General features: G+C 35.7%; 1 protein-coding gene and 1 pseudogene across 6 annotated transcripts; one reads left to right on the top strand and one right to left on the bottom strand.

Annotated features, from left to right (window-relative positions):
• Positions 1-243630: 243630 nt before the first annotated feature.
• On the bottom strand, positions 243631-244118 carry LOC124527185 (60S ribosomal protein L27a-like; annotated as a pseudogene).
• Positions 244119-293312: 49194 nt separating this feature from the next.
• NLGN1 (neuroligin 1) lies at positions 293313-953510 on the top strand. Of its 6 annotated transcripts, XM_047099923.1 has the most exons (7): positions 293313-293805; positions 294248-294307; positions 489529-489588; positions 496082-496234; positions 947361-947546; positions 951019-951808; positions 952688-953510. In XM_047099923.1, the coding sequence occupies exons 1-7, from the start codon at positions 293313-293315 to the stop codon at positions 953508-953510; spliced, it is 2565 nt and encodes an 854-aa protein (XP_046955879.1). The 6 variants fall into 6 exon arrangements, with proteins under 6 accessions (XP_046955879.1, XP_046955882.1, XP_046955880.1 ...); XM_047099926.1 differs by lacking the exon at positions 489529-489588 and having other exon boundaries at positions 947361-947573; XM_047099924.1 differs by lacking the exon at positions 294248-294307 and having other exon boundaries at positions 947361-947573.
• Positions 953511-1153433: the final 199923 nt, after the last annotated feature.

A 1153433-nucleotide genomic window follows, 5' to 3' on the forward strand; every position in this document is an offset into this window, starting at 1 on the left:
TTTTGACATTATATTCTCTCTATATATTCTGGCCATTTACTTTTTTTTTACACAACATTATGTTTTTGAGGATTTTTCCCATATGTGACTCGTGTTCATTCATTTTCACTGCTCTGTAATATAGCATTATGTGACTTCACCACAATTATTTTTCCATTCTCATGTTGATGATTGTTTTCAAGTGTTTGCTCTTGCAAACAAAGCTACTATGAATATTTTTGTATTTATCTCCTTGGGCACGTGTGACCTTTTCTAGGTCATATTATATAGCAGCAAAATTGCTAGTTTAGAAACTATATGGCTTTAAAAGTATAAAATATTGGCAAATTGACCTCCAAACTCTCTTGAACCAATTTGTTCTTCCACCAACAGTTGGCAAAAATTCTGGAAATGAAGACAAACTTATCTCTTTCCTTCCATGATTCATGCCTTTTTATTCACTGTTGAATAAAGTGGTGAAAGCTGATACCCTTTTCTTGTTTCTGAGTTTGAGGGAAGCACTGGTTTTCAATCTGAAGTAGATGCTTGTTGAGGAATTTTGTGATGCCTGTTATCAAGTTGGTGAAATTACTTTCTAATCTTAGTTTCTGAGAATTCATGCACCTGATTGTTTTGCTCATGGGTCATGACTTCCTGCTTCATGACTTTTGTTTGGGTTGGTTGCTGGGCATTATGATTTTATATTATTGAGGGTTTAGATTTTATAATCCTCCTTTAAAGATTGTTGTGCTTTTTCTGGAAGACAGTTTAATTATTATGGATCAATTTGACCCTTTTTAGACTTGTTTTTAAAGTTTGATAGAGTAGATATTGACTGATATTTACTCTAGGGATAAATTAGTCTACACTGACTGTCCTGGTGATCATCAGGGAATGACTTTCTTTCCTGTGTGAGCTCTGATAATTCTGCAACTTATAGCACCCTGGCCATTATTATCTGACCTCATGGAGTTTTATAGTATGCATGCACAATTTGATATTTAGCAATAGACTCAAAGGGATTTTTCTACAGATTCCTGGAGTTGTTGTAGTTGTTGTTGTTGTTGTTGTGACTAGTTTCCCTCTGGAATTCTGCCTTTCAACTTCTAGATGCCTAAACCCACCAAACTGAAATATTTTGCTCTTCAATAAGTGAGACCTGCCATGACTGTGATTTTCTTCATTCTACTATATATAGTCCAGATGGTTTCTCCAGGAGAAGAGACATGGTGCTTGTGACGTTCCTTTCATTTCCCTTTTTTTCAGAGATAACAGTTTTATCCTGTGTATTTTCCAGAACTGAACATGGGTTTTTGCTGTATTTTGTCCAGTTTGTTAAGTGCAGATTAAGTCCTGTTACTCCATCATGGCTGGACGCACCAGGCTTATTGCTGTGTTTTTAAAAATGGACTCTTTTTTGAACAGTTTTAGGTTCAAATTTAGTAGAAGGCACTGGGATTCCCCATCTACCTCCTGGCCCCACACATGCTTAACCTCCCTCATCATCAATATTCCCCACCAGCGTGATACATTAGCTACAACTGATGAACCTACATTGACATATCCTTATCACTCAAAGTTCATAGTTTACATTAGGATTCACTCTTGATGTTGAACAGACTGTGAGTATCATGACATGTATCCACCATTATAGTATCAGACAGGGTAGTTTCACTGCCCTAAAAATCCTTTATGTTCCACTTACTTATCCCTCCCTCCCCCAGAAACCTCTGGCAACAACTGATCCTTTTACTGTCCATAGTTTTGCCTTTTCCAGAATGTCAAATATTTGGAATAATACAGTATGTAGCCTTTTTAGGCTGGCCTCTTTCACTTAGTAATATGCATTTATTTTATGCATGTCTTTTCATGGCTTGATAGCTCATTTCCTTGTAGGGCTAAATAAGACTACATTGTCTAGATGCATCACAATTTATTTGTCAATTCATCATTCAGATCTACTGAATGAAGGGCACTTTGTTTGCTTCCAAGTTTTGGCAATTGTAGATAAAGTTGCTAGCAACATCCATGTGCAGACTTTTATGTGGACATACATTTTAAGCTCCTTTTGATAAATACTAAGGAATATGATCATTGGAAATATGGTATGAGCATGTTTAGTTTTGTAAGAAATTATCAAATTGTCTCCCAAAGTGACTATACCATTTTTGCATTTCTACCAGCAAACAGCAATGAATGTGAGTTCTTCTTTTTAATTTTTTTAATGTTTTTATTTATTCTTTAGAGCACGCGTGTGCACGAGAGAGAGAGAGAGAGAGAGAGAGAGAGAGAGAGCAAGCAGGGGAGGGGTAGAGAGAGAGGGAAATACAGAATCCTAAGCAGGCTCCAGGCTCTGAGCTATCAGCACAGAACCTGATGCAGGGCTCAAACCCACGAACCGTGAGATTATGACCTGAGCCGAAGTCGAAAGCTTAACTGACTGACCCACCCAGGCACCCCTGAATGTGAGTTCTTGTTGCTTCACAAATTCATGAGGATTTGGTCTCACTGTTTTGCTTGTTGGCCATTCTGTAAGATGTATAGTGGTATCTCATTGTTTTCATTTGTATTTCCCTGATGACATAGGAGCTGAAGGCCTTTTTTCCCCCCGTGTTTATTTTGAATGTGTATATAGTATTTGGTGAGATGTCTTTTCAGATCTTTGGCCCATTTTTAAATAAGGTTGTTTGTTTTCGTATTGTTAAATTTTAAGCGTTCTTTGTATGTTCTGGATAACAGACCTTTAGAAGATGTCTTTTGCAAATATTTTTTTTCCCAGTCTATGGCTTGTCTTCTCATTCTCTTGACATTGTCTTTAGCACAGGAGAAATTTGTTATTTTAATAAAGTCCAGCTTATCAATTATTTCCCTCATGGATCATGACTTTGGTGTTGTATGTCCTCACCATGCCCAATGTCCCTTAGTTTTTCTCTTTTATGTTATCTTCTAGGAGTTTTATAGTTTTTTTTGTTTTACATTTAGGTCTGATCCATGTTGAGTTGATTTTTATGAAGGATGTATGGTCTGTGTCTAAATTATTTTTGTTTTTGTTTTTTTTTTCCATATAGATGTCCAATTGCTCCAGTAACATTTATTGAAAATACTTTTTACCTTTTCTCCTTTGTCAAAGACCAGCTGACTATATGGATCTTTTTCTTGGCTCTCTATTCTGTTTCACTAATTTATTTGTCTTTTTTTTTTTTTTTTTTTTTTTTTTTTTTTTTTATCAATACCACACTGTTCTGGTTACAATGGTTTTGTAGTAAGTTTTGAAGTCAGGTAATGTCAGGTCTCCAACATCATTCTTCTTCAATGTTGTGTTGGGTCTTATGGGTCTTTGCCTTTCCACATAAGCTTCAAAATCAGTTTGTCAATATCCACAAAATAACCAATGGGATTTGATTGGGATTGCATTGACTCTGTAGATCAAGTTCAGAAGAACTGACATCTTTTCAATATTGAGTCTTCCTATCCATGAACATGCAATATCTCTCCACCTATTTAGTTCTTTGATATCTTTTTTACACAGCCTTGTAGTTTTCCTCATATATGTAAATTTTGTTAGATTTATACCTAAGTATTTCAGTTTGGGGGTGATAATGTACATGGTATCTTGTTCTAAATTTCAAGTTGACTTGTTCATTGCTGGTATGTTGGCAAGTGATTGACTTTTATAAATTCACCTCGTGTCCTACAGCTTTGCTATAATCACTCATTAATTCCCGGAGTGTGTTGATTCTTTTGAGTTTTCTACATAAACAATCATGTCATCTACCAAGACAGGTTTATTTCTCTCTTTTCAATCTGTACCTTTTGTTTCTCTTATTGCATTAGCTAGGTCTTTCATTATAATTTCAAATGTGTTGTGAGAGGAGACATACTTGCTTTATTCCTGATCTTAATGGGAGAGTTTCAAATTCCTCACCATTTAGTATGATGTTAGCCATGTGGTTTTTTTTTGCAGGTATACTTTATCAAGTTTAGGAAGTTTCCCTCTATTCCTAGGTTACTGTTACTTTGAAAGTTACTGTTACTTTGAAAAACCACATTTTACTGTTGCTGAATTAACAGAATTCAATTGAGTTTTGTGTATTAATCTTCTATCCAGTATTCTTGCTTAACTCTTCCAATTAATTGTCATAATTTGTCTGTATATCCCATCAGTGTTTTTCTGTGATAATTACAGTTTTAATTTTTTTTCCTCCCAAATCACATAGATTCTAGCTCTTGTTCTTGTCATCCCGGACTGACAAGAACAGTCAGTATGCTGCTAATAGAAGCAGTAATGGCAGGCATCTTTGTCTTAATTTTAATTTTTAAAGGCAATGTTTCTAGAATTTCAACATTAATTATGGAAATCTCTGTAGGTTTTTGTCAGATAATCTGGATCTCTCATGAATGTGTTCATTTGTAAGGTGACAGAAAATGTGACAAGAATCTAGTATCTCAAACACATAGAAGTTATCTTTTCTCATGTAAAAATAGGCCTAGATGTAGACCTTTTCCTCATCCTCTCAAAATGCCTGCTGCAAGTTCATCCACCTAGGCCAAAACTCTTGCAAGGCAGATTCACTCTCTGGGAAAGTGAGTGTTAAGCTTTCCAGTTTGTATCATGAAAGGCAGCATTGGACAAGGAATTGAAATTGTGTATTAGATGAACTAAACCATAGTGTTTGCACAGTTCATTTTGTTTGACTTAAGGAAGTTCTCCTCTGTTTCTGGTTTGATAAGGTTTTTAAAAAATCTTAAATTGGAGTTGATTTAAAAGAATGTGGCTGTTTTTGCATGGACAAAAAAAATGTTCTTGGTCCTTTATTAATGTATTGTATTACATTATGAGAGCTTTTAATATTGCATCATCCCTACACTTCTAAGATATACCCATCTTGATCATGATTTATTTTTTTAAATATATTGCAGATTTCAAGGCGCAGATACATATTTTTTAGGAATTTTGTGCATGTTTTTAATAGGCTATGGTCGAGCCTCTTTTGGATCCAATAATTCAATAAAAATACAATGCATTGATGACACAAAATTGTATCACTGTCATGTAAAAAGAAATTGCTTTATAATATAGTAAGTAGATAGACTCTTGAATGATGATATGATCTTTCTCTTTTTTTTTTTAATGCATAAATGGAAGGGAGCTAGTGACTTGAGCTTTTTTGATGTGGTGGGTTTCTTATCCTGCCCTTTCTTCATTGAAAACAAAATTTAGGAAGCACCTTGATAAGAAACCAGCCAAGAACTAGGAAACTGTATTCACTTTCTCACTTGTGTCTTTATCTCATATATTTGTGTTTCACTTGTTTACTGGTTCAACAGGAAACTGAAATGAAGGTCACAGTGTATTAGATTTCAGTCATCATTCTTTGCGGTCTTTAGGCTGAAATCAAACCTTTTTGTTCTAGCCTCACTCTATATCAAAAGTGAAATTGGCTTATAATTGTTTCTTATGCTGTCCTTTTCTTATTTTAGATCAAACTTACTTTATAAAATTACTTGAATGGTTTTCTCCTTCTCTTTCTTTCTTTCTTTCTTTCTTTCTTTCTTTCTTTCTTTCTTCTTTCTTTCATGAGTTTGGTATACACTGCCGATAGAATTACTTGTCTTTGCCCTTTTCATATTGTTTTTTTGGGTTTGTGTGGGTTGGAAGGTAGACTTGTATCTACTGATTCAATTTCTTTAATGATCATTGGTGTTTTTGGATTTTTTTCCTTTTTTCTTAAGTTAGTTTTGGCAAGTTATATCTTCCTAGGAGATAGGTTTTTTCCCTAAGTTTTCAAATTTATTGGCTTAAATTTAGTTATAGTGTTATTTTTGTATGCTTCTACTGTAATCCTATCTACATATTCCTTATTAATCCTAACTTTTTATGAGCCTTCACAATTTTTTCCTTGATCAATCCTGAGTTTTGCCTCTTTTATTTGTCATTTCAAGAGTCTGTTCTTTTTGGTTTATTGATTCTTTCATTGAATTCTTTATTTCTTTAAATATCTTTTTTTAGATTCACAAGATGAATGATATGGTGGTCATTCATTTATTGCCTTTCAGTTCTAAATTCATGCTTTTTTGAAAAGGAGCTTGGCCTTATAAATATTTCTCCTTTCCAGAGCGGCTGCACCAATTTGCATTCCCGCACATTTTGGGATGAGCACTGGGTGTTGTATGGAAACCAATTTGTCAATAAATTTCATATATATAAAAAAAATATTTCTCCTTTGCCTACCAGAAAAATCATAAGGGGCATTCCTGCTTCCAAAGGGGCTTGCTCACCAGATTCCTGGAGGATGTACTTCTCCCCCCCCCCCCCCAGGTTCTTGGTTTGCACAGAATCCCTAGTGCTAGATACTTAGAGGAATCAGCTTCCTTCAGCATTTGGCTGCTGTGTGCTTTCTGTAACTTTTAATTTGGGCAGCAAAAACGTAACTAGCACCCCTGACAGTATGGACTAGGATGCCCTGACAGTATGGTGCCTCAGCCACCATCCTGGCTCCCTGTACCCTCCCCTCAGTCCTACTGGTACTGTGCTGGGGGACTCAATGGGCTTGCCATTTAGTGGAACTACTGCCCAACCTTCATCCCCAGCAGCTGGCCCAGAATCACTCAGGTCAAGCTGCATGCAAGAGGAGCACGAAATTCCCACAGAAGGAGGCTTACCCAGCTCCTGGTTCCAGTAGCATAAGCAGTCCTCACTTCCCACCTGTACCCTTCCCACTCTCTACCAATCTCCAACTGCCTACCTGTCAGCCCAGCTTACATGTGTTTTTGAGGTTTATTTCCTGTACCTCTCCTGATGTGAGCACGGCACTCTATTTCTTAAATCCACAGTGATATCCCAAAGCCACCTGTCACCTGCTCATCCTCAGCCTCAATTTGTCTGTGCTCCAAAGGGGTGCTCTTGCTTTTCTGGTGTGTGTGGACCAGCTTTGGCTCGGCAATCTGCCAAACTTCTTTGTTATCTAATTGGCTACAACCACACCTCCTTTAACAAGGTTGGAACCACCCTTTCAGATGTGTCCTTCCTTGGACACTTTCCCTCAGGAATGGGATTGATCCTCTTTAGGATTCTCTATCTTTACAGTAACTCTCCTATCATAATTAATAATTCTTTAAATCAAAATAATACAAAATTTTCTCTAATTTCTTTGTCCTGATTGGACCTAGCTTATATAGATACTAACTTAATATCAGTATGTTTTGTAATAAGAAGAGCTAAGGCTATTAATTCCCCTCTAATAATGAAGTTTTATATATGGTAAGACTCTTCTGCTACAACAAGGGTTTATTTTCTTTTTTTTAATTACTTTTTTAATGTTTATTTTTGAAAGACAGAGCACAAGTGGGGGAAGGGCAGAGAGAGGGAGACACAGACTCCAAAGCAGCCTCCAGCCCTGCTTAACTGACTGAGCAATCCAGGTGCCCCAGTAACAAGGGTTTCTGTAAGAAGAATTAGTTCATGTGTGATTTGTAAATAAGAGAATGATGACAGCAGAAAGCATACATTCCTTTGATTCCTGCATTTTTAAAATGTCAACGTGTTAATATTTTATGTTACAAAAAGTAATAGCAGTAAAACAGAAAGTACACTAAAATAGAAAGTGCACAAATGCTGCTGAAATGCTGCCAGCTGTGAGTGAGCATGGTACTGTACATGCTACCTGTTCCCTTCATGTTCCTCCCCTTGGCTTACTTCAGTCACATGCTTCCTCTTAGAATGACTTACTCTGTGATTTTTTTCTCATTTTTGTACATTTCTCCTTTGCTTTAATTTAGCTCAATGCTTCCTTATATCTTATGTTTGCCTATTTAAAAAAAAATAATAAGGTGGGGTGCCTGGGTGGCTCAGTCAGTTAAGGGTCTGACTCTTGATTTCCACTCAGGTCATGATCTCAGGGTCTCGACATCAAGCCCCGTTCTCTCCCTCTCAAAAAAAAAAAAGGGCGGGGGAGTTCATATTTGCTATAGTATTTAAAAATAAACATATCTTTTTAACTATGTAAATTATTATTTCATTAGGATTATTATTTTACAAAATACATAAATTTTAGGTGTTTTATTACTGGATCTATCTTTCCTCTGATACACTGTTAATTTTAGAGGGCGATTTTGCAGAAATCAAAGTTTCAGAGGCATTATCTATATCATATTGCACACAAAAACCTGTTTTAATTCTCTTTCAAGTTCAAAGTGTTCCTAATTTCCTTTGTAATTAATATTTTGACCCATGAGTAATTTTTTTAATTTTTTTAATTTATTTATTTATTTATTTTTTTTGAGAGAGAGAGAGAGAGAGACAGTGCAAGCAGGGAAGGGGCAGAAAGAAAGGGAGACACAAAATCTGAAGCAGGCTCCAGGCTCTGAATTGTCAGCACAGAACACAAAGCGGGGCTCAAACTCATCGACCGCGATATCATGACCTAAGCTGAAGTTGGACGTTTAACCAACTGAGCCACCCAGGTGCCCTATGACCCATGAGTAATTTAAAAATTTAAAAATTTAAAAATTTAAAAATTATTTATTTGAAAAAGTATAGAAATTTTTATTTTAGTTTTCTTTTTATTATTTATTTCTAACTTAATTATACCTTGGTTAGAGAATGTGGTATGAATAATATAGATTTGTTAAATTTATTGAGCATTGTTTAATGGCCTAATGTATTGGACATTTTTTATAACTGTTTTCTGTGTTCTTGTGCATTTTTTAATTGCTAGAATCAAGGTTCTACATATCAAGTGCTGTAGGCTGACTTTTGTCCTTCCCAAATTCCTATGTTGAAGCCTTAACTGCCTAATGTTACTATATTTGGAGATAGGGGTCTTAGGTAATTAAAGTTATATGAAATTATAAGGGTGGGGCCTAATCCCAGAGAACTACTGGCCTTATAAGAGACACTTCTCTCCCTTACTCTCTCTCTCTCTCTCTCTCTCTCTCCACCTGTGCACAAAGAAGAGGTCATGTGAGCACATAGTGAGATGGTGGCCAACTACAAGTCATGAGAAAAGGTCTCAGAATGAAGCATATCACGGGACACTTTGGTCTTGGACTTGCCAGTCTCTGGAACTGGGAGAAATAAATTTCTGTTGTTTAAACCACTCAGACTATGATATTTTGTTATGGTAACCTGAGCAGACTAATGAGTCAAGCTTTGTAATTGTTCAAATCTCTCTCTCTCTCTTTTTTTTTGCTTGAGTTCTTAGTTACCAAAAGAGGTGTATCAAAACTTCACACATGATTGTTGATTTGTTTTCTGTAAAATTCTGTCATTTTGTTTTAATAGCTTTGAGAATTACTATTAATTGCATACATATTTAGAATTCTAAAAGATTCCTGACAAGATTCATTTTTAAAATTATGAAGTAAATCTCTGTACTCATTGAAATTCTTTTGATCTCAGAATCTGTTTAGCATCTATAAAGCCATACTAGCTTAAACAAAAGCTTATTTTTTTTCACAAAAACTTACTTTTGACTAGGCATTTTCTTATATACTTTTTTATATATTTTCAACATTTTAATTGCAGCCTATTTGCCATTTTTACATGTACATTTTGTAGGCAACTTTTAAAAAAATATGTTCTTGCAGTTTCTGCCATTTACTGTCAATCCTGATATTGTGGGTTTTCCATTTATCCTTCTTTTTCTGTGAGTTGTTTTTCTTTCTTGTCTATATTTTGATATATCAGTTTGTTTTGTTTTTGTTCCATTTCCTTCCCTGGAGAGGATTTAAAATTTATATACTCTCTTTACAGTCCTTTAGTTACTACCCTTGAAATTTTAAATGATGTTTAACAAACTCAGAGTCAGTTAACCAGTTAATCTCTGCTTCTAAAACCATGTGGAGATCTTACAACTAACTACTCTTTTGTAATTTCAGCCCTTGATTCAGTTCCTTTCTTTCTTAAGTATGTTGTTTAGATATTAAATTATTAAGGGTCTATTGTGGCTAAAGTTTTCCAACATTTTTATCTACTTGGAAATGTCTTTATTTTACAACTGTTTGCAAAGACAATTTCATCAGATACAAAATTCTAGGTTGATAATTATTTTCACTCAATACTTTCAAGATACCATTCAGCTGTCTTCTGTTGTTTTGTTTTGTTTTGTTTTGGCTTTCGATCTACCTGTCATTCCTTTATATGTTATCTGTTTTTTAACTACAGCTACTAGGATCTTCTCTTTCTCTTTGGTAACCTGAAGTTTGTCATTATATGTCTAGGTTTGTATTTATTTTTATCTACACCCAGTAATGTATTTTATGAATAGATCATTCATAACTATTGTTTTGACAAATTCTAACTCATTATTTCTTCTAATTTTGCCTTTTACCCATTCTATTCTTTTTCTAATATCATTTAGATGAATGTTGAGCCTTGTTATTTTATTTTCCAGATCTCTTACTTTGTTCATCTTTTCTATCTCTTTATTTTTTCGATTACTTTCTGGTTAGCCTCTTTAGAGCTATCTGCTGATTAATATATCTCTATTTACCTATGTCTGTTCTTCTGTTTAACCTGCTCACTGAGTTTTTATGTTCAATGTAATATTTTTCATTTCTGAAATTTCTATTTTGTTTTCTTCAAATTTGCTACATATTATTTTTAAGGGTATCATGCTCTTTTGTAATCTTTTCATAACATTTTAAACACTTTGTATATATTTTTTTAAGTTTATTGATTTATTTTGAAAGAGAGGGAAGGGGGATGAGGAGAGAGAGAGGGAGAGAGAGAATCTGAGGCAGGCTTTGCACTGTCAGCACAGAGCCCAATGTGGGGCTTGAACTCATGTACTGTGAGATCACGACCTGAGCCAAAACCAAGAGTTGGACGCTTAACCAACTGAGCCACCCTGGTGCCCCCAAATATTTTATGCATTTTAAACAAACCTACCGTATATTTTAAATCTGAAAATTCTATGATTTAATATTCCTAGAGGCTTGTTTTAGCTGTTTTTTCAGTTCTATGGATTCTCATTAAGAATGATTTGTTTCCTCATAAGTTATGCAATTTTGAAGGCAAGTTCACATTTAGTGAGACATTATCCATGACAATCCTCTAGGCTTGTTCTAAGTGTCTTAAAAAGAAAACATGTATTGTTGTTGCGTTTCGGGTGTAATTGATTTCTACCAACATGGAACTTTTCTGTACTATGAAGTTACCTGGATCTCATAAGTAGTTAAATTCAGACCTATGTAAGAGGAAACAATATTTTTCAACTTATGCATATCTTAGGTAAAGATAGAGAAGTTTTGTTTTGTTTTTTTCCTTTCTTTTCTCTTCTGTTCTGTTTTTCTGTCTTTGTGTGTGTGTGTGTGTGTGTGTGTGTGTGTATACCTTTTTTGACAGGTGAATTTTTGTTTTTTTACTCACTTTTTATGAGGATATGGCCTTTGAGGATTAACTTATTTTTTTTTAATTTTTTTTAATGTTTATTTATTTTTGAGACAGAGAGACAGAGCATGAACAGGGGAGGGGCAGAGAGAGAGGGAGACACAGAATCTGAAATGGGCTCCAGGCTCTGAGCTGTCAGCACAGAGCCCGACGCGGGGCTCGAACTCACAGACCGTGAGATCATGACCTGAGCTGAAGTCAGATGCTTAACCGACTGAGCCACCCAGGCGCCCCGAGGATTAACTTATACATGAGGGCTTTAGTTCCAATCACCCAACTTGTGTGGACCCTCTGTCATATTTCCTGTCTCTGTGAGGTCTCTCAGTTATTGAAATCAACTAATGTAGTTTATCATTCTGGTTTTCCATCCCATAACCTCCCCAAACTCCAGTTTTTTTGGCTCTGTGAATTCCATTGCTTTCTTGTTTGCTCAGTTATGAATTTATGTTTGTTACATTAAATCCAACATTTCTAGACATTTTGTATTAGAAGTTCTTTCAGTTTATTTACTCCACTACATTGTTTAAGTCAAAGTCCACCAGTACTTTTTAAAGGCTTCTGTAAGAAATTTTTAGAAATATAAATTATTTTATCACACCTGGTTGGAAAGAGAGAGAAAGAACTAATATTTATAGGATGGCTAAATGTGACAGAGAAGTGGATGTTTCAAATGATATTTTCCTAAGTTTAAGTAATTGACATATACCTTTAGGAACTAACTACAGCCAGTAAATAAACACACACACATGCGTGCACACACACACACACACACTCACACTCACACACACACACTCACACACACACACACACACAAGAGGAACTATAAATCAGGGGGAGTTTCTAGATTGTTCCAGAGACCTGTAAAATAAGTAGTGAGAGGAAACAATACTGAAGACAGTATTAATTTAGTGCCCAATTGGTTTTAAGATAACTTTATTTTTCACTAGGACTCAGTTCTTTCCATTTCTTCATAGAGCTTAGCTCTGTTTTTGTACTTTTTGTTGATTTAATTCTCTGCCATGATCTTTCCTCATTGCCACAAAATGGCTGCTATACTGCCATTTGTTATATTTATTCATAATTTCAGGCCCAGTGGAAAAGAGTGCAAGTCTCTTTCAATAGCTTTTATTCTGAGATTCATTCTGGTAGGCTTCACTTAGGTCACATTCTCACCAAATCATAAGGATTAAGCAGATGTGATCCCCTGATTAAATTAGGACTGATCTATGTGTTCCAATCAGTGGGTAGGGGCAGACTTATCTCCAGCAGGAGAACATGGGCTGATAGTGACAGAGATTAAAATATAGAAAGGTTTTTGGTATCTAAAAATGACATATTTCCACTACTATCTGACTAATTGACTATTCCATGTTTACTATACATATCCATCTGTCTTAATCTATGTGCTCAAAATGTTCATATCTATACTGAATGTTCTCATCCGGTCCAAAAAAGCAGACAACTGAAATCTTATCTAAGCTAAATTAAAAATATCTGAATAATATGTTAGTCTTCCAAGTTAATTCTAATTTTGGAACCTTATGGTTTCCTACATGTAGATAACTGGTAAATGTATTTATTCTCCAATATTCAATATAAAATGATGGAAAATTAGTGTGATTACTACAATAAAAGTGTGAATGGGAAACAAAACACAAGGGTCATCTTAGATTTATGTAATAGATAATATCTTTCTAGAAAGGCATAACAAAGAACCACTGCCCTGGAAAAGGATTGGGTCAATTAGTTTGATCTATTCTTTTTTTCTTTAAGATTTTATTTTTAAGTGATCTGTATATCCAGTGTGAGGCTCTAATTTATAATCCCAACATCAAGAGTAGCACATTCTGCTGACTGAGCCAGCCAGGTATCCCTGGTCTATTCTTGAAAGGACCTTTCCCATCGATGGTCTTCTATGGCTACATTTGGAGCAATCATTGGAGACCATGCTCCAAGTGGAGAGAAAGCATAAAACAGAACTTTAAGAACCATCTTATATAGTTACTGATTCTTCATAGCAGTTTACATGGTCCTTTCCCTCTATTAGACTCTAAATTCTTTGAGGGCAAAGACATGTTTTATTTGCCTCTTTATTGCAACATGAAGCACTGTGATGGGTATAAAATAAGCGCTTAATAAATGTTTGCTGAAAAAATGAATGACTGAATGGACTAATAAAATGATTAAATAACAGAGCTAGATGGGCTTCTAGGAGATGATACGATTCTTCTGTATTTTAAGGAAAATAAATATCTTAATAAGGATAATAGAGGGAAAATTTAATATTTATTTTATGCAATACAAAGTTTGACATGTTTTGTTTCACATAAAATTACATTTTCTTCTGGGATAACTGTGTTTAATAAACAGTAAGATATTGCAGAAGAATCCAAAATCGGATTTCTCATGTCATAATCTTGAGATTTTGAAGTACTTTGAGGAAATGCATTTACTTTCTACTTCCAAGTCAATCAAATATCTAATATCAGAAAAGATTTAATCATCCATACCTTCATAAGTCTATTATATTTAGTTGGTGTTTTTGAATTTTTTTTCCTTGATTGTAAAGAAAGATCGGCAAAGCAATTGCCCATTTATAAATCGTATATATTGTGTTGCTTATTTATACCTTATTCTTTTCACAAAAATAATAGAAAATTGAATAAGATTGTCATCTTCTTCATCATTTTAATAACTCTTACATGAGAGAGAAGGCTAGATATTGACTTGAATGGCTTTGGACAATTGCCACTTTAATTTGATCCTCACTGGGCTTGTTAACAATTATAAGACCTGCTGTCAGAAATGCTCTGAAAACTTTCTAGTCTTTTTGTAGATAATTTCATAACTTTTTATTACTTTTGGAGTCATTCCTCATCTTTGAAACAAACTTTACTCTAAAGCAGTGTTTTCCCAACTTCAGTAATTTATGAACTACCTTTACAATTTTTGCACAATTTTGGAAACCACTATATCTTTACTATTTCTTTTCTTAAAATTAATTCACATTTTAATTTCAATACTGGATTTAAGGAGTCTTTATCCTCTTACTAATATGAAAAAGCAATATTTCTTTTCATACATAGCTTATGGTAACAGAAGCAAGCAAAAATCATTAAATTCCGGCTAGGTATCACTGTCTGCTAAAGTATGGGAGCTTGAGATCTGAGTTTTTAAATGGAAAGTAAAGGTTAATTCATGTCAGAGAGATGTTAAGTAATTTTAACCTTAAATTGAGTTTTCCTCTTTTACATTGTTATATTGAAAGGAAAGGAAATGATGTTCTTGCCATTTGAATGAATATTATTTTTTACTATGTTCTATCATCAAATGCCACCTCCAATGTTACCTAAAGCCATGTCTCTACCGCCAATATAGTTCTTGTTCACCAACTTTGGTAAAACTATTCTAAAGAAATATCTTCAGATATGTGGTATACTGTTTTAAATTGTACATGCACATACACATGCATATATGTGAAATGTGTGTGTACATAGGGATGTAAGATATTAAAAGCTTATAACGTGTGTGTGTGTGTGTGTGTGTGTGTGTGTAAAAATACCCTTGAGAGCTAGAGCAACACTCCCAAATAAAGTTTTATGTATACTATATTTTGTTTAGAACTTTTCTTCAACTTTCAGCCCTGATTGGTTTTCATTTAAATAGCTATTTAGTCCCATAGCAGGAGAAATGAAGATTTGCCCATTTTAAATACAGAAAACAAAATTAAAGTTCATTTTGATTTTTATTTAATTAATTTCTGTTCTTGGGCCTCTATTCTTGCCTCCTCCTCTCCTGCCCAGACCCTAATATATTCTCTCCTTAACAGCCACAGTGCTCTCTTATAAAATCAGATGAAGATCTTGTCTCTGTTTTAAAACCATCTGTGGTCTCCCTCATGCAGTTTAAAATAAATTTCAAGTGCATGCCTCAACCTGAAAACCTTCCATGATTCGGCCCATGCTCATCTCCTGCGGCAACTCTCTCCTTTAGTTCACCAAGTGGAGTTCACTCTGGCTTCATTCTGTTTTTATATAAGCCAGGTTTTCCTGCCTTAGATCTTTTTCACTTGCTTTTGTGTGTGTGTGTGTGTGTGTGTGTGTGTGTGTGTGTGAAGTGTTTTGTTGTTGTTGTTGTTATCGTTGTTGTTTTTCTTCCCTGGATTCTCTTCCCCTGGGGCTTTCTTTTACTCAAGTCTTAAGTTAAATGCCTTAAGTTCCCTGGCTGGTACTTTCTTTTCCTTAAATCTCAAGATAAATGTCTTTCAAACTGTCCCTGTATACCCTTTATAAGTGGATATTCCCTACATGTAGTATTCTCTGCCTGTTTCCTTCTCATGCTTACTCTTTTGGATTATACATTTATCTCTTTCCTTGTTCAATGTCTACTTCCTTACGAGACTCTATGCTCTGTGAGGGCAGGGCTTATGACTATTGGTTTCAGGTGCCATGGCATATGCTGTGCCAACAGCATTTTTAAATTTTATTTATTTATTTATTTATTTATTTTTTTTTTTCCCAACACCATTTTTGGCACATGGAAACATTACATACATATTGAGTAAAATAATGCTCTTCAAAGAGTTGTTTTATTTGTTTGGTAGGCTTCCTGGATGATACCCTCACTTCTAAATAGTTTATTGAGAAAGGAATGTGTGCTGTGTTCAGTATTCAGAAAGAGTAAACAAATGAATGAACAGCTTCCCTTAGTTTGTAATAGTGCTTAAAACTAATTGTAGTGACTGAGCATAAGGGGCAGCATAAGCATCAAAGATGTATGGTTTTGCAGCATCAAAGGCAAGGCAGCAATATGTTTTAAATCTTCTTCTAATGATCTCCTTATAATTATGAATCCCTAAGAAGAAATTCAACTGCTTTCTGTGTTTGAAAATCTGCTTAACTATGCTTAATTCTTTTGCTTTGGCTCATCTCCAGACTCTGAAACTTTCTTTGCCTAGCTAGAATTGCATTTGGACTTTGGGAGGAAACCATTATTGTTCTACGTTTGTAGGTGTGAACACCAGCTGCTTGTGGAAATTTGAATTCATTATACATGTGAGTTCATAAAAAAAAAAAAAACCAAAAAACAAAAAACCCAAAGAAAACTGAATCAGTGGCTTTAACCCAAAGCCCTGAACCTGAATTTTACTACTGATTTACTGTAGAAAATTTAAGCAATTGCTCAAATTTTTGATGTCTGTTACTTCATTAATACAATAAATATATTTATTCATTCTAATCCAATTTACACAGGGGTCTTACTTAATATTTCCGGAAAATATCTGCAAATACCCATAATGAAAATTTTGGTAGGATACCCCCACAGATGCATACATTTTTTTTCATATTTTGTGTTTGGTTGTAAAATATTGCTAGCTGACTACTGTAGATTTGTTCATCCCTGCCATAGAGTGCATTTGTAGCTGCCCCTTAGGGGTCTCCATGCCACAGGCACTTTCCCTTGTATCCCTGTGACCAATGGAATGTGTGCACCTCCAGGCTGAGGTAGGTAAGTGTGGGACATGTGATCCCCAGTGTACTCTTCCCTTAGAACTGCTGGCTGGATGACACTGAGGTGTCTTTGAATGGCGGTCCCAGACAATGCAAACTGGGGTTTGTGAATCACAGCTTGCAGGTGGGCTGCCCCAGTGAACCACCCACAAGGAGTATCAGCTTTGGGCTTTATGGGAGTGAGAAATAAATTTTCAGTGTGCTATGCCACTGAGCCTCAAGGTTTGTCTATTACAATATTTACCCTGATAAACACAATATAAATTTATCCTATATATTCTATAAATGCATACATGTATATCATGTATACATACACTATTACGGAATTAGCCTAATGCCCGTTTTACATATGAGGAAGCTGAGGAAAAGGAGACCTTGACGGGGATTAAGTAAACTTATTCAGGTTATAGACTACATTAGTTAACAGCTGAACTAAACCCAGTGTTTTATTCATTGTAGCAAGAGTCAATAAACTATGGCTCTCAAGTCAAATCAGGCCTGCAGCCTGTTTTTGTAAATAAAGTTTTATTAGAACACAGTCACACCCATTCATTTTCATAACGTCTAAGGCTTCTTTCTTGCTACAATAGCAGAGTTGAGTAGTTGTGACAGGGGCCATATGACCTGTAAACCTTAAAATACTTAGTATGTGACTCTTTCTAGAAAAAGCTGGCTGATCTGTGCATTGTACTATGCTTCCACCGACTCCTCAAGGTAACTCTGAATATGGGACATGATAAAAAGGTAGGCTTTAAATTTTACATCCCTCCCATATTTATGGGAACATAATAAATCTTTTAACTTTACTTCGTATTTCTGCTCTTTGTGTTCTTTCTCCTTTTCTGTATTTACCCGAACCAACTTCACTCTTAACTTCACTCTTAACACTCTTAACTCTCATGGGAAAGGGATGCATCCAACTTCTCCTCTTGCTTCTGATATGATTGAAGATAAACTTCAAGGAGGCAGGATTTCAGAGTGAAGTGGTGAAAGAGTAAAACATGCTTTGCCATTTCTCCTCTATCCCTACTGCAACGCTGAGCCTGGGCACATGCCACTTAATGTATTACCTCAGACTTTACCTTAAGATACCTTGTCAAATGCCCGAGAAAGCATGAGTATTTATATTAAACTCAGAATATGTTTTTCTTAGTTCTTTCTGTCCACAAAGATTTCATATTTTTGACAGAGATGTTCCTTAACATTTTTTGCCCGTTGTCACTCAGGTCATATGACTCATGTTTGCACTGATAAGTAGAATATAGATACTGTTCAGTTCCCAATTTATATATACGCAATCCTGTCATGTTCTTTTCCACTTTACAAAAACACACCAGAATGTAAGGAAAAGACATTTATTAGAAAGCTAACCTTAAATTTATTATAATTTATTTTAAAGTTATATAAAAACATTGGTAATTAAATTGTCATTAATCAGAAATATTTGCCCCCCATCACTCAGATTTTGATAAACAAGCTTGCTGTAACACTGTGTGTAAAGACAACTGAGTCTACATGAAAAAGAAAAATCCAAGAGGCTCATAATAGGAAATTCTGTTTGTTTCTGCATTGTAAGTTACAGTAAGAATTGATTTAAGTAGACAAAACTCAAAAGAAACAAAACACCTGGGAAATCCTTTTTTTTATTTTTTACTTTATTTTAGAGGGAGAGAGAGTGTGCATGAGCAGGGAGGGGCAGAGGGGGAGAGAGAGAGACTCTCAAGGAGGTTCCACACTCAGTGCGGAGCCTGACAAAGGGCTCAATCCCAGGACACTAGAGTCATAACCTGAGCCAAAATAAAGAGTCAGACGTTAAACTGACTGAGCCACCCAGGCACCTCCAGAAAGTCCTTTGGAGTCTATCTTAGGAAAAGTCAAATAGGAGGAAAGATGCAAAACCGTGTTGCTCTAAGCTGACTTGAAAGAAGACAAATCCCAGTGAGAATCCAAAGGTAATGTTATCATAAGTCTTACAACCTGACCCATCTTTATGGCTGACCAGAAAAAACAAAGAAGATGTGTGCCAAATGGCAATAGAAGTGTTTCCAAGACATGGTAACATCAACGGGCTTCAGTTCCAACTTTTCCTCAACTCTGGCTGCCAAAATTCCTGCACTAGCTTGAAGTTGATATAGTGTTCATTCTAACTGCCATGTAAGTCAGGGTGGAGCTGGAAGGAAAGCTTCCTATCCCACTAGAGCAAACATGGGGTGTGTTCCAGGCATTTCCTGAAAAATCAGTAACTGTAGTTTCTACAGAATTCTTGTTATATATACGTCCTATAATTTGTTCTATATTCTTGTATATAGTCTGAGTTAAATTTATTTCTCTAGTTAACCTGAGAATATATCACCATGGAAATTACTGTGAATCTGACAAGAGGCATTCAAATAGTCATCTAAAAATGTGTTTTAAAATACAACTGAATGGCAAGTTAGAGATAGTCCGTACATTTTGCTTTCATAATGAAAATGTTTGGTTTACAGAGTGGTAAAGATTTAATTATGATGTGTCTTGCTATGATTTTATTTGCATTTATCCTGCTTGTGCTCAGCTTGACTCTTAATTTGGCATTTTTCATCAAATCTCCTTTTGTTCTGCTGATGGTATTTGACAAGAGTGAATCATAGCAATGGGAAGAATGGCTCATTCTTCCCAACTCAACATTAGAGAAGTGTCTTTCTTCCTCTTTCCCCAAGAAACTCTGCTTACAGAGAGGATAAGAAAGAAGAAGCTTTTTGTAAGGACATGGGTGACTTTGGTAACTTAATCTGAACCTAAGTGGGAAGAAGGGAGAACAGTAGAGCAAACTTAAGTTTGAATCCAAGGAGACTCCATATTTTTCCTGATTCTTCATAGGTTTTTCTACAGAAGCTGGGCCCTCCATGGAGGAATTTCTTATCTAAATGGCCCAGAGTCTCTGCTCTTGTGGCAGGGTTTTGTTGGAGAGAATCACTGTAGACTACATTTGCATCCCTCCAAAGAGGTTGCCCTCAGCACCCGCCCTATGGACAGCTTTGAATTCACCCACACTTTATAATAAATAGAACATTTGCCCACAGATTTCATTTTGCTCTAGTGTCTTAATGATCTTCCCCCGTGCCTCTGATAGACTTAAACATAATAGAAACCAATTTTGACTCTAATTCAATGTTCTCTGTAGGAGAGGATGACTGAAGTTTAATTACAATTCTTTTATACTAAATGTGTGTGCATTCTCTAGCATTTGATGTGATTCCTCAAAAATTTTCATCTCAAAATCAGCCCATCAGTAGAGTAGTCATATGCAGCCCAGTTAATTATAATGGAATGTGGTGGTTTGGGGCTGTATTCCAAACAAAACCATGACATCTACAAAAACAAGCTTCTAAAAAAACTAATAAACTGAGGGCCTTTGTGTTATTTCGAATGTTTGTTTTATTTTGTTTTTGCCCCTTATCTAAATATATTGAAGAGGGACAGTCTTTTTTCATCTTTGCAGTCCATTTCATTGCCCCAATCTTCTGTTTTCTGTATATAGCTACAGATAAAACTTATGGTTCCTTTTGAGACCCAGAAATTCAAAACATATTCTAGAACATGGTGGATTTAAAGCACATCCACTGTTACTTTTAAAGAATAAATTTCCCCAATATAATTTACCTTTGGAAGAATACATATGGTGGACTGTACATTGAAGGCAATAACCAGGTTTTATGTTTATTCTGTGTCTTCTAAATCACAGACCTGAACGAGAGATACTAAACGGTAAATTATATTTCATAGATTAAATTGGTATTTACAATGTATGTTTCACATACATGTATGTGGAATGCAATGGTTTGGGGTTGTATTCTGCAAACAACACAACACAGAGAAGGCAGAGGAGGTACTGATATGATAGGAAAGGTAGGATAGAATAGGCAGAGAGGGAAAGGATAGGACCTGAGGTCCCTGGCTGGGGAAAAAAAACACCTTTTTGGAACAATGCTGGGAGTGTCTGACCACAACAAATTCCCTCGAGTGTAAAGTTCCTCTTAAGACTGTAATAGAACTCAACTTCTTCCCCTCAGGTTTCCCTCAGGAATTTGACAAAAGACCACAGGCCATAGACAAAGCTTCATACAATGGAAATGAGCCAATCAGGAATGGACAACCCAGCACTTAGAGCTATCAAGCCAATAAGGAACAAGGGGGAAAGGAAGGGTGAGGGCTGACAGGAATCTTATAAAGCAAGGACACTTGGCTATTGTCCCAGGCATTCACTTTTGAATGTCCCCTCTCTATAAAGAGAGATTTCCTACCATTCTTCCTTTATAATCTTATATTCTAATAAGATTTAATCTTATAATCGAATAAGATTTCTAATAAGATTCTAACTTTTGCCTGTTGCTCATTTTGTGTTCACCTCTTCATTCCTTGAAGTGGCAAGACAATGAATCCCGAGTATTGTGATAAAAAAAAAATCCTGCAACACTGAAATGAATGGATACTATCAAATGCTCCTGAGCAACTTCAAGAAGTATTAGAAGTATGGAAACCACTTTTATGGAAATCTTATGAAATGGGCAAAATTCTGTTTATTGGGACTGGTCTGGTACAGGGAGAATGCAAACATATGAAAATATTTTGATGAGCTAGTTGGCACTGAAGGTGAGAATAAAGCTCTGTGCTTGAGTTACAATAGATAATAAACTGCCTCTGGGGAAGATGAGTCCAGTTAACCAAAAAGGTTTTAATTTGCTGAATGATGGTGTGAGAATTTTTCACCAAAGCTAAATTTTTCTGGTAAATAGAATTACTAAGCACTAGGAAGGTGCTCTTTCTTCTCCATTCTTTTCTCTGGTGATATTTTATCTCTGAATAAATGTCAATGAATATTTAAAGCATCCCAGTTTGATAGAGTACCATACTATGCCCCTGCCTGAGAGGCTCACATGAGCCAGTATGCCTAACCCAGTGGACGAAACAGTTTAGCCTGATTAAGGACTGAGGTTCTAGTTGCAGAAGTGGATACAGAAGAAAATTATTTTTCCTTTAAATGAATGTGTTAATATAAAAAGATCCAGAATCATGGGTGATGATAAATTCCAAAAAAGTATTAATGCCTCTTCCTTCAACAGCATGATCAAAAAAGAAAGGACAAAGTCCCTAGGTTGAAAGTGTTACCAGTGGGAGAGTCTGTATTGTGTGAATGGAGGTCTCCGTTCTTGGATTCCCCATGAAAAGATATACATGAGGATCCATGCTCCAATAAAGACAGCCAGAAGGAAAGTAGCAAGCACAAAGCAGTTTATTAAAGCAAAAAGTACACTCAAGGTGGGAGAGTGGGCAGGTTCTGCAAGGTGGAAATGGCCCCTTGGTTGTCTTGGAACTGGATATTATTGGGTCTCTTTGGGCTGGGAGGAGCTGCGAGCCACAGTGGGGTGGTCTCTAATGGAAACTGCTTCCAAGCATTTGGGAAACTCCCCCCACAAGTTGGAAGGGGGAATTTTTGCCTCTACAAGGTTTGTACCCAACAGTCATGGAGGGGGGATGGCTGTAACTGCAATTCAATGCATAATAATGAATCTAGGGGTTACCCTGGGGCAGAGGTGCAGAGATGGAAGAGGAAATAGCATGCTCCACCTCTGTGGCTCTTAATCTGTCAGTCCCAAGGTCTTGGAAGTCACAAGGTCAAGATGTTGTGCCCTGGGGTTTTTAATGTGTAGCTTGTTTATTATTGTTCTTACCTCCAGCTCCCATCTCAATCATTCCCCTTCAAGGAATCAGGGTGTTCCTTTCACTGCTCCTGTCTAGCTTCTACCTAACAAAAGTATCAGCTAAAGATACCACTCCAAGTGTAATTCAGTGAAAAGAAGTGTATATTATATATATATATTATAGATATAGACTCATTTATTACATGGAATTTAAAATTATATGAACATGTGATTTTTAAAAATGCAATACAGTCTTATATTCATATATAAATACACACACACACACATATATATATATACATATATATATATATATACATGTGTATATAGATGTGTATACATATAATTTGGTTCTAGTTTTACAAGGTACTATAATTTTTTTTTTAGTAAAAACACCATAATTGAATTTAATCATCAAATCACTCTATAGGAAAATTATATAATTTATTTACATTAAACAGAATTTGTTGATTATATGAATGTTATTATGATAAATGTAGATAGAAACATGTAGATACACTCTTTTATACTTTAAATACTCTTTCAAAATGTTCACACTTAGTTTACAATTCAAACCATTGCAGTTATAGTTAATGAAGTAATAAAAATTATATGCAAATTGTTTCACCTTTTCCCCTACTTATAGGAAAGTAAAATTGCTTGAGTAATAACTTTTAGAAAGAATATCAAGAAACAGCTTACGTAACTAGTATCAGCTTTGGGTATTTCCTTATTTGTCTCCTTTACTTCATTCCCATGTGAGCCAAATGAAAGGATTTCCCTGAAAAAGCATGTAGACAAGAGAGCATGGAGGGCTTATAAGGCTAAACCAGGTCCTCAAATGCTTTACCCCTTGACCTGTCATTTCCATCATTAGAGATTTATTCCTTTGGGTCTTGAGGATTTAACCTACAAGAGAACTTACTGAAATGCAAATATTCCTAGGAGAAATAACATGTTAAAATGTAGTCTGCTGATGTTTGTTTAGCAATTAGTTGACTATAAGGTGAGAGAAGTGAGACACAGGATAGACTTTAGAGGTGGAAGGGGAGAACAAAAGTTTGGAAAAAGGAGGTTGGAGGTATCAAAGATAAAATATTATATCCAGATTTTATTTAAGGCTAACCATCTTGTTTTAAAACTTTCCTAAGTATATGGAAATTACAAATTATAGAAGCTAATAAATAATTGTGTATAAGTCCACAACTTGGGGTTCTGATTATGACCCTTTTGCTATGCAAGTGAATAGTAAAAAGTCAGTTTTAGAATCTATGAAGAGAGATTGATTATCTTATTCAGAAAATTTGTATACACTAAAAACATATTAATTTCTCGGAAATTTATTTCTTTTGATAGCTCCAGTCTTTCATATGTTTGTATTCTGGCTCAATACCTCCCCAGCCTGAAATACCCTTTTCCATTTCTCTACCTCTTCACCCATAGCCCAAACTGACCCTTTACTATAAATCTTTAGTCTCCAAATATTCCCCAGCGGGAAGTGATCATACATTCCAAAATTTTAGGGATTCACAGAACAACAAAAAAGAGAGAATCTGGACCCTGGATGACATGGAGACAAGATGCTTACATGCCCTGTAGAGAAATTAGAGAAATAAATGTCTAACTTGTATGTGAGCCACTGTATTCATTTCTATGAATTTTAATACGTCTATAGCTTTGTGAATTTTAACATATGTATAGATTTGTGATAATCGGAACACAAACAGATTCACCAGTGAAACTGGCTGGGCATGGAGATTTCTTTTTTGGAAGACATTTAACTGTTAATCTAATTGTTTTAACAGGTATAGGATATTTTGTGTTATTAATTTCATCTTAGGTGACTTTAGAGTTTTGGGTTTTCAAGAAATTGATCCACTTTATCTAAGTGTTTAAATTTACATGCATGAAATTATTTGTTAAGTCCCTTTAGTGTGCTGGGAGTAACTAGTGATTTCCCTTTTCATTCATGATATTGGTAATTTATGTTTTTTCTTTTTTTTTAATCCTTTGAGAGTCTTGACCAACTTTTACTAGTTTTATTGACTTTTTCAAAAGTCTACCTTTTAATCGATCTTGTATATTTTTTTCTGATTTAAATGTCATTGGTTTATAGTCTATTTTTTGTTAACTTTCAGTTTGTTTTGTTCTTCATCTTTTTTAAAATTTTTGGTTTTACAGTGTGGAATTCTGTCTACATTATTGATTTGAGATCATTTTAATTTTTTAATATAAATATTTAATCCTATAAATTTCCCTCTAAACACTGATTTAGCTGCATCCAACAAATTTTTATATGTAGTTTTTTCATTTCCACTTATTTCAGAATTTATTATTGCAACTTTTAGGTATTTTCATTACAGAAGAAGTTTCTTTCCCTCCACTCTTATTTTCCCTGTCTTGCAGTGAATGGGCATCATGGAGGTGATCCATTTTTAACAATGTATGTAGACAGAGATAACATACCAGGGAATAGAGGAACAATCAGCAAGAAGAAACCTCAGTTCCTAGGTGATCTCATGAGCAGGTAGTTACTTTTTTTTTGGTTGTTTGCCATCCTCTGGACTTAAGGAATAACTTCTATTTCACTTCCCATTGGTCAAAATATAACACAGTCACACCTAACTCGGAAGAAGCTAGCACATGTATTCTCCAGTGCTAGCACTGGAAAATTCTAGCACTGAAAGGAAGAAAAACAGTATATATTAAGAGACAGAAGTCTCTGTCACAGTCATCTTCTGATTCCTGCGTTGTTCTCTACTTGATTAGAGTAGGAAAGGGAGTATAAAATTCAGAAAGAAATGAATACACCTATATAGACAGAATGCCAGGCCTGAGGGTTTTCAGGCAGAAGTTCCAGTACCCCAAGCAAGGAAACAGCAGACCCAGAGAACATCAATGAACTATATATATCCTGCCTTGGACCATGAGTAATTAACAGCAAATAGTGGAGTGGAGTGTGGAGGGCTTTGAGTATAAGACCCTGACACCCTGTCATGATCAAATTGGGGGTAAATGCCTCAGAGGGACTGATAATGAACCCCAGCTGGGGTGATATAATCAAGTTTAGGTTGATACAAAGAAAAAAAACAATTACAAGTTTTCCTTCAATTTCCAGACTTTTCCTTGCAACCCAGTTGCAAATAAATAGCTACTACAATGGTCCAGGTTTTCTCTGGGAGGCTAATATATGCCTGCATTTGAACATGATGTTCTTGTTGAACATGCTGTATCCTTTGCAGATGAATGTGGCTGAAGAGTTGACTTTCTGGCTAACTTTTCTTTGATGTCTAAAAGAAAAAAAAAGTTATGTAAAAAGAAAAGAAGTGTCCTTTTTTGACTGCTAAAATTTCTGCTCTCAGTTGTGAAAAGTTTGGCAAAAAGAAATTCATTTTGTAATAAATCATGCTGACATTTTACTGCCTAAAATATGTGGACCCTAATAAATGTTTGCTGACTACATAATGGTAACTACATCTGTATATATAAGGTTGATTGACAGTTATTTTATCTTCCTGACTTTAATGATAAGCGCTAACTAAGGGCTTACTGGCACAAGGCCTCATTCCATCAGTAAGTATTTTACATGCTTTAACTTATTTAACACTCAAAACAATCAAATGAAATGGGTGTTACTATTTTTCCCATTGTCCTGATGAAACAGAAAGAGATTATGTAATTAACCTCAGGTCACAAGGGGCAGAGCTAGAATTCAAGCCAGTCTGGCTTCACAGCCCAGACATTTAACCATGACATGCACATAAGGAATTCTAGAAACCGAAAATCTATACTCTTTTAAGAAAGAAAGAAAATTATATTATGATATTGTCTAGAGCATTGTCCCATGTCAGTCAAATATTTTAAGATGTATTCTATAGAATGGCATTAGTTAAATAACTAGTCTCACCATAGACTATTAAATGTATACATTTCTATTAAGGGACATTTGAGAAACTGACCTCTGTAGAGAAACTTTAATCCTTTTGGAAAATCCTTTGTTAAGACATCTCTATTTAGTGATTGATTTTGTAATTTGCATAACACAAATTTGCAAAACAAATTGGTTTAATTTTCAGGTGTGAAAATGCTCTGGGAATTAGTGGCTTTTTCTTGATGTCACAGATATCTTGATCACAGAGACTAACATTTCAAATAACATCTCTGCTTTCACAATTAGGGAGCTTTATTTTATAAAGCCAGTAAGATGTAATTACATCAGAGGTGTTATTGAAAGAAAAAAAAAAAAACAACAAAATGAATTTATGTTGCAGAAGGCTATGGAGAATTTCACATTCATATGTATCAACACACAGAACTTGAAACAGGAATAAGAAACACTTCTAAAAGCTGGACACAACTGAAACCTGGCAGTATGATGATAAGCAATAGTTTCATCACATATTTTAAGAAACCAACAAAGAAAACATTCTAATTTTGACTTGATTATACAGCCCTTGCAGCTTATTTCTAGATATTTTATTGGCCCTTAGGAAGGCATTGAAAATCCTGCATGGGGACGCCTGGGTGGTTCCGTCAGTTAAGCATCTGACTTCAGCTCAGGTGGTGATCTCACAGTTTGTGGATTTGAGCCTTGCATCGGGCTTTGAGCTGGCAGCTTAGAGCCTGAAGCCTGCTTTGAATTCTGTGTCTCCATCTCTCTGCCCCTTCCCCACTCATGCTCTGTCTCAAAAATAAATAAACATTAAAAAAAATTAAAAAAAAATAAAATCCTGCATTACCTTCCTACTGCTGCTGTAACAAATTGCCACAAACTTGGTGGCAACAACACAAATTTATTATCTTATAGTTTCACAGGTCAGAAGTCCAAAATCAGTCTCACTGGACTGAAGTCAAAGTATTGGCAGCACGGGTTCTACTGCAGTTTCTGGGAGGGAATCCACCTTTTGCTTCTTCTAGCTTCTAGAAACTACTAGCATTCTTTGACTCATAGCTGCTTCACTCCAACCTAGACCTTGATCTAGCTGTCTTCTTTTGACTTTGAGCCTCTTACCTACCTCTAAAAGAATCTTGTGGTTACACTTGACACACCAGGATAATCCAGAATAATCTCATCTCAGACTCTTTAGCCTAATCACATCTGCATAATCTGCCATGTAAGGTAACATATTTACAGGTTCAGGCATTGGAATGTAGACATATTTGTCATGCCATTATTTAACCTTCCACAAATCCTAACCTATTCTTTTTATTTTATTCTACTCCATTCTAATTTTTCCCGTCCTTGATTTTCACCTATTGAATAGTGTTATTGTAACCAATATTTAAAAATTGTTTTTGGAAGTGTAAATTAATTAACCAGTTAAATCAGTTCATCCACTTGTGTACGAATATTATGGCCCAATAGGTGTAACAGGCTTCTTCCCCTTACTATCTTGTCCTCCTTGTAACTATTTCCTTGTAACTTGCCCTCCTTGTTAAGTATCTTCTATTGGATGATATTCATCCAATTCTTTTAAAAATTTTAATAGTATAAATACTTGTGTAATTGTTTGACATCTATCTCTCTTTCTAAAGACCTCATGTTTATACATTTACTTAATTTTAACAAGCTTCCCTAGTTAAAAGATTTTGAATGTATATAAGAAAGTAGTATCTTTAAAAGATGCTCAAGAGAAAGTATAACAGAGTTTCAGGGCTGAATAAAAAGTAAATAAGAAAAAACAGTTCAATTCATATACAACTGAATGGTGGGAGGTCATGGGATAATTGTGAGCTAGGAGAGCTTACCCAGAACAAGAGACAGGGGTACGGTGAGCTACTCGTAGCATGAGTGAGTGTGGCTCTAAGCTCACATCATCTCCATGTCCATTCATAAAACCTAAAGACCACTTAAAAAAATTTTTTTTAATGTTTATTTATTTTAGAGACAGAGAGAGACAGAGGACAAGTGGAGGAGGTGCAGATGGAGGCAGTGACAGAATCTGAAACAGGCTGCAGGCTCTGAGCTGTCAGCACAGAGCCGGACTCGGGGCTCCAACCCACAAACCGTGAGATCATGACCTGAGCAGAGGTCAGTTGCTCAGCCAACTGAACCACCCAGGTGCCCCATCCGCTTCTCTTTTTTTTGCTGCAAAAATATATAGGAAAAGAACAAGTAGTTTTGTTTATTCATAGAGGAACATCCTGTGACAATGAGTAATGCTTTACAAAGGGACATGGGGTACAGAGGGAGAAGAATACCTGTTTTTTACATTGCCAGGAAAGAAATTATTACAAAAATAAAGGAGTTGGATGGTTTTACATAATCTTTAGGGACTAAAGTTGTTTTGATTTGTTTTTGGAAGCAGTGACGGTATTGTGAATTCTAAGGGATCTTTCTGTGCCTATAATTACCAAAGAAATGGGAGAAAAAAGATGCTTGGTATATTAGTGAGTCTGTTGAATCCTACTTTATATCCATTGGTCTGAAAAATAAATACCTGGGAGAAAGGTTTGGAAAGGGTAAGATTTTAGTGATATTCAGCAGATGTTGAGATGAGGTCAGAAATCATTGAATAATGTATACAGTTATGATGTGTGTAACTGATGTACAAACACATAACAATAGACACTTTGAATGAAAAGTCTGGGTTTTGATTCAATGAATAACATTTTAGTGCCCTCTATTTGTTTTCTTCTTATATTTTTAAAAATTCACTCAAAACGCATTTATTGAATGCTTATCATGTGCCAGGAACTCTGCCATGGCTAAGTCATCTAAAAAAAAGACCTGCTTTTCTGGGGCTTATGGTCCACTAGAAAAGGACAGTCGTATAAATAAGTGCTGCTCTGTGTTAAGATGATAGGTTGAAATTGTATCACAGAATCTCTCCCCTTCTCCAACACCTCACAATATGAGAAAATGAAAACTGCAACAACAAAATAATCAACAGTAACCAAATAAGGAAATGAGCATAGACTCATGCAATAAAATTGGTCCTCATGGAAAGAAATAAGATTCTGGAATGGAGCAGGGCATTAGTAAGGCCCTGAGCAATATAGGTAGACCAACAAAGTACTGAATTATGGATACCCCCAAAGTTGGGAGAAACAAATGTGTGTCCATATCTTTTGATTATTGTTATTGGGGGGTAATTAAAACAGCATTTGGGAAAAAACAAGTAGAACTGAGACACTAGACTGGGGCTGGATGCTTCTAAAGAAGCAATAAATAAAGCAAAAAAATAAAGACTCCACAGCTATACATCCACTTGGAGGAATAATGCAAAGGACAGGGAACTCTGATGCTGGCAGACAGAGTGAACTGTGTGTAGTATATGTAACAAGACTCAGAGAACGTGAAGCCCAAGTAGTCCAACAAAGACTACACCTCAGCTGAACTCTATCCCCCACTCCTGTCAGTCTACAAAGATGAGAACTTCTCATCCCTGAAAGCTACCTAGGTGATACCAATGTGCGGCCAGGTTTGAAAACCATCAGTCTGAAGGGAAGAAAATGTAACCCCCCAAGTCCCAAAGTAGTCAAGGTGTTATCTCACAGGTAAAGGAACTCAGGAAATCCAGCCATTCCTGAACAACAACAACAACAACAACAACAACAACAACAAAAATGAAGAAGCCAAGAAGGCAAAGCTTTGGAAAATCTTGTGTGTAATCCATTAACATACAGAACCATTGTAGGACAGGCTGCAGAATAAATGGCCTGTAAGCTTCAAAAAGATTATGATTATGAAAGACAAAGACAGAGGGTCTGTTAAAGATTAAAGGAGAGTAAAATGACATAACAACTAAAGGCAATAAATGATCCTGGATTGATCCTAGATCAGTACAAGGACATTAGTGGAATAACTGGTAACATCTGAACCAAGCCTGGACTTAGATAATACTACTATAACTATGTTAATTTCTTGATTTTGATAATTGCACCTCATTTATATAGGAGAGTCTCCCTGCTGTTAGAAACTGCACACCAAAGAATTTAGAGGTAGAAAGAAATGATGTCTAACTTTCTCTCAAACATTTCATTAAAAAACCCTCTAGATATATACAATGATAAGGTAAGTGTGGTAAAATGTAATATTTGGGGAATCTAGGTAGAAGGTAAACAAGAATTCCTTGTACTGCTTTTGCTTCTTTTGTGTATGGTTGAAGTTACACCAGAATAAAAGATTTTTTAAAATATCATGTAAATATTAAAACCTGGACAATATGAAATTTTAATATAATTAATGAATAGGAAGGTAGGAAGAAAAGATAGATAGAATTATAAAGGCATTAGAGTTTTCATGTTCCATAGCAGGAAGTTAATGAATACTGTCTGACACTTAATGTGTTTGGGGAAAGAAAATCACTCTGAGTCCAGAATTTTAATGCTTTTCATAAACTTTGCAAACTTAGAAGAGTCTTTTAAATATCTGTTACTGTGAAGACTGATTTTCTTGGTTAAATAGTTCCTTCAGATGTTCTTTAGTTTCTTTTTCTCTTGTTAAAATCACATAATTAATATCTACAGTATGGTTCCTTTTAATAAAGTCTCAGCCAAACTGGCTTCCTCAACGTATCTGTACATATGCTTTGTATGATGACTTGAATAATAATTATGAAGTTTATTTCTGGGTGATCAAATTCTGAGTTTTGTTAAACTTTCATCTTCCTGATTTTCAGCACTCTCTGAATTATTTACAATAAGCACAGTTCACTTTTAAGCAAAGGTGACTTTCTCTAAAAATACAAAAACCAAGAAGATTAAAATAAATAAATAACATTTTAAGTGTAAATTGTGGATGGAAGGAATGTAAATGCTTGTTATTCTCTTCTTTTTGCCTTTCTGTATTTTTAAAGTTCACCATATTTAAAAGACGCTGATTGATAATAAAGGTAATATAACTTTATAGACAATGTCTCAGAAGTGTATATAGTGTGCACTGGGATAAGATACTAGGAAGTGGTCAGTTCTGAGGGGACTGCAAATGTTTCCAATGGATGGTGATCCCTAAGCTGTCCTTAAAAGATGAGATGCTATGGGTGGGTGGAAACAGGAAGGGGTAACAAGACTCTTGTTATGAATGTTGAAGGAATAATGTGAGCAACAATCATTTTCTTAAAGTAACCTGGTACAAAACCAGTAGGCAGGTTCCGAGAGTGCACAGAGCAGGGGATTTAGGGAAGGGAGTGGAGGAAGGGGTAATTTGGTGGATGGGAGGGTGTTGCAAAGTAAGAGATCAGAATGAAAATATTAGGAACAGGACTCTGGAATGCTTTAGCATGCTGTATTAAAGGGCACAGACTTTATTTTATAGGCTAGTGGATTTAAAATCATGCTCTTTAACATAAAGCAGGAGCTGGAGAGGCTTTCAGTAGGGGGAGGGCAAAGAATGTTGCGTTGGGGTCAGGGACAGATAGAGGAGAAAGCAGAGTTCCAATGATCAAACTAGCCTCAACAGGAGCGACTCCAAATTTATCTGTTTGGCATATTGAACTTTTATTTTAAGAAAGATTTTATGTTAACATATTCCAGAATCCATGCTTCCATGGCCTCTAGTCTCTTGGGGCAATTAAGACAGATAGATTTGGCTTGAATGCATTATTGGACAGATTATATTCCTTATGCCATGTTGTCATGGGGGCTATGTCTGACAGAGAGAGAGGTTTTCACAAACACATTGGAAAGGATACCATTATCATATTACAGTATTCCATGGTAATTCCATTTCTCTCTTTTCATACCATTTCAACCACTCATATCAACAAGAAGGGAAGGGATGCCAACTGGGTAATAGAGAGAATCTCACAAGGATAGGATGGTGGGAATATTCTGCTGAAAGTTTTGGTATCTAACATATACTCCCACCAGATTCCTCATTTTCCCCTGGTAAACATTTAGAAAACCCCTATAAACGTATACCAGATAGTAGAAAACATACTTATTATCTTTTCTAAGTTAGTCAGGAGGAAAGGAAAAAAGAAGGCATCAATTATTAGTGTTATCTGGCCATTCAAAGCTATTCTGAAATGGGGCTCTGATACAGTGTGGAAGAAAGGGGAGCGGATTTGACATGTTCTGTCTGCTTTATATCAATTCTACTTTAGGATTAGATGCTTAAAAGATTATTATTACTTTAATCAGCTCCTAACACCTCCTTCACTCATCCCCAGTATGTGAACACCATGTCTCAGGGCCATGAAAAGCCAAGGGAGATATTTTGTGGAGAAGTTATAGGACCAGATTTACATCTTAGAATCATTGCTCTTGGCAAAATTATAAAACTTCTATGTTTTAGCAAGATGATATTAGGGGCACAAAACAGGAGATTCATCAAGAAGATGAAGGCCTGAAATGGAGATGCTGCTTCGGAAATATTTGCTAAATTAATGTGTGAGTATGTGGATGAATAGAAGCCTGAACCGAGGCAAAGGGAAAGGAGCATACTGAGATGCAAGGCTGCGAGCTGTATCATGGGGCATGCAACAGGGGCACACACACTAGATAGTGAGAAACAGACAAAGAAGAGAATCTGAGTAATGCCTAGGTTTCTGGCCCAGTCACAGAGCATCATGATGATATCTTTTCTCTTTTCTTTTTTTTCTTTTCTTTTCCTTCCCTTCTTTCTTTCCCTTCCCCTCCCCTCCCCTTCCCTCCCCTCCTCTTCCTTTCTCTTCCCTTCTCTTCCCTCTCTTGCTTTCCCTTCCCTTTCTTCCCTTCCCTTCCTTCTTTTCCTTTTTCTTTTTTTTTGCTTTTCTTTTCTTTGCTTTTCTTTTCCTTTTCCCTCCCCTCTCCTCCCCTCCCCTTCCCTTCTCTTTCCATTTGCTTTTCTTTTCTGATGGATACATAGAGAAAGAAGAGAAGGAAAACTGATGCATTTGGTTCCAGATAGGTTGCTTTTGAGACAAGCCTGGGATATCTGAGTAGAGATGTTCAGTAGGCTCTGTGAGGAGAATTGAAGGAGCTATCTAGAGTGAAAAGAAATATCTGGGACTCACTGGCATGGGGGCTAATTGAAGCCAATTATAGGGCAGAATTTGCTCAGTGATAATGCATAACGAGATGAGGAGGAAAGAACACCAAGGAACACCCATTTTAAGAAGACATGAGAAGATGATGGAGGAGCCAAGAACAGAGACTGAGAAATAAGAGGCAGTATATTCTACTCCAGCTTCACCACAGTGTTTATTTGTCACATATGTCACATATGTCTGTCACTTTTGGGGGACTAAGTCCTTTAAGGGGGGGAACCATTTCATATCTTACCAAAAACCTAAAATAAGACAAATAATAGATGATAAATAAATATTGCCTAAGTCAGTACATCTCTTTATTATAATATATATTTTTGAAAACTTTATACAAGTTATTTCTGCATGTATTTGGTAGATGTTCATAACTTAGTAAAGTTACCCATTCTTGTGTGGCACTTCATTAATTGTAATTATTACCCTTACATAATTGTGGCTAGAGGAACATTAGCCTACCATGGCTGAATTTTGGGAACATTGGAGCGAACAGTAGGGGCACATAACTAGAGACAGCATGCACACGATACCAATAACGCTCACAGATTTTTCCTGCTTTTATAAATCACCAGGAAGCCAAGGTATCTCAGCAACAACAACTTGACTACAGATATAAAATATTCCCGCAGACAGTAGGAAAAAAATAACTTTTATTCCGTAAAGTTATTTAACATTCTGCACCACTCTTCCAAATTAATTTGCAGTTGAAATAATAGCATTTCTACATATTTTGCATTAATGCGAATCTAGATCTAATATTCAGGAACATCATTTTACATTGTTAATATTATTTCTAGCTATAGACTGTCTGGCTGACATGAGGTGCCTACAGGGGTGATTTCAGAAGCGCTTGAAGAGCCCTCTGGCCCTTCAAATATAGTCCTCATCTGCTCTCTGACTCTTCTGATTTCTTTATCTTGTGAGATGGCTATTAGATTGAAAGACTACAATCCAACACCCATTAAAGAGACTTCATTCTTCAATAATGAGTTATGAGCAAATGTGAAATTTGGAGAATAGAACAACCATACATTTGAGCATTGTTTTTGGAGGAAATTGTCAGGTCTCACAGTGAAATTAACTCTTGTCAATTATAGGAAAATATATTCATTTGATCAGTTTTTAGTAGCCTTTTGCTACTGATTCTCTTAATCTCAAAAAAGGCAGTCCTGGCCATTAAATTGTAAGCTTTTTGAGGGTAGAGGCTGCCTCTTAATCACCTTTATACCCTTCCCTTGTCCCTAGCAGCTAACAGGGCCATGCACAGAGAGGAGAGAGAGGGAGAGGAATAAATATATCACTACCGTGAAGGGTATATTCTAAAGTAGGAAATGGGTAAAGACAAGGCAGTGGGGGAAAACCAAAAATCAATGACCCACAAAAATATATGATACCATGAAATAATATGGAGAAGGAAAAAAAAAAGGAAGTTTCCTTCCTTTGAGAGACTGTCCAGGATTCTTCTTTGGATGGAGGCTTTGTCAGAGCAAGAATGTTTTCTCCATAAGACACAGGAAAGTCAAAGACAATGGAGGAGAAGCCTCCAGGAACTCTAAACCTGATGCTAAATTTATGCATGCTGTTTTCAGGCCAAACTAACATCTCTTTAGAGTCCCAGCTTTAGAGGAAATTCACGGACCTAAAAGAACATGTGACATGTTCATTACTCAAGCAAATTAATCCATTATGGAAATCAGTGTATTCTTTTGCAAACTAAAGTCTAAATACCAACTGAAGGAAGTTATAAAAACAAGTGGTTTGGGGAAGCATTGTGAGGTTGCCTTTCACAAAGAAAACAGTACATTTGATTTAATAGGAATAAATATTTTAGCTTTAATTTTATTTTATTATAAATAAAAGTAAATACTTTCCAAAAAGTAGAAAGAAAATGTTTGAACAAGGCCAGGGGTTTATCTCATCAACAAATGACTACATACACTCAAGTTCTGCTAAAACTTTCAGAACCAATGTCATTTTTAGCTCAGCAGGAATGGATAACAGAAAAGTGTACTTTCCAAATGAAACTAGTCATCTCAATAAATATAAGCCATTTATGTAGAATAATATTTCAAATACATAAAGTAGAATTAAATATGCAAAGTAGCATTTCATTTAAAGAAAAACTTCACAGGACTAACATTAAAATGTGAATGTGATTTTATATGTCAACATATATGAGTTATAAAGTAATACTTGTTTACAATATTTATCTTTTTGATGATTCACATGTCATTTGCACCTACAGGTGGAGTTATCAGTAGGTGGCAATATATTTATTATGTCCAGAAATGAGTTGAAGGGGCAGATGGTAATATTGAATACAAATATGCAGTAGACATATAAAAGAGTTTTCTTATACTAATTCAACTTTTTATAAGCAAAATATTAGGATACAGCTATGTAAATTTTAAATTTGCATATTGGAAACAAATAGCAAATAGAGCATTTTTCCACTAGCAGAAGGTTATGCTTAAAACATTAACATTTAAATTGCATGAATTTTAATAATGTCTCTAAACAATGTGCTTTCTGGCATTTATTCAAGAACTGAGTAACACACTAAACTTGTTCTGGTCAAAAGTTTTCTGGGAACTCTCTCTTGCTGACATACTGATGTCTTCTGAAAACCATGGAATAAAGGATCAAAGAATATGCTAAAATCAAACACTGATGATTAGCCCACCTTAATTTCTCTTCTTTTTTTAATGTTTATTTATTTTGAGGGAGAGAGAGCACGCGTGCAAGCAGGAGAGGGGCAGAGAGAGAGGTGGAGAGAGAGAGAATCCCAAGCAGGCTCTATGCTCAGTGCAGAGTCAACATGGAGCTCAATCCCATGACCAGGAGATCATGACCTAAGCCAAAATCAAGAGTTGGGCACTTAGCCAACTGAGCCAGCCAGGTGCCCCAGCTCACCTTAAGTTTTTAATGTTTATTAAATGTAATACACATACAGAATTGTACATATATAAGTATAGAGCTAATCAATTTTCTCAAACCACAAATCTATGCAACTGTACACAGATCAAACAATAAGAAATTACCAGCCCCATAAAAACCTCTCCTTACTTCCATCTAGTCACAAGGCACCCCCTTCCTACTACTACATCCCAAGAATAACCACTATCCTGATATCTAACAGCATAGTTTAGTTTCTTTTGTTTTTATACTTTATACAGAGTCACATAGTGTGTATTCTTTTGTGTTCATCTTATTTTGCTTAACACTGTTTGTGAGTCATCCATATTATTACTTCTAATCATATGCCATTCATTCTTATTGTTAAATAATATTCCTTTGTGCAAATATAGCACAATTTAACTATTCAACTGTTGATGATCTTTTGTGTAGTTTCCAGTGTGCAGCTGTTATGAATAGTGCTGCTATGAGTATTCTAGTACACATCTTTTGTTGAACAGGTATATGTATTTGTTCAGTATAGACCTAGGAGTGAAATTGCTGGGTCATAGATTATGTCTTTAGCTTTAGCATAATGGAGACTGCTAAAACACTTTCCAGAGTTCTTATACCTTGATTTTTTTTAAATATTTATTTATTTTTGAGAGAGAGAGTGTGAGCAGGGGAGGGGCAGAGAAAGAGGGAGACAGAGGATCTGAAGCAGTCTCTCTGCTGAGAGCAGAGAGCCCAATGTAGGGCTTGAACTCATGAACCATGAGATCATGACCTCAGCCAAGGTCAGATGTGTAACCAACTGAGCCATCCAGGAACCCCAACTTGGACCTTGATTTTTAAACCACTAAGGTATGTTATCTACCTGGTATACTACATTTCTGATTTAGTCTGAAATTATAGACAAATTCCCAGTTATTTTAGATGAAATTCTTTGAGGTCAATTATTTTAGGCTAAAATAAAGTCTTACAGAATAAAGAACTTATCTAATCTACTTGTACTCCCAAATAAATGATTCTTGTATCTTTATTTTTGTGATGTTTCTTGTCCAAACAAATGGAAAGGGTATAATATGTCTAGAGAAATGGCAATTGCGGCTACCACTACTCTAGTGTATGTTATACTTTCTCAATACTTTTCACAGGGATCTCAGGTGTTATTATCCTCATTGTGTATGTAGGAAAACTGACTCTCAGAGAGGTTAAGTGACTGTGCAAAGTGAGAGGCAACGCAGGGATCCAGCTTAAATCTTTCCTGATTCTAAAGCTCAGACCTTCCACTCTGCCAAGTGCCTCTCACAGCATTATGCCACTTGGTGACTCCTTTTCGTGCTGCCTGACTTAATACTAGGCCTTCCTGCATAAAGAGGGAGTTAAATGTGAACCTCATTGTGGGTTGATTCTGGTATGTTAATTAAGACTGGTTGCTTTCCGATAGTTTTCCACTACCTTTCATAATGAAAACATACGCAACATGAAAAATAATTTGAAATGTTACACAATCTGCTCCACATTATTAATATATAAGGATATAGTATTCTAGACACAGCCAGACATAGACACAGAAAAATTCTGTTTTGTTTTATTCTTTGTGTTTTTAGTAATGGTCATAATTACATATTTCAAATATAAGTACAAATGTTAATCATGTGTCTTCAAGATCTCCTCCTGTTCTGTGAAGATATAAGCAAAGACAGTGGTGTCTGTGACCATGACTCAAAAGGCTGAGGCTGCATATTGGTTTACAACTAGAGTCACTAGTTACAGACATCTTTGCAGATTGACATTCTTTCTCTCCCCTTATGGTTTCATCATTTTGCTCAACATGTACCATTTCACTTGTACTTGCCATATTCCAAGTTGCCTGTGTGTTTTAAATGTTTCTACTGCACATTGACCCCACTTCATTTCATCACACAGCTACTGACTGAATGTCCATCTTTTGTACCCATCAAACTTGTGGAGTTTGATGAAGCAAATAATGTTAGTAGACTCCAATGTCAATACTCTGGCTTTATTCCATGACCTCCAACTTGGTGATCCTCTCTTGCTATTTAGTGCTAATTATGACTTTAAATGATGTAGGTGAGATGTTCAAAGAATTAAATGTGATTAATATAAAAGATCCAAATCTCTCATGGACATAAAGTAGATTACACAGTATCTTCATTCTATGTGCCTTTACTTTCGTCTGAAATAATTTCCTTTACATTTTCATTTTTATCATAATTAAGATATTATGCTGAATGGCCACATTTGCTCTAAGCATGAATAGAATTAAATCACTGTACTGTCAATTCTCCCTAAAGAACAAATCTTTGCCCTTGAAAAGGTATCCATTGAGTATCATATCATTTTGTCCTTGGCCCTGTACAATTCACTATTGTCAGCAATATTTGAATGAAAGGAGAGGGAACTTCCTATAAACGAGAAAGGATGGTAAATTCAGTAATTCAGGACTATGATTTAAAATTATCCCAGGAGGCTGGAATACGTTACCAAAACAAATGGAATATAATTAAAAATAGAAACAGTGCTATGAATTTAAATACAAAAGATTAATTACATATGTAGAAGATGTGAATGCCTAACTGAAAGAAATTCCTATAAAGATTTGGTGGATTTAGTTCACCTGGAATGAAATATTAACCAATACTATGATGCCAGTACAATCCTTCTCCATTTTGTTTACTGTTATCAAGCATTACTATGTATCTGGCATTTTACTAGGAAATTTTACATGTTACCTGCAGAAGATAAATAAAAACACCTCAAGTGTTAAATCTTTACATCTAGCTTAAAATGAAAAGCATATCACATAGAAGCAATTAACTGAAGGTATTTCTTTAGGGAGTTAAACTAATGCATTCCAAGGACATTCCTTTCTGGGCATCTAATGAATTTAAAAATATAATAAAGAACTATGTGTTCACTAATTCTTTCTTTGACTATACCCTCTTAACTTCCATTTGTTCCAGCCATAGTTTTTGCAGTCTTTGCTATTTTATGTAAGCATTTTCTGACATATCTGATCTGCCAATGGTTTATATTGTTGAAGAAACATTTCTAATTCCAACTATACTGTTGAAGAAATATTCCTAACAACCTATATCTGTAAGTTGCTCCAGATATAATCATGGAACATTTTCCCTCAGAAAAAGTTTTCTTTTTAAATACACAAGTTCCTTGTCAAGTGTTTGATGGAAATTGTGGGGCTATGCATCAAAAAGAATAAAAGAGATGATTTCAACCCGGAAATGCTGATAGCTATTAGTCCCAGGCTCCCTCATCTACAAATGAAGCTTATTGTTATCTTTGTCAAACTTTACAGTTGTGAGTAGAGTTGCACCATATGAGTATGTCAGCATAGTTTGCTTCAGAATATACCTCCTAAGGTAGGTAAATACATGTATCTATGGCACATTGGACAAACTCATTCAACCTTAGCTGGGACCACCCTTGGTCTGGAATGCTGTAGAAGTGACTCTTATCTTGGATCTCAGATTATACATGGTGAACTCTTCAGTCTCAGAAAGGACAAGATTAAATGATCCCATGTTTCTGGGCCATTTCTTGATATGATTAAATGTTAACTACTTAAGTTCCATATATCAATATTAATAATGTTCTGGTTTCCATTCTCATGCATTGATCCAACAAAACATAAATTGAGTCCATTTATAGATCCAGTGGCATATTTGAGCACTTGAGTGAAATGGTGTTTGATTACATGTGGAAAAAAAAAGAATTCTAAGCATAAAAAACTTAATATTCAAATCTTCTAAGGCATGTCTTGTACTCTTATTTAAGGGAGTGGGATTTTTGTATGCATCTTATGAACAGTATGAGGATGGCCCTTAGGGTCCAGTGAATTTGAACCATTTTTGGATAATTTCTAAGAAGCTTTCACAAAGCTCCAAAATTATTCAAAATTGATTTTCTTCAGTGTAACATGGATATCTATGAGAAGTAAGACTGGAAATAAATTTTCATTGAGTTATATCCCTTTGGAATATTTTAAAGTTGCATGTAGCAACTGTATTCTCCTTCTGGAATATATAGATAAGAAAGATTGCAATTCCCATTTCTTTGGAATCTAAAATGGGTTGCGATAAAGGAATAGTGAGTGAAAGTTCGAGACCATGTAGTCTGAGAGGCTGCAGGTCAGAAATTAAATCCATCCTAGTTCAGGAGACCAGGGCAAACAATAGCTAGATACTGAAGGAGGTGTGTTTGAAAATATACTGAGGCAGTTTGAGTAGGGAAACCATGAGAACAGAAACAGTTTATGAACTCCTAGGAACACATAGATGTAGGATATTTTAAAAGACTCAGAGAATAGCATTTTCCAGTGAACATTCTGCTTTCCCTTAAAAAAAAAAAAAAGTTGTACATTTCTTTTTCTCTTTGTACAAACCTGCACATTGAAAACAAAAATCTTTATATTTCTTGGAAATACTACATTGTGCCCACTTAAAATTTTGTTCATTTGCTGTTTTTTTTTCTTATTTCAATTTCAAATTTTTGAATCCTTTGTAAATAAATCTCAGGTAGGAAAACAAGGACATGTTTACTTAGGCAAGTTTATACCTATCTTTTAGACCTCTTTCACTCTGGAAAAAATTTGCCTACAAAATTTATGGAGTTATGTGTTGGATAGATTCTTTTTCACGGGTACTCACATATACTCTTCATTATAAAGACAAATAGTTTTTAGTTTCTCTTAGCTAATTGTACATTTGAACTTCTTGGAATCAAGTCATCTTAGGCTTGGAAAGAACATTAAACATTATATAGCTCATTTACTCTTATATCAGTGAGTCTACAGCTTTTCTGCTAAATATCTGTGTGACCTGAATCAATACTTCAGTGAATGGGAACATATTACCTTTGGAGGTGATCTATTCTTTCTTTGAAGAGTCTGATCTATTAAAAAGTTCTTATTATTAAACAAAATCTCTCTCTGAAAAAAAAACTTCTCTTCAAGTGTTTGCATGTTGCCATCGACCGCTATCCTTCCTCTGTTGAGTCTTCTCGTGTCTTTCTTGAAACTACAGGTCTTTCAACTGCATATTGTTTTGAACTTTTTCACCACCCTTTTCTCTCTTCTTTGGTCACTGCTATTGATGTACATTACGTCAAGTGTGACATTTATACCTGATCACAATTGTCCAGAACAAAGTAGAAAGAATTTCCATTTTGCTGGGTTTCTTAGAATAGCCTAAAATACTATGAGACTTTTTAGTGACCATATTTATTGCTTCCATGCATGGTGCTTACTGCTTACTAAAACCTTGCACCTTCATATTACCTGTTATTCTTAAGGTACACAGCTCTTATCCTTTACATGTTAGGTGCTCAAGCAAAAATCTGCCAGAAATTGCTATTCAACAGGCAATTTGTGTCTATCAAGTAATCTTTCCTACTTTCATATATTCACTTTTACCAGCTATTGTGCCCAAATTTAAGGTTGGAGTCACAGAAAAAAAAAATTCACTTTGCATTTGTAGTTTTTTCAACTTTTCTCCTCTGTGGTGGGTTAGAACATTTTAAAGAAAAGCGAAAATAAGGTCACTGCAATACAAATAAAAAGTGCTACACATTTGAAAGAGTACCTGTAGCTAAGTATATATGCCTAGTTTGGACTAAAATTATAGCTTCTTTGACATTTTTATCAGGTGAAAATTTTGAGGAAACTTCATTTCTTTTACTTTCTGTGCTTTCCTTTAAGACTCATATAAAGCCAGCCGTGAAAATAGTATTAGGAAGGGAAATACAACTTTTAAAGTTTTAGTGGTAGCTCTTTCTCATTCTGAATTCTACTTGGATCAAAGTATGTGATTTTTTTGTTTGTTTGTTTGTTTTTGCTCTTTTTTTTTTTAATGAAGAGCTCTTATTCAAATCGTATATACTTTCTCTTTTGTTTGTGCTGTTAATTTTGTAAATCCCAACTAAGAATAGTTATATCAATGTTTATGCCAATTCGGTCTTTATATGTAAAACCAAAGTGAAATAAATACTGTTTTTTTAAGTTTTATTTATTTTGAGAGAGACAGAGACAGCGTGAGTGGGGGAGGGGTAGAGAGAGGGAGAGAGAGAATACCAAGCAGGCACCGCATTGTCAGTGGAGAGCCTAATGCGGGGCTCAAACCCATGAAACTATGAAGCCATGACCTGAGCTGAAACTGAGAGTCAGACACTTAACCGACTGAACCACCCAGGCACCCCAAAAATGAATATTTTGAAAGTCAGTGGAATAATCAAGTGAAAGGAATCACTTTTGGTAATGGTGGTCCTTCCAGGATTTGTCAGTTAATTTTAGCAATGAAAGTTATCTGAAACAATGTCTACATTGACTCACAAATACAAGAGCCATCAAACATAAAGGACAATTCAAATTATGTATTTTGCTCTGACCCACTGGAATCAATAACAGCTGGCAAAAGAAAAGGACATACTAGTCATTAGTATGAAGGCCAGATCTGAGAAAAGAGTTGGTAAAGAAGATGTATTTACAGAGACAAGGTTGAAAATTAGAAATAATAGCTAAATGCAAGAGGAGTTTTCTATAACATGTATTAAACATGTAATATCACTTCTTAAAGTCACATATAAGTAATGAAGAGCACCATTAACAATTTTAAAGTACTTATCTATATCCCTGTGTATAATACACCTAGAAGCCACCTCTGAGATATTCGATTATGTGCTATACTGATGCAGTTTCTCTTAAACCAGGGATTTACTCATTTAACCAGTGAGAATTGTTCCAGTCCTAAATAAGTACTTTTGGCAACTCAAAGCACATTTAAATTAGTCTGTAAAACAAAAGACTAAATATTATCATAACATTATCAGCATTCTAACCCTAGTGTATATTATTCTAATCACTTAATAACAACTAATGGCAGCACCTATCATTTGAATAAACAAAATATTGCTTTCTTTTGACAACAGAGGTACAAATATATCATAGTTGCATTAAATTTAATCAAAATCAACTATACTGACTCAGAGAAGAAGAGTGAGAGATTTATTTAGTGGGAGATACAGAGAGAGAATGAATCCTAAGCAGGCTCCATGCCTGACAACACTGAGATCATGACCTGAGACGAAATCAAGAGTCAGATGTTTAACTGACTGAATCACTGCCCTGAGTGAGAGATTTTTAAATAGTGTCAGGACCTGATATTTCACTTAATAAGTATAAGTTCCAAGATTTGACTCCATTGTAGTTCAAAGGTAGTTCATATTTAAGTAATACGGCATATAAATATATAATTCTCAAGATTCTATTAATGCATTTTATTGTTGTTATAGGAAAAACTAAGGCACTTTTATTATTTTATCTGTAATAATATCTCATGCTAACAAAGCACTAATTGCTAAATATTATTTTATTTATATATATATATAAAATATGATAGTATACACAAAATTAGTTATCTGAAAATATGGTGAATTTTCAAGATGAAAAACCTGAGGTACAGAGGGCTAAGTATTTTACTGAAAGTCACAATGTTCATGTAAAAGTTGACCACAAGCAACTTGACTTCAAAATCATCCTCTCAACTACTATATTTACATAGTACATAAATAAGTTTTCATGTACAGATTCACTATACAAGTTATTTCATGCCTACTGGTTGTTTGACTTTCTGAAATTTATGTACTCTAGAGGAATTATATGGTCATCATAGCCTAGGCTGCCATAAAAAAATACCATAGACTGGTTGTCTTCAACAACAGAAATTTATCTTCTCATAGTTCTGGAAGCTGTGAATCAAGATGAAGGCATGAGCATGATTGGTTTCTGGTAAGAGCCTTCTTCCTGGCTTGTAAATGACCAGCTTCTCCATGTTTTCAGATGGCAGGGAGAGAGAAAGCAAGCTGTTGGGTATCTCTTCTTATAAAAATACTAATTCTGGAGTGCCTGGGTGGCTCAGTGGGTTAAGTGTCTGTCTCTTGGTTTCAGCTCAGGTCAAGATTTCCTGGTTCCTGGGACTGAGCCCTGCCTCAGCCTGGCACTGACAGTGTATAGCCTGGCTGAGATTCTCTTCTCTCTGCCTGGCCCCCCTCCCTACCCTGCTCACAATCACAAATTCTCTCTCTCTCAATAAAATAAACTTTAAAAAATAAAAAAATAAAAATACTAATCTCATCATTAGAGGTTCACTTCATGAAAGTGTCTAAACCTAATTATTTCCCAAAGATCCCCTCTCTAAACACTGTTTCATTGACTTCAACATATCAATTTTGTGGTACACAATTCCATCCAAAACACTAGTAGGTTGTAAATGTCTGAAGCCATGGACCATGTTTTTTGATCTTTATATCTTCATAACTCCTGCAATAGAGCTTTGCATATTTGGTCCCAATAAAGTTATGAATTGCTTATTAAAAACTGATGATAATAATCACCATTATTTTTAATCTCATTTTTCCTGACTCCAAACCTAGGAAATATATCTTAAGATTACCATGTAGTTTATTGACTTAACTGAAATATTTAAAAAAAATGTTTTTTAACATTTATTTTTGAGACAGAGAGACACAGAGTGCAAGCAGGGGAGGGGCAGAGAGAGAGGGAGACACAGAATCTGAAGCAGGCTCCAGGCTCTGAGCTGTCAGCACAGAGCCCATCATGGGGCTCGAACCCATGAACAGTAAGATCATGACCTGAGCCAAAGTCAGATGTTTAACCGACTGAGCCACCCAGGCGTCCCTTAACTGAAATATTTTTGAGACAACACACACTATTAAGAATCACATTAAGACAACGAGGGGAAACTAAGACTGTTCCTGGCCAACCAGGTGGAAGGCCTGCCTATGTATATGTGAGTAGAAAACTGAGGCTCAGAGTTTTATTCAAATAAAAACATTTGGACAGGTTCTCTATCTTCAAAGAATGCTTTTGCAATTTTATAACATGAAATGGAAGAATCATAGCATTCAGCACTAAAGAAGACTTTAGAAAACTGTATCATTCCCTATCAGTGTAATAAACTACTCAAAACTTAATGGTTTCACAACATTCATTTATTTAACTCAGAATTCTGTTGGACTCATTTGGGCTCACCCTTGTGCTTGCAGTTAGTTAGCAAGTTAGTCTGAGACCATGTGGATGGCTGCTGACATGTCTCTTGAACAAGCTGGGCTTGTTCACATGTTCACATGTTCAGGGTTCTAAGCCCAGTAAGAGGGGACAAGCCCAAATGGGCAAGCGCTGTTCAAATCTACTTGTATCACAATTGCTATTGTCCCACCGGCCAAAGCAAAGTACATGGTTATACTCAGAGTCAATGTGGGAAAAGCTACCCAAGGACATGGATACTGGGGGCTGAAACAAATTGGAGGCTATTTCTGCACTGATCCTCTACAGTAACCCTTTGGTAGTACCTCACTGTTTTCACATTTGAGGAAATTAAGATTGTGGGTGGTCAAGTGATTTCAGCAAGGACACAAACTAATTGGTTTGTTGTCCTGATCCAAAAATAATATGATATTTTAGGTCCATTTATGTAATAAGTCAATTTGAACACTGTTCCCTTTATGTATTAAAATTTATTTTGGATAATTTTTATTCTCTTCTGCTGGTTGAAATTGAATATAATTAAACTGATCATCTAAACCCATAAAATCATTACAAATCAAGGTTGTTATCTTTGTCTAACATGGTTCTGTGAATATACAAAATTTTTAAATGATAAAAAAGGATAAGTTTCATACTTAAAGTATTGAACCTCATGTCTCTCTTGTGATATTTTGTTACCTTAAATGATTCTAAATAATTTTTTCTTTAAATACCCTGAGCTATGAAAACACTCAAGACAAATGTAAACAGATTAGAAAATACAACTACAAAACAATATCTTAATGTTAGCTGTACTTTTAGTATATTAGTTAATGAGTTTGCCATCCTTGTTGACAGTAAAGTTTTCTCTGTATGGTTTGTGCTAACATTTGTGGTATTAATGTGAATGCTTATACTTTTTCTGGATATTCATGATAATTGCTAATAAACTTGTTGATTGTAGTCAAGGGCTTGGAATCTGTCACAAAAAATACAAAAACTACACAGGTGTTGATTATTACTAATATAATGGAAGATTTGGGGAAAGTCAAAGAGACATCAGACATAGACAAAAGCAGTTCAACTATTTTGAGGACCATCTACAGGCAGGAGTTAGCTTAAATAAACCTAGAATTAGGGCCAATGCACATAGTGGGTGCTCATTAATAACATTCATTTTATCGCTTTTTTGACCATATTGTAAGATTGCATTAGTCACCTAGGGCCGCCATGACAAATATCACAAACTGAGTGGCTTATAAGAGAAATTTATTTTCTCACAATACAAGAAGGCTCAGATCAAGGTGTTGGCAGTTTTGGAGTCTCAGAAGGTCTGTCTCCTTGGATTTCTCCTCTCTCTGCCTTCCCACTAGCCTTTTCTCTCTGCAATCATTTCTCTCTTTTTTATCTACATATATTTAATTAGGAAGCATTAGACACATTTTTGCCTATCTCTATGTTATGGCTGTTTATGTGTTTGTATTATTTTGAGATGGCAATATTCTCATGCTTACTCACTCTGTGGGTTCTTGAAGTATGTGTGGTCTTCTCCAAAACCATGCTCCTATAGCAGCACTCTGAGTTTCTTTGCAGGCTAGCGCCTGCCGTGCATAATGGCCAGAAGCACCCAGCCGCCAGCTGCTTCCTGAGGCACAGCACACTCACAGGTGGTTTTGCAGCAGATTACCTTCAATTCCTGGGTATTTAGGGGGGCAAGTAAGAGAATGCAGCAGATGGCTCCTAGGATTCATGCATATAGACCAATATGAGGAAATTTCATGTTTATAGACACATTGTAAATTATAAAATAGCAGTTTTTGTCCTTGAATATCACAAAAGTTATTACTTTCAAAATAAGAGGCTGATTAGAATTTACCAAGCACTTTAAAACAATACTTGAAGAAATAACAATCTTATTTAGAAAGAAACTCTTCAATTTGTCTAATATCTTTTAATGTTTTATTTATTTTTGAGAGAGAGAGAGTGCAAGCGGGCCACGGACAGAGAGAGGGGTACAGAAGATCTGAAGCAGGCTATACACTGAGAGTAGCAAGCCTGATACAGGGCTCGAATTCATGAACTGCGAGAAAATGACCTGAGCTGAAGTTCGACGCTCAAATGACACAGCCACCCAGGCGCCCCGTCATTTGTTTAATTTAAGAAATGAACTTCCAATTCTTGTTTTATGTTTCCAGAATTCTAGGTAGGATCTATGTGAGAGTGGTTGAGACCTTTTTTTTCTTTTTCTTTTTCTTTTTTTTTGAGATTTTAACATCACTTAGTCCCCCAGAGACCATGCAAGTTGAAAATGGAGAGAGAGAAAAATGTTCTTTAAATTAGGAATAAATAAAAAAAAAACAGAATTTAGTTCACATATTCATCCAAGGTCATCTTACTAAAAGTACTGACAATCTCTTCTCTAAAACCATTTGACTCTGAGTAGGTCATACAAGCAACATAGGGAATCTAAGATGAGTCACTCAACATTTTAATATGTACACTGTCTGATGTAACTGAGTTTTATAGAAACTAGTAACACTTTGACAGCATGTATTTTTAAAAACATCTTTTTACAAAAGTCTTAAAGCATTTGAAACATTGAAAGCTCAAAAGAAAAAGTTAGAAATCTCAAGCAGTGGGAAGCATAGATCAATTTGGGAATAATTACTTCAATTATTTCTAATAAAATCATTTTGTATTAAGTGAAAATAGTCTTAAGTTTTAAACATTCATTGAGGATTAAGAGTGGCAGACTCAAGCCTTTATATTTCCATAAAAAAAACGAGCCCTATTATCCATAGTGAGTTAATAGACTTTTGTAGTTTTTTTTTCTTTCCTTTTAGATAAAGGAAAGTATATAATTGCTTAGACTAATCAAGAAGGACAGCGAAATTCATTTTTCTTAAATCCACTCACATTGCAATAATAAAAAAACTAAAAATATAGGTAACAAATTCTTTCCATTGGTCATAAATTTTGTAATGTATTCTAACCCAACATTTTTACCCCCATTGTAATACTGTCTACTTTCATTTACTTGGGAATGATCTTTAGAATTATAATGGTCATGAACACAGATTATGGAGCCAGTTTCAAATCTCAACTCATAAACTGTTAAGCTACGTGACCTTGGGTAATTCACTTAAACTTTCTGTGTTTCGGTTTGCATCTCCACTTAACAGGAATAATAATAGTACCCATCTTATAGTGTTGTTATCAGGATCAAATAAATCAATATATTTGAAGTATATAGAACAGTGTCTGTCACATAATTAGTGTTATTTAAATTTAGCTGTTGTTGTTAGGTTCCTTGCAGCTCTAAGGTTTTATGATTCTACGATCTTCTCTATTGCCCTCTTTATATGGAAATGTAAGCTATTGATGGATGCTTTGTGTTTTACCGCATTTTATAAGCATTGACATCATGGTGCAAATAATGTAACAGCTTATGATTTATAAAATGTGTCTTAATAGAGCACCTTCTGGAAAGGGTGCTGTTTAACTGAAAATTCTATCTTGGGCTTGTAACAGTCAGGTAAGAGCCACAAGTCCAAGTATCAAAATAGGTCATTTTTCTCTAACTTTACACACACACACACACATACATATATATACACACATAGATATATATTTATATGTACATAAACATACATATATAATAAACGTGTATATATACGTTATATATAATAAACATATACCTCTGTAATGTGTAATTGGTAATAAATATGTGTAATATGTAATAAACGTGTAATAAACATGTAATAAAAAATGTGTAATATATAATAAACGTATACCTCTGTAATGTGTAATTGGTGAAAATCTTTAGCCAAAGGAGGAAAACTCTCTCTTCTGGAACAGCCCAAGTGTATTTATCTGTTAGAGATCTCTTTTCTTTGTGAGCAGTTTAGGTTTTAGCAATAATTTTTAATTTTTTCCTAAGGCATTCTTATGCAGGTATCAGCTGGATATCTGTGTATTTGTGCACAAAAAATTTTAGTCACTCAGTCTGACATTGTTCAAAGTTCAAAATTTAAGGCAGAGATTTCATTAATTTTGTTTTTGTTTTTCTGGATACTTCTATATGTAAGAAGTTTCAATTTTTCCTAATATGACTTCTAAATTATTGGGTAAAAGCTATTTTTCCTTGGTTAGAATATCTGATTACAAAATATAGTAGTAATTCTCATTTTTTATTTTGAACCATGTAAATGTGTCACTTATTCAAATATTTTAATCAATAATTTAAAAATGCAAAAGAAACAAAAAGATACTTCCTAAATTAAAATTAAAGAATTTGTCTTAATGTGTAAGGCAGTTTTAATAAAATATAAATATTAAATGAAGTTTTAATAAAAGTCTCTCCAGTCGAGTTTTAACTATTTTGTTTTCACATTCTTGTAGTCCACATGACACAAATTAAAAATTTTTAAATTACATTGTGTATCATAAATTTTTCTTCACTTTCATAAAAACGTTATAAATCAACTGGATGCTTAGGCTACAGAGTAGAAGCATAACTCGATCTTCCATTCAGTGATAGTAAAACCTGAAGGATGCCAAATTCCCTCACAATCAAAAAAGGATTCCCAAGAAGCTGACACAATGTCTGAAAATCTTACAATTAGCATTGTCCCTTGAGGGCTTTGTGGAGACAACCATTTCAATTAGGTTAAGGCATTATATTTCCTGGGTAAATCATTTGCTACCCAAACACAATAGCATGAATTTTTCCGTCTTATTAAAACTCATTAACACACAGCAGAACCCTGAGGAAATGACGTGAGATAGAAAACAAGCATACGTCTCAGAGAAATGAAGAGGTACAGAAAGGTCAGATTCATAAGAATTGCCAGGTCCCGATGGGCATTTCTAAACCAAAAGGGAACATCATGAGGTTTCAGGAATCTCTTGTGGTTTCTCCTAAATTCTTCATTTTATTAATAGTCTTTGGTTAAGACTTTTTTTTGTTATTTTCCATTTTTGTTTTTATTTTTTTGGTTTTAATAACTGGTTCTTTAAAACAAGAACCACCCTTGGGGCACCTGGGTGGCTCAGTTAGTGTCCAACTTCGCCTCAGGTCATGATCTCACAATTCCTGAGGGCTGAGTGGGGGAGCTATTTCTGGCCACCTCAGAGCCTGGATCCTGCTTCAGATTTCTGTCTCTGCCCTTCCCCACTCGCGCTCTGTCTCTCTCAAAAGTAAACATTGAAAAAAATTAAAAAAAAAATAATGAAACAAGACCCACCCACATTTGATTTGACCTTGTATTATCTCTGTGCTGGTTAGCCATGATCATGCATTGTCGTTCTATCTTTGCATTGCTATAAGAATTTACTTTGCCATACATATCTGCAAGTTTCCATTGACTATTTATTTTAAAAAATAGTAAACAAAAACAACAAAAAAAAAGAAAATAGTAGGCAAGACAGTAATGACACACCAGTGCATGGAACCCCGAACATGAATAATAAATAAATCAGGTTTATTGTTTTTTTTAATGAAAATGAAAGTGATATAGACTCTTATTTTTGGTTCTGTATAGCTATTAAATATCCTGAAAGTTTCCCAGTTAAAACAAATAACATAAAATAAAACCAAATAAAATAAAACCATCAACAATCTAAGAATTCAAGAAATTAAAGAATGAACAAAATATTTTTAAAAACCCAAAATAGCTGAAATCCAGAGGAATAAATCGATCTTAAAGCTGCAAAACTCCTGGGGCAATTTTGTAGCTTCTAAAATAAGAGATCTGCATTTTGTTAACTATGCACAAACAGGAGACAAGTCCTTTATCCGTATAATGTGAGAATTAGAACTGAATCTTTAATTTAAAGTGAAATTTTCAGGGGCGCCTGGGTGGCTCAGTTGGTTAAGCATCCGACTTCGGCTCAGGTCAAGATGTCGTGGTCCATGAGTTCGAGCCCTGTGTCGGGCTCTGTGCTGACAGCTCATAGCCTGGAGCCTGCTTTGGATTCTGTGTCTCCCCCTTCCCCTCGGTCCCTCCCCCACTAATTCTCTGTCCTGTCTCTCAAAAAGATAAATGTTAAAAAAAATAAAAGAAAAATAAAGTGAAATTTTCAATAAGTTTTGTCCTTAGTGAAAGAATAGACTAACGAAATCTAACTCACCAACAAAGTAAGAAGACAGGTGAATTCTCTATCTTGGCTTAGGGTCTAAGCGAAAACAAAATCAAAACCAAAAACATTTATTTTAAAAAATGGTAACTGAAGGCCAACTTGTATGCAGGTTTGTTGTTCAACATTATACTCTTTACCTAATATTTGTACATATTCTGGCACAGGCAATGCTATCCTGCAAAATTAACATTAAAAGATGCCATACTATGGCATTCTGGGTCACTGGTTAAAATAAAGCACAAATTCTCTCTCAAAGAATCACATCAGGTAAAAAACAAAACAAAACAAAAAACAGAATCACACCAAGCTGAATGGTTTTTTACCTTGTGAATGTAAGGATGGCTTTCAATGGAAAATCAATCAAGATAATGTACTATATTGAGAAATTACATGATCATATCAACTGATGGAGAAAAATTATTTAACAAAATCAACTCTTTATGACTGACACTTTTAGAAAACTAGGAATGGAAATACACTTGAGAAATTTCATAAAAGCCATGTCCAAAAAAGCTAAAGCTAACAAAATACTTAATGGTGAAACACTGAATGCTCTTCTTTTACGATCTCTTAATGCTCCTTCCCTTAAAGAATAAGTTGAGGATATCCACTCTTAGCACTTTTGCTTAGCATTATAGAAGAAGTCTCAGCCAGTGCAACAAGGAAAGAAAAACAAATAAATAGTATATGGATTGGAAAAGAAGAAATAAGTCTCCCTATTCACAAATAACATGCTTGTCTGTCTATAGAATCCCAAGAGTGGGAAAACGAAACAAAACACAATTCTTAGAAGTAATAAATGAGTTTCTAATGACACAAATACAAAGTCAACATGAAAAAATCAATAATACTATTTCCTAGCAATGAACAAAAGGAAACCAATCTTAAAAACACTCTTTACACTATTCCCCCAAAATGATATACTTAGGTATATATGTAACAAAATATCTAGAAAGACCTGTATGCTGAAAATTACAAAATTTTGATTAAAGTAATCAAAAACCTAGGTAGAAAAATATATAGTATTCATAAATTAGAAGGTTCAGCATAGTAAAGATGGCAATTTTATTAGAAGTAATTAGAAGCAAATTAGATGTTGCAGAAGATATCAGTGAACTTGAAGATACAATAATAGGATCAATCCAAAATGAAGCAGAAGAAAATAAGGACTGCAAAAGAAGTGATCAGAACCTCAGTGACTCATGGGGGAAACATCAACACATATTTAATTAAAATCCCAGAAGAAAGAGAGGTGTGATGAAGGAAAAAATATTTGAGGAAATTATATCTGAAAGAAGGTGAAAAAAAAAAAAAAGCAAAGTGAAAACTATAAACTGAGTTTCCAAGATATTCTTTGAACACACACACAAATTTCATGCCAGAACAGATAATCAAATTGATAACCACTAACAGTAAAGAAAATAACACAACACCCAGGTAAACAAAAGGTATATCAAATGTATAAGACCAAAGATGAGAATTACTGCACTTTTCTTCAGAAACTGCGCAAAGCAGAAAACAAAGAACTAACATTGTTAAAGTGCTGAAGCAGTGTGTGTTTGTGGGTGGGTGGGGGGGCACCTAGAATTTTATATCCAGAGAAAACATATTTCAAAACCAAAGTTAAGAAATTTTTTCAGGAAAACACAGTATCAGGAGAATTATTGCCAACATACTTACACTACAAGAAATGTCAAAGGAAAGTCTTTGTAATACAAGAAGAAAACTGGGATGTACACAGGGAATAAAAAATATTTTATTTTCTGTTTTTAATATTGGTATTGACTATTCAAAGCAAAAGTACAAGTAATTTATCTTCATCTTCAAAATATAGATAAAGCTAAAATGTATGAAAACAACAGCACAAAGGGCAGGAGAGGGAAATGGTAATATATTGTTGTAAGCCTCTTATATGTGAAATATTATATTACTTGAAGGTAAATTGTGCTAAGCCTATAAATCTTCAAGAAAACCCTCAGAAAAATAATAAAAAGGAGTCTTAGTCAAATAGCCATTATTAGAGATAAAATGAGATACTGAAAAAAAATACTCTGTTGACTGAAAGCCTTACCTATAACATACAATTGATTAACACACATTTTTCATGTTATATGTATTATATATTGTATTTTTAAAATAAAGAAAAGAAAAAGGCGTTAAGAAGTCATAAGGAAGGGAAAATACATTTATAGTACTGTACTGTATTGATAAAAAAAAACCCATGTGTAAGTGGACTCACATATTTCAAACCCATGTTGTTTCAGGGTCAACTATATTATCTCATTGGATTCCAAAAAAAAAGAAAGAAAAAAAAAGAAAAAAAAACCCAAACCCCAAAACCCAGGGTCCCTGTTTTACAAATGAGAAAACCAGGACTCTAAAAAGTTAGATAATTTCCCCTGTCAGAAAAGTTAATTTTAAAGAAATATCAGGCAAATGGCAGATGATAGTACAGATGAAAAGAACTCATGTAGAAAAGTCATTGTGAGTTAGCAGTTATCTGCCATCGAAATAACCAAAATAGTTCCCTAAAGGAAGGGCAGAGATGAGAACTGAAGCTGGGTTGATTACCCATTCTCTGCATATGAAACTTTAAGAGTCATGTGGAGTTTAACTCAGTGTCAAATCAAAAAAGGCCAGATGTATTGAATGGCTTCAGAAGCCTGTTTTCACCACTGCATCCTGGCACTCAGGAAGTACATGTTACATAAATATTTATATAATATGTAAATGGATAATAGCATGAAAAAATGAATTAATGATTTCCCAAGGATATTATGTTTTTGAAGTCTTATTATATGCATCTTCCTGGTCACTTTTGAAATCACATTAAAAATTTTTGGCAATATATGAAGATTTGATTTTGGTTTAATTTTTGCTAATACCCTTCATTGATGAGTTTGTCCTTCAATTAATAATTATATACCAAAACTGTTCAAAACTGCTGTGTATCATTTTAATAAACCTTTATCAAAATCATTATGTTAGATATTATTTTTGCAGATGAGGAAAATAAAGGCTCAGAGAGATTAAGCATCTTGTCCAAGGTTGCACAGCTGTGAATATCTAGAATTTTGCCCTACTTTCCCGAGCCCATGACTTTTATAATTTTGTAAACCAAGAGTGGAGCCATATTTACTCCTTTTTACCTGTTTGAGAAATGCTTACTACAAAAGCTTCAAATTATCCTGAAGTTTAAAGTAAAAATCCCTTTTGCTTAGGGAGATATATGTATATATGGGTGAGAGAGAAAGACACACCAAGGCCAAGGAAAAGAGCAAGAGATTTCTTTTTGTCCTTTTTCCTCTTAAGTGGCAACCAACTAGCACAATTCAGAGACTTCATGAAGTGAGCCACCTATTTTAGTGGAGTGGGGGAAAGAGTAAATCACACAGCCCAACAAAAAGGTATTGCTGTGCATATTCATGTTCACCCAACCCTAATCAGATTCTATATTTCTCTATTCTGCTCACTACTCTATTCTCAGAAGTGTCTATCATATATTTTTTGGTTTTTAGTGTGTTTAATCTCTGCCTAGGTACCAACCATTACTGCTGCCAGATAAGCTCATATTCTATAGAGGATATAGAAGTGGTCAGATGGGTGATCTCTGCTATCCCCATCACTGAATCAGTCCACCAACCTGGATTTGCTTACACACTAGTTTTATTGGGGTTCAATGGAGGAAGAGCAGAACATTATGGCTTTCTGACTTTAGAATTAAGGAAAACATTTTGGGGGGGCCCTAAAACCATTTATGAGCTCCTAAAACTGTTCCTAATGTACTAAGGAGTAAGTAGGTTCTCTGGAAGAGTCTTTCTCACCATCAATTACTAATCCTTCTGGGTGCACTGGATTGTATCTCCTCCTACCTGCTCAACGAATTTGGTTTTGGTTCCCTCTTCTCACTATATTAGCTACCTTTTTAATACTAGAATTTTACCAGTAGAATGAAAACAAGTTACCAGGTCTGTTAGTTTCAAAACAAACAAACAAAAAGAACAAACCACAGAACTTTATTCGTTTTCTTCCACCTGTTGCTAGTCACTGTCTCTCCACTTCCATTCAGTGGTAAGCTTTCCTCGGTTCTGCCTTTTTTTGAGATTCATAAATATTTTTAATGATAATTATTTCCTCTACTATATAGTATTGCAGTATTCTTTTGACTGTTATCCAGAGGAATTTCACTGCCTGTGCCCTCTAGTATAAAGTTGAATACAAGTGGCGAGGGGAAAAATCCTTGCCTTTTTCAGAACCTTTAATTTCTCTCAGGAGTCTCTTGCATGTATCTTGTTAAATAGAGTCCTCAGTATTTCATAAGTTTGTATAATATTATGATATTAAAAATGACGGTCTTTAAATTTCAAGTTCCAGGGCGCTGCTTAAGACTCTTTCTCTTGGGGGAGGAGCCAAGATGGCAGAACAGCATGGAAGTTTTTTGTGTGTCTCGCGTCCATGAAATACAGCCAGACCAACACTAAACCATCCTGCACATCTAGAAAACTGATTGGAGGATTAACACAACAATCTGCACAACCTAAACCACAAAATTCAGCAGGTATGCGGCGCAGAGAGGTGAACTTGGGGAGCAAAAAGCCACGGGAAGGGAGGTGTTTTGCAGGCAGAAAGAGGACGGAGACGGTGGGGGGGGTGGAGAATACAGGAAAAGCACCCCTCCCCAAAAGCAGCTGGAGAGAAAGTGGAAAATTGGAAACAGCCACAGGGACTAAAATAAAAAGGGAGAAAGGAGAAAGAAGAAAGGAGAGGGTTTAAATTCCATTAAGACTGTAAACAAGGGGAACACAAAGTCTGCAACTCCGCAGCTCGATACCTGGTGGTGCTCTGATGTGAAAGGTGAATCCCCAGGAGCAGAGTGGGGTCCAGGAGGTTCTCAGGCCACATGGGGAAAAGCGGTTCCGCTGCTGGGAGGACATTTGGTAGAGACTGTTGAGGCCACCAGGTCCGAGCACACCCCAGAGAACGGCCACATTCGCTGGAGCTGGAACAAGGTCATTAAGGGTGAAGGCTGGTGTCAGATGTGTGTTGTGATTTTCCATTATCCCCAAAATGATGCTGCTACACTATCTTGCGAACTTTTTCTGGGGCGGGGTGGCACCTTGCCGCAGTCTCAGGGCACCAGCAGCAGCAGGGTCCAGCGAGCGTTCCTGGGTGCAGCCGACATTCAGCCATTGCTTATTCGGCCATTTCTCGGTGAGACCCTCCCACAGAGGGGCGGAACGGGTCAAAGCCACAGTCCTTCAGAAGTAAGGGGCCGGGGAAAACAGCCGCATCTGGACAAAACTCGGGAGAGAGGTACTGCCTGGGGCCTGGTCACGGACAGTGAAAAAGCCGGGAGTGGACGAGAGCTGAAGACAGAGGAGGGGTGCTCAATTGCTGATGTGGGAGAACAGATTGGGTAGCTGGGTGATGTCATTTTCACCACTCCCGCGCATGCGCATACTCACCTATGAACGCCAGACACTCCATCCCAGTAGGCTAGCAGCGCCATCTAGTGGAGAGCAGAGCCGTTACACGGAGCCCCGCCCAACTGGGCCAACCTCGCTCTTCAAGAACACAAGTCTCACCGCCAGTTTAGTTTATGGTCTATAAAGCGCTTCACAGTCTAACTTCTATGGGAAAACGAAGTAATTCTAGTCCTATTTCAATCTGTTAGCAGGTCCATCTATTCAATTTTCTTTTTTTTCTCTTTTTCACTTCTTTTCTTTTTCTTGAATACAGAAAGAGAAAAAATTCATATTTATTTTTAATTTTATTAAAAATATTTTTCTTTAACTTTTTTACTATATTTTTTACTTTTGTGTAAATTTTTTCAAATTCTATTTTACTTCCATCATTTTGTTTTAGTCTACTACAGTGTATTCACTTTTTCAAATTCTCAAACGATTTCCTTTTTTTTTCTCCCCCCCCGTTTTTTCTCTAATCTGTCAAACCACTTTTAACACCCAGACCAAAACACACCTAGGATCTAGCATCATTTATTCAATTTTTTTGTGTGTATGTGATGTTAATTTTTTAATTTTGATATTTTTTAAATTTTAATTTTTTTACTTTTAATTTTATTACCTCATTAATTCCTTTTCTCCCTTCAAAATGACAAAACGAAGGAATTCACCCCAAAAGAAAGAGCATGAAGAAACGACAGCCAGGTATTTAACCAACACAGATACAAGCAAGATGTCTGAACCAGAATTTAGAATCACGATAATAAGAATACTAGCTGGAGTCAAAAATAGATTAGAATCCCTTTCTGCAGAGATAAGACAGGTAAAAACTCGTCAGAATGAAATTAAAAATGCTATAACTGAGCTGCAATCACAGATGGATGCCATGGCAGCAAGAATGGATGAGGCAGAACAGAGAATCAGTGATATAGAGGACAAACTTATAGAGAATAATGAAGCAGGAAAAAAGAGGGAGATGAAGGCAAAAGAGCACGATTTCAGAATTGGAGAAATCAGTGATTCATTAAAAAAGAACGACATCAAAATCATAGGGGTCCCAGAAGAGGAAGAGAGAAATAGGGGTAGAAGGTTATGTGGGCAAATCATAGTGGAAAACTTTCCTAACCTGGGGAAGGACACAGACGTCAAAATCCAGGAAGCACAGATGACCCCTGTTAGATTCAACAAAGACCGACCATCAACAAGGTATGTCATAGTCAAATTCACAAAATACTCAGGCAAGGAGAGAATCATGAAAGCAGCAAGGGAAAAATAATCCCTAACCTACAAGGGAAGACAGATCAGGCTTACAGAATACCTATCCACAGAAACTTGGCAGGCCAGAAAGGAGTGGCAGGATATATTCAATGTGCTGAATCAGAAAAATATGCAGCCAAGAATTCTTTATCCAGCAAAGCTGTCATTCAAAATAGGAGAGACAAAAAGTTTCCCAGACAAACAAAAATTAAAGGAGTTTGTGACCACGAAACCAGCCTTGCAAGAAATTTTAAGGGGGACTCTCTGAGGGAAGAAAAGATGAAAAAAATACATATATATATATATGTATATATATATATATATATATATATATATATATATACACCAAAAGCAACAAAGATTAGAAAGGACCAGAGAACACCACCAGAAACTCCAACTCTACAAGCATCATAATGGCAATAAATTCATATCTTTCAGTACTCAATCTAAACGTCAATGGACTCAATGCTCCAATCAAAAGACATAGGGTATTAGATAGACATAGGATAAGAAAACAAGATCCATCTATATGCTGTTTACAAGAGACCCACTTTAGACCTAAAGACGCCTTCAGAATGAAAGTAAGGGGATGGAGAACCATCTATCATGCTAATGGTCAACAAAAGAAAGGCTGAGTAGCCATACTTATATCAGACAATCTAGACTTGAAAATAAAGACTGTATCAAGGGATGCAGAAGGGCATTATATATTAATCAAGTTGTCTATCCACCAAGAAGACCTAACAATTGTAAATATTTATGCACCAAATGTGGCAGCACCCAAATATATAAATCAATTAATCACAAACTAAACTCATAGATAGTAATACCATAATAGTAAGAGACTTCAACACCCCACTCACAGCAATGGACAGATCATCTAATGAAAAAATCAACAAGGAAACAATGGTTTTGAATGACACACTGGACCAGATGGACTTAACAGATATATTCAGAACGTTTCATCCTAAAGCAGCAGAATATACATTCTTCTCCAGTGCACATGGAACGTTCTCCAGAATAGACCATATACTGGGACACAAATCAGCGCTAAGTAAGTACAAAAAGATTGAGATTATACTGTGCCTATTTTCAGACCACAACGCTATGAAACTCAAAATCAACCACAAGAAAAAATTTGGAAAGGTAACAAATACTTGGAGACTGAAGAACATCCTACTAAAGAATGAATGGGCTAACCAAGAAGTTAAAGAGGAAATTAAAAAGTATATGGAAGTCAATGAAAATGGTAACACCACAACCCAAAACCTCTGGGATGCAGCAAAGGCGGTCATAAGAGGAAAGTATATAGCAATCCAGGCCTTCCTAAAGAAGGAAGAAAGATGTCAGATAAACAACCTAATCTTATGCCTTAAGGAGCTGGAAAAAGAACAACAAATAAAACCCAAAACCAGAAGAAGAGAGGAAATAATAAAGATTAGAGCAGAAATTAATGCTATCGAGACTGAACAAACAGTAGAACAGATCAATGAAACAGGAACGTGGTTCTTTGAAAGAATTAACAAAATTGATAAACCACTAGCCAGTTTGATCAAAAAGAAAAAGGAAAGGACCCAAATAAATAAAATCAAGAATGAAAGAGGAGAGATCACAATGAACACAGAAGAAATAAAAACAATAGTAAGAGAATATTATGAGCAATTATATGTCAATAAAATGGGCAATCTGGAAGAAATGGACAAATTCCTAGAAACATATACACTACCAAAACTGAAACAGGAAGAAATAGAAAATTTGAATGGACCCATAACCAGTAAGGAAATTGAATTAGTAATCAAAAATATGCCAAAAAACAAGAGTCCAGGGCCAGATGGCTTTCCAGGGGAATTCTACCAAACATTTAAGGAAGACTTAACACCTAATCCCTTTTTAAAAAATTTTTTTAAATGTTTTTATTTATTTTTGAAAGAGAGAGACAGAGCATGAGTCAGGGAGGAGCAGAGAGAGAGGGAGACACAGAATTCGAAGCAGGCTCCAGGCTCTGAGCTGTCAGCACAGAGCCCGATGCAGGGCTCGAACCCACAAACTGTGAGATCATGACCTGAGCTGAAGCCGGATACTCAACCGACTGAGCCACCCAGGCGCCCCTTAACACCTAATCTCTTGAAGCTGTTCCAAAAAATAGAAATGGAAGGAAAACTTCCATACTCTTTCTATGAAGCCAGCATTACCTTGATTCCAAAACCAGACAGAGACCCCACGAAAAAGGAGAACTATAGACCAATTTCCCTGAAGAACATGGATGCAAAAATCCTCAACAAGGTATTAGCCAACTGGACCCAACAATACATTAAAAAAATTATTCACCACAACCGAGTGGGATTTATACCTGGGATGCAGGGCTTGTTTAATATCTGCAAAACGATCAGTGTGATTCATCACATCAATAAAAGAAAGGACAAGAACCATATGACCCTCTCAATAGATGCAGAGAAAGCATTTGACAAAATACACCATCCTTTCTTGATAAAAACCCTCAAGAAACTAGGGATGGAAGGATCATACCTCGAGACCATAAAAGGCATATATGAACGACCCAACGCTAATATCATCCTCAATGGGGAAAAACTGAGAGCTTTCCCCCTAAGGTCAGGAACAAGACAGGGATGTCCACTCTTGCCACTGTTACTCAACATAGTATTGGGAGTATTAGCCTCAGCAATCAGACAACACAAAGAAATAAAAGGCATCCAAATCGGCCAGAAGGAGGTCAAACTTTCACTCTTTGCAGATGACATGATAGTCTGTATGGAAAACACAAAAGATTCCACCCAAAACTGCTGGAATTGATTCATGAATTCAGCAAAATTGCAGGATATAAAATCAACACACAGGAATTGGTTGCATTCCTATACACCAACAATGAATCAACAGAAAGATAAATGAAGGAATCAATCCCATTTACAATTGCACCAAAACCATAAAATACCTAGGAATAAACCTAACCAAAGGGTGAAAAATCTATACACTGAAAACTATAGAAAGCTTATGAAAGAAATTGAAGAAGACACAAAAAAATGGAAAAAGATTCCATGCTCCTGGATAGGAAGAACGAATATTATTAAAATGTCGATACTACCCAAAGCAATCTACATATTCAATGCAATCCCTATCAAAATAACACCAGCATTCTTCACAGAACTAGAACAAATAATCCTAATACTTGTATGGAACCAGAAAAGATCCTGAATAGCCAAAGCAATCTTGAAAAAGAAAACCAAAGCAGGGGGCATCGCAATCCTGGACATCAAGCTATACTACAAACTGTAATCATCAAGACAGTATGGTACTGGCACAAGAACAGACATTCAGATCAATGGAACAGAATAGACTACCCAGAAATGGACCCACAAATGTATGGGCCAACTAATCTTTGACAAAGCAGGAAAGAATACCCAATGGAATAAAGACAGTCTCTTCAGCAAGTGGTGCTGGGAAAACTGGACAGCGACATGCACAAGAATGAACCTGGACCACTTTCTTACACCATACACAAAAATAAACTCAAAATGGATGAAAGACCTAAATGTAAGACAGGAAGCCATCAAAATCTTCGAGGTGAAAGCAGGCAAAAGCATGTTTGATCTTGGCCACAGCAACTTCTTACTCAACACGTCTCCAGAGGCAAGGGAAACAAAAGCAAAAATGAACTACTGGGACCTCATCAAAATAAAAAGGTTCTGCACAGCAAAGGAAACAATCAGCAAAACTAAGAGGCAACGGGCAGAATGGGATAAGATATTTGCAAATGACATATCAGATAAAGGGTTAGTATCCAAAATGTATAAAGAACTTACCAAACTCAACACCCAAAAAACAAATAATCCAGTGAAGAAATGGGCAAAAGACGTGAATAGACACTTCTCCAAAGAAGACATCCAGATGGCCCACAGACACATGACAAAATACTCAACATCACTCATCATCAGGGAAATACAAATCAAAACCACAATGAGATACCACCTTACACCTGTCAGAATAGCTCACATTAACAACTCAGGCAACAACAGATGTTGGAGAGGATGTGGAGAAAGAGGATCTCTTTTGCATTGTTGGTGGGAATGCAAGCTGGTGCATCCACTTTGGAAAACAGTATGGAGGTCTCTGAAAAAACTAAAAATAGAACTACCCTATGACCCAGCAATTACACTACTAGGTATTTATCCAAGGGATACAGGTGTGCTGTTTTGAAGGGACACATGCTTATAGCAGCACTATCAACAATAGCCAAAGTATGGAAAGAGCCCAAACGTCCATCGATGGATGAATGGATAAAGAAAATGTGGTATATATATACAACGGAGTATTACTCGGCAATCATAAAAAATGAAATCTTGCCATTTGCAACTGGGTGGATGGAACTAGAGGGTGGGTATTATGCTAAGTGAAGTTAGTCAGAGAAAGACAAAACATATGACTTCATTCATATGAATGATAAGATACAAAAAAGATGTATATAAGGGAAGGGAAACAAAAATAATATAAAAACAGGGAGGGGGACAAAACAGAAGAGACTCATAAATATGGAGAACAAACTGAGGGTTACTGGAGGGGTTGTGGGAGGGGGGATGGGCTAAATGGGTAAGGTGCACTAAGGAGTACACTCCTGAAATCATTGTTGCACTATATGCTAACTAATTTGGATGTAAATTTTAAAAAATTAAAATTAAAATTAAAAAAAATAAAAAGATTGAAGTTAAAAAAAAGACTCTCTTTCTCTTCTTCTACCTCTCTTCCCTACTCATGTATGCTCGCTCTCTCTAAAATAATAAATAAATAAATAAATAAATAAATAAATAAATAAATAAATAAATAAATTTCAAGTTCCAATTCTTTGCCATAGAAGATAAGAAAATTGGTATTTGTATATCAACTTTTTATCTTGTAACTTTGTTAAAATCACTTATAATTTTGAGTTGTTTTCAAAAAAGATTCCTTAGGATTTGCTACATACACCATCCTGTCATCTAGAAATAAAGATGAATTAATCTCTTCCTATCCAAAATGAAAGTCTTTTCATTCTTTGTTAAATAAAGTGGTGAGAATCTGTCTCCTTTTCTTATTCCTGAGCTTGAGGGATGTATTCAGTTTTTCAACCTGAAGTAGATATTAGTTGTAGAATATGATAGATGTCCACTACCAGGTTGATGAAATTATTTTGTAATCTTAGTTGCTGAGAATTTATGGGACTGACTGTTTTGTTATGTGTCACAGTTTACTTCTTGGCCTTTCTAATTATTTTTGATTAGCTGCTGGGTATTCTGTTTTATGTTGTTGAGTGCTTAGATTTTGTGATCTTTCCTTAAAGATTGTTGTACTTTTTCTGGAAGATAGTTTAATTATTATGGATCAGTTCAATCTCTTTGAGGCTTATTTTAAGATTTGACTAGTCTTTAGGAATAAGTTAGTTCTCCTACTCAGGTATGGCTCTCTGGGATCTCTACTGACTGCCCTAGGGATTATCAAGGACAGTCCACTTTAGTTGGTTAATCTGAATGTCTCCCTTCCCTATATGAGCTCTTGGAATAGTTTACAGCACATTGGTCATTTTTTTTCACCTGGTGTCATGGAGTTTTGCTATATTCATGTACAGTTTAGTTTTAGCAATAGACTCAAAGGGATTACTATGAAGATTTCTGAAGTTCTCTTTTTGAAAAAATTTTTTTTTCATCTAGACTTTTGCCGTTCAACTTCTGGTCAACTTATACTCTCTGAACTGCTATTTTTTTTTCTTTTTTCAGTGAGATCATCATGCCTTGCTTGTGATTGTCCTCATTCTAGTAGAGTCCTGATTGTGCCTCCAGAAGGAGAACCACATGCTTATAGGGCTCATTTCTATCATTTTCCTTTTTTTTTTTTCAGGGATCACAGTTTTACACTGTGTATTTTCCAGTATCTGAAAACAGGTGTTTGATGTATTTTGTCCAGTTTTCTAGTTGTTTCCAGTAGGAAGTTCAGTACAGACCCTCCTACTTCACTATGGTTGGAAGCAGAAATATTGTTACATTTTTAAAAATAGATTTTATTTTTTAAGAGCCATTTTAGGTTCACAGCAAAATTGAGTGAAACTGGGAGATGTCTCATATACTCCTTGCTTCTGCACATGCATAATCTCCTCCATTATCAACATCCCCCACCTGAGTGGTGTATTTATTATCATTGATGAACCTACATTAACAAATCATTATCACCCAGGTCAATGGTTTATATTAGGATTCACATTTCATGTTGTACATTTTCTGAGTTTAGAAAAATATATAATGACATGTTTGGTGTTAGTGATCCAGATTTAGGTCATTTTAATAGGTGTGTAGTATTATAAAACTGTTATTTTAATTTGTATTTCCCTGATTGCATACGGTATAGGCCATCTTTTCAGAGGCTTATTTGTCATCTTTATATCTTCTTGGTGAGGTGTCTGTTAAACTCTTTAGTCCATTTTTTTTAAGTTTATTTATTTATTTTGAAAGGGAGAAAGCATGAGCATGTGAGTGGGTGAGGGGCAAAGAGAGAGGGAGAGAGAAAGAATCCTAAGCAGACTCCCTGCTCTGAATGCAGAGCCTGACATGGGGCTCAATCTCATGAACTCAACCATGAGGTTATGACCCGAGCTGAAACCAAGAGTCTGACACTTAACTGACTGAGCCACCCAGGCGACCCCCCTCCTTTTTTTAAGTGCTCTTTAACCCATTTTTTAAATTGAGTTATTTTCTTATTTTTGAGTTTTAAGAATTCTTCATATATTTCAGATAATAGTCCTTTATCATATGTACCTTTTGCATGTATTTTCTCCCTGTGAATTGTCTGTGAATTGTCTTCTTATTCTCATGGCATTGTCTGGAGCAAAGTGAAAGTTTTTGATTTCAATGAAGTCCAGCTTATCAAGTCCATGGAAAGAGAGATAGATAGAGAGAGAGAGAGAGAGAGAGAGAGAGAGAGAGAATGAATATGTGTGTTGATTCCTCTTCAAGTGACTTTAACATATAGGGCTTGTATGAATGTATGTGGAATCACCATTAAGCAGCATATTTATTAACATGGACATATGTTTTCAAGTGAAAAGAATAATAGGGTATGAGGCTATCTATGTACACAAAAAGTCACATGCCAGTCTTTCTTTTAGTTCTGTAGCACGGAGCAAGTTTTTCAACCTCTCTCTTTGGTTCCCATATCTATAAATTAGGAATAATAATAATAACAACATCCTAGAATTGTTGAGAGATTGAAATGAATTGTTATGTGTAAAGACATTTAAAATAGAGCTAGACAGGTCTGCAAATGGTTGCATAAATATTAGTTACTATTTTCCTCTCTGTCTTAGCTGTACTCTGATTTCTGATGCTTCTACAATATGTACAACTTTGTTGTAATATGCACAACTTGTGTGATACAAAAATTATAAAAAATTAAATGTGAAAATACATATGAATATATGTACAACAGGTACAAATACTTCCTAAAAAATGTAAAAGTTCCTGCATTTTTACTAAACTTTAAATATTAAGTTTATAAAATGTTGCAGCTAACATGACATTTTTACAAGAGGCTGAAAATTGGGGTTGTGTGCAGGACTTTGCTAAGAGATTGATTGCTTTGGATTAGCAATCTAATTTTCTGTCTGAGCTTTGCATGGTTTTAGGGGTTCTGATGAAGTGCCTTGGGGGTTAGGCAGGAAATGAAGGGAGAATGAATATGAGTAGGGTACAAGACTCTCCTCCTCCTTTTTTTTTCTTTTGACTTGGGCAACTTCATTTTTATCAGTTTTATATAGTACACTTCTGAAAAAAAAACTGGAAAACAACTGTAATGGATCAAACAGAACATATCCTACAAATATTTGAAGCACATCAAGCCTATGATGACTCATTTGAACAATGAGAAAGATATGTGCAATGAGCAGAAGAGACTTTTCATGGAATAAACACTACTTGTCAATTTCATGAGCATGACTAATGAGAACATTTTTTAATAAGACTGAATACCATGATGACCCAAGATCTATTAATTATTGTAGAAAACTTCTGAATTTTACAGTGACTATTATCAATTTTCTTAGTCTATAGACAAAAATTATTATCAGATTGGCTCTTATGTTCTTAGAATTTTGAAATTTAAGGAACCCTGAAGCATGTCAGTGCCAGTTTTCACAAAGCATCTCAATTTTAAAAGAACCTGTGGAAGTCGTTGTCCCAAAAGGAGAGACTTTTCCAGACACGACTCACTGGAACTCATTTGCCAGCTCAAGTTGGAGTCTCAGAGCCTCTTTGTAATGCTAAGATTATAAACCAGATGCCTCCAATCAAGATCAATTCCAGGAAATGCTGGCCCAGCTTATACTCAAAAAAAAATGCTCAGAACTTTTTGGACTACACTCATCTATTCATGATGAGTTAGAATTAGAAGGAAAAGGATCTTTCTTTAGAAATCTTTCAGTGTTTCTCAAAAATCTTTTGACATCATATGTTTATTTACCCAGGAAGTATGAATTAAAAGTGGATTTATAGAGGTGGTGATTTTGCAGGGTCTTTGATTCAGCTGGAATCCTTGATAAGTGGCAGGTGCTTTATCATGAAGGCTAATGGGCATGTTGCAGAAAGAGTGTGTTTTCTCCCTTGTACCAAGTAAGTACCTCTCTGAAGATACAGCCTGGAAGCTTCTCTCTTCAAACCAGAATGATGGGATTTTCTACGTGGCAGATAAATAGCTCTTTCTATCTTTCAAATAATCGAAGCAAAAGCAACCATAGAGAGAAAAGGTCAGATGGCAGTTTTAGGGCCTATGCACAGAAACACACCAAGAACAGTATGGGTAAGCAGTAAAGCAACAGTAGTATGAACAGAAGGTTCAGAGGAATTAGAAAAGAGTATAACAGTCTAATAGCACATAAAGCAAAAAGGAAGAAAAATGGAAAAAGAAAGAAATCTAATAAGAAGCAATATACACGAGAAATTTTTGTCTATCTAAAGATTAATTTACTTGCAGAGGGATAGCACAGTTTGTTGCAAAATAAATAAATAAATAAAAAGCTGTAAGAAGAGAAGTGCAATTTAGTTAGCAAGACCAGGGACTAAGAAGTGAAGGGATGGACTGAGACAAAGAGCTAGTCTCCATACTAGAAAACTGTTTCCATTTCTCTAGGGTAGAAGGACTGATGGTTAAAATGGAGTTTAAATTGTACACTGTCTTATCTATACTTGTAATGAAATTGAGTACATTTGATTTAACTGCTTCTTTTGATAATAATTTATCCATACTTCAGTGACTGAGAAATTCTGAAATCATTCATTTTTATCTAAGTCCTTATTTAAAAGAACTAAAATAGCTATTTGTTTTTAAGGATGCTGTCATGTTGCTGCTAATAACATTTCTCTTTGTAATAGAAACAAATGAATACAGTTAGGCCCACAGTTTTCCTGTGGTCTAGAATATTGACCATTTACTTTTTCTAGAAGTAACTTCTGCCACATTCTATTGAAGTAACTAGGATATTTTCTGTAGCGACTTTTTAATTGGTGCCTACTAGACAATAAATGTTTGTTGATAGAAAGATTGGTTCATTTCCCAACCACCTGCAATATTTCTATACTACATATTAAACACTGGTACATAAGAGATCTCCAAAAGATTACTAAATTTAAATTAAAATAGTCCTTGTGTTTTCCTTCCTAGATTGGGTTTTCTAGTCCAGAAATTTAAGCTGGTTTACTTGTATATGAATTTAATAAACTAAAAAAAGGAAGTTATTCTTACATTTTCATAATTTCAACCAATTTCCAAAATTCACTTTGTTTGGGTTGCCTAGCCAAAAACAAATCAATGCCTGGTCCAAGTTAACATGCTATGCTTGATTAAAAAAAAAAAGGAGTCAAAATAGCACAACTGATTGTAACTGTAGGCATGGTTGATAGCTGTGGTGTTTAAAGTCTAATCTTAAATTTGTAAATGGCTCAAAAACAAAAGTGGAAAAGCCATTAGTTATTAAAAAGTAGTATAATTCAAGGTTTGTTGTTTCACCTATCAGTTCAGACAACTAAGGAATGGTGATCCCCTCATTGTGTTAGCTGTCCGGATAACTTCTCCTGGTAAATATAACTTTCTGTGGTCTGCAAGCAGTATAACAATGTGATGTAATCATCTCAAAATGTCAATAATATGATATTCCTTAAAGGTAAAGCTAATGAGGGAATCATGCATGTCATTCAGCTACACCCACAGAAGATCATTTGCCATCAAGATCCTACTGCTTCTTCATCACCAGCACAGTGCTCTTACCTTTGTCCTCCCATATTATTCCATTCTGAAATAACCTGCATTTGTTGGCTTCTCTACTCCTGGGCAAAGAAGTTCCACCAGAGCGTGCATTATCTCCTAAGAACAGATGTCAGTCAGCAGCCATATTGTCAAACTGCCCCCCCCACACCATTCCAGTTCTCAGTCATGACAGTATGACTCACCCTCCTGAAATATCATTATCATATGGTTTGAAATGTCTCTACTTTGAGTGAAGCCTGGGCCTGGCACTGGTGCCTTTTTTAATGAATTTCCCAGCTTTCATCACTCATAGCTATTTTAATTAGGGGCACAAATTTAGGTGCAAAAAGCTAAATGCAGAATCTACACTATTTGCCAATATTGCATTTCCTTCCACCTAGTGCATCCTCTGCCTGTCTCTAAACTGATCTTGAGGTCTTTCATATACCAACATATTGGTATTTTATCACTACCTAACATATTGGTATTTTATAATGGTGCTAATTCAAAGATAATTAAAATCACATTGTTGCATTTAACTATGTCCAGAGGCTCATGAACAGACTCATAATTTTGTTTTAAATAATGAATTAATTCCAGCAAATACTGTAAATGTTCTAGGTTATGCAAGTGACATTGTGTTCACAATATTCAGTAAATTGTCAGTACCAATTTGCTGTCATTTTAATCAAAGAGTTATGAATCATTCCACTGATAGATTTTGGTGTTCAGTATGCGATCAGTATTATGGAAAATAAAAAAGATGATCAATATATGGACTCTATCCTCAAAGAACATAGAATCTAGTAAGTAGATGCATCAAGTAAACTGACAAAATGCAAACACCAAACAATGAGACCAAAAGATAGGCATAAAAAGAAAAATTATATCTGGTTCAGGTGACTCAGAGAATTGAGTGTTAACAAAACACACATGACAAAAGAATGAACTGATTTGTTGGGAGGAGCGAGGATGAGATGAGTTTGGCATCCAACATGTTTGCATTGTGTTTTGATATAATGGTTATCAAAGATTTTGGTCTTGGAACTCCTTTGCTCTCTTAAAAATTATTGAAATCTCCAAAGAGGACCTTTCTTTATAGGAGTTTTATCTATGAACATTTACAAGGTTAGAAACTGAGAAATTTTAGAAATTAGTATTTAATAATTTAAAACAATCAAGTCTTGTGTATCAACATAATTAATATATTTTATAAAAAAACATTTCTGAAAAATATTATCAAGTAGAGTGGTATATATTATTTTAAATTTTTGAAAATATCTTTAATCTATGGCTTAATAATAGTTGGATTCTCATATCTGTTTCTGCAATGTCATTTATGATACAGATTCTGGAAAACTCCACTGTAAACTCATGAGAAAATGAGAGTGAAAAAAAAAGGACAAATAGTGCCTAAGTTTTATTATGAAAATAGTTTGATTTTGGTCAGAGAACATGCTTTATATGACTCAAGTCCTTCATATGTGTTGATACCTGTTTTATTGCTCAGAATATGATATATTTTTGTAAAATTTCCATTTGAAAAGAATGCGTATTCTTTTGTATTTATGTGGTACTTTCTATAAATGTCAATAGGTCAAGATGTACTAGTATTGTTCAAATCTATATTCTTACTGATTTTCTGTATAATAATTTTATTATTAATTCTATTAATTATTATAAGAGGGTTTCTGTATAATTATTTGTTAATTCTATTAATTATGGTGAGAGGTTAATTGAAGTGTCTGATTATAATTGTGGATATGTCTATTTTTTCTTGCAGTTCTATCAGTTCTTGCCTTATGTGTTTGGAAGCTCTGTTATTATATGTTTAAGTATTCAGGATTGTTAAATCCTCTTAAAGAATGTAATCTTTTTTCATTATGAAATGACCTTATTTATCCTTGCTATTTCTTGCTTTGAAATATAATTTGGTATTAATGTAACCACTTTAGGATTTTTTTTTAAATTAGTATTAGCATGGAATATGTCTTTTCCATCTTTTAAATTGTCACCTAATTTTATTATATTTAAAGAGTGTTTCTTGTTAGCAACATTTAGTGGTGAGTTGTTTTCTATTCAGTATAATAATCTCTCTTTTTTATTTGGAATATTTAGACCACTTGCTTTAAATGCTTTTTGGTTGATGCTGTTAGGTTTAAATCTATCATTTGCTATTTGTTTTCTATTTGTGTCATGTGCCCTTTGTTCCCTTCATTTTCATTTTCTGTCCTATTGTAGATTAATTTCCTGCTCTTATGATTCTATCTCCTTTATTGAAATACTAACTATAATTCTTTGTTTTTTTTATGTTAGTTGTTGTTTTAAGGTTTATAATATACAGATTTAACCTATCACAGTGTATCCTTGAATGATATTATACCAATACATAGTGTTATGTTATATACTAATACATAGTGTTAACACCTTACAATACTATATCCATTCTTTCATCTTGAACTTTATTGTGTTATCATGTAATTTAGTTTCACATATGTTGTAAACCACTCACTGTAATATTTGTGTTTAAATAATTTTATTTTAAAGAGATTTGCACAGAATTAAAAGGTATTTATAAATGTATCCATGTAGTTATCACTTTCAGTGCTTCTCATTTATTTGTGTAGGTTCAGATTTCCATCTAGTATCATTTTCCTTTTATCTGAAGACTGTCACTAATACCTGTAGAATAAGTCACTGGTGATGGAAACCTTCAGTTTTTGTACATCTGAAAAAGTTTTATTGTTCCTTCATTTTTGAAAGGTATTTTCATTGGTTATAGAATTCTAGATTAAAAGATTAGTATCTAGATTATTTGTTTTAGTAATTTAAAATTATTTCTCTCTTGTTTTCTAGTTTATGTTATTTCCAACAAGAAGTCTGCCTCCTTACTTATCTTTGTTCCTCCACACATAATGTGTTATCTTTTCTCTGACAACTTAGAAAAAATTCTTTTTTATCACTGGTTATGATTTTTATATACTTTGGTATATAGAAGTATATACCATATTGCTTCTGTTACCACTTATTGAGATTCCTGTATATGTAAGTTTTTAATTTTTATTTAAACTTGGAAAATATTTGGTCATTATTTCTTCAAATATTTATTTTGTACCTCTCCCCCTACCTTCCTCAGGGACTGTAATTACACATTTAATAGGTGGTTTGGAGTTGTTCTGCAATTCACTAATTCTTCATTAATTTAATTAATGCACTCTTTTTGTTTTGTTTGCAATAATTTTAATTACTTTGTTTTCAAGTTCACTTAGTTTTTCTTCTGCGATGTCTAATCTGCAATTAATGCTATACTGTGTATTTTTAACTTTAGCCATTGTAGTTTTCATTTTTAGAAGTTCAATTTAAATCCCTTTTATTTCTTCCATGTCTCTGCTTAACATGTTCAATCCTTCTTTTTTTCCTCTCATGTCCAGTTTTTCCAATAGGTTTTTGAACATAGGGAATAAAGCTGTAACAACTGTTTAAATATCAAGATATTTAATTGTTATAACTCTGCCAGATGTAATTTGGTGTTGATCAATTCTTTTTCTTACTATAGGCTATATTTTTCTGCTATTTTTCCTGGCTGATAATTTTTTATTGGAAATTGGACACAATTAATTTTTTAATAGGATGTCAGACACAGTGTAGTTTACCATATTGGTTCCTGGATATTTTTGTATTACTCTGAATAGTCTTTTTTTCCCATTTACTGAGATCTAATTGACATATAACACTGTATAAATCCAAGGTATACAATGTGATGATTTCATACATGTATATATTGTGAAATACATAATTATCACACTGCAATTAGTCAACACATCCTTCACCTCATGTAATTACCATTTTGTTGTTGGAACGGTAAGAATATAAAAGCTTTACTCTCATAGCCACTTTCAAATATACAATACAGTACTGTTAACTGTAGTCAACAGGCTATACATTAGATTCTCAGAATTTATTCATCTTATAACTGAAAGTCTGTACCCTTTTACCAATATCTTCCCATTTATCCACCCCATCCCCTGGCAACCACCATTCTACCCTGTTTCTATTTTAATCAACTTTTTTTTCCTTTAGATTCCATGTATAAGTGATACCATGAAGGATTTATCTTTCTCTGCGTGACTTTTTTCACTTAGCATAATGCCATCCAAGTCTATTCATGTAATATATCTGTCACATTTTCTCTAACAATCCATTGGTGGGCACTTAGGTAGTTTTCATGTCTTGGCTATGGTAAATAATGCTGCTATGAATGAGGGAGTATAGATATCACTCCAAGATAGTGATTTTATTTCCTTTAGGTATACACCTAGAAGTGAGATTGATGAATCATATGGTAGTTCTATTTTTACTTTTTTGAGGAACCTCCATACTGTTTTCCAGAGTGGCTGTACCAACTTACATTCCCATCAACAGTGCACCAGGGTTTCTTTTTTTCCACATCCTTGCCAGTATTTGTGATCTCTTGTCTTTTTGATAATATCCATTCTAACAGGTGTAAAGTGGTATTTTGTTGTAATGATTAAGGATGGCAAGGGATACAGAGCTGATGAATTAGGGATGTTGAGCATCTTTTGATGTACTTGTTGACCATTTGTATGTCTTCTTTGAAAAAAATGTGTATTCAAGTCATCTGCCCACTTTTAAATTGGATTGTGTATTTTGTTTTTGTTTTGTTCTGTTTTGCTATTGAGTTGTATGAGGTCCTTAATATATTTTAGATATTAACTCCTTATCAGATATATGACTTGCAAATATTTTCTTCCATTTCATAAATTGCCTTTGATTTTGTTGATGGTTTCTTTTGCTGTGCAGAAGCTTTTAAGTTTGATGCGGTTCCACTTGTTGACTTTTGCTTTTGTTGCTTGTGCTTTTGATGTCATGTCCAAAAAGTGATTGCCAAGACCAAGGTCAAGAAGGTTTTATTTATGCTGTCTTCTAGGAATTTTAGAGTTTCAAGTCTTACATTTAAGTCCTTAATCTATTTAAGTTATTTTTTGCATATGGTATATGATATGTGTCCAATTTCATTCAATATCCAGTTTTCCCAAAACAATTTATTGAAGAGATTATCTTTCACTATTGAGAATTCTTGGCTTTCTTGTCAAAAATAATTGACCATGTATGTGGGGTGTTATTTCTGGGCTTTTGGTTCCATTCCATTGGTTTATATATCTGCTTTTATACTACTACCACGCTGTTTTGATTAAAATAGCTTTTGATAGAATTTGAAATCAGGAAGTGTGATGTTTTTGGTTTTGTTCTTTTTCAAGATTGCTTTGGCTATTTGGGGTATTTTGTAGTTCCATACACATTTTAGGATTGTTTTTTCTATTTCTGTGAAAAATGCCATTGGATTTTTTTTTTATGGGAATTGCATTGAATCTCTATATGGCTTTGGGTAGTATAGATATTTTAACAATATTAATTCTTCTGATCATGAGTATGCAATATCTTTCCATTCGTTTGTGTCTCCTTCAATTTATAAATATGTTGATTTTTGGGGGGATACACAATTAGGTTATTTGGAAAGAGTTTGATCTCTTTGGGTCTTGCTTTTGAGGTTTGTTAGACAGGGCTCTGATTGTTCTCAGTCCAGAGATAACTATTTTCTATTATTAAGGCAAGGGTGTTCTGAATACTCCATGCAATATCCTGTGAATGATGAGGTTTTCCAATCTGGCTGTTAGAACAAGCACTATTTCCAGCCCCATATGACTGTTGGGCGCTATTAATTTTTAATCTTTTGGTTGTACCTTCCTCAGTCACTGATAGTTTCCTCATTCATGTTCTGATTAGCACTCAGCAGAATACTTGATGGGGATTCTCTGAAGATCTCTGGAATTCTCTATTTGTGTTGCTCTATTCTCTCTGGTAGTCTTCCCTGGTAACACAAGCTCTCCCTAGGCTCTCATCTTTATCTCCTCAATTCAGGGAGTTCAACAGGCATTGACTCAGTTCTTTTTCCCAAGGAAATAGCCTGGAAATGTCTTCATAACAGTAAGGTGGAGCAATTGTAGAGCACACCTCATTTTTTCCTACTTTGTCAGGGATTGTCCTTCATTGCCTGATAGCCAGTAGTTTTCAGCATTATTGTTTCATCTAATTTTCCATTTTTTGTGGTCCTCCGTTCCCCTTTTTAACTGAAGGTGGCCACTGACATAGGAACAATTTTGGTAGGAAAGCAGTACCCTTAATCTCATTTTTGCTAAGCAATACTGCAAAATTTCTGTGGCAAGACACCCATCTTGTCTCTTGTTATTGTGCCTCCTTTCAATTGCTGTTGCTGCTTCTGGAACAAATTATCATATTGGTTAAAAACCATGAGCTGCAATGGACACTATTCTTGTTTATTTATGGGAAAAAATGATTTATCACCAGGTGGTTATCAATATAATTGAGAGTGCTAGAGAAACAGACTCCAGTGAACTTCTAGCAGCAATTCTTAGGCCATAGTATAACATCATTTTTTATTTGAATAGGAAAGCAACTGCTACTACTGCAGAGAAATATCAAATCTGGAAGTGCTAACTACAGAACCAAACTGTCTTCACCATAATCTACAGCAGGAAAATGGATTCCTCATATTTTGTGTCTCCTTTCCTTATTTTGAATCCAATTGATGAGGTAGCATATTTAATTGAAACATGTTTTGACATAGTGATTAAGAACGTCGAACTTAAAGTCAAACTTTCTGGGTTTAAATTCCAGTTCACTACAATGCACCTCTCTGTGCTTCAGTTCCATTGTCTACAAAATAGAGAAAATATTATGACTATCACATCACATGTTTGTGAGGATTAAATGTTAAATGCTTAGAACAGTTTCCAGCACGCACAAAATGTTAAATAAGGATTAGGGATTGTTTTATTATTGTTGGTAGCAGCAGCATCAAGGATGTCCAGCTTTACAGTGTTTTCACCATAAAAAGACCCACCAATAGGACGTCAGAATATCTATGTCATCCATAGTATTGGGCCCATTGTTCTATATACAAGAATAGTTGCAGTTATGTATGTAAATGTAGATTTCACATAGATATAGATATCAGTTTGGGTGCATTTAATTTATAAAACCCAATAAATGTTAGCTAGTAGTAATAAAATGGAGTATGGCTGAGAAGAATAGGGAGATGAAAAGAACTATAACCCTGAGTACAAAAAACAAATTTAGAATGAATGGGAAAATGGGAAAAAAGGAAAAAAGTCTAAATGGTTTTTAGAAAATGCATTTTTGTACATTAAATAGTTCTAGCTGTTGAGAATTTAACAGTGGAAACTAATACATAATTAATTATAACAGTGTGATGATTATCATTGTATTATACAAGATGCAATGGAAGCAGAGAAGAAATGTATTTCATCTTCCCGAGAACATCAGCACCAAATCTACACAAAAGCAACTCTTAGGAAAGATAGTCATTGGTTTTGAAGAGATTAAGGATCTGCAGGGTTAAGGTATTAGAAAATATACCATTATTAATACTGAATTTGTTGAAGAGACTATCAGTTAAAAGAAAATAATATTTTAAGCAGGAAAAATAAATACAGGGATCAAAGAATTTAATTTTAAGGGGTAATGCAAGAAATGTCACAGGCAGTACAAAAATAATTGCTAATGCATATAGTTATGTAGTTCAAAGAGTACATTTGTGTAAATGTTATAAATGTTTTTGACTTATGTTGAGTCATCATAGTAATACAGTGACAGGCAAGGTGGAATCTAAATAATTAAAAGAAAAACCAAACCAAAACAATGAATACAGTTTCAGTGTGGAAAAATCTTTTACTTAAAATACTTTTTTTTATATACCTGGCAATTGACCCATGCACACATTATGACAATAACATAAAGCTGTCCTCCTTACTTGCTGTGGAAGATCTTTTTTTGCTCTTTTTTTACATACAAGAGGTCAGGGCAGCAGAACTGCTAGAAAATAATACCAAGATGAAAAATAAGTTTAAAGATTGCTATTAAATCAGACAAGGTGTGTTTAATCAAATGTAAAAATGTTTTCCACTTTCTGGGAAGAGTATCATAAATGATGCAAATGAGTAAATTAACATATCCATTCTAGCATAAACAACCGTATAGTGACTTTATTGTGTTGAGGGATTGGCAGGAAAAAGGCAAAATATTTTTTCTTAAAATAATTAGAAGTACTAAAAAATGTATTTGAGTATTCACAACATGAAAAATGTAAAATTAAGGAAAAGTATTCCCTCTCTCTTTCTCTATGTCAGAATTGAAAGATTCTTCTCTCAGCACAGATTTCAAAGCTAGAGTAGTGTTAACTTTGGAGCTAGAATGGGTCAGAAAAGTGGCGACTGGGAACTTCATTATGCCTGTATAGACATTATGCCTCTGTATATGAACTTTCTCATAATGCCCCTGTTTCAGATTTCAAAATCTCCAAGTTATAGCCTATTCATTACTTGCCATTTACTTTATTTTGCTAATTCTATTTTTTTTGTACCTAACGACAATATTTCATCATCTTTCCAGTTTTTCTTTTTAATCTGGTGGGTACTTTTAATCATACTGATGGTTTATCTTATGTTCTCAGTTCTTCCTTTCTCCATGCGTCTTCCTTCCCTTAACACAGATGTGAGACTGTCCATCATTTCCTTCTTTCAAGTCTCTTCTATCTCCTTTATTTCCAGCACTATGTTGATTTTTTCAAGTTAACCCAAGTCTTCAACAAGTTGTCACTTTTGAGGCATGATGTGTGTATAATATTGTGTCCAGATTAATGAGTTTTAATAATTGTATAAACCTGTGTGGCTACAACTCCAGGAAAGACAGAGATAATTTCACCCCAGAAACCTCAGGCCAGTTTAATACGTTTGAGAGGTAATCAAGAAGTTTTCTAAAACTATACATTACTGATGTTTGTTCTTAGCTTTCATAAAAATGAAATCGAATAGTATCCACTTTTTTGTGTCTGGATGCTTTCACTAAGTACGTTTTTGAGATTTATTCCTGTTGTTGAAATTATCAGTACTTTGTTCATATTTATTCCTGAGGAATGTGCTGTATTGTGAATATATCATAATTTGTTATCTTTTTACCTCTTGATGGATATTTGAGTTTTTGTAGTTTTAGCTATTATAACTAAAGCTGCTATCAATATTCTTATGTAAGTCTTTGTATAACACATGTGCTCATTTATCTTAGGTAAATATTTAGTAGTAGAATTGCTGGATCATAGGGTAGACTTATGTTCAACTTCATGAGAAAATTCCAAACAGTTCTCAAAAGCAGTTGTGTCGTTTTATACTCACACCATTGAAGAATGAAAGATCTAATTGCTCCACAAATTTGCCAACGTTTATATTAAAATTTTTTAAATCTTAGTTACACTACAAAGCATAAAATGATGTTTTATTGTGATTTTAATTTGTGTTTTCCTGAAGATTAATGGTGTAAACACCTTTTCTGTGTGTTTATTGACCATTTGTATCTTCTTTTGTAAAATAAAAATTAAAATCTTTTGTTTTTTTTTAACTCCAGTTAACTAACATACAGTGTTATATTAGTTTCAGGTATACAGTATAGTAATTTAAAACTTCCATGGGACGCCTGGGTGGCTCAGTCAACCGACTTTGGCTCAGGTCATGATCTCACGGTTTGTGAGTTCCAGCTCCGCCTCGGTCTCTGTGCTGACAGCTCAGAGCTTGGAGCCTGCTTTAGATTCTGTGTCTCCCTCTCTCTCTGCCCCTCCCCCACTCATGCTTTTTCTCTCTGTGTCTCAGAAATAAATAAACATTAAAAAAAAAAAAACTTCCAGAGTCACCCTGTGCTCATTACAAGTTCACTCCTTAATCCCCATCACCTATTATTTAACCCATCTTTCCACACCGCTCCCCTCTGGTAACTACCAGTTTGTTCTATTAAGAATCTCTTTCTTGTTTTGCCTCTCTCTCTCTCTCTTTCTCTCTCTCTCTCTCTCTTTCCCTTTGCTGGCTTGTTTTGTTTCTTAAATTCCACATATGAGTGAAATCATATGGTATTTGTCTTTCTGTGACTGATTTATTTTGCTTAGCATAATACTCTCTAGTTCCATCTATGTGGTCACAAATGGCAAGATTTCATTGTTTTTTATGGCTAATATTCCATTGTGTGTGTGTGTGTGTATCTATCTATCGATCTATCTATCATCTATATATATATAACCTTTTCTTTATCCATTCATCAGTTAATGGACACGAGATGTTTCCATAAGCTGGCTATTGTAGATAATGCTGCTATAAACATTGGGGTGCATGTATCCCTTTGAATCAGTGTTCTTGTATTCTTTGGGTAAATACCTAGTAGTGAAATTGCTGGATCATAGGATGATTTTATTTTTAACTTTTTGGGAAACCACCATACTATTTTCTAGAGTGGCTGTACTAGTTCGCATTCCCTTTGACTATATTTAGTAAATTATATTTTTATTATATTGACATAATTTTCTATATTTTTGGATATGAGTTATTTTTCTGACATGTGTTTTGTAAATAGATTTTCCTCATCTGTAGACTGACTTTTGAAAAAAAAATTTTTTTGATGTTTATTGATTTTTGAAAGAAACAGAGCATGAGCTCCTCTAACTCAGTAGCAAAAAAAAAAGATGATTTGAATAGACATTTTCCCAAAGATATAAATGGCCAATAGGTATATAAAAAAGTGTTCAACATCCCTAATCATCAAGGATATGAAAATCAAATCACAATAAAACATCACCTCACACCTGTTAGGATGTCTATTAGCAAAGATGATAGATGATGAATGTTTGTGAGGACCCTTGTACATTGTGGGTGGGAATGTAAATTGAAAGCTGTAATAAACAGTGTGATGGCAAATATAACATATGGAAAACAGTATAGAAGTCCTTCAAAAAAATGGAACTACCATATGATCCAGCAGTGCTCGCTTCATCAATATGTATACTAAAATGATCCAGCAATCCCACATCTGGGTTTGTATCTAAAGGAAATAAAATTACTATTTCAAATAGATATCTTACTCTTATGTTAATTGCAGCATTATTTACGATAACCAAGATATTGAAAATACCTAAGTGTCCACTGATGGGTGAATGGTTAAAGAAAATGTGGTGCCTGCACACACACACACACACACACACACACACACATGAATAGTTTTCAGCCATACAAAAGAAAGAACCCCTGCCATTTGTAATCACATGGATTGAACTTGGAGGATAATATGTTAAGTAAAATAAATAAGAACAGAAAGACAAATACCATATGATCTAACTTATATATGGAATTGAGAAAACTCAAATTCATAGAGAGAGTAGAATGGTAGTTGCCAATGGTTGGGGTGTGGTATGGCGGAATTGGAAACTGGTCAAAGAACTTTCAGTTATGAGATGAATAAGTTCTGGGGATCTAATGTACAGTCTGATGACTATAGTTAGTAATACTATATTACATATATGAAATATGCTAGAAGGTAGATCTTAAGTGTTCTCCCCCCTCCCAAAAAAGAAGGTAACTATGTGAGGTGATGGTTGTCTCAGTTAACTCAACTGTGGTAGTTATTTCACAATGTGTACGTACATCGAATCATTGTACATCTTAAACATATATAGTTTTTATCAATTATACCTCAATAAAGCTGGATAACAAAGAATATATAAGAATTCTTGTATTTATGAGCCCAAACCTTCAGCAGTACTATAAATAGCTGGTACCTCTATGAAACAAGTTATGTGTTTTATGCATGTCCACCAAAATATTAAATCAAAGTATACATTTTATGGATTTCTATAAAATATGATGAATGAAGATAACAAAATTGTCATATTATGTGCATATAATGAGAATTTTAACAACAAAACAGTTAATGAATGCTAACATTTTAAAGAATATTTAAGATTAGTTGTTGAACAAGAAAATTTGAAATGTTCTGAAGTCTTACAGGTCTTAAATAAAGCTGAGTGAGATTTTTTTCCCCAACTTAAAAGGAATCCTATAAATTTATGGGATATTACAAATAACAATTTGTGAAGCTGAAAGAAATTTTCAGAAAAGTCAAAAAGTGAAATGTTTTTCATCAACCATAAGAGAGGAAAGTCTAAATTTTCTTTGAGTTTTCTTTATAGAAAATATTGCAAAACTGTCTTTTAAGAAGTCAATCACACTGTTTGCAACTACAAAACATTTAGGAAAAAGTGTTGTATAAATATGCCAAGAAGACAATTAATGATGGGTCTATACAATGTTAGTTTCCTGAAATTTTTGATGCTTACTAGTAGTCTTTGTTGGTATTTTAAAATTTATTATCTATTTTTATTTCTATTTTCATTCTGAATACATATATCCATTCACACTTAAAAAAGGAAATTTTTGCCTACCACAAGTTCATAAGGCTATTATCCTATAATCTCTAGTAGAAATTTTATGATTCTAGCTTTTACAGGAGGTGTATGATTCATCTAAAATAATTTTTGCAGAGTGAAATAAGGTACATTTGTTTTTCATAGAAATCTCCAACTGTTCAAGCACCATTAGTTAAAACAAACAAACAAACAAACAAATAACAAAAAAACCCCAAAAAACTCTTCTTTTCTAATTGAAGTAATTTCATACATTGGCAAAATTCATATATGTCTGTAGATTTTACACATATTTTCTGGACTCTCTAACCTATTAAGTTGATCTTGAGTCTGTCTCTATACTAATTCTACATTGTCATGATTATGGTAGCTTTATAAAATGTTTTGATATCAAGATTTGTAAATCTTCCAAATTTTAAATTATTTACATGATCATTTTTTCCTGCTTCTTTTTGATCTCCTGCTGGTGCTTCCCATTTGCTGAACTGTAGCCAAAGTCAGTGAACAAGAGAAACAGTTAATACTGACAATCAATATTATCTCATGGGTTATAGATCAGGGTGGGGAATGTCAAAACGAAGATGTGATGGGGCAAATAGAGGATGTCCGGCATAAATTATCCATGTGATTTTTGTCTTAGTCACTTAAAAAAAGTTATGCTCATAAATAAGTTGTATTGTTCTTTGGCCTCATCCTCTGCTCTAAGCATCCAAAGACTGCAACATGTAGTAAACTCAACCATCCTACAACTTCTTAGTTCCAAAAATACACAAGTGTCTGCATTTACACATGTTTTTATTCCCATACATAATTTTGAATATATAGTCATTTTGGCTATTTATTCATTCATATTATTTAAAATAGAGGGGAAGCTTTATAAAGTCAAACAATAAGAGTTCAATCTCTCAATTTTATTTAGTGGTTCCTCAATATATACACTCAAATTCAATATATGTGTTCAATATATTCAAATAACAATAATAGATACATTTTATTAAGAAACGCCTTTGCACAAGGTACATTGTAAAGCATTTATAAGTAATTTCTTTGTACAATTCTCATAATACCATTATAAAATAATTATTTTCATAACTAATTTCTTGATGAGAAAACTTAAATTAAACTGATTAAGTATATTCACAAGGATCATATAACAAATAGTGGTCCTTGGATTCAAGTGCTGGGTTTTCTGACTCGAAAGCCTGCTCTCTTGTTGCCTTTTTCTGCCTTGATAAAAGAACAAGAAACAACACAAGTTTAAAGACTGTCTTCATTGTTAGAATCCAGGAAAAAAATGAAGAGAAAATGATTCACATTTTCAATTCCTATATGAAGGTCAACTTAAGTGTCCCTTTAGGCAAGTTGCCCAGACTCTACTGTTTTTCCTCTGTAACCAGTTCTTTCACTCATTTGGCACCTCTCTCATATTGAACGATGAGTCCACTTCTAACATTTTTCTGTTAGTGAAAGAGAGAGTGAAAGAGAGAGTACTGAGTTTCAAGCCTTTTATTTAGTTATAGTTATTGAAATATTTTCAGGAATAAAGCCTCCAAATCTGTACTCAAAAATGGGTTGCTTGGCATTTCAAAATGGTACCATCTATGTAAAGATTAGAGGATGCTATTTACAAACCTTTCTTAAGACAAATGCATATGCTGTTTCAAGGATTTTTGTCATCTTAAGACCAAAATGCCTATACCTGTTTTCTATCTACTACTGCATTAGAAGTGAAAAAAAATTAAAGATCATGAATTTAGCTCTGACTGCCTATGCATTGTTACGTACAGATGAAGCTAGCTCCTTCCATATTAGCTTTATATGACCTTACTGACCTATTTACTGGTGCACAATATTTTCTATTTGTTGGGAAGAATGTGTGTGTGTGTGTGTGTGTGTGTATGAGAGAGAGAGAGAGAGAGAGAGAGAGAGAGAGAGAGAGAAAATCAGAAATAAAAGGATAATAATAGGGTAGATAATGAATTGGAGAAAAAAGAGAAAATAGCCCCCTTTTTCTGGATCTGTAATCACAGAGCAAGGAGAAGGCCTTTCATTATCTTTAAAGTAAAATCTCTAACAGTTATCATCATCTTTAAACTGACATCAAAATAAATGTCTCAGACAACTCATAGGATTTGATGCCAGCAAATAGGTACGTAGATGTCATATATTAGTGAATTCTCTGTCATGGGAAATGTTCTAAAATTAAGACCACTTTGAAATATATTCATCAGATTGTGCCAAAGTAGAGTTTTAATGGAATGTAGTCAGAGATCCCTTACAACTATTATTTTATGATCTTACAACTGTAAGGGTTAAAAGTAATTCCATCTATATAACTATGAATTTATGATGTTGAGAGAAATTTCTGATTGTCACTAAGACAACAGTGTAAACACATTGCTTATTTCTGGTCTTTTCATTGCAATCATAAAGGAAACAAAAAAATGAGAATTGTGATATTTAAAAATCATTATATTCAACAATCCATCTTACAGATGAGAAAACAGAGATTCAGAGAAGTGAAATGACTTATTAAAGGGCCCATAGCTACCCAGTCACAGACGTGGTAATTACACTATGGGGATTTAAGCCAGTGATCTATCTTCTACATGCTAAAAGTTATAGCATGTAGTTGTAGTTATAATGTGCAAGAAAGGTCTATGAAGTTTACTACTTCTTAGAATATCATAGGGTTACATTTGCTATTAATATTTTATTCATTTCATTGCTCCAGCAGTATAGTGAATAAACTAATATCTTCTTCCCAGAAGTCATATAAATGTTGCTTCATATTTGTAATTTTCAAACGATCATGTGGAAAGAAATCCTTATATTTCTAATATTTTACACTTTTAGGTGTCAAGAAAGAGATAAAATAGATAATTTTCAAAAACAAAACATAGGCTCACAGGAAACTTGAAGTTTATCTGGATATTTAATAGGTTGTGCTACTACCAGTAAAGCATGAAGAATACACATTCTCATAATTCAGTTGCATTAATAGCTGGTTGTCTCTAAACACTCCACATCAATAGGTGGTTTCAAACATTCTTAACCATAGACTTGGTTACCTGAAACAAGACTTCCCGATAATTCATGATAATCCTGCAACCAACAGTATCAGCTGAGAAGCACTCTCCTCCTTGGAGTTCTATATACTGTCTACAAGACCTCAACTCAACTCCATGACTTATGCAAATCCAAAACTCTCCCAAGATTTCTTCAGACTTGCAAGGAATTTGCATTTTCATGATCTCTTCTATCACCTGACCCCCTATTTCCACCTGCCACTGTCTTACAAAATGCAGCTCCCCTTGCCAATTTCCACCTGCAACTACAACTATCTACAACATCCACACCTCACAAAATATCCACAAATATGGCACAACTAAGTTATTTCCTGATGTGTTACAGAACCTGAGTCATGTGAAAGGGTGGAGTGGTCTCTGCTTTTCATGCAGCCAACACTATAAGATTGAAATCTCTTTTCCATAGGTCTGTGGGTATCTCTCCTGGCTACCTCCCCATGCAGCAGTTAGTTACTTCTTCCTCTCTGCACTCTCCCCTATTTCCCTCTCATACTCCTTTTCCCTTACTTCTCTGGAGGAAAAAAATAAAGTCTTTGCCTGTCCTAAACAGAGAAGTTCCACCCTTTGCTGTGAGATCTTTGAATACCCTCAAGATTTATACCAAACAGTTACAGTATTTCTTTTCTAATCTAAACAAAGGCAGTACTCCCTAGCAATTCTGGGACATATTTTTAGATGATCATATATTTTCCAGTTTTCCAGTTCTAAAGTAAACTTAAGGAGGCTACAAAGGGATGAGATATCTAGAATCAGCTTATGATAGACCAGAAACAACTAGAAGGCTTTGCTGGAGCAAATTACAAGCCTTTAGATCTAGGTGAGAAGAGATAAAGTAGGGTTTGCAAATTTCCATTACCTCCTTGAATCTTATTCAAGCTATAATTTTATCAAGGTTCTTGTGTTAAAAAAATTTTAAATTAACCCTAATAATGAAAACTTTTACCCTTGTAAGAAGCTACAGCACTTCAGAATTGCTTAGTCATTTTATAAACACCATTTCTGTTGAGCTCCATGGAAACCTTGACAAATAGGCTAGGAAATATCATTAGTTCGGTTTTGTGCATGCCAAGAGAATGAATGATTTTAAAAATGGGATTTCAACTCGACTCCCAAGTTGCTTACTCAACTTTACCTACTTTTCTGTTTCCTAAGTGGTGATCTCCATTTTGTTTTGAATTTCTCCAGTTGAATCCTACTTTTGCAACCAAAGGGGTATTTCTAAAGTCCAAATCTCCTCACTTTGTATCCTTTATTAAATTGCTTATTCAATTAATGCCTTCCCATTTCCTGCAAGATTAAACCCAACATGGCTTCCAAGGTCTGTCTCTAAGTCTGTCCCATTCTCCTCCCCAGTGTTCTCAGCCTTCTAGGGCATGCACAGTCATGTGATTCCTCAATTTTATCAACTCTCTCTCTTTTTTGGAACTTTGTGCACATTGTTCTCTCTCCTCAGAAGTTGTTCGCTTCTAATCTCCTACTTCCTCTGCTAATCATTTTATCACAAATTACCTCACCTTTGACGTTTAGAATGGGTATGACAGACCATACAACATCATGGCACCAGACACACTGTGGTACAATTCTTTCTTATTCATCTGTTTCAACTAGTTTCATGAGGGTGGTGACCTCATCACTTAAGAACAGTTGCTGAATGAATTAATTCAGGTGTCAGCAAATGACACCTGTGGGCCAGATCTAGCTCACAAGCTAAGAAGTTTTTAAAGTTTAAAGCGTTTTAGCAAGAGAGAAAGAAGAGAAAAGGAAGAGGGGGAATAACAAGGGGAGGAGGATGTAAATGGAACTCAAAGCTAAAAAAATAATTTATTATCTGTCCCTTTACAGAAAATACTTGTCTTCTGAAATATAAATAAAATAATTAATATATACATATATTAAAGATATATATATAAAGATATATAAAGATATAAATATATATATTAAAGTATTTATTTTAAGGGAGAGAGAGAGAGAAAGAGAGAGAGAAAGCAGGGGAGGGGCAGAGGGGGGGGGAGAGAGAGAATCTCAAGCAGGCTCCTTGCTGACAGCATGACATAGGGCTTGAACCCATGAATCATAAGACCATGACCAGAGCTGAAATCAAGAGTCAGATGAGCCACCTAGGTGCCCCAAATGCATCATGTTTTTGTTTGTTTGTTTAGTGAAGGGGGGGAGGGGAGGAAGGAGAGAGTCCACAAGCAAGGGGAGAGGCAGAGGGTGAGAGAGAGAATCTTAAGCAGGCTTCATGCTCAGTGCAGAGCCCCACTGGGGCTCCATCTCACAACAACCATGAGATCATAACCTGAGCTGAAATCAAAAGTCCAACGCTTAACTGACTGAGCCGCCACCCAGGCACTTTTAAGATATTTTGATTCCAAGTCTTTGGCTGTTTTAATAAATCATCTTCCAAATGTCTTTAAAATCTATTGATTACAGGGAGAAAGTCACCAGGCCTGTTATATGCACATTCTAAATGTCAGTTCACCTCATTGATTAATAGCAATAATAAAAACGTCTGATGTGTATTGCCAGGTAACAGCGGCTGCTAGTAGCATTAACCAGCTTCATGAAACTGATTCAAAAGAGGTGCCTTACATCTGCCAAAAGTATGATGAGCTTGGCAGACTACACAAAAAGTGAAAGGAAACTGTTTTCGAGAGCAAAATCAACCTGGTAATTTTGACTCTCTTCTGCTTTGTTTCCCAAAATATTTTATACATCAATTGAGAGCCCATATGCAAAAGAGAAGAAACAAAGCTTTCATTTCAGTTGGTGGCATATCCTCTACTGTTTTTACAAGAAAAGTGTGGTCTAGGTAGCTGTCAAGGGAGGAAACAGTTTTTTATTTCTGCTACCTTTTAATATGTTTTCAAAGTTGTTATTTAAATAGCTGGCATTGTTAAGGTCTATTAGGCATTCAACCATGTGCAGTTTTATGTATTTTGCCTGTAGCAATCACGGTTTTCTTTCTTGTCTGTATCAGAATGAAGGTACTTACGCAAAGGTTTTCACTTTCCAATCTCTCTCCCTACTTAGCAAGTTTGTTGCATGCTTGCTGATTCTCGAAAGCATCAATTTACAGATAGGTGATTAAATAAAATAGACTCGAATCGGTAACTTATAATTCTGTTTTGAAAACTTCTGGTTCCAGGGCTTTTTGCAAAATCATGTAAAGATAAATTAATGTACATAGCCCTTTCGTGATGAAGTGTTTTAATAGGCATTGGACAATAAATTATGACAGATTTTTTTGTTAATTTTCTTTGTAATATGTATAAATTTGCTTACATGAGTAATGTCATTGGAAACAATAACCCAATAATTTTACAGAGCAATTTCTGAAAATGTATTTTTTGTTCACTGGGTTGCCTGCCTATTGGAAGTCTATCAGCTTTAGGGTATGATTTATTATCCACTAAGCAACAGTATGGCCATTCAAAATGATGGACAGCAATACAATCAAATCTGGTCTGTTAGAATTGGTGGGGAGTTAGGGGCGCCTGGGTGGCTCAGTCGGTTAAGTGCCCGACTTTGGCTCAGGTCATGATCTCACGGTCCTTGAGTTTGAGCCCCGCGTCCGGGCTGTGCTGACAGCTCAGAGCCTGGAGCCCATTTCAGATTCTGTGTCTCCCTCTCTCTGCCCCTCCCGTGTTCATACTCTGTCTCTCTCTGTCTCAAAAATAAATAAACGTTAAAAAAAATTTAGAATTGGTGGGGAGTGAAGGAGCAAGTTATTTGAGAAGAGGGATGAGATAGACTTCCAAAAATCCCATTAATTTCCTTTTTATAGGGGTGATGATTAAAATATCGATTGCCTGTAGTCTTATCATACAGTCAGCTAATCAGATAAATAAAATCAGAATTCCTGATTCTCAGTTAATTTCTAGATACTACTTGCAGTAAGTGGTATGTTAGTTTAGCTCTGGGCCATTGGTCGGTTGCCCTGATATACCTTTTATTGGAAAAGTATTAGAAAATGCAAAATCTATTACTGGTTAGTTTAGAGAACTTAAATCATAGATTCACCATTGGAAAATTAGGTGCGGATACGACTCCAAATACAGTAACTGACTTTTTTCTAATTCTCATTCATTCACTCAATCACATAACATTTTGGAGCACTAAATACATACAAGATATTTCAAGATAAATAAGACAGCGTCTTCTATCAAGGAACAGTTTAATTGGGGAGAGTAACCTATAAATACTATCATTGCAAACAGTATTAGAATAAATTATGAAAAATGGCCATAAAAATGCAGACTGGGAAGAAATAAGTCTATCTAGTGGATTCCCTTATGAGGTTCATATTGGCAAATCACCAAATAACTGATTAAAGAATAGAAAGAAAACATGTTTGAACTTTGAAAAAAAACACCTCCTGATTTTCCAAAGATAAGAGCATTCACTCACTCTAAATATTCTTTTTTGTTGTTGTTGTTTTGCACCTGGACAGGTAATTAGTTTAAAGGCAAGAAAGATCTGGCAGAGCTTAGTATAAAATTTAGTTTATAACTTAAGTTCCTAAGATAAAATGTACTGTAGACATGTTCGTTTAGCAAATTTATTATTGGAATATAGTAAATAGTTGTTAGTGATGTAGCCCTCTTCATGAAATAGTTAATAAAAATACTAATATTATCTACTTTTAATGGAGCTTTATTTAAACTCCCTGCTGAGTTTTTAAATCTATGTTTTCCATTAAATTCTTCAACAACATGTTAAGCTGGATACTATTATTATCACTATAGCCATGAAACTAAAACACAGAGATGTTAAGTAATTTCAAGGGCAGATGAGCAAGGTATTGGTCAAAGTTGATTGACTCAGGATATACTTTTAATCACTGTATTAAAGCAAAATAAAGCTCAACATGCTTATATCTGAAAATCCTATAACAAAAGACATAGGCCCAGGTTTATATACTATAATGTGGGCATACTCACTCATACATGTTTCTTTGAAAATAAAATTCAAGATTTTTTGTCTTGTTTTCCCTGAGATATTTGACCTGATGGATCCCAACTCTACAATTTTGCTCTATTTGTGTACTTATTTAAACTTGTGTAAAATCAGGAAGGGATAACTTTAGGATGAAGTGGGAATTCATTGTTTGAGACAAACCAAGATGGAGATTGATGAGCAATAATCAAATTGTAGATACAAAATGTTTATGGGTTAGACTATATGATACAAGGCAAAGAATACTAGCTGATAGTCATTTTTTCCCTTGTTTCTCAGAAAAATTTATATATTACTGTTGCCAAGAGTCAGAAACCTGGGTGAATTTTTTAAAATTATTTTTTAATGTTTATTTATTTTTGAGAGAGAGAGAGAGACAGAGAGAGAGTGTGAGAGGGGGAGGGGCAGAGAGAGGGGGAGACACAGAATCTGAAGCAAGAAGCAGGATCTAGACTCCAAGCTGTCAGCACAGAGCCCTACAATGTGTGTGTGGGGGGGTTCAAACTCACGGACCAGGAGATCACGACCGGAGCTGAAGTCAGACACACTTAACTGACTGAGCCACCCAGGCACCCCAGAAACCTGGATGAATTTTGAAGTTAAGCATTCCCTTGTCTTTCCTCACACGTGCCTCTTGAACTACTTTTAGGGCAATGTGTCCTTAGCACCTTCCTTAGTCCCTTGTGAACTTTTATTTTAGTGTTGCCTTGTGTAGTACATCATACCAGTGTGATCATTTCAGTATTCCTATTTTGCCTGGACTGCCTGGGCCTCTCAGGACCCAGAAACCTAGTTTTACATTTTCACCAAAAACCAAATTTTAATTTTAGTATCTGTGTTAATTTCCTATTGCTGCTATAACAAAGTACCACAAATTTCGTGGCTTAAAGTAAGACAAATTTATTGTCTTAAACTTCTGGAGGTCAGAAATCTGAAATGGGTCTTTTGTGGCTAATATCAAGGTGTCAGAAAAGCTGTTGTTGTTGTTGTTGTTGTTGTTGTTGTTGAGGCTCTAGGGGAGAATCTGTTATTGCTTTTTCTAGCTTCTTACAGGCTGCCTGCATTCCTTGGGTCATGGCTGCATCACTTTGACCTCAGCTTCTCTGACTCTGACTCTTCTCTCTCTAGGACCTAGTAATTACACTGGGTCCATCTGGATAATCCAGGATAATCTTTCCATTTTAAGATCCTTAACTTAATCATATCTGTGTTGCCTCTTTTTCCATGTACAGTAACAGGTTCTGGGATGAGGATGTGGATATCTTTGGAGGAATCATTATTCTGTCTCTCACAGTATCCCTTATTTGGGGAAATGTGTCCCCAAAAAGTACATGGCAAAGTTTGCAAGAAAAGCCATGCTTGCAATTTGCAAAACATGAACAACATTCTTTCCAGTTATAATAGGCCCCAAATAATCATGTTAATTCTGTCTGATTCTTTCTCTTCTTTCTTTGTTTCAAATGTTAGGAAGAAAGTTATTGAATATGAGAATACAAGTCAAGCAATTTTACATAGCAAATTATTTTAATCTTTCTTTTCTTCAGTGCTTTTTCATTCACCAATGAAAATTGCTTCAGCACTATTATAGACTAAAGGAGGATGAACCGTAGCATGGGTCCCAATTGTATGTCTGTAGTACATGCGTTTTAGGAATTGCTTGAACATCACAGTCCTGTGAAGGGCATGCAGGAAGTGAAGATTGAAGTGTGGTCTTGTTTTCTTCATACCTTTCAAAACCTACTCAAGGTTTGAGGAAGGAGTCCATCTGTTCTTAAGCATGACTCTTGAATGGTCATTTTGGTTCTTCCAAATGTCCATCCCAGAAATTTGTATTGAAGCTGGTGTTCACTGAGATTCTTGGATCTGCTCAGTTCTTGACCTGAGGTGACTTTAGTCCTTCACCAGATGGTATATAAAAAATAGATTAGTAAGTTTCATACCCTTGATGACATTACTAAATTTTGCATCATAAAATGGAACTTGAGCTGGAAGATTTTGAGGGTGGGAGTAATCAGAGTAATAAAATCTATGGTGTGGAACAGCGTTCAATTTAAGAAATGAATTGTCCTTTCTCCCTATACTTCTGGTCTATACAAAAATACATTTCTTCATAGAAAACATGAAACAAGGAAAGCTTGCTTTGGGTTGGTAGGTGCTCCAACATTTGCTTCACTTAAAGTTTGTAAAATATCACTTCATTAATCCTTATTTTCATTTTCTTAGGCAACCACTGACTTGTAAAGGCCATTTTATTATTATAGAAACAAGTGAGAAACTTTGTTCATAAAAAAGATTACAAGGGGGTGCCTGGGTGGCTCAGTCAGTTAAGCATCTGATTTCAGCTTAGGTCATGATCTCATGGTTCTTGGGTTTGAGCCCCGTGTTGGGCTCTGTGCTGAAAGCTCAGGGCCTGGAACCTGCTTCGGATTCCGTCTCCGTCTCTCTCTGTCCCTCCCCCACCTCGTGCTCCGTGTCTCTTTCAAAAATAAACATTAAAAAAATTTTTTAAAGGTTACAAAAGCATATTTTATTTCTATCTTTTTAATTTTTTAAATAAGATAATGGACATCTGTGAATAATGGCTTTCATTTTTATTGAAAAAGAAAAAGATTAATTTAATTTCTTTCTGTGAGCGATTGTGCCAATGAGCCCTTATCAAATGAACAATATGAGACCCTGATACACCTTGGAATGTATCTAGATTTCATAAAAGAACGTCAACATTTATTTAGTTAGGTTCAGCCAACATCCATTTACTGCCTGCTGTGAACTAGGCATTACACCACAAACAAGCACTGCAAATATAAATAATAAACCCTACCGGCAAGATGTTTATATTTGAGAACAACATTCAAATTCTACTGAAATACAAGAAGAGTACTCCTGCCCAAAGGTGACACCAACATAAGTAAGTTTGGTTCTTGTCCTGGGGAACTCAGAATCTAATGTGGAAGGCAGACAAGTGAATAAAAATGTGTATTAAATGGAAGAGCTCTATCCTGAAAATAATCAGTAGGTAAGTGACCTTACAGGATTGGATGGTATGGGCCAACTTACTATAATTCAAAGTATATTTGTCACCCTTTTAGGTCAAGAAACTTGACATTATTAATGTAATAAGGAGAGATAATCAACCTCTCAAACAAGGAAATAATGGTTAAAATCTGGACACTAATCGATACATCACTAAAGATATTCTTTTGCCATGGTCAGAATGCTCATATTCCCTTTCTAAGACACTCTTCTTTCTAATTATCAGGAATGATATCAAAGACATATAGAGCTTACTCTGGGGTACATATTTACTTCTTTAATCCTCAGCACAACCTTATAAAGCAGGAAATAATATCTTCATTTTACAGCTAGGGATAATGAGACATAGAGAGGTTAAGTAATTTGCTTAATTTATGGCCAGGAATTGAAAGAACCAGGATTTGAAACCCATTTTTTTTTTCTAAAATTGACACTTGTAACTTCTATATTGCTTAGAGAGTCTTTGGAAGAAATTGATTTAAAAAAATGCTTTCTTTATATGGGTTACTATTACTGATTAAACTATAACTAGCTATTTCAAAGAGACATGTCTCCCCAATTATATGTTATTTAAGTAGTCTCAGCTTACACAGGGAAATCTTATTTCCCTGGGTCTTATTTCTTCTACCACCAGGTATGCCTCGAATAGTAAAGATGTGAACCAAGCATTCTAGAAACAAAATAGAGGGATGTAAATGTTTTAAAGTCATATCAATGGACACATGTGAATTAATGAATATCTCATCTCTGTCATTCCAATATGGCTTATAGTAAAATTCCTCCAAGTGATGGAGATGATAACATATATCAATAAGAACATATTTCATTTCTCTCATCTCAGGATTTATCTGAAAGATCTCAGTGTCATCCAGCTCTAGAAATGGTTATGATTCCATAAAGAACCCTTCCATTTCCTTGTGTATATAAAGTTTTTGTCCTAATTGCAGAGTTAATGTTATTTCCCGTTGTAGCTATTAGCGTTAATCTCTATGTACAATTTGCTTATTACAGTAAAGCTTGGCTATCTGGAGACCAGGCATCCTAAAACCTCAGGCTTTGGTCCAAATCTCAAGACAACTGGAGAAAACATGCACACACAGCACCACCTCTGCCCATTTCCTTTTTATCATGGAGACTTGTTTCCTGTAGACACTACTGAAATAAACAAATGAACAAGCCTTGATAAAATGAAGACTCAAAGATTACAGTCCCATATTGTAATTGATTAGTTCTTCAACAGGAAAAAAGGAAGATTAAAGTCTAGATAAAATGAGACTTTTGTGTGTGTGAGAAAGGGTAGCATATATTATGTAAAAGGAAATAATGAGATAAAAAAGGAGAAAAGAAGAAAGAAGGAAGAGAGCAATGGAAATTAACAGCATCTTTTCTCTTACTGATGTTGGGGAAAATAAGGATGAGGGGAGGAGGGGTCTGTAATTGATTCAGGGAATCCTAATTAGAAATAATGTAGGAAGGCCAGAGGGGCAAACTAACCCAGAAGATCTTCAGTAGAAAAGGTTAGATGCTGAAGATGAGTGGAGGATTAGGAAAAATGCTCAATCTCTAAGTATTAGAGGCCAAGATCAAAACCAGTATGGACACCAGGATTGAAACCAGCCAGCAAGGTGAAATGCAAGTAAACTGAGATCTCACATAAAGGAGAGAAGAGTTCTGTGTGATAGTTTATAACTCAGCAGCATTTGGGATTTCCTTTGGGGTCATCAGGAAGTTTTTGCAATGATGGGTAAATAACCGGCAGTCATGATTACGTATAAATAAAATAATTGAAGGCTATGGACAGCAGATACTCAGTGCTGAGCAGAGGTAAAATAAAAAGGCAATATGATGAGATAATTCCTAAATCTCAAATTTCCATTTTCTAACAGTGTATAGTATATTACTGTGTGTGTGTGTGTGTGTGTGCATTAATAGCATCTGCACATCAACACTACAGACTTCCTGACACCACTGACACTTCAATGCAAGTTGCTTTGAGAATGCTATGTTTCCATTAAACTGTTGAAACCACCTACCACATGAACCATGGATGCAATGAAGGGTGAGATCACATGTTCAGTAACTATGGCTTAAAACCATTGCCGTATTAACTGTGAGGTGCCACAAGGTCTGTCTGACTTCCCACCAGCTGTGTCATTACCCATATTAAATCCTGTGGTCAGTCATCATACTACTTCCTTGTATACATGCTTGATTCCATTGGATTCTCTCCCTTCATCATGGCAAAACTACAATCCTAGTTAAAACTCTTTGCCAGCCTCATGCCTGTCTCTGTATCAGTGAATGTGATTGAAGAAAACACATAATCACACTGTGTTAAATTCATGACTACAACCTCGACTGAGCCCTTAATACCATGTCACAATAATATTATATTTCTGTAATATAATTACCTTCTTACTCTTCAAAATGGGAGTCATCTAAATCCTTGCTACTCAGAGCACGAGCCGTATGGGCCTATAGAATCTTCATTACCTGGGGGCATATTAGAAATGCAGAATCTCATTCCTCATGCCAGACATTTCTTACGCACATTGAAGTTTGAGAAGCACCGATCTTCTGACATCTCTCTTACTCACTCTGCTCTAACCACACTGGCCTCCAGCTATTCCTAAAACATAACCAGGCACACTTCTGCTTTAGTGTCTTTGCACTGACTGTTCTCTCTGCTTAGAATACTCGTGGGGCGCCTGGGTGGCGCAGTCGGTTAAGCGTCCGACTTCAGCCAGGTCACGATCTCGCGGTCCGAGAGTTCGAGCCCCGCGTCAGGCTCTGGGCTGATGGCTCAGAGCCTGGAGCCTGTTTCCGATTCTGTGTCTCCCTCTCTCTCTGACCCTCCCCGGTTCATGCTCTGTCTCTCTCTGTCCCAAAAATAAATAAACGTTGAAAAAAAAAATTAGAATACTCGTCTCTCAGGTATCTATGTGCTAATACCATCATCTCCTTAAGCTTTCTTCAAATATTACTATCTTAGTGAGTCCTAACCTGATTATCCTGTTATTCTAACTTACTCTTTTTATCACACTAACCACCCCTTATATGCCTTACATTTTTCATTCCCATTGCACTCATTACTTTCTAACATGTTATGCTATGTTATTTGTTATGTATAGCTACTTATCATTTGTTTATTTTCTGCTTTACCTCTCTTGAGCAAGCCTAACAAATAGACATTATTATTCCTGTGTTACAAACAAAGGAGTCAGGGCTCTGCAAAATTAAGTCACGTGTACACATACACATGGTGAAAGAATGGTGGTATAGGTGGTACACAGAACCATTTGCTTCTTAATATTTTATTCTGAAGGCCCTCAGTCTATCATCCATGGTTGTGCGGAAATAAGAGACATACCTCCTTCCTTGAGAAGCTGATTGTCTGGTAGAACAGTCTAACTATATCATTATAATAATATAACAGGTAAGACGCAGTTAAAGAAAGTTTGTTAGATGTACACATATTTGGAGCATCTTGCCTGATGTACTGGACTAAAAGTAATAGTCAAAAGGATTCTGTTGCAGGTGAAGACTACTTCTCCGGTGACCAGCTTAGCCATTAACTTTATTTATTTATTAAAATGTTTTTAATCTTTTATTTATTTTTGACAGAGAGAGAGGCAATGTGAGTGGGGGAGGAACACAGAGAGAGGGAGACACAGAATCTGAAGCAGGCCCCAGGCTCCGCACCAGGGTCGAACCCAAGAACCTTGAGATCATGACCTGAGCTGAAGTCGGACGCTTAACTAACTGAGCTACACAGGCACCCCAAGCTTTAGCCCTGAAACTTTATAGTAAGACTCCCTCTCTCATAAAATGTTCTGTGCACAAGCAGCATACAAGTTAGGTGTCTCAGAGAATTAATTCTACATCAACAATTACAAAGAAAAACTAAAGAGCCAAAACATAAAAAGATTATGCTAATTTTGAAACTAAAAAGAAGAAAAGCAAACCAAGGAAAGAAAATCTGTACTAACATTTAAAATGGTAGCTGTAAAAAACCTGATAGCAAGAGGCCCTGTGTGATAGTGAAGCGCCGCCAGCCCTTACCATCAGGCAGAACTGGTTCCAATCCCCTTCCTACAATGTTGTGTGAATTCTTTAGCATCTCTCAGTTTTATGTTGAAAAGCAACAACGATGACAACTGCTTAATCGCAATACCAAACTCAGAGGGTCATCGTGAGGATTAAATGATTTGTTAACGTGTACTCTGCTTAGCAAGTATTTAATAAATGAAAGCGGTTATTCTTAACCAACAAAATGTGTATTTGCCTACTGCAGATGCTCTTTAGCTCTCTGTCAGAAGCTTTTGGAAGCTTTAGCTGTGAAGGTCCTGAGTCAATGCAGGTCTAGGGTAAGGGACAGGCATTTGTATTTTTAAAAAGCTCTGCAGATGAAGCTGATGCATCACCAACGTAGAGCTACTAATGCAGCCTCCATGTGCACACTGATTTTCAACTTTATGCCTAAGGACCACTAATTAGCACCTTGGGAATGCGGATACCCAGGCCCCACTCCACAGCAGGCGTGCTCAGTGGATCTGGACTGGGGCCCAGGAATGATATATGGAAGCAGGACCCAGACCGTACTTTGAAATACACTGGTCCCAGCCATACTTATTATTGATGGTTCTCTGTGAACAAATTTGAAGATCTGGCTTAAACTCACTAGAAGGGCAAAATATTTTTAAGAACACATGTTAACTAAACCATGTGACTTTTGAAAGGATATTTTAGTGATTCAAACAGATACATAACTCAGAAAGTCAGATTTTGCTCTTTTAAATCATCTGGAAAAGCACGACGCTAAGATTTTGTGGTATTTTTTCCCCCCACGAAGTCATTTCTGCCTGCAGTCTACAGAAAGCACAAACAGCTAAACAGTACAAACAGCTAAACCTGGGTATCTGAGGCTGGAAGCAATATCAGGTGTCGCAATCAAGTAATCAGGACTCCATGTTTTCTGTGCAGAGAAGGAACCTTTGTGAGGCAGGACTCAAATGGGGAGCCCCAGTAACATTTTGTTGAAAAGAAATGGACCAAACATCCCTCTTCCTGCCAGAAAGCTTAATAAGCTAGCCTCTTACTTCCATAGCACAGTTCAGAGGGGCCCAGAGAGAGTCAAAAGGCACAGAGAAGAGAGCACGCAGAGCAGAAAGGCCATTCCCAGGCAATAAGTGGCTGTGGCTGGCATTTTTCAGAGCTTTTGGAAGAAGAGCAAATCTTCTTAAGTCCAAGAATTGTGCAGACAATGGAGTAGCTACAGGTTATAGAAATACCACTGATAAAGCCTCCAAAGAGTGAATGTAAGGCAGCTCTCTCCAGGGAGTTTGAGAATTTTCTGCTATTAAAATTAATAACCTTGGTTCTGATCTAATATGGGACATAAAAAGTGTGACATGCTGAAGAGATCAGCAGATGGCAGCACTAGATGATGAGGAAGACAATCCAAATTGCTTGAGAGAGAACTATTTCCCTTACCCTCCTTGGCAAAAGGGGAGCACACATGCACAAGGTGGTCATTTATAGTTTTTGGTATACAACCCTACGTTGGTAGTTTTTTGAACACAGTTTATGGATCTTCCTAAAATCCACATGTTCTGTTAGCTTATACTAACCCTTTTGTTTCTTCACATATTTCCATATAGATGGTTACCTTAAAAAAGTTCATTCCTGGGTAAGTGTGCTGCACTTAGCAGAAGCACAGTCCAAATGAGGAGAGTTTTAGGAAGCTGACTAAAGTAGTCTGTCTGGATATAGTTAAAGAGAAAAAGTAATCGCCTCTCTTTGTATGTAATTTTTGCTTCCAAGTGCCATACTCTATGGTAATTGTGAGCAAATATCATTCATTATTCTAGAACTTTCTATTATGGTAAGTAATTTTAAGAATCTTGGAGGTTGTTCATGCAAAAATTGAAGTTTTCTATGATGATGGCCAGGGTTGGAACGGTAAGGAAAATCACAAGTCATTTCATGAAATGTTCAACAAACAGGGAAATAACCAGAAGGTCAATGGGTGACAGACAGTAGCAAAAAAGAGTAGTTCCAAATATTACACATTAAATGAAGACATATTTTGCACTCAAGAGAAAAAGTAAGATATCTAGAGGCAGCAATGGTGAGTTAAGAGATTGCCAAAGTGTCTTTTGCTCTTAGAAGTAACATAGAACCAAGGCGTATGACTATGATTAGGCAGTACTTGACAGGTCTTCAGGGGAAGCTATAGGGGAAGCTATGCCCTGACTTGGTTTTGGTTAGTGTAGAAAGTTTAAGGAAGCACTGAGTGAAAAAGATGTAAATAAATAGGATTACCACAGAACTAGAATTCTAAAGAGTACAAGGATGGATTGAAAAGAAAATCAACTATACTCAAAAGAGAATAAAGCACTGAGTTGTATGTGGACAACGGGACTGACAAAGTAGTTTCCTATGGTGTCTTGGTGTTTGTCCAGTGGCCAAAGATAAAAGTGAGAAGGGACATACTTATAATGATAGTTTTTGAGGCTGCCATTTTAGAAAGGTGTGGCTAGTAGATTCATGCAGATAGCATATTCTTGAATTCTTCTGCAGTTTTGGTTAGGCATGGTTTGGTTTAGGGTTTTGGATTTGTTTTGTTTTGTTTTGTTTTGTGGTGAATTCTCCCCATAGTCCATAGCAGGAAAATATTTGGCTCCTGAGATTCTTAAGTTTCAAGTGTAATCCCAGTTGCTCAATACTTTGAAGAAACTATTGAAGGCATTGAACTTGGATAAAAATGGTCTTTAAATACAATTTTTTGTGGGTGGTTTAGGGTATTAGTTCAATCTTTGAATTCTTACCTCATTTCATTTAACCCCTAAACAATCCAGCAATTTATATATCATGACCCATTTGAATGATAAGGCTATAAAAGAACAGTTTAAGCAGGAGACAAGTACAGGCACTCGGAACCTCTTAGAAGGAGTAGGGCATGGGGAGGTAATCACCAATGCCTGGGGTTCTCCTCAAAGTTGGATTTAGGGAGAGTCTGAAGAAAAGTGTGGCCTGCTGTCATGTCAGCAGTAGTACAACATCTTCACAGAGTGACAAAGGTTTTATGTTTCAAGAATATACTTTGCTGAAAACATTCTAGCAAATTTTTGAAACAATAAGGAAAATTTTATTGTCATACCCATCACAGAACACATAAATTTGGATAAGTATGCAGGCTGATAATGAGGTGTATGGTCATTGTGTCATTGACATTAAAATTACTGATAATTTTTTAAAATAGTGGCGGTAAAAGCCCAAGGGGTTATACAGCAACTGCGAAGAAGGTGATTGTCTAAAGAGTAAGAACAACATCACTTGGCAAGATATGGCCCTTTATTTGATAGCTAAACTTAAATTACATTGCCCAGGAAGTCATTCAGCTTTATGCATTATTAAATCTTTACTTTAGGGGCGCCTGGGTGGCGCAGTCGGTTAAGCGTCCGACTTCAGCCAGGTCACGATCTCGCGGTCCGGGAGTTCGAGCCCCGCGTCGGGCTCTGGGCTGATGGCTCAGAGCCTGGAGCCTGTTTCCGATTCTGTGTCTCCCTCTCTCTCTGCCCCTCCCCCGTTCATGCTCTGTCTCTCTCTGTCCCAAAAATAAATAAACGTTGAAAAAAAAAATAAATCTTTACTTTAAAAAAGAGCAAAAGATCTACAATATGACATTAGAGGGGGAGAAATGCCAGTATGCTGTCAGACTTATATCTGGCATCATCTGCAATGTAGAGGTTTTTGTTGTTTTTTGGTTTTAGTTTTGCTATTCATCTCCAGCTGCGATGGGTCTCCTTCAGCAGTACTTTGGGGGTGATAGTTTGCTGCCTTTCCTTAAGTGACTGATGGTTTTTGTTCCATAGAATCTAGAGTCTAGGTGGGGCCTCTAGCTTTTCATGCAAGAAAGACCTCTTCCCTCCTCCAGGCCTGCACCACTAAGTGAAGCTTTCTCCAGTCACCAACCCTGCCAGCGATCTTTCTCACTGGCTTTTGTTGGAAACCGTGGAGAAGATACATGTAAGTGGGTGCAAATTCCCCCTGTGTCTATGACTCCCAGAGAGTCTATTCTCTTACAAACTGCCTTTAGCAATTTGTGAACATGATAACTGAATTCTTCTCACCCACTGTGTGCACCTGGTATCCATTTCTTTCTCTCCTCCTCATACTTTCTATCACAGGTAAAGCATGTTCATGTCCTGTCTCTACTTGGAGATTTCCTTTGAGTTCATGCTACTTTGTGCCCTGAGAGCTTACCTGCCTGTTGGTTCAACAGAAGTTATGATTTTGCGATTTATTAGGCTTTTTCTTGTTTTCGGGGTAGGAACAAAACTCTCCATATTTCTATGTTCTAGGCAGAAGCATCAGGCTCTGATATTTCTCAGTACTTAATATTTGCTTACTTGCTCTTTCCCTTCTATGTTTTGGGTGAGGTCTTCAATACTATTTCTGAATTTATCCAGTCTGGAGGGGCTTTTTTTAAAGTTTTTACTTATTTATAGTAATTATAATTTTCTTCCAGACTACTTATTTTCCATATTTTTCTGTTCTTCATTCATCTGATTGTTTTCGATTCCTAGTCTTTATTATTTATGAATGGCATTTCTTCCTTTATCTTACTGACAATATTAAATATACTTAGATTAAAGTGATTTTTAGATTGCTGGTATTTTTAATTTACTCTTAGTCAATTTATTTCTTGGATTATAGTTTTTATTTGAGTATCTCAACAATAGTTCAATTGTTTTTTTTGGAATACTAATTTACAGCCTTTTTTGAGTAGTTGATTTTTCTGTATGTGTGTGTGCATGTGTGTGCATGTGCCCATTGCCTCTCTCAAGTGGTTTTATTGGTCTCTCTATCCCTGGGTCCTAAGTCCAGTTCTAATTCCTAATTCCTAATGTCACAACACAACCTGGCTCTGGCCCTTGATTGTATGTGGAATGCTTTTAGTCCCTTTTGTTTGTAGGAATTGACTTCCTCATGGCTTCCTAAGTTCTTCCAGACCTAGAAGCCAGCAGCCTGTGGTCTTAACCCTTCGTACCACAGTGTTTCTCTTCTATTTTGAGCTAGTGGAGATATTTACCATGTCATTGAGTATTACTACTGTATTAGTGTTCTCCAGAGAAACAGAACCAATAGAACAGAAACATTCTATTGGTTCTGTTTCTCTATATATGTATGTATATAGACATATTATAGGGAGTCAACTCACATGATTTTGAGGGCCGAGGATTCCCAAGATTTGCTGGAGACCCCAGAGATCCAATGGTATGGTTTCAGTCTGAGTTTGAAGGCCTAAGAAGTAAGAAGGTTAATATACACATTCCACTCCAAGTCAGAATCTGAAGAAAGGAGAAGATTGATGTACCAGCTCAAAGACAGCCAGGTAAAGAAAGAATTCTCTGTTACTCTGCCCTTTTGTTCTATTCAGGCCTTCAGTGGATTTGATGAGGCCCACTTACATTGGGGAGGGCAATCTGTTTTATGATTCAAATGCTAATTTCTTACAGAAACATTCTCATAGATACACCTAGAAATATGTTTAACCAAATATCTGGACATTCCATGGCACAGTCAAGCTAACACATAAAATTAATTTCTCTGCTTCATCTCATTTAAAAAATGTATTTTACTTGTTACTGGCATAAATATGATGTAGGGAGAAGCACTTAAAAATTGAACCCACGGTGACATTTTAAAAAATTATTTTCATTAATTTTAATGTTTATTTATTTATTTATTTTGAGAGAGAGATGGAGAGAGACTGTAAACAGGGGAGGGGCAGAGAGAGGGAGAGAATCCCACGCAGGCTCTGTGCTGTCGGCACAGGGCCCAGTGCAGGGCTCCATATCAGTCTCATGAAATTTGAGATCATGAGCTGAGCTGTTATCAAGAGTCAGATGCTTACCTGACTGAGCCACTAGGCACCCCACCACAGTGCCATTTTGACCAGAAATCTAGATGAGATCAATTTTACTTCCATTTAATGTATGGTTACCAACATAAATAAATATTTGGGCCAGTAATACAACTTGGATAATTGTGTATAGGAAATAATTCAGGGGATTTTACCACAAAGATATTGAGCATATATTCACAAATAGAGACAGATACAGATCCCAATCCCAGCAGTTACTAAGTCTATGGGAGTTCATGACTTCTGAAATTTTTTCAGGTTCTTTTTTTTTTTTTTTTTTTTTAATTTTTTTTTTCAACGTTTATTTATTTTTGGGACAGAGAGAGACAGAGCATGAACGGGGGAGGGGCAGAGAGAGAGGGAGACACAGAATCAGAAACAGGCTCCAGGCTCCGAGCCATCCGCCCAGAGCCTGACGTGGGGCTCGAACTCACGGACCGCGAGATCGTGACCTGGCTGAAGTCGGACGCTTAACCGACTGCGCCACCCAGGCGCCCCTCTTTCAGGTTCTTTAAACTCAGTGCCTCACTCTCCTCAGATATAGTGGAGATAGTAAATAGTACCTATTTCATAGGATTATTGTGAAGATCATACAAAAAGCCTTGGACTTTTTGCCCTGTATTTTAATTTCTTTATCCCAGCTGTCTTGATTGCAAACATTGTGCATTAGGTTTTTTACCTGCTAGCCTTACAAACCTAGATCCATAAAATGGACAAGTCCATTCACACACACACACACACACACACACACACACACACACACACAGAGGAAATTTTAAATACACCTGTTAATGACATATTGTTACATTTTTAGTTTTAATGACCATTAAATATATTTATGCTATTTAAAATATTGATTGTTTGGTCCTTTCAAACCTTCAATACCACTCTACAATACACACTTACACACACTGTTTATACATGTCATTGAATCTTAAGTCACTGAACAAATAAAACCATCAGGCAGAAGCTTCTCGACTTCCCAGGAAATCTGTAAGTTTACCTGTATCTGCACTTATCTCCCTGTTAGAAGGGTGGTATCTTTCCTCTTAGCTTTATTTTCCAGGCCCTTCTGCCTTCTTAGGAACCTTATCAATCTTCCTCTTCTCTGTTATGAACCTGGCCTTCTATACTAGCTTCTTTCCATCAACATTTCAAAATAATCTCTCCAATAATAAAAACTAAAAGCAAAAAACAAAAGCCCCTCCTTTGACCAAATTTCCCTCTTCTGCTGGGAATCTATCTTTATCCTCCTTTTTACAGTCAAACTTCTTGAATGAATTTTCCATAATTGCTGTTTTCATTTTCTCTCCTCTAACTATTAAACACACTTCAGTCTGGTTTCTGCTCTGAATATTCCACAATAAATGTTTCCACTGAAGATACCATGGTCTAAGTTGGACCCTGTCTCGTTTTCATTCTGATCTCTCTCATTAGGATCCGATGCTTGTCACCTCTCTGTCCCTTAGACACTCACTACTAGGTCTCCAGAATCCTTTTTCACCTGAATTTAAAATGCTGTTGTTCTCTGATTCTAGCCCCTTCTCTTTCCTGTTTACAAAGTCTCCTTAGTGATCTCTCCCGGTCACTGATACAGCTTCAATGACCATGCATGTGCGCAGGCTATTCCAAAATAGATATCCACACTCCTCTCCTGATTTCAGATCCATCATCAGTCCCTAGTTGTTGTTTTTTTCCACTCGGATTTCACATGCACTTAAAACTTGAGATATCCAAATAAAAGGAATTATTTTTCTCCCCCTGATACTGCTATTTCTTCAGAATTCTCTATCTTGGTAAATGGTACAATCAGCTGCTCATTGCTTCAAGCAGGAAATCAGAAAATAATATCGAATTCTCCTTCTCCCTCACTTTCCTCTCCATGCCCTATTTCCCGAATGCCTTTCACAATTTTCCACTTATATCCATTTCTACTTGCCACCACCCTAGTGTATATACTCCCATCATTCTGCTTTGAAAGGTGTGACCACTGAATGACCGCAATAACTTTTTAACTGCTCTTATTTCTACCACATTTATTTTCCACTTATTTATTAATTATATTATTTGTTATTCATTTTCACATATTTATGTATCCCAAAATGCTCATGAAGCATTTATTTGTGCAAGAAACCTATGTGCCAGGCACTCTAACAAATTTTCTAAAAAGAAAAAAAAATCTGCAAAGCACTTTTCCAATAGGGTAGATGAGAAATGCATAAAAATCACAATGAATCAATTAGTGATATCTGCAAGGAGGGCATTATATCATGAGGCGGGAAGGGAGGAGGTTTCATGGAAGAGGGGATATTTGAGCTGTACTTCACATTTTTTGTATTGAGAGTTTTGAGTTGCAAATGATAAAGGGAAGGAAGTGCATGGAAGGGGAATGCTCCAGGAGGAGAAAAGAGAATGAAGTTAATCCTGTGGGGGGCAAGTATGCAAATCACTGAATCTAGCTGGCTACTAGGCAGGGTGTTTGAAGATGTTTAGAAGAGCTCAGAAATAAATGCTTAACATGATTCATGGGAGTGCATTGTGTCCACATTCCCTCCTCTGTACACTCTATTTTATTAGGAACATACAGAGATAGAGAGGGCCACATTTGAAATTGTTAGCAAATTGAAGGAGGGAAGAGATCCCTCTGGCCTCTGCAAAAATGAGGTGTGACCCAGAATAACGAAATGACCCTTCAGTGCATGTTACTCATCAAGTCTAACAACTTCAGAATTACATTTTACCTGGTTCTTCCCCATACATGCAATCTTTACAAGGGAAAATTTCTACTAGGGAATTCTTGTAGGCTTTACATTACCTCCCTGTACTTGTAGGAGCAAATATCTAGCACCTTCTAGTGATCAAAATGTTTTAGTTAGCTCTAAGTGGCTGTTACATAAATAAACAGAAATCTTGGCATATACGAATATGGTAAGGTAGAACCTAAAAGATTTCTTTTCATAATTACATCACAGATATCGAGTTTTACTGTATTTTCCATTGTGAGAGCACTAGAATAAATGAGAACTTGCTACTTCAGGCTTGCAATCTGTTTCATGAATTTAAAAATTGTAATTATTATTTTAGGTTTCAAATATAGCACTTTTATTTCTCTGAAACAGAGAAAACGAGAAAGAAATGTGAGAGGGCAATTATCTCCAACTTGAATCCCAAGATGCTTAAATCATCTCTTCTTTCCTTTACATTAAATATTTATATTGATTTCCTAATACTGTAAGGGACACTTAACACCTCTATTTATATATAAATGACTGGAAGAACACTTTTAAACTATCGGCTGAGGTAGATTATTAAGAAATAAGCACTAGATATTGTATGAGGAAGTATTTTCTTGCTTTAATGTAGTCCATAAGTTACAACTGAACAGATTTAAAACAAAACACAGTAATCCATTATAAACAGGAAAATCCACTGTGAACTAATTTTTGCTATTTTAAAGTTAAGCCTATCATTTAAAGAAAGGTATTTTCCTATAACTTCTCTTGTTTGGTTTTGGTTTCCTATATCTATTTAAGATTATTTTTTTCTTAAAAGATTTGGCTTTAAAACTCCATTTATTTTCTGTATCTCATTCGCAACTTTCCTAGGCCAAAATCTTACACCTAACAAATTTTTTTCTTAATGAATTTAAAATATCCCACTTCATATTTTTCTGCTTGAAACATGTTCAATTCCCTACTAAATTAGGAAAAGAAAGAAAGAAAGAAAGAGAAAGAAACTTATCTTTTCTTGACTCTACTACCTTTTAGAATTAAAAGCCTAATATTTCTTTATAGATGATCGAAAATTTAAAATTTTATTTTTTCAACGTTTATTTTTGGGACAGAGAGAGACAGAGCATGAACGGGGGAGGGGCAGAGAGAGAGGGAGACACAGAATCGGAAACAGGCTCCAGGCTCTGAGCCATCAGCCCAGAGCCTGACGCGGGGCTCGAACTCACGGACCGCGAGATCGTGACCTGGCTGAAGTCGGACGCTTAACCGACTGCGCCACCCAGGCGCCCCGATGATCGAAAATTTAAATGCTTTATCTGTTTGTTCATTTACATCAACTCATTCATTTGTTCATCTATTCAATTCAAAACAAATATGCACTGAATTTCAATCACTTTTAAGAGCTAAATCAAATACTTTCATTTAAGCAAAGCTTATTCTGGAATCCATATCTCCCTCCTCTCAGATGTGCTTCATCCTTTTCTTTGAATTTCCTTTACTCTTTGTATTCAGTGCATTGTTTTGTTTCATACTTTGGATATTTGTGTATGTGTTTTCTATAACCTTCTAATCAAAAGCTCTTTGAGGTTAGTGACTCTACCCTGTGTGTCTTCTTGTCTCCTGAATGTCTAATGAATTGCTTAGACAATTCCCCACAATGAACATTCATTAAGCACCTAATATATGCAATGCATTAGTTTCTAGAATTTATATTTAATCAGGCAGATTTAGGGGAGGAACTCAAAGTAGCATAAATAAACTGAACAAAGACTCAGCGATGGGGAAGCATGAGATGTGGTTTTGCAACACCTAATAATCCATTTTTGCTAGATAAAAGAACTGAAAAGGAGCTCACAGGAGAAAAACTAAGAGCAGTATGTAGTGTACGACCATTATGACCTTAGTGTAGGTTTGCCCAGAAAAGTTTTTCACTTTTCTTCTTTTGGTAACCAACCTAGGGCTTTTCTTACATCAGCCTCCACTGTCTGTGTAAATCTTGGTGGCTTCTCTTACCTGGTGTAGAGGTAAATCATGTGTCTTGGGCTTGATAAAGCAAATTAACTCCATTGCCAGTCACAGGAAGGAACATGTCATCCAAGCAAAACCACTTGGAGTCTTCATAAGATTTCTTTCTAGAGTTAACAAAGTAATTTTCCCTGAGGACACCAGGTTGAAAGGGCAATCTGGAGTTGCACCTTGCCCCAGGGGTGAAGAGAAGCTGCCAGAAAGTAATGCTGAGTCAAACTGAAGAATGACAAAACAAAAGAGAAAAACTTAAGGACCACAGTTAAGCTTCTAAATAGTCATGGTGAGAACTCTGTAAAGTCTAAAGTTCTCAGTCTAAACTGTGTTTTTGCTTTTCAGGAATTTGTTTGTTTTACTTATTGGGCTTGAGTTGAGTTTCTGTCAGTTGCCTTAAAAAGAGAGTGGATTATATTGGAAGGTAGTCAGTGTTTTTACTATAAAGATGGAAGAACACTGAAGGTCTGATAAAAGTATTAGATAATTACAGTTATATCAGCTTTCTACTTATGTGTTCTCTGATTGGTTTTCTTAACTCCAGAGGTCTTCCCCTTTTTTCTACTCAAACTGATTCCTGAAAAATTGTTGCTAGATTCAAAGGTCCTTTCTCAGTTTGCTTTTTTTCTTGACTTCATTACAGTGTGTGATGACAGTGATAATTTATTCTCTCAGTAGAGTGTAAGGCTGAAAAAGATAGGCTTTGTGCCAGACTTTCATTTGAATCTGGCTTCACTGAACAATTCACTTAAACATGGGCTTCGGTTTCCTCATCTATAAAATGGGGTTGGTAAACCTACCTCATAATTTAGTTGTGAGGATTAAGAAAGATAATAAATGGAGAGTGACCGAAAAATGTTTAATGTGGGGTAGCTATATAGTATGGAAAATAAAACATGTAATTTCTCACTCTGTCCCAACAGGTAAATGCTGATAATGTATTTTAGGTAAATGCTTTCATATCTTATTTTTACATTCATGTACAGCACTTTTAATTTTTTCTTTTATTTAGGGAATAGTATCCCAAAAATCAGTATATTCCTTTGAAATATTTCAGATACATCCTTGATTTTCATTCCAATTGCTACCATATAAGGTTTGACCTGATGACCCAGACAGATTTCTTAGCCCATATCGTTTCCCCTTCTAGTCTATCATGTATTCTGCTATTAGGTTAATATTTCTAAAGCATGATAATGCTTTAAGATTCGTATTTTAAGATAAACACGAAGATTACATTTTTTAAAAAAGTTTGTTGGTTTATTTATTTATTTTGAGAGAGAGTGAGCATGCGCAGGTGCAAGCACAATTAGAGGAGGGGCAGACAGAGAAAGGGAGAGAGAGGGAGAGAGAGAGAGAGAGAGAGAGAGAGAGAGAGAGAGAGAGAGAGAGAAACCCAAGCAGGCTCCACACAGAGAGAGCCTGACTCTGGGGCTCAGTCTCTGGAACCATGAGATCGTGACCTGAGCCAAAATCAAGAGTCTGAAGCTTAACTGACTGGGTGTCCCAGGTGCCCCTCAACCAATGAATTTTTTATGTCATACATAGTACTTTTCAGTTCTCGATTGTCCTTTTATTTCTTTTTATCATGTATATTTCTGTTTAAATTTCCTATTTTTTTAATTTACTGCAAGTATATATGCTTTTGCTTCATAAACGGTAGTTACAATGGCTGTTATAAAATCCTGATTGGCTCATTCTAACATTTATATAACCTAGTGTTTAGTCTCAGCTGATTTTCTTTTTTCTTGAGAACACATTCTATTTTCCTGAATTTTTGTCTGTCAGATAATTTTGGATTACATTTTGAGTGTTGTGAATATTAAGTTATGGGAACTCTGAGTTCTACTGTTTTTCCTCCAAAGAGTATTATTTCTTTTACTTTAGTGGGAAACCTAGCTACAAACTGGGCAATGATTCCAATACTTACTTAAATTTTCTTTAACTGAGCTACTATGATGTTGTGCTCATGGATGTGGTTCAGGGGTCAACCAAAGATGTAAGCAGACAGAATCTGAGTATCTCCTGTACATCTATTTTATCTTCCCCAAGATTTTCACTATTTTTCATTTTCCCCTGGCTTCAGACTTCTGATTCCCCCAAAGCAAGGTATCACTGGTTTTCCTACCACGCTGACTCATGGCCCCGGGCTAACATCTGAAAAATGAGAACTCACTTTGCACAATTCCTTCTCTGTATGTTGATTCACTAAAAGAATCTGCATGCTTCTGTTTGCTATAAAGTGCTTTTCTGTAGCTCTTTTTTTGTGTTATGCCCAAAGTTTATGGAAATTTTTGACTTCAGGAAGGCTAGTCTAAGATGTTATTCAGCCATTACCAGAAACAAGTCCTTCATATTAAAAAAAAATACTACTGTTTATCTAGAAGGTGAATTTATTCAGGCTGTTAGCTCTGTATGCTTCTTCCACGTAATTAAGTCAGATTGATCCTATAAGACTAACTAGAAATTCGGTCCTCAACTGAGCTTTTCCACCCCTCCCCTTCTTCTCTCTTCCCTCTCTCCTGTATGCTTACTGAAGTTTTACACAGTTCTTGGCATCGAACATATTAACTTCTTTTTAATTAACAATACAGAATACCTAAATTTCAGACATTTACCAGGAATCTCTAGCTTCAACAGTTTCTTCCTGAACTCATATTAAATACAAACTTGAATATTTGAAAGCCATATTCTCATACCTGTTCATTCCTATTAAGTTCAGGAGGATAGTGTGACATAGTGGTAAGTTAATTGGTTTTGGAGTCAGAAGACACAGTTTCAAGTTTAAAGTGTTTTGACTTGGATCTAGTAATTTTACCACTGAGGTTGAGGTTTTCCATCTTGAAATAAGTGTACTAAAAATCACTATTTCATCAAGCTGATGTAATTGACATTACCATTTACTTTGTTGCTCCAGCTCAAAAATAAAAAATCATTTTACACTTTCTCTCATGTTCCACAGCCAATCAGTTTCTAAGCTTTTTAATGCACTACTTTTTATTTCTTGTTGTAGTCTTTGCTATGTAGTTCAGACACCTGCATCTCTCCTGGGTACTATTGCAATAATTTCATAACTGGCTTCCCTGACTCTGGTTTTACCTCTGCTTCCCAACCCACTACCCATCCTACTTTGGACAGACTTTTCTAAAAGGCAAATGTGATCACCCTGCCACCACTGGCCCTGCCTGAGGGTCAGATCCAAACTTCATTGTCTAAAATGCAAGTCCCCTCATTATCTGACCCTACTTACACACAAGCTCATTTTTGCTATTCCCTTATATATCTCCTATGCTCCAGCTAACCTGAGCTGCTTGCCTTTAATAATACATTTTGCACTCAAGTGAGCTCATGCCTTTGCATATGTTGTTTCTCTGCTTGGAATGTCCTTCTCTGGAAACTCTTTTTGTATAGTGCACAAAGTCATCATATTGTTTAGATATAATCTCACCTCAGAGATACTGTATAGGTAGAGAGGGACCATGTCTTTTGTTCTTTTGATCCTTCAATGATGAGGTAATGGGTACAGGTAGGCACTCAAAGGATGGGTGAGTGAGAATTCATTTACTTAATAACAAAGCAATCTTGACCTATTTAAGAACTAAATTCATAGTATACTATAAATGTCACTTTGGGTTTATATAACTGCTCTTATAAATTTTTTAAATTTTTAAATAATTACAAAAAAGAATTTTAGAACCTTTGATAAAGAACATTACCTGGATACACAGTTTAAAGTCATTAAAATCTGGGAAATGAGCAAATGCAGAATCTAAGTCATACATAATAAAGTAGCATTGGCTCTCAAAAGAATAGCATATTTTTGGTAGTACAGTATAGTATCATTGCTTTATGAACACATTTGGGGCTAATATATACCCATTCTAAACATTATTTTTAAAAAGTGGGCTTATGTTCTGTAATTATGGCTTTAATGTATTTTAAGTAAGACATATATTTTTAAGAAATGTCTTTCAAGAACATCTGAGCAAATTCTTATGCCTTTATGTTCAATTATTGGCTGAAGTTAGAGATAGTAATCATGCCTCCAAAATTGCTATTAGTGAATCAAATTGACCACATTCATTCATTCGTTCATTTGTTTCACTATGTATAGAGCACTATAATGCAGGAGGCATACTTCTAGGTGTTTGGTACAGAACAGTGAACAAAACAGACTGAGTATCTGATTTCATGGAATTTACCTTCTGGTGAGGAGAAGCAAACAACAGACAATAAATATAATCAGGTTATAATAAGAACACTGAAGCAAATATAAGTTAAGGAGACAGGGTGAATGAGGAGGAGAATGCTGTTTTAGATATTCCGTGAAGACATCTTTTGAAAGTGACATCTGAGAAGAGTTCTATATGAAAGAGTGAGTCATATAGCCATCAGAAAGAGAGAGTACAGGGAAGAAGGATTGGAAAGTGCAAAGGTCCTGGAGTGAGAAATTGTTTAGTATTCTGTAAATAAGTTAGGAGACACAAAAGATCTAGAAATAATGGTAACACAAGATAGGATAAACCGCACAATTGCATTATGGGAAGTACACATCAGTTGTATTTAGAGCTAGAGAAAATAATTTCTGGCTGAGGGAATCTTTGAGGTAGTATTTTTGAGTTTTCAGTAGGTAGGGATGGTGATTTGGTAGCCCAAGAGAAGAAATTTTGAGAATTGTCCTTGGAGACCAATAAGTTATATCTTTTAGGGAAAAAACAGAGATGCGGTAGAAAAGTAATGGGAGAGAAAGCCGACTAAAGATGTATGGAGCTGAGAGTATGTTGGCTTTGGATCCTGGGATAAGAAGTGTGCATTTCACGTGATGGGAATTACAGATTCATTAAGGATTTTCAAAAATGGTTTGACTCAGGGGGCATCTGGGTGGCTCAATCTGTTAAGCATCCTGACTCCTGATTTGGGCTCAGGTCATGATCCCACAGTTGGTGAGGTCCAGGGGCTCTGTGCTGAGAGCACAGACCCTGCTGGGCATCCTGTCTCTCTCCTACTCTCCCTCTCTCCCTGCCCATTCCCTACTTGCATGCTCTCTCTCAAAATAAATAAATGGTTTGACTTGGTAAAGGCTAGATTAAAAACAGATCAATTGGCCATGCTGTACAAAGTGCATGGGATGGAGAGGAGGTTTGTGGACAGACTGGAGTTGAAGACCAGGTGGATTGTGGCCAAAGAGATACTATATACAACTAGACTATGCTGGTACTCCGAGAAGTTAGGTCTGTCTTTTCTGTATGAATAACATGTATGTCTTTTGTCTAGGTTATAACAAAATACTGCCAGGAAGCTATGCTTACCTGCATACACTTGGCAAATGCCATAACTTGACAGATTATTCAGCTCTGTTTTTTCTTTCTTTCAGAGCTGAAATATGAACTTTTCACTGCCCCTATGAAATCGTTCTCAGTATATTATTTATATTTAACCCATTTTAAGTAATATACATATGATTTATGAGGAATGTTGCAGTAAAATTTCATCTAAGCATGATATGATGTTAATACTTTTCCTTCTGAAGCCCCTTGGAAAAGAAAAAAAAGCAGAGGGGGGTATTAATCTCCTGCTGTGAGTCTTTGGGATTTTCCAAAGAATGAGTAGTACTCGTGCTTTCTTTTTTTACATGCCATTTAATTATATATATGTAATTACCGAGGGGAAAAGATCTTCCCACTTAATAACTTTCTGGACTGAAAGCAAACTGAGTCTATATACCACTGTACTGAGTATTTGAAAATACACTATAATATTTACCTTCAAGCCTAATTTCCTTTGCCAATATTTTCTTTTTTATTTCTGGGAAGGGAAATTTTACCATCACAACAATTAGGGAATAAACGTATACTTACAAAGTTGATTTCACTATTCCTTTAGTGATATTTTCTGCCATTCTCACTCAAGAGAGATTGGCTCTTCTGAGCCAATATTTTCAGAAAATGCTAATACTTTACATATGTGTCATATTAAGATCTCCTTCCCAATCTACAGATGAGCAGATGCATTTGGGCAAATTTCACAAGGTTTTTATTTGCATTTGACCTTACAGAGAGTTCCAGAATTCATTCCAAACAGTGTCTGACCTGGTTTAAGGCAGCAAACTTGAGCACAGTTAATGTCACAATCTAGAAGATCACATGATTGGCAATGTGAATTAAATTCAACTTCCTACGTTTTATTGATGCCTTCATCACCTATTCATGTGTTTAATGTTTTCTTTTCTATCTCATTTAACACATTTAGTATGATCCCTTACACTGAAATTAGTTAATAGAAGACAAATATTGTACCATAAGAAAAAGAGAAGGCAGGAAGGGTCTAGCAATTACTCTCTAATCACTAATGGCTTCCATGCAACCAAATGTCATGATCAGTTTTTAACCCTAACCCCAAATGTCACTACATATACTGGTGTTTGAACCCGAAGAGGAAAGATATAGCATAGACACCAAAAATAAAGTGAACGCTGAAAAATTACTTACTCATGTGCCAAGCGCTTTACATGCATTATTTTGGATAATCCTCACAACATTCATACAAAGTAGGTACTGTTATTATCTCCATTTTGCAGAGGTGGAATTTGAGGTTTAGGGAGATTAAGTAACATGAACCAGGCAATAACAAATTAAGTGCAGATCCAGGATTCAAACTCAGGCAATTTGTTACCAGAGTCTCAACTCTTAACTACATACCAACAAAAGAAGAAAAACATAAGAGAAACAAAACTTCTTGCTTTCATTCTTTTTTTTTTTTCTTTCATCAAATGATATAGGATAGGTTTATTTTCCTCAGGGAGTTTGATGGGGAAAGTGGGAAAAATGGGCAAGAAGAGTGTGGCTCATTTGCCTGTATTTACAGATTGTGATAAATGCTGTTTGTAAGGTAATTCTATTTTGTTAAAATTCTTGGGCTTTTTGTAAGACTAACTAATAAAAATGAGATAGTAGTGCCCAGTTGATAAAGTACAGCTGTGAAAAGAATAATGAAAAAACACAATAGAACCTATTTCAAATTAATCTCATACTATAAATACCAAATATTAGAAATAAAAAAACATTCAGTCATTATTACCATTAGGGTTCTAATATTAACATCATCTGATGCATTTAGGAAGTGGTCCCAGAGCCTTGGGTTAAAAGAAAGTATACAAAACTTCTTCTCTGTAAAGTACAATAGATAGCTTTATCACATTATCCTTATTTCTCTTTTAAAAGTTTGATTTTGCAGTTTTGATAACGATGTCCTCTATCAGCCTACCTCAATTGTGTAGTCTCGTGAAAGCTGAAAGGATTCACTTATGTACTTTTCCTGGTATTGGAATAGATCGTTATTTCTAATTTTTCCTAGAAAATTCCAGTGAATTTTAGAAATTTCAGAGAATTTTCACAGGATTTAGAATTTAGACAAACTTGGGCAAGGCAGATCTTTCACCAAGAAAATCAGATGCATGTTTTAGTTGAATGAAATTTCACTTTCATGGGAGCAATACCGAGATCTACTATTTGTCAACACATCACCTAAAAGTTACTTTAAAAGAAAAAAAGAAAAAAATGACAAGATAGACTAAATTCTAAAACTGTCAGAAAAATGTGAAACCAAATTCCTTCTAAGAAGAAGGAAGGATATATTTAAGATGATTTTTTAAAAGATCACATATTCTAGAAACTTAGGTTTCTTAATTAGTGTTATTAATTAATTAATGAGTAATACTTCTGGACAACTGCAATCTAAATGTTGGTTATTTTAAAGTTCCTTTCTTTACTTGGCCGCGAGAAAGAATGAAATCATGCCATTTGCAGTGGATGGAACTAGAAGGTATTATGCTGAGTGAAATAAATCAGTCAGAGAAAGACAGATACTGTATGTTTCCACTCATGCGTGGATCTTGAGAAACTTAACAGAAGACCATGGGGGAAGGGAAGGGGAAACAATAGTTACAGAGAGGAGAGGGGCAAACCATAAGAGACTCTTAAACACAGAGAACAAACTGAGGGCGAATGAGGGGTGGGGGAGAGGGGAAATTGGGTGATGGGCATTGAGGAGGGCACCTGTTGGGAGGAGCAATGGGTGTTGTATGTAGGCGATGAACCACGGGAACCTACCCCCAAACCAAGAGCACACTTTACACACTGTATGTTAGTCAATTTGACAATAAATTATATTTACAAACTAAAAAAAGTTCCTTTCTTTTATCTAAATTTTACAGATGAAAACATACTCATTAAATCTCATTAAAACACGAGTTTGAGAAATTTGAGGCAAGCACTTAATAAGACAAAAACACCACTTTTCTACACTGTCACAATTTCTTCTAGCGATTTCCCACTGGTGGATTTATTTGTTTGAATTATGACACATTGCAATTGATTAATTTAATGCTTCTGTTGTCAGGGCCCTGTCCCACAATTCACTTTCATTCAAAAATTCACACAGAGAAGCTGATCAGAGGTGGGTAAACGATGTGGTATAGTGAGTCACACCCGTCACAAAAGCCAACACGGGTTAGCTATGATGAATTTTTAAATATCACCTATCCAGTGGCAGAAGATGTGGGAGCAGCCGGGGGGGGGGGGGTGGGGGGGTGGGGGGAGAGGCCCAAGGCAGTGGCATTTATCTACACTATTCCCACAAATGGGGCTACAACAGACGCTACAATTCGGAGCTTACTCTGCCTCTGGCTGGTGGAAACAAAATGAGGGGGAATTTGGTAGCAAGAGCTCTACCACAGGGACGAAAACTGAAGAGGCACGCTAGGAGGCTCTTGCCTCTAACTCTGCGCGTTCAGTTACCAAGACGAAAACGCCTGGAAGGGAGCACAATGACGCCGAGAACACAGAAACTCCTCGAGTCCGAGGCCTCGCGGCTCGGCGGCCGGGCCCGTACACTCACACGCTCCTCCGAGTGGTTCGGTGAACGTCACACGTGACGCCCGGAGTCCTTAACCCCTCCTGCCGCCTTCCGCGCTGCGGGCGGACGAGGCTCGGTCTCTGCGGGAGGAGGAAGGGGGGAGGGCGGAACTTGTAAAGGGAGGGACCACCACTAGCATAACGTTAGCTACCGCCGGACCCGCACCCCCGAAAGCCCACCCCACTGCGATCGCTGCTCGGGCCCGGGGGGAGGGAGGGGACGCGTAGGGGAGGGGATGCTGAGCAATACACCGGGAGAAGAAGGGGTGGCGGAGGGGGTGGGGGAGTCCTGGTTCTGAGGGGGCAGGACGGGGTCTGAAAGATGGGTCTAGCTTAATTCAGACTCCTGCACCCGGCAACGCCACAGGGTGGGGGGGTGGGAGAAGAAGCGGGGGGGGGGGGGGTTGTGCTGTGTGTGTGTGTGTGCGCGCGTGTGTGTGCGTGTGTGTGCGCGTGTCTACAGGTAGCAGCGGCGGCGGCGGCGGCGGGGACCGGAGCAGGGGACGATCTGCAGCCACCTCCCCGCCTGTGATTTTCGGAGGCGATTGCTCACTTAGCTGGCGGATCTTTACCCTCAGGAGATCTTCTCATCCTCTCCATTTCCACGCGTCTTAGGCGTCTTCCAGTTGCAAGTGTGTGTTTTGGGTATTTTATTAAATTTTTTTCTTCTTCCTCTAAATCTTCTCGGGAATTCTGCATATTGAAGCAGGTGGCTCCTGATAAATCTTTGGATATATTTGGCTTGCCAAGTTTTTCTCTTCCCGGTCCCCTCCCTCTCCAGAGGCATCTGTGGTGCTTTTCTTTTTGGATTTATATGCAGAAAACGTATATATGTTTATATACCGACCGCATAATATGTAAATACATATATGCGTGCCCAAGCGCTTGGTTTTCGTCTCTCTTCCCGACAAAGCGGAATGTTTCGGAGCCGATGGATAACGAGAACAGTATTAACATTCTTTTGAGCCTGTTTTTAAAAAAGGGGAGGGAGCGTGAAGAATTGTTTAACATTCGGCCATCGTTTGGCTGCACACTAAGCATCACGAAGTATTTATGGTTGCAGATCAGGTGCAAACGGGGCTTAGAGAGAAAGGTAAGGGAGCTTCCTGCGTCCGCCGACCTCAGGCGTTTATCTTAATCCCGGGGATTGCCGAGAACTTCCTACTTCCCTGCCTCTTTCTCCTCTTCCCCACCTTCCACCAACCCTGCCCTGCTCACTCTCTTAGGTACGCTTAACCCTTTTTCAGTTCCGATGGATTGGGGAGAGGGGGTGCTGAAGGTTTAATCGTCTGTTAGAGTTTAAATGCTTCTCTCTCTCTTTTCCCAGCCGAGTAACCGAGTTTCCCAATCCCCCTTTAGCTGTTTTAGGAAACCCATTTTGTCTTTTTGAAAAAGAACGCTACCTAGATAGCTGTTTTAAGCATCTCATGGTGCCAACCCCTCACCTCTTTCCTCTGACGAAAATAAAAGCAATAAAAAAAATAATGAACTTTAATGAACTGGGTGGTTTCTTTAGCACTGGGGTTCATGGAACCTCCCAAACGCTTATTTTCATTTAAAAACAAACCCATACCTCAGGGGGAGTCCACAGTGGAGGAAATTCAGCTTCCGTTTTTACATTAAGCCAATTCATTTTACTTGGAGGGTCATTTACCAGAGTTGAGCGAGATGGAGCGGAGTCTAGTGTAGGAAAAACTACACGATACTAAATTCCTTTTTCAGATCCACCCTTGACACCATGACCAGTCCCTGTTTAACTCCCTGCCCAGGGGACGCATTTTCAGACTCGACCTCTGGGGAGAGGGGGAAACTTGCCCTTACGTGTTTCTTATCTCCCTTCAGCCTCCTTCCCCCTCCGCTCACCCTCGCTCGCCCCGGCAGTTTGCAAATTGCCCGTTTTGCCCACCCCAGTCAGTGGGTGTTTTCTGCTCTTCTCCTCTCCTGCCCCCCTCTGTCCTCTCTTCATTGGCGCTTTCGGAGCAGATGCATCTTGGCTCTTCTTGGGCTCACTCTCCCGCCTCTGCCCGCCCCGCCACCCCCAGCCCCCGCCCCGGCCCCCGCGCTCCCCACCTGCCCCAGCTCTCCTCGCTCCTCCTCCCCGCCTCCCCGCGGCGCCTTGACCCTTCAATCCCGAGTCCCGGCCGGCGGGTGGGGGGCGTCGTGTCGTGCGCCGACGACCCGGCGGCCGACGCCGCGCGGAGCTGGTGTGAGGAGACACCGCAGGAAAGGCGAGCCGTAGTCGGCGGACGCGAGGCCGGGAGAGCCCGTCCGAGCCGGAGGGAGCCGAGAAAAGGGAGAGGGCGAGTGTGAGGCGCGCACGCTTCCCGAGCTCGTGCGGACGAGTGCAGTCGCCTCCAACGCCTTAGAGCGGCGCCCCAGTCACTGCAGCTTTTCAGCCTAGAGCTGTGCCCAGGGACCACAGAGACCAAGAGCCAGGAAATCGGCCGAGAGGTACTAAAGAAATAAGGAAAAAAATACGAAAGAGCGGGGAGGGTTTGCTGGCGAGATACGGAGGCTGAACAGATGGAGGAACAATGCCGCCTCCAAAAGAAATCCCTCGCCCAGAAGCCCTGGCGGAGGGCGGCGGAGCTGCCTTCAGCCCCCTGCTCTCCCCAGGCCTCGGGCTAGTTCAGGGGGTGGTTCCGCCTCTTAGTTTGACAGGGATAAGAAAGTTGCTCTTCCCCGCATTTCCTGAGAAGAGCTTTTCGGATCTGCGTGGTGCAAGTCAAGATGTCACTCCCCAGATCCCCCCGCGACGAGCAGCTAATAGATTATGCATATTGGGCAATAAAGTCCCCCAGGAAGACAAGGTAGTCCAAACATTTCAAACGTTCTCCCCTGGCTCCTGACCGTCCAGCACAGTGCTTTGTGAGTAGAAATGAAAAACCACCTGCAGTGAATTTAAAATTATTTTAGGTTGAGATTTTGAGTTGGGAATAATTTATTCCAGAGGAGGTTGTTAGCGTGTTATAGAGATGAGGGAAATCATGTGTCTAACATTCGATTCATTTGTGATTATTCCAAATTATGGGCAGTCGGCCTCCACAAAGGTATTATACTATTTCTTTTTCATTTCCAGGGCCATAGTGATACATGTAGGATTTAGGAAACATGAATTCAAATAGCAAACCCTGTATCTGTTACTCTGCATTTTATAGGTACTTAATATTCTCATTTTTCTTTTTCTTATAGTGAAACTACAGTAGACTATTTTCGCTTAAATAAATTCTTATGCTGTGTATGAAAATTACAGGGTCCCAATGCATTTCTCCAAAATTAATTTTGCTTAATTACAAATAAGAACATAGATATAAAAATATCACTAAGGAAAGGTGTGGGTACGTGTGTTTGAGTGTAAAAGCTATAAAATGTCTCGGCATTTCAATCAGCCATTGCAACCTAGCAGAACACCAGCTTTTTAAATGAGCTCAGAAGCAATGGCCATGCACACATTTAAGATATTAAATGTTAAGTACAAAAACATTAAGTTTACTGTGCCCTTGGCAGAGAATGAATTTAAGGCTACCTGCACTGCTGAGTGATTGAATGATTTACAGAGAAAGTGGAAGTTAATCATTACTCAGGCCTTCTGATTACATGGTTTGATTAAAATAAGTAACTGTTTTCTGTAAGCCTGCTATTCTACAGTTAGTCTTTCCAATCCTCTTAACATAAGCAGAAATTGAAGGAGTCAATCTTTTAGCAGACTATCCTAGAGTTCCTGCAGTGTGGGGGTAAAGAAAAGCCTTCTTCAGTTCCCCTTCTTTTCAAAGTCTCCCTTCCTTCACCCCCAGAGTACTTTCTGTCAGTCTTATCTCTATTCCCATGGTGTCATTTCATTTGTGAAAATTTTCTTATGTGTCTAGGTATAACATTTTCAAATAAAAATGTGTGACTTGTTTTGAAATTGACATTGGAATATACACTCATGGAAGGTAGGCAGAGAACTCCATTTGCTGCACATAGAGTGCATGAAGGCTTGGTGATTCTTTGCAGGGCTGAGTGAGTTCCCGGACTTCCTAAAGCCTCTTCCAACTCTGAACTTTTCATATTTTTTTCCACTTTTATTATTTTCACATGGCTATCCAGTGACAGGATCTACATCTTCCTTCAAATTTCCTTAAATTAGTTAGGATTTTTTAAAATAGGATAATTAAATAGCTGTAACTAGAGACTACAGATACAAATCTAAGCTCTCTGAGTTAAAAAATTTTTTTTGTTTCCATATAAGTTTTAATGTTATTGACAGCTTTGGGATAATATTAATGCAGATTTAGGTATGCTTGACAAATGCCTCTCTGGGTTGCCATGTGTTGAAACAAATAATTTTGAGTATTTTTAGCAAAGCATAGTAATCCTTTTTTAAAATTTTTATACAAAGGAATTACTTTATGAATTACCTAACATGCCAGTTTGTAGTTTTTGTAAGCAAAACACAATTGGAATTAACAGTAAGATTTGAAACCACAGCAGTTCAACAGTACACTTTTGCCACATTTTAAAGTATTTTGAAGTGAAGTTTGAAGCCAGAGTGTAAGTAGGAAGATATGATTCCTCAGTTATATTTTAATTATTTGTAAATGGAATCACCCAAGTTCAGTTCATCAAACTTATTTTTTTTCCTAGAATGCAGGTCTGGTCTTGCAGATCTCTTGTTAACAATGGCCAATGTTCCTTATAGCATGGATGCTAATGTCCAGAATGCAGATGGCTTTTAATTCTTTGCACAATTTACTCCCCAACTTTACTTTTTAGGTTAAAATCCTTCCACCTAGAACTGCTCCCCACTTTCCTCTTTCCATTCACAAGACTGTAACTTGTTATACTCCCCAATACCACCCCATTTTATACCTCTGTACCTGACTTATACTAATATTTCTCCATGGACTACTTTCCCACATCCCCTACCTGCCACACACACACACACACACACACACACACACACACACACACCAAATGTAGGATAGGAGAACATTTTGTTTCCTTAGAGTGGCCTTTCCTCCACCATCCTGCTTCATTCCTGGATTCCGACATGAGCTCCCACAACACATTTTTTATACCATGAGTAGCCTGCCTTTTACACTTCCTGATGTTTGGCTTCCTCAGTTGATAGCAAGTTCCCATAGGTGAAAAACCATACTTGATTTATCATTTTATTCGGAATGCTTAGACCCATGTATGAACATGAAATAAATAATTTGAAATTGATTGAAATTGTATTGATTGAATGATTGAAAAATGATTGAAATGATTGAAAACTGTATTCTTTAGAAATCCATTTGGCTATGAGGTAACAGAAAACTTGGCTAACAGCAAATAAGGGTTTCTTTATTTCATATAATAAAAACTCAAGAAGACAGTTGTTTAAACATTTGGTGAAAGAATTAGACTTCTTTTATAATCTTGGTATTTTTCTTCTCATGGTCATAAGATTGCTGCTGTGCTTCTGGCATCATGTCTGCTTTCTAGGCCCAAAGAAAGATAATGAGAATACTCTAGGATTTTTCAACTGGCACTATTGTTATTTTGGGCCAGATAAACCTTTGTCTTCATTGGGGGGAAATTAGGATGTTTAGCAGTGTCTCTGGCTTCTACTCACTAGATGCCAGTGGCACACCCTACCCATCCAGTTTTGACAACCAAGAGTTATTTCAGACATTGCCAAATGCCCTTAGAGGTAAAATTGTCCTGGATTGGCAATGATTGCCCAAAGTCAGAGGAAGGTAATTCCCGGTTACTACTTCCTCTTTTTCTTTGCATTGTAGTGGTGGTGAGGATCTATTTGGTTTTTGCTTAATAAATGGTAGTGGACTCTTTATGTGATTGCTTAAGAAAGGAGGGAAGGAGGGACAAAGGGAGAGAGGGAGGAAGGAAGGAAGGAAAGAAAAAAAAAAGAAAAAAAGAAAAGGAAATGAAAGGAAATAAAAGAAAAGAGGAAAAAGGGGGAGAAGAAAAGGCCAAATGAAACTTCTCCTTAGGCAGTTTGTTTCTTTTTTTTGTGATGCGGACATTCTTCCTGTTGACTTCCATTCTCATATCACTGCCAGAACTGTGTCAAATGGCTACTTCTAGGTACATGAGAGGTCAGAAACAATATTTTTAGTGTGGCATACCAGTACCTCAGAGAAAATCGGAATCTGAAAAAAGAAAGGGAAATGGATTTGTAGTTGGAAACTAGAAGTGTTTACCACTGTGACAGAATAAATGAATATGGAAAATTCATCTAAATATTTTAAAAGGAGAAAAAGTAAAAAAAGGAAAGCAAACAATAATAAAAGAGGATAGATAAAATTTTTCACATGCTAAATATTTAACAAAATGACTTGGATAATACTGTGTTTTCTCCCTCTAGATGCTAATTTAGTTGGAAAATAAGTGGGCAGAATGGAGGCATCTTCCTAACGTGTGTGTGTGTGTGTGTGTGTGTGTGTGTGTATGTGAGTGACAGCACTCCATCCCCTTCAATCTACTGAAGAAAGCAGTAACGTTTGTTATTCATATTTATAAATTAGTGGTCAACAGTGAGAAATGTCAGAGAAGATGAAAATGCAGATCTAGTGTTTTAATACAACTTTCTAATGCTTGTATTTGGAAAACACATGCTAGTGATGGCATTAGATAAAATAATGGTTTCTTGTACAGCTATGTTAGCATGGGCTATAGTAGCTTTAAATTAGATTGCTCAGTTGTTTACCTCAGTGTGGTAAAGAAGTACTATTGGATATCATTATAGGGGAGAATTCTACCTTACAAAGATATATCAACATTGCTGTGATGGGCCAGTAATCTTGTCTGATTGATTACAATTTTTTTTTCTGCTTCTTACCCTTGTTGTTCATTCTTTATGAGTCTTTTGGATGCCAACTTTTGCTCAATTTTATGTAGAATATAGAAATATAAAATATGGTGTCTATTAAGAAACTTTTGCCTTCAAGTAACAGAATAAAGTAAGCCGATTAAAGGCTTTAACAGTGAAGACATCTCACAAAACAAAGATTCTGGAGGTATACTGGTCCAGCTAACTCAGAAGTTCAAGGATGTCAGGGCTCTAGGATAAACTTTGCTGTTATTCTTTTGGCTCTCCATCTTGGGAAGAAGAAAAACAATATGGCTGACTATCACAGAGCCAAACAGTCCTACTCAAAGCAAAGAGTTGCAGTCTTATGGAAATGAGAATATGCTTGATTGACTAAAACTATGACACATCCTACTCCTAAAATGATCACTGGCAAAGAGATAATGCATTGTGCATGATTGATTTTGGTTAATCATGGTCCTTCCCCTAGGGCTGAGGGGAGGTCTCCTTTCCCTGTGGACATGGCAAGGTCGTACTTAAAATCAGAGCTTTTGTTAACTGGGAGGAAGGAGGCAATAGCTGTAACCTTGGGTACCTAATAGGGTATTCCATAAACATCATGCTCTGTCTTCCTCAAACTTCTTATAATATGGAATGACTATATTGGAAAACACACACACGCATTAACCAGTCTTTGAATCCATGAACATAAACTGAATACATGTCAGGCTGCCTGCTTCTGATGTAGAATGATTCTTTCATGATGCTCCAGAGATTTAAAAAAATACTACCTGGAGAATCAGAAAATGGATAGAAGAATTACAAACACTAAATTATGCTACATTACATGTCTAAATACAAAACCCTATCTTTTCAACTTATGCCTTCATTATATAATATAGCCGTAGTTAAAGCATTTCCTCTTCTACTAAATAGATTATCTGTGTTTGTCACATGATCTTATAATCATAATTCAGGAATAATGAGAGAAATAACTGAATCCTTTGCCAATTATTCTCATGATGAAGGACTTGATATTAGTTATGCCCAAATTAAAACTACCCTGCTGCTTTTGATAACTGTTTACTTGGAGGGCCTAGGGGAGGGTTTTCAGTCTACATGCCAGGGAGTATCTCTCTCAATGAACATTATGAGTCTTTTTTTTTTAAAACAAAGAAAGCTTTATTTTCATTCTTTTGTCTGACTTCATGGAAGGATAGAGTCAATTTTGTGTTCAGTTGAAAAGGGGTTCTTAACCATCTCCTTCTACCCTGCTTTATTATTTGAATCTATTTTTTTTAACTTAAACTTTGCTCTAAGATTTTATTGTATTTTGGCTTTTTATCATAAATAATTTGTGATTCAAATTTTTTCTGAAAGAGGAAGAATATATGTATATGTGCATGTACAAACAAGTGCTGTCATATATCACTCAGTAAGTGTCTTCTCCTGAATGAATACATGTTCAGAAATTAGACAATATTGTGTGCAATAAACTGCTGAATTATGCTTCCATTAACATGTGCAATAGGATTTCAGGGAAAGGAGATACCAGCAGTGCTTGAATCATTTTGATAAACATTGTAGTTTACAGCTTGATGGTAAACTAAGGCAGGGTAGGTGGAGAAAGTGTAAAAAAGTTGAACTCATCATACGTATTTTGCTCTGTGGTCATATAGAAATGGGTTTTCAACTTTTCTTTCCTCTGTAGCATAAGAATTTCTACAATCTCATTCCTATCTACTAACTTTCTCCCTAATAAAAATGGTCAAATAAGCTTTAACACCAAAGCCACCATGTAAAAGAACCATGAGCAAGAAAAGAATGGATTTGATCTCTCTGTCTTTGTTTTAACACAAATGTTGTGATGGCCATTGGCTATCTATCTCCTGAGTTAACTATCAGCATTTTAGAATGAATGCATTTTCAGCATCTCATCTTTCCATTGCCAGTGCTCTATTTTTGGGCTCCATGCCTGAAGCCGTTTGTGCCACAGCAACCACCTCTGACCTGGGCTGCTCACCTCCAGGTGAACTATTATTTGAATCAAACTTAAAATCATAATTAGTAACTCCATCTGTGTTTACGGGCAGAAACAGATGCTTCTCCTTTTTGTTTTAATAGAAGGTATGTTTAAAAATGGAACCATAGTGAAATTTTGTTCTAAACAGATCCACGTTTTAGTGGGCACTCTTGTATCAAATGAAAACCACCAAGAGAACATGTTTTCTAAGCATCTGACATTCTCTTGTCTAGACCCAGGCAGTGTCTCATACTTTGACAAATCCCCTGTGAAATAATTATGGTGCACAGAATTGACCTCAGATATTGCAAGTTCCTAAAGCTTCTCTCAGGGAATAAAATGGTTAATTATATAATGAATATACTATGTTTCATCAAAACTGAGGAACACCTGATTACAGGACACATTCTTATTTTAAGTACACCTTTGAAAGAAGAAACATCTCAAATCATTACATAATTCTTTCCTACCACTTAGAATTTTTATTTTATACTTTTATAAGAGCAACCTAAATTAAACAGATGTATAGTTTTATACTATATCAGTCTTGTAAATATATAAGAAGCATAATATTAATAAATACATTGGTTTAAGAATTAAAGAAAATTTGTTCTATTTAGATCCTCACTCTTCTGAATCTTTTTTTTTCTTTTGACTCAGAGGTATCCATATCCATGTTTTTTCTGATGATAGTCTCTGTGTTTGGTGGTATGCTATTTCTGAAGAGTGCTCCATGATTATCTTCAACATTTCATTCCAAGCAGCTGATACCTTCTGAAAAGTTTGATGCTGGTGTTCTGTTGATCCTACTAGAAGGTGACAACTGAGAATTTTCAGATGACAACCAGATCTCATACTTATTTCTTAAATTGTCTTGAAATGTCAGAAGTCGTGGCTGTCTGTTTATGGCAAGAGGAACACAACCAATTTTTACACACAAAGCCAATGACACCTGTGCCTCCACTGCTGCTTGGCTATAGGAATTCTAAAATGCATCCTGATTTCAAAGATGTTAAAGGTTACAAAAAATGTGTCAGAATCAATGAAATGTGGCAACTTTAATGCTACATCTGTCCTCATTTTTAAAGGGAGCTAATGCAGTAATGATTATTAATTAACCAACTAATTAATCTCTAAGCATTTGGATATGAGAGATTACTACATAATTCTTAGACTACATAATTCTGTCTAAGAATTGAATCTAATTCTATCCCCTTTTATTCTCTACTTATCCTCCCAGCTTGTATTATATAAAACAGAGCTAGTCTTCCAAAGAGAGAATGGTAGGATGAAGAAAAGCACAGACTAGGAATCAAGAAACCTATGTTTGTAGAGTGGACTCTTACTAACTGTCACTTCCTATAATTCATGTAAGCTCTCTGGGCCTCAGTTTCCATGTTTAAAATGTACAGCTAGACTAATTGAAATTAATATGTCTTTTGGCTCTCATAACTGTTTGGGGTAAAGACAATCAGTAATAAAGAATGTTTATAATAATAATATATGATTAAGCTGGTATTATATAAACATGTAATGATAAGTGTTCCTTTAAACTAGTAAGTTTAATATATATAATAGATATTATATAGCCTTAAGATTTATCGTATAGCTTTAAGATTTTACAGTTTCTGGAGGTTTACATATATCTTGTTTGCTCTCTAAAACAACTATAAGCAATACAGAAGTTTCAACAGAACAGTTAGGATTTAGGACCCTTCTCCCCAAATATGTTGGATGAAAAAGATTACCGAATATACCAAAGCCAAATAAAGAGTGAAAAAGTGGGAAGAGGCAAGGAGAAAATGCATTTTATACCAAGAACAAAGAAAACTTACACAAGGAATTAACTATCACTATATATAAATATTCCGCTTAAAAAGAAAGTCATTGGAGGGTGCCTGGGCGGCTCAGTTGGCTAAGTATCTGACTTCAGCCCAGGTCATGATCTCACAACTCCTGAGTTCAAGCCCTGCATCAGGCTCTGGACTGACGGCTCAGAGCCTGGAGCCTACTTGGAATTCTGTGTCTCCCTCTCTCTCTGCCCCTCCACAGCTCATGCTCTGTCTCTCTCTCCCTCTCAAAAATAAATAAACATTAAAAAAAAAAAGAGAGAAAGAGTCATCAGTAAAAAGCAAGAGGAAATTGGCAGGTAAAAATGAATTTTACTTTTTTTTGTTTTATCATTACTCAACTGCATACCACTGATTAAAAAAATATGAATAAAATAAAGAGTAGTCTTGGGTTGGATCAGTCAGATGCTACTATTTGTGGAAATATCTTGACAGTTCTTACTGTGCAATTGCACAGGCGACAGTGTTTGTTCTCTGTATTGTATTTGAAAATTGCCACTGATCCTAAGTGGTCAGAAAGCTGGGTACTTACTTTCTGATGACTAACAAGCTCTGCAGAGGTATGCCACTCTCCTTTCTCTCATTGTAGTATAGTCACCACAAAGAAAACACTGTGGCCTCTCACCTATCTTTTTGGCCATAAAAGAAAGTTGATTTCTAGAGCATGAAGAAAACCCTTTATTTTGACGAGATATTCTTGAAGCTCCCATTTCATACAAGTCAAGTATAGAATGCATAATATTGCTGCAAAGAAGTAGATTTTTATTGAATTTAATTAATTAAATTATTTTAATCCTCTATTTAGGTTACTTGGTCTATTAGAAAAATATCCGTGATAACTAATAGTAGTATTTAAGATTAAAATGTTTAATGGTTTAGAGTTTTAGACCATTAACTAGGATATTGAGGTTATATTCCCATTGCAATAAATATTTTCTGACTAAAGGGGAAAATCCTTGTTTTTGACCCCAGATAATATGAAAAATATGATGTTATAAGGGATAATTCCTTTTTAAAATTTTAAAATAAATATCCAATGGTATTTCCATCTGAGAATCTGAAAGGGCCATAATGTTTTTTTTTAGACAAGTGTAGGCCAGCCTCCTCAGTTTGCAAGTGACAAAGCAGGCCAAAATAAATAATGTTGTGCTGGGTTTATACAACGATTGAACTTGGACCAAAACATCCCAATCTTTATGTAATACTTTCATGCATCAATTTGATGTACAAGACAGCAATACATATATCCGTGTCATATATGTATATATACGTGTATGTATATATATATGATTATAGAATTATTAGTTTGTAAATACAGGGAGATAATTGACAGAAGTTATAAAGAAGGGTGTTTTACTTTTAGGAAGGTTTTGTGAAAAAGGAGATTGAGATATGAACAAATGGAGAAAAGGGAGCAAAGCACTGCTTGAAGAAAAGCAAAAAAATTAAGAATAGGACATGTAGCAGAGGTAATCGGTCGTTCTACGCTTTTTCAAAAGTAAAGTAAGTAAATAAATAAGACAACCCACATTAAGAAGTACTATTGTAGAAGAGAAAGAAAGGTGCTTATTGAAAAGGTACATCTCATTCTGTGTTCACTAGTTTGGCTTAGGACCTCTGCAAATCAGAAATGTCAATTATGTATTTCCCCTGAGATAATCAGTTTCCTCAGGAAAACTGGATCATATTACTCACATCAGAAGAAACTAGAAAGCAAATTAAATTCTTTAAAATGGAAAATATAACTTTCTGAGTATATGTCAAGTAATATAACTGGTTAATGCTAAATCAATTTGAATATGTAAGTGATGAATCACTAATTTTACTCCTGAAGCCAATATTACACTATATGTTAAGTAACTAGAACTTAAATAAAAATTTGAAAAAGAAGAAAAAAAAAGCACTAAATCAATTTGAGATCATTGGCTGCCACCAAACAAGATTCTTCTTATCCTAACTTGCCCAGATACTGTTTTCTAACCTGGGCAGCCTCTCCCCAGAAAGTACTAGAGACATTGTGCACCCAAAACATCTTTCCCGTGCTCCCATTCAATATAATACTCTAGTCAGTCCCTTCAGAACTTCTGATTACAGGACACTTATAATCAAAATGTCCCATTTGCTTAAGGGAGAGAGGTTCTAGTTGGTGCTAATCTATTAACACCCAGAGATCATCCTCATCATTAATTAAAGGATTATAATATTACCAAGGCCTAAGAAGTGCAATTTCAAGTGAGATATATTCCTCTGTTTCTACTAAATTGTACATGAAATCAACATGTCCCTCCCGACTCTCCTTCAATCCACTTTTTGTAAAAACAGCTCATTTTAGGAATCAGTGCTTAGAATAACCAGCAGCTGGAGAACAGAGAATGCATCAGAAAAGCATGAGCATGTTTTCTATACAACTCCATAAACACAGTTGTAATTTCTCATGAATCGGTGCATTTTGACTCTGCTAGTCAGAAATACACTGGGAATAGTCCTAGTAGTCAGTGTAGAATGTCGTTCCCTCACTGGTCTTCTCTAAAACTCCAAAGAAGCATGAAACGCCACAGAACTACCTCTCGTGGGGCCCTCTCTCTACCATGCAAACCTGAAAATAACAAAAGAGTGAGGTGATGTTACTACAGGGCAGAGAGAAGTCCCAGTCACTGAAATGGAATAGTCTATCAGGGACATACAGACAGTATAAAGAGCATCGTTTGCAATATCCTTTAAATTTTCTGCTAGACACAAGCTTGCAAAACAGGTATATATATGTATATATAAACATAATATGTTTACATGAATAATAAGTGTTTATGTTTATTTATATGAATACATTTGTCTGAATTCTTTCCTTCCCCATGTGATACTCATCTAAAATGAATGAAATGTAAAATAGGTATTTATGGGGAAGGCCAGGAATATTAGTTTAAACCAGGACCATTGCCAATGAGATGAACCTTGGTTCATGCCAAGTGTTAACCAGAAGGATGCTTTAGAGCCCCAAAGGGAGGACAGGAGGCAATCCCTGGAGAAGGTGGGAGATTGAAAAACTTTGGTGTGAGAAAAGGACTATAAAATAAACAAGACTGAGGCAAACAAACCTCTGTCTTGCTCTTAGCCCCAAAGGTGATCCTGTTGCTACGATAGTATTAAAATATGTGGTTTTTTGTAGCCTTCAGGTTTTCTTTGATTTTGTTTATGTATCTGTCCAATAGGGTTGATAATGTCAACCTCGTAGGGCTGTTGTGGAATTAAGTGAAATAATGTATTTAGTACCTTTGCTTGGCACATAGATAATGTCTCTGAGTGCTCTTGTTATCATGATAACCCTCCACACGTGTACACAAACACGTTCTCTGCTCACTCAATAATAACCATTTATCCCACACTTTTTGTGTGCCGTGCAGTGCTAGTCACAATGAAGACAGCAAAGACAAGTCAAACCTTGTCTCAAATGTCCTGGGAATACTTGTTTTTCCCCCCAGAGCCTTTGAAATTCAGATATAGAATGTTCTATATTCCTGGCTTGCCTAATGCAAGGAAGATAGGGCTGTTTTTATTTTATTAACACATGGAAGGAAGGATAAAGCATTTAGAAATGGTGAAATTGGCAGCTTTAAAAAAATTCAAGGACTCTATCAGCATTAGGATGTGGAAACATTTGAGTCATAGGCTTGCTAGGGAGTGAGTGTTTAATAGGCGCCTTTGTAAAATCTCCAAACTAAGCTGTATCATTTTCTATACATACTTAAATCTCTTAATTACAAAGCAACTTTAATTATACATAAAGTATGCCTCTTCAATCATGTTTTAATCACACATGAAAAAATTAAATTTATACCAAAGTTATTTTCTGCATTTCAATTCTGATTTTTAAACTCTGGCATATTCCAAACCAAAAAATTACATTAAGCTAATGTTTATGCTTGCACATAATCCCACACTTTCAAGGCAACACTTAAAATATTCAGAAGAGCTTCATAAGAGGGAGTAGTTTAATTCTGCTGTTGACTCAGAGCCATTGTTCTTCACAGTTACAGCTCCGTTGGCATAGGCTACATATGGTCACTTGTTTTCTCAGTGTACAGAGTGATAATGCATTAACATTCTGGCTGGTGGTAGAGGATACGCTGTTTTAGAGAAGTACATCAGGGAGGATGTGCTGCCTCTTGGGCAGAAAGGAGGACAAGATCACCATGAAGGAGCCTGCAAATTGCCTTAAGAAAAATCCCTGTGGCTTTAACTGTGGTGACTGACTTGGGAGCCCTGATTTCAAACATTGGCTGTCTTTGGGTAGGACTTAATATTGAAAGAGCAGTCGTCAGAGACAATGATGGATCAGAGCCATGGAAGGAGATGTTGTCATTCAGAAATGCCATTCTGGAGCCTTTGGTTGCCTCTTGGAAAGGACATTTTATGACCCCATGTTTGCTCTAATCACTGCTATGTAGGTCATAGGTTAAAGTGGAGCTTTGGGCTGGTGACTGATGGCCTCGGAGGTCCATTAGAAGTCTTTAAATGAAATCTTTGAGTATTATTTAAGTAGTTTCTTGGGGACTTTGGCCAGGGTTTAGTGAACATGACTTTTCTTTTACCTTTTGCAGTTTCCTTTGGCTTATATTAAATGAAGAAAAAAGGGCAAGGAAGATATTGTATCTATTCTTTTTATGCTTATTTATTTATTTATTTTGAGACAGAGAGAGAGAGAGAGAGAGAGCGAGTGAGCTCATGCACATGAGCAGGAGAGAGATAGAGAGAGAGGGAGGGAAAGAGAGAATCCCAAGCAGGTTCAGTGCTATCTGCACAGAGCCTGACTCGGGGCTTGATCTAACAAGAACCTTGACCTGAGTCAAAATCAAGAGTTGGAAGCTTAACTGGCTGGGCCACCCAGGCTCTCCTGTGTCTATTCTTATACTGTGAAGGATATCACCTTTCATCTAATTTGATTCCAAGTGGAATTGTATCCCAAGAGACATCTGTAGTTATGCAGGCCATGACTTTACTTACTTTTCCCAGCTAATCTGGTTTATATCTATGGTTGTGAATAAAAAAGAATAAATAAAACAAAACAACAATGAATATTAGTAGCATCACCAGAGGGAGCCACTTACACAGTTTTGTCTCAAGCATCAGCAAAGCTAACTATAAGGGTTGAAATGCAGAAATATTAAGATTTTTATTGTATTTTCTAAACAGAATGGCAGAAAAGTTGATGATATATAAAATCTGTTAGCAGCAATTCCAGATTATGGGACTAGCAGCAACCACTTCATTTCTCCCACTTGAAATATTTGTGAATGGTAATTGCCTGGCTGCAATCCAGAAAGTAAATCATATTTCAAAATGTAAAATTGTATTTGGAGCAAGAGGTATTTTCTCTGATCCTGTCATTGTCCCTCTACAGAATAGTATTAGCAAGTTTGTATGTTTGAAACTTATGCCAGTTTACTGTTTTTGTAATGTAAATTATGCTACCAAAAATAAAAATGAAGAATAAACTCTTTGGATGCACATGCCAGTGCTCAAACACATTCTGCTGCCCCTCTTTGTGACACACATGCACACACACGTGTGCATATTTCCTCTAGTATTTGTTATCAATCAGTAGAACAGTGTTGCCGTATGGACATCAGATAAGCGTGTCTTTGGGTCCCCTAGCAGGAAAGAGAAAATTAGTACACCTAAAGAAAAATAGGCACGCGTCTTTATTAGCACACTGACCTTTTTCATAAAGAAACAGTCAAATGTATGCAGTCTTGGGGATACTCTCTTAATTACCACTCTGACAGAATATTTCAGGAAAATGTATTGATTCCAACTGTCTGTTCTTGGAAGGGAGATTTCTAGGTCTTTGGTTGTTTTATCTTTAGTAGTTCTAACTCAAATCATAAAAAAAACTGGACAGGCAGAATTGCTGTAGTTCTTTAAACAAAAGCGCTTTATGCTTAATACTCCTCAACCCCCCAGCTCTGATAGAATCAGGTAAATCTCATTATATATAATCACAAGAAAGAATGTTCTATAAAATAAAATGATCTCCACTAGCTCATGTAATGGCACTTCGTTGATCTGATTACAATAAAGTCTGCAGTGCATAATATTGATACAGAATGCTTTCTTAGGTTCCTGTCCTTATAACAGTCATTCACTTCAGGAAAGTATTTATTGTGGTTTGTGCTACAGATGGAAAGGAGAAAATGAGAGTGAAGATTAGTTGCACTACTCTGGCAGTACTTATCTTTCTTTCCTTATAACAGCCTTTCATTCTTTTCCTGCATTGCCACCCAGCCAAACTGCTCCCCTGACAAACTGCCTATATCTAATCTATTTGTGAGGGAAGTGGTGGGTGGTGGGGAGTTAGGGGCATGCAATGTGACTGATCAAAATGTCCTGCCTATGGGACTTCAGGTGTACAAATTTGCCTCGGAGGCAAAGGAGCACGTATAGTTTATTTTTTGGTTGTTTTATCTACCTACTTTCTGTGTATTTATTCATCCATCCTTGCATCTGTGTATTTTATTTTAATTTTTAAAATAGTACTTCTTAGTGTAGCAAGAGGTACCATTACTGAGGAAAGAGTCCGCAGGACTAGCACTTCTTCAGGGAGCCTTAGCCCCCAGATGTTCTAGAGAAGTGCTGTGTTAGGACAGTGGGTCAGTTGGGAAGCCCTGTACCTAAAGATATCAGTTGATCTGCCTACCCCATAGGCAAGAAGGTAGAAAAATACTTCTTCTCTCTGGGAAGAAGGTGAGGGAGAAAGCAGTAGTGGCAGTGGTGTGCAAGGCCACCCTCAAAGGCATAGAAAGGTTGGCGTGAGCTTTGCACAAAGAGGGTGCCTCCACATTGCCTCAGTGGCATCTCCATACTTCGATTGCCTTGGGATGTGACATATTCAAACAGAAAGCCCTCAGGCAAAAGGGGCATGTAGGGCCTGAAGTGGTCATTCTCATACTGTTGTCTCCAAGCTATGTCTGGCAGCAACATGGTAGCTGTATCACTGGCGTAAGAGAAAGAGGGGTCAATGCCTGAACATTGATTTGAGTGTGACAAAGGAGATAGTATATACTACTTGTCTTAGTCCACTTGGGCTGCCATAACAAAATTACCAAAGAGGGGCAGCTGAAACAGCAATTTTTTTCTCATACTTCTGGAGGCTGTAAGCCCAAGATCAAGTTACCAGCAGATTCTGTGCCTGGGGAGATCCTACTTCCTGGCTCATAGACAGCCATCTTCTTGCTATGTCCTCACATGGCAGAAAGGGAAGGAGACCTCCCTGGGGTCTCTTTTGTAAAGGCACTAATTTAATTCATGAGGGCTCCACCCTCATAACCTAATCACATTCCAAAGTTTCCACTTCCAAATATCATCACACTGGGGATTAGGTTTCAGCATATGAATTGTGGTGGGGAGCCCACAAACATTCAGTCTGTAGTGGTCCTCTTATTGGTAATACTCGAGAAGCTAGGCAAGGGCAGGGGATAGGGTGAATAGAGGATCCAGTGTCCTACCCAGCAATGATTAAATGGCTATATTTGGATTGGACTAGAGAAAGCAATCCCCAGGCAGCTAGGATACCAATAAATTTAAGGGATCAGTGGTCTTTTGTTTGTAATCTTCTCAGAATTAGCAGAGGGTACATGGAGGCTTCAGTTTGCCTCCTCAAAGGAAATCAGGAGTTTTAGATAAGAAATTAGAAGGGCATTGTGTAGCTGTGTAATTTCTCCATGATTAGTTCCATCTTCTCTTTCTTTTCTTGTGATTAAGAGTAAAGCCTTGAAAGGAAAAACACCCTCAACATTTATGTCTTTAGCGGGAGCAAAGAAGGAGAATTTAGGGAGCAACCACTCACGATGAAGTCAGATTTGTTGGAGTAGGACCCTAACGAGTGGAGTGAGTGATGTTGAAAAGGCTGAAGGTGTAGGCCCTAAAAAGACAAACAATAAGAAACAGTCTGACATGGGAAGAGATCCTGGGACATAGCAGTGGAGAGGCCCTAAGACCCACATAGAAAAAGCTCTATCAAATAAGTCCATCTGGGACCTCTAAACAAACAAATTGGAATAAGATCTCACAATAAGATCCAGAAGAAGACCAAGGAGGAAAATGCAAAGTGAGCAAAATTTTTCCTTGGTCTTTGGCTCAATGTTTATCAAGCAAAGTCAGAACATTTGGAGTATCTTAACCACATTTGTTTTGCAAAATAATTGAGATTAAAGGATGATTTCAAATACTTAGATTTAACAGTCCTCCAAATAATTATAGTAACTCAATGGTATATGGTTAAATTCTGGGCATTCAAGTAATGCTTTCAGAGAACCTTCTTTGTCGTCTGCAAATCAGGCAAATTTATAGCTCCCTATTATATAGGGATTGCTATTTAAATCTAATAAGATGGCAGGGGTGGGAAGGATGATTATTTCAGGCCATTGACAGGCATTATATCTCTTTTTCTGATCCTTATTTTTTTAGCCCTCAACAAGTAATTTAGCAGTATGAAGACAAATCTTGCTTGTTTCTGGAAGAAGAAGGATGTTAAAGAACTTGATGCAGTGGATAGTGTACATGACTTGAAGTTGGATGATGTACATAAAAGTTCTAACTTTGCCATGTGTTGGTGATTTGGTGGAAAAAAAAAAAAACATTGAGATTCAGCTGCTTAACCTGGCTGAATCTCAATGTTTTTTACCTATAAAATGGGAAAGGCAACGTATCTTTGCCTGTTTCATAGCATAGTTGTAAGGCTAGAATGGGTCACAGTCTGAAAATACATTTTATATACAATTAAGCTCTATATAAATATAGGATTCTGTTGAATATAACAGAGCAGAAGGCACCATCTTATAGGCAGTGGAGGGAATCAGAGCATAGACCTTTTAGGAAGAGGAGTCTACATGTGAATTCCAGCTTTACCATCAAACTATTTAGCCTCTCTATGCCTCAGTTTCCTTATTTATGAAGGAAGATAAGGGTAGGTCTCCCTTTGGTGTACTACAAAGTAATGAAGACTAAAGGAGAGTGTACATAAAGTGCTTGGTATGGAGCCTGACACATGAGAGTCCATAGTAAAATAAAGATTAGCTATTACTAGGTGTGATTATTGTGGTCGACTCTACTGAGTTCATTTATCTTGGAAATAATAAACCCATGAACTTCACAGAAAGGGATCTTCAAGTCCAAGCACTGTATTTCTATATCACATTCACATCAATTTATCTAAGTATATAACTTAAATATCAAAGACTGAAATCTGTGTATTATATAGCTAACAATGTACAGGAAGTACATTAACTTTTTTCCCTTGGGTAATTTGGTGACCCAGAATTTAGCATTGCATTATTGGGATCTGTTATCTATCTAGTTAGTTTTGTGGATTGCTGCATCCTTCAGCACTCATCTGTTGTGTCATATTGTCATCAGAAGGATCAATGAACATCATGTAATGGACAGACCTGTTTGTTCAAGAGGAAGGAATCCTGAGAACACCTCTTTCCCATTCTATGACCCCAACCATATTTATTATAGCCATGAGGACACAAAATCCAGTGGTTTACAGATGGTTTACAAAAGAGAAGGGCAAGAGGTGTTTCTTTTTTCTCTTTGTCTTTTTCTACTCTGCCATTATCTGCTTTTTATTTTTCTTTTCTCCTTTTCTTTTCTACCTTGTACTTGGCCCTATCCACATTTTACCTATCTGTTCTCCTTCTTTTCTTTATTATTAGCTTAGATAATTATTTATTTATTTATTTTTTTTATTTAAATTTTTTTTCAACGTTTTTATTTATTTTTGGACAGAGAGAGACAGAGCATGAATGGGGGAGGGGCAGAGAGAGAGGGAGACACAGAATCGGAAGCAGGCTCCAGGCTCTGAGCCATCAGCCCAGAGCCTGACGCGGGGCTCGAACTCACGGACCGAGAGATCGTGACCTGGCTGAAGTCGGACGCTTAACCGACTGCGCCACCCAGGCGCCCCTTAGATAATTTTTTTAAAGACCATTATAAATATTATTTATACATTTTGAGTACCTACTATTGTTTGCCAATTAGTTTTTTTTTTCCTTACAGTTGCTTATGACTTGGCAGTTTTGCAAACAAATACTTAGAAGTGTAATGAATGAAAAATTTATTTTTTACCCTTGTCTTTGTTGACCGCTCCTAATTCTCAGCCTCTACCGTTTTTTTCCAAAGCTAATGTACAATAGCTTTGCTATAGCTATAGCTATAGCTATATAGGAATAGCTATAGCTGTAGCTATAGAAAATCCCACTTTACTTCCTGAGGGCACAAGAGCATAAAATAGGTTTATAAAGAGCTCGGGAATTTGGGGATGCAACAAGTTAAGTGATAATTTGACCTTTGGTTGACTTCTGAGGCCCATTCTTATTTTACTGTTCTTCAGTTGGTAAATGGATATCTGTCGGGTTCCTTGTAAATAGATACTTTTGTCAGGGCATGTGCCCCTGAGCCTTACCTGAGAGACTGAGGTCTTGCTGCCTGCTCTCAGCGCATCTTCAAGCTAACATTTCATCTTTGTGATCTTCCAACTTCCCTGTCACCATGTCTGCCCCAGCATTGGATATTTTATTGGCCCTGAGTCCCTCCCAGCCATGTGCCATGCCCAAGGCTGCCTTCTCAAATGTTGCTCTGAGTTTTTGCAGCCCATTGAGATCTCCCTTTCTCATTCTATCCAGATGCCATGAAAGGGAGGTACTAACAGTCCAAATGTTTATGTCTCCCTACCCCCAACATTTGTATGTTGAAATCCCAGTGCAGTGGTATTAGGAAGTGGGGTCTTTGGGAGGTGAATTAATCATGAGACTTAAGAAGAGTCCCCAGAATGCTCCCTTGCCCCTTCCTCGTGAGGATTCAGGAAGTCTGTGACTTGGAATAGGGCCCTCACTGAACCAATCTGGCACACCGATTTCAGATTTCCAGCCTACAGACTGAGGAATTTCTGTTATTTTAAACCACCCAATCTGTGGTATCTCGTTATAGCAGCCTGAATAGACTAAGACAGGAGGACTTGTAGTTTTTTGCCCTGTATTCCTAGTATCAAGCAGATTGAGAGCTTAGCCCTGGTGGGTTCTCAGTAAATGTTTGAAAGACTGTTGGACCATTCCACTGCCTCTCCCAGTGGTTTGTTGCCATTCTACTGGAAGACTTTTTCTCAACCTCTACTGCTTGTAGGTTTGCATAGACAGGGTAGTAAATGCTATGCAGTGATGATCAGTGATAATGTGATAGGGGCACCTCAATTCAGTCTCTAAAGAAGAGTAGGGGTTTACCAGTTATTGGAGTCCTGGAATGGGGTATTAAGACAAATAAAAGCATGGATTTTTTTGGACCTGTAGCATGGTAATGCAGTGTTTCCTTCTTTCCTTTCTTTCTTTCATTTCTTTCTTTCTTTCTTCCTTTCTTTCCTTTTCAAAAAAATTTTTTTAATGTTTATTTATTTTTGAGAGAGACAGAGACAGAATACAAGTGGGTTAGGGGCAGAGAGAGATGGAGACACAGAATCTGAAGCAGGTTCTTGGCTCTGAGCCATCAGCACAGAGCCCCATGCAGGGCTCGAACTCAGGAGGTGTGAGATCATGACCTGAGCCGAAATCAAGACGCTCAGCTGACTGAGCCACCCAGACGCCCCCCTTTTCTTTTCTTTTCTTTTTTCTTTTCTTTTCTTTTCTTTTCTTTTCTTTTCTTTTCTTTTCTTTTCTTTTCTTTTCTTTTCTTTTCTTTTCTTTTCTTTTCTTTGCTATTTGGTTCCAAAAAGTTTTGCTTTGGCCTATAGGAGAGAAAAGGTATTACTTTCTGAATTGCCTGAGTAAGCTTTAGAATGAGATAGAAATGGCTTCTAATTCACTCTCTATTTTTGGCCATTTTATGATCTCTGCTAACTAACTTCTTTGAGCATCAATATGTTGCTAAATGTGCAATATGTTACTGATATCTCAGTAAAGGTTCATTGCCTTTCATTCTTAACTCTACTTTTCATGGACAGATACTGGCATGCTTTCCCGGAACGTTTCTGGTACCTTTTTTTTTTTTTTTTAGTGTTTATTTATTTTTCAGACAGAGAGAGAGAGAGAGAGAGAGAGAGAGAGAGAGAGAACATGAGTGGAGAGGGGCAGAAAGAGAGGGAGACACAGAATCTAAAGCACACTCCAGGCTCTGAGCTGTCAGCACAGAGCTGAATGCAGGGCTCGAACCCACGAACTGTGAGATCATGACCTGAACCAAAGTTGGACGCTTAACCACCTGAGCCACCCAGGTGCCCTGTGATACCTTTTACCAGCAACTTGATAGGCTAAATATTCCCGGTGATGTGACTACTACCCTTTATCTTTTATTCTTACTCATCATAGTTTTGTAGATTTTTTTTCATGATCCAGGTCTTGAAACATTAATTTCCATATCATGGGCATACATCTTTGTTGGTAAGTTTTGTAAATAACTTTTCTGGTTTATCTTTGCATTTATTTTTCACTCTACTATTTTTTTTCACCAGTTTTTTTCATACTTCACCATTTTACTTTTATTTTGTTCTTTGGGTCATACATTCTTATTCCTTGAGATTCATATAAGATAAAGAATTTAGACATCAAGATGGGAATCTCTAGAAAAAATGGCTGATAAAAATTCAGTGGAGGATGAACACATTTTCATATTTTGATTTGGATTGGCTAACTCATGGCATGTTTTTTATGAAGATTCCATTGCAGTTGAATAATCAGATGTTTATGGAATTTGTGGTGATCAATCCAGAGATATTTAAACGAAGTGTAAAATCCTCCGTAGTGAGAGACAAAGAGGAAGAAGTGTGGTAAGATAGGATTAATAGTGAAAACTGGCTAGAATCTAAAGTTAGATTGATTCATTCATTTTGTCAAAGATACTTATGGTGCCAGGCTCAGTTCTAGGCTCTTGGGCTACACCAGTGAACTAAACAGGCAAAAATCCTTGTGCTCATGGAACTCATGTCCTACTTTGGGGGAGATAAACTATAAACAAAATGAGTGAATAATTTGTATAATGTGTTAAAAGATGATAAGTGCCATGGAAAAAATAATAAGGCAGAGGAGGGGTGTGGGGAATGTTGGGGAGGGAAGGTATCAGTTTGAATTCAAAATCAGATGGTCAGAGTAAGCCTCATTAACTGGTGGTTTGGAAAAGACTTAAAGGAGGTAAAGAAGCAATCCATAGGTGTACTGGGGAGAAGAGCATTGCAGGTGGAGGGAACAACAGTCAGTGCCAAATTCCTACAGTGAGAACATGCCTGGTGTGAGCATCAAGGAAGCAGCTGAGGCTGGAGTTGGGGAGTTGTTGGCATACAGATAGTATTTAATCCTCAAGACTGGATTAGATCACCAAAGGAGTAAGCAAAGATAAATGCCCAAGATAGACATTCTGTCCCCCGAATTTATGAACCTTCCGTAAGCTCCTTATCCCTCTGAGCCTCATCCTTCATCTATAAAGTGGAAATAAAAATATATTCCTCTTAGTATGGGAGGATTAAATGAGATAATGGATATAGAATATGTGGCCCTTCATTGGTTTGATTTCCTTCTGTTCTTTCCACGATAGCCCAACATCAGAGATGCCAATAAAGAACCAAAGGAAAAACAGGCACCAAGGGACAGCTTCTTCCTCTCCATGAAGTCTCTTCCTTGACTCACACTTCCTCTGTTTTCCAAACTACTCAATGATTGCTTCAGTTAAGAAATTATTGCCGTTGGGGCACCTGGGTGGCTTAGTCTGTTAAGCATCTAACTCTTGGTTTTGGCTCAGGTCATGATCTCAGGGTTCCTGAGTTCAGGCCTCGCATTGGGCTTCACGCCAACAGGGAGGAGCCTGCTTGGGATTCTCTCTCCTTTTCTCTCTGCCTCTCCCCCTTTGCTCTCTCTGTCTCTCTCTCAAAATAAATAAATAAAATTAAAAAAATAAAAAAGAGTATTTCCTTTGATCACAAAGCAGACCTTTGTCAGGTCTTTGGGACCCTTGAGACTTTGCCTGGGAAAAGCCATGTAAAAATTTACATTCAAAACAATATGTTATTCCTTATTTGGATATCATACCAGGACATGTAGGAGTCAATATTGGAAATGAGGGGTGAGGAGATACATGGATGCAAATAATAATTATATCCTTTGGAATTTAATATGATTAAATAGATGCTGGCATGGTTCAAGCACAAAGATTACGTCACTTTAAAATATATAGTTGAAGTGAGTCTAATGCACTTTGAAAGAGATAGAAGAAAACCCAAGTGTTTATTTTGAAGTCCACAAATATGTTCTTGGGATTTCTAATTCTAATAAATTCTTTTGTTACCATGGGTTGAACTGTAACATTGTCACCTGTCTGCTTTAATTTAACACCTATGTCCATGTCAATGTATGCTATTATAATTGTAAAATTAAGATTATTTGTGATTACACACTGCTGACCTTGGGAATCCCTTATTTGGAATTAGTACTTTGTGTTGTTTGTTTGTTTGTTTATAGAAGATAACCTATCTTTTTGTATTAGATATTTATTAGGACATATTCTTCCATGTCACAAGGTATTCCGTGTGGCCACACAAGTTATGTTTGTATTAGTCACTTATGTCATTGCATTTAAATATCCTATAAATGTCTAAAAGAGTTTGTGGCAGTAGTAAAGAAATCAAAAGTAATTTTTCTGATGCATTTTTTAAAAAAAAGTTTATTTATTTATTTATTTTGAGAGGGGCAGGGAGGGGCTGACAGAGAATGAGAGTGGAAATATAGAGTGAGAGAGAGAGGAGGAGAAAGAGAGAGAGAGGGAGGGAGAGAGAATCCCAAGCAGGCTCCTCACTGTCCGTGCAGAGCCCCACGTGGGGCTCAAACTCACAAACGATGAGATCATGACCTGAGCTGAAATTGAGTCAGATACTTAAGTGACTGAACCGCCCTGGAGTCCCTGATGCTTTTTTTTTTTTTTAATTGGTGTTCTTCCCTTTTAAGACTATGGAATTAGACATTTAAAAGTTCACTACAATTATTTAAAATAGTTCTTGATATGATATTCAACTGAATTCTCTAAATTATTTATATTTAAAAAGTGTTTTCCTATTTTGCTTAATTATCTGAATCATAGAAGCATTCCTAATTTTATGGAAACAATCAGTCTCTTTATGAAGTTAGTAATTCATATTTTATCATTATATAGATTTAAATTCTTAGAAAATATTTATCAAATACTAATGCTAATTCTTTTGGGTTGCTTAGTTTTATATTTTATACTACAGAGTAATGTAAAAATTTATAACAGGTTGCTTGCAACAATGACTTGCAGTTTTAAATATGTGATGTTGGATCTCTATCAGTTATATAGTTATTTTGTAGCTAAATGGAGCTACACGGAGATTGCAAGGCAGATATTATAATACAAAATATGAAGAGAATGCGAAATATGAAAAAGTAACTACATTCTTTAGATGTTTCATTTCTTCTTTCATTAAACTTTTTTTTGATAAATTTTCTCCCTCCTTATGAATTCTCAGATTAAATATTCCCCACAACTTTTATAACTTTTATTATTTTTATTAAATAAGAAACACATGCTCATTTAATCATAATTAGATAAGAAATAGTTGTACAGGTAGAAGGAAAAACCCTAGAATCCTGTCACCCTGATATAACTACTTTTACCTATCCATTTTCTTTCTTTGACTTTCTTTACTAATTTTCTCCCTCTGAGAGTTTATGTGTGTACAGCATTTGAAAATGTGTGTGTATCCACACACACACTTTTAAATACAAAGATGATCTGTTAATGCTCTGTCATACATTCATTTCTTGTAATTATATGCCAAATACTGGATGACATAATTATTAGCTGGTTGTTTTAATGACATACTTTAACACCTAATTACTTTATTTGTACAATTGTTTCTAGCTTTTTCCCCTATTATCAGCAAGAAGCATTGCATATACATTGCACAGTTGATTATTTCCTTATGAACAGTTCTTGATGGGGAATTTTTGGGTGAAGGATTTGCACATTTTCTTTATTTTTAAAGTATTTATTATTTATTTATTTATTTTTTGGGGGATATGCACATTTTCAGTCCTTTGAGTAAATATTCCCAATGTGTCCTCCCTAATAGTGGTGGCCATATATAATCCCTCTGGCAAAAATTCAGGGTGCCCTCTTCAATACTAACATTACAGTCTTTATAATATTAGCAATCCAGTAGGTGTAGTCTTCTCTCTCATTGCCTAAATTGGCAGAACTATGATTACTAATGATTTAAACATTTGAAAATATATTTATTTGCCACATGAACTCCATATTTTAAGACTTGCCTAATTTTTCTAATCTACTGTCTGTTTATTCTGTTCATGGGAATATAGGTCTCCTTTATGGTTTTTTCTTTGACCTCAAGCTTAAGTTCTGTGATGCCAGTTATATGCATATTAATCTATATTTTCTTTAGATACCTTTATGTTTTGAATTTTTTACCACTAAATTTTCATTTCATCTGGAATTTGTTTTGTTGTGAAATAGGAGATAAGATTCTAAATAGCAGTTATTGATGAGCCCATCTTTCCATACTAATTTGAAATGTTTTCTTTATTATGTACAAAATACTTACATGTACTCGCATCTTTTGGACTTTTTCTTCAGTTTCATTAATCTGTTTATTTGGAAAAGTTCTCCATTGTTTTAGTTTATTATAAATTTTTCGTACTTTATAATATTGAGCAATACGGGTCCTGTGTATTAGTCTTATTTTTTAAATATTTTCTTAGTATTGTGTCCACTCTTTCTTCAGTTGTAATGTAGGATAAGTTAAAAGTAATAGTATTGGATTTTATTAAGCAAATTTTAAATAATCTTTGTACTGTTGTATTTTCAGAATCAGGAACCCAGTCTATCACATTTTTCTTTTTTTCTTTTTTTATTAATTTTTTTTTCAACGTTTATTTATTTTTGGGACAGAGAGAGACAGAGCATGAACGGGGGAGGGGCAGAGAGAGAGGGAGACACAGAATCGGAAACAGGCTCCAGGCTCTGAGCCACCAGCCCAGAGCCTGACGCGGGGCTCGAACTCACGGACCACGAGATCGTGACCTGGCTGAAGTCGGACGCTTAACCGACTGCGCCACCCAGGCGCCCCTCTATCACATTTTTCAAATAATTTTTGCTAAAGACTTTTTATTTTGAAACAATCTTACTATGGAAAAGTTGCAAGCAGAATACAAATGGCTTTTTTTCTCTTAAGCCATGTGGAAGTAAGTTGCCCATCTTCCCATCAAATACTTTATTGTGCATTTCCTAAAAATATAGACATTGTTCTTTTTAATCACGATACAGCCATCAAAATCAGGAAATTAAGGTTGATACATGACTCTGTCTAATTCTCAGACCCTGTTAGTTTTTTGTCCAGTGTTCCAATAATATCCTTTATAAATAACAAAAGGGTTCAGTTTAGAATCCTGTTTTTAGTTGCCTTGTCTCTTTAACCTTGTTCAACCTGATGTAGTTTCTCAATTTTTCTTTGACTTCATAACCTTGGTACTTTTAAGGAATATAGGGCAGTTGTTTGGTAGTCTGTTAGTTTGTGTTTGTTTGGTCTTTCTTAGTGTTTAGCTTTAGCGCATGCGTCTTTGGGAGGTATATCACGGAAGTGATGCCGCGCTCTTCCCATTGCATCATCACTGGCGGCACTTGATTAAAGTGATGTTTGCCAGTCTCCTTCCCTGTAAAGTTCTTCTTTTCCCCTTTGTAATTAAAAAGTATTTTGAAGGAGAGACCTTAACATTGTAAATATTCCATTCCCAGCCAACTTTTAATTAATTAATTAATTTTTAAAAAATCAGGAAGTGCTCAAGATATTCACTTTTATTTAATAGGTTATGTGACTCTCATTTTTCTTTTTGTGTTCAGATCAGTTTTCCCATATTTGATTAGTCGGAGCACTTCAAGGTGGATGGCATGTCCCTATCATGCTTGGAGGAATACCTTGCTTTCTGACACAGTAAGATTTTCCAAGTTAATTTTGCATTTTCACTTCTGTCCTGGAACCAAGCATTTCTCCAAGGAGCCCTGTTTCCTTTTGATCCTCCTCCTCCTTTCCCTCCTCCTCCTTTTCCTTTTTCTTCTTTTGGTTATTTATACTTCATTTTGTTTCCTTAGGGAAGAGAGCAGTTTTGGGGCAAGTAGGAAGCTAATATCTGGTTTTAGTCATGCTAGTTTTCTTATCAAATCTAGCCAATATAGATACAGGTTTCCCCTGCTAGCTGAAAGTAGAGCGTTCCTATGAAAACTTTTGTAAGCCTAAATGGCATTAAGTGAAGGAGCATTACCATTAATGGAGTGGAAAATTTTTTTAGTGTTCCCAGACCCCAAAAATAACCTCTTGTAGGCTTTTCTGATACCTTAGGATACATCTTACTCATGAATACACAAAATAAATTGAGATAATATTCAGATGCTTACACAGTTCATGGTGATGCTTCATGCTGAGTGTAGTTCCTGGGGAAGGAGCTTTGTGGGGCTACTCTTGCCACTATGGACCTGTGGCTTCTGTAATGGCTCACTGCAAATCAAACAGTGAATGTTACTTTTGCTTTTATGAATAAAAGGTGAGAGCTTTCACCTTTCCTTTTATTCATAAAAGCAAAAATCCTCTTCAGATTCCTTTTGGTTAATGAACACAAGTACTAATGTTGGTGTTTCGTAACAGTGAATTGCTGTAACATGAACCTTTGAAAAGTGGAGGATACCTGTAATATACAAAATATTTCATATATATAAATGTTTTTATTTGCACATTTATTGACAAATATGATGAAATCAACATCTGTTAGATTTTTTCCATTTTGGTAAATAGTTTTTGCATGAATTTTTTAAATATAAAATGTATTTTAACTTTTAGAGCAGTTTTAGTTTCAATGGAAAGTTCAGTGGAAGGTACAGAGAGTTCCCATATACTCTTGCCCCACACATATATAACTCCCCACATTTTCAACATCCTCCACCAGAGTGGTCCATTTGTTCAATTCAATGAACCTACATTGATAAATTATTATTCCCCAAAGTCCATAGTTTACATTAGGATTAATTCTGGGTTTTGTACATTCTGTGGGTTTTAACAAATGTGTGATGATGCATATTCACCATTGTAGTATCATACAGAGTAGTTTTACTGCTTTAAAAACCCTCTGTGCTTTGTCCATTCATCATTCTCTCCTCGCTGAATTCTGACAACTGTTGATCATTTTACTGTCTTCTTAGTTTTTCCTTTTCCATGTTTGGTTTTGTAAGAAACTGACCAACTGTCTTCCGAAGTAGCTGTATCATTTTGCATTCCCACCAGTCAAGAGTGAGAGTTCCTGTTGTGCCACATCCTCAACAACACTTGGTGTTGTCAGTGTAATGATTTTGGACTTTCTAATAGATATGTAGTAGTATCCCATTGTTGTTTTAATTTGTATTTCTCTGATGATATATTATGTGGAGCATCTTTTCCTGTGCTCATTTGCCATGTGCATATCTTCTTTGGTCAGGTGTCTATTAAGGTCTTTGGCCCATTTTTGTAACCCAGTTGTTTGTTTTTTTATTGTTGACTTTTAAGAGTTCCTTGTGTATTTTGGATAGTAGTCCTTTATATAAGATATGTCTTCTGTAAATATTTTCTCCCAGTCTGTAGCTTGTCTTCTTATTCTTTTGAAGTGTGAATGTTCTGCAGAGCCGAAGTTTTTAATTTTAATGAAGTCCAGCTAATGAATTATTTCTTTCATAGAGTGTGGCTTTGGTCTTGTATTTAAAAAGTAATCAGGAGTGATTGTTCCCTTTTAGAGGAAAATAATATTTAAAAGCCAGAATCTGGGTGTGAATTGTTACTATTGGGGCATGACTCCTTCTAGGCTTCTCAATGGACAGAGCTGGGACATGTCTCAATGGACATGTTCACACACAGCTACGTAAATATTTCCATATGTTTCTACCTATCTATTTAAGGCAGTGAGTTTACATTAATACTTCAAATTCTGATCAAACCGCATAGAATTCATTCTGGTTTTCTCTCTTTCCATATTTGCAAATTTGTAATCTGTTACTGGGAACATAGCTCCCAGCATTTTATTTTATTTTATTTTATTTTATTTTATTTTATTTTATTTTGTTTTATTTTCCAATATATGAAGTTTATTGTCAAATTGGTTTCCATACAACACCCAGTGCTCATCCCAAAAGGTGCCCTCCTCAATACCCATCACCCACCCTCCCCTCCCTCCCACCCCCCATCAACCCTCAGTTTGTTCTCAGTTTTTAAGAGTCTCCCAGCATTTTAAAGATATTTACTCATTTGATCAAGTCTTCTGCATGAAACCAATCTCCTATTGCTGCCAGTACTCCTTGCTTTGAATAGATGTCCTCCTTATGCCACCTGGGCTCTGAAAGTCCTCACTAGCCTCCCTGCTGTGTGGACACCTCCTCAGCCAGTTTGGGCTCTGACAGTCCATGTCTGGGCTTGCCCCTCTATGGATGCCTCACCTTGCTCATCTTCTGACTCCCCACACTGGGTTGCATCCCTGTTAAACTCCTCCTCACCCTGCCAGGGTCTGACACCTTGCTCTTGGCCCTTTTGGACTCATTCCTTGCCCCATGAGGATGTTGTATTTCCTCTGCCTTACCTGATTACTTAATTGTTTAATAAGGAAAATAAGGGAGTGGGAAGAGAGATCTTTTATTTGTTTTATGTTTTTTTAAGTTTATTTATTTTGAGAAAGAAAGCAGGGTAGGGGCAGAGAGAGACAGAGATAGAATTCAAGCCGGCTCTGCACTGTCAGTGCAGAGCTGGATGTGGGGCTCAAACTCACGAACCATGAGACCATGACCTGAGCCAAAATCAAGAGCCAGATGCTTAACCGACTGAACCACCCAGGTGCTCCAAGAGTCAGTAAACTTTATACTTTGTTGTTAGTTTTCTTGTTAGATTCTTAGCCATCTTGTGTTTTTGTTTGTATTGTGAACATTTATTTTATTTTCTATTTTCATCTAATTTTTGGTATATTAGGAAAGTTTTATTTATATGTTGAATGCTTAATTTGTAACTAACCAAGTTCTCCAACTCTTATATATAGATTTAATCATTTTCAATTTGGAATTATAATTTTATCTTTAAATAGTGGTCATTTTGCTTCTTCATATGTATGTAATTGGACTTTTCCTATAACATTAATTTCCACATATAGAAGTAGAAAATATACAATTACAAAGAATTCTAAAATTGATTTTAATCCAAAATCCTTAACCAGAAGGTAAGACTATGTAGGATGGGGAATTATGAAAATAAAACAATTTGTTATTGTTGATTCATATTAGACAATTTTAGGCCTACTTGAATTAATCAATAGATTCCTTCCTCAAGTTTCCATTCATTTCCTAAAGTCTTCTAAAGTTGTCAACAGCATAGCAAAGTAGATTGTAATTTTCATGTTCTTGCTCCTGAAATAATACATGAGCTCTTTCTAGCAATGGTTTTCAAATTTTAACATGCGTATGAATTACCTACGTATAGGGGCTAGGAATTTGCATTTTTTTTTAAAAAATTTAAATTTATTTATTTTTGAGAGAGACAGAAAGACAGAGCATGAGCAGGGGAGGGGCAGAGAGAGATGAAGACACAGAATCTGAAGCGGGCTCTAGGCTCTGAGCTGTCAGCACCAAGCTCAACGCGGGGCTTGAACTCACAGACTACAAAATCATGACTTCAGCCGAGGTCAGAGGCTTAACCAACTGAGCCACCCAGGGGCCCCAGAATTTTCATTTTAATCAAACACTCCAGGTGATTCCAGGTCCATGGGCCTCATTTAAGAAACATTGATTTAGAATGAAATAGTGTTTAAGTAAATGTTTCAACTAGATCACTTTTGTTCCAAGTGGAGATAAACAGGCATGTTTTCTAGTGAGGAGATTAGAATTCAGGGACTGGAGAGCATCGTGTGGTTGCAGTCAACTGCACTCTATATAATCTACTTCCACAAGAGTCTGTTGATGTTCATTTCTCTGAGACTAAGAGCTAAGTTCCTTGAATGTTCCTATCCTTTCTTAGGTTTTTAGTAAAATGACACTATATAAAATCATCTAAAAGGAGTTGAAGAGCTACTCTGCTTTTAGTTATTTATCCAATTTTCAGTGTTTAAGAAGCTTTCTTCCAGGCAAGAGTAAGTTCAGAATTACCTGTGAATAGCTACAAAATAGTGGTTGTTCCTTGTAAGCTCCTAAGTATAGCACATGTTTGGGAGGAAATTATTTGGTCGTTTGGTCTAATGTGAAACTGAAAAGGGGGCCTGAAGTTTGCCCAATAATTTCAAATATGTTGGTGTTCAATTCTGCATAACTAATGCTCCACTTTCTCTGTTGGTCCCTTTGCTTTCTGTCACTTCTGAGGACCAGAGCTGTGATGCTTGAGGCCACTCAGGTTCCAAATTTGTGACAAATCCCCCAGGGCTCACTGGACTGGCAGTAAGTCCTCCCAGTTTGATTTCCTTTCAGCCACTGAAGTGTTAGAAAAGTAACAACAAAGGCTCCCACGGAAAACAGCAGTTTTGTTTCTTAACAGTCCTCTCTACTCATGAATTACGTCTTTTGTTCCATGGATTTTTTTTTTGTCAGATAATTTTAATAGTTTTCTCCATGTAATCTATGGTATGGTTTTTGTAAACTGGCATAATCCTTTAAGGGTGTTTTGAGTGTAAGCCACTATTTCGCACATTTTTCCTCCTTCTATCCCCATCATCTGCCATAGAAAAGTTGATTTTATTTTTAAAAATTTCTTTAGCCTTTTAAGCTGTTATTTTCACTTTAAATATATGGTGTTTTATGTTATAAAGTTAGATCCTCTTTTAAAATAGTATAGATACATATAAAAGCCCCATGCTCACTGAAACATTATTTTGTAATATTTCAGCATCAGTTCAATAAAAGAAAGTCATTTTTAGGGAGAAATGTATAGTCCATGCCATGCATTCAGTCCAGAAAGGAGGCTAACGTTTTAAATGAGGGAGAGATATTATGAGGAGAAAATAGTGGCTTTGGGGTTAGACGGAAACACCAGTACCAAACTGGTATTGCTCATTATAACTATTATTAAGAAACTGACAAACCTAAAAGACAAAGACAAAGTCAAACAACACATGATCTCCCTTACTAGCAGTATTGTTCTTACTTTTTTGTCATTCTTACTTTTGAGCATGTCTAAAACTCCCCTTTTAAATCAACTCATCAATCCCAAGTGAATCCAGCACTCGCAAAAAAAAAAAAAAAAGAAATGATTATTTTATAGCCTTTGCTATAAAATGACCCACATTGAGAATGCAAACTGGTACAGCCGCTCTGGAAAACAGTGTGGAGGTTCCTCAAAAAATTAAAAATAGATCTACCCTATAACCCAGCAATAGCACTGCTAGGAATTTACCCAAGGGATACAGGAGTGCTGATGCATAGGGGCACTTGTACCCCAATGTTTATAGCAGCACTTTCAATAATAGCCAAATTATGGAAAGAGCCTAAATGTCCATCAACTGATGAATGGATAAAGAAATTGTGGTTTATATACACAATGGAGTACTATGTGGCAATGAGAAAGAATGAAATATGGTCTTTTGTAGCAACATGGATGGAACTGGAGAGTGTTATGCTAAGTGAAATAAGTCATACAGAGAAAGACGGATACTGTCCATATGTTTTCACTCATATGTGGAGCCTGAGAAACTTACCAGAAGACCATGGGGGAGGGGAAGGAAAAAAAAAAGAAGAAAGGTTAGAGAGGGAGGGAGAGACTCTTAAAAGAGACTCTTAAAAACTGAGAACAAACTGAGGGTTGATGGGGGGGTGGGAGGGAGGGGGGGTGGGTGATGAGCATGGAGGAGGGCACCTGTTGGGGTGAGCACTGGGTATTGTATGGAAACCAATTTGACAATAAATTTCATATTTAAAAAAAATAAAGGTTTTAAAGATTAAAAAAAAATAAATGACCCTCATTGAAAGCAAAATAATTTTTCATCGTTACTATTCAAAATGCTAATGAAAACATCTAGATATATTTCCCAATATTCAAATTATTTCACAGTATTTAGAAGCAAAGACTGCTACTCACTACACATTTTCTCTTTGCTGTGATTAGCTGCTCCCATTCCTTTCCAAATAACACATGGCACACATAGGAGTCTGGAATATATTTTAATAACTCTGGGTTTCCTACCACTCATGACCTGTCTCTCATAATTTGAGGATTTCATGCTATAGGGAAGACAAATGGGGAGATCTCTATATTTGTGGCCAGGAGAATTCATCTAGGGATGGTTTAACTGTGTCCCAGTAATGCTGTAATGTATCTATTACTTATTATCTGTTTGTGACCCTGCCCTATCCACATCTACATTCTGCCTTTCTCTGTCTTGTACTATGCCCTAGAAGGCTGACCTTGTCTTCTATGAGCATTTACCCAAGTTGCCTTGACAGCTAGCTTCCTGTTTAAACACAGGCAAGTCAATGACAGGAATGGAGGGTAGTAAGAGAGAGTTTGGGTTATTTTTTCACCATTCTTTCCCACCGTGTGCCATGGTTTCTAGTAGTGCCTGTATCCTCCCATGACTATGGACTATGACCTTGGCATAGGTCCATGCCTCCAGCTCTAACTGTACTCCAGTAACACTGTTTTTTGTTTTTGTTTTTGTTTTTTTTCTTCCTCTTTCCCTAGGGCAACAAGTGCCCTAGGGAAATGCCTCTTTCAGTTGCTATTCTCTGGGTGCTGCAACATTCCTTTCTGGTTTCCTTCACCCTGCCCATAACTCTATCAGTGGTTCTGTATTAAAATCTTAGTTTGGATTCTGGTTCCTGAATGACTGACACAGCATGTAATAGCAATTAGAAACACTGTATAACACATTTGATTGTTAAGTTCTTGGACAAAGAAATAAAGTGGGAAACCTAAGGAAGATCCTTAAGATGTGATCTGTCTAGAAAGTACTTATATTTGAAATAGCTTCAGTTTTGCTCTGTGTTGCTTCTTAGCTCCTGCTTTCCCAGTTACGATAACCAGCTTCTCAGCTGCTGGTTATCACCTGTCACCGCCAATGCCACCGTGCTTACTGTGGCAATAGCTACTTTTTGACCTTCACTCCTATAGTGAGGACCCCATGGCATACATTGATCAGAAACCTTTTAAAGTGGGATGAGGGAAGATAAGGCTTTTTCAGGAACGTAAATGAAAGACAGTTGAAGTTGCAATAAAACTTGTGCTGGAATTTATCCAGCACTCCTCTTACTATTGAACCTTTATTTCTAATCCCAGTTGTGCTCTCTGGTTCTCAGCTTGTAGCTGGCTTTTCCTGCTCTGATTTGATTCTTCATTTAGTGTATTGGACTTTCCTCTTGTTTGGCCACTCACTTTTGATGCCCTTTAAATCTTACCCCCAGACCATAATATGCCAAGTGTAACACAGGAGCTACCATCTTTGTCTTCTCCAGTGCTGTTCCTGCCACCATCGTCCTTGGTTTGGCCTCTGCTAATGCCTTTACTTTGGTCATCACCATCCCCACCCCTTCACACTTTCCTCCACCCCCATCACACACACTTGTGTGCCATCCTGCAGCCACCATCATCTCCACCATCAACTCTGTATTTTCCACCAACTGCCAATTGAACAGCCTGTTTCCTTCTTTATTTCAGTCCTTAAACTGAGCTCCCAAATATCTAGTCCCCATTGATAATGAAGTTTGGTATTTTGGACTTTGTTTTTAACACTGCAGACTTACTATAATAAAGAGAGGAACCTAGTCCTCAAGGATTCATTAGTTTGGCAGTTATAGCAGGTGCATATGAATATATTGTTCTCTTGAGAAAATAGGAATACACCTTTGATCACTTGGGTATTATGAGATAAATTTCATTTTAATAGTGTTAATTTTTTTTCTTCCTTTGGACTCTATTTCCAAACCAAAAACCTATTTATTTGACAATGGAGAAAATCTTATACCTTGTATTCATACATGTTTTGTGCAGTAAAGTTTCTATAACAGAAATTCAATTTCCTGGTTAAGATAGGAGTAGAGTTTAAATAAGGTGATGAAAAAACTGAGTCTTATACATGTTGTCTTTCCTACTAAAACTACATAAAAATTGTCACAAATTACATCTTTATCTTCTACAACTCCAGTTTGTGATAATTCCTTGTTTATAGGGATTCTAGTGAGAAATGATGAATTAAGTAACCTCCTTATCAACTCTTCAGTGTTGTTTTGTTTAGTTTCCCCTCACTTTTTCTCTGGCACTATTAATTTAAGTCAAATTACACAACAATAAAAAAAAACCCTAAGTATAAAAAAAAAAAAACTATGAAATGAAGGAAAGAACCAAAAGAGAGACCTGCCAACTTTCTTCAGAAAATTTTCCCCAAATTCTGGGCTATACCATTTTGGGATCGCAGATCTAGTATGCGATCTTTCTTGGGCGGTGTATAATATAAAACGCTTATTTTAAAAAAATGAAATTGACATGATCCTGAGCTCTGTTAATAATTAGGAATCATGGAGAAAAAATTTATTTGTTTTTATAGTTTTACTTTCAAAGTTCAGAGTTACCATCTTTAAGAAAGTCAAATACAAACTGTAGATTATTCAGGAACAGTGAAGGGTGACTCAAAAGTTTGAAAATGGGACCTCTCCAGAAAGCTTAAAGGAATTAGAGTTATTCAGTGGAGAGAAAAGATGAAGGCACACTTGCCTTTAGGGGGTTAATGGGCACTAAATGTTCCTTTTTTCCCTTGAATGTTAAGAAGAAGGAACAGTGAGTAGCATATGTTAGAAAGAAAAGTAAAAGCCATGGTTTCTATGTGGACATTTTTAGAAATCTCTTTTCTGAAGTTCTTCAAAAGTAGACTTATTTGGAAAAAATTTCCAGCATTTCCCAAATTACATTCAGTAGAAGCACAGTTTTTCAGTGATACTCATTTTTCTAAGGTTCCCATGGTCAAAGATGTTCGGGAAATGTTTCATATTATATTCCCTTCTTGGATATTAGCAATACACATTAGCATGTTGCAGGCTCTGAGAAGTCCTAGAAAGGTAGGAACTTGTTGAAGTCTGTTTAATGCTTAGGCAACACAGTTTATGTGCACAGGGAAGAATTCCTCCCCCACAGTCAGCGCATGTCATATTCTTTAGTTTCCTCTAGGGGCCTGTTTAGGAAGCACTGGTTTAAAGCCTGGAGAATGAATTTCCAAACCTGTTGAGGTTCACTGTTGACTTTTAAGGTTATATTAAGAAATCATTATGAACTTGTGGAATTTAATCCAAGGGATGAATGGGAATTAAATAAGAAATATGTACAAAACTATACAAAGAAATTACCTTGAGGTTGCATGAATGCTTTATGCTTCTATTCACATGAAATATGTGTACCAGGATGTAAACACAAAGGAAAATATACTGGTTTAACATATTTGGAGAACCTGAGGTTTATTTTATACTGTTAAAAGTATTCTTCATGCACTTGCAAAATAATGTATATGAAGTGTAAAATCTATTAAACTATCAGCCCATGACGTAAATGCCTGGATGCCTTCTGCATTAATCTTAGTACTGTGAAATAAACCTCAAGAAATTTTTATTATAGAAAGTCAAGGTGCATCTTAGCCCTTTTAAATTCAAAATCATGACACTTGCATTCAAATTATGTAAAAATATCTCTAAACAGCAATTAACTTAAATTTGGAGGAATGAAAGTGTCCTTGTAGGTTGGAAAAATGCCAACAACATTTGGGAGCTTAATTCTGTTACTGGGTTTCCCCCATGCAATGATTTATGTTGAGTACATTGTCAACTTACTATTGCTTTTAAAATCATTAAATATTGAAATTTGTAGTACTGTAAAGAACTAGAGGGGATGTTGAATGTATGAAGAGTATTGAGTTATGTGTAGTTGTATTTAAAGTTTGTTGAATGGTTATTTTTCCCTTTGAAATACTAATTCTATCCCATCTAATTCTAATTATTTTCATTCTAGTGTTGACTTGGTTTAGTCCCTCCTTTTAATAAAGTAGACCACATTTTTCTTGTATTCAACTAAAAATAATGTGTAGCATTCAAATTGTGTAATCCAAGGACGAATAGACTCCTACAGACTAATTTTTATAACTGTACTTTGTTACCACATAAATGACTGTGTACAGATGTCTGTGTCAAAGTGTTTAAATTTCATTTCAGTTTTCTCGTATGTTTTCAGTAATTACTGAGTCTTGACATTAGACTCAACTATAAAATATTATTTTCATGATTATATTGAAACTTTAAAAATTACGTTCTTTTTGAAAGGTGCTTGATTCATTCTGTTCAAGTTTTACGAGATAAATACTATGGAAGATGGTGTAACTTAGAGATCTTGAATCTCAGGATATTAATAACTTGGCTAGTAGTAGTAGTTGTATATCTTTTAAAATTTACACTCTGTCAGATTAATTATAGTAAGACTTAACCCTAAGACACATACACACACATGCACGCACACACACATACATATCTTTGAGTAAGCCAGGAACCTTCAGTATTAATAAAATGTAATTTTATAACTCTGTATAAGGAGTGTACAAGAAATGACATGGTGGTTTGAAGTCCGTGTATAATAAAGCATTGGCATCATTTATATTTCTAGGGGAGGCAATTATATTAGATTTATAATTATATTATTATATGTTTTATATTATATTGTTATATATGTGTTATTAATCTTATATGTATATTTTATTTTTTTTTCAATGTTTATTTATTTTTGGGACAGAGAGAGACAGAGCATGAACGGGGGAGGGGCAGAGAGAGAGGGAAACACAGAATCGGAAACAGGCTCCAGGCTCCGAGCCATCAGCCCGGAGCCTGACGCGGGGCTCGAACTCACGGACCGCGAGATCGTGACCTGGCTGAAGTCGGACGCTTAACCGACTGCGCCACCCAGGCGCCCCCTTATATGTATATTTTAAAGTGGAAACACAAGATTTAAAATTGAATGCCAAATTTTATTTTTTTCCCTTTAATAATATATGTATTCATGACAGACATTGAAGCTTTTTGTGACTAAATTATTATTTTTTCAAAATGGACTTTACTCCCAATACTGTGCGACACAACTTTATCACGATTTCCATTGCCTTCAGGTTTTTCTAAAAATTGTTTTCTAATTAAGAAAGCATTTAATGAGAAGGGAGAAAACAAAAGTAATACGTATTTGTATTTGCAGTATCGATAAGATTTGACATCAAGTCTCTATGGTTGATTGTAGAACTGCTGTATTTTTGTTGGTTCATAACAGATCTTTTAACGTTACTTTCAGACTTGGACTTTGGATATTTAATTTCCAACTTTCCTCAGTATTTACTTTTCTCGATTAATGAATTTCCATTGCTTTAGGGGGAAAAAGTATAAACATTACTGTTAGGTTGGAAATTTTTTCTAGCAAACAATTTCATTGTATTTTCTCAGTGGAAAGACTATTATGGAAGTTAAACTCATAACCATTAAGTATTGAAAATTGTAATGCTATAAAGAACTAGAAGGGATCAAGTTCTTCCCAGGTAATGCAATTTTGAAATAGATCATTTGTACCTACTCATACTTATTCATTGACAGCATGTCACTCTGTAAATACCAACTCACTTAACTGACCAGTGAATATATTTTATTGGGTAAAAACCTATATGTGATTGTATTGACATTGGTATTTGTTTGCTCATAATTTATGTTCCAGTTTATTTTTGGTAACATCTATATATATTTTTAACTTGAAAAAAACCTGCAAAAAATGAAGCTTGAAAAATAGCACCGACGGGCACCTTTTTAAAGGTCTTGGCAACATTATAGGAATACAACACTCAAATTGTAGAAATTCAAAATTTTAATACACTCTTGTGTATAAAACTCTGACTTAAAACATCTTTTCAGAAAGATGTCTGCTTTTTTAAGGTTATTATAGAGTCCATTTCATATTTGATATTATGTTGTATGCCCAGATAAAATGATTGATAGATTTCTGGGGTTACCTGTCTGTACAGCAGAAGGAGAGCAGGTAACACTACTCATCAAAATGGATAGGTTCTAATATCCATAAAATGGAAGATAAAACTTAGGCTTCTGCTTGAATTAAATGAGCCACTGATGTAATTTCATGCAAGTCCAGTATACATTTATTCCATCTTTACTTCTGCCATTCTCTTCTTCCAGTCCTGACAAGGTAACTTTTGCATAGTTGACCTATTATCCGGATATTACAGCAGTTACTTTAAGTGCAGATGTTTATATTTTGGTCCTTAAAACCTGCCTGCCCCTGATTCTTATCATTTTTGTAAAAGTAAAATCAAAGACCAAAAAGTACATATTCTTTTTTACTTTTCTTCAATTTGGTTGCTTCGATGAAAATTGATAGTGATCAAAAAGGTTAAACTCTGAAAATGCCCTTATCATATTAGTGTATTCTTTATGCTCCCTGCCTTCAAAGGCTGGATGTTCACACTATAGGCTGCAGGATCATAGTGAGATAATTAATTCATTATATGCATATATACACATATATGTTATATTTTATAGTTATTTAAAGTTATAAAAATGTATTTTTGGTGTCTTATCCTGCTGTTTCAGAAATGCAAACCATAAAGAAATATATATTTTCTTTTTTATAAAGAAATATATAAAAAGCTCATATGAAGAACCATCATGGTTTTTTTTTTTTTTGTCAATCAGTACCTTTCTTTTATCTGATATTAGAGTAGAATGATCTGTTCCACATGTATGACATTCCCAGGTTAATTAGAGCTTAATTCCCAGGCAAAACAACTCTTCAAGGAAGGCATACATGTTTCAAATTATAGAAGCAAAACCTGAGACTTGGAGAGATTAGGTAATTTGCCAATGATCACACAGCTAGTAAATGCCCAAACTGACTCCAGTTCTAAGCTTGTTGCCCTTCCCATGTGGTGAGTCAGTTGTTGCCCTTTGCGCTAATACACTAATGCTTTTAGAACCTGCTGAGGTATTTTAGATAGTTTTCTTTCACACTAAATGGCTTCAGATTACTAAACCTTTGCATTGTGCTTTTTATAGATCAGCAGCCTTCTTCATTCTTGTTGACTCCGCTAGGGTTTATTTTCTTTGTGCTTGCACCAGGGCAGCTGAGCACTGTTGGAGGAAATCACAAAACGGGGATGTTTGGGAACACTTTAAATTCACACTGACCAAGTACAGCTGAGCCCTCAGCACAATCTAGCAATTCTACTGCCTTTCTCTGGTTTCCCCTTCTGTGTAATGAGAAGTTCAAACTTTTCCACCTTCAGCAGACATGTGATTTATTCACTCTGTGTCTTATTATGAGCAGATGACCCCTCTTTCTGCTTTATAGAGAGAAGAAATCAGATATAAAATTGGTAAACTTTCTTGCCAGCATTCACAATCAACTTTTCTTAGTCCTGCATTAAAATCAAAGTCATCCTTTTTGAATACTCATGTTAGGTAACTTTGTTCTAGACATTGTGTACACATATGAAAAAACTAAACTAGTTTCTTGGTCTTATGGAGCTATCATTCCATAGTAGAGACAGACAGTACACTCATATAGGAGTTAAATATAAATGGTTATTTAAAAAATAAGTTCTAGGAAGAGAATAAAGCAGGTGATAGGAAGCACAGTAGCTGGGATGGGAGAAGGCAGCATACTAGGGTGGCAAGGGAAGATGCCTTTTGGGATGCAATATAGCATGGTGTTAGGGCATAGCCTGGCATCTGGATTCTACCACTTATAAGCTGCATAACCTTAAGCAAGTTACTTAAACTGTGTTTCTGAGTTTCCTCATTTGTAAATAGTTGGAACGTTAACAAGACCTTTATAATGGGGTTAATGTGAAGATTAAATACATGCAATGAGTTTAGAATAGTGCTTGGATTATAGGAAATGTTCAGTTGTATCTGGCAAATATCAATTAGCCTCCTCAAAAGAGTTCATTTGAAGAGGTTGTGAGGAAAGGGGCATTTACAGAGGTATGGGTTTAGCTAAGGGAACCAGCAGGAGATGGCAAATCACTCAGGTAATGGCAACAGTGGGAATCCATTAATTACTACCTTGAAGTCTGGAGAGACAAAGAGAAATGATGGGAAGATGCAATAGCTATCTTTGGTAGAGGGTCCCCCCCAACAAGTGCTGTAGTCATAGGGAAACTTGGCCACTGTCTAAAGAGTGGCTTGGCAGGGAGGAAGCTGGGAAGGGAAGCGTGTATAATACCCTGACCTCTCTCTTCCTATTCTTTAACCTTTCAGCAGTGCTTATTATCAGGGCACTCTACCAGAATTCAGGGGATAACGGAGGCTAGATGGGGCAGTCAGTGGAGGTCATACCTCCAAGGCACAGAGTAAGGAAGAGAAGGGCAGAGAGTAGGCAGTCAGCTATCATCAGATACTTGACCTGAGAAGTCAGGTAATTCAGAGATCAGGGGAATAGTGCCAGAAAGAGAGAACATCAATGCCCTGAAGAAAGGTTGCTACTTGTTGTTGTGCAGATTTTGTGCCATAGAACTCTAACAGCTGGTATTAGAAGCTGTGTCCACAAAAGGAGAGAGATAAGTGTGGTTTGAATAAAATAAATAAGGTATATGGAAGGAGAGTTGCAACTGGAGAGATAGGCAGGGCCAGGTCATCTAGGTCCTTATAGCTCATGTTAAGGAGTTGGAATTTTATTTTACATGTAATAGGAAGACCCTGGGGATTTTCAATGAGAAAGTGGCTTGATCTGATCTGTATTTATCAAAGACAACTTTGGGTACTACCTGGAGATTGAATTGTGAGCTTCAACACAATTGAAGTGTAGAAGCAGGTGTAGAAGCGGGAAGGTTGCCATCGTAGACTCAGTGAGAGATGATGGTGGCTTAGACTATAGTGGAGAGTAGTGGATCAAATCCGAATATGTGGAAGTAAAGCCCATAAGGCTTTCTGATTGACTGTGAATGGGGGGGGGGGGTGGAGATGATGAAAAAAGAGGAATCAAGGATGATTTCAGGACTTTGGCTTAAGTAACTAGGTATAAGAGATTGGCATTTACCAAAAGTTAAAGCCTGGAAGTAGAAGAAGTATATGTGTTTTGCATGTGTGTTTTCAGGGGGTGGGGGAGTGAGAAGAGGTAACACATAGTAATTGTAGGATTAAGAGTTCTGATATGTCTGTGAGACAAACAGGTAGACATATTAAGGAGATAGTCCCACAGTCAGTGGTGAATTAAGGCCTCAAATACACATTAGGTGTCTTCAGCATATTAATGGTATTTAAAGCTATACAAAGTATAGTTAAGAGAATTAAGAACTGAGCCCCTGGGGTCTATCTCAATGTTGAGAGATACAACAAAGAGGTACACAGCATAGGAGCTTGAGATGAAGCTGACAGTGAAGTAGGAAGGAAACCGGGAGTGTTCATGACATGTAAATGTTTCAAGAATGATGGAGTGGTATCCTGTGTCCTGTGGAGCTGGACATACTACCTCCTTCTTTCAGTCGCAGGAAGCTTACCCTGAAGATAATTCTTTTTCTATATCATGTACCTTCTGGTCTATATTGGATCCTTGCAATCATCACTTAAATGTATTCAAATCTTTTCTCTCTCAAAAACAAAAGCCAAACCAAACCCAAAACTGCAAATCTGTCCCCAAACTCCAGATCCAGCAATTTCCCCATCCCTCAGTATTTCAGTCATTTCCAAGAGCTGTGTAAACTCTCAGTTTCTAGTTCTTTATCAACCAGGCAGTTCTTAATCCAGTTAATGAGTTGTGATTCTTTTGGTAGAAAGTTACTAAATGCCCAGCTAAATGTGACTTTTTTAAAAATGAAGATTTACTTTTTAGTGTAAAAAGAGACTACATGTGTAATTCAACAATTCAGGAGTGTTGATGCTTTGTGATCTTTTTGGGTTTTTCCTCATGGGTATAAGGCAGCTCTAGCAACTTTAAGGGTATGTTTTCACATAGGGCATGTCTTTATCTCTCACTGTTTCACGTTTAAGTGAAACGTGAAAGGAAAACCTTTCAAGAAGCCACCAGCAGAGGGCACTGAGGTTCCACTGGCCAACACTACATTCTCTAGCTGCAAGGGAGGCTGGTAAAGCAGGGCTCTAGCATCTTTAGCCTCATTGGTGGGAGACAGGCTCTTTCAAGAGGGCAAGAAAGAAGAGGGCAGTGATTGCTGGATAGGCAACAGGATGCTGGCTGCCACAGTACTCCAATATTGCTTCCACTAGATCCCTCCACCAAGAGTTTTCACATCAATTACTTCACTTGACCTCCCTTCTTTTTAGAAAATAGCTTCATCCTTTGGATTCAGGAGCACCGCGCTCTGCATGCCTTCCTTATTGTCTACTTCTCAATGGTGTCCCATTGTTCTTAGGATAAACCCAAATCCCTAACCTAGCCTACCAGCCTGTGCATTTCATGACTAGATCCCCTGCCATGATTTCTGTCCTTCAGCCACACAGATCTTCTTTCACACACACTAACCTTAGCACTTTCCTACATGCAATTTGGTCTTTACCTGGAATTCTTCTCATTCCTTCATCTAGTTTATGCCTATCTTCCAATTTCAGTTCAAAAGTCACTTCATCAAGGAACGATTTCCTCATTTGCTCCTACTGACCTCCTCTCTTCTGCCCCCTCTTTCAGTATTATAGTTTACTGTACTTTTATCTTATTCCTTTCATCAGTTTGTATATTTATTAGATTACCAATGAATGACTAAACTACTTGATCTTATAGCAGTGTCTGTTTTGTTCACCATTTTATTCTGAAAACTCAACTCATTGTGTAACTCAGTTAAATATGTAGTTGTTTAATGAGTGAAACAATGAATTTCATGTCTTTCAATTAACTACTTCCACAATTCTAATTTTCTGTTTCTACTTTGCTGGGGATTAAGCAGATCCCCAAGCCCTTTCAGGTGTGTGTGTGTGTGTGTGTGTGTGTGTGTATGTGTGTGTGTGTGATGAATGTCATGGCAAATTGGCTTGGAAAGAAGTATTGGCAACTATTGTAACTAATGCACAAATTCTGTGACATTTATTTGGTTGATCAAAGCCTTACATGCTAATTTTCTCATTCCTGAATTTGTTATGGTAAACAAATTAACAAATAGGTGGCTTCTAGATCAATGAGATATTATTTAATTTCTTATTGAAGAGAAGATCATAGGAAATTATGGCAGAGTTTTCTTTCCTCACATTTTTTCTCATAACTGAAGTATTCTGAAGAAATATTAATGTCTGATTGCACTTAAAGAAGAAAAATAAAACTATTACCATTACTATATTTATGATAATTTTATGCTATAATGATAACCCATATACAGATACATTTCAAAAGAGTGTTTATAATAGGTTTGAGTGAGAGGCAAGTCTTGAATAATTAGGAGTTAAATACTATAATAGCACTTTTTGTAAAGGTGTCACATATGTATTTTTATTTTATTTAAAAAGCAGTTATAATCAGGGATTTTATTTATAAAGCTGTTATCCAGGGTTATTGGAAATTTTTGAGCTTTTATTTAAAATAAAAATACATGAGAAGCAATTATTTTTCTAGTGTATGTGTATGAAAGTTGGCAACGCAGAATTATTTTTTGCAATGAGAATTCTTAGATACATACCTTAAATAGTAATTTTAAACATCAATATTTATTAATTAACATAATAACTAACACATATTTAGAAAACGACTAATGTAAGCCAGGCACTGTGGCAATAAGTGTTGATTATAAAACTCAGAATTGGAATACTTTTATAAATCATGTAAGAATTTTTATGTGCTGTAATTACCCTTTGGACTTATAACAGTGTATTATAGACATTCTTAGTTACTTGTGAAATATTCCTAAGTCGGCTGAAGGCAGACTTAAGGAAATAAACAAATTATATTGAATTAAAGGATCCAACATGTTTCATAACTAAGACAACCAGTGTGGCCTCCAGAAAGTTAAGGGGGTTTAGTGCTTAGTTGAAGAGATCAGACATATATAAAAATGATAAAAAAAAAAAAGGATAGTCAAAGAAAGCATTCTCTAATCTTTTTCTTTTCAAACACTGGCATCCCCTCCTCTTGTGCTGGTTCAAAGTACTTAATATTGATATATTAAAATGTTGGAGGTTGTGACCTAAATATTACCTCAGAGCTCAAGGACTGAAGGCACAATTAATTGATTTTTTTCCCCCTGGGAACCATTAGAGGTAGAAGTACTAACCAGTAGGGTCAGCAATTGGTTGTTTGTGCTTCTTTCTTCCTTCCTTCCTTCCTTCCTTCCTTCCTTCCTTCCTTCCTTCCTTCCTTCCTTCCTTCCCCTTCCTTCCTTTATTTCTTCCTTCCTTCCTCCCTCCCTCCCTCCCTCCCTCCCTCCTTCTTTCTTTCTTTCTTTCTTTCTTTCTCCTTCCTTCTTTCCTTCCTCCCTCCCTCCCTCCCTCCCCCCTTCCTTCCTTTCTTTTTCTCTTTCTTTCTTTCTTTCCTTCTTTCTTTCTCTCTTTCTTTCTCTCTTTATATTTGTACTGTTTGCCAAAAGTTAGATGTAGTCTATATTGCAGACTTTATATTTTCTTGTCCCAGACAAAAGTTGAATCTACCAAGGGTAAATAAATTTTAATTTGGTTGTAATCAGATTTGTTGGTGTCTATATGATAATAAAAGAGAGATTTTCAGGGATAAATAGTTTTAGGGATAAACATTGGTCTCAAGTGACTTTAATATTCCCACAATGTAAAAAGCCGTCTAGAAATTCTCTCTTTCTACACCTAAAGCACAATTCAGCCTATTCTGTAACCATCTTACAGAGTTGAGTTTGACAGGGACTTTAGGATGTTTCCCCAGAGACATCTAGACAGCATCCCCTCACCAAGATGAATCAGAGAGAAAGGCAGGAGTATGGAGAGACAGGAGTTTACTCTAGACATTATTGAGTGTCAGGGAGGTCCATTATAAGCAAGTCAGATACATCTCTCAGTCAACTCTAAGCAGTTAACACCTATATGAGCTTTGATGTAAGGAAATCAATCAAACAGATTGAACTGTCTATGCATGGCTGAAATCCTTGATTCTGAATTGAAAGGATGGTAAAGTACCAAATTCAGTTAGAGCTTTTAGTGAGTACTTGGGGAATTTTACACTCTAGCTAACCATATGGGTTTCTAGTTCACTTGGGAAAATGAACTTGTGTGCACTTGTACCTAACAACACATTTATTTCTATTCTCATTTTTTTTTGAGCCCTTGCATTAGCCAGACATTGTGCTGCATTTTACATGGACCACATCACTTAATTATCATATGCGGAAGATTCTACTATCATGACCATTATAGAGATATGGAAACTGAGGTTTAGAAAAGTTAACTTACTTAATTTCACCCAGTTAGAACATCACTTGACCCCAGTGCCTGCTTTTCATCATAGCACTATGTCATACGTGTAGTAGTTTTTCAATACATATTTGAGGAAAAGAGTAATAACTCAGAAGTCAACATTAATATCATTCTTTTCACTTTCAAGTTGGTTTTAGGATTGTTCTATAAACATTTGTGATTTAATCCACAAATATTATCAAATCACAAACCATACACTCACAAAAGAAACTAGAAAATTTCTCTTCTCATGTGATTTTTTTTATATTTTGAAAGTGTACTGTAATATTGTGTGAAAAATCTCTCTCCTTCCCTTGCTTCTCCTTTTCTTCTCTTCACCCATTGTTTTAAATTTTTGAAAACTATATGAATTTCTTACCACTTAAATAGCTAATAGGTGTATGAGTTTGCTCAGTGCCTCAATTCTTCTGTAAAATGGGCATAAGAATATTACTTTATGAGGAGCCCCTGGGTGGCTTAGTGGGTTGAGCGTCCGACTTCGGCTCGGGTCATGATCTCACGGTTTATGAGTTCGAGCCCTGCGTCTGGCTCTGTGCTGACAGCTCTGAGCCTGGAGCCTGCTTCCGATTCTGTGTCTCCCTCTCTCTCTGCCCCTAACCCATTTGCATTCTGTCTCTCTCAAAAATAAATAAACATTAAAAAAAAGAATATTACTTTATGGTATAGCTGTGAGAAATAAATTAGATAAAGCCTGTAAAGTTGTGTTTCTTAGACTATCAATGGTGAAGTACTGTTTCTGGAAGGAGTATTTTCCTTAAGGAAAAATTAAATTAAAAATTAAATTAAATTAAATTAAAAATTAAATTAAAAAATTAAATTAAAAAAATTATAATTAAATGTCAAATTGCTGTAGAAATTTCTCAAAGCCTACTCTCATTTTTGTACTGGTTTCATTGCAGACTGATAGAGAATAGTTTTCTGAAGGGCAGTAGTCCTTTGGCCCTATTTTGAGTGACACTGATGTGAAGTCCCAAAAAGAGTACCCAGCATATTAAATGCTCCATATGTGTTTGCATTTCCATTGTAAGCAAACAAGGTACCCATGACACTCTTAGTTCATATTTTCTTGCTCTTTGTCATCCAAACTACTCCCTGAGGTTTCTCTCTTATTAGATTTGTACCACTTCCTCCTCAACACCTTTATTGCTCTTGCTCATTTATTTTGAAAATTCTTTAAAATTTAACTCTCAGATTTGAGACTCTCTTTTTACATGCATTACCTTGAGTTGTTAATTTCATTAGAAGGTCACTCCTAATCACTCCAGTAGTGATCACCAAATCACTTGTCCTGGCCTCTTCTGCTTCCTCTTTTGGTTATGTGTCTTCCCATACCCAGTCTCCAACTCAGGTAATTCTGCCTCCAAGGTGACTTTAATCTTCAGCCTTGTTATTATACTCCCAGATTAAGGTAACAACCTCCTACTGCTCTCTCTACCATCATTTTATTTCTGTTGCAAATTATTTTGTATGCAGTGGTTATTATCCCACCATTTTAGTACCCCATCTCTGCTTTAAATGATATTCATTCATTCATTCATTCATTCATTCTTAAATTTCTATCAGGAGTTGATGACTTGGTGTTTCCAAGGAAATTCTATGGGGTGTTTGTTTTCTCCTGAGGTTTATTTTAACTCCAGCAATAAGTTTTGTACCTAAATATTCTGTTCAGAATTCAAAATCCATCTCTTAGCTTCCTCCGCCCATCCATCATTCATATCTCACATTTTGTGTTAAAATTGTTTATAACTCTGGTCATGCACAATTGTTTTATGTAGGAGAGACATGATCTCCACCTTGCCTTAATCCCTCTGGGACATTTTCTTTGCTCAAATCTAGCTCTGTGAGAGCTAGATTTCCCAACTGTGAGCTGAAGATCTTTGTGGAGTGCTAGAATTTTTTCCAGGTGGTCTGTGACTCTATATGTATCCCCAAGCATTGGTATTACTAACTATTCTAAATAATTAAAACTCCACTTTCACTAATAAGGATTATCTTGCTCAAAAATCTCAGTAGCACATTGTTTATTCTAAATAATTTGAAAATAAATCAGTGCAAAATATAAATCAAAATATGTTTTTTTTTCCAATTGCATTCAGACGTTTTCATATTCCACATTTCCTCCACCCTTAAAACTCCTAATTTATCTCTGATTTTTTTCTCTGTTCTCTTCAGTACAGATCTATTACTCCTGCTGATATAATCTTCTCATGATATTTTACATTGGGCACATTCAGTTCCACATTTCAACTTTAACCACAGATGTTATCATTGCCTAGAATATTCTCTTGTAGTTTTTCTCTGATTAGGGTTTATTTGCGATTATTGTCATTATTGTTATTGCCATCATTATCTTCATCATCACTGAATGGACCTATGACTCATTTCCTGGGGGAAAGTATCTTGACTAACTTCAGGCAAGCAGTTTTTAATGGGTAATCGAATCCTTCAGTGTTCCTGATATTCTTTCAACTGCGTATCTATGTATGGCCAGCTTTTCTTCTAACATATCAAGAAAAACAACATATTACAGCAGACTGAATGCAGAAGTATATAGGGCAATACAGCTGTTTTACATGAAGCCCAGCATTAAAGACACTTAAAAAAGTATAAACTAATACTTATCTTCTTACTAAATATTTTTGTTTCTGAAAATGCCATTATTTTATATAAAATATGTTGTTAATACTAATAGGCAATGGATTCATTATTGTTATTTAAAGGTGAAGCAATACACAAATATTTTAAAATTTTCAAAATTTATTTTCCATTACGGTTAATATCCATAGATTTATCCTAAATATAAAAAAAAACTCTTTGGAGTAGAAGTATACCTCATTTTATTGCACTTTGCTTTATTGCATTTTGCAGATATTTCATATTTTACAAATTGAAGGTTTTTGGCATCCCTCCATCAGGTAAGTCTATCTGCACCATTTTCTCAACAGCATTTGCTTCCTTCATGTCTCTGACACATTTGGTAATTCTCATAATATTTCAAACTTTTTCATAATTATATTTGTTATGGTGAACAGTGATCAGTGATCATTGATGTTACTATTGTACTTGTTTGGGAGCCCATGTAAGAGGTAAACTTGATAAATGTGTGTGTTCTGACTATACCACAGACTGGCTGTTCTCTGTCTCCCTCTCCACAGGTCTCCTATATACTGAGACACAACAATATTGAAATTAGGCCAATTAATAACTGTGTGATCGTCTCTTAAGTGTCCAAGTGAAAGGAATAGTGATCCATCTCTCACTTCAAATCAAATTCTAGAAATGATTAAGCTTAGTAAGTAAGGTGTGTTGAAAGCTAAGATAGGCGGAAAGCTAGGTCCTTGTACCAGTTAGTCAAACTGTGAATGCAAAGGAAACGTTCTTGAAGGAAATTAAAAGTTCTACTCCAGCAAACACATGAATGATAAAGAAGCAAAACAGTTTACTGCTTATCTGGAGGAAGTTTTAGTGGTCTGGTTAGAAGATCAAAGGAGCTATAACCCTCCCTTAAACCAAAGCCTAATCCAGAGTGAGGCTCTAACTCTACAATCTAGGAAGGCTGGGAGAGCTGAGGAAGCTTCAGAGGAAAAGTTTAAAGCTAGCAGAGGTTGGTTCATGAGGTTGAAGGAAAGAAGCCATCTCTATCACAGTGTTCAAAGTGAAGAGCAAGTGCTGATGTAGAAGCTGCAACAAGTTATTCAAAAGATCTAGCTAAGATAAGAAATGAAGGTGGCTACACTAAACAGATTTTCAATGTAGATGAAATAGCCCTCTACTGAAAGAAGAGGCCATCTAGGAATTTCATAGCTAGAGAGAAGTGTATGCTCGCTTCAAAGCTTCATATGACAGGCTGACTCACTTGTTAGGAACTAATGCAGTTGGTGACTTTAAGTTGAAGCCAATACTTATTTACCATTTAAACTTTTTTTAACGTTTATTTTTGAGAGTGAGAGCAAGAGCGAGAGAGAGCGCGCACAAGCGAGGGAAGGGCAGAGAGAGAGGGAGACACAGAATCCGAAGCAGGTTCCAGGCTCTGAGCTGTCAGCACACAGCCTGATGTGGGGCTCGGACTCCCGAATCACGAGATCATGACCTGAGCCAAAATCAAGAACCAGACACCCAACTGACTGAGCCACCCAGATGCTGCAAAGTGGTTTCTTGAGATGGAAACTACCCCTGGTGAAGATGCTGTGAAGATTGTTGAAATGACAGCAAAGGATTTAGAGTATTACATAAACTTAGTTGATAAAGCAGCAGGGTTTCAGAGGATTGACTCTAATTTTAAACAAGTGCTACTGTGAGTAAAATGATATCAAACAGCTTCACATGCTACAGATAAACTGTTTGTGAAAGGATGAGTCAATCAATGTGGCAGACTTCATTGTTGTCTTATTTTAAAAGGTTGCCACAGCCACCTCACCTTTCAGCAACCACCACCCTGATTAGTCGGCAGCCATCAACATTGAGGCAAGACTCTCCACCAGCAAAAAGGTTACAATTCACTGAAAGCTCAGATGATGGTTATAATTTTTTAGCAATGAAGTATTTTTAAATTAAGATATATACATTATTTTTAGACATAATGTGATGGCATACTTAATAGACTACAGTATAATATAACTTTTACATACACTGGAAAACCAAAAAAAAATTGTTTTACTGTGATGTTTATTTTATTGTGATGGTCCAGAATTGAACCCACAATATCTTTGAGATAATCCACAATTACTAAGAGTCTAAAAATGTCCAGGGACCAAAAACCTTGAGAACTATTTCTTTAGCATTAAGATGTAAGGGATGTTTTGTTACTATATATCTGCTCATACTTCCTAGTTTCATAAGTAATCATAGATATCTTTTACTGACAGTGTTATAGAGAGTCATGTATATATATTATCTCTAATCCACCCAGTAAACCTATAAATTAGCTTTCTTATTCTAGTTGTACAGATGTGGACACTGGGATTTAGAGAAATTAAGGAATCCCTCAAGTTTTCCCAGAAACTAAGTAGTAGAACAAGACTGCTGGTTGACCCCAAATTCCTAGTATTTTTTTACTATTTAACACTACTTTTTATAAATGCTTATTATTCCTGAAACTACTTCTTGGACCACCAGTTACAACTCCATACACAAAGAGTTAATGAACAAAATGATTGTTGAATACATATGGACAGCCCATTTTTCAGGAGCCATTGACGGCAAAAGTCAATCTTCAAATGATATTTCTCTTTAGAACTATTTTTTTTCCTCTGAATTATTTTCAGGTCTGGATTGCCTCCTGTAGGCAGTGAGGTATTGGTTTTGCAAATCAATAGATTTCAAAGAATGAACACAATTCATTCAACTTCTACTTAAAGTAAGCTTTTGAAGCTTAATTCTATGTTAATTCACCAGTAGATCCTTAACTTGATCTGGAAACATTTCATAATTCCATTTCCCGATAATATACTTAGTGATTTCTCCACAGAAGAATTAAGATTTTCATAGTTATCAGTGCATAATTAAGCTTTGTTCAATTAACTGGCCTGCTGCCATGCTTGCAGGGTGCTGTGTCCTGCAACTCAGGAAACTGACACAGCATCACAGAGGATGCTGGCTTTTGTAGACTGAGCCAACGTTGAAGACATAATGCTTAGGGAAAAAAAAGAATGAATAATTGATTTTATTTGTTCCTGAGAACTTCTTGGAGGAAGGAGCTCTGCAGGACAACTGACTCATCTTGTAGCAACCTTATATAAACTTTGTGCTGGGGAAGATCTTGGTAGGTAAGACATACGAGGGAAGCAGGGAGAAGAGAAATACCCCAACCTAGCATACAAAAAACATGGGATTAATCTGGAGAAAGGAATTTGTAAAAAAAGGTAATAAATTTAGTTTCAGCCAACTTTGATGTAAAGGCTAGACTTTCAAATGGAAATGTCAAATAAGCAGAAATTTCTGACTGAGCTTAGGGAAAGAACAGGATGGAATTTATAGAAGTGAATGTTTTAAATTAGCGGTGAGAGATGAAGCCATACTTTTTTTTAATGGAAATCATAAAGATCTAGCTTAAAGAGATGACTGCTAAATCTCGTACAAATCCTATGTTAGACTGAGGAAGGAACAAGATAAAAATGGCAGGAAATGAAGTGTGGTAGAACATGCAATTAGAATATGCAAGTGCCTCTAAGGTCTAGTGAGAAAAACGTTTTGGAAAAGAGTATTTCATCAACAGTATAAAACGTTCCAGAGTAGACTAAAGAAAGGAAGAGAATATCATACTTGTTAATAAGGAAGTTATTGGTGACTTGTGAGTTGTTGATGTGAGAGCTAGATCCTACGTCGGGATACACAAGAATAGAAATAAGATGATAACTTCAGGAACTAATGGAAAGAAAACCATTATAAATAAAGATATGAAAATAAATAGACAAGGTTCTAGAAAAGACTGATAAATGAGGTTACAATGATGCATAGTTGACTTGAAAGAAAAGTTTCATCATCTCAGGTTGTCTATTAGACACATAGAACATATAATCATTGAGCACCTGTGGCATACAGGCACTCTTCTAGGTACTTGGCATACACCAGTGAAAAATATGAACCAAAATCTTTATGCTGTGAAGCCTGACATCTTTTTTGAATACCTAGGCTAATTGAGCACCATTAGAAGCACTATCCTGTTGTGTATATGCCATGGTTTGCTAATAAACAGGAAAAAAAAGATAAAAAATAAAAAGCCTTGATACAGGTAAATATTCACACGTTGGCCAATTTCTAGGTAGAACATGATACCATGCTGTCTCCATGTCCTGTTTTGTGTTCTAGATATATTAACATATCTCTGCCTTTACTTGATTTGCCTGTAAATGGAGAAAATGTTTTTAAGTTATTATGAGGAAGGAGGTTATTTTTGAATATTTTGGTGGAACCAAAAACTGGAGAAAGAAATGTAAGCTATCAAAAAATCACCACAAGTCATAGATCGTTATATGTGAAAACAATTTTAAATTTAGCTGTGGAAAACCACAGAAATTTAAAAAAATAAACTCACAGATGGTAGACAACTTTTAGATATACTGTAATAACACCTCACTTATCTAACATCATCAGGGAATTAGCTGTTTCACATAAGTGAATTTTCCTATTAAATAGAATTACAGATTTAAGCACCAGTTTGTATGGAAACTTTTCAAAAATGGGTTAGCAAATTCCTTGCCTTCTTTATTTTTATAACATATATTTTGAATAAAAAATAATGCATGATCATTATAGAACATTTTTAAATAGAGACATATAAAGGAGGATATTAGCATATTTCTAATCCCATCGTTAGAGGTAATTAATATCAACATGATGGTTTATTTCCTCTACATCTTATTATTTGCATTAATTTAATATTTTGAAAAAACCGAAGTATTTTGTATCTAGTATATGTCACATAAATTTGTGAACATTTTCCCACATCATTAACTATTCTTGGAACATATGATTTTTAACAGCTGCATAATATTTCATCAAATAGATATATTAGAATTATTTTAAATATATGAATACTGCTAGTCATTTAGGTTGTTTCATTTTTTTATAATTATAGTTTATGCTACAGTGGATAACCTCACATACATCTGTGTAGATCTATGACATTTATTTTTATTTTTACTAGTTAAATGAAATTTTATTTTATTTTTTTACCACGAATGATGATATATCTTGTCAATTGCTATTTTTTTAAGTTTTTATTTAAATTCCAGTTAGTTGAAATACAGCATAATATTAGTTTCAGGTGTACAATATAGTGATACAACATTTCCACACAACACATCACAAAAAGCACACTCCTTAATCCCCATCATCTATTTAGCCCATCCCCCCACCCACCTCCCCTCTGGTAACCATGTTTCTTGGTTTGTCTGTCTCTCTCTCTCTCTTTCCCCCCTCCTTTGCTTGTTTTGTTTCTTAAATTCCAGGTATCAGTGAAATCATATGGTATTTGTCTTTCTCTAATGATTGTGCTTAGCACAATACTCTAGTTGCATCCACATTGTTGCAAATGGCAAGATTTTATTCTTTTTTATGGCTAAGTAATAGTCCATTGTGTGTGTGTGTGTGTGTGTGTGTGTGTGTGTGTGTGTGTGTCTTTGAGTGTGTATTACCTCTTCTTTATCCATTAATCAATCAATGGACACTTGGGCTGTTTCCATACTTTGGCTATTGCAGATAATGCTGCTGTAAACACTGGGGTGCATATAGACCTTTGAATTAGTATTTTTGTATCTTTTGAGTAAATCCCCAGTAGTGAGATTGTTGGATCATAGGGTAGTTCTATTTTTAGCTTTTTGAAGAAACTCCATACTGTTTTCCAGAGTGGCTGCACCAGTTGGCATTCCTATCAACACTGCAAGAATTTTTTTCTCCACATCCTTGCCAACACCTGTTGTTTCTTTTTGTTGTTCATTTTAGGCATTCTGACAGGTGTGAGGTGATATCTCATTGTAATTTTGATTTGTATTTCCCTGATGTTGAGTGATGTCGACCATCTTTTCATGTGTCTCTTGGCCATTTTTATGTCTTTTTTGGAGAAATGTCTGTTCATATCCTCTGTGCATTTTTAATTGGATTATTTGTTTTTTGGGAGGTGTTGAGTTTTAGAACTTCTTTATATATTTTGGATACTAACCCCTTATTGGATATGCCATTAGCAAATAACTTCTCCCAATTCCATAGGTTGCCTTTTAGTTTTGATGTTTCCTCCACTGTGCAGAAGTGGGTTTTTTTTTTTGTTTGTTTTTTGTCTTTGAGACAGAAGGAGAGAGTTCATGTGTATGTGCATGCATGCGAATACAAGCACCGGAGGGGCAGAGGAAGAGGGAGAGAGAGAATCTTAAGCGGGACTCGATCCCACAACCTTGGGATCACAACCTGAGCTGAAATCAAGAGTTGGATACTTAACTGACTCAGCCATCCATTTCCCCCCAGAAGATTTTTATTTTAATAATAATTTTTTTGGAAGTGGAATTAGTGGGTCAAAAGATAAAGATATTGTTTTAGACTTTTAGTGCAGTTGGTCAAATGTTAGTACAAATTGGTCAAACCTTGACTTCAGAAAGATATTGATAACTAATATTTCTATAAGAAATGTCTGAGAGTACCCATTGTTCTACGTTCTTTCCATCAGCAAGTGTTGCTGTCTTTGCCATTGTTTTCAAGCCATGTGCTACATATTATAATGACTCAGAGTCATCATTGTGTATGTAAGTGAGATAAATGAGATAATGAAAGGGAAAGCGCCTAGAATATTCCTTGGCACATAGTCACTAATTATAAAATAGCTACTTAGGTCACAGTTATGGTTGACACAATAAAAGTTTCTTATTCACATTTTATTACGGATCAATGAAGAATCTGCTTGATGTAGTCATTCAGCGATCCAGGTTTCTTCCATCTGTTGGCTCTACCATTACTCAGGGTCTCAGAATCCTGTTTTTATTGAGATATAATTGATATATAACATTGTATAAAGTTAAGGTGTACAATGTGATGATTTGGTACATGTTTATATTGAAAAGTGATTACTGCAGTAGAGTTAGTTAACACTTCCATCACCTCACATAATTATTTTGTGTGTGTGTGTGTGTGTGTGTGTGTGTGTGTAGAACATTTAAAATCTCTCTTAGCAACTTTCGAGTATATATTACAATATTATAGTTAACTATAGTAACCATGCTGTATAGTGCACCTGTAATAAGTGAGTTCAAGCAATGCAATTTCATATTATGGTTGAAAAAACTAGGTATAAAATATGTTCTAAATGTCCACTGCAATTGAATTAAAAATTAGCATATAATAAGGAAATTCACTATGTATTCTGGAATTGAACCAATTTTATTTGGTGTATGACTAGGATATGGTAGGGGTGCCTGAGTGGCTCAGTTAGTTGAGTGTCCAACTTTGGCTTAGGTCATAATCTCACAGTTCGTGCATATGAGCCCCACATAGGGCTCTGCACTGACAGCTTGGAGCCTGGAGCGTGCTTCGGATTCTGTGTCTCCCTCTTCCTCTTTGCCCCTCCCCCCACTTATACACTCTTTCTCTCTCTAAAAAATAAGTAAACATTAAAAGAAAAAGAGAGAACAAATGACTAAGGTATGGTAGAAAGAGCTACTTTGGATTCCACTACTACTAGGTGTTTTAATCTGAAAAGTGTTTTATAATATACTAAAGTGTTCTGTCTCCATCATAAGGTTGTCAGACTTAGGTGAGACAAAGTAGTCAGAAGAAATAAAAAGTGTGGGGTGCCTGGGAGGCTCAGTCAGTTAAACATCTAACTCTTAATTTTGGTTCAGGATCTTGATCTTACAGTTGGTAGGCTTGAGCCCACATTGGGTTGTGCACTGGCAGTGTGGAACCTGTTTGGGATTCTCTCTCTCTCTCTCTCTCTCTCTCTCTCTCTCTCTCCCTGTCTCTCTCTCCCTCCTCCCCAACTCTCTCTCTCTAAAAAATAAATAAACTTTTAAAAATTAAAAAAAAGAAAAAATGTTATCAAAACTTAAGGTAATACTATTTTATTAAATAATATGCTATTTATACTTTTTGTAAGCTCTTAATTTTTAATCATCTAATTTTTCTAACTACTTGGATATATTTTACACAAAATTACAATAATTTATTCCTGACATTATAATAGATAGTGCACCTTTAAAATAGTTTCTAAAATATCTCTTCAAAGAGAGCAATGTTTTCAACATCCAACTAGGCCTTTGCCTAGGAGTTGGCCCACAGAAACATAGCAATACCTCCCTGATTGTCAATTAGTTCTCCCGCATCCACTTACCCTGATGGTTGCCTCCCCTTCTCTGATGATTCCTGGGAAAGCAGCACCATTACATAGACTAATATATGTTTAGTTAGCTAGTTAATACTATGGCATTTCAAATGCTTCTTGGCTTGTAGCACTTGTACCTATAACCTTTAAAGATTCAGGAGAATATTCTTAGGGTAGTTGGATTGGAACTGGAATTTGAGGGATGTTTGTGAAGAGAATTAAGTCTTCAAAATGTTGGTGAATATACTCCAAAACACTTCTTTTTTTTTCTTTAAGGAATTCATTGGCATTTTTTACAGTCTCAATGTCACGTAACCCCCACCTCTGTCTAGTTCCAAAACATTTTCATTATTCCAAAGTAAAAATCTCTTACACGCTAAGAAGTTTCTCCCCATTTCTCTTCCCCCACTCCAGACCCTGGCAACCAGCAATCTAAATTCTGTGCTTCTTAAAACTTCTTATTTGGAAATAATTTCAAATTTACAAAAAGTTGCCAAGTAAAACTAGGACAAAAGACACTTGTATATGCTGTATCCAGATTCACCTATTGTTAACTTATTACCCCTTTTACTTCCCTCTTTATATATGTAATTATTATAATTATATGTTAATGATAGATGTTTATTTATATTTATATATATACTTATATATATAGGTATAATTATATATACATATATCTAGGTATAATTTATTTTCTGAACCATTTTGAAAGTAACCCTCAGGGTGATGGGTATTGAGGGGGGCACCTGTTGGGATGAGTACTGGGTGTTGTATGGAAACCAATTTGACAATACATGTCATATTAACAATAAAAAAAAGAAAGTAACCCTCAGACACCTGTGTGGTATGGACAGATTTGCCTTCTTGAGAACTGACTTACCTTCTTGTACAAGCCAGCAAGGGTGCATCTAAAGCATAGATGAGGCTGACTGTTTCTCTCATATGCTCAAAATCCAATGAAGACTCCTTTATTCTACAGAGTAATTACAAACCGCTCTACAGGGCATTCAGAGTGCTCCACACTCTGTCTTCAATCTTGTGTCCTACCTAGTCTGGTGCCACCATTCTCTTATCTGTCATCAGCCCCTCCTATAGTGAACTGCTTCTGATTACCCATGTCTTGCATCATTTTTCTGGAGATTCCTTCTTCCAGATATATCCATCTCTTTATCTCATTGTCAAATTCATCCATGGCTCAGCTTAAATATTTTTGTTACAGCTTCCCTGACCTCTTTCTCCAACCCCTAATACTGTTAGCACTTATAGTGTAAGGACTAAAGCATGGATTTGTCTGATTGAATTCAGTTTCTGTCACTTTTTAGCCTTGTGAGTTTTATTAATTTCCTTGTCTTTTTTCTACTGCTCACCTGTAAGGTGAGAATAATAACAGTTCTAACCTCCCGAAGCTGTTATAGGATTAAATGAGATAATACTTTTAGGTGTCTGGAATAGTCTATGGAAAATAGTAAGCATTCTGTAGCACGTTTTTTTCAGACATAGCTCATTATATTTCAGACATAGCTCAATATATATCAGTCTACCATGGTGGATTATGAACTTCTTAATAGTTAAAATCTTGTTTATTCATCTTCGTATCTCCAGCCCAGCCTTCAGTACAGTTGACTCTTGGGTAATAAATACTGCTAATTCTACAGGTAATGCCTTTCTTAGAGTGGATTACAAGAGTTATCTCAAGGTGACACAACCTAAAATAAAAGCGAGATCTGCACTGAGGAGTCTTTAGCTTATAACTACTCATATAATCTATAATGAGCAAATACGAATTGTCATTTATTTTAGGAAGAAAATAGGTATGTCAATTGATCTCCAGAAAAAGAAATAGAAGACCTTATCATTTCAGCAATTTATTGAGGGAAGACATTATACTTTAGGATACATCTGTTGGTTCAGGCCAGCCTCAAGGAAATAAAGGCAATTTTCAGGAAAGACTCTAGTGCAGTCAAGGTGGCAGAAGTATGAAGGAGATAGACTACAAAAAACACATCCATTAGAATAAAAATTTACAATAAGCCAGTAGCACTTCAGAATCAGACAGTAACTAAGGTCAAAATCTCTAATAGATATATTAGTTTTCTAGGGCTGCCATAACAAGGTACTGCAAACCAGGTGGCTTAAATAACAATTTATTGTCTCATAGTTCTGGAGGCTGGAAGTTTGAGATCTAGGTGTCAGCAGGGTTGATCCCTTCTGAGGGCTGTGAGGAAGAATTTGTTCCATGACTCTCTTCTAACTTCTGGTGGTTTGCTGGACATCTTGGTGGTTTGTATATGCATCACCCCTCTCTCTGCCTTCATGTTCACATGGTATTCTCTCCATGTGCATAACTATGTTTAAGATTTCCCTGTTTATAAGGACACAAGTCATATTGGATTAGGGCCCCAATATACTCTAGTGTGACTTGACCTCATCTTATCATGTCTGCAAAGACCCTATTTCCAAATAAGGTCACAATCTGAGATCCTGGGGGTTAGGACTCCAACATACATATTTTGGAGTGACATCGTCAGCCCATAACAATAGACATTAGAGAACATGTTTAAAATTCAGTAAAGGCAGAATTTCAGTGTATTTGATTATATTCTACTGCATCTTCAATGACCTTGTTTTTGATTTTGTTTTTCCGAGCTTAAGTGCCAAGAGTAAACACATTTATTGTTTCTAAACTTGTATCTATGATACCTGATATTTCTGTGGACTAGAGAAATTTCCTATCCAAATAGATAGGTTTATGATTGCTTAGAGATCATGAACCTGAACTTTGCTGAAGCAGGCAGGTTTGCAAATTTTAGCAGTGTTGACATTCCAAGAAAGAAAGTAATGAATTCCAACTTCCAGAAATTCAATCTGATTATTAATGCAGAAGTGTTTTGGGTTAATAGAAAACTCAAGAAAGTAAAATATTTAGAGGAACTGTGGAGGTATCATAGAATTCAGGGACTTGGGGAACATAGAATCCTTCTCTTAAGAAAAGATAGTTACATCCAAAAGAAAGAACATAACATTCTCGGTCCCTAAGCAAAGAGATGGGATGCTGGTTACATTAGTGTATAAGATAAATTCGAAGAAGCATAGCTTCTTACTGTGTCCAGTGGTAAGATCTCTTACAATTTGACTATAAACTTAAAAGCATGTCTATTTTTTTCTGCTTTCTTTTTCCTTAAAAAGAAAAAAAATCTCCTCTGTCCTTTCTATTATTTTGTCCTGATTTGTAATGTCTTTTTGAATGATTTCATTGTTTTATATCTTGAAATCTTGCCCTATATAGAACATTCATATGTGAGCTATACAGGAAATGATGTCCTTTGCCCAGAGAGGATATTTAAGAGTAAAATTTGTAGTTAGGATTTATATTAAATAGTTAAATTGGAGAATTAGCTTCATTTAGCAAATTATATTTGAGTTAACCTTGAGGAACTTCCAGTATCTAGCATTGTGCCTTGGGTAGACAGAATTTATTAATATTTCCAACCCCCTTGGACTTATTAAAATGAGCTTCTATTCAATATTTTTATCTAAAAATTAATATTTTGCTTTTTTATTACTAATAAAGGAATAGGCTTACCTGGAATGTGAACATATAAGAAATGTCACAAGCATGCAAGTTCTTGGTGAATTTAATTACTGTGCCTACAGTATTGTTCTTAGTATTTTCAATCATCAACTTAAAAAAAATCCATTGTTTATGCAGTGTTAAGGCATTTTTACTCAATTCTGAGTTTTTGACCCAAATAAGATAACAAGTTGTTCTTATCTTTCCTCTCAGGAATCTTTTGGCTTGATGTATCGCTCATCATGAATAATTAAACAGTGTTGGATTGTAAATTCCATCAAAACACAATATCTCAGAGATTAGTATTTATTTCACAAAAGACAGATATACTGAGGAAGCAAATGTGCCCAATCTATATAAAGCTTATTTTCAAGTGTGTAGTATGAAGTATTTTTTCATGTAATGAGAAATCAAAATCTTTGATAGCCAGAGCCAATAAGGACACAACTGAAATCCATGAAAGATCCATTATCCTTCCTTCTGTTAAGATCTCCTATGAAAAATTTAAATGTCTTAAAGTTTGAGAATTTAAGCCATTACGAAGTAAAAGAAATATTTAAAAAGCTGTATTGACCATTACTGCAAATTGAGAATCTGTACTGTCTCAGAAAGAGTACCTGAGCTTTCTAGAATAATGAAGCAAAGTTTCAAAGAAGGCATTGCTTTCTCTGTTCATTTTGAACGTTGGCCATTGGGTTAAAAGTAGAGATTAATTCTCCACTGTGGAAAATGAGCATTGAAATTCTATAAATGCTGATTTGCAGAAAAGTGTTTAGAATATACTCCACTTTTTCTACCTTGACCTTCAAATATGGACCTTGAATCCAGGAAGCAAAAATTATATGTCTGAAACTTTTGTGAAATAATTTCCACTTAAGGAATCCAAACCTTGAATACTACTCCTTTCAGATAGTGATACAACATGGTGTCTTCCAGAAAACTTACTCTTCCCCTTCAATTTCCTCACTTTCAATTGTCCGTTTGTAAGTAGGACTATTATATAATAAAACAAAAGATTTCTTTTTGCATTAGGCAATAATTCCTAGTCTGTTTTAATGTGTGCATTCCCTAGTCAGTCCCCAAAGAAGTATTCCTAAGTCAGCTTCTCAGCATCTTTTTCCTGGTCAACAGGACAAGCCTGCTGTGTACTCTACAGCTGCTGAGATGCCAGCGGACTAATAACACAGCGCTCCCTTTAACGAGGTGGCAGATTTCTTACCTCTGAAAATTAAGAATGTTGGTCTCTGCAGTAATTTGGCACAGGGTTGCCTTTTCCTTATAAAAATTCTTCTAGTAGCAGCAAAAAGCGTGCCACTATTAGACTCAAACCTAGAACAGACTGGAAGTAAAATATGTTGTTAACCTAGACCAAGTCTCTAGCGAAGTTTAGATCTCTGTGTAACTTTTCTTCTTCTTCATCACCTCCTCCTTCTTCTCCTTGATCATCTTATTATTTTGAAGTTTAGTTTGCCTTCAACTAGCATGAGGTAGGATCTTTAGTGCTTTATAAAAGAATTGTCTTTCTTTTACATGAAAACAAAAAAAAAATAAACCTGAATTAATACTTTATTCAACAAACTATTCTGTAATTCATACACTGGAAAAGTACCACATATTCTGCAGAATATTGTATCATCCTAAAAAAGTTAATTATATTTAATTTTCTTAAAAATACCTGTGTCTATATTCATAGATATAGATATTTCCATGTAAGCATATAGATATTTACATATATAAAGTATATATCCATACATACAAATATACAACTTTAATGAAATGTTCAAGATTACTTTTAAGAATAGAACAGAAAAACTTGAGAACCACTTGCTTAATATAAATTTTAGAAGTTTTTCTGACACAGTCTGACTAATATATACATACCGATTGTCACAGTTTTCCTTGGTTGTACATATGTGTATTTAATTTATAATATGTCCCCATGAAATGGTATACATCATGCATAGCAAGTTAGCATGGTTTCTGATATTCTGACATTATATGTAAACCAAAAAAATAATGTTTACATTATCTTAAATGCAGAATCAAATTTACTGAAATAAAGTTATACCCTGGCTAATAAATTTTCCAAATAAGAATAGAAAATAACGACACTTTATTTTTTACTCATTAATTAAACTGTCAGGTGATCACCTCTACAATTATTAAAAGTTGTGAAAGATAGAATTTACTTCATGTAATGTTATTGCAATAACTGTTAGTGTGGTCAGTGCTATTTATATATGTAACAAGTTACATGTGTCTGATGCTTTAAACTTTTTTCTGAAATGAATTACGATGTTGTTTTCTGATTAATTAATAATATCCTTTATGTGAGATAGTTATAATCTCTGCATATATGTATGTACGTATGTATGTATGTATCTACTTCTTAGCATCTGATGTCACAGCTCTCTTACCTGTCATTTAAATATGTAGAGTTGTTCATTATTGTTTTTATTTCCAAAATCTCCAACAAAATGTAGGAATTAGAATGAGTTGATCAAAAGCAGCACATCTCATATACTATGCTAATTTTTGCTTAAACCTGACTGCGTATTAGAACAAAACTTTGTGGCAGCAAGTACTACATCTTGTCCACCATTGACTCCTCAGATCCTTGCATGATGATTGATATATGATGAGATATTTGCAGCACACATTAATGAATGATTGATTCACTTAATGAACAACAATTATTACTAGTCATTCTTCAAGTTATGTTTAATCTTTTTTGACTAAGCACATTAGCCTTAGTAAACTTATAAAATTTTGGAAGTGATGTAAATACTTTAATCTTTGTATCAGAAACAGTTTCTAAAATAAACAAACTGCTAAGTGTTGTTAGAAGTCAGTTAACTGGGTCCATTTATTAACTTAACAAGCATTGTGCTTTAAAAGAATTGGCGTTCAGTCTAGCTAATGGAATGAAAGGCAGGAAGGGAGTCATTTTCTTCTCTGAGAAATTAGTGAAGTCGACATAGTGTTATGATATTTTATGACTGTAGTTTTCTGCCTCCAGTGTCTCATAAATATTGATTACTTGAGAGTAGAGTGAGATAAGCTGGAGAATTACCTAAGGAGAAGGCCAAGAAGAGAACAAAAACCCCATGTGGCCGGAAGACATAATTCAACTTGGAAGCAAGCCGATGTCTCCCTTTGACCAGTGGAGCACAGCCTGAGCAGGCACTTTGTCCTCTACAGATTGCAGTAATACTAAAAGTTGAATATGGGTTTCCAGGGAAGTATTAGCAAAAGTCAAAATTTTATAAACTATATAAAATGATTTTTCATCTATTAATTTGTATATGGAAGAAAGGTTTGGATAAGCTTAAGATTGCAGCTTTTAGGAGTTAAAATTATTAGGCAAGATAACTGCATACATAATTATAAATCTATTTTTCAAGTACTTGAAAAATTATTCTAAAAACGATGGAGTTTTTGGCTGTTTTAAACCTGCTTGACTCTGGAGTTGGGGCTCCAGGAAGAATAAATACGATGGGTAAAGGTCTAGAGGCATGCAGCATTTAGGGAACTGTGTAATAAGTCTATATCATAGGTGATGGGATGAGACTAAGGAAGTAAGAAGGGCCAAAAGATGAAAGTTCCTTGTGTGCTAAGTAAAAAATATGTGCTTTATCTATCATTAAAGTGGAGTGAAGGGGTGCCTGGGTGGCTCAGTCAGTTGAGTGTCCAACTTTGGCTCAGGTCATGATCTTGCAGTCTGTGAGTTTGAGCCCCACGTCGGGCTCTGTGCTGATAGCTCAGAGCCTGGAGCCTGCTTTGGATTCTGTGTCTCCCTCTCTTTCTGCCCCTCCCCCGCTCATGCTCTGTCTCTCTGTCAAAAATAAACATTAAAAAATTTTTTTAAAAAAAGTGGAGTGAAAAATTAAAGTTGTATTTTGAAGGGTCATTCTGACATCTCTATGGAGGGTGAGTGGATACTTTACCAGGGACATACCAGTAATAAAATATTGAATGTTCTAGAAGAGGTGGAAAATGTATTTATCTGCATATAAAAGGTAGAGTCCATAGTACCTATTAGGAGTTGGAGAAAGAAGGAGGAATCTAAAGTGTTATCTGAGTCAAGCTCATTGTAGGAATGAATAGTGGTAAACCTAACCGAGAAAAGGAAGAGAGGAAGAACAGGTTGGGAAAGAGTTTGGCAGATTAATGTTTTTATTTTTTGAGGTTGAGTATCTGTGTAACATCTACATGGAATGGGCATTGTCAGCCAATTGGATATATTGCTCAAAATTCAGGAGAGAGGTCTGAACTGGAAAAGTGGACATGGGTGTCATTTACATATAGGAGGAAGCATGGAAAATGAAATGAGACCAAGAATGAACCACTAAATAATGATGCATTTTAAGGGATAAGCATAGGAAGGGAGCCCCTGAAGGGACCTGCACTTGGATAGCAAAAGATAAAAAGCAAAGAGAATGGAAGCATGGAAGACAAAGAAAGAATAAGTTTCAAAGAATTAATAATCAATATATTCATGTATTAGAGATAGGCCAAGTAAAACAAAGACAGAAAAATGAAAATTGGATTTGAGAAATAGTATGTCTATTTTGACTGTTATATAATGTATTTCAACAGAGTAAACAAGGGTAAAACCAGTTTCAAAAGTGGAGTAAACAAGTATAGGCTATCCTTTCATGAAGCTTACTTTAAAGGAATGTAGAATGAGAAGGAAGTAAATAGAGCAGAATTATGTCATGGAATTGTATGTGTTTGCATGCAATAGAAAAAATACATAATAGAAGGCATCATTTGAAGACATAGAGAATAAAGTCTAGATTGGAAATGATTTGGTGAAGCAGAGTTCCTCAGGAAATGGAAGGAATGAAATCCAGAATACAGGTCAATATATATCTAGCCTTGAGTAAGAGTGAAGATGAAGCAACTAAGAAAATAAAGGAGGGAGAAAGTGGGGGAGGGGAAGAAAGAGGAGATAGAACTGATATATATAATAACATCTTAACCCAAAATATCACAAGCAAAAAGGGGAATTTATTGACGCATACTTGTGTGTTTCAGGTTTCAAACTGGCTTCCATAGAGCTAGAACCAAAGGATCAAAGTCACTGCAGCTGTGACAGTCATGGTCTCTCATGGCACATCGTTAGTTTGGTGGTCACTGAGAGGTCTAGATCCCACTCCTCTCATTTTGGCAACCTCATGGGAAAAGACTCTTCTACTCCCTATGTTTGAATATCAAACCAGAGGAGTTCTGTGCTTGACTTTTCCTGGCCATGTGCCTGTTGAAAAGATACTAGCTTTGGTTCAGAGGGATTAAAGTATATTTTAGTGCTGCCATATATTTTTGTATGAGTTAAGGTAACTCCTCTGACCCCCTATTATTTTCATTTTTCATTTATACAATTGAAATGTGCAAAGCATGTGAACCCCAAGGCTGACCGCAAACTAGGTATTACATTATGGATTTGCAGACTCAGAATCGGATGAATGACGTTAAAGTGATATAGAGGACAAATGCATGACTTGCTTCTTGGAAAAGAAATGAAGAATAGGTTTCCATTTGAAATTAATATCTAACTTCCACTGAATGGAAAATGTAAAATAAACCAAAGTTCACTTTCCCTTCTCCAGTTTTAAAATATATTAAAAATGAACCTGCTATATTGGTGATGCTCTACACACAAACCCTCAGATTTGAATAAACTGATAGAAAATATAAGAAGAGGAAGAGGTCCAAGATGTTACTCATGGAGTCTGGAGAGATACTAAGACAGATTTATAGCAGTTGCTTTATGTATCTCATTACATAATTACCCAATCAAGGACATCAACAGGATTTAGTCTGATTAAATTTGCAGCAAATGTAGTAAATTTTCTAATTTATCAATAAGAAATCTCTAGATAATCTGGCTAGGTGATAGTTCTTGCTTTTAATTATTCCACTTAATTAGTCAATCACTTATCTAGGTCTCTAAGCGCTTTCAATAAATGTTACTTGAATTTAGCAACTGTGGAGTCTGTGAAACTACCTAGACTGCAGCCAAACTTCAGTGTTTAGTTTGTTTGTTCATAACAAGGGAAGTAAAATAAGATCAATTGAGTAATTAAATAATTAATGTTTCATGAGCACAATGAACTCGTGTGCATGTATGTATGTGTCTGTGTGACCCAAACCTTGACATGGTGTTTATTATGTGTTAGTCTTATAAATACTTTCCATATATTAGCTCATTTAAATTTCACAAACATGCCTTGAGATAGTTATTGGTGTTATCATTACTAGTGCAGTGGTCATATTCTAGTTTTTTTTAGATAAGGAAACCGAGGCATGAAAGCTGACATTTAAACCAAGGCAGTCTGGCTCCAGAATCCATGCTCCTGATGATGCAATAATTATATTCTATATATAAGCTATTTTAAAAAAGTTTTCTATGCAGAATTTCATATTTTTCCAGAATTGTTAAGATTCAGTAATGATTCATAACAACTAAAGAAATATTTGCAGTGGAGTATTTTAAAACATTTATTATTTTTCTGACTGTAAGGTTATATGAATCATCATGGAAAAGTTAAAAAAGAAATTAAACATTACACATACACTATTGTGCAGAGCCAACAGCTGTTATCGATTGGGTCTATTTTGTTCTTTCCTTCTTATCATGAAATTAATTTTTTTATTTTACAAAATTTGGATAAAATTTAAAATTTTTTGTTTTGCTTCTTTCATTTAACATTTCATGAGAACCACATATATTTATATGTCATTACATGTTCTTCAAATCAATATGTGTCTGTATATAACATTTTCATATGGGTGTATCATGATATATTAAATTAGTATTCTATTGTTGGGTATTTTATGAGTCCAGTATTTTAATATCTTAAATAATAATGTGATGATCATTGTTATGTATTTTGAAAAAAATTTAAAGATAGTTACTTAGATGTTGAATTGCTCAATTAGAATACATGAAGATTTTTAAGGCTCTTTGGAAGGTACTCCAAAATTGCTCTACAGTAATATTATTATGCCAGTTTACATTCTCACCAGCAGATTATGAAAGTATTCATCTCATCACACCCTAATTAGCATGAAAAGTTTCGATTTAAAAATCTTTGACACTTTGATAAGTGACAAAATTAAATTTCATTGGTACTTTAAACACTTTTTTTGAAACATTTTTTTTTAACGTTTGTTAGTCGTTTTTATTTCTTGGATGAATTGCTGAGGTCTTTTATTATTTATCTCTTATTAATTTAAACATAGTGATTTTGTTTTTCAAATCCCTTTCCATCCTTTCTAAATTGTCATTGGTCACCCCATTTTGTTTCTGGTGATGTTAGATGACATTTCACTTGTGTGTACTCAAATCGAGTGGACACTTATGTGTTATTTTTCATTCTGATGGTATGTATGGAAATATCTTTCTTACTCTTAGAATGTATTAATCTGTATACATGTCTGGGTGGTTTTACATTTTCATTTTTATAATTAAACTTTAATATAACTGACATTTTCTTTTATATAAGGTGTGAGGAGGAACTCACATTTCTTTTCAAAGTACTTTTGAAATTACTAACTTATTCAATGTAATGGTTGAATATACTTGATTTTTTTTTCTCCACATGGATTTACCTGTCTCTTCTGGTTTTTGTAATCTTTTGTATTCCTAGCCCTCACTGCCCACATCTTTACAGATTCAATACACTATCAATACACTTGGATATTTTTATGGGCTTTCCTGTCCAAGTGAATTGTAAGAAAAATTTTGTTTCTTCAAAATATCACATAGGAATTTTAATTAAAAAAATGGGTTAAATCCCTTGGCTTTTTGAATGAGATCTATTTATTTTTAATATTTCTCTTGGAGGCTGTTTTAGATAGAGTGCTCAGGGAAAGTCACTGTTTTCTTCCTCCCTCTCATTCCCCCTCCCCACATCCCTTTTTCCCCTGGGAGTATGGCTTACTCTGCCTGGCATTCCTTATGGGGATGGCTGAGATGACAGTCCCAGTTAGCCCCAGTCAGCTAGGCAGTGAGGTAGGGGGTGAACCACAGGGAGAAGAGTGAAGCCCAAACAACACACACTCATAGAAGATCTATCTTGCTCCACAGACTAAATCCTCAGGTTAAGGCTATACTCCTTTCCCCTAAGGAGAGGCAGCATTAAGAGAAGACATCAGATCAGGGGGCCCATGAGCACATGAAACAAAATCACATTTTTTTTACTATTATCTAATTGAAATTTAACGTTTCTTTAAATAATGAATGTAGACATTACAGTATATATCAGATATTTTCATGCCATTTATAGTTGGAGATACGTCCGATATTATTTCTGCTTATTATTTTGGAATTACAGTAAGTACTAGCCTATAGCTATCATATTTAATGCTATACTTTTTTTTTTTTAAAAAGCACACATAGTGCTATATAAAGAGTTTGGAAAATATGGTTGAATTTCAATTTAACTCCTTTCCTTCGTAATGCTTTATTTTATTTACTGTATCTTTTGATATTTTGAGAAGAGATTTATAGGTTCACCAGACTGTCAAGGAGTTCATTGCACACAAAAGCTAAGAACCTTAGATTGTAGTTATCAGTCTAGGGATTTGGAGCAAAAGTTGTGGAGAAAAGACTTCATAAAGCTCGTTAATTCCCCTTCTGTCTTTATCCCTCCAAAATCAAAGGGCTCTGTACCCTCCGATGCTACTTCCTGGATACCTGAACTAGAGATCTGAATCACTGTGACTCTCAGAAAGGTATTATTTAGCTCTAGTCAGTGGTAGGAGCGAAGCAAAAATATAATTCTAATTGTTCTTCACTATTTTATCCTCTTACACTTGTGGCTGGCTGTTTCCTGCTGAAGATTCATACCTGAGCAAGAGTGTCCTTTTCGGTTTTGGGGTTTCTGTTTTCCCAGTTTCTTTTCTAATAATCAACTTTTGTCTGATTTATTCTATTTTAACTAATTTGTATATGTCATTAATTTCTGGTCAAACAGAATTTTCTTCCTTTTAAAAATTTCAAATTAATATTTCTTAAAAATATGTCTAATGCTTAAGTTAGAAATTTAGTTTATTTTTAAACTTTTTGGATATATGCATTTAAGCTTATGAATATGCCTCTTAGTACTGCTGTGGATGTATTCAACAAAATGTATGTAGCGTTCTCATTATCATTTCAAATCTATATATTTGCTAATTACTTTTATGATTTTTCCTTTGTCCCGTGAATTATTTAAAAGTATATTTATAAATTCTCAAATCATGATAAGGGGATTAGGAGATTAAAAAGTTTTGTTATTTTATTTTGTTTTGTTGCAGTGTGATTTGTATTATATCAATCCTTTGGTGACTGTTAAGATCTGCTTTGTGGGCAGTTTTGTAGATGTTCTATGTGGGTTTGAAATAATATTAATTCACTAATTGTTCTGGCTAGAGTTTTGTACTTATTCATTAGATAGAATTATTTGTCTTTTTAAACTCTCCATGTTTTAGCATTGTTTTTCTTTGTTTTGTCTGGTAAATGTTAAGATACTTATGTTAAAATTGACAAATTCAGTTTTCATTTTTGTTGATTTCTCCTGATAAGTCTTTCAAGGTTTTTAATGTATTTTGTAACAATGTTATTGGGAACAAAAAGGTGAAATATTATTATGTCTTTCTAGTGAATTATTCTTTCTTATCACTCTGTATTATTCATTTTACCTCTGATATTTTTTCCATGTAATATATCTTCTTTGAGATCAATATAATTGCACCAGTTTTCTGAGTATTTGCCTAATTTCTTCTTTTTCATTCCTTTTTTTTATACTTTCTCCGTCATATGTTTTGATTGTTTCTTTGTTAAACAGCACACAGCTGTCATTTTAAATACATTCTAAGGGTTTCTATCTCTGAAATAATGTTTATTTAATGTATATTTATCATGGTTACTGACCCATTTGAATTTCTTCTTTAATCACAAGTTTTTGTTTTATTTTGTTGTTGTTTTCTGTGTGTGTTGTTTTTTCTTCTTTTGTTTTATTTTGTTTTGTTTCCTTTTTTCTTCTTTCCTGTCTTGTGTTTGATGACATTTTCTTTATCTTATTTTGTACATTTTATATTCTATTGCTAATTTTTAGTATTATATTTACATTTTTAAACATTCTTTCCTGCCAAAACAGTACCTAACATTAAATAGCAACTACATTTTTTTTATAACAATATAAGAATCTTAGAATACTATTTAACTTTAATCACTACCACCTCACCATTTTATGTATTATCTCAACTTGTTTTAGAATTTTAACTTGTTTTGGTACATGTACACTTATGAGTCAAAAAAGCAATATTTGCGTGCAGAAAGAGATGAAATGTATAAATGATAGCATTTTTTATCATAGGATTTCCTGTATATTTGGATGTTTTCTAAGCAAGGTTAAAATTAGTGTGCATATATCTGGTTCATGTTTCTATTAAAATTATTAAATTATAAAGAGATTAGAGTATAGCAGTGAATTAGTCATAAGTACATAATAAGAAATATAATTGGCAAGAGAAGATTTTTTAAACGTATTAAATCAGAATTCATTGCAAACATAATAGTTCACTGTATCTGAGAGCCAATAGAAAAGTGGAATAGACTGGAAGGACATCCAAGAATAAAGGAAAAAGTAACTTCTGATTAAATTATTTGCACTGAATTATTAAACAAAATGACTGCATGAATAAACTGGTTTTACAGCACTTTGCAACTAGGCAACAAGAATGACATTTTCCCAAATTTGTTGTTGGTATTAAAATGCACAGACTTAAAAATATATATATATACTCATATCTCTCCAGATAAATATACTTCATTTTTAAATTCTGGAGAGGCAAATAAATTACCTAAGAAGATGATGTCAACTCCAGTAATAAAATATTCAAACAATATTCATATAAACTATAGTGTTCTAAGCATAATCCTTCCATTTTTCTCAGGAATTTATTTTTAACCATTCCATATTCCTCTCTGAAAATTACTTGCACAGCTTTTTAGTTTGTTTTATAACAGTAACTTAGTTAAAATGCAAATGCAATTTTCTATATCTGAAAAGTTAATTGTGTTAATGCAACCCTCTATTTGGGGCTTAAAACTTGGAATACTGACATTCTAGCATGGCAAATTGAGTGTCTTTCTAGAAGTCCTAATAGAAGGAACTTTCTGGATCTTTCTGCCTTATCCTCTAGCTGTGGGTCATTGTCAGCAGTCCCTGAGGCATCTTATTATTATACATCAATACGTATTTCTCAAGTAGTAAAAAAAAATAAGAATTCCACTTATTGAGTTTATATTATATGCCATACTCCGTAGTAAAGTTTTACAAATAGTAAATTTCATTTATTCCCCAATATATGCCTGTGGGTATTATCAACCTCATTTTACGAATGAAGAAATTGAAGTTCAGCAACATTAAATATCATGCCCCAGGTTACACAGCTGTTGAGTCACTTGTCTGAGAATTCAATCCAGGAGTGTTTATGAGGTATGAACCACAGTCTCTGCCTTCTGGATATGTGCCATATTTTGCCTAAGTAGTGAAGGGATTCATTTTTACATGCTCCCTGGTCCAAAGAAAATAAAACGGGATAATTTTAGCATCTAATAACAAACTGCAATTTGTGTTAATCAATTGAACCTGCTAATAAAAATGGAGATCAGTTACTTAACAACTTTAGTGTGTATTCTTGTCTGTTGCAAATATATACGGAGCGAATGATGTACATGAATTAATGTATGTATGTAATAATATCATAATAGCTAATGTGGTTAAGTATTTACCCTGTGCCAGTCAAAGTTAGAAGTGCCTTACATGTGTAAACTCTTTCAGTGCTTACAACAACCACATGAAAATGGTACTCTTATTACTTATATTTTATAGATGAAGAAATTGAAGCATAATGAGGTTAATTCTCTTGCCCAGGTCCACCCAACCAGTATATGGAAAATTGGAATTAAAATACAAGCAGTGAACCACAAGAATTTAGACATCAGGCCACTGCTCTATAAAACAAATACACATAGAAAAACATTTAAAACATACATAGTAAGGGCTGCCTTGGTGGCCGATTCTTTAGCTCAGGTCATGATCTCACAGTCATGAGATTGAGCCCTGTGTCAGACTCTGCACTGAGCGTGGAGCCTACTTGTGATTCTCTCTCTCTCTCTCTCTCTCTCTCTCTCTCTCCCCCACCACTCTGTCTCAAAAAAAAGTCTTAGAACATGCATAGTGAATGATTTAATTTAAATGTATATAAAACCAACTTTTCCTTGGGGTTAATATTCTTGTTTTTAAAATTTTTTGAAAGTTCTAAAGATTTATAAAAACTGAAAAATAACTATAACAAACTTCCGTTTAGTCACTACCTCGCTTCAACAGTTACAGTGCTCTGCTATATCATAATGATCTACAGAATGTTCTAAAAATCCAGACTTGTCTGTTTAGTGGCTTGTGTGTGTTTTCAACTTGTTCTTCTAGTCCCTGTTTTTTCAGTTCCTTTACATCTTTGTCAGTATTTAGTATCACTAGTTGTGTGTGTGTGTTTGGTGTTTTGTCATTGTTTAGTTTTAATCATTCTAGTCAATGGATTTAATTTGGTTAATTTGTGATTAATTTGGTTAATTGTAATTTTAATTTTTAATTTGTCTTCTGAGTGATGATGTTGAATAATTTTTTCATGTGCCTATTGGCCATTTGTATATCTTCTTTAGTGAAGTGTTTTATTTCAGGTCTTTTGCTCATTTTTCTTATTGGTCATTTGCCTTATTATTGAATTGTAAGTGTTCTGTAATATATCGTGGATACTAGTCCTTAATGGGATATTGTCAAAAATATTTTTCTCAGTTTCTTGCTTTATTATTTATTTTCTTAATAATTTTTTTTAATATGTAGAACTTTCTGATTTGATCAAGTCTAATGTATCTTCTATTTTCTCGTCTGCTTTGCTTCCTGTGACCTACCTAAGAAATCTTGACTACCCTCAAATTACATAGATGTTCTGTGTATTTCTCTAACAACTTTTAATTTTAGATTTTATGTTTAAATGTGTGATTTAAATTATTTTTATGTATGATATCATATAGCGGCTGAAGTCATTTTTTTTCTCATGAATATCTAGTTATTGCAACACCATTTACTGGAAAGGCTTTCCTCATTTGATTACTTTTGCATATTTGTCAAATATTAGATGACTAAATAAGTGGAAATTTAATCTGGGTTTGTTATTCTGTTTCATTGATATATTTTTCAGTTCTTATGCCACTACCATATAGTCTTGATTTCTGTAACATTATTTGAGCTCTCAAAGTCAGATAGTGTAAATCCTCTCATGCTTTTACTCAATTACTTTGTTCTAGATGCCTTGCATTTTCGTATAAGTTTTATAAGCAACTTGTCAATCGTTTTGGGTGTTCAAATTCTTTGTATATGCATATAAATTTTACAATTTGCTTTAAATTACTACAAAAAAAGCTGCAAGGATTTTATTAGGGATAGTATTATACCTATGGAATAATTTGGGAAGATAGATATCTTTCAATTCATGAACATGTCATATTGCTCCATTTATTTAGAAATTCTTTAATTTCTGTCAGCAGTGCTTTGTGGTTTTCATTGTCTTCCATGGGTCTTTCACATTTTTTGTTAAATTTATCTCTTTATATTTCATATCATGATGCTATCATAAATGGAACTGTTCCATCTTCACACTCTCCCTTTGCTGGAGCACCACTATTTCCTGGAAGGAAGCTTTTATACTTGTCTGGTGCTGTGATCTTTGTGATTACCATCCAGGGGAACACCTTTTGACTGCCTGGCTCTGGAAGTCAGAGTAGAGCTTGAGTTCCTGGTCCCATGGGACTGAAATAATCGGTGTCACCCAGAAAGAAGCTCATACTTCTGTTTGGCATTCCAATTTTTATGGTTGCTGTCAAGGTACACCTCTGTATCATTTGGTTTTGGAGGCCAGTGATGCTTATGCTTGTCCATCCCACAAGACTGTAACCAATGGAGAAAGAGTTCTTAAATAGCTACTACCACCAGGGCATAACAAGAAGCAACAGAGTCAGGAACTTGTTCTTCTGAGAAGGAGACCTATTAACTAATCATCATGGCTGAAGCCTGAGGGGCAGGCTTCTAATTAAATATCTAGGGGTTGACCATAATCTTTTCCAGGGACCTTGGAGGGTAGGCACTGCCTTTGAACTTTCCCTCTGCCATATTTCAGAGCACCAGTATCTCCTGGAGGGGACCCTTATATGTGGCTCGTACCCTGCTTTTTACATCTGGTGCTCCAGTGTGTGCACCTGCTTTCTGGGGGAAGTTCCTTGATCACCTGGCTCTGGTGGCCAGGGTTGGGGGGGGTAGGTTTAAATTTCTGAGTCCTACAGGACCATGGCTATCAGAAAGACACATCTGGCAGGCTACCACCCTAAGGTACTTCCAAGGCAGCTGGTTGAGCCCCATTTTTGTAAGTATCACCCAGGGAATACAGCCCAATCAACTGCCCGGAGGAGCTTATGCTGGTAGTCCCATAGGACTGTATATATTTGCATTAAGAGCCACTGACTGAGGGTCTGGCTTACAAGCAGCATGAATCTAGGTGCTGAGATTTCCTCCTTAGGGACACTGACAGGTCTTGGCACATCCTCAACAACTGAAAGCCATTAACAATAAAATAATAGGCTGCTTGGATAAACACAAAAGTTTGAGAGGCAACAAAGAGTTGGAACAGGGTTGAAAGACAAGGTTCAATGCCTACCTAAGGCCACCCCCTCAAGATTGGGAGAGATGGTTGATTTTCTATAAGAAACTAACACAGGGAATCAAGAAAAATAAAGAAATGGAGGAATGTGTTTCAAATGAAAAAACAGGATAAAACCTCAGAGAAAAACCTTGATGAAATGAAGATAACCAATATTTCTGGTAAAGAGTTCAAAGTAATGTTCATAAAGATGCTCACTGAACTTGGGAGAAGAATGGATGAGCACAGTGAGAAATTCAATAAAGACATAGACAGTTTAAGAAACTACAAAACAGAATTCATAGAGCTGAAGAATACAATAGCTAAACTGAAAAATATGCTAGAGGGTTTCAGCAACAGACTAGATGAAACAGAAGAAAGAATCAGTCAACTCAAATACATGGTGATGGACTTCACCCAGTCAGATAAGTCAAAAGAAAAAAAGGAACATAAACATGCGAAGATAGCTAAAGGGTTTATAGGACAACATCAAATACACTAACATCTGGATTTGCATTATAGGGATCCTAGGAAAAGAGAGAAAGGGACATTGATTGAAATATTGTTTGAAAAAATAATGGCTGAAAATTTCCTTAACCGGGGAAATTAAACAGATATGCAGATCTAGGAATCCCAGAAAGTTCCAAACAAGATGAATCCAAAAAGACCCACACCATATAATAACTAAAATGTCAAAAGTTAAAGGCAAGGAGAGAATCTTAAAAGTGTCAAGAAAAAAAACCAAACTTGTTACTAGAAGGAACAACCCTCAGCCCCACCCCATAAGACCATCAGGATATTATTCAGCAGAAATTTTGCAGGCCGGAGGGAGTGGCACAGTATATTCAAAGTGCTGACTTAAAAACAGCAATAACAAACAAAAACAAAACAAACAAAACTTCCAGCCAGGAATACTCTACTGGACAAAGTTATTATTATTCAGAATGAAAGAGAGAGAGATAGTGTTTCAGGCAAGTAAAGCTAAAGGAATTCATCCTCAGTAAACTGGACTTACAAAAAATGTTCAAGGGATTCTTTTAAGCTAAACAGAAAAGGCACTAATTAGTTGCAAGAAAACATGAAAGAATAAATCTCACTGAAAATGTAAATATGTAGTAAAAGTAGTAGACTTATGACTTGTAAAGGTATATAAAGGTTAAAAGACAAAATTAGTGAAAATAGCTATGATAACAATCATTAGTTAAGGAATACACAAAATAAAAAGATGTAAAATGTGATACCAAAAAATAAAACATGGAGAGAGAAGAATAAAATTTCGAACTTCAGAATGGGCTCAAACTGAAGTTATTAACTTAAATGGACTGTTATAGATAGAAGGTGTTATATGTAAGCCTCATGGTAACCACAAAGCAAAAGCCTATAGTAAATACACAAAACATAAAGAGAAAGGATTTTAAATATAATACTAAAGAAAGTCATCAAACCACAAAGGAGGAGAGCAAGATAAAAAGAAAAGAGCAGAGAGGCACCATAAAACAGTAAACAATTAACAAAATGGCAATAAGTACATACCTATCAATAATTATCTTAAATGTAAGTGGACTATATTCTCCCATCAAAAGACATAGAATAGCTGAATGGACAAAAAAAATTCCAAAACCCATCTGTATGCTGCTTACAAGAGACTCACTTTAGATGTAATGGTACACATAGCGCTGAAAGTGAAGAGACAGTAAAAGATATTCCGTGCATATGGGCATCAAAAGAAAGCTGGAGTAGCTATGCTTATATCAGACAAAACAGACTTTAAAACAAAGACTATAAATGAGAGGCAAAGGTGGATTTTACACAATGGTAAAGGGGTCAATTCAACAATAGGATATAACATACAGAAACATTTGTGCACTCAACATAGAAGCAACTAAATATACAAAGCAAATATTAACAGACCTAAAAAGAGAAACAGACTAGCAATACAGTAATAGTAGGAGATTTTAATACCCCACTTACACTGATAAATAGGTCATCCGGACAGAAAACCAATAAGGAAATCTTGGCCTTAAATGGCATGTTAGACCAGATGGACCTAACAAATACATAAAGAATATTCCATTTAAAAACAACAGAGTAGGGGCATCTGGGTGGCTCAGTTGGTTAAGCGTCTGACTCTGGGTTTCTACTCAGGTCATGATTTCACAGTTTTGTGAGTTTGGACCCTATGTCAGGCTCTGTGCTGGCAGTGTGGAGCCTGCTTGGGATTCTGTCTCCCCCCTTTCTCTGCCCCTCCCCTGCTTGCTCTGTCTCTGTCTCTTTCAAAATAAATAAATAAACTTAAATAAAAACAACAACAACAACAAAAGCCCACCACCACCGACAACAACACAACAGAGTACACATTCTTTTCAAGTGCACATGGAGCACTGTCCAGGATAGATCATATGTTAGGCTACAAAACAGCTCTTAATAACTTAAAGAAAATTGAAAAACATATCAAGCATCTTCTGACCACATGGTGTGAAACTAAAAATTGATTACACCTGGAAAATCTGTAAACTTACAAATATTTGGAGATTAAACAACATGCTACTGAATGACCAGTGGGTCAAAGAAGAAATCAAAGGAAGTAAAAAATCCTTCAGACAAATGAAAATGAAAATATAATATACCAAACTGTGGGATGCAATGAAAGCAATTTTAAGAAGAGAGTTAATAACAATAAATGCCTACTTCAAGAAACAAGAAAAGTCTCAAATAAATAAGTTAACTTTATGCCTCAAGGAATTAGTAAAAGAAGAACAAATGAAGCCCAAAGTAAGTAGGAAGAAAATAACAAAGACATAACAGAATAACAGAATAACAGAAAATAACAGAAATAAATGAAACAGAGACTAAAAAGATGATAGGGGCAATCAATGAAACTAAGACCTGGTTCTCTGAAAAGAGAAACAAAACTCAGTAAGAAAAAAGAGGACTCAAAATCAGAAGTTAACAGAAATTTCACAACTAATTCCACAGAAATAGAAAGGATTATAAAAGATTACTATGAACAATTACACTTGAAAAAATTGGACAACCTAGAAGAAATGGGTAAATTCCTAGAAAAATAAAACCTACCAAGACTGAATCATGATGAAATAGAAAACCTGAGCAGACTAATTACTAGTAAAGAGATTGAATCATTAATCAAAAACCTTCTAACAGGCAAAGGTTTAGGACAGCTTCATTGGTGCATTCTACCAAACATTCAAAGAAAAACTAATATCAATCCTCTCAAGCTCTTAAAAAAAATAGAAGAGTAGGGAACTCTTCCAAACTCATAACCTTGATGCCAACACCAGACATGGATGCCACAAGAAAAGAAAATTATAGGCCAATATCACCGATGAACATAGATGCAAAAATCCCCAACAAAATATTAGCAAACTGAATTCAATAATATGTTAAAAGGATCATACACCATGATCAAGTGGAATTTATTCCAGAATGCAAGGGTGATTCAACATCTGGAAATCAGTGTGACATAACACATTAACAAAATGAAGGATGAAAACCACATGATCATTTCAATACATGCAGAAAAAATATTTGACAAAATTCAACATCCATTTATGATTAAAAACTCGCAATAAAATGGGGGTAGAGGGAACATACTTCAACATAATCATAGCTATATATAATAAGCCCACAGTTAATATATTAAATGAAGAGCTGAAATCCATTACTCTAAGAGTAACAAGACAAGGGTTCCCACTCCCACCACTTTTATTTAGATAGTATTGGAAGTCCTTGCCAGAGCAATTAGGCAAGAAAAAAGATAAAAAAGCATCTAAATTGGGAAATGAAGAAATAAAGCTATTACTATGTGCCCATGACCTGATGCCACTTATGGAAAACCTTAAAGACTCCATCAAAAACTGAAAGGTTGCAGGAAAAAAATTAAAACATAAAGTAGGTATCATTTCTATATACCAATAGCAGATTATCAGAAAGATAAATTAACAAAACATTTCATTATTTCATTTACAATTGCATCAAAAAGAATAAAACACCTAGGAATAAATTTAACCACAGAGGTGAAAGATTTATTTATTGAAAGCTCTAAGACATTAATGAAAGGAATTGAAGAAGACACAAATAAATGGAAAGATATTTTGTGCTTATGGACTGGAAGAATCAATGTTGTTAAAATGTCTATACTATCCAAAACAATCTACAGGTTCACTGTAATTCCTGTCAAAATTCCAGTGGCACTTTTAAAAGAACTAAAACAAATAATTCTGAAATTTGTATGGAATAACAAAAAAGCCCCAAGTAGCCAAAGAAATCATGAGGAAGAAGAATAACTCTGGAGGAATCATGCTGTCTGATTTCAAACTATATTACAAATCTGTAGCAATTAAAACAGTATGGTATGGCATAAAAACAGACACATAGATCAATGGAACAGAATAGAGAGTCCAGAAATAAAATGATTCATATGTGGTCAATTAATTTATGACAAAGGAGTCAAGAATATACAATGAGGAAAAGACAGTCTCTTCAATAAATGGTGTTGGGAAAACTGGAGAGCCATGTGTAAAAGAATGAAAGTGGACTACTATCTTACAACACACACACAAAATTAACTCAAAATAGATTAAAGACTTGAATGTAATGTCTGAAACCATAAAACTTCTAGAAAAAAACATAGCAAGTTAACTCCTTGACATAGGCTTTGGTAATGATTTTTTAAAATTTGACACCAAAGGCAAAAACAATAAAAGCAAAAACAAAAAAGTAGGACTACATCATGCTAAAAATCTTCTGCCCAACAATAGACACTATTAACAATTAAAGTCAGCCTACTGCACAGGAGAAGATATTTGCAAATCACATATCTGATAAGAGGACTAAAATCCAAAATATATAAGGAACTCCTACAACTCAATAGCAAAAATAAAACCAACAACCAACCAAACAAAAATTCTATTAAAAAATGAGTTGGAGGTCTGAATAGATATTTGTCCAAAGAAAACATGTAGATTGCCAATAGGTACATGAGAAGATGTTCAACATCACTAATTAGGGAAATGCAAATCTGAACCACAGTGAGCTATCAACCTCATATTTGTTAGGATGGCTATTATAAAGAAGACCAGAAATAACAGCTGTTGGTGAGGATGTGGAGAAAAGGGAACCATTGTGCATTTTTGCAGATGTAAACTGGTAGCCACTATGGAAAACAGTACTGAGGTTACTCAAAAAATTAAAAATAGAACTACCCTGTGATCCAGCAATTCCACTTTTGTATATTTATCTGAAGAAAGCAAAACCACGAAATTGAAAAGCACTTCCATGTTTTTTGCAGCATTATTTACGATGGCCAAGATATGGAAAAAACTTAATTGTCCATCAGTGGCTATATGGGTAAAGAAAATGTGGCCTATGTATACAATGGAATATTATTCAGCCATAAAGTGGAAATCTTGTCGTTTGTGACAACATGGATAGACCTTGAGGGAATTATGCTAAGTAAATAAGTTAGATAGGGTAAGACGCATACCATATGATTTCTTTTTTATGTGGAATCTAAAAAAAAATTCCAAAAACCAAAAAACACGCAAACAAGCTCATATGTATAGAGAATAGATTGGTGGTTCCCATCAGTAGGAAGTGGGGAGTCAAAGAAGTGGGTGAAGGGGATCAAAATAGATAAATGAATAGTAAGGAATTATCCACTTTAAACATAGAGTTGTGTATGAGAATTATATTAAAAAATAGAAAAAGAGTAATCTCCAGTCATAAGGACACTACCCATGATATATTTTTTACTGCTTTTAATATTAAATCTGCTATTGTACTCTCAGCCTCTGACCATGTATCTTTTCATATTGTCTACATTGAACTTCAATATTTAATAATTAAGGTAAATATTTATTTAAGTTATGCATACTGGTATCCATAGACTGATAATCAATATAAAATAGAACTTCAGGTCATTTCTGACTTAATGAAAAGGCTCATCATTGAATATATTGGCTTGTGTTATGTAGGAATCATGTTAATCAATCTGAAAAAATAAATGTTTTAATGGAATTTGGTAGATATACTGTAGTCCTTTAAATCAGTTATTTAAAAAATACTTTTAGAGGTTCTTTGAAATTAGTGGAAATTGTTGGTTCTAAGTATATAATCGTTAAAAAACAACATCCCATCTATTTTTGAATCTAAAGGTAAACTTAGAAACTGAGACATTTTGTATTCACAGACTCTTTCAGAAGACAAATAATGTTGTTCGGATCATCTATGAGCATACTTAGCTTTTGTCTACTTTTTTCTTTGTAATCTGAGAAAATTGTATCAAAATCTCTAGCGATTATTGTGTAAATGACCATATTCACCTCTAATTTTGTCATTTTTGTTTCATGTAGTTTGAAGATTTCTAATTAGGTATGAATATCTTTATGAATGTTTTGTCTTACTGAAGAATTAACTCACTTATCATTAGTAAGTGTACCCATGGTAATACTCTTTGAGTTGAACTCCATTTTATCTGATATATTATAGAAAAATCCCCATTATCTTGTTTTCATGGCTGGCATATAGTAGGGTCTCTTTTTTATACATTTAGGTAAACTCTACCTTTTAATTGGGGAGTTTAGTCCATTATCTAATGTAATTATTGTTATGGTTGAGTCTGTGCGTACTATTTTATTATGTTTCTGTTTTTCTTTTCTTGTTTTGATCCTCTTTTTCCCTCATTTTGGCCTTCTAGATTATATAAAGTATTTTTAGATTTTAAATTTAATGTCTTTTTTAGTGTTTTTTCTAAATCTTTTTGTATTATTTGTAGTGGCTCTGGGGATTCAAATATATACTTCCTTAATGTATCAGTCTGCTTAGAGTTAATATTTTGTCATTTCACCAATAAAACAGAAAACATGAATCCATTTGGTACATCTATCCTACCCTCTCACCCTTCAGTTATAGTTGTCATATATATTATATCCACATACACTATAAACTCCACAATATAATAATGTAATTTTTACTTAGTTTTACATATTTTAAGGAAATAGAAGTTAAAAAATGTCTTCTGTAGTTATCTTGATACTTTGAGTGCCAGTGCTTTTCATCCTTTCCTGAAGATTCGCATTTCCTTTTGGTACTAATTACCCTAACCTGAACAACTTTACTTAGTATTGCTTTTACTGTAGATTGGCCAATGAATTCTTCTTAGTTCACTTTTGCCTTTGAAGAATATTTTCAAGTGGTATTGAATCCTGGGTTGACAGTCTTTTTAAAAAGAACTTTAAAAATATTTTTCCACAGTTTTCTGGTCAGTATAGCTTCTGATGAGAATCCAGTGGTCATTTGCCTTGTTCTGTCCTGCATGTAATATATCCTTTTCCTCTATCTACTTTGAAGACTTTCTGTTCATCATGTGTGTGTGTGTATGTGTGTGTGTGTGTGTAACTTTCTAAAAATATTTTTCTCTGTTCCTTAAATTGTATAATTTCTATTATTCTGTCTTCAAATCCACTGACGCTTTTTCTGTTGTCTCCATTCTGCTATCCAATTTTATTCTGCTATTTTATTTTGTATTATTTATTTTCAGTAGTTTATTCTTTCTGAGAATTCTTTTATTTTTACTTGAGCATATGTTATTTTATATCATTGTATAGGTTACAACAACTGTATTAAATTCTGCTAATTTCAGTCTTAAGATCATCCAATATAGATCTTCATTTTTTTTTTTGAGAATGGGTTATATTTATTTATCTTCCATATGCTGAATAATTTGGGATTTAACCTAGACATTGTAAATGTTATGTTGTAGAATCTTTTAGTTTCATATCATCCTGTGAAGTATTGTTATTTTTGTATAACAATAATAATAGTGATGATGATGTGATGATGATGATATTAGAAATATTTGAAAAATGATTATAGTGTGAATTAAAAGAAGTAACTACTATGGCTTTTATTAAAACTTTTATTTCTTTAAAAAAATTTTTATTGAGGTACAGTTGACCTAACATTATATTAATTTCAGATGTGCAACATAATGATTTGATATTTATCTATATTATGAATTGATAAATGATTTTCTTTTTTAATGCAGAGTAAAAAGTATTTTCTCAGTTGATACTCAGGTTATCAACAGGCAACTGATCATGGAGGAGAATCATTGTCTGTGTATTCTTGTATTTATCACTAGTGAAACTCAGTCAGAGTTCCTTCTGTAAGTTACTCAGCCAGAAATAGTGAGAATTAAGTATTGAGACCTTGCCTCAGACCCCACCTTCTTTATATCTACTATAGAACCTAAAATTGTACCTTGTTTTTTGAGACTCTGCTGGTAGAGTTACCCATCTTGCTAGTAGGTTGTGATTATTTCTACATCTGCTTAGATTGTTATTTTATACTATCAGAAAATAATGTAATTGCCAAGGCATGATATTATGAGTAAGCAGAGCTCTTATTGAACCTAATTCCACTCCATCATTGTTACTAGAGCTATCTCTGACATAAAGCAGTAGCTGAGATTGTAGTTACTCTTAGGTACAGCTCCTATAAAATATCATACTTGGTACAAAAGCAAGCAAAACAAAACAAAACTTTTTTAGATTATGGAGTATATTTTGCCTATTTAACTTAAGTGTGCAGTTAACTTTTTCTGAATGCTAAAGTCAAATTTTTCCGTGTCTCTGGATAATAGCTGATAAAATGTTTCATCTGTTCTTTTTGTGCTATCTACCTGATTTAGGATGGTTTTACATGTGCCTGTATCTTTACTTCTATATCTCTTTACATGTCACAATTTGATGTTGGTTCAGCCCCACTTATTTTTTTCTCTTTTTCTCTTGCTCCTTCCATTTTTGTCTTCACTATATTTTCTCTCTTGTTTCCAATTAATTCAAATAATTCAAGTGCAGTTTAGTTTCATTACTTATTTATTAATTTTCGGCCATTTTGTTATTTCTTCATAGTGAAGATTCTGGCTGCAAAAATAACTGCTTCCTTATACCTTGAAAGTTCACCATTCAAGATTTTTTTTTAACAAGGCTAATCTCTGTGCTCTTGTTCTCATCTCTTCTCAACTTCTATGTATTTTGTGTTACCAAGTGTACTTGGATTTTCATATCTCTATGCCCTTTCTTAGGTTCCATTTCTTCTTCATCACCCAACTTTGAGAACAAAGACCATGTCTTCATCATCCTTATATTCACTCAGTCCATTCTTTTTTGAATGCCCGTGAGCATCTAGGATGCAAAGATGTATAAGCTGTAGTCCCTGTCTTTGTTTTTGATAGAGTTCACACTCTTTCACACCTCATCTCCAGCACTTTTGTCAATCCCTAACTTGACACCTTGCAACAAACAGTGCAACACTGAACTGAATAGCTATTATAGAAATAGTCTGTAATTAGATGCACCCTCATTTATAAGTCTTTTGTTATACTGTATATTCTTTTTAAAGCTGTGGTAAATTATCACCTCTGCAAAATTCAATCTCTAGACTAAACTCCCAGCCTCTATTCAAATCATAACATTTTATTTAAAATCTTCTTCTTATTTAACCCATAATCATCATTACTCCTATCAGTCCATCAATAGTTACCTTAAATATGGTGAATGAGGGGCACCTGGGTGGCTCAGTCAGTTAAGGTTAAGAATCTGACTCTTGATTTTGGTTCAGGTCATGATCTCACAGTAGTGAGATCAAGCCCGACGCCAGCCTCTGCACTGAGTGTGGAGCCTGGTTGGGATTCTCTCTTTCCCTCTCCCTCTGCTCCTACCCCCACTTAAAAAAATTAAAAACCTGGTGAATGAGACAGCTTTAACATATCTTACTAATTGCTCATTTATAGTAGTATTCAAGGTTCTTAGAACAGTGTTTCATAAACTTTAGTGCATGTCTGAGTTGCATGAAAATCCTATCAACAAGGAGATTCTAATTCAGGAAGTTTGGAATGGGCCTGCATTTCTGCATGATGGCTACTAAGTGATACCTATACTGCTGGTTCAAGAACCATATTTAAAGGTGCAAACTTCTAGAGTATTCTGGAGTATTGAGGAGATAAAGGTTAGAGCAATAAATATTTCTTAAGCTAATAAAAATAAAAATGTGATGTTATGCAAGCATACAAAGTATTGAAATTTATATTCATCAAAAAAGCAGCATATACTATAGGAGAACAGGACTAACTTGAAGGTGTATATACATGTACTAAATTTTATTTTTTCTTTACTTCGCAGAAAATTGGAAATAATTAGGTGATTGGATTATTAAAGAGAAATATTTTTATCAAAACATGAAAAAAATCTGAGATACATTGAACTAATGAGTAGTGGAAAGACTAAATATATGGTTCTTCAATCAGGGGCACGTTAATAGTTAGCTTTCTGAGGTTATCTCATCATAATTGACAGACATGCTTTGGTTGTGAGTTTGGAATATGAACGTAAGTGTGACTGATGGAGAGAAAGAATAGACAATATATTAATGAGAATATAAGAAATATCTTGGTATAGCTAGTTAATATTACTCATATGTTTAAACGGAGCATATACTGAATTAGAGTAAAATTTAAAGAAATATGACTTCTTGTTTTAACTAGAGGTCTTATTAATCTTTATTAATTACTAAATACCTAAATATCTAAATACAGCTTGGGTTTCTGTTACTCTACCAGCAGCTGTTTTCAGTTTTTCTTATTCCATCCTTTAATTTTGTTAGCAAAGAGTACCAATTATTTCTAGAATGGCAGGGAAAGAAAGTTATACCGCCATGTGAGGGCACTGTTCTTCACAAATCATCATGAATACATTTTTTTGTTTGTTTGTTTAGACAAAGGGTGTTTGTTTTCTGACTTTGTCATTGTTTCTTCAGAAAGCCTTATTTATGTCCTATACTAAACCGCTACAGATATCCAGTAAACCAGCAGTATCTGCTCACAAGATGCTTTAGACTCTTATTTTTTTGAAAATCTTGGGATTAAAAATATACCCATATACATATATACCTATTTCATAATATAATGTTAAACTCAGTAAATTTATTAAACAGTCACTAAATGATTTGTAAGGTACAAAAATTGTCTTCAAATTATTCCTCATCTTTTGAAAAATCTTGAATATGAACTCATCAGAACTTTTGACAACTTAGAAATTGATATTCTATTAAAATTCAGTCATAAAATGAACATTTGTCTGAGGAAAAAAATAAATCTGTATTCAAGGCCAACGTAGCCTAAACTTTTTAATGTTTGCTTTAAAATAATGATCTTCAGTAACTATGGCACTTGTTTTATTTTATGGTGTCTAAAAATAGTCTACATAAACAATGCTGTAATAAATATCTTTATACATAGAAGGATATGTCTGGTAATTTTAATAATAAAAACTCTTGTTGGACTGAAGGTAGGCACTTTTTATAAGGCATTGGCTGTGATTAACAACTTGCTTCCTTTTAAATTTGCAATAATTTACAATTCCCATGCCACAGAGTCATTTGTGCCAGTTTTCTTAAACTTCCCCCTAATACAGAGTAGGACCATTCCTTTAAAAACCTTCATTTTCATGGAGAGTCTTTCTCTAACTCTCCAGCGTGGGTTTAATCCCATGACAACCTACTCTCAGACTTCCACAGATTCCAGTAATAAATTACATAGTAGGAACTTAAAAAAATTCTGAAAATAAGCAAACAAATAAATAAAACAAAACCTAAAGTCCACTTCTCATGCAGAACCTCTCCTTTATCCTATTACAGTAGTTCTGTTTACTATGTTCCATTTATGTGACCACCGTTTTGTGACCACCTCCCATTTTGACAAATGGGAGAAATCATGTGAAATAATGGAAGATAATTCCAAACATATTAAAATAATTTATTTTTATGTTCAGTGCATCTTAAGAAAAACCATCATGTAAAGAATAGATATATATATAAAATTTTTATCAAAAGAAAGTTGGTTTCTCCTTACCTCATTGAATAAATGCTGAACAATCATTTAAAGACTATTGGTTGGAAGAGTTCTAAATTATTAGCCTACCCAGGGCACCCACATACCTCAGTATAGTCTTTGCCTTATCAGTAATAAGACAGTGTGTCTGAGTACCCACAGTTGGCAAGTCCATGGCAGATCCCAACATTGTATCCTCTCAGTCATTCTTGATTTAATAATACCTGTCACGACCCAGACTTTGAGGTTGTTAGACATTTACGACTTTATATTTTAACTCATAATGTAATAATTTTTTCCAAAAATATTTTTGCAAGTTTAAACATTTCAAGTGGTGAGTAGTTCATTTTGACAGCAATCAAACTCTATTATCAAGAGTGGATTTCAATTCTTTAGTGTTCTGAAGTGATTATTAATTTTTTTGGCCATAAACATTAAAGTCTAGTTCTTGGCAATTTTCCTAGAGACTTGGGAAGAAAGTATCTTATGTCTCAAATCTCTGAAGTATATAAATAAATCTCCAGATCTAGAGGAGTAATTTCAATGAAATGTGATACCTTTATTCATGTGTGAACTCTTAGATGACACAAATTAAGTTGATTTGAGGTCTGTGCCATGTCAAGCAATGTATTTAATAAATGCTTCCAGGGAATATGAAGCACTACTCTGGTGTTGCCATGATTCTCAGTTTTTCACAAGGGAGCTACACACTTTTTTTAGCTAATGTTTTCTTCATGTGCAGACATGTTTTAAGTGTGTGTGTGTGTGTGTGTGTGTGTGTGTGTGTGTATTGTGCCAAATATTTAAGTAAATTCTTTACACTGAAAAGTGTATGTAGGGATATTTTTTCTAGTCTATGAAGTCAGTCACTTGCAAGAGAGGTATTAATAATTTGATGCAGCATATAAATACTAAGTGTTGAGCAACTGGGAAAGAGGAATCACAAATGGCACACATCACTGAATTTTGATTGAGACCCTGTTCCCTGGCAGGCCTTATAAGTTCCTATAGGAACTTCACAAAGGGGGTTCTTGTTAAAACATTTAGAGGAAGCAGTGATTAGGCTAGGAAAAGAAGCTAAAAAAGCACTTCTGGTTCTTGGAGACTATTTGCTGTATTTTTATAAATTAAAGCTGAATGGTATATGGTTGCAATATGTTTATGAATTATATAATTTTATTGACCTTTTTACAACTTGTGATGCCTTATCATGTGTAGTATTTCCTTTTTCTTTATAATTAATACAAAAAGATACGTGTGCATTTGTGTGTGTATACATATACATATATAATGTATGTGTGACATATATATTTATATATGTACACATATGTATGGGTGTGTGCATAATTAACCCTAGTTTACAAATGAGAAAATTGACACTTAAAAACATCAGATGACTAACCTGAGTCCTCACAGCTATTAAGATCTGTATATAACCTCTTGGATACTTAGAATCTTGGTTAAAACCGATAGTAAATATATAAGAAACAATATGGCAACAAATAAAACAAATCCATTTGCAAATATTTGCAGAATGCCTACTGGGTGCAAAACAAGGAAGGAACCCCATTTCCTCATTGCTTAGCTACACTTTCTAAACCCCTTGGCTGTTTTATAGTTGCATTTTCATCATTACAAAGGCATGACCCTCTCTGGGCTTCAAGCCAAATACTGAACAGCATGAGATAATGTGCAAAGGCTTATTCTTGTCATCTGATAATTTATAAAAGTAAAATAGTCCATAAGAAAGATTTCTATAAATATGTTTTATATAAAATAATTTGTAAAAGATTTTACTTTTTGAATTAAGCCATTTATTTTCACTTATATTTTAAGATTGTTGATTAATTTGGCCTACTAAGTTGTTAGAGAAGCAGACATTCCTAGTTCCTGCTGTTGTCCCTGGGAATGCTTGTCACTTTGTGGGAACCACATTATCTTTTCGAGGCCACCTGAGGATGGTTTATTAATTTGTTGGTTTACCAGTCTCTAATTATCTTGAAATACTTACTGCCATTTCCAAAGGTGCTACGGGGAACAGCACTGTAAATCTGATACTTGGTAATTTTCGCTTTATGATATCTTTCATTGGTAATTCTGAATGCATGTCTAAAAGGGAGCCCTGGCTGGAGTTATTTTCTCCATCACTTATTATCCCCCACTGAAGACACTTTGTTTCTTTGTTCACTGAAGAGAAAAAATAACACATTCAAATTATTGGCAACAAAGTAGGAAAATAGCAACATGAGAAATGTGGTAATTAGGAGGTCTATAATGGCACATATGTGTTATAAACTGCCAATTAATCTTGATGATAAGAAATGTAGTCAACTTTAGTTACCAGTAATTCCTCTTTCAAGAAGATCTGGACAACTATCAATGGTCAGTGCAGTTTCTAACTTTACTTCTGTTTCATTGAATCACTATAGGCACATTTTTTTCTACTCCACTTCAAAATATTCGTCTGTAGACTATAGGGAATACTGTTTCTAGCTATTGAATATAATCCATGTATTTTCTTATTTATACATTATACAGAACATGTGTATAAAGTACTGGGTGAATTCATGATGTAATGTGTGGAATACATTCCGAGATTCTTAAGCTGATAGCTCACTCATATGTGTGCTTCAGCATTTCCAGAAATAATGTTTTAATTTCCTTTGCATGAAATTTACTTAAAATGCTTCATCTGCTTCAATAATTAAAAATAGAGCCTAAAAAAGAGGAGAAAGAAGAGTTTGCAAAAGTGCATATCTTCTGGTTCAAATGTTCTGATGGTATGAGGACACTTGAAGTATCTTGACCTCACATTTGGTCTCCACACTAGCCTATTGCCAGTTGCAGCCTGAGGTTAAGACATACCTGTTTGCACTGTTTCCATTTCTCCTTTTCCTTTCACTCTTCAAACCACTCCAATCTGGCTTCACATCAACTCCACACCAAAATAGATTTGATCAGACCTGGATGTCACCAAACATCATCTTTCATTTCTCCTAATTCTTGCTGTCTCAACAGCATTTGACCTGACTGGCCACTGTCTCTTTCCCTTATCCTTTATTCCTACCACTTTCATTTTTTCTTTCTTTCAGAATTTCCTGCAGGCTTGTCCTCTGAAATGTGACTATTGTCACGTTTCCTCAAGACTGAAAACTCCTAAATAGATATATATGGGTAGGTCCCCAATTCTAAGCAGCAGGCTCAGAAATCCAAAAGCCTGCTTGAGATCTCCAGCTGGATGTCTCATAGATGTCTCAAGTTTAATAAGTCTCTAACAACAAAGTGTATTTTTCTCCTGTCCTCCCCACGCCCCTTTTAGATCCAGCCTTCCTCTTGTGAACTGAGTCTGAGTAAAGAGTATCTCTTTTCAACCAATGCTTGAGTCAAAGGGACTCATGCTGGAAATCTATTTCTTTTTCATTCCCTTTATCAAGTTATCATTTTTATTTATGAATTAAAATCCACCTTGGATTTGCCTATTTCCAGTTTCCTTGCCATAACCTGAATTCACGTAACTCTGATCTTTTGCCTGGGTCAGTTTCTGCATTGGCAGATTCTCACCGAGTAATTTACATCTAATCTAGCCACCACACTGCGGCCAAAGTGAACTGTTAAGAACAGATCTGTCATATCACTACCTTACTTAAAACTGCAGTGGCTTACCATAATTCTTAGGAAAATGATCACATGTTTCATATAACCCATGATGCCCTACAGAATTTAATCCTTGCTCCTTTTCTAGCTTTATTTTGTGCTGTTCTCCTCCTAACTGTTTTTCACTGTACTAAGCACCCTTCTGTCTCAGGATTTCAGCACATTCCATTCACTCAAACTTGAAAGTTCTCTGTACTCATTGAACCCTTATCTCATCTCCCTTTACCAGTGAATAACTACATATATTTCCAAGCTCGGTGAAAATGTTAGTTTCTCAAAAGCCTTCCCTGACCATTCAGGATGCTCTTGTTATAAAGAGGTCATAAGTTGTCTGTTCCTCTCTGTTGTGGAATTTAGCACAATTATTAACTAATGGCTGAAATAAAGCTACTTGTTAGAAGTCTTTCTCACCTGCTATAATATATGCTCTATGGGATAAAAACCTGTATTTATATTGCTCTTTGCTGTACAGCATTCAAATAATACCTTGGCCTGAAAGCACTGCATGTATATTTACTTAATGAATGGTTAAATAAATAAGTTGCCATTTAAATGATAACTGATACTAGGTATTTCTAAAGCTACTGGCACATGGTAGGTATTTAATAAATGTTTATAAATATATCAAGGAATATAATTTTAAAAATACCATTTTTGTTTAAATAAGGAATGGTCCTGATAAACATTGAATCCTGACTGGATTATTAAATATATCTTCTATTATAAAAATAATTTTGTTATCTTTTTCTTTGGCAAAAGAATTTTTTTGTCCTCTTTTTTCTGTTGTTGTTTTTAAGTAAGCTCTATCCCCACATGGGGCTTGAACTCATGACCCTGAAATCAAAAGTTGTATGCTCTACCGACTGAGCCACCTGGGTGTCTTGTCTTGTCTTGTTTTGTCTTGTCTTGTCTTGTCTTGTCTTGTCTTGTCTTGTCTTGTCTTTTCTTTTCCTTTCCTTTCCTTTCTTTTTTTTTTCTTTTCATTTCTTTCTTTTCTTTCTTTCTTTCTTTCTTTCTTTCTTTCTTTCTTTCTTTGTCTTCTTGAAAGCTTACTTTTCAGAGACAATAATTTTGAATTCTTGTATGTCAACATATTAAAGCTGATAGTTACCATTTTAATATCTAGGAAGTTTCTTCCTGTCAGAGTCTACATATTTTAGATTTTAACAAAGTAAGGTTGAATAAAATTTTCTGCAGCTTTTATGTTTAACTTATTTTGTTATATTATTCCAGATTTTTTTTAACTCTTAAGCATTCAAGGACAAATTCAGTATCCTCTGCTGAATTGTAGCATTTCCTTTAATGATGAATTTAGACAATACACATACTAATACTAGCTCTAATTGTGACTTAATTTTACCTACCGAAATTAAAAACATTTTATATCATATTCTAGTTGCTGCAGTCATTTCAAAATAGTGTAAAGAATTCCAGATATGAAATCAGGGCCCCTGAATTCAATCTCAGCCCTGCTACAAACTAGCTGTGGCATTTTAATTTTTAAGTGATTTTTATTCTGAAATTATGGCAGTTTTTTGACCTGCTACTATATTTTGTTACTTAATGTGCTAATATGCACATAAAATGTTATATATTTGATTAATTTAAAGTATTGATGACTGTATGATTGGTTCCTTTGGAATTCTATGCATTTTTAAAATGAATTTTAAAACATTATTCTGGGAAGAGGATGATAGGTTTTACCAGATTGCCAAAGGTTCCATGTCACATCAACGGTGAAGCACTCCTGTATTACACTATTTTTTTAGTTGTGTCATACATTAGGTTTAGTGTTGATTCAGAAAAACTCTTGAGGGAGGATATTCCAATCTCCAAAAGAAAGATCAAAATTAAAAAGAATGCCATAGGTCCTACATTCAAGTTCGGTTGTAAAACCTGTATTCTTTTCCATCTCCATTCTGCTTTGTACCCAGACTCTATTCCTTTCAGGCTGAAAGTGCAGTTGGGTGTCTGAACACTTGCTACTTCACACCTTTCTGCATGGAAGAAATTCTTTTGGATTACATTTTTTACTTCCACTGTAGGAAGTAAATAAATGTTTGCTGCTGATGAGAAAGAATTAACCTCAGGCTCACTCTATTCTGGGCCACACAAATCTATGCTTCTGACTGGAAGGAGATTGCAAGGAGCATCCTTATCATTCTGTCACACTGAGAGTGGAGGAAGTGGTGTAGGAACCTTTTCATGCCTGGTGAAGGACAATCAAATCCATCCAATTAAAATGAAAAAACGAGAGCACAGTTGCCCTTCTCTTTTAAGCTAGATTTTGGTGTTGTTTGAACTGAATTTTCCATTTTTTATGGTTTAACCACCCAAGAAGAGATAACATAGTTGATATTCTATGATTGCTATTGAAAGTATAGTTCCACTCAGTATTTCTACTATGATATATATAATGGCCTTAAACAAACTAGCAATTAACCATTTGTTTTAGTGAATTTTACAAATAATTATTATTTATACATGTAGAAATTTTGTTTCATATATTTTATTGATGAAGTTATTTCTAAATGCATTATATCTTTACTTTCACACACACACAACACACACACACACACACACACACACACACACATCTGCATTCTAAAAATTATTTCATTATGACCATAAACATCACATTCTGGTAATTGTGGTCCACTTTTTCTGACATTTTCAGATTACTAATAATGGCAGCAAGTGTTGGCATTGGAAAGGACATTGGCTTTGAAGCAAGACAGCTGGGCTTGATTTCTGGTTCTTCTGTTCAGCACGTAGTTTTGTGAACATGGGCAATTTATTTAGCCACAGCTCAGTTTACTCAGCTGTAAAAAGAGGGTGTTAATACTACCTCATTAATTAAATGAAATAGTAGATATACATTGAGAGGTACATATCTGGTACCTAATAAATGGTAGTGACAATATTAGTGTGTTATAAAAGTCTATCATTGGGCGCCTGGGTGGCTCAGTCGGTTAAGCGTCCTACTTCGGCTCAGGTCACAATTTCACGGTCCGTGAGTTCGAGCCCCGCGTTGGGCTCTGGGCTGATGGCTTGGAGCCTGGAGCCTGTTTCCGATTCTGTGTCTCCCTCTCTCTCTGCCCCTCCCCCGTTCATGCTCTGTCTCTCTCTGTCTCAAAAATAAATAAACGTTAAAAAAAATAAAAAAAGGTCTATCATCAAGACAACTGAAAACTCCGTGTTTTCCTTTATGAAAGGTCTGGTCTAATGTTGCTTTGTCTACTTTTAGTGATTAGCATATCACTGCTGAAAAGGTATTTGTATCTTAAATCTCCTGCCTTGGCTTTTTCTTCCTCTCTATAATTCTGGTTCATAATTTTTAGTGTTATGATCAGCAATTCTGTCATTTTATAGATAGGATCAGTACATTTGATCAACAAATTAATGAATCATATTATGATGCATGCGATTATTTTTTTCTCACAGATCCTATGTTGATTTTATATTGTCTAGAGGCTTTTCTTTTTCTGTTTGGTCCCTTGTGAGATTATGGGAACTACCACGAATAAACAAATATAATCAGGTCTGCTTTCCTGTGTAATCTTAAATGTTGCTTAGGTCTGCAGGTCACACAACTAAGGGGACATCTTTATACCTTTAGGTGTGCCAGAAGATAGTGGGTTGGGTAGGGTGCATGCTTTGTCCTGTAGAGATTCCTTTAGCGGTACAGTTCCTCTCCTCTGGAACACACTACTCCTGCTTCCCTCCGCTTCTCTGTGTGCCAGACCTGTGGGGCATGTGTCAGTCCCCGAGCTGTGCAATGTACTATTCTTGTCCTGCTCACTAAGAGAGAAGCCCACAGCTCTTCAGTTTCTCTCGCAGGAATACAGTTCTCCAGTCATATCAAATTCTTCCCTCTGGGGCAGACAGGTATAGGGTGAGGTTGAAGTAGGCAGTATGGGTCCGGGGGGGGTTGAGCCCAGCCTAACCTGCGTGTTTGAACAGACAGCATCTGACACCCTGACCTTGTGGCTCCAGGTCAACCATCCTGCTTCCACCAGATGTCTTCACTCTCACTCATTTTCTCACAATTTTCCTTGAGAGTCTTGCCATCTTCCCGACATTCTCACTTCATAGTTCTGTCATTCCAAGTCCATCAGAAAGATGATGCTTCTGGAATAGGTTCAAATCTCTTTCCCACAGGCCCATATTTAAGAATATTCTGAGATGGGAAGTTCATCAAATATTCTGTAATAGTTAGGCTCCCTTCCCTCTCTTGTCCCCCACTCCAAATGAGGCACAAAGTAAAATTCTAATATAACCTTCAGCTCTGGCTAAGCTAAAACACGCTGTTACAAAAATAAGTTTGGCAAATCTTGTTGTTTCAACATTTAGATATTTTGAGGAAAGATTTTAAAAGTCATTTTATCCTATGTGAAGCTTTTGCCATTCATTGTTTCTCTTACCCTGTCTTTATGGGTTTACTTTTCTTTTAGTCAAATTTTTATTATTTAAAATATATTTAAATTATAAATAGTATTTCTACATTCATGGATTTTTCATACATTTCTTTTCACTAACAAGCAATAAGTCAACATATCTGACTAAACAGCATATCTATGTAATAGTGGTTCTAAAAATTTTAGGTAAATTTGTGAACATTAGAAATTATACCTGACATGAAATTATAGGTTCATGTAGAACTTTTTTTGAATTTCAAAAATACCATCATAGACTTTCTTTTCCTCTGAACTCATGAACTGATTGCACTGATGTGTTTTTAATCAACAAGTTCATCTTAGGAGAATGGATTTGCTGTGAGATGGGCTCTTGGTTGGCTCAGTTGGTTGTGCGTCTGACTGCTGGTTTTGACTCAGGTCATGATCTCAGGGTTGTGGGATTGAACCCCTTGTTGGGCTCCACACTGGATGCAGAGCTTGCTTGGGATTCTCTGTCTCCCTCTCACTCTGCCTCTCTACTGCTCTTTCTCTCATTCTAAAACAAAACAAACAAACAAAAGACTGTGAGAAATATCTAACTTTAATGTTCAAATGACCCATGCTGTGAAGGAAATAAGCTTGAGGAAGTATGCTTCAGTACCTGGAACGGTTTTCAGTCATTGGAATAGATTTGATAGGAATCACATCAGTTGTGATGGGAATTTATATGAAGCAATGGAGCAAAGTACATTTTTCACTTAAGGGATCAAAATATAAAGCAGACTTAACTAGCTTCTAGTTTTGTTTGCTCCTAATGTTTATTTTGTGACTCTACGTAAAAGATAGGTTTTACTGTTTGGTGTGGTCTGGTTGTGGGTATTTTTTACTGTTTTTTTTTGTTGTTGTTGTTGTTGTTGTTGTAAGTGTTTTCTTTCTTCATTGTTTCACAGTTTTATTCAACAAACATTTATTCCATGCCGAATCTGGAAAAAGCTTTGTTAGATTCTATGGAATGACAGAAATTAATAAGATATGAACTTGAATTAGCTCCTAAGCTACTGAGGCAAAGAGATCTACAGACAACTGACTCATACAGAGCAAAGGAAATGAGAGCTTTGGCAAGTATGCAGAGGGCCAGTTTTAAACTGGGTGTGGAGAGGAATATTTCTGTATTTCATAGCAGATTCCTAAAAATGAAATCAAATTTTTGGGTGCTGGACCTAGAATTCCATTCATAGCTTGTGATTAATATGGGTTATTATTAGAGATTTATTTTTTTTGTATTCAAGTATGATAAATGGGAAAAATTAAACATTTAAAATCTAAAAATTACAAAAAGTGAAAAATACACATAAGCATTTATATCACATTGGCTTTACTTTGGGAAGTAATATAAAATCAAGTCAGAGAACAGGGAAGTGGCTTCATCTGAAGGGTTCTTCTAGGAATCACTACGATTTGTATTAAAACTAGATAATTATTGCAAAGAAATATAGCTTTCATCCCAATGACTCTGTTAAACTCTTAAGCAATCTATCTAGTCAAGATAAACATGGTTTCACATTTCTAGACATAGATAGGTACTATATAGTCGCTCTTTCTTGCCACTGTTTGCTGTTTGTGACAAAACTGATTGAATCTGAAAGGTTTTGTTGTATTTTTTATTTATTTATTTTTCTGGAGGGAATAAATCCAAAAGATTTTGAATGGCTTAGGAAAAGACATTTATTTTTATTATAGAGATTACTTTTCTGTAAGATGTTAAGAGTGTTTTATGGGATTATTGGGGACATATTTAGAAATCCAACTGAGAAAAGGTTTTTGTTTTTTTTTTTTGTTTTGTTTTTTTTTTAATTTTTTTTCAACGTTTATTTATTTTTGGGACAGAGAGAGACAGAGCATGAACGGGGGAGGGGCAGAGAGAGAGGGAGACACAGAATCGGAAACAGGCTCCAGGCTCTGAGCCATCAGCCCAGAGCCCGACGCGGGGCTCGAACTCCCGGACCGCGAGATCGTGACCTGGCTGAAGTCGGACGCTTAACCGACTGCGCCACCCAGGCGCCCCGAGAAAAGGTTTTAATAAAACCATGTTTCACAGTATCTTTCTGAATCTCTCACATATCCATTAGTTCAGTTACTAAAGCTCATGCCATTTTGTGATCATGGAACTTTAATAAAAGTGCCCCCATTCCCTTCATTTAATTGTTGGATATGAACAAAGTAGTAATTGTCTTCAGTAGTAGAAAATTCACACAAAATTGGTAAGTCATGTGGCTCAATCCAGAAAAGAAAGCAACAATAAACACAAAATAGTGCCATTCCTCAATATTCTCTTTCTGTCCTCAGTAGTATGGGAGTTTAACATATTATATTTATTTCCATACAAATTTTATAAATCTATTTGCCCTTTTGGTGGCAGAACTATCTTTGTTTTCCTTGCAATAGATAACATGGTCCTTGCATATAAAGGACCTGTTTGTCTAGAGTCAGATATAATCAAATGCTGGTAATGTCAGATGGTTCAAACTAAATTCATTGAATGAATGAAGAAATGAATGAATGAATTATTCTTCCAAGTCATAGTCTGTGGACTTTTATCACATACCCAGAACTTTAACTGAAATGTGCACCTTCCAGTCTACCTTCTTGCCACTTTAGAACATTGCTTTCCAAGCTGTTTTGGTCACACACCGCCATTAGTAAATCATGTTTAAGGTGACACATCCAAATATGTTTTCTTATCATAGCTTATACGCATGTATTTTATTACCATATTAAGGTATTCTTGAAATCCTGTGCATCATCTATTAATCACCTGGGGTTTGCATAACCCATTTTGGAAAATACCATTCACTGCTGAATTTTCTGATTTTTTTAGGACAACTCCAAGTTTATTACAACTAATCTTTAAAATCAATACATTTTGGATAATTTGATCTAAAATATAATTTCTGGGTAAATATTTAATGGTATATTCAACCAAAGTGGGGAAGGGACATTTTTCATATACAGACACATTATATATGTTTCTATATATAGATACATTAATTAAACAACAAAGGGGGAGGCCTCATGCATTCAAGAAAATTCCCCTTTTTGTGAATCTATTTTAATGCAATTAAAAACAGCCACTTTTTATTGCAGGTTATGTTGTTTTAATTTGTATCTATTGAATCTTTCATAAATTATAATATATTCTACATAGGATTCATGATTTACAGTTACTCTGCCTCATAAAATGTCCTTAATACGTTAGCCTACATTTATTTCTCCTTAAAAATCCTAATAGCATATATTATATAGTGTACATAACCATAGTCATCATCATATACTGTTTTTGTTGGGAAATCTAAGGTAGGGGAAAAGGCTTGAACTGGATGATCTGTTAAGTTTGATTCTAAGATTTGGTGCTTCTTAGTTTATGAATGCTTTTAGGACTTGAAAGTGGCCTTTCTCGATCTATGCAAGCAATATCCACATAACCAAAATTATTTTTTTATTTTTTTAAAAAGAAAATTTAAAAAGGCTGCTGGAGGACAGTTAGAGAAACTGAGACTCCAATTCTTCCCTTAAATTTGATTCCTTTATTCAGTGTGATGATTCATATCACTCACCTATCATTTAACTTGATACTCTACTCTTGGCAAGGATTACTGTCCATTAGGCTCAGTGGGTGATATCATCACTGTCCATATGATTAAATGACACTTAGTAATATGGATTTCCCAAATTGTGTAATATCTTCCTACTATGTCATCACTATCCCCATTTTATAGCCAGAACACAGGCAAATTTGGCTGTACAATGAGGAGTTCAGATAGATAAATACAAGAAGGGGAGGTTTTAATTTGGCATTGGCATTGTTTAACATTCATAAAAAATTGTTTTACTGCCCAGATGTTGGAAATTTATTAATTATCATATTGGCTCTTGGGCCTGGTTCTTGCAAGAACTATAGTAGATGCCAGAAGCTAAATAACCTTTTGTCATTCTGCTGAATAAAGGATTGTTTGTGCTCTCCAGTTGATGAATTATCTCTGTGCCTTGTCGTTATAAAAAGAAACTCATCTTGTTCACTGGCCTGGCAGGAGATGAAAAGGCCCTAGAGAGAGCACAGAGAGTTTTTCCTCTCACAAATCATATGTAGGATGTATGCTGTGGGTCCTGTCTGGAAATGAATGTGGAAAGAACCCAGGACAAAGCATAAAACTTGCATTGTTACTACTAGTTGATATGTGATAGATTATTACAAATTTATAGAACCAAAGATCTGCTTTTACCCATACTAAATTATTTTAAATCTAGCCATCAGTTCTAGCACAAATGTTCTTTTGTGTGTGCTTTGGATATAAGGGAAAGCTTAACATTCTAACAGAGCTAAGACAATACTAGTAGTTTTATAATTGTTCTACTAATGCATGATAAATTTAGGGAAACATTTGATATCAAACCTATATCATTGTGTATTGAAGAGAAAAAACTAACTTATTTCTTTACAATACTATGTTTCCATTAAATAAAATGTGTCCAAATCTACAGCTGGATAAGCTGTTTTGCTGTTTTTTTAAATTAATGAGTTAATCTTATTTTTAGAGCAGTTATAGGTTCATAGCAAAATCGAGCACAAAGTACAGAGAGTTCTCATATAAGCCTTGATCTCACACAGACAGAGCTTTTCCCATTATTGATGGTCTGTCCCCACACATGCATAGTCTCACCCACTACTGATAGCCCACACCACAGTGGTACATTGGTTATAGTCAATGAACCTACACTAACACATCATTATCACCCAAAGTCCAAAGTTTGCATTAGGTTCACTCTTGGTGTTTATTCTGTTGTTTTGAACATATGTGTAAAGGTATGTATCCACCATTATGGTATCATACAGAACAGTTTCATTACTCTAAACCCTCTGTACTCTCCCTATTCATTCCTCCCTTCCCACCCCAACCACTGACAGCCACTAATAACTATCTTTATAGTTCTGCCTTTCCCAGAGTGTCATATCATTAGAATCATAAGTATGTAGCCTTTTCAGATTGGCTTCTTTGACTTAATAATACGCATTTAAGTTTCCTCCGTGTCTTTTTAAGGCTTGGTAGCTCATTTCTCGTTGTCTAGGTGTGCCACAGTTTATTTTTCCATTCACCTACTGAAGGACATTCAAGTTTTGACAAGTATGAGTAAAAGTGCTGTAAACATCCATATACAGGCTTTTTTTTTTATGTGGACATGTTTTTAGCTCTTTTGGGTAGATGCTAAGGGGCATGGTTGACAATAATACAATATGTTTAGTTTTATAAGAAACTGTCCACTGACTTGCACAGTGTCTGTACCATTTTGCATCCCACCAGCGATGAATGAGAGTTCCTGTTGCTCCACTTCCTTGTCAGCATTTGGTGTTGTCACTGTTTTCTAGTAATCCTTTATCAAGTTTTTATCTTTTCAAAGAACCAGATTTTGGTTTTGTTGATTTTCTCTATTGGTTTCCTGTTTAGAATTTCTTTGATTTTGGCTCTAATTTTATTATTTATTTTCTTATGCTTACTTGGATTTAATTTGCTTTTTGTTATTGTTGTTACTTTTTAGTTATTAAGGGGATGCCTAGATTATTGATTTTAAATCTTTCTTCTTTTTAAATATATGTATTCAATGCTGTAAAATTTCTCTAAACTCTGTTTTCACGGTATCCCATAAACTTTAATAAGTTATATCTTCATTTTCATTTAGTTCAAAATATTTAAAAATTTCTCTTGAGATTTTTTTCTTTGGCCCATATCTTATCTAGAAATGTATTTTTTAATCTTCAAGTATTTTGGAAGTTTTTCAGCTATCTTTCTGTTATTTATTTCTATTGTGATCAGAGATCAGACATTGTATGTTTTTTATTCTTTTAAATATATTAAAGTGTGTTTTATGGCACAGAATGTAGTCTCTCATGATGAGTGGTCCATGTGATCTTGAAAAAAATGTGTAATATACTATTATTGGATGAACCGTCTATGTCTGTTAATTATATCCAGTCGATTGATGGTGCTGTTTACATCTGTATCCTTACTGATTATCTGCCTACTAAATCTGTCCATTTCTTTTGTTAAAAAATGTTTTAATGTTTATTTTATTTCTGAGGGAAAGAGAGAGAGAGAGACAGAGTACGAATGGGGGAGGGGCAAAGAGAGAGGGAGACACAGAATCCGAAGCAGATTCTAGGTTCTCAGCTGTCAACACAGAGCCCGACATGGGGCTTGAACTCACAAACTATGATATCATGACCTAAGCCGAAGTCAGAAGATCAACTGACTGAGCCACCCAGGTGGCCCTGAGTCTTTCCATTTTTGATAGAGGGGTGTTACATCTCTAATTATAATACTGGATTCCTCTATTTCTTTTTGTAGTTCTATCAATTTTTGTCTCTCATGTATCTTGACTCACATGTACATTAAGAATTATATATCTTCTTGAAGTTTTAGCCCCTTTATCATTATGTATGACCTCTCTTAATCCCTTATAATTGTGCTTGCTCTTCCATTGTCAGCTTGTAGTGCCTGAATGAAGTAATGAGAAAGGAATGAATGCAGGAGTTAGAATAGGAGAGCTATGGAGGTTTAGTTGGACTCACCATTCTCACTTATTCTTCAACCAAGTGCAATTAGTAATTCTGCACACATATTGATGAAATTGCTTGTTCTAAATCCAATGAGGTCATTTTTAGTCCTTATCTTATTTGTTCCCTCAACTGTATTTAACACATACAGACTGCTTTCTTCTTTTGAAATATTCTTTTCCTGTGCTTTCTGTGATGCTACAATCTCCTTATTCTCTAACTTTTTTCTCCTACTCCTCTGTTCCAGATCTTTTATCCTGTCTTACCTTGTAGACTATGGTTCCCTTTATGACATTACTTTAAATATTCATCTTTTCTCCCTTTGTGCACTTTCCTGAGACAATCACGTTCATACCTGTGGCTTAAATTTCAATTTTTATCATTAGGATTTTCACATACACTTTCAGTTTAGGTCAATCTCCATAAGTTACAGACCAGAGCTTACTGGAAAACTCCACTGGGAAATCTTTCAGACACCCTAAACTCAGTGGATAGAATATTGAGTTTAAAGATTTTCCTTATAACTTTAGTCCTTTCTCTATATTCCTTATTTTAGTTCATGATGTCAATCACCATATCATGTTGCTCTAGCAGAGAAATTTGGAATAATTCCTAACTTCTTTTCTTTCTCATTTCCAATATCCATTCAATCGCCAATTTTTGTATTTGAACTCCTCAAATTTTTTTGAATATATTCAATTACCCATGTCTTTTCAAATCTGTGTTATCATCATATTTCACATTTGAATGGGATTGTCATCATTATCTCCTAATTGGTCTTCTCTCCAGTCTCTCTGATTTCAAATATCTATCCTCTGTCAAACTCTTTATAACCTCTTGTTGAAATTTCAACCACTTTAATCTTCTTTCAAAAAGGACAGTGGGTTTTTTTCTCCTGTCAGTGTACACTCAGGTTGTTTTCACTGAATGGAACTCATTCTTATGATGAGCTCTCTCTTAGTGATCTTTCTTCTGTAGCTTAAATGCTACTTTCTCTGGAAATCACTTTATGGACATCCAAAGTGTGTGTGTGAGGGGCCCCTTCTATAAACTCCTATATCATCTTGTATATTCTGTAGTATACGACCTAATACACCTTTCCATTAGTTGTCTGATTAGCTGTCTCCTCCACAAATTGCAAGGTCCGTGAGAACACAGACCTTGACCTTTCTCAATGTTGTGTGTCCCTGGAATCTAACATGGTGTTTGGCATGGAATAGGTAGTTAAAAGCATTTTCTTAATGGAGGAATAAAAACTGAAACAATAGACAGAAAACAATATGAATAATTGGAGGGAATTTTATTTGTTTGTTTGCATTTTTCAAGTTCTTCTCACAAAGGTTTGTGGTAATTAAACAGAAAGAAAGGGGAGGCTGCATTTGAAAATGCTTGGAAGGAAGAGAAAGAAGGGGAACAGCAGGAGGATGTTTCTTAGGAAAGAGGTAGGAAGAAAAGTATTAGAAAGCATAACTCTTATTTTAAACATTAAAATGTTTTGTTTATTTTCTTGAACTAATATATATCCATGGTACGAAATTCAAAAGTACCCCAGAGAACCCTCTTGCACTGTTGGTGGGAATGCAAATTGGTGCAGCCACTCTGGAAAACAGTGTGGAGGTTCCTCAAAAAATTAAAAATAGACCTACCCTATGACCCAGCAATAGCACTGCCAGGAATTTACCCAAGGGATACAGGAGTATTGATGCATAGGGGCACTTGTACCCCAGTGTTTATAGCAGCACTCTCAACAATAGCCAAATTATGGAAATAGCCTAAATGTCCATCAACTGATGAATGGATAAAGAAATTGTGGTTTATATACACAATGGAGTACTACGTGGCAATGAGAAAGAACGAAATATGGCCTTTTGTAGCAACGTGGATGGAACTGGAGAGTGTGATGCTAAGTGAAATAAGCCATACAGAGAAAGACAGATACCATATGGTTTCACTCTTATGTGGATCCTGAGAAACTTAACAGAAACCCATGGGGGAAGGGAAGGAAAAAAAAAAAGAGGTTAGAGTGAGAGAGAGCCAAAGCATAAGAGACTCTTAAAAACTGAGAACAAACTGAGGGTTGATGGGGGGTGGGAGGGAGGAGAGGGTGGGTGATGAGTATTGAGGAGGGCACCTTTTGGGATGAGCACTGGGTTTTGTATGGAAACCAATTTGGCAATAAACTTCATATATTGAAAAAAAAAAAGCAAAAGTACCCCAGAATGTATAGCAAAAAGTTAATCTGTGTTTCCTGTCACCCAACCATCCTTTTCCCCAATGTTGAGGATAATCACTATGATCAGTTTTCTTTTTCTTTTTCCCTATACAGTTTATGTATTCATAAACATCTATATGTTTATATGTGTTAATTTTAAAAATGTATTTTAGAGCCAGCAGCATAGTACATACTTTTCTCTTTTCCATTTTGCTCCTGCAGTTATCTACTATCTATCTATCTATCTATCTATCTATCTATCTATCTATCTATGTATCCTACCTATCTATCATGTCCTCATTAGTAATATAGCATTACATTTTTCTTTTTAAACCTCATGGAGTTCCCTTATGTGGATGGGCCATATTTTATTTAATCTGCTCCACACTGACGGGCAATTTTGTAATAACAAACAACACCACAATGTATACACTATATAAGCATCATTTTACTCACATGAAAAATAAATAATACTTAAACGTAGAAATATTAAATCAAAGGTCATATATATATATATTAATTTTTTTAAATGTTTATTTTTTTTTTTGAGAGAGAGAGAGAGAAAGAGAGACAGACAGACAGAGCTTGAGAGGGGAAGGGCCAGGGAGCGAAGGAGGCACAGATCCAGGCTCTGAGCTGTCAGCACAGAGCCCGACACGGGGCTCGAACTCACAAACCGCGAGATCATGACCTGAGCCGAAGTCAGCCACTTAACCGACTGAGCCACCCACGCGCCCAATCAAAGGGCAGATATATTTTTAATCTTGAAATATTTTACTAAGCTGCCTTTCTTTGAAGGTGTACTAGTTACATTCCCACCAGCTGCATCTTCGACTACCTTTGTAGGCATTGCCACCAATGCGATATGTTGCCAGACAAGTTTATTTTTGTCAAAGTAATGGGTTAAAAAATGTCTCATTTTAGTTTTAATTTAAATTTCTGCTAATATGACTGAGATGCAGTGTCCTTTTCTATGTTTAAGAGCCATATGTTGTGGATTTTTTTTTATAAATAGTCCATATGTTTTGCTCAATATTTTTTAGTGGAGTGGGTCTTATGATGATTTACATCAAAGTTACATATTGCTACAAATATTTACATATATAACATATAATTGTATTTAGGAATTTACAACTATAACTGTAATTATGATATATGTTTGTATCTAGAGTTATAGTTTTGTATATATAGTTATAGAGTTATAGTTGCATGTCACAAACATATACAGATATGTATGTGCATTGTCTGTGATATGAGTTGAAAATATGTCCCCCATTTATCTTTAATTTTCTGACTTTGTTCATGGAACTTTTTTCCCTTTGGAAAATCTTTTAATTCTATGAGGTCATATTTAGCAGTTTTTATTTTATTGCCTCTGAGTTTTGTATAATTCAGAAAGTTATTCCTTATTCTAAATTATGTTTTAAAAATTCTTTGCTGCTTTATTTATTTATTTATTTATTTATTTAGACATCTATCATTTGATTCAGCAGAACTTTATTTTGTCATAAAATATTAAGTTATATCCAACTTTTTTCAAAGAAAAAAATTTTTAATGTTTATTTATTTTTGAGAGAGACAGAGACAGAGCACAAGCAGGAGAGGGGCAGAGAGAGAGGGAGACACAGAATCTAAAGCAGGCTCCAGGCTCTGAGCTGTCAACACAGAGCCAGACACAGGGCTCAAACCCACAAACCGTGAGATCACAACCTAAGCCATAGTTGGATGCCCAACCAACTGAGCCACCCAGGTGCCCCTCCAACTTTTTTTCAGATAGTTTCCCAGATTGTCACAATACTATTCATTGTATGATACATATTTTTTTCACTGACTTGAAATGCCATTCTTTTCATATATGTCACTGATCATTTGCTAAGTTTTCATCTGTGGTTTATTATAAGGTTTCAATTCAATTTGATTTGATTCCTCTTCCTTTCTACTTCACCACCAAGACATCAGTCTTTTAATTATTATAGTCTTATATTTTGATATCATTATAGTAAAGATAGTTCTTTCTCATTACTCTTTATTTTTTACTAGCTAGTCATGATGATTATTCTGTGTTGTCTTTAGAATAGTCTATGTGCTTTAAAATATTCTGTTGAATATTTTTATTAAAGTGCATTTATTGCATTGATTAATTTACAGAATACTAACAACTTAATGAATGTGTATCTTCCTTGGCAAAAATACAGCTTCTATTCCTTATAGTTTTATTTGTTCCTCAGAGGTTTAGAATTTTTTTCCTTATATAGAACTTACATGTTTCTTATAATTTATTCCTAGATTTTTGGTGTTTTGTTGTCATTTAATGGAGTATTTTCTTTCATTATTCAACATAGCTAGGGGTTTTTTTTTGTGTGCGTGCATGTATTGAAGGTATTGATATCTATAATTAATCTTTCACTGTCATTAATTATCTTTGGGTTTCCACACAAAATAATTATATTAGTATCAAATGATATGTTCACCACCTTCCTTCCAAATTGTATTTTTTTCCTTATCTAATTGCGTTGGATAGTACCTCCTTACCTATGCCAAAAATTATGTGTAAGAGTGGACATTGCTGTCTTGTTTATAACATTAATGGGGATGTGTCTAGTGTAAACTTATTAAACATGTGTTGTGGGCTTATGATTTTAGGCAAATATATTTTATCATACTAATAAAATATGAATTGTAATTCATCAAGAATCCATCAGGAATGGATTTGGGTTTATATAAAATGTAGTATACTATACGATTTAATGTCTCTGTACTTAATGAGTAATCATATGATTTTTTTAACTTTAGATCTATTATTATGATAAATTACACAGATACTTTAAACAAATTTTTGTTAATGTTTATTTATTTTGAGAGACAGAGCACGAGCTGGGGAGGGGCAGAGAGAGAGGGATACATTCAAAGCAGGCTCCAGGCTCTGAGCTGTCAGCACAGAGCCCAAGGCAGGGCTCAAACCCACGATCCATGGGATGATGACCTGAACCAAAGTTGGACGCTCACCAGACTGAGCCTCCAACTCAGGAGGTGCCCATACAGATACTTTTTTAATATTTAAATTTCCTCACATTTCTGGGAACAAATCTTACTCGGTCTTCTGATATGCTGCTGAATTGTTTGTACTTAGACTTATATGATAGGAATAGATACAAAATTATGTTGAGATGGGAATGAGCAAATGTGGGACCTTATTGTTACTAAACTTGGTCATTTCACTGAAGGGATGTGATAATCTATTTAATTACAAAGCATTTTAAAAGCTCATGCTAGAGCAAGGTAGTGTGCATTGGGGTTAAGAAAATGAGTAGGACATTATTCCTATCTTCAAATCCCAACACATAGCCGATTGTGAGAAAAATATTCAACAAATCATAATACAGTGTTGTCAGTTTTTTTTACATGATTGCAACCTAGAAAATTCAGGGACCTGGAATGTTTGAGGGAGTTGGGGAGGGCATCACAGGTGGTGACAAGTGATCTGGTTTGGAAGGGCAAGTTTAAATTTGGCATGAGAAGTGGAAGGAAAGAAATGCAGAACAGAGGGTGGCACATGGGATATTCTCAAATCATGATGACATGCTAGATACTGAAAGTTTGATGTGAAATATACATGGAACACCAACTGGATGTAGTTTCCTAGGAAACAAAGCAAAGAGATAGTTTCAGGTAACCCATACCTAGGAAGAAGTGTCAACTTGAATTTAAAGTGTAAGCTTTTATAGAACTAAGTTTACTAGGATTATTGAATATAAAGGCTGCAAGGAAACTTAAGACTCATTTCATTTATATGGCCACCTTAGTTGATAGCATCCTTCTCTAGCCTGTGAGAGCTAGGAATAGAGAGATTGGACTAGAAGCAACCAGGATGTAAAAAGGCACAGTAGATACCAATGTATGCAAGAGTCTAAGGAGGTCTTAGTGCATCATGGATATTTAGCCCAGAGAGGGATAAGAATTACTCCACTACATAAAGAGAGACCATTGAGAATAAACACATTCTGATGGTGTGAGACAAAGAAAGAAATCAGATAAGGCGACTGTGTAGCTGGTGCTTAATGACCACTTGCTGAATGCATGTCAGACATTCCTATGTATAATATCCCCAAACTTTACAGCAACCCTAGGAGACAGGTATTTCATAAGTGAAGCATCAGATACACTATAGAATATGCTTAAGTCACAAAGTTGGTAAATGACAGAGCCAGGACTAGAACCCATGCCTGCCTGGTTCTGAAATATAGTGAGAGAACAGAAGCATCAAGCACAACACCACATACTTGAAGTGATGCCTTCTGATATCACAGTCCCATGTATGACTTGCCAATGTGAGACTTATGGGAACTCAGAGGAGTGTGTAAGATCTCCCTGGGGGACTAGCCTTTCATCCTCACAAATTGCATCTGTAAGAAACCAGTTCTTCTTGTGGCTATGATGTGCCTATAAGCATTGGACACCTCCATGTAGCAGTGACTGTCAAAAAAGGTGGTGAAGCCTAGAATCAGCACTGTCCTATGGGCTGGTCTTTTATTCTGTACTAATTTTTAAGGTCATTAATTCTTAGCCCGTTTCTGATCATCCTAGTTGTGTCTGTTTTCATAGAAAGCTTGACCTCTATGTTACATATACAAAGTCTATACATTAGGGCTTTGTTATTTCCAGAACCTCCCAGCTCACTTAGATACTCTGAGCCTAGTAATAATAATGATAACACTTACGTGGCATTTATTATTTGCTTGTCACTATTCTAAGTGCTTTACATATTTTAACTTATTTAGTCCTCACAGTAATTTTATGAGGTAGGTACTATATCATCAGGAATTGAGCCCCAGAGCTTCTAATGGCAGAACAGGATTTAGACTCAGATCTTCAGAATGAAATTAACTAGTTGAATACTTTCTTTTTTTTTTTTTTTTTTCAACGTTTATTTATTTTTGGGACAGAGAGAGACAGAGCATGAACGGGGGAGGGGCAGAGAGAGAGGGAGACACAGAATCGGAAGCAGGCTCCAGGCTCTGAGCCATCAGCCCAGAGCCCGACGCGGGGCTCGAACTCACGGACCGCGAGACCGTGACCTGGCTGAAGTCGGACGCTTAACCGACTGCGCCACCCAGGCGCCCCAACTAGTTGAATACTTTCTACATGCCAAGATGTAATAGGCACTCTATCTGAATTGTTAGCTCTAATTCTCACCATCACTCTGTGAGGCAGGTATTATCATCCTCACTTGGTAAATGGGGAATGTAAGTATCATAGAGGTTAAACAACTTGCCACTAGGTGGTGGATCTGGAAAAATTTAAGCCCAGTCATGTTTGACTCCCAGACCCATACTACCTCTCTCCTGCTGTGCCTAGAGCCAACCCCTCATTCTGATCTAGCTCCACACGTCCATGCTGGGTCATGAAAGAGAGGAAGGAATAAAGGACAATGTACTGTCGTCCTGGATAAGGAAGAGGGATGAATGGAAGAAGCTAAACTTACCTAAGGGAGACATCTTCTCGCCTGGGCAGTAGTAGATATTACCCTCACACACAAAAGCTATTTGTAAGGGTAATTTCCAGAGGTGAGTTCAGTAGGATTACTTCCAGATATTAACCATCTCAATGAATGAAGAATTTCTATCATCTTTACTTAATTTGGCACTTTTGACTAAGAGCTGTTAGTGTTGGTCTTTTATCAGCAAAGAAAACATTACTGAGTTAATTGTCACTTAAGGTGTTAATCTGCTGGTTCTTTAATTTCTCATGTTTCTACTCATAAATCTGATTTGATGATAAGCAAAAGCCTGGTCTTTTGCTTTAATTCTGGAGATAGGGTCTAAACAATTATTTCATAGACTATTCTTTACACTTCATCACTTTTGTCATTTGCTTACTGTATAATTATATTTAAAATATTCTTTGGTTTTAGTTGAAATTCTTTTCACTGCTTGATGCTCTTTTTGAAAAATTAGGTTTCTTAAAGTATTTTTTATTATTTTGGGCTTTGCTTTAATTGACACAACCTTCTAGTTCTCCAGGTTTTTGAAACTTTCAAAATACTTTTTTTTTCTTCCAAAATCCTTGCTATTGTTTTTGGAATTCTGTGACTTACACTGCTCTTTACTTTTAACATGTACTGTTACATATTAGAAAAATTATGTATTAAACTATAGTGACAATTTTTGAAACCTACATACATTCCATAAATTTTTCTAAACACCTTAACATCAAGAGATATTTGTGGGGAAATATGTGAGAATATATAGGGGCGTAGTGCTTGCAGAACTTGATTTTTTCAAGAATTTTGGTTTGGTATAAACTTAGAAAAACAGTAGATAAGCACAATAACATGGTACTGTGACAGGCATTCTAAAAACTCTCTGGAATTTCATATTATTGCTCATTCTCTGAAATGTTTAAAGGCACAGGCATTTATGGTATTCAATTTTAAGAAAAAATTCAATTTTTTTAAAGTTTTCTTCCTTTGTGAGTTATTTCTAGTTCATATGATAAACTTGATTTTGATTCATTTTTATTTTCCCTAAGAATTTTATTCATTTTTACCTGTGTGAAAAAAATACATACCTATTTCTGTAGAAATCATGTTATTGGTCAGTCAAGTTCTCATTACCTTTATTCCCGCTAAACTTACAACTACCTATAAATCCCATGCCTTCTTTCATTCAAAGTCAAGGTAACCAATTATTTAAACATGTAATTCTCAATAGATCAAAGATTTTGTCTTTGATTGGCAGCCAATCTAAAGCTCTGCCTTACATTTTATTCCTTTAAGCCTCCAGATAGGGTATTTGATCCTTATCTAAGTCCTTTGCTCTTTTTTGCCCTCATGCCACTCATCTCCTTGTAAAATCCCGCATTTCATTATTAGCTTCACACAGACCCACAAATGGCTGTTTTCTCTTATTAAGTTTCCCTGGGCTCTTCAGCTGAAATGGAGCTCTATTTTACAGAAGTGTATTTTTACTCCTACTATTACTATTGCCTTTCATTCATTGCTTGAATTTGCTCTTCACTAGATTTCTTTTGAATTTTCTTTATTGGTCCCTTAACTCATGAGTTCACCAAAGCCATACTTCCAAATGTCACTAATAATTATTTCTTGTTAAAAACCCAAAGATTTCACTCTGTTCTTGTATTTCTTTCACTCTTGATTACTTTAGGTATATTCAAAACTATATTCATTGCTTATATTTTTTTCTTAGCTCTAGGACCTATGAGTGCTAGATGTTTGATGTCATGTCTTTCAGATATGTCTTTCAAAGTGTTTTAAAAAATCATTTATATTATTTGGTCTCTTGAGGACCAACTGTAGATTTTTCAAGGTATAGCTGAGCCCTCTATTCTATTTGCAGGGACTAGCAAAGTGAAGGATAATTGGAACTACATTTATATTCCAAAAGTTCTGTGCTTTCTTTGTTCTGTATTTTCCCATTGCCCAGAGGACATATCCACTAGAATAGCCCGTTGCCATGTTAAAACAAATAATTTATCAACTTTCTCCAATTTCTAAGCCATTTGTCCTACTGTATATAGGTGTGCTTCTTGATGAAATCTTAGTGATTAATTAAATACTATATATTGTCTGTATCACCATAATAAGCAAAATCTGCTCTGTCCAATATAGTAGCCACTGGCCATTTGTGGCTATTGAGCACTTTAAATATGACTATAATTAATTTCACCTGTTTCTTTTTCATTTTTAAATGTGGCTAATACAAATATTAAAATTTCAGGGGCATCTGGGTGGCTCAGTCAGTTGGACGTCCGACTTTGGCTCAGGTTATGATCTGATGGTTTGCGAGTTTGAGCCCCGTGTCTGGCCCTCTGCTCTTATCACAGAGCCCACTTCAGATCCTGTCTCCCTGTCTCTTTGCCACTACCCTGCCCACTCTTGCTCATGTGCGTGCTCTCTCTCTCTCAAAAATAAATGAACATTAAAAAAAATAACATAAAATTTCATATGTGGATCATGTTTTTTTTTTTTTTCTTGGACAGTGCTGGGCTAGGATTTACTACAGTCACAACCACAAAATCTTAGTGACTTACAGCTACAAAGGTCTAATTTTCCCTCATGTTCCATGTCTGTTGCTGGCTGACTGAAATTTGTGTTCTATATTCCCTCACTTTTGAACCCAGCTTGATGGAGCAGCAACTGTCCAAGTCAACCAGTCAGTGGAATCGAGGGAAAGAGAACTGTGGGGGTCTTGAACAAATAATGAAATGCTCTATCTAGCTTGGAAATGACATTTTACATATATACTCTGATTCACTGACCAGCAAAAGTCACAGGGTACAATATGGTAACAATAGCATCAGAAAGTGTGTCCAGAAGATGGAGAGTCAAAAACACAGTGAATGGTACTAATAAATACTACACAATCTTTCGAAAAGTTCTTTCTGGTGTTTTTTTCTCATTTCTTATAGTCTCTTACTTGCAAAGTGGCCTCAATATCTGTTTTCCTATAGTTGACTATTTGGAAATGCTATATTGGCAACTCTGCCATTATTTTTTATAGCATAATGATAATTGTTAGCTAATCTTTAGAGGTAGCTTTAATTATTTTCAGTTTCTGATTAGAGCATAGTCATTGTTGGACAAGTCATGTAAAATTGTTATAGTTCAAATTAAATATGTATTTGAAAATTTAGAAAAGCAAACACTGGAAGGTTATCACTTATTCTCTTTGCTTATACATTGTTTTGTTTTTCTGTGTTTTTTTCTCCCTTTAAACTGAAGGACCTTTTATTTTTCAGAATGCTACAGAGATGTGCTCCCAGTTTAGCAGAGACTTCGAAACAATTAGCACACTGTCAAGAGCTGTAGTCACTAGTAGAAAAGAAAATACCGAGTTAGTTGTTACCCCATAAGTGTGGGGGCAACCACTCCTTATATAAGACACTGCTGGTATTGGTGTCACTTGCTTCTCTGGAAGATAAAGCCTGTATTCTTATTTATTCAAATTCACATTTTGACTTGTTCAGAGAATTAATGTAAAATCCTATGTGAAGGTCTCACTCTTCATGTAAACAATCAAACCACATTTTTGACACAGTCATTAAAAAAGATCCTGTAAGATGCACTTATATAGAGAAGCTAAAGATGATAGTGAGAAGGGCACAGGCTTTGGAACATGGACTTTGTAGCCAGGAAGCATCTCCATGCCATTATTTACTAAGTGACTTTAATCAAAGTATTTAAGCTTATTAAACCTCATCTTCTGCTCTGGAAAATGGGGATAATTCTTATCTTGCTTGATTATTATGTATCTAAAAGACTTCCGGAACATATTAATTCTATACTGAATGCTAGTTGTTATGAGAAGAACTATAATGTAGCTACATATCCTAATTGGTGGCAACATAAAGAGCATATTACTTTTCACAGAATGATTCCTTTGCAAAAGCAGTGTTCTCATTATTAATTTCTTCTTGATAGCATTTTCATTTTACTTTGACATTGTACGGTCTATTCCAATTTGTCCTTCAAGCCAATTCTTGATGTAGTTTTGCTATGTGTTTTCAAACACATTAGGTAGCCTTTCATTCAAATAACTACAGGCTTTTCTTCAAGCTGACCCTACAGCTGGGGTCTCTGACTTTGATCATTTTTCTCTTGTTTCTCTTACCCCCATAGCACTTTGCATATGCCACCATCATGGTATTTATTACATATGCCCGCCAACTATAGTCTTGCATACATGACTTAATTGCTCTATAAATCTCAAGTTTTTTAGGGAAGGAGCTGTCATAAATAAAAAGCAAAAGTGAATGGAAAACATATTCTGTACTAAGTTCTCTAAGGCCTTCATCTCAAGTTAAATCTCTAAAGGACACAAAGTTATTCCTGTTTTATAGATAAAGGAAATTGAGGCTAAAACAGTAAGTACCCAATGTGACACCAATAGGAAGGATTCAAATCCAAGTTGCCTCTATCTAAAACTCAAATTCTGAACCACTGTCCTCTTTCCTGCCTTCATCCTACCCACGTCCTTTGGAACTCTCCACCCCTGAATACTCAGCATAGTGCTTCGATTCAAGCTTTTACTTGATTAATAAATAAATTCAAATTTTCTTAACCACTAATATTTTTATCAGTAGGCAACCCTTATGTTACTCATAAGAACTGAAAGTATCAAAGCATTCATAACTTAAACACTACAGAAAGTAATACTTCTGTCTCCCACTATCTTAGTGAAAAAAAAAAGACCAATCTCAGGACATGGTAAGAAGGTCTGTTTCAACTGGGCAGGAGCTACTTTCTAAACTGCAATGCCACCATCTTGAATTTCCCTCATGGCTCATCTACATGATAGATATCATTTCCCTTTCTATCTCTCTTTCTTCTTCATTTATTGCCTACCTATCACTTACACTTTTTTTTTAGTTTGACTCTGTTTTGAGGTATCTCATAAAAATACATACCATTTAACAAAATAACAATGAACAGATGAAAAAGATTAGAGTAAAGGAAAAATAAGGGTAGAAAAAATAGATATCAGGGTTATGGTTTAATTACAAAGATGCAAATCATAAGATCCTAGGCAGTGAGTGGGAAAAGACTGTAAATTTAATGCTAATCTTCTTTACACCAAAGTAAAGTGGAAATATAATCAGGTATAAAGTTTAGTGTTACTAATATGGAAAAGACTGCTCACCCATGGAAAATTTATCATCACAGGCACGTTTTGGCATAGTGAAAAATATGTATTACATTCAACATTACTTTTTTCAGTGGCTACTTGATAAGTTTGACTTTGAGACCCAGCAGCTCAGTGAAACTTAAAACTTATTAAACAGTGTGTATTCTGTCTTTCCACCAAAAGCCAATCTTGTTCTCTACCGTATTTGAACGTCAGGCTGCAAATGACAGGACTGAGGAGGGTGCTTTGAGTCTTAATGAGATATAAAATGAAGCGGAGATATGTAAATAGGATTGTATTTAGGTTACCAAAGTTATGAGAGGCCAAAACTGGAGTGAGATGGTAAGCCAGTATGGACAGTCACCACAGATGTGGACTCACTTTTGGTGATGATGGACAAGATCAATTTTCAATTGACTTCATATACATCATTTTTAATATTTGTTCACATTTCAGTAGTGTTTCTCCAGCAACCATTGCTAGCCTTTAGTTTTATGTCATCAAAATAACCAGAAAAAAACCCAGAAGTCAAATGGTTATGGCATTTTTTTAAGTTTCAAAATATGGCAAGATTTTAATATAGCCAAGGGCATGCATAGATGAGTTTTAATAGAACTGGGAATATATTCACGATCATCAGTTCTACTGTTATGATCTGAAACTGATTAACTGATTTGCAGAGTCATGTGGCAAAAAAAAAGAGGAGCCTAATCTCAGAATTTTTACAAAGCAAGGCTCTGTGCCTAGGCCGCAGCAGGCAGTGGTCCACTATGAGGTGGGAGAATAGAAACCAAGTTGCCTCCTGGAGTGCTCTGTTTGAGTGGTGTTGGGGCCTTAGGAAATTTGATTGGCTTTGTGAATCCCTTCCTCCTTGAGCCTGACTGCCTCTCTGGGATGTGTCTGTGGGAATGTGAAGATGGCCATTGATCCAGCTGGTATCTTTTTTTTTTTTTTTTTAATTTTTTTTTTCAACGTTTATTTATTTTTGGGACAGAGAGAGACAGAGCATGAACGGGGGAGGGGCAGAGAGAGAGGGAGACACAGAATCGGAAGCAGGCTCCAGGCTCTGAGTCATCAGCCCAGAGCCCGACGCGGGGCTCGAACTCATGGACCGCGAGATCGTGACCTGGCTGAAGTCGGACGCTTAACCGACTGCGCCACCCAGGCGCCCCAATCCAGCTGGTATCTTATCAATCACTGAATTCTTCTGAAAGATGACTAGGCACAACCCTCATCAGGTTCCTGCTATGTTTTAATCACTGTCAATTTTTGAGATGCTTAATCTTCCCTGATAATGAGGATTTAATTCTATTTTAAGTGTGATTTTGACTTTCTCTTAGTTTCCATTTTTATCACTGTGTTTATTGAGAGAGTTAATCACTCACTGATGTTTGGGGGCTGAAGTAAACAATCTTTTCAATTTCAATGTGTATATAGTAAAACATTAAGGCAATATTTTTAGTGTGTCTAAAGATTACCTGTCTCAGAATATCATCAGGTGCTTGATAAAATGCAAATTTCTGGTTCCTACTCCAGACCCACTGAAATTTGAGAACTGGTACCTTATATAAATTAGCATAGCAAAAGAGTAATTCTTATTTAATCATTATGGTTTTAATTATTTAATGCTTTATTGTGGTATAGCAATGTTAAAGAATGACTAGCTGTCTTTCCATGAATTACCATATTCCTTATGGGGACTATAGTCCAAGTAGATTTCCTCATCTGGGGCTCCACAAGAAATTAAGCCCTGATGACTTAAGACATCTATTATATGTAATGAATTAATTTCTCTTATGCCTCTAGAATGATAGATACCATTTATGTACCAACCCAGGAGAATGGAGAAAATAATTGCTCAATTTTCTGTGTTCTGAGGTTCAGAGGAAGAACCTTGTTGAAAAGAATTAAAATTATCTTATTAAGCTTATAGATTTGGCATTAACAAAGTCATTATATTTATATATTTAGGACAAGTTAGAATCTTTCCATGTCTTCTGATGTTTTAAAATATCTTATTATCAAAATAAATCATGCACATGTGAAAAAAATCAAATAGCATTCTTTAACTAACTTTTGCTGCAGTGGCAAGTAACTCCAAAATTTCAGTGGCTCATAATACAAAGGCTTATTTCTAGACCATGCTGCATATCACAAGTTGTCTGGGGCCTAGCGCTGAAACGTGTATTCTCATTCTGGTACTCGGGCTGATGATTAGCCACCAAAGTTTCTGATTCATGTTACAGAGAAAAAAAAAAAAGAGAGAGGGTGATGAATTGTGTATTGTTTCCACCTAGAAGTGACACATGCCACTTTCACTCACAAGTCCTTAGCCATGACTAGTAATATGTTTCCATGCAGCCCCACAGGGACCAAGAGGTGCAGTCCTGCCATATTCTTGGGGGGTAGAGAACTGGGAATATTTGGTGAACATCAGTAAATAATTATAAGTTATATTGAAAAGCAAATGTTGATTATCAAAGTCCTCTCTCTTGCCAGGCTCTACCCTCAAGTGACAACCACTTCAGTTTCTGTTTAGCTCTTCTGATGTTTATTTTAAAATGATGTGTTGATATCTCTCTTTAAAAAAAATCTACTTATACATTGTGTGTTGACTTGCTGCTATGAAAAAAGAGTCTAGTTCATTCACACCATCAACCTTCTCTCTGCTTCCTGCTCAGATCCTTCCCCCCTATTATCTTGCCTTCTTGGAAAGTTAATTAAAGATGTACTATAGTGAGAAGAGGGTATACCAAGAAAGATGAATACATGATATCACAGAAAGAATGGGTTTGACTTAGAAGCACAGTAACATGCCATCTCTCTACAATAACTAGACTCTGCCTTAGAGAGCAGTAGAACAAGGGCTTTGGACAGAAGGCTCTGGGAGATAGGAAGAATTTGTAAAAATAAAGAATGATTCCAAATTGTACAAAATTAGGAATATGGTAAAGGCATTTGGTAGAGGATTTAAGGAGAATTCATTCTAAATGATACAAGATGGTGTTTTTCTTGTGGAAGTATTGGACTTATAGGGGATGAAATATATTCCTAGTATGTGACTCAAGATTGCAATAAACTACATTTGCAGCAGTAGCATCATAGTAAAAATATTTATTAAGTTTAAAAGTTTGGAACTGATCTAATGGTGTAAATGTGGAAGTAAATGTAAGGCTATCAAAGCTTCAGTAGAGCCTGATGTGGGGCGGGAACCTGGAGATCGTGACCTGAGCCGAAGTAGGATGCTTAACCGACTGAGCCCAGGTGCCCCTAATTAAAACATTTGAAAAAATCTTATTCTTGGGGCGCCTGAGTGGCTCAGTTGCTTAAGTGTTCGACTTCAGCTTAGGTCATGATCTCGCAGTTCGTGAGTTTGAGCTGTGCTGACAGCCCAGAGCCTGGAGTCTGCTTCGGATTCTGTGTCTCCCTCTCTCTCTGCCCCTCTCCCACTCACACTCTGTCTCTCTCTCTCAAAAATAAATAAACATTAAAAAATTAAAAAAAAAATCTTACTCTGTTTTCTAATTTTTTTCTCTTTTAGAGTCCACTTTTCTGTTTGCTTAATTTGACCTTTTATTTTTTTCCACATCACTTGTTTTCCTTAAATGTCCATTAATCATCGGTTACCTGTAATGGTTAGAAATGAGGTATTTCCTAGAAGCTCTATGGAAGTGGGCAGAACTGATCATTACCTTTCTCTTTATGGTGAACATCAATAAGCCAGCCTTTATACTGGGGGACAGGAAATATCATATGCTGAGATTTCTTTTAATATTTTCTTCAGAGAAGAGCCCTCTGTTATTTGTTTTTGTTTTTACCTGGGATAAGTGATGAACTACTAGGTATTTTGCTAGTTCAGGTCTTCTATTTAGAGACTCTCATCAATATCCCCATTTTTTTAGTTTGTCTTAATCCCTAGTGTTATTTATATACTCTTGCCCTTTAATTTAAAGATGGCATTGATACAAATGTCAACTAATACTCTAAGTTCACATTACATGCTCCATGTCTATTGTCCTTTCCATTCCAATAACTATAGGATACATTGTTTGTCTAAATAGTTGTTATTTGTGTCTAGAGTTCTAAATATTTCCTCTAACTTTGCTCCCTCAGGCTAAGATGACTTGTCTTTAGCTCTTAATTTGCAGTAGGTAGTCTAGAAGAATGTACTGAAGAAAAACTCAGTATTTAATTGCAGCATTTTATTTATTTCTCTTGCAACCCTGAGGTGTGTCAGATGAGAATACCACCTAGCTTAATTCTGTCTGATTTCTTAATTCTGTTTAAAATATCCATTATTGGTTGCTTTTCTTGCACACTAGTATGTTAGCAACTATGTCTTTGAACTCGATCTCTTCATCCAGAAAAAAAAAATGTTGCTTGTAAAGCTTCCAGCTAATTTCATAACATATGTTCTGATTTTCTACTTTTGTCTATTAGCATAGCACTTAACAGTGTTCTACAAAGATAGCAAAAACGGATGTGCTGGTAATGAAATCTGTCACTGAATGTGGGGCTTCCCTGGCACAACTTAGTAAAGAACTTTGAGCTTCTTCAAGGTAATGATTCATTCCCAGTACTATTCTGCCTTTTCGAAGTAGTACATGAACCCCTGATGTATACTTAAGAGCATATCCATTAGGATAAAACCAGCTCTTGAATAATTGTTTTGAAGATGTTTGATGACTTTGACAAGTGTTCCTTGAGTGGAAAGTATGTCAGAAGATAGCATACATATTTTATTATCCTGTGTTCTGAAACATGGCTAAAATTGATTAAATAAAGTCAGATATCATAAGTGAAATTCTTGTAAGAGAACCTTGGATTTCTGAGAATAAGACATTGATAGGATTGATGGTGATGATTCATTAATTTATATATATGCAATTAATAATGTTTACTGAACACCAAATCTGTACCAGTCAGTACATTAGAAGCTAGAAATAAAATGATAAAGAAAATAAATGCAGTAATTGCCCACATGAAGCTTAGAGACAAGTAAAGAGAGAATTATAATACAGTGTGATAAATGCAACAAAATATTACTTGTCATGGGAACATAGATGAGTGACAGTAAAAAAGACTTGGGTGGAGAGATGGAGGTCAGAGTAATCCTCTCATTGGAAATAATGCCTTAGCTGAAATCTAAATGATGTACAGAAATTAACCAGGCACGAGAGTTCAAATGTGTGTGTTTTAGAAAAAAGACATGTGGAAAGTTCCGAAGCATGGGTGGGAAAATGGTATAATTGAGTAACAGAATGATTTTGAGTGACTGAATTATTGTGTTGGATTGGGTGTGACATGTGGTAAGTCATAATGATGTGCTAAGTCATAATAGGGACATAGCCTTTATCTGAAAAGTAATAGGGGACACTTATTTGATTTAAGTAGGAAAGTGCCATGATTTTGTGTATGCGTGTTTATTACTCTGGCTGCTGTGTGGAGAATGATTTAGAGAGAAGCAGCAAAGGAGGGCAGGGAGACAGAGGGCTATCATTTATTTGTGTAAGAGATAAGGAAGTGGCAACGAGTACAAAGAAAAAAGTAGGTGTCATAGAATTTGTACATTCTAGTAATTTATTGGTTATAATGGATGAGGAAAAAGGACTCAAGAAGCACCATATTTTCTTGGGCACTAAAGTGGTTATCAGTACCATTCTCTGAAAAAAGGAATACATGGAAAGGATTGGGTTTGAAGAAATCCCTTGAGACAAGGTTGAGGTATATTGAGTTTGAAGTAGTTATGGAACATCCAGATAGAGGTATGTAGTAGGCAGTCAGAAAAATAGGTTTAAAAAAAGATTTGACCTAGATATATAGACTTGGAAATTTTCAGTATGTAGGTGGCAAATGACACCCTAGAGTTCATGACACAATCCAGAGACAGACTAAAGTGAAAAGGGAAAGGGTCCCTAAAGAGAAAACTGAGGAATCCCAACTTTCAAGAGAGGGGAAACCTAGAAGGCCTTAGTTAGGAGAAAGACCAGGAAGGAGCACTGTCACAGAACCGAGGAAAGAAAGAGAGGCAGGAGGGAGGGAGGGCATAATCCAGAATGTGACATGATCCTGACAAGCCAATGTATGATAGAGTATAAATTATCTTTTAGATTTGCTGCAAAATGGTCATTGATGGCTCTGCAAAGTTTTTAGTGTCAAAGATGGAGAGAAGTCTTGGAGGTGGTGTTAAGGCAGAGATAGAAACAAATGTATATTCCAGGAGACTTATAACTAAGGAAGTATTATGAGAATTAGCTTTCTCTGAAGCCCTACCAGGGAAGAATAGAGATTAAACTAGATTGATAAATAGATTGATTTTAACTAAAATTTGAGGCCTTCTTACAAGGCTAACAATAAAAGGAAAATGTAAATAAGTTAGATTTCACTAGATTGCTAAGGTCCCTGATTCTTACCAGGTGACAGTTGTATGATTCTATTATATTTTCTCTCTGTGTTATGCATGGGTATGATAAGCCTTGACAGTTGGGTTATGTTATCAAATCTCTGAATTATTTTTTAACTCACAATGGAGTGATAACAAATGTCCAATATCATTCCTTTACATACTCTTTTACTTATACACATAAAGTTGAGCAATACATACAAATCGGGAAACAAAAAATTATTGCATCTTGAATGAAGAAAATAATTAAATATCTTACATTCTGTAATTTAATGAGCAATACTCTTTCTTTATAAATAATATTTTAAAATTAATACATGCATATGCTTTTAAGAAGAGTAAACAGTACAAAATTAAAAGGTATAAAGTAAAAATGTAACCTTTTAGCGTAAGCCCCTTGCTTATTCCTTGGAGGGAACTATCTTTTCAGAACTTTTCCCTGAATCTATAATAAGATATGCATTCAGGAGAGGCTTACCTACTTTGGGGCACTAGTTAATCGAATTTGGGGCTAGAGTGACTTGAATTATTTAAATTGTTCTTGGGTACAATTAGTATTTTCTCTTGTGAATATCTCAGTGAATATCAGTCTGAATCTTTCCAAATATTCTTATTTTCATACCAGAAGCCACCTGCCATCAGCTGTCATTTGCGTTCTCTCTCATTCTGAACTATAGTCTTGTAAATCTTTTATTCACTCAACAGGATTATAGCCCATACTTTGAAAGAAGTACTTCATCCTAATTAGTTCCACAGGTGCCTTTCTTTTAAAAAGGAGATAGTTTCCACGCTGTCTCCAAAAGAATGTTTTTGGGTCATTATCCCTTTGATAAATGAACTCACTGTTGAGCAGGGGTTTCCCTAAAGGGTCTCTGTGATGCACAAAAATGCTGTGTTATAACTTTTGATCCATTATTGCCCCAATTTTCTCAATTTATCCAATATTATATCCAGATATGCAGTCCCAGATCTCCAATGAACCATACTGATGCTTCCTTGTTGATTTTATGTACTTATTTTTCCTCAGGTTGCTACTAAACATAAGTTCTTCTCTTCGTACTAGGTATTATGTGTCAGCTTTTACAGAATTAGATTGTTTATGGCATTGGTATGAGAATAAAGTGCTTACAGACAATGGATTAGTGGTTTGAATTCTTCCCAGACTATCAGTAGTCAAAAGTTGTTAGTACTCTCTTGGGGTCTATATAAAATGAAGGTGGTCTGATTATAATTCCAGGCCAGCAAGAAGGAGCATGATTTCTGTTACAGAGGGCAGAGACAGAAGTCTTGGTAAGGACAGCAGATGTCTCCTTTGAATGGCTTATAAAAACAAAACCTGAACACATTTTAATTTTTTTTCCCAAAAGCTCTATCCCCGGGAGTAGGGATAGTGTAGTCCTTCTCCCCAGTCATTTCCTCCACTATTGTAATTCTTTAATTTATTAACTTACTCATTTACTGTTTTCTCCAACACTCATAAAGTTCTTTGAAATTGTTTCTATTTTCCTTGTTCCAAAATAATGCCCACCAGAAACGCCTTTGGCCCCTCACTCAACATCTGCAACCATCTTGTTCCCGATGTTTCTCTGGATCCCATAACTTATCACCTTATCAAATGGGAGCTGTAGATCTATACTGCTTCTCTAAAATTAATTGTCTGGTCAGTATATCAAGGAAGCTTTGTGCACATTTGACTATGTCAAGCTAGGATATAAAAATATATATAAAATTCTTAAATGATTCCTATATTAGCTAGACTTTCAAATTTTTGCATGCCTTAATGTAATAAAAAAGCAAAAGAGAAAGTATTGAGGAAATTCAAGTAAACCTAAATTTTTCTTTCTAGATCATGTGATGGTTCTGTGTTGATTATAGATTTAATATGATATGTAATACAATCTAACTGTAAAGCTAATGATGATCGGTTAATTTAAAGACAATTCTCTGAAAAGAAGTATAATATATGATTTAATATTGTTGATTAAAGACTGGGCTTTAATATTATTTATTGAAGCACTTTTCAAAAAAAATTTTTTTTACCAGGCCTACAAAAATGTATTATTTTATATTAGGATCTAGTATATAACAACATACTGATACATGTGTGTATGCATATATATATATATATATATATATATATATAATATATGTATACTTGTATGTGTATGTAAATGATATGATGTAGAGATTTTATTAAATGTTTGTTACTTTACTATCTGCAGTGCCCTCCAATATATTATATTCTTTTTTCTTCTGCTGTGTACCATTAAGAAATAGCTGGCCACATCCCATTAGATTTATTTCATGTAATGTCATAAATTACAGTTTGAAAAACACTAAGGGTTCCCGGCTGGCTCAGTTGGTAGAGTATGCAACTCTTGATTTTGGTACTATAAGTTCAAGCCCCACATTGGGTGTAGAGATTATTTAAAAATAAAATTTTAATAAAAACACTGATCTATTGTGACCCCTTGAGAATTGTGAATATAATCTATATTATATCCTTCCTACCACAGTTGCTTTTATTTCAGAAAAAGGTTTGTGATAAGGCATGTTCTACATTGGAGATTTTTTTAACCATGAACTGTGAATTTCTATTAGATTAAAGGTACCACATTTTATGAATGAAGACTAAAGATATGTTCACCATCACCATGGAACTAAATAGTCTGTAACTATCTCCCTTTCACATGGCTAGATAGTAAATTCAGATAAATTATGTGTTTAAAAGGATTTTTCTTTTATTTCTACTTATCTGTTTCCTGAATAAATAAAAGACTGCTTTCTAACATATTATTCCACCATACTTATAAACTTTAAATGTTACTTAGCAAAATATAAAAGAAAACATTTCAAATTTTGGTTAAGCAAAGTGATATATAATATGTTTCACTTTGTATACCTATTTTAATATAGTGCCAGTGAGCCATACAGGTTTTTTTTTTTTCCCTCTGTTTACTGGTCCATATTCCTGTGTTAATAAAAATGTTGCTTCTCATTTTATACTAAAATTTACTTTCTCCCTGAATGAAAAGAATGCTTCCTCTTTTTTTATTAGATTAAATTATTTATAGGCAGGATGGTAAATCATGCAATGCTTGTGATAAAAATTGTTTGCACCAGTTCTTTATGATGCTTATATTACTGGTGGAAAGATGACCGTGCATATTTCTGAACCAAATTTAGCCAGCTGACAACATTAACCTGTGGGATTTGGAGAAAAACCAATCCTTTGTAAATTATTTTTGAATATATATTTTATATTTATACTTATATTTAGAATATATTTATGAAAATTATTTCATATTTCCTCTGCCTGCAAGTTACCAACATTGTTCACTCTACTATGGAGGTCAGTAACATAGTCTTTCCTAAAAGCTAACCTTTCCCAGTGGGCCATTATTGGTGACATAACCTTATCTTCTACCTCAATGATAAATTCCGCATGTTACTGGCAGATGATGGTATTCAAAATGCAGAAGGTGATGAGGAGATTGTGAGGATCTGTGTCACTTGAGTTAGACTCTGAAAGCTGGTAAGGAGTCCTGAATCCTATTGTTGGCTCAGTCAAGATTTGACTTTTAATATCTCAATTGAACTTATCCATGGTATCTTCTATACAGTATTGCAATTTGTTGTAAATTTCTCTTTGGCAAGCTTTTTTTTTTTTTAAAGTTTATTTATTTACTTTGTGAGAGAGAGAGAGAGGGAGGGAGAGAGAGCATGAGTGGGGGAGGGGCAGAGAGAGAGAGAGAGAGGGAGAATCTCAAGTAGTCTCCACACTCAGCACAGAGCCGGATGCAGGGCTTGATCTCATGAACCCTGAGATCATGACCTGAGCCAAAATCAAGAGTCAGAGGCTTAGCCAAATAAGCCACCCTGGTGCCCCAGGAATCTTTTTTTTTATGTTTATTTATTTTGAGAGAGAGAGAGAGAGAGAGAGAGAGAGAGAATGGGGGAGGGACAGAGAGAGAGGGAGAGAGAGAATCCCAAGCAGTCTCCATACTCAGCACAGAGCCCAATGTGGGGCTCAATCTCATAACTGCAAGATCATGACCTGAGCCTATGTCAAGAGTTGGACACTTAACCAACTAAGCCATCCAGGCGACCCTCTTTTTTTTTTTTTCATTGTTTTTAATGTTTATTTATTTTTGAGAGAGAGAGAGAGAGACAGAGTGCAAGCAGGGGAGAGGCAGAGAGAGAGGGAGACACAGAATCCAAAACAGGCTCCAGGCTCTGAGCTGTCAACACAGAGCTCAATGTGGAGCTCGAACTCACAGCTCATGACATGAGCCAAAGTTGGGGCTTAACTGACTGAGCCTCCCAGGTGCCCCCCAGGCACCTCTCTCTAGCAATCTTGCAGATTTTTTTTTCCAAATGAAATGTGACATGAGAATTCTATTTGGACAATTAAGGTGGAAATAATTTTGTTTTTAATAAATATATGAAGAAGTTTAGAACAAAAATCATCCATGATTTTCTCTTCTTCCCTTGATAAGGTATGGGATCCTACATGTGCCATGCTTGGATAAAAAGCATGTTTAGGCACACATGCATATCAAGGTGCTAAGGAAGGATCTTCTATTGTTATTATGTCTTCCATCAGGCTACATAGAGGACTAAAGGTCAAGTAAAATAAAAGAATAAATTAAAGCAAAGGATTTAAATGAGTTCATCAATAAAAATTATGTTAGATATTTACCTTACATTTCCCTTCAACACACTCATCACACAAAATTTGCAAATAACCTGGGAGTCTTCATAATTATCAGATGGCCACTTGGTATTTTAGTATATTTCCTGAAACTACTGAAAAGAAACATTGAAAGTATTAGCTAAATTCTCAAAGTTTACAAAAAACATTTGTAACCTTCAGTGTCTTTTGTTGTTTTGTTTTAAAGGAAAGCATTTGTTAGCATTTAATGAACCTCCCTCCACATGGCTTCAGGCTACCAGGACACAGCACCCTGTCCCCAACCCCCCCCCCCCCCTTAATCGTCTCAGCTCTTCTGTTAAAGAATTAGGCCTTCATGATGATATGCTGTTGTGAGGGCTTTCCCTTCCCCAGAACTTTGTAGTAGCCCAGTCACACCACATCAATGATAGGAGCAGCTCCAGTCTTGTTTTGGCAGCATTTACCCATGTCTGCTCCCTAACCAAGGTCTACAGTTTATAAAGGTTGATGGTTGAGTAGAAGTTATGGTTCCTCCTTAAGTGATAATGCCTCATAGCAACTTTTCCAAAGTGACCTGGGTGATTTTTGTTGAAGTTGATCCTGTGGTGATGCATGCCACCAGCATTATTCCTACCTCTTGGGTGCTTCCCACATTTCCCCGTAAGGCCATGGCCATGGCTCACATGACCCTGAAGCTTCCTGGTCTTCCTCAGTCTGGATGGCATTGTTGGCAGCCCAGGCAAAAGAGCCCTTAATGTCTTTTTGGAACCATTATGCTAACTATTTAGTGAAGTTAATTTTACCAACAGAGACCTTAACAGTAGACCAGTGACTTGAACAATAGAATGAAAACTGGGATACTGTCATGAAACATCTTGATATGGAGAGGTTCTGAGTCTTTAAAAGATGCACCATAATTTGGTTGATTATAGCTGTATTCTGTAGGGAATGCATTATTACTTTAATTCCTTGGCAGTATTTTTCTCCCTACATATAATGATAACTTCTCTTTTCTAATCTCAAGAATTTCTTTTCTTTTCTTTTCTTTTTTTTTAATGTTTATTTATTTTTGAGACAGAGACAGAGTGAGAGTGGGGAAGGGGCAGAGAGAGGGAGACACAGAATCTGAAACAGGCTCCAGTCTCCAAGCTGTCAGCACAGAGCCTGATGCGGGGCTCTAACTCATAATGGCGAGATCATGACCTAGGCTGAAGTCAGATGCTTAGCCAACTGAGCCACCCAGGTGCCCCTCATCTCAAGCATTTCTATGGATCTAATCAGATTTCTTCCTTCACTTTACTATACTTATTCTGAAAAAGGTCATTCTAGTTCTTCTAATCACCTGCACTTTCATCCTGCTCTCATCTATGACATTTATAGTACAGGAGTCACCGGTTGAGTGGATTGGAGGTGTGGAGATGAGCAGATGTGATGACTGCGAAAGTGAAGGAAGGCCAGTGATAGGCAGTGTAATTTTCAGGTTCTTACCCAAAGATTTACAAAAGAAGAAGCAAAAGTTGGGGGAATTCAAATTAAGGATCATGGCATCTTGGGGAAAACAAAATAAAACAAAACACAAAGCTAAGCCACTTCATTGCTAACTTAAACTAAAGCCAGGAGTGCTTAATTCTGCTAAGGTCTATATTATGGATTCATTAAATTGGTTGAATGCTCTTTGCCACTTAGTTAATATGTGAGATTTGAATAGCTTAAAGTAATTGTTAGACTAATTGTTTTATGTTCTTAAATAAAGCATTGTGTTTGAAAAATTCTCTTTTTATGATCCCTGATCCTAAGAAAGCTTATTCTTGTGCCCTGAGGATACTCTACATTTTAAAATATCCTCTTGTCTTCTAGATGTACTTTGGATCTAGTTTGATGGAACCTTCCAGTCTTAAAGATTGCTATAAATACTTTCTTCAAGATAAAAGCTATTATGAATAATATGAAATACTTTTCAAAGGCAGGCAGGGTTGCATTCTGATCATGGAGCCAAAGTTATTTGGCTCCAAACCTCAACTTAACCATTTACACTCATTTGACCCCAACCGAGCTATTTCACATCTATCAACTTCTATTTCTGCATCTGTATAATGTTCTCCGTTATACTTACTTATCTAGAATTCTGTAAGCATGAATAAGGATAGTACTTTTCATGAGATAAGTGCTCAGTAAATTGTAGTAGTAGCTGTTTTATTATTGTTGTATTAATAAAATCTCTGTAGATAGTTCTTAGGTACCAAAGCAAATTATTAGTTATTATAATCTATATAATTACATAATTTTCATTTTGTAAATTATAATAAATCTTATTAATAAGTTAGTGGAAAACTAAGTAAAACAAATATATCCAAAATGACAGAGAATACTATTTGTAATCCAGCCATGAGATGATGACTGTTAAGTAATGGATGATTCTTTTTTCTTAGAAGAGAAAAAAAAATTATTCCATATTGAAATAGATTCACTGTGGAAAATTCGTGTCATAACACATGAGAAAATTTCTATAGTATGTGTGGCTAATACCCTGGAGAATAAATTCATTTTCACCTTTGTGAAAATAGAGACAAGGTTTTTTGATGGTAAAAGTGAGAGCTGGCCAGCAGGAAGGAATGAAAGTCAGCCTATGGAAATGAGACACTTAATTAACAGGTATAGGGTTAGAAAAGTTGTGGTGGTTTTAATTACCTCACAAGTTTTGAACAATTATTGTCCTTTAAACAATCCAAGGTAATTTGAGAGAATTTTTTTTTCATAGCTCAAAGCACCCATGCACTAGGTAATAATTGTTAGCAGTGGAGAATTAATGTAATAACCTCTATTTTTTCTACATTTTTCTTGCATTAAACAGCATCACTTGTGTTTTTGTGTATATATGCTAGTGCTAATGTTTTGCCTTGATTATGTGTTTATATAAAATACAGTAGTATACAAAAGCGTATTATATTTTTGGAATTTAATGAAACCTGTATAAGAAATTCTATTTAGACCCTATTACTCAAAATGTGATCTGTGGACCAGTAACATGGTAGCTTTTAAAAATGCATACTCTCAGGATCTGCCTCAGAACTACTGAATCAAATATTACATTTAAATAAGATTTCAGGTAATTCAATACACATTAAAGTTTGAGAGTCATTGGGTTAGGTCACAAAGCTATTCCTGAGGTCCTTATCCCTCCATATTATAAATACTTGGAGGATTTGCCTTGCAATACCAAATTTCCAAAGTGATGGGAATCACCACATTTAACTAGTACATTAAGAAACAAATCTAAATTAAATGAGAACTAATTGCATATGGATATGTGTGAAATCATATTGTTTACCATGGCTGATACCAAAACCCAAAGAATTGATAAGAGGCTGTAAATATATGAAGCGCTGTCCACTAACTAAATGAGGAATTGAACTAACTCCATGTAGGTACAGAGAGAATTACTGGGATCAATGAATAGATTTTACAGCAAAAGAGATTTTGGTGCCAGATCATCGAACTGTGCATATGTGCAATACATTCTCTCGCAAATGATATCTATTTATCTCCTTTCCACAAGCAAGATGCTATCCAGTTATTAGTCAGGAGCACTGCTGAAAGAGCCTTTTATGTGAGAGGTTTAAAATGAAAGATCTCAGAGGAACAACCTCGGAGGTGACTTTGAACTCTAAAATTCTAGGATTTGTCCACTCAGGTACTAAAAATGCCTGTGAATAATTGGATATATGTGACAAGTGAAAAGAGAACTGTTTGAATGAACATAAGTAGTGGTTAAGTTTAACAACTAATAAGAATAATCAGCTACACTGCCTATGCAGATTTAAGAGGCAAATTACATGTTTAACAAAGCCGAAGAACAGAGGTGCTCTTAGCTATTTTCTGAGGACTTGGGAATTCATTCATTATGCCCTCTGCTGGCTGATAAGCAGGGCAGCACTGATTTTTAGATCGGAAAGGAGACGGAACTTCCTCCTTGGGCATAATATTAGTAGGTATTTGCACATGAAAGAGAGGTACTAAGAAAGAGCAGGGAAAAGTTAATTAAGATAGCTCATGAGAGCTGCAACTTGTTTGATTCTTAGAAATTTATTTTTTATTATCTTTGTTATAGCAGTTGATTCAATTGCTGCCATATGGTGACACCAGCAAATAACTTTTACCTATTTTTTAATACTTAAATCAACTGTATTTCCAAAACCGGGCTGAGAATTATAATTCTATAAAGCTTCAAAAAGCATAATTAGCTAAGTAATGTTAGTTTCTTAAAGATGAAAGATAATTTAAAATTACTTTAGAAGAGAAAACCATCTAAAGTTTCTTCCTCCGGTTCAAAATGTTTAGAAGTAGGTTTGCTTATGACTGAATCAACAATGAAGTTTAACTCACTACTGTTTTCAGGACGTAGTGGTGACTTTAAGGGAAAGTCCAGCACATGGGGGAAAAACATACCATATGGAATATTTCTACCATCCCCAAATGGGGTATTTCTGCTATCCCCAAAAGTTCTTATTGTGCTTTTTTCTAGTCAGTCTCCAACATCTGCACATCCCAGGAAAGTACTCTTCTGAATCTTATCATACTTCAACGATCATAGATTAGTATTTCTAACCTTTAGCATGATTAGTAATCTATACTAACCAGTAAAGATTAATATAATCTTTTACATAGGATCATTAATATAATCTAGACTAATCAGTACAGATTAGTCTAGATTAGTATTTGGCAATACTAATACCATTTCAATATAAATGACATGTTTGGTTTTTTTTGGTTCTTAAAGATTCATCCAGGTTGTTGACTTTATCAGCAATTTGTTCCTTTTATTGATGAAGAATATTCTAACAAATAGCATTCTGCTGTTTATTTGTTCTCTTGATAATGGACATTTATTTTACATTTTTAGCTCCTGTAAATAGCTGTTACAAATTTTTAATTTCTTTTGTATAAGTAGGAGTGGAATTCTGGCTATTAGGGTAGATGTGTAATTATAAGAACTTCTAATTCTTTTTATATGGTTGACTCTTTCTGCATTCCATAAGCAATGTATGAGAGTTCCAGTTGCTCCACATCCTTGCCAACATTTGGCATTTTTAGTCCTTTTTATTGTAGTTGTTTTAAATTGTATTTCCTTGTGGTTTTTAACTTGTATTACTCTGATGACTAATGATGTTGAACACCTTTGTCTATGCTAATTGGCTGTTCATATATCTTTAGTGAGCGGTCTGTTAAAATATTTGACAACTTTTAATTGTGCGATTTACCTATGTATTGTTGATCTCTTAGTATATTCTAAGTATAAGTCTTTATCAGATCAAGAAAAATTCCTGTTATTGTTGGTTTGCTGATACATATTTTTAAATCACAAATGGGTATAGAATTATGTAAAGTTATTTTTCTCCATCAGTTGAGATGTTTATGTATTAACCTTTAATTGATAAATTATATTGAATGATTTTTTAAATGTTAAACTTCCCTTTAAATAGTAGGATAAGCACTACAGATTAAATCTTTTCTATGTATTGCTAATTCATTAGCTAATATTTTGTTAAAGACTGTTGTAACTATGATCACAAGGATTATTAGTGGATACTTTTTCTTGTGATATCCCTGTCAGGTTTTGGTATCAGGATTATGTAGAGCTCCAAAAATGAATTGATATGAATGATATTACCAGGTCAACTCAACCTACAAAGATGCTGAAAGGGTATTCCTTCACCTTATCTTCCAGGAAGAGGAAAGGGTTTGCACTTTCAGATATTTGTGTGTATTTGTGGATTTATCCCTAGCAAAGCCCTAGAATCTAAGGTGGTGGAAATACTACGTATTTCTCATGCACTGCTGCATTTTTGGAAAAATAGATTTTGGAAAAATTCAGCAGGGAAGAATTATGGCTCAAACAATGTGCTTTAGCATTTGGATGTCTTTCAGATCCATATGCAACCTGCCTTTCCCATGCTGTCATCTAAGACATGGGGGATTTGACCTTGTCCCTGAAAACTCTGTGGCAGACCCACTGTGTGTCTGCCCATACCAACCATTTAGCCCAAGGTGTCGTGGCTGCTATGCTTATGGCTCATCTATTAAGTGTTTGTTCTTGTCTGGAATTTGCTTTACCAAGGTTTCCTAGCATGCACCAGGCTTTAATAACCACACAGAATATTATGATTTTTAATTTATCTAGTGTTTCCTCATTATTTGATGGTAGGAAAGGTGTTTTGATCCCTCTACATCCTATTTGGAAGCAGAAAACCCACCAGCAAGTAAATACTTTAAATGAAACTCTCTCCCTGCAGATATAAATAGAGATAGAGATATACAGAGATAGAGACTTGGTATAGTTTTAGAGGAAGATTTTACTTTAACATATGTTTTATATTCTAAATGCTAGAATGCTTTTATATATATTTTATATAAATAAAGATATATATTAATGGATTTTAAAATAGTATATGAAATATTATTTTCTGTCATGAAGAGAATACATTTTCATTAATGAAAAACATTAAAGTTTATTATCATTTGGCTTCAGTGATAACATTACTTGGTCTGGGTCAACTTTATAGTAAATCTGAGCATTATGACTTTTCTTCTAGCCATCTAAGTGTATAATTGTAACAAGGAAATTGAATAAAAATAAGAAAGGAAAGAAAGGAAGGGAGAGAGAGAGAAGAAAAGAAAAAAGAAAAGAGAGATAAAAGAAATGCAAAGGAAAGGAAGAAGAGAGGGAAGAGGGAAGTGAAGAAGGGAGGGAAAGACAGAAAAGAAAAGAAAGAAAGGGGGAAGGAGGGCTAACTTGTTACTTACTCCTGTAATTTTAAAGCAATCAACAGATTGATTTTCTTTTTCATTGTTTAAGTACCCACCATGTTTATATCAGTGCTAATTTTTCTTCAGGCCTTTAAATTTTGGACTAGACTTCCGCTTTCCACTTAGAAAACACAATAGCAGACATTAAATATGTTTGGCAATAATATAAAATCAATTGAAATTAGAGACCAAATACTGTATCATAAGATAAATATTAGTTGAAGACTTTTCTCTCCAAAAGAAATGAAACATTGCTCAGGATAAACATATATTTATTACTTTATTCTTTGACTGATTCACTGAATTATTAAAAATTTATAGACTCCATATGACATATTAAGGATTAAATTAGATACTGTTAGAAATACAGAGATTATTTAAGACATCTGTCTATAAAGCATTTAACCAGCCAGCAGGAGAGATAAAAACATGTACATTAACAAGTATAGTACAAGGTATAATCTGCTGAAGGCTATAAAACATTTCGGAACAATGTTTTAATGGTTCAGGTTTTAAAATGGTATTGCAAAAAGATTGAAGAAGTTGGGCCATGGAAGGTCAGAACAGTTGGACTTTTTTTTTCTTAAGTTTATTTATTTAGTTTGTGAGAGAGTGAGAGAGAGTTCATGCAAACAGGGGTGGGGCAGAGAGAGAATCCCAAGCAGGCTGTGCTCTGATGGCACTTTACAATTTATGAAGAGCATTCATATGTCATCTTACTTTATTTCCCAGCAGTGACCCTCACTCATCACTCCTTAGTCTCCATTGGTGGTTTACTCCTCTTCATCTAGACATTTTAACATTTGGGTGCCCTGAGGTTCCGTTCTTGGTTCTCATCCTATGTGTTTACACTCACTCTCTCTTGATTATTTCATCCAGTCTCGTAGCTGAAAATACCATCTATATGCCATTTTCAAAGTTACATCTCTATTCCTGGAACTAATTCTGAATTCCAGGCTTGTATTGAAAGATACAAAGCCATACTACATATTGGACATGTCCTCCATGATAGCTAATAAGCTTTACCTAACACATCCAAAGGTAAAATCTTTTTCTTTACAACCTGCACACACACATATACCAAAAGCCTGTTCTACCCACAGCTTTCACCACCTGAGATGACGGGGATTCCACTATTCTAATCACTCTGGCTTATAGAATGGTATGTTGCAGTGGTAGAGAAGCCTGTTTCCAATCTGGGTCATCTGAGGACATCAGCTGGTTACAGCACAAGCCTGCAGCTTTGCAGTCATCAAACATTGTATAATAGAACACAGCGTGCCTGCTCAGAGTGAATTATTGTTAGGTGAAAATTCACAAACAACATGGGATTATTGATAATGTACATGCACTTGTTAGTTGAAAATCATCAATTTAAAGATGCCCTTACCTTTACCTGAAAAACCAATGCATGAGACATTCAGAATAAATAACTAGATATGTAGGGAAAAACTAAGGGAAATTAAGCACAAGTACATGTACACCAAAAGCCAAGGAATGATTTAATTTTTACCATCAAGAGACATTTATTTACATCAAGTAGTAAAGTTATGTTGCTGAAAAGATGAAAAAAGCAACAACTTTATCTAATTAGGAATCCCTAGCATTGCCAGGACTTCTGATTCTCTCCAATCTGCTTGTATCTGTTTGCTCTCAAACAGATTTACATTTTACTGAGCTCTTTGCAAATGTGATAATGTTATGCAACAAGGTTACAGACCTTAGTATCATCTGTGGGCCAGTTCCTTTTCTCACACCCTTATACATTCAGGAAATCGTTTTGGATCAACCTTCAAAATATAGAAGAATCCCATCCCTTTTCCTCCCCACTTCCTCATGCCTGCCCCGTAAACATAGAAGCACCCTTGCTATTTCCTCTGCCTAGAATGTTTTTCTCCCCCTAAAAGTTTGTGGGTTTTTTTGTTATACCTTTCACTTATTGTAGGCATAGGTTTCTGTTAAACATCTCTGTTTTTTCTCTGTGCTCTTTATAGACCGGAGTAAAAAGAATATATAGGGATGTAGGACTGATACTGAAGAATGCAGATTTCTATTCATCCTCCTTGTTTAGGTAGAAAGATATTTAAGTAGAATTGTGCTGATTTTACTGACAAATGAGTGCCTAAGGATATAAAACTTTGTTATTAATTGTGTCAAACATGACTAGTTCTCATCGATATTTTCAGTTCTCTTCATCCAGCGTCATGGGAGGATTATACTTCCATATCCTCTTGAAGTTTGATTGTCACTATATAACTTGCTTTGTCCATATGAAGAGATGTTAACAGATACGCTATTTGTTCATTTAAGAGCCAGTGTGCAATTCTCAGGCTTTCTTCCCCTTTGTGAATTTTGGACTCATGAGGAGATGGTAGCTTCACAAGATAGGTCCAGCCTCATTCCCAGAACTCTTCAATGATTGAGAAGATGAGAATCCTTATTAAATCAAGTTGCACATATGCATGCACAAAAAATCAATCTTTATGGTTATAAGCAATCTGAAATTTTAAGGTTGTTATTATAGCGTAACCTAAATTATTTTGAATGATATACTATTGTTTTGTTTAATTCTTCCATCTTGTTTTACCAAAATTATCTCTTATGAAGTGGTAAGACAGTTATTAGGAATTCATGGAAGAAGAAAATCCATTATTTCACTCAATTAATATGTATTAGCTATTTCTATGTTTTAAAAGACTGGGAATACAGTCATAAGCAAAATTTCCTGTTTTCATGTAGTTTACAGTCTAAAAGAAGTTGGAGTCAGGTGTTGAGCCGAAGCAATTATGGGGTCAAAAGGGAAGCCTAGGATGAAGAGGATGAGGGAGTGCAGGGCAGAGTTGGAAGGGATGTCACGCTAGGTTATAAGCCAGTGTGGGGCTGGAAGGCAACAGGGGAGAGTTGGACCAGTCCTGGTAAATGGGCCCCATGAGGATGAGGAAGAGAGCAGAGAGCCAGATGAAGAATACAAGAGAGTAGTCACCTCCCTCAAGTAGACTAAGTAGAGTAAGATAGGCTGCCTTACAGATGGAGGGTGAAGTAGATGTGAAGGTGAAGGCGAGTACCATGCCTTGTGACAGCATGCAAATGGGAAGAAGGAGATCTCCCAAAAATTACTAGCCTTTGGGAGCTGAGCGCCAAAATTATATTTTTCAAACTCTACTAAATCCCGGGACCTGAACTGCTGAGTTCCCACTCATTCTACTTCACTGAGGCTAGAGTGCATTCAGAAAGCTGGTGCCTACTTCTAATAACTATAACGGGCCCAGAGGAGGGTAGGTGCTGAAAGGTGAGGGAAGAAACATAAGCAGTTCCCCAGACAGGTAGGTTTATTACTTGGCCTAGGGAAACAGAAGGCCGTTGTAAGATATCTGTCACCTCAGACAAAGAAGGAGTAGTTCCAGAAACATGGTTTTGAGACATGGCTTTTCTTCCTGGTCATATGTACTATCACATGAAGATAAACTGATTTATACTACCACCAAGGTGCTTTGACAGTTTCAAATTCAGCAGGTGTAGTTGGAGTGAAGGTGAAGCAGATGTTACGATGAGAATTTTATTAGGACTCTAGATGTATGTATTGAAGAACAGTTCTTTTGATTGAATTAAAACAATATCCATTAAAACTGTTTTAGGAATATTAGAATTTATTGAATCAAACTGCTTTTTCCATTAACTGTGAATAGAGGTTTAATCCCTCACTATGTTCATCCTCTTCAAACTCAAAGCAAACAGATTCATTCATAGAGAAAGAAGAGGACCTAAGAGTAGTGGTGTTATGTAAAGAATGGCCTATAAATGTTGAGGTATAGTGGAGAGATATAAGCCTATAATTAATGGCACTGAGAGTGGCTGATGTCAGGCAGTTATTACACAACAGAACTTTATTATTTCAAATTAATCTAAAGAGAGCCTGAAAATATCCACCAACACGTCTGGTTAGAAAATGGGTTAACTGATGCACAAGTTTCATGAGTCATGATTTCAGTGGGAAATAACTTCAGGATGAATATTGAAGCTACAGATTCTAGCTTCTCCCCTAGGCTTTGTAATTGTTAGGCATTGTTGACCTTCCCTAACCTCAACTTCAACAGCATTCAGACAAATTACTTCATTGTATGAGTTAGCAGATGACCAAAACATGTGTAGTTAAACAAACAGTATGAAATCAATACTAAATTATTTGGGAATTAAATAGTGCTTGCAAAATTGGATTTTTTAGTGATACCTATTAACAAAATTCTATGAAATCCTTTAATTGGAAAAAGAATTTACTTTCTAAAATATGATCACTCTCTGCGCCATCTTTTATCTTATTAACTGCTACTTATCTTCCAGGTTTGACCTTTCTCAAATACTTTCCCCAAATTCCTCTTTACACCCATCCCACAAATGATTCAACATTTCCTTGTTTGTATATAATTGGTATCTCTGCCTCAACAGTTATCGCATTGACTCATACTTCTTTACTTATTTGGATGTCTTCCTTCCTGAACTGCAAATCCTTTGAGGATGGAGGTATCTTGGGCATTTCTTTATCTCTAGCACTTGGTAGACTGCCTGTGTGTCTTCAAATTTTTATTGCATAAAAATAGGAATGAACAAGTGAAAAGTAAAAAATTAAAATTTTCCCGAGAAGACATACAGATGGCCAACAGGCACATGAAAATATGCTCAACATCCCTGATCATCAGGGAAATGCAAATCAAAACCACAATGAGATATCACCTTTTGGCTATTATCAAAAAGGTAAGAAATAATAAAGTGTTGGTGAGGATGTGGAGAAAAAGGAAACCCTTGTGCACTGCTGGTGGGAATGTAAATTAGTAGAGCTACAGTGGAAATCAGTATTTTGAGGAATGGAAATTCCTCAAAAAATTAAAAATAGAAGGGGTACTTGGGTGGCTCTATCAGTTGAACATCTGATTCTTGATTTCGGTTCAGGTCAGGATCTCATAATTTTGTGAGTTCAAGCCCAGTGTCAGGCTCCATGCTGATGGTATGGAGCCTGCTTGGGATTCTCTGTCTCCCTCTCTCTGCCCCTGCCCCACTTGCTCTTTGTCTCTCTCAAAATAAATAAATAAATAAACTTAAAAAAAAATTAAAAATAGAACTACCATATGATCCAATAATGTCACTACTGGCTGTTTACCCAAAGAAAACACTAATTCAAAACAATATACACACCCCATGTTTATGGCAACATTATTTACAATGGCCAAGATACGGACACAGCCCAACTTAACATTGACAGATGAATGGATAAAGAAGATTTGGTGTATATATATATTATGCATATATTATATATATATCATATATATCATATATATGCATATATACATATGCATATAATGCATATGCATATATAATATGCATTATATATCATATATATGCACATAATACATATGCATATATAATATATATTATATAATACATATGCATATATAATATATGTAAAATATATGCATATATACATATGCATATACATATATGCATATATATTATATATATAATGGAATATTACTCAGCCATGAAAAGGATGAGATCTTGCCATTTGTGACAACATGGGTGGACTGAGAGGGTATAATGCTAAGTGAAATAAGTCAGAGAAAAACAAACACCATCTGATTTCACTTATATGTGGAATCTAAAAAAACAAAACAAATGAATAAATAAACAAAAAGCAAAAATCAGACCTATAATACAGAGAACGAACTGATGGTTGCCAGAGGGGAGGGAAATAGAGGGATGGGAAAAATGGGTGAAGCAGAGTGGAGATATAGGCTTCCAGTTATGGGATAAATTAATCATGGGAATAAAAGGTTCAGCATATGGAATATAGTCAATGATATTGTAATAGTGTTGCATGGTGACAGATGTAGCTACACTTGTGGTGAGCATAGCATAAGGTATAGAGTTGATGAACCACTATGTTGTGTGCCTGAAACTAATGTAACATCATGTGTCAACTATACTCAAAAAATAAATAAATAAACTAAACTAAAATTTTCCTACATTTTAAAAACTTAATGAGGGGCGCCTGGGTGGCGCAGTCGGTTAAGCGTCCGACTTCAGCCAGGTCACGATCTCGCGGTCTGTGAGTTCGAGCCCCGCGTCGGGCTCTGGGCTGATGGCTCGGAGCCTGGAGCCTGTTTCCGATTCTGTGTCTCCCTCTCTCTCTGCCCCTCCCCCGTTCATGCTCTGTCTCTCTCTGTCCCAAAAATAAATAAACGTTGAAAAAAAAAATTAAAAAAAATAAAAATAAAAATAAAAACTTAATGAAAAGAAATTTATCCTCTGTAAGTTAAATATATAATGAATTATCTGCTATTAAGTGGGGTCATGAGATGATGCTAATGTAGAAGAAAGGATTGGAAATGGGTTTCATGTTGTGCCCCTGTGGGACCTTAAATTCACTTGACCCCTTAATCCTTATATATTGAAAAAGATGATAATACCTATAATCTCTATTCCTTTTGTAGTACCGATTTTCTTTATCTACTTTAACCTTGCTTCATGGTTAAGAGAACTGAACAATTGTGTGTGTGTTTGTGTGTGTGTACTTTGAAAACTATAAAGTGGTATACATGTAAGTTTCTATTTCTACATTAAAAATGGTCACCTTGGATAAAATGAGATAAATTAACGGACAGATTAGCAATTTCAAGATACTTATTTGATGTCAGAGTTGAGTGTATGAGCCACGTATACATTTTACTATTAATTCAAAAGTGAATCAACTTTTTTCTTTTAGGGTACTCTTAAATTTGAGATACTGATAGGATAGAAGAAAGATTCTATTATTTTTCCCTTAAAAATGTTATTCAAATAAAATGAAAATTGTATATGTTCTTCAAAATTCTTCAAATTCAAATGTTGACATTTTTATATAATTGGAATAGGGGCACAGATTTAATTTTGAACAGTTTTCTTCACTTCCATTTTATCCTGAACATTGTTCCATGTTGCTACATAATCTCCTAATAATGTTTATCAAATATATTACCATATTTTACTTAAATATTTTATTACTTCTGCATATTTTGATTCCTTCTAATTTTGCTATTATAAATTATTTTGAAAGGAACATCTTTTCCTATGTGGGTCTTCTTTTGGATTATTGCTAATCGATGGAAGAGATAATTAAATCACTAGTTTAGGTCCACCTCCAGAGCACACCTATAGAAGAAAAAGGAAATAATTTATTTCTTACTAGAGAAATCTGTTGATCTCAAAATCCTGAAGCTAAATTAGTGACAAATAACAATTTAAGATATTTCACGAATAGTCAAAATTATTTAAAAAAAAACAAATTAGGGAAATAAATACAGCTTCAGAAGGAAAAGGAATTTCCAGGACTTTTTTTTTCAACGTTCTATGTTTCTTTTCTCAGTACTTTTGCCTGAGGTGAAAAATGCAAAAGCACAACGATAATCTGATGGTTCCTGAAAAGTACAGTAAAATTATTCTTCAAGAGTCTTTTACACAAATAATGTGCTAGGTTATCTAGCCAGTTTTATGACAGCATTGTGTACAACTTGAAAATAAAGAGCTCACCAAACTCCACACCCGAAAAACAAATAACCCAGTGAAGAAATGGGCAGAAAACATGAATAGACACTTCTCTAAAGAAGACATCCAGATGGCCAACAGGCACATGAAAAGATGTTCAGCGTCGCTCCATATCAGGGAAATACAAATCAAAACCACACTCAGGTATCACCTCACGCCAGTCAGAGTGGCCAAAATGAACAAATCAGGAGACTATAGATGCTGGAGAGGATGTGGAGAAACGGGAACTCTCTTGCACTGTTGGTGGGAATGCAAATTGGTGCAGCCGCTCTGGAAAACAGTGTGGAGGTTCCTCAGAAAATTAAAAATAGACCTACCCTATGACCCAGCAATAGCACTGCTAGGAATCTACCCAAGGGATACAGGAGTACTGATGCATAGGGGCACTTGTACCCCAATGTTCATAGCAGCACTCTCAACAATAGCCAAATTATGGAAAGAGCCTAAATGTCCATCAACTGATGAATGGATAAAGAAATTGTGGTTTATATACACAATGGAATACTACGTGGCAATGAGAAAAAATGAAATATGGCCTTTTGTAGCAACGTGGATGGAACTGGAGAGTGTGATGCTAAGTGAAATAAGCCATACAGAGAAAGACAGATACCATATGGTTTCACTCTTATGTGGATCCTGAGAAACTCAACAGGAACCCATGGGGGAGGGGAAGGGAGAAAAAAAAAAAAGACGTTAGAGTGGGAGAGAGCCAAAGCATAAGAGACTGTTAAAAACTGAGAACAAACTGAGGGTTGATGGGGGGTGGGAGGGAGGGGCGGGTGGGTGATGGGTATTGAGGAGGGCACCTTTTGGGATGAGCACTGGGTGTTGTATGGAAACCAATTTGTCAATAAACTTCATAAAAAAAAAAAAAAAAAAAAAAAAAAAAAAAAAAAAAAAAAAAAAAAAAGAAAATATTTTATTAGACATAATTTTAATAAAATTGTTTTATTAAGTTTTCCTTAAAAGCAACAGAAGTAAAAGAAACCAAGGGAAAACATGGAATTGTGAGTCTTCATATAAATATTTCTGTGCTTTGTATAATTCTTAAAGGAGGTATTTTTACTTCATCTTTCAGCTTATAAATTAATCTGCAGCCCATGTGCATTCAGCTACTCAAGGCTTCTATTACAGTTTTCATTTCAATATTTAAATTTTATAAAAACTATTTTCTTATAGATATGTTTTTAGAGAAGCCTATATTTGTTTTCTCAAAATAGCAGTCCCTTGAGCCTCAGTAAAACATTAAATTTTAAAACATATATATATATATATATATATATTTCTTTGTTTCCTTAAATATGTTTCCCCACCATATATATTTTTTTCTATTTATCTTTTCTTCCTCTTTAATGCTATTGGTTTTCCTCAAATGCTTGCTGTTTATGGTTTTCTGTTCAAATTTATGAATAAAGGATTAGATTGTTTAATATAGGTATCTGGCAAGGTTTTTCTGTCATGGTAATGGAAAGTTCTAGAGCTGCAAATTAGGAGTTGCTGAGGACCATGGCTGTCCTATTTTCTGGCAGTATGATACAGCATATGCAGCAGGTTCAAGTGAGGCCTACTTCTCTGGAATATATACCACACTGTCCCACATTCGTGCTTCTTTGTAAGAAGTTACTTAGAAAATAGCATTGATTCAATCTTGTATTTCTTGTTTTATTGTAATGCTGAATAGGTTCAAAATGCTGGTTAATAAACATAGACAAAGTCAAAACTGTCTCCTTCAGAGAGCAATTAGTGAAAGTGCAAGTGTTCTTAAGAGATCCATCACTAGCTAACCCAGTTTGGGAGTGGGAGAGGTATGACGTGGGGTGGGATGGTAGTGAGGGGTGGGATGGGTGGGTGCTGTTAAGGAATGGTCTCTAGAGTCAGTGCTAAGGTTTGATGGATCTATGGAAGTTAGAAAAGTGAATAGGTTGGGAAGGAAGGCATTCAAAGAGAGAACTTTGCAGACAAAGAGAAAACCATGTGCAGAAGTTTAATGCTTAATAAAAAGCATGGAAGATTTGAAAAGAAAAAAAAATGATATGTAGCTCTGTGCATTTCTGATAGCAAATCCTGTGCATGTCACTTAAGAAAGCTTTGTTATCATTCTGTGGCATCTAAAATGCACTCTCTAGGTCAGTGTTCTTAAATCTGGCTATACATAAGAATTATATGGGAGCGTTTTAAAAATGTTGATGACCTAGTCAGAGATTCTGATTCTGATTCTGTGGGGGGCAGAGAGGTAGGGCTAAGCACTGGTATTTTTAACCTCTCCCCTTAAGTGATTCCAGTGGGCAACTATGGTGAGAACCACTAACCCTGGTAATAATTAATACAGAAGTGTTTCAACTAGATTTATTTAAAAAAATTTAATGTTTGTTTATTTTTGACAGACAGAGAGAGAAAGAGAGAGAGAGAGACAGAGCTTGAATGGGGGAGGGACAGAGAGAGAGAGGGAGACACAGAATCTGAAGCAGGCTCCAGGCTCTGAGCTATCAACACACAGCCTGAAGTAAAGCTTGAAATCCATAAACTGTGAGATCATGACCTGAGCTGAAGTCGGATGCTTAACCGACTGAGCCCCCCAGGTGCCCCAACTAGATTTATTTTATAAACAATTTATTTTGGTGTCCATATGAGGAACAGATTGAAAAAAAATTAGATGAGGGGAGTGGAGGCCAGTGAGGAGGCTGGCACAGCCATGCAGGATGAGTGTATGTGGATCCACATCAAGAAGTCCAGTGTCACTTGCAATTCCTTGATGAAGAATCTTGCTGTTACCTGGTCCTCTAGGATCTGTCTCCCCAATCTTAGTTGACTCTTCTGCTGTCATAGTCTACTCTGAATATGCCTCCTTGGTGCATCTGGCTATATCTTTCAAAGTTGGTCCTGCCTGTGGTTTATAGGCAGCAAGCACCCTTTCCAAGATAATCAGGGAAACCAACTCTTTTGCTAGCAAACCGCAGTGTTGGCTTTGGTAGCCTGGTGTTTTCCCTTAGTTGATGGTCATTTAAAGAGGATTTTGCCAACTGCTCCTAAGTTGAACACTAGGCAACGCTCTCCTCTTGTAGTCCCTCACTTAAGTACATAGTTTTCTTTCTCAATGGGTGAAATCACCATGGTGTCTCACTACAAGAAATACCCTTACCCTCTACTGTTCTTCAAAATAGTCAGCAGCATTGACCCTATGTGAGGCAGGGTGAGTAAAGCTAATCTAATCCTGGCATTATCCCTGCTTCTTGAGGAGTGCATGGGGGCATCCTTTTGCCCAAAGGTGACCCCTTGTCATTTTGGGGGTCATTCCATTTGTATGAACTCCTGAACACTGAGTCATTTCTTCAGTACCCATACTCTTCACCTGTGAGTTTACTTCTCTTTGCAGTAAAAAGGAAGTACAAGAAACTTGGATTTAAATTTGAATGCAATCCTAGTTTAATCCATTTATAGTGGCAGCAGGTCATTTAGTGTTATGAGGTTTCTGTTTTCTGTAAAAATAGGAAAAATTATATGAACAATTCAAACTTGAAAGACATACATAAGAATAAGAACCAAGTACAGAAGATGCATTAAACAAATGAAAGTAGACATTACTTTTGTTATTATGATCATTATATCTTCATGTCTTAAAAGCACTCATGAGCAAAGGAGTAGTTAAAACTGTTAGTCTTTGCAATAACCACATGGGAATATGTATATCTTTATTTGTATATTATGTATATTTAATGATATGTATATTGATATATTATATATAAATATACATATATTATAGATGTATATACATAAATATATTTAATATAATATGTATATTAAAAACAAGATGTGTAGAAGGAAGGAAAGAGAATGAGAGGAGGAAAACAGCCTATATTGAGATTTTATTCTCTTTTCTGTTTTTATTAGTTACTACTACTATTATTATTATTATTATTATTTTGTCTGTTATATTGCTTTCTGATCTATTTCTTGATATATCAGGGGAGAGAGAGGATAGAGAAAGGTTATCTGACTTTGCCAAAATTAGGAATCAAAAAAGATTAAAGAACACTTCCATGTCTTTATATCATAAGAGTTCACTTGAAATGCATGTAGCCAAAATTAAGATTGATATTGAGTTGTATTTTGATTGATTCACTTTAAATTTAGATTGATTTTGAAGCTTTTATTAAAACTACTCTATTTATAACCTGAATTGCCTTGTAATCCAATTCAATACTATCAATAAGAAATGCCTTTTGATAAAAACATGCTTGATTAATTAAATAGAAATATTTATATCAGTGAGTGAATTAAAAATAAGGAGACTTTGGTTTCTATGTTGCAATGGAGGATACACAGAGGATCTAGATGTCAAAATCTGATTAAATTGAATTAAAATTCAATTTAAAATTTACTATTTAAATGCTTTATATCAAACTCCTATTAATAAATAATTTGGAAAAGCATCATTGAAAAGTATAATTCCCCAAATAGTTAATGGTTTTAAGTAATCTATTTAAAAGTCCATGGTCTAAGTCCATCTCCTACTAAAGCATCTCATTCATACCCATCACTAGACTAATTTGCTTAATGGAAAGGCCTGATTACAAAACAAATTCTTTTAGAAATTTTAACTCTCAAAAAGGGAAAAAAGAAGTAGACATCAAAGAACATTCAATGGATGCTACAGAAGAATGATTGTTCAACTTTCAAAAGATTTACTCAACTACATCATTCAGCCTATACTTCATAATTTTGTCCAGTAGAAAATTATGAGTGGTGTTTTTTAATAAAAGGCCTTGCATGAAGTCAAGATAAACAATTCAAACCACATTTTTGATCTGCCATTCCAATAACTCTAATAAGATTTTATTCTTTTTGTCATATACTTAGTGAACACATGTGAGCATGAGTTCTAGAATTTCAGTTAATGTCAAGAATAGTAAATGTCAGTTTCTGGAATTCTATTTGAAAACCAGGACAGTTAACAGTTTTCATGGCATTTTTCCATGGTGACTCAAAGATATTAGATATTCATTCCAAAAACACATCTTCAAGTATTTTTAGTATCCTGTTAGGTAACTGATTTGGACCTGGAATCTTAAAACTAATTTAGATCACCTTCAGGCTTTCTTATCATTTTCTCACCATCAAACTCTTTTCCAGTTCAAACATCATTCTTCTCTGTGGAGAAATTGGAAGCTGTGGTTTAATAGTTTTGCTTTTCTCTTGGTCATTTGTTCATATTACATAGTTGGCCCCAAGCAATGTCATTCTTATCTTTTACTTGGTTTATCTTTTTGCTTTGAAAATACCAGAGAAATTTCTTTTCTGTTATCCTTAGCATTTTTCACAAACATCAGACAACTCAGTGTCATTAAGTGATCATACTCTTCTCTCACATTATTCTTTTATTTTTGCTCCTTTTCTGATCTCCCTTTTGAAATACACTTCTCAAGCACATGGTTATTAGAAAACTGCCTGTACAACCATCCTGATTTCTTTAGATGCCTTTGTGATTCTCAGTCTAGATTGTTATAGGTAAGAGAATATTAGAATAATCTATAGAATAATATATGGATTTTTCTTTTTAATTTGCTTCTTACAGCTTAAAGCTGTGCTACCCAATATGGTAGTCACTTGTCATATATGGCAACTGAGCTCTTGAAGTGGACTTAGTCCAAAATGAGATGTGCTGTAGATACCTAGATATCCAATACATACATTTGATTTGGAAGACTTTTACAAAAATTATAAAATGGTTTATTAATAATTTTCAATAGTGACTACATATGAAAATGATTATATTTTTATATATTGGGCTAAAGAAAATATATTAGTAAATTTAATTTTGGCTGCTTCTTTTTAAAAGTGTATACTAGAAAATCTTATATTGCATATGTAGCACGTATTATGTTTTTATTGGGCAGAAATGATTATTCTCAGAATAATTTTAAATTTTTTTTTCAACATTTATTTATTTTTGGGACAGAGAGAGACAGAGCATGAACGGGGGAAGGGCAGAGAGAGAGGGAGACACAGAATCGGAAACAGGCTCCAGGCTCTGAGCCATCAGCCCAGAGCCCGACGCGGGGCTCGAACTCACGGACCACGAGATCGTGACTCCGCTGAAGTCGGACGCTCAACCGATTGCGCCACCCAGGCGCCCCTCTCAGAATAATTTTAATACATATTTTTAGTTAAGTGTATTAGCTTCCTATTGCTGCTGTAACAATTTACCACAACTTTAGTGGTTTAAGACAATAGAAATTTGTCAACTTGCAGTTTAGCAAGTCAGAAGTCCAAAGTGGGTTGGCAAGGGCTGCGTTCCTTTTAGAAGGCTCTAGAGGAGAATCCGTTTCCTTGACTATCCGACTCCTAGAGGCTGCATGCATTCCTGGGCTTATAGCCCTTTCCTCCTTCTTCTAAAGCAACAGTATAGCATCCTCAAATCTCTTTCTCTCTCTTTCTCTGTCTCTGATTTCTGCTTCTGTTATTTCTCTGGCTCAAAATTTTCTGCCTTCCTTTTATAAGGCACCTTGTGATTACATTGGGCCCATTTCAAGATCCTTAACTTAGTCATATTTGCAAAGCCCTTCATGTCACGTGAGGTAACATATCCATAGATTCCACAGATTAAAATGTGGACATCTTTGGAGGGCCATTATTCTGCTAACTATATTGAGCATATCTAATGTTGTGCTTTTTTGACTTGTTAATATGCAATTTTTTTTTTAATTTTTTTTCAACGTTTTTTATTTATTTTTGGGACAGAGAGAGACAGAGCATGAACGGGGGAGGGGCAGAGAGAGAGGGAGACACAGAATCGGAAACAGGCTCCAGGCTCCGAGCCATCAGCCCAGAGCCTGACGCGGGGCTCGAACTCACGGACCGCGAGATCGTGACCTGGCTGAAGTCGGACGCTTAACCGACTGCGCCACCCAGGCGCCCCTAATATGCAATTTTTGAAGCTTGGTTGTGGTCAAATACTTTAAGAACAATGACACTTTAATACCAAGAACCAAAGGAAAAACAAATCTAAAGTGGCATGGTGCAGTGGTTTCTCATCTAGCAATGTTATTGACCTCAGTGTGACCTTGGTTATTTTAGTCATTTGCTTTCTTAGGTTTTTTTTTCTATTTAGCAAAAGGAGATCTGTGGAGTCTATACATGGACATAAAACTGCATTTCTTTGGGCCACAGTTCAAATGTACTCTGCTTGCTTTAATGACAAGTTAATGGTAAAACTAATTTTTTAATGGTAAAACCATTTTTAATGGTGAAACTAATTTCAGACATGTATCTTTTATCACACTTATATATGATGAGGATGTGAACTGTGAAGTAGGCTTAATATATTACAAATAGTTAAGAATTATATTCTTGTTTGATCTTATAATAGGTAAATTTTCTGTTAATATGTAAACTATCTACTCTGGTAATCTATCAACTTGGTGACATAACAAATCTTTCTTTGAACTTTTTAAATATTACTTTCTCTGAATAATATACTTAACTCTAAGAAGGTTTGGGAAATTTTTAGAGAAAACAAGCCCAGTGCTTAGGCTGAGAGTCATGATTTTGAGAATGGATGGTTGGAAGTTTGAGCCACTTATGCATTTAGTGTTAATATAGTTTGACAATCATCTTTTTAATATATCATTCTAATGTGGTTAGTTCACTCTACTTTTTGTTTCGAGGTCATCAGAAATAATTTTTATTCATATATAATTAAAAAGCAAGCTCTAAACCAAATACAAATGATTTTAGGAAAATTCATCCTTTTGAACGTTTGTGACATGATTTCCAGTTTTCTCCAAATGATAAAAAAATTAACTAAGGACGTGGATTTATGTGTTCAGAGATTCTCAGAGAGAGAGAGAGTCAGAGGGAAAGAGAAAGACATGAAGACACATGTACACATAGGGAGAGAGAAAGAGTGAGGCAGAAAGAGGAAGAAAGACTGACAGAGAGATCATTCCTTTTGAAGATGTGATTTAAAGGTCTCCTTTATTTAATATTTTAGGAAATTATGAAACTAAATATTTTCGGACAGGTAGATGATGCTCATTAAATCACTAATTGAATAATAATGAAAATCCAGGCCAGTGTTTACTTCTAATTGTGTAATTAGCATAAAATCCTATCCAAAAAGGGAAGAGTACCCAACCCATGTATGTAAAGTCAATGAGATGGTAATGTCATTGGGATGTAACAAAATTTTTCCTTTTCTAGATTGAAATACAGATCATTAATTTTCATGTGACTTTTCCATAATTGAGTTAAAGTTTATAGTAAATTTTACTAATACTGGAAACATTGACTCATTTAAAGTAATATTGTACAATAAATTTCAATGCATGATGTACAATAGGATGTTTTTTGGTTGTTTTTATTCACTACTAAAGAAATACTTAAGATCATTTATATAATTTAATTCTAGGCTACACTGCAATGGATTAAAATCAACTATGGTATGATGGAGTCAAAAGCAGCTAAAATAGAGAATCTGCTATAAAGTTATTATTTATATAATAATATAAATATTATTCAATTTCAAAAATATAAAAATCTAAACTCTAAAATACTGTGTAAAATAATAATGTAGTAAGCTGTTAACAGCCAAAATCTTTGAAGATGAGAACTCACATATTTTTAAGTAAAGAATAATTTTGCCAATTTAATATAAATCATAGATTTAAAAAACCTCTTTCAAAAAGAAACAAAACAGATTCTTAATTATTAGCATAACGTCACCAAAATTTAGAAATTGTAACAGTTCAAACTGACTTAAATTTGTTTCAAAAATCTAGATTTATTTCTGACTTAAGCCCTTGAGCTTTGAAAATATGTTTTAGAATCTCAAACTAATCTTGATGAAGCCCCATTTCTCTATTTGACAGTCTCATCCTAAAATATCTAGTCTTGATCATTACTTCCTTGGTTTGCATTACAGGTCTGCAAACCATGAAATATAAAGACACATCTGGTAAATTTAGCATTCAAGCAGGTGTGTTCTCCCAATACATACCTGAAATATTCAGTATCGGTCAAGTGTTTTAAGTAGTCTTTTCTAATTAAGCAGAATTGTCTGAGCACATTCTTCCCTGTAGAGAGAACCTCTTTATAAACAGCTACCTTTGCAGTAGTTAGGCCTGTGATGTTGCAATACTTTTTATTTTTATGTCTTTCATAATTTCCAGTTGCCATTCATTTAGATTCAAGTTTTGAGCACGTAAAATGAGGGTACATCAGGGGAATTCTGAAGATGGTAGAAGAATATATTTTCCCAAGACTTGCTTTAGAAAATCGGTTTTATAATACTTTATAAGACTAATTTTTTTTCAGACATAGAACACCAATATTCCATAGCATCTTAAAATGTTAACTACCAGGCAGAACTTAATTGATTTGACTTGGTCTTATAAGATGTACTGTTATATCAATTATCTAAAAAATATCATAACCCTCTTTTCATAATGACTCTTGTATTAAAAGCAACAATTAAACACTTGCTCACCTGTTTTTAGTAGAACTATGCCATTTCTTTACATGATACATTTGGTATTAATCATTTTGTTTGCTTGTTTAAAGTGTAAAAACCAAAATAAGATTTGTAATCCTACTATAAGTTTTAGCAGAGCTGAAATGTTAGTGACACCATCAAATTGGAATCCCATATTCCAATTGGCACTCAAGTTTGCCAATCTTGGCCTTTCATTTCCCATTGTTGTTAGTCACAGTAGTCTTTTACTTCCCTACTCTATTAATTTCATTTTCTGAAGAGATATTAGCAAGCTTATCCAATATAGAGAATAAATTTGTTTTCTTCATGTGCCAACTAGCTTCACACTTTGGTCCATTAAGTCATTCATTCACTAATCGTTTGTACTCTGAGGGATCCAAAGATTAAGTTTCTATGTTGTCTGTAAAGTAAATCACCAGGTAGAGAAATGAGTTTGATTAATATTTTTATCCTCAGTCTTTTCCTTTCCTCTACAACCCTCATCCTTTTACTTCTTGTTTTATTCTTCCTCCTTCATTGACTACCTTAAGCCATCACATCAGTTTGTACTTAAACACACTGAAAATGAACCTTCAGTTCTATATTAGTGTCTAATATCTCATTTTCAGTATAGATGGTGAAATATTAATTCAAAATAACTATTAACCATTTAGAATGAATGAATCAATTATCAATAGCTAACTAAGGGTTTGTGGTGGCTACTTGTTTTAAAGTTAATTCTCTTGTGGAATACTTTATACTATGTCCAGTTTGCAGGAGGTATTCCATAAATGGTTGCTGAAAGAATATGTCAACATCTCCAAATTTTGGAAATGCTACATCTACTCTTCCCCCTTGTTCATTCATCTTCAATATCATTGAAGGGTATTAAATTGTCCCCTCTCTCTTTCTTTATTACAAAGCTGCTTCAGCTGTTGCTCAGGAAACCTGTTGTGAATGGTTGAAAATTGATTGATGATTTGTCCAGGTATCTTTACTGAGTTCAATGTGAGTTGAGTGGTATTAACTGCTAATCTAACTCACTTTTACTTCTAACATTGGGTTCTAAAAAATTCTTTCCTAATATTTGATATGATATCTTCCAGTTTTGTATGAATTATGAAAAATACTGTCTAATGATTTTGAAACAAGATTTCCAGTTCTTATATTTCATATCAACAAAGACTCCCTGTTTGAATTCACATGTGTAATTTTAAATATTATGGAAGAATTATGTTATAGTTTGGTTTAGGGATACTCTGGTTTTGGTGGTTCCTAGTTAACTGGTCAGAATTGAACATCCATTGATTGATTGCCTGTTTCATAGTTTCAGAGCCTGGTTATTCTATGTGAGATCAAAGGAAAATACAAAAAGGAGCTAGTTGAGGATTATATTTTCCTTGTACGTAACCACATTTTTGTCATTTAGGTGGTAGTTTTTGCTTGTCAGCTGGAAATTTTCATACCTATGGTAGAAATAAATAAGCATTGATCCATTTCCACTTTCTAGAAATAGTAAGTACTTCAGATTTTTTTTTTAATTTTTTTTTTCAACGTTTATTTATTTTCGGGACAGAGAGAGACAGAGCATGAACGGGGGAGGGGCAGAGAGAGAGGGAGACACAGAATCAGAAACAGGCTCCAGGCTCTGAGCCATCAGCCCAGAGCCCGATGCGGGGCTCGAACTCACGGACCGCGAGATCGTGACCTGGCTGAAGTCGGACGCTTAACCGACTGCGCCACCCAGGCGCCCCTTCAGATTTTTTTAAAAAAGCACATTATTAAATTCTAGACTCTCATACTAATTTTTCACTTCTACATTATATTTGTTCTAATTTAAAATATTCTAATACTGTCAAGTGTTCATGGAAATCACCCAGTTTAAATATTTCATTTTAATGAAATAGTTAAGACATACAAACAATTTATATATAATATAAACACATGTGTACTCAAGATTTAGTCTGAGAAATGAAGCATGTAAAATTCAGCTGAAGTTCCCTGTGATGTCTTTCCAATGTCATTAACCTCCATTCTTCCCAGAGATAACCTCTACCAAGAATTTCAGGTTTATCATTATCATGGATGTTTATATACTTTTGTCACATATACATATGCTCAAATTATATATATATATATGTATATATGTACATATAATTATTTTTGCATGTTTTAAAACTTGATACATGAATGGTATCATCCCACAAGTATCTTTCTGCAGCCTACATTTATTGTGGCTGCTTCACATCGCATTTTTGAGAGGTATCCATGCTAACTCCAATAGCTATAGTTCATTTTTTTTTCTGCTTCAAGTATCACAGTATGTGACTATTCCATAATTACTTGTCCACTTATTTATCTAAAGGTGCTTAGATTTTTTTTCCTTTTCCTTTTTTTTTTCTCCTTCAAGTAATTCTGCAATGGATATTTTCTGTACATGTGAAGAGAAGTACACAGGAGTAAAGACTAGATTTTAGGAAATGAGAATCTTCAACTGTCTCTAAACTGCTCTCTGAAGTTGTCCTATTATAAACCTCCCATGGTTTCTCCACATTCTCATCCATCTTTCATATTGCTGGACTTACACATTTTTGCCAATTTCATACCTGTGAAATTATATCTCACCATTTTAGCTTCCATTTCACTGATAACTAGGGTATCTTTTTCAGATGTTTATTGGATATTGAAAATCCCCTTCTGTCAATTGACTGTTCATCTTCTTGGCTCATTTTTTCCTATCATATTTTTTTTTTGTAAGTTTGTAAGAAAGCTTTATGTACTAGAATACTAGTCCTTCTTTGGTTATATGCACAGCAAATTTCTTCTCTCAGTGTATGCCTTGGATTTTTTGATATACATACATCTTTAATTTTAATATATCAAAATTAATATTTTTCCTTTTGGACTTCCTTTTCGATGTCTTAATGTTTAATAAACGCTTCTTGTCTACTCAAAATCACAAAGTTATTTCTCTTTAAAAGGTTTTAAGTTTTGCTCTGTATCTTTAGCCTTTATCCTACCTTAAATGCATATTTAGGTGTGAATTTGAAAGCTAGCATTATAATTTTTTCATTTGCCTAATCTATTGTCTGAATAATTCATTTTCCTTCACTATTCTCTAATGCCACCTGTTATTTATCAAGTTTCCATAAATTCAGGGATTTGTTTCTGAGCCCTCTGTTCTCTTCCATTGGACTAATTTCTATTCCTGAACCAAAGCTACATTGTCTCAATTACTGGCATTTTATATTAAGTCATAAAAGTTTATATGGAAATTATCCATACCTTGTTCTTAATTGTATTGTATTGTATTGTATTGTATATAAAATCGTATTGACAAGCTTGACCCTTTAACCCTGCAAACACATTTTAAGATTCACTTTTCAAGTTCCATGAAAAATTATAGTGGGCTTTTAATAATAATTACATTAATTTTATAAATTAATTTACAATATTGAGTGTCCCATCTAGTAACAGATATGTTTGTTCATTTATTTTGGTTTACTCTTTAATTTTAATAGATAGGTTAGCCATGGGCCAAAAAGTGACTGCTCAAGGTCACATAGCCAATTAATAATAAAACCAGTAATAGAAGATCTCTTGACTCCTTAATAGCTCATATGCTAAAAAGACTTGATTATTTAGTTAGTTAAGAATGAAGATGGTGGAGTCCTTGCAGCCATTGCACCCACTCATGAAAGTGAATTAAACTTCCGAAGTTTACTAATCCTTGATAATCAGAGTGTAGTGAGAGGGCTTGTTAGAAATGCAGAATCTCATTCCTTCTCTGATGCTACCAAAACAGAATCCTCATTTTGAAAAGATTCCTGGGTCTTTGGTAGGCACAGTGAAGTTTGTGAAGTATTGCTTACCAAAATGGAGTCTTGAAATTGATTGCATCACTTTTTTCTCTAAAACCTGTCAAAAATGTTAGTAGTAATCTTGAGATCATTGAATTGCACAGGGTTCAGATAAACATTGAGAAGTAGTATATAATGACCCTTAGGTCTTGCTCTTTGACCATAGGCTTACAGCATCCACCATCTGCTCTGCTGAATGAATATCAAAAGTCCAAAATGAGAAGAGATTGTCTAAAAAATATGTATCCATAATCATATTCTTTTAAAGAAAACAAAACATTAAGGTTTTTTCCAAAGAGCAGCATCTCAGGAAGACTGAGGTTTCTTTGGGTATCTGTAGTTATTCAGGAAACAAATACATTTGCTTTGAAATCACTAGCTGCTCCAAACTGGCATTTTAGCTACTAAATGCCATTGGGGAAAATTCTGTTGAAAAAAAGATGCAATACTGGGGAGATAGACACACAGAAGATTCGGTCTTTAAAGTAAAACAAAGAAGAGAGATCAGACGATGTTTCAAGTAGTCATATACTATTCATGTTAATCTCGGTTCACCTTCTTATTTAACTACTACAGCAGCCAGTTATCTAGTGGGGGGCGGGGGATGGTGGGGGAGGGAGGTGAGGAGAAGGGATTTAAAAAAAAAAAAGTGAGATTCCCTGCAATATCACTTCGAGCCACTAGGGGTATCTTTGTACCATTTTTCATCCTGCACCGATTTGGAGTAGAAACCTATATTAGGGGAAAACCAGGGTCCTCGGCATTTTTTGCGAGCAGTGCACCCAGAATTCAAAAAGATTTTTTAAAAAGAAGAAGAAGGAAAGAAACCACAGTTCCTTCGGTCACCCGAACAGGTCTACGAAATCGCTCTACTGGACATCAGCGCCAGGGATTCATTTTTGAGGTCAATTTCCAATCGAGATAAATCTATTGGATTAGTAGGATTATCTGATTGCAGCCGAAAGAAGTAACGTTGTTTGATCATTTGTATTTCTTGCCTGATGGTCGGAATTACATGGAGGTGGCTTTGGGTCCCGAGGATTCTGGATCGTGGTTTCATCTGGAGAGAAAAAAGGATCAATCGACACGTTTTGGAAGTGTCCGTGGGTGAATAAAAAAAAAGGGGGGGGGGCGCGAAACTGGGGTTGCGGCTGCTTAAAGAAGAAAGATAAATAAAGGAAGCATCTTGAATTCTGAAACAAGAATTACCGGTGCTCAAGATTCAAAAAAAAAAAAAAAAAGCGTCTAGAAGCTGATAAATACTTTGACCAATTCAGCTTAAATTTGACGGCGAAGTGTTGTAGAAACTGTCTCCTTGAATGATTGGAAGGGGACTAGGGAAGGTTGAGGGGGCTCCCTCTGTGGATTTATCTTACTGAGGGTAAGTTTGGGGGTCTTTTGTTGGGAGGGGGCTGTCTGCCTGGGTTTGTGTGCCGCTGCGCGGTAGGTGCTGCGGACGCGGTGCCAGTGAAATGGGGAGAGAAGCGGGTATGCAATAAAGCCACGTCGCGCATCTCGGGGTGGATCGCTAGGGAGCTACCCAGATCGAGCTTAAAAACCTTATTTTGTGGCGTCGGAGGGGAAGCCAAACAACCCCCAAGCTCTCAACTTTGCGTTGAAAACCTCTCAGTTAGGAGATCCCTCTTGGATCCAGGGCTTTCCTCCTAGTGATACTTTAAAGAGAGGTAGCAGTGATGCCTTGGAAAACCTGCTTGTGCAGGAGGAAAACCCAAGTAGAAATCGCTGCTGCCTCAGCCTTGGCTTCGGCGGCTGGCTTGGCTTCTAGGGGAATTTTGCAGGGGGAATTGGCCCTTCTCCTATTATCTTCTTCTCCCTCCCTCCCTCCCTTTTTCCCTTTCCCCTCCCACCTTCCCGTTCTCTCAGCCGAACGCTAAAGGGTTACAGGGTCACTGCATCCTGTAGACACAGAGGTGGGTGACTGGCCTCACATGTTGTCTTGTAATTCACTTGCACGACTTTGCATAATACAGTCCGAGGTAACTTTCTTGGAGTTGGAAGAGTCCAGGAAGGCGTTGCAGCCTTTATGCCGAGGGCCCCGACTGGCGAGTGCGCCAGGCAGCCGGCTGCATTTCTGATGCATCCCTGCCCTGGCTGCTTCGCCACTCACTGGCTTTTCTTTCCAACTGAGCGGTGCGCGCGCGTTCCCAGACATTTTCTTGCAGCTGAATACATACAAGGATTTTCCCCCCTTTTTATTATCTTAATTTATTTTTTTAGCTCTCAAGAAAAGATCATCATTATTTGCAGAAGGAAAATCAATTTCAGCAGATATAATTAAAATTAATCACTCAAATGAGTGAATATTAATTGACTTCGGAAACTAAAAGTTGCTTTGGAATCCAGTAAAGCATATTATTCTGAACCAATTTTGGAACACACATAGGTTCAGAACAATAACATATAAAGAAGTAATTCATTTAAATATAGATAGGTAGATAGATATAGATATGTTAAACAGGTTAATGAATATCCCCCAGCCCTTTATACCTTCTGACATCTCAGCACTATAATTTTAGTTGGTTCTTCCTATTTAAGGCCAATTCACTAAATTTTAAACCTTCAGATATCCAAATACATTAGAATAAAATGAAGATAGGTAATTGTTAAAATATAAAATAATTTTTTTTTTGTACAGTTTTATCTTTAAAGAAAAGCACCAAATATTTTTTCAGGGGTTTCTGTTTACAGGTTATGATATGAATGTGGATACCTTTATGGCTTTAGCACTGAAGCCTCTCCATTATGTGTGAACTCATGAAAGGCAACTCTTCACTGTCATCTGAAGCACTCATCATCCCACTACTTATTTCAGAAATCCCAAATACATCAGACATTCTGGTATTAAATGAGGAGTCTTGCCAAACTTTGTTCCTGGTCTTATGTGTGTCTATGTGTTTCTTAAATCTAAGTTCTGAAACAAGCACAATGCCATTCCCTTTTTCTTTTTTAAGATGAAATAGCAAAATATAAAACTTTGTCCCCCATGGATTCTATGGTGGTAAAGTTAAATATTTCCTATTTATGCAGATTTTGTGTAAGCTTGCCTAAAGGTGACAAAAATAGCTATATATATATATATATATATATATATATATATATATATATGTAGTTTTTATAAGCCCAACTGTTAGTTTTAAGGAGATATCTGAGAGGCTAGATTTGCCTTTCTTTTACGCAGCTCTCAGTCACGTGGTTCATGTGCAGAGTGAGCTAGAAGAATGGATGTTCTGTGTATTGGTACATTCTAGCCACTGATCGTAGCCACACAGTCCAATAATAGTTAACATATTTTTTCAAAGTTTAAATTAATAAAAAAGACAGCCAGTAAATAACATAATAAATGATGATAGTAAAGAAATAATGAAGGCTAAAGGGTGATGAACTGGAATTTTTCTTTTCAGTCTATTAGAGAATGTAATGTTGATATAAAAGTAGATGGAGAATATGAAACGTGAGAAATAGGTTCTTTTAGAAGTTAATTTGTGTATTGCACAACCATTGAACTGGTGGTCATGGCACGTACCATGGTGCTGAAGCAGAAGACTCAACCTAAAGTGCCTTTGTCATGGCTGGACAATGTTTTTCTCTGTCAAGAGTAATCAATACCCTCTACTCTCTTGTTTTATTCCCTTTCATCAGTGAAAAAGAAAAAGGGGAAACTTTGGCCTACTCTTTGGTTTCTACAAGCAGTTCCTGCACCAAACTTCAGTACCTTTGCAGGTAGTGGGTCCACTTTGGAAGGTCAACAGTGATGGAAATAAAAATAAAATTGCATACAACAAAATTTTTTAAAACTGTAGCCAATAAATAAGAGCAAGGTATCCAGTTACAGAAATACTCTCTACTAATAGAGTAGATCACTGTAAGAACGATTGAAAAACCCGAGCATTCACTTAGAAAATTAATTACATTTTGCTCTACCTTATCCAAACACATATCTTGGGTTGTGATTGTTAAAAAGAACATGGTGGTCTTGATCAGCTGTTCCAATTTTGCTGAAGAATAACACAAACTGTGGCAGTTTGGGATGAAGGGATGGAAGCCTTCCAAAAAATTGGAAGCACAGAGACTGATATATGTGATAAGAAATAGCACTGGGTTGCCCAAAGCTTATGACTGTGGAAAAACTGATGCTGCATTCACTGGACAGCTTCACCTGTCCCTCAGAAGCCTCCCATGTGTTGTTCTAATTGATCTTACATTCAGTGGGAGTTAAGATATTTACTGCAGCTTCCTTCTGTGATTTTGAGATGATTAAATACAGTTAAATGCTCTTCTATATTAATCGATTTTTGAGAAGAAAATTGCTATACACTCTTAATTGAAAGTAAAATGAAAAGGGAAATACTTCTTTAATGATTTGTTGAAATTTAACATATGACATCCAAAGATGCAAATATTCCATCTCTGGCTTTCTCAAGAAATGTAAAAACACAACAAAAGTTTCAGTTCATTTTAAATTTCAATGTTTTAATATCTCAAATTTGCAAAGCCCAGAAAATTTTTAAAAAATAAAATAGCGAATATTCATGATGAATCTAGAGTGTCCTTCTTAATACCTTTTAAAAGGTAACTGAAAATATTTTGAAGTAGCTAACCTGCTAATCTTGTGGGGTAGCTACATTCTCAACTGTTTCTAAGAAGAGTGATTCCTTAACAGTAACAAATTTGTTTTGGCTTTGTTTTTAATGGAATCACATTAACAATATAGAATATGTCTATGTTGTTATAAAAGGATATGAATTATTTCTGCCTTTAAATTACACCCCCCCCCAAAAAACACACCTATTTGGTAGTAAACCTACATGAAAGAGAAAGACTGCCAACTCTAAGCTTAACTGAAGTTAGAGAAAACTAGTAAATCACTTCAGTCATTTGAAATTATTAGACATTAAACTTTTGGGGGATTTTATATGAATTCGTTTTATAACAGTCAGTACAATCTCTTCTGTGCCTATTTCCATTGCATGTAAGAGAAATTCTAGTCAATGGCAAAACGCTTTACTGCTGCCATTACTGCAGACTTTATAGATCAGAGACATGTCAGCATGTTAGCTTTAGCAGTAATGCCTCTTTTGTGTGAAACCTTATGGGCCTTGCAGGCAGTCTCTCATCCTGACACTCATAAAACGTTCAAGTCCCCATATTTATTATTTAATTTTCTTCCTATATATAGCAACAGAACACTTCAATATATGAATGTGTAGCCAAAAAATGACAGGCAAGCGTGAATGGGACTAATGAGTTTTAATAATACACATATTAGGGACTGCTAAAGGAAGTTTAATTAAGAAAAACAAGTTGAGCATGAAATTCATTTTGGAACAAAAGCAAGTTAAGTTACTGCTACAGATGTAAAATCAGAAACCACAGTGATAACATCACCGGAAATAAAGGGTCCAGCCTGAGACTAGAGCTACTTAGTACAGTTGACATCTTAGGACCTGCCTTTAAGTTCATGAGCTTGGATTTGATGTATGAAATGGAAGAATATATACTTTTTTCACAGTGATTTCCCTTTTCTCTGGTTTCTGTAGCATTTTAGTTTAGTATTTTAACTATGTAGCCAGCCACACTTTTCAAACATAATACTAGTTCTCTTGAGTTGAGCCACACAGTAACCTTTTCTTTTTCTGTAGTCTTCTTCTCTAACACCACGTATGCCTGCAATTAAGGTACCTGATGAAGCCCATGCCATCCCTTTGGGTGTGCTGTAAGTGGTGCTTCAGTAAGAGAACTGCTTGTTTATCGATTTACCTGCACCTATAATTCTGTTTAATTTTAGGCATAATTTAGAAAATAAGTAGACCTACTTATTTGTTTGCTTCCATATTTGTTTATTTGGTAATGCCAGTGGGGACAGATAGGGCAGCAGTTGGGGAGCAGATGGAATATTGGGCAAATATCTTCTTAGAATATGGTTTTCTTACATTTTGCCTATATCTAAATAACACAGTTATACTCTGGAAAGAGCGAAGATGTCAGGAAATGATATGAAGGTCTTGTATGTGTTCCTCAACAACTTCTCTTTTTGAAACACCTAACTGATATACTAATATTCTTTTGTATAGGTCTTTGGTATCACTTAATGTAATAGGAATTTTATCCTCAACACACCCAGTGAATGCTGCCTTTTAGGAGAAAAGAGATTAATTGTAACATTTTATTTTATTTTTTATTTTTATTTTTTTAACATTTATTTATTTTTGAGACAGAGAGAGACAGAGCATGAACGGGGGAGGGTCAGAGAGAGAGGGAGACACAGAATCCAAAACAGGCTCCAGGCTCTGAGCGGTCAGCACAGAGCCCGATGCGGGGCTTGAACTCACGGACCGCGAGATCATGACCTGAGCTGAAGTCGGACGCTTAACCGACTGAGCCACCCAGGCGCCCCTAATTGTAACATTTTAAAGTGAATTGAAAATTCCTGCTGACTTTAAAAGAAAAGAGTTATGGTGAATACTTTCATACTGTAATATGGAATACTCACTTTGCTTGGAAGTTCAACAAGGTCCCTCGTGAAATCAATGAATATTGATTTGATAAAAACTAACTTGGGTTTGTCACTAGTATAAATTTTTCCTATAAGATAACCACTCCTCTTTTTTTTTAATGTTTATTTATTTTTGAGAGAGAGAGAGAGTGCATGCGTGAATGTGCAAGCAGAGGAGGGGCAGAAAGAGAATCCTAAGCAGCATGGAATCAGACTCAGGGCTTGATCTCACAACCGTGAGATCATGATCTGGGCCCAAATCAAGAGTCAGAACGCTTAACTGACTGAGCCACCCAGGTGCCCTGATGACCATTCCTCTTATGATAGAATTAACCAAGAAAATAATGATTGTAGCATATGACATTGACCAACAGTTGTCACAATATTCCCACACCTAAAAATAGTACTTGAGCCATTTAATAGTTAACCATAACACTACAAGGAATAAAGGTTCACTTCAGTAACCATCATGTTTCAAGTCAGTGCATCTGTCGTTTTTAATTTAAATCTATATTACTTAGCTGTCTAAAACTTTACACACAAGTGACAGTGTTATCTATCCTTTTTCTTATGGGTAAAAAAGTCACTAGTTTCATTACCTCTTTAACAATGCCAAGTGTTCTAAATATGTATGGTGCTGTGAAGCTGATACCAAAAGTTCTCATTATTGAGAGCTGTGGTCTTCAAGTAGTAACTTCTGAGGAGTTATTGAATATACAAAGGCAAAATATATTACACACTGAAATAATATAGTAGTAACTGTATAACTTCTATGATGGCAAGGATTTTTGTCTGGTGTTTCAAAGCTTTACCTGGCACATTATTGGTGACCAATAAATATTTGTTAAGTGAATAAGGACACTGGGTTCTAGTCTTGAATGTTGACAACTAAATATGTAACCTCTTGCTTAATACATGGTCTCTTCATTTTTGCCATTTTTTCCTTAACATAAATCAGATGTTATTTGAATTGACAGATATTTTGAAGTTATATGCAAATTCCAAAGGTAGAAGGGAATATATTTAAAAGGACTGAATTTTAATCAAAGAAAAATAATAATTGAAACTTTGTAATGATTTTTTACATAGTTTTTAATTTTGATAAATTATTAAGACTTACAAGTATAATAGGATTATTTCTGGTTGTAACTTACCACAATACATTAGAGTTATTTTCTGCCATGAAGAAAATGTGGTCTCTCAAGGAACTTCGGAAGGACTAAAAATTAGTCAAACACTTACAAACACTTAGACCATACACAATAAGATCTAAAATACAGTAAAGTTTGGTGTTTTGGTTATAATCTTAAACACTTTTTTTCATTTTTTAACACTTCATAATTCTAACCCTCCCATTCAATTTTATTAAAGTTGGCGAAATCATTTAATTGGTGAAATCATTTAAATGATGGATTCATTTAGCAACTTATGTTCCATGTATATGTTAAATTCTTGCAAATATCTATTCATTGATGTTTTGTTACACAAATGGCCCGTGAATAGAGCATTGTTTTTAATTTTGTTACTATCAGTACTAATAGAAGTGTAATATGCAGGGAAAATAAAAGATGTGAATATCTGAAGATGATTGCAAGTGTAATATGCTTTCCTCTTTGGGGTACCGGTTGAGCTCTAAGCCAGGTCAGGAGTGGCAGGAAGCCATTATTGTTGTTTGGTGCCTTACGTGAAAGGAGTTGGTGGTCTTAGTCCAGTTCCTACTAGACAGTTACTCCTTAAACAATAGTCACTATAGTGTTTGCCAATTCCAGCAGAAGCCTGGGACTGAATGGGCACAAAAGTTTAACTACCCCCTCTCTGCTAATCATCCTCCAAGGGGTCAAGATTGACACAACCTGGCACAAGGCCATACTGAGAAACTTAGCACTGCTTCTGCCAAAGTTGTAGCTATTCTCTGGCAACAAGGGATTTTTTAAAGAGGACTTTAATTAAGCAGGGCACCAGGAATGGCAATTCTCCACTCTTCCCAGGCACAGCAGCTCACTAGAAACAAAAATAAGCTTAAACAGTGAATTGAGAATGTAGCAGTGCTCTTAGGTTGTGCTATCTTCTCTATAAAGATACCGGCAGCAGTAATTAAGTTGCATCTGGAAGCAACGACTTGTGACCCACAAGTGGCCCCTTTCAGACAAAAGCATCAACTTAATATCAAGGGAAGTAATCAGCCCTACCTTGCTGGCTCTCTGAGCTCTTGAGTGATTGATTATTCATTTTCTTTTGGGGGATCACAGGGTCACCAATTGGTTTTAAAAATATGTCCTGCAGTGTTTTACATATACATTAAAAGTGTTACCCATGCTTTTTTTTCCCTCAGCATCCTCTCTTATGAATTCCTGTCCCTCTCACCTTCTTCACCTTCTTGTTCATTCAGAAGTTGAGATTACTAAGTTAGATATTAAATTTAACAATTAATATTTGGAGATCTTATCTGAAAGTAGATTCAGAGTAAATAGAAAGCAAAGCTTATTATATACAATTAAATGTTAAACAGCCTGTTTTAGCCATCTCTCCAAAACAAAACAAACAAGAAACTCTCTAATAGTTAGCTGTTAGTTGTAATGATGGCCATAGTAGAAATATTCAGATATGAATACAGAAGGAAGTGCTGTCATTTTGGTCTCTTTTCTTTGTGTTGTCAGAAAAGCTATGGCCTTTCAGAATCCCGTTTTTTGCCAAACAGCAGTGGAATTAGCTACTAGTCTACATGGGTCATCCATGCACATTCCTGCATGATGAGGAATTTTTGTTGTACTCTAATTTGTTTCTACCTCTTCTCTGTATTACCCTCTCTTTCTGTAACTCTAAAGTAATGCCTTCACAGAGGTCAGACATCACTGATGGATAAAATCTGAGGGTAGGGTTAATTGATGGCAAATAATATAATAAATGAATGGGTTTCTCTCAGACTATGGCCACCCTAATCATGTCATTATTGTGATTGTAATTCTTCTCATCATACTTGGGATAAGATCTTAAATTCCTAAAATGGCTTAGACTTTCTTGAATTGTCAGCTCCTCTCCAGCCCGATGCCCTACTCTGTTCTCAAATTACACTTACCTCTTTGTTCTTGCAAAGCCCCAGGCTTCACAGCATTTGGGCTTTCTCTTGCCTGTCTGTCCCCTGATCTTCACCTGCCAACTTCTACTCATCCTTCAAAACCCAGTTTATAGATCTCTTCTTCAGGAAGATCATCCATCCCACTCCAGACTGATTAAGTCTTCCCTCAGAGCACCCTGCATTATCCTTCTTGGCAAAGCATTTATGACTAAATAGTTGTCTGTGTGATTGATTTACATAAAGTGTGTCTTTCCCATGGAATTTTAGTCTCCATGAGAATTAAATTAACACTATGCCTATTTTGCTCATGTGGGCTTCACCAATGGCTGACACTAAACAATATAAGAGAATGAAGAGGGAAGCTTTGTTTATAAATCACTGTAATAGAATGTACTACAGATTCAGTTACAAGAAAGGTAACGAGTGCTTTGAGAGTTGAGGGAAAGGAGTATTTTTGTGGCTGGAAGGATCTGGGAAGGAAGTACTGATATTTGAGCCAGGCTTTGGGGGATGCTAGCTGGGGTTCCTTCAGGCAAACACTGCTCAAGTGAGTACTTCCTAGACAGAAAGATGTTGGTGAACAGTTGGACCCAATTCACTGGATCCTGCTCCCTGTGCTGTGCGCTGCCTTCCAGTAGTCTTGTTTTTTTTTGCAAAGATACTTTGTTACCCGGTGTAACCTTGGCAACACACTCATGATTTTTTCCTTGCTAATCTTTAAAATATTTTGGTCGTAAAATTTGTTCTTTTATTATTGTCAAATTTTAGTTTGCGTTTTCTTTTTAATAATTGTTTCTCTCTGATATTTTCTCACATCACTGGAGAGCTTCATTTAGAGTGGAAGTAGCTCAAGGAGAAAGAAAACATAGAACTGCTTACATTTTCTTCAGAAGAGAGGGGGATGGTATATAACTGAAAATTATTGAAGGCTGCCTACCCTTTTCTCTGAAAAAGAGGCTCTGGAAAAAATTGAGAAGGGGGCAGGGCTTATCTTTAGAGTGTATTAATTCTTCAGCCTTATCCCCTTTTATTTATTAGAACTCAGTATATTAATAAAACTGTGGTCTTGTTTTATTGAAAAATGTTTCAGTGGCTTTGTGTTCCTGATTTCCCATTTAATTATCAGTTACAAGGAGATGGTAACTATCTCTACTTCATCGTAATTAGAGACAATTAAATGAGATGATGCTGTTAGCTCACTGGCCCCAGTCTATGCTCAGTTGGAGCAAGCAATTAATCAAGTTATTAATTAATGGTGGTAATGGCAGAATATACTTGTTACTGCATTAGTTCTCAATAGCTCCATGGTAGTATGGCCACAATATGGACCATGGCATCTCTTGAAATTCTGCATGATCAAAATCTCAAATTTTGATATTCCCATCTCAGAGTAGACCTTTCATAATCCTTGGTTCTAAATATTTCTTACTTTTTCTCCTTGTACCCTTCAGGTACTACTTACCTTTCTACCTAGATATAGTTTATTCAACACTGGAATTACCATTTCTCATAATCTTTGCTTCTTGAAATTCTAACATTCTTGACTTGCTTATCGCCAGTCCTAACTTTTTTCATTACTCTCTATATTATGGAATGTTTCTGGAAGAAGTCTCAATATCACAGTGCTTGGAACTGCTCTAAACTATGCCTATTAATTAACCCTGGCAAGCTGATCAAGAGCCTTTTTATTTTCCTCCTATTAGTGTCTGGTGTGTTTCACTTTCTTCAAATGCTCAAACTGAACATATGACTTGATTGAGTTGGTCTCATTGGAGAATAAAGCAAAATGTCATGTATCATAAAAGTTCAGGGCATATTCTGTGGAGTTAGGCAGTCCCAAGCTTGTTTCTTGGGTCTGCCTTTTCCTAGCTTTGCCTTAAGAAAGTTACCTAAGTACACAAATCCTCATTTTCCTCATCTCAAATACCAGTACGTGGCTTATAAATTGGTTGTGAGGACTAAATGACATGAGGCATGTAAATGGTTTGGACAAGGCTTGGTGAGTAATTGGTGATTTATAATATTAGTCAATTTGCTGTCATTTTCACATAAATGTGGTTATTAACCTATAGTTTAAACTGACCATAAAAATAAAACTGTTTCTTCTTTCTTTCCCACCATTTCATTCACTAAGGTAATGGTCTCCACATTTTTGTGATCATGCAATCCTGTGTTTATGATAACCAAACCAAAAAAGTATAAATATATACATACATTCCTACACAAATATCTTTGTGTATCAGATTGCAAGGCACACACAAAAATAAACATTAAAAGATGAGAAAGATAAAATTAGTATTTTTAAAATTTTATAAATGTTGACGCCTTCATTCTATCATTCATGAATATACCAAGCCACTGAGATCCTAAGGACACAGTTCAGTTAGTGAAATGGATATAAATCTGCATTCTTTTTTTTTTTTTAACATTTATTTATTTTTGAGACAGAGAGAGACAGAGCATGAACAGGGGAGGGGCAGAGAGAGAGGGAGACACAGAATCCGAAACAGGCTCCAGGCTCTGTGCGGTCAGCACAGAGCCCGATGTGGGGCTCGAACTCACGGACCGCGAGATCATGACCTGAGCTGAAGTCGCATGCTCAACCGACTGAGCCACCCAGGCGCCCCTAAATCTGCATTCTGAGTTACTTTCTTGATTTTTTGAAAATGTTTGTCTAACTTATTATTGTATATGATTCGATAGCCATAGTTTTGACTCTTGCAATATAGTTGAAGAGCTTGTATCAGAACTAGAAGTTTCATATCTGCTTGTTTCTTGTTCTTATGATTGTGTTACTAATATTTCCTTTAACATATATTTATCTTGCGAGAAAAACTTAATTCAGTAGTTCTTTTTTGTGACGGTTGTTTTGATTACAACATGATGAAAAAAAGTATAAATCTACTTATCTAGTGATGTTAACTCTAATATGTCATTGTGTGTTGGAAAGAAACAATAACAGCAAAATTGTCACTGCTGGGAATCCTACCATGTTCTAGACTGTACACCTTCCCAAGAATATCTCAAGTGCTATACACGCCATGCAACCATGTGGAGACACTGGTATTAAACCATATATTCATATTAGCAAAGCTTAATTTCTCTATCTTCAAGCTTTATATAAAAATTATGATACATAGTTCAACGATTACCTTCCTTCTCTCATCTGGTCATCTTGTAGTAGGGTATGAGCACAGTGCTTTGGAGATCCCTGCTCCACAGTACTGCCAGTTTAATTTTCTTCTGAATAAATTTGATAATACTCTTCCCCTGCAAGGAATATTTAATGACTTTTTATCATCCTGTGAATAAAATCCAAACTCTTTAGCCTTTTATTAAAGGGCTCGCTTGATTTGGCTGTAACCTGCCTTTCCAGTCTCATTCAGTACTGAACCTCATTTACTCTGTGTTCTTGCCAAACTAAACTGTGCCCTCCTCAAACACTGCTGCTTCTTTCCTTTCTGTCATAGGTCAGGTTTCCCAGGGGGGAACAAAAAAGACTCTGAGATGGGGATTTACCTGCAGGAAATCTACTAGGGCACACCGCTGGGAAAAACACATGGGAGGGAGTGAAGGAATCATAGTCAACTCCTCCTTCTGTCCCTTTCCATACAGTAGGGAGCTTTTGGGCCAGGATAGCCCCTCAGAGTTGGTCTGCATTGAGGCAAAAAGGCCAGGCCTTACACTGATGTTGACCAGTCACTGGAATGTGAGCTGTTTCCAGGAAGACTGAGCACTGCAGTGTCCACTACATATTCTTTCCATGTTTCTAGAATGTGCCCCCTGCCTGGAATCTCTTCCATGACCATCAATATTTGTTCAAATCTCTTTCCTAATCTATTAACTAGAGGTAGACCTGTCTTTTCCTTTAAAGCCTAACAGAATTTTGTGCAATTGCATTCATTTGTTTATTCATCCTATTTCTAAGTACTTACTGTGTGAATTAATTACACATTAGTTACTTTAAGTGTTCAGGTACTGAAAGGACTCATGGGATTCAAACAGTTTATACTCCTTGGACAGCTTTGTTACACGCAAATAGTACCAGAGAGCAACAACAGGGGAAGGATATGCATTGAATGGGGTCTGGACATCTCAGATGCAGCCTTCCTTGTTTTCCCACTGCTGGGTCACGCAGGATACTCCTTGTCTCCAAATTTTGAACCACCTCCAGCATGTATGTGAAACATCTTGCTATAGGAATCCTAAAATCTGCTGGTGGTCAGATTAGATTCTCTTATAGCGAGCTGGCTACAATAAGCACATTCCAGTTACATGGGTGGCGTCGGCTGGCTGAGAACACTGTACTCCACTAAAACCAGTTATTATTAAATGCAATTATTATTAAATTATTAGTAGTAAATCCAATTCTTAAAACCAATGATTATTACTAGTTATTAGTAGTGACAGGCTGGTGACAGGCTGATATATTCTGACCTCAAAATGACTCATAGACCCATAGTTATAAAATATTATTTATCTTTAGTTAATACAGTCAGTCATCATTATTCGTGGACCTGTGTTTTCAAATTTGCCTATTCACTAAAATTTATTTGTAACCCCAAAGTCAATACTCACAGGTACGCAGCCATTCACAGAGCAGCAAACACTTTGCGTCTTCCTATAAGCATAGTTTCCAGCTGAGGTTATACAAGGGTATCTTCTCCCTCCTTGTCTCAGCTGTCACACTGAAATGAATGGAGGACAGAAATGATAGACACAGTGCTGTGTGGTGCAAGAAGCTCCAGTGTTGGGGCCAGATGAAGGGGCTTTGAATCTCAACTCTGGCACCTGTTAGTGGAATGGCCTCAGACAAGTCACTCAACATTTTTGAACCCTGTTTTCTCTTTTGTAAAATAAAGAAAATAGAATCTACTAGGATGAACTGTTTTTAGGGTTGAAGATTATAATTTACAACTATGTGAATGATTTATAAATATTTAATTTGAAATTGAGATTATGATTTATAACTATGTGAGTAATTTATAGCTATTTCCCTAGGAGCATGGATCCATGTTTCTTAACTTGACGTTTGCAGTGACTTTATGGAACATAACTACAGTGAATAATAACAATCAATTGTATAGCATTGAGCAGACTCCACACCACTCTGGTGATAAGCATTCAGTCGGTCCATATGAGCTGAGGTTTTACCCATGTCTGCATTATATAAAGGATTGTCAACATAGAGTTTATGATGGATATGAAGATACTATTTAAAAACAACAAAATCCTTGCCCTTGAATAAGAAATTCAGTAGCGGGAGGAGGGGAGAGTTGGGTTCAACAATAAAACAAAAACAGCAAGGTAGAAAATAAATAGGTCATATTTTTAAAAAAGACATATAAGACTATGTAAAGTTATCAATCAGAAACTTTTTGCTGGGTTCCATATCCCCATTCATTGTGTATTTGTTGCACGCATGTCACATTCCAACCTACATTAGAGTCATTTTTTTTTAATGTGACTTATTCCTTTACACTATTATAGCTACTTGGGAGCAAAGATGCAATTGTACTTGTCTTTAAATTCTCATAACATTTAGTACAATAGCTTATATATTACAGATACACAATAAATGTTTATTGAATGAGTGGAAGATTGGATGAATGATTATCTAATGTTTCAAGAAGTTCTCTCTATTCTCTCCAGTGTCATCTCTTTGATCTGGGTTACTCAGGAACAAACTAGTTCCACCAGTTACGATGAATTAATGCAAGTGAGATAATATATTTCCATTTATGATGCCTTTTAAAATGTTATTTAAAATGTTATTTATTTTAAAATGTTATAATTCAGTGGAATTACTCATACTTTAACCCAAAGGGAAGAATTTTTTGAGCTAGTGTCTGCACTAACTGCAAAGTCCAATGGAGCTAGTCCTATATGAATTAATAGACTCATCTACTTGCCTGGCCTGCTGAATAAGGCTTGCTGATCTTATTATTTTAACATATTTATTCTAAAAGATTTCAAACACATAGAAAAATACAGAGAATTGCATAACAAAGATGTATAGGTGTGTGTGTATGTATCACCTAATGCTATCAAATGTTAGATTTGTAAAACTTATTGTAGTCAATTAATTATGGTCTTTTAAGACCTCACCACAGGTTATCAATCTTAATGCCAATTAATTAATTAATAATGTTAATTATTAAGCATTAGACTAATTTCATATGCTTTCCTCCTTACCCAGGGATGACAAATATTCTGTTACTACATATTTATGTAATCTGTGAATAATATATAGCTTTGCTCTGCATATTTTATACTTTATTTGAATAACATTTTACTTTGTCTCATCTGCAATTTCCTTGTTTAAAACTTCTGAGATTTATCTAAGTTGACATATTAGGTCCAGGTCCTTTATTTCACTGATGTATAGAATTCTAATTTATGCATATATCATAATTCATTTATCAATATCTATAAATGGACATTTAGGGTATTAGGCTACAAGGTTGTAATTTTTTTTGTTACCCATTATTATTTTAGTATAATCTTAGGTAAACACATATGAATAACTGATCACTGCAATAGATGTAAAAAAAAAGTTAAAAAAAGTAAAATAGAAGAAATCTAGCAAAATAAAATCGAAATTTCCAATAAGAACAGGGTAATCCATTTAAATTTCTGTTCCTATGAAATTGTCAGAGTATTTACCTAGACTCTGTCCTTCTGAAGGAACATAAAACACTTTTACAATTCAATTTTAAGTGCACTAGGATCAATTTTTTAAAAAGTGTTAATTGTGAAGTGAGAGTGTTATCAGGTGCAGTGATCAAGAGGGCAGCTTTTAAATCAGATTCCACTGGGCTCCTGGATCTGCTATTGATTAGCTGAGAGACCTTGGTCAGGGTATTTAACCTCTTGAAGTCTCAGTCCCTCTGAGTAAAAAGGGAATAACTGTTGAACTTATGTTATAGGGTTATTATAAATGAGATGTAAATGCATAAAAGCTAAGGGTTTGGCATATATAAAAGCTAAGAAAGCACCAATAAATAGGAAAAAAAGTCTGCCAAGAAATTTGAGAGTCTTTATATTTAGTAATCTATACATGTATGTGCACACACAGACTAATTTACACACATATTTAAAATTTCATTAACTTAAGTAAGCCATATTTTTAGGTTAGACTTGGACAACTGTTATTAATATAACACCAACTTCTAAAAAATCTTTGGGGTCAATACCATAATTCTCCATACAGGTAAGCCCTTGTAAAATGGGACATTTTTGTAACCTCAGTAACAAAATGTTATTAGAATTTGAAAATTTACCCTGGTGTACAGAAATCTAATCCTTCACAACTTGTGTTAAAGTATCACATCAGTGGTAAACAGGACCCCCTTTATTTTTAACACAGTTAAGGGCTTGTGAATACAAAAATGAGTGTTCTTTGTTAATAATGAAATAATTACTTTATAATATTAATAGGGTACCAAGTGTATAAAGAAGAACTTTTGGAAATCACTGTACTTGGAAATAAGGCTGAATAAAAAATGGTGATGGAGATTTTTAACGTGCCACCCAGTTTCTGTATTTTGGGTGTCGATATGGTGCTTTTTATTTGGGATTTTTCTTGTTTCTTGAGATAGGCCTGGATTGCAATGTATTTTCCTCTCAGGACTGCCTTCGCTGCATCCCAAAGCATTTGGATTGTTGTATTTTCATTTTCATTTGTTTCCATGTGTTTTTTAATTTCTTCCCTAATTGCCTGGTTGACCCATTCATTCTTTAGTAGGATGTTCTTTAACCTCCATGCTTTTGGAGGTTTTCCAGACTTTTTCCCGTGGTTGATTTCAAGTTTCATTGCATTGTGATCTGAAAGTGTGCATGGTATGATCTCAATTATTTTATACTTATTAAGGGTTGTTTTGTGACCCATTATGTGATCTATCTTGGAGAATGTTCCATGTGCACTTGAGAAGAAAGTATATTCTTTGCTTTGGGATGCAGAGTTCTAAATATATCTGTCAAGTTCATCTGATCCAATGTATCATTCAGGGCCCTTGTTTCTTTATTGATTCTCTGTCTAGATGATCTATCCATTGTTGTAAGTGGGGTGTTAAAGTCCCCTGCAATTACCACATTCTTATCAATAAGGTTGCTTATGTTTGTGATTGTTTTATATATTTGGGTGCTTCTGAATTCGGTACATAGACATTTATAATTGTTAGCTCTTCCTGATGGATAGACCCTGTAATTATTATATAATGCCCTTCTTCATCTCTTGTTACAACCTTTAATTTAAAGTCTAGTTTGTCTGATATAAGTATGGCTACTCCAGCTTTCTTTTGACTTCCTATAGCATGATAGATAGTTCTCCATCCCTTCACTTGCAATCTGAAGGTGTCCTCAGGTCTAAAATGGGTCTCTTATAGACAACAAATAGATGGGTCTTGTTTTTTTTTATCCATTCTGATACCCTGTGTCTTTTGGTTGGAACATTTAGTCCATTTACATTCAGTGTTATTATTGAAAGATATGGGTTTAGAGTCATTATGTTATCTATAGATTTCATGCTTGTAGTGGTGTCTCTGGTCCTTTGTGGTCCTTGCAACATTTCATTCACAGAGTCCCCCTTAGGATCTATTGTAGGGCTCATTTAGTGATGATGAATTCCTTCAGTTTTTGTTTGTTTGAGAAAACCTTTATTTCTCCTTCTATTTTGAGTGACAGACTTGCTGGGTAAAGGATACTTGGCTGCATATTTTTCCTGCTCATCACATTGAAGATTTCCTCCCATTCCTTTCTGGCCTGCCAAGTTTCAGTAGATAGGTCTACTACTACCCTTATGTATCTACCTTTGTATGTTAAGGCCCATTTATCCCTAGCTGCTTTCAGAATTCTCTCTTTATCCTTGTATTTTGCCAGTTTCACTATGATATATTGTGCAGAAGATCAATTCAAGTTACGCCTGAAGGGAGTTCTCTGTGCCTTTTGGATTTCAATGCCTGTTTCCTTCCACAGATCAGGGAAGTTCTCAGCTATGATTTGTTCAAGTACACCTTCAGCCCCTTTCTCTCTCTCTTCTTCTTCTGGTATACCTGTGATATGGATATTGTTCCATTTGATTGCATCACTTAACTTCTTTTTTTTTTTTTTTTTATGAAGTTTATTGACAAATTGGTTTCCATACAACACCCAGTGCTCATCCCAAAAGGTGCCCTCCTCAATACCCATCACCCACCCGCCCCTCCCTCCCACCCCCCATCAACCCTCAGTTTGTTCTCAGTTTTTAACAGTCTCTTATGCTTTGGCTCTCTCCCACTCTAACGTCTTTTTTTTTTTCTCCCTTCCCCTCCCCCATGGGTTCCTGTTGAGTTTCTCAGGATCCACATAAGAGTGAAACCATATGGTATCTGTCTTTCTCTGTATGGCTTATTTCACTTAGCATCACACTCTCCAGTTCCATCCACGTTGCTACAAAAGGCCATATTTCATTTTTTCTCATTGCCACGTAGTATTCCATTGTGTATATAAACCACAATTTCTTTATCCATTCATCAGTTGATGGACATTTAGGCTCTTTCCATAATTTGGCTATTGTTGAGAGTGCTGCTATGAACATTGGGGTACAAGTGCCCCTATGCATCAGTACTCCTGTATCCCTTGGGTAGATCATCACTTAACTTCTTTAATTCTCCTCTCATACTCCTGGATTTTGTTTTCTCGCTCTTTTTCTTAGCTTCCTCTTTTTCCATAATTTTTTAAAACAATTTTTCTTTAATGTTTATTTTTTAGAGAGAGAGAGAGGGGGTGGGCAGATTGTGAGTAGGGGAGAGGCAGAGAGGGAGGGAGACATGGAATCTGAAGCAGGCTCCAGTCTCTGAGCTGTCAGCACAGAGCCCAATGCCTGAATTGGCTCAAACTCACAAACTCACAAACTGCAAGATCATGACCTGAGCTGAAGTCAAACACTTAACCCACTGAGCCACCCAGATGCTCCCATAATCTTATCTTGTAATTCACCTATTCTCTCCTCTGCCTCTTCAGTCCACACTGTGGCAGCCTGCATTTTACTTTGCACATCATTTATAGCATTTTTAAATTCATCATGACTATTTTTTAGTCCCTCGATCTCTGTAGCAATAGATTCCCTGCTGTCCTCTCTATGTTGTTTTCAAGCCTAGCAATTAATTTTACGACTATTATTCTAAATTCTTGTTCAGTTATATTGCTTAAATCGGTTTTGATCAATTTGTTAGCTGTCGCTACTTCCTGGAATTTCTTTTGAAGAGAATTCTTCCATTTCGTCATTTTGGCTAGCTCTCTGTCCCTTATGTGTCTTAAAAGCTTGTTGCATGCTCTGCACCCGCGAGCACTACTATATTAAAGGAGGGTCATACACTGTGTAGGGCCTGGCCCTTTAGGAGGTGTTTTTCAGGAGATTGTTACTTGCTCTTTTGTTGTGACTTTGATTATTTTATTACCCTACTCGTAGTATATTTTGGAGCCTCCACCAGGTGTACTTTGATTTGTTCCTTGGAGGAGCCCTGTGTGGCAGGGCAAATTTTCTTTACCAAATATTTCCTTGTCTCATCTTCCTGTGATCTGTCTTCTTACCTTTTGAAGCGCCCACACCCCCTCTCCCTTTCCTTAGCTCAGGATGGCATATAAGGCTCAACTGCTTGCTGCATTTTTGGAGTCTCATATCTTTGTGGGGCTCCTGGACATAATTACAATGGCTTTTCTACCATTAACTTGACTGACTATTGTGTTTCATCTGTTGATACGGTGCTTTTTACCACCAAATGTGACTAGGAAAGACTCAGCCATGCTGTGGCTCACCACGATTCTGCACAAAAATAAACACTGTGTACTCTTAATAGAAATGGGTTCGTGTAGCTAAATCTTCAGTATGTGCTCGAGTTTTGAGACAGGAATGGGATGGGTCTAAGCCTGCCTTTTGTATGTTAATGAGCTTTCACAGCAAAGGTTTATGAATTAACACAGACGGAAGTACTCTTGAAGAAAGACATTTATCTCCTTATTGCCTTCTGTGATGGATTGTTCAGAGCTAAAGGAACACCAGGCCTGAACCAAATCTCCCACTGCCCTATATAGTTTGTACAATCTCCTTTTCAGTAACACAAAGTCAGGGCAGCCTCACTGCCAGACCAGCACTTCTTTGGGAATCTTCTCATAATATGACAGGATAGAACCATTTGTAATACAAATCAACACTATTATTTTCAAAGTAAGCACTTTAAAAGGTTGCTTGAACAAGAAAAGATGAATTTGCCGAGTTGTATGCTATCTTGCAGTTAAAGTAAGATTACACTGTGAATTGCACTGCACTGAGTGTTACATTTTATCCTGATGTGTTTTAAGTTGAATTGGGTAAACAGTGTTAGATGTTCTGTTAGTGTTAATATGCAAGATGTGGTGATTAGGTATGATTGTTTCACAGAACTACTACACTTTATTTTTTATTGTTCCTTTGATCTCTGATAGGTAGTGAAAACAAAACTTGTAACTTACAATACATTGACTTTGATGCAGAAATTAATTTTCACGTTGAGAATTTACTGATTTTTAAAATATTATAGCTAGATTGTAAAAAAAAAAACTAAAAACACTTTAGGCCTCAAAAAGATGCCAATGTCTGTTTCTTTTTCAAATTTGTCTGAAGCCATTTTATCTTTAAAATTTTTGAAACTTAATTTAAGGTGAGGGACCTATACCCAATGATTTGGTGCAAACTTTTGAGAAACATCAAGGAGGTTGATCTTATAAGGTAGTTGCACTTAAATGATCACAGTTGAACTAGTGTTAGTTTTCTTGCTCTAACATTAACTTTGTTTTTTCTATGTAGCATAATATTGGGGACCACCTTTTTGTTTGTTTGCTTTTAAATATATATAGTCACTCTTATAGTTTGTTTACATCCCACTAATTCCCTACCAATAATTTTCAAAAGGTTTTCTGCTATTTAATTCTAATTTTTAGTGTGTTTGCTGATTACTTCTGTAGTTCCTTGATGTGATTGAAGACCATCAATAAAGGGGAAATTTTACATATAGCCTTTAGTATTTTTTTAAAAAAGTGTACTGTGAAATGCTCCTGAAATCTCATATTTTGAAAAGGCCCGCTTCCACTTAAATGTGTGTAAGTCAGCAGGCAAGTTTTTCAAGGATCTAATAATCAGTTATTTCCCCTTTCACCTCACATCAAACCATAATTTTCCTATGGTAGTATTTAACTTAACTGACTCTAGCTGCTATTTATGTAAAACATCTAGTTATTGCTCTATTTCAGCTTGTTCATCCTAATGATTTATTTTCATTTTCTTTAGGATGCAGATCTGCTGCTAACTGGATTTGATTTGTAAGAGGGCAATCTACAGTCAATGGCCACTCTTGTCACATTGCTACTATGGAAAACAGAATGGTCAATAGGATATGGTCTGATAAATAGTGATGATTGAAGATGCTACTTCAATACATGTGAAATCAATGGGAGATACTGGATGCATAAAGAGCTTTCTGAGCTTTTCTTGACGAGCTTGCCTTGAAGAAGTTGGAGGTGTGTTCTACCATTATCCAGTCTTTCTAAAGCGGATACAAATACCTTTGCCTCACTGTAACCAGACAACTACACAACTAATGTGGGACCATGGCACTGCCCAGATGCATGTGGCCAAATTATGTGTGGAGAGCAGTAATGGCATGCTTGGTACACAGGGGATTGGGTACCTCATTGACTCTCTGTGTGTTGGGATGTTTACTTCAGGCTGCCCATGTGCTTTCACAAAAATTGGATGATGCAGACCCACTGGTCACTACCAACTTCGGCAAGATAAGAGGGATGAAGAAAGAACTCAATAATGAAATTTTGGGGCCTGTTATTCAGTTTCTTGGGGTTCCATATGCAGCCCCACCAACAGGGGAACATCGTTTTCAGCCTCCAGAACCACCATCTCCCTGGTCAGATATCAGGAATGCAACTCAGTTTGCTCCTGTGTGTCCCCAGAATATCATTGATGGCAGATTGCCAGAAGTCATGCTTCCTGTGTGGTTTACTAATAACTTGGATGTGGTTTCATCATATGTGCAAGACCAGAGTGAAGACTGCCTATATTTAAACATATACGTTCCGACTGAGGATGGTGAGTTTACTGCAGGAAAAACAGGGAGATAAATTTATATTTTCTTTTCTATTCTAAGTTCTAACAATATTGATTCATGTGTACTGGTAGCATGCATGGCTTTTCCTGTTGGCATGTAGACATATTTTACATGCTTGCATGCTGCTCTTTTTGTTTATGTGTGTTAATGTTTCTGTTCTTATTTTTTCCTGTGCCTACTCATTTTCTTTCCTCCACAGCACGTATATTTAGGTAGAAATGGGTTCCTAATTTCCATTTCCTACCAAATGACTTCTGAGAAGATGCATCAACATTTCTCCATTGCATGTGCAGGCTCAACGAATTGGGGATCTTTCGCACTCAGTAAATGCAGGAGCGTATTAAGTTAGATAGTGGTGTTGCATGTTCCGGCGGTCTGTGATGGAGCGCCATGTTATTTTCTAGTCTTCTATTCATTTTTCAGTAAAAAGAATATCCAAGGAATGTGCCAGAAAACCCGGCAAGAAAATATGTAGAAAAGGAGGTATGTATAAAAGTGGAAATAAAAAAATGGGGGAAAAAGCTTACAGAGGAAGAAGATATTCTCCCTAAGGATGATTTGCTGAGCTGAGAAGTAAATGGTTAGGTGATATTTGGAATTTAATGAAGGCATGTCAAGGAATAGAAAGATGATTAAGGAGAGCTGTAGTTGAGTGGATAATATTGACAAAGATTATTGGTGGTGCCTGATGTTTTGGTGCTGGTAGCATCAATAGGAGTTGAATCTCTGCTTTGAGTTTGTGTTCAGAGGACAAGATATGTGTAGGCTATGACATTGCCTGCAAGGAACACAAATGATGCTGCCTTACCAACTGGTCGACTTTATCTCTGAACCCTGTTCTACAGATACAGATTTCTGTTCCTCTTAACACTGGTCAGCTCTGTCACACACCTAGTTTTTTGATTGTTTATTCTCAGCTACTTCTGAAAGCCCTGTGAACTTTCTCAGATAAGGGTAAATTTGCCGTAACTGTCTGGTAGTCACCATTATTCAGTCATGGTATTTTTTCCCAGATAGTCTATATTTTCAGTTACTCTTCCAGAAAAGAATGAGATTTTACAGATTTTTATACTAAATATTTACAGTCTTAAAATTACTTTAACATTTTTGTATTTATGTTAAACAATTTAACACATAGGGAAGAACATGATTCAGAAGCTACAATTAAATCAACCTTCAAATCATCCTCTAGCCAGATTGAGCACATGTACACACTGACAGCTGCAAGCTTGCATCTGAATGTAGCTTGTCCACACTCCATTTTTATATAACATCCAGTAAATCACTCATAGGAGAGTATGATTTTTTATGGCAGTAAATCATCTAAGTGTTATTTTGACCTTATTCATAACTTTGTAGACTTTCCAATCTTCATACAGAAGTCATATTAACATTCCAGTGCTGTACATTCTGTCTCCCTATGCACTTCTAATCTGGCTGGACCAAGTCAGATTTCATTACAACATCCTGGTGGAGCAGGGAGTGTCTAAACTGTTCTGTTTTACGAGGATTGCATTGTATGGAAGAAGTTTCATATAACAAAATTCTCAACTGCTGACCAGAGTGTTCGCATTCAATTGAGTTTTGGCTTGGTTTTTATTTCTTTGGTCATACTAGTAGAATGGGATTTAACCTCTATTTTATTATTGATGCCATGATTTGGGTTAAAAGCACAGTATACTTGAGAAAAGCACAGATACAGACACAGCAAAGGTGTTCTAAATGACCAAAACAAAGTCTCTTGTTTTTCCCCAAATGAGAATAACTGCAGTAATTTACATACCTTCGACTAATGTACAATACTGCAGTGGTTATTATTATGCAGCTTGTCAAGCACGTGTAATTAACTAAGTGACTTTCAACTCCTATCACAAAGATGTTGATTCACAAAGTCATAAATAAAGATGCTATTAAAGAATGCATAAATAGAGCATAATACATGAAAATATGTACAATCAAGAAAATGATAAAATACCAAAAAGGTAAGCTAGTAAGTGAGAAAGTGACCTTTCCTCTCATATAACTTCAGGGGGGAATGAATTCATTAGAAAATTCTTCTTCATCATTCTTTAGATGGTCGGTTCCATCGGCTGTATGAGAGAGTTGGCAAAGAGGTGTGTAAGGCTGTGCTATTTACTTTGGCAACTTTGAACTCATTTATAATTAGCCTGAGGACAAAATCTGTAGATACCTACTTCAGTCTGTGTGGTTTAGAGTCCAAATCTATTGTGCTTTTATGTTAAGCAGTTCAAACAATTATTTTGCTTTGGTATTTAATATATCTTATTATTAATACATAAATTTTGATCATTCATTGGCTATTTGTATATTACTCCAAAGTCTAAATAACAAAGATTTTAAATGTAGCTTTCTATATAGATAGCTTTTCTTAAACTAAATAAAACTAAATTTTAGAGCTTGACTTTAAGCAGAGGAGTAGAATTCTTTTTTCCAAACTTTTAACTTTTTTCCTTCTCTATCATGGAAGGTCTCTTTTGGTCACTTCATGAAATCATAGTATTCTGGTTTAAGAAGATATTAGTCATTTATAATATCTATCTATCTATGCCAATATTTATCTCATATGGACTCTAAGTTCTTCAACAGAATTCTAGATGTTTATAAATGATGATTCAGGAAGTATAGGAATAGGTGTGCTGCATTTTATAGGTGATAAGATATTTTGGTTTGTTATTATTTATCTTTTTAAAAAAATTGTGTGTAGTCATCTTCCAAGGCGGGTGAACCCCCATCCCTGTGCCAAGTACATTATAATCCGTGCATACTGTATTCATCCAAAACTATTTCTTAATTGCTTAAATCATGCACTATGCAAAGGAGTCAGTAATGAATGAAACGAAGATCTTTCTTCTCATAGAACTTACTGCATTCAAGTAAATATACAAAGAACAAAGCATTTTCTCCACTTTAGTCTGCATAACAGGATCTTTTACTTTGTCTAAGAGATCCCTTGCTATAGTTTTTAAATAGAGCTTTTGTAATATTATCCTATTCAGTTGAAGGGGGAAAAACATTTTACCAATAGGCTCCCACTCATTTAAAACAGGTCCTAGTTGCACTTTTCAATCTATCTTTTTATATTTCCCATGATAGTTTCAGCCATATGTTAATTACTCTCTAGATATTTCTTCAGGGTTTTATCCTTGCAAAGTGAAACATGGGGGCTTAAAATGGGATGGCTGTCAACACTTGGCCAAATGGGCAGATAACGTGTGACAGAAACTGGAATTTGGATGTAGAGGACAGATGTAATTTATCACCAACAAATTTATGAGAAAAGATACTGCTATCCTTATTATATAAATAAGAAAGTAGGTTCTGAGGTTAAGTGTTCTGACCCAATTTCTATTGCCGGTAAGTGATAGGTTTGTCTCTAGTTCTTGCTTCTATTAGATGCATTTCCATCGTGTTAAATTACCTCTTCTAGAGATTTCTTTTTTCATTTTAAGTTTATTTATTTATTTTGAGAGAGAAAGAAAGAGAGCAAGCAGGGGAGGGTCAGAAAGAGAGAGGGAGAGAGAGAATCTCGAGCAGGCTCCATGTAGTCACAGAGCCAGATGTGGGGCTCCATCTTACGGTTCCTGAGATCAAGACTGGAGCTGAAATCAAGAGTCGGATGCCTAACCTACTAAGTCACCTAGGCACCCCTCCTCTAGAGATTTCTATAGCTTTGGTAATATATCATATCTCTCTACCTTATTGATCTTCCTTTCCTTTTTTTCCTTTCAAAAATGTCATGAATTCTTTTTATTCTACCTGTTGACTCTATTTTAGGTAAATTTCATGCTCTCGTTAATTGAATTGGGTCAAGACAATGATAGCAACTGATTTCCAGAAAACATGCTAGTAACCATTGTAGTTACTCGGATCTTCAATCCTACACATAATTTTATTACTGTCTAGGCCAAAATCTCAGCATATTTCTCCTGGCTACTATCAGGAGTAGCTTTAATTTGCTTATGTTTCATTTTGTTTCTTTAGTTTGCTGTCTTGTGAGAGTTGCCAACAAACAGAAGAGTGGTCAAATATTAGGCAGTAAACATGAGAAGGAGGAACAAGGGACCCAGAGAATCCACAAACAAATTGATTGGCTCATGGATACCCTAGAGTTGTGTAGCTTTGCATTTCTCCAGCACTTTGACTGTTATTTGCATAGCTCTTCTGAGATGAATACAGAATTGATTTTCCTTTCTGCAGTGGTGAGAAATTGTTAACCTAATTTTCTCATTTACCTCAATTTTTAATGTACAGAAAATTAGAATCTTAATAGACAACTCTTGCATAATTGTTTACTCCTTGAGCATTTTATTCCTGATTTTCATAAGTATTTTACTTGTGCATTCTCCGTTTAGTAGTCATTACCTGAGATAACATTGAATTCATTCAAGAGTCTTTTCCACACATTTAGGGTCTATCTGGTTCTTTGTTGTACATAGAGACTGATTTTTCCCTAATTAAATATGTATAACACTACTCCTTTCATTGTTAATGTGTTTAAAAGGAGATTATATTCCAGAATGCTCTCCTTCTTGCCTCATATATTTTTAACAAATTTATTCATCTAACAAATATTTATTGAGTCCTTACTCTGTGCCAATTAGAGTACTGTTCTAAGACCCAGAGATACATTACATCCGTGAAAAAATAAAAAAAAATTAAAATAAAATAAAAAAATCCTTGACCTCCTGGAGCTTACATCTAGTGTGTGGAGACAAATTATAGACAATAAACACAATTAACAGTTAAAGTTAAAAAGTGTAAGAAGATGAGAAATCAACAGAATATGGAGGATCAGGAGTGCTGATGTGATGGATGAAGGTAATTTTAAATGAAATACTTAGCATAGCCCTCATTCCAGCAAAGACCTGAAGGAGATGAAGTGGTTATCTGGGGAGGTGAAGTGGATATTCGGAGAAAGAGGAGAGTAAAGAGCTAGTACAAAGGCATTAAGGTGACAGTTTGTGTTGTGTAGTTAAGGAACAATTATGACTGTTGTATATACGAAAGGGGAGAGAGAGAGAGGCAATGAGATTCAGAATGATCCAACTTTTTATTAAAGAGGTAATGCCAGCACAGCAAATGAAACTATGAACAAAATTAAAAGGTAACCTACTGAGTGGGGAAAAATACTTGCAGATGATATATCTGATAAAAGGTTAATATTCAAAATATATAAAGAGCTTATGCAACTCAACACCAAAACAAAAGCCCCACAAACAATACAATTTAAAAGTGGCAAAGGACCTGAATAGACATTTTTCCAAAGAAGAGATACAGATGGCCAGCAGACATGTGAAAAAATGCTCAACATCACCAATCATCAGGGAAATGCAAATCAAAACCACAACAAGGTATGATCTTATACCTGTCAGAGTGGCTAATATCAAAAAGACAAGAAAAGACGAGTGTTGGCAAGAATGTAGAGAAAAAGGAACCCTTGTGCACTGTTGGTGGGGATGCAAATTGGCATAGCTATTGTGGAGAACAGTATGAAGTTTCCTCAAAAAATTTAAAAGAAAACTACCATACAATCCAGTAATTCCACTACTGGGTGTTTACCCAAAGGAAACAAAACCACTAATGCAAAAAGATACATAACGCCTATGTTTGTTTTAACATTATTTATAATAGCAACCTATTATGGATATGGAGATATGGAAGCAACCTAAATGCTCAACTATATGATTTTATTTATGTGTGGAATCTGAACAATAAAGAAAAAACAAACAAATGAACAAAGCTAAAACAGACCCATAAATACAGAGGACAAACTGATGGTTTACCAGAAGGGAAAGGGGTAAGAGGATGGGCAAAAATGGATGAAGGAGAGTGGGGAAGTACAGGATTCCAGTTATAGAATGAATAAGTCACTGGGATGAAAGATTCAGCAAAGGGGAAGAAAAAGTTATTATGGCTGATGAATTGAGAGTAGATTGTAGAAGAGTGTGGGGAAACCGGGAGAGCAGATAAGAGGCTATTATAGTCCAGACAACATAGAAGCCTGGTCCAGCCTCAGTCCAGGGAAATAACAATGGACGTGATAGTCTCGATGTATTTTGAAGGTCACATTCTCCCCCCCCCCCCATTAAATTGCTATGGGCTGTGAAAGAAAATGAGTCAGAGAAGATTCCTAGATTTTTTGTCTAAGTCCTTACAATAATAAATAAACTTGCCATCAATTACTATGGGAAAAAAAAGGAATGTAGAATGGTTTAGAGGACGTGTTAAATTTGAGATCATTTTTAGACATTCAAGTACAGACATCAAGGAACCAGTTTGAAGTTCAAGAGAGAGGTATAGGAGGAATACATTTAGGAATCATTGTGTATAGAAGGTAAAGAATTAAAGTCATGAGGCTGAGTGAGAATGAAAGGAATTGAATGAAAATAGAGAAAAGAAAAAGACACCAAAGGCCAATCCATGAGACATTCCAACATTAAGAGGGCTGGAAGAAGAGAAAGAAAGCAATGGAGACTGAAAATGTGTTACATGTGAGATGGAAGGTAAGCCAAGATTTTGTTGTTGCTGTCCTAGAAGCTAAGTAAAGAAAATGGATCAGAGTAAACACAGTTATCAACTCTATCAAATGGACTTTTGTGGAGTCTGATGCACTGGAGTGGAGTCTAAGAAAAAAATGGGAGATTTGGAGTCTCTGAGCATAAATAACTATTTTAAGGAGTCTTGCTATAAAAAAAAAAGAAGAAAAAAATGGGAACAAAGGAAAATAGAGGTTGATTTTGTTGCTGTATGTTAAGATGAAAGAAAGAAATATTTGTATAGTAGAAAGAGAACAATTTAAAATATAGAAGATGGTAGACTGCTAAAATAACATTCTTATAGAAAGATGTGATCTAGTACACATTTGGAGGTTTTGGATTAAAAAGAGCATAGGCAGATAATTTAAATTAACATTGATAACTAAGAAGAGTTCATGAGTGGGATTCCATGGGTAGAAGTGGTAGTAGGATTCTATTTTCATCCGAGTATTTTAAAAAAATTAATGTTTATTCATTATCGAGAGACAGAGAGAGAGCATGAGCACGGGAGGGGTAGAAAGAGGGGGAGACACAGATTCTGAAGCAGGCTGCAGGCTCTGAGCTGTCAACACAGAGCTGGACGCAGGGATCGAACTCACGACCTACAAGATCATGACCTGAGCCGAAGTCGGACGCTCAATTGACTGAGCCACCCAGGCGCCCCGTATCTGATTATTTTTATTTTGTTTGGTGTGTAATATTAAAGGGAATGGGAATAGAATTGACATTGGCAAGCTCTTACTTTGTTCTAGAATTTAGCCTCATTAATTTAATATCATAACAATCTTATGAGATTCTTATTACCATATTACAAATGCAGACATGGAGGACCAAAGAGGTTAAACATCTTGTCCTAAAATACATAATTTGTTGGTGACCAATTATATTTTCTTTGAGGAGACTATTTTTGAACAGAATAGAACAAAACAATACAACAGCAACAACAGCAATCCTGTTTTTGTGGGATCCCAGATCAAACAGAAAATGAAATTGGTGGCCAGTAGAAAAAAAAATCATTATATACTGGAATAATTACAACATCTGGTTCATTTGGGGGTTCAAAGATGAATGGGAAGCCAGATTGTACCAGAGATTTGGGATCACATTTGAATTAGTAGCCTTGGACAGATGTGGTTGTCTTCTAAAAGCTAAACAGTTTAAGTTGGAACTCTGAAATGAAGTAGATCTAAAGCGTTGTAAAGTTTTAAAAGAGTAACATCAATTGTTCCATTGTTTACTGACAGGCAGAGAGAGTCTTCTGAAGCGGATGATTAAAAGACCATTATAGTTGTCCAACTCAATTTTTCCAGAGAATAAATACCTTTTTTTCTTATAGAAACTGGGGTTGAAGTTGAAAACATGTAAGACTTATGTTACCAGCAAAAAGAGTTATTCCGCAAAATAAATCCTTTGTAGAAACTGCTTTTCTTTCTCCTATCCAATGTATAATAAATAATATATTTTCTTTCATGTATTGTTTTCACATATGGGACATGCTACTAGCTTAACAATTATGATATAATTGTTGCTTTAATTCATTTCTACATTACTTAGCATTACAGATTTTGTTGATAATCTTTTGGTTTTTAATATTTCTCCTATGAATGCTCTTCTTTTTCCTCCCCATCATGGTGGTACATGCTAAAATAGTTTAGGAAATGACCAATTTTAAAAATCACACCAGTATATAAATTTGCTAGAAGCAATCATATGAACTCATTCTAGATTTGATCATCTTAAATTCTTGACTAGATGTGGAAACATAATTTCTACTCATCAATCTTCTCATAGCCATTTCTAAGAGGACAGAGTACTTAATGTAACACTTCCTATATTAGTTTCCTGGGACTGCTGTAACAAATTGCACAAATTGTGGGGCTTAAAATAGCAGATATTTATTTTCTCACAGTTCTGGAGTTGAAAAGTCCAAAATCAGGGAGGTGACAGGGTTGATGATTTCTGGAGCTTCTGAAGAAGAATCTCCCTGCCTCTCTCTGAGCTTCTGGTGGTTGCCAAACCTCCCGGGCATTCCTTGGCTTGTAGATGCATCTCTCTGATTCTACCTCTGTTGTCACATGGCTTTCTTCCCTGGGTCTCCCTGTTGTCTGTGAGTCTTCACATGGCCTTCTCATAGGATGCCAATGACAGGATTTATGGCCCACCATAATCCAGTATGACCTTATCTTAATTACATTTTCAAAGCCTCTGTTTCCAAATAAGGTCATTGTCTTACTTTGCTAGGACTGCCATAACAAAGTATCACAAACTGTATGGTTTAAACAACAGGAAACTTTTGTCTCAAATTTCTGGAGGCTGGAAGTCTGAGATCAAGGGGTCGTGAGGGTTGATTCCTTCTGAGGGCTATGAAGAAGAATCTGGTCTAGGTCTTGCTCCTTGGGTTTACAGATGGCCGTCTTCTCTCTGTGTCTCTGTGCATGGCATTATACCTGTATGTATATCCGTGTTCAAATTACCCCCTTTTAAAATCAATCTTTTTTAAATTGACATATAATTGACATATAACATATTAATTTCAAACGTACAACATAATATTTGATATTTGTATTTATTCTGAATTGATCACCACACCCAAGTCTAGTTAACGTCATCACCATACTTAAGTACAAAAATTCTTTTTCTAGTGACAAGAACTTTTAATATTTACTCTTAACAACTTTCAAGTGTGGAGTACCATGTTATTAGCTATAGTCACCAGCTGTATATTACATGCCATGACTTACTTATTATATAACTAAAAGTTTGTACCTTTTGACCTTCTTCATCCATTCTTCCCCCCCCCTCACCCTCACCTCTGGCAACCACCAATCTGTTCTTTATATCTATAAGCTTGTTTTTTGTTGGTTTGTTTGTTTAATTCCATGTATAGGTAAGATCATACAATATTTATCTTTCTCTGTCAGACTTATTTCACTTAGCATAATGCCCTTAGAATCCATTCATTTGTCACAAATGGCAAAACTTCATTCTTATTTATGGCTAAAGAGTATTCCTGTGTGTGCATGCATGTGTGTGTGTGTGTGAGTGTGTGTGTGTGTGTGTGTGTCTCTGCGTGCATGTGGGTTATTACATCTTTTTTTTTTCCATTTATCCATTGATGGACACTTGGGCTGTTTCCATATCTTGCCTATTGTAAATAATACTGCGATGAACATAAGGGTGCATAAACCTTTTCCAATTAGTGTTTTAATTTGCTTCAGATAAATACTCAGAAGTAGGAGTTACTGGATTGTGTGGTAGTTCTATTTTTAATTTTTGAAGGAACCCTTTTGCTGCTTTTCATAGCAGCTGTGCCATTTACATTCCCACCAACAGTGCATGATGGTTCTCTTTTCTCTACATCCTCAACAATACTTGTTATTTCTTGTCTTTTTGATATAGCCATTCTGACAGGTGTGAGGCGATATCTCATTGTGGTTTTGATTAATATTTCCCTGATGATAGGTGATGTTGAACATCTTTCCTTGTGCTTGTTGGACATCTTGTATGTCTTCTTTGGAAAAATACCTATTCAGATACTCTGCCCATTTTTAAATAGGATTGTTTTTTTTGTTATTGAATTGTCAAATTACTTTTTGTTTTATAAGGATACCAATCATATTGGATAGGGTCCACCCTAATGACCTCATCTTAACACATTATATATATATATATATATATATATATATATAGAGAGAGAGAGAGAGAGAGAGAGAGAGACCTTCTTTTCAAATAAGGTCACCTTCTGAGGTACTCAGGGTTAGAACTTCAACATATTTGGGGGGGCACAATTTAACCTATAAAGTAAAATGCTGAGGTTCTACTTAGACATGAATTCTTGAGGGATACTAAGCACACATCCACTTTTCTTTAAACTGAATCCCCCTAAAAATTTCAAAATGGGTCATCATTATATCCATTTTATAGGTTTCTTGTTTAAATTAAATAACTTACCCAAGGTCACATGCTGCTAGTTAGGAGCTGGGGCTTCTTTTCAAATCAGAACTCAAATGTAATATTCAGGCCCTCCAACACCTGTAGATTCTTTGTGCTCTCCTGAGAAGTTTCTTTAATTTGTTTTTTCAGTATTTTTTTTATCAAGAGAGGATGCTATGCATTAGTTTAGATACTTTTAAATATGCAAGTGTTTGATCTGTGATAAAATGATTCTGATTTTTTTAAACTTTCCCTGAATTTTAAACATTTTATCCAGATGGTTACTTACATGCAAATATGGTTTCAGTTAAAATTAAGATCCTATAAATTTAACATTGTAGTAGCATTGATTTTCAATACTATCTCATTTGTCATATTTAGGCAGTTGAACAAAGTTCTTTTTAAAATGATTTTTAAATTTAAGAACTATTTCTTTGTTTGCTGTAATTGTGTTCATCTGGTATCTATGTAATGATGGCATTAGAGCAATTTAATTACAGTCCTTAATTTTCATTAAAGCATGTAAAATGTGGCAAGAATCAGTTTTAAACAATTACGAAAAGAAATCTTAATGAAAGGAGTTGGGGTCATTGCAGCCGTAATTTGGAAAATTATACAATCTGATTAATCAACAGTCCTAATTTTCTGCTTCTCATTTGAGGACTAAAAAAAAAAAAAAAAAAAAAAAAAAAAAAACGTTCATCCTCCCTTTTATCTCTTTTCTTTGAGGCAAAGACTTTTGGAACAGTTAGGCCAAAAAAGAAATTACATGTTGTCTGCTAGTCTTAGGAGGGTGATACAAAAGCACTTTCCCTCTCTTCTCTTTCTCTCACAAAAGAGTTCCTATTCTGTTTCCCCAAAAAACTTCTGGGTTCCTCTTCTAGAATCTTTCCAACTTCCTCAAAGTGGAAGTGGAAGGAGGAAGAGAGGGAATAGAGGGATAAATGAGTGCAGCACAGGTATGACATGAGGACAAATATAACCCTGAAAGGTAGATAAGAAGCATGAATATAAATTGTAAATATAGCTGTTCCCAGGAAAGGAGGAGGGAAGCCTAGGTAGAATTATTAAGAACACATATGATCCTTCTGATTTGGATTCCTGGGCCTTTCTGGAATAGATATGTCCCTGTGAAGTGGATCTTTGGAGAGGAATGCCTATAGCTCGTGCTAAGTTTGGATTCCTGCGAAGTTCCTACTCACCGTTTTCCTCAGCTCATCATCTTTGCAGGCAGTGAGTTCAGGCCTCAGTTTGTAGCTCTAAGCTTTCATCACAAAGATTAATATTGTCCCTTTGGCACAATAATTTACAGGCCAGGCAGAGCCTGAGGTTTCTGACTTGCCTTTGAGCTAGGTAACCAAGGAGCCTGACAGTGCCTCCGTTGACCTACCCCCCAAGTCCCCACCATCGCACACCCTTACACTCCCACACATCCCAACACCACCAGGACAGCTCGGCTTTCATTCCTTACACATGTAGGGAAAGTCCACCTATAGTGCCAAGATTTCTCTAAAAAAAGAAGAAAAAAAGTGGGGGGAAGTGAGATTTTTTCTTTTGTTATTAAAAAAAACTTTGGCATTTATTTAGGGAATTAACTTTGTTTCCATGGAAACTAAAATATCTATAAATTTGGATTTTGAAGAGAAAACAATTTTTCTATAATGACCATTTAAAATATTTTGTATTCCAATTCACTCTGAAAAGCTAGGGATGATATTTGGGCTTATTTCTGTTTCTATAGTGTGAAGGCCTTTGGCCACCTGTCCAGCTCAGCAAAGGCGTTTTGGGGAGGGGGGCGCAAACAAAACCTTGTAAAATGTTTACTGGGTCCTCAGATTGTCGTTAAGTAGAGTCTTTGACTATCAGAATGATGCTTCTCTCTCTTTCTCTCTTTCCTTCTTCCTTTCGTTGTCTCCCTCTCCCTCACCCTCTCCCTCTCTCCCTCCCTCTGTCTCTCTCTGTAGTATTGATGTTGCTTTGGCTTAGTTTGTGTTCTGTGTCCAGAAGGCACTGTCTTAAATTTCCTACATGGCCATTCTCTGTCTCTCTCTTGAGCCTACCATAGGCAAAATATATGTCCCCAACTACTGGAGGCTCAGTTGGGCAGGACAGATTTATTCTTCGCCCTCAGGGAGCTTCCTTTGCAGTGAGAACCCACCAGTAACAAGAAATCTGATATTGTTGTAGGTGGCCATGTCAATATTACCAAGTAAATGTAAGCCTTATTTGTATTAAAATCTCAAAACCAAATGAGGAAATGGCTCTTTCTGTGGGGGGAAAAAAAGGTAATGAAGCTGATATTTGGCACTGTGTTCCCTGTAATAAAACATTTAATTAAATCTTTAAATGTGTATGGAGCACAAAATATGCACATCAGAATAAAACACATCAGGCATAACCAAAACTATAATTATATCAGCCCTGTGCCTGAGCCCACCTCCGTTGCTCTGCCAAGAAGCAGTGCTTTAAAACTTTCTATCCATCTGTTAAAAAAAACCCAAAAAACTGCACTGTACCTATACAAATCTCTGGAAAGCTTGAGAATGCTTTGGCTACTGATATAGCAGCTGCTGAGTTACTGGGCTATAGGCTCTCTCTTCTGGAGGTAAATTAACAGCTGCTGCGCTGTAGTTCTTTCCACACTTCTGTTGAGTGTCTTCTCTGCGCAGGGCCCTGTGGTAGGCCCCAGACACACAGAGATAAAAGAAGGGCCTGAAAGGGCTGCCCTCAAAGCACTCACTAACTCTTGGAGGTAGCAGATTCGGAAACAGAAAATAGCAAAGTAGTAAGTGCCCTGAGGAATGGAAGCAGGGGGCATGATGGGGACGCATAGGAGAGATGTCTGTGGTTTAGAGATGTTCTGTAGTAGAAAGTTGTCCCTGATGTGACCACTCAGGAATAAATATTGTTATCCGTCTAGTCTAGTGTGGTGTGTGGGACCATTGTACTGAGTTACTCCAGATTGAAATGTTTGTGTTTATTTAAAATGTGTTTGTTTGTATGTGTCGGAGGACATGTATGTATGTATATCCATGTGTCTCCTCCTCTTTTCTGGGTTGTCTCCTTTACTGCTCTCACTTTGCCAGGCTGTAGAAACGCTGCCTACCCACTTCTGAGGTGATTAAAACTGTCATGGGTTGGAAGACTGAGCAACCACACTTTAAAAAACACACAAACAAAAAACTTGTTTGTGAAAGAAAAACAAATAGACTTAAAAAAAATGTCTGCGCTATGAGTAGTCCATAACAACTTAAATATGTAGGCTTTGTTCAAAAATAATCTTTAAATTTCATATTCTGAATAAATGAGGCTGCTGAAGAGGTAGCTTCCGAATACATGAGGCAAACACCTCACCTATTGATTTTGAAGCTGACTGTGCTTCACTAGTTGTGAAGCCATAGGAGCCAACCCTTTCTCTTCACAAAGTCACCTCTCGGACATGTGTACAGACATTGCTTACCTCTGATACTCAGGACATTGCAGACATTATCCTTCCATCCTGGTGCACCTTTTCCCTTCTTCTCCACTTCCCTCACCTTCACCTGGAGCCACTTGTCTGAACCACTGTAATAGCCTCATACCAGGTCTTTCCATTTCCATTCCTGCTCCTGAATTCCATTCCTCATATGATGACTCCGTGATGACTCCTGCCCACTTCTGCAGTCTCCTTCCGTATATTTCCCCCTTGCTCTCTACACTCTAGCCTTGTTGATCTCCTTTTGGTTACCGATCTGTATTCTACTTCAGGACCCTTGAACTTGCTCTTCCTTCTAACTTGAATATACAGCATCTACCTCTTTTCTTGTCTAAGTCTTATAATTCAAGTCTTGGTAAATTGTCAGCCTTCGCTGAGCACTGTGTTAAAGTAACCTCTTTTCACCCAGGTATTCTTTTACATACCCAGGATTATTTCTTTTATTACATTTTATCTCCATATGAAATTATCTTGTTCATTTATGTGCTTACATATTTACTCTCTGTCTGCCCCAGAAGAACATTTTTCTTCTTCACTGTTACATCCCTAGTACTCACAAGGGATTAAATAAATATTCACTGAAAACATAAACAGCCTTAAGACACAATGCACTTTGTTGGAGAGAACCTTCATCTCCTACCATCTGCATTTATTTGAGTAATACTACACCTGCTATCGTTTCTCACCAGACATAGCAGGTAAGAATATATTCTATTCCTCTCTGCTCTGCAATCACTGTTTGTTTATGGCTCCCAGAATGAAGAAAATTTCGAAGCCAACATCAGAGTCCTTAACTAAGAAATAACAGTGTTCAGTGGCTCAGTGTCTGACAGATATAACCTGGACTCTGTTGCAAGGGCCCTTGGGGCCGAGTGGCTGCCAACAGCCGAGGCTCTTGGCTCTCTGCCTGTGCACGTTACTGCCAGCCTTATTGCCTCTGCACTGAATTTATATTTTAATACAGGACGCCAACAACGCATTTGTGTAATAGAAGCACAGAGAATGATTTCCCTTTTCCAGGCCAGAAGCTTCATTTTCCCTTCCCACCCTCTAATTTAATTTCCTTTTCCTCTTACCTAACCCCAATTTCCCCCCTGCTACAAATATATCTTCTCTTATAATTATTTTACTTTCTTTGTCCTTGTTATACCATCTACCTCTATGATAGAATTTCTTGCCAGTGTTTCTAAGGCATGTCATTTGAGGTTACTAAACAGGCAGAATCTGGGTACTAAAGGATCTCAGAAAAGGTCTAACTGGATTTGTTTAAGGGATTTTCTATATAGCATGAAATAGTTCCTTCAATGCTCTGTGCTTATGATTTAGCCTTTAGTTGTCTCAAATTGCCATTAACATGTGCATGCATCCAGAAGGTTGTTTTGTTATTTTCTTCTTTTATTAGATATTAGCAACTGCCAGCTTTCCCAGGAAAATCCAGAAATCACATTATAAAGTGGGGCACATGAGAGAATGAGACCTTATTGTATATATAACACCATAGGCAGAGCTTGTGAAATATGGTTGGTGCCCAATAATTGGTTGATAAATGAAGGAACATTTTGAGCATGACAGATAATGGGCAGCTTAGATTCCTAAGCTACATGGAGAGGCCATTGGCTTTTGTAGTGGACAGTGGAGGCTGGATCCTGGACAGTTCAGGGTGGAGAGGTGTAGTAAGAGCATTACAGATTTATAATCTCTTAATTTAGTTGTAAGAGACAAATCCGGCAGTCACATAGACTAGATCTGTGTCTCCAAACACATTGCGTAGCTGATGGAGAAGAGAATGTTAGATTCCTGGCAGGGCTGGCTTCACGGGAGGGCGATCTGTGCAGGCGTATTGATCCCTGTGCTGAGAAAGGCTCCATACTTAGTTAAATGTTCCACTGTCACCATCTTGAAATTCATATTTATTTTTGAACAAGGGATCCTACATTTTCATTTGGCACTGGGCCCCACAAGTTACACAGCCAGTTCTGCTTCCTTGTTTCACTGGCATTTCCCCCATGCTTCATACCCACTGATGTTCATACAATTCTGAGAGATAGTAAAACAGAAACCCTCTGTGCATGTTGGAAAGTTCGATTAAAACTCTCAACTAAACACTAAGAACATTTGTGTTTGTACCCTTGCAGTCTCATTCACATTTAAGGGGAACAAAAGGGACCACATGGTAACTTGGGGAAACAAAAGGTCTGTTTTTCTCTTACTCCTATTTTTATGTATTTGTTCATTGTCTCACAAAATGGTTATTGAGTATCCACTATGTCCTAGAGACTGTGTTAAACACTAGGAAAAAAACAACTAAACGTGGTGTTTACCCACAAGGGGCATTTAAGGGATAATAAAAAAAAATTATTCTTATTATTGTAGCAACCTACTGTACCTATACTGTACTGTATAATATCTATCAAGGACCAGCCATTGATTTAAGGGTTTTATATACTAGCTCACTTAATCCCTGTGATTAATCCTCCCACAAATGCCCTGTGAAATTATTACTATTAATATCCGTACTTTATTGATGAGAAATGTGATGCACAGATAGGTCGCATAAACTCTACAGGTTCCAGAGCTAGAAAGTGACACAGCCAGGATTTAAAACCAAGTAGCTTAACTTTGTTGACTTAGTGCCCTTAGCCACTAAGTGCAACAAATGTTAGAGGTGCTATGAGGGAAGGAGGCAAAGGTTATGCATGGTAGGAGGCTGCCCAAAGGAGGGAATTACCAGTTCTGTTTTGGAGGGGGCTGGTGAGGAAGGTTTTGTCAAATTCATCTTGCTTGAAATGGACTGTGAAGCATGAGGAAGTGGCCCATCCACTGAGGAAGAGAATGTACTGGGATGAGGTGGGAGGGGCTGGGATAGGTAGATAGCAGAGAAGTAAGCCTGGAGCTCTAGGCAGCAACCAGATGTTGTGTCTAAGGAGCTTGAAGGTATTATATAGGGATGGCAAGTCATTAAAATTTTTAAGCAAAGACTTGACATGATCAGATAATAATTATAGAATACTCTCTACGACAGCATTGTAAATGATAGAATCCAAGGATAAACACTCACAGTAGAGACAAGTAGAAGATTATGGCAATGGTGTGTCAGTGAACCCGAGGGACTTCGCAAAGACAATGGCTGGAAGAGTAGAAAGGAGGAAATGAAGGATACGCGATATTTTTTTGGCAGCTCAATGGGATTGGGGTATTGGCTGGTTGTCAGGAGGGCTGAAGAAGGGATGGAGCCTAGGATGGCTCACTGCCCGGTGCCTCCCTTCTTGACCTACTGCTCTCACTTTCCCTTGAACAAGCCTTCTTTAACATAGCTTCTTCACCAGGACTCAAGAAGGGAGGAAAGTATAGAGAGTAAGTTAGAGTAAAAAAATGAAGTCCGAAAACAGGAAAGTGTCCATTGCAGAGGAGAGAGAGAGAAGGGGGAGAAAATTTCCAGAAAACAAATGGAAGGACTAGATGGAATACTGAACAGTTTTTTAATCTCTCATGTTACAGATTAAGGTAAACTCTTGAAAATAATGCCACATATATGTATTTATTTTACTGAGTCATCTTCTAAAAATGGAACTTGATGAAAAGGTAAGTATGTCAGAACAAGACAGAGACAGGTAACAAGGATGTGTGGCAATGAGGCAGAGGAAAGAGTCGTAACTCTGTAACCTACCTTTGATTGGGGCAGGCTTGAAAATGAGAAGGAAGACATACATAGACAGCAAATCACAAACTGTCAACTGGAAAGAAAGCAAAATCATCTATCAAAATGTAAATTGGTAAAAAGAACAGACAGGTGTATAATTTATGTAGATTTGTATTAATGACTAAACAAATGAACCTAATTTTTCAGAACACTAGTAACTCAGAAAATACATGTTGATTGAATTCAACATGTATTTTTGAAGTGTTTACTGTGTGGCATGCTTCATGCTAGGTATTGGAATACAGATCCAGCCTGTGCACATTAGTAACGCACACAGACATACACACACTGAACTCGGTACTTAACATGTAGCATGAAAGCAAATTATAAATAACCAAATATAAGTACTATAAGACCAGAGAGGTCATTAGGGGAATGAAATGTTATAAATCTTCATAAAAATACAGGAATTCATTAAGATGGGTGTGAATCAGCAAAGTTTCCTAAAAGAGGTAATAGTCTGGATCAGCTTTGAAGGATTGGAAGACTCTCAGCAGGTAGGGGTATGAGAGCTTTTGTCCAGGGTGGAAACTAATTCGATTGTAGGAAAGAAAACTAGATAGGAGGTAACGGCCTTATAGTTCATATGGAAAGTGGTTGACAATGGCAATACAAAGATGATGGACTGGGGAGACATTTCAAAGCAGAATTAGCAGAATTGGAAACTGATGGCAAAAACACAGACATCAATGCACATTAATTTCATTAATTTCATCAATGCACACACACACACACACACACACACACACACACACACACAGAAATGCTCTGAAAAAAAAATCCTACATTCATTTCTTACCAAAGAGGAGAAAAAAGGTGATGCATCTTCTGTGCAAAAATTTCTCTGTTACTGTCATTTCTGAGCTGTGCATAGTTCTAGATTTCCAAAAGAGAAATGAGTAGGGTACATAATACTTCTCTCAGGAAAAGGCCACCCACTGCCATAGTGTGTGAGTATAATTCTCACTGACAAGCCAAGATTGAAGGATGTATATAAGGCCAATTGCACAGACTCAGTGTGTTTTTCCAGCTATTTAACTCTTCACATCAAGTGCTGTGTTTATTTGCATGGAAGTGGAATGGACCCAAAGAACTAGAAAGCAGCAAAGCTACATACCTTGCTGTGAGAAGTACAGATGGGACTGGAGAGACTTTTACTTGAGACTTATACACCTAGATCATTAAAACCACATAAACCTCAGAGAAAGACTGAGAATATGGAATGTGCGACATCAAGTAGAAAATTGTCTAAAGCAATGGCAAGAACATCTGGCAAGATCAGAGCATGATAGAATGCGCAAATTGCTTTTTGATGCTGACCTGCTGGAAGAAGAGAAATAGTTCCAGGCAAAAGAGAGGTAAAAATATCAAACTCATTTTGAGACTTTAGAGAAACAAAAGTTTACCTGGAGTGATCATGGGGATCACTTTTCTTCTTATGATTCAAATAGGCAAAGTACTTATTTAGGGAATTTCTGAAAAATAAAAAAGAGAACAAAGTTACTAACTGACCCAATTAGTAAACACAGCAAGTTGCCATATTTCCTGCCCAATAACAGATGCAAGCCTTAGGGGAGCTGCACACTGCCTTCCAGATCATTGAACAAATGACTTCTTCAGTGCACTAATTATGCTGAAAGAGTTAAAAGAGCTTCTAACTGCATTCTACACCCAAGGGAATGTTGAGTCCCAGGGAAGCTAAGCTAAATGAAAAACTACACTAGGCTATTCCTGAAGCTTAAAATGCCAGCATCCTATCTCATCACTATTCTACAGCAACATATGATATTTATTACTCACAGTCTACCTTGTTAGCCATGTCCCTGTTGGTGGCCTGCCTCTAACATGACTTCCACATAAAACCTCAGTGAAGGTTAACATTGGTGAAGGTTGAATGCTTCTTGTGTATTCTGTCCTTAAAGTGCTTTGGCATGGAAGTCCACAATACTGAGTGGATGTTTGCAGCAGGGGTGACAATTGACCTGTGTCATCAAGAAGCTTAGTCTGATGAGAAAGGAAGTTGGGCAGGTTACATATATAATGTAAATGTAAAGGAATATGATAATTTTCATAAAAGACAAAAAAAAAACAGAGTCTTTGGAGGGTTAAAGGAGAGAGGGATGATACCTAATCATGAATGTGTTTTTGATGAGTTTAGAGAGTAGACAACCAGGAAATGATAGGATTGAAAGTGACTCGAAATAATGCAGACTTGTGATGGATAGATATGGAAGGAGAGATCTGTTCTCCCAGGAAGAGAGAACAGCATGGGCAAAGGGGGGCGTGAAGATGGGAAAGAACAAAGATGTGAGTGTCACATGGGTGGAGTTGGGCTGGGAAAGAAGTAATAAGTATCAGGAAGAAAAGATTGATTGGGACTTTTGTGAAGGACTTTGAATGCTCGTGTTAGGATTTAACATTTAATTTGGTAGGCAAAGGAGAGCCAGCAGATGTTTGTGCATAAGAGAGTGACATGATTAAAACTGTTTTAGGAAGATTAGTTTGGCAGTTGTCTTTGGTTAGATGGATATTGCAAGGGGCTGGTGCTTGGAAAAAAAGTTAATAGACTTTTACAATTGTGTCATCTGATAAGAAGTTGATCAGTAATTTAAAAAATCTTATAAATATTTAAATTTTCCTAACGTGCCACTGATATCTATTTAAAAGGCTCCAAAGATTTGGCAATAAGGAGTATTACTAGCTTCCTTCTTCCTTCCTTCCTTCCTTCCTTCCTTCCTTCCTTCCTTCCTTCCCTTCCCTTTTTTCTTTCTTTCTTTCTTTCTTTCTTTCTTTCTTTCTTTCGTTCTTTCTTTTTTTATTCTTTCTTTCTTTTGTTCTTTCTTCCTTTCTTTTGTTTTCTTTTCTTTCCTTCTTTCTCTCTCTCTTTCTCTCTCCCTCCTTCCCTTTCTCTTCTCCCCTCCCCCTTCCTCCCTCCCTTCCTTCCTTCCTTCCTTCCTTCCTTCCTTCCTTTCCTTCTTTCTTTCTTTCTAAGAAAAGAAAAAAAAAGTATGCCAGAAGTACCAGTATGTAAGGTTAAAAGGGGAGATGTGCTGGATTCTCTGGCTTTCTGTCAGCATATCAGCTCAGGATAGAATGCTGGACGCAGGGCTTCCTGGTCTGGCTCTGTCGTTGCATTGCTGCGTGACCTTGAGCAAGTCACACCTCTTTGGGTCTCAGTTTTCACTTGTGTGAAATGAGGGTTCAGGCTCCATGACATCTAGAGTCATTTCCAGCTTTCACATTTTCAGAGTCTTTATAGGAACAAAGTGAATTGCAATGTATAAAAGGGTTAATGTCCGTCTTCGTTTTCTTCTGCCTATTTCACTGACTTCCCAAGAATCCTAGTAAGGAGGAGGAGTTGAAGATTTCAGTTCATGCATGGATTTAACTTAGCACGAGCTCAATTCATTTGTTGCAACAGTTTAAATACCATCTTTAATGTTTTCTTGTCATGATACTCTTGCTGTTTTTCCTTGTTTCCAAGAAGTTAAACTTTTGCTGATGCCTGCTTCCATGTCTTTACAACAAATTAGGATGCATTTTCTTCTTTATATTTAAGAAGACTTGGAATACCAGTTTAAATAAATTAGTCATAATGTAATATTGGTATATCTTAGTTTCATAGGGAATAATTTAAGTCAGCTAGATGTGCTTTGTAATACTTTAAAAATACGAATACAAGACAGCTAGGGACCAAATGCAGTAAGAACAAACAGAAACTATTTCAATCAGTGGGTTAATTAATTAATTAAATGAATTATAATAGAATGTAGAGAGTATTAAGGAGCCAGTGGTTGTGTTTCCAAGACTAATTTATAGCTCATAAGTTGTCTGATTGTTCTTAACTAAGATGATAAGGTTTATAATTCTCTCTGATATTCTATTCACTTTGTCAATTTGTATTTTTTTTTTCTGGGGGCTTCCATATAGTTTTATAAAAGGCTTATGAGGACAGCATGATCAATATATTCCAGTGAGAATTTTAATGTTTATTTATTTATTTTGAGAGACAGAATGCAAGCAGGGGAGGGGCAGAGTGAGAGTCCAAAGCAGGAGCCACGCTCAGCTTGGAGCCAATGTGGGGTAAATCTCATGAACCATGGGATCATGACCTGAACTGAAATTAAAAGTCAGATGCTTAACCCACTAAGCCATCCAGGTGCCACCCCCCCACCCCCCTCCCACCCCCAGTGAGAATCTTCTTGAGCTCTACAGTAATTGTTAGAGATTTCATTCATGTCAATGTGGTCAGACAGGTGTAGAGAATGGGTGAGCCAAATATTCTTGACTGTACCCACTTACCATTTGCCTGATTCTAATTAGAGAGACATTAACTTTTTCTGGATTTACTCTATTATGTCTACACAGCCTTTAGCAGAGTTTGAGTCATCAGAGGACTGAGGCTACCACTGTTAAAAGTACCACTCCCCCACTTTTTTTTTAATTTTGCAGAAAAATGGAAAGATTAACTGGAATGGTAAAGAATTTGGGTAAAAGAATGACATTATATAGATTAGGAAAAATATCCTTGATGTGGGTTTTAGAGATAAGCTAATGTGGACCATTTTCTGAGAGGGTGGACACGTTTTTTGTGATTATAGATACTGGAAAGAATATGCCTACATATTCACGCCCCACCCCAACTCCCATGCTTCATGCTCAGCACAGACTCTAACATGGGGCTCGATCTCATGACCCTCAGATCATTACCCTGAGATCATGATGTGAGCTTAAATCAATAGTCAGACACTTAGTTGACTGAGCCACCCAGGCACCCCGATAAAAGAAATCTTTTTAAGAGGTCCATAGATACAAATCAGATGACTTTTACCAGAGTTACTAGTGTGAAAAACTCAGTACAAAATTAAAATAAACCTACTGTTAGGACTCTGACTTGGTCAAAATATAAAAGATGATAGAAACATCTTTGAAATTTAGCATGATTAATTTTTCTTGTAGCTAAGAAATACAGCTTTGGTAATTGAATTTATATTAGCTTTATATCAACAATACATTCAAATGTATGAAATCTCATCTCTGTTTATAGCCTGTAGGTTAGTGCTAATAGAACTTTCTGCAGCCATAGAAATACTCTATATCTGCTCTGACTGATATGGTAGCCACTAGCTACATGTGGCTATTAAACACTTAAGACATGGCTAATGTGACTGAGAAACTAATTTTGTTTAACTTTTATTAGTATAAATTAAATTTTAAGCAGCTACCTTTCATTAGTTGTTACCATTTATGGCAGTGTAACTAGAGAATGAATATTAGTATCACCAGAGGAAAGATAAAAATCATCTACGATTTTCTAATATGAGTAAAACTTAGTCTCCATATTGTGATAATTTTTGAATTTAGAAGATAGTAGCTAATTTTTTATAAGAAATGAACTTGTTCAAATACATTGTGTCAAGTATGATTATTTTTAATTTCAGGGATTTTTTTTATAACACTCAAATTTAACTAGGTCTTTGCAAAAATTTTTTGAAAATAATTAATTAATTAATTCTCAGTTTTTCAAAATTAAAACAAAAGTAATTCAGAACAATTTATTACATTAAGGATTATTTAATATATAGCAAGTGTTCTTGCTAATATTTTCTAAGAGATCTATGGAGTTAAGAACATTTTGTTTCTGGAACTAATGTATACAATATTTTCTCCCAAGGATATACACCAGGATGGGCCACATACCGCCCGCCCCCCATCCCCCGCCCCAGCTATTTTAGAATTCATCTCTCACAAATGACTTAATCATTAAGAAATATTTTTATTAGCTGTTTTTTCACAATCAGCTTACAAACTTGTCATGCAGTTTGTTTTTAGAGGTTTTGAATTGACTATTATAACCACTGACTTTTCAAATCATTTTCTAAGACTGTGCTTATGATTCATAATCTATCTTTATTTTTGAAAACTAGCTATTGCCAAAAATAGTAAAACTATCCCAGTGGGAAAGAAAGGTATATTTCCTTTGGGACCTCTTGAAAGTCACTGACTGGAAAACAAAAACATTTCCATAAGACTGGCTCACGAGTAAACTGACATCATCAAAAATTATATCTTCTTTCTCTTTCTTTCTTTATTCTCATCTCCTATGGTTTTAAGTTGAACACATTATATAGAGGCATTTGCAATTTGTGATTTTCTAACATATTAACCTCAGAGTCAAAATATTTATTATTTGCATATTGCATCATCTCACTTAGTGCTGGGTTTTTTGTTTGTAGCAAATGGGTTCATTCTAGCTCTTGGTATGAAACTACCTCCTTTTAGGTCATTATTTTTTCATTCATGATTTTCTTGATAGCAACTGAGTTTTTCCTAATCTTTAGGAAGATACATGTCACTTATTTTGCATACTTTTTTCTCACAAAGACTCATGCTTTAAGTTATTCAAGCAAATGTAAACGCTCTACGTTTCATCCAGGTGAGACTTTTTCTTTCTAATTTCTTGTTTTCTGTTCAGCAAAAGAAATCATCCCTGAAAATCTGTATGCATTACCTGAAGTCTGCTGTCTTTTTGTGAGGCTTTTGTTGATGCTGTACTTGATTTCAGTATTTGTTCATTGAACCTCTCTCTTTTCTCTGTATTTTTCTTTTATGTGAATGCTTGTTTCTCTTCCTGACAGATAGTGCTTTCACTTTCTATCATTTGCATGAAGAATTAGGCAGTGTAAAAGTTTTTACCTTTGTGAGCCTGGCCTTCTGGGGTGAACAAGCTTCCTGGAGCCTCACCGTCATCTGCAAGGGCTTGGATTCCTCACCTCTGGGATGACCTTGCTCCATAACACGTTCTTTGTAGTAGAGATGTTTTCTGTTCCTGTATATAGATATGAGAATGTCATTTGTCATTACCCTTAAGGTAAGCCACTCAGGTGGGGAAACACACACACACACACACACACACACACACCACACACAACCTCTCTTATTCTGTGATTATTACTGATTTTTTTTTTAATTTAAAAAAAAAATTTTTTTTTTCAACGTTTATTTATTTTTGGGACAGAGAGAGACAGAGCATGAACGGGGGAGGGGCAGAGAGAGAGGGAGACACAGAATCGGAAACAGGCTCCAGGCTCCGAGCCATCAGCCCAGAGCCCGACGCGGGGCTCGAACTCCCGGACCGCGAGATCGTGACCTGGCTGAAGTCGGACGCTTAACCGACTGCGCCACCCAGGCGCCCCTATTACTGATTTTTTTATGCCAGAAATTCATGTGAAAATATCTTAGGTTTTACCTTATAGCAGTAGTCACTGAGCATCCAAACTGCTCTGAGCAATCTATTAGTCTTGTGATTGGTTAGAAATGAAGAAATCTATGCAAGTGTGCACATAAAGAAAATTCAAGTTTTAATATAAATTCTATCAATATGTAGAACTCTGTACAGTTTTTGTCTCATAAAACTGGGAAGACTCTTAAGAGATATATTAAGCTACATCTTCATTTTTTAGGAAAATAACTTGTTTGGGGCCCGATGTAACTTTAAAATTTTTGTCCTGAAAAAGCTGAATGTAATATTTTAATTGCTTACTCAATGAGGTCAAAGCACTTTGTGGAGCAGTATATAAATAACTATTTTTACTGTATAAGCAATATTAGGATTTCTATTATAATCCTTTATTTTTAATTTGATCACAACAGTGAGGGACATACCTGTATTTAGAATATCTTGTTGCTTTTTTATTTTTAATAAGTCTTCTAAACAGAAGGATCTAATTATTTCTTTGTGTATGTGCTTGGACCATATTCCCAGACTGGGGTTGATCCAATGTTAATTAGGTTGGCAAACACCATCTCTGTGTTCCTAAAAATGAGACTTTCAGACTAGCAAAATGATCAATAGACAATTATGTTTTAATTAAGAAATACTTCTCAAATTTAAAAGAAATATTCTTTATTCAAAGACATAGCTTTAGTTATCATTAAAAAGGAAAATAATAATTTAGGTTCAAAGGAAGAGCCGTGTGACAATAGGTTATAAAACATCCAGTGAAAGGTTGTTTGAAACTTGGGAATCCTTAGATCAAGGGCATTTTAGCAAATTGTATATCAAGTTTCCATGAGACAACTCCCTTTGAATCATATATGCGTAACTAATCCCTTATCTCCAACTCCTTCACATCTTGTTTAATATTGCTGGTTTAAACATCTGTACCTTCATTGCTTAGAAAAAAAGTCTTGACTGTGTTAAAATAGTGAAGAAATCAATCTCCATTTCAGACTTTATCAGACTTGTATAATTATAGCTTAAAAAAGCTTGAACACTCAATCAATTCTTTTTCTAACCTTTATAGAAAAGTTTTTTTAATACTGCATACCAAAAATTTAGAACTTAAAAAATGTTGAAGGTTAAAGAAGGCAGGAGTTATTTGAGAATGATTTTCTTTTTTATAGACAAAGAAAAAGAGAAAAAAATGTATGACTTTAGAGTAAACTATGTTTCTCAGTTATGAAACCTGCCTGGGAAAATGAACAAAGGCACAGCCAGTCAATTGTGATTGGGAAACAAAGCTATTTTGGAAGGTATCACAAAATCTACACAGACAAGGAGAAAAGTATTTTCACTGAAGCACTTAAATGACTGATATGCTGTCCAAAGTATGAGGAAGATTTCCAAGGCACAAAGTTGATGTTTCCCCCTATTGGCATCATGAACAGTGAACAGTAATCTTGTTTTTAAGTAATAAATATGAAGTTCTAGAATCCCTAACTGAAATTATTCATACTCTTACCTGATTTTCTTCGATTTAGGAGTAAGTGTACTATATGTAAGAATATAGAAACCAAAGGCCATTTCAAAATAAAGCTGAATATAATCTAAAAATAAAAAAAAATAAAACATGATTAAAGTATGTGTGAATTGGCAGTGTTCTTCATTTCCCTCCAAATCAAGTGGTCAAGTATATTCCTTTCAGGTAGATCCTACTGACCCTTATAATTAGATTCCTTCCTCCGTCTTTCCCCTTTAACATAATTTTTATTTGATAGTATCATCTTTTAGAATTCCTTCTCTTCCACAGAAGGAAGCTCAGTCCTTTGTGGGGTCTCTTATCTCTTCAAGGACATCTCTTACTAGGCACGAGTATTCTTTAAAAGTTCCTTTTGAACATGTTTTCTTAATGTAGAACAATATTCTTCTGACATGCCTTGCTTAAATTTTTTTCAAGTGCCATAAGTCTGTTGACTTTGTTACCCCAATTATGCAACGTTGTATGCAAATACTAAAGTATTGGACTTTGGAAGAGGAGACTCTTGTAATGAAACTTGAGCGTTGTGCTAAGGGAGAGGTGGTTTGGTGGAAGTTAGTTTAGACGGAGACCCTCAAAGAAAATTCCAAGATGAGAGCCAATAGTTAAGGTGCTTTCTCAGGACATGAAGATGTGGTATTACAAGTTGGCCTTCCTAGTGATATTCCAGATTGGTAATCGTATAGGTAGTTGTAGATTTAAATGTTTGGAGAGAGACAAGTTCATTCTCAAAGTGCTTATTTTAAGTCAAATGTGTGGTTCAAATCGTTATTATTGGCAACTATCTATATTAAATTGTCACCGAGTAAGACATAGTCTGTTAAGCAAGCAAGTAGAGGATTCTCACATGTGGAGAATATAGATTTCTTGTTTTGAGAAAGATTGGTTATGATACGATTGGTCCATCCTTTGTATGTGTAGATTAAGAAAAAAAATGAAGTCTTAATTTTCCTTTTTTTCCCCCTTATTTATTTTGGGGTTTAACTTTCCTTTATTCTTGAAGAACCAAAAACAACAAGCACAAGACTTTGTGCTTGACATATACATACTTGTGTGTTAATGTGTATGCATGTGTGTGTATGTGTGGGGGGTGTCAGTGTATGAATTTATGGATATATGTGAGAAAGAAGGAAACGCTACCAGGAACAAGGGTTTCAGTTTTACCTTTGTACTTGTTGGTTTTGATCCTGAGTAATTTTTGAAGTATATAGTATCATTTGACAACTCAGTAAGAATACATATTTGTAGTTACCTATAAGTATGGTAACAAGAGTAAATCCAGTCTAACTAGGAGTAAAATCTACTCTGGAATGACAGCTATTTACTTGAAGCTTTTTTCCAACATGCATTCAGAATAGGTGGAAATAGGTTTCCATTTCACAAATTTCTGGTCATTATTTTTATTTCATTATGTCACAAATTTCTGGTCATTATTTCTATTTCATTATGTATTAAAATTAAGTTGTGGCACAAAAGCCTTAAAAATCATGTTTTTGTAATTTACAATTTCAAGATGGAGTTTAAAATGTTCTTTATTTGATAATAAACTTTAATATTTTTCTCCTTTCTTAAGCCTACAAAACTTGATCCAGGAGCAGATTTTTTTTACAGCTGGTTTATAAACTCTTGGAAAATGGTGTTTATAATGGAAATACTGCCATAACTTTAAATCTAGCAGTGCTACGAGGCAGCCTTCAAGCTTCATGATATTCTGATAACGTAGAAGTTAGTTTTCAGATGCATCTGCAGTGTCTATCTTGAGCATTTCAGATGTAGGAAATGAAGTGTCTTACTTTTAGAGAAAAAAAGAGACAAACAAACAAACATACTCATTTTATCGAGGTCAGCATCTGTGGAAATGGGTTTATTATGCTATACATATCACTTAATGCTTCTTGAATTTTGTTAGATATTTTGGTTATAGCATGGGGCTTCCCAGCTCGTGGTTGTGAAAACATTTGTTCTGCTTCATTTTATCCCCAGAATTTCTGGGAAACAAAGGTCTGAAATTCTTAGGAGTAAGAGTGTCATCTTGCTTCTTTTTCAAAAATTTGGTATATCCCAGTCTTGTGGAAAATGCTTGAAGTCATCATGAGCTTATTTTATCTGAAGAGATCCTTTTGTTGATGGTCTATATATACACACACAAAGAATTGCCATAAACTGTAGCAGAGAAAAATGACCTTTTTTACTTTTAGTTCTGTCATTTGTGCTTCATGTTTAGGTGAAGGTCAGAGAAGTCAGTCAGTCAATTATTAGATTCTTGAATACAAGCTGGGTGCTTGAATATTTGGATGCCCTGCCTCAAGCAGGTGGGATTTTCTTATCAGCTGACTAGGTTTCCACCATCCAGTCTTTCTCTCTTGAGATTAAGAGCCAGGGAAAACAGCCCCAGACACTTGTTTCTCTAACACTATCGGTTCCTGGTACACGGACAGGATTTTAGATAACCACACAGGGTTTGTCTTGAGGGCTGGTTTCTGTAGTTGTTGCCTTCTATAGCAAGAGTGGGATGAGAATACTTTTGTACTGCTCCCAGAGCAATATGAGTCTAATTTGCTTCAAGAAAATTTTTTCAGTGGCCAAAGTTTGTAGTTTGCTCTTAAAATACATTTGACTTTTGATACCGTGAAATATTTGTTATATGAAAGAGATTTGTGGGAATGAAAATCTGAGAAATGGGGGGTCAGATCACAGAAAAGCTTTTAGGATACTTTAAGGATTTTAGCTTTTATTATGTTTGAGATGAAGAATCTCGGAAGGGCTGTGCTCCAAGGATTGACATGAACTGATTTTTGCTGGCTCCTTTCAATCTGTTCTTAACACGACAGCCACAGTTGGTATCTTAAAATGACATCTTAACAAGACTGGTTATTTTATCATCCTTTCATAGACTCCAGTTAAAAACCCTTCTGTAGTGTTCATTTGGTCTTCATACAATATACTACTCATGGTTTGGCCTCTGCCGACTTTTCTACCTTTATCTGGTTTCCACCCTCACCTGTGCTAATTGGACTACAGTCACTTTGTCCTTCTTTAAGCATTGTTAATGCACTCTTCCCTAATTTCCTGCGTTGTTTGCTCTTGGTCACATATATATGCCCTTCATATCATTAAGTGACAAGATGGGTGTCTATAATTAATCTGATAGGAAATGGGACATTTTGTAAGTTCCTGAAAAGAGGAACTTTGTAGCCCAGGAGCTTACACACTGAGGGAACCTCAGACGTATGTAATTCAAGCCATTCACCATAGCATTCAAAAATGGCAGCATGGGTTCTATGTGGGCACCTTCAGTGACAGGCAGGGAAACTGCCACCTATAAAGGAAGCCCAGTCCACTGAGCTCTTAGAAACAGCTTTTCTGAGAAAAGGATTTCTGGTGAAGTCTTTTAGATGAAGAAAATTAGACTTCTAAGGCCAACAACAAAAAGAAACTTTCTGATTCTCATCTTATAATTCTCATTTAGCAGTACAGTATTCAAAAGAGAATATATTGGGCTGCATTTTTTTTCTCATAGCCCTTTCTGATCCCTCATAGCTTGTTAAACCTCTTATGCATAATCCACTTATATTAGCTTAAACTCAAAACAACACTGCAAGGCATTGTACTGTTGCCCATTTTAATAGAATTTTGAGATGGTGTGATAAATGACAACTTGTTTAAGTAATTCCTTACTAGAATAAAGACAATCTACTCAAGGCTTTATCTACCAGTAAAGGTAACCTTGCCTAAATCCATATTTTTAATTAAAAATATCATGGGCTTAAAATTTTTTCAAATCAGTAAAGAAATACATGTACTTTGTTTCTTAAAAAAGCAAGCAATACAGTGTTGGATAAAACAACAAGTGAAAATTCCTACTGACTACTTTAATCTCACTAGATAATTCATTGACAGTATATATGAAAAATATGGTTAAAAACAACAAAAAATAAAGTTTAACAAAATGCCCATATCTCTTGTAAAAGAAATGAATAATAAAATCTCCTCTTCCATTGTTCCCAATCTCATCCCACAGATATGATCACTGTGAACAAATTCATAATCCTAAGTGTATTTACATATATTACTATGACTTATGTAATATGCTTTCACATACATATTTCAAATATCTAACATATGAATATATAATTTACTCTTTTACAAAATGGGGTAACATAATAGATGTTATTTAGCAATTTGCTTTTTGTAAATTAACAATAAATGATAGATTGTTTTCCACATTAGTAATGCATACTTTTTAATTTTTTTACTAATTTTTAATACATATTTAAGAGGAGGAGTGCACCATGGTTAATTTAATCATCTTGTATTTTTTTGTTTGTTTGTTTGTTTATTTTGAGAGAGGTGGGGGAGGGACATAGAGAGGGAGAGAGAATCTGAAGCAGACTATGCTGCCAGCACAGAGCCCAGTGTGGGTCTCTCGAACTGTGAGGTCATGACCTGAGCTGAAATCAAGAGTCAGACGCTTAACTGACTGAGCCACCTTGGAGCCCCCAAAAATTGTTTAAATGCATGCTGAGTATTATTTTAAGTAGTGCGTTTATAATTCAGCTTATTTACTATTGTTAACAAGAACTATGCTTTAGGAAGATTGTTCTATCATTGGCATGCAGGAAGAATTGGAACTGAGAAAGTAGGTGTGCAAGAAGAGCAGTAAGATATTTTTTATCCTTGTGATGATCCCAATGTGAGATGTAGAGAGATAGAGCAGGATTGGGCAGGGGAGGGGCTGACACTGAGAGATGGAGGAAGCAGAGTCAGGGAAGGAGCTCTTAAGATGCCAATAGAGCATTTAAGCGGACATGGAGGAGACAAGAAGACAATGCTTTGCTACATAATGCAGGAATGTTATTGTTACACATGGATACATTAACTTAATTTTGGATCTCCTCTAAAATATAACACTTTAAAAAAAATTTTTTTTTGCATTTTATTTATTTTTGAGAGAGAGAGAGAGAGAGAGAGAGAGAGCACAAGTAGGGGAGAGGCAGAGAGAGAGGGAGACACAGAAACTGAAGCAGGCTCCAGGCTCTGAGCAAGCATTCACCACAGAGCCCGACGTGGGGCTCAAACCCACAAACCCTGAGATCATGACCTGAGCTGAAGTCGGATGCTTAACCGACTGAGCCACCCAGGCGCCCCTAATATATAGCACTCTTAAAAAAAATAAGTCATTAATAGTAACATTTTGCTTTGCTTTTTACAGAGTCCATGAACACTTATTTTGCCTAAAAATACTAATAAGTATACAATACCATGAATAATAACAGATATCTATGGGTTATTGTATGTTCCCACCTGCCATTTGCTTTTTATACATATAGAATCCACTCTCTACATCGTCTTGTGAGACAGTCATTGCCGTCCCTATTTTATTTTGTTTATGTAGCTCAGAAGTACTAAGTAATTTAAGTTTATAGGGGTTATTATCTTTGGAGTTATACTGCTTCGGCAGATGAGGACAAGGGAGCTCTGTTTGCTATATCAATTCTCAGTAGTTCTCTAGTAAGTATGAAATAAGGCATAATGGCATAGAAGTAGAGTCTTTGCTCCACTTTGGAATACTGTTATTCCACTATTCTGTTTTGAATTGAAAGTTTGGGTTCATTTTTCCCCCTGCTTTTAGAAGAGGAAAGCAAGCACAAATATCTAGTTTCTTAATTGTATTGCTAACAGGAATATACAATGTTTACCTGAAGAAAATGATTTCAAAAGACACTTTTTTGGAAATAAATGCTCACTAGGCCATTCGAGGAACTGACTAAAATTTGAATTATCTTTCTTTGTTTTGATGTTTCTATATTTGGAAATAATTTTCCTTTATTATCTTAATTTTCTCTCATTACTGTTATTAATTAGAAGACATTTTATATCAATGAAAATCTTGAAATATCATTCATTTTCCCTCAAAATTATTAAAGACTGTGTCTGTGGGGAGTTAAGTTAATTGCATAAAATATTTTTGAAAGGACTGAGTTTTATATTAATAAAAAGAGACTCACATTTCTATTGAATTCTTTTACACTTTAATCTTAATAAATAAGTATGGAAGAAGATAGCAATCAAGAAGAACATTGGACAGGCTCCTGATGTGCAGTTCTAAGCAAAGGAGAACTGTAATTTTCTTACTAGCCTTCCAAAAAGACATCAAGGGTGGCAGTATTTTATTCCCAGCTTCTAAATTATTTTAATTTAGTATTTCACAAATTTCTTACCTTAATTTCTGTGCTTCTACTAAAAAGTAAGAAAAGAACTCAACAATGGTATTTTATCAATTTGTCATTTACTAGAATATAATTAGTCGCTATAAGGGAAAAAATATCATATATAGATTATCTGTGATCCCCCCTACCTCTGCTGCATTTCTGCAGAGAAGTCACATTTGCTCATTTCTTTTTGGCCCTTCCACCAGTGCCAAAAGAGAAAAGAAAAAGAAGAGGAGAAAATGCTTTCTATCAACCACCTTTTCTATTGTATAACTAATAGCACAGTGAAGTGGTTTTATTACACTTAGGGATAATATAGAGCCCCAGAGGAAAGAGTCAAGGTGCAGGAGTTGAAAAGGTGTGATAAATCCCTCAAGGGCATTATACCCATTTGTATAGATTGAAAAACTGAGGTTCAGAAATTAAATATCTTCCCTACAGTCACAAGTTATCCATGGTATTTCTCTCATTCCTCATCTTTAGTGTATCTTTTTTTTTTTTTTAAACTCTTCACATAGGGATATTCTTAGGTATTTTATAATGAAAAAAAAATTAAGCCAAGAGAATTGGGCTCATGGTCTGGAACTTCAAAATATGATTATTATAAACTTTTTGTTCATTCTTGGAACTAGCTGGAAAATAGTTCTATGGGGATTTAATGTTAAATTGATATAACTTTAAAAATGGATGGAAGTTGTTTTCTAGATAACATAGAGACTCTCATTTCTCTCTTGAATTTACACACTACTGAGGCCATTAATAAGCATAATGGGAAAGATTATAATAAACAAAATTAGAAGCCTTAAATAAAGAACTAAGTTGAAAATAACTTCTAGTGAAAAGAGGTCAATAGAGGACATTTGGATGTCTCTTGACAGTGCTGTGCCTAAAGCCGTATAAAAAACATAAATAAAACCTGAGTTGTTAACTTCATGATGTAAAGAATAAATAGAAATATCGTAAATTCTAGGGAATTTTTTGTCTCCTTATATTAGTCTAATACTGATTAAGATAATCGGGTTACCTTAATGATAAATTCATAAGAAAATTGTTATCTTGGTTAAACAGGGGACATTGGGTGATATGGAACGCTCTTTATTCCCAAGGAAAAGACTTGGCTGTGTAGGGACTCACCTGTCTCCATCATCTGAAGGTCAAGGAAAATAATAAAAAGACCATTAAAAGACTTTTTAGCATATTATTCATGGAATGATTTGATAACTGTATCTAAGAGTTTATTATAAAATATCTTTGGAAATATGCAGTTTAAAATATTGAAAATCATTTTTGGTTTCCTCCTTTCTCATTTGTTTTGCTATTTTAATACATACAGAAGACAATGATCATAATAGTCCATAATTGGCCTCTGAATAACAAGAAAATTGAATGACTCACCCTTGGTGTGAATCATATAGAAAACTATTTTTACCACTATTCCTTCATATGTAAGTTTGTTTTATTACTGTAAATGGTGAAAGTAATATTTAAAAATGAGTCTGATAACATTATATTTATTTAAGGCTGTTGATACAATCAAAATTTGACTTTTATGACCCTTATTGCTTTCATAGGCTGAGATAATTGAGTTAAGACTTTGAGATATTGAGATACTGTGACATTATGAAGCATGTCTATTTAGCACAGGTAGGCATTTGTTCTTTGGTGGCTGAGTTCAGGAAGGTTTCTATGATGCCTTAAAATACAGAAGTGAGAAGACCATGCTATATTAGTATGTAGAACCATGAAAATGGCTTCTTCTGTGCCTAGTCACCATAATATGTGCATAGGGTATAAATCTCAATGGTGTTTCTTCTTCTCTGTGTCTGTGTTTTGGATTTAGTCCTCTGGACCCAGATAAAAATCACCAGAGATGCTGTTTCATTCTTTGCCTTTCAACATTTGCAAGTGGAAAGTTGTGAAACTTTGATGGTAAACCACTTACTGCAGTTGAAGATATATGCTAGTAGGAACATTGATAGATTTCAGCAGAGATATTTGCTTTCTCTACATCCTCCAGAGATCTAAAACTTGAGATATATTATCTAGGATAAAACTCTGGTTTTGTGCCACTTCATGTTCATTAGTACAGTTCTCTCTCTTTCTCTTAAACCAATGAATAGATGGGGAAATTCGTTTGTTAGAATATTTCTTTTATGTAGACATAAAGTTGAAAAAGCCTAGTTGTGCCTCTGTTTTGATGTTCCAGGCTGAGAAAGTGTAATTGTGTTTGTGAAATGAAGTGGGTATGAAATGAGTCTGATGGTTCAGTCAACTTCAGTAGACAGATGTTAATTTTATCCTTTAATAGAAAAAGGTTATGCAAAAATCCTTATAAAATTAAAAGGACAAGTTGCAGGTTTGTGAGCATTATTAATATATATATAAGTAAGGAATTTTAAAATAAAATTGGGGATCATATTCTTCTAAATATTTTGTTTTTATGTTTTCACAGTTCTCTCCCATTACCCTCTAAATATGTGATGTTAGGTCTTTTACTCCTCTGCTATTGTTATTTCTCAATTGTAAATTGACGATGACACCTACTACACAATTCATGAGCAATTAGATGATAAAATGTGAGAGAATTTTGATAAAACGTGAGACCGCTTGCATGTAATGAATTATTTTATCAGAGATAGAATCTCCATGAAAGAAATCTTTTTTTTTTAATTTTTTTAATGTTTATTTATTTTTGAGAGAGAGAGTGAGAAAGAGTGTGAGCAGGAGAGGGCCAGAAAGAGGGTGACACAGAATCGGAAGCAAGCTCCAGGCTCTGAGCTGTCAGCACAGAGCCCGATGTGGGGCTTGAACCCCGAACCATGAGAATGTGACCTCAGCCAAAGTCAGACGCCTAACTGACTGAGCCACCCAGGCGCCCCTAAAGAAATCTTCTTTATGGAAATACTGATTTTTAAAATATGCTTTATAATTTCGGGTTATATCATTTCTCCTGTGAGAACACTGTGAGAAGTAACCAGAGCAACTTTGGAGGGAAGAATTTTTCCATGTATTAATTTTCATGTAATAAATACAGGCATTAATTGCTTTCTGAACTGATAGAATATACATATGTAGTACAGGAAGGTATTGCCACACACTGAAGGAAATATTTCATAAATTGGAGAAATATATTTATAATATTAAAAACTCAAAGAAATGAGAATTTAAGGAAAAGTCCAAACTTAGCTCCATGTTTGGTATCACCCATACTTTTAAATTATACCATGTTCATATTTACTGTTACCAAAGGTGAATTATTCACATAAAATGAATTATAGGATCTTAGTTTTTTTGAATAAAGGGAGAGGTTCTTATAAAAATAGAAAAACAAATAGGAACTTTAAAATGAGTAATTATCATGTCTCTATATTATTCCTAGTCTTTTTTGTGACAAACAAGAATACTGAAAGGATCATGAGTGCTGTAGGGATGGGGGGGGGAAGGATTGTTGAGCTTGAAACTTTGGTATAAGATACTTCACCTACTCAGAATTTTATTCATTACATTTGCTTTCTGACTCTAAATGTGAATAGGACAGGACATTAAGAATAAAATATCTAATCAATAAACACTTTTCCTGGCCAGCATGTTCTTTCTGGCCTACTCTAAGTGTTCTTTGTAATAACCCACATTTAATTATTTTTTCATAATTAGATTAGTTTGGACATTTTTAGCAAGAATATTACCTCAGTGATGTTGCTTACCCCTATCAGGAGCAAGTAATGTCAGGGTATCTTATTATTGATAATGCTGTATTTTTGGAGACTTGATTAAGACAATGCTCATTATAGCTCACCACTGAGATATTGGGGCGACAGACATTGATCCAGCTCGGAAGCTGGTAAACTAGGGCTTGTGAGCCACATCTAGTGTTCTTTCTGTTTTGGTAAATAACATTTAAAAAATTTTTATGTTTATTTATTTTTGAGAGAGAGACAGAGCATGAATAGGGGAGGGGTCAGACAGAGAGGGAGACACAGAATCTAAAGCAGGCTCCAGGATCTGAGCTGTCAGCACAGAGCCTGACATGGGGCTCAAACTCACGAACTATGAGATCATGACCTGAGCTGAAGTCAGATGCTTATCTGACTGAGCCACCCAGGTGCCTCAGTAAATAACATTTATTGGAACACCTATGCTCAGTTGTTGACATGTTACCTATTGATATTTTCACACTACAATGGTGGAGTACTTGCAACAGAGACCATATGAACTTCAAAGCCTAAAATATATACTATTTGACCCTTTGCAGAAAAAAAAAAAGTGCACCAACCTCTGAGTTAGATGCTTTTAGTGGATTTAGTGTATTTAGGAATACATTTTTTTAATGTCACAATTTTACTTCTCCTTTGACCAAAATGGAGTAATAAAGACTTGATTTACCTCCTGCCTGAAATAACCAAGAAACAAAACAAAATAACACCAGACAAAGTATATGAAACAAGGAGTTATAAGACCATGTATTTCAGGCAATAAAAACAAAGGAGACCAATCCCTGAGAACAAGCAAAGTGAGTGAATCCTGCAACTGTCCCAGCTTATTGCCTTAAGAGAGTTTCCAGACCATAACATAGGGACAGGAAATCCAGATAGAATCTAACCAGCTCCTGGAGAAATGGAGTCCAAGAGGTCAAGGCAGCTATAAAGTAAAGAGATGAGAAAGCTGCACACATAGAGAAGCCCCAAGATCTTCATAAGACCTACCTCAGGTATTCAGCACAATGATTAGAAGATGCATGTGTAGAAACTATCAGAGGCCAGGGAAAGAATTATCCAAAAGTATTAAAGTGAACAGTACACAATGCATGGTAAATCTCATAATTCATGCGGTACAGTGTAGTGTAGAGTATATAGGAAGTTCTTCTATTGGTAGATGTGGAAAATAATTGGTCTTAGATTAAGCACTGCTCTGTACCTACCTAACACTTCCTAAAGCATGACTTGAAGGACAAAACTGTTTCCAAGTAACTTAACAGAGTCCTGGAACAATGCTCAGGAATATTTATAGGACTCTAAACATATCCAGTACCCAAAAGGTAAAATTCAAAATGTATGGTGTCCAGTAACAGGTTACCAGGCATGCAAAAAAAGGAAAATGTGACCTTTACTGAGGAAAATAGGTCAATTGACACTGAACTTGAGTAGGCAAAGATGTTACAATTAGCAGAAAAAGATTAAAACAGGTACAATAACTCTATTCTAGATGTCTAAATAAAGTTAAATGGAGACATGGAAGATATAAAAGAAGACCCAAATCTAACTTCTAAACATGAAAACTACAGTATGTAAGATGAAGAATACATTGACAGATGAAGACAAATAAGCATTGCAGGAAAAAAAGTCATGAACTTGAAGACATAAGAATAGAAACTATTCAAAATGAAATACACAAAGAAGAGAATTTAGAAAAATGCACAGTATATCAGTAATCTGTGTTACAACTTCAAGAGGCTTACTATGTATATAATTGGAGTAAAAAAATATAAAGCCACAGATATGAGAAGCTCAATGAGCCCCAGTGAGAAGAAATATATAAAAAAGAAGAAAAAGATAGTGACACCAGTAGAATTTTCATCAGAAACAATGCAAGTAAGAAGACAGTGAGCAAAACACTTCAAAACAGTTTTTAAAACTGTCAACCAAGAATTCTCTGTACTCAACAAAATATATTTCAAAAACTATAGCAAAATAATGGCAGCTTAAATAACTAATCATCAGTAGACAGACACTATACGAAATGATGCAGAAAGTTCTTGAAGCAGAAGAAATATAGTACCAGATAAGAACATGGTTCTACACAAAGGAAATGAAGAGCATTGGAAATAGAAGCCACATGTGTACTTGCATATGATTTTTAAATAATTTAAATCTCTTGAGAAAATAACTATTTAAACAAAACACTTGAAGGGTTTATAACACATGTTAAGTAAAATGCATGACAATGGTAGCATTAAGTCCAGGAAGGGAGAAATGAAAATACACTCTTAGAAGATTCTTATACATAATATTATATATTATTACTCAAAGGTGGATTATGGTAAGCGAAAGATGTGTATTATAAATCCTAAATCAATGACTAAAATAACAAAACTGAGTTATGTCTAATATGCTAACAAAAGATATAAAATGGAATTATAAAATCATTCACTTCATCCAAAGATAAGCAGAAAAGGAGGCAAAAAGGAACACAGAACACATGGGAAAAATTAAAAATACATAAGATAGGGCCAAACCTAACCATATCAGTAATCACATTAAAGATGAATGGCTTTAGACATCTTCATTTAAAAGGCAGAAATTGTCAGATTGTATAAAAAAGTGAAATTCAAATAATTTTGCTGCCTAAAGAAACACACTTTATTATTAAATATAAGTAGTTTAAAAGTAAAAAGATAGGGAAAGACATGTCATGGTAACACCGATTACAATAACATTTGTATGTCTTATTAGTATATTTATATAAGCTATGTTAATTTGAGAACAAGAAATATTACCTGAGTTATATAAAAAGTTCATTTTAAAATACACAGGACTTAATTCATTAAGAAAAAATAACAAGTCTAAATGTTCTGACCCCTAATAATAGTTCTTAAAAAATACATAAAACCTATCAAATTTTATTTTATTTTATTTTATTTTTTTATTTATTTATTTTTTTTTAATTTTTTTTTCAACGTTTATTTTATTTTTGCAGAGAGAGACAGAGCATGAACGGGGGAGGGGCAGAGAGAGAGGGAGACACAGAATCAGAAACAGGCTCCAGGCTCTGAGCCATCAGCCCAGAGCCCGACGCAGGGCTTGAACTCGTGGACCGCGAGATCGTGACCTGGCTGAAGTCGGACGCTTAACCGACTGCACCACCCAGGCGCCCCAAAACCTATCAAATTTTAAAGAGACATAGATAAACTCAAAATCTTAGTTAGAAGTTACAATACTCAAAAAACTAAGAAGTTACAATATTCTTCTCTCCATAATTGATAAAACCAGTAGTCATAAAATCAACAAGTAACACTATCAACCGACTTGATGTAATTGACATATATAGAACATTCCACCTAACCTAGAGCAGAATAGATTCTTTTCAAGTGCACACAGAACATATACCCAGACAAACCATATTTGAGCCACAAAGTATGCAAAGTATGCAAAGAATGCAAAGTATGTTTCTGACCTTAATGGAAGCAAATTATAAATCAATAAGAGAAAGTCTATGGAAAATTCTGAAATATTTAAAAGTAAATAATATACTTCTAAATAACATATGTGTAAAGCAAATCAAAATGAGTATTATAAAGTATTTTAAACTGAATGAAAATGAAAATCAGTATATCAGAATTTAGGGGCTACCTCTAAAGCAGGATATAGGGAAATATCTATAACAATAAACTCTTATATTAGAAAAGAAGAGCCATCTCAAACCCAGGGCATCAGCTTTCGCTTCATGAAACCAGAAAAATAGGAGACAATTCTACCCATGTTTAACATCAAAACACCTAGGGATAAACCTGCCAAAAGATATTTAAGACATGCATTCTGAAAACCGAAAAATATTGCTGAGAGAAAGTGAAAAAGACTGAAATAAATGGCGATATCCCTTAATCATTAGTCAAAAGAGTCACTATTGTCAAGATGTCAGTTCTTTCTCTAATGATGGATGGATTCAATGTAATGCCAATAAAAATAGCACTAGTTTTTTTTTTTTTTAAGAAATTAGCACCTGATTCTCAAATTTATAGGGAAATGAAAAGAAACTAAAAGAGCCAAAAACTTTGAAAAAGAACAAAGTAGAAGAATAGAAACTACCTGGTTTCAAGAAAAAAAAATTGATAAGTTGGATTTCGCTAAAATTCAAAATTCTGTTCATCAAAAGATACTGTCAAGGGAAAACAGAAATGCCATACATTGGGAGAAATATTTAAAAATAATATATTTGTAAAAGACATATCCTGAATATATAATAAAAGTCTGAAAATGCAGTAATAAGAAACCAAAACACAAATAAAAGCTGGTCAAAGTATTTGAACAAATACTTCATCTAAGAAGATTTAGGGATAAGCACATGAGAAGATGCTCACCATAATTACTTACTGGAGAAATTCAAATTAAAACAATAAGATACTACTACACATGTATTAGAATGAAAAGTTAAAAAGACTGACTATGCCAAATCAATGGAGGATGTGAAGGAATGGAAACTTCTGTGTATTGCTGGTAGGAATGTAAAAAAGATACAAAGTCTTTGGAAAACAGGTTGGCAGATTCTTAAAACTCTTCATAGACACCTACTATTTGATCGAATCATCCCACTCCTTAGTAATTAACCCAGAGAAAAGAAAGCATGTGTTCATGAAAGGATTTGTATGTGCACATTTATGGAATTTTTATTTGTATTAGCCAAAAATCTGAAATAGCACAAATATCCATCAATAGATGAACAGATAAGTTAATTGTGGAATATTCATAAGATGGAATATCACTCAGTAGTAAAGAAGAAAGTATTGATACAAGGAAGAACGTTAGTAAATTTCAAAATAATTATGGTAAATGGAAAAGCCCAACTCTTCTCATTGAAAAGAACATATACTGGATAATTCCGTTTATATAAACATTTAGAAAATGCGAAATAATCTATAATTACAGAAAGAGTGTGTATGGTCGCAAAGAGTGCAAGGAGGAGGACTGGAGAGGAGAGATAAAATAGAAGAATTACAAAGGAAAATGAGAAAACTGTGGGGAGTGATCAATATGAATGCAAATGATCAAATTATACATTTTAAGCATATGCAGTTTATTGTATGCCAGTTATATCTAAACAAAGCATTTAAAAAACAATGTTGAGGGGCGCCTGGGTGGCGCAGTCGGTTAAGCGTCCGACTTCAGCCAGGTCACGATCTCCCGGTCCGTGAGTTCGAGCCCCGCGTCAGGCTCTGGGCTGATGGCTCGGAGCCTGGAGCCTGTTTCCGATTCTGTGTCTCCCTCTCTCTCTGCCCCTCCCCCGTTCATGCTCTGTCTCTCTCTGTCCCAAAAATAAATAAACGTTGAAAAAAAAATTAAAAAAAAAATAAAAAACAATGTTGAGTTCACATCACTATCTCAAATTCAAACACAATACCATAGAATTCTTTCTCGACTTCCCACAATCTATGTTTGTGTTTTCCTTACTCATAGTGAAAAATGGCTCTTTACAAGATCAGAATAGGTACTCATTATTCTATTTTTCAACATGCAGACATATGCGCGCACACGGGCGCGCGCACACACACACACACACACACACACACACACACACACACAGAGTTAGTTAGTTTTGGGATCACATCTATACCGCTGTTACCAAAAGAAAGTCAAAGAAGTTAAAAGTTTAATTCTATACCTCCAATGCCTGATAAGCAAGAGGTGGTCAATAAATATTTGATGAATGAATTAATGAATGTAATGATGGGCATCATAAACATTTATTAGAAATCTGTGTGAGTTTTCAAAATAAAACATAATTTAACCTTAAAAGTGAAAAAAAAAGACTTATTGTAGTTCTTTTGGTCCTTTTGATGTATACTTATTAGGGTACCCTGAAGGTGTACAATTAGCAACCTGTGTTTAATTTATTTAAATTATTCAGTTTTCTTTGTGTGGTAATAATTATGCATTTGATATATAGATACAGTACATTTATTTGTACATGGATTGAATTGTATGATTTGCCCCTTCCATCCTCTCTAATTTTTTAATATATATTTATATGATCCCAAAGGCAAAACTATATGAAAACATATACTCAAATCTTTGTCCCATAATAATTTGCTCCACCTGCATAGAAAGAAAATTATTTTCTTAATTTCTTTTTATAAAAAGAAACAAATTGTTATATATGTGTATGCATATATGTGTATACACACACTTATTTTGTATTTCTAATTTCTTTTTCAGAGGTGGCATATTGTATGATATCCAGCTACTCTCTTGAAGCTTGCTTTTTTACTTAATACACTGGGGATGTAACATTCAGTCCATTGACATCTTTTTCATTCATTTTCCGCTACATACTTTTCTCTCATCATTTTTTACTCAAATCAGTTTCCCAAGGATGACATTTAGATGGTTTCCCTATTTTGCCTTTGCAAATAATGGCAAAATGAATAACCTTTTGCGTGTATTGGTTTTGACTTTTGGAGGTTTATTTCAGGATGAATTCCTAGAAGTGGAATTGCTTTTGTTGTGGAAGGTATTACCAATTTCCCCTCCATGTGGTTGTGTACTTTACACTCCCACCAGCAATCTGTAGACTACCATTTTCTCACAGCCTCGCCTTTGGGTGTGTTGCCAAACTTATGAAGTTTTACCAATTTGACAGATTTGGAATAGTATCACAGTTTAGGTTAAATTTTGAGCACCCTTTGATATGATTGTTTTAAAAGTGACTACACACTTGTCTCAACATAATTTGTTTAAAACATCTTTTTCTCATTGATTTAAGATATTATTTTTATGCCATACACTAAATTTTCATATATTCTTGAGTATATGTCAGGTATTTATTTTATTCCATTGGAGCAGCATCATATAGTTTTAATTTTAAGGTTGTAGAGTATGTTTTCATAACTGGTACCTGATTATTATTCTTATCTAGGGACTTCCTAGCTATTCTTACATGTTTATTTTCTTATATAAATTTGATCGTCAAATTGTTAGGCTCAAGAAAATGAGCTTAACCATTTCTATAGATATTGTGTTCAATTTATATATTGATATGGTTGATTAATGATAGCTGAACACTCTTTGCTACTCATACAAGAAGATGTGGAGTCTAATTCTCCATTCCTTGAATCTGGGCTGGCCATAGTGACCTGCTTGTCTAACAGTATGTAACAATGTGAATTCTGGGGCAGAGAAAGCATCACAGACACTTTACAGGTCTCTTGGGACCTTTTGAGACCTAGACACCGTGTTGTGAGGAAGTCCAGACAGCTCAATGACGTGGCTACATGGAAAGCAACCAAAGGTTCTGGCCCACAACCCTGGCTGAGTCGACAGCCACTACCAACTAGCCAGTCACTTGAGTGTCTCTTCTTTGAAGTAGATTCTATACTGAGTTACCTCACCTGATGCTGTATGGAGCAGAGATGAATCATCCCCACTAAGCCCTATCAAACTGGAGATTTTTGAAGAAAATGAATAATTACTAAAGGTTATTGCTATTATTTAGTGTAGTGTATTACATGGCAGTAGATTGCCAGAGCAATTATGTTCAGGAGAGTTAAAACTAGATAATATTTTAACTTTACATCTTGAACTAAGATGCTGTTGTAAATTCTTTACACTTTAATTTACCTACCTTATTTTATTGAAAAAACTGTTGGGAGTATAGTAGATTTAAGTAAGTGTTTTACCTTAAACACATCAACAATACTAGTGACATCTTATAAAACATTGATCCTGAAGAGCATAACATAAGATTATCTTAACAGAATATTTTCTAACAGTTGAAAGCAACTTGTTTATTACTTTTATCCTATCTACTTTAAATAAGTATTCAGGGTGCTTAAAATGCTACATATAGGTCAGGTTCTTGTTATAACAATATAGAAGGTGAAACCTATAAAAAGAAGAGATTAAATTATTATACTGTTTTCTTTGTTCTAAGTTTCATTCTTTTAACATTTTAATGTTTCTCAAGTTGAATACTTCTTGTGATTGACATATATGTTTAATATAGTGTTTCTTCCTTCCCCAAAAGCTATTATTAAATCAAAGAAATACCTCACAGTTGAGGAACCATGTACACATCGTGAAGCATTTTGTTTTCTTTTTTTTCCCCAAACTAAAATAAGCATCTATAGATGTCTAGTATCTACAAGAAGATTCTTCAGGCATTTTGTTTGAAATGGAAAATGTAGATGGATTTATATCCCAATTCATATAGGAGGTTAGGAATTCATGTATGGCACTATTATTTTTTGTTAAGGCATTGCCATATATGTATATATAATATATAACATGTAAGTTATACACATATATTATATGTAATATATAACTATACACACATATATTACATATAAATTATATATAACATAAATTATATATTATTTTTAAATATATTTTTGTATATTTACAAAATATTAAAATTTGTATAAATGTTTAATAATGTATATTAATAATGTATAAATATAAATATTTATATTTAATGTATAAATATATGTTATATATATTGTATAAATATATACATTTATTATATATACATTATATATATTTATATATATCATAGAGTCGGCTGAGTATGCAGTGATCACAGATGCTGAAGGCAGATTGCTTGGGTTCAACTCTTCCACAGTACTTTGTAATTTGGGGAAATTTTCCCTACATTATAGTTTGCTATGAAGATTAAATGAACTAAAATTGAAAAGCACACAGCAAATTACCTTCATGTAGTAAGCATCAAGCAAGTATTTGTTAAATAAAAGCCAGAGAGGACCTCAGAAGGGGGATAGATAGCTAAGTATCTTAGGGGAAGAAAGAAAAAAGAAATAGAACTGACAACATTATAATCAGATTTATTTAAACAGCTGCTGTTCATTTAGGTCAACTCCTGTTCCCACACATGTAGCCTCTCTGTAGCTAAAATGAAAGGTGCTTTTGAAAAGTTTTTAATTCCTTAGAAAACTCCAAGGTCTAAATATATGTGAACTTTTTGTATTGTAGCAAGTTGTTCTGTTATGTACACACTTTAGCACAGATGGCTATTTTGAGAGAGTGTAAGCAAAACTGGTTATAACAAATGAATTTTGTATTCCCAAGATTTGTTTTTCTCTCAGTATGTTATCATTTTGAGCTACATTTTTGGAAGCATATATGACAGGTGTACTTACCAACTGTGCCTGAAAGAATTATGTTTTGAAAAAAATCTACCACAGCAAATCTCTAGCTCCCTGTCCTTTTTTCATGTTGAAATTATTCCTGCATGAATTTGTTTACTTCATATTTCTCAGGTGTATTTATTTATAATTTATACCCTGCCTACTTCCCAAATGATTTTAAGATAGCTTTTTTAAAATTCATGTATAAGACAATTAAACTAAAAATAGCTCAGACTCATGTGAGTGTATGTGAGGGAGGGGTTCTCAGTGGAAAAGTACATATGCCTTAATTAATAAAGCATTTATTAAAAGATGGTCCTCTTGCCACCTGCCTAGAATTACTTGAATAATTTGTTATTTATTTGTTAACTATTTAGGACCTCACCTCAGTCTTCCTCAATCAATCTTTGGGATTGGGTTGTTTTAATTAAGCTCCTCAAGGGGTTGTTATGAGCACCAGTGATGGCAAATCACTTGGAGAGGGAGAGCTATGGGAAGAGATCAAAGGACAATTTAAGCTACAAGACATTTGGTATTTACAGACTTTGGAAACCATTATCAAGGTTTTACAACTAGTGAGTTGGTTAATTTTTCCTGTTTCTTCTTCATGTAAAAATAAAGAAAACCATTTTATTTTGTCTCACCTGCTGGAGAGAACTGTGATGATTACATTAGATACTAAATGTAAAAATGTTTTGAAAATCATGAAATTAAAAAACAGCCAGTTTTTATTGTTATTATTGAAAACATGTGGTTTAATAATCTGACTACTAAGGAAGTTGTATGGCCTGGGGGCTTTGGGATCTCACGGTGTGTGACTCCTGAATCCCACTCACTATGGTATCTCAGGTAAGAGCCTTAAATAATGAAGATGAAGGGATCTGGGGATCCTTCTTCTTCTTACATAGACTTTCAAACAATCCTGCTGTTTTCAGACTTGGATTCACCATCCTTTGAATTACTTGTGTTGCCAATTCCTGGGACATTTGGAGTTCTGTAGTGCAAGTTGGGTTGGTTTTTACCTTCTCTACTGCCAGTTTAGCAACTTTCTTAGCTAAGTACTTTACTTTTTGTTTTTGGTGTGTGTGTTTTAGTTTTTTATTTTTTGCATTTAGCTTCCAAAATAGTACTATTGTCTGCCCTCTCTTCTTTTGTTATCGTAAGATTTTGCATCTTTCAAAGGCTCTGAACTATCATTTAACCGGGTGTTGGGGAGTAGTGAGGAGTGCTAATACACGGTTTTTGCTTTGAATTTATTCTTTTAAAGTGTAAATGCCTTCTCTTTAAACTCATTAGTTGGAAACCTGATTCACACTCTTATCTTAAGAATGTTTGAAAATATGGTGCATATGTTTTGCTTTCAGCTAAAGATATTAGAATTATCCCACCCACTCCAAAGCCCTAGGTCCGTTCATTTTACTCTCAGTAACATTAAAGAAGTATGTAAATAAATGTAAAAAGGCTTTTCTGAAAGAGGGAGCCATGAATAAAGGATGTCAATATTTTTGAAAAGTACTGGGTGGTGATCCTTGTTGGCAATGCTCTTCCCAAAAGTCTCTTAGGATTTCATGTTTTTTTTTTTTCCTATAAAATCTCAAAAATGTGACAGCAGTATTCCTAAATCTACTATAGGAGTGATAAACCTAAGTTTGAAAGTACATGGACACTTTCACCAAAATCTAGTAAAGGAGACTGAAAGAAATTAGGTTTATCAACCTTACCAATAAAACAGATAATTAAGGAAAGAAAAGTGGTATAATTTATATGTCTAAGTGAAAGTACTTTAGTGGATATGGGGGCAATGTCTACATTAGTAGATGCTGTGGCTGTACATATTTATACCATAAGTCCAAGTACCACATCATGTAACTGTTAGCAATCGGGATGATCTTGGGCCTTTGCTGACACAGGCCACATTGCTTCTCATTTTCCTTAGGTCTGTTGCTACCAGGTGTGCTATTAGGAAGCTATAATGACCTGATGTACTCTTTTATTGACTCTCTATTGGGTGTAATTACATTAATTACTTTATGGAAAAGAGAATTCACTTGGGACAGAGAAGTTTTGATGAGAAATAAGAAAAGCAATCTACATTTTTAGAGTAGAATCCAGGATAGTGACCTACAGCAATGATAATCTAAATTTTTTACATGCTTGGTTAATCCTAGTCTAATCTCTATATTGTGACTACTCTAACTTTTTTGGAAATAGCATAGAACGATCCTATTCCATCACATGACTTTTGATGTGTCTACTCTCAGTTGTGTATGCTCCTGCAGAGTTGGCAAAAATCAGGGTGAAGAAGATATCAAAATCCTTTTCCTACTTTGCTTTGGTTTAAAGCTAAGGATGCTGCTAAACTAAGACTTTCTTGTGCTTTAATCTTGCTACCCATCCCCCCTCCTCCCCTAGGACCCTCTATCAGGCTATGAAGGCATGGGATTGATTCTAGCGCTATTGAATAGTAGTATCTAAGTGGAGGCCTCCAATGACCCACTGGGCCATAATATGTCTGTGGTTTATAATGTGCATTGTAATCTACTCTTTAGGTACTACATTTATATGATGTCTACACATGCGTAGAATGGAGGTCCATTCTCAAAGTGTTTGTAAAACTATTTTATAAAATTAGAAAGTAATTCAAAGAGAATAAATATCCTCGGGTAGCCTTATCTGATACTTCCATGAAGACAGGCACATGATTATTGTAATTCTTTCACTCCAAAAGAGAAACGTAACACCAGGAACTTGAAGCCTCAGGTTGTCTCATTAGACTGATGAGCCCTTAACTTCTATTGCCTCTATTTTTATATTTTAACCAAAGAACCGTGGCTTACTATTAGTGTCATTGTGAGCAATAACCAGTGAAGATAATAATATAATATCCAGTGAAAATAAAACACAAATATAGAAAAACTTTAGAGGTCAGAAGAGTGCCAAATTAAGATATATGTATTCTCATATTATATTTAATGATGATGTATAAACTGTTAAAACCAAAGCAGATTAAAGAAAATGCATTTGTACTGCAATTTTTTTTCAAATAAGCAAGTGGAGATTTCTAAGTCTGTTCTATTTGCTGACTCCTCTTTTTGTTGGTGTCAACTCTGTGAAAGCTGAAATGACAATCACTGCATGACATAACCATCTACCTGGGTATGTCAGAAATATTAACCACGTGGGAGTCATTTAAAAAGCAAGTAAGTATGACCAGGATCATTTAGCACTTAGAACCTTCCAGAGCAGCAGTTTAAAAAATAGCCTTGGGCCACAGAGTCTTCTTTGCCAGCTAACATACTGGGTTTATTATATAAAAGGGACATTGTGATGCTTTGATCCCTAATTCACACATTTTAGAGCATTGCTGGCTTCAAATCTTGATGTGTGTATTGTTGCTGTTTATTTGTAACTTTTCTGGGTTTGTTTGTCTGCCTTTTTTGGGTGTCTTGTCTTCACTGCTTTAATCATTTGCATGCTGGTGTTTGTTTTTAGCTAGAGGATATATTTGTGTGGTCCTGTATTTTGTCAAAATTCTTTATCACAGTAGGCCCCCACCTCACTATCAGTCTTGGAGATTAAGTATCATGCCTAAAAGTCATATATTTTTGTTCTGAATTTACTTTCCTCTTGCATTTAATTGATAGATAAGCAGGTTTTCTTCTCTTGCATTCTGTTGGTTTTTGTAGGTCGCTTGTTCTAAGTATATAGCAAGAAAAAATGTGGCATATGTTCTAGTAAAATGAGTGGTTATTCTTGCCATTCTGTAGAAACCTCCATGACTTGAAAACAATGGAGGCAGGTGAATTATGTTTCACTATGTCAGCCCCAAGCTAAATGGAGCTTTATCTTTTCCACACAGTGAAAGCATCTAGAGGAAATGCAAAGTAGTTTCCATTGTACAATGAATCACTCATTAAAGTTAATTGACATCCATGGAGCACTTGTTTCAGATATCACAGGTATAGGAGCAAAATCAGGAGACCCCCTTGTCCATGGGGGATACGTTCCAAGACTTTAGTGGATGCCTGAATCTGCAGATCATACCGAACCTGTATATACTGTCTTTTCCCACACATACATACTTATGATAGTTTAATTTATAAATTAGACACAGTAAGAGATTAACAACAACTAATTATAATAATATTAGAACAATTATGACAATTTTCTGTAACAAAAGTTATGTGAAGGTGGTCTCTCTGTCAAAATATTTTATTGTATTGTCCTCACCCTTCTTTTTCTTGTGATGATGTGTGATGCCTGCATAATGAGCTAAATGTCACAGTGCCATAGCATTAGGCTATGGCCTAGCGTTAGGCTACTATTGATTGACCTTCTGAGGATACTCAAGAGGGTCATCTACTTCTTAATTGTGGTTGACCACAGGCAGCTGAGCCCATACAAAGTGAAACTGGATAAGGGGGTACTACTGTGTCTCACTGGACCAATTTTAACTTGCACCGGTCGTTTGACTTACTTATTAAGGTTTTACGGTTGAAAGGAAGCACTGAGGTATGCATCTATTGTTCATTGAAACTAGAGAATAAAATATGACAAAAACAACTTTTAAAAGAAGAAAGTACGGGGCGCCTGGGTGGCTTGGTCGGTTAAGCGTCTGACTTCGGCTCAGGTCATGATCTCACGGTCCGTGAGTTCGAGCCCCGCGTCGGGCTCTGTGCTGACAGCTCAGAGCCTGGAGCCTGTTTCCGATTCTGTGTCTCCCTCTCTGTCTGACCCTCCCCCATTCATGCTCTGTCTCTCTCTGTCTCAAAAATAAATAAACGTTAAAAAAAATTTTAAAAAAGAAGAAAGTACTTGCATATATAGACACTGGTGCCAGAAAATAAATAAATAAATAAATGGCACTGGAAAGATACCTAAAGAACTATGCTGAACAAAAGAAGCTCCTAGAGATATTAAAACCACCCACAAATGAATCAGAAAAAAAGCCGCAGTTGAAAGATGGCTTGAAATCTATTGGTAGTTGAGCTGGGGACTATTTCGACCTGCTCATCTTCTAAACGCTCTGTCTTTTCTGTGCTAGTATGTCCTGTACCAGTCAGTAACCTTGACTAGAACATGTTCAAGTGTAGATCTGTGATCTCATGGACTCCTGAAAGCGAAGTTCCTTGAAAATCATCGTTTAAAATCTGTAAATCAGTGCTATTCTTTTCCATTGTGAGCAGTCTTTTCCCCAGAGGAATCCTGCCTGATGAGTAGGAGTGCATTGTTTGAAAGAACTGCAGAAGTATTTCCTAGGTGTTTTTCCCCTTTAGCAAACCGTTGGGAAGATGGAGGAGTATGCAGCATGAGGTGTGCTGTCATTATATTTATTCTGGGCCTTTTCAGCACTGTAATTTATTTCTGTGCCAAAACAATATGAATGGTTAAAAATGTACTTCTCCACAAAATGAAACAATTGGACTGGATTCCTATTAAATTATGCACATATCTTAGCGAAGAGAATGGTATTTTTGAATAATAAAAATCATATCTTTTTGCAAAAACAAACTACTTAAAATCCTTATCAGTACATTTTTAAGGGGGACTCTCCCAGTTAGACCTAAAATGAACTTTTGAAAAATTTCAACAATTCCCTGAAAGCTCACCACATCTTTAATTTAGAATAGATTATATCCACCCTCTCTTGTCTTTTTTTTTTTTTTTTTTTTTTTTTTTTTTTTTTTTTTTTACTAAGATGCCTCCTTCTGGAAATGAACACTTAAAACAGAATTCATGTCTACTTTTTGAGACATACAGAATCACTTTATTGTACATGGAGACTCTTAAAGAATAAGTATGGCCAGATCATCCCTTTTATGAAAAAGAAATGAGCAGCTTGGGTAAGGGAACCATTAAAAGTCTAAAAAAATGAACACTAGACAGAATTAGTAATTCCCTGTCCTGTGATCCTAAAGCAAAGGATAAGGAAGTTTCCAGTCATTGAACATCCAGCATTTTTCTGATGCCTCCACATGTGTTCTCATGGAATTCTCAGAGCCACCATGCAGGGTGAGTACAATCAAATGGCATATATATAATAGATGAGGATACTGAGTTGTAGAGAGGGTAAGCTAATTCAACTAGTGAGTAGGTCTGAGTTTGAGTCCAAATGTGAAGGTCTCTAAAGTTTAATGCCCTTCCCTCGAAATCACGCTACTTGCATTATTTATTGTTCTTTTATAGTGTTTCTATTTGAGCACTTACCAAACTGCTTTAAATTTCCCCTGCTAGATGAGTTCTTCAGTGTCAGAAGCCACAACTTGCACATCCTAGTGCTCATCAAATATTCAGTATTAGTGACTGGCATATGGTTGGTTCTTACAAAGATTTGTTAAATAGATGCCGAGGTTGAAAACATTCATCAAGTACAGCTTCCCCCATTTGTCAAACAAAGGTGGTAGAGTGGCATACCTGTCAAAGTATTTAGATATTCTGAAGATCAATGTTAAATACATGTGTAGTTATACTACACTTCTACTGCAGTGGCAAGGTTTACATAATTGACACTGAAGACTCTAACATGTGTAAACAGTGCTTAACTTCTGTCTACTTGAGTCACCTTACCAAAAAAAACCCTTTAAGTACGCGTTCAGAAATGATAATGTCGGGGCGCCTGGGTGGCGCAGTCGGTTAAGCGTCCGACTTCAGCCAGGTCACGATCTCGAGGTCCGGGAGTTCGAGCCCCGCGTCAGGCTCTGGGCTGATGGCTCGGAGCCTGGAGCCTGTTTCAGATTCTGTGTCTCCCTCTCTCTCTGCCCCTCCCCCGTTCATGCTCTGTCTCTCTCTGTCCCAAAAATAAATAAACGTTGAAAAAAAAAAAAAGAAATAACAATGTCAAGAACAATATGAGAAAAATAAAAAGATATGTATTTCAAAGGAAAGCATTTATATTTACCTGTGTGGTATGTGCATTACCTAATGTGCAAAAGGAAAAAATAAACTGTAGTTAAGTTTAAAAGAGTAGTGACCAAATTCTTTTGGTAAATTGTTTCTATAATATGTGAGGTTTGTTATAATTCTTCTTACTTTGGGATTCATAATTGGTATTAGTTTCTAGCTCCCATTAATATGATAATGGAGTGTTGCCCAAGTGTTTTGTTTATATGCCTGACCTCTTTTCCATGAGCACCTGGAGAGCACAGACTGACTGTTCATCTTTGTAGCCCTGCAGGTGGTTAATGGGTGAATTCATACTTTACCATACTGTTGTGCATGATTGAGGATGCAAATTGTGATATACTCAGAAAACCATCATGCCTAGATTGGAAACACCATCCCCCAATCTTTTCTTAAATGTCTCTTGACTTTGAGTTCCTAATAAGTAAAATAAACATTACAGTAGTTATAAAGTCTTTTCTCCCTCTGGCAGTCATATCTTATTGACGTAGATAAACATAAGCCTAAGGATACCCTCTTTTTAAAAATTAAATTTCCTATTAATAGGTTACACTGGTGCAATTCTGGATCAAACCATAAGCTCCAACCAAAATGTGTATCATTTTAAATGAACCATAATTAATGAGAGTTAAAAGTTATACTATGAAGGGAGCTGGAAGTATGCCTAATGTATTCGTGTTAAAACGGTTTATTGTTTTAGGAGGAAAGTTGTGTTAAGTTAGAAACAATACTGTTTTAATCAGAGGATGTCAGAGTTTAAGGATCTTTTCTCCTGCCTAGATATATGATTAACAGATCAATCATTCCCTAACAGGAACTCTCTTGATGATGCAGTCTTTCTTTGAAAATGATCCCAGTTCTCTTTTGATGTGTCATGGATTCATTGCTACCCTGAGGGTGAAAACTCTGCTTCAATGATAAATTTAAAAGAAAGTCCACATTTCAATGAATAATAACTAAAATTATAACAAGGATGAGCAACTTTATTTATAATAGTAGCTTTTTATGGTATCCATCACCAAAACATCTTGAATTTTATTTTTTTAATCTAAAAATTTGGGGTTTGTTTATTTTTGAGGGTGAGAGAGACAGAGTGCTAACAGGGGAGGAGCAGAGAGAGAGGGAGAGACAGAATCCGGAACAGGCTCCAGGCTCTGAGCTGTCAGCACAGAACCTGACGTGGGGCTTGAACTCAAGAACTGTGAGATCATGACCTGAGCTGAAGTCAGACGCTTAACCAACTGAGCCACCCAGGCACCCCAAAACATCTTGAAGTTTAAAAACAACATAGTTTTTAATTGCACTATTGGAACTATTGAAAATGCATATTAATGAACTATTGAAGATGCATATTAATAAACTCATTACCCTAACTCATAAAAAGCACATCTTAATATTGTATATTACTCAAGATCCATTCCTTTGCACATATTCAAAAACAGAAAAACTCTTTGGACTAAAAATACAAAACAATTAAAAAATTTTTTTAATATTTATTTATTGTTGAGTGACAACATTATTTATTGTTGAGAGAGACAGAGTGTGAGCAGGGAAGGGGCAGAGAGAGAGGGAGACACAAAATCTGAAACAGGCTATAGGCTCTGAGCTGTCAGCACAGAGCCCGATGCGGGGCTCGAACCCATGAACCGTGAGACCATGACCTGAGCCAAAGTTGGATGCTTAACCAACTGAGCCACCCAGGCGCCCCTAAAAATACAAAATGTGCACATAAAATAATAATTACATTGTATTTTACCCTGCTTTTTTATACAATAGATTGCAAACAGCACTGTATGTCAGTAAATCTAAAGAAAATATTATAACTTGCATGGCTTAATATAGCTTTTTATGGATGCAACATAATTATTCATTGGGAATTTAGGTTATTCCCAATTTAATTTTTTAAATAATGCCATGGTGGAAAACACACACACGCACACATGCGCCTGCGCACACACACAGAAGCATGCATACACCCATAAAGCTTTGTGGGCTTTTCTGATTATTTCATTGGAATAAATTCCTACAGGTAAATTTGTGAGATTAATAGGTATGCACACTTTTTTTTTTACATTTGGAAATATAACTAATTTAAACTTACAGAAACCTGGCAAAAATAATACACAGATTTCCCCAACCCCTCTCACCCAGCTTCCTTTAAAATTAATGTAGTGTAACCATAGCACACTTAACAAAACCAGAAAATTGCATTGGTAGGAAACTATTATCTAAACTGCAGACCTTAATTGAATCTTGCCAGTTTTCTCTTTCATTTTTCTGTGCTAAGAAAATGCACAGAAAATGAAATGTATGGGCTCCCACATTACATTTAGTTATTTCTCTTTAGCATGTTCCAGTCTGTGACAGTTCCTCCGTCTTTTCCTGTCTCTCATCATTTTGACCCTTTTGAAGAATACCGGTCAGTTATTTTGTAGAATGTTCCTCAATTTAGGTTTGTCTGAGGTTTTCCTGTGACTTGGATGAAGTTACACATTTTTGGCAAGAATATGGGAGAAATCACGTTGCATCCCTCACAGTGCATAGGACCAGGGGTTTTGTGATGTCCTCAGGTGTTATCACTGGTGATGTTATCCACCCTGAACATGTGCATGTCATGGTGCTTGCTGTGTTTCTCCACTGTAAATCTGCTATATTTACCTTTGTAATTATAACTGTCTTGGAGGAGAAACTGAGATTATGCAAATCTTCTATTTCTCCTCATTTTTTGCCCACTAGTTTTAGCATCCACTTGTGAATCTTGTCTGCAACAATCATTACAATGGCATTTACCCAGTGGTGATTTTTCTAATTTCTTTTCCCTTTAGATTCATGCTACACATTTTAAATAACTTGTTTTTATTCTTAATTGTGGAATGCTCCAGAAGTAAAATATTCAAAAAAACAGTAAAACAATTATCTCTGCATTTCCCAACCTGATTTAATACACTGGTAACATTTGGAACATTAGCTTTAGATCTCTTATTTTTGCACATGTTTTTTGTTTTGATATTTCTTTAGAAATAAAACATAATGGATATGGGTAAGTTCCCTTCTGTCCCTTTACTCTCCTTACCTCTCTGGGAAGTTGGCATTTATCCATTGCATGCATTTTTAATTACATATGTGCATATATATTTGATCACAAATATTGTAAAATATTATGCATATCAAAATTTTATCTAAACCATATCATACATATAAAGCTAAATGTACTTTCTCTATTTGCTTTTTACCTGTTAATATTATCATTATATTTTTTAGATTTATCAGTGTTGATACATATAGATCTAGTTCATTCATTTTAACTGCTGAATAATATTTCATATGTTCTAGGAAATATGCTTAAGATTCAACATTTATTCAAATAATTTATTGAGCAGTTATGATGGGGCCAGCAAATGTTCTATTCTCTGACTTGAGAGAGTATCCATTAACGAGAAAGAAGATTTCCATTTTAGGACAAATATTGTGGTGTAATAGCAAAAACTTGAAACCATGAAAACTTCTTAACTTAATCATATGTTATATTTTCACCAAAAAGAAAAAAAAAAGCTGGTCCAATATGTGAAGTGATGGATGTGTTAACTTGATGAGGAGAGTCCTTTCACAATATAGACATATATCAAATCATCAAGTTGTACACTTTAAATACTTACAATTTTTATTTGTTAATTATGCCTCAGTAAAGCTTAAAAATAATGTTATGTCTCATTCATTCATTTATATAATCTACAAATCCATACTTATCATCTGTTGTAGGCACTAGGGATATAATGTGCTTTCCTTAAGAAGCTTATAGTCTAGAAGAAAGATATAAACTTGTGACTAGTAATATATTTGTCTAAATGCTATAATTGGCATCTTTCCAGTTATTGTGAATTCAGAAAACAGGCAGTGATCGTCAGATTTTTCTTAAGGAGAAACTAACTAGACTTCACAGAGGAAGTGATAATTACCAAATCGTAAATATTGGAAAGTAGCTCTCAGTTTGGTTGGGCTTTCAGAAGAAAATTTTAAAAAAAGGTATTAGTAGAAGTAATGAGGAGAGACACATACAGTTAAATTTAAAGGCACATAATCTAAAATGAATGCATGAGACGGCAGGTATGTAGTGGGAAGGATATTGTAGAATCAGGAAATAATACTGAAGTACAACACATATAGAAGCCCTATCTGGAAGGGACTTTCAGCTATTGTAGTTCCCTCATGGCAGCTAACTGTGTGTATCCTCAAGGAGGATAACTCTGGGTGAAAACCTGGCTTGGCTCTTCTTTAACCGTGTGATCATGGGCAATTCACTTTCTCACTAAGTCTTGGTTCTTTCATCTCTAATATTGGAACACTACTACTGGGTTCAAATGGATGCTATGAGGGTATAATAGATGTGACTAAACCCCATGCATAGCCCATAGTACATTATCATAAATATTAAAGCTGTCATTGCTATATTTGCATGCTGTGTTTAATTTTTTCCTATCAACATGAGGAAGTCCTTACAGTTATTTTAAGCAGTAAAATAATTACCTTTTCAAATGTTGGGATGGGGTAATAGTTTATTTTTTCATTTTGAGTTTAATAGAAAAAAATTATTTCACCATTTTTTTATCCATTGCCTTATGTATTTATGTTTTTTGTTTATTTGTTGGTAAGAACACTTAAGTTCTACTCTGAGAAAATTTCTGCTTTACAATACAGTATATCAACTGTAGTCACCCATGTTATACGTAAATCCTCACATCTTTTCATTTCACGGCTTAAAAAAAAAAGTTTTCATCCTTTTACCAACCTCTCCTTACTTTCCCCACATCCAGCCCCTGGCAACACTTTTTACTCTGTTTCTATGAATTTGAGGTTTTTTTTAGAATCCGCTTTTTTTTTTTTTTAAGACTCTACTTATAAATGTTACCATACAGACTTTGTCTTTTTCTGTCTGGCTCATTTCATTTAGCATAATCCTTTAAGGTCCATCCACATTGTCACAAATGGCCGGATTCTCTCTTTCTCATGGCTGAGTAATATTCCATTGTGTTTATACACACCACATTTTCTTTATCTATTCATCCATTGATGAACACAGGTTGTTTTGGTATCTCGGCTATTGTGATTGATGCTGCAGAGAACATGTGAGTACAGATATCTTTTCCATATCCTCTTCTTTTTTCTTTAGGTTACAAACCCAGAGGTGGGATTGCTGAATCATAGAGTAGTTCTATGTTTAATTTTTTAGGAGCTACATACTGTTTTCCATAGTGGCTGCACCCATTTACCTTTCTGAAATTACTGTTTTTTCAAAAAAAAGTTTATTTATTTCATTTTTGAGAGAGAGTGTGGGGAGGAGAAGCAGAGAGAAAGGGAGAGAGAATCCCAAGCAGGCTCTAGGCTGGCAGTGCAGAATGCAATGCAGGGTTCAACCCACAACTCTCGGATCCCACAGCCCTGGGATCGTGACCTGAGTTGAAAGCAAGAGTCAGACACTCAACCAACTGAGCTACCCAGGCACCCCTGAAATGATCACATTCTTAATTTAAGACAGAACAGTATTGTAGCAATTTGGGTAATGACTTGAAGGGACTTAAGAGACAGTAAGACTTCTTATGAGAGTGTTACATTTGTTGAGTATGTAGAGGGTAATGAGGTAAAATTTTTTAATACATTGTTTGTATTAGTTTCTTAGGGACGTTGTAAAAGAGTACCATATTCTGGGTGGCGTAGACAACGAGAAATTTATTTTCTCACAGTTCTGGAGGTCAGAAATCTGAAATCAAGATGCCAAGAAAGTCCCACTCCCTCTGAAGGTGCTCCCTCTAGGTTGTCGTAGTTCTTTGGTTTGTAGCAAGAAAACTCCAATATACTTATGGCATTCTCCCTATATCAATGTCTGTCTTTCACATGGCTTCCTTTAATGACACCAGCCATATTGGATTAGGGACCCACTCTACTGCAGTATGACCTCTTCTTAACTGATTGTGTCTGCAACAACCCTATTTCTAAATAACACCACATTCTGAAGTGCTGGGGGTTAGGACTTCAACATATGAATTTAGGAAGACACAATTCAACCCATAACATTGTTTCTTCTAACCTTAGGGTCACATGATTCTTTCTAGGTGTTTCCCAGGATTATGGTAATGATTATGTGTGAGAATTCATAACTAATTTTTAGTTATAATGTTAGCTTTGTAATAGAACCAATTGTCTCAGCTCATTGTCGCTATTCAAAAACAAGCATCATCATTCAAATACTGGGCAAGTGTGGGGTGGTATCCATAACTTCTATCTATTGATACATGTAGTTCTTGGATCAAGTAGTTTAAAATGTAGCGGTGTCAGGTTTTAATAAAACAAAATACAAAATTTTGTTTGTGATATGATTAAAACTATGTCAGGAATATGCATATGTGTATGCATGTCTGAAATTTAACATGCTAAAAAGAAATGTTATTTTTATTATGATACTAAGATTATGATTTTTTTCAAATTATCTTTTTGTTGATTTTTCTTATGAATAGGCAAAAGCAGATAAATCCAAAAATATCAGCTGATTTATTAAACCTGATAGTTTTGACTCAGATCTTGATTTCTATGCATTGAAAGCTATCATCATTATTCTGAGCACATAGAAGAAGCTTAGAAAATGCTTGGTGTTGTGATGTGACTATTAATTCTACACCTCAGATGTAACATGGAAAGTGAGTAGAGTACAGGGTTATTTTACTGCATCCATTTCATTTTTATTTTTTTTAATTTTTTAATTTTATTTTTATTTTTTAAAATTTACATCCAAATTAGTTAGCACATAGTGAAACAATGATTTCAGGAGTAGATTCCTTAATGCCCCTTACCCATTTAGCCCATCCCTCCTCCCACAACCCCTCCCGTAACCCTCAGTTTGTTCTCCACATTTATGAGTCTCTTCTGTTTTGTCCCCCTCCCTGTTTTTATATTATTTTTGTTTCCCTTCCCTTATGTTCATCTGTTTTTTATCTTAAAGTCCTCATATGAGTGAACTCATATGATTTTTGTCTTTCTCTGACTAATTTCACTTAGCATAATACCCTCCAGTTCCATCCACATAGTTGCAAATGGCAAGATTTCATTCTTTTTGATTGCTGAGTAATAGTCCATTCATCCATCTGTGGACATTTGGGCTCTTTCCATACTTTGACTATTGTTGACGGTACTGCTATAAACATGGGGGTGCATGTGTCCCTTCAAAACAGCACACCTGTATCCCTTGGATAAATACCTAGTAGTGCAATTACTGGGTCATAAGGTAGTTCTATTTTTAGTTTTTTGAGGAACCTCCATACTGTTTTCCAAAGTGGCTGCACCAGTTTGCATTCCCACCAGCAGTGCAAAAGAGATCCTCTCTCTCCACATCCTCACCAACATCTGTTGTTGCCTGAGTTGTTAATGTTAGCCATTCTGACAGGTGTAAGGTGGTATCTCATTGTGGTTTTGATTTGTATTTCCCTGATGATGAGTGATGTTGAGCATTTCATTTTTATTTTAACTATTGGCCCATTTCTTGATCCTGAAAGCCATAAAGTTTAAATTTCCTTAGTTCATTTTAACTAAGAGTAAGGATGAAAAAGTGATATGCACCTCATTCATTTACAGGAGGATTATAAAGTATCATGGCAGATTCTTTTTTCTGGAAAAGCAATTTTTTGACTCAAAAAAAATTACAGTGCTTTTTGAGTGTGATGAGATGAGAAATAGAAGTATGCCGTTTGTTAATTATGAGTTATTTGTGATATTTTCAGAAATTCCATAAGTAACTCAATTTAAAATGAAAACATGGACAAAGTATACAAAGTTATTTTGGAAACAAAATGTCATTACTGAAGGTGTACTTTTTCATATCCCGAACTAATAAATAGTTCAGAAAGTCCTTTGCATATTTATCAAAATGTCATCTTCAGGTACTGGGTTGGAAAATTAGTAACTGCTGGAGTGTGTGACTGTTGAAAGGTGTTACTATATGCAGAGGCCTAAGTTTTTAGCTTCTGGCATAAAGCAAAGATGTTAATCATAAATGTCGAGATTTAAAATGCCAGAAGTTCTAAGCATAAAAATAAAGGCCAAGAGTTAAGCATCTATTGTACTGTAAATCTCAATGTACAAAAAGAGAACACAGTACTCTAAAAGTGCTCAAACTTACAGTATTTACTATAATAGCTAAGAATGCCATAAATAGCAAACAGCTTTATAGAGTATAATGGCAGATTCCTTAATTTTATTCTTAGAGGATGGCTTGCCTTGGCTTTTTAAATTGTCTGAGGGATGGTGTGGTGTTAGTTCATGCTTCACACCTATACCACTTGTTCTTTTAGTTTTTTAATGTTTCTTTTTGAGGGGGGGGGGAGCCGGAGAGGGGCAGAAAGAGCGGGAGACACAGACTCCGAAGCAGGTTCTAGGCTCTGAGCTGTCAGCACAGAGCTTGACATGGGGCTCAAACCCATGAACTGTGAGATCAAGACCTGGGCCGAAGTCGGATGCTTAACCGACTGAGCCACCCAGGCTCCCCTATACCATTTATTCTTAAATACATATGTGACTGTTAATATGTTTGGCAAAATATAATTTTGCTTCCCTGACAAAATTCTTTGCAAGTGGAAGAACTAGCACAAAACCTCTAGTGAAATAATATGGGATTGGACAACTTACCTTAACATAAACACGTTGGAAGACAGAAGACCTAAGACATGCCTCCATGCTTCACTATATTTGTAACAATATTTCTCCTGCCACTTTACATTTGACGTTTTGCTCAATTTCCCAATACTTTCACCTATACTTTACTCATTTGCTCCTCCCCATGATGCAGATGAAATAGGTAGGAAATCCCATTTGATAGGTGAGGAAACTGAGCCTCTGGTATTTCTAGTATTTCTGCATTTTAAATGCAGAACAGCAGAGTTCAAACAAGAAAGAATTTGTTTAGAGCTGTGAAGTTGTACTGGTTTATGGTTTTAGCAGATTAACATTTGATATTTATAGGTTGCCTTTCCTCCAAAGAGAATAGAGGTATTTTTCAAGTGTTATTAATGTATACCTGTGAGATAGCACAGAGTGTCTATGATGGTGAATAAAGACGGACCCAAACACTTAAGTGACCTGCATAAAGTCTCTGTTTACAGAAGGGTCTGTTCTAATGCCTGATGATGTAGAAATCCTTGGACAGGTGAAGGTTAAATCCTGGCTAAATTCTCCATGGCTTTGGACAAATTTAACTTCTGAGAGCCTCTGTGCTTCATTGTACAATTGGGTGTTGCTGATACCTCTTGGACAGAGTTGACCTAATGATTAAATGGGAGAACACGTGTAAATTGCCAAACAGAGGCCTGACACATTTGAGAAAACATATTTCTTCTCTCTCTCTCTCTCCTCTCCCCACCACCTAATACACTATTATTTCAGCTTATGTTATGTTACTTCAATCAAACCTAGTTACTATTTACCTCATTACCATATGTATAAGTATTTTGTAGTTTTATTCTAAGTTTAAACACCTTTTATAGTGTACCTCTTTCAACTGTATTGTTTTATTACCCTTGCTGAAAAGTAGAGGTCAATGCCACTATATAACAGCACAAATGGTTATGTATTACTCATTATTCAGGGGACATTTTTAGAAGGAGGCAGATGGGTAGGGACTCACTTTAGGTTTTGCTGGTTTTATCCTTGTCAATAAAGAGTTGATATCTCAGAATAAAAGAATTTGAAGTGACTGAGTTATATATATATATTTTTTAATTTTTTTTTCAACGTTTATTTATTTTTGGGACAGAGAGAGACAGAGCATGAATGGGGGAGGGGCAGAGAGAGAGGGAGACACAGAATCAGAAACAGGCTCCAGGCTCTGAGCCATCAGCCCAGAGCCCGACGCGGGGCTCGAACTCACGGACTGCGAGATCGTGACCTGGCTGAAGTCGGATGCTCAACCGACTGCGCCACCCAGGCGCCCCAACTGAGTTATATTTTTAAGAATTGTTATGGTATGACATGGGAGCTGGTTGTGATAAAGGTGTTTTTTTAAGGATTAAATGGAGATTTTAGGAAATTTAATGTGTAATTCAAAGACTTACATTATCAGTTTCATTTTTTCTCTTATGACTAATATAGAATAACTGTACATGATCAAAATGGCATTATCTTGTTGCTATGAAATGTACCCCTGGGTAATTGAGAAAAATAAGATGCTGAAAACACATAATGGCCAGCAGATTGTGAAGAATGTCTCCAAATACAGTGATTTCAGTGATTCATATTGAGTCATTCCTTTGTCAATAATTAGGTACCAGTACTAGTTACCTCCTGATGCCACCTTTAGCATATAATGATGTATCATATCATCCACATAGAGGAAGATAATATCTTCCCAATTGCTATGGTAGATCCTTGTGCATTTATTCTAAAAGCAGTATCAGAGCATTAGGGTATGCGTTAAGAGAAAAGGAATTAAAATAAGTCTGTTTTACTCTTTTTGAAATACTGGTCTGGTTTGTCAAGTTAGCATACCTATTGATGATTTTTGCAATAATATTAAACTAAAACTTTTTCAGAAAAGGAAAGGAGTATCAAGCACGGTGCCAACTATCTTACCTACATTATTGTATTCAGTTCTTAGAAGAACCCTGTAAACTCAATAGTATTATCTCACTTGACACATGAGGAAACTGGAGCTTGGAGAGGATAAACCCTTGTTAATGTCACATAACCAGTTAGTTAGACATCAGAATGCAATCTCTATCTGACTGTGATATCCCTTATTTATTGTTGTTGTTTCTCAGTTACATGCAGTCAGTCAATGATCATTAGTATCTGGAGACCTATGTTAAGCTGCTAAAGTTTTGTTTCACTTTCTGGAGTAACAAGAGGTGAATGAAAAGTATACAAAATAACAAAATTTTTGTGGCAGATTTCTGTAAAATATGAAAGAAAATATAAACACAATCAATAGCAGAATGGTCATATCTGAAATTTACTTATTTCACATATGAATTACTACTCATTGTATCAAACATATTAATCAATTCCTTATTTTGTACCAAGAATTATGCATTTGTATTATTATCCCAGTTTTACAGATGAGGCAGCTGATGCCTAGGGAGTTTAAATAACTTATTGAAGGTGACAAAGCTTTGGAAAAGCTAAAAATTGAGTAATGTCTGAATGACTACAAAGTCTTTGGACTTAGTCACTATATTATATCTTGGGCTGTAGAGGAAGCCCTGTAGGGAAAAAAAAACATGGTAAATTTTGGACATGTCATTCAATACTGTAGGAAAATGTGTTAAAGAAATAAAAGACTACCCTTTCAGAAATGAATGGGTAACTCTGTATCTGCATAAGATACCATTACTAGTGAGTTAACTAGGACAATAGTATATTAAGGATTTAAGCTCATTAATTATTAGAATAGCTTTTAAAATTTCTAGTATAAAGACCATTTCTAAAGTTATTTTTTTCCACTTTAAGTTAAATAAGACAGAATAAGAGAATTTAGAGAGTACCAGTTGGGATGAGACACAGGTTCGTAAACTTGGAGAAAATGATCCAGATTAGGATAGATTTTCTGACTCCCAGGAATCTGCAAGGTAATAGGGATTTGAGATGTGCCTTATTATTATAAAAAACTATTTTTCCATGGTTTTGCATGATGATTAAATTTATTTATTTTTTACTCAAATTCAATCAACATGGTAGCATTGTTTTCTCCATGCTGACTAAAGGAGCTCTTCTTTTTTTAATCATATATGTACATATGTATTTTCATGTATTTTTTATTAAAAAAAATTAAATTGTGGTGGGAAAACAGTAATATAAAATTACCATCTTGCCAAGACCAGAGGTTTTGATCAGCACATATATACCTTTTATTTTTTTAATTCAAGTAGGTTAACATACAGGTTAGTCTTGGCTTCAGGAGTAGAACCCAGTGATTCATCTCTTACAGATGACACCCAGAGCTCATCCCCAAAACGTGCCCTCTTTAATGCCTGTCTCTCATTTAACCCATCCCCCCACATACCTCCCCTCCAGCAACTCTCCGTTTGTTCTATTTAAGAGTCTCTTATGGTTTGCCTCCTCTCTGTTTTTACCTTATTTTTCCTTCCCTTCCTCCATATTATCTGCTCTGTTTCTCAAATTCCACATATGAGTGAAATCTTATGATATCTATCTTTCTCTGACTTATTTCGCTTAGCATAATACCCTCTAATTCCATCCATGTTGTTGCAAATGGCAAGATTTCATTCTTTTTCATTGCCGAATAGTGTTTCATTGATTATATATACACCACATCTTCTTTATCCATAAGTCAGTGGACATTTGGGCTCTTTCCAGAATTTGGCTATTGTCAATAGTGCTGCTATAAACATTGGGGTACATGTGCCCCTTCAAATAATCATTTGTATCCTTTGGATAAATACCTAGTAGTGCAGTTGCTGGGTTGTAGGGTAGCTGTATTTTTAATTTTTTGAGGAGCCTCAATACTGTTTTCCAGAGTGGCTACACGACTTTGCGTTCCCATCAACAGTGCAAAAGGGTTTCCCTTTCTCTGAATCTTTGCCAACATCTGTTGTTGCCTGAGTTGTCGTTTTGATTTGTATTTCCCTGATAATGAGTGATGTTGAACAATTTTTCAAGTATACCTGTAATGTGTAAAATACATTAATTATTTATATGGTGTTTGTTAGTCTTTAAGAATAATACGGTTTTAGATTTGGTATAAAGGAGGAGAGGAGTAAATGGGAAGAAATCCTGTTGGAAATGGTTGCACTGATGTCCATGTGGATCTTTCTTAATGAAATATTTTTATTCTAACATGGATAAATATCAACAGAATACCTTTTTTGGGTCATTTTTGGTCTTCTAAATAGCTGATTTGCAAAATGCCAGAATCTCAGGCTCATTTCATTGCACATACATCTCCCAATTGACCACTCAGCCCAATCTGTCTCTAGACCTGATTATTTTAATACATTTAGGAGCTTCAAGTAGCAGATGTAAACTGAGAAACTTATTAGAACAAATAAACAACAACAAAAAAAGCTCCAGTAAATTCTTACATAGAAGAACTCTGAAAATCAAGTCATTGTAAATAAGAAAAAAAGTGGTTGTAGGTAGGGAGGTATCACTTTACCAAATAGTTTTTAACCAATTATTTTATTCTTGGTGGCTGCTAGTACTTTATTAACTACCATTTACTGATGTCAGGAGCCAAGCTAGATATTTTATAAATGTCTAATTTAATATTTGCCAAAACATTTGGGGTTGGTGTGTACATGGAAAAGATTAAGTAACTTGTCCAAGGTTACATAGGTTGGGATTGACCCTGAGCTTGCCTGATGCAAAAGCCTATGATCTTTTCTACTATGCCATTATACAGTGTGCTAAAAGATATAGCAATGGTACCATGGCATACTACTCAGAAATAAAAAGTAATGAATTATCTGTGTGCTCAACAACTTCCATGAAACTCAAAAGAATGATGCTGAATGGGGGAAAAAGAAGCCAATCCCCAAAAATTACATACTACATTATTCCATTTATGTAAAACTGACAAATTGTAATATGACAAAACTATTGAAATGAGAACAGATTAATGGTTGCCAACGGTTAGGGAGGGAGCAGATGTGGGAAAAGGCAAGAGGGAAGTGGATGTGGTTAAAAAAGATCAACACAAGGGGTCATGATTTCATTGATGAAATTCAGAATCTTGACTCTGCTATAGGATACATGAACCTGTAAATGTGATAAAAGTGCATAGAACTACACACACACACACACACACACACACACACACTAACAACACCCACATATTCCCATGTACAAACATACACACATACACAGAAATATAAGTAAACTGGAGAAATCTGAATAAAGTCAGTGGATTGTACCAATGTCAATATCCTGGTTGTGATATCTGCTATAGTTTTGCAAGATGTTACCATGAGGGAAACTGGATAAAGGGTAAGTGGGCTCTTTCTCAACATTTCTTTCAATTGCACATGAATCTACAATTATCTAAAAAAAAGGAAGTTGGATTTTACAAAGGATAGCAAAGGGAACCTAGAAAGAGAAACTTTCAGTGAGTTTTGGGGCTTGATGGTCTTCCCTTCTTTCAGAACAGCCAGAGAGCTGGGGTAGTGATGCTTTTGACAGATTGTACGAACTGAGCAGGCTAACAGGCAGATCAACAGGACTGAGCATAAACAGGGTGCAGATGGAAACTGGAACTAACAGTAAGGCCTGACAGTGGGTCCAGAGCCCTGCTCAAATCAGTACAGAGTCCAAATCAATACAAATCCTGTGTAAAGAATTTTAGCCAGTCTACCCTTCCTGGGCCTTTACAATGGCCATTCAGCCCCCAATAATTGCTAAAGTATAGAGAATACACATGCTGTCTTTTCCAGTTAATATAACATTTTTGTGTGTGTTTTTTTTAGATAAAGGTAACACATTAAATGTATAACTGATTTTGTGTATATATTTTTCATATAAATTTACATATTACAAAATTCATTTAATTCACAGAAGATTTTTATTTTTATTTTATATAGTAGTTACTATAAACTGAGATATTAAATGAAGATCCATCCTTAGTTTTAAGAATGCCTAAATGGGGGCGCCTGGGTGGCTCAGTCGGTTAAGCGGCCGACTTCGGCTCAGGTCATGATCTCGCAGTCCGTGAGTTCAAGCCCTGCGTTGGGCTCTGTGCTGACAGCTCAGAGCCTGGAGCCTGTTTCAGATTCTGTGTCTCCCTCTCTCTGACCCTCCCCCATTCATGCTCTGTCTCTCTCTGTCTCAAAAATAAATAAACGTTAAAAAAAATTAAAAAAAAAAAGAATGCCTAAATGTTCACCACACATCTCAACATACTCCAAACAAAGCAACTGTTCTGCTTTCTTATGATTTATTTGTTTTCATGTGTTTCTCCTAACTAGACATTGAGTCCTAGAGTTGTGAAATAGTTCTTCACTTGTTTGTGTCTCTCTTCTTCTTTTTATCCTAGGCCCAAATGTCTAGCATAATATCATGCAAATAATGACACTTAATTAATGTCTGCTGAAATAATTTAAAAGTGAATTAGGAGAAGAGGTCAGGTGAAATTTCCAGGGAAGAGGAATCCTACAGAATCAGAACTAAAAGACCTGAGACTCCAAGAAATAATATTTCATTAGCCATCAAACAAGGACTTGGTTGAGGGACTAGCACAAGGTGTATAGATGTCCAGCCAACTGTAGAGTGAAGGCAGCTGATGGACATCAAGGCCAGAGGGGTGATCTGGAGACCGAGGTTCACACCTAGCTATACAAATAGGAAGCCAGCGAATGATGTAGAATACTGTCTTGCACCAGGTCTAAAGACAGTGCCATCTTGCATCTGCTGGAGCTAGATGCTGGAATATTTTTCTGATATCCAGGCTAGTCCAGAAGCATGTACAACATTTAAGCTTTACTTGCATGTAACTCCACGTACCTCATAATTCTTTTTGTCTGCTTTCATTACTTCATTTTCATTTGCCTTAATTTATTAATAAATTTATCATTTAAAGTCTTCAAGTTGCTGATAAATTGAAGAGAGAAGTTAATTTTGACTTCCTTAGCAACATTGTTTTTTGTTTTGACCCAGGACAGTTGCTTCACAGATGGACAGAAATATTGTTGCCCATAGACCACCAAATAGATTTGATAACTGTATAACTGGTGCATAAAAATTATGGATTCTGAATATATGTTCTTCAAAAATTAATGTAGATAGATAGAAATATATATGGATATATAAATATTTAGATACATGGGAAAAAAGAACTACTGTAAATGGACAATTTTACTATCAGCCAGACACTGTATGCTAACCATTCACATAATCTTCCTAACAATTGTCCCTTCGTTGAGTATTAATGTCCACACTTGTTAGGTACGGAAATTGAACTTTGGAAACATTAATTGACTGAAAGTCATACACAAATACTTGAGATGGGGTTAAATTTGATGGCTGACTACAGAACCCTGTTCATTCGGTAACAGTAAGTGTTTTTAACTCCACCCCTGCCCCCAAAGACCTAGGGTGGTATAATTTAATTTTCAGTTATCTACAGATTCTGGTGCAATTTTTTTTTATTTATGTCCCATTCTGTAAGTGGAATTGTGTATTTGTAATTTCCTCAGTTTGTCCCTTATCTTTCTGTATGTGGAAGCAATTATGATATCAGCTATTGAAACAGTTTCTGAATTGAAATACAATATGTCTAGTCAACCTGAGTGCCCACAGACCTTTAATGTGACAAGAGCAGTTCATTCTATTAAAAATCTGATATATTATCCAACAAACATATACTAAATGCCTACTCTTTATCAGTACTTTTCCCATATATTGGGGAAACTGAGATGAAAATGACATGGTTCCTTCCTCTTAAGGAACCTGGTAGGAGGGATATATAAGAAAGAATAACTGGGGCGCCTGGGTGGCTCAGTCAGTTAAGCGTCCGACTTCAGCTCAGGTCATGATCTCACAGTCTGTGGGTTCGAGCCCCGCCGTCGGGCTCTGTGCTGACGGCTCAGAGCCTGGAGCCTGCTTCCGATTCTGTGTCTCCCTCTCTCTCTGCTCCTCCCCTGCTCATGCTCTGTCTCTCTCTGTCGCAAAAATAAATAAAAAAAACATTAAAAAAAAAAAAGAAAGAATAACTACACAAAGTAATTAGCAATCTAGATAAAAGAAAAAGCCATTGGTTATACAAAGAAGGAGCTTATCTTTGCTTAGTTATTATGAAACCATAGAAAAACTAGGGCAGACTTCACAAAGAAGGTAATTCTTGACCTATGAATTAAAGGAGTAGTAGAGGAGATGTTAGGTGGAAAAAGTCTAGACTCATTCCAAATGAAAAGATCCATGCCATGGAGGTTGCAGGGATACTATAATAGTTCACCAGTCTTAACTATAGTGACAATAGATAAAGAAGTTGAGGGTGTGACTGAAAATGAGGCTTAGAGGGGTATGCTGAAGCTAGATTTTAAAGGGCCTTGTATGCTAGCCAAGGGATTTAGTTTTCATTCTTGTGGTCATGAAAACCACTCATGGGCTAATTTTTTATCAGAAGAGTGATGTGGTCAGATATGAATTTCAAAACGGTCACATTAACAACATTGTGGAAAAAAAGATTAGACAAACTTAAAGGCAGAATACTTACTAGGGATCACAGACCTAATCTAGGTGAGAAATATTGGGGCCCTTCAACTAAGGCATTGTCAGAGAATTCGGAAAATTGGCAGATTTTCAAGATACGGTAAAACCTTGGATTGCGAGTAACTTGTTCTATGAGTGTTCCACGCGATGAGCAAACATTTCTAATAAGTTTTAACTTGCTAAAGGAGTGATATCTTGAAATACGAGTAGTACATGACCCCGAATGTCACATGATCAAAACTGAGCCAATGGTGCTTAAAATTCTCTTTGCTATATGAGTGCTTTGGATTACAAGTATGTTTCCAGAATGAATTATGCTCACAAACCAAGGTTTTACTGTATTTAGGAGAATGTATTGTTTTATAACATGTTGGAGTTGAAAAGTCTGTAATAAATGGGTAGTTCCATTAAGTGGAAGAGGACATAGCTAAGTAGAGCAAGGGTTAGTTGAGAATTAAATAAGTTTGGCTTGTGTATGTTGTGAGTTTGAGAATACTCTGGAAACCACCAATGAGTACTGATCTCGTCTGTCAGTACAAAGATTTCCATTCTGCTATGTTATGTAGCCTAGTTGCAAATTATATACGATTAGATTTTAGAAGCAATGTAGAGTTGAGGAAAGATGAGTAGCAATTGAGTTTATTGAGGTTTTTGATTAGAGAAAAATATGATTCACCAGAGCTAGTAAAAAAGAATAAGAACAGGAAGAAACTGATAAATCAGCAGAAAACATACAGATCAGGGAATTAGAGTTTCCAGGATTTCAGAAAGAATAAGGGAATGAAAGAGCTGAAAATAGTTGAAAGTTTTTACAGGTACAACGATTCTGAGTCATAAGGAATCCTATAGAGTGGGGTTACTGACATGATTTAAGGATAAATGTTATTATAGGAGAAGAGATTTAAAAAAATGTGAGAACCTAAGAAATTAGATAGGCTATCTCCATGTATTGAAATCACTCAAAATTATTACATGAGTTGGATTGAAGAGGGGGATTGTAAGCTGAGTTATATTTCTATGAATGTAGGTGGGTGATCTGAAGGTCAGTAGAAGAAACGATTCAAGGAAGGAGTAAAGGATACTATAATAAAATATGTTGGCCTCAAGGAGGAAGGAATTTTTCAAGAGCAGATTAATTATATTCTTAAAGTTGAAGCCAGGAGCCAGGAAAATGCCTTACGTAGCCTCTGCATCTGAATTTGTAATCATTACACTATGAGAAACCAGCTGTACGAACACCATGACTAGACACTGACCATGGATGACTGAGACATAGAAACCTCCTCCGTGTCCTAAACAATGACACGCTTTATGACAGGGTTTCTTTGGAAAGTCTATGCTCCAGGAATAGTTATGGTTATAAGAAATCAGGACATGTTCTACAAAAGAGAAAATACTGGATTAATACTTTGAAGGTGCATAGGATGTTGGCCAGAGGAAAAAAGAAGGAGTTAGAGGGAAATACTTTGGAATAGCAGATATTTTGAGGCTACAATGAAGGGAGATGAGGATGGAAAGACTATCCTGTACGGAAAATGAGGTTTTAAAAGAGTTTTGTTTTTGTTTTTCCCTAGCAGGGTTATGACTTTTATGCTAATTTATATGAATATACCGCAGATTTCTTAGAAATTTTACTTATATATTGCTCATTGATAAAATAATTTGTCTAAAAGTAACCTAGCGTTGATTTGAAAAAGAAGATGTCATTTTAGGGATAATCAGAAATATACTTTTAGTATAAATCATCACTGTCATAGTTCTAAAACCTCCTAAAAGTAAAAGCAAAGGTGAAAGGTTAATAATGTAATCTTTGGGTTGCTTTTAAATATAATCATGAGTTTTTAGACTAATGTTCTCTGAACATTGAAGGTGGCAAATTTTTAAAATTCTAAACAACTAAATTCATTTTAAATTCTAATTCTCTGAATGTCAAGTGGCAAGATGTATCAAGGTTGGGATCCTTGTGTTTGCTCAATGCCATTTTATGACAATGATAGTATTCAAGCATACATTTGAAAGGTGTTAATGGCAAGTAATTGAAGGGGGGAATTGAAGGGGGGGCATTAGTTGACAATCCAGTCAGACTTCTGTCACTAGGGTAAGGAAACTGAAACTTTGGGGGTTGAATAATATGTATATTATTTATTTTAGTTGTTGATCAGAAAATTCTTTGAAATATAAATGAACTTATATATATCATGCATGTTAAATATGTATGTCACATATATATTAAATATATATTATATGTTTATATTACATATACATTTGATATATATAAGGCTAAAGAATGTTCTGAACCAAGAACTGAAACAAATGCACCTTTTATGGTTCCAACTTCAGCAATTTGATGCCTTAGAATTGGAAATTGAGACATGAGAAACTGGGCCAGATTTTCTTTCTGCTTCAAGCTACATTAAAAACAAAACAAAACAAAAACAACTAGAACAATTCATCTTAAAGATTGCCCACTTGCTTCATGTTAAAACAATATTTTTCAAGAAAATAATGTTTACCGGTAGAGATTTAAGCTACATATTTTCATTTGAAATTTGTTAGGCAATCAAATACGTGATGACAGGATTGGCTGGTAACTGTATATGTGCAAACTACTCTCTCTTCAAACTGTCTGCAGCATTTTCTGTCCTGTGAGATGAGATAAGCAGAGGTTGTTTTATATGCTGAGCACTATTTTTTTTAATATGGTAAGGAAATAGAAACATGAAATGTTTGCTCCAAGACAAGGTAACAAAATGGCTTTATGGTCAGTGTTTGGATATGAAAGAGAAATAGAAGAAGATTGATGTTTTGATGGATAATAATTGACTCTTAGCTGTTCTCACTCTTCTAAAGCAAGGATGAATTTGCACTGATGCTTCCTTGCTGTCATTCTAAATAATATATTTCCGTGGCTCAAGCTGTTATCAGTAATTGTAAGTAGGTATTTTTGTGACAGTCAGTCATCTGGAGTCTGCATGATGAATCTGTCCTTGGCCTCTATAACCCTCCCTTGCTGATGTTTTGAGGTTTGCATCTCTGCACCCACCTCTCAGGGTGAGACCTGCATACTCTTTCTGGAACTGTTTTTATGGGTTACTCCCTGAATAAGAAGCATTTGAATGCTCTGATTAAGTGCTTTGTCTCTGGATGCAGAGTAACTACCCACTTGATGAATGATCAGAGCAAGTTATTTAAGCTCTACACGAGATTCCTACACAGAGAATGGGAATATTGACAGTAACCTATCTCACAAGGACATTGTCAAATTGAATGATCAGGCATGTAAAGCCCTCAGCACAGTGCTAATAAGTGCGCAATGAATGTTAAATATTGTATTAACTATGATGTTTGGAAATTCCCTTAACTACTCCAGTTAACCTTCTAACTTCTAAAACTATTGTAAAGGATTCTGAGGTTTGTGAAATGAACTCACTAAGAATTGACAGACAGTGTAAGCCCTATTTAGTAGGAAAATGGACTATGAAGTTTGTTAGATCTGATTTGAACCTGACTATGCCATTTACTAGTGTTTGTGGGCAATTTGTTTAAACTTTCTTTAGTCATTATAGTGATAATAATAGTAATATCCACCTCATAGGGTTTTGAAAGAATTAGACAGGAGTGTGTATATATACCATTTCACACAGTGATTGATATAGAGAGTTCAAGAAATGATACCTTTTGTCATTATTAATATTATTTTGAAATTTTTCATTAAGTGATTCTGTTTATGAATTCATCTCTTCCCACCTAGCATAACAATAGCTATTACTACATATGCCATGACTTTCCATATTTAAGAAATCATATCTCTTAAATTGCTGCCTGAGGTGTTAATGAATTATATACTGGAAAGTAATGGATGTTAAAACCTGAGGCTCATATCAAATTTAGATATCTCCTGGGGCACCTGTGTGGCTCAGTTGGTTGAGCATCCAACTCGATTTCAGCTCAGGTTATGATCCCAGGGTCGTGAGATAGAGCCCCAAGGGTCGTGGGATTGAGATCTGCATCAAGTTTTGTGGTGGGTATGGATCCTGCTTAAGATTCTTTCTCTCTCTTTCTCTCTCTCCCTCCCTCCCTCTCTCTCCCTCTGACCCTCTCCCTGCTCTCTCTCTCTCTCTAAAATAAAAAAATAATAATAATAATTAAAAAATAGATATTTCTTTAGTTGAAAAAAATCTATCAAAGCTGTTGTAATTTAAGGAGCCTTCTCCACCATAATAGAATATTTAAAGATTTTTATTAAATTGTCATCCTGTATAAGTTGCTGTTCTTGCAACTGTTGACAGAGATTAAAGCTGTGCTTTTCATTACAGGGCATTCTGTATACTGCATGCATATTTGTGGTTAGTTTTACAAAAATAAATTTAAATGTTGCTTCCTTCCATTTAGTATTAATATGCAGCTGGCATGTATTTATAAATGATGTATAAGTAGCTATTTTTTGCTCCTTTTAAAATACAGAGATTTCATTTGATTTGCTTTTCTTTCATTTTTATCCCCTTGTGTCCTCAGTGGAAGAAATGATCATCCCTACAATTTCAAGTCCTCTTTCCCTTCCCCTTCTTCGGTTCCACATAACTTTAATACTGCTTCAGGCACTGTGTGTTTGAAAACACCGTCCTTAGTGAGTGCTGGCCCTATCTTTCCAGGAAATAGAGTTAAAATTTCCCTCAGTCTGTGACAATTGAGGATATGAAATTAATTCCAGATGGGGTGGATCTCCTAGGGACAAGACAATAATTGTTGCTTGTAAAAGGTAAAGAATGAGAGAAAATACTGGATTTGATAACCTAGAGGTAGCAACTCAAAGTAGTATTTCCTTGCCCTTTTTTCTCTCATTCCTTAATTTCATGGTAATGAAAAATTTTAATTACTTAACTTCCAGTTAATCACTTACTGTGAGCAAATATCTTATGCTTATTTACTCAGTCTTAGATCCTGTCCATACAATTGAGACATAGTAGATCCCTTTATTTGGTTGATGGGATCAAATAAAACAATACATATGAAGGCCCAGGAGAAACTGTAAAGTTGATAAGGGTATGTTGAGTATTATGCCTAGTACTTTGCAAATGTTTTCCAAGTTTAATCAGCATTTCAACCTTAAGAGATGCCTATGGGCACCATTTTCCAGATGAAGAAACAGAAGCTAAGGATGCAAGCAAGTAATTGTTTATAGAGTTTGAGATGGAGCAAGATCCAGATGATTCCAAGGGTGGGGGGTTTTATTTTTTAATCACAATATGCAAATGTAAGATATTATTATTATTATTACTTAATTTTACATAACAAGGGTACCTTATTATACTCAGTGTGTTAAAATTCAAACCTGCCAAAACAGAAAATAATTTGGTGTGATTATTAGCTTTTCAAAAGAATTCTTTGCTTTGAAGATACAATAGTGTCTTTTTAAACAACTTTTTTTTTTCTAGTGCAATTAAGACCCAATTTGTATTTTAAGGATTTCATTCATGTACAGATTTCCAGCAACATGTGTTTTGGCTAGATCAATATGCCCCTCCCGGTCCTTTTCACTTTGAGTTCAGGAAATAGGTGAAGCACATTTAACAAAGACAAATGTGAAGGTTAAAAGTCAGATTTTACATAGTGTACTTTCCATGTCTCCACAATGGTGTAAGTCTGAAGCATACCTGGGTGATAGGATGTGAAGGATGTTAATTGCCCTAATTTACTTATAGGCTATTAGCTTACCACACATCTGGGCCTTGAAGAACTAGACCAAAGGAAAATATAGTTGTGATGACCAAAGAACTCAACTTTTTTAATGTGTTGAAGTACTCCCATTAGATCCTTGAGCTCTGTGATGTCCCATGTAAAGCATGCTGGAAATGACAGTTGCTAAATCAGGTTGTTGTTTGCTTCTTTGTTTGAAGATTCCCTATTGAGAATTTACATGAAGCGAATATGTCATGGAGAAAATATTTGAAATTTATAAGTTGGATGGAGTTTAACTGAATATTTATTCATCTCAATTCAGTGTTTTCCTGATCATAGTAGTTAAGATCATAACTAAGCTATTCTAAAACTTAATCGAATGAACAACGGAATGTTGTTTTAAAGTCTTCAAGGTAAATAATCCTTGCCCTACATCTGATGATTCAGAAGTTACTATTTTTTAATAAAATTCATTTGAATTATAGATAATATATTATTTCATACTGATAGAACTTAATTTGTGTCACCATTTTAATCCTCTATGTCCCTGTATGGTGCCAAATGATTCTTTCCATGATGTTAGCCCTTATTATTAGACCATGCAAGGGCCTTTCTCTTTAATAATGGAAACTCATTTAATAATGTATGGTTTGTGTTACATAAAAGATAATTAGAGGATACCTAGTAGTTGCTTCAGTTAAAAATCAATTTAAATAAGTTGCTCCCAATATTATAATAGACACAAAATGAAGCTTATTGGTAATTACTAATTATGAGACAAAATCATTAAGAACCCCATGGACAAGAAGAGAACAGATTTGAATCATTTTTTTTATGTGTAGTTAGGACATATTCCCAGGTTTTATGAGCTATGTGGGATGAGGTTATTAATACCTTATGAAAATTAAGTGCTAATCACATTTTAAATGCATCAATAATTTGAAGTGTCCTAAACACTATGGTAAAAATGCTCCCAAGATTCCTTCTCAACCATTTTTGAAACCTTAAGTTAATAGGTATCACTATCATCCCTCACTCCCTGCATAGAACATCGACTACCAGGCAGATGCCAAATCTAAAGAAGAGAGGATATTAGGGTCCAATAATCAGAAATAGGCTGTGACTCAAGTCAGTGATTCAAAATGGTGAGCTCTAAGTTCATAGAGCAGGAAGATGGCAGTGTCAGATAAGAACCCAAATCCAGAAATTCAGAAAATCAACCTGAAAGTGTTGTATCTAGATAGGGTGATCACAGGTGCTTCCAAAGCAGAGACTGGGGCTTTTTCATCATGGGTAGCCATGATGAGGTTTGATGTGAGCATGGACAGAGCATTTCCTATTTCTCAGCCTCAGATGTCATCATACGACTAAAATCTAATTTATACTCTTCTCAGTTGGCTGAGAGAAACAGAACCTGAACTCATGAGGTGTCTGTGTAGAGGAAGGGAGTACACTGTATCAAGCTATAAGAAGGTAAAAGGAAGAAGGAGGAAAAGAAGCATAGCAGATTCCAGCAATCGTTGAACATTGTCACTTTTGGAGGTGTCATCATCTAGCAAGTTATCTCCAAATTTTAAAACATTTTACAAAGAAATACATTGACTTAACCCAGGGCTGAAACTTGTTCTTTTGGTCACAGTATACAACTGATTTTTCACAGCATAACTCTGGAATAATACAGTGATAAGTGTGAAGCTGAAGAAATTTTAACTTATTCTTGCTGAATTCAGAGTTCTCTTAATATTGTACCATGATGAGGAAGTGAGCACCAAGTATTTGTCTGAAAAAAAAACCAAAAAAACCAAAACAAAACAGAATAACCCAACAGTATAATGAGTAAAAGTTCCTTCTACTTTCTCTCCTCCTTTATTCATTTCAAAAAAAGGTTTTTTAAACTTTACTTATATTTAGTTTCACATTTCTTTAAGTCAGAATTACTGTATTGTTAAAATTTTTAAATTCAAATTATGGTCTCTGGTGATTTCCTAAGGATAGTTAATTTTTTGTTTTTACCACTATGTAAATTTCTGCAAACTTCTAATCAGAAGTGTGCTATTGCTTTATGCATTCTTCTCACAGCCTTTTAGATGAGATCAATAACCTCAATATCCTGCATGTAAATAGACAGTCAAGGACCTTGTATTAAATCTTAATGGTATGTGTGGTATAGTGATTTGTGTCTAGGATAGTGATTATTATGAGGGGTAAAGTGTGTAGCTCTGGGACAGTGGTAGTCTATGTATGTTGGGTCTGCTGTGATTACAAAGAAACTCCAAATGAAATCCACAATCAGGTTGTTTTCCTTGGATTCTGGATTTAACATTTTGCTTGTAGAACCATGATGAATTCTCCTGAAATAGTGGTTCTCAATATGATCAGATCCAATAGCTCATTTGTATAAAGTCTTTTGTAATGTACTTTTAATTATACTGAAATGAACTTAAGACTTGATATTCTCTACCTACACATGCAAGTTTTAGAAATAATTTAATAATAATATATACTTTTATTATATAAATGTATGTGCATGGCTTCACTAGAAGATAGATCAAGTAGTTAGATGCTTATGCTTATACATAGAATTATTAAAATGGAAAGGCTAAAATGCAGGCAGGTACAGGTATGCTGTGCTGGGGACTCAAATACCATGAACAGCTCTGCTGTCAGTCACCTGATTTTCCTATAAGCTAACTGAACTCTTGATAATATTCTAAAATGAAAATTTACCTGCATTTGTAAAATAGTTGTATTTTGGGAGAATGCATTTTTATGTTAAACTGAAAAAATAAAATGTTAAAATATTGATATGTAAAAAAGAGTCAAGTTATGGGCTTCAATGAATATACATAGTTTTCTCACTTGTATATGTCCAGCAAGGTACTTGAAAGATGTGTGAGATGTAGGATAATTCTTCGTTCTACAGGATTGCTCTTGAATGAAGAGCACCTAGCCAGTAGTGGCCAACAATCAATGAGAGCGCCTCCCAACTTAAACAAACAATGAAAACACAGGATAGTAGACACAACCACTGTAGCTGAGAACTGTTCCTCTATACCAGTGCACCAGGTTTTAAAATCTTGGTTAAGTTTCAAGAAATATTAATTCTTTAAGAAGGGTCTAAAATAAAATAGAATGGTAGGAGATGTAAAATAAGTCATGCTAGCATCTAAAATGCCTGATATTGGGGACATTCTGCAATTTATACATAGACATGTATATATTTGTTTGGGTTGTAGATCTAGACCAAATCTGAATGAGATACTGCTGGCCATGTGGCCTGACTTTTCAAAGCCCTTTTCTTCAGATGTTAAATGACACTGCATGACATAGTGTTATGTGAACATGCTTTGTGAACTATTAAGCCAACTATGAATGTTAGCAATGCTCTTGTAGAGATTTCTTTAAATACTGACTCCTGAGAAGGCAATGTGATCCTCTTAATTCATTTGCTCTCCTGGGGTAGTAAGTTTAAGTAAGCTGAAAGAAAGTTAATGATTCATTAGGCTTTGGATTTTGGCCTCCCAAAACAATACTGTTTCCTTAGGACTTTGTCTTCCTCTGACTACTGCATGGCTGGGCAGTAGAGAGCAACTAAAAGGTCATTTACATTTTCTTTTTAATCTTAGCAGTACACTGGAATCAAACAATCATAGCTATTTAGAGGGCCCTTTAGTTGTTTCAGTCATTAAAATAAAGCTCTTTATCGAACACTAAACATATGCCAGACACTACTTTATTAAAGATATTGCAGACGAGTCACATGGTTAGGTTCTTACTCTAACTGGATGTGTAAGAAAACTATTCTGCTGGTTAGAAATTAACTAAGTGTCCAATCTGTCCTAAACAGTCTTTTTAATCAGCATTCAGAATTAGTCTTCAAAATCTCATGGACACAATTGCTAATCTTTGAAACAAACTTTTCTTAAGGTCTTGTATCTCTTTAAAATGATGTCAGGGAATATTTGGTAAGGTGTAATATATGAGACATGGTGAAAGTTTAGTCTCCATGTTACTATCCTGTTGTCTCATTTCATCCCTGCACCTTTTACTTGGGTTTACCAATTACTTATGACAGATATCTACAGCTAGTGTAATGTATATATATTCTGCTCTGATAGATGTTGATCTGCTCTGCCTGGTTGCCTTGGCACTCTTTGGTTCCAAGAAAGTCAGATCCAAGGTTATACCCTGATTCACTTCCATACCCTGCTTTGGATTCCTGTATATTACCCTGGTGGACCACATAGCAGGCTTGTTGGTTCTCAGCTCAATATCTTGGCCTTCCGAAATTGTGCCTTTAATATGGTGAAACCAAACCCAAGAGCCTCTCTTTGCTTGACTACTTCTGTGTCCAAGGGTATGAGAGTTAGATGTATTATAGAACAGTATGTATTATAGTCCATGATGTGGCTTCCTCCCAAAGTTGTAGAGACTAGAGTAATGGTAGTCTGCTCTTAAGTTTACTCCTACTTACTTGATGCCCCTTCCTGTATTCAGACAAATCCAGGAAACTCAAGACACACATCTGCTGAAATAACTCTTCTACTTTCATTTCCTTCTTCCCAAACCTCTCTAAGGCAAAACAAAGAGAGTGGAATTTGGTTCTATAGTCTTTTCCTATTGGCCCTGCCAAGTCTGACCTTTGTTATTCTAAAAGAGGAGCCAAAGGAATTTTGACAATTATCTTTCAAGATAATGGCCGGGCTTGAGAGCCTCATATGTGCTGCAAAGTCATATTTTGAGTATCCAAAGCTGAATTTTATCTTGATTGTTTTTCTTTTTACATTCCATCTGTAACAAATTCTAATCCTCCCATTTTACCTTGCCCCATTCATTTAGGTACTATAATAAAAAACTTGTTCTCAAAAATGTACACTAGAAAAGTACATTAATAATTTTCAAAACGTATACCCCGTAAACTAAGAATTTGGGATACAGAGGTGGAAAGGGTAGATATGATCTCTACCCTTATTCTATTTTTGGAGAATGGGTACAAGATAAATAAATACAAATACAATAAAATACAATTTGTGTTATAAAAAATGTAAACAGAACGTTAAAGTGGGAAATAATTGTGAGGCTTAAAGAAATTGGGTGGCTCTATTCTTTTGACTATAGTTGAAGAAACTGAGACTTGGAACTTTCCAAATAGCAATCCTTTAGTTACTGTAAGAGTCATGAGTGAAGGCATGACTCTAGAATCCTTGCTGAGTGGACCCATAATAATAAAATAATGGTTCTGGCATGATTTCAAGTCACCCTGGTTTTTATAAAATACTATGCTATAAAATATTCACCAAATCTCAGCTCCAATTAAACTAGGCTCCTGACCACCTGAATCCAGACTTACATATGCCATTCCTTTAAGCATTTTGTTTCTCATTCCTAGAATGTCATCTCATTTTATTTCTAGGCATTGTAATATTTTCCAGCTCAGAAACATCCTTATTTATGAATCCAACTCTGATTAACATATCTAACATATCTAAAAATAATCTCTTAGCTCTTGAAATCACCTCCTTTGGCATTTTTCACATTCTGCTTGCATTACAGTTCAATTTTCCACTGAATTGAAAACTTTTTGTGGTCCAAATACTATGTACTATAAATGTAAATGGTGCTTTGAATACATAAAGTATATAATGAAAGCCCATGATTCTGATTCTAGATTCCATAGAAATCCCTAGTACATAAATGATTCAAGAACCTCACAATCTAATCTAATTAATAAAGGACATGGTTTCTGTTTCTGTTTACAGCAACATTGAATGCATGCAAGAATAAAAAGCACATTGAAGCATAAAAATAGATATGGGACTCATTTGGTATATGAGGAGATCTTAACCACGTGTGGTTAGTGAAGAAAGACAAAAATGGAAAGACTTGAGTTTAAACCACTTTTGAAGTATGAGCTGAGCAGTTTATGGTACTTTAGGTAAAGTGCCTTATGAGAAGCTGTAGAAATTGCAAAAGTTGTGGAAGGGTGAGCATTAGGTCTGTGTAGACTCTATTAAGTTGATATGCCTAATAAGTATTAGCTGGAGAATCCAGGGAGTGGCGGGTGGAAGCCTTGAAGCCTGTAATTAGGAGTCTTAATTACATTCAAAGGATAATCAGAAGCCATTGTCCACTCTGAGAAGGGGAACTTGAAATAACATTTAGGTAGTGCTCCTTCTCCTGTCCTTCACTCTCACTCTTTTTCCATCTGTAAGAATTCTGTTCCTCTTTTCTCAACCTCTGTGTAGCTCATTTTTCCCTCAAGGATTAGTGCAGGTCTTTCTATCTCTGGAGGTTTTCTGATGATTCAAGCCAACATGTTCTTTCTCAAACTTTCGCTCTCTTCCTCATTCTCTCTCCCTCTCCATACCCTCTGTATTTATTGCATTCACTACAAAATTAGCACCCTTCTTAATTCTTTCTTCTTAATTATAAATTGAATTTTAAAAGATTTTTTGTCTTATGGTCTTATTCAATAGCCCAGAGATGCTCATGTACATATACAAAAAATAAGGTCCCTGAAGCCAAGATTTGTATATAATGTTCTTGTATGCTCTAAATAGCTAGATCTAGGTTTGTGGGTGTTTAATATGTATCTTTAACTTAAAGTGAGAGAACCTAAGACCCAAGTATCAACTCAAAGATAAATAAAGCTTAAGGATTAGAAGGGACCTTAGAGTCCTCTTCAGAACTTGTGTTGGGATCAAATATAAAATCAGTACTAATGGTTTGTATCACATTTTTCACCTTCAGGGGTATTATGTAGCTTGATCATATGCTAGACTCACCAAACTTGACTCTGAATATACTCCTCTGACCCAAAACAAAACTAAATGAAGCAACAACAATAAACACTCCCTCTAATGTTTTCACTATTGAAGATTTTTTGAAAGAGAGTTATTGACTTCTATGTAGTAACTTCAATGCAAGTTAAATATTTCCATTTGTGGAAGGACTTCGGTTATGCAAAAGCCAAGATTGTCAAGCACAGTACATATTTTTGTAATTGAATGCAGAATTACTTTTATTGCTTTTAGGTACACATAACAACTTGCATACTGTGGATTTAATATATCAGAAATTACTTGAATATTTTTCTGGAGGCAATAATCAGTAAATAACATTCAATGTACAAATAAAATTCAATATAATACCTATTATAACAAATTCTGGTATCAGTATGATTCCCTTTATATTTAGTTGTTAGAGACAGGAAATTCTCACTTAAAATGAACATGTTTTAAAGCCTTTTAGTGTTTGAAGAAGATTGTTCTGATAATAACCTTGTAGATGTCACTACATCACTTACTGGGGTACTCACTGTCTTTTCAGGTCTAAAAGGAGTAAGCTATAAACTTATTTGGCAGTTATCACTTCTCAGTGCATGGAAGAAGTTCATTTTTACTCAATTATTTTTTTTAAAAAAAGAGCAATGATATATACTCACATTTGTAGCATAAGGATTAATTGACAATTATCTCTACAATCCCCAAATACCATGTGACTGCTGTATAATAAAGCAAGTGATCAGTTATGTCTTTGAAAATGTAAAATACTATATAAGTGCAAAATATGACTTTTTTCAATCACATTTTTCTGCAGTACAGAGGTAAGATTAGGCTTATCAAATATCTGCAGTGGGTGTTGAAAATCCTTGGTAATATACTAGTTTAACTTTTATATTGAGTATTTCAGAAATGTGTTTGATAGCTGAGATTTGGAAGTGCAGAGAAAGCTACAGAGCCCTGAAGGCAAAGATGAGCTGCTTGAATTTAATATGAACTAAAATGATAATACTTATTCTTAAGAGCTAACTTTTTTTTTTTTTTGCAAGATACTCAGAAATCTTTAGCTGTATTACCTCTAATCCTCAGAATACATCTGTGAAGATGGTCTCTGTGAACAGGGTTAAATGCATTGGAAAGGACACGGATAGAAATAAAGAGGGGTCACTTTCCCATTAAGAGCTACTGTATGGAGTCAAAAGTACGTGCCTGATTCCAGAAAGAGCCGATTACACAAGTATCTTCTCTACCAGTGGGACAGTTCAATCAAATCAAATATCCTTGCTGTTTCGCGTGGTACAAATTTGTGGCCTAGAGAGTTCTGTTAGATGATTTCCTCAAGAATACACTGTAAATGAGAGTAAGAACAAGAGTTGTGAGAAGCTGGCTAAGGAATATTTAAGGTATCTTAATATCTAAGGTAATTTTATAAAAAAATAATAGAGTGAGTGATTTGACATCTGGAAGCAGAATGAGATGAAATGTTGAGGATCTTGCACCATTGGAGGCAATATTTTGGATGATGATCAGACCATCTGTAGTCAGTCCTATTAAGGTCTGGGACTATGTTTTAATCATGAAATTCAAGGAGGAACTGAAATAAAATTTACCTAACTATTATGGGAAATAAGTGCCATTATTGCAAATTCCTTCATAGACAGCTGAGTAGCATATATATGTAACTTGTCAGAGTAGAAAACAAAGGAGAATAATAGAGTATGTGGGAAAATGAAGACTAAATGACCCACCTACAAGTATTCAACTCCAATTTACATTTCATCAGAAAGGCAAACATCTGAAGGCCCAATTTCAGGCTGCAGGATTTTAGACTGAATCCTCTGATATATGTCAAAATGTTCACCAGAAATACTGACTATAATTAGCAAATAGCACTTAGTGGAAATTCTATACTATGAGCTCAAATTTGACCAATACTTCAAACACTATGTAGATAGTTACTTAAAACGTTGATATGTTTATCAATTAAGTGATCTATTTATTGAAGAGAACTTCCCTCTCTAAGTATCACATTGACAGCCTGATTATATTCATGTTTTCTTAGAACTTTAACGCATATTAGCCTTTACGCCTCTGAATTTTAGTAGCATGAATTAAAGAAAAATTTTCCCTCTTATACTAGCTGTATAACAGAATCACAATGTTTGAGGGGAGAAGATGGCATGGAAAATAATGAACAAACCAAAAAAAAGAAAATATGGTTAGGAAGAATGAAAAAAAGTAACTTTCCCAAAAAGATTTTTGTTGAGCTTATTTAGGGTCTCAGGAGTATTAGGAGCAAATATTTTTAGAGAAAGTTAAATATTTGGAGAAAAATTGGAGAAGATAAAAATGATTAGAAAACTATTAATATGGAGGTATAGTTTAATCCATGCTACAGAATGAAATTAGTAGAGAAAGCATAAAAGAACACACATGAAGAACAACACACTGGCAAGAATAGGAAAATAATGGGAAGAAAACAGCTGTTTTTTTTGTTTTAAATGTTTTTGTGTTTATTTTATTTTTGAGAAAGAGAGAGACAGAACACAAGCAGGAGAGGGGCAGACACAGAATCCGAAGCAGGCTCCAGGCTCTGAGCTGTCAGCACAGAGCCCGACGCGGGGCTCGAACCCACAAACCATGAGTTCATGACCTGAGCTGAAATCGGCACTCAACCGACTGAGTCATCCAGGCGCCCCAGAAAACAGCTCTTAAAAAGTTTGAGAGAGTCCAGAGGAAACTGAATTCTTTTTTTTTTTAAAATTGTGTATTTATTTTTGTGAGAGAGAGGAGCACAAGTGGGGAAAGGGCAGAGGGAGAGGAAGACACAGAATCCAAAGCAGGTTCCAGACCCTGAGTTGTCAGCACAGAACCCAACATGGGTCTCAAGAGCCTGACATGGGTCTCAAGAGCCTGACGCAGGACTCAAACTCACAGACTGCAAGATTATGACCTGAGCCAAAGTCAGACGCTTAATCCACTGAGCCACCCAGGGGCCCCCAGGGGAAACTGAATCCTAAATTATCAGCCAGAGTGCTGTGAGATAGAACCACCCTATTAGTGCTTTTGTGGGATAAACACCTGTTGTTGCTGGGTGGAATTATGAAACTTATGGTCTTTTTTCTTTGTGCTTCGAATAAAATCAGATCAATTATCAATTATATCTATTCTATGTGTTTAAGCCAATGATTCATTGTGGGCAGGATAGGACAAGATATGGTAAGATGAACCACCAAATAAAACATTACATAATGGATAAAATGCATAATGTTACAGGTGTTAAACAAACTGGAAATGATTTGGACACTTGGGGGTCAAGTGGGGTGCTGAAAGCTTGTGACCCATAAGAAAAATGTCCCATTTAAAGTCTCAGTGTGTTTTGTTATGTGGGATACATTGATGGGTACATAATTGAGGGCTTCAAATAAACTGATGTATGAATTAATTCAAAAGGACACATTTTGTTATTATATTACTTTGTGCTACAAAAGAAACAACATTGGGTAAATTTCTGTTAGAGGATGGGTTGGATAAATAAGATTGCCTTTGTGCATAGTTTCTGGTATCTACAGTGAAAACCTGACATTTTTGCATAGGCACCATTGGAAATATTATTTGCCTGATAGATGTAAGCCTTGATTATAAATTGAAAAGTAAGTTTATTAACCTAGGGCCCACACCATATCTATGCAGTGCTCCTGATCAGATTCCTTTTACATATGCATTTTTGTGTTGTCTTTTATTGACTAGGATGCAATACATACGCAGCATATACACAATCAATTGCTTCAGAGGATTAAAAAATAAATTCCAAAGGTGGAGAATGGAAGTGTATTCCATGGGCAGCCTTCCACTGAACTGTAGACAGATAGCTGATATGTTGAAAATTTCTAGATTTATCAGATTCTACTAATAAATTCTGCATATATATCTTTTCTTGTCCTCACTTTTTAACTAATGGTATTGAGACATTTAGCTTGGCTATTTGAGATGTTTCCAGAGACTATTAGCTACATACGTTGATCCTTATAATCAAGGACTCCTAACTTTTTTTAGTCATTTTTTTAAACATGCATTTTATGGCCTAAATAAAGTCGCCAATAAAGAATTCATTTCAAGGTAATTTACTTTTTCAGGAGAAAAAGACAAATATATACTTTCTGTACCTAGAAGTACTTTGAAAATATGATTCTGTAATTTTAAGTATTCTATCAAATTGAACATTATTAGTACAGTCAGTCCCCAAATTTCAAAGGAGTAGTGTTCTAACATTCACTTGTTAGTCAATAGCTTGGCAATAAAAACACATTTTATGCAGGAAATGGTGGTTAGGTTCCCAGACTGACCTACAAAATCCTCCTCAAAAAGAGTCCACCCACAGGGATACATTCATACTTGGACTTTTATTACCACCCATTTTTTTGTTCTGGATTATTGATACAGTTTTAATGGCAAAACTGGGCCTTGTTTTCAAATCTTTTGATGCTATTATTTTCCAGTGCCATTGCACCAGTATGCTACCTCTAAAAGTTTTTTGTTGTTGTTGTTGTTGTTTTTTGTTTTGTTTTGTTTTTTAAATCTGATACCTGTTATTAGTCCAGCAGTCTACTTAATAGATTTTCTCTAGCCAACTATTTTGGGAAGCATATTAAGCTTAATTCAACCTTGTCTTTGTGACTTCTTGCAGTAAAACTTTGGGCAAATTATTGTCTTTCATTCAGTTTTTCTACCTGTAAAATGCAGACAGTAATACCTGTATCATAGGATGTCTGTGAACATTAGGGACAGTTTGGGAAGGATCTGGCCCAGTGTCCAGTATATGTTGAGATACTTGATATGTGGTAGCTGTTTATTTGCAGTTCTTTGTGGTGCCTGTAAAGAAACTAAGTTCCAACTAAATTTACCAGAAAAATGGAAATCTACAGATTATACATTTTAACAAAATATTGAACAATAAGATAGTGACATGGTACAGGAGCAATAGGTCATCAGAAATAACCACAACCAAGGATTTAAACATTCTCTCTTGAACTTTCATTTTGGCTTGTCTTTGTATCTTGACTTCCATGATTACATCACAGTCTTTACCCACCTACAAGGGACTCTGCATAAATTATGAAGTGGACACCTACATAGAGTAGTGTGTTTCACAGAAGTATTCTGCCAGATAAGAAGAGGTTTGTTGTGAAGGAAAACAGTACATATCTTGAAAATGGACAGTCTTCTTTAGCCACTGAGTAAGCCACCGTCTGTAGCTGACCGTGATTACCAATGCTACTCTTTTCATACAATTAAAAAAATATATAATCAGAAGTGTTATTACTATACTAGTTTTGACTGTGGAGAAATTAAAATGTTTCTCTTCAATTTTTATGCTTTTATTTGCCAACATATAGATACATATTTTAATTATAGGATACTATGTACTATTTTAATTAGAAGATATATAATTCATAGATATCCATAGAAAATCTTATGAGAGTTAATAGAAACAAAGATTTGAAGTGGGCCAGAGCAGGGATCAAATCGTTTTTTGGGGGGGAAGGGAGAGTCAGTATTTTGTTCTATGTGTCCTTAAACACTTATCTTACTTTTCTTTTTAAAAATATTTATTTATTTTGAGAGAGAGCACACATGCATGAGTAGGGGGAGGGGGCATGCTCAGAGAGAGAGGAGAGAGAGAATTCTCTCACAACTCACGACTCACGACACACTACTCAATCTCAGGGAAAAACCGACTGAGCCACCCAGGCACTCCTATTTTACTTTTCTAAGCCTCAGTTTCTACATCTGTTAAAAAAGAAAGTGAAGATATAATAATAGTACTTACCTCCTAAGATCTTTTGTGAGAATTAAATATAAAATGCAAGCAAAGTATTTTGTACACAGTATTTTTTTTTTGAAAGAAAGAAATGAATGAGTCATGGAAGGATAGAGGGAGAATCTTATTAAGCAGGTTCCATGCCTAGCTCAACACCGGCTCCATTCCATGATCATGAGATCATGACCTGAACTGAAATCAAGAGTTGGACACTTAACTCACTGATTCTCCCAAGCCCCCCAACACATAGTATTTCAATATCGGTTAGTGATGATAGAGGTGATTATAATGAATTAGTGGCCCTTCTTTTGTTGTTGTTGTTTGCTTTATGAAAATTTTAAATAAGGTTAAAAGAGCTGTGTGCAAATGTCTATATTGTCTGTTAGAGAGACAGGGTGAGGGAGAAAGATTTCAATCCAATTTTTATGCCCATTCTCCCTTATAGGTTGGACCTTTTCTGTGATTAGAGGATTAACTACTCACTTTTTAGTGGCTTATTAATTTTTTCAGGTTACTGGGGCCATTTTGTAAATGTGTGCTCCAATGCATTGAATGGTAACCAGTGGCCTAAAACCATTAAGATAAGGCTTAAAGGGGCACCTAGGTGGCTCAGTTGGTTAGGTGCCAACTTCGGCTCAGGACATGACCTCACAGTTATGGGTTTGAGCCCCACTTTGGGCTCTGTGCTGACAAAGCCTGCAGCCTGCTTTCAATTCTGTGTCTCCTTCTCTCTCTGCCCTTACCCACTCACACTGTGTCTCTTTCAAGGATGAATAAGCATTTAAGAAAGGAAGGAAGGAAGGAAGGAAGGAAGGAAGGAAGGAAGGAAGGAAGGAAGGAAGAAAGAAAGAAAGAAAGAAAAAGATAAGGCTTAAAAAGTGAGAAAAAAATTTTTGTATATGTTTCATTTCTTTCTGCTTCCTCATGTGTTAGTTTATCAGGTCCATACATTCTTAGGAGAATCATTGCTTTGTTGCAGAAGTTTGCTGATTTGGGGAGCTTTGTACTCTGTTCTGCAACTATTAGAGAATCAATAAATGCTACTTGATGATAATGGTGCTATTGTTTTTCCAAGAAATGGAAATTCAGGAAAAAAGACATATTACAATATTAAAATATCAAATGGAAGATTTTTCCCCACATGCCAGTGAAAACAAAATCAGGGCTCAGGTGTTCTTCCAAATACCTATTCTTCCACTGATGAGAAATAAGAGACCTCCCAAATCATTCCATTAAATAGCTTCTGATCATCTAATGTATTCATGCACTTTCTAATGGGAGAACAACCATATTCCCTTTTGATGTTTAAGGGTTCACCCACTGATGGCAGAATGCCTTAAAATGATAGTTGCTTCTCAGATTCAATTGGGTACTATATTTATTGAATTCTCAATATATATCTTGTTCTATACCATGCCCTATAGAACATACAAAGGAAGTATGTCCTCAAAGAGAAAGATTTTTGCTAGTTTTTTTCCTATATTATAGGAAAAAATATCTGAAATACTGACTCTGTTGCCCACACACACAAGGCAAGCATTCCTAAATGAATGAATGATTAGTTTCAAAAAGCCTTCACTTTGTTCTCTCTTGGTAGTAGTTGCCTCTTTGGAGTTAGGATAATGCCACTGATGAAATGGGGGGAAATGTTGGACATAGTGCAGTTAGAAACTGAATTCTTAGCAATGAGGAACTTTGCCATCCCCTTAATCATGACAAAGCCATTTCTTAGATTACTATTCTATTTGGTCACACCATAACAATGATTAAATCTTTGCAATAGTCAATCTTAGGAACATCTATTCATTGCTTTATTGCGTAAAAATGAGAAAATAAGGCAAAAGACTGTTTAATCCAGTTCTAAATAACAATTTCAGATGAATTAATTATACAATGAAGCTGACAAGTATATGTTTTGACTAGAACTGTGAATTATTTCAGTTGTCCTATGTGTACTTAGCTTAATAATAGTATGATTTATCATATCACTTGTCACAATGTTCTTATAATTAATTGAAAAAGCTTAATCGGAAATTAATCTAGGGGCACCTGGATGGCTCAGTCAGTTCGGCGTCCACCTTCAGCTCAGGTCTTGATCTCATGGTTCGTGGGTTCGAGCCCTGACTCAGGCTCTGTGCTGACAGCTGGGCGCCTGGAGCCTGCCTTGGATTCTGTGTCTCCCTCTCTTTCTGCCCCTCCCCTGCTCACACTCTGTTTCTCTCTCTCTCTCTCTCTCTCTCTCAAAAATAAATGAACATTAAAATTAATCTAAATTTTATTTTATTTGGATTAATAGCATTACATACATAAAACACATATGACCTCACTACTGCAACCTGAAACATATTGGTTTTAATTTATGCTTTTTATGCTCCCTTCTAGCCTTTCTACTTTCATTCATAGTTGTAATCAAAACTAATAATGGTGTGGATACTAAAATACATTTCCCTTCCAAAAATATGACATGAGGTATGGGATACCTCATTAAAAACAAAACAAAACAAAACAAAAAAAACACCACATAATGCCTTAACTCAAAACAGATATATGTATGACTCTGATTTAAAACTTAATGGCAACTTATGCATCATATAGATGTACATGCATAGATATTTTCAGTAGCTTGATTATTAATTTTTGTAATGTACTCTGTTTTTTATTTCCCTAAATATGAATTAGGACTTTTCTATGAGAAAGGAGATACTTAAAATGGTAGGTATCGCTTCTATCTTAACTTTATACTGTATTCTGGCTACCTTATCTATTTTTCCATTTCAAAGCCCAAATTTCATGATGATTTACCAAATGTGAACGTAAGACAAAAGATTTACCAAATGTGAACCAAACTAAACATTACCAATACAGTTTAAAAATGTACATTCATAAATTTTAGGGCAAATCCAAAATCAAGCTGACATTAAATACATTAGCCTGCTCTTGTCAAGCTCTTTTCTCTTGGTTTGCTTTGACCTAAATTTTCAACCTGATATTCTTATTCAAATGTGTCATGAGGGCAGCCAGATGGCCTGATTTTTCCAAGGCAGAAGTAAAAATTGTTCTGCTTTCTCATGGATTATTTGAGATATTTTTCTCTTGCAGTGAGTATAAATGTAAACTTCCTGTCTCAGTAAGCTAAGCAACGGAAAGACGTTTAAAGTCACAGATCTGAGTTCTGGTCTCCTGTACTGAGTCACCGTGTACCCTCTGTGGCTTTGACTTCTTGGCTTTCATTCATGAAAATAGGAATTGTAATATGATAGATTTTATGTGCTAATGTTAGGAAAAGAATAATGTAGGAAGCTGTAGGATTAACAGGAGGTAATTTTTTTGAAAACTGGCTAATAGAGATGTTGTAAAGTGTGTCTCCCCAAAAAGCTCCCCAATAAGCTCTCCTCTCCCATCAGTGGGTAGAGAATTGGCCACCAATGGAAGGTTAGAGGATGATAAGAAAAGAAAAAGAAAAAGGAAAAGAAAAAGAAAAAGAACTCTGCTGGTCACAAAGGTACCATTTAGTAGTAATAATTTATTAAGTGGACCTTTGTGGCTAAAAAGAGCAAATTCATCTACCAAACTGAGAAAATTTACATTCTTTCCATCTGAAGGATGAGATTCCACATAGCCGGTTATTCATCTTTTGGGAAATAACTGGGTAAGATATGGGCAATGGAGTAAATCAGCAAAATGAAATGTACTCCCAAATGCCAAAATCCACAGGCTCCTGGGAAATATACTAAAATATTATTGTTAATTGTATATCTACAAAAATTCTTGTAAATGCACTCATGTTAATCACTACTATAGAAGTGCTATTTTTCCTTACTTTTTATAACATTCCATTTCTTGGAAAAATACAAGATAATTTGAAAAGCAATCAAAAGAGCCAGAGTAGTTCATTTTAATTAAATCTTACAGAAAACTGCTTTGTTATAGATGTGAACCTTTGTTAGTGACTTTCTCGAGGTGAGAAAAGATATACCCAGACCTCTGTACCACTGTAATGCACCTTGTACTCTACAGGTAGAAACAAATAAATTCCACCATTATTAAGACTGTGTGAATAAAGCTGAACAGTAGTGGTTTATGTTTTCATAATGAGTTTCTTCTGTTGAATGCAGAGCTTCTGTCATATTTTCATGGAGTTTTCATAACATCTGTACATAATGAAATGCTTGTTTTCTCCTCTTTGATGAATCATCTTTAGGCAGAAACCTTCATTTGTGTTTTTGAAGTGTAAGTATTACCTGAATGTAATCTAGTCTCCAAAGATTTCTGTCACATTTATTTTTTGCATGCAAAAGATTTCCATAAAAGCTATGACTGATATATGGCAAGACAAACCACTTATTGAGAAGCCAGAGGAGAGTGCCAATGTGTGTGTTTGGGAGTAGCTTATAGAAATCTTAAAATCCAGACCTCACACAGGTGCCAGAAAATCCCATTAAAGTTTATCTATAGTTTTTCTGAAGCATATAGCAAGAATGATGGTTCCATGTCTAATCAGGGAATTTGTGAATATGTTCATATGGCAAAAGGCACCTTGCAGATATGAATAAGTTAAGTATCTTGAGGTGGGGAGGTTATACTGGCTTATCTGTGTGGAATCAGTGTAATCCCAAAGGTCCATATGAGAGGGAATCAGGAGAGATGCAGTCAGAGGAGTGAGGAAGGAAGCAGAAGGCAGTGTGGTATAGCCATGAGACAGGAAAGAGGGTAGCCTCCAGAAGCTTTAAAGGTCAAGGGAGTGATTCCCCCAGAGCCTCCAGAAAGAATGCTGCCCTTGCTGCCACCTTAATTTAGGCCAGTGAAACTGATTTCGGACTTCTAATCTCCAAAACTGTCAGATAAGGAATTTCTAGCATTTTAAGCCCCTGAAATTTGTGGTAGCTTGTTAACAGGAAACTAATACACAATTGTTAATATGATTTTCAACTTTAGAATATAGAATTCTGAAGTTCGAATTAGAACACAGTGATTCAGGGATGCCTGGGTGGCTCAGTCAGTTTAGCGTCCAACTTTTGGCTCTGGTCATGATCTCATGGTTCACGAGTTGGAGCCTGTGTCAGGCTCTGTGCTGACAGCTCAGAGCCTGGAACCTTCTTCAGATGTCTCCCTCTCTCTCTGCCCTTCCCCCATTCATATTCTCTCTCTCTCTCTCTCTCTCAAAAATAAATTAAAAAAAAACATTTAAAAAACTAAAAAGAAATTTAGAACAGTGATTCAGACTCTACCCTGAGCCATAGTCTTCATCCTTTTCAAACAATAGTGATAGAAGCTTATTACACTTGAGTAACTAAAACCAGAGGAGATAAATCACCTGCTTAAGGTAACATAGCTAGTTATCAAGAGATGAGACTAAATTGGGGGTTACATCATATTGCCTCTGTTTCATGGTATGAAAACATTTGCATACAAAAAGTCAGCATTTGAGAAGTGTTTTCCAATGTCATGAGAAGGAGTAGGGGTAAAAGTGGGCATGACAATGAAGGGATAGAGCTGAGGAAGAGTTACTTCAGAACAAGAATTTATATGTCTCATTAAGTTCTGGATTAGGCAAACAGTCATGAACTGATTAGCCGTGGCCCCTGCCCTCTTGCTAATTATTAGTTTTGAAGGCAAAATAAACCCATATCATTATAATTCATTAATAACTTGAGAGGGAAAAGATTCTGCAAATGTCACAAATTCACAATGTCCAAGGAATTTCCCTTTTATCTATATGTCTTTCAATAAGATGGTGACCAAAAAAGAACTTAATTTCATCAAGAGGCTATCATGTGAGTCTTGAGCTGTTTGTTGTTATTGGCAAATATTTAATAATTGCCTTCTATTTGGGGGAAGAACAGATACATGTGTTGTTCAATGTCTTTGGAAACATACTCGTGTATATTTTAGAAGCCCAAGTTTGTTGATGACACTTTACAGCAATGCCATCAGTTTCTATGGAGACACTAACTATTGTGCAGTTAGGGGGAAAAGACTCCTCCGCTTCCCTGTGGCTTTAAAACAGTTTCAGAAACAAAATTAAAATGGTTTTCTTTTAAGCAATATTACTTCAATGCCAGTAAGATTCCCTTTTATTTCGCAAAGATTATAAACATTTACAAATTACATACAGTACCAACAGAAAACGAGATCTCTCCTGACATCCCATTCTGATGACAAAGATAGTGTTCCCTCTGCATAGTTTGTAAATCTAGAATTCTCTTGGCGTTATATTACTTCAGTTTTTTTTTTAATAATAATTTATACGTTAAAAACTACCAAAAACTTCAACTTTGGTATTTTGCACAGCTGTGGTGTGTAGATAACTTTCGTTTATATTAACTGAAGTTACATTTGCATGCTAGTAGGAAAGTACCCTTTACAGAACCAAATTAGTACAAAGCCATGTGAAAGAACAAATCTTTTCTACTTAGAAGAGGCAGGGCAATTCTATTTAATAAAGAAATTCTACATTAGCATCTGTTTCCTGGATTCAGATGCATCCATTCTGTCTTCTTTGCATCATTCATTTTAAATAAGTTTTTAAAGAACTATTTGGTAAACAACAGATAGGATTCCATGCTCTGAATTCCCTTTTTACACTGGCTTTATTTAATGGTTGGATTTTTTAAATTCATTTTTATTCCTCTTAAAAATAGGATTCTCTGCCTTACTAAAGTGGGGTTTTTTTAAGTCCTATAAAATGCTGAGTTACATACATATCAGTAAATATTACAGTTGGCAAAAGCTTAACACCATTCCTAAAAATAGTTTTAAGAAACCAAAAAAAGAATCATTCCTGAATTTATATATCCAAGTATATTTTAATATCAGAGTTAAATGTTAAGTGTTAACAGTGAATCCATGGAGATGGCGTAGTACTTTGCAGTCTACGTACTTTTAAGTAGCACAAGGTCTTTCAACATAATTAGCACAGAATATTGAACCCCGCCAGAAATATGGGATTCGTCATTAAATTTAGAGGCTTCCTTATCTTTCTGAGTCTAATCATGTGTGCAGAAGACTAATTGTTATTGGCATGGTCTTTATTGCTCATAGCTTTCTTTTATTTTAAATGGAATGGTCTGCTTTGTGAGAAATAATTAGGTTTTATAGGCCTACCTGCATAGAGCCTTTTGTTGAATGTCTTATGGTTTTGCCAATTCAGATCCTGAGAGCAATTAGAGGCTGTGGCAGAACTGTTCCTTAAATCACACACATATTGTGTTATTGCCTGCTTTTTATTTTTTACCTGCAGTAGCAGATGCAGAAGCTTCAGTTACTTGCGAGTACACAGAGTAATGGTTAGCCAATGCAAAACTTGGTTTGGGAGGTATAAGCTATGAAGAAGATGTTTTGTGAGTCTGGCACATGGCAGTGCGTCCTGATGTCTGACATTGTCCCCAAAATAATTATGTTCTCAACTGTAGAAGAGCAATTCTTTATCCACTCTCTAAAATGACATAGTGATTTTATTGTCTGAAAGAATGGTCAGAATTGGTCAAACTGTAGGCTTTTAGTACGTATGGATTTGTTCAACGAGAATGATTTATTTGCTTCCCATAGTTGTTGGGAATTATTTGTTGCTCAGTGAGGTAAATAATAGAGACACTTTTCAAAAGTGCTTGTAACAGTTGTAGAAATCATTTCATTTATAAGCGAGATCAATTTATATGATGAGTCAGAGAATTCACTGGTGAGATCTGATAGAAGTAGTATCTAAAATCTTGCCAATTCTAATAGATTTTTGGAGACAAACTTGTGTTGTGGTGGAAGTTTTGTTGCATTATTTTGGTCACTTTGCCTACTTAATTTCTTCATGACACAGGAGGACTCAATGAGATTACTGTTAATAATTTAATGAGAATGAAAATCATTGTCATTTCTATATTAGAATGTCCCTATAAAGTGCATGTTACCTTGGAGTTATTTGTTAAAGAGCGGTGGTCAGTAGGTATTCATTTTTCCAATAGTCTTTCACCAAGGGGGAGCGAAATGTATGTATACTGTTCTGTTTCACTTGAACTTAATGTTTTGTCCTCTCTGTGTCTTCAACATGTTAGCCAGTTACCCTTTGCTCAAGCAACTCTACTCCTACTACCATATAATCAATAGCGGTCAAGGTACTTTCAATCTTGACAGTTTTCTGTACTGAAAAATTACTTTGCACAGACTTTTTACTATTCCAGTTGACAAGCCATCTTCACTCAAATCTATGATGTCAGGCATTATCAATCCCAAAACAACACTGACAGTCTTAGACATATACATGTACAACTCAATATTATTTTTCAACTAATATCCTTTGAAACTTTTTTAACTGAAATAATGGAAGCCAGATGAATTCGTGATCTAAATCTAGTAGCAAACTTAAAGCTAAGTTTGGAAAATGTCATGTGAATTTGCAGAATCCACAGTGAAATATACTGGTGAGGAGTTGGGTGGGCCTGTCATTTTTGATATATAGGTCACTGTGAAAATATTTCATAGCAACCAGTGGTACCTAGATGTTTATTTTCTGAATCTCTTCATTTCATTTCTTTTCCTTAATTTTTTTCTTTTCTTTCTCTTTTTTTCTTTCTTTTTTTCTTTCTTTTTTTCTTTCTTTCTTTCTTTCTTTCTTTCTTTCTTTCTTTCTTTCCTTCTTGCTTGCTTTTTCCCTTCCCTTCCCTTCCCTTCCCTTCCCTTCCCTTCCCTTCCCTTCCCTTCCCTTCCCTTCCCTTCCCCTTTCCCTTCTCCTTTCCCTTTCCCTTCCCCTCCCCTCCCCTCCTCTCCTCTCCTCTCCTCTTTTTCTTTCTTTCAAATTCTTTCCCTGGATAAAAAAAGAAACAGGAAAGTTGCTTTATATTACCTGGAAGATTCCATTTTGGGTAATGAATTTCAGACAAGCAAAAATGCATATTGTTGTTTTGAAGCATGCCTGAGATTTTTGAAATCCTAAGGGGTTTACAGTTGTATAAGAAATTGGCTAATTAAAATATTATTTAAAGATAATTTGAGGTATTATATTTTTATGGAAAAGAGATGAAGAAAACAAAATTCAAGAATAAACTTAAATAGAAAGTTTTATTTGAAATAATTTGACTTTTTTGTCATAAAAATAAGTGGAATAATTATTCTGTCATGGAAAAAACCTAGCCTGTTTTTATTTTGTCTTACTTTTAAGTGTAGTCTCCACTGAGAGAATGATCCTTTAAACCTGCCTATGAAGTTTTTGACATTTTGCCCACAAAAAAGCTCTTTTGTATTCAAGGTATGTAGGCCTTATGAAAATCAGTTGTAGTGTTATTTTGTAGTCTCCAGAAGATCAAACATAACCAAGGAAGAAAATCTAAATAAAGTTAGGATTATTTGAGTAATTTATCCTTTGTATGCAATAGAGTTTACATGTTGTGAGTTAAGATAACTTATAGTAATTAAACTTAAAATAATTAAATTAGAAATTATTTGCATACTCCTTGCAAATACAAACAGCATTAGTGCTAAATAGAAGTTGAAAGTTCCTTGTAGTCCTATTTGCAGAGATAAATACTGCTTATGATTTGATGTAGACCTTTCTATATTTTTATGCACATATACCTTTATTTTATCAACCTAAATGCAAGCACACTGTATTTACTGTTCCATCATTTGCTCTCTTTACTTAATAATATAATGAGGATTTGTTAATACATATAGATCTATAATTTTTAGAAATAGATGCATTGTAACTTATTTAAATAATTCCATATGCTTAAGATTTGGATTGTTTTCAAAATTTTACCCATTATAAACACTACTGTAATAAATGTTCTTATTCCTATATCTTTGCATACTTGTTCAATTACCTCCTTAGCATCAGTTCCTGGAATTAGATTTGCTTGTTCAAAGGTGTTCAGGCAGCTAATACTATTTTAAACTCCTACCATCCATGTTTTAAAATTTGGATTTCCACATCCCTTAGTAACATTGCTTTTAACTATCTTTTTTTCTTGTGTTACTCTGATAAGTTAAAATATATCTGATTATTTTTAAAATCTGCTGCCCTTTGTTATTAGTAGGTCAGTTGTCTTTTCAGCCTTCAGATTTAACAGGTATTATGTAAGGTATAAATATGGATATTTACCTGTAGTTATAGATCTAGATCATATAGATGGAGATGTAGACATAGTTATTGATATAGGTACAAATACAGATGTAGACATAGGCAAACACACACATATATACACACACTTTTTCCTTTTATGTTCCACAAATACCTTATGATCTGGCAATATTTATTGATTTGAGGATGGTAGGAAGTCAGTGTTGGGTACTTATAGATTTTCATTGTTGTCTGCCACAAAAGGTATGATTTTTGTGAAGTATAATGTTCTGGTAAAGAGCGTGGGATTTAGAGTCAGAGAAATTGCCACTTGATTGCTGTGTGACTTTGGGGATGTTCCTCATCTTCTATGAACCTCAGTTTAATTTATCTGTGAAATGAAGGCAATAACAATACACTTCACAAAATAGTAATGAAGAATAAGCAACATAATAGTTTGACAAATGCTTTGTACACTTTCTGTAAACATAAATATTATTACAGCTAAGATGTGAATTTTTATGTCAGTTGAAGGTAAATAAAAAGACTGAGTCCCCCATTCCTGATGTGTGCTCAGTGATGTGAATCTTAAGAACATAAATAGATAGCAAGATTTCATATGTAAATGCCATAACCATAAGCGTTGATCAGAAATTGTTTAGTAAAAGCAGAAAGTAAAATCAGCTCACAAATAGAGTTAAACTTACTTTCCTGTATGATAGAATAGTTAAATTAATGACTACATCTAATTAAGAAACTGAAAAATTACACCATGCCTGCTGTTAATACTAAACTCAGTGAACTGTGAGATAAGAATATGGTAACACTAAAAAATTGCCTCACCATTTTTGAATATTAAGGCAATTTTGCTACCTATCCTTAGAAATAAAATAGCCCTTGCAATTACATTTTGTGATTTGTTATTGGTTCAAAAATTAATGACTTTTATTGTAGTAAATGGATCATCACAGGTGACAAAGCACAGTTTTAATTAACAGTGACAGGTAAAGCTCCTCACCGTCAGATGGAATTTGTATTGCAGTTATATAAGAAATGATGTTTTGATCATCACAGTTTTACATTGAAGTTAAGAGTACTAATTGTATGGCTTTGCCCTTAAATTTTTCATACTTCTAAATGCCTTAACACTTACTCCCATCCCCAACAGGCTGTGTCTTGGCCAACCTTCTGATCTAGGGAGATACATACTTGCATCTACCTCCAGGAAGATGGAATAGGAAAGAGGCCTGCATAGGTCCTGCATTGGGCTCAGGACCTTTAGGGCAAGAAATGTCAGCTTTAAATACCTGGAGAATAGTCTAGGGAAGGCCCTGTACACTGCAGATGGACATGTTCATTCAGCTCTACATACTCCTTGTCCCCTGATGCGTACAGGAAGGTAAGAGCCATAGTGAGGTCTTATAAAGTACAGGGTCTAGGGGTCTACCTTTCCTGGATCTAGGGGTGGTAATGATCATATACATGAAGAATTTGAATATATTTCAGAGATGTCAGTTAGATAATGGCACAAACATCTCAATGATGATAAGTCAAGTGTACTGATTTTAAGTTATATACACTTTAGAAAAAAATAAAGCTTTATATCTAAACCAATGCGTTACTCAGTATATTAATTTTATTTTAAAGGCAGGGTTCTCAATAACATGATTTCTGTTGTGTTGTGCTATTGTTTCTTTCTTGACATATTTGTAGGGCATGTAGTTATTGAGAAATCTAGTTTCTATGTGTCAGACACACAAAATGTATCAAGTAATTGAAACAGACATAGCTATAGCCATGGGTATATGCACTCGTCAGGAGATCTAGGTATTTGCTAACGTGACCAATAATTAATCAACTAATCTGGTAGAGTGTACAAATGTATATCTAGAAAAGCAAAAAAAAAAAAAAAAAGATTAGATGCATATGCACCACATTGTTAACAATGATTTCCTTGGGTGTAGAGTTTATGATTTTAAAACTTTGTGTTTTTAGTACTTTTGTAATGTTTTTAAAACTAAGGCTTTGTGATCGAATTTAAAAGTACAAATACCTAATGCAATACTTACATGTTGAAAATTAAAACATTTGTCCATCTAGCATTAATTATGCCTTCATGCCATGCCAAACTGGTGATAGACATCTCTTTAATTAAATTTGACATTTGGTAGACACAACTAATTATGGATTTTTCAAATATTTAATGAGTGTATATATATCTAATCTGACAATGTAAAACAATTAAAGTGACATACTAAAGATATGGTAGAAAAGATTAGCCATACATAAAATAGAAAAGGACCAACAAGGTACCCAGCTTGACCTTCTTGACTTCTTTGGAACTGTAGATTCTGGAATCTCAGTACTGCCATGTTTAACATTTAATCTAATATTCTATTATTAGCTGTATTCCTACTCATATTAAAAATAAATAAATAAAAATTCTCTGTAAAGATTTCCCAGGATTCATTTCCTTCTTACTTGACTGTCTACAACAGTCTAATTTTTCAGCATTTAAATATCTAAACTTAGTTTTAAATGCAATTTTTCTGAATTATTCCAATTGTTACCTACTAAAAGTGAGTCATATTACTTAAAAGTAATGTAATTTTCTAAAACTTGGTTTATGAATGCTCTCTAAATCTATGCTTACAACGACCATTGAATGACCCACAGCACACAAGTGCAATGCCTCAAATAGCAGGGCTTTTGTTAATGAAATTTTAATAATTAAATTTTTAATCACATCTGTAAAATTTGGTTAACTGAGTCCTTTTTAACAATAAAGTCCCTTTATATCCGAGACACTTTGGAGGTAATACATACTTTGGAGGCATGTATTCAGGCTTAGAAAACACAAAAACATAACAAGAACCAGTCAAGTACCCTAAAAGAACAAATTGGGTAATCCATAAGAAAATAGGAACTCATGGTTCCTGTGGTGATCTGGGAGTATAGACACCTCTTAAGAGCATTCAACTTAGAACTAATATTTTAAAATATACTATGTCAGTGAAACTAAACACTCTCCTGGGCAAAATTTGAGTATCTGGCTACAAGTTTGAGATTCTAGAATTCAGATTCCCATTTAGTATACATATTTATTATTCAATATTTAGCTACACAGACAAGAAGTTCCACAAATTGCCATATTGGAGAAACAGGAAAAATATAAACTTGTGAGATGCAGACAATCAAACAGTATTGATTCAATGTTGGGTACCTAGTTTTGTTGAGCTCATCTTTTTGGACTTAAATGATTCAGGATAATATTTTATAGATATTGCAATTTAGATGTTTTCTGGTTGAGAACCAACAGTGGGCCTGTTAGTTTGTTTCTGGTGACAGTGGGAGAAAAATCAGCGTGTATTTGTTTTCAGGTCAGGGAGGCAGAGGGTAATCTCCCAAGTTGAAACAAGGCACATAAAGAAGTCGCCGGCAAAACACAAAATGTTACAGCTATCACTTACTGCGTGTCTGTGTTTCCTAAGGTAATGTGTGAGGGCAGCATGGCTCATTATTTTTGTATCTAGAGTCAGGTCAGCCAAAGGCTTAAAAGAAAAAGTGGGGGCTTGAGAGAACTTGTTCTTTTGCCTGGTGTGGTTCTCTCCATCATTCTTATCTTTTACCTGCTTTTTGAGGTTCCCACTAAGTATGGTGGTTGCTTATACTTGTTACTGGAATTGGCCTACCAAGTGATGTTGGGTCCCCTTGAAATGCTAGCCCATCTACCAAGGAGGTGAGAATACAGACTGGAACTTGACTGATTATGAGGCTGTTTGAATGCCATCCAATGTATTGAGCACCCCCGCCCCGCGAGGGTAGGGACTATACTTTTTCCAGCTTCAGAGTGTTCAGAGTGGCAATGAGACCGAGGCCAATCATTAACTGAGTCAGAGAGTGAGCAATAGAAAACTGTGAGCAATGCAGGTCATTTTACTTTTGAATCACTTTTGTTAAGAACCACAGTGTGTTATTTAGTTCCTGCTTTCAACCAGCTTTTAAAAGTGAACTGAACACAGATCAGGAGATACACATTTCTGTGGCTGTTCTTAATAATAATTTATAAGGCATGTAACATACATATGCTAGTCACTACATTGAGTGTTTTGTTTGTTGCTAGTTCACTTAATTTTATTTTTTACTTCACTTAATTCTTTTTCTTTAATTTTTTAAAATTTATTTTTGAGAGACAGAGAGAGCAGGAATGGGGGAAGAGGAGAGAGAGAGAGGGAGAAGCAGAGAGAGGGGGACAGAGGACAAAGTAAGCTCCCAGCCAATCTAACAGCAGGGGGCCTGCCTCAGGGCTCAAACCCAGGAACCGCCCTTGAACCACGAGGTCACAACCTGGGTCAAAGTTGGATGCTTAACTGACTGAGCCACCTAGGGGCCCCTCACTTAATTCTTACAGTGTAGTGTAGGTATTATACTGAGATCTCCAGATGAGGAAACTGAAATTTAGAGAAAGTGAAATGTTTGCCTAGGAACACATACCTAGTAAGTAATAGCAGAATGATTTTTTTGGTGTGAATCATCTCACTGAAGAGCTTTAACTTTTGTGAGTCTTGCTTTGCACTGTTACAGAATAAAGACAGCAAACAAAGGAACTAGGTGAACTATTCAGGAGAAAGGTTTTCAATTTCTTTTATTACAAACAAACTTGACTTCAGTTTTCTCTCACTTTCTGCCCATCAAACAGTATATAGAAAAATTAAAATTACTCAAATAGGTTGCATTCATTGTTTTTGCAGATGGAAAATTCATTAGTCAAGAATATATAAACAAGTCCGTACACCGCTTCCTTTGAATGTTTAAATGAAAAAAATAAAATCTTTGTCGTGTTCAAAGTGTCTTTTATGTCTTGACACTAGGAAAAACAGGGTTTCAGGCTTAAAAAATTTTTTCTTTGCTTCTATTTTGATTAATGTTTTTCAGCTCTTCAAAATAACAAACATTTAAATAAAATAAGAGTTGTATCTTAAATTACTTGAAGGATTTTAAATGTACGTAATAAGTAAACATGTTTACAATAGCCAGAGATAGTCATAAGACAGTTCTACCACTAATATAAAATTTCTAAGTTATTTCACAGACAAAATTGAGTGAGTATACATTTCTCTTCATTTCCTCTAAAAATTGACTGTATACAAGAGATGGCAGACACAATGACTTTGAAGTTTAAGAACAGGGATTTAAAGTAATTAATCTTTACAGATATTTATAATTTCTTAGTTTAACTAAAATATTCCTCAGTTTTTAGAAAGGGGGTCACAGAGTTTTTAGATGTCTTCATTTTACCCAAATATACAAATGCTTATCAATAGGATAATTTTTGTTCATGTATAATATATAACATACATACGTAATGTCTGCATTTCAGTTTGAAGCACCTGTATATAATTTGTAAGAAAGTGACGTATTTAAATTCGAGAGTCTCTCTTATAGCAGCAGCATCAGTGTTAGTAATATGTAGGAAGTAAGAGGCAGCAGGGTTTTCCCTTCCAGAAGACCTTGGGTTCACACCCCTTTGGAGTTCATCAGAGCCCATTCAGGTTTATCCTGAGGGATCCATTGCCTGATACTCCTTCTTTCCAGAGGCTGAATGCACAGCTTCAGCAAGACACCCAACTCCTGCTGGCTTGAGAAAAGTGTTATTTTAATGATGATTATAATGAGCTTTAGTGTTGCTGGGAGCCAAATGTATCCCTTAAGTCCAAGAGAGAACGCTGCAATCAGAGTGAAGTATAATGTAACTTAGATTATTATTTGATAAATTGGCCTTTTAATTAGGATTTTTTCCTTCTTCTATAGTCATTTATTGCCCACTGTTCCAAGGTGAATAATTGCTATGTTTCTTTATGAAGATATCATAGCAACGGAAGCACACTGAATGCACTGAAAGGAGGGGACTACCTCAGACCGTTTATCCTGACACATTAATCAATGAAACTGCGCTTTTGATCCCAGTACTGAATGCATTTCTAGTATTTGATTTTGCTTCCAGCAACTTTAATAAGTTACTTTTTATTAAGTGACTCCAGCCTTAGCAGATGGTTTTTAGCCACTTTTAAGCCCATTCCTGGACTGTATTGTCATGAGAAGTTCATTAGGGAAACATCTAACAAAAGAAACTTCAGCTAGACAATTGGGTAAGATGATGTTCTAGCAATCCTCAGAGTTAGTGGAATTTGAGCATGAACTTCAGTCTTTTATAGAATTTAATGTAACTTGGTCTGAATTTAATGTGATTGAAAATTTTATGAAAAATAATACAATTAAATACTTTTTATTTTTAAAGCTGTTTAGATCACCTAAAGAAAATACAGTGACTTGATAGTTGCCCATTTCCATTTTTACAAAAAAAAAAAAGTATGTCAAGCCAGATAATACTGGGAATGCATGCCAGGTTGGAATCTAGAAGTTTTGTTCCAGCTTACTATGTAACAGCTCTTGACCAGCAGCTTCCACACTGTTTAGGCTGTGATCCATAGTAGGTAACACATTTTCCATGGTGACACAGTATACCAGCGTATGTTAACAACTGAAAACATGTTTCCCAGAATAGTGCCCTTTGTATAGAGTATGACTCTATTTTCTATCCTATGGTGTACTATTTCACTAAAAGAAATGCTGGTCACAGATCATTACAATGATTTCACAATCCATGAATAGGTCTTAGTTTGTAAAACCTGCTCTAGACTACAAGTTACACAACTTGGAGGGAGGGAGATAGACAATAAATTTCTAAAAGTTCTTTTCAACCGTAAAAATCTATGACTCTGACTAGAAAATGCATGTAGATATGACTTTCACGTGTTAGGTTCAAGTCAGTGAATATCCTGAATAAGCCAATAGATGCATTGCTTGCCTTTGTGATCCCGTTCAGTATATGGTTCTGATGCAAATTGTTTCTAAAATAGGTAGCAAGATGTAAAAATTTTAAGTTTATTTATTTATTTTGAGAGAGAGCACATGCATGAATGAGGGAGGGGCAGAGGGAGGGGGAGAAAGAATCCCAAGCAGGCTCCATGCTGTCCGATGAGGGGCTTGATCTCACGAACTGTGAGATCATGACCTGAACTGAAATCAAGAGTCAGACACTAAACCTACCCAGGCGCCTCAGATGTAAAATTTCACTAATTATCAAAAAAATACTTATAATGATACCTGAAGCTTTCTGTTAATGTACAGCAATGTGTATTAACATTGGTGAACTGAATGTGAAAAACTTTTCTTGAACCATGAAAATGAAATAATTTCTTATGTTGCTTAGCCACAGTTGAAAGTAACTTAGGTAATGAGGTCCACTTTTCATACCACTGTTATTTTCTTTGTCCCCAGGGTAGACTAGGTGGGCATAGGAACTTCATAAAGACAGAGACAGTATCTTTCAGCCTATTGACCATTTTTGTCCACAAAGGGAAGCACCACTTGGTGCACTTGTTAGATTTTTGTTGTTTCTATAAATATAAATGAATGGACGGATGGATGAATGAGTCCATTTTAGTAAGGCTTGCCCTAGGTAACTTGTAAATAGCAAAATTTTCTTTTCATCTCTGGTTTTCCTTTCTTTCAATTTTTCTGGGACTTAATTCCCTTAGTAAGTACACATATTCTGGTCTCATATTTGATTGAAACTCCTTTCCGTATTTTCCTGCTTACCTAAACTTCCAACCTTCCCTTTTTAAAATTTAAAATGCCTGCCCAGTATCTCAGACCATTTAGTTACACACTAATTAAAATTCATGTCAAAGAATGAAGAAATTTCAGTAATGACTTATAGTGTAACTGCTTCCAGGAGAGTTTAAATGTCAACCATTTTTATGGAACAGTCATCGTATTGGATGGTGGTTTTACTAGCACTGTCAGAAAGATATGGGAAAGTTAAAAGATAATACTGTATCAATGTCCTGTAAATAATCTCATGGAGTTGATGTTTGAACTCACCTCAGAAAACACTGAGACTTATGCTGGGGGCAGAGGTTAATGAGAAATATCATATCATGTTATGATATGATGTGATGATATGATATATCCTTTCTAGGGTCTAGGATAGGGTTTTCTCAAACTGTGGTTGTAGATTTTAGGGTGCTTCTAGAAAATTCCTATTTCTGAGTTATAGTCCAGACTTGTTAAATCACAATTTCTGAAAATAGCAACCAGGAATCTTTCTTTTAAATAAACTCTCAAATGGGGTGCCTGGGTGGCTCAGTCGGTTGAACGTCCGACTTCAGCTCAGGTCATGATCTCACAGTCTGTGAGTTCGAGCCCCGCCTTGGGCTCTGTGCTGACAGCTCAGAGCCTGGAGCCTGCTTCTGATTCTGTGTCTCCCTCTCTCTCTGCCCCTCCCTGCTCATGCTCTGTCTCTCTGTCTCAAAAATAAATAAAAACATTAAAAAAATAAATTTAAATAAACCCTCAAATAATACCTATGCATGCTAAATTGAAGACCCATACTTAAACATTTTTTTCATGTTGAAAAGTGTCTATGATAGCTGGTTTGAAGGTAAGTTTCAATGTCCCTTTATGCTGGTGATCCAAAGGTTACTTATTTCTCCTTTTACATTATGAATGGGCATTGGGCCCATGTGACATGGAAGGACAGTTTAGCCAATAGAAACTTCCAGGGAATTCTGACCTACTTATCAAAAGTTCACCTCCGTAATAGGCAGAGCCAACCTCCAGTATATCATAAATTATTTGCTTAGGAAAGATAAAAAAATTTAAATGAGAAAATAGGAGTCGTCAACTTTTTCATCTTTTTTCAGCTTCAGAAGAAAACAAACAAACAAAACAAAACTTCCATTATACCACACATTATTAGGAAGCTAATTTCACTAAAGAGAAAATATAACAAAACTAAATGTTTTGTTTATATTTCTATGCCAATACATTTTGGATACTCCAGACCTTTAGATTTTCCATTTAAATATCCCTACAAGCATGGGTAACATAGTTAAATTTATTCTTTAAACAAGTATTATTGAATACCTCCTAGATAGCAGGCATACTGCTAAGATATGGAGATGGAGAAACAAAGACTTGGTACCTATTCTCAAGGAGCATTTGATAATGCTAAGGAAATAACTATTTGTGAAATTAATTTTTAATGACATCTAAGTACAGCTGTAAGGAGGAGAAGTACGTAAGAAGAAGACCAGTGTGTCTGGTCTAGCCTTGGGGATCAGGGAAGGCTGCCTTGAGGAAAGATATTTAATCATAGTCTTGAAGAATAAACAGGAGGGAGTTGACCAGGCAAAGGGTCAGATAGAGCGTTTCAGGCAGAGAAACAATGTGAGTGAAGAGTATATCCTCTCATTCTTAAAAGACTGTGTTTTTGAGTGTTCATATGCAGCACAGCTTATATTTTCTAATTAAACTCTATAGTTTCAGTTGTACATAATCATTTCTTTACTTTCTATTTCCCAATTTTTCACTTCTGGTCACCAAACTCTAAAGTAAAATACAAGCATGTAATAATTATAATAACAATACTACTACTACTACTACTACTACTACTACTACTAAGTTTAGGGTACTTATTCTCTGCAAAGTACAGCTCTGAGTATATTTATGAATTATCTTATTTCATCTTTACAACAACTCAATAGGTTTTTCTAAGGCAAAACACACTATATAAATTTGATGTAATTATTTATGGAGATTATTACAGAATGCCTGGAGATAGTAGAGAATTTTAAAAGCAATAAAATATGTTTATTGCTGCTAGAGGAATTATAAAATAATTTTGTATCATCTCTACAATATAATAATCACTAAAGCATGGCTTGCTCTTCACTCTGCATAGCCATTTAATCATTTTCACAGATTGGAAAAGTGGCCCCCATTTGGCCAGGATAAAGTACCAGGCATGCATTAGAGTTGAGTATAAAGCTGCTGTGACTTGATGGACATCATGAATATATGCTGGGCAAAAAAGGGATACCAATGGACCTGCATTAGATATTCAATTATTAGGGATTTGGAGTCTTTTGTATTTTTCTGGAGTCTGCTACAAAATTGCAAATGTCCTAGAATGGAAAGATACATTATGCAATGGCACTTCTGATGAATTAGTAAAATACCAGAATTGACTATAAAATTGCTCCAAAATGAGTGCCTGAAACTGGGTTGGTAGACTTTGCTATCTCAGTGCACGCTCCATGATAGCTTTATGAAAGTCGTTGTCCTATACAAGCTTTTCTTTCTTTATCTTCGTAAATGGCCTCAGACCTGCACTCATATATTAAGCCATGAGAGACGATAATAACGATAAAAACCCAAGACCTCTCATTTATACTACCTGTAAGACCTTGACCTAATTATTTAATCTCTCTGTACTTCACTTTCTTCATCAGTCTAAGCAGAATGATAATATTATCACTATGGATGATAATGTCAGTGACTATCATAAAATTTTTGTGAAGATCTACTTATTCATTTATTCACTCAACAGATTCTTAAGAGCACCTGCTATGTGTCAGGCACTATGATGTTTTTCAATGGAGGAAAGATAGCCAATAAATAAAAGCATGAGAAAAGTATAGAGTATGGAAAACGTAATTTGAGAGAAGCAGAGATATTTTAAATAGGATATGTAGGGAAGACCTAATAAGATGGGATTTAAGCAGAGACCTAAAAGAAATAAGCAGATGAGTCCTACAGGTATATGTGCAGTAAGAGTACGTCAGGCAAAAGGAATAGCAAAGACAAAGGTCTTAACACAAGTGTTCATGGCATATTCAAAAAACTTCAAGGAGGTCATTGCAGCTACATCTACGTGAGCAAAGAGGAGAGTTTTCAGAGATAAGTTTAGAAAGGTATCAGGACGGTAAGAGCACAGCATATAAGGGCCATGTAGAACATTATAAGGACTGGCTTTTTACCATATGTCATCAAATTTAAGACACTCCTGAGTGTTAGCTTTATCATTATTCCATGTATGACTAGGAAAAATAAACTTTTCTATGTAAACAATGACACAATACTTTCTAATCAAATACAATTTTTTATTTTGTATTTATTTACAGAGCTCATTTAATCTTATTTAGACAAAGATTCTTTTATATTCCATGCTTGTCTGCCACTGCGAGTTTTTGCATGTACAGTAACTTCTAACCTCAATGACCAATCTCAGAGAAAATGTCTTGAAGACTTTAAACTCAAGATGCTTCAACAATGCCTATAAGTCAACTGAAGTGATGCCATGATGAACAACTATGTCTAAGCTTGTATATGTACAAGCAATGACCACTGCCGCATTGGATGCGAATATAAGACACCTCTTAATTTCATACATAAATAAATAAATGTGTATTATAGTAAATTAAATATGCAGTGTAAATGAAATAGGAAGTCAGAAGAGGATGTTGAGAAAGGGGGTAATGATTTAATTCAGAAACCACTCTTGCGCCCATGAAGATAATAGGCTGAGTGAAATGAGCAAAGATGGAAGCAGAGAGTGGCCAGGACATTTATTTTAAAAACACTAATTCAGACGGGACATTTTGACTTGAAGAGGTAGTTCAGGAAGGGTATGAAATGATCAGGTTCTGATATATTTTGAGGGTAGAAATTACAAGGTTGCTGATAATTTTATGTAGGGTATAAGAAAAGAAAGAAATCAAAATGACCCCCAGCTCTTTGGCTTGAGATGGGGAAGACTGTGGGCAGATGGGTTGGTATCCATAGAGAGGTCAGGAGTCTGATTTGGGACATGATACATTTGAATTGTCTGTTATTCATTCAAGTGGAAATGTTGAGCAAGCTGTCAGAAAATGATTCTGGAGTTCAGAGAAGAGATACAGTCTAGAGATATAAAACTCATAAAATGACTCCATCCTGGTTTGGATGCTGTTCAGTACTATGAAACAGGATGACATCACCTAGGGCTTTACCATGTATGATACATTTTGGGGTTTGTTTGTTTGTTTGTTTCTGCCTTTATTTTTGTTCAAAAGCCAAAAGTTACTGCATGTTACTCAGATTGAAAAACACTGGCTTAGAGTGTGAATGAGGATGGAGAAGAGAAGAGTTCCCAGGACTGAGCCTTGGAGTGCTTCAACATTCAGAACTCTAATTGATGTAATATGTACATATGCCTAGCTCAAAACAATTAAGTGCTCAACAAATGTTAGTTTTTATATTAAAGTAGACTTCCTCCCCCAAATATTCCTTGATTTATTTTTATCAGTTTCATAGAAGGATTAAGCTATTATATACAGAAAAGGAAATAGGTGCTATGTTAAGCTTTCTATGGTGCTTAACTAATCACTACAAACTTTGCAGCTTAAAACAACACACATTTATTATATCAGTTTTGATGCCTGAGAGGTCTGGATACAGTTTAGGTGAGTTTTCTCTTTCAGGATCCCACTAGGCTACAATTCAGATGTTGACCATGGCTGTACTCTCATCAGAGGCTCGACTGGGAAAAGATATAGTTCAAATCTCCTCAGGCTGTGGGCAGCATTCATCTCTTTAAGTTGTAGGACTGAGGTCCCCACTTACTTGCTGGCTGTTGGCTGGGGGTTACTCTCAGCTCCTAGATGCCACCTCTTGCTCCTTGTCATGTGACTCTTTCCCTAGACAATTTAGAGCAATCCTTTTACTTCCTCAAGGGCAGCAGGAAAGTCTCTGAAACTTCAGTTTGCTAAGAGATAGTCTTATATAGCATTACACAATTATGAGAATGACAACCGGCCACCTTTGCTGTATAGCGTAACTTAATCAAGAGAATAAAATCACTTTTGTCAGACTCTATTTAGAATGAAGTTATTTCTCATGTTCATACTCAAGGGGAGAAGACTTATATAAAGGCCTGACTTACTGGGGGTCATTTTAGGGTATGTCCCTCTGCCTATCTCCTTCTTATCCAAATATTCCCCATAGCCTGGGACTTGTGGTACAGTGAGATTTCTGTTCTTCATCTTGATTATGAAATAGAATAGCACAGACTAAGGGAAAAAGTCATGAGCTTTACTCTTAGTACTTTCACTTTTATTATGTGAAGATGACAAGGTAACTAATCTGTTAGAACCTTGGTTTTCCCATCTTTAAAGTAGTGATGGGGAAGTGCCTTTCCAGCATCTTTTCTCATAGGACTCTCATGAATATTATATGAAATAATGTATATTTTGATTTTGAACTATAAAATGGTAACAATATAAAAAACTGTAAGTTGGCATTATTCTTTATTATAACAATTATACATTTGTTCTCTGTACTTTGGTTCTCTGAGCTCTCATTGGCTATCAGAAAGTCTATAGCAATGTTATAAATGGCTTATAGCCTTTCACCTCACTCTAAACCTTGTCCATAGCAAGCTCTCAAATATTTATTGAATGAATCAACCATGTTTTTCTCCATTTGGCTTATAACTAGTTTTGTTTATCTTGGGAGCCATAGATCGTTTACCTTCCTTTATAAAGCATGTTTGATTTTTAAAACAAACCACAAGTGTTGCACAGTTTGTACTAAAGGACTACTTTATTGCTTTTTTTATTACCTGAAAAATGCAACAAAAGTTTAAAATTAATAACAGTCAGTAACAGGGAATAGGGATAATAAAAGTTATGTTCCTTGCTTCGGAAGCAACTCAGTTTCCATTTCCTTATAAAAAAAATCAGAAAACTTTCTGGTGGTTTATCAAGGGATTTTTTTTTTAAAGGAGAGGGAGAAAGAAATAAAAAAAAAAACTTTTAACTTTTCTATTCGGCATCTCTCCATTGAGAATAGCATTGAGAATTTGCTTGAGGAGTTGGTTCCTCAAATCCCAGAAGACCTATATCTATAATAGGGAGGAGGAAACAACAGTGAAGCATTAGGGGAAAGCAGCTTTGTTAGGACATAACTAATCCAGGTACCATAAGTATTTCATGGCACCATGTCAGTTAGTCAAAGTGACAAACTTAAACGATCATTCCTAGGTCATTTAAGATAATTTACAGAGTTATCTACAAAGCTGACTTTCCAGGGAACGGGGGAGGCATTTACAGACCAATATCTATTTTGCAATTATCTAAAAAATGGAAAAACTTTCATCAAATTCATCTTCCAGTTCTACTCATTTAAAATAATAGAGTCTGGCCAATATCTTCCATTTATGCCTGTCACCAGTCATCTTTGTGCTAGAGTTTTATCCCTTTTTGGCATCTTAATTATTCTCCTAGAAATGATATTGACACAGCTCAGGCTTCCCTTTCACCATCTGCTGGATATTTCCAAATGGATATTCTTTTCTCAATTGAAATTCACTTTGGTAAAAGCTAATTTCTAACCTTCCAGCTTAGCTGTTGCCCGACCACTTTCCCTTCTTTATCTCCACAAGCACATCAACACCTTGCATATGTTGTGGGCCTCAGCCCACAACAAGTAAGTATTCAACCTCTTTATCCTCCATTCAGAGAAAACACTCTCATTCACTTACAAACTCTTTCTACCTTGGAACACTAGTAAAAAGTGCCCTTTGAGATGAAAGCAGAATTATTCTGTACATTTTTTGATGTTGCTGAGAGGGAATTTCTATAATTACTTTCTCTTCCAAGCAAGAAGTGAATGAGGAAAACTGACACAATGGACCCAGGCTTCCTGAAGATGAGGTTTTTCATTTAGTTGAAAAAGAAAGCTGACAGTGCAGTCTGCTTGGGATTCTCTCTCTCCCTTCCTCTCTCTCTCTCTCTCTCTCTCTGTCTCTGTCTCTCTGTCTCTCTGTCTCTCTGTCTCTCTCTCTCTCTCTGTGTCCCTCCCCCACTTGCGTGGTCTCTCTCAAAATAAATAAATAAACTTAAAAAAAAAAGAAAGTATAAGTGGGTAAGTGGGTTAGGTCAGATCATAAATGTCTTTCCAGTTGGTCTGAAGAGCTTAGATTCTACCATAAAAAAATGGGGAGCCACTGATGGCTTAGTGATCATGAAAAAAATGTGAAAAAATGTAAGAAATTAATCTCTCATGGTTTGTGTTATGATTCAAAAGTGTTGAGGCAGTTGTTGCTTTAAAGGTGATTATATTCATGCTGGTGCTAAGGTTAAGTAGAATTAGGAGTGAGAAAGAAAAATGGGTGTCAGAGATATGTAGAAGAAAATTGCTAGACCTAGCGTCAGGATGTAAGTGAAAATGCATGAGATGTGGCTAGACTGTATAAGCCCTAAGAAAACCAAAAACAAACAAGCAAAAACATAAGTAGAAGCTCACTTAAAGGCACATTGTTGAAAATGGAAAAATTGTATTTTCACACTGCAGGTCTAGGTTGACATTGTGTGTATGTATGTATAAGAAGACAATACGTAACATAGATGACTATTTCTTTTACACTCAATTGTTTTTTGACTTTTCTCTCATTTTGCTTAAAGCCACATGAGCTTTAGATTTTGTTAAATATCTCTAGTTGGTTGAACAGTGCCACCCTAAAATTCATGGCCACCTAGAACCTGAAAATACGACCTTACTTAAAAATAGGATCTTTGTAGATGGAATTAGTTAAAATGAGCTATGCTGGACTAAGGTGGGCCCTTTATCCATTGACTGGTGTCCTTTTAGGATAAAGAGGTGCTACACATGTAGGGAAGAACCCCATGTGAAGACAGAGGCAGAGTTTGGAGTGAAGCAGCTACAAGTCAAGGAACACCATGTGTTGCTGGGAGCCACCGATAACTAGGAAGAAACAAGGGGTGATTCTTCCCTGGACCCTCCCAGGGAAGCATGGTCCTGCCTGCAGCTTGACTTCAGACTTTGAGCCTCCAGAACTGTGACAGAATAAAATTGTCATGTTTCAACCCACCAAGTTTGTGGTAATTTGTTGTAGACACTGTTCTTAGTGCTTTATTCAAATGAGTTCACATTTGTCCCTCCTGTGTTGGAGGGACAATTATTGTATTATTTTTAAATAAGCAAACAGAGGCTTCCAGGGTTTTTGACCAAGGACATATGTTGAGAACTGATGGAGCAAGGATTCTTAAAATAGCAGTTGGACTCAGATTCACCAAACCTCTCCTCCATTCCTTGAGTTTCTGAATAACTCCTAGCAAATGTATTTTAAAGTTTAAGGGTCTCTGGAAAACATTTTTTCTTGCATAATCACATTCAGCAATGGATCAAGGGTTCCTGCCCTGGCTAAGACATCTTATCTATGTGTTTAGATTTCTTGGGCTTTCTGTAGGCCATTGAGTCTTTGGGGATCACAGTAACGTCATTCTGTTTCCATCTCTTGCAATTCTCCACACTTTGGTATCTAACGGTTTTTATAATCCTTAAATTTTTTTTACCAAGGGATGTAAGTTGTGTGGGTGTTTTAAAATACACACTCCCATAAACTTGAAGTCACAGTGTAGCAATATGCAAACTATTTGAGCTTTTCTAATGATTCTTCTTAATTTATCCCTAATGTTTTTGATGGAATGCAAATCTGTACTTTGGAGTTTCTGCTGTTTGTAGAAGGTACACGTTGGCAAGTGAACTTTTTGTCTTTCGAAGGAAAGTATCAACAACATTGAATAGAAGCTTTACAAATACCTTTTATAGCCATATTTGTGTATTTTAAAGGTGAATGCATTTTAAATTTCCAGGTTGTCCCCATTATAAATGTTGCACTCATTAAATGTGGGTTCTGTAATCTGATCTTATGCAATTTATTTTACAATTTCTGTATTATTTCTATATTATTACAAATGCTTCAAAAGCCACATTTTTCATTTGTTTCATTAGCATGTCTCTTTGTTTCAAAGATTTCATTTATGGGGCTTAGAATTTCTGTGTGGGGCTGTTTGCCCTTCTAACTCCAAATTGCATTCAGTGCTGGCAAAGCACATTGGTTTAAAATGCAGTCCACGATTATTTACTGAACACCTACTGTTGGCCAGACGCTATTCTAGGTATTGAATATACAACAACGAACCAAAGAGTAAAATATACGTAAATGCTTATGTATATGTATGCATAACATAATTTTATCAACATATGAGAAACATACATTAGGGTATAAGGGAAAGAGTAAAACAAAATTATTTTAGGAAATATCTTGTAGATCATATATGACTTCAGACACAAACTGCCGTGCCTCTTGCTTTGTCTAACACAGTGCTGCCCCAAATAAATACAGTATTAGCTACACATTTCATCCACATATATAACTTAAAATTTTTCAGCAGCCATGTGAAAAAAAGTAAAGAAAAATAAGTGGAGTAAATTGTTACCATACAGTTTATTTAACTCACTATTTCCAAGTATTATTATTTCAACAAGTAATGTAAAAATTCTCACTGAGATTTTACATGTGTGTATGTGTTGGTATGAAGTTCAGTGCTTATTTTACACATTCAGTACATCCCAGTTCAGACAAATTACGTTTCAGGTTTTCAATAGCCATGTGTGACTGGTGATGACTATAGAAGATAGTGCCTATCTAATGCCTGATTTTTTTCCCTTGCCTTCTCCGTTTAAGATGGGGACATTGGTTAATTCATATCTTTCTCTTTTTTTTTCTTTTTTGCTCCACATCCTGCAAATGAAAAAGAATAAAAATATATATTCTCTCTGGTTTTCTCAAATATTCCAATATAAAACCAAAATAGTGGATTTATTAAGAGGCCTTTTTTAAAAATGTAAAGATAAAACTGTTCAGAGCTTACTTATAAGAATATAAAATTTCAATATCAAAAACAGATAATAAAATCTCTTTGAAAATAATTGAGCAAACAACATTTTCTAAGTTTAGAAATCTAAATAAAAAGTAAACATATATAAATTTGGATTTAGGCACATATGATACGTGCCTTGAGAGATCCCTGGCCAGCAAGTGAGGGGTTCTCTCTCTTAAAGCAGCCCCGCAGAGTAATTTTCACATATAACCTGTGACTGTTTCCATTCCAGTATCTACCACACTGAGTCTCAGATAAAAATTTCTGTTTTTCTCTGGCACAGTTCAGTACTGTTTTATGCATAATTTAGATTGCACTATTAGTAAACAGCTTTAAGAAGAAATAGGGTTGTTGGTTTTTTTTTTCTTCAATTCTTAGTTTCATTTCATTCTTGATGAGCTTATAGTTATGATGAATTTTATACATTTGTTAATTAAACGTGGCAATGAAACCTAGCAAAGAATTCTGGAGAATGAAAAGAGAAATGAAGTTACTTTATAATTTTGTTGATAATTTTTGTAAAATCATTTAAATATAAGATGGACTATGTTCCGTTTTAAATCTTTACTTCAGAGATGCACAAATGGTATGAAAAATGTAGGAGGTTTGGATCCTGGGTTCCATTAGGGTTATGAGTTTCCTCATTGTGAGATGGGAACAATATTACCTTCACTACAGAGCTGTTGAGAGGGTTGAATGAAATAAATGCATGATATATAGCATGTGTGAGTATTACATCAGGCTCTTAATAAAGGTTAGTTATCCTTTCTCCCTGAATCTCAAATTACAGCTTATTTTTCTGATAAAAAAGAAAAAAAAATCAACCAAGTTTTTTCTTCAATGTGAAACAGAGTAGATGAAACCTTTTTTTTCCTTCTTAAGAAAACTGACTTTAAAAAATAATAAACTTGGTTTAAAAAATTACATCCAGAACAAAATCTTGTCCCTATATATGTAGGTATATAAATGTTTAAGTAAAAAATGCAAAATAGCATGTAATTAGTTTCTTACATCATGACTGGTCGCTTGAGGTAGTCAAAAAACAAAAATTGATTTTTTTAAATTACCATTGTTTTAAATGGCTTCTCTTTGCCAACAGATTAATCAAAAGATAAAAATCACTGAGGAATTAACTCAATAAAAATCATAAAAGAATAATCATTAGGGTTTAAGAATAGCTAATGTATGTTTTTATCAAGAGAAGTACAGACTAAATTACTGTTTACATTCATTCTTATGCACACCTCCAATTTATCAGTGGTTAGGATAGTATTTTAAGCTAGTTAAGATAAAATATTGTCTGTCATTTAAATTGCTTAAATCCCCTTTACTAGGACCCTAAATGCCCCAGTAGGACATCTTAGCATAACTAGATGTTTTCCGTCTTTTAATTACTATGACTAATTTTTTACAGCTCAGTTACAAACCCTTGAAAATAATGAATATGGTGACACAATCTTAATTATAATGGTGCAAATAACACCACTCTAATACAGTGTGAGGCTTACATTGAAAAGGAATTTCCCCGGAATTGAAGCTCCTCTGATTGCTTTCCACATCACGTTTTAAACAAACACTGTGGTGCTTTAGCCATTACTTGGTTGCCTAGGATACACAGTTAATGTAGCCCTAAGATGCTGCTACCGGTTAGGCTTTGAGACCATGCCTGGAAGTGCTGCATATAGCTGCTTTTTAATAAATTAGGAGAATTTAACAGTGACACTTTTGGGTGGGGGGAGTTCATTTTGATTAATGAAATATCCAACTGTGTTTTTTGAGTGGTTACACTGAAAACAGTTATTTTTATTTCAGTTTAGTTTGTTTTTTTTCTGTGAGAGAGCTAAAAGCAAATGTTTTTAAAACAAATGTAAAATTGATTCAGTGACCTAATTCTAAGACACATTCTCCAATAATATATTTTTTTGTGACTGAAATAGTGGAAAAGGTAACTAGCTAAATCACAGGAAGTCCTTTCTATAAGCTTCTTCATTGGGTCATGTCTTTTATTGTTAGATTTTTACTTCATCTGTATGGTTAAAACAGACCACAGTTTATTTGTATTAAGATGTTGAAAGGTTCATGTGTTATCATAAAAGTATTATTACAAGAAAAATAATCACTAGCAAGACGACATTGTAACCTAGTAACTCACCAGAGTTTTGATGCTGAACTACAAAAACAGACAAAAATGTCACTATTGTGTGTATAGGTTATTGTATCTTTCACACTAACAGCTTACCTTTCAATTCCTGAAACAGTGCATTTTTAATGTTTCACCAAAAGTTGGTTTGGGTTTAAATATGAGATGGAAATACAAAGCTAGTTTTAAATCTTAGCAAAACTTTAGGTTGTCTGATTTTTAAAAATCAGTAGTTTTCTTGCCTTACTTTTTCCTATGAAAAATTGAATTGTCTTCTTGGCTGATGTGAATGCAAACCAAATTGGAATTGTTGTTGAGGATGTGGGAAGATCCAGTGCTGAACCAGCAGGTGGTGCTTAAGTTATAAGTGCATTTAGAGTAGAGGTTTTTTTTTTGTTTTGTTTTGTTTTTTAAACCTGCAAAACCTTCAGGAATGGTTGCTCTTGTTTTTGTATATTTCATAAGGGGCATTATATCTTAGAAGGGAAAATATCATTTTGGGCTTCTGAATTGTCACCAGAATCAATAGGCTTAACTTTTTCCCATTCTCTCGCTCCCTCCCTTCTTCCGCTTTTCTGGAATCATTGTTTCCTGTCCTACACTGGCTTTCTGCAGCTGTACTCTCAGGGAGGAGGGATGACATCTTTTCTCCAAAGCAGAGCACCTGGGTGGTGGGAGTGGTATTGTTTGTACAGTCAGGTGTACAGGGAGAGACGCAGGCATGTTGCCGGCCCGTGCAAAGACTCTCTCACTTGGGAGAGATTCCGGGAGGTTCCTATCTTCACTTTTAAATCTCAGTGCATATTTACGGCTTTACTTCTTAAGTTCACTCTTTTGTGCCTGCTCTCTCTTTTTGCCTGTGTTTGTTAGCATGCAGAGCTCTTCACAGTGACTTTACTTTAATAAGTCCTCAAAGTACATGTGGTCTGAAAGGTAACAAAATTATGTCCTTCAACATTTGTCACAGTACAAGGATGGTGTTTATGTACTAAATTCTACAGAAGAGTTGTTCATTTGGCTAAATTCAAGAAGAAATAAAAAAATCATTGCTTTTTGATAGATTGTGCATTTTTTATTTAGATGTACTACCTCTAGTGAATGAGCATAGAACCTAAATAACAAAGGACATTATACTGCTGGTTACCTAGTGTTGTTGATTCTTTCCATAAGCCTATCAAGTATACTTTACTAATTACACTTTAATTATTAAATATTAAATCTTATGGAAGTCTTAGATGTCCATTATTTCCACAGAAATAATCAGAGAGCAGATTATAACTGTATTTATTAACTTTAGACAATCCCTTTATTGGTTGCTTTTATTAAATAATATTTTGTTTTGTAGCACTGATAATTTTGAGGTCCTAAAGTTTAATTTATTTGAATCATGCTTTAGTTTACGATGATAACTCTACCCTCTATTCCTAAAGTAATAGGTGTTCTGTGCTGTTTCTCCATTCATTGTGAATCCATTGTGAATTATATTAATAATAATTCAATTATATGGATAGTTAATTCATTTTAATAAGCAATCTGAATAAATTATTTTCTCCTCAAAAAAAAAACAAAACATTTTCTCCTGTTTTTCCTTAGTAGAAATTTTCCCTGCAAGAGTTAATATTTTTAACCAATTATTGTAATGGTTTCTTTCTGAACTCTGGTTCAAAGTAGTCAGACTGGTTGGTGTCAGCAATGGTACAGTGAATAAAATAATAGACCTTTCCTTAGATTATATACAGACCTCCTTCTATATGATTAACATGGTATCATATCCTTCTCCGCAAAGATTTTTCTTTTCCCTCTAAGAATTAAACTTAATAGAGTATTTGTCAATTATAAATCAGGCTATGCAAATAGGGGTCTGCTAGGTCTCTGATAAAGGGAGTGAATTTCATTTGCCTGTGTGAGATCCACTGGGTTTCATATCATATGAATATTCCAGTTTCCATGTTCTTATTATTATGAATAAACATTAGATGCAAAATGTAAAGATGATTTATTCAAATTCCAACTGCTATTGAAAAAAAATAATAACCAAAATCCAAAGTCCAAGCAATTTTGGGTTCAGGGAATGGAATGTTTTCTTGTTTTTATACACAGGAACTTATTTTCATATCCTTTCTATGTGTGGGTCTTGCTTTGGAAACAAATGTTCTCCTGTCCCAGTTCATCTTTGGCTACTTGATTTTATTGCAGAACTAGAGACAAGAAATATAAAATACTGATAAAACAATTCTATCTTATGTCCCAGAGTGCTGAGGATCAAACTTAAAGGATTAAGAAAAAGACACCTCTTACCAGTTTATAAGAAGGACTAAAATTTCTTATCAGTTCAGGAATTATCTTTAACTTTTGATTCTGCAGCATAGAACGAGCGCTTGTTTTCAGCTGGCCGATTCCTTGCTCACCAGGCCAACTCTCCTGTCTCAAATCTGCATAGAGATAAGTTTTGAGAAGAGCAGAGTCCCTTTGGGGATGAAATTTGCTTTTGCTATTTTTGTTATTCCTTTTTCACAGGAGGCTGTATAATAATTTTCTGCTCTAGGGTCTTGAAATAACATTAAAGATTGACAATTCAGTTAGACTTGTTGCTCTCAGGGCCACAGCTGACTCATATTGCACAGGGGAATGGTGACGTCCACATGATTTTTTAAAAATATCTTTTACATAGAAATTTTATTTTTCCAATTACAGGTGGCATTTCAAAAATGCTTTCCTGTATTGTGTGTCATTCACACACATAAAAGTATATTTTATCTTTGTATACACATACTGTCCTTCAGGGTGATTTTGGTGTTTGGAGTAGCTCTTAGAAACTTCTTTCTCGGGCAGACACCAAACAGAAGGAAGCACAGAAAAGATGGAACACTTCATGTTTGAAAGAGAGGCAGGGAATGAAGGGCGTGGATACCCTAGGTTAGAGATATGTGGAATTTAAGAAGCAAAACACATAAGCAAAGGAAAAATAAATGAGAGAGAGAGAGAGAGAGAGGGTCAAAGCAAGAAACAGACTTTTAATTATAGAGAACAAACTGATGGTTACCAGATGGGAGAGGTTGGGGAGGGTAGGTAGAATAGGTGATGGGGATTAAGAAGGACGCTTGTGATGAACACAGGGTCATGTATTGAATTATTGAATTATTGTACACCTGAAACTAATTTAACATCATATATTAATTAACTGGAGTTAAAATAAGAACAAAACAAAACAAAACAAAAAAGGATTGTGGGAATAGAGTTAAAAGAAACTCAGCTTGATTTATACTCACTATTTAATACAATATATGAAATGAGAATGTTTTCTACCTACCTTCAATTCTTTTTGCTCTTCCTTCTTTTCCCTACCTTCTCATACATGGACATGAAATTTCTCACTAATGTCTATGGCTGAAGAAGGAGGAAGTTTATCCTGTACCTCATCTTCCTTCTCTGCAAAGCCCTGCAAATGTGATCGCTGAGCTTAGAAAAAGTATATTAATTCATTATGTATATTTTATATTTAGTATGTTGGGAAACATAATGTTCAGGGGACATGATTTACAGACAGGTGTGCAAAACCAATATCAAAGAATGGAGGAGAAATAAAAACCCAGAAAAGGACTAGAACATAGTTATAACTTGTGACTAAGCCTTCTTCCTTTTGTTTTTATTTTTGAACAAAGTATTTCCTTTCTCACTTCTCATGGAGCCTTCTTTGTAGAAGGGGGGTGTGGGACCCTGGGGAGGATTGCAATGTGAGAAAGAAGACATTAGGTTACCAAAATGAGTTTTCACTTGGAAATCCATGTGCATATGAAATATTTAGAGATGCTAGTAAACCATTTATTAAACTATAAAATAACTTTACAAGCTCAACTTAAGTCATCTACAATATAATTGTGAATTCAAAGTAGAAATATACTTGTGTATGTTCCATGTAGATATATACCTTAGTATTGGCTGGAAATGCTCATTATTGATAAATCAACACTGTAAACATTTATATAATACTCTTGTTTAATAATGAGCAATGTTGGCACACATAGTTCATTTTAAAGTTTATCTGAAATTTTAATCCCTAGCAGTAAATCAGAGGACCTATTTATGATTTAATTTTACCAACTCAAAAATGCCTACTAATTTTTACAAAGAATCTTTCAAATTGTAGCTATATTATTAAACCAAACCTATTTGAATTATTAGATCATATCATAAGTACAAAAGCCAAAATCTACCATGAATCTGAAACTCAGATTTCTTTTGGTTGGAGGAATAGTATGGATCCATGTTAGCTGAGTTTATTACTAGTCAATAAAGGATAATTTTTTGTACTGTAGCGTGATGCTAATATTGAATATTCTCATTTAAAAAACTATTGACAGTTTTATTGAGATATAATTCGCATGCCACACAGTTTATCTATTTTAAAGTGTATGATTCAATGGTTTTTAGTATTTTCACAGAGTTTTGCAATTATCAACACTGTGAACCTTAGGACATTTTCATTATCCCCCCCAAAACCCCAAACCCATTAACAGTCACTACCCATTTCCTTCCAAACCCCTACCCCAGGCAACCACTAATCTAATTTGTGTCTATAGATTTGCCTGTTCTAGACACCTCATATAAATGGAATCATACGATATTTCATCTGTTGGCTTCTTTCGGTTATCAGCTTTTTTCAGGATTCATCCATGTTGTAGTATGTATCAGTACTTAATTCCTTTTTATTGCCAAATGTTTAATTGTATAGATATGCCACATTTGATTTATCTATTAGTAGATGGACTTTTGGGTCCTCCTACTTTTGGCTATTATAAATAATGCTGCTATAAATATTTGTGTGCAAGTTTTCATGGAATACATGTTTTCATTTCTCTTAAGTATATACCTTAAAGTGGAATTGCTGAGTCTTTTGAAACTCTACATTTAACCTTTTGAGATACATTCAGATTGTTTTTTTAAAGTGGATGGACCATTTTACATTCTTATCAGCAGTGTATGAGGATTCCAACTTTTCTACGTCCTCACCAACCTTTGTTGTTATCTGTCATTTTGATTATAATCATCTTAGTGAATGTGAGGTGGTATCTCCTGGTGGTTTCAATTTGCATTTCCCTGAGGGTGAATGCTGTTGAACATAGGTTCACTGCTTATTGGCCATTTGCTTATCTTCTTTAGAAAAAGGTGCATTTAGATCTTTTGCCCATTTTATTTTTTTTTAGTATTTTTATTATTGAGTTGTGAGAGAACTTAATATATCCTAGATGCAAGTTCCTTGTAAGGTAGATCTTTGTAAATACTTTCTCCCATTCTGTGGGTGGGCTTTTTATTTTCTTTATGGTATTATTTGCAACAGAAAAGTTTAAAATTTTGATGAAATCCAATTTACTAATTTTTTTTTCATTTATGCTTTTGGTGTCATACCTAAAAGAGCTTTGCCAAACCAAAGCACAAAAATTTACTCATATATTTTCTTCTAAGGGTTTTATAGACTGCTCTTACCTTTAGATCTATGGCCCATTTTTAGTTAATTTTTTGTGTAGTGTGAAGAAAGGGTCCAACTTCATTCTTTTACATGTGAATACCCAGTTGACCCAATATCGTTTGTTGAAAAAATTGTTCTTTCTCCATTGAATTGACTTGGAATCTTTGTCAAAAATCAGTTACGGCAAATTTGAGGGTTTATTTCTGGATTCTTAATTCTATTCCATTGATCTATATTTCTGTTCTAAGCCAGTACCACATAATCTTTCTTGGTAGTAAGTTTTGAAACTGGGAATTTTGAATCCTACAACTTTGTTCCTTTTCAATATTATTTTGGCTTTTCTGGGTCTCTTGAATTTCCATATGAATTTTAGGAGCAACTTGTCAATTTATGTAAAACAGGTAGAATTTTTATAAGAATTGTATTGAATCTGTAGATCAATTGGAGATCACTGCCATCTAAACAGTATTAAGTACTTTGACACATGAACATGAGGTCTTACCTTTTACTTAAGTCTCCTTTAATTTATTTTGATAATGATTTTTGTTTGTTTTAATTTTCAGAGTATAAGTTTTGCCCCTGCTTTGTTAGATCTATTTCTAAATATTTTATAGTTATTTTTGATGGTATTATAAAGGACTTGTTTTCTTAATTCATTTTCTGACTAGTCGCTGCTAGTATACAGAAATACAGTTTATTTTTATGTTGATCTTGTAGACTGCAAAATTCCTAAACTCATCTATTAGTTCTAATAAATTTTTAATGGCTTCCTTAAGATTTTATATAACAAGATATATCATCTACAAATAGGTGGAGTTTAATTTTTTCTAATATGGTGCTTTTTATTTTAATATCTTGCCTAATGGTAATGGTGAAAACCTCCAGACCAATATGAATAGAGTATGAGGAGCAGATTTGCTTATCTTGTTCCTGATCTTATGGGGAAAGCACTCAGTATTTCACCATTAAAATGATGTCATTAGTTCTGGGTATTTTGTAGATACCTTATGTAAGATTGAGGGAGCTTTTTTCCATTTCCAGTTTGTTTAGTGTTTTTATCATGAAGAAGTATGGGGTATTTTCAAATGCTTTTTCTGCATACATTGAAGCAATCATGCAATTTTTGTCCTTTGTTTAATTGGTATGGTGCATTATATTAATTAAGTATAAAACAAATATTAAATTCTTGGGATAAATCCTAATTGGTCGTGGTAAATTTTGCTGAAATAGCTTGCTAGTATGTTGTTTCAGAGCATCTTCACTTTTACGATGCAAACCCTTTGCAAAAACCAAGCTAAAAGATATAAACAGACCATGCATCCACACTTGTCTTGTTTTTATTCCACCACATATTTGGCATCTGCAACAAAAATGAAGAGATACAAATTTAAAGTGTTTGGTATTTTTAGCACCCTTTTACATTAGTGGCATGGCTAAAGAAATACATAAAATATCAAAATCATGCCAGTACTAACCATCTGGTGGTAGCCAGAAAGAAACATTTTGAATCTGAATCTTTATGCCCCAGAAAGGTGTCCCTGTCTCCATTGTAAGGTAAGGGGAAAAAATTACAGATCTGGAACTATCATCTAATATCTTATCAATTTATATATATTATGTATCATCTGTCTATCATCTATCTATCTATCTATCATCATCATCATCATGATCATCTATAATCTATCTATCATCATGTATCTCAACGTCTCACAAAATTAAAACATATTTGTTGAGAAATGCCATTTTCTAGGTTTTAAGCCTTTACTTGGTAGGTGATGCAGAACCATTGCAGTCTTTGGATTGAGGTTGTAAAATCTGGTTAGATGGGAAGCACGTGTATGGGTAAGTGTTTTAACCTATACAAAAGGCTACCCACTAAAGGTCCTGGCTTTGACAATCAGCATAGTAGATCTTCTGGAAAACAAAGGGAAACATTGTTTATCTTGTCAATAGAAGAGTTTTGCTTATATTAATTCAGGATTTAATAGCAAGCTAAGCCATAGGGAGCTGCTGTCATGATGAAAAACACCACTGGAGTCCTCCCGGAAAAGGTACTTCTGATGTAAAAGACCTCAGGGAAAGGTTTCTGGGGAATCCATAATTAAATGTCACATCACAGCAAGGGCAGAGGGAAAAATAATGACTCTACTGGAAAATTGTAAAATATGAATGTCTGGTCAAAATATTTTTATACTTTATAAAAAAGCTGACTTTTTACCTACTGGTTCTGGACTTCCAAGCCAGAAGCCTCAGTGAATAGACTGTTAACAAAACAAGGGTAGTGAATATACTTCAGCATTACTTGTCTTGATAATGCTGGTAGAAATTTCTGAATTCTGGGTGGGATTCTTTCATTCTGGATTGATGATCAGAAGAAAATTGAACAGAATGATATAATAGTGATTTGTCTCCTAATGGACAGTTTAAAATATATTGGGGATGAAGTAGTTGTAGCTGCTTCCTGCCTATTCCCTAATTTAGTTTGTTTATTTTTTAAAAAATCACACACACACATATACATACACACACGCGCGCGCGCACACACACACACACACACACACACACACACACACAAGGTAAAAAACCTACTTTGGCTTTTGGTTATGTAGTCTGATAAGAGAGTATTGTGATTCAAAAACCATTCATTTCTCCTGATGGGTCCAACTCACTGCGATAAACACATAAAACATGAAGGTAAGTAAATTAACACACCGTACTACCCCTAGGGGTGCCATGGAAGCCAGACAATTGAAATGGCTGGGCATCAAGGGAACCAGGTAGTTGGAAGGAGTTCAGTGATTTTGTAACATGCTGGCTTAATCATACAGTAGAAGTAATTGAGAATGTATGACTTTTCTGTTCTTTAACACCAGAGTTCCATTTTCATAACCTTCTTATAGGTAGGTTTAACAGCTAAAGGACTGATTCTCTCTTGCACATGGCACGGAATGAACATGGCTCTGTTGATGAAGTCAGGACCTGCCAATATAAAATCATCATCCTGGCCACAGCTTCTCCCTAATCCTTCACCCAATTCTCTTTTCCCATGAAATTCTGATTGGAAAGAGAAGAAAATGAGTTATAGATGAAAAGAAAGAAAGGAATGGAAGCTAAAAGAAAATTAAGTTAAGTTTAGGAAATGGAGACCATGGAAAAGAAAGTCATGGTGATGGGCAGTGATGTCTAAAATGAAAATGTGCGTGTTTTGCCTCATACCACAGTTCATAGACGAGGAAGCATCTATATGTTTAATTCTTGGATAATGACAGGTTTTAGAATTAAAAGAGAAAAGGAAAGAATAAATTGTTCTCAAAAACTGGAAAAACTGTACATAAGACAGAAATGCTAAAGACCAGCACTGACAAAGAAGAGCCAAATAAGAGTCAATGAGATATGAAATCAAGAAGGATTTATATTATATTCTGTGACACTTTGAGGGCCTGCAGAAAAAGTTTTGACCTTACAAAACACATATTGTACTACTAGCATCCAAAAGCAAGCTAGTAGATTTATGAAAACTCAGCATATAGATATGCAGTTAGTTACAAGAAGGACTAAATACACAGAAAATTGACTTAGTCAATATTTTATAAACTAATGGAGTCTAATGAAGATAGTTATTAGTACATAAGTATTGCCTCTTAGACATCATAAGAATCCACGCAGTAATAATCCATTCACTTGCTGCTTGATTTTCATTAACAGCCACCAATTGTGCTCTTGCACTCAATACAATATCTGGCACATAGCAAGCAATCAATAACTACTTCTTGAGTGATGTAGAAATAAGTTCTGGCCAGTGTCTTCACGGAGCAGAAGATACTACTGGACTACCAAATATTTCTTACATGTCTACGATGTGCTAGACAAAAGGGACACACAATGTTCCAAGGGGATGACAGTCTTTGAAATGGCATAAATGAGCTCATTAGCATCTGCTCTATTTCCATTATCTTTTCTCAATGTTTATTTGTTTTTGAGAGAGAGAGAGAGAGAGAGAAAGAGAAAGAGAGAGAGGAAGACACAGACTCTAAAGCAGGCTCCAGGCTCTGAGCTGTCAGCGCAGAGCCTGATGTGGGGATTGAACTCATGATCCATGAGATAGTGACCTGAGCCAAAGTTGGACACTTAACCAACTGAGCCACCCAGGCACTCCTACTGTGATCTTTTATAACAACGTTTCAACTCACGGAAGCATGTAGCCATGGTCCAGCTAAGAAAGCCCAATATACAAAGGCTGAGAAAAGTGAGAAAGCTTCTATCCCTGAGAAAGTCTGGTGTGTGTCCATGTACTGCATGCCTCTAATTCATGCTCTATTCATCAAAACCAACATCCTCATTCCCTCTAGGCCCTCTGGTGAGCAAGCAGAGCTGGTCTCACTTCAACTCTTACATCAACCAAGTCACAGAGATGTCTTCATTCTATGATGTTCTCCATCCTTTCGGTAATATGATTTGTTTCTTCTTTTTCTCTCCTTTTCCAGAATTTTATTCCATTTCATTCTCTCTAAGCATATTACCTCTTTTTTTTAAATTTTTCTTTTAATGTTTATTTTTGAGAGACAGAGAGAAACAGAGCATGAGTGGGGGAGGGGCAGAGAGAGAGGGAGACACAGACTCTGAAGCAGGTTCCAGGCTCTGAACTTTTAGCACAGAGCCCAAATGTGGGGCTCGAACCCACGAACCATGAGATCATGAGATGAGCCAAAGTCGGATGCTTAACCGACTGAGCCACCCAGGCACCCCGATTATATTACCTCTTCTTAGAGATGCACAGTATATACATTTTTCCTTTAAAGGATCTGATAGTTTTAGTGAAATTAAAGACAAGCAATCATCAATAGAGACACTGGGGAAGAAGAGGTAGGGAACAGAAGAACTGAGATTCTCTTGTAATATTAGGACCAATGTCACTGTACCAAGTAATAAATACGGAGGTTTTCTACATCCCGAGTGATTAAATGTAATTAATGCATTTTCAAAAATACTGTTTCTATTAATGAAAGAAAGTGAGAGATATATTTTCAAGTGTCTACTACATGCTACATACGTTTTATATGCAACGTCTTATTTAATCTTTACAATGATCTTTTTAGGTAGCTAGTGCATTCCCTTTTTATAAATAAGAAAGTAGTCACAAAAATTAAGAGATTTCTTTAAGGACTCATAACTAGGTATGTTATGGATATAACTCTAAACTCTTATATTCTCTTTCATAAAAGATAATGGACTATATAAGGAAATCAAGATTTAATTTTTTATGTGACATATCGGTGCAACAAATTCTGAGTCATGTATACATATCTTTACTTTTGACTTGTGCCAGATTCCTTTGCTAGAAGGCAAAAGTTGTGATTTTGTTCTCATGCAAGTAGCACCTGGTTTCCTCATTTTATTTATTTATTTTTTTTTAAGTTTGTTTATTTTGACAGAGAGAGAGGCAGAGAGAGAGAGAGAGGGAGAGAGAGAATCCCAAGGAGGCTTGGTGCTAATGGCACAAGGCAGGGTTGTGGGGCCCAAACCCACAAACTGTGAAATCATGACCTGAGCTGAAACCAAGACTCAGACACTTAACTGACTGAGCCACCCAGACATCCCTGGTTTCCTCATTTTAGTCGATGTTTTAGGAACCTGTTCACACTGGTCATCTCTGATGTTAGAAAAGCAGAAAATACATTTAATGTGACTTTGAGTAAGTTATTCCTGTAGATTTGGGGTGGGTTGTTTGTATTACACCTATAAAATTATTTGAACATATTTGTATTAAATAGATCTTTCCCCAAAGCTTCAATGAAGAAATTGCCTGGCTATACCTATGTTCTAATAGCATCAGCTTTGCTACAGGGCATCCTTTGGCTCCCTCAGTATATGGTATGTCTACCAAAATTTGGATAGCACTATTATTGGGACATTTCTCCAGATGGAAGTTCTAAGCTGTTGACCCTTAAAGACTCATAATAAACTCACACTTCAGCAATATGTGGCAACAGTTGAGTTCTGCAGTCTACATTTAATTTATTTTTATCATTAATATTTGATAACGGCTTTAATATTTAAAATCACACAAATACCTAGCGAGGAGTAGTGAGATGTGTAGAATCCTGAGTAGCTTGTCCTGGAGTGTAGTCTAAATTATGTTCTCTGGAAGGATGATTTCGTAGTGACTAAGTACTCATCAGCTCGAGGGACAAATACACCATTTACTCTATTGAGTTATATTTCCTTCTTTGAACAGCTGCTACTTATTATTCATAATACCTCATGTCAGTACTTTGCACAATCAAATATATCATAGCAAGTACTCACATCTTTTGCTTCCTTCACACAGGATTTGAGAAGAAAAACAGGGCTTTTGTTTTCTTTAGACTTTCCTTTTCATTTTTTTCCAGCTTTGAAACACAGTATTGCCTGCATTGTTTTCTGTCTTAGGGAAAAATGTTTTATCCTTGCTGGGGTTACAGGGCTGAAATAAAAGAGATGGCAAGCTGCTGGCTTTTGATTGGGCCATTTGATGAGGAAGGAGTATAAATTGTTCAAGAATGGACTCTGATTATCTGGGTAGGTTCTCTGTCTCTCCTTCAGGTTTAACTTCAGCCTACACAATTTCTTTGACTGCCTGCAGAATCCAATGTTCAGAGATAGACCGTCAGATTTCATTTGCTGTAAGTTTAATCTAGTAAAACCTGTCAAAGGAGGCAGTTGTCAACTATGTCATACTTCTGAATACTGTAACATCACCACCAGTTTATTTTAACTTAAGAGAAGCTACTTAGGAATTCAGATAAATTTCTTTAACATAAAGAGGCAACATGGTATAGTAAAGGTTGGTGGAAAATGCATGGATTTAGGGCCTAACTGATCAGGTTTATATCTATGCTCCACCCATTTTAGTTATGGAACCTAAGGCCATTGACTTCATTCTCCAAGATTCAATGAAATGGAAATAATAGGACTCACCTTGAAGGGTTGTCGTGAGAAATGCAGGACACATCAGGACAATAGATGCTATGCACTAGATGTACAAAGGTGTTTTTTTTCCCTTTTTTCCCCCTCTTCCTTTAAACAGACATTTATTGAGTCTCCAGACACAGTGCTTAGGTAAGGAGATAATGAGAGGCAAAAGCAGATGTACTATATGCTCACAGGGAGTGTGTAAATGAGTGGAGAGAAATTACAACAAAGAACAGTCATGCAAATAGAAGCACACTGTCACTGGAGCAGCTGCTGCAGGAGGGAGGGAGAGGTGAGAGTGTATTTTAGAAGAATTTGAGCCTGTTATGAGGGTCTGGGAAGACTTCTGTGAGAGGGTAATAATTGAGCTAAGATATAAAAGATAAATAGGAGTTAAGTTGGCAAAGTGGTGAGTGAAGAGCCATCACCATCATCATCATCATCACTACCATCACCATTATAAAATACAAACTTCTTTTCATTGTTTGTCCAGACAAGTAAAACCCACCCCAAATTGTGTAATTCATTGAATTTTGCAGTGGATGTGCCTCACATTCTTGTCTTTCTTTCCACTTTTCTCTATGCATGTCCCTGCCTTTGGTCCCTTGTGGAGGCCACTCATTAGCAGTGGTACTGAAGAGGCTGTTCTTAATCTTTTGTCTTTATTGCTCTGTTGGGATGAGGCTGATAGATCTCCATCCACTATTGCACATACCATCCAACCAATTAAAAAATCTCTGTATCCTCCAGCAGAGTCGTATCAATCAGTCTTTGTCCACATTACCAACTCCAGATGTTCCCAGCATTGTTAACAGGCCACCTGTCTTTCCTTTCACTAAATTGAAACTGGGAGGTACAGTTGGATCGGTGATGTGCATTCTTAATGACCCATTCCTGACCAGGGCAGATGAGCCCTGTGTATGAGCAGACACAATGACGGTTCTCTTCATCTACCGTGAAATGTCTTTAGAACTTAGTGACTTGATAATTCAGCAGTTATCATGTTTTCTGTGCTCAGAGATGCCTTGCTTGTGACTAATGACCTTATTAGAGTTTGAAAGAAGGGAAAAGGGAAATGGGGATCAGATAACAGTTTTTTTTATGCACTGAAAGAAAATTTTTTCCCTTTCTTATATTCATGTACTCATCCAAATATGTTGTCGAACATCATTTCTTTAAGTAAGTCTTGGAGATCCTACTTAGTTTATGCTTAATTGGATTAACATTTAGTAATCAGCTAATTTAATTAAATAAATGACTGATCTTACTTATAAGTACATCTAAAGCATTTTTCACAAGAAGGCGTTGGTTATTTGTGTATTTATTTATTTTAAACAGACATAAATTCAGCCAAACTTGGAACTGCCTGAGTTGCATCACTGATCAAAATAGAGAGGAAAATAATGTGCATTATTTAAGGACTAAAAAGGAATTTTTTAAGACCGTCAAGTCCATACCTCTGGTTTTGTAGATGAGATTATATGACTTGCCCAAGATCACATGGCAGACGTTTATGGGACTCTTCAAGCATCCCGTTAGATGCTTGAATGCAATGTAACAAGGTTATTGGGTGACTTAGTTACTTAGTACCAGGACTCTGGGCGGGGGGGGTGGGGGGATGGGGGGGTGGGGAGGAGAGCCAAATTTCTATGTCTTTATTAAATTTTGACAAAGGCTTATTTGAATTATGAACTATTAGATTAAAAGAGATCTCAGACTATAAATCAGACACATTCACTTCATAGATAGAGAAACTGAGACTCAGAATATTGAAATCAGTTATCCAAGGGTGTGAAACTGATTTGCAACCAGGACATTGGACTAAACTAAACTAGTATCATTGAATGCCATCTAGGACAATGGGTTATGAAAGTAATTATAAAATTTGCTCCCTGAAGATTGAATCTTGTTTTCCTGATTCTTAGCCAGCAGAAGGAATGGAAGGTTTATACCATCCATTAAAAGTTGATCTCCAGGGGCGCCTGGGTGGCGCAGTCGGTTAAGCGTCCAACTTCAGCCAGGTCACGATCTCGCGGTCCGTGAGTTCGAGCCCCGCGTCGGGCTCTGGGCTGATGGCTCGGAGCCTGGAGCCTGTTTCCGATTCTGTGTCTCCCTCTCTCTCTGTCCCTCCCCCGTTCATGCTCTGTCTCTCTCTGTCCCAAAAATAAATAAACGTTGAAAAAAAAAAATTTTAAAAAAGTACTTAAAAAAAAAAAATAAAAAAAAAAAAAAAAAAAAGTTGATCTCCAGTTAAGGAGACTCTATAAAAATCCTTCAATTTTTTTCTCATTTTTCTCAAGATAAAGTTTAAAATCCTTAACCTAGAATCTACTTGGCCTTCTACAACTAAATCTTCCCTTCTTACAATTTTAACTTATCTTTTATTATACTTCTCTCTACTCACTGGCCATGAAATCTTCATCCCTCTCTCTGGCTCTTTGTAGGACTTCCACATGCTCTTGCCTCTACACTAGCTCCTTCTGACTTATTTTCAAGTCTGAATCCAAATACCCTTCAGGAGGCCATCAACAATTATTTGGCAAATGTCTGAATAGATGAATGAATCTCTCTTAGACTGACTTGTCAGTGCTCTGCTTGATTGGCAAGAGAGAGTCCCTTTCTAATTTCTAAGGTATGTTTTTTCATAATCCCTTCTAAATCCTTTAGGAGATGCTTCTTCATGCACTCATTCATTCATTGACACAGATTAACTTGTTACATGCTGAATAGGACTGGTATCCAGAAGCAAATAATACACTCTTTGTTCCAAAGCTATTCACAGTCTTATTCATTTAGGGAATATTCTTTAAGATATGTGCAAACATTGGGGTATGATGAGAAGCTAATAAAACAAAATCTTCTTTCTCTTGAAAACATATATTTAAGAACCCCAAAGCATATTATTAGCTGATATATTACCAATCTAGAAATAACTGCATTGTTTTCCATTTGTTGTAAGAATCAAGAAACATTCCATCTTGAAGGGTGCAAGTAATAGAAAATTTCAAGTGCAGAAGAGAGAAAAGAGTTTATTCCTTAAGTTGACTTTTGCTGCTGACTTTCCTATTTTCACAGGCAGAACATTATATCTGGTCACATGGGGCAAATGGAAAAGTGAAGGAAACGGGATCCACCTAGTATGTGCAGAATAATCTTTGATTCTTTTTTTTTTTTTAATTTTTTTTTCAACATTTATTTATTTTTGGGACAGAGAGAGACAGAGCGTGAATGGGGGAGGGGCAGAGAGAGAGGGAGACACAGAATCGGAAACAGGCTCCAGGCTCTGAGCCATCAGCCCAGAGCCTGACGCGGGGCTCGACCTCACGGACCGCGAGATCGTGACCTGGCTGAAGTCGGACGCTTAACCGACTGCGCCACCCAGGCGCCCCTATAATAATCTTTGATTCTTGCTGGCAACTTCTGGAAAGAAAGTGCCATGGTGGAATAGGTTTCCTTCGGGTTTATTCTTCAATGTGTGTGAAAGAAACTGGTTGAATTTTTCATATTTGTATAAACATTGACCATTTGCCTTCTCATATATCTAAATGATAGAGAGAGAATGAGGAAAGGATGGATGTGAGGAATTAGCCTCATGGCAACTGAGTATGTCTACATATTATCGCAACATCCAGATAAAATATTTAAAAAATACCTTTTCCCTGAAGATCACCCATTAACTACTGAAAAATACTTGGATATGGCCTTATGTATTTTACTTTTCATCTGGAGTATTTAGCTGTGAAGACATCTCCTTATCTATAAATGTAGCTGTTGTATCATAAGTCTGGAAAACATATTTAAAACAGTCATATCAGAACATTGAGGTATTGACATGAGGTCTGAGAAGTAATTCTGATGGTGGTTCCAAATTCTTCTCAATGAATGAATGAATCTATTATGTAGAATATGGATGAATGAATGAATGAATGAATCTATTCATTTCCTGTATGAATCTATTATGGCTAGATAAACTGTATTTGAAATACCTTTGAAGGTTTACCAGGTGTTTTTACATATGTTTTCTCATTGAATCTTCACAATAATTCTCTGGAGTATGTGAAAATAAATATCAGAATGTTACCCTGATTGAGTGACAAAAGTTAACAAACATTAAAGTAGGATCTCAAATCCAGATTTCAGATGCCAAGTCTTATTCTCTGGGTCTAAATCATGTCTGTTAAATATATAACCAGATATAGAACAGTTCAGAAACTTACTGTATGAACTCTTAAGACACATTGTGCATTCAGATTCTCCTGTTGCTAAGATTGCCCCTTGTTAACACTAGTATTTGTCTTGTTGTAAATGCTAATGCTAATAATAAATATTTTGACATGGCTTAGAAATATTTAATTTGTATACGCAGTTTAGTTTGATGTAATTCTTCTCAGTATTTAAGGCACATTATATATATATATATACTTTATACTTTATATATATACTTTATACATATACATTATATATATACTTTATATGTATTAAATATATACTGTATCTAAATATTTACTGTATATACTGTATATAAATATTTACTATATATATAAATATATACACACACACACACAGACACATACTGTCCTCTTTTAGAATTCATATTGTTGGCATCAGTTACTCTCAGTCTCTGAAAATACTTTAAAAGTTACAGGTAAAGTAATATCTAATGATTTTCTATCTAGTTAATAAATTTGGTTGGCATCCAATATTTAACTTGAAATAATTTTTGTTAGCATTTAATGCTATCCCTTAATTAAATAATTATAAGTTGAAACTATTACTCTTAAAATGACTTTTACTTAGGTATATATGGGCTATCTATTTCTAGGTTATTACATGTGAGTGTTTAGAGTTGGAAAGTTAGCTGAAACATATACTTTTTTCACATAGATGAAGAAAAATGTGGCAGTTTAACCTTAACTATCTAAAAAGCCTTTGTGGAACAAGGTGGAGTATAAATAAATAAATGAATAAATGAATGAATGAATGAATAAATAAATAAATAAATAAATACATAAATACATAAATAAATAAATAAATAAATAAATAAATAAATAAATGCAGGTGCATGCAAAGTAGAGGCAGCATTGGAAAAGTGTCAGAATTTTAGCTTATATACAGAATTATAGCTTATATTTTTTTACAGAGTGCTATACTATAACTCCTAGCTTTTATATCATCCTGTGAGGGAATGGCTCCTGGAAAATGATGAACTTAGGACTCAGACCTGTGTCTGATCCCCAGCTCCTCACCCATTATGTGTGTGACCTTAAGGATCTTTCTACCTCTTCTATAAAATAAGGGTGATTGACCCCCTGGAATGATGGAAGAGATGAAATGATTTTGTGCATATGCACACAGGCACACACACAGTGTGGGAGTGCCCAAGCATAGGATCTGACCCATACTCAGTACTTAAAATATACGAAAATATATTCACTTGTCTTCTGTTTAAAGGCAAGGAAGAAGCTAGCATTATTATAGCAATAGCAAATAGGTTTCTTCACAATGTAATGTATGAGCTGTAAGATTAGAAGATAGAAAGATCATTTATAATATAATATCTTATATATTGGCTAATTTACTCATTGTATCTCAAGTTATCTAGAAGTAGAGCCTGAGGTAGAAAATTCTTGTAGAGGAAGTGCACATGCAAAAATAGCATGAAGGAAGCAGGATGGGGTAGGAGATAAAGCTAATAAGCAAGGTGCTCTTAGCGGGAATTGAGCTGCAGTCTGAGCCCACCAGGAGCCCTGGAGCACAAATTACTCCACAAAGCTGACCTGATCTTGAAATGAGAAGGGACAACCTTTTGTCCACCATGTCCATTGTGGGGGACGGGCATGCCATGGGTACAATGTTTAATCTCTTGGGCAAAGTGGCTCCTGTTTGCCCAAAGACAATTCTCCAAATAAAGAGGAAGCTGTGACCATTAGCAGCCAAGAACCACAGCAACTGAGGCAAGTTCTCTTGCCTGATAAAAGAAATATGGACAAAACCACCACAGAGGTCAGAGCAGTATCTTATTAAATTGTCCTCTATCACACATGCCAACCAAAGGAAAAGACACATAGAGCAAAGCCTGGGAGAGTTCCAAATGAGAAGCTTCCATAATTCTCACAGATGAGTTACTATTCTGGCATCGATGGGTGATAATGCTCAAAGAGCGTTTCCTACTAATCAGTTCACTTGAGCATTTCGTATCCAGAATTTTACTGAGGCTTCATCACCACAATTTAATTATTGCCAACAGAGTTGAACCCAATGTCCTACACCTCCAACCTCCCCAAAGATATGAGAAGATATGTGACACAAAACCATGTGGTTGGTCTTTTTAGTGTGGCTACCTCTTAACTCTAAGATGCCTTGTTAGCATAAACTATCAGATGTGGTCCATGGGGCCTTCCATGGGTCACCTAGTAGGGAAAACTCTCAGATATGAGGGGAGGGGCACCTTAAATATGAAGGTGCTCCTATCACTCAGGAAACTCCAAAAGATTAAAGGAACCAGGACAAAGATCAAACCTCTCTTTACATGCAGCCATTTTTTATACTATACATATTCAAAAATTCCATTCTTTAAAACAAATTGCATCTTGCTATGATAAATACATTGCTGAATGGCTTATTGGACCTGAATTCTCACATATACTCCAAATTCATGTCTACTACAAATTAGCCCAAAGTCCTAGATCCTTTCTCTTAAACATTACTGTTTATGAATGTGACTTAACCTACCTCTACAGTTCTCATAAAGAAAGAGGAGAAACTCCTAAGTTTCTATAAAGGAGAGGATTTTGGTAGTGATACAGTTAACAGAGTGGAAGATTTGTGTAACTTCTGAAAGCTACATTTGTGGCTCAAGTCTACTGTTTGAATAAGATTGCTTATTTATTTGCAGAAGTTTGAACTGAGATACAAAAAGACTAATTGAGATAATAAGGTGGTAACTCCTTGGTGCTGCCCTTAGGTATATAGAATCTGAGTTATTTGTGGCCCTATGATTGCAAAATATATGAAGTGGTGATATGCATGTAGCATGATTGAGTTATTGTGAATGAAAAAAACCAAATCTGTTTAAATGCATGCTTATGTTAGTTTGTGAGTTTCGAGACCCGCGTTGGGCTCTGTGCTGACAGTTCAGAGCCTGGAGCCTGCTTCGGATTCTGTGTCTCCCTCCCTCTGACCCTCCTAGCTCATGCTCTGTCTCTGTCTCTCAAAACTGAATAAACATTAAAAAAATTAAATGTATGGATATGTTTTGTTTGTATATATGAAACATCTGTGTGGTTGATGTCATCATATGTAAGTGAATAGAATACCTGAACATCATTCAGTTGTACTCCAAGATTCTGGTATATGGATTAATTCCTCCTGGCTGCAGTCCCTGTTTTGACATCTAATTGGATCTATGGTCGTCCTTTCCTGGTCACACTCTTGGGAATGCTTTCTTTCATTTTTTTCCTTTTTCTTTTATTCATTTACATTCCTTCTGTTTCATTTCTTTCTTGAGGAAACCAAAAATGTTATAGTTGAGAAAGACAAACCTTAGGTAGACTACATTTTAGTTTATGCTTAATTTGTTTTAGTTAACCAAAGAGTAAAATAAGAAGGTGAAAACATAAGGTGGAGAACCCAATAACTTAAAAGTACAGCTTATCTTCGAAAAATATTTCTCACATTTGCTCTCTCTCTCACTTTTTTATTTAAAAAAATTTTTTTAATGTTTATTTATTTTTGAGAGCGAGAAACAGACCGAGTGTGAGCAGGGGAGGGGCAGAGAGAGAGGGAGACACAGAATCCAAAGCAGGCTCCAGTCTCTGAGCTGTCAGCACGGAGCCAGACTCGGGGCTGGAACTCACAAACCGCGAGATCATGACCTGAGCTGAAGTTGGGCAGTTAACTGACTGAGCCACCCAGTCAGTTTTTTAATCTAAGCGTCTTTTTTAATCTAAGCATTTTTTAATCTAAGCATCTTTTTGTGAGAATTTAGAAAGCAAACTTGGCATAAAGTCACAGTGCAAAATAAAATGATTTACAGTCTGCTAGATTTATGGTAATTTTTATGATCAAATAATTTATTCAAAAGACTATCAAACAGATATTAGGAACCCTGGGTGGCCCTGGGTGGATTGGTTTGTCTTTCTAGGTTTAGTTTCCTCATCTATAGAAGAAGGTTGTCCTGGCTGAAAGATCACTAAGGATCCCTTCTAAATGTAACATTATATATTTTATAGTGTGTTACATGACTTGAATTTGACATTTTGCTGAAAAATTTAATTAGTGTAGACAATAAATTATGATTTAATTAACTAGAAAGACCCCACCCCTCCTGAATTCCAAAATAAAGGCCCAGCCTTCCAGTTTGAAACAATACCAGAGATCCTTATTCCATGAGTAATACACCATTCCCTTGACTAGTGTTTCTTCTCCAAAAATCAATTGATAGTAACATGTAGGTTCAAAACCTTTGTCTTCCAACAAAAGATTATTATAACCCATTAAGAATTACTGTCACTGTGTATGATGACCGCTACATATTAACTACAATAGAATGAAGTATGCCTCCAGTATCTGATTTTCTGTAAATAACTCCCTTTGTAAAAGGGTGACTATATGATAATAAAAACTTCAAAAACTACAGTTAACTGGACAGTGGAAATATTCTTGGTAAATTTTGTGTACCTTTTGTGTATTCATGTTCATTTGAGGATAACTGCTTAAACTAAATAAACTTGATGAAGTTTGTCCCCAGCCTCCTGCCTTATAACTTTCTTCTGCTCTGGTCAGAAGTTTGTCCAACTAGAACTCTGGAGACTGGACTGAGTTGATTTCGCCATCCCATCAGAAGCTTCCAGAATGTGGAAGCTGCCCTGCCCTGATTTGTCTTGTACCAAAGTGATCTTCCTTATCCATTGCCCTTCTTCACATAAGAGCACCTATTCTCTCCTTCTACCTCTCAGAGCCTTGCTCATTATTTTGGACTTTCTGCTGAAGCTTATTTCATGTTGTCCAGTCTTTGTGACTTTATTTTGCTCCATACTTAATGTTACTTTATTACCACAACATCACTTTTCTCATGTCTTGGACAACACCCTCGTGCTTCCTAAATTTGTTTTAAACTCAGGTAATGAAGTTTCTAGTGAGGGTGTTTCACTGGATTGCATCGCCTCTGCAAATTGGAGGTTACTGAACTAAGATAGAAAACTAATTTCTTTGGCGTAGTCAGCATGTTATCTTTTGTGCTTAATAAAACTTAACAAAACATTAGCTTGCAGATTGAATGGGATTTGCCAATTTTTCTAAGAACTAGAACACAGTACAGTACAAGCAGTAGTGGATATGTACCAAAGTAATTTTATATCTATTGAGAATTCAAAATGCACTCCTGTGCCTCAAAGGAATCATTATGCACACTAATTATTGTTGTACACTGCAGAAATAGCAGTTAGTAGAGGTTTCTTTTGATAGAAGGGCAGATAAATCAACTTCCCCGTAGTTAATTCTTTAGATGGTGCATAATCCTTTTATGCAAATGCTGGTATTCCTGCAGTTTACATTGAGGTCTAAACTCCAACAGAGTTATGATGTGTGGAGGAAATTCAAAGCCAAAAAAGTTCTTTGTAATGTACTTGACCCTGGGATCATTAGAACATTTCAGCACAACTCAACTGCCTGGAGAAATAACAGTGCTTTAGAAATACTTCAACTATGGGAGTTGGGGCAAAAAGTACAGTAAGCATATGAGTTCCAGAAGAACATGTTTCAAAACACAATTGAAAGGCCAGTTGTTTGAGCATGTGACAAATATGTTCCTTGAAACTGTGAATTCTAGTTACAAACTATGGAAGTATAGCTTTGAATTTCAAAATATGATTCCAGGATGACCAGAATAAGGCACATCTATAACAGGACTATACTAGACTATAATAATGTTTAGTGCGAGGACAGAAAATAACTGACATGATTAAATTTCAAATGGACTAAATATTCTGAATTTTCATTTATTGCTTGTCAAGAAAGATCATAAAACTGTATAGCATATTTATCGGGGCACATGGGTGGCTCAGTGGGTTAAGCATCTGACTCTTGGTTTCAGCTCAGATCATGATCTCATGGTTCATGGCTAGAGCTCCACATCAGGCTCTATGCTGACAGTATGGAGTCTGCTTGGGATTCTCTCTCTCTGTCTCTCTGCTTCTCCCCTGCTCATGCTCTCTCTCTCTCTCTCAAAACAAATAAATAAACTAAAAAAGAAACAAAACATATAGCATGTTTATCAATATCTAATATACGTAAAAAAATAAATGCAATAGTCATAACTTGTCAATCCAACATTTGTTTATTAATTTTTTAGTACTGAACAAAGTAGCTTTACTTCAATCCATCTTTATTTGCTGTATGTTTTTGTAATAATGAAAGCATGTGAGCATAGCTATCATATCTCCTTAAATGCAGGCATGTCACATCCATTTATTTGATTCACTCAAACAGGCCTTAACTAAATTACCTCTGTGAAAGTCTGATATACAAAGAATCAGATGCTGATAAGACAGTCTTTAGCCAAGGCATCAACAGTCTAGATAAGCGAACCAACAATTCTGTTGTATATAGACAAGGAAGACCATATCCTTAAAAGAGAACACCAGGAACAAAGTCATGGAAGTGTGAATATTTCAGGGGATTTGGGAATAAAATATAATAATAGCTTCTAAGCACTGTTCCAAGAACTATGTTAAGAGCTTTATGTATGTTTTCTAATGTGAGTCCCACAACCATCCTTCAAATTAAGTTTACTCTCCTTATGTTGCAGATAAGAAGCTGAGGATTAAGGGGTTAAATAACTTGACCAAATTGGTACGACTAACATATCATGGAGCTATGATTTGAATCCTGTTTTCACTCCAAGCCCTGTACTGTTAAAACACTGTCTTAATGTGAATGTTTGGCATAGATGGAGAAAAGGGTTCTGGGAGAAGTGATAGAATCACAATCTGTTTACGGGACTAGTGAAGGCCTTAAGGAACCATGTACACTCTATTTGTATTTTTCTGATTCTCAAAATTTCATTTGTAAATGTAAGTTAGTCCCAGGATTATGGTGATACAAAATACCCCTCCTGCCAGACTTCTGAGAAGCAAATAACAAATGTTACCTGGTGTCTTAAAAATATAGATTTGTATTCTTGAATTGACTTCTCCCTACATGGAAAACATACCCAATTTTTAATATGTAAACTGTTGGCCTACTTAACTTTCCTTCTTTATTTTTGCCCTCCACCTTCTTTTTTTTAAAAAATGGGTTTTTTACTGTTTATTTATTTTTGAGAGAGAGACAGAGGTGAGCAGGGGAGGGGCAGAGAGAGAGAGAGAGAGGGAGACACAGAATCCAAAGCAGGCTCCAGGCTCTGAGCTGTCAGCACAGAGCCCGACATGGGGCTCAAACTCACAAACTGCAGAGATCACAACCTGAGCCGAAGTTGGAGGTTTAACCAACTCAGCCACCCAGGCACCTCTTGCCCCTCCACCTTCTTATCAGCTATTCACAACTACAGACACACCCTATACCTCACCAAAAGCAGAAATCCCTCCATAATCTTGCCTTCAAGCATTCCATTCTCCAACTACTAACTACTTTTTCCCCTCAATGCTCCAAACATGACATATTCTTCAGTCCTACCCAGCAATATGATTCTTGATTCAACCAACTCTTCTTTGTTTCTCATCCCATTAATATCTTCTTCTACCTGTTTAGACAGCTTACATATTCTGCTAAACATGACAGGAAAAGTCATAACCATGTTGAGTGGTGTGCCAGTCTAAATATACTGCCAACTTCAAGTGGTTGCCAAGCTGCCAGTAATTATATTACACAGTTCTCTGTTCATTCTCCTTCCTCCTTCCTTAGTTGACTTCCCCTCACCCCCTCAAATCTTCAGCAGTTCCTCTATAGTCTTCAATCTTGGTTGATCACCTTGCTTCCTATTTCAGTGAAACCATAGAAGCAATTAGAAGAGAATGTTCACTCTCCTCCCTCTACTTACTACCTATCCCTGTCTCTGCCCTTATACTCCAAGAAAGGCCAACCCCTCGACTTCTATGCTAAACACCATATCCTTTTGCCAACTCCTGGGCATTGTTCCAGAAAATCTTACCCAACCCCCTTTTCAACACCATCCACTTATCTCTCTTAGATCACTTCCATCATCATGTGTACATGCTACAGGGCCCAATCCTTCAACTTTTCTGTAAAGCTATACTTCCTCCCTTATTTATTTTATCTAGACTCTTGGCTTCAAATACTATCCATGAATTTATAATGCTCAAATTAAATGTTTGCTCTAGGCCTCTCCTTCAATACAGATTTGAATATTTTTGTGCTTCTTCTCCATCTCTAGTTGAGTATCCAATATCTATCCCAAACTTAGCATGCCCCAACTATTATTCCTTCCATACTTTCTTCTTGGTCTTCCTCATCTTAGTTAATAGCAACTCCAGACTTCCAGTGGCTCAGGTCAAAAAATTTGTAGTCACCATTGACTTTCGTTTTCCTCTCACATCCCATATCTAGTCTGCTGGTAAATTGTGTTGGCTCTACCTTCAAAATGTGTCTGAAACCTAATCTCTTCTTACTATATGCACCCTGAACCAAACGCCATCATCTCTCATCTGGATTATGCTTTCCTTCCTATCCTTGCCCCACTAGACCTATTCTCAACTCAATAGCCACAGTAATTATATTCAGCAATAAGTCATATCATATTATTCCTCTCCTCAAAACCCTCCATGGTTCCTTTTTTCCCCTAAATAAAAGCCAACATCCACACAGTGGCCTACAAGGCCTTACAAAGTCTAGGTCCTGTTACTTCTCTGAGTAGTCTACTTTCTATTCTCTCACTATACTCCAGCTACACAAGCCCCTTGCTCTTCCTCAAACAGAGCCAGCATACTCTAACCTCAGGGCCTTTGTAAACCTTGATGCTCTTTCTACAGGGATTCTCTCCTTCTACTATCTGCATGGTATGGTCTATTAATTTTTCCATGTCTTCACTAAAATGTCATCATATCATAATGCATCTTCTAACTATGCTATATGAAATAGCAGTGCCCCTTTCCTCCAATGATCCTTATCCTTTCTCTGCTATATTTTTTCTCCAGAGGTTGTATCACCATCTAAAATACTCTGAAATTTACTTATTTATATGGTTTATTATCTGTGTCCTCATTAATAATTTTGTTAGTATAAGAATTTGTTTTTACTATATATGCACTGATATATCTGGACTAAGTATATAGTAAGCATGCAACAATTTTTTTTTTCAATATATGAAATTTATTGTCAAATTGGTTTCCATACAACACCCAGTGCTCATCCCAAAAGGTGCCCTCCTCAATACCCATCACCCACCCTCCCCTCCCTCCCACCCACCCCCATCAACCCTCAGTTTGTTCTCAGTTTTTTTTTTTAATTTTTTTTTTCAACGTTTATTTATTTTTGGGACAGAGAGAGACAGAGCATGAACGGGGGAGGGGCAGAGAGAGAGGGAGACACAGAATCGGAAACAGGCTCCAGGCTCTGAGCCATCAGCCCAGAGCCTGACGCGGGGCTCGAACTCACGGACCGCGAGATCGTGACCTGGCTGAAGTCGGACGCTCAACCGACTGCGCCACCCAGGCGCCCCTGTTCTCAGTTTTTAAGAGTCTCTTATGCTTTGGCTCTCTCTCACTCTAACCTTTTTTTTTTTTTTCCCTTCCCCTCCCCCATGGGTTTCTGTTAAGTTTCTCAGGATCCACATAAGAGTGAAAACATATGGTATCTGTCTTTCTCTGTATGGCTTATTTCACTTAGCATCACACTCTCCAGTTCCATCCACGTTGCTACAAAGGGCCATATGTCGTTCTTTCTCCTTGCCACGTAGTACTCCATTGTGTATATAAACCACAATTTCTTTATCCATTCATCAGTTGATGGACATTTAGGCTCTTTCCATAATTTGGCTATTGTTGAGAGTGCTGCTATAAACATTGGGGTACAAGTGCCCCTATGCATCAGTACTCCTGTATCCCTTGGGTAAATTCCTAGCAGTGCTATTGCTGGGTTATAGGGTAGGTCTATTTTTAATTTTCTGAGGAACCTCCACAGTGTTTTCCAGAGTGGCTGCACCAATTTGCATTCCCACCAACAGTGCAAGAGGGTTCCCGTTTCTCCACATCCTCTCCAGCATCTATAGTCTCCTGATTTGTTCATTTTGGCCACTCTGACTGGCGTGAGGTGACATCTGAGTGTGGTTTTGATTTGTATTTCCCTGATAAGGAGCGACGTTGAGCATCTTTTCATGTGCCTGTTGGCCATCTGGATGTCTTCTTTAGAGAAGTGTCTATTCATGTTTTCTGCCCATTTCTTCACTGGGTTATTTGTTTTTCGGGTGTGGAGTTTGGTGAGCTCTTTATAGAAGCATGCAACAAATATTTGATGAATAAATGAATAATCTGTAGGAAAATAAATGATAGTTCTGGCACAAATACAACTAATGCAGGAAAATACATATTCAAACACATTATCCAAGTCTTAGACCAAGATAGTATCAAACCTTCTTAAACATTTAAGAGTTGAAGAGACAAAATTATTTTTTACAAAAGAGTTCTGTAAGTTGTAAAAGATGATATAACTAGGAAAAATCAACATTTTTGCAATATCAGATAAAGTCACTGATTTAGGTAATATCATCCATAGATAAAACCATTGGATGAAAGATTAATGGGGAATCAGATGTTACCATCTTGATCTACAGTTCAATCTTAGAACCACTGAAAGTATGACAAACCAACATTATGTGACACATTCATCCTGATATGCTGAGAAATGAATTCTATAGCATCATTTATGAAATCTTCTTGGAAAAAAATTGAAAGTTGTACTTGTATCTAAAATGAAGTCTTTAGACTTAAGTGATGATTTGCAAGAAATACAGGTGATTGTGGGACAAATTAAATGACATTATAATAAAATGCATACATTTAAAATATAGGACATTCCTGCGGTGCCTGGGTGGCTCAGTTGGTTAAGTGACAGACTCTTGATCTCAGCTCAGGTCGTGATCTCACAGTTCCTGAGTTCAAACCCAGGATTGGGGGCTGTTAGGACTACACTGTTAGTGCAGAGCCTGCTTGGAATTCTCTCTTCTCTCTCTCTCTCTGCCCTCCCCTCTTTCTCTCTCTCTCTGTCTGGAAGTAAATAAATAAACTAAAAAAAAAAAAAAAAGAATATATGGCATTCTACCAAAAGAAGTACAACTCATTTTCTCAATTAAGCTAATGATAGAAAAGAAAGTTAGTGAGAGAAGACAGTTATAATAAAAGAAATTTAAGATATTAACAACAAATGACAATGTGGAGACATTGTTTATATTCTGGTGTAGACAAAACAACAAAAAATGTCATTTTAGAGGTAATCAGTGTAATCCAAATGTTTATGTTAATAAAGCCCCATATATTTTGAAATTATATACTGAAGCTTATAGGTATGACATGATATGATACCTGAGACTTCCTTTTAAATACTTTATTACAAAAGAAGAAAGATATATGATAAAAGAGTGGCAAAAATTTTGATGTTTATTGGAGCGCCTAGGTGGCTCAGTCGGTTGAGCTTCCGACTTCGGCTCAGGTCATGATCTCACAGTCTGTGGGTTCGAGCCCCGCGTCAGGCTCTGTGCTGACAGCTCAGAGCCTGGAGCCTGTTTCCAATCCTGTGTCTCCCTCTCTCTCTGACCCTCCCCCAGTCTCACTTTATCTCACTCTGTCTCTCAAAAATAAATAAATATAAAAAAAATATTTAAAAAAATTTTTGATGTTTATCAAACTCGAATGATGGGTGGTGCTATGGACTGAATTGTGTTTCCTTCAAATTCACACGTTGAACCCCTAACTCCCAACAAGACTGTATTTGGAAATAGGGCTTTTAGGAGGTGATTAAGATTCAATGAAGTCTTAGGGGTGAGATCCTAATCTGATAGGATTGGTGACTTTATAGGAAGAGGAAGAGAGAGAGAGAGAGAGATCTCTCTCCACATGCATATATGCACCAAGAAAGGGCCATATTAGGAGAGAGCAAGAAGATGGCTCTGCAAGCCAGGAAGCCAGGAAGCTTGCAGGATGGCTCTGCAAGCCAGAAACTGAATCAGGTGGCTGATTGATCTTAGATTTCCTAGCCTCCAGAACTGTGAGAAATAAATTTCTGTTAAGACACCCACACCCATTCTACAGTATTTTGTTAGCAGCTCAAGCAGACTAAGACAATGGGTATATGGGAATTTATTAGGCTCTCTAATTTTATGTATTTTGAAAACTAAAAAAAAAAATCTGTTGCTGAAAGTTTCTCACCTATGTTACTAGAAATAAAATGTTATATAAATTCTGATTTTGTGACTCTGCTCCCTGCCCCCATCTATCCAACCTGGTAGCTTTCCTATTATTGTATCATCCACAGTACTTCAGCCTACAGGAGAAGTCCAAGATGCTTAGCCAGGCAGTCTTTCCCATAATTGAGCTCTAAATGAATCTTTTCAGAAATGTCTCCTTTTGTTCTCTGTAACATATCCTTATATTTCAACCAAAAGAAACCTTACATCATCAAAAATGTCTTCTCTCCATTTATTTGTAGTGATTCTTCTAGTTCAGCTCAATTTTTACATTAAAATGAAAGATAACTAAACAGTTATTATACCCAGTATTTGTGTAGATTCTGATATCAGCCCTCAATTTTTCCTTCCTAGGAAAGTGGTAAATACCGAATCAGCAACTCAAGGATTACTTCTGAGACAACAGTGGGTCCTCTCCCATGGCTGTCACACTAGGAGCCCCAATGGTGCAGTGTGGTTTCCTAGCTTTGACGCCTTTATTGAGTTCTTACTTTTGCACTTAGATATGTGTAAGATGCTCAGACCATGCATATTAAGTGTTATTTTTCTTTTACCTTCCCCATTTTCTTCCCCTTTCCCACCACCCACTTTTTCATGCACACCCTCAGGATCTCGGTTTTAACTTGTTACTATACATTCTTCCATATTATTTTAATTCATTCATGTAATCACACGCGCACACACACGCGCGCGCGCGCATTTCAACTCTTTGTGTGGCTTACAAAATAGAAATATTTCATTTATACTTCTCTGCATCTTGCTTTTAATTAACAGTTCATTACAGAAATCCATCCACATCAGCTGATGATTTGACTCATTCAAAAAAAATAACTTCATAGTATTTCTCAGCAAAGATAAAGCACAACTTATTTAACCATTTTCTTACTGATAGGCGTTCACTTTTTCTTTTCTAGTTTTACTACCAACACAGTGTATCAATGAACATTCTTGTGTATAGTAGCAGTTTTACTTCTTGGGAGTGAAATCACTGGTATGTGTGTTTTAACTTGAACACATGCTTTCATGTGGCTTTCTGAAAAGCTTGTGAGACCTAGCATTTCTTTTTCTTTTTTTTTTTTTAACGTTTATTTATTTTTGGGACAGAGAGAGGGAGAGAGAGAGAGAGAGCAACCGAGCATGAGCGGGGAAGGGGCAGAGAGAGAGGGAGACACAGAATCCGAAGCAGGCTCCAGGCTCTGAGCTGTCAGCACAGAGCCCGATGCAGGGCTCGAACTCACAAGCTATGCGATAATGACCTGAGCTAAGTCAAACGCTCAACAGACTAAGCCACCCAGGCGCCCCGAGACTTAGCATTTCTTTAAGCAATGTATGAGAGTACCCTTTTACATGGGGAGGATGTTAGACATTAGCACACTTTTGACCATATGCCATCTACTCAGGAAAAATTTATCTCAAGATTTCTTTCATCTGCATTTTTTCTCACTCCCTGGGTGGTTCATCATACTTTCATGTATTGATTAGTCATTTTGCTTTGCTCTGTAAATTGTCTATTCTTCTTCCTTGGCCCATGTTTCAACTGAGATGTCAGCCTTTTTGTTACCAGTCTTAAAATCTTGTAATATAGTAAATACAATAACACTGTTTTTTATTATCTGTATTACAAGTATTTGTGTCCCAATCTATTATTCATCAACTTCTTAAAATATGGTTATCTACATGCAAATTTTAACGTTTTTGTAGCAAATATATTCATTTCTTGTTTCCTAACTTCTAGGCTTTTTATCTTATTTTTAACAAAATCTCAAATATCTAGGTTGTATATGTAATCTCTTAAGTGTCTTGTAAGATTTTTATTGTTTTATAATTGTACCTTTAATCAACAGGAATTGGGTGAGACTGGGATCCAATGTATCTTCTCCTAATGGAAGTCAGTTGTAATATCCATTTGCTAAATTAGACCCTTCTTTTCATGTGAATTAAAATACCTCCTCAGTGATCCATTATATTCCACAATATACTGTGATCCATTTCTTAGCCATGTGTGCTACTCTGCCAGTGGCTTTAAAATTTTACATGCATATAAAATCTTCTCTCTGACTAGTTGAAAGTTCTGTCTTCTTGTTCTGAGACCCCATAGCACTTAATTTTTACTTCTCTTAAAGCAATTACCACTTCCTACCTCAAATTGTAGTTGCTTATATACATGACTCCTTGATCTCATTTATAATCCCTGAAAGGAAAATCCCCATCTAAATTATCTTTGCACCCTTCAGAGTTTTGAGCAATTTAGAAACTTCTGACATAGCTATTGAATGCATACACTAATAACTAAATATAAATTATTAAAACCATAAGAGTTCCATGCAATTTTTATTTACTTTTGGGGGGTAACTTAGTGTTTATTCTGCTCTAAAGAAAACCACTCTTGGGACATGTTTACATCAGTTCCTTTCCTCTTCCTCCAGAGAAAATGGTCAAGGTTCAAACTCAGTTTGTGGTTAATATTTCACTCTGAATTTCTTGAAGTAGCTTCCAGTATCTTCCCCAGCAGATGTGGTAGGAGCTTAAGAAATTTAGGGTATGTACTTTACTTTTTCTTAATGGGTACCTTTTTTTTATTAAGTTTTTTTATTTTAATTCCAGTATAATTAACATACAGTGTTATATTAGTTTCATGTATACAATATAGTGATTCAACAATTCTGTACATTACTCAGTGTTCATCATGATAAGTGTACTCTTTTTTTAAAGTTTATTTTTGAGAGAGAGAGAGAGAGAGAGAGAGAGAATGAGTAAGGGAAGGGCAGAGAGAGAGGGAGAGAGAGAATCCCAAGCAGGCTCCATACTGTCAGCACAGAGCCCAATGTAAGGCTCAAACTCAAGAACAGTGAGATCATGACCTGAGTTAAAACCAAGAGTTGGACACTTAACTGACTGGGGGACCCAGGGTCCCCTTGATAAGTGTACTATTTAATCCCCATCACCCATTTCACCCCTTCATTCACCCACCCATCTCCCCTGTGGTACCATCATTTTGTTCTCTAAGGTAAGAGTCTGTTTCTTGGTCTCTCTCTCTCTCTTTGTTCCTTTGCTTATTTTGTGTCTTAAATTCTACATATGAGTGAAATCGTATGGTATTTTTCTTTTTCTGACTGACTTATTTCACTTAGCATTATACTCTCTAGTTCCATCCATACTATGGCAAATGGCAAGATTTCATTCTTTTTTGTGGCTGAATAATACTCCATTACATATATCCCACATCTTCTTTATCCATTCATCTATTGATAGACACTTGGGCTGCTTTCATAATTTGGCTATTGTAAATAATGTTGCAATAAACATACAGGTGCATGTATCCCTTTGGATTAGTGTTTTTGTGTTTTGGGGGTATATACCCAGTAGTGCAATCACTGGATCATAGAACAGTTCTATTTTTAACTTTTTGAGAAACCTTCATACTGTTTTCCACAGTGGCTGCAATTTCATACAATTTTAGAAACTCACAGTGACAGTGATTCTAGACAAGATGTGGCAGGTCTTTGTTCTTACTTTACTTCAGAAGTTCTTGCTACAGTGAATGGAATTAAACAAAGAAATTTCATTTATGTAATCTCTCAGTGTTTCACTCATCAATACATAAATCCAGACTACTCCATCAAGCATAGTTCTTTGTAATATATAAACAGTTAGTAGGTAGTTCATTTAAATTTAGTTTTGTTTATTACATCTTTCTACTTATTAAAGCCATAAAATGACATATATGAGTTCATACATCTGCAGGATCCAGAAAACTTTGATAATATTAAACCAAACCAGATACAAGCATATAAAAAGTCATTCATTCACTTTCTTAATCACAGCTTTTGAGATGCGAATTTTGTCATAATATGTAACAAATAACAATTATGGCAACTCAGATTTCTAACTCATTAATGTGTTGGCATTACACAAATCATGATATTCAAGTCAGCAAAATAGAGCAATTAACAGATGTTTACCTGCAGCTACCTAAAATCTGCAGCTTTAACTCTAGGCCTATAGCAATTTGTAGAGGAAATGCTTGTGGTAGCCTCTGGGTAAAGTAAAATAGGAAATTCTGCTTCATTCCCAGACATTTTGTTCAATACACTGAGAAATGTTGAAAGCTGACTCAATCTTGCCCTTTTTGACATGTTTTCTGTCTTTATAGTCAGCATATAAACTGAATATAAACCAGTGTACAATAATTTTTAATACTCAAATTAACATGTAATGATAATCCCTAAGTTGCAGTCCTTGTGATAAAAAAAACAAAACAACAACAACAAAATCCACAAAACCTAATTTGCTTGTGCTGATAGGAAACTCAAAGTCCACTGGTGTGACCCATTATTTTCTCTTCTATTGAAGAGTGAGAGAAGCTATCTTCCTGCAGGTTAGCAGGGGTTCCAAACCAGGAAGAAAGGTTGATCAGATAGCCTACACATAGTAGCACTCACAGACAGGGAGCAATAGGTAAGATGCAGGGAGCCAGTGTCAACAATCGAGTATGAATCAAAAGTGCAGTTGCACTGGGGCAAAAGCTGGGGGTTCTAATGAGGCAAGTCAATTGGAAAGCTTAAGGGAACATTGTCATCATTAACTGTGGCTATTTGTTTCATTTTGGGCAGCTCCCTTTGAGATTTCTTATTAAATAGATCATTACATTTCTGATATCATGGGGCCAATTATTAATGTTTTAATAGATTTCTTCTATGGCTTTTATTTCCTTCAGAATTATTTCTTCTAACCTGCTGGCTCCATAATTAGCCAAATGAGCAAACAAGGTTTTGACCACCATTGTATGCATTCAATGGATGCTCTTTTTATCCCCTTTACACTTTTTCTCTGATTTAAGTTTCTTTTTTATTATTTATTTATTTATTTATTAATTTATTTATTTATTTGAGAGATAGAAACTATGAATGAGGGGCAGAGGGAAAGAGAGAGACTCTTAAGCAGGCTCCACACTCAGTGCAGAGCCCCATGTGGGGCTTGATCCCACAACCCTGGGATCATGACCTGAGCCGAAATCAAGAGTCAGATGCTCAACTGACTGAGCCACCCAGGCGCCCCTGATTTAAGCTTCTTAATTGAGGTAGACATGTAGACTTTTTACCAGGAACAAAACCAGTGACAGAAGGCTAACCTAATAACAATGAGCCAAGAATGAACAGTCTAATATCAGTCTTTGATTAAATCTTTGGAATGGGCCAATAGTGATATCTAGTTCTCAGAGTTCAAAGCAAAGAAGTAATACCAGAAAACAGATTAGAGGAGATTGGAGGGGCAAGAATCTATGGTCTGCTAGTAGTTTTAGGACTAGTCTCTAATATTGAGGCATTATTCTGATCCAATCCTTATTATTTTATTTCTCCAGGACAGGAAATAAGCCGAGGGTGGCTTGGGTGGTCGTGAGCTTAGAGGAGAGGCAGAAAAGTGACTCCCTTGGCAAGAAGGGAAATAACAGCAGGTCAGTGTTAAAGTAGACCCCAGAGAAAGATATTCTCTGACAAGCAAATGTGCTGGGTCTAACTTGCCTTTCCTGATAATGAGGCACTTTTTTTTTTTAATAAAATGGAAAGCATTTTACTATAACGTTGGGTTGACAAACATGGTATCCATCATAAAAGTGATGATGCAAACAAATATTTGTGCCTTTTAAAAATGATAATACATAAAAAAGAAGTGCACAGCCAAGGGTTCGAGTGATTAAAATATAAATGAGATAAAATATACTATAGCTATATAAAATATGCAAATGATGTGATCTTTTTCTTCATTTACTATGTCTTAATGGTGGGGGAAATAATGTACTTCCAATTGATACTAAAAAGAAACTGTTTTATTATGTTTACTACACAATGAGCCTGCCTTCGGCATTCTCTAGTTATGTTATACATTATTAACTGTTATAAACCATTACTCTGAATAGCACCCAAGAGGCCTGAAAGTTAATGTATTTCTTTAAGTGCTTAGCTCACTACAAGGGAGTAACTTAGACATTGAAAAGTGATTGTTTGTTCATTGACTCTTATTCTGCCAAGATTAGGCTAAGGTTTGGGGTGGGGTTGGAGCATGTCGAGAGATGTAAAAGGAAGAAGGGAAGGGGTTAAGTTCATTGAAACAGAAATTCCAAATACTATTTCTATGCTACTCTAGGGTTATCTCTTTGAATAATTATCACAGATTTTTACAAATAATAGGAGAATATGTCTCTGATATGACTCATGAATACACATAGACACATACAGATCTTTGACGGGCATGAGGCATGTGGTTTCACATTTCTCCAGACTGCAACCTATTCACTGCTACAACTGCTAAAAAAATAAAGGGGAAAATGGGCAAGTTTTGAGGAGCTTCCTTCCTTCTTTCTCTTCCTCCCAATCTGGTCAATTTATGTGGTGAGAAAATGTGTCTATACATCCTATACTGCTAATAAAGACAGAGATAATTAACTGTTGATTATATAATGACTGCTATTCCAGCACATGATGTAAAGGAAGCTCCCCTTCCATTTATGTTCCAGCCTCCATTAAGAATGTATAAATACATATTCTCTTGTCTGATGGAATTTATTTCTTCAACAAATATTTATTGATGCATTTACTATGTGCCAGCTAATACGCAAGGGGTAGGGAAAAAATAAGATATATATCTATGTCCTTCTGAATACAATTAGAAATTGATGAGAAAATAAGGGAGAAGTTCATGGTTTGGGTTTATTTATTTTTTAAAGTTTATTGATTTATTTTGAGAGAGAGAAAGACAGCATAAGCGGGGAGGGGTAGAGAGAGAAGGAGAGAGAGAGAGTCCCAAGTAAGCTCCACACTGTCAACACAGAGCTTAATGTGGAGCTTGAACTCAGGAACTGTGAGATCATGACCCAAGTCAAAATCAAGAGTTGAACGCTTAACCTACTTAGCCACCTTGGCACCCCCTGAGTTTATTTTTCATATTACAATTACGGTTTTGGTTTGATAAGGCACTTACTATATTTTAACTTACCTTCTATTTCTCACTCATTGTGAATTTTTCCTAGATCTGTGAAACATGTTTTTTTTTCTTTTGATACTATGAAGTTCATCGTTTCATTTGTATACATGGTATACCATACACATGGTATAGCTAAAAGAGTTTCATATTGGTTAACAGGTAATAGAACTGTCCCATGACTCCAACTCTGTTCTTCTTGAACTTCCCAATGAACTGTCGTCTCTTCTATCAGAGAGATACAAGAAAAGGGAGAGATCTGAGGAAGATAAAAATTGAAGCGGGAACACAGAAAATGGAAAAAAATGAGATGAAAAGGAGGAAAAAAGAGAATATGTAAAAGAAAGACAAAGACATTCAGAAGAGGGAGCACATAATCAATGATGTTAAAGACAAGCAAACTCACACTCATTTATCTTTTCACACATCAAGCATGGCCGCTCACTGTTTCCTCTGGGTAAATAACCATTTATACCCACACATTTACAAGAATATCTTTACTATGTCCAATACTCTAACAAATGTCTGAGACACTGCATTTAAGAAATTGCAAAACACTATTCTTATATTGTTTTTAAACTTTATTTTCACTGGGCATCATTACTCCTTGAAATTGCCTGGAAAATTTTTGTGTTCCCACAGATGAGTTTCAAACAAACAGCACAAAACAAACAAGGAACAATAACAAAAAAAACACCTACAGTTCAGGATGGAGAAAAGTTTAACAGGAACTCATGATGCGAAAGATCTTGAGATTACAGTCAAGTCTTAAATATGGGTTAAATTGTGGGATGTGGTCATCAAGGAAACTGGTATGATCTTAAGTGGCATTTTGGAAATATAATTTGCCCAAGCGGTAATAATTACTCTACCTGACTAGATCCAACTTAGATTTTGCAGTCACTACAGAGGGCTGCTGACAGACTATACTTTCTTTAGAGGGAATGATTAGAAAAGTGAGAAACTGCTGATTAAGCAAAATGAAAGCAGAACCGGGGAGGGTAGCATGACTAGCTTCACTTATCTGAAGGGCTGCCTCGTGGAGCAGGTATTTTTTGTGTGTGTCCCCAAAAGGTTAAGTGGAAAGACTGTAAAAAGTATATTCTAGCTCACTTTTTGAGGGATGATATTCTCATACATAGAGATGCCAATAATAGATTGGGTTACACCAAATGACCACTGGTCATAATTAGTGCAATCTGGATAACTGTTTGGTAAGAATTTTGTTGAAAGGACTTGGTCATCAGGTGGGTAGTTAAATGAATGGATTTCTGTGTCTCTACTCTAAAACACAATTTTCTGAATAGGAATAGGAAATAGAAATATAAAGTTCTCCATTTCATCAAAAGATATATTTATTAGCAAATATCTTGTTACAGTTTTCCTGGAATAAATATTTTTTATGACCTTATGTCAATGAATCCATCAATTATTTATATTATTTTTATAGCACTACATGATGCCATCTGATATTTTTTTGTTGAATTTTTTTGTCTTATACAGTAGAAAAAATATCTTTATGTCCATCATTAGGGCTTCAAGATGGATAAGTGAAGACATGTGCCAGAAATTGCACATGTAGATGTGTGTGTACACATACATTTGTTATGGGGGAGATTGTTTACTTAAAGACAAAATTCCTTCTGGCTCGCAGAATTCCTCCTGGTTCATGAGGATTAAGAAGAACAACAGTAACAACAACAATAACAACAACAACAACAACAACAACAACAACAACAACAAGAAGTTTGGGGCAGCAGAGAAACTTTAACTTAGTGAAAAAAGATATACAGAACAATAGGTTGTCAGAATCTAAAATAATGTGAAAGGAAAGTTCCCTTGGCTTGATGATAAAAAGTAATTGATTGGACAGACAAGAGCTATTTCTCATTATGGCCTAAGCAGATTGAGAAAAAGAGATTATGTCCAGTGATGTCTCTAGAGAGATGGTAAAATGTCACACACAAAAAAAAAACAAAGAGGAAATATACCAGTAAAACCAGAAGGAGAAAAAGGAACTGGTATTCCTTGTCCTCCTAGATTGGAATCATTCCTCCTATTTCCATCTCCTTTCTCTAGAAGCCAAAATAGTCAGTAAGCATCTTGATAGGCATGGCATCCTGCTCTAGAGAATTTTACATGCTCTCTTCAAACCATAAATTCCATTGGTCCAGTCTGTCTATACCTTTATCCAGTTTCCTTCAATGCCTAGGGTTTGGAATGACCACTGGTATCATGCAGTAAGAATACCAGGAGAAGCTGTTTCACATATTTTCAGTATCTGCTTCCATGAGAAAACAAAAGAATGACTTCCATTTCCTTTCAGCACATATATATACTTATTTTGTCAGAGGTCCTTTTCCATCATCCTTGTGTTCCATCACTTAGTTCTTTTGGAGATAGGCCATGCTCAGGGTTTTAGTGGCATAGAAGGACTTGGTGGAGGAGGAAATCTTCTATTTTCTAAATCATTACATACATATTATTATATAGATGCATACACACATGCACAAACACTTAAAATTTCATTATATTCGTCTTTTCTTCCTCTTTTCCTCATACATTTTCTCATTCACCTTATTTTCCCTCCTCCTCCTATTTTTATTAGTAGTAGCAATATTAGTAATTGTACTGGTAGCAGTAGCAACAGTATTATCTTCTGTTGAACAAAGATCACATGTTAGTTGTGTGCTTCTAATTTCACATACACTATGTATAGTCCTAAAAATGGCCCCTACAATGTTATTATTTCTTCATTTTATGGGAGTAAAGCAAAGGAAAAAGAGGTTAAGTTACACAATAGAACAAGACCCATGCATGGAATTATTTTAGGAGTCAGGTTACTATTGAAGCTAAAAATTCACAATTTATAAAGTTAAGAACTGGTCTCAAAGGACACTGAAAAGAACAAAGGGAAACATGTTTTACAATATGCAAAAAAAATTAACTGTTTCCATTTGCGTAACTTACTATAAACAAAGGCAGGGTATAAACTAAGAGTTATTTATAACTCAATCTTGTGTAAATAGTATCAGGAATTCATGAATTAATTGAAAAATGATTATTACTATTTTTATTTAAATAAATGATTTTAAAATTTTTATTAAAAGTTATCTGTTGCATCTCTCCCTAAAATTATCTCCTTCATTGGTGTTCCATTCTTTAGATCAATAATGATAAAATAAATAGTAATTATAGTTTATCTTGGGAGGGTACTTTAAAACTTCAACTATAAGAGGCTGTAAATGTTTAATATGTAATTATCATGTGGACATAACTTAATAACCTGGAAAAATAAAAGAAGGGGCTGGCATATTTTACTTCAATGTTGAACATTTTTCTCTCACAGACATTGAACCAGAAATGTGAAATTGGTACTTAAAGCAATACTATAAACCTAAAGGGGTTTCCTACACTTGATGATCAAATTATATTTATAGCTTCTTTCAATAAAGAGAGTCTAGTATTACCTGGCACAAATTAACATTCAACAGATGTTAGTGAATAAATGAATAATGGGTAACATAGACTGATAGTTGGCTTATACTTAGAATAAAAAGTATTTTCTTGTATATAGGCAATGATGGCCAAAATCATGAAGGGTGCAAAAAGTATTTACAAAGAGAATAGGCATTTTTACTGGAAAATCAATGAAAAATAAGAGTACCAAAGAAATCTTCAGACAGTTTCAGATACTGACTCTTCAAGATCTCTCCATGATAAACTAATTATTTGGTTTACTTTATCCAGCTAATTTATTAAGTAATGTAATTTGTTTTGTATGTGTAAGTATATTGTTTCTAAATAAGAGTGGACCCAGAGTAAACAATAATGACACACTGAATTTGGAACAAGCAGGCACACATTGATATTCTAATTTTATGTTTTAAAGTTTCTTTTTTTTTACTTTCTCTAGTTAATTGCTAGTTTCAAGTCTAGAAACTAGTCTAGAAAAATCAAGTCATTTGTCAAAATTCAACAACCTTCACAGCTGATGCAATTCCATCCATCATCACTTTATGCCTTTGAAGAATTAATTTTTGGTAGTTTAAATTATAATTTTTAACAGTTTATTTTGAACATTTAAAAGTTAATTTTATTTAAATTTGTCAGTTAATTTCAACATTACATAAGTACAGTTACTACTCAGAAACAAGTTCCTACATTGACTTTTATTTTTTCCCACTTCAAATTCTCTCTCAAGTTTATATGTATTAATGAAATACTTAGAAAATTTAATTTATCCATTAGAAACTGAAAATTAGGTAGCCAATATATAATAAAGTAATTTGATTTACCAGTGTCTGGGATTGAAAAAAAGAAAGAAAGAAAGAAAGAAAGAAAGAAAGAAAGAAAGAAAGAAAGAAAGAAAGAAAGAAAGAAAAGAAGAAAAGTATTGCTCAGACAACAATACTTCACTGAGTTTTTAGAGAATATTTGATTGCTACCATGTAAAAGCAGAGATACTTGCTATAAAGCTTTCCTTTTAATGAGAATGAATTTATTTATCATTCATCAACTACTAAAGATGGTTCAACAGGAAGTGACAGAAAAATCGCAAGACAACTAATGCACTACGTAGTTTATTAATGAATGGATGAATAGTCCCCTCCCCCAATACTAGTAAATAATCTTGTGCAGATTTGCTTCTCAGGATCTTCAGAAGATTTTTATCTCAAGAATACTCTTTTAAAAAAAGTACTCAAGCTCGGGGTGCCCAGGTGGCTGAGTTGGTTAAGCGTCCAACTCTAGATTCGGGTCAGGTCATGATCTCATGGTTTGTGAGTTTGAGTCCTACATGGAGCTCCACTCTGGCAGTGTGGAGCCTGCTTGGGATTCTCTTTCTCTCTCTCTCTGCCCCTCCCCAGCTCATTCTCTCTCTCTCTCTCTATCTCTCTCTCTCTCTCTCTCTCTCTCTCTCTCAAAGTAAATAAATAAACTTTAAAAAAATACCCAAACTCTTGGAATGGTCACTCTTCATCAGCTTACACCTTACATATTACATACACCAAATATTTCTTCAAGGTCACCGTTTAATTAGCTCTTCCTAGGACCTTTTATCAAAAAAATTCTATCAAACTGTATTTATATTTTAGTTAATTTTCTTACTTTTACACACACACACACACACACACACACACACACACACACATATGTATAATAGCCAATAAGAAATACTAAATTACTATTTTAGACAAAAGCAAAACAACAACCTCAAAACCAAAACTAACACTTTGATTGATTTAAGTATGTCTCCATTACTTTGAGAATCTACAGGGACCAGGAAGTCCAAATTAGGGACGTGGTGGAGGTATTAATAGTGAGCTTCCCCCTGCCCCCTTGATCTAGCCTTTTCGCAACTGCCAGAATATCAAATTTACCATGAAACTCCTTTGCCAAAAATCCTTTAGTGGTTCACTGTTCCTTCCAGGAGAAAGGCCAAGATAATTAACATGGTTTACAAGGGCAGCCATGACCTGGCTCATCCCTGATCTTCCACCATTCCTTGAGTTTTCGTATATGCTCAAATAATTCTAAGCTATATGCCTCTCAATCCATACTTCACGTCCCAACATTCTCCCCAAACACACATAGTAGTACTGTGTGTTTCTGCCAGTTACGCTCCTCCTCAGAACCTCTTTTAAACTTTCATGATGTGTTCCTATAACAACACATGTATGTATCTGGAGTAATATATGCTATGCATGCAGCTGTCTGTCCTTCTAGGTGCTTAGCGCATTGAGACATAGGACTGTGTCTCAGAAATCTTGTATTCATAGCAGTTCTTCCAGTGTCTGGCACAAATAGCAGAGGGCAAGATTAGAGATGGGCTCTAGGCTGTTAAGAGACATGCGGATTGGAAAGATAGAAGAGTATAAGGTTGAGTTCATCTATTTAACTTTTTTTATTCATATGCCAATTAATAAATTGGTTTTGATATCAGCTACCTAAAAGAAGAGTTCAGAGTCCTTTGACTATTGCTACACTCTTCCCTCACCCACCCCTCTGGAAATATCTAAAAAAAAAGGTGGAATTTCCCCTCTAAGACACTAGAAACATATCCAGTATTCATGCTGTTTATATTTTCCATATACAGTATCTACAGTTTTCAAAGATCAAGGCAATTAGTGGAGTTTTCTAGTTTTTATTGTGTTCCAAAGATGCAACAAGTTTGGAAGTTATATTCTTTTCCTGGAATTCTGGAAAGTGGTGTACCCTAATAGAGGGAATTCTCAAAATGATGGGAACCTTACGAGATCTAGAACAACTCCTTATTTTACAGATGAAGAAATATTTGTTCATTCATCCATCATCCATTCCATCATTGAACATGCCAAGAAAATGTGTGGTGCTGGGACAAAGATGAGAAAGCATGCTCTTCAGGGAGCTCACAGTCTAGTTATAAATAATGATGTGTAATAAGATAAGTATACAAGTGAAACATTTACAGAATTTGGACCCACAGAGGTGTGGATTCACTCGCCCAAGGTTGCATCCACAGATAATTGGTGATGGAGCTAAAGTGTAGGGTACAAATGAGCATTCTTAACTCTTGTCTTTTGCTCTTTCTAAAATTAATAGTTTTTTAAATTTTGCAATCTATAGAGTGATGTGTAAATATTCTAACTACTTTATTGCTATCTCCTGATGTTTTACTTTTTTTGTAGAATATTAAATCAATATTTACTGCAATATATCTAACATTCTAGTTCAGTGCTGTTTCCCTTGGATTCCTAATTCCTTTGGGAGAGAGTATGGTATAATGAACAAGCTTGGGTTTAAAAAAAAAACGGAATCACAACTCTAGTCCACTGCTGGCAAGAAATACAACTTCAGACAAATTAATTGACCTTTCTAAGTCTCAATTTTCTCATCTGTGCAATGGGCATGACAATGTTCCTCCTACATAAGGCTTTTAAGGGGATTAAATAAGATACGCCTGTGATGCAATGAACAGTTAGCAGCACCCAATAAAATGAAAAAGAATGTCTCCTATTTTTGTCATTTTGTCATGAAAAGCCCTTCAACCTTTAGAGTACAGCTTATGAATCAGAAAACATACTGCCAATAACATAGTCCTTTACAACTGAACCTAGAGTTCATTCCGTTTATAAAGTAAAAATCCTTTGTTCACTCCTTTGTTCAAATTGTACCCTCAACTTACAGTGGTTTTTCACCTCTCAATAGCCCTTTGATTTTTCAAGTTTCATCTCAAATGCACTTCTACAAAGGAGCCTTCACTGAGACTGCACACAGAAATTTAATCTCCCATTTCTTTCCCTTCCCATTGTGGTTTGCTGTTATCACTTTTATATCACTTATTGTGAGAATCTTAATTTTACAATTGTCTACCTGTCTATCTTTCCATAATACAATGAGAGCTCTGAGAATATGGGGAATGGTTAGCACAACGCTTAGCACATAGTAGGTTCTTTTTACAGCAAATGTCTGTTGAACTAAATTGAAAAGAAAATAAGGAACTTTAAAAATTTAGTGGTTTGTCTTAATTTTGCAATCATATGCCATCATTTAAAATGAAATCTATAAACTGAAAACGGATGTGATATTTAGGGTATTTGAGCATTGGGGAATTTTATAATTTCAGAAAACTGTAGAAAAAGTAGTTTTCTTGATGGGAAAGCAATGATAAATTCCCTCATTTTTAAAAATTTTGTTAAATGTTTTTATTTTTTGAGAGAGAGAGAGAGGGAGGGAGAGTGAGAGGGAGAGGCAGAGAGAGAGGGTGACATAGAATCTGAAGCAGGCTCTAGGCTCTGAGCTGTCATGACAACACAGAGCCCAACAGGACTTGAGCTCATGGACCGCGAGATCATGACCTGAGCCAAAGTCAGATGCTTAACGTACTGAGCCACCTTGGTGCCCCTAAATTAACTCATTTTTAATTGGCAGAGCAAAAGAAATACTCCTTGAATGATTAAGCACTCAAGGAGAAAATTGAGAGCTTGAATTGTACAAGGTTTGTATGTGACATTGTATTTTTAAAATAACAAGCTAGGAAACACAGAAAATTGGAGCTTCATTCATTCATCCATTCATTTTCTTCAAATATTTATTGAGCCTTTAGCAGGACTCTAGAATTTGAAAGATTATTAAGACTTTACCTTCTAAGAACTCAATATTGTTAAAATATGATGACAACACTAGTCTTGTTGGTCAGTGTTTACACCTGATTTTTATTTAATTCAATTTTGATATATAAGCGAACTTATTTTTTACATGCAGTATTGTAAGATACAATCCTTTTGAGAAGAAGATGGGGAAACAAAATATTATAATTCTAAAGATGCATGTATATATACATACATATTTATATGTACATCTTCAAATGGCTGAGCATTTTAACTTTAACATTAATGCTATAATTAATTTGCAGTCTTTTCAATCTAGAATTTAAACAAAAACAAAGCATAACCTTATATATTTTTTAAATGTTTGTTTTATTTTTGAGAGAGAGAGTGTGAGTGGAGGAGGAGCAGAGAGAGGAGGGGACAGAGGATCTGAAGAAGGCTCCAGCCTCCTCGCTGACAGTAGCGAGCCCGACTCTGGGCTCGAACTTACGAACTGTGAGATCATGATCTAAGCTGAAGTCGAATGCTCAACCAACTGAGCCACCCAGGCACCCCAAGTGTAACATTATTTTGAAAAATTCTGTAATTCCCTTTGATTAATATACTGTTCATTAGTATTGATCAGAGAGGCAACAAACTTCATAGCATATTTTTTTAGTCACATAACTGTGTTTTTTCATTAAAGGGAGAAATGAAGAGATTTAAAAGATTACTGGCTCTTTTCCATTTTTTTCTTGTGTAGATGTTAAAGTTTTTGACTCATGTAGTCTCACCTTAAATAGTGTACAGTAGAGATTTTTTTTAAATTTGGAAAACACTTTATTATAATGAAGTAAAAATAATTTTTTCACATTTTCTCATATTGAGTAATGGAATGTTAGAAGGTATTCAGTTTCACATTGTAGTTAGAGAGTCATAAATTTAAAATGCACAAAGGTAATTATATTTATAAATGTGTACAATGATTTCAGAAATTGATAAGTTCTATGAAATAAACAAAACATAGTAATATGACAAAGTGACTGGAGTTTGCAATAAGATGAGTTGTGGGGGGAAAGGCTTCTCTATAGAAGTGGCAACGAAGGTGAATTAGAAAAATGGAGTTTGTCATGTGAGGAATAGAGAATAAAACATTCTGATCAGGGAAAGTAACACATGCAAAGTCATAAAGTTGCAGTATAATTACATGTCTAAGAAACAGGAAGAAGGACAGTAGAGCTAGAGAACAACAAAGAAGGCAGAGAATGGTAGTTTCATTCAAATAGCAGTGCATGTGGACCATGGTAAACAGTGGTTTTTTTTTTTTTGTTTTGTTTTGTTTTGTTTTGTTTTGTTTTTTTATGTTTTAAGTGATTGGAAGAAACTGGAGTGTTTTAAGCAGGAGAGGGACTTAAAGGTATAAACTGAAGCTGTCACAAGCAGACCTTGATGTGTGATCATCCTATTTATAAGGATATTAAGATAGACAAAATAAGGAAATGTTAGTGACTCAAACAAAAGTATCAGTATAGAGATGGAGAGAACTTGTATGAAATGTGTGTCAAAGAAGAGCAGAGCATCCTGCCAGATGCTTCAGTAGCCATCCTTCTGCCCATGGGCAGTCCCTAGTCTTCCTCTAAATTTTCAGCCGCCTGATCATCCTACTCCTTATTAAAAAAAAAAAAAAAATCCAGTAACCAGTGACTCTTGTTTCTGGTCTGTTTAGGATTCCCCAACTGCTCCAATTGTCATATCCCAAATAGCTATATTATGGTTTCTCAGGACTCCCTTCTACTTCTAGTCCTTGCTTAGTGTTGAATCCACTTTCCATGGTAGTTTTCTGGTGATCATTTTGGTAGTGGTTTCTTTGTTCGATCCAATCTTATTTGCTCTCTATCTTTCCGGGATGCTTTGATGTGTCTAAGTACATTGATAGTCTTATTCTGTTGTTTTCCTGGAATACCTAAATATGTGGGGAGTGAGAGAGATGCTGGCTTTTGTTTAATCAACAGTCTTGACCTCAAACAACTCTAATATAACCTCCCCAAACACACGTACACAAATGATATGACTTATATTGATTTAACATAGAGCGATTTTCCTTACTGCTGCACTATATAAACCACTTCAAATCTTTTAGGTATACCTTAATGTAGTATCTATTAGTTTTGAAAATTTTTTAGATTTGATACTTTACAACTACATCTTCTTCAGTTATTGAGAATGTTTTATAAACTTTTGTCTGTGTATCAAATTATTGCAGACAACGGTGAGTCAATGAAATATTTTTTTAGTTTCCTAAATTTCCCATCTCGTTTTCATTACAATGCAAATTTACATAATCTAATATGCTTATATTTTCTGAGTACTTATAGGAATTACTGGGTTTTCTAAATCTGTATTGAATTTATAATAATCAAAAAGTAAAATCAACAATACATAAATCTTTAAAATATGATTAGTTATTATATATTCAGATTATATAATTTAGATTATTTTGTATCTCTATATTCTTTGTTACTCTTATATTATCAGTTTTAAAATACATATGTTTCTTCTTGTGTACTCTTTAATCTTTTAATGGGAGTGTGCTGCTCTCCCTTAAGACTTTGGTCTTTGTATTTGAACAGACCTGGATTTGAATCCTAGCTTTGCCACTCTGTGACCTTGGGTAAAAGACTAATCTCCATATACTTATTTTTCTCATCATAAAGTTGGAATTATGCCTACTGCATGATAATTTGCAGTGTAGCATATTTAAATCTCCTTTCACAAAGCCTGGTTCTCAGTACATTTGTTACCATTGTTCTCCTTATTGGTTGCATGTTGGGTTTCCATTCTGGCATCACCATTTATTAGTTGTACAATCTCAAAAAAGCAAATTAATATTTCAAACAGCATGGAATTTTGAGGTTAATTAAATGTGAGAGTGGATATTGGAGTACTTTAAAAACAACAAAACATTTTAAAAATTCAAAGTAGCAAAAACAGAACTAGAGTAACACCTTTTTTTAAATTAGGACATAAGAAAATATACCACTATTACATAGTTACAAAATAAAGGGAAGGACAGCAATTGTGAGATAGGGCTGCACAGCACTGAAGCTAAATGAGGATAATCATTATAGACAGTACTACCCAGATATAAAAACATCAACTTTTATCTGTCTCCTTCAGATTTTCTGCTGGGGTTCTTTCCTGGGAATTGTAGTCAGTTTCTACCAGCAACATTACCTTGTCTATCCAACTAGTTTTATTCCTTGATTTTCCTTCACTTCCTCACAAAAACATACAGATGAAGAGGTCACACTTTTATTTTTCTTAACTAAATTTCTTCCTTGACCATCAAATGAGTGAAATTCCAAGTAATTGTAATTTCCTTCAAATACTTGGGTACTAAGCAAGAATATTTACTGAGAGATTATTATGTTTTATTATATCTTGCCATTTGTAAATTATATCAGCTGGTTTTAGGAAGCCCATAAGCTGAATATAAACAATATGACAATAAATGAAATTTAATTAATGTGGATTATATGAGGAGTTTGGTAAGATATATTGTGGAAATCATGGCTTGTTTAAAATAATAATTACAGCTTTATTCCTCTCTTATTTTTAATATTCAACAATAACAATATTAATCATTTGAAGATATTTTGTTTCCTTATTGTTAATAAATTCAATCAATTGACATTGATGATCAGGTTCAATCTGTTCTAGTGTTGACAACTTAATAGAGCTGTGATTACTCTAGCAATGTGTGTGGAGAAATCTGTTTAGTTGACCAACTCTTAGTAATTGCCTTTGAGTATCACATTTTTAGTATTTTGAATGTGAAAGAAGGAAGCCAATTAAATGATTAAAAAGAATCTCCTCATATAGGATCATCCCCTGCTACTATATCAGATTTGCTGGAAGCAATATGAGTGACTTGGCTGTTATGTGTTTATTTGCCTTTATACACAAAAATAATATGGGGGACTCTAGAGCAATTCTCCAACGAGAGTGAGTGCTTTTGCCAACCTAGATGCAGATACTTCTCTGATTCTTTCTTATGATCCACTGAAAAATAACTCTTGTAGAAAAGTTGGATAGATGGGTTTCAGTAGCAATAGCATAAACTTTCATAGGGAACCATGAGCTGAGCACAAATGAAACCTGTGACCCTGACTTTATTAATGCCCTAATCTTGTCATCCAATTCAGCAAGCTGTGTGGACTGTATAGTCCACACAGGTATAAGTGCTAATGAATTCAAATTTTTAAAAATAAAACCCAGTCAAAATAGAATATCTACATAACTGAGAAAAGAATAATAGTGACTAAAACTAACATGTACACCTGCAAGTCACTAAGCTACACCTGACACTAATGTAACATTGTGTGTCAAATATACTCAAAACAGATGAACAAAGAAAACACTACAGGTTCTGTAACACTGCTATAAATTTGGGTTCTCCACTCATTGGCTTGGGCAAATTACTTTGTTTAGAAGTATTAGTTTACTTATCTATGAAATAGGGGTAATAACAGTACCTGCCTCATAGAGTTATTGAGTGTCAGAAATGAGGCCATTCATACATAGTTGTTTCCCCAGTGCCCAGAATTTAATAGAAAATAAATGTTAGCTTTATTAGATTTTATCACAACCACAAGACTATATAGTTGACCCTTGAACAATTCAGAGTTTAGGGACACCAGGCCCTCCCAATATAAATCCCTATATAAATTTGATTCCCCCAAAATTGAAGTACTAATAGCCTACTGTTGACCAGGAGACTAGCTGATAATACAAATCAATAAACACTTATTTTCTACGTTATATGTGTTATATAATGTATTCTTTAAAAAAAATATTTTTAGTGCAAGTATAGTTGAGATATAGTGCTAAGTTAGTTTCAAGTGTACAACAGAGTGATTCAACAATTATGTACATTACAGAATGTTCACCACAATGTGTCTTACAGTATTATTGACCATATTCCCTATGCTGTACTCTTCATCCCTGTGACTTATTATTTTATAACTGCAAGTTTGTGCCTCTTAATTCCCTTCACCCATTTGCCCAACCCTGTCTCCCTTCCTTTTGGCAACTACTAGTTTGTTCTCTATATTTATGAGTCTACTTCTGTCTTTTTTGTTGTTATTGTTGTTTGCTTGTTTGTTCATTTTGTTGTTGTTATTTTTAAGATTCCACATATAAGTGAAATCATATGTTATTTGTCTTTCTTCATCTGGCTTATTTCACTTAGTATAAAATCCTCTAGGTATATCCACATTGTCACAAATGGCAAGATTTCATTATTTTATGGCTGAATAATATTCCATTTGAAGTATGATATATAAATATAGATATATCACATCTTCTTTATCCATTTATCTATCGATGAACATTTAAGTTGCTTGCATATCTTTGCTATCATAAACAATGCTGCAATAAATATAGGGCTGTGTGTATCTTTCTGAATTAGTGTTTTTTGTTTTCTTCTGGTAAATACCTAGTTGTGGAAAAACTGGGTCATATAGTATTTTTACTTTTAATTTACTGAAGAACCTCCATACTGTATTCCCTAGGGGCTTCACCAATTTACATTCTAACCAACAGTGTACAGGTGTTGTTCCCTTTTCTCCACATCCTTAGGAACACTTATTATTTCTTATCTTTTTGATATAGCCATTCTGACTGATAGATATTTTATTGTGTTTTGATTTGCATTTCCCTGATCATTAGTGATATTGAGCATTTTTTCATGTGTCTATTGGCCATCTGTATGTCTTCTTTGTTATGTATTGTACTCTTACAATAAAGTAAACTAGAAAAAGAAAATGCTATTAAGAAAATCATAAGAAAGAGAAAATACATTTACAGTACTATATTGCACCAGAAAAGAATCTATGTATAAATGGACCCACACAGTTCAAACTTCTGTTGTTCAAGAGTCAGCTGTACTTTCAATACCCAAAGTAGTGGTCTAATGGATTCTGGAGTAAATATTTGTAAATAAGTGATAAGCTCTATCCCTGAACATGAAAGTGACTACATTGAAGTCATTTTCCAAAACTCTTTTCCAAATTCCATGCTGGTCTGTAAGGATTCATGCAACTCTCCAAAGTATTTATTTCATATATGAAAAATCTAGCACATTTGTGACTGATAATGAAAATAATCATGTCATTAAATAACCAACACTTTAGTGGTACTAGTATATTCCTAAGAAATATAATCCTATGAAGTATTAATCAAATTCACTTTTCAGTTGAGGTGTTAAAGATCATCCCTGGTCCCTAAAAGGCCATTTCTGATATAGAGACTGGAGTTGTTAAAGTGTATTTTAAAATAGCATACAATTTCTTTAGTGTCCATATTTATTTACCACTTTTTTTCACATTTATATCTAAAAATATGAGTGTCTTGTTCATGTGGATCCACTTTATCTTTTCTAGTTCTAAGAATCTCTTATTTAGTTTGAAATTAGACTATAAATTGCCCAAAGGAAGTACCTCAGTATCCCTATCACTATTAAAAAATGGAAAAGTCTAGAGCCTTAGAAAATATGCACTGGACTTTATTAAGCAATAGTTTTAGGAAACGGAAGTGAATTTTTTGTGTGTGCCAATATTTCCATCTTATTACAGATGGCTCTTTCTGGCAGAGGATAAGGACAGAGGGAAGCCAATTAATTTGCCATCATTTTCCTAAGAATATATGAATAATATAGTATATTGCCCTTAAAAATGAGTTTTTGCCATCATTCTCTACTAATATATATATTATATATATATATATATATATAATATATATATATATATATATATATATATATGTGTGTGTATGTATATCTGCAACCTTAAGGTTGCTCTACAAAGGCAATATTTTATTTTATTTTTGAGAGAGAGAGACACACACAGTGAGAGCAAGGGTGGGGCAGAGAGAGCTGGAGACAGAATCTGAAGCAGACTCCAGGTTCTGAGCTATCAGCGTAGAGCCCAATGTGGGCCTTAAACTCACAGACTGCAAGATCATGACCTGAGCCAAAGTTGGATGCCCAACCGACTGAGCCACCCAGGCGCCCCTACAAAGACAATATTTAGCTTCCATGTTTCTTGCAGGAAAAATAACATATTGCTATTGAGTGGATTTTGCCTCTTAGTCTTCCCTTTCTTAACAATGAAGTTAATGCTCCAAAATAAATGGCAAAATCAATTTTAACTGGCAGTTGATGTCTATTCAATAAGCAACTTAAATCACTTCATGTTCTTTAAATATAAGAACAAAAGTAGAATTTAGGGTTACCTGTTACAAAGAGTACTATGGGTAATTAGTTGATACGGTCAAAGATTATGATATACTTATGGTTTAATTATTTACAGTAGTAAATTATTCTCATGAGGTAAAAGTAATGCAAAATTATGCAATTTAATTTGCATGTCTAATACATCCTTGATATAATAACCAATTAAGATGAGTGGGCTAACATCACATTTAATGATTTATTCATTAAAATAGCAAATATTTTAAATAATAATATTCTTTAAATAAGAGCTAATCATACTATATTCTACACCAATATTCTGTGGAAACAATAAGAGTTTGATAAGCTGGAAAACTTTGCGTTTGGATTTTCTGGTTAATTAGACATTAGTTCAGAAATTCATTTTCTTTTAACACTTTAAAAATAATCTTTCTAGAAAATATTATTTGTTTTTCCTGTATTTAAAAAAAATTTAATGTTTATTTATTTTTGAGAGAGAGAGACAGAGTACAAGCGGGAGAGGGACAGAGAGACAGAGACGGATACACAGAATTGGAAGCAGGACCCAGGCTCTGAGCTGCCAGCACAGAGCCTGACGTAGAGCTCGGACCCACAAACCGTGAGATCATGACCTGAGCTGAAGTCAGATGCTTATCCAGCTAAGCCACCCAGGCACCCCTTGTTCTGTCTTAATGAGTACACTGTATTGAATGCAGACAGAACATTTGGTTTTGTTTTTATTTTTCCCTTTATATTAGGATCAGCATCCTGAGTATCAATTTAAATTACAGTATATGGTGCCTGTAAATATATATAAAGAGAAGAGATTCACTAAAGTCTTTAGAATATTTGTTACCCTGCCCCCCCCTTATTTATTTAAGAAACTGAGTTCTGAAATGTGTCAAACCGTGGGCAGTGAACTTCAGGTATAAAGATGAATTTGGCATGATCTCTCCTTCAGATGCTCAAAATCTACTGGAGAAACCAAATAAGCATCACAGTAACTGAAAGCAGTGTGACAGGGATGATTAATGTGGTTTGAACTTACTATTATGGGGCATAAGATAAATCTGCAAAAATTATAAAATTAGGCTGATTTAATTTCAGTTAAAGAGATTTTGAGAAGATTTGTCAACTCTGTAGATCCCAAGCACTAGGTAACAGACCTTAGGGATGAGTGGCAGAATATGGAGTAAAATAATGAAAAATGTTTTACTAATTATCTCTCATCAATTACTATTTTTTCAAGATTATATAAAATGTTCATAATTTGACTCTTCATTTTACAACTTCCTTAAATTATTTTTTCATTTCTGTCAGTTCTTATTTTTGATAAAAAGTGTTATCCATTTACCTACAAGGTCTCTGAGTCAGGGTATTAAAATACATGAATAGAATTTCAAAAATGCATGCATAAAAAGCAACACATTTTCTAGACAGCTGTCCATGGAATATATCATTTGTTATTTGAAAAGTCCACATTTAAACTTAAGGTTGACACTTTGTCCTTAATTCACGCTGCAATGCTTCTAACTTCCCTACATAATAATGTGAGTTAAAGAATGTATTAATACAATTGCTACTGCTGTCACTTGGTTCATATATTTAGTGATGATTCTTACATGTTTCTCTCTGGATACATAAACACATGCATGTATGTCCATGTATATGCTTACTGGGATCACGAACGAGCTAAAATGTTACACTTAGGTCTAAAATGTGAATCTCAAATCAGACTCAATAGTTTATCTGCTGAAATCATTTCTATGATAAGTGAAAATAACTGGAAGACTTTAAAGGTTCAGAGAATGTTTCATGAAACATACACACTTTTGAATTGCCCATCAGCACCCTCAATGTCATGTACACTGGTCATCCAGACAGTGGCATGTGTCTTGCTAATCCAACCAGAATGTTATTCTGAGTGGCTATTTTATTGATGAGGTAAAATTCCAATACATTTATCCCTGTAGTTTAAGCTTCCCACTAGCATCATAATTAATTGGAGAAATTAAATATTCATTTAAAGAGTCAATAGAGATTTGGGCACAAATAAAGTCGAAGTTTCAATGAATGATCTAAGAGAAGCAGACATTTAAACGTATGCATAGAGTATTTGCTTGATTTGTCCCAAGTTTAATAGCAAGTTTAAATTATTTTTTTTTTAATTTTTTATTTATTTTTGAGAGAGAGAGAGACAGAGCTCCAGAGGGGGAAGGACAGAGAGAGAGGGAGACAGAATCTGAAGCAGGCTCCAAGCTCTGAGCTGTCAGCAAAGAGCCTAATGCAGGACTTGAACTCGTGAACCACCAGATCATGACCTGAGCAGAAGTCGAAGGCTCAACTGACTGAGCTACCCAGGCACCCCAAAAATTCTAACCATATGATATTTTTAAGTGATAAAAATAATATATAGTCATGCTTTTAAAAACTACAAGCATTGAGAAGAGTGTTAGTGAAAAAGTAAAAAAAAGTTCTATCTATTTTTCCATATGACATACTATACTCACTTTCTATTGATTGATTGATTGAGAGACAGAGAGCACAGGCAGGGGAGGGGCAGAGGGAGAGGAATAGAGAAAATCCCAAGCAGGCTCCATGCCCAGTGCAGAGCCCAATGCAGGTCATGGCTTCATCTTAAGATCGTGAGATCATGGCCTAAGCTGAATTCAAGAGTTGGACACTTAAGTGACTGAGCAAAGCAGGTGCCGCCATATTATACTCACTTTCTAGAGAGTACAACTATTGGATATCCTTCCATTAAATGTCTGTGTATAGTTAAGCATTTGTGTGTGTAATATTTTTTGTATACAAATGGGATGATGCTTTTCATGTTATTATGAAATTTGCCTTTTTTAAAAAGTATGTATGTTAGATAACTTTAATATAATAACATATGGATCTATCTAATTCATTTTATCAAGTGCACAAGACTGAATTTGTTCACCATTAAGGATGGATGAACTTTGATGGATATTTTAGTTGCCATTTTGATTTTTTGTCTTTCCTTTCTTGGGACTAAATGACTAAATTGTTATCAAGTCCAATTATTCATTTCTGGATCTGAGGATAGGTTAGGATGGTTTCCATGAAAAGCATTATATCAAACATGAGCAACAGAGTTGCCACCACTTGTTAGTGATGTAACTTTGGATAAGATGGGTTGTCTTCCAATGTTTCCATGATTAGATTTACAAAATGTATATATTTCTAAAACAGGAACATCAGCGCTTGACTTACAACGTGGTTAGAATAAGTGAAGCAATATATGTTGAAGTGTTTTTTTAAAAAATGAAATCTTTTAAAAATGTAATGTAGATTTAGCATCCATACTCTTAGTAGAGTCATAAAATAAACTATTGGCTCAAACCTGGGCAGTATTTTTACGTGACTTGGTTATGGACAAAGAACTTAAGGTAATTTTATTTTAGACTTAACTTGATCTGAGATTTAAGGGAAGTTTGAAATTTCACTGGGCAACAGGCAGGACATAGAATAGGAGAATCTACCTCTCTTTGCTCCTTACTGTGTTACTGTGAACTGTGAACTCCGCAAAAGCAATTCTCCGGTTAGAAAGGCTTCTGAAGTTTTTAGTTACCTTTGCGTATTGTTATCTACTGTGTATTTTTGGATAGGGAGGAATAAGGCAAATCAGACATAGATCTAACTGTGTTTCCATGGACAGTTGGGGAAGATGGGGTGAACTCACTAGGATAAAGTACATACAACACCTAACAACATTCCTGACAGGATTCTAGTCACTAAAATGTTAATTCCTTGAAATAATATAGATAAGCGAATTAATTGGACTGTAGGAAAGACAATGGATAATGGAATTATAGTAAAAAAAATTCTCAACCAGATACTTTGTTTTACTGTAATACCATAAAAAATTATTCTAAGAAAAAACTGAGTTTGTGTGTACGTGTATGGGTTTTTGTCTTGGTAAGTTTACAACTTAAAATGGTAGTTTGAGCACTGCATATTTTCAGGACGTTCAGGTCCTGCTAGGAGCTCCTATTTTATGAATGTTTGTATTGTATGGATTTTTGCTCCTGGGAGTAAAAACAAAAATAACTGTAGACATTTTATGTATTTGTTTCATGACTCAGGCAGCCCTTGGGAGGTTAAGAAAGGGAACATGTGTGGCCAGACGGCTTTTACTGTGTGCTCAAAGTTCGCCTTGACCCTTCTCTTTGCATTATTCCTCACCACCCATGAAATAAAATTGGTGTGGGAATTTTTCCATATAGCCTTGTATCATTTTGCCAAGCTTCATTTTTTTCCCCTTTGGTTTAAGTATTCACAACTAATTAGATTCTTTAAAAAAAAATCTGAAATCACTGTGCAGCTATAAAAAAAAAGATGAGGAAGTTTTTCGTATACTGATATAGAAAGATCTCCCGGATATACGGTTAAGTAAAAAAAAAGAAAGGGGCAAAACAGTGAATTTAGAATGTTATCCTTTATGTAAAAAAGAGAAGAAATAAAAATACATGTAGTTTATAACTACTGTGTCTATATAAATAATCTCCTTGAATTTGCATAGAGAATATGGAAAGGACACACACAAAATGGAAGAGTGCTTACCTACAGGATCAAGGATGAGGCAGGAACAGGAGAGCTAAGGGTAGGTGAGATGGACCATGACTTTTCAGTATCCCTTCGTATTTATTGAATGATTTTTTAACTTTGTGAATGAATTATCTATTCAAACGATGTGATTATATGAAACAAAAAAAAAACTGTTTTCAATCCATAGTGAAGGTAGCAAAACACACTGGAAACAGCATAGACTATAAACCTGACGGGCATGAAGGTTTGTGGCACATTTGCCACTGTTGCCTAGAACTTCGGACAGGTCTCTGAGACTCAATCTCCCTGGCTTCAGTGTTCGCACCTGCTACAGATGAAGAGGTTACAGTAAATGATCTCATAGCTTAGATGTCTTTATGAGTTATATTTTAATTGATCTAAGATTGTGCATAATCTGGAGCTACTGGATTAGTGCCATAGGCCACGGAAGGCATGGAAACATATGTTCTAATATATTTTCCATCCAAAATGTTGTCATAGTATTTCTTAGACGAGATCCATTTTATACCATTCTTCTAGCTATATTTTTTAAAGGTAGGAACGTTGCATGAAATAATCTCTCTTAAAATTGTTTAATTGTATAGCAGGTTTCCTTAGAGGAATTTAACTTTTCAACAAAATTTAGCCTAGAAATGTGCCCTGATAAGAGTCATAAAATTATGGAGCACCAACTATGTGCTAGATAATGTGCTAGGAACTTTACATCTGTAATTTTCACAGCAATCCTACAAAAAGGTGCTTCTTTTATCATAATTTTTACTTGAGGAAATAATGCTTAGAGACATTTAGGTCATGGAATAGATATTCTATGTGTAAAACAGAATATATTAGGAAAGGTAAGAAAGATGACTATTAACATCTCTCTGTGGAATACGTTAGCAGTAGCTCTGTCTGGAGGCAATAAAAGACTAAATAATTTCCTTGAGTCTTTTCACTGACAGACTGGGCTTGAGAGAGGGTATATATCATGGGAGCTTCTCGTCTGCCTAGTCTCCCACAGGGCATGCTCAACAGAGAGACATATAGAGAATAGAGGACACATTGAGATGCTCAGAGGTGCCCACATAAATGGGAGCAAGCTTGCAAGAAAAACACGCATACAGGCCATACCCAGAGGCGCAAAAAGGAAGAGAGGGAGAGACACATAGGGATGGATATATGTAAAAACAATAACATGTGCCCTCAGAAACACAGAGGCAGAGACAACCACTGTAAACCTTCCAACACTGTGAGATGATCAGGGAGGCATACAAAGAGAAATACACAAAAGTACAGATAGAATGGGACACAAGGTGTCAACGACACTCAGAAGCAGAAGAAGTCTTCTAAATGGAGACACAAAGCACATATACAACAGAGAGGAGAAAAAACACACACTTGGTCAGAGAGATACACAAGGCAGAACAAAGTATGCAAATAAGCAGCAAGATGTAATTGGGAAGATCTCATATATTCAGACAAAGTGAATGACACGTAACCCCATAGGAATGAAATGTGTGCCTAACTAGACAGGAAAATTCATACACATTTATACACAAAGAAATACACACACAAGGGTAGATGTGACATCCGTGCATGGAGAGAGACACACACAGAGAAATAACCAGAGACGTAGTTACTCATAGCTTGAAGACAAAAAGAATAAGACTTTAATTCTCACTATAATAATTCAAAATTTTCCTAGCTTCCCTGGCTCCTGCACTAGGCGGGGGGTGGGGGGGGTGGGGGTAGGGGGTGGAGGGGGGGGGCCCAACGATTCCTCTTTTCCCAGGCCACAGATGGTGCTGCCACCCTTAGATTGCTGTGCTATGTTCTTATTGTATTTTTATACTTCTGTTTATTTCATTATGTTCTAGGGAGCATATTTCCCTCACTCCTGGACATTTATACCCCTTAGATATCTCTTAAGAAATTTTACATCGTCCTTACATTACATTCCTTACTTTTCCTAGAAGTATGTTCTGAACTACTTCAGGTTGAGCTCATTGCTTTGTCTGAAACTTATTTCTTCCTACCAGCCTTAGTTTTACTAAGGTCTGGTATGATATTACATGAGATAGTAAGGTGAGTTTTCTTAGTAATATGTGAGCCTCAAAGAATCTAAATTATTGTCAGGATTAAGTACATTTTAAACAAATATGCTGTGAAATATTTTGAGATGGAGATTATCTCTTGACTAAATTTCTAAATACTAAAGCAAAGGAATAGAGACATTTAATATTTTCAATGACATATATGTGTATTATTATATATATGTATACATGTATACATTATTATATATATGTATACATATGTTTGTATACATGTTCATATATACACATATCTATCCATATCTACCTAATCTATATATCACCTAAAGTTTTCTTTTTTTTTTTAATTTTTTTTTTCAACGTTTATTCATTTTTGGGACAGAGAGAGACAGAGCATGAACGGGGGAGGGGCAGAGAGAGAGGGAGACACAGAATCGGAAACAGGCTCCAGGCTCCGAGCCATCAGCCCAGAGCCTGACGCGGGGCTCGAACTCACGGACCGCGAGATCGTGACCTGGCTGAAGTCGGACGCTTAACCGACTGCACCACCCAGGCGCCCCACCTAAAGTTTTCTAAAAAATAAAGCTTTATTTGGGAATAGACCACTGTTTCTTTTGGGTATTTTCTTCTCAAAGAGAAGACACCATATGAGTCAGAGAAATATTTCTAGCTGATGTGGGTCATAACTAAACATGCACACAATGTTGTCAACTTCATATATTTATGTAGATCTTTTTGTTTTATTCCTAGTGAGAGTTAAAATAAGAGTCAAAATCCCCAAATAGGAAAAGGGTCTAGATCCCAATCTTTCCTCAAAGTGTGTTCCATAGACCTCATTCATCATTCCATTGCTGAACTCTGGACTGAACCCTGTTCAATCTCAAAGGGAAGGGGAGTAGGAATTGTCACTTTTAATAAGATCCCTGGGTATCTTTTATGTACACTCATATAGGAGAAGCACTGTCTAGAGAACTGAATTTTATTGATTTTCCTACAGGGATTAATCTGAAAGATATGTTCAAATACAAAGGGAGAGTCATGTGAGGGAAGGATTCCACCTGAGAATTTTGTACAATGTAATTGTCCTGAATATTTCTATCTATTCATTTTTTTTTCTTTTCCTTTTGTTTTTAACACAGAACATTTTGGTCTTTTTTTTTGCACCCTGTTCTCTTAGGAGTTTTCTCTTTGCCCTTCTGCTTAAAAAAAAAAAATCTACAGAAGCACCTGGGTGGCTCAGTGGGTTAAGCATCCGACTTTGGCTCGGGTCATGATCTCAAGGTTCCTGAGTTCAAGCCCTTCGTCGGGCTCTGTGCTAACAGCTCAGAGCCTGGAGCCTGCTTCGGATTCTGTCTCCCTCTCTCTCTGCCCCTCCCCCCGCTCGCACTCTGTCTGTCTGTCTCTCTTTCTCAAAAATAAATAAACATAAAAAATTTAAAAAAAAAGAAATGTCTACAATAATTAAGCTGACTGCAGAAGAAAATTTCTACGCCATTTCAGCAAAGTAATGTTGAAAATCATTCATTCTCAGTGAAAAATTATCTTTAGGTGAATATAAAAGATAAATGAACCCTAATTATAAGAAATTAAAACATTAGATACTATTTCTTAACATGAACCAGAAGAGTTGAGTTTACTACTAAATAAATATAGATGCATCCATATTTAAAGGAAAAAAAATACATAGGAATGGTAACTTAGAAAACACATATTGGTGTGGCTCTTCTCTTATAAGAGAAATTTATTTATCCAAATAATTCACTACAGGGTGCCAACACTAAGTCTTTCTTAGTGTATTCCAAATTTACAAACATTGATTCATGTGCAAATTTCTGAAACACATCTCTTGCCTAAAGTCAATTGCATATTTTTATTGCTTTAAATTTTAATACAGCTATTTCTAGATTTCTATATTAAAATAAAAATTCTGTGATATTCAAGAAGTGGCTATTTACCTAAATGTGAAATATTTTAACAAATCAAATGTGATCTCTATATATTTGAAAAAAGTGCCTTCGTTGTAAAAATACTAGCAACTAAACTCAAAAGCTTTTATATTGATATAAGTAAAAATATTTTCTTCAAAGGCAATCTTGACTGCCAATAGCAAAATATTAGTATTATATATGTTATCTTTGATAAATATTATTATTCTGGACCATCTTACAAAAAGTAGCTTGATCTGAAGCATTTTAATAGCTTAAAGGAAGAACGAAAATGTAGCGAAGGAGAAATCAATAAAACATGGAGCCTCTTATCCCATATTGATTCTTGTAATCCAGCAACCATTAAATACTTGAGAGATAAACCCCTTTTAAGATGGCATGTTTATATTTTGAAGATCAAATACCTTAATTTTGCTCATGGGTTTCCCAAAACACAATCATGCACAATATAGAATGTAAGCTTTTGGTGGCCATGTTTCCTATTGCAGATGTTCTTAAACTGAGCATCTTAAATGAACATCGTGAGTGGAGTCACCCACAAGCAATTATTTCTTGCAGTGCTGGCATACATAACCACATTTAAACAGTACTACAAATTATGAAAACAAATCTAGAATATCAAAGTTGGTAAATAATAGAATTAGAAAAAATATTTTAATATTCACATAATTTAAAGTATGATTCTATCCAGAATATCACTTTTGCCTTTCTATAAAAATTCTTGGTGTTTCAACTGGATAAAGTATTAGAAATTCTAGCTTGTCCCAAACCTGTCAACTCTTTCCTTAATGACTATTATTACAATGGAAATAGAGAACTATTATGGCATTTTGCTTTCAAATTTTCTGCACTTTTTTCCCCAATACTACAAATTCAGATCTGATATTGTGCCAAAAAAGAAAGTCTCTTTAAAATTCTCATTAGCAGATAATCAATTTCAAACCTGTAGTGACTAAATATTAAACATATTATTAATTAGATTCAGAGCCTTCACTTTTTTAAAGACACCAGAAAATACCCATTTTTTTCCTCTTGTAAAATGTCAATCTAGTTTTCTAAATGTTGTATTTACTGTGTTTTAATACGAATTCTTAATATGCATTGTGTCCTTAAAATATGCCAGACACTGTTCTAAGTGCTACATATATATTACCACCTCTAGTCTCAGATGCAATGCTATGAGCTTGGTGTTATTTCTATCCTCAGTTTACAGTTGGGCAAACTGAGGTGTGGAGTTGTCAAATGACTTTCGAGAAGTCTGACAGTGGGTAGGTTGATGGAGTCAGAAAATCTGATTCCAGAACCTGTGGTTTTGACAGGCACATAGGGAAGCAAGAGGATTTTAATTAAAAAAAAATGTTTACATGTATATATGGACTTTTTTCTTTAAGATAGTATAGATACTCTTCTTTTGAATGCATGATGCAGCCAGTCCTTTGTGTCAGTCATGACCTTTGTAATGAGCAGTCCCCACTATTTCCACTTGTTCAGAGCCAATAATGTAAAGCTTTCATATTACATATGAAAAGCCTTTTGCCATGTGTTCACAAACACCACGTGATTTGATTTACAATGATTTCATAAGGTGGCTAGACGATATTGTCTTCCTTTTGACAGCTAAAGGAAGGCTCAGAGACATGAAGTGACTTGAACAATATCATATAGCTCATCTTGGACTCTTTTACCAGAGAACTTGGCAGCTGGCATTCTAAAATGAGCCATCTCATGCTGTTGGGGCCTCTGGTTACTGTGGGAGAGACTGCCTCACAGCTTCATCATCTGGGCCCTAATATGCCTAGGGTCCACACCCCTGGGACTAAGTAACAAACCCAGGTTCAACTTTGATGTTCTCCATTTGAATAAACATTTCTTGCCTTTTTCTAGACTGTCTTGCTCCCATGAAGTGAATTCCATCCTACCTACCCAGTGTTTCTGTTAGGGATAAGCCATTCATAAGACTTGGTCCTTCTGCACAGCATAGTACTCCCATGTCATCTTTATTTTATTTTATTTTATTTTATTTTATTTTATTTTATTTTATTTTATTTTATTAATTCTGTATACACAACCCTGCTTCTTTTTCCTCACACCATAAAAGAGTTTCCCAACATATCTTATTTTGCACTTCCCCACATTTTAAAGTTTCATTTCTTTTTCTCTTCATCATTTCAATGAAACTAATGTCATGTAATAAGTTAACAGTAAAGTTTACTCTGAGCAGAGATCCAAATATGTATATATTATGAGTAGATATCATGAGATACATAGCTACATATAGATACATAACTATGTGTGTATATGTGTGTGCATATATATATATATACATATATATATACACATATGTATGGATATCCCATTGAGACAGTCTTAGTTTTAACTGCTATTCTATTAATCTCCCTGAAAGCAGTTTTGTGACATTTTTGTGATACCCTTTGGAATCACAGAAGAAGCCTAATGGTGTGAATTACAGAATAATACAGAACTTGTCCTGCATCCTGGCATCCCTACTTATTAGATGGAAGATATTGGAAAAATACATAATTTTTCTAAGCCCCAAATTCCCCTCCCAGTCCACCCACAGATGGAATAATAATAATCCTGGGATTTGGAATAGTTGTGAGGAGCCAATAAGATAATTCTTGTGGAGTAGTTAACATAGCATCAGGTTTTTTGAACAGTTCATTAATTTCTATTAAATGAAGATAATCACTACCCATCTCATAACAATAGGTAACACTTTGCTTCACCATTTACAGTGTATTGAGTAAGCAATTTGGTACATTGACTAATTTAGTTCTTACAGTAACTCCATAAGTAGGTACCATTATTAATTATACTTATTTTACAAATGAGGAAATGAAGACAGAGAAATTAGCATCACGGAGCTTATAATAACTACAGACAGGATTTGAAACCGGGTAGCATAGTTTTAGAAACTGTAATTTTAATTATTGTGTCCCATTCTTTGACATGACCTTATAATTAAAAATATGTGAAAATCCATTATATGTTAGATGTGTAAAAGTAGATGCTCAATTTTTGACTCATTGAGAAAATTTCTTTCTACCACAGTCATTGTAAAAATCTGGAGCTATGTATAACTTTCAGGAAAACTGCTCCTGGCAGGTACTACCAAGAGGTACTTTGACATAATCTTCCTGGAGGTCACTGGTGGAAAATAATGTTTATACAGTCAACTATTGCCACACACCTTCTAGGATGCTTGGTGCTCAGTAGACTTCATAAAGCTTACATACTATTACCATCTGAGGAATATTCTGGTAAATTCGTGTCAGTACTTTTAGGTGAATGTAAGATACCATAATCATTTTTTGCCAGTATATTCTGTTGATAGATTATTTGGGGAGAATGATGCAATATTAGACTCTAATTAGATGTTTGTAGATTAAGCAATGGAAGACTGGGTCAATTCTGTAAGTTCAATGGAAATAGTTGTCATATGTGTATATTAGACATTAGTACATCTTAAATACAATTTAATCTCGCATTTAGATAATTCAGTGATAATTATCATTATTATTATAGTGTCTTTATAAATTAGACACTATACTAGGTATTTCATATCCATGATCTTGAATCCTTTTGATAGTCCTTGTAGGTGGATATTGTCCAAGTTTACATTTAAAGAAACTGAATACTACAGAGGTTAAGAAAGTTACAAAAATCACACAGCTAGTAGACAGCTGAGTGGGAACAACCTAATTCCAAAGTCCTTTTTCTTGGGGCGCCTGGTTGGCTCAGTCGGTTGAGCATCTGACTTCACTCAGGTCATGTTCTCTCAGTCTGTGAGCCTGAGCCCTGCGTTGAGCTCTGTGCTGACAGCTCAGAGCCTGGAGACTGTTTCAGATTCTGTGTCTCCCTCTCTCTCTCTGACCCTCCCCCTCTCATGCTGTCTCTCTCTCCGTCAAAAAATAAATAAAACACTAAAGTCCTTTCTCTTTAGCATATATTACAATGGGAGACATATGTATGAGTGTAGGGGTGTGTGTGCATAGGCACACAGGTGCGTATGTGTTAAGCATTTGATTTGAGACAATAAATAAAAGAAACATGGAGGGCAAACAAAAATTTAACTGTACTTCTCTGCATTAAGCCCTTTAGTAGGCACTTTGAATTATATCATAACAATATTGAGGATGGGGTGGCACTGTGTTCCTAAGACGCTATGGACTTAAAAAAAAATGTCCAGGATTACACCACTAGCACATGAAAGAGCCACTATCCAAACCTGTGTGTGTGTATATACAATTATATGCATGTGTGTGTGTATATATTTATGTATCTGTTTCCAAACCCATTAAAACACAGTAACAATACCACATACTATTTTTTTTAATGTTTATTTATTTCTGAGAGAGAGAGGGAGAGAACACGAGCAGGGGAGAGAGGCGGTAGGGACAAAGGATCTGAAGCAGGCTCTGTGCTGACAGCAGAGAGCCCTATGTGGAGCTCAAAATCACAAACCATGAGGTCATAACTTGAGCCAAAGTTGGACGCTTAACCACCTGAGCCACCCAGGTGCCTCTCAAGTAGTATTAATATATATTTTAGGAAATGTATTAGAGTCACAGACTACTAGGTTTGAAATGTCTTTGAAAGTAATCCAGAGGGAATATTAAAATGCTAACATTGCCTAGTTAGAAGGGATATCAGTCGATAGCACTGTAGGTGGGTGATGGGAGCCCCTGTGATACCAAACATTAACCTTTTTAGTTTCTTAATTATGCTACAGTTAGGGGATCTGAGGAATGGTTTGAGCTAAAGCATCTTAGGTGCTAGAGTACAGGGACTTCAAGAGTTCTGGACAGTAGTCATTTAGCCTGTACAGAGCATTTCACTATTTCATTGGCCTGTGGGCCATACATCCCCTAGCTATTGTTTTTCTTCTAAGTCAAGTGGATTATTTTTTTTCACACTTTATTCATTCTACACATCACTCAGTTTAATAATACTGGGAAATTTTACCTCTTAACTGATTTTACTTATTTGGTTTAAACTCTATGATCTTTGTCCTTCCAAATCTGTTGGTTTGTTTTAAATTTTTTTTGGTTTTTTTTCCTTTTAAAGAAAGGAAAATATTTCTATAAATATTTATTTTTATTTAAAGTTTGACCTCATTGACATCTAAATAAATGTTGGTTGGAGGAGTACTAAAGGCTTCATAGTTATAATAATGGTCTGCCTGTTGATTTGTGGTTTATTTAAAAGGTATCTATGCTACATCCAATACCTCAACACCCAATTTTTTTTTCCTTTTCTCTTCTTATCTTTTATTGCCGTGTGACTTACTATAAAGAAGTGATAGGAAACCTGAGATCTAGACTGAGCTCTGCTTTTAATTAGTTTTGAGGTTTGTGCATAATCAGTTAATGGTTGTTTGTTTGTTTGTTTGTTTGAGGACTTGTTAAATGAGAGAGTTTGGTAGTCAGTAGGGCCCTTTCCAGCGTTAGCATCCTATGAGTCTGGGCATATAATTACTAGATTCACAAGGGGGTTTTATATATATATATATATATATATATATATATATATATATATATATATATATTTAAAATGTAAGCTTATCATTTATTGTATCAGGCAAGAGGGAGCACAGGATTGTGTCCCCAAAAGACTCCTGATTGCATGGTAAGAGAGAATCAATCCATGTCTAATGGATGCATGAGGTGGAAAGAGTGAAATAGCTTCACTGAGGGCAAGAGATATTTAGCCAGGAGGGACATGTGTGAGACTAGAAATTGTCAAGAAGTCACTTCAGGGGAACATACACTCACAGTTAATCTACCTCTTTTGGGACTTCAACAGTAGAGGTCTTGTCTTTACTGACTTATTTCCCAGTGAGCACCACTCAGAAAATAGATCTTAAAAATTACTGGCTCAACTGGGTGTTGTATGTAAGTGATGAATCATGCAAATCTACTCCCGAAGCCAAGAACACACTGTATATGCTGTGTGTTAGCTAACCTGACAATAAATTATATTAAAAGAGAGAAGACAAGAGAAGAGAAGAGAAGAGAAGAGAAGAGAAGAGAAGAGAAGAGAAGAGAAGAGAAGAAGGAAGAAGGAAGAAGGAAGAAGGAAGAAGGAAGAAGGAAGAAGGAAGAAGGAAGAAGGAAGAAGGAAGAAGGAAGAAGGAAGAAGGGAGGGAACAGAGGGTTAGCAAAAATACTAGTAAATATGTGAAAACTAAGAAAAAAGATTACTGTCTCAATTTATTTATTTCACTTATGGAGATAAAATTTAGTAATGTCCAGGAATTAAGGTATTTTCACAGTCAGGTCTTGCTGAGCAATATAGAACTATCTCTAGTTCGTATCCTGGAGACAACAGTTCAGGCCAAACCATACAATAGTACCCCTTTTTTTTCAATGTGAAAACAAATTTTACATGGGATATTAGAGGAGATTCCCTATGCTCATCATCCTTCTTTCCTCCTCTGTGGTGAGTTGATTAGAACTTTAAGGAATCAACTCTATGAGACAAAACACACAAGATGTGAATGTGAGATCATTTTTGTGCAACAATGACAAGACTCACAATGGAAAAAGATGTATTTTTTTTTCCTCACATATTTACCTTTGTGTGTGTTTATGACAGAACATTTAAGCTGTACTCCTGAGCAAATTTCAATTATACAATATAGTGTTATCAACTATGGTAACCATGTTAAGAATTTCAGACTTTACCTATTTTATAACTGAAAGTTTTTACCTTTCACTCTAAACGTCTTCCTATTTCACCCACTCCCAGCCCCTGACAATCATTTTTCTACTATTTTCATGAATTTGACTTTTATTTCCTTATTTGTAACTCTTTTTAGATTCCACATATAAGTGATACCATGCAGTATTTGTTTGTTAGTTTGTTTTTCTATCTAGCTTATTTCACTTAGCATAATGCCCTCCAGGTATATCCGTGTTACTAAAAATGAAAGAACTTTAAGTTTGAATAGTATTCCGTTGTGTATATATACTCCACATTTTCTTTATCCATTCATCTGCCTATGGACAGTTAGGTTTTTCCATATCTTGGCTATTGTGAACAATGCTGCTGTGAACATGGGGGGTGCAAATATCTCTTAGAGGTAATGATTTCGTCTCCTTTGGTTATATAGCCAGAGTGGGACTGCTAAATCTATCGTAGTTAAATTTTTAACTTCTTGAGAAATCTCCATACTGTTTTCCACACCAGTTTACATCCCTATGAACAGTGTACAGGGGTTTCCTTTCCTCCACGTTCTTGCCAGCATTTATTTCTTATCTTTTGATAACACATTCTAACAGAGGTGAGATGATAATCTCATTAGAGTTTTGATTTGCACTTCCCTAATGAGTATGGATGTTGGGCACCTTTTCATGTACCTATTGGTCATATAGAGGTCTTCTTTGGTGAAAAAAATATGCCTATTCAGGTTCTGAATTTTTTCATTGGGTTGTTTGAGGTTTTTTGTGTTGTGTTTGTTTGTATGTTGGTGTGTGTGTGTGTGTGTGTGTGTGCGCGCGCGTGCGCATGCGTGTGTTGTTTTTGTTTTTGATATGGAGTTGTATGAATTTATTGTATATTTTAGGTATTAACTCCTCATTGGATATGTGGTTTGAAACTGTTTCCTCCTGTTCCATAGTTTGCCTTTCATTTTGTTGATGGTTTCTGTGGTGTGTAGAAGTTTTTCAGTTTAATGTAGTCCCTTTATTTATTTTTGTTTTTGTTGCCTTTGCTTTTGGTATCAAAGCCAAAAAAAATATTAGCAGGGCCAGTGTCAAGGAACTCACTTGTTACTAGGTTTTTTTCTTGGAGTTTTATGATTTCATGTCTTACATTCAAGTCTTTAATACATTTTGAGATTACTTTTTGTACGGGGGTCTAGTTTCATTCTTTTACATGTGGCTGTTCAGTTTCCTCAGCACCATTATTGAAGAGACTATCCTTTCCCTATTTTATATTCTTGGCTTCTTGGTTGAAAATTGATTGACCATATGCTTAGGTATATTTCTGGGGTCTCTATTCTGTTCTGTCGATCTGTGTGTCTGCTTTTTATACCAGTATCATACTGATTTGATTACTATAGCTTTGTAATACAGTTTAAAATGAGGAAGTGAGATGCCTCCAGCTTTGTTGTTTTCTCTCAGTATTGCTTGGGCTATTTGTGTGTTCTGTGGTTTCATACAAATTTTAGGATTGTTGGCTCTATTTCTGTGAAAAGCACCCTTGGAATTTTAAGAGAGATTGCATTGCATCTGTAGATCACTTTGAATAGTATGGACATTTTAACATTATTATTCTTTCAATTTATGAACATGGAATATCTTTTCACCTATTTATGTCCTCTTCAGTTTCTTTCATTAGTGTCTTATAGTTTTCAGTGTACAGATCTTTTGCCTTCTTAGTTAAATTTATTACTAAATATCTTACTTAACCTTTTTGATTCTATTGTGATTGAGATTTTTTTCTTAATTTTTTTTTACATTTCATTGTTATAAAAACACCACTGATTTTTGTGTGCTGATTTTTTTCTCCTACAACTTTACTGAAATTGTCTATTAGTTCTATTAGTACTTAGGTGGAGTCTTTAGGACTTTCTAGATATTTCATGTCACCTGCAAATAGAGGTGATTTTACTTCTCTCTTACCAATTTGGGTACACCTCATATCTTTTTCTTGCCTAATTGTTTTGAATAAGACTTCTAGTACTATGTTGAATAAAAGTGGTAAGAATGGGCATCATTGTCAGCATTTTACCATTAGATATGACGTTAGCTGTGCACTTATTATATATGACCTTTATTATCTGTTGAGATACATTTCCTGTATATACAATTTGTTCAGTTTTTATCATGAATAGATGTGTTTTGTGACATGCTTTTTCTGCATCTATTGAGATGATCGTATGATTTTTTAGCCTTCATTTTGTTAACATGATATGTCATATTAATTGATTGCTAATGTTGAACCATCCTTGCATCCCACTCCATCATGATATATGAGCCTATGAATGTTTTGTTGTATCTGGTTTGCTAATATTTTGTTGGGTATTTTTGCATCTATGTTCATCAGGGATATTGACCTGTAATTTTCTTTTCTTGTAGTGTGCTCATCTGGCTTTGCTATCAGGGTAATGCTGGTCACATAAAATGAGTTTGGAAGCATTCCATCCTCTTCAGTTTGGGGGAAGACTTTGAGAAATGTTGGTATTAGTTCTTTTTTAAATGTTTGGCAGAATTCAGAAAAGATGTGTTTTGGAAAGCAGTGGAATGAAGAGATAAAATCTGGAAAGAATAAGGAGAGTCTTAAGGTTTATTCTGGGGCATTTAGTCTAAAATAATAAGAAAGAAGGAGATAGTAAAAACTTTTAAACAAAGTGGTGAAACAATGAAAGTGGTCTTCAATGAACAGTAATCTGAACTGCATTTAAAAAAAATATTTGAAATGACTTGTTTCCATTTTGAATAAAAAAATCTTTCTGCTCATGAATTTCTAAAACATCAAAATGAGTGTTAAACTATATTTAGTTTTCATCTGTCTTGTTATAGCTATTTTAAAATTCACAGTACAAGTTTTTTGTATACGCTTTTGAGTTCCTGTTCCCTTGGAATGCTTGCAATTTTAGTCTTAGAAGGAGTTGAATGTGTATACATTTTAGCTGGTGGTGATTAAATCTTTTTCTCTTTGGGTTTGCCACTATTATTATGTACAACTTCAAAAACCTATGGTATACAAAATGGCTTGGAGACAGTCTAGAGTCTAGATGAGAGTGGGAACAGCTATGAGACTACTGCAAGAATTCAGGCACGTGACCATGATGGCTACAGACAAGGCCAATAATAGAGAGCTTTGGGACAATGTGACAAGAATAAAATTTCTATTGGAAAATTGATGAAATCTGGGTAAGACCAGAGGGAGGAAGAGGAAATGGTTAATGACTATCTCCAGGCTTAAAGTTTGGAAGCAGAGGGAAGTTATAAGTCTGAAAGCAAAACCTGTATGGGAGATACAACTGGCCTTGAGGTGGACCTTGTGGGTATTCCTATTGTAGTGAGAAGGGGGTGAGATATCCAAGTAGAAATCACTTAAAGAATATCTGCCTTTGTATGAATATTAGAATAGTTATGATATGTTAATTCTCATTATGTTAATTCTTAGACAACATAAATTTAACTTTAAATACATATTTAATAGAAAACTTTAAAAATATTCATAGAGGTGCCTGGGTGGCTCAGTCAGTTAAGCCAGATCATGACCTCACCATTTGTGAGTTCGAGTCCAGCTCTCAGTGCAGACACTGGTTGGGATCCTTTCTCTCCCTCTTGCTCTGTCCATGCCCACCTCTTTCTCTCTCAAAATAAATAAATAAACTGAAAAAAATAAAAATACTCATAAAATTTTAGGTGTGCTGGAGTCTTAGATTTTCCTTTTTGGTGATATTCATTTTATTTGCAAGCAGAAAATAGAGAATTATAGACTCCTTTTCCAACATCTGATTTCTTCTAATGAAACTCCTTTCATCTCATAAGAACATAATGTAGATCTCTATGTAAGATATTCTCTGCCATATTATTTGGAGTGACTTTGCCTCTTTCTGATTTTCTGTTGAAGATTCAGATAAGCCAGAATTTGTCAGTGTGTGCTTAAACCCTTTAAATGACTTTCCTAATTGCTTTTAGGGTTAAGACAAAAATCCTCTGGCTGGAGGAGCTGTGTGCTCATCCTCATCTGCCACTACTCTCTGCTCCCCATTGCCAGCCACACTGACCTCCAGGCTTCCTCTCATTTTAGGGCCTTTCTGGCTGGAATCTTCTTTCCACCCTACCTACTCATCCCCAGCCTCTTGGCTTCCTTCGTACTGAGCCAACCTTCAGTCCTCAGGCCACATTGCACTTATTCGGTGAAGACATCCTAGGCTCAGCTAGGTCACTTTGTATAACCCCTCATAACACTAAGATTCTTTTCCTTAACACAGTCTGTGAGTATATGTTTATGTGTGTGATTATTTGACGAATGTCTCTTTCTCTGACAAAATTAATTTTCATGAGGGCTAGGGTCTTGCCTGTTTTGCTCACCATGTATCCTGAGGACCTAGCATAGCATATATTTGGAAAGCCTGGATGAGTAAATACTGGAAGCCATGTGAAGGAGTTTGGGCTATTAATGCCATCCCAATCCTCAAGCCTTGCTCAGAGAGCTCTGGGCATCTGTGGCACTTGTGTCCTCACCATACTTAGGTACATCTCTGGATAATGTGTGGAAAACCAGGTCAGTGGAGAGTATATCTTCACAAAGTACTACTGGTTATACAACATACAGCCACATTACTCCAGATGAGAAGGGAGCATTATTCTGACATTCTTCATGCTATAAAATACTGCATGTGCATTTTTTAAAAATCAAACAAATATAATGTAAAAAAAATAATAAGCTTGTGCAAATTTGGTGATGCTCAGATTGTTAGCCTAGTTAAATTTCTTTTTATCTACTTAAAAAAAATTTCCCCAGACCCTATCACTTTTGTTCTAGACAAGATTTCTTCTGACTTCAAAGTATTGTAACAAAGGTAATTTTATGAAAAAACAACTTGTTTTTCTTATAAATATGAATGAGTTCTTCTCAATGTACTGGATCCATGATTTCTCTTTCCCTTTTTCCTGGCCTTAACATCAACTTTTCTTTTCCCCAAAAGTCATGTTTTAAGCTGTGCTCTGCCTCTGAAGAACTGTCTGAGGGAATGTATTTTTTGTACATGTAGGTGTTTTCTCCTAACGCAAAAATAAAACACAGAGCATGTCTGCTACTTTTATAACCTTGTAACCTGGTCCTTTCCATAGCATACTTGAACCACTAGACTAGCCTAAATGGGCAGATTTCCTAAAAGATACTCAAACATCATACATGGCATAGTAGTGCCACCAAAATTTTCACAGGTATGGATTCTTTAGAAACTATGAATTCTCCCAAAGTTTGCTTCCAATACCTTATCACAGAAGTTTGCTTTACATTTTTATTTTATCATAATGCATATTTATGATATTGTATAAGAATGCTGTATTTTAATTGAAAAATTAAAAAGTTATTTTAGCTATGATTTCTTTATATATTCATATAACTGATAGTTTAAGAGGTATAATAACCTTTAATAAATAACAGTAACATCAAATTAATGAGTATTATTCCAAATCAGTTTATCTCATTCATTTCTATATTCTCAAGAGTTATGTATCATAGTTATATAAAATCCACTAAATTTCAATAGGAAAAATGTACTACCTTTGCAATGACACCGACTGTTGTGATGTCTGATTTCTTTAAGTCATTGTATTTTAATGTTTATCAATTTAGAAAAATTCAAATACAGTAACATACTGCTCTTTTTATTTATAAAGTACTGAATTCTGGCATTGTCTTCCATAAAGAGCAGATATAATTAGATTTTTACATCTTTGATTCTAGTTTTATAAAGACTATGAACATTCCTGAAAAGATTTAAACTGCTTCCAATTGTCCCAGAATAAGTGGCAACATTTTTTTTTCTTTTCTTTTCTTTTTTTTTTTTTTTTTTCCTTTTGGCAAGCCCAAAGCAATTTAAGAAAGTACACTCTCGGTGGGAGAGCAGAAGAGCAAGCAGGTTCTTGGAGGTGGACCAGGCCCTGGGTTGTTTTGGGATTGGATATTTGTTGCTTCTCTCTGGGCTGGGAGAAGCAACGACTTGTAGTGGGGTGGTCTCTAATGGGGGCTGCTTCCAATCATCTGGGGAATTCCTCCCACAGGCTGGGAGGGGGAGATGTGAAACATACCAGGTTTGTAATGAAACAGTAAAGGAGACTTTCTCCCTAGGAACAGCTGTGTCTGCAATGCTAATATATTCTTTTTTTTTTTTTATGTTTATTTATCTTTGAGAGAGAGAGAGAGAAACAGAGCATAAGCAGGGGAGGGGCAGAGAGAGAGAAGGAGAGAGACACACAGAATCTGAAGCAGGCTCCAGGCTCTGAACTGTCAGCACAGAGCCCCACGTGGACTTGAACCCAGGAACCTTGAGATCATGACCTGAGCCAAAATCCAAGCTCAACTGCTCAACAGACTGAGCCATCCAGGTGCCCCTGCAATGCAAATATATTCTAATGAGTCTAGGAGTTAGCCTGGGGTGGAAGAGGACGGTGTGTGTTCTGCACAAGTGACTCTGGGTCTGTCAGACCCAAGATCATGGAAGTCACAAGGTTAGAATGTTGTGCCCCTGGGTGTTTAATGTGTGGCTTATTTATCACCATCCCTGCCTCCAACTCCTGTCTCTATTATTTCCCCCTCAAGGACTTGGGACTCTGCCTCTGGGTATGGCTTCTACTGCTTATATCTAGCTGCTACCTAACATCTTGTCTTTTTAATGATGGCCATTTTACCAGGTGTGAGGTGATATCTCAGTGTGATTTTGATTTACATTTCCCTGATGATTCGTGATCTTTTTATGTATCAATTGGCTATTTGTAGGTCTTATTTAGAAAAATATCTTTTCAAGCTCTCTGCCCATTTTCAATCAGATTATTGGTTTTTGTTTGTTTGTTTTGTTTTGTTTTTTTTTGCAGCCTTGAGTTGTATGAGTTCCTTATATAGTTTGGATATTAAATTCTTATCAGATATATAATTTCCAAATAAATTGCAACATTCTTCAATTTCCCCATTCTGTGGAAATAGCCTTAGGAATTCCATGGAGTCAGTTTACCTCAAAGTCTGGTGGGGAAAGAATAGAGCAAGGTCGTTAGCCAGGGCTCTCCATCTATCACAATTGTATTCACAGGAGCCTGGAGCTCTAAATAATCCTAAAAATTTCAAAGACTCCTTCTCTTAAGAAGGACACATTTCTCATAGCCAGCCTTCTAACTCAGGAGCTAATAATACCCTCAACCTGCTTGCCTTTTGCAGATATGTGTGACACAAAGTACAGATAATTTCTGCTAAATTGAACCCATAATGAAGGAATTTATAATCAGTTCTAATGTATTTGAGACCTAAAGTATATTAGCCCTTCATCAAAGAGAATGATAAAAAGCAGCATTAATATGGGTGGATAGTAATTATTTCGGAGCCTCATAATTATTCTCCAGTTAACTACAGAGAAATGCTGATATTTTCATTCCTTTTTTTAAAAAATAAAAAGCACTGTGGTCAGATCCTAAAATGTAAGACTGTATCATAAGTCCTTTGTAAAGGCCAGTACTTTGAATTATGCTTATACTAATGGCAAAGGAACTATTTTGGATTTAAATGAGTTGAAAGTTCATGGTTAGGAGTTCCCTTTACCTTCCTAGTCCTGTTGTTTCACCACTGAATCTATTTATTGCCTATAGGAGATATAAAATATAGTAATTACTCTCACTCCCTTTCAAAATGACATGAGGTCCACTTTCCTATTAACTCTAATGAGAGTTATGTGTGCATTCCTCAAGGAGGACAGATCCGATAGAGTTTCAAGGTAAAATAAATCACTTCTCCAGGTTGTAGAGGACTCATTCGCTTTATATTTTGATGCTTTAAGATACCCATTTAAACTGCTGGTATTGAAAATACACTGTTTGTAGTTTAAAAGAAGCATAAGCTGTGGTTGGATTGTTGTTAATGATTGCTATGTATTTTCGTTGAAGGATAAATGTTTTAACCTTCTGGGGAAATCATGTTGATCAGTTTATAGGAGCATGTGGTCTCTGAAATGTGGTTGTCTAATTTTCCTAAAACAATTAATGACAATTACCTTTTACTGTATTTTCTTTCAACTAAAAAAAAATTAACATCAGTAATTATACCAAATTATGTCAGTTTAAAGAAAAAATGAACCAGTGTTGCTGATATCCTAAAAAGAAGATAGTTTAAGGCAACAGACTGTTTTCCTTCTAGCCTTAGAATAAGGAATCTTGAGATCATGTAGGGATCTGTTTCTGTAATCCACAGTATATGTTTACTTGAGGCTTCCTCGGGGAAAGCAAGATTGAGTTTTTTATTTTGCATTCCTGGACACTCTCAGATACTTGTTCTCTGTGCCTTTAAGCATATGAGATAAAGGAACTCTATTTTTTTTGTTTTTTTCTTATAATCATTTTTGCCAAAAACTGTTATCAGCCCTCTTCTTCCCAGGGAACCTTTAGAAAATCAGATGTGTAAACAATTATTGATGTTAAGAAAACCCAGTTATGCTGGAATTATGAAATTACTGCTGGAACCCATAGTGTGGTAACAATTTGATATCCTATGATAATAAGATTTTATTTAGTATTCAGTAAGTGAAATTCTTTAGTTGGGAGAACTTGACTTACTCTTTCTCTACAATAATGATGTCACCATCTACTTATGATGCTGAAGCAGTATCTATATCTGTTTTTAACTCTTCAGATTTACTACAGTAAAAGATGTTCCATACAGTGCATGTATGTAATCATTATTCTGCATCAGTTAAGAGGCGTGCAGCTTCCTGAGTAGAGAAGGTGATAATAAATAATGAAACAAAAAAGGTGGTTCAACCATTTCATCCATGAAAAAGTCATCTCATTGTATATGCAGTATCATTTCAATTGATTCCCTACTTATGCAGACCCAGAGTCAGTTAGCAACTGAGAAAACTGAGAACTCTGTCCCACATGCAAACAAGTGGGAGATCAGGTTTTAATGAAGGTTCTCTTAATATTGCATCTTATGCAGACCTAAGAACCAGCAGTTCTGTGTGTGTGCAAAGTATGTAAAACTGGCTGTAGAAGCTGAATGATTTCCTGAAGAAGTCATGTAAATTTCCTCGGGTACCCTAGGATGCTTCGCCTGAATTACCCAAAAGAGGCCTGCACAAAATGAAGACAGTGACTTAATTTAATTGTTACAGGTTTTACACGTGTATCCAAATGTTAGTGAATTGATGATTCAGCAAAAAAAAATTTTTTGAGCTCATATTAGTGGTTTCTTAATAGACTCAAGAATTAAGCAAATTAAGGGGCGCCTGGGTGGCTCAGTCGGTAAGCGTCCGACTTCAGCTCAGGTCATGATCTCACGGTTCGTGAGTTCAAGCCCCGTGTCAGGCTCTATGCTGAAAGCTCAGAGCCTGGAGCCTATTTCAGATTCTGTGTCTCCCTCTCTCTCTGCCCCTCCCCTGCTCCCATTCTGTCTCTTGCTCTCTCAAAAATAAATAAACAGTAAAAAAATTAAAAAAAAAGAATTAAGCAAATTAAGTAGTTTGGCAAAAATTGGAAAGTAGATAGTGGTTTTGGCAGCAATAAATAATGACCATTGCACTTAATCTGTGTTGTTAACCAGTAAATAAAACTGTAACTTCTATATAGCATCTTTGAAAATAGAAATGCAAGAAATCATAATTGTTGAAGTCTGTTCATTTACTGCTTAAGGTAGCTAAAGAAAAATAAAAAGTTTGAAAACATAATTTTATGAGCCTAACATTTTGTGTGATGTTTTAAAATTGAGACTATTTCAAATAAAGTTTTTGATATAGTAATTTTTAAATTTAAATTAAAAAAAACTCTATTTTTCAGAAATATAGCATCATTGTTGCATGGACTTCCAATAACATTGAGGATATTTTTTCCACTAAACAGGGTTATATTAAAGAAACGTAGATTTCTGTGAACTTATAGCTGAGTGTCAATTAACATAGACTTGTTTTCATCTAGGTTTTCTCTTAATGGAATGATTGCTTGCAAGAGTGACTATAAAAGTGTATCACTTAATTTATTGTGTACCCCTTCTCCGTATTTGGAATGACCTTGAAACCATGACCGTACAATTGAGTAGTCAATGGGTCCCTGCAGTTACATCGTTAATTTCTTCATTTCCAATTTTAGATTTTACCACTTACTACTATTTTTCAGGGATGTTTCTCTGAGCTGATGAAACAACTGGATTATCTCTCTCTCTCTCTTTTTTTTTTCTTCCATTTTCTGGGATGGTGTTTTTCATTCTTTGAGGGTTGTGATAATAGGTATGGTTTGAATTACAAACATAATGCACAGTAATCACTGAAAAGACTCAGAAATCTTTCTCGAAATGTTTAACAATCTTTCTGTATGAAGTGTGCTTACAGTTAATGCCTGCTTCTTTTCTATTTATATTATTGAAATCAATACATGACTTTCAGTCCTTTTCCCCCTTCCTTTTTCTATGACTCTTATTTTATGCATGACAAAATTCTCTTGCTTACTGCTGTGTTTGGCTGTCTTTTAACTTGAGTGTCCTGTGTTTGTAATGATTGCTTTTTGCATGAAGATTATGAAATGTCATACAAATTAAATGGTTGTGGAAACAAAAAGAAATGTGGGGCTTCACTTGCTTTTTCATTGTGCTGAATATGTCAATAATGTGACACTTAAAATTACTTTCACATGGCCTTTGGCTTCCCCTTTGGTGTGCTTCTTTATTTTAGCAAATTAGCATTGTTAAGTATAATAAAACATTTATTAAACATTCACAGTGTTTTAATGCAATTATTATCCTAAAAGATGATTCCATTATAAATAACTCTACTGGACGTGAAATTGCACAAGGGCACAATTCTGTTATATTACTAAATTGCTTATGAAATATAAGGCCTGACTCTGTAACTTCCTTAATAACTAAACACTGACTTCTAATGATAGTAGCTTTCTCTACAGAGTGATGAGATTATCTGTTCATATTTTTGTGCAGGCTGCAAATGTCTTAAATCCACAGCTAATATTTAATTAAAACAAATGGGGAAATATTTGTTTTATGACAAGTAATTTTAAAAAGTCACAGTTTCGAAAAATGTATGATATAAAAATGTGTAAAATCCAAGTGTTAACGCTCTTATAAGAAAAAACAGGAGAAAAAAAAGAAAAAAAAAACACCGTAAAAATGTTCATATCTCTGTTTTCCCTAATGTTATTATATTGTCCCAAATTAAAGATGAGTTTGGCCTACTTTATTGTTGTCACCAATTCAAATTAGAAAAGACACTGAATAAATTAAGTTCTTTCAGCTAAAACTGTTTACTTTTTTATATGCAGTAGATATTTAAAAAAAAATCATTTCCTTTGCTTATGACTTGAGTTTCAAACCATAATGTATTTTTTATGCTGGATATATTCACAAACCAAATCTTCTATAAGATATTTTGGGGAAAGGGATTCTTTTTTTTTTTTTTTCCTTAAACAAAATAGATAATCACTTTGACGTAACCACTTCCCTGCTCTTTTTGGAAATACCCTTGAGAATTTTAGTATTTACATTTATTTTTTCCCCCTCAGTCTTGTTTATTCTTGAATTGTCTTTTTTTTTTTTCCCTCCATTTCTCCGTTCTCAATCCTAGGTCCCCTTACAAAGAAACAGACAGATGATTTAGGTGATAATGACGGTGCGGAAGATGAAGGTATTTTTTTCCACCAAATCTATTTGCATGACAACGGCCTCAATCACTTTTTCCACCCCTTTCTATTTTTTTACTTCTTGTCTTTTTTTGAAGAGTTGTTTTTAATTCCCGTTTTTGATGTGTTTTGTCTTCTTGCTTGTTGTTACATATAAATATACATTTTTAATTTTTTTTTCAAAATGAATGTTAAGTTTTACATTTTGATGCCAACCATTGAAATGTTTTAGAAAGAGGGGCATTTTTTTTTTTTTGTTTTCTTGAACTGACTTTTGATATGTTTCATCCCATGTTTTGACTGAAATTTGTCCATATTCTTTGAACTAACAATCTCTCCCCTGTAGTCTCTTTGTACCCATTTTGCATGTTTTCTAATATATGTAAACATTTTACCCAATATCAAAATGTGTTTCATTTTTACATAAGATATTTGTTTAAAAAGAACCCCATACCCAATAAAATGAAGAAAAACTAAAGTGTTTCTTGAGCAATATAATTTAGATGACAAAAATACTGTTTTCTGTTGATTTGCTTAAATATTATGTAAATAAATTTAATTGTATAGATAAAGGTATTCCGCCTATTTAGATAATTTCCAGACCGGCAACTGGAAATGTTCTGATTTTCAAAGTATTGCCAGCTATAAGCAGTAAAATATTTCCTACTTTGCTAATATCAAAATTGTTTTCTCTTTCTAACTTTCTTACGATGTACAATTCTGATATACTCTATAAATGTAAGTACTTGCTGGATTGATTTGACATTTCTCCTTCCAGTGTGTCCCTTTATCTGGTGTTAGGTGGAGTGTCCACTGATATTTTCAGTTCACCTTCATTCCAATTAGGACTTTTTTTTTTTTTAATGCTACCCTAGTTATGATTCTCAGAGAAGTGACTAATGTAATCCCAGGCTTAAAAGTAACTCCCAGAACCCTAGAAATTAAATTTCATAAAAATATTAATAATATGGGAGAATGGTTTTTCAAAAGAAAATAAATCCACAAGCAGAAATACTATCTCCATGAGTTACAACTATGAATGAATGCATCCTTACTAAACAATTTGAATTATTTTCATTGACATATATATTTAATAAACTACCTCATAGTAGAGGTAGGTTTTTCAAAAGAAAATAAATCCACCAGCAGAAATACTATCTCCATGAGTTACAACTATGAATGAATGCATCCTTACTAAACAATTTGAATTATTTTCATTGACATATATATTTAATAAACTACCTCATAGTAGAAAATTGAAGGTGAAGTATTGAAAGCTTAAAAATATTATTGTGTTTTAATATTTTTATAACATTCAAGAAATATTTTGATTAAATGAAATTGATGACCTTTGATTAAAAATATGTTTACTATGAACCCCAACAGTGGATTAAAGATTAAACACAAAGCCGTCATTAATATTTGAAATAAATCACTAAAACTGTCCAAGAGTTATCACTTTGAATGCTAAATTGCTAAGAATGAACTTATAATGTCAAAATGCAAATTTTGATTTTTAAAAACACTGTTGGAAATCTGAAGTTTTTAAACATTCAACACATTTATTGACTTTGTTCTCACAGCTAAGAAGGCTCATTCCACTTTGGGGCTTTGAGATTTGTTGAGAAAATTCTTAACTTTGAAAATTCTTAACTCTTAGACATTTGTTATCTAAAATAATACTTAAATATAAAGGACTTCTTAGTGTGTAGACTTGTAAACTCCAAATTATCTGAAAGTACTTACAAGGTCAGTACACATAGTTTTCCTATTTAAAAAAATATTTTGATTGCTGACTTAATGTACTTCTTTTCTTTTGGTAAAATGTATCAAGTAAGACATTTACATGTTTACAAAAGATACCTCTGAGCCACCATAGTGAGCTAAGCCCTGTAAATGTGAATCTATTTTATAGACCTATTTTGAAGCACATTTAACATTTTTAAATAGCCATTAAAAATGTACTAAACTCCTGTTTAAATTGTCAGATTAAGTACTGAGCCAGTTAGTCACAAGAGTTATCAAATCAATAAATATTTTTAAATGCTCAAAAGTGTAGAATGTGAGAGCAGTCAATTCAAGTTGAGTCTATTCCTCTGTGCTGTCGTTTTGGGTAATTGTTTAGAAGACAAGAAAGATAAATCAATTTCTTTTAGGATTAAAAAAAAAACTTTGTAGAAAAGTCTGAGCATCTTCTATTCAATTCCTTTTACAATTATTTTATAGATGTGAGTGTGAATAAAAATCAAGGCCAACTTTCACATTTAATTTGTTCCAAATGTTAAATCAACATCACTAGACATAAAGCAAACAAATATAAACTACTTGATAAATTATTCCTTTTACTTTAGTCAAAAGTCTAGTTACCCATTCTCCATTACTCCCTGATAACCCAAATCCTTTGCTAGAATTCAAGGTTCCTATGACAGCCACTGCATTCAGAGGCTACCAGAGGCATTGACTGGGGTGTGCCCCTCATTCACTTAAACTAACCCAAATCATGCTTCTCAGTGGAGCATGATTGTTACTTCCTATTCTCCTTTGTGTCTTTACCGTTATTCTTTTGCTAATTTTAGGCCAGACACAATTGTATCACTTTTCATTTGTGTTTTATAATACCTCAAAAAACTACATATTTCATAGACTATTTCCATGGTTCCAAAAAGACTAATCTGAAGTGATAAAAGTGGGTCAAAGCAACACCCGAGATTTCTACCAATTTATTTTGGGAATTTAAGAGATGTTTAAATGTTTTTAATTGTGCTAAGAATACCTTGATATTAATATTTCAGTATTCAAATGCAATTTTATATTCTACACAGAGCCTTTTAAAAATTGCTCTTGTAGATTTTTATACACTTTTAAACTAAGAATTATATTCAGTCAACACTTCTATATTCTTTTGCTGGTTTGGAATGAAGTTGGTAACTGAGGTTGGTAAATTCAGTAAAGAGGGGCACAAAAAATATCTTGAAATATCTTTAAATGTATCAGAGAAAAATTTAATTGCGGCACTACCCCACATTTTAAAAACTTTTAAATGCCAAAACCTCTAAATTATGGGCAATTAAAAACTTCATGAGTTTTTTTAAGAAAAAGGAAACCGCTAAACTTGTTTAAGGAGTTATGTGACTAATAAATATTCATTAAGACCATTAAGGAGAGTAGTGATTTCCAAACCCTGGTTGCCAGGCACAAATAAATCCCCATTAATTGCTCTAGAACTATTGGCACTTGCCGCATTGGCTTAAACTTTTTATCAGAAAGGTAAAATAGTTACTAAAATTTAAAATCGAGATATTTACTCAGATTCCAAGTTTATTAATTTTTTTAACTTGAAACACTTAAATACTTTCTTACCATAAAAAATAACCTTCCGTGTAGTATTTCCCCCTTACCATCCTACTCTTTTCAGAGATTTAGATGTTTGGTAAAGCCTTAAAAAATGCATATAATGGAAAATATAAATATGCATTATGAACATTGGTCTTTTCACTGGACCTGAACTAGTTCTTTAGGCTCTGAGAGCGGTTTTGATTTTAGTAAAGTCAGTAGCAGCTGTTTAGGCAAAGTCAGAAATCTTAGGTGAAATCCACCTTATTTATAAAGAAAAATATTAGACACGTTTTAGAAGGATGACTTAGCTCTAATAAATTCATTAGCAATTACTAAAGGACATCTAATACATTTGCATGAAAGACATAATGGCTCCCCAAAATTTTATTATTAAAAGAATGGCATTAGCAAATAGTATTCAATAGTAAGCTATCTGATATATTAGTCTCACTTATAAAGATTCTGTATAAAAAAAACAAAGGAAATATAAATACAATTTAAGCTATTTATATTTATCATTATATTATTATGCTATTTAAGCTATTTATGACTTACATTTGCATCAAAAAGACTGTATACTATGAAGAAAATAAAGTCTAGGGTAGACCTCTGTATAAACACTATCATAGAATACCAATTGTTTTGTAATAGAAATATGGCATCTTTCCAAACTATCAGTAATTTTAAGGGATGTTACATACAGTAATTTTACTTATTTTATTAATTAATACCCCATATAGAATTAGCTTCAGGATTACTTCAAACAAAAAGAAATACTGTTCAGAACATAGCATTCAAATTTCAAGTACCTTTCTGGAAAAGAGCTTAACATATTAAGTTCTTAGACAAGGCTGAAATCCTTGAGAAGTTTGAAAAGACAAAATGGAAATGAGAATGGGCCCAAACTATCAGTAATTCTTTCAAGTCTGATTTTCAAAGAAAAATAAAGAGACACCACTCAAAAGGCTCCTAGGATGTACTGTCATATTTTCAGTGTTTCCTGACAATGTCCACTTCATTCTGTTATTAAGTATAAAATGTGGCATGTCTTCTCAATGTGTGCCTGTATTGTTTTCCAGGTGAACAGAATGGTTCTACCAAGATTTCATTACTGTTCACAGTTGGTGCTTTGTAATTCTATGTAATTTTAATTAAAGAAGAATTCTGAAACAGCCTCCCTCTGTGCTACCTACAAGCATACAATTAGCAGAGTACAGTGTCTGCTGTGAACAGTCAGTTAATGATTTCAGTTTAATAATTTATTATTGCTTCTTCAGTGCCAGCCATACTAGAAAAATAAGCTAAAACTGTATGTAGCAAACAGGCATTTAAAAATGGAGGATAGTTTCAAAATTTCCAAAGGATTGTTTTCTCTGTGTAAGCCTAACATCTCCACAAGCCCTCAAATCTTTACAAATGAGTGAATACCATTTTCCCTCCCAAGGATTTAAGGAGAAAATAAATTTAGATTTTTCTTCGAAATGAACTGTGTCTAGTGGATAGTTTCTATGTCAAAGTATCCTCCTCTACCACTTAAAAGTAAGACATTCTTCTCAAGTACGCCCTTGGGAGTGGTGGGCTTATGGTAAATTCATATGCTAGTATTAAGTCAAATTTAAAATAGTCTTTTTAAAAAGTCTCTAAATTCTGCAATGAGCTTATTTCCCCAATTTGAAAATCTGGACAAACGAGTTGAGTTGCAATTCCTGATCCTAAAAGGATTTTTTCATTTAAGAAAATCACTTTGTTATTACAGTAGAAAAATGGGCACATTTATATTAGTCATCCTTTTCACAGGAAATGTAAAGCAGCACCTAAATAATCATCAGATTTTTCAATGAGTTGGTATTATATTAGCCATTCTGAAAGCAGAAACCTCAACTGTAAAGACAGGAAATTTAAGTTTGACCAAAAAATGTCAAAGGCAAAGGAACAAAACTATAATTTTAAATGACACTTCTAATATTGGCATTAACAAGAAGATAATACACTTGATCTAATTTTGTTTCAATTGTAAGTAGAAGAGATAATGAGCTATTATAGAATAGTAATGTTTTATATATGTATGTATGTATGTGAATGTTCATAATCATATACATACATATATAATATTTTAATATATAATAGTTAACACCGTGTTTGCCAATACAAAGTTAAGCATGTATTTCTCTAGAGATTAGGGCATTTTTAATATCTATTAAAATTATCTTATGGTTCCCTTATATATCATTTCTTACTGAAATCCTTACTGAAAACTACAAAATTTGGGAATAGTATCTTAGAAAAGCAAACACAGTTGATTAAAACTCAGAGCTGTAGAAATCATTTTAACATCATCTTAAATTTTGCACTTGACACCTGGACTTAGGTATATTCTGTTTCATGTCTACAAGACAAAATCAGAGAGCCAAAGTGGGATTAAGAAGAGTACAATATTACACAAAGAGGTGAAAAGTATAATTTAGTCTGTTTTCTTCTTCCAAAGGGTAGAGTAGGTGAATTGGGCGGATAACACAGACTTAACTAAAAAATATCAGTTAAGTGACAGTCCCCTAAGTGCAACAACAAAAATACAGACGTTATTACCCAAACATTCATTTGCCAGTTAATACTTGAGTCGTGAAATGAAACTTCCTGCAACCTATAACACAGTGTTATAATTATGTTCACAAGTTAGAGCATAAATTATTCAATATAATCATTATGCATTTAATAAAATCCTTATAGTAAATAAGAAATGAAAAAACAGAGTGTTTTATTCACATTAGCAGTGATAACATTGTCCTTAGTATATGGTTCATAAATTCCATATGAGGTCCAGAACATTAAAAAAAAATAGTTCTAAGAACTATTATCATTCTTTCTTTTTGTTCTACTGTCACTTTAGAAATCAATCAAAAAGCACCTATTTTCAATTTGTCCAAGTTTTGAAATTCAGATTATAGTTTTTAACGGAATTTTATCAGAAAACAGTGGATATCTATTGCTCTCCTTTACAATAGCTCATTATATGAGTTGCTGAAGAAACACTTTAACAAAACAGCAATTTAAATAACTATATTAAAATCATACTCTTTCGTCCCTAAAATGGAAAATTTATTCTCTGCTTCATGATGTGTGTTTTTTGAGGATAAGAACAATTGCCAACCATTTGTTTTTCAGATATTCGGGACAGTGGGGGTCCCAAACCAGTGATGGTGTATATCCATGGAGGCTCATATATGGAAGGTACTGGAAATTTATATGATGGGAGTGTCTTGGCAAGTTATGGCAATGTGATCGTCATCACAGTCAACTATCGACTTGGGGTACTTGGTAAGAAGTCTCTTCTTTTCTTTTCACCATTAATCCATGAAGTATGTGATAGTTTTGCTTTTGACTCATTTTGTTTCGCTTTGCTTTGTTTCACTCATTGTTCTATGCTTGTTGATTTTGTTTGAACCAAATTTTTTGATATTTTTAATAAATTCTATAAGTATGTTCATAAATTACGTGATGAAAGACAGGGTTGATTTTAAAATTTGAAAGTAAAAGGTACTGAAATTATTCACGTTGTTGAGTAATGTATTTCCTGGTTTCACTTTACAGAACTGTGAAAGGCAACAACGTCAGGGCCTTTCTAAAGAAAAATTAGTCCCTGGACAAATTTTCCCTTCTACTTTTCTTTTTTACAATGCCATAAAATTGTCTGAAATTTGACATGAGCTTAGAAACAAGTTTATAGTCTCTGAGAATATGTGGATGGACTGGCTTTGGGGAATGATTGTCATTGTGGTATAGGTTTGGGTTTTTAAAAACCTGGTCAGATAAGAATTAAAAATATTTGTCTCAATGCATTTATATTGAAATATTTGATTTGGAAAACATGTGTTGATATCATAAAGTGATAAAGAGTTCAAGTCAATTAGTCAATTATATATATATATATATATATATATATATATGTAAAACAAAATCAAATTGGAGATTCTTGGTTTGAAGAAAATATAGGGAAATACGATTTTCAAAATAACTTATCAAGCACTCTGAAATACTGTTTTATGTAATAACAAACCATTATTAAAAGATAAACCTGATATTCTACTTGTGTAAGTATATTTTCATAGTATTGCCACAATCTCAGGAGTGAAATTACTTTATCATTTAATAAAACACCTTTATTGTGGTATATTAGTTAAGAGTATTTGCTAAAAGAGTACAATTGATCACAAAAGATTTTATCTTTTAAATCTTAATTGTTCTTAAAGTCTTATCACATACTATACATTTTTTAAATGTATACAATTTATACTGTTATTTGCACACAAAGAAGGACCTCACTCTCATTCTTTAAAAGATTTTGAAAAAGCAATTTAAGTAGGATTTTCTTTTATAATAATTGTTCATATCATATATTTTGGCCATTGAGAATCAGTTTTGTTTTCTTCTTCAGTGTTAGGTACTTCTATGTAATCATAAGCCTATGTTCATGCCAATCTCAAAATATAAAAAAAGAATAATTTTTTTGAATCAATTTTACATGTCTTGGGGAAGGAGATATTTTAGCCCTGCAAAGTGAAATCTTGATCTCTTTCTAGTTTTCTATTTTGAATTTGGAGTATGGCAGACAATAGATATAACGTGGCAAACTTAGGTATAAAATATTTCTGTAACATTTTTCAAATACACATTAGTTTCCCATAGTGTCTAATCAGGCATTGCTCCGGATGTTCTAATAATTTCAGTGAGCGGAATGTGTGTTTTCCCACCAATGAAACTGTATATTAGAAAGCTATATAAAGAGCTGTTCATAATCATCTTCTTAACTTTAAATATCCTAGTGTTGTCATTTGTTTTTTATGCAAGACTGTAATGCAAGAATTTTTAACATTTTAATACATTTAATTTTAATTATTTAATACATTTAATTAATAAATTTTAATACATTTAACTTTAAGTATTATTTATAGCTCAGTTGTTTATATTCTCAAGTTTCTTATGAAATTTTCAAATTGAAAATCCCGAAGCAGTCAACAGTTTGCCAGTTGAAAATTTAAAATTTAATGCCGAATTGTGACCGCAATGTTTTCAAGAACTTCACCATGCACTTAATCATATATATTTATTTTATTTAAAAAAAAATCTTTTGGCCATACTTTATGTTGCCTCACTTTGTTTAGTTGTACGCACATAAAGTAAGATTCCATAAAACAAGCTGTTATGTTACTAAATCTTTGCCTGTTTTTTTTAATGTATTCAGAATTGATGAGGACTTGATTTTGGTCCAATTTGAATCTGGTATTTGTGCTCATATCCTATCTGTAAACGCCATGCTCTGAATGATTGAAATGCAGGACAGTAGACTAACCAGCTAAAAAATGATGAAATTGATCAGTTGCTTGGTCTGTGAAATGGCAAACAGAGTTGGTGTTGATGATGGATAATTTTCTCAGTGCTAAATATTTGTTCTGCTGTACTTCAGTTTAGGGTTTAACTTTCAGTTGGCTCCTTTGTTGCTCACTAATAATCAGCATTAAGAATCAGGTGTCCTTTCTAGACCTCTCAACATGATAAAGCATGAAACTCTGTTGGTGAACAATTTTAGATGCCTTTTGGGATACTAGTTCTGGAACAGGTATATTCTGGTCACTTTGTTCCTAAAATATGTATTGGGCTTTGTGAAAATATATTTAAGTGAATTAGTTCATGAAAAATAAATTATTGAAACATTTGTTTCAGTATACTTAGCATGTGTAGTATACTACAACCAGATCAACAGCTCATCTGACAGGTGATCTACAACAATAAAGATTATAGGGTTTTGTTGTTAATAATTTGTCTAATAGTAACAAGGTAAGCCAAGGTTTCTTGGGTATGGGATCCAAAATTATTGCGTTTAGTTTGCATTTGGGAGTGTTGGAAATTAAGTAGAAAATAAGATTTGGTTCCACATTAGAGGAAATCTTGATCTGTGTTTTGGTTTGGATGCTTTGGTATGAAGAATATGAATTTTGGGGTTCAGTGTACAATTTAGCTAATTACAAGACTATTGCTCTCAGAAGACTTGCAGAAAAAAATCAAGATGTCTGAAACAGGTAATGTAATTAGTGTTGATTGATTTTGCCATCCCAGAGGAGAAATATTACAGGTTTTATTTGTTTGTTTGTTTTAGCAATAACTAAAAATGTGATAATGTTTTGGTAATAAAATTCATACAGCTATCTAGAGGCAAGGTTCCAGTTTAAAGCATTTCATGTTGAAAATAAGATTTTGTTCACTGCAAAATAAAGTGGCATAGAAGAAAAAAAGATCTCCTATTGTAGCATTGTTCTAACGAAGCTAGGAATAAGTGGGAGTTAGTTTATCAACCGAGACTGTTTTGGGGTTTCCTTTAGAGTGGTAACATAGACTATCACTATTATGATCATAAGAAACACTGCTAATAAGTTTGAAAAAAAGGGAAGGGGGGGAAAGGTTGAAAAAAAGAGCAGGGCTCTGCCTGCTAATCTCACTTCCCCTGTTTTGTCTTCGAGCTCTCTGCAACCCTATCTCTTCAGTCTCACCCGTCCAGTGAACATTTAGACTTTCTTTCACTTCTGGTTGTACACATTCTTTGTCCTTAGCCAGCTTTAACTCATCATCCTCTGTTATTTAGTACATTGTTGCATAGTTTTTTAAAATACATTTAAAATCATTGTTAATGGACTTATTTTTAATATTATAGTGTATAGTTAATAAAAGTACCATAATGGAAATTTAGGGAGAAGTGTTTTGATCATATGTCCTTAAAAGCCTTAGGGGGGAAATAATATTAAATATTATGGTTCTAAATAAGATAAACATATGTACTTATGAACAAGAACCGGAAGGAAATGTGAAATAAATCTCACACTATTAGGATGGGGTATTGTGCAATTAACACTTGAAAATAGAAACTATCTAAATGCTATATTTTCAAATCTCAAAAATAAAAAACATATCAACTAAATTAGTGTTAAAAATGTGTTTCAACTGCCTCTTTAAATTTAGAGTGAATTTAAGAGTTATTTTTAGAGAAAATGAAAAAGTTTTATACCATTGTTAGGATCTAATTTAGGCAAACACAATTTTTATCTGATGGAAATTTAATGTTACTTGGATCTTTATATGGATATTTTGGAGGCAATTATGTGTTCATAATTCTAACCTATATGATTTAGATTAGAAAACAATTGTTTTAAAGATTTTGGAAGAACCGATACGTATCTGAAATTTGGCAAGTTTTAGCAGTCTAATGTCTGGTGAAAAAGTTTGAAGTGTACATACTTGTATTTGAAGAATTACACTTAGCTTACTTTTTAATGCAATGTAAACTTAGCAATTACACTTAGCAATCACACAATAATATAATGCAATTACACTTAGCTTACTTTATAATGCAGGGCTAAATCATTTAAAACACAAGTTTTTTTTTTTTTTTAACTTTACTGCATATCAACTTTAATGAACACCTGAATTAATTTTTATTCTATTAGAAATGGCTAATGAAATTTGTTGATTCTTATAACTATATTCTCTACCTTATGATAATACTTCAAGTATTATTAGACAAGTGAAAGAACTAAAACTTTAACTATAACTTTGGTGGTGCTCAGTTATCAAATATATAGTACTTGCTCCAATAACATACATCTTCTATGAGGGATAAAAAGTAAGAACAATATAGTACTTATCTTTAGACAGTTTCAATCTAATAGAGGGGAGAAATAAACATTCACTAGATAACAATAATTGACATTCTTTTTCGTATTTATAATAATATTTTTATAATTATAATTTTAAAAAGCAAAGAATATCACATGGATCCCTATGGATGCAGTGATTGAGATTCATATTTGAATCTGAGCAGTCTAGCAGCAAAGAGATTTGGTAAAGTCTAAGTTATGCTTATGATTTTAAAAAAAAAGCATGTTGGGGTGCCTGGTTGGCTCAGTCCATTGGGTGACAGACTGCAGCTCAGGTCATGATGTCCCAGTTTTTTTTTTTCAAAAATTTTTTTAACGTTTATTTATTTTTGAGACAAGGAGAGACAGAGCATGAACAGGGGAGGGTCAGAGAGAGGGAGACACAGAATCTGAAGCAGGCTCCAGGCTCTGAGCTGTCAGCACAGAGCCCGACGTGGGGCTAGAACTCACGGACCGTGAGATCGTGACCTGAGTTGAAGTCGGCCGCCTAACCGACTGAGCCACCCAGGCGCCCCATGATGTCCCAGTTTGTGGGTTCAAGCCCCACATTGGGCTTTGTGTTGGCAGCTCAGAGCCTGGAACCTGCTTTGGATTCTGTGTCTCCCTCTCTCTGCACCCTGGCCCCTGCTCGTGCTCTCTCTCTCTCTCAAAAATAAACATTAAAGGAAAAAAATTAAAAAAAGAGAAAAGCATATTAATTTCTGAAGAGGCACAATTTTTTGTCATTATTCTTGGTTTTTGTTTTGTCTTTTTATTTTTATTTTTTTGCGTTGTTTTTATTTCTGTTTGTCTATAAATCCTAAAACAAATAAAAATCTTTACATGTGACCTTATATTTGAGATCAATGTATAATAAAATATAAGATTTTATAAGATGATCCAAATATTTTCTTGGGAGGTAGAAGAGAGAGTCAGGCTGTCCTTGAAGAGTCAAAAATTCTTCATAAGATTGATTTTATTTGAGTAAGATCATGAAAAGTAGATCATGTCTGGGATTAACTGAAGGGAAGAGAAAAGGTCTTTCTTTCAGTTTTTCTTGATTAATACTCTTTCTACTTCAAAAATGTGGAGATAATTTGTGACAAAAACACAGATGTAAATAGGCTGCTAAAATCATATAGGAATACATATGCTTTAGAGAAAAGATACAGAAACTTAGGTCGTGAATCTGTATTAGAATTGAAGATAAAATGTATATCTTAATTTTTCAGAAGGAAAGTAAAAAGGATAATGGATTGTATTTCATAATTGTTATAATCAGGTAAAGAAAAATACTTATTAATCAATAAAAAATACACGGCTTTTTCTTACACTATACTCTAGCAAAATTTATCATATAGCTTGTTTATATTTGGAACCCTGAACAATATTGGAATCCTGTGATAGTTTTGATGTCCTTAAAAGATACAGATATAGTCTCAGTATATGATTATTTATATTAATGCTCTATAAAAGCCAGGACATAATAATAAATGTCCACAATTTCTACAGTGTCATAAAAAGACCTAATCAAATGCAATTCAAGGAAGATATTTGGTGATTTCACTCACTCATAATAGGATAGAGCTAAAAACCAATTGACAGCAATGGACAGTTAACTTGGTCCACAGATTTCTTTTCTCAAATATCTATATCAACTCAGTTTTAATAAGGATGGGATGGCAATCAATTTTAGATTGAATGCTAAAATGAGCTACTGGAGTAGAGATATTGTTTGTCCTTTGGAATAAAGAAACATAAGACAGATAATGTCACAGGAGAAGCTTCACTATTTGTTCACTATTTTTATTCAACCTACTTCCTCCAAAATGATTTCAGGTGGCTTGAGATAAAAACAATTATTTAGTTATGCCAACAATTTGGAAGTAACCTGAAAGTAAGCATGTCGATTAGTGTGAGTGTTAGTCAAAAGAAGTTTGTTTTCTTTAAAATTGTGTTTTTGAACCAGTCATGTAGTGTAACTAATTAATTCATTCATTATAAATTGAGTAATATTATGTATCAGACATTCTACTAGTTATTGAGAATAATGTGAAAACCATGATAGATGTAATCCCTGCTATCCAGTAGATTACTAGCCATTAGGCAAGATAGAAAATAAATGAATAATTATACAAATGATATCTTTTACATAGATGATGATTTAGTGCGAAGTCAACTTTCTTTACAATTATCTAGATGATATGTTCTAGAGAAATGGCAAGTGTTAATCTATTCTAGAAAGTCAGAAAATTGTTTCTCAAAGGAGGTGACATTCAAGTTTCCATTTCTTATATTCTACTGAGAAAGCCCTCGTCAAGATTCCCAAGCACCTCCATTTTGTTAATTCCATTGGCCACTTCTCTGTTCTTGTCTTACCTGATCTCTCCATTGCATTGGAGACAGTTAACTAGTCCCTTCTTAGTATGCTGTTTCTTGGCATCACCCCAGGGTTACTTCCTATCTCACTATCTGCTCCTTCTCAGTCTCCTTCCCTATCTCTTTCTTACCCTGATCTCTAAATGTTAAAATACCATTATGCAGAATTGTTGGCTCCCTTCCTTTTCCTCTCTACAATGTCTCCCTAGGGAACCTCATGCATGGCTCTAAATACCATCTCTATGGAAGAGACTTCCAAAGCTGTATCTTCAGGACTGCCTATTCCTTAAAACGTCACAGTTACATACTTTGGCCTATCAGCATCTCCATGGAGATATCTAATGAATATTTCAACCTTAATGGCTAAAATATGTTGATTTTCTCATGAGTGTATTTCATTGTCTTCCACAATTATTATAATAATTGCAACAATAGCAATAGTAGCCACACTCATTGAGGACTTATTATATTCCAAAAGCTATTTTAAGCAGTTTACATTAATTGCATTATTAAGTTTCCACAATAACCCTGTGAGGTAGGGTTGTTATTTTCCCAATTTTATGAGTGTAGAAACAAATGAATAGAGAGGTTAAGTATGTTATTTATAGTCAGACAGGTCAAATGGCATTAAGTGGTGGAGCCAGGCTTCTAACCCAGGCAGTCTTCTCTTCAACACTGTACTGATGGCATTAGCACTGCCATCCGTCTGGATAATCAAGTGAAACTCTATAGATTTTCCCCGATTTGTCTCTCCTTTATGCTCAACATCCAATTCATCAGCTTCTCTTGCTGAATTATTCCATGCATCCTGGATCTGTCTTCTTCTTTCGCTTTCCCCCTTTACCACACTAAGTCTCCTTGAAACTCTTGTATTATTTTCTTCTTTCATTTTTGCTCCATACCTATAATCCATTCTCCATACAGCAAAACCAGATTATCTTTTTACAATATAAAGTGTACCAGCTCACTTTTCTGCTTACCACCCTCTAGTGGCTTTCCATTATTCACTTAGAATAAAATTCAAACTCCTTCCCTGACCTGACAAAACCTTTCAAAAATCTGTATCATGTATCTGTATCTCTTAGTGTCTGTACCTCTTGTACCTATATCTTAGTTCATCTCAAAATGCTGCTCCTCTCATTTCCAGTCATCTTGTTTCCTGTTTGTTTGTTTGTTTGTTTGTTTGTTTGTTTTGAGGGGGGAGAGGGGCAGAGAGAGAGAGAGAATTCCAAGCAGGATCCCCTGATATGGGGCTTAAAGTCACAGACTGTGAGATCATGACTTGAGCTGAGGTCAAGAGTCCAATGCTCAGTGGACTGAGCCACCCAGGTGCCCCCATCTTTTGTTCTTTATATACCCCAAATTCATTCCCGTTTTAGATATTTTATACTTGCTGTTCCCTCTCCCTATACCTGTGTGGGACTAGTTCCTGCTCTTCTGATCTTGGTTTGAATGTTTCTCCTCAGAGAGACCATCCATGTGCAGTCAATCTAACAAGAGCCACCATATCACAAGTAATCTCCTTTTTAAAATTCTTTGCGTTACAATGATCATACCTGATCAGCTCCTATTTATATTTGGATTGTTTGTTTTATTGTTGTCTGGTGGTCTATAATCTGAAATAGTCCCTGACACAATGGATTTGCTGAGAAAATATTTGTTGAATGAATTTATGTGAATCTGAAGAATCAATAGGTGTTAATCCAATGTGGTCCTTGACTGGAGGGTGAGGCTGAGCTTCAGGCAGTGAGGAAAATCTGGGTGAAAGCTGGAGGAAGAGAGAACTTTGGCATGTTAAAGGGACTGAGCAAACCCAGCTGGAATGTTTGGAGTACAGGGCAGTTGGTGGCAGGTAAGTTTGAAAACAGGCAGCAGACTGTGCAGCATCTCTTTAAAGATGTAGGACTTCTAAGAACAATGAGAAACAATAATAGGGCCTTGAGCAGATAAATGACATGATTAGATTTGAATTTTGAAAAGTGTGTTGAGCAGGCCTAGACTTTGGTCAAAGTTGACAATCTACTATGGATACAAAGAACATGGCTTGCGCCTCATTAAAGTGAGATGCTTGGTAAAGTCAGTGAATAAGGCAAATATTTAGCTCATAGAAAATTGAGGGACCAGCCAAGCCTTGGCTGACTCAGGTGAGTATGGAAATCTGTCTTTTACACAAAAAGCAACATAAACATTTTGCCAATAATGGAATGAACGATAATGGAATGATCAAGCCAGCATGTTCCATTTTTACCACAACTGCTTATTTAAATGACTAATTTTGGTTCTAATTTTCTTACATCTTTAATAATGGAATGAATCAAACCAGTGTTATGGAGAGATCTTTTGAATTCCTGTTTTGAAGGAGTGTGAATCAATATGATCTGTATTATTCCAGAGACTGGCCAATATAAGAAACTGTAAAAAATTACTATATTATGATGTTTCCTTGACCTTATTTAAGCTCTTAGCTTCCTAAAAAGGAATTTTGTTTTGTTTTTTTATTAATCCTGGGAGGAAGTTGGTAGTATGTGATTTATGATTTTCTTGAGACATTAAGATCAGTCATTTGGAATAAGACCTAAGAACACAGAATAAAAATTTCCCTCATTCCTACTCAAGGTGTTCTTCTGGGTCCAGAATTGGACAACCATTTTCAAGTACTCAAAAGACTTCAACTAACAAACCATAAGCAAAAAGATACTTAGTTTCCTTTTCAGAGCAGAAGTCATCATCTTAACTCAGTCATTCATTTATTCACTCATTAATTCACAAGTATTTGATAAGTGCCCACTACAGGTTCCCAGCAGTTGGGTGGTCGGTGTTCACAATACAAAAAATATATATAAAATAATATATATATCAGACATCAGACTCAATCCTTCCTCTCTGGATTTCAAAGTATGTAAGGCAGATCGACATGAAACAAACCAACAAAGCTATTCGTACAAATTTTGGTAAGTTGTGTTTTCAAAAAGATGAGGATGTCAGGGGCGCCTGGGTGGCGCAGTCGGTTAAGCGTCCGACTTCAGCCAGGTCACGATCTCACGGTCCGTGAGTTCAAGCCCCGCGTCAGGCTCTGGGCGGATGGCTCGGAGCCTGGAGCCTGTTTCCGATTCTGTGTCTCCCTCTCTCTCTGCCCCTCCCCCGTTCATGCTCTGTCTCTCTCTGTCCCCAAAATAAATAAAAAACGTTGAAAAAAAAAAATTTAAAAAAAAGATGAGGATGTCAAGAAAAAGAATATTTGTGGAAGTGAAATGTAGAATGAGGGCTTCAGGAAACATTATGTTTTGTTTTGTTTTGTTTTGTTTTGTTTTTTGGTACCTCTCATGCTAGCTTAGTTGTGGTTTTTTTTTGTTTGTTTTTCCCCTCATGCATTTACAAAGTTAAGTATTAAATGACAGATAAAATATTTTGAAATAGTTTTAAAAGATGTAAGATGTATTTAGAAGCTAAATAAGCATTTAAACAAGCAGCTGTGGTAAAAATGCAAAAATCCAAACAAACAAACAGACCACCCACAAACAACCAGGCAAAATTCTCTATTTGAATGTAATGAGCAAAATTGGTCTGTGAAATACAATAAACAGGGAAAGGATCCCAGGGGGGGAGTGACCAGCCCTTAACTATTGGGTCTATGGAATGAGAGTATAATCATAGGAATTTTCACAGACAATTGAAGGTTTTCTCCCTCACCTGCCCTATTGTGACTAGAAAAGCCATGCAGTGTGTAAGTTAGTCACATTAATGATTTTTTAAATGGAAATATAAATATCTTCTTCACCCAGTGTCAAGTTTTTCCTCTTTGTTCCGAACAAAGTGATGGCTCGGATTTTGCTTTCTAGTTTAGCTTGCTTTCAAATGATCCTTTCCCACCTCTGATGGTCCCTCAGTAAGAAACTAAGGCCTTACTCCCCCTACCTTCCCATGATCTAGTGCCATGGTCCTTGGTATTTCATCCACTTTCAATACTTTGCCTTAAAAATATACTGGAATTTCATCTGCCAGAACACCTTGTAATGTCTTTCTCTTTCTAAAGTTCTTCCTTGAATAATTTACTCAATGAACACTTGGATATTGTTCCCTTTTCCTTTGTCTTTCTATTTTTAATTGGCATAGTTCATTTAAAAAAATACCTTCTATTTGTCTCCTTTTTTCTATTTCTGTTGCTACTAACTACTCACCTTAGGTTACCAGGTTTTCCAGCTGACTTAAAGCCTCCAGACCCAAACTTACATGCCAAATTACCTTAAAAATACCTTAAATTAAAAGAAATAAGTTTATTCGTTTCAAGAGAGATAGAGAAAGTGAGCAGGGGAGGGGCAGAGAGAGGGAGAGAGAGAATTCCAAGCAGGTCCCTGCTGACAGTGTCAGTGCGGGGCAAGAACTCACAAAACACAAGATCATGACCTGCGCCGAAACCAAGATGCTTAACCAACTGAGCCACCCAGGCACCTCACCTTAAATAATCCTTAAAAATATAACAGAATACCAGTTTTCTTTAGTTTTTCTCTGCTCTGTATTTCTAAATATTTCTCACTAACTCTGGAATCCATTCCAGATTTTTCCTTCCATTTTAGGGTTGCTAAAGTGTGTTGCTTCCCTTCTTAGCAAACTTTATCTTCTATTAGTTTCTGGAAAGTCCTACACTCAAGCCAGGCTAGCCTCCTCACTGCATACCAGGACCATTTCCAATTGCTTACTTGCCAAATATAGTCATCTTGCTCAATCTACACAGCCTGGCTATCACCCTACCTTCTACAAAATTATCTCAGGCCAGACTGATTTATCTCTTATGTCTGCTTCCATAGCTTAGGCAGCCTACCCTTCATTTTGGCATGCATAAAACCAATTCCCCTTGTTACTTTGTGTATATTAACTGCTCAATATAGTAGATGCCTTGCATCCCAAACTAGAAAATAAATACAAAATAAATAGAAATCTGGTTTTCCAATATCCTCAAGACTTGCAGGGTGTTCTGCATACATAATCCAAAAATCAATAAACATGCAAATTAATTCACTTTGTCCTATTCTTATGATATGCATGTCTTAGGATAAAGAACAGATAGAATGAGTGGCTGATAGTGGAGGATGTGGGTAGTAAAGACTACTAACCATGTGCATGCCAGGTCTCATGTCTTGTCCCACATAAATGAGGTGAGGTCTTGTTGATGGTAGCAATACTTTGCTCCCAATTGCAGTAGTATGAAAAGCCCCTGGATCCTCTGGAAAAATGCCCTGGGTACTGGAACTGTAATGCATGACAACAGTAATTTATTTTAAATTTTTTAAAAATGTTTTATTTATTTTTGAGACAGGGAGAGACAGAGCATGAACAGGGGAGGGTCAGAGAGAGGGAGACACAGAATCTGAAACAGGCTCCAGGCTCTGAGCTGTCAGCACAGAGCCCGACGCGGGGCTCGAACCCACGGACCGCGAGATCATGACCTGAGCTGAAGTCGGCCGCTTGACCGACTGAGCCACCCAGGCGCCCCAACAGTAATTTATTTTAAACTGAGTAGTGATTTCTGAATTTATCATACCTTTACGATCTGCATTAATTGTTTCCTGCACAACATATAGTGAGTGAGAAGGTTGGTGTTCATGAGAATTAGATTAAACATAAAAAGAGTGATGAAACACAACTCTTCGAATTAAAATATATACAATATTAAAGAAAGGATAACTATTGACTTTATGTATGTAATGGCCTGTGAAATTTATGTTTTTAAACGCAGTTTAAGGTTGTTCTTTTGTAAAAACAATTTTATAATTTCTTTGCCTTTTGATACTTCACCTGTTTTGAGTTTAATTACGGGTTTTCTTTTTTTTTTTATTTTTTTTTATTTTTTTTTCAACGTTTTTTATTTATTTTTGGGACAGAGAGAGACAGAGCATGAACAGGGGAGGGGCAGAGAGAGAGGGAGACACAGAATTGGAAACAGGCTCCAGGCTCCGAGCCATCAGCCCAGAGCCTGACGCGGGGCTCGAACTCACGGACCTCGAGATCGTGACCTGGCTGAAGTCGGACGCTTAACTGACTGCGCCACCCAGGCGCCCCTAATTACAGGTTTTCAATTATTGCCACAAACAGAAGTTGGGGTGAGAGATCTTCAACTATTGATTACTCACACACCGATCCATTTTATCTAACAGAACAATTAAGACAATACATTTAATTTTTTTTAAGAAAAATTTCTAAATACTGGGAAAGTTGTATTACTCAACTGATTTATGTATCAACAAAGTCACCATTTAGAAACCTTTCTGAAGAGCTGAGGCATATTCCTGAGACGAGACATATCCAAGGGAAATACTAATTTCTGTTCTGGTGTTTGTTAGCTTTTTGCGTTTGAGCTTTTCAAAGCAGTACCTTTTCTAGAAGAGTCAGTTCTCTTAAAAGACTATGTAACATACTCAAACAGAAATAAATTATTAAAAAGGATTTGTTAGTAACATTATAATTTGCAGCATTTTTTTCTGACAGAAAAGAATATGTAATGATTTTTTGTCATTTAATTATGCTAGAATTAAGGTTTTTGACTTTGAATGAAATAAGCTTTAAAAAATATGCATTCTTTCTTTTTAACCTAAATTAGAAAAATGCTTAACTAGATACAGTTTTTCCTTGAAATATACCACAGTTGTATCTGTTTAAAGTCAACAAAGAATATGTTTTTCAGAGTGTATTTTTGACTCTTCTCTTTTTTTAAAAAATTGTTATTTACTTTTGAGAGAGAGAGAGAGAGATGGAGTGTGAGCAGGGGTGAGACAGAGAGAGAGGGAGACACAGAATCTGAAGCAGGCTCCAGCCTTTGAGCTGTCGGCACAGAGCCCAACTCGGGGCTCGAACTCACAAACTGGGAGATCATGACCTGAGCCAAAATGGACACTTAACCGAGTCACCTTGGTGCCCCTTGACTCTTCTGTTTTAAAGCCAATCTGCAATATTTACCAAAATAGACAGTTTATAGTTGACAATTAATATTTGGGTTTATTTTCTGGGAGATGTTTAGAGGGACCACATCAGGCATGTATAACTTTTCCCTAATCCCAGGCTATTCTGCATTCAAATGCATATCATCCATGTATTCCTTTAGTAATATTTTATCATAATTTATATAATCTTAATATTTAGAAAGACAATTAACCACACATTTAGTAAACTTATGTGTTTTTACCCTTCCATTTTCTAGAAAGTATTTGTGACAGATTATGCAGAGTATATACATAAAATTATAGTCAGATGTAAATAATGAATCAAGTCTAGAGAAAATAGAAGACCTGGAAAAGACAAAAAATGTAATCTCAGAACATTTTCTGAGTTGATGATTTGCACTCTGAGCTGGAAACTCTACCAAGGTTTATTTATTTGTAATTATCAGAAGGGGTGTAAAACATGACAATTCTTCAGAGAAATCAAAGATATTTATTCTAAGCACTGATTTTTTCAAAAGAAATTTCTTATGTGAGATTTCATGTTAGGGGCAATTATAAAAATAGAACTCTATGATGAAATGCTTAAAAATAAGCAGCCCAAATCCTGTTGTTTAAGCTTATTCATGCACCATACTTTTTTATGCTCTATTTCTTGCAATCGTCTAGCCTATGAGTTACATTTTCTCTGCTTGTTGCTGGAGTCCAGCAAGAGGGATCTTTCAGATACAGAGCAGATAGGGGACGGGGAGACAGAAATTAAAGCCGTGTACAGAGATGCATTTCCATGGTATGTGTGTATTCTATAGGCAAATCTAATTGGATATTTCTTTTATATGAGAAAACTACCTATTATTTTACTTTGTTAATCCACTAGTATAGGAAGACTGAGTCAGTGGGTTTTCATAAAAAAGACTTTTCTGTGGCTGGCTCAGATCATCTGCTGTTTTTAAGAGGAAAGAATAATTTACTTAGTTTTCCTTTTTAAAAGTAGAATCATATGATCCATATCCCATACTTGTTGTTTTCTATCATTTTCTTAAAAAGATAAAAAGATTGCTATATTTATCTTTTTCTTCTTTTTCCTGTCCTTTGCTTTTGGTCCAGTTTTTACATAGAAGCAAAAAATCTGCTGTTTTTCTGAAATACAATTAAAATTGGCTAATTTCAATGTAATTTCATGGCAGTTAACTCTATATGTCAGTATTGGCATTAAGCTCAATAAATCCCAATAAAAAGTATGTTCACATTGTGTTCAATTTGTGTGTATATGTATACCTTGTATAGGTTAAAAATGATTTATTATTCTAGTCTTGAATTTTATAAAAGACCTATTCTCTTAAATATTCCTTTTGGAAACTTCCCTATTCACTACTTTGCTTCTGGATCAGATAGAAATACAATGCAATCAAATATGTAATTTTAAATTTTATAGTAGCCACATTAAAGAAAAATAAAGAGACAAGATTAATTTTAAAAACTTTATTTCATTGAACCTAATATTTCATTCAACTAAAATATTACCAATTTTAGATGGAATCACTATAAAATTATTAATGGAACATATGCATTTTCATTCATTAAAATATTTTATACTTCTAGAACATCTAAATTCAGATGCTATATTTCCAACAGCTAAAGTGAAATGTAGTCTTCCCAAAATAATATAGTTGTATCAGAAAACAATATTTGATGCTGCTTCCCTTTTAAAGTTTTAAATCAACTAAAATTAAATAAAATTTAAAAAATATGGTTCTTTTGTGACACAGGTCAAATTTTAAGTACTCAATAGTCTAATGTGGATAGTGGCTACTTACTGGACAGTGCAGCTCTAGACATTAGATACTTTACTTTTTTGATTATACTCATCTGTTAGGTAAAATTTTTGAAGCAAAAACCCTCAATTCATGAATATATTTACAAGTTACATTCATATGCCAGGGTATTAATGGATTATATATTACAAAATTAGACAGAAGATAAAAATCTTGAAGGTGAAACAGCACTTTAAAATAATAGTTATTTTGGGGTGTCTGGGTGGCTCAGTCGATTAAGTGTCCAACTTCCACTCAGGTCACGATCTCATGGTTCATGAGTTTGAGCCCCGTGTTGAACTCTGTGCTGACAGCTCAGAGCCTGGAGCCTGCTTTGGATTCTGTGTCTCCCCTCTCTTTGCCCCTCCCCTGCTCACATTCTGTTGCTCTTTAAAAATTAAATAAACATTTAAAAAATTTTTAATAAAAAATAGTTATTTTATCTTCATTTAAAAAAGTTCTTTCTTTTGACGTATAGTTGACACATAATGTTACATTAGTTTACAGCTTTTTAAAAGACAAAACAGATGAACATAAGGGAAGGGAAACAAAAATAATATAAAAACAGGGAGGGGGACAAAACAGAAGAGACTCATAAATATGGAGAACAAACAGGGTTGCTGGAGTGGTTGTGGGAGGGGGGATGGGCTAAATGTGTAAGGGGCATTAAGGAATCTACTCCTGAAATTATTGCTTCACTATATGCTAGCTAATTTGGATGTAAATTTTAAAAAATAAAAAATAAAGTTAAAAAAAAACAAAAAAACAAAAAACAGCTTTTTACTTTAAAATTATGTGATAAACAGGCTTTATTATTTTTAAGATATTAGTTTTACATTTTGTGATCCATATATTTGGAAGATTGTTTCTACAATCAGTTTAATATTTAGTTGTAATGACTATTAGAACTGAAAAAGATGGTTTACAAAGGCAACAAACTACACATTTAAGAAGTTCAATGTTATCATAATATATTTAAATCCATGTGATAGTCTTGACAATTTTGCAGACTGAATTCTTGTCAGGTAGGATTGAATTGTCATGGTTTCTACCTTGGAATTTAGTTGGCTATGAGCTCATTCTTAACACATTCACATACAGAAAGTGTCAGCTTTGCCTTTTTTGTGATTTATTGGTATCTGTAACGTCTTCAGTCTGTGGTGAATTTTCAGGAATCTTTTGAAGCCACTGACCCCCCGTGAGTGCTAGTTTTATTAAAATTAGATAACATAAATGATAGATCTACCCAAGCAGGCTCGTGTAATCTGCAGCATACTTTACAATAATGAAATTAACAAGGGCATAACAGGCTGCCAGGCAGTCCCCCTGCCCTCATGCACTGTAAATGACAAGTTTATATGACATGTGCACCTAAATGACATGTTTCTTTTACATACCCAAGAAAGGCTTCAGTGTCATTCTGTGTGTTAGAAAAGTTAGATTTCTTTTTGCTTTTATAAAAGATAAATATAAATACATGTTTTGCTGTTTTTTTCTCATACCCCTTCAGATCATATGACTGATCACGATCACTGTGTCTTCCCTGGGTAACCACTTATCATTATGAAGACTATTGATATAAGTTAAAATGCTCCTTAGCATCAGGATTATGATTTGGTGATATTATATGCTGATACTTTGGTTTGAGGATTTTTCTTTTATTGAACATTGATAGCAGGTTCAATGTATATTATATAAATGACTAGAAATATCTTTCATTGACTAACATTTAATACCAGAATATAGTTTTTATTTTTTTAATGTAATTGAAGTATAATTTTTTTTTTAAATTTTTTTCTTCAACGTTTTTTATTTATTTTTGGGACAGAGAGAGACAGAGCATGAACGGGGGAGGGGCAGAGAGAGGGAGACACAGAATCGGAAACAGGCTCCAGGCTCTGAGCCATCAGCCCAGAGCCTGACGCGGGGCTCGAACTCACGGACCGCGAGATCGTGACCTGGCTGAAGTCGGACGCTTAACCGACTGCGCCACCCAGGCGCCCCTGAAGTATAATTGACAGACAATGTTATATTAGTTTTAGGTATACACCATATAATTCTATTTTTGCAAACATTGTAAAATGATCACCTCCATAAGGCTAGTTCTCACTGTCATTGCACAAAGTTAAAATCATATTATCAACTATATTTCCCAGTCTGTACATCACATCCCCATGACTTATTTATTTGATAAATAGAAGTTTGTGTTTCTGGATCCCTTTCACCCATTTCACCCTCCCCATTCTTTCTCCCCACTGTAATCATTAATCTGTTCTCTGTATCAATGAGTCTGGGTTTTATTTTGGTTTGTCTGTTTTGTGTTTTAGATTCCACATATAAGTGAAATCATGCAGTATTTGTCTTTCTCTGTCTAACTTATTTCACTTAGCATAATACCCTTAAGATTTGTCCATGTTGTGGAAAATGACAAGATGTCATTCCTTTTCATGGCTTAGTATTCCATTGCATATATGTGACATTACTTCTTTATCCATTCATCTATCAATGAACACTTAGATTGCTTCCATATCTTAGCTATTGAAAATAATACTGTGATAAACATAGGAGTGCATATATATTTTTGAGTTAGTGTTTTTATTTTCTTTGGATAAATATCCAGGACTAGAATCGCTGGATCATATAGTAATTCTATTTTAATTTTTTAAGGAAACTCCATACTGTTTTCCATAGTAGCTGCAGCAGTTTTCATTTTCATCAACAGTGCATGGGGTTCCCTTTCTGCATGTACACAACAACACTTAACATTTGTTTCTTTTTGATAATGGCCATCCATTGGTGTAAGGTGATATCTCATTATAGTTTTGATTTGAATTTTCCTGTCAATTAGTGATGTTGTACCTATTTTCATATGCCTGTTGGCCCTCTGTATTTCTTATTTGGAAAAATGTCTGTTTAGATCCTGTGTCCATTTTGTAATCATATTGTTTGTTTCTTTTGTTAAGTTGCATGAGTTCTCTATATATTTTAGATATTAATGCCTTATTGGATAAGATTTGCAAATATCTTCTCCCATTCAATAGGTTGCCTTTTCATTTTGGTGATGGTTTCCTTGGCCATATGGAAGCTTTTTATTTTGATGTGGGCACATTTGTTTATTTTTATATTTGTTTCCAGTAACTTTAAAGTCAGACCAAAAAAACATCTCTAAGACCAATGTCAAGCCGCTTATTGCCTATGTTTTCTTCTAGGAGTTTCATGGTTCAGGTCTTAAATTCAAGTCTTTAATCCATTTTGAGATAATTCCTGTATGGTAGAAGATAGTGGTTCATTTTCATTTTTTGGCAAGTTGCTGTTCAGTTTTCCCAACACCATTTATTGGAAGACATCTATGCTTACCACTATACCACCAATGCACATCTGACATCATTTATTGAAGAGATTGTCCTTTTCCCATTAATATTTTTGGTTTCAATGTCATATTAATTAACTGTATATGAATGAGTTTATTTCTGGGCTCTCTATTATGTTCCATTGACCTATGTGTCTCTTTTTATGCCAAATCATACTATTTTGATTACAATAACTTTATAGAATAGTTGTAAATCCAGGAACATGATACCTCCAACTTTGTTCTTTCTCAAGATTGCTTTGGCTGCTCAGTGTCTTTTGTGTTTCACACAAATTTTAGAATTATTTGTTATATTTCTGTGAAAGATGCCAATGGAATCTTGATAGAGATTGCAATGGGTAGGCTATAGATTGTTTGGGGTAGAATGAGTATTTTAACAATATTAATTCTTCTAATTCATGAGCATGAAATACCTTTTCTTTCACTTCTTTCATCAATACCTTTATACTTTTCAGTATATATGTCTTTAACCTTCTTGTTTAAATTTATTTCTAGGTATTTTGTTATTTTTGATACAATTGTGAATGGAATTGTTTTCTAGACTTGTCTTTCTGATATTTCATTATTAGTGTGTAGAAATACAACAGATTTTTTAAAATAAAATTAATTGATTTTGTATCCCGCAATTTTACTGAATTCATTTATTAGTTCTAGCAGTTTTATCATTGAGTCTCTAGGGTTTTCTATGTATAACATCATGCAATCTGCAAATAGTGACAGTTTTATTTCTTCCTTTCCAATTTGTATGCCTTTTGTTTCTTTTTCTTGCCTAAGTGCTGGGGCTAGGAGTTCTGATAATATGTTGCATAAAAGTGGGGATGTGCGCATTCCTGCCTTGTTCCTGATCTTAGAGGAAAAGCTCTTAGCTTTTCACTATCTAATATGATATTAGCTATTGGTTTGTCATACATCTCCTTTATCATATTGAAGTACATTCCCTCTATACTCACTTTGTTGAGAATTAGTATCATAAATGGATATTGAATTTGTTAAATGCTTTTTCTGCTCTATTGAAATGACCATATGATTTTTATCTTTCATTTTGTTAATGTGGTGCATTGTGTTAATTGATTTGCCAATATTGAACGATACTTACACCTGTGGAATAGTATATATAATGGGTATGTTTCTTTTCACGTATTGTTGAATTTGGTTTGCTGATATTCTGCTGAGGGTTTTTGCATCTATGATCATTAGGAATATTGGCCTGTAATTTTCTTTTCTGTGTAGTGTCCTTGTCTGGTTTTGGTATCAGGGTAATGCTGGCCTCATAAAATCAGTTTGGGAGCATTTGCTTTTCTTCAAAAAAATTTTTTTTGGAAGAATTTGTGGACAAAGTATTAAATCATTGAATGTTTAGTAGAATTTACCAGTGAAGCTGTCTGGTCCTGGACTTTGGTTTGTTGGAAAGTTTTGATTATTGATTCAATTTCTGTATTAGTAATTGGTCTATTCAGATTTGTACTTCTTCCTGATTCGATCTTGGAACACTGTATGTTTCTACAAGTTTATTCATTTCTTGTAGGTTGTCCAGTTTGTTGGTGTATAGTTGCTCATAGCATTCTCTTATAATCCTTTGTGTTTCTTGATATCAGTTGTAATTTCTCTTTTATTTCTGATTTTATATAGTTGAGCTCTCTTTTTTTCTTAGCAAGTCAAACTGAAGTTTTGTCAAGTTTGTTTATTTTTTCAAAGAGCCCATTCATAGTTTCATTGATCTTTTCTATTGTGCTTTTAGTCTCATTTCATTTCTTTCTACTCTAATCCTTATTATTTGCTTCTAGTAATTTTGAGCTTCATTTGTTCTGCTTTTTCTAGTTCCTTTAGAGTTAGATTGTTTGAGATTTTCTTGATCCTTGAGTTAGGCCTATGTATTTCCCTCTTAGAACTGCTTTTGCTGCATCCCATAGATTTTGATACATTGGTTTTCTGTTTTCATTTTTCTTTACTTATTTTTAAATTACTCCTTTGACTTCTTCAATGACCCAGTAGTTGTTGGTAGCATATTATTTAATCCCTACACCTTTGTGAGTTTTCCAGTTTTTTCCTTGCAATTGATTTCTAATTTCACACCTTCAGATCCTTGAGATCTGAAGGCTTCAGTCTTCTTGAATTTATTGATACTTGTTTTGTGGCCTACCATGTAATCTATCCTGAAGAATGTCTCATGCACACTAGAGAAGAATATGTATTTTGCTGCTTTTTAATGGAATATTCTGTATGTATCTATTAAGTCCATCTAGTGGAATTAAGTACACGTAATTTAAAGCCAATGTTTTTGTATTGATTTTCTGTCTTGATGATCTACCCATTGCTATAAGTGAGATGTTAAAGCCCCTACTATTATTAGTTTATAGCTACTCTCTGTTTCTTTCTTCTCTTTTTCTCTTCCTTTGAGATATTTTGTTTTTCTTTACTGGTGTGTTTAGATTACTTTCTCACTTTCTTTTATGTATTTACTATAAATTTTTGCTTTGTGGTTACTGTGAGTTTCACATATAACATTCCATGTATATAGCAGTCTATTTTAAGTAGATAGTAACTTAAATGTAAACAAATTTCAAAACTCTACATATTTATCCCCTCCCCTACATTTTATGTTTTTGATGTCACATTTTACCTTTTGTTTTATATATCCCTTAATTAATTATTGTAGCTTTAGTTACTTTTATTTCTTTTGTCTTTTAAACTTCATACTAGCTTTATGAGTGACCTCTCCACCACCTTTACTATATATTCACCTTTTCCAGTGAAATTTTTATTTTTGTATGTTTTCTTACCACAAGAAATAAATGAGTACCATTTATTTTTAGCTTAAAGAAGTCCCTTTAAATATTTTTAACATGAACAGTTTAGTGTTGATAAACTTTAGTTTTTACTTATCTGAAAAATTATTTATCTCTTCTTCAATTCTGAATAATCTTGCTAAGTAGAGTATTCTTGGGTGAAAATGTTTTCTTTTAGAACTTTGAATATGGCATGCCACTTCCTCCTGGCCTGCAAAGTTTCTGTTAAAAATTTGATAATAGCCTTAGGGGTTTCCCTTGTATGCAACAATTTGTTTTTCTCTTGTTAAGATCTTTATTTTTAAGTTTGACATTTTAATTATAATGTGACTTGGTGTAGATATCTGGGTTCATTTTATTTGGAATGCTCTGGACCTGAATGTCTGTTTCCTTCCCTGTATTAGGGAAGTTTTCAGCTCTTATTTCTTTCAATCAGTTTTCTGCCCTTTTCTCTCTTTTCTTCTGGGAGCCTTGTAATGAGAATGTTATTCTGCTTGATGTTTTTCTATTAGTGTTTAAGCTATCTTCAATTTTTTTAAAAATTCTTTCTTTTAACTGTTTTGACTGGGTGAATGCCAGTGTTTTGTTTTCCAGTTTACTGATTAATTTTTCTGTTTCATCCAGTCTGCTTAGTGTATTTTTTATTTCAATTATTATATTCTTTAGTTCTGTGACTTTTGTTTGGTACTTTAAAAAAAGTGTGTTCTCTTTGCTAGTTTTCACTGTGTTCATCCATTCTGCTCCCAAGTTTGGTGAATGTGTTTATGACCATTACTTTGAATTCTTTATCAGGTTGATTACTTATCTTTATCATTAAGATCTTTTTCTGAGGCTTAGTCTTATTCTGCCATTTGGAACATATTTCTCTGTTCTAACTCTGTTTCTATGTATTAGATGAAATAGCTACCTCTTTCCATCTTGATGTGTGGGAAGCCCGAAGCCTGTCTGTCGGGCTAAAGCTCCAGGATAAGTAACCAGGTCTTTCTCACTGAGGGTGCGTTTTAGTCTGCTGTCTGTACAGTATCCTGGGTGTGTTGGCTTACCAAGACATTTTAGCAAATGTTGTAGTCCCTTATAGCTCAGGAATGTCAGCTGCTTTTGACACCAGAGCCAGGTGAACAATGGGCATCCCCTGTGTGGTTTATGCATGTCTGTGGGCTTTAGCAGGGCAGCTGGTGAGTGTAGGAAGCAGGCATGCTCATCATCGTCAGAAAGGCAACATGCCTTGGCTGCACATGCCCACAAGCTTCAACAGTGTTGCTGGCAAGTGCTCCTTCTGTGTGCATGTGCTGGCCCCAGTTTTGGGCAGGAGAATTTTGCGACCATTTGTGCTCAACTACCCCACCCAGGGAGCAGAGGATCATCACTGCAACTGTCCCTGTTCTCCAGCTGTGGCAAGGCAGTGGGACAGTACAATGACTCCTTGCTCCAACCCATCATAGCAAGGCAGTAGTACATGCTTTGTCTGCGTGCACCTGCCTGTACTAGCAAGGTAGGTGGAGAGCACACAATTGGCATTCACCAGTGCCTCCATCTCTGGAGAGAGCCCCAGTTGTCTGCCCTTCCTGCAGATGCCCCCAGATCAACAAATGAATCTCCTTCAAACACAGTCTAGGGGCTTTTCAAACTGGTGCTTTTGCTCTGGTTCCCCAGGGGAGTCAGAGTGTATGTAAGACTTTTAAAAGGAGAATCAGTTTTATATAGCACTTTGGGTCCGTAGGATATCAACCCCATTCATGTTCTACTGCAAGCATTTTTGGAAACTCATCTCTCCAGTGCAGATCCCAAGGGTTAGGATGCTGATGTGGGGCATCAACCACTTGCTCCTGCAAGAGAAACTCCAGAATGGGGAGACTTCTTATTGTAAGCCTCAGTGCCAGCCGTGAAGATTTTTGCTGAGACTGTGTCTCTGCCTCTCATACCCTTTTCAGTGTGATCCTTAATCTTTTGTTGTGAAGAGCAGTTCATCTAGTTTTCAGATCTTTTTCAGAGGGAAATGATTCATATGTAGCTGTAGATTTGGTATGTCTGTGGGAGGAGGAGGTGAGTTCAGGATCTTCTATGCCTCAATCTTGGAACCCCCTCAAACACCATAATATTCTTAAAGCAGATTCAAGACTTTATATGGGTTCTTTCAGCTTTGTGAATATATAAAAACTCCATCCAACAATCTGGCAGTCTTAAAGTAGACCCAAATAGCCACTTAGACCTCCTCAAACTGTGCCCAAGAGAAGAGCACAAAAAACTGTGCCAGCTAACGAGCAAATGTAAGAGTGGAGGAATTAAGATCTCTATTTTAAAAATATTCCTCATTTTCATTCACTTCATAAGAATTCACATTATGCTTTATTACATTTCAGACTATGCTACTCTGCTGAAAGGGACTAAGAAAGCTTTTTAGCAAAAAAAAAAGAAAACATTTTAAAGGATGCTTTAAAATGTTGCTAGTATGATTAATTTTTATTTATTTGAATTTTTTTAATGTTTATTTTTGAGAGAGAGAGACAGAGCAGGAGAGGGGGGAGGGGCAGAGAGAGGGAGACACAGAATCTGAAGCAGGCTGCAGGCTCTGAGCTGTCAGCCTAGAGCCCAACGTGAGGCTCAAACCCACAAAACTGCGAGATCATGACCTGAGCCGAAATCAGACACTTAACTGACTGAGCCACCAAGGTGCCACTATTTATTCTTTAAAACTAAATTTAAAGTCTGGCCATTTATTTTTAGGAGCACCTGGGTGGCTCAGTTGGTTGAGCGTCCAACTTCGGCTCAGGTCATGATCTCACAGTTCGTGGGTTTGAGCCCCTTGTTGGGCTCTGTACTGACAACTCAAGAGTCTGGAGCCTCCTTTAGATTCTGTGTCTCCCTCTCTTTCGCTCATGCTATGTCTCTCTCTGCCTCTCAAAAATGAATAAACATTAAAAAAATAAAAAATAAAATAAAGTCTGACCATTTATTTTTAAATGCCATGCTGATAATGAGTGATAGAAAAGGGATTTTTTCATATTTTGTAAAAATATGCCATTTTTTATTTCAGTTTGATTGTTGTTTTTATATCATTTGTTCATCCTTGTTATTTTTGTATGGCTAATATCAATAAAATGCATTCTGTACTTAAAGTTTTTTCCTTTATTCTATTTTTCCAAAAATTATAAAGACTCCTTTAGTCAAAAGTAATCAATGTTTACACCCTCTTCTCCAAAGCTCAGGCACTTCCCAGCCAAATTAGTTGGATGATGATCTCTATTCAGTGTGATTTTTATTTACATGGTACTTGATATGCTGTTTTCCACTAATGAGAAATAGATCTGAGAGGGTTAGATCTAAATAATGGTAAAATTAAAATCACCGTACTCCTCATTTTGATCTTTTATATCAAATCCAAAAAGGCTTGAGGTGTCCCAGGTGAAAGATTAGTAATCTTTTACTATAATATGTTTTCTGTAGGTAGCTAAGAGAGCCTGATCTTAATCTGTGATTTTGGTTTTTTATTTTATTAAGTTTATTTGTTCATTTTGAGAGAGACAGAGTGAGTGAGTGGGGGAGGGGCAGAGAGAGAGAGAGAGAGAGAGAGAATCCCAAGCAGGCTCTGCACTGTCAGCCTGGAGCCCGATGCAGGACTCGAACCCAGGGAATGTGAGATCATGACCTGAGCCAAAACCAAGAGTCAGTTGCTCAACCAACAGAGCCACCCAGGTGCCCCTGATTTTGTTTTTTTAAATAGGTCTGTGGTAGAGCAAAATGCAGTGGATTTGAGTCATAGCCCTCATGGAAATAGGCAAGATTACCCCAACTCACTTAGGGTGGATGTTCATCTCCTTGTTTATTTATATGCTTGAACCAATGAGACATATTAATGAACAGAACTGACAAATTCCCACAATTTAAATTAGAGTATAAATGTAATTTTTTTTTACAACAAAAAGTGCATTATGTGTGTATAGAAGGATGTTTGTCCCTTAGAATAAGCTAAATTCTGATGCAGGGATAATAAACTCAAAACATTAGTGGTTTAGTATGACAAAACTTCTTGCTCACTCAAATTCTTCTGGAGATACAGACAACTCTCTTGATCAGCCATCCATGTGACATTTCTGTAACTCAGACTGCCGTGATCTTGATCTTGTGTCTCTGCCGTCTCAATACATGGCTTCCTCATTTCCTGAAGCAAAGGAAGATCACAGAATTGCACACAGCCTTTACATTGCCTCAGCTCAAAGTAAATAATGGCATTGGCCAGAACAAGTGATACAGTTCCACCTAACTACAAGAGGACTGATAAATGTAAGGAAGCAATAGACTGTGTTGTGTGTCATTACTGTTTCTGCCACAATGCCTTAGTCATTTAAGGCAACACTTGAACTTCATGTGTCTGATTTCTCAGAGATTTATTCTCAGGTTCCATCTGAATATTTTGTAAAATCTAGTTGTCAGTGTTTTGAAAATAAGGGCTTCTGATGAGGGTGTTAATAATGATCCATTCATTTGAAAAACAATTACTAAATGGTTAATTTATCCTAGATAGACACTGGGGACAAGGAGTAAGCCACGCCATAGTCTTTCTATGTTCAAGAAGCTTACTTATTTATGAAAAAGATATATAAATTTTTAAGTTATACTGGTAAATACATTCTCTCATTTATTCAATAATTATTTATTTATCACCCATAAGGGTCTTAAAATAGGGATTAGGACCAAGTTTCTAGTTTCTAGTGACTATATTTAGAGTAGGGTAGGGAAAGGTGTATAGGGAATAAACACACCAAACAAAATTTACATCAGAGAATAATGAGTATGGTGAGGAAAATAAAACATTATGATGCTGAGAGATGAAGCTAGAAAAACTACTTTAGATTAAGTAATCAGGAAAGAATGCCCTAAACTGGAACCATTCATGCTGAGGCCTGAGGAACCAGCCATTCCAATATCTAAGAATACAGCATTCTAGCGGGGGGAAGACCACGAAGGACCAAGTTTCTTAAATTGTAATTAGTTAGTGTACAGAACATTGACCAGTGACATTGAGAATAATATATCAGGAGTAAAGTGGTAAGGAATGAATTTGGAGATGGAGGCAAAATCCCGATTTCATAGGGACTGTAAACTGAGGTAAGGATTCTATTGAAGAGATGTAAATAAACCGCAGGCTATTTAAGGCCACCAAATTGGTCCTATTATCTTAGAGTAGGATAGGGGGTTAATTAGAAAAACTGTTTGGGATAGAGGATACCTGAGCAAGATTTTAAAGAAGAATATGAGTCAGCTGCCCAGAAGAGTGGAGGGGTCAGTACAGGCAGGGAACTGTAAGCTGTAAAATTATTATGACAGCTGAAAATGGGAGGAATGGGAGGAATGGGAGGAAAGATATATCTGATTGTGCTGAGAATTTGGAGGCATGGACAGCAAAAAGACAGCAACTTAAGACCCCCATCATATCTTTTTGTGTTCCATAAAAACATAAACAAAATTGTAGGGGCGCCTGGGTGGCGCAGTCGGTTAAGCGTCCGACTTCAGCCAGGTCACGATCTCACGGTCCGTGAGTTCGAGCCCCGCGTCAGGCTCTGGGCTGATGGCTCAGAGCCTGGAGCCTGTTTCCGATTCTGTGTCTCCCTCTCTCTCTGCCCCTCGCCCAATCATGCTCTGTCTCTCTCTGTCCCAAAAATAAAATAAACGTTGAAAAAAAAAATTAAAAAAAAAAACATAAACAAAATTGTACCATTTCCCACATTAATGTTTTGCTTGCCTAAAGAAAAGAAAATTAAAAGATGTTTTATAACTTTCATAACCTTGAGTTTGCTAAAATTATTTATTTCATTTCTGTGATTGGAGCTTCTTCATTTTGTGTATATACAATGGCATGATTTGAGTTGCTGACATGTCATGTAGACACTTATTTAAAACATTTATTGATTTTGACATTGCAGATTTCTTTCTGCAGTATGAACCCTGTCATGTTTTTCAGGACTTAACCAGTTGTGTAAGCCTTTTAAAACCATATGGCATTTAAAAAAAATAAATAAAAGGCTAATAGTATATGTTCAGAAACAGAGGTCTTATGTGATATGTAATAAAGGCAGGTGATTCCTAGAAAGTAAGAGTCCTTCAACATTCACCCAGCTAATAGTCTCTCTACCATGATAGATACCATTAGATACTGGAGACACAGCAGCAAATCAAAGAGGCAAAATCTTCTTCCCTGTTGTGCCTCATATCCTAGTGAGAAGAGAAAAGCAATAAACAAAATAAAATATAAGTAAAATACAGAGTTTGTTAGATACTGATAGGTGCTGAGAAGAAAAATACATCATAGAAGATAGATGGGAAACTTGGAAAAGGAGGAGTGCATTTTGATAGGGTAGCCAGAGAAGGCTTTCAATAAAGACCTGATGGAGAGATTACACCAATAGATACTTGGGAGAAAAGTGTTTTAGGAAAAGAAAAAAGCAAAAGCAAGGGATATGAGCTGAGAGGGACTCAAATGTTCAAAAAAAAATCAGCTTGATCCGCAGATGAGTCAGATAGGCCCTGGAGAGTAGGTGAGGGCAAATGATGTAGAGCTGTCATTGGAAGGAATTTGGATGGCCTTCCTTCCTTTTTTTTTTTTTTTTTTTTCCTTAGTAATATGGGAAGACCCTAAAGAGTTTTGAGAAATAATGCAATGACCTGAATTGCTTTTCAGCTGTCATCCTTTGGCTTCTGTGTTTAAGAATGGATTGGAGGGGAGGAAGACTATAAGCAAGGAAACCATGTGGGAGGCTACTACAATAATCCAGGCAAAGTATGGTGGTTCCTTGGACCGGAGTGGTAGGTGTAGAGGATATGAGAAGTGACTAGATTGTGCAGGTTTTTTTTTTTTTTTTAATTTTTTTTTCAACGTTTATTTATTTTTGGGACAGAGAGAGACAGAGCATGAACGGGGGAGGGGCAGAGAGAGAGGGAGACACAGAATTGGAAACAGGCTCCAGGCTCTGAGCCATCAGCCCAGAGCCTGACGCGGGGCTCGAACTCACGGACCGCGAGATCGTGACCTGGCTGAAGTCGGACGCTTAACCGACTGCGCCACCCAGGCGCCCCAAGATTGTGCAGGTTTTTATTGATTGATTTATTTATTTAAATTTTTTTAACATTTATTTATTATTGAGAGACAGAGCACAAGCAAGGGAGGGGCAGAGACAGAGGGAGACACAGAATCTGAAGCAGGTTCCAGGCTCTGAGCTGTCAGCACAGAGCCCGACGCGAGGCTTGAACTCACAAACCGCGAGATCATGACCTGAGCTGAAGTCGGACGCTTAACCTACTGAGCCACCCAGGTGCCCCTAGATTGTGCAGGTTTTTAAAGCAGAGCTGACATGAATTGAGGGATGAATTAGAAAAGTCAAGATGATTCCAAGGTTTTTTCTGAGAAGGAGAAAATGGCATGAAAAATTTTGTGATGGCAAGGCAGGAGATCAGTTTTAGATATCAAGTTTAAAATGCCTATTAGGTGGGATGCCTGAGTGGCTCAGTCAGTTAAGTGTCCAACTCTTGGTTTCAGCTTAGGTCATGATCTCACGGTTGGTGAGTTTGAGCTCCGCATTGGGCTCTGCACTGAGAGTGCAGACTGCTTGGGATTTTCTCTCTCCCCTCTCTCTCTGTCCCTACCCTGCTTGTGCTCTCTCTCAAAATAAATAAACTTAAAAAAATTTTTTTTTAATTCTATAAAATGACTTTTAGGTATCAAAGTGGAGGTTTCTACTTGGTAATTGGATATACAAGTCAGGAGTTTAGAGGAGAGGTCTGGACTAGAGAGAGAAAAATTTGGAAAATTATTGGGTTTCCATAATCTAAATAATCATGATTTTCAGGGTTTGAATTTTCTGACAGGGTTTAACTGATTTGTTTTCTCAAATCCTTTCATTTAGATTTCCATTTATTCTTCTGCCCCCTTGTATTCTAACAGTTAATATTCAGTCTTTTTTATTTAAATTGGACTTGAACATGTCATATATCTAATGGTTTGTAAAAACTTCTGTGATGTCTTCTTTTTACCTGCACTAAATAGTTGATTGGTTTCAAAATGTCCTGCTGAGTGGTCATAATATTTTCCAGATCAGTTTTAACAGTTATAGAATTAGTGGATTGATATATATATCAACATACACACACATACACACACACATATGTTTTATGTATATACATACACATATATATGTGTGTGTGTCTTAAAAAAGTCTTTATATTCAATTAATTTATCAGTATGTTTCCATCTGTTTAAATTGTGCTCACTTGGACTTATCTGAACATGTTAAAATATATCTTTTTAATATATGGTAAGCTATGCATACAGCCCAACCTGTACTCACCAAGATTTATAATTCCCTAATTTCATAGGTCAGTTAATAGGATTCCCATTCAGCTCCCAGGCTGTCATAACTTATGACATTCAAGTGTATGTTTCGGTATGGTTTTAGCCAAGGGAAGTCATGTAGCTAGTGAAGCAGAGAGAGGAAAGAAGATTGCCATACTTGAATCTGTACCATCAAAATGACAAAATGGGTCTATAATAAACAATAGGTTAGTGCTTGATATGCCTACAGCATCAATTGCAATGCACAACAGGCAAGTTATTTATGAAATGAACCTCTTGAAAATATATAGCTCTTATCATATGAATCTCATTTCTATGTCCTTTCCAACAAAATAGATTGGCATTATTCATCTATTTAGAACACATGGTTGCTTTATTATTTTTTAAAATATGATGACACCATATAGCTAGGAAATATTGAAGAAATCTAATTCATGTAACAAATAGAACACATTCTTTTTGTAAAAAATCACTGTTGTGATATTTAGCTTTTCACAATTTAGGAAAAATGTAATTTTCTAGAACACAAAGCAATATATTATAGCATTATTTATATATTATTTGCATTGTATACAGAAATAATATTAAGGATGAATTAACTGTCATATGCGTGTATGTCTATAAAAATTGGTCAGTATAGCAAATACTCTAAGAGGAACATATGACTAACTAGTCATATTTACCTTGTATTCCTGAGATGTTTATTTACTCTTATTTCTACATGAAGATTGAAATTCAGAACTTTCAAGGAGACTGATTCAGAGTAACATCAATAAAGAGTATATTTGAGCATTGGCCTTCTTTAATAGGAATAGACAGATCATTTCAGATTTGATCTAGAGTTATTATAGTTCTCAACTTGGTCAGTTCCAATATCTTCCTTAAAAGCAATAGTTTGTAACCATCCTTAACTATCCTAGAAAAAAAAAATTATGCTTAGCATTGTATTACCTACTTACACATATATTTAAAAAAATATATATCAACCACATTTTCTACTGTAAAACAAAGAGGAGATAAAAGAAAAGTAAATTTTAAAGAAATTTGTGTTTCAAAGTGCAAGTTTTGCTTCAGGATCATGCTAGGAGACATAGTGAAGTATTCATATGTCTTCCCTGATACGTAGCACCACTGTGAACACACAACTATGAAGGCAGGCTGACAGACACTGATGTTTGTGCTGGTGTCTCAGACACCATTAGTGGCATTGTAGGTGACGCCATTTTCTGAAATAGAATAAAAGTTTTGATAAAGTTTCAAATAAAACAAAGTACAACATTTGTACTCTATACATAGTGTCATAACTGTTGTTCTTATTTGTCATGCGGAAAATGGGGCAATTTTCATTTTGCAGGATAGTGCCACGCATTGCGTGACTGTCTAGCCCACTTTATACCAGTTAAAAATATATTTAAAAATTTGTTAAATCTTTAAACTGACAGCTCTTGGTCTAGAAATTTGGGGGACTTATAGGTTTTTGCTGCGTATCACAGCAGCAAAAGGGAATGTTACATTCCCTTTTATCTTTGTTGTTTTTCTTATTTACCTTAGAATGATCAACTCATTATTAATTATTAATATTTTCATACAGCTTGGTCCATGTTGTACTTTATTCTTTAAAAAAAGTGATTTTTCCTGACCATTGAATCACTAAAGTTCTCATGTTTCTTTCAACACATGTAAAACATTCTATTAAAACTGGAAAACTTCCTTTATGTTGCCTATTCAGTTTATTGTTTTTTTTTCACCTTTCACTACATCATTTCTCCTTAATTCTCTACCACATAATATAGGATTATTATTTTCTATTATATGCTAGTCTTTAGTTATACCATTCTTATATTTTTACCATTGCAAAAACAGATCCTTCAGTTTGAGACTAATATTTGTTAGAAAAGTTTATATAAACATTAAAAGCTAAAAGACATGTATGAAATACTTACCTCCCTTTAAAGAACAGAAAGATTATTTAGGATATAAAATACCACTATTGTTATTCATCAAAACTAATATTTTCTGGAGTTATTAAATTGTATTAATTAGGAAAGTATGAAAAGTTAACTTCTAAGCCACATTAAATATATTATTATAATTAGTTTTTAAAAGTAACACATGTGTATAGTAAAAGTAAATAAATGAAGATTAGAAAAGAGTTATGAACATGACTGTTTCCTTTTACCCCTGACTCATAGTCTTTGACTTTAAATTCTTTTTATGTAGTCACATTTACATTTTTTCCTTCATGGTTTCCATCTTCTATGTCTTCAAAAACTAAACTGATTTGTAATTTCAAATCAGACTAAGATTACTTTTTAAATAAGTTTTAAAATAATTTTTTGAAAATTTCATTATTTTTACAGTTTATTTTTCAATTAACTCATAAGTCTTCTAGGATTTGTTTTGGTATGTAGGAAATAAGATTTGCTTTAGAATGTGGAAAATAAGGATCAAACTTTTCTGCTCAAAACTATGTTTTCCTCAAATGGTGGACCCAGTGTCATTTATTATTATCTATTCCCCCTATTTAAAATGCCAACTTTTCATATTCCAAATTTGTATTATCATCACACACACATTCATATTCTAGACTATTCTATCTTTTAGATTAACTGTATATCTATATGTCATACCAAAACTATTTATTGTAGTTTTATAATACATTTTGATATTGGGCATAGCTAGTCCCTGTCCATTATTACTCTATTTTTAAGAAAAACTCTGACCTTCTCCGTGTATTATTTCTTCTATGTGAATTTTTGAATCAGCTCACCTAGTTTTAAATTTTCATCATATTTTTATTGGGATTGCATTAAATATTTACTTAAGGAAGAATACCTTTCATGATGTTGAGTTAGTCTATAGAAAATAGATGTAGTTTTCCATTTGTTCAAGTAGAGCATTTTTTTTTTTTTAGTGAATTTCCACATTTCCAAATGACCTGGAGTTCTTCTACATTCTATAACAGCAGCAGCAGCAACAACAACAACAACAACAAAGACGATTACCCCTTAGGGAGCTTGTGTTTTCCAAACACTGTGCTACAAGGTTTAAACATATTGTCTCATTTAATTCTTGCACCATGTATTTACTTAAGTGAAGAAGTTGAACATCAGAGAAGTAATTACATATGTTCACAGTTAAGTAGGAAGCAGTACTGATTATCAAACACAAGGATACATGAATTTAAAGCTCATGCTGTCCTTACTATGCTAAACTATATTTATCTCTATTTAATCTTTCTCACTTATCAAGAGAGAGGAAAAGGCAAACAAAGTATATCTACAAACTGGCCAGGAGTTGTAACCAAGGGTAAATTTGTTCATTTCACTGGAAAAAAGGGGCATCACTATGCTCTCCATTATACCAGCGTCAAACCAGAATAAAGGTCATTAATTGTTCTGTAGACAATGAATGTATGTAGGCTGCCTTATTCTGCCAGTGGATGCTTACCTGAATTTTCTGATAATTTCTTCAAATATATCACAGGAGGAAATATTTCTTATTAATAACTACTTATTAATAAGTAATATTTCTTATTAATAAGTATTAATAAAATTCTTATTAATTTCTAATTAATAAATTATTAATAATTCCCCCTACTATATTTGTCTCTTTATACCATTGTAATTTCCCTTGAAGTTGGTAGTGATTTTTCATTCGACTCTGAATATTGTAAATATTTTATCAGAAAAAAACATTTTCATAAACATTTTCTGAACTTTAATATATGGCTATTTTTTATCATTATATCATACAATAAATCATAGGTATTGATAGTGTACAGACAAATAAAAAGAGAAACTTCTCAGGAAAAGATGTTTATTTGTAATTGATAGTTGATAAAATTTTCTTTGCTAAAATTTTCCTGGAGTGATAATTTAATTTTGCAACAGAATTTAAGTCCCAAATGTTTTCTTTGGAACACATTTCATTGTCAATAATCTAAGTCAATTGGTTATTGAATTTTGTAAAAATATAGTTTATATTGAATAATACATGTGTTATTATATGTAATATATAGGTAAAAAATAATATTTTCAGTATTTTACAAACACACACATACATTCTTTCACCTATGCCCTCATCTGTCTCCAAGAAAATGTAAAATAACATTTGGATGCAACAGATACATAAAACGTGAAGTTTTTAATATTGAATTAAAGTCATGAATCACGAGATTTTTCTTTTGGGAGTGAAAGAAGTTTTCATTTGTTGAATCTTGAATATGAGAAACTTAGAACTGGAGAATAAATAGAGCTCAATAGGGTTACAGAAGTTATACAAATAATATATTTATTTATAACTTTGGCACCTATGAATTATTTTCACAGTTCTTATCTGATTTGACCCTTACAACATTTCAGTAAAGTTGGCAAAGTAAGTACTAATTGCATTTTGTATGTGGGATATCTGAGACTCAGTGATGTTAGCAAGAATATCTCCACCTATAGTCATTGCATGCCAGAGCTGGAACTTGAAACCAGGTATCCTCACTCAGGATAAAAATGTAACTTCAAAATAAGATAAATAAGGGATGCCTGGGTGGCTCAGTCGATGGAGCATCCCACTTCGGCTCAGGTCGTGATATCACAGTTCGTGAGTTAGAGCCCTGCGTTGGGCTCTGTGCTGACAGCTCAGAGCCTGGAGTCTGCTTCAGTTTCTGTGTCTCCCTCTCTCTCTGCCCCTCCCCTGCTCACGCTCTGTCTCTCTCTCTCAAAAATAAATAAACATTAAAAAAATAAGATAAATAAATCTTATAAGACAAGATTACAATAAACACATAACATAAACCTATACCATCATGACTATAGGGGATAGTAAAGACACTAGAATGTTTTGGAGCACAACCCTAACTTTATGATGACTTTGTATCAAGTCTCAACCATTGTGACAATTCTATAATGACTCAAGAGTCTTATAATATTATTATAAGACATATGTTAGAATTTTAAAGTGTTACCCATTCTATGAAGTTAATTATTCTTTGGGATTAGTACCATATTACCATAACTGCTATTTCTATTATTACCTCAACTAATACTGTTGTGGTAATAATCATTATACTAATGAAACAGTGATAATAATGGTCTATTGATTTATAGTCCTTACTATACATGCAGGATTGGAGGATTTTAGAAGTTTACTTTTTAGAGAAAAATGGCTAAATTTCAACAATATATTCTCACCAATGGAAAAATATAAACGTGGGGAAAGAAATTATGGTTTTAGGGAATTTTCTTTAGGAACTTCTGCCAGGAAATTTAAATTCAATTGACCTTGTTAATTTTTATACCCTAACCTAGTATTATGATTTATGAAAGAACTTTCTAGACTTTTGAAATTTGACTTCCATTTCCTCCATTACTGAGAAAGAAAATTTTTCTGATCCCTATCAGTATCCCTGTATCATAATTTTTCTACATTCAGACTGTGGCATCAAAAGTTAGAACACTACAGCATTTCCGATAATTTCATGTTAAAATGAGCATTCCTGGTTTGGATTTTTTCTAAGGCTGACAACAATGTGATAATGCTCACATGGAGAAAGGAATCTTAAATATATAATCACTTGCTAGATTCATTAAAGACCCTATATTGATCTACTGAGTAATATGATATTTATTTCTGAAAACACCATAATGTATATTATTAAAATCATCTAAAATATATTTACATATAGATATTAACATCTCCTTTGGAACATTTGAATCCCTTTTACATATTTACACAATGGACCAAATAATTTAATAATTGTGGGTTGAGGAAACAATTTTCTTCTTTTCCCCTAAATTATACATAAAAGTGATAAGAAATAGGAAATTAAGACAACTCCGTTTCATTCTTAATTCACCTTCTTGCGGGCTCATACTATAACTAGTTTATTTTTTGAAGACAAAAGGGGGTTCTTAATGCATATAAAATTAAGTCAAATGATATTTATACTTTAAAGTAACATTTCTATTAATTTTTAAAAGGGTTTCTTATATTTAAATGTACTTACCATAGAAATTATAGAACAAAGGAAATTCTGCTTCAGGACAGTAAACATAGACAAGTCTCCATTCTTTCTGAGGCAATCTGAATTTTAAAAGAATGTCTATTATAAAAGTGTCTGAAGACTCTGAAAAGCCTTTGTTCCATAATGATATTCATTAATGTACAATATGTTGAGCAAAAGGAATAGCTGTCACCTGAGGTAGACTCTATGGTTATCTGAGCTTAGCACAGAAAAACAAACTCAGTGACATGCTGAACATTCAAATTCAAATTCCACTGTATAAGATGTTCTACATTTGTATCCATATATTGAAGTGCTAATTACTTTTTTCTACTGCAGAGCATTTTCCCAGCATACATTAGTATACATTTAAGTTATTTTTCTTTTTAACTGTGGCAAATCAGAAAAATATAAAAGAATAACTAGCCAAAATGTTTGTGTGGCTACAATGACTTTCTATGCAGTAGAAGGAGGTGGGAAGGGAGTGGAGATCATGTGAAACTCAAGACAATAAGTATTCTTGATCTGAAATTTTTATACACTTTCATAAGTAATTAAATCAGTTTACATTTTTAAGCAGCTTTATTGAGGCATAATTGATATACTAGAAACTGGGCATATTTATTGTATACAATTAGATGAGTTTGGATGTATGCATGTAACCATGAAACCATCACCACAATTAAGGTATCAGCCAAGGTATCAATCAACCGTATACATTACCTCCTAAAGTCTCCTTGTGTTCCATTGTCGTTGTTGTTGTCTGTGGTAAGAACACTTAATGAGATCTACCATACTAATAACTTTTTTAAATGCAATAGGCACTATATACCACAAATATCTAGAACTAATTCATCTTACATAACTGAAACTTTATATCAATTGAAAAACAATTCCTCATTCTCCTCTCCCCACCCATTCCTAGTAACACAATTCTATTCCCAGCTTTTATAACTGTTTTAGGTACCTCAAATAAGTGGAATCATAAAATGTTTGTCTTTCTGTGATTTACTTATTTCACTTGGCATAATGTCCTCCAGGTTCATCCATGTTGTTGCAAAAGAATTTCCTTCTCTGTTAAGACTGAGTAATACTTGATCATATGTATATTTCCCATTTTCTTTATCCATTCATCTATTGATGAATGTTGGTTTAGACTGACAAAAATTTACCACTTTGACTTTGATTTGACAAAATAAGAAATAATGCTACACAGGTAAATCATAGGAAGTGAAAGCAAAACTGAGTCTAGAACCAGATTTTTTGATTCCTAAGTCAAAGTTTGACCTGTTACACAGTGCCTGGTTAACCTGAGCATTTTGCTTAATGTGAACATTTGAAATTGCATACCACCTAATTAACTTGCTTGTTTCAACAGGAAAAAATTAAAAGATATATTTTAGTAATAGACTATACAGGAATAAAATTTTATTTTTATGTGTTAACATCAGATTTAGCCAAGTGTATAGCTTTATAAAATAGGTATGGCCCCCAAATTTTGGAGAATTTACATCAATTATATTTTGGATAACTTACATTTATCTTATTTTGTTTGACCAACTGCAAACTTAAGAAATATTTTATTGGGGCGCCTGGGTGGCGCAGTCGGTTAAGCGTCCGACTTCAGCCAGGTCACGATCTCGCGGTCCGGGAGTTCGAGCCCCGTGTCGGGCTCTGAGCTGATGGCTCAGAGCCTGGAGCCTGTTTCCGATTCTGTGTCTCCCTCTCTCTCTGCCCCTCCCCCGTTCATGCTCTGTCTCTCTCTGTCCCAAAAATAAATAAAAATGTTGAAAAAAAAAAATTAAAAAAAAATATTTTATTTTGAAAGTTAACTTTTACCCTTTATGTAGTGGTTTATTCAGATACTGATTAGGTTACTACATTTATCAAATAAAAATTTGCTTAATAATTTTGTACACCCTTCAAAATTTAAGTTCTTGGCTTAGTACAATAAATAGCTTTTGCCAACCCTAGGCCCCAAGTCATTCTGCTAGAATGTATGTCTAATATGAACTGGGGATTTGTCTGTCTGATTCAATGCTGGATTCCAGCCTTAAATTCCTGACTGTCATACAAGAACCTCTCAAGAAGTATTTGTTGAATGAATGAATCATTCACTGTTGCTTTTCCATAGAACTTGTTTTTTTGTTGTTTTTTTTTTTAAGTGGCTAATGATGTTGGTAGAGTTTCAGAATATTTCCAAGCACTTCTGAATTGCTTAGAGAGAGAGAAAAAAATTGGGACTTATGATTGCTGAGGCAATGGATTCTATACTCATAGGGTGAAATTGTCTCTATGTTTGGAATCCTGAGAGTGTGCGAATAAAAATATGATGTGCAAGCAGTCTAGTTTGACTGATGCTTCACATGAAAAGTCTTACTGATATTGAACTATATTTTTTCTTCTGCATATATTCATTCAGTTCAAGATGTTAGAGTGTGTTATTTTTTGCTCAGGAAACCATTTTTCTTAGTTTAATTTCATATTATCAAGAATCAAATTTTGAAGAGAAAATTAAACCCTCACACTATTCTTTCTTTGACTTCTTGAATCAGATGGCTACTTCTTTTTTCTTTTAACAGATTAGGATACAAGCCAGTAAATTACTTCACCTTTAGTTTATATGAATAGGGAAAAAAAATCCATCAACCTTTTCTTAATTCATTAAACTTAAGTCATATAAGATAATAGTCACTGCCCTGTTTGTCATTTCATTACTTGTTTTTATTTTTTTCAAGTCTCAAGTCAATTTAGAACATTTGCATGCGTATAAAATTGTCATCTTCTGACACGATGAGTTTTCACCTGGTAATGATCTAGGCCAAGTCATCAGCATGACAAGGCCCTGAAGACCCTTTGAGAGGCTTTAAAAACCAGTGTGTTTTGTTTGTTTGTTTGTTTGTTTGTTTGTTTGTTTTGCAGTAAAAACATTTAACACGGTATCTACCCTCTTAACAAAATCCTAGGTTTAAGGATGTGTGGATAATGTTTAAATCATCCAAACATTAGTGACAATCAGAAAGGAGAAAATTTAAATGGACTGAAAAACCAGTGCATCACTTCAAGAAATGTATTATTACAGCTATAGCTACTGGCCCTACTATTATTTCCCCTCACCTAATTGACAAAGCAACTGAGACACAGAAAAATAAAGGTAACTTGAAATATTCATTTTGCTAGTAAATGGTCAATGTGGACATTTGAGCCCAGAGACAACTTGAGACAAATTCCAGCCTAACTACCATGCTGTTTTACAAATTAAAACCTACGTTAGGGCATCTCTTATACTCACGTTGACAGACAAATTGATATTGGAAATCTAGTGACAGTTTTTGAAGCAAAAAGATATGCCTGGACTGTTATTAAGAAAATAATGGTAGATAATAACTAGGTACATAATGGTGGGCGATGATGAAGAGAATATGAGGTTCCTGCAAAGAAAGGTAGGAGGGTTGCACTAAGAATGTGAGCATGAAAAGGAGGGGTTTTGTCATTTGTGAAAGACATTACAGGACATCTCAAGAATAGATGGAGGAAGGAGGAGCCAAAGATGAAACTGTTTTTTGGATAAGCACAACCCAGTTTTTAATATTCTCACGACTTGACTTCAACTTACCTATATAACCTCATTTCTTTCAGGATCCCTATGAGTATCATAGATGTCACCCCATGCTAAGAATTATAATAATGCAGACACTTTCACACTGTGAACATGAAAGGTATTAGGTTTATAATTATTATTCCCCACTTTTTTTGAGTGTCTAAGCAATTCTAAAGTTCTTAGAAATATTTGAAACCTTGACCAATTTAGTTATATCTGTATCTCCCAAATCAAATACCAATCAATTGTGATAACTTCATGGTGGCCTATAAATTGCTTACTGTAATACTATAAGGGGATCATTATTTGCATTCCTTTTGAATGGGGGTATATTTGTCCATTAAAGTCATCTTTGGGAGTTTTGAATTTAGCATGTGACATAGATGGAATTAAGATTGTCTTGGCATTTATGAACTATGTAGGACAGAAGGAGGTTGTTCCAGGGAGATGAAGGAGCAGTTCAGTCATTAACATGTTTGCTGATTTAAGTTTATAATGAGATAGTGAGGTGGAGATGCCAAAAAACAAAAACAAAAACAAAAACAAAAACAAAACAAAACAAAACAAAAAAAATCCCACCACTGATCTATAGTTCTGGGAGGAGCTATTGAATTGAAGATGTGCATGGGGATAGCATCCATGGAGAGCATACCTGAATTCCTGGGTGCAAGTGAAATTACTGAAGGCAAAATATTGGAGAACAAAAGTGGAAACTTTGGAAACACTATAGACATAGAGGGAATCTCAGCAAAAAAGATGGATCAGCATAAGTGAAAAGAAACAACAGTGAACAGATAGCCAGAAGTTGAAATACAGTGAAAAGGAGGCATCAGTTTCTTTTTAAAAGATGGTTTCTTTTTCAGAAAATCCATCTTTTCTAAATTCCAAAGTTTTAAATTCTCCACGTAAAGTTCTATCCAGTGTTACCAAGTAAAGCCTCATTGCACAGAAAAGCCACTATGTTAGGTTCTGTGGCCTAGCAGGGTGCACTCTCAGCAGATAGTGGATGACCCAGGGCTCAGTGCTTTCCAATAAGGTAACTCTGGTATTTCAGGGACATTTCTGAGGGGTGCATCCCCAAGTAATTTAGAATGGGAGTTAAAAACAGATTATAGGGATTAGCTGGAGTGTCAGGGATCAGGGAAGATGGAAGGAACATACAATGGACTCAAGCCTAGGAATATTCATTAAGATTCCACCAAACTTGCAAGTTTCTTAATTCTCTTGGTGCTCCATCCAGAACTCTGACCTGGAGAGATGGGGAATCTGACTTCACTGTATGCCATCCTCTCCCATTTCTATGAATGTTCTGAACCATAGAGCATCCTATTGGGGAGAGACTGATGTTATTTTACTTTATTGAGGAGGAAATTGAGACCTGGGAAGATGAAATCCTTTGCTCAAGGGTAAAATGAGTTAAGTGTGCTCAGAGTTCTACACCAATCTGACATTCCACTTTCCAGGTGTTAGTATCACTGACCTCACACAAATACATTCCTCTGTCCTCTATGTGCTATTAAATTAAATGGGAACTTTTCTCTTTGGTAGCCGTCTTCATAGTGGGTAAACATTGTCCTTATGTCTAAAGGAATCTAAGAACCACTGTAGTAAATATCTCCCTGAAGTATCAATAATTTAAAAATTTTAAAGGCTTCCTTTGGTTAATATTTTTTTTCTTTCCTACCGTACTATGTGTACATAAAAAAGGAAAGTGTTAAATTGTCCATGCTGCTTAATAATATTCCACAGTGGTTGTCTTAAAAAATATATGAAAGTTGCCTCTCTTACATGTCTTCCTTTATCTGATTAAATGTTTAGAGAACAACTGTTTGAAAAGATGAACTTGCAAAAGACAGTTAAATATGTTCTTGCTTAAAAAATACTGCAATGAGAAGGTTGTTTAAAGATATCTTGGGATTGCATTCTAAAATGACAACTGATGAATAGCTTTGTTTTGCTCTTTTTTTTTGCCAGAAAGACTGTTCATACATTACTTAGATCTCTCAATGCATTTTTCTCACATCTTAAAGATGGTAAGGTTTTTATATTACTTACCAAATGCAAATTAAACACAAAGGGAAAACAGACTTTTTGATCAAGTCTTCAATTCTTCAAATAAATGTTTCCCACAATGACTGCTACCAGCTATATTATAAATGTTGTCTCTAAAGAGAGTCATTTATTCCAATGAGAATGTTTTTTTAGATTATATTATTGTTTTATTTTAGGCATTCCTAAAAAGCATATTCATTATAAAATTGTATTATAAGTATGTAGAGAAAAAGGTAAAACTTTCTGATATGAAATTTACTCCACTTTCACCTTTTCTTAACCTACATTTCTCTAAAATTCATCCTTGGCTATATGGGTACATTTTTAGAAATGACAATAAAGGTAACTATACCAATTATTCCCTTACAAATAAATGTTATTTTCTTTCAACCAATAAGAATAATAGGAGAAAAACTTACATGCAATGCTATTTACTTGTATAATTAAAACATATACGGAGGATTTGAAACAGGTTAAGTGAATATAATGTCAAAGAAATAAATAACAGTCATTCAATAAACAAAAGTTTTCTGTTCACAGTGAGCTCACAGTCTAATGAAGGAAGTTAGTAACAAACATGTATATTAGTTTCCCTTCTACTGAAAATTTACTCAATGCCATCTATCTTGTTAATGGAAGAACATGATTTCCTGAGCTGTTATCACCTGGATTCAGATTATAGATTCTCCAGTTACTAGCTGTGAGACCTTGAACATGACACTTAATCCCACTTTCCTTTTCTGTAAAATAGTGATCATTGTAATCTCTAATGTAGTTATGACAATTTAATAAAATGATGAGGCTAAAGATCCTAGAAGAGTGGTAAGCACACAGTAAGCATGAAATCAGTATTAGCTATTAATTACTCGAATCCTCATCCACATCTATGAGGTAAGTGTCATAATCTCTGACAGAGAACTTTAGAGAAGTCAAATCACTCTCTCAAGGTTGTATTCTAGAGAAGGGAAAATAATTCAGCCCCATGTCACTCACCAGACTCCCAAATCCACTGGTCTTTACACTCATTTTCAAAGGAATTTTAATATTTAGAAATCTTCCAGTCATTTATCTCACAAGACAGTAATAATATCAAATTATATTGGGTTTTTTCCCTCTACTGCAAATGTCATCTTTGTGAATGCTAAAATGTCTTATTCTTCCATTGCTTTTAGCATTAAAAATAACAACAACAGCAACAACAACAACAACAATAACAACAAAATGCCATTTTCCCCTGAACTGCTAAGAAAGAGAAGATTTGAAATAACCAATAGGCTTTTTAGAATATTGGCCTGTATTTATTGAAGTATAAGCAATCATCTTCCAGTCTGGAATACAGTGTTGATTTTGTCAGATATTTTTGTTCTATTTTTAATAGATATTTTATTTAATCTTTTCTTAATGTTTATTTATTTTTGAGGGAGGGAGAGAGAGCGGGGGAGGGCAGAGAGAGAGGGTGACAGTGGGTCCTAAGCAGGCTCTGCTCCATGCTGACAGCATTGAGTTCAGTGAGGACCGTGAGATCATGACCTGAGCCAAAGTCCAACTCTCAACTGACTGAGCCACCCAGGCACCACTATATTTTATTTATTTATTATCTTTATGTGGATTGTTTTACCTCCTATTGAGTTTTAATGAGATGTAACTATTTTATTTTCTAGCTGTTATAAAGTTTAAAAGTGTTTATTGATATTTAAATTAGTCATAATTACCTGCAATAGATTTCTTTTTAAACAAAACTCATAATGAATTGAAAAGCATTTTCTAGGCATAAGGTGTGTGTTGTGGGGGTGGCCTGTGGGGGAAAGGAGAATTGCATATGAGATAAGAAACTAGTTGAAGAGTCCATGATTTTATATACAACTTATCATTAATTCTCCTTGAATTATAGTTTTTAAAAAATATTATATAAGTTTTATAGCAACCACCATACAGTGAAGGGAGACCTTTTTTTTTTTTTTTTTTTGCATTTGGGGAAGTATTATATTTTTTTCCTTCAACGTGATAGATACTTTTATTTGAATTTGAATGACTTTGTATGTGGTACCAGGTAGATTGGCACTTAATTTTAATTCATATTGGTTAGTCACTTCTGTAAGTTCTGCTGAAGTTCATAGACATTAAGGCATAAAATGTTTGACAAACTCGAGTTACCTTCTCAAGAAACCAGACCTCTCTGTGTGACACTTAATCATCTGAAATGTCAAGACAAATCAGGCGAAGCAAGAGACTGCAGAGTGGCAGTGGGTCCTTCATCTGAATGTGTTTGAACAACTACCAACATTAGTAGGGGTCACGTGTTACTAGAAGTTTGTTTGAAAATTCATACTATTTTATTAACACAAAATCTGTGCTATGCAAAATGTGAAGTTATTTTTAGGATTAGTAATTCAGCATTAAAATACTGCTTTAGCCATTGCTAATTACCTGTCCCTAGTCCAGCACTATGGGGCAGTGTGGGAAATTGGGAGGAAAACTGTGTGATATAGTGAAAATGGCACCGATTTAGAAATTATCTTTGTTCTGGCTTTAGCCTCTAGTGTGGATTAAGGCAACTCATGTCAACTGCCTGAGGTTCTTTCTTCATATATAAAATTATGACGGTTAAACCAGATAACTTCTATGTTCCTCTACTGTGACAGAATTCTCAGATCCTAAGGACGCCTGGTTGGCTCAGTCGGTTAAGCGTCCGACTTTGCTCAGGTCATGATCTTGTGGTTGGTGAGTCTGAGCCCCGCCTCAGGCTCTGTATCAACAGCTCAGAGCCTGGAGCCTGCTTCGGATTCTGTGTCTCCTTCTCTCTCTGCCCCTACCCTGCTCACACTGTCTCTCTCTCTCTCTCAAAAATAAATAATCATTAAAATTTAAAGAAAAAAGAATTCTCAGATCCTATGACCATGAAAAAGCTCCACGTAATAGATGTGTTCTTTCAGAAGTGTGATTCATTGATACCACCAAGTTATTTGAGTTCAAATGTAATAGAGTATATATACTACTAAAATGAAATATATTTATATGAGCTTAATATTTTCTCTATATTAATGTATTTGCTTTAATTACATACGTAACATATTTCTTCATGTAACTGTAATACTTGATGTAGAAAATTCAAATAACACAGGAAAAAATATAATGAAGAGTATTAAGATCCCAGAAGTCTCATTTTATATTTAGTTGGCTCTCTTTCTAGATTATCTTTTCTGTTCTATGTATCTTTTAAACTTTTATATTGCTTATACCATGGTGTTATTATTTAGCTTTATATTATGCTTTAATATCTGGTGAGTCAAGACCACTTCACACACATACCCATTATTTTTGTTCATCATCTTCCTATGTTATTTTTTCTGACAAGTCTCAGAACATTTCATCAGATCCAATCTCCTAATGTTCATAATAGGACTGTCATTAATCCTGTAGTGACTGTGTACCTTAAGTTAATGAAGATAAACAATTTTAGAATGTCCAGTCATTCATCTCTAAGAATAAGGTCTCTCCTATTTTCGAGTCTTTGATGTTTATTTCAATAGACACATATATCTAGGTCATATAAATTTGTGGTTGTATTTATTCCTTGACTTTCAGGCTTTTGGTTACAGGCATATTTGAGACTATTGTTTAAATTATATGATCCAAATAGTTCCTTTTCTAAAGTGATTTATAACCAGCCACGTTAAAGAATCATCTTATAATTTCTGATAACTTTTCTAATAATTTAAATTTCCCATGTAAACAACCAAGACATTTGAAAATATTACTAATGTTATCCTTGTCTTTCTCTGCTTATGTTAACTCTATGAGGACCAGATCCAGGTCTGTTTGTTAACAATATTATCACTTCATCAACAATGCTAGTTACCTGGAAGATGCTCAAAAAGCATCTGTGAATATATTAAGGACTTGGATCTCATGGTACTACTTAGGATTTGAACAAAAGAGGGATCAACCCTTTGTTGTGCCTAATTTCAAGAACGCTTCAAGAGTCCTATGGTTAAGTCAGACTCCATCTTTGGGTCAGCTAATAACACACTCATGTCAAAAAGTTTAAGAATCAAGCACCCATTTCTTCCGTGCTCAGAGTCATTAAAAATAAATTTAAAATTTTATCAGATGCAATTTGATATCGTTTAGCACTTTCCCCCCCTTTTTTATCTATTATTATGGTAAATTAGAGTGTTTCTCGTTTTTGGCGATCCAAAGCTTACATACTGAAGGGCTTGAAAGTAAGTAGTTATTTAGGATGGAAGAAGAGCTGCAGTGGGAGGGCCCCTCAGGAGTAAAAGATCCCGAATCTAAAGCCTCATCACTTTCCTAGTGAGTCTGCATCTTGTGGAGAATTATTGAGAATTCTAATATTTAACAAACCTTGTATTTCTGAAACGAATCTTACTGCTCATGAGATGCTGTTTGTGGGGCCACCGGGTTTGGGTAGAGGCCAGTGGTGTGGATAGTGAAAGAATTCACCTGAGGCAGAACAAAGGAGATTGAAGTTTATTGAATACACAGCAAGGGAGCAGCAGTCAGGACAGCAAAGGAGAGACAGCCAGGAGCAGGTGGGAGGGAGGGGGGTTGCTGTAGGTAGGGGAGGAGGGTGAGGAGCTTTGGGAAGGTATGGAATTTTCCGCTTTTGGAGCCTGTGCCTGGAGCCCATTGGTCGGCCAAGGCTTATGGCTATTTCGAGTTGGGTCACCCAATCGGCCTGTTTACATTCAGCCTGGTGGTGGCAGAGAGCCTTTTTACCTTACTCAGGTTTCCACTGTTCAAGCATGTTGCCTAAAAGTGGCCTCTACACTATTCATTAAATATCTTGTTTACTTCTATTTATTATTAAAGCGTTTATAGCTTTTGTATCACTATTCATGTAAAATTGTTTTACAGAATCATTTCTTTATAAGATACATTTGTGAAGTTGTGAAGTTTATAATTCCATGATAGGTTGGTTTTGTAAAAACAAATAAATTGCTTTTCCTTTCTCTGTATTTTCTATATTCCAGCAGAGCTGAATGTTCTTGCTTAAAGTTATAAGTCTTTTATATTCTTGAAATTATCAATAACAACCTGTCTAGATCTATTAAGGGATTTTTGTTAATAAGAACAATATCATTTTACTTTGAAAAAAGTCATTAAAGTTTTTTCTCAAATTTTTTTCTTTATTTTTGAGAGAGAGAGAGCAGGGAGGAGGCATAGAGAGAGAGAGGGACAGGGAAACTGAAGCAGGCTCTGTGTTGTCAGCAGAGAGCCAGGAGTGGAGCTCGAACCCATGAACTGTGAGATCATGACCTGAGCCAAAGTCGGATGTTCAACTGACTGAGCCACCCAGGAGCCCTTTAAAAAAGTCATGTTTTGGGGGCGCCTGGTTGGCTCAGTCGGTTGAGCGTCTGACTTCGGGTCAGGTCATGACCTCACGGTTCGTGAGTTCCATCCCCGCGTTGGGCTCTCTGCTGACAGCTCAGAGCCTGGAGCCTGCTTCTCATTCTGTGTCTCCCCCTCTCTCTGCCCCTCCCTGCTCATACTCTGTCTCTCTCTGTTTCTCAATAATAAATAAACGTTAAAAAAAAAAGTCATGTTTTTAATCTCATCATGCTGATGCAGATAAATCATAAGGATAAAGATGTTTCCAGTAGTCTCAAGTGAGTTTATTTGTGTTCTTCCAAATGGCCTATATTATTGCTATTTCAATATGATTGCTGAGAACAGATTTGGGAGAAATGTACCCAGTCTTCTACATATTTATACCCATATCTTCTTCACTTTGCACACTATTCTACTTTTAAGACACTACCCTAATCACATGCAACCTGTCTCATTAGTCAATGCCCTAGACTTCTTCCCAGATTTTAGCTGTAGGTTGTCAGCATGGTGGCCCATCCCAGACAGGATAGCAACAAATGATACTTTATAAGTTTGGCAGGTAGCAAATTATCTGTAGAGTGGAGAAATATTCCTCTTTCATATGCTCCTAATGCTTCCATTGCTGATGCTTATGGGGCTTAAAGAGAAGAATTGAGTTTAATTATTAACTTCATATAAAATAGTTTCAATACATCTGAAAAGTCAGGAAACGTAGTATGACCTGATTTTTGTACAGTGGTAAATATAGCCTTAATAACTTTCTCTTCCAAATCCAGTTGCCTTTTCAGAAGGTGTACTTTTGTATTCAAAGTAATAGTTCTAACATTAGATGCAATATAAAAATAAATACAACAAATACACAATAGAGTGTCCAAAAAGTCTAACATGGGGGAAATTATGTATTTACACTGCAGCATGATGAGTAGTTGAAGTGCATAAATGGATGGAATTAGAGTGGCACAATTCTTGTATGTATTTATTACTAAGTGCATTTTTACTGTCTTTTACCTTGGACCGAATATATGTTTTTTGACAAACTACTCTAATCTTAAAAACTTTCATTACTTAAAAAGACAGACTGTATATAAGCTTCATGCTTTCTGCAGATTTTTAGTGCCTTTAGAAATACCATGATCTTTTTTTTAAAGTTTATTTATTTATTTTAAGAGATTTTGAGAGAGAGAGAGAGAGAGAGAGAGAGAGTACAGGTGAGGGGCAGAGAGAGAGGGAGAGAGAATCCCAAGCAGACTCTGCACTGTCAGTGCACAGCCTGACTTGTGGCTCAATCCCATGAACATCAAATCATGATCTGAGCTGAAACCAAGAGTTGGATGCTTTACTGACTAAGCCACCCAGGCACCCCTAGAAATATTATGATTTTAAATATTAAAATAATCAATCCAGTTGTGATAGGAACTCAGGGTCAGCAGTAATGATGATACCTTTTTAGAATTTTAAAGTTAATGAAATAATCATTTTATAATTTAGTTATCAAAATGTGTGTACTTTTGATGGCGATGTATCGTTTTAGATAGTTGATGTATTACACCCCAAATATTTTTACTCAATATGTAAAATATTATATCTTTAATGTACCTGTGAAAGTTAATTATAAACATCCTTATCAAATATTTAAGCAATGTAAAAAACAAAGGAAGTAAACTTTACCATTCAAATATCCAAATTCTCATTTTATCTCGTTTATGCTTTAGAATATTATGTTAGGTTTTTAAAAGTAAAGTACACTTTTAATATGGAAAAAAACCTGCATCCATAATTCAAATATCCATTTTCTTTTGCAAAATACATCAGTATAGCTTTTAAAAATGATAGTTACTTAGGAACTCATTTTAATTAAAGCAATCAAATTATGTTTGCTACCTAAATTAAATGTCCTATAACCACTCTGCCATTTCAATATATAAAAAGCAAAACAGTGCAAGAATGCCAACTGTAAGCTTTATTTTTTGGCTTCTCCCAGGAAGACCATTTCCTTAAGCACATATGAAAATAGTGAAAATTATAAAGAAAGAAGGGTGGGTTATGTGAGTATGAATCTGTTCTAACTTTCTGTGTCTATATAATACTCACAAATATCATAACCAGAGCTAATTTCATATCTACAAGATAATGAATAACTCATTTAACTTTTTTAAAATCAATGTGTGCATTCATTATTTCATTATCTCAATGATAGCCAAAGGAGAGAGAGCTTGCATAGGAAATTCAACATATTGACTGATTTTAAAAAATATATGGAAGTTCAGGGGTAGATTACCATTGAAGGTGATATCCTTTGGGGAAAACATAGGAGAAATTGATTCCTAATCTGGGTCCCAAAGAATATATAGCTTTAAAATAGAAGGAAACACGGATTAAGGCATTGTTACCATTTTGCCAAGATGAGGCTCAGGAAGATTAAGTTACCTCCCTAGTTATATCTAGTGTTTAGAAGAGTCAAAAAAAAAAAAATACAACTCGGATCCCCATCAGGCTATTTTTTTTCCTTCTATACCGTAAGTATAAGATCACATATCTGAACAAAAGGGACTAAATATTTTATTCAAATCCATGGAGAATTTTTTTTTTTTGGTAGAGCAGAGTGTATCACTCCTTGCCTGTTACATATTAATGCAATATTCCACATTTTTCACGGTTTGAAGGAAGGACTAAAAGTCTGTCACTTTAGATTGTTTAACAACAGAATTTGCCAAACTATGGGTGATTTTTTAAGCCAATTATTATTAATGATTGATGATAGTGTTTATAAGTGTGGTGATATTAAAAATTTATATTTTAAAATTTAGTCTTATCTGCATGTGATACCAAGTTAGTGACTAAAGCTGACCCTTTTGAAGGAAAATTACAATACATCAAATGTGAAAACGTTTTCAGTGCTCAAGTTATTTTTCTCAGGATGTTTATATATTGTCACTGAAGTGTGTATGTCCAAATAAAATAAAATTATAAGTTAAAATAACATGAAAATATTTAAATTTTTACAAATAACTGTACTCTCTTGCCTTATAAATGTTAATTTTGGTACATTAAGTAGAAGGCAACTAATAACAAAATATTCTTGATTTTTTTAAATTGAGAATATGTACTTGGCAAAGGAGTTTTATGCACTAAGCCCTACATATTTGAAACATTAATTTTAGATGCCTCTATGGAAACATAATGTATTCTTGTAGTCTTCCAAGATGTGCCATAATTTGGAATCTTTCCTAAGAGTCACAAACCAAGAGACATGTCACAAACAAAGTAAAGGATGACCACGGCTGTTTAGAGAATTGCCAACACTAGCACTTTTAATAAACTTCTATTATTTGACATGCATAATTTGAATGTCAAGCAATACTGTAACTAATTTTAGCATGAAATTCTAAATAATTCTAAGTATTGCCAGTTTGCTCCCAGTAGAGACAAGGCAATGTCCTAATTCAACTCTATAAATAAATATGCCGAATATTTTCTAATTTATATCATTAATGGTGGCCAGGCTGTAGATTGGGACCATATACTACTACACCTTTATCATTTAAGAAGCCACTTCATTTCAGATTCCCCCATCACATTAGTTGCTTTTTGATGAAAGAATGGTACTGTTGAGAATCTTTCCTCCCCCTGAATCTTCATTACCAGGTCTTATTTATCCACTAAGAGCAAAAAGCCAAGATTTTATTTCTGTCTATTCCTCAGTGGTGTGCAGTATGGGGATCTGGAAGCATTCCTCTTGGGGTACGTTGTCAAATATATGTCTTCTTGCTTTAGTATGGATAGAAAACAAAAGTTGCTTTCTGAGGGTTAGAGAGACTTTGCCTCTAGGGAGTGTTGTTGCAACAGAGTCAGGCTATCACAGTAGTAGTTACAGTAACATCACTAATAAAGGAATTAGTAGCATTTTGTAACCCTTTTGCTACACATTATCTACTGTACCCTGCATTTGGCTCAGGCTATCTCATTTAATCCTTAAAACTACCTGTGGTATAGGTGGAGTTATTCCTATTTTGCAACTGAGCATAATTAAACTTTGAAAAGGCTTAAAAACTTTATGTAAGTCCTATAGTGGAAATGGGAATATAAGACAGATTTCTCTAGGGTAAAAACTACCTGACCATATACAGATCGCAAACTCAATATTTAGTAAGTGTGTTTACCATCAGGAACTCCCTTTGTAGCTAGAAGCTATTGTCCAGCAAAAGCAAGAGTGATATTATATATTGCAGGTGTGACAGCTTGGTTCAAGCGGGGATTCAAAACCAGCTCTGCAAAAACTAAGAGGTTGATGATCTTTCCTGGAGTCTATTTGCATAAATCCATATGCATGGAGACTGTTCTAAGGAGAGTCTGAATAAAATGAGAGTTGTTTTGTACATGGAGGTCAAGAGAGTTGTAGAAGACTAGAGCGTGAAACAAATGGCATGAATATCACCTGAAAGCCAGAACTTGACAAATACAATTTCATGATAGGCTTTGTGAAACTCACGATAAGATGAACTTAGGGGCCCAAGTTGACAGGGAAGTACAAACTGCAGGGGGTGGAGTCACTGTTCTTCCACACAGAACCTGACAGGACCTTGGCTCCTGGAACGCTGGGGACTTGGGAATCTAGAAAAGATTCTTTGGGCATTTTCTAAGAGCATTAGTGGGGGAAAGAAAAGAAAAGTAAGACAATATTCTTCATGCAGCTTATGTTCTTATTTAGGACTCCCTCTTGAGCACAAAAGGAATTTCATGTTAGAATTACCGGCAAACATTCTAGAAACATGTAAGAATAACTACCAAAGGCTTTGAAGAGAGCCTTGGGTGAGGGTCCATAGGTCAAACAGATGGAAACTAAGAGCCATGCTAATTTGGACACAAATTTTATTGTTGATAAAATTTGAACCCACTGACTTTTGATATCTGGGATGTTGAGACTCCCACACTATTTGTGATCAATATCCTAAGAGACGAGACAACTTGATGTCTAAACAATCCCCAGTTTCATGATTTGTAGAGAGTCTTCTCAACCTAAAGCTCCCTGTATGCCTGTCTTTGAGATTTTATTACTTATTTTTCAAAACCCAAGTCAATGTTCCCATTTTCCTGACTGACCTAACTGATCTTCTAACTCTCCCACTTCCCCATCCTACAAAGTGGACACAAAATAAATACTTTTGAAATTGGCAATAACAATATTAAAGAAGCTTTGAAAAGCGACACGCCAGTACAAAAAAAAATCATGGGATATCATATTGCCATCTTGGAAGGGAAAAAGAGAGAGAAAATGGTTAAAGACTGGGGCCTCTGAAATAGATTTTGTTTATTGAGCTATATATATCTTCAGGATGTTACTATTTTCTTATTTTACTATCCAAGAACTTTAGAATCCCTTTATTCCCTATCCCAAGCACATTTTTAAAAATTAAATCAACAATGATTCCTAACAGGAAAAATATGAAAATAAAAGGTTAAATCTCAGTATTATTCTGCATGCAAAAACATGTCTATTTGTGATTTTTTCTTTTTTTTACATCTTGCTATTTCAATGACCTCATTTTGCAATTTCCTCTTTGTTAGTATCTCCACATGCACAGTGAGCCTGGAAAGAGATTTTCAACCTCTTCTCTTCCATTTTGAATTCCCAGGGGACAATACTGTGCTGGATTTTAAAAGATGCATGAGTGAAGAAAAATGAGCTCTGTCAGATTTCTCTGCTTTGGACAGAGTCATATATTTTCCCTATATCCATACACCAGACAAAACAGAAGGATAGAATGATTTGTCATTTCCTGTTCTGGAATGTTTAATTTCAGATACCTTTTTCAAGGACTGGAAAAACAGTTACCTTCTGTTTTAAAATTATATTCTGGTAATCAAGCCTATGTAAGGCCTTGGTAAAATGCTAAGATTTGATTTATTTCAAGGAGCACTGCCATTTGAATAGGCTTCCAATTTCTGAACACTCTTATTTATCATAGTGGTTGATTAAAATGGGTCATGATTTCTAACATTGGTTATCCCATTGTAAACACACAACTTTAATATCAAAAGGAGTCGGTGTAGATGGTTCCCTCGATGATTCCTAACTCATACATTATTAGATTTTATTCATTTGGAATCCCAGTTTCAAACCTTTAAGTACTGAGCCCAAATGAAATTTTTATATGAGACTCCTTATTCATCATTAGAACTAAATTGCATGTATAGTTCATACAGGTAGCTCTGGATTTTTCATTACTACAGCATCTCTGCAAAATACTTATTCTAGGTCTAAAAATGATCTTCAAATCATTTATTCATGTCTTCACAACCATAGAAACCACACTAGTAATGCCAGTGGTTAATTGAAATCGTGGATCATGTCTTAGTTTGAAAATGTCTGTGCAGCTTTTGTCTGCAGTAAAACTGTCTACAGTTTTAGATTGGAGAAAAAAATCATAGTATATATTAAGGCTGTTTCACTTCTTATTAAAATATGTGTATTTGATATTCCATTTCAGTATGTTTTAGTTTACCTTTATCATTGCTCTTGTCTTGCTTTGCTTTGCACAGCAATGAAGTCTGAAATACTTTAGGGAAAGAATGAAAGAAAGAAAAAAGAAAGAAAGAAGAAAAAAAGAAAGAAAAAGGAGGAAGGAAGGAAGGAAGGAAGGAAGGAAGGAAGGAAGGGAATAAAACCTTCTCAATTCAAGGGATTTTGTATTTTATCTAGTTGGACAGTAAAATATTGGGTATTTTGAGTATCTTCCACATAACTAACACTGTGAAAACTATATATAGCTCTCAAAGAGCTTACTATCTAGTACTTCCCTTAAAAACTCACTGTCTTCCTGTTTGTATTCTAAGAAGTTTGCCTTTGAGCCTCCTTTATTTTTTTGATCTCCCAAGCATACCTAACTGTGACCAAGCAAAGTTGTTCTCCTTTTTCTGTTAGTCTATTTCTTTGCACCAATAGCAGGCCACACCCATTGTATTCAGAGACACCTGCTTGCAAGTGGGAGTCATGGAAAACATCAGTAAGGGCTCTGTTTGACTCTTTAGGAAGCTATGCTGTCATGTGATATAAACTAGGGAGATAACAATAAAAGAGGTACTTGATAATATTTTTTAATCCATTGATATAGTAAATAGAACCAGCTAATTTAGCAGCTTTTTCCCCATCGATTTTCTCATCTGTATATTTAGGCCGTTGAAACAAATAATGTATAGATCTGGTCTCCTAGTTTACATACATGAAATTTTTGTTCAATATGTCATACAGAACACATACACTAAACTTCATCCATTTCATTCAAATTTTTAAATTTTGGGCATAAAGTTGTTCACAGTTTTCTCATTATTTCCAAATCTCAGTTGTACCAATAGTTACATCACTTTTACTCCTTCTTATTCCTAATCTTTAAAAATTTTTGCTTCTCCTTGTTCAGCGTCGCTCCTTATCAGGGAAATACAAATCAAAACCACACTCAGGTATCACCTCACGCCAGTCAGAGTGGCTAAAATGAACAAATCAGGAGACTATAGATGCTGGCGAGGATGTGGAGAAACGGGAACCCTCTTGCACTGTTGGTGGGAATGCAAACTGGTGCAGCTGCTCTGGAAAACAGTGTGGAGGTTCCTCAAAAAATTAAAAATAGACCTACCTATGACCCAGCAATAGCACTGCTAGGAATTTACCCAAGGGATACAGGAGTACTGATGCATAGGGGCACTTGTACCCCAATGTTCATAGCAGCACTGTCAACAATAGCCAAATTATGGAAAGAGCCTAAATGTCCATCAACTGATGAATGGATAAAGAAATTGTGGTTTATATACACAATGGAATACTACGTGGCAATGAGAAAAAATGAAATATGGCCTTTTGTAGCAACGTGGATGGAACTGGAGAGTGTGATGCTAAGTGAAATAAGCCATACAGAGAAAGACAGATACCATATGGTTTCACTCTTATGTGGATCCTGAGAAACTTAACAGGAACCCATGGGGGAGGGGAAGGAAAAAAAAAAAAAAGGACGTTAGAGTGGGAGAGAGCCAAAGCATAAGAGACTGTTGAAAACTGAGAACAAACTGAGGGTTGATGGGGGGTGGGAGGGAGGGGAGGGTGGGTGATGTGTATTGAGGAGGGCACCTTTTGGGATGAGCACTGGGTGTTGTATGGAAACCAATTTGTCAATAAACTTCATATATAAAAAAAAAAAAATTTTGCTTCTCCTTTATTTTCTTAATCAATCCTGCTATATGGTTATTTTATAAATCGTTCAAACATTTTTCTAATGTTTATTTATTCTTGAGTGAAAGAGAGACACAGCCTGAGCAGGGGAGGGGCAGAGAGAGAGGGAGACACAGGATCTGAAGCGGGCTCTAGGCTCTGAGCTGTCAGCACAGAGCCCAACCCAGAGCTCAAACCCACGAAGCATGAGATCATAACCTGAGCTGAAGTCTGATGTTTAACCAACTGAGCCACCCAGGCGCCCCTATTTTATAAATTTTTCAAAGACTCAACTCTTGGTGTAATTAAGCCTCACTCTTTTGTTTCTTTGTTTTCCTTATCATTAGTTATATTTTATGTTTACTTTTTGTTTATTTTTATTGTTTGGGGTTTATTTTGTTATATTTTATCATATTTTTAGAACCTTTAATTCATTAGTTTTACTTCTTCTTTCTTATTATGTATTTACCATTAGTAAATACTTTATTAATTATTTAATAGTAACCTTTAGATGTATCCCAAATATTTTTATAGGTAATATTTGATTGTTATTCAGTTCAGATATTTAGAAATATCCATTATGATATCTTCTTTGATCCATGCATTATTAGATGTGTTTTTTGAGTATCTAAATTTCTAAGAATTTTTGGCTGCTTTTTACATTTCCAATTTGATTAGTCTTTCTAATTGCAGTTTATAAGCTATCAACTATTTTGTATCTGTTCAAATGTCCTTTTGTCATCCAGTGTAGTTATGAAAAGACTATTTCATTCTAGAATCAAAAATATTTTCTAAAATTAATAAATCAAGGTACAGATGCAAATATAGCACAGAAGTAAAAGTGAGTGTCATTAATAGAGTAGTTAAAATTCACTTAAAAGGGCAAAGAAACTGCCCTTGTAAGCAATGTGATTAGGTTGATTCATTAAAAATTCCAAAAGGCAGGGATATTTGTACTCAACCTTTTCTATTCTCTTACAAAGAGAACTGCTCTCTAGGGAGATGAAATGTAAATAATTTTAATTAATTATAACCTTGTTCTTAAAGAAGGATCTTCCCTAATGTCTGCCTGCCTGTTCTGCTCTGTATTAAAATATGAAGGAGAACTTGCCCATTGACATGACCTAAATGTACACGTATCTAAGTAGGAGGGCGCATTTAAGGGACAGGCCTGTAGGATAGAAGCTTATAGGCCTGTCAGAGAAATCCATGTTAGTTGCCTGTATTGGTCAAAATAAACATAAATGGACAGCCAAGGAGTGTCAGACATCTTCTTTGAGTGGACAAAGTTTTTATAATATAAGCTTATATTTCTTTCTGTATAGATCAATCATAGCATATGATTCATACATTAATGCCATTGATCTGTTTTTATTTTTTTTAGTATTCAAGGACACTCTTTGTAAGTTTATTTTTGAGAGAGAGAGTGCATGCTCAAGGGCACAAGCAGGGGAGGGGCAGAGAGATCCAAGCAGGCTCCAAGCTGTCAGTGCAGAGCCCAATGTGAGGGGGTTCAAACTCACAAACCTTGAGATGGTGACCTGTGCGGAAATCAAGAGTCAGATGCTTAACTGACTGATGAACCCCTGTTTAATTAGTCTATTGTAAAGGCTAATTGAAAACTTTATCATATCTCAAACTTTAAAACATATGCTTAAACTTTGACAATATAAAAATCATAATAATTATAAAGTAACACAAATTCGATGGTATAAAAAGGAGAGTTTGAAAGAAAAGTATTTCCTCTTGTCTTCCACAATATAAAGTCAATAGATGTATTATTTAGACAAATCAAGAAAAATTAGTGAAGGAATAAAAATCTCAAAGTCCTTATGGCAACCACTACAGATTTAAAAAGAAATTATAATGATAAAAGAAATAACAGAATCTAGAATTGAGAGATACAGAGGAGAGGAGAGATAGTGTTTAGTTTCCTGAATTCCTTATTTTTCATAATGCCTAGTTAATGAATAGATACTGTTAGGAGTTGGTAAGTCAAGTGATTGTCATGTATGTGTGTATAAGTTGTAGAGATACTATAATAATTTAACTATACAACAACAATTATACAACCATAAGTATAATATTTAACAAATAATACAAATTTGATTGCCAACAGAACAATTGAAAATAGAAACTTTAGGATAGCGGAGATGACGGACTAGAGTGTGTGTGTGTGTGTGTGTGTGTGTGTGTTACCAAACTTTTAATTTTACACCCTTCCAGGTGGTTGAAAATATTTAATTATGGGCATGACTTATAATACTTTATTTAATATCCTATAGTCAATCAAAGAAACACTGTTCAGTTAAATAATTAGCCACATCTATATGTATTGATAAGGAAAGAGAAGTACAATATATTTATGAGTAAAATAAAAATATAATACATATAATTGTATGTATCCTGAGCATTTAAAAATGGTAACGATGCATATGTTTATATTAATCAATGCATGAAAAATATCCAGAAATAAACACATTAAATAATAACAATGACTACTTGTGTAGTGTTTTATTTTGTATTCCATATATTATTTATATAAATTTTTCACTACTACAATGCATTGATTATATAATAAAATTTTAATAGTAAAAATAATTGAGATCCTAGATAACTTTGTCGGTAGGATATCCAACTTAACCTCATTAGTCTGGGCCTCTAATTCAGGTTTTAAGGTCTATGGGTACAGAAATTCTCTGTGCCTTGCTCACTGCTCTAACGCCTGCAGCTGGCCCAAGTTAGTCCCTACCCATAATATAAACCCTTTCAATATTTCTGGAATAAATTAATAAATATAAACTGAGTGCTTAATATAATATGCAACATATAGTAGGTATGCAATAGATGAAAGCTCTTTTTGTCAGTCTATATGAGCCACTAAGAATTGATAGATTTTAGTAATTAAAATTAAAAATCATTCAGATAGCAATGTAAGTGAAGCGTGATGGAAAACATTTCTTCTATTATTTTCCTGCCTGTTGATTTTCACTTATCTATTTGGACACATCCCATTTTTTACATTAAAAAGCTATGAAAAAGCTAATGCCAGATTGTTTCAGCTCAAGATTAAAAACCAAACATTCTCATCTGTGCCTTTATGTTTTTCTCAATGGCATATACCTGTCTTTCTTTGTGGTTCATATTTAATCCAGATTTCTCCAAAATGGATAATACATTTCCTAAAGCTTCTTCATTATCATCTTTCATATCAGCAAAGCAGCAGCAAATCTTTGCTTACTTTTAGGTTTCAGAATTCTAATAAGCAGAGTAATGCTTCTTTTTTCTAAGTCCTATCTACAATAAAATCCTGTTGAGTACAAGAGTATATAATGGCATTTCCTTCCTCAATTAATTTCATTGTGAATGTGCTAGAACTTGTGTCAATGAAGGCATTCTGAATATCTCCAATAGACAATAAACCTCAGTCATGACCAGAGTGAGGAAGAGGGAAAATATGCACATGGGCTAATTTGATGGCTATGGCTTCGGATGAGTTTCCATTTCCCTTCAGGGTTTGGACTCAAGCTGAAAGCTAAAGTAAAATTCAAGATGCTGGAGACACCCCTCTCTGACTTCACTTTAAGCAATCTGCTGTGTTACTGGCAGGACTGGCCCTTCACAGAATGGCGGTGACCATATTACTAAAACTACAAGGTGAGGCCTGGAAGTCTTTGGGCACAAGAGAACTTGATCGGCTGTCACTGAGCCTTCATCTTATATTAATGAAGGGAAAGTGATCAGTCTATTGCAAAGGACATAGATAATTCTCCCTTCAAACCCAAAGTACAACCTGACAGAGCTTCTGATATTTGGATGATGGTGATGAGAGGAAAATTGGAGGAGTAATGATCTGTCTCAAATGGAAAAATTATGATTAGAAAGGAAAAATTTAACCATTTGCTTTGGTATAAATAAAGTTGTCAATCCAATAATAGACCATTGAATGGCTTGTTTAAATGCAAGAATTTAGTATTGAATTCATGAAATACTATATTGTACTCCTTAGTTTCATAAGCATTAAATATGACAGGAAAAATAACCTCTTGTCTCCATTTTAGAAATGAGGTATAAGTAACATATTATAAATTTGTCCTAGTTCATGGATGTGACAGCTAATAGATGCAAATATTGGCAATTTGCTTAGTAGATTATCATTTACTGTCACTTTTTTAATTAGAATGTGATCTTCCATTGTCTTTAATCTATTTACATCATGGATGACAAATTTCTTTCCCTTAAGCAAAATCTTTATTTATCATAAAGCAATTTCACCAAAACTGTTACATGAAGGAGAAACCATTATAGGAATCATTTAACTTTTGAATTTTCAGACTACTTTGTGTCTTAAAAAAAAGAATAGAAAATATTTTATTTTTAATGACTGATATTTGCACACTTGCCTCTTCAAGAACGTCCATATTTTTTTCTGTTTATCTTAAAATTATAAAGATATAATTACTTTACCATTAATTTTGTAATCATACCATGAAAAATCTGAGTAGACTTAGGCTTTGTTTATGTAAACAATGAAAACTTAAATGCAGGTGTAATTAGATATTGCTGGTCAGCTCTGAGGGCAGGAATCATCTATGTGTGTTTAGCACTGGCACATAACATCTCTTTAGCCCATCAAGGGACTTTTAAAGCAAACAATTCTACTGGTAAGGAGTTATTTGTAGAGGAACTTGGGAATATGGGTGGTGGAGGAGGGAAATGGAAAAAGGAGAGTCAGATGGTCTGAATTGTCTTTTGGGAGAAAAAAAATGACATGGTTTTGACTGGATGTGATTTGATATTTATCAGCTTCTGTTGCAAGTATAACAGAAAGCATGTATATAGATTATGTTTAACTAATGAAACTTGTTTAGATTATTTTTGATTGGATTGTCAATTTAATGGTATAATTGGCTGGCACTAATTCCAGAGTAAGATTGTGAGTTCAGTATGGTATTTGTCAAAACTGAGGGCTACTCCATATTAAGTGACATCTTTAAGTCTATTTAAAATAAATAATGAGGGGTGCCTGGGTGGCTCAGTTGGTTAAGCGTCCGACTTCGGCTCAGGTCACGATCTCGCGGTCCGTGAGTTCGAGCCCCGCGTCGGGCTCTGTGCTGACTGCTCAGAGCCTGGGGCCTGTTTCGGATTCTGTGTCTCCCTCTCTCTCTGACCCTCCCTCGTTCATGCTCTGTCTCTCTCTGTCTCAAAAATAAGTAAACGTTGAAAAAAAATAAAAAATAAATAAATAAATAAATAATGAAATAAATATAACCTCATATAACCTCAATTATGTTAATTCTTCACTTTTATACCTCATGATAAATATGAGGAATATAATAAATATGGGGAATAAAAATGAATTAACACAACTGAGGTTATATTTAATTATTTATTTAAAATAAACTTAAAGATGTTGCTTGACATAGTCCAGTTTGTAAAAAAAAAAAAAAAAAGCCTTCAATTTTGAACTTACCTTCAGCTCTTTAATCTCCCAAGGTCCTAAAATCCAGGTGTATTATGTGATCATGTATGTATTGTTATTTCAGTGTCTTTAGGAAAGACACTTCCTCACCTCCAAAACGCTCTAGCCTCAACAACTGTGGTTAGTTCTTATGCATACATCATAATAGCTAACATGTATTGGACATATGTGCCAAGAACCATTCTAAGTGCTTTATGTATTTATTATTATTGTTATTATCAGTATTATTATAAGTATTATAATAATAATAATTATTATTATTCTTGAGTGCATCCTTGTGAGAGAGGTACTCTTATATTTGCAAGCTTACAGATAAAAACCTGAGGTACAGGAAGATGAAGAAACGTGATCAAGGTAGCCCAACTAAGAAGTGGAAAAGTAGAAAAATTGGGGTCTAAATCCAGGTAGTTTGACTCTAGAAACATTGTCATGAATCTTAAACATGGAGCTTTGATATTTGAAATACCCCTTTAATGTGGTTACTAGACATTATTTATGCACCTCGGTGAATGACAAGGAAGAAGCCTTTGATGATCATACGTTTAACACTGGATGAGAGATGGCTTTGGGGGAAGATATATGACAAGAAACTAAATGCTAAAATTTTAGGAAGCAAAACCCTTACTTCACAATTGTGATTAGAAAAATGTGTAAGAGTTGTCTTGTGCTGTTAGCCATGTGGTCCTGGGTCTGAGAAGTAAGGGGTGGCAGGCTTCCTCTTCAGCTAACTAGTCTAACAGCATTGGTATTAGTCTAAAGGCACAGTAGAGAGAGCCCCCTAGAGGAACCAGACACCTCTGACTACATATCCTTTTTTTTCCCTTGGGCCTGACATCTTTTCTTTCATCAAGGTAATTTTATAGTTTGAGAGGGTGATTGCAAGAATATCTTTGTGAAATAATAAAGCAGCTCGTTTGTAAATAATAAGGCAGATCATTACTTTGACAATTTCTTTTTTTCTTAAGTAGGCTCCATGCCCAACATGGGGCTTGAACTCACAACTTTGAGATCAAGAGTCTCATGCTCTACTGACTGAGCCAGCCAAATGCTCCAATGTTGACAATTTCTGATAATGCGAGCAGGCAGCTGAAAATGGTAATGACAGTAATTAGATAATGATTATTTTTTTTACATTATATAACTGATATGAGCTAATATATGTTGTTCTATATATGAATGAGTGAATGAGTAATGAGAGAGGCAAAGAGAGGGAGCATAATGATGTTTTGATGAGAAATTGGTCATATGTTTACTATCATCTATTATGAGTAAAACTCTATTAGAAATTGAATTTTTGGCAACTGATTTACATGGTTGATTTTATGTTCTTAACTAACTTTCAGTCAATATCAAATTTGAAACCTCAGCAGAATCCAATTAATTTGTTGGTTTTAGGTAAAAAGGAATCTCGTAGAAGATGTAGTGCCTGTTTTAGCACATAGCCACTGAAGAGGCCCCTTTTTCAATAAAGCCAGTGATTTCTGACTTGAGAATTTCCATTAGGTTGGCAGTAGAGATTTATGTAGTGGTGGTGTTAGTTAAATGGCACCTTTACGGAGATAGTCGTCCTCCTGGACCTAGACACCATAGGGTTTAACTCATTCCAGAAAGATGTGCAGCATTTTTGGAAGAGAGAGGTAAAAACAGAGAAGAGCTAAAACTTAGGAAATTACACCATTCATAATTGTAAGTTTCAAACTGTAATTCTTGAATGTTTATAGATAGTTTAGGCACAGTACTATCTTCCAACAGTACAGTCTGCCTGCACTACTAGGAAGATCTGAGCAGGACTTTAAGGATCATTTATTTGGTGATCAATTAAGCTGTCTTAAAACCGATTTATATAGAAACTATCAAATAAAATTTAAAATATAACCCTCTCCTTACCCAAATCTAGGGAGATGTTATCAGATTTCAGAATAACAATCAGTCATTTGTCTCCCTTAAATTTAGTTTCAACCTACCAACAAATGTATTCCCTGTATTTAGCCACAAAGTAGAGGCAATCATGGCCAATAGCTTGAGTTCATACATCTACTAAACAGGCTGTATGAGATGAAAAAAAAAAGTATATTTTTCTGTATTTGCCAACTTAAAATTCGTTGCACAAGATTACCGACCTTGCCCACTATGTGTCACTTATAGGATATTTCTGACTTCTATCTTCAATAGTAATTGATTTTTATGGTAATTTACTCTATGAATAATTCTTTTTAAAATATAAATATGACTTTACTTTCCAGAAATTAAACAGACTATATGAGCTATTAAACAAATATACAATGTAGGTATATTTTCTAACCTCATGACTTGTTAGTAAATTAAAATATTAGTTCATATTGATTATCAGACAACTACTTATAATGAACATTGTGAACAAAGGTGGTTTATCATTATTATGTAATGGTGGCTGGGAGGATACTTAAATTACTTTTTCAATTGTAATAATATAGAAACATTTGGCGCCATAAAAAAATCACCTGAAGAGACAGAGTGATAGGACATATGATAGGTTGAGAAGTTTCAAATTCACTTACTAAAAATACATAAATGCGTATGTGTTTGTGTGTTTCAAAGTAGGGTGGACTACTGATTCATTTGTTTGAACTGAGAGTTGCACTTGCTTTGACTATACCAACTATACCCCTAGAGAATATTCTTATGTGGCTATTGCCATTAAGAAGAAGTTACTTACTGTCCAGAAGCCTGGATCTTCACATGGACAGTAGTTCAGATCTTGTACATATCTTAGGTTTCCCATGTGCATTGTGAAACTGTAGCTTTCTAATATTTTCCAATTACATTTGTAAATGCCATCCAATTCATGTTTGTGGTTTCTATTCACATCAGTAATTGATAAATGGTTGGTAAAAGTACAACAGTTGGAAAGTCATGAACTTTTCATCAGTTACAGAGCTCTATTGGTATGATTACTAAGTGTAGGGAGAAGTAAGTGAAGTGGGTCAATATAGGCAGTAGATAAGGTGATTGGAGAATCTATAGGAGTTGGATAACTAAGAGGTTAAGGGAAGATATTGAAGTCAGTAATATGTTAATTGTGTATATACGTTCAATCAACAGCTGTATCTATATCAGTATTATTCAGAGGCTAGGAAATACTGTGTTTTAGCTACCCAGAGATTCTGGTATATATTGCATCATATAGACTTTATTTGGATTGTTGTTTTCAAGTCATTAGAATACCATAAATCACAGAGTAAAGTTACACCAACTGTCATTCACTCATTAGTGAATGAAAATGCACTTGGGCATCTTGTGTCCCTTGTAGTTGTGGTTTTCACACCTTTGAGTGAGAACAAAATGATTCCAGTTGTGGTGAAAGGAGAGATTCAACCAGATATTAGTCAGGTCTAGAAGTTCTACGTAAATTCTGGAGCTGTGGCTGTCAGACTTCACCAGGCATATCAAACATTGGTAACAATGTGGATTTACTGGGACCCTATCTCAAAACAAAAACAAAAACAAAAACAAAAACACCCTGATTCAGTAGTTCTTTTCAGACATGACTCTTGCATTTTAACAAGCAGCTCAGGTAATCTAAGACAGGTGTCCCACAGGAGTGGGAAAGAAAGAGAGCAAGAGAGAGCATGTGAGAGAGTGAGAGAGAGAGAGAGAGAGAGAGGGAGGAAGAGACAGAACAAAGAAAGCAAAGAGAGAAATAAAAGAAAAACCTTGGAACACCCACAGTTTAACTGAAAGGCAAAAGTTCTCATTATATTCTCAAAGAGCACATGATACTGGCTTCTACACTTAAATGTCATTTTTCATATTTTTAACATATTTTTACTGACTGATATTTCAAACTTTTAAGGAACGTAACAATAGATCAGAAAAGTTAATGCCAACTGCTTAGGATATCACTTGGCTACACCATTATTTTTTTTAAGTGCAGATAAATGGTGAATAATATTCAATATGAACTTTGTAGTTTAAATGGCAGCATCATGCACTACTATTAAAATTGCAATCAGATTTGGGAAGAAATAAAAGTAATTCCTTTCAATTAGTAATTGCTCATAATTGATGAAAATGAGCTATTGTCTCAACACAGATATGAATATATGCCTTTAAAACTAGTTCTACATATAAAAATGGTACTAAAAATCCATAAATTTAATAAAAATTATAAGCAATTCTTAACTTTGTGACATAATCATATTTAGGATTTTATATGTATACTAACTAATGGCCTATGGAAAACGTTGTTTAGTTTTATTCCCTGGACATCAGAAACCTATAATCTTTATTATAAGGAAAAGTGAAGGTTCACTTTAAATCCATACCAAGAGGGGCGCCTGGGTGGCTCAGTCGGTTAAGCGTCTGATTTTGGCTCAGGTCACGATCTCGCGGTCCATGAGTTCGAGCCCCGCATCAGGCTCTGTGCTGACTGCTCAGAGCCTGGAGTCTGTTTCGGATTCTGTGTCTCCCTCTCTCTCTGACCCTCCCCCGTTCATGCTCTGTCTCTCTCTGTCTCAAAAATAAATAAACGTTAAAAAAAATAAATAAATCCATACCAAGAATCTACACTTAAGAGGGCACTCTATTTTCTATTTGTTAAATAGGAAATGGATGAAAATATTTGTCTGTAGGAAGCCACATTTGTTGGTGGTTATTAACCTCATCTGATCATGTCAGTGAAAACAAATGCCTCTTGGTGTGGGAAAAGAACCCTTCAAATCAGCACCAGAGAGAAAAACTTCCTTCTATCTCTATTCCCCATTTTTTTTTACTGATCCTTATGGAATTAAATATATACACTAATTATATCATATATTCTTATATTAAATATAATTTATATTATCATTTATAACATATATATCACAAACAAGGCTCTAATTCATTGTCTTTTTGACTGGTGTTTTTGTTGCTGTTTGCATCAGATGCTCAACAGAGAACAAATTACAATTTCAGTCTGTATCGAGAATTCCAGCAGCCAGAGGCATTTGATTCAGATAAATTGAGCACACATTTGAAAGAAAGTCTTTTATCCTAGACACGGCTGACTTCATTGCTAGCTGTGATGTTCGGCAATAGATCCAGAGGCTGGAAGAGAGGAAGTGCTGACCAGTACAAATACATTTCAGTGTGTGAAGCATGCCAGATTATCATAAAGTCTGTTCAGAGCAAGGGGTCCTAGGTTTTAGTAGAGATCCTTATTTTTTTTTTTAATTTTTTTTTCAACATTTATTTATTTTTGGGACAGAGAGAGACAGAGCATGAACGGGGGAGGGGCAGAGAGAGAGGGAGACACAGAATGGGAAACAGGCTCCAGGCTCTGAGCCATCAGCCCAGAGCCTGACGCGGGGCTCGAACTCACGGACCACGAGATCGTGACCTGGCTGAAGTCGGACACTTAACCGACTGCGCCACCCAGGCGCCCCTAGAGATCCTTATTTTTGTAGAAACGATTATACACGTTACCATGTGTCTCTTCAGACCTGTTACTAAGTTGCTGTTTATACTTTGCCATTATTTTAATCTTATTTTAAATCTGAGCTTTTGAAGAAATTTTGTAGATATCTCATGATAGCGGTGACTACATGTTGAAGGAATGAATCCTTAGTTTGAGGCAGTTTGAGAAATTGAACTAGAAAAACAAAGATTTAGAAGCTGATTTTTAATGATAAAATTTAGTACTTAATTTAGTTCAGAGTTTCTGATAGTTCCAGCAAAATGGAAACTGGTTTGATTTTGCTCTGTTTAAAAAAGAGCACTCAGGATGAGATATTTACCTGGTTCTGAATTTCAAGAATGTATCAACCTGGAATGCAGTTGAAAACATATCGTTTTTCAAAAGGGACAGAAACAGTCTTCATGCTTCTTATGCTAGCCTTCAATGAAAAAGGACAGTGTGAAATTTTATGTTTCCTCAGTGAGGTTTTTACATTGAAAAGCCACCAGAGGCAAGAAGATCTTTTTGATCTTTGTTTCCCTAGGATTTAGCAAAATACATGGTACATAAGAGGTTCTCAGTAAATGTTGCTTGAATTGACATATCTCAATCTCAATTAAAAATCAAGTTGGTGGGGCACCTGGGTGGCTTGGTCGGTTAAGCGTCTGACTTCAGCTCAGGTCATGATCTCACGGTCTGTGAGTTTGAGCCCCGCGTTGGGCTCTGTGCTGACCGCTCAGAGCCTGGAGCCTGTTTCAGATTCTGTGTCTCCCTCTCTCTCTGCCCCTCCCCTGTTCATGCTCTATCTCTCTCTGTCTCAAAAATAAATAAACGTTAAAAAAAATTAAAAAAAAATCAAGTTGGAAATAGATCACTCTTTTTAGTTCTCCAAAGGATAGTATAGCCCTACTAGGAGCTATATGATACCTGAAACCCAGAAGTGATACCATAGGACCATGTCTGGACCACAGTCTTAATGATGTATCCAGAGAAGCTCCTGACCGGGTAAAGCCTGCATATTACTGCTTTTGTTACTTTTCATCTGGTAGAATGGTCTAGAGGCCATAGGTGCATGCATGCCTCTCTGCTTCAGGTAAAGTACTAATGTACGAAATGCACAATCATTGTCTTGATGCAGCCAGAAACCTTAGGACATTGTTTAGGATGTAAAATATTTTAAACTTCGGAGTCATTCAAATAAAATTTGAAATATTAATTATTTATAGGACCTTTCATTTTCAAACACTTGTAGCAGTTAACTAGAATTCATTAGAAGCACATTCCTGAATACCACCTGTGGTCTGTAATTTAAATAGATGAAGACCGTTTGGATGACCCACCAACAGGAGGTGAGGTGGAGCTAGCCTCCAAAGGGTGGCTGGGTAATGAGACAGGAAGGCATGCACAAGGGCATTGGCAGTCTCCTCCCTCTATTGGAGTGAGAGAGGGTGGGGTAGCCAAGGCAGTCCCCTTGTCTACCCAAACAGGCAGGAGGAGAATTTGATTTGACTGACTGACTCTCTATTTAAATAAAATGCTCTAAATTGAGCATGTGGACGATGGAAGGGTCTCTAATGTGTCTCCAGTGTGGGCCTGTGCTGGTGATTTGAGTGATCATGATTTAGATGGCAGTGTAGTTGAACGAAAAGGAAGTGAAAAATCTGGAGTTACAAATCACTTCTGTACTATCTCTGCCATCTTTCCTTTATCTCTGCAGGCAGACAGAGCCTCTGGAAAAATGCCTAAATGACCCCTGGATTTGTCCAATGGTGTCTGATGTCTTAACAAAACAAAGTTGTTATTGTTGGGTTCTTTCTGCCCCCCCCCCAAACCAGGGAATTTGTTTTTCTGCTACTTTTACTGTAGAGATGTCTTTCACCTGGTGTGTGTGTGTGTGTGTGTGCGCGTGCGCGCACCTCCAGAAGCTCCTTAGTTTCCTGAGGCTAAACAGAAACCCCACTGCATAGGAATCTTCAGTGTTTGGGGTGAGCCCAAGTGGCTTCAGGGCTATCAGAATGACTGCTTTTCTTTCCCACTGAGGCCCTGAATGAAGCTTGCTTCAAGGATTTTAGTGTTTTCTTTCTATTTGGCTTCTCTAAATGTAAAGTTTTAATGTCAGTTTGAAGCTTATAATCTCACTAAGTATCTGTAGTTTATATCTCTGCACAAAGGGCTTTCATTTGAATAACATCTGGAACTTCCCTTCATCCTCTGGCAGCTTTGTCTTTTGTTCTTTATTGCAGAGCCAGACAGAGGGGATATAGGAAAGTAGGTGAAAGAAGTGAGTCAGTTCTTAGAGTTTGATGACATGATGTCACCCACGTCATGCTACTGTGAAATGTCCCTAAACCCCAGGCCAAAAATGCCTAGCACGTGAAGGAACTCAGTAACAACTTGGTAAATACAGGAATGCGTGTGTTATGAATCTTAAAATATTGTACTTTTAATCTAAAAATGTGCATTAAAAACTTCTTTCTACTGGGACAGCTGGATGGCTCAGTTGGTTAAGTGTCCGACTCTTGGTTTTGTCTCAGGTCACAATCTCATGGTTTCATGGGTTTGAGCCCCATGTCCGGCTTTGTGCTGACTGACAGTGGAGCCTGCTTGGGATTCTCTCTTCCTTTCTCTCTGCCCCTCCCTCACTCATGTTGTCTTTGTCTCTTTCAAAATATAGAAACTTAAAAAAAACCTTATTTCTATCAATATAATGAAAATTAACTTATAACTACTCAAAGTTTTACCTATAAACTATTTAAAAGACAGAGCTATTTGTAAATCTAGATGTTTTTGCTCTATATTTATACAAGAACAAGAAACAAGAACAAGAAACTATTTAAAATTCTTGTTTTGTTTCATTGTGGAATTTTTTTCTTAGTAAAAGAGATGCATAAATTTTGCAAATGTTTTTGGAGTTGTCTTTCATTCGAGTCGGTATGGCCTGGTCATCTATAGAAGTCCAATCTTTTAAAATTACCATCACCTGAGTACAAGCCGGGGTATCCCAAGATGCTCAGGGCAGGGGGGGCGGTGCCCTGGCTGGGCAACATGAAAAGATGCTCAACATCACTAATCATTAGGGAAATAAAAATCAAAGCCACAATGAACTATTACCTCACACTTGTCAGAATGGCTAAACTAAAAAAGGTAAGAAATAAAAAGTATTGGCGAGAATGTGGAGAAAAGGGGACTCTCGTGCACTGTCAGTGGGAATGTGGATTGGTGCAGCCACTGTAGAAATAGCATGGGAGGTTTCTCAAAAATTAAAAATAGAAATACCATATGGCCCAGTAATTCCACTGCTGGATAGCTGCCCAAAGAAAACAAAAACAATAATTCAGAAAGATAGATGCACTGCTATGTTTATTGCAACATTACTTACAATAGCCAAGATATGGAATGAACCTAAGTGTCCATAGATAGATGAATGGATAAAGAAAGATGTGGCATACACACAGACTCACATATGCACATGAATACACACAGGAATATTACACAGCCATAAAAAATGAGATCTTGCCATGCACAAGATCTTGTGACAACATGGATAGACCCAGAGGGTATTATGCTAAGTGAAATAAGTCAGACTGAGAAAGAAAAACACTGTATTATTTCACTCAATTGTGAAATCTAAAAAACAAAACAAATAAGCAAACAAAAAGAATCTATAACTACAGAGATATAATAGACCTATAAATACAGAGAACAAACTGATGGTTGCTAGAAGGAAGGGGGTGGAGGGATGGCTAAAATGAGTGAAGGGGAGTAGGAGATACAGGCTTCCAGTTATGGAATGGATTAGTCATGGGAACGAAAGGCACAGCATGGGGAATATAGTTAGTGACATTCTAATAGCATTATATACTGACAGATGGTAGCATAATGTATAGAGGAGTTGAATCACTATTTTGTACATTATATTGAAACGAATATAAAATCGTATGTTAACTATACTCAAAATAATAATAATAATGATAATAATAATAATAATATAAAATTGTTATCATCTGGTTTCAGACATAGTATTTTCTTCTTTCAGGTAGACACCCTACTTCTTTGCAGACTTTAGAATCATAAATTTTGCAAAGGGGGGTGTTTTATTTTGTATGATGATTTGTTTTGTTTCCTTATTTTTCCTTTATGTTTCCTGTCCTTGCTCTAGATTTTTGTCTTGTGATTGCCGTGATGAGAATTGTATAAACTGCCTTGTAGATAAAATAGTTCTTTTTCTGCCAATAGCAACTTAACTTCATTTGCCTATACAGGTTCCATCGTTTTCCTCCTTCACTTTTATATTTTTGTTGTCACAAATTATCCCTTTTTATGCTATGAGATTGTTACCAAAGTGCATTAGCTATAGTTATTTTAATACTTTTTTCTTTAACCTTTATGCTGTAGAGTTTAACATCCTATTCCATTTTTTTAAATTTTATTTATTTTGAGAGAGAGAGGGAGTGTGCAAGTGCATGCATATAGAAGAGGGGCAGAGAGGGAGAGAGAGAGAGAGAGAGAGAGAGAGAGAGAGAGAGAGAGAATCCGAAGCAGACTCTGCACTGCTGGTGCAAAGCCAAACATGGGGATTGATCTCACTAACTGCGAGATCATTACCTGAGATGAGATCCAGAGCTGGATGCTTAACCCACTGAGCCACCCAGGTGCCCAACACCCTATTCTAAAATACAGTTACAATTTTCTGATTCTATTTAATACCTTACTCAAAAGCTTTGGTAGTTTTGCTTTTTGTTTCTTTGTTTCAGGTAGAAGAGCTCCTTTAAACATTTCTTGTATGGCAGGTCTAGTGGGTGGTAAACTCAGCTTTTGTCTTTATTTCACCTTTATTTCTGAAGGATAATTTTGCTGGACAAATTATTTTTGACTGGCAAGTTTTATCTCTCAGTACTTTGAATACCTAATTCCACTCTCCTGGCCTATAGAGTTTCTACTGAGAACTCTGCTGATAGTCTAATGGGGTTCCTTTGTAGATTACTGGGTATTTCCCCCCACCCCCGACTCCTTTTAGGATTCTTTCTTAATCATTGACTTTTGATAGCTTAATTATAATATGTCTTGGACACAGTCTTTTTGCATTATTATAGGAAGGGGATCTATTAGTTTCAGAGATTTATATGTCTGGTTATTTCCCCAGGTGTGAGAAGTTCTCAGCTATTATTTCTTTAAATAACCTCTCTCTTCCCTCCTTCTTCTCTTCTCCTTCTGGTATACCCATTATTCTTGTGTTGGCTTTCCTAATGGAGTCTGATAACCCTCATAGGGTTTATTCACTTTTAAAAAATCTTAATACTCTCTTCTCTTCCACCTGAATCATTTCTAGATTCCTATCTAACAGACCTTGTATTGTCCCTTCCATCTGATCTGCTCTATTCCTGTGCTTTCTAATGCATTCTTCATCTCATGATTGAGTTCTTCATCTTCAGAATTTTTGTTTTGTTCTTTTTTAGAATTTCAGTCTCTTTGGCAGAGTACTCCTCTTCATTAATTTTATTCCTCAGTTTATTGAACTGCCTTTCTGAGTTTTCTTGTAGCCCATCAAATTTCCTCAAAACAGCGAGTTTGAATTTTCTCACTTAAATCCCAATCTTCCATGACTTTGAGTTTGGTTGCTGGACGATTGTCATTTTCTTTTCTTTTTCTGATACTGTATTGCCATGATTTTTCATGATGTTTGATGAGATGTGCCTCTTTCCATGCATTTGAATAGCAAAGACCTTTCTTATTTAGGTAAACTTTTGCTTACTTTAATTTTAACAGTTCAACAGGTTGGCAATTAGAGGCCTTTCTTCTTACTTCCAGCAGGTGGCACTATAGCACAAGTTTTTGGTTTCTCTTAACAGAGCTGCCTTGTGGCTATTTGGGAACCTGCACTTCCCACCCCCCACCCCATCTGCCAGGGTTGGGGGTGGGCATTGCTAAGGTCGTGGGGTCTCTGGCATCGTGCAGAGAGGTAAGCGTGTCACAGGTGCTGCCACCACTGCCAGGGTCATCAGGTATCACAGTCAGTCCCAGTTGCTGAGGTTGACAAGGTCACTGATGTGTCCCCTGCTCCCAGAGCTGGCACTGCGACTGCTATCCTGGTTCCACCACCTCTATTACATCCAATCCACCTACTTTAAGATGTATAGACGTCAGGCTCTGGGCTGATGGCTCGGAGCCTGGAGCCTGTTTCCGATTCTGTGTCTCCCTCTCTCTCTGCCCCTCCCCCGTTCATGCTCTGTCTCTCTCTGTCCCAAAAATAAATAAAAAACGTTGAAAAAAAAATTAAAAAAAAAAAGATGTATAGATGTAAGAGTCTCTCAGGCGTCCTGGTGTTCTGTGCAGAGGGTTCTTTGCAGGGCTATGGATGTCCTATGGGTTGTAGCTTAAAGGGGAGAGACAAAGGGAATGACTCATTCTGTCATGATGCTGATGTCACTCTTAAAAAAGGTAAGGATTTGAGACTACCTAATAAGATGCACTTTTTGAGTAATGAATTTGCAGGTTTATCTCATCTCTCTTGGTCATTCCCCTTTGTCACTAGTGGTATGTTTTTGACAGGTAATGGAAAGGAGGGAGCAATCTGATTACAGATGGAAAAAAACCCCTGAATCCTAAGAAAGTTGCCTTTCTAATAGGTTCTGAAGTGTTTAGGGAGTATGTGTACTACAGGCAATATGACTACTTATGTCTAATAACTTCAGTAGGTCTTAGGGCATTTGTTTTTCAAAGACAATGTACTATTGAGACTATAAACCATTCCCCCTCATTTATTCCTGTGGCAAAGCAAGAAATTTTTTCACACACTTCCTCACATCCTGTCAGACTTTGACATCCAGAACTCGAGCATTGCAAAGAATAACACAGTAGGTGTTTGGCAACTACTGGAATGTATGCTTTGGTGGGGCAGTACTCTGGTCTGAATGTTTGCATTTCCTCAAACCCCTGCTAAATTCACATACTGATATCCTAATCCCCGAACATGATGGTAATATTAATAGATGGGGACTTGGGTGGGTGATTAGATCATGAGGGTGGAGCTCTCATGAATGGGGTCAGTGCTTTTATAAAAGAGATCCAACAGGGCTCCCTAGCCCCTTTCTCCATGTGAGAACACAAGAGGTCTGCAACCTTGAAGAGGGCTGTCTGTCAACTGTATTGGTATCCTGAGCTCAGGATTCCAGTCCCCAGCACTGTAACAAATAAATGTATCATTTTATAAGATACCCAGTCTATGCTATTTTGTTATAGCAGCCCAAAGGCACTAAGACAGGTAACACAGAAATTCGTGAGCCCATGGCAATTGTTAGTTGTACATGTGACCATGACTTTCAGCTCCTTGTTACTTCCATCCAAACCTCACTTGCCACAGGTAGAATCTGTGTCTGGAGCCTCAATTCCTAGGGTCTGTATTCAAGTCCTGACTCTCAACTGTGCACTGAATTTCTCTCACTAAGCGAGACATGCACATAATAAAAATATCTGTTTTGCTTTCTAAAAAGATTTGTTCGAAGCATCAGATGTAATAATACATGCAAAATCCATTTATCATAAGTTGTGTAATTCAATGCAAATACAAGGTAATAATATGATAATAAAAATAAATATACTGAATGTTGTACTGGCAAATGAAAATTAATGTAGCAAGGTTTTTTATTTATCCCAAACAATTTTAAACAAAAAAGGCACCACTATTTTTTAAATGAGAATGCACTTTAATTTTAGCTCTTTTACCCAAATATATTCCTAATAATGGCCTATATTTTTGTAGAGTTATGTTTTTAATAAGTTTTATAATATTAAACAGGATAGAGTCCCTAAATGTAAGAAAACTTCTGACTCTATAAAATTATAAGAAGAGTTCATCATTTCAATTCAATTTCTAATCTAATGACAGACTTTTATTGTCATATGATTAGCAGGTAGTGTGTCAGATATGTCTTTGTAAATGAAATCTAACTACCCAGTAAGAACCGAGGCGACACGTACAAAGAGTTTAATGCAGGTCAGGCTGTGGTAGATAAGAATTTTTAAGCTTACCACATGCCTTAAAAGTCTGAGAAAATTTTGAAACTGAAGATACTGATTGATGACTGTGATAACATTCTAAGTATAGTAACAGTGATAAAGAGCTGAAAAATCAAATTGATTCCCCTGGAAGGCAGGGACATATTAAGAAATGTCAAGTTGGTAGGGGTTCTTAGAGGAAACAAGATGTATAATTTTTGAACAGTAGGTTATGAGGACTGTGGCAGTGGGTAATTTTGACAATGCATTTGTGGTGGTTATGCATCAGAACAGGTTAAATCACTTTTACAAAACACTTTTTCTTCCTTATAACCCAACCGTTGAATATTTATATCTTATAGTTTAAAATATTTGGGGAGTTTCATTTAATTTTAAAAATTAGCAAGCATTGACTATTTCTAATTAATTAAAATAATGTTCAGGGGTTTGTCTACATGCATCAAATAATGAGGCAACTAAAATTCAATAGTAATTAGAGAATTTTAGAGGGATACTGTTGGCTTACATTGTTGTGAAAAAAATGTATAGGCAGTGCTAAAAATAGTGTGATTTAAAAGCTATTATACAATCCTAGAGCTGGGACAGGAAAACTTAAGATGAGCCTGGGGCATCTTGTGTTAACAGAAAATAAAAATACTTTAAAAAGGGGGTGGTATCCAAAAGGCCTACTAGCTAAATGGAAAGAGCTCCTGGTGACCAAAGCTGAAGCAATGAAAGCAACAAGATAAATAACATAAGTAAATACATAAGTGAACAAATAAATAAGTTTTTAGATTGTGCCCCTAAACTAAAATAAATACCTATGAATCCATACTGACACAGATACATAAGTGGATCAATACATAAATGGAGTCGAAATGATAGCTCTTTCTACGTAAGAATTCCAGTGAATAAATGTAGGAGGAATGAAAGAAATAGAACATCCTCATTAGAACACCAAAGCCGTAATTGCTTTACTCAAGATCCACTGACGGATGCTAAAACTGGTGAGTAAAGGTTGAAACAAAAAGTGGATATTTGCAGTCTCAAAGTATCTCCCTCCCCAAATGTGTAATTACAAAGGGAAGATAATATCACAGTGAAGAATCCTGACAGACACTACATTAACAAAATGATCAAGGTTAATTTCACTGATAATATACATCAATATGATGTACCCCAATGTGATGCACTGAGAAGGGCACATCACCTCTCTGATATCTTTTCCAATAACATATAAATTCAATCTAATAATAAGGAAACATTAGATAGACCCAAATTATGGGACAGTATATGGAATAACTGACCATTACGCTTCAAAAGTGTCAAGGTCAAAGAAGACAAGGAGGGGCGCCTGGGTGGCTCAGTTGGTTAAGCGTTCTACTCTTGTTTTCAGCTCAGGTCATGATCTAATGGTTTGCAAAACCGAGTTCCTTGTAGGACTACTGGCTGCGTGCCAACAGGGAGGAGCCTACTTGAAATTCTCTCTCCTCCCTTCCCCGCTTGTGCTCATTCTCTCTCTCTCTCTCTCCCTCTCTCTCAAATAAATAAACATGAAAAAAAATTTAGAAAAAGATAGGGAAAGACTGAGGAACTGTCACATATTGGAGAAGACTAAGAACACACACAAGTACATAAAATTCAGGGTTCTGGAGTGGATCCTTGAACAGGAAAAAAGTGCTGAGGAAAAAAACTGGAGAAACTTGAATAAGTTCTGTACTTTACTGAATATTATGCACCCAGGTTAATTTCTTAGTTTTCATAAATGGTATATGATTATGTAAGATGTTAACATAAGAGGAAACTGGGTGAAGGATATATGGTAATTATACTATTTTTGCAACTCTTCTATTAAGTCTAAATTTATCTCAACATAAAAAGTTAAAAAATAAAAGCTATGATGACAAAACTTACATATGCAATTGTAAGATAATCACTAACACTTACATAGCAACATGTGCTAGGCACTGCTTTAAAAGCTTTACATATATTAACTCAAAATGTTTACAACATTACCTTGTAGCTCTTATTTTAAAGATGAGAAGACTATGAAAAGAGGATACATAAGGTCAGTTAATAGTGGAGCTGGGACCTTAGCCCAGATTTTAACTCTAAAGTAAATATTCTTTGTCCTTTGACAATGTGTTTGGTCTTTAAAAATCATTTAGTGCCAAATAAGCTAGGTAGCTTGAAATAAAAAAAAATAAGGTGTGGTCATATAGGAATGACTCTAGTAGTCTTTTGTCTTATTATAGGTTCTATTTTTAAATTTTAAAGAAAAGGTTTTAATCATCTCAGTCTGTTAAACACATGACATATATATGCTGCATGTATATGCAACCTACTTTTTCAGTAAACATTAGATCATGGGTATTTTCCTTATCTATAAATACTCATCTGCCTCATTTTTAATATGAATGACATTTATTTCTGTGAATATATTAGACTTCATACAATCAAATATCTGTCTTTGGGCATTCGGTTTTATTTTTTTAGAAACAATACTTCTATGAACATTCTTGTATATACATTCTTGTATCATTTTTATTTATACATGTATGTATTTATTCATCCTTTTTCTCATTCATTAATTCAAATATATTATTTTTCCTACTATGTATCAGGCACTGTTCTAAGTGCTAGAGATACAGCAGAGAACAAAAGAATGTTTCTCTTGCCCTCAAGGACCTGATACTCATGGAATTGCTGAGTCAATAGTTACATGCATGTTTACATCTTTTTTTTTAATGTTTATTTATTTTTGAGACAGCATGAATGGGGGAGGGGCAGAGAGAGAGGGAGACACAGAATCTGAAGCAGGCTCCAGGTTCCAAGCTGCCAGCACAGAGCCCAACGTGGGGCTTGAACTCACGGACTGTGAGATCATGACCTGAGCCGAGGTCAGATGCTCAACCGACTGAGCCACCCAGGCACCCCTCTGCATGTTTATATCTTGTGGCCCATTCGTCACATTATTGCCTAAGGAGTTATAGCAATGTGCAAGCCCATCAGAAATGTTTCAGAATCCAGGTAAACTGATTCCTCAATATTTCCCTGTCTATTCCTTAGATTGGATAATTTCTGTTTCTCTATCTTCAGGTTCACTTAATCTTTAGGTATCTTCAATCTATTGTTCACTCTATCTAGTGAAATTTTATTTCAGGTATTGCATTGTCCAGTTCCAAAGGTTCATTTTTTGACTGTTCCTGTTTTTTCAGCTGACGTATTTGTTATTGCATTAATGCAGAACGTAGTTTTCTTACATCCTTGAGCATTGTTGCAATGGCTGTTTGAAATCCTCATTTACTCATTCCAACACCAGGGTCACTTCAGAATTGGTCTTTATTAGTTGTCTCTTTATTGAGTATGGATCTTGCTTTCTTCTTTCTTTTAATGTAATTCATGAATAGCACAATGTAGAGACTCTAGATTCTGTTATGTTCTTCCAAAGGTGTGCATATATTCCTCTAGAATCTGCCTCTTTGTAGCTATTGTCCACTGTCTTCAGATTGTTTTGTCTTTTGCCCAGAATTTACAGTTGTTGTATTTGAGACTTCAACAGGAGCTACTTGGCCATGACCAAAAACATAATTCCATGTAAACTGATTCTTGAGAGTATTTCCCCAGTGTATTTTAAAATGCTTTGAGCGCCCGAGTATTATTTTGTAGATGGACCATTACTGGACATATAAATTATTTGGACTTTTTAAAATTTCACTACTTTGTGGCTATGTCCTATAAGTAGATATGATTTTTTTCTTGCTCACTTTTAAACCTATTAATGTGTTTGATAATCCGAAAAGGTTTTCTTTCTCATAAATTAGATCAAAATTTAAAAAAAATTACATTGCCTTTGCTAAGAATCGTCTATTGTGTAATTGGTACGAATTCTCTGTAGGAGATAGAACGACTTTTAATGTTAAAAAATTAAAAAGAAAGCAGAAAACGTAGAAGGGATCAACTGCTATTTATGACTATGTTTCCTAGCGCCTAATTTCTATTTCTGGACATCTCAATCCACCCATCCTAGTCTTAAAGTTTTATCCTTACGCACTATTTCTAATGAGGCACAGTAGAATGTAGATGTTTTCAGATTTATGGCGTACCCTACATCTGTTCATAGTGATCTTCACGTAAGAAGAATAAATATAACACTTTCTGTGCTACCTGCTAATACATTGTTAACAGTGAGAGATGGGAGGTATTGATTTAGGTTATTTAATAACGACCTACATATTTGGAAATGAGTTGAAATTTTTACACCCATCCATACCCATATTACAAAAAAAAGTCCCCTACATATGCATATACATAGGACCTTCTATCTATATCTGTATATATATTTTTATCTTGTGTGAATTAAAATCAGATTAACACATATATGATCTACCAATCCATAATATTCAGGTAAATTGTCACAATGTTAGTGGATTCTGAGGATCTTCCCTGAGGAATCTAGCAAGTATTAATGTTTCACTGGGAAATTGTGTTGTACATTTTCCCCTGCCCTCAATTATATTATTTAATTAAATTTTTGTAATCATCCCCACACATAATTTTTTAATTTTTTTTAACATTTATATATTATTGAGAGACAAAGAGACACAGAGCATGAGCAGGGGAGGGGTAGAGAGAGGGGGAGACACAGAATCCGTAGCAGGCTCCAGGCTCTGAGCTGTCAGCACAGAGCTTGATGCGGGGCTCGAACTCACAAACTGCGAGATCATGACCTGAGCTGAAGTCGGTCGCTTAACCAACTGAGCCACCCAGGCAACCCATCTTAGAAAAATAAGCATACTCTCTATTTTGTTATTTTTTTGTAAATACATTATGTCTATCCAGCTCACTTGAAGTACTTTACATAAATGAAACTCAAAGTACTTGTACTAGATACAGTAGATGATTCAGAGTTGAAAAGAATGACTAAGTCATACATTGTCACTACCATATTAGAGTTTAAAGACAAGGGAAACACTAAAATACTAGTTGTATTTTAGTTGTAAAACTAAAATTGTACTAGTTGTATTTTAGTTGTAAAACTAAAATACTTAACATAGTGTTATTAGTCTAGAAATAGATCCTGTTATATATAAGAATTTGCTATCTTTTATGTACTATGTTAAATATATGATAAATAGCATTGTAAATCACTAATAGAAGAGAAGGCCATTCAATAAATGGTTAAGGGATAAATATCTAAAGGAAATAAAATTTATAATTTCATCATTATCAGTTCACTAAATATTCAATTAAACACTAGAATATTTTTAAACTGCTGAATAGGAAAGCTAAGGAAACAGAATAAACACAAGGAAGAAATAAACTGCAGGGAAGAAAACATTTTAATTATCTGAAACGTCATTTTCAGCAAACATTAAAAACAATACAAATATTTATTTGCTAAAGGATTCATAAATACCAAAAATATATTAGCATTCAGCAGATAAATGGACAAAGACAGGAAGTGATTGTGACAAAACATGTAATTAATAAATCTATTAAAAACTAATTAACCCTACTTGTATTTAAGGAATTATAAATTGAAATGACATTAAAGATCTATTTCCAATCCCCAAATTAGCAATTAATAAACAATAATACTATCTTCCATATTCTCAGTTGTATTTTGACTGGTAAAAATCTTTTAGAAAGTAATTGGAAGTTTGTGTCAGAAACCATATACATGATAACGTTATTTGTTATTATTTCCTTGACAAAGAATGAATTAATTGGAAAGAATCCAAAATGTGAAAAAAATACACCTACATGGGGATGTTTGTTTCAATATTTTTTAAGACAGAGTATTTCACACTTCCTAGAGGCTCATCAATAGAAAAATACTTAGGTACATTATGGTACATCCACACAGACACTTAGACTGGCATTACAATAATGGTCACTCAAAACCTATAAGGTCATAGCAATATGTTTATTATATACTATTAAATTAAATATTAGCATATAAAATTATAAAAACAGTATGAGTATAGCTATAAGCTAAAAGAAGCTATAGCTAAAAGAAGGACACTTACAAAAAGAAAATGAAAGTAAATACTTCATTATTGTAAGAGTATGTGCATTATGAAAGAAACACCATGAATAATTTTTGTCCTCCTTCTTCTAGTCCTCAAATTTGCTATTATATGAATATTACTTTTTTAAATGCAAGAACAAATGTTAAGGTATAAAAAGAAAAAAAGAAAAAAATGTGTATCTTTAATACTAGAGATACCCTACTGTGAATTCTACATGTTTAATAGTTTCATCATTTTACTAATCACTTTTTTTCTTATAAAGACGAATTTTCAACAGGTGGCAAATACAAGAATCTCTCTGGTTCTCAAGATTTCTATAGCTCTTAAATTATAAACTGAGTCTTTAAACTGTATATAAGGCAAAATATTTTAAAAGCAAAAATGTTTAATAATACACTTTACCAATACAATCTAAAATATGGATGAGTGTAAAAATCAAAATGATGGATGAAATACCTCAGTTATATCACCTTGGTGTTTCAACTCAGGAAATTCCTGGGGAAAAAAGTAGCCTCCTGACTCCATGGGAAATATATGTGCATGACCATAGACCACCGAAACCAATAAAAACAACCATCAACCCACCACATGCCTTTGCAATGACACCACATTATGATTCCTCTTATACTACAGACTAGATATAGGAGAATTCAAGAAGAAAATTGATTTTAAAAAATATGGCTCTTTTATCTGATTAGATTTTATAGTTTGTCAGCGGCAAAATATTTCTACACTTCCGTATCATCAGAATCAGTCTTGAGATTTTCAGCTTCCAGCATGTAAATCAAAATTCATTGTTATCATTAATTTTTTTTAAGGCATAGCTTTTTCATCTCATTTGAGACAAAGTGCGTTTATCCTCAAATAACAGTTTTGAGGAACAGGTTGTAGACACCATTTACAGTAGAGATATGTACCTTTCTTATTCTCAGGATTTGATCACATATGAGAAACTTTAATTGGGTTGAGGGCAGACCTCCAGTTTCGTTCTTGGATTGTAATGGCTCTGGAATCTTAAATAGTTCAGAATTCAGATTTCAGACATCTGTTATCAATTTTGTCTCCTTTGATTTCTTGCACTGTTATCACTAAACACTTGATGTAAAGACAAAATCTTGTTGAACTTATGAACTTAACATTTTTAGCATAGTGATTATAATCAAGAATATTTGATAAATTTTGTCTGAAGCATCAAATAAATATTTTATATTTAGAGGGGAAGAAGTCTTGAAAACTGTCCTCCAATTGCACTCCATCTCACTAAAATTGAAAACTTTAACTTGCTTTAGGGGAACAGCTAATTAGAGGTAGAGTTCTGACAGAAAGCCTATCTCTCAACTCCTGTTCGGTACTCTATCCAATACATTATGTTGCTACTGAGGATAACTTTAATTCGGATGTTCTTTAGTTAGTATTAAAATACAATCATTTCCTAAATATACTAGTGAAAAATAGTTTTTACTTTCTAAATATAACCAGCTCTGAAAGGGATTGTTCCAAGTTTTATCGTTATTTTAATAACTGGTTTTTAAAATTACCAATCTGTATTTTAAAAATTTTACTCAGAAGATTCAAAACAACAAACATGACATAAAAAAACAAAAACAAAAAACCACTTTCACCAACACCACCATTGCCAAAATATGTATTATTGTATTTAAAAAAATGTTTATTTACTTATTTTGAGAGAGACAGAAAGAGCGAGCAAGCAGGGGAGGGGTAGAAAGAGAGGGAGACAGAGAATCCCCAGCAGGTTCCATGCTGTCAGCACAGAGCCCAGCTCATGGCTGGAACCCACGAACCGTGAGATCATGACCTGAGTCGAAATCAAGAGTCAGACACTTAGCCGACAGAGCCACCCAGGCACCCCCATAAAAGGGTTATTTTTAAAGAAATAATTTATGAACATCAGTTAGAACTTTCTAAGTGACCTTTTGCTAATATTCTAACTATATCTCACTTCTTGAAATAATGCAGATGTTTAGCATAATAGAAAATGCATATTGCAAGTGACAGTGAAATGCATTGGCATATATGATCCACAAACATAAGGCAAGGAATAACATTTTTTGTGAATCACAATACCCTCTCTATTGTATTCCCAAAACTCTCAATTATAAGCATATCTAAACCTTTCAGTCCAATAATAATTGATTTAATAATAGATATCCTAAAGCAAAATAAGATACTGAAGTGCTTCTGAACACCAGAGATAAACTAAATAGTATTGAAAATATTTTTATACTATGCTCATTTCAATATATGTGAATCTTTTGGATGCATAATGAATGTATATTATTATATTATGACATTTTATTAATATGCATATTTGAGTCCTCAAAAATTCTATCTAAAATAATAGATTGGAGAACATTTATCACGAAGTGTTTTTTTTCCCCTCCATTATATACCTACATGATTTTTTTTTTAGATGCTGAAGAGGGCATTAAGATTTTTAGGAGTATTTCAACTCAACAGCATCCCAATAAAAATCAAGGCTCAAAGGTCCTCCTTTTGTTACCTTTTTTGTCATTTTCATATGGACTATTCACAGGTCACCATTTATAAGACATGTACAAAGACAGGCTTATCATGATTTAGTTGTTAATTAACTGTTTTGGCTGGAAACTTTCAGTTGTTAGGATAGAATACTAAATTTCAACCCGGCTATAGAAATTTTTTGTTTGTATTCACTATTTGCATGCAGAATGATTTTGAAACTAAAATTGAAGGCTTCTAATTTTATGCAGAATGACAGCTATGTATTTCCATAAATGTAGGAGCATTTTGATATGAAACTGTTATTTCTCATCTGAAGTCATAATTGTTCAGTCTGAAAGTAGGTCATGGGAATGAATAATAATAATAATTTGCCTTTTTGAGATCATGGCAATAATAAGCATAATTTTCAGAGCTGCATATAAGCAAAAGGAGCTTTGCCTGTAGGCAGCATGACATGATGGTTATGAGGGGAGGAGGATTGTGAATCGCTGACAGGTGGATTACCCATCTTTGCAGCCATCTTGTTTCTCTGCCCTTTCTTTCTGCATAACTGTAGCCTCTAGCCAGCTCCCTGCCATTGCTTTACTGGAGACTGTGACAAAGAGAGCAAAATAGAGGTCAGTGTAGGAATCCCAAGGGGTTAATACGTTTTATTATAAAGCTCGGTGGCACGACTATTTAGTTGTGACATGTCGTTTTTAAAGCAATCTGTTTCCTTTTAGAAGAATCCATTTCTCTGGGTTGTCAAGAAGTAAAAAGGTTTTTTGTTGTTGTTAAATGATGTTTTAAAATCCCGTCCAATTTATGTTAAAGAAGGTAGCTAGGATGGTTGAGACTGAAAGACAGTGATACATGAAGAGGAATAAAAGAACACAGCAAACATAAGGTCTGGCAACAACCATGATGGTTGTTCAGCTGCCAACAGCAGTAATAAGAACTAGTTGTACTGGGTGAGAAAGCTGTTTAATTCAGATGCATCCAATAAAATACACATCCTTCCAAAGAGATATGGTGTATAAATTTATACTGTAAAGGAACCATCTCCAGTTCCAATGCTGAATGACTCGCAAAAAAACACTTAAATTCTTTAAGCTCATAGACATGGGAAAGAATGTGTCAAATTGTGGAAGTCAGTAGAGGTTTTGCCTGAAATAAAGGGCTTTGTGTGTGTGTGTGTGTGTGTGTGTGTGTGTGTGTGCACGCGCATGTGTGTTTGCTTAGGTAAAATCACATGAGTTCATTTGGGCTCTGTAGCATTTTCTGGTGATCCAGTAATCATTTTCAGTTACCCCACTTAGCTGTATGGTGTAGGTATCTGCAATCAAAAGCTGTTCTATTTAAGACTATACATGTACTAACCTGGACTGGAAAAGGAAATTCCCTTATAAAAGTGATGGTATTATCTTTTGCACAGGGGACTGTCTGTCATGTGTTCAGACCATAATACTAACACTCATTTCAAAGACCTACCCCTCAGTTGTTTTTCAGATAATGGTGAGAGTTTTGTTCAGAACCACCCACACACGTTTGTCTAATTCCTGGGTGATCAACAGAAGGCATTTCTGAAAAGGCTGCCTGGATTGGAGATAAAGCCTATGCCTTTGGTACAGACATTCTTCTCAGCGCAAAATCTAACTGGCCTTTATGGATATTGCATTAGCATCATGCACAAAATGTTCACCTGCCTTACTCTTGAACCCTTTTTCCTGACCCTAAACGAATGCTTTTTGGAGATATAAATGTGTGAAAGGTAGTCATTTATATAAACCTGGAGAAATACAAGGAGATAGCATTGGAAGAAAATTGTTATTGCACTCTGATCTTGAAGGAAAATTGATTTATTATTATGAAATAACAAAGTACTCTTAAGGCTAAAACCTTCTTGCCCTCCCTCAACCTGACAAAAAGGTTTACTTCCAAGTTATAAACCCATCCAAAGCATGGCCTCTAATGGGAAATCTGAGAGCTCCTTCACACATGGCAATAGAAGCCACTCTGCTAATAAAAGGCTTCATTAAAATATGGTCAGAAATCTGTGTGCTATGGCAGTTTTCGGCTACAAATTAAAAAAGAATTGGTTGCGCCTGTAATGAGAGTTCAATGACATGATCTTGGAAAAAACTAGAAGGAAATTAAATATTGAATCTTTTGTCATTCAGTGTCCATCTTGAAGGGAATAATGTATGGACTGGAGAGGAGAATAGTGCGGATTAACAGACATGGCCTGCCCTCTGTTTATTTTTTACGGCTAAGTAGCTGTTTTGCAACCAACCGTTTCTCCCTCCATGTTTAGTTCTGCGATGAAATAGGATGATGCAAGACCACTTGTTCCACACAACACAGAGATGTTGGGAAGGTTGACAGGTAAAGCCAACAAAGAACTGTGAACTCTCTGGACACATTAGTAATATTGTACGCTGCTCATTCTCTGAACTATTGATCAGGTGCAATGGCCTAAATAATGGAAAGCAGCAAATACATACCTTGATCTCTCAGTCCCCAGCTGGGAGCATTGCGGGCTAATAACAATACCTCCCTAGATTCTCTTTAACTTGATGCGGTATTTTGTTGGATTTTCAAGTTATCTGAATAATCAGAAAATCATTTCAGATATTTATAGAGCAAAGGGTTTCAAATCCCTTCAGAGTATTTCATTTGATCAAAGCCCAACCCTAAAATAGTTTCTCTTTCTCAGGTGTTCTATGCCCTTTGCCCAGCACATCCTTCTTCCCCTGTATACCTAGCTTGACCTTTATTTTTGCCTCTAAAATTCTCAAATCCAATTTTGCCTGGCTGAAATGTCCACAAACCTTGAACAGTAAGGATGATTTACTTCTGGCCAGTGTCCAGGGCCATTTGTCAACCTCCCCAACACAGTCTCAGAACTTACCAGGACAGTGGGTGTGAGTGGCCCCCACAGAGGGTCCTGGGGACTCCTCAAATCCAACACATTCAGATTTAGAAAGGTTGAGTTTTTCTAATACCTCACGCTCAAATGAAACCTGATTATACTATCCCTAAATAAACTCTCCAGCTCTGTCCTAATCAAGTCACAATAATGCCCATCATGCAGAAAAGACAAAATTGCTTCTAGCACACTGCCTCACACCTTGCAGTGAGTAATAAATACTTGATGAATGAATATGCAATAAAGTGCACTAAATGGCAGAATGCATATTCTACGGCCAAGGTCAAAGCAATTACTTTTTTGGAAGCAGGCTTCGAGGGGAAGTAACAGTTACTTAAATCACTGTTCTACTTAAATACATAAATGAAATGGTTTTATTTATCATGGAAGCTTTATATTTGAGAGAAGTCATCCATTTTTAGTTTATTAGTATTTATCTCTTTTAATTATATTTTGCATCAAGACAATATTTAAATAAATATTTTTGCAATTCCACAATTTTTATGTATATTCACATTAGTTTCCTTTTCCTGTTGGGCCTGAGTCTCTATGTCATATCCTCCAATAGTTCCTTCATCTCTGTTCTCTGCTTTCATTTTATGCAGCTTTTTTCCCCAGACATGTTGTATCCTTTCAAAATGTGGGTTGGTAAGATGAAAGGTGGGAGGAACAAAATATTATTGAGTTTTTCCTATACATATTTGGTGTACCTCATTTTCTTTGAACCTTCAGAATAGTACTGTTGGGTAAACATTAGCTGCCCCAGCTTACAGATGTGAAAAATAAGTATCAAAAAGTGTTATAACTTCCCACAGATTAATAAGTGTCAGCAACAGGAGAAGACAAAGGAAGCAAAAAAAATGACAGTTAAGAAATGAAAAATAAGAGATAATATTAAAGTAGTCTATTTAGCACTACAAATTGGGACATTTGTTATGATTTCCAATTGCTGGACACTTGAAGCTTTCCTCCCTAGCTCTATATCCCAGTTATGTTTCAGGAGCCACAGGGCAGGAAAACAGGAGGCAACACAGGAAGGTGACTGCAGTAGTAAAGGGAAAGAAGAAGTGAAGAGTGCCTAAAATGTACAGCCATAACCCCCAGATAGGTTTTACAATGACTCAAGATATGTTGTCCTTGATAGCCATCATGGTAGGTGGTGATATTATACTGTCTTGGAGATTTGGTGAAGCTTTGTTTTTGTTTTTGCTTTTGTTTTTATTTAATTTAAAAAATTTTTTAATGTTTATTTATTTTTGAGAGAGAGAGAAAGAGTGAGAGACAGAGGGGATGAGCGGCTGGGGGCGGGGGGGCAAAGAGACAGAAAAAGAGAGAGAGAGAGAGAGAGGATCTGAAGCAGGCTCCATCCTGACAGCACCAAGCCCAACTCAGGGCTCAAATTCAATGAACCAGGAGAGCGTGACCTGAGCCACTCAGGCACTTAACTGACTGAGCCACCCAGGTGCCCCTGGTTTTCAATATCTGAGGTTAATCTGCAGTATAGCTGTGTATTTCCTGGGTTCCTCCCTCTTGTATACCTGCTAGTTACATTAATTTTTGACCCATCGTGAGAATCAGACAGGAAACAGGTATCTGAGAAATCAGATCCAGAAATCCAAAAGCCCTTTGTCTCTCCACCTAGATGTCTCTTATACTTCAAACACAGCATGCTCCAAACTGAATATATTCTGACCTTTGGCTATTCATCTTTCATTTTTAACTTTTTAAATGAGTGTTACCCCCACCTACCCAGTCACCCAAGCTGGTAACCTGGGTGTAAGCCTTTGGAGGCAATGACATAGTAGTTAAGAGTGCAGCTTTTTTAGTAGGTGGTTTCTAAGGTCAATGGTTGGAGTTTGGAATTTGGCTCTGATGCTAACAGTGTAACTTTGAAAGAGTGACTTACTTCTTTAAATCTCAGTTTTTTCATAAATAAAATGGATGTAACAATCACACCTTCTTCTTATTTTTGTTGTTCAGGTCACATGATATAATCTAAGTAAAGTACTTAACACAGTGACAGGCATCTATTAAGACCCAGAAAAAATTAATTATGGTTATGACCATGATGATTAAAGATGATCTTTGACTTTTTCCTCAACCTACCCTTCAGGAAAAAGTCACCAAATCCTGCACATTCTAAGTACTTCAGATCTTCACTTCTTTTTTTTAATCCTTTTTTTTAATGTTTACTATTTTTGAGAGAAAGAGACAGTAAATAGGGAAGGGGCAGAGAGAGAGAGGGAGACAGAATCCAAAGCAGGCTCCAGGCTCAAAGCTGTCAGCACAGAGCCCGATGTAGGGCTCGAACTCACAGACCGTGAGATCATGACCTGAGCTGTAGTCAGACGCCCAACTACTGAGCCACCCAGGCGCCCCCAGATCTTCACTTTATGTCTATCACTTTACCTCAAGCTCTAATTATTTTTTGCATAATCATTATTGTAAGGGCTCCTCCCCTGTGTCTTTATTTCTTGCTTAACCTACCTCCATTCGTCCTTCATGCTGCCCCAGAAGCATAAATACAATTTTGTTTTCTTCTGCTTAGAATTCTGAAGTAGCTTGCCTAGTGTTTATAGATCCCAAACTCCTTTTTATGTCATAGCAAGTCTTGCATGATATGGACCCTGAATATTTATCTAACCACATCTTTGGCCTCCTGCCACTCACACCCTTTACTCCCGTTTATGCAAAATGTGAATGAGAAGGAACCAAAGTCATTTCACTTCTTCACGTCTTCACTTGTACCCTTACTTCTGCCTGAAATGTCGTGCCAATTTATCCAACTTTCAAATTCCTACTCACTAAATTCCCATAAAGCACCTCCACTTCTTCTTTCCTTCCATTCCCAGTCCCTGAAAGGAAGCTGGTTGCTTTCTCTTGTAGGACATGCTATATTTAGTATAGATTTCCACTACAACGCTCTCACAGGGTGGTACAATAGTAAGCATTCAACAACAACAATAATAACAATTATACAGCTAGTCTGGTCCTACTGGATGTCAATATCTAGCACACCACTTACCGGAAACCTGAGTGGAAGCCTTGGGTTGGAACTAATGGAGGATACTGGCTCACCAAGAGGAAAAAGGAAGGCATTCAAACTAGTTAGCTTTCAAGTGTAATTCATTTCCAGAGACTCAAGTTTATAGGGATGGAAAAGTCTTCTGTCTCCTGCAAGTTTTGGGGGGTCAGAGGAGGAGTCCCTAAGTCATTCATTGTCCTGGAAGATTATATATATTGATTCTCATTCTTCTTTGATGTTCATTAAAGATACAGTCTCATAGATACTTCAGAGTCATATAGTATATTAGCTTGACATTGTTGCCATTCAAATTACCACAGATTTACTAGCTTAAAATAATTCACATTTATGATCTTAAATTTAAGTCTGACGAGGGTCTCACTGGGCTAAAATCAGGTGCCAGGAGGATTGCATTCCTTCCTGCAGTCTCTAGGGTAAAATCTGTTTCCTTGTTTTTTTTCAGGTTGTTGACAGAGTTCAGTTTCTTGCAGTTGTAGGGCTGGTGTTTAGTTTCTCAGTTGGCCATCAGCTGAATGCCATCCCTAGCTTCTAGGATCTCTCACTTTGAGTCACTCCTGCTTATGCTTCCCTCTTGTATCTCTCTGACCAAGGTCTTTTAAATAACTATATGTGGGTGCCTGGGTGGCCCAGCCAGTTAAGCATCCAACTTCAGCTCAGGTCATAATCTCCCAGTTCACGAGTTCGAGCCCCATGTCAGGCTCTGTACAGACAGCTGAGTCTAGAGCCTGCTTCGATTCAGTCTCTCTCTCTCTCTCTCTCTCTCTCTGCCCTCCCCAGCTCATGTTCTGTCTTTTTCTCTCTCTCAAAAATAAATAAACATTAAAAGCATTTTTTTAATGAAGAACTAATAAGATTAGACTGAGCCCATCTCGTTGTCACACCTGTGAAGTTCCTTTTGCCATGTAGGTAACATATTCACGGGTTCTTGGGATTTGGGCATGGTCCACTTTGGGGGAGCATGTTTTGCCCACTATATATAGAATCCAATAATTACTGTCAGTGTGATCCTTCTGAAAGCTAGGAGGCTTCTGATGTGTAGAATAAAATCTCCCTGGTTCTGAGAAATAGGATAATTGAATCCTCTGAACATCTTGTTGTGAGGTATCTGAAAGAACCAGAGGTAGACTTCCATCTCTAGTGTAGCAAGGTTTTGGGATCGCCTGAGTAAGTTTCTCATGCCCTGGGAAGGCATTTTACTTCCCTAGTATTTAAGATTGTATTTGGCATGTGTTAGTTTGATTTACAAAATGCAGGCCTGTGGGACAAAGTTGGTATGTCTCTATTAGGCATACCAACATTACCTCTGACATTACCTCTACTTTTTCATTCTCCTTTCCATTCCAGTCTTTGGTTTCAGTTCCCAACCACTCAGTGGACATTGCATTCTTCATTATAAGGTGCTACTCGGCCCTAAAATCTCCAGCTCTCTCAATCCAGCCTTCTGATCTAACGTAATTTTCAATCCCTCTTCTCACCTAGTCACCCTCTCCCTCAGCTAGAGACTGTGACTCTCAATTCCCATTTCACCCAAATAAATACTTCCTTCCCTGTCACACTCCTTTTTCCTCTTCCTTGAACTGGACTGTTCCTTGGTGTTCCCAAACCTATAGTTTGATTCTCAAACCTATAGCTGAATATATCCCATCAAATCTTCACAATAAAGTATTCTGATGTCTTATTCTGATGCTGTTTCCAAGGTCTTCAAAGATCTCCTTGGTCAGAATCAGGGTTCTTTCATCCAGAAGCATGCACCTTACTTCTCTTCTGCATTTGTCTACTTCCTTCTTGAGACGCTATTCACTGACCCTGTATGTTTTTACTCTTCCAGTTTTCACATATTTTTAAATTCCTTACCATCCATATTGACTTTTTTGCCTCATAATAAGATCCCTCAAGATTCAGTTCTACTGCTTTACCTTCTGGCAGCCCTGGTAGAGGTCATCACCTGAGTAGCACCTCGATGCCTTTATAAGAAAATCTTCCAGCACCCACTATCTTCCTAAATAACCATCACATTAAATTGAGGTAGTAAGATTTGGAATCTCCCCTCAACGGGTACTCTTCCATATTGCTCCTGCCTTCCTATAAGTCTATCGCTTAACAAACACCCTTGCTGATGCCCACTGCAGCTTTGTAGAATCTTGAAATTAGAATTCGAATATGAATATCTAAGATTGGATAAGTTGTTTAGTGACCAAGTATCATCTCCGTCACCACCAGGCATGGCTTGTCCAAATAAGAAATTTTGCTTTTAGAATGTGCACCTTAAATTAAGTGGCAATTTACATTTCTATCTCATTATGTCTAGGTTAGGTATAATATACAGATACCCTCATTTAAATGTAAAACAAGTAAAGCATTCTTGCTCTAATAGAGAAGGCAAGATAAACAATAGATTATCTTACAAGAGGAAAGCCTTGTTCACTGAACTGGATAAGCTTTAGGGACTCAGTTCTATAAGGAAACCATAGATTTTTTTCTCTCCTTGCCATGAACATCTACCGCTCATGTTACAAATCAATATTAATAGAATAGCATGGTGTTCTTGCCCCCTTTAGACTACATGAGTCATGGCAATCAATCAGATTTGCATTCATAAAAGCCATGGTATACTGTAAAAAGCTAATATTGGGGAGAAAAAAGAATTTAAAAGTCATACATAAGAGAAATGCATTTTGAGATTATACTTGAATTGCCATGAATATAGAAAGGAAAAATATCTAACAAAAGGTTATATCTTAAAAAAGAAGCTTCTGCTGACATTTATCCATGATCATTTCTCTGTTAAATTTTTCTCTCATTATACATAACAATTTTAAAAGATGTAAACTGTCAAAACCTTTATTTGTAAGTTATCTTGAAGATGTGTTTTAAGTCCAGTATTTGGCCACAGTTTAATCATTTAGAGGATTTTATTTTTATCATACATTTTGTACAATTATATTTCACCATACATTTTTACCTTACATTTTGCTTAAGTGAACATTGGAAGGACTTTTACTTTTCAGTTTCTCTTTTAGACATGAGCAGAAAAATTACCACAATCTCTTAGTACAGCACCTGACAGTGCTGTGCTGTAGCTAGTCTTTCCATAGCGTGCAACTCTTTCCAGTCCTGCATTCAGAGATGTTACATTGTTGCTTAAAACGGGCCATGGTTTGGAGTATTCACACAATGGAAATCAGCAAATGTTACAAATCAAGGCTGTTCTCCCCAGAAAGGTAGGTATAAGCTTAGCCAGCATACCATTGATATTAGTGTGTATACACCTCCTCTAACAATATAGTTAGCTGCTAAATCTAGGGAGACACTTGTACTGGTTCCTTATTTCTCTTATTGCTGTTGCTGTCATGGTGTCATTTTTGTTTGTTTTGTGTTGTTGCTTATTTTTGTTTGTTTGCAGTTAGCTGGGGACTTACTCATTTCTGCTGTAAAACTGCCACTATGCACTGTGGATCCTTTTTTAGTAGTAGGGTTGTATACTCTTCTGACAAGTCACCAACTACAAATAATCAGTGTGATAAACATACTATCAGCCACACTATCAACATACTTTCAGAGTCATCCAAGGACATTAAGCATACTGAACCTAAAGGAAAAATGAAATTGTCCTGTGAGTCATTCAGATAGAGCTTTAAGAGAACATTAAAAGTGATTGTAGCAATAAAAGTCAAGTTTGATCAGTGGGGTAAGAAGTCAGTTGTTTCCCAAAATAATAGAATTATTTGAAAATGTCAACTCTTAAAATAATTAAGCATAGAGAGGGAATGATAAAACACACATCTCTGAATTTTGTAACCAAATAATATTGACATGGAGCCAATTCCATTCCTTCTACTTTTCCTTCACTTGCCTCATTCCAATCTCCATCAAATTGTGGATTTCGGTTAGTTTAGCAGAAGCAGAAAGCTTGAGAGGTTGGGAGGCTCATAGCTTAAATAACCTAAAGGACAGCCTCAGACAACAAAATTTTGCTGAACTTGCTACAGTGTGAGAATAGAGTCTGCATTTGTCATTTTTGCAGTTTGAAATGAACACACTGGAAGTTTTCAAACTAATTGGTTAAAAAAATTTCAGAGTGATGTGCATAAGTAGAATAATTTAATGTTTTTTTTTCAAAAACATTTGGAATAAACCTAAAATGTTTCTTCTATGAAACTTTTAATTAGAAACATAGCTGAACTTTATCCACTAGTTTGCAATTCCTAGCAAAACTAGACTAGCCAGGGTAAGCCAGGGCCTGACGAACTATGACTGGTAGACCAAATCTGGCTTACCATGTGATTTATATTTCTCCCGAGATAAGCATGATTTTTACATTTTTAAGTGAGAAAAATCAAAAGAGAATATTTTCTAACATGTGAAGATTATATGAATTTTCAATTTCCATAAACTTTTATTGGAACGTAGCCATGCCCATTCTTTTACATGTCTTTATGACTGCTTCTAGACCAGAATGGCAAAGTTTAGTAGTTGCAACAGAAATTACATGGCTTTCAAAGCCTAAAATATTTACTAAATGTACTTGACCGAAATTTGCTTAAGCATGGAGTAAAATACACTTATTTTTTATTTGGTGTTTGATTCCATTCTTTTGACTTGAATCAAATTAACAAGATCAACAATTTTCTTAAGGATATCAAATAGCTACATAAGTTAATTATGAAACATATAAACAAGGAAATAAGATGATGTATAGTCAGTCCACTGAGTTCATAACAAATCATCTGTTCCATTTCCTCTCAATAGTTTCCAGTCAAAGGCTTTTAAGCAGCTGGTGGATCTTCTACTCATGTTCCTTCCACAAAAAAGCATAGAGGATAAAAGGGCAAAGGTTTTTGGAAGTCTTTTTAAAAATGTCAGTAAAGGTAATGCTCAAGGCAGAGATAATAAAGAGATCTTGTAACTATATTGTGTGCTATTTTTCTGTATATTGTAAGCATTAATTTGTCAAACGTATACTTTTAAAATATGCCCAAGTTTTATAAATTCTATTGTGGTATTATTTCATTTTTTAACACCAACAGCCTCAAATGATTGGAATCATCTGGACCTTCTGAGAGCCTGGCCACAGCTTTGAGTGTATCTGTTACAGCATAGGTGTGAATATAGCCTAATGTCATTTGTCCTGACTTATTTGCAAATGCAGCTAACCAGTCAGAAGAAGAAAACTAATTATCTCCAGATTAAGGCTAGCCAAATATAGACAAAAGTGGATTTTGAAAAATCATGAATTTCTCCCCATGAATCCCTTTTTATTACTTTCCTTATATTACTAAATATGATTTTGAATTATTCTATCTCTGTCTCTATTCCGTGTAGTTTTCATAAATATGGGTAGAAGAGAGGGAATCTAAGTTCTCATTTTTAAGAGGCAAAATTTACTTAGGATTATCTATCCAAATCTCAAGCTATCTTGAGATCTTCAGAGTTTCAGGGGAAGACAAACACGCAAAGTACAAAGATTCAGGGATAGAATTGACACTGAGACAGGGCAACATTCATTTTGGCCAATAAAGTAATCCTGGTATATCAGTAAAACAATTCAGGTTTAATTATCATTTGCTTAGCATTTTATCCTGATAGGAGAGTATGAGATATATTCCCCATATTGTGGCAGAGAGAACTGGGTAATTACAAAGTGACTATTTTAAGGTCACAAAAGCAATAACTAACGTAAGTCTGTCTTCTGATTCCAAATTCATATCTTTTGCATTGCTTTTCAACTCTATGGTGCCAAGTTCAAGAAAAGCACCTTAGAAATTCTCTCTTAGGACTTTTTGACCATCTGATTAAAATATTCAGTTAATGTCATTTGGCCTACCAGAATCTAGAATATAGATTTATTTCCCCTCGCTTCCCAGGAAACCTTTCTTCAGGGTTTAGCATGACACTGTGACCAAGAACACATTAGGAATTCACATGTGTGTGCTCCCTTTAACATGTACATGTATTGTGTGTGGCCCACCATGGTGTGTGTGACTGGGAAGGGAGAAGCAGTTAATATATAGACCCCCTTCTGAAATCAGTAACGAAAACAGAAATAGAAACAAAATACTTGGAAGCTAGTTACCATATTTTTGTTGTCGTTTGTGCAAATTTTTTAAAAGAATGTATTTTCTTTCAGGGGCTTGGCATTTCTTGCTATTGCATATTAGATTTGAATAATATGAAACTCCATTTAAATCTGCTTGCAATCTCATTTTGGAGTTTATTCTATTTGTTAGCTGCCCCCTAAAGAATATTTCTTATTTTTCTTATTCAAGATTTGCATATTCTGTATATAAAATTTAGGTAAATGAGATCCTTATTTCTAAGATTCCCTGCAAAACGATAAAGGATTCTATTTTGCAAAACTGAAGTTTGAAAGAATGAAATCTCTCTTCGTGGTGCTCAAGACATTTTGAATTGATCACTTAATTTTGGAAATTATATTGGGAAATGATCTGAATTTACACAGGGGCTTAATTTCTTTTTGAAGACTCGGCCTTCAAATGCTGTGGAGTTTTATTGATTTACTTTGAGAATCACTGCACTGTCCTTCAAGAAATCTGAGCTGAATCAGAAGGACGTATTGCAGTTGCTGTGTCAGAGATGGAGCCATTTGTCTCACAACATTACACAGTATATATTGAAACTTCAGATACATTTTGCTTGTCTAAAATACAACTTTTATACTTAAGTCATTTTAATGACGAGCTAGAATAAAAACTAATGATCAGATCCTCTGGTATAGATCTTATTCTGACAAGTTTGCACTTTGCTTGGCATCCAAAATTTGGTTCCTTACTCAGATAGCCCTTGACTGAATATTATTTGAGTATCCTAATCCATGTTCATACTTTTTAAAAAAGACTTCCCATGTTTCCCACTCTTCCATATCCCATACTTTCACTTCTTATAGCCTGGATGCTTTTTCTTTAACTTTTCCAAATTTTAGTTTTTCTCCTCCTCTTGTTTAGGACCGATGACACACTTCGTTTAGGGATTTCAGCTTCTGTCTGTGGTGTTAACCTTCGCACAGGGATGGACACACGACTTGCCCATGTCTTCATCTCCCTCCTTGGTGGGTGAGGATTTCAGGACTGACATAGAAAGACTTGACCCTTGGCTCAAAAAATTGTGGCTTTTAAGAGAGTTTGCATGAGGTAAAGAAAAATACGATATTTCAAAGTTACAGGTCAACTTGAGTCCTAGGAGTTACCTGTGTATTGACTAGGTTTTCAAAAGATGGAAACATTCAAGGTTGTATTTATTCTTATGAATGACCTTTCAGTAACCAATGGCTATTCGGTTTTTAAGCTGGCAAGCCTCTGGCAGCTATATTTTCATATTTGATCATTAGTTATTTCAACAGACTAGATAGCTTTACTTTTTGTTTGTTTCCATTGAGGTAAGCATAGGGCAGGCATGGAATAGTACCTTCTGGCTTGTTTCTAGGCCAGCTGAAAATCTAGAACATGATTTTAATTGCATTCTACTGTAACTATTTTGTGAACCCATAACATCAAGTCTAAAGATGCTATCAGGAGCAGCCATTTAATAAATGTGTGTTTTGTGACTACTGTGTGCCAGGCACTATTCCGGTGTTAAAAACAAAACACAAGTCTCTGTACTTGTATTAAAGGACTTTCATGGATAAGGCCATGGATAAAAACAAATACAGGACTATGGTTAGTGCTATAATAAATACACTATGAGAATTCTTGGGTTTGTCACCTAACTGAGCTTTAGTGGATCAGGACATTCTATGCAGAGTGAATGTCATGTGTAAAGGTCTAGACAAGTTTAGCACAGAGAAGAGACTTGTGGAATAGTGACCAGGTCAGGAAGGGCATCTTATGTTCTATTAGGAGGTTTATCCTGGGGACAAAGGGGCACCGTTGATGGGCTTTTAGGAGGGCTATGGCCTCATTAGATCAGATCTGCAATAATCAGCAAGATTGGTGATCAGATCTAAGGAAAAGAGATTGCTATGGAGAGAAGAGGATGGTTCAGAGAGAGAACAGACCAGAATTGACTTGGCTATCGATGGGATGAGAAATAGTGAGGGAATAGGAGGAGTCAAAGTTAATCATGGCCTGGATGGATGAGGATCTTACTGTAGGAATGTGTGTGCCGATATTTAAAAACTTTTGCATGATAAAGATGATGTAAACTTTGTAATTTGACTACGTTGTATATTTCACTATTTGACTATTTATATGTATAAAATATAAACAGGTTTCTTTAAACTCTTTAACAAGCAAAGCTCTCTATTACTTCATTTTTATATTTCCTTGCTAGAAGGGACAGATGGCAGCTGCAGATTGGGAAAAGGTGATTAAAAGGTGAGAGTTCTCTATTGGTAAAGTCAGGCCTACCTCATCAAGGCAGCTGTACTGGAGGTAAAGGATATGGAAGAAGAGAAGGTAGGAAACTCTACCTGTGGGTATACACCTCCTGAAACAAGGAAGCAGTTGCTGAAAGCTGGGACAGTTTGTCTTCTATTTTAAAGTCTCAGATGAGAGCCAGTGTCAGTCTCAGCCAGATTCCTTGAAATACTGTCATATATTTCAGGGAGCTGTAAGGAGATCTTTTATTACATCCTTTCAAATCCTGATGTGCCCTCTAGAAGTTGGCTTTAAAATACTTGTAGTCTTTCTTTTTTTCTCCAGTGCAGACTCCGAATCCTTTTTTTTTTTTTCATTTTCAAGGAGCTACAAAGTTTACTTTTGAAGTAGAGATTTACTTTTCTAAGAAATGTTGAAGGTCTTCTATATGACAGTCCAATTTGAACTTTAAGAACTTTGTAATATATTCAACTTCTGTGGCTTTAGGCTGCCAATTTTATTTTTTGAAAAGTCAAACTAAGGTTTTTAGTCTGATATAAATTCTTGTGGGATCCTTTAGGGGCCACCCATTATTTGTTATTGCAAGGCCTTTTTAAATAAAAGAAGTATGATGTAAAAATCTCCTTCTCATTTTTTTTCTGTTTCCTTTCTTCTTATCCCTCCCTTTCTTCTATTCATTTTCAGTCCAACAAATATTTATTTTTGAGTTTGGCATTGTTTTACCCTAGAAACTCGAAGAGAGTAAAAAGCTATTCCTACTGCCACATGATTAGAATTGCACCTGCTTCTCTCTTTTTCACTTTCACCTTTTTTGTTTTGTACCTTGCTTAATTTATTTTCTGCCTTTTTTTCTCATCAATGGACCATTGTTTATATGTGAATATATTTTTTTAAAAATGTTTTATTTGTTTATTTTGAGGGTGAGAGAGTATGTGCGGGGGAGGGGCAGAGAGAGAGGGAGAGAAAATCCCACGCAGGCTCCACACTGTCAGTGCAGAGCCCTGTGTGGGTTCCATCCCATGAACTGCGAGATCATGACCTGAGCCAAAATCAAAAGTCAGACACTCAACTGAATGAGCCACCCAGACACCCCTATAGCTTTTTTTTTTTCATTTAATTTTCAAGTAGGCAAGCACAAATGGGTGACATGGGGCCCAGTGAATGTTTTCCTCTTCAACATGGCAGATAGAAGAAGATGTGGATGGCACATCCTTCCATTTCTTTTTCTGGATCACTTCTCCTTCCGAAGGGAATGCCTTGGACCAGATCTGACCATATACAGACACATTTATTTGCATTTGTGGCTTTGCTTAGTAGTCACCAAAATGATGGTGATAACACTTGATAAAAAAATACCAACAGATGCAGAACAAGAGTGACCTCTTCTTCAGGTAGGTAAAGGATAATTTACTAACACAGACTGCATAAAGCTGGAGACACCGCAGTGTTCCCAGTGAGGAGGCCAGGCCGCCCCTGCTTTCCAGTCCCCATGAAGTCCCTGATACTGATGCTTCTGCCATTTTCTTGTGATGAAAATTCCATAAGAACTTTAGAAAAGCTCCCTTTTCTGGTCTCATGAGGTTTTGAACCTCCTTGGCTCCTCCTCGCAATAAAGGCGAGTTCTGGCTGCTGCCTGATACAAGCGATTGGTAACAATTTCAGAATCTCCCTACATGCTTGCCCAAGCTCTCTTTCCCAAGTGGACCATTGCCATAGCAGAATTAGGCCTCAGGCCTGCTGAGGTCTATTCCTACAGGTTTCAAACTCTGTTCATTTTTATAACACTGCCAATTTCTTGGTTATTTTTTGTTGTTGTTCCTATTGTGTACAGTTTGAATTTGCAACTTCAGCTCAATTGTTAAAACAACTCTAAAGTGAGGGGAGCCAAACATTTCTTGTTAACTTCCAACCCCAATTTGTACTGCCTGTTTAGAGCAATATGTTAAGGAGAATTCTAACGCTTCACTCTGGTTCAGTGAAAAAGGGCTCTGGTCCATCAGGGATACATTCCATAGGCAAAGGAGGGGAATAATGGCACGTGTTCCTGATGTTTCCCATCCCTGGCCTCGCCCCATCCTAAATCTTTGAAAGAGAGGAAGACATACCTCTTGTGTGGCCTTCACTGGGGCATTCATCGGCCTGTTGGATGTTGGCTGTGACTTTACATTTCTAGATCTGCCAGTGACAATGGATGTGATATGAAATACAACACTTGAGGCATTTCAAGCAAGCACAGAAATGTCGGGTAAAAATAACAGAAGATATGGATACAGCCACACTTTCTCTAGCAGGTTTGTCTCTATGATTACAAGGAAGTCTCCATGCATAGCCTTTCCTTGAGGCAAAATTATGTCATTGACATGGTAGGATTTGTGGGGTTCTGAAAATTCTTGCCATGACAGAAATAAAAATTTATTTCATCAGTTTGTGCGAGGTCCTTGAAATTTAATCACAAGGAATGTATCCCTGTGGTACACCAAGGAAATTGAACTCTCCTATGTAAATAGATTATAGAATTAAAGAACTCTTGAAGGGAGAAGGGATGCTAGGGTCACTGATTCCACTGCTATTGTTTTCTAGTTGAGGAAAGAGAGGCACCCTAACCAATTGGGTCTCTTTAATTTCAAGGGGAAAGAAAACTAGTATTTATCCACTAGTTATTACTGACTGTGTTATAGATTAGGAAACTCAAAAGTAGAGAGTTTGAGTAATGTGTTTAAGAGCACACAGCTAGTCTTATAGCACACTTGAATCCAACTTTGGCCCCTAAACCTATATGGTGTATGCACAAGATCATATTGCTCTCCATTTTATTATCATAAAATGGATCACTGTCCATTTTCTTCACTATCCAGTTCACTTATGTGTATCTTACTCAACAGAAATCTGATCTCTGCTACTTTTGATTTCACAAGCAGATGACAAACTAATTTATGTCTCGTGTTAATTGTTAATAAGACTCAATGCTTTATAACACTTATTGTACACCTACTTTGTGAATGGTCTCTAGAGATATAAAAGAGATATCACTACTGCCCTGAAAAGTTCCAGAACATTACTGCATTGCCATCTTTCTAGACAACGTATCACTTTTTGTGAACAAATTTGTGATAAATTATAACCATATTTTCCATCATTCCCAACACAGAGTCACTGTGGTCTTTGGGCTATTTCAAATCTGCTGCCTCTGTAGCACTGTATTTCTTTCCTTTTTTTTTCTTCTCTTTATGAAATATAAAAAATGTCCACCTTACCAAGGCTCTCTTTGATTAATTAATAACTTCTTGAAAATGTCTTTGAGGGGCGCCTGGGTGGCTCAGTTGGTTAAGCAACCGACTTCGGCTCAGGTCATGATCTCGCAGTGTGGGAGTTCGAGCCCCGCCTCAGGCTCTGTGCTCACAGCTCAGAGCCTGGAGCCTGTTTCAAATTCTGTGTCTCCCTGTCTCTCTGACCCTCCCCCATTCATGCTGTGTCTCTGTCTCAAAAATAAATAAATGTTAAAAAAAAAAAAGAAGGAAAATGTCTTTGAAAGCCTGAAATACTAAGCAAATTGTAAACTATTTTCTCCTATAGCTTTTGGCATTTTTCCTCCCTGGGAACACTTGAAGGTCTTTCCCATTGTCTGGGCGTCATCATCATTTAAAATTAAAGAAGTGGGATTGGTGGTATGAATTATCCACTTATTATTACCCCTGGTCAGGCTCAGCAAGCAGGAAATATTCAAAACCCAGAAAGCCTAGAGCTGTGCTTCACCACCAGCATCTCTCACATCACTTTCGGAGAGGATATTTAAGTGTAAGAGGTTTTGTTGTTGTTGTTATTTTGGTTTTTTGTTTGTTTTCCCCAGGAAGTCCTTGTTATTTCACATTGAAACATAATGTCAGGTGATACCCTCTGACTTTGAGGTACCATTTAAAATATGTATTTCCCTTCCAGTTGTTGGAGAACAGACCTGCATGGCATTTCCAGAGTCCAGATTCCACAGATTTCTTTAGTGTCAAGGACAAACACTATTCCCCCCTACCCCACGTCCCTATATTTCTATCCTCAAGCTAAGTCATTTTCTCTCTTCTTTTTCATATAAAGAGCTGAGAGTGACAGTAAAAGAAGAGTATCCTAGAGCAGGTGTAACTTACAGTTGCTTCAATTATTTTTCACCTTTCCACCAACTACAGAGCTAAGAGGAGAAAACAAGGAACATTTGATAGAAATGATAAATATGTGTCAGTTAAAGCTCTTAAAACAAGGAAATAAAGGCATATTTATATTGACTAAATTAGAACAAAAACAGCATTTAAATGTTAATACCCAGACTAGTTTGCAGTAAAAACATGACACTCTGTAGTTGCTCTCAAATTAGGGCTGCACATTAGAACCCAGTCGGCAGTTTTTGTGACTTACCAATGCCAGCCCTCTATCTCCACCCCCGATCCTCAGGGATGGAGCAAAACATGCTTCTGGAAAGTAATTTTCATAATATTTAAAAGACTCCAAAAATGTTCACATCTCCAAACCTCATAATCCCACTTATGGTAAATTATCCTAAAGAAATAATTCATAATAAGGGGAGGGTACGTGAGAAGAGTTCACAGTTATTTATTATACATCAAAATTTAAACAGCCTAAATATTTAATGGACAATAGTAATTTCTCTCCCCATCACCACACACCCACCAGTATAACACCACCTGCTTATGTGGGGTGGAAAGCCTGTGTAATGCAGAGTTGGCTCTGGGACCAGGCCGAATGCAGCCTAATGGTAGCAGATTAGGGCTGGAAAAGTCAGGGACAATTGGTATTGATGTCATTACTGAAATTATATTTAAAAAAAAATAGACATTTAATGTAAATGACCAGAAGGAAATAAAAAAAAAATGAATGATTTGGTTTGTAGGAATAGTAGAATTGTGCAATAATTATTTTTCTTTCATTTTTAATTCTGTTAACATAATTTTAATGTCTGTACAAACATTTTTAATGGGAACTATTGGCAGGCTAAAGAGATTTTTTTTAGCTTTATTAATTAATCTGAAGATTAAAATGCAATAACATCAACTGGCCAGACTCAAGTACCTTAAGCCCGGTGCCTTAAGAATCACATTTGTCTCCACTGTCACAAAGAATCTCTTCCTATCAGTGGAAGAGGAAAATGGATCATTCTTTCATTACTGGCACACATTTGGATTAAGACATTGTCTCCCAAGATTAATATTATTCATTTTTAGGAAATTACTGGCATATGCATTTTATTATATTAGCTAATTTCTAAGTGAGGAAGTCCTTATGGAATTATTCAAGGCAAGAAAGATTTGATTGAGGGGAGTAAGGGAGGCTTAGTTAAGACAAAGAAGAACCCCAGGCTTTGGCATCTGGCACTTAGAAAGAAAAACAATGCAGAACTGCAAACCCTGGACTTGACTAGCTAACAAGGCTAACAGTCTGTTGGTCTTCTTTTCCCTTTCAGATACTTTTGTTGATAAATTGCTCCCGGGGGCCTGCATTACAGATCATCCTTTATCATAGACTTTCCCAAACAAAAGCATTGCATGCTTTGGGACTTTCCCTTAACAGAATTCAATTCAAAAGGGATTGTGTATGTGTGTGTGCGTCTGTGTATTTTGTGCTAGGTACAGTCCCTGGCATCCGAGACTTTATAATTTCATATCAAGATTCACTTGTTCAGTCTGCACTATTGAGCAACCAATTCACTTGAAGATACCAATTATTGCTATGGATTATATTGTTGTCTCATCTGTCAGGTCAGTGTGTGAGAGAGTTATTAGCTTTAAACCCTAATGTCAATGTAGTCTTCATCCAGGCACTTGAGACACTGGCATTGGTGTTCTGTATTTTTCTTCTTTTCCTTCCTGATTACTGGTAGAGATTCCAGCAAATGCAGTGCTTGTCAAACATTGGAATGCACATGAATCACCTGAGATCCTGCTAAAATGCAGATTATATTTCAGTAGATCGGGAGTGGTACTTCAGATTCTGCAGTTCCAGCATGCCCTCCAATGATATAGGTTGTGTTGCTTATCCATGGAATATACTTTGAAAAGCATGGACTAAGGAACGAGACAAACCCTGAGGGACATAGAAAGAGAAATGCAGTCTTTTCCTACAACAATGTGAATATCAGCCTTCATTCCCCACTTCCAGTAATTCAAATGATCATTCTAAGTCTAAAATTTGAGGGGCGCCTGGGTGGCGCAGTCGGTTAAGCGTCCGACTTCAGCCAGGTCACGATCTCGCGGTCCGGGAGTTCGAGCCCCGCATCGGGCTCTGGGCTGATGGCTCAGAGCCTGGAGCCTGTTTCCGATTCTGTGTCTCCCTCTCTCTCTGCCCCTCGCCCGTTCATGCTCTGTCTCTCTCTGTCCCAAAAATAAATAAAAACGTTGAAAAAAATTTTTTTTTAAATTTGAAATTTGCTACTATTTTACTCTGCTCTACTGAGGTTTTCTTTTTTCTTCTTTTCTTACCTCATACAGGAAAGAATATGGAAATAATGATGTAGATACTTCCTTAAATAGTTTGTATTTCTTTAACATTCTTTTATTTAGGTTCTATGTATGGTATACAGATTTACATGCAACTCAAGCATATATATTTAACTGGATTTAAGATTTTAAAATTACTGAATTTTTATAAATAATACATAATGCTTTCAGCTAATGTATATATTATGTACATATAATGTGCTTGTTTGGAAAAAAGAGAAGCAATTATTTTGGTAGTGATGTAGCATAAAGAGTCTATATTTGGAGTCAGATACTTGATTTTAAGTTTGGGCTGTTTTAATTTCATTATAACTTTGGGAAATTTCTTATCTTCTCTAATTGTTCTTAATCATCTGTAAAATGGGTGTGATAATAAAGTGAGGGGTGTTGAAGATGAAAAGAGAAAATTTATGTGAAACACTTTGAAAACTGAAAGCATTTTACATAGTTGCTAAATATTAATTATTATTAAATTTTCATGTACATTGTCTGAAATCACATTATATTTTATTACATTTCACATGCCAATATCAATGAACTGTATTACATTTAAGCATAAGAAATGGAGTAAAGGAAAAAAGAAACACCTGCTAAACTCATCGTACCTCTGGAAAGAAAATAAACTGTTGATTTGTATCCACACAGAATTTATTAAGAAAGTAATCCCCTAAACAATAAAAATGTGCTAATTTTTGAGAAATAATTATTTAAGCTATTACAAACTCCAGTGCTTTTATAGCTCACAGTTTTTCCTCTAGTTTTACTATATCTAGTAGTTTATCTCAATTATTCAGTGACAGTAATACGTAAGTATCCAGGAGGTGAAATAAATCCCTATTAACCTTGCATAGAATGGCTTCTGAAAGAATGATCAAACTTCGTCAGAATGCAAAAATACTCCTTAAATATGATAATTCTTCAGATACAGTGACACAATGTATCTAATGAGTGAAAAATATTAATTTCCTTTAACTCTCCCCCAATATATGTAAATGTTAGAAAGCCTGCTGAAAAGGTTGAATCAGAGATGAGCTCAAAACTGTCAAGGAGAATATCAAAACGGCACCTTCTAGGGCATGTAGGCAAACCAAATACTTAGTGGCGACAGGCTAATTTATCATAGTGCAGTTGCGATGGCAACAACAGTTCTTGGTACCACGTGCCCCAAAGCAGTTTCTGTTGACTGGCTCTAACTGACTGTCAGTTCAGCAAAGGTTCCACTGTTTCCAGTGAAAGGGAAGAGAGAGCATTGATACTTGTTGAAAAGGCATAATAATAATAGTGTATCTCAAACCATGAAAGCGTCCCTTTGTCTCCTTGACGTTTATTTTTATTCTGGTTAAAGGGACCCCTCTAATTTTTGTTACACAAAGGCCCCTTATTTAGTCACAGATTAAATATGTGTTTCTCTGTTTACTAAGAATTCCATCCATGCTAAATAGAGTTGCAAGCAAATATTTAAATCTTCTATGGTAATAATATTTTATTTACAACGTGCTAAATTTTGAACAGCATTTTTTCCAAGATTTTTCATAAAATCACAAGAAATCTGCTTGCATGAAATATGAACTAATAACTAAATTTCCCTGCATATAATTTTCTCACATGTAAAAAATGAAGCCTGACAGCATTCCCCTCTGATCAGAAAGAGCGTGAGATCTTTGGGAAAGGTAGACAATAGGTTTGCACATGATTTTTCTTGTCTCCTTTTCACTGTTATTTTCAGTGATGGGTAAGTAACAAGGCCCACAGAGATAGTCACACTCTTTGGTTCGACAATTCCACTCTTGGGATTCTATCTTGGGGAAATTCCACTAAATAAAGAGTTCTATGACATAGAGGAGAAAGAATGAGATTTGGAGCCAGATAGATATGAATTTCAAATCCTGGTTCTGCCACATGCTCACTGAATACCCTTGGGGAAGTATTTTACCTCTATAAGACTCCAGTTCCCTCATTTGTAAAACAGACTTGAGAGTATCCACCCTGAACGGTGATTGGGAGCCTTATAAATCATATGTGTTAAGTGTCTGGTCTATGCCTCGTGTATCTATCAGGGCTCTCAGTATGTGGTTATTCTCAATGCAGCATCATCTATAAAGCAAAACCTCAAAAACAATCCATAGGTACTAAATTAGAAATAGAAGTTAGTAAATTCTATATTACTAAATTAGATATATCAACAGAATTAAATATAATGTAATCATAAAAGATTTGAATTTTAAAACTGACTTATGGAGGAACATTTATGATATAAAAATAACAATATTACATGGGGCGCCTGGGTGGTTCAGTAGGTTAAGTGTCCGACTCTTGGTTTCAGCTCAGGTCATGATCTCATGGTTCATGTCCGGCTCTGCACTGCCAGCACTGAGCTTGCTTGGGATTCTCTCTCTCCCTCTCTCTCTGTCCCTCCCCCGCTCACCCTCTCTGTCTCTGTCAAAAATAAATAAATAAACTTAATAAAAAAATAATAGTATTAGAAATAGCAGAAGAAGAATTATGGGCTTTGTAATACACTATCATTATATACAATATACATGCATGAGGAAGGTAATTTGCTAAATGAAACTAGTATGGGTTATATGATTATAAGTGATTTCTGTATTTGTACAGAACACCTCCTTTAAGGCACATTACTATCTCTTCAATTGAAAAAGATAATGAAAGAAAAGCATGTAGAGGTTGGAGTGGTGAGGTGAGCCCCTTCAGGAGTCTACAGCAACTAGAATGCATCCTTAATTTCCTCTTTCTCTTTTATTTAAGAAAACTCATTCACCCAAGCTATGGCAGACACTAAAATGTAGTTCTGCCAACACTTTTGAATATTTCCTTTATGTCCCCAGAGCAGTGCTGCTTCAAGTGAGAAACAGAAAAGAATTTATAAGAAAGAATCCATGTGTGAAAGAATTCCAGTTTATGTACCAAGGAGATAGAATTAGTAGAAGAGAAGTGGAAGAGTGAAAGCAATTTGCAAGGTTGCTTAAAAGGTGTGGTTTGCATTTGGAATGCATTTTCTTTCAAATTTAGAATTTAGACAGTAGATATCCTGGCATACGGGAAGAACAGCTGTAAGTCCACATTCTAGAGTTTTCCATAGGACTAAAAGTTCATTATAACCGCAAACTAATGATCACAGGAACTAAGAGCCACATGATTTTCTAGCTGAATTTTTTTAAGTAGCAGTAGAGCAGTTCATTGAATGCCAGGTTCAGTGCTGACAGCCCAGGAAGGAGTGAGGAAGACAGATAAGAAGGCATTGACAGAGGCAGCTGGGTAAGGCTCACAGTGAATGCTGACATGTTCTCCTCTCTCAACATTCTAACTAAATTGGCTAGAGTCCAGGTACTATTATCTACTCTGGCAAGGACAGGCCACATTTCACTTCATGCAAAAAGTATGTCAAACAGAAGAACTCAGTAATAGCTAAAGAAAAGTGCTTGATGCCATATATATATATATATATGTTTTGCTCTTTTTTTTAAACTGAATTCTTACCAAGACTGCTCTGCTTCTAACCATGAGGTGATTCTTAATTTACCTGAGGAGTCTCTGTTAACTTGTTGTTGTTGCTGCTGTTTTAAAACAGAAGAATATATACTGAAGAAGGTTAAAACTATAGACTGAAACACACTCTCCTGTTGGTTAGTGAAAACTCCATCTCATTCATTGTTAGGGTCCTCTTCCCAGACCAGAATCACATCACACTCCAGTGGACTTACATGATATAATCACAACAAGGATATGGTACTAAACCTCAGTCAAGTGTGGTTACCACTGGCATTCTCATTGACAAGCCAATGTGGTCTTTTGAAATTGGGGGGCCCTGTTCTTCCTTACGGTAATGAACGTGTCATATCTTTAAGCTGTGGTTCTGCCTTCCTAGTTCACCCCAAGATTCACCTCTGAGATCTCATCACTCTCTGACATGTGGCTAACTCCCACAGACTTCTCCCCTTCCCCAAATCCTGGGACAAATGACTTTCGAGTCAGAGGGAACTTCTGCTCCACTTCAACCTTTCCCAATCCCGTTGCCTTTTCTTCAAAGGAATTAGGCTTTTGTAAAACAGAGGCCAGTAGGACTTACAGACTGCCTCGTGGTCAGCCTTATATATCTCTAGAAGCAATGAAACATGGAGGCTACTAGAATAGAGAAAAGAAAAAAAGGAGAAAATACAGAGTGAGAGAGAAAAAATAGTATTATCCATAAGGTGCATACTTTCATGGCCCAAGACAAAGTACAAAGTAAAGAAGTTGTGTATGTGTGTGAGTGTGTGTGTGCATGTGTGTGTGGTTGTTATTGCTGTGTGAAAGTGAAAACATGGAGGTGTGGGGTCTTTGAGACAGGGAGAGACTGAAGCAAACATAAATCAATAACTGCAAGATCACCAGGTTGAGTGGAGTAACGATTTGAGTTCCCTGATACAGGCCCTGCACACTAATGCTGGGTCAGCTCTAGAGATCACTGTTTCATAAATCAATAACTGTTTCAAGTTTATTTGTTTGGACTTTTTTTTAAGCTAAAAGAATGCCATACCTTGTTTGTGGTGATGTTCATTAGATGATGTGCCTATATTTGGATGTGGCATGGGATTTTATTTTGAATGACATATAATCTTTGTGCATTTAAAAATAATCAATGAAATTATTAATAGCATTAATTGTAACTTTTTTAAATCATGTACACTTTTAATTTGACTTTAGCCCTTTAGATTAGCTGGTTTGGGAGACATATTAACAGGGTCCAGATCATGGGCATGAATTTCTTGGGGCCTGGCTAACCTGACCCTATTCCATAATTATAGATTATACTTCTAACCCCAACCTACCAGTTATAAATGCATTTTTCTGGTCTCAAGGATTATTTTGTAAGAGTATGTGAACAAATCAATGGAAATTGATTTCCTATTGGGAAAAAAACTCAAATTTCATGACCTACATCTCATGAATAACCAACACCTTTGCATATGGAAGACACAATTAATTCATTCATTTTCAAGTGCAACTGTCTACATGGATGTCAAGATTGAACACATTTACATTAAAAGCATTGTTTACTCTGGGCAGATCAGTAGACTGAAGTCTATATCTGTAGGCAGGAAATTTATTGATCTTGAATGAAATCCAATTAAGCTTTTCAACATTTTCCAAGAGCATTCCAGAAAGAAAAAAATATATGTATATATTCTCCTGCTAATAACCAGGTAACTTCTAGAATTATTTAGACCATTGGTAATACATTCTATTTAAAGTAATAAAGTAAAAAAGACCCATTTTGTCTGTTAAATCATGCAGATACTATTGTAAATTGGACTAAATGTGTCAGAAATAGCAATGGGGAACCACAGTTTTAGAGGCTCCAGTCATGTAACTTGTAATCTGCTTCTCCTTTATTCTGGCCCTTGACTAGCCTTTTAATTTTTTTTTTTTTGAGAATCATAATGTCTTATTTTGCATCCAATGTCCATGTAGATTTTATTTCCAGATTAATGCTCATATTTGACACTTATTCTAATCTTTCTTATTTTTTTCTGATGTCATTTTTGGATTATAATATCATTTTAGGCTGAATCAAGATTGTGTGGGAAGGCAACACGTGAAAGTAACTCTTCTGAGCCTGTTTTCATATCTATAAAATTTAGATTATTTAGATATTTACATTTAGATATCTTAGGTTTCTTGTACGAATGAGATCAGATCAGCGCATTATATAAACTAATGCCGTGTAAGCATGTAGCACATAGTGAAAGTACGTGCGGTTGTGATTACTTATTTTGATCATCACTCATTGAGAGGTCTGCATCCAATTGCCTTTCAGCCACCTCACTTTTGCTGAGTTTGATGAGCAATCTATTCAGAACTGTAATGATACCTGACAGCTACGTCATTTCATGTTGCAACACATCATGAAGCAATAAATAAGTGCAGTTAAGATGCCATATGAAATTCATTAAAAAGATTATAAATCCCCTACTTTGAAAGATATTAACATTGTACCGAAGGTATCATATCTGTTGTATTATGGAACTCTAAACACAACTGGTAAAACACACCTGTGGCATCCTAGAAATATGCTGTCCATCCATTGACTCATTCATCTGTTGATCACCCCAAGTGGAGAGACATTGGGAATAAGGAAATAATAAGTTCTGGCTTAAGGAAGTACATAGGAGAAGCACATAATTACAATGCAGTCTAATTACAGTTGACCCTTGAACAGCATGAGTTTGAGCTACGTGGGTCCACTTATACACATATATTGTTTTTATAAATACAGTAGAGTACTGTAAATGTATTTTCTCCTCATTATTTTCTTAGTAACATTTTCTTTTCTCTCTATAAGAATATAGTATATAATATGTATGACATAAAAATATGTGTTAATCTACTGTTCATGTTATATAGGTAAGTCTTCCAGTCAACAGTGGACTATTCGTGGTTAAGTTTTGGGGGAATCAAAAGTTATATGTGGATTTTCGACTGTGTGGGAGGTCAGCACCTTTAACCCCTGTATTGTTTAAGGGTCAACTGTATTGTATTTACTATGAAATGATTGGATACATGTAAAATTTCTTTGTATGTGTTGTTATAATAGTGACAATAAAGAATTACATGAAAGCCATTAGATATGATGACCAGTTAATCGCTGGTGACTTTCAAGACAGCAATTTCAGTAGAATGGCTCTTTTAATGCTATTTTTTAATTATTGTAAAGCCTAAAGAGATACATATTTTAGTGAGAATTACACAAAATATATGGAAAATGGAGATGAGGCTGGTTTTTCACAAATGTGCTTGAATTTGATCAAACAAAAAAAAATGTGTTTCATTTTATCCATAAAGGATATCCTGGTCTTGTGAGGTTGAAGCCTCATCGCCTCCTGGAGAATACTGAGAACAAATCTGAAATGCTTTAATCAGCATAAATTTTTTGAATATAGGAACAAATGAATGTTCTGGATGGTTTCAATGATTGGACCAAACTGTCAACGGAAGCAGAGGGCAGGACAGCAGACTTATTTTGTGACAATCTGGATGCAGTTTTCCCCCCAACCGCAGACTGTAATTGCAGAATAAGCTGATTTCTGGCATGCCGCTTAATTAAATGAGAGTAACTTAGAAATGGAAGAAGATACACATTGCTGAAAAACCTGTTCTAGCAAAGAAATCTGAGTAAGTGTACTCCAAAGGGAGAATCCACATGACAGAAGCTAGAGCCAAATTTTGAGATGAAAGATCTGATTTGCAGAATCAAATACTGCCTCCCTATATAAGGAGGAAGTTCATGGATTTTATCATAAAGGAAGATTATTAGGAGAGAATAATCTTTTGGATTACTTTATATCTTCCTAGCTGATACTCTATCATGACTATGAGAGTCTGTCCCACCTGGGATTCAATTAACTGTGTAATTATGGACAAACTTTGTGAGGCTTGGGTTCCTCTTTTGTAAAAATAGGAACATTAAAATACATAAAATATTATATGTGATGATGACTGGCATAAGACTAGGCACAAAATCAGTATTCATTTAATATTAGTTTAATTTTACTTTTATTTCTTATACAGAGTTGCATCACCTCTTAAGAAAATAGCAAGAGCTAGAACATAAGTTGAATAAAAAAGCAGATTTTATGTAAAATTTGAAAGAAGTAAATACACCTTTTTTTTTTTAACCTGTGTATTTTTCTAAGCCCTGACCTAAAATGCCAGTCCTGAGTTCTCTAGTGATGGGTAGGTCAATTGCCCCCTATTAAAAAAAAGATGTTCAGAGCAAAAGTAAGGCAGAAATGGTGGGGTGCCTGATGGCCTTCACCTTGTTCAAGAAACCTCATTTCTATGACAAATTGAAATATTATCATCTGAAGTCAGGAGGCAAGCACTCGAAAATTCTCACAGAGCAATCTTTTGTTTTTGTTCTTTTTTGTTTTGGTCTCTTAATTTATCTTTGGTGAATAACATGGGATTTTAAATCAACAGACTATGGTTCAAATCCTTTCCCTTTCTTTTTGTTTGTCTTTTTGCAAGTTAAACAAAAATTTAGTCCCTTGTTTATAAAACCATAGTATGAATACTTCTCTCTAAGGTTTTTTCCAGAATTAAATGAAATATTGTATGTAAAATGCTTATCTTATTGGCACATAGTAAATATACAGTGAATTATAGTGAATTGAAGTTGTTTATTAATATAAATAATACATTATTACATATCAAATGTGGGATTTGTAACTTTTAAAACATATATATATGTTACTTTTAAAATATGTTTTTATGGGACTGTAACTGTACTTATTTACTGCTTCATGATGTATTACAACATGAAATGACCTACTTATCAGATATCACAGTTCTCTGTAGCTTGCTCTCTATCTCCAAAAATATTAGACACCAGAATTTTTAAAATTTATAGAATGATAGCTTCTTTTAATTCATGTCTAGTCTTCACTGATTGTATCAGCTTTCGATTGCTGCTGTAGCAAATCACCACAAACTTAGAGGCTCAAAACAATGTAAGTAATTATCATACAGTTTGGAGATGAGAAGTCCAAATCTCAAGGTGTTGGCAAGGTTGCACGACTTTCGCAAGCTCTAGTAAAGGATGTATTTCCTTGCCTTTTCCATCTTCTAGAGGCTACCTTCGTCCCTTGGCTTTTGACCCCTTCTTGCATCTTCAAAACCAGTGGCCTAGCATCTTCAAATTGCATTTCCTGTCTCTGACTTTTGCCTCCTTCATCACATCTCTTCCAATTCCCATTCTCCCGCTTCCATCTTTCCCTGACAAGGACCCCTGTGATTTTACTTTATCCATTCACAGGATCCAGGATAATCTCCCCATCTCAACATCTTTAATTTAATCAAATCTGCAAGATCTTCTTTGTCAGTTAAGGTTATCTATTCAAGATTCTGGGGATTAGGACTTGGATATCTTAGGGAAGCTATTATTTTGTTTACTGCGGTGAATTTAAAGGAAAGTCTATTTATTCCTTAAGGTCGTAAAAGGCATATTATGAAAAAGATTCAAGTTTAGTGTTCATATTCTCCTTTCCAAGTGTAAATCAAAAAGGATAGAGCCAAAACATAAGAGACTCTTAAAAACTGAGAACAAACTGAGGGTTGATGGGGGGTGGGAGGGAGGAGAGGGTAGGTGATGGGTATTGAAGAGGGCATCTTTTGGGATGAGCACTGGGTGTTGTATGGAAACCAATTTGACAGTAAGTTTCATATATTAAAAAAAAAGGATATAACAGAAGAAACTTTTATTGGATTTTTATCCTGTGACAGAATTGTGCAAGATAATTTACATAATTTCATAAAATTATCTAAGCCACACTCACTTTGTTAGTTGGCTTTACTCTATTTCACAGAAGAGGAAACAGGACTGGTAGGACAGTTTGTCCAAAGTCACCCAAATGGTGGTGGAATCAAGAATTTAGAACAAGCCTAGCCATATTTAAATTTGCATTCTTAGCATAGATCATGCTCTGCATATAACTCATCACATCTTCACCAGAATGGTTTAAGAGGATTCCTAAAATATAAATAAAATCTTCAAGGATTCCTATAATATTTTACATGACTAATTGCTTAACCATTTCACCTGTGAGTTTATTCTCTACTAAACTAAAAATGGAAAACATGCAAACAGAAAATATTACTCTATTACATATGAAGCTATTAAATATTTAGCAAAAGAGTCTTTTTGCTAAAAAGATGATTTTTTTTCTTTCATAATGGATAATTGATACTTTTTTCTAAGGTTTGCATAAATCTTAGAAGATATTCAATCCAAATTTAAAATGTTAATGTGGTTGCTGAAGAGCTTTGCAACTTTATTTAGTCAAACAAGTGTACTGAAATGCTACTTATTTTTTAAGGTTTTGTAGAGGAACCCTAGATTGTAAACTGCCCAGAGTAGGGATGAGACATTGAGAAAAGAGGAGAAAACTTTATAACTTATGAATCTAGCAGTTTTAATGTTGATCTTCCAGTCTGAAAAGAGAGGTTAAATACAAATACTTTAAGGGAAGTGGAAATAAAATAAAATATTGAATTATTACTAATGATTTTCAATGTTCTACTCCACCTATATGGGCGACTAGTCTAATATATATATTTTAAGTGCCAAAATTCATGACCCTTTGAATTGAATGACTCATTACTTCCTAAAGTAGGTGTATTAGAAAGATAGTGGAAATGAAATATAAATATTATTTCGTCATTGAGACTACTCATGTAATAAATGAAAAGTGTGATTAGTTAAGTTAGAGCTGAAAACTCTAACCCTTCATTCTTTTCAAATTTGGGCAAAATCATGTATCATTTGATACAAGAAAACTAGAAGGCACAGTCTGGTAGAAGGGCTACCCAATGTAACTGGTGCAGATTGTTCCTGGTTAAAGGAACAGCTCTACCATAAAGGCAACAATTTACTCATTGGTTACTGTTATCCTCAGCCATCCTCAAACTTGTAAGAATGTATATCTGACATCTCATTTGTTATAACTCCCTCCTACACTCAAAATATGAACCATTATTTCATTTCACTTTCTTGAAGATTCATTTTCTAGCCCAAGTGATAGGTTTTAAACTGTTCACGAATTCATTTATGAATCACCTAAATGAAGGAGGAAAGGTTACTGAGAAAGGGAAGGATTAAGTGTCCCAAGCCTTCCTTCCTTTTTAGTTCTTAGTTTGTTTTGAACGAGAGAGAGAGAGAGAGAGAGAGAGATGGAGGGAGAGAGAAATATCTGAAAATCGTTGTTCTAGCACTTTATACCTGGTTGACAAGTGTATAAACATGTTTAAAATGAGAAGCTTATAGTTTCAGGGGCACCTGCATGGCTCAATTGGTTAAGCATCTGACTTCGGTTCAGGTCATGATCTCACAGTTCGTGGGTTTGAGCCCCACATCAGGGCTCAGCTGTGCTGACAGCTCAGAGCCTGGGGCCTGCTTCAGATTCTGTGTCTTCCTCTCTGCCCCTTCCCCACTTGTGCTCTCCCCTCTATCTCTCTCTTTCTCAAAAATAAATGAACATTAAAAAATTTAAAAATAAAAGAAGCTTGTAGTTTCAAATACTAAATTATAAATTCTAGGAACATAATATAAAAGTGAATTGGATTTCAGCTTATGTGTTTCAATTTCAAGATATATTGTTGACTTGTTTTTCAACTAAGATGCTTTCAACTTTTGAGAATTTAAATGAGTTCAACCTTAAAAATCCCCCCAAACAACTTGGAATTCATATGGAGCTCATAGCAACAGATTTCTTTTCAATTTGATGCTTAATGTACATACAGTGGAAAATAATGCAGTTGACTTTAGTAATCTATTGTTTTGTTTGTAGTGATTTATTTTTTCTGTGTTCAAGTTCAGTTGATACTGGGATTGCATTTAGAGACATTCAAAATGGTTTTCTTTCATCAGTCTAAATGCTAAGTTTCTTTTGTTTTGATTGTGATCAAATCTTATTTATTTTACTCTAGGAAATAATCATTGCTCAGCAACTCAAATTTAATTGAATGTATAAATATGAATTTTCAGTTCACTTAAGAGATTATCAAGGTGTTTTTCCAATAGGAAAGCACAATCGTCATTAAAGGAAGCAATTAAAGTGTGTATGAATTTTATGATGTGTCCCAAATCATACAGTGGCTGTCAAAATGAAAAAAGGAACTGGAGACTCTTAACAACTAGTATGTATTTTCACCATGGTGTTCCTTCTTCTGTACATAAAAAATTTGACAATACAAGTATCAGAAATTGACATCATGAAGAATTAAGTGCTGTTGATCATTACTAATTGTAGCAGTTGGATTATTTGAATCACTTGATTGACTGAAACAAACCCCTAGGGCATTACTATTCTTTCTTGATGCTCATTTCCTATCCTAAGCAGAATATTTTTCCTTATGCCATTCCAAATGCATTATACCAACAAACACAGCAAGGCAAAGTTCAGGGCCTCTGCAACCAAGGTGGTTCTACACACTTCTTGGACTTACTGAAAGTGTCTTGTAATGGTGTTCCTTCATTAGTTGCTAAATTTATCACTTACAAAATAATATTTTAAGGAAACAGCCACATTGATCCAAGTAAATACAACTAGAAATCTTTAAGGAAAAATATAGAAATGGATTTTCTTTCTGACTTGGAATATAAACCAAGCTGTATGAAGAACTAAATATTTATGTTTTTTATATTTTTGATCAATTTTCATTAAGAAACTCTCTTTGGACTTCAAATGGAAAGGATCAAGCAACCCTAGGCTATTTGCCAAGCATGATAGAGGAAAAAAATATATAAATATAGTTCAGGCACTGTGCCTCCAGTTGCATGTTTACTAAAATAAATTCAGAGAGAATTATTTAATCATTTGTTTGCAAGGCATCTTCAAATGAGTGATTTAAGGTACATGGCCTAAAGGTTTTGAGGAATTGTCTCATGGAAAAATACAATAATTTTAGATTTTAGGGGGAAATTGGGCACTCAGGGGAGAATTTGATGGCTTGTTAGACATATGTTTGTGAAAGGTAGATTTGGAATGCTGAATAATGAGGCAATTATATCAATTCAAGTCGTCTTCAGATAAAAACAAAAACACATTGAATAGGCAACATGTGCTAATCAAATATATATCAAGTGACTAGCGAATTATAGTAAACATTTTTAATGATTTAATTCATATTGTAATTTTTGATCTAATATCACTTCAAATGATAAGCTAGCTCAATACGAAGAAAAGAAAAATAAGGGTGCCTGGGTGGCTCAGTCAGTTAAGCGTCTGACTTTGGCTCAGGTCATGATCTCATGGTTAGTGAGTTTGAGCCCCGCTTTGGGCTTGCTGCTGTCCACACAGAGCCTGCTTCAGATCCTCTGTCCCCTTTCTCTCTGCCCCTCCCTGGCTCTCTCTCTCTCAAAAATAAAAAAAATAAAACATTAAAAAAAAGAAAAGAAAAATAAAACCTATTTCCTGAACTCTTACTTTAAGCAATATAATCAAGATAATAAAAGAATTTAAAACACTCAAACAAAATTATATTTTGATAAAAATGTCTTGATAGCTGATCGGCCCTGGAGGTCAATGGGCTACAGGCCAAGTAGATCAGAGGTCACAAAGTTGAGGCTCACTGTAGGCTAATTAAACATTGTGCCTATTCTGATTATTGATTGCTGAATCTCAACCCAACCCAGAACGTAGTGGCTTACAGAACAATTTATTTTTGAGCTGTCTCATGGGTCTGTGATTGACTGGTTTGACTTGAGGAGGATTAACATCTAAAATGGCTTCTTCACTCATGTGAGATGCCTCTGTGATCGTTTCTGAGGCCCCTCTGCAGCAGAGCAGCTTGGACTTCTTGCCAGAAGCCAGCCCAGAAGGCAGAGATTACAAACCTTATTTAGGTCCTGCTATGTAATTTGTGAAGCCTAGTGCAAAATAAAGTGTGGGCTTCATATTCCACCATCATTATAAATTTCAAGATGATGAGAGCACACCATTAAGCCAAACATGAGGCCCTTTGAAGCACAGGATCCTGTGTGGCTGTAAGCAGTCACATGCCCATGAAGCTGGCCTTGGCTCTACTAAAAGATATGTATGCTGGGGCGCATGGGTGGGTCAGTCAGTTAAGCGTCCTACTTGACTCTTGATTTGAGCTCAGGTCGTGATCTCACAGTTGTGAGATCGAGCCCCGCATGAGGCTGCACGCTGGGCAAGGTACCAGTTTAGGATCCTCTTTCTCCCACTTCCTCTGCTCCTCCCCAGCTTGCATGGGAGCGTGCTCTCTCTCTCAAAAAACAAAAAAATCTGCAGCTGACACAGTGTCACTTGTACCAACTCTCTGTGGGGGAATTCCTTGTGCAGATCGGACATAAAGAATTTATAGTGGCCATTTTGGAGGTAAGATAACATGGTAATTTAAAAAGAAATGGAGGGGCGCCTGGGTGGCGCAGTCGGTTAAGCGTCCGACTTCAGCCAGGTCACGATCTCGCGGTCCGTGAGTTCGAGCCCCGCGTCGGGCTCTGGGCTGATGGCTCAGAGCCTGGAGCCTGTTTCCGATTCTGTGTCTCCCTCTCTCTCTGCCCCTCCCCTGTTCATGCTCTGTCTCTCTCTGTCCCAAAAATAAATAAACGTTGAAAAAAAAATAAATAAAAAGAAATGGAGTCAATGACTGATATTGAAAAGCAGACAATTTTACATTTTTTGAAAATCCATATTTCTGTCTTCCATTACACAATGGGAAACTCTGGGAACAATGATATATAACTGAGAAATGGCTACCTCTTTCAGGCATATCATGAAAGCTCCATCCCCCACACTCTGTACCTGACACACTTCATACTTAGCTATGGCCTGGCCACCACAGGCATTTGGGTTTGAGACCTTTTGTGTTACCAGCATAAAGTATTGTTTTACTTTTTTTTTAATGATGTAAATATATATTCTAATAGCTATTGTATAAAATTATATGCGTGCTATTCTAATTTTTTCTATATTTAAAATTTTGATTTTGTACATCTATCTTTTCCCCCTCTGATTTCACATTGTTTTCCTTTTAAAATAAACTATGGATTTAATTCACTAAAAATACAACATGATTTACTTTGACAGAACATGAATAAATTACAAAGCCTTGTATTATCTGGCAAAGGCTCATTTATACTTAATTTCATATAATAAATTTTATCACAGTAGCAGATTTTATCTAATTATTTTAATCATTGCTGGTTTTGTTTATGGATATTAACCATAATAACATAACCAAAGAAACAAGTGAGCAAGAAAAAAAGTTCTGACCAATAAACATCTTGCAGACCATATTCTACAGATCTTTCAGAACTATTTGATGTGTTAAAATAAAATAAATCAGGATTTGGATATATTAAAATTAATATTGCTATATTAAATAGTCTTTGTTACTGCTAATAGTGACTTATGAAGATTTAATATCATAATTAATTGAGCAATTATATTCACTACATTTTTAATATATTAATAGTACCTTCAAAATATAAATATTAAGAAGCTGCATATATTTCTTTGAGCATTTAACAATATGAAAACACAATACTTTCCTTTTGTAACTTTCAACTAATTGTAATTTCCATGTGAATACTAAAATTGAAAATGTAGTCCAATTAAAACTGATAAGAAAATTTAACATCTTACAAATACTCCATCACTCACTTTAAAACCAATCAACTCACAATTTAGCTGCAATGGCTAATTATGTCATAAATAATGTTGACTTTATTAAGAAATAAAATGCAAATTTAAAAAAGCTATTTCTCTTCATGCATCCATATTTGTTCACATTCTAAAATTGAGAAGTTATTCTAGAAATAAAGACGTTAAAGATTATGCCTTATAAAAGCTGTTATATGTTCATAGAATTATTTAAAATTTCATCCAAAGTGGGCATTGGCTGAATTTTTCCACACTGGTTCATTTATGTCAATTTTGCACACTTCATCAAGACCTATAGAATTTCAAAAAAAAAAAAACCAAAAAACCAATGGAATTTCTTTTCCAAATAGAGGAGATGGGAGATTTGGGATAAAGTAATTAGGCAACAAACAAACAAACAAAAAAGATGCCAGAGGTTCTTTACTGGAAATAACTAACCACATTTTGCCTTATTTTGTTTTTTTTTTTTTTTTCATTTTGCCTTATTTTGTAAAGCTATGTATCTTCACTGGGGATTCATTGCATTGACCAATAAATGGTTTTGTTATGGATAGTGGTAGGTGTACAGTCACAGGAGACCGACCACTTGGGGTTAAATACCATGAGCAAGTCACTTCATTCCTCAGTTCCCACGTCAGTAAAATGGAGAGTGTAATGGTGCCTACCTCAGAAGACTTTAATCAAGCCAATGAAATTTGAGGAAGTTAATGTGTGAAAAGCTTTAGTTACAATGACGGGTGCATAATAAGTGTTACATAACTGTTTGCTATCATCATCTTTGTCATTATTGTGGTTTCACATACATTTTGTTATTGTTTTCCAATAGAGTCTTACTTAAAATGCTAACAGGCAAGATTGATGTCCTAATCCAGTATTTTCAAATCTTATCTCACTATAATTTAAACATTTAACTATATGAATCTTAGAAATGAAGAGGAAAAGAAAGTTGGAGATGGAAAAAAGTCGATTCAAAGCCATCGTTGCTAAGGTCTATGAGAGAGGGCAGAGGAAAGATTGGCAGTAGAGTTGGACCCTTTAGTAGAGGGTCCTGTTGGATGGTAACTTTGTTCTTCAAACTAAACTGGCAAACCTCTGGAATTTCAAGATTCCTCAAAGGTTTCAGAATCAACACTACTAAAAGAATCAATATCCTTCTGCATCCCAAATGGTCACATATGATGCTAAGATGAATTGGCTTGAGAATATGCTTGCTACAGAGGTATTGTACAGTGCTCCTTTTTTTTTCTCCTTTAGTGCGTGCGCTTCATAAACGGTGGCATCCTTCTCTAGCTTCCTAAAGTTTACTGATCCCTGTGATTTAAAAATCTCAGGGACAGATTAAACATCTTCCAAGATGAAGCAATCTTGAGGAAATATCTGGTTTTCTGAGTGAGATATGATATAACCTCCCTTTTCTAGCTCCTGAAATCTTCAGTATACATCTGATAAATGGATTAAAACAAAAATATCTTCCGTTGTAAAACAAAGAAAATTTAGGATATTGGTAATTGTATTGGGAAAGAAAATGGCTGGGTAAAAAATTCTTTTATAAGTTAGTTAATTTCCAGTTCTTTCTTTTCAAAAAAATTGAAGGTGATGTTAATTGAGTTGTCAGCTGAGAGATCATTAACAGTATTTTTTTATTATACATTATAATGTGATTTCTGGCACATAATTTGGAAGAAGTTCAAAGCACTAAATGATATTTTATAAGAAAACTCTTTAGATTCTCATTTTGTTATATATGTGAATTAATTTTCTCAGGGCTGACATATATAAAAATAAAAACTAACAAATTTATGTTGAATATTTTCTTACTATAGCAATAAAAATATTCAGATATGAATATAAGGACTAATTAAGAAATAAAGGTCATTTATCTCATTAAGAAATGAATTTCCAATATATTTTTATTTTTACGTTTCATAACTATCAAGCATATTTATTTGTTTAATATGTATTAAAATACTAGCATATATAATTAATAGTATATAATGTACATATTTATATACTAAAAATATATACTATTAATAGTATATTATTAAAATAATACTAAAGGCTAAATCTTGAAGAAAAATATTAACACTTAGTTTCTCATGATCACAGAATTTTTTAAAAGTTTCTATTTATATACTTTTTTTTGGCAGAAAATTATAAGAGGATGATCAATACAGATCTTCCAATGTAAAAAACAAATTATTCCACTAAAATGTAATGGTGTAGGACAGGTAAAATAAAAGTTCAAAGAGAAAAAGAAACAATGAAACATATTTTAACTACTTAAGCAGAGTTTGTTGATGTATTTTACTTTGTAATATATGATGGTGCTTATTAAGTTGATGTGACATTTAGAATCAATTAAAAACAAATAAAAGTTAAAAACAATTATTTTCACCTACCAATATTTATGGTACATTGCGAATTAAATATTTTCAAATGTTAAATTTATGAGAAAATATCTTAGATGTTAAATGTATGAAAGTACATAGTTTTTAAGATATTTTTTTAGATGGCATTTGGGCAACAATGCTTAAGAACCACTGGCTGGTGAAAACTTTCAAGGAATCATCTGGTTCAAAGATGGTATCATTATTTTGAAAATGAAACACTAACTTTATGTATTTCATAAACTTTTATTTGGAATCTCATCCAGAATTGCTTTAGAAATATTTAGTGTTATGATCTTTAAAAGACCTAGTTTTTATTTTATTTTTTTTTTGCTTTGTGGAAATTCTCTTTGGAAATTTGATGTTCTTCCTAAAAATTGAAAAGGAAATAAGCACAGGCAGAAACACACAAAAGGCCAGACCTGTGAAAGTTTTTGTGGGAGGGTGGTAGGGGGAAGAGGAGGAAGCCAGGGATATTACAATACTATTTGATGTACTACAAAATTCCCTTTTATAAATGTTAATAATATAATCCATTTTAAGTACTTAATTAAAAAGTGACATTTCAGAAAGCCGTACGTGGCTAATGAAAGTAAGCCATTGAGGTTCTTTTGGGGATGTTGGTATTTTGATGCAAGTTTTGCACTAACAATATTTTGAAGAAAAAAAAATAGTTCATTTAAAAAATTCAGAGTAGGAACTCCATGACTGACAAACTAGCTCAGTGCCTTCAAGAATGAGGAGAGAAATTTCCAAGGCAGCTGCTTTTTATTTCACTAATTCAGAACAATTGAAAAGGCATCTACCTGGACCAAATGTCTAGTAGTAAGAACTATTACTGCCCACATGTTTTCTTTAACTATCTACCTCCAGAACCAAGTGCGGCTTGCTGCTAACTAAAGAGCTGGAGGGCATACAGTCCTGCCTGATGGGGAACAAATGATAACGAGAGACTGCTTCCAGGGCAAAGCCCATCTATACAATAGGGAGAGATAAATTAGATTCCCACCCCCCATGGATCCATTATCTATTCTAAAAAGACAAATTTGAAACATTTCTATCTTTAAAATTATTATTTAAAAATATACCACAGATATGGAAGGGTGAAAAATACATACTCATAGTTTACCTAATAGTCAATAAGCGTCCAGATTAAGAAACAGAACATTACAGTACCTTTAAAAAATGTATTTCTCTTTTAAAAATAGCATCTATGTCATTGTTCTCATTTTTCCCTTTCCATTTAGGATGCAAAAATTTTCAAAAATTTTAAGTGTCATTCAAAACTTCTTTAGCTGTCATTCATTCTTATTTTAGTGCTGCCATTTTCATTAGAATCACGCTGTACTAAAACCGTTAAGATCTTACTATAATCTAATTCCATTTAAGAAAAACTTTAAGTGATTATGCAATGAAATACTTCTAAATCTTCAGTTCTAAAGATTTTTTTTAAATATAATTTCATTCTTTAAATGGTGTGGGGGTTTTTGTTTGTTTTCATGTTATCATTGAAAAAACAAAGAACTGTCTCATAAAAGACAACTGTTTTGTCTACAAAAGAGTTATCTCTGCATTCTGGAAAAGATATTTTAATTTCACTAATTGTAATTTAAGTATACTGTGAAACCTCAAAAAAAAAAAAGGCTATGCTCCCAACTCTAGTTGCGCTAGATAATGCTACTTTATTTCATCATTTTATTTTCTAATCATAAAATCAAAAAACAATTTGTAGGCTCTCAGATAATAAAGATCACCTGAGTCTGTTTTGATTCCTACAGTCTGGTCCTACAATGTCTCCCCACCTTATTTTCCACTACATTCTGAGACTAATCTGCTTAAAAAAACCTACTTGTTTTATATATTCACACATCCATCATTCTCTACCACCCATCTAGATTCTGTCCACATTAAAACAGTTCTCTTTTGGGATGTCTGGTTGACTCAGTCGGTTAAGCACCTGGCTCTTGATACCAGCTCAGGGCATAATCTCATGGTTCTTGAGTTCGAACCCTGTGTTGGGCTCTGCACTGACAGCAGAGAAGCCTGCTTGGAATTCTCCTTCTCCCTCTCTCTGCTCCTCCCCTGCTTGTTCTCTCTCTCTCTCTCTCTCTCTCTCCCTCTCAAAATAAACAAATATTAAATTTCTTTAATTAAAAAAAATAAAACATTCTCTTTCTAGACTAGTATGTAGTGAATTTCATTTCTTTGCTCACGTGAGGGTTTTATTAACCATACCATCTTTAGTACCTACTGTGTGTTGTCCCTTGTAATATTCTTTTACCTTACAAATGTACATGTGGCTACTTGCTCCATGAAATTTAGAAATTTTAGGAAACTGTTTGGAAGGTGGGTAGATGCAGGGTGGGATACATTATCAGTCCTGACTTTAATATAGGCCTTAACTTAGTGTTTACTAAACCTTAAAGCAACCCAGTACCATCTTCAAAATGTCATTATAGCTGTATTACTGTTTTACTGACTGGGTTGATTTCGGATGGGGATAAGCAAAAAGCCAATTAAATCTTTCTTACCACTTCCCTCTTAAAAAAAAAGTTTATTTATTTTGAAATAGGCAGAGACAGCATGACTAGGGGATGGGAAGAGAGGGGAGAGAGAGAGAGAGAGAGAGAGAGAGAGAGAGAGAGAGAGAATCCCAAGCAGGCTCTGTGCTGTCAGCCCAGAGCCCAACTTGGGGCTTGAACCCATGAAACCTGAGATCATAAGAGCCAAAACCAAAAGCCTGAAATTTAATGGGCTGAGCCACCCAGGCGCCCCTTACCACTTCCCCTTTTAATAAGCTCTGACGACTTAATGCTTTCTCCCCATAATTAAAAAACTTCTCATAGCTTTTCCAGACATTCTGTGAATTAATGAATTTTCTCAATTTTAGTATTTCAAGTCTAGTATAATCTGCTGTCAAAACTGGAATATCTCATCAAATTTGAATTCTCTCTTCTCTGTCTCTGAGCCTGACCGAGGCTCAGAAACTTCTAAGGGGGATGGGAACACAGTCACTTACTACTGTACATCTCTGTCCATTTGCTGCTTCCTCTTCCCAAGCTGGGAAAGGAGAGGAAGAGGAAGAACAGGAGAGGGCATGGAGTTAGAAATACCTCCCTTGGAACTTATACATTTTTCAAGAATGGCTTCATTTTCAAGTTGGAGGAGACAATGGGGACCATTGAGGGGACCTTGGCCTCCCATTCTCATACACATAGGCATACATGTGTAAAGACACACATGTAACATATGAAAATAAACACAGAGACATGCATGTTCACATGTAGTCGTTCCGGTATGCCACCAAGAAGAACAAAGCCTTTCTTCATTCTGAGCCAGGGAGCATCTGCTGAGGGAACCTACCCCTTGTGTCCCTGTACCCTGCTTTTAGAGTGATAGGAAGAGGGGTTGCCAAGAGTTTCATACTTCTCTGTAGATCTGGTTATGTCCAGCACAGTGCCTTATTCATTTGGACTATAAACCGTTTCTTGAATCATTGAAATTGCCAATATCCAGGGTCACACCCAGATTTCCCAGAATACATCAAGTGTAGATAGATTTCCATTATTTATTTTTATTACTGTGACCAAGGAGAAGTTATTCTAAACAATTTTAATGTAAAAGCAGATTTGATATCCTTAGTTACAAGTTACCTGCTGTTAACCTTAAGAATTGGATAGTGTCCTTATTCTCTTATATGTGGAAACCGAGACTCAGATAGGATAATTAATTTGCCCAGTGTTACACGCTTGTGACAGAGCCTTCTGATCCTTTTTTCTTTGGGGTCACCTCATAGCCTGTTTCAGTAAGGCAGTTAAACTTTGATAACTTCCCATTTTGCCTTGTGAAGAATGCTGTGATCCCCTACTGAGTGGTACATCAACCTCTGTGATCATGGACAAGCCACTTGAACTTTTTGAATCTCAATGATCTCATCTGTTAAAATAAAATAATCTTAATAATACCTATCTCTGAGACTTATTGGAATAATTAAGCCCTACAATACCCAGGGGCAGGGACTATATTACATTGTGCATGACACATGAAAGACACTTAACATTGGTTGTATTGAATTAATTCTCACAGATAATAAGACTTTTGCCTTAATTTTCAACTTCATATTTGTTTTGTTTTGTGTTTCTCTTTCTCTACTATCAATGAAGTGGCATTTAGAGGTACTCAAAATAAATAATGTATAGTAATTTTTGAGGGGGATTTTAAAAGAAGAGGTCAATTATATTATAAATCTCATCCTTATAGAATTCTGTATGAAAAAACTTCTAGTGTTTCTTGTGAAAGTCAAGTCCTATATACCAAAACCAGGTTTCATATCAACTGGCAAATTAGATACATTCCATTTATTCTATGCTTCATACACAAAAGTTACATGAAGTGCTTACTTTTTTCTGATTTGAAAGGAGCAAAATGCTCCTTGCATAATTCAATGGCTCACAATGGCTTCAGATGGAAGAAAAACTTGTAACAGTTGCAAGATGATCAGCTATCTTCTTGTCATCAAGGGTTTCCAAACTGAGCGCCATATGGTTGGTGTCATTTATTTTACACTCCTGCATATTCTTTCTTTTTGCAAATTACCAGCTAAGTTGTATGTTCACCTTAAAGGAATTCAAAGTATATGGCAGGTTGTCAGATTTGCCCACACAGTATCAGATGTCAGACCACCCACTGAGAGTCTTAATTGGAGTTACCTTTTGCTGAGTGGATGGGAATTATGTGACTTTTGATTCTGTAGTTATAATGGGATATTTTATAGATGATCACTGTCATTTACACAAAGAGAAGAAAAAAAAAATAAAAGAGCAGCTTAAAGTCTCCCAAATCTTTTCTGGGAGGAAAAATCTCCTTATCAAAGTGTGTGTGTGTATCCAGTAAGCTCTTTCAAGTTAATCCCTCCCTAGACTTCCCTCTGATGACACCTGATGGCAAAAGAACTAGTAGGTGCTTTCATGGTGAGAAGAGAATATCTATCCCAGCGTCTGCACTTGATGTTTTTAGAAATGATGAATGTTTTAGCTAGGAAACTCTGCGCCTCCTGGGAGATTTATACTTTCATGTCATCTATCAAAAATGTAAATTGCATATTACTTCAGGTTGGGCCTGATTATTCTAATTATTATTATTTATTATTTTTTGAGCACCATCAGTGCAGCACTGGGCAACTCTGGTGGAAATGTTCCAGTTAGAGGAGGAACTGTTATTTTCATATTTCCTAAGCGACATCGATTTGTATGGCTAACATTTTAGCAATAAAAAGCAAAATGTAAAACCGCAGCCTGCTGTGAAGGGAAGTCTACACATTGAATGAACACTGCAGGGACATACTCATAAATATTCATTAAACAGGGTTTCATTGAAAATGAAATTTAAGTACTTAAGGTAATGCAGTGCAAGTCAGTGAAAAGCTCTTACACCTCAGCTAAGGAAACAGGATAGAATGAGATAATCTAAGAAAGGAAGATTGAGTTTAGACCACTCCTTTTGTACTCCAAACTATGAATTAAGAAAATGGAGAGTTAATTCAATTGTCATATTTATCCTGGGGCTTCTGATGTCCAGTCTTCGTAATAGAAAGTAACAGTGTTTTTAAACATACTATCATCATGTGACTTGAGGAGATGGTTTGAAGGTCTAGAGAGTTTCTATAGAAGAGGTAAAAAAAAAAAAACCAGGCTGCTGGAAATAGCATTTTTCAAGCACTCAAGGTAGCCTCCTTCTTAAAATATGTGTGGCCTCTAGTAAGTCACTAAGGTCTATGGTGCTGTTTCCTAACTGTCAAATGAAAATAATGCTACTCCTCACTCACATGGTTTTGTTAAGGAGAGTGTATGTTTGCAGAAGTTTTATAAATGATAATGCACCATGGAATTATCCATTGTTATAATTCCCTAGTATTCATTTCAGTGTACTTGTGGAACTTAGTTCCAATCTCTGTGATTGCTTATTTATACTGAGATTTTTACATTCATTGCCTCTATTCTTTTCTCTCATAATAGATGAATTAATAAATGAATTCAAATACTTGATCAATAAATATGAAATGGAAGCCGATTACATCTCAAGCATCATTTTAGAGGCTCAAGATAAAACAACAAATAAAACAAATAAAACATTCCACTTGCATAGAGCCTATGTTTTATTTAGAGAATGTCAACAAGATACTAACATAATAACTCCATAGCAGATAAAATTTGTTACAGATGAGAAGTGCTTTGGAGGAAAATAGAGCATGGAAGTGTGATAGGGAGTATGCACGGTGGCAGAGATAGAGGGGAAGTGGGTACAGTATTTTCAAAATAGATAGGCAATGGAAAACATCAATATGGAAATATTTAAGGACACACTTTGAAGTAAGTGAGCAAGTAAGTCCTGTGGATATCTAGGAAAGAGTATTCCAGGCATAGAAAACAGCAAATGCAAAGGCCCTGTGGCAGAAGTATGTCCCTGGTGTTTGAAGAACATCACTAACTCCTGAGGGATTGAAAAGAAGTGAATAAGGAAAAGAGTGGGTAGAAATATAGTGTTGGAGAGTAGGAGGCCAAATATCATAGGGACTTTTAGGTCATTGAGGAATTTTATCTTTTGCTGTGCATGAGTAGAAGAAAGAGAGAGTTTTGAAAGGACATATGACAAAACCAGACTTATATTCTAACAGAATCAGTGTGCCTTCTTTGTGGAGGAATTAGATGTCCAGTTAAGAAGTTATTCTAATAATTCAAGTAGGAAATGGTGGTAAAATGGAGAAGGATAGTAATACAGAGAATAGGGAGAAGTGCTAAGATTCTAGATGTCTTTGAAAGTACTGCCAAAATAATTTGTTCATAGTTTAGATGAACGATGTGACAGAAAATAATTTAAAAAAAAAAAGAAGAAGAAGAAGTCAGGATAACTCCAAGTTTCTTCACCTGAGCAAATGGAAGAATTGGTTTTTGTTACAGGAAAGCAGGGTTTGTTTTTGCTTTGTTTCATTTTGTTTTTTTAGTGTGTTTGTGTTTGGGTGCACATGTGGGTACCTGGGGTCAATATTAGACAAGTTACTTGCTTATATTTTCCAGTTATTTGTAATGAGTTTTTGTATTCCTACTGTTATCAAGCAAAAAGTGGTAGTATTTCAAATTGATTTATGTTGTTGTGGCAATAGTTTAGTCCTTAATTTTGTTTTGAAGTTGATTCATAAGAAACAAATTGGGCTATAACTCCTCTTTCTATATCATGTTTGTTATTTATTACTAAACTACGGGTATATGGGGAAAATATGTTTGTATGTTTTGATTAATTCCAATATACTGGAGAGCAATGAGTTATATTCAGTTAGAAAATGAACTCATCCTCAACTAGGCAATCTGTGAGAGAAAAGTGCTTATTATTTAAAAAGTGTGATCACTTTTAAGTCTGGTAGAAGAATAGGAACAAAAAAAATAACTGTGATATTATTGTTTGGTAAAAGTGTTAAGATAGGAGCATTACCCATGGTGACTATAGTTTGTGTGTGAACAGATTCTTTGGGGATGTGGTGATGGTGGGTAGGGGACTAAGCCACGAAGCTGATGGAAATCCTAAAATGTGTTTTCTTTGTTAACTTTGATTAGAATGCTGGTTTCATCACATTTCTTCCAGGCTAAAGAGAATGAATGAGGTTAGCACTCTTGAAGGCTGTCTGTCTGGGTAACTGGCTGAGGACCAGGGAATGACTGATTGCATGCAGGGTGAGTCAGGTAAATGTGACTCATCCTAGACACCGGCTGCCTCAGGGAGCTGCTGTGTTATAACTTTAGCTTATGTGTAAGTGTGGGAGTATTTGCTAAGGTTCTTTTGGTAGAAGCCACCTGAAAGCAAGGAAATTCAACTCAAGCATAAAGGTGGCTGGTGTGATGGGTGAGGGTGGAATATATTTGAAGGATGCTCAGAGAATCACAGAAGTCCTAAACAACAAAAGCTTGAGAAATACAGTGGCAGGGAATCTCAGAGAGCCTTAGGGACCAGTAAGAGAGGTATCAGGTCTGAGCAAAAATATGGTATCTTGGGAGTCATTGAATGATTGAATGGAACATATAGAAACCAATGGTCAAAGATATGAGAAGGAACAAATTAAACATTCAGAAGGACATTGGAATCATCCAGGGAATTGTAGCACTTAGATTAGAAATGACCAGAAATCAGATGTGAATTCTTTAGAAATTAAGTAAATGGTGGGCGCCTGGGTGGCTCAATCAGTTGGGTGTCCAACTTTGGCTCAGGTCATGTTCTCACGGTTTGTGGTTCGAGCCCTGCGTCAGTCTCTGTGCTGACAGCTCAGAGCCTGGAGCTTGCTTCTGATTCTGTGTCTCCCTCTCTCTGGCCCTTCCCCCCCCCCCCACTCACACTCTGTCTCACTCTCTCTCAAAAATAAATAAACATTTGAAAAAATTTAAAAAAGAAGTTAAGTAAATGGCAAGAGAAGGGGGACAAACCACCACTGTGGTGGTTTGGAAGCCATATTGTGAAGGGAAGGGACATGTTTTCCACCAGTGGACTCACAAATAAGATAAAAATGAGCCTCACTAGCAGAACCCTTTATAATAAAACACATTTCAGGTAAGAGAAGAAGTTAAAAGGAATTGTGGATTAAGGGAGCTTGATGACTACAGATGGGGTTCTAGAGAGAGGGCATTGGAAAGGAAATGATAAGAAGGGGTAGAAAAATAGCTGTCTTGGATGATCAATAAAGAGAGCAGGCATTTGAGGTGTGCCTGGGTGGCTCAGTCGGTTGAGCGTCCGACTTGGGCTCAGGTCATGATCTCACAGTTCGTGGGTTCGAGACTCGCATCAGGCTCTGTGCTGACCGCTTGCTCAGAGCCTGGAGCCTGCTTCAGATTCTGTGTCTCCTCTCTCTGCCCCTCCCCTGCTCACGCGTTGTCTAACTCTGTCAAAAATAAAATTAAAATGTAAAAAAAAATTTAAAGATAACAGGTGTTTGAGACAGTTTATTTAACTTGCCACAAAATTACAAGTGACTCAGACCTACTGGTGCTTGGGAGAACCCCAAGCACTTTAGGAGGAGTTAGATTTGATATAATTAGTTATTGCTCCTTCTGGCCTTTTCTATTTCCTCTTTCAGAAACATATGATGAGATGATAATGACTATCAGATAAATCAACTGAGCTTTCTTGTGATATATTATTTACTTTCCCTTAATGTAGACACAAATCCCATTAGGTAGTGAGTAGGTTATTTCTGTGTTCTGAATAACATCAAGCAGACTCTCACTGCACTCCATAAATGTTAATCTCATATATTTCAACAAATCTCAAAGGCTCAGTTTGCTTTTGATAGATTTTCTTTCTCTTAAGATATTTGTCAGATCACAGCCCTTGTAATAAATATATATTGTAATTGAATACGGATATTTTGCTAAGAATGGTATAATAAACAAATATTTCATTCATTGAAGAAGAAATGTTTAACACCTGAATAATGCACAACACTGTTCTCAGTATTAGGGGACACTGGGTCACTCTCTAAGACTTTATAATATCCTTAGAGAAAAAAGCACATACATAAGTAAAGTAAAGCAACTATATATAAATGGGCAATTTTAAGTAACAATTTACCAGAATCTTGAAAGAAAAAGTTGATATGTTTTACATTCTGTGGAAGATAAACAAAGCAATGAATATCTAAGTTCCTCATTCTACTTTGTTGTTTTATGAAAGGGTTGAAAGAAAAATTGAATAGCAATATGAATAGTAGATTTGCATTTAAATTATAAGCACATATTTTTATTGATTACATGCTAACTATAAGTTATAATTAATATTATGATAAAACTCAAAAAGTTTATTTTTTAATGAAGGATAAGAATTACTTTGAACAACTGTTCACTTCTCATTGGCTACTTAGCTTTTTGACTCCTTTCTTCAGTAGAAATGACATTGTGCTCTTTATCTTTATCCCCGGTAATTAAGATTTTTTCCCCTTATCTTTTATACCCTGGAAAAGCACTCTATAAATAAGCTACAATTTTCTTGTTTTTAATCAGTATTCTCAAACTGCTTTTTTGTTTGTTTGTTTGTTTGTTTGTTTGTTTCAGAAAAGCTCTTGATGTATCAGTCTTGATCACAAAAGTAACCTTTAGGTAAATATCCAATCACAGGGAGGGTTGAGGTCATAGCTTTGCCACCAACATGTCACTAATTATCTGATGAGTATGATTTAAAAACTCAGGAATATCTCTTTAAAGAGATAAGAGATTGTGCATGCTTGTGGTAAAGTCTCCAATAAAAACGCCAACATTAAGCCAAGGCTTATTCTCAGTCCCTGTCCTAGGTAAGTTTTACTTTCTGATTTCATTGCTCACAGCAACCTTGTGAGGTAAGTATTGTTACTACCACTAAATGGATGAAGAAGTGATGCTTAGTGGGTATTCACAAGCAAAGCTAATTTTTCAGACTAGCCATTATTCTTAAATTCTGCTCTCTAAATTCCCTCCTTCTAAGAGCTCTGGAGTCTTTTCCTTTTTAATCCCACTACCTCATCATTTTGCATCAAATCCAAACTAGTTATCTAGCACATATCTTTCATCTTGCCTATGTCAGCTAATTTACAGTTAAACTATCTGAGGCTTATAAAAGTTAAGAGACTCACCTAAAGTTATACAGCTAAAAAAATATCAGACATGGGATTTAGCTGCAATAGGGAATGAGAGATACAATTCTTAGTTAAATCTTGGGACAAGAATCAATAGTAAAAGTCTAATCTAAAACTTTTCTTTTATGCAGTCCAACAGGAAAATATGGATTTTTGTACCTGCCCTAAAGGTCAATAGATGCTAGGTTCATTGGAACCTAGGAGAAACAAAAAATCCAATAATGCCACACCTCCACAAAGTCAGCCAAGTTATAGTCCCTTCAAGTTCAAAGTAGCAGGTTCCATTTGTTATGAGAATATGGAGTCTACATAGTACTCACAAATGCACACACACATACACACACACACAAACACACTTTCCATTAAATTGATTCAGACAAAAATAAATAACAAATAAACAACAACAACAACAAAAAACCCCACCTGTTAAACCGGAAACTAAGTTTCAGATAGACCAATTCGTTTATTTGAGATTTTGTTTTAGGTATATGTGTATGTGTTTTTAAGTCTTTTAACCAACTGTTAGTGTTCAAAGCGATGTATTTTTGAAGTAACCAAGACACAAAAAGTTATTAGAATTCATAGACTAAAAGAAAATATTGAATTATACCATGCGGGAAGGTTATGACTAATGTAGATTTTTAGACTCCAAAGACTTATCAATCCCCATGGACAGTGTAAAGCCTTTAGCAAGTGTTGTTCTGAGCAAGTTAAAATTTCTTAAGCATATTTTTAAGAGTAATACCTCAGGGAAAACATTGAACTAGTTGCCAAAACTTCTCACAGACATGGGATCTGTTGTGCAAAACTGTCATTTACTTCATAACAATGTTTGAATTCCCACATTAATATTAACCCTGTAAAGAGAATAGTTTCCTCTTTTTTATCTAATGTTTTTTTCAAATGTTCATTATTTTCACCTGCAACTAGCAGAGGATTGTTTTTTAACAGTAGGACATCTAAGATAAGGATCAACAAACTACAGCCCATAGGTCAAGTCTAGAATGCTGCCTACTTTTGCATGGCCCGCAAACTAAGAATGCTTTTTACATGTTTATACGGTTGAAAAAAAATCAAAGAAAAGAATATTTTAGAACATGTAAAAATTACCTGAAATTCAAATTTCAGTGTTCATAAAGTAACTTCTATTGGAATATAGCCCCGTTTGTTCATTTAAGTATTGCTTATGGCTGGTTTTGTGCCTTTAATGGCAGCACTGAGTAGTTGGAAAAAGACCCTATGGCCCTCAAAGCCAACAACATTTAGTATCTGGACTTTTACAGTAAAATGTACCAAAACCTAATCTAAGACAATGATTTTTAAATTGTCAAATTTACTTTCAATGTGAAAGGCATTTGTTTCCCTTTTTTCCAAAATGTGAACCCTTTTTCATTTACTTTTATCAGGTCTCTCTCAAGGCCTAGAATATTTGTTACATCGATAATGTTGGCAACTTCAGTTACAAAGATAATTAAATACTTAAAATAAGAACATTTTCTCTCAAGTAAATTTTCTAAACACAAGCCTCTATTGAAAGGAAGATTCTGGAAGTCTCATTTTTAAAGAAAAAAAATTGCTCTTCCTCAGACTATATGTTATAATTTAAAAAATATGAACTTTGATTCAAATTCTTATGTAGGATATTTAATCTTGTGTAGGATATTTAATATGTATACCAACTTCATAGCCTTGTTGTGTAGTACAAATGTATTAATGACTCAAGTTTCAAAGATGAAAACTTGTAATATTTCAACTTTGTAGTAGATATTCAATGCATGTTAATCCTCCTTCTCTGTGTCTACTCAAATGCTGGGTGGGCTTTCTGACATCTTAAGGCAGAAAGTAGATCTACAATCATATATAACTGCTCTCACAAAATAAGCTAGGAGTGAGTGATCAGATTTTGTATTGCTTTTATATGTTTCATTCATTTATTCTGCTTTTGTAGTTTATTAATCCAGTCTCTACATTTGCTTTCTCCTTAAGGGCACCATTTTTCATCTTAAGCATGGCTGTATAGGTGTCTACCTCCCACACTTCCTGATAAGTACCATGCATTTCATGTTTATTACAGTGTGTTTAATTTGCATTATTTCTGGTCCCTACACCATGAGTTTAGAAATTTCAGGTTAATAAACACTATAAAAATTATTTCTCTCATTTATTCTGGCATTATAAGGGTAATTGCATCTAAGCACAGTGACACTATTGTGAATCTGTGTAGATGACCAGAATTATAATGGCAGATGGCAAACCATGGGCATTGTTATTGCAGTTCATTGCAGCATTTTCACAAATTTTAAATTGAAATTCTCAGCTGAAAGGGTATCACAAGATCGAAGAAAGAATCTCAAAGCAAGATTTGCATAAGATTTCATGAATTAGCATTTTGATTCTATTATTCTTTATATGCCTTGTTTTGTTGTACCACAATGGTTATAACATGGCAGACTCTTGCCTCAGGTTTTCATTCTAACATTGGTACTCTTGCTTCAACATTGACCATCATATGTTAGGCAGTGAGTAAATTAACAAATTGGAGGATTTGGAAGTGACTCTAGTTTTGCGAGATCTGTCTTGGATTACTACATTTAATTGTTTAAAATGTAATAGAAAATAATTTTTTTCTTAATTACAGTAGCATGTGAAATCATATAAAATCCAACTCATGTGAACACAGGGACATACACAGAAACATAATGCAAGTTTTTTGAATTAACTTGTAAGATAAGCTTTCAGATTATAGAACTAATAACTTTCTTTTTTCCTTTTCCATCTGCTTCCTCTAATTCTGTAATGCAGTTCCCAGACCATATAATGAGCACAAGACCATCAAGATTGTTAGAAATAAGAGCAAATTTAGGATACATTGACTGTAAGTAAGGGCATACGCGATTAGTTATGAATGCATAATCTTCAGTTAATGGACTGTGACTACATTAGCGGCTCAGGTGCCTTTTTTTTGTTTACTAATTATAAACTGAGTTCCTTACTAGTGAGTTTATGAAATAATTCACCCACCAATGAGGGGTGTTGAGATATGTACAATAAAACAAAGATTCTAGCTCACAGGACAAAATCAATAGACTTTATGAACTTTATAGTGTCTTAGATTGGGAGATGTGATTTATCAGAATCCACAAGCACTCAATAATGGTACTACAAACAGCAGGTGTACCTTGATAGGATCTTTAAATTGCAACTGATTTATTACTACTGAGAATTAACTATCCAAAGTTAGTAAGGTTGTTTTTTTAATTAAGTAGAATGCAAAGAAAGAGATAGCGCTAATATACGGGAGAAAGCATATTATCTGTGACTTCTCTTATCTGTGCTATATCCCTTAGTAAGCAATTGTTAGAGATAAACCACTAATAGCCACTATACCCTTGATAAGTGATTTTATATCATCTGTAGCTATTTGTTTATATCTCTCTAAAATGTTGGGGTATTCTCAAAATGTGGTTAGCCCAAGATAGGGTAGTAGGGGCAAATGTCTTTCATCACATAATGTGAAGCAATTAAGTAAGAAGATATATGTCAGTGTTTACATTTTACAAAGTTACTACTAAATGCCCTGTTAACATTTAAAAATTTGAAATGTATTTGTAGATGTGATCCAATAATATAGTTACTCTGATGTTAAAAATAACCCTTCTAATGTTAATGTTAGGTAAATATAACACTTAAAACAATTAAACATAAATCAGTCATTATGTTATCAAATATTTATTGAGCACCTATTATTTGTCAAACAGTGGGATACAATGATGATTAAGAGAAGGTGCTTGTCCTCAAGAACCTCACTTTCTAGCATGGGAAACAAACAAACAAAAAATTGCATCCAGTTCTGAATGTAATCTGGTTCTCTTTGTAAGTTCAGAGTAGAATTACACTCCACAGTCCCATGAAGTTATGTACACTTGACTAGTTTTAGCAGATTAAATGTAACCAAAAGTGTCTCCCCAGCAAGTGTCTCCTCCCCATCGCATAAAATGTATAAGCCAGAATGAGTCACCACAGTCCTTCCACTCCCATGTCTGGCTGAGCACTGAAGCATGTGTTCCTCATAGGACTTTAGCCACCATGGCCAAGTTACCAGAATGAGAAGGCTTTGGTGATCTGCACTGGACATGTACAAAGAGCAAAAAATACTTATTTGTTTTGTTAAGCCACTGAGACTTCAGCGTTCTTTTCTACTGCAGTGGAACTTAGCCATCTAGGCTGAAACTACTGTTTTGCATGAAATGTCAAGGAAGCACAAAGGAAGTTCTGATCATACTATTCCAACTTGTAAGAAATAGAATAAAATGAATAATTAGTCATTGGCTTGGTTTCTCCAATGCTGTTGTTTGACAGGAGGACTAGAAGAAACACTTTCCAGACTGGGGAAGTCTCCTACCTCTCCTTTTCTATTCTGCATCCCATCTGATCGGCTCCTACAAAGAGAGAGGTGCTGAGAAGTGTGCCCTCAAAACCTCCCAGAGTCAATGATTTATGACAGATGTCTTTGGTGGCAAGAGTAGAATGTAGGGATGGTGATCTATGCCCCCACACAACGTTTACCTTTCAGCTGAGTCAGGGATAATATTTGGGGGTGAAATGAGTGTATCAGTGTTTCCCAAAACTAATTGGTCAATTCAGTGGCCTGAGGAAAAAATTTTAAAAGTTGAATTTTCTTTTTTAAACAATACCAAACAAGCCAAACCAAAAGATTTAATAAGATAAATCTCTTCCCTCACTAGACTGTGAATCTTACTCCAAGAAAGAATTAGTATAAATAGTTTTTTTAGGCATCCAGAAACATGCAATGTATTTATGTATTTGTGTAGCACATGGAAAGTCTTTTATTATTATTATTATTTATTATTATTAATGTTTTATTTTTGCTAAGATAGGTTTATTTTTCATACTATTTTTACTTGTTGCTTTTTCATCTTAATATATCTCCGTCTGAGGACCTTTTGAAAATTCAGATTACCAGACCTCCATAGGCTCTGATTGAATATATATGAAAGAAAACTCCAGAAATATTTATGTTTAAAAAGCTGACCAGGTAAATGCAGGAGTCAGTTATTTTGGAAACTCCTGCAGTTGGTGAGCTATAAGATTCCTTTCAGTTCTAAGAGTTGTAAATTCTAAGATATGTCCATAAAAACTATAAAATTGTGACATTGTCACTGGTTCTTCATATAACTACCATCTATTTAACCTTGATGATTAAATAACTTTGATCTTGAATCTTCTCCGCACCTTACTTCACTGTTTTTTACACTAGAGTAGCATTGTGTGTATTGTGCACAATGGGCTTATATAAATGCATTGTTAGCATATTTTGTAAAAGCATACCCCAAAATGCCAAATATGCACATACTAGAAAAATTACTGCCCACAATATAGCTTAAAATTTCAGCCAGAAATGTTTATCTAACAGTTCTTTTGAGCAGAGCTCAACTATGTTGGCCTCAACCAGCAACATTGATTTTCCATGTTCTTCTCCCTTCAGCTGAAAAGAATCAAGTTAAATCTGTAGGGAATGAAAACTAAACAGCCCTTAACATGAAGGTCCATGTTCTATTCCATTTATCTCGTAGGTTAAAATCATTCATTGATCGCTGATCACCTGTGGTTGTTTACACACAACAGGTTCCCTGGATAGCACACAACCACGAGGAGGATTATACATACCACAGGAAGCAATCAATAAAAAAGGCTCATAATGATCTTCCTGAGAGGAAACTGAAAGATTTTCCCTTTGTGACAGTCTGTATATGTGTGATAGGATTGTCAAAACAGACATAAGGGTTTCCAGCCGGCAGAAAAATGTTTTTAACATTTTGCTTTCATATCCACTTTTCTTGTCTAACTATAATGATATTAAAAATGAAAAAAAAAACTTTAGAAAATTTATTTTAATGGAGAATTCAATTCTTGTTTTGAATTTTTGCCCAAATAATCGTGACACATGCCTTTTGTCACCTTTGGAATGTTACTGGGTTGTTTTGATTTTTGTTTTTTACCTTGCTGTTGCCTATAACATCTGATCAAGTCACTTTTATCATCTAAAAGAAGTTGGATGATATTTATCTTAGGGCTTTAAAAGTGGTTCAGTGTATCTTCAACTTAAAAATGATTAGTTGGTCTTAAACATAAAGCACATTGTGTGAAATCGACTAAAATATATTAAAACTGATGTTTCAAGCACTGGTCTAGGAACAAAAAATAAAGCCATGAATAAATTAAAACTCAGTTTTTCAAGTTTCACATTCTAATAGTTTTATCTTGTAAATTCTGGTCTATAGTATATACTATACCTAGTTCTTCTTGGAGGAAATGATGGAAACCATTAACTCAATCAACATGAGTTTATCTTTCCTGAGTTTTGTCCTAAAACTGTTGGCATTTATTTAAAAGTGTAGATTTGATATGTTCCATTTTGAAAAGTCAATTTGAACAAATTAAATTTTAAAATAAAGTGTTCACTCCAACTCCCAACAACAAGGATGAAGAAAACTGACCCATCTGAGAACACCTGTGCCTTGGGAGACAGAATATCTCATCTGAAATTCCTTGAGATCTTCCAATAATATCCTGTTATTTTCTGATTTCATAAAGTAGTCTCATAATTTCTCCCCAGATGATATTTGATAGTCACATAATTCTCATAAACAGTTTAACATTATTGAGTCTCCATGTGTATTTGTCAGCTAGGTGTTCTTGAAGCCACTCAGCTGCTTATTATTATACATTTATAAGAAGATCAACTTATACTATATTATATGAATACTGACTATCTAGTTTTAATAGTCACCTTTTACTTCCACTGCTTCTGAAACTTCACAACTCTCCCTACATTTTCCATAATTATAGAAAATTTTTAAAGTTTTAAATGTTACACTTGGTATAGTTTGATAAAGGGGCTTTTGAGGATCTGTCAGGGTGTAATTATGGGGAGAAAACAGTGGAGGTTCTCTAACTGTATAAATGCATATAGACTCTGAGAGTGAATGTCAATATCGGCATGCCAGAAAGTTTTGCTTGCTGTTCCAATTACTCTAAGATCACAGTATGGAATCATAATTTGCTCCCCAAACTTACCCAGGCCTTCCAGAACACTGCCTAAAATTAAATCTTCTGCTTGTGCATGGCTTATGAAAAATTGAATGGCAGTTCATTTTCACAACACATGACAAACATAAAAGAAATTATGAATTAATTTTAAACCCTGCTTAGCAGAGTTTTATCAAATTGATGGCACCCTTTGTCTCACTGAAGTCAAGCATCAGAGTTGATATGCTTAATTAGAATCAGGCATCTCTAAATGTTTTAGAATGACAGCTCAGATCATCCTATTGGACCCCCTCCTTCTGATGGTTTGAAGCCTAAAACAAAACAATTGGCTAAAAAGGTGACTTTCACTTCACTCTCTACATTAAGCATATCAAAATGTATTATTGTGCAAGATGTTCAAATAAACAAAATCCAAAGGCTTTTGAGAGCTTATTTAGACAGATGGATGGATAGAGATTAGGTAGATAGATAATAGATGGATGGATGGATAGATAGATAGATAGATAGATAGATAGATAGATGAGATAAAAATCTGTATGGGCTTGTGTGTCCTTGGCTCTCAATTTTTCTTTTATTTATTTCAAGAGAAAACAAGATGGAGTTAGAACTAACTGTCCTTCTGCAATAATCTTTGGCTCCTTCACAAGCTAACTATGCCCTTGATGAATTATTTAGACTTTGCCTCTCCCATTTTGATTATTTCACTATTCATTCGATGCCATTGTCAGCTTCTAACTGACACCTTGCCATGAATAATGCATGTGTATTATGTATCATAAAAGCATCCTACTTATAAACAACAGACACCCACAGATGCCATGGGACACTAGCTTATTATATACATACGTGTGTGTGTGTGTGTGTGTGTGTGTGTGTGTGTGTGTAATATATAATATATAGTAAAGTAATGTGTGTATTTTTGGCAGCCTGTAATGGCTGCTCTACTGTTTTAGAGCTAAGAGCTATGATCGGTCAAGTTTAGTCACATCTGCTTAATTAACTCATTAAAGTTACCCAGAAAGAGAAACTCACTCTCATGGTGTTGGTTTGAAACAAAAAACAAAATGTAAACCCGAAGTGTATTAGTCAGTGGGGAATACCTTAGTGGCCATTATAGTATGAGGGGGAGAGACCTCAGGTTGACTCAGGTGATTATCATGTGGTTCAGATTTTACTGTATTTCCAGCATTTTCTGGTCTCAGAATAGCACCAACAATTACTGAAAGAAAGTGTGGCATAAGCTTTATAGTTCAAGGGTTAGTTTCATAGCTTTTTTATTTTTCCCAATTTGGAGGGGGAAAAATGTTTTCATCTGCTAAGAGCAAAATGCAGTCCAAAGGGATATGAAACTCTTATGCCTATGAGATCAGTGTTGTATCTGTTTCCCTCGTTTCTCCCCATATTTTATTACAGCGTCTAATATTACCTTGCATGACTGACTTAATCTTCCACAAAAATAGTCATATTCATGACAACCATGAAAGACGCAGATATAGGAGTTAGTGGTAAAACTAAATTTTCATATGTTAATTTAATTAAAAAGGACAGTTTTGTTGTTGTTTGTTTTGTTTTCACTCTTTTTCTCTTTTTGGACTGACAGTTTAGCATACTGGTAGCCATGAAGGTAATAAAAGACATAAAATACACATTTTTCCTTTAGAAGCGTTTCCTTATTACTTTTTTGAAGGAACCTTATACATTCTGTACTTCTTATAACTGAAACACACTCCATGCTGAGCCACGAGTTCTTTCTTTGGATTTCAGAACTTAACAGGTCTTTGGGTATCACTTGCACCAGAAAAACCAGCCATCTCAGGAAGACACCTAAGGCTAGAAGTTAGCTTCAGTGGAAGGCCATTCATAGTCAATTACGTTTGAGTTCTTTCTCCTTTCTTAGGTACTTAGAGTATTTACTCCCCTTTGAGTTAGTTGGGTAACATTTTGTGTCTTGTGCTTTGTAAGGGAACTCTAAGAATTTGAAAATGAACCAATTATTGAAGCTTTTGGAGGAATTCAACTTTTTAGTTTGGGGGGTGGGGTTGTGCTTTTGTGTTTTACAGACAAATTTCCTTCCCTGCCATCTGATTTTTTCACATCTCCTACTATTATTGCCTATAAAAGTGAGAACAGCATTTAGAGAGCCCAACAAAGCTTTCCAAGTGTGAAGCTGTGACATTTTGTTATTCCAGAACCACTTCAGAAATCAATGTTGTATTTCTACTTAACATTTAATGTTTTGCAGCTGCTAAAGAATTATTCACTAAGTAGTAAAACAGAGGAAAATCAATCTCTTTCTAACATTATTAGTAATAAGTATGTTTGCTTATATTTTCCAAAAGAAGTGACAGGAAACGGAGATATTAAGCAACTCTGTGACAGACATATGTAACTGTGCCAGCTAATATTAGAAAAAATGAAATACAAAATAAGGAACCAAAACATTTTATCATTTCTTACTTAAAAACCTCATTTCAAGTGTCCAGTAACATATTATAGAAATTTGTTGGTCTCTGTGCAAGGGGAATTCAAATAAATAGCCCAGGAAGGAAATATTGTATGCCTTAGAAGCAATTAGGTCCTATTTTATTTTCGATATTTTCAAACTAAGCCCAATGGAAACGAATTGTGAATGAGCACATGGAAGATGTGCTTAAAATACCATGTTAAAAAAGTACAAAAATTGAACTTTTGTCTGAAGTGTTGTTTACACGGGCAGTGAGAAGTCGATGGAGACCTTCCCTGAAGCACCTCCTGATGCTCTCTGTGCTGGACTGCACAGAGACACTGGGAGGGGCAGCCTTCTCTGGTCCTGGGAAAGTTGACTGGGATGACCTGTTAGCAGTCAATTATCCCCCTCTGAAACCCAGAGTGTTCACTGTCAAGGGTAGAGTTGGCTGGCAAGGCTAAGGTGGATGTGGGATGTGATTCAAGCTAGAACGGAGGATGCCCCCATCAAGTCTCACTGGCTTTTCCTGTTATCAATTTAGATTAACTGGAAAGTTGTGAAACTCCCTTGCAAGGTAGTCCCCCTGCTATCCCACTGTACCTTGCTCCTTTCCGGTGCTTTCTAGCTTGACAACTTGATGCACAATGTTTTAGCCATTTGTTTTGTATTGTTGTTTACCCTCCTAGATTGTTAGTTAGCTTCCTGAAAGAAATGGCCATGCCAAATTCTTATTTGTTGTCCAGAGTTGTCATTCAGTAACCATCATTTGTACAAATGAATATATAATAAAGACAAGAGTTTTAACCAAAGCTTTTTCGTTGCTCTAACAGTTCTCTGGGTAACTTTATATTGACAAACTTTGATGGTAAAGTAAAAATGAGACAGAGGCCACTTTCTGAATAATTTAGATCCTTAAGCCTCCTTTACCTGGACTTAAATGAAAATTTGATTGGATTGCTTTCATCCAATCTGGGCTTCATTTGACCTGATTTGAAAGTCTATAATGTGATCTGATAGAAGGACTCTAATCTATGGCTCATCTGCTTGATTTCAGGAGTCCTTTGGAAATTCTGCAATAGATGGGTATTTTCCATCCACTCTCTGCTCCCTTCGGAGGGGTGGTGGAAACAGGAACCAGAAATCTCTCTCTGGTTACATTGCTTGCATCTGTGCAGCCAGCAGCATCTCCTCCCACACCTCTATTCCAACAAATACATTTTCTGATGTGGGTGTAAACCTAATTTCCCTGTGCATAATGTTAGTGCCTCTGGAGTATACAGAGCTGGCTGGAATCTGCTCTAAGTGGTTTGAGAATAAAGGCTTTCCTTGTCATTATTTGCACAGTCTGTAGTATTCAGCTGCCAGCCCATGCCATATTATTTGTGTGATGCTTGGTGACAGTCTGTGTTGAGTTTCAGCTATGATTCTTGACATAATTTAATGAGCTGGAATGCCATTTTCCCCGGTAAGAAATATGCACATATTTTCAATGCCAATGAAAAGTTGTTTATTTTACACATATATTATGTGTCTGAATCCAGGATTTCGACTCTTAACACATATTAACATGATACATTCAGTATATAAATGTACTTTTCTCCTACTTGCATTTATGAGAGGTTTAGTCTTCAGCATAATTGAGGGAGAAAAATGTACCCACTTGGTTGCGCAAGGCTTGCTTCTTTCCTTCTCTTCCTAATTAGCTTTTAACAAGCTGTCAGTCTTCCACTCTACATGTTGCATTTGTAAGGAAAGGACGAGTTGCAGTTGCCCTGTGAAAGTAGACTGTGCTTCTTAAGGGAAGCATCTCTGGGCTGTCAGGGTGGGTCTTGGCATGACAACTTTGAGTCAAATACAATATGATTTTTGCCTGGTGCCATAAACCAATGCTGAGTACATATTTATGTGTCTGTGTCATCTGTCCCTTTCCTGAGAGATGTCATCAGCCTCTTCCACACAGACCCACTTTCACAGAATAGGAAAGAACCAACTCAATGTTTTTCCTCTTGTTAAATTAGATTTTCAAAATAACATTTATTTTTTTCTTTCTGTCTAATAACAGCAGTAATGTTCATTCAATCTAAAGAGAGGTTGGAGTTAAAAAAATTATAGCCAATAAACCAAAATACCTTGTTATTCCACCAAACAGATAACCAATTTAATATTTTGATGCATTCCTTTTGACGACTGTGTAAGGGCTTTTGTATGCTTGTGTGTGTATTTATGCGTGTATCTACATACAGGCATTTAATATTTTCTTCACAGAAAAGGTAGCATTTCATATAATATTTTTGTAGCATATATTTTTTTTAATTTTTTTAATGTTTATTCATATTTAAGAGAAAGACAGGGTATGAGTGGGGGAGGGGCAGAGAGAGAAGGAAACGGAATCTGAAGCAGCCTCCAGGCTCTGAGTTGTCAGCACAGAGCCCCCACATGGACTCTAACTCACCAGCCATGAGATCATGACCTGAGTCGAAGTCGGACGCTTAACTGACTGAGCCACCCAGGCACCCCTATAGCATGTATTTTTATTTAACAATAGTTTATGAACTTTTCCCATGTCAGTAAGTATTGTTACAGTATGATTTTTATGATACTCTTTCATGTGGCAGTGTGATAATTTACACAACCTACCTCCCTATTAACGGTTATTTAATTTATTTCTCAATGTTTGTTATGCATAAATTACGTCTGTGCATTTCCTGGATCTTGTTTTTTAGGGCAGATTCCTAGACATGGAATTACTGGATAAAAGACTATTTACATGCTAGATCTATTTATCACAAATTGCCCTACAGAAGGATTAACTCTTCATATACTTCCACTCGCAGAGGACAGAAGACTCTTCCTGTACACTAGCTTCTGCTTACTAAGACTCACATTGTAACTTTAATCATTGCCAACATGACAGGTGAAATATGGATACTTTTCAAAATTTACATTGGTGAGGGGCGCCTGTGTGGCTCAGTTGGTTGGGCGTCCGTCTTCGGCTCAGGTCATGATCTCACAGTTTGCAAGTTTGAGCCCCGTGTCAGGTTCTGTGCTGACAGCTCAGAGCCTGGAGCCTGCTTCAGATTCTGCTTAACTGACTGAGCCACCCAGGGACCCCATCCTGCTTCGGATTCTGTGTTTCTCTCTCTCTCTGCCCCTTCCCCACTCACACTCTGTCTCTCTCTGTCTCAAAAATAAATAAATGTTAAAAAAAAATTTTTTTTGTTAAATTACATTGGCGAGCTGAAACGGTTATCACATGTTTAATGGTGATTTCAATTTAGACAGGAAACTCAACATAGGTAGCAGCTCAGTGTTGTGTTTGGGAGAGCAGTCCCTAAAACCAGGTGTCCTGGTGCTCCATAACAGTGCACCCAAGTCATGTGGCCTGTGTCAATTGCCTTAGCTTATCTATATGATGTGGACAACAGTAGTAACCATCTCATGGATTAGTTGTTAAGATTCATATATTCCCTTATATAATAATAGTAAGAATGGTAATAATATAAACATCTCTGTAGTCCTTACAATGTGCCAGGCACTGTCCTTAGCACTTTGTATATGTTAACTCTTTTAGTATACATGAAGGTGTATATAAAGCATTTAACACAATGCTTAGTACATAGTTAACTCTCATAGGAAACCCTCATGACTGCTATTATTTAATTATTATGCTTTTCTCATAGTGCATACTGCACATGGACTAATGTTATGGATGAAATTAATTTTATCAAGCCATCTTCAGATTATCCACATAAAATTGCTTTACAATATCAAACATAGACATTAAATATTGTGAGTGGCAATTTAAGATTGTTTCAGCTTAGCATAAGACAAACTTATGAGAAGAATGGATGTTTAAAAAATAGGTTAATAAGAAATAGAATTATTGTTGACTTATCAAGTGCCAGTATTCGATGTTCATACTCATTGCTACATTTGGAATATATGGATTAAATAAAGTAGAATTAAGCACATATCTAGCGAACCGGAATAGTGGATGCAATCTATGTAGACAGTTAAAAAAAAAACAACTGCGTCACCATTTTACTCAATTGTAGTGTCTGTTACTATAAGAAATACAAGCAGCTGAGAGTTTAAACACTTAACTATGTTCATTTGCTTCTCAACATCTGATGAGTGGCTTCAAGTGGACATGAGTGACTTTTAAAGTTATCATTAACAGATATGCCTCTGTGAGACAATGGGGAGGCAGCATAGAGGTTGCTGAGGGGCACATATTGTGTTTCAGTAAAACCGATCTTAAATCTCAGGTCCACCACTTAGAGTTGGTTGGCACTGGACATGTTGCTTACATTCTCCAGGCTCTCATTACATTTACAAAATGAGAATGTTTACCTGAGAGGTTGATGTGAAAATTAAGTGAGATAAAGAATATCAAACTCATCACACAGGCACATAAGTCAACTAAATGTTAGGTGTTGATTTTAATTACTGTATGGACAATGATAGGTTATCCAACAAATGTTCTGTTGATGTGTCAAGATGTGACTTTGAGACATCTGCAGAACATCATTGTGGAGAAGATGGGAAGACACGGCATTGTGCTTGCCTGTAACTTAGAAGAAAGATCTAAGTTTGGAAATCAATCTGTTTGTCATGAGTATATGGGTGGTAAATGCACAGATGTAAAAGTTCCAGGAGAAAGCCCCTGAAAAGTTGGGAGGGAATAGGGCCAGAAGATAGGACCATAGGCAGGAAGAGGGATGGGCAGTTATGCGGTTGTGACATGAGGGAAGGCAAAAGGTGGCTGCAGACAGATGCATGAATATTTATATGATATTTGTGTTAAACTGCTCTGAAACTCAAGTACCTATTTTTATGAATGTTAACAATTAATACTTTCCATCATGTGTCTTCCTAAAGTTTTATTTTAAAGTGATCCTGTATCTAGAAGTTTTAGTCAATTACAATAAACTGAAATGGAGTGGCAATCCAGAAAGACGCTTGGTAAAATAAAGGGATTTGGAAAAATTTATAATTAATGCATTTAAAAAAAACATTTTTTAAAAATGGAAGATAGTTTGTTAAATTTTTTAAATCATAGTTTAATACCCTAGGGAAAATTTGCCTTACGTGTAGACACCTCTCTTCACTCTTTTCACTGTAGTCAACACATGTAAAACATGGTACTTACTCAGGAGCGCCTGGGTCTCTCAGTAGGTTAAGCATCTGACTCTCGGTTTCAGGTCAGGCCTGGGACATGATCTCACAGTGGTTCCTGGGCTCGGGCCCCTCGCTGCCAGTGCAATGCCTGATTTGAATTCTCTCTCTCTCCCTCTCTCTGCCCCTTCCCATCTTGTGCTCTCTCTCTCTCTCTCTCTCTCTCTCTGTCAAAGTAAATAAACTTTGAAAAAAAAATGGTACTTAGAAAGAAAAAGAGCTAAATAATTAGATAATCAGTAGAAGTTTGCATTTGGAAAAACAGCTCCTAGCACATTCTCTCCAGACATACAGTTCCTTTTACATAAGGGTAGCATGTCTTTAAATGTCTTTTACAGTAGTTGTAAATCTTCAAGATACACATATTCTTTCTGAGTATATTCTTAATTATTTAAATAATTGGCTGCCAAAAGGGAAGTGCTTTAATTATGATACAACTTTTAGTCATTTTCCTCTCCTAACAGAAATAATACATTGAAGAAATATAAGACTTCCTAATCTGCACGGTAGAAAAGAGCAAAACTATACATAAAACATAATTAGAAAGATTTATTTTCCTATATAACTTGGGGCATTTTTAAGTCCTACCCTGCTTATTTATATTTTCAGAAAAATCCTTGTAATAGCCAATGCCATAAATGTCAATTTATATACTCTGAGGTAAAAGAGGCGTCTGAAATGTGCTTTTGAAACCTTGTCTTTACTATTTTCAGGCTAAATATGATGAATTGTGAAATAGTCTTCAGTTGGTAAAACCAAGTCTTAAAAAATGAAGGCATCCTATAAACATTCAGGTTAAAAATACTAAAGAATATCTGTTTAATATTATGTCAGAACGTGAAGCACAACAGTGCAATAATCTTAAAATGAAAATTATATCAAGCTAGAATTTATAAAAATTTATTATAGTAGATTTGCCAGAGTGTTACTAGACTGGAAGGTGTCAGGAGGAAATCATTCTGTCTTGCAGTTCTGGATCAATTACTTATGTGGCTTCTAATAAATTTTGTCCTCTGATTTTGATGGATGTTTTAACCATCTGCTTCTGGAGTGATTTCTGTTTATAGACCTGGAAAATGCTTCAATGGAGTGCTTGTTAAGTATTAGCAATCATAAGATACAAATAGTTGTTGGGTCGTTACTGTGGCTAAAACAACTGTTAGTACCATATGACCACTTTATATTGAGACTTGGTATCCTTTTGTTACTAAAAAAATTAAGGGAATTTGGTAAAATTATTGTTGTTCTTTATTATCTATAAAATGCTCCAAAGAATAGTTAATAGAATAATTTATGCTAAACTTTTAAACTGCATTGAACAAATGGAACAAATTGGTAAATACTTTGAAATTTTGCTTCTGTGAATGTAAGACTTTTATGTAGCCAAGTTTGTTTGGTCTCATTTATAAATATTTAGGTAAACATTTGCTGACATAAAAATATAATTACTGGGAACTGTAAAATATTTTTTCATGGTTAAAAACATTGTCTGGAATTGAAATGTTAAGTGTATGTTGTAAATGTAATTTCTTTAAATACACATATTTTAGGCAAAGGAGAATTTAAACAAATATACTCATGTTCAAACTTCTTCTTAAGAGATCACAAATAATAAAAAATAAACATGGTATTATTTCTATAACTAGATTTTAAAAGAAACTATGTTTCCATCTAACTGGAAAAAATAAATATTAAGAAAATTTTCTTTGGAAAATTTGTGGTAGTTTTTCAGTTTATTCAAATTAGTATAATACATGTATATGTTATTTGAGAAGGCATTTGCCATAGAGAAGGCATTTGCAAACTTTTTCAGCAAATGGCCAGATAGTAAATGTAGGTTTTATGGGTCAGATGATCTGGGCTGCAACTATTTGATTCCGCCATTGTAGCACAAAAGCAGCCATAGCTAAAATGTTAACAATGAATGTGGCTATATTTTAATAAAACTTTATTCGTGGGACACTGAGATTTGATTTTTATATAATTCTCACAAATCATGAAATAAAATTCTTCTTTTGAATTGTTTCAACCATTTAGAATATAAAAACCATTCTTAACTCATAGGCCACAGAAAAACGGTCAATGGGCCGAATTTGGCCTGGAACCATAGTTTGCTGACCTCTGTCATAGAACATTAACACTGTGTCCGATCCAGAATTTAAAAACAAAAAAAATGGTAGAGAATTGTATGTGGCCTTCAACAAACTTCTCCAAATGTGCCTCAAGGTATATGTAATATGTCTAAAAAGTGGTGCTAAATTTTTTTCTTCCTTTAAAAAGTACAGATTGTTATAGCACTGGGAAAAGTCTATAAAAACAATAGCTTCTGATTGGTTTTTACATAAAGAGTCCATGACAAATACGCTGTCAAAAGAATGCTTTGTCATGCAGGGATATGATGTCAGTTTCATGTGTAACCAGCTTTCTTGCCAATCAAATGATGCTATAGATGGGTGTGACATCATGTCTGGGCATAATCACAGTTTGACTGATAGGTTGGAATACGGAATATAAACAGGAAACTGGAGAATAATTGCTTGACTTAAGATTTCAGGTAAAAACAGTTGAAGAAAAATATTACTAACATATCAATGTACTAGGAATTACTCTAAAATTGTTTCTTTTGTAACTGTCAAGATATGATCTAATGATGAGAGAAACGACCTTGGAAATGTTTGATATCATTTAATTTATGTTTAGTCAAATAATTCATTTGAATACATTTCTATTACATATATCAGTACTATTAATAAAATTAGAGACCATTCCGAACACTCAAGAATAAATATGGTTTATCATACGAAAGAGCAAATTTAATCTGATGCCAATTATTAGTAAAAAACAGAATTAATGTTATACTTTTACTAATGAAGTTAATTCTCTTTTTAACTTAAAACTACATAGATGGGGCACCTGGTGGCTCAGTTGGTTAAGCATCGGACTTCAGCTTAGGTCATGATCTCACAGTTTGTGAGTTCAAGCCCCACGTTGGGCTCTTTGCTGACAGCCCAGAGCCTGGAGCCTGCTTCAGAATCTGTGTCTCCCTCCTTCTCTGCCCCTCCCTGCTTATGCTCTGTCTCTGTCTCTGTCTGTCTCTCTCAAAAATAAATAAACATTAAAAAATATTTTTTTAAACTACAAAGAAAATGCTTTTCTAGAGCTTATAGAAGTCTTAATGACATTAAAATAAAATCACTCAAATTTGATTAGGTAGAGTTTTCTTTAAAACTGTTACAATACTATTATCCAATCTACAGAGCTTATTCATATTTAATCAGTTATCCCAAGACATATTTTTATCTATTTTTAAATGTATTATCTAATATTTCATATGTAAGAATACTTGAAAATTATGAAACAAAATAATAAAATGATCATCTGTCAACCATCATTCAACTAAGATCACGAGTCAACAAACTGTGTGCTTTATTTACATAGCAGGTCAAATCCAGTCTACTGCCCATTTGGTAAATAAGGATTTAATAGAACAGTCATTTGATGGGGCAGTGACTTGCTTTGTTACATCATGTGGTTTGTCCAAGCCCTGCTTAGAACAAGGAGATTAAGTACAGAAATGCAAAAGGACTTACAGTCACACAGCAAATTAGTGGTAAATAGAGACAAGAATCCAGTTTTTTTCTCTAACAATATTCTACAATTAAAGGAAACAAAATGAAACCAGCTTATGAACTGAGGAAAGAAAATAACAGTATCTGAAATTGGCCAAAAGGTCCTTCATCATTGCCATCCTCTCCTTCTTCCCCTTCCTCCTCATCTTCCTCTTCCTCCTTTTTTAATTAGCTAGTTGTAAGTTATTAATGTTATCATTTAAAATAAATTAAATATTATTTGTAATTATTGCTATCCTACAAAAATGTATTTTATGTATTCTCAATTAAATTATATTTTATGAAACATTAATTCCTACAAGGTGGTCCTGTATATTTGAATATTTCCGAATATTTGTGATATACTAAATACACTTAAAGAGTTGTATTGCGTTGCATTTGTTTTATTCCAAACAAAACATGATGATATTGTTCATGACTAAAACTTCTTATTGATAAATAGCATTGAGTGTAATCCTCACTTATGAATCCTAAGGAACATTAGTAAAACCTTGCATGGTAAATAGCTTACATTTTTGTATGGGGATGGGAAAATTCATTTTCCGCACCGATTTTAGCATATGGCAGATTTTCTTTTCTTCAGAGAATTCACTCTTTCCAACAGAGCTTTATATTTTTTTTAATGAGTTGATAATATGGTGAGCATCATGAAATGGTGATTTTAGGCATCTGTATGAAAGGCTATCAATAACAAAAAATATTAGAGATACAGATATAAAACTATGATTAATGCCATAAAATTACCAAAAAATAATCATTTGGAGGGTAAAGTGATTTAATGAGGATCAAATACTATGTAATACAAATTTTAAAGTATCTGAGCATTAAAAGTATATGTCTTTCTGAGAGAAGCAAATGTGTTATTTATTTGTATGGGTAAATTGTTTAGGTTAAACCAATATAATTAATCATTGTCTGCATTAAGGCAAAAAAGACAATATTATGAAAATTTTCTCCCCCAACAGATGCTCAAAGCCTTCAGATCATAATGTATATATAAATATCAAAGCTCATTATATTTTAGATAGCTGTTAGTATATTGGGAACTTTTGAAATATTATTCTTTAGCACTCATGGCTTAAAATCAAATACTGACAAATAAAAGACATGTGATCTGAAGCATATATTGCTATGTTTCCCTATTATGCGTGCTTCTTTTCTTGGAAAACACCTGATTCTTAGCCCAGAATAAAGGCTGTACTACTTAGATTCCTAGATAATCCCATTTAAATGGGGCATGTGCATAATTTCTCTCTAATGGGACATAAATAGAAGTTTCTTTCTGTCTCCCTTCTGTGGTCCTGGATAGACATTTAGTAGTGAACCATCTTTGTCAGATCAGAGGCAGGAAACACTGAACAGAAGAGTAACAAGAGAGAAGGAGTCTGGGTTTTCGGTGCTTAGAGCCACCGAACAAGCCTTGTACTGACCATGCTTACACACTGATACAAAAGAAATACACTCTTATTTTTTATACCTTAATTTGTAAATTTTTGTTATCTATCAAGATGATCATGTAGTTTTTTTCTTTATCTAAAGGTAAGAGCAAATACATAAATATTGAATCCCAATATTCAATGAGCAAACATTTTGCATTCTTGAAACAAACTCTACACGTTCCAATCTGCAATAAATTCAGTTTGGTTCTATTTTATTTAGGCTATTTACATCAACATAAAAAAAAGTGATATTGGCCTAGAAATTTTTCTTTCTTAATGTTTTGATGACAAAATTATGCTAGATTTGTACAACAATTTTCAGAATCTTCCATAATTTCTATGCTCTTCATTATTAATATGTAAAAAGAATGTTGGTTTCTTGAAAGTTTGAAAGAAGTTGCTTTTGAACCTCTTTGGTCCTCAACATTTTTGCCAACTTTTCTGGTTTCTTCCATAATTATTGATATTCCAATGCGTTCTTGTTATTGTTGTTTGTGGTTGATTTTGGCTAACGACATATATCTAGAAAATCATCTTTACTTTGAGATTTGTATGTTAGATTGCACAGATTTGTATATCACATTTTTAAGCTTTTTCTCAGATTTTGGACATTTTTTTCTGAAATTATACACTTAGTTTTTTCTTTCTTTCTCTTCTTTTTCTCAGTAGTACATAAGGCCAGAAGTTTGTCTATTTTATTACTTTGTCAAATAATTTTCACTGATTTTTTCAGCTTTATGATTCATTAACTTATTTACCAAAACATGTCTCTGCCTGTTTTCCTTGTTTTTATTTCCTTTTATATATTTAATTTGTCAATTTATTTTTAGTTTTTCTTGCTTACTAATAAAACATTTGCAGATAAAAGTTTGATTTTTGGTTAAACCTTTGACCATGCCTCAAAGTTTTTTTTTGACCATGCCTCAAATTTTTAATGTGTAGCATTTTCACTGTGATTTCTTTACTAATATCTAAATGAAATTTTTATCTGTTTGGCCACAGCAGTGATTTTATGGTGTTTTTTGTTTCTTTGTTTCTTTGTTTTAATTTCAGGTGATTTAGGAAAGGTTGAAATTTTATAACTAATTTTAACTTTTACCATATTGAGTTTTAGAGAATGTGGCCTATGAGCTATCTACCATTAGAGATTTATTTAGATTTTTTGGTATTAATACATGATCACTTAAATACATTTGCATGAAGTTTTAAAACAAAGAAATAGTTTATACCTTTAATTATAAATTATATAAAGAGAAATATATTATATATGTATTAATTTTTTTCACATCCTTTGCATCCTTATCTGTTCATACTTAGACAGTAAGGCAAGTTATGTTTTTCCTTCTATTCTAATGTTTCTGTCCATTTTCTCTTGAAGTTATAAAATTTGTTTTTCTTTGTATAGGTAAATAAAATATTATTTTGTAAATTCTCATGTATGGCCTATCTTTAATATATATTTACACATCATCAATTTTGCAATATCAATGTCTGAAATACCACTTAAATTTATAGTATTGCATTCCTTATCTTTTCATTGAATTTGGATGAGTTATCCTTATCTGTCTTTTCATTTTTAATCTTCTTATGGCACATTCTTTAGATGTGGCTTTATGGATAGCATTTGGATTTGGCTTTTAAACAAATTTGATAACCAAATTTCTATTTTTGTCATTCTTTGTTGTTTCATATACATGCTTTACATTATTTACTTATATGAACTAGAATGCAAATTCTATCAATGAAACAATCTGTCAGTCTATAGGTCTATACTTTTTCCAACCAATCTTCTGTCCCATTCCTTCTTGTTTTTATTTTTATTTTTTGATACATTTTAGCTCTGAATGAAAATAGAAATATGATCTGCTGGAAATAATTAAAGGGGAACCTCAAAGTGTCGGTACCCAAAACATAAACCAAAGATATGTAGCAGATCTTGGATTTGGGGAAACTTTTAATATACTCACAACTTTACCAGTCACAACATATTGTGATTTGATTCCCCTTCCATCTCAGGGCCAATTTAGGGGTTCTATGAAATTATTGTTTGTACATATAGACTATTTTTGAAAAGATTACAAAGTAGACAAGTCATTTGTAATAGTTGGAATATATACACATATGACTAATTCACTTTTGTGTACCACTTAAGATGATTACAAAAAAGGCCATTAGATCTAGAAGTTAGATATAGATACAGATGTTAAGGTGGTACAATTTTTATAAACCTAAGGAAAACCTATGACAAGACAGAGGTCTCATAGTTCAGCAGAAATGGGGATGGCATTCTGTATGCAGACAGAGAAGACTATATTCCACGTTGAATGGAAGGCCTGAGGATTCAGGCTTATGATGAGTCTTCTTCTCCTTTGAGAGAATTGAGAAAATAGATTCACACAAGCCACCCAAGTTAGAGAAGCTTCATCAACCACTTCTACCTTAAATCTTGCGAGGGCTGACCCTAGTGTTTACTCAGCTATTTGGAACCCCAAAAGTGACTCCCAGCTGCTCTGTCACATATGGAAATCTTCCTTAAGCTATCTCTTCTGCTTCTTGCTTCTTAACTTTCTGCTTGTCTGAGTAGAAAGTGACTCAAAGGGGCGCCTGGGTGGCGCAGTCGGTTAAGCGTCCGACTTCAGCCAGGTCACGATCTCGCGGTCCGTGAGTTCGAGCCCCGCGTCAGGCTCTGGACTGATGGCTCGGAGCCTGGAGCCTGTTTCCGATTCTGTGTCTCCCTCTCTCTCTGCCCCTCCCCCGTTCATGCTCTGTCTCTCTCTGTCCCAAAAATAAATAAAAAAACGTTGAAAAAAAAAAATTTAAAAAAAAAAAAAAAAAAAGAAAGTGACTCAAAGACAGAAAAACAATAAGCTGTTTTGAAGAGACTTGAACATTTGTACTCAGTTCATAAACAGTTTTAACTGGGAAGAGACTTTTTTAAAATGAGGTTGAACTTTGAAAACCAAACACAAGACACTGGGTTTACAACAAGAAGAAGTTCAGAATTAATATATATTTATCTCTATATCTATATCTATATTATTTATGTTTATATTTAATTTACCTCAATTAAAAGTTAGCAGGAGTTCCTCCCATAGTCAGGCAATCGGTATGTCAGGAGCAGATTGAATGTTAGATGAGTTTTGTTTTCTGTGTCTTTGGAGGCATTTTGGAGGTCATTGTAAGTAGGTCACTAAGTTTCGTAGTCAAGTACAATCTTCCATTGGAAGCCCAATGAAAAGAGCATTTTGCTCTCTCTTTTACAATACAGTATGTTAAGCCAAACATACTTTTCAGACTGAGCTTACCCCAAATGTGTGCTTGGGGTAGAGCTCTACCATGGGCTGTCACATTGTATTCAAAGCTTTCAGACTGGACGTTTTATTGCTCTATTTTACCTGAACACACTTGAAAATGGTTTTGAATTCTGAAAGGCATGCTAGAGTGGCTCAAATATTTCCTAGTCATTTCTTATTTCAGGTGGAAATTTAGTCCCAAAGATTAGAGTTCTGAAATGGTAAAGAATTTACTCTGCAATAAACTAGGAAACTTTCTATTAATACCAAGGCATGTGTTAGTTTCATTAACTAACAAACAAATTCTTGGATTTGACTCATTAACTACAAAGTTATCTTTCTGATATAGAATAGCCTAAGGGTGCTTTCTAATTAAAATTTTGAAAGCTGATGCTCAGTATACCATATCTGTCTCCAATTCTAAATTAAGCTGGGATCTCTTATGTTGAGTTAGTCTATAATCTTTCCTTTCACTGCTATGAAGCAGTTGAAAAATGCTAATTTAGTAAATCAGATCAAGTTCAACCCTAAACTATTATTACTATAGCAAATAAAGTTAGTGGTAGTTATGGTCGAGTTACAATTTATGGAACCTCATAATCCTACTAGTAATAAAAATAATAATTCCAGCAATAATAATATTCTACCATTTATTGCACTCCTGCTGTGTTCCAAGCCTTTTAAATGCATTATCTCATCTGACTCATGCCACAACTATGTGAGAGAGTTATCATTTCAATTCTACAGTTACAGCAGCTGAGGTGAAAAAAGAAGATAGTTTTAACTAACACAGGGATTGGAGTCAAGGAGTTGAATGGTGGGCTAAAAGGGGCAGTTAGAAGAGGGGGTTCATTAAAGAACTTTAAGATCTTACAAGAACATTTTTGTAGTTTTATAAATTGCTTTAGTAATGTAGGTACATCTTCGATAGTGTGGAACGGTAAAGGAAAACATTGAAGAAAATAAAAATGACCAATTCCATTTCATATATGTTATGCTTAACATGATAGATTTCCAGAAGGGGTTGCCTATTAGTTAGAAGTGGAAGTTTGGAGTTCAAGAAAGGGGTCTGAATGTTAGCTTTGAAATCATCAGTAGATAATAGAAGTTGAAGTTTTGGGTATGGATAAAGTATTTTTAAAGAGTTTTGTAGACTGAGAAGAAGAAAAAAGATAGGATCTGGTGAACAGTAATATTTAAAGAGCAGTAAAAATTAGAGATAATATGAGAATTAGCACAGGGTATTATCACCAAAGCTAATAGAGGATAGGTTTTATGATATAGAAAATGGTCAAAATATTAAATTCTGGGATCAAGTAAGATAAGGCTTGAAATTTGTCTAGAGGGTTTGCCTATTGGTTTGAAATGAGCAGAGTAGAGGTAGGCAGGCTTGAGCACTCAGTGCTCTGGAGTATTCAGGAATGTATGGTAGGTGATGAGGTGAGAAAGTAAATGGAAATTTTATAGAAGCCAGGGTGTTCAGAGAAGCAGATTAAGAGGTCAGCAGCTAGAAATCAAGAGAAGAGTTTTATTAGACTTAAACACATTTATCTGGAAAGAGAGAGAGAAAATTAAGATATAGAACAGAGATGATACCAAAATGAGGTCTTGGTAAGTCAACATGATGTCCTGAGAGGACTGACCCAGATGGGTATGTAGGGCCCTGAGTGGAGAGGAGACTGGATGCTGAAATCCAGCCTGAGTCTTGCTTGGTGAGCCATGGCTGATGAAGAAAGGGTGCTTTTTTGTTAATAGTCCCAATAAATGTGGCTTCTTTTTCTGTTTAGTTTTCTCAGAAAGGAAGCCTTTTACAATTTACCCTCCCAGAAGAGATATCTTTTTTTTTCTAATTTGAAAAAAAATAGTATTTGCTAGTAACAGCCCAGACTTTAGCATTCACTGGCATTACTTTATGTATTCTGAATAGTGAGTGACAGCAAAGAGTCTTGCAGTTCATCTCGTTACCATACTGAAATCATAAAACGGTGAGAGGACCCCAAGGTTATCTGCTGCAACTTGGACATGTTACATATGAGCACATTCAGGGGGTTGTGGAACTTGCCTAAGGTCAGGTAACTAGGTAGGGGCAGAGCCAAGACCAGGATTCACTTCTGATTTCCAATTCAATGTTCTTTTCACTGTAGCAGGAAACAAAGACTAAACCTTGCACTTTTGATGATAGAATGTCAAAACACGTTTTGACAGCATCCTGAGTATTGAATTCACCTGATATGAGGTGGAGGCTTGAAATACATTGCTCTTACTTTCTGAATTTGCCCTACTTGAGAAAGCTGTATGAATCAGCTATAATTCTGACTTTTAATTTTTAATAATTGTTCTTTCTAAATGCATTTTTTAAAAGGGCATGGTAAAAAAAAAAAGGGCATGGTAAAACCAAAAAAGTTTGGTTTTTATGGTGGTCTTATACATGTGTGTCCTTGAATCCAAATAATTATGCTTTTGGAATTTTATGCCAAGTTTTTTAAAAATAAGACTATTGTTTGAGTTACAATAAACATTTTTAGGTTGTACATGAGAAGGAGATTGGTAACTGCATGGATCAAATTTAGAGAAAATTTTGGATTTTGTGATAATTGTTTAATATGAAATCTGCATGGCCATTCTGAGTAAGAACATACCCTGAAGAGTGGCATGCTGGTATCTTGGTTTATATTTTCAGCTATTGTCTTCCAAATGTGTTTCTTAAGTTACTGATACGTAGTCTCTGAATAAATAAGTCTATGATTAAATGGTGCCACACTTTTAGTATACACTCCCTCATCCCCTATGTGAAATGTATAATGTGGAATTAAAGGCCTAAACAGTCTTGCAGTAAAGAACCCCTATTAGGTTTGTTGAATAACATTTTCCAAACTTGTTTGACCACAGTTTGTTTTGTTTCCTGGAACATCTACTAGCATCCCAAAGATAGAAGTGTTCCTTAGTTGGTAGAAAATTTTCTTAAGTTAGATTTTTTTTTCAGGATCTTTCATTATGTAGCCAAGTTTTTAAGACATCTTTGGACACAAATGTCTATATTGCCCTGAAGTAAAGGTGCATTTAATGCCCTAAAAAACTGCTAAGCTAAACAACAAAAGGGAAAACATATTTCGTTGTACATGTAAATACTATCAATACTGACATTGTAAAAAAATAATAATTTATACATTTTATTTATTTATTTATTTATTTATTTATTTATCTATTTTAAGTAAGCTTTACATCCAATGTGGGGCTTGAACTCAAGACTCTGAACTTAAGATTTGCATGCTCTACCAACGGAACCAACAAGGCACCTCTAAGTATACATACTTTATGTAATTCACATGTGCATATGTGTATGTAGATTTTGGGGAAAGGGGGAGATCAGTATAATTATTGATCTTTACCTGGGCTTACAATCTTGCAAACGCTTCAATTTTATACAATTGAGTAATACTTACCTTATCTTCTTTATGAGAATGAAATATTTTAGCTTTGGATGGCATTGACATTTGAGATAAGTATTATTTCCAGTGGAACTTTGTTTCTTGTCCCTTTATGTAACAATAGAGCGAATGACCTCTTGCCTGAAATCTCTCCTTCCCATACTTACCATCTGATCAAGTAAAAAGTCCAGAGCTCACTTTAGTACATTCACCTTATAGGTGATAACATGGTTTTCTAAATATAAAAGTGTATGACATATAGTTAATCTGAAGATGCCAAGATATATATATATATATATATATATATATATATATATATATATATTTGTTTTGATTTGAAATAGTATTGTGAAGTAGAAGGGTAGTCCAAAGGGGCTAGCATCAGAAACAGATATTTTTGTGTTATCAAGTAAAGGACATAAAAATAATTAAATAATAAACTAAGACAGTGTGTGAATTATTTGTACCACCTGTTTTTTACATTATGTAAAAGAACATGGAAACCTGTTGTTATTAATTTAAGAATGTTAAGATGCCTCAGCTGGTTGCTGAAAGGATATGTACATCCCATACATTGACTCCATCTGCTATATATCAGGCTTAGTAATAAGCAGACTTTATGAGTTGTATTACTTGCTTGCTTAGCAGAATCAGCCTTGATAGTCTGATAGATTTAAAAAGACAAAAGTTGAAAAGAACACTATATAAAAATAGATGAAATATTCCTTTAAAATAGTGTCACTATTGCAGTATTGGTAGTAAACATGGATAAACCCCCAAATTGAAAGTGGCTGGATGAACTAGAATGCATTTTGCAAGGTAAGTATATGGGACTATGATGTAATCCAAACATTTAGGTTCATTCCAAGAGAAAAGTCTAGGACTAAATGATGGCAATGCCAAAATTACTCCAGTACATGAATTGAAAACTAAAATCTTAAAAAAAAATCATACAGTTTCTGGAATAGTTTCATCAACTTTGCCTACAAGTCATACTTAACATCTAATGGCAAGACAAGGTCAACAACAGCAGGATCCTCGGACATCAGGGTAGAAGTCAAGCTCACTGAAATTCAGATATACTGGGTTGGACATGTGTGGAAGATGGATAACAGCAGGGTGGCGAAACAGCTGATAGACTCGCCGAAATGGAGTAATTGTAAGCACAGTAGGCAAAAGAAGTTCTCTAAGGCCTTTAAGCAATGTGGCATAACTCCTGACCGCTGGACGGTGATAGCAGCAAACAGACCATGCTGGCGCACAGCAGTCAGAACCTGTGTGGCTTCCTTCTAGTGACTGCTCTGCAAGCCCTAGGACTCTTGCCTGAACTGTAATAAGGTGACTCTATAGAGGTGTGTAATGGCATGCTTTCTCTTAGAAATAGTTTAAATATAGATCAGTCTTCATTGTATTGATCTGGATGCAACTAACATTTGCACTGAAAAAGAGTCCTTGTGAAAATCTGACCTTTGTCACCCAAGGAAAAAAGTGCCTTATTTCACTCTGCAGTCACCCCAAACTTCCCTATAACCTCTGTTTAAGTTTTCAATATTACTTACTACATAGTTCAGTTTCTGAGAAATTTTTACGGGCTTTCTGTTCCCTTTGGTATGTACTTTATAATGTTTATATCTTGCTATATATATCTTGCTATGTCTATTATGATTCTCAATCCTTCTGAAAAATATTTCATCCCATTTCCCTCTGTCTCATCCTGTCTATAAACTTGGCAGTCCCATGAACACTTACTTTCACGGGAGCTGAGAAGAAAATCAAGAGGTCCAGTAAATACATATCATCTTATTTCATCCTTGTTTCCATTTCTCTAAGCACTTATTTTTACTTTTTTAGAAACTTGACATAAAGTCTAAGCCCTAGGATTAAGTATTCCAAAAATAGCAAAGTTGATTGGAATGTACTCGAGTTTATTCCATTAATGAGGGCTGGGTTGAGGGCCCTGCAAGCCTCGCTGGTAGGTGACATGTGCCCGGTAATATACAACTCAAATGTGATGACATGAGACTTGCTGTGGTTTTCAACCTTAACTTTCAACATTAAAACTTGAGTGGTTCAAGGGGCGCCTGAGTGGCTCAGTCAGTTAAGCATCCGACTTTGGCTCAGGTCATGATCTCATTGTTGGTGAGTTCGAGCCCCGCATTGGCTCTGGGCTGACAGCTCAGAACCTGGAGCCCACTTCAGATTCTGTGTCTCCCTCTGTCTTCCCCTCCGCTGCTTGCACTCTGTCTCTCGTATTATCTCAAAAATAGATAAACATTAACAAAATTAAAAAAAAAAAACTTGAGTGGTTCACGCTTGTGGTGGTTCACGATAAATGAATGAATAAACAAACAAATAAGTAAATAAATAAAATGTAAAATTACATTTTAAAAATTCCACAGCCTTTGAAAACACCTTGGAGACTTTCAGTTGCATGATTTTAGAATAGGTCATATAACTTACAACATTCATTTAACAAGTCCACCATATCTAAAATCTAGCTTGGGAACTATCCAGGACATCATTTCCCCTTAGAGAAAATGAATCTTTTAAATACTGACTGAACTTTGAATTGCCATTTTACCTGTTACACAAGCTATATGGTTACTGGACTTTTGCCTTTCAAATATAATTAAACCTAATTTCTTTTAACAATGAGGTATAGAATATATCTATATATCTATTTCTGTAGCTATATGTATCTCTCAAACAGTTATAGTTCTTTAGATAATTTCAGTAGTTTTAAAAAATGAGTCAGTGACAATTTTTATTTCTTTGACACAATATTTCCTGATACTTGTAATAAAGTGTGTTAACCAGACACACACATACACACACACACACACACACACACACACACCTTTATATCCAGAAGGTAGTCAATGAATGTTTTATTGAATATGAAGCTTTCTGAAAAATTATTATGATTTGTTCACTTCTCTAATACTCTATAATCATTTAAAAATAATGTTTGACATGATCAGATTGTTAGCTGGATAAGGCAAAAAAAAAAGGAGATTAAAAAATGTCTTGTTACTGTCAACTTGTTGATATATATTTTTTATTTTATTTATTTTTATACCCCACTTATTATCTAAACAAAAATAAGATTGAGGATGATATCAACATTACAGTGTGACCATACAAAGAGAACCAAAAATAAAATAAATTATAAGACATATTGGTTTTCTCGTAGTCAAAGACACAGGACATTATGCTGTATAATATGATGTTAAATATTTGATAAATGAACACATACCAGCTCATCTGGAAGACAGATTATTTCCTAGTATCGAATTTTATATGGAGTTTAACCTATAAAGCCTTACAATGGGTTTTTAAGTAACATAATTGGCAGATGTATTTTGCAGAAGAAGGGGGGAATTTCTTCAAATATTCTTATATCAGTCATTTATAGAAGCCAAGAATTAAATACCACTAGTAAATATATTTGGTATTTTCTAAAATTTAGATAGTTTAGATTCTAAATTAATACATGGATAATAGAAAACTAGAGCAAGAATTAGCCTGTCTCTTGAGCAGTCTGTCTCAAAAATCCTTAATTTAAGTGAGCCTGTTTTAGAATTAGGCTATAGTCAATTCAGGCCTGGATTTGTGATGAGTCTCTGAAATACCAATATTCTATGATGTTCATTCAATAGCAATCATTTTTCTTTAAACGTGGTATATCAGTAGAGAACTAACAGTTGTTAGGAAAATTTGGGAACTTGATTTGTGTTCTTAACTCTTTTGCACAGAAAGGTGCCTATGGGTAAAATGCAAATTGTTTCAAAAAAGAGTTTTTACACATCCCAAGTAATTGTCCAATAGTTTATTAGAAATCTCAGAGTTCTGCTTCAGGAAGCATGATGAGGATATTTGTACTAAAAAAATTTAATTATCAAATAAAACCTTTTAATGCCCTATTTTATTATATCACTACAATATTTTACATGAGCTACATACAATCATTGAAATGCATTGAATAAATGCCTGTCATTTGTTTCATTTCTGACTGTTAGAGTTTCTCTTTTAACTCTTTTTTTTTATAGATTTTGATACCTAAAAAAGTAGGTGCAATTAAGTTTGGCTTTTCTTACACATCTCTAAATAATATACTCTGGTCTATTGAGCAAATATGATAAGGTAAACACAGTCCTTTTTGCTAAAGACCAACAGAGCAATTGTGTTTAGTGGCAGACCAGACAAATTAAATGTAATATTCTGTGGTAAGTTCTATAAGAAGAGATGTTCAGGGTGCTTTGTGAGAACAGAAGAAAGTCATCTGTTAGATGATGAGCACTTGAGATAGAAAGAACCACATTTTAATGAGAATCAAACCCAAATGCAAGACATTCAATGTGGCTACAGTCCAGATGTTTTATGGGTAAGTAGGAAGATATTAAGTAGGAAGGGATAGAAAATCCAGATAATGAAGGACTTTGCTTAAAATGGAAAGAAAGTTGGATTTTATCTGAGGCTTATAAGGCATGAATTAAACTTGAGGATTTATAGAAAAGATAAGTCCAGATCTATCAGAGAATACAACATAACATAGTGACTGAGAGGACCCATCTAGATCTGGGTTCAAATCTTGGCCTTGTCACCTAAGAGTTCTGTGGTTTGGGCCCATTATTCAGCTTCTGAACCTAAGTGACCTTTTTTGCTGCTGATGCTAGCTGCAACTTCTTTTTTAAAAAGTGGGAAGAAAGACTGAATACTAGAGGTAATGGAGGAATGGAGTGCTACTGGAGAACTGACTGAAAATACAGGAAGAACAATGTGTTTGGAGTTTGGTGTTTTAGACATGTTGAATTTGAGCTGGCAAGTTGAGAGCTTGTGGAAATTGGTTCATGAGTTATTGGCAATGATGTGGTGAATGGTGAAATTGCCTAGGAAGAGAATATAGACAAGAAGATTCAAATATGAAAACCTGGGTACATGCTCTAATATTTGAGGAATGGTCCAGGGGAAAATGAAGCCTTTGAGTGAGAAAGAGGAAACCATAAAGGGAACTAGGAGAATGTGATGCCACAATAGTCAAAGAAAGATTCCAGAAAGGTAATTATTTATACTGCAGATTGCCAATGGAAGTCAGCCTTGATAAAGGTTGAAAAGATACCCATAAAAAAGAGAAACTAGGAAATCACTGGCCACTTTCAGGGAGGGAGAGGGGCTAAAATCAAATTTCAGTGGGACGGGGAGTGATTGAAACATGAATAAATGGAGAAATAGTACAGAGATTTGACTGAAAAGGGAAAGAGAGAGAGGCATGATGCTGATAGAGGAGGTGAAAGATGTGTTTTATTTCACTTTAATTTGAGTGTATTATCATACCACAAGGAAAGAGCTGATTAAGGAGTGTAAGTGCACAAGAAAGTGGTGAATAATTTTGTAACATAATTCTCTTTAAAATTTCCCCCAGGACACTTGGTTGCTCAGTCAATTGAGCATCTGACTTTGGCCCAGGTCATGATCTCATAGTTCATGAGTTCGAGCCTGCATCAGGCTCTTTGCTGTCAGCATAGAGCCTGCTTTGGATCATCTATCCCTCCCTCTCTGCCCCTCCCCTGTGTGTGCTTGCTCTCTCTATCTCTCAAAAATAATTAAAAATTTTTTTAATAAAAAAAAAAAAAGAAAAATTCCACCAAATCACTGAGAAACAGTAGATGTAAAATCCTAAAGTGAGGCAGTGGATTGCTTTGTAGAAAGGCCTGTTTAGGTTTCTTGGGCCTCCCAGGGGACATGATGTGGGAGCCTGCCAGTCTCAGGGCACAGAGGACTGGTACTCAACTCACACCAAGAAAGTTAAGATCTCCCTGTGCATATCTATATTTCCAGGGCCAAGGATTTGTAAGGATTACCTCTGAGTCAGATATGGGCTACAACAGAGAACTGGCATACTGTCATTTTGACCCTTGCTCAAATGGACTATCTGGGGTGGTAATGAGATAGGTTTGTAGGGAGTGGTCTTCCAGGAAACCAGAAGCCAAAAAGGGAGCAAGTCATTAGCCACATCATGAGAGTTACAATGGAAAGTGCTCAGCTGAGGAGCTTCTGAAGAACCTACAAGTGTCCCCATGAAGAAAGAAAAATCAGCTTTAAACATATAAACAGGACTAGAGAGGATAAAGCATCTTACAACAGCATTAATCAAGTAAGAATGTTGCACCTTCCCTTTCCTAGTGAGAGAGGAGACAGTAAGAAATGCATATGCCTTTCCTTGATGACAGGAGATCTGCCTGCCTGCAGTAAGAAAAGCTTCTACTTGGCTATGAGTTCAGAGTTTTGATTATTATTTAGAACTGGATTGCTAGGTCTAGTTAGTGATATTCTGTTTGTTATTTAAAGTGCTCTGCCCTCTTTACTGCCTAGACATGACCAGAAAATTCATGGAACTGTTTGGATTTTTATAGTGGTGGTGGTGGAGCGGAGAGACCCCTCCACTGAATAAATGTGAAGGGACATGAGAGTATACAAATAAATTGTGTTTTAATTGTGTATAAGTCAAGTTCATTTGACATGCTGTTACATGTGGTCCCAAGGGAGCGTGAGTGATGGAGTCCACGTGTGGGAAAATGGACCTTAAACAGCAAATTTTCACAAATGTGGAAGAGAGAGATAAATGAAAGAAGATAAGACTGAATTGGAAGAGGCAGGGGAGGGGGGAAGTGAGAAATAAGAGAAAGTGAAAATAAGAGAAATTTGACTTATTGAGCCTCATTTTCTCTGAGAAGGGGTCAGTTTCTCTCCTGAGAATTAAGAGTAGTGGTAAGATGGTGGGCAGATAGGAGACTTGAAGAGACTGAGAGGTTTGGAATACAGTAGAGCAATGGTTCTCAAAGTGTGATCTGTGGACGGGGAGCATCAGCATCTCCTGGAAACTTGCTAGAAATGCAAATTCTCAGGCCCCAGCCAGACCTCCTGAATCAGAAACTCTAAGGACAAATATATGCATTAACAATAAATGTTTTAACAAACCCACCTGTGCATGGTGATTCTCATGCACACTGTAGCATTTGAGAACCACTGGAGAAGACTGGTTTAAAAGTACAAGCTCTATGCTTATGTCACAGAACTGTCACTTATTAATTGAGTGCCTTTTTTTTTTTTGCAAATTATTCAACCTCTCAGTGCCTCAGTTTCTTCATCTGTAAAATAAGGATATCTAATAACAACCAACTCATAGTATTCTTGTAAAGTCTATATGAATCAGTGCATCTTGTCTTTAGACCAGTCTCTGGTATATTGCAAATGCTCAAAAACTGTCAATAGTTGTTATTATAGGAAAATAGAATAAAGTGCTAATTACCGCTGTAAGAATTGATAGTTCTGTTAGTCCGATGTGCTTTGTGACATTTGCCCTCTTAGTGGTACAGGCTCATTTTTTCAGTCTCTTGCCACAGACTCTGAGCCCAAGATTTGCACTTTTTTCTTTTTGTGCAATGTCTTTAGTGGCATGAGGTATGTGCTCAGGGATTGCTTGATGAAAAAAATGGAGGAAGTAATGTAGGAAAGAGTGAAATAATGCATGCAAGGCAATGCATATAGAAGTAGTCAAACTCTATAGAGGTTTTGAAAAACTATATGATAACTAATTTTTGAGGAATAAATTGTGTTTTGATTTTTTTGACACATTTTAAGTATTTCTTTGAAGAAATATTGCTGGGAGACCATCAATTATAGTGGTATGGTGAAGGACAATTTCTGTGTTAACTAGAAAAGCCCAGTTTCCAGTGTATTTGAAAGGAGATGTCAGTTTGCACTGATTATTTTTCCATTTACTTAGATCTACATGGCTTCATTTTTCAAAGGTTTAATAATGTTTTCCAAGATCCATATCCTTTGATCATAATGTTAGCCACATAGATGAGTGCCTGGTAGTTCTGTACTTAGTAGCAGTGATAAAACTGCATTTGAAAATCTCCTATTTGTCTTTTTCTGGTTACCCTCTAATAGGCTGGAAATGTGTAATAAAATACCCTAATGACTACACCTTGAGAACTAAAACCCATTCTAATTGTTTTGATGCTTGGGCTGGCAGGATAATTGATTGACACTAAGACCACTCAGTAAACAGCTAACAGAATTAGATTAATGAAAACATATGGTAATTACAACTGTGCAAAACAACTTAGACTCTACAATGTGGCCCCAGGGTAAATAATCAAAAGTCTGATCAAAGAGCAATTAGAGTTAATAAAAGTCTTATTGTGCGATTAGGATTAAGAGAGGCTGAAAGATAAAATTGTAAAGTTTTAGGAGGGTATTTGATGAAAGATTTACTTCATTCCTGAAAGGAAGTTTTGGTGATCATTGAATTTTTAAAGGAGTGAATTACTGTGTATGTTTTTCTTTCAACTTTGCTTGGGAAGCATTGAAGACTTTCGTACTGAATTGATATTTTTTTTATAAAATACATGTATTTTTATTTAAATGAGTCCTCAAACTGACTCATTCATTTGCCTGACAAACAATTACTAAGCATTTACTTTATGCAAGGATCTAAATAAAACACTGTTGAGAAGAGGTAAAACAGCCACAAATCCTGACCTTTGAAATCAGAGCTCAGTGAAGAACTAAAATGTGTTTTAAAAATTTATGGTTCAATGTGGACGGAGTAGAAAATTCTTTAAGAAAGGTACAAGTAAATTACTTACAAAGTTTAAAAGAAGTGATTGCTTTTGTGGGGACTTCAGAGAAAGTTAAGGATTGCTCCCTAATTCTTATAAGTTTGAAGAATCTGTTACACGTAGTGGTAAAGATAGGGATGTTTTACAGTACTCCACAGAGCGGGCCCTACTTTATGTTTTGTTGGTCCATGTGTATTCTTTTATAACTGCAAGTATACATATTTGATTTTATAGTCTCATCTTACTTCCTAGATAAGTGAAACTAGAAATAAAGCCATAGATCATAAATCATAAATATTAGGCTTTCCTGGGGCGCCTGGGTGGCGCAGTCGGTTAAGCGTCCGACTTCAGCCAGGTCACGATCTCGCGGTCCGGGAGTTCGAGCCCCGCGTCAGGCTATGGGCTGATGGCTCAGAGCCTGGAGCCTGTTTCCGATTCTGTGTCTCCCTCTCTCTCTGCCCCTCGCCCGTTCATGCTCTGTCTCTCTCTGTCCCAAAAATAAATAAACGTTGAAAAAAAAAATTTAAAAAAAATATTAGGCTTTCCTTTGTTAGTTTCATTTGGGAACCAATAACGCTCTTCTCACAGGCCACCCTGAATATTTAATATTCGGTTCAATGAGCTCAAAAAATAGTGGTGACCCAAGCTCACACTTCTCTAGAAAAATAAAGAACATTGGCTAATGGGATTTATGCATTTCCAGGGCTGGGTTAGCATCATATTGTACCAATTTCTGAAGATGAGTGTGTTTATAGCTTCAACTTTCTTTAGATACAGCCATTGCTTCTTCCTACATACCTTGGGCTAAAAATAATCTAGACTTTGTCTCATTAATTTGGGGATTCAGGGAAAGTAAGGAGTGAGTTTACATGGATATTTGATGGATGGGAATCTCCTCCAAATCTCTCCCTCTTTTCTCCTCCACTCCTATATGCCCCCGCCCTTTCCAATCAGTAAAGAGTGGTTAGCTAGGGAAAGAGGCTGTGGGAGGGAAAGAATGACAAGACGGGAATTATTGATCAGAAGAAAGTGACAGTTTGCTGCTATGTAAACCATGGGATAATATTGGTTGCATATGGAAATGTTACTGATTTCCAAGGAAGGTGAATATCCTAACCTTTAGGTGAACAACCTAAAAGGGTAATAGTTCTTTGATGTATGAAAAATAAATATAGGATACCTTTTTAAAGGTACAAGAAAATGAAGATTCAGACAGGATACCTGACCTACTGAAGGTTGTACAACTAATAGAAGCTATTATCTAGAGATAGTATCTTATGAATCCTATTCCAGTGCCCTTTTTACTCTGACACTGAATTTTCAGCTCTTCCCTGCCCACTCTAACAACTCCCTCCCCCCACAATAATTGTCCATCACATTATCCTATATCTTGCTTTTTGTGATATTTTATATTCATGTCATTGATTTATTTTCTTATATTTGGGTATTTATTCACTGTTTCTCTCCACTGGAAACTAAGTCTCCTAAGGACAGGAATATGCCTCATTCACTGTTGTTTCTAAATCTGATTGTCACCGCTGTATCCCCAGCTCCTGGTACATTATTGGTAAATAAAAAAGAAATATTTATTAAGTGACTATTTACTATAGAAAGTGGGGTAGATGGTGATAAATCAGGGTGATCCCAACTGAGTAATATACATTGAGTATAAAAAGAGCTATGGAAATGACATAAACATTTAATAACTCTACACTTGGGGGCTTTATTCCCTTATTTAACTATATTATACAAGCTTCTGCTCTTCTCCCCCCAGGAAAAAATGCACCTCCAACCTACACATAAATTTTTGCATATATTTTAATAAGAGATTTATTGATTTAAGATATTCTTAAGTGTATGCTATAGAACAAATAATTCAACTGGGTTAACATCACAGATCCCTAGGCACAATATCCCATGCCAGAGCCTGGGGAGTACAGCAATGAGTAAGATGTGATCCTTCCTTTGAGTGGTTGATAGTCTCATTTCATGTAAAACTCTTCTGGAATTACAGAATCGGAATTTTAAAACTATTACTGATGAAGAAGTCACAGTCAGTATATTTAAGTGATTGAGCCAGGCAAGCTGAGAGAGAATAGTAGAGCCAGAACTAGAACACAGATTTCCTGATTCTCAGTCAGTATTTTTTCTACTTTAAATGGTTATGAACTTTAGTTATTCTCTTACTGCTTCTCTATCATGGATAAATATGCTTCATTATGATACAATTTCTCTAATCTTCTTCATTTCAGTTAGTTTTTCTGGGCTACACTGAAGAATGTGATTCTCTAAACCAATGATTCTTTCCCTGACATGTGCCCTTAAGGAATCTATGACCTTTTATGTTTCTTAACTGTCATTTTCTCAAGCAAACATTGGCAGTTCTTTTCATCTTTCCTAATAAATACTTTTTCAACCTCTTACTAATTTGATTTTTTAGGCACTTGCTAATTTATTAAGTGTATATATTTTCATTTTACTGATTTGTATCCAGGTTCAACCACAGTGGTCTAAAAGTCTTCTGAGCACTACAGCAAAGAAATTCACTCACTCATTCATTCTTTCATGCATTCTTCCATTTAACAAATTTATATTGAATATCTACCGTGTGCCAGGCACTATGCCAAGTACTATGGATATAACAGTGAGAAAATATAGTCAATTTCCCACCTTTATAGAGTTTCCAGGCGAGCAGAGCGGAGGAGAGACATTCAAACACCCACCCACCCACCTGCACTCATACACGTATTTACATCTGTGATGAACACTAAAATAGAAAGATATCCAAACTATGTGAACCTATGAGAGTGCTGTATGACATTGCAAAGTACATCAGGGAAGGCTTCTCTGAGAAAATAACACTTCAGCTGAAATCTGAAGCATGACCAGATGGTAATTAGACAAATAAGGGAAGAATGCTTTCCTATGGGGGTACTGGAGATGGAGGAGGGGGGTGGTACATGTGAAAAGATTCAGTGATGGGAGGAATCATGGCAAAGGATAGGTGAAAGAGCAGTGTAATAGTGTAGCCGCAGTACAAAGGGTGAAGGGGAGCTTTATCTGAGTTGACAACGTGGGTGGAGATTGGATCATGCAGGATCCAATTTGTGTACGACAAATTAAGAAGTTTCTTAATTATAAATGAAATAGGCAGCTACCAAAGTTTTGAAGCGTGAATTAAATTTTTTCATATTAGAAGATGAAGGTATTAAAGATGACTTTAGTGATTTGGTTTGTGCTCCTGGAAGACTAGTGGTGCTATTTACTGAGACTGGAAACAATAGACAGAATCCAGACTTTGGGAAAGTGAGGAAAGGAAAATCGTGTATATCAATTTTGGTCATGTTGAGTTGGAGATGTCTTTGAAATACCGAGGGGCAATGTAAAGTAGGCAGTTGGCTATACAAATATGGAACTCAGAAGAGTGTTATTGCCTAGAGATATAATTGTATGAATCAGTTGTGACTGGAAGATAATTGAATCTGTGAGAATAGATGAGATCACACAGGAAGAAAATACCAAAAAAAAAAAAAAGGAGATAGAGCTAAGGCACAATCTTAGTGGAATGTCAACACCTTGTGGCTTGAAGGAGGATGAGCATGCCAAAAGAGTAGAAAGAAGGAGAAAAAAAGAGGAAAACAAAGTGAGAATTGTGTTGAAACCAGGGGAGAGAAAATACCAACAATATCAGTGTTTATGATAGACTAAGCAAGGGATAAAAGGTCATGAGTCGAGTAATGAAGTGGTATTTATTACTTCTGGTAAGCATATGTCTGGCACTGATCAGGCTTTATTCAAGCCTTGATCAGACAATTTCACTAAGAACCACATGTCTCCTCATGCCTTCTTTGACATTCGCTTTATCTTCATCCTCGATTGATTAGATGGAAGGATGAGTGATAAAGGAATATTGCGCATGGATCCCAGGTTCCAGCTGTGCAACTGATCATATACTGGCATTATTAAGATGAATAATACATAGGAAGAATAGTTTGGGAAGGAAACTTTTAGTTTAGTTATAAGCATGTTGAGTTTGGGAGATATGTGAGACATCCAAGTGCAGGTGTTGCATAAGCAGTTAAAATTAAAAGAAGGTGCTAAGTAAAGTCATGAAAATGCATGGGATTACCTATAAAGACAGAAAGAAACTGAAGAGTGCCTAGCACCTCGCACCTTGCACCTAGCAATGTGGGACTCTAGAATTTAAGGGTTAGGTGCAGATAAAAGAGCCATCAAATAAGAACAAAAAGTAGCAGTTAGGAAGAGGAAATATCAAAAGAATATGGTGTCACCAATGCCAAAGGAATAGAAACGTTCAAGAAAAAGGAAATAAATGGCCAACCTTGCAAATATTCCCAAGAATCAAGTAAAATGGGGATGAGTAAAATGAAAACCAAAAGCAACCATTTTAATTAGCAATGAAATACACTGGTGATATCAGGAGCTGTTTCATTGATAAACTAGGAGCAAAGGCAGGTGGAGAGGGGAGGGTTAAGTTAGACTGGAGTGAATTAAAAAGTGAATGGAGAAACAAGAACTAAGGAAGGATGTTAGACTATAAAAGCAGATAAGTCTTCCAGAATAATTAATTGTATAGAGGAAGAGATAAAGCAGTAGCTAAAGGAGAAAGAGGGATCAGAGAGGTTATTATGTTTGATTAGAGAGACACCTAGGCATGTTCAATGTGGATAGGATTAATCCAACAGAAAGGAAGAAACTAAAGGTCTATAAAATAAAAGGGATATCAACAGATGGGAAAGGATGAAATTCAGAGTGCAGATTTGACAAGGCAGGTACCAAGTACAAGGTCAGAGGATTATTAAACATAAGAGTTTATTAAAATGATGGCTCCTAGAATCCAGGTTGAATAGAGGTGTGAAGATAAGATAAAGAGTAAGAAATAAAAAGAAGTACCAATGATGTGAAGACTCCAATGAGACAAACAACAGCAGTGGTTAGTGTAACTGAATACCAATATCTCAAAGGTGTTCTGTTACAGCATAATTCATGCTAAGCCTTATATGAAATGCAGAATTTTTCAAGATAAGCACAGGACTGGAACTCTGCCCAAGATTACTGGAGGAACACGTTATCCTCCTATACAAACATGGTACTTTTGTTATGTCCCTGTTCTAGTCCTTTCGCCATATCCTTTCATTGACTGCTTGTGTATCTGTCAAGATGAGTCTAGTTTATGAGGCCCTAGATTATTCCTTTCTTTACTCACTTCAAGCATACCAAATATTTTTGACTGTAAGAATACTCTATAGTGGGTTCAATGGATTGAAATGAGATTTCCCATTGGACATCTTAATGACTACTATATTTGTACCTCTGAAGTTGATCTTCAGCTCTCAAGTAGCAGCAGTAGCATGAATTTACTTCCATCCCATCTTCTGGGTTGAACCATGGCATCTTAATGATATAGAGACTTAGATGTAGTGTTGCTCCTCATCCAAACACACCTACTCAATACAAATACAGTGAGTTGTATCACCTGTTATGCCTCTTGGCCAAATTTAAATTATTGGAAAGTGAATTTGAAAAATTATTATATAGCTTTAACATATAAATCCCTCATTTCAAATATCTGTTAAACAAGAAGTAACAAGACTACATTGAACAAAATAACAGTATTTTAGAACGTGCATTCTTCTTAAGTTTCTTTCATGTTATTTTTACCTTTAATTCTTATTTTCTATTATTCAATCATAAATGTTATATCTCATTTCGCTTTCCATTGTATCATAAAAGTATTCAATGTTGCTATTTAGTCTTCATATTTATCATTTTTAATAACTGCACAAAATGCCACTGGGTTGATGCATTATAATTTACTCAGCTATTCCCCTTTTGTTTGACATTTAGTTTATTTCTATTTTTTCCTCATTATACCTTAATGAACATCTTTGGGAATATAGTTCATTCTTATTGGATTGTTTCCCTAGGATATGTACCTATGAATGAGATTACTAGATCAAAAGATAAAGACATTCAAGCAAATGCTGATGTGCTTTCAGAAAAAAGGTTGTATAAATTCCATACTGGTCTAGACTCATCTTATCTTTGCCAACATCAAGTATAAATTTTTTGTTAATTATACGTAAAATGGCACCTCTGCCTTAATGTGCTTGGGGTGGGAGTTATTTCATATTAGTGTGAATACTTCTCCAATATTTGCATACTATGATTGTCCCATTTATATTTTGAGGAAAACCAGTTATTCCTTATTGATGTATTTGAGTTATTTTTTTTGGAGAAATCATTCCTTATAATTTGATCCACATATTCTTTCTAGTCCACACTTTCCCAGTTATTAAAGTACAGTTAAGTTTGTTATATGCAACTCTACATAAAATATTTAATTAAATACTTATATCAAATTTCTACTTAAAGCCTACATTAAAGAAGATATTATTGGCTGAGGCTCTAGGGATTGTAGTCATGTAAAACTTTAAGTAAAGCCCACCTCTGAATCTATGGTTGTCCTACTGATGACTTACCTCAGAGTTTCCTCATCCGGGGATAATACTACAGTATAACAGTTGAGGATTAAATATCAAGTACTTAAGAATTATGTCTAATGGCTTGGCTACTCAGTGACTTAGATTATCAACCAAGCAAGTTAAGATAACTGCTTTTCTTTTAGTTTATTTTACTTTTATCGTTTTGTTGTAGATTCACCAAGAATTTCATTTGGTAGTGTTTGGATGGTTTTATGGCATGAATAAAAATATAGAATGGTAAAATCTTTAGTGGGAATGCTGACCAAATATATTTCCATTTGAAGTTGTTTTAGCTCAAACTGCTAAAGAGTTTAGGTCATTGTTTACAGGTATCACTGATACACCATATAATTCCAATTCTTTCAATATTACATTAAAGCAAGGATCTCATTTAATTCAATGGATTACATCTGCTGTTCAATGGTATTGGCTGAATAATGTCTTCTGTTTCTTATAGTGTTTTCTAAGATCATGGTTTGATGTGCTATTTATTTTAACATTCTTGCGTTTGTCCTTTTTTCGATATAGAATTAACATATCTGTGTAATAGTGTCTGCTCTTTGCATTATCTACCTCTTCATATTCATCATGATACCAAGCATAATTTCTTACATATAATCACATTCTAGCAATAACACACATATTCATATAGCATTTTATAGTTTTCAAAGCATTTTACAAGCACTCATTTTCTCTTTGATTAATAAATGTTGTTTGACTAAAGTCAGACACATATGAGTGTCATGATACAGAAATCAATTAAATGCCATGTTGCTTTTTTTTTGCTTTAAGTAAAATGATTTAAATTTTTTTAATGTTTATTTATTTTTTAATGAGAGAGACACAGAGTGTGAGTGGGGGAGGGGCAGAGAGAGAGGGAGACACAGAATCTGAAGCAGGCTCCAGGCTCTGAGCTGTCAGCACAGAGCCAGACACAAGGCTCAAAGCCACGATCTGTGAGATCATGACCTGAGCCCAAGTCGGACTCTCAACCGACTGAGCCACCCATGCGCTCCAAGAAAAATGATTTTAATAGCTGACACTCTGTACCACATTTATGATTTTTGTAACACACTCACACTCACATTAAAATTTTTTTTGTTTGATATTTACCGCAAACATGTGAAAGATAGAGAACAGATATTAGTGTCCTTAATTTATGGATGGGAAAACTAAGACTTCAAGACATAAATGGCATGTTGTATAATCATATGAAAATGAGGTAAAATAACTAGGACTAGAGCTCGGCTCCCTAACCATTAGCTGTATCCTAACCATTCATGCATGCCATTCTTTGGTTTGATATAAATGTAATTGCCCAGAGACACTCAGGTTTCTGAGCATCAAAGGAAAATAAGTATTTTTTTCCAAGACACATACTAAGAAGTCTTATCCAAAATAATAAAGAAATAACAAGAAATTGAATAATTATATATTTAATATTTAATTATTACACGTATCCTTTTTTTTGAAGGAGAAAGAATATGCTAATGGAAAAATGCTTTTAGAGAAAAAACCAGAAATCCAGTAGCCTCTCTATCATTCTAATTCTGCCATGTATCTTTAAATGCTTGATCCATAGAGCTAAGGAAGACCCCACAGGTAAAGAGCCAGAGAATATCATGGGTAGTAAATTTAGAGTAAGGGCAGTTAATTCTATCAGGTGAAGAATTATTGATCATTCTAGAGAATAAGTTTAGGAATGATAAGCAGTGAATGAATTGATTGATGGTCACAGTCAGACATACCCTGTATCAATTTCTGAGTCAAACTGCTACCTGTCATATTGGTAAGGTTGGTCCAGTTTTCATCTCTAGTGCTGCTGTGAGTTTCGGTGAGAACCGTGCTGACATGTACCTAGAACATTTAAGTAGTTCAGAAATATCAGACTCTGTTTTTTAAGTTAAGTTTGATTGCAGTTTACTCAAAAAAATATATTCTCAAGTTTGGGATGATGCGTTGCGTTTCCTTGACACCATCAGACTTTTCTTTGTTGTATGGCAACATGATGGCACTCCATACCCAGGCACCCATCTTAAAAAAGGTACTGGTCACTAGCCAAGTGAGTAATATATGTACAGTCATCTAGAGATACTGGATAGAGTTAGAATGATCGACTATTGGAGTTTTACTTTTTTCCTTATAAAAACATTTTTGTTTCTATTATACCTGTTCTTTCTGAAGAAAAAAAGAAACCAAATACAGGATAATTAAGTTTAAAAGCATATGTAGTTGATTTCTTCTGGGTTTTTTTCTTTATTATTTTGGGTGAGTGTCTTGGCATGCCTTCCATAAGAATTGTCAATTTTCTTTTATTTCCCCTTCATATTTGAAGGACAACTAACCTTACAGATTTCCCCTGCTATCTGAAAGTAGAACATTCCTATGAAAACTTTCATAAACCAAAACAGCATAAAGCAAGGAAGCAATTACCATTAATTTATATGGAAAATTTTTTTAGCATTCCCAAACCCAAAAAGAATCTCTCTTAGGCTTTTCTGATAACTTAGGGACACATCTTACTAATGGATGCAGAAAATAAATTGAGATAAAGCCCAGATGCTCATGGTCACGATTCAAAGCTACAGTAGCTTGATGCTGAGTGTAATACCTGGCGAAAGAGCTGGGAGGCACCACTCTGTCTGCATACTTCCTCTGTAATGGCTTGCTGCAAAACGGATGTCAGACATTATTTTTACTTTTTGCCTTTTTTCCATAAAAGCATAAGTTCCTTGGAAATTCTTTGGTTAGTTGAAACAGGTACAAAAGGGGTCTTTTATGAAAGCAAAGTGACATAATTTGAACTTTCACAAAGTAGGAGGGATACCTGTGTTTGGTCTTACATGGGCATGACAGGATGCACTGCCAATAGGCACGTACTACACTAACTAGTCAGTTACTTTATATAAAGCATGACTATAGAGCACCCTTTCTTTAAATTTCCCTAAATTAGTTGATTTGTTCCTAAGTTGCCCTTAACATAGGGCTGTGAGTGGAGAGTAGTGATTCCTCTTTACTCAGCAAATGTTTCTGTATTTCGGTTTTGAGTCCAGTGTACGTCCAAAGGATTAGTACAAAATTTCATTAGGTTATTGCATGGACCTCCTGATTCAGAAACACTTGGATCTTTGTTTGAAAGGCAGATCCCTAGGTCTATCCCAGACCTAAGAAATCAAAATCTTCCCTGGATCCCAGGAATATGATCTCAATGTCCATTTCTTTTCCTATCCCTTGGTCCTTATGCTCCAGCTTCTTTTAGTCTCTGACTCATGGCAAGTATGTCTCCACCAGAGGCCATGCACAGCTCTGCTTCTGCTTGAGTCTCTCATTTCCCACTTTCCATCAATGGTTGCTTTTCCTCATTCAAGTCGTAGTTCAACGAGTTTCACTGTCACCTCCATAGAGCAGAGTTCAATGACTATCCAAAGTCAGCTACCACGCTCACAGACTTTTCTACTCATTAGTATGCTTTATGTGTGTCAAAGTGTTTAGCAGTGTCACATATTATTTATTTCTTTACTTATTTTTAACATTCAGCATCTGTTTCTGCTAAAATTGAAATTCCACTAACACAGGATTGTTTCTCTGCTTTGTTCACTGCTATATTTGCAGAAGGTGCTCCAACAAATACTTGTAAACTAAATGACTGAATTCTTTAACAAGCTCCCCAGGTTACTGTCACAGATCTTAAGATTTGACAGCATGGGACTAGAGGATGTCTTAGGACTAGGATATTTCTCAATTAAAAACAAAACAATGTGATGATTCCAGTTCTTCTGGGTAAGCAAATATTCTCAGAGGCAAATCAAGTCTAACTGAAACCCCCAAGAGTACTCAGGTATATGGAGTACTGCCCTGTGGCAGTGTAGAAGTTCACTGGCTGGGGTCAAGACGTTGGCTTTAGGTCCTGGTTCTGCTGATTTATTATGTATTTATTCAGCCAAATAACCAGAGATTTTAGACTCTAGGACTTCTCTCTTTAGGACTTTATCTCAGAGTCCATATTTCTGCATATGTAAAACAAGGGAATGAGACCACATTAGTAACCCATGCTGCAAAATTCTAATGCTAGTGAGCTAAATATTGGCTAATCTAATATAACTGGTGTCCTTATAAAAAGGAGAAATTTGGACACATGCACAGAGGGAAGGTGATGTGAAGGGATATGGGGATAAAGTGGCCATTTAAATCCAGGAGAGTTCTAGAATAGATGCTGCCCTGACAGTCCCTCAGAAGGAACCAACGGTACCAACACCTTGATTTCAGACTTAATAGCCTCCAAACAGGTGAAGCAATAAATGTCTGTTCTTCAGCCCACTCAATTTGTGGTACTTTGTTTCAATAGCCCTAGCAAAGTAATACAGGATGTAACTGTTGGAATCAGGTCTCTTGGTCCTGTGTGGACACATCCTATTGCCAGACAAATTCCTCCCTCCAGAATACCAAATGTCTGAGTGGTCCTAGGGCATGACAGAGCCACTCAGTGAGCAATCTTCCTCAGATCACGTTCTTTAGTTCTTGTGCTTAGAACTGCTGGTATAGCTCAAGTCTTGGAGTAGATCCCTTAATGACATTTCGGTAAAGCCTTCCTTTACTGTTCTAGTGTATTTTGCTTCAGTCAAAATAAGCCAAGATTGGCAGAAATTACAAATATTTGGAAAGATAAAAGGCAATGAAATTACTTTGAAACCCACTTTGTACAGCTCCATAAGGTTGAGCAAACAACATTTTGGGCAAAACTGCCTAGATTTTGAAAGTGGATGTTAGAAGCAGGTAATACAGAAAATTGAAGCGAATCTTCCTGAAATTACTGCTACCACTGCCAACGTTCTTTGGGGATTGGTCTAATGCAATTCCTACCTCTTCAGCCTAACAGAGAGAGGTCAGAGCTTTAACATGGCACTTGTAACAAAGGAAAGAGTCCAATTGTTCTTGTCATTAATTAGTTCAGATGTTATTTCAAATTGACTTTGGCCCTGTCATTGACTGAAGAAATCCAAGTTGGAGGGAATCAACTATGAAAATGCTACCAATTGGGAAAATGAGATCACCATTTGTAATTTGCAGTTGGAAAAGAGAATTTAATGCCCTCGCTTGATTTCTATTTAGCACTAATCTCAACGTAAGAGGGTTGACGAAAATATGGAAAGAATTATATGAAAAATACCAAGGCTTGAATCCAAAAGTCTGTAAAAATTGCCATGACTTCTCCTGTGTTTTGTTTCTGTGTTTATAGTTCCTTTCCATATCTGTTAACCCGGCTTACCTTAGTATAATAATTCCATCTACAACACTACCATCATCACCTTTACCTTTATTTTCACCAATAAAACAACTATTCAGCTGTGCAAAGGGCAATGTGCAGACCCAGCTCTGCCCTGTAGTTATTTATAATTATATGGTTGCATTGAGAATATGCCATACTGTGATTCAGTTGGACTTAACAATTGACTTAATAATTCTTTTTGGTTTTATCAGTAAAGGAAGGTCTTACTTCCTAATTCTCACTTGCTTTGAGAATTAATGAGATTGTCAATTAGTCATGGCTTTACTGTCAAATATCCCAAATGCCTTTCCTTATCAATGTCAGTGATTTAAAGTATATTTTCGTTTTATTAAAGCTAGTAGTTTCTACTCAGTTACTGTGACTAGAGCAACGATAAAGATGTACAGCTTCATTTTGAGAAAGCTCACTTTTTTCTACTACTTCGAGTAAAAAGATACCCAATTACTGAATAGGCCCACTTTTGAAATATAGTTTCATAGACTCTTAGTAAGGCTTCTCATAGCCATTATTTTCAGCCAGTTCTAGGATAGATGAAGAAAAAAAGCAGGTTGCTTTGACTTTAACTGGGAGAACCAAGGTGGAAATACTTTACCTTCTTATTAGCACAAGTCTACCTATCACAACTTCCAAGGAATATTAATATTTGCTCCAGTAATTATTAATGCTTTCTCAAGCACAGCATCCAGGCAGGAATTAACCTTTTCTTCTCTACCTTCTTTGTTCCCTGCTCAAATTTTCTGAATTTCATGTACCAATAGTGCTGTTTTGAAAATTTATTAATCCCTAAATAATATTTATCTCTTACTTTCTAATTTAATTGAACAACCCTACTTTAACGTCCTTCCTACTTTAACGTCCTCTTTTCTTCTTCTTGTCCTTCAGTACCATTACTCTCTCCTAAGCATCTTATTAACCTCCCTGACATTTCCATCCACCGTCCCCATCATCTCACTTCATCACCTCTCAACCTTGTTCTCTGGTTCCATCTCTGTTGTCCAATCCACTTTTGTTTTCTCCCACTTAAAATGCTGAAGGCAAGATAAGGCAGGAGAGACTAGCCAGCTGATTGGCAAGAATCTTCATGAAGTGACACTTAATTTGGTGAAGTCACCAGGCTTGGGTTCAGCTAACTTCATTCTGTCATGTCTTTCTCAGGTTGCTACTTATTAACGAGGCCTGCAGGGCATGAGGTATAAGACAGTTGGTATCCTAGAATGAGAACCCCAACAGTCACATCGACTGCTGTAACAGCATCAGCGTGACTTACACATTCCTTACCTTTAGGCAAATCTACGTGGGAAGTCACATGCTGTACTCAAAACAGTCTGAGTCCATTTTTCTTAAGAAATTATCTTCAGCTAAGAAAGCTTGAAAAACCCCTGTTATAAAGATAACTTTGACAACAGGATCATAATACTTCAAGTCTATTGCCAAAATTCTCTCTCCCATGTGAACTACTTGAATAAGGGTCAGGGTTTATGTTTTTCTCTGTTTCTTTTTCTATACCTCCATGCCTGAGCAGCCTCCTTTATGATTGATATATCCTTTTTTAAATTAGATTGACTTGAGTCAAGTTATAGTCTAATTTAGGAGTCTTTTTAACTTTAATATTATTTTGTATACCTTTACTCTCACCTGCTAAAACAGTTAGAATATGTTTAGCCAAAAGTAACCAAAAATTCCATTCACCTTAGCTTAAACTATAAAGACATTTAAAAAGAAACACGAGGGACGTCTGGGTGGCTCAGTCGGTTGAGCGTCCGACTTCAGCTCAGGTCATGATCTCACAGCTCGTGGGTTCGAGCCCCACATCGGGCTCTGTGCTGACAGCCTGGAGCCTGCTTTGGATTATGTCTTCCTCTCTCTCTGCCCCTAAGCCACTTGCATTCTGTCTCTGTCTCTCTCAAAAATAAATAAACATTAAATTTTTTTTTTAAAAAATAAAAAATAAAAAAAATAAAAAGAAACGCGAGAATTTGTAGTCTCAGGGCAAGTGTAACAAGCAGTTCAACTAACTCATCGAAGACCTTCTTCTCCCACCCTTCCTTTCCTCCAGGCTCAGTGTTTTGGTTTTGCATCTCACGATCCTCACAGCTACAAGTGCTTGTAGAACATCACACAAACCAAGAAAGGAAGGAAAGGGCAACAAGGCTCTTTAATCTTAGAGCACTGTCTTATCAGAAACTTTCTGGCACCCCACCTCATCCAAGCTACCCGTCACACTTTACTTCTCTGTGGGCAGACCTGGATCACCAGCTCAATTCTAGCTAGACAAATTACTGGCATAGAAAAATAGGATTGGCATAACTGGTTTAGAATAATCATGATCCATTCTCAGTGGCTGGGCACATTGCCCAGGATGAGAGTGGAGGATGCTTAACAAGCAAGAAGTAAAAATGGCTGTTAAATAGGCCACCAACAATGAGCCGCACCAAACTCCATTGGATGATTATATAGTTATACTTGAGGAAAATGTGACTTCCTTTATTTCCTAGTTTTTAGGGTGCTAGGAAACCTAACAATTTTCTCCATGTACTTATTGCTTACATTACCTTTCTCTCTCATTTAGACTCTACTTGTTGACTATTTTCTTTACTTCCCTATCATGAGTGAACACATTTTAAAAGGGATAGGTCAACAATACATTTATAAAGAAATACATTTTGTTTGATACATACTTAAGATTGCAACTGGTTTGAAAATTTTTGCAAATGAGTATGCAAATTTTTATGACTTGCATAACAATTTCAATTTACAATATTCCATTGCTTTGAAGTTTTATTTTTCAGAGGGTCTTAATCTATTTTGAATATTATTTGATGCGCAGCTAGTATCATGAAAGTTGTTTACTCTATTGGCAACTTGATTATAATAGCAGTTCAAGCAGTATGTGCCTTCTTGAGACAATAATTTAAAGGGAAAATTTGTAAACAACTCACAGCTGTTTGATATGAGATGTGTGTATCGTTATGAATATTCATAAATATTGTATTCTAATCAAATATATTTTGTGTTTTTATTTAAAATGGTATATGATATTAGAATATAAAGAATGCTTTTTGACTCTGTTTTATTTTTTTATTAAAATATGTTTTCTGGGTCACCTGCATGGCTTAGTCGGTTAAGTGTCCAACTTCAGCTCAGGTCATGATCTCATGGTTCATGGGTTCGAGCCCCACATCTGGCTCTGTGCTGACAGCTCGGAGGCTTGTGCCTACTTCAGATTCTGTGTCTCCCTCTCTCTCTCTCTTTCTGCCCCTCCCCCACTTGTGCACACTCTCTCTCTCTCTCTCTTCAAAACAAATAAATAAATAAACATTAAAAAATATTTTTTCTAAGCATATATTCTTTTTTTAATAGACTTGATTTTTAAGAGCAGTTTTAGGTTCACAGCAAAACTGAGCAGGAGGTATAAAGGTTTTCCATGATCTTCCAGCTCCCACACACATATAGCTTTCTCAGTTATCTACATATTCCACCAGAGTGACACATTTGTTACAACTGATGAGCTTATATTGGCACATCATTATCATCCAAAGTCCAAAGTTTACATTAGGGTTTATTCTTGGTATGGTACATTTGTGGGTTTGGACAAATGTACAATGACATACGTCCACCATTGTAGTATTATACAGAATAGTTTTACTCCTTAAAAATCCTCTATACTCTATTTATCCCTCCTTTGCCTACCTGTTGTTTTTGAAATGTTAAAAAATCTTAATAATTGATATAATCCAACAGAAAATATTTTAATATCAATAAAAATATATCGTCCCTGTGATTTATATACATTCTGAAACTGTATGTGATTCAATATCCTAGATTTGTATGAATGTATTCAGTGTCAAAACGTGGTGTACCAAATTCCATAATTCATTGTAAACCTCTAGAGCAGAGCTGTCCAATCGAACTTTCTGTGATGATAAAAAATATTCCATATCTTCACTACCCAATAAAGTAGCCACTAGGCATATGCGTCTTGAGCACTTGGTATGTGATTAGTGTCACTTGGGAAATGATTCCTCAACTTTATTACATTTTAATTAATTTAAATTTAAATTTAAATAGCCGTATGTAGCCAGTAGTTTGGACATCACAGATCTAGAATGAAGTAGAGTGTAGAGAAGATAATAATTCCTCTGTACATATTGAAGGCTCTAGACACCCCCCTCAGTGTGGAGATGGTCTCTAGAATAATAAACCAAAAATGTTGGGATACAGAAGAATTAACAGGAGAACCAGTTTTGCATGAACAGGCTCAACACCAGAGGTACTTGATCAGGAGGCTTTCAGTGGAGCCTAGGGCCAGGTGATTCTGATACAACTAGTCTAAGAATCACACTTTGAGAAACACTGTCATAGGGTCTTCCTTTCCTGGCTATCAGTAGCTGCTCTCACTTGAATGGTGACTTTCCAACATTTTTGACTTTTTTGTCAACAATTTCAATAGTATGAAATAAGTTTAGCATTTCCCAGAACACACACACACACAATATACATATGTATATTCATGTTTGTTTATATATTATGTTTATACATATGCATGTGTATATATATATATGTTTGTATACTACTCATAAATATATATAATACATATATATAAATACAAAATATATAAATGTTATAAAGCCATATTTACTTTTATTAGTGCAAGAAACTCTAGTCTTTTAAGTTATGTTTCTCTATTTGATTTTTTAAAAATCTGGTGGTGACGCATTAAAATGAGTTATGACTCAATAATGTGTCAGTACTCAAATGGAAAAGCATTGTGCTGGATAGTCATGATTCTGGCCCTGAAGCTGTGCATAGAACCTCAGGGCAGAAGTATAGAGACAGGAAGTGGAGAAAGCTTTTTTGGTTCCACCCTGCACTAAGCTGTGGGCACACCTGCACAGCTAAGAAATTTCTAATTCAACAAATGCACTGGTGGCTCTATTTATTTATTTATTTATTTATTTATTTATTTTATTTAATTTTAAGTGGTTCAAGAATAAGATACATATTTATGGTCTAACTGCCAGAAACATCAAACATTAAAGTCCCATGTAGAAAGTATTTTTGTAAGTAAAGTAGGTTTATCTTTTTTGGGGGGCGCCTGGGTGTCTCATCTGGTTAAGTGTCTGACTTTGGTTCAGGTCATGATCTCATGGTTTGTGGGCTCTGTGCCCAAAGCATGGAGCCTGCTTCAGATTATGTGTCTCCCTCTCTCAGCCCTTCCCCTGCTCGCACTCCCTCTCTCTCTCTCTCTCTCTCTCAAGAATGAATAAACTTCAAAAAATTTTTGAAAAGAAACAGGTTTATCTTTTTAAAATATGATGATGAATTTGTCCAGAAATAGATATTTTGGTGACCTTTTATGCTGAACAGTAAATGTGTAGCTTTAACACACTCTTAGAGTATGTTGTGTTACATTTTAACATATTCTTTCATTTTCATAGATGCAAAGAGACAAGAATATATTAATGGCATGAATATCATCTAAAATTCTGTTTATCATAAGAACCCAAATATTTATCTTACATCCTTAAGCCAAATAATTCAGCAGTACTTGTGCTTATTTGTTAAAAAATAGCCTGGAAGTTATTTATATTTACAGCAGTCTTAGTCTATTTTTCTCACCTGTTGGAATGGATTTAATTTTATCCATGTGGCTTACAAGTCTGAAGCAATTAAAATTAATGATTGTGTAGTATAATAGGAGAAGAAGCTATTCAATTCCTGAGGGATAAATTGTTCTTCACTATCATTTATTATTCCTCCTGTTTCTGGTTAAAATGTGTAAATAAATAGAAAAGGGACACCTTACGGGCATTTTCATTATTTTGATGTCACTGGGACACAGTTTAATACTCTCATAATGAGTGGTCTATACATGGTTGGATCCTATATTCAGTGATAAAACATTTTCATTAAAACATATTAAATTTGTTGTGGAGCATGTAAACCATCTTAAAGATCAGTTCTCCATGGGTTCACCTGTATGTGGCCAAGGCAATTCACTCATTTAGTTATTTATATTGCTACTTGTGGTTTATTAAGGATATGCCAGGTGTGTAGTAAAAGGTCCATTCTGTGCTGTCTTTGCAGCATAACGTCAGATCAAATTTGAACATATGATTCATGCCACCTGCTGCAGAGCAGACACAAGTTACCATAGCATGAAATGAAAAGAGCTACTAGTAGTTAGGTCAAACGTTAGTGAGAGAGAGTGGGGTGCCTGGGTAGCACAGTCGGTTAAGCCTTCCACTCTTGATTTCAGCTCCGGTCATGATCTCACAGTCATGATCTCACAGTGGTGAGATGGACCCCACGTCGCGCCCCACGCTGGGTGTGGAGTCTGCTTAAGATTCTCTCTGCCCCAATCCCTCTACCCCCCTCCCTCTCTCCCTCTCCCCCTCTCCCTCTCTTGAGAGGGAGAGGGAGAGGGGGAGAGAGAGAGAAGGACTATATGTGCGTGTGCTCGCGCGCGTGCACATCTGTGTGTGTCTGGTGAATGCTATAGTAACTTTTGGTCAGTAGATGGAGTTGCAGGTCCCAGAGAGTTTTGTTTTGTTTTGTTTTGTTTTGCTTTGCTTTGCTTTTTTTTTTTTTTTTTTTTTTTTTTTAATGCTCTGACCTTATTCAAAGCAGAATATCCATAGATGTATATAGTGCAGGGGACAACTAAGAGTAGCTCAGCTTTTTCATTCAGTAATTTAATAGTAAAATGTGTGTGTGTGTGTGTGTGTGTGTGTGTGTGTGTGCGCGCGCGCACACACACATAAATGCCTACAAATCAAGTTAAGAGAAACACAGGTTTTTTTTGCCTCATATTATTGTAGGTAAATATTTCACCTCAATCCATGTAAGTAGATTGCCATAAAGGATTTTGGAAGTTTAACTTTTATGAAAAAAATAAAATAAATTAAAAACATAAGTTTCATACTTCACTTAAAACTGCAAAACACATAAATTGATATATTGGCAGGTATTACTTAGTGCGAGTTTCTTTGGTGTGAAAATTTCTATATTTAACCTTGAGAAAAAGCAAAAAAAAAAACCTAATTAGTAATGCATTAACTCTGTTTTAAAACCTGTTAAAATTTAGTTCTCTATCTTATATCTGATGGCAAAATGTTGAGCTATGTGTGATTCATACCTCTTTTACAGTGAAACATTTTGTTTGGCAAAGACACAGGCAAAATTAAGTGACAGCATAAATCCTTCATTTCTCTCTACCAGCATCTAAGTCCTTGGCTTTAGGTTATAATTGGGGACAAGTGCTTTTTTTAAAGGGTACTGAAATTTTTGTTTTTAAAATTCTGAACTGTTTTTGGAACACCATGAATACCTCACAAATGTCAAATAACTGTAATAATACAAAGCAGAAGGCTAGACCAACATCAACAGCTTTCCAGAGGAAATGTCTGAAACTTTACCCTTGTGAAGGGGAAACAGAAGGTGAGAGATTAAAGCTAGCAGAATTGGGCACCAAACCTTCAAATACTATTAGATATTTTAAAAGTATAATACTGACTTTGAGTGAAAGTCTCTAACGTTTGTGTTTATCTCGCATTCATTACATGTGAACTTCTGTGGATTTTCATGCACCAGAAAATTCATCTTTCCTCTTCCTAGTTTGTTAAAAATTATCGTGCCAAACAGCCTATGTTTTGAGGGTTTGGTTTCATATGAGAGAAACTAACCAGAGCTGGCTTTAGCTGAAAGGAGGTTTTATTAGAAGATTATTCAGGAGTCATGAACCCAAAGGCCAGAATTTCAAGATTCTCAAGGAAGGAGCTGCAACCAATGACTTAGAGCCTCAGGGAACTTTCTGCTCCTCTTGGTGCCTTTCCCCATTCTTTCTGTAGACCAGATTTCTCTCTTTCAAAGGCACATGGGAAAAAAACTTAGCCTGTCCTTAGTTCCTGAATTTATATATTTCAAGTCTAGCTGCATAAAGATGGAATGAGTAAATCTCCATGAAGCCCAAGCCCAAATTCCTGAAATGGAGGATCTGAGCTGGAATAAGTCAGGTGCTCCTCCTGATCGAATCAAATGTGCCCAGGTGGCATCCCACTGTACAAAATGGCTGCAGAGAACCTTCTACCATGAATGAAGTGGGGATTAAGAAAAAGATTACTGTGAATTGATCAGACTTCCAAAATGCTCCTGATTAACGGTGGACTGTTTTGTGTTTTGTTTTTAATCACAACAGACTTTAATAAGTTCCAAAACACCAACAAATATGTATTGAATGCCCAAGAGCATAGAGTATCAGTCTAAGCATTAGTGTATCTTTATTGTCATTTTTTAAAGTAAAATTTAGAATCACAAATGGTGTCAAATAGAAAAATTCTAATTCCTGCTTTTATTCAATGGTTGTGGCTCAGCATCTACAATTTACATAGCACTTTCTTTCCATTCCACATGTCTTAAATTATTTCTACTTCTATTTTGAGATCCTTATTGCATATGTAACAGCAAAGAAATGCTACTTTCTTGAATTGGTTCTCCTCAAACTTTCTAGTGCATCAGAATCACCTGGAATGTTTGTTAAAACACAGACTGCTCAGTCTTACACCCAGAGTTTCTGATTCAGTTAAGTCTGGAATGGGTTCCTAAGAATTCCTTCCAGGAATTTCCTCAGAAAAAAAAACACCCTAACAAGGTATAATATAAGCCCCAAATTTATGCAAGGCAATGTTTTTTCCCAATAGTGGCTTGTGATATGTCAGTGAGTGGTGAAATCAATTTAGAAGGTTATATCCATCTTTGGGGGATGAACAGGATGGCATATATATACATATATATATTTTTAATTTTTTAATGTTTATTTATTTTTGAGAGAGAGAGACAGACAGACAGAGCACAAAAGGGGGAGGGGCAGAGAGAGAGAGGGAGACACAGAATCAGAAGCAGGCTCCAGGCTCTGAGCTGTCAGCACAGAGCCCGACGCGGGGCTCGAACTCATGGACATGAGATCATGACCTGAGCCGAAATCGGACGCTTAACCGACTGAGCCACCCAGGTGCCCCTATTCAGCCCCATTTTTTAAAAAATTTTATTTATTTTTGAGAGACAGAGAGAGAGAGAGACAGAGAGAGAGAGAGAGAGAGAGCACTCTCAGGGAGGGGCAGAGAGAGAGGGTGAGGCACAGAATCCAAAGCAGACTCCAGGCTTTGAGCTGTCATCACAGAGTCCAACACAGGGCTCAAACTCAGGAACCATGAGATCATGACCTGAGCTGAAGTCAGTCGCTTAACTGACTGAGCCACACAGATGCCCTACCCCCATTTTTCAATTGAAGAAACTGAGGCAGGGTAAATTTAACTTGCCCAGATTTCCAGATTGTGTTCTTAATCATTATACCATAAATACCTCTCATATGGTAAGTACCCCAGAGCACAAATGAAAAAGAGTTTGTTCTGGAAAATATTTCCCAAAGTTAACCCTTAACCCAAAAGAGTCAAGATCAAAGTAGTAAAACAGAGAGTGTATACAAAGTAAAGAGAGGAATACTGCAAATGAACACAAAGTAAACAGAATAATAATAGATATGGCGTATCAAAGGTTTACATAAGCAAGGCACTACGTTAAAGATCTTTACACATATTATCTCAATTTTTGTGACAACCCTCTGGAGGAGCGTGGCAGAGTCAGCTAGCTCTCCTATTCCCACCTCCATAGTGAAGGGTTTCTGCCAAGTAGCCATCCAATGGTATCTTCAGTTTCTACCCCGCCCCTTTGCAGTTAAATAAAGTAATGTGATTAATTCCTATAGTAGATTGAATAATGGCCCCCAAAGTTACCTACTTCATAGCCTATGGAACTAATGAATGTTAATTTCACATGGCAAAAGGGACTTTGCAGATAGGAGAAAAATAAGGGCCTTAAAAACAACAAAAAAAAGTGTGTGTGGGGGGGGGGGACTAATAAATCATTTTTAAAAGACCCTGATCTAATTCAAACACCTAATTTAAAAAGGAGACTTTTACATTGCAGTGAAGTAAAATACTGGAACCAGGCTCCACAGCTGCAGGAGATCCAGAGCTAGAATTGAGATGCACGGTTTGTTCAGTGCTATTCTCACTAAATAACGATTCAGCCAGGATCTTGCCCATTTAAAGTATACTCTGACAAGTAATGTCCTGGTGGGCAACATAATACCATCAGTACAAATTTCTCTAGGAATTGAGCTACACTTGAGATTAGTTGAGAGGATCTGTAAAACCTCCTGGTAGGTACTCTTTCTATACTCATTTTATGAAGGAGGAAAGTGAAGTACAACAAGGATACATAGTGTTTCCTGTGTTACTTTTTTAGTAAGAAGCACAAGCAGGCTTTCCACTCAGGACAGCCTACCTCCAGAGCATTTATCTCTTTTATCTTATCCATTGATATTTCACTTGCCAGGTACTCTATGGTCATGTTACTTTGGTTGGAATATTCCTAGTTCACAGACAGCTTTCCCATTCATATGTAATTTATCTAAGTTTAAGGCACACTCTTACATTTTTAGAAAAAACTTCTGCGTGCCTTAAGTGTTTAAGTGGAAGAAATAATAGTGTTATGATTTCTCTTTAGCAGGTGGCTAAAATACCTTAAGAAGAAATGGCAAAGTGTAATCTCAAAGTCAGGCTTCACTTGATTATGTGTGAAATAAAAATATAACTTTTATTAGAACCCAAATTATGACAATTTCATCCCTTCCCTGCCCACCAGGGATTAGCTACCTATAGTCCAATTATTTCATAGAGTCCCCAGAGCACTGACATGTGTTTAGGATTAAATCTACCTACGTTGTTTCATTCTCATCAGAGAATCGCTTCGTGTCGTACCACAGATCCCCTAAGAGCACCAGCGATCCTGCTGATTTAAGTTCTTCCAGTGAAGTCACCCCCTTGAGATATTGGTCTGATTCTGGGCTCTGGACAAAGATAAAGAGAACATCATTCATGGACACGCACCCTCTAACCTCACTTTAAATGCTATCACCTGAGTCTGAAAATGGTATTACTCATTATACAGCCTGTGAAAGGTCCCTTGCAAATAGTTCCTTCTGCTGCTGATCTTCAGCTTCTAAATTCCTATCAGGAGTTGTACACACCAGTAAAGGAAATACAGTTACTTCTCTAAGGGTCAGCAACAGTCTTTAGACATAAAGCATGCTTTCTCCATACTTACAAACCTGTCTCTATAGGTGTCATTATTTCCAGAGATGCAGTGCAACTCTGGGTGCCCCATAAAATGACTTGATGGAATAGTTGAACTCCTTAGAGATACAACTGACTAGTTATATCCATTTTAGCAGAGCGTGGCTGTTTGATATTCTCATAATAGAAAGTCTAGTTGGTAGTTTTCCCAGAACACAAGAACAATCTGCCCCAAAAGGGATTTCATGGAGTTTTGAAAAAAAAAAAAACTTTTAGATGACATTTTTTTTCCAAACTTTTACCCAGCAAAGTTTTAAAAATTCTAGGACTGCATTTCATTTGAAGTACTTGGTCATAGATAACATTAGAGGAATTCTAAGAGATGATCTTACCTTCGATATGTCTGAATCTATGTTGTAAATAGCCAGAAATAGGATTTCCACTATTAATGGAAAAAATTACTAAGAGTTAGATCATGCAAATACAAGTTTTATAGAACATAACATTTGAAATTTTTTTTAAACTCACTGATTAAAAGAATATAAAATTTTCTAAGAGTTATAGCTAATGGGTATCTTTATTCGCCTACTACCACTTTATATTTTAAGATCCGAATAACATTTTGGGAACTTGCCTCTTCAGTTGCCTTCTGAGCCAATTTATAAGACAAAGAGATCAATTTCCTTTCTAGTTATACTTCCTTTTTGCCCGAAGCTGGTATTACCCAGCATGATCACTATTTTATTCGCAAAAGTAGTTTCAGTTGGCATTTAACTAATTCCAAAGAATTGAATCCACCCTTGAATAATGAAAACATATCACTAATAAGTACACAGGGCAAAGCATTTTGAAATACAATCACATCTCCAAAAGAAGAGTAAAACTTACTTTAAATAATGTGATAATTACAAGGCTTTCTAGAGTTATTAATTTGAAGGAGTAACAGATGTTTTCTTTAATAATATGACTAAGTCTTCAAAAGCCCATTAAAACAGGGGATCATAATAAAGAATTGCATGAATACTTTAAATATTTTATCCCTAAACATGTAAATACACATTACTGTGCCAGTCTTTTGATGTAGGAACAACAACTTGCATTTGTGTCCTGGTCCACTGATGGGAATTCTTTTCATTCTTTCTCATCTATGATACCCTGACTGCAAATGCCCAGCTTTCACTTCCTTAAACAGAGTAAATCTTCAAGAAAGTTGTTCATCAATATGAGCAGCTATTTTGAACTGTTATACTGCCACACCTAATTCACAACAAGTCACCTGAATTTTTTTCAAAGCATCTAAGTTAGTTTTCATAGAGTGACTCTTTATATTGACATTCATTTTCATTGTTAAGAGAAAGAATTTACGTATACACCTACACAAATTCAACTGGCATAAACAATGTATGAAATAGTTTTGCTAAGCAAACAACTCCACTTGTGAAAGCAAAAGTAAGTGGACGAGTCAGAGAAAATCCTACAGCCTCTCAGATTCTGCAAGTGCTAGAGAGCAATCAATAGGTTTCTCAAAGGTAACAGAGTTTGCTTGATCCATGGAGTTGGCTAAATGATTGTTAAGAAAATTCTAGTGTATTGATTAAGAAATTGCCTTTGTGTTTCATATAAGGTAAAATATGTTAAGCAACCAACACGGGAGTTGCACAATGAGAGTAAGAATGCACTCATTGGGTGGAAGTGACTAGAGAATAATTCACGAATTTAGTGGAACTTAAATGACAGTAAATTTAAATGCTCTAGGTGAAGAAGGGAAAAGGCAAAACTGACCTGAGCGGGGCACTGCGGCAACATGTGCAAATCCAGACATGCGTCAGATCAGATGTGTTCATTGGTAGACCGGGATTAAATTACTCTGTGAGTGGTGGGGGATGAGAGCGAGGGGTGAATGGGGTGGTCACTGGTCTTCCCTTGGGCTCTTCCAAACCCCAGGAGATCCAGGGAGCCCAGACAAGGACTGGCTCTGTAGTGTTTATTGTGTGGTACTTAAGGCTACTGTACGCCATCCCCCACCCCTGCCACACACACAGCTCAATTATACTTTGTCAGGCTTAAATGCAAGATTTAATTGTACTGAGGATTCATCAACAAAAGGTGTTTGTAAAGCACACTAATCCAATATCTTTCATGGAAGATAAAGTTAGAAAAGCAGATGGAGGCAAAATTAAAATGTGCTTTCAAACTACCAGCCTAAAATCTTCAGGTTTACCTTTAAAGGTTAGAATAGAATGATTTGAACTGGCTAGGTAATGAGTTAAAAATCCAGGTTTTAAAAAGATTTATCTTTTTTTTTTTTAAAGCTGTACCAATTTACACTGGAATCATTAGTAAGTGCACATGCTGTACTTGATTTTGGAACACTTTTAATTTTCTTTTTTGATACATTATTATTCAATATAATTAAATTTCAAAAAGGTCATCATTTTTCTTCACCCCTACCCCCAACCTCTGGTAATCACCAATCTGTTCTCTGCACCTATGAGTGTGTGTGTGTGTGTGTGTGTGTGTGTGTGTGTGTTTTAGAATACACATATAAGTGAAATCATATGGTATTTGTCTTTTTCTGACTTATTTTACTTAGCATACTGCCTTTAAGGCCCAACCATGTTGCTGCAAATAACAAAACTTTATTATTTTTTATTCTTTTTAATGAAATAATATTCCATTATATTATATATTGGTGGATATACCAATATATTTATCTGTTCATTTATCCATGGACACTTATGTTGTTTCCATGACTTGGTTAGTATAAATAATGCTGCAGTGAACATAGGGGTGCATATATCTTTTTGAATTAGTATTTTTGCTTTCTCCAGATGAATACCAGAAGTAGAATTGCTGGATCATATGTTAGTTCTATTTTTAATTTTCTGAGGAACCTCCACAACATAGCTTCACAACAAAGACTTATCCAGTCCCAAATGTCCATACTGCTGAGGTTGAAAAACACTTTTGAAGAAGAAATGCTTTAACATGAGTAAAAAAGATGTCTTAGAAACAAAAATGAGAGCGTTTGGAATGAAAGTGAGGTAAGTTAAGTTAATAAAATCACCGAAACATATTTCTTAAAATACCAATGCTCAGGCTCCTCCCAATGGAATGGGACTCTGGAATGGAATTGGGGTCCAGGAATCAATATTTTTTAATGCTTCCCAAGTGATTCCAATAGCATTGCAAGTTAAGAACGGCTGGCCTAGATGAAATCACTAATAGGTGGAAGGTTGTATGAAACTGGACCTTGAGTTTTTTTTTTCCTCAGAAGCAGACAAGTGTTAAAGGCCACAGTAAGTTTTACATTAAATTTTCTGCCTCTAAGGAAGTCATTCTGCACCACCTACTGGGAAGAAGTTTAGAGGAGCAGAGAAGGCATGTGAAAGGAGTTGGTGCTGTCCCAACTTTCCTCATTCATGGTCCTGTATGGGTCAGAAGCATGACTATTCATAGCAAGAAGTTTTGTTTTTTGTTTTTTTATATAGGTCAGGATTTTAAGTTGGGTTGGGATAAAGATTTTTGAGTAATTCGTATAGCCACAAAATGTCAATACTTTGTGAAAAGGAAATTAGAGAAGTATATAGAAGACCTCTGTCTTAACTCAGGCTGCTTTAACAAAATGCCATAAACTAGGTGGTATCTAAATAACAGAAACTTATTTTTTGGGGTCTAGAAGTCCAACATCAGGGTGCCAGCAAAGTGAAGTCCCTCTTCCAGTTACAAACTCATATAATGGAGGGCAGAGCAGAGAAAGCAAGCTCTATCAAAACCCTTAGAACAGTACTAACCTTACTCATGAAGTTTCCACCCATGTCACCTCCCCAAACACCCCCTCCTCCTAACACATCACATTTGGGGTAAGATTTCAACATATGAATTTGGGTAGGACACAACTTTCAGTCCATAACAACCTCAAAGCCCTATGGGAAAGAGTACAGCATAAAACCAAAGGGAGTAGCAGGGAATTGAGGAGGAGTGAGGCTGAAATGGCAACCACTGAATGAGAGGCAAGTTGGTGAGCCCTCATGTAAAGGAAGGTCCTCACCTTTGAGGTGGAGGAGGTAGGAAGAAGGCCTTGATGTTTCAAAGGAAAAAGAGTGACATTATTCAGAAGAATCATATCAGAAGTGCTAAGGACTTTCAAGGAACAGAAAATTGCAAAGGTTCTTTTCCCTTTTTGAAGATAACTTCTTTAATTTTACATGATATAGTTAGCAGGATTTATTTCAGAATAATTGGTAATATTAGAAGAGCACAGTTCTTTAAATCCTTGCTAGTCAATGAGTGGTCAGTGGACCAGAAGCATATCACCTGGGAACTAGCTAGAAATGCATAAGTTGAGGTTTTATGCTAGATCTGCAGGTGTATTATATGCACATTAAAATTTGAGAAGCACTGCTTTGAATTGTGAAGTAGGTGTATATTAAAACAAAATGATTTGGGGAAACTATTTTAGATTCCAATTCATGCTTAGCCTAAACACAATTTTAAAAGATTTTCTTGTCTAATAGATACCTTTTCCTAAAAATACACATAGAATATTTTTTAACTCTAATGTATCTCTTTATGTAAATTTCAGTGTAAAAATAGCTGGATGAAAAATAAGACTCTTGAAGAAAAAAACCATATTTGCCTATCTTATCTATAAAGCCTAAGTGATTAGATGCCTTCCCCTGAGTTAATATGATGAGAGCTGGTATTGTTTTACAGTGGGATTTATCAAGGTAATAATTTTGATGCAAACTCAGATTTTAGAAGTACTGGTATATAAGAAGTACCGGATTATATGTACAGTAGTTAATGGGATTTGTTTGATACAAACATGGTCTGCAACAGTTTACACTTTGCATGGAATCATAGCACTTTAATGCTAGAATGGATCTTATAAATGACCTAAAATAATTCACATTCAATTCTGTAATTTCTTCCTCTGTGGATGAGGTTTTGATTATCAGTGTCACTTAAATTATGTTTCTCAGAATTGAATCAAGCACCAGATCCACAAAGCAATGATCACTTTTCTATTATTATATGGAACCTATAGTTTGATTTGGGTGGCCTGCAGATTCCTGTTAGCTTTATTATTATTTCTGTATTAACACTGTTCAGGGCCATTTGTCTAAAAACTATGGCTAATCACACTCTTGAAAGCAGTATGGAGGTTCCTCAAAAAATTAAAAATAGAACTACCCTATGACCCAGCAATGGCACTAAGGTATTTATCCCAAGGATATAAAAATGCTGATTCAAAGGGGCACATGCACCCTAATGTTTATAGCAGCACTATCGACAATAGCCAAAGTATGGAAAGAGCCCAATGTCCATTGACTGATGAATGGATAAAGAAGGTGTGGTGTTACTTGGCGATCAAAGAGAATGAAATCTTGACATTTGCAACCACATGGATGGAACTAGAGTGTATTATGCTAAGTGAAATAAGTCAGTCAAAAAAGGACAGATTTCATATGATTTTACTCATATGTGGAATTTAAGAAACAAAACAGATGAACATAGAGGAAGGAAAGGAGAAATAAGATAAAAACAGAGAGAGAGAGAGAGAGAGAAACCATAAGAGACTTAAATACAGAGAACAAACTGAGGGTTGCTGGTGGGTGTTGGGTGGGGATATGGGCTAAATGGATGATGGGTATTAAGGAGGGCACTTGTTGGGATGAGGCACTGGGTGTTGTATGTAAGTGATGAATCACTAAATTCTACTCCTGAAACCATTATTACATTATATGTTAACTAACTTGGATTTAAATTAAAAAATAATAATAATAAATTTAAAAAAATAAAATTATGGTTAATCTAAACTATTAGAACACTTTCCCATAAATTCTTGGCAAGAAAGTTCTCTACCAAGCTAGGCTTGTACAGTTAATTGTGTGAAAACCTAATTGCTGCCTCACCAGTAGTTTGGGTTTAGGATTACCTTGTTAGTATTTGTGAAGGTAAATTTCAACCTTGATTCTGTTACTTCTCGTAACAGCTAGCCTTCTGTGTTTGGTGTCATCTATACATTTTATACACTTTTTTATTTCCTTATTTAATTACTGACCAAAATGTTCACATCTAAGGGAGTGCTCTACTAAAGTCAAGATATCCTGTTCCCTGATTTACCAATAGTAACTATATTAAAATTAAATGAGTTGGGCATGCCTACGTGGCTTAGTCGGTTAGGCATCCCACTCGATTTCAGTTCAGATCATGATTTCCTGGTTCATGGAATGAAGATCAGGCTCTGTGCTGGCAGCACAGAAACTGCTAGGGATTCTCTCTTTCCCTCTCTCTCTCTGCCCCTCCTCTGTGCTCTCTGTCTTTCTCCCTCTCTCTCTGTCTCTCTCTCTCTCTCTCTCTCTTTTTCTCAAAATAAATAAATAAACTTAAAAAAATGAAAGCCTTTAAAAAATTAAATGAATTTAGAAGAAAGTTCTATGAGATCTATGCTGGCTTCTTCTGTTCAGTTTGCTACTTTCCACATGCAGATGCTAATTTATAAGCAATAAGAAAAAATATTTCTACTATACCTTTAAAGTGGAAAAATACTCCTCGAGATTTCAAAATGCAAATACTTTAATGTTTTTGGTCAGACAACAACTCAGTCCAACTCTTAGCGTCTATTATTTAGATAGAGTAAAAGGCTACATAGAGAGAGGGCGAAGTATGGTTACTGGAGGAGTCATAACAATGTCTTAAATTATGTTCATGTTAAATCTCAATCATAACATAATTTTACTGTAAGATTTTTTCATTTAATTAACTTCTGATTTTATAAATTATAGCTTTATTACTTCTGGAGAAAACCATAAAAGCCTCTAAAGATTATTGAAATAACAAGCCTGCCTGGGTCAAATCCAATAATTAATATTTCCCTAATGAAAATAAAATGAAGATTTCTTATTATTAAACAGTATTATATGCTATCTTCATTTATTAATATTGCTTCACCTCTCCAATGTACCTTTTATTCAAAGATATAAAAGTCTGTTATAATTTTATCTCTGTTTCATTGATGGACAAACTGGGATATCAAAGGTATAACGACTTTCCTTGAATTGTATGTCCTGATAATGGTGAAGGTAGTTTATTATAATCTATGACCTCTGATATCAAATAGCTAGCTCCATTCTTTATCAAATTGCTGATAGTCTCTGTAAGCATTACTAGCTGAAAAATCTGTAAGTCCTGGGACCAGTTCTGTGGGTTTTTTTTTCCATCATATCTTTAGGTTCTGGTGTTAAGTGCCTGGAATGTAGTAGATATTCAACAAATATTTGTTGAATAAATGTACCAATGAAGGGTAATATGTATGATTCTTCCACTTAGGAAATGACTCATACTGCAACGTCCAAATACATAAATTTTACCTATTCCCTCAACCTGCTCCCATTTTATTGCTTATGATGAGTACTCACATAAGCCCTCTGCTGTGTAACAAACTCGTGAAATGAATTTCTTTCCACCATCAAGCAAATTTATGTAGAGAAACAAAATAACAATAGTGAAATATATGTATTATGGAGTTAGATGCCTAAGGTCAGATCTAGCTCTTTGATTTACTAGCTATATAACATTAAATATGATATTTTACCTATATGTCTTATCTTCTCCATCTGCTTATTGGGGATTATGATAGTTTTTACTCCATGAGGTGTTGTAAAATTAAATGACCAAATAGTTAACAAAGTTAACGTTATGATATTTTCTACTATATTTAAGACCTTGTGTTTATACTCCCTTGTGCTGTGCAATCAAGCTTCTATCCAGCCTCCACTTCCATCTCCTCTATAACTCATCCCTGCTCTCTTCTAGACTGATAAGGTTGCCAATATTTCCCTAGTTACCAAATCTAACACCCTTTCTCAGAATGTGCTTTTGTTTGCCCCATACACAGTTTTAAAGACTCTACTGATATTGTAAAATTACCTCCTCTAACTTCATAGCTCATTTCAGAATCTCCTTCTACTTCTCTAGACTATATTTCTTTCTCTTTTTTTAGTTTATTTATTTATTTTTGAGAGAGAGATTGTGAGAGGGGTAAAGAGAGAGAATCTTAAGCAGGCTCTCTGCTGTCAGCACAGAGCCCAGTGCAGGCCTTGAACCTATGAACTGTGAGATTATGACCTGAGCCAAAACCAAGAGTTGAACATTCAATCAGTTGAGCCATCTAGGCAACCCTCTGGATTCTAGCTCTGTTTTTAAGACTTACATTTCTATTCTCTTTAAGACTCTTACCTTTTTGTGGCCATAAGTGTATAAACATCTGGTCACCAAAATAAAATCAGTTATAGTTTTGTTGTCATTATTTATTCTGTCTCACATTTCCTCCCATATGTATGCCTTTCCCTCCACACCCAGTGATATTATCTTTAACCAGGTTATTGGCTGCCTGTATTTGAAAACATCTGTCCAATCTGTGCTGGTCCTACAAATCTCACATGAACTATCTAAATCACCATTCTAATTGTGTGTCCTTATCTTGATCACAAATTTTCAGTTCTTCCCAGTTGCCAATCAGCCTCTACTTTATTCAGTCTACTCACCTTGTTATGGACTGAATTATGTCTTCCCAAAATTCATATGTTGAAACCCTAACTCCCAGTATCTGAGAATGTGAATGTATTTGGAGCTAAGTCTTTCAAAGAGGTGATTAAATTAATTAAGATGAAGTCATTAGGATGGGACCCCAATCTGATAGAACTGATGGCCTTATAAGAAAAGGATATTCAAAGAGATATCATGGATGCACTTGTACAGAAGAAAGATCAAATGAAGACAGAGTGAGAAGGTGGCCATGGCAAGCCCAAAAGGGCGGACTTAGGAAAAACCAAACCTGTTGAAACCTTCATCTTGGACTTCTAGAGCCCAGAACTGTGGGAAAATGTTGTTTAAACCACCAATTGGTGATGTTTGTTACGGCAGCCCTAGAAAACTAATATACATCTCTTAAGTCATTGAGTCCCATGCTTTAACCAAAATGAGTTATTATTTCCCATTCTGTGCTTTTAATCACAGCATACACTCATTCTCAAATGCTATGACTCTCTTCCCATCAATCAAGAATTTCAAAAGCTACTTCATCATGGAACATTTCTCAAATCTTTCCTGAGTATGACCTCCCAGAGCACTTTGTTTCACCCTCCTTTATGGTATATATTACTTTATATCTTAAGATAGTTTCTAGCTGATCATGTGCATATTTATACCCTCTATGCTAGGGTATAAATATGATATATTTGGTGTATATATATATATATATATACACACCATATATATATGGTATATAATTGCTAGGAGGCAATTTCCTTGATAGGTATAAATATGCTATATTTGGTGTATATTTGGTGTATATGGTATATATATATACCATATATATATGGTATATAATTGCTAGGAGGCAATCTCCTTGATAACAGAAACCACATCTAGCAAGATGTTATGTGTATGCATCATCCTCTATACTTAGCACACTAACTGTGTGGGACAAACCAGTGTTTGATGTAATGAAATACCTACTTGTTCATGCTCCCAGGGTTTCATATGTGAAGTTCCATCAATATTGTAAGTCCTAGAAAGCAGGAGTCAGGTCTTCTCATAATGCATATCTAGAGATCCAGTCAGTTATAAAATCAATGTGTACACATACATATGTACACATACTTGTTAATGTTTGAACATGCACAAACAAAATGATGCTGTATAAGTGTGTAGCAGTTGTTAACTACTGAGTTTTCCAGAGTGAATAGAAAGTATAGTGAGTACCTTGATTTTGCTGGTCCAGACTAGTCTTGGCTAATTTTGGGGTGTGTGTGTGTGTGTGTGTGTGTGTGTGTGTCTGACAAGGGCAGAGGAAGCTCCTGAGGGGTTTTGCAGGAGGATTTAATTGCTCTAAGAATGAATCCCAGATGAGTTCTATATCAGTTGTAGTTTGTTGGTTTATGGTGTGGTAATAATTCCCCAAATCTCCATTCTTGCAACTGGTTGCACTGGTCTGGGAATTATATTCCCCCCATAGAGAATCCCTTTATCAATGGGGCTTATAAATACTCAGTTTTGAAGAAAATATATGAGGAGTGCCTGACTGGCTCAGTCAGTAGAACATGCAACTCTTGACCTTGGGGTTGTGGTTCGAAGTATAAAGCTAACTTCAAAAAATGTGAAAATTAAGGGAGGTACAGAAGAATCCTAAATTCCCATTGCTACCAACATATTCCTTCCCATATTTTTTTCTATTTTTTCCTCATTTATGCTCTTTCTCTAACATCAGAGCAAAAGTGATTTACTCTTAGCTCTTTAGCCAGGCACTCAGGTTTGCTTATACAGGCATGATGGGCATGCCTGTATAAGGGCAGCAGGGATATAGCTTCCCTATATAATCACCTTCCCAACAAGGAAACAAATTTCTCCATAAAACTTAGGATCCTTTCACAGTTTTAGATGTTCAGACAGTGTTTCTTAGGAAGAGTTGATAAACCCTTTATAAATTAAAGACTTTTCTTCTTCTTTATTGACTTAATTTTGTTCATTTATTCAGTTATTCATCCAGGAGTATTGAGCATCTGCCTTGTGTTATTGTGTTCAACTATGAAAGATACTAAATAATCAGTAATTAAAATATCTAACAGCTATTGAGAATTTATTATATGTCAGTCACCAAGATACATGCATTATAAGTTGCGTGATTTCTTTACATCTTAACAAAATCCTAAGAGATACATACTATAGTTTCATAGTAGACAAGAAAAAAAGCTTAGAGCAAACTTTGCCATATTTGCTCGCCAGAAATTGGTGGAATTAGAGCATGAATCATGGTCTCTGACTTCTTAGCCCAAACTCCTAACCACTGAATATACAGTTTACTTTCTTAGGAATCTTATTATCTAGTTGGTAATGAGTAGAATCAGGAATTTCTAAATATCTAGGTTAAATAAAAAGTAGAAAACTAAATGTAGTATTTGTAAGCTAAGTTCCATAGAAGAATAGACAAAGGTAGGAGTGATTAATTCTAACAGGCAACAGAAGGGAGACATAAGAGTTCTTCATCAAGAAGGCACTGGTTCAGCTGAATATGGATGATGAGTAGGCATTCCCTACACAGAGGTCGTTTGTGACTCAAGCAAGGTCAGAGGGATGTGGCCATGTGGATAGGACAGAGTACATATCTGGGTGATGCTACATGAAGAGGGTACCTAGTGGGTCAGAGGAAGTTGGGATCACAAAGGACCTTAGTGACTACACTAAAGGAATGTGAACATGTCTATGGAAGTCAATGGGAACTACTTCCCCACTAAATCAATGTTTTTATGGGTATTATAGGAAATATGGTATGACAGCTTTAAAGATGGCTTAAAAACAGGACTTCAAAAAATTTTGTAATCAAAACATAATACCTTGAAAACAAACTCCGTGATGCTTAAGGCCAATTCAGTCTTCAAGTGAGCATGAATTCAATTAGCTATTTACTTTTTTAAAATGAGGATAGATCTGTCTAATGTGGCTTGTAATTTACCAATTGTATGTAAATCATGTTCTCCTGAAAATCACAGAAGTTATATAAAGGGACAGTCCTTTCAGCATGTTCAACCCACATACACTGTTTTTTTAAATATTATTTGATTTTTAAAATTTATAACATAATAATACAAAGGCATAAAGCTCTTCAATTGAATTAAATATTGTTTAAATGCTTTAGGAATAATTCTATTAAGGCATTTAAACATAGTATTATCTATTTCATATACCACATTTCTTCCCACATGTAGTCACAATCTTTCTTATATCAGATTTTGCATAATCTTTAAACTGCTTATTGTTAATTTTTTTATAGCAGATAAAATGTTAAATGAAAAACTTGGATTTGTGAATCAAGTTGGGCTTCCTCAAAATTTTGTGTTTATGTATGCAGGTGGGTGAATTTGTTGATGATTCATGCATTTTCCATTCAAGGGCATTTTATTTAGTACCATTAGGTTACTGTAAAAAAATATATAAAAAAACTAGAAAAATTAATACCATGTCTCCCTCGAATTTGATGATGGGACAAGTACGTAAAATCTGAATCTCAGACTTCAAGGTCAAAAAGGGATTTCTTGCCTGATTCAATTACTGCTCAATTTGATAGCAATAAAGGAGTTAAGAGCATCTCCTATAATTTGGCTAGACTTTCATTATAAAAATAGAACACATTAACAGGAAACCATTAAACACAATTTACGTGTGAATAGCCCCCTCAGTGGAAGCTTTGTGTCTGCCATTTACAGGATAAAGTAAAGGTAACTGTTTCACATCAATTACCAGTGACTGCAGACAACATACTTTTATTAACTCTATGGTAAAAGCATTCATATTTATATTTTAAGAATGACACAAATCCATTCTTTTCAGTATTAACCCACATCCCACACAATTACTGCCCTGACATTAATTGAAGTAATAAATTGGCTTTAGTGTTTGTTGGCTTTTCTCCTCCTTTGGCCATCCTGTTTTGCTGTATGGTATAATGTGCCTTCATTTTTTAACTGACTAGAGGGAAAATGTTTTCAATTTCACATTAGTGAATGTGGCCCATTTATTTTAATTTCCTTGGTACCCCTAAGAGAAAAAAAAAAGTATCTGTATTCAGTTTCAATTCAGAACAGTAGCTATAAACACAAAATGCAAACTAGCTTTGCAAGTTTAAAGCTTCTATTTATTGTTAAAGTTTTAGCTTATGTTTCTTGGATCCACAACTATGCTGAAATAGCTGTGTGCAATGAAAAGACCCAGGTTCAAGTCTAGATTGTGCTTCTCTCTCTCCACGAAACTGTAGGGTGCTGGCAGTTCTGTTATTTTCTCCAGGTCTTATTTCGCCATCTGCACAATTGGGATTCTAAAACTTCCTTTCAGAGTTATTATAAGGGTGAAATAAAATAACACATATTCAACAGTATTCCCTGAAGCCCATATTGTGCCAGACACTGGCGCAAGTACAAATCACATCAGTGAACAAAACCTAGAAAAATCTCTCTCCCCTGGAACTTTATATTTTACCATATAAGAAAAACTGCCATTTTATGGTGTAGAGTAGGTGCTAATGATTTCCAGACCTTTTCAGACTATGACTATAAAATGAGATGGCATTTCCTTTAAATGCCAAATTTTGATAGATGTAGGACCAGAGCTTCTCTTCAAAGTATCATTCAGCACTTCTCTGAGCCCCCAAAGAGCCATCTGGTGTAAACTCTGAGAACTTGCTCAAATTGCCTCCTTTCTCTCCCTCCTCAGGTCACTAAGTCAGTTAGCTTGTGCTGCTGAACTTGTGCTTGGTACAGCCCTGTACCCCCAAAGGTGCCCCTCACCTCCTCCCTCTCTTACCTACATCCCAGCCTCAGGGAATACCAAGTCCACATTGTCCTACTCCCCAGTAGACAGAAAAGAATTTACCCCAACTCCATTTCTCTGACTGTTATTTTCAATCCCTTAATTTAATCTCTCACTTTCTTTTTTCTCCAGTATGAATGTCTGGGAAATCTCATGGGTTTCAAAGGAAGTACCTTTTCCTACACAAAGGACACATGCTTTTACTCTCAGTTTCTGGCAGGGTAATTAGCAGAACATAACAAAGTATCCTGTCACTCATTCCTGACTAACACTACCAGGTGTCTATTGTCCAGTTCACATCTTCTTTACCACTTCTCCTCCAGTGAAGGAGTTCTACAAGTTCTTCCCACCATCCTTGCCCCAGCTTCATAGCTTCAAAGCCAACTACTTAAAGATTTGCAATTCTATCTTCATTCTCATAGTTTCAGAGAAACTAGAGTCAAAGTTTGGTCATAGCTCATACCTAAGATAAGAACAACAGATGGTCCACTCCCTTTTATTGATCCCTGTAAATAAATGTTCAATAATTTTTTTTTTTTTTGGTAATGAGGTTGAAACTGTAGATACCAGTGTCAAGGTATGTAGTAGAGATGCTAGATTTAGATATAACAATTAATGATTAATTTTTTTAACGTTTATTTATTTTTTAGACAGAGAGAGACAGAGCATGAACGGGGGAGGGGCAGAGAGAAAGGGAGACACAGAATCGGAAGTAGGCTCCAGGCTCTGAGCCATCAGCCCAGAGCCTGACGCGGGCTCGAACTCACGGACCGTGAGATCGTGACCTGAGCTGAAGTCGGAGGCTTAACCGACTGAGCCACCCAGGCGCCCCAACAATTAATGATTAACAAAGGTCCCTTCTTCAGTCCTTTAAGGATTTTTGATATGCTGTTGTAGAGGAGGAAATACTTTCCTCTCTACTGTTCTGAGTTCTTAGTTGAAACCCCTGTAAAACAAGACAGATTAACAAGAGAAAAACAAGTTGATTAACAAGTATACGTGAAAACATTGGAAATACCTAGGGGAAATGACGGTCTTAGGTGACTTAGAATTCCACTGTATACAGCATCTTCAACAAACAGCCAAAGAATGGTAAATCTGTAGATAAATGACAGCACAAAACAAAGCAGTGTTAAGCAGAGATAAAGCAGAGGCAAAGGCTAGTTAGTAAAGTTTGTTATGTAGATTCCTCTGGTTCCTTCTCTAAGCTGAGATTTCTCTGGGGACTAATTTTTGTCCTTCTTGGTAGAAAGGGGAAAAGAGACACCTGTTTTTAGGTTTATATGTATGTCCTACTTCTGGACAAATGGAGGAAGGCGGAAAACTATTTCTTTTGCATCTGTTTCTTCTCAGTTGCTTTCAATTCAAAATAATCCATATGCCAAAGTGGTGTATTTTGGGTAGCACAATCTTCAGTGTAAACTACCAAACAGAGCACAAAGTTTAGATTAGATCAGTAAAAGTGAATCAGATAGTGAATTGGAAAAGCAGGTACTGTATTGATATTCATACATAGGCAATAAATGCATCAAAATTGTCATCTTCAAATATAAGGAGCAGCTTTTGCAAAAATGTGAGAGGATACTAAATTCAGAAACGAGAATAACTTTAAATTGTGATGCACATGACAGGTGAAGTCTTTCAAATAGCACCTCCAGATTTTCCACAAAGCAGTGCATATTGAATAAGGCCAATTCTTGTTTAAGGGTATTTAACCAGTTCAAGGGTATGATAACAGACACTTGGGATTTTGAGTCTTCTTCAATAAACTATTTCCAGCAGACCTTTGCGCTGTTAATATCTTATTATGGGGGCGCCTGGGTGGCGCAGTCGGTTAAGCGTCCGACTTCAGCCAGGTCGCGATCTCGCGGTCCGTGAGTTCGAGCCCCGCGTCAGGCTCTGGGCTCATGGCTCAGAGCCTGGAGCCTGTTTCCGATTCTGTGTCTCCCTCTCTCTCTGCCCCTCCCCCGTTCATGCTCTGTCGCTCTCTGTCCCAAAAATAAATAAACGTTGAAAAAAAAAATTAAAAAAAAAAAATATCTTATTATGAAGAATTTGAATATTTCTAATGCTCTATGATTTACAAATACCTCTTTTCCCTCAAAATAACAGCACAATTGAGTTTAACACCCATATGCTCAAAATTAACCAAAACCATTTTTAAAGATGCTAAAATAATAGTATTTTAGTAACCCAGAAGCAATTAAATTAGTGAGTGAGAATTTATCTTTAGGAAGATCAAATTCAATACAATGATGTCAACTGCTAATTAGCTACAAGGTCATCTAGCGGTTGTTTAACATTTTTGGTAATTGAAATAGAACTTAAAATTCCACACTAAAAGACAGAATTCCAGAAATGTGTGATGCCTCAAATACATTCTTTAAGCCAGAGAAATTATCCCTTTTTCTATTTTCATCTTGAACTGGTGTGTTCTAAAGATATGGTTGATACTGCTACATGTATTAAGTGAAGTGAAACTTTATCGAAGAATCTCCAAGTGTTGAAAAAATATCAAGATAGTTAACAGAGTTTCTCAAAATTGAAAGCAACCCAAGCCCCATGGGAAATGTAAACAAATAAAAAAAATAATAACATTAAAATATCTCAGAATAGGAAAACCACATTGTTCTATGTAAATGCGTAAACATATGATTTATTCTTTTTGGGGGGCCTACATAATAAACACCAATCTTATTAACATATTAAACTTTTTACTCTATCATCCTCACCTACCTTTTCAGATTATCCCAGGTATTGCTTAGGTTTAAGCTACATCTGGCAATTGCTTGTCCTTGAGCCCATCTGTATTTTTTCTCCCTTTTTACCACCTGTCAATATTCTACTTACAGTTCAAGGCCTTATTTAAATGTTACCACTTTGAGAAGAAATAATCACCTCCCCCTCACCTGATGCACTTGGTGCATTCTCTTATTAAATATTTATTACCATCTCGCCTTATGATTGCAGTTTGCTCTTTTCCTTAACTCATTAAATTGCTGGTTTCCAAAGAGAGAGCATGCTTTATTCTCTCTTTAATCTCCAATAGCATGTGATAAAAGATAGAGTCTTTGGAGCCAGACAAACAAAGTAAGATTTTGAATCCTAGTTCACAAGTGTTATGCCCCAGAGTGAGACCCTCTGTTTGCTCATCTATAAAATGAAGGTATTAACCTACCTCTTAAGCTTGTTATGGCAATCAAGTGAGATACCATGTAAAGCACTTAGCACAGTACCTAACCCTGAGTACAGGCTTAATAAATGGTGATCACTATTCTTGAGGAAAGAGTAGTAGAAGGGAGTTCATTTTCAAGTCTATCTAAGCAGTGGTGAAAGTGGAAATGGCGAACAGGGGCAGCGCTGGGGAGCAAATTGAGTAGCTGGAGAAAATTTCTACCAACTCACGTATTTGAGTAATTCTCACAAGGACAAAAGCATGGTCTTATTTAGTCTGTGTCTCAAAGTGGTGGTTTCATGGTTGTAAACTACGTGTTTGCTCTTTATTCCTATAGTTCTTTGGATGAAAATATGTTAAGCCATTATTTTAATTTTATGGCCATCGGTTTAGAAATAACACATTATATTCTTACAGAATCTATTATCAAAGTATATGCTGTATTTAAAAACATTCGAGTATTTAATCATAAACTCAATACAACTATAGATTTTAAAGGGACTTACTTTTTATCTATCCAACATCTCATCTTATACAAGTGAGAAAACAAAAGATAGGTTAGGTATCTTATCCAAAGTCTTTACACCAAATAACAGATAAAAAAACAACAACTAGAACTCAGGTTCTTTGAGTCTTCATCTAGTGTTTTTAGTGTATAAGTAGCACATAAGTGACACATTCACAAACCACGAAGAAAGCACATGCAGAGTGAAAATTAAAAAAATAAAAGAGAACAGAAAATTTTGGAAGAGGAAGAAGAAAGATGACTGAGAATGAACATCAAAGGGGTGACAAGAGATCATAAAACAGGAGAGAATAATGTCTGGAATGCCTAAAGCAACCTTGAAAGAATAGCATATGTGACCATGAGACAGTATTCTATAGAAAGCAGCAGCATCCCTGACCTCCCAGGAATTAGAATACAGTATTGGGCTGCAATAATATGTCCCCAAGAGTTCTGAATAATGACCAACAACTGTATAAGTAGTAGATGCTCCAATTTGAACCAAAATGTGTTTATGCTAAGATTGAGACATACTTGGAAACCTAGAAATATAGGTTTGTCAGAGGACCTTTAGAGTGAGAGTCAGAGAAACTGCTGGGTTATAACTTATCCTAAAGTAAAAGAGCTTAGAAGTATATGGGACAGAGTCCAAGGGTACAAGTCCAAGTACAACTGAGATTGTGTTATAACTAGTTCCCCATGGAGTCATGGTTTGCTCACATAGCACTTTAATGAAAGGGTAAGTCCCAGAAAGAGCTTTCTCATTAAAATGACCATGGGATATTGAGTGTACAAGACATTAGCAGCCCTGGGGCTGGCAACTGTGACTAGAGCTGGTTCTGTTGGCACAGACAGCAGCACCCTCAATATTGGGCATAAGCAGACAGAGAAGATGCCAGAAAAAAAATGGCAGCACTCTCTGTGTATACTAATAATTGACTTGCTCCTTTGGATGAGCTACAAAGCTACAAAGCTACAAAGAATATCCTCCACTTTAGATCTCAGCAAGAAAGAAGGAAATACACCTGAAGCTACATAGCAACCAAGACGATTACCTCACAAAGAACAGTAGAAATTCCCAGGCCACTAAAGAAGAATATCATTTGGAGTCTTATTTTACCAGGAGCATTAGACAGGGTTGGGAAGGAGATGGGGCTAGGAAAATATTATTGAATGACTTATTTTAGTATGAAGGACAGGGAAATGTTTGATATGATCTGGAGAACAGAGGATGCAGTTCTTGGGGTACCTGGGGGTGGCTCAGTTGCTTGAACATCCTACTCTTGATTTTGGCTTGGTTCACAATCTCACAGTTTGTGGGTTTGAGTCCCATGTCCCCTGCTTGGGATTCTCTGTCTCTCTTTCTCTGCCCTTCTGCCCCCCTTGCTCAAAACTAAATAAATGGACTTTTTTTTTAAAGAAGCAGCTCTTGACAACAGAATGCTAACATTTGAGAAAGAAGACCATATGTACGAAACAAAATTTAATGAATAAGTAACTAACTCTATCAAGGCTGTATAAGGGAGGAAAATACCATTTTCCTCCACTCTACTAAGCTCTTGGCACAGGGTCCTGTAACACAAGAAAGACAAACAAGAGAAAAACATACATGTTTTTTAATATGTTTTTCATGACATGGGAGCCTTCATAAGGAAATGGAGACCCAAAGAAGTTGTTGACCTGAGTGTTTCTGTGCTAGTTTTGATGAAGAGTGGAGATTCAGAAAAGGGTAAAAAAGCTAACTGTATTAAACAGGATAAAAGAGCAAGGACTGTTTGTTCATATTCCTCTTCATGTCTTAGAGATAAGGATGCCCCTTTTCCTCTAGCAGAGAGAGGGCACCGCTCACATGAGGGTTTTATGACCCATTTCAGGGAAAAGTCAGAAAACCCCTTCTTCACATGCCATTTCTCAATTTCCTTCAGTTTAAAATATTCAATGTGCCACATTGCCAGATTTGGGAGTAGCATGTCTTGAACCCCATCATCTGCTACTGTATTGTTAGGGGCCTTCAAAACTGTATGTATTATTTGGAGGTATTCATTATTTGAAGGATGAATTTAGTTGAATAGAGGAAAACTCTAATGCATGGGCTCAAAGTGTTAATACATTATTTAGCTTGTTTTTCCACCCTTCTTTTGGCTAATGTTGGGTCTAGAGCTGTTCATTTTATTTAATTTTTTGAAAAGGTGTTCATTTTTCATTGCTGTCTAGGACTTTAACAGAAGTCTATGCTTGCTCTGTGAACATTTTATTCAAAGCCAGGTTTATGATGCATATCTGTATATTTAATCTCTGGAATGTGTATAATGAATCATTTCTTTGACAGCCTGTCAAAATATCCTAGTTGGTTGAGATCCATTCATATCAGTTGTCTCTTTGGTAGAATCATAGATATTGGTACAGTTTGTAGTCATTTCATAATGGATTTATTCAGAAGGTTCTACATGATGTCTCAAGGAGTGAGAGTCCATAGATACATCTAGAAACATTCCTAAAACAAAATTAAAATTGCCTTTAAAGCATATTATATATAGGGTTCTCCATTTAAGTCTATGAAAGCGTTAAGTGATGTTGATTTGATTCAAATACTGAGTATAATTTAGATCCAATACAATGTGCATTGCATGTGTGTGTATATGTGTGTGTTAACTTTAACACATTTTTTTAAAGATAGGACTAAATCAGTAAAGATGTATATGAAACAGAAGAACTGAAAATTAACTCCCAAAAAACAAATATTAGCTAAAAGGTTGATGGCCATAATGCTATTTATAGTATCCAAAAAGGGAACTTCAAAATATCATAAAACTGGAGTATTAATGAATTGACATACTCAGATATACCATATACAAGCAGTACTAATATATATACATATATGTGTGTGTGTGTGTATACACACACACACATATATGTATATATGTATATATAGTTGTGTATATATATGTATATATAGTTGAATTTAAGCAAGAAAATGTGTTACCAATGCATCTATATGTTATGCAAGTAGATTATAAAATTATATGTACAGTATGATACTATTTTGTTGAAAGTAAACACTTTCAAATATGCAAATACAACTAGAGATAAGTAGACAGAAAGGCACCAACATTTTTACAGTGAGTATCCCTGGATGGTAGAATTATCAGTGATTGTTGTTTTTCTTCTTACTCATTTAGGTTTTCTACAATGAGTATGTATCACTTCATACTAGGAGAATGGGAAAACTTAGTTTTCACAAAGGAAAAAATCTCCAAAGAGCTCTATTTTCTTTTGGTATTTGGTTTAAACAGTTTATATGATTATGCACTAGAACAAATGATTGACTGCTACCATAATAATAACAGGTAAACAGAAAGCATGATAGAAACCATTTGAACGATAAACCTTGATTCACACTGTAACTCAGCCCTCAGGGTCTGTGTCACTAGATTGTATAGGTTGAGTTTAACAATGTTCAATGGCTTGCTTCTAAAACTTGAAGTAATAAAGCTTCTAGGCTGGAGACTTCCTGTTACTGAATTTTGTACTGGAATATATTGCATTATGGTAGCTTGTGCTCCTCTGGTATTTTAATGCATGTGTCTTTTTGAAATTTTTGTTAAAAAGACAAATATCTTGGGTAACATAAGTTTGTAGGTCACATATCCATCCGAACTTGTCATTTACCCAAATTGCAAAGCCATCATGTGTAATTTGTCTCAATTAGCAATTTTATAGTTTGTAATTAACTTTACTGTTAATTGATTCTCTCTGTAATAAATGCTTGAGGAAGTAAAATGAATATGATGCGATTTTTTTTGTCAAAGAGAAAAAAATATAACTCGAGGTTTGAGTGAAAGCTACATTGCCTTGGAAGGACAAAAAAAAAATTTTCCCTGCCAAAAATGACTCCAAGTGATTGATGGGAATTTATACCAGTTCTTTTTAAAGATTGGAAATTATGTAAATAATTTTAGTATTGTTTTATTTTTTACTTTTATTTTTTTCTCATTAGAAATGCAATTTTACCTAATTTTTTAAACATTGATGTCTAGGTCTTGATGTACTACTCTTCCTAAAAGATGTAATTAAATGTGCTTTCATAAGGAAATCTATTACAGTAACAATTTGAGGAAGCCTGTATAAATTTGTAAAGGATTAATTTTATATTATATCAGAGTCATTCACTAACGCAAATGCTAATTTGAAAGCTTGGCTGGTTGTTGAATGACTGAATATATTTCAGTATAGCAGTTTGGGTTATGCTCTTTAGCAGAGGAGAAAAACTTTCAGTTTAAAGACCTCATTATGCTTCTGGATATATGGAGGGATGGGTAAAATGCAATTATAAAACAATACCAGCAAATTAGCATACTGTATTCTTACATGAATATTTGAAATTCAAAAGCAATTTTGTATTCTTTAATTGGTGCTAAAAGCAAAGATTTAGGGGTGTGGTCTATGTTTTTATATTGTGTAGCAGAATCAAAGAGAGGAAAGGATTTAAAAGCATATACTCCAGAAAGGGAAGAAGAGTTTGTAGGGAGGAATACCTTTTCTTCTTATGGTCCCAGGCTGGGTTTGAAAATTAAACTGAGAAAGACAGATTAACAGGAGAAAAGCATACAAATTTATTTAATGTAAGTTTTATGTGACACAGGAGCCTTCATGAGGAAATTAAGACCTGAAGAAATGGTTAACCTGAGCATTTTTATTCCGGATTTGTTGAGGAGTGCAAAGTCCTGGAAAACCATGGTAGGACAGAAGATAGGAGCTAAGGGTGGTAAACCAGGGTAAACAGCAAGGCTTATTCATTCAGATTCCTCTGGATTTCTTTCATCTTTGGAAATATGGGGCTAGGGAAGACACCTCTCCCATGAGGGTCTTTTGACCTGCTTCAGGGGAAAAGAGGAGGTCAGACAGGCCTCTCGGCACCTACCATTTCTATGACCTGCTTCAGGGCAAGGGATTTATGACAATTGAGTTCTTTTGGGAGGCTCTGCTTTTAGGCAGATAAGTGATTTCAGGAACTCAAATATTTTCAGCTCAAAATAAAACTGGATGTTAAAGTGGTTTCTTTTGGGGTGTCATATCCTGATCTCTTTCAAGCTCCATATCTTTCCCATAACTGATTTTACCGCCCGAGGTGTCTCTTTACCCAATTGTTGCCCCTCTCTTGTTCTTTTCCCTTGATTTCTTGCTTTTGATGAATCTCTTTTGGCTCTGGTCTCTGGGTACTAATGAATTGAGAGCACTGGGCAATAGCGAAGACAAGAAACTTAAAGCAAGACTGTGTGGAGAGAGAAATACATCAACCCTGCAGGTCCCCGTGACAGTAGTCTGTATCTCCTGGTATCTCTGAACAGTGATTTACAAGGACTAATGCTGGTCAGTGACGATGCATTCATGGGTGAAATGGCAAAAAAAAAAAAAAAATAAGGGCACTGTAATAAATTTTTCATAAAACTAAATATATTCCATTTAAAGAACTGTCCTTTATTTTGAGATTATAAAACTCTCCCCACCCCTTTTTTTTTGAGTTAAAAATGTCCTTTTGTTTAATGAAATGATAGTGTTAATAGAAGAAAGTTCATTCAGTTTTGTTTTTTTCTCTTCTGGGTAAAGCAACAAAATGGACATTCTGCCTTGGTTTTCTAGAAGTGTGTATGTGTATATCTTAACTTTAACTTGACTATTTTGCAAAATACAATAATCTTGGAAGCAATATAATAGAAGCTAAGAGAAGAAAGACAGTTCCTCTCAGCATTCAGGTGAAAATTCACACGTGGGAAATGCCAGCAGTGATGGTTCTAGCCTTGTGGAAAAAGCAGATCTGAGAGAATAAATCTGTATGCAGAGAAAAGCAGGGAGAGACAGAGTGCATGCAAGAGGGGCTGACAGAGAGCTTAGGAAAAAGATAGAGGGATCCAGTGGTCACCACATTTCTGGTTCCTTATCTCCGAGTCCAGCTCTTCTGTTGATTTTAGTTACCTGAAATAGTATACACATATTCCCTTTTTTGAATGCGGTAGTTTGAGTTGGGTTTCAGTCATCTGCAAACAAGAAGGAGGTTCTGGAAAGGGCAATTTCCAGCTCTATGTGAGTGGTCTTTGAACATTTTCTTTCAAGAGCGTGCCTTCAGGCAGATATGGGAATGAGAATCTAGACCTGGGTTAGGTGGCACAAGTCTGAGGGGGACCTGCCATGCTGCCTTCCTCTCCCCTCCCTCTACAGGCTCCATTGCGTGGTGGTCTGAAAATAGCTAGTAGGTGGTGGGCACCTCCTACAACTTTGACAAATTTTTGATGCCCCATTTTCTCTCTAGGTTTCTTGATGGATGCTTGGTTGATTTTCACTCAGAATGGATCTCCTTTTAATGTCAAGCATAAGGTGGGCAGCCCTAGGGTCTCTCCTCAATCCTAATCAAGCATCTCCCTTTGTATATTCAGTTTGCTTTATACAGCATTTTTCTCTGGAACTGAGTTAAAATTTAACATATGTTGGGATGCCTGGATGGCTCAGTCGTTTAAGCAACCGACATTGGCTCAGGTCATGATCTCACAGTTCGTGGGTTTCAGCCCTGCGTCTGGGCTCTGGGCTGACAGCTCAGAGCCTGGAGCCTGCTTCAGATTCTGTGTCTCCCTCTCTCTCTGCCCCTCCCCTTCTTGTGCTCTGTCTCTTTCTCTCACTCTCAAAAGCAATTAAACATTAAAAAAATTTAACATGTATTTATTACCGTGACATAAAATAATCTAGAAGATTCCACATTTGTAAGGTGAGAAGGAATACATGAACATGTAATTTTTCAAAAGCTATAAATACAGAAACAAGGCGATTCGAGCTTACATGATGATTTTCAACACAGTATTTTCCTTTACTTCTCTGAGATCATATCTTGGAAATCTTTATTGAAATATGTCTGGAATTACTTCCATTTTTTTCTGCCTTCCCTTCTAATGACATATAGTTCTCATATTTCTCTCATTTTAAGGTCAATTAAATAATAAATCCTCCTTAATTCAGATTCTAGTAGTATATAATTTGCATAAGTCAGATAGGGAATTTTTTGTAAATTGATGTATCTTTACCGTCATAAAGTGGAAAATGTTTTTTTAAATTTTTTTAATGTTTATTTATTATTGAGAGACAGAGAGACACAGAGTGTGATCAGGGGAGGGGTAGAGAGAGGGGGGAGACACAGAATCTGAAGTAGGCTCCAGGCTCTGAGCTGGCAGCACAGAGCCCAACGCGGGGCTCGAACTCACAAACTGCGAGATCATGACCTGAGCTGAAGTCGGTCACCCAACGGACTGAGCCACCCAGGTGCCCCTGGAAAATGTTTTTTACAGAGAAAACCAATACTGTAAGCATGACTATTAAGGTAATATCTAATTTTTAAATCACTTTAAATTTGCATATACTTGCAAATAATTGATATGCTATTTTTAGAACACTCAAACTTATCTTCTGAAGTACCTTTACTTGATAAGACTGTTAATTATGTATGCCTTGTATTAACAATTAAAATTTGAATTTTTCAGTTACTCTTATGGAGTATACCTTGAATAGAACTGAGTTACTAGGGCTGCACCAATACAAGTTTACACCACATAAAAATCTTAGAGTTGTTTTTAGACTAAATCCTGATGTTAGGGATTTTTACATTTTTTTCTAAATTTTTTAACAGTGTCACATCAGAATGCATATCAAGTGAATGCCATTAAGCCAACATTTTTGGCCAGCAGTGGATTATCTTGCCTCTTGAAGGCTGAATTTCTCATCACTAAGATACCATTTATGGAATTGCTTGTAGGAAGATGAAAGAGAGAGTCATCTTTTAAAAACAGCTAAGAATATAGACTCTGGACAAGTCAGGAAAGAAATCTCTGGAGTGGAAGTCCTGGGTCAATTACTGAAACACTGCTGACCAAGAGTACTGAGGCAGAATGAGACACAGATTGGGAAAATTGTGGCTCCAGAGTTTCTTCTGGAAGAACATTCATTTGGTGTATGATACATTATTTGTCCCTGGTACAAAATTTCCCAAGATCCTTTGTATCTACTGAGTATTATTATTGAAAGACATGGGTTTAGGGGTGCCTGGGTGGCTCAGTCAGTTGAGTGCCGACTTCAGCTCAGGTCATGATCTCACAGTTCATGGGTTTGAGCCCCACATCGGTCTCTGTGCTGACCGCTTGCTCAGAGCCTGGAGCCTGCTTCAGATTCTGTGTCTCCTTCTCTCTCTGCCCCTCCCCCACTCACGCTTTGTCTCACTCTGTTTCTTAAAAAATAAATAAATGTAAAAAAAATTTAAAAAAAAAGAAAGACATGGGTTTAGAGTCATTGTGATATCTGTAGGTGTCATGCTTGTAGTGATGTCTCTGGTACTTTGTGTTCCTTGAAACATTTCACTCACAGAATCCTCCTTAGAATCTCTTGTAGGGCTGGTTTACTGGTGATGAATTCCTTAAGTTTTTATTTGTTTGGGAAAACCTTTCTCTCTCCTCCTATTCTGAATGACAGACTTGCTGAATAAAGGATTCTTGACTGCATATTTTTTTCTGTTCATCACATTGAAGATTTCCTGCCATTCCTTTCTGGCCTGCCAAGTTTCAGTAGATAGGTCTGCCACTACTCTTATGTGTCTACCTTTGTAAGTTAGAGCCTGTTTATCCCTAGCTGGTTTCAGAATTTTCTCTTTATCCTTGTATTTTGCCAGTTTCACTATGATATGTTTTGCAGAAGATCGATTCGAGTTAACGTCTGAGGGGAGTTTTCTGTGCCTCTTGGATTTCAATGCCTTTTTCCTTCCCCAGATCAGGGAAGTTCTCAGCTATGATTTGTTCAAGTACACCTTCAGCCCCTTTCTCTCTCTCTTCTTCTTCTGGAATTCCTATGATACAGATATTGTTCCATTTGATTGCATCACTTAGTTCTCTAATTCTCCCCACATTCTCCTGGATTTTTTTTATCTCTCTTTTTCTCAGCTTCCTCTTTTTCCATAATTTTATCTTCTAATTCACCTAGTCTCTCTTCTGCCTCTGCAATCTGAGCTGTGGTCACCTCCATTTTATTTTGCACCTCATTTATAGTATTTTTAGCTCCTCATGACTATTTATTAGTCCCTTGATCTCTGTAGCAATAGATTCTCTGCTGTCCTCTATGCTTTCTTCAAGCCCAGTGATTAATTTTATGACTATTATTCTAAATTCTTGTTCAGTTATATTGCTTAAATCGTTTTTTATTAATTCATTAGCTGTCGCTACTTCCTGGAGTTTCTTTTGAGGAGAATTCTTCCGTTTTGTCATTTTGGGTAGTCCCTGCAGTGGCTCCAAACTGCAGGACACTTTCCCTGTGCTGTCCGGAGTGACTTGTGTTGGTGGGCAGGGCCTCAGTCAGACCAGATGTCTGCCCCCAAACCACCACTGGGGCCACAGTCAGACTGGTGTGTACCTTATCTTCCCCTCTCCCAGGGGCAGGACTCCCTGTGGAGTGGTGTGGCCCCTGTCTGGGCTACTTGCACACTGCCAGGCTTGTGGTACTGCTTCAATGGGATCTGGCATATTAGCCGGGGTGGATCTGCAAGGTGTCCACAGGGCAGGAGGGGCAGGCTTAGCTTGCTTTGCCGTCAGTTGTCCCCTGCTGGAAGTCAAAAGAAAGCTGGAGTAGCCATACTTATATCAGACAAACTAGACTTTAAATTAAAGGCTGTAACAAGAGATGAAGAAGGGCATTATATAATAATTACAGGGTCTATCCGTCAGGAAGAGCTAACAATTATAAATGTGTATGTACCAAATACGGGAGCCCCCAAATATATAAAAAAATTACTCACAAATATAAGCAACCTTATTGATAAGAATGTGGTAATTGCAGGGGACTTTAACACGCCACTTACAACAATGGATAGATCATCTATACACAGGATCAATAAAGAAACAAGGGCCTAGAATGATACATTGGATCAGATGGACTTGACAGATATACTTAGAACTCTGCATCCCAAAGCAACAGATTATACTTTCTTCTCGAGTGCACATGGAACATTCTCCAAGATAGATCACATACTGGGTCACAAAACATCCCTTAATAAGTATAAAAGAATTGAGACCATACCCTGCACACTTTCAGACCACAATGCTATGAAACTTGAAATCAACCACGGGAAAAAGTCTGGAAAACCTCCAAAAGTATGGAGGTTAAAGAACACCCTACTAAAGAATGAATGGGTCAACCAGGCAATTAGAGAAGAAATTTAAAAACTATATGGTAACAAATGAAAATACAACAATCCAAATGCTTTGGGATGCAGCGAAGGCAGTCCTGAGAGGAAAATACATTGCAATCCAGGCCTATCTCAAGAAACAAGAAAAATCCCAAATACAAAATCTAACAGCACACCTAAAGGAAATAGAAGCAGAACAGCAAAGACACCCCAAACCCAGCAGAAGAAGAGAAATAATAAAGATCAGAGCAGAAATAAACAATATGGAATATAAAAAAAAACTGTATCTGCTAAGTATATTCCTGCTCATTATTGCCCTTCAGAAGTTTATAGGACCTGGAAGGGGGCAAAAAGGGCCTTCTGGAGGTGCTGCTAGTGGTCTGTTTTGGATCTGGGTGTTGGTTACACAAGTGTGTTCACTTTGTGAAAGTTCTTTAAGCTATAACTTAGAATTTGGGTGCTTTTTATGTATGTAGTGTATTAAGTGCAATTTCACTTAGAAATGAAAAATATCTAAAAGGAGGCTTTAATTGATATATAAAAATTACATACATAAATTACTGCGAGAGGGAGTCACTGATAAATAAGGAGGAAAAGGAAAAAAAAAAGATGTAAGAGAGGCAACATGCCATTGCCCCAGTGTGGTTCCCTGCTGTAGCTCACGTTTACTAAGCATCTACTGAGTGCCAGGAATCTGCTCTGTGCAAGATGTTATATAGCTATTCAGTTATCCCCAAAATTTGGTGGGTCAAATTTATTATCTCCATTTTACAGGTGAAAAAAAAAGGAGTTCAGCAAAGTTATATGACTCTAGGATCACAAACCTGGTGTCTGCAGGAGTTAAGGGTCTGCTCAGAGACAAACTCCTTCTCCCAGGATATATATAATGCTTTTTGGTAATCTTAGGAGCTCCTGCTTTTCAGGCATCCAAAATGCTGGCATCTGCTTGCTGTTTGCAAGGGTGAGGAATGGGATATGGGTAAAACAACATAGAATGAGTATCATGAAATCTCAAGGGGATTAATGCCCATTACTTCCTTTGAGGTGGAAATTCATCATCGCAGTGTGGAGAGGCACTGCTGTTAAATTCTCTGCCCTCTGCAAACAGCCATCTGTCTGAGATCTCCCTGAAGTGGCTGCCGTCCAGGATGACTGTGTTGCTGCAGTCTTTGAGTGGTTGGAGCACTGTAATGTCTATGTTAATAGCTGGGAAATAGCAGCAGCAGCAGCCAGACCACTCCAATGGAACAATCCGAATCGGGGTAAGTTTGATTGAGCAAGAAAGTCCTGCTGACTGTGTGATGAAGAGGCAGAACTGGTAACGGTGACAGTCCCTGCAGTCAGCAGCTGCAGATTTTATGCGAAGGGCAGACTGATCCGGAAAATGGGAAGAGCCAACTGCCAATAACACCTTGGGGGTTTGGTTCAGTGAGTCTCTCCACTCCTTGTATACCACCCATCACATGTAGAAGCTTGGGAAATAAAACACGCTCTTAACACCACAAGGTGCAGGTTAGTACATGTGGATACTAATGTAGAGAGGAGAGAAAACTAGTTTTTATTGCAAAAATCCAAACCGGGCACCAGGATTTTTTTGTTGTTGTTGTTCACTACATGCAGAAGTTCATCACTCTCTGGTATTCCTAGCATCCCTATAATAATAACACGGGCTTGACCATAGTAAACTGCTACAGTAGAGCATAGATCATTGATAAGTCAGCACATATTTTTTTAAGTATCTAGTGGGTATAAGGATTGGAGTGGTAGGTACTTGGGGGAATAGAGAGAGATCCCATGATTCCTGCCAGTAAATGTTAACCCATAAATGAGTAATACAAGCACTGAGCATTATGAGTAGCATGTCTCTCTTCAGGAAAATAGGTTAATCTGCTGGGCAGAATTAATTATATTTTCAGGAATGAGAGAGAGGCTAGGATTGGGAATTCTTGAAGTTTATGGTGCGTATATAACAACTCACAGATTTACACTTTCTATATCCCGCTGAGAAAAATTTTCTGTTTGTACACAAGACACTCATTTGTATTTGGCCCTCCGTAGACCACCCCAGGGTATTTCTGGCAAAAATAAAATAAAATAAAATTTTAGTTATCATTCAGAGCCATGGAAGACTCTGAAGTCTTCTATCACACAGTGAAAAGGCTGGTGAAAGTCAGATTGCCTACCAAAGAGTCACCATGAATCAAGTCTTTCATAAACACCAATGGTTCCTGGAATTTTTTCAATCTGTTTATTGACAATATAAGATAACCACTCTGCTGTTAATCTAGCTGTCATTAAATAAGTTGCTCTGTAGAGATGCCATTTAGGTTTTGTGGCATCTTTCACTTAGAAATCTTTAAAACAGAAAATAAACGCATTTCATTTTATCAGCATTTAATTGCACAAGGTAAACAAATAAAAATTAAATTCCCATTTTTAATTAACACCCATCATTTTTCATGAGACCACATGTTTTTTTCTCTGTTTGTTTTTTTCTGGCCAATAATACCTCTTCTAATAGTAATAATGGTAAATGCTACTTAATATAATGCCTCCTATGGGCCAGAAATTGGAGATGCTTGACCCGTATTATTTCATTTAGCTACATTCTGAGTTCTGACTAATAACAAAATTCTGTAGATTTTTCTAGAAACTTAACTTTGACAAACTGATCAACAAGTACATAGGCCAAACTTAGATTTTCCAAATGAGGGCACCATTACTGAGAATCATTAAGCACTAAGTTTATAATCTTTTGATTTAGAGTTACATAAGTATGACTTATACATGACTCAAAAAGCATAACCAAAAATACAAAGCATACACAACAAAATTAAGATATTCCGTTTAATGAAAGATATAATACTATACACAAAGCTAAAATAAAGATGGCAGCTTAAGGTGGTAGAAGATATACTCAGCATTTAAAACTAGTAAAAGGGATTGTTATCTAGAATACACTAGGAACTCCTTCAAATCAGTAACAATGCCAGGGACTCCAAGAGTAAATGCGCCAAGTATTCAGGAAAGGGAAATGCAGAAAGAGAAGCACAAACGCATAATAAACATGCAAAAAGACGTTTACATTTGCTAACAACTAGAAAAAAGTGCAAATTAAAACAGTGAATGATTATTTTATATCAATCAGTTTCGCAAAAACTGGAAAGGTGAGTAACTGTCAGGATTGCTAAGGATATAGGTAGCTGGGCACATGTTTGGGCACTGTTGATAGGAGTATAAACATGATTGACCTTTCTGGAGAAAAGGTTATCACTGGAGAGAAGCCTTTACAAGGCTGCCATATGACTGGCTACACAGGAGAATTTAGCTACGTAAAACTCCTTTATTTAAAAAATCATAAAGAGACAGCAACTTGTATTTTGTGGGACATGTTTTCTTATAAGAGAGAAATTTTGGGGCACCTGAGTGGCTCAGTCGGTTAAGCGTCCGACTTCAACTCAGTCATGATCTCGCGGTCCGTGAGTTCGAGCCCCGCGTCGGGCTCTGGGCTGATGGCTCAGAGCCTGGAGCCTGCTTCAGATTCTGTGTCTCCCTCTCTCTCTGCCCCTCCCCTGTTCATGCTCTGTCTCTCTCTGTCTCAAAAATAAATAAACATTAAAAAAATTTTTTTTTAAAAAAGAGAGAAATTTTATCAGTGGTTTCAAACCCTTTACTAGAAATTGAAACCAATAAAAAAATTGAAATCTTTTTTCAGATATAGTTACATATTTAGTCCTGTCTTCCCAGAGGCCAAAGACTGTGTCCATTATTATGCCCTGAATGTATTTGATACTAATAAATAGTTTCAGATGAATAAGTGAATAAAAAAATACAGAGATAATTTTCCAACCCTAATACCCCAGTGTACATTCAACCACATAGCTAATCTTAAAAATAATAAGTTAAGAAAAAAACAAAAAAAATCAACTAAAATGTAGACTACATCATAAACACTACCCATGTAAATACAGAATAGATGAACATACAACACTATTACATACTTTGCAAGCATAACTCAGGTCATATTTCAGGCATAATAGAGTATGAGATAGGAGAAGTTGGATGAAAGAGATGGTCAGGGACAAAAGGAAAGAATAAATAAATAGCTTTAGAGTACTTGTCATGACCATGTTCCATGAACTATCAGTAATAGTTAACCCAATTCTCTGCACTTGAGATTCAATAATCAAACAAAATTCACTCCATTATATATCTTATTAACAGCAAAGGCAGAACTTGAAGCTAGGTTGCGAGACTTTCTGTCCCTAATCTTACCCTCTTTCTATACTGCATACTCCTTTTATACTAAATATTCCCCACACTACGTAGATTCATGCAATAAGGGTTATTAAATAAACTTCAAAAGCACTTTTAAGCAATATGTGTGTGCAAGAAATTGACTGAGTGAGTCCTAGATGCTCAAGAAGAATACAGCTAGAAGGGTAAGCCATATAAAACTTGGCTAAGTTAGGTCCAGGTCCATTTTTAAAATGGAAGAAAAAGAACCCCCTATAAACAGAAATTGATTTTCACTAAACTTCTAAAGCAACACAAGCCTATACTAAAGTTTCTGCATAGTGGAACACCCAGAAGGAATTCCTAAAAATGCCATTTATCCAGTTGTCTGCCCAACAACTATTCATCCTGACAATTACTCCCTCCAAAATTTATCTTCTTGGACTGTTTGAACAGTTCCAATCTTTCTCTCTCACACCCTCTTCTCCAACGTTTGGATTTGTTTTAGTTTTTCCTCTTCCTATTATAGCTACTTCCATTTCTCATTTTGAGCTCTTCAGCTGTACTTATAACCCTAATCAACAAAACACAAAGCTAACAGGTAAGCTTTAGAGGGAAAGGTTATAAATACTTACACAGGGCCACAATCCCTTTGGAGCCAGAAATATTTCAGAATTTCAGATTTTTCAGGTTTTTAAAAGAAATATGGTACATAAAAAATACCACTAAGGAGATAGGGATGTACTAATGTATGACATTACATTATTTTTAAAGGATTTTTTTAATGTTTATGTATTTTTGAGAGAGAGAGAGAGAGAGAGAGAGAGAAAGTGAGTGTGTGACTGGGGAAGGGGCAGAGAGAGAGGGAGACACAGAATCCAAAGCAGGCTGCAGGCTCTGAGCTGTCAGCAGAGCCCGAGGTGGGACTCAAACTCACAAACCATGAGATGATGACCTGAGCCGAAGTTGGACACTTAACCCACTGAGCCACCCAGGTGCCCCCACATTATTTTTTCTCTAACAAGACCTATGAATATTCACACTATATGGGATAGAGATGGTCAGTTCAGGTCAAGTTTTGCCCCCAAATAAACTCAAATTGAGTGAAGTTTTGCTGTAAAATGAGTTTTTAAAAGCTTGATTTTTATAGCTTTTTGGAATTATGAAATTGAGGATAAGGGAAATGGTTTTGTATATTGATGAGTTAATTTGTATAAAACAAGCATCCAAATGCTTGCTTAAAACCAGAGAAGGCACAAAAAAGAAGGGGGGAAGTGGGCAGAGAGCTACAAAAAATAAATATAACAAATAGAAAAGATAGGTAGACATTAATCTAACAGTAATAATTACTTCAGTTGTGAATAGTCTAAACAGAGCAATTAAAAGACAGATTCTGAGAGTGGATAGAAAGACAAGATTCTAATATAAGTGTCTATAAGAAAACTACTTCAGGGGCACCTGGGTGGCTCAGTCAGTTAAGCGTCCTACTTCAGCTTAGGTTATGATCTCATGGTTCATGGGCTCAAGCCCCACATGGGGCTCTGTGCTGAGAGCTCAGAGCCTGGGGCCTGTTTCGGATTCTGTGTCTCCCTCTCTCTCTGCCCCTCCCCTGCTTGCACTCTGTCTCTCTCTCTCACTCTCTCAAAAATAAATAAAGATTAAAAAAATAAAAAAAAGAAAACTACTTCAAATGTAAAGACTTAAGTAGGTCAAAAGTTAAGGGATGGAGGAAAATATACCATGCTCATAATCAAAAGAATGCTAGAGTAGCAATGTTAATTTCAGAAGTAGGCAATTTCAGAACAAGGAGATTGTCAAAGTTTAAGAGGAATATTACATATAAAGCACCTGCTGTGTGTCTTAACATCATGACAGATTTTTTTTCACTTACATTACCTCATTCATTTCTCATGAAAATCCAATTGGTAGATAGCATCTGTTTGAATGTAAAGATAATAAAGATGCAAGAAAATAGCATTGCCTCAATTTCCTTATATTAATACATTGAAACAGCAAATGCGAAATCAGCATTTGAAAACTGCAAACAGGCACTCAACACACCATTATGTTTGTTAGTCTTGTATTACATTAATAATTGTCATGGGAACCTATTCAAAACTGCTCACAGTAGTACTGCTCCCAGGTAGGCAAGAGACCTAGGATGAGTGGTCAGCAGAACTTTCACACCGGCCTGTTGTCATATATGATATGTGATCATCTTGACTCATAGGCTACTCTTTCTGCTGGCAATTTCCACTGTTTCCTGGGAGCTTGATGTTGTTTTTGATATGTGCTTGGTACATTTCATCTGCCTGCCAAGTTTGAGTTTGCTCCACTTACAGCAGCTCCTGTGTTGGTGTCCTGCTACCATTTATCATCCACAAGCACCTCACCCGGCAGAGAGAGCAGAGCCAGAAGGAGTGTGCCTCCAGCCTGGCTGGGCTGGCTGGAATCCAGGGTCTCGTTGCCAGAGATCTGCAATTCTACTCAATAAAAAGGGCTGATGGGGTCGCCTGGGTGGCTCAGTCGGTTGGGCGTCCCACTTCGGCTCAGGTCATCATCTCACGGTTTGTGAGTTCGAGCCCTGCATCGGGCTCTGTGCTGACAGCTCGGCGCCTGGAGCCTGCTGCAGATTCTGTGTCTCCCTCTCTCTCTGCCCCTCCCCCACTCACACTCTGTCTCTCTCTCCTTCAAAAATAAATAAACATTAAAAAAAAAAGGGCTGATGGGGCGCCTGGGTGGCGCAGTCGGTTAAGCGTCCGACTTCAGCCAGGTCACGATCTCGCGGTCCGTGAGTTCGAGCCCCGCGTCGGGCTCTGGGCTGATGGCTCAGAGCCTGGAGCCTGTTTCCGATTCTCTGTCTCCCTCTCTCTCTGCCCCTCCCCCGTTCATGCTCTGTCTCTCTCTGTCCCAAAAATAAATAAACGTTGAAAAAAAAAATTTTTTTTTAAAAATAAAAAAAAATAAATAAAAAATAAAAAAAAAGGGCTGATGATGTTGTTGGTGAAACTGCCTTAGAAAGTCATGTGATGGCAATTCTACATCTGATTATCACTGCCCTGTACATCAGTATTTCAGGTTACTAACTTCATTCATGGTTACATGACCCTTTGGATCACCAATCTTACATACTCTCCATTACAAAGCAGACAACATATGATTTGGTCTGATGTGGGAAATAGCATGGTTTAGGATATCTTTATAATAATGAGATGGTCGGTGTCTTTGGTTATTAAGTGTCCTTGGCAGTTCAGCAACTGATGCAAGAAACCAAACATTAATGCTATATTACAAATATTATTCTTTTCAAAAGTTGTCAATCAAGTAGAGAACCTTGGCAAATAAAACTGAGATCAGACTTCAAAAACAAAATGAAACAAATAAGCAAGTAGTTTAAACTGGATGTTAATGCTGCAGGCCTCCTCTCCACTTGTGGTTTGGTTTTTTAAATATATATTAGTTTTCTTCAACACTCTCTTATATAATGCTTATTATATTCCAGGTACTCTTTTAAGTACTTGACAAGTATGAACTCATTTAATGCTTATAACAACTGTATGAATCAGGTACGATTGTCATTCCCATATTGACAGAGGCACAGACGAAGAAGTAACACACCAAAGTCACACAGTTAGAAAGGGGCAGAGTGAGATTCCATGAGGCAGAGGTGCTGCACAATCTGAGATCACAACCATCTCTGTGTTATAGCCTCAGACACACAGTAGTGTATCCCCAGTGGTGAATTTTATGGAAACATTTTATTACTCCCTCTAAGAAATCATGATAAGGACACCCTAGATGTTTCCTGATTGCAGCAGAACTAGACAAGGCATAAAGGAGCTCAATCTTGACCCCAAACTAACAATTAAGCAGGACAGTAAAGTTTAGTGAGTTGTGCATAGAAGATAAATGAGATTTACAGTGTTGAGAGGAAAAATCTGACAAAAATTATATTTCCCAGAGTCACACTAACTGGCCCCCCTTGGATAAACTTAAAACCACAGTGTCAAATGAGTGAGGCAGCCTGGTGTAGGCAAAAGACCACAGGCTGGGGATCACAAGCCTAAAGTTCTAGTCTTTCTTGTATCCTGGAATAATTGTATTACTTGGGGAGTCAGTATATAACTATATAACTCTATAGTTTCTGGAGTCAGATGAACCTAGTCCCTAACCTGGCTTTTCCATTTCCTTCCCATGCATCTTTAAGGGGGTAAGTACCTACCTAGCTCCTTCCTTTTCTTTTCATAGCAGACACGTGTTTCCACTTTTTTTTAATTGCCTCAAAACATCTCGCTGGATGAAACAAACTTTACTTAAATATATTTCTTTATCCTGGAAGCCAATGAAATTATGAATAGCTATATACTAAGTACTAGCTATGTAAGTAGGTCCAAGGCTGTCTTCTGGGAATACAAAGTGAAGGAGACCTGTCTTCAAAAACTCGGTCTAGTGGAGAAGATAGATGTTTAAGTGTGCTAAGGTGGAGATAAGTCAAAATTTTTAGAGGCTTAGAAAGAAAAGTAGCACAGAGAAAGCTTCACAGGGGAGATGATGTTTCAACTGGGCTTGAGAATGAGTGAACTGGGTGACCCAATAGGGAGATGAATAGGATCTGAAGATACATGGCCCGTAGGAGGAACCTGTGAGAGCAGAAAGCCTGTGGTGAGAAGGGTAATGAGAGAGTAATCCCAAGGATTAAGAAGGTGGCAGGTAAGGGAAAGATGAGCATATCAATGGTCCTCAAGGTATGGTCTGGGCGGCCTCAACATCACCTGGGAACTTGTCAGAAACACATTTTTCATGATCCACATCAGACCTACTGAATCGGAAACCTTGGGGATGAGATTCAGAAATACATGATTTCACAAGTTCTCCAAGTGGTTTTGATGCAGGCTAACCCACTGACAAGAAGTAAAAACCGAAGCTCCTAGAGACTCCCTTTTGTATGAGTCTTCTTCCCTCACTTTTCAGCTGGCTTTTTCAACATGTTCTTTTTATGCAAATAAAGACTAATAGGATAATCCCACCTCTGATTAAGCATGAGGAAGTTTGAATCAAATTGTAAATCTGGAAGTTGAGAATTCCGAGGAAGAAAAATTAGGGAGCAACACCAAAACAAATTCTATCTGGTGACTTAGTATTTATGGAGAGAGGTTTTAGGCTATAGCCTACATTGTATAGGCACAACTTTCATCCACCTCTGTTATGTTTCAACACTGAGCATTGTTGGTGATATTTTCTTTGTACGCTCAATTCAGAAACAAGTGTGTCACCTTTCTGTCAAGTGGAATGATCTCCACCAGTGTGATGGAGTTTGAGAAAACTCTCTTGACGTTAGCGTTCACCATGTTGATTAAAGCATTAGCAATGCAATGTTCCTCTGAGCCAAAGGTGCAATAACATAGAGGTCCATGGAACAAGACATTTAGAAAGTTCCATCCACAGAATTCTCTGTATTGATAAGCACTGGGAGGAAATAGGAAGCAAAACTGGTTAGATATTAGCTAAGGTTGTTAGTTAAGGATGAACTTGATTTTAGTGTGTTAATTTAAGACAATTATTTTTTTTAGGGGCAAATATGTCACTAATGCTATTTTTTGTGTTTCTGTACCTTTGGCTTCCTCTGGGGTGACACATGAAAAGGGTAATTAATAGCGATAGATGAAAGTTGAGAGAGTGGTTTTGAGCACGTTAATTGGGTAGTAATTTCAACAATAACAATGTACAATTGACGGTGTGATGAAACATTGAAGAAGGGTGTTATGAGAACAGTGGTTTAAACAGATTGAAGGAGGAATTATTGATGTGAAAAGTAAGGGCAGAGATGATGCCTGATATTAATGCCTCCAGTAATGATAAAACTATATTGAATGAATTTTATGACACAAATACATTTGCAAATGTGGAAAATTGTTTATTATTCAAAGAATGTTATGAGGCATGAAGCCTCCTGAAGAATATTAACTAAAATAAGGTAATAAAGAGAGAATTTAGTAGTCAGTGTGAATCTGGACAATGTAATTCTCATCTGGTTTTAACTCTGTAAATCTCATTTGGCTTCTGTGAACAAGTCATGGAACTTCACTACCCTACTGGATTGTTAGGTTTGAGCCAAAATTGACATTTTTTTAAATACAATGTCTAATTGCCCTGTTGCTAGTGGACAGGTTTTTTGTTTTTGTTTTGTGTGGTGTCTGTGTGTGTGTGTGTGTGTGTGTGTGTGCGTTTACTCAGTGTACTAAGCTGATTCATTGAGATGTCAGCTGTTTTGTCTCTCCCTTAGTTTTCAACTCATTCACTATATCAACAAGGAATTAAACTATATCCTTTGCCCTTCTTGTGATACGGGAAACAGACTCTTCCTGAAACACTTCTTCAGAAAAGATTCTCAGCAGTAAGCCACTTCTGTAACTTGTCCTAAGGATGGTCTTTGCATCATGTAGTGCATACTAATAATGAAGTTCAATGCCAAACTTCTTTTATCTTTCTTCTACAAGTACTGTTGCAATTGCTCCTGCGTGTGTCATATCTTATGGAGCATTTCCTCTAAGGATACGTAGTGAATCTATTGTTGGTTAATTTAAGGAAATCCTTTTCTAAAAAAAAAAACAAAAAGACAAAAAAAACCCTAAAAATAGCTACTACCAAGAGTTAAAAACTTGTTTTGGAAAAAGAAAAATTGTGTTCTGGTTCTTCAGCAGTCCTAAATCTCTTATGTTTCTTTTCCTGAGCATTCAGGTTACCTTTCATAAACCCTACACATTCTTAAAGAGGTTTTTCCTCTCCTTTTCTAGAAAGCTTGAAGAACTAAGGAAATATACCCCAGCCCCCTTAATCTTTCTCTGTGCATATATACACAGTACCCCGTGATGCCTTATTGTTTCGCATTTTGAATTGTTCTTTAATTGTTTCATGTACATAAGTCTTGAGGAAAAAAGGACATGTGACATTTTTCTTCTATAGGCTTCAAACAACCTACATAGGCTTGAGCATCAGAAATTGCTTGTTGAATGTAAATGCAATTCTCTTAGCTAGCTCTAGTTTCAACTGAACTTGTTGCATATGGTAGATGACTCCTCGTGTACCAGAAAACAAGAGAGGATCCCTTAGGAGCAGATCATTTAGGAAGGAGACATCCAGCCTCCAGTACAATTCACCTCATAGTTTTTTTTTTTTTTTTTTTAACTTTTATTTATTTTTGGGACAGAGAGAGACAGAGCACGAATGGGGGAGGGGCAGAGAGAGGGAGACACAGAACCGGAAACAGGCTCCAGGCTCTGAGACATCAGCCCAGAGCCCGACGCGGGGCTCGAACTCACGGACCGCGAGATCGTGAGCTGGCTGAAGTCGGACGCTTAACCGACTGCGCCACCCAGGCGCCCCAACACCTCATAGTTTTTAACCTAAAGATCTGGAAGATGTTTTGTGCCGCAAAAAAGGTGACCATGTAGGAAGGACTGTCTAAGATCCTTAGGTTGATATTTGTATTTTCAAAGTCTTTTCATTGGCTCCAAGTGACTTTTTTTCCCTTGAGGATGAAGCATTAAAATGCATTAGATAAGAAAGATAAACCTGAGTAAGCTGGTGAAACTTTGGACAAAATACATACACCCGAAAAATGAAAACAGCAATAGAGTGCTTTCCAGAACTAACAAACATAGCTGGGGTTCCTGGCAGTGAGCGTGCCATACGCCTTGAAATCATTTGTGTTCATGGTGCCTTTGTAAGCCTGTGACTGCCTGTGCTTAGGAAGATAAGGAACATTGAGAGGTAACAATTTTCTGTTTAAGAATGTGGGAAACTAACGTAAAATAGGCAGGACCTTTATCCTACAGCAAGGGTAGCTGGAAAGTTTGTTGAATTTGAGCTATTGATAAGCCCAGAATAGAAATAAGGCCAATCCTCTGATGTTCCAGCCACTTTCCTGAAAATGATCCTTCTGAGGTCAGTATTCACAGTCCTCACAATTCAAAGGCATCTTCTTCTGTCCTAATTCTCCCTGACCTTCCATAGCATTTGACACTGGCTCCCAACCAGTCATGAGACCCTCATTTGACATCCTAGCTGCTGAATTCTTCAGTTCTGTTTGTTTTTGTCTACTCTTCTCTCTTTTGAGAGAAAAGGGGCTGGGGGCCAAAAAAGCCTGAATGTCTACATGGATCTATTGAGGAGTTCTGTGTGTTGTGAGGGAAGGGAGGGAAAGGAAGTCTGTCACTAGGAGATACCCTTCAGAAGATATCCTGTCGAGGATACTCTTCAGAAGGAACTCAGCAAGTGACTGCCAACTATGTGCAGGAGGATGAGGAGTTGAAAATAAGGTTGAGGAATCTGAGTGGAATCTAGACTCATAAAGGAGTTTGCAGTTTGAGGCTATTATGGATAAAACTTGCTGTGACCCTGAAAAGGAATGCAGGTGAAGTAAGGGATGAAAGAACCAACACTTATCGGAGATCAACTTTGTGTGGGCCACCTCATCCATTCATTCTAAAGGAGAAATTGATAAATTACATCAAAATGTAAAACTTCTGCTCATCAAAGGACACCGATAAGGAAATGAATTGATATCACAGAGTGGGAAAAGATATTTACAAAACATATCTCTAAAATGTCATTGTCTCATTTTATCTCTGAAGAATTCTTTAGGTAGTAATTATAATTCACCCTTTCCAGAAGATGAAAGAACATCAGAAAGCTTTAATTTTTTCAACATTAAAAAAAATTAATGTTTATTTATTATTGAGAGAGAGAGAAAGAGAGCATGAGTGGGGATGGGGCAGAGAGAGAGGGAGACACAGAATCTGAAGCAGGCTCCAGGCTCCGAGCTGTCAGCCCAGAGCCCGATGCAGGGCTTGAACCCACGAACTGTGAGATCATGACCTGAGCTGAAGTCCGGCGCTTAACCGACTGAGCCACCCAGGCACTCCTTTTCAACAATTTTTTTTATGGAAAATTTCAAACATCAATAAAGTTGAAAGAATTTTGGAATAAACATTCAGATATCTATCACCTAAATTCTGTCATTAACATTTTATTTTATTTATTTTACTATATATTTATGCATCTATTCATCCCTCTATGTAGCCTTAAGTCCATCTTATCTTTTAATGCAATTCAAAGTAAATCACAGACATCAACACATTTTTGCCAAAATACCTCAGCATGCATAGCTCTAACTAGAATTCAGTATTTGCTTATGGAGTTTTTTAATATAATATACATGCGCACACACACATAAATGTAATGAAACAAAATGCAAAAATCTTGAGTATTTATTCACTGAGTTTTGACAAATGCAAACACAACTGTGCGAGTAAACTGTGTTCAAGGTACAGAACAGTGGCATCATCCTCATACTCCGTCTAAGTCATTCCCCATATGAGTCTTCCAGGAGGTAACCACTGTTCTGATATTTTTCCACAACAGTTTAATTTTACCTGTTTAAAAATTCTTATAATGGAATCAAAGAGTGTGTACTTTTTCCTGTAAGGCTTCTTCTTTTCAGCATAATTATTTTGAGATCTATTCATGTTGTTGGTTTATTACTATTTTTCCCTTTTTTATTGTTGAGTAGTATTTTATCCCATTATACAGCAGTGTATTTATTCATTCTCCTCTTTTTGTTTTTGAAGTAGGCTCCACGCCCAGAGTGGGGCTTGAACTCATAACCTTGAGATTTAGAGTCGCATGTGGCACTGACTGAATCAGCCAGGTGCCCCTCATTTTCCTGTTAATGGACACCTAGGCTGTTTGCAGTTTGAGGCTATTAAGAATAAAGCTTCTGTGAACATTATTGTACAAATCTTTATATAAATATATATTCTTGTGGCACTTGGGTGGCTCAATCAGTTAACGGTCCAACTTTGGCTCAGGTCATGATCTCAGGGTTTGTGAGTTTGAACCCTGCATCAGGCTCTCTGCTGACAGCTCAGAGCCTGGAACCTGCTTCAGATTCTGTGTCTCCTGTCTCTCTTCCTCTCCCCTGCTCATGCTCTATCTCTGTCTCTCAAAAATAAACATTAAAAAAAAGTTTAAACATATATTCTTATTTTTCTTGTGTGAATACGTAGGAATGAAATTGCTATGAGGTATTATTCCAAAGTGACTATACCATTTCAAGTTCTTACAAACAATATGTGAGTTGAAATTGTTCCACATCTTTCCCAAAATTGGTGTGGTCAGTTTTTTAATATTAGTCACTCTGGTAGGTATTTGTAGTAGTATTTATCATGGTTTTAATTTTCATTTCCTGGTGACTAATGATTTTGAGCACTTTTTCATGTACTGTTTGCCATTCCTATATCTTCTCTTATTGAAAGTCTGTTCAAATATTTTGCTTATTTAAAAAATTAGGTTATTGGACTTTTATTATTAAATTATAGAATTATTTATAACCTGGATACCTGTTCTTTCTCAGATACATGTTTCATAGACATTTTCTCCCACTCTGTAACTTACCTATATATTTTCTTAATGGCATATTTTGATGAGCAAAAGTTTTTAATTTTGATGTATTTTAATTTGTCACTTTTTATTTTATAATTATTGTTTTCTATGATCTAAGAAACTTTTGTCTAGCTGCAAGTCATACGTATAGTCTCCTGTATTTTTTCTCTAAAAGCTTTAGAATTTTAGATTTTACAATTAGGTCAATGTTCAAAATTAATTTTTATATTATGGCGTGAAGTAGGTGTTGAAATTTATTTTTTCCATATGGATATCTAGTTTTACATTACCCTTTGCTGAAAAGACCTTTCTTTTTCTATTGTATTTCTTTGGTATTTCTCAGAGACTTTTAAATAAATTACCCAAGATTTCACAGGTAGTAAACCAAGAAACAACGGTCAACACTCACATTTGACTGAAAAAGATAATTTAGGTTATTTCCCCAAAATTGTGGCTAATGAAAAAAAATGCTAATATGAATAGCAAAAATTATTGGTCAAGTTTCTTAGCATAGGTTATCTCATTTAGTTTTCATATCAACTCCATTAAATAAATTTTTATATGACGTCCACTTAGAAATAAAGAAACAAACTTGGAGTGGTAAAATAATTTGCCAAAGTCGCACAGCTCATAAGTGACAAAACTGAAACTTGCCCCTAGGTCTGTTTGAATCTTTAAACTGCTCTCTTAACCAACGTGTTATATTGCCCCTTAATGAAGAACAGTGTGCCAATCATATATTAAACCTGCTAGGAAGAGATTTAGTATCAGCACTGTTTCTACTATTTAGAAAGCAGGCATATTTGAATCCACACACTACCTTGAGAAAACTGTAATTCAGACCAGCATTATTTATATGGTATCTTGATGTGTTTAATGACTTGTTTTTATCCTTTCGTTATGTCTTATCCTATATTTTACTGGCAGTGTTTGAATGAATTTATTTGCAAATGTGATTAAAAATTGTGTAGCAGAGAGTAAGTATGGAAAGCTGAGCTTTTAAAATCAGTTTTTCTGGGGCGCCTGGGTGGCTCAGTCGGTTAAGCGTCCTACTTCAGCTAAGGTCATGATCTCACAGCTCATGAGTTCGAGCCCCGCATCAGGCTCTGTACTGACAGCTCAGAGCCTGAAGCCTGCTTCAGATTTTGTGTCTCCCTCTCTCTCTGCCCCCTCCCCTCCCCAGTTGCGCTCTGTCTCATTGTCTCTCTCTCTCTCTCTCAACATGAAGTAAACATTAAAAAATTTTTTTAAAAATCAGTTTTTCTTATCAGCTGAAACAAAGCAAGTTTTTCAATCTTCTAAAATGATTTATCAAACAAGTGTTCTTTTTTTAAAAAAGGATTTTTGTTTATTTTAATTTGAGAGGTGGGGAATAGGGAGAGAGAGAGAGAGAGAGAGAGAGAGAGAATCTGAAGCAGACTGCACACTCAGTTGGTCACTCAACCAACTGACTCAACCAACTGAGCCACACAGGTGCACCTCTAATAAGAGTTCTGATATTAAGTCGTATTTTCTTAGTTTCAGGAAGTCTGAAAAAATACATTATGATTTAGAGAACTACTAGGGTAAAAACTGAATCCTATTTGTTTGGAGAATATTTGGCCATTATACTTTCAGTGTTTCAACAATGACCTAAAGAAAAAGGTGCTGTCTCAATATGTGTGAGATTTATTGCAAGCACATTAGTAAGAACTGTGCCTACTGTTTTGCAAAAGCATGTGAAAAATTGAGGCTCCATACTATATTTTCTTAAATATAATTTAGCAGTGAGTTGAAATTGCTTTTATACATAAAAATATGACAATAGTATTTCCTCAAATGGACTCTAATAGAAGAGTTTTGTGGTTTAAATAGTAATGGAAAATTGAACATTGGTGGAATAACATATTTTGTCTTGCTTTAATAAGAGTAGGTGCTATAGGCTCTAATAGAAGCACAAAGTTTTTTTAAATTGTTTTCCTTTGTTTGTTTATGCCTCCTGTAGCTCTGCACTAGTTCATGGGAAATGAGGCTGTGCAGAAGCTCTGGGATTTGCTTGTAATCTTACAGGTGCAGTGCCCCTAGTGTGACACTTCTTGGACTCCAGTTACCTCCTGTTTCTGTGTTTGAGCCCATATTACTAGGTTGAACAAACACATACTTCTTTGTGCTTATATGGAATAAAGAAAACAATTTCAATGCAACTTTGTAAGTATTTGTTTCGTAAGGATTATGTCTTAGGAAATATAGACTTCTAGTTTATTTCATAAGGGGCTCCCTACACTAATGTTGCCTTCTTTATAATATTGAGGTGAAAATCAAACAAAATTTCTGAATTAATGTATTTCTGCAAAGTACCGGGGTGTGGATTCCACTGCTCAATAAGATACTGTTTTTTCTTATTTTTTAATTTTATTTAGTGCTGTCATCATCCACCCAGCAAATTTTAAGGAGCTAATAGTAAGTATATATGAAATTTGTGCATTATATTTGAAAGAATTTCTTTTAAGTTTTTGGAAAGTTAAAAGCAAATCTGCCTTGCATTTAAAAATATAATTGTTAAGAGAGTTATTGATGATAAATAAGTGGGATTTCTAGATTTTTCATTTTTCTACCTTCACAGAGAAAGAAATATTAAGGAAAGAATAAAATAGATGCCATTGGATCAGAGATTCTCTTTGTCTTTCTACTTAGTATGTTTTCAATATTTAGCCTACATTAAATACAAAACAATATTGTTAATATTCTGAATACTAACATGCATTTAAACATTATCATCATGCTCTAATTTTAAATACTGGCTACCTTATGTAAGTATATCTTTATGAAGCGCACATTTTTCCATTTCCCCCTTGTTAGTGAGAAGACACAATTCCATTAACAGAATATTATTTTACAGTAAACCCTTAGATTACATATCTATTCTGTCAAGTAAAGTATTAGACTTTTAGCCAAGGTCAGACATACAATTCTATATATAAGTGAGATGGTGACTGAGAATTGAGATATGAGTTAGGATTTAGCAAGATTGAGAGTCATCCAAATCCACTTATTGAGTTGCTACCATATGCACATACTATTATATTTGCTGGAGAAGGTTGAAAAAAAGTTTTTTTTTGAGACAGTTTCTGTCCTTGGGGATTTTACAATCTGATCAGATATAAAAACACAAATAAATCTTAAACACACATGCATACACACATACACACACAGAGATACACAGCAATATGTATCAAAAAATATAAAGAACAGCCAGAAAAGACATGGCGTGCTACTAGGAGTCTAGGGACCTTGTACTTAGTTCAATCTCTCTATTTTACTATTTTATCTGTCTACTTATCACTATTTTCCTTACATAATTAAATATTTTTATTCTGTTCTATTCACCCAAAATATTCAACATAGTCCAAAAATAGATATAATTTACAAGTTGTTTCTTTAAGATGACTGAATGGTAATTGATGAAATTTATGCAAAGGGAAAATATAGGTAGGAAAAAGTAATTTGAAATCAAAAGGGACACTAAGGATCAAACCAGATGCTCTGAGGTCTTACACACTTGCTATATGTGGGCAAAAACTGGAATATGAACTTTCTAGAAGGTAATAGGAAGATCTGTTCAAGTTTGTCACAGAAAGCCTAGCTAAAGCCATTGCAGAGGAAGCAACCTATCTATTATCAGAACTCAGAAAGGGAAGAAATGATTTTTATCTATCTTAAAGAAGAGAACATTGTGGCAGAGTCAACATCCTCAACATATTGTTATAAACACAAGTTCCATAGGATTGTTTTAAGACATCCCCTCAGATGGGCTCCTGGTTTAATATTAACTTTATCTGAAGAACAGTTGTGTTGTGTAATTTTGGACCAGTGACTTGCCCTTTTTAAGTTTTAGTTTAGTTTCCCCATGTGCACACTGAGGATTAGATGATTTAGAGAAGAAATTTCAGCTTAATGTGCCAAAAAGAAGTGAAGTCATTTGTGGCAATGATGGAAAGGAGGCTTGGAGGAGGAGGTGTTAAGTTTGGTCACATACAAGTAGACATCCCAGCAGAAATTTTAAGGAATCCTTTGGAAACAAGGCAACAGAGGGGGCTGGAAAAAAAGACAAAACATCTTACAGGTTAGTGTCACAAGTTAGAGTTATGAGAAAAAGAATTTCTCCTGGAGGGTGTATATAGGTAAGAGTCAAGAACCAATCCATGGGATGCATGTATTAATCCATAAGGAATGCCAGAATTAAGAGAAAAAAGAGGAGCCAACAATAGGGATACAGAAAAAGAGAGTTCAGGAAAATGATGATTCATGATGTAATGAAAAACCATACTTGAGGCTAAGATATATTAAGTATGATGAAATACAATTAATGAATTCAAGTTAAATACACAGAATTTTTATTAGATAAGTAATTGTAGATGATAGGTAACACAGAAGGTTTTATAAAATATAAGGCAAATAGTTATTGCTTTAAAATATTTTATATTCCATGAAAAGTGATAAAATAAATTTTAAAAAACTCACAGAAAGTAAGTTAGACTATCATAAATGCCAAAAGACAAGTACAATTTTCTGAATCTTTGAAAAAGATAGGTTACATATGGCTAGCAGATCCAGGATGGAATTCATGGAAGTAAAATATTCAAAATGATTCCCAAAAAGAACAAAGCAACAGGATTAGCAGAGACGAGGAGACAAGTGTTTCTGAGCATTAGAAGTGGCACGGGCAGGAGCACCTGGGTGGCTCAGTCAGTTGAGTGTCTGACTCTTGATTCCAGCTCAGGTCATGATCCCTGGGTTGTGGGATTGAGCCCTATGTTCAACTCTGTGCTGACCATAGGGACTGCTTAAGATTCTCTCTCTCTCTCTCTCTCTCTCTCTCTCTCTCAATCTCTCTCTTTCTCTTGCTCTCTCGCTCTCTCACTCTCTCTCTCCCTTTGCTCCTCTCCTTGACTTGCACTCTCTCTGTCTCTGTCTCAAAGGAAAAAATAAGTGGCATGGGCAAAGACTTGGAAATGGGAAAGTTTGGGGCTTGCAGGGAAGAGCTCATAACTATTGGTCAAGTAGCATGTAAGAATATATGTAAGGCAGTCATTGATATATTTGAAAAAGGTTGACATCCTCAAATGCTGATATAAGAAAAGTTTAATTTAATTTGGTGAGTGATAAGAAGCTATTGAAGGTTTATGAACCAGTAAGTGGTATGATCTGAGAAGTTCTTCAGGAAGACACATCAGGTGGTAATGGATATGACAAAGTAGAATAGAATTTGAGCAGATAGAGTCTGGGATGGGAGATCTTAGTAGGAAGTCCAGTTATGGCAGTAGTGTAGGTGTCCCAAACTAGGACAGTCACAGAAGGAATAGCAAGAAGAGGACTGAGAGAAGTAGCAAACTTGGCCAGCGATTGAATGTCAGTTTGTAACTACTAGAAAATGACAGTGTGACCTAAGCTAATTCCCTATCTCCAGTGCCATCTTTCTTACTTAGTAAAAATGGATTACGGTATTTTGCTTCTACCTGTCTCAGAGATGCTGTCAGAATTGATTATACATATTTCCCCAAAGTAATCTAAAGTCCTTTAATTCTTTGGAACTGGACACTATGTAAATACAATTATTCATTATGTATAAAAGGGGCCACAGAATGATAGATGTGCCAAGCCAACACGAGAGAACTGTTTAAGAATATAGAGAAGAAAAGTAGCTAGAAAATCAATACAGTGCTGAATTTGGAGGGCTAGAGACGTTGATGGAAGGATACGGAGTAAAAGGGAAATGAAGAGGATGATGTGTTTGGGAGTTAGGAACGATGGAAGAGGACCATGTTACCTTAAATAATTTCAAGAGGGGGCGCTTGGCCGGCTTAGTCAGTTAAGCATAGGACTCCTGGTTTCGGCTCAAGTCATGATCTTGTGGGTTTGAGCCCCACATCAGGCTCTGTGCTGGCAGTGCAGTGCCTGCTTGGGATTCTCTCTCCCCCACTCTTGCTGCCCCTCCCTGACTCACGCTATCTCTGTCTCTCAAAATAAATAAATAAACTTAAAAAATGTTTTTAGGGGCGCCTGGGTGGCGCAGTCGGTTAAGCGTCCGACTTCAGCCAGGTCACGATCTCGCGGTCCGTGAGTTCGAGCCCCGCGTCGGGCTCTGGGCTGATGGCTCAGAGCCTGGAGCCTGTTTCCGATTCTGTGTCTCCCTCTCTCTCTGCCCCTCCCCCGTTCATGCTCTGTCTCTCTCTGTCCCAAAAATAAATAAACGTTGAAAAAAAAATTAAAAAAAAATGTTTTTAAATAATTTCAAGAGAAAAAGTGAGTATTTTAGGGTTCAGTGTTAAGAAGTAATAAGAGGGGCATGTGGGTGGCTCAGTCAGTTAAGCATCTGACTCTTGACCTTGGCTCATGTCATGATCTCATGGTTTGTGAGTTTGAGCCTTGCATCCATCTCACTGCTGTCATGCAGAACCCCTTTGGATCCTCTGTCTCCCTCTCTCCTTTCCCTCCCCTGCTCATGCTCTCTCGAAAATAATTTAAAAAAAGGAGTTACAAGAAAAAAGTTAAAAGTATAAAATTAAGGCCACTTGTAGCATTTATGAAAAGGGATCAGAAAAATTATGTACATACGTGTACATTTTGAATTTTATACCAAAAATGATCACTACTTCTATGCACAGCTGCATTGCAGAGTAGCATTGTATTTTAAAGACAATTGCTAGAGCTCTAGAGGTCAGTGACTAGAATTGAAAAGAATGGGCACTGTCATAGGCTATTATGTTCTCAATATTAGGGAATAGACACTTAGAGAGCCCACAAAAATCACTCTTGGATCACAGTTTTAGCTGATACCTGTATTGATGACCATGAAGAGAAAGAACTTCCACTGAGTAAAACTTGGATTTTGAAACTTTTTTTTTTGCTTTATCCTAGCATGATTATGGATCAGATTGACCTACTACTTATCATAGCTTGAAAGTCTATGATAAACCATTAGAAAACAGTGCATAATTTAGCATAAAATAAGCTGTACCTCAATTGGACAACTAATGTTGTAGCTTGGTGCAGAGAGGAGGCTCTGCTTTGGGTTGAAAGATGAAGTTGGTCTCTTGGGCCTTCCCTCACCTTTATTGGACCAGCTGTTTGGTCTTTTCCTCACCAAAAGTTTGTTTAAAACTTTTTCTTCTCTCGGCTCGTGATATGTTTAAAGTCAACTAATGAATGTTGAAGAACATTCTAGAATCACAGGAGGGAAGCTATACTGGTGAAATGGGGACTAGAGCTATGTATTGCTCTAAGGGTTAGAGGTGTTACTTCTGTCTGTTTGTCTGAGTTGATCATGAGGACTCTAGCCACAGAGAAGAGAGCTCTGGGCTGAGAGGTCAGATATTGGGAGAGGTTGGGCTGCTTAGAATTCTACAGCCAGTGAAACATTGTCAAAGGTTGCCTTCAGGAGTGCTTGTAAGAACATTGTCAGTACAATTACTAGCAACTGCAGGGACATTTCACAGGAGGTTAGAATTTGGTGAGTGTGTGAAATCGCCGAGTCCACAGTTTTCAGAGTTCTGTGAGAGTCTAATATTCTTAGACTTCCCTCATGGCCAAGTGCAGGAGGTAAGAAATCAGGTAGGAGGGCCTCCAGTTCCCACCTTCTGATTCTACCACAACAACTCTGTTTGTACCTGTTTCGTGTAATGGGGTTCCAGGTGTTAGAAAACAAGAGATTCTAAAAAGTGTTTTATCAGATAAAGTAACTGGGATTTAGGGAGTCAAAGTGATTCACCTAAAGTTGCTTTCCAGTTCCAGGTGCCATCCACAATGTCATTGTGCTGATTTGTAGAGTCCCAAGTGGATTCAATTTCCATGGCCCCCATTTAAGAGACAGACTAAATGAAGGTTTGGCATGTCACCTCTCAAGGGTTGCCAAGTCTGGGGTTTCACTGATGAGACATTCCATTCTCTCCTCTGTGTGCTGGTCAGCCGCCATCTACACCAAAGCTCCCATTTGCTTTTTGTGAATTGGTTTTTGCTGTAGCAGAACAAACTAGCTGAGAGGCAGATTTCTTACAATCAATTTGGAATGGCTCTGACTTTCTCCTACCCTTATGCATGGCAATCAACTCTACATGGATGCCTGAAGGATGCTTCAGGGATTGGAAGATATGAATGGAACTGAAAAGCTTACAAACCAGGGCATGTTACAAAAACTGAAGGAAGAGGGTAGTTATAGAACTTGGGGCTATGGGGAGAACTAATGGGATCAAACTAATAAAACATGTTCCTCGAGAGTAAGTGACATTAACTTGCGTGACAGCTTCAGAAATACTGTGGAATTATGCTTCATATCATTAAAATTTTTATCCCACCCACCCACAGGTGGAATGTACACCCGTGGCAGACAGATGAGCTTCATATGTTTTGGTTCTATCTAATCTTCTGTTTGTGTGAATAAAGATACAACGCGATACTATTGAGAAGAGATGTAGATGTATGTGCTTGACAGTAATAGCTCTAGACACTCGAATCCTCTGCCTTTCCAGGGCCAATAAAAATCCTCTTCCTCTCTGTGGGGAAATTTAGTTTTCCATGTAACATAATCTGTTTTAACACTTAGCTCAAGGCTCACAAACTCCAAGCAATTTTTCAGTAAGATGTTAATTTCTTCTTTTACTTGCAGCCTCACACTCATATTGAGATGTCACTGGGATTTTTCTCTTCCTGTGAACCAGTTTATGAATGTGCCAGGTGGGAAATGTAAAATGAGATTGTCATTTTAAGCTGGGGCAAAGGGAGGGCATGTGTTGGGTAGGGGCAAAATTATTCAGTGCATTAATTTGTAATACATGTGTAAGACTTACTCTGACATAATTTTGGGCTCTTTTGATAGCATGTTCTACATGTTCTGTTCTTCCTTTTTCTCAAAAAGAATATTAGTTATTTTCTCTGGAAACTTTATTGAAGAGTTAACAAGAGAATTGATGAGTTTTTCTTTTAATTAAGCAAGGGATATATTTTAGAATGCATAATTTATAATAAATAAGCGTCAACGTTTTAAAGAACCATGAAGCAAAGTTCTTTGGGACCTCTTTTTTAGCTGGAATACATGTTACTGAATAGCTATATTTTTATAGCATATATTTCAATGCATTAAATAGGGTGATATACAGGTATATTTTAATACGGTGATAAAAGTCAAATGGAACTAACCAAATTTGTGTGATGGGGCGCCTTGGGGCTACTATTTTACTATACCATTTATTTAAATTTTCATCTGATTTGTTTTTAATAGGACAAAGGTGAGGTAATTGAGTGCTTCTATTAGGGGGTGTACAGTTTTAGCATCTGTGTCACTGATATTCATGCAGAGATCTGTGAGACTGTCAGTAGTGTGGACTTGAACAACAAAATTCACAATCAATAGACTTCTAAGAAAATCCCCAATTTTGTTAATCAGTTGAGATGATTACATCACAGTGCCAATGCTCTGTATGAGTAGCAGCAATGCTCTATCAAAAATGCTTCTAACAAAATGGATATAGCAGTAATATTTTATAGCTAACTAATTGCTACCTTATCCAGGGAGAACCATTATGGAATGGGGCTATTTGTACTCCATGTCTATCTTCGTGCAATTCCCAAAGCACATGTATAGGACTTTTAGAGTTACTGCATTCTGTCAGAGAAATATTGTCTTTTTAGAAGGATGGTGGAGTATTGAAGAAAGTGCTCTGAAACTGGCATTTAAAAAGTTGGGGGGAGCCTAGGTGGCTCAGTCAGTTAAGTGTCCAACTCTTGATTTCAGCTCAGTGCAGAGCCTGCTTGGGATTCTCTCTCTTCCTTGTCTGTCTGCCTCTCCCCACTTGTGCTTTCTCTTTCTCAAAATAAATAAACTTAAAAAAAAAAGTTGGGTGAGTCTCTTGTCTTCAAGATTTAAGATCATGTAATTAGGGAGGGACCACTTCCTCAATATCTCTGAGTGTCAGTGTGCCCATCAACAACATAGGAGTAAAATTCCTTGTTATACTCAGATCTGTGTTGTTTTGATAATAAAATATGATGAAAGTTATTTTGTAAACTGTGAGGCCAGAGACAAATGATCATTGTTATATTTTTTGAAAAACCTATGCTTCTATTGATCTTAACATAATTTTATTAACTATAAATATGGCATTTAAAATTGACTCCATTATTTACATACAGTTTTGACATCTCACTTAATTGATTGTACTTTTTTCAGCTAGCTTTACTGGGCTTCTATTAGTTTGAAACCATTCCAAGTAAATCTTTGTACACTTTTGAAGTCATGTTTTGATGAGTTCATGTACGGAAAAGGACCAATAGGGAGTGGGTAAAGCCAAATGATCGTTAAGTTCCAAGTGCTAACATTTAACAATTACTTCCCTTTGGGCTTTGGCCTTTGCTGCTTCTTCTTCTTCTTTTTTTCCCCCTAGAGCCATCTGTCTATATTCTCCTTTCCTATTCCTTAATCCTTGTCTTTCTTTCCCAACTTTTACTCTTCAATTCCTCCTTTGTTTCATTTTGCTATTTTCTCCCTGGTATCTAGTGTCTAGAGAAGAAAATTTACAACACTGACTAAAACTGATTACTTTAAAAGTTTTGCCTTTCTTTAGTCTAATTGAAAATTCTGAAATGTTCAACATAGGGGACATATTTACGCCATGCTTCTTAAATATTTCTTTATGTTCAATACCAATCTGAACGGCTTTCTAACATTTAAGAAGCCTTGAAAAGATCACTGGAATTTTTAAGACCATATAACTTGCCAAACTTTTACTTGTTCAATATATGGCTTCATTGTGAATGACAGGTTTGGCTCCTTCATGTATGTCCACTGACACAACTAGACAGTAGGGTCTATTCATGTCTATTCAGGTCTATTCATGTCTAGATCCACAGTGCCTAGCTTGGAGTTCTGAGTCACTAAACAAAATGGAAAATTGACAGATTAGTTGTAAATCTATGCCAGTGTTTCACAACACTAATGCATCAGGAAAATTTCAAATGCTACATGGAACCTAACTAGCCTCTTACTATGAAGGAAATCACACACATGCACAAATAATTTTATTCAAAAAGTACTTGACAGCACAAACCTGGGCAGTTGTGAGGAATACAGAGATGTCTAAATTCAAATCAGTCATTGATAAAAACTTTATAATCTTAAAGGGACAGACTAAATGAGTTGTGTAATAAACTTATTATGTTGATACACATAACCCTTTAGGATCTGACCCACCCTGTCCCCTCTTAGTTTCTCGCCATCCCTCCTTCCTATGCTTCAGATGTTCTAAATCAGTATTTCTCAAACTGGGTTGAAAGATCTGTCGCTCTTGTTTGTTTTATTTCTAATCCAAGTGGACATGTACACGGTCCTACAACAAGTGATTAGGACGCTGTTCATGCCACGTGTGACTCCTTATGCTAGTTCAACAGTACAAGATTGGATGTATACCATATTCAAGGCAAGTATGGGTCCACTGAGGCTTTCATGTCACAGCAGGGTCAACTTTCTATAAATGTTTCTACACGCTTACTCTCAATCTCTGACTTTATCTCTTGCACAATCTGCCAGTGAGGTGGTGGATCACAGTTTTAAGTAACACTCTTTTAAATTAGTTGCAATTTGCAAACTGTGTGGCACCCTCTGCCATTCCACTTGTGGTTTCTCCTTCCTGGAATGAGCCTGACTTCCCCTGACTAATCCCCGACTTGCCTGTCAAAACTCAGACTGTCAAGTTACCTCTTCCAGAAAGCCTTCCAAGACTCTGATTCAAAGCCCCATTACTATGCTTATTCTCTGCATGTATCACATGCATTTGGGCAAGTAGGTTTACATTTCTGAGTATGAACTTCTTAAAGGCCTGTCTTTTCTTTCCAGTGTCTGAGAGTGCCTGGTGGTCATCACTGACATTTAATATGCAATTTGTGAATAAATGAACACCAAATGAACCAAAGAGCATGTAAATAGCTCTGGCAACACAGAATAGGGAAGTATTAATTCCGGTTGAAGGAAGTAGAGAAGATTTCACTAAAGAAGCAGTATTCGAACTAGCCCTAGAAAGAAGAATAAGATGGTAGGCATTTGAAGGAGCAGAATATTTCAGGCTGCAGAAATGGCAAGGGCAAAAAAAAAAAGAAAGAAAGAAAATAAGCATTGATCATGAATTTATGATCTGACCAAGAAACTGTGACTTGTCTTGTGTAGCTAGAATTGTGGGCCTCTGGCAGATAAATCTGGAGAGAAATCTGGAGAAGGAAACATTTGGACTTAACTTGTAGGATGTGTGAAAACATTAAAGATTTGGGGCATTTTAGAAAGATTCATTCATGTGTTCAGTTCACAGCTCTTAAGCAACAACTGAATGGCATGTTCTATGTTCTGTCCTGCTCCTAAAACGTAATTCGCATTTTCAAACAGTTAGTGGAGTGGTCAGACAAGCAACAATGGAAACTATCTCAAGATTTTTGGTGAGAATTAAGTGATTTAACATGTGTGAAACAGTTAAAACATCACTTGGTGTATTATAAGCATTCCATAAATTATCAATGATTAATTGTTCCCATTCTTGACTTTTCCCTTAATTTTATCAATAAATTCACAGTATCCTTAATGTTAGGTATCTACTCACTGACACTGGACACTGAATTTGCTTTGTTTGCCTCTTTTAGAAATAGGTTACAACCAACTGTATCTGTCCCAATAGAATTTTTTTTTTTAATTTTTTTTTTCAACGTTTATTTATTTTTGGGACAGAGAGAGACAGAGCATGAACGGGGGAGGGGCAGAGAGAGAGGGAGACACAGAATCTGAAACAGGCTCCAGGCTCCGAGCCATCAGCCCAGAGCCCGACGCGGGGCTCGAACTCACGGACCGCGAGATCGTGACCTGGCTGAAGTCGGACGCTTAACCGACTGCGCCACCCAGGCGCCCCTGTCCCAATAGAATTTAAGTATAAATTGTGTTTTTCAGTAGGTGCTAATATGTATTGAGAGCAGATTATATGCCAAATATTGTGCTCAAAGCTTTATATGTGTTACCTCTACTATTCAATCCTCACAACCCTATGAAGCAAATACTATTATTACCCTCTTTTCAAAGATGAGGAGGCTAGAGTTCAAATGATTTAAGTAATTTGCCCAAGAGAATTTGAGCACAGGTCTATCTCCAGAAATCAAGCCCTTAACCATGACATCTTACAACATATTTGTCCAGAGATGCATTTAGATATTTTGCAGTAATAATGACGTATATTAAGTGATTCCTCATGTCTGTGTTTTCCCCATACTTCATGCTTAGTTCTCTTTCTAATGTATTTTTTTATTAAGAGCAGAACAGGTTTGCTCTATCTCTTTTTCAGATTTAGGTTCTGGGGATTCCGAAGGCAGTTCATATGGATGGGAGGAACGTTGAGCTGGAAGATATTTTTTCATCTTTTCCTTCTAGGAGTAACTTTTTTCTCTTTATTGAATTGTATGTAATATAAAATTATTATCAGTCACATGTCATTTAAACAAATTGTCTATTTGACTTCTCTTTCCTACTAACTCAGGATTATAATTTTCTTAAAAGATGAGTAAACCTTAAATCTTTCATTGGAGGAGGTTTTACTTCCAGCACAAAAAAGAATTCAAAACTCTCACCATAGAAGTTCTCTAAGACCAGTACATATAATGGGATTTTTATAGTCACTCCTCAAAGATAAATGGCCATTTCTGTTTTTATTTTCCTGTAATGAACCATTTAATAAAACATTAAATTTCTGTATGGCATTTGCAAATAAGCTCAAGTGCTATATTTCAGACTTAAGAAAACCATTCTCCTTTCAGGCGGTTTTAATAAATTTAGAAGACTTGTCATTTATTACGGTAAACATGAACTTGATCAAATTAATAATATAGAGCTTCTAATTCATCTTGGATGCTTTCATTTCCCTGGGGAATACAGTTTATATAAAATGACTTTTAAGCCATATATATATATATATATATATTCCATTTTTCTACCTTAAGATTAATTACTTGCTGATTGACATCTTGAGTTGGGTCCTATTTCCCTCCCGCCTAATTACAGCCAATCATTTCCTTATTCTTCCGTAATTTCATGACAATTCTACTGAAAGTATTGTGACTGTAGATTGATGTTCCACAGCTTCTTATATTCTTGTAATTTAGGGCCTATTAATGGCAGACTGGGGAAAAAACTAAGAACTTAATTGGTTTTAAATTGCCCTTAGATTGTAATTAGTGGAGGAGAAGAGAAGTAAATCATAACTTAGGTATTTTTTATCACAACAAAATTTAGAGGTGTTGATCTGTCAGGGCACTGTTTTTGGTAGGGGAGAGGGAACCTCCTGACAATTAGACATGTGTTAATACTCCAATGCTTAGCAGACAAAAAAAAAAAAAAAGTCAGCACCTGTGGACATGCTGATGAGCCTCAGGCAAGTAACAGTGGGACTCTTGGCCATCCCATGCTAGCAGTCCAGCCCCAGGTCTTGGAGTGGCCAGGGAGAAAGGTGAAACTATAATTGTATATATATGTGAAAACTTTTACAAAGCCACAGGCATAGAAATGCGTTGCTTGGCAATTAGATTTGAGGAATTCCCCTCCGTAAAGTTTTCTAAACTTCCACATATATTATCATTACCACAAGAAGCCAGCTCTGGCTGAAAGGAACATTGATCCTGCCATGGTCTTTGTGTGGATGTCGATGGGAGGGCATTCTGGCTACCACGTCTATTACCCATGTATTTTCCAGAGATGGTTCTGCTACTCTGACTTGCTAAGTGGGGTCCCTTTTTTTACCTTCAACTCTCCATCTGCATCCCTCCCACAACTCAGTTGAAAAGGATGACCTTCCCATATAGAGAAGAAATCATTTTCAAGCAAGGGAATCGAAGTTCTTGAATTCCCTGAGTGTAATTATGAAACTAGCTCTGTTTGTGGAGGGTAAACAGTTTCCTTTAATTTGCTAAGTCCTTCTACCTCTTTTACAATAGAAGGAGATAGTGTTAGATGTTGAAAAGGAGTCTTTGTGAAGTCAGATGTGGAAAGAAGAGTAAAAGATTTGGATTGGCATTATCCCAGGGCATTGATTGTGATTTTGAGGGAAGAGAGAGTTGTAGCTAAGATGATTTCTTTACATTTGCAGTGAAGTGACTGTAGAATGCAGTAACAATACAGATGGCAAGTGGTAACAAGGCAGGTAAGAATATATTTACCAGTATTTTTTATGCCTCCTTTGTCAAGTGAACGAGTTCAGAGTCTTTTGTATTATTATTCATGTATAAGCAGTCTGTGCATGGGGAATTAGCCAGAGAGGCAGTTTTTATTTTCACAGCTGACTTTTTAGAATTATGAAAATTTAACTTCTTTAACTCCATTTTCTTGTACACCATTTTGACACCATCTGTAATGAAATTTTATGGCAAAGTAAAGCATTTATACTGAAGAGTGCCTGTCTCAGTTAAATTAGATAAAAGTATATGAATTGGACATACTTCCCATCTCATTGCAGATGAATCTCTCACTTTTACAGATTTTGGAAAAGAGCATTAGGAGTGCCATGTTACAGTACTAATGGAGAGATTCATGTATATCATCCTGCTTCTTCCTTGCCCAGGGCCCATCAAATTGCTTAAACCACAGAAAGTAGATACCCATATATTTGTTTAAGAATTCATGGGTGAATAGATGAATACTAATCAAAAAATACTTAAAGATTTTGTCATAAATCAACTTGCATATGTATTTTAAATATTAATAAAAATCTTAATACATCTCTTATTCTTAATTTTACCTCAGCTACCTCTGCTGGAATATGTAAAAATAGTTTAGAAGTAGGCATGTGCTTTGTACGGTTATTGTGAAAAAACTTATAACTTACAGTACCAATACCATTTTCTTAAGATTTTAAAGCAGCAAATGTCTATGCAGAAATACATAAAGAATGAATGTGTTGATACCTCCTTTTCTATAGATAATTTCTATTGCCAAAGGTTCAGCATTTTCTTGGGCAAGATATTGAGAACTCTTAAAGCAAATGCCAGATCTTTCCCATTTAATGCTGACGACTTGAGGATGAAATGTGAATAATCTGACCTACAAATATATTCACAAATGTGTATAACAGCTGTATGAAGAGAGAATGTGAACAGTTTCCCCTTGCTGTATAGTACTTTCCTGAGCTTTCGCAATATGCCTGGTGCTCACTGGGCACTTCAATTAATCTCCGTCTGTGCTCACTAGCAAAGCTGCCAGCTGTCATACTGCTTAGGACCCAGAGCCTATGACAGAGAGCCTGATAGGGTAAATGGTGCCATCTAGTATTTCTTCCCAGGCTGGACTTAGCTAGTTAATCTGGTCAAAGGATCACTTTTTCCCAGCATCGACTTAGACTATGAAAGAAAGTCATGGGTTATTATGGCCTCAAAGGCAACTCTTCATGGAAAAGATAGTACATTATAATTCCATATAGCAGTATTTTCAGTGCCAATAGGAAGGAATGGCTAAGAGTGAAACTACAGTAAAAGAAAGGTTTTGGGGGAGCATTGGAGAAACTTAAGTAATCAAATTCTGGGGTTGTATATAAAATACATCAGCTTCTATTCCCAATTTTACCCCCTATCAAACAGTTTGCAAAACTGAATCAGATGACCTTTTCTGCAAAAACTTTGGGAAAATTATTCTTACTCTTTAAGCTGATAGCAGTTTTTTACAGTTACTGAGGCTTTTGGTGAAAATGAACATCCATGAGTTCTTGCAATATTTGAATCAAGTCATATACTCTGTGATGATCGCCATTACCATTTAAAGGGAATCCATTAAGTAGCAGGCTATGTGCAAGAAGTTCTATATGGATTAGCTCTATATGCTATTACAAATTGACAGGAAGGAACTGAGACACAGAGAAGTTATGTAGTTGGGCTGAATTCACAGGGTTACAAGTGCCTGAGCTCCAAATTTGAACCTGGCTGTGTTTGGAGGCATAACCTACATCCTTATTTCGGTGTACACATGGCGTCTAGCACTCAAGGCCCCAGTGGGTTTAGAACCAGTTTCTGTGGCTTCTGAATTCTCATCTTTGTCCTCCATAAAGCTGATGGTTAATGTGTGAATTGAAGGAGAGGCACCCATAGAAATTATTTAGCATTTTAAAGGGCATTTGAGGATGGTCATCATGGTACCACCGATATTGGACTTGAGGTCTTCAATTAAGAGACTTTCTTGTTTTTCATTTGTGTTTTCACATGGCTCTCAGTATATACTCTATAATAAAAATTTGAGTTAGGGGATAAAAGGAGGAGGAGGAGCAGTGAATTGGAATGTTTCCCCTTTTCCAACTCACGTTAGCGTCTCTCCATCTCACGTTAGCAGATCACACAGCCTCAGCCATGAATTGTATAACTTGGGCTTTTTGAATTGATGTGAAAAATAGAGAAAGAAGAAGAAGAGGTAGGATAGGGAAGGACAAAATGGAAACCAACCCTGGAAGTGATTTAAAATTGCAAAAAGAAGAACCAGATCACATGTTCTCCTTCACTCTCTGAGCAATAAGGTTTAAAGCAAGTGGAACTAAACTTTTTTTTTTTGAGGCTCTTTCCCTTAACTCTCTTCTTCCTCAAGCAAATACTCATTCTTCTTGAAGGAGTTGCTGATCAGAATAAAACTCTCCCTTCTTCTTTCTTGCCACATCCCGTCCTGCCTTAAATTCAACTTGCTTGCTCCTAGGCCTTCAAGATTCTTCACTTTCAATCAATCATGCAAAGAGCTATGCTGTAATTTTGTACTTTTCACATTCTTAACTTATTTTACAATGGGATTTTGAGGTGCTTTTTTTCTGGCTCAAACTGATGAGAAAAAATATATAGAAATGTTGGCTTCTTGAGCTTGCATCAGTGTTGTGAATTACATAATGAAACCTGTCTGGGTTGGAATTCTAAAGCTATTATCCTTCCAGTACTGAGATAGGACACCAAAGGAGTCATTTAGGATCCCTTAGCCTTTTATGGCTTGAGAATTCAGATTATTTTCCCCTAAAAAAAGGTTTGTTGAAGGTATTCAACTTACCACATTGTCAATATTTTGCATTATAAGCCCTTGGGAGACATACTGAATCCTAAGATATGATTTCTCCATAAGGTTATTCTGCCTCTTAAATGAGTTCTCAATAACTATTCTCGTGGTGTTTGAAAAGTTTTCACTTGGGATCTTCTGTGACCTTGGTGTTGTGTGCCATTTGTGCATCATTAAAAGGTTGTAATGAAGTTCTGCTGCACACAGATTGTAAAAGGTCAAGCAGAAAGTTGGGAGCCAATGAGGTTGGGAAGAAAAATTGTGCTTGCTGCAGAATTTGAGGGATTCATTATATTGATGCTGTGGGGTTTTCAGCAGAGTAATAACTGGGTTAGCAATAGAATGTAAATCTTCTCAGCCACTTAGTCTGAATCTGCTTCTTCTTGATTTGTGGGGATATATTTTTAACAGAGTACAAGGAAAGTCATTACACTCAGAGGAAAGCCAGTGGAATTGGTAAATGCATTGTAGATGGGCCAGCCAAAAAGAGGAGTAGAACCAGAGGGATAAAGCATATCAGCTTTCCTGGTTGCCAGTATAAGAAGTATTGTCAACCCATATGAAACAATTGTCTCAGAAGAACTTTGCATAAGTGATTACTTTAATTCTTTAAAGGGATATACAGAATTGTTTTTAGCTTCAGTGGTTCAGAGTTGCAAGTATAGCTAATTAAAATGCTTAAAATAGCTATTGACAGAATTAATTAAAAGAATTAAAGATAAAAGTAGCATCAAAATAGCAGCAGCTTCAAGCCAATTTGTTTAGTAAGGACCAGCAAGGTAAGCTAATGAGGTCTTGGCTACTCTAAAAAGGGAAAGAAACTCTAAAATTACTGGTTCTCCATTGAATGTTCTGTGGATCCATTTTCTTAAAATGGAGTTCTAGAAATTATGTGCAAAAGTGCAGCAGTTGATTGCACATCTCACAAGTGTACATATGGAGTGATATAATTTCTTCTTTAAACAAGCCCCAAACCATCTGTTGACTTAAGTCAACTCTGAATCTTACTTGGAAATAATTAGAAGCCTAGATATTCCATAAGACTAGTTCAATGTGTTTCTTTAACTTATGCATGGACTTTTAGGAGTACATGTGAAAGGGGAGGGATAAGAAAGATTTTTCTAGAGAAGGATAAAGAGTCATTAAGATATGTTTATAAAATTAACGCTAGTTTTAAGAGTTTCAACTTGATTAAGATCCATCGACCTAAATTCAATGATTAAAAGTTTTAGAAAAAAATGAGAGTGTGGGACAATGAGAAATTACTGACGATTTTATCCAAAAGCTTATTTTGTAAGTATCAAGTGTTAAGGTATCAAGGCCTATAAGGTAGAAGAACTTCCCATAGCTCTATTTTCAATAAGTAGCACCTATTTTATATAGAAATTGATATTTTTCTTTATCAACATTTGTTAAATGACCTCCTTGGCCCAAGTGGAGTTTGAGTACCTCTTACTGTTGTTCACATATAACAATCCCAACATTTCTCAAATTCTTGTTTTCCAGAAATTAAGTATCATCTAAGAAGACAATATAATTTGGTGTATTGAAAGTATTTCCTGAGAGGAAATAAATAATTGTGTGAACTGGAATTATATAGCACAGGCCTTTGAAACTAGAATGATCTCTATATGTCATATGTATCATTCATTCAAATGGTCTCATTGTTCAGAGAAGAAAACTATTTTTCTATCTAATTTTTTTTTCTCCGAAATATAAGTATCATTGAAATCACTGCCTTTATTTGGGGCACCTGGGTGGCTCAGTTGGCTAAGCATCTGACTTTGGCTCAAGTCATGATCTCATGGTCATGATGGGATCAAGCCCCACATCAGCACTGTCAGTGCAGAGCCTGCTTGGGATTTTGTCTTTCTCCTTCTCTCTCTGCCCCTCCCCCACTCATGATTTCTCTCTCTCTCAAAATACATAAAATTTTTTAGAAAAAATTACTGCCTTTATCATGACAGAAACATAATCATTTATTAATGTTATTTCTTTATCACTTTAGAAACTGCCTTTTCTATTAAAATGTATATACTGAAAACATGCTAGCTGCTAATCATATGATTTGTTTGATAATTATGAATAATAACTATTATATTTATTTTGTTTTCTCCTAAGTATACATTACATTACATACTGATGATAACAACCAAAGTCTTTGTCTTGGCAATAGTGCCTATCTTATTAATTAATTAATTAATTCATTCATCCAACAATTTCTTAGTCATTGTTGTACACTAGGCTATAGAAAGTTGCCTCTGTGAGAAGAGCCTAGCTAAGAAGCAGATATCTGGGAAAATTACAGACCAACATGGTAATGTATATAGTGGAAATGTGTAGTTATAAGTATAGCAAGTAGACTAGTTATCAAAGGGTTCTCTGTTATATAGAATAAATCAGGGTGATTGTGAGGAATAAATGTGATAATCTGAGGGTATGGCATTCAGAAAACACTCAGGGCTTTTAGAATTAATTGGTTCACCATATACCAAATATTTATTGAGCCTCTTCTATGTGCCACCCACTGTGTGAGACTCTTGAGATGTAAAAGTAAAGAAGACAAGCTTCTCACCTTCACAGAGTTTACTGCTAAGTAGAGGAGGTGATAGACTAGTAGAGGAAATAAAATCATTACAATCCAGTATGATAAGTGCTTAAGTAAAACAACGTATGATGCTGTTGGCAACCTGGAGGGCAGGGACTAATTACCTCTTTAGTGGATTGGGAAGACTTCACTGAAGGAAGAAAGTAAACAAAGAAGCAGCTGGTATAGAGAAGAGGGTTTCCTGCGCAATGGAAGTTGATCTAAGGAACAGGAATAAAAAATATACCAATAGGGTAGTCTGAAAAGCCATGCCAAGGTAGTCTAGTATTAGAATATGAATTTCAGGGAGAGTGAGTTAAGGGATAGGCAAGGTTGATCATACCATGAAATTCCTTAACATATGGGCATCCAAACCCTTCTGAAAGGTATAGCTCTTTCATTTAACTTACAACGTTGTAGATTTAAAATAGTATGACAAATATTTGCAGCAACATAGATGGACCTAGAGGGTATTATGCTGAGTGAAAGAAGTCAGACTGAGAAAGACAAATACCATATGATTTCATTCATATGGAATCTTAAAAAAAAAAAAAAAGAATACATGAATAAACAAACAGAAAGCAGGACCAGACCTACAAGTACAGAGAAGAAACTGATGGTTATCAGTGGGAAAGGGGATAGGGGATAGGGAACAGGTGAAATGGGAGAAGGGAGAGAGGGAGGTATAGGCTCCCAGTTATAAATGAATAAGTCATGAGAATAAAAGGCATATTATAGGAAATAGTCAATGATTTAATAGCATTGTATGGTGACAGATGGTAGCTACACTTGTGAGTGTAACATAACCTATAGAGAAGCTGAATCACTATGTAGTACATTTGAAACTAATGTAACATTGTGTGTCGACTGTACTCAAATAAAACTTCTAAGTAAATAAATAAAATGGCATGGCAAAGTAAAAGAAGACTTTAACATTAATCAGTCTTACTCTAAGGACAAATGAAATAGAAATAGAAGAACTGAATAACATAATCAGGTAGATATTGTAAATATATAATAAAATTTACATCATGATAGTAGATCATATACATTCTTCTCAGGTTCTCTTGGAACATTAATAAAAATTGACCATTTGTTAGGCTATAAAGAAAATTTTAGTGTGCTATATAAAATTTTAATAATATCAACATTTTATCAATACATAGCAAAACTAGAAAATAATTTAAAAAGGCTTCGTTCTACTTGGAAATATTAGAATTCTCTGTTAAACAACTCTTGAGAAAAATAGGAAATACAAACCCTGATTTCAGAATTTTCAAAGATTAATACTAATATTCCACATATTCAAACCTGTGTGATACAAAAAAGGTAGTGAACAGAGGAAAATTTATAACCTTAAATATTTGTATCAATAAAGATGAAAGAATCCTATAAATTAATTAATTTTTCAACCCAGAAAGGTAAAAACACAACAACAAATCAAGCTGGGAAAAAATAAAGAAAGAGACTGAAGTTAATTAAGTAGAAAAGGGAAGAAGGGTAGATATAATAAACCCATCATAAAGTTGGCATTTTGAAACATCAACAAATTAACTAAATCACTATCTATCTTGATCAAGAAAAAGGAGGAGAATAAAAAATTAAAGGAAGTAAGTATATTCAAACAGAAGAAACTAAAAATCATGAGACTACTTTGCCTAATTCTGCAAATAGATTAGAAAAGTAAAGCAGCATGGATAATCTCCTAGGAAACACAGTGTGCATGAACTCTAACACATTCATATAATGGAGTACTATAAAACCATAGAAAATAGTAAGAAATATCTCAATATAAAGGTACAGAATTGTTTTTAGGGTACACAGTGGATTGAAAAAGCAAAATTTTAAATTGGGCTTTTAATACTGTATTTTAAAGCAAATTTGAATAACTAGATAGCATAATGACAAAAATAGCTAGATAGACATAATACTAATTATTCACGAACTCCCTAATAGAAATTTGCAGAGGCAGTTGATTCTTTGTTTTTTTCCTTCTGTTCCCCTCATTAGGAATACATAATCTAGTAACTAAAGTAACTTAAAAATTATGGACAGTTTTTTCAATATATTTTAATTCCAGAATCGTCTGGCTCAAAGAAAAAAAATGAAGGTATATCAAGATAGGGTATTTGACATCCAGTCAATTTATTTTAAATATGTTTAAGTAACCTGTCAATTTATTCCATACTTTTAAAATATTTCTTTTCTAGTTTAGTTTTTGTTATTGACTCTGACGTCAACTCCATCTAAATACAGCTTTTACTTATTTGTTTTTAATTTTTTTAACGTTTACTCATTTTTGAGAGAGAGGGAGAGAGAGAGAGACAGAGTGTCAGTGGGGGAGGGACAGAGAAGGAGACACAGAATCTGGAGCAGGTTACAGGCTCTGAGCTGTCAGCACAGAGCCGGACGTGGGGCTTGAACTCATGGACCACAAGATCACGACCTGAGACAAAGTCAGACACTCAACTGAGTCAGCCACCCAGGCGGCTCTTTATTTACATTTAAGAGAATGACAGCAGGAGCAGGGAAAGGGCAGAGAGACAGGGAGACACAGAATCCGAAGCAGGCTCCAGGCTCTGAGCTGTCAGAACAGAGGCCCACACGGGGCTCCAACTCCAGAACCCCGAGATCATGGCCTGTGCCAAAGTTGGATGCTTAACCAACTGAGCCACGCAGGCGCCCCTAAATGCAGCTTTTAAATGGCTTATGGAGAAAATCTGTTTGTGTCTCTCTCTTTCTCTCTCTCTCTCTCTATGTACCCCATAATATTGGTTGTTTTAGGTTATGGTTAATTCTAACGTAGTGAAAACACTAGTGTCTTGTCAGCGAAGATGTATTACATGATCTGAAGGTAAAATCACGTCTCTGTGACATACTTTTTCTTTAGGTGATAAACTTAAATTGGTCCTTGCTAGGGGCAAGGTGTGTTTAGCAGGACTTCATACCTGAATGATTTGTTTATGTTGGAAATTATGACCTATACACAAAGGATCAGAGCCAGCAATTTGTTCAAATGACTGTTGGGCGTTTGACTGAGGAGAAATTTGATAGGAAGTAAATTTTTCAAATATCCTCACTGACACTAATGTGTTTTTCTCAGATTGTGGTGCTCTTGGCCATAAAAATAATAACACAAAGAAAGTTATTCGACATACTTAATCTAAAATCCTTTTATTCTCTGTATTTCTGACTTCTTCACTTAATAAATATTATAACTATTTCACTGTTTCACTGAAAGAAGTTGCCTTAACTCACTCCTTCAGATAAAGGGAAAAAAAAAAAAACAACGCAGTCACAAAGGAAATTAGGTAAATAATGATGCTATGTTTAAAGTTGTCAGAGTTGGCAAATCTTGATCCTTTTTCTTCTGTTGCTGAGACAATAAAATAAATTTGATAGATCTACCTTTCTAACTCCCAAGCCCTATTAAATTAATCATAGTGCAAATGGAATTTAGTAAAAGTAACATATTTTGAGGGTATATCATTTACTGACTATCAAGGCAATCTGAACTATAGTAACTTTTACTTCTACTGAGCATTTTGAAATAGCAGATCAATAATTGTACATTCAATATCTAGAATTGATTTTCTTCTGTCTTATATTAGAGGTTTACAATGGTGTTTGTTTAGGAAATGTGACTTAAAAGTCCATGTCAAGAGTCAGTCTTCCTTTTCTTCTCAGTAACATTACTGAGTTTGATCAAGTTTTAATTGGGTTAAGGTAGGCAAATCTAAATAGATTTCCATGAAAATAATTGTTCTCAGGTCTCCTCTGTTCTAATGGGCACACAATGTTCTACCAAGGGAATTTCATTTGGCAAAGTTGTTATCAATCTGTGCAGACCAGCTCCATTGCTGGTTTCAGTCATCTGTTACTCTCTGTATCACCTCCCCCCACACTCCACACCCCCACCCCCGCCCCAACCCAGTGTCTACACACAGATATGCTTTTAGAAATGGGATCATCAAATTCATCTATTCGAAGAAAATAGTTTGGGGCATTTGGGGAAAAACTCAAAAGGACGTAAATTTTAAAGAAAGTTCATGTGGAATGTTCAAATACAGAATATTGTCTTGAGAATCAGGACACAAAAGTCCTGAATAACACACCCTAGTTCTTTACTTTGAAGCTCCACTGGATTTCCTCTCAGCAGGCTGGCTTGAGGCAGAACAGGGAAGTAGGTGAGATTTGAGTATTTTTCCCCTTTGTGTCATTCCTTCTAGTTAGGTATGTGCATTTGCATTTTAACTGGGCTCTTGCTTTAAGTACTGGAAACTTGTTATTTCTGACACTGAAAATAGCTGAGAGGAAAAGCGTTTCTGAGTAGGATGGACTTTTAAAACTCCTCTAAGTTCACTATACAGTGTCTGGTTACTGTAAGTACTCGAGGGCCTTATCTTGACGATAGGTAGGTAGCATACCAAAAAAAAAAAAAAAAAATTGAATGAGGGGCGGTTGGGTGGCTCAGTCATTTAAGCAACAAACTTCAGCTGAGGTCATGATCTCAAAGTTTTTGAGTTTGAGCCCCACGTTGGGCTCTGTACTAACAGCTCAGAGCCTGGAGCCTGCTTCAGATTCTGTGTCTCCTCTCTCTCTGTCCCTCCCCCGCTTGCACTCTGTCTGTCTGTCTGTATCTCTCTCTCTCTCAAAAATAAATAAACATTAGGAAAAAATTGGTTAAATTTGTACGAAATGCAAACATTGTATGAAATACAAAGGTATCTGTTGGCAAGCTTTGTCTGTCCCAGGCTGCTACCATGTGCCTGGTGTGCGAGCTACTCTGACCTCTACAAAAGCACGTGTGCTTGATTTGAACCGAAGTCATTTTGCACTTAGAATTAGCAAAACATTATTTGCTCATCACAAATGTTTATCTTACATTCACTTTACTTGTAGGCTTTCTTTGTTTTTTTTTTTGTTTTTTTTGCTTTTAATTTTATGGATTTAGAAAATGATGTACCTGGAGTTATATTTGATATAGAAATGATCCAAACCACAACTTTACTTTGATGGATCTTAATTCTGCTTCATTTAAACTTTTAATATGATATTTATCTAAGATAATAGATTGAGTAAAAACACATCTTTAATTTTTAATGTGAAATATCAAACTAAAATATTTTGTTGAATAGCAAGTATATTCTAAATATAGGTTGGTGTGATACTAGGCATTTACTTACACTTATAGTATGCCAGCTACGGAGAAAAAATGAGTTGGTGGGGAGAAAATAGGTCTTGCCATACATATGTATGCATATGTATATAATTCTGTGCTAAACTATGGGATGGGGTCAAGGAGGATGTGGAGTTTCGAAGGTCCCATTGGAAGACAGGAGACTTGTACAACCTTTGGAGAAGTAGAAAGAATGGGGTTTAATGTTTCTGAAAAATTAAGGAGAAGTCCCATGATATAGAACTAAGAATAAGTGTGGGGCACCTGGGTGGCTTGTCGGTTAAGCATCCGACTTCGGGTCAGGTCATGATCTCACAGCTCGTGGGTTTGAGCCCCACATCGGGCTCTGTGCTGACCACTCAGAGCCTGGAGCCTGCTTCAGATTCTGTGTCTCCCTCTCTCTCGGCCCTTCTTCACGCTCACACTCTTTTTAAAAAATTAAGTAAACATTAAAAAAATTTTTTTTAAAAAGTAAGAATAAGTGCAACTTTGCATAAGGTATAGAAGAAGTAATATGTTATCTGTAGCAGAATCTCATGGGGAAGTAAAGTTAAATACTTAAGAAGAACTTAATTGCCTTGGATGCGAGACTAAATAATTGAAAGTATGTCCTGAAGGTTGTGAACCTGGGTGTAATATGATCAAAGTAGTGTCTTGGAAATGTAGCTCTGACAGCCGTGCATAAGCAGATTAGAAAAGAAGGGACAAAAAAAGGAGAAGAAGAAGAAGAAGAAGAAGAAGAAGAAGAAGAAAAGAAGGGACCAGATGAGATAGTCAAATAAGAAGGCTATTATAGTGGCCAGACTGGTGGTGATAGTGGGAATGAAAAAGAAGGGAATACCCTGGGAGACATTTTGAAGAATTAATTAATAAGACTTCATGTTTCTACATGAAAAATTTGGAGGAAGGCTATGATATCCCTAGGGTAACCACCCACGTGTGCACCATACATTTTCTTCCCATATATGGTAAAAATAAAACCTTTGCTATCTAAACATATATCTTCTGAAGCAAGTGAGTGTTTTAAGGTTGGATTGGAGGAGAAACCCAACTAATTAGTTGATAGTAGTGTGTGGAAACGTGACACTGGGCCACACAGGGGACAGTGTAGAGAGCTCACTGATGGTGCAGTTCTCTAGATAGCTTTTGGACTGTAGATTGAGAGAAGATAAAGAAACCATCTTAGTGTTCCAGGTAAGTGACAGGAAAGTTGTTTGAACCTCAGTCTTGTTATTTCTGAAAAAGGTATGTAATAGAGTGGTTATTAACAGAGGATTTGGAGGCTGAAAGACCAGGTTTTGAGCTCTACTCTAAAACTTACTACTTATATGACCTGGGCTGAACGACTTAAACATCACTGAATCTCAGTATCCTTGTCTATAAAATGGAAACAGTAGAGTAATCCTGTAGGGTGATTAAGAGAATGAAATAAGACACTAATGTACAATATTGACTGTAAAGTTTGGCATATAGTAATTGATCATTACATAAATATTAGTTCTTATTGTGGTATTGCTATAATATGGACAAATGAGCAAACCGATGACTTGGGAGATGGTAAGAAGCGAGTGGAAATTTGACTTTTTCTGCAACTCTCAAAGAAAACAAAGACTGTGCAAGGCTGAATTAAAGAGAACCTAGATAGAATACTTTGCCTAAGATTTTTTTTTATTACATACAGGACAAAGCACTGTAACTATGCATTGTAGTTAGTTATTATTTGCCGGATAATTTATAACATGCACCTCACAATCCCTGACATTTTAATATAAAAGTTTGTATATTAAATATCAGAACATTAATTTAAAACTATTTTTCTTAGAGTGTCAGGAATGGCTAAGTATGTAAACTGATACATTACTGTGAAGTTGTACTCATTAAGACTAAAGGACATGGCTAAGATACGAAATTTTTTAAAAATGAAAGTCTAAATAGGAAAATATTTTAATTTATTTGTGACCACAGGAATCTGAGGCATCTTCCAGTTTTCTGTTACTGTATTATTTGATCAGAATTTATTTTTAAGATAACTGAATTTTTTTTTTTTAACGTTTATTTATTTTTGAGACAGAGAGAGACAAAGCATGAAGGGGGAGGGTCAGAGAGAGGGAGACACAGAATCTGAAACAGGCTCCAGGCTCTGAGCTGTCAGCACAGAGCCCGACGCGGGGCTCGAACTCACTGACCGCGAGATCGTGACCTGGGCCGAAGTCGGCCGCTTAACCAACTGAGCCACCCAGGCGCCCCTTAATTTTTTTTTTTTTTAACTGAATTTTTTTAATGTTTATTTATTTTTGAGAGAGAGCCAGAAAGACAGAGGGCGAGTGGGGGTGCAGAGAGCAGAGAGAGAGACACACACACACACACAGAATATGAATCAGGCCCCAGGCTCTGAGCTGTCAGCACAGAGCCGGTTGCAGGGCTCGACCCCGGGAGCTGCGAGATCATGACCTGAGCCGAAGTCTGATGCTTAACCAACTGAGCCACCCAGGCTCCTCAAGATAACTGAATTTTTGATCATGGAAGACAAAGATATGTTCATAGAATATGGAAGGATTTAGTAATGTAGGGAAATAGAATCAATTGAGGAGGAGGTGATGAGACTTTAGTTTTGTTGCATGGAATTTAGGACAAGAATAGGCTATTCCACCTAAGGAGGTGTCAGGTGGGCATATGGAAATATAAGTCTGGCAAGCAGGTAAGAAATATTCTCAGTTCATTCAGTTATTTATTAAGCACATGCGTCCTTTGAAAAACAGTGTGAAGTATTTCCAAGGATATAGAAATAATTTTCTGCTTTTCAGTAACTTACATACAGGTTAGATGTAGTTACAGAATCCGGAAAGCCTTCTGAAGGAACTGGAAAGGAAATAACTTCAGGAAAGACTTTGGTTGGCAGAACATAGAGAGCATTCTATGTGGAAGTGACCTGAATGAATAAAAGGGTAGAAGAGCTACATGGTTGTGAACAGAGAAGTAAAAATAATTATGCTATTTGGCTGCAGAAGAGGACAATTATAGTATCTTTGGAAAGTTAAGTCTAGGGTAAGAAAAATGCTTTCATATTATTGTATTTAATCTTCACAGTTCCACTGAATAATAGTTGCTTGCTCTTTGCATTCTACAAATGGGAAATTTGAGAACCAAAAAAATCTTTGATTTGTCTAAAATCACTTAAGCAGAAAGTGTGATATGAAGACTCCCAATCCTGAAGAGAGACTTTATGTCCTTGTGGAAAGGAGGAAAGGAGAAGGAGGTTTTGATCTTGGGTGAACTAAAAGGTGGTATTGTTATACACAGACCAGAGAGCCAGCCGAAAACTAACTTTGGAACGATGACGAAGAGTTTATTCTGAGATTGTTATGTAACAGATGACACGACCACATCCACACCAAGATTGGAAAGTGTAGACTCAGGAGTTATAGTTGACAACTTAGAATAATAAAACTATGAAAGTAGTGGGCACATCAAGGGCACTGATGGCAAAATAGAAGACTGGGTTACAAAGGTGAGGTCTGAGCTGAAATTGGGCAACAGCAGTGTGAATACTGCCAGATTGGTAAAGCTCCCCACAGTGTTTGTAGTCCAGGATAGGAACAAAGAAGACACTTTGGGTGACGGAAGGGTATTGGTGTGGCTGCTTTGGCATAAAGAGTGGAGAATTGGTTTGAAAACCCCACAGAAGGAACTGACAATGGAGTCAGTCCAAAATGAGTTCATGACCAGAGTAGCTATGAGGAAGCTACTGGGATATGAGCAATTGGGGAACAGAGGAGTGAATCATTGTTGTTATTCAGTGTGGATTCTGGTGAAGTGTATTTGAAACATAAATGACTCAAACTGAAGATGACATTAAGACACATTGCTGCTCCCAAAGTAATGGGTGTTATTAATAAAGTGAGTGGGTGAATAAAATTTGCCTTCTTGTGTGGGACTTTATCCAAGTATCAAATGACTTCATTACCTAAATAATTCCTTAAGTTATGTTTATATAATATTAATATAAAATATATAACTCAGCTATTTAATCAGATTCTCAAGAGAATTACAAGTAAATAAAAACTAAAATTTTTAGATTTAATGCAGTCAAGAAGCATAGATTGCCAGAGCTGAACCTAGAAAAAAATTAATCCAGTCCTTTGGGGTTTTTTTCCAAATGAAACAAACAAACAAACAAACAAATGAAGTTATACTAGGGGTAGCGAGGACATTCCTTTAATACCAAACGATGTTCTAATAAATTACATAGTTTATATACAACTTTTACATATTTTAGCATTTTATTTCATTAAGATTGACTAAGTTTATGCTGCAAATAACTTCAATAACTTTCAATAACTTTCAAAATGCTTTCAATAACTTTTAAAAGAGAATTTCAGAATTCTTAGATGTGAAGGCCACTTTAGAATACCTGAATACTGTCAGGATAAATGTTTAAGAGCATATCTTGTGAGCATAGAGCTGATGAGAGTTACCTAAAAGCATTTCCCCTACTGGTAGAAAATTCTAGACCTTGAAATCACTCCTTTGGATTAAGACCCTTATTCTCTGCTTCAGTTCTCTTCCTTCTAGATGTCTGCATAGGTAGCAGTGAAGCCTAAAAGATTATTTTCAATATTTTGGAAATCCTCATGAAAACATAATTTACTCCTTCACATTTGGTTGAAAGTATAGCAGCCCTAATTTCATGCTAATCAGCAGCTCAGATTAACTTCAGTGATAGCACACGAACCTCTGGGATGTGACTGGTGGAGCTGACACACTTAACTGCATCGCATGTCTGGTCATCGCAGCGCTGATTTTGATCACTTCTTTCCACAAAAATTTAAAGTGATAGTCAAAATCTTTCCAAACATAAGATCTACAGCTGGAAGGATAAAGCAATTGAAGAAAAATAAGAACCACTATTCTTACAGTCTTCATAACATCCTGACTTAAAATGTAAACGTTGCCTAGAATGAAGTAATAGTAAAGTGTTGGCCCCACCTAATATAAAATCAAAGGCTGGTTTACCAAACAAACTAGCAGAAAGCAGAGATGGATACAATATGCAGAAAAAGTGTCAATCAAATTGAAAACAGTGGAAAGGTCAGGAACAGGATTCTCCCGGGAATGTTTATAACATAAGCTTGAGTCCAGTGTAGAAGGAGCATCTCAAAATCAGACTTGATTCCAAATGGAAGATTGAGGGTACAAAAGATAACTCTCACACGCGTCTGCTTAAGACTAGCTCTGTTTAAATACCTGGAAAAATAAAGAGAATTAAGTAGATCTTATGAGTCATAGTTACTGCCCATGTCCTATTGGCAAAGATGATGACGTGCTAATATTTATGGTTAAGCTTCCATGGTTTGGGTGTTGCTCATGATTATAATTTTCACACTACTTAAGTGGTAATTATTGTAGTAGAAAAATAAGACACGAAAAGAGAATATTTAATTCAAAGCTGTCTCTCTGGGTGATAACCAATGCAAAGATTAAAAGTGAGTTTAATTTCTGGAGTATTACTTGTTTTCTTTGGAGAACATATTGAAAATATGGAACAAAATGCAAGTCAAAGTTTAGGATCAGACCTGGATTTCACTCCATGCTTTAACTTTTAGCAAATGATACAATGTTTGCTTTTCTAAGGAATAGAAAGCAAGGTCAGCACAGTCAATGTTGACAGCAGATAATCAGCAACGTTGTCCTATGACGAATGTTGATGTAAGCTCCTGGGCTTCCCCAATGCGGCATCACTAGTGGAAACAGTTGTGGGTGATTCTCAGTGAGTAAGGGTCACATCACACTTTCTGAAAACTCAATCGTTTCTGTAAGTCCACCCTGAAAAACACCAGTTAAAGCAGGCTGAGATGCAGCCTTGCCCTTGACCATCTACTCCTAAACTGGGAGCTTCTGATCAACCTTAGGATTGTACAATGCACATTATTATTGAAGTGCATAAAATTACCTTGTTTACTTAGTTCTGAAAAAACTTCTCATTCAGCACTCTTGGCCTTCCCAAGATTAGCGCGCTTGAACCTAGTACGTTCCTGAATATAGTGCTAAAGAACCAGAACAAAATTTAGCTACCCAGATATCTCTTGGAGTGAAGCTAATAGACCTTGGATGAGCTCTAGGACCTATTTGACCGAAGAGTATCTACCATGAATCTACCATGAATATTCATCCCAAATGGGAGTGGCATTTAAAGGGTGTTTTTACAGTAGTCTAACTTAATTTTTAACTTGTCTGAAAAGTTTCCACTAATATTTGAAATATATACATACATATATATATATACATATATATATATATATATATACATATATATATATATATTTCCATGTCCTAGGATCTGAGGAAATTGAAGATATAATCAATAATTTATTTAAGGATGCATACTGTCAAGATAAGTTATTATGTGATGACAGTGATTTAAAACCACATAATATTGGCTGATTATGTTCCTTAATCAATCAATAAACAGCAAATCAATTTAAATGATAATCAGAACCCCCAGAGTAGACACAATTTTGATTAAGTGATCCTTTAAAGTAAATGCCAGACATGATTGAAAATGTCACAAATTTTATTTCTGATACTCATGTTAGCAGTATAACTTGCCCAGGAATTACACATTCTAATTGAGGGCAGAATGGAACCACATAGGAATAGACATTTCTGTAAATTAATATGACTTTTCCTTCAGTTTTTACCACTAGGCCTAGAAAGCATTTGTGTATTAAAGAATATCATAAGGGTAAATAAAGTTCACTTCAAGATATTTATTTTTTACCATTAGAGCTAAAAAGGAAAATAAAGAGGACATAGAAATAATCTATATGTGGATTATTGATTCTTGTGGATATCAATATTTAGATATAAGCCTCCATGGAACTGAAAATAAGCTATTAGCATCTTAATTTCATTGCTTTAATTAACTTGATCAGTATCAAATCATGCATAGAAATAGCTAATTTATACTAAGAATGTACACTTTACATTGTTGTATGAAGAATCACTGTGGGTGTAACAGCATCTGAGATAGTAATTAAACTAAGAAACAGCACTTTATTTTATATATCTCTGCCCACACTGTATCACTGAACTAGCTTATAATTGTTAACTCAATTAAATTATAATTTATATTATATATAGCTATTATACATTATGTTATTTGTCTGCCATATATATCTTGTGTCCAAACTTGACTAGCAATTTTAAAGCATGATGCTTTGTAAGTTTAAGAATAATTTATTTTCAACTGAATATTGTTTTTAGAAATGATACACGAAATGTTATTCTAAGTTTTAGAACATATAAGATGTAATCTTTAATCTTTAGACTCAATTTTCTTTTATTCATTTAGCTGCTGTGTGCCATATAAATATAAAGCTTTAGTCTTCTTCCTGTCACTCTATTTGAACATCAGTGAGATTTTCTGAAAGCTCAGAATGACTAGATCTGTACCAAATTACAGTCATTCAGAAGGGGTCAGAGAAGACCCAGGCATATTCCACCGTGTTCAACCAAAGCTTTCATCTCAACTGGAAATACTTCTCTATGTTTCCTTTGCTTAACAAATTCTTATACAACTTTTGCAGTCCATTTAAATTGTTCTGTCCTGGCTGTTTTTGAAACTGCCAGGGAGAGTTAGGAGTTAATTTTTCCATGCCCCCCGCCCCTCCCCAGGCCAGAAAGTATGAGAGTGTGTGTTTCTGTTCATGCTCGCATGTGTCTGTGTTTCTAAAACTATTGGTGGTTGTGGATTTAAGTTTTGTTACCAGGAATAACTTGCAGTCATAGTGAAGTCCATTTGAATCATCCACACTCAAAGTAATTTACATGATGCTAAAGAAGCTTCATATTCAGGACCTCTTATTTGCACAGGCCCCTTGGCATACTGGGAGTTACTGGAAGGTATATGATGTTCTAGGTTGAGAGGGCCAATTGAGTCCATAAATGACTTGCTTATATAAATTGTTGATAGAGATCTCAAGATATTGAATTCCAAGATTTAAATATTTTGTGTGTTTTATCTTCCTATTTTTTTTAAGTTTTTATTTATTTATTTGAGTACTCTCTACACCCAATGTGAGACTCAAACTCACGACCCCGAGATCAAGAATCTCATGCTTTTCCAACTGAGCCAGCCAGGAGCCCCTTATTTTCCTATTCCAAATAGATATTATTTTGTACCTAAATTAGTGTTTGATTTTTGTTCTTTTTCTTAAGGGAAGCACCCCAAATAATATAAGCTTCAGGCACCACAGAACTTCCTCTTTTGAAACTGCAAGGTAGATGCAGGGGAGTCCAGCCCTGGACTAGTGAGCAAGTTTGGCATTTGTTTGCAGTAATCACTACATTCAATAGGGTAGCAGTGGGTCCTCCTGAGGCCCCATATTAGAACTATAAAAGTCTTTGGTTTTATTCTTGTTTTCTGTTCATATGTAATTTTTGCAAGGTGAAGTTTCTAAAGACGAAAAAATAAAGACATTGTAGTAGGGAAAAAACAAACATGTTAAAGCCAGTGAAATCAAAATTCAAAGTCCAAGTCCCACACCTAGCCTTCACTGTAGGGTATACTAGTAACTATAATCAATTTAAAATTTCTAATCTTTTATATCTATATGTGTGAAATTCAAATAATGGTGTCTCTCTGGCAGAGTTTGGGGAAGATTAGCGATAATATATTTAAAATATGTCATATATCGGGATGTCTGGGTGGTTCAGTCGGTTAAGTATCCAGCTTTGGCTCTGGTCATAATCTCGCAGCTCTGAGTTCAAGCCCCGCACCGAGCTCTGTGCTCTAAGCTGCTTCAGATTCTGTGTCTCCCTTTTTCTCTGCTCTTCCCCTGCTCATGCTCTCTCTCCTCAAAAATGAATAAACATTAAAAAAATTAAAATATTTTGTATATCTAAGCAATCAAAGCAAGTAATCAAAAAATAATGTAACTGCCGTTAGGAATATTTATCCTATTAGCAAAACGTTTTAGGAAAAGATTCTGCCTGTTTCTCTCTTATAATTCTAAGTGTAGCTATGAAAGACTCTCAATTTAGTGCTAATATACCTTTAACAGCTCTCTTTATAGCAGGTAGCTTCTGATCTTACCCGATAAGGAAGAACCACTAGGTTCTATTTTGATGAGAAAGACCTTTCGTAGCATAAGATATTTACCTTACCCACTGAGAAAATACCAGGGAGAAGGCTGGCGGAGGGCAAAGAATATTTTAAACCAAAACAATCAAACATGTGAGTCAAGAAGATTTCTTGTTTAATAACATTTCCTCTGCCTACATGGCTGTACATTTTGGATACAGGAATAGACTATGTGCACTCCCTGTTGCTTTTAAAGAGCACCACCATTTGGCTGAGGAGGCTATGAGATTGTTGGAACCCTTGGAAATCACAGACAATGATACCTAAATTAATTCAAATTTCTCTTATCCAAAGCAGCTCCAGGTATGCCAGCTTATGAACAAAATTAGTCTACAGAATTTTCTGCAGGTATTAATAAAAGCTAATTTGTTCAAACAATGACATTTTAAACTGATTTCCAGGAAAGGGTTTACTTTATGTATTTTGTGTGCTATTTTGCTGCTAAATCAGCACTATGATGGGCACATCAAGTGACAAGTTACAGAAAAAAAAATAGATTTCTTTTCCAATTGAAAATATCTATCCCCATTCTTAAAATGAAATCATGTAGGAAATATTGTGGGAGGAAATGAAGCATTATACACTTACAAAATGTTACTCCATGAAGATTGGAAGGCATCAACCTAGATACCCTGACTAACCTTACAAGAGTCAAATGCACTACCAGAACACAACCTAGATACCCTGACTAACCTTACAAGAGTCAAATGCACTACCAGAACACTGAAATCTGTGAAAAAGTTTCAACTAGCTTAGTTTTAAAGTGGAATCTGTTTAAGGGAAGCACTTTACTTTCTACACTTGTGATAATAGAGCGGGGAAAACTGATTGTATAGACCGTTGAAAATGTTGGGAAAATATTCACATAACAAAAAGAAAGTTGGTATGTTTAGACTTTTATCTTTATTGCTCAGTTTCCTTGTTAACAATATTCATTCAAGGAAGGCATATTTTGTATGGCTCAAAATATCAGGCATTTGGTCTATAGAGGGAACGAAAGCCAGAAAAATCTCACAAATGTGCCACTACTCTCCAGTGAATTACAAGGCTGTTTCCTAAAGCTGATGTAGTGAGGTAGGGAACGGAGGAACAAAACCTAACAGGTAAACATTCATGCCGTATATGATTTCTATACATACGTATGCTGTATATGCTATATAAGCTACATAGAGACTTTTATGTACAGAGGGAAAAACTTAGATTGTTAAAACTTAAGTACAATATTTTAAAAAGTCTATATGATGACTTCATTGTATTTTTAGAAAAGGAGCTACTATTCAGTGAGGTTTTCAAAGGAGAGCAACATATGGAAAACAGATTATTTTACTGATTGCATATGTTAGATTCATCCCTTTGGAGAAAAGAGTGAAAACCCATTTTGTTAATGGGTTGTTCTGAATGAGCACAATTTGCTCATTGAGGAAAGAGAGGTATTCCATAGCATTTATTAAAAGAATTAATAGTGATCAATTGTCCATTGGAAGAGTTTTGGTGGAAATTAGACTATATGGTTTCTGAAGGCCCTTACGACTCTAAAATTCTGTTGTCTTAATTTTGTTTTTCTATTCATGTATATATAGGATTCTTTCTCACAAGAATGCTTGATATTTCACACAAACAAAAATGTAATAACCTGATGGAAAGAAGTTACCTTCTGGGGTCAAAAGAAAGACCAAAACTTAAATCCTGATCCTCACTTCAAACCTTTGCAACAGGACTCTGGTTCTTGTTTTACAAGGTGATCTTAAGGATGCAAATTACTTTCCCTGTTCTGCATCACAGTATCTGAAAAAGAAAGGGGCCAGCAATTTGATTACTGCTGTTTTACATTACAAGTGATATTGGTTGTGTTAATTCAAGAAAAATTTTATCTCATTCTTCCCAACTACTCTGTGAGTATCTTGCATAACCCTTTCCCACCTACAAATCTAAAGAACATTTATTTCTAATGTTCGCTGGATTTCTGAAAATGCAGATCATAGTACCTTAGTGAAACAAAATGCCATGGTATAAACTATGTGTGTACACATGTGTACAGGTAAATATACTGCTCTTCCTTCTGTCATATTGCAATGTTAGTGCATTTGGCTTTAGACTGCATGCTCTCCATATATTACCTCTGATTCTTTCCACTTTATTGGAATAATTTCTGTCATAACAACTATTTTGCCACTGCCTGCATCCAAAATATATAGCCAATAAGACAGAGATGCTGAATCATAACAGACAATAAATTAACCCTTGCCTATAGTTCTTATAGAAATTAAATGCCAGAAATCTGGTTGCTGTGTTGGGTAGGCTGCTGAGTTTGAAGATCATTTTCATCAGTTGGTAGGCTGCAACTTTCTGCTACATACCTCAACTATGAGTTGTAAACTGGATGAGAAAAAGTCTGCATTGCTCCATATTGGTGTGTGTTAGAGGGAAAAAACACACGTAATATGTTTTTATGACTTGGGGGAAAGGGGGACACTGACATTATAAAAGCTTAACTTGAATTATTTAATCAAATTTAAGGGCACATCTACGTCCCAGTTTAGCTCATACCAGAGAGCAATTGAGGGTTCTAATTTGAACCATCTAGGTTACAAGACTGTTATTGAAAAATGTGCAATGGCTACAGTATTATTATTATTATTTTTAATTCAAGTTAGTTAACACACACCCAGGGATTCATTTCTTACATATGACACCCGGTGCTCATCCCAAAATGCACCCTCCTTAATGCCCATCACCCATTTAACCCATCCCCCCCACCCACCTCCCCTCTAGCAACCTTCAGTTTGTTCTCTGTATTTAGTAGTCTCTTATGGTTTGCCTTTCTTTCTGTCTTTATCTTCTTTTTCCTTCCCTTCCCCCATGTTGTCTGTTGTGTTTCTCAAATTCCACAGAGTGAAATCTTATATCTGTCTTTCTCTGACTGACTTATTTTGCTTAGCATAATACCTCTAGTTCCATCCATGTTGTTGCAAATGACAAGATTTCATTATTTTTGACAGCTGAGTAGTATTTCAATCTGTATATGTATACACCACGTCTTCTTTGTGCATTTTTCAGTTGATGGACATTTGCGCCCTTTCCATAATTTGGTTATTGTTAATAGTGCTGCTATAAACATTGGGGTGTGTGTGCCCCTTCAAATCAACATTTTTATATCCTTTGAATAAATAAATGCCATTTCTGGGTTGTAGGGTTGTTCTATTTTTAATTTTTTGAGGAAACTTCATATTGTTTTCCAGAGTAGCTACACCAGTTTCCATTCCCAGCAACAGTGCAAAAGGGTTCCCCTTCCTCTGCATCCCCACCAACAACTGTTGTTTCCTGAGTGGTTAGTTTTAGCCATTCTGACAGGTGTGAGGTGGTATCTCATTGTGGTTTTGATTTGTATGTCCCTGATGATAAGCGATGTTGAGCATCTTTTCATGTGTCCGTTAGCCATCTGGATGTCTTCTTTGGAAAAGTGTCTATTCATGTCTTCTGCCCATTTCTTCACTGGATTATTTGTTTTTGGGGTGTTGAGTCTGGTAAGTTCTTTATAGGTTTTGGACACTAACCCCTTATCTGATATGTCATTTGCAAATATCTTTTCCTATTCCATTGGTTGCCTTTTAGTTTTGTCGATTGTTTCCTTTGCTATGTAAAAGGTTTTTATCTTGATGAAGTCCCAATAGTTCATTTTTGCTTTTATTTCCCTTGCCTTCAGAGACATGTCTAGTGAGAAGTTGCTGCTGCCAAGGTAAAAGGGATTGCTGCCTGCTTTCTCCTTTAGGATTTTGATGGTTTCCTGTCTCACATTTAGGTTTTTCATCCATTTTGATTTTATTTTCATGTATGGTGTAAGAAAGTGGTCTAGTTTCATTCTCCTGCATGTTGCTGTCTAGTTCTCCCTGCACTATTTGCTGAAGAGACTGTCTTTTTTCCATTGGATGTTCTTTCCTGCTCTGTCAAAGATTAGTTGCCCATATATTAGTGGGTCCAATTCTGGGTTCTCTATTCTATTTCAGTGGTCTATGTGTCTGTTTTTGTGCCAATCTGTCTTGATGATTACAGCTTTGTAATAGAGGCTAAAGTCTGGGATTGTGATGCCTCCTGCTTTGGTTTTCTTCTTCAATATTACTTGGGCTATTCAGGGTCTTTTGTGGTTCCATACACATTTTAGGATTGTTTGTTCTAGCTCTGTGAGGAATGCTGGTGTCGTTTTGATAGGGATTGCACTGAATGTGTAGACTGCTTTGGGTAGTATTGACATTTTAACAATATTTATTCTTCCAATCCACGAGCATGGAATTTTTTTCATTTCTTTGTATCATCTTCAGTTTCTTTCATAAGCTTCTATAGTTTTCAGATTATAGATCTTTTACCTCTTTGGTTACATGTATTCCTAGGTATCATATGGTTTTTGGTGCAATTGTAAATGAGATCAATTCTTGATATCTCTTTCTGCTGCTTCATTATTGGAGTATAGAAATGCAACTGATTTCTGTACATTGATTTTATATCCTGTGACTTTGCAGAACTCATGTATCAGCTCTAGCAGTTTTTTGGTGGACTCTTTCGGGTTTTCCATGTACAGTCATGTAATCTGTAAAGAGTGAAAGTTTGACTTCTTTCTTGCTGATCTGGATGCCTTTTATTTCTCTTTGTTGTCTGCTTACTAAAGCTAGGACTTCCACTACTATGTTGAACAACAGTGGTGAGAGTGAACATCCCTGTCCTGTTCCTGATCATAGGGGGAAAGCTCTCAGTCTCTCCCCATTAAGGACATTAGCTCTGGGCCTTTCATATATGGCTTTTACTTAAATATTATTATTGTTATTATTATTTGACTAGTGGTGTGCATTAAAATGAGAATCTAAAAAATGGATTTTATTATTCAAATTATACTTGTGTACTGTTTCTCCATATATTACCAACATTTTCCTGATATGACTACCCATCCCTCCCTCTTTATATATCCAAATATTCTTTTCAAAGTATAAATATTCATTTACCTAAGACCTTGTTTAGATCAGATCATTGGGCCAATGAGACATTCATTTGATTAAAAAAGTAGCAATTTAAAGAGAGATGGTAGATATTTTATCCACCTTGTTGATACTACCTTTAGCAATAATTTTTCTATGACTTTTGGTTTAAAATTAAACCAGTATTAAAGTAGTTGCTGGCATGTTATTCCATCATTTAAAATAATGATCAAAAGGACTACATAATAGATTGGGGAAGAGTTTATGATACAGCAGTAAATTGAATGAAAGGATATACAATATATACCAACTATGATTGGAGCTTTGTTTTAAAGTGCTATGAAATTTTTTTAAAAATAAGGAAGTGTACCAAAATATTAATAGTTTTTCTTCATGTGTGTGGCAGAATTTCTGGTCATTTTGTTTTACATTGTTTTTTATTTATTTATAGTTTTCCTTAATGAACATAAATTATGTTCTTAAAACAAAGTAACAAATCTAGATAAACTTATGTTAATGTGAACTTGCATAGGATAGCCAAGTGGTTAAGCATGTAGATCCTGGACCAAGACTGATTGAGCTTAAATGGTGATTCCTCCTCAGCAAGTTGTCTCAACTCTCTCTATCCCCACCTCTTAATGTATAAAATGTGCATACTTAGACTTTTAACCCCTGTGTCTTGTTGTGATAACAGATTTGTTACTGTATATAAAGCAATTAAGATAATGCCTGGTACATAGTTTGGTAGTCAATGGTATTAGCTATTATGATTAAATTTGTAATGAAAATTACATTTCAAATTGAGGACAACCTAACATGCGATGTTCTCTGAAAACACATAGTTAAAATTTAGAATTTGATTTATAATATTCGGTAACACCCACATTTTAAGGTTATTTACTTAAAATCTTTAACTATTTGGAACATAATTAAAAATATGCATTTTAAGGGTTTGAATATTTAAAAAATTCAATATCAGAAAGTTCATATTCTGATGCTAATGTAATTCATTCTTTAAAAATTCTCAAGCCTTCAGAGGATTTGTTCTTATTTTCAACCCAGTGCTAATACTGGGTCACAGTTTTCCCCTTATAAGCATAGCAAATAAGAAACCGATGAAAAGATGGTGGCCATTCATAACAGGCTTTCCAACAGGAAAACACAGAGAGAGCCAAGAGCCACATAGGGAGGACAGAGGTATACCAGCTATACATTATGAAACAAAACAAAACGAAAGTAAAACAAAAAGCCTGAGAACCATTCATTCTGTGGACAAACAGCTTCTGAAAGAAAAATATAATTTTGTATTTTACAATACAGTAAATACAAAAAGGAGATGCTTCTGCTCAGTTGTTATCATTAAGGTGCAATTAGAATTCACTATTTCATAAAGCATGAACTTTTTTCACACATTTTAGAAAATTTTTTTAATTTAATACTTTTGTGTGGGATGGGATGTGGGAAGAAATAATTACATGAAATCGCAGATTCCTTAACAATTTCGGATAATTGAGTACTAATACAAAAATTCCAAATCACAGTTTTTTAAAAGTTTTCTCCTTTTGAATTTCTCAGATATATTTCTAAGATTGTTCAGGCACGTATATTATAGCTATAGTCAATTAATTTAATTAACGGTAGTCCTTGAAGATTTATTAATGAGAAGATGATAATAAAAATTTACATATCTTTTCATAGGCCTTTTCTCCAGGTTTTACTTATTTATTTTATTTTATTTTATTTTATTTTATTTTATTTTATTTTATTTTATTTTGTTATTTTTTCAGCATGCTTCTTTCTACTCTTGGAAAGATGATACAGAGTGCAAAATGAAGAGGGAGATCAACAGAGATTGAACATATAAATGATATTCTCATATTATTTGTTCTCTAAGAATTCAGAATAAAAGAACCCAGATAACCAAAATAACGGAGTTCTTATGGTTATATTTATCAGCATTCAAAAGTTAAAAAATAATGAAAAGGATTCTCTGGCCTAAATACAGGATAGGGATGTCAACCTGTTAATAACTTCCCCGAGAAATACTGTACCTGACATTTAATGCTCCAAATTCTTTGTTTCACTCTTTTCTATGCCATAAAAGTCTATTCTGTAATTCAAACATGATTCATATTTTTAATACTGGAATGATGAGTTTCAGTCTTAAAATCTTGCTCAAGTTAACTCCAAATATTTAAAAAATGTGAAATACCTCTTTAAAAAATTTAATATGAAGACTGAATTACAATTTGTCTTTTTTTTGTCAAAACTAAGACTATATTTCCTCATTTACTAAGTATTGTCAGAATCATCACTAAGTTAGAAACAATCCTTGAAAGAAAAACAACACTATCATATTTAATGTATACGTTGGTTGTGAAATGCAACTCAATATCATGAAAGTTGCAATTATAAAAATATAAAAATAATTTCTGAAAATTTGCTTCTTAGGAATGAGTAGATGGATACATATGTGATAAAGGAAGTATAATAAAATGTTAGGTGTAGTTGTTATATGAATGCTCACTGCATTCTGTGGACTTTGGTGTGGATTTGAAATTTTTCCAAACAAAATGTTGGGAAAAATATACTTCTTGGAATAGAGTAATTAAAAATACCTTATTCAAATGAAGAAAAATAACATTTATTAGACTTTCAATTGCTTCACTGAATTATCTATTATTGCTCATTTATTTTTTAAAAAAATTATTTATTTATTTATTTATTTATTTATTTATTGAGAGTGCCAGAGATTGCATGTGCACAGGGGAGGGGCAGAGAGGGAGAGAGAATCTTAATTAAGCAGGCTCCTGCCCAGTATGGAGCCCAATGCAGGGCTTGATCTCATAACCATGATTGAGATCGTGACCTAGGCCAAAATCAAGAGTCAGACTGAGCCACCCCTCCATCATTTATGAATCTGTTTTCATGAAGTTGTATCTCATGAAGCTTGAGTATGACTCCAAGTCATTTCTTGAGCAATATAGACCTTATTAAGTAATTTCTCTCTTATCCTTTGGGTCTTGTTCAAATTTCCTTCTTCCCTGATGCTTAACACTTCATGTAGAATAATTTTCATAACGTTTCATACAACTCTTCCCCTGTTAAGGTCCCTCCCACATTCTATGTTGTATTGTGGTCATTGTGTCTGATTCTTAACATTTTGAGGGAAGATTCTTTGTATTTTGTCCTCAATAGCAGAGTATTACAGAATAGGAAGAAAGGATAGCCTGAGGAAGAGAGGAAAGAGGTCATTTTTTATTGCTTGAATTAAACATCTAATTGGTAAAATTTTAATTTTGGTTTATTGTTAACAACTTATTGAAAAGTGAAATAGCTAGTATACCTGTTTGTTAGCAGAAAACCAATTTTAAACTATATCTGAATCTAAGTTCAATTTTTTCAAGTGAATTTCTTTATTCCATATTTTTAACATACATAATTTGAGGTCCTACCAGAGTTGAGAACAATCTGCACTAGAATAGTCTTCTAATTTCCATTACAATAAGAATTGTCAATTGTTTTTAGTAAAATGAATACACTTTTGGATAAAAATGTTAATATTGATGATTTTTAAAAAGTAAAATAGTATTAGAGCACCTGGGTGGCTCAGTTGGTTAAGCTACTGACTTCAGCTCAGGTCATGATCTCATAGTTTGTGAGTTTGAGCCCCACATCAGGCTCTGTGCTGACAGCTCAGAGCCTGGAGCCTACTTCAGATTCTATGTCTCCCTGTCTCTCTACCCCTCCCCTGCTCAAGCTCTGTGTCTCTGTCTCTCAATAATAAATAAACGTTAAAAAAAACTTTTAATAAAAAAAAAGTAAAATAGTACAAAAATATACATATAGTGAAGAGTTACTCTTTTCTGACCAAATGTACCAAATATTTCACCAATCTCCTATCTCAACCACAATCACTTTTTCCTTTCATTAATATTTGATGAAGCATGTATATGTATATGTCCATGTATAAGTATACATATATACAGTTTGGGATTAATATGTGATTGTTAAACAAGTGATGTTTAAGTTTTTACTGATCTTGATACATTAATTATTAATAACTCGAATATGCACTCTTAAAGAAAAGAAGTCATAAGTGTAAAAAATATTCATGACAGCCTTCAACACAATAGGAAAAAAGCCTCAGTAGAACTGTAGAGAAGTGAATGTAGCATAATGCTAAATTCAGAAAGCAATACAAATTTTATAACTCTCTATGAACAACTATATAAACAGTACACTTACTTAAAATAACTGGAAAGGAAAACTCAAAACTATTTTGTTTTATGTTTTTATTTTAATCACCTCAAGCTCATCATGACAAGTACATTCCTTAACCTCCATCACCTATTTCGTTCATCCTCCCATTCTCTTCCCCTCTGGTAACCATAAGTTTGTTCTCTATAGTTAGAAGTCTGTTTCTTGGCTTGCCTTTCTCTCTCTCTTTTGTTTCCCCTTTTGCTCTTTTATTTTGCTTCTTAAATTCCATATATGAGTGAAATTACATTGTATTTGTCTTTCTCTGACTTATTTCACTTAGCGTTATACTTTCTAGCTCCATCCATGTAGTTGCAAATGGTAAGATTTCATTCTTTTGTGGCTAAATATCATTCCATTGTATATATACCACATCTTCTTTATCTATTCATCAATAGAGTAATACTTGGGCCGCTTCCATATCTTGGCTACCGTAAATAATGCTGCTATAAACATAGGGGTGCATGTGTCCCTTGAGATAGTGTTTTGTATTCTTTGGGTAAATACCCAGTAGTGCAATTGCTGGTTATAGGGTAGCTTTGTTTTTAACTTTTTGAGGAACTTTAATACTGTTTTCCAGAGTGGCTGCACCAGTTTGCATTCCTACCAACAGTGGGAGGATTCCTTTTTCTCCACATCCTTGACAATACCTGTTGTTTCTTCTGTTTTTTATTTTAGCCATTTTGACACAGTGAGGTGATATCTTATTGTAGTTCTGACTTGCATTTCCCTGATGATAAGTGATGGTGAGCATCCTTTCATGTGTCTGTTAGCCATCTGAATGTCTTCTTTGGAGAAACGTCTGTTTAAGTCTTCTGCCCATTTTTAGTTGGATTATTTGTCTTTTGAGTTTTATAAGCTCTTTATATATTTTGGATAGTAACCCTTTATTAGATATATCATTTGCAAATATCTTCTTCAATTTGTTACGTCGCTCTTTAGTTTTGTTGTTTTCTTCACTGTGTAGAAGCTTTTTATTTTGATGTAATCCCAATAGTTCATTTTTGCTTTTGTTTCTCTGGCCTCCAGGGACCTATCTAGAAAAAGTTGCTACAGCTGATGTCAGAGAAGTTATTACCTGTTATACTGTTGCCAAGTTTTAGGTGATTTCACTACCTAATATGCCTTACTCTCCCACTCTCAAAATCCAAACCCAAATATGAGTTTTAGATCTTTTCATACATTCATTCTCTGGGATTTTTAATGAGAATATATCTTGACCTTTAAATGTAATGTAAAGTTCTATGCCACTGCTATACCTACAGTCACTGCAAACTTGATGCCAGTATGTTCATATTTGCCCATATTCTTATAATTCTTATCATTCTTTCCATCATTGATAGTGAATCCATTGCCACATGCTTTACTCATTTGAATAGCTGTGAACAAGAATTGTGGTGATATATGGAATTCTCTTAATTCCAAGCTATGTAACAGGGAAAGAAAGCAAATGTGTTCTCCATCTCAGGAAGGATTTTTTACCATCATCTTTACTTCTGTATTCCTGCAGTCCAGTACCATTTACCGCTCAGGGCAGAGACTTTTAAATCATGAATGCAAGCAGAGTTTTAATAGATTTTGCTACATGATATATATTTAGCATTCATTACATTTTGTGTTTTTCCCTATAATGTCATGATGTAAAATAAAGTAATATCATCGAGTAATGGAAAAAGACACCCATTTTGTTTCGAGATTCATTTCATATTGACATTAATAACATAAGTTAATGTAAGGTTCATTTGAAGAAGAGTAAACAATTCATTCCAGGGGCCAACAAAGGTTCAGATACTTCTAGAGAGAAGGCAGTAAGATTCAGAGGAAAGTGAAAGTAAAAAAGGTGACTACTGGGAAAATAGATCACTTAGAGGCCTTGAGACAACATGAAAATGAAGGACACATTAAAAGTACCCATTTTGCAACTTTTATTATCACAATCCAGGACCTTGTTTATCAAATTGTCAAAAGAAAGGAGTGGGGAGGGGAAGGAGGAAAATCATTAATCAAAACAAGATTGTTTTATTCCTTAAAGTTAAACTCATATCCACATCTTTCAGGACATATTAAAGAGGGTGCCTAAAATGCACCACCAAGTTGCAGACCCTCTGCACTGAATACCCATTTCATGACAGATGGAAATAGGAGTTGAGGGTAACCCAGAATAAGACTACGATCTCTTTTTTAGAAATCAATAGCTTTTAAAATCCCAAGTGCTCTCACTGCTGAGATTAATAAAGACCAAGAATCCATCCTGAACACACACAATGACTTCTATTACAAAAGGAAAAATGAAAACGCTCCTATTACTGACACAGTCAATAGATCCCACCTCAGTATATACTGTACTTTCTATATTTTTAATTTAAATGCATATAGTTCCAGGGACTGGAGCATGATCAGCATTCATTCACTTCAGAGAATAACGGGAGATGTAGAAGTTTGTCCCATAAATAAACATATAACCTGCTTTCAGTACCATTTGCTTAAAATATTTTCCCTGGAAACTTATCTAGCCATTCTCAGTATGTGGTTCTTCCTCTGGCCTGTGCTTCATTACTGCTTTCCTTCTTTCAACTAGAACTTGATCAGAATATCATGAAATTTGGCCTCTGACTCAGGTTTGAGGACATGTCATCCAGAGTCCCTAGAAACTGCAGCCTTGTTCAAAAATAAGAAAGGATTTAAGAAATTTGTAATCAGAGTTTCCTAAGTTTAAAAAAATGTGCAATTTTGTAAGCACATAGTCTTTCCCAACTACCTGAAAATATTTCTTATCCTTTGTGTTTATGAGCCCTTGGGGTAAAAGAAGCCTCTACTTAAAAAAATTAAAAAGTAATTAATATATATTAATCTAGAAGATCGTTTAGCAACACTTTTATTCTTGTTATAACAGAAGAGGCCACCAATAAATCATTCAAGAGAGCTCTGAAGTATTCATGTGGAGTGTGCAACAGATCCATTTAATCCAATTAAGTTCAAGTAATTCTCTCACTGATAGGCATCCAGGATTTCTATGGCAAATTCACAAATGCATTCAGGAAGCAAAATATGCTATGTAGTATTTGTCTTAGAGACTTATGAACAGACCTTTTTTTTTTTTCTTTCAAGATAATATGTGGTAGACCCAGGTTTTTTGGTGGTGCATTCACTATATCTAGATTTATCGTTATTTTTATTTGACCTGTTATATTAACTCTTTATCACCCAAAAAGCAGTTCAATAGGTAAAGATGTGCTTTTCATTAGGAATCAGCCATCATTTCTCTGTGCTCACAGTGCAGAGCCTGCTTGGGATTCTCTCTCTCCTTCTCTCTCTGCCCCTCCCCTCCTCTCTCTCTCTCAAAAAATAAATAAACTAAAAAAATAAAAAAGAATCAGCCATCATTTGTCTCATAAAATAGGCATCCACTCAATGCATTAATTTCTAAAGTGCGGAATAAAGAAAAAGTTCTATGCATGTAAAATAGAACAGATGTAAAAGTAGGGAGAAATCAACCTGCCTGTTATAAAGAAAAGCACGCATTCCTATGTGTAATCATTTCGTTTCTGTGTAAGAACCAACAAAGTGTTCCATATACTTAATGAAATTATTTTGTGTTAGAATTTTAAAGAGAAAAAAGAAAAAAATAGACAATTACTTAAGAAAATTGTTTATAGCTTTAGAAATGCTCACAAAAATATTTCAGGGGGAAAGAACACTTGGATCAATTCCTACAGAATGGGAGTATCAGTCTTTTGTGAACCAAACTAAAAAGGAATTTTCTGTCACGAAACCAGTAGAATTCAGTTTGAATATATGGGCACATAAGGATAACTCAGAGGACTGGCAATGTTTGAACATGATGCACAGGGAGATATAAGAGAGCAAAGATTTTTCTTTCCAGATTATCAGCCATCTTTGGCCCCTTTCTACTCAAAGTGTGGTCCTCAGATTGGCAGCATAGACTAGGGAGCTGGTTAGAAATGCCAATCTCAGAGTGCCTAGGTGGCTCAGTTGGTTGAGCGTCTGACTTCAGCTCAGGTCATGATCTCGTGGTCTGTGAGTTTGAGCCCCACATCAGGCTCTGTACTGACAGCTCAGAGCCTGGAGCCTGCTTCCGATTCTGTGTGTGTGTGTGTGTGTCTCTCTCTCTCTGCCCCTCCCCCGCTTGTGCTCTCTCTCTCTCTCTCTCTCTCTCTCTCTCTCTGTCTCTCTCTCACAAGTAAGTGAACATTAAAAAAGAAAGAAAATGTTAATCTCTGCCCTAGTGTGACCCATCCAGGTGATTCTCACTCCCTTTAAAGCTAGAGTAGTAAGGTTTAGCCTTCAAAAATACTTGATTTTCCTCCTGATTCTCACTTTGTAAATAATGGTGCAACATTGTTAGACCATAAGCTGTTGTACCCGTATGGAAGTAGAGCGCTGAAGCTGTGGGGTAAACTTTCTCTTTTCCAGACTGCTCTGTCCTTCCCAGAGCAGTGATTGATCTTGGTTGACCTGGTACCTGAAGGAAATTAAACTGAAGGAAGTTGTGAAGCCAAGATGAACTTTGCCGTGATCTCTAATCAATCGGGCAAATGGATGATTCAGGGGATTTAGTTGTGGTCATCTCTAGTTAAACCTTTGAAAACAGCTTTTGGTTTTTATAGCTTTCTGTTTGGGTGACTGGTGCCTCTTGTGGTTTCTTTATTTATTTAACAATTATAGAATATATTTCCTCTCTGTGAATTTTTAAAAATTTATTTAGGCGTATTATGTTTAATTACATCTGATGATAGAAAATACTTTCCAATTACTTAAAGGAAACTTCACATTAATAATAAGCTTGCCTTCAAACTGTGCCTATTGTAGAAATATTTTCTTAGCTGGTATAGTATACTATTCAGCCAGGGACCATACTAGATACAAAACTATTCTTTGATCTTTCACAGTGTTTTCTTCTTTAAAAGTAGCAAAGAGATCATGCTGTGGTTACTATCATTTTTAATCCAGAAATATCATTCTTTAATATAGCTCGATGAATCATTTATTTTTTCTTTCCTTAGGAACAGGAAAACGTAAAAATGTTACAGTTTGCCATTCTAAAAGGAATATGTTTGTGGGTTTTGGGGGGAGGTTCTTTTGCATTTAAGATATTATAAAACCTTATGAAGCCTGCCTGATTCCAGTTATACTTATGAAATAAATAAATTAATTAACTAATTAATTAATGAGTGCAAGCAGGGAAGGGGCACAGAAAGAGGGAGACACAGAATCCAAAGCAGGTTCCAGGCTCCGAGCTGTCAGCCCAGAGACCAAAGTGGGGCTCGAACTCACAAACTGCGAGATTATGACTTGAGCCAAAGTCGGGACGCTTAACCGACTAAGCCACCCAGGCGCCCCTAGAATGATATTTCTTTTTTTTTTAATTTTTTTAATGTTTATTGATTTTTGAGACAGAGAGAGACAGAGCATGAATGAGGGAGTGTCAGAGAGAGAGGGAGACACAGAATCTGAAGCAAGCTCCAGTCTCTGAGCTGTCAGCACAGAGTGGGGGCTCAAACTCACGGAGTGTGAGATCATGACCTGAGTCGCAGTAGGCCGCTTAACCGACGGAGCCACCCAGGCGCCCCTAGAATGATATTTCTAATCCATTGATTACTAACCGGTGGTTCCTCTGCCTCCTTCTGCCATTTAGACTTTGATAATATCACTCCTATTATCAGCCTCCTCAAAAATGGCCAAGTCCCCCAAGTTCACTGAATCTAAGAATACTATACTAAGGAAGTCCTGAGATAATTAGCTGAAAAATAATTCTCCATCTCTGAGCTTATAAGTCTCTCATATAAAATGACAAATTTACCTAAATTATAATTACGAATAAAAATATATGGAATATAAATAAGTATGAAGAAAGAAAAAAATTAATATGTTTTGTGCAAAGCACTCCTGAGGTACCTGGTAGCCACATGAATACTTAGTATAAAGTGCAGTTGTTCTGAGAAGAGGTCCAAAACAGATGACTTTTTTGAGCTTGTAAGAAGAGTGGGCTAGCAAATGAAATGCAGAAACTCTGATCTGGAAAAAGATACATGAGATAAACCAGAGGCAAGAGGGCCTGCAGAGGAAAATACACAAGTGCGAAAGAAAAGAGAGAAAGAAAATAAATTTACAAAAAATGGAAGACAGGTACCATGGTATAACAGATACAGTATGTTGTCTTTTTAGCAATTATAAAAGAAAGTTTTGTGGGAGGTTATGTGAGAATTTTAGTACATCAATACATTTCATTCTTCCATAGGTGCTCTAAGAGCTGTGCTTACGTCCCATTAAAAACTACTGAAATAGGTTGTCATTTGATAATTTAGAGAAACTAAATGAAACAGATACCAACAATAGGATCTGTGTTTCACATTTTTTAGACAAACCAAAAGGTGACATGATTTATAACATTTCTCTTATTTTTTTTTTCACTTCAGAGAGGAAAGTGGGTCTCTAGAGCCACGTCTGCTGCCACATAAACACTTTAAATGCATGGCAACTCTGGTCATCTCATGAAAATATATAGCTAATCCAGTCCTGGTGTCACTAAAGAGAACATGACCGTTCAGCTTTATGGTTATTCAAAAGTTATGGACAATTGCCAATTCAAATGTGGTCCATGGATTCTAACTTCAAATCTGTCATCTATCTCCCTTCCCCCAAGTTTTAATCCATCAAGTCTTTAAATTTTCTAAGTCATTATCAAGATGAGCTGGATTTGTACCAGGATTCTAGAAGGGAGCAACCCCATAGCTCATTGTTATTCCCTTGAGCTAGCCAGTCCCAGGGACCATACCTAACAGTGAATGCAAAAATAAATCAAACTCTGGGATGGCTTTAAAAGGCTTACTTTTCTTATGAGAATGAAGCTTTAACCTTGCCTAGCACATCAGGGATCTAAAGGAATACAATCTGCCATTTATTTGCATTAACCAGAAAGGCACTGTACCAACACGAAGCCTTATTTTCAGCAAACAGGATTTTGCAGAAGAGAAGGAAAAGGAAGAATTGAGATACCTATATGAAATAAATTTAACCCGATACAAGAATTCAGTTATGGCTAAAAAGTGCAAGCAATAAAGATACATGTTTTCAGAATAGTGCTTTCTTTAATAAGTGACATCCCACATAGCCTGTTAGAAGATGAGAGTATTTTAGAGGTACAGCTTCCAACTAAACAGCTGCAATACATACCCCAGCGGTAGAGGAGATAGTGGTTAGAGGAAGGAAATGAAGGTAGATCTCAGTATAGTTAAGAAAATAAATTAAAACAGTAGTTTGTGAAGCAAACTAATTAATAGTTACACACAAATTCATCAATAATGCTAATGCCTGGTAATAAGTTAATGCTGCACATTAGCTTAGTTGATATAAATGAAACCATGGGAAACATTTATTCAAGGTGTGCATTTGATTGTGATGGCCTGCTTTGCAAGTTTGACTTTATGATTAAATTGTCCACATCGCAAATATAATGTTTTCTGCTAGTTGGTTTACATCTGACAATCCTTGTAGCCAATGTCAGAATAATTTAGTTAATATCCACTATTACAAATATAAAGATTGAGCATCTTTGTTTCTTCTCACCCCCAACATATACCCACTCACAAATATTTCATAAATGTGTTTTTCTCTTTAATGGTCTTTATTGTCTGTATTCTCATATCTCTGAAGAGGATAATATAATTAAATTTGCTATTATGGTCTTGGTATTTAAGTAAGGAAATTCTGTTTTCTATTGAAATTAACTTGAGGAAATTTGTCTTTATTATAGGAATGCATAAATATAAACATTATCCAAAGAAGTAAAAATCTATATCCTAGTGTTCTGCATCATATAGACTAGATTCAAATTAGTAGCAACCCATACAGAACTAGAAGTAACAGGATTATTTTATGTATTTTTAAAACATTTTAGATACTTGGAGACACCCAAATGTCTCAGTCAGTTTATCATCTGACTCTTGATTTAAGTTCAGATCATGATCTCACGGTTCATGAGTTCGAGCCCTGTGTCGGGCTCTGCACTGATGGCACAAGGACTGTTTGGGATTTTCTCTGCCTCACTCTTTGCCCCTACTCAAAGTAAATAAATAAACTTAAAAGAAAACATTTTAGGGGCACCTGGGTGGCTCAGTCGGTTGAGCATCCGACTTCGGCTCAGGTCATGATCTAGTGGTTCTTGAGTTTGAGCCCCGCAATGGGCTCTGTGCTGACAGCTAAGAGCCTGGAGCCTGCTTCGGATTCTGTGTCTCCCTGTCTCTCTGCCCCTCCCCCACTCACACTCTGTCACTCTCTCTCAAAAATGAATAAATATAAAAAAATTTAAAAAACATTTTAGACACTTTATATTTCATCGATGTACCATTTGATTGTCTAAAAAGCAATTTACTAAGTATATCCTCAAAATAGCATAATATTCTCAAAATAGCATAAAGTTTTCCATCTTTATGAAATATATATTTATATAATACTAATATAATAGATATGTAATGTAGATATAGTATAGATTTATATAAATAGTATGTATTTCCTATATAAAATGTTTTCCATCTAAAATGTTTAAGGATTTGTATTGTAAGGACTCATTATCTCTTCCAGGGCCCTGTGGCTACAAAGTGAAGTGGCCATTTTTTAGCTGGTTGGAAGCATGTGTGGCTTGTGGTTCAAATCCCTCCATGTCACTTTGCCTTAGTTTTCCCATATGGTAATTGATGCTTACTATTATACCATTTTCCATTAAGATTTATCAGATATCCATTGGGTGTTGTTTTTGTTGGGTTCACATTTGAAGATTACACTTTCTATTAATCCCCAATAAATCTCTGTGAGAAATTCTACTTGAAGCTTTCATTATGCAGCATAATTGTCTCATGGAATAAGGCAGGTGGGATTTTAGTAATATCTGGGATTTATTCATCTGCAAGTATAATGTCCTAGGAAATTTTCTTCTCCAAGCCTCAGCTTCCTTTCTGATAAAATAAAAACTATAATAGTAACATGTACCTCGCTGGATTAGTCTAAGAAATAAATGAATGTGTAGAGAGCGCTTCGTAAATTGTGAAGTTGTGCTATATAATAGTATCATTCTACAGATTGCTATCACCAGTTTTATTTTGTGTTATAAAGAGCAAAAAAAAATTTATGTTCACATTTGAAATGGCTTATCTTAAAAATATTCATTCCTTGTTGGGTAGGATTTCTAAATGTATGGCTTCCCTATTCTCACAACAAAGTTCATGTGGACGTCACCTGCTTATCTGCTTATCTGCTGAAGGATTACTCTTGTGTCTTCTTCAGTGGACTCCTGTTCTGCTTCATTTAACTGAGATGCTTCAAAATGGGAGGAAGAGTGATGTCAGTTAAATGCAAATCAGAAAAATGTTTATATTTTCAAAGGAGTCTTCGTTCTTAGTAAATTTCCCTCTTCTTTCTGGTCACTGGACAAAACTGGCTTCCTATTTGGCACACACTTTACATTTCCATTTAGTGGTCTCTGTCATTGCAAATTTAACAAATCCACCAATTTCATCTCATACCACATTGTTCTTGCATTCCTAAAATTGACAAGGTCTTGTGGCCCTCAAGATCAATTTGTCTGTCTATCTATCTATCTATCTATCTATCTATCATCTATATACTGTTCTTTTTGCCTAAAACAATTTTTGAATATCCAGGTCCTTCTTATCCTTTGGGTCTCAGATTAGATGTCATTTCATCAGAAAGAATGTCTCTGACTACAGAATCTAAAATACATCCCCTTATTTTACACTTTTCTTTTCCTTCAATACATTGATCTCATTTTGTAATTATAGACCTTTCTATCTCCTTATTTGCTGTTGCCTCCTCCAGTTGACTGTAAACTCCATGAGAAAAGATTGCCATGACTCTTTTGTTCCTCTCCATATACCTAAAAGAGGGTCTGATTCCTAGAAGACACCCAATAAATACTTACTGATTAAATGAATAAATTAATAAAGAATAGAGCAGTGTCATTTTAAGTACATTTGTGAACATTCAGTTTGTTTAGAGACACCATCTCAGAAGATTGGATTGGATGGTTTTAATTGCTGACTGAGCATCTCCTTATGGAACTCTTGCTACAATTCAGCTCAATATGCCTTAAGCTCAGCTTATTATTTCTCTCCTTCCTATAGTTTCCACCAAAGCATCTTATCCTTATGCACTGCCTATCTCTTGTAATGATTCCATCCACCTCCTAGTTTAAGAGTAAATTTGGAGATAATGTTTAGGTCTCTCATCTTCTCACTCTGTACATCCAAGTAGATCTTCCCATCTGAAAGTCTCTCAGATTCATTCTTATTTCATGTTCATTTGTCTCTTATCTGAAAATCTGCATTATCAGGCCCATGTCCATGTCTCCTGTTCCTCTATCCTTATTTACATGTTAATATCTCCTATTAAATTATAAAAATATTAAGAGCAGGTATTCTCTTAGTTATTGTAGTTGCAAACATAGTGACATACACATGGTCAATTCCTACTTAGTTCACTTCGTTATCCTAAGATTCAGTAATTTACACATGTCTTTGTAAAACCAAGTTATAATTTCTAATAATTATGACTTATATTGGTAAAGTTACTTTAAAAAATATCTTCAAATCCTTTGTCTCATAATTTAGCTCTAATTTGGTAATCATTCAAATATCATCGTTACAAAACCTGTAAAGCCTGATTCTTCCCTCTCTTTCAGGCAATCTGCCCTGAGGGTATAAACAATAGTATCTATTATTTATTCTTTAGGACTCCCTTGTTATACCCTATTAAACATCTATAAATATATAAATATTCTTCTTCTGTGTTTATAGGGAAAATGAATTGCTTCCCTGCTCAACATTCCTTGGCCCGATGCAAAAAAAAAAAAAAAAAAAAAAAAGAGTTGAGCATATATTTTCAGCTAATAAAGGGAAACTTGGTAAGCCAGTCACAAAGCCTATAACTTAAAATCTCAGCAGTTTTGGGGACTTGATGAGCAATAGTCCTTCCTTTTGAAAAGTAATCAGAGTGGAAATTCAGGGCTGAGTTTGATCAAAGATTGGCATCCAACACCTAGCCATTTCTCTCTGCCCCAGAAAAGGGCAAAGAGAGTTAATCAGGCACACAGCCATTGTATCATATGTTCTGGACACCTTCTCTGGGTCACGTGTGTATTTATAACCAGATAGGCCCTTCTTGCCTCAGCACCCTTGTCAGGGTGTTTCTTCCCAGTCACCATGGCAGACGTAAGAAAATGTATAAGGCTCACTTGACAGGGTCTGAAAATGGACAAATAGATCCTGAACCTGATGAGAAAGTTTCAAAAGTAAAAGTTATAAAGGTGCTCTGTCAAAAATAAATTACATGGGTATGGAGCTCGATTAAGGTTAAGAAGAAAAACCTAAGTTTAGTAACAAACAGGTAGTCAATGAAAATCAAATAAGGGCAGTCCTCACCCATCTTATAGATTACTTTCCTGGAAAGTCACTAGCAATTGCAATGATCAATGCAAAAGCAGACTGTATACACATGATAGGGGAGTCACTGTCTTATATAAGAGTCTACACACACACACACACACACACACGCACGCGCACACACATAGTTACCATAATTCTTAGTAAACTTCATATGAAACATTATATATGTTGTATATATATGTTTTATAGACACTACCATAAGCACCAAATCCAAGGAGTGAGTTTTCAAGCATTTTTAGCAGTAGAATAGTTTTTTCATATGCCAGTTTTAGTGGACCTTGAATGTATAAAATAGATAAAAATAGAATGACTGTGATTAAAACAGTTACGGAAAAGAATTGGGAACCCCACACACTTGGTCTTTCCCCCATCTCCCATCATGGCCCCCGAATGGTCTTTCATGCAACTTGGTCTGATTTAATCAATGACAGGTAATATCGCTGATATACTTTAATAGTGTAAAACTTTCTAAAACACACTTAATGTAACCTAGGAAATATTATTTCATAGAGCATTAATTATCTGTATATTTCTTACCTTATTTTTGCAGCAACAAATCAGAGATGAAATAAATATTTTCACAAAAACTATTGAGTTCAGGAAGGGTTTGAGGAAAATTTGGCACACGTTTTGAAGAAAACGAGGCTCGTAGTGACTTTATTGTCATAAATTTTCCTAGGAGGACATGGGCATTAAAAATTAAGTGGTTCCTCCGCATTTGACATTATAATTCCATCACCTGGAACTTGGATAGCAAACATATCAATCTATGTACTGTTCATCATAAGGGTCACAAAGAATATCACAAATGTTATGACAGATTTCAGTACATTCACAATAACTTTAGATTAGAATAGTCTCAAATTAGAAAACCAAAGAAGACTAAATCATACAAGTAGGGAATCCTATTTTTTTACAAGTTTCTCAGTGTATTTAGCTCTATTAATTTGTAAATACCTAAGGGTGCAGTTCTTTGGAAATTTTGTAAAGTGAACTTCTATTAATATTTAAAGGTCTAAATGGCAAAGCTGGTCACACACACTCTAGAGGGTGGTCAGAATTCATTCTCATCACCTCCACTCCCACAGAGAAAGAATGAAATGAGTGGTTTTCTGGGGTCCCCAGTGAACCACAAATACTTGAAGGCAGAAACCATGTAATATTGTTACTGTAGCCATTTTGCACAACACCTGGTTCATTGGGGGCTCTCAATTTTACATTAATATAGAAACATTTCTTTTATGAATGGGTAAACTCAAATTGTGCCAACAAATAGCACTCCTCATAAATAAGCCTCTCAATAAAATTTTTGTAACCAAGTGACGGCAGTCTTTTATGCACCTCCTTTAAATGATACTGCACCCTCAAATACTGATGGCAGAACGGGTATATGGATGGTACAGTTCCCCCAGTCTGTGCTAAGAACCACTCCTGAGAAAGTCATTTCTTCTATCATTAATACCTCTTACAATCACACTCATTTATCCAGATTTACTTTTTTTCTTTTACAATCCAGATGACAACCAACTCATCTGATAGACTAATACATAATGATTAATAAGTAGGTGTTAATAGCAACAGAATAGCTTAATACCTAGGTCTCTTTCATTCTTAGAATACATGCATTTAAAAGTACCTGTAAGGGGGCTCCTGTGTGACTTAGTCAGTTAAGCACAGGACTCTTGATTTCTGCTTAGGTCATGATCCCAGGGTCATTGCACCAAGCCCTGTGGCTTGGTGGAGCCTGCTTAAGATTCTTTCTCTCCGTCTTCCTCTGCTCCTCTACCCTGCTCACACACTCTTTCTCTCTCTAAAATAAAATAAAATAAAATAAAATAAAATAAAATAAAATAAAATAAAAATCACCTGTAAGGCTTAATCAAGAGTAATCCTACCTGGAATGTTAGAGACCATGGAAAACAATAGCAAGAGATTATGACTATATGTCTACTTTACAAAAATAGATACGAGGTCAGTTTGAAAGTGGATAAATTATAAATGTAGAAACTTCTAGGTAGAAACCTAGACTATGAAAAATGAACACTTGACTAAGACAGGGTTTCTAGTAATACTTTATGACTTTTTGAATAACAGAATTTATAACAATGGAAAACCACCTGATCTTCTGTATATTATTTACGTTTTTGTTAGGAGTGATCATTTTTGAGAAAACTTATTGAACTCTATTATTTTGGTGGGCACTCTCAACATTCTTCTTAATTAATATTTGTTTGAATTTTTAAAAAGTGTAACTGTATTTCTAGAAACCTCAATGACAGTGGTATTTAAAAACTCTGAGACTTTCATAAGTGACCTTAAAAAGCAAATCGCATCTTTTTGGAAGTAATAACCTGGAGTGAATTAAGTAAGTAAATAATTAAATTGTGCACGTGTGTGTGTATGTGTGTGTAATTTTTGAACCAATGGCTTTGCCACCACATATTTTAAGGGATTCCATTTCTCCACTCTGGGAATGATTTGAGGGTTAATGAGACAGTGGGTCTATGAGCCCCACTGTAGAAAGATGCTAGCTTCATATAAATGATTATAATTATCCAATTTTCTCAATGTTTTCTTAATAAGCAGATGGGAAATTTCCATTCATGGCAAGGAATTTCAAAGGCTTAATCATTTCATTTTTGTAACTATTCAGAATTTCAAGTCTAGCTCTGCTTAGAACTCAAAGCACTTTTAGAAATCATTCATATTTATTCCTCAGAGCAAAAATCAGTGAATGGATGTGAATCACTTTGGATGGTCTCCGCACCAAACACCAAAGTGAAAACTTGGCAGTTGTTCAATTTACTTGATCAGTGTAGATTGTCAAGTAGAATATTCATTGCCCAAATGGGAGCTTTTAAAAATGTTTGGATTTGGATCTGCAAAGAATTGGTTTTATGTATTAATACAAAGTTCGTGAGTCATTTCTATCAAGTCTGTGTTAAAAACAGATAATTCTGCCAGTCACTCACTCAACCTTTTGAATAGTCAATCATTAAATCCCAAATTATTTCAACTGATATGAATATAGGGCACAATTATGTAGTGTTTTGGAGTCAGTGTATCCAGCTGTGAAGAAAAACATAGTATACAATGGAGAAAATCTTTGCTCTGAGAATACAAAGAAAGCAGTTACAAAGAGTCACTGAAATAACTCATGGAGTTTCATGGAAAGATCAAGTGCTGATGGAAGTGGTCAGGGATGGCACAGCTCTAATTAGCGACAAGGACACCCACTTATTATCACTCCACACCAGTTTGCCCTAATAAGGTGGTGAGTCATTGTCAGTGGGTGAGTGGTGCAGTTACCTGCAAAACTGCCCACCATTTAAAGTAGCTCTAAGCATGTGTCTGAATTAGCTGTTTTATCTGTCTCTCCTCCAAGTACTTTCTCTGCAGCATATCACTGAAGGGGTATTAACATTCATCTGATAAAATCAAAGCATTTCCCCATAAATGTTGGACCAAAGCAAACACATTCGCAGGAAAAATAAAAAGGGAATTTAAATACAAATCGCCTTCATAATGTTGCTAATTTGTTGCTACTTGCAGTAAAGCTCTTAATGAGATTATCTAGGATTGAGCCCTGTTTCCATTGAGAGTTTCATTAACCTCCCCAAACATTTTTCCTTCATTTATGGCTATGTACTTAGTATGTTTGATTATCTATATTTCACATCTTGTAATTCAGTTTCTGCAAATCTGCAAAATTTGTTTTTATAATAAAATGAGAAAACTCAGAGTAATTATGTGCATGATAAAAATTTTCTTTATGTACTATACTTACGTCCATGACCATTTGTCTCTATACCCACCTAGCAGATTATTTGGTGAAGGTAAAAGGAAGAGCAGTAGCAAACATTTTTATCAAATTCAGGGAACGTGCTACCTCAAATGCTTTTTCAAGTATGGTAGACAATAAGAAAATACGTAAACGTTGGATGTCTGGTAGTCTCTGCTTTCTGCAATCCTATTCAGCAGTGATACACTATTTAAATAGAGTACAGAATAGTATTTCTCAGACTTTCCTGTGTATCCAGATCACCTGAGCATCTTATTAAAATTCAGATTCTGATTTAGTCAGTCCAGTGTGACGCCTGAGTCTCTGCATTTCTAACCAAATCCCACAAAGGCTGTTGGTCCATAAATCAATCGTACTCTGAGTAGCAAAAGTATAGTATATTAAACTATTAATAGGTAGAATCACATCTAGTTTAAAGAACTGGACATAAAGCAAATGAGTATTATAACCAAGACCCAAAAATTGAGTAACCCCCCCAAATACATGTTATTAGAAAATTCAATAGGAGCCTACTTATGCATATATCAGAAATTTTAGCTTTGTTAACATAAATAAGACCTCTTTACATGAATGAAAATGCCACAGAGTGAAAGTACCAACTAAGTCCGGTTCCCTGCTCTGAAATTCTGATAGTCGTATGAAAGATAAATTGCTTTATTAAAACTGGACATTTCTATTAACACCGGAAGCAGTCCTTACAAACAACTATATAAATCAAAAAGTGATGTCCAAAGGAAAACAGTAGGAGTTATGAAGCAGACATTTTATCCCAGCTCTGCCATGGAAACAGCTTTCTTTATCTATAAATTGAAGATGATAAACATCTGGCTCAAATCTCATAAATATGTAGTGAGATGTGAATATGGTCATTCACATGTGTGCATTTGGAAATAACTTATAACTTATACCTAATACACGTTTTAAATTGTAGATATTATTTTCTGCTGTAGACAACAGACCATGATATAGGCCATGCTAGAGCATATGCTAATTTGTAGTGTTTAAGTTTGTTTATAATCTCCAGGTTTTAATATATGTGAAGGAAAGGGTGGTCATTTTTATTTGGTAGTGTACTTTTTTTAAATGCCCTGATTTCACCTGAAAAAAATATGCTTAGAGTTTCCTTAACCTCAGATTTCATTCATTCATTCATTCATTCATTCAGATTGTTTCTTTCAGTTTATTGAGAAATAATTGACATGTGGCACTGTAAAAGTTTAAGGTGCACAGCATAATAACTTGACATATATATTTTGAAGTGATTACCATGGTAAGTTTAGTTAACATCCATCATCTCATATAGAAAGAAAAAAATATGTTTTCTTTATGATGAGAACTTTAAGAATTTACTCTCCTAGCAACTTTCAAATATATCATACAGCATTGCTAACTATAGTCATCATGTTGTAACTTACAGCCCAGTATTTATTTATTGGAAATGTGTACCTTTGACCACCTTCACCCAATTTCTCCTCACATTCCCACCCTGGTAATCACAAATCTGATTTCCCTCTCTCTCGCGCACGCACAGATTCTACATACATATAAATTAGGTCATACAACATTTGTCTTTCTCTGACTTTCACTTACCATGATACTCTTAAGGTCCATCCATGTTGTTACAAATGGCAGAATTCCCTTCTTTTTTATGACTGGATAGTATTCCATTGTGTATATATACCACCTCTGCTTTATCCGTTTTTCTGTCAATGGACATGTAGGCTGTTTGCATATCTTGTTGTTGTTGTTTTTAACTTTTTTTTAATTTTTTTAAGTTTATTTATTTTTAACAGGGACAGAGAGCAAGCACGAGCTGGGGAGGGGCAGAGAGAGAGAGGGAGACACAGACTCCGAAGCAGGCTCCAGGCTCCAAGCTGTCAGCACAGAGCCCGATGCGGGGCTCGAACTCACAAACCGTGAGATCATGACCTGGGCTGAAGTCGGATGCTTAACCGACTGAGCCACCCAGGCGCCCCAATTTTTTAAATGTCTTATTCATTTTTGAGAGACAGAGAGAGACAGAGTGTGAGCAGGGAGGCAGAGAGAGAGAGGGAGACACAGAATCTGAAGCAGGCTGTAGGCTCTTAGCTGTCAGCGCAGAGCCTGATGCAGCACTCGAACTCAGAACCATGAGATCATGACCTGAGCTAAAGTTGGATGTTTAACCAACTGAGCCACCCAGGTGCCCCATGTCTTGTTTATTTTAAATAATGCTGCAATGAATATGGCCATATATCTTCGAAATAGCAAGTTTGTTTCATATATACATATGAATATAGATATATGTATATATATGAATATATGTGTGTATATATACATGAATGTTTATATATATGTGTGTGTGTGTGTGTATATATATATATATATATATGAGTATGAGTATGTATACATACACACACAGAATTGACATCACTGGATGTATATTTGTTCTCCTTTCATTTAATTTTTTTGGGAACCTCCATAACGTTTTGCTTAGTGATTGCCACTTTATAATCCACTCCTGCCCACCAACAGTACCGAAGGGAGCTTTTTGCTCCACGTTATCACCAGCATTAGTTATCTCTTGACTTTTTGAAATTAGCCATTCTAACAGGCATGAAGTGATGTCTCATTGTAGTTTTGATCTGCATTTCCCTAATGACCTGCTGACTAGTGACTTGGAACACCTTTTCATGTACCTGTTGGCTGTCTGAATATCTTTGGGGAAAGTGTAAATTCAGGTCCTCTGCCCACTTTTATGGGATTATTTATTTATTTATTTACTTATTTATGTTTTGCTACTGAATTTATGAGTTCATCATATATTTTGGTTATTAATCTCTTATCAGATATATGACTTGCAAATATTTTCACCTATTTTTAGTTTGCCTTTTTATTCTGCTCGTGGTTTCTTTTGTTGTACAGAAGATTGTTAGTTTGATGTAGCCCCACTTACTTATTTTTTTATTCCATTGCTTCTGTTCTAGATGTCATAACCAAAAAAAAACTATTTCCAGGACAAAAAGAATTTTTCTATGTTTTCTTCTGGGAGTTTTATTGTTTTCAATCTTACTTTTAAGTCTTTAATCCATTTCCAGTTAATTTTTGTGTGTGGTGTATAAGACAGAGCTTTACTTTCATCCATTAAATATGAATATCCAATCTTTCCAACACCAGTTATTGAAGAGAGTGTCTGTCTTTGTTTCATTGAGTATTCTTGGCTCCTTGGCAAATATATGTTGATCATATATCCTGGGGTTTATTTCTGGACTCTTAATTCTGTTTCATTGGTCTGTGTGTCTGGTTTTGTTTTTGTTTTTTGTTTTTCGTTTTTGTTTTTGTTTTTGCCAATTGTATACTGTTTTGATTACTCTAGCTTTATAATACAGCTTGAAATTAAGAAATGGATACCTTCCTGCCCCCGCCACCATTTTCTTTTCCCTCAGGATTGCTTTGGCTATTTGGGGTCTTTTGTGGTTCCATAAAAATTTTAGAATTATTTTTCTACTTCTGTAAAAAATGCCATTGACTCTTCATAGGAATTGCATCTATAGATGGTTTTGGGTAGTATGGCATGTTTTACACAATTAATTATTCCAATCCATGAACATTGCATATTTTTCTATTCGTTTCTTCTATTTCTTTCATCAGTGTCTTACAGTTTTTAATGTAGTGATCTTTCACCTCCTCTGTTAAATTTACTCCTACTTTATTGTTTTTGATGCTGTTGTAAATGGGATAATTTCTTTTACTTCTTTTTCTTTACGCTTCTGTTCTTACACTTCTGTTGTTAGCGTATAGAAGTGCTACTGATTTTTTAAATTTAAATTTCTGGGGTGCCTGGGTGGCGCAGTCGGTTAAGCGTCCGACTTCAGCCAGGTCACGATCTCACGGTCCGTGAGTTCGAGCCCCGCATCAGGCTCTGGGCTGATGGCTCAGAGCCTGGAGCCTGTTTCAGATTCTGTGTCTCCCTCTCTCTCTGCCCCTCCCCCGTTCATGCTCTGTCTCTCTCTGTCCCAAAAATAAGTAAACGTTGAAAAAAAAATTTAAATTTCTTTCTTATTTTTCTAAATTAACTTATTTTATTTTTTATTATCATTCTTTTTTGCTTAAAGCAATAGAAATTTATTATCTCACAGCTCTGGAGACTTAGAACTTGGTTATATCTTTTAGAGGGCAAAATTCAGCCAATAACAGCTCCTGATAAAGAACAATTACTCTACCTTACCTTGCATTCCAACCTCTCCCTTCCCTGGCTCTTAGATCATATTACAAGTGGAATCATAGGTAGTAAAGGTCATTATAAAAATTTTAATTTAAATATTACCTGTTAAATACTGTCCCTTACACCGTATATATCAATAGCTATAACCCAGTTAGAACCTCTTATCCTCACCAAAATTTTTAGAAACATTTCTTTATGTTCATCCGTCTCTACTTCAGCACCTCCAATTCTGTCATCATTTCTGCCGACTAAACATTTTTCTCAAACATTGTGCCAAAACCACTCTTGTCGAGGTTGCTAATATGTTGCACTATGTAAAAAAAATCAATTGTTATCTTTAAAACAACTTACATATTTTTAAACTCTCCAACTACTTTTTTTACTTGAATGAATAGGACATAAGAAGTGCTACTGATTTTTTAATGTTACTTTGATATTTTGCAACTTCACTGAATTTGTTGATTAGATCTAACATCAGATTCCATTTAAATGTGTGGTAACATTATTAGCTCTTATTAAAGGTTATATTTAACATACTACTGTTAAGCTTTGTTCCCCTGACGGAATCATCTTCCAAAAGTGCATAGCTAATCCTGTCTCTCAGTTTAAGTCCTGCAGTGGCTCTGCTTCACAACGTTGTTGAATAAAGTCATAACCTCTTTAGCGTAGCATACAAGGTTCCTTAGGATCTGGCCTCACCTGATTTACAGTCCAACTTCTTTACTCTCACATCCTGGATTCCAGTCATACTGAATTCTAAGAGTGGTTCCCCCATCAAACCACCAGGCCTTTACTGAGGCTGTAGTTTATATCTGAAAGTCACTTTGTGTTCTTTCTCCAGAATCTCCCAATTTCAGTTCAGAGGTCATCTCCTGCCAAAAGCTTTGTAAAATCCTTCTAAAGGGTAAGAAAGATGCCCCTTCTGGATGGAGCAACCATTGTCCTGGTTGACTAGGAAACCTAACTATGTCTGTTTTCTCAGCATTCCATTTGGGTAGCACCCCCTTTGCTTGGCAATATAGTGATTTCTGGGTTTGGGTAATATATTACAAGGCTATCACACTTCTACAGATTGTGTATAAGTGCACTTACTTGTGCAGCAAGTAAGAGGTCAAGAGCATGACTATTTTGAAGCCAACCAGGTCTGATTTCAAACCCCACTTTCACCTTCTATCAACTATAGGATATGAACGCAGGTATTGACTAAGCTCTGTTTGGCCTTGATTTCCTTATCTATAAAATTGGAACAATGATAGCTTACTTCTAATGGTTTGTGAATTTAAATTCAATTATGCATATAAAATTCACAGTTTAGTTCTTGTGCATTGTAGGCTTTCAATAAATTACAGCCTTTTTTGTAAAGTTAATAATGGCCCTGTGTAGTAATTACATGTTACTTCCTTCACTGGACTATGAACTTCTTTTTTTTAAGTTTTTATTATTGATTTTGAGAGAGAGGCTGTGAGTGGAGGAAGGGTAGAGAGAGAGGAGAGAGAATATCAAACAGGCTCTGCACTGTCAGCACAGAGCCCGACATGGGTTTCAATCCCATGAACCATGAGATCATGACGTGACCTGAGCCAAAATCAAGAGACAGATGCTTAACCAACTGAGCCTCCTAGGTGCCCCTGGACTATGAACTTTTTTTTTTCATTTATTTAATAAAAATATTTTCCTTACTTTCATTTAAGCAAAATTACAAAATATGTTTTACGAACAATTTTTCACATAATTTTTGCTCTTTTGACATTGATAAATTAGATAAGCTTTCTTGAATCATTATAGTTGTGAGATTTATTTTTATCAATCAAACCTTGCCCTGCTGAGGCAATAGCAATTGGTATTAAAATTATTTTTTAAGTTTATTTATTTTTTATGACTATAATTTGTTGTCAAATTGGTTTGCATACAACACCCAGTGCACATCCCAACAAGTGCCCTCCTCAATACCCATCACCCATTTTCCCTCTCCCCCCCACCCCCATCCACCCTCAGTTTGTTCTCTGTATTTAAGTCTCTTGAGATTTGCCTCCCTCACTCTCTGCTTGTAACTATTTTTTCCCCTTCCCTTCCCCCATGGCCTTCTGTTAAGTTTCTTGAGATCCACATATGAGTGAAAACATATGGTATCTGTCCTCTGACTGACTTATTTCACTCAGCATAATACCTTCCAATTCCATCCACATTGCTGCAAATGGCATGATTTCATTCTTTTTCATTTCCAAGTAGTATTCCATTGTATAAATATACCACATCTTTTTTATCCATTCATCAGTTGATGGACATTTAGGCTCTTTCCATAATTTAGCTATTGTTGAGAGCACTGCTATAAACACTGGGGTACATGTGCCCCTATACATCAGCACTCCTGTATCCCTTGGGTAAATTCCTAGTAGTGCTATTCCTGGGTCATAGTGTAGTTCTATTTTTAATTTTTTTGAGGAATCTCTGTACTGTTTTCCAGAGAGCCTGCACCAGTTTGCATTCCCAGCAACAGTGCAAGAGGGTTCCCATTTCTCCACATCCTTGCCAGCATCTGTAGTTTCCTGATTTGCTCATTTTAGCCACTCTGACCGGTGTGAGGTGGTATCTCAGTGTGGTTTTGATTTTTATTTCCTTGATGATGAGTGACGTTGAGCATCTTTTCATGTATCTGTTGGCCATCTGGATGTCTTCTTTGGAAGAGTGTCTATTCATTGGACTGTGAACTTCTTAAAGACAGATTTGTGTTTGTGTTTTATCCATTTTTTCCTTGAGACCTAGCACAGTTGCTGCCACATTATAGATTTATAATTAATGTTTATGAAATGGAAAAATGACTAAAAGAATGATTGGCTCACTGAATGAATGAATGAATGAATGAGTGAATGAATGAAGTAGATTACCTGCCCTCCAGGGAAGAAAAGTGCTTTTACAGAAGCCATAGTACACGTCAGAAGTGCTCTAAGAAATAAAAGATAATGTAAGTAGTGAAGAAATTGCACTTGTGTCCACTGGGGTGATTAAGGAGTATTCACAGAGAGAATGGTACTTGAATAAACTTCAACATGTAGAAAGATGTGAGAAGAAATGGCATTTTAGACAGAGGCCCTGAGCACCATTATTTTCATTGTACAATAAAAATCTTAGTAAATAACATGTACTATAACTTTGAAAAACGAAGAGTATTTTTAAATCAATGCAAAAGTTCAGACTTTCTACCCTCTGAAGGCGTTTATGGTTGCCATTCTTTTCAATGACAGAGGTGTTGCTAGCTGTGATTTCTCCTATGTCAATATGAAATTTTTAAAAAAATCACAAAAGTCAGGCTCTTTTCCTCTTGGTTTTACTGTTGAATGTTCATGTGTTTGAGTGGTGGGGGTAAGTGAAATGTTCATCCCCCCACCCTTTGCTTTTTAATATGATAATCAGCTCCTAAAACCACAGTAGAAATTAATAAAGATCTTTGTTCTAAAATTAGAAGGATCTATTTGCTTTGACAAGTTCTAACTGTTTATAGTGTCAGATTATTTTCAAAATATTACACATGTGGAAAAGGGGTAGAATTAGTTTTGAGTAAAATTATGGCTTGTCGGCAGATAACACAATCAACCTTTCAAAAGCAAACACCTCTTTCCAAGTAGTATAGTTGTTAGGAAATGAAAGCCTTATTCAAATGCTAAATAAGAAAAATGAGGATAGGAATAGAAACTCCTCTAAAGAAAAAAATAAAGACCAGCATTTTAGGCCTGGTTTTTAAAGAGATCCCCACTTGCAGGTGCTACCCAGTTGTTGATTGGTTGATTGGGTGGCCTTGGTGGTGTTGACAGCCCATCAGAGTGGGGCATTCCAGCTAATGGACAGCTAATATCATGATTGAATGGTGCCTGATCTATTTAAGGATGGAAAATCAATAGTCTATTAGATTCACCGTATTTGCCTTCATCGTCACGGCTGCACTAATTAAGCACCGCCTTAAGATGAAGAGGAGCCTGGAGAATTGAACTGGTAATGAGATTCAGGCTTGAAGTAAATGAAGCAACTTCACCATAAGGCACACTGACAGACAATTAAACCTCTTTATCAATGCAGCTTTCATCCAGAAATAAAATCTCATATGGCAGCTATAAAATAAATGGGGGACTGAGAAGAACTGTAAATCTTTTTCGCAGCTTGCTGTTGTACTTATAATTTCAACATTGTTTTGACATTTGGTTTATTTGCATTAGAAGTTAGTCATAGTGAGTAACATTTCATTTTTCTACATAGAAATTCCTAGTGTGTCACTTTGTTGAAATGTTTCAAGAAAGGTTTTGATTAAGCATAAAACTGGTTAGAGATAAAAAGCAATTTCCTCAAAAATTTTTGGACTTGAGAGGGAATGTTCTATAGAGTAATAATTGCTATTAACATTTTTAAAATGCTTTCAAAAATATTTCAAAGTAGTTAATTTTACAGATAAAGGCTCATTCCTGCTTATCCAAATACCACCTTTTCTTCAAATTAAGAATTTACTGTTGGAAAGGACTATCACAAATAGCCAGATAATCTTCTCATCTTACTATTTGGAACTGGAGAAGATATTATTTTAAAATACAATGACGGAAGTTGACAATTAAATGCTCTGGTGAAGAGGTAATTATCAAATATGTTATTAGAATACAGTCAAATAATATAACCTATCTGCATTTTATAAGAAAACATGCCTTTGAAAATAGGCTTTTTGTTATGCTACAGTATATAAGTGGTATTGTGAACTGCTGTACATAACATAAAAGATACTATTACCTATTAGAATCACACCTAAATCCCCCACTACCAATGTTCTGGAATATAGTTTATACTATATGGCATAGCTGTACATTTATTTACCTGTCAAATTCTATACACATGTTCTACGATTTTGAGGGGAAATGGCCAGAATATAACATCTTTTTTTTTTCATTTCCCATGATAACTAATGCTATGTACTTCACACAACTGATATTTATTATTTTGTTGTTCCTGCATGTAGGTTATTGGTAACATTTCCTAGTTTATGTTTTGAGTAAAGGCAGAAACATAAGAACACCTGGCTGTTTCTTCTCATCTTGTAGAGTGATGATATTTCACTTTATCTTTTGTTTACACATATATTTAATACAATTTTCCATTTCATAGTCTTTCACAATAGGTTCTCATTTCTTCTTTCAGCATTACATATCATCTTTTTTTAGCCTGTATTTCGTTATTTCTTCTATAGCGGTTTGGTTATTTCTCCTTCTATCCCTGTTCTATGGTTTGATTATTTGAGCTTTAAAAATATTATAGTAATACTTCAATCAAACTGGCTGTATAAATTTTAGGAATGTTATAATAATATTTCATTCAAAGCTATTTTACTCAGCTTTTACTGAGCACTTACTAGATACATTGCACTGGGGTATATTTGTAGAGAGATACAGATATGTGTAGTTATTCATTCATTTAATCAAAAAATATCTATGGAACATTTCGATGTGAGTACTCTGCATGTACCTAATACCAGGGAGGATACTAGAAATTCAAAGATAATCTTACTAGGCCTAGATTGTGTCTTTGAGTATTTGTAATATTTATTTTAAAAATTCAATATCTTTGGCCAGCTAATCTTTGACAAAGCAGGAAAGAATATCCAGTGGAAAAAAGATAGTTCTGTAACAAATGGTGCTGGGAGAACTGGACAGCAACATGCAAAAGAATGAAACTAGACCACTTTCTTACACCATTCACAAAAATAAAGTCAAAATGGATGAAGGACCTGAATGTGAGACAGGAAACCATCAAAACCCTAGAGGAGAAAGCAGGAAAAGACCTCTCTGACCTCAGCTGTAGCAATTTCTTACTTGACACATCTCCAAAGGCAAGGGAATTAAAAGCAAAAATGAACTATTGGGACATAATGAAGATAAAAAAAAAAAAAAAACTTCTGCACTGCAAAGGAAACAATCAACAAAACTAAAAGGCAACCGATGGAATGGGAAAAGATACTTGAAAATGATGTATCAGACAAAGGGCTAGTATCCAAAATCTATAAGGAACTCACCAAACTCCACACCCGAAAAACAAATAATCCAGTGAAGAAATGGGCAGAAGACACGAATAGACACTTTTCTAAAGAAGACATCCAGATGGCCAACAGGCACATGAAAGATGCTCAATGTCGCTCCTCATCAGGGAAATACAAATCAAAACCACACTCAGATATCACCTCACGCCAGAGTGGCCAAAATGAACAAATCAGGAGACTATAGATGCTGGAGAGGATGTGGAGAAATGGGAACACTCTTGCACTGTTGTGGGAATGCAAATTGGTACAGCCTCTCTGGAAAACAGTGTGGAGGTTCCTCAAAAAATTAAAAATAGAACTACACTATGACCCAGCAATAGCACTACTAGGAATTTACCCAAGGGATACAGGAGTGCTGATGCATAGGGGCACTTGTACCCCAATGTTTATAAGAACACATTCAACAATAGCCAAATTATGGAAAGAGCCTAAATGTCCATCAACTGATGAATGGATAAAGAAGTTGTGGTTTATATATACAATGGAATACTACTTGGCAATGAGAAAGAATGAAATCTGGCCTTTTGTAGCAATGTGGATGGAACTGGAGAGTATTATGCTGAGTGAAATAAGTCAGTCAGAGAAGGACGGATACCATATATTTTCACTCATATGTGGATCCTGAAAAACTCAACAGAAGACCAGGGGGGAGGAGAAGGGGGAAAAAAAGTTACAGAGAGGGAAGGAGGCAAACCATAAGAGACTCTTAAATACAGAGAACAAACTGAGGGTTGATGGGGGGTGGGGGGGAAGGGAAAGTGGGTGATGGGCATTGAGGAGGGCACCTGTTGTGATGAGCGCTGGGTGTTGTATGGAAACCAATTTGACCATAAATTTCATATTAAAAAAATAAAGAAATAAAAATAAAAATAAAAATTCAATATATAACATGACATATAGCTCAAGCTAGACACACAAAAATTAGGTATAATATAAATAAAAATAATAAAATAATAAATATATATCTTGTGGGCTGTAATGCACATAAAAAGTTGCAGTTCTTTGTTTGGTTTTGTTTTTATTGTAACTACGATTAAAAAGGGCTTCAGGGAGGAGTACAATCTTGCAAATGAATAGGATTTTTGTAAGTGATGAAGAAGTGGAGAGATATGCTCATATTTGTGAAGATATACAAATCAGCAGAGTTAAAGGTAATAGTTTATTTTGGCAGGATCATAGGTTGTGTTAAATGAGTAGCATGAAATTAGGGTTAGATCATATAGGGTATAAAGTGCCATGATGAGGAGTTCAGAAATTATTCTGGAGCCAGTGTGGATCTACTAAAGATTTCTTCTGATCAGGAAATTACATGACTTGAAATGAGTTTATAGGGTATGGCTTGTGGCAAGAGTGGGCAATAATGAACAACATATGTGCCTTCATATTGTAACCAGCAGCAAGAAAGGAAAAGAATGCAGATTCACAGATTTTGGTGAGGAGGCTACAGCATAAGTATGAGTAAAAAAATAACATACAATTATGTTTTGGAAAGTAGGGTAGAGCTGAGAAAAAGGAGAGACCAAAAAGTAGGTTAGAAAGTCTAATTTCTAAGACTTAAGTTTTGACTCATGTGGAAGGTGCCAGAGGGGGAGGAATTGAAACTGAGTTTCTAGCTTGATTGTTTTGATTAAAGGATTTTGCTGTTCACTTAAATCAGTGACACCAGGTCATTTTCATTTTGGGTAAGTGTCTTCACCATATTGAGGAGATTGTTTTTGTTTTGTTTTGTTTTGTTTTGTTTTGTTTTGTTTTGTTTTTCCCTCGGAAATATATAACTCTCTGGCTTCTGTTGTTCCCACCTTTTTAATTTTCACCTGGTGAGTTCCTGCCACTTCTCCAATAAAAAAATAACAGTACAGAAGACACTAGGGACCCCATGAAAATGTATATTATCAGTGATGTTGGTTTTGGAGCATTGTATGAATGGGTACAGTATCCCATGGCCACAAAATGTGTCTGGGGCACATTGGTAATCTGCTGAAGAAGGTAGATTAGTCTTTACCTGGGATCTTGAATCCCTGAAATTAATGCATTAACTGCCATTTATTGGGAATTATATTGGACCTGACCTAGTGATGAGATCTTTACATAAAATATCTCATTCATCTGTTGATGGACACTTTGGTTGCTTCCATATCTTGGCTATTGTAAATAATGCTGCAATGAGAAACACAAATACCATATTATTTCTCTCATATGTGGAATCTAAAAGACTAAACAAATGAATAAACAAACAAAAAGCAGAACAGACCTATAAATACAAAGAACAAACCGACAGTTGCCACAGGGAAGGGGGGTAGGGGGATGGACAAAATGGGTGAAGGGGAGTGGGCAATACAGGCTTCCAGTCATGGAATAAATAAATCACGGGAATGAAAGGCACAGCATAGGGAATGTAGTCAATGGTACCATTATAGCTTTGTGTGATGACAGGTGGTGACTACATGTGCGTTGAGCATAAGGTAACACATAGAGGAGTTTAATCACTATGTTGTACAACTGAAACTAATGTAACATTGTGTGTCCACTATACTCAAATAAAATGATTTTTAAAAACCCAGATATATACAAGGCACCCGCGCACATACACACATACAAATATCTCATTCAATCCTTGATAAGAATCATTAATCTTCTTTTACAGATGAGTAAAAGGAAGTTCAAAAAGTTTAAACCATCTGGCCAAACTCTTACAACTAGAGTCGTGGAAGAACAATTTTAACTGATGTTCAAATCTAAACCTAGTGTAAAGTTTGTAAACTGCCCTGATATCTTTTTGAGATTAAGGAGCTCTCTCATATATGCTTTTTTTCATCAAGAATTTAGTAGTGTTCTTTGTATGTAGTATTTTCTCAAAAATTCAAGATTGGTTACATTTTTCCATTATAAATTAAAGCTAACATTTTTCTACCTTATCTTTTCTCTTAATATTCCTGGATCCAGAGCAAATGTACAAAAATCTTCCAGCCATCCATGCTCAGGTTTACTCAACAAAATATTCTTGTCTTTCATAAGGATTTTGAGAATTATTTTACTGCACTTCACTTACTCAAAGAAATTAATAGCCATGATTTCTGGAACACCATATTTCTTAATGAAACTTTCTTAATTTTACTTGAGATAATTGTAGATGCACATACAGTTGTGAGAAATTACACAGAGAGATCCTATGTTGCCTTTACCCAATTTCCTGCTGTGATAATATATTGTGAAACTACAGTAAAATATCATAACCAGGATCTTGATATTGATGGCAGCCAAGATAAAGAACAATTCCATGACCACAAGGAACTCTCATGTTGCCCTTTTTTAGCCACACCCAACTCCCTTCAGCTCCACCCACTCCTTGCTCCTTATCCCTTGGCAACCATTAATCTGTTCTTAGTCTATAATTTTGTCATTTCAAGAACATTATACAAATGGAATCATGTAGTAACTAAGGTTTGGGATTGGCATTTTTCACTCAGATTAATTCTCTAGAGATTCATCAGGGGTTTGTGTGTGTGTGTGTGTGTGTGTGTGTGTGCATGTGTGTGCGTGTGTGTGTGTATGTACACATGACTTTCTTTGCTAAGTTTTTAGAAATAATGGGTCTATTTGGAAAGGGAGAAATGAAAAATGACTAATAGAATTTTATAATCTTAAAATAAGTATCTTCTAATGATCTTAAATTATCTTACTTTGGGGGTGACTTACCCTTCTGGAGTAATTTAAAAAATAATAACCCCCCAGGGCACCTGGGTGGCTCAGCTGGTTAAGCGACAGACTCTTGATTTCAGCTCAGGTCATGATCTCACAGTTCATGAGTTTGACCCTCGAGTTGGGCTCTGTGCTGACAGCATGAAGCCTACTTGGGATGCGCTCTCTCTCTCTCTCTCTCTCTCCTGCTCTACCCCTCCCCTGTGCATTCTCTCTCTCTCTCTCCCTCTAAATAAATAAATACATAAATACATAAAAAATAAACTCCCTTATTTAATCTTTCGAAAGTATTTTCCCCCATATCTATTTGCAGCCTCTCGTTGACTGTGCGTTACTTCTTGTGCATCACTTTCTAGTTTGGATTTAACCAGCTTTGAAAAGTCACTGTTATGTGCTGCCAAATGGCCATTATAGCCTTTTGAAGTTGCTTCTCAATTTTTATTCTCCATTCCTAACTTATAAGAAGTCCATCCTCTTAAGAAGTCCATCCTCTTTTTTGACCATGCACATTTCATTGAGCCACCTAGTTTTCATAAACATTTTATTTGTCCTACACTGTCAAAGAGTTACCTCTCCTTTCCTTTGATGATATTTTTCTCCCTGCTGATCTTAAGACTCCATAAGAAACTAACACATTAAACATACTCTTTTATCCTTCTTTATTTTGGATTCTATGAATTTTTATTCAGTGTGGAAAAAGTATTAGCCATTAATGGGTTGTACCTTATTAGAATATTTATGATAAGCAAAGATGTGAAGATATTTTAAGCCTCTAAAGATCCATTCCAGGGTTACATTTGGTGTTACTCTCTAGGAACAAATCCTTTGAAATTTAAATGTGGGTTCATGTCTGCTGATGCTGTAGTGTTCACGTCTGAGGTAAAATCAGAAGCTGTCCATGAGTTGCTAAACTATTTCTCACTTAGTTGAACAGGGAGAAAATGCAAAACCCTTTTTGTGAGTTAAAAACGTGTTAAAGAACTACAAAAACCTAAAACACTGCCTTCATTGAATTCCGTGGAGTGTTTCACATTTTTCGGTTTTCAGAGTGGTATGCAGTCGATTTGTCATTTTTAGAACATTCTGCCAGTACATACTTCCCCAGACTTGTTAAAGCCTGAAACTACAGATGTTCACTTGGGTGGCTTCTCCTTAGCGAACATTTCCCTGATTTGTAGTTATTTAATTCTCTATTCCATCGAGTACAGTGCTACATTTCCCTGTAGATTTGTACTTTCTTTTCCACATATCTACCTCCCACATGGACTCATCACAGCATTCAGTTGGGTTGCTTGCATTTTTGCTGTATCCTGGTTTTATTTTTATCTTACTGTTTTAAAGGAATGTTTGTTTCCTTTCATTTTCTCAGATAAAGTTAAATATTATTTCTGTTGTTGTTTGGATCCAACATGTAGGGAAAAAAAGCATAAAAACCTGAAACTACTGGAAAACAAACTGTTTTATTCTTTACTAACTGGCTTTTCAAGTATTTTTCCTTTGGGTTTAAGTACCTTGTAAAAATGAATGAACATGGTCAAAAGAGAGTTAGCTATTGCAACACCCATCCCAAGGACAATGCCTACCACATAGTAAATACTCAAGAAATATCCAGGATAAGGAGCTTTCTCAAAAAATTTAAAACAGAACTACCCTATGATGCAGCAGTTGCACTACTAAGTATTTACCTAAAGAATACAAAAACACTATTTCAAAGGGATACATACACCCTGATGTTTATATCAGCATTATCTACAATAGCCAAACTAATAAAAATAGCCCAAATGTCTTCTCGGTCCATCAACTAATCAATGGATAAAGAAGATACTATACATGTGTGTGTGTGTGTGTGTGCATATACACAGTATATATAAGTATAATACTCAATATATATACGTATTCTAATATGTATAATATTCCATTGACATTTGCAATGGCATGGATAAAGCTAGAGAGTATTATGCTAGGTAAAATAAGTCAGAAAAAGAGAAAAAGAGAAATACTCTATGATTTCACTCATGTGGAATTTAAGAAACAAAACAAACAAGCATGGGGGAAAAGAGAGAGAGAGAGAAGCAAACCAAGAAACAGACTTTAACTAGAGAAAACACACTGATGGTTATCAGAGGGATGGTGAGTCAGGATGGGTGAAATAGGTGATGGGGTTAAGGAGTGCACTTGTGATGAGCACTGGGTGATGTATAGAATTGTTGAATCACCAAATTGTCCACCTGAAACTAATATTATATTGTATGTTAACTAACTGGAATTTAAATAAAAACTTTTTTAAAAACCATAATTTTAAACAGGAAAAATATATCCAGTGTATGAACAAATGAATAATTGTAAGGGTTAAAATGTTTGGCTGATGTAGACTGCCAAGATATGTTATTTTGACCAAAGAATTATTTTCTTAATATCATGATTCTTTGCTTAAATTATCTGGACAAATGCCTCAATTTTCAGTGTATTTTGACTATATAAACATAGCGCCTTGGAACATTTTCTTTTAACCAAGGGACACCCAGGGTAAAATGTGGATAGGTTAAATAAATTTAAAGCACTAAACAAGAAATATATTATTCCAGAGAACAATCCTTTTCTGGCTTTTGGTAAACAGTTATTGCTATTTTTTTAAAGGTCACATTCAGCAACACCTAAGGCAAGTGTTGAGAAATATTTATTGTCAGTCTTTCTTATACACACTTGGGTACCACCTGGCACTAAGCAGCAGTAACTTTGTTCTTGTGGATCAACCAGAGCAGATTATTTTTTAAATTACCATTTTTTTAAAAAGAAAAAGTCACATTAGGGCTCAGTAAATTGACCTTCTGACTCCTGATTTCAGCTCAGATAATGACCCCAGGGTCGTGGAAATGAGTCCTGCCTCAGGCTCCACACTCAGCATGGAGCCTACTTAAAGTTCTCTCTCGGGGTGCCTGGGTGGCTTGGTCGGTTAAGCTGGTTAAGCGTCTGACTTCGGCTCAGGTCATGATCTCACGGCCCTTGAGTTCGAGCTCCGTGTCGGGCTCTGTGCTGACCGCTCAGAGCCTGCAGCCTGTTTCAGATTCTGTGTCTCCCTCTCTCTCTGCCCCTCCCCTGTTCATGCTCTGTCTCTCTCTGTCTCAAAAATAAATAAACGTTGAAAAAAATTTTTTTAAATAAAATAAAATAAATAAAGTTCTCTCTCTTTCTCTCTCTCTCTCTCTCTCACTGTCTCCCCCCCCCCTCAAAAAAAAGTCATTTTAAAGAGTTGAGATTCTGTGCTTTGCTGAACTATTAGGTATTACTTTTGTCAATTTCTGACCAGCCAGTCTAAGAAAGGAGGTACCAACTTATATCCCATAGTATGCCAGGTGAGGTGGTGAAATCAACAGGGGGTGGAATGTAGCATTTGGTATGGTCTGGAAAGCACAGTCCAAAAGTAATGCTTCTTACCTCTGATCTATAATATGTAAAAATGGGGACAAAATATCTCCAGATCTTAAAATTGCTTAAGAGAACTTTGGATTTCTCCCAGTCTTTAAATAATGGTGGCAAATATTTCATGGGTTTTTTTTATTTATCTATTTTGAGGTGGGAGGGGGCAGAGAGAGAGAGAGAGAGAGGGAGAATCCGAAGCAGGCTCTCTGCATCATCAGAATGGAGCCTGACTCAGGGCTCAAACCCACGAACCATGAGATTATGACCTGAGCCAAAACCAAGAATGGGTCACTCAACTGACTGAGCCACTCAGGAGCTACTATTTCATGTGTTTTTAAACCCACTGTGACCAAAACAAATGAATTACAGGAATATACAAAATAAAAATGAAGCTTAACAATATATTAAGTGACAAATAGAGTCCCCAAATGATTCACTTAGTCTTTTTACCTTTTTGTAAAGTTTACAGTTATAAAATCTGGGGCACCTGAATGGCTCCGTCTGTTAAACGAGTGATTCTTGATTTCAGCTCAGGTCATGATCTCGCAGTTGTGAGATCTAGTCCTTTATTGGGCCTGTGCTGATAGTGTGGGGCCTACTTGGGATTCTCTCTCCCTCTCCTTGCCCCTCCACTCCTCACTCTCTCTCTCTCCATCCAAATAAATAAATAACCTTTAAAGTTCTAAAATCAGCCTTTCATAAATACATACATATGCAATAAAACCCTAGGAAAAGAAAGCAATGGAATGATGAACACAAGGGATACAGAATGTGGTACTTATATTTGGTGGAGGAAGGAAAAGAATGAATTATTGGATACAGGTTATCAGTAAGGTCCTGTCTTATGATTTAAGTGAAGGGTTCCTGAGAGCTATTACATTATTAAAAATAATCAATTAAATGAGAACTAAAATGAGTGCCACACATGAACCTACAAGGAAAGTATGTCATGAAACAAGGGTCAAATTCTGTGCATATTTAGTCTAATTAAAAATATATTAGACCACATCAAATACATGTACTGTTAGATCTACCAGTGAACCTAGTCCTGGAATCACCAATTTTCAACTACTGTTCTAAAAGAAGGACCCAGCTAGCAAGATGATTATTATCCAGTTGAGAAGTTGATGTGTAAGAAAAACATAATTTAGTAGAATGACCCAAAAAATGTCACAAAGTGATATCTGAACATTTGCCAAATTAATATATAAGCCATTGATACTAGATCATGAACTAGGGAAATTTCTAATGGCTTGGAAAGATTTCTAAATGAGGTATAAGAACTAAGTCTTTTGATGTGTAAGTAGTTCATACTTAGGAACTTCACAAATTATCTAATTGAAAAATAAAGTCATCTGGAGATTGAAATAGATAGATTGATATCAATTTAAACTTTCTTTTAATCTATTACCATATCTTAAGTTAAAAAAACTCTATACTTAAGAAGACTGTTATGAATCTGAGAATTAATTCACAAAATAGAGTTTGAACTTTGTGCATATAGTCATTAAAATAAATGTGGGAGAAGTCAATATTATTATTATTATTAATCTGAACTTAACACTGCAATTCCAATTTCTCTTTTTTTGACTCAATGCGTTTTCAGTGATATTTGCTAATATCACTCTTGTCTTCTCACTGTTCAGTAGATCCATGACACTGATTAACAGCCCAAGTTGGATGCAGAACGTACTTTACATCTTCAGTTGTATTGAAAAGTCATTCTAAAATGTCACTCATTACTCCTGCTTCTCTATTAAAATGATGAATTCAAACAGAAGACAAAAATAAATTGATTTAGAAGTGCTTATTTATAAGCCAATAATATCACATTTTTAAGATATTTTGACTGAAATGCAAATATGATTTATTCTTTATTTAGGGCCTGTTACTGATTAATCATGAATATGGCACAGTGGTTAGCATATAGTAGGCACTCAATAAATTGTGAAAAAATGAATTGATGGTTTGACCTTTTTCTCCTTTAATTGATCCTCAAAACAACTTGATACAAATCACAAATCTTTTTGGCTAAACATAAACATAAGCATGTATGTATGTTTGTATTCTTTTTATAGAATATGCGTATAAACAAGTATGCCTACATGCACATAGTATTCTCTATAATTTCTGCATTCCCACTTTCAAGGAATATTCATGTGATCATAGGATAGAAGCATTAGTAAAGAAAGGAATATGAGAATAGTCAAAATAGAAATAATCCCACCCCTCAAACACTTTTAGTGTTTACTTTTTATATTCTATACCATGAGTGAGAGCTTTGACATTTTTTTCCTCACTTGGATGCATACCTCTTAACAGCATTTGCTTCTCAACAATATGCAAGCTCCAAACATACATCTTCACGTGCCAGTAGATTAGGATATTAATTTCATATACTTTCAAACAATTGATCTAAGAATCAATACCATACAGTGATTTTGAGCTTCAAATGTTTCTGAAGAAAAATCATAAAGTAAAAGCAATACAAAAAAGAAAGATAGGCTTTATTTTCAAAATGAGACAAAGTTTTAGGAGACATGATCTTTACTATTTAATTCAAATATATTCTACTGTAGCATTTATTAGGGGAAAGTATCAGTAAAAGGTAATTTAAAACTTTGTGGTAGTACAACTTTCTTATCGTTCTTGTATTCCTTAGCTAAAATAAATTTAAATACCCTTTTGTCCCAAGGGCTTTGTAACAATTATTGTCATAAGGACAGCAAATGGAGATGCTCTGTGTTGTTTCAGATCTGGTAATAAGAATTAATGAGCTTAACTTCTACATAAACAATTGCAGCTAAGAATCAACCAAGCTAGGTTTCTATCCTTGCTTTGCCATATATTAGCTGTGCGAACTTGGAATCATCACTGAACTACACTGAACCTCAATTTAATTATTTAAAATGTGAATGCAAATAACAATTATGGTATAGACCTGTTGTATAGATTTAATAAAATCACTTGTATAGATCTTACATGGCTAATATTTAGAAATATAACATATAAAATGATCCTTAAAATATTTGATGTTTTGATAAACACACTGTTAAGTTTATATATCAGTAGCTGAACATGGATGAGTCAATTTAAATCTTAAGCGCTGAAAATTTGAAGGGGCTATATCAGCCCCTTTTATAGTCACACTATAAATCTTTGGAATTCAGGATTTATTGCATCGGCTCAGACAGAACTTAACTACAACCCAGCAATGGTAAGTGCCACTCTAATAGAGATAATTTTTCATTTTGCCAGCTTTCTTCTCCAACGTTATCTCCCTCTCCTTCTCTATTTTTAGATTAAGTGGTACAAATATTAGCTTGAAATATTCAACATATGTTAAATGGAACTACTCTTGTGTAACAGAAATATATTTCCGCATCATATTTATTTAGACTGAGGTGCTGGGTTTAATTTTTCAGTGTTGTGCATCCACAGGCTTTGATTTTTTATGCCACGCGATCCTAACTACTGTGTTTCCTATCTGTTTTTACCCACATGGCTTTTAGGGTACTGGAAGTATTTAGGCATTTGAGTTCCTAACAACACAGCTTGCAGTACCAACCATATGTCATAAACATTAAGGGGGAGACTTTATGTAACTCATTAAAATACCAATCTACAAATATCAACATAAAGCCCCTAGTAATATGACTGAAGTTGTAAAAATGATCTCTTCTCTCATTTTGCATAATCTTCCATTTTAAAATGGCATATAAACAATTCCAAAACTCCCAGGAGTACTCTAAATATTGTAAAGTGGATGCTTCATACCAGTTTATCTGATGCCTCACTCAATGAGGCTTTCAGTTTCAACCAGACCAAGCCACACAAATAATTAATCTGTCAAAAATGAAAGAAAACAAAATCCATGACTCCCTTCTTTCAAAATCTGTTTCCTCTTAAATTCTGAATTTGGGAAACATGATTTTGCTCACATAGCTTCTAGTTATGTTTGGCACAAGCGTATTATGCTGCAGAGTCTCCATGTACTTCTATATAATCTGTAAGGTGCTGTTATCATTGTCCACCTCAACAGAAGTACCCAGCAAATGCATGGCTTTCCTTTAGGCTCATTTTTACCCAAACTGGAAGGTTTCCAGCAAAGCTTTTAGGTCTCCTCTCTCACCTGGTAGGGTTTCCTGACTCCCTGTCATCTCTGACTCTCCAGATTGCTTAGTCTCAGAACTATTTTACAAAATCATAAGCATTATTATTCATCTTTTCAAGGCAAGGAAACTGAGATTCAGAGTGATTCATTCAAGATTAGAAAGCCAATAAAAAGCAAAATTTGGACCAGGACCTAGGTTTTCCAAACCTTGATGGGAACATCCATGCTGCCTGGTTAGCAAAGGACTATTAACTACACTGACATTTAAAGTGGTCCCAAGATTGTGGACTGTCTGTCTCAGCATTTCCTATGATTTGGGTTTTTCTTATTTGCAAATTAAAAATCAAAGTCAGCCAAGTGTGGTCAGCAGAGTAGTATACTGAAGTTAGATTTGGGTTCAAATCCTGTAATGCTGCTTGCTAGTTCTGGGACTATGGAGAGTAATTTAATCACCCTGAGTTTACTCATTTGCCAGTGAAAAGATTAAATGAGATAACTAAAGTACTTAGGCACAAAGACTGACATTTAAATTCCATAAATGATAGCCATTATTTTATAAAAATTAAAGCTTATGGGAAAATAGGTTTAGATTTCAGGCATTGTTTAGGCTTCAACCCTGGTTCTTCATGTCACAAACTGCTGCCTGACCTTGAACAAATCTTATCTTCTGGATATTGTTTTCCTCATCTGTTAAACAGATATATAAAACCATATTACAGAATCCAAATAAAGATAAATGATTCATAGAGAAGTCCTTGAAGCCAGAGAGCCTGGAGGTCATGGAGATAACTTTTGAATCCCTGATCCAAGAAATGAAAAGCATGAGAGTCTAGGACTAGGTGATGAGGGAAAGGATTGTCAGGGTTAACTTGGAGACCGGGCAGAGATAAAGGAAGCCTGGGGCTATTATTTCATGACTTGATGTAATGAAAAGGACACAGCCCTAGATTGAGAAGTTTGGACTATAATTTCTCCTCTACCACTAATTTGCTATGTAGCCCAGAAGATGTCATTTAAATTCTCTGATCTTCAAAGCCCCTTATGTTCAGTGAAGATGTGGGACTAGACATGAGACTGTGGTCATCTTTAGCACTAAGATTCTATGTATTTATTCATGAGATGAAAGCATCATAAAGTATATTCTACCAAATAGTTAATATTCCACTTGGTGTTTTGGAGTGAGGGAATGAAATGTTCCCATGTGGAATTCTGTATATGCCATCTACCCTCTGAAAATGTACAGTGAAAACCTGCAGGAAATATTAAACCTGTAGGAAGTTCAGTACAAAAGGAAAATTATTAACACCTCAGATTCAAAACTTAACAGCTTCTAAGGAATTTCTAAGATCACTTTTATAAATGCTGCACTAGATAACATAAGGGCTTTGGACAAAGGTTGAGTCAAAAGTAAGAGATTTTTACCATCATCATCCTCATCCCCATCCTTACCACCACCGCTATCATCATCATCAAAACATTACTATCTTCTTACATTTATGAATACTGCACTATGAATTGAGACATGTGATATTTTGGGAAAACACAGGCAAAAAAATAGAATTTGGAAACTGTACACTCACATGCCAAAAAGCTAAATGTTGATTTTGGATTTTGATATTAACTTGCTACAAGTGTAGAATTCAAATATTCATAGATGATGGCAATTGAAACAGAAGGCAACTGAACCTTATTCCAGTTAAATTTCATTTTAGTACTGAATGACTTTCACTTACAATATTTTTTCATTTCTTAGAAGAATTAACAAAATGATGTATGTTAAGTGATTTCTAGTCCATACAGGGGGGGAAGTGCAAGCTGGCATTGACAGCCTTACAATTTAATAACACACAATGCTCAAAGCACTTTCACATCCATTATGTCATGTGATATATGTAAAAGTCACGTGAAAATAGGTTTGGCAGATATTATTTTGTATGTTTCATGGATAAGCAAACTAAGGATAAAGAGGTTAGGTCACTTCTTTAAGGACACAGATAATTTTGACTTGTTAATGATCATCAATTTTTAAACTTTATATCCTATTTTGTTGTGCCGCCATTCCCTTCAATTATATTACCATCTGTAATAGGCATTTATCAAAAAGCTGGTTCACATGAAAGAATGAAGATTTCAAATGACAGTAGATCAATGTGTCTCAAGTTTTTTATATCATAGCACACAAAGAAAATCACTAGGACAAATGAGCCAGCCTGCTTATGGCTGGTGAGGAATGACCATGAGGGTTGCAGGAGGTCAACATCTAATACACCTGCAACCTCTGCAACACACCAGCTTGGAAGATCTGAAACCCGTACAAAAGATGTGATTGATTCAGCCAAAGATTGGAGGGAAACTCTATTACTTTCATTTCCATAGATTATTTTATTTTATTAGCCATTACAAATGCCCTTTATTTAACATATAATCTTAACACACATTCAAGTCCAACACTCTCTTTCAGGAATTGATTCTAATCTGGCTTCACAGAGAACAAAAAAAACAATCCTACATGCAGGGAATAAATTTATTTCACAAGGAGTGGGTTTTTTTTTTCTTTCTCTTTTTTCTGATAATTAAGGTCATGCCATTATTACTTATTTTTTGTGGATTTTTCATCTCTTTTTATAACTGCTGATTTTCTTCTTTTAATTTAGTTTTATTTTTAAAATTCATAAATTGTTTGAGCAATGACTATTTACCACTTTTCAGCAATGTTTTTAGGGGGGAGAACAGCAAGCAGTTTCTCTAAATTCTTCTCATGACCCTAATCACTTTCTTCTTAGTATCATACTTATTTGTATGCATTTCACTTATTTTCCTAGAGAAGCCTGCTTAAGCCTCAAGCCCTCAAAGAGCTCACTATACCATCTTACACATAGCATCCTAACTTCATGACCAAAGCCATCCATTTACTTTATTTTTTTTCTTTTTTCTTTTCTTTTCTTTTCTTTTCTTTTCTTTTCTCTTCTCTTCTTTTCTTTTTTTTAGAGAGATACAGACAATGGGGGAGAGGGGCAGAGGCGAGGGATGGGGTGTGGGGGGAGATAGAGAATCCCAAGCAGGTTCCACACTCAGCACAGAGCCAGATGCAAGGTTCAATCCCATGACCCTCAGATCATGACCTGAGTCAAAATCAAGAGTCAGATGCTCAACTGACTGAGCCACCTAGGTGCACCAAGCCATCCATTTTGGGAATTGAAAATACATACATACATACATACATACATACATACATACATATTTTAAAGTGTATATGATTTAGTGACAAGAGCTAAGGTTAGACAATAATTTCAATGCATTATAATAAATGGTAAATAAAAGCATCATTTATTCACTCCTGGTGGAGAAGGAGCTAAGTCAGGCAACATTTCATGAAAGAATAAAATTCTGAAGTTATTCCTGAAGGATTCTTAGATGTCAACAAATACATGGGGGTGGGATGGGTAGTAGAACGAAGGATGTTTCTAGCATTTGCTGCCTATGTGGTCAAAAAGAAAAGAAAAGAAATCTGAACATTTGAAAGGATCTGGGAAGAAGTTTTATACATGTGGAGTTCAAGTGAGGTACTGGGGCTTCGGTTCCATACTAAAAGCAACAATATGGGCTTTCCCACTCACACCCTAGGCTTGCATAAGGTACATAGTTGCATGTGAGCAATGCCTGATGTTTTCCAGAGTCTATAGTAAATAACCCTATGTATTCCCAATATTCTTCTCTATAATCTTTTAAAAGGCATTAATAATTGATATTCCATCTGTAGACAAAGGAAAAGAAAATCACCAGAATATGTTTTTTTTCCTCATGCTTAGAATATGTATGATTCAATTAAAATAAAATTATTACAAAATTAATGCATGCCAGCTATCGAAATCTCAAATAATACTAAGGTTATTAGAGTAAAACTGAATGTCTTCCTTCACCCACAACCCCTCACCCCAGAGTTCATCTTTTCAGCAGACACCATTCAATGTTTTGTATGCATATTTCCAGACCTATTTCTATGTATTTCTAAATGTACATATTTCTTAACATTATAAACATAATCATCATAGAATGTGCTTTCTTCAATTTGTTTCTTTCTCACTTAATAATATGCCATAGACAATTTCCCCTGAAGTACACCTAGGTCTACCTCACTGTATTTAACCACTTCATAGTACTACATAGACTGGATTTACCATAATTTTTTTAAGTCCTCCTTGTGTTATAATTTTGTGCAATCCCATTAGATTGGACAATGTTCTAATTTCACATGGATCTATGAAAGCTTTTTTCAGGTACCAAATTATTCTGTGGACTTGCATTAAGGTCCTCTGTTCTATAGGACAGCCCCTCTGGCTGGGGACTCTAAAACTGCTTCAGAACAAGCATTTCTTCTTAGAATGACTACAAGATTGCTGTATGACTTACTTAGAAGCCAAACCCTCAGGTGGTAGCAAGCTCTTTTTGACTTGGGAAGTGCTCTGGGTATATTTGCCAAGGACTCATCATTCTGGGATTGATTTATCTAGATTAGAATTTCTCCAACTGTGTTCTGTGGAGCACTAATAGAGTTCAATACGTGTTCAACCAAGAAGAATCCTTCGACATATAATACAATAGTATCCCAGTGCCCCTGGGACTTTCATGGGGCACCAACTTTTATTAAAAGTCAGGAAATTCCTATAGTAAAGAAACTTATTTATCTTTGCTTCATCTAGCTTTTCTTAATATGGACACTAAACCTTTTTTAAAAAATATTTTTTGGAATGTTTATTTTTGAGAGAGAGAGAGAGAGAGAGAGAGACAGAGCATGAGTGGGGGAGGGGCAGAGAGAGAGAGGGAGACACAGAATACGAAGCAGGCTCCAGGCTCTGAGCTGTCAGCACAGAGCCCGATGCGGGGCTCGAACTCACGAGCTGTGAGATCACGACCTGAGCCGAAGTTGGACGCTCAACCAACTGAGCCACCCAGGTACCCCTAAACCTTTTTTAATAATCATGATATCTCATGAAATACTGTAGTCACAGTTTGAGAACCATTGGTGTAGATGCCTAGGTATTTCACAAAATGTCCATTAACATTAAAAATAGCAAACGTTAAGAAACTAGATTCCAAATATCACAAAATAATAGAGCTAGGGATATCATTAGAAGTTTGTGATTGTAAGGATCAAATAAATTGATTATATGATGCAACAGGACATCAGCACATAGCAGGTGTTCAAAAAAATGTTTTCATCATCCGTTCTACCTATCTGATCATCTCGTTGGATCACTTATTAATTTGACTCTCTAGAAAATATTTACCAGTAACACACTTTCCTTCTTTAGGAACTTAACTTTGATCCCATGGCATTTAATAATTGGAGACTTTAAAGCAGGCTATAACATGGTCACGTTCGAGTTTTAGAAAAATCTCTTCCTCCCTGTCTCTCTCTCTCTCCTTCTCTCTCTTCCTCCCTCCCTCCCTCCCTCTAGAGTGGAGTTTGAATTGATAGAGGAAAGTTAAACCCCCAAAAGGTAGAGTTTTAAGCCTCAAAATATAAAGCTTCTTGGCCAAGGTATCATAATTTAAAAGTGCTAGAACCAAGACTAGAACTCTGATCTACTTAACTCTGAATCTAGGCTTCACTTAATACCACTATGCTGCCTATGTTCCTGGCTTTTGCTAAAATAGGGCCCGACAGTCATTATCTGGCCTGAGATATATCTGAATCTGCACAGCAATAGGCCTTGTTATGTTAGCTCTTCACTTGGGTAATCTAAATTGTTCGAAGCTTTCAAATTCCTGTAACTTATGCACTAGGAAGTACCTCAGAGCCACAGATATTCAAGTTCAATTTGAATGATACCTTTAGAGTCAACTGGCTAGCCCTGTATGTGCCCTACAGTTGGTAAAACATCGAGGGTTCAGACCAAGCACATATACTCATTATTTTTGCTGTTTTGGAGCAGAGACTAGTGACAGCATTTGAAAGAACAAAAGCAGTGAGTTCTGTCTGAGAGCCACTTGACCTTTTCAACTCTACTTGGCCTCCATTCTGTCCATAGGTCCTAAGTGGAATGAGTGTGCCTGAGAGTGCTATTGTCTACAGCAGCATTTTATTTTGAGATCACTGACCAGACACATTTCCACCCAATAGGGTGACCTGTGCTTTGTGTGAAAATGCTGTGTGTGGAGCACAGGGCAACACTGCCACATTGATCCACATTTGTATTCCAGACAAGTTGGCAAGTGTATGAAATGAATGCAATCAGTGATTAGGGCTTGAGCTTCCAGCAGCCCTAGAAATTAGTTCTAAGGTAGACCTTCAGCACAGTGAAGGAAGAAGAAGAAGAAAATAAAACTTTGCTCCTTAGCTGGGGGAATGAGATTTAGTTCTGAATAGATGCATTTCTGGATGCTCAATCTCCAATTCTCATCACTGAATTTTTCATCAAATATAAACAACTCCTACACCTCCAGGATTTTACACAATCAGAACTATACACTCATATATTAAAGCACCCAACATTTAAGGTACATAGGATTTTACAGGAACAAAAACTGGAATATACTACCCGAACATATGTTTCTAATTTCTTTACTTCATAGAGCTGAACTTATACGTGCATGTTAATATGAGAAACCAAACTCACTATTCTTACACTTGTCATTTTTTTCTCTACATCAAACAGACTTTCCTGCTTTTAAATGACACTCACACCCTCCTGCACCTATTCTTTTACCATATTTTATATCTAAATTTCCCATCTTTTATAAGCAAAGACTTCTCTTTCCCTTCTTTGAAATCACTTCACCTCTGGACTGGCTGTTGATCATGCTGCCTTGAAATGTCCTATGGAATTAAGAAACTAGGTGAAAGGAGAAGTAAGTAAACATATTTCCCAAGCCCAGTGAGTGATATTGCCCATTTTGAGTCTCCATGAAAACATTGTCTGTTATTTAAAGCCACCTGCAACTGATTATTTTTCCTTTTTTAGGAAGTAACCTCCTTGAGAGCAAAATTTTTTCACTTCAAGTTTTAACCCATTTTTAAAACTGGCTTTCTGCATGTTCTATAAGAGTTTGAGCATGAAGGCTTAATAACCATAACATAAAAATAGCAGGGTCATACAATGGAAATGTAACCTTGCTGCGTTCTTTCTTGCTTTAACTGAAAGAAGGTTTGTGCCCTGTGTTAGCTGAAAATCCACCAGGATCCCTTAGTCTTTTATTATCTTCTACCTAGAGGCGAAGATTATTTTTTTCCACCTCTCTGATGACATTTTCAAAATAATTCTTGCTCTATAATAACCTCTTCAGGGAGAAGGAAAGAATGCAATTTACGACATCCCTGTGATTATCATGTGGTAAATTTGCCCTTCAGATTTAACAGTGACATTGTTTTTAAGCCAAAACCTAGAACTAGATCTCAGAAAGCAAAGATCACTTGCCCTGGCTTCTCCCTCACCAGGTAAATCATTCCTAGCCTTGTTTCTTTTATGGTTTTTAAATAACAGAGGAGAGAAATTTCTTTCTTTTCTTTTTTTTTTTAATAGCTGAATCTGTCATGCCTGTATACACTTGTAGCTTTCATAGTCAGAGATATACAAAGAAAATTGGTTTCAGCACCATGTTATTTTAAAACAAATAAATAAATAGATAAATAAACAAACAAATGCATGTCTCTTCCTTCAAAGGAGATAAGGAGAAAACTTTTTATGATAGTAAGCATATACAGTTGACTCTTAAACAACAGGGTTTGAACTGCACAGGTTAAATTATATATGAATTTTTTTTTAGAAATGCAGTATAATACTGTAAATATATTTTCTCTTTTTTATGATTTTCTTAATAACATCTTTTTTTTCTCTAGCTTATCTTTTGTGTGAATATAGTATATAATACATAAACATGCAAAATATGGTAACCAACTGTTTATGTGATCAGTAAGGCTTCCCGTCAACAGTAAGCTATTAGAAATTAAATTTTAAGGGAGTTAAAAGTTATATGTGGATTTTTGGCACCCCTAACCCCCATGTTGTTTAAGGGTCAACTGTATTCAAATAACCACTAATATTTGAGCACAATTTAGAAACACCAAGAATGAGAATACCAAACACTACCAGTTACGCATTTAGGTAGTAGGCAAATGGCACTACAGATACCTAATCTAAGGTAAATTCACCTGACATGAGGCTCTTTAGTGTAGTCTCCAACTGGAAGGTAAAACTACTTTTCTCCTCTCTTCTTGATAATTCTGGTATTAGATATTTGGGGGTTTTCCTACACCAACCAGTTCTCCAATTTCTCAGCTGACAATGACTGGGTGTCCTACTAATTGAACTTAATTCTGATACTATCTACCTGGAGATAGCTTCAGATCCCACTGGTTAGAGGCTCAGTCCCACAAGACTGTTCCCATTGCAGATGCCAATCACAAGTCTAGGTCCTCACCAATACTTCTGACCAACCAGCAAGAAATTGGGGTTCCCACAATCCCCTCCTCAGGTTTGATAATTTGCTAGAATGGCTCACAGACGTCACAGAAACATTTAGTGATTTATTATAAAAGGATACAACTCAGAAACAGCTAGAGGGAAGAGATGCATAGGGCAAGGCTTAAGGAGAGAGGTATGGAGATTCCCTGCCCTCTCTGCATGCACCACATTCTCCCATTTCCATGACCTAGAAGCTCATCAAATCCCATGGTTCAATACTTTTTATAGAGCTTAATCTCCAGTTTTCTCTGCCTGCACCTCCTTCCCAAGGGTTGGTGGGTGGGGCTGAGAACTCTACCTTCTAAACACTAGGTCTTACTGGTGACCAACCCCATCCCAAGTCACCTCATTAGCATAAACTCAGATGTGCTCAAAAGGAGTTCCTTACAAATAACAAAAGACACTGCTGTCATTCAGAAAATCCCAAAGGTTTTAAGAGTTCTGTCCCGTGAACCAGGGACAAAGACCAAATATATTTCTATACCATACCAACTCATCAGGATTCACAACTGGGAATCCCAAAGTAAAGATAGAGAACCATTTGTAAGTATGTTTTGGAAATGGAAACCAATAATAAAAGACAGAAAAAGTAATGGTCACCTGAGTAGGCCGAACAGTGGTATTTGTTGCTGGTGAATTAATAGGAGATAGATACCTAAGAGCCTATGTAGCCACTGTGGTGGTCAAAGATTTCTGCTGATGAGTAGTCAATGCTGAGTTTGCAGTCAAGTGGCTGTTTTCTTTTGTTTGCTACCATTTGTTGAACATAAAAAAAATCTATCAACAAATATTTATTGACCACCTATTTTATACAAGGCACTGTACTAAGTAGTGGGGATATACTGGCACTGGTGAATAAAACTAACATTTTTTGTTCTTTGGATCAATCTTCAGCAGAAAAAATGGAAAAGAAACAAATATATTATGAATATGCTGAGTTATAGGAAGTAGAAACACAGAGTTCTGTGAAAGCATCACACACACACACACACACACACACACACACACGCACCAAGCTTAGTCTGGAGGTTCCTGGAGGTTTCTCTGAGAAAATTTAAACTAAAACTTGTAAATTTAATGAGGAATGTAGAAGGGAGAGGAGGTACAAAAAACCTGACCCAGGAAAGGACTTAGAGCATTTGAAAAACTTGACAAAGGATAATCTAGCTGAAGATCATTGAACATGATGTGGAATAAATGATATGAGGTGAAGCTGAAGAAATACTTAATTGGCAGATTACAATGTAGGCAAAGGTTAAGATTTTTTCTTTATTTCAAAAACAATGGAAAGCTATTAAAGGGTTTAAAGTAGAGGTACTGTATAAGTAGGTTTTCAGTTTTAAAAGAACTTTTTGATGACCGTGTGTAGGATGACGTGGATCAAAAAAAGAAAAAGTATATAAAATTCTATAGTTCAGTCTGGAGGCAAAGTTGGCTTGCACAAGGGTGCAATGAGGGCAGATAAAAAGTTGAAGTTTTGATTTAGAGTATATTTAAAATATATTGTGAAAAACTTGACAATCAATTTGATATGGGGACAAGGAAATGAGGATTATCAAAGATGACACCTGACTGCCTGGTTTGAGCAACTAGGAGGTTAGTGGTGTCATTCTCTAAAACAGGAGTAGAGGAAGAGGTGGTTGAGTGTGGGAGTCAGTGTGATATAAGGAGCTCAAGGAATATGGACATATTCCTATTGGGATACTGGTCACATGGATAGTCAAGTGGAGGGTTTGGGGGGTATTTTTTAGTTTTTATTTAAATTCTAGTTAGTTAACATATAGTGTAATACTCGTTTCAGGAATAGAATGTAGTGATTCATCATTGAGTGGAGGTATTCAATACACAGTGGCATAATCCAGTTTAAGACTCAAAAGAGAAGTCAAAGTCTGAAATGTCCTGTATGGATTTGTTGGAATTCATGTGTCTATGTATCTGTTGGTTGTACATGAGATTGTATAGAAAGAGAGTGTACCATGATAAAAGAAATAAGCAAAGGCCTAGCACTGAGCCCTAAATAAATAAATAAATAAATAAATGTGTATCCAAAGAGATAGAAGAAAACCTTTAAGACTGGAATCTTAGGCCCTGAGGAATGAGGTTGTTTCAAGAGAATTAGCACCACTTACCTTGTCAAAAATTACTGTGGTCAAATAATATGAGGCAGCAAAGAAATGCCCATTGAATTGAGTAACACAGAGGATCTTCTTTGTGGCATACACCATGCAGGGTGCCTCACATCTAACTGTAATTCTCATAGTGCAGTAGGTTTTATTGCCATGGGGCTGATGAGGAAATAACATCAGTGTTCAAGGTCACACATTAAGAAGTGGTGGGGGAAAACCTGAGGTTCAAACCTAAGTCTATAACACAGGAGAGATGGAGTCCTATGGTCATGCTCTGCACGACTTAGCCCTTTCCTGAATTAGTTTTGCTGTTTTTCTTGTTGCTATTTGTTTGTTTGTTTGTTTGCTTGCTTTAGCATTAAAATCAAGGGCACAGAACTAGATTCTGTGTATTCTGTTATTGCTCTAGGTGGATGTAGTAGCCTTGCCTTTCCCACTAGATTTATGAGTTCGCTAAGGGCAAGCACCAGAGCATAGTGTAGGGGGGAAAGAAAATAGATTTTGCAACCTGACAGACCTGGGTCATAGTTTAAAAATTATAATGTCCATGAAGTGTCTAGTGGAGTGACAGGTACAGATGAGCCAAGTGTTGAATGGATGTGATTTTTATTATTTCTTTGTATCCCTCTTTGCCCAGTGTGCTTTACAGAACAAGATGAAATATATATCAGATTTAATTCTTAGGATACTGTTAAGTGATAATAAATTCTTCATCTGTTAGTTGTACCCATCATAATTGCTAATATAGTTTAGGAGTCAATCAACTCCTAACAAAAACTTGCTTACCCTGGGACTGAGAAAAGAATAGAAAATGAGATACTCTGCTTTCCCTTAACCCTGTGCAAATGCCACATTGGAAAACTAGACCCCTGAAAATCATGAGCTCCTCAAGGACAAGTTCTGTGATGTCTCTAAGCTGCCATTTCCATTGTACTTAATCTAGCACCAGGCACATGGTATTTACACAGTACTTACGAAAATAAGGTAAATAAATTGGATGTGATGAGGAAAAGATTTCTTGCCCTCTAAAGACATTAGAAGTTTTCTTTCCTGAACTACAAAATGTCATGTGCTAACATGGCATTCTAACTCCTTAACTACTGCTCTAAACTCTATTTGTAATATAGTTATATATCATTTATGTGCACATACGATACACTACATCTTACCACCCTTTAATGTCATGGGACTTATATGATTTCAGAGGTTATGTTTGACCCATGAACAAGCTAAATAAAACTATTTCCTAGACTGAAGCCGGGCTTAATCAATATTTTCATCCCGATGACTCATCAAGCTTAATATGTTGGAGTACTGTGTGAGAAAACTTATTTAAATGGTTCAATCATGCCCAAGTATGTGGGATTTATGTGGGACCAAAGGTAGACATTTAAAAACTCAATTATCAGTTTTCCCCTTTTCAAAGCTTTACAAGTATAGTAGCAACTGCATAATCCAAGTGTGTGCTCATGTTCTGTTATGTAGGCATTATAAGAATATAGTATTTTAAAGCTACTTTATTCTATGTTATCCTTCTGTTCTTTTCTGGAGGATTTGTTTACCTGTAATAGCTAGTTCTTTGAACAGAGTGACGGTAGCACCGGCCCCTTCTGACTGTGCGGAGTGTTATGAAATATTGCTCCTCCTCTCCTTGTCCCATGCTCCTGCCACGCTGGTCTCTTCAGCACTTTTGAATAGTCCAGTTCTACCCCCTTCTCCAGACATATCACTTACCTCCCCACACACATTCTACTGTGGAAATTCCACTCCTTTCAAGGCTCAACCTCCAGACCACCCTCTCAAAGAATATACATGTAGCAGGTACTCGATAGAGGCTTGAGTTGAGTTTAATAACAGCAATTTTCCTCCTAAACTAACCTCTCATGTACTACTATTTGGAATGAATAAATTTTGTCCATTAAATAGCTTTTTCTAGAACATAGATGTATATGTGTAAAGTGCAAGTGCATTGCAGGCATCACAGACAGCAATGTTTACAGGAATCAAGTAGTTAAATGAATACAGTAGGCTTGGTACTCAGAATATGGATGGGGGTGTGCTGTGATAAAACTAGACAGCATGTGCTTATACATAGAAGCAGCCCCTGATATTTTTAGCTGCTTTTTGCAAGATTTTGTTCTGTCATTTTCTTAATGCTTAGAAATGTGCCTGGCACGTAGTAGAACCTCAATAAATATTGTTGGGTGAGTGACTGAATTAATGCTAAATGAGAACCCATTGCTTCCAGATATCCCAATTTCTCAATAAAGAAGAGATATCCAACATTTCTGTTAGAAGCATTCTGAATTTTTAATTCTACTGACAAAGTCCATTATGATGAAAAGCCTGTTCTGACCAAATACAACTACAAGCTTAACCTGAGAGCCAGTAATTTACTATCCATCCTATATTTGTTTTTTTAAGAGGGCATTCATTTTTAATAAGTTTGTAAATGGTAATAATTCAGATATTACTTCTAGCTTCTCTCCAGCTGGAGTCATGAAAAAAAATACTAAAATAATAATAGAAAAGATAATGTGTAGGATAGATAGAAATTACATTTAACATTTTCTGAAACATTTTTATTTGGATTCTCACTTGATCCTTACAACAGCTCAGTTAAATGGAAAGAAAGTAGCTTTCAACTCCATTTTACTGCTGTTGAATACATCCAGTCTTTCCACTGTTGCTCTGATTGAATGGTGATTATTTATTGACCCATTTTAAAAGCAGCCCCAAAGTTCATGTAGTTCTCGTCTTTGTACATTTAGTCAAACTGACTGACCTCAGAGAACTCAGAGTGCAGTGCTTTTACCTGCTCAGTTGGTAGCTTGTAACTTGTCCATTTTGGGACGAGCTATTTCAGTGGGCTTCATAAAGGAGCCACCTGCCTGGACATTCAGGAAGGCTGGTTTCTTTAGATACGGTGCTGCATAAAGCAACCTGAAAAGAACATCATAAAGCATGTCCTGATTGTTGCTTTTCTCACGGCCTCATCTGGAAAATGTGTCTGCCTGCCAAATACAGCAGTCTCAGGAAATCAAAATAGAAACGGGAAACAAAGGAAATTAGAGGCAAATTTATTTTCAGAGTGCGTCCTTGTCCTGTGAAGAGCAAAAGAATGCTGCATCTGTTTGAGGTCATTACCTAGACATTATAGGTAACAATCCTCAAATCAAACATGTCCAAGCATGTGTGGTTAGTCTTCTGTCAAATCTGAAATGAGAGACCTAATAGCAGATAGGCATCATATAAAAGTGGGTGACTTTTCGCTCCTTATTAAACCTTCATTTGGTTTCAGTTGTCTCAGGCTGCCAGGGAAATCTTCTGTACCTTCAAGACTTAGAAGTACTAGGGCCCAAACAATCCATTTTTTGGTTTATAATATAAAGAGGTAAGAATCCCAGACAGTTGGTATGGAATGGATGAATAAATGTGTTTCAATACACCACCTATTCCTCCTGTTCCCCCACCAGGTATACCACACACGCACACACACACACACGCACATACACACACACACAGACATTCATTAATTCCACTGTATCTAATAAAAAGTGTTCATTGGAGCTGAAAATGCATATAATCTTAGGAAATAAGAATGTTCCTAAATTCACAAAGTTAAATTTAGCAATCAAGGTGCATATGACACTTGGATTAAGATGGGCTTATTAGGTTCTTTGACATTTTTAAAACTTGTGCGGGCTAGACATCATCTGTGCTGGTGGCTAGTTGGGGTATCCCGGCCAATGAAATAGTGTAACTTTATCTTTAAGCCTAGGACTGGGAACTATATAGTCCATACCACTATATAGGTAAAGAAATATTTGTATTTAATAATAATTGCTTAAAATCATGCAAAAATAAAGTAGCTAATGTGCCTCATAAAATAAGATACCTAAATTTAAGTTAAATGGGTCATACGTATAATTTTTCAGTGTCTGCTCCAATACATTTGCCATTGAAAACTCATGTGTAATTTTCAAGTAAATAATGCCTTTACATTTATTACTGATCTTACTATGTTGGTCACTAAATCCACACTCCTCATGTAATCATCAGCCTCTGTTCAGGCCTGTCTATTGCTAAAATACAGAATTCAGCCACAGTGCACACAAGGAAAGAAATAGAACATCAGGATAAAGTGCAGATGATACTTCTCTGAGGTGTTGCAGACCCACCACATGCCTCTAAATCTTTTTCCAGTGTCCAAACCAAAATCTTTTCCTTTCCTGGCATCTGTAAGGCCTGGGAAATCCAAATCGATCAAGCAAAATGTAATAAATAAAAATGAATATACATTCATGCCTTTATTCATTCCACACTGTCTTGAGGACCTGTGATATGTCTGATAATGTGGTATATGACAGACACAAGATAAAAAAAAAGCTGGGAGATGGTGGCTAGGACACAGTATGGTGAAGGTGTGCCAGATGGAGCAGACGATAAGAATAAAGGCAAAGGGGCACGACAGAATGTTAACAGAGTTGTGGTCATTCATGAAGACAGAAAAAATGGGGTATAAAAAGAAGAGAAATGAGAAAAGACAATAAAAACTCAATTTAGGAATTTGATTTTTACACTGAAAGTTTAGAGCATGCAGAACATCCCTCGGTCAACAGCAGAGAATACTTATTCTGAAACTACTTGCTAGAAATTGTGTTTTGTAATGTCTGGCATTCAGTTCCTGCCAAATGCTTACTGGGACAATATTTTAAAAATTGTCATAGGGATGTAGGCATATATTGTGAAAGATCTTCATGAGATTCTTTTCACCATACCCTCTTCCCAAGAAGAGAAAAAATAGTGAAATAGTATAATGGATATATTAATCATTCATTTGTTAAGCTTCATCTCTATATTAAGCCAGGTTACCAAGAAGCTTTTAAGCATCATCATGCATTTTAACTCCTCCTGTAGGTAGCATGATACCCTGGCCTTTCTCCAAGGCTAGTGGGAAATAATCATATATGGGAACATCTCTGCATTGTTCAAACTATTAACAACAGGTGTATTCTCTATTATATTGTCCAAAATGATTAATATCTATGTTTTCACGCATATATGTGTTTTTTCTCCAAGTTCTTTGATTACCTGTGAAAATTACATAACTGCAGTGTTTACCTCTTTATTGTGGAAGATGAAAGCCCAGAGCTAAGTTTTGATTTACATGGACATAGAGTTGTTTCCATATTAGTTGTATGATTTAGAGCAAATTAGTTAAACTCTGAGCATCAATTCTCTCATCTATAAAATGGGAATAATAATGATAATATTAATGACAAAAACAAGAAATAATAGCACCTGTTTTACTGCCTGAGATAACTTACTTTTTAAAAATTCTGGTAAAAGTGTAATATGTATCTATATGTGACTATTTAAATTAAATGTAAATTATTCCCTAGTATTTGAAAAGCTCTGATCAAGAATCCGTATTCCAAGGTAAACACTTCAAATATTATTAATGAAACTACACCAGAAAGTTTGCCAATAAGTATGAAGGATGTTAGAAATCTATGTAGTGAAATGACAGATGTTTAAAGTTCGCTGTTGCCTAGAAAGACGATAAGGACATCACTGCCCTTTCCTAAACAAGTATTAGAATACAAAAAGCCCAACAGCTCAATACTTTCAAAAATGTGTTTCAGGTCTGAACAACCATGTAGTACTATGTCATTCCCATTTCATGGAATATTTTGTTGCCTGACCCAGCTCAAAAATTGGCTGGTCCTTCCATTGCAGCAAATGCCTAGAATGTAAAAGAAAAGAAAAAATCATTCACAGTTTTTTCCTAAAGATTCTCAGGACAGAGAGAAGCCTCCCTTGAACTTACAAGAAAAGGATGTATGATGTTTGTGTCTGCTTGCCAATCAATCCTTGTAAAAGAATTTGGTGTAAGATTTGCTGTTATTGTAATAAACACCTGGTAGCCTGGAGATCTATAGAACTCGACTTGCCTTAGATTACTAGGCTAAAGATATTTACGAAACAAGGACACAATTGAAGGTGATGTCATATCTAGCCTTATGGTAGACTTATAGAGCAATAGGTAGACTTTTTATTTTTATTTGTTTTTATTTTTTTTAATTTTTTTAAACATTTATTTATTTTTGAGACAGAGAGAGACAGAGCATGAACGGGGGGAGGGCCAGAGAGAGAGGGAGACACAGAATCCGAAGCAGGCTCCAGGCTCTGAGCTGTCAGCACAGAGCCTGATGTGGGGCTCGAACTCACGGAGCGCGAGATCATGACCCGAGCCGAAGTCGGACGCTCAACCAACTCAACCACCCAGGCACCCCTAGGTAGACTTTTTAAAGCAATATGTGATAAGAAAATGTTCTAAAACTAAATTTAGGCAAAATAAAATTAGTCAGATTTAAACAAAAAAAATTAAACTACAGGAAAAAAAAATGAACTACAGGAAAAATCACTGTTATAGTTTTCACAACAGGGAAATCTAGTAATGTCCTGTTACTTTCATTTTTTTTAATTTTTTTTTAATGTTTATTTATTTTTGAGACAGAGACAGACAGAGCATGAACAGGGGAGGGTCAGAGAGAGAAGGAGCACAGAATCTGAAACAGGCTCCAGGCTCTGAGCTGTCAGCACAGAGCCCGACGCGGGGCTCAAAATCACGGAGTGTGAGATCATGACCTGAGCCGAAGTTGGCCGCTTAACCGACTGAGCCACCCAGGCGCCCCTGTCCTGTTACTTTCAACAGGTTATTATTTAGTAAACTATAGTACATCTATACAATGTAATAATTTCCACCATTACAATGATAATATAAAATTATATTATTGACACATAAAGATGTCTATAATATACATGAGATAAAAAAAACATAAAAAAAACAGTGAAATAGCATCATTGTATTTTTTTAAAATATATATGTATAGAAAAAAATCTTGAATGATGTACACTAAAATATTTGAAAAGGATATATCTAGAAAATGTAATTAGGGGATAACTTTATTATTCTTCTTATAATTTTGCATGTTTTACTAATGAGATGCCTAGAAATATAGATAGATAGATAGATAGATAGATAGATAGAAAAAAATAAAGGCAAACTTCTTATTTCTATCTCAGATCATAGTACTAGAAAACCACCTTGTGCAGTCAGGCTAACAAAACCACTTGGGTCACTTGGGTCACTCTCACTCACAAACTCAGGTTTGCTGATGAGCTGTGCTTCTTAATGACTCAAGGAACTTCCAGCCCTTTGTACTTATTCAATTTCTGATTTTGATAGTGCTGAAATGATCTGCACTAGAGAATTTAGAAATTCTTTCCATTCTTGAAGGTATCAGTTGGTCTTTCTAAGTTACTTTTACTGTCTTACTATTCAGACTTCAAAAGTATTTACTGTTTATCCCCCACCTTTGTTTCTTGTTTCTTGTTAAGTTATTCTAACATGCTTATTATCAAACTGTTCCAGATTCTCTTAAAATAACCAACAACGGACGAAGACCTCCATAGTGTATATGACAAACGATAAAGGATATCTTCTTCAAACTTCCTTAAATCTTTGAACTAATTTTGAAGTATCTTTTGCACAGAAACAAACATGTTCTGCCATATATTCAACATATCCCATCTGCTATCTATTTATATGCTAATCTGGAGGCTCCCAGATGAGTTCAAGACAAAACATTTCTATTAATGGTTTGGCTTCCTCTTTGTATTTCCTCTAAGATATCACTTAACTTGTGTTTATGGTAATAATAAAAAGTGCTGAGAAATCCCCAGTAAAATGATTGATTCAGAAATGGATTACCAATGGATGCTGAAACCATTATATGAAAGTTTAGGTGGTTAACAGAGTAATAGTAAAGTTTCAAAATATTACCTTATAGATTACTTGTTAATTACAACTGGGAAAACTTACCTTTACTATAGAAAAATCTGGTGGAAACCACTAACCAAGACATCAAATTTAACTTCATTAGTAGTGGGAGAAGCTGATATTATGTGGATTCTGAAGTAATATGAAGCGCAAATTATTGCCTAGAGAGTATTTTTGTCAACACTGTTTAATTTAAGGGGTACCTGTGTGGCTCAGTTGGTTGGTTAAGCATCTGACTCTTGATTTTGGCTCAGGTCATAATCTTATGAGATCAAGCCCTGCATTGGGCTCAGGGCTGACAACATGGAACCTGCTTGGGATTCTCTCTCTCTCTGTCTCTCTCTCTCTCTCTCTCTGCCCCTCCCCCACTCAAAATGAATAAATAAACTTAAAAAATATACATTTTTTAACATATCTAACCAAGCCTTTAGATCTAACTTTTCAATTCACAGGAAATGCAGAGGACAGAGAAACAGGTTACTTAATCAGGAAGAAACAATATGAGAAATCCAGATTGTAGGCCATTCTACAAAACAACTACCCTGATGTTTTCAAAAAGTCAATGTAATGAGGGGAAAAAAAGTGGTGGGGAGAATGCTTTAGACATAACAAAACAAACAAAAGCAATATGGGAAGATTTATTGGATCTTGGTCTGAAAAAAAATAGCTATAGTAGATATTTTAGGGACAATTGACAGTATTTGAATGTGAATCAGATATTGAATAATATTGCAGAATTGCTAAATTTTTAAATGTGATAATGATGTATTATGGCTACAAAGGAAAATATGCTTATATTTAGGAGACAAATACTGAATTATTCACGGGAAAGACATGTTCCTCCCAGAATGAGAAGAGAGCAAGAGAGAGAGCACGTAAATGTGGCAAAATATTAATACTTGTTGAATTTAGATGATAAACATATGAGTATTCTGTTTGAAATTTTTCATAATCAAATGGAGGATAAGGGAAGGTTAAAACAACAAAAAAGGAGATAAGCCCTTTATATGAATATTTGGCATTCTGCTTGCACTTGCAAACACATGTCGTAAAGATAGGATATTTAGAATTGTCCTTGCATGGTTCTTTTCTTCTAAAACTGCTTCAGAGAAAATAGTTTGAATACTCTTGTAAGACTGGCCCTGGCTCGAGGGATTTATGGATTTTTTTCAGTCTGTTTATAACCTCCTGGAAAGCTTCTGGAACCTTTTGGATTAATCATCAATAAACATTTACTAAGCACTTCCCAGAGATCAAGGCACTCTACTAGTCACAGTGGGCTTAATAGTGTTCAGAGTGGACTCAGTCACTGTGCCTCAGGTGTCAGCAAAATGATTCTGTTCTTTATCTAGTAATGAGATTATTTTAAGTGATCTCAACTGGGAAATTCAATCTAACAAATGACTGAATATGTCCCAGGTATAAGACTCAGTGCTGTCTGCCAAGAGAGTGGATGAGCTTGCTTAAATTTAGGACACGGAGGTTGAGAGAACTATAGGGAATGTTAACTAAGTGTGGGATTCAAAAATCTACTAGGAGCACTCTATCCTTTGGCAGATAAATTAGACTTAACCTTTACTCCATGATTTTTGGAAAGTCCAGGGCCCTCCCCAAGGTTGTTGTGAATTCCTGGGTGCTATAGATTCTCATGGTCATCTCAGACTCCACTCATCTGATGGTGAATTAATTTGGTTCTTATTCTATCCATGGCAGCTCAGTCCCCACTCCTTGATTCCTTGATTCTCATATGAAAACAAGGATTTTATATACTTATTAGAATTTTCTCAGAGATCATGTGGTCAGATATGTTGCCAGATAGATTGGGGAGACCCTTAGGCCCTGAGGCTTCCATCCAGCCCATCCCCAGGATGCAACCAAAGGCTCTTGGTCTTCTCTCAAGAAAGAATTCAAGGATAGACCAGACACAATGGTTGAGTGGTACAAATAGGAAAGTTTATTAAAATGAGATGTAAGAGTGAGTGAGCCCAAGGGAGACCTCAAACCCAAATCCAAGGGTTTGGGTCTTTCTCTTTTATTGACAATTGTTAACTAGGGGGTAGAGTATTTATTACTTGAGGGAGGGGATTTCTTTGAGACCAGGGTTTCATCCTTTTTCTTCCTTACTTGATCAGGGTCTCTGATCTTCTTTGTCTTGGGCCTGTCTAGTTTGATCTGGCTTCTAGTGGCTTTGCTTTTGGAGTGCTGCCAGGACAGGTCTCTAACTTCTCCCAATAGCTAGCCATGACCCTTTGCTGGCCTCCAGGAATCCTGTTAAAGTCAAGAAACTGCCTACTCTAACATTAATTTATGCAGGAAAGGGTCATATGTAAAACAAAGAAAAAGCAGCCAAGAAGTTAAAACCTGCACAGGTCATAAAAAATTGTAGATTCTATCCTGTTTCCTTATCTTCAAGTTGAGCCTCTCTGGGAAAATGTCTTTCTAACCTTTAACATCTAAATTTCCAATGACCTTCTAGGAAACTCCATCCATTTAATCTCTCCTTCAGGACCCATCCCCCTTTCCCCAACAGTGAAATTTCCAAGTCTAAGAAATTCAGTGTAAATCCATGCTATAGGTCACCTGGCAATCACTTTTTAGAGGGTTTTGTCCTTTGAATTAAAAACAATGTTTACTTTTTGGGGGAGACATGTGGAGAAGTGTTTTTCTAGGGTTCCTAGACCCAATTCCAAACTGGGAGACAGAGATTCCCCCACCCCACCAGACACACACCAGCAGGCATCAGATTCCACAGGTTAAGGGTTCAGTACTATGAGACTGCCTTCCCCACTCTCCATTTCAGATACCAATGAGGCAAGCTTCAGGCTGTTTCCTGTGCTTCTAACAGACCGGCTGTAGATCAGAGGTTCCCAGGACCTCCTCCTAAGGTTTGATCAATTTTCTAGGGCAGCTCACAGAACTTAGAGAAGCATTTACTTACTAGATCACCAGTTTATTGTGAAAGGATATAACTCAGGAACAGCCAGATGGAAAAAATGCATAGGGCAACGTATGTAGTAAGGGCATTGGAGCTTCCATGTCCCCTTCAGGTACTCCAGTCTCCCTGTATCTCCACATGCTCATCAACCCCCAAGATTTCCAAATCCTGTCCTTTCAGGTTTTTATGGAAGCGTCATTATATGGGCGTGCTTGATTAAATCATTGGCCACTGGGGATAGATTCAACCTCCAGCCCTTCTCCCCCTCCTCAAAGGTAAGGAAGGGTGTGGGACTGAGAGCTCCAACCCTCTAATCAAAAGTTTGGTTTTCCTGACAACCAGCCCCCCACACTTAGGTTACCCAAGAGCTTTATAAAAGCCACATCATTAACATAATAGAAGACACCTTTATTGCTCTTATGGCAGGAAATTCCAAGTGTGTTAGTAGCTGTGAGCCAGGAGCCTTGGCAAACCAAATGCATATGCGAAATAAAGTTTGGCCATCTGAATAACAAAATATATATTTCTTATACACCATAAAACTGCAGGCACCAAAGAGATAGGGAAAGAGGCCTTGGTACTCCCAATTAGGCCAAATAATATATGTTGAACAAGATCTCCTAGTCTAGTCCTCCTGAAACTCTTCCTTCCAGGGTAACCTGAAAACATTGTTAATTACTGTTCTGACCATGAGATCTAATTCACATACTTCCCAAAGATAGACAAGTTTTTGGAGGCAGACTGTCAAGTCCCAAGAGAGAAAACCTTTCCCTGCCTGCCTCCTTCTTTTTTTTTAAATTTTTTTAATGTTTATTTATTTATGTTTTTAAATGTTTATTTTTGACAGAGAGAGAGAGAGAGAGAGACAGAACATGAGCAGGGGAGGGGCAGAGAGAGAGAGGGAGACACAGAATACGAAGCAGGCTCCAGGCTCTGAGCTGTCAGCACAGAGCCCGATGCGGGGCTCAAACTCACAGACCTCAAGATCATGACCTGAGCTGAAGTCAGATGCTTAACCAACTGAGCCACCCAGGTGCCCCTCCCTGCCTGCCTTCTCAATTAGCAAGGCCATCTTTCTCACAATGGAATGAATGGATCTTGTTATCACACAAAACAGTGATATTTTTTTAAATCTCTGCCCCACGATACCAGTCATGTGTGTGTGCATGTGCACGCACGACACGCGCATATATGCACACACACACACACACACACACACACCCCTCTTATTTGAGCCTTTTTAAGAATTCAAAACAGACCTGTTCTTAGTAGGTTCTTAGGCAAGGCCTTCCTTCTCCTCAGTTTTGATCTTGAAGGTGAAGGAAGAGGACAAACTATATTTTATTGTAACCATGAGACCAAGAAGGAATGGTTGTAGTTAAAAGAAATCAGAAATCAGAGAGTAACAGATGAAGCAGTCAACATACTAAGAAGAAAATTAAAAAGACCATTTTAGAAAATGGTGGATGGGAAAGCCAATTTGCAAAACATTAAGGAGTGAAGAGAACATGAGGGGTTGGTGGGATAAAAACCAACAGCATTTTTACAAAATCTAAGGGTAAAGCCGAAAACAATGGGAAAGCAGCATGGCCCATGTTTGGTTATCCATTCAATGCTTTCGTGTATGCAAAGCAATGTACTTAGCCAAGTACATAAATAGATCATTTGGGGAATCTTTATAATTTAAATTATATCTGCATTTGAGGCTTTGAGGATGAAAAATCTATATTCCTTTGTAAACCTGAATGAAATATATTGTCCCCTTCCTGACCTGTACTGAGAGGCTGAGAAACCAGCCCTACCTACAGTGAATGCCCAACATGATATTACACAAAGAGACTGAGGCGTGTGAAGTACTAAGAGAAACCTGATTATCCTAATATTTCAACACGGCCCCCAAGGAGGCTGCAGTTTCTAAGTAAATGACTTGAAGCTACATGGTGTGGGCCCCAGCAATTCTGAGGAAACACTCTTATGCCACCAGGAGTGTGAACACTGGATCAATTTATCATACACAGTGAAAAGCTACCTGACCAGTTGTGATACAGCTGGGTACCCAGATGAAAGCAAAAGTCAGGGTCTGTCTGATCCTGCCTTCCCAACTATCAAGCAAATTCTCTGAAGGGTATCCAAGAGAGATCCAGGGCGGTGCCCTTCTACTGTTTTCCCGGAGTAGATGGCACCTTCCCTGCAAGAGCCTGCTATTTATTCTTTCTTTTTAGAAGCAATTGTACCTACTTCTGATACAGAAAAAGGCAATTTAGAGTTCTGCCAAAGTTCTGAGATTATTAAAATCATTTCCCTAATGTCTTTATTATAATAGCTAACATTCTGATCGTCCCACATGTAACATTATTGTTTCTTAAGATTTCTAATGCATCTTAATCAGACATTGCATTTCCTAAGTTAACCATTTTTGAGGCAATTTCATACAGATTATATTTCTCAGAACGTTTATTTTAAATCATTTATTAAATAAATGTCTGAAAATGCTGAGTGAATGAGGTAAAATTTTTATTTTTATTTTTTTTGACAAATAAAATTGTGAGCAGTTAGCTAGAACATGCAATAGGATTGTTTTCTGTTACATCCTAATGATAAGCAGGTGACATGGGGTGTTACATGTGTTTCAAGGTAAACAGTGTTAACCATGCTTGGAGAAGGCTGGTAGTTGCCTAGAGAATATGTGGCTTACAGCAAATATTTTTCTCACAGCGGGTTTTAATGATTTCTATTTTAACCCAATTTCATTATTTCACTCTAGTTCTAGGTACATGGGTTTAAAGTTCTAACAGTCTTGACTTTTAAAAGCATATTCAGTCACTTCCAGATCTTCTGTGGAATAGAATGATGTTCAAAATATGCACTCATCACTGTGGTCATTTGATGCTTTAGTTTCATTTAGAATAAAAATTAAAGTTTATCTAACTGCTAAGTATGTAGCCAAAAAATTACAGAACATAAACTATTTTGAGTAAATAGTTCTGAAGTATTTTAAGTTAATAGCTTCTGAAAAAGCCATTTCTAAGATTCAGCTCTAGATTAAATCTGGTGAAATAAACTGTTAGTGTATCATTGAAAGTTGAAAGTCAATAAAGTGAAGAGTGACTATTATTTAAAAACCATTGTTTTTAAAATTTAAAATTCTACCCTTCTGTTTTCTTGCCACACATAGCTTAGCTTCTATTCTAATATGTTTGACACTATACACACATGTAGAGGGCTTTGATCTCTGCTAAATCTTGAATTCCGAAAATTGCAAGATTGGGACAGTTTTCAACTACTGAATATTTTGCAGCACACAGGATTATAGCAGATGTCTGTAAGCTACAAAAATATATGTCCAATGTTTTGGTGGGATGGATGTTCACATTAATATTCAGAACAAGAAAACAAAGGCACATAGAAATACATATCGTATTATTGGTGTTTGTTACCTCCACTTTCCAGCTAGTTCAGGAAGGTACCAACTCAAATGAAGACTGAAGTCTGCCTTCATGAACCTGTTTTTATGTGTCTCGGTATTATAAAACTTGGTCATAGAATTGTGACACCACAAAGCCAGATAAGATACAGGGAAATTTTTGCACATTTTGGAAAACTTTGCAACATTATTCTGACAGTAAAAATTACCCCAATATAATAAAACACACCAAGAACAGACCATCTGGCTCAAAGGAAGTTGGGAGGGGGTTCTACTAGAGGCAGAAAAGATACACGGACATTTTTCATTTGGTCCAGGAGAAACAACTCAGTTTACTATGAATAAACTAGCTCTCTTCCATTTAAAACAATGTCTGGTCCAGGCAGGTCTGCGTAGCAGCTTTGCATAAGACTTTAGGGCAAGGAGTTGGGATCCTGTGTTAGGCTGAGCTCTTTAGGCTTCTTAACTATCTCAAGAGCCAGATACTACCAAAGAGGGGCAATCATTCGTGATTGTAATAGCACCTAGCGGCCATTTTGGCCCTGGCTCAGACTTACCACTAGCATAGCTTACAGTGATCTATCCCTGCAATTATCTTACTGTGCAACTGCATGCCTGAGAATTAAATTGAATACACATTATTGTGTATTAAGTCACTGCTTTTCGAGTCTTGGTGAGAGGTGTGTTTGTTTTTGTTTTTGTTTTTTTCAAACTTATTCAGTGCAAACAAACTATGAAAAGAAAATAGTAGGAGTTTTCACATAAAAATACTCTTAACTTTCTGGCCCAATGAAAAATCTAGTTAAATTTTACTGGAAAGGGCCGGATCAATTGTACACTCATTCAGTGTTTGCCTTATGTCAGCTCTCAGTCAAGTTCCAAGTACTGTGTGGTAAAGGAAACAGTCTCGGCCTCATGAGGGTTAGAGTTTAGTCATACCATTCTGTGAATGGTGTTAAGAACATTATAATCAATGCTTGAAGATCCACTTGCTTTCTATCATGAAAGCACTCTTCAATCAATGCCCTGCCCCCAGTGCTATTATCCTCTGATTTCATCTTACTTAAAAAGTGTGTGTGTGTGTGTGTGTGTGTGTGTGTGTGTGTGTGTGATTCTAGTTTATCTTATCAACAGTGGAACCAGTTTTCCCCTATTGAACCTGGGGGCTCACTGGGGAAATGTGCTTGTTTGCTCTTCTTCATTCCCTATCAGAATGGAATGCATTTGTATTCTCATATGAAAAGAAGAGACAAATCTCAAGGTTAGAGCTCTAATCTTTCCTCTTCATCATTGATTTACTCAATACTAGGAAAATTAGTACAAAGTGGTCATAAATTTGTTTTTACTCTTAATGTAATAGCATTTTATTCATAGTAACTTAATAAATGTCTGGTAATTGTATTCATATAAAGCTTACCATTATGTGTCCAGCAATTATTAGTTAGTAGGAGGTAAGAGGATGAGTAATGTATAGTCCCTGCCCTCTGAGTGCTTAAAGTTATGAAAATGTTGTCATTAACACTAGAGAGGATTCAAGGCCTTTACTAGAAAAAGTAAAATTAAAGAAAACTACAGTAATTTATGTTTCATTCCATTTTCTTTAAGGAAATATTTCAGAAACTATTCCAAGGTCAATTATACATTAATACATTCCATGAGAAAAGGAGCTAATGATGAGTTGAATTTAGGTTATATTCCTATGCATACAACAGATATGCAGCAAACAGGTAACTTTACTGCAGGGCTTAGTACACTGACTGTTTAAAAGGGGCTAATGTGCTAGATTTCCCAACTAATTTAACTCTAGAATCTTGTTTTTCTAGAATACTTATTAACTTTAGTCCCACAGAACACATGTGTTCCATTAAACACAGTTTGGAAACACTGCTTTAAGTTTTATTTTTCAAATAATACCTCCTGGAATATATTTCTGTGTAATCTAAAAGAAAATGAAAATACCAACAAGCAAAACATAAAAATTTATAAACAAATATGAACTATACAATGTCCTAAGGCTATTTAAAAATAACACTTTAATATTAAGAATGAAAACATTATTTTGTAGTTAAGAAGATCAGTTTAGGGGCGCCTGGGTGGCGCAGTCGGTTAAGCGTCCAACTTCAGCCAGGTCACGATCTCGCGGTCCGTGAGTTCGAGCCCCGTGTCAGGCTCTGGGCTGATGGCTCAGAGCCTGGAGCCTGTTTCCGATTCTGTGTCTCCCTCTCTCTCTGCCCCTCCCCTGTTCATGCTCTGTCTCTCTCTGTCCCAAAAATAAATAAACGTTGAAAAAAAAATTAAAAAAAAAAAAAAAGAAGATCAGTTTAGGAGTCTAGGTTTTCATCTAGACTCTACCTAACTTACTTGTCATATGACCTTGGGAAAGCAATATCGACTCTGAACCTTAGTTTTTTCATTGATTCTATGGGAATACTATCTATTTTGGCAACCTTGCTGGATCATTGGAATTCTCAAATGAGGTCATGGATATGAAGCAACTTTAAAAACTCTTACATGGAAGGACTATTTTTATGCTTTACCAGAAAAACTATGTGTCAGTTAATGCCCTAGGATAACAGAAGACTGTTACACATAACGAATCGTACAGACATGTTAATTTTGACATTTTTGGTGTAAGAAAATACATATACTTCTGAATTATTTCAGCTATCTTACATCTGGGGGAACTTAAATGTTGAAAAGTAAATCATTCCCTCTGGTCTTCTTGGGCAGAAAGGGGTAATACCAGCTCCTGATTTCTGGAAAGACAAAAATAGGTTTTATTTGTACATAAGGTGTCCAAACTATTGTGGAAACCATTCATCTGGTCACATTTGGTCAAGTGTCATTCTACTTGTTAACACTGTTAGCATAGAAGAAATTGATCACTCCAGTTGCACTACTAATCCATTTGACTCACAGTTAGAATCGGCACTATGTTCTAACTATTCTATTAATCATCCCAAACACTAGTAAGTTTTGGGTCCCCTAAAATCTAGCATAATGCTTAAGGTAAGCTATAAATAACTTGGCATTTGGATATATTAAATAGTCTAACAGCAAGTTTGGTCTCAGTAGAATGTATATATATGGCATTTATGTGAAATTTGGCATGAAACTTCATCTCCAATGTTCTCTTGGTAAGTAAATTCAGGTTACTAGGAAAAAATGTTGATTGTCAAAATTCATGCAAACTTTTTTAATAAGGTTGCTTTTTGTCTTCTCAAGACGTAATTCCAGTTGTAATTTAAAATGAATGATATCATTGTTTTGAAGTTATAATTTATTCTACATTTACTACTATTACTACTTCCTACTACTCTTGAACTAAGATTTACTTCATTCTGCATATAATTCTAAATGTTTTTTAAAATAATGAGTATATTGCTTCAAATATCAATTTTTAGTTCCTTATTTTTGGCTGTTCACAAGAAGACAAATAGGGAGGGCAGGGTGCTGAATGTAAAAAAAAAAAAAAATTAAATCATCTGGTTGATCAGTTAATTCCAGGCAGTAAATTTGAAACAGACATTTTTGTTTGTGTATTTGAATTTAATTCTCTAGTTATTTTATAATTATGGCTAAAGAGTATGTAGGCTAAATATATTTTAATACCTAGTTTCAAATCTTTGTGCAGAAAACCCAGATTCTGTGTTCTACTAATATTATTGTATATTGCTTGGTCAATATCTACATGCTAGATACTTTTTTTTAATTTAATTTTTTTTTAATTTACACCCAAATTAGTTAGCATATAGTGCAACAATGATTTCAGGAGTAGATTCCTTAATGCCCTTTACCCATTTAGCCCATCCCCCCTCCCATACCCCTCCAGTAACCCTCTGTTCTCCATATTTGAGTCTCTTATGTTTTGTCCCCTCCCTGTTTTTGTATTATTTTTGTTTCCCTTCCCTTATGTTCATCTATTTTGTCTCTTAAAGTCCTCATATGAGTGAAGTCATATGATATTTGTCTTTCTCTGGCTGACTAATTTCACTTAGCATAATACCTTCCAGTTCCATCCATGTAGTTGCAAATAGCAAGATTTCATTCTTTTTGATTGCTGAGTAATACTCCATTGTGTGTGTGTGTGTGTGTGTGTGTGTGTGTGTGTGTACCACATCTTCTTTACCCATTCATCCATTGATTGACATTTGGGCTCTTTCCATACTTTGGCTATTGTTGATAGTGCTGCTACAAACATGGGGGTGCATATGTCCCTTTGAAACAGCACACCTGTATCCCTTGGATAAATACCTAGTAGTGCAATTGCTGGGTCATAGGCTAATTCTATTTTTAGTGTTTTGAGGAACTTCCATACTGTTTTCCAGAGTGGCTGCACCAGCTTGTATTCCCACCAACAATGCAAAAGAGATATCTTTCTCTGCATCCTCGCCAATATCTGTTGTTGCCTGAGTTGCTAATATTAGCCATTCTGACAGGTGTAAGGTGGTATCTCATTGTGGTTTTGATTTGTATTTCCCTGATGATGAGTGATGTTGAGCATTTTTCATGTGTCGATTGGCCACCTGGATATTTTTTTAATTAATAAACTTTATTTTTTTAGAACAGTTTAAGATTCCCAACAAAATTCAACAGGAAGTACAGAGGGTGCCCATTAATCCTTGTCTCCACACAGGTACAACCTCCCCACTATCAACAACCTGCACCAGAGTGGTACATTTGTTGCAATTGATGAACATACTTTGACACATCATTATTGTCCTAAGTCCATAGTTTACATTAAGGATAACTCTTGGTGTTGTGCTTTGTATGGTTTTAGACGAATGTATGGTGACATGTATCTACATTGTATTATCATATACAATAGTTTCACTGTCACCGAAGTATTCTGTGCTCTGCCTTCCTAATCCCTGGCAACCACTGTTTTACTGTGTCCATAATTTTGCCTTTTTCAGACTGTCACACAGTGAGAATTATAGGTGTGGAAAACTTTTCTTCCCTTCTAGATTCTTTGGCTGGTCTAGTAATTAAATGGAGATAAAACAGGTTAATAGGAGAAGAAAAAATTTCATATGTATGAGAGCCTCAAAGAATGAGGTTCCAAGAAGTGACCAAAGCAGGCAGCTTTTATATCTTTTAGGCAAAGAAAAAAAAATGTGAAGAATTGACAAGACAAAGAGGTTTGGGCTTAAGACAGTATATTAGTTAGGAAGTAACAAAGTTTGTTTATACAGCCTTCTCGGCCTTGATTTCCCTATCTCTGGCAGTAAGGATGCCTTTTCCTCTCCTGTTACAGGGAGGATACCTTCACATGGGAGATTTATTTTCTACTTTCAGGAGGGACAAAGGACAGTCAGAGTGTCCTTCTTGCACCAACTATTTCTCAATTATGAAAATAATCAGAGGTGCCTGGGTGGCTTAGTCCATTAAGCATCTGACTCAGCTCAGGTCATGATCTCACAGTTCACAAGTTCAAACCCCACATCAGGCTCTGTGCTGACAGCTCAGAGCCTGGAGCTTGCTTCAGATTCTGTGTCTCCCTCTCTCTCTGCCCCTCCCTTGCTCTCTCTCTCTCTTAAAAATAAATATTTAAAAAAAAATAAAAAATATAATAAAATAATCAATATGCCAAAGTGGCATATTTGGGGTGGCATATTCTGCTCCCCTTCAGAATCATAAAGATATGTGGCCTTTTCAGATTGGCTTCTTTCATTTAGTAATACACATTTAAGTTTCTTCCATGTCTTTTCATTCCACGGCTTGATAGCTCATTTCTTTTTAGCATTGTCTAATATTCCATTATCTGCATGCACCACAGTTTATTTATCTGTTCTCCTCTGAAAGACATCTTGGTTGCTTCCAAGTTTTGGCAATTATGAATAATGCTGCTATAAATACCTGTGTGCAGTATTTTTGTGGACATAAGTTTTCATTTGACTTTGGTAAATATCAAGGAGCACAATTAATGGATTGTATGAGAAGATTACTTTCATTTTGTAAGAAACTGTCACACTGTGCTCCAAAGTGGCTTACCATTTTGCATAAGCAATGAATGGTGTTGATCCACATCATTGCCAGCCTGTGGTGTTGTCAGTGTTTCAGATTTTGGCTATTCTAATGAGTGTATAATGGTATCTCATTGTTGTTGTAATGTACAAATCTCTGATCTTTTCATATGCTCACTTGTCATCTATAGATCTTCTTTAGCTATTCAGAACTTTTGTCTATTTTTTAGATTGTGTTGTTTGTTTTCTTACTGTTGAACTTTGTGTTCCTTTTTATATTTTGGATAACAGTCCTTTATCAGATATGTCTTTTACAAATATTTTCTCCTAGTCTCTGGTTTGTCTTCTTCTATTGACCAGATACTTTTCTTCTGTGGAAATATTAGCTATATCTCTAAGGTGATTTGTCATAAATTATTTATTTTATCCAATTTTAAACAGATTTGATTTTGGACAGGCAAGATTTATTATATGACTGTAAACATCAAATTGATCCATGTTTTTTTTTTTTACCAGATGAATTTATATGTTACATTGACTATTCCTAACATATTTTCCAGATTTATTTTAGACATATTCATTGACTAGAGTTAGCTTTAAGTTAGTATTTTGTAAGGGACCCATCATTTCTTTCACACAGAACTTAAGCATTAAATAAATTAATCTTTACACTTCAAGTTCCATGTTTTATATAGGAAGTAGTAAACTTATACTATATGCTGGGGTGTTCCAGATATTTTATAGGTATTATTTCATTCAACATTGAAAATCCTATGAGACAGGAACTATTATTATTATCCCCATTTGTGGATGAGGAAACAAGGCAAAGAGAAGGTAACTCTCTGAAGGCTATATAACTTGTACATGGGTGATAGAAGTAGTATTCAAATCCAAGCAATCAATATAGTCCAACAACCTAGATTTGTCTATTACATTTCATTACTGTAGGTCATGTTCCTCTTCTCTGCAACATTAAAATTCATGATTGCTCTTGGTTAGTAGTATCTCCTTCCGTTTCCTATCTTGTAGATCGTTCTTTTTTTTACAGAGATTAAATTTTGATGAAAGAGCTGAGGAGGAACATATCCCCCCAGTTAGGTTATTTTTTTCTGTAAGTGTTCATAAATCGTATAGCCAAAATTTTAATGATTTTGTATAACTCTGTGATTGGAAAAAAATTATCTTAGCTAATGACTCAATTCTTGAAAATGATGTTAGGAATTTATTTTTAATCTCTACATTAAAGTATTATCAATTATTATTTCTAAAACAATTAAACACCCAAATGGTACCATTTGAGTAAAAGCAAAATTTTAAAATACATATGTTAAGTGTTGTTTAATGGCTTCTCAGCTCATTTTATAATTGTTGTTACACTTCACTTAACATTTTTCTGGTCTTTCTTGGTAATTAAGTACTTCAGGATTTTCCGTGCCATTTAAGTAATAGTTTCTACACTGTTTTTCATTAAGAAATTAACAAGAAAAAGACATTCCTTTAATACAAGCAAATTATTTTTCAGGCAGTTAACCGGAATAAGATTATATTTTTTAGGAAATTTGTGACTAATTTTCCTACCCAGTGATAGAATAGATGAGAGGAGGGTTGCCGAAGAACTTCCTGATCTTTCATCTTATCACATTAGGATTCATTAAATGCCAAAATTCGTATGTCTGCTGTGAAGAAAATAAAATCACAAGTGTCAGTGGTCAGCTATCCAAGGAAGAGCAATGGGTACATGGACATAAAGTCAGTTTGATAGGAGAAAATGGTTTGATTCACTGAAGATATGTAACGTTGAACAAATCCAACTAAAGGGCATGATAAAAAATGTCCCCCTCACAATTCTCTGTAGTTAGTTTATTTGTAAAACAAATCTTCTAGGACTCCTTAAAATAAGAAATAAGTATATGTAGTGCTTACTGAGTATGAGGCATTCTCCTACCTTGAGCCTTGAACCAGGTATCAGCTTCTGTGAAGCCTGCAGTCTAGTAGGGAAACGGACAGAGACAGTCTAGAAGCCTCAGCAATAAATGAATATAGTAACTTCAGATAGTGATACATTATGAGAAAATAAAACAGGACGACTTTAAAAAGGACTGATGGTCCATTGTTTTAATTTATAATATTAAATACATAAAGTTGTTATCAATACTCTTATTTATATTATTCATTACATGTATATACCACATGTGTAAAACTAAAACACATAGGTTCTTAAAGTGTTCTTAAAGATTAAGAAACAAAACATTTGAAGCCTCTATGTGCCCTTCCTATCTCAACTTTTCCCTTACCCCTTACATCCAGAATTTGCCACCATTTAAAATTTGTACTTGCCATTTGCTTAGTTTTCCTGATGATTTTACCACACTTACCTGAAAATATATTGTTTGGTTTTGTGTGTTTAAAATGTTATAAAAATGAGGGGCACCTGGGTGGCTCAGTCGGTTAAGCGTCCGACTTCAGCTCAGGTCATGATCTCCCACTCCATGAGTTCAAGCCCCGCGTCAGGCTCTGTGCTGACAGCTCAGAGCCTGGAGCCTGCTTCAGATTCTGTGTCTCCCTCTCTCTCTGACCCTCCCCCGTTCATTCTCTGTCTCTCTCTGTCTCAAAAATAAACATTAAAAAAATTAAAAATAAAAAAATGTTATAAAAATGAAATCATAGCTATTTATTATAACTGGCTTTTTTGAGTCTGCATTTTGTTCTGATATCCATCCTTGTTGATGCATACTCATTTATTTCCAATGCTATATATTAAATTTCAGTGTGTGAGTTCATTACAGAATATTTATCCATTCTGCTCTCTATTGATATTGGATTATTTCCAGGATGTTTGTTTTCTTTGCTGTTACAGCAAACATAGCTCACATATCATTTTTTATGATACTTGTAATCTGATACATATGTGTTTCTTTATGGATATGTGCCTAGATGTGGAATTTCTGAGTCACAGCGTATGCTAGTGTTCAAATTTTCTAGATACATTTTCTGGTTTGTTTTTCAAGTAGCAGTACTTATGCACACTGGAAATGAGACTCTTTGGATGCAGAATATTCTACACAAAGTGAATATAAGCAAAAGCCCTAAAGTGGGATGAACTTTGTTGTTCAAAAAAGAGAAAGAAGGGCCAAGAAGCCCAAATATAGCAAAAGGTCTAAAACTTAGGAAAGGGCCAGATCAGATGAGGTCTTGTAAGACATTTGAAATAGTGATCAGGATGAGAAGCACATGATTTTTTGCACTAAACCAAATTGTTGGTAACTTTCAAATATAGATACATTTCTTTTATATCAATAATATATATTGATGATATATTAATATATAATAATATTAATGTGCAACATATATTGCTATATAATATGTTGATATAAAGTAATTTATAATCTATAACATAATACAATATTGTGTGTGTGCCTGTGCCTGTGTGTGTGTGTGTGTGTGTGTGTGTAATTTACAAATTGCTACAGACTTCATAGAGCAGGGAGAAAACCATAGCCACCATGAGCCACTGGGAAATTTGTGTTTTATAAAATAACTCCAAGTTGTGAAACCAAAAGGAAGAAAACCACAGAAAACAAAGGTACTATTATTGATGTTTGCCCCAAACCTTACAATTATTATTCTTCCAACATATGATGCAATCAATCCATCTGCCTCAAGATGTCCCCTCTAATAATGTCTCTGCTCCAAACGGACTCCATTGTTGTGCAAATTGGCTATGAAGCAGCCAGCAGAAGAAACTGCTATTAGATTAAACTTACTTTATTTAGGGTCAACTTTGTGAGGTGCTATTGGAGGTTATTGAGGTCTAACGCCTGTCCCCACAAGTCACCCTTTGGTACAATCCCAGAGAAACAGCTTAAGTATAAAAATATGGTCAGTTATTTCAGGCTCCAATGTGTTTATTTTTCTCCATCAAACATGAGTTCAGGATTTGTTAACAAATTCTTCACAACAGAAATTAATTACTCATTAACAATATCTACAGAGCCGAATAAAGCAATGTTGCTTGATTAATGTGTCTACCTTGTGTTCACAGAAGAAATAAGGTGTTTAAAATAAAAGAGTTAGACAAAATGGTTTAAAAAAAGCACTGGCAAAACATATATTGTACTTTTTTTTTGAGTCGTCAGTCTTAAATCTCTGACATTGCTACTTGAATTTTATAGCACATTGATTCAATTCCAAAAACATTCTCCTTTTTACAAGACTAGTTAATGTCCTAAAAGACTAAGGTATAACCATTATTCTTAATTTGGAAAGTTGCAATACATTTTAGTAATTTTTTTGCACTGTAATGTTAAAGGAACATAATGTGTTTTTAAAAGATGTTTAAATCTAAACTCTATACCTAAAATATGAATATAATTTCATTAAATATTATAAGTTCTAATAGGAGAAGACATTATAGTGTAGTGCCTTTAAACTTTTTTTTAATGTTTATTTATTTTTAAGAGAAAGAGACAGAGTGTGAGTGGGGTAGGGCCAGAGAGAGAGGGAGACACAGAATCAGAAGCAGGCTCCAGGCTCTGAGCTGTCAGCACAGAGCCTGACATGGGGCTCAAACTCACGAACCATAAAATCATGACCTGAGCTGAAGTTGGACGCTCAACCAACTGAGCCTCCCAGGTGCCCCACCTTTAAACTTTTTTGATCAGATTTCACATTAAGGAAAAATATACCACTTCTAGGATGTATGCACACATGAAAATATATACATACTCACACATGCACAAACTTTATAACTGCATGGAAAGTTTCAGAATCAAATTTACCATTAATATATGCATGACCTAGATATAACCAATTCTATTAATCTATTCTATTCTATTCTATTCTACTCTCTTCTACTCTGTCATTTCTTCCCTGCTTCTTCTTTCCTTCTTCGTTACTTCCTTTTCTCACACTGCTGCAGTTGTTAAGAACATGACTCTGAAATCAAGCAAAACTGGCCTCAAGACTTAATTTCACCACTGTGAGACCTTGGGAAAGTTATTTAATCTCTAGTTGTAAAATTAGGATGATAATAACACATACTTCATATGGTTTTTGTGAGATTAAATAAAATAATGCATATAAAGCAATCAGTACAATTTTATAACAAATAGTAATTGCTCAACAAATGATAGACATCAGTAAAAGTGTTGGTAGTTTTCATTTTATATCAAAAGCAAATACTTTTGCATGTTTAAAGTTTCAAATAAAAATATCTATAAAATAGCTGACGTGTACCTGAATTACAAAGTGAGCCTTTAACGAACTAGTCCATAATCTGTAATTCGCCCTTCTCTTTAGTAGGGTTTATATAAAACAGGTTTATGAGAAAAAGAAAATTCATGTCATGGAAACTGTCTTTTAACAAGGGTGAAAAACTGAAGAACTGAAAACTTTTCTCTTCAAGATGGCTTACGGATATAGATAACCAAGGTGCCCCTCTAATAGTAGAGATCAGCTTTACCATTCATCCGCATTTCCAGAAACAGTATTCTAGTTGCCACCAGTGTTTTTGATTCCTGCCAAACTATAGCTAAAGCCATAGATAATGAAATTGAATCGGGCTGTGTGCAAGGACGTAGCACCCGTGAATGTTCCCAGTGTCTGCAGAAGTCCTCTTCAAGCCAAGAGAAGACAAGTTGCATGCGGTGGGGCCTGCACGAAATCAGACTGTAGGGGCCCTACTCAGAGGCCTACTGAGCTAGGGCAGATTATTGCAAAAGGGGCTGAAAATCTGAATTTTTGTGGAATGCTTTCTATTTTTAGATTCTGGCAAATACTTAAAAAAAAAATAAACAGTGTATGAGCAAAACGCATGGCTAGCTTGATCTGGCCCATGAGGTGCCAGTTTATAGCCTGTGATATAATTCAGCCTGAAGATTCACACTTGCTGAAGCTAGAGGAAGGGAGGTGTGGGAATTAATTAGATTATTGTGAATAAGAGTTTCTTAATATATTTGGAAAGACCTCTACTTCTAACACTGCATATGAATAATACATGATAATGACATGAATATTATTGTACTTTAAACATAAATGTACCACCACATAAATTAAAATAGCTTCTAAATCCTCCTCTTGTTCCTAGTTGCAGAACAAATTTGCATGCCCCAATTGCCAACATTCTGGTGTGCTTTTAGCAGAACACTTCTACAAAAGAATGTGTGTCATTCTGTGAAGAACGTGACATAACAGGGTGTCAAGCTCCTAAACTGAACAATGAATTTTTAATTTTGTCAGTGACAAACATCAGCTATTCTCCAATCTGATTAAAGAGTATTGGTGTTTTCCCACTTGTAAATGTTACATCCTTTTTCTGGTTTAAAAAAAAAAAAGGAAGGCCTTAGCAAAATGTGTCACTTATGAATATGTTGGTTTTCTATTCATTCTCACTAGTTTAGATTGCATTCAAAAGTGACATAATGTGTTCTGGATAATATGTTCTTAGAGAAGCCACACATTACCTGTGGAAGTAGAATATAACTAATTGTTCCAAAATGGTAGGTACTTCTTCTCCAGGTGCATAAATAAATAAATATAAATATGCAACGCTTTTCACCTTAGTGATTTGGAAACACATGCCAAATTGCCACAAGCTTATAGCTACATTTACATTTTTTTCTTTCCTTCCCACTCTCTTGCCTATGTTTCTTTAAATCCATTTTCAGTAACATGTAATTAATACTCAGCAGCATAACTGAATTTACTAGTGTTTAATTATGTCCTCCCACTTAAGTATATAGATCTGTTTGATACAGACACCATCTACACTTGTACGTGTATTCTAAGAAATTTTACATCTTATAAGTTCAAGTAGGATCATTAAACAGGGATAAAAGACAGTAAGCTATTGAGAATTGTTGAAGACTTAAAATAGCTATTTGTGTGGCTTCATTTATTCATCAAATATTTACTTAGCACCTACTATGTGCCTGACCCTAGCATAAGTGTAAATAATACAGCAATAAAGTAAAGCATTTATCACTTGTATTACACATTTCCATAGTTATATTACTCTGTTTATAGACCTTCTGCAGATCTACCAAATGAAGTACAAATTGACACAGTATATCATTGTACACCTGTCGCAACAGTATATAATCTCCTTCTGACATGATTCCCTACTTTTCTATGTGCGCCAATGATCCTATCACATCTGATCATATTATAAATTAGAATACTTTTATTTGCAAGGACTTAATGAACAAGGAAGTGCTAAAGGTATAACTTCACCCAGCAGTCATGACCTTGTCCAGCTCTCATACTTTTGTATTTAACAAGGAGGAAAAACCACCCCTCATGTTCCCCAAGTTTCCATTCGCTAGAATTGGGTCACATCATGCTCCAGCCAAAAGTATCCACCAAGAGCATCTGCCACAAACACTCATTGTAACCCGATCTTCACTATTTTCTCTTAAATATTCATCTTCTCACACCCTATTCCTTTGCAATATCTTCTTCCTCTGATATCTCCATTTGTGAAGAGCCTGCATTTTAATAGCCAGCCTTAACCTGAAACTTTCATACCCCTTCCCAAAAAGGAGTGACTCTTGTATTTTGAACATTTAGTCTATCCCTATCTCCCCCTTTACTTTTGCTGTTTTGCTTAATAGTTATTAGCATGCTTCTCTTCATTTACTTATCAAATTTTAAACATCCTTCAATGTAAGGAGTTTGGTTCTTATTTTTTATGCCTTCAAACCTTTTGGCGCATTTTTTAGAAGTTATTTATTTATTTATTTTGAGAGAGGGAGGGAGAGGGGTAATGGCAGAGAGAGAGGGAGACAGAGAATCCCAGGCAGGGTCTGCAATGTCAGCACAGAGCCCGGTGTGGGGATCCATCTCACAAACTGTGAGATCATGACCTGACTGGAAATCAAGAATTTGACTTTTAACCTACTGAGCCACCCATGCGCCCCTTTTATCACTTTCTTAAAATGATACAGGCACTAAACAAATATTTGATAAACAATAAAATTAAAAATTTTTAACCCAAAGATCTCTGAAAATATTTGAAGTGATTTACAAGTGAAACTTAGAACAACGTATGATAGATAGTAGTAAAAGAGAATAGAGACTAAAGAAAACAAAATTGGGTACTACAAGAAACCTGGATAAGCAGATCACGGAGGGTGGGTAATAAATTTGTTTGAGAGCCTCTGAACAGCTAGGCAGAAAAAGGAAAGCATGCTGAATTACACAGATGTTGCCTGCTGTCAAAAGTGACTTACAACCTCATTTTTTCTTGTAAATAAACTCAAGATATGGCATTCCAATACATGGGTAGCTTTCAATCTTTATTGATGGATAATCGCTACTCTTTTACCAGGAAAACTTAAAAGCATTATTTTCCCCATCTTCTTAGACTCTATTACTGAGGATGAGCCAAATAGTCACAATGTAATCAACAGCGTAAAGGAAGGAATCAGCTAGTAACTTGGATTATATGTAGACTGGAAAATCCATTGATAGAAACTTAGTTATTCCTCTAAAATATCAGAAATCATGCCATGTGGTAGAAATTCTTATTATTTGAAGTATAAATGTTTACGAACACTTACAAAAACAAATTCTGCCCCCTTTTCTTTTTCATACTGAGATTCATGTGTTTCAGCAAAGTTGATTACAAAACAAATGCCCCTAGAGCAGAGTTTCTTCGCAATCTCAGCACTATTGACATCTTGTATCAAGTTAATTATTTGTTGTAGGGGGCTGTTCTATGCATTTCAGGATGTTTAATAGCATTCCTGACCTCTGCAGTCTCTCGCTTGTGGCAACCCAAAATGTCTCTTAACCTTGCCAAATATCTCCTGTAGGATAAAATCACTCCTGGTTAAGAACCACTGTTTTTTGTTTTGCTTTGTTTTTTTTAATGTTTTTTTTTTTTAAGAACCACTGGTCTAAAGCCAACCCTGTGTCCCAGGGTTATGTTGGGAGCACGGGCTACAGGTAAGCAAGAACCAGGAAAATCACACGACCTAACATAATGTGACACTATGTGAATCCTGAAGCCTCATATTAATTGCTATTGAAGCTACAGTTAAGGGATATGGCCAGGATCTACAGAGATTGAGGAGACGTATATAGGTAGAGATGGCAGATCACTAGTTCTATTTGGAGTGGAAACTGTAGATGTGGAAAGAGATTAGGAAGTTCTAATATTGGAGAATGCAATGGCATAAGAAAAGATTAAATATTCAATCTTTAAGTTCTTGCTAATAAAAATTCTAAATAAAAATTAATTCTTGGGGCACCTGGGTGTCTCTGTTCGTTGAGCATCTGACTCTTGATTGTGGCTTAGGTCATGATTTCACGATTGTTGGATCGAGCCCTGCATCCAGCTCCACGCTGGCATAGATAGAGTATGTTTAAGATTCTCTCTTTCCGTCTCCCTCTGCCCCTACCCCACTCTACCCTCACCCTCTATCTTTCTCAAAAAAAATTTTTTTTTAATTAATTCCCTCATATGTTACCATCATATCACATTACTTATGGCTTCTAACATAGTCCTCTCAAACTAACAGGACTTGACCTAGCAGGTCATTTGTCTCTAATAGCATTTTCCCCATTGCAGTTACTCTCCTCTGTCTTAGAATTCCTTGGGCCATAGACATGTTTTTCTCCAAGTCTGGAAACATCTCTTTTGCTCACATAATTCCCTCTTTCATTTTATCTAAGTGTGTATGTCTGACAGAGCTAGGCTGCAGTTTTATATGCTGACAAATGACGACCTTTACATATAGAAAACAACAAAAACAATCTTCATTTTGAAATATTGAGTTATATAAAAGAAGTTAATTCCTCATTCTTATTTATGCAAGCTTTAAAAAAACTGTTTTTGTATTACAGCTTAGAAAAAGGTGTTTATTAAACAGAAAAGTTATTAAATAGGTTGCTATCTGTTGGTTGATCACTCTATACTTGTCAATACTTTAAAATTTTATTTTCTACATTCATCACCTTCTGACAACCTTTGCAGGCTTTTGAAATAGTTGCTATCATGTTGAATATGCTGGTGATGTGCATAATTAAAAATATTCCTCTGACATCTCTGTCATAGTATATGTTCATTTACATTTCTCTGAAAAGTTGAATTGTCCTCAGTCCTCTAAGTTAGAACATATTTATGTTCCCAAATAAATTTCTCATAAGAACTTATCACAGACAGATTACATTCCCATGAATCTCTAGAATGTTTGTTCTTTGTAAACCTTTACATAGCCTTCAGAAAACAAGCATAGCTTGGTAAGGATTTATTCAGATCATTGTGTTATGTTGATGGATTTCCTTTGTGAAACCTAGTTCTAAAAAGGTTTTGGCATTAAGGACTGATTGACTGATTTAGATCAAATATGCTGCCTGAACCATTTGTGTATTAAATGAGATCTAGATATCCCTACAGTATTTGAACTGTCAAGAGTTCCTCTTCAGCTCGTTAACTGATCCTCACATTACAGATGGACAAAACACATATTTCAAAAATCCATTTCCAAGTTAAAAGTTGGCTAAGGAAAAATATCTCATGAACATTTATAAGCATTTTTTGGGACCTTATAATATGAATAGAAAAGAAAATGGCTCTGAGGGAAAGAATATAAGTCCCCAAACACCTCTGTGTATCAGTTTTCATATCAAAACATTGTGGAAAGGCTTTAACCACAAATCACATGAAAAAGCAGCCAACAAGAATAGGTCTCATTTTTGTATTCTTCTAAATTGCAAAATACAATGGTGGGAAATAAATAATATTAACTAAAATTCTAAAATGTTTAAAGGAAAATAGAACTAAGCTTTTCATCTATATTTATCCCAAATGTACCATATGTTATTCATATAACAAGATTTATATATAAAATGTACCTATCTATCTACCTGCCTGTCTGTCTGTATGCATAAATATACCATCAAATCACTTTTAGTGTATTTAGGATTCTTCACCAGAAGGAGAGGATGGATGTTCTCAATTTCAATAAAGCAAAATAATTTAAAGATGAATGGTATGTTACCTATCAAATATATTATCTTTAAAGGATACACCATTTAGGCCTGCACATGGTGTTAATTGCATCCAGTGAGTTCTGTCATATTGTGGGAAAACTGTTTTTTATTTCATACTCATCTAAGAAATCCAGATAATATAACTGAAGATCCTGAACCATTTACTTCTGTGTACCACATGTCATCACCACCATCCATTACCCATGCATAAGCCTGGATGATCGATCAGTTCTTAAAATTTATCAAATTACTTTACTCTTTTGCTTTTATGTCTGCACTGGCTTTTCATTCATTCAGAATAAAATGAAAATTCTGTTTCAGTCTCTGCTAAGCTCTGTATGGTCTAGCCCTAGCCTACCTTCCCAGCTTTACCTCGTTTCTCTCATCTCCCTCTCTCACTATGCACCAGACAGCCTTTAAACACCTGCTTGGGTGCTCTTTATGGGTAACTAGACTCTTCTGTTAGCTGACTTCCTCATCGTCAAGTCTTAGTTTAAATGGCACTTCCTTGAAGATGTTTACCTTAATATGGTACTAACTTATTAGTCTTCCTCAGCACTTCATAGAACTTACCCCGATTTATCATTTTGACATATTGTGACAGTTGCATTTTATAGAACAATGGTCAGTGTGATGAGTGTAGCTAATGTAAGCAAGGTTACATTTCAAGGACAATTTTAACCTCTATTTCCTTCACGTTTGAAAAAAAAATGTGGAAGTAAACATGATGATATTCACTTTCCCCCACACATTTAAAATACTCATAGGTATAGATATATGTAGCGCTATTCAGCAAATAGTACCAAAAATAGCATATAGTTTGGCTAGAGGTCTTAAGTTTTCTCTTCATCTTTAATGTCAACTCTACCATTTTATAACAACATTCATATTTATACTTAAGATTTAAAAAATATTTTAAATGCTTACGATTCCATTAAATTTAAATTGAGTTAAAGTTGGCATATCATCACAGAATAAAGCCACAATATGTTGTAGCATATTTTTAAAAACATCAGCTGCATTTTGAGCCTCCAGGATTTAAAATTTTACTTAAATCTTGTTTTATAATTTTTTATTGTTGCATTTTGATAATTGAATTTTAATTATCAAATGGTCATTTTCAAAGTTTTTTTTAATGTTTATTTATTTATTTGAGAAACAGAGAAAGTGAGAGCAAGCAAGGGAGGGGTAGAGAGAGGGAGCGAGAATCCCAAGCAGGCTCCCTGCTGTCAGTGCAAAGCCTGACATAGGCTGCATCTCACAACCACGAAATCATGACTTGAGCCAAAATCAAGAGTTGGCACTTAACTGACTAAGCCACCTAAGGTGCCTCTAAAGTTTTTGTTTTTTGTTTTTTGTTTTTTTTTGTTTTTTTGTTTTTAAACAGTACTAGATTATAATGGCTTACAATGTTTGGATATAATCAAATGTCAAAATAATTTGGATAAGAAACTATGAATGAATATGGTTTAACTACTGAATTTATATACAAATGATTTGAGTGAATTTTTTTCTCCTTAAAGAAGTCATTATTTTCAAATGCTAACCAATTCACAGTGGCTGCCTATTTTTTTTTCTAGTAGTGTTTTCTGTTGTCTTTGACATTTACAAAAGTAGGTATAATATGTAATTGCAGGTGGTTAATGCCCATGGAAAATTTTGAAGACAACCCCTCTTCACTGAATCATATTAGGTTATTAGAGAATCAAGAAGAATCTAGAAGTATCTTTTTTAGGATGTGCATTTTTTCCTCTCAAGGCAGAAGTCAGCAGAAAGCATCTTAGAATATGGATTACAAAAGAGATAGTTTGTGCTTCATTTTATAAAGAACTTCAATATTAAACCGATTTTAAATAAATCTCTTTATTGGGGTGATGGTATAAATACACCTTAAAATGCTATAATGGAAAAATGAAGTTCCTTTTCTGTGGAAGCAAGTGGCAATCTTTCCAATCTAATCTAGGGCTCTCTGTTCTCAAATAAATTGTTCTGTAGATGACATAAAGTAAGTGGTTTGGTCCTATCTACACAGGATTTTTCAGATCAAGCTTTTATGAAGGAATATTACTACAAGGAATTTTACTGAACCAGAAAGTGTAAATGAAAGATAATTGATGAAATGTGTTGAGAAGAGAGCAAAATGTGAAATGCTGCTGAACTAAAATGAACTTTGTTTTGTCTCCAGGGCAGCCATGACTTAATGAAATACAGCTATGAGTTCAATAAATCAAACTGCAGAAAAAATTGATGATGAAAGCAGTTAAAAGGAAACTGTAATGTCCCCCAAATAGAATAGATATGTATATATGTTTGGTATATGTGTTTGTGCATATGTGTATACATATATATGTTTTATACATGTTTTATACATATGTGTGTGTATATATATATAATATACATTTTTTTCATTTTTCTTTTCTAAATACATCTGATATATTTGGAATGTTTTTGTTCCTTGGTTATTGAGAGATCAAAAGTCCATCATTTTAACATCAAATAGCGTTAACTTGGATTTTTTTTTATTAAAAAATCTTGCCCTTACTATGTCTTTTCTCAAAGACAAGACATTGGTACTCTAGGTGGAGGCTGTTTATGTTTCTTTCTTTCAAGAGAAGCTTGACAGCTGCTCCCTGGAGAGGAGCTTGGACTCTTTAAATTTTTATTAGGCTATGGTATTTGAAATTTGGAAAGTAGACATTAGCCTTTGAGGTGCAGTGTTTGATGGTATGAATCTTTTAAGCTATAGTACTGCAAAAGAAGATTTTAGAGATTTGCTACAGACCATTTGTCAGGGGACAATGAAGCATTTGTGAACAATATACAGTGAAAATATGCTTGCAAACTTTTCATTAAACAATATAGGAATATCTTACTGGTATGTCTTTCAGGTTTCAATGATATGTCAAATAACATAGCTACTAAGGGTGTAATGGATTTTTTTTTCCATTTAGTTCTCATTTTCAGACAAAAGAAATGTCTCCTTAGCTGGAGTTGCTTTATATTGTAGAAGTTGTATATAGCATAAATTGTAATGAAAATAAGCAAGAGCATGCAAAGTGAATGAAGAAGTATGAAAATGAATAAAGAAATAAGGATGGCAAGAACTGGAGTGTGTGTGTGTGTGTGTGTTCACATTTTTTTAAAATTTTTCTTTTAATGTATTTTTAGCTTTGAGACAGAGAGAGACAGAGCATGAGCAGGGGAGGGGCAGAGAGAGAGGGAGGCACAGAGGCTGAAGCAGGCCCCAGGCTCTGAGCTGTCAGCACAGAGCCCGACGCGGGGCTCGAACTCACAAACTGTGAGATCATGACCTGAGCCGAAGTCGGATGCTTAACCGACTGAGCCACCCACGTGCCCCCACATTTTTTTTTAAATGTAAAGAAAGCCTTGCAGGTTTTCCAGAGAGTAAAGTAGATCTTAGAGAAATCCCTTTTATAAGCCTTACAGAAAAGAAAGAAAGTTACTCCTTTAATTTTTTTGCCCTTACAAGTGTTTCTGTCTTCATTTATAATCTAGCTACAATACTTTGAAATACCTTTCCATGATAAGGTAAACTGGCAGGAGGCCAAATTTAGGATACATGTTGATTATTTGAAAGAGCGTGATACGTTGGCTGTGAGAAGAAAATTTACCACCTTTAACCAGTCAAGGCATAAAGAGCGGTGGTAGAGTTTTGGTGTAAAAAGTTATTTTCCTTTAATAATTAACATCATGCTCTGCTTTTTTCTACTCTAAGGCCTTTATAGCATTATAGCAGCTGAAACTCATTGTTTCCTGGATATGACTTTAGGAATATCTTTTAAGCCAGTCAACTGCCTTAATACTGTAGTAAACCTTTTTAACAGCTATTCCCAGAACAGTTTATTTCTCTAGAAAATCTGTCTAGGAGATATTTCAATCAGGGTCAGTTGGGTTTCCAGAAATATGTTTATCCCTGTAGACTGATATCTTAGTCTGTTTAGACTGCCATAACCAAATAATCACATGTATTAAACAATGTGGGTTAAACAATAGACATGTATTATTATAGTTCTGGAGGCAGGGAAGTCCAAGATCAAGTCAACAGCCAATTTAGTCCTCTGATGAGACCCTGTCATTGGCTTTCAGCTGGCCACCTTCTCACTCTGTTCTCACATGGCTGAGGTCTGGAGTGGTGAGCAGAGAGGAAAGAAAGGGAGAGAGGGAGAGAGAGAAACAGGGAGGGAAGGAAAAAGAGCTATCTGATATGTCTCCTTAAAAAACACTAATTCCATCATGAGAGCCCTACCCTGGTGACCTCATCTTAACCTAATTATCTCCCAAAGGCTCTCTCTCCAAATTCCGTCACACTGGTGGTTAGGGCTTCATCATATGAATTTGGAGAAATGACACAATTTAGTCCATAGCACCCGAGGTTTGTTTTTTTTTTTTCAAACCTATTTTGTTGTTTTTGTTCTTTTAATGCTCCTAGTTTTCTGAATGAAAATAAGATGATCTAATTTGAATTGAATATTTAGAAACCTCCTTAAGTGCTCACTTCAGCAGCATATATACTGAAAATTAGAAACCCCTTTCATTCAGTGACTTTATATAATTACTCCTCTGTCAACAGAGTGAGGTTTGCCTACAAAATTATGGGTTACGTAAGTTTGATACCTATGTATCAAAGGTAATTGTCTTAAGAATGATGTTAATTAAGGCAGTCTAAATTTAAACACAAGGGGGTACATCTCACTTAAGGAGGTCCTCATATTTAAGAGGTAAATATAATTTCCAATTAACAAATTTGAAAAAGTGTGATATTGGTAATATTAACAAAATCTAGGTTTTATACAAAATAAAAATTTATGCCGAAATTTAAAATAAAAACATCAAAAATAACAAAATTGCAAAGCTAACTGACCAAGTGAATTATAAATATATATTACTACTCTGTTTCTATACTAGAGTACTACTTGAGATGGGAAATAGAAATATCTCATTATCATGTGTAAAGATTAATTTTAAACATACGATTTTAAAAATTAAACTCTATGCTCTTTAAATAAAATGGAAATGCCTTGTATTTTAATTACACATTCATTAACATGAGAACTTCAAAAGCACTTGGTGAGAGGTAGACCTGGAGATGTGTTGGAGAGAAAATGGTTATTTTACTCAAAAGCCAATTTGACCACAGTGCTCTGAAGAAGATTTTTAGATCAAGGATGTTTCTTAACAAGATGCTTGTTTAATTGATAACATAAACACAATGACAAGTGTAATCAGTAACCTCAAAACACTTTTTCTTTTCTCTTTCATATTTTTGTGCATTAACATATTAAGAATAAACAATGTAGCACATATTTATATAATATGCAGGCTTTTGTTTATTAAAAAACATTACAAGTAATATTACTAAATATGATTAATGCAAGTTTCCTAAAAATTCCTTTCTTATCATTAATAGATTTAGATAATTCAGATATATTTTTAAATGTTTATTTATTTATTTTGTCTTTTTTTCCATTTCTTTTTATTTTTTTATTTTTTTAATATATGAAATTTATTGTCAAATTGGTTTCCATACAACACCCAGTGCTTACCCCAAAAGATGCCCTCTTCAATACCCATCACCTACCCTCAGTTTGTTATCAGTTTTTAAGAGTCTCCCACCCCCCATCAACCCTCAGTTTGTTATCAGTTTTTAAGAGTCTCTTATGCTTTGGCTCTCTCCCACTCTAGCTTCTTTATTTTTTTCCTTCCCCTCCCCCTCCCCCATGGGTTTCTGTTAAGTTTCTCAGGATCCACATAAGAGTGAAAACATATGGTATCTGTCTTTGTATGGCTTATTTCACTTAGCATAACACTCTTCAGTTCCATCCACGTTGCTACAAAGGGCCATATTTCATTCTTTCTCATTGCCATGTAGTATTCCATTGTGTATATAAACCACAATTTCTTTATCCACTCATCAGTTGATGGACATTTAGGCTCTTTCCACAATTTGGCTATTGTTGAGAGTGCTGCTATAAACATTGGGGTACAAGTGGCCCTATGCCTCAGTACTCCTGTATCCCTTGGGTAAATTCCTAGCAGTGCTACTCCTGGGTCATAGGGTAGGTCTATTTTTAATTTTTTGAGGAACCTCCACACTGTTTTCCAGAGAGGCTGCACCAATTTGCATTCCCACCAACAGTGCAAGAGGGTTCCCGTTTCTCCACATCCTCACCAGCATCTGTAGTCTCCTGATTCGTTCATTTTGGCCACTCTGACTGGCGTGAGGTGGTATCTGAGTGTGGTTTTGATTTGTATTTCCCAGATGAGGAGCGATGTTGAGCATCTTTTCATGTGCCTGTCGGCCATCTGGATGTCTTCTTTAGAGAAGTGTCTATTCATGTTTTCTGCCCATTTCTTCACTGGATTATTTGTTTTTCAATGTGGAATATTTATTTATTTTGAAAGAGAGAGAGCACAAGCAGAGGGAGAGGCAGAGAGCGAGGAGAGATAGGACCCGAAGCAGGCTCCATACTGTCAGCAGAGCCCAATGTGGGGCTTGATTCCAGGAACCATGAGATCATAACCTGAGCTCAAACCGAGAGTCAGATGCTTAACTGACTGAGACACTCAAGCACCCCAATTCAGATATACTTTCAAAATATATGCTTTGAATTTCCCCACAGACATTAGTTGATATAACCCCTCTCCCCACCCCTCAAAAAAGTAAATAAGAGACAAATGCTTAATACATTGGTGGTACTCAATAAAGTTTAGATATTCATTATAAAAGTAGAGTAAGCTTTTTAAATGTTGCATTATATATATATATATATATACACATTATATATTTGCATGGTATTTATATATATACATATATATATATATAAAGTATATATACTTGCACATTTATACATATTTCTACTTGCATATTTGGACTAGATAATTGCAAATACCTCTTACCTCTAAATGATCCTGAGAACTTTTACTTCTAACCCAAACCCCTCGACCTCCTGGAAATAGATTGCCGTGGTCATGATTTCTAGCCATCTCCTCAAGCACAGGGAAGAAGCAGACAGAATTCTGAAAGGATATTAAAAATAGAATGAGGGCAGGGAAGAAAAATATTTTTGAGGAAATGTTAATAGACACTTTTTTTTAGTTACATCCTTTTTTTTTCTCCTTCTCTTCAGAACTCTCTTATTCATTACTACATAATTTTTCTTCACTACTCCTTAGTCTTAATCAACAATCTAAGATTGTAATGCCGCTCATTAAAACTACTTCTTTGCCACTGTCCTAAGTAGAAAGCACTTTTCCAGTAGACTAGTCCATCTATTGTAGGCTTCTGGAGGGTTGTAAGTGGGAGAGAATATCTATAATAAATAAAGTGCTATGTCCCTATGGCATTAAGATTACGCAAAGAACAGCAGTATGTTTTGTGTTTACTGACGTTGTTAAGTGTGTTTTCTCTCCTCAAATCATGATAATTATTTTTCTACTTTATTTTGGAGTACTAACCAACAAAATTTCACCTATAAGTTTCCCCTACGCAAAGAAGAAAATTTTTATTCAAAAATTAGATAAATTGATAAAATTTAAGGTGGAACTTACTTGAGAATGCATTCATTAAGTGCCTACTGTGCATCTGGAACTCGAGGTTATTAACCTTTGGAGAAAAAAAGATTCAGCTATTTTGCCAGCAAAATGGGTTTATTTGGGAATAGCAGAGAATTGCAATTCAGGACAAGCAAAGTATGGTCAACCATAGGCAAGTCAGGAGAACAGAAGAGAGGGGCTTGCTTTTATGGAGGAAAGGAGGAAGCCGGGAGGGGTTCTTTCAAAAAGTTCAACGTGGTGATGGCCTCTCATTGGCTAAGTGTGGCAGTTTCTCATTGGCTGAGCTGTTGCTGTACAAGGAGAAATTCTTTTTTCCTCCTTCTGGGATATGTAAAGTAAGCTTTTTCCTATTCGGAGTCTGAGCAATAGCATGTGAAAGCTCTCCCTTCAGGGCTTCCCAGCTCTATTTTTAATAAAGCTTCCATTATTTATTTTCACTGTATATATTATATGGTGATAAAATATAAGTAGAAACCAAATCCTAAATAGTTTATATATTTAAGGAGGGGAGAAGAATAACATAACATTTATAATCATATAAACATTAGAGACAATATAAAGTAGAAAATCACCAGAAAGTCATTGAGATATAGATCCTTGCTACTCTGTGGTGTATCCACTAGAAGCCCTAGGCCCTCTTAGATACTTGTTACAAATGCAAAATCTCAGACTCTGTCCCAGATCTACTGAGTCAGAATTTGCATTTTTGCAATATCCCCAGGTAATTTATATGCACATCAATGTTTGAGAAACACTTACATAGAACAGTATTTTTCTTATGTGGGTGTGTACGTATTTTATAAGATGAGGGATCTGGGGAGGTGGAAAGAGGATGAGGGGAGCCAGGACAGGATATATGTACTAGAGTTTGAAAAAGCCGTTAACCAAACTATCAAGGATTGCTTAGTACAGACATCAGACTCATATCTGAGCTTCTGAATACACCTTATGAACCAACTTCCTTCATTCTTCAGGCATTTCCCATCAATTTCTATGTTAATCCAGGCTATGGTAACAGATGCTCACAGCTACTGGGTGTCCTCATCTTTTTTTAGATTCCCTTTCTAAAATCTTGCTTCTGAAGTCTTCACAATGTACGTGAAAGATATTAAAATTTTTTCTGTAGGGTGCAGAATTCCTTACTGAATAACCACTGGGTCGACTCAGGAATAGCCAGGCTGATATTCATCCAGTATGCACTGGGTAGCATTGTATCTATTCTAAAATAGCTTGACTGGCTCCCTAGGGAATATCTGCTACTATAAAAGCAAGACTTCTTCTTTATCCACAGTTCTCTGAACCCATGGTGTCTAAAGCCAAGTATGAAATAGGATATTTGAGAGATTTTTACTCTTGGTATCTACCCCTATATGACTGCTGTTAAATTTTGATCCATTTTTAAAAACCAAATGTCACTCAACCAACAACCAACAACCACCCTCCCCCAAAAAAAGAAACCAATAAAGGACCAAATCCAAGGAAATAGCAATTTGAGGGCAGTTTAATTACAAGAAAAGTTTTATAACTTCAGATCTAAGTATAAAATAGTAAGGCACACAATGTATTCATCAATTGCAACAACTCAATTTTATAAAGTCCTGTTTGTTCTGATTATAAAGACAGAAATGGATAAGAGGGAGATAAACAGGATCTAGTGAAAAGTAACGAGAGGGAAAGGAAAAAGAAAGCCCAATAAAGAATAAGATTTTCTAAAAGAGGTGGAGAGACAAGAAAATTTATAAAGAGAAGATCACACAGAAGAGAAAAAATTTAGAGGCAGCAAGAGACAAGTTCCCTAGGCTATGGGGTTGATGTGTTAATTAAGTTAGGCTGCTAGTCTGATTCCACAGTTTATTTGTAGGATAGTCATCAAAGTAAGTTATCACCTGTTATGCCTATCCTTTGAAATTCCAATGAGCTTTTCAGCAATTCTCCACTAGCCACTACTATTCAACTATACTTATTATGCTTAACCTTCAGTAAGCATTTAACAAGATACCATGACAACCTCCATGGGGGATTGATTTTATTCTTAGATGCAGCATTACAATCATAGCAGTATCATTTCATAAGTACTTGGAATGGGCCAGATGAAATCAGTTTCTTATGGGATTTTCTTTTTCATGCAAAACACATATTCATTTTGTTCCCTTATTTTTAGCATGGAACTTTTCCTTTCATCCAGCTCCAGAATCCCCAAATAGACACACACACACACACACACACACACACACACTCATGCACACACACAGCCTCTACAAACAGAAGCCATTACTTTTTTTTTCCTTTTTTAACTTGTATTTTAAAATTATTTCAAGTTTAAAGAAGAGTTATAAGAATTATTCAAAAAATTATACTGAGATGTTTCAAACGTTAGTATTTTACCACTTTTGCATTTTGTCTTTCTTATTATTTTTTTGTCTGAGCCATTTGTGAGGAACTTGTAGACCTGTACATCCTGATTTCTCTTTCTCCTAAATACTTCTTTCCCTCCTCCCACCTCCTGGAAAAAGAAAAGAAATTCTTTTATATTTAACCATAGCAATCAGTTATTTTAAGACTATTTCTACTATTAAAATTGATTGGCACCCTCTACTACTGAATGTCTTATTTACAATAAAATCAGTGGTTAAAAAACATCTTTATTTTGGCTTTTCTTTCCACAAGAGCATTTTTCAGTTACTGACATCTCGTCTCTCCGTGTTCATTCTTATCCTTTTGTGAAGCGTTTTGGAGGAGATGGTTGCAAAGCATAAAACTTTGGACACTTTGTTTTTCCTCTAAATATTTATTCCCACCTCCTTCTGAAATTCCAGGCTTAACCCTACAAATATTTCAATCCTAAATAACTTTCAATCATACCAGTATAATATACTATACCGCTTTAACAATGGTGTTTTGAAGAACTGAAAATGGTTTATTTTGGTTAGCCAATGTAAAATTCTAGAACAACAATCTTTGCATTCCTAACTTCACTGAAACCATGTCAATGTGAATATCTACCATGTAAGGTTTTTGTGAGGATTGAATGTGTTAATCAATGTAAAGAACTTAAGAACAATGTTTGGTGGTATTATATAAGATCTATTATTATTTTTATATCAAAAAAATCTTCAAAACCATCTTTCCTTTCTGTTATTTTCCTACTGCTCTCCTTGGTTATATCATATTCTTAGCCACATACATTCAATTTCTTTTTTTAATATTTATTTACTTCAAGAGAGAGAACGTGCATGCATGCACAGGGAGGGGAAATAGAAGCAGAGAAAGAGAGAGAAAGAAAGAGAGAGAGAGAGAGAGAAAGAATCTAAAGCAGGCTCCATACTGCCAACAAAGAGGCAAATCCAGGACTCGATCTCATGATCACAAGATCACAACCTGAGCCTATATCAAGAGTTGGATGCTTTACTGACCGAGGCACCCAAACATCCAGGTTTAATTTCTTAGAATGATAAGCAGCTTTCCTTTCAGTCCCTACCACCTCATTCCTATTCCTATCCTTTAGCAAATACATCTGATTATTTTTGCTTTTGTAATGGCATGTGTTCCTGTCATTACTGCCACCAGCCCGGGCCAGGCCTCACCATATTATGTCTCCCGCATTTAGTCTTTCTAAATTACATTCCCAGGTTACCTCCTCCAAACACTGGAAACAAGGCCCTCCACACTCCAATACTCCTATTGACTGTAATCTATTTCTCTTATTATCTATCCATTAAATGAGAATATTTGTGAATGTACTTTGTAGACTATAAAGTTCCCTGTGGAATATTATGGTCATGTTACATTTTAACATCTCCAGTTTGTAATCAGTTAGGATAATATTCTATTTTTTATTACCTATATAATTCTGTTCTTGAACCAATGTGACAACAATGAAAATTACCGTGTCCTTAAGGAGTTAATTTAACTAAACATCAATTGTAACACTATATACAGTCACTTCCATTTTCATAAAGAAAATAGTGACCAATTTCTAAACACCTTGATAATGTAGATTTGTGTTTTCTTTATCTTTCCCTTTTTCTACTCAGTTGAGTAAAACATTGTGAAATCAACTCTGAATCTGTGATGGAAAACTATATGAATAATATTCAGTCAATGGATCATAGCTTAGAAATGCAATAACAACCAAAACAATTCACCTGAAAACCATAACTCACTGTCGGAGTTTCACATGTCAGAAAGCACAATATTTACTCAGAAAAGAAAAGAATATTTTGTTTGGACTTCACATAGGCTTAGTGTTTACAAGAAACTTCTGGAGGAATCAAGGAAGAAAAATATGTATAGAGTACCTACTGTGTGCTCAATACATATGTGTGCTTGTACATACTTGTATAAAAATTGTTTCAGTGTGATTCAAGATTTTCATCATTGTGAGCCTCAGTTTCCATCTGCTTCCACAAAACAGGAATTCTAGGGTTGGAAGGGCCTTAGCTGGCTGGTCCAAATCTCTATCCAACACAGGAATCTTCCATCATTTAATTTAACAATTACAGTTGACCCCTCATAAGTCATATAAAAAAGCAGACAAACCTACTTCTGGACAATTTAGTGTCTAAAATGAGGAACTGTCTGGTCTCCCAGAATCTTGTACACATGTGTACTCTCTATAACTTCTTGAGCAATATAAACATGACTACATTGTACCCCTCACCCACAAACAAAGACAAGACCTCTCATGTTCTTCTTGGGATTTTTGTCCCCCATTTGTTGGATTTATTTAGTCAGTTTTTCTGTTTCTAACTAACATGAGATGGTTTCCAGACTCTAACATCATGCTTTAGTTTGTCCAAATGAAACATCCAGAGACATACCAAGTAATCCAGGTATGGATTGAATTTGATGGGAATAAAAACACTAATATAAACTGTTGCCATTCCTCTAATTCTAAAGCAGTCGCCTCAGAGTTTTTTCATTTATTAAAAACGTGATTGACAGGGTGGATGACCCTGTTAGTCTCAGTAAATGAATCCCACAAAAGGATAGGAGGAGGGCGAGGCCCAGGGTGAAGATACTGGGTTTAATAATACAGGAGGAAGGTGACATGACCACATTTTTACCCAAGCTGGAGAATATTAATATTATCTCCTCCCTGGGCAATAGGATTAGAAAAGGATTGTAATTTTGAAAAAAAAGAGAGCAATAAAACCATTATTTTTTGTTCTGCTTTTTAAGATAAACTGTATCAACTGAATTATATCCCATTCTGTACTATACAAATGATGTCTTGAATTTAGTCAAGATTTTTTTATTTGCTTTGCTATTTTCTAAAGAAACAATTGGATTGCCCCCAATGAGAGAATGGGTATGGATACTGACTATGGATTTGAAGTAAGAAATGGGACAAATTTAAAGCATCCTTATGGCTATTCTACCATCTTGTGAAAATGCAAGCTCTCTGTGGGTTCAAATGTAGGATAATGTGAGAGCCTATAATTCAAGGAAGAAACATGTATTTAAATGAGGCTTAGGGAAAGGAAAGAAAAAAGATCACTTTACGGCTGTGTTTGCTCTGTCTGGCACAGAACTAAGTGTATGAATTATCAGTTTTTATTGACACTAAGAGGTAAATATAAACATATCTATTCTCTTTGTAGTCTGCCACACTGAATTTAAAATCCAGAGACAGGCTCACATTTTTTATCCACCACTTGAGAGCTATGCACTGAATCTATATATTAAAGTGGAGAGCAGATGAGATTAAACTATACAGAGACTTTTCATTAATAAGTACTGTCCATATTGAGGTTATTACTAATTACAGGACATCTCTATCTGCTAGACTGTAATATTTTCTAGACTGGGAGAAAAAGCATCAACCTTCTCCTGGTTAGAAAGTTATTTTTTTTCTTTCTTTTTCCTTTTATGAAATCATATTAACTACCCATGGACATTTTTAAACCCAATCTCTCTAATCAAACTTGTGTTGCTTCTTTAAAATATGCAAAGTTGGGGCGCCTGGGTGGCTCAGTCCGTTGAGTGCCCCGCTTCGGCTCAGGTCATGATTTCACAGTTTGTGGGTTCGAGCCCCGCATCGGGCTCTGTGCTGACAGCTTAGAGCCTGGAGCCTGCTTCGAATTGTGTCTCCCTTTTTCTCTGCTCCTCCCCCGCTCATGCTCTGTCTCTCTCTCTCCTTCAAAATACATAAAAACATTAAAAATATTTTTAAACTATGCAGAGTATATTTCCATTTGGATCAGAAACCTAGAAAAGTTTTTGTTTTTCTTCTGTGTCACCTAAAAATGTGTTCAACTAGCCCATCAACATTTCTCACCTCTTTCCACCTTTGGTAATGTCTTTTAAAATGGACAAAAACAGAGAGCTTTATCTGGAATTTTCAGTTCTTTCAAAGCTACTTTGGTTTTGTGCCCCAGTAAGAGTGTATTACAGAACACATGGCACACGGATGATCCACTACTCTAATCCATCAGCAGGGCTCCCTGACTCCATGATGGATTGTTGTATTACATCATCAGCCCAAGGGCTGACAGGAAGGAAAGTGCTTCAAACAGACCTCTTCCATAAATTGTTTTAGTCCTAATGAAAGAAAAAAAGTTTTGAAAGGATATGGATGAGTGGGAAAACTCACTATACCTTTCAACTGTATATTGAATTATATACAAGAGAAATCAGGCACCAGATTTTCTTGGTTCACAAGATAGAATTTTCTTTTCATTTGAAACGTATGATATCAGTTAATGTTGGTTAACGCTGACCATGTGTTTGGCAACGTCCAAGGAACTTTGGATCAATTATCTGAGTTAAAGAAAAGATTTAAGTAATATCAGTATAAGTTTTTTTAATCTGCGCACTTGTGGTTCTTCAATCATGTACTCTGGTGCTCTATTAACCCAAATTTTTAATTAATTATATGTACATTTGTACTCCTATCAGTTGACAGAATTATCTCTGGAGTCAAATGTACCTATTTACATGTTTGTTTACATATTTTTATACATGAAACAAAATGTGAAACAAAAATTTGCATTCTTATTTAGGAAGACCAATCATGAACCCTGTTATCCATTTACTCAATACTTGACATTTCATAGGGTTTTAATAAGCCTATTGAAGGAATAGATAGACAAATGCATGACTAAACCTCTAAGTTCACTTCTCTCCTTAAAAAAAAAAAAATCAGGGTCCCCTGAGTGGCTCAGTCAGGTAAGCACCAAACTCTTGATTTTGGCTCAGGTCATGATCTCACGGGTCGTGGGTTCGAGCCTTGTGTTGGGCTCTGCACTGACAGTGCAGAGCCTGTTTGGGATTCTCTCTCCCTTTCTCTCTGCCTCTCTGTTCCCCATGTGTCTCTCAAATAAATAAATAAACATTTTTTTCTAAAGTTCAGTTTGAAATGTATAGCAATGTCATATTTTTGAGAGTAACAAGTCAAATATTTTTGCAAGCAAATTAAATGAATATTTCATACAAATCTGAAAAATAATTTAAAATCAGGTGTCACTATTGGTAATCATTAAAAAGTGCAGAAAACATGGGCTTTGAAAGACTTACTGTGTAACTGTTCTTCTTTGCTACTAAATTAAAAAGCATCATGAATAAAATGAATTTGACAATAGAACCTGTCATATATCTATTATCCTGAGTATGCCCCCTCTGTATCATTTTTCAATGGTAGGATTTGCCATTCAAAAATAAATAGTGGCACACTATTGGCAGAGAACCTGATCTAGAATATGAGCTTTAAAAACTAGTTTTTATCTTTTTCTAACAACTCATTTAGTGTTTTAGAGAGATCTTTTATGTTGAAAAATTAAATATTAAAGTCTTTAATTTCCTTCTGAGGCCACTAATAAAATTGGGTAAAATGAGTTCATAAGCATTTTCATGGAGTTCTCATAATACCAGTACCACAAATCATATCATACTTTGGGAGTTTGAATTTTTAGGTATTACTTTACTCCCAAACTATGAAGCATTTAGTTACATCAGTTAACTTCTTGTTTAACAGTCCCAGGACTCTTTCCTTATCACCAATTGTTCTACCTCTCAATCCGAGTTTTGTGACCTTGAGATGCTTATGTTTCACATGTAATTCAAATTTTTTATTCTTCCCTCACGTTTTAATTCTTTCCCTCACGTTTCCCAATTTATTTGCTAAACCCCAAATTCCAATATAATTCTTAGGTAGAATTTAAGCTCACTCAGATCTTTGGATCTTTGGATTTCAAGAGTTTTTTCCAAAGCCTTCTCTATCATGCTAAATATCTCTTATGAAGTTCTCCTGACCTTTAAATACCCACCCCCTACTTTAATGGCATGGATTTTGCATGGAAAGTTATCATTAAAATTTCATTGCGAGAAACCTGTGGCATCTATTAACCCCTCCACCTCTCATGTGCAGATGGCTTTAGCATTTATAAAGCGTCCCAATATTTAATTAAAGGACCACAAGTGTTTTTCACCATTTTCAGAGTGAGGAAAACAAAGCTCAAAGGAGGGTAAAGATTTGCCCACCATAATCCTGGTGTGGTGAAGAGAGCCACACCAATCCTGGGTGGCTGCATGCTAGAGATATCACAAATGCTTCCAACTCTGCTGTGCTTGCCACTGGTCAGATTGCCACTGAGACGTCTTTGGGATATTTCTCTTCTCCCACTCATGGTGAAAATGTTAGAGTTGTTTTTCCCATTCATCCACTGCGCATATGCTTCCCATATTAAATCCACATCCACTAGCAGTTCAAAGCATACATTATTAGGAGGACTTCTGTACCACGCATCCAGGAGTTCTGTTTTCAGGTCAGATTTCTGTCTCTGGTATCAGCTTTGTTGAATAATGTATTTTACTACATCGCTTACGAGTCACATTAGGAAATGGGAACACGCAATTATACATTTTTAGTGCAAAATACCCTTCACTTTTTACCTTAGAGTATCCAATGGAGCCTCATTCAATACATTTCTATCAAATATAGGAAGTGACCAAATAAGAATCTCCGTAACTCCGTTACCTACACAAACATTCAGGATTTTTACAATAAAAATCTCCATATAAATGTTTAAAACTTTATTGTCTTTTGTTACCTCCAGCTATACATAGATATAAGTGAAATAAATCACCAGTGGCATTTTAAAAGTTCCTACCCTAATGTATAGAACAACGGAAATTTGCATTTAAAGTAAATAGCTTTTCTGCTAGCCATCAGATGTAAGATTCCTTTTTTCTACTGAGTAGTCTGCCTCCTTGGGAAGGAGAGAACCATTACAGCTTAGTCCTCTGAATTGTTTTTATTTTATTTTATGTTATTTTTTTGCGGATTATAAGTTGTTTTGTGTGTTCAAGTGTAGAACAGTGAAGAAACAGTGAGTAATGGCTTTGTGATATAGATTGCTGTCTAAAGAGAACAGAACAGAGGCCAGTAATATCATTTTAATTAGACCTAAAGATCAAAAACGTATATCTTTAAATGTAAGCGTGTGCACGTAATCATACAGGCACCCCTGTATAGTCACAGCTAATATAATTTGGCCATAATTTAGATACATTACATTCAGACAGAAAAGAGAGCTACTAGTAATGTGTATGACTTGCCTCAACCCAACACTGCCTTAGTTTTGATAACTGAGAATTAATCCGTGCATGCTATTGATTGTGAGGTGCTAAATTTTATGTAATACATCAAATAGCTATCTGGTCAAGGCCTAGAGTAAGAGATTTTCATAATCTGACAAGCTATAAATATTTAACTTAAAATGATGCTGTTGTAGAACATACAGTTAGTGTAGAAGATATGCGATTATAATTTTTTACATTTATTTATTTTTGAGAGAGAGAGAGAGACAGAGTGTGAGCAAGGGAAGGGCAGAGAGAGGGAGAGACACAGAATCTGAAGCAAGCTCCAGGCTCTGAGCTGTCAGCACAGAGCCTGATGAGGGGTCGAATTCACAAACCGTGAGATCGTCACCTGAGCTGAAGTCCAACGCTTAACCAACTCAGCCGCTCAGGTGCCCCAATATGCTATTATAATTCAACTGTGCCCTTGTCTATGTAAGAAACTAAAAATTTGGAAACGATTTCAGAATTTTGGGCTGCATGGACATTTTGCTTCACTAACAATTCCTTATTATAAAATATTCATGAAAATATTTTAGAAGGAAATAAATCAACCCATTATTTTTCTCCAACTGAGTGTATCACCTATAGGTGATTTTTCTCCTTTTTCACAGTTTCTTTCTCCCAAGTTTCCTATGCTAAGTACATATCTTATTTTTTTTTGTTTTAAAAGCTACTGTAGGAAATTGTCGAGTACAAAAGTTTAATATTTACTGAAAAATTTAACATTAATTAGTATTCTGATTTGAAGTTATGACCATATGATTGCTGATCAATGCTGCTCGATTCCTTTGTTTATAACCTCCATTCTTGGTTTTCCATATATATCATGTATGATAAATATGATGAAATAACAAATTAAAGTCAGTGTCTTCAGCAAGGGAGAACATTATTGAAATTTGTGCAACATATTCTTTTCATTTTTAGGACACCAAATAAAAGACTATTCTTTAGTTAGTAAGTCCCAATAGAAAGAAAAATGTAAGACTTTTAAATTCAATTATACTTGCCTACAGTCAAAACATAGTCATTTACTCTTGACTTCTCATTGTGTTATATTCTCAAGAAATATGAGTAGTCTTGAGAATAGAAATAAAAGCATAGTCACAATTAATAAACCTTTGATTTATTCTCCATGTTGGAATCGGTCTTTAATCACGATGGAAAGACAACCCAGACAACGGTACTGCTGGTGACACATTTGTTTCACCATGGGAAGATAGGAGAGACAAGTAGTGAGAGCTCAGGCTCCAGAGTCAGGCCCAGGATGGACTGTTTGTTCTGCCACTCACTAGCTTTATGAATTTAATCTCCCCTTGCCCCAGTTTTCCCATCTGCAAAATGGGGGTAGGGAGGTAAAATGCTTAATAGTGCCTGACACGATGGGACATTCAGGATAAAGATGAACAGTTATTATAGTTATAATTAGTGATTTCTACCAATTATAGTTACTGATAAAGTAAACTCATTTATACCATGTGAAGTATTCAAATTATTTCTAAACAGGCAGTGCATTATTTGTTTTATACTTGTCACATAAAAGGCTGTCTCTGTACCCACCAGAATAAGTGGAAAGGAGAGCAAACTAGCTAATCTAGGGCAAAAAGCTTTATCCCTTGATTTATTCAGATAACTGACCCCTGAAGTATGCTTGAATTATAGTTATAATTTTCTCCATTCTCCACACAGTGTGTGTAGTCAGCCTAGGTGTTATTCAATAGACCTGTTCCAACATCTACCGTGATTGATTTATTTAGAAATACCTCCAGGCCAAAATGAGAATGAAAATAAATGGAACAGATGAAAGTGCCCTGCTGCAAGCAAGAGCTACAAATTGAGGTTAAGAGTAATTGCTTTGGCATAATTGTTATTTGTAATCTTAGAACAAATGCAAATCTCCCATTAGGAGCAGTAAATCTGGTGCTTAAAGTAGAAGATGAGTATTTCACTGCCTAGCAATGGGAAGCCGTAGCTGAATGCTAAATGCAACGACATATAAATTCCCCCAGGTCTTTCATTTTGACTAACAGTTCAGGGGATATGGTGGACACAGGAGTACCTCAGAAAATGACTATCGAGATGATTTATTCGCTCTATGTATTTTCTTTTTCCAAGACGCTTTATATAAAACCTTTCTCTTTGCATTTAAAAACTCCTTGTGTGCTCTCTTTCATAAATACTTTATATTTATCCTGAGCCTGGCTTGCAGAAAGCCTGATGTACTTTTTATGGTTATTAGTCTTCACACCTTCATCACTGAACTAGGTAATAAGGCAAAGTCATTATCTTTATTTTAAAGAGATGAGAGTAGAAGTATAGAGAGGTTCAGTGACTTTCCCAAGGTTATAAAATCATTCTGTGATACATCTGGGAAGACTATAAAGAATATGTAATTCAAACTCATTTTAACTACCACATCATTGTTTTTCAGATTATTTTTTAAGTCACTAGGTTATTAATAGCAGTGGAGGTTGTGATAATCATAGTGATAAACCAAAGGGTCTCGTTAGATTCCTCAAATATCCAACAATTTCTGGGCCAAGATTATGGCATAAGAAACACCATGCTTATTTTAAATGAATCGTGTGCCTCACAAGAGCATCTTAAACTTAAAGCCTAGATAGGATTAAATTGAGTTCTTGGTTAGTAGCAGGTTACCCTGTTTGTTTGTTTTTAATTGGGCAGACAAAATGAGATTCCAAGGTCCGTGTGTACCTGCAAGAATATTAAGAAATATGAGAAGTTGCAGGGGAAAAATAGGTAAAATTGAATCTGTGTATTTGAGAAAGTGATGGGTGCAGGGGAAAAGAAATATATTGTAGTTTTTGCAATAGAATAATGAAAAACATCCGTATTCAGTTTCTGATGTATACATAGCCAGGGTCAAATACCAAGTAGATTTTTTTTTAGTGTCTCTGACTGAGATTATATTACCTTAAATATTATGTGTTAGATGTTGACAGGAAAAAAGTTTAGGATGGTAAAGATGTATTTTTCACTTACAACTTTTACTTTGTATATTTTTTTTTTTAAATTTTTTTTTTTTTCAACGTTTTATTTATTTTTGGGACAGAGAGAGACAGAGCATGAACGGGGGAGGGGCAGAGAGAGAGGGAGACACAGAATCGGAAACAGGCTCCAGGCTCTGAGCCATCAGCCCAGAGCCCGACGCGGGGCTCGAACTCACGGACCGCGAGATCGTGACCTGGCTGAAGTCGGACGCTTAACCGACTGCGCCACCCAGGCGCCCCTACTTTGTATATTTTTAAAGAACACCATGTCAGCCCTTGAGAGGAAGGAGGACAATGCATAGTTCATTGCAAAACCAGAGTATTATATCCTGCTTTAGAAAATGGGTATATTTGAACTCTAGAGAAATTAAACAGTTCTGGAGGTTATTACCCTAAAACTGCTATCCAAAGATGATCTCCGCTTTCTCACAAGGCCTTTCACAGTTTATAAGAATAGAGTTTTAATTTGAAATTCATTTCTAAGGAGCAACATCCACAAAGCCATCCTCTACTACGTCGTTTTAACTTGTGACCTCCTTCCACAGAACCTATATAGCAACAGCTTTTGGTCTGTGCCCAGAGTTAATCATTTATGGTGCCCTGGGTTGGGAGGGACGTTCTTTCCAAAACAGTGACAGAATTATAGCAATATAATCCCAAGCTGATTCAGTGAGGCCATCTATTTTTCTTTAATAAAATAAAATAAAAGAGCTGTCAAATACTATTTATGCTCCCTGCTACCATTTCTATAGCCAAAGAACGCAACCCCTTCTTTCAATTTAGTAAGGAGGCAAAAGAGTCACAGAAGAGTTAGAGATGAAAGAAAAATTAAACACAATGCAAAAATGTGAGCGCATGTTAGCACACATTAGGGAGAGGAGAGTAAAACACCAAGGACATTGTATCACTGGCAAGCAAGTAGAAGACTCAGACCTCACGAAAGAAAAAGGGCAGTCCATGGATAATGAGCTAGAAAAACTTTGCAACTACAGAAAAGGGAGAGAGAATAGGGTTAGCTTCTTTAAAAATTAAAAAAAGAAGTATTTAAATGGATTCTGAAAGATCAGTGGGATTCTATCAACTGATTGGAGTGCAGAGAAAACAGATTTAAATTTGATTTACTTCATAGCAGACAAGGAACAAAGATAACACTAAATTGCTGTGTTTTCCTTATGAGAGACGTGGTTTGCAAGAAATTACTTTGTACTTTGATCTGCAATAACCAGATCAGTGACACTTTATTACATTATCTACCTATATTTTTCAGTATAGCAAACCTCCTCTTGGCCCTGCCGCCACGTAGAACAACATAAATTTACTGAATCAACCATCCACACTCTCTCTCCAGGGTCTTCCCTACATGATATGCTTTGTGTGTGAAAGTCTACCCACCCTCTCTTCTTATCCACTGAATATATGCACATATGTCTGCCTGCTTATTGAGTTTGAGGGGTCTTGTGTGAGTCCCCTCTTCTGGGAAGCATTTTCTGAAACCACCCACCCCAAATCTAGATTCAGACTCCTCCCCGGGGCCATGTAGCCTGTTGGGGTTACCTGTGTCACAGCACGTACTTTATTCCATTCCAGTTGCCAGTTTGTTTTTCTCTCCCTTCCATTAGACTATAAATTCCTTGAGGGCAGAGACCAAATAATATCAGATGAGCCTTTTTATCTATAACACCTGGAAGAGAGCCCACCTTCTGGAAGGCACCAACTCAATAAATATTTGTTAACTAGAGAGAAAAATAGAAAAATGTAGGGAAAATGTCTGAATAAAATTGGAATCACATCCAATCTTCAGTTGGCCGATAAAATCAGTAGGTGATGTTCTCACCTCACCCACACATCCTGTACTTTCTCTTACCCTCACTTTTTATATTTAATTATCAAGCCTACCAATCTGTCTTTCTAAATATTTCTTTTCTATTGCCACTTCTTTTTTTTTTTTTACCTCTACTATCATTGCCTTAACGCAGTACTTCATTTTTCACCTAGACAATATTGCAATAACCTCTTAACTGGTCTCCCAGTTGCAATAAATGTCTATTAAATTGAAATGGTTGAACTGTTTGAAGTAACACTCTTATTTTGAAAATAAATCAACTAGGAAGTGCTTGCTGCCCACCTACCACATGCGCTATTATGTGCTTTGGGGGAGCCAAAAGAAGCAGAGCATAGAAACTACCACTCTAGACCCCCCTCCCCTCAAAAATACAATGTGGGCATAGAGCACAAGGAAATGTGCTTCTCATATGCATCACGCATACAAGTCACCTAGGAGCTTGCTAAAATATAGGTTCCACAGGTCTTAAGTGACACCTGAGATTTTGCATTTCTAACAAGTTCCCAGGTGACACAGGTGCTGCTGGACCATGAAACACCCTTTGAATAGAAAGATATTAAAACCCATTAAGTGCCTTAGAGTAGCTTCCTAGTGAAGACTTTAAAGACAGACAGGCTTCGTGGATGCAATAGGAGATATAATGAAAACCTGTCCATGTTGAGGGAAGAATGTAAACTGAGAAGATGACAGTTTATGTCCTAATCCTATAAGGCTTGACTCACTTTTCATGTTATCCCCAAAGACTTCCTGAAACTCCCTGGCACAGTCACACTGCTGCCCTTCTTCCTGACCCTCTTCTTCCCTACCCTCTAAAGTACACTCAGCAAGCTCTTTCTAAAATACAAATCTGACTGTGCCATGCCCGGGCCTAAAGCCCATTAGTGTCTATCCATCACCTGCTGTATACATTCCAGACTTGAAGGCCCTTCCCACACTGGCCCTGCCCAGTTCTGTCACTTCACCTGCCACCACTGCTAGTGCACATAACCTGCATTCACCACATGCTTTCTTATTTTTTTTAATTTGTTCTGTTTATGTATTTATTTATTTAGAGAGAGAGAGAGAGCAAGAGAGCAAGTGGGAGAGGGACAGAGCGAGAATCCCAAGCAGGTCCTGAGCTGTCAGTGCAGAGCCCGATGTGGGGCTTGAACTCACAATCTGTGAGACCATGACCTGAGCTGAAACCAAGAGTCAGACGCTTAACTGACTGAGCCACCCAGGTGCCCCTCACCCATCCTTTCTTTCCTCTGCTTTTTACAGGCTGCTGCCTTTGCCCGGAAAGCTCTGTCCCCATTGTCTATTAGGCAAAGTGTACTCATCCTTCGAGGTAATTTCCCTCCCTCTGAGGCCTGTCTTGACCTGGCCAGGAAGAGTTAAGTATTCAGTGTTCTTTTTAGTTCCATAGTACATAACACCTATTTATTTCCACTGATGTCAACACTTACATATAAGCCTCTATTTGGAAGCGTCCGAATCTCATCTTTCTTTGCAGCCTCTACCTATAAGGTTATGTTCAAAATATAGAAGGTGTTTAAATATTGCTTTAAAAATGACTGAATGAATAAAACCTAACTAATTACTTACTTAGGAAGTAAATGTTGGGGTGAAAGGGCAGAAGAGAGGGAAAATAGAGGAGGAAAATGCTAAGAAACACTGCAACGAGGGGAAAACATATTTCTAACTTACATGTTAAGTCTCTACTCCCCTGCACATGTGCACACATTGATAATTAAGTTGCCTTAAAAAAATCTAACCTAATTTTAGCCCATTTCCAGAAATCAGCAGAAAAGACAGAAAAGTGTGTGACTGCTCCTTCCTTTCAAAGTACTCCATTATTTGCTTAGGTCCTGTGAATTGTGTCTTGAATATTAGACTGAGCTGAAATGAAAAATCTCATGGCAAGAGGAGTCAATGTTCCTCCTACTTAGAGAAGGCATATCTGTGTGTATAGACACATCTGTGAACTATTATTTTTCAGTTGACAACAAAGCTCAACCTTGAATATCAGGGAGCAATTCAAAGATGATCCTGAATGAAAAAAAAAATCATGTCCCATAGCAACTCATGAGAAAGCCACACAGATGATCATATTTGTAAGAAAAAAGGATATCTTTAGCATCTTTTCTAGATCAATTCTCCATATAAAAATATGAAAGTCAAAAAAATACTAGACAAAGTGATAAGCAAATGGAACATTTGAAAGATTACCTGTCATTTACCCTGAACAAATTATATTATACGAATTGTTGTTACTCAGAAATCTTACATCATTAACGTCAATAAAAGGAATTTGGCAATGAATAAAATGATTTAAAATATTCATTATATCTCACCCCAAACAAAAACCACTACACCAAAAATTAATTTACATAGAAACATCAATGGATGATCGTTCACATTGTAAAGCATGGTGTCACATTACATGAGGATTAACCTCAGTAATCCTCTATATCCCATCATTCTTCTATAGCAGTCGTATATAATTTAGTCCCCCCTCCAAATTATTATAGAACTTTTCCATATCTTCCTTCATTTTCATTTTTTTTATCCCCACTATTTTAGAGTGCCTACTTGGGTTGTAAACTCTGTATGTATTGAAGTGGAATAAAAATGATTTATAATTAGTTACTGTATAAACCAATTTGAGCATCTACCTATATGCCAAGTACTGACCTGAGGAAAATAGCAGAAACAGAGGACATGGACTCTTTCTACTTTCCTGGGCATTAAAGTGTAGTCAGAAGACAATGCCTAACAGTGGGAACAGTGAGAAACTGTGGGAGCCAGTATATGGTCTCTACAATGTAGCTCAGAGTGAAATTGTTTTGGCGACTCAGTGTTGAGAAGTTCTACAGTTCAGGCATGGTCTTACGGTTAGGGATGGAAAGATCAAAAATATGTCAAGAGGAACCAGACATGCAGTCCAGAGTGAAGAGATGTGAGGAGATGTAAATGTCTCCAGACTCAGGAAAGGGCATAATCATAGATCCAGAGACCAGAATGAGTATGCCATACAGCTGGGCACCTGTAGTACAACTAAGATACAAATGGAACCCTTCAAAATTGTGACATGCACAACCTGCTTAACTGTATTCACAGGTCCTACTGAACAACTCTCTGAACACATGCTGTTTCAAGCCTCTTTGAGACCCAAACATTGATTCCATCCTTTGACACCCAAACATTATCACCTCTGGGAAGCCTTTCCAGATCTTCATATTTCCATCCTACTCTGTACATCTATTAATAATTCTTTCTATAGGTTATAATTAAAAACTACCCATACTACCAACTTCACTACTAACCCTCCCACACATATTCTAACCAGCACTGTCCAGTAGAACTTTCTGTAATGATGAAAACACATCCTCACTGTCCAAGAGCCTCTACCCACATTGGCTACCAAGCATTTGAAATGTGGCAAATGTTATAAAGGAGCTAATTTTATTTTATTGAATTTCAAAGATTTGAGTTAAAATTTAACTTGCCACATGTGGTTACTGGCTACTATATCAGACAGTGCATTTCCACCTTCTTAGGGGAAAGAATTATCATCCATATACCTCAGCATATTCAACTGTGGTATGTATCCAATAAAATGAATGGTCCAATCTGAGTGGGTCCCAATGTGTATTTGACAAAGTAATGAATATAAATATTAGATCCCATGAAAATGTTACAAATTTTAAGGGCACTTAAAAATAACTATTGGGGCACCTGGGTGGCTCAGTCAGTTGAGTTGACTTCAGCTCAGGTCATGATCTCATGGTTTGTGAATTCGAACCCCACATCAGACTCATTGCTCTCAGCGCAGAGCCTGTCAGATCCTCTGTCCCCTTCTCTCTCTACCTCTCCCCATTCTCTTTCTCTGTCTCTCTCTCTCAAAAGTGAATAAACATCTATTATAAAAATAACTATGGAAAGATAAGAAGGAAAAATAATGTGACATGAATAGAGTTTACATTAAAAAATTATTGGTAATGGTGGCCTAGAATGCAAACTAACTAAAAAATCTGCTGAAATACTGATGCTCTATATTATTTCTCTGTTTATGTTTTATAATACATTTATCTCCCTAAAGCGTACTCTCTTCATTATATCTAAGTCTTCACGCACTATGCTGTGACACCCTTGAGAACAGAAACTTCTAATCTCTACTGTATCTGCAGTTCCTAATATAAAGCCTAGAACACTGTAAGCACTCAATAAATATTTACTGGATAAGTGAAATGAATGAGAAAACAGAAAACAAATTATTTTAATAAAACTAGCAGAGTGGACGTTCAGAAAGAAAAGATAGTTATTACAAAGGCCATAAATAACGATCATCAGTAAACATTCGCAACACCTGCTTTATACGTGCATTTACACCTTGTGCTTGAGAAACCTGTAAATGTTATTTCCAAAGACTTTTCCTAAAACAAAATCACAATTGCTGTTTTCTCCCTGTCCCTTACCTATTGTTCTATACAGTCCCATTGCTTTTAGTTTTACATTTAATTTCAACCACTTTGGCTCTTTCACTATTTTCTTTTAATATTTCATGACCTGTATGGAGTTTCTTTTACTTTCTTATAGTAAGAGGTTAACACTATGCAAGGGGAAAATGTCATCAAAGACTAATCGGGACAGATTGCAGTTTTGCCTGATGCTTCTGCTTCAGACCAAGCAGGCTGACTAGCATATTCAGTTTATCATTTCTGATAGATTGGAGTCTGGTTTATATTTGTCAACCGGTGCTGCATGAGTTAGGGTAAAGCCTCTAACTGAAGAGTTTCTTAGGAATCAGGAATGATGACATCAACTATTCTTAGCCTCACTTGACTTGATGGTCTCCTGGGAGAATCATTTCCTATCTCTAACTTCCACCGTGGCTTTCTCATTGGGAGAAGTGATATTGTAGGTGTGCTGGGACAATGGGTTGCTTACATGCCAGGGACTGTGCTTCAGTTACCTTTGTATCCTCCACACTAAGCACAACTTCTACTGCATGGTAGATATGAATCAATCAAGCAACATAGTATTGAATAACTATATTCTAGTATTTATCCAAGAGTAAAATTCACAGACTTGGAAAATATTCTTAAATAGCTATTTGAGTTCTCTAATGTGTATGTTTAAATATCATTTATCAAAGAGAACAAAATTTTAAAGCCAGAGCTAACAACAGCTAAATGATTTTAATAATGAAAGTAACATTCACGGTTACATCACCACGCGTTTGTATAGTTTATGCTTTTCTAAAATTCTTTTGGACATTTTCTATGGTTTTAGTTTTGTATTTTGTATATTTATGAAATCAGTATATTTGAGTTTGTATAAAATAAGTATCTGTTTACCCAGAATGTTTGGAGAAATGAAAAGGTATAAAATAATAGCCAATAATAATAAAACTGGGAACAACAATAACATCAAAAATATGAGCTACCATTCATGCTATGTTTCAACTAATATGGTAAATACTTCTCATGTGTCATCTTATTTAATCCCTGCAACAATTCTATGAAATAGAGACTATTGGAAGCTCCCTGCTATAGTGGGGGAAATTCAGAATTCGAAATCTTAAAAGAATGTCAAAGATCATACAACAAGGAAATAGCAAGACGAGGACAGAAGCCAAGTTTGTCTGCCCCCGAAGTCCTGACTCTTCACCACCCCCACTAAACGTTTCCCCAGGCCTAAATAACAAGAAGAACAACAACTAATAGTATTTGTAAACTCATCCTATGTTCTATGTGTTGGATCTTCATTGTATTACTTATCCTCAGAACAGAAATAGGGAGTTGTACATGGTCATCCTATTTTCCAGATGAGAAAACTGAGTTTTGAAGAATCGTGACTGCTCTCCCATGTTCACAAAGCTAGTCAATGTTAGAATGGAGAAGGAACTCAAATGTGCTTCTAAGAGACAGCAATGTTCTTAATCACCACCATCTATTAATGGTAATCAAATATTCTGGGTAGGAGAAAATTATTATACTCAGAGTATGTGAGTTTTTACTATAGCTAGAACAAAATAACATACTTACACTTAACATTAAAGTCATACCAAATAGAATTTCCTCTTTCTACAGTGATTAGAAAGGTACTTCAGAATGTTGAAGTGCTTCATCATACACATAGTTAGCATATAATAATATTTTTAAAGTGTGGGTATTTGAACCTTTGGGCCATTTAGCTTCTGAATATGTGGAAGTTGGCTTTAAACATTTTCCTTTCCTGTACCAGTGTCTGGGTAAATTATTTTGAAGTCAACTCTGAACGGAAGACACAGAGCAAAGAGTGCTTTCAATCCAAGCCCTACGCTCTCACATGAGAGAAAAAATACCACTCTTCCTCAGAGAGATGGAAGCATTATGGGAGAAAGGGAGCGTAGCGATAGTGTTTCAACCTTTTAAATTACTCTTCAACACCTATTTCATTTCATTAACAGCACAATCAAGTACCACCCTATTTGAGTAATTGCTAATAGCCAGAAAAAGTTTCCCCATCCTTCAGATCTGTTTCATGAAAGCGAAATTTTCTCTAGCACCATGACAAAGGGGAAAAAATCAAGTTCTGTAATGTGAACATACTTCCCATTTCATTTGGGGTGCTGAGATTTAAATTATGTATATGTCCATCATTCTTCAGCATGTTTCAAAATCTGCTGTGTATTGTCTTTTTTACAACTAATAGAACTCATTACACTAATAGTCTAGTATTATGTAAATGTATTTTATCCAAATATCTAGTATCCATAAGTAGTTTATTCTCTATATCCCTAATGTAATATATCAAACAATAACTCATTTGTCAAAAGAGACAGTTCATTAAAATTCAACAACCATTTGGCCAGGATAAAACAGCAACAGTATAAAAATTGATGTTGCGAAACTTAACAAATGAGGGAATAAGGAAAGTGCAAATCAGGAAATTGCAGGCCTGCCCTCTAGGGCCATTTTTGGGTCACTTGCCTGAATTTTAATATTACAATTGTTTTACAAAAAAAGTCTCCAAGTTATTAGGCCGGGAGGAAAGCCAATTTACAGCTAGGTGACTTGACTATCAGGGGTATTCAATAAATGAGAACATGATGCCACTTGAGACTTAAGAGTAGAAAGGTACAACACTTGAGCACTGTGCTACAACTCAGTTTTTAACAGTGCATTATTATTTGATTTAGAAAACACATTTCCTACTTGGTTGAGTTGTATTTAAGTAGCGTGGAGAATAAGAGTTTTAGACTCTTGTTTATGGTTTTTTTTTTTTTTTTAAATTTTTTTTTTTTCAACGTTTTTTATTTATTTTTGGGACAGAGCGAGACAGAGCATGAACGGGGGAGGGGCAGAGAGAGAGGGAGACACAGAATCAGAAACAGGCTCCAGGCCCTGGGCCATCAGCCCAGAGCCCGACGCGGGGCTCGAACCCACGGACCGTGAGATCGTGACCTGGCTGAAGTCGGACGCTTAACCGACTGCGCCACCCAGGCGCCCCTCTTGTTTATGGTTTTAAATGCAACATTTTCTCCATGTTTTTTATTTTTTTTTTTAATTTTTTTTTCAACGTTTTTATTTATTTTTGGGACAGAGAGAGACAGAGCATGAACGGGGGAGGGGCGGGGAGGGGCAGAGAGAGAGGGAGACACAGAATCGGAAACAGGCTCCAGGCTCCGAGCCATCAGCCCAGAGCCTGACGCGGGGCTCGAACCCACGGACCGCGAGATCGTGACCTGACTGAAGTCGGACGCTTAACCGACTGCGCCACCCAGGCGCCCCTCCATGTTTTTTAAAAGAAAGATAATTTCAAGTGCAGAATAGCACCTACCAGGATTTTGCACAATTTAAAAAGCAAAGAAAATGAACCTGCTGATTGGCTGAAACTCACCCTATTGTGAAACTCACAGTATTAGAAAAGGTCATCAAATGGTTAATTTTTAGTTTTAGAAAAAAATGAAAACATGTAACTTTTTAAGGTACTCAGAGAAAGGCATTTGTTTTTGGTGATATACCTATGAAATCAGTTTAAAATTAACAATAAATTTTATTTTAATTTTTTCAATGTGTATTTATTTTTGAGAGAGAAAGAGAGACAGAGCATGACTGGGGGAGGGGCAGAGAGAGGGAGACACAGAATCTGAAGCAGCCTCCAGGCTCCCAGCTGCCAGCACAGAGCCCGATGCGGGGCTCGAATTCATGAACCACAAGATCATGACCTCAGCCAAGTCAGATGCTTAACCGACTGAGCCACCCAGGTACCCCAACAATAACATGTTTTTAATTATAAAAACAGACATTTTAATATAGATTATGTTCATCAAGATCATTATATTCTAATCATTAAGATATTAATTTGTGCATGTGTACACACTTAAGAGTTTTCTTAATTGCTACACACAGCTGTTGGTTTGCACATGTGCACACAATTTATTAGTTAACTGCATATAATTATTATGTAAGTCCCCACCTCGGGTAGTCATCACCTCAGTGTTACCCACACAAATTGGAATCCCTTTCCTTGTGTCTAAACAGGCTCTGTTTACATACTCATCAGGGAATGTCATATTTGATGTTTCATGTAGCCAAAGCAACTAATTATCCAGAAATCTGTCTTTCCAAATATTAAGGGTTTGATTGGCTGCAGGAATTTCTGATAACTGAAATTTTATTGTATTCTCTCCTCTTGATATATAAATGTATATTTATATTTATATACTTTATAAAGTATATAAAAAGTATATAAAGTATAAAAGTATACTTTATAAAGTATATAAATATAAATATATTTCAATTTAAAATATGAATATATTTATAAAATATGCAAATATATTTATATTTATAAACACATAAGGCTGTATACTGATATACATATTACTCATATAAAATTTATATACTATTTATATATCAATATATTTACATATTTTATATTTACATACTTTATATAAATGCATATATTTAAATAATAAATATATGTCTTTTATTTTCCTGCATGCACCCAATACATTGCATTTTTACTTCTATGTAAGAGAAGACTTTGCATATAGTTAATATGGCATGCATTATGAAAGGAATCCAAAGTTGCCAGCCTTGTTTGGCTCATTCATGGATCTAGTCTTCTTTAGAAATCCATTTTCTGGTCTCCACCAGTTTATTGTAAGGAAATTTGCTTATGCAAATAAGCAAACCTGTATAGTGATCTCCCTAACATACTGTTGCTCTAGCTAAATTCCACCTGCTGTTAGAAAGTGAAAATGGTGGTGTCACAAGCACTGCTCTGTTATGCATGGGAAATGAAGTAATCAAAGTATATATTTTATTAGTACATAGTGGAGTGGTACAGCTATGCTTCCTTTTAAGCAGTTAGTCAAATCATACAGCTAATAAGCAAAAGACAAATGAACAAAGCTATTTTTGCTCCCCAGTTTTGCTCTTGACAGAGATCAAAAAGTGAGGCTGGCTTGCAACTCTATGACCTGTCATTATGTGAGAAGTGTGTCTGTTGCCAAAAATGAAACTACAAATCACATGTTGTTTGATAGTGTTTGTATGCTTGTTTGAGCAGGCCACCTTGTTCAAGCTATAAAGAAAGTGCTGACAGGTGTTGTCTGCTTAGCAAAATTATAATTGCAACAAAGCATAGAGAAACGGAATCATTAAGATTACTTAAATGCGGTATCCCAGGCTTTGAGGCTTGAACACATACATTTTCAGATTTTTGTTTTCAGTTTTTTTTTTTTAATTTTTTCTTTTTTTTCAACGTTTATTTATTTTTGGGACAGAGAGAGACAGAGCATGAACGGGGGAGGGGCAGAGAGAGAGGGAGACACAGAATCGGAAACAGGCTCCAGGCTCCGAGCCATCAGCCCAGAGCCTGACGCGGGGCTCGAACTCACGGACTGTGAGATCGTGACCTGGCTGAAGTCGGACGCTTAACCGACTGCGCCACCCAGGCGCCCCTGTTTTCAGTTTTAAAGGTCTATCATCAAATAAAATAATCTGAGTAAGCATTTTGTTTATCTATAAAATTTGCTTCAAGTGGGTGTCTTATTCAGTTCTGCAAATGAAGTCCATTAGAATTTCTTGTCAATGCTGTTTGACAGAAGTTTGTTAAAACAAACAAAAATGGTTGTGGTTTGTTCAAAGTCAGTAACACTTATACTTCAGTGTTAGTTCAGTTAGTCTCCCTTGAGCCTAAACCCCAGAAATGCTGTTGTGCATTGATCATACAGCAGGATACCCAGAGCAGACATATATGTTTTGTTTTTGACAGTGTCAGAGGGTGGAAAAAATTGCTTTATGTGAAAAAAAAATCTTGAAAGATATGCTATCATAGGATTTTTGAGACACATTAAGGAATTTTATCTTGAAAAATTCAAAATCATAAACAGAAAACTTGTTTACGTGTTTACTCTAGTTTATTTTTGAAAAATGAATTCAATCAATTACACAGGGTTTTTTGCTTACTTGATGACTAGTAATTTCTTGGAGTAACATTGCCTTTTCAAATAGTTGCTTGGTGTCCAATCGAAGATGCAATTAAGAGAATATTAAATTCTTATAGAAATAAGTGATACTGTGCAGATGTTGTAACTCAGGAATGTTGTTCTCAACAAGTTAACAGGGCAAATATATTTTTTATACATTTTTAACGTTTATTTATTTTTGAGAGAGGCAGAACGTGAGAGGGGAAGGGACAGAGAGAGAGACGTAGAATTCGAGGCAGGCTCCAGGCTCTGAGCTGTCAGCACAGAGCCAGATGTGGGGCCCAAACCCACGAACCGTGAGATCATGACCTGAGCCGAAGTCAGACGCTTATCTGACTAAGCCTCCCAGGTGCCTCAAGCTAAATATGATTTTAAAGCAGCTTTCTCAATAGATTGTTTTAAACCACACTCTCCCCTACCAACACACACACACACAAACACACGCACACAAGACAGTGGTAATTATTTTGAAGGTTACAACTATGGATATTTGTGGAATTTTGACTGCCCATATCTATTTCCATTTCCTAATAGTAAGCTCAATGGTCTTCAGGAAAGGCATATTGTCCTCACTGAACATAGTCTAGCTGGATTGTACTCTAGTCCCCTTCCTTTTCTAGCCAAGAAAGAATCATGTTATTGAAGTCCTCCTTTATTATAATTTGAATCTAGAATTTGAGTAGAATAGCTAAACGAACCAAAAATATTTGGAATTCTGTCATCTTGGTATGATTCCCTCAACCACTCTACCTGATGTAAACTGAATCTAGAGTTCTGCTTTCCTTCTCCACCAAGATCACGTGGTCCCTGTTAGTTTCCCAGCTTGGTTCTCCAGTCTTCATGTGATTCCGTGGCCTCCTTCTGTTGTTTGAATACGTTTCCTTTTGCTTAGGGTAGCCAGAGTTGTCTTCTGCCGCTTGCAACCAGAGATCACTTCGCTTGTAATTGAATCCAGTCTTGAAGAAATGACTAAATAAAAACTCATTCGCTTATTAGTTGATAACACTAATAAGTTGGTTTTAAGACATACAAAGAATTTTAGTTTATCATTAGAACACAACACGTACACTATGTTGTTGAAACTTATCCTTGCCTTTTCAATTCTATGCTCTATTTGTTAAAACTGGGTACATAAAATGTTCTCACCTTCTGTGGGCACAGCTTCCCCCATATTTCAGTAAAATCATGGTTAAACAGGAAAGTGATTTTTTTTTTGCCATCTATGCATCCCTACTAACAGGAAATGTTACAAAAGACTTCACTCTAAATACACAGAATGAAATATTCATTAAAACACAGACTCTGGGGCTTGACCACCTGGAATTAATTCCTGCTTTTCCACCTGCAATCTGAATGACCTTGAGAAAGCTACTTAACCTTCAGTGTTCTTCATCTGCAAAAATTGAAATAATAACTGTTCCCTACTCATAGGGTTGTTATAAAGATTAAGAATGTCAACATATTTAAAGTACTTAGGGTAGAAGCTGTCATATACAAAGTTTACACACAAAGGGGCACAGAATGTGTCTCCCTGTCTCTCTGCCCCTCCCCCACTCATGCTCTGTCTCTGTCTCTCTCTCTCAAAAATGAATAAACTTAAAAAAAAAAGAATAGTACACATCTCATAGGTTTGAGGATTAAATGAAATAAGACATAAGGGCTTAGGACAATATGTGACTCACTATGAGTTAACAAGTGTTAGTTACTATCAGTAGTAGTAGTAGCGGTAATAGTATGAACAGTGAAAGTGGATGTGTGGTCCAGGTTATCTTCTCTTAAAAGCAGTATTTTCTGATTCTCATTGATCTGAATAACTCGCAGAGAGCAAGTCTGGACAGGGTAGAAAGGTTGTCGTAGAGCTCAAAATCTAGGAGATATCCTCTCAGGATTGTCCTCTTGCTTGGCAGACACCTGTGTCAATGAATGAGAATGACAGCTAGATGAGATTTATTTGCCTTGGAGTTAGGGCTGGAGGTGGAGGAGTGTCAAATACGCACTCTGAACCATGAAAATATATTGAGGTGTGAACATCAATAATTGGTACACAGAGTAGAAAGTGGTAAATGCTTCGATAGGATAGACTTTGGAGAAAGTGCTACAAATGTTGGGGAAAGAGTTCCACAATTATCATTGTGGTACCACAAATGCCACCATTTTACTTCTGCAGAAACGCAGATTCAAATGGCCTTCATTGACGTACCTACCATGTGCCAAGGTACTGCTCTAGGCGAGTTTTTCAAGCATCTCATTTTAACCTAACACAAAAAAATACTCAACAGCTGTGGAGGAAGTACTGTTATTTACAGAGTAATAGTATTTGCAGAGGAGGAAACAAATGCCATAGGAGTTTAATATCTGCCCAAGCCCACAGTTATAGTTAAGTTTGTCTGGCATTTTTTTTTTCCTTGCTTGTGACCTTTTTTAATCATCTATGCATGGAGAGCTCTCCACGCAGTCCGGATTTAGCAGGGGAACTTTTATAATTCCTGATCTGACCAATATGTGTCCAATATTAATGCACCAGCTGCCCTGAATTTGAATTCAGCCTCTCTGCCTCTGCCTTTTACTCATTACATCACCTTGGACAAATTACTTAATTCCCTGTTTCCTCATCTTCAAAATGAGGATAATAACAACTAGCTAGGAATGTTAATTCACGGAGGAAAGGTTACTGCTTTAAAGATCCTAGCACATAATAGCAATTGATAGTTATTATTAATAACTATGTTCTCAGCTCAATTTCCTCAAAATTAGCAACAAAATTAGAGATAAACTCAAAACTTAAGTCTTTATATGCTGTCCCAGAAACAGACCCCCTTCACTGCTTCTAAGATCTATGCACTGAGTGTAAACTGAGTGTTTCCTGTGCACAAGACACTATCCACGGGCTGTGGAAGGCATTACGATTAAGCAGACAGATTCTGCACTGAAAGTCCTTACAGTCTAGCAGACAAGGTGAAGAGTGAACATCAATAATTGGTTCACATAGTAGAAAGGGGTAAATGCTTCACTAGGATAGATTTCTTTTTTTTTTTTATTTTTTTAACGTTTATTTATTTTTGAGACAGAGAGAGACAGAGCATGAATGGGGGGAGGGTCAGAGAGAGAGGGAGACACAGAATCGGAAGCAGGTTCCGAGCTGTCAGCACAGAGCCCAACTCGGGGCTCAAACTCGTGAACCACGAGACCATGACCTGAGCCCAAGTCGGACACTTAACCGACTGAGCCACCCAGGCACTCAATAAGATAGATTTCAAAGAAAGCCTTTTAAATGTTGAGGAAAGGTTAATTTCAACTAATAAAGGTCACAAGGTAGTAATAGTAACAACCCTTCCTTTTATATGAGCTTTTATCTGGGACTAAAATCTCACTCCATCCTCCCTCTCAGCCGTTAAATTGGGCAACTTTACCTTACTGGATCCTAAACAGACCACTTAGCCCTCCTCTCACTACTGATTCTCCTTAGCCATCAAGCACACATATTCCAATCGCATGGGGTATAAAACACTGACAACCTTTTCTTCTCCCCCTAAAGAAAGAAATAGCATCCTTAGAATCTACACGTGTGCATGTCCTGAGGGTAGAAATCGGCTGCAGTTTGTTCTTGCCTCTCCTAAAGTCTCTTTTTGTTAGTGGCAGTGCTGAGATTGATTCCGTGTCTCCTGACTCTCAGTTCTGCCTTCTCTTTACTGCAGCGTATCCTCTCCTCTGCAATGGCAGGTCGCTGACAGCTTGCTCATCCCTGGATAGGTGGGTTAAAAACTGCAGCCTGGATGTAAATTAAAAAATACATATATTAATTAATTTAAAAACAAAAACAAAAAACAAAACCCTGCAGCCTGGAGATCCAGGGACTGCACATTTGAATGGATGTATTCTAACCAGAAGTAGAGGGATCAAGATGTCAAATTCTTCTCAGAACTTAAATGTAAAAGAAGACAACATCCAAAGAGGTTTCTCATTTAGAAAGGTCTCCCAACGGGACTGCCACTTGCTCCCAAGGAAAGCTTGTGCCTGGGGTGTGAAGGAAAGAAGCCTCATTCAGATGGACAAGATAATGAGTGTAGGATGATGGTAGCATTCCATTACTTGCTTCTTTCCATGGTCCCATTTTACCTAATTTGCCCAGATCTTTTGGGTGAAGTTTCTTGTTAAAGGTAGGAATTTTCCTATTGTGTTCTCTTTTTCATTCCGATTTCTTTCCAGTCATCTTTCTCTCTCTGCTTCTTTTTCTTTGATCATTCTCTGTCTCTCTCTCTTTTATGCTTCTTTCACTTCCCTGTTCTCTCTTTATATTTCTTCCTTTCTCTTTTTTCTTCTCCTTTTCTGCTTAATACAGTCCATCAATTCCTTTTTTCTTGTTTCACTATCTTGACATGTCCCTATCTCTTGATGTCTCTCTGCCTTTTTTCTTATCTCTCTCCCTTGAAACATGTCTTCTATACACAAGACCCATAGTACAGGAGGAATTTGAGATAAAATGACCTTGATCCAAATACAAATCTTCTTGTCCAAAAAGCTAAACACAGAGTGTTTGGTATTTCATTTTTGTTTCCTGCTCCTCTTAAAGAGCCATTTATATTTCCAAACGAAAAGACTGTTAATGATGTAGCAGGTTCACATTGTAGATGGAATCCAATTATCTGCTGTTGGGGGTACAATGGACTTTATGTCTACCAGCCCTGCACCAGGTGGTGAAAATAGCATGCTTACTTTATCCCTAAACATGAGGGTGTTTTCTACTAAAAAACAAACAAAACCTGCAAAATAGTTTTGAAACAAAGTATTTTATCTAAAAGATTACTTATCAGAGATTTAATGGAATTCTGTTTTCTTTTTCTTATTATTTAAGTTGGCACTTTTCTGTAATATTAGCTGTGGCATGTTTTCAACCTGCATTCTCTCTGTCCCCTACTATTAGACTTTGCCTTAAACTCATAATCCTGCCTGCTGATTTTCAGAATGTTCATTTTTCCATGGCAACAGAGATGCAAATGAAGAATTCTGGTGTTACTGTGGGGAAGAACTAGAGGAGAACTGAGTGTGACTCATCCAAAAATCTGTTATTCGAGAATAAATATCTGCAGCAGTAATAATAGAGGTCAGCACTCACAGAAGTCAATGAGTTGCACATGAGTTGTGGAGGGCAGGATTTTAGCCCTCAGTGAGTGCTGAAACATGTCAGTCAAGTAAATTGCCCTTACTTTCTGCTAGAAGTTCTGGATTTTTTTTTCTTATAAAAAGGAAGCACTTCCTTTACAAGTTTTATGGGCTTTTTTTGACAGATTTGAACGAGTCACTGAACAGATCTATCTCTATGAAGTGCTTGCTTACTGAAGCACGCACTTAAGATCTCTTTTCCTATGATTATTGGAGTTCTTGGCCATGTCTACCCACCATCTCACATCCCTGACTGGTAGAAATTTCCTCATGCTGCAGTGACCTAGACAAGAGGAGTAATTTTCTGCCCCTGTGCAGTCTGGCAAAGGTTACTATTCCAATTGCCACTAAGGATTTCTTTCACTGAGAGATGTTTAGAATTCTTGTTGGAAGGTCCTGGGGTGGGCAGAAAGTGAGGGGAGTATGTAGGCATTCACCCCTACAGATTAGTTAGTTGCACATTTGTTCTTGGACAGCTGGAGGCTGATGGATCTTAGGAGAAAAAGAAGCCATCATAAACATGCTTTCCTGTAGTGTTTTGTCTCAGGACTTTCTTCTCTTGCCCAAGGCACTGTTATTCCATCATCAGCCATGCTGCTTCAGCTGCAGAAGGCAGATATAGATCTGATACACCCAGGGTACCCAGATGTATGAAGGAAATGGATGAAAGACCAGAGAACACCCTCCCGTCACCTCTGCTCCAGCATCACAAACGTAACATGACCTGTTACATGCATATAGGCTAACAGTTGTGGAATTATACTTAATGGAATAGGATCTTCAAAGAGGCAGATTTTTAAAGAACATTTCTACGGAATTTCTAGATTCAAATGATAAAGCTGTGGCTATTCTATTATTATTAGACACTGAATCCAATCCTTGTTTATTAAAAAAACATTTCCACAGCAACACAGACACAAAATAGGTTTCTTAAATAGATATTATAATTTGATTCAGGTAATATAGAACTTCTATTAGAGCCATTTTAAAATTATAATGGTTGTACAGATATTTTTCTCAAAGCATTAATATTAACATTAATATTAACATTTTTAGGGAAAGAAACTCATTTTATAAAAGAATACATTTTTATATCTTTCTATTAGATGTAAGAGACAACAGACTTGTATCTACATAAGTAAAATTAGATCAGTTAGTAATTATTAATTAGAGTTATTTCTCCAAATCTCCAATTTTTTCACAGCAGTGGGGGTTCTTGTTTTGTTTTTATAAAATTAGCATATCATTAGCTAAAGTCTTTAATAACCTCTAATGCCAGAGTAGTTTTCTTGTTCTTCAAGGACAGTGAATCAGAATATATTTTAACATTCCACAACACTCTTAGCATGTTTCCAAAAGGAGAAATATTCTTCACGTATCAAAAAAATTTTTAATTTAAAATTTAATTAAGCAAAAGCATAGATTAATTGTGTTTCCGCTGATGTAAAGAACTCTTTATTGAATGTTCCAGCTGATCAATCACTGGCTTAGTTCATAAGATAAATTCATCTATGAATGGTAACTGAAGACCCTGTGGTCTCAGTGGAGTGTGCCAGATTCTGTTGGCATTTGCTCTACTAAGCATAGGATTTTTTTTCTTTTTTTCCCCTAAATAATGAAGTTTGGGGTGAAAGTTCTGAGACAGCATAAGCTCATGAAGAAGCAAAAATGTAATCTGATTAGCAGGATTTGTATCTATGCATGGTAAATTATAGAAGATCGTGGTGTTTCCATGACTAATTCCCAGAAAAGCTTGAGAGATGAAGACTTCGGTTGTTAAGGTGGGCACTCCTTTATCTCTAAGACAGCTTAGCCTGTCATCTACCACAACTTTCCAACTTCTGAATTCGTAGGCATGAAAAAACATTAAAGTGCGTATTAACTAAACTTCAAACAGGTTTTTTTTTAGATGCCACCTGTAAATCCTTCTGGATTACCCACCTCCAGATATCATATTTTAGCCTGCTGTGGCTTATTAAAGAAGGATTTAAATGTGATCGCCAGCAATGAATTGACAGAAATGGAACTTAACAAACTAGTCACGTGATCATGTGGTTGCAAAGTCTCCGGGACCAGAATGTATATAACTGTGCTTAACACCAATAGTTAGCAAATTATTATGAGACTTTTATTAATTTCAATATGATTCAAAATAAAAAAACCACTTTATATCTTCAACAAATATCTCAAGTGACATGAAAACATAGTTGTGGTAATTTTACCCTTAGGAATCCACTGAATTTCTCTCTTTAGAAAACTAAGATATTCAAAACAAAGCACTTGAAGATTTAACATTGATTCTGTCATATTCCCTTTTCAGAATACAATTAGCCTGAGGTTAAAGCTAAATATTATATCATTACATTTTTCAAAAAGAAAATGGAGACGCTTAAATTCCATTGCTCACTATGACTTCAGTACTTCTTTCAAATTAGTCTCTATACCTCTCCAAATTTAATACTAAATGAAAATTTAAACTTCACTTAGCATTGAAAAGTCAAAGTAGCTGTATTTTGTTACTGAAAATAATATTTTAATGCTTATTATGGTAGTCATTTTTAAAGTTTTCAATTCTTCGGGACTTATACTCTTCAGCCATAGTATCTGTGTGTGCACAGTTCTTTTGTATTTCTTTTTAAATTGTGTTAACAAAGGAATTTGGAAGCTAATTCTCACAATAGCAAAATGATTAACTAAATAAACTAGAAGATATAAATTAGAAGATATGTCTCTTTTCTATTTCTATGAATTTGCATTTTAAAAATACGGAGATAAATGTATATTTTTAAATAAGAAATACAGAAGCCCTTAAATTCAGGTTAGAAAATGTGCTCTTTTAATTTTAATGTTTCCCCAATATATTCTGGAGAAGGACTGTTTTAAAGACTGTTTCCCCAAACTTCTAAGTTCAACCTTAGAAGGTTCTTGTGAAGATTGCTGAGGTGGTTACATGTAAAGTGCCTCAGTGCAGTTCCTGGTACCCAGTGCCCAACAGATTGTGGCCATGATTATTTTTATTAAATATTTTCATCAACATAAGAAGTGGATATGGAAATTGTGTGGTTAATTTGGTCAGTCTAGAACCCAAAAAACAAATGGAGCAACTGAGCACACATCTCAATTGTTAATGTCTACACGAGTCTACCAAAACTCTTCAGATGTGATGACCATATTTGTTTCAAGTCAAAAATAAGAACACATGACTTGATTTCAGATCAAGAAAATAACCACAGATCATCACTTGAGCAGGGACTTCCAAAGGCCTTAGAGATGCATCACGTTCCTTTCTTTATTTAATCTTTTTGTCTCTGGCCAGAGGAGAGAAATCAGATGGTGGCTCAGGGCTCACATCAGCTTTCAGCCACCAAGATCAGGAAGGCAGATCCAGATCAAGGAGGCATGATCAGGCACCTCAGAAGCAGAGCCAGTCCTTGGCAAAATCATGAATCATGTTTTAGTGTGAACACCTTTCCATCTTTCTGGAGAGAGCCCCTCTTTCACTTCACACCACTTTTTGTGACTCATAGGCTTCCCCTCAAACCTTTTTTATTTACTCAAGAGATCTAATCACTGCTCTCCGCAAGGTTCCCACTCCCAGATGAGGAAGAAGCATCCTGTGTGTAGACTCATCCCATTACTGCTCGCATTTCAAAATGTTCTGGAAACCTGTCAATGCTCTATAGGAGTAACTTCATGGAGTTTCACAGGCTTTATTTGCAGTTCCTGGTAAATAGTGCAGGTTAAGGTCTTTGTTGTGTGGACACTTGGGTGGCTCAGTCAGTTAAGCAGCTGACTCCTGATTTCAGCTCAGGTCATGATCTCATGATTTGTGTCGTCATGCTGTCAGCAAGGAGCCTGCTTGGGATTCTCTCTCCCACTCTCTCTGCACCCCCCCTCCTCTCTAAAGTAAATAAACACATGTTTAAAAAAATATTTTATTGCTGTGAATTGCTTGCTAGTCTTCTCTTCATAGCTGGCACTCTGAAGACCTGTGTGGAATGGGGAAAAGAACTCTAGAACCCAGGCAGCACCATATGCTCCTATCCTTGTGAAACTGATAAGCTTCAAAAGGCACAGATGTACCTTTATTTACCCACAGAGACCTAGCACAAAGTCTGGGAAAAAAAAAGATACCAATTGGCATGAGTCTTCTGGATTATCCAAGAGAGCCTATGAGCCTATTTCTGGTTGAGAGTATGAAGTATGGACTTCTGCATACTTGCCTTATCGTCCCTTTCCCTAGACCCCAGACTGCTCGCAAAGTTATAGTGGAAGCACACACACATCAAAGACTTGCCAAGGGCTAAGACCACCCTGCCCAGCTCCAAGGGCTGCTGGGTTAGCCTTTTGTAAGAATAGTAAAAGGACATTAAAAATTGTCTTCCTCTTTCCTCTTCTTCTGGAGTGGTGAGATTTTAAAACTGAATGGTGCTTATGTTTTTAAGATTTAGTGGGGTCTGAAAAGAGTAGAAAGAACAATAAATAAGAAATGCCTGGGTGCATACTCAGACCTAGTAGGTTAGTATTTAGACTTGAGAAATCTAGGGGATACGTGAGGACTCTACATTGTTTTGTTCAGCTCGTTTGTGATGAAGGCAAGATCTGGGAACAGTACGTGCTAATAATGAATAAAGAGAACATTCGGTGACCAGAGCACCCCTCTATTGTATCTCTTAGCGTAAAGGCCCTACCAAGACCGTACATACAGTGAGACCCCAACACAGGCACAGGGCCATAGGCACAGGGCCTGACAGGTAGTAGGCACTCAATACATATCTTCCCAGCAAATACATAAGGATACAGACAGAATGCAGTCTGTTCTCAATTCAGTTAGAAATCAAATGATTATTTTTTTCTATTATGAAGAAATTGATTCATCCTCTCTTGCCAAGCTAAGTGTGTAAACTGAATGGATTTTATTATAGTCCAAATGTATGTGGCTCCTATACATGGATGTCACTGACTATGAGAAATTTCAACTATAAGGATATTTTGTATTCCAGGATACTTTTCTTATTCTATTCTTCAAGTAAGATGGCCAAGAATAACTGTCCCCAAAGACGTTTACTTGTAACTTTTCATGACTATTAAATCGTTGTATGTCTTGCTGCCTCACCAAACCATAATCTTTCTCCTCTTTGAACCCCTCATTGTACCAAGCATAGAAATTTGCACATTCTAGGCCTTCAGTGAAAGTTGAATTAATATTCTTGTTAGAGATGTACAAGTGAATTTCTCTTAATTCAAATCTATGCAAACTAGAGCTGCTTGCCAAATTCTAATTGGTAAATAATGCAAACAGGGCATGTGTTTGCTTTGCTTTCTTTGAATACTGCCTATATTTTTCAGACCCCTTCACACATTATAAAACAAAGCTTTAGCAAGAGGCAAATCAATTTGTTTTCACAGAGACTTCTTAAGAATGCCTTTGGGGGACATGAATGAATGATATAAAAAAGGCATCCGCTCCCCATTATTTCTAGGTCATGAAAATATCATTCATTTCCAATTTTGTGTTTCCTGCATGGCCACCCAAAGGAAAGCAGCACTCTAACTTTGTATGCTCATTTCCGAAGGAGAGTAGTCTGTAGGAGGTGGGGAGACACAGTTGAATTCAGTCAGGTTAAATGTTATTGCTCTTTGCAAAGCTTATACTAAACCTGCGAAGCAAGGAACAGAAATGGGGGCCATCTGATTTGCTACCACAGCTTAACAGTGAGTTTATCCAGACAAGAAGAGGAAACAAATGGTATGTCAAGGTAGATGATACACCATTACTATAGCAGACATGACCCCCATTTCAAACACCTGATTTAAATCTGATCAGCATTACTTCAGAGAGCTAAGTCTGGGATCAGGTAGTCTGGGCTCTCTCTGAAAGTCCCCTAACCCTCTCTAATATTGTGGGCACACAGCCGGCCTTAAGTAGCCTGCATTTATAAATTTGACAGCCTATCCATATGTTGCCTTCAAAAGTGTTCCATTATTGCAACATAATGCCTTTACAGGGAAAAAAAGGAAATGATAATTTATCAATCATGAGAGCCAAGAAAATAAGCACAGCGCCTAGAACCTCAATTCAATCAGCAAAGGCCCATAGGAAATCAGCATCAGACCTAAAAGAACTGAACACTCATCTTTCTTTCTTCTTCTGAGTTTGTGAGGGTCTTTAGTATATTTCAGACAGGGAGTAGTGATATAGGCAGGTAGTAATTCTACATTTTTAACTGTGACACTTCTCCTTTTGATGATTTGTTAAATCCTTTGTCCTTCCCTGTGACCGCAGCAGTTCTCTGTTTCTTTCTTACTGCAATCTTTAGCACTGTGCATAGATCAGGGTGTGGAAGAACAACACAAAGTTTATTGTTTCAGTGCTTGGCACCACAAAAATAGTGTTTATCTTGTGTTTTCCAGTAGATCACTCCACCACACAGTGTAGACTTGTTCCTACAAGTAAATGCTTAATAAAGTAGTTAGGTCAGATGAGAATATGTGTTTATTTGAGTAGACACATCATCACTGTGGAGGAAGACCAAGTTGACCACACTGGTACATCCCCTCTGGCTACTCCACTGCTTGTCTGTCAACATTTCTACCTTCATCTCCTACTACCCCCACCTAGATCACCATTTCTCAGACCCTCTGGAATTCTCTCTCTTTATAGATCCACTAAGCTCATTCTTATTTGAGGGACTTTCTGTTGCCTCTTCCTCCAACTCGTCACATGGCAGGTTCCCTACTAATATTTACATCCAAGCTCATATATCACTTCCATGAAACTTATATCATCTATATTCCCCAACGCCTTCCTTGCACACTACCATGGGTTTTTACCTGTCACATCCCCTTGTTTGGTGTTCTTCATTTCACTTGTTGCCATATAAATTTATTCTATGTATTTTATTTGTTACCCTGTGTATTTCTCTCTTCTCCACTATGAGAGATCTATGAGATTAAAGGCCTTGTCTCTATCCCCTCCTGTTGTAACTCCAGCACCTTGAGGAGTGCCTGGCACATAGTAGGTATACAAGAAATATTTGTTGAATAAATTAATGTGTCCTTCAAAGTGTATTGTAGAAAGGATTAATAAACATGACTGGTGTCAGCAAAGGTGAAAGTGGGAGAACCACTGCATATTTTCCCTGATGACCAAATTTTCTGAAGGCCCTGAAATGCCATAGAATTTAAAAGCTGAAAAGAGCTTGAGGCCCAAGAAAATTAGATATTCAGTGTCTTGGCTAATAATTGGCAGAGCTGAGACTAAGTCCAAAGTCTTTGTGTATTGCTTTCCTTCTCCCTTCCAACCCCTGCCTTGAGGCTCTAAACTATGCTTTCCTACTCACTTTATTACAAATGGCATTTTTAAATATAGAAAAGTTTATTAGTTTTCCATAGCTGCTATATACCAAGTTAACTCAAAGGTAGTGGATTAAAACAATGTAGTTATTACATTATAATTACATGTGTCAAGTCACACACAGGTCTCCCTAGGCTGAAATTAAAGTGTTAGGAGGACAGTATTCCCTTTTGGAGACTCTAACAGGTGATCATTTCCTTGCCTTTTCTGGCTTGTAGAAGCTAGCCATGTTCCTTGGATTATGGCCCTTCCTTCATTCCATCTCTCAAGGCAGCAACTCATGGTCACATCCTTCTCACACCATAACACTCTGACCTTCTGGTCTGCCTCCCTCTTCCACATTTAAGAACCTTGCAATTACACTGAGCCACACTGCATAATCCAGGATAATGTCCTTATTTGAAGGTCAGCTAATTAACCATCTTAATTCCATTTGCAACCTTCCCCTATGTAAGGTAGAACATTCACAAATTCTGGGGAATAGGCTATGGACATCTTTGGGGGGCATTATTCATCTTACAAGAAGCAATATGAAAAATGTTTTGAAAAGTCTCTCTCTTCCAAAGTAACTATGGTTTACGTTGGAGTGTGTGGTACCATTTGAGTTGTAGGCAATTTTTGGTGCTGATAAATTCTGCTGAAGCAGTTGCCCAGATCCATAGTTCATTTTTCTGTTAAAATATACTTTATCAAAAGTTAAAAATAAAACTCTCATATAAGTTTAAAATAAACACATGTCAAAGATTTTATTCACTTATCATCTAATAATAGAACCATGATTATGAGACTGGTTCAAAGGAGTATATGAGGAACTAAGATGTATATAATCAATCAAAGAAATGCTAAATGATTTTGCTAATGTTAAGAAACATATATGACCATAAAATTATAACCTTTGGATTTATTCTTTTCTATCAAATAGAAATCTACTAGTTAAGATGTCATTTACAATGCCTGCACTGTCATCAAACATCTAGGTTCATTCTCTTAGATAATTTTTTGATTCCTGGGTGTGCCTATTAAAATAATGACACTGGAAAGGATTACAGTCACTCTGCTCTACTCCTAAATATTGGATAATTTTTCTTAACTAAAATAAATAAAATTCTAAAAGGACTATTGAGTTAAAAGTTATGCATAATTTCAAAGTTACAATTTACCTTTGAAAACTACTACATTTGCAGGTGATGATTCATGGTGTTTGTCTCCCTTAGATTTAAATTTAGGAATGAATGGGGTGCCTGGGTGGCTCAGTCAGTTAAGTGTCTGACCTCAGCTCAGGTCATGATCTCACGGTGTGTGGGTTCGAGCCCTGTGTCAGGCTCTGTGCTGACAGCTCAGAGCCTGGAACCTGCTTCGGATTCTGTGTCTCCATCTCTCTGTCCCTTCCCCTTTCATGCTCCTGCTCTCTCTCAAAACTAAATAAACATATATATATTATATATATATATATATATAATATATATGTATATAAATAATATATGTGTATATATAATGTATATAAATAATGTATATTTATATTTATAATGTACACAAATTACATATATATATATAGATAGATATAGATATAGATATAGATATAGATATATAAATGAAGCACCAGCTTTGTGATGCTATTTTACCATAACTAATTTACAATTATTTGTCTTAAAGGGATTTTTAAAGGATTAGCAAGTTAATATATATAAAATATTTTAGCACTTTAACAATAAATCATTTAAGACAATGTTACTCATTACTTGGAAGATTTTGACCTACTCTAGAGGGTTTTTTTGATGTTACCATAGTTTATTAGATACAGCTTTTGTCTTTTAGAATATTTGTGATTTGTTTTAATGGATGCAAATCATAATCCACATTATCAGAGATGAAATTTTGCAGTGCCTATTATGTCCTCAGAATTTAAAAATACCCACTATTTTCATCGTTTCCTCAAAATCATTATTTTTGCCACATTCTGAGTTTCTGAATTATGTAATTATTTACCTGGATTTGCATTAGCTATTCTGAAATGCTTAGTAAATTGCTGTGAAACTATCTTATAAAAACAGACTGCCTTTAGTGACTTCATAGCTTTCTTTGCCAGGCAGCCACAGTGGTCCCTATTAAAAGTATTAATAAGTTCTTAACATTGTTATGGGCATACATTTTAGTGTTATTTTCTGAGATAAACCTAGATGCCCTTTTGTTGATCCAAGATGGCAGATTCCAAAACATTCAGTTATTGAGTTTTTAGAAAGCTTTCTATTTTCATTTTGTTTTGTTTCAAGCATAACAATAGCATAGTATACAGTTTGAATTAGTCTTAGCTCTATACAGTATAGAAAACCCAAAATAATAGTAGCTTATAAAATAGGTGATTATTTGTTTCTCAAGTGAAAGAAATTCACAGATGATAAGTAGAATGGATCTGTGGTTACTAGGGACCCAAGATTGTATCATTGTAGCCTGGGTTCCTTGAAAGTCATCTTATAGCCCAAGATGGCAACTTCTTAGAAAATGCACCAAAGTCTCACACTTAAATGTTATTGTCTAAAAGTTACCTGGAAAATGTAGTTTTTGGACTAGATGCCTTGTTGCTGAGAATAAAATCAGGAAAAGATAAAAATGATTATTCGGTAGCAATGAGCAGTTTCTGTCATGCTTAATTAATTATTTATTAGAATCTGATGGAATTGACAGGGAGTTCAAATCAAAGTCAAGACTTCTGAATTTCAGGTCCACGTATTATTAATTAGGAGCTTTCTTTCTAAACTTTGAGTCACAAATCATCAACTGATTTAACAGTGACCATGTGTTGGTTTCTTCCAGTTCCCAAATTCAGTAATTTTACAATGCATTGCTATTTATATTTTCCTATTATGTAACATTTCTTTCTTGGTCTAAGAAACAATTATGGTTGGATTTAACTATTATCTAATATAGGCTCCTGGTATACTCAAGACACAAGATAAGAACTTTTTGGAGAAATATTTAAGCATACAGAGTGCGACGTGCTGTCCCACTAATAAAAAATGTGACACTCCCAGAAGCTGTGGATAAGCTTCAAAGCAGAAATACCTATTTAAAATGATAGCTCCTGCCTATGATTGAGCCAAGGCACTGAATGCTTTCCTTCATCTGAAACTTTAAGGACTATTTGCATATAAGGAGTATAAATCTTAGCTAATCCAGCAGGAGGGAAAGTATTTATTTTGTACTGAGAAAATTTTGTTTCAGGCAGAGTGAAGATATTTGACTGATGATTGTCATCTTTTATATGCCTTGTAACTGTGATAGATGGTCTTGAGCTTCAGTGATTCATAATGGCATTTGGAAGCATGTAAAAAAAAGCAGCTAATTCAAATGAAGCAGTCAGTAAAACATCACAGCAAATGTAGGTCACACAAAACCATGGAAATCTAACAGAAGGGCAGTGTGTTGCCAATGAATATACTTGAGGGCGGTAAAAGAAAACTATTTCTACACTCATCACTGGCTCCAAATAAAATGGTGTTTTTATCTTTTCTACCACAGCCTCCCAGCTTGACAACCTTCTTCCCTCCGTTCAGCTCATCCTTCCAAAGCCCCTCACCCCACAGAGCCAAGTGGCTTTATGCTTACTTCCTCTTAACTAGTCAAATCTCCTTAATATCCTGAGGGGAAAAATGTGACCCAGAGGAGATTCAGGACAACCCCACAGGGTGAGTTTTTGGCAGTACAGAGATTAGAAATCCAATTTTAGTGGATTTCCAATCCAGTTTCAATTGCATTACTGTGTTTGTTAATAATTCCTGTTAAATTGTGCCCTGTCCAGGTTTGGGTATCTAGTTAGTAAGTGAGCTGAGACCAGAATCCAGACTCTTCCCACTGACTCCCTAATACTTTCTTCTATACATGCTGCTATCAGCCAATTGATCTGTATTCTCAGATTTTCTTTTAAATAGGCTTCATGGAGTAGGGGTCTCGGCAGCTCAGTCAATTAAGCATCCAACTCTTGGTTTCAGCTCAGGTCATGATCCTAGATTGAGCCCCACATTGGGCTCTGCACTGAGCTTGGAGCCTAGTTGAGGTTTTCTCTCTCTCTCTCTCTCTCTCTACCTCTTCCTCTCTCTCCTGCTTGCCTGCGCTCTCCAAATAAATAAATAGATAGATAGATAGATAGATAGATAAATTAAATTAAAATAATAAAAAATAAAATAAAGGCTTTGTAGAAACAATGAGAGAGATAAACAAAGGAGCATAGAGGCCCCCAGCAAAGCACCCATGAAATCACAACAAATGGTGACCCCCCTGTCCCAAGGATAAACCAGTTCAGACTTTCTGGACTGATTATTTCATTCATTCTTACAAATATTTTTGAATACATACTGTGTCCTACGCATTATGAAAGGAGCTGGGGATTTAAGGGGAAGAAAAATATTACGTTGGCCTTGAACAACTGGGTAGATGGAAGTGCTCCTTCCTGAATCGGAAAAGACTGTATGAAGGGAAAGTGCGGGAGGAGAGCAAGGATGTACCAGAGTGCCTAATACTTTAGACTCTCAACCAGTGACAACTGCCTCCCTTGCCATGTTCCTCTTTGTATTGCAACATTTAAGAACTGAAGCCCCACGGGATAGTTTAGATGTTAGGTTGTGATGCTAGGTCAGAAATCAGAATCTCTCATGTGCACTTGGTAGATACCACACATCCCTTTCCACTGCAAAATACCTTCCTCATTGACCGGTTGGGTCATTGGTGGTATTGCTTCTGCTATGACTTTGTCTACTGAAGGCCTTATTAAAATAGACATGTATGTAAGTTACTCAGAAATAGCATCTTAATGAGTTAGTCTCCGTATTAGTGTCCTGTGCCTGCCATAAACTCTGTGTTAAAACAACAAAAATGACTCTCTCACAGTTCTAGAGGTTAAAAGTCTGAATACAAGGTGTTGGTAAGGTCATGTTCTTCCCAGGGCCTCTAGATGAAGATGCTTCCATCCTTTTGCAGCTTCTGGTAGCCTTAGGTATTCCTCAGCTTGTAACAACATCACTCTGCCTCTGACATCTTATGGTGGTTTTTTTTTTCATGTGTCTGCTTTTTATGAGGACCCCAGTCATATTGAATTTAGGGCCCCCCCTAATAGGGTATGACCTCACATTAACTAGTTACATCTGTAATGACCCTACTTCCAAATAATGTCACATTCTAAGATAATGGGGGTTAGGATTTCAACATCTCTTTTGGGGGGACATAATTCAAACCGTAACAGTTTCCAGTAACACACATTAAGTTGTTTACCAGGTTTGTCAGACCTCACCTAGCAGGAAACAAGAACCCTTAAAAAATGATAAACAACATGAATAAGTTCTCACAAAGTGAAAGTGGGGGTTAGGAGGATATAGCAGCATCGTGAAGGAGCAGAGTGAAGCCAGGATGCCAGGCCCAAGAGAGGTATAATAACAGCAACCCAGAATCCACGCATATAAGTATGTGAGGCATCGAGGTGGGGGTGGCTACAAGATTATGCCAGCTAAAGGAGTGAGGAGGGCTGAAAAAGACAAACTTTACCTACTTCATAAGTTTGCCTGGGCCAGAAGATAAATGAACTTTAGAAGCAGAGTTTTGCAATTTAAAGTAAATTAAGTCAATGAATAATTTCCACAGAAAATTGTCTTTGGCCCTCTCACAGCTCTTTTATGGCTTATACCATTTTTTTCATGGGAAAAATTAATGCTTTAGACGAGTTGAATCCATACCACTTAAGTTCCCTTTAAATAATCAAGCAAGGTTAAAATGAGAATATTCATGGTAATAGAATCTGCCACCAGGGGAATATAGCTTACCAAGAAAACTATGACTAATGCCATTCATTGACCACCCCTTACCTTCCCGAGAGTAATAAGGTAAAATTGCATTAGGGAGGATTTAAGACAGATAATAAAAATGCTCCCAGTACAGGTTTTTTTTTTCCCCCAGTATTGCTGCACCATCTCTCCTTGAGGGAGATTAAGGAATAGGAAGGAGATTATCAGAAATGGTTTAAGTACAATGCTGCCTTACTTCACTCAGAATTACAGATTTTTCTCAGTTTAACCAAAATCCTTCCTCCTTTTCTTTGCCTTTCAGCACAAACATAGAGTAACTTTTTCAGTAAACAGCACTATGTCTTTGAGAACCTTACTCTGTAATAGTATTGTAGCCAAGGTCCATGCTGTGGACCTCCTTCAAAACAAGACATCCTCATCTTTGGAAAACTCTTGATGGGAGCTAACATGACCCTTTAAAATAAGACCTCTCAGAGGAGAAGTGCATCAGAACAGCATAATTGAGGCATTGCTCAATGAGCCTTGTATCAGATAAGTAACCTACATTTCTCAAGCTTTATTTCCCCCCTTGGGCTACATTGTAATTGTAGTTTCTTGATTCTTGGCATTCTCCAAGTTTCCCACTCTGTTCAGGGATCCAACTGACAGTAGCCCATTTTCTATTGTTTGAGAGCATTTCATCAGTCCCCTCAAGTGCAAGGATTGCCTCTGGGCTGTTATTGCCATTTATCAACATTGGAATGATGCTCTAGTTCTGACAGAACAATCCTGGTTTATGTTCAGCTAGTGACTCATTCTGACCTAGAACATTTTCTGCCATATTTGTTCACACTCAGTCTTCCCTCTTTAAAGCAAGTATGGAATGTCCAGGTTTATTTCAGGCAACTTGTCAAGATATCCAAAAAATGGTTCCATATTTTCTAAAATGCTAGAAAATGCTATTTTATTAGTGAGGGCCCCCCCCCAGAGAAACAAAGACAACAGGGGAGATCATATATATGGTTGGCTCATGCAATTATGGAGGCTGAGAAGCCCTAAAATCTGCAAACTGCAAACTGGAGACCCAGAAAAGCTAACATGTAATTCCAGTCCAAAAGCCAGCAGGATCAAGACCCAAAAAGAACCGATGTCTCTTTCCAAGACCAAAGACCAGGAGACAACAACAACCTCAGCTCAACAATCAAGCCTTGTTACTCAGCCTTTTTGTTTTAGTCTGGTCTTTAGTTGATTGGATAAATATCACCCTCATTAGGGACAGCAATCTGCTGTACTCAGCGTATGATTCAAATGTTAGTATTGTCCAGAAAACCCTCAAAGACACTTCTAAAATAGTGTTTGGCCAAATGTCTGGGCACCCCATGGCTCAGTCAAGTTGACACATATAATTAACCATCACTGCTGTCAATAGTACCAGCTACTGCTATTATACAGTTTGTCTGGGAGACCACTCTGAAAGGTGAATCAGGGACCCACAGGTAAGATGCTCTGTGAAGGAGAGTGGAAATGACAATGGTTTTCAAACCATATAGATTGGGTTTGGTTCATGCCTCTTCCACTCTTCAATTGGGAAACTTACATAACTTTCCACTCTTCCCCAGAATCTTTATCCATAAAATGGGGATTATTCAACCTAGTCCATAGAGTTGCTATGACAGTATGTCTCAAGGTAAGGTCCTCAGATCATCTACTACATAATCACATAATCATAGGAGTTGCTTGCTTAGGCAGTTTCTTTGACCCCATTCATGATGATTCTGAATAACTAAATCTAGAATGCAGTGCAGATCTGTGGTATTTTTGCAAACATCCCAGATGATGACCAAGTCTGCCAAGCCTAGAGAACCCACCTTTGTGGTATTTAAGTGTAACCCTCCTGCTACATAGTAGGAATACAACAAAACAGAGCAATCTTGTACAAGCTATTAGCTCCTTGAAAATAAGGACAAATTCTGTTCCACCTTGTATCCCCAATATGCAATGGCTTGGCACATAGTAAATGCTTAGTGTATGTTTGTTGATATGGATGGTTAGAAATCACTGGTCAGACTTGGAGGTGAAAACCAGGAGGGTCAAGGAATGTTTGGTTCAAGTGAAACAGCATAAAAGCAAGACATACCATCAGAAAGTAAGCAGGATTGTTGACTGCAGTTCAGTTTTTCCAGATGTCAGCATTATGGCAGAAGAGCAGCCAGCAAGTATCACACAAGTAGCAGCCATCTGGAAGACAGTGAAAGGAAGAAGGTAGAAGATAGAATGGATACTGTAGCAGGAAGGAACCAGGCAGAGAGATGATGCAGTACTCCTTGGCAGTCAGGACTAAGGTGTCCGCAAAGTCTGATGGGCAAAACACCACAAGCTAGAGAGCAGAGATGTTGTCCATACAGTCTGAAGCAGAAAATTTGGGTGACTAACTGAGTCTGAGAATTTGTGAAGAGATTTCTGGTGAACAAATCGTCAGAGGTATGTAGTTTCAGGGTACCAGATTAAACTGAAAGTAAAACAAACCAAAAGAAAATAGAAACATCAGTAGTTCTGTGATAAAATTAAACAAATTGGGCAGACCTATTCTATCAAAATTTTGGTTGTAAATCAGCATGGCGGTCTTCTAAAGAAATGCACCTACTGAGACCCTCTTTTACATACTCTCCATCTCTGATCTAGACCTAGGAATACATAATTAATATCTTATAACTGGAGCTAAACGGTTGTAATTGGAATCATAACTAAGCAGTGACTAGAATATTCTAACGAAGTATTCTTTGACTACACATACACATACTTGAAGACAAATTTAGGCAAAGATAGCATTATTAAAAATAATAGTGAATTGACCATGTGAAAATGATCTCACAGATTTGAGAAATATCCCTGACATGTGTAAATATAAAGTTTTATTCCTCTTTCATTTTACATTTGATTACCTCAGATATTATCCATAACGAAGTATGGATCTATTTTGCTAGTCTCAGCATAATACAGTTTTCTAGGACATCACTTTACATATGACCATGCTTTCTCAGTACTTGAGCTATAGCCTTCTATCTTACAATGCATATGAAATATTTAGACAGCAATCAGTCCAGCGATTCGGTGTATTAATTACTTGCTTTTTAGAAAGTTGCATGCCAGCAATCTACAAAGAAAATCACAAAATATTCTACGGCAATACAAACGTTTGTGTGTTTTTACAGATAAGTCCATTATATAGAGTCATTCATGGGGAATAAATGGTAAGCAAAAATAGGATTTATCAGGGTAGAGCCCTAAGGGTTGTAGAAAACACAGGAAAATCCAATTAGAACTGCGGGGAGTTGGTTCAATCTCTTAATCGGCACTGCAGCACAGCAGATTAATATTATTGCCTACTATTTAAACTTTATTACTCCATTTTTCTGTCTGTGGTCCTCTGCTTTGCCAGCCCACCTTGAAAAGATGGCAGGCAGAACCATATAATACTTTTTATGGCCTTGGCATCAGCACTGTTTTGTGGCTTGAAAGATAAGTACCATTCTGGAAATGATGAGGTGAGGAAGCAGGCGACACTTTAGCTTGTTTTATAAGCCAGAGTGTGGGACTGTTTGCCCTGCATTCTAATCACAAAAGCCATCAGCACCAGCACTTTGCCAGCTCCCACTGACTGACAGCAGAATTTACAAGAGTCATTTTTCTATAGAATTATCCTTGTAAAGTCAGAGGCAGCAAGAGACAGAGACTACTGCAAACACTCCCAATAGTTGGTGGTCTTGAGTTCCAATTACAAAACAAAAACACATGTACCAAATAACCTTGACCAAATCACCCAAGTTCTTGGACTCAAACAATGCTTGAAGTTCATTAAAGTCAGATTTCCAGATAAGCAGTACTTATGTAAACATACATAAACATCTCCTTTTCTAAAATACTGGGCATTTTACTTTCCTTGGGCTCCCATAATAAATTACCACAAACTGGTGGTTTAACACACCAGAAATTTATTTTAAGTTCTGGAGGCTAGGAATTTAAAATCAAGTTGTTGCTAAGGCCATGTACTCTCTTAAGATTCTACGAAAGAACCAGCCTTGCCTCTTCTGATGACTCCCAGCAGCCTTTGGTGTCCCTTGGCTTATACCTGCACCATTCCAGTCTCTGTCTCCATCATCACATGGCTTCTCCCCTGGCATGCTTGTGTCTGAATGTCCCTCTCTTTTCTTTTATAGATGCTAGTCATTGGATTTCAGGCCCACCCTAATGTAGTATGACCTTATCTTAACTAATTATATCTGCAAAGATCATATTCCTAAATAAGTTCATATTCTGAGGTCCCAGGGGGACATAAATTTTGAGGAGACACTATTCAGCCCCCTTCATGAGGAGAATTAAATTTATAGCCCTAAATCTTTTGATATTTTGAGCTGACTAGACATGAGTATTCAAATAATTTAAATCATAAGTCTTTTATTAATGGGCTATTGCATATACGTATTATACATGGACACAGTCTGCTTGATTTTATGGTATGTTAACTTATGCAGCATTTATTTTATTTGAAACCTCTTAGATAGCTATAATAGAAGCAGATTTTATAATTCTTTCTTGAACTTTATTTTACAAATACTTCAACTAACAAAAGACTTCTAGGGTTAAGAGTTCATTCTTTTGCTCTATGTGGAGACTCAGTAAGTAAAAGTTAATCTAATTTAGAGTTTAGAAAACTTATAAACCAGAGCATTCTCCCCTCCCCAAATCAATGCATATACTACTGTATAAACAGATGTAATATGTGGCTTGCAAAGCAAATAACTTACTCTTTCACAATCAACATGGTTCTCTCTCACTTAATCATTTTTAGAGTAAAAGGTTCCTAGGTTAGGTTTGGGGTCCATTTTGCATTGGCACAAGAACTCATTAGATTCAGCTCAGTCAATATATCTGGCCAAATAAGATTCCTGTTTGGGCAAGCAACGTTTTCTCTGGGTTTGCAATTCTCTTCCATTTTTCAGGTTCACAAGACACATGTAAATGTAATCTCCTTTTGCACACCACTGGCTCATTTCTTTCATCCATTTCTTCCCAGGTGTTGATTAGACCATCCTAGCTGCTGTTTGTATCTATTTTACCATATGGAGTTGTTGAATTGATATAAATGGAAGTGTTTATTTGAAAACACATCTTTTTTTCTCCCTTATACTTTTAGTATTCTAAGGTTGTACTTTATTTTTTGAAGTGTACCACTAATTTTTTCACATTTTCAAAATCAATTCTCACATTTCATCTGATTTATTTTCTTAGATTCTTGCATGTTTTGTGCCACCAGAGAGGTGAGTAGCTGATCACAACTCCTTCGGGGTTTTATATATCTCTTCTGCAAATCACTGAGAATACTTTCCCTTCTGCTAACAGGGTTCTCACATTGATCAGAGGAGAACTGACAACTTCACATTGTTCTTATCCCTCCCTCACATCACCTCCCACATCTCCTCCTACCCTTGGCTTCCTCACCAAATATGTGTTTTATCTATCTTAATTCTCCCTTTGTGCCAAATTAGTGTGCCTATTCTGCTTTTTATATTTATTGTTAATCTGGCCAATGTCGACTTGGTATTTTAAAAATTTTTTTTTCAACGTTTTTATTTATTTTTGGGACAGAGAGAGACAGAGCATGAACGGGGGAGGGGCAGAGAGAGAGGGAGACACAGAATCGGAAACAGGCTCCAGGCTCTGAGCCATCAGCCCAGGGACCGACGCGGGGCTCGAACTCACGGACTGTGAGATCGTGACCTGGCTGAAGTCGGACGCTTAACCGACTGTGCCACCCAGGTGCCCCTCGACTTGGTATTTGATGATAAGTTCCTACAGGGAAATCTGTGTAATTTTCAAACCTGTGTAATTTTCTTGGCACAAAACCTAAGAATCAGACGCAATTAGCTTCCTGATGAGCTGGGTCTTCTCTCTTAGCTTTCAGGACACTTTTTTGTATCTTTTCCTGTCTCCTTTTCCCCAGTCTCTGACTGTTGGTATTCTCTAGAGTTTCTTCTTTCTCACTTTTCCTTTACCCAATCTCACCCACTCACCTGCCTTCAACTAACCTGCCCACTGGCAACCCTCAAATTATTCTGCACAGCCAGATGTCTTTTGCTAACTTCTAAATATGTATCCTAAATTGAGAACAAGTACTTTGTTGACAACTGAATATCTCATGCGTACTTCTTTAAAAAATGTTTTTTAAACTATGGTGACTGCTACCCACAGAAATAAACACGTTTGGCATCTTAAATCACAAAGTATACCCAAAGATACAAAAGGGATACCTGACTGGGTGCTCCCAATAACATGACCTTAATTTAACAAATCATCATTACCTCCCAAATTGCTCCTCCTTCTGTATTTTCTTTTCTGGTTAATGAGACCCCAATAGAGAAATCTGAAAGTTATTTTGAGTTCTCCTCCCTCATCTTTCTTGCCATGTTGGCCATGAAGTCAGAAGCATTCTACATCTAGACTGTCTCTCAAATTTACTCCCATCCTTCCATCCCACTGCACGGATGACTATTGCATGACAGTCCTGACACTCTGCTTGTGTCTTATTTGTCTCATGAACATTTAATCCATCTTCCATACTGCTGCAGAAATTATTTTCCTTCACCTTCTGTTTACCTTTCTCCTTCTATATAACAACTACTTCCTCAGTTATAGAGATGGGCAATAAATAATGCCTCTCCTGAGTTACTAACAATCCCGTGGAGGAAATAAAATTGTAAACTAATAATTACCACACCATATGTAAAATGTTCTCCTAGAAGTTTGGGCAATTTCAACATCTCGAAAAGATCTGATGTGAGAATGCAAGGGAACAACCTAACATAATTTAAATTGGTGAACTTGAAGATGTAAATCTATGTACTCACTTGGCATCTACCATCTCCTCCTTTCCTTTTAGGAGGTGCATGAAGCTAACTGAGCTTTTTTACACTAGTCTTTTATCTTGGGAGGGCCACTGAACTACTTCTTCAGACCCCCCAGGCCCTTTAGGACATCAAAGAACATGCTTTGAACATCACACTGATGTAACCCAACACACTCTGTTTAAGGACAAGGAATCCAAGACCAAAATGAGACAATTGATAAGTATAAATCTAGAGAATTTTTCATGGGTTAAGGCAATCTGAGGCAGCCTGGGTTGCTTAGTTGGTTAAGTGTCCCACTATTGACTTTGACTCGGGTCCTGATCTCACGGTTCATGAGTCTGTGCAGATCACACAGAGCCTGCTTGGGATTCTATCTCCCCCTCTCTTTCTGCTCTTCCCCTGCTTGCACTCTCTTTCTCTCAAAATAAATAAATATTTTAAAAAAAGGAAGATCCAAACCTTCTAAGTAATAACCCATCATTTGGGGGGGGGGGTTCAGTACAGGCTCTTCCTTGTCCCTCCTGCCCCTTTCCTCTCTCCCAGAACAGAAAAGACAACTGTCCTATCTGTGCAGCCTGAGATGTTAGTTATAAAATAATCTTTTTAAATAATCTCAAGACAAGAGTTTAGAACCTTGTTTGAAATCTTAATGAAAAATATGGCCTTTTTCTACAGATAAAAAAAAATGTCTGGAATTTTAAGGATTTTCAGATCCCAGTAAACACTTCCAGGGATCCCATGTAGAGAATCCCTACCCTAGGGATTAATGGGCATTCATTTTATGTGGTAGATAAGGGGAAGAGAAAATTCAACAATGAGCATCTGGTCCAACCATCTTGTAACGTGGATAACCAAAGTGATATAACATGCCTTGTACTGTTGGTTTATCCCTGTACTATTAGATTAGCCTTGCAAACCATAAATACAAGCAAGGAGAAAAACAAAGCTTATAATTAGGACTATGAAGTGTTTTTACTTTTTTGGGTATTTAGAGTTGTTTGTATTTTGTATCATTACAGCTAAACTCTAGAGTAGCAAAGCATATTAAGTCAAGGAGAAGATTTCTACAGCAGAACTATCAATATGAAATATAGCAAAAGAATAGAAGGATCTTATTTTATTAGAATTTGTGCAGATACGATCACAATTTTCCATACAGTTTTCTCCTTTATCCTGAATGTCATGTTTCCTATGTGAAACAAAATTGAAACTCACTAATGGCCTCCAAGTCTTCATTATCCCCTGGATCATCAAAATATGTTCAAAGAGATGATTAAGAGACAGATGGCTGGAATTGTCTCAGCTATGAAGAAAGCATGGAAGTTCTTTATGAATACAACTAGAAAACGATTGTGGATGCCAGGAAAGTATATGGTTTCTAATTAAAAGCACATACTGAGTCATAGAGGGAGATGGGCCATTAGCTGCTCCCCTGGTTAGCTAGGTGTACCTGTGACCATCCATCTCTCATAGTATGAAGATCTAAACAGGTCATGATTTAAGAGGGATTTTCTCTAGAGTTGTTTTTGGTTGTTTTTTTTTTTTCCTGGTTCACTTAGCATGATACTGAAGTAGTAATTTTAAATGCTAGTTTGTGTGAGATTTCTCTATTGCTGTAACATTAGGGTGCTATTAAAGACAATCTATGTATAAGATGCTTTTAGGCTCGTTTTTCTTTAACTCAAATTTTACTAGACTCATGATGCATTGAATTTTATTGTTACTTCCTCTACTTCTGAAGTATTTTATGGCATAAGAACCAGGTGCTATATGTCTGTTACTCAATTAAAAAAGGTTATATACCATCCACTAAAATTTAAAACAACACTAAAATGAAGTGACTTGCTGAAATATTCCTTTGTGAATATTCCCCCTACTTCTTGGCTGCCTGATTATGGCTATTTTATCCAAATTGGGAGTTCAGAGAATTATTCACTTCAGGGGGTGATGACTTTTTCCATTTATCCTAGCTGCAAAGGAGCACATGTTTTAATGAAGTTAAAGACCTGATTATTTATTGCTGGTATATAAGAAATGAAAACAAGTAGAGATAGGATCCTTGACTATTTTATTTTATTTTATTTTATTTTATTTTATTTTTGAGAGAGAGAGAGAGAGAGAGAGAGAGTGCATGAGCAAGGGAGAGGAGGAGAAGGAGAAGAGAGAGAGAATCTAAAGCAGGCTCCACACCCAACCACAGAGCCTGACTCAGGGCTCATACTCGCAACCAGGAGAGCATAACCTGAGCCGAAATCAAGAGTCATATGCTCAACCAACTGAGCCACCCAGGCACCCCAGGATCCTGGACTTTGAGTCATTCAAATATTAAAAATAATTCTAGGCTTGGTCTAGTAAGGTTTATAGCAGACAAGTTGTTAAGAGTAATGAGGATTAATTTCATAGGCTTTACTTGAATTTATACATGGAAATGAACAATCCTTGTACTTACCTGCCAGGTTCACATAGACTTTATGTGAAAAGCATAAATCCATGTTTATTACCTTTACAAGTAGCTAATTGAACACTTAAGTAATTTTAAATACTATGGATTCATTACATTAATCAAATTCCTATGAAATGGTAAGACAAAAATATGGCCACCTGAGAGGAATATTCGCTTTTGCTACCTCCTGGGGAAAAACAACATTTTTACTACCATGTTCATTCTACAGATGAGGAAGCAAAAGCTCAGAGAAGTTAGTATAAAGTCGCAAAGCTCACCAGAGTTACAGCAGACATTTGACCACAAATCTGCTCTTGATTCCTCTAAGGACACGGTAGTCATACCACTTAATATAATTATTTTATTTTTACTTTTAATGATTTCATAATTTATCAGTATAGTCATATTTTTAAAAGTATATTTTTGTAACAGAAAACAAGCCTTAGATTTCATCTAGTTAAACCCGTTTATTTCATAGATGAGAAAACTGTGACCACAACAGGTAAAGAAAATGTCTCAAGGATTAATAAATGTCTGGTGGCAAATGTGTCTGGTGTTGGGACCCAGATTTCAACAATCTGTCAAAATTGTTAATAATTGTTAATAAATATTTTTAATAAATTTATTAAATATTCATAAAATAGCATTATTAAGTTAATTTCAGTGGAATTATAGTTCAAGTACAGAGATGGAGAAAGAAATTAACGTTAGCCTTATCTGATATATATTTGTCTTAGATATACCAAGTGTATTAAAAATATATGGGGCGCCTGGGTGGCGCAGTCGGTTAAGCGTCCGACTTCAGCCAGGTCATGATCTCGCGGTCCGTGAGTTCGAGCCCCGCGTCAGGCTCTGGGCTGATGGCTCAGAGCCTGGAGCCTGTTTCCGATTCTGTGTCTCCCTCTCTCTCTGCCCCTCCCCCGTTCATGCTCTGTCTCTCTCTGTCCCAAAAAAAATAAATAAACGTTGAAAAAAAAATTAAAAAAAATATATATATAATTTGGCTAGTTGCTTGGAAACTTGGCCACTGTATAAGCCCAAATAACAGAATCAAACCTGATATAATTCGCACATTATATATACTTAAGTCATATTTGAAGTATATTTGTACATATGCCTAGGAAAATTTATATACCATATTTGTGGGGGGGAGTTTATTATTACCTTAGAATTATTGTGTTTATCTCTTTCTACTTCCTTACATTGAAATCATTTCTCAATTGGCTTTCCCAAAGAGAATTCCTTAATTAATTATTTAGGTATTTATTAAGATAATTGATTCATGAAATTAAGATTACCTTTGTTCATTTGATTTTGGAGGAACACTACTGTAACAAATAAACAACCTTGTCATTTGCTACTTTTTTTCCAGTGAGTGCTCATGAAAGAAATTAAAATGATAGATCATCAGTGTATCTTCCCGTAAAGTCGGGTGCAACAACTTTTGCAAATCAAATAGCATGCAGTTCCACATAACAGAATTTGGCTCAATTATGAGTCTAATCATGGTTCTATTAGCATAAATCATTTACCTTAATCCCCCAAAGGCATGCATTTGCAGGATACTACTACATGATAGGGGCTACGGAAACAAAACTAGTGATGCCAATGTATTTTCTTCACTGTGCATATAAGGGGAAGGTGGACATTTCAAAAATATCTTTTAGAAAATAAGTGTGGCATAGATGCTATATAGTAACTATACAGTTGCATTTAATTCCACTGATATTACGTTCCTGCAAATAAAATTCCATTTGCCCTTTATCTACATTAGGTGAAAAAATTTCATTTCAAACTATAGCATGAAATATGCCCTTTCTTTTCACAGCTTTCTTCTGAATATGTCCTGTCTCCAGATAAGCATTTTTGTACAAATCTATTGATGGGATAATAACATGGTGTTTCTAGTCTACCAGGTTTCTGTGGGAACCAAGAAGTAGTACAAATATTCATTATGTAAGTAGACTATTATATCCAGACATTGGATAAAGCAGACATTGATGATTTCCTGGAGAGTGTCACATGGTAGAAATTAGGCTGTGATGTCATAAATTCACTGAAGATCATTGATTTCATCTATTTCCACAGCACGTCAAGAGGTAGTGTGGTGTTGTGATCCAGTGTGCAGACTCTAGTCTCAGACTACCTGGATTTGATTCCTAGCCCTGCTGCTTACTAGCTGTGTGACCTTGAGCAAATTCTTTACCTCTCTCTGTGTTAATTTCCCCACAGTAAAATAGGTAGTTATAGTTCCTATCATATAGAAGTATTAAGAAAATTAAATGAGCTACCTGGGAGGCAAAAAATTAACTAGAAGGAACATGGGCTTTGGTGCCTATGTTTTAATTATGAATCTGCCATTTTATTACCTGTGAGATCTTGTACAAGTTTTCTAAAATTTGTGAGTCTCAGTTTCCTCATCTAAAAATAGGACTCAGATACCCATCAAGCCAGGCTTATAATACTTACATACCCTTTTCCCTCACCACTTTTCTTCAAACTCTGTTTACAAACTTGAGACAAAATCAGATTTTGTAATGCCAAAATTAATAAAATTCAAATGATAAGTTTGTTTTAGTAACTTAATTTGAAGTATAATAGATTTTCTTTCAGGCCCTTTTCTTTAGCAGTCTCCTGCAAATGAATGTTTAAAAAAAAAAACTAATAGATATATTTGTTTATAGAATTTGCCAAATATCTTTAAAATATTGTTGGAATTTTGGTGCATTAATTTAAGGAAGTGTTCGACTAGAAGAAATCAAAAGAATAGAATAAGCCTCCATTTTATTGTAATTATGATTATATAATGTCACTTTTAAAAGGAGTTCTTAGGTCTGGTTTACATAAACCTGTTCCTGTTGCCATTTATTGCTTGCATACGGAGATCTGTCTACCCACTTCTGTCTGAACAGAATACGCGGGAGCCTCCAATTCTTGTGTGATACTAATTTCACAAGAAACATATTCATCTCAAATTCATAAATTAAAGGAAGTTCAGAAAAGTCCTTAAATTCCTTCTCATCAGAACATTTCCCCCCATTTCATTATAGTCTTCAGATACATTTTTCTAGAAGAGTTTCTTACAAGTGAAATCCTTACATGTTCATCAATGGCAATATAGTGAGATGCAAATAAGGTTCTCACTCCAATACATATTAAACACCCACTATGTGCACAGTGCCTTATGAGGCCCTGTCATTGGGGAGGAAGTATAAAATTGAAAAAACACCACATTCAACTTCAAAAGATGCCTGAGAATTGAGATGAGTATTTTCCTGGGAAAATTTCAATCAAGGAGCTTAAATGTATTCGTGAACAACATGAGAAAATTTTAAGCCTCACTAAAAATCAAAGAAATACAAATTAAAAGAAAATGAGCTGCCATTTTCTCCCATGAAATTATCAAAGATGATTACAAAAACTATAATAACCAGTGCTAAGGGTAATATAATAACATGGATCTAACATTCAATAGTATTAGTGTGTGAAGTGATATAAACTTTCTTGAAAGAAATTTCATAGTATATATCCACCTTAAAATATGAGTACAATTCTCCCCAGTAATTTCACTACTAAAAAGCTAAAGATGATCAGAGTATGGAAAAAAAAATGATATATGCCCAGAAGCCTTCACCTTGGCATTATTTGTTTTAGTGAAATATTGGCATCCATCTATATGTACAAATATAGAGAAATCATTAATAAGTTACAGTAGATTTATAAGACAAAGTATTATCTTGTTATTACATATTATACTTTGAGATGACTTTAATGATATAGGGAATTATTTCTGATACAATTTTAAGTGAAAAAGCCACATGAAAGCTATACACACTATATACATAAATGTAAGAAATTCTCTTGATTAACAGGAGATACCCAGGTGAAGAAATTATGGGTGATAATTAATTTAATTTTTTATAGTTTTATTTTTTCTAATTCTTCAACAATGGCATGTACTGGTATTATAGTCACTGAATGCCTTTTAAAACTATAGAAATCTGATTTAAATGACATTAGAAAACATAGCAAAGAATATTAAGATATTAGCATATTATTGGTTTATGAAAATTAATTTAAACTCTCATCCACATGGCAGGAAGTTGCTAATGAATCCAAAGAGAAAGAAACATAACCCTCTGCTTTCATTTATGTGTCAATTTGCTGTCCAGCAGTAACACCCAGAAGCACATCCACTCCATTGCTAAAAGTTGTACTGCTCAAGCTCTAAAGAAGAGATTTGTGAAACTCTCTGATATCCCAATCACAGCACAGCTAGGTGAATGGAATGTCCTGCCTCTTTAGTTCTGTCCCTCCAGGAACTCAGTGAGAATCAGGGAATGTCCAAAGGAGGAGCAAACTAGAGCCACAGGCAGGGGCAGGACATTGAGAAATCACCTCAGTGGAAAGTTGGTTGTCACAATGAGTCTGGAAGCCTCTAAATGTTGGGTGGTTTTATGTCTGATACTCATAGCTGAAAAATTATGCACATCCATTCTCTGCTTTCCAAAAAATAGGTTGAGTTAGGATTCAGCAGGGAAGTTCTTAAAAGTTGACCACTTGTACTTTGGACATTCTGAAATGTTTCTTTTTCTACCCCCAAATGATTTCTGTCAGTCTAGCACTAGTTCTTAAAAACTAATTTAAAAGATTACCTGGAATAGTCTTGGTTTACACCTCTTCTCTAGATATAATTGTTAGTAATGTCCACTTTCACTCTCAAAAATGTCCTGGTTTGGTGAAGGTGTAATCCTTGATATTACACAAATAAACCTCAAAGAATAATAGATTGAACTGTTGTTATGTGCAAAAAACCATCTACTATTTTCCTTCTTATTAGGGCTTTAGTTTTAGTTGATATCATTCTACACTAAGAATAATCCAATAATCTTTAAAATAAATTTTTTCCCTCTAGCCTTATGCTTCCCCAATGTACTTTCCATGTTGCTGTCAAACTGATGGAAAATCCATGTAACCTCTTGTTTTCTCCTGCATATTAAAGCCCTGCACTGAACTTTGGTGTAAGATTAGAAGATATATTTTCAGCATGACATGTATGATCCTTCATAATATGGCTCCTACCCAAAACAGAAAATACTCAATGAAAGCAAGCTTTTGTTATTATTATCCTCCAATAACCAACTATATCATTTCAAAGGCTTCCCTAGGTTTTTTGTGCCACCTCTGTTTTCTAGATTCTTTATTGCTATATTTTTCATACTATATTTTATTACAAGTTATGTTCCTCACTGACCTAAATAGACTAGATCTTATTTGTATTCCCAGGGTGCCTGGGAGTAGGTGCTCAAAAGTATGTATTTATTCAAGTGGATTTTAACTTAAAAAATTTCTTTAATGTTTATTTAACTTTGAGAAAGAGAGACACAGAGCAGGAGTGGGGGAGGGACAGAGAGGGAGACACAGAATCTGAAGCAGGCTCCAGACTCCAAGCTGTCAGCACAGAGCCCGATGAGGGGCTCAAACTCAAAAACCGTGAGATCATGACGTGAACCGAAGGTGGACACTCAACCAACTGAGGCACCCAGGTGCCCCAAATAGAATTTAATTTTTGATTGATGTTTGTCACAGTCTTTCCAATGGGTCAACTTGCTGAGGAATGATTTATAAGGGGAAGTGGAAAAAATTAGGGCTTTCCGAGTCTAAGACATGGAGGACTAGCTCATGACAAACAGGAAGTGCTGAAGATAGACGTGAGGGAGCCTAAAAGGTCTGGACAAGTCTTCCATGGTTTTCCAAGCAGTGTGTCTGCAATGTTGAGGATTGCCGGCTGCCAACAGGACTGGTGTTGGAAGAGTGGTAAAATACGCAGACTTGCAAACACACTTGCCAACAGTGCTTCTCTGCAAAGTAGCGCTTTCCCCAATCCAGGTGTCTCTGCACTCATGCTTCCCAATCTTGGGCTCTCATGCCTTCCTATCATCCCAGAACCCAAACTGGGATGCCACGTTCAAGTTAAGTCGGCCTGGCCGATGCTGACATGCTCCATACTTGACTCTTTTCTCACCTGTGAGGCTCCTGTTTATGGTGGCTACATGGAGAAATGGCATCATCTAAGTCTGGGTTAATCCTCTATAAAATCATGAAGTTGCACATTCCTTGTTTTTATGGCACAATGATAGTGGAAAATTTAGATGAGTATCCTCTTGAGCCAAAGGAATGATTTACAAATTTGGAGATTTCAGCAGAGAGAACTTTGCACTGAAGATGGCATTTAGTGAATACCAACCTCTAAAGAGTAGTCACCATTACCACCCTAGCCATTTAATTCTTTAGTAATAATGCAAATTCAGTATTTATTATATTCAGTATTATATGTTAATTTCTAGCTTATTTTGGTTGTTCCTGTGACATACTGACATACAGTTTCTTTTTCCTTTTATTCTTTATGTGGGCATTTAAACTTTAATTTTCTATAGTTTTTTTTTTTTTCAGTAACCTACTTAAAGTTCCATATGAATAAAAAGAATATGGCATTTAGCCCTTCCACACTAAATCACTCAGTTATGCTTTTAGCACCAAATTAATGTAAAATAAAATTGTGCAGTTTGTAACTTCAATTTAAAAAATATTTATATATATAAAATCTTCTCTTCCCCAAATTATCTTATATCTTGAATTTTAAAATAATTTTCCTTCACATTTCTTCTCTTTGGTGCATATTTTTATAACCCACCCTTATAGGCTTTGTAAAACAACAACAACAACAACAAAAGGAAATTATTCCTCTCATTGTTCTAATGATGGCTAGGTTTGTTTGTTTCCTGTTTTGTTTTGTTTTAGTATTAACATATAATGAAATCAACATGTGGAGCCTTTGACCTGAATTTTTCCAACTGTGTCACTGACTTGGACTGAGAACTCAGATTTCACATGTTCTGAAGTTTAAGTATGCTTCCCCCAAATTCATTTAGAAATCTACTCATAAGAACATTTAGCCCAATAAGCATTGTCCCCTCCTTACCCCTTTTTGGAATATGGAAAATATGTAACCCCCAGTCCTTCTCCTGCCCTTTCCTTGAACTTTTTCTCTGGGCCAAAACCTCAGTCCTGGGGAGTGGTAATAATTAACTCGAGTGAGTCTGGTGTAAGGAAAAGTGAACAATGGAGAGCACATACTTCTTAATATGGTTACTTGTTCACACTCGGGTATTCTTCTGTATCTGTGGGAGACAATGTGACTCTAACTCAGTGGTTTATCAAACCTTTTCAAATACATATCACCTAATTGTTCTTTTATTATTAAAAAAAAACAATTTTATTTACATTTATTTATTTTTGAGAGACAGAATAAGGCAGAGCGTGAGTGAAGGAGGGGCAGAGAGAGGAGACACAGAATCTAAAGCAGGCTCCAGGCTCTGAGCAAGCATTCAGCACAGAGCCCAATGCGGGGCTCGAACCCACAAACCATGAGGTCATGACCTGAGCCGAAGTCAGACACTTAACTGACTGAGCCACCCAGGCGCCCCACCTAGTTGTCCTTTTATAATATCCTAGTCAGATGAATCATAAGGTCAGATTCCTAAACCCAGAAAAAAAAAATAATAAGGAATCTGTTTTAATTAAAAATGGAAAATCCTCCTTAATAGGCTGATATTCTTTCTATCGATTTAAGTTCTTTGTGGGTACAAACAGGATATATGGTTGCTACTTACATGTTAAAAGTGTGGATTTGTTAACTTACCCTCTTTGTTATGGTCAGATAGCTTATGTGAAATTATAAAAGGCTTAATTCTAAACAGGATAGTGTTGTCTTAAACAGCAGAACTAAAGAATAGCCCAAATTTCCAGTAGGTTTGAGAAAAAATTACTCCAAAAAAGCAAGTACTTAAAGTGAATTCTTCCAAAATCATCATCCCTCATTCCCCTGACCCTTCTCTATTTCTATACCACTCTCCACCATCTGATATACAATATATTTACTGGCTTATTTGTTTATTCCTGTCTTTCCCCACCTAAACATAAAATCCAAGAAGGCAGGAAGTATTTATTCTGTGTTGTTTACTGATGTATTTCTAATGCTTAGAAGAAATCTGGCTCATAAATATTGAGTGCTGGCCCTCAATAAATAGTAATAAATAAATGAGTGAATATGGCTAATATGCTTTTTGATATCTATAAAGGTTTGAGGTCTGTTGTCTAATCAATTTTGGTAAATATGACATAGGTGCTTGAAAAGAACTTGTATTCTCTATAGGGTGCTTGTGGTCCTATTTAGGCATGTTAATTCAACCTACAATCCAAACAACATGCATTCATATCATGTAATTCAAATTCTCTGTACCCATATTTATTTTTATGTAATCTGTCAAATGCCCAGAGTTACATAAAGTCTTCTAAAATAACTTTGTGTTTCTACCAATGTTTCCCTTGTTTTTTGTTATATTTCTAAGAGGCTTATTTTACAAATTTTAATGTTATTCTCTTTGTCATGTAAAGATTCATGACAACTATTATCATTGCAGGTTATAATTCTGGTCCAAACAAAAAAAAGTTCCTCTTTAGAAAAAAAATCAAGGGGCGCCTGGGTGGCTCAGTCGGTTGAGTGTCCGACTTGGGCTCAGGTCATGATCTCACGGTTTGTGAGTTCCAGCCCCACATCGGGCTCTGTGCTGACAGCTCCGAGCCTGGAGTCTGCTTCTGTTCTGTGTCTCCCTCTCTCTCTGCCCCTAACCCACTCGCATTCTGTCTCTGTCTCTCTCAAAAATAAACATTAAAAAAATTAAAAAAAATTAAAAAAAATCAAATTGTTTACAACTTTCTTTCTTGACTTTTACTTTGTCTAAATTTAATCCTGCCTTCGGTGCTTCCATTTAGTTTGTATCACCTTGCAAATCTTGTTCACCCATTGATTTCTACATTTTTAAATGTATTGCTTGCAATCAGCATTTATTTGGAATTTGCATCCTAACCAGTCAGAAATTCTTCATCTTTTAAAAGTAGAATTTATCCCATTTGCATTTATTATGATTGCTACTCTCCTTGATCTTCCTTTTTTTAATTTTTTTTTTTTTTAAGAGAGAGAGAGAGAGAGAGAGAATGCATGAGTGGGGAGAGGGGGGTTAGCGAGAGAGAGAATCTTAAGCAGGTTCCATGCTCAGCGCAGAGCCTGATGCAGGGCTTGATCCCTGACCCCAGGATCGTGACCCGAGCAGAAATCAAGACCTAGACACTCATCCAACTGAGCCACCCAGGCACCCCACTTCTTGGCCCTCCTTATTCTAGTTTTCATTTGTTTTTTATCTTGCTTGTAATTTCTGGCTGTTATCTTCATTTTTTGTGTTTTTATTATATGGATTCTGGGGGTTTGCTTTCAGTTTCTCAATGAGTACAAACCTATAAAATAAATACAAATACATATTCAAACCTATAAAAATAAATACAAATACATATATACACTGTGCTTCTAACTCTAAGTTCATTAATTCATTCAATAGATATTTATTGAGCATCTACCATGTGCTAGGAAATGTTGTAGGCAGTTGAGGTATATCAGTAGCCAAAATACAAAAATTATGGAATTTGCAATCTAATGGGTTGCTTTTAAGAAATTATTAAAAAAAAGTGTTATATTACAGTTATTCATTGGTAAAGTCAACAAGTAAATAAAATCCTTTCTGCTTTTCTAATTTAATGTTGGGAATTTCAAATACTTTATCTTCACCTCTATTTGCTGCCCTCCCAATTTAAAGACTTTGTTAATATATTCTATGTGTTTAGATCTAAACAGCTACAGTGATTTTTATTTATAGTTTTATTTTAGCAATGTGTTATGTTTTATTCATTTGCCCACCCAAATTTATAATTACTTAGAATATTAATTATGTTTAACAATTTTAAATCACACTAGTCCTTTAGTGATATAATTTCCCTGTTTTTCAATTCCGAGTTTTAGTTCATCAGTCAGGTGAAATGCATCATTAAGTAATATTTGCAAAATGGACATAACTTGCTGAGCCAAGCATATCTGAAATTATCATTCCATTGTTTTTACATTAGTATACAATTTTAAGCCATAAGTTGATATCCTGCCCTGAACACTCTGTAGCACCTTTTCTATTGTCTCCAGGTATTTTATGTCTCAAAGTAGTTAGTTGCTAGTCAGACTTTTATTCCTTTGTGGACAGCCTTTTCACCTGTGTAGTTGACAGTAGGATGTATTAATTATCCTTCTGATTCCAAAATTTTGTTCTACTACATGCCTATATGTTCATATCTTTTCATGCTAGATCATCGGAGTACTTGTTTTGTTTTGTTTTGTTTTTCAATCAAGTACAAGTACAAGTATCCCTGTACTTGATTTTTTGCTTTGATAATTTGTACCTGCTAATTGCCCACTTTGTAACTGCCCTGATGATGTCTTCCTCTGGAATTAATATCTATAACTCTAAGATTACATAGCCATTTTCTCAATATCTAATTTCTGTTCTCTCTTTGTTTTTGTATCTTTGTCCTTTTATTTTCTATTATAGGGAAGCTTCCTAAGTTTTTCTTTCTCCTTACAGATTCCATTTTCAAATCAAGCTTTATTTTATTCTTATGAATTCCTAATCCAGTTTTATAAACTATATATTTTTGTCCCCTAGAGAGAATGCAAAATAGTACTGTCTATATTTGTTTTCCAATCTCCGTAGTAAATAATTTTAGAGATAAAAACTCATCTTCAGTCATACAGATAATTCTCTTTCTCTTTTTCAATTTCTCCTTAATTTTCTTTACTTATCCTCAAATGAAATATCATCTATACTCAATAGTGTGGGTAGAAGGTTATGGCTCCAATCACTGACTACCCTGAGAGCTGCATAGATACCAATTTCATACCTATAGGTAAAAGGCAGAATGGTATGCTGCCTAAATCTGAGTACTTACATCTTTGCTTTTAGTGTGCATTAGTACTGTACTGACCTTGTATCTAGAACTTATATATTCAGGAGCAGGTCCTGATGGTAGGGGTTAAACCCTTGGATGCAACCATGCCTGACGCCAATTACTTTTTAGTTATTTCATCATATGCCCCAATAAATTCCTTTTATTGTTGTTGCTCTTTTTTGCTGGATTCATTTTTATGTTTTCCCCTTTTATAAAAGAATCCTGACTAATACAATAGTTATCAATATTCATGTATTTTAGCATGTCAGAAAGAGAGCCCGTAAAATTGTAGATACTAAAGCAGGGTTAAGGAGAGTGGACATCAACCAGGTAACCAGTCTTAGATCTAAGAAGGGCATTTTATCAGTTGAAAAGTTGACTGAGTAGAAGTAAGAACAAGTCAAAACTCATAATTTGACAAAATTCCTGTCTGGATACTATGTTCCAGGTGAAAACTAAAAAACCAGAAAACATTAAAAATACATTTTTCCCATTTTAAAATATTATCAAGCAAGAGAAAGATATCATCATACAAAAAGAAAAGCAGACCTCTGAAAATGATGTAGAAACCAGAATATAATTTTAGAAATTTGACATTTTCCTAGAATATATAATACATTACCTTTGAAACAGAGGTATAAATCAACTTGGAGAACACAGATTGAAATAAAAGGCAGCAGGCTGATATTAAAAAATGGGTGGTGAGATAAGGAAAGATATCAAGAGAATGAAATAATAATGGCAGATTTTAAATCCAAAATGATTGATGTCGATTCATTGATGTGGAGGTCATACTTTAAAAGCTTACTCATAATATAAGGAAAAAAAGGAAAATAGCATTGACATGAGGAGGGAGAAAAAATAGGTATGATATTAAAAATATGGAAAGTTAACCTTAGAAGAGTTTTCTAAGAAAGATGTAAAATTGGAATAGAAGTATAATGAAATATACTATGGAAGAATTTTCTTGAGTTGATAAAAATGGCTCGAGTATCCAAACTGAAAATCTTTCAATGTAAGCAATGACTAAAAAAAGATACCCATATTTAGATAAATCCTAAAACATTTTTAATTACAAAGAATGAAAAACACGTACTCTCATTTTCCAGGCCACCCCCTCCCCACCCCAAATAAAGTCCACAAAGAAAACAACAAAACTAACACACAATAGTATACCTATTGTGGAAAGGAAAAAAAAAGAAATCACACTGGCCTCAGCCCTCTCTGGAACGTCATTCCAGAAAATGACAGAGCAGCATCCATAGTTTTAGGCAAAAACATTGTGACCTGAGGATATTATTCTATCCTCAGATATTCAAAGGCTCACAATATACACCACACCTGCATTCATCTTGAAACAAAAGTAAGGATTCAAGCACAAGTCTATAAGAGGACTTATGGCTCTTTTCATACCTTGGTTTGGCCCCAACTCAGGAATCCAGGTGGACTATGCCATGTCAAGGGAATTCTACAACCCAAGGGAGATACTGGGCTCTAACATTTTCCTCAGCTGTTTCCCTTCTGCCTCCACACTCCCATCAATTTCCAAAAGGTGTTTTTTGTGCCATGTCTTCCACGTTACAACTGAAATGGCCTCTCTCTCTCTCTCTTTTTAATGTTTATTTGCGGGGTGTGGGGGGCAAAGAGAAAGGGAGACACAGAATTCAAAGCAGGCTCTAGGCTCTGAGCTGTCAGCACAGAGCCCAATGCAGGGCTCAAACTCATGAGTCGTGAGACCATGACCTGAGCCAGTTGGACACTTAACCAACTGAGCCACCCAGGCACCCCAACAACTGAAATGGCCTCTCTTGACTTATTTGGTCACTACTTAAAATAGTAAGTGCTGTCCTAATCTAATACTTGCTAACAACGACAAGCTTAGTTTTGACAGCTACACACCATCTTGAATGCTTTTTTATAAAAAAATCTTGAATAAAGCTTTTTTATCCTTTCTTTCCCTCCTAGAAAAGTGGAGGTGGATAAAGTTCAGTTTTAATCATTATAATTATTAGGAAATTTGATCATATCTTTCTATATCTTTTTAAAATTCTTATCTTATAACCTAAGTTGTTGTTTCCCTGTCTGTCTAGTAAGAACTGAGTAATTTATTTTTTCTCTAATTTATTTTTATTTTTGTTGTTTTACTTTTCAGGTTTTAAATATTCTTTAGTTTACTGCTTTTATGATTAAAAGAAAAAAATAGATGATTAAAATTTCAAAAAGCTGTTCTCATACAGTAGAGAGAGAGATGCCCAATCAGATATTGTTGATCTTGGACTTTGGAGCCAGGAATCCTTGAAAACAATTTTCTAGCTATTGTTCAGGCATACACTTATCCACCAATAAAAAATTTCTTCGAACATTTTCTGGTATTTAACATACAAAAAAAAACAAAAAACAAAATCAACATAGCCTTTGTCTTGAAGGATCTTGTGTCTTTGGGGGATACAGGTACTAAAACAATAAACCTACCTGCATACACATTCTTGTCAATTGGGCATGTGCTAACACAGCACAGCAGCTCTGTTCCCCAAAGTAATCCTTTATCTCACAGTCGCAGAGTGGAATGTTTTTGAGAGGACTTTGGAATTAGAGCATCTGGGTTCAAATCCAAGCTCTACTACTTAACCAGTTGTGTGATTTTGAGCTGATGTCAATAAAACTGATCTGGGGCGCCTGGGTGGCTTAGTCGGTTAAGCACCGACTTCAGGTCAGGTCATGATCTCGCAGTTCATGGGTTCCAGCCCCGCGCCAGGCTCTGTGTTGACAGTTTGGAGCCTGGAGCCTGCTTCAGATTCTGTGTCTCCTTCTCTCTCTGCCCGTCCCCTGCTTATTCTGTTTCTCTCTCTCTCTCTCTCAAAAATAAAAAATAAAACATCAAAAGATAAACATTAAAAACTTTATTAAAAAAAATACTGATCTAATAGGATTCATTGGGATCAAATGAGTCAACATTTGTAAGTTGTTTAGATTGCTTGGTACATCACATGTGATCTACAGATGTTAAAGAAATAAAACCTAGCTTGATCAACTTCATGATCAGTTACAAATCCTCCAAGATGCTTATTATACCTTAACTCCCAGCCTTCACTTCTTTGTCATTTCCAGCTTTTAATTTCTCTATGTGTTTTTTATTATTTGAGGGAAGTTGAGAGAACGTATGTTGGGGCTAAATCATATGCCATTTTTAATCAAAAATCTTCCAAAGCTGAATAGGATATCTAAACAGGTCCAAGCTACTGGTGTATTTAAATATTCACTTAGAAACATTTCTAATTTCTTAAAAAAAATTATTCCCTTTGCCTACTGTTTTGGTAACCCTTTTCTTCAAGAAAACCAGAGATCATATTTAAATTTGTCCTTCCAAACATGTCTATCTTCCCAGATACAGGGCTTGCAGAATAACTGAATGTGACTTTTCAGGCTCACAGGTGGGCAGGCCAGGGACTTAGTCACTATGGCAATGACAGCTTTAACAGTGTCAGCAATATAAATAAACTGCTGCCACAAAGCAAGAATTCTAAACTAAACATAGAACCACATTTTAATGACTGTAGGTGCAGAAATTTTTACCTAATATTAAATTACCCAGGTCTTTCCTTTCTCAAAATCTCTTTCAAATTAACCTCTGTGACCCCTTTTCTACCCCAACTTTTTAAACCTTCCTAATATGTTCTTTAGAAGTCAGATTGGGTTGGTGGTTTTACAGGTGCTCACTAATTACAATTTATGTGATTCCTTCCTCTTAGTAAAAGGACCGTAGAATACTTGCTACAGAGAGAAAAAGAAATGTCTCAGAAACATTTTAATGTTTATTTACTTATTTATTTATGTGATTTTGAGAGAGAGGGAGACAGAGCACGAATGGGGGAGGGCCAGAGAGAGGAAGACACAAAATCCGAAGCAGGCTTCAGGCTCTGAGGTGTCAGCCCAGAGGCCGCTGTGGGGCTCAAATCCACAAACTGTGAGATCATGACCTAAGCCGAAGTCAGATGCTTAACCGACTGAGCCACCCAGGAGCCCCTCTCAGAAACATTTTAGAAATTATCCTGGTGTCCTATTTGAAAAGTACCCTGCAAAAATGACAATTGCTCTTACTACACACAGTCAATATATGCTAATCCATTTAGTCCTTATAACAACCCCCTGAGCTATCATATCATTCTCCAGAGAATCCCATTTCACAGAAATCAAAATGTCCACCCAAAATTCACACCGCTAGTAAGTGGTAGAACTCACTTGAGGACACAGATTGTCTGACTTTATTAGGTCCAAGCTTTTGGATACTTCCATCATCACAGGAAAAGGGGAAAGATCAACTTGTTTCACTTGTGTTTAATTCCGCTCTTTTGTATCTAAGAGTAAGTTATTAAATAGACCATTTTCTTGCTTAATACAATAAATGTGAGTTTTCTTTATATTTCAGTTTGTTTTTCTTCAGATAATAACTGAAGAATAGAAAGGGATGGTTTCAATAAAGCTATTTTTACTTCTCTTCTTTACTTTACTGTTTCTTAGCCATGTCTGTAGACACTTAAGTACTGATTTGAGAACAGATAATCAAGGATAATCCTCCTGCTTAATTTGAGGAGAGTTTAACATATTACGCACAAAAATTTCTTCATGATGATCATCATCTACTAAGACTTAAAATTTTAGTTTGAGGAAAACAGTAATTAAGAATCTGGTTTCTTTTTACTACAAACACTACATTTTCACATTGTTGAAAGTTAGTTATGTATGTTCATTGAGGTGAAAACACAATACAGAACATTTGAATAACAATGTTATTCAAGAAATGTCTTCTTATTGTTACTTTATTGAAGAAAATGTCCTTTAATGCTAAGTAAAACCAGAATTGAAATAAAAGAAAAATGTGTAAGCAAAATAATAGAAAAAAAATGGGAGATGATTAAAATTGATTATTACTGCAAAACACTTGTCGTTTAGGGAATTTTAAAAAGGAGAAGTCATAGATGTGTAAAACAGGTATACTGAGTCTTTTAAAAGGCAAATTTAGAGTGTTGCTAGTTTCTGACCAGATATGAGGACAAGAGGTGACAGAGAGACCCCCATTAAAATGCTTGGTGAGCACTCCAGAGGCCGCCTTTGAGTTAATCGGTAATTTTTCACAGACGACATCTAATCTATGAGTATAAATTACTTTGCACTCTTATTATTCCTTAATTGAAGTGCACCAATGTGAAATTGCCATAGATGTTGCAGGAATGATTCTCGCCTCAATTAACTTGGGTGGAATTGAAGCCCTTTTTTTCCCTGAACTGGGACTATTGTCTGACATCTTGTATTTATTTAAATTGTTGCTGGAAAATTAGAGGGAGACTGTGTGTGACTAGGTGTTTTATAAGGATGTGCTGGAGCCAAAAGAGCATCTACACAATCTATTTCTATTTTAATCTCTACCCTCTGATGCAGCTGTTTTGTGTAACAGATGTGCAGCCAGCAGTAGCTTAATCTCCCCAGATTCCATTTGGGAAGTGTAGATTAATAGCACTCATTTTTTTTTCAAAGTGGCATTTAGAGTCTGTGATTTTTAATTCAAAAGGCAACTACCTCTGTTATTTTTTAAATGAATTCTCCTACATAGCTGCTGTTGTTTAATATATAAAACATGTTAAGCTTTCTGTCTGGTTTGTGGGGAAGGACAACACAAGTGAACTCAATACTAAGCATTCCACTCTACCAATTCTAAAAACAGCTGGAAGAACATATCACGAATAGCTGCTGAATATTAATAGGTAACTGATTTAAAACTATGGTCTTCTGTTTTATCATAACCAGTATCATTTGGAAAAATATTCTTGGTTTATTAGTTTTTACCTGGAATTAAAAACCATGAAGACAGGGGCGCCTGGGTGGCTCGGTCGGTTAAGTGTCCGACTTAGGCTCAGGTCATGATCTCACTGTCCGTGAGTTCGAGCCCCATGTTGGGCTCTGTGCTGACAGCTCAGAGCCTGGAGCCTGTTTCAGATTCTGTGTCTCCCTCTCTGTGACCCTCCCCTGTTCATGCTCTGTCTCTCTCTGTCTCAAAAATAAATAAACGTTAAAAAAAATTTAAAAAAAAAAAAACCATGAAGACAATACACCTGGCCTCTAAACACAACAGTAATTGAACAGATATAGATACAATTAACTGTACAAAACTATAAAGTTTTGATGAAATTGCTTCCCAGTTTTCCTCTTTACTAGTAAATACTATTTATATCAAGGATAATACCTCTAGGTGTTTTCCAAATTGTAAATTCTCTATAAGAACAAATTGATCAGTTTATGTTTTGATTAAAATATCCTGCCCAATTACTTGTCACATTCTTAAACCTATAGCCAGCTCTGAACGTTGTCTCCAAGAGCCTCCAATTACATGAAAATATTACGCAATATGGTAACCTAATATGGTATCTGATATGGAGCCGAACTGGCATTACTTGGAGACTAACATCAAACATGGTTTTCTAGCCTTGACAAAGTTGTGCCTATCATCAATTCAATGCAATGTACATTTATTGGGTGCACATTATTTGGCAAGCCCTTACATACTTAAAGTCATTCATCAGATTATTTACCTAGTCCCAGAACAAATATTTTAAGACTGAGAATGGTAATGCTGGCCCTGGATAGCACTGGGTACCTGTAGAGGATAGAAGAAAGCAGAATGATCTAAAAGAAATGCAGCAATGTCAAGATTCCCACCACACTCTTGTTTATCTATTTTGCCTAAGTCATGTTTAATGAAAATGAAGTCATTGTTCTTTCAGTGTATTGATTGCTCTATATGTGATCTCCAAATCCATCTGGTTATCAGTGTAAAACCAGCTCTACAAGCAGACAAAATTTTGTGGGAAAAACGGGCAGGGGTATGCTTTAGAAAAAACTCACTGGGATGACCCTAGTTTCATTTTTAACAAGACCCTTTTCTGGATCCTAGAGCAAACACACTCAAGAATGGATGGGTGGTTAAGTTCCTCGCAGTGGTGAAAAATGGCTCTTGATAATCAGCAGATGTTCACACTGATGGACGTGATCAGTAAGAACTAAAGGGAGCACAGTTAGTATACTGTAAGAAAGTGACTAGTAAATTGAGTTCATCCAACTCAAATGCCCATTGATTCTTAACCTAGTTATGTTATGGGTCAGATAGGTATATAGAAAATAATTCTTAAGAATCAATACCACAAAAGCCTATTCAATTGGAATGTTTCCAATTCTGAAGACTGGAACATATTAAGCATTCTCTAAATTACTGTGAATCATACAGTAGAAAAGATTGCATATGTCTCTTTCTAATGCCAATAAAATGTATGGGTTGTCGTTATTTTTTTGGCATTAGAGATCAACATCGAAGGTGATGCTCTAGTCTTGACAGTACTGTGACCATTTTAGTTCAAGTCTGTGTAACAGGTATTAGGAGCCTATTCTGTGGTTAGCCCTAGGGATACACATCACTTGAAAACTGTAAAAATAATCCTTGACCTCAACAGGCTCACCACTCAGTGAATGTCTTCTTAACATGAGTTCTCCATCCTTATCTGGCAGAAGGTATATTCAATGTCTGAGAGAAAAACCCAACCTTTATTTCTCTGTTAAGGGTCTGTCTCTCAAAACCTTTACAGAGGGCCTTGTGACAGGTCTTTCTTGTCCTGGTTATCTCAGGACTCCACCTCTTACTCAGACTTCTCATCTAAATGATTTTATCAGTGCAGCTGAGAAGTCTCCCATCTTTTAACTGTACTTACAGTTATCTATAGCCCCTCAGCAGTAGACAGCTGTCAGCTAGACCAGCTTGCATTCATCATTCACCAATCAAGCAGCCCAGGTCGGAGAAGAGATAGAGAGCCTAAGCCAACAGTCCATTACCGCTATCTCAGGAAGTCACTAACAGCCATCCCAGCTGGAAACCTCCCTGGCTGTGAAAGACTAGCCTGTTCAGGTTTCATAGTGATGGCTACTGCTCTGCTTTGCTCCAATATCTAACCTCATCTGAATAAGGGCTGAGAGTGTCTGTAAAGCTGCCTGAAAATTTGCAGATGTGTGTAAATTATAGATTCTTGAAAAAAATAATAATCCACATGACATGCTTTTAGCTTGTGTCTGTACACAAGAAATAAGCAGACCAGGCATGACTAATTCATTCATATTGGCTGTGTTAGCGAGTGATGTGGATCACTGCACAATCAGTTCAGCTTCCAAACTGGTAGGTGCCAGACTTCCAGCTCCACCTTCAGATTCGCAAGTGGAGCTCAGCTAGATCATTAACAAGCAAGGGGTTGGCAGAGCCAAGACCCCATTTGGGGTTAGAAGAAAAGATACCCAAATTCAATTACACATTTTGCCATTCTATAAAACATGACCTACTGTGTGCCAGAGTCTGGGAGGGGATACAAAGATGAATTCTCTTTCTCTTCCCTCAATCTCCTTCAAATGTTTTTAGTCTAAAATGGAAAAAAGTCATGCACATAATTATTTATAAAGATTATCCACAATTGGGGTGCCTGGGTGGCTCAGTTGGATAAACATCTGACTCTTGATTTTGGCTCAGGTCATGGTCTCATGGTACCTGAGTTGGAGCCCCACATCCGGCTCTGTGCTGACAACAAGGAGCCTGCTTGGGATTCTCTCTCTCTCTCCCTCTCTGCCCCCTCCACCCCGTCAAAATAAATTTTAAAAAAAACTTTAAAAAAGGGATTATCCACAATAAATATGTATAGTCACCAATGCAGCAAGCATTAATTATTTATTATTTATTAGAAAGTATACTAGGAGCACTTACTGCATTATACAATAAAGAACTCTAATATAAAGATTGTATCTCACAGATAATAGTTTGGGAGGTTAGAAACAAAAGTAGGCTCTATAATCCAATATACAATTTACAGTATACAATACATACAATGTACAATATAGAGTATTTTATACTACTTCTACACTGTCATTTTCCCCACCCTTGCTTCTCTGCCCCCTTAATTCCGTGTCCAGGAGACTTGTAATGGTACTATATACAATTGAAAGTTTCAGATGAGAGTTGTAAGGAACCCTAAAGGAGATATAACAATTATGTTAGTGCCCATATCTTTGTCTCTTCATGTTATGGCCTTAGACTCTGAATAAAATAATGCACACCCAAAGTCTTATTTTCTACATGTTTTCCTTTAAAAGAATTGCATTTTATTGAAATTTGGTTATTTATTTTTGAGAGAGAGAGAGACAGCACATAAGTGAGGGAGGAGCAGAGAGAGAAGGAGACAGAGAATTCAAAGCAGCTCCAGGCTCTGGCTCTGAGCTCGAGCCCATGAACCATGGGATCATGACCTGAGCTGAAGTTGGACGCTTAATCAACTGAGCCACCCAGATGCCCCGTGTTTTCTACATGTTAAAAACGTACCTATTGTAATACTGCCCTCCCCCCACATCCCATCTTTCATATTATGGCACTGCTCCATTTTGGAGAGCAATAAGTAAGAAATGCATTTCTTCCTTCACTGTCGTTAAAATGTAATTTTTCTATGCCTCTCCAAATTCAGTGCCTAGTGGTGTGCATGTCACATGTTCCAATAAATCTTCCATTGAACTAAACTATACATTCTGAATATAATTAGGACACTCTTTCCCCCACCCTACCCCCCTTAGAACCACATGGTCAGAAGTTATGAAAAATGGAGCACTTAGGGCAAAGATCCAATGCCCATTTCTTTAAGTTGCATGACCAGGGAACATGGCCCTTTCTGGAAAGAAGACTAGACAGTTCTGTCCCCAGGAACTCTGACAACCTGCTTTCTTTGAGATGAGTGCTCATATCAAGTGGAGCTAATTCACATTCCCTTTAAAATTAATGTAGAATTGAATGAGTACTTTATCCACTTACCTACTTTATGAAAAGTGAGTCCTATTCTACTTAAATGAGGACTAAAGAAACCACAAGTCATTAGCCTGGAAATACTTTTGATGAAAGACAAATTTTCTATTGAGTTATGTTTAAAATCAGAGTAGTTTTTCTCTCACTTTCCTTTTTTTTTGCCTCGCTATTTTTCTCTTCTCTGATTGTGCCTTTGTATTATAAGAAGGAGGCTGCTGTGTTTCATTGTCACAAATGGATCATGCATTTGTTCCAGTGTGTGACCTATGGAAAGGAGAAGATTATATTATCAAGGAATAGAAGGAGGTTATGTAGGCTGGATGATTTGTTAAGGGAGGAAAAATGTTAAGTGTTCAGAATAGAGACGCTTAGAAGCCCAGGAAAAGTTTGTCTTTTATGTTGCTACAGCAGATGAATATTTTGCTTAAAAAAAGATCATACAGTAAAGACACACTTCATTATCAAAATATTAAGTGTATGCCATTCTTCAGAGCAAATCCTTAAGTCTTACTCTGTCATTAACTCACTAGATGACCTCAAACTCTTATCTACTATTCAGAGTTATTATATAGGTTAAATGAAATGTGGCATGCAAAGTACTTAACTAAGTGCCTAGAGTGATGTGAGGTTCTCAGTAATTTGTAGTCATATTACATAGGACTAATCACCATTTTTAATTATTATAGTAATAGAATAGGAATTATTAAAATCACACAATTAGTCCATATTCTGGAAGGATTTATATATATATACATATATATATATACACAAGATTTTATATTTTTTTAATTTAAATTTTATTTTATTTGGCTTGGAATAAGGGGTTTATTTGTATTCAGGAAAAAAGACGGTAAAGAAAAAAATGATCACTTGAGGAGTGAGAATCTGATGCAGAGAAACTTTAAAACGGCAAAGGAGAGACAAGTTGAAGGACACTGGCATAACTGAAAGCCTGGAGGAAGACTCTGGAAAAGAAAGGAATAAAAGTATACCTGGCTGAATCAAAGAGGCTGAAAGAAAGAGAGGGAGAAGGAGGTCATATCAGTGGAGCAGACTTGGTGGTAGGCCTCCAAGCTGAGTTTGAGAAGTTAACATTCCTTACTTCTGATCGTAAATAATTTAAGAACTATGGCCCAGCTCAGGGAGAGAAGCAGCTGTGACCTAGGATGTATAGATAATCAAATATTGATCACCCCTTCTACCCTCAGAGCCTTACTTGTTCCTGTGAGCAAGGTTTCTCTGGGCAGAATCTGACATGCTGTTTTAATAAGGAAAGGGCTTTTCTGTTTTTCCACTGAGTACAGTGTGATTATACTAGCCCATCTTAGTAGGAAATCAAGCTTTGCTCCATTGCCAAACTTAGAGTCAGCCTACCAAGTGTGCTTTTGTGGAATTTTTCATCTTAGATGCTAGCAAAATCCGCTAACTCCATTAAAAAAAAAAAAAAAAGGAAGCTATGTACAAAATAGAAAGCTGCTAATTGTAGAACTCTAAAATATTCACAGAAATGGCTACTAAAAAATGAAAACTTTTCGAATGATGTTCACTTAATGTTGGACCAATTTGCAGTGTACAACATATTATTCTTATTTTTTCTTTGTGAGAATGGTAGAATGCCTTCTCTCTATGTCTAGGAAAAGAGTCTAAACCTGTACAAATACAATGCTGAACAACTGGCAGAAGCTTGTGGCGGACCTCAGGCCAGGTGCCACTAACTCACAAGGCACCTTTGTGTAAATTAGATAAAAAGGTGCCCCTTGCAGCCTTGTGCCGTGATGATTTCCTCACCATGAAGTTGCTTACAGGCACCCCTACGACACCTGGTAAAGGCTGGTCAAATGCAGGCTACCAGCCAGCCTTTCCTCTTAGATAAGCTCAAAAAAAAAAAAAAAAAAATCCTTAACATGCTGCATAATGATATTTCTTTTGGCATGGCTAACAGATGAAAAACCTAAAGAGCAAATTATTTCCTGTAGAATTTATTAACATTGCTTTTGTTATAATTAACTTTATTCAAAGAAATGGCAAATTAAACTACTATAAGTTGGCTCTGATCAACAAATATCCATCTCCATTATGCAATTTATCCATTTATGTAAGAGTTGGAGAGGAGTTCCACGCAATGTAGACAAAAAGGAATTGGATTATTTTGCCTGAAGAGTAAAGATTTTCCTTGGATATCCTGCCAAAAGAACCTGCCAGATGTTTTCCATCTTCTCTGAGCACAGAACAAAAGGAAACTGGCTTAAGCTACATAGATATTTCGACTCTGAAAAGAATTTCCTAGCAAAGAGAATAATAAAATTAGTTTAGAAGAGAACTTTTTTTCCCCAAGGTAGATAGAAGCTTAAAAGTAAGATTAAAGATTTTATTGCCTCACATTTTATTTTTCTATTTTTATTTAATTTTTTAATGTTTATTTACTTTTGAGAGAGAGAGAGAAAGAGAGAGAGTGAGTGGGGGAAGGGCAGAGAGAGAGGGAGACACAAAATCCGAAGCAGGCTCCAGGCCCTAAGCTCTCAGCACAGAGCCCAACACGGGGCTCAAACCCACAAACCCTGAGACCATGACCTGAGCCAAAGTCAGAATCTTAACCAACTGAGCCACTCAGGCACCCCTATTGCCTCACACTTTAAAATCCAATTTTTACTTTACTTTGGAAATAAAAGGATAACTTGTAAATAAAAATTAGCATTTTTAACTGCAAGAAAAAGTAATAAAGGTATGTGGAATAGGAGGGCCTCACATAATCATTTTTTGTTGCAGGAGATCTAATTTTTGCATGGGACAATACCCTTGCTTTTCTAGATAGTTAAGGGTGGATGAAGGGTAGTCTGTAGGAAAGGTCAGGAGAGTAGAGAGCTTCATATACCAAACTTTTGTCATCATAGTTGATGGAAATAACTGATTACTAAATAAAAAACAAGAGGGGAACATATACAATGCAATGCATTGTTTGAGTTAAGAAATCCAAAACAATGTCCTTACTTTGCAAACACTGGTCTTAGAAGACAGGAAAACTGGGGTCCTAACCAGCTGTGTGACACCAGATAATTTATATTCACTCTCCAACCCTCAGTGTTCTCATCTGTAACATAGGTGGTTGCACTAGTTACTAAAGTTCCTTCCAGCCCTAATATTTTTGGTCAGGATTCCCTACATTCTTTACCTTTAAGACATCAGAGTTCTCAAATTTTAGTATGCTTCAAACTCACCTTGGAACTTGCTCAAAGTGCATATTCCACCCTCAGATTTTGGGCCCTTCTCTCAGACATTCTGGTTAAACAGGTAGAGTCCGCAGAATCTTTTTCACACACTCTCTCTATGGTGAGATTGCAGGAAAACCAAGGAATACATTCAAGAAACATTCAAACGAAAACTAACTTTCTGAAGGACAGAGGACATGATGTATATTGGGTAAACTAGCAGAATGCCTGGAAAAGAGTAGGTCCCACCGAATGTGGATTTAATCAGCTGTTTTCATTAAAAGATTCATATTTGTGATATTAATTGATCTCCATGATTATCAAATTCTCTAAGAGAAAGAAGGGGTATTTCTAACAGAGGGAAAATTGTTTATATAAAGGTTCCTTGGTAGCCACAAAGTGATGTAGAAGTGCTTTGTAGGTCAGCAAATTAAAAAAAGAAAAATCATAGCTTCTCTTCAATATAGCACTTCTCCCGTCCTCAATGTAAAGGAAAAAATTGAATTCTGCACTTGTATGCATTTTACTAAGTGCCATAATGACAGGATGCTCTTTTTATTCTGAAAAAGGAGAAACTCTTTCCATTAAAGTGCTAGAGAATCAAGCTGTCACTTCAACCCACAGCAGCTGTCTCTTGCACCACCTCTGCCACATGTCACCCTTCCTCTGTGGGGTTTGATTCTGCTACTGGATCCGGGGGAGTATGCCTCACTGCACAGCTTGTAACATCAGTCTCCGTGCCTTCGAGTCTCCGATTCTTTCTCATTTCCCCTCATGTATATTAATACAGAGATTAGTTTCACTTTTTTCTTGAATAGCTAATCACTTGGCAGCCAACATCCTACTCTGGCATTGCAGGCCAAATCAGCTGAAAAGGACAGTGACTTCAAGCTGGAAAATATAATGCTTAGTGAAAACTGTACCCAGGACAGGACCTCAGACTTGTCACCCAGACATGAAAGATTTATTTTCAATTACAAATCCAAGCTTAATGTGAGGGCACCCTGGGGGAGATTCAGATCACTGCTTCTTCTAAATTGACCTTCTACTTGTTTCAATATTTCCTTCACTATTGAACAGCATTCCATGACCCTCTGAGCTGAAGATCCATATTAGCTACTGTAGGAATTGCTGGTCTAGGAAGACTTTTGAAAAATTCCTCCAACTGAAGGCCAAGTTACATGAGTAATTTTCTCCTTGGTGAGCTTTCACAGATTAACACAGCAATAGATTTGGGGCTTCAGACCATACTTCCGATGGATTGCAGGGGCTAATAGCCCTGTGTTACTTATGCTCAAGTACAAACCCAAAAGTTATTCCAATTTTCAAGATTAGGTGGATTTATTGTTAACATCTAAGTAACACCTATCATATATCCCTTTGGCGTTAGTAAATGAGATTACACAAGGCTAGCTGCTGGTGCTGCTACACTGGTCCCTGGAATTGGTTAGCCTCAGGATATTTTGGGTCCCTTCTGGTGCCTTTATGTACATTCAGCAGCTGCTCTCAAAGGCATGCCATATGGTCCTAATCTAGGGTTCACAAACTTGCCTTTTAAGAATCACTAATTGAAACTTCTTAGGAAAAGTTAGTTAAAAAAATAAATAAATAAATAACTTTTGTAATTTAAAATTTGGGAGAGTGAGAAATTTGGATTATCATTCAAGTTTTATCAGAGATCTGACTATTGGGAGGTAGTTGAGTGTAATCTTCATATTGTAGCTTTCACTACTTTATATTGTAGATTTTCACTCCAGGTAACCCATATTACTATGTTCTTTCCATAATCTGTATACTTTGAGGCATTAAAATATTTTTAGCTAGGCTGAGTCATAGATTTGTTACTGCCATTGTTTTTGTTTGGTATGTAGTTGTGTGTTTGTGTGTGTGTGTGTGGTGGTATGTTAGTATTTTATATGTGGTGTTGGTGAAATTATTTAGTGTTGTTCCAACACTAGTTGGTAGTGGTTTCAACCTCGTTGTATGACACTTTTTCACAAATGAGATACCTTATACTCCAAAATTCAAGAATAAGCTTCAGTTTCTGCTTTTTTGTATTACTAAATATTTTTGTTATTTTTGCAAATGATTTTCATAATCTTAATTTACCTTTACTAAATTACTTTGGAAATTTAATTAATTTTGCAATTACTAAAAAAAATGTAATTGCTTTATATATGAAAAGAGTATTCAGAAATTTTAACCAAAGGGAAGTCCAACACCCCAAGAGTAGTTAGAGGTTTCTTGCAAAAATACTATTTTTATTGTTTCAAGGAGAAGTAACCATGTGCTCGAAGATGATAAGGACATGTCAAAATGACATAGGGGCCAGCTTGGAGGGAATCCTACTGGCCAAATAAGGAACAATTTAAGTATAAAAATAAATGATAAAAGATTCAAACTCCTAGAATAAAATAAAAACCCATGAGTCCATTACAATACAAATAAATGAATGAAAACAAAGTACAGAGAAGGGAAGGCCTTTTTCTTGCTGCCAATTCCAACTAACAATAAAATAAATTATGAAATTAATATTTGTTTCAGATAAGAATCATAAACAGATGCCAGTTAGTGGATGACAGTGTGATGAGAAGCAGGATATTTACATAGTATCAATATAATCTACATACCTTATATTTATTAACTGTGAAGGGAAAAAATGTAACTTAATAGTGAAAAAACATGGAAAATTACCACCTTAACCAAATGGTCATGAGACAAATCAACATTGTGTGCCTGTTGTTTTGATGAACTGAGATAAACACACCGTTACTTCCATGGTCCTTCTCTCAAAAATTGATAACCTGAGGAAATATAATCAGGAAGAAACATCAGATAAATCTTAATTGAAGAACATTCTACATAATAACTGATCTGATCTGTATTCTTTAAAAAATTTCAAGGTTAAGAAAAACAAAGACCAATAAATTGTTCAAAATTAAGGAGATTAAGTAGAAAACTAAATTCACCATGTGATTCTAGATTTGATGGTGTGAGGGGGAGTGAGAACTAGTGGTAGGAAGAAAGGAAGGAAGGAAGGAAGGAAGGAAGGAAGGAAGGAAGGAAAGAAGATGTTAATATGTGGGAAATCTGGGTGATGAATACATGGTAAATTTTTGTACTATTTTTTGAAATGTTTGGTAATATTGAAAGTTTTCAAAAATAAAAAAAAATTAAGTTGGTAAATCAGGGTAGCTTTTAGTAGAGAAGAATACAATGGAAGCAGCATTAAAGATTATCAAATTTTATTAGTCATACCTTAGGACAATATTATCTTCTCAAAAACTCCTACTATAGTAGAAACAAAATATATAAAACAATCTGGTTTGGTTAACATTCATATGAAATTAGTTAAATTGTCTTAAGTTAGTTAAGTTTATTCATTACCAGACATTTATTCATTACCCAGACCTTATCTCCTACCTTTCTTTTTTTTTTTTTTTTTAATTAATTGTATCTTTCTCAGAGGTCAGCTAGTGTGGGATTGAAGAACACAGCATCCCTCTGTCTCTCTCAGGTCTCAGCTATGTGCAGTTGAATACTGTTGCCTGTTTTATCATAGTCAAAATTACTAAAAAAATCACTTATCTTTTTTTTCTGCTATTTTCTTCTACATAAAAAAATGTACTACTAATATGTTTCAGCAATTTTGCTGACTATTCTAAAATAATGAGTGATCAGAAAATCAAGATGCCACGTGTTCTATTTAGTCATCATCACAGTATTTTGGCTTATGAAACTGTTCTCATTACAATTCAACCCAATTATATGTTTGAGTTGAATTCGAAGGATGTATCTACAATACATACAAACATGCTTTCTATGCTTAATAGGATTCCCTAAATGTGTTTATGTCACAACAAATATCCTTACGACCTGACTAGAATTTAGAGGGCAACATATGTATTGTCAGTTGTCTTGCCAACCACAGCCCGTAGAACAATTTTGAAACCTCTGTGACAGAAAACAGACTGGTGGTTGTCAGAGGGAAGTGGGGTTGGGAGTTGGGCAAAATGGGTGAAGGGGATCAAAATAAATAAGTAAAATATAGTTATAAAATATAAATAGGTCATATTGGGATATAATGTACAGCACAGGGAATATAGAAAATAATACTGTATTAGCTTTGTATAGTGGTGAGTGATAACTAGATTTACTGAACTGATTATTTTGTAATGTATACAGAAGTTGAATCACTATGTTGTATGCCTGAAACTAATATAATATTGTATGGCAATTATACTTCAATAAAATAAAAAATAAAATAAAATAAAAACTTCTGGTAAATTTAACCTTATTGTCTGTATACATACACTTAACTTTTTTGTAATTGAAATTTGTTTTTCTTTTTTTAATTTTTTTGAATGTTTTTTATTTATTTTGAGAGAGAGAGAGATCTCAAACAGGGCAGGGGAAGAGAGGGAGAGGGAGAGAGAGAATCCCAAGCAGGCTCCGTGCTGTCAGCGCAGAGCCCAACACAGGGATCAATCCCACAAACCATGAGATCACAATCTGAGCCAAAATCAAGAATCTGACGCACAACTGTCTCAGCTACCCAGGCACCCCAAATTTTTTTTCTTTTTAATCCTTTTGAAGTTCATATTTTTTCAATCAAAATGGAAAAAAATTTAATAAACAGGTGAAGATGAGGAAAATGTCAAATTAGTTGATTAAAACCAAAACAGTTTTAACTAACATATATTAAGCCCTCCTGTGTGTCAAGACATTATCTTTTAATAATGATAACTCTGTAGGGTAGGTACTACTATTAATATTATCTGTTAGGAAACTGAGGCACAGAGGGGCTAACTAACTTACCCAGCAACTTGCTTGCACATCAAAGTTGCCCTATTAAAGCCTTGTGCTTTTTTCACAACACTAACTATTGAGAGAATCTCAAATGCCTTTCTAACTTTATGTCCTTGGGACGGTAATCTGAGTCAATATCGGGGCCAGTTTGCTGGTTGGCATGTCCTCTTCTTCCATCAGGAGGTCTCTACCCAGTATGGCTCTACTTTTCCCCCTTTAATGTTGCTACCGTCCACTCTATATTTAAGAACAATTTCCAAACAGATTGGCTGCTGAGAGGTTCCTAACTTCTCACTTCATTGCTGCCATCAAAGAAAGATACATAGACCTCTTCTGTTTGGAAAGAATTTAATTGTTGGTCTCCATATTATAACAGAATTATAACGTGTTAATTCCTGCCTTCATTCAGAAAACATGTACAGAATGGCCATTTGGGGGCAGGTACAGTGGAGCATCCAGTTCAGAGGAAATAAAAAAGATGAACACATTGTAAATACAAATGATAAATTACAAAATACACACACACACATTATAACAAGACCAAAATATGCATTAGACAGATAGTTGGAATATTCTTATAGTCTTTACTGTTCCTGAAGCTATATAGTTCTGAACTATATATATAGGTGCTGAAGATTTTTCTTATATGGCAGCCATTGTGTCTCCTTGAATGTCCCGCTTTGAAGTAAATTATGCTTTTAAGTCATTAGACACATTCCTGCATAATCAGAACAGTTAGAAATTAACGATGTGATTTCTTTCCTCTAAATAGCTTTTTTAGAAGGGAGAGTGCTTTTTCACTTCTTTGTGAGAACAGTTACTCAGAAAGGATGGGAATTTTATCAGTTTTGTTACTAGGTCTGTTGTCCAGATTCAAATAGCCAGAAAGTACACAAAGCCTAACTCAAGGAATGTTGCATAAGCATTTCTTGACATGGAGACCAAGAACTGTGAACATTAACAGCCTCAGGTTGGGGTGAAGAATAGAGGTGATGGCATGGGATCAGGAACTGAGTGTTACCTTTTCCCTAGTATCTTGGGCTATCCTTGAAATGGGAATAGTGTACACAATTCAGAGCCAAGCAAACCAGAACCTTTGTTTCTTCATTACTATCTATGGGGGAAAAAGTCACAAATGTTACCATTGACTGTACTATAGACAGCCCAAACTCACCTGTTTACCTTGGAGATGGCAAACATATGGGAAATTTGAAGATTGAAAAATAGACATCTACAGGTGTCTTATTTCCAGACATCTGCTGGCAGTCACCTTCACCTTTTCCATGTCAGCTGTCAGCAATCAAGAGATGTGGCCAGTAATTCAGTTTGCTTTTCCCAAACATGAGCCATTAAAAAGCAAATTACCTCACAATAAAAAAAAAAAAATAGGTAGATCATAGATGATGATGATTAGATAGATAGATAGATAGATAGTAAATGTACCAAGATATAAAGTTTGGAAATACCACCAAGTTATTTGATATTAAGATATCACCCATTTCAGAGCAAGTTTTTTCTGGAGGATACATACAAAAAGGGAATTATTTTGACTTTGTCTTTTATTGCTTTCTAAGAAAAATTTAGATGATAGCTCTCAAAAGAACACATTAGCAGGGAAGTTAAGCTAGAGGTGATGAGTAATTAATATTATTATGTGTATTCTTTTTCCCTACACAGACCCCAAATTGCCCAATTTGGGGAATTTTAAACCATCATATTTTATTTTTTATTTTTATTTTTTTTTAAATTTTTTTTCAACGTTTATTTATTTTTGGGACAGAGAGAGACAGAGCATGAACGGGAGAGGGGCAGAGAGAGGGAGACACAGAATCGGAAACAGGCTCCAGGCTCTGAGCCATCAGCCCAGAGCCTGACACGGGGCTCGAACTCACGGACCGCGAGATCATGACCTGGCTGAAGTCGGACGCTTAACCGACTGCGCCACCCAGGCGCCCCATAAACCATCATATTTTAAACAATCCTGACTCAAAGAGAAATTGAGGAGGAACTGTCCAATATGTGTTAACATAAGGGTTTTATTTGATATAACAATGTCCACCATTAGAACAGAATATTTTTCAAAAGTGAGTCTGGTGACAGAATGGAAGGTGGACTTGTTTGCTGAAAGTTTGGAGGTTGAATGACTAGCTCGAAGAATTTCATGAGTCTAAGAAAGAAAGAGGAGGAACTAGAGTAAGTCAGGAACAAGAGTGAAAAGCAAGAAATAGAGACAGAGTACAGAGGAAGAACAGACTGGACTTGGCAGCTAAGAAGACAGGGAAAGTTAGTACATGGGATTTTCAGTCGGATTTTTAGTTGGGAGGTTTTGAGATATTAATCCTACTGTTTTAAATCCTTTTATGTTTAAGATGCAAAATCCTTAATGAGTTATTTTTCTGATCTATATTCCCAAGTCCCTAGAAGGATGCCTCACTATCATTCAAAGTCTCATGTCTTGAAGGCAGGCTCTTTAATGCTCAGTATGGCCTCTATTTTGAAGTTCTTATCAATTTGACTCAAAAACCAACCACAACCGTCTGTATCCAGGCAACAGCATTGATAAACAGACAAGATTTCTTTCTTACTTTTTTATAGCACGAACATATACTGAGGACTCCTATATATATATATATATATATATATATATTTAACACTGTCAGATATCAAACACTATAAGCATAGGCATTCAGATTTGCCCTTCTCCCCTTAAAAAAGAAAGCATAACTACAACATAGAATCACTAACATCTTATTTTTTTAAGTTTATTTATTTATACAAATTTTTAAACAGAAAAAGAGAACACAAGCAGGGGGCGAGGGGGGGTGGTGGGCAGAGAGAAAGAGAGGCACAGAGTCTGAAGCAGGCTCCAGGCTCTCATCTGTCAGCACAGAGCCTGACCCAGGGCTCTAACCCCCAAACTGTGAGATCATGACCTGATCCAAAGTCGGATGCTTAACCAACTAAGCCACCTAGGCGCCCCTAGAATCACTGACATCTTAATTTCTGAAAATCTAAATGTCATCTCAGATGTAAACAGTCTGCATTTTTGCTACTCTCAGTGTCCTCCTTGAATATGTTTAGATCTTTTTTACTGAGAAGCACCCTGCTTTCCTTTTGTTTTACATTCGAAATATGTCGTCTATACAGTTATACTGTAAGCGACCTGAATATAGATCGGGTCAACCAAGAAGCTGCAGGGCTGCCGCCAGACAGCTTAACTCAGCTTCTCTCCTACTCTCTCAGGTCTGTCTGTCTGAATTTGGTGGGCGTCAGTAGCCCAAACCAACAGCTGGTTACAGCCATTATCTGTTTTTATTTATTTCTCCCTTGCCAATTTATTTTATGCCTGATCTGATTTTTCCATTCCAAGAGCCTGTGGACCCATGTCCAGTTTGCTTGGTTTCTAACACCTGAAAGTAATCCTAGTTGCCAAATCAGGTAAACATCAAACCCTGCTCAGTAAATTTAATCAGATCAGTAAAACTAGTAGTCCAGGTAGTAAAAACAATGATTGGAGAAGTTTTTTTGTTTTTTGGTTTTTGGTTTTTTTCAGTAGGACTAATTTTTAGGTGGGGAAAAAAAGGCATTAAATAAATTCTATTTGAACACATAGTTGGTGAGAATTATAGTGTGTACATGAGCCACTGAAACAATTCTTGGCATACTTGTAATTATGAATTTGGAAAGTTTACCTTAAGTTTAAATGTAATAATGTTTTCAGGTTTTATACTCATGAGTCAAGTAAATTAAATAGGTAAATATTGTTTTCTGGAGAATTCTGTTGCTATCTCCCCCAAAAAGAAGAAGAACTTGTAATCATTATTGTTCTATATTACAAAATAATGTGTAATTGTGTTAGGACAATAATTAGTCATACATTCTAGGAGCTTACAATTGAAAGCCAGGAAAGGCCTGATAAATTAAATGACTATAAAGAATGACTTAAGTGACATTAAGGGAAAAACCTTCTTGAAAGTAATCAGGAAGGTAAGGAACACTGGGATCTTTGCAAAATTGAGTTCTGCCATGGCTGGCCTGTAGTTGAGAAGTCCAATGTAAAATTCCAAGTAGAGTGATCTGAAATGATTCTGCTGTTAAGGACACAGCAGCTAAGTCAATTTTAAAAAGAACTTTAAATGACACTTCACTGGATAGCAAAGTATAAAGAATACTGCCAATGCAAATCACTTGGGTAATTAGCGAACTGTGTCTCTTTTGAGGCAGCGATTCACTTAACTTTCCTCATTTATTGCCCTTGGCTGAGCCACAAACTCTTGTTTGAATATAGCATCAGAAGCATGTAGTACTACTTTATCAGGTCTAAAGAGATATGATTTTGATTGGCTGGCTGACCTTAATAAAGGCAGTAGGTATTATTTTTTCCTAATTCATGCTAATGATCAGTTGCTTTTAGTTAGAGGATGATAGATGATTGATAGATAGATAGAGAGATAGAGAGATAGACAGATGATAGATAGATATAGATAAACTACAGCATACACATGAAATAAAAATTAATAGTGAAGGAAATTCTGTAATGAAAGGTAAAAATGAAGTTTGACAGAATAGCTTGGACATTCCAAGCCTAGGACCACAATCTTTTATCTGATGATTTACTCCATTTTCCATGCTATGACTTAACAGTGCAACTTTGGAATTGAATTGACTTCATTTTATTTTTTCTTGATGATGCTATAAGATTTCACTAAATCATATATAAATTAGAACTTGTTTTTTTTGGCCAATTGACATGCTTTTACAAGTATTATGATATAAACACAAAATTGACCAACTTACCAGAGTCCTTAAAATGATGCTACTAAAACTGGAATTATAGAGACCCTATATTTTAAGTTAGAGATAATAATATTATTACTATGGTTCTCTACATGCTACATATTGAGTTATGATTATTTTATTAGGAAGTCAATTTTGTATGAATATAGAGATTTATTTGAATAATACTGGAATTATTCAATATTATTTCAAAAGGAATTAAATACAAATCCTGGGGTTTATGCTGAGTGGCATAAGCTATATTCAGAAATCTAATTTCTATCTGGATATAAAATTATAGATAATAAACTACCTAGAGTGTACTCCCATTCTCTCATTCATTTATTCTCTCTCTCTCTCTCTTTCCCACACACACACACACACACACACACACACACACTTATTATATCCTTCAAGAGTCACTTTATCCTTCAAGAGTCACTTGTACCTAGTGCATAGTAATCCTTTCATAAGGTTGTGTTCAGAGTTCATGCTATCAGTCCATGTTTAAAGAAAAAAAAAGGTGTAACAGACCCCTTCAGGAACTTAAACTAATGGTTCTATCTTATACCAAAATTTACTTGATAGCAAATAAAGTTAAAAGAGCTGTTTGCCATGTTTTTGTTTTGTATTTTAATATGCTCTCATTTATATGACCTTTGAATATTGAAAAGTGCTTTTATGTTAAGAAGATACCATGAAGATTTCCTTAAATTGTTATGTATATTTAATAAAAAAGTAGTGAGTATGTCCAGAAAGATATATTTATTTGAATCCTATTTTTTAAAAGTTAACCTCTGTATCAATGGTGATTGGTTTTGCAGTTACACAAACACGCACACACATACACACATACACATGTGCACACACGTGAACACATATGCTCGCATAATGGACTAGAGATTGTGTTTTTGTTTCTTAAATTTTTTGGTCTTATAGAAAAAGAATGACTAATCAACATTACCTCATATTTTTTTTGCAAAACTATTCAAAAAGATTTGTCTTCATCTATTGCTTCCTACAGTGATCCTAAGAATTTCCTGTCCTTTTATTCATTTTGGGTATGGATTGATTCACTTAACTGATAGGTACTGTTATCACAGTCTGGTTTTCACAAGTATCACTGACTTCCTGACTTATAAATAAAAGTCAGGTATAAATGTCAGTTATAAAATAAAGGTATATTTCACATTGAACAAAGTAATTTTTACTTCTTTTTTTTATGTTGAGTTCCTCTAACGGGTCTGCAATAAAGGAATATATCTAATTAAAAAGATGAGTTCTATACACGTGGTGTGATTGGAAATTATATCCCTAAATATAATCAATTTATGTGTAATATATCTCTAAATATTTCCTACACAATATGTGAATAATCTATAAAATGGAATCTTTTATGAATTACTTTATACTTTTTCATTTATAGCAAATGTGGAAATATATTAGAGAGTAGATATTTGTTTTACAAGTTGTAATAAACATAATATAAAAGCTATTAAGTTGGTGAAATGAGTGAATATGTTTAAAGTATTATTAAAGTACTATCTTTGACTCCTCTCTAAAACTTTCATATATAAAGAAAGTTACTCAGCCAGCTGTTACAGCCACAATATTTTTTCTATCCCCTTTTTTCAACTGTCTTTGCCAATCTGTCAGTTCAGATCCCTATAAACTTTCTTCTACCTCCTTTCTTTGTATTATGCAATATATATTCCTCTTTATTATCAGATTTACTGTTAAGCAGAGTTTTAAACATTCTAGATATATGAGTCTGAACTTTTTAAAAACCTCCAATTATTCTATGTTGTTTTCTAATTGAGCAAATATGTTCGGTTTAGCATTTAAGGTATTCCAAATGTGTTCTCAAATTATCTCTAACACACTGATTCATTCTTTTCCTTTAAAGATTATATTTTATTTTATTTTGAGAGAGAGAGAGAGAGAGTGAGTGCGAGTAGGGGAGGGGCAGAAAGAGACAGAAAGAGAATTTTTTTTTTAATTTTTTTTTCAACGTTTATTTATTTTTGGGACAGAGAGAGACAGAGCATGAACGGGTGAGGGGCAGAGAGAGAGGGAGACACAGAATCGGAAACAGGCTCCAGGCTCTGAGCCATCAGCCCAGAGCCTGACGCGGGGCTCGAACTCCCGGACCGCGAGATCGTGACCTGGCTGAAGTCGGACGCTTAACCGACTGCGCCACCCAGGCGCCCCAGAAAGAGAGAATATTAAGTAGACTCTATGTTCAACATAGAGCCCAGCATGGGGCTCAATCTCAGGACACCGAGATCACGACTGGAGTCAAAATCAAGAGTCGGACACTTAACTGACTGAGCTACCCAGGCGCCCCAACACAGTGATTATTTCTTAAACATGGACCATCATTGATAAAAATGTGCATATATATCTACATGCAAAGAGTTGCATATAATTTTATGCACAAGTCTTAGAAAAATACCCGTGCTCATCACCCTCACATCCTGCCCCTGTGCTACACATTCCTTAAATTCCAACCATGTTAGATCATGAGCAACTTGAGGACTGACACAGTGTTTTATGCAAAAGCACATTCTCATATTCCCCATGATACTATCTCAAATATCTCCACCAAGTAACTTGGCCTATAGAATGTCTCCCTTGAGGTTTTTCAGAATGTTTTCATTCTCTTTATCTGCCCCTTGTTACCTATTACCTGGGTAACTTGGGGAGGATAAATGTCACTTTTCAGATTTCAGTGTCTACTATTCTTCCTCAAGTATATTCTTCTATTCTGGTGGGAAATAATTTTTTACTAAAGAATTTGTACTGTACTCACCTTGATGAATACAAGCTTTAATTGTATTTTTTAATGTTTATTTATTATTAAAAAATAGAGAGAGTCAGAGTGCAAGCAGAGGAGGGGTAGAGGGAGAAGGAGACACAGAATCTGAAGCAGGCTCCAGGCTCTGAGCTGTCAGCACAGACCCCGACGTGGGGCTCGAACTCACAAACCACGAGATCATGACCTGAGCTGAAGTCGGACGCTTAACCAACCAAGCCACCCAGGCGCCCCAAGCTTTAATTGTATTTTAATTGAATGTCTGTTTGATTCATGTCAACTCAAAAAGGTGATCTAAGGTATTCTTTTATTTCAATCTTCCAGGTTTCTTAAGCACAGGGGATCAGGCTGCAAAAGGAAACTATGGACTCCTTGACCTCATACAGGCTTTAAGATGGACTAGTGAGAACATTGGATTCTTTGGTGGTGACCCCTTAAGAATCACTGTTTTTGGATCTGGCGCTGGGGGTTCATGTGTCAATCTGCTGACTTTATCCCATTATTCTGAAGGTAACCGTTGGAGCAATTCAACCAAAGGTATTATGCAGGTTGCAAATTTTGACAATTTTGGTGTCTGCATGCTACCACCATCAGTAGTATGTGATGCTCTGTACATATTTCTCTGTTGAAACTGAGTGTTAGGTTGAGCTCAATAACTGTTTAAATTTTTGTTTCTTCAGCTTTTCTATGCATGTTTAAATTTTTGTCAAACTCTTTTCTTTGTCTCCTGTGGAGCTTGGTAAGGATGCCCTTTCAAGCACACTTCAGAATAGTTAGCATTACAGTTACTTTTCTTTCCTCTAAAAGGTGATTTTGGGGAAAATCAAAGATGTTCACAGTTCTGTCATCTCTGTTTATTCAGTAATCAAAAGTCAAACACAGGTGTTTGTTTTTTTTTAAATGCAAGGATTGTGTATTATCTATTTTCAAGACAATAGGCATTTAAAACCCTTCACCAGTAGGAAGATAAGGAAGCAGTCACAAGCTGGTTTGTCTGGAAACAAGGTTTTCACTTGTCTGAATAGAGAATGGATGTTTGATTATTTTGCATGCATGATCCAAAATTGTCAAAGCATCAAGGTCACTAGTAGAGCTTTTCATTAAAAGGAATATTAGGTTTGAATTTGTGCTTTTTCTATTTTCAACCTCCAAAGTGTTTATTTTTTTTCCCTGTAAAGCTTGGCAAAGCAGCTTGGAGCACTGAGGCTGCTTAAACCCATGAAGCATTTTTCTTGTCTCCATTTTCATGCCTTGACACCCTTTTTCCAAAGTGCCTGCCCAAGGCTCATCATGTTGTTTTTTTTTATGAATTTCCATTTTACCATGAGTTTAATTCACTCATTCTAATTGCATTATTAACTTGAAATATCCGCAAGAACAGAAGTGTTTTGTTGGAAAAGACTGCAAAAGCAAATACTTTTTCTCCATTATACATAACAGAGAGGAAGACAGAGCAGGCACATCAACACAGACCATTTTGTGTTTTCTGCTTTTTTTATTGTCATTTTATATATATTAAACAAGTATATACTGTCAAGTGTAATTCATGAAGCATCTTGATCTGTAAGACTGAGTTTTATGATATGGAGCATCAGACATAGAATATGTGTTTTCAGTATCAAAGATATATTGATGTAGAATTTCAAAAGAACAGCCTATCACTAAATGAGTGTATATATTTGGAGAATCATATATTTTCATAGACTTAATTTATAGATATAGTTTATGTGACATCTTCTTTATGTCATAGAGTTAATAGAGTTCTGATTTGAGATGACAAAATGACACATATGAGAACATTTCCAAGTGTATAGGGATTTTGGTCTATAATGAAGTGACTTATTTTGAAATAAACTTTGTTGTTATTGTTTTTTCATTGAAGAGATTAGATTGTTCTAGCTGAGGACTATATGAATGCCAATATTTATGTAGGTTAACATTAGACAATCTGTTCAGACTTCTTAGGGTCGTTTGATCTCAAATATTATTTCTTCCTATTTATTCTAAAAGTTTTTCTAAATGTAGAGCAAAAATGGGCACCAAAGCTAATCACCTAGTATAAAACTAACATTTGATAAAGAGATGAACCAATTAGTAAGTTGGCCAGCATTGCTATTCATCAATTGATGATTTAATGAACAGTGGCAAATGTCTATGCCAATAGTTGAAAATATAATATTCCATCACACTCTTCAAGGAAGACTGTCCATGGCAGGGCCAGAGAAATGGACTTATATTTGATTTAGTCCTAAGCCTATCTCTACAAAAAGGCTGCATGATTTTTAGCAGGAGATGCCCAGGAGATACCTTAAAATCATCAAGCTAATTCTATCTCCAGTGCAGACATTGACTTAAAGTCTGTAAACTCCCCAAGGTTACAGCAATGCTCAGACTTGTATCTACCAGGAGTCAACCACAACTTATATATACATAATAAGCATTTTCATTAATGATAAAGTATTTGGTTTTTCTAATACTATCTAGATGGCATATTTCAGACTATAATGTAATATGTATTTTTCCCAAATCTTCTTTGGTATATTTAGTTAATCTCAATGAGCCCCTGAAATGGGAAATAATCACCAAGTTTATTTCAGTTGTAAAGTTTTTAATTAGTAAAATATTTTTTCTGAACAAATGTTCACAAACACATAGCCTATGTAATTTTTAAAAAATATCTGTATTTATATCATTTGCTCTGGCATACTTTGCTCTGATAAACTAAAAATATGTTCATAAAGAAGTCAGAAACCAAAACAAATTTAAATTGGTACTGTTTGATTTTTTGAATATTTTTAGAATTATCTAAGAACACATTATAGACACTTTGAATACATGTATATGTTTGGAGAAAAATCTGGAACTTTGCTTCTAATTCAGACACTGCTTTAACACCTTTTTGAAAAGAATAATTCTTATCTCATTAACACATATGAATAATTGAGCATGTGTTTAAATAACAACTATGAAGGTATTTTTGGAAATTGATAATAAATGTAATTTTTAAAGAAAATAGATAATGTTTTAAAAACAAGAATTTTATTTGAAAATATCTTAATGAGTAGATAAAGTGCATTTGTAAATTTGAATGGGATGCAACCCTTATCAAACTGCATTTGGGACCATGATTTATAATTCTTAAACGCAATTAAGTAAAAAGCAGTGGACCATGACTTTTTCATCTTTTATGATAAAATATAGCAGTGAGTATTCAACAGTGGAAAAAGTTAAATCACCCCCCCACACATGCACAAACACACACTGAATCCTTCTGCTGATGGTTTTTTCTTTAACCTAGTGAAAACACTTCAAATGTTATATCTTCTTCTGAAAGATGAATATTCAGCACACTATGTCTGACATGAAGAGTTGGAAAGAGTATGTCTAAAGTGATATTCTGTTCTGTGTGCCTTCTGGGCCATCCCCAGGGTATTAGCAAATTCCCCAGCCCCAGTAGTTGTGTGAGCTCCCAGCAATTCTTTTTTTTAATAAATCTGATTAAAACAAGCATACAGACCCATTTTGAAAGAAGATACATGCAGCCAAATTGGAAGAAATATTCTCAAAAAAAAAAAAAACCAATACAAATTCTAATGAAGAGTTAAGGGGGAGAAAGCCCACCTGGTTGGCTTTCATAATAACATGGGTGTTTACATGTTGGGTGAAAAAATACTCGGGACTTTTTACCACTAATATTTACATGTTCTCCATCTCTCCTTGCTTATTGCCTCTTTGAGACACTAAGCAATTTAGACCTCTTGATCCTTAAAGCAGATGCCACTCAAAGCATAAGACTTTACCTCTTTGACTCCTTATACCTTGGGGATGTCTTTATGTACCTTCTCTTAAGCAAAAATGTCTGTATCTTCCTGTTTCTTGAGTTGTATATGGGTTTTTATTTACACAGCTAAAATATCAGATGTTATTGTTTTACCACAACATTATTCAAAAGTCATCTCAAACTCTGTTGTTTTTCCTATAGGACTTTTTCAACGAGCAATAGCTCAAAGTGGAACAGCCCTTTCCAGCTGGGCTGTTAGTTTCCAACCTGCAAAATATGCTAGAATGTTGGCCACAAAAGTTGGTTGCAATGTTTCAGATACAGTAGAGTTAGTGGAATGCCTACAGAAGAAGCCTTACAAAGAACTTGTTGACCAAGATATTCAACCAGCACGATACCACATAGCCTTTGGACCTGTGATTGATGGTGATGTAATACCAGATGACCCTCAGATATTGATGGAGCAAGGAGAGTTTCTCAACTATGATATAATGTTAGGAGTTAACCAAGGGGAAGGGTTAAAATTTGTTGAAAATATAGTAGATAGTGATGATGGTATATCAGCTAGTGATTTTGACTTTGCTGTTTCCAATTTTGTTGATAATTTATATGGATATCCTGAAGGCAAAGATGTTTTGAGAGAAACCATTAAATTCATGTATACTGACTGGGCTGACCGTCATAACCCTGAAACCAGAAGGAAGACATTATTGGCTTTGTTTACAGACCATCAGTGGGTGGCACCAGCTGTAGCTACAGCAGATCTTCACTCAAACTTTGGTTCACCTACATATTTCTATGCCTTTTACCATCATTGCCAAACAGATCAGGTTCCAGCTTGGGCTGATGCAGCTCATGGGGATGAAGTTCCCTACGTACTAGGAATCCCCATGATTGGACCTACAGAGTTATTTCCTTGCAATTTCTCCAAAAATGATGTGATGCTGAGTGCAGTTGTAATGACATACTGGACAAATTTTGCTAAAACTGGGTATGTACCTAAGTAATAAAGTTACCTATAATTGAATAAAAATATCCTTGTAAGCATTTAAAAATAATACATACTTTGTGTCCAAATGATTTAACTTAATGGATTAATACCAATAATACATTAAGTCTCTGTTCAAACTTGTATATTGTGCTGTTTCAGAAATCATTGCTTTATTAGTTCTTACTTCTTAGAAGTTTATTAAGAAAGACATACCTCTGGGAAAAAAGAAAGAAAGAAAGACATATTTCTGTTGTATTACTCAATAAATAAATTTATTTTATTTTTTAATTACACGGGACTTATTCTTGTTATTTAGTAGTGACAAATATTATTTTATAGTGCTTTCTAATTTAGACTATTGTTTGTCCTTTGATCCTTCCAACTTATTTTTTAGGTGGGCAGGTCAGGTATCATTAATCCATTTTGTAAATAAGGGACTGAGGTGATGAGAGCCTAGCCTCATATAGATATTCATAGCTCTATGATATACATAGCAGTACTAGGACTTACAGCTTCATCTGCCAATTCCAAAACTCAGGTTTTTTCCACTATTCCATGCTGTCCTTGCTAGTTTGCCTATGAGACAATGTGTATGTGTGTGAATTTAAAAACCTTTGGGTAGATAGTAACCCATCTCTAAATGGCCAGAGAGAGCAAGATCATGAGGCTTACTCGCATCACATCATCATCCATTTAACCTGCCTATGATAGGATCTATATTTCTAAGTTGACCCAAATTGTTATTAAAACACAATCTAAGGCCTTGCTAACTTGCCAAGTTACCTCTTCAATTAGATGTTAAAGTAGTACTATTTTGAATAAGAAAAAACAAAAACAAAAACAACTTTGTTCTCATGAGCGCTTTTGTTCTTCCCCTAGTGACCCAAATCAACCAGTCCCTCAAGACACAAAATTCATCCATACCAAACCCAACCGCTTTGAAGAAGTAGCATGGACCAGATATTCCCAGAAAGATCAACTTTATCTCCATATTGGATTAAAACCAAGAGTTAAAGAACATTATAGAGCCAATAAGGTGAACCTCTGGTTGGAGCTGGTACCTCATCTGCATAATCTCAATGACATTTCTCAGTATACCTCGACAACAACTAAAGTGCCATCAACTGACATCACTTTCAGACCTACGAGAAAGAATTCTGTACCTGTCACATCAGCATTTCCCACTGCCAAGCAGGATGATCCCAAACAACAACCGAGTCCATTTTCAGTCGATCAAAGGGACTACTCCACAGAGCTGAGCGTCACTATTGCAGTTGGAGCATCACTGCTGTTTCTGAACATCCTTGCCTTTGCAGCCCTGTACTACAAAAAGGATAAGAGGAGACATGACGTTCATAGGAGATGCAGCCCTCAGCGTACTACAACCAACGATCTGACCCACGCACAAGAAGAGGAGATCATGTCCCTCCAAATGAAGCACACTGATTTGGATCATGAATGTGAGTCCATCCATCCACATGAGGTGGTTCTTCGGACCGCCTGCCCCCCAGATTACACACTAGCTATGAGGAGGTCACCTGATGATGTTCCCTTAATGACACCCAACACCATTACAATGATTCCCAATACTATACCAGGGATTCAACCCTTACACACATTCAATACATTTACCGGAGGACAGAACAATACTCTGCCCCATCCCCATCCCCACCCCCATTCACATTCAACAACCAGGGTATAGCCAGATAAGAGAAACAAACTCTATTTTTTTGATGGATTGCAGTAAAAGATTACTGAAGATTCCTTGGCTTTCAACCTACAAGACTCTTACTATTTAAATAAGGAGGAATATTATGTGAATATACATATCAAGAACTTTGGGGGTTTTGAAAAAATTAAATTGTACATATATACACAAATCAACTTTAAAAATGAATTTCAATTGCTTGAAGCAATTGTTCTGAATGATACTTTTTCATTCATATTCAAGAATTAATTTTTTGAAGATTTATGTTACATAATGGAATTAGGCATGTGGAACACCAAACAGGAAAGAACTATGTCTGAAATATAAAAAATAAAAATAAAAAAACAACCATGAATATGCACAAGGGACACACCAATGGAATGTCAGATAATTTTCACCAGTTTTTATTTGGAGCTGTTTTATTGTGTAGACCATATTTACATATTTGGATAAGTACACAAAGCACCAGTGCTGTTAATGGCCTTAGCGGAGGCTCATGCTGAAATTTGCCAGTAAGACAAAGAAGTTTAAAGACTGGCAGGTACAACGTTATCACATAAGTGCTGTCAGTATAAAGTTGTGGGGATAAAGGAAACTGGATATTTTTAGCACGATGTGCATGATAATTTATATGCTTGGTGGCTGTGCTGCTGATTAAGCCGTAATTAAAATTCTTCTCATCCCATTGGAGTCTTTAATAGAAGCTTCCTCTATCAATTGGCAGAACCTAAAGAAGATTTTTAAGGGGCAAAAGTAATTAGAAGTAAATAATTCACAGTAGTTTTGATAATAGGAAGAATTAGTTATTAAAGGTATTTGAAGAAACTATAGGTATAGTGGTGAATACTCGCTGATATGAATCCCAGGAAAAAAACATTCCTGTGTTTTTAATGTTATTTTCATCCCAACCTAAATAATTTATAGAAATACAGCCCTAATTGGACATGTGCTACAGGATCTATAATTTTCTGTGGTTTTTGTTATTCTGTATTTTGTTCCTTTTGGTAAGGTGAAGTGTGTCCAAAGAGTTACTTGCAACAGTCTTTTATGATATGAGGATGCCCCAAATTACCACTCTGATTACAGTTCTCAGTTAATTGATTTACTCATGTTGCATGACAAAATGTTTACTACTAATAATTCAATATACAGTTATGTCCCTCCTCATATCACTTATCTTTCTCACTGAGGTTCATCCACTGGAATTTACTCACGCAATCTCAGTAGAGTACAACATAGATACAGAACCTAGAAGGAGAGTCAACACCTGGAGGATTTTAGTCTTACACGTATGTGTGATTTTAAATGAATACTTTAAGACCACAGGAAACTCTTCATCCCCCTGTTGTTTACCAGTAACAGTATATCACAGACCTTTCCAAATGTTTGTATATGTAATCAGATGTACATTTATATTAAAAAAATTGAGATGGACTTAAAGAGCACATCCTGATAAATACTTTCTCTCTTACCTGTACTATATTTCTATTAGACTAAAGTTATGTGATTTTTTTTTACATTTTTTCAGATGACTAGCAATTTTGATAGTTTGTAAGATAATGCAAAGAACTTTCTCTGACAAACTAACTGCAGTAACAGAAACCTTTCTTTTCAGTTACTCTTTTTCAAGAATGAAAGCTTATTATACAAAAAAAATTGTATACTACTTGATGGAAACAACTTTGTACATCTTGGCCATGTCACTGGTCATTGCGTGAAATAAAGATAATCTGGATAATGACTATTAGTCCAATGCTAAGAGACATGATCTTTGCTCATTAAAGAGCTAAAATGTTTATTGCTGTTTTGTCTTTTTTTTAAAAAAGGAAAAGAAAAGAAAAGAAACATGACTGTCTCAGAGAGTCATTTTTCTAGACCAGTAGGGTTTTTGAAGACATACAGGTAACTTCTACAGGAAACACACCGTGTATTTAAAGGCAAGTCTCATCTAAGATGAAATTGATGAAACTTTATAAGCCCAGGAACTCATGAAAAATATTAGCTTTGTACTTTTAAATACCTCTTATGTGAAAGTGTTGTAGAAATAAAATGTGCCAATTGTTTTCAATTAGAAACACAGGTCCCAATTCTCATTGTCAAGGAAAAGGTCTATTGGAAATAAATGTGCAATATTTCATGGAATGAGAATAGCTAGGTTCATAATATAAGGGTGATTAAGCTATCATAAAGTAATGGATAGGAAGTTATCTTCCTAAGAGAATTTAAAAGTGCTGAGCAAGACATTAAGCTGACACTAAAAGATAAAATCTTCTATATCAAGGAATTTCTTTGCTTGTAATTTCCCCTCCCAATTATTAACTATCAATTAAATGTAGAAATTACTCTATAACTTCAAATAAAAATCCCTGTTAGAAGCAAAAAGTCTTCAAAACCCGGAGCGGTCTACATGCAGTTTTTGCCTGATGTGGTTATGCTTTTAGGCTGGGAACTGCCAATGTAAACCAAGAAAACGAATTGCTTAGCATCTGAAATATTGCTAATCAGAAACCCGTCTTTTAATACACTGGTTAAAAAGCAGAAATAGAAATAGTAACAAAATAAGATATGAGTGAAATCTTTCATATGCATTACTTCACTTGGCAAAATCAGGCATTCCGTTATATCTTAATGATGGCCATATTTACGTCCACCTACGTAGCTGTTGCTCTAAATTAATCTATCAATCTACCTATATATGCCATAACTGACATCTATGTTATATTAATTTAGGGAAGTGATTTAGTAAAACAAAGCGTAGTCCTACTCTTTTTTCTAAATTAATGTAGTACCAACTCTGTGAAAGATAAGAAGCATTTCTAGGTTTTATTACTGTTCTCAAGTTGTGATAAAGTCATCGTGAAGGAGTGTTAGTTGTTAGTTTTATAATTACAGCAGCTAGTTTTCTGAACATAAAATGATTTCCCACAATAAGCAGAATATTAAGAACTGTTTTTAAAGCTGAAACATAATTTCTAAATCTAAGAAAGACTTTGGATATTGTTAAATTTTAACCAATATCTTTAAAATGTATTTATTTAGATAATCTTCTTTAGAAAGAAGTAAATCACAAAATTAAAAGAATATTTTTGACATTACTTATTAATTCAGATTTTCCTCCCTCAGATTAAATTGCAGATAGTCAAGGCTGCTTAGAATTTATACAAACATTAAGCCAAGATGGACTTTATTTCACTGTTTTGTTATTCTATAAAATTATTGCCAAACATTTATCAATAGATTAAAGTTGTCCTAGAGTATGGGATTAGAAACATGAAAGTGATAATTTCCATAGTTTTAAATTTCTATTGAATATGTTGACTCTGAACACAATCTGGTTGGCTACTACAGATGTGTCCTAAGATTCATTAGTTTTATGGAAATTGGAAAGTCATTTGCTAAAGCATTAAAAATGTCCAATTTGAATTTGGAGAGATCATGCTAGCAGCTCAAAGAAAAAAATCTGAGTAAAGTGTGAATTGTTTCCTTCCTCATTTCAAATTTAAAAGTTGACCATAATGATGCTTTCATTTGATTTTTTGATCTGTACAATGTGAAAACAGCAACAAATTTTTAAAAATAATTAACCATATATAATACTTAAAAGGAAAACAACGCACTAATTTTCTTACAGAAAAGAAATGCCAAAACTCGATTGTTGTATCTTTATCATATTCTTCTCAGTGATTTCACCTGTTGACATAGTCATACTGACACACATATTAATATCATGAAAAGATACAAAGAATGTGGCAAATGTGTTTCAGCTTTAACAGCACTACTACATAAATACTACTGGGGTTTTTCCTTTGGCGAGTTTCACTGAAAGATTTTCACAGGGCAAAATGATGAATGGAATTTTTAGGAAGCTGTCAAATATCATGGCAATCCTTTGATGTTTGTTTTCCTCTGTGTTATTGGTTTAAAGTACTGGGCTTTTTCTTCATTTCTAGAAATTAGTTGTTATAGACTATCAGTTTTTAACGTGAGTGAAAATTAGATAATTTGGTTATATATACTTGTGAAAACATGCTCCCAAATAAATTCAATTAATGGGCATTTCCCTGCTGAGATTTTGTTATCATTCACTTAATTATCTTGTCAAGCTTTACTGTTAACGACAATTGTTTTGGCTTTTTAGTCAATAAACTAAGGGAATTTCTCCAACAGCCTTATACCTCTCCTGCACTTGATATGATAACATACACTTCAAATTTCCATCAGAAGCCTCTAAAGAAAAATCCTGCTAATGTGAAACATTTGGTAGCCAACTTGATTCTCTTTATTCTGGCACTTGGGTGTGTTTGTATATAGGCCAAAAATCAATTACATTTGATAAGAATTATGGAGAATACAGCCTAGAATTACCATGTGCAGGGTATAAGTGCCTTCCTTCCTAGAGTTTTATTTCTTATTGTCTTTTTTAAATTTGCAGATCCTGATAATTCAACTCAAAAGATACAATAGGATGACCGTGTTATAAATTTCCAAAAAGAAAATTTTATTTAGAAAGATCTTTTGTTGCATTTAATTTGATTTTTGTATGACAGCAAATGGGTCCAAACTACTCCTACAAAAGATTAAGGTGAATTTTTGGAAAATAACAAATAATTATTTAGGCATCTGATGTAATAGTATTTAAGTGTAGAAACTTAAATCTCTAACAAACTTTAACCTTTTTCCAAATAAGTAAATTTAACTTAAAAAGAGTCTGAAGCTATTAGGGACAAACATAAGTTAGAAAGTATATCACTTTTTCTAGTCAACCATTATATATACCACATGGTATATATGTCCTATATAGTATGTGGTTTATAGGATGTTTGTGATGGTCCTTCCAGACTCATATATTTTCAAATGACTTTGTATTCCATTCTACATATGTACTAATGTCATTGAATTTAATCTTCTGTAGAAGGTCAAGCCAAAGTGCTAGCAGTTTTGTGTTGAAATGAACAATAACAATTAAAGCTTTAAAGAAATTTGTAAAGGTACAGTAACAAAAACACAGCAGATGAAGTTAAAACAAAGGGACTATTTTTGAATGCCATGTCTAGGGTTGTTGTCTATATTAGATGGTATTTTCAAAAGAATTTTAGTGTTTTTGATTCATCTTTTCTGCACTCATATCATTTAGCAAATTAATGGGACATATGTCATGGTTTTTGTAAAAAAGGCCATTGGGTGTCATGATTCAGTTTGTGTTTGGACATCCATGGCTTTCATTAAAACACATTTATTATCATGAATAAATATTACCATGTTTTCCAAGTTGTGTTGACTATTTTTAAACTCAGAAATAATTTCTTGTCTGTGTGACACACACAAAAACATTTCCAAGATAAATGTTCCTTTCCAACTTCTTCGTATTGCCCACACATGTGCTGACAGTTCTGATTTGACAGAGCAATGGTCTGTTCACCTTTGGTGAATGCAGAGGAAGAATCTAGAGAGTGAATTTGGGGAACTTGAACACTTATTGCTCAACTTGTCAGAAAAGAGAGAGGAAAGGGGGAGGAGAAAAAGGGAAGGAGTAAGGAAATGAGGGAGAAAAAAAGAAGAAAACCTTCTCAGTTTTAGATTAATGACTTTATACCGCCAAATAGTTATTTTTTAGAGGTTAATGACAGCTTATTAAAAAAGAAGAGTAGAAATTTAAATAAATCTCTTTAAACCATAATCCACTGTCCTTAGAGAATAAGATTTAGGAAGAGACAATGAATTTAATCCTTAATCCAGGCCTTGGCCAAATTGTTTCACTGGAAACAAATAAAAATAAAATCTAGGGTGATATGTTTCTAGTCATGTTCTATTTAATCAATAGTGATCTTGATAGAGAAGACTGAGTGAGGTATGGGCATTGCTCGTCTGTATATAGCCTTAGGTAAGAATACAGTTAAACAAATAAGCCATCATAGAATTTCCCAAAATATGCCCTAAAGATCAATATTTCCAAATTGCTAAATAAAAGAACTGTCTTATTTTGCAGGTCTCTGGGGCCACATATAACCATCAGTACCAAATAACGTCAAAAAGACGTTCAAAGAGTTTCACATTCCACAAAAGGGTTTAGATGTTTTGTAGGGTTTGATGTCTTACATGATTACATTCTTACCACATCTTTACATTTCCTTGTAGGTTACAGAATGTTATTTCTGAGTTCAAAAACCGGTCCCAAATATATTCCATAAATGTTTATTTGAAAACACTATTTACCAATGGAGTGACAAAGTTTTCAGTTCTTCTTACTGCCCCAAATCTGGAGAGTTTCCTTGAATATCCCTTTAAAACATTTCTTTCTCTCCCACGAAAATATTCAGCCTCATTCTTGAGTTGTCCTCTGCACTAGAGATCTTCCTACCAGCTACTTTCTACCAGCAGCTTTTATTTCCACGCCGTCTTCCATAACTATCTATGACTTCTTCTCCAAGAATGTAGAATTTATTGGGAATATGTCCAGGTGATCCAAATGAATGGTACCTTAGGAATTGGCTTCCTCTGTTCCTCACACAGGTTAGAAGCTAGTGTACATCATTCAAGCAATGAGAAGAATTAATCATTCATTTATTCAACAAATAGTGCTCATCATGGGCCAATGTGCTGAATTTTAAATACAATGGCCTGAATGTTAAACACTTACCCAATAAAATACAACTATTACCACCCTTGGAATAGGTTTAAACACTTAAACTATTCAGATATCCTTCTCTACTTTCCACTGTACCAAATCATTACACAATACTTTCAGTATTTGCTGAGTTCACAGCCATATTAGTTGAATTCTATTGACCAAGTTCACCCATAAAGGCAGGTGTGTGACAATCCTTTCCAATGATAAATATAGCAATATCTGAAGCCACATTGTACTATGCCAAAATAAATCAAACATGAAATATCCAGCTTAAAGTTCATCCAATCCAGCCACTTAACTGATTCCTTAATCCTCTACCACAGTTCTAACATGTGGTTGTGAACTTTATTATTGCACACCATTGGTCTGGAATTCTAAAGCAGGTGGCTACTCTTGAGAGCATTTGGAATTTCTTCCTTATATTGATCTATTACTCTATTTTTTCTTTTGAAAGTCATAAAGTCTCCATCACATGACTTCCTTTCAAATATTTAAAGACAACTATCACATCTTTCATTAGTCATTTTCTTCTCAAAGCAAATTTCCCATTTTCAATACATAATAGCTTAGTCTTCACCATTTTGATCACTTTTTAAAAATATTCTCTCAATCTTATATTTCTTAAGATGTGTGATGTCTATAATTGCATATAACAAATGATTTAAGTATAGATTGATCCCTAATAGAGCACTACTAACAATATCCTCATTGTAGAAACTGTATTCTTTTAATATAACATGATAACATTATATTCTTTGGTGCCCACAGTGCACTGGTAACTCAGATTGAGACCTACTCCCTATTAAAACTCCTTAAAATTTCTACATGTACTACTGTTAAGCAAATTATGCCTTCATCCTGTCCTTGATCATTTGAGGATTATCTCATCGTCAGGATACTGGACACTATTCATTCCACCTCATTAGATTCGGCACATTGTTCTAGCCTATGAAGATCTTTCTACCCACCCCAGAGTAATTACATCCAATAAAGTGATAAATATACCTTTTTTATCTTCACCCAGGTGATACAAAGATACTATGCAGAATCAGGTTAATGATAAAGTTCTGGAGTAATGTTAATAGAAATAGTATGTATACTACTGAGAAAATCAACAGCTGACATTTACTGAGCACTTACTATATCCTAGATTCTGTATCGTACCCCATAGTAAACCACTACATGCCACCCTCAAAAACGTATCAATAGTTTTAGACCTATTTATTAAGGATCTATTATTATATGTGAGTCACTGAGCTACTGATGATAGAAAAGTAAATAAAATGTAGCCTTTATTCTTTTGCAACTGACTAATTCTTCATTTGGTCTACACACATAGCACAAGCTACATTATCAGATAAATTTGAAGAATCTGTTTTCTTCCATTTAAAATATTGGAATGATGTGATAGTCATCCTAAGTAAGAAAATTGAGATTACTTTAGACCCATTTGGAGATTTCTGAGTTGCTGGTGCTTATTAAATGAAAGAAATTATGGAAAAAGAATGTGGTTCTGCTACTATGATGTTTTCCCCAATTCTCATACCAGTCACCTGTCATAACTAAGATGCTGATGTAGGCCAGTCAAGTGTAGTCTTCAAATGGAATTGCTTACGAGAAAAGGTAATACATGCACAAGGTTAATAAAACCCAAATATGATAAAATATTTTACAGTGAAAAGTAAACATCCTACTCACATCAGGTCCCAATTCCTCAGTCCCCTTCCCCAGAGACATTGACAGGTGCTAATTTGTATATCTATCTCTACAAATATTCCATCCATATACAAACATGCAAATGTGTACTGTCTATGTATATGTGCAAGGGTCATTATATGTATGTATTCTTTTTTAAATTCATCTGGACATGTTCCATGAAAGCACAGTACATGTCTGCTTCATGAAAAAATTAAAATACATTAAAATAAGTCTCAAATTTATCCACAAACCCAAAGCTTTTCTGATCAAAATTGTAACAGAGCATGTTTCTGTATGTGGCTGTGTTTAGACCTTAGGTGGGTAAAGGTCAAGAATGGCCAAAATCATTTTGAAGCAAAAGAACAAGGAGCAACTACTTCACTTCAGAGTTACTATTAAGCTATTGTAATTAAAACAGTAGTATCAATTTAAAGAGAGAGAAATGAAAAATAATAGTAAACTCATAAAGAGGCCTATGAAAAAGGAGCAATTAGGTGTATGCTAAACATTACAAATCAAGAGGAAATGCCAAACTCTTCAGCTAAAAATGGCTCTGTACTTGAGGGGAAATGATCTCTATGTCCTACTGCACACAAAAATTAATCCTACATAAATTGCATCCATAAACATGAAAAGCAGATTTTAAATGTTTTAGAAGAACACATAGGAAAATATTGCCATGTCTTCTGAATAGGAAAGAATTTATTAAACAAGACAAAAAACAGTATAAACCATAAAGGAAAGGATAAGAAATTGAAATGAAAATCTCAATAAATTAATTAACAAGATTGTTTAAATGATGACAAGTACGTACTAAAAGTAAATATTTATAATATGTATAGCAATGAAAAATTCACTAATGAGTTGGATAGAAAACTTCTATAAATCAAAGAAAAGACAATCCCCAAGAAAAATGAGGCTGATTAAATATTATGGATTGAAAATATGTCTTTGTTTCTTTCCTCTCCCTAATCCTCACAAAAATATGAGGGAAAAAAAATACATAAGGCTATCAGAACAAGGAGAATAGAAGAAGAGATAACAGCTAAGAAGTTCTAAAACGTTTTTGGAAGATTAAAATTAAATAAACTAAGATATTAAGGAAATAATACAATCTATAAATAATAACATAAAACAAATTAGAAAAGTTGAAATGCTTTAACAGAACTCAAGAACGAATTATAAATAAAAGACAGAATGATTTCAAAAGTAAAGATTAGGGGCACCTGAATGGTTCAGTCAGTTAAGCATCCGACTCTTTTTTTTTTTTTTTTCAACGTTTATTTATTTTTGGGACAGAGAGAGACAGAGCATGAACGGGGGAGGGGCAGAGAGAGAGGGAGACACAGAATCGGAAACAGGCTCCAGGCTCTGAGCCATCAGCCCAGAGCCTGACGCGGGGCTCGAACTCACAGACCGCGAGATCGTGACCTGGCTGAAGTCGGACGCTTAACCGACTGCGCCACCCAGGCGCCCCAAGCATCCGACTCTTGATTTCAGTTCAGGTCATGATCTTATGGTGGTGGGATGGAGCCCCAAATCGGCCTCCATGCTGAGCATGGAACCTGCTTGGGCTTCTTTCTTCCTCTCTCTCTGACCCCCTTCCCCGCTCACATACACACTCTCTCTCTCAAAATAAATAAATATACATGTTTTTTAAAAACATGAAGATTGGGTTGAAAGAAACACAGGACCAAAGAATGCCTTAAGAGACTTAAAAAATGTCGAAAAAGAAATATAAGGTAAAAAGGAGAACATGTCCAAAAGAAAAGAGAAGGTAGAAGAAAAAAATTTAAGAATAAATGACTAATAAAAAGACAGACAAAAAAAGACTCAATATATGTATATAGGGAGTCTTCAGAAAAGACAATCAAAATAGGGGACAGAACAAATATAATAAAAACCAGAATTCAAGACATTCTCAATGCAACAGAAAAATATTTAAAATTGCATTTTTGAAATGGTGCACTGAGTATCTGAGAAAACCATTAAGACATTCCAGGAAGATTATTGAATATCAAAGAAAAAATTCTTCAGGCATTCACATCCAGATAAAAAGACCAAGTCTCTTATAAGGGAGACTCTCATAATATAATAGATTATCATCCAACTTTTTGAAAACAATGCTTTATGCCAGAAGAAAATTGAGTTGAGTGTGTAAGATGCTCAAGAAGAGAGAATGTGAGCCAATGATTTTTATATTCAGTCATAAACTAACTTTACTTAGGAAGCAAATATGAAGGCCACAAGAAACTATTATCCACATTCAAGAGCTCATGTAATACTATTCCTATGAACACTTCCTGAGAAATTTAACAGACAATGACCTTCAGACAAACAAAAGGTGACACTGATGTAAGGACTGGTGATGGTACTTAATATATATATATTTGCTCAAAAAACTGTGACTAAATGAAGATTGCAAGGTGGAAAGTACATTCTATAATGGTTATATGTTTTGACAATGGATACAGATTATAACTATTTTTAAAAATGTGAGGAGAGTAGGTAAATCATATGCAGAAATTGTAGTTACCTTCAGTCATCATACTGGTTTTGGTAATAGTGTTATTGCTACCCTGAGACTGTTACCAGTGTAACAAGGGTTACAGCAGATGAGGAATACTATGATACTATGATACTATGATATGTTAATATTGACATCTCCACTGTCTTGAGAATGAACAATCTTAATGTGGAAGAAAGGATATTCTGAGGCAGGATAAGTGATGTTAAGTTTAAACCCCATGGTGTGGATTTTAAAGTGGAAGTATCAGAATAAACATGAAAAATGTTATGCAAAAAAATGACCAAACCAGTAGCAAAGAGCATCTCCGGGCTCAGATTATAATCTTGAAATAACATTCCCTATGATAAAATGTACACACATACACACACACACACACACACACATGCACACATGCACACACACACACCCACAGAAAGTGAAAGAGAGAGCTGGGGAAGAAACTATACAAGATGAACCTGGAACATCTTGTCAAAGACTTGTATGGTTATATGAAAAAGACTCAAAAGCCAACTTGAAGATCTGACTATGTAAAGATGGGAAAGTTTGAACGTCAATAAGGATAATCTCCATTAATTGAAATAAATCAAGTTGAACATATGAAGGATAACTGCAATTCAACTAATTGTTTTGAAACTGATAAATAAAAGGAAGCATTAAAGAATCTGTCCTACTATTCTTCTGTGAACTATATAACTAAGTAGCCAAATAGCAGATAAAGGGAAGTACACTTTATAAAATTTATTGCAGCTAATAAAAGAAGGAATCATCATATTAGAATTTCACCCTTTTCTCACTCCTAATGAATTAATGCATCTAACTATTGAGCATCAGTGGCTGATATCATCATAAAAAACAACCAGTCATTATGTGCTTCCTGAACAGAAATACTTAACACTACCTCTGAAGGGGTCTTGCACCCAAAAATGGACCTGTATCTAATGACGTCTCTAGGTCCAACTATCAGGAAATACACAGGACAAAAGAGCAGGTCAATATATACCATGGGGATGAAATCAACAAAATTCATACTATAGGAAGTTTTATCAATTAAACCTCTTGATTTCTTCAACAAATGATTAAAAGAAAAAATATGGTGGGGTAACATGTAGATTAAAAGAAACTTACAAAAATGTAAAAAATATACTGCTTAGGGAAGTATCTTTGGGGGATAAAATTCTAAAGAAAAGCAAGGTGAGTAGTGAGCCCTCAACATGGTGATTATTTATAGGAAAGAAGAAGTGGTTGTGATGGTGCATGTGGAAGATTTTGGGGTAATTTCCAAAGTGGTATTTCTTAATCTGGGTGTTTTTCTCCAGAGTTTTGCTCTGATGATGTTTCAAACCACTTATTTCATAAGTTTTTTCTGTGCCAGTGTTACATTTTATAATAAAATAAAAAGGATTGTTATAAAAGAGATAATACATAAAAATGTTTTAAACTTAAAAGGTACGAGTTTATTAATTGAAAAGGCCTTTCAACCGCCTACTATAATGGATGTAAAAAGCACCCTATCAAGGCATACCATCAAGGAATGTCAGGACATCAGATGAAAAGAAAAGTTCCTACAGCTTCCAGAAAGGAAGAAAAGGGGTTCTCAACACCAGTCCCGGAAGCTTTAAGAATAGATGCCTTGAATAATGGCCTTCACATTTGTTTAGGGGAAATTATGATCAATCTAGAATTTTATATCTAAACAAAATATTAGTGCAGTGCTATTAGTCCAAGAAGGCATAGATCCAGGAGGACAGTTAAGGGAACACCCAACATGTCTGCTGGAGAACAACCAATCCAGCTTCAGAGTGTGACACAGGGGACCCAGGTAGAGATGTCACTAGAATAAAATTGAAAGTGATAGAGTATCTGATGTGTTTCATTATGCAAAAAGAAAAAAGTTATTTGTACGGGTTTTATATTTTCTTTGCTGAATTTGGGAAGGATGTAAAAAAAAAAACAAAACTAAGCAACAAACAAAAAGACCAGTGTTAATGAGAGAAAAGCAAAAATTATTATAAGAATGGAATATAATCCTTGAACATACATTTGTGCACATGAATAGAAGTACATTTAAGGAATAATTCCTACAAATAGAAAGTTTAGAACAAAAGATATTTTCTTTTTTTTTACTATTTCCTGATTTATTTTCAAACATGGTATACAAATTTACACTCCCACCAACACTGTATTTGAGTGCCTGTTTCCCTATACTATGGCCAAAATTGTAATTAGCACTTTTTTACCTTTTCATTTTAATATATGGGATATCATTATTGTATTAATTTGCATTTTAAATTGAAGTAAAGCATCTTTTCTTATGCTTATAAGCCATTGTATTTCTTTTTATATTAAATGTCTTCTTCTGTATATTTTTTCTATTTGCTTTTTAATCTCTTCTGGAATTATAAGAGCACTCTATAGATGAATAAAATCAGTACTTTTTGTCACACGTGTTGTAAATAATTTTGCTCAATTTTCCTTTGAATTTTATGTTATTTTGTGCAGGGTGGAAATGGTTGCATTTTATTATTTAAATGTATCAGTGTTTCCTTTATGTTTTCTGGATTCTGTCTTGCTTGGAATGATGTTCCCTATTCCAAAATTTTTAATCTAATCATATTTTTTTCTTTATTGACAGCCTCATTGTTTATAGTTAAATCTTTACTCCATCTGAAATTTATATTGTCGTAACAGATTAAGGAGGAAGTTAAGCTTTATTTTGTCCCAGATTAAGTCAAGATTTTAATACATTTCAGACCTGAGTAAAAGTAATGTATTTTATTGTAAAGATAAGAACTTTTTATTTTCAGATTTTGAAAACTACAGGACTATAGAAAAGCAAGACGTTAACTAAACCACACGTGGATTGTTACTACCTATGCCTGTCTTCTTACATGCCCATGACTGAAATCTACCTGCCCTGTTACTATGTGACATCTTATTTCCAAATAGGAAGCTGCCAAAAAGCTTAAAATTATCCAGCCAGTGAAAGGAAAGTCCAGTCTGCTCATGTGTGCTGCTATGGGCTTTGGATTATAAAATATATTCATGCCTAAAGACCTTATTTTCTAACTGCCATTCAATTTTAAAAAAGATTAAGAATAACAAGTTTGCTGAGTCCTATTATCAGAAAATCAGCAGCAAGAAAAGAACTATAATGGGTAAGTATTTCGGTCTAGATTGAGTCAGGAAAGAGAAATTACAACAGAAGTATACCTCCACCTGGAGGAGTCCCCTGGACTCACAGACCTAAACCAAATGCTAGGTAGATGCTGCCATAATATTGCCAGGGATTTCTACCGAGTACAGTATCTTAAAGACAACAATGGTTGTCTTGCCATCTTTACGGTATCTTTCTTGTGGTCTTAGGTTTCTTCCCAAATTGTACAGCTATAGAGTAGATAGTCTTCTGATCACGTTTTCTACATTACTAAGAGAAATCTAATTTCACTCTGCCTAATTTCCTCATCCATTGCCCAAGACATCTATTGCATCTCTGATTCTCTGGCCATCATTTTTTTTGAAACTGACTCTTGGGGTCTGCACTTGGCTACATGACTTATTTCTACACTTTTTTACTCTCAACCTTAAAGAGCCTAAGAACAGCTATTAATAAAAAAAAGGGGGGGAAAGAGAAAACTAAAAGGAAGTAATAAAAGGCTGAACATTAGAGTTGAAGAAAATTTAATGGAAACTACTTTTGTTCAGATTTCCATGAAGGCTTTTAGCAAAGATGAATGAGCTCATGCCATGAAGCTGTGTATGTTTTAAAAAGTGATAAAAGGTTAATTGGGTACCATGTGAGCAAGGCTGTATATAGAGAAATCCTTTAGTTGATGGTCCAAGTACACTTAACATCCATCTATCTTACGTCTACATCAGGTTGCTATTCTGCACAAAGTCTGCACAGTGTTATGGGAGACAAAAAAAAAAGCTTAGCAATATGTGCACAGTTTCCAATAAGACATTTTGGGGGAGGGAAGGGAAGGAGGAAAGAATTGGGCTGTCAGCAGATGTGAACAGATGTGTTAAGGAGGGGGAACTCTAAGTATCTTTTTCCCCTGGCAACGAAAAAGTTCTTTGAATAATAATCGCATACATTTGCTTCAAGAGCTGTAAAAACTACATAGGAAACATGGGGAAAGATTGAGCTAAAGCTGAAATAATTATTTATAGAGAAAAATCTTAAGAAGAAAGAAGCAATGATCAAGATAAGAGTCAGTCTTGTCAATTTCCCCTTGAATTTTCCACAGTTAAAATCCAGTGTTAAACTATATTTTCTTCCCCTTTCCGAAATCAAGAAATTCACCAAAAACCAAGAGATATCAAACTATAGATTTTATATACATTTGACATGAAGGGAACGATGCTCACCTACCAGAGAATATGATATCCTGTCTTTGCCATGTAAACCAACAAAACAGAAAAGTTGAGAGATGATTTGAAGCTCATGACATTGTCTCTTTCTTATGAGGATTTAGCCTTAAATATCTTGGCCAAATCATCTAACCACTCTTCTGTACAGTAGGTAAAAAGATTCATCAAGTTGCATCTACCCAGCTAAGGTGACTTCATTACAAAGGCTACCTTCGACATACGGTTGTCTATACTAGCTTCTATGAAAAAGAATAGTTCACTGCCGATTCTGAGTTTCCTGAGTTCTTCCCTCACTACTGCCTTCCCATGACCCTAACCTTGATTGCAATCTTGTTTCATCCTTTCTCCTTAGATGCACCACCTTTGTCTTTCTCACCTTGGCTTTACTCCTAAGTGAGTTTTCATCACTTCTGTATAGCAATACATTCATAGAGACTTTCTGTGGTAAAAACCCCTCCTTAATAACCCAGGTTTCTAGGTATCTTCTTTCATGTATCTCATATCTATCTCATCTGTATTCTCTTATTAATCCTCATTGCCGTTTCATAGTTTTGACCCTTAACCATTCTGATCTCGATGTTAAAACAGATTCCTACCTGGTCTCCAAAATCCCGTATGACTCAGCTGCTGTTTATATCAATAGGCTTCCTCACCTCTTCCCATAAATCCTGGACTCCAACCAAAAAAAACTTTCTGAAGTTCCTCAAATGCATTGTGCTCTTGCTCTCTGCTATGGGTCTTTGCACATACTTTTCCATCTTCCCTCTCTTCACTCGGGCAACTCAGTAATCCCTCAGGACTTAGCTTACATGCCACCTCCTCTGGGTGGCTCTCTCTGGTATTTGTGATTTCTAGACTAGGTAAAAACTGAACACTGTGTTTTCTCTCTGCCACAAGGTAAATCACACTTTACTGTAATTGTCTGTTTCTCTTTTCCCTTCCCAAGGCTGTAAGCTCCTTGAAGTCAGGGACTGTCTTACTGGCAGTTGTATTCTCTGTGCTTACTGCTCAGTTCTAATTTGGGGACAAAAATAGCAATGTACAGTCCCTGAAAAAGTCTTGACTTTTCTACCTCTGTGATTTTACACATGTTGTCTTTTTGCCTGAATTTCATCCCTACCAATCTACTCTCCCTCGAGCCCTATGTACATGCCTTGGTCTATTGTAACCCTGCTTATTCTTTCAGGTCAGATTGAGGTATTCTCTTCTTCATGAACTTTAGCTTAATCAGACCAACTAAAATTGATCTGATTTATATTCTAATCATGTAACATGAATCACACATTGCTTTGCAATATACTCAATCTCTGTTTTTTTTTCCTCCCAAAATAGATGGATTAAAAATAGGAACTAAGTCTTAATAGATTTGTATGCCTTATATCATCTGTCACAGAGTTTTGCAGTCAGGGTTTAATATATACTGAATGAATTATTATGAAATAATTTCCCAAAGCTATAAACTTTACTGTGTTTTCTCCAGAATATATTTGGTAATAATACTTCCCATTTGTAAATTTCTTACCCTTTCCCATTCTAACAAGGAAGTATGTGATTTATTTATACATATTCTCCTTACTAGACTGCAGCAGAAATCCTTCCGAAGACCCAGTGAGAGTAATAGAAGCGAATAGAAGCGAGTAATAGAAGCGAGTAATAGAAGTGAATAATTCTGTTCACTAGAAGTGAAATTGGAATTAGAATTTGCATATCTTCAACTGATGTTTCAAAGACTCAAAGATCTCCATCAAGAACTTTTTTTCTCCTCTACCTAAGAAGCGAAACACTTGCCCCTCTTTATGTCTCTCTCATTGCCAAAGCCCAACCACCCACATTTAGCTACCCCAGACATCATTTTTGAAATCTTTCTTGCTATCTCTAACCTGAAAGTATTTCCTTCCAGCTCTATATATACACAATACCAAATATCTCTCTTATGATAGTCATTTCTTTATGCCTCATATTTTTATGAATATTTATACCCACATCTTGTACCCTTTGTAAAGTGTGAGCATCCAGAGAGCAGAATTTGTGCCTGATTTTGCTATTCCCCTTTGCCCGTAGAAAAGGATTTTGCTCATACTTGTTGATTCTATTGCTTATTTATGTCTTGAATGGTATATTACATATACATAAAGAATATGTATATGAATATAATATGTTTATACAGTACCTGTATTTATAACTTTGGAGTATAACTAATATCTATATTAAGCCAATCTCACCACGGTAAAAGTGAGAGAATCAGATTGTCTGATTTTATTAAAGCCTAAAATGTTGTACCAAACTTATTTAGTGCCATTATTCTCCCTCCTAAAATGTAACAAGAGTCTCAAATAGAATTTTAATCATGTCTTAGATATCACTTCTTTCCAAGGCCTTCCCTGATCCCCAAAGATTTCCTATAGCTTTTATTATAATTCCATAGCAGTAATTATAGGATATTATAGCTGCCTACTCATTTAACTGCTTTGTCTCTGATGTCCTTGAGGGCAAGGACTGTATCATCATTTTGACTTTTGTGTTCACACTGCTTAGGAAGATCGCTGTGGTAGGCAGAATAATGCCTCTCCCAAGATGGCCATGTCCTAATCCCCAGAAGCTGTACATATGTTGCCTAATGTGGCTAAAGTGACTTTGCAAATGTGACTATGTCAATAAATTTGAAATGGAGAGACTATCCTGGATTATCCAGGTGGAACCTAAGTATAATCATAAGTGTCCTTACAAATAAAAGAGAGAGGCAGAAGAGTTAGAGAAGCTATGACAATAGAGGCACAGGTTGGAACATATAACTGGTAGCTTTGAGGATGGAAGAAAGACACAAGTCAAGGAATGTAGGTGGCCTCTAGAAGCCAGAGAAGTCCAGGAAATGGAGTCTCCCTCCTAGAGCCTCCAGAAGGAACACAGTTCTTCCTACACCTTGATTTTAGCCCAGTAAAATCCATTTGGATTTCTGACATCCAGAAGTCTAAAATAATAAATGTACCATTGTAAGCCACCAGGTTGTGGTAATATATTATGGCAATAATGTGAAACTGATACAAGAGCCAACACATGGCAAATGATTCACAAATACTTGTTCACTAAAAGAACCACAAGATATTACACTACAAAATAACAGAGAATTAATGGATGTTGATAGCAACAGAGGGTGGCTTGAGGGAGAAGGGTAGGTGAAGAAAAAATTCCCCATTACTAACTGAAGGTGGGCTTTAGAGGTGCAAGTAAAAAACAAACAAAACAAAACAAAACAAAAACTCCTCATTTTCTGGCTTAGGCCACTGAATGGATAATAATAAATATATTTTAAAAAAGCTTATGGTCTTAGTTTTCGTTATGTTTGGTATTAGGGTCATTATGGATGACCAGATGGAGCTCTCCAGGAGACAATGGAAAATTTGGTCCAGAAGCTCAAGATATGTGATTTAATCAAACAGCCTTTGAATATAAGAGAAATAAGAAAATAGCTGAAGATAAGGCTAGAAAAGCAACATGATGTTTCTTAAATGCCAAGAGAAGTCAAACTCAATTCATCAGAAGGAGGTTGGGATGGGCACTGAAGGGATTTGACCCAGGAAATGATGTAATCAAAGCGATGCTTTCAGAAGATTAATCTGGTGACCTTATGTAAAATAGGTTGGTAGGAAATGAGACTAAGACAAAATACCGTTGATACTTTACAGATCACTTTCAAAAGACACTGTCTTACTTGATCCTCATAGCAATCTTGTGAGGCAAGTAAGACAAAGCATTATCAAAAGCTTACATCTTTTATATCATCATAAATCACTTGTATGATACTGACAATTATTTCAACCTACTTTTAAAGCTTTATGTATAATTTTACATGTGCTCAGTTTCTTACTACTTTAATCAGAGAATTAGGATTTTGGTCAAATTTCTAGCCTCTAATATTCAGGAGCCATTTATCAATAGAAAATCAGCAGAAATGAATGAAATTCAGCCATATAAAATATTTCAATCCTTACATATGCCAAACTGTCTTGAGGGGAAGAAGGGAGAACATTGTACTATTATTAGATGGAATAACAAAATGTTTCTGTAAAAAGAGTTGGGTTAAGAACTTTGAACAATTAACCATTGTTATGAGACAGCCATATTAATCCAACATGGTTAACAGAGAAAAAGCAATTGGATGAGCCATTGCAAACTTTCTCTAGAAGTTCTCTCACATGGCACCTTGAGATTTCAATATTGACTCTAATATCCATCTGACAAGGCTTTAAAATCAAGAGCTTAAAAATCACATACCGTAATGAAAGAGTCTCTGGGGCTAAATTTAGGTGCTGTTAAATCACCAGGAATGATTTGATCAGAACAAGAGAAAGATTACTGAGAGAGTGCCCAGGTAAATCAGGTTAGACGCTCAGAATTTCTCACCATTACAATTCCCAATTCATTTCTCTTCATTTGATTTATAGAAAGCTTCTGTGAAGCATTCAAATGAATAATTCAACACTTACAGACATGAGAAGCAACGTAGACCTATCTTCATATGAATTAAAACATGTCTGAAGCTGCTTTCACTGTGACTGAAGCTCGCCCAAAAGGTTCACTTTTGACTCATGATTTGGCCTTCCACCATCATTAATCCAGATAAAACCATCACTTTTTGGACATTGTTTACTGCTTGCAATGCATTTTTTTCAAAATGCAAATATTAGCAATTATTTAGAAGATATCAGTGTTTCAGCAACCCAGAAATGGTCAACATGGTCTAAAGCTTTACTGCTCAAAGAATGGTCCATGGACAAGCAACGTACACACACAAGGGTGCTTGTTAAAGAAGGAAAACCTGGAGACCTCCCAGGGACCTACTGAATGAGAATCTGCATTTTCACAAGATCCCCAAGTAATTCGTTTACACATTACAAACTTGAGAAGCACTGATCTGAAGCACATAAATTTCAGAAATTGCTTTTAATTTTATTTCCTACAGTCCACCCAACAAACATTTTTGTGACATCACAGGAACACAATCCTCTTAAAGTTTCTTATTTGTTTTACTTCTTTTGATCAGTTTTTTATGAGAGCATAAGTAGCCAATTATCTAAAGGATTTTCTGACTCTGTACCGGAGCATAGTGGTTGAACGTATGTGAGAGTTAATTTTTTTCATTATACACACGTCTTGCTTGACATACACATGTCACGTACCCTTTTGTCCAACTTAATTTGCACAAAACTTAATAAGCAAAGAAGAGGAGCACAGCTAGCAGAAACTATGTGTTGAGATGAGTGGAATGTTTTACAGCTCAATATCTATTTCTTGAGTTGGTCTTCAATGACAAGTTAGAGATGACTAGATAGAGAAGAGAAAAGAATTGAAAAGAACTTGAATGATATGTCATTTCAATCATACCTCCTTGCTTGACCCAGTTTGCCTGAGTGGAATTGTGCAAACAATCCTAGAACACCTCTGCCACCATGAGTACATAGCACCCTGGTTAAGTTTAAAAACCATGAAATGAAGCATGCTACAATGAAATAGAGTGTTTTTCAGTTTGGTCTTTAAAGGTTCCTCCTTAGCAATTTATACCTTCTCTCCAAAAGCTTACAACAAATTTAAGTTCATGGCATTAACGTTCAGTTTTTCTTTTCTTTTTCTCTAATATTTCAGTGTGAATAGTGAACTTAAGGGTAGAAAATCTGAGAACTTTCACCTGAATTTTTAAGGATATTTTTATGGCATCATTAGTTCTTTACAAATATATGCATGCACTTAATTAAAGAAAAAATAATAGTAAATAATATTAGAAGAACTGAGTAGAAATGTAATGAAACCAATTAGAGTAGTTCCTAAGTGACTGCTTAAAGATAATACTGTAACACTAACTAAATGATTCAAAAAATAAATGAATGCAAGCTAAGCCTATATTAAGTACTTTTGGTAGAATATAGTGCATTTTCATGTTTGATCAATAATTAAGTTGATAAATAAACCTTTATTGTATTAATAGGCAGTGTTAATTACATTTAGCTTTTAAATAATACTTCACTGTTGAGAAAAGAAATGAGAATTCTGTTAGTTTAATTATTTTTAGTCTCTATTTTTCACTTCAATATTGCATTTGTAAACCTGAATCCAAATGTTTTAAGCATTGGCATAGTTCAATCCCTTTACCTAGCAAGTGGGTCAGAATCTGCATATGGGCCTTATCATCTGCAAAAGGCAACCCATCTGGATGGAAAATAAAATTGACCTAAGCCAAACAGCTTAAGCATCCCCAAAACAACTTTTCTATGTTACTGAGGTCTAGGTCTTCCCCTAAACACCAGGAGGGATAGTGAGGGTAGTTATTCATTAGGAAAGAAACCCAGATTCAGGTCCTGCTAAAGAGCTTGTAGGAGGAAAGTTAGATAATCTAAGGATTTCCCAAGCATACCTAGTCAAAACTGGGAGGCTAAAACATGACTCATGGGATGCGGAATATGTACCATCTTACCAAAGACTCAAATGTGGGCACCCCATAAAAGATATCTTCCTCCCCCAATGACCCATTGTGCCAAGAATCTCTTCCAAATCTCCCCCCACAAACCCATGGTATCACTCTTTATCTTTTCCCCAAGTCTAGAGGTCCATTTCTATGCATTACTTCATCCATACTTGGCCCCTGGAACCTCAGCAAGGTCTATAGCCCAAGTGAGTCAGGGTAAATCAAGAAAACAGAGCCCTTGACAGGTAGTTCAAAAGGGACCTTAAATACAGGGATAAGTTCTAAAGTATTGGAAGAGATGTAAAATTCAAAGGGATGATAAGAGAACCCCTAGGTTAGCAAGAGCAGAAAGCTGCCATCATGCCTTGGGTTGAAGGGTTAAATATATATATATATATATATATATATATATTTATATGGAATATATATATTTATATATACATATATATTTATATATACATATATGTGTGTGTGTGTGTATATATATATATATATATATATATATGGAATTATTAGAATCCAGGAGCCAGGGATGTCAATAGAAAATGAGACCACAGAAGGAAGAACAGAATGCTAAGCTAGTACCACAAGAAGAGACATGGCCATTGCCCTAAATCTCTCCCAAGTCAGAGTAAAAGGGAATAAAACCTTGGCTACTTGACTTCTCTACCTTCCATTTCCTGCCAGTTCCTTCCATTGGCCAAACCAAATGTAAACCAACAAGGTCAAACCCTTGTGATACAAAACAAAGCAAAAGAAGGCTGGAAATGGATGTGAGATCAACATCGAGTGACTCTCATAATCCACTTTTCACACCCCACTCTCCAGGGGTCCTTAAGAAGACATCTGGGATCCACATACGAGAACACCCTGGAGTAGTATCTTTCATGAGCCTCTCTGTGTCCTTCAGTGTCTGATTTGTGTCTTATTTTTTTCTGGTTAAGGAACAACTGAGAGTTGCTGCAGAGCCTGACTGTGGCAGCTGCTGAAGGCTCCCACCTAATTCTGTCAGCCAGGAAACATGATCTAATGACAGATGCAGAAACTACTCTCTTACTTTAGAACTCAGAACCCTTATCCCACAAGTGCCTCTGAGGTCCCTAATGCCATTGTAGTGGTTCACTGTGGACCTGGAGATCTTCCAGTTCTTTCTTCAAATCATATTGCATTTAATGAGGATAATCATTTTTAGCTGCCATAATAAAGGTACACCCAATTCTCAGTCTCAATGGTAGCCTAACATAATAAAGATTTCATTCTCTTTTTCATAAAGACTGATGTGAGTCAGGATCTCTCCTCCATCTTGAAGCAAAGTCATTTGGATCACATGGCCTCCCAGGCAGCTCAGCCCTAAGCTGGGGTTTGTGACAATCTATAATGAGATGGCTACAGCTTTGACATGAGGCAAGATCAGTGACCAATAAGGCAGTACAATTCTTATACCTCAACCAAGAATAAGAATGGAATAACAGAGCAGAGAAAGAAGACTTATTCACTGGTGTCAAGATTCAGAAATATCCAGCAGCATAATGGCCCAAACCTTGGTCATGTAAGGCTAATTTCCTGTTGAAATTATTATTCCCATTAATTTATATGTAGAGAGCATTTCAACCACTTAGTCCTATCATCCACCCACTGCCCAAGCTACTCAAGGGTCCAGTATCTGCTCTGGCTATCACCTCACTACATTTTCCTTTAGAGATCAAGGATAAGGCCATTTAAAAGTACACTAATAAAACCCTTGGAATACGGAGAAGTATCAGCAGGATTCCCTCTCTCCTTAGGAGACCTTGTGTTTTTGTTAAACAACAATAAAATTGAACATAAACACCAGAATAGTGAGCTCTTTCACCATTACAATAATAAAATGAGAAGTATCTCCCTGCATTCTTGTACCCATAGAGGTCTCTGGTCTCTTGAACAAGAATCGGTAGTTAGTAAATTAGATTTCTAGGGCACCTACAGTCTATCCATGGAACTAAGGTCTCTATAGACAATGGCCTTTAAGACATGGTAACCCAGTAAAAACATCTACTGATTTCATTTGATCTGTGAAATGGCCAAAGTCGTGTAATTGTTCATGAATAAATAACCTTATATTACTTCTTTTTTTTTAACGTTTTATTTATTTTTGAGACAGAGAGAGACAGAGCATGAACGGGGGAGGGGCAGAGAGAGAGAGAGACACAGAATCAGAAGTAGGCTCCAAGCTCTGAGCCATCAGCCCAGAGCCCGACGCGGGGCTCGAACTCACGGACCGCGAGATCGTGACCTGGCTGAAGTCGGACGCTTAACCGAATGAGCCACCCAGGCGCCCCCTTATATTACTTCTTAAGGAAGATTGAATTGAGTGGCTACGAGAATATTGTCCCCTCTCCTGACAGTTAGATTCCTTCTGTTTCATCTCTGATTTGCTCTCTCTCATTATGGCTATCATCCTCTCCCTGAGGTGACTGTATTTTTCACCAAGATGTTGTTTGTTTGTTTGTTTTCTTGCACACGTAAATAAAATTGTTCCAGCATATTTATCAATGGGCTTCCAATTCCATGAAGCACCTGTCAATCTGATGTTCCAGTTTGTCTATTTGATTTTTTTTTCCTTTTAAAGTTAGTGTTGATCACTGGATGTTGTATGTAAGTGATGAATCACTTAATTCTACTCCTGAAACCAATATTGCACTGTTAACTTACTAACATTTAAATTTTTAAAAAAGGAAAAAAATTAAGTTATTGTTTAGTTTTTGTCAAAATAATGTGTTCAGAGGGTTTAAAAACCAAATAGTACTAAAAGTCACATAAGGAAAAACAACAGTCAGCCACTATAATTAGATTTTTCTCCCCAGAGACAATTAACTTCATCTGGTTTGATTCTTTTATATGGCATTTACCTTCATATATATATATATATATATACACATATATATAATTTCTTTTACTCTCCAACTTTTATTTTCAAAATTTTCAAAGCCACAGAAGCACTGAGAGAATGGTACCTTTCACAGAGATTCACTGATTGTTAACATTTTGCCACATTTGTTTTATCCTTCTCTTTTGACTAAACTATTTGGATGTAGGTTGCACATATTATGACATTACAATCAAATACTTAAGCACATATCCTCTAAAATTAGGGTGTTCTTAAAAAACAGAGGGGAGTGCCTAGGTGGCTCAGTTGGTTAAGTGACCAACTCTTGATTCCAGTTCAGGTCATGATCCCAAAGTCATAAGATCAAGCCCCATATTGGGCTCCATGCTGGGTATGAAGCTTGCTTAAGATTCTCTCTCCCTCTCTCTGCCCCACCTCTGTTTGTGCTCATACATATACATGGTCTCTCAATTGCTTTCTCAAAAAATAAAATAATAAAATAAAATAAAATAACAAAATAAAATAAAATAACAAAATAAAATAAAATAAAATAACAAAATAAAATAATAAAATAATAAATTATAAAGTAAAATAAAATAAAATTAGAGTATTATTCTCCAAATGTCTCCTGGCTTTTGGTGACATTGTTTAAGGAATTCACAGGCTATGTTAACAAATCTCCCACTTAGAAATTAAACTCATGGCCTAGTGGAGCATATCCCTTGATCTGTATTCCTCTACTGCCTACTAGCACATTCCTAGCACAACTATCCTAGCACAACTATCAATTACACTATAGTAATCGAATATGGCTCCCTGCATTCCTTTACCCATCATATTAGCTTCCACAGAGATTGAGATCCTTTTTCATTGCTTTCCTTCAACCCTTAGTGCCACATCTGCCTTTTACATCTACCAATAACTTCCAGTTGATCTGTACAACTGGTGACCTAGAAGGATCTCAAATGTACCTGGAACTGTACAAGAATTACATTAAGCAGCACCAGGCCCTGGTGTGAGATATTCTTTGGGCGTTCCTACAACATTCACACTTACCTTTATCCTAAAAGCAGAAGAGACTAAAGATGATAAAAGCCTCTATCTTAATAATTGCATTTTATTTTCCTCCACAGGCATATCCATATCATTGTCCATAAGTGTACTTATACCCTGGGCTCCAGAGCTCCCACTGAATGATACAAGATGAGAAACTACTATGTTACCCAGAAAATGGTGCTCTCTCTAATGGTACAAACTGTTATTCCTAAAAGACCAGTAGTAAAACTGTCCTTCCACAATTTGGAAAATGTGGAAAAATGTCCTTCCACAATTTGAAACACCCCATGCAGGACTGAAACATTCCATAAAGAAATATGATTTCTGCTTTATCTGGGAAAAGATGTGGGGAAGTGGCATATGGGTTAACGTAGGAACCCTGAGCTGTCCTTCCTAGTTACCTCCTCAACCCTCCTATTACTACACACTCAGGAAGCAGGACAAGGGAAGGGACCAACAGAATTGGGATTCCAAGAGTCTGAAATACAGCCTAGCTGCAAGCAGAAAGCAAGGACTTATCTAGATCTGGTCTGAGGCCAGAGAAGAGACCAAGAAGAAAAGGTAGGATGTGCAGTGTTGGGATATTTAGGAAAATAAGTTGAAAATTTAAGTCTTCACTGTGAAGGCTCTTTCATCTGGAGTCCAGCATGGGCAGCCAAGACAAGGGCAAATCCTTAATGGTGCTTTACAGACAGAAAAGTTGATCTTTGGTTTTCATTTTTCTTTTGGAATGTTTGGTAACTGCACACCTTTGCTGGTCAGATTTCCACTTCTGGTCAATAGAGATCCAAATCATGTCTAATGATGCCTGCTGAGAGCGTTTTTCAAAGTCTGTTTAGATCTTCCTGAACAGGGAACACTTTTATCTCTCTAGTGAGAACCCTGCTTACTTACAACTTATAAAGGAGCCATCGTTAGCTTTTCCTCACAATGATCCTTCCCCTCCAAGAATTTTGGCCAAGGGTTAGCTTGGCTTTTAAGTCTGCCCACTCATCTTTCCTTCATTTGTATCTCTCTTCATGAGCAGAGTCAGAAAGTGGAATGAGAGCACCCAAGCATTTGACCACCAGAAGAATAATTTTCCAAGTTTTCTTTAACCAATAAGAGGAATGCCTTTTTGTATTTAGCTACCGTTTATTTTTTTCTCAGAGAAACCCAAATTTAACTCTTCCTTCCCAAAGAGTACTTCAGCTACACAATTCACAAAATTAAATAATAATTCCCATAGCAAATGTAGACAGGATCAGAAACAACTGTTTTCTAAAGCAAACCTCTCCTAAAAGAGGTGATAAAACCTCCATTCATGTAAGAATATAACACCTAGATTTTATTTACATCAAACTTAAAAATCATTTAAACTGAGAACAAATGTAGAACCATCATGAAAGGAAATGGCAAATAGTGTTACACTGATGGATTCTAAGTACTTACAATGGACATAGAGGGGAATAAAAGAAAACACCTTAAAAGTGGCCTTCACGTGAAACACATTCCTTTTAACTTCACAGAAATACTTTGAAACTCTAGTATGAATTTCCACAGTCATGCTTTTCAAAGTGGGATCCACAGATCAATAGTATAAAAATTTTTAGCATGTATGTTTAAAATGCACATTCTGGGGCATCTGGCCAGCTACAGCATGTGACTCTTGATCTTGGGGTTGTAAGTTTGAGCCCCATGTTATGTGTAGAGATTATACAAAAATAAAATCTTTAAAAAATAAAAATAAAATAAAGTAAGATAAAATGTGATTTCTTGACCTCTATCCTAGATGCTTTCCTGATAATTCCCACCTGCACTGATGTTTGAGAACTGTTATGCAAGAGAAGAAAAAAAATGGAGTAATTATTTGAGGGAAAAAATTTTACAAATGTAAAACGTCAAAGATAACTATGAAAATGACAATAAACATCCATATATTTGGAGATAAGTGTTGGAATGTTTTTTACTAATGAAAGAACATGGTGTTTTGGTAGTGCAACAATGATCCCAGTTGCTCATTTTGGTTTTGTTTTGTTTTGTTTTTTTCTATTTCTAGTTATTTCTTTCTTTCTTTCTTTCTTTCTTTCTTTCTTTCTTTCTTCCTTTCTTCCTTTCTTCCTTTCTTTCTTTCTTTCTTTTACTTGAGAGAGAGAGAGAGAGAATGAGTGCAAGCAGGGTAGATAGGCAGAGGGAAAGAGAGAATTTTAAGCAGACTCCATGTTCAACAGGAGCCCCATGCTGGGCTCAATCCCATGACCCTGGGATCACGACCTGAGCTAAAATCAAAAGTCAGGTATTCAACAAACTGAACCACCCAGATGCCCGTTGAGTTGCTCATTTTGAAGTTGGATGATGGAAATATGGAGCCATTATTATTCTACTTTTGTGTGTGTGGCGGGGGGAGGGTGTTTCTGTTTTAGTTTTATTCTATTTTTATATGTTATTAATTTTCAATACTACAAAGTCTTTAAACTTGTTGCTACACATGGTTCCCCAAATAAGAAAGAGACATGGGCTATAGGGTGACTTATCTTTTTCACATGATGAACTAAGAGAGATCAATTCCATGTGCCCTGAAATCATTCAGTGTATATCTGGTATTTAATCTAACTATAACTAACCTTGATCCAATTAAGTACACATAAATTTGTGTTTGAAAGTATTTTTTCTTTTGAAAACAATATTCTAAATTACAATAGTCATTTAAAATTATGTTTTTTACCTTCTTGACATTTCTTACAGTGTTTTCAGTAGCACTTATTAATTATAACTACTCTGATGTGACATCACCTTTCATTTTCTGATCTTATTCTTTCCCATATGACCCTGTCTCTCTTGAAAAATAAAACTCTTACTTTGGAAAAGCAACTTTAATATCTGGGATCAGTGTAAAGGGTCATGTCTCATTTATTAATGTGTTAGAGTCTTTGTCCCTTTAGTCTTTTTTGATCTGAAAAAAAATAACTTCATTTTTTTCTACTAGCCCCAGATACTCTGAGGCATTGAACTCTTAGCCTCTCTATGCCCAGCAGCTGCTTTTTAAAGGGCTAAACTCTTCTTAGATTGGTTTGCACAAGTAACACAATTTGAAGTACATCCATAAGTTTTATGAGATCAATAGTCTGATCTACACAGGAGATCGCAGAATGGTACTAAGAGCTGTCCAAGCTGCTTTCTTTCAAATGGCTCAACAGTCTTCATAGACATCAGCAAGATTGAATTAATCAGTATCTCCGGCTTCTGCCAATCATGCTGTTATGTAGGCAACAGCAATCAATTAGCTTAATCAACATCAAGGTTGGAACCGTCTACAGTCATGAATGTAGAAATAGCCCAAGATGTAAAACACAAAAACAAACAAAACATTATTATGAAACTATGTTTTCACATTTACATCCAGTAACATTTTTAAAGGAGCAGGGAGATTAAAAGGAGAAATCAAGAGGAAAAGAACCTAAATGGAAGAAAATATTGTTTGAAAATCAATTAACTTCTTGTTAATAAAGGCATAGCTAGGCTGGATTGTGGGAGCATGCTTTGTCTCTAAAATGGTGATTGGATTATATTGACTTAATCACTACGGAGTGGTGATGACCTGGTCTTCCACATACGCTAAGTCATTTCTAGCCAAAAATGTATTGTTTTTGTCAACAAGCAAAACTAAATTCCTTTGTTTAGGAATGCAGTCTTTGGTGTTAAAATTATAAAGCAAAACAAAGAAGTGATTACCATAGAAACTGGATTAGTGGTTACTTCTCAGAGGGAGACAGTTATAATTGAGGGGCACACTGAGGGTTTGAAGAGCGCTAACAACGTTCTCTTTTTGGAACTGAGAGGTACCTACCCAAGTGTTTGCATTTACAATAATTCATTAAACTATATATTTATGTTTTATCCCTTTTTAAATATATATTATATTGTACAATTTAAAAAATGTTTAAATGAAATAGCTACCCAAAGGATTGTGATTTATACATCTGTTTTGCTAACCGTAGTTCTGACTAACTTGGAACTGAAACTGAACCAGAATTTCCAATGCTAATTTCACCATTAAAAATAATGTACAGAAAGATATACTATATATTTATATTAATGCAAGTATGTATATACACACACATTTTTGTACATTGTTTTACTTCTTCAGTAAAGATGTGCCTGAAGCAATATTTCTGGCATCTGGTTAAATCTAGAAGATCCTACATTCAGCTAATATTTCAGAGTAAACTTTGTGGTTTGAATACCATTACAATCTAATCTTTTTTCAACTTTATATTTTTCATAATATCTGCTCATATTTCGTAGTCAGTTTCTCTAACCTGTCTTCTGTAAGGTCTCAAATCACCAAGGCCACCTGGTGCTCTCTCACTGAACATGAGGTGAAATGACTTCTGGAAGTCTTCCTAGTCACTCCCCAGTCCAGACTAAACAGAACAAAAACTAAAGTTCGGATAGCATACGTGACTTATATATGACTACAAAACTAGAGATAGGTTTTTTGAGGCCAAAAGTAGTACCCATATCATATCACAACTAAAAATAAATCCTATTTGAATATCACATAATTCATTTAATGCTAGGTTTTAATGTTTTCTGATAATCAATATCCACAAACTCAGTTCAATAGAATAAGAACTCTCAATATTCGTTAAACTTGAACCCAAACACTATCAGAGAAATCTTACCCTACCAATATCACACCAAATAAGAAATTAAAAAAAAAATGAAAGCAGGAGAGAGAAAAATAATGTTTTCTAAAGAATGCTACATTTGTAGTTGCAGTGGGAGGCTACTAAAATGAAAGAGAAGAAAATGTGTTGTGTTACCATAGGGCTGGGCTAAGCTTAGTGATACAAGTTATCACTTGGTTACTACTCACCTCCTTAACAACATCTCCTAAGCATCTAACTCGGTCACTGTTCCCAAATTGTCTCCAAGCTTCCCACAGCCTCCTGAGTCTAACCTTCCCACATCCTGCCCCCTCTCATGTAGTCAGGTTCTCTCAATTTTCCCCAATTCTTTGCTCAGGACTTTTTTTTTTTTAATCCATTAATTCTCAACATTCTTTCATTTAAAACTACTTCTGAACTAAAAAATAAGACTCTTCTGGAGTCTGGATTCATTTCACCCGAGGAAATTGTGAACATTTTAAGGCAGGGATTTTAGGGCAGGAAGTGTGCCCAGGCAGAGGAGTAGATGGTTACCACCCCAGCCTCATTACGGAGCTTCTGCTTGCTCGCTGTGTGGAGGTTGGCCAAGGAGACAAACCTTGGCACCTGACAGCCTAGAATTCTTGAACCCAAGCAGCCAAAAAGTAGCCACACAAATCTCAAATAAATATAAGTATTTTAAAAATCCTTAGAGAAAAAAACCCTATTTCTCCCAAATGAGGCCATGGTAAACTGCTGTAAACAGTTTGTTTGGATGATTAAGTATTTGTCTGACCCATCAGCAGACAGAAAACTTGTAAGAAAAGGCCCTTGGTGGCAGGATGTTGGGAACTACTGCTCCAGGTAATAGGGATTTAAGCTATTTATATTCTGAACAAAATCTAACATACACAAGAACTCCATAAATATTTGAATACTGCTTTTCAGAAGTAACATTGTGATAAGTAGCTGATCCTTTGAAAATGATTAACAGAGTCCTAAAAGAAATAGTTGATCCTATGATGACAATGTTCCTGCAAGGAGACACCATATACTATCAACTGAAACATTGTACTACTACTGTTACAAGCCTTAAAAGATTTGGAGGAAACTGAGGGGTGCCTGGGTGGCTCAGTTAAGCTTCAGACTTTGGCTCAGGTCATGATCTTGTGCAGAGCCTGCTTGAGATTCTCTCTCTCTCTCTCTCTCTCTCTCTCCCCTCCCCATCCCACTTGCACACTCTCTGTCAAAATAGTAAATAAATAAACCTAAAAAAAATATTTGGAGGAAACTGAAATGCCAGTTACTTCACTGCTAGCAATAAAGTTTGTTTATGCATGGATGTATTTGTTACTTGTTAGGGATTGGTTAGTTGGTTCTGAGAAGTAGGACATTTGTTTTTCTTCTCAAAGCTAAATAAGATGCTTCACAAAACATGCATGGAACAGATACATTCCTAACAGGTTGTCTGTAAAATGCCCCATAGTGTGACCTGAGTTCAACTGGCACCTCTACTATACCTTTGAGCTGAGTAATGCTGGGCAAGTTGCTTAACTTCTCTGAACCTCTTATGAGGATAATAATAACATGAATTGAAGACTAAACAACACATGTGAAAAAAAGTACATGTGAAAACATTTTGCAACTATTAGAGGAAAATTTTTGTAAAGAGCCAAAAAAAAAAGTTGCCATTATTTTGGTACTATATGAAACCAATGTTTTCACCATGATTTTCTCCTACATTATTAAATATGCTATTATTCTGGTAGGTTCAAGAGAGAATAATCAGTATAATTTGTCATCAAAATGGCATGTGCCAACTACAGCAGAGTTATACATATTTAAATACCTTGGATATAGATTGAAATCTCTATTTGTGATTAGTAGGAATAAAGCCTTGCCGAATTAGACATGTAAAACTTAAATACAAAGCAAAGAATAAACAGGTACAAACAAATGTCTTTTCTGGTAACAAACCCTTTCAGATGAATTAATTTATCATGGTTTTAGCATATAAATATTAGATGAAAGGTGCAAAAACTTAGACATTAATATTAAGGCAAATTATCTTTGACATCTGTTTGACTCAAATAAAAAAAAACAATATTGCACATGTTTTGCAAATTTAGACATACTTTGATTGCTATAAGCTGAATGGTATGCAGTAAGTGATTGACATTTATCAATTTTCCAGATTTCTTCCTTTTCTTTTGTCCTCTGGCCTACTGTTACTCCTAAAGTTTTTGTAAAAATTTTCTAAAATCTTTTATTTCACTAAGCGAAACAACAAAACAACAATATGACATTCAGAGAATTAAGGGGTCAGCTACTTGCTTTATTAGAACAGAGGCTTGTGCTCAAATGTGTTGCTTCTCTAGAGCACTAAAATTACTAAAATCCATATTGCCCTTGAAGTGAAAAATAAAATATAGCAGTTGCAAATAGGTTAAAAACTGACAGTTCCTGTGTTAGCTGCTCTAGGGATATGGCAGGAAATTGACTTTTGTCATGAAGTGTTATTCATGCCTTCAAACATGGGATTACTTTTTGTGCCTCCTGGGGTAACACATGCATGCCACTCTCTCTTTTCAAAACCTCACTCTTCTCAAAATTGTCCTGGAGTTTGGAACCAACGTGTATAGCATACAATTATTTCTCATACATACTCTTATTGGCTAGAGGATATTAGAACACACATGACACGCAAACATTTAAATCCATTCATCTGTTCACTGATTCAAGAAACATTTACTTGTACCCATAAGCCACCAGACACTGAGGTAGGCACTGCGAAGACACAAGGAGAATGTATCCCCAACATAGTCACAATCCAGGATGCTGCGTACAATGGAGTAAGCAACTATTAGAATAGAGTGTGATATAGATAATGACTGAGATGGATACAGTATGCTGCAGAGAAAAAAAGAGCTGCTAAATATCCCATAGGCATTCAAATTAAAAACAATTATCATGAAAGCCATATACTTTCCAAAACATTCATTTAAAGGCCCATCACAAATATGTGGAAATTAAACAACATACTCTTGAACAACCAATGGATTAAAACAAGTCAAAAAAGAAATTAGAAAATGTCTTGAGACAAATAAAAATGAAAACACAACATACCAAACTTAAGGAATGCAGCAAAAGTGGCATTAAGAGAGGAGTTTATAGCATTAAACATCTACATTAAAAGAGACGAAAGACCTCAAATAAAGAACCTAACTTTATAACTCCAGGAACTAGAAAAAGTAAAACAAATTAAACCCCTGTTAGCAAAAGGAAGGAAATAATAAACATTAAAGCAGAAATAAATGGAATAGAGAATAGAAAACAATAGGAAACTTTAATGAAACTAGGAATTGATTTTTTGAAAAGATAAATACATTGATAAATGTTTACCTAAACATATTAAGAAAAAAAGGACTCAAATAGTCTAAAGCTAAAAGAGGAGACATTATAACTGATGCCAGAGGATTAAAAAGGATCCTAAGAGACTATTATGAATAAGTATAAACCAACAAACTAGATAACCTAGAAGAAATGAATAAATTTCTAAAAATATATAATATACCAAGACTGAATCATGAAGAAATAGAAAGTCACAAGGCACCTGAGTGGCTCAGTCAGTTGAGTGTTCAACTTCAGCTCACGTCATGATCTCATGGTTTGTGGGTTTGAGCCCCACGTCAGATTTTGCACTGACAGTACAGAACCTGGAGCCTGCTTCCAATTCTTTGTCTCCCTCCCACTCTCCCCACTCACACACACACACTCTCTCTCTCTTTCAAAAATAAAGAAACATTTAAAAAATTAAAGAAAGTCTGAATAGATGTATAACTAGTTTGGAGATTGAATCACTAATCAAAAACATCCCAACAACAACAAAAAAAAATCTAAGATTTGATGGTCACACTGGCTAATTCTACCAAACATTCCAAGAAGGATTAATGCCGATTGTTCTCAAACTTTTCCAAAAATTGAAAATGAAGGAACACTTTCAAACTCATATTTTATGAGACCAGAATCACCTTACTACCAAAGCCAGATAAGGACACTAAAAGAAAAGAAAACTGCTGGCCTATACCCTAGATGAATATAGATGTGAAAATCCTCAACAAAATACTAACAAATTTATTTCAACAGTACATTAAATGAATCATACATGATGACAAAGTGGGATTTATTCCTGGGATGCAAGGATGGTTCAACATATGTGAATCACTAATGTGATACCCCACATTAGCAGAATAATGGATAAAAATTGCATGATGATCTCTACAGATAGATAAAAACTGTCAAAATTCAACATTCATTCATTATAAAAACTCTCAATAGACTAGGAATTGAAGGAAAGTACCTCAGTTTAAAAGACCATATACAAGAAGTCGACAGTTAATATCATACTCAGTGGAGAAAAACTAAAAGCTCTTCCTCCAAGATCAGGAGCAAGGCAAGGAAATTCCTTCTCACCACCTTCATATACCATCATACTGGAAGTTCTAGCCAGAGCATTAGGCAAGAAAAAGAAATAAAAAGAATCTAAATCATAAAGAAAGAAGTAAAATTGTCTTTGTTTGCAGATGACATGATCTTATATAGAGAAAATCCTAAAGACTCTATTAAAAAATGTTAATCGAATAAAGTGGCAGGATGCAAAATGGATTGTATTTCTGCAACTGATGAACGGTGAACTATCTGAAATGGAAATGAGGAACACAATCCCATTTACAATAGTACCAAAGGGAATAAAATACCAGGGAATAAGCTTAGCTAAGGAAGGGAAAGACTCACCCACTAAAAACTACAGAACACTGATGAAAGAAATTTGGCAAGACACAAACAAATGGAAAGACATTCATGTTCATGAATTGAAGATTTAATACTGTATTTGTCTTCTATCTCAGTTCCTCTTCCTGAGGACTAATGTGGTAGAATTATGAGTTAAATAGAAAAGACAGAGATTGGTAGAATGGATAAAAATACAGACTCCAACTACATACCATTTAGAAGAGCTCACTTTTAGATCCAAAGACACGACTAGATTGAAAATGAAATGGTGAAAAGATACTCTATGCAAATAGTAGCTAAAAGAGAACATAGGTGACTTTGCTAATATCAGTCAAACATACTTTAAATCAAAAACCTTCTCAAGAGACAAAGAAAGACATTATATATTAAATAGAGTTATATATTTTAAAAAGTTAAAAGGTTCAAAACAGTCAGAAGATGTAACAATCATAAATATGACAGACCATCAAATATATGAAGCAAAAACTGGCAGAACTGAAGGAAGAAATAGACAATTCTACAAAAATATTTGAAGACTTCAGTCTCGCACTCTCAATAATGGATAGAACAACCAGACAAAAGATAAGTGAAGAAATAGAAACTTAATACAAGAAACCACCTAGATCTAACCAACGTATGGAACGCTCTACCTAACAACAACATGTACATTCTTCTCAAGTGCACATGGGACATTTTCCAAGAAAGACCATTTGTTAGGCCACAAATTAAGCCAATACATTTTAAAAATATAATATATTATACAAAATATCTTCTGCAACCACAATGGGATGAAGTTAAAAAGAAATGATCTAGCAAACCAGAGAAACCCATGGAAGAAATTTAAATGCATATTGCTAAGTGAAAGAAGCCGGTCTGAAAAGATTACATATTGCATGATTCTAACTATATAACACTCTGAAAAGGCAAAACTAAGGAGTAAAAAGATCAGTGGTTTCCAGAGATTGGAAGGGAAGGATAAATAGGTGGGGCCCAGGGGATTTTTATGGCAGAGAAACTATTCTGCATGATATTTAATGATGGACACTTGACGTTACTCATTTGTAAAGACTCTTCGAACATACAACACAAAGGTGAACCTAATGTAAACTATGGACTTTGGTTAATAATAATGTATCAGTATTGGTTCATCAGTTCTAACAAATATACCAAATTAATGCAAGATATTTATAATGGGGAAAACTGAGAAGGACAAAGGTATGAAAAAGTCTCTGTATTTTCTGGGAAACTTTTCTGTAGGTCTAAAACTGCTCTAAAATATAAACTATATTTAAAAAGAAAAAAAATAAGTAAAATTAATTTTAATAATATACTCAATAGATCCCAAATATTTCAACGTGTAATCAATATGATTACAGTATTAATAAAACTTTTATGCTTATTTTCATACTAAATATTTGCACTTCAGTGTTTATTTTACACCCACTTCAAGTGCTCGATATTCACATCTGGCTAGTGGCTATCATACCACACAGAGGAGGTATAAATAGATTATGTTCTAATTGTTAAGATAGAGGAAGGTGTGTACAGGATATAAAAGAGTGGGGAGAGAAAGGTATTTAAGGCAGGCTGTTGGACAGGAAAGTCTTCAGAATGCGGAGAAGACTGAGTTGAGACTTGACGGAATCCTGGGAGTTACCAGTTGAGCATCAAACAGCAGGAGAGCCAAAGGACCCAGTCAGTGAAGATATAATGAGCCACGGCTAGATCTAGGGAGCTTATTATCTGCATTAACAGTGAAAGGAAGAATAGACGAAAGTGCCAGCTCCATGAGTCTGTGCTACACACCAAGAAAGGATGACATGAAAACAAAAATGCTGGTTGACTGCAGTATGAGTTGTTGGACACCCCATTGCCGAGGAATCAGTTCCAGACTGCTGCTAAGTGGTTTTATGGTCTGCAGCTCTCGTCTGAAGGAGACTGGACAGAAAGCCTCATAGGTCATCAGAACTTTGGGGAGTAATGAGAAGTTGTTAATAGCCTCCCTGGCGAAATAGGGAGGTGAGCAAGAGATGACCTCATAGGAGCTCCTTACAAGCGTCCTATCCTTTCAAGTCCTGGAATGATCGATCACAAAGACATTCTTTCAAGCTTCAGATTAGCTGTGGTTCAAGCCTCTGCTTGAATGCCCTATGTATATATGTGCAAGGCTGCCAGCACGCCATGGCAGAGCCACTCCCCTCCATCATTGAAGGAAACAAAGAAGAAAGGACATCCAAGAAAATAAAATAGCACGCAGAAAGACAAAAGGGTGACATATCTAGCTAGCATATGGTAGGTATGTGGGCAGAAGTGTGAGACAGGAGGCTTGAAAAGTAGGCACAGACTAAGCTTGAAGGGCTTTATAAATTATATTGAGAGTTTTCTATGTGAAGACATTTCAGGAGAGAATTGGGTCACATTTAGATTTTAGAAAGGACCCTCTGACACTACTGTAAAGGAAGAATTGAAATAAATCTAGATTGAAAGTGAAGCTGGGGTTGCTGGAGTCAATGCATCTTGGAGACGAGGGAGAGAAATGCATTATCCAATTGGTATACTCTCCCTATATGGTTGGAAAGAAACAATAGTCAAGCATGTGGTCACTGTTAAGCAGGGAGGGAAGATAAAGGGCTCAATATTACATGTCCCATATTCCATTTGTTAATAATCCAATTTTTCCATTCCTTTTCATGTTATGAAGTTTGACCTTTTCAGGGTTGTTATTTTTTCCCACTTTTTGCTAATTAATGGAATTCTCCCATTTGGTTATTCAAAACAAAGTCTGAATGACTGGTGAAGAAGTTCTCAGCAAGGTAAGAAGAGGAAACCGTTGCCTATCCCCATGACCTACAGAAAACCTGGTACTGTTATGTGTTCATAAGAGTGTACATGAAAATGTTATTTCTAACAGAGGAGTCTGGCAAACACCCAGGTTAGGTCTCCCTGCCAACTTCCCAAGCCTTCACTGAAATACTTCCTTCTCATGATCACTTGATTTAAAATTATAATCTTTCCTGACCCCCACGCCCACCCAGCAATATATTTCCAGTGTGTCCAGAAAAGTACTGGTCACATTGCTATTTAATTTTTTAAAAAGAAAATATATACTGTGTGATTCCATTTATATAAAGTTCCAAAACAAGAAACACTATTTCATGATGATGGATTTCAGAAGAGTGAATTGCCTTTGGGGAGAGAGTTAATGACAAGTAAATGGCATAAGCGGGGTTTCTCTGGTGCTAATAATATCCTCTTTTTTGATTCAAGTAGTCGTTACACAGATGTGTGTTGTACTCATGATGTCTACACTTTTCTACCTCTGTTATACTTCAACTAAGAATTTATCTAAGGAAGTTGGGAAGAAGGAAGTTCTGCCTAGCAGCTGGGTTTTCTTCCTGCTTTTCTAAAGCTCAGTTTGTTGCCTGTATTACCTCATCATTCAGGATGGCTGCTCCCCCTTCAGGCATTACTTCTGCATTCCCCCCAGGGAAAGGACTGAAAGGGAAGGAGTGAAGGAGTTTCTTTTGGTGAGATATTGCTTCTCATTATGAAAGGAAGGCCTCCTGGGGACTTTTGCCAACACATCACTGGATTACATGTTACTCTGCCAGAGATATTTACTTTCCAACCTCTATACCGGAGATACATTAGAAATGGATTTTGAGGGGTGCCCGGGTGGCTCAGTCGGTTAGGCGTCTGATTTGGGCTCAGGTCATGATCTCACAGTTCATGGGTTCGAGCCCCGCATTAGGCTCTGTGCTGACAGCTCAGAGCCTGGAGCCTGCTTCAGATTCTGTGTCTCCCTCTCTCTCTGCTCCTTGCCTGCTCATGCTCTGTCTCTCTCTCTCTCAAAGATAAAATAAAACATTAAAAAAACATTTTAAAAAATGGATTTTGAGGGGCCAGTTTGAATTATCTCTACACATTGGGGAGAAATTTGAGAATGATGGTAATACTAGTAATGGTGAGTATTTGTAATGTAAAAGGAAGATAGCAGGACCCAAAGGACTTACAACTACAAATCATTAATATACATGTTATATCCTAAGCTTTGTATGCCCTTTACTTCCATCTGGTGCTTTGGATCCAAATCTTCATCAGGTCTTCTCTGATGAAGAAAGCTGAGCCAGGTGTGAGCATCTGTCACTACTCTTTCCTCTGGACACACCCAGTCTCTTTCATGACTTCTCGTGTTCTCCCAGGCCGATCCTACCACGGGTCACAAATGCTAATGAAAGAAATCAAAGAGCACAGTGCAAGAAAGATTTAGAGAGGGCTCAAAGAGGGGTGTAAGAGAATGATCAAATGAATTCATTTAATTTGTTTCTAAATTTGAGACAGTTATCTGTTTGTTCCTTACTCAACCCGTTTCAGAAAGTATTCAAGGTAGAGTCAAATTTACTTGTGATATGAACATTTCTCCCACAGAAAATCAAGCCCTAAGCCATTGGTCTAAGATAATGTGATTGAGGGTTCCATTTTGTATTTGTCTCCCATCTCAGTTGCTCTTCCTGAGGACTAAAGTAGCAAGAGGGGTAGGAATACTTCAATTCCCCTAAGAGATTAAATCTTGTAACCCACACTCTCAATCATGGTTGTTTGTTTTTTCCTTGAGTCAAAGCAATGTTTTTGTAAATGTATAGTTTTTTCTGGCTGTTGTTTTTGTCTCTTAAGGATTATTCCTAAAAAGGGTCTGCATCTTGATGAGAATTATTTCGTTTTTCCTTCCAGTCCCGTAGTCATTTGTAAATGCTGATTGTTAGTGAAATATTTCAGGTGGCCTTATATACTGAGTCTAGCAGTCACCCCTATGCTATTCCCAATTCTCAAAATATTACTGACTCTATTGTCCTACTGCACTAAGGGCACCCTGTTTATATCTAACATTGATTAATTACTACATGCTGGGCACTATGCTGAGTACTTTGACAGACATTAATCCATTTGATCCTCACATAACCCTATTTAGTAGATGCTACTACCATTCTAATTTTATAGATTAGCAAATGCATAGGCCAAGTAATTACCTCTAGTTAATTCATCCACTAATTTAGGGGATTAGAATCCATGAAGTCTGGCTCCAAAGACTACCTCTATGCTACCTTTGCCCCCCAAAAAGTATCATCTCAATCCAAATAATGCAACATACAATTGTCTGACACTCCATTCCATAAAATATAAAGCTTCCAACTCTATCTGTGTTCTAAGTCAGTGAAATCACCTAATGTATATTTTAATTGTCTAACTGTACATAAACCACCACCAACCTCCCAATTTTCTTCCTATTCTCTTGAATCCTACTCAGAGGGTCACTGGTTAGAGTCAGGACTTCTCATTCAACAGCTACAGCTGGGTTACTCCTCCACAACCTCCAAAAATTGCATGACTTAAACTCCAAGACTCTATTATCAAACTTATGTTTTCCAAAGTCAGTCACATAAGAATATGTCAGCACCACACCCACAAACTTTAAAAAATGCAATCAATCCCAGAACAAAAGTAACAACTTTAACAGCTATTAATCTATGCAATATTTCTCTTTACAATAGTATTTTCCTTTCAAAAGTTGAGTAAAAGATTCCAACGCATTTCCTCATTTCTAGTCCAGTTATTTTCAAATACTTTTTCAATATCAATACATCCAAAGGATAGTATCTACTGCCATTGGTAAGGTGGCTCATTACAGCAGTGATTTGAGGGTATGGAAAGGAGCAAAGGGTACACAAAGGAAGGTACTTCTTTTTTTTTTTTAATTTTTTTAACCTTTATTTTTTTTAATTTTTTTTAACGTTTATTTATTTTTGAGACACCAAGAGACAGAGCATGAACAAGGGAGGGGCAGAGAGAGAGGGAGACACAGAATCCGAAACAGGCTCCAGGCTCTGAGCAGTCAGCACAGAGCCTGACGCGGGGCTCGAACTCACCGACCGTGAGATCATGACCTGAGCCGAAGTTGGAGGCTTAACCAACCGAGCCACCCCGGCGCCCCACCTTTATTTTTGAGAGATAGCATGTAAGCAGGGGAAGAACAGACAGAGGGAGACACAGAATCCGAAGCAGGCTCCAGGCTCCGAGCTGTCAGCACAGAGCCTGACGCAGGGCTCAAACTCACTCACTATGAGATCATGACCTGAGCCAAAGTTGGACGCTCAACCAACTGAGCCACCTAGGTGCCCCTAAAGGAAAGTATTTCTTAGGATACGCAACCACATGTAAAGAGTTGAAAAAAATTTTTTAATTGAAAAAAGAAAAAAAGAATGCACCATAGTTGAAATTTATACTCCTTGTCAACCTGAGAATCAGCATTCTGAATATTAAATCAGAGAATTAGTGATTAAGTGAATCAGGGGAGCATACAATCACTAAAGAGGGATAAAGAAGGCTCCAGGGTCTGAATTCCACCAGGTGTCAGGCATTTTGGGCCATTTCTTCAGAAACTATCACAAGTAAATTTCATAACACTTAGATGATATGCCCCTGAAGGAGATAAATTATGAAATTAAGATTTCAATAGCCTTGGGTTAAAAACAACAACTCTACTTAAAAAGACATCCTTCTCTCTCAGTGAACAGTGCCTGTCAGAAAAATTGGAAATTTTTATAAGTAGACTCTCCAGTCCTCAGTCTCTCATCATGTCCCTTTCTGCAACTTTTGTATCTATAGGAACTACCTGTCATGTGATGAAATAAACAGGCTTTCAAGAAGTTACATTAAAAACTGATAGACCAGATCAGAGGTAACTAAAGCTCTCTTAAGGAGGCAGAATAGTTCTAGGATCAGCAACACTTGAATCTAATATAAAACCTTAAAGAATATGTCCATTAGAAGAGGATGTGGACAGGGGTACCTGGGTGGCTCAGTTGGTAAAGCATCTGACTATTTTGGCTCAAGTGATGATCTTCCAGTTGTGGGATCGAGCCCCAAGTTGGACTCCATGTTGAACATGGAGCCTGCTTAAGATTCTCTCTCTCTCTCTCTCTCTCTTTCTCTCTCTCTCTCTCTCTCTCTCTCTCTAAGATAAAATAAATAAATAAATAAGAGGCTTTAAAGAAGGGGATGTGGACATAGATGTTGCATAGAGAAAAAACAAAATATCCAACACAAATGCAAACAATATCTAGAACAGTCATAGTGGGCACATCCAACAGTTGCTCTATTAAGTGAATGGCAATAAAAGGAAGTACAATATAGTATAGAAGTGAAGCAGACTGACTTTGGGTCCATCAAACCTAGGTTCAAATTCTGGCTCAGCAATTGCTACCCCTGACACTTTGAGTAGATTGTTCTGGGACATTCAATTTTTCATCTCTAAAATAAGACTAATAATACCTACTTCATAGGGTTTTGTGAAACAAAATAGTGAAACAGGGCATGTAAAATGCTTATTATAATGCCTGGCACAAAGTATCTTATCAGTAAATGTTATGAGTGTAGTAGGCTAAATTCAAAGATGTTCCCCAAATTCCTTCTTCTCATACATGCACCCTCTCTAATCACTTCCTTTTGTGGCAAGAATCATTGAATATGATGGGGCATCACTTCCATGTTTAAGATTCCTAATCAATTATCTGTAAATTAATCAAGTGAAATATTATCCCCAGTGGGTTTGGCATAATCAGGTGGGTCTTTAGAATTAGGAGGATTCTCCCACTGGCTTCAAAGACTAAGTGGACTGTCATTTTGTGAGAGGACGTGGCTGTGGGCAAGCACCTGATGAGGAGTTCTAGCTACTGAAAGTGGTCCCCAGGTGAAAACAAGCAACAAAATGGGCACCTACAAGATATATATGGAAATAAATTCTTCCAATAATCAATGAGATTGGAAGAGGACCTCGAACATCAGGTGACGGCTCTTGCTGATATCTTAATTTCACTGTGGTGAGATCTTGACCAAATTACCCAGTTAAGCCATACTCAGACTCCTGACACATGGAAATAGCAAGATAAAAGATTTGTGTTGTTTTAAGCCACAAACTTTGTGGTGATTTGTTATGCAACTACAGAAGATTAATACAAGTAGTACCTGTTGTTGTCATAGTGTTACTATTACTTTCTGAGTCTAGGGTCACTTCAACTTTCTGATAATGTTGACATCCCATATGGCTTGTTTGTAAGCAGAGAATACTGATCAAGTGAACAATTATAGGATATATTTAGTATGTACATTTCAAATCAATTTATTGGTAACACCTGGGAGGTCACAGCTACTTAGAGTAAGGAATAAATGAACTAACAGTCATTCCATTTTTCTTGCTTTTTCCATCCCAGCCAGTGATCTCATTCATATACTGATTAGAGTCTGAGGGCCACCAAAGAAAATTGGTTTTGATCTTTGTGCTAGACAACATTTTGGGTTCAACAAATATCCCACTTGCTTTTCTAAAGGGTCATAAGATTTTCTACCCAAAGAAATGTGATTGAAATTGACTCTAATTACTACTAGACTGAGACAATGAAAAGCCCATGAGCAATCACCATTCTTTATATTTTCTAGAGAAGCCATATGAGGGGGTCATGTGTGCCATATGATATAGATACAAGATGGGGAAGCCACCGGCAGCCTAGGTCACTGAATAACTGCATGGAACAATTCCCCACATTAATTCTCATTAAACATGTAGCATGAATGAGAAACAAACTTGTGTTATTTTAGTATCTAAGATTTCAGAGTTAATGTGTAACTACAGTAAAACAGACTATATTAACAGGTTAAATAAGTAGAAATGGATTGGGAGAAGCCACTCATTTCAAATTCTTTTTCTTTCTCTGCCCTCTGTATATCTTTTTTCTCCTCCTTGTCTAATGTGAATAGTTTCATAACATTGAAACTGATGGGACTTCCTGCTCAACTGACTCCCTTCTCACTAGTAGATGAACCACACAAGAGGCTAAGTTTGATCCTTCAGGATCACATATCTTCCCTGATAACATGATTGAAGCCATAGCATACAAGAAAAGGTATACATTTGGCTATCATTTCTCACATGTAAAAACTAAGGGTAGATATATCAACACCTGCTGATTGGAAGAGATTAGAAGACTCGGGGATGCTGGCCATATTTCCTTTAGAAATGACAACCAGAAGCCATCCTTATCTTGTTCATGATTTTTAAAGGCAATCTTCTAAATGTTTCACCATTAAGTGTGACATGAACCATTGGTCAAAGTAGATATTGTTTATGATTTTAAGTAAGCATTTTTCTTTCTGAGTTTTCTTGGAGATATTCTCAGGAAATAACATTTTTGGACTCAATTGGGATGATCATAAGACTTCTCTTCCTTGACAGTTTGAAGTGATGAATTACGTTAATAGATTTCCTAAGCTTGAATCATCTCTACTTTACTGGAATAAACTGTACTTGGTCATGATAGATGATATTTTTTAATGTAGAGTTGAATTTGACATGCTAATATTTTATTTATAATTTATACATATATATTTTGAAATGATATTGACCTAAAGTTTGCTTTGTGTTTTTTGTCAAGTCCAAAACTACCAAGGTTTTCTAATTTATAAAATCAACTTGGATAGTCTTCTCCTTTTTGCTATGCTATGTAACATATTATGTAGTATAAGCATTATATGTCTTTTGGAGTTTTAAATAATTGGCTAACAAGCCATCTTCCTCCAGAGATAGGTCAGAAATCCCTATATTTTACTAATTATACTTTTGAAATTATTCTGAAATTTTGCAGCTTATACACTTCTAGAAAATTATTCATTTGATTAAGGTTTTCCAATTTATTAAAACTTTTATCCTTTTTGTGGTCTTTCTTAATTTTAATTTGGGTAATTTTTTTCCTTACCTAGAGTTGTTAAATAACTCAGCTTAGTAGTTATTTAATCTATCAAATCAGTGTTAAACCATGCAAATTGTTGCATCTGTGGCGATACAAGAAATGGCTACTCATGTTATATGAGCTCCATTTCCAAAGTACCACTGATAACATTTCTAATCCAAACTTTCTGCAAAAGAATGCAAGTAATGGCAAAGTGATACCTTAAACTACTCAATAATAATGAATGAAAATAACTCAATGTGAAAAGAAAATTATCTCTGGGTTGTTTTGTAACAACCCAAGTTTTGTAACTTGTGGGATACCAAAAATCATGCAAATTATAGTTGAAATATGGAGAGTCCAAGGAACATATTCTGCTTGTTGTCAAAGGAATCTTATTACATGGGAATGAAATGAAAGACATATTAACACAGACATGACTGTAGATCATGGTGTTCATTTTATGTATATCTTTTCCAAAACAGATACAGGGTATAAACAAGACCAACATGTATCACAGTTATAAAGAAAATCAAAATATGATGTTTTACGATAATATTATATTTACATATAATGCAAAGAATAAAACGAGAAATAGTCTTACTAATCTGATTAAAGTATAACATAAATGGATTGGCAACTCAGATACAGAAAATGATTTATTTTTCTCAGGAGAGCTATTCATAAGAGCACAGTCTTCTACAATGTCAGGCACTATCATTTATGGAATATTATCTTCTCAATATACTAAGATAGTAATTTGTAACATGATTAAAACAGTGTTTCTTGATCTCATCACACTGTTTTCCATATCAGAAAGAAAGAGGCAGTCTTGTGGATATTCAATGTGTTTTTGTGGAACCAAAATATTATGAAAGCTCATTTAAGCTAACAAGGCTATTTTCTGATATTGGGTGAAAACTTCTAAATATACATTGAACAAACTAAAAGATACAGAGATACCTCAGCAAAGGCTTAGACTGTAAACTTTCAACACACTGAAAGATACTAAAGAATTTCTGGAAGATTGATACAGTGAACTAGAAATTGTGATATTTGACATAGAATGGTCATACACTTAGATACTGAAGTATTCACGGTAATGGAAGAATTTGAAATGGAAAAGAAAAATGTATTTTGCACATCCAAAGCTTGGACACGTGTTGGGAAATAACCAGGAATTTGGTCAATGATAACCAAGAGGCAGGATAAATTTTTATACCTAGACAAAAGAGTAGTAGTTTGTGACCACTAGCAATGTGTGGGATGGATTAGAGAAAAGACTGGGTGCAGAGAGTCCAAGTCTATTATAACAGTCCATGCAAAAAAACAATGAACGTTTGATTTAATTCAACAAATATTTATTGATACTGACTGTATGCCAAGTACTAAAATTGTGAACAAAATAGTATATCATCCCTGACATATAAGCAACTGAATGAAAAAGCAATAGGAAAGAAGACTATGACAGCAAGAGTTATTGCAAAGATTGAGTTGACAAAGCCCTCTTTATATTGATGGTCAAGAAAAGCAAGAATTTCAAGAAAATGGCCTTACACCTACATAACAAGTAAAATAGAAAAGCCACTGATACAGAGAAGGAGTAACTTATTCAGCATATGTTGAATCCTTTCAGTGCCAACCACTAGGAAAATAAGGATGATCAGGAAGGAGCACCATTCTGAAAAAGTGACAGGTGTGACTCTGGCAGCAGTCCTGGACAAGGTAAAATGTTGATTCACAAAGGACACCCTTGTGAAATATTCAAAAAAACAACAGAGAAGGTGGTCTTGAAATTCAAAGCAGAAGTTAGACCAAGAGAAATCTGATTAGGAAATAATTTTCCAGTTATCTATTATGAAATTACCAAAAGAAAGTGAATAGAATAAGAGGTAACATGTAAAAACAGAAACTATAACAGTGATAATTATGAATATACATTGTAAAAGTAAGCAAAAGTAGACTAACTTAGAATAGCAATAGATATGGATATAAAATAATAGGAAAATAAAAATGCTGAATATCATCAAAGTGATATTGATCTATATAAAACAATTTCCAAAAAGATGGCATCATTAATAACGAAAAGAGTAGAGATGGAATAGAAAAAGAGCAGAAAGAGAAATGTTTCAGAAGGAAAGTGTGAGTTTAAGGCAAAAAAAAAAAAAAAAGCCAGAATATAAGAGATTGTTAGCTTTTTATTAGAAATGGGGAAGTTCTGGGGCGCCTGGGTGGCTCAGTCGGTTGAGCATCCGACTTCAGCTCAGGTCACGATCTCGCGGTCCGTGAGTTCGAGCCCCGCGTCGGGCTCTGGGCTGATGGCTCGGAGCCTGGAGCCTGTTTCCGATTCTGTGTCTCCCTCTCTCTCTGCCCCTCCCCCGTTCATGCTCTGTCTCTGTCTCAAAAATAAATAAACGTAAAAAAAAATTTAAAAAAAAAAAAAAAAAAAAAAAGAAATGGGGAAGTTCATGTAGACTACCCTTTTAAGGAAACTTGGTAGTGGGAAGAGTAATCAGCAGGTTGAGATAATCTTGGTTCTTTGTGAGAGAATTAAGAGATGCTTGAGTGTGTTTATAAACTGAAGTAGCAGATTGTGTCAACCCAAAATATGCCTCATTGGCATCAGGATTACCTTGAACTATTTTGAAAAACAACAGGCACAAGAGAAACTCTGAAAATAGAGCCTTTATATATACTTTATATATTATTTTATATTCCCCCTTTTATATTAGAGGGAAATTACATTAGAAAAGGGGCCTGTACCAGGAAAAGTTATTATCAAAGATCACTTTTTTCCACCCCACCTGGACCCCGGAAGCCACTCATCCACCCTGAGAAACTTATCTGCAAGGCAGAGCAAGTTTTGTTTACCAAACATTTCCTCTTCTCACCTTCCCATAAATTACCTTCCTCCTTTTGAAGACAAAGACCCCATAGGGGTCTGAGCTTTCTTTAGCTGTGGATGGTGTATAAGCCTCAATTGTCTGGCTGCCTTCTGAGTCTCATATTTTGTGGGGCTCTCATACATTACATATGTAATTAATTTTTTTCTACTGGTAATCTGTTTTTTATTACAGGGGCATCTCAGCCAAGAACTCTTGAAAGGTAGAGGGAAAATTATTTTTCCCCTGTTACAAAGCTAAAAAGAAAAAGTTAGTGGTTAGACTGAAGATCCAAAAGCAGGTGGTGATAGAATAGTTCTCAGAAAAGACATTATCATTTGGAATCTGGACCAGAGTCAAAGGGATTAGCATTAATATAATAATGCATTCCCACTGTCAGGCAAGCCAAGGATGCTAAGTGAATATACTTTGAGTTGCAAAGAAGAAAAAAAATCAGAGGGAGTTTATATATGAGAGCTTGGATTTTACTCAATAAAATAGGAGGAAGATTATATGCCACGTCTTTAGTGATAAGGGTAATGAGAAAGGTGATGAAGATTATGGAAATTTTGTAATGTACCACCTTTATCTTCCAACACCTTAGTGAAATTCAAGACCAAAAAGGAATTTAAATCAAGAAGGAAAAGAGGGGAGGATATAGAAAAGAAAGGGACATGTGTGTAAAGGGAGATATTGAAGGAAGATCTGAACTTGAGGAAAAACATCTGCCTTTCAACCCATTGAGGAATGACTTTAGAGCATGTAATTAAAATAGTTATAGGGTGGCACAAAAACAGACATATAGACCAATGGAATAGAATAGAAACCCCAGAACTAGACCCACAAACGTATGGCCAACTAATCTTTGACAAAGCAGGAAAGAACATCCAATGGAAAAAAGACAGTCTCTTTAACAAATGGTGCTGGGAGAACTGGACAGCAACATGTGAGAGACTAAGAGAAAAATTACCAGGTGTACTCACAACTGCAAAGAAACCCCCCCCCCCCCATTCCCAAAACCAGCCAGGGCGTGCCCGGTTGTAGTCTGACCTAAAGGTGGGAACCAGTCAAGTTCTGCTGAGTGGTTTGAAATAAAGGCGGGAACCAAACAAGTTCTGCTGAGCGTTCAAATTTAAATGTCAACCAATAACAGCTCTGTAACCTCAAAAAATCCCTAACTTGTTTGTGCCTGTCTATAAAAGAAGCTGTAAGATCCTCGCTCGGGGCCTCTTAGCGTCACCAGCAACGAGTGCGCGGAGGACGGGGTTCAAACCTGCAATAAACGACCCTTGCCGCTTGGCTTTGACTCTGGACTCTGGTGGTTTGTTTTTGGGGCGGTCTCTCGAATCGGGGCATATCACATGCAGAAGGTTGAAACTAGACCACTTTCTCACACCATTCACAAAAATAAACTCAAAATGGATAAAGGACCTGAATGTGAGACAGGAAACCATCAAAACACTAGAGGAGAAAGCAGGAAAAGACCTCTCTGACCTCAGCCGTAGCAATCTCTTACTCGACACATCCCCAAAGGCAAGGGAATTAAAAGCAAAAATGAATTACTGGGACCTTATGAAGATTAAAAGCTTCTGCACAGCAAAGGAAACAACCAACAAAACTAAAAGGCAACCAACAGAATGGGAAAAGATATTTGCAAATGACATATCGGACAAAGGGCTAGTATCCAAAATCTATAAAGAGCTCACCAAACTCCACACCTGAAAAACAAATAACCCAGTGAAGAAATGGGCAGAAAACATGAATAGACACTTCTCTAAAGAAGACATCCGGATGGCCAACAGCCACATGAAAAGATGCGCAACGTCGCTCCTCATCAGGAAATACAAATTAAAACCACACTCAGATATCACCTCACTCCAGTCAGAGTGACCAAAATGAACAACTCAGGAGACTATAGATGCTGGAGAGGATGTGGAGAAGCGGGAAACCTCTTGCACTGTTGGTGGGAATGCAAACTGGTGCAGCCACTCTGGAAAACAGTGTGGAGGTTCCTCAGAAAATTAAAAATAGACCTACCCTATGACCCAGCAATAGCACTGCTAGGAATTTACCCAAGGGATACAGGAGTACTGATGCATAGGGGCACTTGTACCCCAATGTTTATAGCAGCACTCTCAATAATAGCCAAATTATGGAAAGAGCCTAAATGTCCATCAACTGATGAATGGATAAAGAAATTGTGGTTTATATACACAATGGAGTACTACATGGCAATGAGAAAGAACGAAATATGGCCCTTTGTAGCAACGTGGATGGAACTGGAGAGTGTTATGCTAAGTGAAATAAGCCATACAGAGAAAGACAGATACCATATGGTTTCACTCTTATGTGGATCCTGAGAAACTTAACAGGAACCCATGGGGGAGGGGAAGGAAAAAAAAAAAAAAGAGGTTAGAGTGAGAGAGAGCCAAAGCATAAGAGACTCTTAAAAACTGAGAACAAAGTGAGGGTTGATGGGGGGTGGGAGGGAGGGGAGAGTGGGTGATGGGTATTGAGGAGGGCCCCTTTTGGGATGAGCACTGGGTGTTGTATGGAAACCAATTTGACAATAAATTTCATATATTGAAAAAAAATAAAATAGTTATAGGAAAGAAAGAAAGGGAAAGAAGAGAAAGAAAGGAAGAAGAAAGAAGAAAGAAAGAAAGAAAGAAAGAAAGAAAGAAAGAAAGAAAGAAAGAAAGAAAAAATTATTTTCTTGGAAAAAAAACCCACATTGATATATGCTGCATTTTCAACCATATTTTGAAATTAGTAAATTCAGTAATAATATCATAAAATATTTAGATGTCAAATGGAACTCTGGTTTTAAAAAGCCACTATTTTTATCTAATAGTAGAATTAGCAGGCATAAAAATGTGATCAATTTATGTTATCCTGGTTTATGTGAATGGGTAAGTAAGTGATGCTGGATATCCATATTCATTTATTACCACAGTCATTGCTTGCAAATGGCAATTGAAAAGATTTATTTGCATTTCACCAGGTAAGACAAGGTAAGCATTTTATATAGCTTACAATTCTTAAAGAGAGTATTTGAATGTGTATCTACTGCATTGTTTTTCAAAGACTGGCATAATCGCGAAGGAAATTCACTACCTGCCTGGTTGCAAATGTTAGTTGAAATGCACAAATTTCTTCTTTAAAGTGTTTAATACTTTCCAGAGACAAACAGGGTTTAATTTAATGATGGGATGAAAGACCTGTAAAAATAAAATATGAATAAACTGAAGTCACTGTAATTAAGAAAAAATGAAACAATCCAATGTTGAGAGTAATTCCAAAAAATTGTTGTATAAAAAAAGCAGTCTTTTTAAGTGTGGTGCTTATTATGGTGCTATTTTTCATTTTTCATTTCTCATTTCTCTCCATAAATCAACTCTAACTCTGCATTTAGACTTTAACTGATGATCCCAAAATACAATGTCTATTTCAGCATGAGCACATAGTCTACCGCACTTTTTTTCATGTTTTGCTCCGTGATCATCATTATGTATGAATGAAAGCAAAATGCAGTCAATATTCATGATGCTTCATCTTAGTGAAAAATGCCTACTGTAAACATAGCAAAATATAGCACAGATGGAAAAAAATGACATTTTTAATGATGACACTCAAACAACATTAAAACTCTTTAAGCAATTTCTCTATAATATTTGGTGGTTTGTTGGGTTTTTTGGCTGTTTTATGTTTCACATCCAAAGTTGCTTTACATTAAAATATTTTGCCATTTGCAAGAACTAGATAAAGTAGATCTCAAATTTAGTTCTCAAATACTTTCAGAAATCTTACAGTTTTCAAATTTAAAAAATGCTATGTACATCAGGCTATGAGTAGAATAGGGGCCACACCAGACTACAAGGATCACTACACAGATTCTGAAACCATAGTGCTTCTTGAACTGTGTTCTGTTGATTGCATACAACAGAATCACTTTTAAAATGCATATTTCTGACTTCTCTCTGAGACCTACTGAGCCAGAATTTGTTAGGACTGGTAGCCAGCAAGCTACAAATTTAACATTTTTCCCAGAAGACTCATGCACACTTAAGTTCAGGAATGTGAGAAAGAAGCCCACTGACCCAAACAAAGGAGGGACATGGAGACTCGGAGCACAGTGAAGTGAGGCTTTCATCAACATTCTTGCAGGAGTGAGTGTCTGATGGGCAGGCACACTTGAGGTGGTCACAGCAGGCAAATTATCTCCTGGTGTGAAGTCCCTCCCCTGATTCCTCATTGGCTGAGTACTAGAGAGGTTAGAGCCTTACCCAGAAGTCGCCTGTGCCCATGTAAGACCAAAGTAGTCTGTTTGGAACAAAAAATGTACATTCCTTGAGGTGTCGCAGAGACTTCAGTTCTTTGGCACATGTTCATCGCAAAGCCTGTGAAAAATAAGCCCACGAAATGGAGAGGGGAAGAAGAACTAGGAAGTGAAGTGTCTAAGGGTTTGGGACTCCACTGGGGGGAGAGGGGTCTGTGCATATTTCCAATATGTTGTAAACCTATTGTTAACTAGACAGCACAGCTTTTATTTCATATTTCTGAAAATGAAGTCTCATTTACTTCTCACAGGAACCACTGCCTAATGTGTCATAGTTTGGCAATTTTCACGGTTGTTGGGACAGGAGGACAGTGATAGATAGGTAGAAACAGGTTGAACACTAGAGTGATAATTTCTTTGTTTGAAATATAGACCAGTGTAGACTTAACCACCTACATTTAGGTGAAAGAAAGATATTGTTCTTCCTGTGGTAAGCATAATTTTAGGATGACCCCCCCCCCAAGATACCCACTGCAAATAGCCTGCATAACCCGTGATACTGTGAATATGATGGATTTTACTCCCATTATTAGGTTATAGTATGTATAAGAGACAATGGCTTTTAAGAAAAAGGGATTATCCTAGGTGAGCCTGACCTAATCAGGTACGCCTTTAAAAGGGACTGGGCTCTTCCTGAAATCAGAGATTCAACACAAAAGAGATTAAACAAGATTTCCCATTGCTGGGTTTGCAGATAAGCCATGGGCCATGTGGCAAGGTATGCTGACAATCTTTAGGATAGGAGTAGAGAGCAGCCCGCAGGTGACAGCCCACAAAGAAACAACCTCAATGAACATGGAAACAAATTTTCTCCCAGAATCCCCAGATGAAAACAGAGCTGGCCAACACTTTGGTTTCAGCTTTGCAAGACCCTGAGCAGAAAATTCAGCCATTCCCATGTCTGAATTTTTGACTATGAAACTGTGGGCTAACAAATGGGTATTGTTTTATAAGCTGCTAAATTTATGGTGATTTGTTTCACAATAATAGAACACTAATACATAGTCCCTTAGCCCAAAAGGGCCTCTGGCCTGTGGTGATAGTATAACCCAACCAATCTGAGTTCACTTGGTGACTCACCGATAGAAACTACACCATATGAGTTGTCACACAGTGGAAATTTTATCTGCAGCAAATCAGGAGATCACGGGGAATAACTTCCAAAGGTGTGACTCTCCTCAGAAGGGTGAGTGGGTCCCTTTTATTTAGGGTTAGGATGAGTAATTAGATAGGGAAGCCTCGTCATTGTATGCAGAAGTAGGCACAAGGTCATGAATGTGCCTTAAGTAAACATGCTATACATACATTGTGTGTTATGCAAATGAGGCTGGTGCTCCTCCTGGGGCAGAGATTTTAATATTATAATGATGTAAAGGTAATTGTGGATCATTCCAGAGGTCATTCCATGGCCCATCTGCACAGGAACAAGTTGGGGGTTTGACTCAACCTGGTCTGGTGGTCTGGGCCACCAGAGCTCTTCCTCAGGGAGGTCCTTATTGCTTGAGGGGTAGTTTTTTATTCCATCATGGGATATTATGCCTGTAGGGTCTTTTGTTATGAGATAAGTTGGAAAGAAGAGGTTAAAGGAAAAAAAAAAAGAAATACATATATATATATATATATATATATATACATATATATATATATAGGACAAAGGTCAATGGGTATAAGTAGTTGAGCAGTGAAGGTCAGATCTTGGGGCTTAGCTGGTGACAATAGCCAGTCTTAGGCACACTTTTACTTCCCTGAACCATGAAAATGAGTGAGATTGGTGTTATGAACTAGCAGATTTTGCATTGCAGAGCTAGGTTTGTAGAATCACCAAGATCTGTTGTGTCTAGGTTTAAAAATTTTTTTTTTTTTAAGAAATCCTTGGGGGGTGACTGGGTGGCTTAGTTGATTAAGCATCAAACTCTTGATTTTAGCTCAAGTCATGATCTCATGGTATTGAGATTGGTCATGAGATCGAGCCCCGCTTCAGGCTCCATGCTGAACATGGAGTCTACTGGGTTCTCTCCCTCTCTCTCTCTCTCTCTCTCTCTGTCTCCCCCCACCCCAACTCATAGTCTCTCTCTGTCTCTCTCTCAAAATAAATAAATAAACATTAAAAGAAAGAAAGAAAGAAAGAAAGAAAGAAAGAAAGAAAGAAAGAAAGAAAAGAAATCCTTGGTAGGAAGAGCAGAATCCCAAATAGTTCAAAATTCCCCCATCAGAAGTGATTTTTAAAAAACTCCAAGCAAGTTTATATGTTACAATCAACATTGTAAGGTAAATTGATATTTTCATCACTCTTAGCAAAGGGACAAAAGGACTTAATTGGAGTCAATGGTCCAAGATTGTGCAACAAAGCTGCCCGTGTAATGCCTCATTCTCAGAACATTTCTTTTCCTCACCAAAGAGAAGCTCATGAGTCCATCTATTCAGCCAAAATAAATCATTTTTTTTCTCTTAATGTGTCCATAAGCAATATCTACTTTCCATTATTTCTTGTGGTCATACAAGCATTTCATTGAATATTTCCATAAATAGTTCCCACATGCCTGTGCCTCCTTTAACGACTTTGTGATTCTAATAAAGTGATTAGAACTCCTTATCCCTGCTGTGGCCTCTGCTAAACGATGTGAAAATACCCCTCCTGCTGGGGTTGCCCCGCCGGCAAAATTCAAATGACCCACCAACAAGTACATCTGTTGTAATTTGACTTTCTTTGCCCTTGTTACTTTTCCTACTATTTTATAAGACCTTTAATTTTCCCCTTGAGGCTCTAAATTCCTTTTTAATTATTTATTTGTAGAGAATCTCTTCTACAAATAAAATCAACTTGATTGGTCTTCTAGTTTTCCTCTAACCATTAGAATTGTAACCTGTCACTTGCTCTCTCAAACCTTGCAGTGCCCCTAGCTAATACATGTTCAAACACGACAAGGGCATCCAATTTGCCTTATGTATTCACTGAATGTTCTCTTATGGGCCCCAAATATCCTGACTCACATGTGTAGAGTTGTGATCTTGCTGAGGAGAAATGTAGCAGCGAATCTCTGCAACACCGAGTCAATACAATCTCAACAAGTAGTTTTGCTAAACCCAGGAGGTAATTTACAGTGGCAGAACATTTAGACACAAACCGTTAAATGTTTTGTCAATCTTCAACAAATGTTAAAAATACAACTGGGTTTATTGGAATCATTTCTCTCTCTTTTTTTTTTTTTTTTGAACTTTCTAATTTACACATTGCACACTGGTAAAAGGGTACTTGTTCCTTTGCTGATTTTGCCTTTGGCATTGTACTCTCGGTAGCAGCACCTTTTCTTCCTTTGGGCAGGCAGCCCTTTTGTTGCAGGATGTTATTATCTCAATACCCAGGAGTCTCCCAACTTTGAAGAATGAAGAGGTGGATGCAAAATGAGCAGCAGGTAAAAGTTTATTAGAGTACAAAATCAGAAAGTAAGAAGAGTAGGAAAGCTCTCTTTACATAGAGGAGACATTTAAAAGTGAATGCCTGCAGACTGTAAGCAAGGGTCTTTGTTTTATAAGGTTCTGCCCCACCCCCTGCCCTCTCATTCCTTCTCAGGTTCTACCCTTATTTGCTCTATAGCTCTAGGTGCTGAGTTGTCCATTCCTGACTGGCAGGATTCCATTGTATGAGAGGTGGCCAATGGCCTATGGTCTTGTGTCAAATTCCTCAGGGAAACCTGAGGGGAAGTAGGTGAGGTCTGTTACATTCTCAAGAGGAGCCTTACACCTGAGGGGTTTTGCTGAGGCCAGACACTCCCAGCATTGTTGCAAAATACTTGCTTTTCCCCACCCTGGGAGTTCAGGTCCTAATCTTTCCCTCTCTGCCTATTGAATCCTATCTTTTCCTCTTGGTCTGGATCAGACAATATTAAACCCTCTGACTCCAGGATACACCGGTGACCTGTCCTGGCTAAAAGAGGCTGCATTTCACTGACCACAGTGGGAAATTCATTGCCACAGCGGGCCAATAATAGTCTGAGGATTTTCATAAAACTGCTGGGAAAGATAAGCTATCCTTTTCCTCTGGGGTTTTCGCATGGGTTGAGAAACCTCTGCAGCTGCTACTGACAAAATTTGTTCTCACGAAGGAGAATCTGCCCAACAATAACAATAACCTAGGAGAAAGCAGAACTGAGAAGACAGAGTGATCATTGCAGTATTCTATCCTTTGAGACTCTCCACCCAGTCCTGCCTGAAGGTATACCACCCCCCAGCCTCTTCAATTACTTGAGCCAATCAATTCCCTTTAATAGTTAAACTCCTTTGGGCTGGGTTTTCAGAGTTGCAACTAAAAGAATCCTGGCTTATAGAAAAGGTCTCTTTCACAAAAGTTAAATTAATTCAAGATTCTACCCTTTGAATTTAGGAAAAATGACATTATAAAGCTAATTTATTGACTTAATAATTTTTGAATGGAATACAATCACACTCCTGAAATATACCTTTGGTGATCATTTTAAAGTCATAACCATTTACATAGTTTGAATTTTTCCAGTATTTAAAGGTACTCCAATGATATAATCTCATTAATTCTTACAATGTTCTTTTGAACTAGCCAGGGGACAGGTATGCTTATCTAATAATATAATAGACCTGTTCTCTCTTGCACTTCATGACACATTTCAGTGAAGGTTGCATAACAAAGCAGGAGGTCACCTATGTAAGCACCTAGAGAAAACAGTAATTACTTCTCCAGTGGTGTAGATGGGATATCACTGTGGAAATTAGAATAAAGATTATAGCACAAATTCATTACCTTGAGGAACTGTGTGGCCAATAGAACTTTTAATAATGTAGGTACATGGAGATAAAATTTACGTGGCACATATTATATGAACTCTATAATCATGTAATCAACACATTTTAGTGAAAGCCCTTCTACTTCGTTATATGTATATCATATGTAAGATAATTATATAATTTATAAATATAGCAATATATTAATAAATGGTTACTATGTCTAACTATATTCAAATATATGAGAATATAAAATTGAAATATGCTAAAAATAAACTTTGGTGTTCCTCATATTTTTCTTCATTATATAAAAAGATTGTGGGGTTTTTTTCTCTCAATAAAATAGCAGCTATTTAGACTTTTTAGGAAAGCAAGATTAGAATAGAAGATATTCCACATTACTGAATATTTTTCCTATTAAGATCTAAATGATATTTTAATTTGTCAATAAAATTTTTTCTAAAATACATGATAGAACCTTGACAATTTAATTTGTTCTTGAAAACTTAGTGGCCTCCTCATGAGCAGCCTTCTGAGTTATAAAATTTGAAATGCTTCTGGATCTATTAAAATATGTCAAGTTGTTCAAACCCAAGTGCTGTGCTCTATGAATTCAGATGGATGCCCCATTTTTTTGGATTCTGTGGAACCTGTGCGCCTTTCAATAAAACCCTTCTTATTTGAGTGGATTTGAGGGAGTTGTTATTACTTATTGGATATTTTAGGAGGCATTTTAATACACAGCCTTAACCAACTAGGAATTCCAGCCTCTGGATGTGATCCACCATAAGACATGCTCAAAATGTTCAGAGAAGCACTTATCACAGTAGCCAAAAACTGGAGATAACTTTAATATCTATCAACAGTAGAACTGGTAGATTTGAGTATATGCATACAATGGAATGTTACAAAGTGGGGGGAATGAATTAACTATGCAAAATAATATGGATGAAATTCCAAAACAAGTGTTGAGTTAGTGAAACTGTATACAAGGCAACGTGTTATATGGAGGCCTGTAGTAAAAAAAAAAACAAAAAACAAAAAACAACAAAAACAAAAACAAAAAAATAAGGGAAACTTAGGGGTGCTGGGTGCCAGTAATATTTTTTTCCTTGATCTTGGTCCTGGCTATACAAGCATGAATACTTTACCAAAAGCCATTGAACTGTGCTGTGATATGTGCACTTTTCTGCATGTGTTTTGTAGCTGATTAAAAGTTTGCTCAAAAGGAAGATAAAAATTATCATCTGTGCCTTTATATTTGTACTGAATACCACTTTCAAATCACACATATTATCTTTCAAAAAGCACATGTGTTATGTTATTTCATGTATCTGTTCAATAATTGTTTATTGTTTATTTCTTTTCTGTCATGATCTAGGTAATAGGCAATGGTCTGGGGATGCAGCACAGATTAAAGTAGACAGAATCCCTGCTTACATGGAGTTTATACCCAAGCCAACTTCATGCCCATCCATAACATACCTGTGAAGTAGGTGGAGAAAGTATGGTCTTTTGTGTTTTGTTTGTTTCTTTGTTTGTTAAGATAGGAGACAATTAAGCATGCTTATAGGCTTTAGAGAAGAACTCCTTCAAGAGGCAGCAGATTCTGTATATGAGAGGGAAAGAAGGATCTAAAAGTCAGACCCCTTAGAAGGACAAGACAAAGGAACCCAAAATGCTGGAGAAAGGAAGAAAAACTCTAAACCTGGGATTATCAGGGGTCATATGCTGTTTGTTAGAAAAGCATGAACTAAAGCCAAGAACCTGACATTTCAACCACATTAAGTAAAACTTCTCTCCATTGTTGCCTTCTGGAATGCCAACAAATCCTTTTTATGCCCACACGTGCATGCACGTGCACACACATATACTTTCAATAATGAACTTTGGTTCTGTGTGCACAGTTCACCATCATTTGTTGGTGATGTGTTGTATTTCCCTCAAATGAGGCATACAGGACACATTCCATGGCTTAAGACCATGATGGAGCACTTTGCCTTCTCTGGCAGTGGAAAGAACTAGAATGAAAAAGAGGGAAATAGGAGAAGTGTGGGGAAAAGGTCAGAAAATAGAATAAATGGCACTAATGGAAAATATGGGAGGAAATTCTTCTTTGGAACCCATTGATTTGGATAGTGAATTTCTGAACACCTTGGGATTTGTCATCAAAATGCTTTCCAGGGAAGCAAAGACCTGAGCAAGGGAGAATGTCATGGGCCCTGGGGAAAAGATTCCTTTATGTGTTAGTCCAGGTCCTTCAAGAAGCAGACAGCAAGATGGAATTAAATGTGGAGAAGACTTACAAGAAGCAGTGTCTATGAGGGAAAATGAGGAGGAGGCTAGGAGAGCTTGGAAGAGCCAAAAGACTGCAATGTAAATCTACTCTTGTAAAAGAGACAGGGAAGAAACGAAGGTCAAGTAAAAGAGTCTTAGATTAGGGTTACTTCTAAAAACGTCAGACTCCTTAAGCCAAAGTTGTCCATCAGACAAATTCCACATTCCCCAGGTTGAGCCTTCCTTAGTATCCCTGCTGCACTCAGTCAAGGGCTGGGAGCAGCCCCCAGAATGCTGCGCTGTCATAAATGTGATGTCATACTTGAGAGAGCTGCCGCTAAGGCCATACATGAATTCTTTCTCTGGTGAGAGAACTGAGATAGGCATTTTCATGGCCACAACTTAAATATCCTGAACTTGCCATTTTGGATAAAAATGGGTCAATATTCATTTTGAGAGTAGTCTGGGGATTTTTTAATATTGTACATCGTCATCTGGACTCTGTAGATGTGATGCCTGGAGATACATAGAGAGAGAGAGAGAGAGAGCTGTCATCTGATAGGTGACACAGAGTTGTCTCTGATAGGGGATATCAGGCAATGGCATGAATCAATTGAAGAAGTAATCCACTTTGGTATCTGAGAGGGGGCATTCTAGATAGAGGGAAGAGTAATGCAAATGTTATGAGGAGCAAGCATGCTTGTCTTGCTCTAGGAAGAGCAGGGAAGCCAGTTGAGAGAACAAGAGAGAGACTATAAGAAAATGAGATCAGGACTGGGTCATATAGGCCTGGATGCCCTGGGAGAAGCTGTAGATTCATTCCCAGTGACATGGAAAGTCCCTGAAGATCTTGGGGTAGAGAAGCTATATGATCTGACTCCTGTTATTAAAGGAATCACTCTGGTGCCTATATGAACAATTGACTGTAAGTAGAAAGAAATTCCAAATTCACATTTTCTCAACTTCTCAGGATTTCTCTCCCTATATGAATCATGGTCTCAGTCCTTATGGGTTGCCTTTTCTGTGGGCTTCTTCCCAATAGGTGATGTGTTGAAATGGAGTAACTGAAAAACATTTGATGAAGAGATTGCATATGAGAATATGTAAAGGGTAAAGGGAAATCATCAAAAGAAAGTGATGCTCTCTTTTCTCCACCCATAGGCCTGAAGGAGAAAGAAAAGGGTACAGTTACCAGAAGGCAGGATTCCCATTGCTGTGGAGAGTACTACCAGACAAAAGCCGTGTAGAACTTAGCCCTTCTAACCCATGTCCCAAACAGGGAGGAAGACAGAGCAACAAATACCTTGAACTCACTTGTGGACAACGTTTCATCTTCTGCTTGTGTCTCCCACTGATCAAACCTAATCAGAAGTCAGAGGGCAAGAGAGCTCATTGATGCAGCTCTTACGTGTCATCTTCCTGATAGAATAGCCAGAGAAGGGTGCTGAGTGGATTCATGGTGACATTCGACAATTAGTGACTACAGAAATGCACAAGTATTTATCTTTGAAGAAAGTTATCTGAACAACATGATATTTTCTGTTGCCTCTATTTTCTTTCTTGTTATTCTCATCTCCTTCCAGGAGAAGTTCCTCTGCCCACTTCCATCTCGATGATACTTCCATCACTCATTTGAAAGTGCTCCACCCAAGGTTAGCACTAAATTCTTACTTGTCACTTGTAACAATCTCAGTCTCTGTTTTATTTGACCACTTTTCAGCATTTTAATAACAACACCCTTTTTCTTGAAGAGACTTTCTGCATTGATCCCTTCTCTTCTTCACCTTATCCTTACCCTTGTTTCCTAGCAACACCATCACAAAGTACCATGAAATAGGTGACTTACAGCAAAACAAAACAAAAAATGTACTATTCTCTTACACTTCTGGAGGCTAGAAGTCTGAAAGCAAGGCATCAGCCGGGCCATGTTTTCTCTGATGACTCTAAGAGAGAATGTTTCTAGTGGTTGCTGGCAATCCTTGGCAGTCCTTGGATTGCAGATGCACCACCCCAATCTCTGCCTCTGTTGTCACATGGGGTATGTATCTGTGTGTGTCTGGGTGTGTGTGTCGTGTATCTGTGTGTCTGTGTGTGTGTGTCCGTGTTTGTTCCCTCTTTTTAAACAGACACCAGTAACGGTCAATTTAGGGTCCATTCTCAATCAGTATAACGTCATCTTAACTTGATTACATCTTAATTTGATTATATCACATTCACAAGTTCAAGATGAACATGAATTTTAAGGGGACACCCTTTACCCCAGTACAGTCTCCTTTCTCAGATCTTCTTCCAAAGTATCCTCCCCTTAAAATGTAATGCTTCCCCAGGGTTTGCCTCATCCCTTACTTCCTTATTCTGCACAGATTTCAATCACAAATGCCTACAAGGAGGCAAATATATAACAAAAGTGAGTGATGTGCTTCTGTTACAAGGAAAACTAACGAATACATTCATGATAAAGAGCAACTGACTCTCAGTCTAAAGGTAGAGCAGGTGGTGTGTCCTGCATTGGGTTGGAGAGAGCTTGTCCTTTTCTAAAGCTGACATGCTCTTCAGACCCATCTGAGTGCTGCCATTCATAAATGCAAGCTTAGTATTGTATTTTTATGTAAAATAAGCTAGAAAATTATTCCAAATAAATGAAAACAAACAACAACAACAACAACAACAACAAAAATACCAACATATGGGGAAATAGTAGTCAGACCAAATAAAAGCCATCTATGTGTGTGGCCTGTGGGGTCCAATCTGGAACCTCTATTCGGTATACATTTCTCTGATGATGTTAAGGGTTGCTCAGGGTCAGTGGTAATTTGTTCTTTAGACCTCCTGTCTTTTTAGCTCTAGATATGTAGAAAGAATATCATAATGGACAGTCACATTTGTCCACCCACAAGAGTATCAAGCTTCTTCTGTCAAATATGATTTTCAGTACTTCCCACCACTAACCTGTCTCTCTCTCCTAGACTCTTTCTCAAAGAATGGTAAAGTCAGAATTCTGGAAGTCATCTCAGATTCCTCACTATCCCTTAGCATATCTCACCATCTTAATAGCAGCCTTTATATATGAAGTACTAAAACTCTTCTAAGTAAATATCCCAATCTTCATAGCAAGAGTATGATAGTGTCTTAATTTAGCTTCTAAAAGAGAACATGAGAAAGGTCTTAGGTAGAAAGCAGAGGTGAGAGAATGGGCAGGAAAAGCTAAAATAAGGTGTATTATCATGATTGCTGCTATCAACAACAGAAGCTGGAATATCTGAGAAATGAACAGAATGCCCCCAAGAAATGGCCATTCAAAATATGACTACAGCTGCCAACCCCCTTATTTGAGGACTGACCTTGGGCCAATTTTGCATTGACTGAGAGGCTCCCACAGCCCAGGGACAAAAAGAGAAAAGATACACAGCACACATTTGAGCTGGACCAGTACCAGGGCAAGGTGAGCCTGAGCTCACAGGAAACTATTAAGCACAGCTGCAGCTAGATCCAAGGTAAGCCAAGGGGAGGTGACACAAAGCACCAAAGTCATCTGTTTCTCATAAAGAAAGCTTTTTGAGAGGTAACGCAGACTGCAAAGTAACCAAGCTAGGATTTATATCCAGGTCTGACTCCAAAGCCTGTACTTTTAATTACTATGTGCAAGAAGTTCCAGTGAACTTTAAAGTTAGAGGGTACAGTCCCCAAGACTGTCCTCAATTTTGACAGCAATTGCAAGTATCAGGGGGTTTCCCAAACCCACCCTGGATTTCAATAGTTCAGTAAAACAACTCAAAACTCACTGAAATTTATTATACTCATGGTTATAATTTAATACAGGGAAGTATAGAGATTAAAATCAGACAACGGAAGAGACAGATAGGGCAGAGTCCAGGGGAATTCCAGATGTTATCTTCCTTGGTTCATTCCCCAACATGCTGGGATGCATTAGTCTCCCAGCACCAACATGGGATAATACTCATGGAGTTTTGCCAACCTCAGGAAGCTTTTTCAAGCATCAGATTTCAGAGTTTTTATTGGAGTTTCATTACACAAGATTGATTGATTGTCCATGTGCTCGATCTCAGCCTTTGGGTTGACTGATACTGTACCCTAAATCATATGGTTGGCCTCTCTAGACAGAATTTGTCCCAGCCCTCACACAAGATTATCAGATGTTACTGGCTCCACCCTAAGATCTGGTATGGTCATTCCCTACCCTGAACAAAGACAGTTCTCTCAGGTTTGAGGAGATTAACTCCCAAACTGAGGGCAAAAGCCAGACCTCTCTCTGGGCAATGCCACACACTACAAAATATGATTAATCATGCCCATTATAAAATGTAGGTCTGACTGTGTCTTTTCCCTCCTTGAATATTCATTGGCTCTTACCACCTTCAGGCTAAGATCTATTTTCTTTAGAGCAGCATACTAGGCATCTTGAGATCTGTCCCCTGTCTACCTTTCCAATCTCATACTTTGTGCTCTTTTCCTCTTTGTACCTTCTAGCCCTTCTAAATTACTGGCACTTTCCCTAATGATGACCTTGTCCTGTTCTTATCAGCAACCTAAATAGTAAAAATGGGTGACAGCACATAGACACTTCCTCTACAGAACAAAGGAAAGAAAGAAAGAAAAAGTTACTTTTCTTCTTTTTCTTTTGAGCAGTACAAACAGGTTAAGACAAGGTCCTAGGGCCTGTAGGTGTATGTAGAAACAAAGTCTTTAGATGCAATGTCATTTGAAGAGTAGAGAGATGTGATAGGAGAGGAGAGAAGGAGGGAAAAACTCTAGTTTGGCATTTGAATTTTGTGGTAGGATTGAGGCTCAACTTCTCATCCACAATTTGGAGCAGGGGCAGAAAGTTCAGCTCTCCATCAAATTCTTCCATGTGCGGCCTTCTTGCCTCAGGATTTGTGCAGATGCAGTAACTTCTCCCAAGAAAGGAAATATACGTGCACATAGTTACACACAGCTATGTTTCAAGGCTCAACTCAGAATGTCTTCCCTGACCCTTATCTCTTCCTTTCCCTTCTCCAGATGGATTGCTCCTCTTTCTTTTTATTGCACAATACCCTCCAAACAGTTATCAAGGCATATCATTACTGTTGATTTGTATATTATTCTCCTGATTATGAGTTCTATGAGGAAAAAAAAGCTGTATTTTTTTAATCTTTTCATGCATATCAGCTAGCACAGGGCCAAGTAAAAATTGAGGTAAAAATTTACAAACTACATGAGCAAACAAAGGAGAGAGAGAGAGAGAGAGAGAGAGAGACAGGAAAGAAGAGAGAGAAGAAAAGAGGTGGGGAGGGAGAGAGAGAGGAAGTGCTGAAAATTCATTTGGTTTGCAGATAGGCAGAGGAGGAGTTAATGCCAAGTTTAATGGAATACTATCCCCTCAACCCCCCCAATCCCCGGCCCCCAAGCAGCAGCCCTGATTCTGATGGCGGAGTTTAGTTAGCTTAAGGATAACACACGACATAAGCTGAATGACATTAAACTGCTCATGGGTTCATGCCCAAGCCAATTCCCTCTGCAGGGAGGTAACATTTCTGTAGTCTTCTATGATACTTTTAGAATCTCTCCAGGCTATGGTGGCAACAGATTTAGTAGACAAGAGGGATCTAGCAGCACATCACATGAACTGAACTGGAAAATGTCCTGGCCAATTAACAGCAAATGTCTGTGGCAATTAACAAACAGCCTGGGAACAAAGACTATCTATGTTGTTATGCTCAGTCCTGGAATGTTTATTGTCTCTTCATGTCTTCAGTTTTATACTTTCAACATTTGGAAGATGTATATTCAATTCTTTTACTAGTTTGTAAGCTCCCTAGAGGACCCAAGCCCATCTAATATATCTTTTTATTCACACAACACCTAGCACAGTGTTTGACTCAAAGTAAGAAAGCCATAAATATTTCTGAAATAAATTAAAAATTCTACCCCAAACCTGAAGCTCTAATTTAAGTCTCCTGCTACCAGGTGTCCAACAGCATGGCATGGGCACACATGTTAAATAGGGTGGCTTAAACCTTTCTTCAGGCCTTTTAGTTGCCCTTATGGAAATTAAAGCCGATAAAGTTGGGTTTGTATTAGGAAGGACATTTAGAGGTCATTTAGTTCATCTCCCTTTGAGATAAGAAATCTGTTAAATTGGCTTGTCTAATATAATGGAGCTGGAAATATGGCAAGACTGTAATCAGAAGTCAGTCTCCAGTGTTCCGTTTACAACATCCTTTCTCATCACTTTTTTCTAGTAGTCAGGATGAGTGTATTTATAACAATGCTTAAGAAAACAAAGCACTTGGGTACATTTTGGTAATTTTCTCACTAACACACATCAACCAGCCTTCAATTTTTGTTAGCTAACGTTCAAGAGCCATTTTTTATGGTTTGTCATTAACCTTCCCTCTTGTCTCCTTGAAAGAATAGAGGTCATCAGCCAAGGTCAGTTTTTACTGCTGATTCCTTCTGATCTACAAACATCTAATTTCCTCTCTGCTAACCTTTGAGAAAAAGGTGTTTCTTCTCCTTTTCAAGGCCAAGAGTGCCATTCTCATTCGTGATCTCATTCTTGTCAATATCCAAGAGCTTTGTCCTATGGTCTATTTTCTCTCTCTCTCCTGAGGCTTAGACCTCTCCCTAGATACTAGCACCACAAGTAGGCTCAACTTTCTTCCATCTTAAACCTCTTGACCCCGTGTACTTGAATAACTACCTAAAAATTCCCCTTCTCATTGAAACATTTTGAACACATATGCTCAGTCTTCACTTTGTTAGCGTCATTCATTTCTTATCTCATTACCATCAGCCCTCCACCTCCAGAATACTACTAAAATGGCTCTAACCAAGGCCACAGGTTGCTTCCTAATTATTAAATGCAGGGGAAATTTCCAGTCGTTTGTTACTGTCTCATTTCTTTCTTTTCAAAACAACTCCCTATTCTTTTAGTTTCCATGACTCTGCACTCATTAGATTTCCTGAAATGTGTTTGAATCAGGATGATTTTTCTCTTATTTTCTATGTGGGTTTCTTTTTCTGCCTATTCCCAAAATGTCAGCTTCCCACAAAACATATAATCATGATTTCAAGTACCAGATATATACTGATAGCCACTAAATCTGCATATCCATCTCAGTTTTGATTTTGAAATATATGTGTTCATATACAGCCCATTTTCATGCATGATAAGGGCACCACAAACTCAGTATTAAAACTCATTACAACATCTTTGATGCTATCCCCCTCCTATTTAGTAGGATACCAAAATGCTATATGTGGGGTCCAAAAAATTGTGTCAGCTAAAATTCAAGGCCACATTATTGCAAGATTAATTAAAAAGTCATGCTATAAAATTATAATAGGCACAAAAGTAAAGATAGTGAAACATGTATTGAATATAGATGACCATACACTGAGAAAGTCTCAAATGAGCACATGGCACTTACTTCCCAATTACTTCCTGCTCTGTATTCCTGCCTTCTGTATTTTTTTTTCCCTCCTCATCTCTCCCTGTTTGAGAACTAGGGCTGGAAGGAAAATTAGACCCAATGATAAATTCCATTGTATCCAAATTTGTGTTATTGAGTAATTTTACTGAATTTTCTATCTTGCCTAAAGGTATGATCATCAACTAAATGATATCACTTAAAATAAAAACTGGCAGGGGAGTGTGCCTGGGTGACTCAGTTGGTCAAGTGCCCCAGTCTTAACTTTGACTCAGGTCATGATCTCATGGTTCGTGGGTTTGAGCCCCACATCAGGCTCCATGCTGACAGTGCAGAGCCTGATTGGGATTCTGTCTCTCTCTCCTTCTCTCTCTCTCTCTCTCTGCCCCTCCCTGGCTCATGTACCAGCTCTTTCTCCTCATTGTCTCTCAAAATAAATAAATAAACTTAAAAAAAATTTTTTTAAACAATGAAAACTTGGGGCTGATTCTTACATTCTCCTTTCATGACTATCTACATCCCATTAATCAACACTTCTTGAAAATTATACTTCTTTAATTGCACTTATTTTAAATTATATTTCTTTTTTTTAAATTTTTTTAACGTTTATTTATTTTTGAGAAGAGAAAGACAGAGCATGAGCAGGGGAGGAGAGAGAAAGAGGTAGACATGGAATCTGAAACAGGCTCCAGGCTCTGATCTGTCAGCACAGAGCCCAACGCGGGGCTCGAACGCACAGACCACGAGATCATGACCTGAGCCGAAGTCGGACGCTTAACCGACTGAGCCACCCAGGTGCACCTTAAATTATATTTCTTTAAAAGTCCTCAAATTTGTGGAATATTTCCATATTCCCTAATCTCTAACTTAGTCTTTTCCTGGATGACCCAAACATCCTCTATTGGGTCACTCTGCCTCCAGACTTGTCCCACTCAAACTTTAGAATTGGTATTCCAGAGAAAATTTAAGGTATTAAGGCTGCCTCCCTGCACTACACCCCATAATCCCACTCATGATTTCAAAATATGCCAAGATTTTTCACATGTTGGTGGTTTGCACCTTCTCAGCCCAGAATTCTGGATTACCTGATTGTTCTCTTGACAATTTCCAGTTGGTCTGTTAAGACTCACCTCTAATTTCATCTATGAAGCCATCCCTCTTCTTTCCCTCCTCTCTCCAGTGAATACAATTAATCTATGCCCTGTTTTGGGTGTCTACTCTTTATATGCAGGCATGGGTCTTTTAAAATATCTATAACATTTCATTATATTTTGTCATTTACTGTTTCCACTTTTCCACTAAAATTGTAAATGTATTGAAGATTGGACCTAGATGTGATTTAACATTTGGTGTAGATAGTGATACAAGGTATATATAATTATTTTTTAAACAGTACATTTTATGTGTTATATAAGATATCTCACAACTTTAAAAATAAAGGGAAAATAAAAGAGATTATAGAGGGCCACTAAGATCATCTGAAAGGCAAAAGTAAAATTAAAAACAAACAATAGGTAGGAAAAAGAGAAGCATAGGGACAACCGTACATAAGACAATGATACAGGCACAGTCTGTTTGCTCTCTGTCACTTTCCAAATCGTGACCACTCTTTTGAAATGACTCTTTTGCCTTGTTTCCTATTCTTTTTTCCCATCTAGAGCGAGAGAAAGCTCCAATGTCCAGAATCCTACACAAATATTGATCACTCTATCTCAACATACAGATTTAAAACAACTAGTAAAAACATAAAGCCTGAAGTAAAAGAGAACCCCCCCCAATTTATAAAACCCTCTAAAATTGCTTCAAGTGAGTATTGTTGCGTATAAATGACCTTACCCATCCTTTTATTCTTTTTTAATAGTTTTTATCCCAGACCTCTTAGGGATCTCAAAGAATTCTGATTTTACCTTTTTGTCACACTTTAAATCATAGACTCTTACAAATGTTAATATCCAGACTTACTTACTATTTTTCTTATCCTCTGGAAGTATCTTGGTAGAAGTAAGAAGTTTTTTTGAGAGCTAGGTGTTCCAATGAAAATGTAACCTGTGGCCACTTGAGAATTTCTATATGAAAGGACTTGGGGGAAGTAATTTGGCTAGAATGAGGTTCAGAGACTTATCTGAGAGATATGTTGAACATATGTTCTCACTGTCTAATTGGAGTGTGTGTTTTGCAGGGGGAAGCTCAAGGAGTGGAATGTGGCCAATAGAGTTTGTAAAAGGGATAAATCATCTCAAACCATTCATGTGTGCTGACACTGAACATCCTGTGTACCTGGATCATTGGGATTTCTGGTCTTGCTTTTCATTTTATAAACACAAAATAAAATATCTGGAAATGAATCTGAGTGATCGTAGTGATCTGAGTGATGAATCTGAGTGATCTTTCTAAGCTGGAAAAATCGCATAAAATGACAATGGCAGGAATCCGTGTAAAAGTTTCCTTTCTATCATGTTTAAAGGTACAGAGAAATCAAGTAAAAAGCCCCTCTTCTACCTCCCTCTGTATTCAAGCATTTTTAAAACATATTTTTAATGTTTATTTTTGAGACAGAGAGAGAGATGGAGCACGAGCAGGGGAGGGGCAGAGAGAGAGGGAGACAAAGAATCTGAAGCAGGCTCCAGGCTCTGAGCTGTCAGCACAGAGCCCAATGCAGGGCTCAGACCCATGTGAGATCATGACCTGAGCCGAAGTCGGATGCTTAACTGACTAAGCCACTCAGGCGCCCCTATATTCAAGCTTTATGTGCAATGATTGGGCAATATCTCTCATTTTGTATCACTTGACTTGCCTGAAGGACACTATTGCATGTATTGCCTGAGGAAACATAAAATTGTGGGATTCAGTGTCCTAAATTTCATTGAAGACACAATAAGATGAGCAGACTCTCTCACTTTGTCTTAGTTTTTATTCGAACAGTTGGAAGCGTGTGCCATCAGACAACCACATATTTTCCCTAAACAATAGTTTTTATTCCCTAAACTCTTTTTAGTTGTAGGGTGGCATAATGTGACAGTAAGTGTCTCCAAGTACTAGTAGAACCAAATTATACTCTTGAGCCTGTGCGTGCCCTGACTATTGATGGCAATGTCCCTGTTCTATCGTCCTTCCTCATCAGCTGTCTTGCTAAAATGTGCAGTGAGTAATGATTAGACGGCGATATTTAATGAAAACGCTACTCATGACTCTGAGCCAAATGTGACCCCTACTATTCTTCTACTATTAAAGAATAATTACCCATTCCCCATGCAATTGCAATTGCGGGCAGCAGAGATCTTGAGTTGCCAAAATATGCCAGTAAACTATTCAATTTAAAAATATCTCAATATACAAAATGCTAATATTGATATAGGAATACATAGGAAGTAAAAAGTATGGCTCTTGGGAAAATTAAATATAAATAACCTTGCTTTCACTAATTTGTGTGAGAGTTGCAACATCTTTTTAAACCAGCTTTTATGTAGGAAATGAAACAAAGATGCCAAATATTAATGCTGTCAATTTCGATGGCCAGCATGTATGCAAAAGGCAAACATATAAATCTAAAGCAAATAGAAGTGCATTGCTTAATTTCTGCTTATCATTCATTACACAATTGCCAGGAAGTTAACCATTACATTTTTTATTCCATCATATCTTAAATTCATCTTGGAAAAGTTCCTTCTTCCATTATTGTAGTAGGCTTTTATGGACCTTTGATGGCTCTCACAGTAATCAGCACTGGAGGACCTACAAGATTAACGTAGACTGAAGTTCTGAGAAAAAGAAGATGAATATATTTGACATTATACTCTAATTTTTTTCAGTGCTTCAAAACTAAGAGCATGAGCTTTTCATCCATTATGACACTTTGCTTTCAATGACCATAATTCTAGCAAGGAAAAAATAAGTTTAGGGTTTTCAGTCACCTTTTCCTCAATGTAGACAAAAGAGTAAGCAAATTGTAATTTTTCATAATCCCCAAAGCCAAATGTTCTTAATATTGGAAGAAATGGGTTAATATAATTTTAAAAGTAAATCTGTTTTGGGGGCTGCTGGGTGGCTCAGTCGGTTAAGCATCAGACTCTTGATTTCAGCTCAGGTCATGATCTCACTGTTAATGGAATCAAGCGCCAATTCGGGCTATGTGCTGACAATGTGGAACTTGCTTGAGATTCTCTCTCTCCCTCTCTCTCTGCTTCACTCACTCTCTCTCTCAAAATAAATAAATAAACATTAAAAGAAAAAATATTTTTAACAACAAAAAAAGTAAATGTTTTGTAACAAATTTTATGGCATTTATAAGTTGCACATATATTCTCTTATTTCTTATTCAATTTTTTATTCAATGCATTAGTTATCAAATTAATAGTAACCCTACTTCTTTTTTTTTTTTTTTCAGGCACTGGGCCAAATAATCGGGCTGAAGAGAAGAACATAGAAATAATTTCTGCCCTTAAGAAATGTATATTTTAAAGGCGCTTGGGTGGCTCAGTCCGTTGGGCGTCTGACTTTGGCTCAAGTCACAGTTCACGAGTTTAAGCCTCACGTTGATCTCTGTGCTGACAGCTCAGAGCCTGGAGCCTGCTTCTGATTCTCTCTCTCTCTCTCTCTCTCTCTGCCCCTTCCTTGCTCATTCTCTCTCTCTCTCTCAGAGCCTGGAGCCTGCTTCTGATTCTCTCTCTCTCTCTCTCTCTCTCTCTGCCCCTTCCTTGCTCATTCTCTCTCTCTCTCTCTCTCTCTCTCTCTTTCTCTCAGAAATAAACATTAAAAAATTAAAAAAAAAACAGAAATGTGTATTTTAACAGGTCAGATAGTATGGAAGTATTGAAACACTGTATTGTACACCTGAAACTAATATTACACTGTGTGCTAACTAAATGGAATTTAAATAAATAAATAAATAAATAAATACCAGATAAACATGTATACAAAAAAAGACATCATACATGTAGTAATAGAAATAGTAATTCTCCATACAGTGGAGAATGTGGTCAATTTGAGAAAGGGAAAGGAGTCAGGTGGAGCACAGACGTGGCCTAAAGGCTTCATTGTGAAGGTGATTATCAAGAGGAGCCTTGAAAGGTAACAGGTATTTGCCACGTGTGCATGGTGGCCTAAAAACATGCCCACATTTTTTGACACTTGTTCTGTCAAGAGATGGAGTCTAATTCCCTTCTTTCTGAAGATGGGCTGTCCTTAGTGACTCAGTGTCTGACTTTCAAAGCTAATATAAAAGATGATACAGCTATTGCTTGACTCTGCTCCTCCACTGAGGCATGTATTTTGAAGGCCCAAGCCAGCATGTAAGAAGTCTGACTCCCTGAAGCTTCTATAATGAAGACACCATTTCAAAAGACCACATAAAAAGATGTCCAAAAAGCCAGCTATTCTGGATACCAGTTGTTCAAGTCCTTCAAGCCCAGCAATAAGATATGCGAGTTAGCAAGTCTCAGACAATTCCAGTTCCAGTCATCATCTGATTGCATCTACATCACAGACCTCACTGAGCAAGAACCACCTAGTTAAGCCCTGCCGACTCCCAGGACCACCACTAAGTGTTGGCATAATTTATAATATAGCAGTAGGTAACTAGAGTAGCAGACAATGGGAGCAGCCTGGGAAAAACAACCTGGTGTTTCCAAGCAAGAACAAGAAGCTGAGTACTGCCAAAAGACAGAATAGGAGTCAGGGGAAGGCCAGAGTCCAGACTAAAGAAAATAGCAGAGGCCAAGTCATGGAAGTCCTAGTAATTCAGGCCACAGAGTTTGATTTTTACCCTGGAACCGATGGATATGCATCCATATTTTAAAACATACCTATTTATATAGATCAGTTTATTACTTGTGAAAATGTTGTCAGAATATTAATTATTTACTCATGGACACACACGTACTCTATACATTGTCTATATATTGGTATCTATACATTAAGAAATAACATGTTCTGTAAATATGCTTGTTTTATTGGTTTGTATCCTCTTTAGTCTCTGAGAACTCTGAAGAACTAACTGCTTAGATTAGCACTTCACTTTACTGAAATCAAAGCATCCCATCCTGGATAATGGCTTGTCCAGACATATTATCAGTCAGGGGTTATTTTCTAGTCAGCAGCTTCAGTGGCTCTGGCTTTATTTAGAAGGATTTCAGTGCTTCGTTGAAATGGTTCATCTAAGCACTATGTGCATGGTTAACCTTTTGTGGCTCTAAAGATTACTTAGTAAGAGTCTTTAATTATAGGAACCCTGAGTGGAAGAGAGGTTAACACATTTGCCAGGCTCATACAGCTATGCAGTACTAAGGCCAAAAGTAAGATCTATATCTTTTTTCAATTAGCAGTTCTTTGCAGGACACTTTTAACCAGCCAACTAGTGGCGATGTTGGGAAAAAAGCAGAATAAAATGGTAAATTCCTTAATGCTTGCTTGCAACTATTTCCATAGAAATATTGTTGTGTTTAGCAAATACTGACATTTTGATAATCTGTAGCTGCAATTCAATATTATATTTGTAGAGGATAACACATAGCTTGTGTTCAGAAAAGAAACAGAGATAGAAATGAGTTTCACAATATACGGTCTGGTTACTTTTTAATACATATATATTTAGGGGTGCCTGGGTGGCTCAGTCGGTTAAGCGTCTGACTTCAGCTCAGGTCAAGATCTCGAGGTCCGTGAGTTCCAGCCCCACGTCGGGCTCTGGGCTGATGGCTCAGAGCCTGGAGCCTGCTTCCGATTCTGTGTCTCCCTCTCTCTCTGCCCCTCCCCCATTCATGCCCTGTCTCTCTCTGTCTCAAAAATAAATAAACGTTAAAAAAATTAAAAAAAAATACATATACATTTATTGTCATATTGAACGTCTTAAAGGTGGGGTATTTAAAGAATGTGAATAGATCCACATAAGGTGAATTTGGAGAAATAGGATGTTATAGTGAAAAGACTAGTAACTCTAAAAACAACACAGCAGGATGTTAAATGGGTTTTGTCCTATTGCCTCTGAATTTCAGCTGAACAACGAAGACTCAGAAAAATGGATGATAGGTACTCCTTACACTTTAAAGAAAGGTGTTAGCTATATGTATGTGGACCAAATTAAGGCAGCACTGTCAGTGTGGTAATTGACCCCTTCTTCCTGGCTATATAAAAGAACACTATCAGTGGGTTTATTAAAGAGGTTAATCAGGGTAAAGAGTTATCAGCCTTGTTGAAGTATTTCCCTTCACACAAATCAAGACAAAGGAGAAGGAATAGGAAAATTGGCATAAATATTAACAGTGTCTGAAAGGGGACTTTGGACCCCAGCTGGCTATTGGGAGAACCTGACATATCTTCCTAGAGCCTATGCAAACATAGAGATTGTCCCCTGCCTCTCACCTGGACAGTACTAAAGCTGGGAAGATCCTTAAGTGGATTTGAATGGCAAGGTAAGTGGAAAGGGCAGCAGTGGGAGCAAACTGCACTTCCACTGCTTTGTGAAAGAAGGCGCTTTAATTTCCCTCATGCCAAAGGATATCTCAGAAGGTAGGATGTAAAACATATTGATGAAGCCCAGCCAAAAGGGCATCCCACAGGAAGAAGCTGGAAATATGGCTTACTGTGGGGGGAGTAAAGTTTCAAGAAGTCAGCCAGAGAGTGAATCCCCTGTGTCAGCCAGCATTTGGAAGCTTGCCATCAAAGAGGACCCGGGAAGATGAATTACTAGAGCCTACTGCAAGAGAGGCATTGCTTTTTCCTGTTACCCTCCTTCTTTCTTCAGCTCCCTCTCCTCAGGTCCCCTTCCCCCAAACTCTGGAGCAGACAGCTATAGACTAAGTGGGGAGAAGGAGTGAAAAGGCCTATAGCAGCTCTTTCACTTCCAATCTCTGATGCCCATCTCAGGCCTTACATGAGGCAGGGGAAAAACTCTGAATTAGATGGAGATTTGGAGAGTTGTTTTAGAAAGGATTAGACTTGGGAATACCTGAAAATCAAAAGTATCCTTAAGCTGAAAGTGATTTAAAAGCTGTGCAATCTCCCTGATCAGGTAAGGGAGAGACGCGCGCGCATACACACACACACACACACACACACACACACACACACACACAAACCTTTTCAAATGCAAACATGGGAGAAAAAAAAAAAGCCGCGTCCTGGTTATGACCTATCAGAATATTGCTCATTCTATAAAGTGGTTATATACAGGGAAGTCTGAATATCAACACTGTCACTTCAGATCTGTTTGAATCCGGCGTCACTTATAAAAATGGGATAAGAAGACCTATGTCACAGGACGTTGGGAGGAATGGTGAGGTAATACATGTATAACACGTAGCACATCATAACATTTTGTTTCTTCTTCCTTCTCTTGGTTACCATATTAAAACAAAACAGAACAAAACAAAAGTTAAGGCCACTTATAATTAGGTTGCTTATTTAGAAATTGAAAGTCAAAATAATTTTTAAAAGTGAGTGGCATATAAATCAACAAAAGAGCCAGGTTTGTAATATGATTAGGCCTCAAATTTGAATTTATTAGAGACCAGAACAAAAGAGTGACAAAATTCTTACTATCTCATTAAAAAATAAAAACAAAAACAAAAACAAAAACTTTCTAGTCCTTTAAGAGAAAGAAACTCGGAAGATGGCGGCGTAGGAGGACGCTGGGCTCACCGCGCGTCCTGCTGATCACTTAGATTCCACCTACACCTGCCTAAATAACCCAGAAAACCGCCAGAGGATTAGCAGAACGGAGTCACCAGACCCAAGTGCAGACGAGAGGCCCATGGAAGAGGGTAGGAAGGGCGGCGAGGCGGTGCGTGCTCCACGGACTGGCGGGAGGGAGCCGGGGCGGAGGGGCAGCTAGTCGGCCAAGCAGAGCCCCCGAGTCCGGCTTGCAAAAGCGGAGGGGCCTGACGGACTGTGTTCCGACAGCAAGCGTGACTTAGCGTCTGGGAGGTCATAAGTTAACAGCTCTGCTCGGAAAGCGGGAAGGCCGGAGGACAAAGGGAGGGTGAGCTGCGGAGCCCCCGGACGACAGAGCTCAGTTTGGCGGGGAACAAAGGCGCTCGCCAGCGCCATCTCCCCCGCCCATCCCCCAGCCAAAATCCCAAAGGGAACCGGTTCCGGCCAGGGAAATTGCTCGCTCCGCGCAAACACCCAACTCTGTGCTTCTGCGGAGTCAGACCTCCGGCAGCGATCTGACTCCCTCCGGCTGCCACAGGGCCCCTCCTGAAGTGGATCACCTAAGGAGAAGCGAGCTAAGCCTGCCCCCCCCTGCCGCCGTGCACCTTGCCTTCCCACCCCAGCTAATACGCCAGATCCCCAGCATCACAAGCCTGGCAGTGTGCAAGTAGCCCAGACGGGCCACGCCACCCCACAGTGAATCCCGCCCCTAGGAGAGGGGAAGAGAAGGCACACACCAGTCTGACTGTGGCCCCAGCGGTGGGCTGGGGGCAGACATCAGGTCGGACTGCGGCCCCGCCCACCAACTCCAGTTATACACCACAGCACAGGGGAAGTGCCCTGCAGGCCCTCACCACACCAGGGACTATCCAAAATGACCAAGCGGAAGAATTCCCCCCAGAAGAATCTCCAGGAAATAACAACAGCTAATGAGCTGATCAAAAAGGATTTAAATAATATAACAGAAAGTGAATTTAGAATAATAGTCATAAAATTAATCGCTGGGCTGGAAAACAGCATACAGGACAGCAGAGAATCTCTGGCTACAGAGATCAAGGGACTAAGGAACAGTCACGAGGAGCTGAAAAACGCTTTAAAGGAAATGGAAAACAAAATGCAAACCACCACGGCTCGGATGGAAGAGGCAGAGGAGAGAATAGGTGAACTAGAAGATAAAGTTATGGAAAAAGAGGAAGCTGAGAGAAAGAGAGATAAAAAAATCCAGGAGTATGAGGGGAAAATTAGAGAACTAAGTGATACACTAAAAAGAAATAATATACGCATGATTGGTATCCCAGAGGAGGAAGAGAGAGGGAAAGGTGCTGAAGGGGTACTTGAAGAAATAATAGCTGAGAACTTCCCTGAACTGGGGAAGGAAAAAGGCATTGAAATCCAAGAGGCACAGAGAACTACCTTCAGACGTAACTTGAATCGATCTTCTGCACGACATATCATAGTGAAACTGGCAAAATACAAGGATAAAGAGAAAATTCTGAAAGCAGCAAGGGGTAAACGTGCCCTCACATATAAAGGGAGACCTATAAGACTCGTGACTGATCTCTCTTTTGAAACTTGGCAGGCCAGAAAGAATTGGCACGAGATTTTCAGGGTGCTAGACAGCAAAAATATGCAGCCGAGAATCCTTTATCCAGCAAGTCTGTCATTTAGAATAGAAGGAGAGATAAAGGTCTTCCCAAACAAACAAAAACTGAAGGAATTTGTCACCACTAAACCAGCCCTACAAGAGATCCTAAGGGGGACCCTGTGAGACAAAGTACCAGAGACATCACTACAAGCATAAAACATACAGACATCACAATGACTCTAAACCCGTATCTTTCTATAATAACACTGAATGTAAATGGATTAAATGCGCCAACCAAAAGACATAGGGTATCAGAATGGATAAAAACACAAGACCCATCTATTTGCTGTCTACAAGAGACTCATTTTAGACCTGAGGACACCTTTAGATTCAGAGTGAGGGGATGGAGAACTATTTATCATGCTACTGGAAGCCAGAAGAAAGCTGGAGTAGCCATACTTATATCAGACAAACTAGACTTTAAATTAAAGGCTGTAACAAGAGATGAAGAAGGACATTATATAATAGTTACAGGGTCTATCCATCAGGAAGAGCTAACAATTATAAATGTCTATGCGCCGAATACCGGAGCCCCCAAATATATAAAACAATTACTCATAAACAGAAGCAACCTTATTGATAAGAATGTGGTAATTGCTGGGGACTTTAACACCCCACTTACAGAAATGGATAGATCATCTAGACACACGGTCAATAAAGAAACAAGGGCCCTGAATGAGACACTGGATCAGATGGACTTGACAGATATATTTAGAACTCTGCATCCCAAAGCAACAGAATATACTTTCTGCTCGAGTGCACATGGAACATTCTCCAAGATAGATCATATACTGGGTCACAAAACAGCCCTTCATAAGTTTACAAGAATTGAAATTATACCATGCATACTTTCAGACCACAATGCTATGAAGCTTGAAATCAACCACAGGAAAAAGTCGGGAAAACCTCCAAAAGCATGGAGGTTAAAGAACACCCTACTAACGAATGAGTGGGTCAACCAGGCAATTAGAGAAGAAATCAAAAAATATATGGAAACAAACGAAAATGAAAATACAACAATCCAAACGCTTTGGGACGCAGCGAAGGCAGTCCTGAGAGGAAAATACATTGCAATCCAGGCCTATCTCAAGAAACAAGAAAAATCCCAAATACAAAATCTAACAGCACACCTAAAGGAAATAGAAGCAGAACAGCAAAGGCAGCCTAAACCCAGCAGAAGAAGAGAAATAATAAAGATCAGAGCAGAAATAAACAATATAGAATCTAAAAAAAACTGTAGAGCAGATCAATGAAACCAAGAGTTGGTTTTTTGAAAAAATAAACAAAATTGACAAACCTCTAGCCAGGCTTCTCAAAAAGAAAAGAGAGATGACCCAAATAGATAAAATCATGAATGAAAATGGAATTATTACAACCAATCCCTCAGAGATACAAACAATTATCAGGGAATACTATGAAAAATTATATGCCAACAAATTGGACAACCTAGAAGAAATGGACAAATTCCTGAACACCTACACTCTTCCAAAACTCAATCAGGAGGAAATAGAAAGCTTGAACAGACCCATAACCAGCGAAGAAATTGAATCGGTTATCAAAAATCTCCCAACAAATAAAAGTCCAGGACCAGATGGCTTCCCAGGGGAGTTCTACCAGACGTTTAAAGCAGAGATAATACCTATCCTTCTCAAGCTATTCCAAGAAATAGAAAGGGAAGGAAAACTTCCAGACTCATTCTATGAAGCCAGTATTACTTTGATTCCTAAACCAGACAGAGACCCAGTAAAAAAGAGAACTACAGGCCAATATCCCTGATGAATATGGATGCAAAAATTCTCAATAAGATACTAGCAAATCGAATTCAACAGCATATAAAAAGAATTATTCACCATGATCAAGTGGGATTCATTCCTGGGATGCAGGGCTGGTTCAACATTCGCAAATCAATCAACGTGATACATCACATTAACAAAAAAAAAGAGAAGAACCATATGATCCTGTCAATCGATGCAGAAAAGGCCTTTGACAAAATCCAGCACCCTTTCTTAATAAAAACCCTTGAGAAAGTCGGGATAGAAGGAACATACTTAAAGATTATAAAAGCCATTTATGAAAAACCCACAGCTAACATCATCCTCAACGGGGAAAAACTGAGAGCTTTTTCCCTGAGATCAGGAACACGACAGGGATGCCCACTCTCACCGCTGTTGTTTAACATAGTGCTGGAAGTTCTAGCATCAGCAATCAGACAACAAAAGGAAATCAAAGGCATCAAAATTGGCAAAGATGAAGTCAAGCTTTCGCTTTTTGCAGATGACATGATATTATACATGGAAAATCCGATAGACTCAACCAAAAGTCTGCTAGAACTGATACATGAATTCAGCAAAGTTGCAGGATACAAAATCAACGTACAGAAATCAGTTGCATTCTTATACACTAACAATGAAGCAACAGAAAGACAAATAAAGAAACTGATCCCATTCACAATTGCACCAAGAAGCATAAAATACCTAGGAATAAATCTAACCAAAGATGTAAAGGATCTATATGCTGAAAACTATAGAAAGCTTATGAAGGTAATTGAAGAAGATTTAAAGAAATGGAAAGACATCCCCTGCTCATGGACTGGAAAAATAAATATTGTCAAAATGTCAATACTACCCAAAGCTATCTACACATTCAATGCAATCCCAATCAAAATTGCACCAGCATTCTTCTCCAAACTAGAACAAGCAATCCTAAAATTCATATGGAACCACAAAAGGCCCCGAATAGCCAAAGTAATTTTGAAGAAGAAGACCAAAGCAGGAGGCATCACAATCCCAGACTTTAGCCTCTACTACAAAGCTGTCATCATCAAGACAGCATGGTATTGGCACAAAAACAGACACACAGACCAATGGAATAGAATAGAAACCCCAGAACTAGACCCACAAACGTATGGCCAACTCATCTTTGACAAAGCAGGAAAGAACATCCAATGGAAAAAAGACAGCCTCTTTAACAAATGGTGCTGGGAGAACTGGACAGCAACATGCAGAAGGTTGAAACTAGACCACTTTCTCACACCATTTACAAAAATAAACTCAAAATGGATAAGGGACCTAAATGTGAGACAGGAAACCATCAAAACCTTAGAGGAGAAAGCAGGAAAAGACCTCTCTGACCTCAGCCGTAGCAATCTCTTACTCGACACATCCCCAAAGGCAAGGGAATTAAAAGCAAAAGTGAATTACTGGGACCTTATGAAGATAAAAAGCTTCTGCACAGCAAAGGAAACAACCAACAAAACTAAAAGGCAACCAACGGAATGGGAAAAGATATTTGCAAATGACATATCGGACAAAGGGCTAGTATCCAAAATCTATAAAGAGCTCACCAAACTCCACACCCGAAAAACAAATAACCCAGTGAAGAAATGGGCAGAAAACATGAATAGACACTTCTCTAAAGAAGACATCCGGATGGCCAACAGGCACATGAAAAGATGTTCAGCGTCGCTCCTTATCAGGGAAATACAAATCAAAACCACACTCAGGTATCACCTCACGCCAGTCAGAGTGGCCAAAATGAACAAATCAGGAGACTATAGATGCTGGAGAGGATGTGGAGAAGCGGGAACCCTCTTGCACTGTTGGTGGGAATGCAAACTGGTGCAGCCGCTCTGGAAAGCAGTGTGGAGGTTCCTCAGAAAATTAAAAATAGACCTACCCTATGACCCAGCAATAGCACTGCTAGGAATTTACCCAAGGGATACAGGAGTACTGATGCATAGGGGCACTTGTACCCCAATGTTCATAGCAGCACTCTCAACAATAGCCAAATTATGGAAAGAGCCTAAATGTCCATCAACTGATGAATGGATAAAGAAATTGTGGTTTATATACACAATGGAATACTACGTGGCAATGAGAAAAAATGAAATATGGCCTTTTGTAGCAACGTGGATGGAACTGGAGAGTGTGATGCTAAGTGAAATAAGCCATACAGAGAAAGACAGATACCATATGGTTTCACTCTTATGTGGATCCTGAGAAACTTAACAGGAACCCATGGGGGAGGGGAAGGAAAAAAAAAAAAAAAAAAAAGGACGTTAGAGTGGGAGAGAGCCAAAGCATAAGAGACTGTTAAAAACTGAGAACAAACTGAGGGTTGATGGGGGGTGGGAGGGAGGGGAGGGTGGGTGATGGGTATTGAGGAGGGCCCCTTTTGGGATGAGCCCTGGGTGTTGTATGGAAACCAATTTGTCAATAAATTTCATATATAAAAAAAAAAAAAGAAAGAAACTCTTTTGGGGTGTTAAACCCTAAAAACAACTTTATATTAACCTTTATTCAGGAGACTCTCCTTTTATTTATGTTGTCTAGAAATTCCAAAATTTATAATCCAGTTACATTGCAAAGGCTTATTATTTTTGTCTATAACTTGAAATTCAGAAAAATGTTCTAAGCCAGTCCATAATATAAGCTATTTAAGCCACAGTATAGCTAATCCTTATGGTGTTATTGGCATGCCCTGACTTCTATTTTCTGGCAGAACAGAGATATTGAGTATACCTGTGTGTGTGTGTGTGTGTGTGTGTGTGTGTGTGTGTGTGTGTGTATGCACCTACAGAGAAAATAGAGGATGCTTTTTTAAAAAAATCTCTCTTCTTATATTTAATCATATCTATCTTTAGTGTGATTCCTGCCCTACAATGTCGTCCATCCACGCCTGGCTCGCAACAACCCAAATACTCTATTTTCAAATGATTTGCTTTCCTTTCTCCAAACAAAGACTCATATTGCCAAGGGGCAGCTGGGTTTAGGAGGAAAGTAACTTGATTAAATGAATTCATATTTACATGCCAATGCCTCTAAGCCTTTTACCATTCCCAGAAATGTTTGCAATTATATCAGAGTAATTTTTTTTGAGTCCAAATATTCTAATTATAGGAATTTCAGGTAGCATAACAAAATACAGTAAGAAACAACTGCCAGAACCCAACCAACGTGGCCTATCCATTAAAGCTCCAAGTCTTTGTATGGTACCCATGCACTGATTTTCTGTGCTGGAAAGATAGAGCAACAGAAATAGCAGTCAATTTATGCAAGGGCTGTGTATGAAGTGGGTCTTTCTCATTGAAGACTGACTTCCTTTATGTAAAAACAAAAAAAAAAAAAAGATTGACTTCCTTTATTACAAAACCCCATTCTATATATACCTCTCATCTATATTGTATTTTTAATTAAATTGGATCATTTGCAGCATTTGTAAATGTTTCTAAATTGCTAATAATCAAGCTAAATGAGAAAGGAAAGTCTGCAAAAAGATAATCTCACTGAAAAAAATGCACTTGATGTGTCAAATGGAGTGAGTTATCTACAACGGTAGCCAAGTAGCCTCTTAAACGGGTGAGGGCCACACAGCAAAGACACTTCATTCTTCAAAGAAACTTTGTGTTCCTGTTCCTTTCCAAGATTTTCAATGTTTTGGAAATAACAATAAGGCTGTTTATTTATGTGTGATGAATGATTTTCTGAGCATCTCAGCTCTAAATTTAGAGAACTTTGAAAGAAGTAAATTGTCCCTACAGCCAACAATGCTGGACAGGCTCCAGGGCTCAGAATAGTAGAAGGAGCAATGAAACATTCATCAGCCACCCTGATAACTTACCATTTTCCCTGCAAATTAAGACATTTTGTTTAATAAATGTTGATGTTTACTTGGTTGGGACAAAGCATTGTGAAAATGGTTTTCAAACAAAGAATTTCGTTAAATTTCTCTAAGCCCTCCTCATTTTTTAGAGGCTGACAGTTATGACAGCTCGTAAGACAGAAGTCTGAATTCTAATACAACGTCTGTTAGTAAACCCTTGCTATGACTTTGCTGAATCAATGAAGTTCTCCTTTTCCTTTATTTTTAAAATATGAAGAATTACTATATTCTGTATGGATCCACTCATACAACATTACTGCTATCCCACAAAACTCACTTCTGGCTCAGGCAATTTTTTCGGGCTTTGCTTTCAACCTTTTAGCTGACATACCTCCCAATGAATCAGCAACAAAGACCTTTTTGTCTTAATATCTTTTTTAAATTTTTTAATGCTTATTTATTTTCAAGAAAGAGGGTAATAGAGCTTGAGTGGGGGAGGGACAGAGAGAGAGAAGGAAACACAGAATCAGAAGCAGGATCCAGGCTCTAAGTTGTCAGCAGAGAGCCCAATGCAGGGCTTGAACTCATGAATGGTGAGGTCTTGACCTGAGCAGAAGTGGGATGCTTAGCAGACCGAGCCACCCAGGCACCCCTTGTCTTAATATCTTAACTCACCTGCCTACTCATCTCATTTTGCCACTTTGAGATGTGGTTAAAGTATACTTTATAACTATTCAGAAATCCTGATGTTTATTATTGTTCGTTAGTTCCTCTCGCTACTCCACAAGTAACCACAGCAAGAAAATTCCATACCATGACATTCTCTGTTACTTAGTACAAGCTACCGGGAAGCTATAGGTGAAGAGTTCCTGCTCTATCCAAAGAAGAGAGAGCATCTTTGAGTTCTAAAATACTATGATAACTTTTTGATCTTAATTTTAGTCATCCTATGGTCTTATACAATCTCTGAATTTAGTGCCTTGGGTTAATTCTTTTTCTCTTTAATAGCTAGAGCTTGTAAATCTACTTTGCAATTGAATGTATTGAGTGTCCTTTCATAATTTAAAATTATCTTTCCACTTTTATTACTCAGAATGTCCACTTCTTCTTCTCAAAGTAGTCCAGCTTTCCTTCATCTGATCCATTTAGATTTTGGATTCATCAGCACATGAATGGGAGCGGCTGCTCTGCTAATGGATGAAGTCACTCAGAATGAGCACAAACTGAGAAGAAGTCTAGGGAGAGTAAACCAACACTTTAGAGTCAGGCAATAGAGGACACATTGAAGACAGAGATCACAAGTCAATATTAACAGCAAAAAAGAAGAAAAAAACCCACAAAAACAGTTTCGTGAGGGAAAAAAAAAATAGAGCATTAACCAGGAAGCCAAGAAAGAGGAGATAGTTCATGCGGGAAGTGAGGATGGGGCACATATAGGAAATAGAGTTCATGTCAAAAGACAATTTAAAGAGATCTGACAGGGGTGCCAGGCTGGCTCAGTCGGTTGTGACTCTTGATCTTGGGGTTGTGAGTTTGAGTCCCACCCTGAGAGTAGAGTTCACTTAAAAAAATAAAGAGATCTGGGGCGCCTGGGTGGCGCAGTCGGTTAAGCGTCCGACTTCAGCCAGGTCACGATCTCGCAGTCCGTGAGTTCGAGCCCCGCGTCAGGCTCTGGGCTGATGGCTCAGAGCCTGGAGCCTGTTTCCCATTCTGTGTCTCCCTCTCTCTCTGGCCCTCCCCCGTTCATGCTCTGTCTCTCTCTCTGTCCCAAAAATAAATAAACGTTGAAAAAAAAAATTTAAAAAAAAATAAAGAGATCTGATAATATGAAGATAATGAATCACAAACAGTTGGAAACAACAGATTGTGAAGGATTTAAACATGAACATGAACGGTAGATGAATAGTGTTCCACCATGTTTATAGGCGAATGAAAAAAGAGTTACAATGCAACAATAAGAAGGAAAAGTTTCCGAAGAAATTGTTTTTTTAATTAATATTATTTAAGAAAATTTTAGAAGTAGCTAGCAGAGGAAGAGGTAGAAGATATAAGAAAGAGGGCAAGTGAGGCAAACTGCTAAAAGTGGAAAAAGAGAATGAAATCTGAAATCCAATTACGATATAAGTAAAAGTCCCCTCAATACAGGAGACTTTTTCCCACTTAACTTTTCGAAGTTATACAACTGTTGTTTTCCTTCCACTCTAGCTACATAATGACCTTTTCTATGTTTGCTGCTCTGTTTTGCCTCGTCTATACCAAAGTGATAGTAGCACAGTGCCCTTTACCATCCTAGTGTGCCAGTGCATCATACTGTTTACCACACATAAATAAACATTTTAAAAGGACCTGCTTTAAATATAAATAGTTAGGTTTTATGTAAGTATTCTGTTGATTAAGCTAGTATTTTTATCTTGTTCTCTTCAGATTTCTAGGTAATAAATAAGAAAATATGTCCCCAAGGGATAATGTACTTTAAAAAACACGATTACATTAGAAGAAATGTATTCCCATGGAAATAAAACACACCATCGCATTTGACGAATGGAAGGACAGACTTTGAAGAATTCATGTCTCAGTTAAAGTATCTGCTGAAGCTTTGAAAGGGGAATTGTTAAAACTATCTTAAATTAAATAATACCCTACCGACAAACACCAAGAGGGTAATGTTGGGTTTTACTGGAGTTTAATACCTGACAAAATTATTGGATCAATGACAATAATTAGAATCATAAGCTACTAAATTACACAGTGAAGGGTGTATAGGTCTTGGTCTTTTAACACAAGGAAAAGTAGTCTCGGTCAACTTGCCAATCATTTCCTTAGATGCAGACTCTCATTTTGGATAAAATGTTACAAGTAATGAAGTGCTGCAAACTAAGCAGCCGCTCTGTTTACAGAAACAATACGTGAAGGACTATTAAAATATAATGTAATTTAAATGCGACATCTGATGGAAATGCTTATACAGAGTACCATCCCAAATATCTGTCTTTGTAGTCTCACTCCAAAACAATTCCAGGTCAGCTTCTGTAGGACACCCCATGATGAGTTAAATGGTAAGAACCCACAGCGCCTAGAGCAGGGAGTCTACAGTGTTTCTTCCCCTCATGGAACAAATTAGCTCTCCTAGTTTCAATCTTCAGTGGGGATCAATATACATTGTTGTGTTTTTCTTCTTTTTAATTTAGACTTAATGTTGTGTAAGCTACCCTACCAGTGGCTCCTAGCTCTTCTTGTGGAAGAGAGTACTGTCAGGCACCAACTGACTGCTTCCAGTGTGATCTCACAGCTTTGTTCTACACCTCTAGTAGGTTAGAAAGTCAAGCCAATCTTAGAAAAAAAGTTCAGAGTTGATGAGCTCTTTCAATCCATAAACAACCTATTCTAAATAAATCTGGGACCTCTTTGGCTTTTAGATGAAGCTATGTCAGTAACTGGAAATAGGCAAAGGTTTGTGACCATAATAGGATGAAATAAAATTAAAAGGGGGGATTAATGTCAGTAGCTGTGGTCTTGTTTCTAAAATACATGTATGTAAAACTCAGGATTAAAATTGGAAATATGTATTTTTCACATGTCAATTTATTAATTATCAGGAAAGGTCAGGATTATAAAAATAAAATTTGAAGTCGTGTTTAAATAATTTTTGTCAGTTTCTGCCACCTGTGATTTCAAGAATTCAAATAAATTAAAACCTCCTCTTTTAGAAACAAGTTATGATTTTAGATTTTATGGGGGTATGGATTATAGTATCTTTAAACATTATCGGACATGTGCCATGAGGAATTAATTAAACAAATTTCCTATTAATTAGTTTATATTGAAAGATTGTTTAAATTCCTTATTATCTTTATTGTAAGGATGTTGTGAAAACCCAAGAAAGCAAGGTCTCTTGAATCTCATTTTTAAGAGAAGCTGCCCTTCTCCTGAACAAGTAGTTGTTGTTTTTTTGTTTTTTGTTTTTTCGTTTTTTTTTTTATATGCTTATGTGTACTAGAAGTCTTCTAACTTGCTTCATTTTCTGCTTTGACTGCTAGGAAACTCAGAAGAAATACGCAGTCCACCTTCATGAGAGAGCACAGGAGAACAACAGTATGAAATTTTTGTACTGGCTTTACCATAGCTTTATCTTACCTATTCCTTCATTCCAAATTCTTCATCTATTTACTTTTTAATATTTATGTCAGTATGTTCTTATGGATACTTATTCTTTACTCGGGGTTATAATCCAGTACTACTTTGCTTATTTGGGTGCTCAAATGTTCTCAGTTTTGGCCCTTGAGAGCTCTCTCAATTGGTTCCTGTGTTCCACTGACATACTCTCATTATTATAGACTTTTATTTCTAAACCCCTTTTTTTAAATTTTTGGCACTAGTGGATTCTCCAGGATCGTCTTGTATATTTCTTTCTCCGGCACTCAAATCAGCCATTTCTCTAAGCAGTCCTGGATCCTTTTATTGGAGAATGGTATTAGAAACCGGATCTGAGCTCTAGGCATGTCATTGCGTCTAGGTCCTCTCAGCTGACAGAGCAAGGAAATATATGTGTGTACACAAACCCATATATACACACAAAGCTATAAACATTTCCATATATAACCATCTGTATCTTTTAACTAAATAAGTTAAAATTTATTTATACTGATATCTCTAATCCATTACCACATGGATCATTCTAGACTCCTTCACTTGTTTATCTGTACATTCCTACTCCAACAGTGAGACATCTGGCTCCTGCTGCCCACCACACATTTACTTAGTTGTTCATTTCGTATACATGTACTAAAATTTCAGAATTATTAACCCACCCTCTCATGGGGGAAAAATGATCAACTAGAGTACAATGCCATGGACAGTTCCTTTTGCTGCTCATTTCCAAAAGTACTTAGGTCAGTGCTTTTCCCTCCCACCCCCTTCAGGAAGTTATTTCATACATTTGTAACATGGTTAAAGTCTCTTGTCACAGTGTGCAATCCTTCCTGGGAAACTGCAACCTAAAATTTTAAAAATCAAATTTATATATGTTAAGGTTCACTTGTTAGGCTATAAAGTTCTACAGGTTTTGACAAATGCATAGTGTCACACATCCATCATTACAGTCTTTTAAAAATTTTTTTTTAATGTTTATTCATTATAAAGACAGAGAGTGAGTGGGGGAGAAGCAGAGAGAGGGAGACACAGAATCTGAAGCAGGCTCCAGGCTCTGAGCAGTCAGCACAGAACCCAACACGGGGCTCGAACTCACTGACTGAGAGATCATGACCTGAGATGAAATCGGGCGCTTAACCGACTGAGCCACCCAGACGCCCCCATCATTACAGTCTTATACCAAATAATTTCACTACCCTAAATGTGTCCTCTGTGATTCACCTATTTCCCTCCACCACGGAACCCAAGAAAACCACTGATATTTTACAGGTGCTACAGTTTTGTCTTTTCCAAAGGTATTTAATTGGACTCCTATAATATGTAGCCTTTTCACATGGGCTTCTTTAACTTAGCAATATATAAAGACTCACCCATATCTTTTTTGTGGCTTGATAATTCCTTTCCTTTCATTTTTTGCTGAATAATATTCCATTACATGGATGTACCACCCACTTTTTATCCATTCATCGATTGAAGGATATTTTATTTTTTCTAGTTTTTGGTGATTATGAATAAAGCTACTATAAATATTTATGCGTAGGTTTTATGTGTCTATACTTAACCTCCACCAATTCATTAACAATACCTTTTAAGTATTTCTACCAGTTTATGGCTTGCCTCTACTTTAGGCGAGCAGGCCTTGACTATGACTCTGAATTTACCCATCTCTAGATATTTCTGGGTGGCAGTTTGCCCTGTGACCTCAATTACCTAATAGGTTCAAGAGAAGTTGTTGATTTTCCATTTGTTTACCTTTTTATTGTAAGGATAAGAGGGCAACTTCCAAGCTCTTTAAATATTGTAACGGAAACCATAAGTTCTATTTACTTTTTATGTATTTGTCAAAGCTGTCCACATTATTACTTTTAATAGAGAAAAGTATAGAGATGCAGGGGAAAAAATTAACCTATAATTCTATTAAAGCCACAGTTTCCTCCTCAAGACTTACTGGTATTCAACTTTTTAATCTTAATATTATATTTCCCCATGTTTTAAAAAATCACCCACAAATTTTGCTGTATTTATCTTACATGATGAATATGCCAAGTTTGCTTCATGTTTTGCAGAATGTGGAGATAAACCTGTATTACTGTTTCCTCTTCTTTAACTTTGTAACTGGTAGAAATTCCTACAGACACTGCCATGTAAAGTAAGAGATCTTTACCAAGTTCTACTCAATCAGCTGCCAGATTAACTAGAAGTATTCATTCACCTTGTAAAACTTAGTAATATTCCCAGCATATGAAACCTCATGTCCAGGTAGCCACTCAGCTCCAACCATAGAGGCATATAATTGCATAAAATAATGAAGTGTGAATATAATATATAAGTATAGAATGAGAGTTGATGTTTCTATGAAGACTAATTTACAAAAAAGCTAAGTTGGATACTTTGGGAAGAACTAAATCAAGATCATTAAATAAGGAGTAAGCTGTGAAATGGAAAGATCTGGCAAAAAAAAATTCTGAAAATGTAGGAAGAGTTTGCAAAGATATTTTACTGAAAAGAACCATAGAAAATAGAAAATAATGAATGATTTTATATTATGGCTTTATATTATGTCTATGCAAGAAATTCCAGTCAGTATCCCAATCTTCTGAACATACTCTGTGATAACAGCTAGCACTCAATTAGAACTCACACATATTAAGTGTTTTGTATATTATTTTTAAAGCTTACATGAACCCCATGACATCCCCATTTTATAGATGAGAAAAGAGATGAAGAGGTCATAAGAAACTTACCCAGTTTACACAATTTATGGAACTCAAAGATGTAGTTGTTGTTGATGCTTATAGAAATGAAAAACTAAGTTATGAAGAAAACAATGTGGCTGTTTCACAGAAAGTTAAATATGAGTTTACAACCTAATAATTCCACTTTTAAGATCCTACCCAGTGGAAATGAAATCCTATGTCCACACAAAGACTAACAGGTGAATGTTCAGAGCAGAATTACTCATAATAGGCAAAATATAGAAACAACTCAAGTGTCCATGAGTGAATGGAAAAATAAAATGTGGTTTATTCCTACAATGCAATTTATTCAGCAAAAGAAAAAAATAAATAATGAAATACTGATACATGCTATGCAATAAATGAACTTCAAAAATATTATGCAAAATGAAAGGAACCAAAAACAAAAGATAACAAATTACATGATTCCACATATGTGAAATGTCCAGAAAAGACAAATCTAATGAGACAAAAAGTTGATTAGTATTTGCCTGGAGCTAGAAGTGAGAATGGGAGTAAAATCTAAATGGACACAAAGAGTCTTATCAGGGTGATGGAAATGTTCTAGAACTGAGTTGTGGTAATGGTTGTGTAACTCTGTAAATATGCAGAATTCTTTGAATTGTGCATTTTAAATGGAGGAGTATAAGATATGTAAACAGACCTTTACAAAGTCGTTTTTAAAAGTTATGGACAGGAACTAGGTAGAGGTGATGTTGGCATAACATTTTAATGTACTAAATGCCACTCTTAAACGTTAACTTTATGAGAATTTCACCTAAAATAAAAATTAAATAACTAAAAAGTTATAGACACTGTCAAAATATGTGGGGTTTTTAGTGTATTTTTAAGTTTGTTTTATGATCGCCCTACTCATATATCCACTTTTATATAAGCAATTCATTTTCATTATATAAAAAGCAGGAAGTGAAAAAGAAAAGCATTTTTAATTGTCCATTATTCCATCAAATAGCAATAACTTCAGTTACTTTTGGGGCATATATCCCTTGTGTGTATTTTTTTCTGTGTATTTTTACCAAAAAATGTAATCTCGCAATACGTTGTCCTGTAATACACTTTTGCAGCTTAACAATATACATAAATATCATATTATGCCAATAAGATGACAATGGTTTTAAAGTTTGAAAACCAAATGCTTGCCTCACTTAAAGATGAAACCCACTCTGTGGGGAATACAATGATCAATGCACCAGGTATAGATTGAGTCATCACCCTCTGCATGTCATGTACTATAAACTAAATTGTGTCCCCCAGTAAATTCACACGTTAAAGTCCTAACGTCAATGTGACTGTGTTTGGAGAAAGGACCTACAAGGAGACAGTTAGGTTATGGGGCTCCTGGGTGGCTCAGTCAGTTAAGTGTCAGACTTAAACTCAGGTTGTGACCTCAGTTTGTGAGTTCAAGTCCTGCATCAGGCCTGCTTTGCATCCTGTCTCCCTCTCTCTTTGCCCCACCCTGCTCTTTCTCTCTCTCTCAGAAATAAGTAAACATTTTAAAAGTTCATATAAAAAAGATTTTTTAAAAGGAGGTAATTACATTAAATAAAGTCATATGGGGGAGCCCCTGACCCCATAGAATTAATGTCTTTATAAGAAAAGACACCAGAGAGCTTGTTCTCTCTTTCCACCACATGAGGACACAGCGAGAAAGTAGCCATCAGCAAGCCAGGAAGATAGCTTTCACCAGAAACCAAATCGTCTAGCACCTTGAGCTCACACTTCCCAGCCTCCAGAACTGTGAGAAAATAAATTTCTGTTGTTGAAGCCACCCAGTCTGAGGTACTTTTTTAATGGCAGTCCAAGCTGACTGATAGACCGTATCTTCTAAGCAATCCTAGTTCTTGGACTAAACAAGAAACTATGCAATAGCCTTTCTTGAGTATGAACTGTTATATTAGGTATTTAAAATGTATTACTTCATTTTATTCTTAGAACCCCATGAAGTCATTTTACAAATGAGAAAACCAAGATTCAGAAAGCTAACTTGCTCAAAGCCATGCAGCTAGTAAATGCCAAAGCTTTAACTTGAACCCAGGCATGTCTGACTAAATCCTATGCATACACCTGACTGTTTGCTGCACAGTCCCTCCCAACAGGACAGGAGACTGCTGAAGCTAGGAGACTGTGCTAGAAATTAATTGTGTAGGATATATGTCCAGCATAAATTTTTACCTAGATTATGCTTTTATTGATCACCTGCTATATTCCAACTACAGTTTATGAAAGGCCATAGATGCCAGACTGTAGAATTTTTATTTTATCCTGTAGTCCAGAGGTCAGCTAACTTTTTTTCTGTGTAAAATAAAAAGGTGGGTGGGGGCAAAAAAATGGATTTTTAAGCTTTGTGGGGCATCCAGTCTCTGTGGCAAGTACTTAATTCAGCTATTGTAGCAAAAAAGCAGCCATAGACCATATATAAATGAATAAACATGTCTGTGTTGCAGTAAATTTCACTTATGAAAATGGACAGTAGGTTGGATTAGGTTCTCATGCCATAGTTTTCCAAATCCTGCTGTAGTCAAATATTAAGTGATTGAAGGTACTTGATGTGTTTTTTGAAGATAGATTTGGTAATAATATACATTATAATTTGGAGGAGGGAGACAATAGAAGCAGAGAATCCTTAAGACACTAAGACTTAACAGACTTGATATAAAGACGTGAACAGCAAGGACCAATGTATATTAGGTATGAATATGTCAGGTGTTTAGATCATAGATCCCCTTTAGAATTCAACCTTAGAACTTAATCTTTTGAAAACTCACAAGAAAAGATTATGTGTCAGTTTAAGTCACTAGTTGGGTTTTTTCTTTCTATTTTTTTTTTCTCGGTCAAAAAATAAAATAAAATTCAATAACCAAAGAGTTTAAAGATATTTAAAGCAAATATCTCTCTCTTCTCTCTCTCTCCCCTTTCTCTCTCTTTTTCTCCATGTGTGTGTATGTGTGTGTGTGTGTGTGTGTGTGTGTGTGTATGATAGAGTCCAACGAATCACACATACCAAGGAACACAAGAATATCCATCAAATGTCTTTATTTGTAATCACATTACTTAGTGAATCAACCAAAGAATAAAGATGTGAAAATAAGGGTGATGCTGAGGAGTTCATGGCTCACAATTGCCGTAATTCTAACACAAACTGGATTGATGAATTAGAATAAAGTCATTTACAAAATCTTCCTTGGGAAGAGATAGGAACTAAGCCATTTCATCCTTTCTTTCTCTATATAAAATCCTCTTTTATAAAATTGTCAGCATGACAATTTCCTTGTGAAGCAATGAACAGGCAGAGTTAACTATACTCTTTAGCAGGTGGAGAAAAGAAGATCCAGGGAGATTTTAATTTACTTGGTCAAGATCATCCAATTAAATATTGCTTTATCTAGGAAGAAGACAAAACGCTACGAATTTCTATCTACATGAACCGATAGCCACAAACTGGAAAGTGAACAATCCAGTTAATGAGCCAATTTTTGTCTATGTGATGACAAAACATTGGTTTGATTCATATTACTTTTAAATTAACCAGCTGTTTAAGTAACATGGTACAAGACAACTGGCATTCCAAGCCACCCATTAGTTCTTCCAATTAAATTGTATTGCCTTATAACTGTTAGCAAAAGAGCATTCACTCATTTGTTCATGCATAGTTTACTGGTTAAACAGTTAGTGAGCACCAGCTGTTTCCCAGGGCAAAGCACTGTTCTTAACAATAAAGGAAATACAGAGATGAGTGAGGCACAACCTCCACCTGTAAAAAGTTTAAAATCTCACTCGTGACATAAGACAACAAAACAAATAATGATAAATTAATGGAGAATATGAAAAGTGCCATATGCTGACAAAAATTCAGGTGCTTACAACCTACTGGGCTTCCATCTTTCTTTTTTTAAGTTTATTTATTTATTTAGAGAGAAAGTGTGTGTGTGTGTGTGTGTGTGTGTGTGTGTGTGTGTGTGTGCATGAGCAGAGGAGGGGCAGAGAGAGATGGAGAGAGATTCCCAAGCAGGTTCTGTGCTGTCAGTGGACCCAACTCAGGGCTCAAACTCACAAACCATGAGATCATGAGCTGAGCTGAAATCAAGGGTTGGATTCTTTTTTTTTTTTTAATTTTTTTAACGTTTATTTATTATTTAGAGACAGAGAGACTCAGAGCGTGAGCAAGGGAGGTGCAGAGAGATCGGAGACACAGAATCTGAAGTAGGCTCCAGGCTCTGAGCTGTCAGCACAGAGCCCGACGTGGGGCTCAAACTCACAAACTGTGAGATCATGACCTGAGCTGAAGTCGGTCGCCCAACCAACTGAGCCCCGCTCATGGTCTGTCTCTCTCTCTCTTTCTCTCTCTCTAAAATAAATAAACATTAAAAAATATGAGGTTCAGGTGTTTCTAGAGTTAACATCTGATCCAACCAAGATTGGATTTGGTTATAATGAACAAGTCCTATGGGGCACATTTATCATGATATTGAAATTCCCTGAAAAGACTGTAAAAGAATAAATAGTAAGTAGCTCCGTGATATGTCCTGCTTCACCAAGTTCGATAATAATGGATCTGTTGAGGGATAACTCTCTCTAAAGCTTGTAGAACACATGGTCAGCACCAAGCACTAGGAAATATTTAAACACACCAAACATGTCTCAAGTACAATGCCTTGAGGAAGCCAGAAAAGAAAAGTGGAAGCCAGAAAAGAAAACTATCCTTAGTTCCCTCCACCTTTGCACGGTCCTAGAAACTCCCATGGCCTGAGCCCTGTCTTCCTACACTTTGTGGTATCTTCAGCATTTGAGCATAAAGATGAGTTGAGGTGAAAATTGAAGTCAACCCCTGCAAGCCTGCCGGGTTGCTTGGGATTTGCCCAAGGGGATCAGCACACCATCATGTTAAATGACTCAAGGGCATTTCCAGAACAATCTAGGACGATTACTTTGTGAAAGATTAATTACCTAAGGGATCATGTTAAAGAACTGTTGGCTAACAGGATCATTACTGAATCATAGCCCATATGCCTCTCCAATTTTTGTAGTGAGAAAGGAGTCTGGAAAAAATTGAGTGTGTGAATTATCATACTGTTAATAGCTGAACTCAGAGTGATCAATAGACTACTTGGAAAGAACACCTAGAGTTCACCTTGTTAGATTTTCAGAGTGGGTATTCCCCGATAGCATTTCCAGCTGATGAGGATAAAGAGAGGAGAGCTTTTATCTGAAGAGCAAGGTTTCATCCATCTGCAATGACACCTCAGGGTCTCTCAAGGGGCCCTGCTGTCACCCCTTAATGAAAAAGGTTATTTGTGATAAGAAGTAGCTTCAGGCATATTCTTCCCTTGCTCAGAAACATCTAAGTTTCTTGAGGGTAATAGTTGAATTACTTCTCACCTTGTGTTAGCAAAGGCCCCAACTCAGGAAGCATTTGCTGTCCATGTCTCACCTATATATCTTCTCACTGCTTACCTCTAAGCTGAAGATTGCTTACCGTGAATAAGTATGACTCCTTACTGAAGAGCTGCCTTTTCTTTTTCTCTGGCTTAGTAGCACAATAGGCCAGCTATCAAGGTAGGACAAAAGTGATAAAGAATTAATTTCCTTAGAAGCCGGCCTCAACCAATGAGGAACACTCATCCCTTTCTTGAGATAATTCTAAGGCATAGTCTGCACAGAATTCCCCAATGAGATTATGCTCCAGTTGTCAACAGTGGTAACTTGGTTGATAATTTGCTCTCTCTTGGCCTCCTTCTTTTTCCTGCCTCACTTTCATATTCCCCTACTGGTGTTTCCGGGGACTACCTTCCTATTGAATCTCAAATCTTTGTCCCGGTATTTGTTGCTGGGAGTATCCACAGACATTCAAATAAAAACCAATCTCAAAATCTTTTTGCTCTTGGTTGTACCTAAAGATTAGGAGCACAAACATATATACATGTCTAATTTAATGCAAGGCCTTTCATCTTTTTCCATCCCTTCTTCCAAGATAGAAAGGAAGTTCAGAAGTCTATAATTTCAGGACACAACTCACATCTTACCTATACAGTGGTCATCTGAGCATCCTATCTGAGGGAAAATGGGAAATAGGAGCTCAAGTCTGTTGCCTCTAGTTCCTTTAAAAACTTTCTCCTCAAAGTTTATTCCTTAATATTACCCTGGACCTTGTTAGAAAAGCAGAATGTCAGAGCCCACCCAGACCTACTGAATAGGAACTTTTATTTTTTTAAACAAGATCTCCAGGTGATTCATTGCACATTATAGTTTGAGTGTCACTGCCCTCAGACACAGGGTTGTGGTCTTTTGGAGAAAGAAGGAACAGTATTTCCATCAACAGATCTTAGCAGCTGTAGCTCTCTACTTAGTTGTATCATGTAGATACGTGCTGCTACGTCAAGTAACCCAAAGGGGAGTCCTAGAATTTCCCTTTATATGGAGTTACCTAGGTATAGATGAAGTTTTACCAGTTGCCAATAGGTGTAACAAGGTGTCAGGTATAATAATGTCCTCCAGCCAAAGACCCAAGAACACTTGAACAAGTTGGGTTTATTATTGGTTTCCAGAAGAAGTAACACACATCATGGGGAATCCTGGGATGTCTCAGTAAGAGAAGGCCGGAAATGAATTATTATAGGATTTGGATTTGGGTTGAGTGATTTTGGACAGGGTCCAAGGAAGTAGGGCTTTGTCCTGAATCACGTGCTGTCAGAAAGAAGGGATAATTCTGTAATTGGGTATCTCAGTAAATCTTAGCTATAGGAAGGACAAACTAAAGTGAGGCTAAAGTCATTATTGGAAAAGCCATTGAGGGGCACCTGGGTGGCGCAGTCGGTTAAGCATCCGACTTCAGCCAGGTCACGATCTCGCGGTCCGTGAGTTCGAGCCCCGCGTCGGGCTCTCTGGGCTGATGGCTCAGAGCCTGGAGCCTGTTTTCGGTTCTGTGTCTCCCTCTCTCTCTGCCCCTCCCCCATTCATGCTCTGTCTCTCTCTGTCCCAAAAATAAATAAAGGTTGAAAAAAAAAATTAAAAAAAAAAAAGCCATTGAGGGAGAGTGAAACAGAAGATATGAATCTGCTTTTTCCTTTGTAGGCCTCAGATCCCGTATGCTGCATTTTATCAACCTAAATTTAGATTAAACATACATACTATTTGTACAACATGGCCTTTAACAAACCAACTACTTCTTTTAATGTTCAACACAAGAAATAGTAATATGGGTCTAAAGTAAAAAAAAAAAGTTGTATTGGATTTACTGAAAAATTGTGTCATTCAACCATTTATTGAAAAACAGTTCTTAACTGTTTAACTACCATGCACCACACTATTTTCCCGTTGCTCAGAGATACATGGTGAAGAAGACAGAACTTGCATCTACTGTAACAGAGTATGTAAATAATGGAGACGGACAGACAATAAACAAATAAGATAAAAATTCAAATAGTGCAAGTGCTATGAATAAAATGAACAAACCATAGTAAGATAGACAAAAATGAGAAAAATGAGAAGGGGCAGCTTTATTTAATTTTGTCAGGGAAGAGTCCTCTGAGGACATGACATTACAGCTGAGACATGAATGATATGTGAAAGAGCCAGGTATGTACAGATCTCAAGGAAGAGTCTTCAGGACAGAGAGAGCAGACAGTGGAAAGCCCAAGAAAACACAAGATTGGTGTTTTCTAATAATAAATAAAAGGTCAGTGTGTCAGGAATATGATGAATCTGGAAGACACTGGTGCAAAAAGAGGCTAGAGGATAGAGAGATGATCCCTACAATTTTGTTTGCAATTTCTGAACCCGTGAAGTTTGAGGTGCCTAATAAATAAATGGCAGTTGAGGGGCGCCTAGGTGGCTCAGTCAGTTAAGCATCGTTCTTAGGGTCAGGTCATGATCTTGGGGTTCGTGGGTTCCAGCCCTGTGTAGGGCTCTGTCCTGACAGATTACAGCCTGGAGCCTGCTTCGGATTCTGTGTCTCCCTCTCTTTCTCTCTGCCTCTCCCCCACTTGTGCTCTGTCTCAAAAATAAATACACATTAAAAATTTTAAAATAGATGAAAATAAATAGCTGGGAATTGAATATTTGAGTTTGGGGTTTGAGTGAAGAGTTCAGACCCAAGATATAAATTTGGGAGCCATGAGCTAAATCGTATGCTCTGTTGTTCAATCCTGACTTCTACTTAGTCTTCAGTATATAAATTCTAGATATGAGGTATAACAACCATTAGGTGAAGAAGATAAAATAATGGGAAACTATGGCTGTAGATTTAAGCAGATATCCTTGGAATAGAGCAAAAGAACTGTAAGGTCTTTGAAATGTTTTTCAGATAGCATGTCTTCCAGCTGATAAAATCCTGAAGAACAGTATCCTCGAGTTGAATCTGCTTATCACTCTCTGGTTAAGGTGGAGAGTGGCTGAAACTAGGAGATGTAAAACCCAGTTCTCACAGGGCAGCAGGAATGGGAGGAGGGAAAAAGTGAAAGGGGGAGGACTCTCAGGTAGTATTAGTCAGGGTACTAAGAACACCCCTGTGCACTCATATAGTACAAACTTTAAAGGAGGAACTACTATTTAAAGACTGCAACAATAGCCTTCAAGTGGTAGTAGGGGTCATAAGTATCTTCAGATTTGGGAACTTTGTTTAGGTTATCTCATTAATACGTCCTACCTTTGCTCTTTCTGGTATGTCTGTTAGTTAGGTCTTGCTCTTCCTGGACTGATACTTGAAGTTTTAATTCTAATTCTCTCATGTTTTGGTTTTTGGTATTTTCTACCTATTTTCTTAAAATAGTTTTTAGAAAAAAAATCTCTTAAAGTACATATAAATCATGTAAGTAATTTTTAAAGTTTCATGTGTAAACAGAAAACTTAAAACAAATGGTTATATTTAGAAATATAATGATGTCCTGTTCTGTACATTTTTTACCATGTGAGTGATTTCTTTTTTTCCGACGAGTTTTTTTTTTTTAATCAAAGAGACTGGAAAGCACATGGTGAAGAATGGATATAAGCTCCTACTATTTGATCAAAAAGTTCTACATTCAGTAAATAATCAGAAATACAGACAGAAGTGTGTGTGTGTGTGTGTTTTAAAGTAGGTTCTATGCCTAGTGTGGGACTTGAACACACACCCTGAGATTAAGAGTCAGGTGCTCTACTGACTGAGCCAGCCAGCCACCCCCAGGTAGAGTTTTATATGAAGATACTCAGTATGACATTATTCAGTCAACATACTCATTAAATAAATTTATTTTTTGCCTACTAGGTTTCAAGTGTTATTTTTAGCTGGCGTGCAGAATAAAAAGTATCTGCCCTCATGGATTTTACATTCTTATTTAAAAATATATAAAACTGTGCAAACAGTCTTAATTTTCCATAACATAGAAATGCTTAGATAAATTACACCCATATGATAAAATGCTAAGTAGTTATTAAAAATAAAGTTTATCTACATGTATTAATTTAGAAAGTTCCCGAAGATACATTATGATGGGTCTAAATTGCTTCCAAGGCTGAGCATATAGTGGGACACCTGGCTGGCTCAGTTGATTGAGCAACTGACTATTGATTTTGGCTCTGGTCATGATCCCAGGGTTGTGCTACCCAGCCCTGTGTCCATGCTAGGTGTGGAGCCTGCTTAAGATTCTCTCTCTTTCCCTCTGCCCTTCTCCCCTGCTAGTGCACTCAGGCATTCTCTTTCTCTCTCAAAATAAATAAATAAATGAAATAAAATATATCATCTCATTAAAAAAAAAAGCTGAGCATATAGTTTCCCAAATGACAATATCTGGCATACCAATAAATATTTTTAAATATTAACATGTGTTCTGTCATCTTTGAGTGGTTAGAATATAGTAATATATATTTTCTTAGTTATATATTCTGTCATTTCAAAACACCACTACCAGGTATTGTATCTATAATCAATAAATGTATGCTACTCAATGTTAACTGTATCATTTACTAATAAGTAATATTGCTAATATTTTAAAGTATTAATAATAAAGGCTTCTTTCTAGTTGTAAATGGAAAGTCTAATATAAACCTGGAAAAGCATTAATATTCACAATAATTTCAAGAAAACTTCATTAAAGCATTTAAACCATTTTTTCTGGGTCTGATTTCTTTGGGTACTTACCAGGAAAGTTTCTTCAAAGATAAATAATTTGTGTTTGTTTTAATATTTGTCCATCTTCTCTCACTTAGAACCCTTGTCCTATCTCAAGTGGAAAACCTGGAAGTATTTCCATTTTTCTTGTGGGACTTCTTATAGATTAAAAATAAAAATTTCTGCCATCTCATGAGGCGCCTGGGTGGCTCAGTCTGTTAAGGGTCTGTCAGGTCACGATTTCATGGTTCATGAGTTTGAGCCCCACAAGGGGCTCTGCATTAACAGTGCAAAACCTGCTTGGGATTCTCTTTCTGCCTCTTTCTCTGCTCTGTCTCAACTTGCACTCTCTCTCTCAAAACAAACAAAGACACTTTTAAAAAAATTCTACTATATCAAAAAAAAATTCTGCCATCTCACATAAAAATTTTTTATGGTTTGATTCTTGAAAGTATAAGGCAATACAATGACTTACTTAAATTTGATGTGGGCAATGAGAACCCTGAAATAATAATCTTAATTTTAATGACTACTATCATGAATTAAGATCTAAATGTATTTTGGGAGTTTTGCTTTTTATACATTACATGCATTGTTATTTCTTATTCCTTCAAGAAATCTGTTCAGTCACAAGTGCTGTCCAGGTGGTCTTGCCTGGTCTCAACACATTGCTCTCTCAAAGTGGGGTCCTTGCAAGCCAAGTGGGCTGTGGAAACAATAGTACAGGCAGGGTCAAGAGCTTCTGACTGCCACCTGGGTCAAGCTCCCAGGTCAACTGGTGATCATGTCCTCTCGATAACCTCCTCCAGCAGTTACTTAACCACTATAAATCTCCATTTTCTCATCTGTTAAGTGGAGATAAGAAAAACTACCTTAAAAAATTGTATCATGTACATTATAAAAGATAATGCATTAGCATGCTTAAATAGCACGTGGTATTATATAAGTACTCAATATTTGAAGAAACTTCTTCAGACCCAGAAACATTATCTCTGAATGGTTAGTCTTTTGGGCTAAAACAGCCTGATTGAACTGTTGGACTAAAAAGTCTGATTACAAATAAAGAAGTATGTTTCTTAAACAATGATACAAACCAGTCAGATCTCTCTCCAGGCTGGATTGGTAGGACTATGACAATTAATATTGTCTTATTAAATTAAATTAAATTAAATTAAATTAAATTAAATTAAGTATTGTCAGTGTTGGGGCGCCTGGGTGGCTCAGTTGGTTAAGCATCCGACTTCGGCTCAGGTCATGATCTTGCAGTCCGTGAGTTCGAGCCCCGCCTCGCGCTCTGTGCTGACAGCTCAGAGCCTGGAGCCTGCTTCCGATTCTGTGTCTCCCTCTCTCTCTGACCCTCCCCATTCATGCTGTCTCTCCCTGTCTCAAAAATAAAATAAACGTTAAAAAAATAATAAAAATAGATAAAAATAAATAAATATTGTCAGTGTTAAAAAGATGCAAAAAGAGAAACAAACCAGTAACTCTCAAACTTTCATTAATGTAAGAATCTCCTAGAAACTTTGTTTAGCTGAGAAAGTCTTAGATAACATGCAGGAATTTGCATTTTGAGAAACACTAGCATGAAGGTAAGTCTCATTCTATATCTATCTTTCACCCTAGTGAAATAATAAATGTAATTGTTCTACTTGGACTGATGCCGTCTCTATTTTGTTACTCAAATAGCTTGGAGCTTATAAAATGACACTTATTTTCTTTGCCATTCTATAATGCAGAGGTTTTATGAATCTGGATAAACCTTAGCAAATAATATTAATAAATGAAGTTTTACTATTGACCTAAATTCTGTGTTAACTTTTTATTGCTGTAAGTATTTAATAATTACAATTACAAAGGTGTGAACTTGTGGTTTATATAACTGATATATTAGTAGTTTGGAAGGTAATATTCATTACTAATTCTCTTAAAATGTTGCACAATAAAATAGATTTACTATTTTTGTTGTTATATAAATACTTGATCATTACAAAATAGTTGAGACATACATAAAAGATTAAAGATGAAATTAAACATCATCTAAAATCCCCAGCCTGAGGTAAAAACCATTAATCATTTAGCAATCGTGTATTCGTGCATTTCTTTATGAATATAAACCTATACACACATGCATATTTAGTTGTATACATTTGTATGTATGTGTACATCCATGATGTATGTACACATACATGCATACAAACATACATAATTTTATATAAAAGAAATACTATCACATATGCTGTTTTATCTTCAACTTTTCATAAAGCTGCTTTCGTGGGTTTTCTTGCTATCCTTCTTGGCCTCTATTCCCTCACTCGATCTATATGCTTCCCCAATATTACATGTATCTCCTCCACCATGTAACCAATTCATAATTTAATATTTATCCTTCTCATGAAAGCATGTGCATAAATTTATCATTCTTTATTTTGCAAAAATATGATCATCTTATGTACAACTCTTTATTATGTACAACTCTGATATTATCTTTGCAACTAGTATAGGTCTCATTCATTATTTTATTTTTTTTTTAATTTTTTTTTCAACGTTTATTTATTTTTTTTGGGACAGAGAGAGACACACAGCATGAACGGGGGAGGGGCAGAGAGAGAGGGAGACACAGAATCGGAAACAGGCTCCAGGCTCCGAGCCATCAGCCCAGAGCCTGACGCGGGGCTCGAACTCACGGACTGTGAGATCGTGACCTGGCTGAAGTCGGACGCTTAACCGACTGCGCCACCCAGGCGCCCCTCATTCATTATTTTAAATCCCAACCCAATGCTTTGTAGCTTTGACTTTGGCCAAATCATTCTGTTCCTGAGTTCTCACCTGTAAAATTATAGTATCTACTTCACTGGGTTGCTATTAGGTATAATAAATATATAGAGAGTGCTTAGAACAGTACATTACTCAAAGTAAGCCTTTTAAAAGGCTTAGGTATTATTATTTGCAATAATTGCAAAATATTACTTCATAGTATAGATGTACCAAAATGCATTCAACCAGAAAACTTCTAATGAAATAATGAATCTAGGCAAAGATCATCAATGGATGCTAAACCCTTTGGGTAAAGAGTAGATTGGTCATCAGATAGACAATACCTGAATACATTAATCAACGTTAACATTGAAAAGTGGAATAACTAGATATTGTATGCTTGCAAATGTGATGTGAAGGAAGTATTTAGCACCACCTATGACATATTTCTGTCCAGACAATTTAACTAAAACCTGGTAGATCTTCAGTCTGTAGCGATTGACTCACTTCCAAAGAAGGGAGGAATCAAAGAGAATGTTAAATAAAACCACAAGGAAACAAAGAGCTAAATCAAGAATGTAGAAAATGCTACAGAATGAATAACCAAGTTTCTTCAACAAACATATTGCATAAAGAATCTAGAAGGAGGAAACTCTTATAGATTAAAAGATGCTTGAGAAATATACCAACAAAATGCAATGTGTAGACCTTGTTTGGATTCTGATTTAAATAATCAATTGTATAAAAGCATTTTTGAATCAAAGAGGAGATGGGAACATCAAATGCATATTAGATATTGAACAGCTACTATTAATTTTCATAGATATAATGATGTTGTGGTAATTACTTTTTTTTCAAATTCTTATTTGAAGTGTTTATGGGTGAAATGATATAATACTGGGATATATTTTGATATGCCAGGAAAGAAAAAAGCGAAAGGATAGATACATAAAATAAAATTGGGAAAAAATGTTGATAATTTTTAGTATATGTGCTGCCGAAGCAAGCACTGTTGATAATTTTTAAATATGATTTGATGTATTTGTAGGGATTCATTGTATTATGCTATCTACTTTTATGTATGTTCAATTTTTCCATAATAAGAGGTTTTCTCTCTAAATTTTTTTTAACGTCTTTTATTTATTTTTGAGACAGAGAGAGACAGAGCATGAACGAGGGAGGTACAGAGAGAGGGAGACACAGAATCGGAAGCAGGCTCCAGGCTCTGAGCCATCAGCCCAGAGCCGGACGCGGGGCTCGAACTCATGGACCGCGAGATCATGACCTGAGGTCGGCCGCTTAACCGACTGAGCCACCCAGGAGTCCCAAGAGGTTTTCTCTTTAAAAATGTATTCAAACATACCCATATCAAGGGACGTTCACTTGCTTCTGGTTTTTTAACATTAAGCAGTATGCTGTAATATACTTGCATATATATATAGTTACACATTAATGCTTTCTTTTAGTTCTACAGATTTCTAAGAGTAGAATTGCTAGATCAAAGGTGCATATACATTTTAAAATTTAAAGTCTATTGCCATATTTATTTCCAAAAAAATTATAACTTTACATTTCTGTCAGCAATGTATATAGCTTTATTCCATCTTACCAACATTGAAGCTTAACACTATTTTTATTGTTTACCATCAGATGGATATAAAATAACATAGTTCATTGTTTTTTAATTTGCATTTTCCTTACTACTAGGGATGTTTAACACATTTTTAGTGTTTAACAGTCATCTAGATGTCCTCCTTTGTGAATTGCATTTTAATATTCTTATAATTTTTCTGTTGGGACATTTGTTTTCTTGTTACCAATTTATGAGTTCTTTGTGTAATAGACATCAACTTTATTTATGATGTGTGTTTCAAATATGTTTTGTTATCTATAATTTGCCTATGAACTTTGTTGATGATATGTTTTTCTAGGCAATGTATCTTAATGTATATATAGCTAAATATGCCTACCTTTCCTTTAATATATTTTGAGTTTCCCATCTTGGCTAAAAATTTATCTCTAAAGCCTAAGTTATACATTTTGTCTTCAAATTTCTCTTTCTAATTCGTATTATCTAATCTTTAAAAAACTATTAAGTATTTCATCAGGAATGTATTACTCAAGCTTCTAAAGGATTTACTTGTTTTACTTTTTAAGAATCAAATTTTGGACTTATTTATCCTATTTATAATTTTTTTTTCCATTTCATTAATTCAACTTATAGCTTTAAGCATTCCTTTCACCTATTTCTTTTGATTTTGAGGCTGTTTTTATAAATGCTTTGAGGGGCGCCTGGGTGGTTCAGTCAGTTAAGCATCTGACTTCAGCTCAGGTCATGATCTCTCAGTTCGTGAGTTTGAGCCCCGCATCCAGCTCTGTGCTGACAGCTCAGAGTCTGGAGCCTGTTTTGGATTCTGTCTCCCTCTCTCTTTGCCCCTCCCCTGTTCACACTTTGTCTCTCTCTCAAAAATTAAATAAACATAAAAATTTTTTTTAAATAAAAAAATGCTTTGAGATGGATGCTAAGTTCCTTTCTTTATATTTTTAACTATAAGGACATTTAAGGCTAACTATATTCCCTTAAATATTCTTGCAGTGTTCCATAGGTTTTGAAACTTTTCATTTATTTCTGGATAGTTTGTATTAAGTTTTTATTAAGTTTTATTAAGTTTTATCCTTGAGCTAAGAATTAAGATATATATTCCTTCATTTCCAAGCAATTAGGGTTTTGTTTTTTTTAAATTTTTTTTTTAACGTTTATTTATTTTTGAGACAGAGAGAGAGACAGAGCATGAACGGGGGAGGAGCAGAGAGAGAGGGAGACACAGAATCAGAAGCAGGCTCCAGGCTCTGAGCCATCCGCCCAGAGCCCGACGCGGGGCTCGAATTCACGGACCACGAGATCGCGAGATCCTGACCTGAGCTGAAGTCGGACACTTAACCGACTGAGCCACCCGGGCGCCCCAGCAATTAGGGTTTTAAGGTAAACTTTTATTATTTATTTCTAATTTTGTTGGATTATAATTATATTATAGAATGTAAGTTAAAAATTTGTCTCTCTAAAAAAAGTGTTAAAGTTTCCTTTGTGGTCAAAGAGAGATTTGTTTTTGCAGTTTTTTTTGGACTTATGAAATTTTTTTCTTCAAAGGATCTAAAGTTTATGTATGTGTATATATACACATATGTATGTATACATATATGAATTTGTAATCAAGTTTGTTGATTATCTGCTTCAATTTTTCTATGACCATGCATTTTAAATAAAGTTTCTAAGAATATATATATTAAAAATTTCCACTATAATTGTTTTTATTGGGCCCGTATTACATTTTTAATGTTTTGCTTCATTTATTTTGCTGCTAGTATTATTGGATGCATAGAGATTCACTGTATATTCATTCATTAAAATATGCTTTTATCATTTTAACTTAAATTTCCATATTGACTGACATTATTATTATACTTCTTGCTTGTTTTTAGGGTTTTTTTGGCCTTGTTTGTCTTCAGCTATTCCTTTATCACATTTCACCTTCTTTATCATTGCTTGTTATAAACAACATATACCTTCGTTGGGTTTTTTTAACTGTAATTTCTGGGGTTTTTTTAGTGCCATTTCTATCTTGAAGGCAAAACATTCAGCATACTCACATTTAGGCAATAACTGATATAATTAATATTACTCATCTTACTTTGTTTCCTGCCTAGTGTATTATTTTCTCTTTTTCCTAGTCCTTATTTTTTCTGTTTTTTAGTTACTGTTCTTTCTTTACTTGTTTTTTTTTCTAAGTTAAAGTTTTATTTCATTTATCTATAGTTATTTACCAACTATCACTATATTTTTAGAGACATCCATAATCAAACATATATCTCTCCCAAAATATGAACACAAGGTACCAAATATTCTCAACAAAGATGCTGTAATTCTCAACTACTTCTTCTTCCCTTCCCATAAGATGGGAACTTAGGGGACACCTGGGTGACTTAATCTGTTAAGCCTCTGACTTCGGCTCAGGTCATGATCTCACAGTTTGTGGGTTCGAACCCCACGTCGGGCTCTGTGCTGACAGCTGACAGCTGGAAGCCTGGAGCCTGCTTCAGATTCTGTGTCTCCCCTCTCTCTGCCCCTCCCTTGCTCATGCTCTGTCTCTCTCTCTGTCTCTCAATAATAAATAAATGTTAAAAAATTAAAAAAAAAAAAAAAAGATGAGAACTTAGCATGCCTTTACTTCCCACCACACATCCCTGACCAGCCAATCCCTACTTTCTACTGAGATGGTTTGGTACTATTGGCAATCTAGCAATCTAGGCTAAATTGCATACTGTACTTGTAGTTGCCTACGGTGGTCACACCACCATCTTTCTACTGATGAGAAGTTTAATGCCAATTTGACTTGTTTCATTTGGTAAGCAACTTTTTTCTTTCCATCGGTAGCATGTAAAGCTCTTTATTCTCAGAATTCAGGGATTTTATTATGAAATGTCTGATCTCTCTTTTCCCCTCAATCCTGTGTGGAATTTGCTAAACCTCTTCAGTCTACAGACTACCAACTAGCTTCAGAATAGGACATTTTCTTCAATTAAATAATTTCTTTTTTTCTGTCTATTGTTTTTTCTTTTTCTAGAATCCATAGTACTTGAATTTTAGGATTCTTGAATTTTTATCTTTTATGATTTCCTTTATTATTTACATTTTTATCTGTTTATTTTGTTTTGTTTTAAGATGTTATTTTATTTAATCTTCAGGATCACTTATTCAAGTCTTAGCAGTGACCATTTTCTCTTTAAAATTATCATTAACTTTTTAGTTCAAACACAAAGTCTCTCTGCTGAGGAGAGAGAGAGAGAGAGAGAGAAAGAACATTATTTATCTCCTGAAGTACTCATCAGTCCCCTCCAGCACTACTTGGCTAAGAACTGAAAGACTAAGAGAAAAATTACCAGGTGTACTCACAACTGCAAAGAAAAGACCCCCCCCCCCCCCCCAACCAGCCAGGGCATGCCCGGTTGTATTCTGACCTAAAGGCGGGAACCAAACAAGTTCTGCTGAGCGTTCAAATTTAAATGTCAACCAATAACAGCTCTGTAACCTCAAAAAATCCCTAACTTGTTTGTGCCTGTCTATAAAAGAAGCTGTAAGATCCTCGCTCGGGGCCTCTTAGCGTCACCGGCAACGAGTGCGCGGAGGACCGGGTTCGAACCTGCAATAAACGACCCTTGCCGCTTGGCTTTGACTCTGGACTCTGGTGGTTTGTTTTCAGGGGGTCTCTCGAATCGGGGCATATCAGAACCATGATTGGTGGAGTTTTAGTTTTCTCAGTGAGATCTGGGTATAGCTGCTAATCTAACTTAATGATGATAATACCATAGGTGAGGGGAGATACAGCTGTCTCTGTAGACTTCTCGACTTTAATGTGTCTATAGGTCATCTGGGAATCTTGTTCAAATCCTGGTTCTGATTCAGTAGATCTGGGTTGAGGCCTGAGATTATGTATTGTTATTAAAAACTAAGTGATGCCATTGTTGCTGGGATCAAGGATCACAGTATATATATCAAGAGATTAGCATGTACCAGCCAGCAGTCTGTCAGTCGCAAATGGAAACATCACAAAAAAACTTCATTTTGCTTGCAGCGTCCTTCTGTGCAAAAACCAGCATTTTGCAAGCCTTAGTGTTACAAAAAAACCCACACCATCTGCTTGACTTCCCTGCTGGAAGCCAACTGGTTTTCCCAGGAAACTTCATCTTTCCCCCTGGGCAAATCTTCCTGGATTTTGTGAGTTTCTACAGGGCAAACTCTCTCCAGAATTTAAATAATTTTGATCATCATTTCAGCTCTCTCCATGATTGGTCTTCAGAGGCATCATAAAACAAAGGTCAAAAGGTCTTCCATTTCCTTTCATCTGTCCTGGAAGAGATAAGACCTGGCTCATACTCAGCAGGCCCCCAGTCAGTTGGTCCAACAGTTGTTTGGCTCAAGAAAAGTTGTATACTACTGATTTGGATTTGGGACACATGTTCAAGTTGCCATCTTCACATATCAATAAAGGGCCTCCACCATATTTTTTAATCCAGGAAGTTGTTTTCTCGATAATAAGGAATATATACATAGCTTTTAAGTTTAATGTCTGTGAGTCTGATCTAGGCTTTCATAAAGAGCCCAGATGTTAAACAGAAAAAAGAAGGGAAAGGTCAGATGGAATTACATCACTGAGCTACAAGGAGAAAGAGTTAGCATTCTGTTAAGGGAGACTCCATTTGACATTCCACTGAAGAAGTCAAGATGGTATTTTATACCTTGGGATCCTGAACAACTAAAAAAAAAGAGAAGAAAAAGTGTGAGTAATTGAAAATTAAAAAGAGTTCAGAATCATCTTATTTTCTCGTCCCTCTTTCTTCTGTGGGAGGATCCTGACATTGTTGACTATATGGGTACATGAGAATGAAGTTGATACATTGAGTTTTTCCCTCCATATCATCTAGGAAGTGTGGCATCATCTTTTTGTACTTTTCCTTTGCACCATGGAAAAAGAAAGCCAAACATATATGCTGTGTAGAAGCTAGCAGTCTTCTTTTGTTTTTATGTCCTGGAAATGTCCAGACACAACTTGTACAGTATTTTCTTTTTTTTCCAAAACTCAAACTGTATTTTTTATATTTAAAATAGCTGGTTAAGCCAACAGTGATGCACTTTCCATAAGAATCATTTTCACCCTGTTTTAATAAGGTTGGTCTGCATGGAGTACAAGGGAACAGAGAAGCTGTAGGCAGAATAAATGGGGCTGCTATGAAGCAGAGAAGGTCTCCCTTAGGAAAGAACTGTGCCGTTAACAGTGTGACCTAATGGAAGAGCTCCAGACATAAAAATGCAGCCTTCCCAAGGCATGAAGCTTTCATTCTCTTATAACTGCTGTGGTGAGAAAAACTCCCAGAGAGACTGTAAAAGAGCAGTGGTGTTGTCATTATCATTCCTGTGTAAAGGAAAAATCTTTGACTTCTAAAGGTGTTTTTTTTTTTTCATTTGATAAGATGAAGATGTCTCTGTTTGAAAACTTTTAAATATGATTTTAGGACTCTGCTAAAACAAGTACGCCAGGTGTCACACAGTAAAGACTCAACGTCAGCTACTCAGTGGCTGCTCTACATAAATTGTTTTCTTATAAAAGTTCAAAAGATCATCTATTTACAGCCTAGATACCACCTCTGGGATGCTATGGCATATGTGTGAACCAATGGCAATGCAGTAAAATTTCATGAACCTGTAGATAAACTCTACAATGATGAGAATTCATGTGTTAAGCTTTATTTTGCCTACTACCCTGGTAGTGACATAATCATAAGACTATAGATCTAGAAAAAATCTCTAGAGACTCAAATTTATCCATTTTTCTCCAGATATCTCAATGCCATTCCAGACTGATGGCTGTTTGTTTTCTTCATAAACATATTCCACGACAGGTATTTCATAATTTTCAAGTTCTTTAAATCATCCAACTTATAAGAAGGGCTTCTATTTACCCACTTAAAATCTCATTTATTTTAATGTATTTTTTTAAACATATAGGATTTTTATTTTCTATGATAACCAGGGACATAAAATGAGGAAACTGAGTCCTGAAGAGAATGAGCAGGATTAGAACTCTTGTCTTCTTACTTCTAACTCAACATTCTTTCCGTTATCATATGCCACCGCAAACTGGACAAAAAAATATAATGCATATGAAAAGGAGCATAATCCCCCCCTCCCAAAAATATTCTCTTTGGCATAAGGACTATCTTGAGTTGGTTATTTTTTTTTTTAATGTTTATTTATTTTTGACAGAGAGAGAGACAGAGCATGAGCAGGGGAGGGGCAGAGAGAGAGGGAGACACAGAATCCAAAGCAGGCTCCAGGCTCTGAGCTGTCAGCAGAGAGCCCGATGCAGGGCTCGAACTCACAGACTGTGAGATCATGACCTGAGCTGAAGTCAGAAGCTCAACCGACTGAGCCACCCAGGTGCCCCATTGAGTTGGTTATTTTTAAGAAACAGCAGACACAGGAGAAAACGAGTAGAAGTTACCCTTTTGTAAGAGACATTTACATTTATAAGGGAAATCTGTTTGTAAAGATGTCTCCCTCTCAGTGCCAGGAAAAGAAGGATGAACAAATATAAAACTCTTAGCAGTGGGGAAGACAACAACTTAAATTTGCATAACAACCTTAACCTTATTTTCTGACTCCCTACCCCCTAACCCAACATCTTTCTTTTGTCTTTAGCTGGAGATGATATTTAAGGTGGTGATGCGGGCCATTTCAGGGAGTTACTCAGCTTTCCTGGCTATCTCTTGTGTATTCAGCAGTATTCATGTTATTAAAGCTCTGTTTGTTTTTCTTATTACTTTACTTTTCATTTGTGTTGGGGGAGGGGGAGGAAGAACTTTCTTAGCCAAGAACCTAGAAGGGTAGAGGACAATTTATTTTACCTCCTCTATACATGCAGTAATTTTTTAAAGTACCTTCATCCACTACTATTCAGAAACATTTTCTTTTAATTTTTAAATCCTTAGTTCTGTCACCCTGTGGGTGCAATATAAGAAGGAATCAAAAAAGAATGTGTAAATGTAACAAAAATTTTTTAAAAGGTATGCTATGATTGGTTAACAAATTCTTGTGAGCTTAGAAAAAATTGCTTCATCCAGACTATTTTACTCACAAGCAAAATGAAGAAATTGAACTAGGTGATTTCTAAGGCTGCTTCCCTTTTTAACACTATTTGAATCAACTTGATCTTATTTTATGAAAGTTTTCCTAATGCTTTCAACATTAAATGTCATTCATCATATCCACCATGAAAATACCCAAGGCTTCATGATATGTACCTTTAGAAAAGGAAACTGACATGAAATTTACAATTTCGTGTAGTGATTGATGAGGTTTTTTGGGGTGATAGTCGGGTTTGTGGGGTCCAGAGCCGACGGCCAAGAAAGAATTCTTGAAGATGTCTTTGGTGCAAAAAGGTGATTTTATTAAAGCACGGGGACAGGACCCATTGGCAGAAAGAGCTGCCTGTGACCAAGAGGAGAGACTCGTTTTATACTATGGAGTTGGGGGAGGTAAAGTCCAGGGGAAGTTTCCAGTGAGATGTTCATATGCTAAAGAAGACTCACTGGATACTGGAGGCCTTGCTAGTGTCAAGCTGAGGTTGTTTTCCCTTATTAACATTAAGACTGTAGGGAGTTCCTGGAGAAACATTTTACTCTGCCAGCCTCAGGTATTTGTCAATGGGCTGCAGGCTATAAGTAAATTTAGTTCTATCTGCCATTTCCTCCTTCCTTTGTTTCCCACATCACTATGGAGGGATGATGGAGACTTAGGTCCTGCAGGACTATGATCTTTATCAGTTAACCATTTGTTTTTTTCACTTTCCTTTGTGCTTGGGCAGCCAGGAGTGCCTGAGGAATATCACACATATCCCCCCTGGTTGGGAGGGGGGTGGCGGTGTTTGTGGCCTATCAGCTTGCCTTATGCTCCCTTATCAGTGATCTCTCTGAAACCAGCCTAGGGTTCATTAACAGTAAAGATGTGGGCTTGCAGTTATGATCTTACACTTCGTGTTTTCCAGTTATTTTTTGAGATCCTAAAGAATTTGGGAGAAATCAAGGTTAATCAACCCATCAGAGATTCGTAGGTCATCTATAAGTTATGATTCCTTTTTATACTTGAAAGTTTCTCTCACACTCTCAGGAATATACTATAATTTCAATGACATATTCTTTATAAACAGAAGACAGAAATGAATGGGGCTTGGGGAATGAATAAGAATTGGTCCTTGCAAAATAAGAGGCTCTCAAGTCGCACATTCTTATGATAATCTGCACTCAGTGAATACTATTGTGGGTCTCTTGTATCCTGCCTCAGGATTTCTTTCTGCTAATGTAACGAAGAATGGAATGGTATCTCCTCCTTATGGTACAGGGACAAAGAGTAGAATGAACAATGTCAAAATCATCACAGCCTCCTTCAATTTTTCCCACTCTACTCAAGGCTTCAACTTTACCCCATTAATCCCCTCACTGCCAACAGATGTCCAGATTTTACAATGTTGCTGTGATAACATTCCCTGGTTATAATTTCCTCAGCTTCCTTCCTTTTTCCTACCTGAAAATCTCTAACATCATTCATTCTATTTTCCACATTATAGAGAGGAAGCTGCTAGAGCTTAACAGACAGCTCTGCCTGGGACTATTACTTACTATCTAAGCAACCTGTGCAAGTTATTTAATCTCTCTGACCCTGAGTTTTCTTAAAATGGGAATAACAATGCTTCTCCCATAGGAAGCTATAAGGATTGGAGATACAGTTACTTCTCTATGTAAGTGTGCTTAGTAGAGTGGTTCTAGTTGGCACCTCATAGGTACTTAATAAATGGTTATTGCAAAGTGTCTTTGGCAAGGCTAATTTCTTGCATCTTTAAATGTCCTCTACTCATGCTGGGATTTTTAATGATTAAAACAGGGTTCCTCTTGGGCTTACAAACATGTTCTACCCTTTTTAGAGTACAACTTTGTGAGCTTTTGTTCAAGAAACTGGACTGGATCACCTGGCAGAAGAACCAAGCAGCACTTGGAGATCTTGGGAGGCAGCAGGTTTATTTTACAGTCGGGCTCAGAGATCATTCTCCAGAGGTCTGAGTCCTGAGCATAAGCAGCGGGGACAATTTATAGTCTTTATGAGCTCCGCAAGCGGGGTGGGAAGAAAAACCCAGAAAGTCTTAAGCAGGGACTGGAATTCCCCTATCAGTCCTGTGGGCCATCTTATAACAGATTTTTCCCTATCATTTTAACAAGTGTATACAGTCATGAAACTACCACCATAATAAAAATAAGGTTCAAAAAACCCCACAAAATCCTCTGGGTCTTTCCCTCATCCTCAGATTAGGGCAATCACCAATCTGTTTTCTATCCCTGTAGTTTTGCTTTTGTATATATGTCATGTAACCTAACTTCTTTCATTTAGCATAATGCATTTGGGATCCATCCATGTGGTAGCATGTATCAGTCATTTGTGTCTTTTAAGTAGTATTCTACTGAATCAATACACTACAGTGTACTCTTAAGTTGTGGGAGTTCTTCATTCTATAGTTGAGAGGTATTTGAATTATTTCCAGTTTTTGGCAATTATAAATAAACCAAGGCTGAGTTTTAAGCTGCTCATATAGTTTAAATTACTTTTCATTTTTATATTAACTGTTTGAGATTGAGAAGCCATCACCTTTTCTATCTCTACAAATCTATAAATTCCTAGATTCTATTATACCCCTTCATTTCTGCTTGCAAAGTGGCAATTTCTATCTGAAGCAACTTTCTTGTAATATTTTGCCAGACTCAGGTTATGTCAACCAACGCTTGCTACTATCATTCTGTTTTCTAGTCTTTTCCCCCAGGACAAAAAGTTCATTAGATATATAATCAATCATCCACATCCTTGTGAGCAACAGTTTTATGATAAGTTTTGCTACTGCAGAACATGGGAAATATTCCAACTCCAGTAATAATTTTCTTCCCACCTGCTTTCCAGCCTCAATGCTAACGCAAGAAGTTTGGGTTTTTATTAAAGTATCTCCAGGGCAGGGCGCCTGGATAGCTCAGTCAGTTAAGCGTCCAACTCTTGGTTTCTGCTCAGCTCAGGTCAGGACCTCACCGTTCATGAGATGGAGGCCAGTGTTAGGTTCTGTGCTAACAGCACAGAGCTTGCTTGGAATTCTCTCTCTCCCTCTCTCTCTCTGCCCCACTCCCGACTCTCATGCACTTTCTCTGTCTCTCAAAATAAATAAACATTTTGAAAATTAAAAATTAAAAAAAAATATCTCTAGGGCTGCCAGGATGTGAGCTCAGTCAGTTAAGGGTCCGACTTGATTTCAGCTCAGGTCTTGATCTCAGGGTACTGAGTTCAAGCCCCGTGTTGGGCTTTGCACTTGGTGTGAAGCCTACTTAATAAAATTAAATTAAATTAAATTAAATTAAATTAAATTAAATTAAATTAAAAAAATAAAATTCTCTAAAATTCTAGATAGCAATTTTTATTTTAATCAGTTTGTGCTGTGGTGGCAAACTCACCAAAATCTAGTTACTTAACACAATAAAAATTTACTTTTCCCTTGTGTTTCCTATCCAGTGCAGGCAGGTAGGGGGTGTACTGCTTATATGGCACTCAGAAAGCCAGCCTTACAGAGGTGTTATCTCAAGATGCATTTCAGTTATCACTGCAATAGCAGGAGAGGAAATGGTGAATTGCACATCCACTGCCTAGAACAGATACACATTACTTCCACCTGGAAATGACACCTGCTACTTATGCTTACATCTCATTGGCCAAAACAAATCACTAGGCACATCTGGCTTCAAAGGTAATGATGAAGTATAGTCTTATTTTGTGCCCCAAAATAGAGAGCTAAAAGTATGTGAAGGACAGTACTAATGACTATAATAATAGTGTTTAATTTTCCCCCAAGCATTTAGCCAATTTTTCTGACACCACTTATTAAAGATTACATCCTTTGCCCAGCAAATTTAAGTGGCGTCTCTATTATCTACTAAATTCTCATATGTAGTAAGTCTGTTACAGGACTCTATTCTACTTAGTGCCTTGTTGCTTCCCATAACTGTACCTAAGGTACCATAAGTATTTAAAACCTTTTAGTAGTGTAGGGCAGGTTCTTTTTCACTATTCCTCTAGTTCAAAACTTTTATGGTTTGTTCAGAAATATTATTTATTCTTTATAAGACTTATTTTTATCAATATTAAATACACAAGTGACATACGGATAAAAGTAATCCAACAGTAAAGAAATGCATATAAATAAAGCTTGGATGTTCTTCTTCAATCCCTTTTCCATTCTCATTCTCCTAAGAAGTGATCTTTGATCTATATTCTGCCAGGTTTTTTTTTTAATACATGTATATGCATATTTTGTGGATTTATAGTATATTGATTTGTGTGATCAATATTGTTTAACATAAATAGGATTACACTGTACATATTGTTCTACTACTTATTTTAAAATTTAATTTGGTTGTGGACAGGGAAAGTGATGTCAAGACTTTGAAATTTGTTAAGATTTGTTTTATGACTCAACATGATTTATCTTAGTGCATGTTCCAGGTGCTCTTCAGAGGAATGTATTTTCTGTAGTTACTGGATATAGCGTTCTGTAAATGTCAGTTATGCCAAGTTGATTGATAGTGTTATTCAAATCTTCTATGACGATCTATATTGATATTTGGTCTACTTATTCTATCAATTACTGAGAGAAGTATTAAAATCTGTAACTTTGGGAATTTATCTATTTCCCCCTTTAATTCTGCCCATTTTTTGCTTGGTGTACTTTTTTTTTTTTTAAAGATTTTATTTTTAAGTAATTTCTACACCTTGCATGGGGCACAAGCTCACAACCCAAAGATCAATAGTCACATGCTTTACCGACTGAGCCAGCCAGGAGCCCCTTGCTTGGTGTATTTTAAAATATTATTATTAAATGTATTCACTTTAAGATTGTTATGTCTTCTCAATGAATTGACTCTTTTGTGATTATAAAATGACACATTTTACATCTGATAATGCTCCTTGGCTTGAAGTCAGTGTGTCTGGGGTTGTTATAGCATACCAGCCTTCATACTCTTAGTGTTTGCCTGGTGTATCTTTTCCATTTCTTGTGTTCTGTCTTTATCATTATATATCCAGTGGATCTCTTGTAGACAGAAAATAGTTGGGGTTCACTTTTGTATACAGGCTGATAAATTTGAATTCAAATCATTGCTGTAATTAAGACTGTCTTCATCTTGGTATTTATTCTCTGTTTTATTTTATTTTATTTATTTTATTTGTTTTATTTATTTTATTAATAAAATTTTAATATCCCATATTATCTTTTCTATTGGCTATTTAGCTAATACAGCCTTGTGGAAGGTTTTTGTTTGTTTGTTTACTTTGGTTTTTCATTTTTGCCATGTTTCCTCTAGAGGATACAATATTCATTCTTAATTAATTAAAGCCTTCTTGAGTTATGATTGTGTAACTTCACAGATTAGGTAAGAAACAATGGTAAAATTCCATTGATACCCTCCTATCTTTTGCAATATTTTGTCATATATTTACTTCTAAATGTGTTATAAACCCCACAGTATACATGGTCTATGACTTAAAGAACTTATGAAAATGAATAAAAGATAACATTTTATATTTACCTATTTTATCTGAATTCCCATCTGGTATCAATTTTTTCAACCTGAAGACATTCCCTTAGCATTTCTTGTACAATGGCATATTCTGCTGGCAACATGTTCTTTTAGCTTCCATTTCTCTGAAAGTATATTATTTTTTCTTTCCTTTTCAAAAGATATTTTTGCTGGATCTAAGATGCTAGGTGGAAGTTCCATTTACAGTCATGAGGGAATAAGATGGTCCAGAATTGCATCTTGCTGTCAACTAGAAAATGGAAAAATTATGGAAAACAAGTATTTTCAGATAAGGGAGTATAGGTAGCAGAGGACTGTGATCCCTAAGAAAAGGAAAGAGGGGTGCCTGGGTGGCTCAGACGGTTAAGCCTCTGACTCTTGATTTCAGCCTGGGTCATGATTTCAAGCCCATGGGATCAAGCCCCGTGTGGGGCTCTGAGCTGAAAGCACAGAGCCTGCTTGAGATTCTCTCTCTCGCTCTGTCTCTCTCTGCTTTTCTTTCTCTCTCTCTCTCTCAATAAAGAAATAAGCTTTAAAAAAAGTTAAAAAACAAATATAAAACTGTGCTTATTTAAAAAAAAAGGAAAGGAAACATTGCTTTGGCTATATGACTGGAAATTATTGCCAGATTTTGATGCAGGAAAGGCAAACCCAAAAAGAGTCCAATACTCTCACTGAATTGAGGAGATAGGTCTGAGACAAATGCAGCTCAAATTTTCAGAATTCAGAATAAGGAAATTCACAGAGAAATATATGTCAATCTACCTGGGGTCCCCTTCTCCAAGGTTCAAACTCCCTCCAGTTTCTGTATGATTTCAGTTGCCTTTGAGCAATCTTTTTCAAATTTCAATTTATAATTGTTGTCAGCAGGAGGATGAATCTTATATTCCTTTGTTACTAGAATCCAGAACCCTAATAGTTATTTATTTTTACCTGGAATATGTCTTAGAGATATTTTGCATCAATGTCGCATACCACATCTCATTCTCTTTAGGGCCTGCATAGCATTCCCTAACACAAACATTGCTCCATTTATTTTAAAGACTCTTCATAGAAAGACATTTAAGTAACTATAGGATTTTATATTAGAAATAAAGTGATGATAAATAGAATTACAAATGTACCTTTTGCATTTGTTCTAACAATTTTATAGGTTAAAGTCTCAGAAGTGGAATTCCTGTGTCAATGGCCTAAATATTTAAAATTTTTATAGATACTTATAGGCTTTATCAAATTAAACTTTACAATATATATTTTCCTGTTTAATTTACTCCTCAAGAAAAACTTGAGAGTCAATGTATCAAATTCTATTTTAAATACCATTAGCATGTAAATTTAGATTATTTGCTTATTTTATTTGTATGTATGTTTTACATTTATCTTAATTTTCTTTTATATTTTTAGCCCATTAGAATTTTTTTAAGTTTGTTTTTAATGTTTATTAATTTTTGAGAGACAGAGACAGGATGCAAGTGAAGGAGGCGCAGAGAGACAGAGACACAGAATCCGAAACAAGCTCTAGGCTCTGAGCTATCAGCACAGAGCCTGATGCCAGGCTCGAACTCAGGAGCCATGAGATCATGACCTGAGCCAAAGTTGTATGCTTATAAGTGACTGAGGCACCCAGGCAGCCTAAGCGCATTAGAATTTTTGTTGGTGGTGGTCCTCTTGGTGGTTAGTTTTAATGTTAATAAACTTGGTCTTATATTTCTAGTATAGTTTAATAAAATACTAATTAGGGAAATTTTGAAAAACACAAAAGAAAATATTTTTAAATGAAGATAAAATCATTCATTTTCATTTTTGTTTAGATATTTTCTTCCAGTCTTTTTACATATGCACAGGTTTTGCTTTTAAACATTTTGATCATATTATATATAAAACATTGTTAAGATACTTTTCCACTTACCATTGTATGAAAAGCATTTCCTCCTTTGTTAAATACTCAGATGCTTTTCAGTTTTGATTATTTTAAGTAGCACTGCAGTGGTTTTGTACAATCCCTTTATAATAGTTTTCCAGAATTGGAAGTGCTTCATCAGAAGTTTTGGGGATCAATTTAATAAATATTGTTAAATAGTTTTCCATTTTTTAATAGTTTGCACTCATATTATTAAATTATCTATTTCATTACATCCTTGACAAATTTTTTTTGACAATGATTTTTTAAATCTCTGCTAATTTCATAGGCAAAATAAATGGTTTCCCATTTTTCTAATTTATAGTTATTTTATTAATTGTAAAGTTGGACATTGTTTTATAGGCTTATTAATCAGATAATTTTCTTCTATTAAAAATTATTAATGTCTTTCAATGAGTTATTTTTGATCCTTACCAATACTATTCTCATCTCCTCACATCCTGATCACTGTCCCTCATTTATTAAAGACTTTGTAAAATCACTCAGACTTTCTGAAGTTCTGCAATTATTCTAGTTATCAATCAATGTCTATCTAACATCTTTGTCATTTTATTGACTTTCTCACTTCCAGTGACTTCCATCCCCACTTCACTTTTGCCACACTCTCCTGCATCACTTATTGTTGCAAATGCTGCCAATGCTTCATAAAGTCATAAATTCACAATTTTTTCTGACCTTAACCTCTCTCATCCTTTCAACTTTCCTACTTCATTATTGCCATAATACTTTTTCTTCATTTAATTTCCAAGTACTTAGGAACCATCAACATTGTCTCTGTACGTCAAAATCTGTCTATAATCTACCTGTAAAATATCCCTTATTTTGAAATCCACATCAACTCCATGAAATATTTCCATAATCATCCTGTAGACCTCATCTCTCTGGCCCATTTGTCTTCTAGTACGTATATTCTTTAAAACACTCAACCCAGGTCAATTCACCTGTCCTCCTTCCTAAGTATTGCTTGATGAGCACTGCTGATCATTGGCACCATTACAAATTCAAGATTTTTCCCTCAGCTGGGCTTTCAGTGTTACTCAGGAATCCTGTATATTTCCTCTAGTTACTTCCACTTCCTTCAATCGTTAACAATTACTACCACAACCTTTGTTTTCTTTCTTCATACTGCCAGGATATCTCTTCTAATGCTACTTTGAGAACACGATCTCAATCATTACCTGATAGAAAACAACAGCTAGATTTTTCTCAACTTCCTGTCACTCTATTTTTTATTTTACATTCCCCCTTTCTTTTTTCCTTCCTCCTGACACAATTAGAAAACAATTCTTTCTCCTAACTAAAGTTTATGACCTTAATCTTTCCTTTCCTACATTAATCATGCCATCTCTCTCCTGTATCTTCAGTATCTCGACAGTGATCAAGATTTTTCTCAGAATTTAACTTTACTCATGTTTTTCTCATATTAAAAAGAAATAGAGGAAAGAAATAGAGAAGGAAGAAGAAAGGAAGGAGTTAAAGGGGGCAGGTGGGAGAAGAGAGCTTCGTCTAGGACTCCACTAGCTAATATGCTCAGCGGATAAAAGGTTGTGATAAACATTTGTGGAATAAATGTTGAAAAGCATTTTCAGTGTGATAATCCTGCCCATGAGCTTCACAGTGTCAAGAAAGAAACCTGTACCATCCTTCTAGAACTGTAGAGATCAATCAAAATAATGCCTTAAATGACATACCTAACCCCTCTACCTGTATCGTGTGATAGCAAAATCACATACAAACATAAAAATAAAGTGGTATGCATGTGTATGTATCCTAATCATATAATGTAATAAAAAATTTCTTCTTCAGCAGAAGTAGAAAAGTTACTCAAGGACAGAGAACTCCCTTAACTGAATTCTACAGAATTCCAATATATAAATTAGTTTTACTTTTTTATTACCTTAGAAGCATATTATTTTTGTGCATTTTTTTCAGGTTTCAGTGGCTTAGGTTAGATAAGAAATTTTGTACTTCACAAACCCTGAAAATCTTTCACTGTGTGGCAACTTTAAGGGTAGCAATTTGCATTAAAAACTATCATATTGATACATTGATACTATACATATCAAAATAACATTTCTTCAAAAGTCGAATTATCTTTTTACTTACTTGGTTTTACTGATTATTTAAAAGAGTTTAAGAATTTTATTCTCGAATTTTTTAAGTGTCCAAAGTAAATAAATTTTAGGTTAATTTAAATATTAGAAACAGGAACTATAAGCTCACAGTTCATATGAATTCTTATAAGATTTCATACTACCTATAAGAACAGATTCCTTAAAAAATTTCAAATATACACGAAGACTTGAAATTCATTATTTCATGCACCAGATGTCACTGTTTCTCCATGCTAGTAAAATGGACCAATAAATTTTGGCAGTTAAAAATACCAAACTTACTTTAGATTTTTATTCTTAAGTGTATACCCAATAGAAATGTGTAAGTGTATAAACAAAAAAATAAGACCACAAATGTTCATAGTGGCATTATTATTTCAGACTAGAAACTACCCAAATGCCAATCGAGAGTGGAATGGATAAATACATTTGGGGGTATATATACACAACGGAATACTATGCAGCAGTGAGAATAAAAAACTATAATCACATAAAATAAATCTTAAAAATATGTTGAGCACAAGAAGTCAGATTTTTAAAAAAGCGTATATATTGTAAGATTCCGTATCTGTTATTAAGTTCAAAAATATCCAAAACTAGAAGTCAGATTAGCAGTTTCCCCTGGGGGAAATTGTGACTGGAAGAGGGTAAGAGGGAGTTTCTGGGGGTGCTGGTAACATTCTGCCTCTTGACTTGGATGTGATCATAGGGGTTTACTCATTTACTGAATGATGAACACTTATTGAACTATAATCTTATGATTTATACAATTTTATATAAACATATTAAACTTTATTTAAAAGTTCAATAAAATATTAAGTAAGGATTAATTGAAACTAGTTAATAAGTTAATAACCCCCTGAAGGCCTACTCAGAATATAATTCAAATGTAATTATTACATATGTTGGGTAAAACTTAAGAATTCCCAAGCTTTTCCCTTCAATTGATTTCAAATCCCCAAATACTTCGGTTCTACTCCCATGGCTGCTTCCTCCCGTAATTCAAAAGAAATTCCTTTACCATGGGTTACTATTTCATCCTGCTGTGTATCCAAAGAATGCACTCTCATTGATCAGCTCCATTCTCCATTATCTCAACAATATCCTGTATATTGACACTTTCCCCTTAGCATGTAAGCCTTTTAAAGCTTCTTCCATCTTCAAAAACAAAACAAAACAAAACAAAAATCCTCTTTGCTTCTCAGCTTCCTCTAGCTGGTATAGCTATTGTCAGGATAGGAAAATATTTATTCTCCATCCTCTTATGTTCAGTATTTGGGAACTGCAAATTAAACCGTCAAAAGACAGATTAGCAAGAGAAAACACTTTTTTTTTTCTTCCTTTTCATAGCTGGGCTTCCTTGACTCCATACCCTCATCTCCTAAGCACATCTCCTATGGCAACACATAACTTCATGAAAATTGTTCTCCCTAAGTTAGCAAGAATCCTCTGTATTACAATTAATTAGCCTTTGTGTTATTTCCTAAAGCATTTCACACTACTGATGATTAATTATTTCTTGGGTAGAGCTAAGATGTCTGGAACATCAAAGTCCTCACCTAATGGGAAATGGGGGTGAAATTTTAGTCTTATGTAATAATTTAAGCTACATTATTAGGTCATTTTCTTTAGGTAAAAAGTCTTGGTTTCTTAGATATTAACTGCCATTCCAGAAACCACTCCAAGATGACATCTAGGTACAAAGCGGGGAGTTCCTTATTGTTTCTTCTTGGCAGTGAGGATAAATGGAGATCCTTTAATCCATTTAATGTACTTGTGTTTTTGGCACTATTGTCTGCTGAGAACATTTCTTGTCTGTCTGATTTCTACTCCCCTAACAGTATGTGTGGTTGAAATCTGCAGGATATAAATCAGTGGTTTTCCATGAAGATAGTACTACCCTCTAGGGGATGTTTTGGAAATATGCAGGGGAGGGGGAGAATTAGTGTTGTTTGTTACATTGATCAGTAGATGATACTGGTATTCATTGGGTAGAACAGGGCTGTTAGATGTTCTGCAAAACCAAAAATTGTCCTGCATTCCATAATACCTTATAACATGCCACCAGATGGTTTCCCAGTCTAATATTAGACCTGACTTCATTTTATATGTTGAAAAATTTATTTCTGACAAATTTAACATACACTGAATTTTCCAACAAAGCAATTACTGAGGGAAGACTTTGCTAAGAGTGTTCACCATTGCTGAAATTCACAATGACAATACTCGTTGTAATCCTTAATATGGCATTAAAACATGTTTCATCAGTCCATATTTATAGTTACAGCGTTCACAGTGATTATACATATAGGTGCAAACAACTGTCCATTTTATTACATATTGCAGTAATTAAAGTTATGGAACATTTACATATTGAAGTACATACTAGTTTGTGAATTGTTTTCCTTTCATTCCTCCTTTATATTACATTAAATATGTTGATTGATTTTTATTATTGTGTAGATAGGTTATATAAACTATAAATTTAACTTTTGCATGATAAAGAGAGTGCTACAAAATATTTGTTTAAAAAGGGATCCACTGAGGGGAGAAAAAGGACCCATTGTATACAATAAGTTAAGAACCATTGGTAAATTTTTTTTTTTTAATTTTAGGGAGAGGATATTGGAGAGAGAGAGAGAGAGAGAGAGAGAGAGAGAGAATCTTAAATAGGCTCCATGCACAGCACAAAGCACAACACAGGTGTCAATCCTTGTCATGACCCTGTGATCATCACCTGAGCCGAAATCAAGAGTCAGATGCTCAACTGACTTAGCCACCCAGACACCCCTAGAGTCATGATATATTTTGTACATCAGCCACTTTCTGCTTGTTGAGAGCCTGGTGATGCTCTCTGACTGATCATTACCATCTTCTACTTTCACAAATAATCCATAATGATGGCCAGAGGGCTAAATAGAGACTTACTTACCCATAAAATATTCTCATTTTGAAACTGATTAGTCTCTTCAGTACTCCCAATTGCTTTGTTCTATCCAGGTCCTGAGGTGTGTCTTCAGGGAATATTTGCAATAATTCTTATCATTTTTATCTTTTGTATGTCTTGCCTACTACCAACAACCATGCTTTTATAGGTAGAGGTTAAACCCAGTCTAACTTAGCCACTTAAACTGTCCAAATGTTAGGAAAAAGAGTCAAGTTTTCTGTGAATAAATAAAATAAAATTGTTCTTATGGTGGTAGAAGCATGTGACAATAATTATCTGTTCCAGGCACAGGTCTAAAACTGATGTATTCTCTCAGTTTACCCCTGCTATGAGGGAAATACATATTATCATCCTCATTTTATAGATGAGGAAATTTAGGCACAGAGAGTTAGGTAACTTGCACAGGGTTACAAAGATAATTTTTAAATGAAAAAGCATTGGGAATATGAATTCCTAGTGTCCTGCTTAGGTCTAGGGAAATCCTTACTATGAAAGTCAACATTATATAGATATCTAACACAAAGAGTAACTTAGGGGAGGATGAGACTACCTAAGTGATGCCACAAAATCAAACGTGGCAAAGTCTATTGTCACATTAAATGGGAGCATAAGATGTAGTTGGCACTATCAAATCTAGTTTCTGTTTTTGCTTTTGAGTTTTTTCTTTGCAGAAAAATCTGTTTCTGTTTGTCAGGATGAGAGACCGTTTCATAGTATACGCCTCTATTTCTCCCTGCAAAGAATCTGAGCAGAGGAGCTTCAGTAGCCCTGGGAATGGCTTCAGAAAGTCTTTTGCTCTTTCATCTCCAGATGGGAATCCAGAAAAGAGGTTAGTAGAAAACTACAGCCTTAACCACACAGTGGTTCAGTTAACTACTTTCATCATTTAGATATCTGAAAAGTTACACTACTTTTCAGACAACTACTTTTTCTCAGCATTACAACCCTTTTTTTTAATCCCCAAATTCCTAATATAAATTTTCTATATGAAAAAATAATCTTGACACTATGGCTTTGGGCAAAGACACACCAATTTATTTATCACAAGATTTTCTAGTGAGCGAATATCATATGAAAAATTTGAATTGTGCACTATGTTTGGATATACACAAGAGGAATGAAGAGGTAGAATCTTCTTTGATTTTTCACCCTATTGTGAACTTGGGCTATTTCCACTTGGGCTATTTTGTAGCCCTGAATATTTTGGCTTTATTTTGCCCTAAAGTTGTTTGCCCTAAAAGTGAAGTTTTATATAAAACATATATGAGCCTCAGAAGGACTGAAAAAAAAAGGTTTAAAATGGAATAAAAAAATACACCTGCCAAAGAATGATTCCCTTGCACCAACCCTCTCTCTTTGCCCTGCTAGTCACCATCTTTTATCAAGTCTTGTCTCCCTTTATTGGGAGACAAGTTAAATCATAGTTAAATTTTAAGTACAAACTGGGGCACCTGGGTGGCTCAGTTGGTTAAGCGGCCGACTTCAGCTCAGGTCGTGATCTCGCGGTCCATGAGTTCGAGCCCCGCATCGGGCTCTGTGCTGACAGCTCAGAGCCTGGAACCTGTTTCAGATTCTGTGCTTCCCTCTCTCTGACCCTCCCCCGTTCATGCTCTGTCTCTCTCTGTCTCAAAAATAAATAAACGTTAAAAAAATTTTTTTAAGTACAAACTGAAAACACTTTTAGTTTTTACTTATTATTTATACTTGCTTGTTTTTGTTGTTTAATTGAAATTTTTTATATTTATGAATATTCTTTGGTTACCTTGGAATAAGATAGAAAGAACACATCATAACATTTCCCATTTCAACTAATGGAAAATGGCTTTCTTTAAGAGCTTTTGTGTTACAGTTTTCAGGAAAAATTCAAATTGCTTAGCAAAGGACAGGTATATTTATCCTTGACTTCTTAACACAAACTCAGGTTTCTTCTCTTGTACCCTCATAGAGTTGTCTACAGAGCTCCCATTGTACAATGTGAATCTTAGGCAGATGCTCCTGATATGACCTGGAACTACAATTGCTATTCAGTTTTTTGTTCCCATCCAAAGAACACAGAGTAAAAAGAAACTTTTCTATAAATATGACACTTTAGCTGAAAATTTTCTTTCTTGTTATCTAACAGTCTGTCAAGAATTTTTGGTAATATCTCGTATGTCATGTCATTATTATTAGGAATTGGATAAATTAAGGCAAGAAAAAATAAGGAAATTTAGGACAAATTAATACCACCACTGATAAATCTCCTTTTATTTGTTGGTAAAAGTGAAGAGTACAAAGTATTCTAAGAGTTATAAAGGCTGAGAACACAAGAGCTTGGCAAATTTCCCCTCTGTGGCTTAATTTTTTCTGTTTATTCCTATCTACTACCTGCTTCCCCAGCCCCATTTCAAAATAATAATATGAAAGAAAAATTAATAAGTAGTATTATACCAACGGATATGTGTATAAAAATATGTAAACACTGTTAGATTAAACATTCCACTAATACTCAATTTTATACAATGTAAAATGCCTAAAAATTTTTCCTGCACAATTATATTAACTTTTCAACCACATATTATTATTTCACTATAACTTTATTTTCTTTAAACTTTGCCACTGTACCTGTATCATTAGAAGCTAAATAATTATATTTTGTGTAGGGAAAACACTACCTTTTATATCTGTTCGACTGCAGTTAACAAAGAACTTCCCAAACACCATCTGTCACCCTATTCTTCCTTGTGTAACTTTTCTATTCTCTTAACTTTGATGCTAATGTATTAGATTAAGTTGCAAAACTAGTCTTCCCCACCCCCCCCATTTAAGAAAAATGGCTATAGTATGAACTCACATGAATGCAATGGCCAGAACTACTCATTATATCTCATTTCACTACCATCAACAAAGTTCCTGAACATCTGCAGAGCACCTAGCACCGTATTAAGCACTGAGTATTGAGAGAGGAACACAAAAGAGAGAAACTGCCCTTAAGGATCTTAAATCTAGTGGGAGAGAGAGATGACAACCCAGTAAACAAATAAGTACGTATGCAATTACAAATGGTGATAGCAGTATGAAGCAGACAGGGTACAGGAAGAGATAATGATGGTGGTGGTCAAGGAATTTCCCTAAATCTAAGACCTGAAAGTCGAAAGTTGGGAAGTAGTTCACCATGTTTATAAAATGAGGCAAAGGAGGGGTGCCTGGGTGGCTCAGTCACTTAACCATCCGACTCTTGATTTCAGCTCAGGTTATGATCTCACAGTCTGTGAGTTCTAGCTCCATGTCCTGCTCCATGCTGAGCGAATGGAGCCTGTTTGGGATTCTCTCTCTCTGCCTCTCCCCTGCTCTTTCTCTCTCAAAATCAGTAAATAAACTTTTTAAAAAAGTCTTTAAGAAAATAAATAAAGTGGGGCAAAGGAACAACATTGCAATCAGGGAAAATAGCAGATCAGAAGACCCTCAGAAAGGAGAAAGCTGGGGGCGCCTGGGTGGCTCAGTTGGTTAAGCAGCGGCTCAGGTCATGATCTCGCGGTCCGTGAGTTCGAGCCCCGCGTCAGGCTCTGTGCTGATAGCTCAGAGCCTGGAGCCTGCTTCGGATTCTGTGTCTCCCTCTCTCTGACCCTCCCCACTTCATGCTCTGTCTCTCCCTGTCTCAAAAATAAATGTTAAAAAAAAAAATTAAAAAAAAAAGGAGAAAGCTGAATATGTTCATAGAACTGATTAAGCTTTTCCTTTACCTCTTATTGCCAATATGAGACTGGGAGATTGGGAATATATGAACCCTGCTATTGGAGATTTGCCTGAGGGTTCTTTATCCTAAGTACAAACCAAGGTAACTGTTTCCCTCGTGAATTCTGAATCCTTACGATTCATAGGTCCCATCCTGAATCTTGAATCCTTTTCTCTTTTCTAATAACTCTGCTTAATCCCTCCCTCCCCCAAGGCTCAAGACAAGCCCTTGGAGTACTTGTCCATCATTCCTTCCTTCCTTCCTTCTTTCATTCCACCAGTCAAATAAGAAATATTTATTTATTGAGCTTCTATTCTGTGTCAGTTCCTTTTTTTAGGCACTTAAGATATAGCAGGAAACAAAACATATAAATTCCCTGATCTTATGGACATTAGTAAAATAATATTCAGTGATATGAATGAAATAAAACAGAATATTTCCTGTCAATGCTTAACAAAGCATTTATTATTTTAATTATTTCATTGCTGTATCTATTTGTTGCCCAGGTGTAATAAAGTTGAAATTCATTTAGATATATGTATAAGTAAACCCAAATACTTGAGACTAGACATATTTTTTTTACTTTGTCCATGTGTGAGATCAGGTTCTTCCTCACCAGCTTACAGCTGAGCAGTGGTACTTGCTTTGGTAACTAGAAGTCTGTTCCCCCAAAGTGACTCTGGATTCAGTGCTTGCAAGGTCTGTTTCAGCCTGTTAGCTCTCCCTGGGGTGACCAACTCTGTGGGTCCTAGTGTTGCCCCTGTCGGCCAGCATACTCCTCTCTTATAAATGTATCATGCACTGCTAGTTTAGTCCACTGTTGGTACCTCTAGTTGATCCTATTGTTTGAGGCCCAAATTTTCCCTTCTTTCTGTGCCCCTATTTTTTTTCTTTTTTTAAGCCAAAGGTGAATGCTTATAGATCAGATAATTTCATTCATGCTTCTCATCTTAATAGTCAAGCACCATCATCCAAAATGCAGATTCTCCTGGTGTATTACTCTGTTCTGTCACTTAAAGATTTACGCTGCCCATCCCAACCCCTCTCCCATTTTCTTATTGTTGATTGCCATCCAGAAACTTTCACTTTGCTCTCTGGAGTCTTATGTCCTTGGCAACTTTTTTTCTGCATACTCATTCTCTTCAGAGAAAGTTCTCTTCATCTCCTTGCTCTAAAGTAGTGCCTCAAAGATTACTTCAGGGTGTCCGTTGGGTAAATATTTTAATTTTAATAACTACATTTTTTTTTAATTTTTTTTTTCAACGTTTATTTATTTTTGGGACAGAGAGAGACAGAGCATGAACGGGGGAGGGGCAGAGAGAGAGAGGGAGACACAGAATCGGAAACAGGCTCCAGGCTCTGAGCCATCAGCCCAGAGCCCGATGCGGGGCTCGAACTCACGGACCGCGAGATCATGACCTGGCTGAAGTCGGACGCTTAACCGACTGCGCCACCCAGGCGCCCCAATAACTACATTTTTAATGTGTATTAGAAAAATGTATATCAGAGTCATCTTTGCAGACATATTATTGATTAGGTTAAAAATAAAGGAAACTTTTTGATTAAAAAAAGGAGAGAGATGGTGAGTTGATTTAAAGAAAAATACTGAAAAAATAATAGTTTATGTAGAAAGTAGAGATGACAAAAATCCCAAATGGTTGCATTTTAAGAAGTGCTACCTTAATTTTCCATTGAAAGCTTCAGTTTCCGTGTCACTTTCTCCAGTGTGTGCTGTGCTTTTCTCCTATCCCAGCTTCCATAAGGCCAGGCGATGTCAGTTGCAGTCTCTCATTATCTTTTCCAGATCTTGACTTTGTTTGACTTTATCTGGAAACTGTTTCCTTTGAAGCCCACATCTTCAAATTATAACTCTTTATATGCCCATTTTTTCTCTGTGGACTATTGTCCTTCAGATCTGTCTTTTATAGACATAAAAAGCTTGAGCAATCAGCTCCCATGTTTATACCCTTGTGGTTAGTCTGTGTATATATGGGTGTGTATTATTAATAAAAGTAATGTATCCCCATTTGTGAAAACTTGGAAAACACAGAAATTAATGCTGTTTATCATTATTAATGTTTTTAAAAGATTGCTAATAGTTTGTCATATTTTCTTCAGATTATAACTGCTATTACTGTGTTTATACTTAATCGCTTAACAGTACATCTTAAGAGTTTTTATATTATTAAGGTTGTCTGTCTTTATAACATAATGAATCCTTAATAGCCTAGGATAAATAAGTAGCATCATTTAATCATCCCCCTATTGTTGGACACTTAAATAGTAACAAACTTTATTATACAATTTTTGCAATGAACATCTTTGTACCAGTTTGAATTACTTTATTGGGCTAGATTCCCAGAAGAGTTGCTATGTCAAAGGTCACAAAGGTCATGAAAAAATTTGAAGTGTAACTGGATAAACTGAGGACTCCCCAGGGGCATTCATAAAGAACAAAGGAAATAGCTAACAACCCTGCCTTTGGTGCTTTTGTGGTCTAAAGCTATTCCACATGCTGGCAGCCTTTTATTATGTTGAGTGGGCTTGGTGCACTGAATAGACTTTTTGAGAAACCCAGAGTTAAGGAGACAGAGCGGGGAGTGAAGCAAAAGTAGAAGAGAGAGATGTGAGAGTGACCAGGGGTAGTGAAACTTTGTAAGAATGAACAGGGATGGTTAAAGGAGATATAATGGGATTTAGGAAAAATCTTTTTATATGGAGCCTACATTCTCTTTCACAAAAAGCTTGTAATGTTTGTTCACACTCTGTCTTCAAGAAGTTCAGACAGGTCACATGGAAATTTACAGAAGCTGGTACACAAAGCCTTATAAATGCAAACTTCAAAAGAATATCTGCAAAGCTTGCATGCTATGAATCTATAAAGTAGGTATCTGGGTTAAGGCTGTAAGCTTCTGGAACACAAAAAGCCATAAAAGAGGCTTTTAGCTGCTGCCTAGTGGTTTTGAATTTGGAAGATACATGTGGGAGTGGGGCTTATAAAGAACCCTAGAATGATATTCTCCAAGTTTACATTTTAAGAACTAGTTACAAACATATACAATTTTCAACGGCATCACTACCCAACCCCATCCCCACCTCTACCCCTACCTGTGTTAAAAAAGGATTTGGTAATTTCTGATGGGCAGTTTCAATCTACCATTGTGCTTAAGATCATGGACTGAGGAACCAGACTACTTGGGTTCAAACCCAAAATCCAAAACAAGGAAAGGACAAAAATAAATTTTAAACGTTTACCAAAACAGGAAAAAGAGAACAGGAGAGATAGTCTAGGATAGAAGCTAAAAAATTCAGAATCATGTAACGTCCTGCATATTTTTTTTGAAAAAATAATAAACCAAAGGATGACAAAAAACAAAACAAAACAAAACAAAACATGCCTAACATTTGAAAACAAATTGAAATGCATCAATCTAAGTGTATATCTGGTTAAAATCATAAGTCTATGAACAAGAATTATTCCAAATTAACTTGAAAACAATATTTTGACTGTACATCACTAGTAGATATACCCTAAGGAAAACAAACAAACAAAACCAAAAACATACTGAGATTATTTTCAGTGGTCTTGTTAGTAATGTTGGTGTCATTATTTTGGTATTTGGCATACTGACATTATTATTTTGAAACTATTACATACATATATACAATGATAAAGCAAATGAATATATTATTAAGAGACAAGGTTTTTCAAAGCAACAGAAAAGACATACAAGTATAAAATTAAATACATTAGCAAAGTAAATAATAAACTTATTAGTAAAATAAATAATAAACTTATACTATATTTATTAAAAAATATTCATTTCTTAGCTCCATTTACGAAAGATAGAACAAAATGAGCAATAAAAATATAATGACTGCGGGGTCCCTGGGTAGCTTAGTTGATTAGATGTCTGACTCTTGATTTCAGCTCAGGTTATGATCTCAGGGTTTGTGGTTCGAGCCCCACATCAGCTCTGTGCTGCCAGCTTGGGGATACTCTGTCTTCTTCTCTCTCTGCCTCTCCCCTTGCTCTCTTTCTTTCAAAAATAAAACAAACATTTAAAAAAAAGTAGTGACTACACTAGACCAAAAAAAAATGTCTCCCATGTATAAGATTTATATATATAAGTCCTTAACTTCATAATTATATTAAAAAAGAAACTCATGGGGCAGCTATGATAGTTGCTAAGATAGGAACCTTATAAATAAAAGAAAAAAAAACATTTATTTATTCTGTCTTTTCAAAGTGTATTTCAGAATATCTCCCCCCACAAGTCCCCCCCCAAAAAAGATGGAAGTTCTTCTTTAAAAAAGAATAATAACTAATAAATTCAGGAGGAATATTAGAATTGAAACATTACCATTTTGCAACTTATAACCAAATAACAAATGTTTAAGCTGTTAGATGAAAGATTTATGGGACTTTTTTTTTTTAATGGATGGATGACATTTGAACCATCTTAACCTAAGTAAAAGTGGACAATCATATCATGTTCTTGGTGAGACGCAATAGGAAGTATGCACCGTATAGCCTCTTTGTGGTTTGTTACTGATAAAAGAGAGAGAGAAGCAAGAGCTGAATTTAATGCAGTCCGGATCTATTGCCAGATTACTGCAAAAAACATGGGTGTGGAGGAACATATTGATACCACACTGATTCTGAAGTACCAAATGACCTCTTAGCTTTAATGAGTAAAACGACATAAAAGAGGGTGAGAGAGTCGTTAGCACGCAATACAGAGATGCTCACACTGCTCACCCAGTCTCAGAGGCCTGAGCACATGCCTCTTTCCTAGGCCTCCTGGACCCCAATCTTCTCTTTCCAGACTTCTGACCAAACAGCTGATCTGCTCACCAAAGCCTATGATTCCAGGTACACTGTGACTGTGGACCACTTCTGTCTCTACACAAAGTGAATGACCAGATGAACTGGCTGAGGTTCTACCCATTGAGACGATTTCCCTTTACTAGTCTTTCAGGGTCATTCCTGAGGAGGAGATGCAGTTTTAAAAAGTTTATTTTCAACTTGCAACAGTATACCAAGACAATCCATTCATGAATCAAGTTTAAACTTTCTTTCTCCAACAGCTGGCAATGGAGAACCCGTCCCACGAGGCTGAAGGATAGCTGTTAATGCAACAGCTGCAGCTGGCATGAGGGTCTAAGCCATCTGTTCTTGCAGGTTACTTGTGCCCTCTGGACCTAGTTGAGCCTGAACCTCAGCATACCACTTCCATCTTACAACAGATTGCTGTCAGCCTTGCCCAATGTTACGACCTGATAGCTCTGACTCAAGACAGATCATTTTTACTACATGGTCATTTGATGTTCTTGAGTCAGAAGCTCAGTTTCTGAGTTCAGTAGTATGCCAGGACCTGTTTTTAAGTGCTGCTTAGCTTTCTTTTGTAAATCTTATATCCATCTTAGTACTATTAAAAGAAAGAAATGACAGAATAATTTGAACAGGAAAAGTTTAATGTAAAGAATCATCAACCATAAGGAATTAGAATAATGAGGAATTGGTTAGTAAGAAGTAAGAAAACTTAGCAGAATATAGGAACAGCAAATACAGGGAACATCCAATATAGCCTGGGGCTGAGATCAAGTACCTAGGGAAGAGTCTTACTACTCCACCCCAGCAAGGAGGTATAGGCTTTCTGTCAAAAACTGAGAAGGGCTTAATATTTTGTCCTCCTTGCAGGCTAACAGGTTAGCCTGCAACAGATTTGTAGACACTGGAGAAAAACACAAGACTCTAGAATCAAAGACAGAGGACTTCATTACTGAAAGCACAGAATAGGAAAATTCCTTACTGGATGCATTTTACCACAAACCCCTACCTTCCTTCCTAAGAAGGGATACTAGGGGAAGCTGCTGGCTACTAGGTGATGATGGGCGGTGTGTACTGAAGGAGCCAGGCACTGGAGAAGCTATAAGGGCTTCAAAAGCCTGGTGCTAGAGAAAGCCTCACATGCCCTAGTGGCACTGGGACACTATATGCACTGCGGGAGCCTGCCTACCAGGGATGACAGACACAGGAGGCACACCCCTTTTTTCATTGCAGTGTCTCTCCAGTACCTTCAACTGACAAGGCTTTGGTGCCAGCTTCCAAAAGGAAGTTGTTTAAAGGGCTCAGCTGTACTTTAACAGAGCAGACAAAGGTAGGAATTTAGAACTGAGAGTAAACAGATGGACAATCTAGCGAAGATAGCATGACCATGATTCAGAATGTAGGGATCTACATGTTGACTCTGCTTTTCATGCTTGCTAGAGGTTCCACAGAGCATCTTTCTCTGCCAAAGATAACTCTAATACCTTTGGATATTCTAGGTTATATGATCCAAATAGATTTACTTCTACGACAACCAGGACATGTTCTAAGGACATCTCTTATTCTGAGTCTGAGTCCTAAAGCTAGTAGCCTTCCACATCATCCTATAAATCATTTTGGGTAGTGTTCCAGGTACAAAACACACTGCTTCTAGAATACAAATGGAATTACCAAGCATTGTACTTCTTTCTTATTTGTACGTTGTGTAATAACTTGCTGTTTACTTTGGAAGAGAAGAGATACCCCAACATTGTGACCAACATACCAATGTATTGTTTTGTGCTCTGTTCACATGACCCAGGTACCTCTTCAATATATTATTACAGAGAGCATGTGAATTTGCATGGTCTTGAGGTAAAACCACCAATGTATACGGTTGTCCATTCAATGAATGCATACTGCATCTGGTCCTCTTTTCTGCTGGGAATGGAAACTCATTCCATGTGCTAGAGGCTTTGTCAATCTACCCTGGGAAGATACCACAGCTAGTGCAGCAGATGTAATTAGGGTCACCACATGACTAAATTTGAAGCAGTTCACTGCCATCTGCCATGATTCATCCAGTTTTTGCAGTAGTCAACCTGGTAAATTAAATGGGGGGAAGGGATATGATGAAGATTTCTTATTACAATAGCTTTTAGTTTAAGTTCAGTGAACCAATGCATGGAATCTTCCAATTGCTAAGTACATCCAATCTAATTTTACATTCAGGACTGGGAATATTACCACCATTTTTGTTCTTTAACCAGCTGCAAGATGGACCTTAGCCAGATCTTCTATTCTAATTGTGGGATGCATGATGGGACTCTGGGTCCCATTCAGACCTGTTAGCCATACACTCTTTCCCTAGTGTATGTTTATCTCAGTATATAGTCATAGGTCATTTTCAATAACAAGAATTATGACTATATATATTTGCTGTGATATCATTGAGTTACTCCTCATGAGAGGTCTCTCATTAGGTAAGTGAATTGTGGGTCTGAGAACTGGCTAAGGTCTGAAAATTGGGAATAAAATTAGAACTTTCTATGAGATCAGCTAAACTTGGCCTTTACTCACTCATTCTTGATCTCTTTGATTATATATTTACATTTTGATTATATATATTAAGGTGTAACTTCATATTGGCAATCAATTGGCTGCCTAGGAACCAGGTTTTCTGAACCATTTTAATAAAACCTTTAGATCAGACCCACTAGCTAACATTACAATATTCTAACTTTGCTGCTCATCAAATCTACAATCTACCTTGCTTTTGATAGCTAAATGCCCCTCCCAAGTACCAGTCCAATACCTATTACCCTCTCCACTTTCATTGATACTAGTAAGCCCCGTATCTCCTACTCAGCAATGCTAGTGACCCTTCACCCATGCATTCTTTTTCCACTTGACAGACAGTGTCTTCCACTTCCCTCCTGAGGAACATGGTTAACTTGTGGATATTTTTTAGCTTTATATACTTGATGTGTTCTAACATGCCCACTTCTTAAGACTTTAGATTCTTTTCTCCACAATGTACTTCATTTATTAGGAAGAATTAATTTTTCCAAGCTTTGAGAAGATATCCCAGCAGTGAACTAGGAACATCATTTGGGGATCTTACCAGGATATTAAACCCTGTATCATGGGGTTGCTCTCCAATATCAACAAAATCTCACTTGCCCAGTTTTATATTCTGTTACTCATCCCTAACCCTCGCCCCTGGCTCCCACCCCATTCAGCATTCCTGGGAACAACACCCAGGTTTATTTCCCCCACACTTGCCCCTACATGTTAGCCATATCCAGTAGCTATTTTGGTGCACAATTCCCTTCTACCTGAGCAGGTCCAACACTTCCCCAACTGGGTTATGCTAAACATTGATGAGTTAACCTCAGCTGAGGGTAAGCATAGTCTTGTTAAAGCACCTTCCTCATTCTGCATCATATTTAAGCATGGGGATGGTGGGCTCTATCATCCAAAAGGAAGAATGGGCCAATTTGACAAACCAAGAGGGTCTAAGGGATCTAAGCATTCAAAATTTTCAATCACATCTATCCAGACACTCCTACCACATGTATCAGAGTTCCACTTCTCTATCAAAACCCCAACTTTGGTGTAGGAGATGCAAATAAATAGTGAATTTAGCCTTTTCTGAAGTTTTAAAAATTAAGTCTCATTCTTGATCTTCAGCTTTGTTGTCCAGCTGCAAATGAGTGGTTTCTTTATATGCCGTCAGGAAGGCTCTTTGATTCTCACAATTGTTTTAAGTTGTTGATTAATAGATTTGAACCTGTCACTTTCTCTTTCTATACATTAATTTCTTTCTTCAATATGTCAATGGCATTCAGCAATAGCCAACAGTTCCACACTGTTTAGAGCCGCCATTTACCCCGTACCTCTAAAATTCCCGAGACAGTGTACCATCTATTGCATGTCCTTCCCTCATCCTGGTTAACTACAGATGAAAGTGTTAACAATTGCTAAAATAAATAAAATAAACAAATAAAATAGTCTACCTCTCATCCATCTTTGGGCCTCTTTGCCACTGAACTGTGAGTAATCCAACCCCAAACCCCAGACTTAGAATCTGCTTCCTAGCACAACTGCTGCTGTTAACTATCTCAGTTCAGATTAGAAGCAGAGCCTAGAACAATGATTTGTGTTCAAGAGATTTTTTGAGAAAAGGAGGAGTGCCTAAAGAAGAATGAGGAAGGCAGTCTAGGGCAGTGAAAAATAGCTAGCTAAGAATGTAGTCTTGGCTGGAGACTAACTTCCATCTTATGCCCAAGGTAGTTCTGAAGAACCTTGTGAACTTATGTGTCAGTTTATCATTGGGTCAGTAGGGTTTTATTTATAGGGGAAAACCTTATGTTTTCCCCTACCTAGGTGTGGGGGTGGGGGACAGGGCAGGGGGTGGGACAGTCTCCTTGTCAAGGTAACTCCCATTTTGTCCAAGACAATTCTACAGTAGAGGGAAGAAGCTATAAGATATTAGCCAACACTCACAGAACCTGAGATGGGTGCACCAGCTAGTGAAGTGTATTTGTACGGAATTCCAATGGGGAAAGCACATGATACATAAGATTGGCTTTAAAATATTCCAATACAGAAAAAAGAAGGAAGGAAGAAATTGAGAAGGGATGGAAAGAGAGAGGGAGGAAAAGGAAAGAGAGAAGTGAAAGGAAGAAGGGAAGTGAAGAGAAAGGTTACCAGTAGGGGTAAATAGATAAAACAAGAGCAGTCAAAAATTTGCAGTCCTTGAAGTAAAGTGAACGGTAAATAGGAGTTTACTATGCTATTTTTTTGACTGCTACTTAAAATTTTAATACTGAAATTTTCTCATTTTCTTTTTAAGTCAGTCTCCAGCATTTCCTATGTACACAATTTTGGGCAAGATACTTAGCATTTCTGTGGAGCAATTTCCTCATCTGTAGAATGAAGATCATAGTAGTAAATTATCTCAATGGGTTATTTTTGGAAATGCCTGATTTAAACACATGTAAAGTGTTTGGGATAGGTCCTGACATAAAGTAAGCACTTTGTTATTATTGTTGTTTATTTATTTATTTATTTATTTATTTATTTATTTATTTATTTTTTTTTTTTTATTGTTGTTTTTTTAAAAGCCTGTCCCACACAGCCCTTAAAGCAGAACTATGAACTTGTCTGATAAGAGAAAAATTCTCAGGTCAATTTCTGCATCCACTAGGTATGCTGCACATTAAGTTTTAGAGTCATGGCACAAAAACAGACACATAGATCAATGGAATAGAATAGAAACCCCAGGGGGCGCCTGGGTGGCGCAGTCGGTTAAGCGTCCTACTTCAGCCAGGTCACGATCTCGCGGTCCGGGAGTTCGAGCCCCGCGTCAGGCTCTGGGCTGATGGCTCAGAGCCTGGAGCCTGTTTCTGATTCTGTGTCTCCCTCTCTCTCTGCCCCTCGCCCGTTCGTGCTCTGTCTCTCTCTGTCCCAAAAATAAATAAACGTTGAAAAAAATTTTTTTTTAAAAAAAGAATAGAAACCCCAGAACTAGACCCACAAACGTATGGCCAACTCATCTTTGACAAAGCAGGAAAGAACATCCAATGGAAAAAAGACAGCCTCTTTAACAAATGGTGCTGGGAGAACTGGACAGCAACATGCAGAAGGTTGAAACTAGACCACTTTCTCACACCATTCACAAAAATAAACTCAAAATGGATAAAGGACCTGAATGTGAGACAGGAAACCATCAAAACCTTAGAGGAGAAAGCAGGAAAAGACCTCTCTGACCTCAGCTGTAGCAATCTCTTACTCGACACATCCCCAAAGGCAAGGGAATTAAAAGCAAAAGTGAATTACCGGGACCTTATGAAGATAAAAAGCTTCTGCACAGCAAAGGAAACAACCAACAAAACTAAAAGGCAACCAACGGAATGGGAAAAGATATTTGCAAATGACATATCAGACAAAGGGCTAGTATCCAAAATCTATAAAGAGCTCACCAAACTTCCACACCCGAAAAACAAATAACCCAGTGAAGAAATGTGCAGAAAACATGAATAGACACTTCTCTAAAGAAGACATCCGGATGGCCAACAGGCACATGAAAAGATGTTCAGCGTCGCTCCTTATCAGGGAAATACAAATCAAAACCACACTCAGGTATCACCTCACGCCAGTCAGAGTGGCCAAAATGAACAAATCAGGAGACTATAGATGCTGGAGAGGATGTGGAGAAGCGGGAACCCTCTTGCACTGTTGGTGGGAATGCAAATTGGTGCAGCCGCTCTGGAAAACAGTGTGGAGGTTCCTCAGAAAATTTTTTTTTTTTTTTTTTGTTTAATTCTTTTTTTTTTTTTTTCAACGTTTATTTATTATTTTTTGGGACAGAGAGAGACAGAGCATGAACGGGGGAGGGGCAGAGAGAGAGGGAGACACAGAATCGGAAACAGGCTCCAGGCTCTGAGCCATCAGCCCAGAGCCTGACGCGGGGCTCGAACTCCCGGACCGCGAGATCGTGACCTGGCTGAAGTCGGACGCTTAACCAACTGCGCCACCCAGGCGCCCCGGTTCCTCAGAAAATTAAAAATAGACCTACCCTATGACCCAGCAATAGCACTGCTAGGAATCTACCCAAGGGATACAGGAGTACTGATGCATAGGGGCACTTGTACCCCAATGTTCATAGCAGCACTCTCAACAATAGCCAAATTATGGAAAGAGCCTAAATGTCCATCCACTGATGAATGGATAAAGAAATTGTGGTTTATATACACAATGGAATACTACGTGGCAATGAGAAAAAATGAAATATGGCCTTTTGTAGCAACGTGGATGGAACTGGAGAGTGTGATGCTAAGTGAAATAAGCCATACAGAGAAAGACAGATACCATATGGTTTCCCTCTTATGTGGATCCTGAGAAACAGGATCCTGAGAAACAGGAACCCATGGGGGAGGGGAAGGAAAAAAAAAAAAAAAAGAGGTTAGAGTGGGAGAGAGCCAAAGCATAAGAAACTGTTAAAAACTGAGAATAAACTGAGGGTTGATGGGGGGTGGGAGGGAGGAGAGGGTGGGTGATGGGTATTGAGGAGGGCACCTTTTGGGATGAGCACTGGGTGTTGTATGGAAACCAATTTGAAACCAATGGTCACATGCATCTGCTCCAAGGAGATTTTCTGCACTTACCCATGTCAAGGGGAAATTGAAAGTGCATCTTAATGCTAAATAAATGAATTAATGTTAAAAAAAAAAACTTTCAAAAACTCCAGAAGTATACATGTCAAAATATTTGTTGTGTCTGCATGTTGAACTTGTGGTTGATTTGGTGTTTGATTTTCTACATATTTTCAATGAAAATGAATTGCTTTTATAACCAGGTATTTAATGCTATGAATTTTTTAAAAAAGAATAATTAGAAATAACCATTAAAAAATATTATTTGGGGCAGGGGTTGGACACACAAGGAAATGTAGAGGATACAGGGCAAATATTCACCCCATAAACTATAGTCAGATATACTCAGAGAGAAAAATCAAAAAAGATTTGGTTCCCTGGAGTAGAAGCCAAGATTCCATAGGCTAATATGAACATTTCAACAAAATCTTTGAGAAATTGCTGGAGGCACAGTGCACGCTATCATGATTGTGAAAGGTTTCCAGAAGTTGTAGTCATAGGAGGACCCCATATACTTGCAGGGTTTCCCTCAGGAGCCCTGCCAGGTTCTCACAGGAGAAATCTAAGAAAACCTCAACATGGAATTGCCAGGCAGAGAGAAAGAGTATCCACTGAGAAAACCTCCCAAACTTTTCTCCCCGATAACAGTCAATTCTGATATTTTATCTCATCTGGAGGAAGGGAAATCTGCCCTAATCCAGCCCTATCCAGGTTTCCGTCTCATGTAATGGAGATGGGTGGGGCAAAGCCATATTAAGAAGGAATAAGTAAGCCATAGTTAAGAAGGGATAGAGGAAATAGTCTGGAAATTCTGTACCTAGAGAAGGTTGGGGTGCTAGAGTGGGAGGAAACAGACAGGCAAGGGACGAAGGCTAGAATGAACCATGGTACATATGTACTGGATTAGAATTAGAGCTCTGTGTGCTACAGGGCCTAGAAGTTATGAAACCCCTGTAGCAATGAGCACACCCATCATTGGTCTCTAACACCTGGCAAGGATTTAGCCCCACCCTTTCTTATCCTGGGATCCATGAAAATAGTCTATCTCCTAGGTTTCTTGAAAGTGTTGTTCACTTTTCTTTTACTAATGGCTATATTATTTTTCTGTTTTCTCCATTGTGTTTTTAAATATTCTAAAATATATGTTAGAAAGCATGATGAAATACAGAGTGAAAGGGTGGCAAGTGAAAGCTTTTAATTTCTAGACTCTTGTTTGTGAATGACAGAAATCTAACTGAAACCAGCTTAAGGAAAATAGGTGTATACATGGCTCATGTACCTGGGAGGTGTAAGGGCTTAGGCTCGGGCTAAGGCTGATGCATGTTATCAGGGCACTTTCTTTTTTTTTTTTTTAATTTTTTTTTTCAACGTTTATTTATTTTTGCAACAGAGAGAGACAGAGCATGAACGGGCGAGGGGCAGAGAGACAGGGAGACACAGAATCGGAAACAGGCTCCAGGCTCTGAGCCATCAGCCCAGAGCCCGACGCGGGGCTCGAACTCACGGAGCGCGAGATCGTGACCTGGCTGAAGTCGGACGCTTAACGGACTGCGCCACCCAGGCGCCCCTCAGGGCACTTTCTGTCTCAGCTCTGCTTTCCTTTAGAGATTCTCTGTGAAGTGAGGAAACTGGCCCTCAGCAACCCTAGGCCTAGGGTCTGTGGAGCTTTTCAACAGTCAACTGATGCTTTTGGATCATGAATTTTCCTCTGGTAATGGAGGCAAGGCCCTTTCCTAGGTAGTCCTATCAGTTTCATATGGGTGGAGAAAACCACTTCCCAAAGCAAGGACATATATCAGTGGGGAAAATTAACATGTCCATGGTACAGACTGGGATGGAAGACATTGAAAGTTATATCAATAGATAAAATTCTAAATTGAACAGAAAAAAAAATCATAAAAGTGATGAATTGAGGGAATCACAATTCATACATATATATAGTATATCTATGAATTGGAGGACAAATATTATGTAATATTCGGGTGGTTATTTAGTCTGCCTATATAAGACTTATTAAATTATTAAAACCAATCTGTATTCTAGGTGTCTTTTTTCCCCTTAATCATTAGAGAAATATTTTCTTTTTTTAAAAGTTTATTTATTTGTTTATTTATTTATTTATTTATTTACGTTTTGAGAGAGAGAGAGAGAGACGGCGCAAGTGGGGGGGGGGCAGAGAGAGAGAGAGAGAGAGAGACCCACGCAGGATCCACACTGTCAGCACAGAACGTGACATGGGACTAAAACTCATGAACTGTGAGATTATGGCCTGAGCCAAAATCAAAAGTCAGGCGCTTAACTGACAGCCTCCCGGGTGCCCCAGAAACATTTTATTTCTATATTAAAGAGGACTCTACATTATATTTAGGACTGTTTGCTATAGCTATTTAAGACATGCTTTACTATGGCAAACTTTCACAGGTATTCATGCTAAGCCATCCATCCAAAAAACAGAGCTTGGCTGTACTTGCTACTTAACTTTTTTTTTCTGGTTCATTTGCTATATTTACGGAGGATGAAAAAGAAAGTCTCAAGTCTTTTTTCCACCTTGTAGTCTAGCTATGTATCACTGAAAAGTGGATTTTCAAGATGTGATCATATTTTAATGGGTTTGTACTATAGTAAAAAAGAAAAGTGGCAACCATGCAGTTATTCTTTTAGTTAATAAACCATTTTGGAATAGCAGAAATATAATAAATAAAAAAGCAAATTATATTATACATAAGAGGGAAATGGGAATAGAAGTAAAGAAAACTTGCCTTTAATTTTCTGAATGATTAAATTTTTGACTTTATGAAAATTCTCTGATTTTTTTAAATAAAACACATCTTTCAGACAGAAAGAAACCCTTTGAGCTACTTGAAATGTTGATATTTTGAAAGAAAATTAATCAATAGTAATAACAATCGTGATAATAAACAGTTGTAGTAGCAATAACACTTAAAAAATAGTATCCTTATTATTCAGACATAGGAAACAATTTCTGAATGAAGATAGAAAACTCAATGCATCAATCAAACATAGAAATATGTGTATTAATGTTAGATGTTAAAAGGATAGTTTTTGTGTAGATAACTGTTTCAGTCTTTAATTCTTTCATGGGTATTTATAATTCTTTTATTTTTTGTTGAAGGCAAATTTCCTGCTTGAATTAGTAAAAATAGACTGAAAGTTAGTACAAACAACACTAAAATCTCAGTGTTTTAATGCAGTAAAAGTTTATTTCTCACACTCAAAGTCTAAAGCAGATGTTTGGGGTGTATTGGCTCTCCTTTAAGAAGAAAGTCAAGGACTTCAAGCAAGTCTTTTCATTTAGTGGCTCCTCCACGGTGGGAACAGGGATTTGACTTCCAGGAATGCACATTTATTCTGGGTATGGATCTGCTTTACTTGCCAGCAATGCTTTGGCCAGAAGGCACTATTCATAGACTTGCAGAATGCTTAAATTCACCATCTTGAAATCCCACATAACATTGTTTTACAGCAAAAGAAGTGTGGCAGAATGGCATTCATTGGTCTTTCCATATATGCCCCTGACTGGGATACTTTCCTACAGCATACAATGTATGTTTTGAACACACATGGTGCTGTTTCTCTCAAGGTCAGAATGTATGGCTCCAAGAACCAAGAGGAAGGAATATAAATAGCTCCTCTGACTATTACACCTAATTATTCATTTCTAAAAACTTTCTTCCCATCTTTGAAACTTTGGACTTTTCTGATTCTTTTAGCAATATCAGTTCCCAAGGTACTAAAGAATGTTACCATCAGGATATGTGGCCATTTTTCCATTGAATTGAAAGTTGAGACCACCATATGGCAATTTTGAGTTTTTCATATCACTGAATTAATTGTAAAAGACAAGGATACTTTATTGGGTGAAGCGATCGATCCTAATTATCAAGAAGAAATTAGCCTGCTGCTACACACTGGGCACAGAGAGGACTATATTGGAACTAAGTGGGTTCTCTGGATTACTTCTTAGCACATACATCTTTAATAGTAAAAATTAATGGAAAACTACAGAAGTGCAATAAAGATAGAATTACTGAGACATTAGATTCTTCAGGAATAAAGATTTGAGTCACTCTATCAGCTTAATAACCATAACAAGCAGAGATACTGGCTGAGGTCAGAGGAACATGCAGCAGATAATGGAAGAAGTTGTAATTATAAACTTTTTTCTGACTAGTTACAGAAACAATGACTCTAGTAATAAGTGTTGCATACAGTATTTCCCCTTTTTCCTCCTTATGTTCTTATTATAAATAAGGATTGGTGATGATGGCTAGTGCTTTTACTTTTGTGCTAGTTGTAAAGTATCCAAGGTAGTGTTATGATTGGAGCAGCAGAGGAACTAACCTAACCAATAAATCATTAGGGTGATGTTGACATTCTTGAGTGTGTCTTCTCTTCTGGAGGAGATGATTAGAATATTTTCATTGGGATAAATGTGGAAGCATGAAGTTCTTGCTAAAGAAATTGAAAAATGTGAGGAGGGTTGTGTACAGTGCTGAAATGACAAAGGTAAGAAGTGTTCTGGGTATTGTTTCTGCTCTAAATCCAGCCTTCCATAGTGTCTTCTGTATTTCTAGGGCTAGGATAGGTTACATTCTTCTTCTTCTTCTTCTTCTTCTTCTTCTTTTTTATTGTTTATTTAGTTTTTTGAGAGAAGGAGAGAATGAGTGAGGGAGGGACAGAGAGAGAGAGAGGCAGAGGATCTAACGCAGGCCCTGCGCTGACAGCAGAGAGCCTGATGTGGGGCTCAAACTCACGAAGTGCTAGATCATGACCTGAAACAAAAATCAAACGCTTAACCGACTGAGCCACCCAAGTACCCTGGATAGGTTACATTTCCGAGACACCAATTCATTTCTGCTAATAGGCAGTACTAAAGGAGTTTTGGAAAGTGGAAAAGAAGAGAAGAGACTTTCTTTCATCCAGTCAGCATGGTTTGAGCAGCCCTAATCAGACACCTTTTCAAATATGTTTTGTTACCCCCAAACCTGGACTTGTGCTTTCTCAGAGGTGTCAGCTGCAGCCAGCTGTGTGTCTTGTTAAGAGGTCAGAGTACCATCTCCTGGAATCCCTCCTCTGTGCTCCCGAATTACAATCAGTACCTGGGAGACACCTAGTAATAAAGAGTCTGATTTCATTTTTTGATATTTGATTTCTGACATTTTTTTAGGCCTCACCCTCCCTTTCCCATTTGGCCCCACATTTGAACAAGATAACAAGAAACCCCAACTGTGCCTCTTCTTTGGCAGCAGCGAGCAATTCGAACCTTGCAAATCGCCAACCCATGCACAAAAACTTTTACCTTTTAGTCCCAATATAGGAGCCACTATGAGGGTCCAACCCACTCTGTCTGCCTCACTAAAGTCAGCATGGACCTATTTGTGAATGCTGTTCTTTCCCAGGAGTCTTTGTGTCAATAATAAACTTTTTCTCAAATTTTCTTGTTGTGTGGAGTGTCATCAGCCTCTATGTTTTACCTATAATTGGGAAGGGGTCTATCCCACCTACATCCTCCTCAGAGGACTGAGAGCCAAGTTACATACAGTCACTCTCTGAGTTCCTAGGTTTTGGTTACTCATCTTTTCCCTTTTGATTCCCTACTGTATTTGTCATTATTACTACATAACAAATTACCCAGAAACTAGTGCCTTACAGCAAACATATATTATTTCACAGTTTCTGAGGATTAGCAATGTGGACACAGATGGATGCCTCTGGATCCAAGTCTCTCATGAGGTTGCATTCAAACTGCTGACAGGCACTGTAGTCTCACCTGAAGGCTTAACTGGGAGGAGGAGAAATCCGTTTCCAAGCTCTCCTATATGGCTGTTGGCAGGCTACACATCTTTGCCACATGAACTTTCATCTCTTTTATCTCCAAAGCACTGCTTCATGACTTGTCAGCTGGCTTTCCCCAGGTGAGTAATCCAAGAGAGAACGAAAGCAAGCATGCCAAGAGAGAAGCCATAGTATCTTTATATCCTAAACTTGGAAGTCACATCTCGTTATTTCTGCTTTATCCTTTTCACTGTAAGTATCACTAAGTCCAGCCCATTTTCAAAGGGAAGATATTGCATAGGGCATGGATACCAGGAGGTGGAGTCATGGAGCCTATTTTGTAAGCTCTACCACACCCAGCTCTAGAGCGGTAGTTGTTGCCTGCAATTACTTCTGAGTTACCTGAATGTTCCCTTTCTGCTTCTTCAGCTTCACAGATTACACACTGTATAATGATTGTCCTAATATTAAACCTCCTATCTTTGAATAATGTGGTTTATTTTTCCTAACTTGATACTGAGGGATAGAGTACTTAAAGTCCTTCGGTGGAGCTTCTCCAACCATCCAGCACGACAACTAAAGAGATCATGGCATACTTCTGTCCACATTCCATTGGACAGAACTCAGTCATATGATAAATATAACTGTAAGGGAGGCTGAAAAATGTATGGAGTGTATAGATATTAGTGAGATTGGCAGTTTCTGTCACACTGCTTAATTTTCAAGAAGTCATACACACATTGTCAACATCTCCTAGATACCACTTTCTCAGCTAAGTAACTTTTTCTTTTTTTTTTTTAATTTTTTTTTTTTAATGTTTATTTTTGAGACAGAGAGAGACAGAGCATGAACGGGGAGGGGCAGAGAGAGAGGGAGACACAGAATCGGAAGCAGGCTCCAGGCTCTGAGCCATCAGCCCAGAGCCCCACGCAGGGCTCGAACTCATGGACCGCGAGATCATGACCTGAGCTGAAGTCGGACGCTTAACCGACTGAGCCACCCAGGTGCCCGTAAGTAACTTTTTCTACACAAATAAATGTAGAAAATCAAAACACTCTGTAAGCAGAGTGATTAGAATTTCTTTTTTTTCTTTATTGTCATTAAGTTCCTCACAATGAGACCATTAACTTCCCCAAAAGCATTGGAAATAGCAGGACCATTATATAGGTAACAATTAAAGAAAGTATGTGGTTCAAAGGTATTTATGTAACAATGATTTTCTTTAAGCCATTATAGAATTAAATATTAGTATTTGCTACTATACCATATTTTTAGCAAAACCAGTGAGTTGTAGAAACTCTGAACAATTTATTAGCATAAAATACACTGTATTTTATATATTAATTTCTCTACTATTGGGAACTTTAAAGTCATTAGAGAGAAATGAAAATGAATTTCAACTATTTTCAAATACTATAGTTCTTTATAGTCAAAACAGATATAGATAGAATTCATAGTTTAGCTTTCAGGAATTCTTCTCATAGTAAACTTCAAGACTTTTGGAGTTATGACAGGGAGATTATTCAACTACAGAATAAGTTTCCTAACTTTATCTTTTTATACCTAACATATACTATTTAGTATTTGTTTTCTTTTTTAAAAATTAATTTTCAGGGGCACCTGGGTGACTTAGCCAGTAAAGCCTCAGACTTTAGCTCAGGGCATAACCTCATGGTCACGTGGGTTTGAGCCCAGCATCGGGCTCTGTGCTGATGGCAGCAGGGCCTACTTGGGATTCTCTCTCTCTCCCTCTCTCTCTGCTCCTTCCCCACGTGTGCTCACAGGTGTTCTCTCTCTCTCTCTCTCTCTCTCTCTCTCTCTCAAAAAAATGAATAAACTTAAAAAAAAACTAAAAATTAATTTTCAGGAGCACTTGGCTGGCTCAGTCAGAAGAGCATGCAACTCTTGGCCTTGGGGTCATGACTTCAAGCTCTAGGTTAGGTTACTTAAAAAATTAAAAAAATAAATTAATTTTCAAATAGGTAATATATTTATACGGAAAGGAAAACAACAACAAAAAAATGCAACGAAGTCTCTTTTGCACCTGTTTCTCAGTCCAATGAATACATTTGACTACTCCTTTACTGTGAGTAACTATTGTTAGTTTCTTATGTTCCCCTCAAGAATTTATGAATGTATAAATGAATATAAACATATTTCTTCTTTGCAAGTACAATATTTGGCACATTGTTTTTTTTTCTACTTTGTATATCTTGCATTTCCCAAAACTGTTTACAGAAAAGTTCATTCAATTCCTCCCCCCTCCCTGACAACTACAGTTGCATACAGTACATTCTATTGGATGAATGTACTATAATTAATGTAACTAGTCTCCTACAGATGGACTTTTAGGTTATTTCCAAACTTTTGTTGTTACAATGAATAATGTTGTACATGTGTTATTTCTACAGAAATCAATTCCCAAAAGTAATTTGCTGGTTCCAGGAGAGTGTAATTTTGGTGTTTTAATTTTGTTACTAAATTGCTCTCTGTAGGGGGTTATAATAACTTATACTCCAATCAGAAATGTATGAAAGGGCTTATTTTCTACAATTGTTTATGTTTCCAATGAAAATTTTAATTAACCCGAGAATCTGTAGTTGTGACACTGTCCAAAACCAAAACCATAAAGTGATCATTCTTCAACCCACTTCAAATGTCTAAAAAAGATCAGTGCTATAGATATGAATAATTTCAAATAAACCTCTTCTAAAATACGTAAGATTTCTTAGTACATATAGATTCAGAAGTACATATGTGTTGTTGCTGTTGACAGAGAAGGACAAGGATCTGTATCTTTAAGATTGTCCTCCCTTATTGAGCCGGATTAGCTAGGAATCTTGTAACATAATGTTCTCAGCTAACACTCAGTTTTGGCTTGAGAATCTCACTTCAGCTTTGCTATAGTCGTTAGTAGCATTCCTGAAATTAGTTTTCAAAACTAAATTTGTTGAGGCTGTTTAACTATTGCTCCTATTACTCAGTGATTTAGAAACAGGTAACGTAACAGTATTTGGAATGTGGCAAGAAACCTTTACTACACTGGAGTTTTAAGTTAGAACAATGTTGACTTTCACAATGCAATCAGTCCCTTCCAATAATAATCTTATATGAAATCAGAAATTTCTTAATTAGAAATCATATTAGCACACGAAAGTTTAATTCAGTTGTGTCAAAGAAACTTGTAATGTCATCAATTGATACAATTATAACCTGTTATATTCTATCTATAAAAACCTTAAAAAGCAGGTCACTCTGCTTTACATTATTAACATTAATAATGATGGAATAAGAATTTTAAAAGCAAACACTTATTAGTCAAAATATACTTTTGGATAAATTCACAAAATGCTCAAAAGCCCATGAGCCAAGGTTTAGTTCACAAAGTGCCAGGAGTCCTACTAAAAAACGCATTCAAGTAGATTCTGGTGATTGAGGTGTTAATGGGCATACAAAACCAGGTGGTGAGTTTTTGTCTCTACCTAAAATGAATGGAATTATCTTCTCAGACCAAAACATTTCAGGCAAGGTAAGCTTTTTTATCTGAACTGACCAGATCTTTTTGGTTTCAGCTTTAGTTTGTATCTCCTATTTGCCTAAAGCAAGTCACAAGCATTCACATGACAGCCAAAAGTTCAAAGGTTCCCCTTAGAAAAAACTTCCTAATCTCTTTGTTTATTTTCTGGGCTTTGGTTTTGTTTTCTTGCTCCTTTTAGTTTAAGGGCTTCACACCATTTAAGATTTCATCTCTTTGTTTCATTAATAAAGGTTTAATGAAAATCTGTTGGCCTCAGCCTTAAGGCTTAGCAAAACTGAAACAAAGAGAGTGGGATTCTTATCTTAGGGTTTTCCCCAATTCTGCAAAAATTAATCCCCTCAAATATTTTGCTGGTGTTTTTCCCTGAAAGAGGCACCTCCAAATTTTTTACCCAGCAGGAGACCTCCTAGGAATTCATTTCAAGAATCTGATAAAGGTTTTTTTTTTTTTTTTTCTCTCCTCTTTTCTTTCTTTTGTTTGTATTCGAAAGGCTGGGTGGTAAAGCAAGATACCCATTTTTCTTGATCTGATAGAGAAAACTTTCCTCTAGTCTTCCGTGCTTCCAGTAATTAGGGAATAGAACTCTTTCTGATTTCTATTCCATTCTCTTTTTCAGTCTATTTTCTTGTTTGTCTAGAACAACTTCTGATTTCACATCTGCCAATTTACCCTTGCTCTCATTAAAACTTCAACTGAAAAACCTTTCAGAAAGTTTGACCCTACTTAGAGAGGCCTAGCTAAAATTCCTTCCATGCCTTAGTATTAATTAAAACCACGTTTCCCCTGGGTAGGTTCATTGTATAAAAATGATATAATAAAAGTGGATAAAAAGAAATACATTAAAAGCAGAAACAAAGGGAAGGGAGAACAGAACTGGGAGAAATGATTACTTGTTTTGCAGTCTTTAACTGTATGCTCATTGTGGATGGATACTCATGTAATAAATAACTAGCTTAGCTTTTATTTTCAAGTTCTCTTCTCAAATCTTTATTCAGATTCCTTTCTTCCAAAATTGACAGTACAGAGGGAACATCATACAGTTATTAAAACTAAGCAGAATGCATCCATCTGGCATGTCTTTCAGGAATCCAGCCCACTAAGTTTTGCTATGGGTTTGATGACTCAACCCACTAAGATGCAGCACAAGGAAGAATTTCCTCATTTTGCAGAACTGCCAAATCTCATTCATTGGAGCGAAGGCTCCTCATTTGGGGCTCATTTTGAGACAGTTGTTTATCTGTTTAAATATTTTTTAAAAATCTCCCTCAGCAGAGGGAGTTTGTCATGATTTTCTAAATAGCAAGTAAATATACTCCTCCTCCATTCCCCATGAAGCTTCAGATGTCTGGTCACTGCACCTAGTTTTCCTCCCCCCCCTTTTTTCCTTTTCTTTTCCTTTTTCCACCTCAGCTACATCTATTGACTTCACTTATTTTTTTAGAGGCACCAATTTATTTTCTTCCATTGAGGCATTTGTCTAATTTACCCCACTTGCAAAAAGTCCTTGCTTTATTTTTGAATCCTTCCTTGTAAAGCTGCTCATCTAGGCTCGTCTTCACTTAACCCCACTTTATTTTTAAATCCTAATAATTAACGTTTAGTACAGGCACTATGCCAAGTACCCTCCAAGCATTTTCTGTCCGGAGGGAGGCACTTTTATTATCCTGTTTGACAGATGAGAAACAAAGGCAAGGGATTCAAGTAACTTGCACAAGGTCTGAGAGCTGCAAGTGAAGCTGAGCGTTATACACCATTCACTGGCTCCACAGGTAATGCACTTAAAGAAAAAAAAAAAACTTTAATAAAAAGTTTTATTAGACACAAAGAGTATTTGTAAACTATTTGCAAATTATAAAAGAAGCTCATATCTGTCCCACCTTGAGACAAGCTTTTCAGTTTTGTCCTCTTAAAAAAAATTCCTTTCCTATTTTTGAACCTCTTGCCATTTAACACGGCTCCTCGAGGCCCCTCTTCCCACTTCGCTCGGCAAACGTGTCTTTTATTATGACTCAGCCCAGCCCGCTCCTTGCCAAGCGGCTGACGCTCGCGGCGGAGGCGCCGGGGCCGCCGCTCGGGGGCGAGGGCTCGCGCCGCGGCTCGCGCGCTCTCCTCCCGCTTTACGGCTGCTGAAAACCCGGCCCGCGCTCGGCAGCCGTACCGCAGACGAGCCCGCGCCCGCGCCGCTCAGGTAAACGAAGTCTTTCTGTTTTCAAAGTTTTGCCAAAACCAGCTAGGCGCTCTGAGGCGGCGCGGTCTGGGCCGAGCCTTTCGGCCCTTTCTCCCGCCCAGACTGGCGCGGCTGTGGCGCTGGCCGCACCCCTGCGTGGGTCCCGGGACGCCGACCGGGCGTCAGGATCCGGGCGGAGGGGCGCCCGGGCGGCGGCAGGGCGGGGGCAACCCCGAGGGGCGGCGCGCGGGGCACCTGGCTCCGCCAGTCCCCCCGCCATTCGCTGGCTCAGGGAGCCCCCATCCCCGCCTCGAGGCCCCCGCCCACCTCTCGAAGCCGATTGTCTACGAGCGGAGCCTAGCAACTCCCGAGTGCCCTTTTCTGACACGTTCACACATGCACGCAAGCCGGCTGGGCTGTCCCACGCGACACCCTAGCGGGACGCAGGTAAAGACGAGCGGCGCTGCGGACCGGTGTTTTGGGGATAGCTCGCCCCGAGTGACGCCCCGCGTGTGGAATGCCGCTCCGGAGGACGCGCAGGACCTCTTTCTCGAGGAAGTTTATGAGAAAGTGTTGAAAGAGCAGCCTGTGATTAGCGCCTGCGCTGGCTTCTACCTTAGCGTCAGCCTTAGTACACGTTTGCCCTGCGGTCTCCTTCTTGCGTAGCTCCATTCTCTAGCCCCCCTGACCCCTTCGTTTTCCGAATTCTGTACTTTTCCCCCTTCCATCACCCCGTTTGTTGGGTGTCTCATCTTTTGGTGTCTGTGTTCTTTTGTTCCTCACTGTTAGAATAACAGGCACACGTACAGTATCATTTACTTTTCTATCCTCCCTTTGCTTCCTGTGACTTGTGCATCCTGAGAGGAGTAATAGATCCTGGACCTGCGCGTGAATGTCCTACTGCCTCACTTAGACATAACAGAAGACGTGGGTTTGTTAGAAACCGACCGTAGAAACCTAGATAGCGGTGCTACTTGTTGATGGACTACATCTTGACAACTATAAGTAGTTATGTCACAGGTTTCTGTGGTATTCACTCCATTGAGTTCAATCCAGTAACAGTTCTTTGAATGCCGGTCATGGATACTGGATGACGGGTTAAGAGAGAAACAAGATTCAGTTCTTGCCCTGCAGAGACTCCATATCCAGGAGAAGGGACCATGGTGAACACTGCAAAAGTGATACAAAGTGCTCTGGGTGAATGGTCAAAAAGGATTAAGGAAAGGATTGGGTTTTATGTTGGAGTGGGATTTTCCCCATTTCTTTAAAATCCCTTAAGAATTCTCAATAGGAAGAGGATATCTTTAACAGTAGTTTCAATTGGCAGTAATCTCTGATTTCAAGACTTCTGAGAAATAAGAAAGTAACTCCTCTTCACAAGAGTGATCTAATATATTCCTGGTACCATACAAAGAGTATTATGGACTTTTATTATAGGACTAACAAGGATGAAATGATCAATTTGTTACTTGCTTACAAAAGCATTATCAGATTTACGTAGAGACATGAATACTTATTCATTTAGTCAACAAATATTTATCGAGTGCCCGATGTGTGCCAAGCATTGTTTTTGGCGCTGCAATAAAGCGCTGCCTTCTTGGAATATACATTCTAGTGGAGGGAGACCGTATATACAATACATAGAAAAATATGTGATGGTACTATAGTAAGTGCCGTGGGGAAAGGGTGTGTGTGTGTGTGTGTGTGTGTGTGTGTGTGTTTAGTAGTTTAAAAAAGGATTGTAAGGGAAGACCCTCAGAGAAGGTGACCTTTCATTAGTCTTAGAGTAGTTGAAGGAGTCAGCCATGTGATATTTGGGGCACGACCTTTCTAGGTCTACAGAACAAAATGGTGTGTTCAGATCCACAAAGAAGCCAGTGTGGGTTCAGTAGAGTGGAGGAAGGAGGGAAATAGGCTATATGGTCTTAAATGAAAGAGAGACTAGATTGTATTAATGGTCTAGTAAGCTATTGTAATGACTCTAGATTTTACTTGAGATGATATGGGAAGCCTTTGGAGTGTTTTCATCAGAACTAACAACTATTTAACACCATTACTGTGGCATAATGAGAACAGATTGAAGGAAGGCAAGGGCAGAAGCGGGGGGGGGGGCAGTCAGGCTATTATAATAATCCATGTGACAGATGATAGTAGGTTAGACCAGGATGGTAACAGTGGAGGTGGTGAAAAGTTCAGATTCTGGTTGTATTTTGATGGTACAATCCACAGGATTTGCTGACAGATTGGGTATGGAGTGTGAAAGCAAAAGAAATTTAGGAGAACTTAATTGCCTAAGCAACTGAAAATATAGAATTTCCATTTACTGAGATGGGAATAGAGCAGGAGAACGATATGGTGAGGATTAAGAATTTGGGTTTGAACGTGTTAAGGGTTGGATGCATGTTAAATATCCAAGTGGGGATGTCAAGCAGGCAGTCTGAAGGCCAGGCTAATGATAATTTATGATTCTTCAGCATATAACTGATTTTAAAAGTGAAGAGATTGGATAAATTCATAAAAAAATGTGTGAGCTTAGAAAACTGAGGAGGACCAAGGACAGCATTGGGGCACTCACACATTATGAGTTGAGAAGGAATGATCAAAGGATTCTAAAAACTAGCTGCATACTTGGTAATAGGAAGAGCTGGAGAGTGTGGGCTCCTGGAAGCCAAATGAAGGAAGTGTTTGAAGAATTAGGGAGGGGACTGGTCACCTGTTTTAAAGATGAAAATTGACAATTGACTTAGCAAAGGAAATCATTGGTGATTTGATGATACTTTCCATGGAGTGGTGGATGGTGAAAGCTAGTTTGGAACGTGATAGAGAAGAGAAAATTGAAGAGCGTGATGGTATGCATCAAAAATCTTTGAAGATTTTTATTGAAAAGATAGGGAGAGAAATGGAGGATTTGTTGGAGGGCTATATGATATAAAAAGAGTTTTAATGATGTGTATGTTGTTATGCTAATGAGAAAGAGCCCAAAGACCTGGGAAGTTGATGATGCAAGGAGAGAGAGGGATTGTTCTTATGTTGGAGAGGATGCAACAGTCGAGAGGTTATCTATTAGTAGGATGGACTATTTATCTATAGTAATAAGTGAGGGAGAACTGTGGACACAGATGCAGGTGGGAATGTGTGTGGATGTCCTCTTAGGATCTCTTCTCTTTTGTCATTGTGGTGAGTGGCAGTTGTGGTACATTAGAAATTTGTAGGAAATATTATCTTTTTTCCTCTTGGTTCATGGTATATTTGATGAGCATATACTTTGAGATTGTGAAAATTCCTTGAAGCAAAGAAATACGTGTTTGTTGAGGAAAGAAGAGGGAATTTCAGCCTTGGGTTCTGCTCGGGAGAAGACTTGGAAAGAAAGTTGAGATTCTAGAATAAAATTTAGCTACATGTGAAAGAAGAAATAAGGTAAGCAAGATCATATCATGAAATCTGGGAAAGGCTACGATGAGGAAGGTAAAAACATTGAATTTTAGCTCTAGTGCTATTAGATAACTACAGTAAAGTTCTAAGAATATTATCATCACATCAAACAGATGGTTTAGTTTTTGAGTACCAAATGGAATCTGATGGAGAGCAGTGTTGTTGCTGGTGGTGAATCCACTTATGGATAGGTGGTATCAGACCTAGAAAGAGATGTTAGCTAGAAGTAGACTTCAGGTTAGATTTTGAAATGATATAAATGAGGGGCGCCTGGGTGGCCTAGTCGGTTAAGCATCCGACTTCAGCTCAGGTCATGATCTCTCTGTGCTGACAGCTCAGAGCCTGGAGCCTGCTTCAGATTCAGTGTCTACCTCTCTCTCTGCACCTCCCCTGCTCACACTATCTCTCAAAAATAAATAAATGTTAAAAAAAAAAAAAGAAAAAAAAAGAAAATGATATAAATGAGACTGGATTGGCAACAATTGGGTATAGGGAAAGATAGCATGTTGACAACCTTGCTTATGGATATTGAGCAGTTTGACAAGTTGGAGAGGATTGTTGGAATTGGAAATAGTATCTGTTTGAGATGACTCTCCTTTAGTTATTTAGGGACCATTTGTTTATTGAATTCTAATTATAAAATAGGATTCTGTATGAGGCAGGAGACAGTGATACCAAGATGCAAATGACATAATCCCTGCCTTCAAATTGCCATATCTACTAGAGACAAAAACAAAAGAATGTACACTAATATTCTGAGAGACTTGCTAAATGTTTGAAGTTTAAAAAAAATTTATTATGGAAATTATCAGACACTCAAAAGTAGGGAGAATAGTATAATGAACCCCAGTGAATTTATCACCCTTTAAAATCTGTCAATTTTCTGGAGCGCCTGGGTGGCTCAGTCGGTTAAGTGTCAGACTTTGGCTCGGGTCATGATCTCGCGGTCCATGAGTTCAAGCCCCGCATCGGGCTCTGTGCTGACAGCTCAGAGCCTGAGCCTGTTTCAGATTCTGTGTCTCCCTCTCTCTCTGCCCCTCCCCCACTCATGCTCTGTCTCTGAGAAATGAATAAGCTTTAAAAAAAATTAAAATCTGTCAATTTTCTGTTGATCTTGTTGTGGGAGGGTAGAAAATGGAGAGATTGCTTCTGTTTGTAGATAATAGGAAGACTTCATGGAGCCTCTCCTATATGATAGGTAAAAGGACAGTTGAACTGAATTTTAGTTGGTTCTAGTTCTGTACCTGCCAATGACTTGCTGGGCAAATTTCTGTTACTCATTTGATCTCTCTATTCTTCACTTTTTGTAGAGTGTGTCTATATCAGGGGACTGTAAACTCCGGTCTGTCACCTGTTTTTGTAAGTAAAGTTTTTTGGAACATAACTATATCCATCAGTTTATTGTCTGTATTTATTATAGATCATAGTATCTGCATTTGTCATAGACTGTAGTGTTGGGTAGTTGAGACAGAGATGGTGTAGCTGGAGAAGGCTAAAATATTTATTCTGGTCCTTTACATAATGTTTGCCAAACTCTATTCTACGTGGTCCCTGAGATTCCTTTGGCTCCAATATGTTAGTTAATCTATTAGGCCACCAGAAATTAGCAATAATTGCTAATATTTTTTTAAGCATTTGCTAAGAGCTAGCACTGTTGTTTTGGTTTGTATGTACTAACACATTTAATTTTCACCAAAACCCCATTAGACAGGTCTTATTAGTTCAAAAATGAAACTGAAGCATGGATGGGTAAGTAACTTACCCAAGATTACATAGTAGTAAGTAGTGGAACAAGCAGTTCTGTTACAGCATCCTTATCCTAAGCTATAATGCTGCATTCTTTTTAGATACATAGGAAAAATATATATGAAAAGAATTTTAGCCAGAGAATGAAAATTAATTGATAAATCAATGATTTGTACTTAGGTAGTCCTATATTGTGATTATGTGTAAAGTCTTTAAGATGCTGACTAATCCTGAATATACATTACAGTTGAACAGGTATGAAATCTAAATATGCCTGGGTAGAATATTCTAGTATGTCATTATTTTATTTTCTCATGAGGGCTTAGTGAATTTTTGAAAGAGCACTTTCCTTTAAAAAGTAAGTAAATATAAAATATAACAATAGGAGCCCATTGTTTCATCTGACAGTACCTAATCAGTTTTTAGGAGTCTGCGCCTTTAGTATATAACATTGTTTGGGCAAAAAATTATCTAATTATTTTTTACCAGTCTGTCCCTGGATAGCTTTTGTGCCCATGTCTTCTTTGGCCTTCAGGTTTGGTTTTGTTTTGTTTTACTGAAAAATGAACAGGTAGCTCAAGATCATTTTAGTCCTTTTTACAGCTAAAAAAATAAGATGGTATAATTTTTTTACATGGTACATTTAGAGAAATAGATAAGATAGCAACATGGAAGAACTAGGTTTGTTAAGCCAAAAATTTAAGGTCTCACATGTGTAAACATGTATACAGATATGAATACACATAAATATAAGTATGCACATATAGCTAAACAATCAATGTGATTTTTAAAAATGTGATTTATAGTCATATTTGGTATATAGGCAGATAAGTATCTGTCCTATGTTTGTCTATTTTTGTATTTGTATGAAGGAATGGATAATTTCTCCCCCTGAGCCAAAAGCATATAGTTACATAGAAAGTGAGTCTTGATGAATTCCTTGACCTCTGTGATCTGGCATATTGTCTCATGTTTTCTTTTGCAAAATTTGATTCATTGCTCAATTTGTTTGCCATTTAAAAGCAAACGGTATGCTTGAAATCAGGCTTGTCTGTTTTGTACTGTTGCATAGGATATTGGATGTCAGACAAAATTGTAATTTAATTGTTTTGACATTTTGATCTGAGCGGTTCAGATAAGAAAGGTGATTTGTCTTCATAGAAACCTAGTATTTTGAGTTCAGCATGATTTTCCCTATTTGTTTGTAAGTGTGGTTTCAAAGTATAAATAGTTAAGTTTTAATAATGGAATTTATGCTCTCAGTATTAATTACCACAGTGTGGTTTGTTTAGGAATATATTATGGATATTTTATTTTTAGATGTTTAGTTGTGAAAAATTTTAGAAGAGCTATGAATCCTTTAAAAACAGATAATGAAAAGTCTATACTTTTGACTTTTCCATTGTATATAGTACCATCGATGAATGTTTTCTACATTAGAGATGGCTTTTTGCTTTTTTACAACGTTAGTATATAAAATTAGTCATTAACTTCTTCAGTTTTAGGACTTTATTTATTACACTGGTCCAGCCTTATTTATTGGTAAATTTATAACTCTGTATGAGCTGTGCTGTCTTATTCCTGTGCATTGCGTTCAGTTATCATTGGTGATAAAATAACCTCAAATAATGCATTCTTAAATGTACTTTGGGTCTGTTTATTTTTTTACAATTAGAAACTGGAGAAAGAACACAGTAGAAACACTTTTAAACAGATCATACTCTGTATGTAAGTAGTAGTTTCTTTTTTTGTTTGTTTTGTTTTAATTTTCAATTTAACACATTACTCAGTGATTTAACAACTTTTTGGGTATCTCCTGGTTTTAAGAAGCACTTATAGCTTAGCTCCCAGAGGGGACCATTCAGTTTTTGTTTGTTTGTTTTACCAAACCAGAAACATTATTTCCTGCTAGACTTCAGAACTCTTAGAGTGTGTTCAAACCAAAGTAAATACCTTCTGGTGTATTGTATCACTTTTTTGAAATGCTGGTCATAGAAGTCAGCTTGAGATTTTTAATTATGTTGAGGTGATAAAAGCTTCCTTTATCTGACCTTCTCAAGTGATGTGAATCTGATTGGGAACGACTAAGTGAGCCTTGTAGTTTTGGACCTTTTCTCTAAATTTAATTTTGCTAAATTCCCAGAAAACTTTAAAATAAGAACCAGGTATTTTTTTAAAAAAAATTTTTTTTTTTTCAACGTTTATTTATTTTTTTGGGACAGAGAGAGACAGAGCATGAACGGGGGAGGGGCAGAGAGAGAGGGAGACACAGAATCGGAAACAGGCTCCAGGCTCTGAGCCGTCAGCCCAGAGCCCGACGCGGGGCTCGAACTCACGGACCGCGAGATCGTGACCTGGCTGAAGTCGGACGCTTAACCGACTGCGCCACCCAGGCTCCCCAAGAACCAGGTATTTTTAAGCTACTCATGCAGGAAGCCTACTCTTACATATGTTTGTGAAAATGCCTCAGGCTTTACTCCTTGTTGAAGTGAGACGGTGTATAGATGATGTTTCCTTGGGGAGGCTCTGTGTACAGGAGGCAGGTACATGGTTCCTAGGATAAGGCCTTTTGGAAGTCATAGCTGAAATGATAGATTGCTAGCAGTTATTCCTCTTCTAAGAATTTTCCTGAAGTTAGCTTAGTCAACAAGGATCTAATGGCTATTTCAGAATAGGCCAGCAAAACAATTTGTGAATCACCACCTTGTAAGTGGAAAATAAAATGATGATTCTCCAATTGGGGTACCCTGAGTTATGTTGGAGGGTTCCAAGCTACAGATAAACTTGTCCATCTTCTGTGAATGCCAGATTTACTAACTTTTTTTTTTTTTTATTTTTTGGAGAAAGTGGTGTTAACCTTAAAAATAAAATATCCAGGGGCGCCTGGGTGGCGCAGTCGGTTAAGCGTCCGACTTCAGCCAGGTCGCGATCTCGCGGTCCGTGAGTTTGCGCCCTGCGTCGGGCTCTGGGCTGATGGCTCAGAGCCTGGAGCCTGTTTCCGATTCTGTGTCTCCCTCTCTCTCTGCCCCTCCCCCGTTCATGCTCTGTCTCTCTCTGTCCCAAAAATAAATAAACATTGAAAAAAAAATGTCCAGTTATTTTATCAGCAAAATGAATTATTTTGGGAATAACAGAGGAATTACAATTTGGGACATACAAGCGATGGCAAACCATAGACAAACCATAGTTACTTGATAGAGAAAATGGAGGACGTTGGGGAGGGAATGCTTTGAACAAAAGTCTGTTGGAGGAAAGTGAGAGTTCAGGGTGCCGATTGTTTTCTCTTTGGCTGAGTTGTGGCAGGTTGTCGTTGGCTAGGCTGTTGCTGGGCAAGGTGGAAATCTTCTTTCTTTCTGCTGGGGTAGTAAAGTGAACTTCCTTCTGCCCAGGAATGTGAAGTAAGCTTTGATGGCAAGATTTGCATGAGAGCTTTCTCTTCAGGGCTCCCTGACTCCATTTGAAATGAAGTTTCCCTTTATTAATTTTCTGGTAAAAAAATAATTCTGGTAAATAATTTAACTGGTAAATTAAATGTTTAAAAACATAAATGAATGTGAAAATGACATCAGTGTAAAATACATGCATTTTAAAATAAAATTCAAGATTTTGAAAGAATTTCTTGTTTATAGTAGGTCTGTAGGATATATTTTCAGACCCCAGAAAAGGATATAGGTTGACATACAGATAGATAATTTGGTTGTTATATTCACATCATGCTTAGTCCCATTAAGCTTATTATATACTGTCAAATATTCAGATTATTGCCATTATATGCCTGCTTTTGTTATTTGCTTTCCTGGTGTTTACCCACATTGATATCTTAGATTTGCAGGAATAATGTTCCTTCTTACTCTTTCTACTTTTCTCCCATACTCCTGGCAGTGAGATCTTATGATTTCTGTGAGATACGTTAAACTGTAGATAAATAGGAACATGCAAAGATAGTACAGAGTGGTCCTGTGTTCTCTTCATGGTTTCCCCTATTGATAACATCTTACATGTATTAAAATGAGTACAGTTAAAACCAGGAAATAGATTTTAGTAAAACATGTGTCTAGTTTTTTAAAAATTGTATTTATTTGTTTGTTTGAAGAGAGAGTGAGCAAGTGAGCAGGGGAGAGAGGCAGGGGGAGAGGGAGAGAAAATCTTAAGCAGGCTCCACACTCATGGAATCTGGTGCAGGGGTTGATCTCACAACCCTTAGATCATGACTGAGCCAAAATCAAGAGTTGGATGCTCAATTGACTGAACTACCCAGGTGCCCCAATATGTGTGTATAATTTTATGTCATTTTATCTCAAGTGTAGATTCATGCAGTTTACTACCATAATCAAATTATTCCATCACCACAAAGATCCCTCTTAGAGCATGCTGCAAAAATAGATACTAAAAGAATCAGAGATATTTAACTTAGTTAAGGAATTACTCACTTCTTTCTTTCTAATTTTTAAGATATTTTTATGTACATGGTAGATCATTTCATATTTGGGGCCATGTAAGAGAAAGATGAAATATTATCATGCTTCAGGAGAGCTTTAAATAGCTAAAATAGTCACAAAGATAGAGATAAAATCATTTGTGAAAGTTTTTTAAGGCTCAATCTCAAGTTTGTCTTCTAAAACTTGTGTTTTGGAAGGTTAGACATTCATATGCCTGAAGATGGGGATGAGGTGATACCCTGTGATGCCTGCCTATCTTTATGACAAATCCTTATTTGTGTACTGGAATTGCCCAGACAAAACTTAAAAGTGAAAACAGGGGAATACATAGAAACAGGGTCTTCTTGAAGGTCTTAAGTACCGAACCAGCCTCGTATTTTCCTGTGGAACCCAGAGTTGGAGGAAAATAACATTTTAGCATTATCAAAAGCACTATTAAGTGACATTGTGCCACATTTGATTTTTACAGGTGTTAATGTTTACAACTACCATATCAAGTTATTCACTTACTTTGTTTAACCAACATCCTGTGAGGATAATTACTCTATCACTAGGGTCTCACAAATTCTTCAGAAGTATTTCCAGGAAGTCATGATCTGGGATTTTAGTGTCACATATTGTTATATGAATGATACAAATGTACTGTTGAAGTACAGTTTACATATATCTTAATAACTTTAAAAATATTTTTAGCTTCATTTTTTTGGCAGTTTGTGCTTTTCAGTATATGAAACAAGCTATCTTCTGTCTGGTTTCAGATAGTAAATTAGAAACTTTTTGGAGTTTTGGAGATACTATTGAAATTTTGTACTGTCATAGTAGTAGCTGCTTTTTCATTAGTTCTTCCCCATTCTTTTTATCAGAATAATGAAAAGAATTCCTGTTTCTCTTCTCTTTTTGCTCTGGTATCTGAATGTATGTCATAATATTGTTATTGTAGTGATATTTAAACAATAGTTCAGGTTACTGTCATCTTCATTATGTTCTTTATCCATTTTCCAATGTTAAAACATAAACATAAATAAACATATATACTCATATATATATATTTTTATACTTCCTTTACTAATTTTGAGTTGGGTACATAGGGCAAGACAGACAGTGAGCATGGTCATCTTTCTAATATATTTTACTGTGTTCCACCAGTTGAAATGATGTAATTTTCCCTCAAATCTTTAATTTCACTCAGAATGAAAAAAGAAAAACCTATTTTATTCATTATTAAATGTTGAAAATTTCTTAAGTTAGTAAAAAAACCCCTGATAGTATGTATGTATGGAAAGAAAAGGTGGCTTGGTTTTTATCTTTACCGAGGATGACAGGGTATGTTGCCATCTGTCTCTAACCTCTGTATCAACCTCAATTTGGGAATGTTGGTATGGATTCTGCTAGTACTGAGGGATTAATTTATTGTCAATATTAGAGATAGTGACATTGGTGAGATTCATGTAACTCATCATCACCGGTTCTTTCCTTGAATGGAAAAATTGCTCTTGACTTCATTGTAGCCTGGTATATATCTATAAAAAAGCAGCTGTTCTTTGTTCAGTATCAAATATAAAAATCTAATTGTGTGATTTTTCTTATCAGTCATTTCAATTCTAAAGCAAGCAGAAAGCTACATAATAGAGGCTTGATGTGTTTGTATTATAATCTACATATTTTCTTAGTATTTATCCAATTTGAACTCCTCTAAGCATTTTTATGATACAAAAAGCATAATGTATTCAGGACAAAGTAGTTACAAAACCTATAAATTAATGTTTGATAAAGAAGGACTGCCATTATACTAGTCTCTGTGTCTGATTAAAGAATTGCTGTTTCTCATGTCTTCCTTTTGGTTTACATATTTTTGGGGGGTAGCAAAAAATAAATCTTTACCCATTTTTACAATACATATTTTATCTGCATAACTATTCCTTCACTTTAAAATTTTTTTTTTCAATGTTTATTTATTTTTGACAGAGAGAGACAGAGCATGAACGGGGGAGGGGCAGAGAGAGAGGGAGACACAGAATCGGAAACAGGCTCCAGGCTCTGAGCCATCAGCCCAGAGCCTGACGCGGGGCTCGAACTCACGGACCGCGAGATCGTGACCTGGCTGAAGTCGGACGCTTAACCGACTGCGCCACCCAGGCGCCCCTATTCCTTCACTTTAATATAGAAACAAAAACAGCATTGAAACCAATAAAACATTGTTCATTAGTGCAGTGCTAAGGATAATGGAGGAAGAGTCTTGTCAGTTTGGTACCTGTATTTCAGTAGCTCGCTTTTTTATGCAGTTAATGCACCCTTCTAGGACATCTGCCTTGTCTTTCTCTTATACCTCATCTCCTCCTCAACCCACTTATTATATGTATGACCACCTTTCAGAATTTTAATTTTTTTATTTATAAAGTGATACTAATAGTCCACTTGACAATGTTCATTGTAAAAATAAAGATGGCATGGGGGGAAAACTACATTATCCTTACATACATGAATATCTTTGGAGTTAGTTGAGTTTGGGTTTAATTCCTGTTTTCCGCCTCCATATTCTACTACTCTGTGATACTTGGCAACTTGGTTGGCTTCTCTAAAATGGGAATGATTTTATCTACCTCAGAAGGTTTTTTTGAATTAAATCTGATAATAATGTATGTGAAGCACCTAGTACCTTGCCTGGTACCTAATGCTTCATGTTTTTTCTCCTTTTTTCCTCTTTCCCTTTTCTCCATTTTCTCATCCTCCAGCAGTCTTGGGGAAGAGAATCTGGTAAGATCAGATATGGTCTAGATTGAAACCGTTTTCTGTATTCTTTGCCAAGCCCCAAGGAAGGGGCTTTCTTTCTCAAAGAAAAGTCTTTATTGAGGTTAGTGAGGGGGCTTTCTGTGGGTGAAAGACTGGGGAGATTCTACAAGTCACCTTCTATCAACAACTGTCTGATATCCAGTTGTCTAATACTGTCACTCCTCTGGTTAAAAGTCTCTGACATCTCGGGGCGCCTGGGTGGCGCAGTGGGTTAAGCGTCCGACTTCAGCCAGGTCACGATCTCGCGGTCCGGGAGTTCGAGCCCCGCGTCAGGCTCTGGGCGGATGGCTCGGAGCCTGGAGCCTGTTTCGATTCTGTGTCTCCCTCTCTCTCTGCCCCTCCCCCGTTCATGCTCTGTCTCTCTCTGTCCCAAAAATAAATAAAAATGTTGAAAAAAAATTAAAAAAAAAAAAAGTCTCTGACATCTCTTCACTGCCCTTGGATGAAAGTAAGCCCAAGGAACAAAGCCCATTGTAATCTGGCCTCCATTATAGATTTCACTTTCATCCCCTGTCTCTTATCCTAAACATAGTTTTTGATTTTAATTCCTCCACCCCCACCCCATTCTTACACATGTGTGGGGAAAACGGGGCATTCTGGCCTGAAGATGTTGAAGGAAGGGGCGTGTCCAGTGAATTTAGGGGATGTGTTAGTATTGTTTTGTGCCCACTTGTGTTTTGTGTGGAGATTTTGCCTGGAATGCTTTTCTCCTTTCTCTAAATGATAGATGCCTATAAATCCAGCAATAGCCAGTTGAAATATCTTTTGGGAAATGGCTGTACCTCCATCCCCAGAGCCAGTCATGTTCCCTCCACTGTGGTCCTATGACCTTTTGTATATATGGCTGCCTTTATTAAAACAGTTTTTAGTGCATCTTCCTTTTACCCTGATGTTCTATGTACCACATGGGCAGAAATGATGTCTTTTAATCTTTGCCTCCTTATTACAGTGCACAGAGTGTGCTTACTAAACTTATTAAATGAGTTTATCTTCATAACAAAAGCTAAGTGCTCTATAATGTGCTATAGCACACATAGCAGGCCAAACCAGAGCTTCTACTGCATTCTGCCCCCCCCCACTCCCTATGTGAAGATACTGTACTTCCACAAGTAGATTATAATCTCGTGCGTGTACTCTATACTTAGCCTTGCCAAGCACACAGAGGATCCCTAAGGCTAACATCAGATAGGGTTGGTGGTTGAAAATACAACTTCATCTTGTTATTTCACTGCCTTTTGCTGCTTAAGCAAAGTTGGTATATTGAAAGGAAAAGATAGATTTATTGATAGGAAATGAAAGTTTCCTTTGCAGGAAGGTGTCTGAGAATAGCCGATAGGACCAGGTTTTGCCCCTTGGCAAGCTTACAAAGGAGAATAACACACGTGTGTGTGTGCGTGTGTATGTGTGTGTGCATGTGTGTGCGTGTGTGTGTGTGTGTGTATGTGTATGTGTGTTGGAGGGATGGGTGAGTGGGAAAGCAGGAATGAGAGGGCAGTATGAGAAAGATGAAAAATCCTAGCGTCATACAAGGGAAGTTTGTTTCTAAGTAGTTCTCAAAGACACTTAGAATATAAGAACTTTGTGATTAAGAAGCAGGAAGCTTGAGAGTATAAAAGATGTTCAAGGTAGAGCTAACAGGAATGAGTGAGAGTCAATAACAGAGTTGGAGTTGAAATGATAAATGGGTCACATGTGGGTGTCAGGAATGCCATCTCCTGAGCCCATGTTCACCTTTTGGGACACTTACTGTCACCAAGTTACACTACAAAGTAGGGAGTCATGGGGAAAAGTAGAGATATGGAAAGATTAAATCATTTTGGCCATTTTTTTTTTTCCCAAAATGAATCCTGGGATATATGACCTGAAACATGGTTTATGAACAGGTCTAGGAAATCATGGATTTTTATAATGATAATACAGAAGTGAAAACCATTTGCACCTAGAATTAGTTCAGTTCAGCTAAACTCAGTAAACATCGAGAGCTATTCTTTGCTGAGAAAAACGAAGAAGAATATTCTGATTTGCCCTTCACAGAGCTTGTGTTGTAATTGGAGGAGTGAGAAAATGATTTCTAAAAGGTAAAATAGTGTTTCGTTTTGTTATTTTTTTAAAATTCACAAAACTATGGTTTTATCTGAAATACTGATTTTATTACATAGTTTGGAGAGATGATGGTTTGATGTTGATATTATTAGGTAGCAGTACTTATAACATTTTTAGGATTTTCTTTTTCAAAAGTTTATTATGCTTAGTCTGTTTTCAGCCACTTTTTGTTTCTTCTGTTGATATTGAACATGTGAATGTGGAAATTGAGATTGGTAAACTTGAAAAAAGTATATTTTTAGAACATCTACTTTTGTTATAACAGCCTTATTTTATGTATCATTCATTAAAAACCACATTACATCCTTCTTTGAAATATATAATTATATGAGACTAATAAACACAAATGTTGGGAGATAAAAATCAACACTTGGGGTGCCTGGCTGGCTCAGTTAAGTGTCTGACTCTTGATTTCGGGGTCATGAGTTCCAGTTCCCAGGTTGGACTCTTTGCCCAGCATGGAACCTACTTAAAAAAAATCAATACTAGTTTTATATTTGTTTTATTCTCTAGAGAAGATTATACTTCTATTGTTAGAGTATAAGTTACTGTAAGTGATCTTCTAGTTTAGCCCTTTTCATTTTATAAAGACGTATTAAGTGATCTGCTCAGACTCACACAAGTTTGATTCAAATGAGACCAAGTTGGGACTAGAAATTGGTGTTCTGGCTTACAGTCCAGGTCTCTGCTGCTGTCCAAATGCATGTATTAGTGTTTAAAAAAAATTAAAAAAAACCTTTATTATAAGTAATGGCCTTCCCATTTTTTTCATTCAAATGTGCAGATACACTCAATGTACTTTCATTCATTATTTTGCATTATTCTTGTAGAGCTACTGAGCTACTCAGGATTGATCCTAATTTAGTTAATATATCTTCTCAAGTCTCTGTTATGTTTTTGGGGGCTCTAAAGATCAGAGTAACAAGTCAGCATTCTTCCAGGGCAGAGGGAAACCTGAGGGAAGGGGCAAGAGAGTGGGGCAGGGGTTGGAGGGAAGGTGGATAGTCCAGAGAAATGGTTCCTAAGGTTTTTAGGGAATTCCCACTGTTCTTTGACAAAATGAGAAATTATGTAAGAATTATGCAGTAAGTTTTTCCACCGTTTTTTTATTTTGTAACTGTATCCTGCTCTTAGGAGTAATAATATTGACAAAATAAAAAGTTGGTAACTCTGTATTAATACTCTCATATTATTTTGTTTGGCTTTTTAAAAAACTTTATGGGGGGGGCGCCTGGGTGGCTCAGTCAGCTGAGCGTCCGACTTCGGCTCAGGTCATGTCTCACAGTCTGTGAGTTCGAGCCCCACATCGGGCTCTGTGCTGACAGCTCGGAGCCTGGAGCCTGCTTCAGATTCTGTGTCTCCCTCTCTCTCTGCCTCTCCCCTGCTCGTGCTCTCTGTCTCAAAAATAAATAACATTAAAAAAAATTAACAAAACAAAACAAAACAAAATACTTTATGGGTCCATGAAGCCCAAAAGATATAGGAGACACTCATCCAGAATCTGTAGTACTGTTTGGGGAGAAAAGGCCCAGGTGAGAACTGGATGATATGAAGGATGGATACCTATGATGAGAGAGATGCTAAGAGACCAGTGTGTTTTAAAATGGGTGATAGGTCAAGTTTGAGGATAGTGGGGGAAGAGGGGAAAATGAAAATGAAGGCTATTTTCTTTAGTTGGCTTTCTCAGTGTCAGTGTTAAATGAGGTTTGCATGCGAAGAACATGTAGCGGATAGTGAATTGGAAGAATGCTTATTTGGAATTCTTGGTGTCTGCTGGATTCATTCTGTAATGCTAGCCCAGTTATAGTATCACTGAGTGCTTCACCCTGAAAATGGGAATTAAAAATGCTGACTTTTAAAGCACTGTAGGATCCTCAAATGAAGTGTACCATTGTAAGCTTCAAAGATAGTTTCTTCACTTAGATACAGTCTTTGAAATGATATTCAACTGAAGCTTTACAAAGTGGCATTAGACTTCCTAATGACAGCAATCTTGCCTTTTGTTCATGTTTTCAAAACCCACCTGCATGTTATATTGTACGTGCTCTGTAATTATGAAGTGATGTGAAAAATTACTTAATTTTTTGGAAAGTTGCCTTAACATGTTAATGGGACACTGACAACATTACTAAGATTAAAAATGCAAACTGCTTTACAGAGATCTCTTATAGGAACATAAATGCATGCTGCTAAAGCAAAATGAAAAAGCAAAAAAATACCCCAACCAAACAGAAAAACCAACAACCCACAAAAAACACCAAACAATCCTTCTCCTCCACCAATAACAACTATAAATAATCCCCAATAGGTAAAGGGATATATTAGAGTATATTAAGAGTCATGTCATCTGGAATCAACATATAGAATAAAGCATACTCAGAACTATTTCTGTTTTTTGTTTTTTTTTTTTTTCCTTTTTTGTATCATATAAGCCCTAACTCTGTTTTCTTCTTGGATCAAGAAGAGAAAGAATTCAAAGATCAGTGTGTTTGGTTAGCTTTTATGTTCATGTATAAAAACTGTGAGATAAATAGAAACATTTAGTATTTATTCCTGCTTGAAGTTTGAATAGAAAGATCTCAGTGATCTAGATAATATATTTAAGACTTGTTTACTTATTGTGTAATTTTCTGAAAGCAAAGTACAGTTGACTCTGGACAACACGGGTTTGAATTGCACAGGTCCACTTATGCACATATATTTTTTTAAATAGTACAGTGAATGTATTTTCTCATTATTAATGACATTTTTTTCTTTAGCTATCTTTATTTTAAGAATACAGTATATAATACATATAACATACATATAACATACAAATATGTGTTATTCAACGGTTTTATGGTATAGGTTAGGCTTCTGGTCAACAGTAGTAGTTGTTTTAGTAGTTGTTTTTGGAGAGTCAAAGGTTATATGTAGATTTTCAAGATATTCGGCCATGCAGGGGTCAGTACCCCTAACTCCTTCATGTTGTTCAAGGGTCAACTATAAAACTGTTTAAAAACAGAGTGTTTCTCTGATTTATTACATTGATTTCAAATTGACTTTCAGAGACTGTTTTTGAAAACAAAAATTCTATGTATATAAATATTTTTTCTAATGATTTCTAATGATGAAAATAATACAGAGTTATTGTAGAAAATTCTGAAAGCCTGGAAATAATAAATAAATAAATATATATATATATATATATATATATATATAAAGAAATAGAAAAAAAAATCACCTGTTAGTTACTTTTTTTTTTTTTAATTTTTTTTTTCAACGTTTTTATTTATTTTTGGGACAGACAGAGACAGAGCATGAACGGGGGAGGGGCAGAGAGAGAGGGAGACACAGAATCGAAACAGGCTCCAGGCTCCGAGCCATCCGCCCAGAGCCTGACGCGGGGCTCGAACTCCCGGACCGCGAGATCGTGACCTGGCTGAAGTCGGACGCTTAACCGACTGCGCCACCCAGGCGCCCCAACACCTGTTAGTTACTACCCAGAGATACTTTCTTAAAAATCTCAGCATTTTTTTCTTCTGATTTTTTTTCTATTTCATTTTTTCTTTACATTTTTGAGATCATACCAGAAATTTTTTAACATTTTGCTTTTTCAACACAATATATATTATATAGAGGGAGTATATTATAATATATAGAGAGTATATTATATAGCCATAGTATTCCAAATATTATTTTAAACCTTATAAATATAATTATTGATTACCCAATGATACATTATCTGGCTTGGCCATAATAAATCTATATCTCTGTTGTTTGACATTTGAGTTGTTTGTATAAATATTAAATCTTTAAATTAATGCAAGTTTTTTTTTTGAGGCTTTCATCTTGAATTGGGTAAGCTTATTGATAAAACTCTTCTTAAGATTAGATATTTCTTTCCTTCTTTCATTCCCCCCCAGTTACATGCTAGCTAATTCCTGGGATTTTTTCCTCCCTGTTCTTTATAATCTGAAAAACTCCCTGTTTTCTGCTACTGGTATGACAGCTTCAGTTTAGCTGTGATTGATGTATTGTGATTGTTCGTAAGTAAAGTTATATATGCTCCTTTAAGGTACCATGAACCTTAATAGGAGGTCCTTATGCAGTGTGAGAGCTATAAATATACTTTGAGAGAATGTATACAAAGATGCTTAATAGAATATAAGGAATGAAGTACTACTTATTCACCGTACAGTTTGAATTTTTTTCTAGTATGAAGCATTTTACCTCAGTTGTATGTAAAATGAAGTGTTTTACACCAATATTAATACTGATGGCTGCATGAATTAAGTATTGATTTTTTATGTATAATTTACTTTTTATTGATTTCAAGAGTACAACAACAGTTTGTCAGTACTATATTATAAATATTCTGTTGGCTGTAAGGGGCATATCTGAGTTTAATAGTTATATTCTTTTCAATAAAATTTGTTATTTTGTAGGAAGAGATAGATAGTGTTATGGACAAGATTATTGAACAAAATGCTTGGTCTTTAGATTCCTTGATAAGGCTGTGTGGCTTTTTCCCTAGTTTAAGATCTTTTCATTCATATTGGAAAAAAAATACTACCACTCTATGCAAAAGTACATTTCTATTCAAAATAATGTAAGTTTCCTTGGAAAACTTTCCTCAACATTCCTTTCCTCAGACTTGATTGTAATTTATTTTAAAAATAAGCTTGTGAAATGAAATTTGATTAAATGTTGAAATTGTTTCTGGAAGTAGTCACAAAATATAATAATAAACCAAGGTCTAGATTTTTGTTTAACAAGATGCTCTTTGATAATATTGGCCTGCTGTACTACAGTTCTTATATATATTTTGCAGAACTTCTAAGACCGTAGTGTTTTTGTACATATGTGTGCATGTGTGAGTTTCTTGGTCTTCTAATATCTATATGGCAAAATTATTTTAAAGAATAAATAGCTTATCTGGCATTATATGCTCTGAATTTCACATCTTGTTAAAAGAATAATTTGCGGTGGTAATAATAAATTGTATATTTTATTGTATATTTTAAGTGGAATACTTAGATTATTTTAAGATTTTGTCATATAACGAGATATGATTTGTTCTTTATCAGGTTTTTATTGCAAAAATATCTCTAATTTTATTTTTTAAATAATTTTTTTTTTCAACGTTTTTTATTTATTTTTGGGACAGAGAGAGACAGAGCATGAACGGGGGAGGGGCAGAGAGAGAGGGAGACACAGAATCGGAAGAGGCTCCAGGCTCCGAGCCATCAGCCCAGAGCCTGACGCGGGGCTCGAACTCACGGACCGCGAGATCGTGACCTGGCTGAAGTCGGACGCTTAACCGACTGCGCCACCCAGGCGCCCCTAAAAAATATCTCTAATTTTAATACTCTGTTTAATACCATTGTTTTACTTAGAAGGCATGAGAAAAAAATATTAGCTTACACATAAAGAACCCTGATTTTTGTTTTAAAATATTTCCTCCTTAAATATTTCTTTTTTATTTCCATAAAGGTTGGGTTATTATTAGAGCATGTATCCTTGGCTTTTGCAAAATCCTCCAGAACTCAACGTAAAGACAACTTTAATGAATAATCGAATAAAACAATGCAGCCACTATCTTTCTAAATGGAAATCAAATCAGAATATATAACCATTTTTTCCACAAATCTATTGAAATCGGAAATAAAATTCCCTATGATTTTTTTTAAGTTAATTTAGTAATCAAGCAGTTCTCAAAATACTTAATGTATTTATTGAAGATATCATGGACTTCTAAAAATGATTTTTTAGGAACAAAAATATGAAAGTATTGTGAAAACTAATGAAGAGTTGCTAAAGATGAGATGGAAAAATCATCAATATTGTAGGTATCTGCGTACAAAATGCCTGGTGCTCTGAAAAGTAGAAATAAATCTGGATTCAAAATTGACTAGCCGAGGTAATTTAGAGAATTAAGTCAGTGTTGGTAAAAAGGTGTTAGTACAAGCATCTCTGAGTTAAGAGATAGCAGCTCCAGCAGTATATTCTTAAAGTGAAAGTAATAAAAGGCAAAAGGCCCCATTTAGAACTGGTATTAACACACAGTGAAGATAGCTAAAATAACCCAGTTCATATTAGAGTTAGAATAGAAAAGGGTCTTAAAAATTAAGGGTTTATTTATTTTCTTTTTAACTGGCCAATTGGTTTATAATGCAGAGGTGCTACTAGAGTGTAGTTTAAAAAAAATGGCCATTCAGTAATCCTATTTGCTTCATTATCAGTGTTGTCTCCTATCATTACAAAGCTACTTGTGAACAGTCTATATATCTCTGGGCTTTAATTAGCCATGGGAACATGCAGAGTTTAAAAGTAAAGTAATTGCTCAGCCTCTGATAACTTGTGCACAGTGAATCACCTTCTTTCAAAGAATGCTACATAAAACAAACCATTGTATAGAGGAGACAGGAAAATATAGTTTTGTTGCTGGGTCTGCTGGGAGGGATTTGCAGATTTTGTGAGATCCTGCAGAGTCGAGCAAAATCTGCATTACAGCACATTATCTCCTGTGGGGAAGAACCAGCAGGACTGCTTCTGGTTCTCAGCTATCTCTGCTGTGTATACTTTTGTCCTACTATGTAAAAAGCCTCCCATTCGCTGGGAACAGTAAGAATGTTGGAACACTAAGAGAAAAGGATAAAAAAATAATGAAGAATATCAACTACACGAGAAGGACCTTTGTAGCCAAGCTTGAAGGGAAGACTAGGGGTCAAGTTGAAGGGGGGTTAGATAAGCAAATACGATTCTGCATAGGGTTTTTTATTTTAAGAAATAAGTTAAACAGTAATAGGTTTTATCATATAAAACCTTTATAAATTGAACTCTAAAATGATCATTTTAAAGTTAGTTGTCAGTCTCACTTTTTGTATGTAATTTATCTTAGTTTTCTACTTTACTAATTGTAATTTCTGGTACTTCTTAGGAGGGAGGATGTCATTTCATCAATAAACTGTTTATTTACATTGTCGTAAAAATAAAAGCTTATTTCTCCTCCACATAACAGTGGTAGGGTGGTTTGTAAGATTCCAACAACTTTTAAAAATGAATAAAATTGTAACAATGATGTTTTCATGTGCCAAAATTTGTCTAAAATAATAGTTTCTCAAGGATTTTGATGCATTAAAGTGACTTTAAAGCAATGATTCAATTGACAAAATTCCAAGTGAATGTTAAGTTATATTAATATATACATTACTTTTAATTGAACTATTTGTCATTTTCAAGTAGATAACATTTTAAGATATCCCATTATGATTCATTTTTCAGGTGTTAAATGAAATTTCAAAGTGTTTGCCAATATTTTCTCTAATAGTTCAAATAAATAATATAGAATAGAAGGAAAGAAGTTAGTGACTATGCTGTTATTTTAAGCATTTTACAATCTTTATTGAGCAGTTGGTTTATATAAAAAAGGCCTAAGAATCTTTGGTATCTTTAAGAACAGTGCTCAATGATGGAAAGCTATTGATAATTTTAAAGTATATGTAGTATGAATTTTCATTATAGTTCAAAATAACTTTTTCTTGAAACTTATTTTTATATACAATGAAGACTTTTTCTTGAAGGATCCTGTATTAAAGAGTTTCAGTATATATGTATATTCTGGGTGTATGTGTTCTTTAAAAAAAATAACTGTTCAAGTAATTGATATTGAAGAAAGCAATTTTGACACAATTGAACAGAAAAAGTTTTATTTTTATATATCAACACAATTCATGAAATTTGCTGCTCTTTTCTGAAAAAAACTATTTTATTTACCTTGATACCCCATATCCAGCAGTTTCTGTCTAGTATATATTCGGTAATTACTGAATGCATTTCAACATCTTTTCTCATAAAAGTTTTATTTGTCACTATTTAATCAAGCTAAGATATTACCTTTGTTACATAATCCACTGAAAGTTTAAATGAATTTAAATGTTTCTAAATTCAGTTAATTATATTTGAATTACTGTGCTTTTCTGCTGTGAGGAGTAATCATTTGAATAAAAAACAAGGTGTTGTGAACTACAATGCATTTTTTTCTTCTAATGCTTTTGCAATGTTATATTGATTTTCTGATCATAGAAAATATATTTCTGATATCAGTCCTCTTTTTGGTCAGTTCTCTAATGTTCTCTTCCTGTTTATTAATTTGTAATCATCCTTATTTCTTTTTTAAGTTTATTTTGAGAGAGAATGTGCATGCATGAGTGGGGGAGGAGGGGCAGAGAGAGAGATGAGAGACAGAGAGGGAGAATGAGAGAATCTCAAGCAGGCTCTGTGCTGTCTACACAGAGCCCGATGTAGGGTTGATCTCATGAATTGTGAAATGAGACAATCCCAAGCAGGCTCTGCGCTGTCTGCACAGAGCCCGATGGCAGGGCTTGATCTCACGAATTATGAGATCATGACCTGGGCCAAAATCAAGAGTCACACTCTCAACCAGCTGAGCCACCCAGGTGCCCTTGTAATCATCTTTATTTCTTAGTTGTATTCTTACACTCTGATGCCTAAACAAACACCTTTTCCTTTTATTTTTACTTCAGGTTTTCCTTAATCTCTCACTGTTCTATCTTAAGTGTGAATATATGCACATGTTTGTGTGTGTGTTTATGTGCATATTTGTAGAGACAAAGATACTATAACAAAGAGACCCAGCATTTACATTGGCTTAAATAAGATACAAGCTTATTTCTCTTTCATGTAACAGTGGTAGGGTAGTCCAGACTGTCAAAGTGGTTGACTTCACAAAGTTAGCAGTCCCAAATTCACTTAATGTTACTGTTCTGCAGTCTTGTAGGACATTGTTCTTGTCAGCAAGATTAAATCTGGATCACTACCATGTCTGTATTCTAGTTTGCGAAAAGAGGGAAAGAGCAGAAGTGCAGAAGGAAAACAATTTCCTTTAAGAAAGTAGCCCCCAGTTTTCACATTCCATTCCAAATTGTCACATGGCTACACAGGGGCTGCAAGGAAAGCTGGGAATTGCCGTCTCACTATAGGGGGCCACTCATTCACCTAAAACTCTGTTACTATGAAGCAAAGGAAAAATGGATTTAGTGACCACTACTGGTTGCCACAGTGCATTGAAATTTTATCATACTGGTTGGTAGTCCTGTTTCATTTATGCTATTAAGGAAAGGATCGAGGAAGGATAGAGTATTTCTGTTTTTTTGCCATGTGTCTTCAGTGACCTTGCAGCATCGTATGTCAAACATAATTAGGATTTCCAATGAGAAAATTGAATCTTAGTTGTGCTTAAGGGCCTAAGTGACCCCATGTAAGGACTTTACATAACAGAATTTGGGTTTGAGGGTTTTTTTTAAATTTTATTTAAATCCAAGCTAGTTAACATATAGTATAATAATCGTTTCAGGAATAGAATTTAGTGATTCATCACTTACATATAACACATAGTGCTCATCCCAACAAATGCCCTCCAAAGGCCTATCACCCATTTAGCCCATCCCCCTACCAGCTCCCTTACAGCAACCTTGAGGGGTTTTATTAAGGTAAATTGGGTTTCATACACAGGACATCTGGGTATCCATCGTTAAATATACTGCTGCTTTATGTTAATGTTACTGCTATAATTTGCTTCATTTTTTTTCACAGCACTTTGGTGAAGTCATAATTCCCAATGGTGCTTTTCATATATTGTCCACTCTCTTAGCTTAATGAGTGCAAGACCTATTAGAACATTTTTTATGGTTTATGTATCCTATCTTCAAATATGAGACTTTTCACAGTAAAACACACAGAGAATTGTTGCATTATTAAAGCTGAGGGAATTCAGGGGCCCTCATATATTGCTGGTGGGGGTCTAAAATGTCAGGGTTTTTTTGGACAGCAATTTGTTAGTATTTATGAAAATTAACAATACATACCCCTGTAATACAGCATTTCTATTTCTATAGGTATACTTATACATGTGGCATGATTTATTTATAAGGTTATTTGTTATAACATTGTAACAGCAAAGATTTGCAACATTCTGAATCACTGTCCATTATGGACTAGTTAAAGGAACATGCACTTCTATAAAATGGAATACTATGTAGCTATATAAAATGTTGATGCAGTTTAGGTACTGAAATGAAAAATCCTCTAAGATTTATTATGTGGGAAAAAAATGGTGTAAAACAATATGTGTGATAAGACTCCTGTGTAAAAAGAAAGGAATAAACTGATACATATTCAGATAGCTTGTAAGCACATAAAATATCTCCCACAGAAGGAAAAATGCATATGGTAGAACCAAAATCTATCTCTATTTAAGAATTACACTATAAACCCCCTCTTAGGAATCCTAATTTTGTTCTTCTGAAATTACATCTATTTTGGCATAGCAAAGGGGATTTTTTTCTTTTTTTTTTCTTTTTTTTTTTCTTTTTTTTTTTCTTTTTTTTTTTTAATTTTTTTTTTCAAAGTTTTTTATTTATTTTTGGGACAGAGAGAGACAGAGCATGAACGGGGGAGGGGCAGAGAGAGAGGGAGACACAGAATCGGAAGCAGGCTCCAGGCTCTGAGCCATCAGCCCAGAGCCTGACGCGGGGCTCGAACTCACGGACCGCGAGATTGTGACCTGGCTGAAGTCGGACGCTTAACCGACTGCGCCACCCAGGCGCCCCGGGGATTTTTTTCATTAAGATAAAAATTACAGTGTTCCTTTTGGGAAAGTACAGTACTGACTGGCTAGTCTAACTCTCTGACACAGCAGTTCTCTTATACAGTATCCCAAATAATTGGTTATCTATCATGTGTCTGAACACTGTTATTGATAGGACTTGCTTTACCCTCCCAAGGTAGCTATTAGTTTCGTTCACTTTGCTACAATGAGAAAAGATCTGTCTAGGGCAGGGCAGAGATCTGGGAACTGGACATTACTAGTCTGAAGGTACTGAAAAATTCAAATTCATTTCATGAAATGAGGGGTCAGATTGTTGTGGGGAATCTTGTAAACAGTGTCCATTGTTCGGATTTGAGGCAGTGAATTCTCTTGCTAAATAGTGTTAGAATTCCTTTTTATGTGAGGCTAAAGTCTACCCATATTTACCTCTTGTATTTCTTCTGTTTATTAGATGTTAACTCTGATCTGTGACCATTATTTAAATAAAAGGTCTTCAGATATTTGAAAAAGGCATCAGATTAAAGAACCTTGTTCTTTTGACTGTTCTTCATATTATACAATTTCCAGACTTTATTATCCTGTTTCTGTGGATATTCTTCAATGGACATGTGGTATGCAGAAGCGAACACAAATTTCTAGATAGGATCTGAATATGCAGAGGATAGTAGGGCTCTCACCTGCCTTGTTTTAGATGATGATGATGATGATGATGATGGTGATGATGATGATGGTGTGTGTGTGTGTTTTAATGCTAAGAATACATTAGTTCTTTTGGCACTTAAGGCACATTGTTGTCTCATTTTGAGTTTGAAGTCCATTAGAGTACCTAGACATTTTTCATATGAACTGCTATTAATTATTGTCTCTATAGTTACTGTACTTTTTATTTTTTATATAAACTGTTATAATTCTCATTTGTTCATTGTAGACAATTTTTTTAAACATTTCGAAAAGCAAGAAGGAAATTCCAAATGGCACTCATCATAGCCTCTATTAATACTTCATTGTGTATCCTTGCAGGGATTCTCTGGAATAGTGTTCTTTAAACTGCAGGATGCTACTCAGTGGTCAGCTATGAAGTCAATTTAGCGAGTTACAATTAGCATTCAAAAGAAAAAAGAAACAGAACCATGTAAAATGGAAAATATTGCTTTGCATTATACACAGAAGAGTAAATATTGTTCCATTGAAAATATCTTAATTTAGTGTATATATATATATACACACACACACACACACACACACACACACATGTGTGCAGTGGACCAAGATGTACAATATATTAGGATTGATCACATTTGATCAGTGGACAAACTTTCCTTCTTTTCCCTTTCCTTCTTTTCTTTCCTTTTTATTTCTTTCTGTGTCACCATCCATCTTGGCAAATGTTCAGCCAGCTTTGAAGCTGCCTGCTTAAAAGATCAACCAGCTCACTATGTCCTTTCATTTCCACATGAATTCCATGAGAGACTTTATCAGATTTTTTCCTAGGTATCTTATATGAGGCACCATACACAGCAATTATAAGAACAAAGCCTTTGGAAGAAGAGTGTTCTGGGTTTGAATCCAATGCCCACAAGTGACTAACTCCATGACCTTGAGTAGATTGCTTTAATCTCTATATGACTCAGTTTCCTCATTTTTAAAATACAGTAATTATATTTTCCCTAATAGGGTTATTATAAGGATTAAATGAGATAATAATTAAAATATTAAGTAAAGTCAGTATTCAATGAGTGTTGACATTACTGTTAATAGCTTTAGTGTGTCTTTAATTTTCCAGGTTGATAATTCTAAGAGAAGATTATTAAAATCTTCTTAATGAAGAATTCTTAATGAACTCACAATAGGTCTTGATGAGCAAGTGTTTCCTTTCATAAGAGCTACAAATCATCTATTAAATAATTATTTTTAAAAGATGTATTCTAGAAATTTGCTAGGGATTATATGACTGTCTCTATTCTCTCTAATTGCTATCCTTTACTCTTTGAGAATCAGGATTTATTTTCCAGTCTCAGTTTTCTGCCACAGTCAGTGGTCATATCTATACTTCATGAGAGAATTTTGAATTAGAATTTGTCTGGGACTGAAGAGTTGAAATCATTCATTTAAGACAGCCAGGTACTCTTATTGTCTCTCTATCTATCTTAGCTTTCAGTTAGCTCCTAACCATGTTTATTATACCTTTTTCAGTTTGAAGATCATTCTTGATAGAACTAATAGGAATTGAATAGTTCCACTTTCTCTATCATTTGTTTCCATTCATTCAGCGAGTATTTATTGAGCAGCTAAGTACATGGGATTGTTCCTGGTGCTTGAGAAACAAGGCCCAGGAAACAAGACTTGTCCTCAGAGTACCAGTGTGGGTGTGTGTATATATATATGAGTGTGTGTATGAGTGAGTGTGTATAGAGAAGAATTGTTGAGCATCAGGGAAAGAAGGAGGGATCACAACATTCCATTTATAATGTTTCTCTTTGTTTTAAAATGTCAAGATCTCTCTGTGCTTTATTCATCATTTCATTAAACTTGAGGACAGAATTATTGTTTTTGCCAACCATGTATTCTCAGTCTATTCCACTAGACATGAGTTGCATCTCACAGTGCAGTGAATCCAAGTATTGTTCAGAGCCAGATGTTGCCCTTATAGAGCCATCTATACAACAAGCTATTCCTTTTCCATAGTTGTGGTTATTTTCCAATATCGCTACTTTACATGGGTAGGAGAGATGAAAACACCTCAGTTTCAATGTCCTGTAATTTTCTACCTAGGACTTTAAAGATTTCTTCTGACACAATCCTGTGAATGTGGTAAAGTGGAAAGAGCATACATAATCTTTGGAATCAGAGAAATTTGTGTTCAAACTCTGATATCCCCTCCAGTTAGCCATGTGATTTTCTTTTCTTTCTTATGAACTTCAAACCTAAATTTCCAAATATGCAGAATGGGGCTAATAATACTTATCTTGGTGAATGTTAGTGATCTCCTACTGTTCACCCCACCCTGCCACACCTGCCAACTTGAATTAGTAGACTGGTTAGTGGTTGAGGATTGCCACTACATCTGATCTCAGCCAGAATGCCTAGAAGCAATAGGACTGTTAAGTTTTCAAAGCCTCTCTTGCATTCTGAGATGATCTGCTTCAAGAAAATACCACTTTCTGCTTAACTAAGTCACATCTATAGGGGAGCATTCATCTCTGTGCTCACTTTTCAGAGTGTCAACCTCATGTTTCCTCCTACTCTGGCTAATAACAGGAGTCCCCTAATCTTAATGAAACTTGGTTCCTTCCTGTGAACTTTCCTTATTTTCTATGTCAATGGAATTCTCTTTCAAAGTTGAGAGACTTGGATCTTGGATCTTTTCCCTTTTCTGATTACTCTGTTTACTTGCTAACCTGTTGTTTTTACTGAAAAGACAAAAATGTGCCTAGACATATTTAAGAGTCATTATACATTAAGTTCATAATTAAGAGTAGCCTTACCTCATGAGAATATATAAAAGTTGGCAGAAGTTTTTCTGGGGTAGGGTGGGGTGGAGAGGAGGGATGTGATAATAATAACAATGTTGGACTAAGGAAGATAAAATATATCCATTTGTTTTGGAATTCACTATTTAATTAGATGTTTTTTGGAGAATGTTTTTCTGATAAATTCACATTTTGAAACCAGTATAAAATAGTATCTCATCCTTTCACAACTTAGCTTAAAGGAAATTACATATGTTGTCTAAATAATGCCTTATTGAATTTAACATATTCCTAGTGAAAATTTCCTCAGGCCATTGATTCACAAATTTTAATTAACAAAGTTGAAATTAAGATTCCTTTAAAAACACTGAATGTAGTCATGAGCCTTCAGACTTTGAAAATTAGGGTCACAAGTTTCCATTTATAAATAGAAAATTCTCAAGTCGTATTAGAAATGAGATTTTTGAAAAAAAAGAAATGAGATTTTTGATTGAAGAATTATTATGTACTAGTTAATAAAAAACGAGAATTAAAGTGTATTTTGCCAGAGTGATTTTTGTCATTACTGAAAGTATGAACCAACCTATTCTAACCTATATTATAAATGGGAGTTATTTGAAAATCAATAATTTTTACATAGTTATTGGTGTGAATAGTGAGTTTGATGAAATCTGTATTTTGTAGTTTTGTGTTTCTTGTAAAATTCTGCCACTGCTTAACTTCTTCCAGTTACTTGAAAAAAATCTCCCATCTTTTGCATTTAAACCATCTTTCTTATGGGACTGTTTTTCAGTCTTGCCATAATTGGGCTCACTTCAGCAAATGCTTGTTGAGTCTCTTTGTTGGGCACTATCCTAAGAATGTGGGATCTGAAAATGAGGGAGACAGGTGTTTTGCTTTAAAGGGTCTTCTAGTATACTATGGGAGAATGACATATGCATTTTCATTATCATATTTAGATCTCAGAGCAGGTCAAATACCTGAGAATTTTGTTAATAGAAAGCGTTTATTTAAGTGCCTAGCAGTTTATTCCATTGTATTGGGTGTAGCACACACAGGATGTTACATAGGTATGAGTTACACTCTGTTGCTTACCACAGTCTGATACAGACATTGGCCTTAGAATAAGAATTGCTTATATGTATAAATATAAGATATGATCAAAGAGCTCAAATTTGTGAGAAGAGAAATCATATGTAATACATGGTGTTTGGACTTTTTCATAGGGATTAGGAAAATGATTAGATTCTCACCTAACAGGTCATGGCATAATAAATTCTACCTGGAATAGTAGTAAAATTTAAAAAAAAAAGGAAGCCACTGGTGAATTAGAAAAAGTAAAATTGAATATTAAATATCAGAAGGGAAAGGAATTTCAGTGTCTAAAAGCAAAGAAACATGACAGTAAGGAAAACATGGACTGGTTTGATTAAAAATTTTTTTTACATAAAATCATTAAAAGGGAAAAATGTACTATTAGAAAACAAAGTGGACAATATTGATGTTGCAGCATATATAAAATACATTTTACAGGAAATATTAAATTCTTGAGTAAGATATATAAGGGATGATCATAAAAATAATAAATATAATACTCTATATAGTTTGTGAAATTAGTTTCTTTTAGTCTCATAAAAAAAGTAGTTACAGGGACTAAAGTTAGAACCAAAAAGTAAATTTTTTTATTGTTTATTATTTTTGAGAGAGGGAGCGAGAGAGAGAGCAAGCAGGGAAGGGACAGAGAGAGAGGGAGACACAGAATCGGAAGCAGGCTCTAGGCTTTGAGCGCTCAGGACAGAGCCTGACGCGGGGCTCGAACTCACAGACCACGAGATCATGACCTGAGCTGTAGTTGGCTGCCCAACTGACTGAGCCGCTCAGGCACTCCCCAAAAGAGTAATTTATGAAAGGATTGACTAAATTTCTAATTAATAATACAAACTGTTGTAAGAATCACATACTCAGTGAAATTCCAGCATAAATCAGGTACTTATTCATTCTGCATTCTGCAAATATTATTTGAAGATTTAATATGTGCCAGATACCACACTAACTGCTAAAATAATAAACATGAATAACAAAGAGCTCTTTCTCAAGGTATTCACAGTCTAGGGACAGAACATTGCTTTACCTCCTTTCTTCTCTTTCTTTTGTAAGGCGAGTCCCATCAACCCAGCCATTCATCTGTTTATACAAAAAACAGAGTTCATGAATCCCTAGAGGTTATAAGACTTTATGCTAGGTGCAGGGATATTAAGACAAAAAATGATACTCTGTCATTGAGGAATTTATTCAAGGAGATGGGCAGAGGAAACAGTGGTTAAGAGACATCAGAGGTAGATGCCGTTCCAGAAAATAGCTATCTCTAGTTCTCATGGGAAAATATACACTGTGTTGGCAGATCTTACAAATTAACACCAAAATAATAATGCAATTTATTTATTCAAAGTTTACACTTTAAATACAATTAAAATGTTACTGTTCTTGGGGCGCCTGGGTGGCTCAGTCAGTTGAGCGTCTGACTTCGGCTCAGGTCATGATCTCGCGGTTTGTGAGTTCGAGCCCCGTGTCGGGCTCTGTGCTGACGGCTCAGAGCCCGGAGCCTGCTTCGGATTCTGTGTCTCCTCCTCTCTCTGCCTCTCCCCTGCTCATGCTCTGTCTCTCTCTGTCTCTCAATGATAAATACACATTAAAAAAAAATTAAAAAAAAAAAACAAAAAAAAATAAAATGTTACTGTTCTTTCCAGATATAATACTTACTGAAATAATCAAATCCTTATGAGAACATTGTTTCTTGTCAAAGACCCTATACAAGTTTGTTAAGATATAAGCAGATTTTACTAAATATCTGTCCTTGTGATTTGTTAGTGGTTATTCAAAGGCTAAAAGAGTCTTCTTTTTGACACAATTATTACTGATAGAATGAAGTGCATGCAGAAGATGAGCACAATACCCAAGAACTTTGTAGAGATCAGTTATGTGTTTTTCCTATTTTCATGTAATACTTTTTATTTGTCTTGTGGTATCTTGTTCTTCCAATTTTTAGTCTTCCTCTCTTTCCTTTAGTTTTATTTCTGTCTTATAGTTAATTTGATCTCTATGTTACATTATAATATCCTAATTTTTCTCAAAGTTTATTCACGTGGTCCATTTTACATGAAAAAAAAATGTTCCTAGGTATATAAATGCTCAAAAATGAGTATGATTTCTTAAAACATGTTTGTGTGCCATGTAAACTTTGAAATAAACTACACATATTGTATGTTAGAGAAATACAGAGGTTAGTTTTTAATAATAATTAAGTATGTATAATAATATATTTAAAATATATATTTAATAAAAATATATTTAAAAATAATGCTTAAAAATGGATTTATTGATATAAACCATTACTTGTATTGACTAAAGTGATTTCATGAACTATACCCAATTGAACTTTTCTTTAACTAACTTAAATATTTTTAAATGGGAATTACTGAGGAGGCATTGAAGTACTAGTCTAGGGGAGGAATGAAAGCCTCAGGGAACCAGATGTCCCTTTGTGGTAGGTCTATCTAAATACTTCCTGTTAAGGGGCACGTAGGTGGCTCAGTCGGTTAAGTGGCCGACTTTGGCTCAGGTCATGATCTCACCGTTCATGAGTTCAGGCCCTACATCAGGCTCTGTGCTGACAGCTCGGAGCCTGGAGCCTGCTTCAGATTCTGTGCCTCCCCTCTTTCTGTTCCTCCACCCTCATACTCTGTCTCTCTCCGCTCTCAAAAAATGAAGAAACATTAAAAAAAAAATCAAATACTTCCTGTTGAAATTGACCCCTAATGGCTTATAATCAGGACTAAAGTTCTATGAAGATGAAAGAGCAAAATTACTTGCATGCAACTTTTTTTTTTTTCAAAATGTGCACAAAGTCTTGAATTCATTAGTCTTCCTTATGGCCATTCTGTCATATATCTGGTGTTTGGACCAAATATAGTTTTTTCCATATAGAGCTTGGGTTAGAATCTCATTCTGATCCTGTGCTCTTCCTACACACTTTTCCAGTTTTATTTATAATAGAAAATTGAAGAAATAAAACCACATGGCAGAGGTAGGAAGTGAAAATAAATCAAAACTCATACTTAACAAATGCATCCCATTTGAATGCTTGTATAGGCACCTTGAGTCACTTTTAAACAGTCACTTGCTATAGACGTACACTCAGAGATTGACATCTTAGAATCATAAAACATCATATTGGGTGTAAGTAAGGGGCAGTGATTTGCATTAAGTTGCTGCTTAAATTGGTTAATTGGCTTTCTACAGAACTCCCTTGTTTAATTTGGTTTTGAAATAATAACAGTTATAGCATTAAAAAGCATGCTTCCCGAGCAAAAATTTGCATGCTGTATGTAGTTTAGCTGTTCAGTTCTTATTATCAGGAACCAATCTGCAAAGGCCCTAGAGCAAAAATTATCCCCACATAGATTTCCTCTGGGGAAGGATTATAACTGGAAAGTCAGTGAGCTGAAGAGAGTTAACATTCTTGGGTTATAAACGTCATAGAATAGGTGAATAGTTGTTCTGAGGAGGTATACAAGTATTATTCTTTCACTGTTACTCATGAGTATCTCTATGGGAATTGATAAGGAACAATTGTAGTGTAAAGGTGATAAAAAAGAAATGGGTTTTCATAGATTAATGAAGAAAAGTCATTAGCTATAATCTATGTAGGAAGAGTTTAATGAAGAGTGGTTACTACATTTAGCTGAAAAGAAAAATGCCCATTTACTTCAATTAATGATTGTTTAACGTAAAATATGATTTATTATTTTCCATTTTACAGGTGGAAATTTTGTGATGTGTTTATGATGCAAAATTTTAAATTGCCTTTAACATTATGTTTTACAAATATTGATCGGTTGTGTTTTCACAAGCTTATGACTGATTTAAAAGGAGAAATATTGTCTCGTGTTTTGCATTGTTTTCTGATATATTTTTATATATAGACATGTGCTGCAATTGTAAGATTTATGGTAATTTAAATTTAGACTCTGGAAAACAAGACCTCCCCCTAGTGACAGTCTCTAACAATGTTTCTGAGAATTTAAGCATTAGAAAAACAGTACTATTTTATGTACTGTGCAGTTACACAAATACCTAGAGTCTAATCAGATTGCTATTTAAACTCTCCATAGTATATACAGAAAAAATAATGTTTATAATATCACTTGTTCAAACTGTGGTAAAAAATTAGTCAGTTTTAGAAATCAGATGTAATTTGGGCTATCACTTTTCCCTCTAATTGCACAAAAAATATAGTACTCATCTGTAGCCTTATTAAAATATGTTAGCAAATGTGTATTAGATATCAGTTGAGAAGATATTCAGTGGGAATATTCATGGGTAGTTACTAATACATATATTTTTACTATAGATTCTTTTTTTTACAATAGAAATACCAGTTTTTGTCTTAAATATGATCTTTTATACCTCTTATCCCAGCAATGTATGAGAATATATTTATTCTCTAATAATAGCCAATAATGTCTGTAATCTGTCTTTTAAGTATTTGCCAGTCTGATTGATAAATAGGAAATGATAGCTCATTGTTACCTTAATTTACAAATCTCTGAGTTTGAGCTTCTGTTTATGGAAATTGCCACTTGATTATCCACTTTTCTATTGGGTTGTTTATATCAACCTTATCAAGTTTTAAGGACTATTTTATACCATAGAATTTAATTGCCCTCTTTAATGCTTTTTTCAAATACATGGTTTGTTGATTTTGTTCAAAATATCTTTTGCCATGTGAAAGTTTTAAAGCTTTGTGTAGTCAAATATATTTTATAATTTTATAATATATTCTATTATGATCATGAAAGTCTTCTAAAACTACATTATGCATATAATATGCTGTATTTTTAACCGGATTTTTGTTGTTTTATTATTTTATATTTAAGTCTTTAATCCTAAATTTTTAAAGATATGTTGTAAAAGAGTCAACTAATTTTAGTTTCTTCCAGGTATATATATTTAATTTTGCCAGTACTATTTATTAAGCTATGCACTCTTTTCTCCTTACTGGCCTATTATTATTTGTGAGATTATCTATCTGGTAATCATATTATCTTCTACTCTTTGTTTTTATGTTAATCCCATGTTTTGATAATAGAGGTTTTTTTTGGCAAATTCTCATATGTACATGTACCTTCTAGCATTTTTTTTCTTCAAATTTTGGGCATCTACTCTTCAATATAAATTTAGGAAAATCTTATCCACTGAAGGACAAAATTGGGATTCTGATTTGGATTTTATTAAATATACATAGTAACATTGAGAGGCAATATTTTTAATATTAGGAATTCTTATTCAAAGCATTAAATAACTTTTCATTTTTGGAATGTCTTTATATTCTCTAATAAGATTTTAGTGTTTTCTCTGTAAAGTTTCTGTGATCTTTCTTACTGAAAATAGTCCTAAGTATTTTATGCCTTTTTGAGTACTTCAAATGAAATTTTTTGTTTTTACTGTTTTTAACCTTCTTAACCAATTCTTATTCTAGTAATTTCCTTTCACTAGAACTTTCAATTAAGTGTTTTCTTTTTTTCTTTTTTCTTTTTTTGAGACAACATGCACGTGCAGGTGCCAGAGATCAGGGGAGGGGCAGAGAGAGAGAGAGAGAGAGAGAGAGAGAGAGAGAGAGAATCCCAAGCAGACTACCCACTGCCCACTGTCAGCACAGAGCCCTACACAGGGCTCCATCTCAGGAACTGTGAGATCATGAACTGAGCTGAAATCAAGAGTTGGGCGCTTAACCTACTGAGCCACCCAGTCCCTTTTTTCTTTCCTTTTCCTTTTCCTTTTCCTTTTCCTTTTCCTTTTCCTTTTCCTTTCCTTTCCTTTCCTTCAAATGTTTTATTTATTTTTGGGGGAGGGAGAGAGAGAGAAAGAGAGAGAACATGAGAGAATGAGTGAGGAAGGGGCAGAGAGAGAGGGAGACAGAGGATCTGAAGCCAGTTCTGGGCTTATCGCCGAGAGCCCGATGTGCGATGTGGGATGTGGGACTTGAACTCACGAACCTTGAGATCATGAAGCTGAAGTTGGTCCCTTAACTGACTGAGCCATCCAGGTGCCCCTCCTTTTCTTCCTTCCTTCCTTCCGTCCTTCCTTCCTTCCTTCCTTCTTCCTTCCTTCCTTCCTTCCTTCCCTTCCTTGTACCATGTTTTTCATGGGTTTTCATGTTCCATTTTATGTGTGGTCTGATGTTTGGCAATGGTAATGCTACTGTTTAGAGACAGTGCACATTAGGATTTAGACTACATGGAAGAGTCACCCATTATTCTCTATTGAAGCTTTAATTCATACAGAGTATTTGAGTGGGGATGCTTGCAAGAATAAGCAACTCTATAGCTTTATTAGTTATATTATTAACTTAGCTCCACATTATGTTTTGTTCCCTACTTAATTATGTTTTATGCACCTTTTTCCTTTCTTTTATTTTTTTAAGTTTATTTATTTATTTCGAAAGAGAGGGCAAGTAGGAGAAGGGCAATGAGAGACAGAGAGAGAATTCCAAGCAGGCTCCTCACTGTCAGCCCAGACCCTGACATGGGGCTTGAACCCATGAGCCATGAGATCATGACCTGAGCTGAAATCAAGTGTCAGATGCCCAACCAACTAAGTTACCCAGGCATCCCTCTTTTATGCACCTTTTACCTCATGCATGATCAATCATTAACTTTGCCTTTTTCACCCCTACTCCCTGTTTACTTACTGATTATAGAAACCTCATCGTGACTAGATGGTAACATTTGTCTTGAAATTATCTGACATATCTGATCATACCAGGTCCCAAATGGTATATTATTACCCAGAAGAATGTGTACCTCCAGATTGGTTCAAGCTCTCCCCCACCCTCTACCAAGGTTTTAAGAGACCCATCACCTGCCTTTCATATATTCACTTCATTCCCCAAACATACATAAGCTATCCCTAGACTCAACTGGGCAACGTAACTTTGGGAACAGTCCTCTTCTTCGGGTTGGGTTGCCCATCTGATAATAATGCTTTCTTTGCTTCAGAACCTATGACTTAGACGTTGGCTTGCTGCTTGTGTGCACAGGCAAGTTTGAGTTTGTAAAACTATGTACTTGTACTTTCTCCTCAGTCTCATTGTATCATTTTATTGGAAGAATTTTGTGTGTGTGTGTGGATAAAGAGCTAGAAAATAGAATGGGAAGTATCAGTAGTAAAATATTTGACATCTGATTATTTTTCTTTACCCATACTAGATAACCTCCTTGGAATATTACTTAAAATAGGAAATATACATATTTCCCCCAACATTAACTATCCTCCCCGCCTGCCCCCCCCGCCATAATCTTGGTTTGATTGGTTTGACTAGTACTGCAAAAATACTTATACACTAAAGGATCCTTAGGGGAAAATAAAGAGGGATACCTGGATTGCCTGAAGAGCTATTCACAGTGGTTCTTTACATTGGTGTAATATGTACTTATGCTGCTCTCTTGGATGGAATGACAAACATAGAGATGATAATTAGACCTGTGGGCTAGTCATGGCTTTACTGCTTACAAGATGGTACAATCAGTGATTCTCCAAAAGTATCTTTTCCCCAGTTTTGTTTTTCCTTAATCATTTTGGGATTATGAACTCCTTTTTAACTCTGATGAGAATATAAAACTCCTCCCCAGAGCATGTTTACATGTACATATACATAGTTTTGCATGTTATAAAATTTGTGGGATTTGCATATGTCTTGAAGCTTGCCCATTGAAGGATCTCGTTCTTTTATCTCTAGCATGCATGACTTTAAGTATTCGTTCTAACACTAACCATTTATTTTATCATTGGTTAATCATTTAAACTCTCTGACCCTCAATGTTTTATCTACAAAGGAGTAGATTGGATCTGATGACCTCTAAAGCCTGCTGTAGCACTAACTTCCCAAAGGTTATTGCAGTATCATAGTCTAACTTGATGAAAGCAGTGTACTTTTATTATTCCACAATTATAGAGCTCATCCTAATTAGTATTTGCTATTAATTGAACTCTTTTGCACTCGTAAATTGTTTTTAATCTGATTTAACAGATGTTTATCAAGTACTGAATAAGTACAAAGCACTGTGTAGTGCTTATAAAGTTGAGCCTTTGCCCTTAAGGATTATAAAATGTAAGTTGAAAAGATGAGTAATATAATGAACGATGCTTAAGATATGAAGTGTGGGGGTTAAAAGTTATAATTGTCCTTTTAATATTTTTTTGAGATTGGAAAATTTTATCTATAAAGGGCCAGATAGTACATATGTGGTTTTTTGTACCATACAGACTTTGTCATAATTACCCAACTCTGCCATGGCATCACTCACAAACCTAGACAGCACCTAAATGGATAGGTATGGCTGTATTTCAGTAGAACTTTTGTTTAGAGAAACAGGCAGCGTGCAGGACTGTAGTTTGCCCACTCCTGAAATAAAGATTATATTCATCAAGGAGCACTTTAATAGAGGCGATGCGGTATGTTATGAAGGACTGATTGGCATTTAGATGGAGCAGAAGCAGTCGGGCAAGAATTCCAGGCTGGAGAGACAACGTGATCAAAGACTAAAGAATGTTTCAGAAACTGTTACATCATTTCAGATGGAGAAGCAGTTTAATTCATAATATTCAGTATTGGAAAGATTTCGTGAGAATTATATCCATTATCATGAGTCACAGGACCTTCAACCTTATTTTAACATTTTAAATGTTTTACTGCAACTTGTTTCAGGAAATTTGATAAAGGATGGATGACTTGGAGAGAATTGTGGGCTGTTACTTTTGGTGAAGGTAATCAAGAAAGAAAGCTCTTTCAAAAATTTTCTATTACATGTTCTTAGATTGATGAGGGAAATATCTCTCTTAAGAGTTTATTGAGATATAATTGCATAAAATATAATGCAATATATAGCACCTACTTAAAATGTATAATTTGATAAGTCTGAATTTACTTACGAATTGTCAAACATCACAACAGTCAGGATAGTAAATGTACCCATCATCTCCAGGCATTTGCCCATGCCTCTTTGTAATCCCCCTCTCACTTCTGGCCCCTTTCTTCACATCACCAAATGACTACCTCTTTGTCCTCTGTCACTATATATTAGATTGTATATTCTGTAGTTTTATGTAAATGGAATCTTATTGTATGTACTCTTTTTTTTTTCTTCTTTTACCAAGGTAATTTTGAAATTCATCCACGTTATAATTTGTGGTGACAGTTAAAATTCCATTCATGTCTTGGTCTTTGAGTTGTTACTAATTTTTTGCTGTCCTAAATAACACACTATGAACATTTATGTACAAATCTTTATATTGTTATATGATTTTTTTTGTTTTGGGTAAATACCTAAGAGTGAAATGGATGAATATTATGCTAGGTATGTGTTTAACTTTTTAAGAACCTGCCAGACTGGTTTTCAAAGTGATTGATCATTTCACATTGTAATCAACAGTGTGTGTGATTTCTAGTCCCACCACATTCTTGGCAACACTTGGTATGGTTAGTCTTTAACATTCTAATTGGTTTGTAGTGGTGGTATCATTGTGATTTTAATGTATATTTCCCTAATGTCTAATGATGTTTAGCATATTTTCATTTGCTTATTTTCCATTTACATATCTTTTTTAGTGAAGTGTCCACATCTTTTGCCAAATTTATTGGGTACTGTATTTTCTTATTGGGTACTGTATTTTCTTATTTATTGGGTACTGTATTTTCTTGTCAGAGTTTTAAAAATTCTTTATTTTTGTATACAAGTCCATTATCAGTTATATGATTTGCAAATACTTTCTCCTAGCCTTATTCTCCTAACAGTGTCTTTTGAATAGAAGTTATTAATTTTTCTTTGTTTGTTTTGAGAGAGAGATAGAGAAAAAGAGAATGTGTGAGCTCATATGAATGGGAGAGGAGCAGCAGGAGAAAGGGAGACTCTTAAGCAGGCTCTATGCTCAGTGCAGAGCTCGATGTGGGTAAGCCTTGAAGTTGGGTAGTGCCATGTCAGTCTTCCAATTTTGTTCTTCCCCTTCAATATTGAATTGGCTATTCTGGGTCTTTTGACTCTCCATATAAACATTAGAATCAGTTTGTTGATAGCCACAAAATAACTTGCTGGGATTTTGATTGGGATTGAGTTCATTCTGTAGATCAAGTAGGGAAGAACTGACATCTTGACAACACTGAGTCTTCATTTCCATGAACATGAAATTTCATTACACTTATTTTGATCTTCTTTGATCTTATTTTCATTGTGAGATGCTTTTTAAGTACAAATTTGATCTCTTTAATAGATAAAGGTCTATATATTTCTCTTGAATATATAGTTGCTCTTCTTGGGAGGTTTTCCATTTCATCTAATGATACTATTAAATTGTAAACTCTCTTTTTTGTCATTATTTTAGGTAGATGTTTATCAATCATTTTGATTTTTCTCCAAGAAACAGCTTCTGATTATATTGATTTCATTATGGCTTTAGATTGCTATTCTGAAGATTTTTGCTCTGATTATAATTAATCTGAGTATAATTATGATTTATGTATTTCTCTAAGTTCTATCAATTTTTGCTTTATGTATGTTGACATTCCCTTATTAGATGCATAAATCTTTAGAAATGTTATGTTTTCTTGATTAATTAATCCTCTTATTATTATGAAAACCCTTCATCCCTAGTGTTATTCTTTGCTCTGAAATCAAATTTTTCTGATATTAATATAGCCATTCCAGATTTCTTGTGGTTAGTGTTAGCATGATGTATATTTATTTATCCTTCTATATTTAGCCTATTTGTTTCTTTATATTTAAAATATGTTTCATGTAAGCAGTACATCTTTGGGTCTTGCTTTTTTCTTTAAATTCAGTTGTGTAATATTTGCCTTTTTTAAAAAATTTTTTTACATTTATTTATTTTTGAGAGACAGAGAGACAGAGCACAAGTGGGGAGGGGCAGAGAGAGAAGGAGACAGAATCCGAAGCAGGCTCCAGGCTCCGAGCTGTCAGCACAGAGCCCAGCGTGGGGCTTGAGCTCACAAACCATGAGATCATGACCTGAGCCGAAGCTGGACACTCAACCAACTGATCCACTCAGATGCCCCAGTAATATTTGCCTTCTAATGTTAGTGTTTATAAACAGTTTGCTTATTGTACAGTTATTAACATGGTGAGGTTTAAGTTTATCATCTTGCTATTTGTTTTCTATTAATTCCATCCCTATTTTGATATCCTTCTTTCCTTTGTCTTCCATCTTTTGGATTGAGTACTTTTAAAAATTATTTTATACTATCTAACTCATTGGCTTATTATTGGCTATATTTCTTCATTTTGTTATTTTAGTGATTAGTTCAGAATTTGGAGGATTTTTTTTTAACTTATCTGAGTCTACTCTCAAATGATATTATACCACTTCATATGTAATATTAGAATATTAGTATTAGTATTAGAATATTAGTATTCTGCTATTTTTCCCTTCTGATTCTTTATGCTATTGTTGTCATATATTTTACTTACACACGTTATATTCTCTACAGTACCTTCTTTTCTCTTTCCCCTTTTCTTCCTATTCCTTCCTTTTCCATCGCTTCTCTTTCTTTGCATCTTCTCTTTTTGGTTCTCTTTCTTCTCAGTTTTCTTTTGCATAGTTTCCATTGCTGTGTTTTCAAATTCATGAGTTTTTTTTCCTGATTTATATAATCTGCTGATAAATTGATATGTTGTACTTTTCACATCAGGCATTATTTTTTCATCTTTATAGTATGATTTATTTGTTTTTAAGTATCTTGTAATTTTCTTCTTGACTCTTAGGGTGAGGTCTTTCCTTTTATTTTCTGAAAAAAATATATTTCCATTTTCCTCATCATTTCATTTAGGCTTTTTGTCATAGATCTTATTTTTATATATGTATCAAACACATTTACATTATTTTTTCTTTAAGAACTCAGGTATCTTTTAACTAGATTATTAATATATCTTTTACCCATATATCTTGACATCCATTTTTATTCTTTTCCTTTCTCCCAGCATCTATTCATAGTCGTTTCTATAAGTAGTCCCTTCTGGTTCTCATATTTATCTCCCTTTTTTTTTTTTGACAGGAATTGACAGTTCGTTGGCAAATAAATTCTTGATTTCCTTCTGTTTGTATCCTCAGTTGACTAGTGCTATACACTTATTGCTGAAGTACATGGCAAACCATTTATTTCCCTTTCCCAAGTTCTAATAACCAATAAATTTGAATCCAACTGGATCTCCTAATAACAAGTTTATTATGTTTTCTGTTGTTCCACTGATTAGTCACAAAGCTCTTTGAAGCTTGGGAACATGTGATTAAATAACAAACAACAAATGAGGACTGTAGAAACTCAGATATCAGTATGGCTGATAGTGGTTTTAAATGCCTTCATAAAGAGGATTAAATTGAGCAGTTTAAACATTTAAGTAATAAGGAATAAATGAGAATGACAGTAAATGCTGGCTGTGTGATAACTTAATATTATATGAGAGAGCATCTATAAGAGTGAATTGATTATCCATTTGACTAAGTTCTTCAGAGATAATTTTTAGCATTACATTTACCTAATGCTTCCCATTAACAAAGGAAGAATAGTTCTTAAAGTAAATGTTAAAATTTTAAATAGTGTTTTAATGGACTAAGACCAGCATTTTCTTCTGGAGAAAGTAATCTTTACAATGAAAATGTAATTAATAGAAAACTATGATTTAATTTGCAAATCATTAATTTTGTACATTAGCATTCATTCAATGAATACTTTTGAATATATCTACATAGGATATGAATTGGTCTGTTTGGCACGTACAGCATTTGAAACAATATTTAAATTAGTGGCTCACATTTAAAAATCAGGAGGTTTCATATATAGCCCTGACTTTCTGGAATTTTTTAATAAAAAGAACCACATGATTTCACCACACTAGTTTGCCTTCTATCAATGAACAGTTGGCTGGAACAGCATAGCAGCTGCCCACTTCGAGTAGGCACTTCTTACAGCACCATATTTCTTACTCATTTATGTTGTCTTCTTGGCCATTATGGCCATTTGAAACTATGATTCTTGATGTCCTGTGTGTATGATACTCTGAGAGATACATGATGGATATTTCCAACGATGATATTAGAGGAGATAAATGTTATGCAAGGAAAAAAAATGATAAGCTACATAAGAAAGGCTATTATTTTAACCATCACAGAATATTAGATTCCCAAACAGTTATGCTAAGTGGCCATTTTCTTTTCCATATTTATGAACAGTTGTGCACAGCCTTACTTATCAATAAACTATGTACAAAATCTGAACCTGCCCATGTAAGAATGTTGGAGAAAGAACAATAATATGAAGAATGGGAAAGTAAAAGATGTGATGTGTATCTTTTTTTTTACTAAGTGTCCCAAAATGTTGTTCATAGACTGATAGACTAAGATTTTCCTTTAATCCTTTTTTTTTTTTTGACTCAACTGTTTAACAGTTAATCAGTTATTATCACTGAAACTTTTAGCTACTTACAGTGGACATCAAGTATTTTCTCCATGTAATGCGTCTTCCCTCATTTTCTGAGTAAGTCATCACTCCAAAAAATGTACACACATATGAATACTTCACTTTATCCATGAGGCCTGAACAAGAGCTAGCACCTTCTATGCTCAACTTTCGTCCACAGTTGTTAATTCAGTGATCTAAGCTGGGCCAGTAAGAGATTTTTTTCACGTATTTAAAAATTTTTTTTATGTTTATTTCAGAGAGAGAGAGGGAACGTGTGTGCGGGAGAGGGGCAGAGAGAGAGAGAGAGAGAAAGAGAGAGGGAGGGAGGGGGAGAGGGATTCTCAAGCAGGTTCTGTCCTGGTTAGCACAGAGCCTGATGCGGGGCTCGATCTCATCAAGGGCCGTATCTCATGAACTGTGAGATCATGGCCTGAGCCGAAATCCAGTCTGATGCTTAGCTTACTGATCCATGCAGGTGCCCTCCCTATTTTTTAAACAGATGCAGGGATAAGGGTGAATGTTGTAGAATACTCCTTTTCTCTCTGGTCCTGAAGGTTAGAGAATGGAAACTGAGAAGCTGCTAGTGGCTGTCTCTGAGGAGGTAGGCAAGTTCAGTCTGTAAGGGGGGGGGGGACAGAGCCAACCCAAAGGAGATACACAGCAACATAGTAGATAGTCCTGTCAATATCTGTCATTTGGAGGCCAGCCCTATCATTTATTCTTCATAGTTTGTTTACATGTACCAAAAGCAATTCCCCCTTTAAGCTAGATGGAACACATGCCATTTACAGCCAAGATATTTCTGATTAACACACCACTATATTGTTTCAACTTTAATAATAGTTTAATCTAACAATTATTTTTTAGTGCCCACAATTTCAAAGAATCTGCTAAGTGTTTATGGAATTCAGAGAAGAATAATATATAGGTTTTGCTTTCATTGAAATCTAGAAAGAGAGAATAGGAAAATCCATAAAGCTAGAATAATTTAGAGTCATATGAGCCATACAAGAAAAATGTAATTAAAAGAGGAAGCAATCATTATAATCATTATCTTGAGGGAATTGGTTTTCAGGGATGTTTCTTGTACAGTGTGACATTTGAGGTGGATTGGATCTTTCTTTCTTTCTTTCTTTCTTTCTTTCTTTCTTTCTTTCTTTCAAGAGAGTGTGAGTGGGGGAGAAGGGCAGAGGGTGAGATAGATTTATTTATTTATAAATTTAAATCCAAGTTAGTTAACATATAGTGTAGTAATTGTTTCAGGAGAATTTAGTGATTCATTACTTACATGTAACACCCAGTGCTCATCCCAACAATTGCCCTCCTTAATGCCCATCACCCATTTATTTAGCCCATGCCCCCACTTAACTCCCCTCCAGCAACTCTGTTTGTTCTCTGTATTTAGGAGAAAGAGGGAGAGAGAGAGAGAGAGAGAGAGAGAGAGAGAGAGAGAGAGAGACAGAGATAGAGAGAGATAGAGAGAGAGACAGAGAGAGAGAGAGAAAGAGAAAGAAAATGAGAATCTTAGGCAGGCTCCATGCTCAGCATGGACCCTGACCTGGGCTTGATTCCATGACCCTGAGATCATGACCTGAGCTGAAATCAAGAGTTGGAAGCTCAACTGACTGAGCCACCCAGGTGCCCTGAGGTGGATTTGATTTCTGTGGGAGGACATGAGAAGGCATTTCATGCCAAGGAAAAGAATGAATAAATGCATTGAGTTTGGAAGTATGGAACATTTTTCAACGATAGTAAATGATACAGTTTGGTTGTAGGTGGCTAAGATGTTTAGGCTGGATGGGGAAGACATGGCTATGTTGTAGAGGCCTGGCATGTGGAGGTCAGTTTGCTATATTTGATGAACATGAGGGGAGATTATTGAATATTTTTTAGAGTAGATGTGCCTTGATTAAAGCTGCATTTCAGGATTAGTTTTGTAGTACTGAATCACCTAGATTTATGTAAGGTGAACCAACAGGAAACTTTGGTAAATATGAGAATTACCAAGTCTCGGAGTGATGATGACCTGAAATATATCTGTGAGTGTGGAATGGAAAGGGGATGGATGTCAGGTAGAAATGACATGTTGGGTGAAGAAATCAGAGAAAGCTCAAGACATTTCTAATATAGGTGATTAGTTTGGTGGTAACACTAATAACCAATGAAGATTAGAAACCCTATCAACCTCTAATCTTTAGCATCCAAGTCATATACCACGTATATATTACTTTAAGTAAAGGGCTAAGCTTTTCGCTCCTGATGCAGTTTTTCTTTGTCTTTACCTGTATAATCAGAAGACCAAATAATTTGGAGTCAGCTTAATCTGGTTTTAAATCTAGACTTAACTGTTTTATAGCTGTGAGACTTAGAAAAGATACTTAACTTTTTAAAATCTCAATTTTGTTACCTCTAATATGAATATAATAGGGTTAACCTCTTATGGGTACTCATGAGAATTAGGCGAGATAATACATGTAAAAACAACAGAGAGTGTGCCTGGGATATAGCAAGGATTCAGTAAATGCTTCCTTATTGTAGGCATTGATGTGCTATGTCTACAAATCCATAAGCCATTCCTTACTAAGGATGCAGTGTGAAAAGCCTCTTTTTAAACAAAAAGTGGAAATTGCTTTCAATTTCTATCTAGGGTTATCTGGGGTAAATTCCTAGTCTATTTTTTTTTTTTTTTACAATTCCATAGCATTCCCCAAACTTTTGTCATATTTGCCTTGTATGCATAACTTGGTTTCCACCTTCATTTCTTGATTCATATCCTCCATTGGATCTAAACCCTATTCTGAATCAGGCTACTAAGGAATTGGTTTCTATATCCTGTTTAGTTCCTGTTATTCACACTCACAGATGCTCCACCTTATCCTGTGAGGCTGCTCCTCATATATCTTCAAAGTAGATCAATTACATAAAATATTTCCATAGCCAACTACTTGACTTTAGTCATTATTATGGCTTATAAACACTTGATATCATTGCCTACCTGTGTGATTTCAGCTTTTTCATCTCCTAGCCTGTTATCACTTTTGTTACTTCTATTGATGTGCATAAAGTCAGTGTTTCATTGACATACTCTGCCTATCATCTGGATGTTAGTAGCCATTTTTCCACTTCATTGATGGTTACTGGCTAAATCTCAGATTAATATTTTGAAAATTTTCAGGTGACCTTGTCGCTTAAATTTTGTGTTATTAAACTCAATTTTATAGTCCATTATTTTTTGACAAGAGTACCAAAACAGTTGAATGAAGAAAGAAGAATTCTTTTCAACAAATAGTGCTAAGACAACTGGATATGCTCATACAGAGAATGAAGTTAGATAGCTCTACTTCACACACCATACACAAAAATTAATTTAAAATGGATCAGATGCCTAAATGTAAGAGCTAAAACTATAGAACTCTTAGAAAAAAATTATGAAGAAATCTTAATGACCTTGGTCTTTGCAGTATTTTTGAGATATGACTCCAAAAGCACAAACAACAAAAGGAAGAATAGATAAATTAGATTTATCAACATTTAAAGCTTTTGTGCTAGAAATTATATTATCATAAAGTTGAAAAAAAATGATCCATATTTATGGGAGAAAATGTTTTCAAATTATATATCCGATATGGGATTTATATCTAGAATATATAAGTAATTCCTACAACTCAGTACTAAAAAGACAAATAATCCAATTAAAAATGCATAAAGAATCTGAATAGATATTTTACCAAAAAGGTTATACAAGTGGTAAATAAGCATATGAAAAGCGTCATTACACATTGGGAAAATGCAGTTCAAAATCACAGTAACATACCACTTTATACCCACTAAGATGACTGTAATTAAAAAGTCAGATAAACAGAATGTGTTGGTGAGGTTGTAGAGAAATTGGAACCCTCATAGGTTGATGAGGGGAATGCAAATGGGTGCAGGGGTTTTGGAAAACAGTTTAGTAGTTCCTTAAATTATTCAGCATAGAAGTTCCATATGACCTAGAAATTCCACTGCTAGCTATATTTCTAAGCAAAATGAAAACCTGTGTTCATCTACACAAAGACTTATACATGAATGTTCATAGCAGCATTATTCATAATAGCCTAAAAGTACAAACAACCCAGTTGTTCATCAGCTGATGAATGGGTAAATAAAATCTTGTGTATTGGAATATTATCTGGCAATAAAAGTGAAGTATTGATATATTCTACTACATGAATGAACCTTGAAAACATTACAGTAAGTCAAAGAAGCCAATTGCAAAAGATCACGTACTGTGTGATTCCTTTTATTGAAATGTCCAGAATTGGTAAATCTCTATAGAGACAGAAAGTAGATTATTGGTTTCTTAGTGTTGGGAGAGGAGGGAATGGGATGAAAATGAGTATGAGTTTCTTCCGGGAAGGATGAAAATGTTCTAAAATTAACTATTGTGATTGTTGTACAACTCTGTGAATTTGCTAAAATCCATTGAATCATACACTTCAAATGGTTGAATTTTATTTATGTGAATTGTATCTTAATGATGAAATTAAAAAAAAATCAAGAACCCTTGGTTTCAAGTTTGGAGGAAAGTGATAGTGTATAATTTTCAAAACATGGGGAGAGTATAGAGGTGGGAAACTTAGATGAATTGAAAACAATTGAATGAATTGAATAAGTAAGGCGGGGGATGCAGCTTCTATCCCACAGGTGGGAAGAGCCTTTCTGTTTGGAGAATGCACCCTTGAGAACCTTTGTTTGAGTATCTCAGTGAGTGAAATAGGAGTTGGGTTTTTATTTCATGATTAGCAAAATAAGCTGGCCAGTTAATCTCTTCATACTCCTGCATATAAAATAGTGTGACCTCCAATCTTTTTTTTTTTTTTTTTGGCCACCTCTAATCTTAATTAAAATTTGCAATGGGATTTGTATTCTGAAAGGAAAAGGAGAGCTATGTACTTCAAAAGTATTTTATAGGTATGTAAAGTACTTATATTTTCCAGGGCTATTGTCAGCAAGAATGAGTAAACCATTCTCTGGGAGCACTTAGCCATAAGAAGTGAATCAACCATATAAGAACATTTGAGACACTATCTTGTAAGAAATTACTTGTAGAATGGGGTATTGCTTAAATGGAAGAATTACTTTATCAATTTTGAGTGATTGGTGTACTCTTAGAAAGTACATTATGAACTTTCGATCACCATAACACGCCTTAATATTGCTGGTGTTCTTTTTTTCAACCCTGTATCATTTTTCACCATTATATCAATTACTGAATCTTATAACTGTAGACCATGATTATATAGCCATCTGCACCATGCTCTACTATGCTCTATAGTACCTTTTTGACTATACAACAGCAGCAGTCTGAGCAAAATTTGTGACTCTTAGAGGGTTAGAAGGTTCAGGTAGTCAAAGAACCCTTTTAGACTTAGCCTGTTCATTAACATAGTTATTTAAAAAAGAACCCAAACTTGCATTTTATACTCTTAAATGTTTCATATATATGGCACTCTTTAAATAATTTATCATTATCATTGTCAAGTGTGGAATATTAACAGAATTGCTTTTCAATGTCAGCTCACTTGTTCTCCAATATCTATATTAAGTTTAAATAAATAATGCCAATTATACATAGCTGGTATCCTCAAGAATTCATCTCAGCTGGTAATTTTACATAGATATCCCTTCTGAAGGATTCTTTGTATCTTAAGCAAGCTTCTGAAATATTGGCATGTTTTTTTTTCTTCCAGCATTGATGTTGTTTCAAATTGTCCTAACATACCCTATAGTCTTTGTTGTAATAGTCCATGATTATTTCTCAAAGGGAATGTTTATATGAATCATTCTATTCCAACACGTTTTCCTGAAACTTTTGATCATTATACTCTGTATCAAATTTAGGAAAAGCACTTTTATCAGGAGACATGAATTCTCTTTCAAATGCATGTTTCTTTCTCCTGTGTCAAGAAAGACCATTTCATTCTTGATTCTGTTCTCATATGGTGTATTTAAAATATGGATATGGTGATGTATACCTTTTTTTTTTTTATTTTTGAATTTATTTATTTATTTATTTATTTATATATATATGAAATTTATTGACAAATTGGTTTCCATACAACACCCAGTGCTCATCCCAAAAGGTGCCCTCCTCAATACCCATCACCCACCCTCCCTTCCCTCCCACCCCCCATCAACCCTCAGTTTGTTCTCAGTTTTTAACAGTCTCTTATGCTTTGGGTCTCTCCCACTCTAACGTCTTTTTTTTTTTTTTTTTTTCCTTCCCCTCCCCCATGGGTTCCTGTTAAGTTTCTCAGG

Source organism: Lynx rufus, unplaced genomic scaffold, assembly GCF_022079265.1.
Source record: "Lynx rufus isolate CCGP_SWC_20201006 ecotype Redwood Valley unplaced genomic scaffold, mLynRuf1.p SCAF_5, whole genome shotgun sequence".
NCBI classification, from domain to species: Eukaryota; Metazoa; Chordata; class Mammalia; order Carnivora; family Felidae; genus Lynx; species Lynx rufus.

What these genes read in the sequence shown, in the direction of transcription:
- NLGN1 (XM_047099923.1), top strand. Translation starts at nt 293,313, where the DNA reads ATGGCACTGCCCAGATGCATGTGGCCAAATTATGTGTGGAGAGCAGTA. An exon ending in GAAAATATGTAGAAAAGGAG is followed by an intron (nt 294,308 to 489,528) that starts GTATGTATAAAA and finishes TCTCAATCCTAG; the next exon opens with GTCCCCTTACAAAGAAACAG. An exon ending in TGACGGTGCGGAAGATGAAG is followed by an intron (nt 489,589 to 496,081) that starts GTATTTTTTTCC and finishes TTTGTTTTTCAG; the next exon opens with ATATTCGGGACAGTGGGGGT.